General features: G+C 41.2%; 3 protein-coding genes, 2 long non-coding RNA genes and 1 other non-coding gene across 37 annotated transcripts; 2 read left to right on the top strand and 4 right to left on the bottom strand.

Annotated features, from left to right (window-relative positions):
• Positions 1-31,028: 31,028 nt before the first annotated feature.
• CREM (cAMP responsive element modulator) lies at positions 31,029-104,762 on the bottom strand. 9 transcript variants are annotated; one of them, XM_073334455.1, is made up of 9 exons: positions 104,334-104,762; positions 87,968-87,972; positions 87,830-87,853; positions 72,297-72,414; positions 65,562-65,659; positions 65,111-65,253; positions 55,936-56,124; positions 41,136-41,292; positions 31,029-31,737 (listed from the first exon to the last, which is right to left on the bottom strand). In XM_073334455.1, the coding sequence occupies exons 1-9, from the start codon at positions 104,451-104,453 to the stop codon at positions 31,593-31,595; spliced, it is 999 nt and encodes a 332-aa protein (XP_073190556.1). In that variant the 5' UTR covers positions 104,454-104,762; the 3' UTR covers positions 31,029-31,592. The 9 variants fall into 9 exon arrangements, with proteins under 9 accessions (XP_073190556.1, XP_073190547.1, XP_073190549.1 ...); XM_073334454.1 differs by lacking the exons at positions 87,830-87,853; positions 87,968-87,972 and having other exon boundaries at positions 31,653-32,153; positions 72,297-72,443; positions 104,334-104,758; XM_073334446.1 differs by lacking the exons at positions 87,830-87,853; positions 87,968-87,972; positions 104,334-104,762 and having other exon boundaries at positions 72,297-72,418.
• Positions 50,983-51,055, bottom strand: TRNAF-GAA (transfer RNA phenylalanine (anticodon GAA)). Its single transcript has one exon. It is a non-coding gene; the product is annotated as a tRNA-Phe (tRNA).
• Positions 104,763-152,814: 48,052 nt separating the features above from the next.
• CUL2 (cullin 2) lies at positions 152,815-241,649 on the top strand. 8 transcript variants are annotated; one of them, XM_073334442.1, is made up of 23 exons: positions 153,102-153,253; positions 156,294-156,355; positions 157,926-157,995; positions 158,604-158,742; positions 167,286-167,388; positions 168,058-168,152; positions 187,937-188,042; positions 188,477-188,559; positions 201,989-202,085; positions 202,182-202,292; positions 203,120-203,282; positions 204,910-205,034; positions 206,277-206,384; positions 208,701-208,760; positions 209,132-209,260; positions 209,405-209,491; positions 210,086-210,238; positions 210,680-210,757; positions 223,774-223,840; positions 225,474-225,676; positions 228,777-228,878; positions 234,087-234,203; positions 241,053-241,648. In XM_073334442.1, exons 4-23 carry the CDS (start codon positions 158,624-158,626, stop codon positions 241,182-241,184), a joined length of 2,238 nt encoding a protein of 745 aa, XP_073190543.1. In that variant the 5' UTR covers positions 153,102-153,253; positions 156,294-156,355; positions 157,926-157,995; positions 158,604-158,623; the 3' UTR covers positions 241,185-241,648. The 8 variants fall into 8 exon arrangements, 7 of the variants coding, with proteins under 7 accessions (XP_073190541.1, XP_073190544.1, XP_073190546.1 ...); XM_073334445.1 differs by lacking the exons at positions 156,294-156,355; positions 157,926-157,995 and adding an exon at positions 194,737-194,823 and having other exon boundaries at positions 153,101-153,253; positions 241,053-241,649; XM_073334441.1 differs by lacking the exon at positions 157,926-157,995.
• Positions 241,650-310,925: 69,276 nt separating this feature from the next.
• Positions 310,926-314,154, bottom strand: LOC140907751 (uncharacterized). Of its 2 annotated transcripts, XR_012157611.1 has the most exons (4): positions 313,520-314,154; positions 312,724-312,842; positions 312,228-312,297; positions 310,926-311,132 (listed from the first exon to the last, which is right to left on the bottom strand). It is a non-coding gene; the product is annotated as an uncharacterized lncRNA (long non-coding RNA). The 2 variants fall into 2 exon arrangements; XR_012157610.1 differs by having other exon boundaries at positions 312,724-314,154.
• Positions 314,155-315,055: 901 nt separating this feature from the next.
• PARD3 (par-3 family cell polarity regulator) lies at positions 315,056-965,064 on the top strand. Of its 14 annotated transcripts, none has more exons than XM_073334424.1 (25): positions 315,062-315,596; positions 389,618-389,719; positions 549,398-549,578; positions 596,529-596,707; positions 626,100-626,231; positions 684,051-684,142; positions 688,806-688,889; positions 705,988-706,113; positions 707,689-708,071; positions 725,320-725,459; positions 732,212-732,340; positions 736,646-736,684; positions 750,726-750,914; positions 751,368-751,538; positions 764,278-764,428; positions 770,552-770,741; positions 775,066-775,217; positions 776,492-776,536; positions 784,227-784,454; positions 791,324-791,540; positions 814,829-814,939; positions 837,378-837,635; positions 946,357-946,477; positions 958,733-958,860; positions 962,942-965,064. In XM_073334424.1, the coding sequence occupies exons 1-25, from the start codon at positions 315,477-315,479 to the stop codon at positions 963,333-963,335; spliced, it is 4,062 nt and encodes a 1,353-aa protein (XP_073190525.1). In that variant the 5' UTR covers positions 315,062-315,476; the 3' UTR covers positions 963,336-965,064. The 14 variants fall into 14 exon arrangements, 13 of the variants coding, with proteins under 13 accessions (XP_073190537.1, XP_073190527.1, XP_073190533.1 ...); XM_073334425.1 differs by having other exon boundaries at positions 315,063-315,596; positions 775,066-775,214; XM_073334426.1 differs by lacking the exon at positions 736,646-736,684 and having other exon boundaries at positions 315,057-315,596.
• LOC140907749 (uncharacterized) lies at positions 903,731-942,323 on the bottom strand. 3 transcript variants are annotated; one of them, XR_012157608.1, is made up of 5 exons: positions 942,063-942,323; positions 937,393-937,746; positions 934,500-934,599; positions 933,409-933,905; positions 903,731-909,841 (listed from the first exon to the last, which is right to left on the bottom strand). It is a non-coding gene; the product is annotated as an uncharacterized lncRNA (long non-coding RNA). The 3 variants fall into 3 exon arrangements; XR_012157606.1 differs by having other exon boundaries at positions 933,409-934,599; XR_012157607.1 differs by lacking the exon at positions 937,393-937,746 and having other exon boundaries at positions 933,409-934,599.
• Positions 965,065-1,153,433: the final 188,369 nt, after the last annotated feature.

Below are 1,153,433 nucleotides of genomic sequence, written 5' to 3'. Positions count from 1 at the left end.
TGAATTAGGGAGGTGCTATTATCCCAGTTTTACATATGGAGAACTGAGGCACAGACAGGAAAAGGAACTTGCCCAAGGTCACACAGGAAGTCGGTGGCAGAGCAGTGATTTTACTCCAGTCCTGCTAGGATCCAGGAAGTGGGCGGGTGGAACAGGAGAGTGGCCACCAGCGGACACTGCCCAGAGGAACTCTGCCCGGATGCGTGAATGGACTGAGGAGCGGAAATAGGCCCCACAGTCACAGGAAACCCCATCGGCCACCTCCTCTCCCTGGTTTTGTAGATGGACATTTTGGCCAGGGCAAGGAGGAGGTTGACAAGGAGGTCCCGCAACTTTGTGGGGCACGGATGGGGAGTGCGTAGATAAACAGGTAAGGGGAAAAGTGCAACCAAAAACGTAATAGGATATTCAAGAGGAGCCAGAATAGGGGCTGCAACCTGTGCACTCCAGGTACACATCCACCACGGTCTCCCTCACGCTGCAAAAGGGGCAGGTGCCTGAGAGGGGAGAGAACCGTGCCAAGTTCACACCCGTGCTCACAGCTCCATGAAGGATCCACCAGCTGACATCCCTGGTGGGCCTTGGGACCAGGGTGGAATATAGGCTGGCCCACCGGGGCTTCTCACTCTCCAGAGGTGGCAAGAGGTCCCAGGCCACTTCATGTCAGGGTGGGACGCGAGGGTGAGGATGTGAAGAGTGTGGAGCATGAGCATGTACAGGTGTTTTCTTGGCACGGTCTGGAACTGAAGTTGTGCAGCCAGCTTGCGGTACAGGGGTGGGATGGCCTGGCAGGTCCACAGGGCAGGGGCCCGATGAAAAGTTCCAGAGGGGCTGGGGTGGAGGGTAGGTGGGGCATGCCCTCTCGTAGGACCCAGTCGAGGAAGACCCAAGCAGTGGGTGGTAAAGTGGCCCTCACCTCTTGAAGTACGCGCCGGGAAGTGTGAGGCCTGGAAAGCCCCATGCACCGAGCGAGTCTCAGGCGATCCAGCCAGTCTCCCCGGCCGTAGTCCAGGAGGTCTCCGACTCTGGTAACTTCTTCCAGGACCAACCTCTGGCGCACTGAGGGGGACTCTGCCACCTGCAGATGGAGCTGGGGGTTGTGTAGCAGAGGCTCCGTGAGGAGGTCCACCCCCTCGGCAGCTGCCACGGACCTGGTGGCCGAAACCAGTTGCCAGGTCCGGAGGAGGTCCTAGTGGAAGACCGGCAGCCTGGAGAGATCTCGCAGAAGAACCCTCAGATGGAGATAAAGGAGCTGCTGGTTGTATCGGAGCCCTTGGAGGCAGTGCAGAAAGGCGTGCACCAGTAAGCTCCACGCCGGACTACGTGCACCATAAAGGAGCCTCTGCAGGGCCTGGAGGCAGAAGACGTGGACCTGAGTGCTCAGGCACTTCAGGCTCTGTCCTCCCTCCTCCAGGGACAGGTGGAAGACCCCTGCAGAGACCCAGTGCTGTCCTGGCCAGAAGAACTCCAGAACCGACTTCCGGAGGTTGGCCAGGAAATGCGGGGCTGGGACCAGGGTGTTGAGCTGGTACCAGAGCATGGACAGGACTAGCTGATTGAACACCAATGCCCTCCCTCGAAGGGTGAGGCACCGGAGTAGTCCTGCCCATCTCCGGAGCCGCTCTACCACCCTGCCCTCTAAACCCTGCCAGTTCTCCGGTTGAATCCAGTCCCTAGGCTAGTGCCCTAACCACTGGACTGTCCTTCATCAATATAGCTTGAGAGAGGAACTGAGAGGGGCAGGATGAATGCCCTGGGATATGGATCCAGGGCTGCAACATGTATTTTCCTAAAGTTTGGGTTCAGATCCTTATAAAAAACATCTATAGGAAACCCAGATTATCTTGTGTGGATAATTGCAGGGGACTTTGTCCTTCTTGCACCAAGAATACCAAGTCCTCTACACACCTTAGTAAGATCAGTTAGTGAAATCTTTAATGAATTTCATGAGGAAATCATCCAGCTTTTGAGAGTAACTATGATCTAGGAGCTACGGCTACTAAGGTTTTATCGTGTGAGCCTCAGACGGGTAGGTCTAGGAGGCCAAGTGAAGGAAGTCCCAAGAGACTGGCATTATTTGTGGCAGACAAACACATACAGCAATTTAAAAACCAAGAGTATCTTCATTAAGTTACGACAGGTGCTGAGCACATTATAAGAACCAGGGGCGGCTCTACAAATTTTGCCGCCCCAAGCAGCCGGCACCGTGTTGCAGCAGTGCTGCAGCCGAATTGCTACCATGCCCGGAAGAGCAGCAGAGCTGCCACCGACTTGCCACCACGGGACACGGACGGTTGCCCCATTCTGAATGCCACCCCAAGCACCTGCTTGGAAAGCTGGTGCCTGGAGCCGGCCCTGATAAGAACCTATATAGAACAGAATAAACTAGTAAGGGATGATCAGGATTAATTAAACTTGAACTTGGTTGATCTTTCTGGCTGCCCAACATATGATGGGAAAAGGTAGAAAAAAGTAACCTTGGAAATCCAACCAGGGGACTGATGAGAGCATCTGGTTTCCAGGCCTGTGAGTGCAAATGCTGGGGACAGAATTTATCTTTTTGGGACTGGGTTGCACTGGTTTGCAAACAGGTCTGTTTGTAAAAAGAACCACCTTGACGCAATATGATCAAAACTTTCTGGACTAGCCCTCATTCTACTTAATCCAGCTCAGGACAGCTGAGACAGTGGGCCAAGGATTTATGTGACACTAAGGGACAGACCCAAGTGTTCCAAGTACAGAAGAACTTGTCTGACCTCTCTGTTTAGACCAGGGATCGGCAACCTTTGGCACGCGGCCCATCAGGGAAATCTGCTGGCGGGCCGGGATGGTTTGTTTACCTGCAGCTTCCACAGGTTCGGCCGATCACAGCTCCCACTGGCCACGATTCACCGTTCCAGGCCAATGGGAGCTGTGGGAAGTGGTGGCCAGCACATCCCTCGGTCCGCGCCACTTCTCGCAGCCCCCATTGGCCTGGAACGGTGAACCACAGCCAGTGGGAGCTGCGATTGGCCAAACCTGCGGATGCTGCAGGTAAACAAACTGTCCCGGCCCGCCAGCAGATTTCGCTGACGGGCTGCATACCAAAGGTTGCCGATCCCTGGTTTAGACTTTTAAATTTTGTTCAGCCTAGTATGGTGAGACACATCACCGTGATTCTATTGTCACTCTTCATATAAATGGCTACAATTCCCAGCAACACCCTTGGGAGGAGGCTGACTATTGCATTCTCTTTTGCCCTCAACTCTAGGAGGCTGATGCTGACCTGGCATTCGTGGGGACACCACTTCCCCTGAAATATATGAAATCCTATCTGAGGAGCTCTTCCCACCAGACTGGCCTAAGCCCTCAATATGGGTTGCTGGAGGATCTGCCAACAGTTTGTCTTGGAGATATATGTTGAGGTGATCACTGCACCCCACAGGGGAAGGCAAGCTTGAGCCAGTAGAGCTTCACTTTCTTGTAGAGAATCCCCCTTTGTTGCAGCCTCTATGGCTGGTGTTGCGGAAGAATTTCCTGGCTTTTGTGAATCACAAAGGGTAACAGGATTGGCAGTCTGGGTAGGACTAAAGTTGCAGTTGCAACTGACACAAAGCTTCCTTGAGCATCTCTTAATAATGGATGATTTGATGAGTCCAAAAGGCCTTTTTCCCAAGGCTTACCAAAGAGCTCCATACCATCAAATGGCAACTGAACTACATTGCTCTCAAAGTGGGGTCTGTATCTAGAGCCTGGAGCCACAATTTTCTTTGATGTTTCAAGGAAGCGATCTGGTGAGGTAACAGACGGTATCACATAGAAGAACTCATGTCAGGTTGAATCTAGTTTCTTTCTAGTCCCCTCTTTAGGTCCCCAGAGATCTCTTTTTCTGAGAGTAGAAGAGGAAGTGGTGGCAAAACAATGGAGGTTGGTTTTAAGGGGTTTAATCTTTTGGTCAAGAAGTCCTTTGGTGAAAGTCCACCTCATTGACTATGATCAAAACCTTTTCTGTGTGAACCTGACCCTAAGATGAAGGAAGGCCAAGTCAATCTTTGGGACAGGAGAGAACTTGGTGGCTTTATTCCACTGGATTTGGTAGCAGAGACTTCACTGATCACTCTCTTTTTGTCAGAGTTGGGTCACTTCAAGTCATCAATGCTCTCAACATGATCTGCTTTCCCTTTGCTGCATTCTGAATGAGCCCTAGGGAACTGGATTGCTGATTGAGCTATCTTGAGAAAGGAATGGATTAATTCAACCAAGAGATGGCAAACAGAAGACTTGATTTCTCTCTTTCAAGGTGCTCAGAGTGGGATGAATGTTCCTCTTCTCTGATGAGCACAGGGCAAATCCTTGTAATCAGATATGCCAAACCCATGAAAAAAATGCAGAAATTGGGCTTGTTTTTGGCTTAATTGGCTTGTGAGTTGCTTATTGGCTACTTTTTGGCTTCTTGCTTAATTGCCTGATAGCTTCTTCTTCTTTTTTTTTTTTGGATCGGCTCCTGGCAGGCAGGTGCAAGGGGAGGCAAGCAGGGACTGTCACGGGTGCATAGTGGGCCCACCACAGTCCCAGTCTGCACACACACTAGTCACATAGTGTGTTGGGGTTCTTAGAGATTGACTTATTTTGGCTTTGTTTTAAAATGGGATTAGCTTGATTTTTGGCTTACTGTGAAAGTCGGGGGTGCTTATTTACCCCATGAAAGTTGGGAACTATGCTTGTAATTTGTAGGGCAATATGCAGAAAAGAGGCCACTTTGGGAAACTGGGAAAGGGAAATGGTATTTACAGTTGTCATAAATATAAAGGGAAGGGTAAACCCCTTTGAAATCCCTCCTGGCCAGGGGAAAGCTCCTCTCACCTGTAAAGGGTTAAGAAGCTAAAGGTAACCTCGCTGGCACCTGACCAAAATGACCAAGGAGGAGACAAGATACTTTCAAAAGCTGGGAGGAGGGAGAGAAACAAAGGGTCTGTGTCTGTCTGTAGTCGTCTTGGCCAGGGACAGAACAGGAATGGAGTCTTAGAACTTTTAGTAAGTAATCTAGCTAGGTATGTGTTAGATTATGATTTCTTTAAATGGCTGAGAAAAGAATTGTGCTGAATAGAATAACTATTTCTGTCTGTGTATCTTTTTTGTAACTTAAGGTTTTGCCTAGAGGGGTTCTCTATGTTTTTGAATCTAATTACCCTGTAAGGTATCTACCATCCTGATTTTACAGGGGGGATTTCTTTATTTCTATTTACTTCTATTTTTTATTAAAAGTCTTCTTGTAAAACACTGAATGCTTTTTCATTGTTCTCAGATCCAAGGGTTTGGGTCTGTGGTCACCTATGCAAATTGGTGAGGCTTTTTATCCAACATTTCCCAGGAAAGGGGGGGTGCAAGTGTTGGGAGGATTGTTCATTGTTCTTAAGATCCAAGGGTCTGGGTCTGTAGTCACCTAGGCAAATTGGTGAGGCTTTTTACCAAACCTTGTCCAGGAAGTGGGGTGCAAGGTTTTGGGAAGTATTTTGGGGGGAAGGACGCGTCCAAACAGCTCTTCCCCAGTAACCAGTATTAGTTTGGTGGTGGTAGCGGCCAGTCCAAGGATAACGGGGGTAATATTTTGTACCTTGGGGAAGTTTTGACCTAAGCTGGTAAAGATAAGCTTAGGAGGGTTTTCATGCAGGTCCCCACATCTGTACCCTAGAGTTCAGAGTGGGGGAGGAACCTTGACAACAGTCCTTTCATTGAGAGGATACGAACAGACAGTTTGATCAGATCTCACAACACATCATCATCAGTGAGCCCAACTCTAAAGGCATTTGATACTTAAATTTTCAGAGCAGAAGAAAAACTAAGGTGGGTTTTTTCAAGTCAATGGATCGTGCACTCATAACTCCCTAATGGACTTCTGAAAATCCAAGCCTTACTTATTATAGAAGATGCTTGTATAGCCCAAGAAGCAGACCTTCATTCCGCAGATCTCTGCACTGTGCACATCAGGAAGTGCAATGCTGCTGCATTCCCACAGCAAGAGTGAGCAGAAGCTATTCATCAGTGGAAATGAGGTTAAGCATTAAGCTTGTGCAATGACCAGAAGCAAACTTCAAGCCCCTTGTATGCTCTCTCCATTACACTCACAAAGGCAGAGTAAAAAAATGAAACAGAGGTAGGTGAAGAATGGTCTTAACTGAATCCTCTTTGGCTGTATTCCGGTGACAAGAGAGGAATAACTTTGTAGCTGCACAATAATGCTCTTAAGTGTATTCTTGCAATCCCCTCTATTCCTTGTCCTCATCATCATTTTATACATTGTGCTACACTCAATATTTGTCCTGTGCAAGATCAAGATTGGAATAAAAAAAAGTTTGTCTCACAGACAGCTCAACAGTATGTCTCACAGACAGTGAGAATTCTTTTCAGGCTACTGCATAGCCCCAAGCAAAAAACCAAGTTCAATGTCTCACTTTGGAGACTTAAGTTAAAAGTGTCCTCTTACACCTTTATATTTACTTCTTATCTATATGTGTGGGCACCGTGCATTTCCCATGCCTCTGGAGGCTGCTAGACTGCAACACTCCTCATGGGAAAGGACCCTTTCATCCATGCCCTTTTGCCTGAGAATCCCCAGCAAGGAATTCTTCAGACATACCTCATTCCATCCTTTTTCTTAGAGGTTGAAAGGATTTGTCCTGTGCAAGATCAAGATTGGAATAAAAAAAAAGTTTGTCTCACAGACAGCTCAACAGTATGTCTCACAGACAGTGAGAATTCTTTTCAGGCTACTGCATAGCCCCAAGCAAAAAACCAAGTTCAATGTCTCACTTTGGAGACTTAAGTTAAAAGTGTCCTCTTACACCTTTATATTTACTTCTTATCTATATGTGTGGGCACCGTGCATTTCCCATGTCTCTGGAGGCTGCTAGACTGCAACACTCCTCATGGGAAAGGACCCTTTCATCCATGCCCTTTTGCCTGAGAATCCCCAGCAAGGAATTCTTCAGACATACCTCATTCCATCCTTTTTCTTAGAGGTTGAAAGGATGTTACTTACCTTACAGCAACTGTGGTTCTTGGAGATGTTGTGCACATGAGCCTCATCAGTGTGAGACTGGACATTTTTGCATAGTGGTGTCCATTGGAGCAGTGCACGTGCTCTTTGCCTCCTCATACTCCTGTGCGAGGGCACCTGACCAAAATGACCAATGAGGAGACAAGATACTTTCAAAGCTGGAGCGGGGGGGAAACAAAGGGTTCTCTCTGTCTGTGGGTTGCTTTTGCCGGGACCACAGCAGGAATGCATGTCAGAACTGTAAAAAGTCAGTAAGCAATCTAGTTAGATATGTGTTAGATTCTGTTTTGTTTAAATGGCTGATAAAATAAGTTGTGCTGAATGGAATGTATATTCCTGTTTTTGTGTCTTTTTGTAACTTAAGGTTTTGCTGAGAGGGATTCTCTATGTTTTGAATCTGATTACCCTGTAAGGTATTTACCATCCTGATTTAACAGAGGTGATTCTTTTACTTTTTCTTTAATTAAAATTCTTCTTTTAAGAACCTGATTACTTTTTCATTGTTCTTAAGATCTAAGGGTTTGGGTTTGTGTTCACCTATGCAAATTGGTGAGGATTTTTAGCAAGCCTTCCCCAAGAAGGGGGGTGCAGGGCTTGGGGGGATTTTGGGGGGAAAGACGTTTCCAAGTGGGCTCTTTCCCTGTTATTTTTGTTAGACGCTTGGTGATGGCAGCAATAAGGTCCAGGGACAAAAGGTAAAATAGTTTGTACCTTGGGGAAGTTTTAACCTAAGCTGGTAAAAAAAAGCTTAGGGGGTTTTTCATGCTGGGGGTTTTTTCATGTACCCTAGAGTTCAGAGTGGGGAAGGAACCTTGACATGGTGGCAGAACGGTGGGATTAACTTGAAATAATTTTTAAGATCAATTTGAGATTTTTTGAATGAGAAGCACAGATTTTAAAAAAGGACTTTTTTTTCCTTTGGGCTGTTGGAAAGCAGGTTTTAAGCTGAAAGCAGTTAGACTTTTTTTTGTCTCTGCCTGGGGGCCAGAGCAGAGACAAAGGGAATTGTCTTTTGTGAGCTGGAGTTTTCTCTACCTAAAGACAGGGTAGTTAACCTCCTGCAGGGAAATTCACAAGTCCTCACAGATGTGAAGAGGTGGGTTGTGTTTTCTTTACCTAAGAGCAACTAGAGGGTTTTTCTGTCTATTTGTCTGGAAACAAAGGTGATAGGTTTTTTTTTTAAATGATTTTTCAGTAGGCTGACATTCACTATCAGAGAACATAGGTATCCGGTTACAGCACAAACTGTTTTTTTTTTTTGGTTTGTTTGTTTTATTTCTAACTCTCGGGTGTAAAGTTAGTTAAAAACAGAGAGGCAAACATGACAGAGCCCAAGGCAGAAACAGCCAAAGAGGCCGCCCACAGGAGAGAACTGGAGGCAGTGAGCGAGACAGAAAAAAAACAAGAGGCTGCCCACAGGAGAGCTATGGAGGCAAGGGAAAAAGAAATGGAGGAGAAGGAAAAAGAGAGGAAGCATGAACTGGAGTTGGAGAAGGTAAGGAGTGAGCGGAATCTACTGAATAACCCTACCCGTCCTTCCCCAACAATCCACAAATGGGAGTGACTATGTCCACAGTATGATGAATCCAGTGATATTGCTGAATATTTTCTCACCTTTGAGAGACTGTGCACTCTCCATAAAATTCCTGAAGCTCACAAGATGATCACATTGGTTGCAAAATTAACTGGAAAACCACTAGACATATTCAATAAGATGCCTATTGATGAGGCTTCTGACTATAATAAGTTCAAGGATTTGGTTTTAAAGCAATTTCAAATTACATCTGAAATGTACAGAGTAAAATTTTGAACCCTTAAAAGAGGGCCTGGACTAAGTAATGTGGCTTATCTAAACCAGATGAAGGATCTGTTAGATAAATGGGTCCAAGGAAGGGGTGTCACTAGCTTTGACAGAATGTGTGATTTGATAGCTCAGGAGCAATTCCTGAATATGTCCACAGAAGAAATAAAACAGTGTTTATGGGATAAGGAAATGGATTCAACAGAAAGTCTTGCTTCTTATGCTGATCGATACGAGCAGTCCCAGACCACCAGAGAGGCGGGGCAAGCCGGAACAAAATGGGTGGAGGGAGGATAGAGGAACGACCCTGGTCGCAGTTGGAGTGGATACCAGAAGGGACACCCTCAGACCACACCCTACTACCGGGGGCAGTCCAAGGCCCCAACTACACACCAAAGAATATTCCAGACACCTTATCGTCCTGCCACACTGTTCTCCAGCAACCCACCTTGCCCCAGTGACCCGTCAGCTGGAAGATGTTTTAAATGTAACGAGCCGGGGCATGTGAAGGCCAACTGCCCCAAGAACCCCAACAGATTACATCAGAATCACACCAAAAGGTCCTCAGGCCCAGATACCTCCCAGATACCCTCAGAGCGGAGGGAAACTGTAAGTGTGGACGGGAAGAAGGTCACCGCGTGGAGTGACACCAGAGCACAAGTGTCAGCTATCCATGCTTCCTTGGTGGACCCAAATTTAATCGACCCAGAGATCCAAGTCACAATTCAACCCTTCAAGTCCAACTCTTTCAATTTGACTACAGCCAAGTTGCCTGTCCAGTAAAAGGGCTGGTCAGGAACGTGAACTTTCGCAGTATAAGATGATTATCCCATCCCCATGCTGTTGGGGGAAGACTTGGCCAATCATGTGAAGCTAGCCAAGAGGGTGGGAATGGTCACCCGCAGCCAGGCTAAGCAAGCCATCACACCTAGCTCTGTTCCGGAAACTTCTACCAGGACCTGGTCAAAGGCGATGGACCTGGACCCCATGCCAACGTCTGCAACAGCAGTAGTGGATCCAGTCCCAGAGACCTAGACAGAGCCAGTCCCAGAACCGGAACAGGCAGCAGCCGATAACTCTACACAAGAGGCTTAGCCAGAGCCTGAAACCCAACATAGTGCACCAGCGGAGAGCGGTTCACAGTCAACAGAAACAGCCCCATCCCCTACATCGCTTCCAGAGGGACTAAGCCTAGGCCCACAATCCAATGAGGAACTGATGTCTGCAGCATCAAGGGAACAGTTCCAGACCAAACAGGAAGCAGATGAAAGCCTCCAGAGAACTTGGACGGCAGCACGGAGCAACCCGCTGCCTCTCAGCTCTTCTAATCGATCCAGGTTTGTTGTAGAAAGAGGACTTTTATACGAGGAAACTCTTTCTGGTGGACACCAGGAAGACTGGCGGACACCAGGAAGACTGGCATCCTCAGAGACAGTTGGTAGTTCAAACTAAGTACTGGGTCAAGCTCTTGAGCTTAGCCCACGATCATCCTAGTGGCCATGCTGGGGTTAACAGAACCAAAGACCCTTTGGGGAGGTCATTCCAATGGGAGGAAATGGGCAAGGATGTTTCTACCTATGTCCCGTCTTGTGAGGTATGCCAAAGAGTGGGAAAACCCCAAGACCAGGTCAAAGCCCCTCTCCAGCCACTCTTCATCATTAAGATTCCATTTCAGTGAATAGCTGTGAATATTCTGGGTCCTTTTCCGAAAAAGACACCCAGAGGAAAGCAGTACATACTGACTTTCATGGATTTTGCCACCTGATGGCTGGAAGCAGTAGCTCTAAGCAACACCAGGGCTAAAAGTGTGTGCCAGGCACTAGCAGACATTTTTGCCAGGGTAGGTTGGCCCTCCAACATCCTCACCAATGCAGAAACTAATTTCCTGGAAGGAACTATGGAAAGCTTTTGGGAAGCTCATGGGGTGAATCACTTGGTTGCCACCCCTTACCATCATCAAACAAATGGCCTGGTGAAAAAATTTAATGGGACTTTGGGGACCACGATACGTAAATTCGTAAATGAGCACTCCAATGATTGGGACCCTGTGTTGCAGCACTTGCTGTTTGCCTACAGAGCTGTACCACATCCCAGTTTAGGGTTTTCACCATTTGAACTTGTATATGGCAGCAAGGTTAAGGGGCCTGTAGGGAGGCAGGGTGGCTTCCCTCCGAACCAGAGGGTAAAGAGCCACCCTCTCAGCCTGAGTGGGCGGGGCCAGACTAAGCTTACTCCAATACGCAGAAGGGGAGAGGTGGAACAGGAAGTACAAAGGGCGGGGCCCTTTGCCCAGTGAGAGCAGCACCAGGGAGGGAGACAGACACAGGTGGCTGGCTGTTCCCTCCAGACCCTGCTGCTGACCCAGGGGAGGCCCTGGGCCAGCAGAAACCTGACCTGGAGGAAGGACTGAGGCGACCAGGACTGCCAGCTGCCGAGTACCCAGAGGACCTGGAGGGCCAGGCTGTAACCTGGGCCAGTGTGAGCCTGACACAGAGGGGGAGCTGGAGCTGCCAGCAGCTGAATACCCGGACCAGCTGGAGGGACCAGAGAGGCCTGCTTGAGAGACCAGGTAGAAAGTAGCCCAGGGACAGAACTGCACAGTGTGGTTGGTGTATTTGGTCAGCGGGGTGCAGACGATTCCCCACTGACCCAGCAGTGGGACCCTCTCCTCCCGCCACTGTCAGGGCCCTGGGCTGGAATGCAGTGGAGTTGGGTGGGCCTGCGTTCCCCTGCCCCAGCCAACCTGCCTTGGGTAGCAGATTCCTGAACGCTGCAGACTCGGGCCGGCGCTCCCCTGCTTGAGGGGCGTGCCACAGGCTCTGGCCAGCACACCTTCTCTGCTAATTCCCCAGTGACCGAAAGGTGTGACTAAGGCCTGCCAATGGGACAGTAGCTCTCCATGGCCGCCTAGAGGCTCGGTGGACTGATTGAAACCAGTCACAGGGCCATTACAGTTGGTGAAGCAGCAATGGAAGGGGTTTACACCTTCTCCAGGAATTAACATTCTCGACTTTGTAACCAAACTACAAAACACCCTCCGAACCTCTTTAGCCCTTGCTAAAGAAAACCTAAAGGATGCTCAAAAAGAGCCAAAAGCCTGGTATGATAAACATGCCAGAGAGCATTCCTTCGAAGTAGGGGACCAGGTCATAGTCTTAAAGGTGCTCCAGGCCCATAAAATGGAAGCGTCGTGGGAAGAGCCATTCACGGTCCAGGAGCACCTGGGAGCTGTTAGTTGTCTCATAGCATTCCCCACCTCCAACTGAAAGCCTAAGGTGTATCATATTAATTCTCTAAAGCCCTTTATTCCAGAGAATTAAAGGTTTGTCAGTTTACAACCCAGGGAGGAGATAACTCTGAGTGGCCTGAAGGTGTCTACTACGAAGGGAAAAGTGCTGGTGGCGTGGAAGAGGTGAACCTCTCCATGACCCTTGGGCATATGCAGCGACAGCAGATCAAGGAGCTGTGCACTAGCTACGCACAGACGTTCTCAGCCAACCCAGGACTGACTGAACGGGCATACCACTCCATTGACACAGGTAATGCTCACCCAATTAAAGTCCTACCTTACCGGGTGTCTCCTCAAGTGAAAACTGCTATAAAATGGAAAATCCAGGATATGCTACAGATGGGTGTAATCCGCCCCTCTGGCAGTGCATGGGCATCTCCAGTGGTTCTAGTTCCCAAACCAGATGGGGAGATATGTTTCTGCGTGGACTACCGTAAGCTAAATGCTGTAACTTGCCCAGACAACTATCCAATGCCACGCACAGATGAACTATTAAAGAAACTGGGACGGGCCCAGTTCATCTCTACCTTGGACTTAACCAAGGGGTACTGGCAGGTACCGCTAAATGAATCTGCCAAGGAAAGGTCAGCCTTCACCACATGTCAGGCTGTATGAATTTAATGTACTCCCTTTCGGGCTGCGGAATGCACCCGCCACCTTCCAAAAACTTGTCGATGGTCTCCTAGCAGGATTAGGAGAATATGCAGTCGCCTACCTTGATGATGTGGCCATATTTTCGGATTCCTGGGCAGAACACCTGGAACATTTACAAAAAGTCTTCGAGCGCATAAGGGAGGCAGGACTAACTGTTAAGGCTAAAAAGTGTCAAATAGGCCTCAACAGAGTTATTTACCTTGGACATCAGGTGGTTCAAGGAACTATCAACCCCCTACAGGCCAAAGTGGATGCTATCCAAAAGTGGCCTGTCCCAAAGTCAAAGAAACAGGTCCAATCCTTCTTAGGCTAGACTGGATGTTACAGGTGATTTGTACTGCAATACAGCCAAATCGCTGCCCCACTGACAGACCTAACCAAAAAGAAACAGCCAAATGATGTTCAGTGGACCGAAGAGTGTCAGAAGGCCTTTAACCAGCTTAAAGTGACACTCATGTCTGACCCTGTGCTTAGGGCCCCAGACTTTAACAAACCGTTCCTAGTAACCACAGATGTGTCCGAGCGTGGTGTGGGAGCAGTTTTAATGCAGGAAGGACTGAATTCTTGATGGTCAGTCAGTAAAAAAGAATGTTACGCCATTGTCTACACTCTGGAAAAGCTACGCCCATACGTTTGGGGACAGCGTTTCCACCTGCAAACCGACCATCCTGCGCTACAGTGGCTTCATACCGCCATGGAAAATAACAAAAAACTTATTCGGTGGAGTTTAGCTCCCCAAGATTTTGATTTTGACATCCAACACATCTCAGGAGCTTCTAACAAAGTGGCTGATGCACTCTCCCATGAAAGTTTCCCAAAATCAACTGGTTAAAATTGTCCTTGAAATGTAAAAAATATTGTTAGTCTTTATATACTTGGTAGTATATTTAAAGGTGCATGTGTCTTATTAACTATGTTTTCTCCTAAAGCTCCAGGAAGAAATCACAGCCAGCATTTCACCCTATCTGTGATTTGGGGGGCGTGTCATAAATATAAAGGGAAGGGTAAACACGTTTAAATCTCTCCTGGCCAGAGGAAAAACCCTTTCACCTGTAAAGGGTTAAGAAGATAAGATAACCTCACTGGCACCTGACCAAAATGACCAATGAGGAGACAAGATACTTTCAAAGCTGGAGAGGGGGAGAAACAAAGGGTTCTCTCTGTCTGTGGGTTGCTTTTGCTGGGACCAGAGCAGGCATGCAGGTCAGAACTCCTGTAAAGAGTTAATAAGCAATCTATTTACATATGCGTTAAATTCTGTTTTGTTTAAATGGCTAATAAAATAAGTTGTGCTGAATGGAATGTATATTCCTGTTTTTGTATCTTTTTGTAACTTAAGGTTTTGTCTAGAGGAATTCTCTCTGTTTTGAATCTGATTACCCTGTAAGGTATTTACCATCCTGATTTTACAGAGGTGATTCTTTTTCTTTAATTAAAATTCTTCTTTTAAGAACCTGCTTGCTTTTTCATTGTTCTTAAGATCCAAGGGTTTGGGTCTGTGTTCACCTATGCAAATTGGTGAGGATTTTTAGCAAGCCTTCCCCAAGAAAGGGGGTGTAGGGCTTGGGGAGATTTTGGGGGGAAAGACGTTTCCAAGTGGGCTCTTTCCCTGTTATTTTTGTTAGACGCTTGGTGGTGGCAGCAAAAAGGTCCAGGGACAAAAGGTAAAATAGTTTGCACCTTGGGGAAGTTTTAACCTAAGCTGGTAAATAAAAGCTTCGGGGGTTTTTCATGCAGGTCCCCACATCTGTATCATAAAGTTCAGAGTGGGGAAGGAACCTTAACATATGTAATCCGAGGATCTCACTCGCCTGCTGGGACCTGTCTCTGATCAGCCAATCATTCAGGTACAAGCAGATACAGATGCTCTGTCTCCTTAAGTACACTGCAATTAGTGCCAAGCATTCTGTGAATACTCTTGGTGCACTGGAGAATCCAAAAGGCAGAACTCTGTATTGGTAATGGTTTGGCCCCACTGTCAATCTTAGGTACTTCCTGTGGGCCAGGTGGATTTGGATATGGAAATACATCTCCTGCAAGTTGAGAGCCATCAACCAATCTTTAACTTGGAGAGAGAGGACGATAGAGGCAAGATTTACCATCCTGAACATGAGACAGAGTATTTGTTGAATCTTCTCAGGTCTAGAATAGGACAAAGACACCCTTTCTTCAAAATCAGGGTACTAGATTGGGACGAGAAGCCTCTCCTCCTGAACTTTTCTGTTACCTCCTCTACAGCTCCCAGATGAAGCAAGGAGGCCACTTCTGATTACAGTAGGCTCTCATGAAAAGAGTCCCTGAAGGAGGACGGGCAGAGGGGATAAGTGGAGAGTAAAGAGTGAAAATGGATGGGTTAGCCATAGGTGATGATCCCTAACACCCATCTGTTTGATGTAAGGGCAGATCATGCCCAGAAAAATTGGGTGAGGCAGATTCCAAAGGTAAAGCTCATTTGATTGGATCTGATGTGGCTCCCAACTGCGCTGTCAAATTTGCTGTTGTGTGCCAGGGGTAGGTGTGTTGCCAAGGAGGAAGGTCAGTGTCCCCTAATGTACTTTAGTTTCTTCTTGGCCTGATATTCAGGATACTTGTGCTGGTCGGCTGGTGTCTGTGGCCTCGACTGGGCCTACGGGTGCTACAGCTTGTGGTCCAGTGTTGGGATGCAAATCCCTGGGGGTCGTAAAGTGACCTTTGAGTCTTCTAATGAGTGCAGAGCACTATCTGCTTGCTCTCTAAAGAGCTCCATGCCCTCAAAAAGGGCAGTTCCTCAGTTGTGTTCTGTACCTCCTGTGACACTGTGCCCCATTCTCTTCATAGAGATATTATGATTATGACATACTTATGATATATTTTGTGCAAGATAAGGCATGTGAGATGTCATTGGAAAGATTATGATTTACTGAATATTATTATCCTATTTGTATGCATGTATCTTTTTTGTATCTGAAGTTATGAATATTGATTTGTATTCCAATGTGTTTACACCTGGGGAACCCACTACGCAAAAGGCTCTCAGCCTAGATGGCTGGCTGGGAAGGGCCCATTCAAGTTAAGGACCATTAGAGAAAACAATAGATCTTAGAAGAAGCTTATCTCTCACCTGGGAAGTTTTCCTGAGAACGCTACACACAGCCTCCAAGGCTGCTGTGACACTACAAGGACATTTGACCAGGTCACATGGTGCTGGACTCCATCTTGGGATGTCAGTATTTTTCCACTGATTGGCATGGGAACCAAACTTTGAAACTGAGGCCTGGTCTATAGTACACGGTTATTTCGGAATTAGCCGAGTTACTTCGAAATAAAACTGATTCCGTCCACACAACCAAACCAGTTTTTTCGATTTAAAGGGCTCTTTAATCCAATTTCTGTACTCCACTGTGGAGTAGCGCTAAAATTGAGATCGCAGTTCCGGGTTACAGGTACTGTGGACGGAATTCGACAATATTGACCTCTGGGAGCTATCCCAGAATGTCCAGAGCGGTCACAAGGGATCAACACTCTGAACTCCGATGCACTAGCCAGGTAGGCAGTAAAAGCCCCAGGAACTTTTGAATTTCCTGTTTGGTCATCATCAGCACAGGTGACCATCAGCACAGTCCACCATCACAAGAGATCCACGCAGTCCTGGATTCACAGACAAGCTCCAGCATGGTCTGAATGGGAGGTACTGGGTCTCATTCCATGTTGGGGAGATGCATCTTTTATGGCAGAACTATGTTCCAAAAAAAGAAACGTAAATACGTACACTAAAGTCTCCAGGGCCATGACGGAAAGAGGCTATTCCAGGGACACAGAGCAGCGTGTACAAAAATCAAGGAGCTCAAGCATACCAAAAAGCCACAGCCCCATACATGCTGCTTCTACCGTGAGCTGCATGCAATTATAGGGGGTGACGTCAACACTACCCCATCATTGTCCGAGGACCGTAGCATGGAGCGAGGAGGATGAGTTTTTGGAGGACAAAGAGGAGGATGAGGAGAGTGCACAGGCGGCAAGTGGGGAATCTGTTCCCCCCCTAGCCAGAAACTATTCTTAACGCTAGAGCCAATAGCCTCCCCCCACTCCCAATGCAGGCTCCCAGACCATGACTCTGGAGAAGTCACTTCTGGTGAGTGAGAGCTTGATTGGAGCCATGCGGTGGGGGGAAACCCAGCCACGCTGGGCTGTTCGCGTTTAGTTTAAAGGGCTCATCCCTGCTCAGGGCCTCATGAGAGCCATGCTGGGCTGTTCATGTTTAGTTTAAACGGCTCATCCCTGCTCAGAGCCTCATCAGAGTCACGTGGTGGGTGTGGCAGGGGGGAGGGTGTTGTGTGAAGCGATCATCCCAGAGAGCCCACAGGCCCTCCTTTTATATGGAAAACCCACCAGGCATTGCTTGCTATGGGAAAGGGGGCCCGGCTGTTTGAAAGCATTGAAAAGAATGCGGAAGAAGCAGAACCCCGCATGCCCCTAGGGCTTACCATGGCTGCCTGCAAGCTGTATTCTGTTGCCCGGCTGCATGTCGTGGCTTACTCACACCAAAGTAGCAGGCACTTCAGTATAAGAGGCAAAATGAGATCTTGTACAGAAAGAACATGTGCTGTGTACTATGAATTGCCTGTTTCACTGAGAAAGAGTGTCCCCTCTATTCTCTAAAATGTATCTTTTAAAATACTACCCTCCCTTTTTCTCCTCCCGCAGCAGGTGCAAATGTTTCAAAGCGGCCCCTATCTACTCCGTCCCAGAGGCTGGTCCAGATTAGAAGGCGGTGTGATAGACCCAAGCCAGTTGGGTACAGCAGAGTAGCCCTATTGGGATCTGGGAAGTGAGCGGGCAAGCCCACCCACTCCTAAAGGATTCCCCCCCAGCCTAAGAGGGGGATCCACAGGACCTGGACACCAAATGATTACGGGGGACAACTAATGAAATAACAGGGACAGGAGTGTGGTCAAAGGGTCAAGCAAAGGGAACCGGACGGGGACACCGAGCAGAGAACCCCGGACAGCGCCCACTGCTCCACAAAGGTGTCAAGGGAGTCAGTGGACGCCACCCAGAGGAACTCTGCCCGGAGGCATGAACGGACAGAGGATCGGAAATAGGCCCCAGAGTCACAGGAGACTCCATCGGCCAATCTCCTCACTTACAGCAAAGTAGCCCTATTGGGATCCAGGAAGTGGGTGGGCGAAGCCCGCCCACTGCTAAAGGATTCCCCCCAGCCTAAGGGGGGGATCCACAGGACCTGGGAAACCGAATACTTACGGGGAGCAACTAATGAACAACAGGGACTGGAGTGCGGTCAAAGGGTCAAACGAAGGGAACCAGACGGGAACACCGAGCAGAGAACCCCGGACAGCGCCCACTGCTCCTCAAAGGCGTCAAGGGAGTCAGTGGACGCCACCCAGAGGTACTCTGCCCGGAGGCGTGAACGGACAGAGGATCAGAAATAGGCCCCGCAGTCGCAGGAGACGCCATCGGCCAACCTCCTCACCCTGGTTTTATAGATGGCCACTTTAGCCAGGGCCAGGAGGAGGTTGACCAGGAGGTCCCGCGACCTAGTGGGGCCATGGACAGGGAGTGCGTAGATAAGGAGGTGAGGAGAAAAGTGCAACCAAAACCTTAACAAAATATTCGTGAGGAGCCGGAATAGGGGCTGCAACCTGGCGCACTCCAGGTAGACGTACGCCAGGGTTTCCCTCACACTGCAAAAGGGGCAGGTGTTCGGGATTGGGGTGAACCACGCCAAGTACACGCCCCTGCTCATGGCCCTGTGAAGGAGCCGCCAACTGATATCCCTAGCGGGCCTCGGAACTAAGATGGAATAGAGGCTGGCCCACCGGGGCTCCTCACCCTCTAGAGGTGGCAGGAGGTCCCGCCACTTTGTGTCAGGGCGGGACGCGAGGATGAGGACATGAAGGGTGTGGAGCACGAGCGTGTAGAGATGTTGTTTTGGTGTGGTCTGGAACCGGACTGGCTGCAGCTCGCGTAGCCGGCTCACGGTGAAGGGGCGGGGGGCTCGGTCGGGTCCACGGGGCAGGGGCCTGATAAAAAGGTCCGGAGGGCCTGGGGTGGAGGGTGGGCGGGACCCGCCCTCTCACAGGACCCGGTTGAGGTAAACCCGAGCAGCGGGCGGCAAAGCGGCCCTCACCTCCTGAAGTACACGCAGGGGAGTGTGAGGTCTGGAGAGCCCCATGCGCTCAGTGAGCGTCAGGGGATCCAGCCAGTCTCCCCGGTCATAGTCCAGGAGATCTCCGACTCTGGTGACTTCTGCCAGGACCAACCTCTGGTGCACCGAGGGGGACTCCGCCACCTGCACACGGAGCTGGGGGTTGTGTAGCAGGGGCTCTGTGAGGAGATCTTCCCCCACGGAGGCCGCCATGGACCTGGTTGCTGTGAACAGTTTCCAGGTCCAGAGGAGGTCCTGGTAGAAGACCGGCAGCCCGGAGAGGTCTCGCGGAAGACCCCTCGGATGGAGATAAAGGAGCTGCCGGTCATATCGGAGCCCTCGGAGGCGGCGCAGGAAGGCGTGCGCCAATATGCTCCTGCCGGACTACCTGCACCATAAAGGAGCCTCTGCAGGGCCTGGAGGCGGAAGACATGGACCTGAGTGCAGAGACACTTCAGGCCCCGCCCTCCCTCCTCCAGGGGTAGATGGAGAACCCCTGCGGAGACCCAGTGCAGTCGTGACCAGAAGAACTCCAGAATCGACTTCTGGAGGTTGGCCAGGAAATCCAAGGCTGGAACCAGGGTGTTGAGCCAGTACCAGAGCATGGACAGGACTAGTTGATTGAGCACAGACACTGGAGTAGTCCTGTCCATCTCCGGAGCCGCTCTACCACCCAGCCGTCTAAACCGTGCCAGTTCTCCAGTGGAGACGGATGTGTGGCAGAAAGGTAAACGCGAGATAGAGCAGCAGACCCGCGCTCCACCGGATGGCTTGAAGCACGGGTGGGAGGGAGCTCACCTGCCGCCAGTCCCCTACCACCAAGCCAGAGCTCTTGACCCAGTTGACCCGGGCAGAAGAGGCTGCCGAGTACACAGCCTGGCAAGCCTGCACCCGCGCCAAGTCGCCCGGGTCCTGGACCATGAGGAGTACATTGTCGGCGTATGCCGACAGGACCAGCTGCAGCTCCGGCTCCCGTAGCGCCAACCCTGTCAACCTCCTGCGGAGGAGACAGAGGAAGAGCTCGATCGCTAGAGCGTACAGCTGGCCCTGCCGTACTCCTCGCCCGAAGCTGAAGGGTTCGGTCAGGGTCCAGTTGAGCCTGAGCAGACACTCTGCGGAGGGGTACAGCACCTGGAGAAAACCCACAAACTGGGGTCCCAAGCCAAACGCTCACAGAGTGCCCAGGAGATACCCGTGATCCACCCTGTCGAACGCCTTCTCCTGATCCAGGGACAGGAGGGCGAACGACAGACCGTCCCTAAACCCGATTTCCAAATGGTCCCGGACCAGATATAGGTTGTCAAAGATGGTGCAGCCCGGGACAGTGTAGGTCTGGTCTGGGTGGATCACGTCCGCCAGCACGGACCCTAGCCGCAGCGAGATGGCTTTCGCTAGACCTTGTAGTCCATGCTGAGGAGCGAGACGGGACGCCAATTTCGTAAATCACGGAGGTCCCCCTTCTTTGGCAATAAGGTGAGCACGGCTCGCCTGCACGAAAGAGGGAGGACCCCGCTCTGCAAAGACTCGTCCCAGACAGTAACTAAGTCTGGGCCGAGGACGTCCCAGAACGCGCGGTAGAACTCCACGGTCAGCCTGTCCATGCCCGGAGATTTATTGGTGGGCATGCGGTGGAGGGCTTCCGAGAACTTGGCCAAAGTGAGAGGCAGCTCTAGCCGGTCTCGGTCGCCTGCGCTGACCGTCGCGAGTTCGTCCCAGAGTACTCTGCAAGCATTAGGATCGGTTGGATCCGGGGAGAAAAGGCCGGCATAGAAGGCCCTGGGCCTCCTGCACATCTCCGCCTGATCTGTGAGGGGGGTGCCGTCCTCTGCGAGGAGGTAGGTGACGTGCTTCTTGGCCCCCCTCTTTTTCTTCAGGGCGTAGAAGAAGCGGGAGCCGTGATCCATCTCCTGAAGGAGGCGGATGCGGGATCAAACAAAAGCACCCCAGGCCCGATGGTCCTCGAGGGCCCGGAGCTCCTCCCCCTTCTCCCGGCACGCCCCGCAGAGGGATGGATCCTCGGGGCTGGCGGCCAGATGCCTCTCCAGCTCTAAGACCTCCCGTTCCAACTGCCCTATCGCCGCATCCCTCCGTCGGCTGGCACCCCGGGTGTAGTCACGGCAGAAGAGCCGGGTGCGCACCTTCCCTAGGTCCCACCACCGCCGCGCTGAGGGAAAGGCACGCCGCTGCCCTCGCCAGGCCAACCAGAACTCCCAGAAGGATGCCATGAAGCCCACGTCCTCCAATAAGCTGTTATTAAAATGCCAGGAGGCCGGCCCCGGCCTCTCTGCACAGAGAGATACCGTCATGGTGGCCAGGTGATGATCGGAGAATGGGGCTGGCCGGATGCTGGAGGAGTGGGCCTGTGAAAGATGTAAACGTGATAAATAGATGCGGTCCAACCGGGAGTAGCGCGACCGACGGGCCTCCACCCGGACAAAGGTGAACGTCGAGACGTCGTCCGGGTGGTGGTCGCGCCAGACATCCACCAGGGAGTGATGGTCGACTATCTCCCGGAGGACGTCCGCGGCGGCCGGACACTGCCCGGTCCCCGAGCGGTCCCACTCCTCGAGGGTCGTATTAAAGTCCCCGCCCAGGACCAGGCACTCGTGAGGATCCAAAGTGCCGAGGAAGGCGGACGCCTGCTGAAAGAAACGTAGCCGCTCCAGGCCCAATGTCGGGGCATAGATGTTGACAAGATTGACCACGAGCCCCTCCAAACGGACCCGGAGGTGCAGCACGTGGCCCGGCACAGCCTCGGCGACCCCCAGCACCTCGGGCCGTAGGTTGGGGGAGAACAGGGTCGCCACTCCAGCCGTACGAACTGTGAGATGGCTAAAGTAGACCCTGTCCCCCCATTCCAGCCGCCAACTAGCTTCGGCGGCCGGATCCGTATGGGTCTCCTGCAGGAAAATCACAGAGTACCCCCCCTCCCGAAGGAAGGAGAGCACCTGGCACCTGCGGAGACCCATCCTCCAGCCCCGGGTGTTTAACGTGATGATGGTAAGAGGTGCCATGAGGAGGGCTGGGGGGGATCCTCGCCGGCAGGGATGTTCGCGGTTCCCAACGGGCCACGCAACAATCCGTGACCTACCCCTTAGGTGAGTAACAAGTCATGGAAGCCGTGGACCCGCTGGTAGGCTGTGGCAGCCTGCTTCCCGGTCCTTTTACCCTCCCCCATAAGGGCCCTCGCGGCCCGGAGGATGAGATGGAAATCCCCCCATCACTGCAGGGCGATCTGCACCTTATTACGGGAGCCCCGGACGTCCTCAAGGAACTCCCACAGCTCCTCCCGCAGCGTATGGGGGTCCAGGACCACTAGCCCCCAGCTGTCCTCCGGAGGGACTACTGACACAGCCCCGTGGCCCACCGAAACGGGCAGGCAAGGGGCAGACCCCCGACGTGGCACCCGATGGGCTGGCGCCACTCAGCCCCCCTCAAACCCTGGCTCGATTGGGGGCGACGGACGGAAGGTAGGAGCCCCTAGTGAGTTGGGACTGGGGAATACAGGAGCCGCTCCCTAGGGCCTATCCTCTAGGAGCGAGGAGATGACGGCCCCAGGGGCGGCAATGATAGCACGGGAGGTGGGGGGGACAGGAGCGGGGTTGACATCAGGGGCAGGGCAGGGATCCAGAGTAAGGGCAAGGCAGGGGTTGGTGCAGAGCCAGGGAGAGGGGCAAAGGTAGGGTCCTGGGCCCCAGGAGCCAAGCCGTTGGAAAATGGCCCCTCTCGATCAAGCTCTGGGAGGTGGGGGTGGGGCAGGGGGTCCTCCATGATGCTGGGCTCTGGCACCATGGCTGGCATAGTAGTCACAGCACCGTCGGTGGGGTCCCCGCCTGGGAAGGAGGTCAGTTGCCCCATGCCCTCAAGTGACAACCCGTGGGGCTCGGGTCCCAGTCGCAGCACACCAGCAGTCGCCTCGGTGAGCTCAGCAGCCAACAGCAGGGTGCCACCCACGGCCGGGTAGATGGAGGGGCCCGGGGAACCCTCGGAGGCGGGAGCAGAAACAGCCGTTAGGGGAAGGGGACCTGGGGAAGGCGGGGACGGGGTGAGGTCGCTCAGATCAAGGCCCGCTAGCAGAGGGTCGTCCTCCCCCTGGGTGACTGGGGTCAGACCCAGGGCCTTGATCTCCTCGTATAAGGAGGGGAGCTCTCCTTCCACCACCCCGTAGGTCTCCCCGCTAGTGCCCAGAGTGACACTCGCCCCGAGGCTCACAGGGGTTGCGGATGGTAATGGGGCAGATGGGGCTCCATCGGGGTCCTTGGAGGGAAGGGACTCTAAGGGAGGGACGGTACTGCCCTCCCGTGCTGCCACATTTTCCCCAGCCGGCACCAGGGGATGGTATGCGTCCGCGGGCAAAGCAGAGGGCTCGGCATCGGCGTCCCCCTTCTGGTCTTCCGGGGGGCTTCCGCATCAGTGGAAAGAAGTGGAGCTCGAGCCTTCCGCTTGCCCCGCTTCCCCTGGACTAGGGCCCAGCCTTCCATGGCATCATCGGGGGGCCGGCTAACAGGGGTCGGGTCAGGGGGCAAGGACGATGGCTCAGGGACCGTAGGAGGCAGCGGTGGGGCGGAATAAGGGAGGGAAGATTCCCCTTGGGGCGGGCCCTTTCCCATGCTTGGCGGTATCCCTGCCGCAGCCTCCTCTAGGGGCCCCGCCGAATTGTAGGCAGCAGAGGCGGGGCTCTCCCACTCATCTGGGTATGCTGGGGAGAGCGCCCCTTGGGCCCGAGCAGGAGCAATGATGCACTGAGTGAGAGGAGGGGCGGCTTCGGCGCCGGGCAGCCAGGGGCGCCGGCGATGACGGGGTCAGCGCCCTGCCGGGGCTCAGGGGTTCCGGATGCCTCTCCTTGCCTGGCCAAGGGGCAGTCCTTCTGGACGTGCCCCATTGCCCGGCAGAGGTAGCACCGGGCCTCCCCCGTGGAATAATGCACCCGGTAGTGGGCCCCCTGGTAGGGGATCAAAAAGGACCCCTCAAGCGCCTCTCTGTCACGTGCTGCCGGCGGCAGTTGCAGCTGCACTTGCTGGCGGAACGAGAGGACGTGACGGAGGGCGGGGTCCTTGCAGCCCAAGGAGAGAGGGCTCAAAACAGAGATGGGCTTCCCCAGGGTAGAGAGGGCAGGTAACAGGGCGGCATTAGGAAGGAAGGGAGGGACGGAAGTCATGACCAGGCGGACACCCAGGTTGTCCAGCGGCTCAAGGGGGACGAACACACCCCCACCGCCAGGCCCTTCTCCACCGCCTCCTGGGCGGCGGCCTCCGATACCAGGAAGAAGACCACCTTCCTGTACATTTTTGGAGGCCGCCACAATGGCTGTGGGCCCCACCGCCCTCGCCAACACCCGCACATACGTCTCCACGTGGGGCGAGGTGGGCACCAGGAGGCAACGGACGCCGTGCTTCCTGGTCATGGTGGGAAAGTGGCCCCGGCCGCTATAGCTGGTAGCGGAGGCGGCGGGCGGGAGAGATGACGTAACGGTAGGCGGCGGGGCTGCCGCCACCTGGGCGTACGCCCTGGGGGCCGGGGGAGGGACACCCGCAGAGCTGGTGAAAGGAGCAGCGGGGTGGGAGGCCGCGGCCGGTGGCGGGGCCACAGCAGTGAGGGCAGTCTCTGCCATGGAGGGCCTGGACTTTTTGGCAGGGCCCTTCCCCTTCTTCCTACCCTGGCCCTTCCCGCCAGCTGGGGGGGCTGCCCCAGAATCTAAGAGGGGGAGGGACGTGGCAGCAACGGAGGTCACCCCAGTGACATTTCTCAAAGTCACTACCCTTGATAGCAGCTGGTCAATGATTGCGTTGGCTACTTGCAGCACAGCAGCCCCCGCAGTAGATTTGCCAACTCCAAACTGATTCCTGACTGACTGGTAGCTGTCGGGCGTTGCAAGCTTCCACAGGGCTATGGCCGCTCGCTTCTCAACTGTGAGGGCTGCTCTCATTTTGGTGTCTTTGTGCTTCATGGCAGGGGACAGCAAGTCACAAAGTTCCATGAAAGTGGCTGTACGCATACAAAACTTTTGCAGCCACTGGAAATCATCCCATACCCGCAACACTATGCAGTCCCACCAGTCTGTGCTTGTTTGCTGGGCCCAGAATCGGCGTTCCATGGCATGAACCTGGCCCACACCACCATGCTCTCCCAATCGCCACGTGCCGTGCTTCTTGGAATGTCTGTGTCCACGTCCTCATCACTGTCATCATCTCGCTGTCGTCACTTCCTTGCCTGGTTTTGCAGGTACTGCACATACTGCTGATAATGCGCGAGGTATTTACAATGGTCAAAACTGCAGTGGAGATCTGAGCGGGCTCCATGGCTATGGTGCCTGGATGGGTAATCCTGGAAAAAGGGCATGAAACATAGGAGAGCAGAGTGGCAGCAGAAGAGGTGCTGTTCGGTTCACGGTAGCTGAAAAAAGGCGGTAAATGGTTGTTTTCTGTAGCTTTCATGGAGGTGGGAGCCCAGGACAGACAACATGGAGAAGCTCGGAAGCGCTGCAATAGCGGGAGAGCAGAGTTGGCGGTGGAAGCTGTGCTGCTTGGTTCACGATGGCCGAGCAGAGTTGGCAGTGGAAGCGTTCGATGAGGAAGAGTAGATAGTAGAGATTACATGGGAAGATGAGAGGAAATGAGAGGTGGATTCATAGTAGCAGGAGAGCAGCGGTGCACCGTCTGCTGAAAGCAGTATGGCGTCTGCACACCAAAAAGGCACGAAACGATTGTCTGCCATAGCTTTCGCGAAGGGAGGAGCGACTCATGACACACACCCAGAAACACCTGCGAGAATGTTTTTGCCCCATCATGCACTGGGAGCTTAACCCAGAAGTCCAATGGGCAGCTGCAGGAACTGTGGGATAGCTACCCACAGTGCACCACTCCGACATTCGATGATAGCCTTGGTACTGTGGACGCACTCTGCCAAATTCACGTGCTTTAGGGGGGACACAGAGACTGAATGTATAAAATAGCTTCTGAAAATCTGAATAATTTCAAAATAATTTCATACTGTAGACATACCCAAAGAGTTCTCACCACATGCAAAAGCTATATAAGACAGGTGAGTGACATCATCTGGGTTCTTCACTGACTCCCCACCCAAGAAGGCTCCTGGAAACACCTGAGGAACACAGAGTGAACTGGGGGAAGTGCTGGACTGAGACTAAAGGGATTTTTAGCTTGTGAATGAAACACCTGGGCATTCCAAGCTGTAAGCAAATGCAGCTTGCTCCTTAAGAATCTGCAGCCTGCTTGTATCATCACTTAGGGTGAGACTTTGCTATTCATTTCCAAACTATATAGTATATTAAGCTCAGTTTGCAATTTTTTTATTTGCTACGTAATCTGCTTTGATCTGTTTGCTATCCCTTATAATCACTTAAAATTTATCTTTTATAGTTAGTACATTTATATTTACTTTGTCTAAAACCAGTGTGTGGGAATCAGAACTCAGGTTGGAAAGTTGTCACATATTCCTCTCCACATTGAGGAAGGAGGTGAATTTCATGATCTTACACTGTACAGTTCCCTATGCAGGAAAAGCTGGTATAATTTGGGTTTACACTCCAGAGAAGGTGTATGCCTGAGTAGCTGTGAAGTTCCCTAGCTGGAGCCTTCCTAGGCAGGGGCTGGTCATAGTGTTTGCATGTAACTGCAGCTGGGTGTGTCCCTAGTTGTATGTGTGCTGGTGAAAGTGCAGGCTGGAGCCTGGTGTGGGCTGGGCAGCTTGTCACAGCAGTACTGTATAAAGGGAGACCAGACTGGTGGGTCAGGAGGCTCAGTGGTACCCCAGTTCCAGGTGTGACCCTGGGGGGGAACCTGTCACACCTCCTTTGGGATACCTGATGCTTGGAGACACGGTGCTTTGCACATCATCACTGTGGTGACCACAGACCTCACCACTATGTCAGAGGTATCCATTACAGCTTGCAGTGCCATCTTGGCTACTAGTTGACCTTCCTTTATTGTGTCTCTTAGCTCCTTTCTGCTATCTTGCAGGAGCTTTGCAAGGAGGGGTTTCACCCTTGGATAATAAGGCCTGTCAGTTGGCCACATGCAGCTGCTGGGAGGCACAGGAGTATGACTTTCTCCCAGACACATCAAGTACTTTTAGGTCTTTGTCTTTTGGGATACGTTTGCTCAAATTTGATTTCCTGTACCACCAATGTGGCTAAGGAGCCTGGAGTGCGGTGGGAACAGAAGTTCTCAAAACCCAATGGAGGTAATTGGTATCTGTTCTCAACCCATTTCACAGTAGGTGTTTCCATGGGAGATGTCAGCCACAGATCCTTGGCTGGGTCCAGTAATCCCCTTATAAGGAGAGTGATCCTGGCTGGACCAAAAGCTGACAGGATGTTGAATAGCTTATGGGATTTTTCTGATATCTGCCATCTCTATCTCCAGAGTTTTGGCAATCTGCTCAAGGAATTACTAGAATGACTGCAAAAATGGACAAGGCTTGAAGCCTGTAGATTTCAAGTCTGCCATATTAAGGAGACCTGTGCAGGGCAAGGATCAATATAGGGAGTGTGTAAATACAGGAGAGTCTGTATAGGGAGGTCTAGCTGTTGGTACTCAGACTCAAGATGGGTCAATATGATCACAGGCATCAAAGATGAAGGTAATCAAAGATGTCTTCAAGAACTTCAGAAGGTTTGCATAAGATTTAGTCAAAGATAAGAACTAGCAGGTCTGAAATTGTCCAGGTTCTGTCTCACTGCTGGGGGGTGTAGGGGGGAAGAGGGAACTGAGGGAGGGTCATAGTTGTTCTTGCCCTTTATGCATTCACACAGGAGCACAGTGCACATGCATGGCCTACTCAAAAATTTCCAGACACATGCATACCTACAACTGACACCTATTTGAAGACTTTTTTTTTTCATGTCACCAAAACAGGCTGCATGAAACTCCCAGACAGTAATCTAAAGCTACATGGGCTGCAGTAATATAAAATGTATTAAGAATAGAAAGAGAGAGTCAGATTAAAACAAAATGGCATTCATAACATAAATTAATAGTCTTACCCTCTTCAAAAACTATTTCAAATAGGTCCATTCCATGTCATTACAGAGAATAACAAATCTTTTCCTTTCCTCAGGAATGTCCATCTTGTCCCTTGACTCTCTTTCTATTCTATTCACTCTACTCTTTGGCCAGGGAGCATGTTAGAGAATCTGCCTTTTATCTTAGGTGTCTCATATCATTCCTTCCTTTTTGCTTTGTCCTCAGTTGTACCTTGATCAGTCCCCCTGTAACCTCCTCCACAAATATATTTACATAAATGTAATCATGGAGAAGTATATGACAGTCTCTTATGAAATGTTCATTATATGTGTCCTGAATCCATTCAGGATTCGATTTGCTGTTTTGAATAGTCAGTTTGTGGTTCCTGTTTTTTCTTTATCACCTCGACAACCCAGATTCCTTCTGTGGGAGCATATACATATAGTTCTATCCAGTCCCATCCTTGCATCTTATTTCCAAATAAGCATTTCCCTTCTCCAACAGTCATAGGATCTTTGTTCTCTCTTAGCAACCATATATTTGCATGTGAATTGTCCTAGTCAGAGGTGTTAATCTGAAACTGGCTCATTCTGTCTTTAAAAATACAGGGCTAATATTTTTGTAATTCTCAATTAACATTAATTCTGTGTTATACCAATCCAAATTACAGGACGTTTCTCCATTTTTCTAATCTCTTTCAGTTAGAAGAACCAGTCTTTTTGCCAAGTGGATTTTTCCTGAAGGTATAAAAATATGATACCTTTCATTGCTGCAGATAAGTAAATAAATAATCTCTAAACGAGAGTTTTTCAGAAGGATAACTACCTATCAGAAAATCCTTTAGGTTTAGCTTCCATTGTTTACCGAAAAATTTTCCCTGTGGAAGAATGAATTTTTAATTACAGAACATATAATAAATGCGTCTTCTAGAACCTCGAACAAAGGAGGACCCATAGTACAAGCTGTACCGACTTGGAACAGACATGGAATCCATTTGTTCCAGTTTCCAACAGTAGCCAACATCAGATGGTTCAAAGACTGGCATAACCACACAATGCAATTAATTTTGCAATACTATACAGTGAAGGGAGGGAGCTCTTCCAGACCCAGCAGGTGATCAGTTTAAGCTTTGTGCACAACCTTTATAATTTTATGCCAACCATCTTAATTGCAGATGTTATGAAAGCACAATAAAATATATTGTCATAGAAAAAGAAAGTGAACTTAAAGTTATTCTTCAGGAATCCTACTACTTTAGTCATTGCCTACATAGTCTGTTATGAGCTCAAAGGCTTGCCCCAGGTCAGCAGGGAGGACTGTACACATTAAGACTGAAGCATGTTGCTGAGTATGGCTCTTCTGAGAACAAGGTCCACTGGAAAGGACATGGAATCAAGAGCTAATTGACCAGTAGCTCATGACTACACTAGAACACAGAATTTGTTTAAGATGGGGGGATGGAATTTAGGAATATAAAAATTTCAGTCCTTCTACTGAGAAGAAACTAGGTATTTGCATTTCAGGGACTTTGAAGTATCAGTTTTGCTGATCCCATTCATGATTTATGTTTTCCATTATAGTAGTGTACACTGGGAAGATACAGTGGAATGGAAATTTCTTCTCCCAAAAACACAACCTTGTAGTTACTCAACACTGGCTTCTAAACCCAAAGAAATCAGGGCCCTGAGAATTAAGGCCTCTGATGTATCTGCCTGGGATATCCCATTCTCTGAAGTCTAGCTGATCAGGTTGCATAAATACTTAATCCAAAGTTTTGGAGCAGAGGGAAACAAACCCATAGTTGGGACCCTCCTTCCAGAGGGTGTTGTGGTATCCTCTCGCACTGAGGATATCTCTCCGGGGAGGAAACTCCAGTTATTAGGAAGAGACAGATAATAGTTATGGGGGATTCAATCATTAGAAACATAGATAGCTGGGTTTGTGATGACCAGGAGACCTGCATGGTGACTTGCCTGTCTGGTGCAAAGGTTGCGGATCTCTTGAGACATCTAGATAGACTTATATGTAGTGCTTGGGAGGAATCGGTGGTTGTGGTACAAATAGGTATCAATGACATAGGGAAGGATAGGAACTCTTTGCCAGAGGATGTTGTGAAGGCCAAGACTATAACAGGGTTCAAAAAAGAACTAGATACATTCATGGAGGATAGGTCCATCAATGGCTATTAGCCAGGATGGGCAGGGATGGTGTCCCTACCTCTGTTTGCCAGAAGCTGGGAATGGGCAACAGGGGATGGATCACTTGATGATTACCTATTCTGTTCATTCCCTCTTGAACACCTGCATTGGCTACTGTCAGAAGACAGGACACTGGGCTAGATGGACCTTTGGTCTGACCCAGTATGGCCATTCTTATGTTCTCCCTACTTTCAGTCCTTGCATGAAATCCTGAGCCCCCTGAAGTCAATGGGAGTTTTGTCATTTACTTGAATGGGGGGGTGGGGCAGTTTTACTCACAACTTGGATCTGACACTGAACAATTAGATCACTCCCACAACAGTCTCCATTTTATAAAATAGTCATGTAAACATGTAATAATTTAAGCATTATTTTCCACCAAGGCACAATGGAAAGTTGAGTTTACCAGAAATCTCAACCAATTTGGAGTGGATTTATTTTAAAAAACATTCAGCTCTCACTTAAAGGCCATTGTGGAACACCATAAGCCAGCAGAGAGCTAGTGTTGGTTTGAGAGCCTCCCTGACCAAGAAAAAAAAAAAAAGAATCTTCAGTCCCTTTTACCATCTCATAGAAAAACCAAAAAGGATTCCACATCTCAGCCCCCATTATAATGAACAGCTTGGTCCAGTTCAGAACACTGATGTTAGCATTCAGGATGCAAAGTCAATTCTGATACATAATCCACTAATACATCAGATATTTTGTATAATGCTTGAAGTATAAGTAACAAGGAGCCATCTAACAGATATTTGGAACTTCATCCAGGTGTTTAAAATATTTGTATTATAATATTGAAGAGCTTGCTCAAGTTATATAAAGTTTATACTAAAACCTTCTCCAAGGTATTTTTCAGATCTCACCATCAGATTAAAAACAGTTTAAACGTGCCACATGTTTAAATGAACAACCAATGCTACAAAGGGTAAACAACATGGTTCTATTAAAAACTGTCTTCAACCATGGCACTCAGTGACAGCAATACAATATTTTCTTGGCAAAGCATCTAAGAAAAATAGGCCATAAATTAATTTATAGTCTAGTATTCTAATACATTTGTGTTATCATAACATACTTTATATAAACTCTTTCCTGAGATACTTTGGGTAGTTTAATTTTGTTGTATTACTGGATGCATTATCTTTGATGATTCACTTTAAAACACCTGTACAATATTTTTGTGTGTAGGACACTATCAATAACACATAAAAAGTAGTAAATGCAAATATAGGGCAATGGAACAGCTCTTATAAATGTTGCACTTTTAACCATCTTACACACACTTGAACATTTGTCTCCTTTGAAAAAAAAAATGAAGTTACATCTAAGAATCTACAAAATGCAAAAAAGTATTTCAGGAATGTTAGGGGTTGGAGAATAAGATAAATGACACAAAGAAAAAGTCGTAATTCTTATTGGCTAGGTGTTGTCTTCAAAAGCAACTGGACATGTTGTAATCAGTTCACAGCATAATAAATATTTCTACTAATCTGTTTTGGAAGAACAAATGTCTTTAAGGGTTTCAAGCTCCTCTATAAGTTTCTTGTTCTGAACTTCTAGCACTGCAACACGACTCTCCAGACATTTTATATATTCTTTCTTCCGACGTCGACATTCTTTAGCAGCTTCCCTGCAAAAAGCAGAAGTAAAGAGTGCAAACAAAAACGCCATTTGCAGCTATTAGAAAATGCAGATTGAAAAAAGCTCAGTATAGTATGGAGACCATGACAGCATTCCAAATTTTGGAACAATTTCCCAAATCAGTCTGAAAACACTAAGCAAAACTGGGTTCACAAGGGTCACAAGTGTCCCTTCCTCAAATTCACATGGCAATCTGTAGAATTGCTTCATCTCATGACTTGATTAAAGTTCATAGTAAACAAGGTCCAAGTCAAAGACAGTTATTCTGCTTTATGGCAATAAAGATCTTTGAGGGCCTTGAGTTCCTCAATCAGTGTCTTGTTTTGGTTTTCAAGCACAGCCACACGATTTTCAAGACATTTGACATACTCCTTCTTCTTTCTGCGACATTCTCGAGCAGCTTCCCTAGAACCAACACAAGGCAAATAACTACAGGAACAGCCACAACACGGCAAAGACTGGATAAGTGAAATTACCTGAAATCCCTACAATTCCACAATAAATCAATCATACGTCAGACACAAAGAAAGCTAAGCAATAACTGTAGACAATTGCACGATTAAACAGCAACTTAAGACAACAGGAACAGCTTGTTAATTAATATAGTTTGCTCAGCTTTTACAGTACAATGAATGAACTTTTACTCACATGAACCCAGACACACACAGTGGGGACAATAATCAGATATTAATGAACCTCCTTCAACTGCACTATTATGATTTAATTACTGCCTTCATTTCTGAAAACAGCATTTTTTTGTTCCCATTACATCCCATTTTGATGTGCTTATGCAGGTATTCGGGGCATCATATTCTGCAATCAAAAAGTTTAACTCCAAAAATGTTACAGAATTACCTTTCAAAACACTTAATGTAGAAGCACCAGATTACATGCCAAGTTTCAATTTAATGTAACCTTGACCTTACTTTTGCAAAACTATGGGTTAGGGTTAGTTATAATTCAACATGGGCATAATTGTTTTCTTTAAAAACATTCATTTGTACTCATAGAGTTCTGATTCTTCTTTTTATGCAAAGACAACCACCCTTTTCATAAATCTGTTCAAAATTCTGTTACATAAAAGTTAAGCAGTTTGGGAAGGATTTTCAAAAGCACTTGAGTGAGTTACCACCCAACTTCGTTGGATATTTAAGCACATCTGAGAATCCCACCCCTTAATATTTACAGGGATGATGTTATAAATTGTCATCATATATTAAGAAAAATGCTTTCCTGCATTCTCTGAAGAAGAGGGTGTGAAACTAGTTCAGAAACTGAAGAGAAAAGAATTAAAAAGAAAAGGAAGCAGTACGAAAACACGACAATCGTCAGAGTGATTTAAAACAAAGATAGGCAAGAGAGCAACACAATATCATGAATGCAATAAGAAAGGATGCAGCAATTCAGTAATGTAGAGATTTACATAGGGGTCTATTTCTTCCTGCTAAGTGCATGCACCTAAATTCCACTGAGGTTAGCAGCAGGTATGCACATCCATAGATGAGAAAACAACACCATTATAGAAGTCAGAGTAATGAATGAAGAAAGCAAGATAGTTTAGCTTATTCTGCACACCAAAGTACATCCCAAAAAATTAAAAAACATATCCAAAGTGACCCAGTGCACCAACTGTCACACCTAAAGCAACCAAAACTGAAGTTATCCTATGGCAGTTTTATTTATTTTGAAAAACATCTTCCTCACAGCATGCCATGTAACAGTCTGCAACAATAATTTCAGAGTACAATAAAAGTTTCTTTTACAGTACACACTGGATAGATATTTCATTACACACCCACCAAATTTAAATGTAGTTTATATTTAAAAAAATACAAAGGAGATAATGTAATTTGTGTTACAGAGAAAATAACTGATTTTAATCACAGAAATATTTTTCATCCTGCAGGATTTATATTTTTGATGTACATTTGGGTAGAGGTTTTGAAAATAATGCAGATATTCGAGTTTCAGACAGCAATAATTTTATGCTTCCTTCCAAAAGAAGCAAGCAGACAGCAACTGTAACCCACATGCTTTATACTTATGTTTGCCAACCCTCCAAGATTGTCCTGGAGACTCTAGGAATTCACATTAATCTTTAACTAAAGACTATGTCTTGTGACGAAACCTTCAGGAATACATCCAGCCTAAACTAGCAACCCTATTTATACTGCATCATCTGACCTTGTTGGTCCCAAGAAGGAGAGAGAAGCAGTGAAGGGGAGACATGGATTTTAATTAGCATACTGTGTCTCTGCATATGCGGGGAAACTTAGTTAAAAGGACCCAGAAACATTCAGAAATAGGGTGTGGCAGTTACTTAGACATACTCACTAGCTTTTTCTGAAGTTGTATAGGAAGTTTTCATTGTGGGCAATCTGCCTGGCCTGACAGGTCACCACTCTCTGAGAGCTGAACCAATGAAAGCATACTGGGGAGGAACAGAACTGAGAGATGTATCTCCTAAAGGGCTGGGTCCCAATACCTGTACCACTCTGGATCCACAGGCTACAGATTTCTTTTTCACTAGCAATTTAGGAGACCTATTCCAAGGGCTGAATGCTTCTAGCCATGGAGATTTCCAGACTGCCTGTCTGCTGACAGGGTTCTGAAGTATTTGAAAGGACTGAGATGCACCTATTCTTCCCCGGCTCTGAAGAGTCCAGGTGACACATATTACGTATTATGACTACACTATAAAAAAAACCAAACAGTTACTCACCTTCTTGTAACTGTTCTTCGAGATGTGTTGTTCACATCCATTCCAATCAGGTGTGCGCGCACTGCATGCACAGTTGCCGGAATTTTTTCTCCCAGCAGCTCCCGTTGGGTCGGTTGTGGAGCCCCCTGGAGTGGCACCTTCATGGCACTCAATATATGACCCTACCAATCCGGCCCCTCCTCAGTTCCTTCTTGCTGGCTACTCCAACAGAGGGATAGGAGGGTGGGTATAGGAATGGACATGAACACCACATTTTGAAGAACAACAGTTACAAGAAGGTGAGTAACTGTTTTTCCTCTTCAAGCGCTTGTTCATATCTATTCCAATCAGGTGACTCCCAAGCTCTACCCTGGAGGTGGGGTCGGAGTCAAGGAATCGCTGATTGGAGCACCGCTCTGCCGAAAGCTGCATCATCTCTGGCGTGCTGTGTGATGGCATAGTAAGAGGTCAACGTATGCACCGAGGACCAAGTAGCTGCCCTGCAGATTTCCTGTATCAGGACCTGAGCCAGAAATGCAGCTGATGAGGCCTGTGCCCTTGTGGAATGAGCCTTAAGAAGCAGGTCTGGGACCTTGGCCAGCTCATAACATGTGTGGATACAGGCCTTGATCCAGGAAGATAATCTTTGAGATGAGATCAAGAGTCCCTTGATGCAGTCCGCCACTGCCACAAACAGTTGGTTCAACCTCCTGAACAGCTTTGTGTATTCAATGTAGAATGCTAATGCCTGCCAAACATCCAATGAGTGGAGCCTTTGCTCTTGGGTACTGTTGTGTGGCTTGGAATAGAAGACAGGTAGAAAAATGTCTTGGCTAGTACAGAATTGTGACACTACTTTAGGGAGAAAGGCCAGTGAGGTCTGAGTTGTACCTTGTCCTTGTGGAAGACCGTGTAGGGTGGGTCAGAGGCAAGGGCCTTGAACTCTGACACCCTCCTGGCTGACATGATGGCGACCAGGAAAGCTACCTTCCATGACAGGTAGAGAAGGGAGAAAGTTGCCAGTGGTTTGAATGGGGGTCCCATTAATCTGGAGAGGACCAGGTTAAGGTCCCAAACTGGAATAGGCTGTCTAACCCAAGGATATAGCCAATCCAGGCCCTTAAGGAAACATCCTACCATAGGGTTAGTGAATATGGAGCGTCCAGACGTGCCCGGATGGAAGGCCGAGATAGCAACAAGGTGTACCTTGATGGATGATGCTGCCAGGCCTTGTTGGTTGAGGTGCAGATGCTACTCCAGGATGAGTGGAATAGACAGCTGGAGTGCGGGAATGTGATGTTCGGCTCACCAGCAAGTGAACCTTTTCCACTTGGCCAGATAAGTGGCCCTGGTGGATGGTTTTCTGCTGCCGAGCAGGACCTTTCTTACTGGTTCCGAACACAGGAGCTCCATTGGGTTTAGCCATGAAGCTTCCAAGCTGTGAGATGGAGGAACTGGAGGTCCGGGTCATGAAAGTGACCGTGGTCCTGCGTGATCAGATCGGGGAAGAGTGGTAACATGATGGGAGTGTCCACTGACAGCTCCAGAAGCATCGTATACCAATGCTGGCAGGGCCATGCTGGGGCCAGCAGAATTACTACAGCTCTGTCTCTGCGGATTTTCAGCAGTACTCTGTGCACGAGTGGGAATGGTGGAAAGCATATTGAGACGGTCTCCCCAGGGGAGCAGGAACACATCCAAGATCGAACCTGGGCTGTGTTTCTGAAAGGAGAAGAACATGGGGCACCACCTGTTGCTCCGGATGGCAAACAGATAGATCTGGGGAAAACCCCACTTTTGGAAGATGGAATATATGTCATCGGGATCGATGGCCCACTCATGATTGTGAAAGGATCCTCTGAGGTGGTCTGCTAGTTCATTCTGCACACCTGGGAGACAGAACTCCTTCAGGTGAATGGAGTGGGCTATACAGAACTCCCATAGCTGAAGGGCCTCCTGACATAGGGGGGAAGAGTGGGCTCCACCTTGCTTGTTGATGTAAAACATGGCCGTGGTGTTGTCCGTCATTAACAACACACAGTGGCTTTGGAGCTAGAATAGAAAGGTTTGGCATGCTAGCCATACTGCTCTGAGCTCTCTGATATTGATATGCAGGGAGAGCTCATCCTGCAACCATAATTCTTGTGTCTGGAGCTCTCCCAGATGCACCCCTGCAACCCAGAGCTGATGCGTCCCTTACTAGGGACAAGGAGGGCTGGGGGCTGTTGAAGGGGACTCCCTTGCAGACTGTGCAAGGGTTGAGCCACCACTGGAAGGACTCGAGTACTTGGTCTGGCACCGTGACCACAGATTCCAGGCTATTGTGCCCCAGGCAGTATACAGATGTGAGCCATGCTTGAAGTGGTCTGAGCCTCAGTCTGGCATGCCAAACCACATAAGTGCAGGCTGCTATGTGGCTGAGGAGACTCAGGCATCCACTTGCGATAGTGGTTGGGTACCATCTGAGGCTTTGGATAATATCTGTCATGGTCTGAAATGGGGTCTCTGGCAGGAGCGCCCTTGCCTGCACCAAGTCCAACACTGCACCGATTAATTCTATTCTTTGAGTTGGTGACAAGGTTGACTTGTTCATGTTGAGCAGGAGACCCAGCCTCTTGAAAATTGCTCTGACTAGTCGGACTTGAGACTCCACCTGCTGGCTGGTGTGCTCCCTGATTAGCCAGTCGTCAAGGTAGGGAGATACCTGCACCTGCCTCATGCGGAGAAAGGCTGCTACAACCAACAGACACTTGCTGAACACTTGAGATGCTGTCGACAGACCGAAGGGGAAGACCATGAACTGATAGTGTTTGTGTCTGGCTACAAACCACAGAAATTGTCTGTACGCCGGCCGAACAGCTATGTGAAAGTATGCATCTTTCATGTCTAGGGCAACATACAAGTCTCCCGGATCCAGGGAAGGAATAATAGTGCTCAGGAAGACCATGCATAACTTCCACTTCACCATGAACCTGTTGAGGCCACACAGGTCTAGAATGGGTCTGACACCCCCCTTTGCCTTGGGGATTAGGAAATAGCGGGAGTAGAACCCCTTGCCCCTTAGCTCCTGAGGAACCTCTTCCACTGCTTCTATGGCGAGGAGTGATTGCACCTCCTGGACAAGAAGCTGCTCGTGAGAAGGGTCCCTGAAGGGGAAGGGGGGTGGAAGGGAGGGGAGGAGCACAATTGGAGAGAATATCCCACTTCTACCATGTGGACAACCCAGTGGTCCAATGTTATTTGGGATCATGCACAGTAGAAGTGGGATAGATGATTCCGAAAGCAGAGTTGAGGATCCGATATACAGTCTGGCACGTCGTCCCCGGGTGCACCTTCAAAAGGCCTGCTTGGAGATGAGGGCTGGGGTGGCTTATGCCTGCTGTTCCTACCTCGCCTTATAGAAAAGTCTTGCCTAGGGCAAGGTTGGTAAGGACGTTGAAGGGGCTGAGGTTTAAAAGTGTTTTCGCTGAGTAGCTGGGGTATGCATCCCCAGCGACTTCATCATTGCCCTCGAATCCTCTAGGTTGTGTAGCCTGGAGTCTGTTTGCTCCGTGAATAATCTTGTCCCATTAAAGGGCAGGTCTTGCAGAGTCTGTTGGACCTCGAGGTGTAGGCCTGAAACTTGAAGCCATGAGGTCCTCCTCATGGCTATGCCAGAGGACAAGGTACGCGCTGCTGAGTCAGCAGCGTCCAGTCAGGCCTGTAAAGAGGTCTGTGCCATTGTCTTGCCCTCCTCCACAATGGCCCCAAACTCGTCTCTGGACTCCAATGGTATTAGCTCCTTAAATTTGAGCATGGAGTTCCATGAGTTAAAATTATATCTGCTCAGGACTGCCAGCTGATTAGTGATCCTGAGCTGTAGGCCCCCCGTGGTGTAGACCTTTCTACCAAAAAAGTCTAGTTTTTTTTAGAGTCCTTGGACTTAGGCATGGGTCCCTGCTGCCCCTGCCTTTCACGTTCATTGACCGCAGACATCACCAAGTAGCAGGGCTGTGGGTGGAAGTATAGATACTCGTAATCCTGGGAGGGAACAAAGTACTTGCATTCTACTCCCTTGGCCCCTGGAGGGATGGAGGCTGTGATCTGCCACACAGTTCTGATGTTGTTTTGAATGGTCCTAATGAGTGGCAGTGCTACTCGGGATGGACCTTCTGGGGCCAAAATGCCCACCATTGGGTCCTCCTGTTCCACCACCTCCTTGGCTTGCAAGCCCATGTTGAGCGCCACCCTGTGGAGTAGATCCTGGTGGGCGCGATTATCTATGGGTGGTGGTCCTGAGACAAAAGTTCCCACTACCGCCTCATCTGGGGAAGAGGGGGATGCAGGTGGGGGAACCAGGTCATCTAGGGCCTGCTGGTCCATGGGGACCTGCTGATTGACCTGCTGTTCTGGGTCAATAATCCCCTGTTTCACCGTAGGGGCAGGGGTCTGTGTTGGTGAAGATGTTGTAACCGGAATCCCTTCAGCACCTCTGGGCACGGGAGCCTGGGCTCAGATGCCACCGACTGGGAGCCCTTGGACAAGGTACCCTGGGGACTGGTGATATGCCCAGGGGGTCCAAAAAGGCCACTGTGCCGGTCCTTGCAATTGGGGCGGCCATGGTATTGTACCCACATCAGGCCGTCGATATGTTGAGCGGTGCTGGCTCCGGTGTGAGTAGCCAGACCCCATGTCTGATACTGAGGATGGGGACCGGTATCTAGAGGGCCATGGCAGTGCCATTCGGAGCTGGCCAGGTGAGTGGTGCCATGTGGAAGGGGAGCTGTGCTGAGACCTCGATCTGTATCGCGCAGATCGGTGATGCAATGATGACTGGTGCTGGGAGTGGGACTCTGACGATCCAGGGACCAGCACCGGGACTCCGAGCGGCACCCGCTTCCAGTGCTAGGGATTGCTGACCTGGTGATGCGGCCAAACACATCATTGTTGGTTTGCCACAGGAGGGTAGCACCATCGGTGGTGCCGGGGGCTTGTTACAGAGAGTCGGAAACTGCGCAGCCTTGAAGGTGTCCTGAGTGGACGGCAGCCCCACCTCCTCCACCATGTGGATTGGGGAGTCCAACGGTCCCGGGCTCAACAGTACTCCTTGCGTGTCTGAAGTTCCCAAAGCTGACTCCAAGGGTCTCAGGGCCGGGTGTTCCTCTCTGGGACACGTCCCATTGGCAAAGACCACAGGGGAGGGTCTCACAGGAGATCCGCCTCTACCCTGCTTGGCGTGCTTCTTCTGCAGTGCTGGAGAGTGGGACCGGTGCTGGGCAGTTCCCACAGTCTTAGGCACGGGGGATCAGCTTGGTGCCACAAGTCTCTGTTTGCTCGGAGATCTTCTGCAGTGCCAATTCTGTCGCCGATGCTGGTGTGCTCTGCACTGAGGAGCTCGGTGTTGGCTCCTGCCGTGCCAAGGCGGGCTGCAATTTAAGAGCCGCCTCCATGAGGAGTGTTTCAACCTGAAATCCCACTCTTTTTTGGTCCTGGGTTGAAAACCCTTGCAAATCCTGCACCTATCGGCTTGGTGAGCCTCCCCCAGACACTTTAAAGAAGCATCATGGGGGTCGCCTGTTGGCATGGGCTTATTGCAGGACTTGCATGGCTTGAACCCCAGGGATCAAGGCATGCCCCGAGGTCCCCAAGGGGAAAGGTTGGGATGGAGGGGAAACTCCCCATTCCTAACAGAACTACTAGCAACTAATAAAACTAGAACAACTACTAAGGTAAACTACACTATAAAGCTAGGGGAAGCAAGGAGAACTTGTAAGCAAGCCACTTGCAGTTCCGACAACCATCACAGGTGGTAAGAAGGAACTGAGGAGGGGCTGGGTTGGCAGGTTCATATATTGAGTGCCATGAAGGCGCCACTCCAGAGGGCTCCACAGCCGACCCGACGGGGAAAAATTTCCGGCAACTGTGCATGTGGCGCATGCACACCTGGTTGGAATGGACAAGCACTCAAAGAAAAAGCTAGGAAATCATCTCTGAGAGAAGATCAGAGGGAAATGTGTTTATACATGTATACTAAAGAATAGAACTGTAAATGTAATGTTGAAATCTTATATTTAGATATATTTAACAGCAACAAAGGGGTGGACGATTGCTGGGGCTTTTTGGCTCCTGAAGAAGTGTAGGTAACATAACTATGTGATAAGTACACTAGCTGGATACCTCTACAAAATATGACTGGCAATGAAAAAGTTAACACTAATATTTAAATTGTCATAATTATATTTCAGTGTTAAAAGTCCATGGGGATGAGTCGGACAGCTCATGCCTTTGATTTGAGAATTATTGTTTCAGGCTCTCTGTAGACTCGGGAAGACAACACTGCATTGCTTTCTGATCAGTTAAGATTGAAACTGATTTTCACAGTCATGAAGGCTAGAAATATATTTTTCAATGAAAGCTTAGATTTAGTAACACAGTTTTGCAGGAAAGGGTGTTCCTCATGACTCAGTGGAAGAAAAGCAACTTATGGTTTAGGTAATTACTGGCCATTATACATCAGTTCTATGTAGGTACACACTTGGTGGTTTAACAGCTAAGAATGTTCTGCTCTCCCTCCATCAAATCATGGGCCACAATACCTTAAGAATAAGAATTTATTATAATACTTTCCTTTGGAGAAGATTAATCGTAGCTGACATTTGCACTTTGCCGCCGTAACTAATAATTATATTACAGTTACACACTCTTACCTATTTTTCATAAGTCTCAGTTCCCTTTTGCGTGTTGCCTCTTCTGCTAGCTGCTGAGGGCTATGCAAAGTTCCTGGTGAAGCTGCCATTACCACTCCCTGAGGCAAAGCTGTGGTGGGAGTTCGTATCTGGTAAGATGGCATATCTCCAGTGGCAGCTGTATTAAAGAAGAACGTTTTTTACTTTATATAAACTTAAGCTGTCAAAATCTAACTGAAATAACAAATGTCTGACACGTTAATCAGGATCTCTATTATATCAAACATTTCATAGGCTTGTGATGTGGTGACACAAAAGCTAACAAATACAACTAAGACATTCTTCTATCTACTTTGTAACACATTAGTTACACAACACATTTTAAAAGTAGTTTTATGTTTTTAACTTGGAACCAGTCCCTTTCTGAGCTCTCTCTTTGTTTTCTTAGTTTCTCTAATTTTTCATTCATTTCTAAGATGTTCTTTTGCTACTTTCATGACAGAGGCAACCTTTAAAATGTCATTAAAGCTGGGTAAGTCTTAATGTATGTGGCATGTCTAACATTTAAAATTAATATACATTTAAATGTTGAGTGTCTCACACTTAAAAATAAGAGCAAGTTCTTGCCTATTAATTTTGATATGTTTTCCATATCATTGCAGACCAAAGAGCATAACTTTCCCTCATCACAGCAGATGAATACAGAAGATCAAATTTCAGGTGTTATTACATCTCATTAAATTTTGTACTGCGTTTCCTTAAAAAAAGTAATTCCAGTACCCAAATAATGGAACAGTCAGTGAAATTCAGAAATGGGTTAAACACAAAACAAAAGGTAAAACTCCCTCCCAACACTCCACTCTTTTGGGAGAGAGAGAGAGAGAGAGACAGGTTGGGAAGATAGAGAAGTCAGTTATATGGAGGAAAATATAGAAAAAACTAAATGAATAAATAATTACCCTTCTTACAGGCTTCTTCCACATCTTTTCACACCAGTGGATCTTCTAAAGCAGTACTCAGAAATTGTGAAATGGGAGAAAAATAGATTTAAAATAATAGACTCCTAGGAAGACCACACCAAAATTCACTGGACATAGGTCACATTCAAGCAAGAGAGGATGGCCTTGTATGTAAGGCACTGGACAGATTGGCATTCAAGAGATCTAGGCTCAGTATTGGTCTCCCTGTGTGACCAATGACAAGTCACTTAGCTCCTGATTTGGCGAGATACTTAAGCACATGGATTTTGTTTCAGTTCACCATTTCTAAAATGGAGTAATACTTCTGTGGTCCTACACTATATTTGTCATGTTTATTTAGATTGTAACTCTTTAGGGCAGGGATTGACTTTCACTGGATGCATCTTCATTAGGAAAAAGGTGTCATCTTAGTTAACTAGCATGCGTCAAAATCCTAGTGAAGACAAGAATGTTTGTAATTTTTACTTGAATTTGCAGATAATCCTAGGCTTCCCCATAGTCTTTAAGATCACCTGTTAATGCCTGTAAACTATAAACTGCCTTTTATTTCACCAGGATTTTAACTCATATCAGCTAACGCAAGACAAAAACACCCTTTTCTCCTCCAGCGAACACACTGCCCCTATGTATATATACACAAGGCTCTAGCACAATTGAGCCCTTATCTCAGTTGGGGCCTCTAGAGGATGCTAGTGTAATTCAAATAAATAATGATAATAATGCCTTGACCAGGTCAGCATAATGTCTTTCCCTACCTAACAAATAGATGCCAGTGAGTTCTAAAAGCATGATGTTAGAGGAAAACAACTCTTTTGATCCAGCAAAGCTAGCAATCGGATCATTACACCAAAACTCAGACAAAGCCTCAACATTTTTTAGTTCACATCACTCTATAACAGAATAATGTGATGTGCAGGAGAGTAAATGTCTTCAAAGTACTTTACTGAGTGAAATTACATTTGAGCTGTGATTATTTCTATCTGCAAACCATTTTATATAATGTCTCAAAAAATTAGAATTGACCAGAAAGGAAATTGCCATTTTCCTTAAAGACAAGCTGCAAAAAGTGACATAAAGAGATGTACATGTAAAGTATATCCACCTGTTTTTCTATTCTTTATTATTATTTGTTTCACATCAAGAGCCTTTGGTGCTATACACTGCACAATAATAAATATAGTTCCTGTCCCCAAAGATATCATAATCTAAAAGGGAGACCCAAGGGATGGGACACACTGGGAAATTCAGAGGATGGGATGGCTTTATTTGGTTTGGAGTGGGGTGGTGGTTGTGTTTTAATTATAAATAAAAAACATGCTTCTTGTGAGACTCACAAAAAAATGGGTTTTTAAGAGGAACTTGAGCAAAGACAGGATTATACTTGGAAAGCTGGTATGAGCAGCATTACCTACTACTCCTGAGATGATATAGAAAAATGCACAGAGCCACGAAGGGAGAAATGAAATTGTGTATTGAGACTGGACTCACTGTCAGAGTGAAATGGTTAAGAGGGGACACAAGGCAAGGTTTAAAATTTAGGTAGGAATGGATTATGAAAAGCTTTAATAGGAAGACTGAGATGTTTTAGAAATGCTGATGTTTGGTACCATTCAAACCTATGTGAAATGTGCTCAGATTCCATAGTGATGGATGTGTTACAGATACCTGCAATAACTAATAAAATAATAATGATGATCCATTAAACACTGGAAGAGTGGAAGTGGAAAGCCTCAAAATAAAGAAGGTCATTCAGTTTATTATTTACTTTAAACTAATCTGTTTTCGTCTTTCTGGTCCCCCTGTGGTAGAGATTCACCAGCTCCTGCTCTATATGATACTCCACCATGTATTCTATTGGTGACTTCCATGGCAGGTATGATCACCGAGAAAGTCAAAGCATCATATTGAATATGAGTCAGTGAGACTATTTCAACAACCTAAAGGACAAAAGAAATAATATAATCTGATCAATGCAGATGGACCCCTGCAAACATGTGAAATCCCGTTGTCTTTAATGGTACTCTATGCAAGTGTAAGAGTTTTGTCTACCGTACAAATCAGACTGCAGGATTTTATTAGAGAGGGAAGAATTACAGCCACAGTGTTCTGTTTCTTCCTGAACAAAATCCCAGAAAAATGTGATTCACAATAAAAGTATGTGCTCAATTCACTTATCTTAAGGAAATACAGTAATATTCATTATGACTTTATAAAGAAACGTAATGTAGACTGTTATTGTAAATTCTTTTCACAAGACAGACCAAACTCAAATCAAACACTAAGGTCTCTGGTACGTATTGATAACAGCCAAAGATTGGGAACCAGGATAGTCCTAATGGCTGATCCATGCTATTACTGCATTTCCCCAGGCAAGTCACTTTCTCCTTAAGATTAAGCAAAATTAGTTAAGCAAACTGGGTAAAAAGCAGTCATTGAAAGCATTGGGCTGTATCTGAGTTCAGGCACATAATTTATAAAATGACTGAATTACTAAAAAATTACTATTTTATCTTACCTTGTAAATCAACCTTAACTGGACAATTTAATAAGACCAACATACTAATAAAAATCCCTTTAAAAACAGGCTGTTGAAAAAATATTCTCTTGCTGAGCACTAGAGAGGAGGCAGAGTCAAGTTCTTATAAAGAACTATCCAGGAAAAAGAATGACAGGCTATATATCCCTCCCCCCTTGTGAGGCATAGCAGTAACTACCTTATTAGAAGCGTTTTTAACTTTTCCCCCATAAGCTTTCTAGTTAGCTCCTGAATAGTTGTCTGTGTGAGCACAGGAACCTAAAGTGTGGACCTAGAGAAGATACTTACACTTTTGGAGTAATAAAACAAAGTATATGAAATAACTTTACTCAGCTAAGTGCAGAACGTAGATACAGGCTGCAAACTAGATAACATTACAACTCCGCAGCGGTTGATGAAGCAGAAAGGAACTGACTAAATCACAGCATGACTCGGAGCTGACGTCAATGTGTATCTTGTTTGAAGTTTAACTTTTCCAGTTCCCTACTGCAACACGATTCCAGGAAATCTAATGACGTCAGCTCTTTGAACTCAATTAGCTGAGGAACAGACCATTTTAAACAGAGGAGGAAAAAAACAAGTAGGCATTACAACACTCAACACTACAGCTCTTTCAGATGCATTTGTGCTCCCTATTTTCTTTAGTAATGAATAGTAAAGGCTTATTTATATAACTGGAACAGTGCACATCTTTCACTTACAGCTGCACTTTAGTTTTGACAGGCTAAAATAATCTGACGCGATAGTTTATTTATTGCCCAACCAAAAAGCAACAGACCAGCTGCACCTATCATTTATAAAGAAAAGAGACTGCTGCAATGCAACAACAAAGATACACTAAAGAGTACTGTTAAAAATGGTTAATTTACACTAAAATGCTGCATTAGCTAATGGGGAATAAAAATAATTGGCACCAATTTGTGCAACTTTACACTGTAAAATTAAAGAGCTAATTCAACAAGTTCTAAAAACAAGTTCCACATACTGCTAACTATGAAATCTTTTCTGGATTTCCAAATAAAGTATAGAACCTGCTATTTCAAAGACCCTGACAAGAGATTCCTCCTACCTGTTTCATCTCCTGTTACGGCCATGATCAGCTTTTGCATATGAGATTCTCTTGTTGCTCTATCACAGCCCAGCATGAAATGTTTCAAACTAGCAAGCATGTGCAGGATTACAAGAAGGAACACTGACATCACAATGACCTCACTGGCCTACCTCTGTCATTAACATGCTTTGTCCTGGAACAGCTCACTAAAACTGCAACCCAAAAAAACCTCTTTTTGATGATAAAGCATCCTTTCATATTTCTGTAGCCTAGCTTTGGTTTATTCCAATTTACATATTTTCCTAATTAACAAACCACACTCATCACAGATTTACTTGCAAATCAGTCTCAAAGACACTGACAGCAAAGTCTGATGGAAATTATTTCATAATCTTAGTATTGCCAGTTCCAAAAATCATGAGCCAGAATCCCTAAAAATAGTGAAATTAGACCAAAAATCAAGAGATTTTTAAAAGAAGTGTAAATCATATATTTTGGACTGCCTTCTAATTTTTCAACTCTTTCTGCTCACCCCCAACGTGTGTGACAATTATAGAACTGCCAACTTCTACAAATTTATTGTGAGTATTTGTTCCCCTGGCTGGAGATTTTCCTAGAAGATCCAGTTGAGACCAGGGCCCCATTGTGCTAGGTACTGTACAAAAACATGGTAAGACACAGTCTCTGCCGAAAAGAGCTTACAATGTAGTGCAAAACATAGTGATGAGTTTGTGACATGGGAACTCAAACTGGGACTCACTAATCTCTTATCATATGGGACTACCAAACATCCATTAGATGGGAACAATCCTTGCTGAATGAGGAAGGACTAGCAATGCCCTGAGCCTCCAATACTCCATGAGTACAAATGTTATACTTTTGAGAATGAGGCTGCTTTCTGGGCCTTGTACTTGTAGAACATAGTGTAGGGCGGCTCTGAGGTAAGTGCCCTAATCTCAGAGACCCTGAAGGCAGATGTTATTGCTAAGACCTTCCATGAGAGGAGAAAGAGGGAACAGGATGCCAAAGGTTTGAAGAGGGAGCCAATGAGCCTAGACAGCATGAGATTTAAGTCCCATGGAGGGACTGGGTCCCAGATGTGAGGGGTAGAGTTGCTTCAGAACTTTTAGAAATTGGACTGTCAAGTCATGAGCTAAGACCGACCTACCCTGGAACGGGGGATGGAAGGGGGGAAATAACGGCCAACTGGACCTTAGTAGATGAAAGAGACAGACTTTGGAGCTTGAGATGCAGGAAGTAGTCCAGGATTAACTGCAGTGAGGTTTGTTCAGGCTGAATACCTTGGTCCAATGCCCAGCACGTGAACTGCTTCCGTTTGGCCAGGTAGGTCACCCTGGTGGAGAGTTTTCTGCTGCCCAACAGGACTTGTTGGACATGGGCCGATCATTCCTGCTCCTCCATATGCAGCAGCCAACCTATCGGGTGCAGCGTTGCCAGGTTGGGGAGCAGAAGACTGCCATGGCTCTGTGACATCAGGTCCGGCTGAAGCAACAACTGTAGCAGGGCATCCATCAAGAGGTCCAGCAGCGGGCTGAACTAGTGCTGGTGCGGCCAAGCCAGCACTATGAGGATCACTTTTGCCCTGTCCTGTTTGATTTTCATGAGGACTCTGTGGATTAATGGCACTGGAGGGAAGGCATACATGAGTGCCCACGACCACGGTAGCAGAAAGGCGTCTGACAGAGAGACTCTGTCGATCCCCCAAATCAAGCAGAAAACGTGGCACTTCTTCTTCTGCATGGATGCAAACAAGTCTATCCGGGGAGTCCCCCACATTTGGGAGATGACACTGACCACCTCCGGGTGGAGTGACCATTCTTGGCGAGACGAGAAGATCCTACTGAGGTGAACTGGCAATGTGTCCTGGCCCCAGGGAGATGCATGGCTACGAGATGAATGGCATGATGAAAACAAAAGTTCCACAGCTGAAGACCTTCCTGGCAAAGGGCTGACAAGTGGGCTCTGTCTTGTTTGTTAATATAGAACATTTCAGCGGTGTTGTCTGTCAGGATCTAAACCACCCTACCCCTCAGATGCGAAAGGAAAGCTTGGCAGAGCAAGTGAACCGTTCTGAGCTCTCTGATATTAATGTGGAAGTGGCAATTGTGACTCGACCAACACCCTTGTGTGCTGAGATCATCCAGGTGGGCTCCCCATCCCAGATCCGAGGAATCGGAGATCAGGGTTACTGACAGGGATGGGGCCACAAAGAGGACTCCCTCCAGCACCGATATGGGATTTAACCACCATGTGAGTGATGAAAGTATGTGGTCCAGTACCCTGACTGCTCAATCTATGTTGTGTCTGTTGGGGATGTAGACTGACACCAACCACATCTTTAGGGGCCTGAGCTGGAGCCACGTGTGCCAGTCCATATAAGTACAGGATGCCATGTGGCCCAACAACCTCAGGTACATATGAGCGGTGGTGAGAGGGTGAGCCCGCAAGTACGAGATCAGGTCTATCATGGCTCCTCTTGCGGAGGAAGGCTCTGGCCCAAGTGAAGTCGAGGACTGCCCCAATGAACTTTCTCCGTTGCACTGGTATCAGAGTTGATTTTTCTTTGTTTATCAACAGACCCAGATCGCGACACATGGAACGTACCAGACTGAGGTTCCTCTGCACCTGACCCCGAGATCAACCCTTGATGAGTTGCAGGGTCTTAGCCACATCCAGCACCAGGTGCAGTGTATTCGGTACCAGTAGGACCATCAGGTCTTTAGCCACCTGGGCAGCCTCGGGTGTTGCAGGCCCCAGAAGGAGCCGGGGTCCCCTACCGCTCCCAGGAGTCGGAGGCAGATCCCTAGTTGGGCTAGGTGGTCTGACCACAGCGGCACCCGGTTGCAGCTCCATGAAGGGCGCATGGCCTGAACTGGGACCTATGCCCAGAGACCCCTTCCCTTCCTTGTATGGCGCTGGGGAGCTTCTTTTCTTTTGCTGCTTTTTGGACACTGGCGAGGGGGAATGGTGCCAGAAGGAACCTGGTGCTGACGGAGTGCTCCGCACCAATGCTGAGGTGCTGGGCACAGAGTCTGATTGGGAAGGCTCCAACACCAGGCAAAGTGCAGCCTCCATGAGGAAGGCTTTCAGGCAGATGACCCACTCTTTCTGGATTCTGTGACAAAAGTTCTTACAAATCCTGCACTTCTCCTTTATATGGGACTCTCCCAAGCACTTCAAACAGCTGCTGTGGGGGTCACTAACAGGCATAGGCCTGTTGCATGATGAACACAGTTTAAAGCCCAGGGAATGGAGCATGCCCCACTCTGGGGTGAAGTCCCTGCCAGGACTCTAACTACTAAACTAACACCTAACACTTAACATTTAATAGCTAATTAACTAACTATATACAAAGAAGACAGTCAATGGGCTGTTAGAAAAAATGCTAACACTCTTGCGAGGCAAGACAAAGAACTTTGGAAAGAAGGAACTGAGAGGGCGCAGGACCAGTGGCGCCTAACATACCGACGCATGAGTGCGGCACTCCAGGGGGTGCCACAGCCAGCCCTATGGATACTGCGAAGGCAAAATTCTCTGACGACTGCGCATGTGGGCGCGCACACACCTAGAATGGAATCAACATGAGCAAGCACTCAAAGTAGATTTCTTAATTTCATTGTATTTACTCCAATTACCCAGAAACTTCCAATCAAACTCACACTGCAGCAGCTTCACTCTTGTTGTGCTACTATGAAGCACTCTCTCACAAGGCCTGGACAAAAGTGTACATATGAGCCAGCAATGTCATCATACTCTTCCCTCATTACTATATTGCCTCTAAAGTACATAAACATTTATTTTCAAATGAGAGTAGCTGCCTTTAGTGAGCAAACCAATCCATTCTTCTCCTAACACTAACTTTCTCAGTTCCTTTTATTAGTAATTCTCCCACTGATTTAACTTCACCATAATGTGCTGTGACAGTTCCTCCTCTGCCTTGGTGAGTCCTGTGCTTTTGGTGGATTTGCTTGCCTCAGAGATTCATGGCAGCCCTCAGTTTGGCCACTTTTGCTAGTGGCTCAAACCTGCTGTTCACTCAGCTAACCTCATCACTGGCCAGCATGGGAAAAAGGAAGGAGAACAATCCCCGCAGTCTCTGCTGATCCACCATGTGGGTCGGGGAACAGCCCAGAGACCTTCCCCTCTGGTGGAACCCACAGTCCATGTCAACTCCTCCTGTGTCTGATCAGGAGTTGGGAGGTTTGGGGGGACCCGGGCCCGCCCTCTACTCCAGGTTCCAGCCCAGAGCCCTATGGACTGCAGCTGTCTAGAGTGCCTCCTGGAACAGCTGCGCGACAGCTACAACTCCCGAGGCTACTTCCCCATGGCCTCTTCCCAACACCTTCTTTATCCCCACCACAGAATCTTCCTCCTGGTGTCTGATAATGCTTGTACTCCTCAGTCCTCCAGCAGTACACTTCTCACTCTCAGCTCCTCGTGCCTCTTGCTCCCAGCTCCTTGCATGCACGCCACAAACTGAAGTGAGGTCCCTTTTTAAACTCAGGTGCCCTGATTAGCCAGCCTGCCCTAATTGATTCTAGCAGCTCCTTAATTCGCTCCAGGTGTCCTAATTAGCTTGCCTGCCTGAATTTGTTCCAGCAAGTTCCTTCTTGTTCTGGAACTGCCCTTGTTACCTTACCCAGGGAAAATGGACCTGCGTAATCTGGGACTAATATATCTTCCTTCTAACACTCTTCTGTAGCCATCTGGTCTGACCCTGTCACATATCCCCCCGCTCTGCTCAACACCACAGGGTTGGGCAACTTAGGACATCAGGCAGTGTACGTGTGACAAGCCATTTGCATTGCCATGGTGGCTTCCAGCCTGGTGTTGTATGGTGAATTGAAAAGGTTGTAGGGACAGGAACCATCTGGTCACTCTTGCTCTCTTCTCTTATTTCGCTGCATCCACTGGAGGGTTGCATGGTCGGTCACAAGGGTAAACTGTCGTCCCAGAAGGTAATAACATAGTGTTTCCATCGCCCATTTCACAAGCTAAGCACTCTCAACCACGGCATACTTCTGCTCTCTTAGGAGGAGTGTCCTGCTGAGGGAGAGAATTGGGTGTTTTTCGTCTCCGACCATCTTATAGAATCATAGAATATCAGGGTTGGACCTCAGGAGATCATCTAGTCCAACCCCTGGCTCAAAGCAGGACCAATCCCCAATTTTTTTTGCCCAAGATCCCCAAATGGCCCCCTCAAGGATTGAACTCACCACCCTCAGTTTAGCAGGCCAATGCTCAAACCACTGAGCTATCCCTCCCTCTGGAAAAATCGTCTGCTGAAACCCGGGATTGAGCCAGGGACCTTTAGATCTTCAGTCTAACACTCTCCCAACTGAGCTATTTCTGCGATAGGACAGCTCCCAATCCTACTTCAAATGCATCTGTTTGTAAAATGAATTCTTTGTTGAAGTGCAGGGCTATAAGCATGGGGTTACTGCAGAGGGCTGTCCGTAGATCCGTGAATGTGTTCTCCGCAGCATCAGTCCACTTCACTATGTCCGGACCCCAGGCTTTAATCAGGTCTGTCAGGGGACTCGCTCTGGTAGCGAAATGGGGAATAAATTGCCGGTAGTACCCCACCACACCCAGGAATGCCCGGACTTGCTTTTTCCAATTCTGCCGGGGCCAATTTTGGATAGCCTCTAGTTTGTTTAGTTGGGGCTTGAATATGCCCCGTCCCACAATGTAGCCAAGGTATTTAGCCTCAGCTAGCCCTATAGCACACTTGGCTGGGTTGGCTGTGAGGCCAGCCCATCTTAGTGTGTCCAGAACCGCTTCCACCTTTTCCAAGTGGGTCTCCCACTCAGGGGTATAGATAATTACGTCATCCAGGTACGCAGCTGCAAAACTGGTATGGGGCTGCAGAAACTTGTCCACAAGATGCTGGAAGGTGGCAGGTGCCCCATGCAGTCGAAAAGGAAGAACAGTATATTGAAACAGACCCTCTGCTACACAGAATGCTGTCTTTTCTTTTGCCTCTTTGACAAGGGGAATCTGCCAGTATCCCTTTGTTAAATCAAGGGTGGTCAAAAATCAGGCATTGCCCAGGTGGTCAACTAACTCATCGATATGGGGTATGGGGTATGCATCAAATTTTGATAGCTCGTTCAGCTGGCGAAAGTCATTACAAAACCTAGTGGTGCCATCGGGTTTGGGAACCAACACAATCAGTCTCAACCATTGACTGTGGGATTCTTCAATGACTCCCAGCTCCAACATCCTTTTTACCTCTGTCTTGATCTCCTTCCTTTTTGCGGTTGGGACCCGGTAGGGCCTTAAAGTTACCTTTGCCCCCAAGGTCTGTGATAATGTGGTGATATGCTTCGGTGGTCCCGCCTGGTTTGGTTGAAAACACGTCCTGGTATTGGTTGATTATCTCAGTTACCTCCTTCTTCTGGTTTGGTGTCAGATCAGTGGATATCCTGAGCTGCTCCTGCAGGTTATTTCCCTGGATTGGGGTCTCTTGAGCCATTATATATGCCTCTCGCTGGTGCCAAGGCTTTAAGAGGTTAATGTGATAAATCTGTTCTTGTTTCCGGCGTCCTGGTTGCCACACCTTGTAGGTTACTTCCCCCACGGGTTCAACCACCTCACAGGGCCCCTTCCATTGGGTCAAAAGCTTGCTTTCTGCTGTAGGTATCAACACCAACACCCAATCCCCTGGTTGGAACTGTTGGACTTTTGCCTGGCGATTGTAATAGGTTCACTGGGCCTCCTGTGCCTTTTCCAAATGTTACCGTAAAATAGGGGTGACCCGGGCTATCCGGTCTCGCATCTGCAATAAATGTTCTATTATATTTCTCCCCTCATTGGGTTCCTCGTCCCAGATCTCTTTGGTGATATCTAGTATACCACGGGGGTGGTGCCCATATAACAACTCAAAGGGGAAAAACCCAATTGAGACCTGAGGTAGCTTCCAGATGGCGAACACAATGTAAGGTAGTAAGGTGTCCTAATCCTTCCCATCCCGACTTACCAGCTTCCTTATCATAGCCTTGAGGGCTCGGTTAAACCTTTCTACCAGCCCATCAGTCTGCGGATGATAGACTGAACTTCTCAGGGTATGTATATGAAGTAGGGTACAAAAGTCCTTCATTAGCTTTGACATAAATGGGGTTCCTTGGTCTGTTAATATTTCCTTCGGTAGCCCCACTCGGGCAAAGATCCCCACCAGCTCTTTGGCTATCGTTTTAGAGGCTGTGTTCTGCAGGGGCACAGCTTCTGGGTAGCGAGTAGCATAGTCCAAAACAACAAGTATATATTGGTGGCCCCGAGCCGTCTTCTCCAGGGGTCCCACTAGGTCTATGGATATTCGCTCAAAGGGGACCTCTATGATGGGAAGGGGTACTAAAGGTGCCCTCAAGTGGGGACGGGGACTGTGCTGCTGACACTGTGGGCAGGACGCACAGTACCTCCGCACTTCTTCATGTACTCCGGGCCAGAAGAACCATTGTAGGACCCGTGTCAGGGTCTTCTTTACCCTCAAATGCCCCCAAAAAGATGACATGGGGCAAGACTTAATACAACTTTCTGGTGTTTTTGAGGTACTAGGATCTGCTGTACCTTCTGCCCCTGTCCTGGTGCAATCTGGGATAAGAGATCCTTCTTCATTATGAAGTAGGGTCCTGGTCCCTGGGTTTTCCCTTCCACAGGAACCCCATTTATTTCGGTCACCTCTTTCCTAAAGTTGTCATACCTTGGGTCTGCAGCTTGGTCCTGTCCAAAATTTCTTCTCCTGGCGCTAATCTGCCTGAGATCTAGGGGGCCAGTCTCTGTTGCCTCTACTGTTTCAGAGGCATTAGGGTGGGGATCAGACTCGAGTGCTTCTCCCTCCTGGGCGCCTCTCTGTTCAGATGCTTGGGTCTGTCTACCTACGAGAGCGACCCTCTGGCTTTGGGTCAGTATTCGGTTCCCAAGACCTTAGCTGCCCTTCTTTCCCTTTTCGTCTTTCTACCCTGTCTGGGAGTGCAGAACAAATCTGGGGATATTTCAGAGAAAACTGGGGCTTGACAGTCTACTGTAGATGCCTCACTAATTTCAGGGTTCCCCTCTTTCTCTAATCCCCCTACCGGGAGTAAGTCTCCAAATCTTGGGAAGTCCCTCCCTATGAGCACCAGGTATGGGAGTTTAGGTACTACACCTGCTGCTACCTCAGTAGTGTTCCCTTAGATCTCGATTTTTACTGGGATGGTGGGGTAGTAACTGACTGTCCCATGGACACATGTTATCCCCATATGTTTAGCCTGCAGCAGCTGACTACGCTTTATGAGCTTCCCGGAGATAAGTGTGATAGCACTCCCCGAATCAACCAGTGCTGTAGTCTCTACCCCATTTAGTTTCACTGGTCTGGTGTACATATGTGGGGTTAGTGAAACCCCCACAAGGTGGATTAGGGAGCATGGGTCTGCCTCGTTCCCCATGTTACACTGCATACGCTCCTCGGCATTGGGACACTGTGCAGCTATGTGTCCCCACTACCCGCAGGCGTAACATCTGTATGGAGCCCTAGGCGTTCCCTGGTCTCTTGGTTTGGGCAGTTTAACATCACGATCCTCTTCCCCCTCAGTGCTTTGACTCTTTGTGACCTCTGGTGGGCCTTCAGCCCCTCTCTTTTTCCACCTGGGCCCTCCTGGCAGCCCAGTCACTCGAGCTCTGGGGCTTGGTGCTGCTAGTTTAACCCGGGGTGCCTCTTCCTTAACTGGTCAGGTCAGCTCCTTCGCCGTCCTTTGCCTCTCTACCAGTGCGACAACCTCGTCGTAGGTGGAGGGCTCGTTCTGGCTTACCCAGGCGCGAAGGTCTGGCGGTAGTCCTTTCACGTACCAGTCGATGACCAGAACCTCTAGTATCTCCTCCGGACCCTGGGACTCAGTTTGTAACCACTTTTGTGCAAGATGGATGAGGTCATATAATTGGGACCGTGGGGTTTTGTTTTCCTGGTACCTCCACTCACGATATCACTGGGCCCGCACTGCAGTCGTTACCCCAGATCTGGGCAGGATCTCTGCTTTCAGCTGGGGGTAGTCTGCCGCAGCCTCTTCAGGCAAATCATAGTAGGCCTTCTGGGCCTCCCCACACAGGAATGGAGCGAGGATGCCACTGTTCTTGGGGCCAAGCCTCCCGCAGGGCTGTCCCCTCAAAGGCCAGGAGGTACGCCTCTACATCATCCTCCCGCGTCATTTTCTGCGGCCACACTGCCTCCTATTGGGTGGCTGCCTGGACATGGGTAGTCTCCTGCTGGGCAGCCGTGGCTTGTATCAGTGCCCGCACTACGTCCTCCATTGTGGTGAGAAAAAAAATAAACCTTCTCCCCGCCCCCCCCCCTTTTTTTTAATAACACCCTCCTTCTTCCGCTGCGCTGTGAACACCAAATCCCACCGCTAACACCAGTTGTGACAAAGTTCCTCCTCTGCCTTGGTGGATCCTGCACATATTAGCGGATTTGCTTGCCTCAGAGATTCACGGCAGCCCTCAGTTTGGCCACTTTTGCTAGTGGCTCAAACCTGCCGTTCACTCAGCTAACCTCATCTCTGGCCAGCATGAGAAAAAGGAAGGAGAACAATCCCCACAGTCTCTGCTGATCCACCATATGGGCCAGTGAACAGCTCAGAGACCTTCCCCTCTGGTGGAACCCATAGTCCAAGTCAACTCCTCCTGTGTCTGATCAGGAGTTGGGAGGTTTGGGGGAACCTGGGCCTGCCCTCTGCTCCGGGTTCCAGCCCAGGGCCCTGTGGACTGCAGCTGTCTAGAGTGCCTCCTGGAACAGCTGCGTGACAGCTACAACTCCCTGGGCTACTTCCCCATGGCCTCCTCCTAATGCTTGTACTCCTCAGTCCTTCAGCAGTACACTTCTCACTCTCAGCTCCTCGTGCCTCTTGCTCCCAGCTCCTTGCATGCACGCCACAAACTGAAGTGAGGTCCTTTTTAAACTCAGGTGCCCTGATTAGCCAGCCTGCCCTAATTGATTCTAGCAGCTTCTTAATTCGCTCCAGGTGTCCTAATTAGCCTGCCTACCTGAATTTGTTCCAGCAAGTTCCTTCTTGTTCTGGAATTGCCCCTATTACCTTACCCAGGGAAAATGGACCTGCTTAATCTGGGACTAATATATCTTCCTTCTAACACTCTCCTGTAGCCATCTGGCCTGACCCTGTCACAGTGCGCACCAACAAAAATCACTTTGTGAAAAAATCATTTGTATAAATCTAAAATTTAGTAGATCACAAAATATACCTTGGACAACAACTTGGCTTCCAGGTACAAAAAACTGCTGTGTGCCATCAGGTGTTTGTGCTGCATATTGCACAATGGTAGCACCTGGCTGAGAAGCTCCTGAATTTGTCATCGTTAACGTCTGCAATCCCTGGACGCCATCAGACGCTGGATTAGAAATCTGGATTGCTCCACCTTGAGCTATGGCAACTAAATAGAAAAAGAAAAAAACAGATTAGGCAATAGAAACATATATATACAAAATATTATACTATATCACTTTTGGAAGAAAGGTTTTTTTCCATCAGAGAGGGACTTCCAATCATCTCTGTGCTTAAAGAAATTTGCAGAACTAATACTATGGCGTGGCATGCTGAATGAATATATTTTTAAAAAACTGTACCAGTCTCTTACGTGTCATACTCCTGTTTTATATTATTCAACTTTTGGGTCAATCACACGGAGAATGCACTACTTCACCCATTTTTTTTCAGTTTATAATCCCAGCAATTCTAATGCTTCCATAATAATTTCCATATAAGACTGATAAAGACAAATCATCAAGCCATTGGGGAAATGGAGTAAGAAGTTGAGGGTAATTATAACAGATGCAACGGGAAAAATAAAGAGACATTCAAATTTATCCTGACCCTTCCATAAGATGCAAAATACTGGGGGATCAGGAAGAAGGGAAATGGGTACCCTTCCCAGGAACTCAAAATTCTCAAGTCCTCCTTTTCTCAAGTTAGGATATCTAGGTTTAGGCACATTGCACTTTAAGGTTATCTATTTGAGAAAAGACTGGGAAATTTTGTTTTGAGATACCAAAAATGTGAAAATCCGAATCTATTATCATCCAGTCAAAAATACAAAAGAAAATCTATGTGTACATTTTGCCCATATCAGCTTGATTAAACTCTTCCATGTGACTCACAGAATACTCAGCATAGTAAGTGTTTTGTAAAAATCAAATTCATTAAAGGGGTAAATGCTAATTTCAGCAGAAGTTCACAAATACTCATTTAAAAACAGGAACATATTCACTAACTTCTATAATACCCACTTAGAAACATCATTTAAGGAGTACCCATTCCCCGGGAAGAAGTAAATGCTCTTTCTATGCAGGTATTTAAACTGCACACATCACCAAAGTATTTAAATGTTGCTGTGTGATAGTACATAAAAATCTATTATAAGCATAGCAGTGTTGCCAACTCATGATTTTACTGTGAGGCTCATGTTACTTGGTGTGTTTCTTAAAGTCTCAGCTTCTGGAGTCATAAGAGTTCAGGAGAATCTCAGCTTTCATTATTTTTAAAAAGTAAGTTTTTGCCCCTCATGGTTGTGGAAAAAGGCTGTAAAATGTGAAACCTAAAGTATAAGATAAATAAAAATATATTTATTATTTTTTAATCTTATGATTTTTAAACATATTAGATGATTTCGGGGGGTCTTGACTTCCGATTTTTGAATACCTGAGGTCAGCAATACAGGATGTTTTTCTTTAAAATGCAACACAGTGCATTAAGCTTAGCCCATATCAGAGGGCCTTCAATTACTGACAGTTGATCTAGACACAAGATACACATACTGGTACTTCAAGTGGTTAAAACTTTTGAAAGGTAGGGGTGTTCGTGTTCCAGTTTCTTTGCACAAAGGGCCAGATAAGATGGTGCAGGTGCCCTCCAGCTAGCTTGTAGAGTATTGGAAAATTCCCCCTGTATAGAACGTTGAGTGAACCAGCTGACCTTGCATGAATCACTGAGGCATGGTTCAATCCCACATCCAACCTGACTCTAGCACAGCAAGTCCACACAGGATATTCTATATGTCACAAGTCAAGACAGACTCCAGAAGGCACCAGAAAAAAGAAAGGAGGTGGAGTAGCAGTCCTGCTCCCGCCACTGTTGCCAACTTTCACACTGTAAATACGTACCCCGACTTTCACAATAAGCCAAAAATCAAGCCAATCCCTAAGAACCCCAACACTCTGTGTGACTAGATCCCCCTGTTGTGCAGTTTGGGACTGTGGTAGGCTCGCTGTGCACCTCTGATTCTCTCCCCCCTTTGCCCCTGCTTGCCAGGAGCTGATCAAAAACAGAATCAACAAGCTACAAGCCCAACAAGCTACAAGACAAAAACTAGCCAACAAACAACTCACAAGCCAATTAAGCCAAAAACAAGCCCAAATTCTGCATTTTTTTCATGGGTTTGGTATTTCTGCTCCCCACAAGCCTGGGATGCACAAGATGTTCCATCCCAGAAACAACACATTTGAGCGCATCCATATGGCCAGTGAGATGAAGGACCAGAGGTACCTAGGACTCCTGGTGTTGTACAATCCCTCCAATGGAAACCCTGTCAACTTCCTGCAGGATCATATAGAGATGCTGCCCAGCATGGTATTGGAATACCCCAGATTTCTTGTCCTTCACAACTTCAACATTCACAGACAATGTCAATTCTACAGCAGCATATGTTCTAATGGCTTACATGGAAACCATTGGATTCTCCCAGGCAATCTCTGGACCTATGCATGCAGCCAGAGATAAGTTGGATCCTATCTTCAGTCCTGGACTGGCAACTGGAAACTTCACCAGCATACCAATCTCCTGATCCAATCATCACCTCATCCAGGCAGAGATCAGACCCTTCTCTCCTTCCCATCAGGTAGTGACCAACCAAAGCTGGTCCTCCCCTGAAGATTCCTGAACACCCTACATTTTCCATTCATCCCAGGAGAACAAGCCACCCAAATACAAGGCCAAGGTGCAAATGAGTTTGTACAACAGTACAGTACCGTGTTGTCCACTACTATCAACAGCTTGGCCCAAGCCATCCATTCACACAGACAACAATGATCACTATGAGTCTCAGATGAGCTATGGCAGATGAAGTGCACATCTAGAAAGGTAGAATTCCAGCGATTCAAAAAACATTTTAAATCCCTCTACCATAGCACAAAATAACACTTACAAGACTATGCCACTGCAGTAAAGATGGCAAAATGAGCCTTCTACTCCTTCAGAATCAATATGGCAGAATCAAGGCCTACAGAGATATCTTGCATAGTGAATTGCCTAATCAACCCAGACTGCATAGGCTGAACATCCAAATAATAAAGCTTTGAAGAACTGTCAACAATCTTTAATTATAAGATTAACTAAATACATACATACAGCTAACTGAGAAAGAAAATTCTACCCCTAACTAGATTGCATTACCCTCCCCATGACCGAGTTTGGTCCCATCACACATGCCAAAACTCAAGAAACCCTGAAAAAATATTAGAATCACAATCAGTGAAACAGATCTATTTCCCTCCCGACCAGTAAAAGCCAGTGAAGAACTATTAAGCAAAGTTCTAATGGAAACAGTCAATGCCTCTTTCAGAGAAGCACATCTACCAAACTCCTAGAAAAATACAATAGTTTGCCCAACTCTCAAGAAGCCAACACTCAACCCTGAAAATCTTTCCAACTACTGTCCCATCTCCAATCTCCTGTTTCTGGGCAAAATAATTTAGAAAATAGTAACCACTAAGCTCAGGCAACATGTGACAGCAGCCAATCTCCTGGATACCTCACAATCAGGACTCACCACAGTGAGGGCTCCAGTGGCACTAAAAGATTATCTCTTCATGGCCATGGACACAAGTAAAATCAACATGCTTATACTGTGGACCTCTCCGCACACTTTGATACAATGGACCACCAAGTATTACGAACACATCTACATGACATAGCAGGAGTAAATGGCCGCCAGTATAGACTCCTATTGTTCCTCTCCAACAGAACTCAGAGAATGGAGATAAACAACTGCTCCTCCTCTCCAAAGGCCCTCACCTGTGACGTCCCACAGGGATCCATACTATCCCCACTTCTCTTCAATACATAAGATCACTGGGAGAGTTAATGAGACATCAAAGGCTTAGCTGCCAACATTATGCCGATGCCATTCAACTCTCTCTCTCTCATTCTCAGCTGATGTAACCACTGCCTCTACTAACATGTCAGAATGTATACAGGAAATTAGTTTTTGGATGAAGAGAAGCTGGACTGAACTGAGCCCAGGCAAGACTGATGTGATGCTGGACAGAAAGGTGAAATATTTCCAAGAGCTAATCAAGATGTTGTCTCCACCTTCCATCTAAGACATATAGTCCTCATTCATCAAAGGGCTGCGAAGGCATACAGGCTCTCAGTGTCCTGTTTTAACTCTTCGCTATGCTGGGTAGCATTAGTTGCCAAAAATGACTTTTTTTTTTAACCTCCAGTTTGCTAGGGACCTTCATCCCTTCCTCCATCCTACACACCCTGAAATTGACAAAGGAGAAGTGACCAGGGCATCCTTACACTGTGTTGATTCTTGGCTGACATAACAGCTCCTTAGGATTGTAAGTGGCTGGAATGAAGTGACAAACTTGCTGTGGCTGAGGATCTGTGCTTAGAAGCTCAAGACCGAAAGGAAGTAGTTAGGCAAAATGGTATATTTTTATAAAACAATAGTAAATTCCAAATGGTCAAACCTAAATTTCAACTGCCACTATTTAGCAGGAACTGACCATCAATACTACAACTTGGATTGACTCTCAACTCTAACTTTTCTTTCACATGACAATTCTGACAACAACGAAAAGCATCTCAAGAAACATTTTGCTGTAATTCCCTTAAACAAAGGTAGATCCAATATACTGAGTTCACTGCAATAAAAGGTGGACGGGATTTTGTTTTAAGGTTTTTGTCCTTTTCACATACAATGAAGAACTTTTTCAGATCTAGTTAATGAACTATTAAATTATGGAGTAAGAAAACTGCTTGCAAAAAGATACAGATTTAAAAACAGAGATCCCAAACCAGGCTCATCGTCACATATGAAGGTTGATATCTGCATTCTTGAACAGTGCCTAATATTGAAGCATACTGCTGCAAATGTATTTAACAAATACTGTACATGAAATCAGTCTAAAAATGCAGAACATGTTGTTCTAAGCTATCAGCATGACTTCTTATTTGAGGGAAGAAAAGCATGCAGCAGGACACTTCTAGATCAGGCTCAAGCCAAAGCCTTTTAAAAATTAGATTAAATAAAATTTCATTAAATTTCTTATGGACTCTGCTAATTCAAGCAGACATTGGTGATAAATTTCTTTTGCTTATTGCAAAGTAGATGTCTTACTGAACAAATATTCCAATTAAAATAGAGAAAAACGCCTGCACTACTAGTCAGTACAGTTTTGGTGAATTATAACAAAGGAAAGTGATATGCAATTACAATTTTAAAAATTCTTGTTACTAAAATTTGCACTTAATTTCATATTAAAAAGTTAAATTTCTTAAAGAAACTCACTAAACAGTCGCAAAAATAATCAGAATAAAGTTTTAAAGAGTTCTTTCAGATTAGACAAGAGCGATCCCTGAGCCAAAAGAGGGAAGATGGCCATGTGGAGAGTATTTTCTCCAAAGAATCCCAAAATGAAAGTGGAAAAGCATGGAGTAGACTCATGCAAGAATGCCCAGGATTGCTGCTGACATCCTGAAGCCCAGGAGGTGGTGGTCCTGATTAATGCAATTATGGGAGTTCTTCAGGCTTTACTGAACAACACCTCAGATCTTAGCCACCAGGAGGAAGACAATGATGTGACTAGTGAAAACACAGGTCCCCAGATTGCCTGGCTGTTGAGTTAAGATGTTTTAACTCCCAGTTCATCGCAAACCTGTAGGACTGAAGATTCATTGTATGTCTGTTACAATACACCTCCACAGACCCTACGGAGTTCCCCTTGTACGACAAAGATGATAAATGTCTCATTGCAACTAGAACCAACCCAACCCAAAACTAACAGACCGGTGATATTTAAGAAGAAAAAATAATTTTGGCATTAATGGTGGCTACATGATTTCAGACATGGGGAACATAGTTAAGAAAAGTAAAAGTTTGAAAACATGACCAAAGGAATTTTTACACAGAAAGAAGATTTATTCTTTGTAGCACTCAGTAATAGTATTTGATACTAATGGAAATGTTTAACCCTTTACACATAAGGCCCAATTCTGTTTCCATTCAGATCAGCATCCAAATTCATACTGACTACAACAAAGCAAAATTTAACTATAATTCATATAGAGCTTCTTTTATATGTACTGAAAGTTGCTGCGTAGCATAAGTAATCATTGAATTTGTGTTTCATTTCCAAATGCAGATAGTTTCTTCTGGCACTTATTTTCTTTTCAGTTTTGGATACATTCAACAACTCTATTACTTTGTGTTTTGCTACTTCCATTCCTTCAAGCCTATCCAGGTTTTCCTGAAAAGGCTACGTTTTGGAATGAATTCTTCACATTTTTTAATATAACTTCAATGCTGAGACTCTTGACAAAACTGTAGTTTGGTCAGGACGACCCAAAATGAAAAGCTGAACACAACTAATAAATAGTGGTACAAGTTGTGAGCAGCTCCCAAGAGGTCCTGAGCACTCCTATTGCAGTCACTGGGAATTTAGGAATCAGCATCTAGCAGGAGTGACTATCAATGCCCTTACTTTTCAGACCCAACAAATTTAAGGACTTTTATATTCTACAGCAGGGTTCTCAACGTTTTTCTTTCTGAGCCCTCCCCCCTCTCCCCGCCCATGCTAGAAAAACTCGACTGCCCACCTGTGCCACAACAACTGGTTTTCTGCATATAAAAGCCTGGTCGGCATTAGGGGATAGCAAGAGGGGCAATTGCCTGGGGCCCCATGCCACAGAGGCCCCCACAAAGCTAAGTTGCTCAGGCTTCAGCCGCAGTCCCGGGTGGCAGGGCTCAGGGACCTGGGCTTCAGTCCCATGCGGTGTGGCTTCAGCTTTCTGCCCTGAGCCCCAGCAAGTCTAACACTGGCTCTGCTAGGCGGACCACCTGAAACCTGCTTGCAGCCCCCCACGAGGCCCCGGACCCCTGGTTTTGAAACACTGTTCTACAGAACCTTAATTTGGTCATCACCATTAACATCTCTACAACCAGAGTAATAATGAATATTTAGAATAGTAATTAGTAGTTCAGTGTTAAACGTAAATTTTGTTTTCATAGAATCATAGAATATCAGGGTTGGAAGGGACCTCAGCAGGTCATCTAGTCCAACCCACTGCTCAAAGCAGGACCAACACCCAACTAAATCATCCCAGCGATGGCTTTGTCAAGCCTGACCTTCTCAGTGTTGATAAAATCATTTTACTTTTACAAATGATAAAGAATAGCTAGAGGAATTCTAAGAACATTTAAAGAATTAATTTATTTAGAAAGAGCCATCTATCCTTTTCTAAGTTCCATTGTTAACATTTTAATAGGAGTCCTCTGTTCTCATTTACATGCTTCAGAAGAAGCAGACCTCCTTGCCATTTTCCTGCCATTGTGTAGGAGAAAATACACTGCTGTTTTTAATAAAAATCTTCATTATTTTGACACGAGAAGACCTGAGACATAAATGACTCACTGTAACAGTAAATTCTTTGTTTTTAATGCTATAAAAAACTTTATATAAAAAGGAAAAAGATTAAAGGAAATTCAACCTACAGAAGAGAAATGACTGCAAAATCTAACATTCATAGTGAGGTGTGAAATGTTTGACACGTAAATAAAGCAAAAAAAATCTTTGAGGAATACTGCTATGAAGCTATTTTTTCTACCACTGTTTAGAGAAAAAGGATGAGCAGTTCGAAATTGTAGCTTATGGTTAATTCCATACAGAAAAATTATTATTAATGCGACAGGAAGATTGGAAGATCAATCAATCAAAAGTCAGAAAACTGAGAGATAAGCGAGAAAGTTCCATTGTACCTTTCCCTCCTGTGCTTATCCCTAAATTATGGTCTCTATCTCATTACAAATTATATGTCAATTCATACCATAAACAATGTTATGTTTATATCATGGAGGTCATGGTCATTCTCTGCTTCAGCCCCAGGGGCTGTGGGACTCGAGTTGGCAGCCAGCGGGGCCCTGGCAGGGTTCCAGTGACAGGCGACAGCAGCGACAGGGGGCCCCCTGCAAGGTTCCAGCAACAGGTGACAGACTCCTGAGGGGGCCCTCCTCAGGGTTCCGTCAACGGGGCAACAGCCTCGTGCAGGGGCGGAGGACGCCTCGGCAAGTGGCTGGGGTGTGCCATTTTCTCTTTGGGAAATACGGTCACTCTGCAGCTCCCAGCTACCACTGGCAGAGGGGGAACCCCAGAGCTCCCAGCCACCATGGAGGCGGGGGAAACCATAGAGACACATTTCAGAGTAGCAGCTGTGTTAGTCTGTATTCACAAAAAGAAAAGGAGTACTTGTGGCACCTTAGAGACTAACCAATTTCTTTGAGCATAAGCTTTCGTGAGCTACAGCTCACTTCATCGGATGCTGTGTCTCATCGGAGACACAGCAGCAAAAGTCACAGACAGGTCACAGCTTCTGTGCATTTTTGTTTATTGCCGATGATGTGTCCATGACTTTTATTAAAAATAACCATGACAAAATCTTAGCCTTAACCATAAATAGGATGAAAACTATAATTTGTACAATGTGACATGCAATAAGTTACCATACAGTACACACATTCTTCAGATGACTTGATTACTGACACAAGTAGAAATTAAAATACAATGAATACTCTATTTCACACCACATAATTTGATAGTATTGATATTTTGCATTAGATTAGCAAAATGGTATTACATTTTTAAGACAAAAAGTGAGCCATAGTCACATACAACTTTGTATTGCACTGTATTGATGTTTTAATCAACATTTTCCAATCAACATGCGCATTTAATACAACTTTAAAACAATACAGTTATAAAAAATTCTAATAATATACAAATACAAATACCTGTCTATGGAAAAGACAAGAGAGACACCTACATTTTGCTCGTTCAGCCAATACCTGGTTCTTCCATTCTTTAAAGCACAGTACAATTTCAAAATGACCCCAAGTTTGGGAAATTAACAGAGGCTTTGAGGTTGGGGGGAAACAGACAAGAAAAAGTTTTATTTTTGCTAATATGATGTGGCAGAAGATGCAATCTGCAATCCTCTTGGACAAATATGAAGATAAATCTCATTCACTTTTTCCTGGTCCAAATAGTTCTCTCTATTTTTCACTCTGCTATTTTTAAATTCAGCAAAAGATAGTATCAGATTTTTTTAAATTAAAATGCTATACTGTATCTTAGCATACATACTGTATTGCCCTGTGCTAGTCTGATATAGGCTGGTTGGTACTGCCATTGCAGGGATGCCAGAAGGTGTTCCTTCTTCCTCTGACTTTTCCTCTTCAATCTTAGGGACACCAGTAGGATCAGAAGATAGTTCATTCAGAATTTTTCTAAAACATAATTTAAACAATTTAATTTAAACTACAGATTTAAAATCAATGCCCGTATGAGAAACATTTTGAGGACTGTCTTTTACTGATATTTATACTATGAGTAGCATGTATGGAATGTTGTAGCCGTGTTGGTCCCAGGATATTTGCGAGACAAGGTGGGTGAGGTAATATCTTTATTGGACCAACTTCTGAATGGTGATAGAGACAAGCTTTCGAGCACACACAGAGCTCTTCTTCAGGTCATAACAGTAGTAATACGAGTAGTATGTGGCAGTTAAGCTCATTTTAAAAAAGCATAAACTTACCGGTATGAAGGCCTTCTTGAAAGAATCTCTCTACGTTTTTGAGAATCAGTTACACCCTCCGAGTCTGCAGAGTCCTCTGCATTTGCAACTGATGTTACCTATAATTCCAAAATTTCTGAAATTCATCATCTTATACAATACAGATGCTGGTAACAGGGTTGTGACACTACACCACATATTCTTCATAGAATTATTGTTATAATATGATTATAGCATATCTAAGACATATTTTATGCAAGATGGGTCTTGTGAGCTATCATTGGAAAGATTATGATTTACTGAATAGGATTATCATATTTGTATGCATGTATCATTTTTGTATCTAAAGTTAGGAATATTGACTATACATCTGTACTACAAAAGTGTTTGCACCTGGGGAATGCCCACCAGACAAAATGCAATCAGTGTGGCTGGTTAGCTGGGGACCAGGCAATGAACCATTAGGGAGAACAAAAGGTCTTTGAAGATGCTAATCTCCCACATTCCTGGGATGCTACAAACAAGACCTTTGACTCATGGCTACTTTGACACTGCGGGGCCATGTGATCATGTCACCTGGTACTGGACTCCATGATAGAATACCAGTATTTTTCCATGGCAGGGAGAGGGGGAGGAACCACACTGGAAAACAAAGGATTCCCGGCATATGTAAGTCAGGGAAGTCCTGACCTATGTAAGTCAGGGAAGTGACATAATGAGTGGTTGTTCTTCACTGAATCCCTGCCCAGGAAGACTGCTGGAAACATCTAAGAAACAAAGACAGAGATAGGGAGAAGCACTGAGCTCTATCTTCTGTAGTTAATAACCTTGTTTTGTTTTCTCTAAAACCAGTTTGTGGAATTCATAACTGGGGTGCAAAAAACTGTGCATATCTTCCTCCACATTGAGGGAGGGAGGGAGTGAATTTTATGAGCTTACGCTGCACAATTCTCAGTGCAGTGCAAGACAATAACATTTTGGATTTACACTCCAGAGGAGGTGTGCACTTGAGTGCTGGGCAATTCCTTAGCTGAAGCCTTCCCATGCAGTGCTGATTTCAGTGTCTGTGTCTTTCTGCAGCTGGGTGTGTCCCTACCTATGTGTGTGCTGGAGAGGCTTGAGGGCCTGGTTCAGCAGGACAGTGTAAGGGAGTCCAGGGTGGTGGAACAGGCAGGCTCAGTGGCACCCCAGTGTATCAGATGGCATCCCGGGGGTGGGGGCAACCCATCACAAGGGTGAATGACTTATAGGCTACATATACACTATGAGCTAGGCTGTGATTCCCTGCTCATGCACACATACTTGCATTAGTTCTGATCGAGCAAGTACGAGCATAAACAACAGCATAGCCACATTAACACAGGTAGGGGGAATGGAAGCACAGCTTAGCTGTGGATACATATTTGGCACATCTGGGCTGTGCCTCCGTTGCTACCACACGTGCTACCACAGCCTCACTGCCATTTATACTTGCGCTAGCTTGGCAAGAGCTAACGCAAGAGCGTGTACACAAGCAGAGGAATCACACTGCTAGCTTTTCGTGTAGACATAGCCTTACTCTGCCCAGGTCTATCAGAGCAGGGATTGCTCAAGCCGGCCGGCTAGCGACCACTGCCAGGGGCCGCTAGAGCAGTGGCTGGTGTGGCTGTCCCAGGGGCCAGCAGCTTGGGCAGCCTTGGGGTCAGCCACACAGGCCCCTGCAGAAGTTGTGGAGATCAGGGAAAATCACGGAATCTGTGACTTCTGCGACCTCCATGACAGACATGGAGCCCTACATGTAAATAATTTCCATGTTCAGTGTGGTGGAACCTTGAAATTTGGTACGCTCATTCATTATAAACTATAGGACTATGCCCAAATTTGAATTCTGACATTTCCATCATAGATCACCAACCGGACACCAATTTGAAACATACATTAATTTTTTTCTGTGCGGTGATCTCCAGTTTGGAGAAATACAGTTAATCCAAATTCTATATTTCTAATTTTAGCCAAAAAAACGTCAGAGGTGAATGCATACATCCATGTTGTTAATCACATCCATTCAAAAATGTAGAGTGCCATCAGCTAGTAAAACATAACCATTTCTTAAATTGCAATTATAGCATTAATCAATTTCAACTTAATACCAAAGTCAAACTAAATACTAAATGCAAAATGTCATACGAACATAACTTTAACTTTAACTTCAATGCTAATGCACAATATACATGACATGCAAAAGTTAAAGTTGCTGTGATAACCTCACCACAGCCACAGAAATTAAGTTACCATCCAGAAATTAAGGAATACGTTTAAAAACATAAATGATCATCTAAAATACTACATACCACATGTGCACAGGGGCTAGGTTAGTATTAGTGTGCAAACTTTAACTTTAGAACTTTCTTGACTTTTGTGAGTTGACATTTTCACATTTTCTTAGAGTTGCATTAGCACCATTTTTTACATATTAATTTCAGGTTGGGAGATTTTAAATACAAAAAACTGCACAGCTAAACCACAGTCTATACCAGCAGATATTATTTTGTGCAAAACTGAAACTGCGATTAACTGAGTAAGGCAAAACACTATTTACATGATTCATTTAACTGCTCAGTCCACAGTTGTGTAGGATATGCGCAAAAGTGGAACTGTGCAGTTACATTAGTTAAATGGAAAATAGCATATTCACATAGAGAAAAGCAAAAACTACATTTTTTGTAGATTAGGTAATTTAGATAGTCTAACTATTAACTTAATTCAACAAAAGTGAGCTAGAAGTCTAACAGAGTCAGACTTGGACACAGTAAAGGTTCCTACACCTGGAGCTAACATCAGAAAAGATAGAACTCAGACTATTGCTGTACCTGTCTCACATAACCTAGGGCCCTAAATGCTTGTGGCACAAAGCAGAACTTGAGTGGATCCGAAAGGGCATGACTTCCTGGAAGATTCTGAAAACTTGTGGCATTAGGACACCTCATCCCAAAAGTATAAACAGTCAGAGACCATGACTTCAAAGACCTATAGGTTACTGTAAACAAAAGAAACCTAACGTCTCTTTTCCTTTACTGATTTAACTGCAATTCCATTTCTGCTCAAAACCATTTTGCTCAAAACAGTATGGCGCTTGCTAGGATAGTGTGCGACATACACAGTAAAATGAAGCATCCACATAATTCAAAAACATAATGAGAGGTACTTCTCCAACTGTGCACAAACCTAATTTTAAACTAGACTGCAAAACCCAGCTCGGATGAGCAGAATCAATTTGTGGAGGTTCTGCTCATTTCTCTCACAGAAATCACGAAGATTGGCAAAGGGGACTTAAAAAAGTTGCCTTAAGGATTCCCTTAGCCTAGGCACAGGGTCACTCCAAGGCAGGTTGGAGGCATGTCAGCGGTCCAAGGGGCAAGACAGGAACATGATGCTATCCAGCAATAATGTCAGGCAGAGTGGTCTCCTTGAGGACCCTTCTCTGATGTGCACTGCTGAGATACATTAGGACAGTGGTTCTCAACCAGAGGTCCGGGGCTCCCCTGGGGGGCCGCAAGCAGGTTTCAGGTGGTCTGCCAAGCAGGGCCAGAGTTCGACTCACTGAGGCTCATGGCAGAAAACTGCAGCTACACCACATGGGTCTGAAGCCTGGGTCCTTGAGCCCTGCCCACCCAGGGCTGAAGCCGAAGCCTGAGCAACTTAGCTTTGTGGGGGCCTCTGTGGCATGGGGCCCCAGGCAATTGCCCCACTTGCTATCCCCTAGTGTCAGCCCAGGATTTTATATGCAGAAAATCAGTTGTTGTGGCACAGGTGGGCCGTGGAGTTTTTATATCATGTGTGTGTGCATGAGGGGGAGGGAGGGAGAGGAGAGGCGGGACAACTCAGAAAGAAAAAGGTTGAGAACCCCTGCACTAGGAGACCTAGCCTCAAGTATGTAGCATACATCTTCAAAATGTGGAGAAAGTGGCCAAAATCAATACATGTAATTTCTTGGCTATCTGTACATATAATTGGGGGTTATACCAATGAAAGGGCTATACAATTTGGTTGCTGTAATGAGTTCTGTAGCTATGGATTTTTTTTAATGATATGATAAAAATACTTAACACTTGCTGTTTCGTGAGGGATTACCAGAAGAAAAAAAGACTTCATTAGAGAGCAGCCAGAGCTGCTGGTTCTACAGGCTTTCACCATCTCCATTCCTTCCCAGCTCTACTCCAGCTCACAGCTCTAGATTGGTGTTTAACTACAAGGCCAAGTTAAAGTTTAAGGGCAGGGTGGGTAAAGACCCTTCAGTCCCTCTTTCTTCCTCCCTCCTATGAATCTGTTGTAGACACCTGGCAAAATGCAGAGCGGACTGGGTGGAAAACAGAAACGAACTTCAAAGAGTGAGCTGAAATGCAAAACATTCGCCACAATGCAGAGCAGTTAAGATCCCTAATTTTGGGCAACAGCTTTTTCACTCAAAAGGCTGCGGTACCCCAAAATACTCAGTCTTTGTCACCCTTCTTGTTCAACCTCTTGTGAAGCCACGGGGCAGAAGGGGGCAGGAGACTGTGTGCAGGTACAGGCACCATATCATCAATATGCAGATGACATTAAGCTTCTTTTAGTGAAACACAGATTATACCATTTCCTCAGTGTCCCAGTGTCCAGTAGGGTCCTGGGTGAAAGCCAGCTGAATAAGGAGGTGCTGCTGATTGGATGGGGAGAATACTTTAAGGATCTGATTAAATCTATAACTGCTCATGTTATGGGGTATACTGGCCCTTTAGAACCCCGTCAGGACAGAAACACCCTCTCTCCCTTTAATAACCATATTCATAGAATCATAGAATATCAGGGTTGGAAAGGACCTCAGGAGGTCTTCTAGTCCAAACCCCCAATCAAAGCAGGACCAATCCCTAATTTTTCCCCCCAGATCCCTAAATGGCCCCCTCAGAGATTGAACTCACAACCCTGAGGTTAGCAGGCCAATGCTCAAATCACTGAGCTATCCCTCCCCGCAAAGGTAAGGAAAAAAGGAAGCAACCAGCCAGGGTTAACTGGGCACAAGTGCTTCCTTCCTTCCACCCTGATTGTGGAAGAAGACAGAGCAGCTGTAATTGGCCCAATATCCGTTACGGGAGAGCAGTTGGTTCCTATTCCCCTAATAAAAGAGATGGTTGGTGAGAAACCCAGGGGAAATGCTTCTCTTGCTGGGTGACTTCAAGCCATGGGGCAAATATTTTATTTTTTTATGTTTGTTCCAAACTAAACTGAGTTGAAAAATGGTGATTATAGCAAGTGAGAAGGGCTCTCAGATATTTGTTTGTTTTATTGGTAGAGCTGAGTCTGCTGTACATTACTTTTGAAAGCAGTATTTTCTTTTGAAACTCAAACACTGGTGCGGCTGCCAAAGTGTGGTCCAGCCCAAAGCTTGGGCCTCCTACTCCTGTAGTCCACTATCTTGGGTTCTTGCCAGGCTCCATACTACATACATGTCCCAGATAGCAGCAGGGCGAGAAGTTCAGTATTTCACTTTCCACTGGTTAAGAGAATGTACTCCTCCCTCACAGACACATCCTCACCATGTTTATACGTCTCTTTGTTATCTAACTGGGGCTAAACTTGAAAGCTACTCAGAAGCTTCAGCGAATGCAGCATGTGGCTGCCTGCCTTTCAAGCAGTCCAGTGAGAACATATTGCTCTTGTGCTCTATGTGTTGCCAAATAATTTCTGGGTGAAATTTGAGGTCTCTCAAGTCCTTGATAAGAGTGGTTAGATTCCAGTTGTCTAAGAGACCACCTCTCTTTGGAAGGAACACTTTTCACTGTCAAGAGTAAAATTTGAGTGAGCTGAGGACAGGATTAGCAGGGCCGGCTCTAGGCACCAGCAAACCAAGCACATGCTTGGGGCGGCACTTTTCAAGCGTGGCATTCCGCCCCCCTGCCCCCGCCCCCTTTTTTTTTTTTTTTGCTTTGGCGGCATTCCCCTTGGGGCAGCAAAAAGCCTAGAGCCGGCCCTGAGGATTAGGCAAGGTATTGCCACTCACAGCAAATACTCCTAAACCACTTCAGTAGTAGTTGTAAGATATTTTTATTCAGTCTTTTCACTTATGAGAAGCTCTGAAAACTCCTGGTGCTTAGTACACTGGTCCCCGTCCTCTAACTTAAACAAGATCAGGCTTGTGAAGGTTTGCCAAATATATGCTACTTGTTTTGTAGCCATTTTTAATTTTTTATCGACCAGTATATCATGTAAAGCAAACCCAGATGCAATAATGGATGCTGCTAATTATAAACAATAAGAAGAGAAGCTGTATTTATAATACTTTTATTTGTATTGCTCCCAGATACTCTCAATGGGGCCCCATTATTCTAGACTTTCTACTAATACATTGAAGAGATAATCTACGCACTGAAAAGTTAATAATCCCATTTGAGACAAGGAGGAGCAGAACAACCAATGAGGAAACAAAGTGGAAAAGTCATTAAAATAGGACCATGTGATTATACAAGTTTGCTATTGCACAAATTGAGGGTTCCAAGGCATCATTTCTTTAAAAGATAAACAAGAAATATAAATGAATCTCTACACACCACCTGCCTAGCTATTGTCAGTTGGCCATTACCCCTGGGCATCATGGTAGAAGTGGGTTTTCTATCCACTGGTGAGAAAGAAGATGGAAAGTTGAAAATCCAAGGTGGAGGTTTCAAAACGGGGGTGGGGGAGGAGGAGAAACCACAAGCTTAAAATAATCAATATCTACAGCAAAAAATATAAAGGACAGCTAACCTGAACAGCCTGCATTGGTGTTGACTGAATCACTGATGGCTGTGTGGCTTGAATCACTCCCTGGACGTGTACAGTTTGACCAGAAGGCAACTGTACTAGAGTTACAGCTGGAGATCCTCTTCCAGCACTTGATCCAGCTACAGAAACCTGCAAAAATTATGATAATCATGTTTAAACAAAGTGCATTGTGGATTTCAATTTAATACTGCAAAAAGCAATAACACAGATAAGTTAAATGATAAAATTTTGAGCCAAACTGCAAGAAAAAAAATACACACTATACTACTTATTACTAGGACAAAATTATTACTATTTGTGCTAATTACATACCTTTAAGCTGTCTCAAATTGGTGACCAAAAAAACCACTTGTCACTTTTTAAAATTTTGACCTTTAGTCAATTTTTCAAGGACCCGTCTGTTTTTTATTAAAGATCTCCAAGCTTTCAAAGACTAAATCTTCTACCCATGGCTTGTACTATAGGACAGAATCACAGAGCTCTCAGCTAGAAGTATCAGTATGGGGTGAACAAATCCAATCATGATAGGATACTCTCAATCAGTGGTATGAAATCCTTTGGTCCCCTTTTATCCAATCTTTGGCTTTCTACTTGTATTCTTCAGGAAGATGTTCTAATGTAGAGGACAATTTTTTCCCATAATAAAACAGTTGTATCACTAAAGCGATACTTGGATTGTAAACTCTTCAAAGCAAGGACTGTATCTGTATTATGTTCATAAAACACCTAGCACAATGGGGCAAGTGCCTCTCAACACTACTGCAATATAAACAACAATACACCACAACTGATGATTTTCAATCCTCAAGGCTGACATGGTGGAGGAATATGGTTTCTTACCCAGATTAGCAATCATGCTGGCCTCTTTTTCTTACAGTATTCTACAACAAAATCTTCCTCCTTTAATCTCTGGTGCAGTAGTAAAGCCTATCAGAGATCCAGGTATTGGTTGGGAGAAGAATATTCTAATCCCTATGGTGGAACATGTTAAATTGTATCAGTTTGTTTGCCAAAAGGTAGTCATAACCCCTTTAAAAGGCTCCAGTAAACCTTAAATAATTGACAGCACAATTTTCTCTTTTCTGGGTCTCTAAAACCAAATTTTGTGAGACATCTTGTTGAATTATGATACCTCTAAATTTAGAGCATACGCCATTCTAGATTAAAAGAACACTTAGAAATGCCTACAGCCATCCAGCTGCCAGAGATGTTGAAATGATGGAAATATTGTCCTATGGAGAGGTAAACAAGACTGAAAACAGTCATGAAGCAAAAGGAAGATTTTAAAGATTACTGTAATGGATCTGAATCTGTCTCTGGCAAATCATCCCTAATCCTGGACACAAGAAGAAAAGGTGATATAGAAGAAAAGAACAAAGACAAATTCATAGGATTTGTAGAAGATATGATGGGATAGCCTAATTTTGGCAATTAATTGATCTTTGACTATTAGCGGTAGATATGCCCAATGGCCTATGATGGGATGTCAGATGGGGTGGGATCTGAGTTACTTCAGAGAATTCTTTCCTGGGTCTCTGGCTGGTGAGTCTTGCCCACATGCTCAGGGTTTAGCTGATCGCCATATTTAGGGTTGGGAAGGAATTTTCCTCCATGGCAGATTGGCAGAGGCCCTGGGGATTTTTCCCCTTCCTCTGCAGCGTGGGGCACGGGTCACTTGCTGGAGGATTCTCTGCACCTCAAAGTCTTTAAACCATGATTTGAGGACTTCAATAGCTCAAACATAGGTTAGAGGTTTGTTACAGGAGTGGGTGGGTGAGATTCTGTGGCCTGTGTTGTGCAGCCGGTCAGACTAGACGATCATAATGGTCCCTTCTGACCTTAAAGTCTATGATTCTAATATGAACTCAGAATATGATCCAGATTTTAACTCCATGTAATTGGCGTCACACAAGAGCCATTACAAGGAACGAACAAGGGTTGATTCTAAATATTTTCAAAGTATTCTAAATTGTCAATACATACTACAGAATTATTAAACAATAAATTTGTAAGCACCTGTAAGATAATAGGGTCATAAGGAATAGCCAGCATGGATTTGTCAAGGACAAATCATACCAAACCAACTTAATTTAATTCTTTGATAGTGTCAGTGCCTAGTGCATAGGGGAAAAACAGTAGATATATGTCTTCATTTTATGAAGGCTTTTGACATAGTCCCATGTCACATTCTCATAAGCGAACTAGGGAAATGGGGTCTAGATTAAATTACTAAAAGGTGGGTGCACATCTGGTTGAAAGAGCATACGCAAAGAGTGCTTATCAATGCTTTGCTGTTAAACTGGGAAAGCGTATCTAGTGGGATCCCACAGTGGTCAGTCCTGGGTCCAGTACTATTCAGTATTGTCATTTAATGTCTTTGAAAATGGAGTGGAAAGTATGCTTATAATATTTGAAAATGACATCAAGCTGGGAAGGATTGCAAGCACTTTGGAGGACAGGATTAGAATTCAAAATGACCGTGACAAATTGGAGAACTGATCTGAATTCAACAAGATGAAATTCAATAAGGACAAGTGAAAAGTACTTCACTTAGGAAGGAAAAATCAAATGCACAACTACAAAATAGGGAATACTGGTTAGGTGGTAGTGCTGCTGAAAACGATCTGGGGGTTCTAGTGGATAACAGATTGAATATAAATCAAAATATGATGCACCGGCAAAAAAGACTAATATCATTCTGGGGTATATTAACAGGAGTGTCATATGTAAGACACGGGAGGTAACTGTCTCACTCTACAAGGCACTGGTGAGGCCTCAGCTAAAGTGCTATGTCCAATTCTGGGTGCCACAGGTTAGGAAAAATGTGAACAAACTGGAGAAAGTCGAGAGGAGAGTAACAAAAATGACAAAAGATTTAGAAAACCTGGGGTATAAGGAAAGGTTAAAACACTAGCCATGTATAGTTTTCAGAAAAGATGACCTGGGGGACCTGATAATAGTCTTCAAATATATTAAGGGCTGTTATAAAGAGGACTGGATCAACTGTTCTCCATGTCCACTGAAGATTGGACAAAAAGCCATTGGCTTAATCTGCAGCAAGGGAGATTTTAGGTTAGATATTAGGAAAATCTTTCTAACTATAAGGGAAATTAAGCTCTGGAATTGGCTTCCAATGGATGTTGTGGAATCATTGGAGGGTTGTAAAAACAGGTTGGACAAACGCCTTTTAGGGATGGTCTTAGGTTTACTTGGTTCTACAACAGTGCAGAAGTCTGAACTCGATGACTTCTCAAGGTTCCCTCCAATTCTATGTTTCTATGATTCTAAAAAGAGCCAGGCAAACATAATCACAACAAACCTTTCAATTTTTAGCTAGAGCACAGACACCAGTAATACAAAACAATACTATAACTGATATGAACAAATTCTATCACACAACTGATAGTTATTACATCCTGTTTCCAGTACATTAGTAGGATGCATGGAATTTTCATAACAACAGGGGCTTGAATAATCAGGAGTAACCCAGCTCTGATTAACTGAAATACCTGGATAACCAAGGTGTAAGTTATGTTCCCTAGAGATGCATTAAATGAAGTTCCTGTCCTGTGGATCTCTTAAATTTTACTGAACTAAATTCTCCAGGAATGGAGAGACAGAGGAATTTCTGTAAGATCCCTTTGGAATTTAAGAAAGCCTCATGAGTGGAGCTTCAGTCAACGCAACTTTCGGCTACATATATTATTTAACCAGTTACTTCAAGTTAACTAGAGTTGTCAAAATTGGGATTGCACTGCACTGCCACAAAAAGTAGCCTTCTAACTTAGGCCCAAGTTTTACATAAGCCACTTGTCCTAACATAGACATAATGTCTATTTGTGCAAATTACTGGTGTTTCTTAGGTTAAATACACTCTGGACAGCCCTAAATCTTTACCTGGCCATGTAACACTTAATACATATTCTAATACTTTCCTAATAAATAAGCACAAAAATTTAAATCAAAATTCAACATTTCTGGAAGTCAGTTTTTCTTATAACGGTTTGATTTAAAATTTGGTTGAATTGCCTGCTCTCCTATAAGGCTGCACCTTAACTAGAATATTGAACTATAAAAGCTTCTAGAGCAGGCTTTCCTTGTAAACTTAAAGGCTAATTATATATAATAGCAATTACAAGTAGTTAAGAGTCCATTTTATGCCAGATTATAACCACACAAGAAAATTTATCCAAAACTCTACCAGAGTAAAGCTTATTTAAAATTTCACAGGGAAAAATGATTTTGCTCTAATGAGTTCATATATGAGATTATGTTCCGGGTGAAAACAAGCACATTTAAAACTGGATCAAACTAAAAGTAATCCGTTCTTATTTACAGAAAGAACTACATAAATAGAAAGAACATAATCCACACATCAAACTAGTATTACATGAAAATTATTACATTTGAGTGACTTTTTCTTTTAAGATTTGCAGAACCTTAACAAAAAGTGATTTCAACACATCAGATTTACTTCTGTGATTTTTAATTGAGTTTTGTTTCTGTAACTTTGAGATTAACAATCATGTTTCCATTCTGATACTGTGTATCTTTTAAAAACAAAGTATAAATAATCCTGTACAAGTAACACTGGATTTATTTTCTTTCATTCTAAATTGTTGACTGTGTTCCAAAATTGCAGCCTTCTGCATTAACTAAAATACTAGAACATTTTGACTTGTTTATTAGGTTACTTGTGTACTGATACTGATGGAAGTAGTCTTGGCAAGCCATGCAATCCTTACGTCAATGATGAGCAATGCTGCCTACGACATCTGAATTTCAAGGCTTGCCTAGACTGCCGATTACTGAAGGCTGATGATCAGCAGTGGCAATTCAGCAACCTGAAAAACACAGTTTTAAAAACACTGAATAGTGCAATCTTACAATGCATTTCACACTGTCCCAGGCAAGCAGAGGAAAGGAAATGTTGCATCATGTAATATCATGAATCATAGAATCATAGAATATCAGGGTTGGAAGGGACCCCAGAAGGTCATCTAGTCCAACCCCCTGCTCGAAGCAGGACCAATTCCCAGTTAAATCATCCCAGCCAGGGCTTTGTCAAGCCTGACCTTAAAAACCTCTAAGGAAGGAGATTCTACCACCTCCCTAGGTAACGCATTCCAGTGTTTCACCACCCTCTTAGTGAAAAAGTTTTTCCTAATATCCAATCTAAACCTCCCCCACTGCAACTTGAGACCATTACTCCTCGTTCTGTCATCTGCTACCATTGAGAACAGTCTAGAGCCATCCTCTTTGGAACCCCCTTTCAGGTAGTTGAAAGCAGCTATCAAATCCCCCCTCATTCTTCTCTTCTGCAGGCTAAACAATCCCAGCTCCCTCAGCCTCTCCTCATAACTCATGTGTTCCAGTCCCCTAATCATTTTTGTTGCCCTTCGCTGGACTCTCTCCAATTTATCCACATCCTTCTTGTAGTGTGGGGCCCAAAACTGGACACAGTACTCCAGATGAGGCCTCACCAATGTCGAATAGAGGGGAACGATCACGTCCCTCGATCTGCTCGCTATGCCCCTACTTATACATCCCAAAATGCCATTGGCCTTCTTGGCAACAAGGGCACACTGCTGACTCATATCCAGCTTCTCGTCCACTGTCACCCCTAGGTCCTTTTCCGCAGAACTGCTGCCTAGCCACTCGGTCCCTAGTCTGTAGCTGTGCATTGGGTTCTTCCGTCCTAAGTGCAGGACCCTGCACTTATCCTTATTGAACCTCATCAGATTTCTTTTGGCCCAATCCTCCAATCTGTCTAGGTCCTTCTGTATCCTATCCCTCCCCTCCAGCGTATCTACCACTCCTCCCAGTTTAGTATCATCGGCAAATTTGCTGAGAGTGCAATCCACACCATCCTCCAGATCATTTATGAAGATATTGAACAAAACCGGCCCCAGGACCGACCCTTGGGGCACTCCACTTGATACCGGCTGCCAATTAGACATGGAGCCATTGATCACTACCCATTGAGCCCGACAATCTAGCCAGCTTTCTACCCACCTTATAGTGCATTCATCCAGCCCATACTTCCTTAACTTGCTGACAAGAATACTGTGGGAGACTGTGTCAAAAGCTTTGCTAAAGTCAAGAAACAATACATCCACTGCTTTCCCTTCATCCACAGAACCAGTAATCTCATCATAAAAGGCGATTAGATTAGTCAGCACTGAGGTGCTCAGCTCTCTCAAATGCCAATGACTGTCAACAGGCATCAAGGTCACTCAGCGCTACACAGACACTCATTTTCTGTATATTTAGAGCCAGATTGTGTCCGACTTCTGGATCAACATGAAAGAGAGGAGAAGGTGTAGGAAGGACTACAAACAATCTCTATTCTGATGCTTGAACCTGCATCCATTCAAAAGGAATACTTCCCAAGGGTAGTGGCACTGCTATGGGGAAAAGGAGTTTTGAAGGTCTCCTGCTTCCCAGTTCTGTACTGATTATGAAAGATGGAACTCCTCCTGAACAAGGATTTTTTAAAAAGGCACAGAAATGCTCTCCTAAATCCCTCACCTATGACTCAAAAACTTTAGGTGTTGAAAGGACTTGGGCCTTCAGCAGAGAGAAGATTTTTATGATTGTTTTCTTTTTTATATTGTACCCCACCAACTGGTATCTGGAAATCTAATACAAAAATTAAAACAACCAACTGTCAACAACTGGCGTAAATCAAACCCATTCCTACCTCAACAAGTTCCACCCTTCATGAGATAAATATCCTGGGTACAGGCCCAAATTTTTAAAATATATCTTACATAGTATCCGCCCTCCAACCAATTAAAAATAAATCATACCTCCCCCCCCAACCAAAAAAGGGGCTCTAACTACTGGAGAGAAATCAAGAACAAAGGGCATTCCACCAAAACTGCTCTGTGCCCATACCCAGGAATTAAACCACGAGACAGAAAGCAAAGGTATTTTGATAAGACACAATTTCTGCAACAGTGCAAGGGCGAAGAGGTTCTCTCTAAAACAGTCAGCTCCCAAGCCACTCATGGCTTTATAATGGTATCCCTTGCTTGAACTGCACTCCAGAAAGAATTCTGAACCACTGCTCATGATGACTTGCCCCAATCAGGCTGAATGCTGACTGACTTGCCTCAATTAACCTGCATGCTGGCTAGCTGAATGTTATCTATATTCTTCAAAGTCAGTCTTAAGACTATATACCAATATAGTGACAAAAGAACAGATAACTGTGTTGAGATCTGCATCGGAAGGAACAAGTTGGTCTAGTCTGGACTCAAGAAACAAATGATCAATTTAATGAAATCCCAAGATCACAAACAACTGAGAAAAATTGTGAAAGTACCTTTTCAATCAAGGGAGTAGGTACAGTTCCCTTTCTTTTCAAATGTATTTTCCTCTACCTAGCAACACCAGCTTCATTTTTTCGTTATTGAATTTAAACCAAGCACTGAGAGAGTATGTCATAAATATAAAGGGAAGGGTAAACCCCTTTGAAATCCCTTCTGGCCAGGGGAAAGCTCCTCTCACCTGTAAAGGGTTAAGAAGCTAAAGGTGACCTCGCTGGCACCTGACCAAAATGACCAATGAGGAGACAAGATACTTTCAAAAGCTGGGAGGAGGGAGAGAAACAAAGGGTCTGTGTGTCTGTCTATATGCTGGTCTTTACCGGGGATAGACCAGGAATGGAGTCTTAGAACTTTTAGTAAGTAATCTAGCTAGGTATGTGTTAGATTATGATTTCTTTAAATGGCTGAGAAAAGAATTGTGCTGAATAGAATAACTATTTCTGTCTGTGTATCTTTTTTGTAACTTAAGGTTTTGCCTAGAGGGGTTCTCTATGTTTTTGAATCTAATTACCCTGTAAGATATCTACCATCCTGATTTTACAGGGGGGATTTCTTTATTTCTATTTACTTCTATTTTTATTAAAAGTCTTCTTGTAAGAAAACTGAATGCTTTTTCATTGTTCTCAGATCCAAGGGTTTGGGTCTGTGGTCACCTATGCAAATTGGTGAGGCTTTTTATCCAACATTCCCCAGGAAATGGGGGGTGCAAGTGTTGGGAGGATTGTTCATTGTTCTTAAGATCCAAGGGTCTGGGTCTGTAGTCACCTAGGCAAATTGGTGAGGCTTTTTACCAAACCTTGTCCAGGAAGTGGGGTGCAAGGTTTTGGGAAGTATTTTGGGGGGAAGGACGCGTCCAAACAGCTCTTCCCCAGTAACCAGTATTAGTTTGGTGGTGGTAGCGGCCAGTCCAAGGACAACGGGTGGAATATTTTGTACCTTGGAGAAGTTTTGACCTAAGCTGGTAAAGATAAGCTTAGGAGGTTTTTCCATGCAGGTCCCCACATCTGTACTCTAGAGTTCAGAGTGGGGGAGGAACCTTGACAGAGTAGAAAAACTGAATATTCCAGGTTTGATGTGGAAACACAGAGTTCATTTTCATCAACTTAATGATAATACTGCAGTTCAAAAGGCCTTTCTTCAACAGCCTTACATACATGAGGGTGACAGGATGGAATGCTGTGGGACCTTCACTAGGAGAGGACATGCAATTGCCCATCACAATACTCTGAGTCTTCCCTATATGAGTAAACAGATCCTCTGTAAAACAATCCCATTCACCTCTATCAGCTCCTACAGACAAGTTAACAGTAACTCAGGATAGCCTTATCAAAACTTATACAATTTAATAAAATTGTATGTACTATGACCTCTGATCACTGCCAGAAGATGACCAAACAAAGCAAAACGTGTTCTTTCAATTTTTTCCCCAGGTCTAAAGCCAGAGAAATCCAGGAACCTAAAAGAACATAGGTGTCAATTAAGGTATCTTTAAAGTGGAAAGATTGTTCCTGTCAAACAGATGGTTTCTTGCGTAAGAGCCTAACCACTACCTGCTGTAGGTCACCAGCCAGCTTTCTTTCACAAAAGACGACATAATCAATTCTGATTAATAATGGGTGTGATGTTTCACTCCATATTCTTTATGAAAATATGCTTATAATATGAATACGACATAACTGAGATGTACTTTATGTAAGATGGGTGTTGTACGGTATCACTGGAAAGGTTATCATAGAATCATAGAATATCAGGGTTGGAAGAGAACTCAAGAGGTCATCTAGTCCAACCCCCTGCTCAAAGCAGGACCAATCCCCAACTAAATCATCCCAGCCAGGGCTTTGTCAAGCCAGGCCTTAAAAAACACTAAGGAAGGAGATTCTACCACCTCCTTAGCTAACCCATTCCAGTGCTTCACCATCCTCCTAGTGAAAAAGTTTTTCCTAATATCCAACCTAAGCCTCCCCCACTGCAACTTGAGACCATTACTCCTTGTTCTGTCATCTGTTACCACTGAGAACAGTTTAGATCCATCCTCTTTGGAATCCCTTTACAGGTAGTTGAAATCAGCTATCAAATCCCACCTCATTCTTCTCTTCCGCAGACTAAACAATCCCAGTTCCCTCAGCTGCTCCTCATAAGTCATGTGTTCCAGTCCCCTAATAATTTTTGTTGCCCTCCACTGGACTCTTTCCAATTTTTCCACATCCTTCTTGTAGAGCGGGGCCCAAAACTGGACACAGTACTCCAGATGAGGCCTCACCAATGCCTAATAGAGGGGAATAATCTCGTCCCTCAGTCTGGGAGCAATGCTCCTACCTATGCAGCCCAAAATGCCGTTAGCCTTCTTGGCAACAAGGGCACACTGTTGACTCATATCCACTCGTCCACTGTAACCCCTAGATCCTTTTCTGCAGAACTGCTGCCTAGCCACTCAGTCCCTAGTCTGTAGCAGTGCATGGGATTCTTCCATCCTAAGTACAAGACTCTGCACTTGTTCTTGTTGAACCTCATCAGATTTCTTTTAGCCCAATCTTCTAATTTGTCTAGGTCGCTCTGTATCCTATCCCTACCCTCCAGCGTATCTACCTCATCTGCAAACTTGCTGAGGGTGCAATCCACACCACCCTCCAGAACATTAATGAAGATATTGAACAAAACCAGCCCCAGGACCGACCCTTGGGGCACTCTGCTTGATACTAGCTGCCAACTAGACATGGAACCATTGATCACTGCCCATTGAGCCCGATGATCTAGCCTGCTTTCTATCCACTATATAGTCCATTCATCCAGTCCATACTTCTTTAACTTCTTGGCAAGAATACTGTGGGAAACTGTATCAAAAGCTTTGCTAAAGTCAAGGAACAACATGTCCACCACTTTCCCCTCATCCACAGAGCCAGTTATCTCATCATAGAAGGCAATTAGATTAGTCAGGAATGACTTGCCCTTGGTGAATCCATGCTGACTGTTCCTGATCACTTTCCTCTCCTCTAAGTGCTTCAGATTTGATTCCTTGAGGACCTGCTCCATGATTTTTCCAGGGACTGAGGTGAGTCTGACTGGCCTGTAGTTCCCAGGATCCTCCTTCTTCCCTTTTTTAAAGATGGGCACTACATTAGCCTTTTTCCAGTCATCTGGAACCTCCCCCGATTGCCATGAGATATCTATTTCAAAGATAATGGCCAATGGCTCTACAATCACATCCGCCAACTCCTTTAGCACCCTTGAATGCAGTGCATCCAGCACCATGGACTTGTGCTTGTCCAGCTTTTCTAAATAGTCCCAAACCACTTCTTTCTCCACAGAGGGCTGGTCACCTCCTCCCCATGCTGTGCTGCCCAGTGCAGTAGTCTGGGAGCTGACCTTGTTAGTTAAGATAGAGGCAAAAAAAAGCATTGAGTACATTAGATTTTCCACATCCTCTGTCACTCGGTTGCTTCCCTCATTCAATAAGGGACCCACACTTTCCTTGACTTTCTTCTTGTTGCTAACATACCTGAAGAAACTCTTCTTGTTATTCTTAACATCCCTTCCTAGCTGCAACTCCAAGTGTGATTTGGCCTTCCTGATTTCACTCCTGCATGCCCAAGCAATATTTTTATACTTCTCCCTGGTCATTTGTCCAATCTTCCACTTCTTGTAAGCTTCTTTTTTGTGTTTAAAATCAGCAAGGATTTCACTGTTAAGCCAAGCTGGTTACCTGCCATATTTGCTATTCTTTCTACACATCGGAATGGTTTGTTCCTGCAACCTCAATAAGGATTCTTTAAAACAGAATCATAGAATCATAGAGTATCAGGGTTGGAAGGGACCCCAGAAGGTCATCTAGTCCAACCCCCTGCTCAAAGCAGGACCAATTCCCAGTTAAATCATCCCAGCCAGGGCTTTGTCAAGCCTGACCTTAAAAACCTCTAAGGAAGGAGATTCTACCACCTCCCTAGGTAACGCATTCCAGTGTTTCACCACCCTCTTAGTGAAAAAGTTTTTCCTAATATCCAATCTAAACCTCCCCCACTGCAACTTGAGACCATTACTCCTCGTTCTGTCATCTGCTACCATTGAGAACAGTCTAGAGCCATCCTCTTTGGAACCCCCTTTCAGGTAGTTGAAAGCAGCTATCAAATCCCCCCTCATTCTTCTCTTCTGCAGGCTAAACAATCCCAGCTCCCTCAGCCTCTCCTCATAACTCATGTGTTCCAGTCCCCTAATCATTTTTGTTGCCCTTCGCTGGACTCTCTCCAATTTATCCACATCCTTCTTGAAGTGTGGGGCCCAAAACTGGACACAGTACTCCAGATGAGGCCTCACCAATGTCGAATAGAGGGGAACGATCACGTCCCTCAATCTGCTCGCTATGCCCCTACTTATACATCCCAAAATGCCATTGGCCTTCTTGGCAACAAGGGCACACTGCTGACTCAAATCCAGCTTCTCGTCCACTGTCACCCCTAGGTCCTTTTCCGCAGAACTGCTGCCTAGCCATTCGGTCCCTAGTCTGTAGCTGTGCATTGGGTTCTTCCGTCCTAAGTGCAGGACCCTGCACTTATCCTTATTGAACCTCATCAGATTCCTTTTGGCCCAATCTTCCAATTGGTCTAAGTCCTTCTGTATCCTATCCCTACCCTCCAGCATATCTACCACTCCTCCCAGTTTAGTATCATCCGCAAATTTGCTGAGAGTGCAATCCACACCATCCTCCAGATCATTTATGAAGATATTGAATAAAACCGGCCCCAGGACCGACCCTTGGGGCACTCCACTTGATACCGGCTGCCAACTAGACATGGAGCCATTGATCACTACCCGTTGAGCCCGACAATCTAGCCAGCTTTCTACCCACCTTATAGTGCCTTCATCCAGCCCATACTTCCTTAACTTGCTGACAAGAATACTATGGGAGACCGTGTCAAAAGCTTTGCTAAAGTCAAGAAACAATACATCCACTGCTTTCCCTTCATCCACAGAACCAGTAATCTCATTATAAAAGGCGATTAGATTAGTCAGGCATGACCTTCCCTTAGTGAATCCATGCTGGCTGTTCCTGATCACTTTCCTCTCATGCAAGTGCTTCAGGATTGATTCTCTGAGGACCTGCTCCATGATTTTTCCAGGGACTGAGGTGAGGCTGACTGGCCTGTAGTTCCCAGGATCTTCCTTCTTCCCTTTTTTAAAGATTGGCACTGCATTAGCCTTTTTCCAGTCATCCGGGACTTCCCCGGTTCGCCACGAGTTTTCAAAGATAATGGCCAGTGGCTCTGCAATCACAGCCGCCAATTCCTTCAGCACTCTCGGATGCAACTCGTCCGGCCCCATGGACTTGTGCACGTCCAGCTTTTCTAAATAGTCCCTAACCACCTCTATCTCCACAGAGGGCTGGCCATCTCTTCCCCATTTTGTGATGCCCAGCGCAGCAGTCTGGGAGCTGACCTTGTTAGTGAAGACAGAGGCAAAAAAAGCATTGAGTACATTAGCTTTTTCCACATCCTCTGTCACTAGGTTGCCTCCCTCATTCAGTAAGGGGCCCACACATTCCTTGGCTTTCTTCTTGTTGCCAACATACCTGAAGAAACCCTTCTTGTTACTCTTGACATCTCTGGCTAGCTGCAGCTCCAGGTGCGATTTGGCCCTCCTGATAACATTCCTACATGCCCGAGCAATATTTTTATACTCTTCCCTGGTCATATGTCCAACCTTCCACTTCTTGTAAGCTTCTTTTTTATGTTTAAGATCCGCTAGGATTTCACCATTAAGCCAAGCTGGTCGCCTGCCATATTTACTATTCTTTCGACTCATCGGGATGGTTTGTCCCTGTAACCTCAACAGGGATTCCTTGAAATACAGCCAGCTCTCCTGGACTCCTTTCCCCCTCGTGTTATTCTCCCAGGGGATCCTGCCCATCAGTTTCCTAAGGGAGTCAAAGTCTGCTTTTCTGAAGTCCAGGGTCTGTATTCTGCTGTTCTCCTTTCTTCCTTGTGTCAGGATCCTGAACTCGACCATCTCAGGGTCACTGTCTCCCAGATTCCCATCCACTTTTGCTTCCCCTACTAATTCTTCCTGGTTTGTGAGCAGCAGGTCCAGAAAAGCTCTGCCCCTAGTTGGTTCCTCCAGCACTTGCACCAGGAAATTGTCCCCTACTCTTTCAAAAACTTCCTGGATTGTCTGTACACCGCTTTATTACTCTCCCAGCAGATATCTGGGTGATCGAAGTCTCCCATGAGAACCAGGGCCTGCGATCTAGTGACTTCTGTTAGTTGCCAGAAGAAAGCCTTATCCACCTCATCCCCCTGGTCTGGTGGTCTATAGTAGACTCCCACCATGACACCACCCTTGTTGCTCACACTTCTAAACTTAATCCAGAGACTCTCAGGTTTTTCTGCAGTTTCATACTGGTGCTTGAGCAGTCATACTGCTCTCTTACACAGTGCAACTCCCCCACCTTTTCTGCCCTGCCAGTCCTTCCTGAATAATTTACTGAATGTGATTATCCAATTTGTATGCCTGTTTCATTTCTGTATCTGAAGTTAGGAATATTATCTATGTATCTGTATTTCAACTATGTTACTTTGAGTGACGCCCACTGCTAATACTTCAGGTACAACAATGGAAAAGCCAGACAGGGCAGATGGCCCATTACCGAGGACAATGAACTGGGAAAAGGCTTGGCCTTCCTGCAGACATTACATACTGCATCTGACTCATGGATGCTGTGATACTACATAGTCAGGTGATCTTGTCACCTGATACTAAATATTACCTAGGACTTCCTGTAACTTTCCACTGGAAGGGAGGGGGGTCAGATTTGGGAAACAAAGGATTCCTGCCTTATGTAAATCCAATTTAATGGTGGCGAGGAAAGCAAACGAGGCTCCTCCTCTTCATGGCCTGTCTGCCCAAGAAGAAAGTCTGCTAAAGCCACCTGAAGGGAAACCAGTGGGGAGTCCAGACTGAAAAGAATTATAACTGGAACTCTGAACCACAGAAACTTTGCAACCTGCCTAAAATAACACTTAGGGTAAGAAATTACATTTTGCAACCTGTTCCTTAAGTGTATTGAGCTTAGCATGTGTACTTCTGTTTATCTGCTCAGTAATCTGCTTTGTTCTGTCTGTTATCTCTTATATTCACTTAAAAATCACTTTTTGTAGTTAATAAACTTATTGCTTGTTTATAATATAACCCAGTTTATGTAATTTCTAACTGGGGGGGCAAGAAGTTGTGCATATCCCCCTCCACATTGAGAGAGGGGGCGAATGTCAGAAAACCTTTAGGTTTGTACCCCTTAAAGGGAGTGGGCACTAGAGTGTTGGGGAGAGCCCCAAAAGCTTTTGAATCTTTCCAGAGTGGATCTCTGTCTCTCTGTGCAGCTGGGTGTGGCCCTGCCTATGTGCTTGGCTGGAAGAGGCTTGTGAGCCTAGCCCAGCAAGGCCAGGAAAAGGGGACCCAGGCTGGCGGAATAGGCTGATTGAGCAGAGGAGGCTCAGTTAAACCCCAGCACATAAGCTGACACCCCAAAGGGCCCAAACCCGTCACAATGGGCCTGTGCTCTCCCCACTTGTTACTAGCCATAACATGTGAAGGCCCATTTCACAGGTGGCTGAAAAAGTTTATTCCAAACATCTTGAAGTTCCATCAACAGAGCTGTATGAAACATAGCAACTGCAGAAATCCAACTGATTTTAACAGCAATTAGTTAAACTCTCCAAGAGACAGAAATGCTTGATTCTGGTTCTAAGTGGCATTAAGATGGATCCAACAGGCTGCTTACTGTTTACTGGTCTAGACTTTGTAGATCCTGTGGTTTAGGAAAAGAAAAACTTTTTTCTTTCACCACAGAAAAGGCATAAGATGTATATATAACAAATCTATGTTACAATCAACTGGGAAAAAAACCAAATACTAGCTCATAAGCCTCCTTTCTTATTGATGTATTTGTCACAGGTCATCTCTGTGAAGATGCAGAGGAAGGGGGATACCTAAATGGCAATGTTTCAATAGTCAAAGTAAAAAGAGTATAATGGTCCAGTATGCTTTTAATACACTGGCCCAGTGGCTGATCACCATTATTCTTTATATTCCTACAGTCCAACAGGATTCATTAGTCTCCCAGGGCAGACATTTGAGAAACACAATGATTGGAGAAAAGATAAGTAGTTATCTTTCACAGTTTCAGGGTAACTACACCTGTATTCCCCACTCCGTAGTTCACTCCAAGAGTTCCCAGGCAAGTCTCAGGTCTCCAGCCATCATCTGTCTTTGGGCAGGGATCCTTGTGCGACTTCCTTCTGACCAGGGGGTTGTAAGGCTGAACAACTCCCTGACTTACACTGCGATATCCCCAGGGCCAGCAAGCCAATTTGCCTAAAGGCCAGCATCTGTGCTTTGCTTTGTCTCCAAGGTCTGTGAACAGCGTATTGTCAGCAGTTACAAGTTACCACACAGCTCTTTCTAAGCAAGCATATTTATTCTTAAGGTAAAAGCATTAGAGAGAAAACATAACAACAAACAGATTTAAATACACAATAAACATCCCGGGGTCATCCATGCTACTAGGCCAAAGTCTTTCGGACCCTTATGCAAGGGTTGGAGTTGCCCTTGGACAAAAGGCCCTGTCTGTTTTCTGGATCAGAAAGAAGGCCTGTGTCAGTGTTAACCCAGACTTTTATCCAAAACTCCTTTCTTTGTCTTATGGCTGCGGTGGGCAACCTGAAGCTGGTCAGGGTAATCCGCTGGCAGGCTGCAAGACAGTTTGTTTACATTGACTGTCCGCAGGCACGAACACCCGCAGCTCCCGGTGGCTGCAGTTCGCCATTCCCGGCCAATGGGAGCTGTGGGAAGTGGTGCATTCCACAGGGACGTTCTGGCTGCTGCTTTCCGCAGCTCCCCTTGGCCAGGAACGGCGAACCGCGGCCACTGGGAGCTGCGGGCAGCCGTGCCTGCAGACAATCAATGTAAACAAACTGTCTCTTGGTCTGCCAGCGCATTACTCTGATGGGCCACAGGTTTCCCACCACTGTCTTAAGGTCTCTGGACAATCCAGTTTAAACCAGTATATGGGAGCCTCCCCAGATGGTGGAAACTCTCGTGTGGGGGTTACAATCTGAGTAATTTGCCTTCACCACCTCCCACTGCTTTTGGTTCCTGGAGAAGTTGTGGGAACCCTCCCCACTGGAGTGGCATACAATCCCTAGCCACAGTGATACACAAATTTAATAGAATATGGTCCTTAAAGATATTGCATGGGATTGCAATATCTGTCACACTCTTACCACTGTTGAAAGCAGCGTTGCTGTAGCTGTGTTGGTCCCAGGATATTAGAGAGACAAGCTGGGTAAGATAGTATCTTTTATAGGACCAAATTCTGCTGGTGAGAGACAAGCTTTCAAGTTTACACAGAGCTCTTCTTCAGGTCTTGAAGATGACCTGAAGAAGAACTCTGTGTAAGCTCGAAAGCTTGTCTCTCTCACCAGTAGAATTTGGTCCAATAAAAGACACTACCTCACCCATCCTGACACTCTTACCACCTTATTTAACATCTTGTCCCCCTTTATAAAGCAAAGCTGCATTTAACTGTAAAGTCTGGATTCCAGCCAAATGCCAGATGTTGCATCTCCTCACAGTAGTCAGACCATCTGACCATGTTGCTAAGCATACTCAATCCAAAGAGAGAGCACAGAGAAAGCTACAAAGTAATTAATATTGCGTAACTCATTAAAAATCTCATGCTCCTGATTTAGTTCATCAGAAGCAAGGTCAATAAACATCTGGCTGGACAGAACAGAAAAAAAGGAATGGATGAGTAGCAATCTTAAATGCCATTCAAGAAATGTCTCATGCCTTGAGAAGAGCTAAAATAATAGACTCATAGACTTTAGGCCAGAAGGAACCTAATCTGGCCTTCTGCACATCACAAGCCACAGAACCTCACCCACTCACTCCTGTAATACACCCAGAACCTCTTGTTGAATTATTAAAGTACTCAGATCATGATTTAAAGACTTCACGTTACAGAGAATCCGCCATTTACTCTGATTTAAACCAGCAAGTGACGTGTGCCCCATGATGCAGAGGAAGGTGAAAACCCTCCAGTGATCCTTCTTGTCAGTAATTTTGGGTAGCAGCCAGAGAATGGTGTAGAGAGATGATTTTGAAGTCAGGGAAAGCAACATTCCATTCAGTTGCTTTTTCTTTATTTAATTCCTCCAGAGACAGAATATTTAAGAGAAGCAACCTGAGTGAGAGCCACAGATCCATTAGTATGTTAACATACTGAAATATGATGTCTATGAATTCCTTATAGAATGAGAGTGCCAACATTTTCCATTCAATATACCTACAAAAATATCCATTTGATACTCCAGCCTAGGGAACTTACCTCCCTAGGAAGTGAATGTACTAGCAATATCTTTAAACTTTCAGTGTAAGACAGTGGCTCACCTTCAGACTCTGGCGCATAGAAGTCTCCCAGATGGGAAAATTTGTTAACCAAGTCCTCCTCATCTTAAGTCAGGAGACATTTAAAAAGGGGACCACTGGAATGCTAATACTCCTTCCCAGAAGTAGGCCGTGCTACAGAACCAGGCTGTGGATTTGCAGAAGGAAGAGCTGGGAGAAGTTGATCTGAAAATGTAAAGCTGGATAGAAGCAGTTGGGGAAACCAGGTCCTGAAGATGGCAGCCAACTCTTGTTCTAACTGGCTGCGGTGGAAAAGAGCCCAGTCAAGAGACAAAGAGCAGAGTCTACTATAATGCTTTGCTTCAGAGGAACAACACGCTAGAACAACTTCACAGTCAAGAAAAAATGTCCGGCTGAGCAAAAACAGTATGCAGCTACAACAGTGTGCCCCTGGTGGTCAAACAGCTAAAATGCATGTTGATCTGCAAGAGTTACTAGGGCGGCACTCTGGCTGCTCACAGCTCTCAGTAACCCTCCTCCTGCTGCTGATTATTTGATGCCCAAACAAATTTTTGCAGAATTTAAAACTTTTTTTTAATTGTAAAATGCCTATTTTTTTCAGAAGGGCTGAGCACCTACAGCTCTCACTGACTTCAGCAGGAGTTGTGAGTACTCAACACTTCTGAAGATCAGATCATATGTTTTAGCTCTTATTGCTGAAAAGAAAACTTTCCAAATGTGAACTGATTCTGTGCTCTCTTCCTGAGTCTGCAGAAAACAACAAGATGTAAACTGCTTTAACAATAAATTTCCATGTCAAATTACATACCAAAATTTCTCACTATTTCACAGGTAATCATTTTAATTGAAACATCTAAGGTGTATAGCTAGTGTGACTTCAATCATCTGGTGCTGATTGTAACAAATCTGACAATTTCCTGCAACATCCTTCAAAAATCTTAATGAATGAAGTTTAAGTATCTTTGCAATCCATTGTATCAAATGCAAAGGTTATGTATTATTGTGGGCCAAGATTGTATGTAATGTCTCCAGCACGGAGATGTGAGGGGAATCCTGGGAAGAGTTATGAATTTCAAAGGAGGCACTGAATAACGTGCCAGACAGGAATGGACTTTTGGGACAAACAGTAACAAGTTTGCCTGAGGAGCCTCTACAGGGAGGTGAATGAAAATTCCCCAGCTCTGTTTATGCAAAAAACCTAGCCTTTTGAAGATATGCCCTGGGGAGAGGACTGTTATCTGCTGATTACCTGTTCCTGGAGTCTCAACATCAAAGGCCCAAGCTATATAAAGGAAAAACTAATTTATCCTTGGGTGTGCTAGTTCTAAGCTAAGCTGTTATGAACTTGTGACCTTGTTTAAAGGGCAGACTCCTATCAGAGACCTTGGAGAAGTAGGAGGATGATTTCTGGTAAGCTTATTAGCATGTTTGTAAGTACTTTTGTCGTTTTTAATATGTTTTCTCTGTAATGCTTTCACTTAAGAATAAATGTGATTGCTTATTAAGAGCTGTGGGGTAACTTGTAATTGCTGGCAATTAGTTATTCATAGCCTTCAGAGAGAAAGCAAAGCACAGACACTGGTCTGTATAGGCAGTCTGGCATGCTGGAAATATCACAGTGTGGGCAGGGAACTGTGCAGCCTCAAAATTCAATGGTCAGGAGGGACAGAAATGTGGGTCTCTGCCCAAGAGAGGTGACAGCTGAGGAGCCGGGAGCCTAGAGTGCATGCCCTTGGTGGACCATGGCGGAGAAATACAGATGCAGTTCCCCTGAACTGTGACAAAAATAATTACAAAAAATCTTTACCAAGGAAAGTGCTTTGTTTAGTTCATCCATCAGAAGTCCCAAGTGACAGACTTTCCAGCACTTCTCTTGAGATACTATTCCACAGGCTAATAGAGCTCAATGCTACGAAGTTTATCCTGATATTCATCCTAGATTTTATACTTCTTAATTTCTTGCCATTACTCCTAGTTAGAACTTGAACTGAGCCACCTGAGAGAGGAAAAGGAATTGGGGGGCAAGTAAGTGGTGCTTATTTATTTTCCAGTTCAATCTTAGAAAGACTGAAATTACTGCCTGAAGGAACACAGGAGTCTGAGCACCCCTACACCAAATACATGCACTTTCCTGAGAAGATTCTTTTTCTACAGGGGATATAAAAGTACCAGAAGAGAGAAGAATTAATAAACAGAGCAAATGCTGTCTAGCAAAGGAGAAGCAGCAACACATACGCCGAAGAGACAACTGTAGTGATGACTAGCTGGCCGGGGTCTGAATATATGGGGCTCAAAATGAGAGAAATCAAAAAGTACAGACCACTTGTCTTCATTGGGCAGGAATCCTGTCTAGGAAAGTTTAAGTGGTAAAAAGATCACCTTGCAGGATTTCTTCTTCAGTGGACCAGTTCTTCTGCAGAGGCCTCAGGTATAGCCCTAGTCAGTGGGGTCACATGGGTGCATGAAGCTATTACGCCTAACATCTGCAGGAAGAACAGTACACTTCTCGGGTGCTGGGATCCCAGAGGATACTATCTCTCAAATGGTATGAAAAACTCAGTGCTCGGAATAACCCCTTTTTTATGCCAAGATAAAAATAGGTGCTTCATTACTTAGGCAAAACCTCAAGGGTTGGAACTATCTGTATGTTTTCCCTAGAAACAAGAACACTCCCTGAGCTCATGATACTCTGATCAGTCAACAGTCTAAATACAGGGAAACAATGATATTTGTGTTGTCTGAGGAATGAAGACTCAGCAGTGAAAACATTCAGTGATTTAGAAAGACCAAAGGGTAGGATATCATAATGATAGTGGCCTTTTCCTACACAAAACCAGAGATACTTCTCATAAAATGGATGGATTATCAGGTATAAGAGATGCTGTCAACACAACCTCTTTTCTTTCCATAACAAGAAATAATAGGAGTAAAACATGTTCTCCTTTTTATTACTAAAAGACCATCTCCATACCCTCTTTTTAGAGAAGGAAGGTAACTTCTTCCCTTAATATCTTCTCATGAGAGGGATCTCTGAAAATGGAGAGGAAGAGGAAAGAGTACAAATCTAAAACTGAATAGTTAAAGCTGTTGACTATCACATCAAACTGTCTGCCTGGTGCTCAATGCAACAGGCCATCTTACCACTGAGATAAGGCAGACCACTGACAAAAATGTTTGAACTTCTGCCTGAAAGAGGAGTGTCTATGGGCAGACTTCCAATCTGTTGGAGGTCAAGGAAGACCTGTGCCTCTAGAATCCAAGGGAGTAGTACCCTCTTAACTGAAGGCATTTAAAGTAGCTAAAGATGTCTGGAAAGTTGTCCAAAAGTCTTCAACCTTTTTAAGCTATCATCTCTTTCTTCACTAACAGATCTTTTCACACAGAAAGTGAACTATTGTGGTATGAGCTTCATACAGCAATGTGGTGCTCTTCAGCCAAAAGAACTAGTGAGTGGTAATAGCTGCATTAGAATGGGCATTGTATGCTAACTCGTAGGGCATGTTTGGCCATCATCTCATCTTCAGACACAAAGAATTTAAGATCTTGCACGAACTGAGAAAGGATTTAATAAAAAATGAGCAACAGCTTGTAACCTGAGAAAGTTGCACTTCTCAAACATGGCTTGCTGTCAATTTACACCTGCAAGATTACATCTTTTCCAGCACCAGTGAGATCTTTTTAAAAATTATATATTTTCAAGAGTGTTTTTTCCTTAAGAGTTCAGTTATTTTACAATATAGCTTTTTCGTTCTGTTGACCTACTAACAAGATCAATCTCCCTTTGATAAAGGTACACTGGTAAAGTGGGAATGAAAAAAGAAAAACATACTTGAAATACTCGCTAGAATATAGTTTTTCAATCACTGTAAATGTAACTATCCTCTTTGCACTGGCAACTTACTTGTGTCTAGATAGTGAAGTGGAAATGTACAGAAAAGACCATAAGAGCTGCTTCAGCCTCATGGAAACCTATGAGATGCAACCTGCTGTTTTTGATATCTTCTGTTACTCTTTTCCATTCCTGGAAGGATATTAAATGAAAAAGAGAAAATACCAGTAGCTGCAGTTCTTTAATCTGGCTCCCTCTGGCTATTTACACTTGTAGTATCTAGGTGTTTACGCTGCACATTCCAGGATCACATAGAAAGTAGTGTTTACTGGAGATACTCGCTCTTTCTATTCACACTGCTTCACACAGGGTTTCAAAAGTATAAAAGGGGAAATGGTCTCAGCCACCCTTTAGTTCTTTTCACTAACACAGGAATTCTTAACCCAAAATCTAAAGAAGTTAAGAAAGCAAGAGAGGAATGTGAATATGCAGAGGTAACACTATCTAAGAGCACATCTACACTTAAAATGCTGCAGCAGCTTCTCCCATCGGTGTAGTTAATCCACCTCTGCGAGAGGTTGTAGCTACATGGAAAGGAGATGCCCTCTTGTTGACATACCGCTGTCTGCATAGTGGCTTAGGTCAGTATAACTGCATTGTTCAGAGGTGTGGATTTTTCACAACCCTGAGAGACACAGTTATACTGATGTAAGTTTATAGTGTAGACCTGGCCTAATAATTATAGTTGTGGAAATATAACTTCTGTCACGTTGAGGTAGTCCACATATTTTCATTTGTAGAAGTTTGGTAACAGTACCACCCCAAAAAAGGGCACAGATGTTCTAGGTGAACAAGAACTTCAGAACTGCTAAAATGAACAACAGCTCTGGATACCAGGTCCAGAGAGTATTAGAAGGGACTTGTGACAGGTTAGTCTGCCCTTTAAGGGCAGTGGTGCCAAAGGGTCAGCCCACCACCCAATTATATGGCATGGTCCTTTAATGTTTTGAGAGGTTTGGGGGTATGCAAGGATCTAGGAAATAAGAGGTATTGCTGGAGAGGAAGAAGTCCTGGCAATAAACAAAATGTGGGAGAAAGTCAGTAACTGTTTCTTTAAGGGTCCAGGACTAGTGAACTTGCAGAGTGGGTGAGGCAACCTACTGGGGATGAGCTGGAAGAAGGAGACTGGCATATATGCTACCTCCACCCCTCAGCAGGGTAGACGCCAGCAGTAGAAGGCTGCCTACTGAGCCCTCCAAGTCCGAGGACTAATTGGGAGAAAGGGGCCAGCTGGAGGAGAAACTGGCTAAGGTTCTATAGAAGGCCTAAATTACAACCCAGCTCCAGGGAGGAGAACTGGAGACGCCTACCTTAAGGAGAAACAGAGAGACTGCCTAAGTTTCAATCCAATTTTGGGGAGGAGATATAGGGACTTCTGTCTTAAAAGAGGGTTACCATTTAGGCTACCTCTACACTATGAGCTAGAGGTGTGATTCCCCTGTTCGTGTACACCTACTTGTGCTAGCTCTCATCAAGCTAGCATGAGTATACACAGCAGCATAGCCATGGTAGTAGAGGCTTAGCTAAGCTTGCTGAGCAGAAACCCACCTGAAACTGATGGGTAGGACTCTGCTGCTGTGATACCCTGGCTACACTGCTATTGATATTCATACTAGCTCAGTGAGAGCGTACCCAAGCAGGGCAATCACACCCCTGGATTGTACTGTAGACCCAACCTTAGGCCCTGCCTACACAGGCAAGTTTCTGCACAGTAAAGCAGCTTTCTGCACTGTAACTCCCAAGGTGTACACAGTGCCAAGCCACTTAGTGCGTAGAAACTGCGCAGCAGCAGCGCTTTTAAAAAAAAAAACCCCGACGAGAGGCGTACAGCTTTCTGCGCTGGGGGTACAGGGCTGCGGTGCCAGTGTAGACACCCTGGTCGATTACAGCGCTGCAAATGGCCTCCGAGAGATGTCCCAAAATGCCTGTTCTTGCCTCTCTGGTCATTGGGTTGAACTCTACTGCCCTGCAGTCAGGTGACCAACCGCCATCCACACCCCTTTAATTCCTTGCGAATTTTGAAAGTCCCTTCCTGTTTGCTCGGTGATCTGTGCAGTGGTCTCAGTGCATCTTTCCAGGTGGCTATGCCTGCTCCATGCACTAGGCGATCCCCTGCTTAGAGCAATGCCGAGCTGCTGGAGAGGAGAGGAGGCTGTCCAGTCCCAGCTGTGTTCCAGCCATAGGAATTATGATACCTACGGACAGATTTCACAATGCATGACAGAAAGGGACACTGACCAGGACATACTGCAGTGCAGGGTCAAAGTGAAGGAGCTGCAGAACACCTACCACAAGGCGCAGGAGGCAAACTGACGCTCTGGTGGTGAGCCCACGAGTTGCCGATTCTACAAAGAGCTGGACGCGATACTCGGCAGCGATCCCACGTCCACTGCGAAGACCACTGTAGATACTTCGGTGGCTTGCATGCCAGTTGAGATTGGACCGAGCCAGGAGGAGGAAATCTTGGACAAAGATGTGGAGGGGGAGGGGGACCCAGAGGCAGAGAATGACTTGGAGGTCAGAGATGCAACCAGGAGCTCTTTTCTACCCCGAAGGAGGCCAGCCAGTCACAGCTGTCAGATGTTGGTGAAGTGCAAACAGGAAAGGAGGCCCCTGGTAAGTGGATTTGATGTGGGAAATCGCTGAAGCGAGTTGTTGGGGGCAGAAGGGTTGCAGAAATCAGGCTTGTCTCCCCCCGCATCCCTATTTTGAGCAGCGGAACACGCTGTTGATAGACTCCCTCACTTCATAGGAATCTCCCTCAGAGATCTCCAGGAAACTCTTGTGGAGATACTGAGCAACCCGCTGCCACAAGTTCCTCGGCAGAGCTGCTTTGTTTCTTGCCCCATTAATGGTAACTTTCCCGCACCACTGTGCCATTATAGGTGGTGAGGGGGAGGAACCATTGCTTCACACAGGCAAGCCACTTAGGGGCCAGGGCAGAAGCCACAGTCTTGGAGAATACTCTCCCTTGATTCCCTGCTCACCCTCAGCAGCGAGATATCTTCCATAATGATCACATCCTATGGGAAGTGTGGGGACAGGAATGATTATCAGGCCTCACCTACAGTGCTGGCTCTCCCCAAGAGCCACGTGCCCAGTGTACAGCAGGGTCTGGGAAGAGTGATTTACCTTGCCCCTGCAGCTACTTACCATTTTGGGGGTCTTGTGGCTCATGTGTGCTTGCCTAGGGTCAGCCAGTTAGTGACAGGTGTGAGAGTACTGGCTGTATTTTAAATTACTGATTCAGTGTTCTCCGTGTTGCAAACAATACAGTTTCTGTACAATGTTGCATTTAAACTTCACAGAGATGACCTTGGGAGCCCAGCCTCCTTCTTTATTATCAGCAACTGAACTGCTGCACAGAATTAGAAAGCGGCCAAGAAGAACTAAAGAGGACTTTCTGCATGATGTTATGATGCACTCCGCCGCCGAGAAACAGGAATTGAAGGAGTGGCGGGACAGCAAGAAGAGGAACTGAAAGGAGAATGCGGCATGCCAGAATGAAGCCATGGAGCGGCTCTTAAAGGTTATGGAGTGCCAAGCACAGACGCTCCAGGCAATACTAGCTCTGCAAACCGAGCAGAGCTCTCCGCGCCCGTCCTCCCCTGCAGCTGCTGTCGCAAAACTCTTTCCCATGTGTCCTCCAGATACCGCCAACACACTCTTATCAACGTTCTGGCTCCAGTCTCTACCCACAGCATTCCATTCCTTCCTCCTCACAGGCCAGAACTGTGGATTCCCAGTACACACTGCACTCAACACCCTTAACTCTTCAGTTTGACCCTGCTGAAGTACTGTACCTGCTGCACTGTACTCCAAAGGAGAAGGCTGGATCTGATCCCTGGACATACACAAATCTTTAGCCATCCCAGGACCCCACCTCCTCCTGGGACTTTCCCTTCCCGCATCCCTCTCACTGCTGACTTTTTTGTTTGTTTGACTCTCTCCTCCAGTTGTTGCTTTTTAATAAAAAATTGTGTTGGTTTGAAAGCAATCATTATTCTATTAATTGAAAGCAAAAAGAGCCCTGCAAAGCAACATACAATTATATTAAGCCCACATATTGCATTGTCTGCACCAATTATCTCCAAGCATTACAGGCACTGCACTCCCAAGCATAGCAACAAATATTAGTGGCTTTCAGTGTCAAATTGCTGCCTTCAGGCATCCTTGATCCTTATGACCCCGTACTGCACCCCTCTAATAGCCGTGGTCTCTGGCTGCTCAAACTCAGCCTCCAGGCACTGAGCCTCTGTGCTCCTGCCCTGAGTGAAATTTTCACCCTTCCCTTCACAAATATTATGGAGCGTACAGCATGTGGCTATAAGCATAGGAATATTGTCATCGGCCAGGTCCAGCTTCCCATAGAGGCAGCGCCAGTGGGCCTTTAAACAGCCAAAAGGACACCCAACAGTAATTCTGCACTTGCTCAGCCTGTTGTTGGACTGCTCCTTGCTGCTGTCAAGCTGCCCCATGTATGGCTTCATAAGCCACGGCATTAAGGCTTAGAAGGAATCTCTCAGGATCACAATGGGCATTTTGACTTCACCTACGGTGATCTTCTGGTCCGGGAAGAAAGTCCCTGCTTGCAGCTTCCTGAACATGCCAGTGTTCCAAACGATGCGTGCATCATGCATCTTTTTGGACCAGCCTGCGTTAATGTCTGTGAAACGCCCATGGTGATCCACAAGCACCTGGAGAACCATTGAGAAATACCCCTTGCAATTAATGAACTCTGTGGATAGGTGGTCTGGTGCCAGAATTGAAATATGTGTGCCATCTATCGCCCCTACACAGTTGGGGAAGCCCATTTGTGCAAAGCCATCTACAATGTCAAGCGCGTTGCCCAGAGTCACGGTCTTTCAGAGCAGGATGCAATTAATGGCCCTGCAGACTTCCGTCAGCACAGGTCCAATGGTAGACTTTCCCACTCTGAACTGGTTAGTGACTGATTGGTAGCAGTCTGGAGTAGCCAGCTTCCACAGTGCAATCGCCACGCGCTTCTCCAACGGAAAGGCAGCTCTCATTCTCATATCCTTGCGCTGCAGGGCTGGGGCGAGCTCATCACACTGTCCCATGAATGTGGCTTTCCTCATCCAAAAGTTCTGCAGCCACTGCTCGTCATCCCAGACATGCATCATTATGTGATCCCACCACTCAGTGCTTGTTTCCCGAGCCCAAAAGCGGCATTCCACTGTGGTCAGCACCTCTGTGAAAGCTACAAGCAATCTCATGTTGTAGCTAGGAAGCGTGGCGAGATCAATGTCACACTCCTCTTGCCTTTGTAGTTTAAGGAATAACTCCACTGCCATGCGTGACGTGTTGGTCAGAGTGAGCAGCATACTGGTCAACAGTTTGGGATCCATTCCTGCAGCCCGAAAAGGCAGGGAGCGCAGTACACAAACTGTTGAAAGATGGCGCCAAATGCAGACAGAAGCACAGGGATTGCTGGGATGCAAAGCAATGCATCACGGGGCACTGGGACAGGACTCAGGATGCCCCATGACCCTCTCCGCCTTCCCACAACTATTAGCAGCTGAAGAGGAAGAGGTGTTCTGTGGGATAGCTGCCCAGAGTGCACCACTCCGAATACCGCTGCAAGTGCCGCAAATGTGAACACACTATTGCGCAGGAACCTGACAGTGTGAACACACAACAGCGGTTTCCCGTCAGCACTCTCTGAGCGGTGCTGTAACTGCCGGCGCTATAACTCTGCCAGTGTAGACATACCCTTAGAGTACTACCCCAGCTCCCAGAAGGAGCAAGAATGATTACAAGGATTTTTAAAGAGACCAAAAGTGAGTGTGAACTGGGATGACTGAGTGAGTTACACTGTAGACTTAATAAACACTCAATAAAGCAGACCCCAGAAAGGGGCTACATGTTTTGAACAAATCTAGTTGGGTAATTGATTGAAAGAACCCAAGAAGCGCTGAGTGAGATACACCAGCAGAGAGGTGAGGAGCCACAAGGGTGTGTGCTGGAGGACAGTCCCCATGACAGGATTGCAACCTCATTCTCCCAAATCAGGCTTCATTTGAATGGGGAAAAGACGGTTTAAATCCCACATAGAGCCTCAAGTAGCAGCTTTACAAAATGTTAAGATGAAGACCATCAGAAGGCATATTATATCTCCTGGTGGACGAACATCTGCCAGGTCACAGCAATTCTGAAACACAGTCACACTGGAGTCAAATTCTGAACTGTGATGGACAGATCCCTGATCTCATATGCATATGCCCCCAAAGAAGAAAGAAACTGTGAACAGATTTGGTGATATATAGATAACTTAAGACCCAGTGGACACTTAAAGTATGGGGCATAACTTCCCTGGATGTAAATAAGGCTCAGGGAAAATACAGACAAGCTAGTACCCAGAAAGAGCTGGAAGTAGGAGAGAGACTATGTTAGCCATCTAGTTTCCATAACCAGGACTTCACCCAAATTCATGTCTTGGGATCTGGTGACTTTCACTGGCTGGTAATGTACCAATTGAAGTAATTACCAATTGAAGCCTATGTGGTGCCTGTCACAGGACTGATCCTTTAAGAGGGAATCAGGGACCCACCTACCTGTGACAAACTCCTGCAACAAAAAATGAGCCAACTTATACCCACCGGGATCCAACTAAATCCTTAAGTGACTTATTGCCAGTTGTTTAGCTAATGTGCCTCATTAAGGGTTACTAGCACTCAGTTGGGCTCTAGAAAACAGGAAGTGCCTGAGAAGAGTAGCTCTCAGGAGAGCACACCAGAGCAAGGAATCTGGATGGAGTGTTCTCAGAGAGAATAGCTCCTCAGCAGCAGGAGAAGGAGGAGGAGAAGGGATGATAACAATGAAAAGGGAAAGGGAATAATGCCAAGAGTCTGAGGGGCTGCAGCTGGCTGGACAAAAGTGGCTGCAGGTGAGTGCTGCAGCAGATTAAGGTAGAGACTGGACCGGACCCAGAGAACCACAAGCCCCACAGAGGAGGGCTGTGTAAACCCCAAACTCAATAGGAGAGACTTTCTATTTCAAATATATTTCGATTTAATAAAGTAGAACCATAACAGGGGAACTTTGTTTTTCATTCTTTTGGTCTGTGTGGCATTCTTACGGGAAATTGAGGTAGAAAAAACCTATAGTGCCACGCTCAGCCAGCAGGAGGCATATGGGTGCAGCCACCACCCCAAAACAATGCCCTATATTTAGTGGGTAGTCTCAATTCAGTTTTTAATTCATAGGTGTTGTGACAAAGTTCCTGCTCTACCTTGGTGGGTCTTGCACTTATTGGCAGATTTGTTCGCCTGGGAGCTTCACGGCAGCCCTCAGCTTGGCCGTTTTTCTGAATTCACAGTCCAGATCGACTCCTCCTGTGTCTGACCAGCAGTTGGGAGGATTTGCGGGGAAACTGGGCCTGCCCTCTACTCCGGGTTCCAGCCCAGAGCCCTGTGGAATGCAGCTGTCTAGAGTGCCTCCTGGAACAGCTGTGCGAAAGCTACAACTCCCTGGGCTACTTCCAACACCTTCTTTATCCTCACCATAGGACCTTCCTCCTGGTGTCTGATAATGCTTGTACACCTCAGTCCTCCAACAGTCCGCGTTCTCACTCTCAGCTCCTAGTGCCTCTTGCTCCCAGCTCCTCACACGCACACCACAAACTGAACTGAGCTCCTTTTTAAAACCCAGGTGCCCTGATTAGCCTGCCTTAATTGAGTCTAGCAGCTTCTTGATTGGCTGCAGGTGTTCTAATCAGCCTGTCTTAATTGTCTCCAGAAGGTTCCGGATTGTTCTGGAACCTTCCCTGTTACCTTACTCAGGGAAAAGGGAACTACTTAGCCTGGGGCTAATATATCTGCCTTCTATTACTCTCCTATAGTCATCTGGCCCAACCCTGTCACTGTGTACATGTCACAGAAATCACTACCACAAATAGGACCTTTATTAGTTAAAGTAGAGAAGGCCAAAAATAGGATGAGTTTTCAGAAAGAACTACCTTCTAACCTTTATACCTGACTTTCCAAGTCAAGATTGAAGAGAACAGGGATGAATGGGTGCGTCTGGTGTGTGTGTAAACTGCATGGGCAATATGGAGAAGTTTGGATTGCAGCTGATACACAATTTCTATGGAGAAACAGATACAACACCCTTCTGGGTGCTGCCAATCTGAGTCCTTTCACAATATCACAAGCACTAACCTGATAAGCACACAAAAAGGACAGGTCACTTGAGTAGGTACTACGGCAGAGCAGTTGGCACAGTCCACAGGGAGCCAGAGACTAACACAGGAATGCATCCTGCTCACACAGAGGTTATGCCAATAAACTGTATTTGGATAAAATAGGCATCTCAGAAGCATTGTCTGGATTAAAAATAAACATGTGATGGAAAGCCATAGGAGTTGAATGGCACTGAAGTACTGTAGTATTCCAAAGGATCAGGATATAAATACTGACCAGCATACTGGAATGTTAGTAGCAATTTCCTTTAAATGAAGATCATAGAGAAAAACCTGAAGCTTTTATGGAGCTCACCTAATATATCAGACTAAAGTTTGATTTTTTAAATTGTCACCTCCATTCTATTAATCAGCTAAATACTTTTCCAGAGAATATCTAAAGTTTTTTAAAAAATAAAAAAAAATCCAGAAAGTGCCATCAAGTGCATAGGGAAGAAACATAAGCAATGATTCTAAGATGTTTTGCCTGCAGAATTGGACTCATTTTGAGTAAACAAGAAGACTGGGGGGAAAAAAACAAAAATTATCTTCACCCATTATCGTAAATTGCTAAATCAAGCATCTCCAAATTCTAGGATACATGAGGTTCATCTCCTCCCTCTAATCCTGTAGCTGCCTCAACTTAATAGGACACCGTTATCAGATAACTACTGGATAGCAGTACTTCCAAGAACATGGAAAGACAGTCTACTGGCTTCCATTACAGTGCTATCCTGAGAAACTCTTGAAGTGTTACTTCTGTGAATGACTTACAATAATGTGCTGTAACAAAAGGAGTACTTGTGGCACCTTAGAGACTAACCAATTTATTTGAGCATGAGCTTTCGTGAGCTACAGCTCACTTCATCGGATGCATACTGTGGAAAGTGTAGAAGATCTTTTTATACACACAAAGCATGAAAAAATACCTCCCCCCACCCCACTCTCCTGCTGGTAATAGCTTATCTAAAGTGATCAATCTCCTTACAATGTGTATGATAATCAAGGTGGGCCATTTCCAGCACAAATCCAGGGTTTAACAAGAATGTCGGGGGGGGGGGGGGAGGGGGGAAGGAAAAAACAAGGGGAAATAGGTTACCTTGCATAATGACTTAGCCACTCCCAGTCTCTATTCAAGCCTAAGTTAATTGTATCCAATTTGCAAATGAATTCCAATTCAACAGTCTCTCGCTGGAGTCTGGATTTGAAGTTTTTTTGTTGTAATATCGCAACTTTCATGTCTGTAATCACGTGACCAGAGAGATTGAAGTGTTCTCCGACTGGTTTATGAATGTTATAATTCTTGACATCTGATTTGTGTCCATTTATTCTTTACATAGAGACTGTCCAGTTTGACCAATGTACACGGCAGAGGGGCACTGCTGGCACATGATGGCATATATCACATTGGTGGATGTGCAGGTGAACGAGCCTCTGATAGAATTATAACATTCATAAACCAGTCGGAGAACACTTCAATCTCTCTGGTCAATCCAGACTCCAGCGAGAGACTGTTGAATTGGAATTCATTTGCAAATTGGATACAATTAACTTAGGCTTGAATAGAGACTGGGAGTGGCTAAGTCATTATGCAAAGTAACCTATTTCCCCTTGTTTTTTCCTACCCCCCCCCCAAGACGTTCTTGTTAAACCCTGGATTTGTGCTGGAAATGGCCCACCTTGATTATCATACACATTGTAAGGAGAGTGGTCACTTTAGATAAGCTATTACCAGCAGGAGAGTGGGGTGGGAGAAGGTATTTTTTCATGCTTTGTGTGTATAAAAAGATCTTCTACACTTTCCACAGTATGCATCCGATGAAGTGAGCTGTAGCTCACGAAAGCTCACGCTCAAATAAATTGGTTAGTCTCTAAGGTGCCACAAGTACTCCTTTTCTCTTTGCGTATACAGACTAACACGGCTGTTACTCTGAAACCTGTAATAATGTGCTGTACTATCTGTGGCCCTTATTCTGCCATGTCCATAACACAGCAGTCATCGTTTGGGACTATATCTTTATTGTTTTTAATATGAAATCACTACTCCAAGAACAAAAGACTGATACAGGATAGGGGGATTTAATGATGAACTGTAGAAAAGTATCATGTTCACCCAAAAGCAAGTAACAATTATAAATGATCATTTTTATTTGTTTTTCTTAGCTTCCTGTATGTCAAATTACCTGAGCTATGGGGGGAATCTGACTTTGGCCTGGCTGATTTTGTATGCAAACAGCATCGCTCTCTGCCACAGAATCTGTTGCACTTCCATCCTGTTGCGATTCAACCATTTCCATGGTCATTTGTCTAAAAATAAATAATATAGTGCAAGGAAATGAATTCAGACCTGAAGAAGGGATATTTATTTCAACTCTATTAAATTATTTTTCTCCTCAACTCCCAACTTCAGCTCTTTAAAATATCTGACAAAAGAGCAACCCAACAGTATCCTAGCATCACAGTGTGTTGCCATGCATGACCTGTAAATTAGGAATCAAGCTCACTCTCTTGGCTAGCAAGGACTAGATGCAGCGTGTAAGCAATACTCCCAGCACTGAGTAAGGAAATCAAAGCCTCATTCTCTAGCAACCCATTATGTCCAGATACTAGCTTGCGCTGCTGATTCCAGGAAGAGACCTATCCAGCCCTTCCATATGGGGAAGGGGAGTGGAAGGAACATTAAAACAAGGGGAAACTGAAGATGAGAAGAGAAACTGGGAAAAATAAGAGGACCATGCTGAGGAACCCTGAGGGAAAAATATCTGGCAACTATTTATTCAGTCAGGTCTATAAAAGAAGCAGTAGTGCATAGATTCAGTATAGTATAAGTGGAAGTGACAATTAGATATCCAGGAAGAATTGGTTAGAAATTTTTATCTTTTCTTTATTCAATTAGGTTAGATAGTCATAATACTGTGTATCCTGCAATGGACACAATCAGATCCACACGATTATACCTAACAAGTGAATATTTATTCTGGATTACCATGTCTGGATTGTGTTTTATTTTGTTTTGTGATGAAAGCAAAACCTCATTCAATTCCTATTTGTATAAATTAGCCACTGGAGAGATATACCAGAGTAGGAAATTATTAAAATATTGAGACATCTGAAAAGTGTTGACAGAAATATTGTACATAAATCCTACTGTTCTGTCCCACTAAATAGAAATATCATCCTCCTTTAGACAAAAAATAATTGTATTATGTACTTTTGTCTCTTTTGCTAACAGTAATTCCAAACATGAAGATCTCATATTCACGACACTGAATTGATTTTGTTTTGAACCAAATGACAGATGTTTAACACTTAATTTTTAAATTAGTATCAGCAACTCTCTTGTGATTTTTTATCCTGTAAATCTTAAACCTACACTTGGGTATATTACATCAATTGAAACACATAAACCGAAAGACTCTGTTAGTGGAGAAAACTTTCAAATATATCGGCTACACAAAAACACAATTACCTTACAGTTGTTTTTCCATGATATTTCTTGACACACTTGCTCATAATGGATGGTGGGAGTGTTTAAAACAAGAGCTTGGTTTTCCTCAGCTCACTTTCTCACCTACTGAACACTGCAGTGAAGTTATGATGTTGAAGTTGTGATGTCACAATCATCACCATAGCAACAAACCAATGTCACAAACAGTATACAGCTTTCACTGCAGGCTCAAGGAGAAGTATGACATTAAAAGAGAGATCTTGTTCAAATATACCAAATATTATAGGAAATGCAGGAAAAGACCAGACAAGGAAAGGAAAATCACCTATTTGTTGTTCTAATTTTTCTGAAGATATAATATGACAGGGTTCCTATTCTTGGGTCTTCTGCTATCATGTGAGACAAGCAGGAACTCCCTGTTTCAATGGTTTGAGGCCCCTGAAGAACCCATACATATTTTTAATGCACAAGGCAACTCCTAGTATCTCAATGCTCTCTGGAATGTTATTTCTTGGAGTGAGAAACAAATAGCTCCTTAAACACTACACATAATTTATGTCCAAAATAAGTCATCAAAATGTTTGTCTTCCACTATGGTTGAGAAGGAATCAAGTTAAAAGATATCATCAGAGAAGCAGAATTACAGGTAATTTTCGTATCTCTAAGAATACCATCTTGACCGAATACACAAAAATGCCTGCCTCCTTCCATCTCAAGCCCCCGTGCTGATCTCAGGTTTCAGTAAGTCTCTTAGTAAGTAGGTCTTGAGTTATTTATGGCTTTAATGGTTAAAACTGCCAGCTTGAATTCTATCAGAAAATTCTCAGGAAGCTACTGCAGCTCACAGAGTGCTAGCATTCATACACTGTTAAAGTAAAGTTCCTCTTAAACGAGCTTGTTTCCAAATGGTGTCAGTGTATACACAATGAGGAATGTATTACAGTAGTCTATCTTTTGTGTAGTTTGTTAGAAAAATTATTTAATACATCAACAGCGGTTCTAATTCAATCCATAATAATACAGCATTCAATATTTATCCAGATGGTACCTCCTGCATTCCTGTTTCTTCTTGTGAATTCCTTTCCCCTGGAAATAAAGCTAAAATAATAGTACAGTCAAAATCTTTGGCTGTTGAGAGCACTGGTGCTCAGTTTGCACCAAGGACTTAATCAGAGGAGAGTGTATAACTTTAAATGGGGCAATTCTGGATTGACTCATAGGCTACTCTGAAGATCTCCTACTGTATCCAGCCACTTCTTCCTACAGCACATGTAAGTGAGAAGAGTATCTTGCTGAATTACTGTACTTCTTATACACATACCCAGTACAGTAATAGGCAACGATCTGGGAAGAAATAGTCTTTCTCCCAGAAATTTCACTATGGCCCGAGACTCAGCCTTGAGGACACTAGTTGTTTAATATGTACATCCAAAAGGATGTCCCCATAGATCAAAACAGCTTAAATACCAGGATCAATAATGTAGTTAGTATGCATTACCAACATAGTCACTAAAACTTTCTTCTGGAATTAAGAGTAGGATCCTGATTATTTTACCCGATGCAGCTCCAAAATCATACCTTCATATTTCATATCCAAGATTGTCTGTCGCTCAGAGATAAGGTTTAGTTCAAAATTACTAATTTTACCCCCGTCCCACGGAAAATGTTCCATTGGCTTCTCTTGGCAAGGATCATCTATCATGCTGTAGAAAGTGACATGTTTCCAATTTTACTACTTTATTGCTTTGGGCTTGATTTATATTAAGTCTGGACCCATACATCCATTAGTTAGAAATGTAGCACTTTTCTCGCTTTGGTGAAAAGACAGTCTCCATTAGCTGTTGAATGTCATTGCTTGTTGCTCTAAGTATCATTGAAACAAAAGCAATAAAGTGTTTGAGGAAAATGCCTATCTAGTTCTGTAATCTTGACAGTATCTTTTATTTCCCAGATAGGGACTTAATCCCTTATGGATTGCTGAAGGTGCTCCTCCTACAGAAAAGTTGTATTATTCCATTTGTTTTTGACACCTCCATGATCCTTCCTGATCTTTCTAAGGGCAAGTCTTTCATGTAGTATAGACAGCTAAACACTTAACTAATTTCAGTTCACGTGTCTGTTATTAGATGTATGTACAGTTAAACTGTACTGCTGTAAATAGTGAAGACAACTAAAAAATTTAAAAAAGTATCTCTCTGATATCTGCAGCCTTACAAAATATGACAAGAATATTTTTATTATGCTCTAGATTTTAGTTAAAACTCATGGGAAATTAGAACGCAAATCTCAGATGCAGAACACAATTAAAATACACTTTAGCCACACCTAAGCATGGGAATCTATTCAAATGTATTCTCCAGAGATACAGCTGAATATACTCTGGATTTTAGGTAGACAGATGATTTACTATTTTTAATCTTCAGCACAGCTAAATAGCACTAGAATTGTTTATATTGTCTTTTTTCTGGTATTCCTGAGATTTGTTAATACCACTGCTCTCCTAAAACATCACTTCTGGCCAAGCCATTATTGTTATTATTTTCAAGAGGAAATTAATTTAAATGTCAACAGCGTGTGAACGCATGCACTTGTTGAACAAAATGTTAAACTGAGCACAGAAATTGCCTTCTCCAAGTATGAAGGTCAAATGAAACCTGAAACTTTGGGCCTGTAAAAGACAAAGCTTCAAAAAGGTAAATAGCCATTTAAGTCTCGACATAAACTTGTATAAAAGGCCTGACTAAAAACAAAGTTGCAGTATAACAGCTGCATAATATAAAGACATAGTGCAAGACAAAGGACCTATTTTGGTTGGCATATCTGAAAATAGCAAGGCAGGTGATATGTTTTTCCAAAAGACTATTAAAACTGTTCTCAATATCAAGCACCCATGAAACAGACAGTTATTAATTTAGGACAGACACTACCAAAATGGAAGACTTTTTCTTCCTATAATGTAAGCAGTTTTGATTAGAAGCAAACCACCGATGACAAAGGAAATGTATTGGCAGATCCACTGCTCCTAAATTTAAAACAAGGCTCTACATCGGGGTGGGCAAATTACAGCCCGTGGGCCAGATCCAGCCCGTCAGGGCTTTGTATCTGTCCCCCAGGATTGATGCCCCCAGGGCGCCACGGGCCCTGCATCAGTCCAGGAAGCAGCTGGCACCACGTCCCTGCAGCCCCTGGGAGTGTGGGAGCAGAGGGCTCTGTGCGCTGCCCTCGCCTGCAGCCACCGCCCCCCACAGCTCCCATTGGCCGGGAATGGGGAGCTTTGGGAGTGGTACCTGATGACAGAGATCACGTTGCCTGGAAAATCAGGAACAATAAACAGTTTCTATTTGTTTTTTAAGGAAGACTGATCTTTCAAACCATTATAACTTTATAGGCCTTGCATATGGACTTAACCCTAAATTCAAAAATTGATTTTATATAAACATGGTTTAATTACAAATCAGCTACATATCGTGAGATTTTTTCAATATTAAATATTAATAGGATTGTTACATTTTTCATCTGGGTTGCTTATTACCTTTCAAAAGTTACGAGGCAATACATTGATATTAATTAGGCGGGATTTTTATATTAACACACACAAGTTACATGACTGCACTTCCATGAATTATGGTTGAAAATATATTCTGTAATTTAATGTAAGGCAAACGTATGTGTTTTTTTGCCTGGAGATGGTGAGGAAAAATCACAGGGCTGGAAACATATATGCCTATTTTCTCTGTCTCACTAATGACACTGTAATAACTTATTGTGACATTGTTTATTGTGTACCTAGTATTGAGATTTTGCAGTTTGAGTAACAGGTACACTCTGCATTTGGAAATGTGTTTATCTGTGTCTTTACTGTTAAATTTGCAGTACTTAACTTTCTCAGAGTGTCAGGAAATCTGAACTCCTCTAAGGAAATGCTTTTACTGTTTGAAAACATATTAAATTATATTGCATTGTGATTTGTTTCGTTTATGTATCAGTTTCTTTAATCTAGTGTTTTTGAAGTTTATTTCAGCTTGTGGGATGGATGTTTGGCACTGGCCTCATATCAGAACTATGTTGACATACTGCTCAATTAATGAGAAAATGCCAGTACATTAAGAGTGTTACTAACAAGAGATTTTATATGTGGAAATAGCTTGAAAACAGCGTCAATAAAGATGTCAGACATGTAAAAGAGAAAAACGAGAGGCAGAAGTAACCCTCTTCTACCCTTCCTCCCAAAATAAACTTCACAGCCAGAAAATTCATTCCACCAGAAACCTCAGCCTTATGAGCCACAGAAGCAGCATTACTGGATAAAAGCCAAGTAGAAGTAGCATTGCTAGAAGGGAAAGCTGATCATGTGTAGAGCCATGCAAATCTGCAGATATCCACGGATATCTACATCTATGGATGCGGATAACCGCAGATCATGTTTGTGGATAGATGCTGTCATAAATATAGGGGGAAGGGTAGCAACCTTTATGTATCCTTGGCAACTGTACTGGGCGGGGGGGAGGATTTGTTTGTTGTTCCCTCTCTGGATGGAGGGAGAAGCCAAGCAGGTAGAATATCTCCTGAAAATATACCTGGAATAATCCATCTAAAACCACAGAAACTGTGAGTAGGGCAAGGAAACGTGTTATCTTTTGTTTTGGCCCGTGAATTTTCCTATGCTACAGGGGTAGTTTCATTCCTGTTTTTGTAACTGTGAAGTTGAGCCCAGAGGGATCCTCTGTTTTAAATCTTTTTAGTACCCTGTAAAGTTAACTTGCATCCTGATTTTGCAGGTGTGATTCTTTTACTTTTTACTTTATAAATGAAGTTCTTCTTTTAAAAACCTGATTGATTTCAGTGTCCTGAAGACAAAAGGTCTGGTCTGTGCTCACATTGTTAAGACAACTGGTTGGTAGTTTATTCTCAAGCCTCCCCAGGAAAGGGGGTGAAGGGGCTCGTGGAGATATTTTAGGGGGATAGGGATTCCAAGTGACCATTCCCTGAATATTTTGTGTAAATCACTTGGTGGTAGCAGCAATATCAGTCTAAGGAATTAGTGCCTTAGAGAAGTTTTAACCTAAGATGGTAAAATATAATCTTAGGGGGTCTTTCATGCGGGTCTCCACATCCGTACCCCAGAGTTCAGAGTGTGAGGGGAAACCCTGACAGATGTAGATCCAAATTTTATATCTAGAACCCCGCAAAGCTGTAGATATCCACTTTGTATCCACAGACCAAATTTGTGGATCGTGGATTGGATGCAGATACAAATTTTGTACCTTTTGCGCAGGGCTCCAGTCATGGGACGCAAGATAGGCAGATGCCACTCAAATTTGGAGACACGAACCTTTATTTTGAAACTTTTTCTTTCCCACTGAAGGGAGACTGATTTAAAAAAAAAAAAAAGCTTAGCCCTATAAAGATTAACAAAATACTTTTGAGGAAAATAATTGCATGCTGTTTTTAATTTTGAAATCCTTATAACAAAAAATTAATCTTTAATATTTGTTGATGAGATTTAGCTGCATAACCAGTAATCAAACTGCTCCAGAATTCAGTATGACCTGAAGCATCAGATACCTTAATTAAATACACAGAGCCATTGTAAAATAATTTAGTTTATTCCAGTACACTTTTATGATATAAAATATCAGAATGTATAAATTCTCAACAAAGGTTGCTTAGTAGTAAAGAAACTGCTACTAAATAAAAAGCAGATAAGCTATGTGATTCAGCATTTCCACTGATGTCTCACTGGGTGCATCATTTTTCTGCCTTTGCAAATTTTTCAAATGTCAGATGAACTTTACACATTTTAAGGGTTTTCTTCTTCTGGCTACCAACTCTGTAAACTTCATCCATAGAGTGCAAGGCCTTGTGTTTGAGGGAAAGCTGCAGATAGGAAACTCAGAATCCATTTTTTTATGGATTTCAAGGCCATTATTTTTTCTTCAGGCCAACAAGCAGGGACCAGACAGAAACAGTGTTCAGGAACATGTATCTGTCATGCAAACTGAGCACCACCTGCAGCTCTCTCTATTTAATAGCATCATTCTATTCATTTCATATCAAGACAGTAGTTTTCAGATTAATTTCCATTATTAGTAGCACTCCCCACTTTTCATCTTCTCCCATATTCCAACATTTTTCCATTCTATTCCTTTTCTCTGAGGACTGTAACAATCTTAGCAAAAACGGGGAGGGGGGGAAGTCACTGGTATTAGGGCAGGTAAGATGATACATGTCACTCAGGACACACCTGCTCACCTAATACTACAGGTGAGAAAAATTCAATATTAGGCCTGCTGTGATTTTTAGACATGCAACAGCTGTGTCAAAGAACAAAGTGGAGTTCAATCTACAGTTACAGTGTAGATGAGATTACCGTTTAATGTGAAGATCTGGTTGGAACAGCTGTTCAGCTGCATGAGATACAACTGGACTCAGGCCTGCATAAAAGCTTGACAACAGCAGAGTTGGAGCCAAGACACTGACTCAAAGTTTCGGAAAGAGACCTGTTTCTTATCAATCCCACAGGGACCTTCTCTGCCCTTGCCCGCAAGGCTATAACCTAGTTAAAAGGGATCAGGCCCATCCAGATCCCTTCCCAGAGAATTGCCAAGGAAGGCTACCAAGAAAAACGGTGACTCAGTGCCATTCACCCGAATATTATACAAAACAGGAGTATCCCCAGTAATACACAGACACACATATTGCTTGAGAGTCTGCAATTTACCTTAGCCACTTCCACAAAGTGCTTCCCCCATAACCTGCCACACATACCATCCTTTGTGCCCCCCATCCCCTCTTGATGCATATATGCAGTGTTACTCCTACCCTAATCACAGAGGACCTTGCTGAGCCCCTCCCGCAGGCAGTGTGCCCTCACTCCCTCTATACCAGTGGTTCACAACCCCTCTAGACTACTGTATCCCTTTCAGGAGTCTGATTTGTCTTGCGTCCCCCCAAGTTTCATCTCACTTAAAAACTACTTGCTTACAAAATCAGACACAAAAATACAAAAGTGTCATAACACACTAATACTGGAAAATTGCTTACTTTCTCATTTTACCATATAATTATAAAATAAATTAATTGGAATACTTTGTACTTACATTTCAGTATACAGTACATAGATCAGTATAAACAAATCATTGTATGAAATTTTAGTTTGTAGTGACTTTCTGTCATAAATATAAAGGGAAGGGTAACCACCTTTCTGTATACAGTGCGATAAAATCGCTCCTGGCCAGAGGCAACATCCTGTTACCTGTAAAGGGTTAAGAAGCTCAGCTAACCTGGCTGGCACCTGACCCAAAGGACCAATAAGGGGAAAAGATACTTTCAAATCTTGGGGAGGGGAAGGCTTTTGTTTGTGCTCTTTGTTTATGTGGTTGTTCTCTCTTGGGTCTGAGAAAGGCCAGACAGAAATCCATCTTCTCCAACCCATCCTAATCCAAGTCTCCAATATTGCAACCAGTACAGGTAAGCTAGACAAGGCAGATTAGTTTATCTTTTGTTTTATGTGAATTTTCCCTGTGTTAAGAGGGAGGTTTATTCCTGTTTTCTGTAACTTTAAGATTTTGCCCAGAGGGGGATCCTCTGTGTTTTGAATCTGAATACCCTGTAAAGTATTTTCCATCCTGATTTTACAGAGGTGATTCTTTTACCTTTTCTTTAATTAAAATTCTTCTTTTAAGAACCTGATTGATTTTTCATTGTTCTTAAGATCCAAGGTTTTGGGTCTGTGTTCACCTGTACAAATTGGTGAGGATTATTATCAAGCCTTCCCGCAGGAAAAGGGGTGTAGGGTTTGAGGAGATATTTTGGGGAAAGACGTCTCCAAGTGGTCTCTTTCCCTGTTCTCTTTGTTTAAAACGCTTGGTGGTGGCAGCATACTGTTCAAGGACAAGGCAAAGTCTGTACCTTGGGGAAGTTTTTAACCTAAGCTGGTAAGAATAAGCTTTGGGGGTCTTTCATGCAGGTCCCCACATCTGTACCCTAGAGTTCAGAGTGGGGAAGGAACCCTGACACTTCATTAGTGTTTATGTAGCCTGTTGTAAAACTAGGCAAATATCTAAATGAATTAATGTACCCCCAGAAGACCTAGGTATACCCCCCCCAGGCCTCTGTACCCCTGGTTGAGAACCACTGCCCTATACAAACACTGTGCTCCCTCCCACACACATCACACCAAGTACTGGCGGCCTGCTGCCAGTTGTACACATGTCGTGTGCCAGGGCATCCAAGGCTAACCCTTTACATCAGCATGGACCCTGTTATTGCTCCATGCTACAGCGTGGGAATAACTCTCTTCTCTCTCTCAATAACAAACCAAAGAGAGAATGACACTGAAATGCCGTGATTAGGGCGTCCACCTGAGAGGGGGAGATTTCAGCCCAGTCCCCTGGCTCCAATCACTCTTACATTATTTATCCATAGGGGAACATCTTCAACAGGAGACACTAAGGGAGCCCCACATCAGAAAATTCCCACAGTTCAATGGTTAGAACACTCTCCTGAGCAGAGAGGGCTGGTATTGAACCTCAATCTCCCACATCCCAGGCAAGTGCTCTAACATTGGGATCAGAATAGCAGCCGCGTTAGTCTGTATCCGCAAGAAAAAAAAAGGAGTACTTGTGGCACCTTAGAGACTAACAAATTTATTTGAGCATAAGCTTTCGTGAGCTACAGCTCACTTCATCGGATGCATTAATGCATCCGATGAAGTGAGGTTAATGCATCGATGAAGTGAGCTGTAGCTCACGAAATCTTATGCTCAAATAAATTTGTTAGTCTCTAAGGTGCCACAAGTATTCCTTTTTTTTTAACACTGGGATGAAAGTTATACGGTTGGGGACACCACTTCCTCTGGCCGTTTGTGTGGAGTGAAGCAGGCACCTAACTTATTTCTTCAAGCAACAGGTTAGGCAGTGAGCCCGGACAGTTGGTTTCCCTTCATGGGCTGATAAACAGAGATTGATCTGCAGGGAGGAGTCTGACTTATGCCTGGTCTACACACATTGCTTAGGGCTGTGAGAAATTTCATGCTGTGCGACATAAGTAGGTTGACCTAACACCTCCCCTCCCCCAACGCACATGCTGCTAGGTCAGTGGAAAAATTCTTCCATTGACATAACTACCACCTCTCGAAGGGGTGGATTTACTACAGTGACGGGAAAACCTCTTTCGTCACAGTAATCAGTGTCTCCGCTACTGTTGCTACTCCAGGGGAGCTGCAGCTGTGCCCCTGTAAGACTTCTAGATACGGCCTTAGGAGGTGCCTCGCTCGGTGAGCAGGGATGGGGTTAGCACATGCCCCTCTGGCGGGCTCGCTTAGGCGGCTCTTGCTCTAGCTGGCTGGCGTTTGTGGGTCGCATCCTAGGGCGCCTCTCTCCCCTCGTGTATCCTAGTGGGAGTCCAGGCGCGGGACTCCGCTTTGGGGCTGGCGTTGTTGTTCCTGTAATTTTCTAGGTACCTAAATGTTAGGTGCTGTGATGCTCAGCGGTGTCTAAATCCCTTTGGGGAACCCACCCTCAGTCTCTCCGCGCCCCCGATCCTCAGGGGTAAGAGCAGCACTTTCCCATTCCCGGCCTCCCCGGGTGATGTGACGATGAACCTCCCCCCACCAGACTGAAGCGCCTGCACCCTATCGCCGTGAAACTGACCTGCTGACAGAGGGTGTTTAAAGGGGAGGGAGCGAAGCCCAGAGATTCGGAGAAAGGCACCTGGGGGCCCGGAAATGGGGCGGTGGGGAGCCGAGCTGCTCGGCTGAATCGCACCCTCTACGGAGGGGCAGGCGGCTGGGTAAACAAACCCCTCCGGACGGAGCCCCCCGGGGACTGGGGGGGGGGCACACACAGCGCATCTCGCTCACACACACACACACACACACAGAGCCAGGGCGGCCGCTCCCGCCCTCTCCTCTCGCGGCCAGGCCTGCCCTCATGCCTCCCTCCTCTCCGCACCCCACAGCTTGTCTCCCTCGCCAGGCCTCTCCCCCCACCCCCGGCCGGCAAGGGGTCGGGCTGCGCGCACACACAGACACACACGTGTCCCCGCCCCCTCCCGCACTCACCCGCCGCCCTGTACGTGATGCCCCCGTCACAGGGGGGTGGGGGGGATTGGGCCGGGCGGAGCCGCACGTCGCCTCCACGTCAGCACTGATGCAGCCGCGCCGCCGCGGGGGCGCTGAGGAAATGGCGCCCGCGGCGGCTCCCCGGCCCCGCGGTCACAGGAGGAGGAGCCCAGGCCGAGGCAGCCGGAGCCGCCCGCGCCGATTGGTTACAAACGAGAGTCAACGGCCGGCGCCGCGCCAACCGCCGCCACGGGACCACCAGCCAGGCACCTGATTGGTTGCGGGAGGGAGGCGTCTGTTCTCTCAGGACTCCCCTCTCTCTGTTTGGGGAGGGTGGGTGTCTCTGGGCATCGCACCCCGCTAGCTTGGGGCCTGACCCCATCCCCTCCTCAGAGGCACGGGTAACTTGAGCGGTGCGGGCGGGGCGCCCACACAGCCTCCATGGGCATTGGCGGGGGTGTGATCTCCCCTGTGAGCCAGGCCGAGGAGGGTGTAACTCCCCTAACACACAGGCATTGGGGAGGGTGTAACTGTGCCCCAGCCCCACAGTCACCCCACGCCCTGGACCCCAGTGGGAAGGGCAGAGGGTTTAGCATCGAGGCTGCTGGGTTTTATACCGAGCTCTGCTGCTGGTTTCTGCGACTTTGGCTCATCGCTTCTCTGCCGCAGTTTACCTTTCTGTAAAATGGGTATAAACTCTTACCTAAGATGTCTGAGCACGTTAAAATACTTGTGGGGGGGGGCACCAGGAAGCCACTTCCTTTCTATATCATGAAACCTGCTTGTTGTATTAGGAAACCGAATTGTCTGAGAAGTTCTTATATATTTCTTTTCATCCGAAGATATCAAAGTACTGAGGACAGTTCAGCAAGATGTTAAGTGACCTGCTCAAGGATACACTTGTGGAATATCTTTGTATACCAAAAAAATTATCCTTTAATTCACACTGCATTACTAAGAAATGTTTTTGTTTAGGGGTCTTAATCACACATAATACAGTATTTATTTTATATTTTTTAAAAATCCCAAAATGTTAGTATAGTATATCAGAAAGTTGCCAATAGATAAAAGAGAGACTGGTGGCTAAGTTTATGTTCTCTCCCCCTAGAACCAAATAGATACATTTAGTGACTATAAATAATGTTTGGTACTTACTGTGCATTTGACATCTTTGCTGTATTCTGGAAGGTATAATATTGGTAGCCTTAATTTTGATTATGCCTAAATTCTATGTAAATATTTGGGCCATGGAGATTATTGCTACTGTTCTAGTTTGTCTTCTCGTACAAATGTTTGTTGTTTCACAGTATACAAAAAGAGAAGAAGGATGATCCTGTGTTAGGGCACTAACTTAGGGACTTGTGAGACCTGGGGTTGATTTACCTGCTTCATCACAACTTCTGTGTGACTTTGGACAAGTCACTTAAGCCCAGATCCTCAAAGATATTTAGGCACATAACTCTTATGAAATCAATGGGAGTTAGTCCCCCAAATACCTCCCAGGATTTCCAATAAGGCCTCTGTAAAATGGGGATAATACTTCCCTACTTCACAGTGGCATTGGGAGGATAAACACAGTACAGATTTTGAAGAGCTCAGATAAGACACTAATGGGGGCCGATAAGTACAAATATCCCAATGTACAAAATTTTAAGGATATAAACTCTGCAAGTAGTATGCCAATTGTAATATTTGAGACTCAAGTGTTTATACCATATGTTTTACATAGCATGTTTATACGGTACACAACTTTTATTCTGAAGAGTCACCTCTTAATGCACTGTCCACCAATATGGTGTGTAATAATAATGAATTTCTTCTATGTGCTTGCTTAAGTATTTGAAAACCTATTCAGTAGTGGTTTGGTTTTTTTAAAAAAGCAAAGGTCTGAATTAATTTTCAGATAAATTACTATGATTAATGAGTTGGAAATTGTCAGGACTGGTTATGTTTTGTCCATTCCCATCCTCCCAAGAAAGTAAGTCAGATTTTCAGTCTCATTCACTGAGTGTGGGAGAAGAAATCTGGGCATCTATCCTGTTTACAGATCATGATTGGCTGGCTCCACCACTGGTTGCACTGTTGAGGCACAAACAAAGTGACATTTATCAAATGTTCAGCTTTAGGTTTGTTAATTTTCCTTTGTGTAATCAGTTCCTAGTAGATGTTTTTCTATTAAAATGTTATTTAGTAAAATTGTCAAAAGTACAACACAATGCAAATAAAGTAATTGTAGTAACCTAAATATTATCACTTTTGAAATGCTTTTGTTCTCCTCCTACATTTCCTTTGTTGAAATATTGAACAACATCCCCTTCCTGTTTTCAGTTCTTTCCACCTTCTCTTATTCATTGTGACTTCCTGTGTGCTTCGCTTTTGGGGGTTTTGTGTTAGTGTTTCCTTGCTTTCTTACCCTAACCTTTTCCTGTTAGTATGGTAGTCATTTAACCCACTAGGCCAGGGGTGGGCAAACTTTTTGGCCTGAGGGCCACATCTGGGTGGGGAAATTGTGTGCAGGGCCATGAATGTAGGGCTGGGGCAGCAGGTTGGGGTGCGGGAGGGATTGCAAGGTGTGGGAGGGGTGCGGTGTGCAGGAAGGGGTTCAGGGCAAGGGGTGCAGGAGGTGTGTGGGGTGCAGGAGGGGGTTCAGGAGAGGGTGTTTGGGTGCAGGAGGTGTGCGGAGTGCGAGAGGGGGCTCAGGGCAGGGGGTTGGGGTGTGGCAGGGGACTCAAGGCAGGAGTTTAGGGGGGTCAGAGCAGGGGGTTGGGGTGCAGGAGGCGTTCGGGGTGCGGGCTTTGGCCCGGCACCACTTACCTTGAGTGGCTCTGGGGTGGCAGTGCTGTGCAGCAGGGTTAAGGCAGGCTCCCTGTCTGCCCTGGCCTTGCGCTGCTCGTGGAAGTGGCCAGCATGTCCAGCAGTGGCTCCTGGGGCTGGAGTGGAGCAGGCGGCTCCGCTGTGCGCTGCCTTCGCCTACAGGTACCACTCCCAAAGCTCCCCATTCCCGGCCAATGGGAGCTGCGGGGAGCAGTGCCTGCAGGTGAGGGCAGCACATAAAGCCCCCTGCCCCCCTATCCCATTCCCCCAGAGGCTGCAGGGACGTGGTGCCAACTGCTTCTGGGAGCGGTGCAGGGCCAGGGCAGGCAGGGAGCCTGCCTTAGCCCCGCTGCACCACGGGGCTGGCAATCCCACGGGCCAGATTGAAAGCCCTGTTGGGCCAGATCCGGCGCACAGGCCATAGTTTTCCTTCCCCTGCACTAGGCCCTATGGCAACTAATTGAAAGGCCAAGCTCTGGATCAAACAATTTGATTTAAAATGTTATGTCAATTAGAAAATATTTAACTGAATATGCAGCTAAGACTCTAAGGAACTAGCAAGCCTGAAAAGTTTGAAGTCAGCTATTTAAATGGCATCATTATACATTACGTCTAAAGCTTAATATTGTTTTAAAGAGCAGAATCTTTAATGCGATATTAAGCTTGACCTAAAATTTTACATGGGTGTGATTGAGATGTCATCAAAAGCTTTTTCTTGGAAATGTAGTTAGTAATTTAAGTGACAATGTTAAATAAAAGAATGAGTTTGAGTGGGTTTCATGTTCACTTGAACCAGGCTTAGGTTTTCTGCCCTTCAGTATGAAGTTAAAAAAGAGAAAAACACCTATCTTCTGTATAATACGCTAGGTAAGTGATGGATATAAATCATCTCTCATCTTCCCAATGAGTTGCTAGCACCTTGCAACTTTCAAAACTAGGCTCTTAAAAGTTAATTTAAAGTTAAGTTACAGCTTTATTTATACCACTTTGTTTGACATTCCAGTATGATCTTGCCTCAGATGTTTTTAATTGAATGTAGATTTTGAATGGTAACCTGGAAACTGAGACCCCAGCCTCTGAAACTCCAATGAAAGCCAAGAGACAAGAAACCAAAGAGATTGCATTCTAGAGCAGCAGAGAGGATGGACCAAATTCAGCTCTGGTATAAATGGGCATGGCTCCATTGAAGCCAGTGGAGCTGTGCCCATCAGAGCCAGAGCTAAGTTTAGCTAAGAGGATCAGAGCTATGAACAGGGAGGAAAGGTGGTGAGGAATAAAATTGCTGTATTCTTGCACTGATAAGTTTGGGGCAGTATCTGTATTTTCTTAGTTGAGACCCAGACCTTGCATGTACTAGAGCAGGGGTTCTCAACCTTTTTCTTTCTGAGGCCCCCCTCAACATGCTATGAAAACTCCTGGACCCAGCAGGGGACGGGGGGGAACTCAGGACTCCAGACCAGGGGTGGGCCCTTGGGCATAAGCATAGTTTGACTTCTATTTTTAAGGGCACGGGCCGGTGGGGCTTGGGCCAGCTCTGCACAGCAGGGTCCAAAAACACAGTGCCGCCTTCACCCCCTGACTCACTTCAGCAGGCCACCCAGCCTGTCTGGGTTGTGTGTGGTGATGGTTCAGCTCAAAAAGTTTGAAAACTGCTCAGCGTACAGGGAGAGGTTAGCTAGGGGCTGTGTGCAGGCAGGGAGGTCGCTCATGGTACAGGGAGTGGGTAGCGAGGGGCTGTGTGGGATGGGGGGGCAGCTCAAGCTGCAAGGAGAGCGTAGCTAGGGGCTGTGTGCAGGCAGGGGGGTAGTGAGGGGCTGTGTGTGGGTAGGGGGGTAGCTCAGGGTGCAGGGAGAGGGTAGGTAGGAGCTGTGTGCAGGCAGGAGGGTAGCTCAGGGTGCAGGGACGGGGGTAGCTAGGAGCTGTGTACTGGGAGGGTTCCCGTGTGGGCAATACTCCCCAAGGGCTCTGCCAGCCACAGACTGAGGTCCCCCTGCCTAGGCAGCTCTTACGGGCTGCATGAGCTAAGGAGCAGCCGCAACCCCGGGCACCAGCAGCAGATGACTCCCTGCTTCATGACACCAGTCAGAGCAGTAGCTGCCTGCACTGCCCGACTGCAGCTTCCCGCCTCCGACCTAGCCAGAGGGTTGGGCCTCGGGGGTGGAGAGAGGAGGAAGTGGGGTGTGGAGCTGCCCCCAGGACTGTTCCACTCTGGCACTGCAGTGGTGGGGGGTGGTGCCGGGGCTCAGAGTTTCAGCCTCTTGGCAGGGGATGTCAGGGCTCGGGGTTTCAGCCCCATGGTGGGGGGCGCCGGGGCTCAGGCTCTGGGTTTCAGCTGCGGGGGTCCTGCGGCCTCCTTGAAAGGGCTTGTGGCCCCCCAGGAGGCCACGGACCCCCAGTAGAGAACCGCTGTACTAGAGAAGTGTACCAGTTTAACTAAAATCACTTTTAAAATTATCCTGTTTACAAATAAGTGCAAATTCCTAATATAGCAACACTCAAACCAGTTTCAGAGTAACAGCCGTGTTAGTCTGTATTCGCAAAAAGAAAAGGAGTACTTGTGGCACCTTAGAGACTAACCAATTTATTTGAGCATAAGCTTTCGTGAGCTACAGCTCACTTCAGTGTAACCATATGTCCAGGATTGAGGGAAACTTAGTACCACCACAACACAGAACCCGCTATTGCTCTGTCCTCAGTCGCACACCATGGGCCTGCACACAGCCTGGAGTAGCAAGGGGCTGCCCTCCTCCACCCAGGAGTGTCAGAACAGGTCCCTTATTGTTCTCACAGAGAGACAAGGGGCTCTCAGTAATGAACAGGGTGCCTCTGCACACTCAGGCAAGCATCAGTGCTTTGATAACACCCAGTCCATGTTTTCAAGTTTCTGAGCAATGATGAGGGCTAAAAACTTTTGTTATTAAATAAAAGCTAAGCGTCCAATGTAATCATATAAATGTAGGTTGTACGGCCCTTAGCATGGCCTATAACAGGGGTGGTCAAACTTTTTGGCCTGAGGGCCACATCGTGGTGTGGAACTGTATGAAGGGCCAGGTAGGGAAGACTGTGCCTCCCCAAACAGCCTGGCCCCTGCTCCCTATCTGCCCCCTCCCACTTCTCGCCTCCTGCCTGCCCCCATCAAAGCACCCAACCCATCCAACCTCCTTCCCCAACTCCTTGTCCCCTGACCACACCCCGGGACCCCACCCTCATCTAACCCCCACCTGCTCCCCATTCCCTGACTGCCCCCCCAAACCTCCGCCCCATCCAACCGCCCCCTGTCCCTTGACTGTCCCCCGGAAAGCCCTGCCCCTTATCCAACCTCCCGGCCCCCTTACCATGCTGCTCAGAGCAGCATATCTGGCCGCCACACCGCCCGGCCAGAGCCAGACATGCTGCTGCGCTGCCCTGCATGAGCAGACAGCCCCGCTGCCCAGAGTGCTGCACACGCGGCGGTGTGGCTGTGTGGGAGGGAGGACAGCGGGGGAGGGGCCTGAGGCTAGCCTAGCCTAGCCTCCCGAACCATGAGCTCAGGGGCCAGGCAGGATGGTTCTGTGGGCCGGATGTGGCCCGCGGGCCGTAGTTTGCCCACCTCTGGCCTTTAGTGTCTGTGCCTTCATCTGGCTCTGTATTGCTTTAGTGCTAATTGGTAATTTACCAAAGAAAGCTAAATCAGTGTAAGCAATGGGTTAAACTGGTTTAAGAGTTTCTACATTTTGGCAGGTTTCAGAGTAACAGCCGTGTTAGTCTGTATTCGCAAAAAGAAAAGGAGTACTTGTGGCACCTTAGAGACTAACCAATTTATTTGAGCATAAGCTTTCATGAGCTACAGCTCACTTCATCGGAGGAGAAATTAAAGAGGCTAGGACTTTTCAGCTTGGAAAAGAAGAGACTAAGGGGAGATATGATAGAGGTATATAAAATCATGAGTGGTGTGGAGAAAGTGAATAAGGAAAAGTTATTTACTTGTTCGCATAATATGAGAAGTAGGGGTCACCAAATGAAATTAATGAGCAGCAGGTTTACAACAAATAAAAGGAAGTTCTTCTTCACTCAGCTCACAGTCAACCTGTGGAACTCCTTGCCTGAGGGGTTGTGAAGGCTAGGGCTATAACAGGGTTTAAAAGAGAACTGGATAAACTCATGGAGGTTAAGTCCATTAATGGCTATTAGCCAGGATGGGTAAGGAATGGTGTCCCTAGCCTCTGTTTGTCAGAGGGTGGAGATGGATGGCAGGAGAGAGATCACTAGATCATTACGTGTTAGGTTCACTCCCTCTGGGGCACTTGGCATTGGCCACTGTCAGTAGATGGGATACTGGGCTGGATGGACCTTAGGTCTAACCCAGTATGGCCATTCTTATGTTGTTATGTTATGTTCGTATGACTATACAGATTTTTAAATCAATTTAATAAAACCCATGTATATTTCAATTACATATAAGGGTCCTATTGATTGTACTCTTGTGAAATGTACCTGCTGAAATGTGGGTGCGGTAAAATATTCTAGAAAATTTGTAGTCTGTGTAGGGTTACATGGTATTAGAAAAGGGGTTACATTGTATATAAAAACACTGTTTGTAGACTTTTCTTATTAGGATTTAGGGGGTCAGTTCTTGGCCATTTTGAGATTATGCATTGTAATGCTTGACAGGAAAATAAAGATTTGGTGCTTATTATTGCAACAGTACTGTGTTAAAGAATTTTGTTTTGTTATGCATTGTAGTACAGTAACTCCTCACTTAAAGTCGTCCCGGTTAACATTGTTTTGTTGTTACATTGCTGATCAATTAGAGATTGTGCAACACTGATCAATTAGAGATTGCGCAATGCTCCCTTATAACGTCATTTGGCAGCTGCCTGCTTTGTCCACTGCTTGCAGGAAGAGCAGCCGGTTGCAGCTAGCTGGTGGGGGCTTGGAACCAGGGTGGACCTGCAGCTCCCCATCAGCTCCCTGTTCCCCTAAGTTTCCTGTGTGGCAGCCGCCCAGCAAGCTATCAATTGCCGGCAGTTCAGCTGTCCCTTCCCCCACCGCCATGTGCTGCTCCTGCCCTCTGTCTAGGAGCTGCTCCCGGGAGCCTCCTGCTTGCTGTGTGTGTGGGGGGGGGAAAGGAGTCAGGGGGGCAGGGAGAAGAGGGGGGCTAATGTCAGGGTGTCCCCCTCCCCCCTGCTCCTGCACCTGCTTACCCCATCTTCCACAGAGCAGGGGGACACACAACAGGGCTCAGGACGGAGGAAGCTTCCTGGCAGCAGCTGCCATCTCAGCTTGCTGATGTACTTAAAAAGGCAATGTATTTAGAGCGCGGTCAGCGTACTTTAAGGAGCAATACACATCTCTCTCTCATACACAGGGTGTGTGTCTCTTTCTGCCATGCTGTCTCCCCTCCCTCCATTCATGCTGCCTTGTAGAGTGTGAGGCTACACATAACAACGAGTTAACCCTTGAGGGCTCAGCCAATTGCTAGTTCATCATTTAGCAGAAAGGCATTCACTGGGAAATATCCACTCTCTGACTTCACCACCTCAACCACGCTTCACAATCATCATTACTGTGTAGCAATATTAAATTGTTTGTTTAAAACTTTTACTGTGTGTGTGTATATATATATATAATATAGTCTTTTGTCTGGTGAAAAAAATTTCCCTGGAACCTAACCCTGCCATTTACATTCATTCTTACGGGGAAATTGGATTCGCTTAACATCATTCCACTTAAAGTCGCATTTTTCAGGAACATAACTACAACGTTAAGCAAGGAGTTACTGTAATTGCTTCCTGGCTGCTTGTTTCAATGACTGCAAACTTTATTTAAGTATTTAAGTTTTATATACTTTTGTAAATTTATACTGGCTAGATGTGTTAGAGAACCGCTGTTCCAACTAGTTTCAGATGTTGTACACATTAAGACATTGTGAAATGTGCTTTTGCTCAGATAAAAAGACAGCTGTAATTCAGATGTTGAAGTCTGATATATCATGCATCCTGAGTATCTTGTAATGTTTTGTTTTTCTGTAGTTTCTTCTATGTTATTTATTATGCCAGAAACCTCTGTTATATTTTTTGGGGTAAGTGCTCGCCAAAAAATGCCCAGTATTTTATCTTCACTTAACTCAGGGGTGGCCAACCTGTGAATCCGGAGCTACATGTGGCTGTTCAGAAGTTAATATGCGGCTCCTTGTATAGGCACTGACTCCGGGGCTGGAGCTACAGGTGCCAACTTTCCAATGTGCCGGGGGGTGCTCACTGCTCAACCCCTGGCTCTGCCACAGGCCCTGCCTCCACTCCACCCCTTCCCACCCCCTCCCCTGAGCCTGCTGTGCCCTCACTCCTCTCCCTCCCCTCCAGAGCCTCCTGCATGCCACAAAACAGCTGATCGGGAGGAAGGGGGAGGCGCTGATCAGCAGGGCTGTCGATGCGGGGGACGCCTGGGAGCTGATGGGGGGCTGCTGACATATTACTGTGGCTCCTTGGCAATGTACATTGGTAAATTCTGGCTCCTTCTCAGGCTCAGGTTAGCCACCCCTGACTTAACTGTTTCTACGGAGCTCATTGTTTTGGATTTTTCTAGCAGAGCTTTTTATCCTGGTTTTGACTTACATGATTTGTTGTTCAGTGCCAAAATTTTCTCCTTTGAAAGAGTGCATACCTGTAAATATTTCAAAAGATTAATAAAAATAAATGGCAGGGGAGGGTGGGAGAGAGAGCTTTGAATTTTGTAATGTCATGTTCAACAGATCATATGTAGATGGGTAGTGTTTACAGCAGACATTCCATCCTTTGAAAGGAATCAGGATTTTGGGGGGAGTTTTCCAACATCTAATGGGCTTCATGTAAATAAGTGTGAGAATTCTCAATGAGAACATTAAACTAGAAGAGATTGTCTAGATTATATATGTAACCCTTCTGCCAGGTGGAGCCAGCAGCAACCAGGGCCATGTTCAATATCTAGGGGTTCCTTTCCATTCATACAACCTAGAAGTGGCTCGAGCTCCCACACTGTAACCTGGAAAATTAACACACCAACCCTGGGCGCAGCTGAGAGACAATACTTCCCTACTCGCGAGCACAGAGTCTGAGTGTAGAAAAGAATTAAAGGAGGGAACTAATTTGGCATTAATTTTGGAAAACACCACAAACAGAGTTCATAAACATAAAGCATTAGTAAAAGACCCACCCTCCAAGTAGGTCGGGCAGTGTCCTTTTCCCTTCAGGTTCTTAAGTCCAGCAACCCAAAAGTCCCTATCATGTGCCTGCCCCTTCTCTGCATCCCACTCACAGTTGCTGTCCTTGGTTAGTGCAGACCCAAACTTCAGAGGTGCATCTGCAGAGTTCACCTCCCGCCCTGGGTGGGGTAAAGAGATACCTTACGCACGCTGCTGCTCGGGCACTCACTTGCCACCCCTTTCTGCCGGCGACCCTGCTTGCCGCATATCACACCTCTCTGCCACACCAGCCCCTTGTTCACCAGCTGCCTCTCAGTCACCTTCTGCTGCCACCTGCCTCTCTGTTGTGACCTCTGCACATCAGTCTCTAAGTAATTTTCAGCTCTTTGCAGACTGGGCAGAAACACTGCCCCAGATGACCTTCTGAGGTCTCTTCCAACCCTAATCTTCTATGATCTCAAGTGATTTCAGCTCTCAGTGATTTTTAGCTCTTAGCAGGTAGGGCAGAAATACAGTCCTACAACAACTGATTTCAGCTCTGATTGGGCATTTAACCTAACAAAGAGGCTCCTAATGAAACCTATTTAGCTCTATTCTTTGAGCAGTGGGGAAGAACAGGTTAAACCACTCTAGAGAGGACCCTTGAGACTGTGCAGCCTCCTGGTTGGGGATACCTGTCCCACCCCCTCTTACTTTCACAGGGCTCTGACATTAAGACCCTGGCTTCATGAGGTTCTTTCAACTGAAGGTGACCCCCACATTTGGGACAGGTTAAGCACAGACCTGCTTTCCTATATTCTTACAAAAAAAACGAGGAGTCCTTGTGGCGCCTTAGAGACTAACAAATTTATTTGGGCATAAGCTTTCATGGGTTAGAACCCACTTCATCAGATGCATGGAGTGAAAATACAGAAGCAGGTATAAATACATGAAAGGATGGGGGTTGCTTTACCAAATGTGAGGTCAGTCTAACGAGATAAATCAATTAACAGCAGGATACCAAGGGAGGAAAAATAACTTTTTGAAGTGGTAAGAGAGTGGCCCATTACAGACAGTTGACAAGAAGGTGTGAGTAACAGTAGGGAGAAATTAGCATTGGGGAAATTAAGTTTAGGTTTTGTGATGACCCAACCACTCCCAGTCTCTGTTCGGGCCTAATCTGATGGTATCCAGTTTGCAAATTAATTCCAGTTCTGCAGCTTCACATTTGAGTCTGTTTTTGAAGTTTTTTTGTTGAAGAATTGCCACTTTCAGGTCTGTTATTGAGTGACCAGAGAGATTGAAGTGTTCTCCTACTGGTTTTTGAATGTTATGATTCCTGATGTCAGATTTGTGTCCATTTATTCTTTCGCATAGAGACTGTCCGGTTTGGCCAATGTACATGGCAGAGGGGCATTGCTGGCACATGGTGGCATATATCACATTGGTAGATGTGCAGGTGAATGAGCCCTTGATGGTGTGGCTGATGTGGTTAGGTCCTATGATGGTGTCCCTTGAATAGATATTGAACATATCTAATTTACATAAATACACCTGACAAGGTATACATTTGCTCTGACATGTAAGAAGCTACTGGGTTCCTGTCTGTCACATAGCTGATTTGGGCAGACATAAAAGGAAAGGAGAAACTGTTGCAATGGACACTAACATAAGGACAGGGTGTGTCTTCTCTCTTCCCAGCTGACGGAAACTAGAAAAGCCTGGGTTGGTTATTAGCCAGTAGTCTGAGTTGATTCATTCTGGTTTTGAAATAAAGCCAGCCCTGAAGTAAAAGATGGGAAGTGGCCTGGAGTTCGGACGGACACACGCACGCACACAATTTATGGAAATTTGACTAAGAGCACTAGTTACAACCAGGGCTTCAACAACATAGTTTTTCTACACAATTTTGTCTTAATGTCAGTTCCATTCAGATTACAGATCAAATAAAAAAGGACAATCCTTGTGGAACAAGAAAAAAACCCTTCTAATATATTATGAAAAGTAATAATGTTAAAAAATGTAGTTAAAAGATCATTAAAACAAAATTTACAATTATTTTTAAAATAGGGATAGCAGGATAGGAAGTAGTGGATTCTTTCTACTTTATATTCTGAAGTCTTGCATATACCCAGAATTGCTTTTGCACTTTGATCTCATACTGGGCATGATTCATGGAAATACAAGGCTGAAGGATAATTTTACCCTTGAAATACTTACGGGGTATATCCACAGGCATGTGTTAGCAAGGTGTGTTCACTAATTGAAGTTTCTCAGAAGAACCATGAGGGTTGCATTTTTTTCTGCTGGTTACCGTGATCTTTCGATGTAAATATTTATACCATTCCAAGATTTATAGCGGCAATCCTTGTCCAGGAACTTGAATGAACTAGGCAAGCAACTAACTGTAATAAGACCAAATTAAAATGGCTTCAACAGAACAGAATGTACCTTGTTCAGCAACTGAGCATTCATGCTGAGACAGTTGTGGACATATCTAATATATCCAGAGAGCAGCAAAGATCTAAATATTTGAAATAGGAAAATTGAAAGTTCTAAAATCATTTACAGTTCTGATAAAACTTGGCACAAACAGCATTTTATGTATTCAATGTCCTCTAAAAACTGCTTTTTGCTCACTTAAATTCAATACTGCATTTCATTATAAAGTTTTATCATTTTAAAAGTACACAACTTAAATACACAATGGTACTAAAGGATTCTAATTTACTCATTAATAGAATATATTCCAGATCTGTGTTCATTGGCAATATAAAAAATTTGGGGAAATTACAAGGAGAGACTAGTTCAGGGGGTTGCTAAAGAGGTATGGAACCTTTAGCTGACTACATGGCCCATGTAAAATAAGTTGTGGTCTTAGATTCAAGGAGGAAAGATATTTGTTTACATCATAAATGATGTTTGTTGGAACCCTAATTGGCAGTCTCAGCAGAGAGACCGAGGAAGCCCTGGAAAGTGAACTAACACTCTCACCATTAAAGATGATGGGGGTGACTAATTCACATCAGTTGAGAAACTTGGACTCCTGCTTTTCCTGTTTTGTGGCTAAATAGATTGAGATTTCAGTCTTGTTAGTCAGACCTCTTTCATGAACAGTAAATATCCTGTTTAATATCTATATCACTGGTTTACTATCTATTTATTGAATTCCAACTAAACTACTTAGTATTGCCACCTAGTGGACATAACTGGATTGCTACTTACCATTTCTTGAAAGAGTAAAAGGAAACTTGCATTAAAAAGGCATGCTGAAATTATCATATTATTTAACTTCTTAATTGACTTCCCATGGCAGAAGCTATAAGAACAACACATTTCTTCCGAAGGATCTTGGATAGCCACAAAACCTGTCCTGCACTTATACTCTAATTATATAAATGTTCTCTTACAATGGACAAAAGAGGCTGACAAAAACAAGATTTTAAAAGGAACCCATGTTTTCTTTGTGAGGCTTTGAAAGTTCTGTGCTGCTGATTTCTTGTGTTTTCCACTGATGTCACTTATGGAAACATTTCCCAACATGTGAGGCGCATCTTCCCAAAGGCCTAACTAGGGGGCGGGTGACATAAGAAAAGCATACACAGACCTCTTGATTATTCTCCAGAGTCTCCGCTTCTTTTTTTAAATTAGTTTCCAACTGTTATGGTTATGAAGACAACTTTCAAAATGTGTGACCCCAAGTGTAACCAAGACAGCAGTGTCTTCCTGAGTTTGCAGACAGACTGAAGCAAGAGCTCCAAAGGGTAATCTGCCCCATTTAGTTCAATAGGTGCTAATTCAGATGCCAATGATCACACTTTAAATATCCACATTAACTGCATCACTTCTCATGACACCATGTTATAAAATGCTACACAAGCATTTCTTGAAGTAAGGGGGAAGGAAGAGGCTTGAGGGATTAGCTTGGGTGTGTAAGACATATAAGTTAAAATGAGCGAGCCTTTACCACTACATGGTATGGTCGAAGGGAGGTTTCATTTTTCTGAAAGGATACTCATATCTGAAGTTTGGGAAAGTTTCGAAAGTTTGGGAAACACTGGCTTGAGGGATTGAGGCTTAAGTGAATAATTGTTCAAATGAATCTAAACCACGTAGAAGTGAAGACAGAGCGGAAAAGTTGACAATCATTAGAGGACTAGTCTGTTCAGAAAGGGACTGATTTGATTGGGCACATGTTGTTTTCAGTATCATTTGTGAGGATATTATTATTACTATTTATTTATTATTTGGACTGGCTGAAATGTTTACATTTTCTAATAACTTCAGAATCATAAGCCACAAAAGCATTACTAATCACTGAGGGGACTTGAAACTACAACCCAGGAAGAAATTTCTGAAATTATTCTTGTCATAAATATAAAGGGAAGGGTAACAACCTTTCTGTATACAGTACTATACAATCCCTCCTGGCCAGAGGCACAATATCCTTCTACCTGTAAAGGGTTAAGAAGCTCAGGTTACCTGGCTGGCACCTGACCAAAAGGACCAATAAGGGAAAAAGATACTTTCAAATCTAGATGGGGGGAAAGGCTTGGTCGATCTGTTCTGTGTGTTTGCCGGAGAGAAATCAAGAAAGCAAGCAATCCAACTCCATTAGAATTAGTAAGTACTAGCAAGGAAATGCATTAGTTTACTTTTGTTTTGGCTTGTGATTTTCTCTGTGCTGAGAGGAAGGTGTATTCCGGGTTTTCTTTTTGTAACTTTAAGGGTTTTGCCTAGAGGGAAATACTCTGTGTTTTAAATCTGATTGCCCTGTGAGTTAAGCTTCCCTTCTAATTTTACAGAGGTGCTTCTTTTACCTTTTTTCTTTCCAATAAAGTTCTGTTTCTTCTAAGAGCCTGAGTGATTTCTCCATGGTCCTAAGACCCAGGGGTTTGTGTCTGTGATCACTTCATAACCAATTGGTTAGGATATTATTCTCAAGCCTCCCCAGGAAACGGGGTGTAAGGGCATGGGGGGATATTTTGGGGGAATAGGAACTCCAAGTGGTCCTTTCCCTAATTCTTTGTTAAATCACTTGGTGGTGGCAGCATACCCTCCAAGGGCAAAGAGTTTGTGCCTTGGGGAAGTTTTACCCTAAGCTGGTAGAAATAAGATTAGGGGGTCTTTCATGCGGGTCCCCACATCTGTACCCTAGAGTTCAGAGTGGGGAGGGAACCCTGACAATTCTCTTTGAACATATGGAGAAAAATCTTGGCTTATTCTTATTGCCTTATGTTACATTGGGTCAGTGTTCTCTAAAAAGTGCTCTATGGATAAGTGGGTACTGAATTGTAAAAACTTTATTCTTGATTCTTTTCTCAAACCTTGGCTTAACAGTTCCAAGAAATATCTACCAGACCCATGGATATTAAGTATATATTGTACAGATCCCAGTAGGAAACAAATAGAAACTTGCTATCAGAAATGGACTGGCAACAGGCATAGGATATTTTACATTCTGAGTAACAAAGAAAAGCAATTTAACTAAAAAACAATGTATCTAGTGAGTGATGCAATTTACGCAGTATTTTTTCAGAAACCATAATCCATAAAATTCTTAAGAACCTGATTCATCCTCCTTCAGATATGATGTTAGCCTTTATACTCTGTAACACGCTTTACTTGTGTTTTGTGGCAAGACCCATGATTTTTGGAGCTCATTTCTGCAGAAAACTGGAAATACTCTGGCAACATGAAATAGATAAATATTTAGAAAAATTACGTTTCAACAATATTGTCTATGTTGCTGATTTTAATATTTATTTCAATGAAAACTCTGTGAGTGTTTTTCACATATTTTGGGGTGCTGCCTAATTTTCAATTTATCACAGTATCTAATACTGATGTCATGAAACTGGGGAAGGAAGGAGAGAAGAGTGTAACATGCTGCAGAATCTAGTCATTATGTCATACTCCCTCCTTCAACCTGGAAGCAACATGGAAAGACAGACTCAAGTGGAGTGGGAGGGAAACAGCCCAGATAGGGAGGAGGAGGTTTACAAAAACAATGGATGGCACACAGACAGCTCTTGGCACATTCAGCACCGAGCCAGTCTATTTATTTACTATTATTTATTTAAAGTTATTGAGGTGCCTGCAGGTTCATGAGACACATAACTGACCTGTGGTACTCACTGTTGTAATTATGAAAGGTCTAACACACAGGAATGCTGATAAGAAATTGATCTCTATTTCCTGGGCCAACTCACAAGCCCTAGGTCAGGGTCCAAAACACTATACCCATAGCATGTGATAAGGATCAATATCCAATTACTCCATTAGCTGTTACTGCTTACACAAGATATCATTGGGTATATCTATACTGCAATAAAAAAAATCACAGAACCAAATCTCAGAGCCCAGGTCAATTGACTTGGGGTCATGGGGCTTGGGCTGCTGGGCTAAAATTGCAGGGTAGATGTTTGGGTTTGGGCTGGAGTCTGGACTATGATGCCCTCCCCACATGCAGGGATTCAGAGTCCAGCCAGAGCCTGAATGTCTACCCTGCAATTGTTAAGTTGCAGTCCGAGCACCGTGGGCCCGAGTCAGCTGACCCAGGCCAGCTGCAGCTGTGCAACAGGTCTTTTATTGCAGTGTAGATGTACCCATTGAGTTCATATGCTTTGTGGGATTCGTAAAATGACTGGATATTTATTATGGACAGTATGTGTAGCAACACCTACTATTATGGCTGCCTAACAGTGATTTTAGTTGCTTATAGTTTTGTCAAATGGTAACTTTCTAAACTAATCTTTTTGGGTATGTCTTCCCTGCAGAGTTAACTTGGGTGAGTAACACCTGGTTTAAATTAGCCAGAGTGTGAGCAGCTACACTGCAAACCCATATTTGAGTGTGTCCACTCAGCTGCATCCATTCTGGGTGCCGTACTCACTTGTGTGAGGCACTAGGACTTCTATGGGGGGGCGTATCCCATGGTTCTTAGTGCTGCAGTAAGCTGAGGTGGTTTGAAGATAGGAACTTTGATGGCTTGGAGATTCCTGATATTGTATTAAGCTCCTAATTATCAACAGACCTCATCATAATCGAGAAAAATGTATATATGTTATCAAACAATTGCTCAATATTATTTTATAATCTGACTCATAAGCAGCACAGTCCAACAGAGTGTGAAGTAAACCACTTTAAATGGGTGTAAATTTTTTTTGAAATTTACCATAACTCTGTCTGTATGCTGTGCATTTTCTGTGCAGAGTACATACAAATTTAGGAGAGGTATCACATTTTTCTTTATACGACTTCAGAACTTCATCTCCATTTGCATGGAGGTCAGTCCTGGGGACGGTTTTGTTCAACATCTTTATTAATGATCTGGACAATGGGTTAGATTGCACCCTCAGCAAGTTCGCGGATGACACTAAGTTGGGGGAAGAGGTAGATACACTGGAGGGTAGGGATAGGGTCCAGAGTGACCTAGAAAAATTGGAGGATTGGGCCAAAAGAAATCTGATGAGGTTCAACAAGGACAAGTACAGAGTCCTGCACTTAGGACAGAAGAATCCCATGCACCGCTACAGGCTGGGGACCGACTGGCTAAGCAGCAGTTCTGCAGAAAAGGACCTGGGAATTACAGTGGATGAGAAGCTGGATATGAGTCAGCAATGTGCCCTTGTTGAAAGCTAACAACATATTGGGTTGCATTAGTAGGAGCATTACCAGCAGATCGATGGAAGTGATGATTCCCCTCTATTCAGCACTGCTGACGCCACATCTGGAGTATTGCGTCCACTTTTGGGCCCCACACTACAGAAAGAAGAGAGCCCCGTGGAAGGCAACAAAAATGATCAGGAGGCTGGGGCACAAGACTTACGAGGAGAGGTTGAGGGAACTGGGCTTGTTTAGGGTACATCTAAAGTACAAAATTATTTCAAAATTATTCAATTCAAATTTTTGGAAGCGATTTTATACATTCAGTCTTGTGTGTCCCCACTAAAGCACGTGAATTTGCGGAGTGCATCCACAGTACCAAGGCTAGCATCGAATGTCAGAGCAGTGCACTGTGGGTAGCTATGCCACGGGTCCCGGACTCCCCGCCACCCATTGGAATTCTGGGTTAAGCTCCCAGTGCATGATGGGGAAAAAACATTCTCACGAGTGTTTCTGGGTGTGTGTCATCAGTTGCTCCGCCCATGGTGAAAGCTACGGAAGACAATCGTTTCGTGCCTTTTTGGCTTGCAGACGCCATACTGCTTTCAGCAGACGGTGCAGTACGGTGCACCGCTTCTCTCCTAGTACTATGAATCCACCTCGCATTTCCTCTCGTCTTGCTGTGTAATTTCTATAAGTATCTACTCTTTCTCTTCCTCATCGAACGCTTCCACTGCCAACTCTGCTCGGCCATCGTGAACCGAGCAGCACAGCTTCCGGCGCCCACTCTGCTTTCCCGCTCTTGCTGCGCTACCGAGCTTCTCAATGTTTTCTTTGTCCTGGGCTCCCGCCTCCATGAAAGCTACAGAAGACAACCATTTTGTGCCTTTTTTTGGCTCTCATGAATCAAAGAGCACCTCTTCCGCTGCCACTCTGCTCTCCTACGTTTTGCGCCCTTTTTCCAGGATTACCTGTGAAGGCGCCACTCAGCAAGCATGGAGCCTGCTCAGATCTCCGCTGCAGTTTTGACCACTGTAAATACCTCACGCATTATCCAGCAGTATGTGCAGTACCTGCAAAACCAGGCAAGGAAGTGAAGACAGCGCGATTACGATAGTGATGACGACATGGACGCAGACATTCCGAGAAGCACAGCATGTGGCGATTGGGAGATCATGGTGGCATTGGGCCAGGTTCATGCCATGGAACACAGATTCTGGGCTCGGGAAACAAGCACAGACTGCTGGGACCACACAGTGTTGCGGGTATGGGATGATTCCCAGTGGCTGCAAAAGTTTTGTATGCGTACGGCCACTTCCATGGAACTTTGTGACTTGCTGTCCCCTGCCATGAAGCACAAAGACACCAAAATGAGAGCAGCCCTCACAGTTGAGAAGCGAGCGGCCATAGCCCTGTGGAAGCCTGCAACGCCCGACAGCTACCAGTCAGTCAGGAATCAGTTTGGAGTTGGCAAATCTACTATGGGGGCTGCTGTGCTGCAAGTAGCTAAGGCAATCATTGACCAGCTGCTATCAAGGGTAGTGACTTTGGGAAATGTGCAGACCATTGTGAATGGCTTTAATGCACTGGGGTTCCCTAACTGCGGCAGGGCGATAGACGGAATGCATATCCCTATCTTGGCCCCAGAACACCAGGGTGGCCAGTATGTAAACCACAAGGGGTACTTTTCCATGATGCTACAAGCACTGGTGGATCACAAGGGAATTTTCACCGACATCATTGTGGGATGGCCGGGAAAGGTGCATGACGCTCACATCTTCTGGATTTCTGGTCTGTTTGAACAGCTACAAGAAGGGACTTACTTCCCAGACCAGAAAATTACTGTTGGGGATGTTGAAATGCCTATAGTTATCTGCGGGGACCTAGCCTACCCCTTAATACCATGGCTCATGAAGCTGTACACAGGCACCCTGGACAGTAGTAAGGAGCAGTTCAATTATAGGCTGAGCAAGTGCAGAATGGTGGTAGAATGTGCATTTGGACATTTGAAAGCTCGCTGGCACAGTTTACTGACTCGGTTAGATCTCAGCACAATCAATATTCCAATTGTAATTGCTGCTTGTTGTGTGCTCCACAATATCTGTGAGAGTAAGGGGGAGACATTTATGGCAGGGAGGGAGGTTGAGGCAACTCAACTGGTGGCCAATTTTGCACAGCCAGACAACACGGGGATTAGAAGATCGCAACAGGGAGTGCTGCGCATCAGAGAAGCTTTGAAACCCAGATTCATGACTAGCCAAGGTACAGTGTAACAGTTGTCTTTGTTTCTATTGAAGTTATCTGCCCCCTATACATACGAAAGGAAATAAAGTCACAATTGTTTAAAAACCGTTCTTTATTATTTGTTGCACAAACACATTGAGAGAAATCAGAAGGTAGACCGGAGAGGGGGGGTACTAGAGGAGAGGGGTGGAGGAGGAGGGAAGGACAAATTTGGAAACCCAATCAAAATTTCAGATATGCCAGCTTTCTGCTGCTTGTGCAATCCTCTGGGGTTGAGTGTGTGGGTCCCCGTAGCCTCCCCCGCGTGTCCTTGGGTGTCTGGGTGAGGAGTCTATGGAACTTGGGGAGGAGGGAGGGCGGTTATACAGGGGCTGCAGCAGCAATCTGTGGTCTTGCTGCCTTTCCCGCATTAGAGCCACCATACAGCAGAGCATGTCAGTTAGCTCCCCCATTAGCTCGAGCACAGCATCCTGTCTGTTCTCATTGCGTGCGTCCCTCCTCTCTTAATGTTCATTTAATGCTTTACGGGACTCTGCAATTGTTTGCCTCCACGCATTCAGCTGGGCGCTATCAGTGCGGGAGGACTGCATGAGCTCGGCAAACATGTCCTCCCGAGTTTGTTTTTTCTGCCTTCTAATCTGGACCAGCTTCTGGGACAGAGTAGATAGGGGCCACGTTGAAACATTTGCACCTGTGGGAGGAGAAAAAGGGAGGTAGTATTTTAAAAGATACATTTTAGAGAACAAAGGGGACACTCTTTCTCAGTGAAACAGGCAATGCATAGTACACAGCATATGTTCTTTCCGTGCAAGGTTGCATTTTGCCTCTTATACTGAAGAGCCTGCTACTCTGGTGTGAGTAAGCCATCACACGCGACCAGGCAACAGAATTCAGCTTGCAGGCAGCCATGGTAAGCCCAAGGGGCACACGGGGTTCTGCTTCTTCTGTATTAATTTCAATGCTTTCAAACTGCCAGGCCCCCTTTCCCATAGCAAGCAATGCCTGGTGGGTTTGCCATATAAAAGGAGGGCCTACAGGCTCTCTGGGATGATTGCATCACACAACACCGCCCCAAACACACACCCTGTGTGGCTCCGATGAGGCTTTAAACTAAACGCGAACAGCCCAGCGCAGCTGGGTTTCCCCCCACCCCGTGGCTCCAATCAGGCTCTCACTCCCCAGAAGTGCCTTCTCTAGGGCCATGGTCTGGGAACCCACATTGGGAGTGGGGGGAGGCTATTAGGTCCAGCGTTAAGTTGGAGTGGGCCCGACTGTTATAAAAAGCCAGTCAGCTGTAAACCAGCTGAGCGGCGAACAGCAGAGAGGCTAACAGAGGGAGTTCGCCTGGAATCTGTCTGAGAGGAGGTATGCTAAGGGCTGCATTAGGGAGGCTGTATCTGAGTGTCTGTTGGGGGACAATTTGACTGTGTGCTTGACTGGTTGTTTGAAAAGTGTGAATTGGGAGTGCTTTGTTCCAGGTGAGCCTTGAGTGGGCCTGACCTATAAAAAGCCAGTCAGCTACGAACCAGCTGAGTGGTGAACAGCAGAGAGGCTAACAGAGGGAGTTTGCCTGGGGAGAGCCCACTGAGGCTTACAGCTTGCCGGCACATCTGAGTAGTTACTACAACTCCTGAGGAAGCTCGTAGAAGGAAGGTAATATGGATGGGGAATGTTCAGCTATTGTGACCTGCACTGGATGTGCCATGTTTGTCTTTCTTCCACAGGACAGAAGCGACTTTGGAGACCAGCTTGCACTTTGTACAGACCTATTGGAAGAGAAGGTTCAAGGTCTGGAGAAACAAGTATCGACCCTGCGTTGCATAAGAGAAACTGAAGATTTCCTGGACAAACGTCAGGGTATGCTTCTATGGGCACAATGTTCTGAAGATTCAGAGCAGGCTGCGCAGCGGGGACAGGAGGACGGTGAAGAAATTTGGCAGCATGTGACCTCCAGAAGAAGAAAGGGGAGCGTCCATGTACCAGCAACGCAGATACAGGTAAGCAACCGTTTTCATGTTCTCTCCACAGTTACTAATGCGGAGAGTGGACTAGATGATACATCTGAGGGAAGTGAACAGACGGAGACTCCGCCAATTTGAAAAAAAAATTCAAAAATTCATAGGCAGGAGTTGTAGACCAAGCTGGATGAGCAAGCATCTTAGAGAGGTAATTAAGAAAAAGCAGAAAGCATATAGGGAGTGGAAGAAGGGAGGGATCAGTAAGGAAAGCTACCTTATTGAGGTCAGAATATGTAGGGATAAAGTGAGACAGGCTAAAAGTCAAGTAGAGTTGGACCTTGCAAAGGGAATTAAAACCAATAGTAAAAGGTTCTATAGTCATATAAATAGGAAAAAAACAAAGAAAGAAGAAGTGGGACCGCTAAAAACTGAGGATGGAGTGGAGGTCAAGGATAATCTAGGCATGGCCCAATATCTAAACAAATACTTTGCCTCAGTCTTTAATAAGACTAAAGAGGATCTTAGGGATAATGGTAGCATGATAAATGGGAATGAGGATATGGAGGTAGACATCACCATATCTGAGGTAGAAGCGAAACTCAAACAGCTTAATGGGGCTAAATCGGGGGGCCCAGATAATCTTCATCCAAGAATATTAAAAGAATTGGCACAAGAAATTGCAAGCCCATTAGCAAGAATTTTTAATGAATCTGTAAATTCAGGGGTTGTACCGTATGATTGGAGAATTGCTAACATAGTTCCTATTTTTAAGAAAGGGAAAAAAAGTGATCCAAGTAATTATAGGCCTGTTAGTTTGACATCTGTAGTATGCAAGGTCTTGGAAAAAATTTTGAAGGAGAAGGTAGTTAAGGACATTGAAGTCAATGGTAAATGGGACAAAATACAACATGGTTTTACAAAAGGTAGATCGTGCCAAACCAACCTGATTTCCTTCTTTGAGAGAGTAACAGATTTTTTAGATAAAGGAAACGCAGTGGATCTAATTTATTTAGATTTTAGTAAGGCGTTTGATACTGTGCCACATGGGGAATTATTAGTTAAATTGGATAAGATGGGCATCAATAGGAAAATTGAAAGGTGGATAGGGAATTGGTTAAAGGGGAGACTACAACGGGTCCTACTGAAAGGTGAACTGTCAAGTTGGAGGGAGGTTACCAGTGGAGTTCCTCAAGGATCAGTTTTGGGACCAATCTTATTTAATCTTTTTATTACTGACCTGGGCACAAAAAGTGGGAGTGTGCTAATAAAGTTTGCAGATGATACAAAGCTGGGAGGTATTGCTAATTTAGAGAAGGACAGGGATACCCTACAGGAGGATCTGGATGACCTTGTAAACTGGAGTAATAGGAATAGGATGAAATTTAATAGTGAGAAGTGTAAGGTCATGCATTTAGGGATTAATAACAAGAATTTTAGTTATAAGCTAGGGACGCATCAACTAGAAGTAACGGAGGAGGAAAAGGACCTTGGAGTATTGGTTGATCATAGGTTGACTATGAGCTGCCAATGTGATATGGCTGTGAAAAAAGCTAATGTCGTCTTGGGATGCATCAGGAGAGGTATTTCCAGTAGGGATAAGGAGGTTTTAGTACCGTTATATAAGGCACTGGTGAGACCTCACCTGGAATACTGTGTGCAGTTCTGGTCTCCCATGTTTAAGAAGGATGAATTCAAACTGGAACAGGTACAGAGAAGGGCTACTAGGATGATCCGAGGAATGGAAAACTTGTCTTATGAAAGGAGACTCAGGGAGCTTGGCTTGTTTAGCCTAACTAAAAGAAGGTTGAGGGGAGATATGATTGCTCTCTATAAATATATCAGAGGGATAAATACCAGAGAGGGAGAGGAATTATTTAAACTCAATACCAATGTGGACACAAGAACAAATGGATATAAACTGGCCACTAGGAAATTTAGATTAGAAATTAGACGAAGGTTTCTAACCATCAGAGGAGTGAAGTTTTGGAATAGCCTTCCGAGGGAAGTAGTGGGGGCAAAAGATCTATCTTGCTTTAAGATTAAACTCGATAAGTTTATGGAGGAGATGGTATGATGGGATAACATGGTTTTGGTAATTAAATATTCATGGTAAATAGGCCCAATGGCCTGTGATGGGTTTTTAGATGGGGTAAGATCCAAGTTACCCGGGAAAGAATTTTCTGTAGTATCTGGCTGATGAATCTTGCCCATATGCTCAGGGTTTAGCTGATCGCCATATTTGGGGTCGGGAAGGAATTTTCCTCCAGGGCAGATTGGAAGGCCCTGGAGGTTTTTCGCCTTCCTCTGTAGCATGGGGCACGGGTCACTTGCTGGAGGATTCTCTGCTCCTTGAGGTCTTCAAACTACAATTTGAGGACTTCAATAGCACAGATATAGGTGTGAGGTCTTTTTTAGGAGTGGTGGGTGAAATTCTGTGGCCTGCATTGTGCAGGAGGTCAGACTAGATGATCATAATGGTCCCTTCTGACCTAAATATCTATGAATCTATGAATTGGAAGGCATGAGATGCACTGTCCTAGGGATGGGGGTTTCACGACCACCACTCCCAAGAGAAGGAGGCGGCTGGTGGTGGTTGGGGACTCTCTCCTCGGGGGACTGAGTCATCTATCTGCCCCCCCAACTGGGAAAACCGAGAAGTCTGCTGCTTGCCAGGAGCTAGGATTCACGATATGACGGAGAGACTGCCGAGACTCAGCAAGCCCTCGGATCGCTACCCCTTCCTGCTTCTCCACATGGGCACCAATGATACTGCCAAGAATGACCTTGAGCAGATCACTGCAGACTACATGGCTCTGGGAAGAAGGATAAAGGAGTTTAAGGCGCAAATGGTGTTCTCGTCCATGGTTTCCTCCCTGTGGAAGGAAAAGGCCTGGGTAGAGACCATCGAATCGTGGAAGTCAACAAATGGCTACGCAGGTGGTGTCAGAGAGAAGGCTTTGGATTATTTGACCATGGGATGGTGTTCCAAGAAGGAGGAGTGCTAGGCAGAGACGGGCTCCACTGAAAGAAGAGAAGGAGCATCTTCGCAAGCAGGCTGGCTAACCTATTGAGGAGGGCTTTAAACTAGGTTCACCAGGGGAAGGAGACCAAAGCCCTGAGGTAAGTGGGGATGTGGGATACTGGGAGGAAGCACGAGCAGGGGAGCGGGAAAGGGGAGGGCTCCTGACTCATACTAAGAAAGCAGGACAAACAGCAAGTTATCTCAGGTGCCTATACACAAATGCAAGAAGCCTGGGAAACAAGCAGGGAGAACTGGAAGTCCTGGCACAGTCAAGGAATTATGATGTGAATGGAATAACAGAGACTTGGTGGGATAACTCATGTGACTGGAGTACTGTCATGGATGGATATAAGCTATTCAGGAAGGACAGGCAGGGCAGAAAAGGTGGGGGAGTTCTACTGTATGTAAGAGAGCAGTATGACTGCTCAGAGCTCCGGTATGAAACCGCAGAAAAACCTGAGTGTTCTCTGGATTAAGTTTAGAAGTGTGAGCAACAAGGGTGATGTCGTGGTAGGAGTCTGCTATAGACCACCGGACCAGGGTGATGAGGTGGACGAGGCTTTCTTCCAGCAACTAATGGAAATTACTAGATGGCAGGCCCCGGTTCTTATGGGAAACTTCAATCACCCTGATATCTGCTGGGAGAGCAATACAGTGGTGCACAGACAATCCAGGAAGTTTTTGGAAAGTGTAGGGGACAATTTCCTGGTGCAAGTGCTGGAGGAACCAACTAGGGGCAGAGCTTTTCTGGACCTGCTGCTCACAAACCAGGAAGAATTAGTAGGGGAAGCAAAAGTGGAGACGAACGTGGGAGACAGTGACCATGAGATGGTCGAGTTCAGGATCCTGACACAGGGAAGAAAGGAGAGCAGCAAAATACGGACCCTGGACTTCAGAAAAGCAGACTTTGACTCCCTCAGGGAACTGATGGGCAGGATCCCCTGGGAGAATAACATGAGGGGGAAAGGAGTCCAGGAGAGCTGGCTGTATTTTAAAGAATCCTTATTGAGGTTGCAGGAACAAACCATTCCGATGTGTAGAAAGAATAGTAAATATGGCAGGTGACCAGCTTGACTTAACAGTGAAATCCTTGCTGATTTTAAACACAAAAAAGAAGCTTACAAGAAGTGGAAGATTGGACAAATGACCAGGGAGGAGTATAAAAATATTGCTTGGGCATGCAGGAGTGAAAGCAGGAAGGCCAAATCACACTTGGAGTTGCAGCTACCAAGAGATGTTAAGAGTAACAAGAAGGGTGTCTTCAGGTATGTTAGCAACAAGAAGAAAGTCAAGGAAAGTGTGGGCCCCTTACTAAATGAGGGAGGCAACCGAGTGACAGAGGATGTGGAAAAAGCTAAGGTACTCAATGCTTTTTTTGCCTCTGTCTTCACGAACACGGTCAGCTCCCAGACTACTGCACTGGGCAGCACAACATGGGGAGGAGGTGACCAGCCATCTGTGAAGAAAGAAGTGGTTTGGGACTATTTAGAAAAGCTGGACGAGCACAAGTCCATGGGGCTGGATGTGCTGCATCTGAGAGTGCTAGAAGAGTTGGCGGATGTGATTGCAGAGCCACTGGCCATTATCTTTGAAAACTCATGGCGATCGGGGGAGGTCCCGGATGACTGGAAAAAGGCTAATGTAGTGCCCATCTTTAAAAAAGGGGAGAAGCAGGATCCTGAGAACTACAGGCCAACCAACCTCACCTCAGTCCCTGGAAAAATCATGGAGCAGGTCCTCAAGGAATCAATCCTGAAACACTTTGAGGAGAGGAAAGTGATCAGGAACAGTCAGCATGGATTCACCAAGGACAAGTCATTCCTGACTAATCTAATTGCCTTCTATGACGAAATAACTGGCTCTGTGGATGAGGGGAAAGTGGTGGACATGTTGTTCCTTGACTTTAGCAAAGCTTTTCACACGGTCTCGCACAGTATTCTTGCCAGCAAATTAAAGAAGTATGGGCTGGATGAATGGACTATAAGGTGGATAGAAAGCTGGCTAGATTGTCGGGCTCAATGGGTAGTGATCAATGGCTCCATGTGTGGTTGGCAGCCGGTATGAAGTGGAGTGCTCCAAGGGTCGGTCCTGGGCCGGTTTTGTTCAATATCTTCATTAATGATCTGGAGGATGGTGTGGATTGCAAGTCTACAGATTACAGCAAGTCTGCAGATTACACTAAACTAGGGGGAGAGGTAGATATGCTGGAGGGTAGGGATAGGATACAGAAGGACCTAGACAAATAGAGGATTGGGCCAAAAGAAATCTGATGAGATTCAATAAGGACAAGTGCAGAGTCTTGCACATAGGACAGAAGAATCCCATGCACTGCTACACACTAGGGACCGAGTGGCTAGGCAGCAGTTCTGGAGAAAAGGACCTAGGGGTTACAATGGACGTTAAGCTGCATATGAGTCACCAATGTGCCCTTGTTGCCAAGAAGGCCAGTGGCATTTTGGGATGTATCAGTAGGGGCATTGCCAGCAGATCAAGGGACGTGATATTTCCCCTCTATTCGACATTGGTGAGGCCTCATCGAGAGTACCGTGTCCAGTTTTGGGCCCCACACTACAAGAAGGATGTGGAAAAATCGGAAAATGTCCAGCGGAGGGCAACAAAAATGATTCAGGGACTGGAACACATGACTTATGAGGAGAGGCTGAGGGAACTGGGATTGTTTAGTCTGTGGAAGAAAAGAAAGAGGGGGGATTTGATAGCTGCTGTCAACTACCTGAAAGGGGTTTCCAAAGAGGATGGATCTAGACTATTCTCAGTGGTAGCAGATGACAGAACAAGGAATAATGGTCTCAAGTTGCAGTGGGGGAGGTTTAGGTTGGATGTTAGGAAAAACTTTTTTACTAGGAGGGTGGTGAAGCACTGGAATGCGTTATCTGGGGAGGTGGTGGAATCTCCTTCCATAGACATTTTTAAGGTCTGGCTTGACAGAGCCCTGGCTGGGATGATTTAGTTGGGGATTGGTCCTGCTTTGAGCAGGGGGTTGGACTAGATGACCTCCTGAGGTCCCTTCCAACCCTGATATTCTATGATTCTAATAGTTCCTGGCTAGGGGGAAAACGGATTCTTCGCTTGCCACCTTTGCACTGTCTTCCTCCTCCTCTTCATCCTCCAGTAACACATCCTCCTCGCTCCATGCAACTCCCCTCTTGCAGGTGTCCATGGACAGTGGTGGGGTAGTGGTGGCGTCACCCCCCATAATTGCATGGTAGAAGCGGCATGTATGGGGCTGTGACCCAGCGTGCCCGTTCATGTCCCTGGCTTTTTGGTACATTTGCCTGAGCGCCTTGATTTTTGTACAACACTGCTCTGTGTCCCTGGAGTAGCCTCTCTCCGTCATGGCCCTGGAGACTTTATCGTACCTATTTGCGTTTCTTTTTGGAACGTAGTTCTGCCATAACACATTCGTTTCCCCAACACGCAATGAGATCCAGTACCTCCCGTTCGGACCATGCTGGAGCTCGTCTGTGAATACAGGACTGCGTGGTCTCTTGTAATGGTGGACTCTGCGAGGGACAGCTCTAGGATTTTTGCCACCTTAAGCAAAAAAATGTTTGGCCACCTCTGTTTTTTTTTTCGTGCCCCCCCGGCTCCGCCCCAACTCCGCCCCTTCCCAACCCCTTTCCCACCCCTTGCCCAAATCCCTGGCCCCTCCTCCTCCCCTGGGCTTGCTGCATTTCCCTCCCCCCCCCCCCGCAACCTCCCACCCTAGCTCACCTCTGCTCTGCCTGCTCCCCTGAACATGCTGCTGCTCCACTTCTCCCCCCTGCCTCTCAGGCAAGGGAGAGGCCGTGCGTTCAGGGGAGCAGGTGGAGTGGAGGTGAGCGAGGGGGGGGGAGCTCAGGAAGTGACTGTGGGGGTAGAGGAACCCCTGCCCCACCTCTCTGGGCGCTCCCTGCCCCAGCTCACTTCCGCCCCACCGCCGCCGCCTCCCGCAAGCGTGTGGCTGCTTGGCTTCTCCTCCCTCCCTCCCAGGCTTTCAGCGCAAAACAGCTGTTTCACGTGCGGCAAGCCTGGGAGGGAGGGGGGAGAAGCGGAGAGGTGGTGGTGCGCTCAGGGGAGCAGGCAGAGGCAGAGCGGAGGCAAGTTGGGGAGGCGGGGCACATTTCTAGGGGCGGCATGGCTGGCGCCGGAATGCAGCCCCTTAGAAATCTGCCGCCCCAAGCACCTGCTTGTTTTGCTGGTGCCTAGAGCCGGCCCTGGACTCTGCATGGTCACCTGTGATGATGGACTGTGCTGATGGTGACCAAACAGGAAAAGAAATTCAAAAGTTCCTGGGGCTTTTACTGCCTACCTGGCTAGTGCATCAAAGTTGAGAGTGTGGCAGATGACAGAACAAGGAGCAATGGTCTCAAGTTGCAGTCGGGGAGGTCTAGGTTGGATATTAGGAAATACTATTTCACTAGGAGGGTGGTGAAGTACTGGAATGGGTTACCTAGGGAGGTGGTGGAATCTCCATCCTTAGAGGTTTTTAAGGCCCCGCTTGACAAAGCCCTGGCTGGGATGATTTGGTTGGGGTTGGTCCTTCTTTGAGCAGGGGGATGGACTAGATGACCTCCTGAGGTACCTTCCAACCCTGATATTCTAGGATTCTATGCCTAAATGAAGCTCTCCTTAAAGCAGGCATTCTCAAACTGGGAGTTGGGACCCCTCAGGGGGTTGCGAGGCTATTACATGAGGGGTTGTGAGCTGTCAGCCTCTACCCCAAACCCTGCTTTGCCTCGAGCATTTATAATGGTGTTAAATATACAAAAAAGTGGTTTTTAATTTATGAGGGGGGTCACACTCAGGCTTGCTATGTGAAAGGGATCACCAGTACAAAAGTTTGAGTACCCCTGTCTTCAAGTGTATCAAAAACAAAAACAAAAATCAATTTTTTCTGAAGTGTGTGTGTGTGTGTGTAAAACTGTTGACTTATAACATTTAGAACTGTAAAAATACAGAACTGACTTTCTTCAAATTTGACTTGATTTTTAAAGGACTGCTGTGGTTAGAAAAGTGACAGTAGAAATGGCACCTTATTATTAAATATATGTGCTTCTGTCAAAGTTTGACTCAGACTCACAATTTATCAGAACACTCTGTTCTATTAGCAAAGCTGCTCTGCTAATACATTTAGAAGTGAGCCCCCGGAGTGGGGCTTGTCTCTTAATTTATACAGTTTTTTAGAGAACAAGTTACAGAGAAGTTACAGACAAAAGAAGAAAAAGATTTTAGTCACCACCCTTCGAGATCCCTGAGACCAGTCACGTATCTTCAATTACCTGCCACCCTTAACAATCTCCTTTAACAGCTTCCAGTTAACTTAACTAATTGCCCTTCACACCTTCCATTCTGATGCCTGCTTCTTAGACGTGCTGGATCTATCTTAATTGGTTCTCCATTCAAAAGCTAACTGTCCCTACGTGTGCTCCCTCAGATACTTTGTAACATGTTTTGGCATGCCCTCTCATATACAATGTATCCAGCATGTCCCCTTATACAACGTTATACTTATACAATGTTATACTTCCACACTTCCTATCCAGGGATTTCCCTACATCCTGCCTGAATTTCCCCAACATCCCCGCCAGTGGTCAACTAGTTACATGCAATGTTGTCAATTTAGTCATTGGTTGGAAATTTGAATTGAAATTGAAACATTAATACGCACTTTGAAAGCATATACAGTATATAATAAAATACTTGTACCTGAAAAAGCATAATAGGTTTCAAAAGTATGAACAAAGACTAGCTTCCTCACACAACAGTTATTTTTTCTGATAATGTCAGTGCATTCGTTTCAGCGATGTTGGCCAACCTAATCATTTCAAATTATGATTTGTAAGCAAGGTCTGAATGAGCTCTCCCCTGACAGCTAATGATGATCTGGAGGGTGGGGGGAAAAGCTTTGGACCAGACTGTATTTACATGAACATACCGACTTTAAAAAAAAAAAGAAAGAAAGAAACAAAGAGTACTTGTGGCACCTTAGAGACTAACAAATTTATTTGAGCATAAGCTTTCGTCAGCTGTTTAGTCTCTAAGGTGCCACAAGTACGCCTTTTATTTTTGCGGATACAGACTAACACGGCTGCTACTCTGACACCTACTCTACTGTATCCAGGAGACCGAACTATGTTGCCCAAATGATCAATTTTGGCTGGTGTTGGGTTACAAAATCATTGTGACATAGCTGGCATCACAGACACTTGGTGGGATAATACACATGACGGGAATATTGGTATAGAAGGGTACAGCTTGGTCAGGAAGGACAGGTAGGGAAAAAAGGGAGGAGGTGTTACCTTATCTATTAAAAATGTATATACTTGGACTGAGATTGAGATAGAAATAGGAGACAGACATGTTGAAAGTCTCTGGGTAAAGATAAAAGGGGTAAAAAACAAAGGTGATGTCATGGTGGGGGGGTCTACTACAGACCGCCTAATCAGGAAGAACAGGTGGATGAGGCTTTTTTTTAAACAGCTAACAAAATCATCCAAAGCACAGGACTTGGTGGTAATGGGGGACTTTAAATACTCAGACATCTGTTGGGAAAATAACACAGCAGGGCACAGATTATCCAACAAGTACTTGGAATGTATTGGAAACAATTTTTTAATCTCAAAAGATGGAGACAGCTACTAGGGGAGAGGCTGTTCTAGATTTGATTTTGACAGATAGGGAGGAACTGGTTGAGAATTTGAAAGTGGAAGGCAGCTTGGATGATCATAAAATGATAGAGTTCATGATTCTAAGGGCATGTCTTCACTAGCAATGTTAAAGCACTGCCACGGCAGAGCTTTAACATGGCTGCTTAGTCGTGGCACCAGCATTATAAAAAAGCCACCTCCACAAGGGGCGTGGCTCCCAGCGCTGTAGCACTGTCTACACTGCCACATTACAGCGGCATTACATTACATTACACTGAAACTTGCAGTGCTTAGGGGGGTGTTTTTTCACACCCCTGAGTGAGAAAATTGCAGCACTGTAAAGTGGCAGTGTAGCCAAGGCCTAAGGAATGGTAGGAGGGAGAAGAGCAAAATAAAGACAATGGATTTCAAGAAGGCAGACTTTAGCAAACTCAGGGAGTTGGTAGGTAAGATCCCATGGGAAGCAAGTCTAAGGGAAAAAAACAATAGAAGACAGTTGGCAGTTTTTCCACAGTGATATTATTAAGGGCACAAAAGCAAACTATCCCACTGAATAGGAAAGATAGGAAGTGTGGCAAACCAACCTGATAGCTTTCTTTGACAGAGTAACAAGCTTTGTGGATGGGGGGAAGTGGTAGATGTGGTATATCTTGACTTTAGTAAAGCTTTTGATACTGTCTCACATGACCTTCTCATAAACAAACTAGGGAAATGAAACCTAGATGGAACTACTATAAGGTGGGTGAAAAACTGGTTGGAAAACCATTCCCAGAGAATAGTTATCAGTGGTTCACAATCATGCTGGAAGGGCAGAACGAGTGGGATCCCACAGGGATCAGTTTGGGTCTGGTTCTGTTCAATATCTTCATCAGTGATTTAGATAATGGTATAGAACAGGGATTGGCCACCTTTGGCACACGGTCCATCAGGGAAAGCCACTGGCAGGCCGGGATGGATTGTTTACCTGCAGCATCCGCAGGTTCAGCTGATCGCAGCTCCCACCGACCGCCGTTCACTGTTCCAGGCCAATGGAGGCTGCGGGAAGCGGCAGCCGACACATCCCTTGACCCACGCTGCTTGAGGCAGAGCAGAAGCTGTTGAGAGAATTATGAAGCTACTTTTAGTCTTTTTTCAGAATCTAACCACAACTGGATTATCCATTGGAAGTTTCTAGTTTCTCCATATTTTTTCGTTGAGCAAGTGAAAAAATTATTAGAACATGTGGGGAGTGTGTGTATAGGGGTTGTCATGCTTATATAACACACTAACAGCTAAACTGCTTTTGCTCAAACTTAAAAAGCTAATTAGTAGGCTAAAACCAAACAGCATTCTTTCTGGGATGAAACTTTCCATGTGCATCTGAAAGGGGAGTTAAAACTGAAACTGCATTTCTCTACAAGGTATCCATTACACTAGCAAATGCTACAATATATTTTTATTTTTTTTTCTCCATTCAGAAAGTCATTGTTTGACAATCTTCTTTTTTCTTGTCACTCTAAACTTCCAAACTGAAAAGAAACACAACTAATCTCCCAGCACAGAGAACAGATTTGTTAAGAAGGTGCAAGTGGTTAGTTACTTTTCTGACCATAACTACCCTTTTAAAAGCAAGTCAAATTTGAAGAAAACATTTTTTAAAAGTCATGAACGTTGAAGTCAATAATTTTACACATGCACTTTTTTAAAAAAAGAACATTTTCTATGGCTTTGTTGGGTTGCAAAACACTAGAATTAGTTACTACTCATTACTGTGTAACCCAATATCAGCAATTTTTCTGTTTAGGGGCCTTCAAAAGCAGATTCCACCTCTCCCCACCCCTGTTTCTGTATGGAGAAGCCACTGGCCCACTGACATTCCCAGCTGCCAAGAACCTTTTGACTTCAACGTTCTATTCCCTCCACCTGTTAGAGGTCTCGCCTGTACAGGCATTCTAAACTGTATGATACTGTTCAGCCACTAGGTGGTGCTGTGTGAGACAAACCTTAATTAAGCTAGCCTCAGCCACTTCTGACAGAGCATTAAAGTATCTTGTTATAGGAAACACATCTGGTGTGTATCTCTATGAGAAGCTCTGTAGTCAGTCCCTATCTGCGACAGAAACTTGACTGCTAGTAGCAGCCCTGCAACCTACGGTGTACAAGAAGTACATGACATCACTCAAACCCATTCTACTTGCTGTTTGAATAGTAGTAGAGCTGAAGAGTCTATCATTCAATGTGCCCCTTGTTTCACCAGAACCTGATACAGCTGTAGGTGTTTCACCATAGCACAACCTTCCTCTAATTGCAATTGATCTAAAAATATCAGCAGCCTTAGGACTATCTGACCCTTACAAGATGCTGCACTCCTACTCTAGGTGATTGCACAGACTTGCCCAATTGTTGTTTTATAGCCCACAATCTGGCCTTGCATATTTTTCTTTCTGGATAGCTGCCAGAAATTCCCCCCTCTCTCAGTTGCTGGGGACTATATTCTTCTTATTTAGGAAAAGCAGGGCTTGTATTTAATAACTACATTATTTTTATTTAAACATTAAATAACTCTAACACAAGAGCAGCCAGAGCCTGGTGTTGATTGCAGCTTGCCGCTCTCTGCAGTCCGAAACCCCACCTTTCAAAATGGAAAATCATCTTTTATCTCTATAGCCATATTTGAATCCTGAGGTACTAATCAGCTGCTCCACCCTGAGGATGCTTTATCAGTTGCTCTGGGTGAGGTAAAAGAGGCTCATTATCTCTCATATGATTTGCGTCTGGTGCCAGGGGTGTAGAGGAATAGTCCCCCTTGTATGACCCAAACCCTCTTGCCCTTGTCATGGGTTTTGTTCTCTTTCCCATACTAAGTAGTGACAGCAGAAGATATCTTCTTGATTACTGAATAAGAGTGTTCTGAGGAGAGATGCAAATGACCAGGCCCCTCTCAAGAGAAAACTGGCCTAGCCTCCTGGAAGAATGAGAGATGAGCACTGTTTGGGAAGGAGATGCCTGAGCCCTATTAAAATTAGGAAGAAATTGATAGACTGTGAAGGTAAAAGCTTGATGGGTTGTTTGTTTGGGTTGAAGGGTTGGAAAAAAGTAGAGAGTACTGTAGTGGGGTGTCTTTGTTCAGAGAGGCCATTTATAAATGGCTATATCCTTGAAGGGAGGAGCTGGTTTACAGGTGTGATTCAGCATGATGGGAGAAGAGCAGAGAGGAAGTTTAAGAGGTAAGGGACAGATGGGTAAAGTCAACTGTGAATATATACAACTTATAAAAATGTTAGTTTTACATAAGTTAGTTTACACCTTTTTCAGGGGCCAATGTAGGTAGGTCTGTGGTGGAATTTAGCAATCCTGCCCAACTTATACAAACTGCAAAAGGCATCATTAAGCAAAACAGCAGCCTGCTAAGTTATGTCTTGGCTAAGAAAACTTTCACTCTTCCCAGTGACTGGCAACTGATGATTCCCGCAGCATATCCTTAGTGAAAACTGAAGAGGCAGCTATGTAGAATACTGTGAGGAGTCCCTGGGGGTGGAAGGTACATAAGAATGGCTATACTAGGTCAGACCAAAGGTCCATCAAGCCCAGTATCCTGTCTTTCAAGAGTGGCCAATGCCAGGTGCCCCAGGGGCACTGAACAGAACAGGTAATCATCAAGTGATCCTTTCCCTGTCGCTCATTCCAGCTTCTTTGGCAAACAGAGGCTAGGGACACCATACCTGCCCATTTCCAGGATCCCAACAGGCTGGCTTATAGTCATTGATGGACCTATCCGTCATGAATTTATCTAGTTCTTTTTTTGAACCCTGTTATAGTCTTGGCCTTCCACAACATCCTCGGGCAAGGCGTTCCACAGGTTGACTGTGTGTTGTGTGAAAAAACACTTTTGTTTTAAACCTGCTGCCTATTAATTTAATTTGGTGACCCCTAGTTCTTGTATTATGATAAGGAGTAAATAACACTTCCTTATTTACTTCCTCCACACCAGCCATGATTTTCTACACCTCTATCATATCCCCCAGTAATTGTCTTTTTTCCAAGCTGAAAAGTCCCAGTCTTATTCATTGCTCCTCATATAGAAGCCGTTCCATACCCCTTATCATTTTTGTTGCCCTTTTTTGAACCTTTTCCAATTCCAATATATCTTTTTTTGAGATGGAGTGACCACATCTGCACAAGATGTGGGTGTACCATGGATTTATATAGAGGCAATATGATATTTTCTCTCATTATCTATCCCTTTCTGAATGATTCCCAACATTTTGTTTGCTTTTTTGACTGCTGCTGCACATTTAATGTATGTTTTCAGAGAACTATCCACAATGACTCCAAGATCTCTTTCTTGACTGGTAACAGCTAATTTAGACCCCAACATTTTTTATGTATAGTTGGGATTATATTTTCCAATGTGCATTACTTTGCGTTTATCCACATTAAATTTCATCTGCCATTTTGTTGCCCAGTCACTCAGTTCTGTGAGATCCTTTCGTAGCTCTTTGCAGTCTGCCTGGGACTTAACTATTTTGAGTAATTTTGTATCATCTGCAAATTTTGCCACCTCACTGTTTTCCCCTTTTTCCAGATCATTTATGAATATGTTGAATGGGACCGGTCCTTGTACAGACCCCTGGGGAACACCACTATTTACCTCTCTCTATTCTGAAAACTGACCATTTATTCCTACCCATTGTTTCCTATCTTTTAAACAGTTACCAAACCATGAGGACCTTCCCTCTTATCCCCCCATGACAGGTAGGAGCATATCAAGCTGTGAGAATCTCATGGGTAGTGGGAAATTTGTTATAAATTATGTGGAGATGTGAGTGAGACCTCTAAGTAATCACATGTGGACTGCCTTCACTAGGGAAAAAGTGTTCTTAGTTTGTGTGTAAACTACAGACTGGCTTGTCTTCATTAGGAGTTTATCTTGCGTGAGTTAAGTCGATTGAGAACACCTTCCCACAGCCGGGCGAGGAAGGTCATGGGGGAGTTGACAGTAGAGGCAGCAGGGGAGTTAGCTGTGAATGTATGTTTGGCGATCTAGGTATTTCGTTATAAATGCCTGTGATTAGGCTCCAAGTGTATGTCCTGTGTTATAAGCGTTTTCTTTATTTACAGTACTTATTTTCAGTCAAGCAGTGGTATGAATACAATAGTAAATAACATGAAAATGCATAACCGGCTTTCTGGAAGGGCTGCATGCCCCGCCTCCCACCCCTCCCCGCAAGAGGCACTCCCTCGGCCCCTAGGGAATGGGACTCTAATAGAGTGCAAGATGAGACCTTCCTGGGCGGACGGATGATCCCACATCTCCCTGCTGGAGGGTTTCTTGTACTGAATCTATTCCTGTGTTTTTAATCCTGTGAAAGGTTGGAGGCATGCGAGTCGTGTGGCGCGGCTGTATGGGAGGACGCAGCAGTGGTGTGTGTGCAGGATGTGCTGCAAGCGCACAGGGAGGAAAAGTGAGAGCAGTAGCCGTGGTGGAGTGGCAGAGCCGCGACTGCAATGCTGGAGACCGGTGTGAGCGCAGTCCCATATGCCTAACTTGTATTGCCCCAACGAGGCTCCATTTCAAGCCGTGCGTGCAGTGCACCACGGAGACTGATTTATTGCACAGAAGAGCTGGAGCATGCGCAGAAGAAACCATATGGAAGCTGGTGAGTAACGCATGCGCATGGAGGAGAAGGGAAATAAATCCGAACAAGCAGCGCGAAGCATGCGCATGCGGACCCCGCCTGGCCTTGCGCTAAGGGGAGTTCAATTAGTTATTTGCGGTAACAGAAGTCGAATGAATTTAGACTCTCTGCACTTCCCGTAGTGTGGACTGTACCAAAGCCGGCCGGCCGGGGGGAGAGGTGCATCGCGGCCAGGCCCGGCCGTTCGCCCAGCGCCTTTGGGCAGACCCAAGCAGTGGCCGGCTGTGTGAGTTGAGGCGCACGCAGCGAGGCGGGTGAGTATCCGGCAGGACCCGAGCGCGATGGGGCCGGAGTGTCCGGAGGCTTCCCCCCCCACACCCCGCGGTCTGCAGTGCATTGGCGGCGCCGGCGGAGCGACGGGGCTGGGGGCCGCGGCTGGGTAATGGCAGCGCTGTGAGGAGGGGGAGCGGGGCAGGGACTGCAGCCTCAGGACACGGAGGAGGGAGGCCGGCCGGCTCCGCTGACTCAGGCCTCTGCTGCCAGGTAACCCCGCGCTGGAGGCGCCTCTGGCTCCCCAGCGAACGCCGTGGGGAAGCGGAGTGAGGGCTGCCCCGGCTCCGAGGGGGTATGACCTCCTCGCGCACGGCCTGGATCCGCTGGGCCCGGCTCTGGGGGGCATGTTACCGCCGAGCGCATTTGCTGGCCCTGCGCCTCCCGCGAGGGCGGACTCCTTCCCCTCTCCCCCGGGGTCTGTTGGCTGCTCCCCAAAACCCCTGGCCCTCGTGACGGGTTTTGTTCTCCCCACGCTAAGCCCCGCCGGGTTGAGGTCCCGGCCATGTTTGACTCCTTGCACCCGTTCTGAGTTGTTCCTCGCAGGCCCCGAAATCCGCCCCCGGCCCTCGAGGGAATGTTACACCCCCGTCCCCGCCAGTTTCACTTTTGGTTTGGGAGTGAATAATGTGGGTGTGGAGGGGCAGGGAGGTGAGGGACCCACCGCTCACTCAGCCTACTCATTCCGCTGCTGGGCCATTTCGAGGTTGCTGGACTGGCCAACTTAAATCTTTTCGATGTTCCAACTTCAGTAGGCAATGTTTCTCCCCCTGGCTGGCCCCCGCACTCCACCCTTGTGTCTTTTTGTTTTCACAACATATTTATATAGCTGAGAACTATTGGGACCTGCATGTGGTCACACAACCTGCGTTTATCACATTTAATAGCCGCACTCTCATAAACAGCACATATGAGGACGGGAACCAAAGGCTGTTTGCTGCTTCTAATGTACGATGGGGTTAAAGTATGTCTACCTGTTTCACTAGTGAAACCCCTGGGTGTAGAGTAGACCTGCACTGATGCAGCTTACTTCAGAGCAAGATGCACTAGTTTGTTACTTTTTATAGTAGTGCAGTGTGTCCGCATTGTAGCTACACTTACACACACAAGTGTTTTTGTAACACCCCTTATAAACTAATTAATCCTCAGAAAATTCAGTACGGGTTGTCTATCTAAAAATGTTTTGAAATTATAAAAAGAAATTATGTAAATACTTTGCTGGAGAAAAACTGCAATAATGTATCCATCTCCAATAAGCACTCTATCTCAAGCCAGTTAATATTTTACATTTGTGGGTTTTTTTGTCACAAAGGATCTGAAACTGCTATACAGACTACATATATGCAGCACCACTGAAATACTGCTTCATTGGTCCTGTATGCCTCATGGCGGGGGGGGGGGGGGATAATTCATTCTTCTGTAGAGATACTCAGAGAGAATTGGGGCAGCAACAAACTGGTGCACAGCATGCCACCCAACCCTGTTGAGGGGATGTGGGGACATGGCAATTAAACCCTGCTCATACAAAAACTGCCATGGGATCCTTCATACTCTTAAAGAGCAGAGATAACTTCTGCTTAGGTCTCATCAAAAAGTGTTCCCACATATTTTAATATAATTGTGTGATTAATCCTTTTAGATGAAGACCAGTTACTAATTTTTGTTGGTTGCCAAAGACCTGCTTTGTTGTGGTTTGTTTCTTAGTTTCTTTTACTGGTGTTCATCTTCGTTTTGGAAGACATATCCCTCAAATCTCTCCCCTTCCTGGGATTTATTATAACTTGTTGCCATTTTTGTCAATTCATATTAAGAGTAGCAATATATTATCTCTGGATTCTGGAAAATATCTTTTCTTTAAACATAGTAGTGTCCATTTTACAAATGTTTTGAATGTTTCTACGAAACTGAAAATACTAATACATCACTTGGTGTGTGTTAATAGTAATTTTTTTTTAAGCAGGAAAAAGGCTGCTGTTTTAGAACCTAGGACAGTATCTTGATGTAACTTGGTGTTCTCATCTGTATAAATGTCCAATACTGCTCAGAATCCTACTAAGCTCTCTTTCTTCATGTTATTCTAGTGATGAGTTCCACAAGCCAATTTTTTAAAATATTTCCTTTTATCAGTTCAAAACTTACTGCCTTTAAATTTTATTAAATTTCCCTTTGTTACTGTTGGAGAAGATAAATAGAAGTGCCTCATCTACTGTCTCTTAAATCATGCATTATTTTGTATGCTTTTCCCATCTTCCCGCTTTGTGTCCTCTTCAAACTACACTGACCTAATCTTTGCAGTCTTTATATGCAAGTTTTTTCCATGCTTCAGATCACTTTTGTCAGGGATCTCTGAACACCCTCTATTTCTTCTATATCTCTTTTAGAGAAAGTGGCCAATATTTGAATATGGTATACTAAATGAAAGTGTACCATTCTTCTGTATAATGGTATTTGTATTATATAGTCGAACACTTTTTGTCTTTTTTGCTGCCGTTGCATATTGAAAAGAGGTTGACTTATTTTTTTAATTTTATGCATTTGACAGCACTTTGTCAGTTTCAACTATTTTGTTCGTGGCTAGGTGCTCTTTTGTCTCATGCGCAAGCATGCACTTCTGTAGGGGGAATTCATGTGTACAGTCTTTCCTGTATAAGAGTATACCAGTAGCATAAAAAGCTACTCCTGTTCCTGAGTTTGGGACCCAGGGGAGTTGGCTTTTATCTAAAGATATCTGGATCTTTTGCTTCCTTGGTAAGGTAAAGCCTCTCCTATACTACTTCTCAGAATTTTGACCCTTTGAAGCACTGATATTCTACCTTCCTTCTGAGGCCAACTGTCAGTGGCCTTGTTTCTATTGCTTTCAAGCAATCCCTGCTGACCTCAATCTGTTTGGACATTGTATAGAAGCCATACACAGCAACTATGTAATCCACTGGGCTAGGAACCATTCAGTAAGGAAGCAAATTTATTGCCAAAGTAGAGAATGCTACTTAGTTAGGATAGTTTTCAGCCAGTAGAGAAGACTCCAGAAAATACCAACAGCAGTTACTATGTAGTAGGTGAGTGTGCTGACACATGCGGTGAATTCCTAAATGTTACCAGGTTGGTACCCTTCAAGTTGACCAGCTTTGTTACAAATAGAGAGTCATTACTCCTTGAGAAAGGAGACAATTTTTCTCTCTGCAAGACAGTTAAGGTCATTGAACGATAATCCTTTCAAGGCTTCAATGTAAAAAAATGAATAATTTTCCAACAGATCAAGATACATAACAAAGGATGAGCTTTCTGGATGATGATGAACTTTGACTGTTGTTCAAGGTGACTGAATTAAACCTGTTACTGAGTGCCTAAGGATTGTCACTCCAGTATTATAGGAGATCACATTGTAATACTGCAGTGCACAACCCAACATTTTACACTGCACTCCTGACTTAAAGGATGGGCTGCCTCCTTCTGTCCCTCCTTCTCATAGAAAAGTTCATAAGTACTAGAGAACCTTGTGTGTTCAAGCAGTGGCAATATGAAGGATTGTGAGGAGGCATCTCTAATTAAGAATGACAACTACAGGTCTTTCTGCTTCTCATGGACCAAGCACTGCAAGTAGCTGAGCTACAGAACGCTGTACTCTTCGGTGTCCGTTGACTATTTTTTTAGGTCCTTGAAGGTACTAAATCAGGGGTGGGCAAACCACGGGCTGGATCCGGCCCCTCAGGGCTTTGGATCCGGCTCACGGGATTGCCACCCCCATGGTGCCGCAGGCCCTGCGCCGCTCTCAGAAGCAGTCGGCACCATGTCAGGGGGGTGGAGGGGGGGCAGAGAGCTCTGTGTGTTGCCCTTGCCTCCAGGCACCACCCCCCGCAGCTCCCATTGGCCAGGAATGGGGAACTATGGCCAGTGGGAGCTTCAGGGGAGGTACCTGGAGGTGTGGCAAGGACAGTGCGGGGAGCCCCCCATGGCTGCGCAGGGACATGGTTCCTGCCGTTTCCCAGAGTGGCATGGGGCCAGAGCAGGCAGGGAGCTGCCCTGGATCCACTTTAGGTAAGCAGTGCTGGGCTGGAACCCGAACCCCTCCTGCACCCTGCCCCCCAACTCCCTTCCCTGAGCCCCGTCCTGCACTCCGAACCCTTCCTCTGCCCCAATCCCTTGCCCTGAGCCCAGTCCTGCACACTGCACTCCCTCCCACACCCCTGCCCAGGCCCTGCATACAATTTCCCCATCCAGCTGTGGCCCTCGGTCCAAAAAGTTTGTCCTCCACTGTACTAAATCATGAAGATCTGAAAGTGTCGGGATTCAAATAGAATAAGTACCTGATATGTATATAGAGCTCACCAGCATGATCATCTCAAAGTCTCAAGGGTAGAGTCTGTCCAGTTCACCATCGCTGTTAGTAACTATGTAACAGCATGTGAAGAGCATAAGCCTAACCCTTAACTGAAAGGGATAAGGAAGAAACTTTTTTATCTTACGGGAATAACCATCCCTGCCCATAAACCCATTGTCTGTACAGGGTTTCTTAATTTTTGTTTCTTGCTGCTGCCAGACACAGGATGCTATACTAGCTGGACCACTGGTCTGATCTAGTATGGTAATTCCTATGTTTTTAAAATTGACGCTCATCGCCTAACCTATGGCTCACTGATTTGATCACAACGCCTGGAGTCAACTTTACCTGGTTTAAGGATTACCAAGTTTTCACATAACATAACATTATTAAAACCATTTGGAAAGAAAGTGTTGCCTAAGCTACTAACACTTGCTCATTCTGTTAGCAGCATATTCTGAAATACGTTTCTTCAGTGTGTTACAGTGTTAACCTCCTGCTTATTTTGTGTGTGCATGTGGAAAATATGTATGGTCAGTATAGCAAACTTATACTTGTGTTTTCCAGAAGAATACACAACTTCTTGACAAGCAAAGATGTAGAACTACTTTTTCATTGTTAATCATCAGAGTAAAAGGTAGATGGCTAGAGTTGTGCCTGGTCTGACAAATTTTCATGACAAATATTGGTGGCCTGAGATAGATGTAGGGCACACAATACTAACTTGTTTATACTTTTAATATATTCAGCATGTTGTACGTCATCTGAGAAACTGTAAGCTCCTTAGGGCAGGGACAATCTTACTTTGTTCAGAAGCAACCAAAGCAAATCATAGCATTATGTGAGAATGTTAAGTTGTAAACATTCCATGTTCCTGTTAAATATACATTATAAAACACTGTTCCATTCAGTTTGGCAGATTTGATGTTACTTTTTAGAAAGCTTAACTTCAGTCTTCATAGACTTGGACTTTGTGTGACCTTTAATGTTAGAATAAGAAGTGCATTTAATTTTTACTTAGGGTCCTTAATTCACAATATTACACCAGTGTACATAGTTATAATATAAAGAGAAAGTTTAAAGGTGATGCTTTTAAAGAAATTACTGTGTGCTTTAAAGGAAGAAGAGTTTCAGGGCTCTATCAGTTACTTTCTAAAAACTCTTGAAATGTTCTGTTTGACTGCTTCTTCATGTTTAGGAGGTTGAGACTAACGCTTTTTTTTTTTTTTCCGCCCCCCCCTACAGATTAACACTAAATCCCCACAATGTCCCTGAAACCACGAGTAGTTGATTTTGATGAAACATGGAACAAACTTCTAACAACAATTAAAGCCGTTGTAATGTTGGATTATGTTGAAAGAGCGACATGGAATGACCGCTTCTCGTATCCTTTAAACATAATTTCAACTTCATTTTTCTACATATGAATATATTTTAGCACAGAGGCCATCGCAGTTTGTAACACAGTAATGTGGGCTTGCTCCAAAATCCATCAAAATGAATGAGCTTATTTCATGGACTTCAATGAGTTTTGGATGAGGCGTTGAGAGGAAGACATGGGGTTTTGTACAAAATTACTTGTTTTTCACTGTTTTTGTATAGAAGTGGAAATAATCAAGTCTGAGTTTTTCACATTGATTTAAGCAGGATAAATCTTAGTAGGTGTAATGAGAGCTGTTTTAACTATTTTCTTTCCCTTCCAAAGAGGTATTTGTTTTTGTTGTTAAACTCATTTTATATCAATCTTCCACTACGCTGGAACTGTTCTACATTCAAAAAAGTTTAGGTTGAGACTCCTCCTCCTAAAAAGCAAGCTATTTTTAATTGTACACTCAAGTAAAACCACTTATTAGTTCTAAGTATTCTTGATAGCATGCAAAGACACAATTGTTATAACTCAGATCACTTCCTTAATAGTGGCCAAGGCAAAAACTTCTGCAGATTAGCAACTCGCATCCTGCTTTAATACCATTTTATTCTTCTCCAACAGCCAAGGATAAATACAGTTTTTGTTTTCTTAAATATAGCTTGTGGTGATACTCACCCTTCCCTCTTTTACGTATAGTCTTACGATATGAAGGATCTTCTTTTTTTGAGAGAAGCGTTGTCGCAACTAAAATAGGCCTCTAGCATAATGAAGAGACATAACCTACTGACTTTTTTTTTTTTGCCTTCATAGGGGAAAGCTGCCTTGTTATGGGGAATAATGGGTGAATTCTAAGCGACTTTTCAGAGACTCCCCTGCAGTCTGAATCCTTCTGAGAAGCAGTCATTTTCAGACCTAGGAGTCCACATACTACAGGACAAATTTGATACCTAGCTTTCTACCACATAAGTTTACAAAAAGGGAAGAGCCTTTTGAATCTACGTCCCATTTAACAAGCTGTTTGCATTTCAGAGTAGATGGCTTTCTATTGTGTCTCTAAATAATAACATAACATTGAGTTTGTTGCAAGTCCACTTACCACCTCACTTTTGAGGACAACAAGTTTTCTGATGGCTCTTGCATTAGAAACCCTTTTCTAATTGCACGTCTGGAGTCATGACTTCTCACCCTGTCTTTGGGACAGCCAGATTTAAAAAGTCAGACTTGTTACTTCTATAATTTAAAAAGCCACTAGCGATTTGGTTTTGAAGACTTGATTTTGTCAAATGGTTCTGTTACTCTTTAAGTGCAACTCCTGAAAACCAAAATAAGCTGTTTAAGAACTGCATGTTACAATCTCACAAGGAAGCATAAAGCAAGGCTGTAGCTCTGAGATGTAGAAGTTAGCCAGAATCTTTTTTTTAAAAAAATAATTCAAAATACTTGCAAATTTACAGTTATGCACTCCAAGAGCCTGCAAAGGAATAAGATGAGTGTTCCTGCCCTGATAAATCACCCACCACAGCATTATTTATTTATTTTTAAATTGTACATGGGAGCCATTGTTTTAAAAATTCAAGCTGGCAGCATTGCTCATGTTTCAGGAGACGTTGAAGTTGTTACTTCATAAATCACTATCTGGAGCTGAATATATATATATTTTTATGTGTTAAAAAATACTGCCTTTTTCCTGTATAACCCCAGTTTGTAACTTTTGTGTGAGGAACATGGAGATTATTTTTGAACCATGCATGACCAATTTTGTACTGATCCCCCTTCAGAACTTACTCTGCAGCTGACTGAACATCAGTCAACTAGAGAACACATACTAGCAGACTACCAAAATATGCTTAGTGGAGGCCCTTGATGTAATTCCTAGGACCCCGGTGGTCAAAAACTCTTAACTCCATGTTTAAGAACGTGGCAACATAGTGACTATTTTGGCATCTTGCAGCTATAGGAGAGGAAGAGATCTTCTTGGAATATCCTCTGCAGCAGGATGAGCTTCTGTAGCTTGTAGTTTCTAAGCAAAGATTGGCTCTTTTTGGAGCTTCTACTAGCTTAAGTAAATTATATACATCAACACAAGTCTCATTAGTGGGTATTCAAAAATTAATGACATTACCAATTTTTTTTCTGTACAGTCAGTGTTACAGTTTATTTCAGATTTGGAACAATCATTTAGTAATTCAGATGCTCTTACAGTGACACTTTAAAAAATAAAAAGCTAGTTTTAAAAAGCCAGCTTTTTTTACAAGCTGCATCCCACTCACCTGCTACAACAGCTTCAGATGTCTTGGTTAAATGAACATAGTTTAGTTTTGGAACAACCTGTTTCGTAAGAGAGTTCAGATTTTAGATATTTGCAAGGGCTTTAACCTTATACTAACTTGTCTTAAATGTATATGAAGGAAATGTTACACCATTTGCCTTTATTTTTCTTGTCTTTTATTAGACTTCGTAACCTAGAGAAGTAATGTGGCAAAGGCATTTTGAACTGTCATATTAAAACTCTCTCACTATTTAGCACACTTACTCATTATAGCACTATTGATCAGTCTGATCTGTTTATACCATCAATTTTTAAAATAAACTGCTACAACCAGAAGATGGTTATGAAGAATTAGGGGGAGGAGGAGGAAGTATTTAGTTTTTAATTGTGGTATGGTATTAGAAACCTAATATTTACTGTGAATAACTTAGTATTTATATTGCTACAGAAAAAGGAATCCAATTGATTCTAGACCACATTTTGTAGCAGTGTACACTGCAAAAATGGAGACCTATTTACAGGAGTTGAGATGGAGTTGAGTGGTCAAAGTGGGTGAGTGGTATTTCAATGAGGGATGGTGCTCTCAATGGATGAACCTCATTTCTGGCATTTGCTTCTCCCCTCTATTCCAACAGAGCCTGAGGTTTATTGATCTTCTTTTTATAGGGTTGTCTTTTTATTTAGAACAAGTCTCTTTAAAATGATGACAAAAACAGAATAAATGAGTTTTGGGATACCAACTGAATACTGTTACCTGCCTCTGATAAGGAGCAGCTCACAGACTGTCTCTTTATTTAAAGCATGACTCCTTTTTAGTTACCTTTTGACCTTCAGATTTCCTCTTTCTGCACCTCCACAGAAATAAAATTGTTCTGGCATTATTTCACTGTGCAGCTTTATCACAGTACAGATGCTAGTTTGCTTTTGTTTAAAACTTGTTACTGTAAGTATCTTAACTATTGAGAGTAACTTTTTAATTTAGAATGTTAACGTATCGAACAATTTGGTGTGGCAAAGCTTCTAATCAGTAGCTAGCAGGACACCAGTATTTTTTGTCAGATTTTATTGGGGTAAGGTAGCTAACTGCCTTTTTTTATTTCGCACACTGTTTAACAATAAAAGTAAATCTTTAGAAAGATGACGTTCAACAGTGCAGAATAGTGTGGCGTTTTGTTTTTCCTTTAGTCTGTTCCACAATATCCAGATTCACATTTAATTGCAGAATTCCAGGTGCCTTGGCTTTTCACACCTGAATAGTCACTTTTTCAGCCAACCAAATAGACTTGGGGACATCCGAAATAAAGGATACTGTATATAGAATATTTCAATTGGGTATAAAATGCTACTAGTATTTCCTGCTCTGTTTTCCCCCTAACATTTCACAAAGGATTCTGCAAGAGACTAGAAATCTGGGAGTCTGGATTTACCTTTTGTGGTTTTTTTTTTTTTTTTACACTCCTATCTTAATTACACTCTTAAATAGGATGCCAGCATAATTCAGGCTTTCTTCAAGTGGGAGTCTGTTGCATGGACATGGCTGCCAGTCTTCAGAATGGGATGTGAGCTTCCCTTGTCAGCTGGTTCCAGATGACTTGCCTGTATAAGAATTCTCTGGAAGTTCTGCTTCTGTCTGATGTGCATCAGTTCAGAGACTTCTGCTACTATATGATTCTAATCTGGATGGGTTTTTGAACCTTGAGATGTGAGTGTTCAGGAGGATTTGGGGATCTCAGAGATTAGGTTGGTAATATTTATCCACCCTTTCTAGATCCTCTCCTTATCCTGAGACAAGCCTAGTTTTGCATTGCTGGCTCAGGCACAATGCAAGTGACAGCTGCCATTCATAGTGTCACATACATACTCCACGTGCTCTTGCAACCTCTTCTCTCTACTTAGGGACATGTGCCAGTTGTGCCTCAACTTATTTGGCTTTAGCCAGCTGTCAGATATAGCGGCTGAAATGAAAGGACAGCTGGCTTCCATTGTTCAAGATAAACCCTTGCATAGTAGAAGCAGGATTCCATTCCATCTCCCAAAAGGACAGGAGAGACCCCAGGACAGAAATGACTAGGCACGTCTTGGTTTGGAAATGGATATTTTTGGGACATATTAACAGGAATTTTTAATCACCCTTTTCTTTCTTAGGGGACTTCCTTTGTGAGGGAAGAGGTATTTCTTTTAGCCAACTGTGAGGACAAGCTTGACTGAGGAATCGCCTCCACTATCTCTAAATTATCTATATGAACTGACCCTTTTTTGGGGAGCCAACAGTCTGAGTATTTCACAGGTTTTTTTCCTCTAATTAAACATAATTTTTTTGCCTTCGATAGAATTATTTTTTTAATGTCCCACTGCTACTCAGAAGGCTCTTCCACTTCAACCAAGAAAGAAAGTGAGCTTACTCCTGTGCCAGGATGGGGAAGGAAGAACCACAAAAATAAACTTTTTCCTTCTTATTCTTGATACTGTATTCTAGAGGATGCCTGTCTGATTCAGTTACTGTTTGACTCCATTGGCTAGAGAAGCTGCAGATCCAACCTGAGTTAAATACTTTTCTGAAGGGTCAAACAGGAGTTGGTGATACTAGTGCACAAATCGATAAAGAAAATTATTTGCTTACAGTGGGAAGCCCCTGTGAAATTCAAACAGTGCAGGTAGTTGCTTATATTCAGCATGCTTACAGAAGTCAAGAAGTAGTTGAACAGATTCCTCAAGTAGCTATAACTTCAGCTGTAGCTTCTTAGCTAAGTATAAAGTTTATTCCAGCTAAGGGATACTTCTTCCCTAAAGACGGGGAAGAAGAATTCTTCTGGGGAAGAAGTCTAATGCTTTGGCAGGTATTATTCAGGCTTCTGTCAAAACAACTTACTTTAACAGGATAGCCTTGAGTAATGAGTTAAATCTGTCAGGGCAAGAAAATTTAAGTTTAGTACTGAGAGAGAATTCTACTATCTGCATTTCTGGTAGATTTTGCATTTGACGCTATTAAATTCTCTACTTTTGCTAGCGCTTCTAACCTAGGCAGGTGTGCTTGCTTACCTGGAAGGCAGATGAATAAGTCAAGTAGCTTCATCTGTGTTTTATTTTAAAAAAGCTTTTGTTGAGTTATTTGGCCAAAGCAATTATGGCACCTCAGAAGATTTTCTGAGCCTGGAGCTGTAAGAAAAGAGAATTTTCCATATGTTGGAAAGGCTTGGAATGATGGGAAGGGGAACTAGGGTTTGAGCCTCTTTAGATCCAACAAAAGCCATTTTGACACCTTCTTATGGCCCTGAAGTAAGGGCAAGACTTTCTATGTATTAAAAATAAACAATCTATCTAATACACACAGGATATGAATTAGGATATGCTGTGGAGCTCCTTTAATCCTGCTCTTCACAACAAACTATCCCCAGCTTTCTCCAGTCTTGTAGTGACATATAGTGTCAACAGCGATCTCTAATTTTTGGAAACTGAGGCACTTAAGTTGTCCCACTGAGAGAGCAGCATTTAAGGGATTTTACTCTGTATTCTTTGTGGTCCCCAGGACGAATGGCACAGTGAGCAATTCTAGCACTTGAAGGGCACATCTTGCTCATGGAAAATCAGCAAGCTCAGGATGGAAACTGGTTTCTGTCACTTTGTCTATCCAGAATTATTGGTACCCTCATGAGGTTGCTGTGTACTGTGGTGTTCTGTATAAACATCTTGCCTTCGGCCCATGAGGACTCTTCAAGTTTGATTCTCAGAAGCTGGCCACACAGCTCCCTGAAGGAAAAAAAGCTAAAGATTCCACCAAGAGAGATGCATGTGAGTCTATGCAATTTGAGTGCAAAGGGGACCACAAGTCAAAATTTGTCTCCTGTTACCCTGAGTTTGGAACTATCAGATCATAAAAGACCTACAGTCTTGCCTGGACTAAGCACATTTCTTCATCCATGTCAAAATCTTGACTATAGAATAGTAAATAAACAGCAGAATCCTGGGGGCTCTTTTCTTTAGAGACACCACAATCCTTCTCCAGTGGATTCAGTTGCTTGCTTTTATCCAAGAAGGCTCACACTTGGCTCCGCAATAGCGTGGCTAAGCAGTCTGCAGCTTCACCTGGAAGTAAGTGTCTCAATGAATTTTTCACTTTAGTGTCCCAGTGGTGTGTTCCCAAGTTTTGGATCTCTGTGTGTCAAAGATCAATGCGAAGATGTAATTTTTCAAGGACAAGAATGCCAGAGAGTTGGTGTCCTGTTAACCATGTCTAAACTACCGCCTGTATGCCTGCTTTTTTCCTTCCTCAAGCCAAGGATCTCCCCAGAATCCAAGTGCACAGAACTATTCACTGATCCCCATGCAGGAGGATGTGGTGGTATTCTGTAATGGAGAATTTCAGAGACCACCTCTACCATCGTACTGCTGCACCTTCTGTGTTTGGGTTCCACCCCTGCAACCAAACACAGCCTGTCTGTTGACAAGAAAAAATAGAGACTACTTTGTCTCCACTATTCTGTTTTCTGTGCTATAGTATTGTGGAAAGTGAGCTACATTTGTATACTGTTTCCCTGGAAAATCAGGGAGCCTGCTGAAAGCTAAGATGTCATATAATCCATTTTCTTCAGGAAGGAATTTCTTTGTGTATGAGTTCAACATGACGGCATAGTGAATGTCCTCAATTTCCCAGAGAAGACCTGCTGTATCCATTCATCCCATGTATCAAGATTTTTCAAACTGGCTAATCCTCACTCTAAGTGATCAACATGGAAATTCATGCTGTTTCTAATATGTCATCCCTATGAATCATTGGCATGGTGCCAACCACACTGTTAAATGATAAATGTGTTTTACCAGGGTTTCCATCCAATAATTTCCTTCCCTCTTTGCATGCTGAGGAGAACCCTTCTTGTAAAGTTTTATATTAATATAATACTCCACACACAGATTACAATTCTTGGCTTCTAAGATGCCAGCTACCACATAAACCCCTTTCTGACTTGTTTGTTTTTGTACTTGCATTTAAAACTAAGAATTACCAGTAGGTTTGGAAAATTTCTTTGAAACTTCTTTGTATATTTTTTATTGGTGTTGAATGAGAAAATGGCTTGCCTGCTGTCCGTCTCCTTTTAAACTTTTAGCAGGCATGCAAACATGCCATCCTAAACTTAATGTAGTACATGATTAGAGGAAGATGGGTCATGTGTGCTATCTTGCAGTTGATATAATCTTTTGTATGCAAAGGTTTATTTCTAAGATACTGTACTTCTAGCAGGGATGATTACATAAACTTAGTAAAATGGATCAGCATGAATGGGTTTTTCATTTTTTTTTTCTTTTGCCTTTCTACTTTTCAAAGGTTACTAAGCAATACATACTAAAAAAAATTGCCTAGTGACCCTAGTATCTGTAAAGGAATCATCTTTATTCTAAAATGTATATTGTTTCCTTGACCAAGTGATAAATTGTTGAGAAATTACCTTTTCTAGTCAACTTTCCCAACTACAAGCTTTGTGCTTGCTTCACACTTAACTAAGCAAGTCATAAGAGCAAAAGTGAATCCATTCTTCAGTGTCAGTTTCTCTCCATACCCCAAAAATAGCAAGCATAAAAATTCTAATATACTCATAATTCTATATAGGATGGGGATGATTTTTGGCAAATAAAAAGCATCTATTTTGGTTGAGTGTGAAAAATAATTCTTCAGTTTTTGAAATTACCTAACCTTTTTATTTTAAAAGGTCACAGCTTCAGAAACCAGGGAAGTTATATTTCTCACAGAGCAAGGTAAATACTTGTCAAAAATCCATCAACTTTATTTTTTAGTTTCCACTACAAAAGACTTCTTTTACTAATACAGTTGTTAAATACTAGGATTCCAAAACCTATATAAATTGATTTTTCTTAGTATGTGTGGTGGTAATTCACTAAGTTCATAGATCTCTAAAAATGCAATGAAGTGGTAACTTAAGACCATATGCTTTTAGTAAAGCTAATGATGCAAGACTTTAAAAAGTGCGCCTAAATTCATCCTTAGACAATAAGGGACCGAATTTTAAACAGTGCTGAGCACTGAATTGTTGGGCGCCCAGCACTTTGAAAACCAGGCTATTTTTTAGGTGTCTAAATGTGTACTTTGGCCAAGGTGTTCTAAAACAGTGTGCCTAATGTCTTACTGTTCGAAGAAATGGTATCCAAAGAAGTATTGTGCATACACCTGTGTGACACATTATAATTCTGATTTATCCAAAATGTGAAAAACATAAGTATAACCTTAAATTTACAAAACCTGTTTAAAGAACCTTTTAAACCTTGACTTCAAACTCAGGGACATTTATGCTTTATGTGTGGCCTATCCAGAACCTCTTGGAGAGAGACTTTATACGGAGACTAAATTTTTTTTGGAAAATCATGTACGCCATTTGCACAAGGTAACTATTATATGACTAAAAATATGCATGTTTTGTCACTGTACTTAACAAAGAAATTCTGCAAGTCCTATGTGGATAGATGTAGCTGACGAGTACATATTCTTGCTGCTTTCACTACTCCTTAAAGGGAGTATAAAACATGGTCTCATAACCCAAAAGTAGTACAGTTTGTTACATTTTGTTGGCTTGAGGGGGATTGTAAATGTGTTTAGTGTGACTGGATAACTTCAACTATAATTATTTAAATAGTTTTCCAAAAGCCGCTTATACTTCTTTATTGTTTACTGGTAAAAAAGTTGAAAAAAGGAGGGAGGGGAGAGGATGGGGAAGCAGAAAATTAGATTACCAAAGCATTGTCCAGCTGAGTATTTGCATTATAAACATGTACTAATGAGGATATTTCAGCAATTCTATTTTTGTCATTCATATACCCATTGACTCAATCAAACTATATTTTTTCCAGCATGTAGTATAAATCAAGTTTCCGTGAAATAGAGACTGTCTCAGTTTGTCTTTATGGCTTGAAGTACACTACTGAAACTCATAGTAATCGATTGACTCTGTTATGCTGTCAGAATTGTAATATACTGCACGTGCATAGGTACATGATATTTTGCCATTACATTTGGAAGTGAACGTTTACAATATGGCATGTTTTTTCCTTCATAGCGTGTTCTGGAATCTGAAGAACAAGTACTGGTTATGTATCATAGATACTGGGAAGAATACAGTAAAGGGGCCGACTACATGGACTGTTTATACAGGTAAATTTTGCTAACAAGTTTTTCAGCAGTGTAACTGTAGGTTACTGGAGTAAGGAAGTTTTTGAGAATAATTTGTACAGAGTTGACTAAAGGATGCTGTAGAAGATGAGATAGCTCACCTAATATGGTGGTAGCTTTAGCCATGGTTAGAATATGGCCCAGATCATTAATGACTACTGTTATTATTTGATGGTCTATATGAAATAGGATCGTGATCTCAATTAATGTTTAGTGCAATGGTTCCCAAACTGTGGGGATGATCTAGTGATGATCTGTGGAACACATGCTAGTGGTCCACAAAAAGTTAGCTGGCCAAATTGTGCCAACTCCGTTCTCCGTTTCTACATGCTATGTGCATTAAAGATAGGAGGGAGTTCTTTGTAGCTCCAAAGCTTCTCTTACCCACAGAAGTTGGTCCAATAAAAGATATTACCTCACCCACCTTATCTCTCTGTAGTTCAGTAACCTTGTTGTATGTAAGAATTGTTCAAGTGATGCAATTTCTATCCTTGGTGCAAATAGAATCTGATCTTGCAGGCAAGGCCTTTTTGAATAGCAGTGCCCTTCCTTTGGGTTGGCACCTGCACGCTGAATGGCCTCTTGATTCTTGTAGCGAAAGGCATACAGGACAGTGAGGCCTCAACCATCGCTCAGTTCCTTCTTACTGCCTGTGACTGCAAGATGGAACATTGGCAGCATCTACATCCCTTGCTTCTAGGGATTAGGCTATTACTTTAGTACCTTTTTAGGTAGCTTAGAGTAGTTATTGGGCTAGATTCGTTAGGTTTCATTTTTGCCCACTGACCTTCAAAATAAAACCCCTTTATGGATAGCTGTTTTCTTTCCATGCATGCAAAGCAGCACGAGTGAATGAGACCCCCTAGGAGAAGTGGGTGGAAAGAACAGGAGAAGCCAAGTTAATACTGATGTTCTTACTCTATATTATGTAAAACTTTAAATTTGACACTTCATTGATTTTTTTGCATGTGTATAAGCTTCACAAGTTCATTTGTGAGGACTATACCATCATGTCTCACTTAAAAATCCTGCTTTTCTCAAGGTTTTTTCTAAATTACTTGTATAGTGAGAAGGCCATATGAAAATAAAAATGTTATCTTCAGTTTCTGGTATAAAGGTGGACACCTGTATAGTTTCCGAAGAACTTGTTGGATGAAGATTCTAGGCTTGCAATACAGCATTCCGGTTTTATATACATAAAATTTGCTTTTCCTGTTCTTTCTACTCAAAGGGTTTATTTGAACTGATAGACTTGGTGCCAATTGATTCAGCTAAGGGAGTGGCTCCTTTCCAAACATGCCTAGAAAGAAATTTAGTTTATGCTGTGAGAGGAAGAAAAGGATGCAATCTTCTCTCCTTTGAACTTGTTTGATTCCCAGTCTTTGCTTTGTTTTTTTTTTTGTCTTGCGGTAGTGCCTAGAGGCCCCAGTTGAGGATCAGACCCATTGTGGTACACACTGTGCAACATAGCAAAAAGATTATCCATGCCCCAAGATCTTATAATTTAAATATAAGACAGGATACCAGGCGGATATGACAAATAGTTGACTTAAGCACACGATAACATACTGATCATAATCCTCAACTGATAAGCAGCAGTTACATCTCTCCAGCTGTCTAATTGTCAATTGTTTTATAGGCATCATGGCAGAAGTATAGTAAGGAGAAATTTGAAGGGCAATGCAGTGGCTTTAAAGGTAGCATGCATGAAAGAGTGAAGAGCTGATTGAAAAGTTGGATAAAGGGAACAGTGTTGGGGTAGGAATGATGCTGGGGGTGGAGTAGAGCTGGAAGTTTGGTGCTTGCTCCTTGTGTGGGCTGGCACAGGTCCCGCTGCGTGCCTCCCCAAATAGTCCTTGGGGATGAGGGGGCCACAGTTCGGGGATCACTGCTCTACTCACTGTTGTAGCCTAAGTATTTATTTAAACTGACTCAGAATGTCTCATTCCCTAGACCTTTAGTCTTACCTATATTGCTTTCAAGCTTAGGCTTTGGCAAAATTGGAATTCACCCCTATAATGACTAGAAGATATAGCTGCTAGCCACTGAAATTTTACATTGATAGATACTAGCAGTTTCAGAAGCCCTTAGTGGGCATGATCAATAGTGGGTAAACGTAGCATATGAGGGGCATTAGTTGCACTGCATTGAGGTCTCTTCCAACCCTGATATTCTATGATTGTTAAATGGTGTATTCTTATTGAAGGCATTTTCAAATCCGCAGGTGGTGTTATGCAATACATGTGCAGCGAGGGCCTGTGTCTGCAAAGAGTTACAAGTGTGCATATAGTTACTCCTGTGTGAACTCTATACAGGAGTATTTAGGTGCATAGTCCTAACTATTTGCAGAATTACTCCCTATGTACATTGTGGTGCATGTTAACGTGGTGTTCGTCACATAAATACCAATCCATTACACATTGACACTAATCCTAATTCAAAAATTCATATGAATAAAAATCCACTTGTATTGTATTGTGTAATATATAAATTGGATTTCACTGACACTGTTTTGCGTAATTTTTCTGGGAGTGTTCCATTTTTGAACAAGTGTGGAGTTAAACTAGGACTACAGATGTTAGAGCCATTCCAGCCCCTTGGGTAGTGTGTCTTTCTGGCATATGTGTGATTTAGTCGCTTGTGATGACTGTGGTTTACACATGTTGGATCACGGGTTTTTGTAAGAGATACTTTGTGTAAATGTAGTACATATTACTTAGAGGGTCAAAAATGTACAGGTTTATCTGAATTACAATATCTGAGTAGTCCACCTGCCAACAATGAGAACCAGTTTTGTAATTAGATGAAGCTATATTTTATCCTTTAAAATTCAGGGCCAGCAATACTGGCCCTAATTTTTATTCCTGCTTTGAAGATAATATTGTGGAGTTGAAGAACTTTCAGCTAAGAAGGAATTTTTATGTCCATATTTTATGTGTTTAAGCATTTGAAAAGAAAATGTTGCAACTTTCACTGTAGTATTGGGGATGCTACTGCCCTTGGAGTATGAGATATGTAAAAACGATTCAGAGAGCCACATGGCAGCTTTTTTTGTACTTCACTGGCTAATTCAAAAAAATTCCCATTAGCTACAAGAAAACTAGCAGATCAGTGGATATTATGGACATAAGTATTGTATGAATAAGGAAACTATGGGGCATGAATCACATTACATTTAGTACATTCTTGTCTAAAGCTTCCTGATAAAGACACTTTAAAAAGCCTGAATAATGTAAAATAAATACTAAAGATAAGGGGTTTTTTTTGTATTAGTGGTAAGAAAATTAATGTTCTTTACATAATGCTTCATGAAAGTAAAATCAGCTGAACACTGTCATTCTTTCGTTTCTTTTAATCTTTGAGTTAGATACAGTCTAGTAGTGACATGTCTTTAATCTAGGTTGTGAATCTTAAATTGTTTGGCTGTTAAAACTAAGTAATGCAAAGATTTTAATGTCCTTGAGGTACCTGTGCTAAAATAATAAAGTAATGTCTCCTATCTATTTGTTAGTCCTCTTCAAATTAACACAGAACTCTCTTCTAAATGTCATTAAGATTTGATACATTAAAGTATTGTACAAAATGCTTGGTGGGGGAAAAAACTGATAACATAATTGTCACTGAGTAGATGAGTAAGGAGTTACTCATAACTTTATCTCAATGTTGCTGAACATGTTTTGATTTCCCTATTAAAAACAAGTCTGAACTCCATTTCAAAATAGGATTCTATTATCAAGATTAAATTTATGATACATAACCACCTTTATAGTTATCTTTCCCATAGATCTTTCTTTGTTGTAGTAGTACTGAAGGAACAAGCCTGGCCCATTATGCTCTTCACTATACAAACATTATAAATGACCCTTCCTTTCCCAAGCAATAGAATTAATTTGCTAAAAATGGTACAAAGGAATATTTGACCTTGAATAAATTTCTGTTTTAGAATTCTGATGTGCCAGAATCTCCTAGTTGAGGTCCATGATTACAATTCTGGTAATTCAGCTGGCCAACATAAGAGCTAAATGAGGAACCAAGTTAAACATTGTAGCTTATTTCTGTTGTGGTTCTCATACATGCTTTCCTCAGTGGCTTTAATGGTGTGAGTTTCTGCTATGTACTGTGCTTTTAGTTCCAAAACTGCCCACTTTCCATCTGCCAAAAAACGTCCTCTTACCCTTGGAATTTCTTAAAATGACTCTCCATTGTAGGCACAGCAAATGGTCTATGTGAATGTTTACTATGTTAATACATAACCTTTTTATTTCTCTAGTCTTACTTCCTCCACTATAATCTCTTTAGGGAATAACTTTCTATACATGAGGCATCTTACACCACTTCAGAAGTTAATTCCTTGAATGTCTATATGTCACCTGATAGCATTAATTCAATTCTATGCATGAATTATTTCAGTCTGCTGCTATAGTTGGATTTGAAAACTTGGCTCTCTGAGTTCTGAATTGCTTCTACTTATCAGGAGTGAAAGGTGAACAAGGGGAATTGATACTTGTATCTACTGAATATGAGCAGAGTTTTGTTTTATTAAAAATGTCACTAGCATTAAAGACTTGACATTCATGATGCACTCTCGCTGTAAGCTCTTCAAAAGAGTCTACTTCTGTGTATAGTGTGTAGTCCAGAGGGGTCTAGTATTGTTCCATTTTAATTGTATGCTGACGTTGGAGTCTCAAGATCACTGGCTGTAATGCTACTTGTAGCGCTTTTGATAATAAGTGAACTCTGATTATATTAATAAATATTCACAAAGCTCTGACGGCTAGTTATCCCTATCTTACAGATCTGTAAACTTAAACAGAAGTTGTGAATTGACCAAGGCTATAGAGTGAATTAGTGACAGAGGCATAATTAGAAAGTAGGACGTTGTTTTCTACAGCGGCTCATGCCAGTTGAGCATGCATGGTACTAGATACTGTTGGCCATTAGATTCTCTCCTTCTCCTCCCCTCCCCCCAAAAAAAAAACCACAAACAAAAAAAACACTTAACATCTGGTATGATTTTATCCAGTTTGAAATTTTGGTATTAACGGATACTGTCAGTTGAGTTAAGCTTGTGTGCTTCTGTTAACTGATCCTAGTTTTGAATGTCAGGGACTGGAGACACCATTCTCAGTGAAAAATCTTTGACTCCAGAATAGTCTTCCCTTAAGCCATGTCTACGCTGTCAAGCTTACAGTGGCACAGCTGTACCAATACAGCTGTGCCACTGTAAGATCGCTCTTGTAGCCACGTTCTGCCGACAGGGGAGAGCATTCCCACAACATAGTGCTATGCACACGAGCACTTATGCAGGCAAAATTTATGTCACTGTGGGTGTTTCTCACACCAATGAGCGACGTAAGTTTTGTCAACATAAGTGGAAGTGTAGACATAGTCTTTGACTTACTGGGCCCGATACAAGGTTGTTCCTGTATTTATAGGTAAACCTATTTTATTACCTTCAGTGTTAAACTATTTCCTTTAAATCTAAAATGTCTTGTGTGCTCTAGCCCAATAGGCTATTTCCCCATTATTTTTTTGAAGTCTCAGTTTTTAGGAAAGTTTTAGGTGTCCCCTCAGAGTTTTACAACTGCGGTTTTCCTATATCAGGGTGTCGGATGGACAGTGGGGAGATTTTTGGTTTGACTTCTAATTTGTGGTATTTTCACCCTAAGGCTTATATGGATGCACTTTTTTTAAATTTTTTTTTTTTAACAAAGGCAAAGAAATAGCACAGTGGTTCCCAAACTGGGCTTCATGAACTCCCATGTTACAGGAGGTTCCATAGGGACCCTGGGCAGTACGAAGCCAGCAGTTCAGAGCCTTGGGAACTTCCAAGAGCTAAGCAGATCAAAGCAAGCATATCTATCTGACTGAGGAGATTTAAACTTCAAGATTCCTCTTACAAAATAGAAAGAGAGGTGGATATTTTTTTGCTGTTTTTAAAATTAAACATGCTGCTAGTGTGTTTAAATTATTATGAAGAACAAGTTTAAGCTTTATTATGTGCGTTGTTCTCCTGGACTGCTCAAGACTTGCATGCTTGTGTAGGAGGAACTCTTTGAGTTGGTTTCTTAAGTAACTTCATGCTGTTTCACATCTGATACGCCTTGATGCAACATAGGAGCCAGAGGTGCCAGTATGTGGGGGTGATGAGGATCATGTGGCCTCCATGGGCCCCCCCACTTTTCCAGCAGAGTGCATGGGGACTTCAGTCCCGTGCCCCTCTTTACTACTGGCTCCTCTGACAGGAGCCTTGTTTTATAACGGGCTTAATCAAAAGTGATACAAGCTACAAAAGTGAGATCTTGGAAGAGTGTTACTGTTTTCATAATGTAATAAAAACACTGTAATGATTGATAATGTATAATGTCATAAAAACAAACTTTGTATTGCCAAGATCACTGCTTTATAATTTATGCTGAGGTAAGGGAGAATATCGATCAAACTATTCATTTTTTTTAGAATAGCAGCCGTGTTAGTCTGTATTCGCAAAAAGAAACTGAGTACTTGTGGCACCTTAAAGACTAACAAGTTTATTTGAGCATAAGCTTTTGTGATCCGATGAAGTGAGCTGTAGCTCACGAAAGCTTATGCTCAAATAAACTTGTTAGTCTCTAAGGTGCCACAGGTACTCCTTTCCTTTATTCATTTTTAGGAAGGGGTTCGCAGGTGGTTAATGTTTGGGAACCACTGAAATAGCATGGAATCCTTTTAATTTTTGGTAATGCTGTTATCTGAAATAAGCGATTGTGCTTGGAATTTTATATTTGAGGGTTCATGTTAGTGGTTCTCAAACTTTTTACCATGAGATTATACTTCTATCAGAGCAGACAAGCTCAGGTCATGGATTCATTTTAGTTTACATTACACTAAACTCATATGAAAACCGACATAAAAGAATAAAAATAAAAATCTGTGTGTTATACAGTTACAATAGCTTTCACATTGATCTGTTTCCTTGAGGTAGATGAACTTGTTTTTCTGTGCCCAGTTTCTTTGGGGGTGGAAATGTTGACCCAAATTGAATCGTGACCAAGCCACCAGGCTAAAAATAGTGTTTGCAGGGAGCCCTTGTCTGTCTAGAACATAAGAATATTGCCAGAGGATGTTGTGAAGGCCAAGACTATAACAGAGTTCAAAAAAGAACTAGATACATTTTATGGACGGTAGGTCCATCAATGGCCATTAGCCAGGATTGGCAGGGATGGTGTTCCTAGCTTACCGGTTCTCAACTCCTGGACCATGTGCAACCCAGTTAACACACAATTGTGGCCCAGCTCAGCTGTGCTAAAGGCCGGCCCCCATGGCGGGGTCCAGGTTTTCGGCAGCTCAGTGGGGTCTTGGCTATCCAGCGCAGCAGGGTCCGGGGAAGAGGCTGCCTTGCCCCTGCAGCCCAGGTAACGCATATGTGGCCCACAGTGACAAATAAGTTGAGAACCACTGCCCTAGCCTTGGTTTGCCAGAAGCTGGGAAGGGATGGCAAGGGATGGATCATTGGATGAATACCTGCTCTGTTCATTCCCTCTGGGGTGACTGGCATTGGCCACTGCCAGAGGACAAGATGCTGGGCTAGATGGACCTTTGGTCTGACCTAGTATGCCCCGTTATGTTCAGTAGTTGGAAGTTGAAGCTAGACCATTTCAGACTGGAAATAAGGTGTACATTTTTACTAGTGAGAATAATTAACATTGGAACAATTTACCAAGGGTTGTGATGGATTCTCCATTACTGGCCATTTTAAAGCAAGAGTGTATGGTTTTTCTACAAGGTATGGCCTAGGACTGACTTCGGGGAAGTTCTATGGCCCTGTAATAGAAGAGGTCAGACTAGATAACAGTGGTCTCTTCTTGCCTTGGACTCCATGAAAATGTTCCTGCCTGGACAGGACCACCATCCCTCTGCTGCCTGATAACCCACAGTTGTGATTTTGAGTGGAGGAGGAGGAGAGTATCACTGTTTATAGTGTCAAAGCTACAGTTGCCACCAGACTGCTGGTGTATCGCTGGATAGGAAACCTTGCTCAGATCCTGCTACCCTGCTTAGATGAATGAGACCTACCAATTGGAGCTGGAACAGGCATACAGGAACTATAAAAGAAAATGTCATACAGCATTTTACCTTGTCTTAATTTCAAGACTGTAAATTAAAGAGGCAGGTATCAAGACCTACAGAACCCGTGTACCTATTTTGAACTACAGTTTCCCCTCTCAGGGAGTGGCGGATTATTACAGAAGGGAATGTTTACCTCCGAAAGGATCTGTCCAACACACTATTTGCTTTTTTCCCCTCTACAGTACTGTTAGGACCTTAACTGCACAATGGACACAATAAACCACTTTTTTTACTTACCCTGCACTTTGAAGAGCACATGGTCCATGTGTTGTCATTGATGATAATATTGTATTTCTTTGATGTGAAGAAAAATAGAAAATTTACTTTCTTGAAATGAGTGTGGACATGCTGTTTCAGTAGTGATCTCCCTAATACCATGTACAATGGTAAATATTACATATTTACTTTTGATATTCCCATTTATTCAACCAAGACTTGTAGTTGTCCTTTTATCATAGCATTACACCTCCTGGCTTATATTCTGTTGGTTATCTATAATTCCTAAATCCTTTTTGAAGCCACTGCTTTCTAGAGTACAATTTCTCTATCCCTCTTACTCAATTTTTCTATTAAATATGATTCCCCCCACTTTAATTACAAATAGAAATATTGGCCAAGATTTTTGAGTGACTAGTAATTTTTGGGTGTCCAACTTCGATGTTTTAAAACCTCCTGCTTTTCAGAAAATGTTAAGAATTGTGACAGGGTCAGGCCAGATGACTACAGGAGAGTAATAGAAGGCAGATATATTAGCCCCAGGCTAAGTAGGTCCCTTTTCCCTGAGTAAGGTAACAGGGAAGGTTCAAGAACAATCAGGAACCTTCTGGAGACAATTGAGACAGGCTCATGAGAACACTTGCAGCCAATCAAGAAGCTGCTAGACTCAATTAAGGCAGGCTAATCAGGGTACCTGGGTTTTAAAAAGGAGCTCACTTCAGTTTGTGGTGTGCATGTGAGGAGCTGGGACCAAGAGGCACTAGGAGCTGAGAGTGAGAACGCGGACTGTTGGAGGACTGAGGAGTACAAGCATCATCAGACACCAGGAAGAACCTCCTATGGTGAGGCTAAAGAAGGTGTTGGGAGGAGGCCATGGGGAAGTAGCCCAGGGAGTTGTAGCTGTTGCACAGCTGCTCCAGGAGGCACTCTAGAGACAGGTACTCTAGGCCCTGGGCTGGAACCTGGAGTAGAGGGCGGGCCTAGGTTCCCCCCAAACCTCCCAACTCCTGGTCAGACACAGGAGTTGTTGGCCTGGACTGTGGGTTCATGAAAATGGCCAAACTGAGGGCTGCTGTGAAGCTCCAAGGCGAGCAAATCCACCAGTAAGCACAAGACCCACCACGGTAGAGGAGGAACTTTGTCACAGTATCCACCATCCAAGAAAAGACGCTTTGAGGGTGTCTCAACCTGAACATCCCAAATGGCTAGATACAATAGAAAGTGTTGGTAGTGTGTTTATACTTCTGTCAACTTCATCCCTGAAGCAACAACATTACTAATGTTATAAGCACACATCTAAGAGCTGGGATTGTTAATTTGTGTTTGTTTTCAGCTGGCCCTGCAGAAGAAGGGAAAGTATCTTATACAACTAAAGATTCTCTTTAATCTAAAAATGAAATTTAAAAAATACATATTAATAAAGCTCACATAGCAAAAAGTTCTGGCTAAAGCACTGCACTACCCAGTAATTTAATTACGAGCAAAACCTATTGAAGTATTACAGAACTATATTATAGAGCAGCACCATTTGTATAAAATGGCACACTTAAGGTCAGGGCCAGAGAAGTATTGTGCCAACCTATTCCCCTTGATGTATACCATTGACTTTAAGCCTAAGGATCCTTCAAAATGTGAAACACATTCTTGTTGATCACTGATATCTTCACTTGGAAGGGAGCTGCACCTTTATGAAATATGAAGAATGTGCTGTGTTTTGCCTTCAGTGAAGTGCTCGCTCATTTGAATCTGAATAAGTAATAAAAGTTGCACAGCAAGATTTGCATTTTAGTTTGTGGAGATGAAAATTGGCTATTACCCCCGTCTGTTTGTACCAAATCATAGTAAATGCCTTTAACAATTATAGTACTTGTAAATAATCACCCATACAATTTACACAGCAGAAAAGAAGACTGCTGGACTGAATATTCATACATGAGCTGAATGGGTTATACATATTGTCTAATAATGCATGTATAAGTCCAAAGATGAGTACAGAACCATTAAATTGTGAACCTACATTAAAAATGGTACCCTCTGCTTTCTTTAATGAGCTTGTACTGCTTTTTATTCCTGTTAATTCTGAAGAACCCAATACAGCTTACACAGATTCTGATCCTCCTTAGCTGCCATCAGAATTGTTTGCTAGGTTCTAGTTAGGTGCATACTGAGAGTACAATTTCAGTACAGTGGAATTAAACAGATATAACTTGACTAATGTAGCTTGCAGAACTTTCATTGTGCGAGAAGGAAATAACCTGATTTGACTCTGAGCCTAGGCTTAATTTACAGGGCTAGCACTTGGGAGGTGTGAGGATTTTTTTAACATGCAAACTGGAATACAGGGACCCCCTAATACTTTTTTTTTTTTTTTTTGGAGTTGCTGTTCAGTGTATAACTACAATTTAGGAGTAGGTAACATTTTTGTAACCTTATGTGGAATTCTTTATTTACTATTTTCTGATACACAAAAAGATACTAAGCACATCACAGAAACAAGTAAGGACTCATCTGCCCTGTAGAATTTACACAACAGGTGATGTGACGACGTGGCTCATTGATGGATAGAAAGAGGCAGGGGCTAGGGTTTGAGACAGTAAAACATGTTCCTCTCCTGGCAGTTCAGTTATGTCGAGCTTTTTTTATTTCCATTTTACTTCTCAGGCAATAAGGCAAGAATGAGCAGATAAAACAAAATTCAGTTAATGAATTGGATAAGTCAGCCCAGATAGCAAGACTTACAAAGAATCTGTTAAAACACATTAATCAGCAATGGATACAGCAGTTAGATATGTAGATATCCAAATGTGCTTCTAAAACAAGCAAAAAATTTGAGTAGGTATAGTTCTGCATGATCCAATTGCATGTAATTATAAATTGGCAAGATCATGTACTATTGTTTGTCAAGTGATCATTAAGCATGCAACAATTAGCATCATAAAGCAAAATTATGAGTCTCAGGTGTTAAAGTGACATCCACTTCATAACATCTTCCCGCTTCTCTCCTTTGTGATTCTCCCTACTTTCTAAAAAGAATGGTGCTAATTTATGTCTGCACATATTGGAGCTAAATGTATATACATTTTTCAGTTGAAGAGTAGTAGATTTAAATTCTGACAACTTGGATCTACATTAATAATGAGCAAATCTTATAACAGTAAAGCATAATTAATCCCTCACCGAGGTCTTGCTTCTGTTTAAAGGGATAGTGTCAGGTCAATTTTGGCCTATAAGTTTCACTAAACCTATTACGTAATTTGAGGCTAAGAGATGTATTTATATATTTTTAAAAAATCAACAGCAAGTTTTTTAACTGACCGTGCCACCCACCTCCTAGTTCCCTGCTGTGTTTACAACACAAACTTTGCAGCACTGGGAAGCTGTAAGTGAAATGACTCCATTTTAGCTTTTTTTTTTTTTTTTTAAACTGTGTATTTGTATGAGTTGTAAGTGGTGGTTAAACTTGCCTCGTGTCCTCTAAAGCATTGGTTGTATCTGGTTTGAGGTAGGGTGTGTATGTGGTTTTTTTTGTTTTGGTTTGGTGGTGGGGTTTTTTTGGTCAGTGATCGTCTTAGAAGTGTGCAATTATTTTCACTGGGACTACTTTTGTAGTGGTGAGAAAGTGGTTGTATTTTTAAGGAATCATTTTCTGTGGTACCCTGAAACTCTACTTCCCCTTTTTATTTCTTACGTTGCAACTTATTGATCTCCCTATCAGTCCAACTTTGCAATTAATCCTTTTATCAACATACATTCAAAGATGTTGGCTGGTTTATTTCTTCTCAATCTGGTTTGGATCCAAGGTAGTGGTATAACTGGAATAATTCATAGAAATCTGATTTTTGAAGTTTGTATTATCTCAATTTCTCAAATGTCAGGTCTGCTTTGTAAGAATTGATCTAAGTAAAATATTTAACTAGGAAAAACAAATGTTTGTGGGACAAGGGGCAGTCACAGATTTTTAAAACAAGACTATCATAATCGTTCCTTCTGGTCTGACCTCTTGCACAACAAAGGCCAGAGAATTTTGTTCAATAATTTCTACTTTAAGATCATAACTCCTGGTTTTGAGGTAGAGCATATCTCTTAGAAAGATCTCCAATCTTCATTTAAAGACTTGAAGTGATGGAGAATCCATCAGACCTTGGATCATCTTTGTAGCTCTTTTCAGAACTCTTTCCAGTTTGACATCCTTTTTGAATTGTGAATTCCAGAACTGGGTAGTATTCCGGTAAGTCTCGCAAATGCTATACTTAGAGGTAATGTCAGCTCCCTATTCCTACTCTCTGTCCCCCATCTACTACATTCAATGACCAAGTTAGCCCTTTTAGCCACTTCATTGCACTATGAGGTCCATAGTGCAGTTAGTTATCTACCATGACTAAAGCTAAGATTTTTGTCATGGTTATTTTAATAAAAGTCATGGACAGGTCACGGGCAATAAATCAAAATTCACAGAAGCTGTGACCTGTCTGTGTGACTTTTGCTGCTGTGGCTCCATGGTTTCCCCTGCACCATGGTGGCTGGGAGACATGGGGTTCCCTCTCTGCCTGCGGCATCTGGGAGCTGCAGGGTGACCATATTTCCCAAAGAGAAAAACGGGACATCCCCAGTCACTTGCCCAAGGCTGTCTCCCGTCACTGGAATCCTGAGGAGGGCCCCCTCAGGAGTCTGTCACCTGTCGCTGGAATCTTGCAGGGGGCCCCTTGTTCCGGCTGTCATCTGTCACTGAAACCCTGCCAGGGCCCTGCTGGCTACCAGCTGCAGAGTCCCACAGCCCTGTGGTTGAAGCAGAGAATGTCATGGAGTCTCTGGAAGTCACGGATTGTGTGTCAAAAACATAGCCTTAACCATGACTTCCAAATGCTTTTTACAGTCACTACTTTCTAGGATACAGTAATCCATTGTGTTAGTGTTACCTACATTCAAGTTTGGGATATCCAAAAAATACCTTGTATTAGTTGGGTCAGGAAGCCTTTAGTATAGGTTTAAGTGTTTCTAAATAGGAAGGGTATTTTTAGTTGATGTGTTTTGAGTGCAGTGTTTTCCTTTATAGAGTTTTTGATGAATGCTGATTTTTCTGGGTAAATGTAGGACAAAATATGACTGTTACGCACATCATCACACTTCACTACACTTGGGGAATCTGAAATCAAGCAAAGTAAATGTTACCAGGCAGAGATTACTTTTTTCATTTATCAAAAGAGCACAAGTAATGAGAAGTAAACTTAGATTTAAAAAAAAAAAGTTCTGTTGTCTAAGAAACAGGTAAGGACTTTTGTTTGCAACCTGTAATTTTAAAGCTGATACTCTAATATTTGTCCATCACTTGGAAGTTATAAAACTGTATACAGTATGTACTGAGAATTATAGCCATACATGTCAAAACATAGTGCCTTTTGGAACAGGTCTGATCCAATTAATAATGGCATCTTGTATTTACTGACAATTTTTATGTGCAAGTACTCCAAGATAAATACTGACTAAAATAATAAATCAAGCAATTGTTTCACATGCTGTATAAAAGTCATTAACATCTAAGAGCTAATGGGATAAGATCATGTGATATTAAAATAAATATTAAATTCATTCTCAATTGTGTTTTCAGAATTCCTTATGGAATTCCAGTGTGATACTGTGGCCAGAAGGGCTAATGCATGCCTTATACGTGTTGAGAGTTGAATATGGAATAAGGGTAGGGAAGTTGTGTTATCTCTGTACTTGACACTGGTCTGACTGCTACTGGAATACTGTCTCCATGTCTGGTGTTGTAAAATCAAGAAAGATGTTGATAAATTGAGGAGGATTCAGAGAAGAGCCATAAAAGATAGGAAAACATGCCTTATAGTGAAAGAATCCAGAAGCTCAGTCTGTTTAGCTTAACCAAGATAAGTACCTAAATGGTGAACAAAACTTCGGTAATGAGCTCTTCAATCTAGCAGACAAAAGTATAACAAGCTCCAGTGGCCGGAAGTCTGGAGCTGCGAGGGTTATTAACCATATGCACATGAAATTGCTAGTTAGTATCAAGGATTTTTAATACAACTATTCAGGAGTAATACCCTATGATTGGAGAATAGCTAACGTCAGACCTGTGTTTTAAGAAAGGGGGAAGTTATCTGGGCAATCACAGACCTGTTAGTCTAACCTCAATAGTATGGAAGACTGTGGACCACATGATGAAAGAAAGGAAAAGAAAAAACTAATGAAGGTAAATGGCAAAGGGAGTGTAATGCACCATAGGAACATGGGTTTACCAAGGGTAGATTGTGCCGGAATAACCTGATTTCCTTCTTTGTGAAAGTAATTTTTATATATATATATATATAAGGAAAATCAATAATATACCTAGACTTCAATAAAGCATTTGACACTATACCAAATAGCAAATTATTAGTTAAATTAGAGAAGGTGGGGATTAGCACAAGAACTGTAGGTACATAGGGAACTGGCTAATGAAGAGAAGGGAAAGGTGGTGCTGAAAAGTGGAGGGAGGTTACTAGTGGAGGGTTTCAGATTTGAGGGAGGTTACTAGTGGAGTTCCTCAAGATCTTTCTTGGGATTAGTCTTCCTCAGTATTTTTATTATTGACCTTGGCACTAAAAGTAGGAATGTGCCAATGAAATTTCCTGATGATACAAAGTTGGAAGTTATCAATACAGAGGAGAATCAAAACATTATACAGAAATATCTGGCAGACCTTGAAGACTGGAATGATGGGATTAAAGTCAAAGGTAAAAAGTACAAAGTCATGCACTACGGCAGGGGTCCCCAATGCGGTGCCCGCAGGTGCAATGGCACCAGCCGGGGAAGTTGTGTGCTCCCGCAGGATACCGCACTGCTGAAATGCCGCCACTCAGCGAGGCCGCCGGCGAACTGCCCACCGAAATGCCGTCGAGAAACGGGCAACGTTTCTCGGAGGCGACACTTCTTTCCACTGCCGCTTCTACGCGGCATTTTGGCGGCGGGATGTCTGGCGCCCACCACAGTCTTCTGGGAATAGGAAAGTACTATTCCTACAGAAAGGTTGGGGACCGCTGCACTAGGGTCTAATAATAAGTTCTGCTACAAGCTGGGGTCTCCTCAATTGGAAATGATCGAGGAAGAGAGAAACCAGGGTGTGTGGGTTGATCACAGAATGATGATGATGAGCTATCAGTGTAATGGAGTGTGAAACACGTAAATGCGGTCCTAGGATGTATCAGGTGTGGCATTTCCAGTAGCGATAAAGAAGTATAAAGGGATTATTTTAAATTAAAGCTGCAGAAGCTATCGGAAGCCTGCATCCCAAGAAAGGGGAAAAAATTCATAGGCAGGAGTTGTAGACCAAGCTGGATGAGCAAGCATCTTAGAGAGGTAATTAAGAAAAAGCAGAAAGCATATAGGGAGTGGAAGAAGGGAGGGATCAGTAAGGAAAGCTACCTTATTGAGGTCAGAATATGTAGGGATAAAGTGAGACAGGCTAAAAGTCAAGTAGAGTTGGACCTTGCAAAGGGAATTAAAACCAATAGTAAAAGGTTCTATAGTCATATAAATAGGAAGAAAACAAAGAAAGAAGAAGTGGGACCGCTAAAAACTGAGGATGGAGTGGAGGTCAAGGATAATCTAGGCATGGCCCAATATCTAAACAAATACTTTGCCTCAGTCTTTAATAAGACTAAAGAGGATCTTAGGGATAATGGTAGCATGATAAATGGGAATGAGGATATGGAGGTAGACATCACCATATCTGAGGTAGAAGCGAAACTCAAACAGCTTAATGGGGCTAAATCGGGGGGCCCAGATAATCTTCATCCAAGAATATTAAAAGAATTGGCACAAGAAATTGCAAGCCCATTAGCAAGAATTTTTAATGAATCTGTAAATTCAGGGGTTGTACCGTATGATTGGAGAATTGCTAACATAGTTCCTATTTTTAAGAAAGGGAAAAAAAGTGATCCAAGTAATTATAGGCCTGTTAGTTTGACATCTGTAGTATGCAAGGTCTTGGAAAAAATTTTGAAGGAGAAGGTAGTTAAGGACATTGAAGTCAATGGTAAATGGGACAAAATACAACATGGTTTTACAAAAGGTAGATCGTGCCAAACCAACCTGATTTCCTTCTTTGAGAGAGTAACAGATTTTTTAGATAAAGGAAACGCAGTGGATCTAATTTATTTAGATTTTAGTAAGGCGTTTGATACTGTGCCACATGGGGAATTATTAGTTAAATTGGATAAGATGGGCATCAATAGGAAAATTGAAAGGTGGATAGGGAATTGGTTAAAGGGGAGACTACAACGGGTCCTACTGAAAGGTGAACTGTCAAGTTGGAGGGAGGTTACCAGTGGAGTTCCTCAAGGATCAGTTTTGGGACCAATCTTATTTAATCTTTTTATTACTGACCTGGGCACAAAAAGTGGGAGTGTGCTAATAAAGTTTGCAGATGATACAAAGCTGGGAGGTATTGCTAATTTAGAGAAGGACAGGGATACCCTACAGGAGGATCTGGATGACCTTGTAAACTGGAGTAATAGGAATAGGATGAAATTTAATAGTGAGAAGTGTAAGGTCATGCATTTAGGGATTAATAACAAGAATTTTAGTTATAAGCTAGGGACGCATCAACTAGAAGTAACGGAGGAGGAAAAGGACCTTGGAGTATTGGTTGATCATAGGTTGACTATGAGCTGCCAATGTGATATGGCTGTGAAAAAAGCTAATGTCGTCTTGGGATGCATCAGGAGAGGTATTTCCAGTAGGGATAAGGAGGTTTTAGTACCGTTATATAAGGCACTGGTGAGACCTCACCTGGAATACTGTGTGCAGTTCTGGTCTCCCATGTTTAAGAAGGATGAATTCAAACTGGAACAGGTACAGAGAAGGGCTACTAGGATGATCCGAGGAATGGAAAACTTGTCTTATGAAAGGAGACTCAGGGAGCTTGGCTTGTTTAGCCTAACTAAAAGAAGGTTGAGGGGAGATATGATTGCTCTCTATAAATATATCAGAGGGATAAATACCAGAGAGGGAGAGGAATTATTTAAACTCAGTACCAATGTGGACACAAGAACAAATGGATATAAACTGGCCACTAGGAAATTTAGATTAGAAATTAGACGAAGGTTTCTAACCATCAGAGGAGTGAAGTTTTGGAATAGCCTTCCGAGGGAAGTAGTGGGGGCAAAAGATCTATCTTGCTTTAAGATTAAACTCGATAAGTTTATGGAGGAGATGGTATGATGGGATAACATGGTTTTGGTAATTAAATATTCATGGTAAATAGGCCCAATGGCCTGTGATGGGTTTTTAGATGGGGTAAGATCCAAGTTACCCGGGAAAGAATTTTCTGTAGTATCTGGCTGATGAATCTTGCCCATATGCTCAGGGTTTAGCTGATCGCCATATTTGGGGTCGGGAAGGAATTTTCCTCCAGGGCAGATTGGAAGGCCCTGGAGGTTTTTCGCCTTCCTCTGTAGCATGGGGCACGGGTCACTTGCTGGAGGATTCTCTGCTCCTTGAGGTCTTCAAACTACAATTTGAGGACTTCAATAGCACAGATATAGGTGTGAGGTCTTTTTTAGGAGTGGTGGGTGAAGTTCTGTGGCCTGCATTGTGCAGGAGGTCAGACTAGATGATCATAATGGTCCCTTCTGACCTAAATATCTATGAATCTATGAATAAGTATTAATGCCATTGTACAGGGCACTGGTAAGATCTCATGTGGAATACTGTGTACAATTCTGGTCATCCATCTTTAAGAAAGTTGAATTGAAACTGAAACAGGTGCAGAGAATAGCTATGAAAATGATCAAGAGACTGTAGGTCCTATTTTCTGAGAGTAGACTGGAAAAGGTTGGTTTATTTTTAGCGCAGTGATTCTCAACCTTTCCAGACTACTGTACCCCTTTCAGGAGTCTGACTTGTCTTGCATACCCCAAGTTTCACCTCATTTAAAAACTACTTGCTTACAAAATCAAACCTAAAAATACAAAAATGTGGCAGCACACTATTATTGAAAAACTACTAATTTTTTACATTTTAACCATATAATTATAAAATAAATCAATTGGAATATAAGTATTGTGCTTAAATTTCCGTGTACTGTGTGTGTGTATAGAGAGCAGTATAAACAAGTAATTGTATGTATGAATTTTAATTTTTATGGACTTTGCTAATACTTTTTATGTGGTCTGCTGCATAAAAACTAGGCAAATATCTAGATGAGTTGATGTACCCCCAAGGGTACGGGCACCCCTGGTTGAGAACCACTGGTTTAGCTTGTCAGAAAGAAGGCAGAGAGAGGCTATAATAGCTTTTTATAAATACATTAGGGCAGTAAACACCAAGGAGGGTGAAGAGCTATTTAAGCTAAAGGAAAATGTTGGCACAAGAACAAATGAGAATAAACTGGCCATGAACAAATTCAGGTTGGAAATTAGAAAAAGGTTTCTAACTGTCAGAGGAGTGAGGTTCTGGAACAGCCTCTCCACAGGAGTTGTGGGGGCATACAACTTAATTAGTTTTGAGAGTGAGTTGGATGAATTGTTTAATGGGGTTCCTTGGGATGCTGGGGAGCAGGTCTCAGGAGCCCAGGTGGGCACTTCTGGTTTATGTACTGTTCCTAATTGCTCATGCTTCACAGTTTCAGGTTGTCCTCTGCAGGGATCAGGAAGGGATTCCTTCCCCTATCCCCTTCCAGTGTGTTCTGGGGTTTTTACTGGTCTTCCTCTGAAGCAAAAAGCTGGAAATGGGACACTGGATGGGGTGGACTAGTGCTCTGAGGGGGTACCGAGCATGCTTAGCTGACTGGTTCTTGCTCTCACTGATCACCCAATGTGGGGTCGGAATGCTTCCCATGATAAGTTTGGCAGTGACCCTGGCGGTTTTTCACCTTCCTCTGCAGCATGAAGTACAGGTCATTTGCCGGGATTATCTGGGTACATCTCTCTTAATGAATTTCCTGATACTGATGTCGGATATTGATGCATCTTGATCCCTCCTGTCCTCTGCTTGTGACACATAATAGTTTAGTCTCCTGTGGGCTATAATACTTTTGGTCTAATTTTGGTTGTTGGGTTCAGCATACAGGTGTTGGGTGGTGTTGGTGTCCTGTAATATACAAAAGATCAGATTAGATGATCTGATGGTCCCTTCTGGCCTTAAACTTTCACTCTAAGACATTGGAACAACTTGCCAAGGGTTGTGGTAATTTTCTATCACTGGCCATTTTTTTTAAAAATAAGCTTTTTTTTAATGCTGTAGTTCAAGTGAATTAATTCAGGGAGGTCCTACAGCCTTTGTTTTTATACAAGAGGTCTTGTAATAGTCATTTTCAAAGTCACCTGCTTTCTCTCCTTCCACTAAGCTAAAGACATTGTGTGGTTACAAAGGTTATTGAAGTATTTAGTATCTCACTCAGTTTTGTGCTCTGGGGGTTGATTAAAATGCTTTTGTTTCCATAGGTACCTCAACACGCAGTTTATTAAGAAGAACAAATTAACTGAAGCTGATCTTCAATATGGCTATGGAGGTGTGGATATAAGTGAACCACTGATGGAAATTGGAGAGGTAAGTAGCTGTAAGAGGTAAACATAAACTGTACATAAAAACACATCTTATAATTCAACTGTGTTCTTTTAAATATTGATTTTTAAAATTAAAAATATGTACAATCTAAAAATATATAGCTTGACTTTCAGTGGGAGTATTGAGCACCTTGGAAAATCAGGTTAAAAAGTTTTATAGAGGACTTGTCAGTTCCTTATCTGAAAAGAAAAATTTAATAAGGTACAACCTGGAGGTGGGAGGAAACCTATGTAGGTGTGGATCTGGGTAAAATATTGTTGATAAAGCAGACCTGGAATTTGTCAAACAAAAGAATTGAGAATGGAAACAGAGATTGGGAAGGATGTTAATTCCTGCCCAAATCTTGCTTCAGGTTGTGGATTTTTAAACTGCATTTACTATGGGATAAGTTTTCTGTGATGTTTGTATCTTTACAGCTAGCACTCGATATGTGGAGGAAATTAATGATTGAGCCACTGCAAGCCATTCTCATTCGAATGCTCCTCCGAGAAATCAAAAAGTGAGTGTTTGCTTGTTTTCTATGAGTTACAATGTTTCTAACCTGGTCTAAAATTTTTTTGTAATTGTTTGCTTGGAGAGGCCTGTGAATTGATTGGACTTCAGCTAAGCTGCTTTCTTATTTTATTATAAGCCAACTCTGAACATGTTGATATTACCTCATTAATGTGCCAAAAGCTTTAGTTGTCGAAAATATGAATGCTTTTGTTGTGATTTACTTGTGCAGAAAGAGAACCTGAGTTGAAAAATTTAATTCTCTATAGTTAGGCCTGGAAGAATTTAATGATGATTATTTTTTTGAAATTCAGTTAATATCGATTTTTATTTTTAAGCTTTTTTAAAAAAATTTCTATTTAAATAAATTTCCAGTTTCACACTGGGGCTACAGGGGGCTACCTGTGTGGCTACAGGACTGATTACACTGGATCCCTGCAGCTGCGAAGTGTGGAGAAAGCTGTCATCTTGGCAGTGCAGAGCAAGCGATCCTGGGGGAGGCCACCCCCTTGCTGCATGGCTCCTGCCTGGGGATGGCCCCCATGCTCCCAGCTGGTCTGTGAGCGAATGGGACCGTGACAGTGAGGCTGCCGAGAGTTCCCTGCGCTGCTGTGGGGTTGGATTCCTGTAGGCGCAAAGTGGGAGATTTTGCTTGCCAACTGTTACCAGTTGATATATATATATATTTTTCATCTGTTTCAGTGTGTCAGGTGAAATAGATGTTTACTAAGGACTAACAGTTCAAATCAAATCCTACCAAGCCTAACTATAATCCAGAGGGAATGTTCTTTAGTACCGAAGACTTGAGACTAGAACTCGGGTTTCTCTTCCTACTTCTAATGCTGAGTTGAAGAGAAACCTTGAGCTAGACACAGTGTTTGTGCCTCTCTTTATATATCTGTGTAATGGGAATTTTTACCTACTGCACATAAGGAAGTGTGTTTTGAAGGTTAATATTTCTATATTGGATGAATATAGTCAAATGAAGCACTTTGTAATTGCTTTATAGCATACTAGTAACTATTCATATTTCATTTCTATTCCTTTGAACTGGATTTTATGAAAATGTGTTAAGGACTGATATTACATCCTTCTGAAAACATTACTTCTGAAGCCTGTAATATACCTAATAATGTTTAGAGCTGCCGAAGACCACTTCTTCTGGAGCCAACATGGACACTGATTCAAGGATAAATTGGGTGTTAAGTAACAATAATCATATCTTAACTCTTGAGTCTGGTGAATGAGGGTCATAAGGGTATACCACTTAGCAATGCAGAAGTTTCTGTTTAATTACACTAAGGACAAGCAGCACGGATTCTCATCTTGACTATTTATTAGCTGACCTAAATGTGAATGACACTACTGAGACAGAGGGCCTGATCAATGAAAATTGGGTATTTCGTAGGAAAAGGATGCTGACACACTTATTAGAGAGGGCTATTTATTGTCAACCATGAAGCAACACTTTCAATAACTCTGAAAATGATCACATTCTTTCCCTGTGGAGAATTAGCTGATTATGGGCCTGATCCAAAGACTGTTGCAGTCAATGGAATGTCTCCCATTGATTTCAGTGGGCTTTTGATCAGGACCTATAAGAGAGTGGGGCTGATTGATGGGGTATTTTGGTTTTTGTTTTTTTTTAAAGAAACTTTGAAAGTGGTAAAAACTGTGTGCCTGTAGGGCTCCAAGCAGCATTATCGTCTAATGGCTAGACCTGATTTCTCTCTTCTGCTCTGCCACAGGCACTGCTGTATGACTTGAAGCAAGTAATTTCACATCTGTTCCTTAGTTTCCCCATCTGTAAAATAAGGCAAATGACTTTCCTTTCTAAAGCAATTTATAATCTATGCATGATGAAATGCAGTATACAAGTGAGAATTGGTTATTATTGTTACAAAAAATTATTTCTTTCAAGTACCAGACAGTGTAGTGCTTTCTGTCAAACTTTTACAATTTTGCCTTTTCTGAACTAACATTTCAGTAGTATTTGTGCTATCTTCCATGATTCATACATATTAAGGTCAGAAGGGATCATCAAGTCTGACCTCCTGCACAATGCAGGCCACAGAATCTCACCCACCCATTCCTGCGATAAACCTGTCACATATGTCTGAGCTATTGAAGTCCTCAAATCATGGTTTAAAGACTTCAAGGAGCAGAGAATCCTCCAGCAAGTGACCTGTGACCCATGCCCCATGCTACAGAGTACATGCAATCGTACATAATTAGTACAAGCAATATTGCCAGCAACTAATATGATGGCAAAGAACAATTGTGAAGATTTTAGTGGCAACTGCAGTAGCTGGCTTTTAGAATCAAGTTTAGCAGTGCAGGAATTGCACAATATCTTCTGAAGTAGCAAATATTACATGAAGTAGATGGAACACTGAACTATATAAAAAACTGAATTATATGCACACTTCTCATATCTAGTACTCAGTATGCAAGACTGTACATAAAAGTAAATTCTGCTTCATGCAATTATTTCGCAGTCCACTAACGTGTTTTGTGTTTTTTAAAAAGCATATCAGTAAGTAGAAGGGGAATTATACCTCTTATAACTGGAACTTTTAATGCATAACACAATATAAAATTAGTAAATAAATATATCCCAATGATTGTATCCTTGTTGGTCCCAGGATATTAGAGAGACAAAGTGGGTGAGGTATAATCTTTTATTGGACCAACTTCTGTTGGTGAGAGAGAGAGGCTTTTGAGCTATACGGAACACTTCCTGAGGTCTAGGAAAGATATTCAGTGTCGCAGTTAAATACAAGGTCAGACAGATAGTGTAGCATAAGTACAGGTTTCAGAGTAACAGCCGTGTTAGTCTGTATTCGCAAAAAGAAAAGGAGTACTTGTGGCACCTTAGAGACTAACCAATTTATTTGAGCATGAGCTTTCGTGAGCTACATCTGATGAAATGAGCTGTAGCTCACGAAAGCTCATGCTCAAATAAATTGGTTAGTCTCTAAGGTGCCACAAGTACTCCTTTTCTTTTTGTAGCATAAGTAGTTACCACATATTCTAAGGGATCTTTCAAGGTTAAGTGGCCTGTTAACACCTGTCACAGAGTCAAGTCACCAGGGTGATGCTCTGGAACTATTCCATACAAAGCCAGTCAGGACTCTGGGGTAGCATGCCTCCTCTCTCTGAGCATACTGTCTCCAGGGCAAGAAGCTTACACAGCTTTGAACTTCTGGGGTCTGACTTCGGAGCATTCAGCATCCCCTTCTACATCATGCGCTTCCCGCAGCAAGTCCACCCAGGCAGGGTTCCTGAGGAAGCCAGAGAGCCCTGCACCCCAACTCCACAGTCAGATGTGTCTCTAAGCCAGCCAATAAAACAGAAGGTTTATTAGTCAACAGGAATACAGCGTAGGACATAACTTGTTAGCACAGAAAATCAGTGACTTTCAGCCAAGTCCATCTTGGAGGAAGGGGAGCCCAGAGCCAGGGCTCTGGCCCTCCCCCTGTGCCCCAAGCCAGCCGAGACTGACTCTCTTCCAGCTGCCTGGCCCCTGCCCTGCCCGTTGCTCTTCCTCCGGCCTTTGTCTCGCTTCCCTAGCCAAGAGTCACCTGGTCGCATCCCCCTGCTTGGTCTCAGGTTATGAAGGGGTGGCCATAGCATCCATGCACACAGCTAGATTAGCCTCCACAAAAGTCATTCACCCTTATTCCCACCACCTAGACATTGGTGCAATACACAGGGAAACTGAGGCACACACAGCATTCATGCAAAAGAGTAAAAGTCACATAGGCTCACATACAACATAAGAGAAAATCTCAACTATGTCATAACACCCCTGGAGTCATAAGACAAAAAGGGGGTTTAGGGGGTTGCGGATTGTCATACATTATAAATCCAGTGACTTTATTAAGATGGTGGTTGTTAATGTCTAGCAAAGTTATGAAATTAAGCTCCCAGGCTCATCTTTTGCAAGTGTTGTGCAGGGTTCCTTTGTGGATGAGGACTGATAGGTCAAATATAGAGAGATCACTTTGTGAAAAGTGTTCAGCCACAGGTGATATGATATTTTTCTCTCTTATCATTTTCCTGTGTGCGTTCATTCAAGACTCTCCTGATTGTCTTTCTGGTTTTACCCACACAATAATTATTGGGACATATAGTGCACTGGATGAGGTACACTGCATGTTGTGGTAGGAATCTGTAGGAACCATAGGTCTTGAAAGGTGCGATATGTGGGGTGTTGATCATAGTAGCAGTGGAGATCTGTCTGCAGGTTTTGCATCTGTTCTGGCAGGGTGTCGTGACACTTTGAGTTAGTGTGTCCCTCAGAATACCATCTTTGCTAACATGGACATAATTTCCCTAGATACCAGAATCCTTAACAATGACGGCATGGGTGCCTGTTTCAAATATTTACAAGACAATGGACAACCCTCAGATACCCACCTAAAAAAAACACATGCCAAACTCATCCATTTAATCCATTTTACATTCAACAACAAACACTGAGTCAAACTGCCATACGTACTAGGATAGTTACCAAATATGCCAACTTCTTCATGGGCCCCCTTGAAGAATTGCTGCACAAATGCACCACAAAACCAATTCGATAATTTCATCCTCTGCACAGATGACTTAAGCTCTCATAGATTTCCTCCACAACTTCAACAACCACTGCCCATCCAAACTCTCTCTCTGGAACACTTCCGCACTAGTATCAACTTCCTGGACACCATGATCAGCTTCAACTATAAAACCCTACAGACAACTACATACAAGAAATACACAGATCACGACACTCACCTTCATATGTCCATTAACAAACCAAGAAATCTGTTATCTACAGCCAGCCACTCAAATACCACAGAATATGCTCTGAGGAGAAAGCCGGGGATATACTCAAAATCACCTTCACCCAACAAGGACACTCCACCAGAGAAGTAGATCACATCGTGTAATGGGCCACCCAAATACTCCAAGAAAACCTACTTCAGTACAGAAATAAATCCCCCTCCAACCGCACACCCGTAGTTGTCACCTACCACCCACACTGGGACCCATACTGGGTGTTATCGAACAACTCCAGCCCATACTCAATGGGGACCCCATCCTGAACAAAATCTTTCCTGAACCCCATCTTCTGACCTTCAAACAACCTGCCAACCTCTCCAAACCAATCAGAAGCAAGCTCCCCACAGACCAGGACACACCAACTCAAAGTGGCACGATATCCTGCCAAAACAACAGATGCAAAACCTGCAGACACATCTCCACTGCTACGATGATCCACCTCCACCACATCACGCCTTTCAAGATCCATGGGTCCTATACATGCCTATCACAACATGTGGAGTACCTCATCCAGTGGACTAAATGCCCCAATAGCCCTATATATTTGAAACCAAAGACAATCACTGTGCTCTCGAATGAACTTACAGAGGAAAGTGATAACAGAGAAAAACACCATATCACCTGTGGGTGAACACTTTTCACAAAGCGATATCTATATCCGACCTATCAGTCCCCATCCACAAAGGAAACCTTCACAACAACTTGAAAAGATGAGCCTAAGAGTTTCAATTCATAACTTTGCTAGACACTAAAAATCATGGTCTTAATAAAGACACTGGATTTATGATTTATTATAACAATTTGTAACCCACTAAATCCCCTCCCCCTCTCATAACTACAGGGTTGTTAATGGACCACTTCAGCTTGAATTGTCCCTTAGAATATGGCTTATCTACTTACGAGAAACTATTTGTTTGACCTTGTATTTAGCTGTGACACTCTGAGTATCTTTCCTAGACCTGAGGAAGAGTTCTTTGTAGTTTGAAAGCTGGTAATAAAAGAGAATATATCATCCACCTTCTCGCCTATATTTCACTGAAACTGTTGATATGTTGGAAATGGTTTTTATGGCTAGATTGTCAAGTATGTTATAGAAAAATAACTATAAATGTTGTGAAAGCTTTTTAGTGCAATACAAACTGAACAATTTACTTGGAATTTTTTTTAATAAAGGCTTCTGACCAAAAGCTTAAACACATTTATAGTTATGCTTTTAAGTAAGTACAAATGACCGTTATACTCTGTGTTAAAAATAAGCCTGTAAATGTGTATTAGTTTTAAAGCAAGAAGACAGCAAAATATAACTAGGAGACTTAAAAATAATCCTGAATATAACACACTTTGTTCCCCCCTCTAGCCCAAGCTATACTTCTACAAGGCAAGCTGCATGTCAACTTTTGCATTTGTGTTTGAATACAGCAGGAAGCAGACAAGATCATGAATTGTGAGGAAAATTCAAGTATGAAATACCTAAACAGAGAAATAATTTGAAAAGGATTGACGTGCTAGTTCAAATTAGAGTAATAAGTAGAAACTGACTAAAACTAGGTTACAGATTTTTTTCTATTAAACACATATAGTTAACTGGTTTCTTTATCAGAAGGGAAGCCATGTTAGTCTGGATCTGTAAAAGCAGCAGAGAGTCCTGTGGCACCTTATAGACTAACAGACTTATTGGAGCATAAGCTTTCTTGGGTGAATATCTGACTAAGTGGGTACTGATGAAGTGGGTATTCACCCACAAAAGCTTATGCTCCAATATGTCTGTTAGTCTATAAGGTGCCACAGGACTCTTTGCCTGGTTTCTTTACTAGTTATGAAATTACTAATAGTTGTTGAGGTGTTCATATTATCCACTGTGAAAAGAAAACCTATTACATTCAGTAGCACTCAGAAAAATAAATGTAAAAATGGCATTTTAGTCTTCCATATTCTCAATGACTTCCATATCAAATTTGACTAGTTAACAAGTCTTAAAGGTTTTCTTAAAGCACAGCTTGTTCAAAAATCAAACTGAGTTCTTCCTCATGGTATACTTCCATAATCATTACAAACCAGTAATGTATTTTGTAGTTTTGTTCACAAAATTTGCAACATAATTTGCTCTTTAGTAGTTGGTTTGTTTTGCAATGTTGGATATTGGCATTAGTGCACATAAAAATTCCTAGTAAACAAGCAGATATGAATCGGAATATGTACTTAAGAATAAGATACTGTGTACGAACTATCCTGGATCCATTTTTTTTTAAACAGCTTTTTAACCACATTTATTAACAACTTTGGATCTGAAGTAGTAATTGGACATTTGTTCCTGCATTCTTTCTGGTTACTTAAAGAATTAACACTACAATACATTTATTTTGAAGGCCATCTCATGTAAACATAGGCTTTCCTTGCAAGGACAGCCTGTGTTTTTACTGTTGTATCCTGAACCTTAAATGTGCCTATTGGTCACAGTTGTGCAGTGTGCAATATACTGTTGCCTTGTCATTCCACCACTATAATTTAGTTGTTAAAATGACATAACAGTGTGGTTGACATGAGTTTCATTGTGTTCTACTTTAAAAGTTGTGCAGTTTTCTTATTTGATTGTAAAAAATTCAAGCATGGAGGAGTTGGCAAGTTCAAATGTAGCATAGTCTTGTGGTATCTATAGGCTGCTTATTTGACTGACAGGCCATCTGATGTATCAGATAAATGCAACCACATAGTTCTATCAATAAATATATTAACAAAATAATCTATCACAAGATTATCTTGCTCAGAAATAAGTTTGATATGTGCTCATCTTAAAATGAGGAACTTATAAAGTGCCTGTTAAAAAATTACTGTTCTAAAGAACTGTAGTGGGCATTATTTCTGAAGAATCATTTTTTAATAGTATATATAAAGATTTTTGTTTTTAACATAATCTTATTTTAAAAAAAATTAAAACTCTGAAGTGGCTTGAAATATGAGGAAACCCTAATAGTGTTCATTTACCTATTAGACTATTTCCTCCTTAGTTTTTGTGAGCCAAAACATATTCTCTTTGCCACGCAGTCCTTTTGGTCATGTTTGAAATACTTACATAATAGCATACTTGTAGTGAAAGAGTGAGTACACTAGAAATGTTTGGCAATATAGCTATACCAGCAAACCCTCCTACTGTAAACGTAGCTTCTATCAGCAAATACGGGCTTTGGCTTTTATAGCTTATTCCAGTTCCTCAAATAATATAGGTTATACCGACAATAGTTTTTTGCTGGTGTATCTGTCTCTACACTAGGGCTTTTGCCAATATAAAAAACTTGATAAAAAAATCACCCTTCAAACCCATGTTGTTACACTGACAAAAGTTTCTAGTGCATACCAGGCCTGTGCTTCTTCAGTGGACCAATTCTGTCGCTAATTTTAAGAACTCACCTTCTCTTTTACTTTATATATAGTTCTCTGTTTTGTGTGATGGTTGCGTCTGGACTATTTTTGTTCCTCTTGTCTGTTCTAGGTTTCTTGGTTTATGAGTTTCATTATTGTAGGTACATAGACAGCTTGATGGTACTGATTGCTCTAAAACATTACTAACACAAACAAGATTGTAGATGTGATGTGTCTGTAAAATGTCTTTAACAAACACACCTGCTGCCTTTTTGTCTTGGCAAAGGTCACTTTTTCCTTGATCTTTCTGTGTGAGTTTCACATTAAGGAGGTGACAGTTTTGAATAATCCTCTTTGGACCCTCCAGAGGAACTCTCATCAAAGTGGCAGAAAAATGGCCATGGATCTCAGGGCAAAACACTAGATATAGCTTGCTCCTTAGGTTCAAAGGGATTTCAGAAAACTTCAAATCTTGGAATTACTTAAATGATGCTTAATAAGCCAATGCCTGCAGATCTGGGAGGTATTCCAGAACAGATGTTCGTGCTGGTGCTTCATTTGGTATGATATAGTGTTTGGTCCTTGACAGAGTAGTTTCTCTTCTGACAACATCTTTTCCTCTTCTGGTTAGGACCTGAGAGGTATCTGAGTCAGTCTCGGTTACAGTAGAAATAAGCCTCTTCCAGGTCATTCTGGCATCCAGCTTCCTGCCTGCTTCACAGGGAACTATTTCTAATTTTAGATGGGTTTAGAGGGGAGCTCAGAGTAATTAACTTTGTGTGTGTGTGTGTCCTGGTCCCTATGCATGATAGCCTTTTGCTGCTCTGGACCATTTTTGGTGTTGAACCATGTGGTCTTTTTGATAGCAACCTCTTGCTTCTCACTAACATACTTGTTCTAGAGGACCACAAGAAAATCCTGTGCCTGTTTGTTACTCTTCACATAAAAGGGAGAGAAATACTTGATCAGTTCTATGTGGACCTCCTCTGGTTTGGAGAGCATCCGTCTATGACAGCTTTTCAGGTACAGATGGTAGGAGATGAATACAATATGCTGTCTGAGTCAGTGCTTGGCAAAAATGACCATTGTTTGACTCAGAAAGGAGCTAATGATGGCTGTTAGTTATCAAAGATGAAAGTATTTGTAAGATGGAATTTATCACAATTTTTGGTAGCAGTTTTGTTTTTGCTATTATGCTTGAAGCTAATAAAGTACACATTCTGAGAAGTCAGCGTCAGACTGTATCATGGTTAATGGAGGAGGAATTTGAGTTCGTGGGAGAAAATGACACATCATGAGAGAAAGTGGCTTGGAGACTGAAGAACGCAGTAGAGAATACAAGAAATTGAGCAAAAAGAAAAGGAGTACTTGTGGCACCTTAGAGACTAACCAATTTATTTGAGCATAAGCTTTCGTGAGCTAAAGCTCACTTCATCGGATGCATACTGTGGAAAATACAGAAGATGTTCTTATACATACAAACCATGAAAAAATGGGTCTTTACCACTACAAAAGATTTTCTCTCCCCCCACCCCACTTTCCTGCTGGTAATAGCTTATCTAAAGTGATCACTCTCCTTACAATGTGTATGATCATAGAATCATAGAATATCAAGGTTGGAAGGGACCTCAGGAGGTCATCTAGTCCAACCCCCTGCTCAAAGCAGGACCAATCCCCAATTAAATTATCCCAGCCAGGGCTTTGTCAAGCCTGACCTTAAAAACTTCTAAGGAAGGAGATTCTACCACCTCCCTAGGTAACACATTCCAGTGTTTCACCACCCTCCTAGTGAAAAAGTTTTTCCTAATATCCAACCTAAACCCCCCCCCACTGCAACTTGAGACCATTACTCCTTGTCCTGTCCTCTTCCACCAATGAGAATAGTCTAGAACCATCCTCTCTGGAACCACCTCTCAGGTAGTTGAAAGCAGCTATCAAATCCCCCCTCATTCTTCTCTTCTGCAGACTAAACAATCCCAGTTCCCTCAGCCTCTCCTCATAAGTCATGTGTTCCAGACCTCTAATCATTTTTGTTGCCCTTCGCTGGACTCTCTCCAATTTATCCACATCCATCTTGTAGTGTGGGGCCCAAAACTGGACACAGTACTCCAGATGAGGCCTCACCAATGTCGAATAGAGGGGGACGATCACGTCCCTCGATCTGCTCGCTATGCCCCTACTTATACATCCCAAAATGCCATTGGCCTTCTTGGCAACAAGGGCACACTGCTGACTCATATCCAGCTTCTTGTCCACTATCACCCCAGGTCCTTTTCCGCAGAACTGCTGCCTAGCCATTCGGTCCCTAGTCTGTAGCTGTGCATTGGGTTCTTCCGTCCTAAGTGCAGGACCCTGCACTTATCCTTATTGAACCTCATCAGATTTCTTTTGGCCCAATCCTCCAAATTGTCTCTGTATCCTATCCCTGCCCTTCAGCGTATCTACCACTCCTCCCAGTTTAGTATCATCCGCAAATTTGCTGAGAGTGCAATCCACATCATCCTCCAGATCATTTATGAAGATATTGAACAAAACCGGCCCCAGGACTGACCCCTGGGCCACTCCACTTGACACCGGCTGCCAACTAGACATGGAGCCATTGATCACTACCCGTTGAGCCCGACAATCTAGCCAGCTTTCTACCCACCTTATAGTGCATTCATCCAGCCCATACTTCTTTAACTTGCTGACAAGAATACTGTGGGAGACCGTATCAAAAGCTTTGCTAAAGTCAAGAAACAATACATCCACTGCTTTCCCTTCATCCACAGAACCAGTAATCTCATCATAGAAGGCGATTAGATTAGTCAGGCATGACCTTCCCTTGGTGAATCCATGCTGACTCTTCCTGATGGCTTTCCTCTCATGTAAGTGCTTCAGGATTGATTCTTTGAGGACCTGCTCCATGATTTTTCCGGGGACTGAGGTGAGGCTGACTGGCCTGTAGTTCCCAGGATCCTCCTTCTTCCCTTTTTTAAAGATTGGCACTACATTAGCCTTTTTCCAGTCATCCGGGACTTCCCCGGTTCGCCACGAGTTTTCAAAGATAATGGCCAATGGCTCTGCAATCACAGCCGCCAATTCCTTTAGCACTCTCGGATGCAACTCGTCCGGCCCCATGGACTTGTGCACGTCCAGCTTTTCTAAATAGTCCCTAACCACCGCTTTCTCCACAGAGGGCTGGCCATCTATTCCCCATGTTGTGATACCCAGCGCAGCAGTCGGGGAGCTGATAATCAAGTTGGGCCATTTCCAGCACAAATCCAGAGCAGACAGATTCAAAGGCAGACTTGATGAGATTAAAAAAAAATACATCTGAGCAAAATGAAAGGAACTTGAGAATTATAAGGAGAATAAGAATATAAAAGATATATTCACCATGGTCAGCCTTCCTACTAAAAGGTTTTCCCTGCAACAGAGTGTAATAGAAGATCATGATGGCAGAGTTCTTACTGAAGGTGGTGATATCAAACACAGGTGGATGGATTATTGCGCCAATCTCATCAGAGCCACTTACAATGCAGGACAACAGAAAAGAGAATACCAAGACAGTCTTGAGGGAGGAAGGGGTCTGTGCTATTATGAAAATGAAGCCTGTGATAGCACCTAAGTAGATAACGTAACTAGAATTGCTAAAAGTGATTGGTGACAACTGTATTGATCTTGTGGAAAATTTGCAACAATGCATGGTGTACATAATTCAGGTTTGCATTAAGTGAATGATAGAAGCAGAGCTATCACCACAACCAGCTGGTTTCAGAGAGGTGTGAGACACGTGATCATATTGCGAATATATGTCATGTCCTATTGAAAAATGCAGACCGTATAATCACCCATAGATTGTTTCATTGGTTTCTCCAAAGTGTTTGATGTCATCTGGCATGACCGTCTCTGAAGGATACTGCCAAACATGGGGATTCCAGAGCATCTCAATGAATTAGTATCTAATGTCAGTAACAGACCATGACGTGAACAGCAGTGGCGACAGTGAGTGGTTAAACTTTTTCATTGGGCAGCGTGAGAGACCAGAAGGAACATGTTCGAAGAATTTATTGTGTGAGAAGCCCTGGAAGTTTTTGAAAAGAGGCAGGAGCTGGGATTTCTGTTGGTTGCAGCGAAGAGCATCATACCTAAATTTAGTTAAGAGGGGTCCACCATCAATGCTATGAATGTAGAAGTCTGTAAAAACTGTTAGTGAGGAATATGGATTATTCCTGAATGTGGTGAAAACTAGATGGATGTATGTTGAAACAATAACAGGATGCAAGTGGACATGACAATTTAACAGTCAAGTGGTAGAGGCAGCAGATAAATCTAATCATTTGGGATCAGATCTATCTAACGAAGGAGTCTACACCAAAAAAATTAGAAGATCACCAGGGATGGCTTGCTCAGCCATGGTTTTCCTTATGAAAGTGTGGAAAGACCATGGCATCTTGGAATGTACAAAGGTTCAACGGGTGAAAAGCTTAAGCTTTCTCCATTGTTACTTATGAGTGGAATCCTGGGGAACAAATGCTGCTGACAAAAAGAAAATTGAAGCCATTGAGATGTGGTGCTGGTGAAGACACTTGTATCTCCTGGATGGGAAAGACAAACACTTACATTGGAAATATTATTGGCGAGAAGCAGACACCACTCTCGGAAATCAGCAAGTGCAAGCTTACATACTTGGGTCACTGCCTGTATAAGAATGAGAATAACCTGGAGACAGTTAATGGAAGAGGTGGTGGCGGGCCATTTGTAGTAAGGAACGACCAGCATAGAGATGAATAAATTGTGTGTGGCCTATCATTGGGAGGTCAGTTGCTGAGTGTGCAAGTGAGTGATGGATCAAAAACTCTTCAAAAGTTTCTAAGACGTCACCTGTATTCAGACAGGAATAAATGGATTTTACTTACTTACCTACTTCCTAACAAGCTGGAGTTCATTGACTTGAGTAGCATGCTGATGTAACTTATAGTATTGTTAATGTACTCAGTACTTACTCGGTAATTGTTCTGTGGAGGCTGACAAAAACTTATGCATCACCATTTATGTAGTCTTCATGGCATGAGAAGGAGAGAAATTGAATCAGTGTTCATTAGTGTATCTCATAAGATTTGGCTTTATAAATTTTTGTCTTTGGTTAATTTAAACAAAAACAATAACTAGAAAATCTTCCACCTAATGTCAAGGGGTTCAATGTCTCATGTCTGTCTTAGTAGTCATACAGTTCCTTAGGGATGCATATTTGTTTTTGCCTGTTTCAGTGATCGTTGTGGAGAAGACCCAAACCAGAAAGTAATCCATGGGGTTATTAACTCCTTTGTTCATGTTGAACAGTATAAGAAAAAATTCCCCCTAAAGGTAAAAATGCATGATTGCTTGATGTATTTTTAATTGTGAATGTTAATATTTTAATACCTTGTATTATTTGTCCTTGATTAGACTTTCTTGATTTAGTTTTATCAGGAAATTTTTGAGTGTCCTTTTCTGAATGAAACAGGGGAGTATTATAAACAAGAAGCTTCAAACTTATTGCAAGAGTCAAACTGCTCACAGTATATGGAAAAGGTAAGAAGCCCTACTTTGACTTGCATCTATTGTGTATATATAAAACATCTAAAGGCAGAGTACAGAACAAGTTAATTACTTTTTATACAATAGAATGTTAAAATGTTGATTATTTTAGAAGGGAAAGATTTTTGTACTAATTTTCCTCCTGGTGGTACAACTATATGCACTCAAAATGAAAAATAGATGGTTTTTATTTTGAAGACATGTTAGTTTCTATAATTCTGTCTCATTACCTTGGCCAATGAGAACACACACATGGTGGTATCCTTTGACAGAGTGAACATAGATATCATACGGATGGCAGAGAGGCTTTCCAGAAACCTTGTTAACCAGCTTATGAAATTAATTATATTTAAAGAACATAAACTGGCTGGCAAGACCAAAAATGAGGTCTTTACTTGCTGTCTGCACTGCAGAAAGTTGTTCCATAATTATTTCCCCATTTTAATTGTCTTCTACCTCTATCATGTTCATTTTATTACCTGGAGAGGACAGGGTCACAGAAGCCAGGACAGAATAAAGTTGCAAGAGGAGGAGCATGGTCAGCAACTTTAGATCTTACAAACTATATAATGAGGTTTGAGCCTAGTCAGTAGTTGTGAGTCACCAATGCAAACAGGAATTAATGCAAGAAATAAAGTTAATGATTCAGTAGGTCGCACTCTTCTCTCTGAATTAGCATTGAACTAATGCCTCAGTGTCATGCACAAATTCAAATTTGCCTTCTCCCTTCTTAAATTCTCAAATCATATGCAATTCTCCTTTCCTCTCCTAAACTGTTCTGTAGTATTTATCTGTTCTATAGCTTGAAAATTTGCCTATAGGTTTTAGGTAGATTAAAAGATGAAGAAATGCGATGTCGGAAATACTTACACCCCAGCTCATATGGCAAAGTAATTCATGAATGCCAGCAACGAATGGTAGCTGATCACCTGCAGTTTCTGCATGCAGAATGCCATAATATCATCAGACAAGAGAAAAGAAGTGGTAAGTCTCACAAAATATTAAATGTTCTGTAGGTGTTGTGTATGATGTTTTACTTTGCAATTGATTATTTCAACAGATAGAACTCTTCCCTCTGCATTAACATTGAACTAGTGCCTCAGTGTCCTGGACAATTCCAGTATTCTCCTTCCCTTTTTACCTACCCAGCCTCTGCTTAAAATAGCATAACTTGTAAGACTTAGTTCCTGTATTACTTATATTTATGCATTTCCAAACAGTACTAGTTTCTCATGATTCCAGCTTTTTTTGGAAGTGAGGAAGAACAAATGTCAGAGAATCCTACTGCTCCAAAGTGTTGGTACATATGCCTTTTTACATATGTCTGAGGAAATTCCCCTGATGTCAGACTTTCTTAGACTGCAATCCACAGGTGCTTTCTACCCTGACCTTGGTCTTCTTGCTAAGGGGATAGCTACTGAAATGACCCAGTGTGTCTCAAAGTAATAAGCACCTTCCAAGGCACAGGAAAAATCCAAACTGCTTTTTTTTTCTTGTAGCAGCCCATTTAATAAACTTTATCTCGCCTCTTACTATATGCTCTTCAGATTATTTCTTCGAGTGACCCCTGCACATTTCCCACTATTGGGAGATGTATCTGTGTTGCTAGAATCTTGTAGAAGCAGTGTTTACTGCTAGTCAGATTCTTGTTCATCCAATGAAATATCTATATCCTTGACACCTGATGGTGGTGTTAATTTAGGCATCTAATTCTGTAAAGATGGGCTGGGAATTTAAGATGGCCTCACTATGTCCTGTGTGGATGTTGATGGATATTTACAAATAATTCTTCAGGAGGTTTCCTCTATCATACCAATCCTGCACTTGGGTTGGTTATATTCCTTGCTTGTGTATGTAAAGTAGGAATTGCTGGACAGATTCATTCTACTATAAGTCTGTGTCTGGGATGCAGAAATATGAATTTCTATCTATTAATTTGTTCCTTGACACTGGCTTGTAATAACTCACCAAGAGGAGAGAGGGATAAGCAGTGTTCCTATCACAAATATTCCTAGCTACACATTTTCAGGATTAAAGTTCGGTATTTTATTTCACATTTTCTTTCATCAAGTTTTTGTATTGGATGGTAGACTCCTTTTGCTGTCTCCTAGGAAACAATCGCTTAGATATTTTAGAAGTTTTCTAAGCTGATGTGGAGCAAAGTGGGAAAAGTCTAGCAGAGGATGCCAGAGCTCTCCAGATTTGCCACCCATTACCTGCTGACATGGAGGTCTAGGAAGATAGAAGATAGGAAATAAATTAGCCTAATGGTGTTCTACCTTTTTCATACTGGGCCACTGCCTCTTGTCTCTCCACTCCTATCTGGAACTCTTTCAATTTAACAATATGTGAAGTGTAGGTTGTTTAACTCCACCAATTACCAGGTGAAAATTGATGTGTGTTTCAACCTTCATCCTTCCTTTTTTCTGCTTTTCGCTTTAGCTTTATGTTCAATATTTAGATTATTTATTTCATAAGATTTTTCAAGGAAAGGGACAGTTTTATTTTAATATTGGTAAAGATCCATGCAGATTTATGGTGCTATGTAAATGTTAATTTAGAGTAGTGGATTTTTGAAGTATATTGTGTAAAAAGTATGTTTTTATTGCAGACATGGCAAATATGTACACTTTGCTTCGTGCTGTGTCAAGTGGTTTACCTCATATGATTCAGGAACTACAAAACCATATCCATGATGAGGGCCTTAGAGCAACCAGCAATCTTTCTCAGGAAAATGTAAGTTTCATGTGGCAGCTGAGTTAACCTATCTTATTACATTCCTGATGAAATCTTTTTTGCTTTCTTCCCTAGGCTGATTTAGTTTATTGCCTACAGATGAGTGGTGGCACTGAACAGAAACATGAGTATCATGTTGTTGCTTATAAAACACCCTATTAAACAATCTGTTTTTTTTATTTTTTTCATTAAATCTTGTTTATATTAAATAGATTTAGAACTTTGTGCACAAATTGCAGTTTTTGATCAGCTCTCAGTTGTGTAATGCATTGATTCAGGTTTTTTAATTTCTTCTTGCTGGATCAACTTGATGAATTTTTTTTTTTTTTAAATAATTGTGTGAAGTCATCATGGCAAATGGCCTTCTGCTGTTAAAAGGTGCTCTTGTTCTGCTAAATTTTGTTCCCAGATGGTTGCCGATGGGTCATTTTGGTTCATTAGGAAACAAAAATATCACTTGGTTTGATTAAATGTTATTTGTAAATCGGGGCATCCTGTGCTAGTACTAGAAAAGTCTTTTTCACTTAGTTGCTGTATAGTAGCAGTTGTACAGCTGCATAGTCCCACCCTTGCATCAGAATTTCTGAAAGTACTTTGACTATTGAATTGTTCTGCTCAAATGTTTTTGTTAAAGTACTCGCTTCTGATATCCCTTGTGGAATGTGCCTGTGGCACTGCAGAAAAGCAGGGCTTCCACCTACAGTTCTGTTCACACGTTTATACAGCACTACTTTCAACTTGACATCTAGATCTGATGTTCGCTTTAGGAGGGCAGTTCCTGTCGTCCTTTTTTAAATTGGAACTCTCAGCCCACTTTTCTAGAAGGCGGTACTGTTATTTAGACTCTCTCAAGTGTCAATATGCAGAGGCTACCTTGAAGAAAAAAGTTGACTTATTTTAATAACTGTGGTTTTAGAAGAGAGGCTTGGGGTTGACATCCATTTATCATCTTAATTCTGAAAGTTTGGTGCCATATTTCATGCCATGTTTTGGTGCTTATGTCTCAAGGGCACATCTTCTCCAGGCCATTCCCAAAACTCAGCAGTGCCATGGCTGCATCCTACTAGTGTGAATATGCAGGAGAAGCTGTCTTAAAGATTCAGTTACTTGTTAGTGACCTTGATTTTTGGTGGTGATCTTCCTCCAGAATAACCATGACAATCTATTGATATTAATTTTTTACATTTTTGTATAGCTATTGAATTTTTCAATAAATCTGTTCTCTGTATTGTGTATTTTTAGATGCCAACTCAGTTTGTGGAGTCAGTTTTGGAAGTACATAGTAAATTTGTTCAACTTATCAACACCGTTTTGAATGGTGACCAGCACTTTATGAGTGCCCTTGACAAGGTAATTTTTCACAATATAGTAAACAACACTACACTCCAGAATATGTAATCTTTTTTTTCACCGGAGCAATAAAACAATACCCTTGAGAGAACTCTCATGGAGGTCTCTTGTTTTAAAGCAAAGAAGAAAAAAAACTAAGTAATTTAGTACTCTCAAAAACAGATCCTGCGTACAAAGGAAACAGTCACATTTCTTCCAACCATTGGTACTTGAGTTCAACCTAAAAGGATGGACAGCTTTCTCATCAAAACAGCTGTTTAAGATCCTGAAATGAAAATGGATCCCTTATCTCCAACTAATGTGAAAATAATATAGTATATTTATAATATACTGTGTCTACTAAGCAACTTTTAAACAACATCAAAACTGCCTTTTCTCTTGGCAATAATGAATTAGACTCTGATCACTGAAGTTGCCAGGTATGTTAAATAAACATTAATTTTGTATCTTGTTGCAAATTACTTGATTGTACAGAGTTGTGTTGAAACTGTTCAATTGCTCAACATGGGTAATTGCCCTGTTCTGATTACTTACCGTTTTCAAGACCGAGGTTTATATAACTGATTTGTAAAATGTGTAGCCAGTTAAGGCATTTGTTCCTAGGTCTACAATTGGCACCGTATAAATATAATGCAAGTTAGGTTGTTGTAGTAGTAGTAGTAGTTCATTTTATAATAGCATGACTAGGCTCTCTGAAGATCAGGTGTCTGGTTTCCTCAAGAAAAGGTACATGGTATCTAATGCCTTCCACCAGTTGTTAATTTATTGGACCAGGATTATAATTTTCACATGTACAATATTTTAACTACTAAACAAAATTTTCTTCTCCCCGGTCACCAAACTCTGGACAGCTTATGTCTTAGATTTTTGTCGGGGATAAAGATATTGATTAGGATAAATATTGTATATTTGCAATATCACTTTGTTTTTCTATTTTGGGGGTATATTTTGAGCTTCTATGAGTTTTGTCCGTTTTTGTCATATCCTATATTTTCTTAATACAAGGCTTTTCAGGGGGCTTGTAGCCATGTATCAGGATGTTGCTGAACCACATGATGCACTGTGCAGAAGAGTTATAGGTTTGACCATATTCCTGCAGGACACCTCATCTGTACAGATGAGTTTTGGCATTAAGCTTCATAATGTAATATAGAAAGTTAATGGTTGTCTGTGGTGATAAATATTGCCTATATCATATGTCAATTAAGTGTTCATTGAATTTTGAAGCTTAAAATTCCATACCTACATATACAGAGTATAGACAAGGTTCCTTCCAGAGAAGGCCTCTGTAACCCCTCTCCTCCAAGGACATCATGTGATTCAGCAATGTGCTGATGTTCAACACTACATCCTTTTGGAGCCTATAAGAAAAAACGAACAAACGTCAAACTCCTGGAAAACACTAAAAACACAGGAGTAGAGAGCTTCAGTGAAGCCCTTCAGCTTGCTTTCTTTGGAAAAGAGCTTGTGACCCAACAATCCTTGAATGTATATATAATTCAGAGGAACTGGTGTATGGTATTTTTTGGTTTTGCATACACTCAAGTTGTGTTGCAATTATTTTAATAAGACTTAAATATGAACTGCTCTTCAGAATACTAATGTTGACAACTCTGTTACTCTTCTCATCACTTATGCCCTGATCCTGAGTTATCATTTAATTCCCTTTTCTTCTATCTTGCATTCAGACTCTCTCCAGATCTCATCTTTACTATAATGTTTCAAAGATCTGCCTCTTCCGCTTCTCCCCATAATCCTTTAGATGCTGAGATACTTTTACAGTCTCCCCCTGAAGTTCAAATATATGCTCCTGACTTAAGGCTTTGCTGCTGCTGCTTGTATCTAATTTGATCTCTCTCTTCACTCCCCAGTGTGTACTCCCAGCCCAAATTCTATACCGTTCTGATTTCTCATCTTATTGCTCCCTTTGTGTTCTCTCACTCTCGTGTTTGTTCATCCTGCTCCCTACTTTTTGAACACCTTTCATCCTCTCTCCTCCTTTGCATTCCTAATCAAAACAGTTCTGTGACTTTGCTTTCCATAGCTGACTTGCTCACCTGTGCTATTTACTTCTCCCCTTTGGTCCTTCACAGTCTCACTTAATAAATATCACTGCTTACGATTTGCTCATTGTATATTATTTCACGTTATTTGTGTCAATAATTATCTCCCTCTTTCTGTCCATTTTTCTGTTTGTCTTTTTTTAGGACAGTCTTTGTCCTGAAGAACTTGGTGTCTTCATAACTCTCTGTAAATCACCAAAGCAAAAGTTCAAGTATTCCTTACTATTTGTCTTTATTGTGTATTTCTACATAGGCTCTAACATCAGTAGTAAACTATAGGGAACCCAAGTCGATCTGCAAAGCGCCTGAGTTGGTAAGTAACAAATATTGTGCTGTAATAGTGATCGTAGTTTAAAACAAAAACCCAAGCCCTCAAAACAGTCATTATTAACACATGGTGATCACCAAATTAAAATAATTTTCACTTACTGAATCATCTTCAAAAGCCTTTTTTTAAAATAGGCATTTAACCTATTGAACCCACACAAAACGTGCATGTTCTGGGCACACAATATGACGTGCCTTTGTTTCAAAATGTGGCCCTTTGTGTCTTGTTTGTGTCATTTGTAAGCTGAGCTCTGTCATGTTTTAACCCGTATTTAGTAGTTGCAGATACCTTCAAACACTGTTGTTCTCTAGCTTGACAAGTCAATTTTGTTTTGCTTTTTGTTTTTTTTACTTGAGCTGGCCAAGTATTGTGACAACTTGCTGAAGAAATCAGCCAAAGGAATGACAGAGAATGAAGTAGAGGATAAACTTACAAGTTTCATTACTGTTTTCAAATACATTGATGACAAAGACGTTTTCCAGAAGGTAACCTCCAATTTTTAGTGAATGTTAAACGAAAAATGTAATTTAGCTAAACCGTTTTACATTGGATGTTTGTGTTCACATTCTTTTTTAAAAAAACCTCACATCTGAGAAAATATTTTGCTTACTTTGTTTTGTTTCATACAGTTCTATGCCAGAATGTTGGCAAAACGATTAATTCATGGTTTATCTATGTCTATGGACTCTGAAGAAGCCATGATTAATAAACTAAAGGTAATATGAACTATCTTTCAAAATAATATAAACAGCAGCAGTAACTGTTGAAGCATGTCTTGTTTAAGAGGAGTCAGCAGAGGATGCCAAAATTAATTTAGCAATTGGTAGCTGCTGTTGCCAGTAGGTGATATGAAAAATCACAACATCATCTGTTCTGAATTCATGTATTGATACACACAAAATCCATTACCCGGAAAACCCCAAATATTATAAGTAGTTCCTTATTTTGGGTAGTTGTATAAAATGTGCCACTTGATCCATATTTCCATAATAGTAGTATCAGTCAGTGAGCAGAACTAAGGCAGTCCATTAGAAACTTTCAGTTTTGTAAGTTAGTATTGGGCAAGGACAAATTTTAGAAATAAGTTGTATAGAAAAGCAACCCTGTTAAGACGGGTAATATAATTTTACATATGAAGGCATTATTGGCTATACTATAGATGGCAGGCATTAGCAATATAGAAGTCTGTGTATCAATACTGTTTTGTGGATGTGTACAATATATTAAAGAAATATATATAAATAAATATGTGTATAATATATTAAAATAATTATGTTACCTAAGAAATGTATTTAAATGTTTCATTACAGCAAGCCTGTGGTTATGAGTTTACCAGCAAGCTCCATCGAATGTATACAGACATGAGCGTTAGCGCTGATCTCAACAATAAATTCAACAACTTTATCAAAAACCAGGATGCCATTATAGATTTGGGAATTAGTTTTCAGATATATGTTCTACAGGTACTAATGAATAATTTATTGCTATTCAGTTATTGGTTTCTTGTATTTCCATAACAAGTAAACAATTTTCTAAAATCTAACTAATATGAACATTTCTCAGACTGAAATTGACAACTTATAAATTTGATATCACTATTTAACAATCCTGATGATATAAAACAGCCTATTATTCCTAGCTTTTTTGAAAGATAGTCTACCCTCTACACTGCATAATGGTAAGATAGAAACAAAGGCCTTAACAGGTTTCTTACCTAGAGCAAAGGCCTCACAACAGTATGCATTTTAGTGAGTCTTACAAGTCCTTTTCTAACTCATATGTCTTATAACTTGACTTGAACTATAGGACCAGTTCTTAAGAGGAAGATTTTGTTTAGTGTGTATGCTCCTTGGAGCTCATTTTAACATGTTAGAATGTTAATTTTTTTCTCCCCCCACCCCCAGGCTGGCGCATGGCCTCTAACTCAGGCTCCTTCATCAACATTTGCAATTCCTCAGGAACTGGAAAAAAGTGTACAGATGGTAGGTTAGTAGTTTCTTGCAAATTTGTAGCAAATTTAATAATACTTTATTAGAATCTCAAACAAAAAGCTGGTAATTGTTATCGTGAGGCCACTGTGTCTGTTGGGTGTATACATAAACCACAATTATTCAGGCTCCAGTTATCTGAAATTTGAATGAGTTCCCCAAATGAAAGTCTGATCTTATGAATTCCAGGTTTTCAAATTTTAGCTGTGCCCTTCTAGCTCTTCAAATAATTGAAATTTGTAGGAACATACCTTCTGAGCTCAAATGTTGATTCCTAATATTCAGGGGGAAAAGATGATCTTTTGTAATATCAAATCTTAACACATATAAGTATCTTGTCCTGTGATTCAGAGGAGCCCTTGAAAACCAAGATTCTGACTGTTCTGCATGAAAGCTCTTCTTGCACTTTTCAGAACAGTATGGATGTTTCCCCCTGTGCTCCTTGCCTTTGTCCAAAAATCTCCATCCACCCCTATTGGCATTCAGAATGCTGTATGATTGCATTTTGTCCTCCATCCTAGAAGTGGCACCATTTCAGAGGCCCTGTATTTTTATTATATTCTTGTATTCTAAATTCTAGTTACATGTACCTTGTATATATTTAAAATATACAAGATATCTATGTTGACCTGTGTCAACATGTATGTAGGTTGTGAAGCGCATAGGAAAGAAAGCATATAGAAATGAAAAATATTTTTACGTTATCAGAAAAACTGAAGTCTATAGAAGTGTACACATACAATTTCAGGATATAATCTTAAATTAATGTCTAATGGAAAACATCTATATTTGCTGTAAAGTGTCCTTTTGCTACTTAATAAAAGTGTTTAAAGTTTTTTAATGAAATATTCCAATTTCAACTTTAGTATATTAAGCAATATTAAATCTTGTAGTACATCAAACAAGAAAGTATTCTCATACTATACTCATTCCACCAATCCTGGCACTGCTGGGAAGTCCCATCCCATGGCTGTTATCACTGATGCAGTTCTCTAGAAGATTCCTGGAGGTGAATATACAGCCTTTATTAGAAGGTGACTCCTCAGCATGCTTCTAGTATGCGGCTTCTGCAACAGCTTTCTCCCTCAAACCTATTAGGAGGCCCTCTTCACTACTGTTATTAGATGGGAACATTTTTATGCTCTTCCTTTTGTGTCTTTCTTCCCTCACTGGCCTTAAGAGCCACCAAGAGACATACCCACCCACAAAAGGTCTCCACTGTTAGCCAATGAAAGCAGCTTTGCCTTCACCACTTGTACACGCATTCTGCTCCTTTTTCCTGTGCTGTCAACAGCTATGCCTCAGCTTGCTAAACTAGCAACGCCCCCACTCAGCAATGATTCCAAAGATGTCCAGCGAGGGCAAGACTAAGAAGGAGTCAAGTAGCCCCTACTCCACTTCTGGAATTCCTTCCGTTTTGATTCTCTTTTTAAATAATGGTCTGACCCCTTCTTCGTTGACTTGGGCTTCTGTCTACTCCCTTTTAGCATTGCCTTTCTTTTCCTGTTCCCAAGAATTTTTATTGTGCTCCAGGTTCTTGATCCCCCATGTTCCTCCGATAGTACAGTGACAGGAATTGGATATATGACTTAATAGCTACCTTACTTATGTTTTTGGTCAAAGGCAATGTTTCTCCCTACTTCCCAGGACTCTCCAGTGTAAGGTCCTGCAAGGATTCCTTTTTAATTTTTGGCCATTGTTCTTCCGGGTTTTCAAGGGCCTTCTCCTTTAGTATGCACCACACGTCTCCAGAGATTCAAAGGCAAAAATGTCTGGGGGGAAAAAAACTAAAACCTCAGAGGGTTGTAAGCTTTTGTGAGTTGATTCAGATATGGACAGTAGGTTAGTCTGAACTGAGCGCCTTACCTTAGTTGAAAATTGAAGCTCTCCAGATTTTCTTTTCTCCCTATTTCCCCAGTCCCCTGAAAATAAAAAAGCCAATAGGGAGGCTACCTGAAGCACGTTGCCCACCCCTCAAGACCTCTGATATAGAAATCTTGAATCCATTTTCAAGGAATTAGGATTCCTGTTCTACAGTCCATCTTGTGGCTTTGATCTGTCTGGTTACTTCTAGAGCCTCACTGTCTTACCTAAAAGCCTTCAGTAAAATGTAGAAACCATACTGGGAAGGTAAAACATTTGTTAAAGGTCCCTGTGATGATATATGCTATTTGAGTTCTGTGCTATGCTGTGCTCCACATATAAACAATATTTCAATTGACCATGATTCAGGCTCACTTCACAGGTATGTTCTTTGGAGGAGATCCTAGACATCACCATTGAGGAATCCTCAGATCTGAATGAGCTTGAGTTTCCTTGGGTGAACAAGGAAAAACATCCAAAAACCAGATTTAGGCAGTACTGATACTCTGCCTTTCACTCAAAGTATCTTTTCTCTCTCTTTTCAGAGCAGACCCAGAGGTTACTATTCTAGATGCTCTTTCCGGCAGTGCAGGCTTTCAAATCCCATGCTTCTGTCAAGCAACAATGAAGAGTGGTTGACTCACACCCCACTTCTGCCCATCAAGGAGAGACTAAATCTGTCTTCTTCGAGTGCTTGCACGTGTCCATTCCAATGTAGGGGTGTGTATGCCCTGAGCAATTGCTGGAATATTTTCCCCATAGTGGTATCCGTCAAATTGGCTCTACCACCCCTTGGTACTGTGCGCTAACAGTGCCAGTATAAGGGACCCTGCTGAGCTCGCACCCCTCAGTTCCTTCTTACTGGTTGCTGGAACTTCCCTCGTTGCTCGCTGGAACCGGTTCATAACGGTTGCTGGAACTTCCCTCGTTGCTTCGGCAATCTTCTCCAGTGGTTTCCTCTCATTTGTTGCGTGTGTGTATATATAGTTATAGTAGCTAGTTAGTTTGAAAGTAGTTTTAGTAATCTTTTGAAACCAGACACCTCTACACTTGTTGAAGAGGCTTGTCCACTCCCCGGTGACAAGGTATGCCTCCCTCAGTCACCAGGCTTTAAGCCGTGCTCTTCCTGTAGCAAGTCGATGCCATTGAATGACCTGCAGTCGAGTTGCCAAAATATTTAGCGGAAACTCACAGGAAGGATCGCTGTCAGATCTGCAAGGAGTTCAAGCCCCGCACCCAGAAAGACCAGGCAGCGAGACTGAAGGTCCTCCTGATGAAGGCAGCCCAGAGGCTAGCATCGGAGCCGCAATCAGACTCTGCACCGAGAACCTCTGCTTCGATGTGGAGAGCGCTTCCCGCCAATCGAGACTCTCAGCACCACTCCGCCTTGCCCAAGAAGAGGCACCACAAGCACTGAGACAAAAGTTGCTCCCTGATACCAAAAGGGAGCAGGCAAGGGGACAGGAATAGTGTGAGACTCATATCTTGCCAATCTCCCTCTCTGGCACTGATGCAGCCCCCACCATCAGCACCGCTACTGACTCTGGTTCCACATACCCCATCGAGGGATGCACCATCCTCCAGCAGGCAGCGTACCAGACAGTTTGTTGTACTGTCCACTCTGGAGGCATATGCAGCATCTAGGGACTTGCTCATGCAAGTACCAGGATCCTCTGACATCCAGGACTTGGTGTCGTCGAGTGGCAAAGAGCCCTTCCCCAGCCTCCAAATGGCACTGAAACCACTCTCCAGGGGTAAACCCCCTCTAATTGCCTCACCCCACATGTCCCCACAGAACCACTAACTGGCACCGGGAGGATTAACACCTCCATGGTCCCCTCACCTTAGCTCATCTTCCTCATCAGGGTTGGAGGTGAGGTCCTATTTTTCCCACCACTGGGAGCGCTCACGCTACTCCCCGCACCTGTCCTACAAATACTGGGATATCTAGTACAATGGTGCCTCGAACACGTGGACCATGAGGACAGGCACCGATGCAGTGGCCTTTTTGGAACCTCTGTGGGTTTCCACCAGGCCAGGGCACCGTCTCAAAGCATTCTTATTCGGTAGCCTCAGAGGGTAGGGCGCTTCGGATTCCGTGCTGCAAGACACCAGACCCTGGTCTCTGCTGTTGAGCCCAGTACTGAGCCTGGTACCAAGCTGCTGGAGCATGTCGCTCAGGTCACTGCTGACACAGAGGAAAGAGCAGAGTCCTTACCCGCCTCCCCCTCTTCTTCCCCAGATGATACCCTGGTAGCCACCAGTGCATCTCCACCCCAGGATGACCACAAAGCCCACCAGGACTTATTAAAGCAGTGGCCTTGAATTTGGGCATGCAGGCGGAGGTGGTGGAAGAGATCACACTTGGCCTTCTGGACGTTTTGGCAGTGGCAGGCCCCTTAGGAGTGGTTCTTCCCCTCAATGAGGCGATCATGAAGCCCGTTAAGGCTCTCTGGCAGATCCCCGCTTCTCTCCCGTCTACAGCTAAACGGGTGGAGGAAAAATATTTTGTACCTGCTAAGGGCTGCAAATTCCTATTCTCTCCCCCTTCTCCCGGGTCCTTAGTGGTGGTAGCCGCTAATGATAGGGACCATCAAGGTCTAGCGGGGCACAGACCTAAGGCGAAGGGTCCCCAAAAGCTGGACTTGTTTGGCAGTAAAGCCTGCTCCACAGGGAGAGTGCAGCTCTGCATAGCAAACTAGTAAGCCTTGCTAGGTCACTATATAATTTTGCCTTGTGGGAAGCAATGCAAAAATTTAAGGTTCCCCAGGGTGCCAGGCAGGAGTTCTCTTCCCACGTAGACAAAGAGAAGACACTGGCCCGGGCCTCCCTGCAGGCAGTCTTAGACGCCGCTGATTCCACGGCCAGATCAATGGCCACGGCTGTCACCATGTGCAGAAGCTCGTGATTACAATCCTCTCGGTTTCCTTAGGAAATGCAGCAGACGCTCCAGGACCTTCCATTTGAAGCAAACAGATGCTAAGCTGTAGATGCTTTATTGCCCTAAAGACTGTAAGGCAACTTTGAAGTCTCAGGGCCTGTATATTCACCTGCAGCATCTAGAAGGCATTATAGGCCCCAGCAGTCTGGGCATTTCTACTCTCAACTGCCCAGACACCTCCAGAGGAGGAGAAAGAACAAGGCATTCATGCTGTTGCAGTCTGTCCCTTTGAAGCACCCTTCATTTCAGGATCCAGTTACCTCTATTTTTCCCAACTGTCTGTTCCATTTCCTCAGCGCCTGGAACCACATTACCTCGGACCTCTGGGTCCTAAACACAGAAGAAATTGGGTAAACCCTCCAATTTTTGTCAACCCCACCTTCCCACCCACCCTCGAAAGCCGGGGCGCGAAAAGCCGAAAGCCGAATCCCGAAAGCCGATCCCGAAAGCCGGGGCGCGTGCAGGCGGGGGGGAACTCAGACCGATCCTAGATCTGTGATAGCTCAACTACTGTCTCAAGAAGTTGAAGTCCTGCATGGTCTCCTTGACCTTCTTCATCCCTTCACTGAATCCAGGGGACTGTTATACCACCCTCAACTTGAAAGACACACACTTGCACATATCAATTTTCCAAGGACACAAGAGGTTTCTAAGATTTGTTGCAAACCAGACCCATTACCAATTCATGATTCTGCCATTTGGCCTATCAGCTCCCCATGGGTCTTCACCAAGTGTATGGTAGTAGTAGTGACTTTTCTCAGAAAAAGGGGAGTTCACATTTTCCTGTATCTCGGTGATTGACTAATCAAGGGTCAGGCCAGAATTCAGGGGGAGCCCGACATAGATCTCGTACATTCGACCTTCCCGACTTTGGGGCTATTAATAAATGACCAGAAGTCTATTTTTATCCCCATCAAACAAATAGAGTTCATCGGGGCAGTTCTTGACTATTTGCAGGCAAAGGCCATGCTCCAGGAGGACCCCTTCTCAACTTTGATAAGCTGCCTTCTGGCACATCCGATCATCTCACCTACCAGGTGCACAGAACCAGATCTCAGATCGCCTCAGCTGGTCCTTCTCTCCTCACCATGAGTGGTCCCTTCTCCTGGATATCACAATGGACATCTTCCAAAAGTGGGGTAGTTCCCATATACACTTGTTTGCAACCCATGACAACAGGAAATGCCAGCAGTTCTTTTCCTTGAGGGGACCTAGCCCTGGGTTTATTATGGATGTCTTCCTGTTAGCATGGATAACTTGCCTGTTTTATCCTTTCACTCTTCTTCCCCCTCCCTTCCCCAGTTAATTAACAAGGTTCTGTCGAAGATCAAGCAAGACCAAACATGAATCATCTTTATGGCCCGGACAGCACTAAGGTTCATCACCCTCCTAAACCTTTCAGTGAAGGTCCTAATCTAGCTTCCACTGCTGGATTAATCACACAGGACCATGGCCAGTTGCTCCACCTGAACCTCAGCTCTCTTCATTGATGGCCTGGAACCTTCATGGCTGAACTCTGAAGAGCAGGCTTGCTCAGAGCAGGTTCGTAAAGTCCTACTGGGCAGCAGAAAAACCTTCCACTAGGGCGACATACCTGGCGAAGTGGAAATGATTCTCCATCTGGTCTTCTAAGCCTGGTGTTCTACCTAAGCAGTCCTCATTGCAGCTTGTTCTGGAATATCTCCTACTTTTGCAGCAGCAAGCCCTAGCTTTTTCTTTAATCAAGGTCCACATGGCAGCTAATTCAGTCTTTCATCTGAAGGTCGACAGTAGGTCAGTTTTCTCTCACAAGATGATAATTTGTTTTCTCAAAAGGATGGAGACCGTGTTCCCTCAGATAAAGGAGCTCATATCTTTCCCCCCCTCCCCCCCCGAACATAAACCTTGTCTCATCAAAACTGACGAGCCTGTCCTTTGAGCCCTGAGCAACACACTCACTGTTGCACCGTGCTTGGAAGGTGGCCTTTTTGGTGGCCATTACATCAATCAATCAGGAGAGTTTCAGAGATCCGAGCCCTCACCTCGGACCCCTGTATACAGTTTTCTTCAAATATAAAGTGAAGCTACACCTGCATCAAAAGTTCCTCCCAAAAGTGTTTTCTCAATTCCACTGCAACCAACCAATTTTCCTACCAGTATTCTATCCTAAGCTGCATGCAGATAGGGAGGAATGTCTTCATTCCTTGGATGTCAGACGAGCTCTGGCATTTTATATTCAGAGGACCAAATCGTTCCATAGATAACTGCAGCTCTCCTTAGCTGTAGCAGAGAGAATGAAAGGGCTTCCCTCTCTGCTCAGAGGATTTTGTCTCAGATCACATCATGTATCCAGGCATGTTATGACCTTGCAGGGGCTCTCCCTCTGCCAAACCTGATCGCTCATTCCACAAGATCTCAGGCCTCTTCAGCGACTTTCCTGGATTAAGTTCCTGTTCACCATATCTGCAGGGCTGGGACCTGGTCCTCGGTGCACACGTTCTCAGCATTGCATGCTATCACTCAAGAAGCCAGAGATGAGGCCTACTTTGGTCACACAGTGTTGCAGTCTGCTTGTCCTTAAGCTCCAAGCCCACCTCCAGTGCACCTACCTGTGAGTCATCTACACTGGAATTGACATGTGAAAACACTTGGGGGGGAAAAAATGGTTACTGACCTTTTGTAACTGTTCTTCGAGATATGTTGCACATGTTCATTCCAAGGCCCACCCAGCATCTCCTATCTTGAAGTGGTTGGTAAAAAGCAACTGAAGGGCGCGGGCTCATCAGGGCCCGTTATACCAGCCCTATGAGAGCACACCAGGGGGCGCTAGAGCTGACCCAACAGATACCACCAAGGAAAAAATTCTGGCAACTGTGTCGGGGTGTGCACACACCTACATTGGAATGGACATGTGCAACACATCTCGAAGAACAACAGTTACAAAAGGTCAGTAACTGTTTTTGGTTTTTACTGGCCCAGATGAAAATCAGGACCAATGCTTTGTGATTGTCAAAGGGCTACATCATTGAACTTGTCTCCTTCTGACTAGATTCATTTCAGCCTCTCAAAGGATACAATAAAGTTTACCTCCTTATTCCAGTCTATATGGCTGATTTCACATTCATTTGTTTTGCTATTGAGAGACTTATATTATTAGTACATTGTTCTATCCTTTGATCTTTTCTTAGCTCTAAAAGTCTTCTAAAAATTCTGTTGATAATGGTGCCAGCTTCAGTGTGTGGGGGGAAATCCTTGTTTTTCATAGTTTGAACAACCTGCTTATGAGATCTCCTTTCTTCCAGCATACTTATGGACAAGTGCTCTCTCTTCTTCCAGACCATGGGTTTATGGTGCACTGTAAGAGCTCTTACTTTCCTGGGACATGGTCCTCCTAGGCACTCAACTTCACATTCACCTCAGCAAGGTGGTTCTCAGAGGTCCCACAAACTAAACGGTTCAGTACAACCTGGTCATAACCATGTGTTAGATTCTGTATCTTCTATGCATTCTGGTATCCTATCAACCCATCCTTAATTCTCCCTCTCTCCAGGCTTTGTTTTGGTATGAGACTGCTAAGGAGAGACCATATACCTGCATACCACCATTCCAACACAAGTAATTCATTTCCGCATATGGTGGAAGAGCTCCCAAGAGCTTGCACGAAGGGAAGCCTGTTTCTGACGTGATCCTGATCTTCATGAATGCAAGCTGAGAGGGGCTGGGTTAGTCACCTGGCTTCCTCGTGTACCATGTACAAGAGGGAGGCTCCGTACAGTAGCAGCTGACTGGAATTCTGGGCCACTAGGTTTATCCTGAAGAAATTTGTTTTTTTCTGGGAATCAGAATGGTCCTTGTGGAATGCTGTAACTAGTCAGCCATTACCTTCACTATCAGACAAAGGCATTCAGCTTCTGAAGAAAGGTGCTTCATGGGGGTTCTGACGTAGGCCTAAAGGAAGATGATAGAAGATCAACTGTGTATGGGAGTGTCTCTGGACTAATTGATGAACAGGCAGGCAGGTTTTCTTCAAGATCTTAGAGCTCTGGAACTTCTCAAAAATATACTTTATTTGCATCTTATAACAGCAGTTTTAATGTGTACTGCTTCAGGCATTGGGAGAAGGCAATCTGGAAAATAGACATCTTCTCCTTTAAAGTGTTCAAGCGTGCTCTTCTATACATTCCTCCTCTGTTATTATTAAAAGTCATTGCCAAGAGAAGTCGGATTGGGCCAAACTGACCCAAGGCAAAACTGTCTTTTTTTGGCCTGTCTCAAGGAGAAGTCCCTGAAACCTGCTTAAGTTCTTCCCATAGCCAAAGAACATCCTGACCACAGGGTCCTACCAAACTCCTGAACCTTAGCTTCTTGTCCCTTTCAGCTGGGAAATGAGAGGCTGAGACTTCTGGACTTTTGCTGGGCAGTATCCTGACAAGAAATAAAATATTAGAACTAAGACTTACCAATGGGTATGATCCATATTTGAAGCCTGGCATCAGCTGTAACAAAGGTTCAGTCAAGGGACTGCCTTTATATTTATCTGTTTTTTGAGAAAAGGTTCCAGCAAAATTTCAGGTTTAGATGGTGGCACTAGGAGCTTGGAGGATCTGTAAGGGAAAATCTACTGCAGTCTCACCCCTGTATTTCTAGATTTCTTCATGCAGTCGAAAGGATTGGACTACCTTTATGCTGTCCCATACACAGTCTGGTTTTGCAAGCCTTGTTGCAACTTCTGTTTGAGCTTTTTGGGGACTGCTAACTTTATCCACAGCATCAAACTAACTTCTCTTGTTACTTTTAGCTCACAGGAAAAATGAATTTGAAGATATATCTGTTAAGGAACCTCTCTCATGCAGTCCATTCCTTACAAAGGGGTCCTGTGAACCTCTCTGGAATGTGTAGTCCCCATGAATTTAGTTTTTCACATCAGTCAAGATATTTCATTTCCTTCCTTGATCGCTCCATCATTCTCTTCCTTACAATTTACTAATTCCCAGCAGTGCCAGGATTGGTGGATTGCATATGGTGTGAGAATGGGACAATTTGTTCCTTACCTGTAAATTGGTTTTCTCATATATAACAATCCACCAATCCTTTATTCCCTTCTTAAAGTTACTGTTTGTTGTTGATAGGAAATTACTGTTAGATGTGGATGCTTAAGCTTTAGAAGAATCTACTGGTAATATGAAGTACCCACTGCCTATTTAGACTGGGAACTGGATTCCAAGAATCTTCTAGAGAGCCACCTCAGTTACAAGAGCCATGCTCAAGACTTCCCAGCAATGCCAGGATTGGCAAATTGTGTATATAAATGAAGACCAATTTACAGGTGAGGAACAAAATTGTCCAATAATACTGGGAAGATACTATTAAGGACTTTTTTTTTTTTAAAAGGAAAAGAGGAGCCATTCATTTTGTTCATTTCTAAGTGAACATCTTTGTATCCTTGGACCTCTTGTCTTGTGTATATTTTCTGTGTGTGGCTTTGTAATATGAGCATGATAAATCTATATTGAAATGTCTTAAAATAGTCGCACCAAAAATCAGTTTCCAGCGCAATGAATGTGACACCTTACAGAAGCACTAAAACGTGTGTAAAAACGTAAAGGAGGAAGAAATGAACAAGATTATTACTGTGTTGAACAATGTTGTCTAAGGTTTTTCAAGAGCCCAATGATTTTAGGTGCTTCAGTTTTGGGATGTCTGGTTTGATGTGCCTTAAAAAGGAGACTACTTTTCAAGTGGTGGGTATTCAGCACTTCATGAAAATCAGAAACCTTCAAAGTTCAGGGAGGACATCCAGAAATTGATGCACCCGGAGTCACTACTCATTTTTAATAATCTTGGCAATTAGATCTTGATAACTCAGTTGTGGCAGATCTGAGGTCATATTACTCTCTAAAAACATCAGAATAGTAGTGAAATTTGCTTGTACTTTAACCTTGTTTCCAGAGACACCTCTGAAAACTGGGATGGAGTGGGTGTGGTTGCACGATCTGCGCTTGGTGATGGTTAGTCCTGCTCAATTGTTAGCCTACTAGAAAGAAATTAGGCCCTTACTTTTGTGGGTTTGATAAAAGCTAATCTGCTTACATAGTGCCTTCGTTGGCTCATCAATACTAAGCACATGTCTAGAAAAACACATTAGCAGCAGATGTAATTATATAAAATGTAAGTAGTGAAGGATAGAGGAAACCGGATTGCAAAGTGTTTCCTGCTTTCCAGGAAAAAAAAACAACCTAAAAAGTAACATATTTAAAAAGAGTTAAAACCAATTCTTTTTTATAACATGTTTAAAAACATTTGACAGGGTTCTTTAAATAACTTTAAAATGTTGGGCCATTTGGACTAAATATCACTCATAGAAATACTCTTAAAAGTGCCTACTTCAAGAGGATGTAGGCTTCAGTTACGTTAGGGAATTATTCCGAAATACAGACTGTGCTCATATCTTGTTCTTCCTTTTTATTGCCTCTTATGGAAAATTGTAGCGATCCTGTGCTTTGAAAATTATTAATTGGATTGTGACTGTGATGTTGAAATTTAATTTTTAACTGTTTGCAAAGTGAAACAATACTAATATGATCCACACAGGCTGGCCAATGCCACCGTAAAGGGGAATTCAATCCACCTTTGATGCTTTTGAAGGACACTCTTTGCTTTTTAAGGGTAGTATATCTCTGTGGCTCGCTGGACCCCTGTTGTGAATAATAATGAGGGGATTATCTGATGGCCATGTTGCTACTAGATATCGTCCTCTTTTTTTTTCTTTCCTTTGCAGATGTACAGAATTAAATATTAGCTACAGCTTTTACTTGTATTTCTGACTTTATTGTGCCATTTAGAGTTGTGTTAATCAAAATATGGTGCATTCTGCTTTTGACTTTATTTAGTCAGTAGAGTCTTACAACTAATTGAGCTTACTTCAGGAAGATACAAAATCTCTATAGATCTAGCTCAAAACGGCTTCAAAGAAATCATTAAGAGAAAATAATTGTTTTTCTTCTGAGCTTTTTATTCTTTTGTAATCTCTGGCTGTCAGTGGGCTATGCTCTGAGAAGTCGTCACCCCTGTGGTTGGGGAATTAAATAAAAGCTGCTTTTTGAGGTCTTTCTAATAATAACTCTTCTTTAAGCATCCACTTCCTTTAATTTATTAAAATAAATATGTATGGAGGAAATAGGTAAAATAAAAATGGGTACGTATTTGTAGTGTACAATAAATTTCTGAAATTAGAATAAATTTAATCTAAAATAAATTAATTGTATGGAACTTTCTTGATTATCTGACTCTCCAGACCTCTTAATTTGTGTTGAAAATCGGTTGTTTGTTCAAATTTTCATACCTGAGAAATTTAAAACACTAATGTAGTTTATTACATCATGTGTATCATGAGTAAGCAGTCAGGTTAGTACATAATGTTATGGTACATTTCCTGAATTATCTTTTACATTTCTTTATTGATGCAAGTTATTCTGAGAGATGTTAATCTAGATTATTTCCATATTTTTGCAGCACCATAGATAATGTGTATATATCATAATATGTAATAATTATATATGATTTGCTTTAATAGCAACATCCATCAAAACAGCTAGATCTAGCTAAATTATACCAAAACACAATTGAAGTGGGTTTTCTAATTTGATTGAAACAGTGAATCAAAATTAGTGTATGAAGGATTATGATTGCATCAAAGGAAAGGTTACAAATATAATTGTACTGTGCATATGATGATAGAAGCAACAATGTAACAACCGTAATACTAGTAATGCACTTTTAATACCCTAATTAATACTATAATAATCGTACAATATTTTAATAATTGTTATACAAATTTTATCAATTTATTCTTTTGGGATCGATATTGACAACACTTGTATTTGAACAATACTGAGCTACAGCATTGATTGTTAATTCATATGATGATTTCTTGATGTCATCTCTGACATATTCAGTCTCTAAAGTCTTAGGTTTCAAATTATAATATATAGATTTAAACATGTTTGGCTAAGACATTTTGGTCAAAACTAAAAGTTCAAATTTTTCAACTTACACCTTGTAAATATATGAAGAAATACTGTGTAGTATTTTTAAATGTGTAGGTACAAAATATTGAATATTAAATTAGTATTTCTTCTCTACTAACTATGGTAGTAATGTGACAGTGAATTATTAAGGCTATAAATAGTTATAAGTGATATAACTGAAGATGACTTTTGTTTTACAGTTTGAATTATTTTACAGTCAGCACTTCAGTGGGAGGAAACTTACTTGGTTACATTATCTCTGTACAGGTAAAATAAATGCATATTTCTGGTGTGTTGAAAACTTACAAAATAGCACATGCTTCACATAACAGGCAATAAATAATTTTCTGTTCTACATGTATATAAACTCCTTTCCAATTTGAAACAGTTTTTTATAAAGCCATGTGTCTTTTTTTTACATTCATAGTATATTAACATGGTTTTGCCCTTACTGAAGCAGCATTTCTTAATTAATCTTTTATAATCTACATTTTATGCATATAATTAATTACATCCAATTATTGGTTTAAAAAAAAAACATTGATGTATATTGTAGGCTTTAAAAGCCATGGCAGAACTTCTGGGTTATTATCCAATGAGCTGACCTTCAACCAGTTAATTGTTCTGTACTGCTTGACTGCTTGGGTGGCCTTTTAGCTTAACATGAGTACACAGAAGTTTTAAGTGAGACTAGTTTAAGTTATATTGCCAACTACCATTTTAAAAAAATTAATAATAAGTTGGCTTCCCTGGCCTGTTGCATGAGGTTCCACTCTGTGATTCACAACTAGGAGGAAGCTGGAGATGAGGGGGTTGGGCTACAGGCTGCCCCGGGGTTGCAGTGGGGAGTGAGGACTCCCCCCAGCCCTCTCTCACCGCAGCAGCTTGGGGCTGGGTGAGAGGTGCCTCTCCCCAGCCACGGCAGCTCTGGCTGGGCTGGGCCAGGGTAGGGGCTCCTCTCCCCAGTTACAGCAGCTCCAGGGGAGGGCCGGGCCAGGCCAGGGAAGGGGTGCCTCTCCCTTCCTGCATGGCCCTTGATAGCCTGCTGCGTGGCCACGCAACTTAAAGGGAACTTATTATCCTTTAGTTCCGTGAGCCATAAAATTGATGATTTTACTTTTTTCCCTGCTCGTTCTAAATTATATAAATTATATTACTTTGATTCGTAGCATTAATTAAGCCATGATTTACTATCAATCACTTGCGTTATATTTCCAATAGTTCAGTAAACCGGTCCTTAATAATTGAGCACCATAGCCTATTTTTTATAGGTGAATGATAAAGTCAGAGTAGCACACAGCAGTGCATTGCATATTCAAATGAATGCACTGGCATGACAACTGAGGATCCCCATTAGTCTAGTTCTACCCTACCCCGCCCCACCCCCACAAGTTCTCTCCGGTGCTTATTTTTTTCAAGGGAAATGTAAAGAAACTATAATATTCAGAAAACTCCCTTTGTAGAAAATTCTTTTTCCATTGTGCATCCTTACTTAAGACAGTGTTAACAGCAATTTTAACATTGTAATGCACTGAAATTATTTGGGATTTACTTTCTTCATTACTATAAATGAACTTCTGCCCTGTCCAAGTGCAATATTAGCAGGCTTCACTTCATCTCTCAAACATGTTGCATACCTATAGCATACTGAATTTTTAATTTAAAAGTCCATTAATCTGTTTGCATACACACATACAAAAATGACTACACAAACAGGGTGTACACTACACACATAGCTAGATTAAAACCCGTGCAAATCCCTGATCTGTATGCACATCTGTAGTAGTGTGTGTCCAGGACTGCACATGCAGCTTTTAATATTCAAGTCTTATATGACTTTACAACATAATTGCAAACTTATTATACCAGTTTATGAAACTTATTATTATTACTACTACAGGTGAAGTAAAAATGAACTATTTGTGTAAACCTTATGTAGCCATGGTCACAACATACCAAATGGCAGTACTGCTTGCCTTCAACAACAGTGAAACTGTCAGTTATAAAGAGCTTCAGGATAGCACACAGATGAATGAGAAGGAACTGACAAAAACCATCAAATCGTTACTTGATGTCAAAATGATCAACCATGACTTAGACAAGGTACGTTGTAATGTCACAAAGAGAATGTGTAACATTTCCAGTCATGGTTTGTTTCTGTTTTCTCATGATTGTTTGTTTTGTTTTGTTTTTAAAAAAAAGTGTTTGCTCTTCACTTAGGTCCGTGTTATTTTCCCCTATGCCTGTTCTCAGATCCCTGTGGGAAAGGCATTAGCACCCACCTCTGGATGGAATAGCCAGTGGGGAGGATAGACGAACAGACATGCTATCCAAATTCCTCACACTGGCTGTACACCAGCAGGGTCTGCTGAAAAGGTAATACAGCTGAGGCAGTATTCTCTTTTCTGCTGAGCCCCTTTTGTGTGCGAAACCTTCCCTTTAGGGCTTCAGAGGCAATAACTATCAGTGAAAACTCTAAGCATAGCTCCACTAGAGCCAGGCTGATTTTGGAGTAAAGAAGAGTTGTTATGGCCTGGGACGGAGGCAGTGCAAAGGCACTGACCAGATGCTGGAACCAAACCACTTGTTCAGTATTATCTCTTAAAGTCTTAGAATAAAGTGGCCCATGAAATAAAAAGTTTTTTTAGTTGAAGGTACCAAAAGGCTTGCAAAAAATAGGTAGCATATATGAGAGAAATGCTCTATTTACTACCTGATATGTCTTCTGTCAGGGGATTGTGTTCTATCCTTATGGGGCTGGACGAGATCATCTAATGCAGCGGTTCTCAACCTGAGGTCCGAGGACCCCTTGGGGAGGGGAAGCTGCGAAAAGCTTTCAGGAGGTTCACCAAGCAGGGCTAAGGTTAGACTTGCTGGGGCCCAGGGCAGAAAGCTGAAGTCCCATTGCATGGGGCTGAAGCATGGGGCTCTGAGCCTTTCCACCTGGGACTGGAGCCAAAGCCTGAGTAACCTAGCTTTCTGGGGGCCCCTGCAGCATGGAGCCCCAGGCAATTGCACTGCTTGCTACCCTCTAATGCCAGTCCTGGCTTTTATATGCAGAAAACTAGCTGTTGTGGCACAGGTGAGCCATGGAGTTTTTATAGCATGTTGGCGGGGAGCCTCAGAAAGAAAAAGGTAGAGAACCTCTGATCTAATGGGTCTTTTCTATCTCTGACTTTCATGTATAATACTTTTCATAATTTTCTGGTCTGGAACCTCAAATTGATACTTTATGCCCACTAACTAAAAAGATCTCTTTTTAACATCACTTCTGACTGGAAGGGGAGTACAATAGCTTTGTATTTTTCCTTCTTGATATGTTAACTTTTGTATGCATCTGTCCTTTAGCTAGAGCTTTGGCTCCAGAACCGCATGCAGGTCAATATGCAGCTCCTTGCATAGGCGCTGACTCTGAGGCTGGAGCTACAGACATTAACTTTCCAATGTGCCAAGGGGTGCTCACTGCTCAACCCCCTGCTCTGCCCTGGGCCCTGCCCATGCCTTCCCCCAAGGTCCCTGCCCCTTCCCCCGGGCCTGCCATGCACTCACTGCTTCCCCCTCATCTTTCCCGCTCCCCGCCCCGCACATGCGAAACAGCTGATTGCAGCAGGCAGGAGGTGCTGACTGGCAGCTCTGCTGGTGGGCTGGAGCTGGGGGAGCTAATGGGGGACTGCTGATGTATTACTGTGGCTCTTTGGAAATATACATTGGTAAATTCTGGTTCATTCTCAGGCTCAGGTTGGCCACCCCTGAGCTAGAGTGTTCATGTACCAAAACACCTATACGAATTATGTCTTCCTTTCACGCCACCCAACAATGAGAAAGCTGAGCTGTGCACATTCTATCAGCGTACTTATTATTACATAAGTTGGTGAACTCCAGGGTGCTAAAATAGTGAAATGCACTTACTTCTGTTTTGCAAGTGGTTTACCAATATCTGAACCACACAGCAGCTAGGAAAGAAAATGCAAAGCACAACATATGTTACATACCATACTTCCTTTCTGTTCAAGTTCAGAAAGACGGGAAATTAACTTTTTTCCCCCTTGGTGATCGATTCACTGGTTCATTCGAATAATTTTCTTCCTAGTGGCTGTTTGGCCTAGATTGTATTTTTGTTCTGATTTATACTTGGCATTATTGTGCTTAAACTGTTAAGTTTTTGATATGCTATATTGCTTGTAACTGCTGATCCTTAACCCTTAATGTATTGTCTACACTGTGCCTCAGTGGCAAAAAATATTAATTTAATAAGCTAGATTTCTTGTAGAATGTGAAATTAAAGTTGCTACCTAAGCGTGTCATTCGATTAAATATTGACTTCCTGTGTTCTAAATACTGGCATGTGAACCAGCCAGTATGTAGGCAGTATTCCAAAGTACTCTATGAAGGAGCCCAGTAACTTGCCATTTTACTGTGGTTGGAGAATTGGTAGTACTTGTACAGATTACTTGATTGGAAACTGGTAAAGAAGATAGGTGCTCAAGCTACATGTCATCCTGCTGGCCAGTTTAGAGAGTCATTGTCTTCAGAGCACAGTGAACAGCTAGCATGGCTATCGGGCATGGAGGGGATAAAAACAGACACGTTTTTTGGAAAGAGCAACGATTAGAATGATGGGAGGACCCATAGTTGGATCACCATGTACACTACAACTATAAAAATTTTGTAGGTGTTAATTTCTTTATTGTTCAAGCAAACCATGCAATGTATAGAATGACTGACTGTGGAAAATGCAGCAGTCTCCCCAAAACTCTTCTATAGATAAATGGAAATCCTAGTCTCCTCTCTTGGCTTAAATGCACTGTGTGTTCTCAAAAAAGTCTCTCCAAATTGTATTTTAGAAATACTAAAACAACTAGTTTCAGTAATAGAAAAAAATTGCTTTCATTGTTTGAACTGATTAACACGGTTTATATATGGCAGTGTTCTTTCTGTTCATTTTGGTTCTAAAATAAGCTGATTTTACAGCCCAAATAAGCTGTAGCATGAGAAAAGTTGAACTTCATTCAACTGGATCTTTAGATTTCCAGAACTTTAATAAGTTGCAGTCGACTTCTGACCGTGCATATGAGAGTCCTCTTTAGGTGTGTTAATTTTCCCCATAAACTGTTAGCCGCCTTAAAAAATGCGTATGCTGCTTATGCTTTTTGGCAACATTTGTGTATTTTAACATTCATAAATGTGTTTTTTTTTATTGCAGGAAGATATAGAAGCAGAGTCTACTTTTTCATTAAATATGAACTTCAGCAGTAAACGAACAAAATTTAAAATTACCACATCAATGCAGAAAGACACACCACAGGCAAGTATTTTTCAACATCAATAAAAGTCAACAGTTTAATAAAAGCGTTATTTAAAACTGACTTAGTCTAAGGACTTGACTACACTTGCAAGTTAGAGTGCATTAAAGCGGCCCCAGAGTGCCCTAGCTCACTACCCGTCCACACTGGCAAGGCACATAGAGTGCTCTGACTCCACGGCTAGAGCGCTCCCGGTACTCCACCTCGGCGAGAAGATTAATGCTTGGTGCGCCTTGGCTGAAACGCCTGGGCGTCGGTGTGAACCAGGTGTTGCATTACTGCGCTCTGATCAGCCTCCAGAAATGTCCCATAATCCCCTTAAGTCAAGTGGCCACTCTTGTCATTGCTTTGGAATTGCCGCAGGAATGCAGATATGTCCTCTGAGAGCTCCGTTTCTGACAGCCGGCTGCTTATCTGCTCTGAGACAAAGCAACCATTAGTGTGGAATGCTGTTGCGGGAGGGGGTCTGCTGCTGTCTGAACTTACAGGACAGCATGCTGACATGCTCTCAGCCCCCCAAAAACCCACTCTCTTCCCCCACATACACACAAAACGCTCCCTGCCACACTCCATGCCCCTCTTGCCCCCATTTGAAAAGCACGTTGCAGTCACTTGCATGCTGGGATAGCTGCACCACTCCCAATGCCACTGCAAGTACCACAAATGTGGCCACGCCAGTGCGCTTGAAGATGTCAGTGTGGACAGACTGCAGCGCTTTCCCTACTGCGCTCTCCAAAGGCTGGTTTAACTCAAAGCACTCTACATTTGCAAGTGTAGCCATGCCCTTAATTAATGTAAGTCTGGTGTAAACAGATCCAAGTGTATCTACAAAGGGGTTTAAACAAAATCCATTAAAAATATTTTAGTTAAACCAGTGCAAGGTTTGTGTGGACATAAAGCTTTACAGAGGGAAAGAAGGATGACTGGGGCTGGCAGAAGAGCTTGGGACAGAAAATGATGAAGGGGGGGGAAACAGTCTCCTCTTGTCCCCTGGGGAATTGACTGCCCTTTCATCAGCAGTTTGTGGCCAGAGGACCACTTACTATTGGGGGGGGAAAAACTAATTTGGAATCCCAATTTATTATAAAGTCGAACATGGTTACTGGAAAGGGCAGCTGGGTTCATGGGTGATGGGAGAAGGGAGGTGAGGTTCTGAGTCCCAAGACTGAAGAAGGAAAGAGATAATTTTTAAAAAAATTCAAGTGTCAATCAAATATTTTTAAGATAGTGTAAAAAAAAAAAAAAAAAAGTCAGTATAAACTTTCCCCTGTTTTTTCTTTACCAGGGACTCTGTTTTCCGGTGGAAAAAATTACCCCAGAAGTTGAATTTAGAATCATGACCCATGTTCTGATACGAATAAGCTCCCATGAGATGTGTGTTAGTAAGCTATAGGTGCACTTCTCAGGTGATTGGGTGAAAGCGTTCATGCCTCACAGTCCATCTAAAGCAAGAACCATTAGCCCACCAATTCACTCCTTGATGTGTTTTATTGCTATAACAATGTTCAGAGATTTAGCTAATTCAGATACTGCTAATAAAAATATTCTAGCCTTCTGCAAGAGCCGTCTTATTCCCCAGACTCAGATATTGTATATACCGGGATAGTGTTGACAAACCAAAAAGGCTGCACCTCTTTGCCCCTTCTGAGAAAACTTGCTAGTTAACATTCTCCAAAGTCCATCAGTTGCCACAATTATTGTCCTTATTTACAGATGGAAAAGGGAGATAGCTTTGTCTAGTATATATCAGGAGGTCTTCGTGATCTTCAGTCAATCCATAACTTGAGTAGAGCTAAATTTTAATTCATCAGTCATAGATAGACAAGAGGCACTTAATGAAAGCTATCCTTATATCTAGTCATAATTCAAGACATTGGTTAATTGTGGAAGGTTTTTGTCTTTTTGAAAAACTTAGAACTAAAGTATGAATTCTATGCTAATGTTTTTCCATTTATCAACTATTGAAGTGTATCTATATCTGTTATATTAATGAAAGAAATCTATAGTTATACAGACTAATACTGTAACACATTTGTTATTGTTTAATACCCTTAACTTGTTTGTCTTCATTAAAGGTAGTATCCCCTACTTGAAATACATTATATTATAATAAATGGTAGGATATCTGGCTTTGTTCGAAAGAACAAACCCAAGAAATTGTGGAATCTCTATTTTGAGTTATGTATATAATCAAATTTGAAGTTGTGAGCATGAGGGTACAGTCTAGCTCTGATCTTAGCCTTCCATGTCCATGTCTTAGCCTTCCATGTCCTTCTAAGGCAGCTATTTTTTTGTTAGTCCTTTTTAAACAAAAGTATCTTAGAACCTAATCACAGCCCTGAAAGGATTACTTAGTTTGACCCTTTTTAAAACATCAGAACTCAGAAACCTGTATCAGAATGTCTTTCCTTACCTTTACTACTGCTAGAAAAAGGAGATAAATATGGACTTGAAAAGATTTCAAAAGTGCCTGTTTTCATCAGACTGAATGTTTTATGTTTCAAAACCATTCTTGAAACTATTTAAAACTACAGAACTGTGAAGAATGGGTTTCACTAACTTAAATTGAAGTACCAAGTATTCAGTTGTTCTGTGGATGCAGAATCTACTTCCCCTGCTCCTAGTCACAGAATTGTATTCCAGAAAGTAAACTTTAATTTTTTAAAAATCGCTTCTAACCCTCATGGCTCTGAAGATTAAGCTTGAAATTGTGAGCAAGGTGTGAATTAGTATACTGTGTGATGTTGTCTTGAGTGAACAGCATGGAACAATAGTTCTGAGAAGTGTGAACTATTCTATTCATTTCAATATGTTTCAGCTCTCAAGATAAAAATGTTGGTGTTTTATGGTGTCTGCTACTTCACTGCTGATCACTCTTGTAGAAATATGCAACTAATGTGTTTATCCCACGATTTCAGTTTGATTTCCACACCTCCTAAAATGTCCAAAGATCTAACAGCTTCCAGCATATCTTTTTCCCTTGCTGACTTCCGCAGTGTTGTTGCATTGTTAATACAGAAATCTAAGACACACTGGAAATAGATAATACAGAAACAACATGCAATTACTATGTGTGCTCCAGTATTTATTTTTATATTATTCATATTCTTATTTATTAAAATACATTTTTAAATTGAAATAAAACTGTTACAGAAATCCCAGTCTGCCAGTATCAGAGAAGCCACAGACCTTATTACAGGCCCTGTTCAGTTGCCATTTGCTTCAGAGTATATGCAACTGTGTATATAGAGCCTTTAGAAAAGCCCATTCAAAATCAACACCATCTCTAAACTTTTCAGAAATAACTCTTTTTTGGATGCCTAGTTTTGTTTAAATTTTTGCAATATTTTTGATACGTGTGTGTGTGTGTGTCTATATGCTTGTTATCAAGGTGAATATAACATAAAGAACATCCATAGTGGGTCAGACCAATGGTTCATCTAGCCCAGTATCTGTCTCCTGAAAGGTGGATGTTGAATTAAAAGAATACCATCAAAACCTGAATTGATTGTTTCCCTTTCTGTTTAAAGTATACTCAGCTAATGCAGTAGCAACTTTTTGAGGTAGAAGTTACCACCCAAGGCTTCTGTGTGGTTCATATTTGGGCTTCACTTGCCACCTTTCAGAGCTTCTATGAAAAATCTTTTATAGAACCATTCTTTAGTAAGACTGCTAGAGTCTTCATTTTTTTGTCATCTCAAGGTGGTTGTTGTTAAAACTTAGCCAGCTGCAGGCACATCTGTATAAAAATGGAAATAGGATTACATGTCATTCCTTGTTTCGTTTACTGAGCATAACATCCTGAAACCATAGCTTATTCCTTTTCCCTCTACCAGGATCTTTACCTTTATTCATCTCTAGCTTTCTTGCCTTTTTCATGAAGTCCAGGCCCCAGGCCTCCCTTTCAAGATCCATTTCAGCTGTCGTGCTCCTTTATATGTGCTCTTTTTCTCCTCCTTTATCCTTCCACTTTAAGCCTTTCTGAAGCTACCCTTGCACTCTTATCCCATTCTTAGATTTTCACCTTCTTCCATGGCACCTTTTGTGCTTTGAATTCACTCATCTCAGATACCAAGCAGCTTTCCTTTCATCTTTCAAGAACATCTTCCTCCTGAAAACACACTTCTTTTATGGAGTCTTTTTTCACTGATCTCTTCAGACATCTTCACCACTTCATGAAATGTCTACCTGAATTCATTAAGGTTCTTCAGGCAGGAGCATCTCTCTTTGTTATATAAAACACTGATCACATGAATCATAATTTATAGATTCTAATCTGACTGAAACAGTAAGCATTTCTGTCTCTGTATGTGGGGGAATAATGGGCTATTAGTACAGATTGGGACAGTTTTAAACAATTTCTCATTAGAGAATGTTAATTCAAAAGGATTTACATATAAGAAAGGGATTTGTAGAATTTTAGGAGAGCTTTACAGTTTAAAAAGTGAGTGAACACTGCAAATGTGCAGAGCTATAATTATGTTTTTATATTATGCTTTATGTAGATCAGGCTGCAATACCTGTGCAATCTGTTCCTAAAGCTAAAATATCTAGCTCCAGAGGGATCTGTTGGTGGCAGTTATGGGCTACAGAGGCTCTAACACTGCTCTCGTTCCCGTACACATATCAGGGAAAGGGGATTTGGACAGGACACTCTGATACTGATCCTTAGCTCTACTTTTGGCTGGTTAGGGTTATTAGCGGTGTGACGGGGTCCCCGAGGTGCAACCTGGACTGTGGGACTGGTGAGCCCTCTGTTCTAGCAGCCTGAGCTCCATCTCATTTTGTGATGCTGTAAAGCCACAAACCTCTGGCAGGTACTGCATTTACACAGATATCCACAGGGACACACCCAGCTGAGTTACATGAATGCTTTCCCAGCCACTCATGAACCAACAATACAGAGGCTCCTGCTAGTTCCCCCCAGTCTTGCACCCCAGAACTGCACGGTCTTGCACTGTTCAGGCTTCTGACCAGTATAAGTTCCTTATCTGGTTTTCCACTTCTGCAAGGGAAAATGGATGTGCACTAACCTTTGTAACCTCATAGACAAGAATCCTGCCCAGAAGCTCTAAAATTGAGATTTAACTAGATTTCATTGTTAAAATTTGACTTTTTTTTTCCTTTAGCAAAGTCAGAAGCATTGTAGATGTTTTCTAAATGTTTATTGATCATAGTGTGTTTGCATCACCATTTTTCCCATATTTCAGGAGATGGAGCAGACCAGAAGTGCTGTAGATGAAGACAGGAAAATGTACCTTCAAGCTGCTATAGTCCGTATCATGAAAGCACGTAAAGTGCTGCGGCATAATGCTCTTATTCAGGAGGTAAGAGGAAATGCTGTCCATTGTCATGATTTAAATGAAAAGCTGTATGATGACTGAGTGTTGTGTTTAATCACAAAACTGAGGCAGTGTATCCCTCAGAACTAATATTTAATGACTGGCAAGAATTTTTCTAGAATTGCTTTAGTTCAGAATGTAGGAGTTTTACTTAAGTGGGAATGTTTAGTTGTGGTCATCTGGTCCTGCAGTTATCCCTGTCACAGGAGTTAATGTATAATTTTCATGGTGGTACCCAACAAGCCCAGAGCTCTTATGATAAGGCTGAATTTCATTTTGCTTTATAGCTCAGTTTTTAAAAGTATGTTGAAATTTTAGACTACATTTCAATTTTCAGGAGAGACAAAGTGTCTTAAATTCTCTAGACTGCATTGATTCTCCCCCACCCCCCAAAACCCCGCAGAATGTGCATCTATCAAAAGTCACTATGGTCTTGTATATTCAGCTTGAGATCTGAACACCCACCTTCTGAAGATCAGCTCTGTAACATATCTTAGTTTGAACTCTCCAAAATTGAGAAACCCTCAGTCCTAGCCACTCTTGAAAACCCTGGCTTAGGTTATCTTCCATCACTTAAAATCACATATTTATACTATATGATAAGCCACCTACATCCTATAACAAAATCCAATCATAACCAAGTAATATAGTAAGTAAGTAAATAACCCATTCCATCTCGGTATCTACCTCATTCCCTCTGCACTCCCACCTTGCCTAAAAGACAGGTGAGCCTTGCAGCATGCCCAGGTGGTGGTATTTTAGGCTATTTTGCATCAAGAGAAGGAATGAATTACCAAGTCAAGGAGGTTTTACAGGAAAAAAACTAGTTGGCAACTCCTTCCCAAATTTAACCGAAGAGCGTTCCTGCTCAGATGCCTCTGCAGATCTCCACTCTGGCAATACAGAACAAGGAAGGAAGCAGTCTATCAAGACAAGTCCTGTAACATTTAGAGCTTTATAGACAAAACCAACACTTCAGTTTCCACCCAGAAATTGAATGGCAACCAGTGAAAATCACACAGCAGTGTTGTCACATACCTTGTTGGCACTCCACTCATCAGGTAGTCAGCCATAGCTTCCAAATAAACTTAGAGTAAACTTTTCAAAAATGCCTTACTGACGTATGACCATAAGCCTCAATTTCTAAAGGGATTTAGGCACTTAGGAGCTAAAGTCACTTTTGAAACTAGGCCTTAGGATTCAAAGTCACTTAAGTGCTTCTGAAACTTTTTTCCAAGATGCAGAGCAAATTATGTGTAGTGTTATAGAAGTCTAAGAATTAACACTAAGTTGGTGCAGCCTTCTTTCTAGGCTAATTTGTTTACACAAAGAACAAGTCACACCCATATGATATATATTTTAAAACTTTAGCTTCTTAACTGTCCAAGTTGAAATGCTTCTTTCCCAGTTCTTGCAACGTTTTTATTTCGTGTCAATGTCAGTACATTCAGATTTCTTATTACCTTCAGTCCCATTACATTTTTCTAGCAAAAATTGTCACTTCTTTGTCTGAGACATTTGCACCTCTTCCTTGTAGGCAGGAAGGTACTAATGGCAGTTCATATGTGGCCACACACTTTCCGCCAGGCACCAGATTTTTTGGCTGGCAGCTCAGACAGAATAGTGGCTCAGTACTCCCACTTTAGCTATCCCTGTGCTTTTAAAGCTTTTTTTCCCATAGCAGCAAGCACAGACTTCTCCAGTGTCCCCACCCCACTTAGGGAATCAAAATTTCTATAGCTCTCAGCTCTGAATGTGATCACCCTTTAAGTGCCTTTCTATTTCTCCCTACTTTCCCACCACTGTTCAGCAAGTTAAATAAAGCAAGTAAAAGGCCAAGAGGAGATCCATCTATGAGGAGACCCTCTTAGGACACACAGAAAGAGAACATTCTACTAGTTTTTCTCAGTATATACACCCTTGCTGTCCCACAGGAGGGTCTTATAGTCCAAACCTGTAGGGGACTCTGCATCCAACCCTACACCAGCCAAGACTCCTCCGGAGACAACTCAGCACAGGGCAGTCAGTCCTCTCTTTCACCTGGGACTCACCATGCCAAAACATCTTCACCAATTCAAACCATCATACCTCTCAAGAGGCTGAACAATCATATCAGTGAAGAAAACAAAACTTAGCCTGGAGACTCTAGCTTCCGCCATCACTACAGTCTTTCCAGTAGACTTTCTAATGATAGTGGACCTAACAGATGCTTCCTTGCATAGTCCAGTCCAGACCTGTTCTCTGAAATTTCTTTTGCCTACAGAAATCATCACTATCAATACAAAACCTTACCCTTTAATCTGTGTACCCCAAGGTGCTTATGAAGGTATTGTTAGTAGCCAGTTTGAGTAGTTCAGTGCTTCATTTTGTACTAATGTTTTTAGAGCATAATCCAGGATGCCTTGCAGAAAGATTAGGAGGACCCTCTCCATGCTTTTGGCATTAAGATATGTGATGATTTAATACCTAGCACTTTTCATCAGTAGATCTTGAAGTGCTTTGCAAAGGAGGTAACCATCGTTATCCCCATTTTACTGATAAAAGGAATTTTTAAATCCCTTCTTAAAGGATTATTTGTGTAGAGAGTTGAGAAAGCTACAGAACATCAAATGACCCAGAAGTCCCTGAACCAAAAAGTACTCCACTATGATGTCCACAGAGATTTCTCAATACAGTAAGATCCAGGCACTGATCTCCACACAACTGTCATCCATCTATCTTCATCTGCAATTCCTGGGTGTTCTGATTTCATGCTTAGCGGTTACTCCACGTGCAAAACTGCATGTGGCAGAGTTTCAGTGATTCCTATTGTGAGCCTGGAATCATTCCCAAAAAAAGACATGAAGAGTAAAAACACCATCAGTAGTGATCCGGTCCCTCAGTTGGAGAAAACATGAAGCCCTTACAGTGGTAAAATCCTCCTTCAGATTCCTGACCTTGAATGCCAGTCTCTAAGAAGTCATCTAGGACTCCACAATATGCAAAATCAGAAAAAATCTTCATAGAGCATCAACTTTCCAAAGATGAGTGGCCAGTTGGGCCTGTAGGATTTCTAGGATCACCAGAGGAAGGAGTATGCCTCAGTGGGATACCATGACAACCATATCATAAATAAATCAACAGTGGAGCATACAGGAAATTCAAGTCAAAGGCTGGAGTGATGCAGAGCCTTGTCTAGGCAAAAGAGGCATTCTACCCAAAAAGGGACTGTGAATACAAGCAAACTAACTTAGCTATCGGTGAATAACAGAGGTCCCTGAACCAAACTCCACCTGATGTCCATTGAACTAGGACGGTAGTGGGCAAAATATGGGCCCCCTCCGGCTCTCGAGCTCCCACTGGGGAGTGGGGTCAGGGGCTTGCCCCGCTCCGCATTTGCCGTGGCTTTTTGCAACTCCCAGAAGCAGTGGCATGTCCCCCCTCCAGCTCCTACACATAGGGGCATCCAGGGGGCTCCACACGCTGTCCCCACCCCAAGTGCCAGCTCTGCAGCTCCCATTGGCGGGGAACCGCTGCCAATGGCAGCTGCAGGGGTGGCACCTGTGGACGGGGCAGTGCACAGAGTTGCCTGGCCAGTGCCACACCTCCACGTGGAGCTGGAGGGAAGACGCTGCTGCTGCAGGGGTGGCGCCGTGGATGGGGCAGCATGCAAAGCTGCCTGGCTGCACCTCCATGTAGGAGCTGGAGGGGGGACATGCTGCTGCTTCCGGGAGCTGCCTGAGGTAAGCGCTGTCCAGAGCCGACACCCCTGACCTCCTCCCATGCCCCAACCTCTTGCCCCAGCCCTGATCCCCCTCCAAACTCTTCAGCCCCAGCCTGGAGCCCCTTCCTGCACCCCTCCCCCACACCCCAGTCCGGAGCCCCCTCCTGCACCCTTCATTTCTGGCCCCACCCTGGAACCTGCACCCCCAGCCCAGAGCCCCTCCCACACCATAACCCCCTGTCTCAGCCCAGAGTCCCCTCCCATACTCCAAACCCCTCTGCCCAACTACCAGCCCCCTCCTGCATCCCAAACCCCTCATCCCTGGTCCCACCTCAGAGCCCACATCTCTAGCCGGAGCCCTCGTCACCTCTGGCATCCCAACCCCCTGCCCTAGGCCAGAGCCCAGCCTCTCTTCTCCCCCCGCCAACCCCCGCCCCGCCGAACTCCTCATTTCTGGCCCCACCCCAGAACCTGCATCCCCATCCAGACCCCTCACCTCATCCTGCACCTCAACCTCCAATTTAATGAGCATTCATGGCCTGTCATACAATTTCCATACCCAGATGTGGCCCTCAGGCCAAAAAGTTTGCCCACCCCTGAGGTAGGATGTCCCCCGCTGTATCCAGTTGCAATGTGAAATCGTTTTCACCTGGGAAGCAAATGAGAGATTCCTGGCAAAAGATACTGTTGCTCTCAGATAGCCAGGTCTGCTTGTATTTCCTTTTTCTCCTTCTTCCATTGCTAGGAAGATTGTTGCTTTCTCCTTTCTAATGATTTTCATCACCTCAAATCGCCTACTGGCGTAAATTTTCAAAAGCACCTAAATGACTTAGAAGTATATATCCCATTTTCAGAAGTGACTTAAGCACTTAGACTCTCACTGAAGATCAATGGTAATCATGGTAGTCATTGGTAATTCAATGGTAGTCATACAGCTTGGCTACTGAGCAGCAAAAAAAAGTGTACTCCTCTAAAGTAATAGACTTACCTAGCCTCTCACAGACCTGCTCTCTCGGGCTGCTCAAGAGTATGGACAATACTCTTACAAGTGTTGAGAGAGATCTATGATGATGTCTTCCACCATCATTGTGTGTCTAGTTATCATGGGTGAATAGGTTTTTTTAATTTATCTACTAATTCAGTGTTTCAACACCTCTGATGTGTGAATGGAAAGGGCATGGCCAAGCTCCAGAATCTTATGAAGAAGCCTGGAGTAGTTGTAAGAAGAGAGGCACAGCCCAAACGTCTCACTGTGGGGGGAAGTTAGTCTCGGAAAAAGATTGTTTCTGCAGGCCAAATTAGGCATTTAAATGCATCTGTTCAATTCCTTCAAAGTCTGGGGCAGAAGCAGCACGGGTATAATGGATTAGAATTTAGCAGACAATTTTGGTTATGATGCATAAGGAGGTACAGAATCTAGCTCGTTCCCTCTTAGCTTTGCAAGAATGAAGGAAGTGAAGTACAGTTATGGGAAATGTTATCCGATGATTACTGAGGATAATTAAGACTGTCGGGCCATGATGTCTGTTACAGAAAGTGCCTTTTAGGGTTTTTTTCATTCAAAATATGGGCTATATCAACCCCGGCCAACCTGCTACTGAAAGGCTCCATTTTTTCTAATTTGTCTTTATTTGTCCTGTATAGTGGAGTATGGGAGAGTGAGCTGAGGTTTTTTTTTAATGGTTTTAAAACCATGTAATTGATGAATGGATGACATGTTTTGTCCAAACAAACATGCTACTGAGTGTTTCATAAAATGCTTATCATTTGGTGTATTTTTGTATTTTTCTTTCTTCATATATGGTCTTTAAACTGTTAGTGATGTTCTTTTCCTTTTGAAAAGCCTTATTTGCTGCTATTCTTCCTTTTTAAAAAACTAGAATTACCTTTTTTTTTTTTTTTGCCACGACAAACGACCAGCCTTAATTATGATGATGCATGAGGAGAAAACCGTGCTTAGCTCTGAGATCCAATGCTAGATTTAACCTCTTTAGCCCTGGTCTACCGGGGAGGGGGGGAGTGTCGATCTAAGTTACGCAACTTCAGCTATGTGAATAACGTAGCTGAAGTCCACGTACTTAGATCGACTTACCAGGGTGTCTTCACCGCGGTGAGTTGACTGCTGCCGCTCCCCCATCAACTCCGCTTGAGCCTCTCGTGGCACTGGAGTACAGGAGTCGACGGGAGAGCGCTCAGGGGGTCGATTTATCGCATCTAGACTAGATGCGATAAACCGACCCCTGCTGGATCGATCGCTGCCCGCTTATCCGGTGGATAGACATACCCTTAGTTATCGCTTTACTTGTAATCTTGAGCATAATTCATTTGGCAGTCCGATTATAAACCCAAGTTAAAGGAATACTGTCAATCACTTCAGATTTGCCTCAACATTTTTTATAAAAACAGTTATAAAACCTACAACTAATAATTGTTTTAGTTTTAAATTCTAATTGAATCTATTCTTTTACAAATAACTAACTACTGTATAATGTTCACAAATGAAACACAGCAGTACTTATAACTCGGAAGTGAAACTGACTTAACTGATTTCTACTGTATTTGCCAAGCTGACAGATTCAAAAAGTAAACAACATAAATAGCAAAAAGCACATTGTATTTTTAAAATGATTTTCTTTTTTATTATCTAAGACAGTTATTTTGAACCTTTCCATTTGTGGACCCTTAAAAAAATTCAAATGGAGGTGCAGAGCCCTTTTGAAATCTTAAACATAGTCTGTGGAACCCCTGGGGTCCATGAACCACAGGTTGAAAACCACTGATATAAGAAGTTGTTAATATAGGTAAAGAAATTTACACTATATGAATTTTAAATTGAATGTTTCCCTTTATCTGTTCTGTTACAAGCTAACCAAGGGGTGCAACTGCAAGTTACAATTTTCCATTGATGGTAAAAGTAAACTTAATCAATAAAAGAAATAGATATAGTCAGGAAAGAAACAATCCATGTGTATTTTTGACCTTAGTACATGATGGAGGCTTTCTGTCTCTCAGAAATATAGTATGTAATAATAATTTTTGTGGTCTTTTTTTCTTTAGAGAAAATTATATTGCATTTGCATTGAAGCGATGTTAATGAATAAGTGATACATTTAAATATTTTTTTTCCACAGGTAATTAGCCAGTCGAGAGCTAGGTTTAACCCAAGTATCAGCATGATTAAGAAGTGTATTGAAGTTCTAATAGATAAACAATACATTGAGCGAAGCCAGGCCTCAGCGGATGAATACAGTTATGTAGCATGATATTGCTCTCCAGCAGGTGTGGTTGTAAGGAGATCATTGCTGTCACTGTTTGGTGTGTTCCTGTGGGAAGAAGCAGGCCTATGCCTCCATAACTGGTCACTTGGCAGCCCCTGTTTTTCTGCTGTTTACAACATCACCAGTGCCACGTCATGAGCGTCAATGAAAATGCCTATAGATATTTCAAGCTCATGTCATTATGACATTTCTTAAAACTTTACTAAAAGAATGAGTGAAGTATTGCTGAAATGTGGAAATTTGGTTGGGTACCATGCTTTTTTTTTTCCCCCCCTCCTTCACGTTTGCAGTTGATGTTTTTTAATGTATCTTAAAAGAAAAAGTTAAACTAAATATTGTAATATGACAGATATCCTAATAATTGTATCTACATTAAAATGTAAAATAAAAAAGATGAACATGATACTGCTGCTTGTCAAATAAAAAAAATAAAGAAATGGAATGTGTTTCCAGGTTAATGATTATAAAAGTAGCTATGAAATCATGCCTGTTGATATTCTGGGGCCCTAGAAGCTCTGAAAACCGTATCCATTATGTTCATTTTTTGAATTCCCTCCGATTTAGCTGTTTCATGGGGACTTGTTTATAAGGTGCTGAAAATGAACATGGTAAGTAAAATAGTGTTTTAAAAGAATATACTTATGTTAAAGTACATGTTTTGATTATCTGGGATCAGGCTAATTTTGATATATTTTGTCAATGTCTAAAGGCCATACATGCGTCTGTCTTTCTGTCTTTCTCTCAGTATACAGCGGGAGAATAACCGGGCAATTGAGAGAATTAGTGTCATAATTCATTAAGTTAGAGTGATTATCATAAATCTGCAACTGGTTAGTGTAGTCATCACGCTCCTGAGAAGGAATATAATTGACCAGTAATTCAAAATTCGCTTGTTATTTCGCTTTATACACTATATATGTGGATCGAAGCCCTACATACAGAAGGCACCTGCTGCTGCTGCTACTCTCCAGTTCCTGAAGAGGATTTCTGTCCTTTCTCCCGAGCTCCTAAGGCACCTTTTATTTACTCCTTTCTCCCACTGCTTCCTCTCCTTTGCTAGCTCCCTAGTGCAGGAGTGGCCTTTCTCTGTTCACTCAGGCTGATGCTCAGCCTCTCATTTCCAAGACGACGACTATGTGAATTACCTGATTAGGTACATTAGATTGGTTTGTTGTGTGTTTAATACCGGAATGCATTCAGAATGTGCTAGAACATTTTGTTTACTTGGATCTTGCTGAGTAAGTAACAGTAATGGGCACTACACATTTCTGTATATACATGGTGCATGCTTTTAGTAGCATTGTTAGGATGATCTACATTCACAACACCAAGCTCACTTCCCAGAATAATATGCAGTACTGACCTGAGTGATAGAATACAGTAGGTCCCTCTTCTGTAGAGTGGGAGCTCAGTTATTGTACTTTCAAACACATGCATTCCAAAGATAGTACTAAAGCTTCTTAAGGCAAGTCTATACTTTATTTTCTCTTGTGATTTCTCTGTATACTAGACAGCTCCTTACTGTCCAATTTTCTAATCCTATGTCTGTACTCTCACTAGAATTTTTAGTATAAATGTGTTTACGCACGGGTCTTGCTGATAGAATGCAAACGTTTCATGTGGTCAGAGACAAACTTTTACAAACCATCTTTTACAGAACCATGCTGTAGATTAAACAGAATTTTTGCTGGGTGCACTCCAGAACAAACATTTGGGGCTTCAATGTTACCTTATCTTTGGGGGGGTTTTAGACAAGTGTACTACTTAGTCAAGACATGTCTAGTCATTATAAAAGATCCATATATTCCAGTATAGTTGGCATCCTCATACAATATCTTTCATAATTAAACACAAACTGAGTTACTGCCCTTCTCCTTGAAATGTAGCTGTAGCTATGCAATGCTTTGAATTTTATTTTAGAATTTATTCCTACCCACACCCTCCCCCCAGGGAAAAAGTAGGGGAAAGATTCAGCCTTCTCAAGTTGGGTTAGTTCACTGAAGTCATTCTTGGCACAGGGTGATACTGCTTACAGCATTGTGCTACATCCTGGCAACTGTCATCTCAAAGCACCAGCAAATGCTAATAGGCAACAAGAGAAGGTGCAAGCTACAAAAAGAGAGGAAGGAAAAGGCAGATTTTGAAAAATGCTACAGTCTTTGTGTGTTCCATTATGGAACAAAATTAAATCTGAGGTTTTCATCTGCAATCAGCCTGTTAATATAGGTGATTTGCTGGTATATTTGCAGCCATACTGCTGAAAACGTGATTTTTGTCCATCATCTGAGAGTAAAACTTTTTTCCTGATATTACTGTCGCTCTTAATCGGCATTATGGATAATTCCTCCATTGAGAACATCAATTTAACTCTAAATCTAAATTTATTTTTAAAAATTAAGGTGGGTCCTGTGTTTTTCTTTCCCAGATCAAACTTGCATTATTTAGAATCATAGAAATATCAGGGTTGGAAGGGACCTCAGGAGGTCATCTAGTCCAACCCCCTGCTCAAAGCAGGACCAATCCCCAATTAAATCATCCCAGCCAGGGCTTTGTCAAGCCTGACCTTCTAAGGAAGGAGATTCTGCCACCTCCCTAGGTAACGCATTCCAGTGTTTCACCACCCTCCTAGTGAAAAAGTTTTTCCTAATATCCAACCTAAACCTCCCCCACTGCAACTTGAGACCATTACTCCTTGTCCTGTCCTCTTCTACCACTGAGAATAGTCTAGAACCATCCTCTCTGGAGCCACCTCTCAGGTAGTTGAAAGCAGCTATCAAATCCCCCCTCATTCTTCAGCAGACTAAACAATCCCAGTTCCCTCAGCCTCTCCTCATAAGTCATGTGTTCCAGACCCCTAATCATTTTTGTTGCCCTTTGCTGGACTCTCTCCAATTTATCCACATCCTTCTTGTAGTGTGGTGCCCAAAACTGGACACAGTACTCCAGATGAGGCCTCACCAATGTCGAATAGAGGGGGACGATCACCTTCCTCGATCTGCTCGCTATGCCCCTACTTATACATCCCAAAATGCCATTGGCCTTCTTGGCAGCAAGGGCACACTGCTGACTCATATACAGCTTCTCGTCCACTGTCACCCCTAGGTCCTTTTCCGTAGAACTGCTGCCGAGCCGTTCGGTCCCTAGTCTGTAATGTTGTAATGTAATGTTGAAGTTTGTCTTGGAACTCTCAAAAGTGCTGTATCTATGCAATGCTGTGCAGTATATAAGAGGAAACTTTCAAAATCGCTTGAGAGAGCATATCTTTCTTAATCTGTTCATAGCTCCCCACTTTCAGCAAGTGTACCAGTATTCTGAAGAATGTCTCTATTGACTAGGTAATAAACAAAACTATTTTAGGAGAAAATACTTTTTTATAAACTGTTATCTTTCAATTATATCTTTAGGACAATAAGTGGCAGAATGTATCCTGTAACATATAGGCTGATGACTAGGGCTAAAGAAAGAATGTGGGGGAGTGTCCACACTAATTTTCACAAATGTGTTTAGTAGCTCAAATTAATACCAGTTAATGGGAGGTACTTAAGTCTGGTGAAGACACCCTTCAGGAGTAATTGTTCCTGATCTGATTAGTATTTAGCATCACTGTGATATATCTGAAGACATCCAGAGTGGCATGAGCTGAGACAAGTTTCACACAACTCCGGGGAGCTGATAAGACGACGTAGTTTTTGTACAAGACGCAGCAGGAGCAGGAATCAGTAAGAATTTCCAATCCGACCATGGTAATTTTGAAACAATGCAAGATTGACCTTCGCTTTCCTTGACCGAGAGCAAGTTTGGACTCTGTAGTAAGTACTAAAGCCTGTACTACATGGTGTTCAGAAGTTAGACAACTATAAACTGTTATACAAAAGAGGAAAACAAGTGATGTATAGGATTTGTGTACTTTCATGGATGTGCGTGTTGCTTTGTGAGGAAATAAAGACAAGCTCCCTGCCCTGTGAATCAAATAAAAAATACAATAAAATCACAACAGACCACAGGAGTTAGAGGTAGGGAAACAAGCTATGGGAGAGGTTGTTGTTTTGGGGAAATTTAGTTTCTTCAAGTATATGTCCCTGCTCCATGGTATGATGCGCATATATGATGCCCATGCGCTATCGACCAGGGATTTGACTTAGTCCATGTCTGCTTACTGCATGACCTCATGCCTCAGAACAGAAGCTGGAAATGGGTGACAGGATAGATCACCTGTTCATTCCCTTTGAAGCACCTGGCGTTGGCCACTGTTGGAAGACAGGATACTGGGCTAGATAGACCTTTGATCTGACCCATTATTGTCATATAGGGAGGAGCGGATTGCTGCCATTCCAGTTCCTTTTCGAAAACCTGTGGTTTGAGAGGGAGCAATTCTGTGTCCACTGCTTCCCAGTGGCTATTAAGTTACTTTATCCTTCCATTATTGATATTTCTTTTTGCTTATTATTTCTTTATTGGCATAAATTGTTACCTTTGGGGGGTCCCCCCCCCTGTTTTACTTCTCCCCCAGCTTCCAGACTGAATCCTTTGCTATCTTGGCCTCTTATCTGGGGTACACCAAAGGCCCCGGGATTCAAAGCCTGTCAGACGTGCAATAGGTTTTTTTCCCTGGAGCAACAGGCATTCTTGCATCTCTCATGTTCCATCCAAATGCAAAGTTTTTATGGGATGTAAAAGCAAAGAGAAGTAAGTGAGACAGAAGCTCTTCATGCAACAGTCCCTAAGGCTTGTGTGGGGTCTGACTCCTCCAATCCCCCAGTACTTCAGTATCTATTGGAAGCGGAAACACTCCAAAAATAAGAAGAATAAAAAGTCTGTCTTCTGAGAGAAGAAGAGGAGGTAATCACTTCAGAGTTGGTCCTGAGGAGCCTGTGGCTCCTGGAATGGTACCTCCAAGGCTCCCTCAGACTTCAGCACCAGAACCTCGGTATTGTCCAAATCAGGGTCGGCAACCTATGGCACGCGTACCAAAGATGGCAAGTAAGCCACTTTTTAATGGCACGCTGCTGCCAGCCGGGTCCCAGCTGCCAGCCCCGCTCAGCCCCCTGCTGAACCCAGGCCAGCAGCGGGCTGAGCGGGACCGGGGCCAAGACCCCGGCAGGCAGCAGCGTGCCATTAAAAATCCTGCCCGCCCCAGCCCACTCTTCTCTGCCCGTGCCCCCCCTACCCCCCACAGGGGCAGGGTGAAGAAGCTTGGTCTGTGGCTGTTGCTGCAGGGCAGGCACGGTCCCCCCTCTTCCCCTGCCCCTCCTCCTCTCCCTCCCTGCCGCCCATCAGCTGATGGCCCTTGCGAGGGAGGGGGAGAAGCAGAGCCACAGCGGGCTTGCTGCTTCGGGGAGGAGGCGGAGACGAGGTGGGGACAGGGTCTTGGGGAAGGGGGGTGGAATCAGGGCATATCCCCTCCAGCCGCTCGGGGCAGGGGGCTGGGAGCAACCCCACGATCCTAGCCCCCAGCCCTCTGCCCTGACCCCTACACGCCCCCACACACACACTCCCAACCCTCTGCCCTGACCCCTGCACCCCCCACACCCTATTCTCTGACTCCTGCACCCCCTCACATGCCCCCAGCCCTCAACCCTGACTCCTGCACCCCCCATGCCCTGATTCTTGCACACCCCACATTCCCACCCCCACCCTGAGCACCAAATGGGAGCTCCTGCACACACATTCCTACCTGCACCCCTTGCACCAAATGGGAGCTGCCCTGGTAAGCATTTCACACCCAAATCTCCTGCCCCTACCCTGAGCCCCCTCCCTCATTCTAGCTCTTGGCCAGGCGCTACACTCCAACCCCCAGCCTACTCCTTCACCTCCAGCCCTGTGCTCAGTGCACTCCCACCCTCAGCTCAGTGCAGAGAGAGAGAGAAAGAGAACGGGCTAGAACCAGGGCGAAGGTAGGTACCCATTCTATGTGGGCAGGGCCGGGATCCCAGACCAGCAGTGGGCCTGTGCCTTTGACTGGGTTTCTGCAACTTCTCTCCCACACAAGGTATCTTGACACCTTTCCCATTTTTCTCTGCTTTTAAGACCAATCTTGGCAAAGTACTAAAAAACAGACTGCAGGAATAATCCAGCACTGGCGGGACTGTGAATGGCAGGGACCACAGAGGATAGATTCTATCCAACTTCCAGGGCTGCATTTATTCTAGCTTTTATTTGCTCAAATTTCCTACCCTAGCAATGACAGGACCACTAGCATACACTGACTGCCAGCATCAAGCATGATGTCACCTAACATCAAGCAGGGCTGCATGGCACAGTGCTTTAAAACCACTAGTGCCTTGTCTGTACTCTAAGTACAGACACAGCCAATCCTTTTACTGGTGAGCCTGAAAGTCCAAGGTCATCCTATAATGATTGTTGCTTTAGAAAAGCCCAAGAGCCACAGCAAGTGTCTTGTAATTTCATCTGAAAGATTCGTTTTTCTCCAACTAATAGTACGTTATTAGTTGAAGAAAAACAAGCGAAGTGTTAACTCAGTCGAAGTGATCAAAAGTATTTTTTCACTCATGGCCCGGGACCCCATTGTGCTAGGCACTATACAAACATAACAAAAAGCTAGTCCCTGCTCCAAAGACCTTATACTTAAATTATACGACAAGAGATAACCGCTGGAGCCAGACAGATAAATGGAGGAGTGGAGTACAGGAAACTATCAGATAATCGTGGTCAGCATGACAGGCAATGGTCTCAGGCTACTGGTGTGCGGAGTGTTAAGTTTTTTGTAGGCATCATAGCAAAGGAGCATTTAAGGATGGGTTTGAAGGAAGCTAATAAGAGAAGCTGTGTGGCTATTTACTTTTCCAAACACTGTGGCTGCATAAACCAATTTTCTTGTACTTTCTGTTGCAATAGAATCCATTTCCTTGTCATCATGCTGGCTTGGAGATGTCTGGGTAGCTTTATTTCTGCTTTAAATTTCCTATTTACAGCCTGGTAGGTAAAAACCAATAAAAGTATGCAAGTTTTTGCTTGGTGTTAGAACAGAAAGCAGATGAATTTCCTTTGTCTGTTTCAGTAAAGTGGGTTGTATGTACTAGCTTCAGGAGGTGCAACATTTCATTTACAGGACCAGCCTGCAGGTGCAGTACTCAATTAATTTATAATGAATGTACTAAAATGTACTATGCAGTCACTTGCATCTCCCCATGAGGGGATTTATCAGTAGCAAATAAAGAGAGTGGGTAAAGTTGTATGTTCTCAACTGCACCAGAAACTTTTAGTGCAAAATTCTGCCAGATCTTGCATGAATAATCTGAACTGGAGCTGGGATGCTTTCTCCACCCATCAAGAGAAAAGTTATGAATCCTAGAACTCATTAAAGTAAGAGTCTAACATCCTTTTGAGAGAGGTACTGGTTCCATGTAGTCTGTAAAGAAGAATGTCATCTGGCTACATTCATCAGGTGCATCTTTTTTTTCTGCATGAACTATTTCTGGACTCTGAGTACCCAGATGAAAACATAGTTCACAAGAACATCTCATTACCTTCCTTCCAGCAAAACTGGGCTGTGTATAAATGTGTGTTCCTACTTTCTGACAGGGAAGAGCTTGAGTGCGAGAAGTTCAAGCATACAATTATTTAAATTAAAAGAATGTATTAAACACACATACTATAGCATTCAACTTGCACCCATGGATTGCTCCCACTACCACCTTCTACTTGTCTTACTAAATCAGCCAAGGTATTCTCTTCATTCACATCTCACTCCATGCTCCTGCTCCTTGGGTAGAGTGATGCAGCCTTGTGCAGATCAGCCAGCAACTGCCCAGTTTCCCCAAGGCAACCAAGATCATCACTTCCAGTCCTCACTGGTGCCAGCAAGAACCATAATGGTCATCTCATGCTTTATCTCCCTCAACAATAGATAAACTGCCCCACAGTGCCTTTGGACTGCATAGAAATGCCTTCTTGGATGCAAGGCAATAGTATAGGTTGGTTAAATAAGCCTGAGGCAACAGTATTTACTGTTATCCATTATTGCTATCGTGCAATGCAATAATTAGCTGAATACAAAGTGAAAATACAGACCCCTGCATGCTGTATGCAGTTCAAGTGTGTTATACTCCCTGAAATTTCTACACTAGTGAGGAAATATGCAAGACCTGCCTTGGCCCCATTTACAACAAAAGGAACTCAAGAGTAGTGAAAGAACTCTGTAAAGTACTACTGGCCCTGGGTGTTAATAGAAGCCATCTATAGTACATATGTTGAGATTTTCCCATAAGTGTCATGAAGCCTCAACATTTTACATACCATCAGGGAATCCTGACACGTGTTGCAAATTATTTCTCAGTTGCGCTTGACTTCCTTTGTTAAAATGCATATAGCTGGAGAGAGTGCAACACCATTTTTACCTTGCTTTCTACAACAAACTGGCATGTGTAAAGAGGCTTGAGCATAAGCTGAAGCTTTAGTAGCTAGTCTATATGTGAACCTGCTCCATATTCAGTTCATCCCAAATCATGGGAAAGGATGTAGTTATAGTGTGAGGAATAAAATATTAGTCTTCTACCCCCTTACCCTTTTTCCTTTGCCATTCCAATAAATAAAATGGACGTAAGAGGAAAATCTGCAGAAGCATCAATCTTCAGCTAAATTAGTAACACCACCACAATCATGTAGCTTAACCAGGAGATCTGCAATCATCTAAAAATCAAAAGAGTCCTACAAAAAGTGGAAAGAAGGTCAAATTACAAAGGATGAGTATAAACAAATAACACAAGTAAGGACAAAATTAGAAAGGCCAAGGCACAAAATGAGATCAAACTAGCCAGAGACATAAATGGTAAACAAGAAAACATTCTACAAATACGTTAGAAGCAAGAGGAAGACCAAGGACAGAGTAGGCCCATTACTCAATGAGTGGGGGAATAACAACAGAAAATATAGAAATGGCAGAGATGCTTAATGATTTCTTTGTTTAGGTTTTCACCAAGCAGGTTGGTGGTGACTGGTTGCCTAACGTAGTGAATGCCAGTGAAAATGAGGTAGGATCAGAAGAGGCTAAAATAGGGAAAGAACAAGTTTAAAAATTACTTGGACAAATTAGATGTCTTCAAGTCACCAAGTCCTGATTAAATGCATCCTAGAATACACGAGCTGACTGGGGAGATATCTGAGCCATTAGCGGTTATCTTTGAGAAGTCATGGAAGATGGGAGATATTCCAGAAGATTGGAAAAGGGAAAATCTAGTGCCCATCTATAAAAAGGGAAATAAGGACAACCAAGGGAATTACAGATCAGTCATCTTAACTTCTGTACCTTGAAAGATAATGGAGCAAATAATTAAACAATCAATTTGCAAACATCTAGAAGATAATAAGGTGATAAGTAACAGTCAGCATGGATTTGTCAAAAGCAAATCATGTCAAATAACCTGATAGCTTTCTTTGACAGGGTAACAAGCCTTGTGGATAGGGGAAGCGGTAGACAGGGTATATCTTGATGTTAGTAAAGCTTTTGATACTGTCCCACATGACCTTCTCATAAACAAACCAGGGAAATACAACCTAGATGGAGTTACTGTAAGGTGGGTGAAAAACTGGTTGGAAAACCGTTCCCAGAGAGTAATCATCAGTGGTTCACAGTCAGGCATAACCAGTGGGATCCCATAGGGATCAGTTCTGGGTCTGGTTCTGTTCAATATCTTCATCAATGATTTAGATAATGGCATAGAGAGTACACTTATAAAGTTTGCGGATGATACCAAGCTGGGAGGGGTTGCAAGTGCTTTGGAGGATAGAATTAAAATTTAAAATGATTTGGGCAAACTGGAGAAATGGTCTGAAGTAAATAGGATGAAATTCAGTAAAGAAAAATGCAAAGTACTCCACTTAGGAAGGAACAATCAGTTGCACACATACAAAATGGGAAATTACTGCCTAGGAAAGAGTACTGCAAAAAGGGATTTGGGGGTCATAGTGGACCATAAACTAAATATGAGTCAACAGTGTAACAATGTTACCAAAAAAAGGGAACATCCTTCTGGGATGTATTAGGAGGAGTGTTGTAAGCAAGACATAAGAAGTAATTCTTCCATTCTACTCCACTCTGATTAGGCCTCGACTGGAATATTGTGTCCAGTTCTGGGAGCCACATTTCAGGAAGGATGTGAACAAATTGGAGAGACTCCAGAGAAGAGCAACAAAAATGATCAAAGGTCTAGAAAACATGACCTGTGAGGGAGGACTGAAAAAATTGGGTTTGTTTAGTCTGGAAAAGAGAGGACTGAGAGGGGGCATTATAACAGTTTTCAAGTATGTAAAAGGTTGTTAGGAGGAGGAAAAATTGTTCTCCTTAACCTCTGAGGATAGGACAAGAAGCAATGGGCTTAAATTGCAGCAAGGGAGGTTTAGGTTGGACGTTAGGAAAAACTTCCTAACTGTCAGGGTAGTTAAGCACTGGAATAAATTGCTTAGGGACATTGTGGAATCTCCATCATTGGAGATTTTTAAGAGCAGGTTAGACAAACACCTGTCAGGAATGGTCTAGATAATTAGACCTGCCATGAGTGCAGGGGACTGGACTAGATGACCTCTCAAGATCCCTTCCAGTTCTATGATTCTACGTACTATATGGTGAGACAACTAAAAGCAAATCCTCCTAAAATGCCTCCTATTCTCAATATAGCCACAGTGTCTATTTCTTTCACTCTTACTCTGCCCGGCCTCTTGATATATTATTGCTTACAGGGGGAATGGATGCATAAAAACAGAAGCTTAGGAGAATTTCCAGCTGACAAGGTCCTGTTTTCAGCATATTCAGTGAATGGTAAATACTATGATTATCCCCCTCCTGATGGAAGCTAGCTACTCTAATATGCATAAAACCACTTTCCTCAGCAGCTGTGAACTAGGGCCCAAGCTTACAGCAACTGGGCAGGGGTAGGGTGGGGGTTGGGTGTGTTTTTTAAGGCAACTTTGGAACTGGCTGAGAGCTTCTGGTATATCTTTTGATTTTACTTCCACAATGGCCTGTTACTTACTAGAAGCATATGGTAACAATGCATACGCTTCATATATTATAGATTCATATTATTTCTCAGAGAAAACTGGTTGATATACCAGCACCTTGCTAATTAAATAACATAAATTTTCAACTCTATATCTGCACTATTCCAAAAGAGACACACCTCACTGTTCCTCCATAAACTCTGTACTCAAGTCCATCTCCCCTGCTTTTCTTCAGCCTGGAAGTTTATCCAATCCTGCTAATAAAATCTGTGATCAGCGCAGGGAAGAAAGAGGGAGGTTGAGGAAGAGACTCAAGTGTGCCCAAGAAATGCACAGAGTGGTAAATTGTTGGCTTGCAGTATGTAAATTAGAAAAGAGGCTCCTGAAGCAGCAGATCTGAAAATTACAGGGTCATGTACAGTATGTAGTCATCTGTACTCTGGAGTGATCTCAAAGATGCGAGGTAAAGGGATTAGTGTCCATTTTTGTCCAAAGGGAATCTTTCCCAACCTTTTCATATATTGGTGATATATGTCTAAACACTGCAGTAGCCACAAAATGAAAAGAATAGACACCTCTCCATGTACGAAATTCAGTGCATGAATTCCAGACGTGCTGGAAGAAATCTGAGTCACCTGCTGTGATTCACAGACATGTCCCTTAGAGCTGTTGAAAGATGCCTGGAAACATAACAGCCTGGAGAACAGAGATTGCCACTCCAGATTTGCTGAAGGAAACCTCCCACCCACCTGGAAACACGTCATAGTCTTAAGAAATGTTCTGTTGACTGGGTGGACCTCACAAACAACTGACTGCTGCCCATGTATGAGCAAGATCACTGAGGTATTAGCTGAATCGCTCCCACATGCACCTATCCTCAGCTAATAGCCTGAATCCCTTGCACTTGGCTTCCAGATCAGGTTGTGGGTGCCCTCCGCACACTTAGGGACAGGAGGTCATCCAGCAGCACCACAAGGCATGATGATGAATCTTCCTCTGTTTGGGCATTTCAGTTTTAAAAGGGAAAAAGCATGCACGTGATTTGACAGTGGGGGAAGGAATAGAGATAGGACTCTGGGCACTGAAGAGGGAGGGGAATTAGGCAAGGGGGATGGAGGTCTTTGTTCTGAAACATTTGGCAATAAGGGGAAGAGATTGCTGGCTTTTGTGGCCTCGCTGACAGGCTGACTCTATTCTTTCCCATACCCAGGCATGAGCTCTGGAGTTCAGGCTTGTCAGGGCTGGAAAATCTGCAACCTTTTCTGGTGTGGCTCCTGTGAGCGTGGGGCTACATGTTCTAACGTGCCGTGCTTTGTCAATGGCTTTGCAGAGAGAATCAATGTCTGTATCCTACAAAGCAAGACCGTCTGGATTATGTAGTTCCACACTCACTCAGGTGGGGTGCCAAAGGAAGCTGTGAGCTCCAGGCACTGCACTTAATTCTAAAATGAACAGAGACAGCGGTGATAAAATGTGTAGTCATGCTCCACTGGACAGAGAAACTCTATGTGGCAGATGTGACATCTGAAAAGTCTCTCTACATAGCCTTGAGGTGCAGTTCTACTGTACAAGTCTGAGCAGATTGGATTTAGCTAGGACCTGTCCTAACAGTTCATTAAAAGGTTCCCAGTATAAAAAGAAAGTCCTTAACAGAGTTCATTATTTGGGGCAGCACTGCTAAGGTCTTTCTCTAGGCCATAAATATTATTTCAGTTTCATCGGTACAATAGCTCCCAGTTCACTTATTAATTTCTTTTTAGAGCTGGTGTCTTGCTATAGTAATATAAAATTCAGACACTTAAAGGATACAGTTTCAAAACTTTTTGTGGGTTTTAGTTACATGCATTCTGTTAAAATCAATGGAAATAATGGGACTGAAATGCTACCAGCCCCTTTCAAAATTTTCTCCTTATTGTTTAAAATGGCTACTCTGTTATTCCAAACCTATAATAATGTTTGCTTTGCTGAATTCTAAAGAGAGTAAAATCATGTTCCTTTCAGAAGTGACTCCTCTTGGCTCTCCCCTAGCCCTTATCTAGTTTGCTGTCTCTTTGCATAAGGAACAATTTGGGTCAGTAGTGAAATTTTCTAACTTTATAGAATGTAATTTATTTATTTCAATACTGTCCTCTGGGAAAAACTTAACTGGGCCTTCTCCCAAACCACTCTTTTGGCATCGCTAACTTCTTTTAAGATGGTGTCTTAATATAAAACCATAGAAATCATATTAAAACCTGCCTGAGTTTTTATCCAGGCAGTGTGGGGCTCTGGTTTCGCTCCTAAGGGATAATGCAGGCTATCAATCAATGTTTCACATGTTAGAAAGTAAAATTTTCATAACATTTGGTAATGTTGGGGGTTTTTCATTACACTCCAGCAATCCCATGGCTTGGCTAATGTGCATCTTTATTTTTATTAAGTGCATCTTAATGCTTGTGAAGTCCTCCATTTAGCTACAGAACTGGTACAATATGGACAACAGCATAGTATCCTTTCAGTGTGCCTCAGCCTTACTTTGGAACATTATGTTGGAGAGGCCAGATGGAGGAGCAGCACAATTTGTTGTTTCGTCTTCATCTTAGTCCTGGATCTCTCTGCTGAGGCTGCATCCAAAGAGATACATGTCCAATTGTTGGATCATATTAAAGAAGTTCTGTATTAAAATCACAAATGAGTTTGATTCCCCAGAGTTTAAATTCCAGGGTATTACTAATTAAGAGGTCTCTTGGTTTTTGGTACTGTTTCTCTCCCTCTATGTGTGAAACTTGCAAGCTGCTAATTGTGTTAGTACATTCTAAGACAGAGTCTGTTCTCAAAGCAATTCACAGAGAGAGAGACTCAAAGCAATACTCTAACAACAGAAACAGCACCCAGAGACTCCCCACCCTTTTGTTGTATTAACAATTGTGATTAAAATAGAGATAGAGGATGTATGTGGATGGATGCTTGGTGTGGATAATAACTGAATGATCAGGGAGGTGCCAGCCTAAGAATCCAGTGTCCATCGGCTGAAGAAGGCGTCAAGTGGAAATAACCAGACGACCCCCCCGGAGGGCAGACTGGAATCCACCCAACAGCCTCAAGGATGGGAGAACCAAAGAACAAGATAACATCTTGGAGCCGTCAGGAATGTGCTATCTGCTGATTGATTTAGCAACAGCATGATGAAGCAATTCCCATAGACTAGCATAGGAAGAAATTCCTATAAAAATAGACTCTAAAAAGTGAGAACTTTGGGGTCTGATTCTGCAAACCAACTTCCAGGAGCATCAGATGAGCATCTGACAAGGCCCTGCTCCCTCCTCATGTCCAGGCCACCTGGCCAGTGGCTTGGCATGAGCACTCTAAGGCTGGTAACTATGATAACAACCTTGCAGAACCTGTGTGTGTGTGTGTGTGTTTGTATGAATGAATGTGTGAATAAATATGAGATTGAATGGAATGTTATAGCTATAACTAACTGCTTACTATGTTTCTTTCTGTATTCACAATAAATGTGGTATTTTGCCTTTTTCCCTTTAATAAGATCCTGCTGGTTTTTATTTTATTGGTACAACATTTTCTCTCTGCTGAGGCTGCATCCAAAGAGATACATGTCCAATGGGAACTGAACTAAGCTCACCAAACACAGGTGAAATTGTAGTGTGGACCAGAACATGCTCCTACTTCCCATTCTTCAGCTTCCAGAGGCCAATTCTTTTCTTCTCTGCATTGTTGGCTGGCTGGGAAGGGTGGGGGAAGGTGGCTGACAGCAGTCAGACCTGCTTTGGTGAGCAAACCCAAGGCCCAGGTCAACAAAGGTTTTTAGGTTGGAAGTTAGGAGCCTGAATACATTTATGGATCTGGGCCCAAGTTTTTAGCTCTCATAGCTTCAGAGAGAAACTTGAAAGCATATCCCCTTAAGGGTTCAAACACCAGACGCAAATAAGAGGAAACCAAAAATTACTATTTTAAAAAATCTCATGAATTTTAAAACAATCTCCTGCCATACAGGGGCCTGGCTCATGATTTTTTAATGGTGCAGGTGGGCAGAACTACAGCAGATGCCTACCTGCAGGCTCCAGCCAGCAAAAATTCCCGTGTTCCTATGGGGCAGGCAGAAGACTGCCCTGAGACTCCTCTGTGCAGCTGGCTCAGCTCCCTCCCAGGCCTGATTGGGTCCCTTTCCTCTATTTTCCCCTTCCCTCCCACAGCTGGGTTCAGAGGGTCTTCAGAGGTGAGGGAGGAGTTCTAGATACTGGCCTTCCCACCAGCAGCAGCCGCTGCTGCAGCCTCCTGTCCTCTCGGTAAAAGGTACAAAGAGGGGAGAGACCTTTGGGGGTATCTTGGGGAGACAGATAGGGCTCAGCACAGTGAGCAGGGAAATTTGGGGAGAAGGGGAAGGTTTGAGAGCTGGAACAAAGGCAGGGTCTCTTGGGGAGTGGGCACCTCTTAGCATTGTCAACTGTCATGGTTTCTTTGGGAGCCTCATGATTTTGGCCCTGCTAGAGCTAATCTCATACTGACAAGAGAAGCTCCAGCCCTGCCTGGGGAAACACCCTCTGTCACGGTTCCTCCCCCACTCTGAACTCTAGGGTACAGATGTGGGGACCTGCATGAAAAACCTCCTAAGCTTATCTTTACCAGCTTAGGTCAAACTTCCCCAAGGTACAAAATATTACACCTTGGACTGGCCGCTACCACCACCAAACTAATACTGGTTACTGGGGAAGAGCTGTTTGGACGCGTCCTTCCCCCCAAAATACTTCCCAAAACCTTGCACCCCACTTCCTGGACAAGGTTTGGTAAAAAGCCTCACCAATTTGCTTAGGTGACTACAGATCCAGACCCTTGGATCTTAAGAATAATGAACAATCCTCCCAACACTTGCACCCCCCCTTTCCTGGGAAATGTTGGATAAAAAGCCTCACCAATTTGCATAGGTGACCACAGACCCAAACCCTTGGATCTGAGAACAATGAAAAAGCATTCAGTGTTTTACAAGAAGACTTTTAATAAAAAATAGAAGTAAATAGAAATAAAGAAATCCCCCCTGTAAAATCAGGATGGTAGATATCTTACAGGGTAATTAGATTCAAAAACATAGAGAACCCCTCTAGGCAAAACCTTAAGTTACAAAAAAGATACACAGACAGAAGTAGTTATTCTATTCAGCACAATTCTTTTCTCAGCCATTTAAAGAAATCATAATCTAACACATACCTAGCTAGATTACTTACTAAAAGTTCTAAGACTCCATTCCTGGTCTATCCCTGGCCAAGACGACTACAGACAGACACAGACCCTTTGTTTCTCTCCCTCCTCCCAGCTTTTGAAAGTATCTTGTCTCCTCATTGGTCATTTTGGTCAGGTGCCAGCGAGGTTACCTTTAGCTTCTTAACCCTTTACAGGTGAGAGGAGCTTTCCCCTGGCCAGGAGGGATTTCAAAGGGGTTTACCCTTCCCTTTATATTTATGACACTCTCTCTGACTGCCTGTCTTCCCAGTGGGGGCTGCAGGACACAGGCAGAACACTCTCTCTCCCGCACACCCCTGGGAGCAGAGTTTTTAGGTGAGAAAGGGAGCAGCTGACACCATTCTCATGGGTGGGGGAAGCAGACATTCCCCAGCAGCTCAGGGTGTCTTCACTCCCTCCCTCCTCCTCTCCAATGAAAAGTGGGTCACTCTGCTGTTCCTCCCTAAGTCTTCTCCAGCCATACAACAGGAGGACTGAGGAGGAAGTCAGAGCCTCTGAAGCTAACACTGTTTCCCCCCCCCACAGGGGCATGGAGAGCAACTGAGGGGGGCTAGGGCAGAGAATTAATCAATCATGGGTGAGGGGGGGTCTGGGGAGAAGCGGGGAGCTCTGCACCATCAGGCAGCCTGAGAGCACCTGCAGCAGGGGCCAGAATCACCTTACTTGGTACATTTGGGAAAGCAGCAGCCCTGTAAGTATCCCATGCAATGGGGGTGGGCAGGAGGAGGGCAAAAATCAAAAGCAGACAAAACCCCCACAATAGAATCTAAAAAAAAAAACAACCAAGATGTTGGACCAGTTTTGTGATTTTTGTGGGGCCTGACAGGGTATTGAATCTTTGGGGCTGGCAATATGGACTTTGTGTATGGACGTGGGTGGGGTGGGGCAAGAAAGCAACTTAAAGAGGGGGAGCTGGCGAGTGCTCGGTGCTGGTATGGTGGAGCCTTGGTAGGGAGAGCTGGCAGAGACAGCGGGGACCTGAGACAGGGAGAGAAGGGGGTGGAGCTGGAGAATATGGGGTTTCGGGCAGGGAAACACGGGAGTTGCTGCAGCGTTTTGAGGAAGGAGCTTGTGCTGGGAAGGATGGGAGTTTTTGCACAGGAAGGTGAGGATGAAGGGGGTGGCAGGAGGAGCAATGGAGGGGAAACGTGGGATTGGGGGAAGAAGGAGGGAGAATGTGGTGTTTGTGAGGAGGTAGAGGGGAAAAGTTGGGGTTTGTGCGGATGGAGGGAACATTCATGAGGCTCCCTTCAATGTAAGTGGGGCCTTATGCTCTGTGGAGAGGGGATTTTTCCTTCCCAACTTCAGTGGCTATATATACTCCAGTGTCACCAACTCATTCAAAGAGGCCTACAACCCTTATTTTGTTACTATCCTATCAACATGGCTAGTTCAAGCCAAGTTCCCTAGCTGTGAAAGCCACTGTGCTCTCATCAGTCCCTTGTGTCCCCCAGTGCTAAGACTTCCATGGCTTTCTAGATGATTATTTGACAACAGGAGATCAGATTTTTCTGCCGCTAACATTATATCTAGTGTTGTCACCATCTCCTCCTCTTTGTCGCCTGACTGCAACTTAGCCTTTCTTTGTCTCAGATCCATAGTTTGTCCATTCTGCTTAAATGAAGGCAGGGTCAGCATCAGGTATCCAACATTTGGGGCCCATGAAAGTTTGTTTGAGGCCTGTGCTGCTCGTTAATGGGAAAAAAATTGATGGAGCTGTTATTGCCACTTGTGAATTCTCTCTCTGCTCTTCTAGCAGGCACCCCTCTGTGAGAGCTTTTAGGCACAGATTTATAAACTTGGGATATCATACATTTTTTCTAATGCATCTTACTGCTAAATTGAGTTCTAATGGATACGGTTCATACCCTCCATCAGAGGGTTAAACCATTTGGAATCCCTGGCCTGAAAGTTCAGATGTCCCAGAAGTTTGTCTCCTCCAACTCTTGTTTCAGTCGTCACTTGGCTTCTAATCCTTCTAAACCTTTGAGGTCTGTGGGAGTTATGAGTTCTTTGCGGCACCCCATAGGACTGAGTCCCTTTACTATAGATTTTTCATTTAAACAGTTTGTACATGGAGGGTAAATGGAGCAGATTTTGTTACACATTTAGCATAGTGGAGAGGGAAAGAAATTGATTTCAGGCTCCACGTTTCATATGTGAACCACCACATCTCATAAAGGCCAAGGCCTGGGGCAGTATGTGCTGAATTTTTAAAGAAATGTCCATTCATTGTAGAAAGCTGTGAGCAATGGCAGCTCCAGAGTAGCAATCAGTGTTACGTGTGGACGCTGGTATACCCATAATTAACTGCCCACAGGCATCCCAGAGACTTCGCAGCAGTGTCTGAATTCCATGCCAGTTGGACTGTGCTGTGGAATATTGAAGAGAAACTCAGAAGAGGCTGCAGTTTTTACTGAATCTGCAGAGTAAGCACCTTGGCTAACTTTTTTTTTTTCCAAGCGGTTTCATATTTAATTAATTCTGAAAGTCGTAACTCTTACTTCCTTCTTCAGATCTGAAGGATGAGTGTGCTGTGAATTCAGGTATATCACAAAGTAATATTTTCCCCTTATATAGGTGTTCTTCCCCCTAAAGGCTGAATAAATTATTAGGCCTCAGTTTCTCATAGAAACAGCCCACAATGCCACCAGGCAGGCATTTTGCCTCACCCCACCTAATTCAATCTGTACTGCACACAAATAGAAACCTTGCAGCTCGTTTGATCCACGGTGGATATTATCAAGTAAACATGCTTCGCTGAGCCAACTTTCAGAATGCTAAAAACTATTTCAACTCCACCTCCTTTCCCGAAACATTGCTGCGGTTTATGAAATCTGTTTTTCAAAGTGTTCTGTACTGTAACAGGTTGAACTTTCTCTCTTCTGAATACAATCTGTCCTGCCTATTCCATTCAGCTGATGAAAACTATATTACTCCTTCCTGAAGACTCAGTTTTGCTGCAAAAACTACAAGAAACCAGCCAACCAATAATGGCTGTGAGGCAGCCAACGATAACTGAAAAATATTCAGACAATTTGAAACAGTCAGGAAGTATTAGGGCTAACCTCTTTCACCACAGGATTTTATCTTTGTTACCCTCATCCTTCCTCTCCATTTTTATTGGTTACACTGACTTGTATCTTGTTTCAAATTAGAGATGGGATTTAGGTTCAGTTATTGGCTTTGCCACAGACATTCTTGTGTGATCTTGGGCAAGTTACTTGATCTCTTTGCCTGAGTTGTCCATATGTGACATTGGGAGAATAACACTTCCTTTCTCTCAACTGTTAGTCTAAATAGACAAGACAAGATAGACAGTAGGTTGGTAAGGGCAGGGACTGTGTGACTAGCACAATGGGGCCGTGATCTCAGTTGGTGTTTTTAGGGGCTTCCATAATACAAATATCTTATTTAATAATAGATCATAAGCGGTTCAGGGCAAGGACCGTGCCTGTTGTGTGCTTTTCCAGCATCTACCAACTTGGGCTGTGCTCCTGACTGGAGCTTTTATGTACTGCTTCACTACATGTAATGATCTCAGTAACACTAAGTCTGCTAACAACAAGATGGACGGCTGAAAAGCTGTCATCTCAGGATAGTATTTCCCACTGGGTTCCCAGAAGGTGGAAGATGGGTCATGGTCCCAGTGCAGAGGAGAGGCACCAGGGGTGAGGGGTGGTAAGGTAGTGGTGCTGGAGAGCAACCCTGCCCCTCACTCACCCTGCAGTGGTCCAGTCCCACGGGGCTGGCCCAGCTTCCCATTTTGGTCATTGTGACCTAGCGCACAGGGGCTCAGCACCACTCAGGTTTGGACAGGTCATCCTCATGATGGAGGGGAAGCTGGGCCAAACCTAGATGGTGTTGTGACCCTGTGCTTCCAGTCGCGACAGAAGCCAGGCCCTGCCCCACAGAGTGCATGCTGGACGGGCTGTTGTTGCTCTCCAAATCCTCATCCCAAAGTCTCCTCTCTGCACCAGGCCAGGATTAGGGCTGTGGTACCAGGGTGGAAGGGGGCTGCTGCTGTGGGTAGTCAGCACCCCATTGGTGTGTGAGGTGGTGACTGTGGTCACTGGCCTATGACTTTAGCACACACACCCTCCCCTGAATTTGGGACCTGGATGAGTCAGAGAAAAGACAATTTTCAGTTGGTGGGTCACCTTCCTAAACAGTCTGACAAGACAAAAACTTGTCCCTCCATGTCCTCACCAGCATATGGACGCTCAAAGTTAGTGTCTAAACTCAACCCCTCTCTGGAGTTCGGGTTATTGATACATAACAACAATTCCCAGCTTAAGCTTTCTCCCCAAGCTAGACTATTTCTAGAGTTTTCCTTTTCTCTTATAGTTCCTTCTTGGTTAAGAAGAGAGCCCTCCCTTTCCTCCTTTCTATCCTAGTTGGAGCAAGTTGGACCCAACTCACAGAATGATTCAGCAGTAATGACCCTGAACCTTCATAAAGCAGGATTTCAGCACCTGAGTTCCAAGCGACTTGACAGAAGAGGTCCATGTTCCCAGACAGGTTTTTAGAATGTGTTACCCTGTTACAAGGTGCACACTATAGTTTATAAATATTCGAAGTGTAAACATCAAGGAGGAAGAGAAATTATTTAGGGTACTACTAGGGATAAAATCGGGAGTGGTTGAAAGAAAGAAATGGAAAATTCAGGCTGAATAGCAGAAAAAACTTCTTTTCCATGAGATCTGTACAACAACCTCCCATGGGTAGCGATGAGAGCCCCAATATTTAAGGTATTTAAAACTAGAGCTGTAAAGCATTAGGACATATACCGCAGGGAAGCATTTTGCATTGACAGGGAGCTGGACTTAGCAACCTCTACGAGGTATTTTCTATTTCTGTTTTATTGTGATTGAGACTAGGGGTGGGCATCAGGGATTTCCAGCTGTGAGGAATATAAATTAGGATAAGAATCAACAAAGCTCTGAGGAATAAGAGCTTTGTCCTTTAGGAAAATTGAATACTCTAAGATTGCATTAAAAAAAAAAAACTAACAAGATTAGTATTTAAAATAAAAAGTTACATCTCTCCAAATGGGCTGTACCAAGGGACAGAACTGAATTATTTGCTTCATTGTGCTCAGTTTTTTATTACATGGCTTTAATCTACAGTAGAAGCAAGGGTCATCTAGTTTAGAGGGGGGTTGTTTTGTGTTTTGTTTTGTGAAGCTTCTGCTTTCCAGAATGAGCTCCACAAACAATTGTCTCCTTTTGAATTATTTAAAGTGATCTCATGACTTTCCTCTATATAATAATAATAATAGTAATTAGGGCCCTGATCCTGAATGGGGCTGAGGACGCTCAGCTCCACTGAAATCCATGCCAGCATGACGGGATCAGGTCCTAGATTAACGAAGCAATGCTCATAAAGCACTCTAAGTACTAAGCAATTTTCATTATCGGAGCAGTTGCACAAGCTGATGACACCCAGTTAATGAGATATTTCATTGAAGGCACAACTACTGTATGTTGTTTGAAAACAACCGAAAGTAGATTGAATGCTAGGTCACACTGGGATTTGCTGAGGGTGCAGACCAGCTGTTCAGTGGTGTGCAGGTGGCGCTGGGAAGGAGGGGGAGAAGCAGGGATGGGGTGCACTCAGGGGAGTAGGTGGGAAGAGGCAGGGTTGGGGTGGGGGCTTGGAGGAAGGGGTGAAGTGGGGGCAGGCCTAGGGCAGAGGGGAGGTCAAGCACCCCCGGGGAGAGAGGAAGTCGGTGCCTATGTTTGTTTGTTTGCGAGTTTCAGCTACAATGGTTGAGCCATTTCCGAGAATGACATTGGGGGGGAAATATGTTGGTTTTCCCAGGTTAAACGATTGTTACAGCTGTTTCACTGAGAAGCTCTAGTACCTCTAAGCTTGAAGTTTGACCAGCAGGTTGTCCTAGAGGCAGGGGCATGCCTTTTGCCATATCTGTGAAAATCAGCCAAAATTTGGCCAAGATATAACCCTCTGGAAATTGCAGTCCGTACATGTTCAGTAGAGATATGTCAGAGTTTGGCAGCAAATGTTTCTGATTCAGCCTGTCCAGGGCATGCTGTGTCCCAAGTCTGCAGGTGTTGAGCAGGACTTTCCTGGCAATTACTTCTCTTGGCTTCTGGGGGCCACTGTGGTGCCAAGGACAGGAAATGAGACTCAAGAGACAATGTGTCCTTTGCTGTCAGTGCTGCCCTGCCAGTTCCCAAGCTGTATGGCGGAGAAGAAAACGGCCTGACTGGAATGCAGAGGGCTCAGGAGCTGGTGGTGAAGATAGATGGAGAGGGGAATGCCAACATACTATTTTTTCTACAGCACCTTCCCTCATTCAGTGCACAGGATGCAGCGTTGTCAACTCTCGTGTTTTTTTAGGGTATGACAGGATTTTGGCTGAGAGGGAAATAAGTCTCACGACGACACAAGAAATTCCAGCAAATTCCTCGAGCAAATATGAGCCCTCTGGCTGACTGCCGAGCTTTCCCAGCTCCTGGGGCAGAATGCTGCAGGCAGTGCTCTCTTCCTCTCCCTTTTCCCTCCCACCTCGCAGTCTGAAGCCATTCTCACAGCAGGGACGGAGGGAGCTAAAGAGCCTGGCAGCTGAGGACTGTTCTGCTCCCTTCTCCCCCCACTCCCAAAACTCCCACCCCTCTTTTGAGCAACGGGGCCAGGATGGTTTGTGGCAAAGAACACAAGAACAGCCAAACAGGGTCAGACCAATGGTCCATCTAGCCCCATATCCTGTTTTCTGACAGTGGCCAGTGCCAGATGCTTCGGTGGGAATGAACAGAACAGGACAATTATCGAGTGATCCCTTCCCCTGTCATCCAGTCCCAGCATCTGGCAGCCAGAGGTTTAGTGACACTCAGAGCATGGTGTTGCCTCCCTGACCATCTTGGCTAATTGCCACTAATGGGCCTGTCCTCCAGGAACTTATCTAATTCTTTTTTGAACCCCATTATACTTTTGACCTTCACAACATCCCCTGGCAATAAGTTCCACAGGTTGACTGTGCGTTGTGTGAAGTATTTCCTTTCATTTGTTTTAAACCTGCTGCCTATTAATTTCCTTGGGTGACCCCTGGTTCTTGTGTTATAAGGGGAGTGAAGAGCCCCTATAGCCAGTGATGACCTGCCAAAATCTTAACAAGCGGTTCCCTCCTCACCCCACGAGGGGGTTGTGGCCCATCCCCACCCACCGGGGACTCCTGCCCCATCCAACCCCCCACGTTCCTTGATACTCCCCTAACCCTGCCCCGTCCACCCCTGTCCCCTGACTGCCCCCAGAACTGGGTAGGAGGGTCTCGTGGGCCAACATAGTGGGTGCCCACCCACTCCTAAGAGCTAGAGGGACCTGCTGGGGGGGCGAGGTGGGGAATCCCAGCGGTGCTTACCTGGGGCAGCTCCCAGGAAGCATCCAGCAGGTCCCTCTGGCTCCTAGGGGTAGGGGAGCGTAGCTAGAGGGGGAGCAGGGGGAGCGGCCTTAGGCACCGACTCTGTGGGTGCTCCGGGGCTGGAGCACCCACAGGGAAAATTTGGTGTGTGCAGAGCACCCACTGGCAGCTCCCCGCCCCTTGCCCAGCCCCAGCTCACCTCACCTCCACTCCGCCTCCTCCCCTAAACATGCTGCCTCGCTCTGCTTCTCCGCCCCCCTCCCCTGGCTTCCCGCGAATCAGCTGTTCACGCGGGAAGCCTTGGAGGGCTGAAAAGCAGGCAGCAGCTTCTCAGGCTCAGGGAGGGAGAGGTGAGCTGGGGTGGGGAGCAGTTCCCCTGTGCGCCCCCCCACCCCGGGTTACCTGCTGTGGTGCGGGCAGCCCTCCTCACGCCCCCCTCCCCTACCCCAGCTCCCCTTCACTCCGCCTCCATCTCCCTGGGCTTGAGTATGAAGCCGCTGCTTGCTTCTCAGCCCTCCCAGGCTTCCCACGTGAACAGCTGATTCGCAGGAAGCCGGGGGAGGGGGGCGGAGAAGCAGAGGGGGGTGGCACGTTCGGGGAGGAGGCGGAGCGGAGGTGAGCTGGGGTGGGGCATGGGGCGGGGAGCTGCTGGTGGGTGCTCTGCACCCATCAAATTTTCCCCATGGGTGCTCCAGCCCCGGAGCACCCATGGAGTCAGCACCTAAGGCGCCACTTCTGGCCAGTTGTTAAATTTAACAACCAGTTCTAGCGAACTGGTGCGAACCGGCTCCAGCTCACCACTGCCTATAGCTCCCCCCCAATCTGGAAAGGGGAGAGCTGACCCTGCTGCAGAGCCCCCAGGCCTAGAAGTTGGGGGTGAAAAGTCCTAGGAGGAGCAGAGGTGAGGTGGGGGAACTGAACTGATGAGGACTGAACTCAGGCATTGGGGGCTGGGGAGTGAACCGGAGGAGGGTGAACTGATGGAGGCTAGGGGGAGCAGGGGATGGGCAGATGTGGGAATTAACTCCTTCAGCGGGGGCCAAAATCGTCTTTGCCAATAAAATGGGGAGAGTGGACAACACATTCTCACACACACACACACACACACACACACAAGGATGGGCAGGGGTGTTCAAAAATAAAAAGACAGAACAAAAAACAAAATACGATATTTTTAAAAAGAAATCTCATGATTTTGGTGGGGGTCTGACTTGTTTATCTCTTAGGGGAGTTTGAGTCAGGATTTTTGATCTCTTGTGGTTGACAACACTGAGGATGAATCTGGGTTGTATAGTGAATGACCCGTGCCCCATTTGTTGCAGAAGTTGGAAGGTGTTTAGTGAATGAGGCAGGGGGTCTTCAGGAAGAGAAAAGATGGTCTCATGATGAAGGCAGTTGAATGTTGCCCTGGAGAACGGATTCTATCCCTGCCTTTGCAAACAGTTTCCATGTGATGCTAGTCAAGTCACTTAAACTAAACTTGTCACACATGGTCACTAGCTGTGTTCATCATTTTTGGGGTGCCCAATATGAGACACATAGAGCCAGATTTTCAGACGTGCTGAATGCTCACAGCTGCAATTGAAGTCAACGGGAGCTGTGCTTTTAACACAAAGTGCTATTAAAAAATGCTAAGTATTCAGAAAAAGTAGACCTTAGGTTTCTCAAGTTGAGCACCCAAAATTAGTGAATTCCTGACAATTTTGGCTTGAATTTCCCTCTCCTCCAGGTATCCATCTGTTAAACGGGGACACTAATACCAACTAATCTTACGGCAATGTTGTGAAGACAGATTAATAAATGTTATGGAGCACTCTAACGGTTTGAATGTACCATAGAAATATCCATAAGGAAATTAAAAAGTTTGCCTTCAATACATGGCTTGGGTGGTAAAAAAGGCTTGGGGACCATGCATTTAAAGTGCAGGATAAATTAATGAATTGCGCAGGCAACCTTAATTCTGGCCTTTCCTAGCTTTTGCGTGACTTTGCAACCTTAACATTCTTTTAATGTAACTTTTTGTATGTAATATTTAGAGAATGTCTGTAGCTCATATGAGTAGACCGTAAACTCTTTGGGAGAGGAACTGTCTTGTGTGTGTGAAAGAAAGAGAGAGAGGCCTCTCACAATGGCGCTCTGAGGACTTTAAACATCATTATAACAGAAATAATAATAATACTTTTATAAACAGTAAGGACCTAATTATGTTACCACATATAGGAGGTTGGTGTCAGTGGAGTGGTATGTGTGCAGGAGTAGCATAATTGGGTTCCAAATTTAAAAAAAACAAAACAAAAAAACCCTCCTCCACCGATCACAAGTTGAAAGCTATAATTGTAGGGCTAGCTTGTGTTAAAGTGCTATAGACAGACGGCTGCACACTCATTCAGCAGTGAGATTATCCCCCAATGCTGAGAAGGCTAGGACTTCAGACTCTGCATCACTGACCATGCACAGTCACTGACAAAGCAAAACCATGACAGATCCACTCTACCACTTCGTAGTGCAAACAGCATGTGTGTCTTTTGATAACTGATGGCTCTGGGAATTAACCACCATTTAAGGGATCAATAGACTGTGCAAGCTAAAGCTCTATTATGTTATTACGTACCAGAATAGTATCAAATTACAGGGGTTTTACTCCACTGCGTAATGTTGTATTACTAATTTAAAACTCATGGAAAGAAAAATTAAACTTGCTTGCAGAAACCACTATGCTGGAAAAAGAAATATTTATCTCCCTTTTTCCCATCTGACAGCAATTTCTCTTTGGTCAGCCGTAGATACTAAAAATAGCAGCGAATGTAAAGGGTTAGCTGTATCAGAAAAGGAGATTAATCTTCAAAGCGAGTGCCGTCTCTGTGAGAGCAGAAAGCAGAGGTGCAAATTCAGAATAGCCTTTGTGATGCTGTGCTGGCATGTGTCACTGGAGTAGTAAATAGCATTGACAGGACCCTGTGGTCAGGAATGTTCAACTGCTTCCCGACACTGACTCTCCTGAGAGAGAGGTCTCCACAGGCCAGGGTATAGAGGACACAGACCCTGTGACTGTGGAGTGTGAGATATTTGTACGTTTTGTAGATTCAGTCCCACAATACCTTCATGTGCATAGCTCCCACTGATGTCAGTGGGCATTGTAGACGTGCCCAGCAGGTTTCAAGTACGGGGCCCAGTGTGATATTTATTTTTTGAGGAAGTGGTCTCATGTGGTTTTTCTGACCAGAAAGAGACCGGTGATACCTAAGAGCTGCTGCTCTTAACTTTAGTGGGTAATTTAACCAAGGGATTGATTCTGAAGGAGAAACATAAAGAAAATTTGCTGCATGTCCAACAGGCATGGATGAATCAGCTCAGAACAGCAAAAACTAACCCAAGCCTGTAGCTAAAACTCAGTGTGACCATTCTTTCCCAAGCAGACTCCCAGCCACAGGAGTTTGAACCAAGATGATGGAAAATTTCCCTTCATCCCCATTATTCTTGGGATGCTGTTCCTCCCTGTTTAAAAGCCTGTTCCTGTGCCATTGAGGTGAGCGGGCCCTTGCTATTGACTTCGGGGTGACGAGCTCTGCTATTCGGGAGAGCCTCAGAGTAGAGCCGCTACTCCTCCGGATCGAGAGGAGCCCGCTGAGGTGGTTTGGGCCCTTGATAAGGATGCACCCTGGGAGGTCTCCCTTGGATCTCTATTGGGTATGTCCCACTGGGAGGAAGCCCGGAGGCTGACCCAGGCCACACTAGGGGGATTCTATCTCCTGGCTGGCCTGGGAATGCTGGGGAATCCCACAGGAGGAGCTAAAGCCTGGTGCAGAGGAAAGGGAGGTCTGGTCCTCCCTACTCTCCAGGCTGCCACCACGACCCTCACCAGGAAAAGCAGCATAACGGGAAAAGAAGCAGCAGCTACGAACATCAGTGGGTGCAGGATCAGACCTTAAATCCTCATCTGACGTGCACATTATCAAGCCACACGTCCTACACTCTCCTCTGCTAGGAAGCACTGCTGAAGCAGCACATGCTGACTCTCAGCTCAGAGACTGAGATGTGGACATCATCTCGTGCCTGCCCCCCTGAGAGACTCGCACCTGCCTTCATCCCGCACAGAGCGGCTACCATCTCACTTCCTTGTGTTCCTTTAATAACCTCAGAAATACTGACTCTCCAAACTGAGTTAGTTATTTTAGCCAAATAAATAGGAATCCCTGCATTGTTTTCAATACCAAGCACGCTTGTTCTGTTCTCCTCCCACTATTTTTGTGACTTTATCCTTTCTTTTTACCTCAGTAGGCTGAGATTTGAGATGGATCTGAACAAAAACCTGAGATCCAAAAAGCCCTGAGAGTTATGATCCCAAATTGAAAATTGTGCCTGAATTCGGGGTAGCAACCCAGCAAAGCATTTAAGCAGGTGCTTAATTTGAAGTACTGTATGTCAGTCAGAACTAATTAATCACGTAAAAATGATGGGGGTAAGTTTCACACCTGCACAGTAGGTTGGGGTGAGTGGGAATGTGGGTGAGTGTGAGTGGGGAGAATATGGGAGTATATGGAGGATCGAAAGGTGGGGTTGTAGCAGAAAGAGTGAGCGAGAGAGAACATAAGAGTAGGGTGACCAGATGTCCCGATTTTATAGGGACAGTCCCGATATTCAGAACTTTTTCTTATATAGGTGCCTATTACCCCCATCCCCTGTCCCGATTTTTCACACTTGCTATCTGGTCACTCTATGTAAGAGCATCAGGGCTACCATTATTTATCAAGTAATTAATCATGTGCTTAACACCACAGTGCCTTGTGGTGCTCTAATATTCTGATCAGGGGCAATGGAGTCTTCCTAAAAGTGGGGGAACATGAGGCCCTAACCTCTCCGTGACCCTGCCACTCCTCCTTACCCCAACCTGGCTCCAGCTTCCAATCTGGCCTGGGGGCAGGGACTTGGAGCCAAAGAGCCATGATAAGAACTGCCCGAGCAGCTGTGGGAAACCGTGGACCCTCCATCTGCCCAGGGTGGGAGCCTGGGGGGGCAGAGATACATTCTGGGGACTGCTCTTGGTCTCCCTATCCCAGGCAGATGGAGGGTCCGCAGCTCCCCATAGCTGCCTGGGCTCCTCAGGTGGCTCTTACCCAGGCCAGGCTCCAGCTTCTGGCCTGGTCAGGGGATGAGGCCCTGAGAGGAACAGCAGGGGCAGGGTGTCGGGCCTGTGGTGAAAGTGGACAGGCCATGGCCCCTTGGCCCTCCTGTTCTGGCGCCCCTGTTCTGATCCATAGCTTTTATCTTGAGCACATCTCCATTTGAGATGCATTCTGTTCACCAGCCCGTGAAACAGACATCCCAGCTTGCAGGCAGCTTTGATTAGAAGTGCCTGACATTTGGTTCTGTGAGAAATCTGGAAAAGTGCTAAATGTTGGCTGACTATCAAATTAGTGAAGATGTAAGAGGGATGAAAGAGGAAGGAAAATCAAGTTTTTCTCTGTGTGTAATGATGAAAGGCTGTAGTAAACAAACCAGCAGAGCCTTTGGCGGATAAGAGTAACATTCTGATCTTCGCCAAGGAGCAGGCCTTGTGTCATTTGTTCAAATAAAAGGTACAGTTAAGGACTTAGTGGCTCAGTAATTAGTTACACGTAATCATTGTTTGAATTCTCCTAGCCAGGATCATGTAAAGCCATGCTGATTATAGAGCATTACAAAGCCTCAGAAGTCAGAACATAATTCAATTCTAAACATACCATGGAACACATGGACTCTGATTATACACCCAGAGGAAGATTCCACCAGCCACACCCCAGAAGAATCAAACATTCTGTTCTCACAAATAATATTGGAACCCTTATTAATCTTATGGGCTAAACTCAGGGGTGGCAAAAACGGTTGTGTAAGTTTCACACCTGTACAGTAGTAGGTTGGAGTGAGTGGGAACATGGGTAAGTATGAATAGGGTAAGTGTGGGAGTATACTGAGGATCAAAAGGGTGGGCTTATAGCAGGAAGAGTGAGTGAGAGGAGAGCATAAGAGCATCAGGGCTGCTATTTATCATGAAGTATCTGACATCCTTGTCTTGGTTACTTTGTCTGCTACTAACTCAGCATTTTTGAAACTTACTTCTATGTATGACCGTATGAAAGTTACTTCTATGTATATTCCTGTCTATCTCCATGATGCACACTGAATCCAGCCCAACATGTCATTCCTTGTCCATGTAGACCATTCCCTCAAAGAATTATTAACTTCTAAGCTTTTTTAAAATATTAATTGCCCACAAAAGCCACTTGCCAGCTGCTATATTTCTCCTCCATGAACATTATCATTTAAATATACTTCTCCACCTTAAACCTGAGAAACAAATAAGATACAAAATCAAAAATATTGGCAAAGACATTGCAGATTCCTTTAACATCATGCATAGCCTCCCACCTATCTTTATCCAACGCCTTGCTACCATTCTCAGTCCCATCTGCTAATTCACTTATTAATTCTCTTCACTTCACTCTCTCCTCCCCTCTTGACTCCTTTGCTTCTCTTTCCCGCTGCAAAGTCCATCCCTTCAACTCCTAGGGTTAACCTAGGTTCATTCATAACATTCTCTTTCTTGCTGCTGCTATATTGCTGACTGCCTCTCTGAAAATGCCCTGCAGCCATGCAGGCTTCCTCTATCCCTTGTTCTCTGCTCCTTTTGTTTTTGGGTCCCCTGGAGTCTGGCTCTCTCCACTTCAAAAAAACTGCTCTCACCAAGATTTCTAAGTCTTATCCTACCCAAATCGAAGGGCTGTAGTTTTGACACTGTTGATCACACACCCCTTGTTCAAATTTTGTCCTCCCTTGCATTCGTAACTCTGTCCTTTCCTGCTTCTTCTAACTTGGATTGTTCCTTCAGTATCTTGTTCAGTTGGTCCACTTCTTTCCTCTTGTTCTTCAGCAGGGATCCCAGAGGGCTTCTTCTTCTCTCTTTACATCTTTTGTGAGTGATCTCAGATGCGTACATGGCTTTAACTACTGCATCAGCTTACACCAATGACTTTCAGATCTACCTCAACATGGCTTCCTCCATCCAAACTTCTCTTTCTGACATCTCTTCTTTAATGTCTCACCACAGCTTCAATATAAATGGCCAAAACTGACCTGTCACTGTTGACAGCACCACCATTCCTGTCTGTCACCTAAGTCCAGAAACTAGGAGTCATCTCTGACTCCTCCTCTCTTGCCTGCACATGCAGGTGGTGTCTTAATCTTTCCACTTCGCTCACCATAAAATTTCTTTGATCACCCTTTTCCTTTCTGCCCAGATAGACAAAAGTCTCATCCAGGCTCTCAGCATCTCCTGTCTGGAATAGTGTAACCTCCTCCACTCTGGCTTTGGTAGCCCCAATGAAAGTCCCCTGCACAGCTGCTAAGATTCTCTTCCTAACCAGTCACTTTGACCACCTCACATTCCTTTCTGATGTCTCCTTCTTGTTTCGTCACATCAAGCGTAAACTTTTTATGGACATTTTGAAGGATCTTCACAGCTCTGTGCCTCTCTACTTACCCACACTTCTGTCTTATTCCATCACTCCACCTCCTCTGCTTCTTCAGCAATTCCTCATTTGTTCATACACAACCTCTGAACCTTCTTTGATGCTGACTCTTATGCACAAAACACCCTCCCTCAATTGATCAAAAAGGCCAGTGCTCTCTCCTCAACACATGGTTCTTTCATGATGTCTGTAAAAAAAAAAACAGACAATGAGTGACGGGTTGAGACACAAATGAAAATAGCTAATATTTATAGTTTTCAGGGGAAAAAATAGCAAGGGCCCATATTTGATTGTATCCCTCCACTCCCTCTCTTCATGTCTTTTATCTTATATTTGTACAGCACAAAGCACAATGGGACTCTGATCATGACTGGCATAACACAATGTGATTATTTAATAATAAGTGCATGAAGGTAAGTAGAATGACTTCAGTCCTTAGCGTGTGGAAATAGGAAACGGTTAAGAGAAGATTGCTTATGCTGCTGTACCTTTCTGCAGAGTTTTTTTTCATTTTCCTAACTTCATGTCTGATCCATTCAACAATAGCATGTGTCAGCAGCAACAGAGGCTTTGCCATCAGATGCATTTTCAAAATAGAGCTCTTAAAAGAATTCCAGCTGTCGTGCTTGTCATTGTTTAACCTTTACTGACTGTGCCTCTTGAGGGTATCTTTGTTTCCATTTCCAAGAAGGTGGTGGTTGTCAATCAAAGAAACCTTAAACGAAAGATTCCATTATGTTGCTTGTGGTATCATATATATTTTCTCAATTTGTATAACAGGCACAAGTGTGGATAATTGTCAGGAAATATAAAATGACATACATGTTCTGATATGTAGTTCCAAAGTTGTGTCAAGAAAGACTGGCGGTAGCAGTGTTTATTTAGAGCCAGATTCAGCCTGGCTCTTGTGCAGGTGCACAGGGATAGTGGTATCATGCAAAAACTCCATTCACATGCTCACTTCATCGGATGCATACTGTGGAAACTGCAGAAGACATTATATACACAGAGACCATGAAACAATACCTCCTCCCACCCCACTCTCCTGCTGGTAATAGCTTATCTAAAGTGATCACTCTCCTTACAATGTGTATGATAATCAAGTTGGGCCATTTCCAGCACAAATCCAGGTTTTCTCACCCTTCGCGCCCCCCCACGAACTCACTCTCCTGCTTTGGATGGGCTATTACCAGCAGGAGAGTGAGTTCCTGTGGGGGGGGAGGGAGGGGCGGAGGGTGAGAAAACCTGGATTTGTGCTGGAAATGGCCCAACTTGATTATCATACACATTGTAAGGAGAGTGATCACTTTAGATAAGCTATTACCAGCAGGAGAGTGGGGTGGGAGGAGGTATTGTTTCATGGTCTCTGTGTATATAATGTCTTCTGCAGTTTCCACAGTATGCATCCGATGAAGTGAGCTGTAGCTCACGAAAGCTTATGCTCAAATAAATTGGTTAGTCTCTAAGGTGCCACAAGTACTCCTTTTCTTTTTGCGAATACAGACTAACACGGCTGTTACTCTGAAACCATTCACATGCTGTAAACTACTCAGGGCAGGGACCATGTCTTCTTAATTTCTCTGCTGCATTATGCACACCTGTCACTCCATTTAACTTTGTTACCTCTTTTGACCTGAGCAGTTAGCCAAAATTCAGGTCTTGTGGATTATTTCCTTTTGGAGTAGAAATTGATGCTGAGGTCAGTTGTTTTGTTGATGCACTCCTGGTTATTTACAAAGAATGTACAAAGTCCTGTTTCCCTGACCTCGGGAAGACAGTTTCCCTGCAGGAGACAGTTTCTTTGCTCACAGTTCCAAACCCCTTTCCACCCACCACTTAGCCCAAAAGTTCTCTCTCTAGACTTTTTTCTTAGGTTCGTGCTACCATTGCTTCTGTGTCTGGTGCTTCCTTGTTCCTCTCTTGCTGTGTCTACACTGTAAAAATGCTGTGTTCTTAACTTGGGCTAGCTAATATGCATTAGCTAATTGAGGTTAAAATAGCCGTGAAGACACAGCAGCTCAGCCTTTAACTCAGGTTAGTAGCTCAAATTTAACCCTAGGTTAGACTTTAATGCAAGCGGACAGCGGAAGTTAAAAGATAAGCAGCCCTATCTTTGCTGCTATTTTAACCCAAGTTAGCTAACGCAGGTTAGCTAACCTGAGTTGAGAACACACTTTTTTGTTGTTTTTGCGGTTGCTGCTGCAGTTGCAATGGAGACACAATACCCAGGAAAACCCCTGTACCCATATAGCTCAGTTTCTGAGGAGCCCTTCACAGCCTGTATTTGGGTGGTAGTTGAAACAATAGGAGTCATCTATTCCACAGAGGAATTTAATTGTTTCTTACATTTATCCTGAATGACCAGTTTGAGCCATGCTTAACCCAACCCCAGCATAACCATATAGTAGACATTGACATCCACGTTTACAGTCATTTGGTTCCTGCAAGATTCCCTCCCTCCTCCATTTTAATTTGTAATCAGAGGCATTGTAATCAGAGGCCAAGTATCTGAAATGTTTCTCCCCATTTACAGACCTGCATAGCTGTCCAAATGGAAGACAATCAACCTGCTAAAAGAGCCAGAAAGGGAAAACGCTTTAGGATTGGGGCTATTTTCAAATTAGAAGGATTGTAGTTAAAATTAACGAGGAAGCCAGTGGCACTTTAAAGACTAACAGATTTATTTGGGCATAAGCTTTTGTGGGTAAAAAGCTTCCTCGTTGTTTTCGTGGATACAGATAACACGGCTACCCCTCTGATACCTGTAGTTAAAATTGTTTTCACTTTTGCATATGTGAAAGTGTATTTCCAGCACATAAGTGAAGATTGTCATAATGGTCTTTTAGAGAGACTGTACTGGAAATCTGTGTAACTTTGTCCTTCCTTCTTTATACTCCCTGCTTGAGCTTCATATCACCCTTTGCCTCATGCACCAGCATTTCCACCTTCATTCTTCCATTTGGGCTTCTTGCACAATTAGCTCCATGTCTTCTTCCCACCACCCCATGCATGATACAGCCACAAAGCCCCTTCCCTGTCCACATCTTACAGACCCACTTTTGCCATGCTGCTTGCTATGCCCCTAGTTGACTTGTATATAAAATTCCTATTATGTTGTCTCTCTTTCCCTAACCACGAGGTACCTTTCTGTCTGGCCAGAGACTGAGCGCTCCTCAAGGCTGGGACCATCCCTCCTTGGAATAAAAAGTACCTAGCACATCTTGGGTGCTACCAAACATAAACAAATACAAGTCATAATAATAATTGGACTATGAATCAGTGCACGTAGAAACCCATTTCAGTGTATACTTAGCACATACCTCCTTTCAGAGAAGATTTTTAGTGTTTATACTTATTAAGCATTATTTATTAATACAGGAACATGTTGCCAGTAGAAGTTAAGTAGGTCTTGCGTTACAGAAGAAAGACTTAGCAGTGTGAAATGATTATAAAATAGCTACATGGCTTATTGTGAGCAAGAATATAAAGACAAACCAATAAAATACACTCCCAATGCAGACTTATATCCTCAGGCCCTTGGGAATCAACTCCCCATGTAACAAGGGCAACAATGTCATAATATATATAACGAGGAGTACTTGTGGCACCTTAGAGACTAAAAAATTTATTTGGGCATAAGCGTGTGGGCTAGAACCCACTTCATATATATAGTCCTCAGTTTCCAGCTAATATGGGCATGCAAAAAACACTGAGAATTACATAAGGGGAAAAGATTAAAAGGAAAATAAACACATGGGAAGGAATGAGGGGGGTTGTTCCAAATTGCATTTTTAATTACAAAGGTCCTGATCACGGCTGGAGCTGTGTGGTCATGCAAGGGCTTAAGCGACAGTGGGTGTCTAAATCTTCCCCGCTACCCACACACAAGCCCCTGCGATCTGCACAGCTTTACTGAGCCCTGGGTCTGGGCACATTGGGATGGGTGCTGCACTTTTGCCATTATCAGACACGATGCAGGTGGGTAGGAAGTAGTGGAGAACTGGCATTGGCTTTTTCCCCTCTGCTGTGTACCAGTCAGCACAGCTGAGCCAATATGGGGGGGGGAGGGGTGGGGTGTTAAGTAATCTGCAACTGCTGAGGGCCAGTAGCAGATTACTACCTGTAGTGAGGCATGCACATGAAAGGATTTGGGTTTGAGCCTTTCAGAGAAATGATTCCTCTCCTGTGCTTCTCCTGGGGTGGTGCATGTACATGCCACCCCTTACACACAGATGATTGTAAACCAGATTCTCTAGCCCAGATATTTTTCCTATCACAGTTTACAAATAACAGAATAAACTCAAATCAAATTACAATACAGTAACTGGTTTCAGAGTAGCAGCCGTGTTAGTCTGTATTCGCAAAAAGAAAAAGAGTACTTGTGGCACCTTAGGGGGGTTGTTCCAAATTGCATTTTTAATTACAAAGGTCCTGATCACAGCTGGAGCTGTGTGGTTATGCAGGGGCTTAAGCGACAGGGGGTGTCTAAATCTTCCCCGCTACCCACACACAAGCCCCTGCGATCTGCACAGCTTTACTGAGCCCTGGATTGGGGCACGTTGGGATGGGTGCTGCACTTTTGCAGTACTAAGAGACTAACCAATTTATTTGAGCATAAGCGAATACAGTAACTGTGCACATTAAAGGGGTGCTGTTGGGTAGTTTAAACTCATTGTCATTTGCTTCCTGATGTAGTGCAATTAACTTAACTGGGTTTACACTGGGAATTTGGCTCACTATTAATAAATCTGCTTCGATGTACACATTCCCTTCAGTGTCGGGTGCCTAAACATTGCAGCATGGTGCTTAAGAACGAGACAGTAAAATTGACTAGAAACCAAATGGCAACAAAAGTAAAACCGACTAGTCTATTTTCATTGCCAAGGTGAAAAAGGTGCAAAAAGGAAAGAAATCAGTTACGTTGGGGAACAGTAATTTAGAGCTTAAAAACTTCTTTCAGTTCTGTTAATTTAAGTTATTAGTAACACAAATGGAACATTTGCTTTTAAACAATACATAGGCCAAGATTTTCAAAATTACCTTGTGATTTTGATGCCCATTTTAATACATCTTAAAAAGGCCAAAATCACTAGGCATTTTAAAAAAACTTCGTAATTATTTTTTGCCAGACAGTGTCTGTTTAAAATAAGTATTTTTAAATTATACCATATTACCAACATTTTTCCCCTTTTGTTGATTATTAAGGGTCTGATTCTGCAATCCTTACTCAGGCAAACCTCCCACTGACTTCAAATGAAATTCCATTGGAGTCAGTGAGGTTTTAAGCCTGAATAAGGGCTTGCATGATGGGAACATTGATTTATTCCTCTCCTCCTCCCCCCACAGTGAAGTTATGCTCCAGTTCATCTGTATGTAGGTGACAGAAACTCATTGTAAAGTGATTACTGGAGCCAATGACCAGAAGAGCAGTGGTGGGTCAAAAGAACTCAGTGGCAGCACCCATCTCTGAATGGTTACACACATTTGACCGTTCTGTGGTTAACCAAAGTCCTTTTGATATATTTCACAGGATCATAGTCATAAGAGATAGGAAAGCCCGTCGGATGAAGTATGCTAGTCTTTTAATTTTTAATCACACACCAGAAGAAAAGTATATCTAGCTATCAATACATCATTACATCACAACAAACCAGTCAGCATTCTTGATTCACCTCCCTGCCTTTCCCAAATCCACATGATTCTTCAGGGCTCTTGTTTTGCTGCTCTCAGAACACAGAGGAGTCAAGCTCTCTGACTGGCTGGAGGAAAGGACCTGTAAGTGATTTTCCTGTTGATACAATGTTCATTAGCATCTTTCCAAAAAGATCTGTTTCTAGGTGTTAGGAATGTGGAAAAAGAAGATGCTTATCCACAACACAATAGTAAATTCTTAACACACCCCACAGGAGGCAGTGTTTGTATAGTTCTTTGTTTAAGTCCTTGACAAGTGGGTGGTAATGAAAACTAAAGAAAATCCTCCTCACAAAGTATGTGGCAGGTCTGCTGAACTTTTGTTTACAAAAATGTTTTAATCCATTTAAGTTCAAAAAAGTTGTCTTAATATCAAGTTGTTTAAAAAGTTTTCAATGTTTCTTTCAGCCAAGCTGTGTATTTAGCCTGTTATACCTTCTTCAGGATAAAACAGAAAGAGCTGTATTTACACATACAGAAACCACTACTGACTACCCTCACATTTAACAATAAAAAATGTAGGGCCTGATTTTCATAGGTGCTGAGCACTCACAGCTGTCCTTGGCTTCACTTAGGCTATGTCTTCATTGCAAGTGAGATGTGTTTTTACCTTGGGATTGCTAACATGAGATATTGCAGGGGTTCTCAAACTGGGGGGTCAGGACCCCTCAGGGGGTCATGAGGTTATTACATGGGGGGGTCACGAGCTGTCAGCCTCCACCCCAAATCCTGCCTCCTGCATTTATAATGGTGTTAAATATATTTAAAGTGTTTTTAATTTATAAGGAGGGGGGGTCGCACTCAGAGACTTGCTATGTGAAAGGGGTCACCAGTACGAAAGTTTGAGAACCCCTGAGAGATCAATCTTGATGTAAATCCTAGTGGAGACAAGGTTCAGGTAGTTTTTACCTCAGTATAGCTTTTTGAGGTCAACCCTGCACCCCCCACCTGGGGTTCACTTCAGCTAGCTGCATCGAGGTAAACATACACTGCCTTATCTCCCCTATGATTTTACGTTGAAAGCGATCTCGGTGTAAAAGTCACCCTTATTTTTGCAGTGAAGACAATGCCTTAGAGTTGTGGCTGCTCTGCGCCTCTGAAAATCTGCAAAAAGAAAAGGAGTACTTGTGGCACCTTAGAGACTAACCAATTTATAGATTTCAATGTGAGTTGATGCCTAATTTGCATTAGGCACTTTTGGAAATCCAACCTGGCACCTACATGCATCTTTAGCCACTTAAATGCCTTTGAAAATCTGGCTCTTTTGTATCCTTTAAGTATGATCCAGCATTTACCTTTCAGAGCAACTGTTTCAAAGGGATTTTGGGTAATGTATTACTGAACTATAAACCTGTGTAGGTGAAATTATATGTCTGTGCCTGTGACTTGTTTCTAATACACTCTAATAATAGCCTTGTCAATACTAATAGCCTTATGGGCCAGATCATGAAACTCTTACCCATGTGATTAATCTTTACTCACATAGTTAGTTCCATTGACTTCATACTGGTCTGTAAGTGTTAATGAAGTAATTAGTATTTGCACAGTACTTAGAGGAAAAGAAATAAGTGCAATTATCATTAATATATGTGCTAATGGCTTATGAGAATTTACAAGCTTCTAAGTACACAAATTACTAAGAGAGGAAAAACATATTTCCTGGCTGCAAAATTATTGAACAGTTAGAGCCAAGCAACAGAAACCTCAGAGAAAATTTCCCAGGCTTCTCCCTGCAAATAAATTGCTGTAAAGTGCAATTCAACTTTATTTGGAGTAGCATATTTCATACAGTGTGTCCCCAAACACTTCACTCAGCTACGTTGCTGAGCTATGCTGCAGAGTTAACTAATAAACAAAAGGGAGGAAGTGAAAAATTAAAAACAAATGAGAAGAGGCCATTTTTCAGCTGAAAGTTGAAATGCAGTAGAGAGTTCAGGGAAATAAAGGAACACATATATTACAATATTATATTATATTTGGTTATATACAAATTGAATTTAGTGACGTTAAGCGGACTGAGGAACCAGTTCTGACTTTAGTGGTGTTATCCAGATTCACACCAATGTAGCAACGATTAGAATCTAGCCCTCTATCTATGAGAATTCATTGCCAGGTATCTGCCTGATGGGTTTTGCCCACATGCTTAGAGATAACTGATTGCCATATCTGGAGTCAGGAAGGAATTTTCCCCAGGGGTCAGGTTGTTGAAGACCCTAGGAGGTTTTCACCTTCCTCTGTAGCACGGGGCATGGGTCACTTTCAGGTGTAAACTAGTGTAAATGGTGGCTTCTCTGTAACATGAAGTCTGTAAAGTTTAAATCATGATTTGAGGACTTCAGTAACTCAGCCCAAGGTTAGGGGTCTATTACAGGAGTGGCTGGGTGAGGTTCTGTGGCCTGCAATGTGCAGGAAGTCAGACTAGGTGATCACAATGATCCCTTCTAACCTTAAAGTCTATGAGGCTGTAAACCTTTCTCAGATAATCTGCACTAAGTTTGTTGACTATATTTATTGATGACATTTATGTGGCTTCTTGTAATGCTGTCCATCCCTCAATCAGGAGTTTATTATTTTTTTTTTACCCCCTTTTTGATGCAAGCTATTAGGCAATATTTGGGGCCTCCTGTGTTTGCCTGCACTAGGAGAAGAAATTGATGATAGAGTCAGATATTTCTTTGTTGCAATCCTGTTTATTTACAAAGAACATACAAAGCCCTGTTTCCCTGAATACAGTAGGAAGCAAACAGGAGGCAGTTTCCTTGGTCACAATTCGAAGCCTCCTTTCAGGCAGCACTCTTACCCAAAATTTCTCTCTTCACTTTTGTTTAGGGCAACATTACCACATTGCTTCTTTCTGGCTTTCCTGCTGCCTTCTGACGCTGCTTGTGTATGCTCCTTCCATGCACATAGCTCATTTTTTGATCAGTCTTGCATAGGACCTGTATGTTAGCTGAAACAATAGGAATCACCACCTATCTTACTCCAAAAAGTCACATAACTGCTTCTTACATTCATCCTGAATAAAGGGCAGTTGTCACACTCTGTATTTTCAACATGGTTTCAACCAAATTCCATCATAACATTATTTTTAAAGATTGATTTAATGGACATGAATAGATATTGTTTAGGTAGCAATGAGATGTTTCAGAGCAAGTTACATTTCCAAAATATATTGGCAGTGATTGTTGGTGATTACAGGTAGGAAGCAGAAAGGAGATGGCTCAAAATACCCACTCCAAATTGAGCAAAAACAAAACAAAAAAGCCCCAAAAGAGCTGTGATGAGAAGCTAAAATATTAGGTTACATCTTCAGCTTTCACCAAGTGTCCTTTGCTCATAACTGCGTAAGAGTCCCCCAGCACAAAGGAATCCTTGGATAGCATGAGGTGTTTTTTACACAATGGTACATAACACTCTGGCTAAGTCCTTGACTGCTCTAGCTGACACAATTTCCAGCAGGCCTTAAGTTGATGTAAGATACACTGGTGCAAACCATTTGGTGAAGCCTTTAAACCAGCTTAATCCTTGCTTACGTTGGCTTAGCTTGCATTTGTAAATTACCAATTAAGCTAACCTGATTTAAGCGAGGATTTAAACTAGTTAAAGGATGTCTACATTAGGTTGATGTAGATTGATTTAGAAGTGATTTTATTAAACAGAGCAAATTTCCTAATGTAGACCAGGTCTTAGAGAGTACTTTTCCCAGTACAGGTCCAAAATCCATCTCTTTGGAGGATAAATAGGCATTATTGTATACTTCATGTGTTCTATCCTGCTACTCTCCTGTAGTGCTTTACAGGTAGCCTTTCAGTTCCATACTGCAAGAAGAAATGTAGTGTAGCAAGATGTCTGCTATGTTTAGGATGGCAGTGTGTAAATGAAAGGCTCTCCATGGGTATTGCAAAATCATGATGGAACGGTATCTGTTAATGTTCTGTATTAGCTTTAGTGTGTCACTGACTAAATTCACTTTCCTTCTGCCCCATCCTGAGGTCCTTACATGTAAAGAAAAGCCAAAGGGTGTTTGCCAGAGTGAAACCTGAGGATATTAGGAGGATTTTGGACCTTGTGAGGAGGGATAAGTGAATCTTATACATTTAGAAGGAGCAATTCAGATAAATATTGCATGTTTGGATAGTTACACCATGCTTATCCAAACTAGCCAGACCTGTTGAGCATGGGTTGTAAATCTCATGAGGACAGATTCTCTCATTGCTGTATATATGCCAAATATCATAGATACTATGTGGTAAAGTCAATCTCTCCATAAAAGTTTGCCCAAACGTTATGGTGATGGACACTTCAGAAATACGTACAAAATATATAATAATAATAATAACAGCAACAATAAGTAATAATTAATAAACCACCTATTATATAAAGAATTCCAGCCACAACCACCATGCTGTATGTCATAGTGTGTGGTTGTCTTCTACATTCACTCATTAAATTAGATTCTTAGCTCTACCTGTCAGGGTCCCATCCTTTGTTTGGAATCGCTCTCTTGTTGTACAGTGCTCCTAGCTCCCAATAATCCTTGAATGCCTTTTTTTAGGCTCTTCTGGATAATAATGGTCCTTGTCCAGTAAACTGGACCATTCTCTTAACTTAGTGTTGTGTGCACAGCCCCTTGCTGGATCAGGCCTAATATTTGTCAGTTATTCACACAATACAGCCAAATGCTGGGATTCCTGTTCCTATCCAGAATTCTGATACTCAAGGTGGATTACATAAGATAATAAAATGACAGCACGGTAAGCTAGATGCTAGTAGCCATAGATCATGATTAGAAAGGAATGTTATGACAACATAATCCTATTTAATTCAAAGCAATCTTCCAATGGAAAACAAACAAATAAAGGTTGCCTCTCATTAAACACAAATGCTTTGCTATAACATTAGAGACTAACCAATTTATTAGAGCATAAGCTTTCGTGAGCTACAGCTCACTTCCTCAGATGCATATCGTGGAAACTGCAGCAGGCTTTATATATACACAGAGAATATGAAACAATACCTACTCCCACCCCACTGTCCTGCTGGTAATAGCTTATCTAAAGTGATCATCAGGTGGGCCATTTCCAGCACAAATCCAGGTTTTCTCACCCTCCACCCCCCCACACAAATTCACTCTCCTGCTGGTGATAGCCCATCCAAAGTGACAACTCTTTACACAATGTGCATGACAATCAAGTTGGGCTATTTCCTGCACAAATCCAGGTTTTCTCACATCCCTCCCACCCCCATACACACACAAACTCACTCTCCTGCTGGTAATAGCTCATCCAAACTGACCACTCTTCAAGTTTAAATCCAAGTTAAACCAGAACATCTGGGGGAGAGGGGGTAGGAAAAAACAAGAGGAAACAGGCTACCTTGCATAATGACTTAGCCACTCCCAGTCTCTATTTAAGCCTAAATTAATAGTATCCAATTTGCAAATGAATTCCAATTCAGCAGTTTCTCGCTGGAGTCTGGATTTGAAGTTTTTTTGTTTTAAGATAGCGACCTTCATGTCTGTGATTGCGTGACCAGAGAGATTGAAGTGTTCTCCGACTGTCAGGAGAACAGGACACTGGCTATGTAGACTCCCTCCTCAGGCCCTACACTCCCAGCGCTCCCAGCTACCTTCGAGACACCACTGACTTCCTGAGGAAACTTCAATCCATCGGTGATCTTCCTGATAACACCATCCTGGCCACTATGGATGTAGAAGCCCTCTACACCAACATTCCACACAAAGATGGACTTCAAGCCATCAAGAACACTATCCCCAATACTGTCACGGCTAACCTGGTAGCTGAACTTTGTGACTTTGTCCTTACCCATAACTACTTCACATTTGGGGACAATGTATACCTTCAGATCAGCGGCACTGCTATGGGTACCCGCATGGCCCCACAGTATGCCAACATTTTTATGGCTGATTTAGAACAACGCTTCCTCAGCTCTCGTCCCCTAAGGCCCCTACTCTACTTGCGCTATATTGATGACATCTTCATCATCTGGACCCATGGAAAAGAAGCCCTTGAGGAATTCCACCATGATTTCAACAATTTCCATCCCACCACCAACCTCAGCCTGGTCCAGTCCACACAAGAGATCCACTTCCTGGACACTACAGTGCTAATAAACAATGGTCACATAAACACCACCCTATACCGGAAACCTACTGACCGCTATTCCTACCTGCATGCCTCCAGCTTTCACCCTGATCACACCACACGATCCATCGTCTACAGCCAAGCTCTGCGATACAACCGCATTTGCTCCAACCCCTCAGACAGAGACAAACACCTACAAGATCTCTGTCAAGCTTTCTTACAACTACAATACCCACCTGCAGAAGTAAAGAAACAGATTGATAGAGCCAGAAGAGTTCCCAGAAGTTACCTACTACAGGACAGGCCTAACAAAGAAAATAACAGAACGCCACTAGCCGTCACCTTCAGCCCCCAACTAAAACCCCTCCAACGCATTATTAAGGATCTACAACCTATCCTAAAGGATGACCCAACACTCTCACAAATCTTGGGAGACAGGCCAGTCCTTGCCTACAGACAGCCCCGCAACCTGAAGCAAATACTCACCAACAACCACATACCACACAACAGAACCACTAACCCAGGAACTTATCCTTGCAACAAAGCCCGTTGCCAATTGTGCCCACATATCTATTCAGGGGACACCATCACAGGGCCTAATAACATCAGCCACACTATCAGAGGCTCGTTCACCTGCACATCCACCAATGTGATATATGCCATCATGTGCCAGCAATGCCCCTCTGCCATGTACATTGGTCAAACTGGACAGTCTCTACGTAAAAGAATAAATGGACACAAATCAGATGTCAAGAATTATAACATTCATAAACCAGTCGGAGAACACTTCAATCTCTCTGGTCACGCAATCACAGACATGAAGGTCGCTATCTTAAAACAAAAAAACTTCAAATCCAGACTCCAGCGAGAAACTGCTGAATTGGAATTCATTTGCAAATTGGATACTATTAATTTAGGCTTAAATAGAGACTGGGAGTGGCTAAGTCATTATGCAAGGTAGCCTGTTTCCTCTTGTTTTTTCCTACCCCCTCTCCCCCAGATGTTCTGGTTTAACTTGGATTTAAACTTGAAGAGTGGTCAGTTTGGATGAGCTATTACCAGCAGGAGAGTGAGTTTGTGTGTGTATGGGGGTGGGAGGGATGTGAGAAAACCTGGATTTGTGCAGGAAATAGCCCAACTTGATTGTCATGCACATTGTGTAAAGAGTTGTCACTTTGGATGGGCTATCACCAGCAGGAGAGTGAATTTGTGTGGGGGGGTGGAGGGTGAGAAAACCTGGATTTGTGCTGGAAATGGCCCACCTGATGATCACTTTAGATAAGCTATTACCAGCAGGACAGTGGGGTGGAAGTAGGTATTGTTTCATATTCTCTGTGTATATATAAAGCCTGCTGCAGTTTCCACGATATGCATCTGAGGAAGTGAGCTGTAGCTCACGAAAGCTTATGCTCTAATAAATTGGTTAGTCTCTAAGGTGCCACAAGTACTCCTTTTCTTTTTGCGAATACAGACTAACACGGCTGTTACTCTGAAACTTGCTATAACATTCTGTCATGTCACAGCAGAAGCCAGTTGCTGTGTGACTGAAATCAGTACAGCATCTCTTGATCCATTTCTTGAGCATTCTTTTGGTTTGTCATGCTTGGCACTGGTGAGGCCTCAGCTGGAGTACTATGTCCAGTTCTGGGTGCAATATTTTAGGAAACGTGGATAAATTGGAGGGAGTCCAGAGGAGAACAACAAAAATTATGAAAGGTTTAGAAAATCTGACCAGTGAGGAAAGGTTAAAAAAACTGGACATTTAGTCTTGAGAAAAGAAGACCTGATGGGGAACATAACAGTCTTCAAATATGTTAAGAGCTGCAATAAAAATAATGGTGATCAGTTGTTCTCCATGTCTACTGAAGGTAGGACAAGAAGTTATGGTCTTGATCTGCAGTATTGGATATATAGGTTAGTGTGACACTCTGTACCTCAAAGGAGCACCCTGGAGCCCCATATTCACCACTGTGAAAGGATTATGATATGTCTGATACAAATCCATGTCTTGTGAGGTATCATTTTAAAAGTCTTGATCTGTTGCACATTAATATCCTGTTGGGTTGTATGTGCTGTCATTGTACGTCAAGTTATGAAGTATTGCTATATGTGTGTTACTGAACTATGTTGTGAAGTTGGGCAATGCCCACAGCCAGCCTTTCAGTTACAACAAAGGAGTAGCCATCAATAGCCAGATAGCGTTAATGGCTCATCAAAAACAATCCACTATCCCAGAGGCTTCTTGGAAAAGTCATGTATACCCTGGGGGCAGACTAACCCACATCACAGCAAGGATCCTTCTAGAAACTGGAAGAAAGTATAAAAGAGGGAGAGTGACATCATCACTTGGTCTTTCCCACCCCCATCTCAACCCCTGGGAAATTGTCTGGAAGAAAAAGACTTTGAACTGGGGAAGATTAGTCCCAGGCTGGAAGGGGATCCAGTCTGTGTACTGAGGAACTGTAAACTTAGCTGACTGTTCCATCTGGTAGGGTGAGACACTACTTGATTCAAATCCTGCTTAGTCTGTTTAAGTTAGAATTTAGACTGCAAATTTATTTTTGTTTCTTAAGTAACCAATTTTGATCTCTGTCTGCTACTTATAGTCACTTAAAATCTATCTTTCTGTAGTTAATAAGTCTGTTTTATATTTTACCTAAAACAGTGTGTCTTTGGTTGAAGTGCCTGGGGAATCTCTGCTCAGATTATGATGCTAGCATATGTTCAGTCCACACTGAAGGAGCGGATAACTAAGTAATGAGCTTAAACTGGTCAGGCTTGTGACCAGTGCAAGTCAGTACAGTTCTGGGGAGCAACGCTGGGGAGCTGGGGAATTGACTGATGCCTCTCAATTGATGGTTCATCAGTGGCTGGGAGATCATCATGCGTGCTGTGTATCGCAGGCCAGGGGAGGTTAAGCCTCCCCAAACAGCCAGGTGTGACCTCCTCCTACCTCCTGCTCTTCCCCCATGGCCCCAACCCAGGCTGCTCCTCTTCCCTGAAGTGAGCAGGGGCTGGGACTGAGGCTAGGGCAGGCCGACTGGCAGCCCGGGACTCAAGGTGGCTGGGGCTCATCCTCGGGCTGCCTGGCTAGCATGGGCTGGCTGGGGCAGGATGACCTGGGACAGCTGGCAGGCCAGGACTTGGGATAGCTGGGAGGGGCTCCTCTAGCTGTGGTGAGGAGCTCAGGGCTCTGATGGGATAGGGGGACAAATGGGGTGGGGCAGGGCCTGGGGTAGGGCTATGGGCTAGCCTCCCTGAACGGGCAGTTCATGCGCCACCCATGGAGATCATTTATGTAGCTGTTGGGTATGTCCCTGCCTGTGGATGGCTGTGTAAGTGCCAGGCACTGCACATGTGCAGAGCTATAATTATGTTTTTATATCGTGCGTTATGTAGATCAGGCTGCAATACCTGTACAATCTGTTCCTAAAGCTAAAATATCTAGCTCCAGAGGGATCAGTTGGTGGCAGTTATGGGCTAGAGAGGCTCTAACACTGCTCTCGTTCCCAGTGTACACATACCAGGGAAAGGGGGTTTGGACAGGATACTCTGATACTGATCCTTAGCTGTGGTTTTGGCTGCTTAGGGTTGTTAGCAGTGTGACGGAGTCCCCAAGGTGCAACCTGGACTGTGGGACTGCTGAGCCCTCTGTTCTAGCAGCCTGAGCTCCATCTCATTTTGTGATGCTGTCAAACCACAAACCTCGGGCAGGTACTGCACTTACACAGCCATCCACAGGTAGGGGGACATCCAGCTGAGTTACAAAAATGATCTCCATGGCACTGTCAGAGGCTTGTAGCTTGACATCAGCATCATCACAGTGTGAGGGACAGCCCAGGCTGGTGGGTGTGGAGGGCTCAGTAGTTCCCACAGACCTGGTTGCACTCTGGGGACCCTGTCACACTTAGATATTGTAACTATAAGAGGAGTTAATTTCTGGAGTAGGCTTCCAAGGGAGGTTGTGGAACACCCATCACTGGAAGTTTTTAATAACAGGAGACAAACACATCTCAGGGTGGGTTAGGTTTACTTGGTTCTGCCTCAGTGCAAGGGCATGGACTGGATGGCCTCTCCCTCCAAGAAGAGAAAACATTACAAAAAATAGAAAGTGCTTGTAAGTCCACCAAAATTGGCAGGAGGAGAAGGGACAATGCGGCAGATGTAGTAACTAAAACTACCTTTAACTCAAGTTTTGAAATTGACTAGATTGAGTTGACTGTGCCCCTTTAACTCCCACCATTTAAAAACTCTCACTACTGATTATGGGCCAAGGAAGACAAGGAGAGGCCAGATTCTGCACTGAGTAAGACCTGCGTACATCACAACTAATTCACTGGCTTCAGTTGGGGTTACTCCAGAATCTGGCCGTACATTTCTCAGTCAGTATAATGAGATAAAGGGACAAAAGAGCTCTCTTAAATTGGTGCTGAACAAATCAAATCAATGTAGCAAAGATTAAGTAGGCGAATGGGCTTTTGTTAGGAAACCATCCAACAAAGAATGCCATTGTGTAAAGACAGAGCCTGACACAGGTATAATGGAGCTACATAATGTGACAAGATGTCTGAAGAAGAAGAGCATGAGTAGCAATGATAGAGCAGGAGCCATGGTGGAGCAGGCCTGCAAATAAAGAACCACCAACCTAGTGGCCTGTCAGGGGGAGGGGAATACAAGCAGCTAGGGGGCAGCTGCAACTACAGAAGCACATAAATCCTCCCCTAGTCATTCTTCCCTCGCACCCCCGGCCCTGTGCTTTTCAAGTGCTGATGGTTGTACTGATTCAGCTGTTTGGGTCATTCTGAACATTTGGCATCACACCTGGTGTTAGTGGTTCTGTTCCTGTTTTACATACTCTGATCTTGCATTGGTGTTCTCTAATGCAGCTATTCCTTTGGAAAAGTCATGGCTTCCTGGAAAGCATGGAAAAAAGATCCCACTACAAGTGTTTCAGTTAGAATTGTCTCCAGCAGGCTCATCTTACATTACTACATTATTATGCATAGCACCAATTCTCTTAGTTTGTTTTTCTGAATGAATATGTCACTTTCTCTTCTGGAATGAGAAGCACCCTAATGTCTAGGCCAAACTCTAGGGTTCTGACACAGGAGAAAACAATGGGTGCTTTTGCCAAGGACTGCGTAAAAACTAAGCAAGGATTTCAGCATTTGGCCCCATATAGCAGAAGTTAATCCTGTCAGTGGGATATCTATGACCAATGTTACCAATGATAGTTATACATGTGAATAATATAGTAACATTGCACACGCCTGTAACACCTTTCTTCTGAGGAACATTGGGTCCAATTCACACTCAGGTCTGCTCCTGTGGGCAAAAAAGAATTACTTTTGCTGAGCCAGGAGTGTTTAAAAAGAACAGGAGTACTTGTGGCACCTTAGAGACTAACCAATTTATTAGAGCATAAGTTTTTGTGGGCTACACCCCACATCATCGGATGCATAGAATGGAACATATAGTAAGAAGATATGTATACATATATACACATACATGAGAAGGTGGAAGTTGCCATACAAACTGTGAGAGGCTAATTAATTAAGATGAGCTATTATTAGGAGGAGAAAAAAACTTTTGTAGTGATAATCAAGATGGCCCATTTAGACAGTTGACAAGAAGGTGTGAGGATACTTAATTTAGGGAAATAGATTGTGTGTTATTAGAGTGATTGGTGGTGTGCTAATTCAGAGCATCTAGCAGTGTAACAGAGCATCTAACAGTCTTGACCTCTAGGAATTCTTTTTTGCTCTAGGAGTGGAGAATCAGAAACATATTGCAATATCCATTGAGCCAAAGAGAGACAATTTAATATATGTATGTAATGGTTCATTATTGCTTGTACAGAATTATAGCAGTAAGTAAATCCTTTGGTAGTGTATATTGGAAATACACAGATGTTGTCTGTGTTGGAGTATAACTAGCTGCAAAATACATCCTGACTGTAAACAGTTTCAGAAACTGTACAACATGGCAATCGACAGTATTATACTGTTTTGATCCTTTGCATTATTTTACTGTTAGTTGCACTTGGCCCCCAGTTGCTATTTGTTTTATTAACCTGTTTTGCCCAAACTGGCTGTGCGCTTGAAACATGTCGTGAAGAGATGCAAGGAAACAGTGACAGGTAACAGCAAATGTGTGAAGTGGTGTCAGATTGACTATCCCTTTCTATATGTGGACTATATAGTACTGCTTGGATCAACCTCTGCTCTCAGTTACACCGGTATAAATGTGGAATAAATCAACTGACTGCAATCCAGATATTTCAGATTTCCTGTAGCATAACTGAAAGCAGACTTTGGCCCCCTGTGGTTAGGGCTAGTGTCTCACACAATTTTTGATAAGGAGACCACACCAAATCAGAATGGTTCAAAGAGTCCAAAAGTTAATTCAAATGGCTATTTCCTCTGGTGACAAGGTTTATATGATACAGTGAGATATGAAGAACTATCAAAATTATTCAGAGTAGCAGCCGTGTTAGTCTGTATTCGCAAAAAGAAAAGGAGGACTTGTGGCACCTTAGAGACTAACCAATTTATTTGAGCATAAGCTTTCAGGTGCCACAAGTACTCCTTTTCTTTTTATCAAAATTATTCTACTTGTTTATAGTTCATATTGATAGTCTCATAAATATGCACAGTGTTGCTTTACTTACGTAAATAAGCAGATATAGTTAGCTACTGCTGGTACGCATGAAATCTGGTTATTCAAAAAGCTAACTTTGTACACTGTTTCACATCACTTCAGAAATACAGGGTGTTGAAACTGTTCCACAACAAGGCCTCTCAGTACAGATACTGGGCCAGATCCTTCAGTGATGATGGAGGGTTTATTTGTCCATAAACTGGCTTATCTGGCCAGGGAGGATCGCCTCAGTGTAAGGGTATTCCTGCAGTAGTGCAGAGCTGATGTATCTACCGGTGCATGCACCACACACCCTCCCTGCTGCTTGCACCCCAGGCAAAGGGAGTGGGATTGTTGAAAAAATGCATGGGAGAGCACCCTTATGCAATGCTGATCCTGGGCTGTGTCTTTGGGCCCCTGTGGCCATTTAAAGGCCTGCCTAAGTCCAAGCAGCCCTTAGGCCACTCTAACCCAGCCATGGGGGAAATGGCCATGCAACAACACCTAGCTGTGGGTAATACAAAGGTGAGCCTTAAGCCACCTTTGCACTTCACCTTCTGACTTGCACTGTGCATTTTGGCCTCACGTGAGGATGTGACCCATTCTGTTGTTTCTGAAGAGCAAATTGTTACAGGTTGAGGCAACACTCACTTCAGATACCATTGCCATCAGCCTTCCCATGTACACACCTGCTTCATTGTATAATAATGTTTTATGTAGATAAAATGACTCTGGATCCTCTTATGACATGAGAGTTTGATTAATTAGATTTTTTTTTTAAAAGCAGGGATAGGACATGCTCACCTCTGTACTATCTCATCCTCCTCCCACGACTCTCATTTATCTCTTTCATCCACCTGTTGGGTCTTGTTGCAACCCTTCCTGGGGAGGGAGCTGTCGTCTTAGTACCTGTTTGTATAGCTTCTCGCACGGTGGGGCCCTTAAGCTTGATTGGTGCCCCTAGATACTAATATAATGCAAATAAATAATAATAAAGTGGCTGATTTTTCTGTGCATTGCAAATTACTCACATGACTATACTTTGTTGGTTGGTATCACATGTTTGCAAGAGGTTACACTGTCATTACCCAGACTGTTAGCAGAATATTCTCCACATCCTGTTTGATGAATCACACTGAGTAGCAGGTATTTTCATATCCATTAATTGTATGCATGAGTATGGTTCTGGGAACCAGGAACTCCCCAGCTGTAATCCTGGTTCTGACTCAGTGTGACCTTGAGTAAGTTTCCACCTCTTTATGTCTCAGTTTCTAAATCTGTCAGATGGGGACAATAATACTTACTTGTACCTATTGTACAGGAATGGTGCAAGAATGAATTAGTTAATGGTTGTAGCGTGTTTGAAAATGTAAGAGAACTAAGTGTTGCTGTTTTGGAGAGAAAATGTCTTGTCATTTGCTCCCTGCTCAGTTTATGATTGAGGGGTCTTGTCTTCAGTAACCAATTGGGGACTTGGAAGTTCCTGGGTCTCCTTGGTTTATTTTGCTATTAGGGCTGACCATAGGTGCAGAGTTGTAGTGAGGTCAAGTCCTTCGAAGGCTACATGGGTGGACAGAAACTCAGTAATTTCAGAAGGGAGGTCCAGGTCTTGTCTGTTCCTGACTGACCATACTGGTTCCAGTTTTATTCTCGGGCCATTTTAGAGAAGGTGCTTTAGATGGCTGTCTCCTTAGCTGCTCTACAACTTTAGCCTCCCAGCTTCTGGGACACGACAACTCATTTGAGGAGCCTGCTAAGAAAATATAGCTCTTCTAGCAGATGTCAGAAGCAGCTGTGTGAGCAGGGAGCTGTTTCAGATTTGTTACTTTTTATACAGTTTTAAAGGGATGTGGCAATAGAAGAAAGGAAAATCCTCCACAACACAGACCAGTAGCTTCTTTGCAATAAGAGTTTTTAAAAATATTATTGTTATACTAAGGCTGCTGAGCCAATATCTATGGCGGTAGCCATACTTGTGCAACTTTCACCTTGGGCAGGAGTAACCCTTCCAAAGAGAAACAGGGTTGCTCAGTGGCACAGACGAGAACTGGAATCTCCAGGCCTGAGGATTCAGCAGCCCATGGAAAAAGAAGAGCTCATTTGCATGAGCTTCCCCTCCCACTAATCTGCAGTCCACTGTATCTCAAGGGCCATATGCAACCAGACACAGAACAAAAGCTGCAAGGCCTGCTTGTGTCTTACTGAATCAGCAGGCCAGATGTAGAGCTGCTTCTCTGTGGCCTTGCAGGAGCTGCTGCATGGAGGAAGCTAGAACCCTGTACTCTTGGATACTGAACTTGGCATTGCTGGGGAAACATATCTCCATTACCTAAGAGACTTTTAATTACTTCTTGTTAGCTTGTATTTTTAAATAGCATTGTAAGAATTTCAATGTATTCCGTGTGGATGTGCCTACACGGAGCCATACAGAACAGTAGACAGGTTGCCCTGTGGAGTGTGACTGTTTCAACGAGTGCTACATGCAGTCAGTCTGTAGCAGTATCTGTTTGTTTTCACTCTTTGCTATAAATGTTGTCCTGCAAAATGACATTTTTTGCACAGAAATCTGAGCTTACTCTCTTATAGACTATAGTGTGGCCTGTGCTGAGCCTCAGTGAAAAACGTCTAATAGTGTTCATTGGAACAGTTATAAAGGTTATAGCTGGAGTCATTAATGGAACAGGTGAAATAGATTCATGTAACCAGGGTGGTACCATTTATAAAACAGACCCTTGTGTAATTGCGGGTATCACACTATGAAACATAGAGTCCATAAAGAGAAATGCCCCTACAACCACAGATGAAAACGTTGTAGCCTAAAATTTATCTTCCTATAATTCAGCTCATGTAATTTTGTGGGTCATTGAATTATAGGATAGAAAGAAACAAAGGGAATGGCTTGGGATAAAGTACATTTTTGCTGATAAGAGATTTAGGAGGAAACAAACAAACATTGCTGTATGGCTAAATATTGGTAGAGGAAATTTTATTGATTCCATATTAAATTTTTTTGGTATAGTTAAAAATAGATACACCTAATTAGCTGCTTTGGCAATTGTATTTAAGCGACAATAGCAAGATCTAGTGTTTGTGCTGCAAATATCAATATGTCTTTACTGCAAAAATATATGTTTAAAATTTAATTCAATATTTCTGTCTATGAATAGCCAGCTGTTTTACAGGTCTCGGTATGAATCCTGTTTGAATCTCTGCAAAACTTGAAAGATATCAGCTGGCCACACTTTTGTTGGTTATATTCTATTATTTTGACTTTGGCACTAGCTTGTTATATGGCACAGGGTAATTCACTTAACCTCTTTTACCAATCTGTAAAATCATTACAGCAGTCTTTACACAACAGGAGTTCACATTCATTAGGGATTGTAAAATACTTGGAGAGATTCTCCAGTACCAGATGACATACAAGTGCAAAGGAGCAGAAGTGTTTTCTTCCAGTCACTAGTGAGAGGGTGGAACCTTTTCCTTCTAGAGAACAAATTCTCATTACACGATCATTGCTATATAGGAGTGACATAATCCCCCATCCCATGCACGCTACCATCTAGCTCCTAAAGTGCTTTTATAAATTTACATTTCATAATCGCCACAGCCCTGCCTCATGTCTTCTCTTTATTCTCCGCCCGCTGTTGACCAGCTACTTCTGAGATCACTAATATGCTGCGGTTGTGCTGGGTTGCAGTGTTATTTTACCCTCCTCTAACTGCAGAGTCCTGCCAGAATGTACTGCTCTGCCCCCTTATTACTCTACTTAGAAGCAAGTTCAAACTTGCAGTTTACAAGGTGACTTTCATGTTGTTCCCTACATTGCTTCCTTGCCCTTGGCTGTATGAGCTGTGCTTCCTCTCTTATGCCAGCTCTACAGGATCCAAAAATGCACTGAGAGTAATTATTCTGTTCTTCTAAACAAACTTGAAAGCTGCCTGATTCTGTCGTTGCATTCTGGTTCCTGCCTGGGCTATTTATTTATTTACACAGCACCTACATATTCTCATGCTTTAATATTTGATTTTTTAAAAAATATATATATTTATAGTTCTGAAACAATAACAGAAAATGATTTTTTTTTCTCAGTCCTTTCTTTTTAATACTCCCATCACTGCAGGGTGTCTGGATTCTGACAATAATTATGTAAGTCCCAATCAGTCATTCCCTAGCCCAACCTTGTGTTGTTCCATGAATTGAACAACGGGTAGTGATCAATGGCTCCATGTCTAGTTGGCAGCCGGTATCAAGCGGAGTGCCCCAAGGGTTGGTCCTGGGGCCAGTTTTGTTCAATATCTTCATTAATGATCTGGAGTATGGTGTGGATTGCACCCTCAGCAAGTTTGTAGATGACACTAAACTGGGAGGAGAGGTAGATACACTGGAGGGTACGGATAGGATGCAGAGGGACCCAGACAAATTAGAGGATTGGGCCAAAAGAAATCTGATGAGCTTCAACAAGGACAAGTGCAGAGTCCTGCACTTAGGATGGAAGAATCCCATGCACTGCTACAGACTCGGGACCAAATGGCTCGGCAGCAGTTCTGCAGAAAAGGACCTAGGGGTTACAGTGGACAAGAAGCTGGATGTAAGTCACCAGTGTGCCCTTGTTGGCAAGAAGGCTAATGGCATTTTGGGATGTATCAGTAGGGGCATTGCCAGCAAATCAAGGGACATGATCGTTCCCCTCTATTCGACATTGGTGAGGCCTCACCTGGAGTACTGTGTCCAGTTTTGGGCCCCACACTACAAGGAGGATGTGGAAAAATTGGAAAGAGTCCAGCAGAGGGCAACAAAAATTATTAGGGGACTAGAACACATGAGTTATGAGGAGAGGCTGAGGGAACTGGGATTGTTTAGTCTGCAGAAGAGAAGAATGAGGGGGGATTTGATAGCTGCTTTCAACTACCTGAAAGGGGGTTCCAAAGAGGATGGATCTAGACTGTTCTCAGCTGTTCCAGATGACAGAACAAGGAGTAATGGTCTCAAGCTGCAGTGGGGGAGGTTTAGGTTGGATGTTAGGAAAAACTTTTTCACTAGGAGAGTGGTGAAGTGCTGGAATGGGTTACCTAAGGAGGTGGTAGAATCCTTCCTTAGAGGTTTTTAAGGCCCAGCTTGACAAAGCCCTGGCTGGAATGATTTAGTTGGGGATTGGTCCTGCTTTGAGCAGGGGGTTGGGCTAGACGACCTCCTGAGGTCCCTTCCAACCCTGATAGTCTATGAAATGCGTATGGATCTTTTAAAATATTTTAGTGATGGCTAATTCTGTTACTTGTCATTAGCATTGTAATTGTGGGAGGAAATCTTTGAAAAGGCAGAGGTTTAACATGTTGCTGAGAGCCATGGTCATTCTGCATTTTGGTGAAAGAAACTTCTTTAGCCAAGGGCTAGATGCCAGCAATGGCTGGAGCTAATAGCAGTTCTCTCAATTGCGTGTGTGTGTGGGGGAAACTGTCCTTGCCTAGAAGAGACTACAGCTACATAGGTCCCACAGTCAGGAAGGGCGACAAGGATGGCCTAAAGTTGCACCCTGGGAGGTCGTGTTATCCTCAGAAAGGGTATTAAAAAATTAATATGAGCTTGAGCCACATGGTTTGGATCTGGATGAGCAGCCAAACTTTTCCATAGTTTGAAGGTAGAGAGGGCTTGGGTGAATCTGAAGTTCTGACTCATCCTGTTATGGAGAGTGTGGCCCAGTCACAAAGTTCAGGTCTGGATTCAAGCTTTGCTAAATTTGATGTGTGTTTAGCTCCAGTGTTTTTTGTTCCGGGCACACCTTTAATTAAAGTGATCAGCAATGTGTCCTGCCAGGACTACATGAAGTTAAGGTTTCTGAAAATTCCAAGTGTCAGAGGGGTAGCAGTGTTAGTCTGGATCTGTAAAAGCGGCAAAGAGTCCTGTGGCGCCTTATAGACTAACAGACATATTCGAGCTTAAGCTTTCGAGGGGGGAATACCCACTTCGTCAGATGCATGTAATGGAAATTTCCAGAGGCAGGTATAAATATGCAAGCAAGAATCAGACTAGGGATAAGGAGGTTAGTTCTATCAGGGAGGATGAGGCCCTCTTCTAGCAGTTGAGGTGTGAACACCAAGGGAGGAGAAACTGCTTTTGTAATTGGAGAGCCATTTACAGTCTTTAGTCCTGAGCTGATGGTGTCAAATTTGCAAATGAACTGAAGCTCAGCAGTTTCTCTTTGAAGTCTGGTCCTGAAGTTTTTTTGCTGCAGGATGGCTCCCTTTAAATCTTCTATTGTGTATCCAGGGAGGTTGAAGTGTTCTCCTACAGGTTTTTGTATATTGCCATTCCTAATCTCTGATTTGTGTCCATTTATCCTTTTACGTAGGGACTGTCCAGTTTGGCCGATGTACATAGCAGAGGGGCATTGCTGACACATGATGCTGTATATTACATTGGTGGACGTGCAGGTGAATGAACCGGTGATGATGATGCTGATCTGGTTAGGTCCTGTGATGGTGTCGCTGGTGTAGATATGTGGGTAGAGTTGGCATCGAGGTTTGTTGCATGGATTGGTTCCTGAGTTAGTTACTATGGTGCGGTGTGTAGTTGCTGGTGAGAATATGGTTCAGGTTGGCGGGTTGTCTGTGGGCGAGGACTGGCCTGCCTCCCAAGGCCTGTGAAAGTGAGGGATCGTTGTCCAGGATGGATTGGTTGTTGTGGCATAGATGGACAAGCAGGGGGGGAATAGCCAGTGTATGTAGATGTACTGCCTAGAAGCTACATCGTGAATGAAGAGTGCCTCTCCTTTCACTACTAAATAAAATGTATAGATTTCCATAGAAATAGAATATATATTTGTGCTTTTATATATATATATATTTATTCATATATATATATATAATATGAATCAATCAGTCTCTCTCTCTCTGTGATTTAGTTACAAGTGTTAAAATATTTAATTCAGTAAAAAGGGGAAAACAAAGTTTTATTTTATCAATTATAAAGAAAATAGAAATATCCACAATGTATCTGGTTAGTTAAAATAGCACAATGTTCATTGTTCTCCAGGATAGTTCTGATGTTCATAAATATTGAAAACATGTGTCTGTCTCTGATAAACTGTATCAACAGAACTGTGCATTGTAGAATGTGTTCAGTCAGTGCTTCCCAGTAACAGAATTAATGGCTTGCCAGTTTTGGAGAGTGGGTGTTTTTTGTTTTTATTCAGAAGTATTAAAGATCTATTGAACTACCTTATAAAACAGGAGGTGCCCCCCCACAACACATCTGGGGTACACTAGCAAAATGATGCAAGAAAATTCTTGCTGCTTGATTTGCTGCCTATGCTGCACCTGTTCTGTGGATAAAAAGAGCACATCAAATTCTGGAGGCATAATTCTCCACTGCTTTGAACCTTGTATAGTAATTTCCCCTTGTGTAAAAGACGATCAAATCAAAATTCTCCACACCCTCATTTCACCCAAGGTACAAGACTGCAGAAAATCAGACTCCAAGTCTTTTCACAAGCACTAAAAACACAGCCACTCTTCCTCACATTGAATTGTCCCAGTGATGTCAATAAGGTTCTGCTCAACATGAGTAAGGACAGCAGAATCTGGCCTTCAACATTTACAAATAATAGGGTCAAACTCTGTTCTCAGTTCCATCTGGGAAATCTCTGTGAGATCTTTAATCACCATCAGCCTGCTCTCCCCACCTCTTTAGCGAGCTGTGTGGATTGTGCTCGTATTATTGGCTTGTCTTACCCCCTTTTATTTATGTGATCTGAAGAACTTTCCACAGCAATGAAAAGGAGAAGGGAGGTCTGGTGAGGCAAAACCCTGTGAGAGTTGTGGGGAGAACTTTTAAGAGAGAAACTCTGGGAAAAGGAGACTGGCAAAGGTGAAGAGATACATTAAGACAGCAATGGCCTTTGATAGAGAGAAAGAGAAATCAGATACCACACGGTTGGAGGGGAGGAAGAGTGATGCGGACATTGCTCATGGAATTAGGAGCCCCTAACATTTATTCCTATGTATGACTGCCACCTTTCTGTACAGGCAGTTGGAATCTTGATGACAAGCTTTCAATAAGCTTTTTCCACTTTCTTCGTTCATATGCAAGTTATCATACTGCATAAACAAATATGAGTTTGAACAGAAAATATATTTGTTGTAGGAGGCAGAATTTATAGTAGATCAGACTCTCAGTCCATCTGATCTGGTATGTGTTGTCTGAAGTGAAAGCAAAGAATCCAGAGGCAAATTATAAAGATTACAACTGCTTGATCTTGAGAGATTAATCAGCTACAGGAGCAGAAGGGCTGGAGCATAAACTCAGATGGTGAGAACCAGATCAAACTGGTTCTCACAGAAATCCACTCCACCCACACAGCTGTCCGCTGAAGACATTAGGTTACTAGTCTTACTTCATCAGAATAAACTTTCAATGCCTGAGCAGCGATCATAAGGGCCAGATCTTGTTGTCCAACTACTTCTCAAAGCGGGCTTTACCAATTATTAACCCTTTTTGTGAGAGTCACACACCACAGCATCCTTTCGTGCTTCAGAGGACAACACATACACAACACCTAACCTGTTGCGGACTGCTGTTTCCGTGAGTGTGGTCGGGGGGTGGGTGGTTCTTGACTCCCAGGGATCGTTGCATATGCACTAAAGAATGCCATACTGGTATGACATTTTCTACATTTAAATGTTGCCAGAATATGTGTGTTCTGTAAGTTTTCATGCCATTGTCATCACCAGTGTATTCGAGTACCTTCTTGCCCCTGGTGCTCAAAGTGTATACAGGAATTAGCCATGGGGACTGGAAATGGAAATGCCTGTCCACACTGGGGCAATTCCAGTAAGGCAGGATGTCTGATCACCATACCACAGCCAGCCAATCAAAAGCCTCTGCATGCTTACCTGCATGTGCATGGACACCCCTGCAAAGCTGTTCATTCCTCATGCGCCCCTTCCTACTGTTCATAAATGCAATTGTTTAGGTTTGACCAGGATTGAGAATCTATAATGAGGTAAAAAACCCCTCCCCCTCCCAAGAAAAGGATGGTCGTGGGGCTGGTGATTCATTCCTCTGCAAACTATGAAAAACTTGAGGCAATTTCCTGCATTTTAAAGGAGAGACTTTATCCCGAATCTCTGGATTATTTATTATTTGTAGTGTTTGTCTCTCCCCACACTCCTTCTCCAGAGAGGAGAAGTAGCTGGCAGCAGTGAGTCCCCTTTTTCCTTTCCCCATGGAGGCAATGGGGAACCAGCAGAGTTTGGAAAAAAGGATATGAATAATGGACTCTTGGCTACCTCTTTTGCCCCATCGGGTGGTACTGCCTGCTCCACCTGCTGCCAAGGAGACTGGGAGCCTCAAACATCTGGGTCAGGCACTAGCTATTCCAGGTGCTTCCGCTTCAGATTCCCACCCAGACTGAGGAGTTCTTACCTTAGCAGTCAAGCAGGAGGAGAACACCAGAACAGGACTCTCATAAAACTAGAGGGGGCAAGGATGGGGAGCTCTCCCTTTGCTTTCAGGTTAGAGGAACAGCTGTTTTCCTCTGCTCTCCCTCAGATAGTGGAAGCCTCTCAAAAGTCCCAGGAATATAGCAGTGTTCAAGGGTAAAAGCAGAGATGGGTGATTATCTAAAAACACTTTTAGAAATATTCAAATATGATATTGAACTCACCTTGTCTATTTTGTGCCTCGCCATCAGTATTCTAACATACAAGTGAATGGGCAGGCAGGAAATTTTAAGCAAAAATTAAAAAATATTCACAGATAGTAAATTTGGTATGAGCATTAGTACTCAAAGACTTTCACTCATCCAACAAGGGAGCAGAAACAATACCATGTAACCTGTGTAGTCAGGTATGCAAACTAACCCATGCATCCTATATTGCTCAGGTCAAATAATTAACCTGTTAAGGAATGATCCTCAGATCAAATTTTGTGTGGGGGGAAAATTTGGCAAATTTCATATTTGTAAATCTATTTTTATTTGTATTGTGGTAGCTCAGAGGCACCCCAGTTCTGCATAAGGACCCCTTACTGTACTAAGCATTGTACAAATACAGAACAATGAGTCTCTCTCTGCCCCCAAGAGCTACATCTCAGGGCTTGTCTCCACTAACATTTAGTTCACAGCAAGCTGAGACGTAAATGTATCCTATGCCAGCCTACTGCTCACTGTCAGTAGGGACCCTGCTGACATGCACTAACCATTCCTTACTGCGTTTTGGTCTGCCCAGCTTTGAAACAGGAGTGGTTCAAAGTGCACTAATTAATTACTGTTAGTGCATGTCAGCAGGGTCCACACAGACACTTAGTGTGCAGCCGGTCAGTGTGGGGTAGATTCGCATCCTGGTTTGCCTCAAACTAAATGTTTGTGTAGACAAGCCCTAAGTAAACTAACTGTAAGGTGCTCACAGACAGTTTGGAAATAGCAAATAATTTGATCAGTTCTCTTTTTCTATGAATTATTCACTCCTCTGTCGGTAAAACAGACAGGGAATTGCTCACACCCCCTTCTCTGCATTCCCCTGGAGCTGTAAGAGCCTCTGGGATTTATTTGCATATACTCTTGGGGTAGTCAGTGAATCTCTATTAAAGTACAGTACTTGGGCTTGCTTGGTAAAGGGGTGTTTGTGATATGAGGACACAGGGATTCATTTGAGGTGCATGACAGAGCTGTGATTACAATGCAAAGAGATCTATGTTTTGCACTGTAGTAGAGTTACCATTTACAAAGCGCCTCTGCAGCACCCTGCTGCTGTTTCCCTGTCTTCAGGGCCCCTTAAGAATTGCACACAGGTATTTCTCAGTTACTAACGCTCCACCTCAAGCCAATTTCAACAACAGAAATAGTCCTTAGCAGTCCTCAGGGCCAGAACAAAGTCCATCACACACATAAGCCCCTATTTAGCTCTGCTGTCTTTTCTTACAGCCAGAGCTCTTCTTCTGTTCTGATCACCCTCCCAGCTGGAGTGTCACCTTTTAGCACTAACCTATAGGCACAAACTCCATCCAGATTTCCCCTCAAGTGCTGCCTTGGCTCTTCTTTATCACACCTTCCTTCAGTTCAAGGCCTTCCCTGTAGCAGCCCTTCACACACCACTGTTACTCTACAATTTCCTGTACTACCTTCCCTTCATTGCTGCTTCCTGGTGCTCTTTATAGGGCAATCACCCTGCTCTCTCCCAGGTGTGGTTCACTGTGTAATCAGGGTTGGCTAGCCCAGGCCCTTAAGAGGTGAGCCACCCTCTTACAACCACCCAAGGTTCTCCAAGTATAGCAGCCTCCAGCCACTCACTGCAAAGCTCTTTTGTCCTAGGTGGGGCTTGTGATTAATTTAGCCTTAATTATGTTAATTGAAGAGTGTGGTCACAGCCATCAGTCTCAATGAGGTCTGTGGTTCATCCACTCATTAGTACCTCTCAGTTTAAGAGTACAAGGCCACAGAAGGAAAGGACTGGGGCGGGGGTGCACCTGAGGAACCCTTTGGTCAAATAGCATCAGATCTGGAGCACTTAACACTACCCTGTGCCCCCATCAAATTTCAAAGCAATCCTGAGTAACCATTTGGATTTTGGATCACTTACAATAGTTGAGCTTTAAAGCATATAAAATGCCAGGAATGGAAACCCTCTAGTCATTTTTCTGTATTGGTACATATGTATAGTAAAACAATGTGCATTTACTTAAATACTGTTCGCAGTTTGGCTTCCCCAAAAACTTACTGGGTGCCATCTGCAGACAGACACCATTTTAACCTGCATCACATCAATACTTTGATCTCTAGCTCTGCACAAAACATCCTACCTAAGAACTTTTCGCAAAGTGGCTATTTTTTTCAAGGCTTATATCTCTGCAACCTGTAGCTCAAATGACCCCAAATTTGGGTGTCTCACCATATCCTGCACCCTCCTGAGGCACACCAAATTTCAAGGGAATTTGTCTAAGCATAGATTTTTAGAGGATTTAGAAATGTCTATCTTTAAAGAGAAGTTGGAGGCAAGCTTAACTATGGTGATCAGTGCTGCCACACCTCGTGGCAGGCAGGCTTCATAGTTAGTTGCTGAGAAACGAGTCAGCTCGCAACTCTCTTCAATGCTCTGAATTTTTAAAATTAGTTTCTGTCTGACAGGAAAACAGCGCTTCACTCACTCTCATTTCAAACACTGCCTTTTTATCTGGATCTAGAAAAACCCATTTTTAGAAGTGAAAGCTTAAATTCTTCAACAGCTCATTGGTAAGTCCTGCACTTCCAGGGAAAATTCCACACTCACTATTGGTGAGTGAGCAACTGCATTTGTCAAACCCTGAGAGTGTCAACCACATCATCTTTATCTACTATTTTATCAGCTATTTCTAATAACAGGTTGAAGAGACACAATTTTTCTTTACAGAAAATGGGTTTGTTTGACTTTATCAGATTTTACTTATCCAAGTCCTGTACTAGTATATCTTCAATTAGACTCCCAGTCAGTTTCCCTGGAATTGAGGTGAGATTTGCAGATCTGTAATTCCTGGGATGTCACTTGGCTCCTTTTCTGAAAATAGGCAGTAGCTTGACAATTTTCCTGTTTTTGGGAACAGTTTGATGTTTTTTAAGGCTATATTGCACATGCTGATCCATATCGCCACCATTTCACTCCTTATTTCTTTCCCCTCTGTGACGAATAACATCCTGTCCTGGTGATTTACTGCTCTTGAATTCCTCAAGCTTATGCATACCTTATGTTTTTATGGTATTATTAGTAGCAAGGCTAAGTTTTTAAACAAGAAAAATGAGTTTCATAAAATATGATTTAAACCTTTACATTTCTATAAGTGAATAATCATCAAATAATGGGTCAGCTGAATACCCAGAACAGATACCATTGGTATAATGACAGCTGGATTGGTATTGAACAGTTGTGAGAGTCTGTGGCAAATCAGAAAAAAATGGGATTTTTGTTTGTAATGTATTCCCTACCAATAGGACACTAGCCAGAAGATCAATAGAGCTAATCTTATCTGTCCAACCTATCTAATTTTTTTTAGGTGCGTGAGGGGATTGATCAGGCCTTCTCTGCCCCTTGCTGGAGGCATTGGTGCCCTGATGCCCTCCACTCAGACCAGGTTTCCTGCAAGACAGTCCTCCAAAGGCCGAGAAGGCCAAGAAGAAATACTGACCAACGAAGAGCTAGCAGGCCAGTTAAAAATGGTTGCCTATTTTATCTCAGGGTAGTGCAGTGTGAGAGTGGGATAGACCATCTCCTCCTCCTTGATAGCCCAGAACCCCACGCCCTGGCCCTGGCCCTCAAGCACTGCAGTTAGGCATTTGACTTGGAGTGTTGTTTTGTTTGTGCATTTAAAGGTACAGAGTGCCAAAGTTTGTTGTTGAGCTGGGTGTAGACTGATGCTAAGCTTACAGCTACAGCCAATGGATTGAGGCAGGGAGTGCCTGCAGTGCCACACTTGGCCCCGCAGGGGTTACTCTGAAGCAGGCTCACCTGCCTCAAATTGTATTAGTAAATTTAGTCCAAAATCTGCCCTCAGATAGGCATAGAGAATCCCTGCTGAAGACAGTGGGAAGTATGGGTGTGTATCTTAGGGAAGAATTTGTTCCTATACCATTTCAATAAATTCTCCTATTTAAAGATGATAGTAGTCACAACTCAGCAGGATATCGACTCTTTGATCTGTTCCCAGAATATTAACTCTGCCTGAAGTGCCTGGTATATAGGACTCTTGTTTACTCAACATAAAACAAGATGAGACCTGAGCGAAGACTCTCCTTTTGGCACTGTGCACTAGCTCCATGTACTGTTTGTTCCCTTTCTACTCATGGCAACTTCTGGAGTTTACTGTATTTTATTCATTACAGAAGTCAGCAAATTAGAAAAACAAAGGGGGGAAAGATCTGATATGTTGATTGCATTCATACCACTTTTGCTTCTCTTGAAACATGCACCTTCATGAAACTGATATACGTTACATGTATTGAGAGTACTGCACTTTAATTTCACCAGGTATAACCCGATTTTAAACCAATGCAGGATTTTTTAAGATTTAGAGCAGATTAATGTACACTAGTACCTCAGAGTTATGGACACCTCAGGAATGGAGAATGTTCGTAACTCTGAACAAAATGTTATGCTCTTTCAAAAGTTTTACAGCTGAATATTGACTTAATGCCGCTTTGAAACTTCAGTATGCAGATGAAAAATGCTGCTTTTTCTTAATTTAAATGAAACAAGCACAGAAACAGTTTCCTTACCTTGTCAAATCTTTTTTTAAACTTTCCCTTTATTTTTAGTACTTTACATTTAACACAGTACTGTAGTATTTGTTTGAGGTTTTTGTCTCAGCTGCTGCCTGATTGTGTACTTCTGGTTCCAAATGAGATGTGTGGTTGACTGGTCAGTTCGTAACTCTGGTGTTCATAACTCTGAGGTTCTACTGTACCATAAAACACTGCAATTGCATTTTGGTAACTGTAGCTTGTTCTGTTTATTGTCAGAGTCTTTGTGTTCTGCAAAATGAAGACGTATTTACCATATACGACAAGCTGTCACAGATTTTAGCTCAACACAGGGAGTCTCTTATTTCACTTCATTCTTCTCTTTACTGCATTTCAGCAGCTGCAAATACAGCTAAGGAAGATAAGATGGAGGAGAGGGGGAAAGGAGGTGAAGATGGAAAGAGAAATGGGAAAAGATGTGGTAAAGAGAATAAAAGATTGGGGGGAGAAAAAAAAGAGAAGAAATGTCAAGAAAGGATGTAAAGAAAAATAAGAAGAAGGAAAGAATGAAGTTGGGTGCGCCTCTCCTTTCCCCCATTCATTTGTTCTTATTCCATCTTTTCTTCTGATGTAGCCCCAAAACTATTTTGATGGTAGTGTCCTAATTTTCAAAGGGGCTGAGCATCCACTATTCCTCCTCAGTGGGAGCTGCAGGTGATCAGCAACTCTGAAATTGGGCCATGGTGTGCTTCTGGAGCTTTTCGGAGTATATGGGAAGTCCATTCAAGGGTTGTTCTGCGGCAGCATTCAAGATAACTACGTACATCCTGGTCACACTTGTGACAAGGAGTTCTAGTAAATGCATGTTCCGATTATCCTTTCTACCTGGCCGCTTGTTTCTTGTTTATACTGTAGAAAATTAATTTTGCAGGCACTTCAGAATCTTGCTCTGGAGCAAATATTTATGCAGGCGTGGTGGTGTAAATGGAGTGAAAGTGGCCAAGGTAATGCATCTAAATAAATGTTTAACAGGGATCTAGGTTTTCTGAGGGTATGTCTGTATATTAATCCTTCATATTCCCATTAAAACCCTGAACGTCTCTACCCACTTTTTTCCATTCTTTAAGTCCCCTGTGAGGCCCCATGTTGCAGCCACCAAATTTCAATCAGTGAAGACCTGATGGAATTCCCTTCGCTCCTACCAATGCTGTTCCTTAATCAGCCAGAGAGTTCATTGATGAATGCCACAATACATCCCTTCACCTTTTACTCCAAGAAGGAAATGAATGGAACCAGAAATTAAACTGGGATCCCTAGCAGTTCAGAGTAGTTCCAGCAGAAAAATGATTTCTTAATATATGTATAAAACCTGTACATAATTTGCAAGGTGGAATCAGATAAAACTTGAGCACTGGCAAATGAACTGGCATAGCCTCTGTTCAGAGAATATGTTGCACTGACAATATCTGAATGAAAGTATGTCTACAGAACAGGCATTGCAGCTGTGCTGTTGTAGCACTGGAGTGCAGATGTTTCCTACATGGACAGAAGGATTTTTCCATTGACACAGTCAATTCATCTCTCTGAAAAGTGGTAGCAAGGTCGCCCAAAGAATCCTGTCAACCTAGCAGCATCTATTCTCAGGAATACTTTGACCTAATTATGGTGCTCAGAAATTTTTCAAAGATCTGTGACATAGCCAGGGGGAGCTAATTTTTAAGAGTAGACCAAGCCTTTTGACAAACAGAGCCCAGTATTGTAGTTGTTTCTTGCTATTATTTATTTGGGGATTTAGGGTCTGATCCAATGCCCATTGAAGTTAATGGAAAAGCTCCCTAAGTCTTTGCAATTCCTAGGGAATCCTAGGGATTCTGTGATTCACAGTTTTGAAGACTGACATTTAATCTGTTGACCCTTGCAGTCCCTTCTAACCATGAGTCTATGATTCTGTGACTCCCAGCCAAGAATGACTGAGAATGTGGAAGAAGAACAAGGGTGGAAACTGTTGTGCTTTGTATGAAATATTTAATATTCATTAAAGCAGGGAGTGCAACCTGGGTCTCCCAGGTGAGTGCCCAAACCAGTGGAGTATAAAATCACTCTCTCTCTGGCCCAATGAATATTTAAGTATTGCATACAAAGCAGAACAGCTTCAACAGGTTTTTCATGAAAAAGGGATGACTAGCGTAGGCACCTACTTCCACAGTGTTCATGGCTGTGAAACCCAACTGGAGGGAGGCACCTCCATCCAGCCTGGAGCTAGGCACCTAACACCCTTTGGCAGGGGAGGCGGACCTTCCCCTTTCCTCAGCATTTCCTGCTGGCTAACTTAGGTGGCTCTGTGCTTATTCTCAGGTGCTTAATTCTTCCTATGCATTGTATAGGGCACATGGGTGCCTAACTCAGGGCCATTGATTCCACTGTTACGTATTACCATAGTGCTTAGGAGCCCTAATCTTGTACCAGGAACCCATTGTGGTAGGGGCTATACATACACAGAACAAAAAGGCAGTCCCTGCTCCAAAGGACTTACAATCTTGGTGGCCTAAATGTTAGGTGTTACTATGTTAAGTCTAAGTCTCCATTCAGTGAGACTTAGGCTCCTGAATCCCTAACTTTTGAAAATAGGACTTTGGTTTCTATGTCACTTAGGTGTTCTTGAAAATTGTACCCGAAGTCTACAAAATTTCTGATGATTTTTTTGTTTTGTCTGCATCATCTAAGTAACAGTTCATCAGTATACAAGCCCTTCCCTCCTTTTTATTTCAATCCTTTCAGTAGCACCTGGCCTGTACTGGTCTATCCATACCATATTCTGATTGAGTTTTACATCTTTATAATTTAAAACTGCATCACTTTGAAACAAGGTATAAACTGAGTTAGTGTGAAATATTATTACTGTTAGACCAAAAGTCATTTGTAACCCATAAACTGGCTGTCAACTTTGAAATGCCCATCTGATAAACATTCCTAGAACCAATTGTCATTCTACTGCTCAAATATCTTTTGATGCTTAAATCAACCTCACATCAGATTAGCTGCATTGGGCTTGGACAGAATCTCTTTGGGGTAGTGACTGTCATTTACTATACGTTTGTAAATGGGGCTCCAGCTTAGTTGACGTATTTAGGTGCTACTGTAATATAAATCATCATTAATAATAAACTCTGATTATTTCCATCTGCTGTTTCATCACCTACTCCCTTCTGCCAGTAGTAATTGCCTTAGAATGGAAATCTTCCAACAATGTACCAGTTAATAAACGGTTTGTCTAATCCTGGGGCATAACTAGCCACTGAAAAACTCAGCATCCAAAAAAGATATATATGTCACCCCTGTTGAAACATTGGATCCTTTCATTAAGAACATGGAAAGTACTTGTAATTTATATAAACCAGCAGACTTGCCAATTTTTGTCCTAATTAGTATAATCCTTTTCTCATAATCTTTTATAATGTTTCATACTTAATTTATATTGCATAATTAGCCCTTGGACAGTTTCAGAAACTTTGCTGTTTTGGGGGTTGTTGTTTTTTGGCCACATAGTCCTGTTTTATGGTTGTATACTTATTCTTGCTTGAATAAAATAAAATTTGAAAAAACCCAAGCACACCCCAAATCCAACAATCTTGCATTAGAGCTGTTTGCAGATGCTTTTTTGGGGGACCGGGAGCATAGGAATTCCACACACGAGGGGCAATTTAACCCCTCTAATGGTATGATCCTTAAAAGCCTTATACACTTTAGTACTCTGTCTATTCACGTGAATGTGAATTTGTAAGATTTGGCCTTATGTCAGGTCTCAAGATATACTTCCTTCTCTTACTTTGCTGCTCTATTTTCCCATTTAAAAAACTGAATACTGAAAACGTTAAAGTTTTATTTAACCTGCATTTATGTTGTTTTCCTGGAGACTGCTAGAGTGGCTGGGGAAACCACCAATAAGCTTGTTCCATATAGTAAGGGCAGGATCCATAGTTTTAGAAAAACATGAAAGACCTCTAGCTATGGCTGTGCATGAAGTGACTAATGTTGACCAATGACCAAATCTATAGCTAATTGGTCTTGTAGCACTGCAGGAACATTTCCAATATGCAACATTATGTTTCAGTTAGGGCTGTCGGTTAATCGCAGTTAACTCACGCGATTAACTCAAAAAAAATTCATCTCGATTAATCGCAGTTTTAATTGCACTATTAAACAATAGAATACCTATTGAAATTTATTAAATATTTTGGATGTTTTACTACATTTTCAAATATATTGATTTCTATTACAACACAGAATACAAAGTGTACAGTGCTCACTCTATATTATTATTTTTGATTACAAATATTTGCACCATAAAAATGATAAACAAAAGAAATAGTATTTTTCAATTCACCTCATACAAGTACTGTAGTGCAATCTCTTTATCATGAAAGTGCAACTTACAAATATAAATTTTTTTTGTTACATAACTGCACTCAAAAACAATACAATGTAGAACCTTTAAAGCCTACAAGTCTACTCAGTCCTACTTCTTGTTCAGCCAATCGCTAAGACAAACAAGTTTGTTTACATTTACAGGAGTTAATGTTGCCCACTTCTTATTTATGTCACCAAAAAGTGAGAACAGGCGTTCGCATGGGACTTTTGTTGCCAGCATTGCAAGGTATTTATGTGCCAGATGTACTAAACATGCTTCCATGCTGATGACGCTCTTTAAAAAAATAATGGGAAGGAGTACTTGTGGCACCTTAAATTTGTTAGTCTCGAAGGTGCCACAAGTACTCCTTTTCTTTTTGTGGATACAGACTAACACGGCTGCTACTCTGAAACCTAAAAAAATAATGTGTTGTTTAAATTTGTGACTGAACTCCTTGGGTGAGAATTGTATGTCTTTGGCTTTGTTTTACCCACATTCTGCCATATATTTCATGTTATAGTAGTCTCGGATGATGACTCAGCACATGGTGTTAATTTTAAGAACACTTTTGCTGCAGATTTGACGAAACACAAAGAAGGTACCAATGTGAGATTTCTAAAGATAACTACAGCACTCGACCCAAGGTTTAAGAATCTGAAGTGCTATCCAAAATCTGAGTGGGATGAGGTGTGGAGCATGCTTTCAGAAGTCTTAAAAGAGCAACACTCCGATGTGGAAACTACAGAACCCGAACCACCAAAAAAGAAAATCAACCTTCTGCTGGTGGCCTCTGACTCAGATGATGAAAATGAACATGTGTCGGTCCGCGCTCCTTTGGACTATTATCGAGTAGAACCCATCATCAGCATAGATGCATGTCCTCTAGAATGGTGGTTGAAGCATGAAGGGACATATGAATCTTTAGCACATCTGGCATGTAAATATCTTGCGACACCGGCTACAACAGTGCCATGCGAACATCTGTTCTCACTTTCAGGTGACATTGTGAACAAGAAGTGGGCAGCATTATCTCATGATCTCTGTGTGTATATAATATCTGCTGCAGTTTCCACGGTATGCATCCGATGAAGTGAGCTGTAGCTCACGAAAGCTCATGCTCAAATAAATTGGTTAGTCTCTAAGGTGCCACAAGTACTCCTTTTCTTTTTGCGAATACAGACTAACACGGCTGTTACTCTGAAACCTGTAAACAGACTTGTTTGTCTGAGCGATTGGCTGAACAAGAAGTAGGCCTGGGTGGACTTGTAGACTCTAAAGTTTTACATTGTTTTATTTTTGAATGCAATTATTTTTGTACATAATTCTACATTTCTAAATTCAACTTTCATGATAAAAAGATCACACTACAGTACTTGTATTACGTGAATTGAAAAATACTGCTTTTTACAGTGCAAATATTTGTAATAAAAATAAATATAAAGTGAGCACTGTATACTTTGTATTCTGTGTTGTAATTTAAATCAATATATTTGAAAATGTAGAAAACATCAAAAAATATTTAAATAAACGGTATTCTATTATTAAGTGTGATTAGTTGCACGATTAATTGCAATTAATTTTTTTAATTGCTTGACAGCCCTAGTTTCAATAGATAATGGAAATGACTATAACATTGCACATTACAAAATTTACTGAACCACTACAAAACTGTTTATTAAGTATAGAGACTCTGGGTAGCTCTACTGACTTTGCTTCTTTGCAGCTGCTTCTGCAAGTTTCTCTGATGATGTACCAATGATTTATCACTCTTCCATCTTCTCCGCATGTTTCCCAGCAGCTCTGGCGATCACCTGGAAAGTACAATAGCAGCAGGTTAATGGAAAACTTGAAAAGATTTAAAGAATAAATCATGGCTATAAAAAAAAATTGGAATGTATTTACAGCTCATATGTCTGGGATAAGTGAACTGTTTACTTCAGTTTTATTTCTTAAATCTTACCTTTATATTTCATAAAAGTGAAAAATTATACACAATAAACAAATGGTAAAAATATAATATGGCAGTACACAGATCAGAGTAATGGGATATATAATATTTTGTATGTGTATGCATCTGAGAGAGAGCAACTTTTATTTAATTATCTGAATAACATTAATTAAGTAAGCCTCAAAATATTCCTATGAGAAATGTATTATTCCTATTTTAATTAAGGGAACACTGAAGTACAGAGAGGTTAAATGTACACCACACTTTGGTGGCAGTCCTTTAGGAGAGAGAACTTCCAGGTGCTTGTCTCCTACTGCAACTACGAGGCCAGGTCTGCTCTCGGAAATTAAGTCAGTATAACTACATCACTCAAGGGTGTGAAAAATCCACACCTCAGCAACATAGTTAAACTGACCTAACCCCATATGTAGACAGTGCTAAATCAATGGGATAATTCTCCTTTAGACATAGCTACTATCCCTTGGGGAGGTGAATTAACTATGCTGATGGGAGAAGCCCTCCCATTGGCATTGGTAGCGTCTTCACCGAAATGCTACGAGAGCACTGCTGCAGTGTTTTAAGTGTAGACCTGTCCCTAGACACATTGCCTCTTATATAGAGGGATATAGTTTCCAGTTGCTACATCACTAGTTCAAATCCAATACAGGTTGGTAGTGGATGAAAGTTACCATAGGATAACTGCCTGTGTGAAATGAATTGGTTGTCCAAAGCCCACTGGAGAAGACTTCTATCAACTTCAGGGGGTGTGGCATAGGCTCCCAGGTAGGTGGTAGGGATCAAACCTGGCATCCTCACTGGCTGTATCAGCAGACAGGCCAGTAACTCAGTGGGTGTGGGAAAGGACATTCACCTTCAAGAGGCGCTATCTCAATATCAAAGGTGGACATATTGGCAGGGGGCTGTAGAAAAGGTTACATAGCTTTTGTCCAGGCTTTACCTGTTGGGTGGGTTGAAGGGTTCAATTTACAGGACTGCCATCTGATTACTTTTCAAAAGCATTATACTCACTGAGAAAAGAAACATGTCAGGAACTTAGTGTAGTAAAATCTGCTAATACCAGATACATATTATAGTACTTAAAGTGTTAAGATATAATATTATGAACATATAGTTTCTACAGAAGTAGTGCCTATGTAGAGAATATTTAATTGTAAATAATTTATCCAAAAGCTATGAAGAGCCGATCATCTGACGTCTTGATTACTGCAACATCCATTTTCTTTGGCCATGACAAATGCAATCTTGCCACACTCATCTCCATGCAGAATGCTGGTGGAAAGTCATTTCCCCAGCCCACTGCTTTGACCATATCACTTCTTTCTTTGCATCCGTCCACTGGCTCTCCCTTCTCTATTGCATCAAACATAAGGCACTTGTATTCACTTTTAAGGACCTTTATGGACAGCTGTCATCCTTATCTAGGCCATACTTACAGGATGGGGGACTCTATCCTGGGAAGCAGTGACTCCAAAAGGATTTGGGGGTTGTGTTGAATAATCAGCTGAATGTGATCTCCTGGTGTGATGCAGCAGCCAAAAGAGCTAATACAATCCTGGAATGCATAAACAGGGAAATGTTAAGAAGGAGTAGAGAGGTCATTTTCCTACTGTATTTGGCACTAGTCTGATTGCTGCTAGAATAGTGTGTCCAGTTCTGGTGCCCACAGTTCAAGTAGGAAGTTGATAAATTGGAGAGAGTTCAGAGAAGAGCCATGAGAAAGATTAAAGGATTAAAAAACATGCATTATAGTGATAGACTCAAGGAGCTCTATCTATTTAGCTTAATGAGGAGAAGGTTAAGGGGTGACTTGATTACAGCCTATAAGTGCCTACAGCGGGAAAAAAAATATTTAATAATAGGCTCTTCGGTCTAGCAGAGAAGGCATAACGTGATCCAATAGCTGGAAGTTGAAGCTAGATAAATTCAGACTGGAAATTAGGTGTAAATTTTAGTGATAAGAGTAATTAACCATTGGACCAATTTACCAAGGGTTGTGGTGGATTCTCCATCATGGAGAATTTTTAAATCAAAATTGGATGCTTTCCTAAAAGATCTGCTCTAGGAATTATTTTGGGAAGTTTTATGCCCTGTGTTAGACAGGAGGTCAGACTACATGATCACAATGGTCCCTTCTGGCCTTGGAATCTATGAAATTATCGTCTCATTTGCTATTGAGCAGTTAACACTCTGCTGTGATCGGCCCATGGTGTTAACATTTCAAACAAGCACCTTTGTGCTTTCTCCTCATGCTGCTCCCTATCAAGCTGACCAATATGGTCTCATTCCTTGTACTCCCACATCTGTCTCGTATGGTGACTCTGTGAAAACACCAAAAGGGAGGATGGTTCATTTCCCCATGCACTGCTGTAAATTTTGGCCTATGTCTGTATTGACTAACCAAGCTTCTTGGGGTTCAGGGTTCTCTACTTCCCAGTCTTGACGACTGAGAGCAGCCTTAGAGTGCTGGGAGACTGCTTTGAGTCAACAGATAGGTATAGCTGCTCCTCTTGTTGATAAGCCACAAGGTGGGAAATTGGGAGGACCTAGGATCTGGTAAAGATCCTTGGGGGCAGGAAACAGAATTTCTGTCCGTGGCTCCTTCCATCCCCACCTCACTTGGATCGATACAGGTGAACACCCATTGAAGTCAACAGGGATCTGCCCACACTGATCCAGTTTGTGTGTGTGCTCCTGTGCATTGTTCCAGTCCGCCCTGCCTTTTGTCTGCCAGCAAAAATTGCCAAAAGTGGCTGCTATGACTCTTTCACCTGACATGTCTGGAACATGCAAAAATCAGGCTAGAAATTGACTTCAGAGTGGGTGGCTGATGAAAGCAACCTGAAGAGGTAGGCACACCATGGCTCCACCCCTACAGCCCACATTTGTGTCATGGCCCTGCTCCCCACATGGAATGACAGTGCCCCCCTTCCAAGAGGCAGGGTCACTCAGGAACATCAGCATCGGTCCCCTTCCCTCAGAAGGAGCAGAGTGCATCTGCTTAATAGACAACTGCACTTGTCTCCTCCTGCTATACATGGAGTCCTCTGCTGGGAGTAGTTAGGTTCCCCCCCCAGCAGTTAACACTCCCACCCATAGAGATGCATGGGGTAGTCTGTTACACGCATATCATGTGTTTCCAAGCTTTTCTTTGCAAGGACCAGGGCTGGGAGCTTGTTTAAAATGAAAGCTGAGATTCCGCTACACTCAGGTGCCTCCAGGAGCCAGGGCCCTGGGCCCCTAGGCAGAGGTGAGTGTGGCGCAGCTTGCACCCACCTGGACAAAACAGGCCCTTGACATTTTGGGAAAAGCACGAATTTGGGAAAAGCACCTAAAAGCAGCAGAAGCGAGGGTGTGAAGAGAGGCACCTGGAGGGGGGTGCGGAGGTTTAAAACCTGCCCCCGCCAGGTGAAGTGGTGGGGGATGTCAAAGTGGGCCCCTTTCCTGCTAGCCTGGGCTCCCTCTCTCCTCCTCTCCCCCTATGGCTGCTTGCAGCTTGACTTGGCAGGGATAGCCCGGGGGAGGCAGAGAGGTCTGGGGCCGAAAAGCGCTGTAGGGCGAACGAGGCACGAACCACCCGCGCCGGGGCTGAGCAGGGCTCCCCACTGCGGCAAGGACACGGCTGTGGGGCCGCCTCCTTCTTTCAGAGCCCTTAGGAGAGTCCCGCGTAAACAGCGCCCCATGGGCCTCGGCCCTATTCCCGGCTCTCCCCTCCCTCGGGCTCGCCCCCGTGACCCTCCCCGCTCCCCCGGGCATGTGTCAGGAGGCGCAGCCCCACACCCAGCCCCGCTTCTGCCGCCGGTGGGGGAGGGCCGGGCCCGGAGGCCGGGCGAGCGGCAATGCCCTGCGCGGCCATAGCGGGGAGACAGCGCGGCCCTTCCCCCGCCGCATGGGAGTGAGCCGCCGCCGCGGCCGCCGCCTCGCTGCGCGCAGGAGGAGACGCGGAACAGGTGGCCAGAGGCAGCAGCGAGCGCTGGCACCGCCCCGGCGGCGGCCGAGCATGTGAGCGGGGCCCCCGCAGCGCCGGCCCGGGACTCGGCCGGTCCGCAGCAGCAGCCGCCGCCGCCGCCGCCCTCCCTGGGGCCGGGCTCCTGCCCGGTGCTGGCGGCTGGCCGCGGGGGGCGCAGAGCCAGGCGCGCCCGGAGCCGGGGGCCGAGCGCGGGCGGGCGGGCAGCGTGTGCGGGGCAGGATGAAAGTCACGGTGTGCTTCGGGCGGACCCGGGTGGTCGTGCCCTGCGGGGACGGCAACATGAAAGTTTTCAGCCTCATCCAGCAAGCGGTGACCAGGTACAAGAAGGCGATCGCCAAGGTGAGGGTGCGCGCCCGGGGCAGCGAGCGGGGGAAGGAGCAGCCGGAGCAGGGAGAGGGCGCCTGGGATCAATATGGCGCTTCCTGGAAAGGGGGGAAGGTGCAGGCTGCTCGGCTGGGTAGAGACGTGGGCATGGGGCCGGAGGGGCCTGGCCTCCGCAGCCCCCCTGTCCTGGGCGAGGAGGGGAGTTTGTGTGTCCCACCTGGTGGAGAGCTCCAGGGACGGAAGAAGCGCGGGGAGTTTGGGCCAGAAGCGCCGCTTGCGCCTGGGGGCAGCGGTCTAGTTTTCCTGACAGTAAAGTTGAAAGCGCTGCTGGGCAGTCTGGCCCGGCCCTGGGGACAGGGAGCGTGTGTCTGTGTGAAAGGAGCTGCTAACTGAACATGGCTTCTTTGTACCCATCGGTGGGAGCTGAGATTTATCCGGGAGCGAGATACAGTCGCAAAGACTTGTGTGTTTTGGGGCCTGAACTCTTTGTTCGTTACTATTTTGTAACGAGCAAGTAAGCCTCTTGTAGGTGTGCTTTTGAACCCACCTCCCCCCGTTTTTCTTATTGTTGGTTGCATACACCCTAAGTGCACCAGGTCCATACAAACTGGGATATTGGCTGTCACTTTGGGGATCACATCTTGTTAGTTTAATTGTCCTGGAGAAGGCTGTGTAACCGCATGCTTTAGGTTTTGTTACATTTGTTCAAAGCCTGGTGTTTGAAACAGAACAAAATTAAAATCCCCAAAGCAAGTCTCCTTTAAAATGATTTCTCTTTCCTGAGCAGTAGTTACTCCAAAGAGTTCAAATCTAGCCCCAGGCTTCCCGGCTGCTCCAGGCCCAGGAGGAAAAGAGCAGTGAAATGTGTGGAGTTCACAAAACAACAGGCATCTAATGTTTATATCTGAAAAAGTAGTATGTCCCTTGCACTACCGGAGAACAGAAAGGTGCTGGAAAGAGGATGGGCTGCAGAATAAAAAAGTTAGTGATGGGTTAAAGAGTGTTTTGTTGGATTATTTGCTAGGATGATCACTAATGTGAAGCAGCACATTCTTCACAGCAAGTCGATGCCCTCTTGTCTGTGTCAGAAATGCTCATGTCAACACAGAGAATCGTTTACTCTTCCAGTTATTGCGAAAAAAAAGTTTACAGTGTAGGGAGCCTCTGTGCTGGAAATATATCCATTACCTTTATGTTTGGAAATGTAATTGACTTCCTACTTGCTTTTTGGTGATGTTAATAATAATTACAACTTGTCTGGAACAGTTTCTATATGGTGTTGGTGTATGATTAAATATAATCATTTACAAACAATTGTATCTGCCCATCTGTATACACTTATAATATTTTACTTTTTTGCTGCAAAACATTTTTCATTTCTGATCAACTTAATTCCCAGACCTATTTGATAAAGACCAGTCAGTTTAATGAAATTTCAGCTAGTGCTTCCCCTCCACCCCACCACTAACTTTGCTCAAGTAGTTGGGTATGAATTATTTTTTACCTTTCTGAAATTTTTTTCTGTGCAGGACTTGATTGCAGAGTTTCAGTTTAGAAATTGTTACTTAAAGATTTTTTGAAATTGCACCAAGCTGTAGTTTAAAGTCTGTTGACATTAGCATTGGTGGATTGGAAGTGATGTGCATGGGTTTTTTCCAAAGAAAACCCATGACTGGTATTGGAAAAGGGGCAACCAAAGTTTCCCTGTTTTGTTTCCTTTTTCTTGAAGATTTTTTTTCTGGGACAATCACTACTTCTGAGTGTATTTTTAATATGCCTCTTAAGTGTAATGTCACATGGTATTGACTAGGGAAATAGCATCTTGACATCTTTCAGTGAAACTTTTTACGATATACCAACTGTAGTTATTTATACAGCTTCATTAATGTGCATGGCATTTCATATGCCAATAAAAGACAATGTCCCAAAGCACTCTTAAAATTAAGACACAACACTGTAAACCCTGACTGATGAGCTTAATGCTACTCACTTAAATGGGACTATGTCTGGCAGTAAACATTTGCAGGATTGGTTCCTAATTTATACAATATTAATGTTACATTAATACCATTATATTAAATCTGTGGTTCCCAAACTGGTCTGGGAATGAATATCTGGCTGGTCATATTGTACTGGATCATGTTCTTATTTCCAGCTGTTAAATTGCGTTAAAGACAGCTACAAATACATTCTTAATATTATATTTCCATGTGAGCAAATTGCAGTATGTAACACAGGGAAGTTATATGAGAATGAGTGGGAAGGATGTTTGCTTGTATGTTTGCAAATGAAGGGGAGGGGCCAATGACAAAAGATCTGTGTTATTTGGCTACGTTATGGGAAAAAAATAAATTAAGAACCTCTGAAATGTGATGTATTGACAGATCAATTATTTAAAGATAATTTACAACTTTGCTCGCTCCTAGCCTTCAGAGCTCTTGATCTTGGGTTTTGGAAAGGACCAGTTTGCTTTTTATTTTACAGTGTGTATTTTGCACGGGGTAAGCTTTGTTGCAGTTGTGTGGGGTTGGAATGGTGTTAATTACAAAGAGATGGCTTCTATTATGTGGAAATTCTGTTGTGAAAATGCTAATCTACCCCAACTGAGACCACAGGCCTTTCTTTTAGGGTTTTCTATTGTTAATTTGAAAGTGAGGTTTGACATATGCATTGCAGATCTTCCATTGAGACAGTTGGATAATATAGTGTTGAGTCCATGAGTGCCTCTGTAAATAAATATATATAGTTTTTACCAACTATTTCCCAAGTAACAGTGCGGATGTTCATGAGAGAGTAATATGGAAATAGTTAGGTATGTAATATCAGATTTTTATGGTCACTGCCCCACCCTTCTAGTGTAAATTAGATGGTCTTTTTATATTGGAGTTCAACAGTTTTACAGCTCTTCACTTTTTAAAAAGAAAAGGAGGCAAGGAATAGAATGAGTTATATATTTGAGGGAACAAGTATGTTTTTTTTTAAATTTATTTTTGGTATCATGTTGACATCATTTGAAGTTTTTCTGACTTTTCCAAAACATACTACTCTAGAGTCAGTTATAGCCTTGTGCAGGAAAGCAGAAATCTGATAGAAGTTTATATAATGTTTTAACACTTACATGAGACTATAGGCCCCAATCCTGCAAAAATGTATGCACCTGCTTAATTTTCCATATTGTGCGTAGTCTGAGTGATTTCAGCAGAGCTGCTTGCAGGGTGTAAAGCACATGAGTAAGGCTTTTCAGGATCAGAACCACACTGAGCTTAGCTCTCTTTCCACAGTTTTCAGTTTGTGACTAGCAGTAGATCTAAACAAAGAGTGGTTTTGATATGCCAACACAACACTAGCCGTCTACATGCATACTGTACAAATCAAGAAATACCAATGGAGTTATTCTGGCACTAAAGACCTTGTTTGGAATTATGTGTGCAAATGTGTTCATAAAATACTGAGTGTGTAACTTAATCTTTAACCTTTATTTTAATTTTATTTTTCTCACTTGGAATTATTTGAATTGAATCGAAGTGGTGGGAATGGAAACAGCACCTGTTTAAAAACAGGAAATTAGGGTCAGAAAATAAACCCTTACTATTAAAATAAAAAATAAAATTAAATAGCATATGAATAACACATTTCATTTTTTTCGGTTATTGCCTTTTATCATTCTGTAGTTGCATTTTATGATTAGGAATGAGTAAATCAGTCCCGTTTATATTTTAATTGTGAATATTTCCCATTATAGATGGAAAATCTCTCTCTCTCTTTAAATATGGGTTAACTTGTTAGTATGATGGACTGCATCCCTATGCCGATGTGATGAAAAGTCTAAACATTTTTTTCTATCTTTTAAAATATTCCAATAAAGGTTGTATAGTTGAAATATAAACTGCTTTTTCTCAACGAGTTTAAAACAAACAAAAAAACCCACCCAACAAACCTAGCTCTCAATATGATGCATTCTTGAATTGTAAGCAGGGCTTACAATCCACTTGCCCAGGATAAGAAGAAATCTTTCTTTGGAGAATGCAGTCAAGTTTGGCAGACTCTAAGGCTGTGTCTCCATTGGGATTTTAGCCACTGGTATTGCAACATCAGTGTAATTTGACTAATGTAGACCCCCTAATGAAGAAACGCTCACTGGTCTAAACCACTATGACTTGCACCAATGCATTTTACCCTGGCTAGTAGGTGATGGGTACATTTTCCAAAACCTACTTATGGGGAAAGCAGAAGTTTTTGTGTAGTTCTGCTCACAATATTATAGTAATGACTTTGAGTTTGAAAGTTACAGAGGGTGGCAATCAGAATGTTGTAGGGGGACTTTGAGGGTATGAATTATGAAAAAAGAACAAGAAGACTTGGCCTATATAACTGAATAATGAGTTGAGAGCTAGAGTATCTTGGGAGTGTGTATGATTTTCAAAGGAAATACATGGATTGATGCCAATAAACTGTTTGACACAGTAACTAGATTAAAATATGTATTATGGACCCCTACAGATAAGGGCACAAGCAACTGAACAAGTTGAATAACTTTACCAAAAGATTGACTTAAATACCCAAGATTCTGAAATTTGTCAGAAAAGTTAGTTATATGTTTGTAAGAAGCTGGGGCATGTATTCTAAAGAGGACCAGATTATCTGTTTGGTATTTTTAGTCTACAGTGGCTTTGGTATGAGGTCCCTTTTTGGTTCTCATTTTTGAATTTCTACCAGCCTGGTCTTTGATTTTTGTCACTGTAAGTGTTTATATATTTCCAAAGAATGTAAAGTTTACAATAAAAAAGGTAATGCACAGTTATTCTGGAGGTGAATATGATGGAAGCAATTATATGTGTTGATTATTTTCTTAACGTTTGATGTGTGTGACTGGACGTGAGAATGAGAAGTTGAATATATTTCATGGAGAGTCTTGAGAGAGTCAAAGCCACTTCAGAGGCCAGTAGACAGCAAGTGGTTGATGGCACACCTCAAAGAGAGAGAGAATCAAATGGGTGTACTTTCATTGGAGGCTACAATGCCGGTATCCACCAAAAGTACTGAAAACTGCCAGGTAGGGAATAGTGATTCATAGGTAGATTAAGGTCAAAGGGACCATTTTGAGCATCTTATCTGAACTCCTGCGGAACACAAGCCAAAGAATCTCACCTGGTAATCTCCTGCTTGAGATAGTAGCAAGAAGGCCTCCAATCCCCCTATTGGCACCCTAAAGATTTTAAGAGAAACTTTCAGAGATTGTGACGAGTCTGAGAGTGAAAATGAGGCTCTAGACTTGCTTCGAATGGTTCCTTAGATCTATTTTCCCTCATTCCCCCAGAAAATCAAAACAAATTTTTTGGTGGGAGATAGCGATGTAATATAGAACATCTGGAACAAAGCTTAGTTGTCGGTTTTAAATTCACACTGGGACAGTAGTGACAGAAAGTATCTGCTATCTGACAGTTGTTTGGTCACCTGTGTGAGGTGCATTGGTCATCTCGCACCCTAAATGCTCGTGGATATCGGAGTACATGCCACAACTGGCATTGTTGGCTGTCTAAGCAAAAAGGTCAAGCATCAAATGGGTATGGGGTCTCAGCTACTTGAGAGCTGAGCCTCCCGAAGTTGAAAGTTTCAGCTTTGTGCCTAGAACTGAAGTACATTGGCAGGGAGTGTGGGAAATTTGTACTCCTAGTGAATGTGCTGCACTTTTTCCTGTTATGTGCTCATCAGTGCTAGCAATGTGGCACAAGTGAAACAAAGTACCAGAAACCATGCATTCACTTCAAAATAAGTTTGTTTGTTTAAAAGCTGATCCCTCAAAGATAGTCTGTTATGATACAGTGATAATGACTTTAAAAAAATACCTGATTTCCATCACTTTTTTGATATTTGCAACATAAAACAGTTTCTCACCTCCACCCCACCCCCAAAATAATTACTGAAAAACTCAGTCCTAGTGATATAGACCAGCCCATGATTTCTAGGGTCCTGGTGCTGCGTTGTGTAGTGCATGGATGGACTGCTGTGGCAGCATGGAACTCCACTGACTTGAGTGTGGCTTCACTCAGGAACTGTATGCTGCTACACTTTGCATAACTGGAACCTAGGTTTATGAGGGCTAGCTTAGCTGGGACCACTACAGTCACTTCTAACCCTAAAGTGTTCTCTGGTGTCTCAGTAAGAGCACACAGGAGAAAAAGTGACATGACAAATGCTCAGTTGCTTCAGTGAAAAATCTGATTTTATTGGGCATCACTTAATTCAGTGTTTGCATAAATCTTGGGCCTCCTTTAAAGCTAAATAAATGTACCCTAAGCTAGCCTCAGAATAGGAAAAGAACCCGCTACTCATTTCAGTTGATAACCTGAGGCTGAAATTTATCTGTCCAGTATTTGACTTTTGATGTGCAATGCTTGAAAAATTTACCACGTCACCCAGACAAAGATTGATTTGAATGACTGGGTACTTCCATGGCTGCTCATAGTTCTGTAAGAATGATTCTTGACCACTTTACCGATGGTGGGTCTGAATAGAAGCAATGAAACTGAACTGACTGTTAATTTTGCTCTATTGCTTGGCAAAAGCTGTAAGCAGGAGCAGAGGGGTTGGAGTTTTCTGCAGTCTCAGGAAAGAAACACTGTGTTGGTTTATATTAAGTTCATGTTCATCACCCTAAAGACTAGGAAAAATAAATATTTTAAAAATATAAGTGTACAGTTTGCAGACATAGATGGACCCTTGACTGTCCTTTTCATAACGAATATAGCTGATCGACTATTGTTAGAATAAATCCATGAAAATCAGAATGTTTCTCACAAGTATGGTGCCTACCCATCTTTTTATCAATCTGATAAATATATTCCTTAAGCTGGACAGTATAAAAACTCCACACATACAGTGTACATTATTTAACTTAATATTATGGGGCTTCTTAATATATACATATTCTTTTATGAAGGAAATAATCTATTTGAGCATGTGGGAAAAATGGTTTGAGAGTTACATCGGTGTGTAATATATAAACTCTATTCAGAATCTATTAACGGTATTGCATAGCTTTTTAAACAGTGCTCGGGAGGTGGGGGCTGTGAAAGAACTTAGCATGTTAAGGGGAACAGTCACTATATCTACTTTGGAGGATCAGTTTAAAGTTCGTACTTAGGTTGTAGGGAGTTGCCAGGCTTCCTTGTTCTAGGCTAGTGTCTCTCAACCTTTTGGTGCTGGTGACCCCCTTTGGACTTAAGAAAAATTGTTCCCCGCTTGTGGCTTTGTGATGAAACATGTAAATTAGCTTCATGAGGGCCTCTGTGCTGTGGGTCCCCAGACAATTGCCCTGCTTCCTACCCTCTAACACCTGCCCCCGCCCAGGCCCATCTTACGACCCCCAGGTTGAGAAACACTGTTCTAGGTGATAGGCTTCAACCAGCGGGAAACCATTTGAATCTCATAGTCCTCTACACTTTAACCTTTCTAATAATAGTTGCTGATGTTTATTTAAAAAATGCCATTGGAAGTAACACGTTCTTATTTGTGCCATAGACTATGACATCTTTGCATCTTAGTACACTTAAACTGACTTTAGGCAAAACAAGCTGGATTAAAAGGAAAAAGAAAAAATGAAGATGATATAGACAATAAGGTTCGTGTTGCCTTAAAATTTCCTTTTGTTTAGGCCAGTGAGCAGCTGCTTCAAAAGAAAACATTTTTTCCCTGAAAGCAACTTTTTCCATGTAAATATAAATTGAATAAAATGTGCAACAGTACTGACCTAATACACTGAAAATAAAATGGAGTTTTCTTTCTATAAATCTAGAGCATTGCATAGCTCTTCTTGCTCAGAAATATTTTGCAAGCAGTAACAAAACCAAAAGGGTTGGGCGGGGGGGAAGGTAGTACAGTCTAAGGAAGTTCTGAAAGGTATTTTGGGGCATCTGGTGTGTGTGTATGTATGTATATGATGACCCCTCCCAGTTGTAACAAAGAAAATGTTGGTTGAGTCACTGTAATGGCTCAGCAAGTCTGGTGCTGGAAGACAAATAAAAAATTAAACTGCCTCAGTGCTGAATTACGTTATCCAGCAGATCTCTGAGAAGGGGCATTTAACTTAAAAGGGCTCAGAAGCAGTGCTAGGCTTGAGCCTTGTAATGTTTGTCGTTAACAAACTAGTAAAAGGGAAATGAGTCCAACTCCAAAGCTATCCAGAAATGGACAAATTTCAAACTAACAGGGAACATCCAGTTTCTTTCACTGATCAAAATATTTTAGCAGTTGCAGATTTTTCGACTGTAGCCCTAGTTGTTTTCTAAAATTGTTTCCAGATGTTACCGCTAGATCAAAGAAGATTTGTATACTCTCTTTGTTGCTGTATATACTGTATGTTAACAGGCACTGGTTACAGAAAAGGTTATTTATTTTCCATTTCAGTTTCTTCTTTGTGTGTTTTTTGTAACATTGGGAACATTTAGCACATAAAGAAAAGAGAAACCAACACCTAGAAGCTGTTGACTTTTAAATACCTATGAGCTTTTCTCCTGTGAGTAGACCTGTTGAAAAAGTGAACAGCATTTGGTCCCTTCTCCAAATATCTTGTAAAATGTAGAGTGCTTGGCCTTTGAAGTTCTTGTACTATAACTGCTAAAGAGAGAGGAGTGGTTGAAGTTTTAGGTTAGGGAGTGTCAGTACAGAAAATATAAATTGCATTCTGACATTACTAACAGCATGACCTGTGTCCGTAGGGACTTTACAGAGTACTTCTATCAGCAATACAAAACTCCTGATCCCTGGTGCTAAGGGGTATCCATTCCCATTGATTTAGATGGGAATAATGACCTGCAGTACCTTGCATGACTGGGCCCTTAAATGCAAGTGAAAGCAGGTACTGATAGCTCATTTCAGCCTCAGGGCGGTACAGTTTTAGAACTGTAGTACTTTGATTGTGGGCCCAGTCCAGATGTTGCTGGGAAATAAAGGTGCCCAGAACCTTGTAGGATTAGAGCCTGGGTAGCTGCTGCTTTATTATGGCCATCTTTTGAAAAGCCATAGCCCCGTGTGTGCTCCTTTGTGCTAGTGCAATTTACTTGTCTAGCCTTTCAGTTCATTGTCTCTCTGGCTCTGCAAGACTTTCATGCTTACTGGGCTAGGGAAGTACTGGAAGGAGAATGACTGTGGGAAGTAGGGAGAGGAAAACTGAGAAAGGGATGCATTCAGGAAGAGATGCGGTTCTACAAGAGAGGAAGAAAACAAATGGGATATCCCTGGAGGCTGGCAAAAAGAAAGGGACTGAGGTAATGAGAACATGAATAGGGCCCCCCTAATGAGTATTCCCTTTCAAAGAATGCAGAGGAAGGGAAGCAAAGAAGTTGTTTATATGGAAGCAAGACAAGATAAAAGAATGAAATGGGTAAACAAATGTACAAAGTGAAAGAGCTAAAGTCTAAGTCTTGAAGGAGGAAAGAACAAAACTGGTAAGGAGGGGAGTGTGTGAAATGCAATCTCCAGAATTCAAAATGAAGAGACATGGGGGTATCTATCATAGAACAGGGATGAGAAGATTGGAATTAGTAACAAACTTCTTTCAAAACAATTTTTTAAAAAAGAGAAAATGTTACTGGGCAAGGGGAGGTTTGGGTAAAATGTTACTGAAAGAAATGAATCACTACATTACATGTGCACACTCTCTCCACATGCTTTCACACACAGCCTGTTGATGATGCTGAGAGGTTCAGGTTCCATTACATGGGGAGTTGGAGGCTAATACTTCCCTCTTCTTATGTTTTTTTTTTTTTTTTTTTTGGAGGGTAGGGGGTGGTGGTGGTCTTCTTTCTGGGTGAATATATATCTTTAATTAGGAAGAAGATTATAAAGATTGAAACTAATAGTAATTCAAAAATATTTTTGGACTTCTTTCTGCTTTGATTAATCAGTAAGAAGAAGATTCTGAGTCTCTAGCTATGGAAATATGTCCACCATAATTGTCAGGATTTCACGTTTTTTGAAGAAAATTAGCCAGAGTTGCTAAGCTAAAAATTGTTCCACTGTACCCCACTTTTTTGTATCGGCTTACAAAGTCCCTTGATTACTACTTCATTCCCCCAAAACAAGTGCCAAGTAACTTATGTCTTCTCTATTAAAGATCAGTGGCAATATCCTACTTAGGAGAAATATGCAATAACAAACCAATGTGTACATGTAACGCATGTGAGATAAAGGAATAACGTATTTCGAGTTTCCAGAGTTTATTCTGAATGGAGAGGGGCAAGGATTTAATTAATTATGAAATGGTACTTTAAAAAATGAGCACTCTTCCTGAGTGATGATAGATTTAAACAAAAACCTGTCTGAAGGTTTGAGCACTATGGATAGATTGCTATCAGTTTTTTTTTATTTCCTAATAATTTGATGTACCAGCTGCTTTGGCTTCATTAGTAAATTAGCTAACTGGAATAACAAGATCTGAACTCATTTGGTTTCAAGAATCTGTTGCATTGAACAGTGTTTGCATTTTTAAAATGTACTTTTTTGTGTGTGCATGTGCTGTCAGTTTCTCCTCTGTTGCCTCCCCGTGAAGACTGCTTGCCTGCAGCTGGAAGCATTGGGAAAGCAGCCAGTTACCAAATACTGACAGAGGTGGAATTTCAATGGTGGCGCAGCCTTTCCTAGTGAATGAGTATTTAACCTCTGTAAAGCACATAGGCTCTGAAGGCACAAGAATTTTATCCTACTCTTGAATTTGGATCACCCTGTTGGCAGCAGAGAGGTGATAAACTGTTGTTCAGCTCAGAGTATGAGGCTAATGTTGAAAGATGAAAATATTGTGCAGTTGTGATCCATAATTGATCACAGAAAAGCCCACTGAAGTGTAAAGTGCAGTTATGGTCAGCAAATTGACGTCTTGTTAGTTAACTTATTTGTTCTCTGTGCAAAAAACCCTACTTTCCGCTATGTTGTTAAAAGGCCCCAGGCATGGTGGAGCAGGTGTGATTCTTCTGGTTGGAGGCAAGATTTTTAGGAATCATTCCCTTGCAAGCCAGAGAACTCAGCTCTGTAGATGACTCAGCACAAAGATATGCAGGCAACTTTTGCTGGGGCTAGTGGGATTCACTATCCATGTCCCATCCCTGCTCCAAACTGCTTCTCCATGGCAAGTGCAGAAAGGATTACTTGGCTATACTGTCACTTAATGTGTGAGGGTAAAAGATTTGGCCTTGTGTGTGCCCTGAAGCATATTATTTACTTTTCTGGAAGAGATGATGTTTTTGCTCATGTTGGCCTTGGAAGGCTAATGAAGTGGAGGAGAAAAGAGCTCAAATGTCTTCTGCCTTGTGTATCATCACAAAATTGTTAGCTAAAATGAGCATGCAGAATCTCTTCCACTGATGATGATGTGAGAACAGAACACTTAAACTCATCCTTGGATTTGAAATTTCAGCACTGGAGGCTAGAAAAATTTCTTTGATTTTTCAAGCCGAACAAATTCGAGAAGTTAGATCAGCAAGAGAGGGGAAAATGTTGAACCTCACTTCATGCCATTTTCAGAGCCTCTCTTCAGATTGATAACCACACTTTGATACAGATATATTAATTCACAGGAATAGTTTTTTCATGTTTAATTTTAAAACAAAACGCATTCTATAGCACAAATTGATGGATATTTTCTATTACAATTTTGTAATGGTTGACCACTCAAGGAAATGTAGTTTGAAGTCCCATTTTAAATTAAGTAACTGCTGGAAAAATGTGTAAAATATCAAGTGAAAAAACAAAGGGCTCAGTGTTACCCTTAACTCTGCAGCTGTGTGTTACTCTATCTAACTTAGGCTTCAGGTTACCATACAGCCAGGGAATGTGATTTTTAAAGGTGTTACACCGTGTGTACACAGAATGTTCAAAGGTGTTTCAAATTATGCTAACACACTTTGGGGGGGGAGGAATCTTTTTCAATGTCTAGATGAAAAAAGGCCACAGATAGGGTTGTGAATTAAGTGTAGTGAATTAACAGGATTGAAAAAAGGTACCTTTTTTGTCACCTAGACAGCATCTGCATTGCAAAATTTCCTACCCCACATGCACGAGCAATGTAGTGCAATTCGTTGAGATATCCATGGTATGTTTTAAGTTTCTGACATTGAAATAGTCTCTCTCCATTAAGAACATAATGGTTTGCTAAACCAAAGCCAGCTACTAATAGGCTTTTAAAATGGAATTGTGCTCAGTGTTTTGCAAAACATCACCTACTCCATTGGGATGTTTCCGTGAAGTAAATACTTCATAAACTTTTCATTGAGCTTTATCATGCAGCAGTCGTGGCCAGGTGGAGCCCTACAAACTAAGCCCTTAGACCCAGGCTAAAATAGGTAAACTTGGTATTGTATCATTGGTTAAGTACATAACCGTCTTTACCAAATGAAGCTTTTGGACCTGATCCTGTTGTCTGTGGAAGTAAGAGTGCTTGAGGCAGTTCCCTTTGCCAGAATGGACCCCTATTTTGAGTGAAAGAGAGAGTTGAAACATGGAAAGTAAGCGTACAAGCAAAATTAATCTGTGGTCAGTTTAATAGGATGTTAAATTGACCGTAGATTAATTTTGCTTGTAAGTTTACTATTGAAAATGAACTAATTAACTTGAATTTACTGCTGTATTTTTTTGAACGTTTGGAGAAGTCTAAACAAATAGAGGGAGCTTCTAAGTATTTTTCTGAACACTCTATATTTCAGCCTGATATCAAAATTCAGTTATCTTAGTTATTATAGTGCACTTTTTTCGTGGTCCATGGTTGATAAAAATGAGATGTAGGGCTATGTGTGATCAGGTTATTGATGGCCCCACAGCCCATATCATTTGTTTTCTTCCCCATGGCCTCACTTCCTGAGGATCATGCAGGGGTGAAGTAATAGAACTGTGTGGAAACCCCTTCTATGAGAGTGCCCTCAGGGTGGATGAGTAATTGCACATGCATGGACACTAGTCCTCTGTCTCAAGTATATTGTAAACATTTATTAAGCCAGTTATTGTATTTGACTAAAATTTGCTGCAGAAAGTGGTCTTTCTGGTCGTTCTAAATTCATTACCCTTTAATAACTCAGTGCCTATGTGGTCTTGAATATAATGGGGCAAGGTAAAATGGAAAGGATTATTCAATTTGTAGTTGAATGAAAATTTATTAAAATAATTTATTTACTGAGGTTATAAACCATTGAAGGCCATCTCGTAAAATGAACAACCTATTTTCTGGGTGTTTTTAATTGAGTATAATATTTATTGTATTGCTGATAGACTAGATTGAAGTAGCATATGAAGAAGCTGTTTCAGCCTTCGAGACAACTATATAGAGAGACATGCCCCTAAATTTTCAGAAGTGGGTACTGATTTTGTGTGCCCCAATTTTGTCACCTTAAAGCAGATGGATTTTTTTTCTTTGAAGGAAGGTGGGTGCTTAGGATATTGTGAAAATATGCTCTTTATAGCTGCCTCAAGATGGGCTAACTTACTAGTCACTTTTGAAACTTTTAGGACGTGGCACTTGCCATTGCAATTACAAAAGACATTAAAGTTGTCACTCCAGTCTCTCCAACAACTGTATAGTGGTGATAGTTGCTGCATTTTATTAAAAATAATGGGAATCTTGTCTGGAGAAAATAGCACATATTGTGAATAATTGTTTTTTTATTTAGCATTTTTCCACTAGTTGCTTTCTAAAAAGTTAATATTATCTTGGATTTTTTGTTACTTTATCAACCCCTAATTTCATTTCAGTGAAAGCCACTTTTTAATTAATCTGTGTAATTAATACGGCAATTAAATTGAAGAATAAAAGATGCAGCAGAGCTTTCAAATCACATGCCTTTCAGTAAGTGGCCTATTGCATCACCTGACTGATTGATCAGGAGGTTCTCTTTAATGTAGTGTTTGAAAGGGCACACATCATACACGGGACCCTTGCTAGAACGCGGGGTTTGGGATCCATGCGTGGGACCACATTAACGTGGGGACCGCGTTACCATGGATCCCAAATTAAATATTTAAATTTGGGATCCATTGCCGGGACCACGCTGTATGCGAATCCGTGCTATAGCGATTCGCACTCTAGCGAGGGTCCGCTGTAATTGTAATCAATCTTTGTAAGCACAAATAACGCCTCTAGCCTCTCTAGCAAAGAGAAACAGTCCACTACTTTACACCTTCTTGCTCTTAGGGCTGTGGTAAGTTGAAGTGAGTGGTCCAATAAAGTGTGTATCAAAGACATATTGCCGAATAACTATTTCAGATTCACTCAGAAATTGGCTTCTGAGTTTTCTGATTGAAGTGAATGTCTTTTCCCTTAATGTTTGAGTTTAAAATGTGACTATATTCTGAAATGTCTGTGAACTGGCATTGTGGAGATCCATATTTTTTGTCAGTTATTTCCATATTTAAACAATGTACAGGTTAAAAGATATGGGGAGGGTGAAATTCAGCCCCATTGAAGTGAATGGGAGTTTTGCCAGGGACTTTAAAAGACGTCAGGATTGTGTGTGTGTGTGAGAGAGAGAGAGAGAGAATTCCCCTCTTCCCTTAAGAGCCAGTACTACAAACCCAACCTGGGATCTGAAAGACAAGCTATGTTCTTTCTGTCTTTGCATCATCACAAATAATAAAGGTTCTGCAGAACAAATTATGCCCTCATTATATTTGCTGCCAGACTGTCTTCACTGGAATCATGCAGAGCTATCAGAGGGCAGAATTTAGCCCTGTAATTAAGAGCTTCATTAACATCAACAGATGTTGAGCCAGCAACAGTAGAGGCTTTCCCCATAACTGTTGACTTGGAAGTGCTAATAGAAGTAGAAAGTAGTAAGAAAAGTTGTTTTAATGGCTTTTTTTTTTTTTTTTTAGAGTAGAGCCTCATGCACAAATAATTAAGTTCAGTGTAGCGATGTATTTGAATGGGAAAAATGGCATTTCGTTGCTCCTCAGGCCCATTCTGTGACAATTAGGAGAATTTAGCTGATAGAATTCTATCACACTTCAAATCTTTAAGACTGGGAGCAGGTTGTAGTAAAATGTAAAATACAGGCTTTTCCCTCTTGGGTGGTTCTAATGTGCCGCTTTCTGCAGGGCAGATGTTCATAGACTTTTGCAAGATGTGTCCCCTTCGCCAGTTCCTTTAATAGTAGTTGGTTGAATAGTATGTGTTCCACGGTTGAAGGAAATATAAATGCTGTATTGATCTTCAAGCACTGGATAATGTGTATGTATAAAACTACCCTTGGTTACACAGGAAATATGTGTGATCTGTTTATGACATATCTACATTATAATATAGTTATTCTGGAATAGTTATAGTTATACAGTTATTTTAGTATAACACTCCCCCTCCACCCCCCCTGGTGGACACTTATTCTGGAATAGCTATTTTAGTGAATGTCCAAGTGTCTGCAAGCTCTGAGTATTGGCATACAGCTCCTTACATGCTAATGAATGGGGAAATTACATGCTACAATTGCCATTTAACAAATAAGTTACAGTGTCTTCCAGTTTTCTGAAGCATCAGATGAATCCCATGATCAAAAGGTAGGAAATATCTAGTTAGCCCTCTTTCACCAATCCTATGATTTGAAAGGGGGGATGCCTTTCTCATTGCCCAATTTGGTTCAAAGGCAAGTTCAAGTATAAAACAAATGAAATAGGATCTTCACACTCTTAAAGTCCCTACCCCCTGTGGCCAGGGTCGGGGCTGATGGGGTGTAAGCTCTCTGCCTCCCTGCTAAAGTATTCCTGAGCAGTTCCCTAGCATTTCTGTGGGAACAAGCTGCAATGCTAGAGGGAGCTGCTCTGGATGAAACCACAGAGAGGAGTCACAGTGTGTGTAAATGCCAACAGCTATGCCTCCTAACTAGAGAGAGAGACTGTAAGTGGGTAGGTGGAAGAGGATATGGATGAGAATGGAGGGTGGGTGTCAGGGTTAAATCAAGGTTTCTTGCTTGCTGATTTAAATAGATTTCAATAATCTAGTGTATACGTACTTTTTAGTTATTTTCCAAAAGAGAGGTTGAATCTCATTCGTTGATCACCATTAAAACGTGTTGATTTTTAACTAAGGCCGTGTCTACTCTATGGGCACTACAGCAGCTATGGTCTTAACTCAGAGTATAGCAATGGAAGGGTTTTTTCTGTTGCTGAAGGAATACCACCTCCCAGAGTCACACTAACTAAGCTTCCGTTGACCAAGCTGCGTTTATATTGAGGGTTAGGTTGGCATCGCTACAGAGCTCAGGAGTATGGATTTTCACACCCTTGAATGCTATATCTCTGTTGACCTAAATTTTAAGTATAGACCTGGCCTAAATGTATGTGGCCTTTATGCTAAATTTGATACTTCTTTTTGCTGACTGGGAGGATATACACCCTCAGATTCATAAATAAATGTATATAGATAGAGTATAACTTAAGTTAAGTTACATAATGGCTTAATTTTAACATTTTTATTATGTTAGAAAATGGTGAAAGATGCATTTCTTTCTTTCTTGGGATTATTTTGTCAAGTTCTATTGGGTGGAAATTCAAATTGAATTAAAAATGCCCCAAACCAGCATTTAATTAATTTTATTAAATAAAACTACCTTAAAAGTGCTGGATACGTAAGGAAAGAGTTTATTAAAAATTTTTTGCCTTTAAAACTGACTGACTGGTGTGCAAATGTTTGGGTTCGGGCTACAGCGCAAGCTCTAGGACCTTGCAAGATGGAAGGGTCCCGGAGCTTGAGCTGCAGCCTGAACCCGAATGTCTACACCACAGTTAAACAAACAGTCCCTTAGCCTGAGCCCCACCAACCTAAGTGAGCGCTCTCAGGCCAGCTGCAGGAGTCTAATTTGCAGTGTAGACATACCCTCAGAGATAAGGGACTTGCTTGAGACTACATGAGAATTTCATGGTCAAGTTGGAAATTAAAGGCAGACTTACTCCCTTTTCTGTGACTGATTAGGTCACATGACTGTCCTTCCCCTCTGGTAAAGATGTGGGAAAACACTGCTGTATTTTATGCTGATGCTCACAGGTGCTGGAACTAGGGATGCTGGGGTGCTGCCGCACCCCCTGGCTTGAAGTACTAAGAAAAACACAAATACATGGTTTCTGCCTTCAGTACCCCCACTACAAAAAGTTGTTCCAGCGTCACCACTGATATTGTTTTGCAGTCCATATGAAAAAACTCTTGTGCCACATGCAGCCAGTCCATGAGAGGACAATGTCTTGCAGTAGCATCAGCAAATTGAAGACGAAATTAGTTTCCCTCTTGTATTTGGACTCTGTGTTTTGTTAAATTTTGTCTTCTTACTTTTTACTTTGGTTAGAATTCCTTTCACAGTTCTAAATGTACTAACGTTACTGTAGAGATTTTATGTAGTGTGTAATACTTGGCAGTGAGAATATTGAATCCAGAATTGTATACCTGCCTACATGTTTCTAAATCAGAATTAGGGCAAAACATTTCAGCTTAGTTTTAATGTGATGTAGCTGTCTGATGCCAGATGTTAGTAAATGGTATGCAAAACACAAGCTGCCAGATTACCTGGTTGTAATGTCTCTGAAGCCAGTGGAGTTACGACCATGATAAATTTGGCCCAAAGTAGCAGATGTTGCCCTGACTTATTTCTGAATGTTTGTCTAGTCAGTCAGTTACAGAGGAATTAAAAGGCTTAATTTTGGTGTTAAAGTGCTGGAATTTTGCTTTTAGTACAGACAGTATTCCAATTATGGCAGCTTTCAGTTGAAAACCAAAAGCGTTTATTAAAGGCCGTAACATTCAGTTGATATTGGTAAGAAATGATGGTGAGGTCAAGAGGTGATACATAGTAGAGTAAAATAGTTATGTCTGCATAAATTTGCCTACATGTAAAATTATGGGGCTCATTGTTTGGGGTTTGTCGCTGCTTGCAGATGGTAGTACCAGTGGTGCTGCTATCACCAATAATAATTCTCAACTCCCTCTACTTGTGGCATGGAAGAAAACTAGAAATCTTTGCATAAATACAAGGTTGGATGACCAGAACTTCGAAGTGGCCTACCAGGACACCTGTCACAAGGAGAAGGGGATGTGCTGAGGACTGTTATGGTGGTAGTAGGGAAACGGGGAGTTGTAGCAATCTGTGAGAGGAGAGAGTGGTACCCACTCCTCAGCCAAGCAACTCGCCTTCATCTCCTTTCCATGCATGGAGTGCGCAGGGCTGGATTAACTTTTCGTGGGCTTGGCGCCAAACATATTTGTGGGGGTCCCATGGAGGCAATAGAGCATGGCATGGGAAGCATGGCAAGAAAGGACAAATGGGCAGCTGATAGGTTATAATTTCACTCTAAAATGGCTCCTTAAAACACAAACATTTGAGTTTGGAAGGTGGTACCTCTCTGTAGAAAAAGAAAAAATATGGTAATGTTCAGAAAAACTATAGCTCGCTGTTGTTGTTTCTCATTGAAGACTTCATTAAGAGTCTGTTAACGAGATGGATATATCACAAATGTTAACTTCAGTTTTTGGAAAGATTGAGCTTGTGGGCTATGCAAACAAAAGAATTTATTCAGTAATTTTTGATTACATTGTAGTCATTGTTCATCTTCTCTCTTTTTAACGTGTCATTTAAAAAGGCTTTCTAAATACAGCCCATGTTCTACAGAATCTGTTGTTTGCCTTTGACAGACACACTATTGTAATATGAGTGAGGATGTGCGATGGTAAGCAAGGCTATAAGACTTGATAGTCTGATTCATGACTCCAGTACATCTATTATAAAATATCGCTTTGATATCACACAAGATCTTTTTCTCTCACTTGTTGAAATACCACTATTGTTAAGGGTCTCTCACCTCAGTTATAAACTCCTGAAAAAGAACAAGCTGGTAGCATTCAAATTTCACCACATTGTAAGGTAATAAAGTACTCTGCTCTTCCTGTTCCCATTAATGTTCCTTTTATCTCCTCCCACGTGACTGTGACTTTTTTCACATTGCTTCCTTCATCTGGAACAAGCTGTCTTCCTACATGTCATGTGACCTCCATCAATGCCAGTTTTATCATTCTGTTCAGTTAGTTTCCCACCTTTTTAATATCTGGTCTGGTGCTGTTTGTTCTAGCTCTTGCAATTGATCTTAAATATAACACCACCTTCCCTTCCCTACAAACTGTGTGTGTTCACGTATGTATATATAACTAGAGGTATTGTTATATTTTAATATATTTTACTTGCTTTACATCTTTCACACTGGTTCCATCCCATTATGCTCTAATTTTATTTTTGTAATCTCAGTTGTTACCTTTGGTTCGTGGGCAGTTTCCTATTGTAAGGGAATGTCACAGGGTGGCTGGGCCCCTTAGGGGGAAATGGTCTGAGGTCCACCTGAAACAAGTTTAGCTCATCTCCCCAGGGGAGGAGGATGAGTAGTAATGACTGAGGTCAGGTAACTATCTTGGGCCAGGCCTAGGGATATAAAGAAGAGTCCTGAGTGAGAGTGAGTGAGGAGCTAGTTAGGTAAGCCAAGAGGCCAATGCAAGACAGAAGTTTGGAAAGTAGCTGAAGCTACAAGTGCTGATCCTGCAGGGAGTAAAGGGTCTGTTTGGATTCCTTCCTGGAGCTGGGTTAGGGGGCTGGGGACTTCTGAGTCAAGGAGAGAGAACTAGGCTTTAAAATGATGGACTGGGTGGTGTTTTTGCAGAGTTCTGTGAGAAGGAGAAACTGAGGGAGTCAGAGTGGCCGCTCAGGAGGCGGTTGCTTGGTTACAGGGAAAGAGATTGTCCGTTACCCCCTGAAGAAAGGTGTAAATAAATAACACACGAACTTCATTTCTTTTGTCTCTGTGACATCCTCTAAGACTGTGTTTTATTGAAATAGCAATAATTAAACCATTAGGTTAAAAAAACCCAAATAATAAAATCATTGCTGTTGGATTTCTTGAAAAGTGGTCACTCTACTGAGCCACTATAGAGTATTGTAGTATGGCAAAACACCTTCTAGTGCAATTTGAGTGCTCATTTTGTCTACATAACTGTCTTCAGCATATGCCTGTACACGATATGCAGTGCACAGCTAACGGTTGTGCTGTTGTCTTACGAATACCCTCATGTCTTCATTTAAGATATATTAATCACAGCAGCATTATATTACTTGATGGTATTTGAATCTTATCCAAGGCCAGTACAATATGTTTTCAAAGTATGTGCAGACAGTTTGTTGAAATCAAAGTCCCTATAATTTTTAATTTGCAAATGTGACACAATATATATATTTTTGGCAAACAGTGACTGTATGCTTAAAGTAAATATTGAGTTTCCTGTATTCTGTAGTATATCCAGTTACATCAACAGTAACTTGTGCCAAGTCAGAAGATGCTAAATTTGCTTTACCTTTCTCTTGAATTAAATAGCTAATGGAATGGATTCTTCTGTTTTAAACTTTGCATTCCTGCCAGTGTACACACTGATGCTTTATTTTGAAACCCTGCTTGACTTTTCTAGTCTCTCGAAGAGCTTGATCTTGTAAATGCTTAGTAATAGGCCACAAGACTTACCACAGTGTATAGGTCCACTGAAGACAATGGGACTATTCCTGGTGGTAAGTGCTGCACTGTAAGTGGACGGTGCTTCCAGAAATGGACAATAGGAGTCACTTCTGTTGTTTTTTAAAAGTCAGTTACATTTCCATATGGAGTTTGTTTGAAGAATTGCTTAAAGGGACACTGCTGGGTCAGTTCTGCCTCAAAATATATGTGTTTCTTTAAAAAAAAAAACTTTTACAATATCTGAATTCAACATAAATGCCCTTCTGAGTTTTTGTATACGGTGCTGTTGTAGCTGTGTGGGTTCCGGGGCATTAGAGAGGGAAGGTGGGTGAGGTAATAGCTTTTATTGGACCACCTGCTGTTGATGAGAGAGAGAGAGAAGTTTTTGAGCTTACACAATTTTAGATGTGTGAAAGCTTGCCTCTCTCACCAGCAGAAGTTGGTCCAATAAAAGCTATTACCTCACTCACCTTGTGTCTCATGATTCCACCCCCCGCCCCCAGCCAATAAAATGCTTGTTTGGGTTAGATGTACTTCTGCAGTGTTAACAAGCCGAACACTGCATCATAAAAGACGGAAAGTGACACTGACCAGTCTGCTTTTATTATCGAAGCTGAGTTATATGTAAAGATCATAAACACTATTAGTAATGAAAAGTAAATTATTTAATATGAGATGGCATTTCTAAAGGAGGAAAAAATTCATTTTAAAAACATGATAGCATCCCAATAAAACAAATAACTTGATAGCGTCCAAATAATGTTTTATAAAATTTTATTTAATTTTTAAATTAATCTAAAGGAAAAAAACAAACCCCACAATATAATATGTGCTTATATTGATGCAGGGACTGCCCATACATGACTGTAATCTGGCATCCAAATCTGTTGGACCTCTTTCTGATCCTCATGATACTACTGTTCTGTCTCTTTTCCTCATGAAACTGTGATTGATTGATCTTTTTCTGAAGCTTCTCTATCCAGCTGGAGCAGAAAATGTTCTTAGTTCCTTTTGTTTCTTAAAACCACTGACAGCTCCAAGCTGGTTGTATCAGTAGAGGCAATATGAATGGGCTTTCTGCTTTTACAAACCAAGCATGCTTCCCCGAGTGTTGCCATTCACTTTGTCCTTCATCAGTCAGGAAAAACTGTTCTGTTTGTTTTTTCCTCCAACACCTCTCCTTTTTATCAGTGTGACACACAGAGCAGATTTTATTATTTGCATTCTGCTCAGTTATGTAGCAAAAAAGGAATCATCCCAACTGTATCTGTCACTAAACCAGCTCAGCTATTATTCTTCCTTTTAGACATGCCGGTTCACATTTTGCTATATACGTCACCTAGAAATGCAAGTAGAGAGATTTTTATAAACATCTATCATAGTCTTCATCCTGTTACTTATGAATTTAGACAATAGCCTGAAGTGGTGTAGGAAGTACTTGTTATTGTCTGTATGGATTGCTGGTGGAGAGAATGTATAAAAAAGAAAATGGGTCCAACTGGGTGCTGAGTACCTTCTGCAAAATTCTAAGCTCCTTCAAGTTCTGTGATAAGGATGCTACAAGATGAGTCCCATGTAGGAGGCGGTAAGTTACCCTGATGACAAGATATCTATTAAGGTCCTGATCATGCAACAGGCTACATGTGGGTAGAAACCCACACCTACATGGTGCCACATTGAAGACAGTGGAGTTCTGTGCAAGCACAGGGATCTTGTCAATATACAACTGCCTGCAGGATTCAGCATCTAAGATTGTAAACTCTTTGGGATAAGGACTGTATTTTACGATTTATTTCTACGGCATCTAGCATAATGAAAATCATTATTATTAAACTCACTAATATGCTCTCATCTGTTATTTTTAATGTTTTTTTTACAGTTCCAAACAAAAGCACCATTCTTTCAAAGATCTGTGCACATGCTTAACTTTAAGCACGTATGTGTCTCACTGATTTAATTTTTCTTAGGCACCAATCCTACAATTGGCTGTGTCTAGGCAGACATCTGCATCTATGTGCAACTTCAGTGAAGTGGATGCGGGAGCCTGTCTGCCCAAGTCATTTGCATAATTGGGGCCTGCCTTTTAGATGTGACAAAATGACAGAGGGTTACAAAAATGACAGAGCATGTAGGACTAGGAATCATGTGGGTTACTGCAATGAGATGATTGTTAATATAGGAATGTACACATCTTGGTGGTTCAATTCATGCTTCGAAGATGTATACATATATATTTAAAAATATTGGTTTCACTTGCATGAAAAACTATACAGTAATACTTGTGGGAGAATTTGATTAATGGGATACCAGAGGCTCAAGTCATCTGACTTAGATAGGAAATCAAATCTATGATCATCTCATCTGCCTTCTTGTATAATGCATGCCATAGATTTTTTTTCACCCTGCATTTCCTCTGTATAGCCCGTAAAGTCTGGTTGAGCTAGAGCATATCTTCTAGAAAGACCTCTAATTTTGATGGCAGATCCCCAGGTAAATTGTTCCAGTGCCTAATTATTTTCACTTAAAAATTTGCACCTTAATTCTATTCAAATGTGTCTAACTTCAGCTTCCAGGCATTAGATTTTATGACTTTGTCCACTAGTAAAGAGCCTTCTACGATCAGAAATCTTCATCCCTCATAGGTATTTAGAGACACTGATCAAGTCACCTCTTAGCTTTCTCTTGGATAAGCTAAATAGCTGGAGCTGAATGCGGTCAGGGTGGGGAAGGAGGGGAAGTGCATGCAACAAGAGAATAGCGCCTGACCCTCCAGTCAAGTCCATATGGATGAAGTCCCGTCAACTTTATTTGGGTTCTAGATGGGCACAGGCCTCTTTCCAGCTGGGTTCAATTGTAGGGTCAGGATATGTAAGTAAGAAGGCAAGTTGACTTTGAACTATTAATGGGGGAGGGAATAAGCCATGTTTGGGACTTTCAAGGGGTTTTACTCCCATTGCTATGTATGATCCAGCTCTATGATTTTAGACCAAGCCCTGGAATGTTCATTTGCATGGACTGTTCTGTGGTTTTATTTATTCACTTGTCTATTTTTGGTATAAGTTGCATTTTTGTTTTATCTTCAAAACAAACAAAATGTGTACTAGGAAATGGATTTCCCTTATTTCTTATAATCCAAAACACTACTCTTTCTTTCTGAAAACGCAAACCTTCTAGAAGAGAACGTGACATAAGACTGTACATTTTATTATTTGTGTAATAGCAGTGTCCAAGAGACTCAGTCATGGACCAGGACCTCATTGTGCTATGCAATATTCAAAGATAGTCCCTGCTCCATGGAGCTTACAGTCTAAGGCAGAGGTCCCCAAACTGTGGGGTGTAATGTTCGGCTGGGTGTGGCGATGGGGAGGGAGTGCTATCCAGCCTGTAGCTTAATGTTACATATGTAAATAACCTCATTGGCTTCAGTGGGGCTGCTCAAGCACATAACTTTGTGCATGCCAACGAATGGTTTTGTTAATACAGACCCTTTCAGTGGTAACTTGGGTAACACTAATCCAGACAGCTCTTTAACAAGAAGGAAGAACAAAAAGACAGCCAGAAAACCTCTGCATCACTATGAAATTATACCTTGTAGTTATGCATAATTTGTGTCTGAACTGTAGTGTCTGTGCATTAGACTGTGAGCAGCTTAAGGACAGGGACAGCATTTTCCTGTTTCTACATTGTTGGTAATTGGCATTTAAATACATAGCACATTGGTAAAACATCAGTGACAGTATTCATCTTCAATTTTTGTACCATATAAAAGTGTGTGTGTGTGTGCTGGAGTAAAAATGAAAACCACTGCAATTTGTGTGCTAATAGAAGTTGAGGTGGGGGAGGAGCGGACGGCAGTGTGTGGGGTGATAGTCACAATTTGCTCACTGTTGGTATGTCTGCACTTGGAGATAGGGATGTAATTCCCAGGGTGAGAAGGCAAACTTGCATTAGTTCTGATCAAGCTAGTACACTAAAAATAGTGTAGCTGTGGTGGCTGGAGGGGCTAGCAGCCCTGACTCTGTACCTGCCAAGACACTGGAAATGCATGCAGATGGCTAGCCCCTCCTACTGCTGGCACCACGGTGGTTACACGCTATTTTAGTGCACTAGCTCAATCAGAGCTTGATCGGTGTGTTCCTTGATCTGGGAACCAGCTCAAAGTGTAGACATACCCTGTGGGGCCTCTCCATGATAATACTTGTCGCAAAACCCCTGCAGCAGTGTTTCCACTTCCCTGTGTTTCGAAAGAGATCTCAATTTTAGCTCTATTTCAGTTACGCAAGATCTTGCCAGGTTGAGTTGCGTCTCTTTTATTCACTCCTCTCAATTGTCTTGAGGGCAAGCACTGCAGTCACAGGTGTGTGGAAAGCATCTAGCATGTTATGGGTTGTCATTCCAAATTATAATAAAATGCTCTTAAAATTAGTGCCCAAGATAGGATCTTTGGGTCCATGGGTTTGCTTATCAGCCACTTATAGCATGTGTGACTGTCTCATTTACATCATAACCCTACAGACCCTTTTAATGAATAGTGCTGAGTCACACAGGTGTTTAATTGATTTAAATTGATTGAGGCATGGTTCTAAGCACAATATAAATGCAAAGGTAAGTCTCACAGGATGTAGCCCTTAGTTTATGAACCTTTGAGGGCCTCTCTTTCTCTTCGTATTGCACAGCACAGTTCCAAAAGCATTTATTAATAATTTCTATGATTAAATATTTAGTCTATAACTTCTTACTGTGTTCATGTTCTTGACTATAAAATGATCTCTGGTTCTCTCATTGGCTTAATGATCCCCTATAAAGAGCTCTGTGTAAGCTGCTCTGTCCCACCAACAAAAGTTGGTCCAATAGAAGTTATTACTTCACCCACCTTGTTTATCTAACCATCCTGACATTTTCTTCCAAACATGGACTTTGGATATCAATTTTTGGTTTGGGAAGATGTCTTCAAAAGGGATCTTGGGAAACATGGGATTGGTGTTTTCCCAATTTACTGCCTCTAGGTAGACCCACCCTCAGACATTGTTAGATGGCTATCACTCCTGTCTTCATTGCGACAACCATCGAGCTTGTTGTTCTGGCTGTATTCAGTCTGCTCTCATTCAAAACATTAAACTTTCTCACTATTTCAAAGCAATGATTTCTTTAGGCTCCTCCAGATTCTCTACACTTGCTGTTGCCCTAATGGTTCTCAGTAGCAAGCGGGAAAGTGAAAATCTGGAACTGTTTAGGCTTGAAATCTGGAATGGGAGCTCAGAGAAATCGAACTGATTTCACTTTCTTCTGTCATGCATGAGACTCGGTATAAGCAGTAATTTAAAGCATTTATCTAAGCTTTAAAGAAAGCTGGTCTGAAGCTTGTGCTCTGATATATGTGTGTTTTAGACCTGATGTGTTAAAGTGGGGGATCTTATTTTCCTGTTACTTTGGACAGGCTTGTACATGGAAGGCTACTGGGCTTCAGTTTGGAGCTTTCTCAAACTCTAATGCACAATCTTATTCCTCTGCTATATTTCGTGGAGACTTTCTAGAAGGAAGCAGAAGATGACTGCCTTGCTTTGCTGTGTTCACTACATAGAAATGCAATAATATATACTATGAATGGTATATCATAATATTATGTAAAGGGCTTTGAGATCTTTTGGTCAAGTGTTGTATGAGCACTAAGTACATTGGGTCTATGGCTCTCTATTTTAGTGACTCCTAGTGGTCAGTGAGGGTTAGTAGTAGTAGTTTGAATTTTTCTTCCTATCTTTGTTGGTGTTGAAAGATGTGGTTGGCTCGCATTAAAGACGGTATTGTTAGAGGAATGCATTTATAGCAATGAACTTCCTAGGTTAAAAACATTTTAGAGTTTAAAAAAATTGTTTCAATTTTTAATACCCTCCCCCCCCCTTTTTTTTTGGCTCACTTCTCTTAGCTTGGATAGGGAGAACAGATTAGCCATTCCCTCTTGGTTTTACCTTCAGGTTCCTAGCACTAGTATGGTTCTGTGATACTTAAGTTGCAAATACTGCAGAAAAATATTTGTTGAAATAAACAAAACCAAAATGTCTTCTATTGGAATATTTAAAGAAAAGTTTCAGTCTTAGATTTTCTGAAGGCTTATTTTTACAAACTCTTTGTTGGATCAAAATTGGTCCAAAACTATGTCATTTCATTGTCTTTCTAGTTTCCATTCAGAACCCAGCTCTGATTACACTTTAATTTGAGCTCTGACTTTGGACAGACTTTCTGCCCGAGAAAGAATCTTAAACTTTGCCCAGTCTAGCACCCTGCTGTAAAGTATATATCAGAGGGTTTAAATGACTGTTTCCTGTTACAGCAACATTGAGACTTGATCATTTTGACTTTTGATACAGTGTTGCTGAATAGCCTTGCCTGTGGGTAATCCTATATACATTTCTTTATGGAGTGCCACTATTTCTTCTGAAGTATTGGTGAGGGAATTTACCTCTTTCCCCTTTTCAGTACACATTACAGAAATAGGGTTTTTGTTTTGATTTTAAATTTTGAGGTTATATTTCAGTTTTCCTAGGTTAGGACTCCACTTCCAACCAGTGGTCTGGGATCACTGCGATGGTGGTTGTTGCAAAAGCAGATAAAGCATTAAGAGAGCAGTGGTAGGCTAGGATATTGACACAACTTAGTATTGTTTTTCAAAGCTGATGTTTTAAGCTTCTTTAAGATTTTATCTTTATATGTTTTAAGTCAAATTATAGAAGATACCCATTGTCTGCCCCATCTCACATGGTGAAATATCAGAACATAAGAAACGAGTCATCATGAAAGAAACCAAGCCAGGGAATCACTGCTTACAATACACACTACTGTATTTAAGTTGTATTATTGCTATAGAAAGACAGTAATAATTCAATTAATAAATCGTTCAACACCAGTACCATATACATGAGTCAGACTGCCCTCTTTGTGAGTGCATTTTCCCACCCTGTCTCTGGAGCATGAGAGATTTCTATGTAGGTAACAGCCATATATTGACAGAGTATGTTGAACGAGAGAGAATTCTTCCAACATGGAATATTACCAAAGTTGGGGGACAGAGGGAGGGAAGCAGGTTTTAAGGGTGGGTTTGGGGAAGCAAGAGAGATCTGGTTGGATTGAGCAGGATCGAGAGAAGAAAGACATTGAACATTTCAAATAAGTGCTTTTATTTTTTTTAGAACTTTGGCAAGCCATTGTTAGCTCTAAATGTCTGAGGCTGTGCTGTAAAGTGTCAGTGGTGAGCCCTATCGATATTCAAATCCTTATTTTTGTTTTTATGTTGCACATTTCTTATTCCATGTGATTGTAAGCAATTTACAAAGAGAATTTGGAATGATAATGTTCATGCAATGAGAGAGACAAGGTGGGCCCAATCTTTTATGGGACCAATTTCTGTTGGTGAAAGAGACAAGCTGTCGAGCTCCACAGAGCTCTTCTTCAGGTCACTGTGAAGTTTGAAAGCTTGTCACTTTCACCAACAGAAGCTGGTTCAATAAGAATAAGCTGGTTCACTCACCCTGTCTGTCTCATATCTAACACTGTTCCAACAACATTGTCCATGTAACGAAATTTCCAAATGTCAGTGTCTATTAAAAATAGTTTGAAATATTTATATAGCCCAGTTTCTTCTATTAAACATTGTTGATCTCCACAGAGCCCCTCTGCGGAGTTTTGATTGTAAAGATTGTTTTAGTTTTGAGACTAAGTGACAATTAGCATCTTAGCATCAATTCCTCCCCAAAAAGCAAATTTTGTCATGTCAAGGCTCTATCAAGTTGTAACTCGAATTCTTATAATGTGATTTGATTTTGCCAAGAATTCATTTGGTAAAGAGCCATTAACATAGGGTTGCGAATTGACAGCCTCTGCATTCTTCTGCTGCTTTGCCACTGACTCACTGTGGAACTTTGGGAAGTCATTTCACTCCTCTGCTCCATTCTGTCTATAAAATGGGAATTATATCTCACAGCGTGTTGATTAAATAAAGCCTCTACTGACTTTGAACTTGTAAAGCATTAATGGCTTGACTGTGTCATTTGAGCAGGGTTTTGCTGCAGTGCTTCACAGGGAATCTGAGGAGGCATGTTTCAGAGAGTTCCCTTGTGTGCAGAAGAAGTATGCCTATTGCATCACATTCTCATGGAGGGCAGCAAATTTTCCTTCCCTATGTGCAGGTGGCCAACTGTGTTGGATGAGTAAGGCTATGATTTTTGTCACGGAGGTCACAGAATCCATGAGTTCTGGAGACCTCCGTGACTCCAGCCTGTGGCGGCCAGGAGCTACTCATGGTGGCCGGGGGCAAGGGCCCCTGGAGCGCCAAACCACTGTGGGCAGTGTGGGTACCCTGCAACTCCTGGCTGTCGCAGGCAGTGGAGCCCTGGGAGCTCCCCATTTTGTCACTGATATTTTTACTAAAAGTCACGGATAGGTCATGGGCTTCTGTGAATTTTTCTTTATTGCCTGTGACCTGTCTGTGACCTTTATTAAAAATATCAGTGATAAAATCTTAGCCTTATTGAGGAGGCATGGTGGGGAGAGGAGGACCAAGACTACATCTGTTCTCCACCCCTTTGCTCCCTTATGAGCACCATTCATCCTTGGAGGGATAGTAAGGAAGTGAGCTGAGAAATGCCTAGTTGCCCTTTTTTTGGGGGGGGTGGAGGAAGGGGAAAGTGAGGAAGAGAGGGAAGTACTCAGTTGGGAAATTAGGTGTATCATTAAATTCTCAACATGACAACAAAACCCACTTGAAGCTAGCCATTTATGAGCTTTAAAAAGTTTGTTTTTTAAAAAAGTGACTTTAAGGTAAACTTTCCAAACATGTCAGGGTATTGGTTTGTATTTGAATAAGAGTATGAAAACATGTAACCTTTTATTTTCTTCAGCAGCACGGAAATGTTCTTGGTTGCTTGATAAAACAGAACACCCATATTTCAACACAGCACGGAAATGTTATTGGTTGCTTGATAAAACATAACACTCATATTTCAACAAAGTAATACTCTTCCCAGAAATAGATTTAAAATTTTGATACCTGCTGTCCCCATGACTGAAAAGCCAGAAAGCTAAGGAGAGGTTGGATAGAGACAAATGCATTTTACATATGGCTCACTGCTGCTTATGAAGTGTTGCATTTAATAAAATATTGAGATCCTTGAAAAACCCATGGGAAGGTTGTGTGAGAGAGAAGCAGCAGTATTTTGTAACCAGTTCCAAGCCATACAGGGTGATCTCAATCTGAGAAGTGGACATGCTGGAGCAGCTCTATGAGCTCTTTGAAGAGAAATTGTAGCAATTGTTCCTTCTAATGTAAATATTTGTAATGCTAATTAAAAGGCGCATAGAAGAAAATTGCTGTTCTTACAAATATGGAATGGTCTTAAATTAGTTTTTTTTCCCCATTAAGAATAACAGTAGTACTTTTTTGCAATTTATGACGGTAATGTTAACAAATAAAGCCTTGTCTTGATGCAATTCTTTTCAATATTATTAATGTAGCTCCATAAAACAAATAATCCTAAACTATAGATAACCTTTCTGGTTACCTCTATAGGCAAGTATTCTAGACACCTACAGGCTTTTACTGACCTTGTTTTGAAGTAAATTTGATAATGGTGATTTGATGGGACTGGTAAATTTGATAAAACTACTCACTATTCTGTACAGAAGTGTAACTAAGTGCTCTCATAAAGTTTTATCGGTAACTTGGCACAGATGATAAACAGTACTACACTTGGCACCCATGTTAGATTCCAGAGCTCTGGAAGCCAAGCTATCCACTTACCCTCTGAAGTGTAATACCTTAGCTCAGGGTTGAGGCAGGGTGCTTCTAGGGATTATTACATGTGCATTTGTGTAGTGTCTATTACTGTAGTGTTGATTGCCCGTACTTTACTCATTCATGAATGAGTAGAGAACGTCAGGCTTCAAAGCTGTCAGTTCAGCACCATTAATGAGCCTGGTGAATTTAGAAATTTTCTTAAAGCTAATGTTAAAAAGTTATATAATATGTTGAGAAAAGAGTGTCTGTACCTCTGGGTGTCGTGCTTAGATTATCCACAAATACAAAGTTTGTTTTAAAAGCCATAAGATATATATAGAGAGCATAATCAGCAATAACCCAAATTTAGGTGAATAAATTTAACTACTACTAAAATGAACCAAGAATTTCCCAAGGACATAATGAGGGGACAGATAAATTAAGTTTCTGGCAATACAGTGTCAAGTCATGTATCCATGCCCATGAGCAATATAGAACTTATAGAACTCTAACAATATAGTTAGAATTTGTGTTTAGTACTTTAGTTATAAAAGCTTTCCTTTTCTCCTTATAAACACTTTTATTCAAGACTCAAACATTCCAAATCAATGACAGAATATGTTGCAGATGGGGGCTGAAATATCCAATATGTCCAACTCTCTTTTTGAAAGTAAATGGGAAGTTGGGTGTCTAACTTCCTTGGACTCCTTTGAGCTTGTGTATTTGTAAGTCCCGCTTTTAGCTCATGAGTAATGGATAAATAACTTTGCAAGAGCCTAATGCAGTACAGGGAATGCTTGAAAGTGTTGTGCTTTTGGTGTTGTGGGCAGAGAGCTCAGTTTCCCGCAGTAATTTTTCAGTTTTGCTAGGGTCGTTGAACTTTTATACCGTCTTCTCTTTGGCTCCATAGTGTGTCTATTCCCCAATGAATAGACATGTATGTAGGCAACTTTCATCATGTGGCCACAAGGGCAGGTAACCAACCTGTTCAGAGGATGCTGACAACATTGTTTGTTGAACTTGGTGCTGCTAATGTGCTTAGAAAGGATGTTTTACAGCTGTGAAATCTTGTATATGCTGATCCATGGAATGCAAGTGCTAAAGCAATTATGACCAATCTGAATCCACAGTATTTTTCTCTTGGTGTGTGTGTGTGATGGATGAATATAACAAATGTTGTAATTGGTTATGGTAAGTATTTTGTGATGGAAATTAGAATTTTAAACAGTGAATCTAGAAGTTGTGAGAGCTACATTTAACAATACAGTACACAATTCAGAATGACAGGAGAGGTTGGGTGGTGTAATTGGCTAATATATCTTTCTTTTAGATCTGTAAAGCAGAGGCCCGGGGTGAAAAACATTGGGTGGAACAAATTCAAGGTATAAATGGAAACACCTCATATGGTCAGGTTTTACTAATGCAAAAGCTCAGTGAAAATGATGTTTAAGCTTGTAATTTCAAATGCTTACAGAAAACAAATGTTAATTTCTGTCAGTTCACATCAGATGCCTTACAAGGGTTGGTATGTCACATATTAATGATCTGAAATCATATCAGAAAGGAGGTCAAGGGTCAGACAAACGTTCAACAAGGGAATTTTTAAGAGTATTGAATGGCTGCAAATAAGATTTAAAATCCGGACTATTTTCCCTGCCTGTAGACTCTGTAGATTACTAAATCTGAATTTGAAAGCATTCTGTCTTCCAGTAATATTTCTGCCCTCTACTGTCAAGACTGCAATTTGCGTGCAATATTACCAGTGAGAATTGGTCATAAGAATTTTGCTGACAAGAAAATCTGTTAACCAAATAGTCTGCCTCAGAGAGAGGGAGAGAGCCAAACCAGTGCTCATTCCAGCCCTGAACAGGAGATCAAAGCAGGGACACATGGTCTGTTTGTGGAAGAATTGACTGACATTTCCACCAACTGGTGGATTCTATCCATAGTTCTAGTGCTACAGAACAGATGTTGAACTTCTCCCACTATTTCCAAGTTGTCTTCCCGCCTTGCTTCCCAGGAACTGTGACTGAGAGCTGGCTCTCTAAGCGCATGTTGACAATGCAGAAAAAAGACCAATGATAGCAACTTTCAGAGCCTGGGTCAGCTGACTTAGGCTCATGGGGCTTTTGCCATGGGGCTAAAAATAGCAGTGCAGATGTTTGGGCTTGGTCTGGAGCCCGGCCTCTGAAACCCAGCGAGGGGGTGATCTCAGAGCCTGGGCTCCAGCCTGAGCCTGAACATTTACACTGCTATTTTTAACCCATTAGTGCAGGCCCAAGTAGGTTGCCCCAGTCTCTGAGGCACAAGTCATTCTTTGCAGTGTAGATGTATTCTAAACGGTCAAGGACCTCAGTCTTGACCTGTGCCTCAATCAGATGACTGAAGGTCCTGGGGTGGCAGCCTGAAACTATGCCTGCTATAAGAGGGATGGGATTTCTCACAGTTTTGGAAAGATTTGGTGTGAAGCTCTCCACAGCAGTCTGCCTGTGTATAGTGTAAGTGCTGCTGTTGTAGTCTCGACACTTGCTAAAGTGATGGAAGGTGTTTTTTCCATTGCTGTAGTTAATACACTCCCTTCAGAAATGGTAGCTAAGGTGATGAAAGAATTATTTCATCAGCCTACTGGTGTCCATGCTAGGGCTTAGGTTGGCATACTATGTCTCTATGGGGTGTGACCTTGCTGAGCAATGTAGCTAGGTCGACCCAGTTTTTAGGTGTAGCCCAGTCCTTACTGTACACGTGGGACTAGCAGAGCTCCCTAGGGGAGCCTTGAAGGGGCTTACGGGAATAAAACCAATGAAGGGACTTGGTTAGGAAGAGCTTGAGGACAGCCAAGTGGTGGGGAAGAAACCTGGTTAGAGTAACCACAGGATGGAGAAAGGAGAGGAATTTGAGGTGAGAATGGATGGACAGTTCTCTGTATTGGGTCTGGGGCTGGAACCAAGGGCAGAGGGAGAGGGTCTGTGTTCCCTTATCTCATCAACAACGTATGTGTGTGGGGCAGAAGCCCCTGTAATCCATGGGGGAAAGGCCTAAGCTTGGAGGGGTAGAGATGATGAACCTTGCTGCCCAGAGAAGGAACTACTTGCACCTAGGAGGGTGAAGGAACTATTTATATCTTGTATTCTAATAAACAAGCCCATCAGAGGGTGAATGCTGCTTGAAATATGAGTGTGTGCGCATTGATTGGAGCGTCAGGGGCAGGGGTGCTGGAACAATTTGTATAGTGGGGGTGCTGAGAGCCATTGAAACAAACTGTAAACCCTGTATATCATGGAAACCACTTCAATGCAGTGGGTGCAGGAGCACCCCTAGTTCCAGCACCTGGGGTCAGGGGGGAAAGTGAGGCCAGGATGACTGAACACTAGGATGAGGTAGTCTGACTCCCTTCCTCCTGCCCCCATGCACTCCCAGAGGTTTAACCTCCCAGTTCTCTCTCTAAAGGAGCTGCCACACAGACACTGTCACCTCAGATTGATCGCTCAGAGCACAAAAAGTGAAGTTCTCTATTAGGTTGTTTGTTGCAATTCTTGTAAACCAGTCCAGATTGTTCTTTCCTATAGTTAGATTTTTTGCTTCACTCTGTTTAGATTCCAGCTGATAGGGAATTAAGAATAGTTAGTCCATATACTGCTTTACATCTACCACATGTTCTTTATCATTAAAGATTCCTGCAAAGTAGGTAGATCATAGAATCATAGAATATCAGGGTTGGAAGGGACCCCAGAAGGTCATCTAGTCCAACCCCCTGCTCGAAGCAGGACCAATTCCCAGTTAAATCATCCCAGCCAGGGCTTTGTCAAGCCTGACCTTAAAAACCTCTAAGGAAGGAGATTCTACCACCTCCCTAGGTAACGCATTCCAGTGTTTCACCACCCTCTTAGATATTACAACCTCCATTTTACAAGTGGGGAAACTGAGAGAGAGAAGTTCAAGGCTTGATATTGTAAGCTGCTGAGCACCCTTAACTCTCATTGAAATCGGTGGGAAAGTGCTAAGGGCTTTCAGTGCTTGTGGAATTGGACCCTCAGACCAAGTCTACGGTACCCGCCGGATTGGAGAGTAGTGATCGATCTATCGTGTCTACACTAGATGCGATAGATCGATCCCCGATTGCTCTGCCGTCGACTCCGGAACTCCACCATGGCGAGAGGCAGAAATGGAGTCGATGGGGGAGTGGTGGCTGTTGATCCCGCGCCGCAAGGACGCGAAGTAAGTGATTCTAAGTCTATCTAAGATACGTCGACTTCGGCTACACTATTCTCATAGCTGAAGTTGTGTATCTTAGATCAATCCCCCCCCTCTAGTGTAGACCAGGCCCATGTGATTTGCCCAAGACCATACAGAATAGGGTTGGAATTAGAATTCAAGACATACTGATTACTAAAACCAAGCTGCCTCTATGAAGCATAGCTCTTAACAAGTTTTTCCCTTTGAATTTGTTTTTACTACTTATAAATTACTGGCATGTTCTCTAGTTAATCCTTTTAACAAGACACGTGCATAACAAAAGCATGTGCATTTTCTGCTCTCTGTGGAAAACAATACTTTCCCAAGATGAGTGTTTCCTTCTTGTTGCTGCTTTTCTGTCTCTTACAACTGCTGTACTGTGCTTTTACCATGATCTGTTTTTGTGTTTTTAAATCTAATATGGATTATAATATCCACTGGGATAACGATATGTAGCTCTGATAAGAATGCCCTTGAAATATTGTTTTCTGTTTTGGGCACTATGTTAACTGAAAGAGAACAGTTGAGAGAAGAACAAAAAAAATTGTGGGTTTGGGAGGATCAATTTATGAAGAATGGAGGGGCTGAATATATTAGCTGTCCTTTCAAACTATATAGGGCTGAACATAATTTACATTCTTCAAATACATTCTCTAGTGATGGAGAGGAATTATTTAAGACATGTCTCCAAGGTGTCTCTTCAGAATGTGGTATTTAAAATGTTGCATAATCCTAGTATCAGGACATATTGTGGTTTTACTTCAATTTAGCTGGTTGAAGTGAACCCTAGGGTTAGTTATGGTGAAAAAAAAACAACTTTTTCCTTGTGTAGGCCAGCTTTAATATGAAACATGAGCGTGTAACTGAGGTGTGTGAAGAATTGGAAAACTTAGGCTAGATACATCTGGTAACAATGAGCTATGTTAGGATGTTGAGTGAGGAGGGAGAAGCCCCACTGATTTTGTTATAAAATTCAGAGAAAAAGCTAGAAAAATGCACGGAAAGATCTTTGCTGCATTGCTTGCGAGCTGGGCTGGATTATATACAGTAGAACCTCTGTTATGAACACCTTGGGAATGGAGGTTGTTCGTAACTCTGAACAAAACATTATGGTAGTTCTTTCAAAAGCTCACAACTGAACATTGACTTAATACAGCTTTGAAACTTCACTATGCAGAAGAAAAATGCTGCTTTCCCTATTTTTTTAAATAGTTTAACACAATACTGTGTTGTATTTGCCTTTTTTTTTTTTTTTTTTGGTCTTGTGCTGCTGCCTGATTGTACTTCCAGCTCCAAATGGGGTGTGTGGTTCACTGGTCAGTTCATACTTCTGATACATGCTTTTTTGAGTGCTTTGGAAACTTGATTTGTGGAGAGGGACTTGGAAAGCTGGAGACACTTGACTTTAGCACCAAACTCTTGCAGCCAGTTCTTGTTTGTGCTGCTGCCTGTCAAACTCAACAGCAGAAGTTACATCCTATCAGCATAATTCATTTCTTTTGGTCTGGAGGCCATTTCTATAGCCATTCTTGTTCCCTAGCAGTAGTGAGTATCTGAGTCACTTTCAAGGGTGATGAGCGAAGGAGGGGGAAATGGTGTGTGCCATTGTTATGCTCCTGTATGGTGTGTGCAAAACACCAGAAAGGTGTGTGGTTTCTTTCAAAATTCTGCTTCTTTTTTTCCTTAGAAATATCATTTTTAGGGTTTGTCTTCCATAATATTTAGATGACTCGGTGTGTGTTGGGCACTTTCCAGCCTGTAATTGGAGTGAGGATGTTGAATCTTTAACATAAACCCGGAATAGAAAAATAAATGTCTTTTTTTGGCACCTTTCTATAGGAGCTAACAAATACTCTTCTTCCAAAAATAACTTTTTTTTTTTGCTTGTTTATTCCTCAGCGTCAACTTGGGTGTTTACTGGTAGTGCTGGATGACTGACTGTCTGTCTGTCTGTCTTGTGTGTTGAGTTTTCTCAGCTCTGAACTGAAGGGGCTGAGATGTTGAGTCTATGGCAGAAAGCTTTCTTCCTAATTGTTCTTCGTATAATTATGTTAACACTCTTATTTAACCCAGGCACAACCTACCCCGGTCAAGTTCCAAATAGTGCAAATAAAAATCATTTCCGTAAATCAAGTTTCACGTGTCTGATTTTTCTGAAGTCTTTTTACCATCTCTCTAGTTATCCAGAGAACCTTACAGGGTAGACAAGACCTGAATTTCTGATATAGAATATAAGCCAAATAAAGAACAGTCATAACCAATTTTTTATATCATAAATGAGCAAAAAAAAGTAGGATTTTTTTTCTTTTCAGATCAAATTGTGAATTACACATTTCTTGTGAGCAGAGGCAAACTGTGAAAATCCAAAAAGCTTCTCATAGAAATAACAAAAAAAAAATAGTCAACCAGTGAAACATTAAAGAAGTGGTAGGTATTTTTTGAAGTTTCCAAGCGAACTAAAAGAGGGTGAGGGAGAACACTATGAAAATCACTTAATCAGCATTTATTGGGAAATAGAAAACAATGAGTGTCTTAACCCCAAATCCTAGTTGGGCACTGGGCACTTCTTTTTTTAGTGGAAGAACACAGTGCATAATAGAGAGAATTATTTTTAAAAAGTCCATTTAAATTTTAAAGAGCCAGATGATAATAGCATTAAGACACCTCAGGGCATGTGCAATGTTTAATATACACCTTGGATAGTTGAAAGCCCTTTGCCTGTGGCTATGTGCTTCCCAGTACACCAGAGAGCTCTATTAATGGACGAGTAAAACAGGCCTTGACATGTCATACTATATTAGCTTCTGGGAACGTGATGATGACCAAGGGAGAATGCTATTTCTAGCAAGTCTTTTAATGGTTCAAGTCGTCTTTTGCATGAAGTGAAAGCATTAATATTGAATGGATGATGGATTGTATACATTTTAGAAATTAATGTGACAGTAAGTTAGGGCTAAATCTTGCCTCCTTCTCTCTGCAGATGCTAAAGGGAAAAGTAGGCGCAAAGAACTTGCAGAGTCCGGCTTCTAACAATGGGGAGATAAGGTGATGGCAGGCAGTTATCAATGCTAGATGCCCTACAAGGACATCTCCTTTTATGGATGTCTGAGCTGATGAGGGGGAAGTGTTGCCTGTTCCTTTTGTACAGAAGTAGCATGCTCCCTTGTCGAGAACTTTATTTCTTTTAATGGCATATTGCTTCCCAGCTACTTTTGGTGGGGTGATGCATCTTCCTCTCTTCAGCTCTGCCCCGCAGTAGGTATAAAATATGCCTGTAGTGTGTTATGAGATATATGTATATTTCATATTGAGACCTAATCTGTTTAAATACTCAGGCACTTATTAAAATTAACTTGGACAACTGATTTTCTCAGATGTATTGTATTCTATTGGAGGCTCCTATGTATTTGTGAAAAACATGATGTGATTATATAAAATACCATTTTTTGTATTATTTTGATTAACACATAACAGAAAACTTTGTCCATGTGAGGTTAGAACAGTGAGAATATTCTTTCTCTTCCAACATAAAATGCTCTCACCATTCCTTGAAAGAATAAAATGCATTGTGCCCATTTTGCTGAGCAAAGCATTCTGAACTTTTCATGGTGAGAGGCAATAGTTGTCACATACTCTATGGTGTGTTAAACACATTTAATTAAAAACTGGTATTCCCAAGTTAATTTCTTCAGTATCTTCTCTTGCTGAGAGATATCATTTGTCTCCTATACCTGTCAGCATTTAAAATCTATAAATAGGGATATTTATGAAGTTAAATGGCATGTCCCTGTTTTCTTCCAAGGAAATACATTTGACTGGGGGAACTTTGAAGGATACAAAAGGGAAAATGGATGGGTTGCTTGCTCTAAAAGTGAAGGAGGGTTATCTTCCCTAAACAGGGGCCTTTGGCATTTATGTCTCATCAGCACCTGATCTGGGAGAGAGACACTTCCTCCTAGCTTTCATTAATACTGAATATCTAAATAACCATTTACTACTTTTTTAAAGAAAAGTCAGGTTTGTGTTTTTTATGTAGAGAAAGGAACTTTGGAGAAGTAAATCGAAAAAATAATGAGCAAATTGAAGGAAGCAAAAAAAGTAAACCACTCACATACTCTGAGTCCCTTTGCAATTCATCATGTAATTTCTTTGGCAGCAGTACCAGAAATAGTCTTGCTGCATTTCAAAATCATCTCTATTTCCTTGAGCACAAAGTAATAGCCTTTTCATTGGAGGAAATGCTGTACTGATGAGCATAAAATACCACCGAGAAATAGCACAAGGGAAGGCACTAGTCCAGCTTAACAGAATGCACGTAATTGATTGTCACAAGAGGAATTGATTCAATGTAAGTACTTTTTAAGCGATCCCGTCATCGTCACCTAGCAAAAACAAAACTGTATTAGGCGCCAGTGGAAGTCTAGTAAAAATAATAGTGTAACTGGATGGATCCCAAAGGCATCTCATCAGTAAAGTAGTTTTGGCCTAAATGGGGACAACAAAGAGTTGGTTCTACAGAAGACTTCGCTTTCCTTGTCCCCATTTTTTCATCTTCCCCCTCAAGGCTCCACAGCAACTCCTCAACCTTCACTTATTTACCACGAAGCATTTACACTTTCGTCGTCCAGTGACTGCATTTGTGTGGTTTCTGTTTACACTTACACACACACACACACACACACACACACACACACAGAGAAAGGTAACATGTTACTATCAGAATGAGACTTGGTATTGTTTCCATTTCTAGAGTGTAGTCTCAGTGAAATTCAGGTTTCTTAATAAAGTAAGATTCCTTTTAAGTAACCATGCAACATATAAAACTGCTTATGAATATTTAGGTTGCCAGGTCAAGCACTCAGAAATTAGGTAATGCCAGAGTCTAGGTTGCCAGTGCAATACTGCCTCCTTGTGCATAAACATTATGACAGGGAGGGTGGAATTGGGACTCCATTGAAATCAATGGCAAAACTCCTGTTGACTTCAATGGAGTCAGGATTTCACTCAGAGTGGCAGAGGAAGGGATAGAACTCAGCTCTCTTAGTTCACAGCCTTGAATACAAATGAACACCCTTGCTGCTTATATAACTCTCTCCTGTGTTTATCATCTATCCTGTACATTGAATGAAGCAAGGATTCTGTAGAATAAATATGTGGACATGTAACTGAAGACTGCACCATCATGTATACATAGAAGGGAGCAGGATTGCATATACACAAAGAATAAGAAAAGGAGTACTTGTGGCACATTAGAGACTAACAAATTTATTTGAGCATAAAACTTTTGTGAGCTACAGCTCACTTCATTGGATGCATTTAGTGGAAAATACAGAATAAAGAATAAGAAGAGCTCTCTGTAATTGGAAAGCTTGTCTTTTTCACCAACAGAAATTGGTCCAGTAAAATATATTACCTCACCCACCTTGTCTCTGTACATGAAGAGGCAGTTTTCTGCTTCACCCACAGCAATTTTATCCTTCCTTAACCCTCCATTTTGTCAGTGCCATTAACGCTCCATTTTGTCAGTGCCAGGTGGAAGAGCTCTTATGGCTGCTTGCAGGTGCACCTTCGGGAGTGGCACCATCCTGTCCTGCCACTCCCTAGGATCACTCAGATGTGGCTAGTGTGTCTCTTATCCTGCAGGGTCTGTGGGGCTATTCTTGTCACACTGTGTCTCTACTTGAGTGAACTGCCTTAGGGAGCGCAATCAAATGTGTCTGCCTTCTCCCCACACCAACGGGTGTGTGTGTGTGTTGAGCAGCTGCTAGGTGCACTCTCCTCTCACACAGTCATTGCTTGAGGGAAAAGAATTCTCTAGTTTCGTCATCAGAACTCTGCCCACCCTTATCCCCTCCCATCCCTGGCATCTTTGTCCTGAATGGATCGATCCTTGAGAGCCTGCAATCCACGCTTCCCTCTCCATCTCAGCACTTTCTTTCCATGTTCCTTCTATCTTCTTTTTCCCATTCCCCAGGATCTTTGCCTGCACTTTCATTCCCCCATCTTCCCCATAGGGCATCTGTTACCTTTCCCATCTTGTGTCCCCCACCAAAAAACAAACAAACAAACAAAAAACTCATACATATATCCAGGATTTCTAGATCTTTCACCAGGGTTTCTGTCTGTCCTCTGTTCCCAGTAAGGGCCTCTGTGTGTCGTTCCCCTCTGCTCACCCCCACTATATCTGTCCTCAGATCTGTTTGCTTGTAGCCCCCTTCCCATAGGAAGAAGGTGGTCCAGAAATCAGCTGAGCAGAGAGGATCTGTGTCCTACTTAAGGTAACCCATGCAGGGGCTCACTTCTCCATGCCCAATGAAGAGCTGAACTCACTGAGAGAAGCAGAAGGGTTGGGTATGCTGCTAGGAGGAAGCACTGGGGGAAGGCAGGTTCAAAGTTGGTGGATGCAAGTCTCCATTTCACCTTTTCTTATGCCAGTGTTACTGACTGTCCTCAAATACAGTTAGTCCAGCAGGCCCCAAAACTTTATTGCATTTCCTGCTCACCAGCCTTTGCATCGGAATGTCAGTGTTTTCAAAGTAAGTGCATGTATTTTTTGTGCCTGTAACAAATAAGAACAGTTATCACTTTAATTTGGGGATAGTACTTAAGGAGTTAAGTTTTATTTATATAACACAAATGTGCTAAGTCCCAGAATTTCAGTAAGCTTGCTGACACATGCATAACATTTTAACAAGGAAGTCTTTGCTGCCAGAATGAAAGAAATGACTTTGATTGGGGGTGGGTAAATTTGTTTGACTAAAGTATTTGAAATAGAAGCAAAACAGCTACATAAAAAAATCATCTCAAATAAGACAAACGATTTAGGAAGCTTGGGTTTGTTTTTATTTTCCAATTGGCTGAATCAAGAGAGTATGAAAATAAGTGTCCAGCAATTTGTACAGAATTCTGTGAAATGCCACTAACGGCAAAAATGAATCTGTACAAAATACAGGATTGCTTTTCTGTTTTAATGTAATGGACACAACTTCCCATGAGCTGGCTGAAAGATTTCTTAAGTTACATGGGTGTGTGAATCATTCGTCACTAATCCTTTTAAATGTTGTTTTTTGCCTTAACGTTAACCTGGCGTCAATTTCTATATTAAATGATTTGACAACTCAATAGACTTTACATCATTCTTGGGTGTGGAACTATAAACTTCAGCTGCTTCTGTACTATATGTAGCTATAACTATATCTTTCTGCAGTTACTCTTTCTCAATTAAGTTAAATAATTAGACACAATATATTAATTATATACAATTTTAAAGTCTATTTTAGAGTAAGGGAAATATTAGCAAGAGCATAGGGTATGGACAAAATCAAACCAAAACTTTAAAAATATTCTGGCTGCAGATTCACTTCCTTTCATTGTGGAATATTTGTTTCTCTTGCTTTGAAGTAGTAACTGAAATCACTTTGAATGGATAAAAGATGGTCTATTTTCATCGGCGCTTTTATTAAGAACTTTTGCTTTGCTATTTTGTAAGGTCTTGTAGCCATTTCCCTTCACTGATATATAATTGAGATCCTGCTTTCTATTGTAAGAACACATCAGGAGGGCTGTTGTTTTCCTTCAGCAATGTAAACACGATGATTTTAGAGAAGGTAGTGCTGTTTCTGAGTTTTGTCCCCCTCTCTGTTGATACCAATAGGTTTTGTAGATAAAGGATACACCTAAAAATGGAAGGGAAAGAGAGAAAGCAGTGGGCCACGTGCTTCCCCCTTGGAGAGTATGTCTGAGGAATAGTCAGCTACTCTGTCTTTTGTCTGATTGAAGCTCTGTTAATTTTTTGTTAGATTTTTTAAAGATTTGAGACCTGAGGAAGGTCTGGCCAGAACCAGTCTGAGTAGCCTCCTGTGAAATAAGGCATATGAATCCCCAAGCAAATTTCTGTAACTCCGTGTAGTATGTTTCTGGAGTGTGCTGAGAGATTTCAGCACATGCGGATGGCTTGGGTACTCGTGGTAGAGTTGTGGAAATTTTGCCCACTGGAAGATCAAGACAGTGTGAGAGGAAGATGCCAGTTTCAATAATTGGTGCAGGTGCTTGCTTGCTTGAAACTGCCTTATCCATCAAGGCAGGTGCACCCTTTCTTCTCACCTGTCCTCATCTCTTGCTAGGCAGGTTTTGGACTCTTCTGACTCGTACCTGAAAAATGGGGCCTCCTTGCCTACTTCTATTCTGAGGCCCACTTGCATACCCTGGCTGTCTACCATTGCTGGAAGTCTAAGGTAAGCATCTGGAGCACAGTAACTTCGGATGGATCAGTCAGTTGGCTGATGTGCGAACCAGTTAATTTATTCTATTATTTATTGACACTGTCTGAAAGGCCATTTGTGGGTGGGGTGGAGTGGGGAAGCTGGTGTGATGATTTACGTATCTGTTTTTCTCTAGATCCTGCAATGATGGGTGCCATATACATGTCTTGTTAGATACATGGAGTGTACATACATTGATCTGTAAACTGACAGCCTCACCTCCGCCCCTCCCCCCGCAAAACAAACAACCACCACCAACAACCATACACACACCTTTTTTGTGGTGAGGGCTATGCGGCTGCAAGCCATGCATATGCCTAGAACAGGATTTGGAAGGACTGCCCCTCAAAAAAATCATAGGATTATAGGACTTGGAAGGGACCTCGAGAGGTCATTTATTCCAGTCTCCTGCACTCATGGGAGGACTAAATATTATCGAAACCATCCCTGACAAGTGTGTGTCTGACCAGCTTTTAAAAACATCCAATGATGGAGATTCCACATCCTCCCTAGGCAATTTATTCCAGTGCTTAACTACCCTGACTAATGTCGAACCTAAACCGCGCTTGCTTTAGTTTTTTTTAAGCCCATTGCTTTGTCCTGTGTTCAGAGGTTAACAAGAACAGTTTCTCTCTCTCCTCATTGTAATAACCTTTTATGTACTTGAGAACTGTTATGTCCTCTTCTCCAGACTAAAGACACCCAATTTTTTCCCGTCTTCCCTCAGAGGTCATGTTTTCTAGACCTTTAATCATTTTTTGTTACTCTTTTCTGCTGGACTCTCTCTAATTTGCCCACATCTTTCCTGAAATCTGGTACCCAGAACTGGACATAATACTCCAGTTGAGATCTTATCAGAATGGAGTAGAGCGGAAGAATTACTTCTTGTCTTGGTTACAACACTCCTGTTAATACATCCCAGAATGATGTTTGCTTTTTTTCTTGCAACAGTGTTACACTGTTGACTTATGTTCAGCTTGTGAACCACTATATCCCTTTCTGCAGTATTCCTTCCTAGGCAGTCATTTCCCATTTTGTTTGTGTGCAACTGATTGTTCCTTTCTAAGTGGAGTACTTTGGATTTGTCCTTATTGAATTTCATTCTTTTTACTTTAGACCATTTCTCCAGTTTGTCCAGATCATTTTGAATTTTGATTCTATCCTCCAAACCACTTGCAACCCCTCCCAGCTTGGTATTGTCTGCAAACTTTATAAATGTACTCTCCATATTATCTAAATCGTTGATGAAGATATTGAACAGAACCAGACACAGAACTGATCCCAGCAATATGCCCTTCCAGTTTGACTGTGAATCATTGATAACTACTCTTTGGAAATGGTTTTTCACTCAGTTATGCACCCACTTTATGGTGGAAAATGTGGAGTATGTAATTCTCCAGGCCTTTTTATTGAGGGGAAAAAAATATGGGGATGGAACATTTGGCATTTGCCAACCTAAAATATGCTTCTACCTCTTGAACCCCTCATCTTATTTCACCTTCCTTTTCTGTGAGTCTCCCAGACTACATTTAATAACAGTTCTTGTATCTAGTTGTTTTCATTGATCTTCGTTGTCCTGTGCTGCTATGAGCTGTTGGCTGTGAGATAATCTGCTGTCCACTTTGGCCACTTCTTCAGTCAAGCTCAGTGTATCTACTAAATCCTTTTTCAGTGCCTTCAAACCCCATTTTGTTCTGCTTTGTAGCTCCTTCATGCTTATCTATTCAGCTTCTTCCAAGAGTTCATGTGGTTCTCGGTTCAAATTAAACTGGCCAGGTAACCTCAAAAATGTGGGCCTAGAATTGTAATTATACCAAAATATCCCAGGGATCTGGGCTTATAGAATTTGTTGTTAACCTGAAAAACCTGTCTTTTCATGTTTCAGTATTTTATAATTTGGATTCTCAGAAGGAAGTAAAAGTTTCTAAAAACTAGGACTCTGAAATGTGTCCGAGTTCCCTTCTATGACTTTGTTCTTCTAATTGCTGTTGAAAATACTTTAATATGTGTCATCTAGATCATCTAGGAACAGAGAATACCATTGTGTGTGGAGGAGAAAACATTATGACACTGTGCTACTTGCCACGGCTGTTCAAAACTCTATGGTGTCAGCAGAAATTGAATACGGATCCTTCTGATCCAAAAATCACAGGTCCTAACTAGTAGAACTGAAGGAGAATTTTGGTTTTGTTGTTAGCAGTGTAGGTCGTATGACATACAGTTTGGATGTGATTCCATCTAGCAGAGGGTATTGTCTGTCACATATAAGCAGACACTTACATTATTTACTCATGGTAGCCCCTGTTTATAGGGACAGAATCCCTATTTTTCAACAAAATGACCATTTTCCCCTACCTCCTTCCCATGAGTTCTAATAATCAGATCTTTGGTGGAGCTTTAGTATCCAAACTGTCCCTGTATATAGCTTTAAAAACTTTTCATGTGTATTTTTACCAAGGAATCCATTTTAAAACCACAGCATGCAAGCACTTAACTATGAGAAAACAGCATCTTTAGTGCCAAATTAAAATATTTTATACAAAAGATTAAGAAATAAATGAAAGGTAAATAGGAAAAACAATACAGACATAATGCTATACGAGTGTCTTTGTAGAAACCAGTGTTGCCTGCTGGGGTACCAGTCCTTCAGTGTCTGATCCTCCCGAAAGTGCTCTGACTCTTACAGGCATAAAATTTGTGTGTAGCTTTTCAGGGAAATACCAAGTATGATATGTAGCAGTAGATCCACACTAGGTATTTAGAGTCAGTAAGGCCCCCATCCAACTCCTCTTTTTGCTGACTTCAATGGTAATTGAATATGGCCCTAAATAAGTGATCGCACAATTAACTTGGCTTTGCAGAATTATTTCTTGGCATTTAAAAAGGCTTCAGTCAAACCAGAATATTTAAAGCACAGGTCCCAGATATTGCTGTCGTGACCCAGTCCATCTCTGAGATTTGAACTAGTGAAGACATATGGTCAGAAGTACCCCAAAGCTAAAAATACCAGATAATTGGAATAAAAGGCAGGCTTATCAAGCAGCTCAGATACCTTGTTATCTGATCTAAGATTTTACCTTGTAAAACTCTGTCAGCTGTGGGCTATAGCTCAAAAATCAAGCAATGCATCTTGTAGAATATGGCAAGTTTCAGAGTAACAGCCGTGTTAGTCTGTATTCGCAATGAAGTGAGCTGTAGCTCACGAAAGCTTATGCTCAAATAAATTGGTTAGTCTCTAGAATATGGCAGGAATCATTAGGATTATTTAAGGCATGTATTTGAGGGACGTAGAACCATAGCTAGTGAACAATTGTATGCTTTTTTCCTTGGCTGTTTTCCCTAATGTTTCCCTAATGTGTTACCTGCTCAGAGCTGGTCCTACATGTTATCAAAGGATGTCTGAGAGTCACTGAGAAGGCTGCTAATACTTCCCTGTCTCATGCCCCACAAGATATCTCCCCACGAAAAAAACCCATCTTCCTGCTGCTCCATCCACGACATAGCCCCCAAATGTAGCAAATGCAACACTCTACTCTCCATTAGTTTTAGTCATGCTTCTTATATTTACTTCTAGTCCCAAGCCCCTTTTCTGTCCCCTTGCCTTCAGGAGGAGCCAGTGGAGTGGAGGCAGAAGGGTGGGGTCTTCATCCCCTCACCCAACAATAGAAAGGGATGTAACCAGCAGGGGGATCCATTTTTCAGCTTCTCTACCCCAGGGAGAAAAAAAGGTTTCTCATTTCTTGGGGCTGGTCCACACCCAGACTCCCACTGAAGCCAGGCTTATTTCAAAATGGAAGTGACTAAAGTTGAGTTGATTTATTTATTAATTTTGGTGAATCAGTTTTGCCACTTCTGTTTTGAAATAAACCTGCTCAGACTCTGACTTGTGTGGAAATAATCCAGTTGGTTTTAGGAAACCAATTTAGTTAAGATGGTGTATGTTTGTGTAGACCAGCCCTTAGATTGTGACTTTTTTCAGGGCAGAGGCTGTATCATCTGAGTATTGTGGTCCTTACCGATCTCTCTGGCTGTTGCTGTAATATAAATAATAAGCAATCAGCTGGGAGGTGAGAATAACGTGTTGCGGGCACCTCCTCCAATGTCACTACATCTCTAGAGGGCAGCAAGAACGAGTTGTAGCTTTCTGCACAACTGGTGACCATTAGTTTTACTGCCTGCATCAAGTGTAAAGCTGGTCCACAGAGAGTGCCATTGCAGTCTTCTGTGTTCTATGACCCTCATGCTGTCTGTCTGCTTGTTTTGCCTTTTTGTTTGTGAGTGTGTGCTAATGAGGTACTTTTTCATTCAGCCTTTCAATAGGCTTCTTCAATAAACAACTACAATATATCCATATTTAGGATGCAGAAAACAAACACAGAACAACTCCTTGTTATGGGCATAAAATAAAACTGTCGACCCAAATACCTCTAAGATTGGGACTTGGTATTTGAAATCCTAACCCAGATTTTTTTCAAACAGCTCTATCCCCTGGATGGGCTGAATTAAAATCTCACTTCCGTTCACCCCCAGGTTTCAGAGAGACCGATTATCTAAATTTTGCAGCTTGAGGTTGTCTCTATTAAATTACATATTTAATTATTTCAATACATTTGTTAAACAGAAATCAGAAGTGATCTATTCAGAAAATATCAAGATCAGAGGATTAATTAAAGTAATAAAGTATATAAATGTCCCTTCTGAGTTCATGTGACATGTTCTCTCCTACACATGAAACTATAAGACCCTGAGGGACATTACTGTGTCTCTACATTATAATCATAAGACTAGCTGTTTTATCTGTCCCATTTTGAAGGTGTACTTTCCTATGAATCTTGAAAGAGATGGATGTTTACTCATCCACTAACCCAAATATCATGATGTCACCCAATCCGTAGTAAACTGACTAAAAGATAAAAGATTAATAAAAGAAAGAATAGAGTTATAGATGGTTAAAATATTATATACATACAAATGTTTGCAAAGTTCTGAGATCAGGTTTGTAACAGTGATGGAATAGTCTGCTGGTTTGCAAAATGACAGGTTTCAGAGTAGCAGCCATGTTAGTCTGTATTCGCAAAAAGAAAAGGAGTACTTGTGGCACCTTAGAGACTAACCAGTTTATTTGAGCATAAGCTTTCGTGAGCTACAGCTCACTTCTTGGTTTGCAGAAGTCTCTCTGGTAACTTCCAAAAGATTGGAAGGTCCTTAGTCCATAGTTTGAAATATTCCTTTTAGTTGTAAATCCACGGTCAGTTGGAGTGAGACAAAATAGATATTTCTCAGGAGTCTCTTATATCCTTTGCCACGTGCATGGAAATTTACTGTCCCAAGCAAAGCCCACAGCCCCTGTGTATGGAAAGTTACTGACAAAGATGGAGTCCAAGGTCATGTGTCCACATCACATGCCTGAACATGTTTTGCTGAATTACAGGGGTGGTCACTGGCTCCTTGCTATCTGAGGCACTTTCAGGAATAGGTATCTGGAAAGTTGATTCTTCTTATCATGGCTTATCAAGCTTGAATAATCCATTTACAATGGGCTGGGTGGGCTGGATGTAAACTACCTTGTGGGTGTCACCCCAAGAGCAAATACATTTCAGGTACAAATACATAGCCAATATTCAAAACTTCAGATACAGTGACGATACATGTGTTTAACCAGGATAACCATACTTAACCGATTGTAACTTTCCCATTGACACATTCATGATCGACTTTGTATCAAATTTAATGTAATTGTATAATATTGGTAGGTAGCAACAATGATACAAATGGTCCTCTTAAAAAATACAGCTAGAACCCTATGTGGATACACAAATTTGGATCTGTATCTGAGGTAATGAAATTGTATCCAACCCATGATCCACATTCCACCTGTTATATGGATCCGCACCAGCACCCTCTAGAGCTGCAATTCTCAATTGGGCCTCCATGACCCCCTGGGTGGGCTGCAAGCCAGTTTCAGGGAGTCCATGGCCCTGCGAGGCTGGAGCCTGGTGGGGAAGTGCTGGGTCTTGAGGCTTTAGCCCCACTAGGGGGCGCTGGGGCTCAGGGCTTCAGACCCACAGTTGAACCCCTGTAACTGCGGCCCCACGTTGAGAACCGCTGCTGTAGTCTAGAGCCCTGGCAGATTTAAAAAAAAATAAAATAAAAAATTGGATCTGTATTCAATCCAGAAAGTACTGGATCCAAGAACTGCATCCGCAGTTGCAGATATCTGCAGATATATAGTGGATTTCTGTGGATTTGCAGGGCTCTACATATAGCATTACAATTGTAAAATCATGTTATGTGGATATTCAGTGTTAATTAGTGCTAGTTAATGGATGCTGTAGAGAAACCTCAGATAGTAAAATCTTTAATTCTATATTTTGCCTTATTCCCTGGTGTTGTGATACATTAGGACGGTCCAGGATGACTAAGATAAGTAGGCTGACTGGAAAGAGATTTGCATAGTTTCTTCCTGGAGCTCATTGAAAAGGAAATCACTAATGCCATTGCTCTTGCCATATCCAATAGGCAGTGTTTGCTTTGAAGAAAGGAAAACAGGGGTTTTGGATGATTTAATAAACAATTGATGCTCTTCTACAATTATAATGCTAACCAGCATTGTGGGTTTTTTTTCTCCAGATTGGTTGTGAAACCTTTTAGGGGTGTGTTGTTTAAAAAAAAAAAAAAATCAACTTTGCGTAAATAATTTTTCCCCCATGGGCTAGGAAGACTTCGCACAGTTATCTGTCTAGTGTTCTAGTGAAAGAATCTTTTATAAATACCAGTTTGTGAACAGGCGGGCCATTAATCTAGCCCCTCTCCCCAAACAGACTTAAGTTTAACCAGGTAATGAACACTATAATATATGTTTCTAGTGGATGGGGAAAAGAAAGGACAGTTCTCTTTTCTTTTACAAGCCTTAAAGGTATGCCTCTAGACTGGAAAGCAGAATTATATTTTATTGCATTTTTAATGTGACCTTTTTGTGTGTGATTTCGGTCATTTCTTTATATCTTTTGCCAAGGTTGGGCTTTATTATAGAAATTGGAATTCACTAGTTTAAAGCACTTTCTAAGAAGTGGTTGAATGCACCAAAATGTCATGTTGCATATTATGCAAAAATTTTAAAGCTACTCAGCATTGTTCCCTTCCACGGGAAAATGAATCTGCTTTTACAACTTCTTGTATACTGTTTGCTCCAAACAGAAGAGAAGGTTTCTCTCTCCTTCAGAGTAAAATTCAGCCACTTTTGGATCCACTGATCCTCCAATCTGAACAGATACATTTTCTGTTTCTTTCTCTGTTGGACATGAAGTCTAGCTGATTTGCTTCCCTCTTAATCTAGTCTCCTGCTTTAATTTTGACCAGTGCAGACACGCCACTAGAGCTTTAAGCAATCTTGCAAGATGTAATGAGCCATTGGCATTCAATGTACTATTGTTAGATGCCTCATACAACTATAGATGACAAGGAAGTGAAATAATGCTTCAAACATTAACCCTGTCTCCAGCTATCAGTAATCTGCTCATGTTAAGGGCCCGATTTTGCAATCATAATTCATATCAAGTAGAGATGACAGGATTTACAAGGTGCTGGATGGAATTAGTGGGGTGATAAAATAAAGGGAGAGGATGTGTTGTATATTAGTTTGCAAATATTCAAGGCAATCATATCTTCCTGGAAGTTCTCTCTCTCAATTGGTACTATAATCTTATGGTGGGTGGGTGGAGTGCCTGAGTGTAGATGAGTGACAGAAATAAGTTCATTTTGGGGAGGATAGTGAGAATGCTAGATGTGCAAAGGAAGGTAGGTTGTTTCAGGCATGGGGGAGGATTCTGAAAAGGTATGGAGTTATGACTGGTGGAAGGGAACAAAAGGAGCTTGAAAATGGGTAGGATAGGACATGATAGGAAAAATGAGGGCAGAGTTGATGATGAGCTAAGGACGTAGAGGAAGGAGAATGTGCAGAGGAAGAAGACAGCTAATAGAGGATGGGAACTCTCTTGGGATGGGGCTGAATTACTATTATTGCTCACTCTTGACAGCATACGATGCTTTCAGTGCTATACAGGCAGCAAGGAAGACGGGATTCTTGCCCCAAGGAGTTTATAGTCTCACACAGGAACAGCCAGTACAGGGCAGACAGTGATATATGTGTTGAAGGGCCTGAGTTCAAACACTGGCGTTCTGTTTGCATGTTTTTAAATAACCATGTGAACAACACTCAAGGGGAGGGTAATGTTAGAGCTTGTGGAAAAAGTTAGGCCTTATCTATACCTAGGTTTTAGCCCTCAGTGGATTGTAACTGCTGTATCTACAACTGTGCAAATCCCAAGTGTAGGCAAGGAAAGCTGCAATTTTCACTGCTTAAGCTTGCCTGTGCTTGAACCCAGGATCTACACTTGGGGTCTGATGGGCACAGGGACACCAATTTCTGGTCTCTGATGGCTAAATTGGGGCCAATCCCCATGTGTGAGGAGGAAGTTTAATTGATATTTTTTTGCTGAAGGCTAAATATCTACAAAATATAGGGTTAAACTGATGTAGGAAGAAAGCTCAATTGATGAGATTGCATTCTCAGTAGGGGTCTTGTCTTGATTTTTTTAGGGTTTATCTACACTTGCACCGCTGTAGTGCTTCAGTGAAGATGCTGCTTATGCCAATGGGAGGCGTTCTTCCATCAGCATGGGTACTCCACCTCCCGGAGAGGTGGTAGCTAGGTTGAAAAGAGAATTTCCTATTGACCTAGTGCTGTCTACGCCAGGAGTTGGTTGGTTTAACTGTGTTGCTTGGGTGTGTATGTTTAACACCACTGGGCAACGTAGTTATACCGACCCAATTTCCTAGTGTCGACCAACCCTCATTAAAATTTCTTGCCTGCCTGTGGCACTACTTACGAATGTTAAATCATAAGGATGATGATACATTTAGGGTCTGTTAAATAAGTTTAAAAAAAATCTGAAATCTCTCAAATTTGGTAACAGAATATCTGTGTAGTGGTAAAACAAAATTAAAAATCAGTTCCTTTTTACTTGCGAAGATGGGAGGTGAATGTTTTTTGTTTTTTTTCCTCCCTCCTCACTAAAACCTAGAGCAGTATATTGCTGCTCCTGCTCTTTTCGTTGGTGATGATGAAAGCATCCAGAACCTAACTCACATTTTGACAGGTACATTTCAATTAACCTTTTAAGCAATCAGACTTATTTATGTAGTGTTAATGCTCTGTGTTTTCAAAGTGTTGGACAAACACTAAACGTGATCAGAAATGGATAAGTGAAACGTGATTAGGTAAATATAGTCTTGAATAAGAGTAATTGGAATGTGTTTTACAGATGAAAATAAGTAGTGGCAGTTACTTGGAAAGAGCTGAAAAATATTTCTACTATAAATTTACATCTTTCAAAAAGATGCAAGTTTAAAAAACTTTTTTGTTTAAAATATCTTGAAAGGTAAGATTAATATAGTAATATTAAGTGTGCTCACAAATTCTTATGCAACTTGCTGACTAGCAGCAAATTTTACTGAGAGCTTCAATCTCTCTAAATATTTTTTCACTTCATAATTGCATAGCTACTATATGTAGATGACATGAATGGCTTGGGGGAGTCTTTCATGTATGAGTCACTGTTCCCAGTTCAATCCAGTTAAGTAATGATGGAAAGTGGTTATCTGGTAGTTCTTCAGTCTGTATGAACACCGTATTGAACATTATAACTGGTAACTTTTTGGACTGTCTTAGAAGTCAAAGAATGAAAGAGAATTAAACTTTACCCTTATCCATAAAGGTAGTCGCTCCAGTTCAGGATTGGGCTGTTTCATTTGCAACGAGTGAAGCTGAATGCAAGTTAAGCTGAACAAGTGGAACTTTATTAAACCCTGTGCACTGCTCTGTCTGTGTGGCTGAGTTGCTTGCCGTGTAACTCTGTGTGTTCCCTGTTTTAGTGATCTTCCCTCTATAACAGTCCCTTCAGTGATTCCAATTCCACTGGTTGTGGTACAGGGACCAGTTTGTGGGACAGTGCGGAGAAGACTGCCGCTCTGCTGTTCCTGTTGTAAATGGTCTATGGTTATAAACAGAACAATTTCTTAGGTCTATAAGCTCTCACCTTACTTCAGGACTAAATTCAGTATGAAAAATACATTATATAGTTGTGTTGGGACATCGCACTTTGTGGCATATTGCATTGTGCAAGGTTCTGGGAATTCTTACCCTGCGCCTGACACAGTAGGTAGGGTCCAGACATACCCTTTCATAAGTTTTCCTTATAATTAATGTAATGGTGAACACACATCTCTTGCCTTAGTTTGGTTTTAAGAGGGGCTGTTTCTAGAGTTGCCTTTGCAAGGTCCTTCTGTCCCTGCCTTTGATTACTTAGGCTACATCTACACTACAGCCGGGATGGAAGCTCTGAGATTGATCCATCGGCAGTCGATTTAATGGGTCTACTGAAGACCCACCAAATCAACAGCAGATCGTTCTCCAGTCGACCCCTGTACTCTACCCCTGACGAGAAGAGTAAGGTAAGTCGACAGGAGAGTTTTTCCCTTTGACCCCCTGTCCTGTGGCGTAGACCCCACGGTAACTCGACCAAAGATACATCGACTCCAGCTATGTTGTTGCGTAGCATAGGTCGACTTACCGCGGCAGTGTAGACGTAGCCTTAGAGTCACTTGAAAGCTTGTATATCCTTGGCTGGAATTAAGGAGCTTGTCCAAACAAACACTTAATTCACAGTAAACCTGGATGTAAATCTACCCCCCACTAATGTGCCATTTACTAAGTATCCATGTGAACCCTGTTAATGTGCGCTAGAAATTCCCGAGTGTGCTTTGATCTACCCTGCTTTGTAACAGGCGTAGATTGAAGTGCACTAGGGAATTTATAGTGCATGGTGGCTGGGTCCACATGGACACTTATGCATGTCAGGTTATCGTGCGGTAGATTCACACCCTGGCTTGCTGTGAACTAAAGGCTTGTCTACACAGTGAAGTAATATGCTCTATGGGGTGTGATTTCTAAAGTGCACTAATGTGTTGCACGTGAACTGGTTTGTGTAGACTATGCTGGTGTGAACAAAAGCTTTCCCAGTACTCTTTAATATAGTACTGTTTCAAATAGCACTATGTTAAAATGCATAAACAGGGTCTACATTGATTAATTAATGTGCAACATGTTAGTGCACTTTAGAAATCACATCCTTGTAGAGTGCATTACCCTACCATGTAGACTAGCCCTAAGTGTGTGTAATAAGTCCTTATATGATAGATTTTGGTCTACCTGCCAGCATTCATAGATTCATAGATACTAAGGTCAGAAGGGACCATTTTGATCATCTAGTCCGACCTCCTGCACAACGCAGGCCACAGAATCTCACCTACCCACTCCTGCGAAAAACCTCTCACCTATGTCTGAGCTATTGAAGTCCTCAAATTGCGATTTAAAGACATTAGTCAGCAGAAGTCAATTTAACATTTTCCTAATTTTGTCCCTTGTTAATTAACTATGTACAGTTGTAAGCAAATATTAATGCTTCCTTATTTGCTGGTGTGTTGACTACAAATGTTTGTATCTTGGTTCAGTTATGTAATCTTAAATAAACAATGCTGCAGGAGTATCTTATAAAAAGCATTTAAATACTTGTGCACTCTGTAGTGCTGCTACTGTCTTCAGGAAATACTTTTTTTGCTTGAGCAAGTAAGTAAACTCTGTTTCCGGTCAGAAACTTAACACAGTGTATAGATGAAACTTTATTCTCACTTGCTGTCTCAACCACCTTAAATAACATAAGTTCTTCTTCAAGAATGGTCCGTATCTATACGCACACCATCCATCTGAGTCTGGAATGTCTTGCATGCAGTGTCTGTTGGCTTGCACATGCGCCCTTGCTCGCCTGTGCTCCCAACTGAGGGCATAAAGGGCGATATGGGCTGATGTCTTTCCCATTTCTTCTTACTCCTGCACGGTCTGAATTGGAATCTTCGGTGTCCTTCGCTCCTTTTTATTATGTCATTAGTGTATAGTTAGGTTTTTTTAGTAGTCAGGATTTTTCTCCTGCCTGGGGATTTCCCCCCTGAGAAGCCTGGGATTATGCCCAGGGTCTTGGGGTTCAGAAGTTGTTTCCTGCCCTTGCTTCTTTTCTGAGTGTGACAAATACCATTGCAGCATTTCCCACTCTTCCCCCTCTCCCCCAGCTCCTGAGGGTTGGAAACTGAGACTCAGAGAACACCTTATGGCAAAGGCGCCCCATTCAGATCCCAACATCAGCCTCAAGAAGCGGGCAGTGCTCCTCTGAGCAGAAGCTTGAGAACGGAGGCTGGCTGTTAAGCCTATGAGAAGGCTTCACAGGAGATTAAGGGACACTCTCATAGACATAAGAACATCTATGTCTAAGACAGTCCCATAAAAGAAGGGATCCATCCCCGACGCTGTCAAAGTTGGGAGAGCCAGCTGGCAAGGTGCTAAGCTCTTAAGCCTGACTAAATCCTTTTCGGGGGCATATGGAACCAATGGTTTTGATACCAGCTCTCATGGTGAAGACATGGGATAGACAGCTGCTGGTACTTCCATCTGCTTTGGGAGCCGAGGTGGTACCAATAGCGACTTGGCCCAGAGAGCCGACAGCAACTGTCATCAGAGAGACTTTGGCTCCACCAGTGGACTCTTCTCATACTCCAGGACAGTTGGAGACCTACGTCTCCCTGGAAGACACTTTTGCTCTCTCCATCCGCATTCACCGCACCTATTAGGTCTGTCTGTATTCCGGGACATTGTTACTTCAGGGAAGGAGACGCCATCGGTCCCATCGATGATCAGGGATCCAGCTTTCTCTGCTGATGAGTCTGTGGCTCCACAGGCGTTTCTCTGGCATAGAGGAGTGGAGGCCCCAAACAGAACGCCTGGAAGATCAGAGTTCTGACCTCCAACCAGACACGACTGGCCAGGAGACAAGTGGTACCCTGCATCATGGAGTCCCACTCTACGATTGGAACCAACTTATCGGCAATGTTGGGCATTCTGAGAGCCCTAATCCAGACACCCAGGATCAGGACGCAAGTCCCATATGCACAACTGGCCCCGGGTATTCGGAGGAGGATGGTGAGCCAGATCTGACAGTTCTGGACCCATCTTGTCATTGTGACTGGTAAACAATACTAAGAGTAATGCACAGGATAGTGACAGAGCTACAAATCCAGCTGGAGGAAATTCAGGTGCCTCAGCATGTCTTGCTTACTAGACATTCTGCAGACCTCCAGTCCCAGTAGAAAGAAAAGGAGGACTTGTGGCACCTTAGAGACCAACAAATTTATTTGAGCATAAGCTTTCGTGAGCTGCAGCTCACGAAAGCTTATGCTCAAATAAATTTGTTGGTCTCTAAGGTGCCACAAGTCCTCCTTTTCTTTTTGCGGACACAGACTAACACGGCTGCTACTCTGAGTGCCAGTAGAATGGGCCCCAATCAGGGAGGCTATTGTGGACCCCTGCTTCTTGTGCTCCCACCCTTAAGAGGGCCATGAAGCACTACTTTGTCCCATCCAAGGGGGGAGTTATTGTTCTCTCATCCTCTGCCAAAGTCCATGGTGACTCAGGCAGTTAAGCAACAGCACCCATAGACTACTTGCTCTGCTAAGGGACACATGACACTCGACCTTCTGGGAAGAAAGGTCTTCTCTTCCACCTTCCTCTAGTTCAGGATTTCTAATTATCAGGCCCTTTTGTCTGAATGTGATATCAGTTATGCTAGATTTCTAGAGTTTAAGGACAAGCTCCTAGAGAAGAATGGAGCACACTTCCAGGCCTTAGTGGATGAGGGCAAATTGCTGGCCAAGCTGCAGTGCATGCAACTTGTGTGGTTGCAGTCCTCAGGTTTCCCTAGAGAGGTGCAGAGTACCATCCAAGATCTGCCGTGGGATACCATCTAGCTATTCCATGAGAAAATGGATGATACTTTCCATTCCCTCAAAGACTCAAGAACCAGTGCTTTGCTCCCAGGGCATTTATACCTCTGCCCCCAAGAGGAAGTTTTATAGGAATATTGAGCAAGACCACCTCCTCAGCCCTTTTATCATCAATGTCTTCAGGAGTCACCACAAAAGATACAGAGGGTTTATAGACACAGAAACCCAGCCCCTGCAACATCCACGCTACTTCTTTTGATGGTCCTGTCAGGACCTGTGTCCCTTTATTGATGCCTAGTTAGATGTTTGAAGGCTGCCTTATTCAATTTGTCCAAAAACTGGAGGGCCCTAATTACAGACAAATGGGTGTTAGATAATGGACATGGATAACCTCTAACTGAGTTTCTGCAAACTTCTTCCCACAGGCCCCCTTGCCACTTTTCTCTCACAAGGAGATTTTATGACAGGATGAGAACTTTTTGCTCTTCACGGACGCCATAGAAAATGTTTCACCTCAACACCACAGGAGTTTATTCTATTCTCTTTGCTTCTTGATCCCCAAGAAGAATGGAGGCCAATTCTTGATGTCAACTAAACAAGTTTACCCGAAAACTAAAATTCCGCATGATATCCGTGGCACCAATAATTCATTTGTTAGAGGAGGGCATGTGGTTCACAGTTCTCCTCGTGCAAGATGCATGTTTTGATACAGATGGGCAGGCAGCCCACAGGAAGTTCCTCAGATTCTTCTTCAGTCAAGACTGTTACCAGTTCAGATCACTCCCCTTTGGTCTGATCATAGCACCCAGGATGTTGACAAAAGTGTCCCCCTCTCTCCCTCCATGGTGGCTGCTTGGATAAGAAGAGAAGGATTTACAGTCTTCATACCTTGATGATTGGCTTCTCATAAGCAACTGCAAGGAGATCCACAGGGTAACCTGTGATCTGCTCAGACTTTACTTTCCTAGGTGTCTTTGTCAATCACGAAAAGTCCACATTGACCCTCATGAGGTGCATAGACTTCATAGGGGCGATGTTAGACTCGACTATTGCAAGAGCATATCTGCCTCTCAGGAGGTTTCAGAACATGAGAACTCTCGTATATAGGGTCACTATCAGACACAGGATATCACTAGAACTTGCCTTTCCCTACTTGGCCACATGGCCTCATGCACACACCATTCACCAGGCTACATCTATGATGCCTACAAGCCTGGCTTGTCTTGGTGCACTCACCATAAATGACAAAGTCACAGTTCCAACCAAGGTATTAGGCTCTTTTTTCTGGTGGACAAAACTAGAGAAGGTTCAGGTAGGGATCCTTTCCCCCACACCTAAGGCAGCCTTTTTTACTGTTGGCTTCCTCTTGGGTTGGGGTGCACACATGGGTGACCATATGGCACACGGCATTTGGACCCCCTGGAGTCAACTTACTAGACCTTGGAGCAGTCTGTCAAGCCTGCAGTGCCTTTCTCCCACTCATCCAGTCCAGACCTGTTCAGATAATGCTGGACAGTATGACAACAGTATTTTATATGAACAACAAGGGGAAATGAGGCAGTGGAACTGGTGCATCAAACATCATGTAACCTTATCAACAGCTTTCTTACCAGGGTGAAAAATTCCCTCGCGGATTGCCTCCGCAGACACTTTTCTGTGAATCACGAATGGGAGACTCATGATTCCATTCTCAACAATGTCTTTGCTCAATGGGGAATACTGGCATGGAACTTTTCACTTCAGGTCAGGCCGTGAGTTTGTCACGGAAGTCACTGCGTGATCTCCATGACTTTCTGCAGTGGCTGGTGCGCTTGGCCTGGGGGCCGCCAGAGCAGCTCAGGCAGCCCCTGTGCCTACTGCACTGGCCGCTACTGGGGCAGTCTCAGGCCACCGCCCCTCCCCTGCAGCAGCAGGAGTTGGTGGGAATCAGGGCTAGGGGTTGGGACGTGGGATGGGGGGAGGGCACTGTGTGGTGCTTACCTTGGGGGGGCTCCGCAGAAGCGGTGAGATCCCTCTGTTCCTAGGCGGAGGCGCGGCACAGCCAGTGGTCTCTGCAGGCTTTCCTTGCCCACAGGTGCCGCCCCCACAGCTCCCATTGGACGCGATTCCCGGCCAATGGGAGCTGCGGAGCTGGCGCTTGGGGCGGAGTCAGCACACATACCTGCCTGGCCATGCCTCTGCCTAGGAGCAGAGGGAGGGGGATGTTGCCACTTTTGGGGAGGCGCAGAGCCAGGTAGGAGCCTGCCAGCCCTGCCAACCCCCCTAGCACCATGGTCCAGGGCCATGTGCTGCCGCCCGCCCCCGTCACCCCCCAGCACCCATTTCCCCCCCCCCCCCCCCCCCGCACGCTGCCCTCTCCCTCCAAGGTTTAGTCATGGGTATGGGCTATCAGGTTTTTTTTTTTTTTTACTGCCTCTGACCTGTCCATGACTTTTACTAAAAATACCCGAGACTAAAACGTAGCTTTACTCATAGGTGAACAGCAAAGTTCCTTGTTACTGCTCCAGAGCAGCCCTAGTCAAAGACTCCTTGGGAGATGCCCTGCTGATGTTGTGGAAGGGTTACCTGGGGTATGTTTTCTTTCCAATTTCTTTGATACCACAGGTTTTGTGGAAGATATGCTGAGACAGAGTTCTAGTCATCCTCATCATGCCGAACTGGTCAAGACAGTTGTGGATCACAGTTCTGTTGAAGCTATTAGTGCGACACCCATGAACATCCACAGGCCTTCTAATACAACACCGGGGCAAGATCAGACACCACAATCTGGGGTCTGCAACTCAGTCTGATATTTGGGTGGGCATCAGAGATAGAAAGCTCATGTTCATAGAGTGTGCAATCTGTCCTTAACCAAAGTGGAAAATGTTCGACAAGAAGCTGTTACGCAGCTAAATAGAAGTGTTTCTCTGTGTGGGCTCATCAATGCAAGTTGTCTTTGGATTCCACTGGAATCCCTGATATCTTAGAGAAGCTCCTCACGCTTAAGTCCTTCGGGTCTTGCATTCAGTTCCCTGTGGGTGCATTTAGAAGCAGTCAGCGTTTTCCATCCTCCAGTGAATAACAGTATGATTTTCATGCACGCTATCACAAATAGATTTTGAAGGGGATTCTCAGATCCTGTCCATCAGTGATGGTGATCATACCTCAGTAATCCCTTAATTTTGTTCTATTATCTCTCACAAAGATGCCCTTTGAGCCATTAACCACATGCTCTATGACACATCTGTCCATGACGGAGGCCTTTCTGATAGCTAAACATTGGTCAGAAGAGTCAGTGAACTGGGAGTGGGCCCACCAGATACTACCGTCTATAAAGAAAATGTCTTGCTACACCCCCACCCCAGATTCAGACCCAAGGTAGTTTCCAAGTTTCATACAAGTCAGATCATCTACTTATCTGTATTCCCTCCCCCCTCTTCCAAATCACATCCATGAGAAATGGAGAGAAGAGTGCATTCTCTGGACATCCACAGGGCATTGGCCTTTTATCTTCAAAGGACGTTAGAAAGATACCCAAACTATTTGTTCCTGTAGTAGATCAATCAAGAGGCCAACCTATATTGGTGCAGAGTCTTTAGAAATGGATTTTAGATTGTATTACCCTTTGTTACTAGCTAGCTGGTCTCCGCGCCCCATCACTTCTGTGTTCATTCCACCAGGGGCAAGCTACTTTAGCTGCATCTCTGGGAGATGTACTCTTACTAAAGATATGTAGGGCAGCTACTTGGAGGTATTTGCATACATTTACAAGACATTATGCCCTTATACAGTCAGCAACAGTTGAACAGTGTGGACAGCACACTTTTTGACTAATGCTTATTAATCTCCCACATGTGAAATACACATATAGACCATCACTTGAAGAAGAAGTGGAGGTTACATACCTCTATGTGGAGGCTTTGAGATGTGTGGTCTCTGTCTGTATTTCACTGCCTGCCCTCTGTCCCCTCTGCTGCTGATTCGTTACAGGGAAACTAGAGAGGCATTTGTTCATACTGCCCTCTGTGCCCTCGGTTGGGAGCACAAGGAGTGCTACAGCACATGTGTGGGCCAGCGGACGGTGCCTGCAAGAAATTCTGGACTCAGATGCATGGTGTGCGTACGTATCCCATGTGTGGAATACAGATAGGGACAACACATCTCAAAGAACTTCTAGTTACAGGTAGGTAACCTCTGTTTTCCCTCATGAATCAGATACTGTATGCACTTTCCTTCCATGTGGTTCAGGCATGTGTCTTTACATAAGTAAGTTTCATCCTCCAGATGTTGAATTTGAAGATTCCAATACAGCAATAATAACAATGGAATAATTATAATGGGTAATGATATTTCATTATTTAGTAGTTTCTTAGTTTATAGTAGTTGCTGGAAGTGAAACACTGTATCTTCTGTAGTATCTACAGTAATATTTGCCATCTTTAATGTTCATAGTCTGTATCTGTCTTTCAAGAAGGTAATCACTGTTTTGTGTCAAATCCTATCGAATTAAATGACCTAATCCTATCCAGCCAAGGGGAACAGATCGATACTCATTCTGCTGCATGTTTCTGTGTTATCTGATACCATTGACCACCAAATGCAAATCCTGCCTCTGAGAAATCTCAGGGGTGAATAGAAACATTCTGAAGTGGCTCAGCTATTTCCTATCATGCTGAACTGGAGAGTCACTTCTAGGGCCCTCACTTTGAGTCTTCCAAATTCATTGTTCTCCCATGTGTTGTTCAACATTTAGATGATGTAATTGGAAGAGCTGGTGAGACAATATGGGCTGAATTTCCAGCAGTACACAGATGATACCCAGCTTCACATTTCCATTATACCAAATATAAAGAGCACTATCTTCCTGGATGAAGAACTAGTGAAATCTTGAACCCAGGCAAGACCATGATGATGGTAAGAAAGAGGAAAGTACTTTGAAGAACTTGCCTCCTCTTACCTTCCGGCCCTGCCGATCTCCCAAGTTAAGGGCATCTGCATTAGATTGTTTCTATGCACAAATGGGGTATGTTTTTGCCACAATAGCACTGAGGAATCCAAGAGCACTAAGACAGAAGACTTAGAACAATCGTCTAATTAATTTTATTCATGGCCACTTTATAACCATTTATTCTGGTTAACATTATCCTTTACCTTAAATAGGTCGTCTTTCTCCTTGATATTTTTATAGAGAGCAATCATATCCCCTTTGTCTTGTGTTATGCTAGGCCAATGGAGCCCAAGTTTTTATTCTCCACTTAGAAAACAGGCTCTCTGTTCCCCAACCATCCTATTAGCTATTCTCTGCACCTGTTCCAATTTGAGTTCTTCTCTCTTGAGCATGGGTGACCAGAATTATACTTAGTATTGCGGATACCTTGTATAAAGCCATGAATACTTGAGAGATTGCCTCTCTCTCCATGCGCATGACTTTCCATGGTAGATAGTTTTCACTGGAATAATGAAACTGCTGATAAGAATGGGGAAGCTTGTAAATGCAAGAGACAAAAGAGCTGAATCTAGACGTGGAACTCACTCCCACAAGAGAAGAGGATGGCTACAGATCTCATCACTTTCAATGCCAAACATATTTTTTTCCAACTTAGTTTCCTTCTATAAATTCTGCGCATGCACACCTATAAGTATATATTTGTTACTACGATAACTTCAGATACTATTGGTAATGGGACATGTGTCATGGATGGGATGGAATCTATTTTTCTGTGCAATTATTTGTAATGTTTATTACAGAAGTACAGAGAAATCTTTTCAGGTGACTTTCCTTTCAAGTACTTTTGTGGGGGGAGGAAGGAAGGAAATCATTCCTACCTTATTCAGGGTTTTAGTCCAGTTGGAGTTGTTAAGAAGGTTTGGCATGAGCAGTGAGCCAGCAGGAACTGACCACAGTGGAATTAATCCTTAGTAAAAACTGCCATCTTGTTTCTGTCTGGGAAGAATTGGGAAAATAAGGGGCTGTGTGTGTGTGTGTTTCTGTCTAGTTTTTTAGAGCAGAAATTACTGCACTAAATTTTTTTCTCAAGTGTTTGAAAAAAAACCTGTCACTTTCCTAAACAAAACATAACACAACCTTCCAAGATTTAAATTAAGATAATTTTAGTATTCATGGTAAGTACAATGTGTCAACCTTTTCCCCCAGCAAAGCTTCCTGCTTTACCCTTCATTACCAAATTTGTGGCCATGAAAAACGCATTACGGACTGTGAAATTTGGTCTCTTTCCCCACTCCACCCATGAAATCTGGTCTTGTGTACTTTTATCCTGTACTATATAGATTTAACGGGGAAAACCAATGTTTCTCAAATTGGGGGCCCTGACCCAAAAGGGAGTTTCGGGGGTGGGGAGGGTGTTACAGTATTGCAACTCTTACTTCTGCACTGCCTTCACAGCTGGGTTGCCGGAGAGTGGTGGCTCTTGGTAGCAGTACCGCAATCCCTCTACAATAACCTTGTGACCTCCCCCACAACATCTTTTTTGGCACAGGACCCGTACAGTTACAACACAGTGAAATTTTAGCCCTGGAGGGGGGGAGGGAAGGAATCTATCTAAGTTACGCAACTTCAGCTATGTGAATAACATAGCTGAAGTCAACGTAGTTAGACTTACCAGGGTGTCTTCACCACAGTGAGTTGACTGCTGCCGCTCCCCCATTGACTCCGCCTGCGCCTCTTGCCACAGTGGAGTACAGGAGTCGACAGGAGAGCGCTCGGGGATCGATATATCGCATCTAGACTAGATGCAATAATTGATCCCTGCTGGATCGATTGCTGCCCGCCAATCCGGCTGGTAGTGTAGACGTGCCCTTAGATTTTAAATAGCTGAAATAATGAAAGTTACAATTTTTAAAATTGTAAATTTTTAAAATTGGTGGCTTTCTCAGAGATGGTAATGGCATGTTCTGGGATGTTTGTATAGGTGGAAGGAGACCAGAAACGTTGTAAATAATGAAAGTTACAATTTTTAAAATTGTAAATTTTTAAAATTGGTGGCTTTCTCAGAGATGGTAATAGCATGTTCTGGGATGTTTGTATAGGTGGAAGGAGACCAGAAACGTTGTAACGTTTCAGGCTTTCTTAGATTCCTAGTTTGCTATGTGGCAGTAGCACTTCCTAGTGGTTTTAGATCGTTCTGTATAAAAAAAATCACATTGTTCCTCGTGGCTGAGATTTGTATGCTGTGAAAATAGTTGTTAATACTACTACTTAGTTTTTTCTATTTTTTGTCCTTAGAACTCAAAGTGCTTTGGGGTGCACCCCTGCCCTGAGCCCCCTGCTGCACCCTGCACCAATTCTGCACCGCGCCACACCCTGCACCCCTCTGGTACCCCAACCCCCTGCCCTGACCCTCCTCTTGCACCACAATCCCCTGCCCTGAGCCCCCCCTCTTACACCCCACGCCCCCTCCCGCACTCCACACTCCCTCCCACACCCCAACCCCCTGCTTCAGCCCTATATTCATGGCCCTGCATGCAATTTCCCCATCCAGATGTGGCCCTCAGGCCGAAAAGTTTGCCCAGCCCTGCCTTATCCACTCAACTGTACACCCCATAAAAAGGAATGGATGCAAATCCAAAGCTCCAAGTCAGACTGAGAGAACTCTGTACAATTTTGCATGAGGGATGGTCTGTACTTTTAGTTAATGCTGTTGGGTGGGAAATAAGAATGTATTCCGGTGTTGATCCCAAGTGAACAAGAGAAGAAGTTTAAGAAATCATTAATTGTGTGGACTCTGTCTTCTAAACAAGAGCGAGTAGGTTTATATTTATATATATATATATATATATATAAAAAATATTATATATTTGATAGTCTGTAAAAGTTAGACATCATGCCTTAATGCCCTTTACCAGCCAAAGTAAACTTAGCATTTTAAATTAGGACTCCTTGCTATTAAAATGAGATCCAGGAATAGCCAGTTAATTGACCATGACAGTCCATTCAATTCAGTGGATTATGTTAGGTTTTTAGGCACAGATCTAGTTCTGAAATGGGCTAATGATCAATTTATGTTGTTTAACATGAGAAAATGAATAAGCACTAATTTTGTAATGAGCATTGAAACTGTCAGTGTAAAGTGAGAAATTAAAAAGAAATTTATTGTTACTATTGAAAGTGGATATGGAGGGAAAATTACCTTTGCTTTCTGTTCCATAAATACCCTCTTCCCCTTCTGTGTTGGTTTTTAGAAATGTGACATAGCCCAGATATCCGAATTTCAACTTTGATGGCCTTTCATTATATGAAGTCATCACATATGAAAAGGGGTCAGATTCTTTGTCGAGAAAGAAAAGAAAATGCTCCACTGAGCGGAGCTTAGTATTAGTAATTTCTGCTATTCACTGGTGGTAGTGGGAAAAGTTATGTAGCCTCTGGTGTGTTAAAAAAAAAAAAAAAAAGTACACCTATCAGTGTAAAAATAAAAGTTGCTGATCTGGCAAGGTGCCAGAGTTTCTTTAGGAGTTTCTTCTAAAGCCATGGAACTCAACTTTTTTCATCCACAATCTACAAAAATGCCCAGAAATTTATCCCACAATCCACCATATCCCCAAATCCAAAGGAAAATTTTTCTACCATTTTGTGGGTTGCAGATTGTAAGAGATGAAGGGGGTGAGATTTGGCTGATGCCATTGGAGTGAAAGGGTCTCTCCCACCTCTTCGCTTTCCCCTGTGTTTGTGCAGTGCTCAGCTCCAACGGTTGAGAGGATTTGCTCCATAGGTCCTTGAAGCTCCCCACTTCCCTTGTTTTGGAGCCAAATGCTGAATGAGACCGGAAAGAGATGGAGTAAGGAGCAGTTCTAGGATTGGGAGGTCAGAGGGAGGGGTAGAATCAGTAGTAGGAAAAGGGGAAGTCAGCGAGCTGGACTTTCCTGCCCTGGAGCAGGACACTCACAGGGTCCAGGTGGCTCAGGGATTTTAGAGAGGTCACAGCTGCCAGCTCATGTATCAGGTCTCCTCACACCACCATGTGAGAATGGCTATTCTATGATGTGCGGGAGCACCTTGAACTCCCATTAAAGTTCCCTATCTTGTAGATTTAGGTCTTCAGAGAGCAGTTGAGCGTGCTTATATTGAAATAGCTATTTCTGCATGCTTATACAGGATACCGTACAATTTCTTTGCCTTTAAAACTTCCTGCAGCTGAAATATTTGTTGCACAGTGGGTCTTATTTGGAATTCCAGAAGAGATATGAAGTGAATTAAATGTGATTTGAATGATAATATTTGTGCTTGCTAGGTTATTGGGCTGTGGAACATATTTAGAATCCATCTTATATTAAAAGCTGTTTGCTGCTTTTCTTTGGCACCTGAAAGTTTTTTCTGAAAGTTCCCTGCCGTAGAACAGAGGTAGACATGGAAATGAATAAATGTATTGGCAAATTTTCAGATGTAATCCATTTTGTAAATTAACCATTTTCATTTCAGCCTGTTACCGTTCTCCAACGTTTGTGGTTTGTTTTGTGCTATGTTGTTGAACAGAGAGTTCTGGTACACACCCCAGGCTGATTATTTTGTGTTTTTAATGTATGTACGCTTTTGCCATAAAAGCTTTATCTATTGTGAAAATATTCAGGAAGAGTGCAGATAACAGCACCGTATGTAATGTACTCTTACGTTCCAGACAATTTTAAACACATACAAGAAAAATGTGCTTGCATTTACTATTCGAAGTATTGTAAAGGTAAAGCAATCATTAATAGAATTGGAAATTGGAAACCTCTAAAACATGCTAACTCTTTTTGAAGTTGTATATAAGAAACCCCCCAATAATTTCAGACAAGAATTACTTGATGTAAGGACATTTAATATTAAAAATGTCACACTTCTATAAGGGTGGTCTTGACAACACACACAAACTCTAATGGCTTTATTTGAATAAATGACATCTAATTTTGGGTGCCTCCAATTTTAGAAATTTTCAATCTGCTTTTTAGAAATTTTGAGGAGCTGCCATTGATTTCAGTTTGATAAATAGATGCTTCTTGCCTTGGAAAACCAGTCACCCACATTAAAGGTTACATTTGAAAGTTTGTTCCCAGTTGGTGTTGATCTGAAAGCATGGAGTCAATGTACCTACGTCTTAAAAGGATCTAGTTTAGTTTGTTTCCAGATAAATAAGCTAACAATTGTAGTGGCTGCTGATAGGGCTGCTGCCAGCTCTGAGATGGAGGAGTCAGTAGGCATGGGTTCCTTGGAATCTCTCTTAGCAGTGAGTGAGCAGTAATGCAAATGGTGCTCTCTGCTGGCCACTTCAGACGTTTTAACAACCAGGCATCATTTTGTTTTAGTTACACGAATATACTATGACATATACCTCTGGATGTATTGGAAGGAACAGTATGTTGATGTCATGACCAGATACTGCAGCAATGAGCATCATATGAAAAACTAATAAGTAGATTAATAAAGGGAAGACTGAGATTAGATTGTTTTTTAAAACTTGTGCGTGTTGTGAATGTCACAAAATAAAATGCTCTAAACAGGGAGGTCTTCACTCCTCACCAGATCAACCCCCCCCCCACCAGTGTAGATCAGGGCTTAGGAAACTTATTTCTGTTGTCCCAACACAGGTATCAATTTGTGAACTGAGAAGCTGCAATTGGCTTCCTCTTGAATAGGTTGAATTAAAATATGACAGAAAACAAACAGTTTTACAGTAACTTTCCTTCATGATTTAGAATCTCTTTTGTACTCTTTTGGAAAGGATAGACTTATGAAAACAGAGTACATAAAATATTTAGATCTAAAGGAGTAGGAAATCACCTTCTATGCCATTAACAGACATAATTTCCATTGCTTTTCCCTATATATTCTATCCTCTGCATATGGTTCTTCTTTCCATTATCTGGGAGAGTACAATCATAAAATAGTAAAAGGTTACTTACAGTGATGACTTTCTCAGTTTATCCTGAGTATGTCTTATTTTTCTATGTAATCGCTGTGGAATAAACAAAATGTAAACCACTTACTAGGTTTGTTGGACAATCTGTTCTTGGGTTCACTTTCTAGGTGAATGTTCACTTAACAGAATATGTATCTTCTTTAATTACAGAAAACTCTGAGGTGGAAAGTGAAGTGTTTACAAATGTCAAATTTAAGTAATTTTCAGAGCACAGCCAGGTAGAATATGTAAGTGGGTGGTGTACCCAGGAAATAGGAGGACTGACTTGCTTAGACTTGAGGAGTGTGATGCAATGATTACATGAATGTATTATTGCAGTGAATTTCAAGTTTAGCATTACCTATGCCCTTGAATTGAATGAAGTGAACTGGCCAGTTCTGCACATTGTTCGAACTATGCTAAAACCATACACATAGCTTTTACAAAATAATTGTGCCTTACTGATTTACCCTTCCCAAAAGAACTAAATTGTTCTAGAGCAGTGTAATTTAACCTCTTGCTGTAATAAAATGCAACTTGATAGCTATTGTGCTGAAAACTTAAAAAGTTCGTTGAACTCTGAGGTTAGCATCAACAAGTAAGTGAATATAATTGCCAAAATTCTAAAAATCCTAGTTCTGAGTAGCTAAGTAGGAATTTTAAAAGCTTAATTCTACTTCAAAAAGTGAAATTCAAACTGTCACCAAAATGTTATTGTCTTGAGTAGCCATCTGTGTAAAATTGTAATGGACTCTAAGTAGATATTGCTATAAAAATATTTTCCTGAGAATTTCTTAAACAATTTTCTCAATACCATTTTAAAATATATTTAGTTCTTGGCATTTGTCCATTTTAAAAAGTGGCATTTCGACTTAAGATTCCATGTATTTGCATCTTCGCTGTTTTTCAATTTTTTTTAAAAGGGAGTATTTGGTCTTCGTCTTACAGCAGGACAGCTTTGAATCATAATCTTTTATGGATGTATTTTTTTATACACAGCAAAAATTGTGACACAGCCTGATAGACACACATCAGATGTGTGTCTAAGTTCAGAATAGGGCACCCTGAGAATTTTTATTGCAGAATTTAGAGTTTAGTCTAGTGCAGGGTTTCTCAAACTTCATTGCACTGCGACCCCCGTCTGACAAACAAAATTACTACACGACCCCGGGAAGGGGGACCAAAGCCCAAGCCGCACCATCCTGGCCTGGGGGGGGAAAGCCCAAGCCCAAGCACTGCTCCCCTGAGGGGCACCAAAGCTTGAGGGCTTCAGCCCTGGGCAGTGGGGCTCAGACTTTGGCTTTAGCCCCAAACCCCAGCAAGTCTAATGCCAGCCCCGGTGGCCCCATTAAAATGGGATCATGACCCACAGTTTGAGAACCACTTGTCTGGTGTCTTTTGAAGGTAGTAAATACTATGGATGGGCTCAAGCCACATAATGTATAGCCTAGTTTTGAATATTTTCAAAGCTGAGGTTTTTGGACAAGTTGTTTGTTTGTTCTGCTGTATAGTATAGTTAGAAACCATTGCCAAAGTTTGGACTCAGTTCTGGGTCTGGATTTCAGTTACTCACAAAGTTCAGTGGTGGTAGAATCTTGTGTTTTCATTTGGCCGTATCTATTTCTAGAAACTAAAGTCTTTTCCATTGCTCAAAAGGCATGTAGATAAACACTGTAAAATGTGGAGTAATCACAGGGAGCAAAGGGGACTCGAGAAATGACACTCTCAACATGGTATAGAGGAAACTTAAATGAAAAGGTTTATTATTGTTTCATATTTACTTAGCAGGTCTTGTCTGTGTAGGCTCTTGCCAAACTCGTTTTAGGTATTTCTTGTCTAGTCTTGCTGACCTACTATTTTGTGTTAGTGGCTTGTCAAACCGGAAGAGCCACAACAGATGCAGCTCAGGTTTTGTAGAGTAAACTGTAAAATATATGTGGTGCATGAAATTAAGTTTTTTCTTTGACATTTCTCACAGAAGAGAAAAGCACCTTTTAAAAAACGAAATACTTGCTAATTGGTGGAAGAATGCAGCTTGTATCTAAACTATGTTTTTACTGTAGATTGGGCATATGATGTAGCATAAGGGCAGCAATTGTGTTTCTGAAGTTGTCCTTCCATTATTGATCCTGTAATTTTGTGTGTTTGCTACGTTGCCCTTTTATTAACATTGAATGGAGTGGAACTTTGGCGTGCACACTGTCTGAAAACAGGATAAAGATCCAGAAATACCAGAGTTCGGCTTAATGTTGACTGTCCTTGTGGATTTAGCCACCCTTGTATCTGTACCCTATCTATAATAGCCCCATTTTACAGACAGGAAACAGAGGCTAGGGAGGTTAAGCTATTTAGCCTAGAACAGTTAGGGTTCAGATGATGGGGTTGAAGAGGCAGGTTGGTTCTTGTTTCCTGTAAACTAGTTCTTTCTCATTTCCAGATGGTGATAAAGTTGGGCTTATATCTCAAATCCTAGTTAAGTCTTTGAGCTGGGGTAATGAGTCACTGTAATAAGTGACTTGTTTTGAAGTGTAAACCTTATTGTAGTCTGTCAATTCTGTCAAGTCTTAAAAACCCAGCTGTATGTATTTGATCATTTGACAGTGTTTGTTTCAGATACCAGAGGTAGAGGTGCTTTACATAATGGGGTGTGAGATGAAAAACTAAGTCTTCCCTACTATTCACTGGTTTGAAAGTTGAGTGTACAATGGCATGTTTTCTTTGGACTATGTTCTAGAGCTTTCCATGAGGACCGTTGGGACAATGTGTATAAACTGATAGCTTTGCCTTATCTTTTTATAAACAGTGAAACATTAAATGCTCAAATTAAACAAAAGCATACATGATTACCCTCTTTGGTATAATCACTTCCGGGTGTATATGCCCCAGAAGGTCCAATAACAACTTGGAATGTTTTTTCGTAAAGTAATTTCAGAGAAGAATTTAAAACAAACTTGAGCTCTCCTGTTTACTGTAGAATTTTCGATATATAGACGAATTACATAGGAATGAAGTGTTTTCGTCTTCTTTCACAAACAAAAGGCAAAGTAGGTCACATAGAAACTCTCACTCACACTCAGACTCACACACAAATCTTGTCTAAAATCTGTCCATTAAGTTTTATATGTGTACACAGTTTTAGCTAAATCTTGGTGCACTTGGCTGATATTAAAAGCTTTCCTGATTTGGGTCTACTCAGTAGCTAAAATGTAGGTTGTATATGGAAACAGCCCCATAACTTGGTATTGCCTTGCCAAAGGGGGGGTTGAGCTAGGGAGGAGAGAACGCTGCCTTTTGTAATGTTTCTCTAAACAGAAAGTGTTAAGTTCATTTTTGCAAGTGTAAAAATTGTGTTTCTGGTACGTTTATGATGTTATCTGAAACTGCTGATATTTTCTAATTAAACAGCTATAAAAATGATGCCAGTATTGTCTTAAGCCCTGTACCTCACCGTAGCCATGTAGTATCTTGAGCTAGTACTTGTAGAAAACTTTTTGTATAAATGATGATGTCACTAGGGCAATTACAATAAGGGGAAACTGTGTGTTAAGTAAATTAGGGCTTGTTTAAACTGGCACTTTACAGCGCTGCAACTTTCTCGCTCAGGGGGTGTGAAAAAACAGCCCCTGAGTGCCGCAAGTTTTAGTGCTGTAAAGTGCCAGTGTAGACAGTGCACCAGCACTGGGAGCTACGCCCCTTGTGGAGTGGGTTTTTTTTTTTTTTTTTTTTTTTGAGTGCATGGGGAGCTTGGCGGGCGGCAGGGAAGAACCCTGCGGGCCACTTGTTTGAGACTCCTTGCATAAATGAGAAGAGTAAAAATCTCTAGGCAACTTAATCCCTCCCAAATCATTAAAGCATATAAACTCAGAACTGGTTTTCCATTGATTTCCAGTGATACTAAAGCCAGTGTGTGTATGAGAAGATGCCTAAAATGAACAGGGCAGTTTCACAGGGGTGTCATTTGACTAAACCAGTCACTTAAAACAAAAATCGACAGGAAAAAGAAACATTACTTTTCCCTCTGACTTTCATTACGTATGATTGCTCTGCTTTCCATGCAGTTTCTCCCAAGGTTTAACAATAGCAATGAATTTATGGGAATTGAGGGCTATGACCTCCCTTTCCATCCTAAGTCCTAAGATCCTTAAAAAGAAAAGGAGGACTTGTGGCACCTTAGAGACTAACCAATTTATTTGAGCATAAGCTTTTGTGAGCTACAGCTCACTTCATCGGATTCTTAGGCATTCACATGAGAGATGCTGCATGGAAGGCAAAACTAACATAGTTAGAGAGCCAAGGAAGTATAGATCTTTTAAATGTAGGTTATATCTGTTCAAAGTACCCCTTTCCCTATGGCAGTGGCAGCAGCGGTATGAAACCAAGGCCGATGCACGTTGTGTTTGTGCTGCTGTAAACAGGGTTGCCATGGGGTGTAAAATACTACTAGGCATGAGGGCAGCCTAGATTGTGTTACTAATAAAGTTCTTTATAGGCTTTTGGGGTGGCAAAGGAAGGGACAGGAGGTGTAGACAAAGAAAGGGAAAGTGAGGTAGGGCAATGGAGACCTAGAGGACAAAGAAGGATGGAAATCAATACGTAGCAGCAAAGGAAAAGAGAAGTGGAGGTGTAACCGGGAGGGTGGGGGCTGTTTTCCAGTAAAAGCATTTGCTTCATAGCATTTTTTTCTACTATGTAAGAAAAAACTCCCCTCAAATATTTTGGCACCACACCATGTTAAAACATATACTGGTGGGGATGGCATTCCTGTCTCCCCAACTCCAGTCCTTCACCTACAAAAATGAGAAGAAAGCCCTTCTTCCAAGAGCTCTGCCTCCCACACATCAGTGATTTTTCCTTTGTACCTTTCTCCCTGTTGGTAGCATGTAGCTTTGAGTTTGAAAAACTGGTAACTTGAACTCCAGTAGTTTACGTTGCCTACAAGATATTAAAAGTTAAAGTGAGAGTTAATGGTAATTCATAATTTTAATTATTCAGAAATCCAAATGGGAAATTGAGATAATGTGACTGAGGATAAGTCCTTTTGAAACGCCAGATGCTCCAGCAATTAACTTGAAAATCAGCCTCTGTTTAAAAAATTCCACAGTATCCCTGATCTCAGTCAGTCAGAAACTGTGTAATACATGCTCTTGATGTCAGATCCATGCACAACAGATTTGTGACCCACTGCCTAGGAATGTTATCGCTGTTTGTTCCTTTGTTCAGCACCAACAGTGCCCTTGGTGTGGCCAAGATACAACCAAGAGACAGCCCCAACCTCGAAGACCTTACAATCTGATTAAGCCAGATGCAGAGCAGACGTTATGACTGGGAAACCCAGAGCTATTAAAACTTTTTGAGAGGTTTTGGTGAAAACATATGCTTTGTTTCCTTCATTTAAGTGGTGGGTGAACCAGAGGAATTTCGAGATGTGTTCATAAAATATTTAGTCCATTCCTATTATAAGGCATGCAGGCCACGATTTTCAAGCTTTCGGTGGCCCATCTTCAGACCCCTTTTAAGTGTTTCATGTTTAAAAGATGGGTGGTCAGTACTTTCTGAAAATCAGGCCTCTTTAAGGTGTAATAGATTGGGTCCCCCAAAATTGTGGCACCCAAACTCATTACTCAGTTTTGAAAACTCTGGCCACCATATGAAATTTATTGAATTTGTCCTAATGTTAGACATTGAACAACACCTCAGAGTGTTGTCATTGTGGCATGGGTGGGCTAGCTAAGATGCAAAGAAGAGATACATATTATGTCATGTCCAGCCTTCTGTGGCCATAATAGGACTTTTCACTATAAAAATGATCTCTCTTGGAAATAACAAATGTAGTAACCCAGGCTCAATACAGTAGATATCTGTAGGGAAATGGGCATGTACCTCTATTGATGCAGTACCATTCTACTGATTGTGCTTGTATGGTACAAGGGTGGGGGAAGTTGTAGAATCCTATATCCCCATTTGTTGGTAAATTATGGTATCCTTCCTTCCAAATACAGAATGTATACAATATCTGAGACATACATGTCTTGTATTGCAATAATATGTGAAAGAGCATTGTTGGAGATTGATGTGATGTTTCTGAAATGTTTTTTGATTAACCTTGTACTGGTGTATAGAGAGAGTTTCTGTTTATAGGGACCTGTTGTCCGAAGTGCTTTGACTATTTCAGTCTGAGGAGACATTTTTGAAAATTTTCTGTCACCTAAAAAAACCACCCTAAGACAGGGAAGTACTATCATGCCCCTTCCCACACTGGTGGTGTAAGGTGCTCAGATACTACAGTAATTGAGACCATAGAAATACTGATGCTATCAGAAAGAAGAATCTTTCACTTTACATAATTCACTTGTGTTAGAGGGTGAAAGGTTTTATGTACAGGACTTGAATCTGAATGGAAACTTCACCATTAACTTCAGTAAGTATAGGACTGGGCAAATTGACTGTTAGGGAAATATCTTTTTACCAATATATACTTGAAATATCTGATGGATCTTTTTTCTTTGCATACAGGATCCAAACTATTGGATACAAGTACATCGTCTGGAGCATGGGGATGGAGGAATCCTAGACCTTGATGACACTCTTTGTGACGTAGCTGACGACAAAGATAGAGTGAGTACAGACTGTTATTAAACATGCTCAGGGTTCATTGCCCATGAACACACCGTGTTTCATATTTCTAGCGTGAACACTGAAGATGAGGTAGGAGAAAGAAGAGAAAGGATGGAGAAGGTGAGAGTCAAACAACGTGAAAGTAATTTTCCTGAGTTTTCTAATATTGGCGCTTTCACAAACATGCTAAGTACATAAGTGAAATTGAGCTGGAAATGTAATATAAAATATTTGATTTAAATTAAGATGCTTTCATTATGCAATTTAAATAAAATTGGAATATGAAAGTGAGGATGAGAAGAGAGAGGAAATCCCTAAAAAACATATACAAGATTTTCCAGAATGTGTCTTAAATTTAGTATCTTAACTCCATGTTTAGGCACCTAAGTAAGTAGCCTAATTTTGGGCACTGAGCACCCCTGATTTCATTTTCAGAAGTCATTGATTTTATTGGGAGCTGCTGGGTACTCAGCGCTTGTGAAAATATTAGTCTGCTTATGTACATTCAGACTTTTGGTACCTATTTTTGAGAATTTCAGGCATGTAACACATATTTGTTTTGTTTGTAGTCAGCTAGGCTATGTTTCACTTTAATACTGTCTTAAGTAATATAGTCAGATTGGATAAAATAGGCAACACTGACATTAATAAGCTGGGGAAGTTTTATGTAATGTACTAAATATTGGCATTTCACTGCCAAGCTGTGCTTCTAGCAATTCTTACTGAAAATGTAATTCCACTGCACTGGAGCAACTGAGGACTGTGATTGAGCCTTCAGTCTAGAGGTATGATTCTCAGGGCCCTGCTCCTTTCACCACATGACACAGAATTGCCTTTGTGAGTAGCAACAGGCAATCTGAAAACCTTCTTGAAAATTACTCAAATGTAGAAATAGATACTGTCCTTAATATTTTGCTTGAGACTGAGTTTAATTGACTGGGTTATTTTAACAGCTGTACTAAGAGTTTAAAAATCGGGGAATCATGAGGTATGGACTCCTCAGTGTCTGAAATGCTAAGGTTACTCAAGTTCTATAAAGTAACAACATACAGTGTCTAGTTTTTAGAAATCTCCTCTATAAAAATAGTGCCCAGCTAAGAGATCATGACAAGTGGAGACCACGTAACATTACCATTTCATCCTAAAGCACTTCCTACTACCGCTTTGCTTAAAGGCCTCAGGTAGGACGACTATTATCGTCAACACTGGTTTTCTGTTAAACTTACTTGAGTCATGTACTCTTTACTCCTCTCCTTCCTAAGGGAGGAACCTAATATCTGGTTACTTAGTGATTTCATTTTTTGACTCTAATTTGGCTTGCAGGCTTCCAGTGTGGGACTCTTCTTACTGAAACTGTACGTAGGTGTTTTTATGTGAATGACTAATGGGGGAAAAAACTCTTGCTGCCATTGAAATAAGCAGTGCCATTATTACAACAGTATTCTCTTTCTGCTTAAGTGGATAAGATCCCTTTTAGATAATTGACTTACACCATTTCTGTAGGTTTGCCTAGTTTGTTTCCTCTGATTTAATAAAGCTGTCATTTCTATCCTCACTTTCTACTCACTGCATATATCACTTAAATTTTATTTTTTAAACAGCCTTGAGATGTTGATGTGAAGGATGAAACATAAACGTATGTTGTATGTAGGTTGTACTGTACTAGTTTATCCTTGAATTAATCATTCCAGCTTGACCTTCCCTTTTGATTGTTTTCAAGAACTGCAGTCATTAGTCACTAGGTTTTGATTACGTATCTTCTGATATTTTTACACCCCCTTTGAACACCAATGACTTTTCTAATTCTGTTTCAGTTTTGGGTTGTTAACTTCTTTCACATATAGCAAATATTTTAATTGTTTTATGTTTGTCAAACCTGATACAGAGCTCAGTATTGCAAGGAGCTGAGCATTATTGGCGCTCTAGCCAGGCAAGCACGTAAGTACATATTTAACTTTAGTCGCCATGTGCTTAAGACTTTTTAAACAACCCATGCTTAAAGTTAAGCATGCACTTAAATTACCATTGAAGCCTGAGATTACTCATGTGCTTAAAGCTAAGTGCTGAAGTATTTTATTGAACTGGGGCCAGAATACTGAGCACCTTGCAGAATTGAGATCATAACATCTGTATGTTCTTTTTCAAGGAGGAGATATTCAAATGCACAAAGGACAGCGGAGTTGGTCAGTCATCCTCAGTGGCATTAATGCTACACATAGAAGTAATCTTTAAAATGGCAGCGTTGCATTTTTCTTAATTGTCCCCTGCTCCTGTAGTATCTAATTGTTACTCTAAAATTGCATATATTCAGTTTATTAAGGGTCTAATTTTAACTAAGCAGCCATACATATAAAACATTATACAGGTTTTTGTAAAGTCTATTATCTTGCAAAACTCTGCTACAGAGTATTTAACAATTCTAGTACAGAATATAAAACAATTAAGGACTGTACAGTCTTTTGGAACCTTAATTGTAAATACATTAAATGTTATGCAGGGGGCAGCTACTTTAGTAAAATAACATAAACTCCAGGAGTAATGGGGAGAATATTTGCTTCAGTTCCAGTGTCTACATGGAAAAATTGTTGTATGCTATAAATGCACATAAAGATCCTTATAGACAACAGCTGCTAAAAGTGGAATAAAAAAAGACATGTCCTTGTGACGGTTCCTTACCCATTAAATGTGGCTTGTTAGGACAGTCTTATTTTATCTTTTTCACTATCCCTCTTATCCCCTGGTTTCTTTTATACCTTAATAAAATGGAAAAGATTGGTGGTAGTGGACTCTCTCTGGAGTGATTTGAAATGTTAAAAACGACCCTGAATATATGGGGGGGGAAATATACTTTAGAATGTTAATTGTGTACTTAGGTTATTTTCTCTTTGAAACCACAACTTCTATGTTAGTGTTTTTAACATAAAAATAGAAACTGTAGGATTCAGTCTAATTTAGACAACAAATCAATTTGACATTCACATTAAACTGCATTACCATGATGATGAGAAAGTTAGCAATGTTGGAGACTTTTTAAGGAGCTATATTTCTCAAGAGGGTACATTTTTTTTTTTTTACAACTCTAAATTATTGAATTCATTTGCAGTTACTTTAGATTATCACAAAATGCTGATAAGATATAAACTCTTGTTAGCCTATTCCTAATGTAATTTATGAAAAGTTGATTTATATTTTTAAATCTTTTATTGATGTGTAATAGAAAACTAGTATGTAACTTCTGCTCCTTGATGCAAGCAGATTAAATGATCATGCTTTGGATGGTTTTTATTTATTTTTTCTTTCTTAAAACAACTTCAGTTTTGAACAGTTATGAGGGTACAGCCTCCTGAGAAAGGGGCATTAGGATATTTACCTGTTCAAGTAATCTGACTGGATGAATCCTAAATACTACTTAGTAAAACTAGTCATCGTATAACTATCATAGAATCATAGAATATCAGGGTTGGAAGGAACCCCAGAAGGTCATCTAGTCCAACCCCCAGCTCGAAGCAGGACCAATTCCCAGTTAAATCATCCCAGCCAGGGCTTTGTCAAATCTGACCTTAAAAACCTCTAAGGAAGGAGATTCTACCACCTCCCTAGGTAACGCATTCCAGTGTTTCACCACCCTCTTAGTGAAAAAGTTTTTCCTAATATCCAATCTAAACCTCCCCCACTGCAACTTGACACCATTACTCCTCGTTCTGTCATCTGCTACCATTGAGAACAGTCTAGAGCCATCCTCTTTGGAACCCCCTTTCAGGTAGTTGAAAGCAGCTATCAAATCCCCCCTCATTCTTCTCTTCTGCAGGCTAAAAATCCCAGCTCCCTCAGCCTCTCCTCATAAGTCATGTGTTCCAGACCCCTAATCATTTTTGTTGCCCTTCGCTGGACTCTCTCCAATTTATCCATATCCTTCTTGTAGTGTGGGGCCCAAAACTGGACACAGTACTCCAGATGAGGCCTCACCAATGTCGAATAGAGGGGAACGATCACGTCCCTCGATCTGCTCGCTATGCCCCTACTTATACATCCCAAAATGCCATTGGCCTTCTTGGCAACAAGGGCACACTGCTGACTCATATCCAGCTTCTCGTCCACTGTCACCCCTACGTCCTTTTCCGCAGAACTGCTGCCTAGCCATTCAGTCCCTAGTCTGTAGCTGTGCATTGGGTTCTTCCGTCCTAAGTGCAGGACCCTGCACTTATCCTACATGAGATTAAAATTTAATATGGTATTGCATTAGATAAAAAAACATTAATAGATGCACAAAAACCTGCTTCTTTCTGTGTAATAAGACACTCATTCGAAAGTTGCGAAGACATTCGGTTTCGTTAGTGGAAAAACATTGTATAATGGAAACATTGCTATTGAAAAATGTATTTTTTTTATATATCCATATGTAAACATTTTTCAATTGGAACAGTTTTTGGTTAGTGTTCAGAAAAATTGTTTGTCTGGAAGAAACAACAGAAATCTACTTATGACTGGAGGTATCCTATCCAAACCCAAAAGAGAGGCATATTTGGTATTATGAAATGTGATCAATTCAGATGATATTTTTCTGTGTACTAGGAAACTGTTTGAAATAGTTAATGTTTTTCAATATAAAGTGCATTGTTGGTTGTGTCTGTGAGGAATTAATCTTGACTGCAGTTAAATTTACAGTATCTCAAAAGTTTTTTTTCTTTCCCCCTTTGTTTTAAATAACCTTCAAAATAGTTTGAGTCCTTAGAGACACCAGTCTGGAAGGTAGGGCACTCAGACTTCCACACTATCAGTCACCAACTGAGTTAAGCAGCTTTTCTGTCTAGGCAGCCCTAATAAGGAGAACTGTGCAGAACTTTAGGCTTGGTATGTGATTGTACAAAATCAACACAACTTGATTGGCTGTATTTGCATTATTAACAGCACAAAGTGGGAATTCTCCAGATAGATTAATTTGAGTCCACAAAACAGTTTCTAAATTTATTTCCTTTGTGTAAAATTACAGTGCTATCATCTGTATAATTAATAATTTATTTAAATTGTATAGGTTTAGGGACTGATTGCTGTAGGGGGTCGTTATTCGAATGTAGAGTTTTTTCACCTGTAAATTATCATAACAAATTCTGTTCAGGTTAATAGGTTTCCAAAGAGCCATCAGATAATATTGTGCAAAATTCTCTGTGATCTCATTTGAATTCCTAATGGATATGCGTGCATATGAAAAAAACAGTCTACCCTTCCGTCCATCTTTTGATTATGGTCTTTTCAAGTCAGATTGAGGCACATGGAAGGTGGTGCTACTGTCCAGCTTTACTTGTGTGAGTGAAAAGGACTTATTCAGGATCTTGACTGGCACCATTTATGAAAACTAAATCACTATAAGAAAAACAAAGTACAAAAAATACTTTTACTCTTCTGTTTCAAAAAGCATGTATATATGTATGTAAACATAAAAAACAGTCTGTTAGGTAAGTTCTAAGTGAAACGATTACTTCTTGGCATGGATTTAGGACAGAGGCACATTTTTTTGTGTAGAAAAAATTAAAAATAACTTGTAATTCGAGGCACACAATAATTTTAGTGCTGCTACCAAATGAATTGCTTAGAGACTTGGGGTTTCTGGCTGGTGTAACTCCAGCATATCATTTGCATGACAGGGTTTGACTTCAAGGGAAGGGTAAATGCAGTAATTAGGCTCACAATTTCATTATGGTGGATAGTGTGACAATAAGAAATAGTGACTCTATCTCTGGAGTTGACCTGCTGTGGGATATGAGGTGTATGGCCGTTGTTCAGATGGTCTGCTTACCCGATGGTAGATTGGATTTTAAGTAGCTTTGGGTTGTTTAAGATTTATGCTGAATTAAAGCATCAGCCTTTCATGGTTCTTGTACTGCTTTCTCCCGAAGTATAGTGTACTACTACTCAATTCACTGCTGTTTTCCTGTCTTTGGGTTACGCTCAAAGAAGAAAACATTGTGACAGTAACTTTGCTGAAATTATTCCACAATCTAAGAACATGCTTTCTTTGCCTGGCCTACCATTTCCTCATATACCATCAGCTCTTTCCTTCTGCCTAAATCTTCATCTTTTATTTATGCACAATGATGTGCAGAGATGCAAAGTGAGTCAATATAATGCAGCCAAGTGGCACTATCTAGACTAATTTCCATATTTGCATGTCATTGTAGCTGTATGTTTCTTAGCAGATTTTTTGTATTATCTGTGGATCAGCTGTTGCGAAACAGATCAGAACATTATCTTTTTATTGGTGATTATGGACACCAGATAGGGCACTATTTTTTGATTAGCGATTAGGAAGCCAGAGAAATTTGTTGTGTATTGTGTGTGAAAAGTAGTTGGTGAAAATGAGAGATTCATTAGGTAGATCGTTGTTGAAGTGGAGTCCATGAAACATTCAAAACCAGAGCTGTGTTAAGTGATCAAATTATTGCTGAAATTTCCAGTGAGCTAACAAATTGCATTTTACACAAATCCCATTTTAAAGCCATATAAAGGCTCTTTATCCTTTTAATTCATTTCTGGCCATGTCTTGCCTAACAGGAGAAAATGTAAGGCTTAAACAGTTGCCTCCATGTGACGTTAGGTCAAAATAAGAACTCTTGTTGTTTTTTAGTATACTGAAAAGAGGGTGTTTTGGTTTGTGTTTAAACTTTGGGCTGCCATAGAATATGGGCTGTTGAAGCTGCTGTTGGGCTATAATGGAGGGTATATCATCTAGATGTACAAGGTCCATGTTTTGGAAAACATGGATTATATTTGTTTGCAGCCAAAGTTGTCATGCAATAGACTACCTTAAACCACCTTAAAAATAAGTCAGAGAATTGTGCACATGTGTAATGGTCTCACGGATGAAGGCACTGGACTGGGACTCAGGAGATCTGGGTTCAGTTGCTAACTCCACCACAGACTTCCTGAGTCATTTTTAGATGTTACGTAAACCCTGATTCTGTAGTGAGCTCTCTCTGGGATGACTGGCGCAGTGCAGTGCATTGCACGTTGCAAGACTGGGGCCGTGTCTTTCTGTGTCTGTTCCGTTTCTGTGAAATGAGGATGATAATATTTGAAATCACAGAGGATGTTGGGGGCATTAAATTAATTAGTTTGTGAGGTGCTCAGATTCTACATTGATGGAGGCCATATAAGATTCTAGCTAGATAATTATGTTGCGTTCTCCCAAATTATGGGTCTGATTTTGCAGTCTTTTCTACAGCAAAATTTCAACTGAGTGTAAATCAGAGTTCTAGCTGAGTAAGGACTTAGAATCATAGAAGGTTAGGGTTGGAAGAGACCTCAGGAGGTCAACTAGTCCAACCCCCTGCTCAAAGAAGGACCAACCCCAACCAAATCATCCCAGTGAGGGCTTTGTCAAGTTAGGCCTTAAAAACCTCTAAGGATGGAGATGCCGCCACCTCCCTAGGTAACCCGTTCCAGTGCTTCACCACCCTGCTAGTGAAACAGTTTTTTCTAATGTCCAACCTAGACCTCCATCACTGCAACTTGAGATCATTGCTCCTTGTCCTGTCAACTGCCACCACGGAGAACAGCCTAGCTCCATCCTCTTTGAAACCCTCCTTCGGGTAGTTGAAGGCTGCTATAAAATCCCCCCTCACTCTTCTTTTCTGCAGACTAAATAAGCCCAGTTCCCTCAGCCTCTCCTCATAAATCATGTGTCCCAGTCCCCTCATAATTTTTGTTGCCTTCCACTGGAATGTCTTCAATTTGTCCACATTCTTTCTGTAGTGGTGGGGGGGGGACGACGACTAGATGCAGTACTCCAGATGTGGCCTCACCAATAATCACTTCCCTCAAAATGCTGGCAATGCTCCTACTAATGGCAGCCCAATATGCCATTAACCTTTTTGGCAACAAGGGCACACTGTTGACTCATATATAGCTTCTTGTCCACTGTAATCCCCAGGTCCTTTTCTGCAGAACTGCTGCTAAGCCAGTTGGTCCCCAACTTGTCGCAGTGCATGGAAGTCTTCCGTCATAAGTGCAGGACTCTGCACTTGTCCTTGTTGAACCTCATCAGATTTCTTTTACCCAAATCCTCCAATTTGTCTAGGTCACTCTGGACCCTATCCCTACCCTCCAGCATATCAACCTCTCTTGCTGAGGATGCAATCCATCCCATTATCCAGATCATTAATGAAGATTTTGAACAAAACCAGCCCCGGGACCGACCCCTGGGGCACTCTGCTTGATATCAACTGCCAACTAGACATCGAGCCGTTGATTGCTACCTGGGATCAACACAATTTCAGGGTTGGGCCCTACATTTCTCACAAAAAAAACACAATTTAGTTAAACGTGGACAAGGTTATCACCATGGCCTAAAGATTACTTCTTCAGCCACTAACAGTGTATGACCAAAATATAAGCTTAGCAGCATCTAGACCAGATTCAGTAATTTGTGGAACTGGACCAAGTCATTAGTGAGCTTGAAAACTTAGAATTGTAACATTGTAAAACTATTATAAACTTATGCAATGCCTCTTTTCACCCATTCCTCAAATCCCTTCCAATAGCATTTAACTGAATTTCCAATTATTACCTCTGTTGCTGTCATGTATTGTGACCTCCATCTTTGCACATGTTTGTGATTAAAATAACAAAGTTTGTACTTAACAATATTTGTGGCTGCTGTGCAAAGCGTATAACGTTGAGGAAACATTTGAGTTTCCTATCTGAATGAACAAACATCTGGAATTGTGCAGAAGTCTCTACTGCTGAGAAATGTTAGTTAGCTTAAAAAAAACAAAAACAAAAAACCTTCCTTGAGGAATCTTTCTTGTATGTGTGTATTCCCTTTTAATGCTGTTTTGTAAGTTGCTGATCTCTTCACCACTTGGTTTTTCTGATCACTTGAAGTAAAGATATCTACTGATGATTTTTTCTGTTTGTTTTCTGGCATATAGTTGCGTGTCTGTGTGTTTTATGCTGTTTTTATTTATGTACATGCATGTATGAAACAATAACCACGACTATTCATAGAGTTAAAATGCTACTCAACCCCAGAAAGGGTAGACAAATCTGGCCCAGAATGATGATGAAACATTACCTTGTTGAAACATACTGTGGTATGGAATGATCATTTGATCCAAGTTGCTGATGTTTCAGAAAGGTCTGTTTGCCATCCAGAGGTGCACTGACAGATTAATTGACCTCCTTAAGGTAATATGAATACAGTTTTAAAAGATGCTGTTTTTTCTGCTGGGTAGTGTTTGCAAATAGGTAAGAGTGGCTTGAAGATGTACTTACCTATGAAAATGATTTAAGTAAAATGTGGTCACCATACTTTGGCTGTATATGTGAAAAGAGACCTCTGTTGATCTGAAGTAAATATAATGCCCTTTCCTAGAAAAGCCCAGGTTTTGAGGCCACCTTCAATTTTCACTTTTTGTAAATTACTGGTGATAGTTTTAAGGTTAAATTCTGCTTCTGAAATAAACTTAGACATTTAAGGCCATCTGGTTGTCTGGATGATGATATTCTGCACTGCCACGAAGGTGGGAGATCAGGGTTCAGTTTCGAGGCTTGGTTTCTTGCTCCTTGAATCAGCAGGAATTGGAACCACTGTAGAAAACGAGCTACCAGACAGAGAAGGATTTGCATTGGGTGCTTCAATGGAAACCCTCCCGATAAAAAGGTGTGCTTTGGGTGCAATATGAGTGGAGTCCCCACCTCATTCTTTTAGGCAGAAAGGGTGACCACAACTTAGGTTGACCAGACAGCAAATGTGGGGAAACAAAAAACTGGATGGGACAGGGGTGGGGGATAATGGCCTATTTAAGACAAAGCCCCGAATATCATGACTGTCCCTATAAAATCAGGACATCAGGTCACCCTACTACAACTGCAGGCCTTGCATGGCATGGAGTAAAAGGGCCTTCCTCTTTTGCTAGAACCGCTTGTCTTCTGAGAGAGAATCTAGTGAAAGGTAGCTGGAGTCTCTTCATGTAATGTCTAGTTCATTTCTGGAGGACTTTGCAGGCTTCTAACACTGTTGGAACTAATTCTGAAATTAAAACAAAACAAAAATACCTTATGATATGCCTGCATTGTCACTGATTCTGTACACAATATCCAGGGACTTGCTTTCCATATATTCATGTCGTCACTTCACGTACAAGACAACTGTGAATAATTTATAGGGTAAGACTTACCCGTTAGTTTAGGAAAACCTCTGTAGGCTAGGCCTTTTGTGTATAAATCTCACTTTCTCTACAGCAGGAGTGGGCAAACTATGGCCCATGGGCTGGATCTGACCCGCCAGCCATTTTAAGCTGGCCCTCGAGTTCCCGCTGGGGAATGGGGTCTGGCGCTTGCCCTGCTCCGGTGCTCCAGCCAGGAAGCAGGGTCATGGGCCACTCCATGCAGCTCCTGGAAGCAGAAGCATGGCCCTGCTCTGGCTTCTATGTGTGGAGGCAGCGAGGGGGCTCTGCTCTGCATGCTGCCCCCACTCCAAGTGCCGCCCCGCAGCTCCCATTGGCCAAGGGGCGGTGCCTGCAGATGGGGCAGTGCACAGAGCTGCCTGGCCACAGCTCTGCATAGGAGCTGGTGTTGGGTCATGGCTGCTGCTTCCGGGAGCCGCTTAAGGTAAGTGCTGCCTGGAGCTTGCACCCTGAGCCACTCCCTGCGCCCTAACCCCCTGCCCCAGCCCTGATCCCCCTCTTGCCCTCAATCTCAGCCTGGAGCACCCTCCTACACCCAAAACTACTCATTCCCAGCTCCCCTCCAGCCCCCATCCCCCCCCCCGCCGCACCCTATTCCCCCAGCCCGGAGACCCCTCCCACACCCTAAACTCCTAATTTCTGGCCCATCTCTGGAGCCCGCACCCTCACCCCCTCCTGCACCCCAACCCCAATTTTGTGAGCATTCGTGGCCTGCCATACAATTTCTATTCCCAGATAAGGCCCTTGGGCCAAAAAGTTTGCCCACCCCTGCTCTGCAAGGTATATCTGTGGAGTTACAACAGTATCTCTTTTAGACAATACTTGTGTTAAGGGAGAAAAGAACTATGTTAATGAATTCTGAGTGCCGACTTTAATTGCATTTCTCCTTTTATAAGACGACGGAAAAAAATATTTCTAGGACATAGGTTGAAAGATAATATTGCTGGAATTAATGAAAAAGTGTGAGAACCACATAGTAATTTGTCACAATGGCCTAATTTTGACAAATTCTGGATTGCTGTAGATCTCTGTGGAGAATTACAAAACGTTGAGTTATATAGTGCTGCATATGCAAGCACATAGCTCAGTGGTTTGAGCATTGGCCTCCTAAACCCAGGGTTGTGAGTTCAATCCTTGAGGGGGCCTTAGGGATCTGGGGCAAAAATTGGGGATTGGCCGTGCTTTGAGTAGGGGTTTGGGCTAGATGATTTCCTGAGGACCCTTTCAACCCTGATATTCTATGATTCTATGGAAGTGATGCTAATGCAGAAGTGAACTTTTATCAGTGACATTCCATAAGTGCAAGATATCTGAAAGGATAGTAAATGGCCACTATAAAAGAGCATGTTCACTTTCAATGAATAAGGGTCATTAAGATAGATTTATTATAATATACACTGAGATCGGCAGTAGACCCATTTTAAACTTTATTGGAACCAAGATTAAACACTATGGCTATTCTGTTTTCAGCACTTTATTTTTGGACCTTTCCTTTGCACTGTTTTGATGTTTTGTAGAGAAGGCCACTTTAAAAACTCCCTCTTAAGAAAGGTGATCCTGCATAATCGAGCATTTTCCAGCATTCCTAGGTGGTATCTCTAACTAGCAAGAGCAGCAACCACACAAACATTCTTTCTAAATCGGGACAGATCTCCAGTAAGAATTGCCTGACCTCTTTGAAAGATCTGCTCAACGTCTGATACAATCATTGCTGCAGTTTTCTCTATTCTGATAAGTGGTGAAAATGAAGGTTAATAAAACATAGGCTTGTAATAGACAGCTATGAGGAGAGAAGAGCACTATTCTTTGCGCTTCAGCAAACTACCCCCAAATAAGACACATTAGGGCATAAACAACTGTAAAAACAGTTGATTAACAAAAGCAGGTTTAACTTACTATGGTCTGATGGAAGGTGTACCAAGCCTGTTGTTCGCCTGCCTGGCAACAGAAATCATGTAATATGTGTACATGCAGTTTTGGGCAAAAGCTAGGATTGGTGCAGTCTAAATCAGCATAGCAGTAAATTTGCGGATTACACCATTATAATCGCAGGTTTCAGATTACCAGCCATGTTAGTCTGTATCTCCAAAAAGAAAAGACGTACTTGTGGCACCTTAGAGACTAACCAATTTATTTGAGCATAAGCTTTCGTGAGCTACAGCTCACTTCATCGGACGCATTATGCTCAGATAAATTGGTTAGTCTCTAAGGTGCCACAAGTCCTCCTTTTCTTTTTACCATTTTAATCATAATGGTCCTAGTACAGTTATGCAGTCAAAACATCCATACCACAGTACAGTGGATCACAAAAACCACATCCTCATCAGCACAAGTTGTAGTCCACAGTGGTTTTGGCTTTATTTCCAGATTGGCTTAAAAAGGAAAATATAAATGGCTGGCGGGTTTAAAGGAACAAATCCTTGCCCTAGTTATTTTATTATCAAATCCTTTGACTTCAATTTTTATGGTTATGCTACCGTATTTTAATTTTTTCCCAGTACTCTTCTCCCAGTGTGCTGCTGTATGGACACCCACACACAGCTTTCTGCTCCCCAAAACTTTGCTGCATCTTCTTCGGCTACCAGTCTGCCAGATGCATCGGTGATGGTTTTGGGTTCAGGGATGAAATTCTCTTACCATCTCCATCTCCAGGCTGCCAGTTTCATACAATAGCAGATTGTTGCTTTCAGGCTACTGCTGGCTTTGTCCACTTGCGGAAAATATATGGAAATAACTGTGGGGGGAAATGAAAGAAAAAGGCAAAGTTAAATGACCTTAAATTGGTTGTTTACTCGGGATGGCCCCATTTCCCCCCGCTCTCCCCCAAACGGGAGGCTAGCAGGTACCTTTTCAAAACTCAGTTTAGGACCAAAAAAAGTCCTCCTTCTGGGTAAAATAAAATTGCTAGTTTATGCATCTGAATAACCAAGCTGGTCTAACTAGTCTCAGTGGCTTTTAGCGAGGAAGGAGTTAAGAGGATGTTTTGAACCCAAACTCTTCTGGTTCATCCCCACACCCTGTTGGTGCTAGAAGTACTTCCACACCCTGTTGGCTTGTAGTGCATTTCCTTTTGTTCACCTGTAGCATGGTTAGCAGGATAATTACTGCATTTTTTAAATCAACATCACAGCTGCAGCCTGTTTCAGTTTGTACAGTAAGGATTTTGGACCTGCTCTCCAATGTCAGTGCTCCTTAAAAAAGCACCTACTCTTTTCCAGGTGTGTATCCTGTTGGCAAAATTAAAATTGCCTTTAGGTGGGCTTTGTTTTTCTAGGTTGTATCTCTTCCTGTATGATTGAAGAGAGTCCATTGCATACCTGGTGTTCCTTGGAAGGTAGCATCTCTGCTGAATTTCAGTTTTTTGGGACATTGCCTGCTTTGGAGGTAGCCTGTTTATTGTGGATTTAAAATGGCAGACAGACCAAGAAGGAAAATTACAAAGAAGTCTTCCTCTTTTTCATATGATCCCCGGAGAGACTCTGTGAAAGTTCGGAGATACTACAAGTCTCTGAGCTTCATGTCAGCTACTTTGGACTCTCAGAAAAGGCAGGTGCAGGAAAAGCCGGTTTGTATCATTTTTTTAAAAATAGCTTTTAAACAAAAAATAAAATCTGTATTTCTTAAATTCTGAAATAGTAAACCTAGCTTTGTGAGTCCACAGGAAGTGGGAAATGACATGTATTTATCTGTGACACTTGTTTGTGTTACTGTTAAACTGCTGTTGTGAATTCTTTTTTTTTTTTTTTTTTGGTCACAAGAGTCAGTAGTAGTTTTTTTACCCCCATGTAGAGAAATTAAAACCTATTTACTTTGTTTTTAAGGTACCTAAATTGGATTTTAGCCTCAGGAGCTTCTTCTTGCCCATAACTTGCATCATATGATCTTTTTTCATGAGATGTTTGTCTGTCATGTTCTTCAGACAATTTTAAAGGTTCGGTAATGAGCACGGTTATTTAAATGAAAACTGCTTCATTGCTCTTCCTTTCTTTTTCAAATGTTGAAAAGTACCATACTGACGGCTTTAGGGATTGAGGTATTTTAATTATCTGCAGAACAGGTAATGCAAATGTGCAACAGCACCTCGTCTGGAGGGACCAGTTCCATGGGTTACAGGGCAGCGTAGCCTCTAAACTGCCCTACACTTTACTATTGTAAAGGACTGAGTTTGAAATTCTTTTGTTTGCCTACTGAGGTAGTAATTAAATGATAGTTTCAGAGGAGAGAAAATGCAGTATGGATTTCAGTAAATGAAACTGAAGTGGGACAATTGATAGATTATGTCCATGTGCACAGTTACATTTATCAGAATGTTTCTATATGTTTCTAATATATAAAATCAATACTCCTCTCAATGATTAAATGAATATATATTCCTATCTACACATGAAATGCCTTTCTAAAAGGCTTAAATGGCTTTTGTTGGTATGTAAAATGGACTGTGTGGAAAATAAAGGTAAAAATATTTTGCACACATATACTATAAATGCCTATAGATATGTTTTCCATTAGCAGCATTAGGGAGGGGATTAGTTTATATATGAATTCAACACACAAGTGTATTCTCCATGCTGCACCCAATGTATCTGTGTTGAGAAATTTTCAAGACTGGAAGTGAGATTTTGGCAAATATTATATCCGTTTGAAGCAAAACAATTACATTGTTATCATGCTAGTATAAGATGAAGCACTTGTTTTAAAAACACATTGCATATGACTTCGCTGACCTCACAGAATAATTTTAGATTACTAATAATATTTTCTTGTTGTGCTTGGAGATTTGAACCACAGAATATTTAATATGAAAATCTCCAGATGTAGGGTGTACTTCTCCAGTGCTGTTCATTCTAACCTTAAAATGCTATTTAATCTTAGGTTTTAGAGTAGCAGCAGTGTTAGTCTGTATTCGCAAAAAGAAAAGGAGTACTTGTGGCACCTTAGCGTCTAACACATTTATTTGAGTATAAGCTTTCGTGAGCTACAGCTCATCCCATGAAGTGAGCTGTAGCTCACGAAAGCTTATACTCAAATAAATTTGTTAGTCTCTAAGGTGCTACAAGTACTCCTTTTCTTTTTATTTAATCTTAGTTACAGTTGAACCTCACTGATGTGCATTAAAGGCTGGAAGACACATTTTTGGGTTGCGGAATTTTGTAAATCAGTGAATATATGAAAAAACAGGATAATTACTGTAATTTCATACTAAATTAGCAGATGTAACAATATAATTTTAAAGTAATAGTGATAAAACTTAGTATTTAAAGATGTAAAATGTTAAAGCTATACAATCAATCATATTAATTGAGCCTTTGGGAAATGGGGAGAGACCATCAAATTTTTGTGTGAAGGACGCAATTTATAAGGGATAACAAAATCAGAATTAGTGAGTACTACTTTTGAAAGTTTTCCTGGGTTTGTGTATATTTCTTCCTTTGGCTAGCTGCCATAGCTAGTGCATGACCCCTAGTGGTCAATAAGGAATATTTTTAGTTTAATGAGTCAACCTTATTTTTAAAAAAAATAAATTAATACTTTAAGTATTAAATACTTAGGTGGAGCTGCCACAGTCTGCTGTTTTAGAAGATGGAAAGGTGCTGATCTGTTCTAGATATTAAAACATTTTCTATTCCTGCTGTCAGAAGGAAGAGTTTAGTTTTTGCCATGAACATTTTTTCTTGGTATATTGTGATGCAAGCTAAGTACTAATCATCAGTCTCAGTCTTATAATCATCCATATTTTACTTCTTTGGTTTTGAATTCAGCAAGCCTTTTGACAGTCTTAGCGTTTCATGTTAACTCTTAAGTACTGTTTTGAGGAACTTATGTTGGAAGCACTACTGTACACATAGGGCTAGCATTTTGATCATTCTGTCATCAAACCATTAAAAACATTGGTGGAGAATTGTTGGTCTGCATTTGCTTATATAGATGTATCCTTGGAAAGTGGTTCCCAAACTTTTTACCAAGGGGACCCACCAATTGCATTTTATCTTTTTTGGAGACCCACCATTACTTTTATACTGTGTGTATATTTATTTTATATATAAATAGTCATTTATTTATGACAGGTTTCAGAGTAGCAGCTGTGTTGGTCTGTATCCGTAAAAAGAAAAGGAGTACTTGTGGCACTCTAAGGTGCCACAAGTACTCCTTTTCATTTATTTATATATCTATATCTATATATAAATGTGTGTATATATGATTTACTGTTTTTAATGTCTTTTAAAAATTCAAACACAAAAGAAAAACAGTCTCCTCCCTAATCCTCCCGTTGTCCCAGTCCTCCTCCTTGTGGATTGAGAACTGCTCCAAGTAGTTTGAGATCATCCCTCATTTATGTGAGAGTGGAAGACAGGATACAACAACCCTCATCCCCCTCCCGCCCTCAATCCCAGCCTGGAGCACCCTCCTACACCCCAAACTACTCATCCCCAGCTCCACCCCAGAGCCCGCACCCTATTCCCCCAGCCTAGCTTGGAGCGCCCTGGCCCCATCCTGCACCCCCTCAGGTGTCAGGCCTGGTGCCTGTCCAGGTGGAATTCTGTACTTCTCCCACGCAGCAACAAGGTCACCACTCTTCCGGTCTTCCACTCTCACATAGATGGTTACAGAACGAAATCCAAATCCATCACACTTGTATTTCTGGATAATGAAGAATGATATATAGAACACCTTTTAAAGTTTTTTGGGGAGGGGGAGGAAAAGTTGCTTACTAGATATCAGTAATAACGTGGAAAGGTGATATAAGCTACCTAAGTGCACCAAATAAATACCATCCACTTAGACTATGATAGCTAGCAGTGTTTCCAAGTGCTCTAAATAAAAGCACTGTTCAAAAAAGGGGTGGGGAGAGGGGACTTTGTCGCCTCTTAACTGACCTCCTAAAGCCTAATATCCAGTGATCCACACATGCCCAGGTCTTCTCGTATTAAGAATATTTTGGTGCATTGTTGAAACCATTTTAACCTCGCCAGGAGCTTTGAAATCCCCAAATCAACAGTTTTTATTACAAACAAACTGCATTGGATCATGCTTTTGACTATGTTGTGGGCTGTCTTCCAACAACAGGTTTTACATATTGATAGGTTTACAATGATAATACACCATTTTTTACTCACCCTGAATAATTTGTCATTTCAGCCCAGGGTAGGGTTTAGGGCAACAGCCCCCTCAACTAACCCTCACAGTCCAAGCGAAGGACTGTCAAATCATAAATCCTCCAGTTGTTGAAATTCTTCAGGCTGTCCCCTGCCCACTTGTTTTTTGTTTTTGTATATAGACTGGGCTCTGCTAGTAATCCCAGCTGCTGGGATACTCCAGGGTCCATTCTGCTCCTTCCTCATTAAGGCCTCATGGAAACAGCCCCGCAGTACCCCCAAGTCTTGTGAAACTGGGGACTGAGGTCACAGATGAGCTCTCAGGCTTGGAAATACAATGTTGCACTAAACACAAAGCAAAAAATGGTGGGCCATTAGTGTCTTGATTATTATGCAACTAATTAAGACATATTAAAATAATATTAAGATACAAGTGATGTGTACAGTGTGGTCAGCTAAAATGTCAGGCTGATGCAATGTGTTTTGTGGGATTTTGCATATTTTCTATATTAAAAAAAAAAATTGTTCCAGCAGCAGTGGTCTACTTTTGTATCTTTGGTTTGATGTTTATGAATGACTCTTTCTAAAATATTTGCCATTGAAATATGGGAATAGGACCAAATAGAACCAAAAACTAAATGAGAAATCCCACAGATTTTAACTAAAATTCCTGATGACCTCCTGCATACATTTTGATAAAATCCTTTGCTGAGTTCTGTTGTCTTTTGGTCTAGTATGTTCTGTTTCTCTTGCTATTTGTTTAGGTGTATATAATCAAAGCGTGTTTTGGGAGCAGTATAATTTAAAAAATAAATGGTGTTGCTCATTGACGTAATGACAATAAAAGATCCCAGTTGACCTCTATTCCTGCCCCACCCTGCTTGCCCAATCTGGTAAAGAAAAAGAACATCATATGCCTTAGATAGCCACTGATGCCACGAACCTACCTTAATTTACACCTTGACTTGGAAATTACTCCATTACAAGTCCTATACTCCCTCAGGAAGAGCAGTTGTAAATAATTTGAAGTGGGTCTAATATGCGCAACCTTAGGTCTCCACCTCTGTCTTTGTCAGTTGAAGGGATATCATGGATCAGTGAGACCATGGCTGTTTCAAGGCACAGGGAGCTTTCCTTTAACTGGATTGTAAAGCACTCTTCATATCTATTTTGTGCTATGTAAATAATATATTAGTACTATCTATTTTAGGTAGTCAAGTAATTTTTGAGCTTATTATATCATACTTCATTTTTAAACCTCCAGAAAAAGCTGCAACTTAAAATATGCATAAAACATTTACTGATGATAGTGTACATTTCAGCAACAATAAAATTTTTAACATATTTGCTGACTCCTTGCATTTTAAAACAATTAGTTTAGTAGATGTTAATGTTGTAAAACTGTCACTTTCAGTCACAGGCCTAGCTAATAAAATTGTCATTTTTAATACAGTTTATATTTCTGTTGGCCTGTGAAAGAGAAAAATATTCTACACTTTACAAAAGGGTTATTTTTATGTTTCATGACCAAAGTGGAAAGAAAATTTAAATTAATGATATAAAAATGTGTCCCCTGATTCAAACTATATTTCTCAAAGGGAAAAGGAAGCAGTGTTTTCGCTTTCGCAGCGATTTCTCTGTCACTTGAACCATGAATCAATCACAGAGGTAATAAGACATGGAGAAAATCCAATGGGAGCTGTCTGATTTCATATATGCTGCAGTTCAAGCACTTATTTTCTTTTGATTTGTGGATTGTAATTTTCACTGACAGTATTAGCAGCTTTTAGAAGAACAGCCACTGACAAATGACATCCTCCCAACCAGATGCTACCTCATCTGACTTCAACCTAATGATTGCATTATCCAGCTGATCTGAAGTACAATAAATCCTAATGGTTGTGCATCTATTATTTAAAATAAACAGTCAGCAGCAAAATGGTGAAGCAGCAATGCCACGTTCTATACTGCTGCACGTACTAATTTCTTAGCTGCTATTATATAATGTTAATTTTTGTGACTAAGATCTTTTGTCCCACCTAAGCTCTTTGGGAAACTGAATGTGTGCGTGAAATGAAAAATACTGTTTGACAGCATTTTAAATTATTTTTATTTATCTAGCACATAATATTTAAACTGTTAAATACTTAGAGATGCTTGTAGGGGTTCTAATAAATTTTGAAACCTCGTTCTCACTCTGTGTTTGATGTTATTATTATTATTATTATTATGAAAATAGGGATAGCATTAATAATGTGAACAGAATGAAGAGATTTGCTAAGGGAGAGACTCTCAAAAAGAATGTATGAGATTTTGGGCTTTTCTGGGCAGTTTCAACAGCAACTGTAGATTGTGAAAATGACCACTCTCAAAGTATACTGTAATGAAGCTGCATTCAGTGCACATTCTTATGTTTCAAAATGCGGTAATAGATTGGAAACTTATTGTGAGCTCCTAGAGGAAAACCGCTTTTATAATGAAGTAAAATGGAAGTCTGAAATTGTTTCACTCTTTCATTCAGCAAATTGCAATTTGTGTTGTAGAAAACCTCAGTTAAGTGACGTTCTCTTTCGGAGAATGAGTGATTTCTCTGTAGGAGTTCATGGAGCATATTTTTAATATACATTTGATTTCGTTTATCCTCTTGCCATTATGAATCTCAGCATTTTCATTTCATTAAAATTTCTGTACGTGCACAGATATTGTAATATATATTAGGAGTCTGCCAGGATGAGCAAGAAGTCTCTTGCATTTAAAACATCTCCTGAAGTTTTTACTTTTGGGGACAGTGAAATTTTATGGTTCATCTTCTGTGTTTCTTTAAGAAACACTAATGTACTGTGTGCTTCATCCTTTTGGAATTGTTCTGTTTTCTACAGTAGTGTAAGCAATGCTGTTAATTCAAAATGCCAGCATTCTTCAAAACTGAATCCATCTTGTACTGTAGCTAAACTTTCTATTTCTTCCTCCATTCACATTCTCTGATCATTGCTTGAAAAGTAGCTTTTGTTATCACTGTGTACCAGATGCTTCAGAGAGAGGTGCAAGAAACCTTGTAATGGACAATTATGTCATAACCTGCCCACAGGGAAAGTATCTTTCCAACTATTATTTATTGGTTAGCTTATGCCATGAAGCATTTTGATATACCCTTATAGATTTTTAATCCTTTTTCATGTATTTGATACAATACAGTGCACATTGAGTGGACAGGCACAAAATAAATGTAAATGAGTTGTATGACTGAAAACACTAGCTGTCACTTTTTTGTTCACTGCTTTAAATCCAGCCCAGATGATATAGTGTTGGGTAGCCAAACAGTGGTCCCTATGGGTAAATTAATGGTCTTAGTCCAGTCCCAACTAAACTAAACCCCATAACAGTCCCATTTGTGACAACATCCCAGTGGCAACTGCAGTAATTGTTTACATAGAAAAGTCAATTTAGAAAAGTACTGAATGCATCTTTAGTCATCTTTAATAAAACTTAGCATCTGGAAGCAAGAATTGCCAAATGACCTGCAAGCTCTCCGTAGACCACTCCTGATCCACCAATCACAGTTTCAGAACCTCTGCCATAGACCCTTGCAGAGTAGAGCAAGATCTTGTTTAAAAAATACAAAAAAAAGAAGCAGTGCCTATGCCACGTTTTAAGGAAATAACTTTCAGGTTTTCTTGATACATCATAACCAGCAAAAAAGACATAAGCCTCCTTTTTTCTCCTGTGCATTCCATTTTTAAGCTGTTAGAAACAAATATAAATACAATTTGTTTATTATTTACAGCAAAAGCACTGTTTTTAATTGTAATTATGTCCTTTTGTTTAAAGAAAAAACTTGGGTGAAAGCAGTAAGTTAATGTACTAGCCTTTCACATTTCTTCACCCTAGCTAAGAGCTAGTTTTAATCAAGAGCAGAATCTAGTGGCTTCAGTTTTGTTTGTGTTTCATGTTTATGCAAACAAAACTTCTCACAGTCTGGCATTACTGAAGAAAATGGACTTGATTAAGATGTCCCAGGTCTTAAATATCAGATGTCTGGCAAGTCACTATTGAGCTTCAACACTTAACATGCAGTTACTAGTTTCAATCATTAGAGTGACAAGGTGGGTGAGGTAATATCTTTTGTTGGACAATGTCTGTTGATGAGACAGACAAGCTTTTGAGTCACACAGAGCTCTTCTTCTGGTCTGGGAAAGGTACTACCAGATCTGAAGAAGAGCTCTGTGTGGCTCGAAGGCTGTTTCTCTCACCAACAGATAAAAAAAATATTACTTCACCCACCTTGGCTCTCTAACGTTCTGGGACTGATACAGCTACAACTACTCTGCATAGTATCAATCATATGATTAAATTTTAATAAAAATCACAAATCGTTTCCTCCACTAGTAGTTTGCAATGTCAAAGCATGTATAAGTTAGGAGTTTTGTTTTGTTTTGACAGAAACCCACTATGTGACCACGGTTAAACAGATAATTTGTGTCAGACATTTTCCACCATAATAGCCTTTTGTAAATATTTGTGACAGTAGCCAGCTTTCAATACTTTAAAAAAAATTACAATAAATTTCTGTTAAAGCAAGCTGTCAAATAAAGAACATCTTTTTCTTATAACCCTCATAGTGCGTTGATGAATGATACCCAAGCATCGGTGCTTCAGGTTATTACATTAGTTGGCGTACAATAAGAGTGAATATAGATGTAAGACTAAGACATCAGTCTTCTTCCTATCAGCCCACTGCAGCTGTTTGTTTGAGAGAAAGCGTTAAAGTACCGACACTGGAGACATTGATAGATGTGTTTTATGTGAGAACAGTTACAGGATGGGATTTGTAGTGGTTCATTGCCATTTTAGAATGAAAATGATTTTCTGAATCATTGAAAATGTTAAAGTTGCTGTTTTTTTCTACAATGGTAGAGGGAGCTATTTAGTACGCTATATATAAGTGTGTGTGTGTGTGTAGAGATGTCTGTCTGTGTGTAAACCAATTCCCCAACCCCCTTAAGAAGTTAATTAAACTAAGGCCATGTAATCTAAAATAATCAGTAGACGCTGAATTAAATTACTTTATTGTATATGTCATTGGACTAATTTCTGCAGTGCCCTTTAGAGTCAGATGACTGATTTTGGATATAGGTGTTTGAGAATTGACAGTTTTCTAAAAGCATTTGGGACTCTTGTATGCTTGTAGTTACTAACTTATATAAAAAAGTAAAAGCTTTCTCCGTGCTGTACCAAAGAAACAGTGCCTAACATCTGCTTATTTGGTCTTTCCAGTTGATGCAGTAGATGTGTAGCTTTTCAGGGTTAATAAACCTTTTTTTATTCTTGATGTTTCATCCTGTGTGTTGAGGGCATTTCTTTTTCTGCATAATTGCCTATCTATATATAGTGTCAGTGGATATATTTAATAAATTGTATTGCTAAGGGGCAGGAACCTGTTATCGGATTACAATTCATTCTTGGGAGTCTCTCTGTATTGTACATGTTCCTTGCTATTCACTTAGCTGGTAAACTAGGAGATTGGAATCTTAATGGCTTACCCCTTTTTTCCTCATTCAGATTTATGGCTGCTGTAGAATGAACATACTTTTGCCTTCCAAAGTAGAAAATGGGGAAATCCTTAAACCCTTTAGTACATGAAATCCAAATCTTTTAGGCGTTGTTTGGATAAGCACCCAAATGTTTTTCTACTTTATGCCATCCTCTAGAAATGTCACAGAATAGACCTGTCTCCCTAGAATCTCTAAGACTACTCTGGCATTGTGTATAAGGTTAAAACCAAACAAATATTTGCTGCACTTATCTGTTCTTAATTACTCCTACATGTTTTGGCCTGTTAATACCTTGTGGGCAAGTTTTTCAATTTTTCATGAAGGATGCTATATAAATGAAGTGTTGTTGATTTATCTATTTCCATAGTTGTTTGCCTGTGTCTCTGTGTGTGTAATTTTACAAAGATTGGAGTTTTAGGTTGATCCCTTTTTAATAAATAAATAAATTAAAAAAAAAAACCACACACACACACACACACACAAAGGGAGGCCACACGATGTTTGGATTCAGATACAGATGTCTTCAAAGAACTGAGTTTTGGTTCAGGCTTATCTCTATCTGTAACATTTAAATCCCTTAGTATGTGGATCATAATCAGAATAATTTTTTTGTGTTTAAAATATAAGTTTTGTTAACATCCAATATGAAACATAAATCTGGAGTATTTTTCTGAATGTTCTTAAATATTTTTTTTACCAGTTTTTAAGAATAAAACATGAGTAAAGATGCTTCTGAAGAGTGTGAAGCTAAGAAAATATCTAAGCTCTGTTTTGAAATCAGCGTAGGAACTGGCCACCACATAGAAATGCCCAAAGCTTTCTGGCCATGCTCTTAATGCATTAGCTCCCAACGTGGCATCACATAACACAATGATAATTCTCTACTTATGACATCATACATGGCTTGTGTCTATTGTTCCCCATTGGTGAGGTTAGTGAGTGAATAAGCAGTGGTGATGTTGCCATGTCTGAGAGTCTGGTCACCCATGATACGTTCGGAGATGGGAGTCCTGCTTATGAGGACTTTATAAGCATTCCTTGACAAGGCCAAAGCAATGCTGCTGAGGCTGACATGGCTACCACCGTGCCAGCCACTTGGAGTGTCTGACTGATCACCCATGGAGCAGATTTTTATGAGTAGCCAAATTACTGAAAAGTTCAAGAGTTTCAGCACAGGAAGGATGAGGTTTAGATAGACTTTATTGATTTAAAAGCTGCCTTTGACTCTGTTGACAGTTGCACCCTTTGGTTCTGCCTGCAAGCTGCTGGTGTGCTTTGCAAGCTCCTCAACTTTTGTGTAGAAATGCACTGCAGAAGTGAGAGCTGAGTCAGCTTAGGTACTAGGATGTCCAACTGGTTTGAGTACAACAGCAGTGTCAAGGGTGCATGGCTGCCCCTGATCTGTTCAACACTGTTATTTGACCAAATCATGGAGGCCATCACAAGCCACTTTGCTGTGGGTGGTATTGCATGATTTCTCCATAGCAGACCTAGAATACGACAGGATATATTTGCATCCTCATGAACTATTTTAATCAGTGCTCTGAATATATTTATGAAAGAAGTAACTGAGCTTGGTCTTCTAGTCACTTGGAAGAAGACTAAACTGATGAAAGTGACTGATGTACTTCTGTCCCTCCCCATCATAATAGATGCACAAGAAGTTGAATTCATCAACTCCTTTGAGTATCTTGTCACCAAGGAGGGAGGTGTTGCCTTGCTGACATGAAATCAGTAAGGCTATAGGTGTTAGGCACACTCTTTGTAAGGCTCAGCCACTTCAACACCACATATCAAGTTGGGCTAAGATGCATATATATCAAGTAGCAGTGGTTTCTGTCCTTTTGTGTGTGGCTCTGAAACATTGGCCGCCACAGAGATGCTAGGGGCCAGCTCTATGCTTTCAACATGAAACAGCAGTGACGTATTGAAGGCATATAGTGGTTCCATCGTATAACAAATGAGGATGTCAGGCATTGGGCCAAGCGATCTCCAATGTCTTCCCAAATGACTCAACACTGACTCAAGTGGCTTGGTCATTTGCTTCGTATCCTGGAGTCCATACCAGTTCTTCAGCTTTATGCATTCGATCCAGCAAAAACTGGATGGAGAAGACTTTACAGACAGCTTCGCACATGCTGGAGGGATATCATGGCTTCTAACTTTGTCCGCCTCAGCCTTTGTATAGAGCAGGCAGGAACATTGGGAGGAGATGGGGTATTTGGAAATGGGTGATTCAAAGTGTGCACTCTATGCTCCACAAGCAGGAGAATGTATGAGGAAATGGCAGAAGTTGCTTTGTTTTCAAGTGAATGGAGTGGCCTGGAGACTTTTGGGAAGAAGTAAGTAGCACTCTTGTCTGATCTTGTGGCTATTTTTTTTTCTTTTTGGTCTTGCCACAAACATCCTGTATTACTGTGGGCAAGTTGGTTTTGGAAGAAATGTTAGTGTGACACAAGAGGGAAAATGAGTAGAGGGAATGTGGGGTAGCTAGCTTTGATTCTGTGTACTGAAACTTTAAATATAAGACAGAGGGTTTCCTGACGCTTTGCTAGGTCTCAGCTGGCATGTGAGGAGATTCAAGATGAAGGATCATACAGAGAGAGTGTCTTTCACTGCATGCACGCTCAGACTTTTGTTCTGTATTTGGTGTTTTTCATTCATTTAAATGATCACCTAGGCTGAAGGTACATGTTGGTTCTTCGTGAATGACAAACAAGAAGTTTTTACTAGTCCTGTTTGCTAGTGCCACCACATGATATTCAGAAAAAGAGAGGACGCTCAGTTTGGTAGAAAGGAACAGGCTTCAGCTTTATTGGAAAAAACACATATACGAATGCCAGGTCTTATATGGTAGCAGAGCCAGTGTTGCCAGTTTCTGCAGTATTTGTTAATATTCTTGAAGCTCAACCCCAATAACATGAATCTTACAGCTTTCATTAAAGAGAAAAGAAATTGTAGGTGTATTGAAGAGAAAAGAAAACTTCTTTTGGCTCCATGTCATGGGGTGTTCTCCCCACACTGGCCCCGCAAGAGCTGAATTAGGCCAAGTGAGCCCAGACAGCCAGTTAGGCTGCAAATGGGGGAGATTTAGGCTGGTGGAAGCTAATTAGAAGGAAGCTGACCTGTAAAGGAACCTGTGGGGCTTCTATAAAGCTGGGAGGATGGCAATAGTGTGGGGAGGCAGCAGGGAGGAAGCCTGCAGTCTCACTTCCTGCGGTAAGGGAAAAGGAAGGGGGGAAGGAGTCCAGGGGTGAGAGCAGGCAGGTTGGTGCAGAGGCACACCTTAATTGTTCACTGCAGGGCCCTGGACTGGAACCCAGAATAGAGGGTGAGCTGGGTTCTCCTACTAGCCACTGAGGGAGTTGCACCATAAGGTAGTAAACAGGAAGACAGCCCCAGTCACTGTTGGAGTGACATTGTCAGGGCAGCAGGTGTGAGGACTACCTGATGCTTTTTGGGGCAAGAGACTTTAAAAGACTACACCAGAAGGGGAAACCACTGAGTGACCTGGCCGGAGGGCTGAGTCACAAAGTGATGGCAGCAGCTCCTGGAGCAAGAGATTAGCTCAGTCTGCAGCCCCTCTGCAGAACCTCTAGGAGGTGGCACTGTCCAGCGGAGAGTAGCGTGCCCTGGTACACTCCTTTGGAGCCAGGATTTCACCCTAAGTTTCTAGCACTCATAATTGCAGAGAAAAGTTTAAAAATAAGACCCAAGTGCACCCTACAAGGCTTAAAACCTAGAAGATAAATAAAAAGGAACCAAAATCTATTTTAAAAAAGAGCTCTTTATTTGTTTGGTGGCGTGTCTCACGATGTTTGGGATTGGCAATTCTGAAGCCCAACAAAACAAATGGATACCTTTTTATGTCCCAGTATCAAAGGGGTGCAGCCTGAACAAATTTTGACCTTTTCGCAAGGTAGGAGTCTAAGCCCATTTGCAGGAATGACTTTCCTTTGTGCCTGGTGAGGCTTTTTTCTCTAATTGTTTTTCATTACCTCCAAGCAGTTAGACTTTGTGCCAGAGCTTTAGGGAAAGGAGCTGTCTCCTATTTCCTTCTGCCCAGAACTATTCCCACTACATATTTGCCACAATTGGCACCTGCACCTGCCTCCAGCTTCACGTTCTTGGAAGTTCTCCAGATGGTGGGGGGAGTAGTTTGAGCATTGGCCTGCTAAACCCAGGGTTGTGAGTTCAATCCTTGAGGGGGCCATTTAGGGATCTGGGGCAAAAATTGGGGATTGGTCCTGCTTTGAACAGGGGGTGGGACTAGCTCACCTCCTGGGGTCCCTTCCAACCCTGATATTGTATGATTTCTATGATTAAAAAGAAAATAACAACAATGCCATTCATGTTAGAACACCGCAAGGCACAATTCCTGTAGAGCTGGAAATGGGCACTTTCCGATGCTCTCATCCCTGTCTTTGCGAAAGAGAGAATAATTTACACCCACACGCATTTCAGGGATATTGCATTGAACAATTAATTTAATGTAGGTGAAGGGCCAGGTGACAAGAGGTGTTGAATTCACATGGCTTGCATTGAGGTTACAAATGCAAAGTGGCATACTATAATACTTGATTCTTATGTAACATTCTATATGTTCAATCTCTTTTATGAGCCTTAAGTAATTTCAAAGCAGTGTACAAAAATTGATCAATTAATCCTCAAAACACTGATCTGGAGTAAAAGACTGTTCCTATTTACATATGGGAAACTGATTAAAGTTAAATAACTTGCCAAAGACAACACATCAAGTCACTGACAGCACTGGGACTTCATTACTGATGGGGATTAGAATTCAAGTGTTCCTAGTCCCATGCTCAGGCCACTTGACCAAGCTGCCCAAAAAGAGAAAACAATGGGCCTATTGTAAATGCAATATTGTTTAGAGATAAACTACTAGAATGTCCAGTTTCTCATCTATTGGTTCTTTTTTTTTTTTCTAAAATAATCTATTGCTCCCTTTTCTGGATTAGAGAAGAAAAAACTTTTTCAGTCACAGCTGTTAACTGGAATTTGCCCTGGAAGTCTGGAATGTGGCTAGAGGCTTTCTGTATGTATGATGAGTTAGGGCTTTCTTCAGCTAGGCATTTGTTGACTCTGATGAACATAGTATGAGACCCTTTAGATGCTGCTAAAAAGTCAACATCAGTAGTTTGTGACAAATTCTGAAGTAGGCTTGTTTTGTTCAAGTTACTTCTAAAAGGTGGATTTTATACATTATTTTTCTAAAATAAAACTGAAAAGTAGAAGTAAAAATGTGCTTTAGATCTTGTATATGTTTAAATTATTTTGTGCACTAAATAGCTTGTGGTTATTTTCAATTTATTTCACACCAACTGGCTTCCATTAGGACTAGCCTTGCCAGTGTATTCTGTAGTTGGGGAAAGGACCTCACTTTGTGATTTGAGGGTACATTTTTTTCTCTAAGGCTACTGAGGCAGAGGTAATTACAGTTTCAATTAAAAAACATTTTACTTAAACTACCTTGTGTGTCTTAAAGGCTAGTTTTATAGACCTTTGAAAAACACTTCTGTGACACTTAATCCTTACTTCATCTTGACTCTTCCAATTAATTCATAGTCCCAAATCTCAAATACATACATGGAGTAGTCCTGACTGTCACTGGATGATATTTGAATACATGTGAGTGGATAATATCTGAGGAAAAGATTATAGCTGAGTTAATAATAAAAAAAATATAATGGTTCCATTCATTTACAATTTCCAGCAGAACAGTTTTAGCTAGACATTAATATCTGTGTCCCAAAAGGGGGAGATTGGATAGTTTGAGATTGTTAATGGCAGTGACTAAAATTAACGGATGGCTACTCGGCAGATCCTCTGTCTAGTTCCTTTTGGGCAGATATCTACTTTGTAAATGATATTAATTATCTCTTAATAGGCAATCTCCTCAAAAAGTTACAGTGGACGAGAAGCTGGATGAGAGTCAACAGTGTGCCCTTGTTGCCAAGAAGGCCAATGGCATTTTGGGATGTATAAATAGGGGTATTGCCAGCAGATCGAAGGACGTGATAGTTCCCCTCTATTCGACATTGGTGAGGCCTCATCTGGAGTACTGTGTTCAGTTTTGGGCCCCACACTACAAGAAGGATGTGGAAAAATTGGAAAGAGTCCAGCGGAGGGCAACAAAAATGATTAGGAGACTGGAACACATGACTTATGTGGAGAGGCTGAGGGAACTGGGATTGTTTAGTCTGCAGAAGAGAAGAATGAGGGGGGGTTTGATAGCTGCTTTCAACTACCTGAAAGGGGGTTCCAAAGAGGATGGATCTAGACTGTTCTCAATGGTAGCAGATGACTGAATAAGGAGCAATAGTCTCAAGTTGCAGTGGAGAAGATTTAGGTTGGATATTAGGAAAAACTTTTTCACTGGGAGGGTGGTGAAGCACTGGAATGCGTTACCTAGGGAGGTGGTGGAATCTTCTTGCTTAGAATTTCTTAAGGTCAGGCTTGACAAAGCCCTGGCTGGGATGATTTAGTTGGGGATTGGTCCTGCTTTGAGCAGGGGGTTGGACTAGATGACCTCATGAGGTCCTTTCCAACCATGATATTCTATGAAAGTAAGTACCCCCAAAACCAGTCCTTTCTGGTGAGGATTGAAGCATGTTTCATGAATTATATTACAAGGCACACCACTCGCTTCAGACTCCTATTTACTCCATCCTACACAAACCTGCTTTTACTTCTCCATAAGATACCTGGGAAGAGAAATATTGAAGTTAAGGTTATTAAAAACTTCCTATATGTTAAAGACAAGAACCCCACATAATCTCAAGTGGCTTCTTTCATTGTTTTTTATTTTGGGATCCTGTCTTGCATTAAGAAGGCCAGTGTTCTAAGTTTGAAATCTGTGCACAAGTGGGGCATTATGAAGGAGCTATACGCATTCCATGGCTTGATTGTTGTACTGCGGTTATGTAGAGATGTCATCAATCTGGCAACTTTGACCAACATTATAGACTCATAGATATTAAGGTCAGAAGGGACCATTATGATCATCTAGTCTGACCTCCTGCACAATGCAGGCCACAGAATCTCACCCACCTACTCGTGCAATAAACCTCTCACCTATGTCTGAGCTATTGAAGTCCTCAAATCATGTTTTAAAGACTTCAAGGTGCAGAGAATTCTCCAGCAAGTGACCTATTCCCCATGCTACAGAGGAAGGCGAAAAACCCCAGGGCCTCTTCCAATCTGCCCTGGAGGAAAATTCCTTCCCGACGACAAATATGGCGATCAGCTAAACCCTGAGCATATGGGCAAGATTCACCAGCCAGATACCCAGGAAAGAATTTTCTGTAGTAACTCGGATCCCACCCCATCTAACATCCCTTCACAGGCCATTGGGCCTATTTACCATGAATAGTTAAAGATCAATTAATTGCCAAAATCATGTTATCCCATCATACCATCTCCCAGATAAACGTATCCAGTTTAATCTTGAAGCCAGATAGGTCATTAAATTCGTTATTCGGGAGAAAGGATTGGTGAAGAGCAGGAGCAGAAAAAAACAGATTTGTGGACAAATTCAGTGATACCACCTGTAGCAATTTCTGCCTTCAAAGTTGAACTGTTAGATTGTTAGTTTTGCTGTAATATCAACTTTTGAGAAAGCAGAATAATTTATCATTCAGTTTTTTTTTTTAAGTTTTCACTCCCTAATGGCAAAATATTGTTGTCAGATACATACAGGCAGCTCCCATTGTCATCAGCCACATAGGTGGATGTGACCTCTAAGGGCAGAGCCTGGGTAACTGATGACTGAATTGAGCCTTGTAAAATAATTAATTTAATTATACATTTGCATTTCTAGTTTGCTATGATTTTGCCTTTAAAACAGTCAACAATTAGGACTTTATAATCCTGGAACAAATCCATATTGCTTTGAGTGTGAATTACAGAATGCAGCAATTTTTAAATGTGTTCATAGAGAACATAGTTTATCAGTTTTTTATATAAAAACTACATATGAGGCTAAGTAAGGGGTTTGGGAATTTTCTTTTGATATAGCAGTTTTGCTTTATTTTAGTTAATATTTCTTTATATTAAAATTGCTGATAATGCCAAATGATAGTATGATATTCTACTTCTTAATGGATTCTTAACCTGTGTCAAACTAATTATAATTGAGTCTAAATGTATGTGTTTAATTTTGCATTTTATCTGTTATCCTCTAGATGGAGTAGCTTGTTTGATCTAGGATATTTATAACAGGGATTGACAGAGTAGTAAAATACAGCAATGAACTGTTTCATAGCCTTAGTTGCTTGAAGGTTAAAGTAGAATTAAAAAATTAATAAAGAAGAGAAGTGTGATCTTGGAACTTTCACCCTAGATACAAATTCATGTACACATTGCATTATCATTTTTAATACAAAGTTTGTATCTAATTATATTCCAGTTTTAAAAAAAATCCACATATCAGATATGTTGAGAAGAAAAGAAAACTTGTTTGTAATTCCATTATATAAATAAAAATAGTAGCCTAAAAGAGGCACTTTGGAAAAAGAGAGAGGAGAAGGCACCTGGGCCAGATGAAATACTGTGGATGTACAGAAGCCATTGGGAAGGGAAGGCATCAAGTATTTTACCAACCTATTCAGTTATGTTATATTAAGACAGAAAATGTCAGATAAATGCAGAAAAGCTTTGCGGTGACTGTTTTTAAACATCAAGGAGATATTACACTGTGTGCTGACATTACATGCTATGAAAGTGTGGGAGAAGATTATTGAAAAGCATCTGCAAGGAACAGTTGAAGATCGGAAGGGTCAGTATGGATTTATGCTGTGAAGGAATACAATGTGGAATGTGCTGGTCACTGATGACTTAGGCTTTGTCTACACTGGAACATGGTCTGTAAAACTTTTGTCTTTCAGGGGGTGTTAAAAAAAAATCTCCCCGAACAACAAATGTTATACTGACGAAAAGCGTTGGTGTGAACAGTCAGTTGTCGGCAGGAGTGACAAACAGCAGCTACACCTTTTAGTGACATGGATATGTGGTGGCACAGCCTTGTTGCTAAAAGCGACATAGTGTGGACAAAGCCTTAGTGATATGTGCAGAAAGTTGTGAGAATGTGCAAATCAACTTTGAATAGTGGTAATGCAAGTTTGAGCAGGAGGGACTTAGAGGGAACATTGATAAGACTGAGGCTCTGATAATTGGGGAGGAGTACACACCATAAAGGATATTACAGGCATGGTACGAAGAGGAGTGAAATAATTTTAACTATCTAGGATCAATGATTACTGACCACGGTGCACTCCTGAATGATGCCTGGCATCACAGCAAAGCTGCTTAGTGAAAATAGCAGGAGCAGAGCCCAGTTTGCTGATTAAAAAGATGCAAATAAAGTTGAAAGAGCGTATAAAACTGTAACTTGAACCATCCTAATGTACAGAACTTGATAACCACAAGAAAAGAAATTCGTATGCTCTCCACTATGGAAATGAAGATGTTGAAACAGTCTGTGATAGGAACGATGATGAAATGCTCTGCGATAGGAATGAGGTGGTAAGGGGCCTAGTGTCCCAATTGAAGACAAGTTGAGCGAGGCTAGGCTATGCTGGTATTCACGTGTCCAGAGGAGACCTGACAGGTATATTAGTGGGATAGCCCTTGCAATGATCGTGGATGGAAGGTGACCAAAAGTGATGGAAATGGTGTCTCTTAGAAATAACTTAGATTACAATCACAGTTGTCTGCTTCTATCAGAAGTAGCAAAGTTTGCAAGAGGGTGTTTATAATGCGCAAAGCTGGAGTTTGGAGTAACCCAGCTCCCTGAATGTTATAGCATGCATTGTTAAGTGGGAGAGGAGGCAAGCAGGTCTTGCATCAGGGCTCAGTAGAGAGGCAGAATACAGAGCTGGATCATGAAGATGAATCTTCATGGGTGTAGGGGTTCATCCATATGAAGAGAGTTCTGTGTTTGAGGCTGTAATCATTCATGTGAGGCAGTGGAGGGGGAGATATGAGGTTATGGGGTTGAGGGTGGAGGTCTTCAGTGGCTATAGGAGCTTTATCTATTATCAGATACTAATTCTGAGAAATAAAATAGGCCAGAAAACATATCATAATATATTTACACATTAAAGTTGATTACATGGCAGATTATTACTTACACAGAACACTTTAGTTGAAGCAGAATGCCTGTTAAAACTGTGTAAAAGATTGGAAGTAGATGTTCCATTTTATACTTTTGTCACTCAGGTCCATTGAATTGTTCACCAGTAATATGTATGTGTGGTGTGTTTATTTTTTCTTCAGTCTGTACCTGGTATTCCATTCAGCAATGCAGCTGTTTACAATATTAGCACCTAAATTGTCACAAGTAGGACCCCACTAATATTAATTGGGGAACATGCACACAGTGGTGAGCTGCTTCATTGTGTGGATGCAGGCCTGATAGATGGACAGGCCATTCTGAGGGCTGGTGTATGGCCAGGTATATGGGTTGAGACTAATGTCAAGAACATAATCTGTAGATTTTAATTACTCCATCCATAATTGTATGAATCAGGATTATTCAATTAAGTAAGTAGTTGATGATTTCACGCTATCTTCCAACAGTAATTAAAATAGGTGGTGTTAAAGAAAACAAGAGAAATCAAATATAGGACACAACTGATGTGTATTAAATAGGGACTCCCAGTCCATTTCATTCTTAATTGCATCAAAACATGACACTGAGAAAACTGTAAGATTGCACTGATAAGCACTCAAAGGAAATCACAGTTAAAATTGCAGGTCAAACTGTCCTCTTCTCCCTTGTGCATGATATTCTTTAATTGCATTTTGACCTAATGTTTCTCAGATAATACAATATATTATATAATTTTCCTGCTGTTTGTGCACATGTAACATCTTGTAACTTCTTTTCATTCTTGCATGTTTTGTATTAGTTTCATTGCTGTCATGGTCTCTTGTTTCCTCCATGAGCACCACACAGAAGCAGACGAGGCTTGCTAATATGGAGCTCATTGTAGGTCTGGGGCCTTAGGCTTTTTGTATAAGTTCTTTTCTGTTCAAGGTATATATTTTATATTCAAGCACTTGGAGATCTATTGATTAAAAGTACCTAGGTTTCATATTGCACTATTATTATTTCAATAATTTAGTCAGCAACAATATTCTAGGTACTGCTTTCCAAAAGCAGCTCTGGATTACTTATGCACAGTCCAGTGGATGGTGGTTATTTTAAGTTGTTTGCATTATGCTAATACATAGAGACCTCAATCAGAATATCAGTACTGCAAGCAAACCTCTGATGTAAACACTTAGAGACTGAAACCAAAGAAAATATTTGTATGAACGTCTTGCAAAGTATTAGTACGGAGCTTAACACAGTCCTACATATTAGTTCATGGTACATAAAATATTGACTGATGCGATATAGTGTGTTCTCTCCTTTTTAGAGTTTAGGGCATCCATCTGACAGAAGCAAAAGGTACTTTGATGAATGCTGTCTGGCCTCTGACTGTAGAAGGAGATTTGCTTTGGTAGAGCAATGCTTGATCTAACTAAGTTAAGCATTAAGCATAAAAATTGTGACAAGAATATGAAATGTTAACCAAACAAAACCCCCGAAACTGTCATAGGTCAGTTGGTTAGGAAAAGTTTTGTTCTAATAGCAATTGCACATACAAAGTGCATTTGCAAGTGTGTGTCTAATTTAGACATTGTATGGGAATAATTGCGTAATAGTACAGAGTAGTCCTATCTTTAAAAAAATCAATCCCTTAAGTGTGTGTGTTCCACTAATATTTTCTTTTGAATAAATATCTGTTGCATTGTCATTGAAATATAAGGACTAAAGATAGGCCAAAACTGAAAAATCAATTGAGAGAGAATTTCGTGATAAGCACCAAATTCCTCACGGAGCGGGCTCTACCAAATTCATGGTCCATTTTGGTCAATTCCATGGTCATAGGATTTTAAAAATAATAAATTTCATGGTTTCAGATAATTAAATCTGAAATTTCACAGTATTGTAACCATGGGGGGTCCTGACCCAAAACAGGGTTGTGGGGGGCAGGGTTGCAAGGCTATTGTAGGGGAGTCGTGGTATTGCCACCCTTACTTCTGTGCTGCTGCCCTCAGAGCTGGGCAATATCATACCATACCAGCCTCACTTCTGTGCCGCTGCAAGTGGCAGTGCTGAGCTCCCGGCCAGCAGCTGCTGGTCTCTGGCTGCGCAACTCTGTGAAATCTGGTCTCCCCTACAATCGCCAGATTTCACGGTGAAGATCCCATTTCATGGTCTACTTGGTGGAAAGTCACATTGCAAAATTTTCCAATGCTACAAACAAAGGTGTGTTGATAATGTTTGGGATTACAAATCAATTAGATGAGGTAAGCAAAATAATTTTTCTCTCAAGAATTTTTCAATTACTTTACGGTAGGGTTGCCAACCCTCCCAGAATCGGGATCGATCTCCCAGGGGCTACTGAAGCCAATCCAGGAGATTTTAGGCCACTAACAGTCTGGCAGCACAGTGGGGCTAAGGCAGGCTCCCTACCTGTTCTGACTCTGTGCGGCTCTTGGAAGGGACTGGCATGTCTGGCTCCTAGGCACAAGGGTGCTGAGGGGGCTTCTGTGCGCTGCCCCCACTCCGAGCACTGACTCTGCACCTCCCACTGGCTGGGAACCGCAACCAATGGGAGCTGCAGGGGCGTTGCCTGTGGGCAGAGGCAGTGCATGGAGCCGCCTGGCTGCCCCCGAGCCTAGGAGCTGGACATGATGGCAGCTTCCCTGGCGCTGCCTGAGGTCAACACCGTCTGGCCGGAGCCCGCACCTGCACGCACCCCAATCCCCTACCCCAGCCCTGAGACGCCCCTGCGCCCAAACTCCTTCCCAGAGCCCATACCCCAATCCCCCTCCTGCACCCCAACCCCCTGCCCCAGGCTCAGTCCAGAGCCCCATCCCGCACTCTGAACCCCTTGGCCCCAGCCCAGAGCCTGCACCACAATCCCCTGCCCCAGCCCGGTGAAAGAGAGTGAGGGAGAGCAAGCAACGGAGGGGGGATGGAGTGAGTGGGGGTGAGGCCTTGGAGAAGGAGTGGGGTGGGGTGGGTGGGGTAAGGGTGTTTGGGTTTGTGTGATTCGAGAATTGGCAACCCTACTTTACACCCCTGTCTCAGTATACAGCAAAATCTAAACAAGAACACTCTTTGGTTAAATAAAAGTTTCTGCTTGTAGTATTTCATAAGTTGTGCTTTTTATAAAGGTTTCAAAAACTTAGGCATTACTTTCAGTTGCTTTGAGGTCAGAGGGTAGATAAACGAATTCTACACAAATTAACTCTAAAAATTGAACTTTTTCCCCCCAGGCACAGTAATGAAATGTTTAATAAAAGCCTGTTTCTTTGCAAAATGTTTACATCAAGCATGCATGCATTAGTTTAGTACTCTTGCAGTTTTAATGCAGCATCTGTTTTCAAATCTGAGAATGTTAAAAAGGCCTTAATACAGATAGCAGTTAGTGCAATAGGGAGTTGCTAAGGTTGTTTCATGAGAGCTCCCACAGACTTGCGTTGTTATTCATAATGTAAATTCTCTCTGTTCCCAGCATGTACATAATTAATGGAAGAAACTACCCAAGAAAGAACTAAGCCACAAATAGGTCATCATGACCAGATGTTTAATTATTGTCGTTAGGAAGCATTTGGAACTACCTGGTGTGCACTTTAAAAACTTAACTCTAATAGAATTCCCTTGGATTTTGATGGATTGGTTCCATTGTATTAAACGATGATTAAAATGATTAGGTGCACAGTGTTGAAGCATTAATCTTCTGAACATCTTTATCAAGAAGAGGTAATAATTATGCTGCAGTTGATATGTGATGCACGTTATACTTCTTTTCATGCATTATCTGATTTTTCTGCAGCTGTGCCAGGCTTTAATTAACGTGCTTGAGCAGTATGAAAACTAGTGCATCTATAATTATATCTTCAGTAGCAATATTGTTAACCTTTCAAGATAATGTTTATCACCTAGAAAGTGCCTAGAGTTAGGGTCAGCTATCTTCATTATCAAATAAATATTGGAATTAAATGAGAGAGCTATAGTATTTTTTCTCTGAAAGCCAATAATTCATCAAGAGAAGCAGCCTAACTGAGGCTTGGTCTACACTACAGAGTTAGGTCGACATAAGGCAGCTTACGTTGACCTAATTATGTCCGTGTATACACTACAGCTTTGCTCCCGCTGAAGTAAGTGCCCCACAACACCGACATAATAACTCCTCCTCCCTGAGAGGCTTAGGGATTATATCAGTGTAGTCAGGGTGTGCAGAGTCTGTGTAGACACTGCATTCTTACATGGCCAGTTGTCTGTCATTCTTGTCAATTTCACAAGCTCCAGCATGGAGCTGTGAATTTGACAAGGAAGCCGGGGGCCAGTGATGGGCTCCAGCTAGAGTCTGGGTCCTCCTTCCCCGCTCCCAGCCAGGCTGCTGCCTGTGCTTCCTACTGGAAGCCCTGCTGTTGCTGGACTCCCAGCTCCCAGCGGGGCTGCTGCCCAGGCTCCCTGCTTAGGGAGGTGAGAAGCCCAGGGCGGTTGCCCCCTACTCCTGGTGGGGAGGCAAGAAGCTGAGAGCTCAGGGTTGGGCAGCTGGGCTCCTGGCAGGGAGCTGTGCGGAGCTAAGGGCCCTGGCTCTCAGCCCCCCACACTGCTTCTTTTCAGTTGGTGGAAAATGCTTCTGGTGAGGATGTGCACCACCGACAGAAGGAGGGTAGTGTGGACATTAGCCATGACAGTAACATAGGGTGACTTAAGTTTGTAGTGTAGACATGCCCTGAAAATCTTACATGGTAATTAATCCTTATATATGTTAATTTTTGTCTTGTGAGGACTAATGTTTTGATGGTGAAATGATGAAAGAAAGTACAAGGAATTTTCCCCCCACAGGTAATGTCAGTTTTCATATGGCTGCTCTCTGTGGAGTTTCAGTGTACAATAGAAATGACTGTAGTATGAAAACTTTTTTTATTATTTTCTTCCATCACAGATCTGTTGAAAATTACATCTTTCTGTGCTGGTTCAGTTTTATTCAGTTAAATCTGGGTAGTCTCCACTGACTCACTGTAGTGCGTCTTTCGTATTTTATCTTAATGTCATCATGTTCTTCAAAGTACTAATCAGAACATGGAGTCACTAGCTACCTCTTGTGTCCAGTCTCTTGAACTACACTTCTCTTTGCTTTATAAGACAGCTAGGTAGTCAGTAGCTTATTATGATAGTTTCAGAAAAAAATGATTTGTTCTGAAGGATTAGGCTTCAGTAATAGTATTTTACTGTTATGCTCAAACAGGTATCAGCATTTCCATGATAACTCCCTTATTTTCAGTGGTATACATCATTCCTGTTGAAACTGCCTTTCTGAAATCGGCAGAATGCTATATGCTAGAGCCTGACGTTTTGTGTCGTACAAAAATTGGAATGCATAAAAGCCACAGAGCCGAAAAAGAGAGCATCTGATTACTGATTTTAGTTCTTTATTTAAAAGTAGCAAAATGTTTGAATTTTTCTGTTTAAGAATAGGTAGGACACACGATAATATCAACAAAAGTGGCTAAATTATAAATATTGACTGTTTATTTACAATTATTGAAGTGGCATTTTAAGTGTATGAGAGAGGGAGTGTAAAAGAGCAAGCGAGCACAGTTGTGCATAGCAAGGATAAAGTTTTGTATTGCCGTGGCACCTGGAGGCTACAATTGGCATTAGAACGCATGTGCTTTGCATTGTGCAGATGTTCTCCAAACATGGTACTTGCCCTATAGAGCTATTAATTTAAGCTTAAATTCTATAACTTCATAGTATCAAGTCATTTTTGAGAACAGGAAAATACTTTTGGCTTAAATAGTAATCACTTTCCTGCATTGGTTTTTTTTGTGTCTTTAAAATGTCCACACACCATTGGGAAGACAACAAGTGACCGTTAGGTCTTTGGTGCTTTTGCCTGGGCATTTAAGGTACGCTTCCCTTCGTTATTTATAGCCTATGTGCTGGGAAAGCCTGTATTTTAAAAGAGGCTACAAATATGAATCACTCCTGTTCTGGGAGGCAGTTGCATATTCTACACAATAGTGTTGCCCACTCGCAATCTTTGGTATTTTTCTCAAAGCCCCAATTACTGAAATAAGGTTGTTGCCTGACTATCTCTGCTTGCTTTTTTCCATCCCCGATGAAGTTCCTAGCCCTCACGGTTGAAGAGAGCAGTTTGAAAACCTGTTCCCTAAATGATCCAACACCAGGAGGCAAATTAAAACAATATATCTAACGTGTCGTTTTTTAAAAGTTCATTGTTGTTAAACCAATCTCATGATTCTTTGGGTCTGACTCATGTTTTTTAAATTCTTGATGTCGGCAATACTGTCTATTGTTTCTTTAAGTGATTTACTTTGGCGTTTTACAGCATGTTAGCCATGTTAATCATACCACCTGTATGAATGCCAAATAGTTTAATTCCTATGTTTTACCATTGTCTGCAGAACTCTTAAGCTGATACAGCATGACTTTTGTTGTCTTGGTACTTACTGCCTACCTGCCAACATCTTCTTTCTGAAAACAACAAATGTGCAGATTTGCATGAGTTTTCAAATATTTTCATATATTTATGCAGAATCCATCAAAGCATGTTCCTTCCCATGTTAAAGTTAAACGCTAACAAAGCCACAACATTGGGAAATAATTCCTAATGTTTACAGGAGATAATGTTAGATAGATTTGAATTTGGCCCTCTTGTGGTATGCGTTCTGATATGGCCTTTAATTCAAGATCACGTGCTATTTTTTCACAGGAACGTCTACCTCATTTAGTGTCCAGGATGGATGGAGAAGGAGGCTGAATAAAGCTTTGCACAGGAAATTATTAATCGAGCGTTTCCTAACTTTTGAATGCTTGGCTTTGCCACCTAAATAAAAAATTTAACTTATTTTTTTGTATGCAATACGTAGGTATATTGAGTTTTGTTTATAGAAAGTATAGTAATGTCCGAGAGAATTCAAGTTAAGTTATGCTCATCAACCAATGTAATCACTTGCTCTTTTTAAATTATTTTTAAACATTTTTATTTCTGGCTAGATATTTGTTAAGAGCAAATGGTATCACCAAAAAGCAGCATTAGGTTTTCCTTTGACCAATCCCTTCCCTTTTCTGACCTATAGTAGAAGGTTAGTGCCAAATATTCTTGCTAGATCTTGCCTTAAAGTGTGCTTTCAACCCCCCTACTCTCCTCAGAGAAATCTGCATGATGGTTGAACAGGGCAATCCTATATAAAAAGAGAACTTCAACTAAGTAGTTTCTTTTTTGAAGTGTTTTTCTTTTTTTACTGCACTGTATATTTGAAAGGATTGTTCTCTTAAAAGTTATGTAATACACTTTCCGCATTATGCTTTATCCAAGGACAAATGCCTTTTTTGTCAGCTTTTCTCCCTTCTGCTAGTATGGCAACTACTGAGCCCAGATGCTATTCTTTGGAGGGTGATGTTTTCCAGCAGCATGTATCCTTGGCGCACACTTCAGACAGTTGTTATGCTGAGGGTGCCAAATGGTTTCGTTGTCTCAGTTGTTAGGTTTCTCTGGATACAGTTTGTTCATGACTTGTCTTTGATTTTTCTGATGTATAAAGATTTTACAGTTTATTTGTGAAAAATGTCAGTGCAAATCCCTCACATGGGCAGGCTTTTATTTACAAGAGGGAAGGATGGCTTCACATATTTTCTGTAAGAATTTAAAAGCAGCCAAGATCTTGTTACATGTCCTTTTTTAAATGCCTGTGGAAGCAAGCAAAAACAGAAACCATACATTGAGAGTCTGAGTATTTTGTACTGTTCTTTACACACCTGAAGTCCAGTCAGGTCACTTGGTTGGCAGAACTTTGACACTTCTAGAAAGTAGGTGACATTTTGTGTACTGAAAGACACTCTAGATGGGAAAGGAAAAACATTTTTAAAAAGTTGGTATCTTAGTCTCAATGGAGGAACGTTTTCAGTTGCTGTCAGATACGATCTCCCACCAACCTCCCATCATAAACTCCATGGGCTGAACTGGGCTGCTAGGATTCCTTTCTCAACCCAACACCACTGCTCCTAACTCTCCCGTAAAACTTTCTGCAGGCAGAGAGTAATCAGATACGACTCTGAATGCAAACAGTTCAATTTCTTGAGTAGGTAATTACCATTTTTACATAGACACTTTTCAGAGTGTTACTGTACTTTAAGAAATTATCCCTTTAAATGAAATCTCAATCTGTTATTTATAAAATGCAAATAAACTCTTCAGGCATATAGAGGTACCTTATGCCAAGATATTTTCATGTACAGTAGGTATTCAACCAAAACAAACAAAAAGAATTATACAATACAAGACACACTTAAACAGCGTTGCAATTCATAGTTTCAAAGCACTGTACAAACATTGGCCAATTAGTCTTCCCAGCAGCCCTCTCAGATAGATTACTATTATCTCAAAAAGAAAAGGAGTACTTGTGGCACCTCAGAGACTAACAAATTTATTCGAGCATAAGCTTTCGTGAGCTACAGCTCACTTCATCGGATGCATTCAGTCTGTATTTTCCACTGAATGCATCCGATGAAGTGAGCTGTAGCTCACGAAAGCTTATGCTCAAATAAATTTGTTAGTCTCTGAGGTGCCACAAGTACTCCTTTTCTTTTTGCGAATACAGACTAACACTGCTGCTACTCTAAAACCTACTATTATCTCAGTTTTACAGAAAGGGAAACTTGGAGACAGAGAGGTTAAGAAATTAGCATGAGGCTACACAACAGGGCAAATGTCAGACCTGGAATTAGAGCTCAGATTTTTCTGGCTCCTAACCGTGTGCCCTAACACTAGTTTGTTCTAAATCTTAAAATATCAGTTCATAATTTGAATTCCATATTCAGCTAATGCATCAATTATTATAATATCACAGTGTATTAAGGAGTTTAGATTTATAAACATTTACCATTTTCCACATTATTTTAAACAAAAAAAATGGCATGTAGGCATTCTGCATTGCAAATGTTATATGTAATGTGTATATAGTGTGTGTATCTATTTTGCTGAATTCAAAATTGATGGTTTTTTCCAAACAGAAAATTTTTGCAATATATTTCTTCAACTGTATATATCTATATCTCTAATTTGATGTTGAATAAATATATTGCAAACAGGTTGGCAATTTAGTGTCAGCAAAACAGGCAAAGATTACTTATGAACAGAATTCTTTTTTCATTTGTAAAATTAGTATTAATTTCTTTTGAAAGAGAAGATGGTTAGAAAGCTTTGAACAACTTGGTAAAAGTGCTTATGTTGCAACTGAAAAAGCAGTAGTAAATTAAAACACAGAAGCACTACCATATCATATTAAATCTTCCAAATCCATTAGGTTTCAGAATATGGTCTTAAATTCTGTATTTAGTTATCTTCCATAGCTAGACCTTTCGAACGTGCGTTAACAATGTTGGAATTTAAGTAGCACATTCACTCCAAGAAGTGCATCTATGCTATAATTTTTTTTGAAAACTCATCAATGCATTACTGCTAACTTACTTTATCATAGGAACTGGTAAGAAAACCTTCGTATAAAAACAAAAACAGAACTTCAGTTTGACCAAAACCAATGAAATAGTTGGTCCCAAATTTGGGCCCTGTTCAGCAAGAAACTTAAGTGTATATATATAACTTTTAGTTGCAATGAGACTACTCACCTGTTTAAAGTTAGGCATGTGCTTAAGTACATCACTGATTTGTTTTTATTTTTTTCTTTGTAAATTCCTTCAGGTTTTCTTTTAAAACATTTAATACCTTAGAATTTTTAGGCCAAGGGTTTCTTTACTAGTAACATACAATAGTAATCCCAAGACTTCTCAAACATTTTTGTGGTATGGACCATTTTTTAATAGAAGGCTGGTCTTCTGGGCACTTCTGTTCCCCTTCATGATGCATACCCTGCCTCCCCAATCTTTGTACAATCCTGTAGAATCCTGTGGCGTCTACAGCACTTGCTTATATAGAAGTTGGTATCAGGAAGGTGACTAATATAATGTTAGCTGTCTTTACTATGGTAAGTTTTTAAGCTTTTTTTTATTTTGCTAGGACGGGGAAATTACTCACACCATCTACATTTGCTCTTCCTTTCCTATTTGATGTTTTGACCTTTGTCATTTTTATTCCTCTCACCTTCTGTTCCCTTTCTCTCTGCACATGCTTTTTCTGATCCTTTTCTTTCCTTGGATGTTTTTTCTTCCCTTGTTCCTCTCATATAGCAGCTGACAGCTCCCAGCACCTCTCCTTTCCTTCTGTAGCAGCAGCACCTTATGTAGGAGACTAGGTTTGCTGATCATTGTCCTAGTTTCCAACTGCTTTTCTGGGCACCCAAAGTCACATTTTCAATTAGCACAGCTAGAAATCAGGAGGAGTCTGCACTGTGTAAGCAGCAGCCATTTCTCCATGGTCCACCAGCAAGTGCTTTGTGAACCATTCTTTGAAAACTGCTCGTGTGCGTGTGGTCGTCCTGGCATACCCTCTGGTGGCCGAGGTATGGATGCACAGTGCTCCTCAGGAACCCACTGCTGTCCCTTAATAATTACCACACAGATTCTTTTATGGTTCAAACACCTTTTCCTGGGATTTTATTTACTTTTCTGGAATACATGTTTTACACGCTCCATCTCAAACCTCATAATTAACTTAAGTGTGTCTCTGCGCTCCACGAGTTAATCTTCTTTCGGAATGGTTTGTTGCTCCTAACAGCTAGGCACAATTTGTTCCTGCCCTCCCTGGGCCTGCCTTTCTTTGTGAAGGGGCTTGCTGCTTCTAGCCGCTAGGTAAAACTCTTGTACTCCCTAGACCTTCCTTCTTCCTGAAGGGATTTGTCTTGCAGACAGGCTCTGCTCAGAGAGAGAGAGACATTCTCCAAGGCACCTCTTTCCAGACCTCTCCAAGCTCTCTGTCCTACCTTCCCCTTCTTAATTATACTCCCAATCACGTATCACCCTGCCGCCTCCTCATGTTCCAACTGGATACACCTTTTTAGTCTTCAGGAAGGCTGCTTCAGTTAAGGACCCAGCCATCGTGGGGAGCAGCTTCATCATACTTGTTGAGGTGTGTTGCCTTTTAGAGTATAGCCGGGGTGAAAATAATTTAAAAGTCTTACTGGTATAGGGGCCTGGCTTTGTCGGCTGTATACGGGCCTGTACTGGTGACCACTTCTTACTGGTATGCTGTACTGGCCCACTTTCACCTCTGAATATAGTATAGCAAAAAGTTAAGTTTAGTGACTTGAGGGTTGTGTTTGTGGAGCCCTCAGATGCTGATGTTTTATCTCAACTATAATCTGTGACACACATCCCCACACCCGCTCCATCCCCGTCATCAAGTTTGAGCAGGAAATCTCCTAAGAATACTTTTTCTTGCAGATTTCTGATGCTACTTCTGCTGGCCCTGCCTGAAAATGCCTTGACTAATCTTCTTTATGGTATTTTGTCACTTTCTGTTTCAGTTAGGTCTGGAAGCAAAAAGGAAGGTGTTTTTTTTTTTTTTTTTTTTAAATGTGTGCCAGCTCGGCCCTTATTTTGTATTGGGGGTACAGCCTGGGGAAAAGAGATTGGGAAACTAAATTCTGCCACTGAGTCATTGTGCAGTCTTAATCAAGTCACTTAGGATATGTCTACAGCTTATGTCACTCAGTTGTATGAATAAATCATCCCCCCCTCCCCGAGTGACATAAGTTTATACTGACATAAGCACTGGTGTGGACAGCACTATGTTGGCGGGAGAGCTTCTCCCACTGACATAGCTTCTGCTACACATGGGGGTGGGAGTAGGTAGGCTGATGACTTAGAGTGGCTACATTTGTTAAGCCGCTGCCCTTGGCGTAGAGAGCTTACAGTGGTGCAGCTGCGCTGCTGTCAACTCCCTAGTGTAGCTGGGCCCATAGATACGCATTTTCAATGGTGGTCTCTAATTCTGAGTGGCTCCATTTTCAAGCGCTCAACTTCAATCACAGTAGGGTCAGACTTTGAGGTACTGAGCACCCAAAATGCCAGTTGAAATCACTGGGAGCTGTATGTGTTTAACTCTGAGTATCTCAGTACAAAGGCTAAAACCTGCACCTGTCATTCTAACATCTGCAACCAGATTTATGCTCCAGGAGAACCCATGCAAGGTTCCTGTAAACCTTATTGATCTACTGAGAACATTACTTACGTAGACAGTGATCATGTCTCCAAGTCAGTACCTTTTGTGAGGGAAGTGTTTCATTATTATTTATTATGTCTTTACTATACTATTTTATCTAATTCAGGATGTTTATCATTCTAGACAGTCATTTAAATTAAAATAAACAATTTAAAGTATGTCATTAAAAATATATTGTGCCAAAAACAGAGCCAATAATATGTCCCCTGGGACCAAAAAAAAGAACCTCCAAACGTTGTGGACAATTTAAAGTGGGCAAATTTAATTATAGCAGGAAGCACAATTACTGAATGAGGTATGAGAGACATGGGAAATGTTCCCATCTAAATAATGACCAGAATGTGCTTGTTGGAATGATATTCCATTACACGTTCAAGGCCTTAGGATTACAACACTTTCAGGTTATTAGAAGATGATGATAATACTGTGTTTTATTACCAAATTACTATCATACTCTCTGAGGTATGAAGTGATATTAATGACCATTTTCAATAAGAAATAACATTCTGCAGCATCAGTATCATTTAAACATATTGGAATATGTTACAATGCGCAGTAATGCCCTAGGGTATAGAGATGAAAACTAAAGAGTTTAATTTTAAAATGCAACTGGGAAATTATTTGGACATTCAAAAAAGCTTCAGGGTGAAGATTCATTAATAGAGTGTTTTTTTTAAACCATTCCTGATAAATCCAAATATGCATGTAGATTACTTGGATGTAATTGTGGTTTATTAAAAACATTAAAAAAATCAGTTCATAGCCTGTGTTTTATTTAGTGCAGTGTATTAAATTTCAATCATGTAAATGTTAATGAAATATAAAAATGAACCAATAAAAGAATTAATGCTAATTAACATATCTATGTAAATGAAAGCACGGTAGGGAGTTAACATATTAAAAATATTTTTCAAAATTAAAGCCGCTTTATAGAGTACTTTATAATGCAGTACTCGGTTTCCCTATTAATGTATTCTTTTAATGAAAAGCCCAGTGTAAAACTGACAGGTAACAAACAGCCATCCTTTAGAGGGTTTTTTTTGTTTCCTACAGTAAATATTACAATACTTACATTTTGCCAAGGTCAGATGCTCAGACTTGCTGACACTGTTGTCATTGATCTAATGAACTGTAACTCTCATGCCATCTGTTTGTTATGTTGATCCCAAATAAATAAGTTAATTCCAGTCATCCAGAGCTGCCAAACACTGGGGCATTGTATTATGTCAAAATATCTTTCACAAAAAAAATAATGCACGGAGTATCTTTAATTATTTTTATTACAGGATGTTCTAAAAATGAAGGATTGCTTTTTCTGTATAAACATAATATTCAACATAAATTTCACCTGATTTAGATCTACTAAAATTCGGATTTTTGGCTTTCAGTATCTATACATTTCCACGAACAGTCCATAAATCACTGTGTTGTTGTTGAGACCCTGATATTGGGTAATTGTGCATTACATAAGTGTGCCCTCAATGGGATGTCCTCAGGATGGTTTTGTAGCTACAACTCAGGATTTGTTTTTTTAATTTTAGGCCTTGTAATATCAGATACATAGGAGTTATGATAACACCTGCTTGCATATCTGAGCTCAGAGCCAAGCACTAATAGGTCTATTTTATCCTTGATATCTTATTGTTCACTCCCCTTTAAAGATAAATTTAAAATAAAATCTGCCAATTGCACCACTTAAACAATGCTTGCCAGTTCTGCATCAAAGATAAGAGCTAGAAACTTTTTTAAAATGCAAGTTGAGATTCTCATGCATTCTCGATTCTAGCACTTGGGATTTTACAAAAAACAACAAATCATGAGACTTTGGATAAAATAGTAAGAGTTAGTACGGCAGGCCTTCTCCTATTGGCTTCAGTGACATCAGGATCAGGCCCCAATTGCTGAAAAAATTGGGCCTCCGGGGGGTGGTGGGGCTAGCAGGAATATTTTTGAGTGATCCACAGGTGTGATGGGGAAAAGGTTAGTGTTTAGGTGCAATATGTTCCAAGGTCTTTGTAGCTTGGTGAGGTGGACTGTGCATAGTTCTCACTTTTTTTTGTTCTGTGTAATGTTGTCTGCAAGGAGTTTGAGGCTTTTTCTTATCACCGTCTGATGTCCATTGCAACACACTGTACAATTTCCCAAGCTGTATAGTTTTTAGGGTTTCTTGATGATCTTTTTTGGAGCAAATAGGATTCTGAACCATGAAACCATGATGCTTAAAAGCTTGGTGAAAATAGTCTTCAAGGTCTCAGAGGCCTATCCATTTTGTAAACCGAAAGTCAGTGACAAAATAATTTGTGAGCTATGTATTCCTCAGTGAATGACTTGTCAGACTTTATCCAGTTGGAGTCATCAATTTATAATGATTTGCCAAATAAGAGGCTCAATTATCTTTTAGTAGTACAATGAGAGGACTCATTACTTCAAGTAAAACAGTTGCCTCCTTTTGTAGTGTGCGAACGTATAGCTGTAGTCACATTTTCTATTATTTGTGTTTGCACAATGACTTTTGTAACCTTAAGTTCCCTTATTCTGTCATACCTTTAAGTCACTCTTACCAGATGTTGTTACTGTATCCATCTAGTGATTGAGAGATGTAGATTTCTGAAAGGGCTGCTGTCAATTTTAAAATCACGTTTCTGTCAGATGTCTTGCTATTGTGTAACCCTGAAAATTACTAAAACTGACACAGACTAGAGGAAAATAACATTCATTGTTTAGTCTGTTTTCTATGTGCACTTTGTACAGAGTCAGTTTCACTGCTGTGTTGGTGGTCAGTAGGACTTTGTCTCATGTGTTTGCAAAATAACATCACTTTTGTGCTCTGCTCTTGGTCGGAGTCAGTATAAATATTCTTCCCTAGGCTTTGCGAGAGAGAGGGCAGCAGGGACAGTGGCAGCAGAGCTGCTGCTGTTTGGCTGGGGCCAGGAAGGGTTGTCTCTTTTTCTCTGGACCCCAACTGGGTTGAGGCTGGGGGTTGGAGGTAGTTTGCTCCCCTCACTAACGAGACCATTGCATGGGACCCAGGATTGCTATCACTTTGATAGAGAATGCTGCGGGGAGCATCCTTCTCATGCCCTGGACCCCTGACTAAGATCAGGGAGCTCCCTTTTTATTCTTATACCTGTATGGGGCTGGTCAGCCCAAGGTGACCCACACCATGTCCTGCTGCAGGCCCTGGCTTGAGGGAGAGAATACTGTGACAATTTAAGAAGTAGGTGCTACTGAATGAGACCCTGCGGTAAGGGAAGAAGCCAGGAGATACCAGGAGGGAAAGCTGGGGTTTGGAAGGAAGACAGGGCCACCCTTCTGGGAAGGAGCAAGGCCAGGTGGAGGAGACAGTTGCCCTTTCCCAGGGACAAGGGGAAGAGTGGAGATGGTAGGGAGCAAGCAGAAGCTAGGGGCTGGAGTGATATCAGCCCTACCCAAGCCCAGAAAGGGGAGTCTAGAAGGGGTTCAAATCATCCTCTTTTCCAACCTTTCACCCTCCAAAAGGGTTGGGATTTGGAGGCAATGGGGCTTCTCTCTCTGTGGGAGCCAAAATTAGGGGAAGCAGCTTAGAGAGTGAAGGGGAATGGAGAGCATCAATCCTAGTCTGCCCCTTCCAGGGAGATACAGGGACTGAGCAACCAGACAGGGAGCAGCAGGGATCTCCCACCCTGGAGACAGGGAACAGGCACAGCCAGGCTGGTAAACTATCATTTCTCCCCTTCCCATGCCTTACCCCTTACAGCAGGAGCATGGAGCAGCCAAGGAGAATATGGGGAGAATTGGAGGGAGGTCTTCACCCCGGTAGAATTCCTCCACAGTCCCGGGTAGGAAGGAGGACGGAACCAGGCAGTGGAGAACAGGAGTAGCATGCAGAGAGAGAAAGGGAAAGTTAGCATAATGGTCCTAGGTGCTCTTGGCTCTCCCACTCCCCTGTTGAAAGATCAGTGGCCACATTATATAGGACTTGGATTTTTAAAATCATGATTTAAACTCACCTCACTGCTTTGGGAGCAAGATGGGCCTGTTATAGTTGTGTTCAGTGAAAGGAGTAGAATTTTTTTTTAAGCAGTTTGGTTAAATTAGAGTGAGATGTGCCCTATAATACACAAATACATGGACAAAGGTTTTCATTGTGGTTTATCATGACATGCAGAATATGTTTCTGGGTGACCAGCCCAAACGAGTCCCACTGAATAAATAAGTCAACACCCAACCCGCATCCCCTCAAACCGCATAACTAGCTGTCTTGCACTGATTTGTCTTGTAACTTAAAATAAAGAGAAGGAAATGTTTTTCAGAATTGTGTGCATAACTAATTTGAAAGAGGTTAATAAAATTGTGTAAGTAAATAAGTGATCCACACTTGAAGAAAAGTAAGATATACTAACTGTTCAGCAGAGGTCACTCTAAGTTTGTGATTGAGGTATTTTAATCGTGCTCGTCAAGATGTTATTAACAGCAGTAAACCTGTAAGGAAATTCTCAGGACTGCATCTAGTTGAAAGCAAACACACACAAAAAAGCTTATTTTTCACAGACATTTGTTGTGGAAATAGAAAATTTAGTTGATTATGTATAGTGAGACTTCTAATGAAGCTAGAATGTTAGCACCCAGATAAGTGTGGATTATACGTAGCATTTACCCTGTAGTGTTACTTAGAAGAATTTATCCAGATCATTTCTTCAAGGGAAATTTAAAAGAGAGCGAGAAGAAAAGCTTCTATCAAAAACTTTCATGTATGTACTTCTGTTTCTAGTTATGATGCATGCACCTCTTACTTTTCTGTATCAGGCAGTTTGTGTTATAATGGCATTAATAGGGACTCAATAATTAAGGTTATATAGAGTAGTTGCTTTTTGTTAAAAGTAAGATTAAAATCCCTCTTTCACAGTTCAGTTATTGAATTTAATTTCCCAATATAACATAATTACTGTTCAATAAGCAATTGAATCTTCTGTGACTTGTTTTTGGATAAAACAGTCACTAGCTTTTCCAGAGAAGATAATTAAAAATCAATGTTTTGAAACTTTATCCTAAGAATCTCATTTGGGGGGATGAACCACAGATAGTGCATACTCAGACTTCATCCCAACACACATGCATTGCTATAGTATCTTGAATAAAGCCAATTAAAAAAAAGGAATTAAATAGAAAAACATTTAATCCCCTTGTTTATCATAACTGTTTTCATTTCTGCCAAGAAAAGCCAACAGATATTTATGAATCTGCCATGCACTTCTGTTCTCTGACATTGTCATCTTAGCCCACCTGGACAGCTGCCTGAATCCCCAGCTCTGCTTCTCACATGCACCACCAGCCAGCTCCTGACAATCTAGGCAGCTGGGAGCTCTGTTTCCCGAGCTCTATAGATATTGACGAGGGCCCTACCATTTTGGTGAATTTCACAGTCATTTAAAAATTGTAAATTTCATTATTTCACCTATTTAAATCAGAAATTTCTCAGTGTTGTAATTGTAGGGGTCCTGACCCAAAAGGGAGTTGCGGGGGTGGGGAGGGAGGGTTGCAAGGTTATTGTAGGGGGGTTTGCAGTACTGCTACCCTTACTTCTGCGCTGCTGCTGATGTTAGTGCTGCCTTCAGAGCTGGGCAGCTGGAGAGCGGCGGCTGCTGGCTGGGAGCCCAGCTCTGAAGGCAGAGCCACCGCCAGCAGCAGCGCAGAAGTAAGGATGGCCTGGTGTGGTACTGCCACCCTTACTTCTGCACTGTTGCCTGCAGAGCTGGGCCCTCGGTCAGCAGCCGCCACTCTCCAGCCTCCCAGCTCTGAAGGCAGTAGAATAGTAGTAAGGACGGCATGGTACGGTATTGCCACCCTTTCTTCTGCGCTGCTGCTGGCAGGGCACCGCCTTCAGAGCTGGGCGCCCAGCCAACAGCCGCCACTTTCTGGCCACCCAGCTCTGAAGGCAGCACAGAAGTAAGGGTGGGAATACCGCGACCCCCATAAAATAACCGTGCAACCCACCCCTGCAACTCCCTTTTGGGTCAGGGCTCCCAATTTCAGAAACGCTGGTCTCCTCCCATGAAATCTGGTCTTGTGTGTACTTTTATCCTATACTGTACAGATTTCACGGGGGAGGCCAGATTTCACAGTCCGTGACGTGTTTTTCATGGCCGTGAATTTGGTAGGGCCCTAATCTTGATTTATCCCCTTTAGCTGGTATGGTAAACTGCTAAACTATACATACAGCAAGACACACAATCATTCTCTAGGTGAGACTCTTTCTCCCTCGTGATGTGCTTCCAGTTACTGTCGCTCTGATAAGAATAGTCCCACTAACTGGTCCGACTAACTGTCCCTCACCCTACTTGAGAATCTTAATCCATTTTTAGAAACGAACTCAAACCAAACCTTAGAAGTTCTGAAATGATTAGATGGGTATTTTTGCATTTCAGATTTTTGGTCAAGCCTGGAACCACAAGTTCCAAAATACTGCAAGAGATGCCTGTTTTTGCTTGATTTCTGGCCACAGCTAGAAAAAGTAGTAGTAAGAGCTCATGAGGAATCTTGTTTTCTTAAGGTTTCTAGTCTAGTTTTGAAAAACAGGAGAGTTTAAATAAACGTCCAGAATTTGGGATTCTTAGCCTGACATTGATTATCTTGGGTCTCATTTTAATATGGAATTAGTGGTAGCAAACGTTCATAGTTTTGTATTGGGCTCCAAATGGACATTGAGAATTAAACATAAGGAGCTGGGACAAGTCAACTGGATGAGAGGGGCAGATGGGAGCAGGTTGTTGAAGGGTCTTGAAAAAAAATGACAAGGAGCTTGAAATTTTGATTCAAAAGGTTATGGGAAGCCAGGAAAGGATCTTGCAGATAGGTTCATTCCGATCAGAGCAGTGAACAATGCAGGTGATTTTTATGGTTTTATTTTGGAGACAATGAAGAGAGGCAAGGTGGTAGTCCAAGAGGTGAGAGGAAGAGCTTACAGTACACCAGGTGGTGCACAATGAATGCGTGGCCAAAAGATTTTGTAGTGAAGATGTGGAAGAATGGGCGCATGACTGAGGTTGTTAGTCACTCCACTTTAGATTGTCATGTGAATTTTCTGTGCTATATTCTGGGATTTTCTGTGCTATATTCTGGGATTTCCCAATACATTCTGGGATTTCTGAAGCATGCACTCCTAGTGCAGGATGCTGCTGCTGAGAGCAAAGGCTTTTGGGTAATTTTCAAACAATAGGCACTGCAGCTGATGTTTCTCACAATGAACTAGTAAAGCTGTAATGCCTGTGGCTTCCTTTTGACCCAGGAGGCTAATCATTGTCTGACTCTGTCGGTCCCAATCAGACCTTGAAGTTAGTGATCCCAGGTGTTCCAACCAATTTGTGTACAAAACCCATGGTGCTGTGTGTATAGTGGTGTGTTTGAAAGAGAGCACATGTGCCAGCTGTCGTCTTGGCTGATGCACTGGGGATTGAGATGGGGACCTCCAGAGCTAAAACATCAGCTCTGCAGCTTGAGCTAGAGAGACCAACTTTTTAGTTTGGGCTGTAATGGAGTCCTGACCCCTGCAGATTTGTTACAGAGGACCTGTACACACCCTCATCAGTGGGTTATACGCACAGGGCACTGTAAAATCATTGCAAGTGCAGAATGTTCCAGGCAATGGTTTTTTCCAGCACTTTTAAACTTAGGCCGGGACTATGTATATCAGTAAAACAAAAACTGATAACTCACTTTGAAATCAGTGATGAAACTTGTGCATTTTAGTCCAGTGATTATTCCTTTTTGACTCTTGATTTGGGTAAATAAATTAAGTAACTTCCAGTTGCCTTGTATTTATTCAGACTGACTGACTTGTTCCGCCCCCAGCTAGAGTTGCTGAGAGATCATATTAGTTTAACCTTTACATGCTGAGGTGTAGATGAGAGAGTTGTGGCAGGAATATAATTTTAACATGTTCAGTCAAACTGTTGAGAAAATAGATTGAAAATGCTTAATACATGGGATATTGGCAGTAAATCATATTCTGCTTTATAAAAAATAATATCCACACTGTGTGTACTGGCTACATACGGAGTATGAATATCTATGCATATATCTATTTTTATAAATAGCTGTTAATTACTGCTCTAATCAACTATATTATTTATACTTATTAATTTCGCAATATTATTCTACAATCTCTTAACTGAAGATTTTCCAGTTACAAAACAACAAGATGCAAACAAGAAATACAAATGCAGTACGGGGCTTGAAATTCAGGGCACGATCATGCACTTTTAAGACCAACCCTGCATATTTGATTCTCAAAGTAGATGACTCCTGATCTGAAACAGCTGTCCCTCAGGCTGAGTCAGGATGACTTTTGCTCAGTTCCCACTTTGCTCCTGGGTCTGCTGGAATTGTAGGCACAGGAGAGCAGCTTGAGATCATGACTCCTTCCTCTCCAGCAGCTCATCAGATTTCACTCTTTAGTCTGGCTCTGTGTGACGGTCCTCCTTGTTATGGAGCAAAATTTCTCCCCTCCTTGCAAGTCCATTTTCTGTCTTCCCTACCAGGTTGGTACTAATGGCTCCCTGTAGGAGTTCTATGGCAATTAAAAAGGCATCCGCATTAAGAAGAGATGGGAGAGCCATCTTTACTGTCACTGGGCAGGAAAAACAGAGAGTAGCCTTGCAGATAAGGATTGTTCTCCACAGCATTCAAGAACCGGAATAAAGAGGTAGGGAAACCTGGGGCAATGATGGCGTCGAAGGAGGTAGGTGGGGTTTTAAGAACATGGTGTTTGTGTGAGGAAATCTCCATTAAATGTAGGTTCTTCTTATATTCAGGGGCTGAGGGTGGAGAGAGAGACCTCATCCCCAAACAAAACTTTAAAAATCCTGGTTTCCTTCCACAAATCCCATTGTAATCCAAGCAGCAGTAAGAAGATGCCATTTAAGGAGAGGTGGGGGGAGAGAGAGAGAAAGCAGAAGAAAAAGATGAGGTGGTGGTAATGGGTCAGAAGATGTCTGTGATCCCTCCTGAGTCAGCTGCACAAATTTAATTTGCATCCTAGTTTGTTAAATTTATGATTTTGGCTAAGAAATCATACAATTCTACTGATATTTTTCTAAATCGTCATTCACACACCACATATTAAATGGCCAGTGATGCACAAACTATTGATATAAACATTTTACTGTGCATCTTTGATCAGTCACCAGGATTTTGACTGAAAGCTATGTTTTCTGTAGTTGAGGGATAGGCAAGAGAACAGTGTAAACCTGCAATCCACACCCCAGCTGCTTCCACCCACCCCATGGGACAACGAGCACCTCCACTGAGCAATTGTATGGGCCAGATCTGGTATAAATGGCAGCAGCTTCAGTGACTCCACTGGAATTGCCCCTGTTTACATCAACTGAAGATCTGGCCCTGAATTTTTTCTGGTCTGAACCTGGATTATTTTCTATGCTATGTAGGTCCTTATAGATTCTTTCTCTTTAGTTGTTTAAGACCTTGTGTTTTGCCTCTAGAAGCTGGGATCATTATCAAATTTATGACATGGAATCATAGCAGTTAGGTAGGAGCCAGATGGTCCTTGACCTGCAGGGTTTGGAAAGAGAGAAAACTGACACATGCGTAGTAAACTGGGGGAAGGAACTGTTTGTCCTCACTGAAGCAGTACAGGAAAAACCCAACTCAAACTGAGCTAATACTCCAAGTTGTTGATTAAAGTGCATGACAGCCCCTGTACAACATTAGTTTGATTAAGTGACTGACAGAGCTTGGAGTCAAGTTGGGAAAAGGGAGAATGTCTCTCTGATGCCAAGTGCTTGTGCAAAGCGTTTCTCAGTTGAAATGAATTTTCCCACTGAAAAAGCCAACAGCTTTTCTTTGTCACAACAGCTTTCCCCCCAGCTCTGTTCCGAGACTTGTCACATCACTTCAGACATGTTGACGCTTTCAAAAAAGCTTTCAAAAAAACATGTTTTAGCAGAACGGAGCAGGAATTTCGCTATAAACTGTGTTTCAGATGATGATCTTACTAACTTTATTGATATCACTACTTCAGTGTGTTAAAATTAAGATGACAGTAAATAGAGCAGCATCCCATTAAACAGGGCTTGGTCCCTGTCAGTGTACATTGTACACAGTGTTCAAAAATGGAAACTAAACCCAACTGCCTTTGTAGTGAAGAATCCGCTCACTTTGGTGGAATAAGAATATTTTCTTGTTCAGAAGACCAGGTGTGGGCAATTTTAAGACACACTGTCACTGTGGGAAAACTTTATTTTGTGATGGGTTTTCAGTACCTCTGCTGATCTGGAATCTGCTCTGTAGAAATTTCTAGATATGTCTGAAAAATAGGTTTGTTTGCCAGTGAGGTTGCTGCTTTACAGCCTGATTTTATTTTTTTTTAATTTAATTTAATTTTTTTTTTGGCCTCCTGCTTGTTCCTGCAATGAAGAGGTGGTAATTCTGACCGACTAGCATCACCGGCATTACGATGGCAACAGGTGAACTGACTATGTAGTGTCGTCAATTCACTCAACTAACCCAACAGGACACGTATCCTCACCTTGTTGGGAATTACCTGGGTATTGTCAGCCCAGAGTGGAGGCCCAATGTCCTTCCTTTGCTTCCACTACATGGTGGTTTTGTGCATGTGTTGCTTCTTCTAGAAATGGAGGCACACATCTTCTTAATCTTATTTTCTAGTTATAAAAACTTTCTTTTGTCACAAAATATAATGACATGACGCACTCCGCGGAGAGTGGATCAAAGCCTCAGTCCAGCAAAGCACTTGAACAAGTACTTAATTTTTAGCTTCAGTGGGACTGCTCACATGTTTATGTTTAAGATGTGTGCTTAAGTGATTTGCTCTTTCTATATTTAGATACTTATAGAGCCCCTATTACAGTAGTATCTGAGCACTATCTAATAAGTATCTAATAAGATACTATTATCTGAGTACTATCATGAATAAAATTGTATCTTTATTTTTTACCGCAGTACGGTTTGTTTTTGGGATGGAGAGAGCAGACTGTATTTTCATTCGACTTGGCATTTTACCCCCAGCAACAGGCGTGTTGAAACTGGCGGAAGAAATGAAATAGCAAAATTTTTCACCTTTGGGAAAATTTTAGAAATTCTCTTAAGAATATCTGAGAGAGACATCAGATTTAGCCTTGATGATATCAAGGTGAAAATCAATATCTTTTACACAGGCTCTTTCATTAACACATGAAAACACACAGAAAGAACACTCAGAAAGGTTGAACCCTTTCTACATGTACAGGAAAATGGTTTACTCTGTTGAAACTAAATAGTCTATTTACAGGGCACACTAGTTTTTTTTTTTTTTATTTTCTAGTGAAGGGTTTCAGATGCATTTCTTTCTGGCTATTAATGATGATTTTATATAGCATGATACAGTTGAAATCAAATATTCCTGTTTCTCTGAAAACAAATTCAGAATAATTTTTCTCTTATAAATGTGTTTAAATGCATCACTTTACTAGGGACATAATTTCAATCTACTACAATTTAAACAAAATATGATTTAAAACTGCATAAAATGTGCATGTTGGAACAGCTTTCTGTTCTCATATTTCAGGAAATTATCATTATTTGAGGAAGATATTGGGATAAATAGTCATGAAGTATCTTAAAAACAGAGGAATTGTCATATTGATCAGACCAGTGACCCATCCAGTCCATTATCCCATCTCTGACAATGGCCAGTGCCAGATGTTACGTAGGGAGGTGCAGAAAGCCCCATAATGGACTATAATGAAATAATCTTAACCCTAAAGGAATTTCTTTCCTAACCCCAAGCTGCTAGGCTTTGGCTTAAGCCCTGAAGCATGAAGGGGTTTGAATCAGTTTTTTCCTCTTTAAAAATCCAAAATGTTTTCAAAATATCCACATTACAATATTCAAGTTTGAAAACACTATTAATACTCCAGTATGTCATGGATTTATGGTGATTGTCCTGTAACTGAAACATTCTTTCCATGCCATAAAGGAAATTCAATTAAAAACTGAAGATTTTCTAGTCAAAAGGAAGCAGATGCTTTGGCTTACTCCAAGGTTTAGGCTGGTACTAGTCACTGATCTGCAGACAGTGGGTCATATTAATCTCTGATATAGCACTGTTGATGTCAGTGGAGTACACTAGTTATGAATGTAGCACTCTGTGTGTAAGTAGCACAGGGCAGGTCTACACTACAAGTTTGCAGCGGCGCAGCTATGTCGGTGCAGCTGCACCACTGTAGCACTTCTTGTGAAGATGCTTTAAGTCAACAGGAGAGAGCTCTCCCATTGGTTTAAAAGCTCCACTCCATGAGAGGCGGTAGCTATGTTGGCGGGAGAAACTACAGCAGTGCAACGGTCAACATAACCATGTCACTCAGGGGTATGGATTATTCAGACTTTTGAGCACTGTAGCTATACTGAAGAAATTCTGTAGTGTAGACCAGGGCATGTTCTTTCTGTTTGTCCTTCTTTGTTAGTTGGCCTCAAGTCAAAATCCTCCATCACTATTCAGATGAGAGTTTACAGTCTGTTGCTATTCATATAATAGGTCAAATACAAACACCTTGAACTCAGGAGACGTGTGAGTTTAGATTTGCAAGCATCTATATTCAGCAGTTGTCAACGTATATCCATTTTTTTTTTAAAGTGAGGTTCTCAAGACTCGCAGCTAAGCCTCTAAGAAAAACTCCCCAGATATTGCGAGACTCATTATAAAACTGCAAGAGCTTGTAACACTGGTCATTTTAAAAGTTCAGGATAAGGGCCTGATCCTCAGCTGGTATAAATTGCCAGACTCCAGCAAAATCAGTAGAGCTATGCCTACTTACACCAGGTGATGATCTGGCCCAAAGTACTTTGCAATAACGTTCGTAAGGATACAAAAGAATGCCATGCAGGGAAGATTTCTGATGGATGGATATACAATACATCTAAACTATTTGGTATTTTCATTTTCTCATCCATATGTGGTATTAATGTGTTCATACACATGATATATCTATGTGTAAGCTAAAATAAATGTATTTGTAGACACACAATCTCCATTATGTGTATTGTACTTTGGGGAAAATGTGTATTACTAGAAGAATTTGAGAGGAATTATAATATAGTTTTTGTGATATGTGGGTAGCACACATAGAGCCACCTATTGTAAAAGTTCACCATTGCCATTCTAAAGGGTCAGTTTCAGATTCTGTTAACTTCTAAAGTTTTTTACCCTTTTTTGTTGAAAGTCGGTAAGCTTGTTGTAGGTCACGGAGCAAACATTTTCTGAAAATTTTGCTCAAAGATGTTCAATTGTGTTAAAACATGGAACAATGTAAACCGAACAAAACAACCGCCTTACCCACCCCACCCCACAAAACCCTGTAGTTTTTCTGCTAAGAAAAAAAATCTGTTCAAAAAGAGGTTACAGATTTAGCAGCTCAGTGAGAATTGGTTAGAAACCTGCTTTATTCAAGTTGGTATTAATCTGCATTTTTGAATGCCTTTGAATGTCTGTAACATGTTCGACAGAATTTAAACAACTGGATTTGTCTGCATGTCAGATATAGATTTTAATTTTGTGACTCCATCCAATATGGGCTGCTTCATGTGCTTCAGATATTGACTTTCATGTTTAACTTGGGCACCTTTTTCCTCCCCAAATCAATCATTACAAAGATTAAGCAAAAGATCAAAACTCTCCCAGTTGTACAACAATATAGCATTTGTCTCTTGTGGTGTTATCCCTCTTGCTGTTCGGCCTGTTTACAACTGAACAATCCTAAACCTGGGAAAGCCTTTGGTTTTGATCAGGCTTAACATCCTCAAACTGATACAGTTTTTGGAATGTGGCCTATATACAGTGGACCTTATGACTCAAACCAAGTGATAGTTGGGCATTTCTTCAGTTCCAAGTTCTTCGTAACAGTTTAGCCGTTCTTTTGTTATTAGACCAAGACGTATTTGAAGCATCTTTAATATGCTCTTATGGGACCACTTCCTTGTTGTTTTTAAGTTCAGAGGCTACTTTTGACTCCATCCACCTTGGTCTGTCCTTATACCTTAGACAAGGACTCCATTAATGCTAGTGGGATTTAGAGTGTAGTTTCCTCAACAAAATGTCCTAGATTAACTATCTCAGGAAGACTGCAAGAGCAGCATCCTAAAGGCAACCTCAGAACCTTCTTTGCAGCAGATTTCATGTTGGAGGTGAGCTCACCCAACCTCTCCTTCCTCCGCAAAAACGTTTCATAAGGGGTACTTGTTTTGTTTTCAGCAAGCTTGATCTACCAGAATAGCGGAACCACTTTGGTACAGAGTTAGGGGATCTTTAGTGGGTGGTGTATTTTTTACTAAAGGGTTCTTTAGTTACTTCTGGAATTTGTCTAGTTGGGTGATGTTAAAGCTATGTTCCAGAGTCCTGCAGGTTTGTTTGTCTGCCAGAATTAGAGAAGATGTAATTGCCTACTTAAGTACAACCTTCTGCAGAAATGTCTTTTTTGCATAGTTACTCTAGATCCTTGCTCATCACTCTGGCATTTCCTCTTTTCTCAGCCTTGATTGAATTAAGGTCACCCACCTTCACAAATATAGCAGAGAAGTCTTGCATGTTGTGTTCTAGACCAAGTATTTTTTTAAGCAAAGCAGACCAGATAAAATTGAAGATAGTGCTTTTGTTGCAGAATTTCCATTTGGTTGAACTGCCTGATGGATGTTAGAAGGCAGGGATAGCTTATCTGTATGTATTTATGGGTCTGAATGAAAGAAACAGTGTAAAGAGAGAAAAACTTCTGTTTTCCTTAGAAAATATCCTTCACCTGATTCTTCAACTTAATAAAGTTTCTTTCAAATCAATGTTAGCATTACTATATCAGCTATGTGCATTCTGTGCACACACAGAAGCTGAACTCCAATTTTTTTCCTTGTCAGGTTTTTTTATAGCTACTTAATCAGACAGTGAAGAGAACTGCTGTCTGGCAATGTCACATACTACAACAGTAATTTCTACACTGGTTTCTGGTTTATTGATCAGATCTCACGTGCAGGCTGCACTGATGGGATAGACTCTATCCACTACAGCAATGAGTGCTGCAAGAGTTGAGAAAATGTAGCTTGTGTGATAAATATATTTTAGTTTTGTTATCGAGGTCACTGAAGTTTGCGAGGCATGTGTAAGGGCCGTCTTGCGTGATATGGTGTATTGTTGCAGTATGTTTGTAGGGTGTGGTAGTTGGAGTTTCCAAGGTTCTTAAACAAAATATATTTTTTCATCCTAATTTCCCTCTCTTACTGAAGCTTCTGTCGTTGTTATTATTTATATAGCACAATAAGTGTGAAATAAGGCAAAACTCCTGCTCTGATTTTATGCAATTAACATTAATAAACACATGGGTGAGGGAGGGATTAGTGGGCTGATAAAAGGAGGAGAAAAGCTCTTTGAAGACTGTGTGTGCACGCGCATGTGTCATTTGCTTTGTTGTTGTGTGTGTGTTGTTGTATGAAGGGACTATGGTTCGCTGTTACATTGCATGTGTCTGTATACCCCTACACTCTCATATGCTGAGAAACCTATCATTAGTGGTGGAATGCTAATCAAAAGAGCTTGATGGTGAAGCAAAACTAATGACCCTCATGACCAGACGAGTTCATGAAAATGAGGTTCAGGGAATGTATACAAAAATCAGATAAAATATTGGAAAAAGTTTATATAGGAGCATGTAGCATCTGTTTTATATCACTAGCAGTGACACCACTAGACTACTTTCTCAAAGAGTCTTAAATTGCCAACAAAGTTATACACTGAAGCCTTCAGTAATCCCACTACTGGGAACTTAATTCTAGCTTTACAGAACATCTGTGGGGTAATTGTTTTCTTGTGATTTTTTTTTTAAATTCCTGTTTTATTTCCCTTCTTCCTTATGGCATTTATTCACACAATGGCAGTTGCTGGTAGCTGCCTAATTGTAATGTCACTGAAGATTTTTTTTCTTCAGGGCTTTGCTAATGGCACTGCCATTGATTAACCAGAAACTGCATAAGCCTTCATTGTATAACCACTTAAATGCTTGTTTCTATTACATGGGTAATGGTTCTTGTTGACCCTACTGTCTATATCATAAATATAAAAATTCCCCATTGGCTACTGCGGCAGTATGCAAAGTCCATAGAAGGGCAGGAAATCAGATGTGTTCATATTCCTTTATGTTTAGTATAGGTTAAGAAAGAATAGAGGGTTTAATTGTTTTATTTTACCTTTTTAATGATACAAAACATGCATGGAAAAATATGGATAGAAATATAATCTGAAGTATAAATAGATTATTTTGTAATTTTCTAAAAGTAATCTAAAGCATCTCAACATGTACAATGTGGAACTCACGCACATTGAGTTTTTTCTCTAAAGCCATTTGGGGTCAGCAGCCGTTCTGGCCATCTTAAACTTAATGTAATGCCAGAATAGTTTTTTGTTTTTGTTTTTTAAATCTTCAGACTTCTCCCACATCAATCTCTAGCTGTGAGACCAATATTGAGGTGCCCCTTTCATACAATCTTGGTGGAAACCAGGCATGTGCTGTAATCCTCTGGATTGTGTGTGTATAAATACAATAACAATAAAAAATACTATGTTAAAAGAATTTTAAGGTTGCATGGTCAAGTGCTCAAAAGATATGAAATGGCAGAAGTATGGTTGCCTGTGCAGTCTTAATTGATCCCCTTTTATGAGTAAGCGTTATGATAATAGAGTTTTTAATTAGATGATTACACATTATTTTTTCCACAAGACGTCTGCCTCAGTTATTGCACAGGGTGGATCTGCTCTGGGGATGAATCAGGACTGTGCAGTGAAGGAGGCTGCTGTCTCTAGGATTCTTGCCTCATTTGTTTCAGAAGTTGGAAGATATGCTCAAAATGAACAAGGCAAGGAATTGCAGAGCACAGGAGAAACAGGATCGCTGTTTTCAATTCTGATGCCTGGCCTATAGCAGCTCTTCTGAGCTTCTGTAGTCCTAGAGTAGAGCATGCTCAGTCTTTCCATTCACACAGTCTGTTCATCACTGGGAGCTTCAGAGGTGGATCATGCTCAGTGAGGACAAAATGTTTCCGGAGTTCAGCGGTTAAACTCTAGCAGGTCTCTACGGAGCATGGGCAAACTGAATTTTCAGAGACTTATAACTTGGCCAAATTAGGGGATGGCAAAAGTTAGACCCTGACACACACCTGCTAAATTTGAAGTCCCTGCTCCACAGTATAGACACATGGGAGCATTTAAAAGAAAGGGCTTCAGGAATTTAACATGGTCAAAACACTGTGTTTTTTCCTTAGCCCTGTTTTCATAAACAGCTGAGTTGTTTTGGCTGCTTTTCCAAACACACACACACACAAACACACACACACACACACAAACAAAAAAAAAAAACAGTCTGACACCTGGCTTGGAAAATTTCAGCCATAATAGTTGAAACTTGGCCAGGTTATAAGCAACTGAAAAAAGGGTCTTAAAATGGGAGGTGGTGTGCCCCCTTAATGATACTTACACCAACACCTGTAATAAATCTGTAATGGCACATATCAGTTAAGAGCAATCATATTTGATTAATCTCATCTTCCTTCCTGGATGTCCAGGATATGTTGCTGGTTTCTTCTCCACTGTCTTAACAATTAGACCCTTCCTTTCTGTCCCTTAAACAACCTTGCACAGATTTCCTTCTCTGTAGTTCCCTCCTATGGTAGGGGTCAGTTGGGCCCAATATTATTAAAATGCTGACAGCCTGCTGTGTGTTGCATAAGATGCAAATAAAATGAAGTCCCTGCTGCTATGATTTAATATTAGGAATTATGTTAGGAATATTTATCATTGAAATAAAATCCATTGTTAGACTAAATAGAACTTGTTATGCTCCAAAGAGAACCATTCTGTTCATTTTGTGTCTGAATTGTTTTCTATTTTAAAATTGTGCTCCTCTACGTAGGATCCATGTCAAATTCTGTGAGTTCTTTTGTGTGGTGTTTAGCCCACTTACAACAGTTAACTAGAAATAATGTCTATATTTTTGCTCATTTGAATTAGGATTTTTTTAAATCCCAAAATACCCCAATGTGTCTTTGAATTCATTTTCTGAAAAAAATAAAATAAAAATTACGAGACCTGAAAGATACAACTAATTAATCTCAATGTTTTTTTCAGCTAAAGACAGACTTGTTCAGGTCAGCTTTTTCCCATGTTGCCATATTGTCTAAACTTTCCTCTTGGCTACAAAATTGATAGGGGTCTAATAACCACAGTGGAGACAAAACAGAAACATAAAGATCATATATTGTATAATCATGCTGATTACTCTGAACAGTACTATGCTGCAGGTTTCACTAATGATGATTAATTGTGAGCCAGGCTACATGAACTGCCATGTAGAGTGGATTGTAATTAAATAAAAATATAATCATTTTAACAATTGTGCCACTAATATATATTTACGATAGATAGTACTTCTGAAAAGAGTTTGATTCCCTACAGTCATTAGGAAGTTCACTTATACATGTTAACTGCACAGATGTTGTTAAAAGCTCATATTTCAGGCCATAAAAGCTTCTTTTATTTTTGGATTGTAGTATAAATAAGCTTTGTACATCTGTCTATTTTGTGAGGTGCTAAAGCAGTTTTTTTTGTTTTTTTTTTTAAATCTGGCAACTTAAGGAGGGTAGATTTCTGAAAACCTAATACGGGAGAGCAGTGGTCTACAGCAAAACATTGTTTATACTATTGTTAAAAAAAACAAACAAAACCCCCAAACAACAACAAAAAACCCCCAACACCCATTGATTTTTGTCGCCTCATTCTGCTTTGGCAGTTTTTTCCAGCACAGAGAAGGAGAATGTTAAGTATGGGGTATCACTTCAGGTATCTCTAAAAATGCATTGGCAGTTCATGGCTAGTTCTTCAACACTGTTAAATAAAACACACACACACACACACACCCCACTTCTCATCTTTATATAGAAGATATATTTGTGTGGCTGTGAAGAAGCCTGAACGTTTCAGGTCATTCCCAAACTCAGGAAACCTAAAAGGTCTGTGTGGGTATTTTTTAGTGGGAGTACTGAACTTCTTTGTGTATGGGTTTTATGTGGGTATTTTAAGGAAGGAATTGTTAGGCATACCCCATTTCTAGCCTACATACTTTCTGAATGTAAATTATGTAACAAATGCATGACAAGCATTCATAATATATTAGCTGTGTGCAAGCAGAAAAATATAAAAGCTTTAAAATCAATAGTTTTCACCATTTCTGCCCAATGGAGTCTTAGTGATTTTTTTTTTTTTTTTTGCTGGCACCGCTGTTGTGTTGGGCCAGCAACCATTCCAGTTGTTAGTTGGTCACTATCTTGGGTGTCTCAACTTGTGTGTAAATGTCATTGACCTTGATATTATCAGGAGAGTGTTCCAGGCAGTGTCTCAGAAGATTTCTGAATAGCTGTGCAAGGTTTGTTTTATTTCTATAGTCCACTAACAGGAGCGCTCCGACTCTAGAGCTTTCTAGGCTTACAAGGTATTAGAACTGTATTATTAGAGAGGTCAGTGTAGGCCTTGCATCATGTTGGAGGGAGCCATGTTGATGTCGGAAGTGTATCAAACACTTGTAGCGAGATTGTATCGGTATTGAAAAAGCTATCATATCAGGAATAGATCTATCTCATGCACTTGGTTGAGATTGTATCAGCGCTCTACTTCCCCTGTATGAGCAGACAATGTAGTTTTTTTAAAAAAATATGACTTGCTTTTAAAATATGTAATGGTTAAACTCAAAAGAAATGAAATATTGATATGCACAACAGAGTGAATTAACAGCAGATGGGCCTTAACATTAAGTGTTTGTGCAGATTTTGTTATTGATTGATATTAAATAAACCATTATTTCAGTGATTTTCTTAATCATTAATGGAATAAATTAAAAATTAACGTTTTTTTTTAAATCCAGCGCTTTCTTTGGAAAAAAAACCCAACACAGATGATATTACCAGATATTGAAACATCACGTGGAAGGGATGATGAGCATCACGTTTGCTGGGTGATATGTGAGGCCATCTTGCAGAAAGACTGAATGTGGCAGGGATACTTGAATTTTATCATAGCTGTAATCAGGCATTTCTTTGGAAATGTAGGGCCTTAGTCTCACTAGTGATCAGCACCAGTTGAAGTCATTGAGAGCTGTGAATGCTCAGCCCCCACTGAAAACCAGGCCAGTAAAGTTTATTTGTGTTTTATGGGACATGAAGAATAGCTTCTAAAACCCTCTCTTGCCCCATTATTAAAGAGTAGACAATGTAATTAAAATATATGAGAACAATATTTTCTGGGCAGGATCAAACTTTAATTACAAAAAATATTTTTGTTAAAAAGTACAAAATAAAATATCAGATTTTTAAGCTACTAACAGCATCTTTTTTAAGCTACCAACAGCATTGTTGGCACTTTTCCTATCTATGCAAACAAAAGAAAGAAAAAAAAAATATCCAGATTATGCTCTAGAAAGTGCAGTGCCTGCAAGAGATGCAGAAATGTTTTCTCACTCTAGAGATGTTGTAGAAGCTTCAGATTAGTTGTCAGAATGGCCAAAAAAATTTACTTTGTGATTGACTTTGAAGCGCACCTGTTCTCTCTCTCTCTCTCTCTCTCTCTCTCTCTGTCGCCGAAGTGTTGCAGTGTGGGTAGTCGTGCATTAACCTACTAGCACCTTGGTTCTGCTTCCCCCAAGCCACTCTGTTTTTTGAGGAATGGGACAGTCTTGGCAGAAAGTAATCAATCAAGCAGAGTGCTGTCATTAGGCTTGAGGATATTTACCCTCTGGGGTTGCTGGAATGGTTCCAGCTGCTGCTTGCTGAGGGCAGGATGCACTTAGGGATAGAAGTGCATTTTTGTGGAAAACTAAGCAACAATTTTAGTAAACAAAACCACACAGTAGCAGCAGTTTGTGATGAGTTAAGCCAGTAAACCTCGGAGTCGCATTTGCCCAACCATAATATGCGGGCTGCAGCCATTTTTTCAACCAAGAATATCTAAAATATGTATCTTTAGATTTTACTTATTCAGGCCCTGTCATTCATAGGTACACACAGTGTACCTAATTGTTAAAATTAGTGATGGGAAAATCTGAAGGGGTTGGACTCTGGTAAACACCCACAATGTAGTGTGATTATCCAGAACTTCATTCTACATAAAACTTTCACTTCTTACACGGTAGGAGACATTAGAGGGAGGGTATTCCTGCTGCCTGCTTTCATTGTGTAACTGTGAATCCTGCTTTCCCTTCTAGTCACTGGGCTTTCAGTGGGCAATCCACTCTCTTGTGTTCAGAGCAACCAGACCAACTGCTGCCTTATCTTAGACCCCAATCAGCACTACACTTGAGCATGGCTTAACTTCAACTTTCTGAGTAGTATCATTGATTTCACTGAGATGACTTATGTTTAAGATTCAGCAAAAGATCAAATGCTTTGCTGGATCCCTGAAGACAGTGGAGGAGTGAGTCACCTGGTTGTCCTCTAACGGGCAATACCAACTTCCCCCTCACTCAAGAAGACCTAATATCGGTTAAGCATCTGTCCATGTACAGTAGTTCTGTTCCCAAACAGATTTGTGTATCTTTTATTCAAAATTAATTTAGAACCGGTAATGTGTTTATGGCATCAGTATCCAAACAACATTGATAAAAGTACTTTGTCCCAAATTTCATTGCACATTACTACTGAATTGTAATATTATTTACCTAAAGATCATCTATGAAACTCGGTTTTCCTGGCTTCTGCTGTGGAACTACTTTAATTCTGAGACTATAATACCGTCAGAAGGATTTAACTTTTTTGACATGAAAAAAAATCACTCTATATACTCTTCCCAGTTTAATATTACAATGCTGAAAATCTATAGTTTTGTTATTAAATGAATACAAAAGTAGATATTGAAATTTTTCATTGAACAGTAATGGTCACTTCATATTTAGATGTTTAATATAGTTTTTTTGGTTATGTGTCTGGTCCTATGAGAAACTAGTGATCATTTGCATACCTTAGTTATGCATGAAATCCAATGGTTTTACTCTACTTTAGACTGTATGAATCTGTTACATTATCATTGATGTAGCTATGTCCACCAACTTCCTCCCTAAGCAATGTTTTTGAATTTATATTTCTTGCTGTATTTTTGAATTAATATTACATTGCTACATAGGTCATGTTCTTATTTTCTTTTAATAGGTACTAACATTGCAGTATTATTTGTTATTTATTTTAATAGAGTCAGACCAAAGATTCTCCTGCTGTCTCTTCAGAGGCAAGTGTATTGAATTCTGCCTCTTCCTGTGTTTTAAAAATTTAAAATCTAGAAGAGACTTTATATGTGTGCATAATATTAATAAGTATTTCTTTATGAGCTTGAGCTTCTGCTTCTTAAATCCCTGTACTCAGCTAGCAATTCCATTTGCTCCCAAAGGGCTCATTTCCTCCCATAGCTAGATACCTTTTAAGAAGGTATAGTAAAATCAGAATCCTGATACCCAGTTACTAAGATGATTTCCTATACAGTTTGATTCCACTAGATATGCTAGGTAGATCTGCCATTAATGAGTATGGGAAAGACCGTTTTAAACATTTCAATTTATTTCCAGAGGTGGCCGAAACCTCAATGTTTCCTTTTGATATTGCTGGGTTTTACTATTACAGAATTAATAGATGGGTTAGGTAGGCTAGCGTACCAAATGCAGTGCAGTCCCTCAAAATGATGGTCATGTAAGATGTATTGGTAACAATGGGAATAAGATTTTTTTTTTAAACAAAATTAACCATCATGTTGCAACCAAATCATCATTGTGCTTCTTGATTGTCTTTTTTGCTCTTTGTGGCATGAATAGATTTCTGGCCATCAGAGATACTTGTAACTTCTTTAGAAATCTCCTATGTAATTGGAGAGTGGTCTCTGCTTCCAAAGCAACTTGATTCCTGTTATAAACCATTGATAGCCACTTAAGAGATTATCTGCAACTTTATTAGAATTTTACAACTCACATTTACCAATGTATAATGCACTTGTAAATTACAAAATATACTGCATAAGATACTAGATTTTCAAATGCCTTTTGAATGAATGAGACCAAGGTAGAGGATATTATACTTCAGTGTGGCAGATGAAAAAATTACTGATTTCTGTTGTGTTAGCAGGTGCCATATACATAGCAGACCAAGGTAATAATAAAAGCATACCATATTTATTAAAGCATAACTCAGTGTGACATGCTTCCAGTCTAGCCCATAGATGCAGCAGCCAGAGTCCTGACATAGTGGGAGGAACAAAGTAAGGTCACAAAGAAGTCAACTTCTGTATAGCACAAACCCCTGAACAGTCCTCCAAATAGAATGAATGTTGGTAACACCCTTAATAGGCCTTCATTAAAGTTTCTGAGAAGTGAGGTGGGTGGGAGATGTTCCAGACTTTTCATCAAAATCCTACACCTTTCTTCTCCAGGCAACTTTCCAGTTCTGAGGCCTTGAAAAATGATCCAATATTGATTAAAGTCTGTGCAACCAATCCTGTTACATAGAAAGTAGTTTAAGGAACCCATAAATAAGGGAAGAAGTTCAAAAGCATGTAAACTAAAATAAGTCCTTAAAGGTGGTGGTGTAAAGAGATCAGACCCACAATATTTTACAGAACAGGAGAACAAAATGATGTTTGTCATAATAAGTCTTTTGTGGACGTTGTCTTAGTGGCAGCAATCTTAAAGAATTTGAGCTTGAGTTAATGGAATGATGTGACAAATGAGGTCAGAGAAGGTCGAGTTTTATTAGCAACCCCATTGTTCAAATAATTACTTAGAATGAAGGCAGCTGGCGACTTACAGTAGCACAGGACGCTTGGTGTGGACATGGCTACTGTAAGTGCTGGTTCAGGGCTGAAGAGTGGTGACTCAGCCCTGTCTTTCCTACAGTGCTAACATAAAACAATAGAGCTCCTGACAGGATGGGTAATATGCTGCCAGCTTGAAAGTGAACTTGGGTGTGAAAGGAAACTGCAAGGAAGAGAAGACATGAAGGAAGTGAGAGGTGGAAGAAAATGATAATCAAAGGAAAGAGGAACTGCATTTTCTGTGTGAATCATATGGATTCATGGTAATGCCAAGAAAAGCTCATGGTGTTGTAGTTCGACATATCCTTTATCCTCCTATTCTTGTAGAAAATTGAGGGTGTCATTAACTTCAACAGCAGTCTTTTTCAGATCTCTCTCTGTGTGTATCAAAATGATGGGTTAGAAACAAATATGTGCAAACTGAGTAATCCAGTAATGTAAGCTAAGGATCTACTTTTGTGAACTTTTAAAAATCCTTATAGACACTCAGAAATTTATAGTCCTCTTCTGTGTTTGACAGAAGATGGTGTGTGATAGCCCAGAAGTCAGTGGAAAGGAATATGAGCTATAAAGAAATTTTTATTAATGATGGCACGGTGTAAACTGTGCAAAGATCTAGAGTTTATATTCAGATCAAAAGCATTTCAGATGTCGATACCTTGGATATGGATGTTATAGCAGTGGCTATAAATAGATGTACAGAAAAGCCAAGTTAGCAAAATAATAGCTCAGATGTAAATTATAATTTTTATTTTATTTGTTGCATCCTGACAGCGCAGAACTGTATGTGAGCAAAAGAAGATATGGTTCCTGCCTGAGGAGCTTGCAGTGTAAATGTGCAGATAACACAAGTACCAGACACAAATGTACCTGGAGGAGACCTGTGAACCTTTTAATCTTACTGTTGAATCACATTATGTGCAGAGCAGTTTGATGGTTGGCATACATGTTAATGATGTGAATTGGTTTGTTTGCTTTGTGGAAAAAGTGAGTTTTATGGGAGGAGGGGAGACTTTCGAAGCTACAGATGGTAGATGCCCACCTGCCATTGAAAGTTGATAGGAGTTAGATGCCTGACTGTGCAGTCTGAAAATATCCTCCAGACACTGCATAATGATTTAGGTCAAAATTTGAGGGTGAGGTTTACAAAGAAGCATAAGGGAAGTTGCCTGGTCGTCACCCATTGAATTTCAATGGCATTTGGATGCCCAATTCCCTTAAGCTCCTTTGAAAGTCCCAATTTGGATGCTTGTCTTAGTATGCTAAATAAAATGCCTAATTTTCAAAGGTGTTAAGCATCTATTGGTTTTATTAATGTCAATGTGTACTGCAGGTCTAGCTATTTTTATTTTGAAACCTAAGTTTAGTCACCAAAGTTTGAAAATGTTGGCCTTGAAATCTAGAAAAACAGCTGTTAGAAAATAATCTTGTATTGCATAGATTTGTCAAGTTTAAGGCCAGAAGGGACCATTAGATCATCCAATCTGACACCTGATATAACAGAAGCCATTAATTTTCATCCAATTACCTCTATATTGAGCCCAATATGTGGCATGACTATAGCATAATTTGTGTTTGGCTAAAGCATATCCTCAAGAAAGGCATCTAGTCATGGAGTGATGGAGAATCCACCACGTCCCTCGGTAGTTTGTTTGAATGGTTAATGACTGTTTAACAGTGAGGAAGAAGTTAAACTAGACCTCACTGGAATTACAGTAGAGTTATAAACACCAGAGTTACGAATTGACCAGTCAACCACACACCTCATTTGGAACCAGAAGTATGCAATCAGTAGACAGACAGATGACCCCTCCACCCCAATACAGTACCGTACTGTGTTAAATGTAGACTACTGAAAAAATAAAGGGCAAGTTTAAAAAAAGATCTGACCAGGTAAGGAAACAATTTAAATGAAACAAGCACAGAAACAAAGATGGTTAAAAGCAGCATTATTCTTCTGCATAGTAAAGTTCAAAACTGTTTTAAGTCAATGTTCAGTTGTAAACTTTTGAAAGAACCACCATAATGTTATTTTCAGAGTTACGACCAACCTCCATTCCCGAGGGGTTCATAACTCTGAGGTTCTGCTGTAGTTTCACCTGCCGTTAAACTTTGCAAACGAATAGTTTAGAGCACTGGCCTGAAGACGAGGGGAACCCAAGTCAGCTCTAGCAATGTTTTGTTAAGGGCGGAGACTGTTCCTTTTTGTTAAAGTTATGTCTTGCTAGCAAAGTTTTTCTTTTTCTAGATAGCTTTTTTTTTTTTGTACTGTACATGTTTAATCTATTGGTTGAGGACAAATCATTGGTTTGCTTTAGAAAAGAGGGAAGATTTAATCAGTAATTCTACTGATGGAAAAAAATTAATAGGAATTGCCAAAATAATGGGAAATGGTGAAGTTAAATCAATAACTAGAGAGGCCCCATTCAGTCCTAGTACATGGGAAGCCTTTATTTTGAGGGGAAATAAACATTTAATGTTGCTACAGATTTCAAACACACTTAATATCTGTGTGGTGTGGAGGCAGAGGATAAACACGAACTGCCCTTACCCAAAATTTCATGAAAAGATTAAATATCCTATATTACATATTTCCCCAAGAAACTTTTTTCATATTCTTGTTAACAGCGTGTTTTGGGACTCTAAAGATAATTTACTATGGAGAATGCAGTTTCCCATTTGAGGAGGTAAGGCAACAAGGAAGCATTTTTAATAAAAACCAAGCACCAACAATATTTGTTCAGCACTACTATATGTATTTTTTAGGGCTGTCAAGCAATTTAAAAAATAATTGTGATTGATCGTGCGATTAATCGCACTGTTAAACAATAATAGAATACGGTTTATTTAAATATTTTTGAATGTTTTCTACATTTTCAAATATATTTATTTCAATTACAACACAGAATACAAAGTGTACAGTGCTCACTCTGTATTTTTATTACAAATATTTACACTGTAAAACAAAATAAATTGTATTTTTCAATTCACTTAGTACAAATACTGTAGCACAATCTCTTTATCTTGAAAGCTGAACTTACAAATGTAGAATTAGGGACAAAAACCCCTGCATTCAAAAATAGAGCAATGTAAAACTTTAGTGCCTACAAGTCCACTCAATCCTACTTCTTGTTCAGCCAATGGTTCAGACAAACAAGTTTGTTTACATTTGCTGGAGATAGTGCTGCCTGCTTCTTGTTTAGGATGTCACTTGAAAGTGAGAACAGGTGTTTGCATGGCACTGTTGTAGCCAGTGTTACAAGATCTTTACGTGCCTGATGCACTAAGATTCACATATCCCTTCATGTTTCAACCACCATTCCAGAGGACATGTCCATCCTGATGACGGATTCTGCTTGATAACGATCCAAAGCAGTATGAACTGATGCATGTTCATTTTCATTGGTGAGTCAGAGACCACCAACATAGGGTTGATTTTCTTTTTTGGTGGTTCTGGTTCTGTAGTTTCTGCAGAGAGTGTTGCTCTTTTAAGACTTCCAGAAGCATGCTTCACACCTTGTCCCTCTCAGATTATGGAAGGCACATCAGATTCGTAAATCTTGGGTCGAGTGCTGTAGCTATCTTTAGAAATCGGATATTGAAACGTTCTTTGTGTTTTGTCAGTTCTGCAGTGAAAGTGTTCTGAAATCAAACAGCATATGCTGGGTTGTCATCTGAAACTACCATAACACAACATATGTGGCAGAATGTGGGTAAAACCATGGAGCAGGAGACATACAATTCTCCTCCAAGGAGTTCAGTCACAAATTTAATTAACACGCTTGTTTTTAAAAAAAAAAAAAAAATCATCAGCAGGGAAGCTTGTCGCCTGGAATGGTGGTAGAAGCATGAAGAGGCATACAAATGTTTAGCATGTCAGGCACATAAATGGGCTACAAAAGTGCCATGCAAATGCCTGTTCTCACTTTCAGGTAACTTTGTAAATAAGAAGTGGGCAGCATTATCGCCTGTAAATGTAAACAAAACTTGTTTCTCTTCGCGATTGGCTGAACAAGAAGTAGGCTCTAAAGTTTTACATTTTTTTTGTTATGGAATGCAGTTATATAGCAGAAAACCCCCTACATTTGTAAGTTGCACTTTCATGATAAGTTTCAGAGTAGCAGCCCTGTTAGTCTATGTCCGCAAAAAGAAAAGGAGTACTCGTGGCACCTTAGAGACTAACCAATTTATTTGAGCATAAGCTTTTGTGAGCTACAGCTCACTTCATCGGATGCATTTCATGATAAAGAGATTACACTACAGTTACAGTTACAGTTCTGCTTTTCTATTTCAGGGGTCGGCAACCTATGGCACGTGTGCCAAAGACGGCACACAAGCCGATTTTTAATGGTATGCTGCTGCCTGCTGGGTCCCAGCCGCCGGCCCTGCTCAGGCCACTGCCGAACCCGGGCCGGGACCCTGGCCCGCTCTTCTCTGCCCCGCAGCAGGGGCAGGGTGAAGAAGAGTGGTCCTGCCAGCTGCTGCTGGCAGGGCAGGTGAGCTTCCCCCCCCCCCCCCCCGCCTCTTCCCTCAGCGTGCTAGGTTTCTGCCCCTCCTCCTCTCCCTCCCTGCTGCCGATCAGCTGATGGCCCTTGCGAGGGAGGGGGAGAAGCGGAGCTGCAGCATGCTTGCTGTTCCGGGGAGGGGGTGGAGAAGAGGTGGGGACTGGGTCTTGGGGAAGGGGGGTGGAATCAGGGCATATCCCCTCCAGCCCCCTGCCGTGAGCTGCTCTGGGCAGGGGGCTGGGAGCACCTCCACAACCCTAGCCCACACCCCCAGTCCCATGCCCTGACCCCTACACCCCCCCCACACTCCAGCCCTGACTCCAGCACCCCCACACATACCCAGCCCCCCCACCCCATTCCCTGACTTCTGCACCCCCCTCTCATGCCCCCAGCTCTCTGTCCTGACTCCTGCACCCTCCTTACACACCTGCAGCCCCCTGTCCTGACTCCTGCACTCCCCACACCCCATGCCCTGGCTCTTGTACCCCCCACATTCCCACCCCCACCCTGAGCACCAAACGGGAGCTCCTGCACCCCCCCCCATTCCCATCTGCACCCCTTGCACCAAATGGGAGCTGCCCAGGTAAGCACTCCACACCCAAACCTCCTGCCCCAACCCTGAGCCTCCTCCCTCATTCTAGTTCCTGGCCAGACCCTGCACCCTAACCCCCATGCTGCTCCTTCACCCCCAGCCCTGTGCTCAGTGCACTCCCACCTTCAGCTCAGTGCAGAGAGAGAGGAAGAGAATGGGCTAGAACCGGGGAGAAGGTAGGTACTCACCCTATGTGGGCAGGGCTGGGATCCCAGACCGGCAGCAGGCTGAGAGGGACCGGCAGCCGGGACCCTGGCCGGCAGGAGCTGGCAGCCAGAACCCCAGACTGGCAGTGGGCTGAGCGGCTCAGCCCGCTGGTGGTCTGGGGTTCCATCCGCTGGCTCCTGCCAGCCAGGGTCCTGCCGGCCCCTCTCAGCCTGCTGCCAGTCTGGGGTTCTGGTTGCCGGCCCTTTTGCTGCTGCTGCTGGCCTGAATGGAACCCCAGGCTGGCAGCGGGCTGAGCGGGCCGGCGGTGTAAGATCAGCATTTTAATTTAATTTTAAATGAAGCTTCTTAAACATTTTGAAAACCTTCTTTACTTTACATACGGCAGTAGTTTAGTTATATAATATATAGACTTATAGAAACCTTCTAAAAAACATTAAAATGTATTACTGGCATGCGAAACCTTAAATTAAAGTGAATAAATGAAGACTCGGCACACCACTTCTGAAAGGTTGCCGATCCCTTTTCTATATATACACAGAATAACTTTAAAAACATTAAAATGGTTTCAATTATTTTGTTTTTGATTTTCAATAGAAAAAAGGAAGGAGAATTTTTTTCCCCATAGAACAGGACAGCTATTCAAGATCTTGTTTAAGAAATACGAATACAGCATTTTTTAAAATGCCACGTTCCAATGCTTAATGGTTTTGTCCAGGCAATATCCAGATTCCTCATCAAGTTTCCCACAGTGATTAACAAGTGTTCTACTTCAATTTTTTTCAAATATTTACTGTGAACTGTGATGCACAATAATTTATCAAACAAAAAAAGTCAGAAATCGAAAATAAAATCTGCTGTTTTGAAGACTTGTTTTCTGCTGTTTTTCAGTCTCTTTGGTTGTCAATAGTTAGGAATGCCCTGTTCCCCCCCACTGCGTTTGCTTATTATTTTGGAGTTGAGTAGGATTTGTATCTTGATTTCGGTGCTTTTTGCATTTCCTTGTTTTTTGTTAAATTTTTTATTTTTCCCCAAGGATGGCCCTATTCTGATTACAAACATCAGGATATTTATTTTTCTTAATTAGTTGTGGGCCACAATTCAGGCAGGAAAACTTTGGCTGGCTGTGCCAGAATGTGATCTTTCGGCAAGTCCAAATGATGTGGAGATTAGAGTTCTGTAGCCATTTGTTGTGGAGCCACCATTCCTACCTTATACTTAACTGTTTCCCTCAAATGGTTTCCATCCCTGTAATTATTCCCCACCTGGGGTACAGTTAATCAGTTTCTTCTCAGAAATAAATAATGCTGCAGTGTAAATGGACCATATGCTTGGGAAGCCATGGCTGTCATTCTCTGGAGAGCAAATGCCTCCCCTGTTAGACACTAAGGGCTTGTCTTCACTACCAGGGTAAGTTGACCTAAGTTACGCTACTCCAGCTGTGTGAATAATGTAGCTGGAGTTGATATAACTTAGGTCAATTTACCCCTGTGTTTTCACTGCGCTGCGCTGACAGGAGACGCTCTCCCATTGACTTACTTTAAGGAGCTGGAGTACCAGGGTCGAGGGGAGAGTGCTCTGCGGTCAATTTAGCGGGTCTTCACTAGACCCTCTAAATTAGCCCCTGCTGCATTGATTGTAGTAGTGTGAAGACCAGCCCTAAGTGTGTGTCGTCTTGCCCAACCGCGAGAGTCTTGCGGCTGCTCTAGAGCAGGGTCCCTGGGGCGGTGGCAGCAATACCTTACGGTAACTACTAAGCATAAGCTGACTAGCTGAGTTAATTACAGATACGTGTGTCGTGCTGTATAGAGCAGCTCACGGCCATGAATGTCTGCCTCAGTGCAGACTGTCAGAAACAGGGCAGACACCCCAAACTGGTGCTGTGTTCTGTAATTAGATTTCACCATGCCAGGAACAAATATGAACTCCTGGGTCACTGTAACTGTCTGTGACTCCATGATAAGACTGTCCCCTTAGACTCTCCAGTCTATCTAGCCATCCAGGTAAACTGGACTTAGTGATAAATGGTCACTTATACCAAAAATCACACCACATTCAAGTTGCTTCCAGTACCAAGAGACCAGTCATTTATCCCAGATCAATTGGTACTGTAGATCTTACACCAAAGACGTTACTTGTAGCCAGTCCTGTAATAATGTCTAAAGGTTTATTAACTAGGAAAAAGGAAGGAGAGAGTTATTTATAGGTTAAAGCAAGCAAACATACACACACAAATAAGTTACCATCTAAATCCTAAGGGCATGTCTTCACTACCAACCTTAAAGCGCAGCCGCAGCAGCGCGTTGGCGTGTCTATGAAGTCGCAGCACCAGAGCTGGGAGAGAGCTCTCGCAGCACTGTAAAAAAAAAACCACCCTCACCAGGGGAGTAGCTACCAGTGCTGGGAGTGCGGCTCCCCTTGCTGGTGCACTGTCTACATTGCCACTTTACAGCGCTAAAACCTGCATGGCTAACCGGGGTGTTTTTTCACACCCCTGAGTGAGAAAGTTTCAGTGCTGTAAAGTGACAGTGTAGACAACGCCTAAGAGTGACAGAGTTATTGTGATTGGTCAATTCAAAGTGTATTTCAAAGTGTATGAGTGCCCAGGAGGCAGCTCATGCGGATCTCTGGCTTCAGTTAAGAGTCTTTGGCCCTTCAGAGTTCAAACAACCAAAAAGATGGAAAACTTTCCTGTGGCTTTGTTTTATTTCCTTCATTCAGCTTCCAAGCCCACAGGATGAACTTCCTTGTAGGTAGCATTTACCAGGTGTGATTAGGGCCATTAACCAACCATTAGCACTGTGATTACTGATGTTCCTTGATGGCTCATTTGTTGGTGGTGAGGGGGATGACAACTCCCATGCCTGAGTTCACAAGTTAAGAGCAAACATTTTCAAAGCAAAACTTACATATTTTCTTACAGCATGGAATAATGACATTAGAAGTCAAATTAATGCATGCAGAAATCTACAAGCGTTTCATAGAGACTAAACACATTCTTATAAGATTAGTGCCTACTTTGAGCAAAACTAACATACAGGTGAATTGACCTGGTCTCCAGCTGTGAGTTTGTTAGTTAGCTAATGCCTGCAGCCTGGACAAAAGCTGGCATCTGCCCATGTCACAGCATGTTTGACTTTCTCAATCTGTTAGGTTCAATGTAGTAATAGTGCTGGTAGCTGTGATAACTCTTATCAGCTTTTTACTTGGTCACTAACATGGTTCCAGCATCAAATCCTAAATGGCAGGCTCAGTGTTCACTGTCTGTGCAATCTGTGATAAAACATTAATCATCTGAAGGTTCCATTCAAAACCATTGACAGAAATTGTGAAATGTAATTTAGCTTTTGGAATAGAATTAATGTTTTCTAATAGCTCTAAGCTATTCTATGATTTATTGGTTTTGCTGCTTGAGGGTTTTTATAATTTAAATTGGTGATTATAAATGATACACAACATTGTATATCACAAATAGGAATTGTGTCTGGTGAAGATCATAATAGGTTTTTTTAAACTAGTATGTATATTGATACATTCAATAGCTTATTAAGGACTATTTTGGGAACCTGAAGTTAAGTTTACCCACGTATTGTTCTTAGCTCATTCAGTTTGTAAAATTTACTGCTATCACTCTAATTCAGTGGATATACAGATGTTTAAATATTGCATTTCTTGATACTGCAGTGCTTTCAAATGGAATAAAATAAGAATATGCCTGTGGAGTATCAGTATCTAGTTCTACATACTTGATAAATATGTTATCTGTGTTTCTGTTCTAGTTTTTGTTTTGCAGTGGTAGCTAATGTTATCTTTTTCATTGACTGATCCAGGATTATAAAGGAGTCTTGTGGCCTAATAAAATGATATCAGATTAATACCTTTTAAGGGGAAAAAAGTGCCTGACTCCATAAGACTCCAGTGTAGTCAGATCCCCGCTCTTAGAAAACATAGTTAAAACTTGGGGGACATGAGGCAAACAGCTTTTCACATGATAGAAATGACCATTTAAATCATGTTCTAGTCTGAAGCATTATTTTGTATCCCATCCTGCATATCCCAAAATGTCCTTCCTAAAATGTAAATATACAAAGCTGAATTGCTTTTCATGTATTTGTTTTATGACAGCTGGAATAACGGGCTGTCTTGACCATTGTCAATGGAGAAGGTTTCATGAGGCTGTTGCAGTGACAGAAATTTAAAACCCGGTCCCAGCAAAACCAAACGACTAGTGTGGAAAGTGATATTGCATCCCATTTGTTACCCGTTCCTATTCACAGATCTGGAAGTTTTGCATGCACATTTTAACTTCCTAGCTTGGAGACAGTGGGAACAGAAGACCCACAATTACCCAGAATGTTGCGTGGCTTACTTTTTCTTCTTCATAACTTGTGTACACACAGTAATGTAAATCTCATTAAATACACCACATATATAGGATTAAAGATGTAGGAAATGTGATTAGAAATGAATTGTACTGTGAGCCAGATCTTCACCAATGTGTATCACATTCGCAGCAATGTGTATCTCTCTTTTTTTATTTTTGTTTATCTCTAATTAAAAGCAAACCAGCTTCAAAGAGAGCTTTTAAAGAAGAATACAGAGGTCCTTTAATAGGTTTAGCATATTTCTAAAATGATCAGTTTTCATGGTGATGAACATTTGTTATAATTTATGGTATAAATGTCCAGATGGAAAAATAGAAATGGGTGCCAGCAATGAATTGAATCAAGATCATATGGATAACTTGATTTTTAGATAATGTTCTAGCATTCATAAGAGGGGACTTGCTTGAATTACAAGATTAGATTTTTTTTTCTACAAGGAAAATCACTTCTGACTTACCAAAATCTTTTTGCTAACCATACCGTCCTTTTTTCCTCCTCTTTTGCAGTAAATCTAAATCAGATTTGTCTGAAGCAGTAGTAGGTGATTAGCTCCTAATTGCAAAGTACAGATGAGCCTCTTTGGTTAATCTTATCCTGCTTGCCATCTACAGTGGCTGGGAGAAAAGAGAGTAAGAGACGATTTGAAAACGTGACTTCTCTGAGATCATTTTTTATAGGAGGTGTAATCATGTCCAAGCGCTTTGCAAAATGGAGAGAGAACATGGCAATTGGCTTTCAGTGAAAGGGGCATGTGAAATGTTTTTTTTTTTTTTTGGAGGGCTATTTCCCGTCTTTGCATAAACAAAGTAATTGAAGTTATTCTTTGGCTAACCTTATGACAATGAAAGATGACTTCCACTATTTTCTTTTCAGCTTTTGTTAAACTGGAGATGTGTTTAGAAATGGATATTTAGGGGGCATGTAACTACTTTTCTTTTTCTTTGTGCTGTTTTTCAGATACTCAGGTAACATGTTTTCCTGTTTCAAAATAAGGAAAAGCTATAAAAATGAAATGTAATCCTTTAAAATACTGATATAATTTTTTTAATAAAAATTCAAAACACAAATTGGACTGTTCTTCAAGTGATGGCCCCTATTGTATTCGACTGAGGGTTATATGCATGAGCCATGTGTCTGGAGCCAGCAATTTTTAAAGTAGTAGTGTCTGGCGGTTCATGCATGCGCCTTTGTTTTGCCTCATGCGTTTTGTCCAAGGCGATCCTAGTCATTGTCTGGTTGGACAAGATCAATTATGCCTTTCCTTCTGCTGCCCATCCTACACAAGATCAGATGGGAGAGAGTGACGGTCATTCTGATCGCCCCATTCTGGCCTCACCAGTTCTGGTTTCCCCTTCTTCTCTGCATATCAGCATGTCCCCTGCTCCTGCTGCCAGCGTTCCTGGAACTCCTCACGGAACTTGGTGATAGGATTTGGCATCCTGAGCCACAAACTCTTTACCTCAGAGCTTGGTTTTTAGATGGGCATCTTCACTGGAGTGGGAATGTTCATCAGCAGTACAAGATAGCCTCTCAAGTAGCAAAAAAGAGTCCATAAGGTGGTCCTCTAGGGCTAAGTGGAAGTATTTCACCTCATGCATGGGCCCAACAGAGGGGTCTTGTCCCTGAAAATAGGACGTCCCTCCTCTTTCGACTATCTCCTCTCCTTGAAGATGTCAGGCCTCACTCTCAACTCTGTCAAGGTGTACGTAGCCGTTATCAGTGCCTTCCATCCCCCTGTGGAAGGGCACTTTGTCTTTAGAGTCTCCTGTGGACTTATCCTCCCATTCAATCCATCACTCCTGAATGGGACCTCAATTGTGTCCTCATGGCGTTGACTAAATTGCCCTTTGAATCTCTGGCTTCCTGCTCTTTGTCTCTCCTCTCCATGAAGGTTGCCTTCCTGGTTGCTATTATTTCCACGAGAAGGGTTGGTGAACTGGGGGGGGGGGGGCATGATGGTGGACTCCCCCTTTACCATGTTCCGTAAGGACAAACTTTCCCTGCCCTTGTACCCTAAGTTTCTACCAAAGGTTGAATCCTGCTTTCATCTCAACCAACCCATACGCTTACTTGCTTTCTTTCTGAAACCTCCTTTTCTCACTGATTCATAGGTTATTTTAATTAGAAGTTGGCTGAAAAGCCTTGTTTTTTATTTAGCCAAACTTTCAGGAATCTCTTCACCACTTCAGTTTCCTTAAATATAAGGCTCCTTTCCATGAATCTCAGTACTACTTACAGGTGGCCTTTGCTGTTTGAGCCAGAGGGTTGACTTGTAGCTTGATTAGCAAAGGCTTTTGCTTGAGACAGATTTGTTAGGTGCTTGATGAACCTGGTTTATGGGAGGGAAAATGTTTGCATATCCCACCCATTTGCCACCTGGTCCTTTTACCCTGACATAAGTAAGGAAACTTTCCCATGACAATAGTAAAACTATACTCTATCATCGATCTTTGTGCAGCAATCCCATTGTTATCAATGAAATTTGGAAAGCGGGTAGGAAAATGGAATAAGTTTGTAATTTCTCAATTTGTTCATTTGTTCAGCACGCTCTTTCTAGTTTTTAATGCTTTGCGCATTGGAACATAGATCAACCTGATTATCAATCTGAAGCTAATGTTGCATAAAACTATTAAGACACTCTCCTTCAGATTACTGGCAATCATCCACAATACTTGTCCACTGTTGTGTTACAGAGTGGTATGATATAAATAATGTATGGCATGAATTATAGGTTGAGTGCTTTATCTACATGTACAGAATTTCTTTTTGACTCTGTAATGGGTGACCTGTCAGTTTTGGGGAAGGTCTAATATTTTGGGGAATGTCATTTTGCATGGACAAGTATTTTAGAGCTATTCTTTCTGCAATTAAATCAGTCTACTATGCAATGTATGTGTACCCTATGTGATACCATAATGTTCACCTGACCCAAATTAATACAACTTACTCATGTAAAAAACTGTATTAAAAATGTGTCTGAGGCAAAATCAGTCAGCTCTTTCATATAAGGGACATATAGCTGTTAAAACTACATCCTTTCAATTACACGTAGGTGGCCCAGCAAGGAACCATACAGAACCGAGTTTATCACAGAATACTTATGGACCCTACACATTGCTTCCACTCTTTGGAGCTAGCAGGGGACTCTACTGAATCCACATCTCTTAGCTCTTCATTTGAACACAGATAGAACATAGAGTTGGAGTAAGCCATTTGCTTTTTAGGATTATAACAAATCAAGTACCTTAGTTTGACTGGTGTGTTGCCTAACTGAGCATCTAGAACTTTGAGATTCTCAGTCGTAGTTCTGCAAGGCTGACATAGGAAATATTAAACATTGGCCCTGTAACCTGGACACTGCCCCTTTAGTGTGATACAAAGCTATCTTTCAGACTCTAGCTCATTCTTATTGTTCTTGTGCTGTGAAATTTAGTGTTTACAGAGAAAATACACTGCAGAATGAAAAAGTTTTCATTTAAAAACGTTTAATACAAAACCATAGTCTTCCATTGATTAATGACTGAATGGTATTAACACATTAAAGAGAAACTCTCTGTGGTGAGTTTGCTAATGATTTTATTAATTCTCTAAATGCAGGTATATCATGTGGTGATTATTCTTTTAAAGCTGTATCATTTAAATTGCTCCACCTTCTCTTCCTTCCATCTCTTGTGTGGCAAGGATAATTGTTAGCTATATGACTGCACTTAGCACAATGTAGTCCCAATCTGGTTGTGGCCTCTGTGCACTAGTGTAATAATAATAATAATTATAAATAATGAAAATTGAATGCTTTATTCTCCATGTTGATTTTAAAAAGACAAAATTAAATGACATGGGGACCTTTTGCAAGATTACATGATTTGCATTTGTGGTTAATATATTCAGTATAAGTTAGTTAAAAAGGTGTCTTCAGCTTACAGACAAAACAGAACTAATGAGAGTACTATGAAAAAGATGCTGGGTTACAGTTTTCCTGGCAGTTCCTCTGCTCCAGTGTTACTCAGGGAACAACTCAGATTTATGTGTGTCACACCACAAAACTAAATGGAAAATGATTTTTTTACAAAAGCCCTAATTTACAGTAAAAAGAGGTGCATGGAAACTCTAGTGTTGTTGCACCTGTGAGCTCTCCCAGTAGCACTCCTGGAATGTGACAAACCTTGACCTGCACTTTCACCAGGGTGGAGATCAGTGGTTTGCCCCACATTAGACTTGATCAGCAGGCCTACAGCATGCCTTACTCACACCATCTTGCCATGGTTACAATGCAGGCAGTGCCTCAGACCCCTTGGGAGTCCCTCACAGGTACACCTCTTCAGGTGACAAGTTTGACTATCTTCATCTCTGTCTGAATGACACCCTCCAACTCCCTTGTATTACAGTGTTTGGGGGGGGGGGGGCGGAGGGTGAGAAAACCTGGATTTGTGCTGGAAATGGCCCAACTTGATGATCACTTTAGATAAGCTATTACCAGCAGGACAGTGGGGTGGGAGGAGGTATTGTTTCATGGTCTCTGTGTATATAATGTCTTCTGCAGTTTCCACGGTATGCATCCGATGAAGTGAGCTGTAGCTCACGAAAGCTCATGCTCAAATAAATTGGTTAGTCTCTAAGGTGCCACAAGTACTCCTTTTCTTTTTGCGAATACAGACTAACACGGCTGTTACTCTGAAACCAGTGTTTAGATTGGATCCCATGGTGGCAGCCACCCCCTCTCTGACCCGCAATTGATACCTGCAAATCACTCCTCTTTGGGTGCCTATGATCAGTGGCTGATTAAAGTGTCTTCCAAGCAGATGTATTTTCCATTCACTCAAAATACACAGGAAGCTTGCAGAAAGGGTTAAACCCACAATAGGCCTCAATTGCCTGGGGCTTGCCTGCAGCTCATCACCTCCCCCACAGTTTAGTGGAGCCCAGCTGTCCCAGGCACATCCTGCAAAGCCTCTGCCTTAGTTCCACAGCCCTGCTGCACGCATTGCTTAATTCAATATCTCTCCCCAAGAAGCTGCGGCTCACTCCCTCTATTTTTCCTCTAGGCTGGGGGGAAAACACTTAGTGTTCATTTGATCTTAGTCTCTGGCTTTATGCGGTCAGCCAGAATAATATCAAGCTGGTAAATTGAGGCACATATTTACGCAAAATGCTACAGATATCTCCCTCATTCTACGCATTTGTTCTGCAAGGTCTGAGCTTTGCTGACAATGGTGTTGGCTGTTCTTGAGACTGAGAAATTCTGACAGCTCTTCAGAAACATGTAGGCAAAGCTTCTAAGATTCCACTTCCATGTGGCTGTGGAATCACTGATCCAGCAAAAGCTTAATGTACTAACTAATGAATTATGGTAAAAAAAAAAATGTAACTTCAAAGGTCCGTGCAGAGTAGAACCACTGTCTTAAGAAGCAATGGGATTGACTCATTTTTCCTTCGCTGCAGAAGGATCTGAATTAAAATAGCTAGGCTCAGTATTGTAGTCCAGGCTGGCAAGATATACAAGATAGCCATCAGGGTATTGCATGACAAAAGCAAATAAACTGCTTTTTCCACATATTTTAATAATTTTAGAAAATTACTATGCAGTATTGTTCTAAGGCACAGTTTAAGAAATCCTCATGGATTTATATTTAATAACCTTCTGTGCACAATAACATCTTTTAAGAACAGCAAATAAGAGAAAACACAATTCTATATTTTAAAAAGGCATCTGTCAAAGCCAATGCAAAATTCACTTCATTGTTGCCAATCATATAAATTAAAAGGGTCATATATCTCAACCGAAATGTATAATCCCTACTGTTCCTGGTGGGTGGTGGTACTACCACTGCAAATCATTTATATTATGGTAACAAGCAAATGTCCTAACCAGGATTGAACTGTATGTCGTAAAAATGCAGATGAAGAGTGTTTCCGTATCCTAGAGAGTTTACAGTCTCCTATCATTAATAATTCTGTTGGATATAAGCAATTTCCATCTCAAGCTTGTTTAGCTTTGCCTATGCCCATGATGGTGGTTGTCTTATTTCAAAGAAGAGATTGCATGTCTTGGATTTCTTTATTTTTGTTATTTCATACTTCTGGCTTTGTGTTTCTGTGGTCAAAGTTCAGTTTCTCTCTTTGAGGAAGTGACAAACCTACCAGGGTCCAAGACTCTCTTCAGGTTATCTTTTTGGCAAATTACTGAACTAGAGAGAAAATCATAAAATAAAAGGTAGTTGAACACAGATATTGCCCCCATAATGCAAAATATTGAGCTATTACCCGTGGCATGTCAGGAAAAAAATTCTGACCAGGAGCATGCTCTGTCTCTGTTTCCCACAGAGGGGTGGCACTGGTCTGTTAGCAAACCCCCTTCACTTGTAGGAAACACAAAATCTTTTTGCTTTCTCCAATGCTCAAATAACTTTCTAAAAATACTCATGTCCGGTTCCTAGCCCCAAATATGAATACATTTGAGACTTATTTAAATGCCGATCTACTGGCATTAATGCTTTTTCATTTCAAGGAGATAGGTCCTTGTCAAATTGCTAATTGGGCAGTCTCTCCCAGACTGTGGAGTGCGCAAAATTCATGGATTCATGTTAATTAATCTTTTTTTGTAAGTCTGACTGTAAACACTTTGGTATTCCATTACCACGCATAGAGAGCAAGAGACCTTTTGTATAAGCATCATAATGCAGAGTATTAAAATGTATCTGTGAAAGAAGCATAGTGAGATAATGCTTGTTAATGCATCAGGTGAATTTCATAGTGGACAGGCAGTGCACCACAGGCTAATTTCAGACCTGTGGCTCAACATCTTACAATTCTAACCAGTCTGCCAAAATGCATATAAAAATAGTTTCTGAAAAGTAGTTTCTGCATTGCCTAATTTAGAGCTCATTTTTATGGCTCAGTTGCAAATAATAGTGCAGTGTTCTGCTTTCAACATCTCCATTTCTAGTACTGCCTTGTAATGATGTATGGTGCATCTGACTGTTCAGGTCAAACCAGCACATTTTCCGGTGATGTATGTTGTCCACCCAGAACTGCTAAAAGGATTAAGCAAATTCCAAGGCTGATAAATGATTCCATTGCAAATTATGTGGACATGGATTTATGAAATGGATGTATTGGTAGATGTATTGTGGGACTGTGGGAGAAATCTATGGAAAAACTAGTAATATAATATGGTTATTTGAGATCTAAGGAGGAAAGATAGTTAAAGCTTATTTCTTTCTCATTTTGTAATTACTGAAGGTACACTTAAATTTATTTGCTTGAATTTTCAATTTAATAAAATACATGTTTCATTTTAATTTGAATTTTTAAAAAAAGACGTTGTTCCTTTACCTTTCATTCAGAAGTCATTAATGAAGCACTCTTCTTTGGTTAGTCATTAGCATTCACAGCTCTATCAGACTGCAGTTCAAACTTTCACTTGTTTTTGTCACAGAAGATGATGGAGCAAGGTTGCTTAGAAACACTTAGCTGCACTCACAACGGGAATTACCAATCTGTTCTGTGTATTCACCTCCACATGCAGGGGAGAAAATTGAGTTTCATTGCTGACAGTGTTAATTGATTGCTAGTTGTTTTAGCAGGAATATGATGTCTAAACTCAGTGTTCCTTTCATTTCTTTCACAAGATATAGGAAGAAGATAGAGTACAATATTGATGTTCGATTATAATCATTTTTAATTTTGGCTTTTATCTGTTTTTACTGTACAAATCTTTATTCTGGTCTGTGTTGTTAATCATAGAAAGTGTGTCTGATCAACAAGCTGGATAAATTTACGATTATTTCAAGATCCATTAACTTTATTTTATTAATAAACATGCTTTGAGTCTAGAAAAAATATGTATTCCCTGGTTTGACTATCAGTTAGCAAATCTTATTAAACAAAGAGTATTTGCTGTCTTAGAAAAGATCAAGGATTTCAAAATCATTGGTGGATTGGCCTAATTTTATATCAGCTGTAACTATTAATGATTGGGAATGCTAAATTTATCCCAAGGCATCTATCACATTAGTGTCTAAGCACTAAAGTTAAACACATTCTTTTTTCACTGGGTTTGTGCAGGGCTCTCCATTACCTTAAAGGAGCCCTCCACTGCATGCTAGGTACATGCTTTTTTGCTTGGAGGTGGCTGCTTTAATACGTCCTTACAGCTTGTACTATTTCTCACCTCCTTCTTGGGCTGAACACCTGTCTCCACACCCTAAAGAGCAAAAGACCAGAATAAAAATCAAAGTGTGGTCCACATGCTTGGCGGACAAGAGTGCTATCACAGGCTTATGAAGAGCTTACGGTTACTTTACAGAAGTTAGCTCTTAAAACAATAGAATATAATTTGTGCACTGTAGTAGTTTTCCTGCAAGTGACTGACTGATAAAGCATTTATTGCTAAGAAGCAGAAGATTAGTTAATCATCACTTTATTAAATTTTGCTGTGCTTTCGATGAATCTTGCAATCCAATAATATAATTTATGAAAGTATTCCACATATTGGTAATGAAGGAATAATTCCACTTTGCTTAAATATATTAAGTCTATACAATATGTGAGCATGCTATTTACTGCATGCTCAGAGTTGTTGAATCTGGATTGTTAACTTATGGAGATATAATTTAGAAATTAAAACCACTCTTAAAAAAAACTAGATCTTATGTATTAAATATTAGGCTTATAATGGAACCCACTTAGCAAGGCTCTTCATTTAATCAGTATGTATACAATACAAATGGAGAGTGAAGTTGCCTTTGATAGTGATACACCTCCATTTACCCAAGAGGGAGGGGTAGCATCTTTATTTAGGTGTTTTTGTACTCACCATTAGCTTGATGTGACATTGAGAAACTATAGGATGCACTGGTTCTTGACATTGAGAAGCTTGTTCCATTTTATCTGTACATTTCTCTTCTTGGAGATAGCATCTGTCCCAAATAAATCTAGTTTTTGGGGTGATATTTTTGATTGGCCCAGCTTGGGAATTGGAATCTGTAAAATTGGATTCTTGTTACTCTCTGTGTTTAACATACTTCTTGATGCAATTGACTCTTATTTCCAAGTTTCTTTACAACTCTGTGTTAGTCCATTCTGGGTTCCAGCAGGCAGGTCTGTAGTCAAAACACGACCATTGTCAGCTATTCTTGTATGTCTGCACTTACCAGGCTGGTCAAACCATGTGGATATCAGTGTCGTCTTGGAAAATCTAGGCAACTATCCTTCCCACAGTTCCTCCTCAAGAGAGAGTGCTTGGAGGACATGCACACAGAGCAGCATAGAGGGATGTGAAGAAAGGGGGACAGCCAAACATGTCCAAAAGGTATGGTTAGCGGTTTTATCTACCCTGAAAAACAGTGTGCAGAACTGATTATAGGAAAGCAACTGCTGCCAAAGAAGCTGCCCTTTTAGCTATCATAGTCATTAGTAGAGCTGGTTGGAAGAATTGCAATGAAAATTTTTTTCTTTGGAGTTTGCTGATTGGTCAAAATCAAAAAGTTCTGCAGAGACAGTTTTATTTTTTTACAAGCACTGTTGGAACTCAGGCAAGACTGCTTCAGACCCAGGGACTTCGGGGCTTCCAAAGCCCATGGCTCCGGGCATCCCTCCAGTTGGATTGCCTCAGACCTGGGCCTCCATTTCCTTTGGAAATTTTTGTTTCTTTTTCTGAATTGCAATGAAACCAAATTTTGAAATATCAAAATCTTCCATGAAGTAGGATTAGTTTTGTCCACCCAGCTCTATTAATTAGATTAATTCATTCATTAATTAGAGTTTTGTCTTCACGGCAAAAAAGGGTATTTTTTACATCAAGGTAGCTAACCAGGTCAGTGTAAAAACTCATCTTTTCCCCACCCTCCAGTGTAAACATAGCCTTAGTATTAATCAGAATGTGTGTAGAAACACATTATCATCAGAGTCAGCTATGTCACTAATTGTAATACAAACCCAGTTATAAGTTGTAGTCTGAATGGGGCTTCGGTAGGAAATTCAAACACACTGCATTCCCAAGATAATAAGAGGAATTCTTCAGTAGTCTGCATACCCAGAGTGTCGCAGAAGCAGAAATAAAAATACGCCGAGAGGAAAGCAAGTTGAAGGATGCCTCTTCTGGCCTTCCTTCTCACTAACTCTGAAAAGCAAGGCCTTCCATGCGTGAAATCCATCTCATGTCCTCACCCACGTGAAGCAAGAGTAATTGAGCTTTATGAAAGTGAAGTGTGGGGATGGGGGCAAGCAAATGCAACCTACAAAACTGCTTAGGCCTGTGTTGCCTCTAAGTAAATGCAGTGCTGCCTTTGTAGAGTACATGCTCCATGTGTTTGGGCCATTGAATCCACATAGTGTTAGAGCCTCTGGTCCCTTCCCCATCTTGTCTCCAGTCAACCCTCCACTTTGAGGCCAATGCAGAAACCCCTCCCCTTGTGCAGATGATACAGAGGTGCAACCCCACTCAGGGGTGTCAGTGATATGCAGGGCCTTGTGCTGGCCCTTCGCTCCAGGGTGAATATACACAGGAATGAAAAAGTCCCTGTAGATTGAGGCTGTCATTAAACCAGGTCCACAGTTGCTTTGTTCATAATATGGAGGAAATTTCCTTCCTGCCCCGATGTTGTTGTCAATTCTGAAAAAGCTTATGTGTCATCAAATTCTTTTCAGGCTCCTATGAGACTATTAAATGGAAAGTATTTAAAAATCTAGTACTCTCTCTCTTGAGGCTGTTTGTTCAAGTTTAATTTTTTTTTTGGAGGGGGAGAAGGGAGGAAGGCAGAAAGGGCCTAGGATTGGCCTAATCCTAGGCCACATTGGGGTGCAAGACTGTATGGAGGGCTGAGTAGAGAAGGCTGTGCCCCCCCAAACAGCCTGGCCCCTTCCCCCATCTGACCCCTCCCACTTCCCACCCCCTGACTGCCCCTCTCAGAACTTCCGACCCATTGAACCCCCCTCTTGGGACCCCACCCCCTCTGTTCCCTGTCCCCTGACTGCCCTGACCCCGATCCACACCCCCACCCCCTGACACCCCCCCATCCAATCCTCCCGTTCCCCTGAACTTCTGCCCTATCCAACCGCTCCCTGTCCCCTGACTGCCCCCTGGGGCCCCCCGCCCCATATCCAACTCCCCGGCCCCCTTACCATGCCCTCAGAGCAGCATGTCTGGAGCCATGCTGCTTGGCCGGCACCAGAAGCGCTGTCCTGCATGAGCGCGCTGCCTGTGTGGTGGCAATGCTGTGGGGGAGGGGGGTGAGCAGAGGAAGGGCTGGGGACTAGCCTCCCCGGCCGGGAGCTCAGAGTTTGTCCACCTCTGGCCTGGGACATTCATAGAATCATAGAATATCAGGGTTGGAAGGGTGGTCCTCAGGAGGTCATCTAGTCCAACCCCCTGCTCAAAGCAGGACCAAGCCCCAATTTTTGCCCCAGATCCCTAAGGCCCCCTCAAGGATTGAACTCACAACCTTGGGTTTAGGAGGCCAATGCTCAAACCACTGAGCTATCCCTCCCCCCATTGAAGTGTGGGTTCCTTTTGCTCACACAGATGTTTGCCAAGCTGCTTCTTTCTTCCCTGTGGTGGGAACTTAAGGATTGTACAAGAGGGATGACAAGTTTTTCTAATAATCTCTTTGAGCTGTAGCCACCCAGAATTATCTCTGCCTTTTGCGTTGTGGAAACTTTGGAAGTCTGCATCCTCCTGGGCTATTTATTAAATACATAAATAAATATTATCTATGATGCACTTTGTTTTTTTTCCCTTATCTGGACTAAGGGAAGCAGAGTGGAGGTGATAGAGCAGTGTGCCATTAATGCTGAGGCAAGAAGAACAGTGTACATCAGTGTAATGTCTGCCCAACTAAGTTTGTGCCTGTTGTAATGGGTGCTGGCCCTTTAAGGCCAGAGGAGAAAGTTTGAAAGGGCAGTTACCCTATTCCAAGTGTCTGGAGGAGGCTGCTAAAGGAAAAAGCAAAGCAGACACAGGATGAGAGGAAGATGATCCCGAGGAATAGCTATTGTCTGGGAGAAGGGAAGGTCTAGGAAAATGCAGGCCATTGTTAGCTGAAGGGCCCAGAATCAGGAGCCTGGTAGAGTAAGTGAGGCAAGGCGTGGCTCTTTCCTAGCCAGCCCAGACTGATATCGGGTAATTTGACTTACCTGGGAATGGTAGAGGGCATGGTCAGATGATGAAAGCAGATGACTCAAAAAGGAGGCTCCTAATGCAGTTAGAGAGAGCTTGTTGAGAGGAGGGCTCTATCGGGACACAGTCACAGAAAGAGAGCTGTGGAAACTTCCCTTTTAGTTCAAGGGTTTGAGGCTGGGGAGGCCAGGAGTAGAACCACCTAGTCCCAGGAAGGAGGACTGTGGGCCCTCAACCTCTGGATGGGCAAATGGGCTCTTTTGGGAGCTGGACTGTTTTTAATAAATGAGGCCCCAAGAATGGGAAAATATTGCTTTTAAAGACTTTATGGGTGAGTGGATTATTTCCAAGAACTCTAAGGAAAAATGAGGCAGGAGACTGCAGTGGTGTGCCATGCCATAAGGGGTGCAGTCTCTGAGGACACCCTTTCCTACACTATTCCTATTAAGACTGAAGGCGACACTATACCAGAACATTTGGGTATTGACAGCAGTGTTTCAAGACCTGAAACCGGGTTCAAGAGCCTAGTGTGTGTGCTAGAGTGTTAATCACATGACCCAGGCATTCTAAGTAATGTACAATTGTGCTATGTGCAAGCAAGTCTGAAAAGGAAGCATGGAATAGTTATCACCATACACGTAGTGCTTCTGCAAAGCCTCTATTCCTTACTAGAGATCACACCTTCAGAGGTCTTTCCTGAGCCACAGGTCTGCTGATAAAGTAGTGTGTAATAATACATTGCTGTGTACCTGAATTGTTGTTTTCTTAAGTTTGTTAGAACTTTTTCCATTTATTATGTACATATAATTGACATGAAAATTTCAAGCTACTGATGTAAGGGCATGTGTTGTCTTTGATTTTAATTTACATGTAAATTGTATGGTTCTAGCTAAGCTGTTGTACAGACATGAGCATGAAGGAGATGATTTAGAGAAGCATAGCTGTAAATACATAAACACATTTTTTAAAAAGCAACATAGTTTTGAACTAAATGTTCAGGTTTCCTAAATGCTGAATGAAACTAAACAATGAAAAATTACTTTTTTGACATTTAAAGCATCCATTAAGTTTAGTGGGCTATTATGACTAGTGTAATTTTACTTGTTACAAACAGGTTTTAAAAAATATTATATATGATTTATGGAATCTGTGATTGTAATTAGACCTGTGCTAATGAGCATCAACATACTTTAACATATATAAAAAAAGTACACCCAGACGTTGCATTAAATCTAGATCAATTTATTTTCACTCCACCAGTAAGAGTACATTACTGCAAATTGTTCTCTACCTCTAAAGACTAATTATAATGGGCAGTTGTACTGTCAAGGCAGAAAACAGTAATATGTGTTTTTGGTTTTGCAAAGCATCCCTAGTAGGTGTTTTATTTAAACAGTAGATCTACTTAATCTCTCAGTTTTTATTCTATGGCAGTTACTGTAGAATGTAAGTGCTATATGTACTTCCATTCATTTCAGACCTTATTTTTTCCCCAGGAGATGTTACATGGATTTGAAGCACATCTACACTGGGCATTTGAAGATTAAATCCTGTACCAGGCTGTGCTCCCTCACACAAATAGATCTGACTTAAGGTTGCTCAGCATTTCACAGGCTCAGGGTGCTAGCTGTCTCAGTATTTTTAATACAACTTTTAAATAGTTGAGGGTACCATCTTGCAGGCGAGACTTGTCTGGCTAATGGACACCAGGATGCACTGTAATGGTAGGGACCTAGACTAGAACATACCTTTCTGGAAAGGTTTAAAAAGTAGGTCTCTACCAACTCTAGGCAAACTATCTTAATTCTACTATCCTTGACTGTCTTTAAAACTGGTTCAGCTCACGTTTTTTAACCCACAGTAGAGATGGGCTGCACCTTGGGCTATTTAGGGAAGAGAATGGGAAACTGACTGCCTGCCTGTATACAAAGATCATTCTTCAAAATATTTTTAGTAGTCTAAATAATTGCACTATATGTACCATGGCCTTTATCAGGTTCCCAATCCCTTCCCTGATTATCCGTCCTCCCACTATGGAGTAGCTGAAGTAGTTTGTTCTATGATTTGGGTAAGAAAAATTTCCAGTTAAATGTGGTTTAAATAGAAGCATTGTATTTTGTCAAGATGATTTTGATAGTGACTTATGCCAAGATACACATGTGCAGTATCGAGGTATTACATTTTAGTACTTCCAACCCCAAGTATTCAAAAATCATGAGATTGGCTTAAAAATCATGATTTAATAAATAATTATTTGATTTCTGTTTTCTGGAACTTTAGGGTAATACTCACTTTGCGGTGTTAAGCTTTTTCTCGACAACCATGAGGGCTAGAACCTTGGTATTCTTTATTAAATGAAATATCAGAGTCCTGAGAGCTGGCACTTAAAAAACAAACCAAAGCACAGAACATTATAAGATAGAAATATGGGAGTTGGAATATATTACTTTGATTTTTAAAAACTGGGTGGCTGAAATAATAAAATAACAAAGTAATTCCAGCATCTGAATTTTGATTAAATGAATTTTTACTACTAGCCATTTAATATTACTGATTCTGAGCATATTGTTGTTGTCTGTTATTTAAAGTTTGTCTTGAGTGTAGGCATAATCACTGCCTCATTAAGGATTTTTGATTTTAAATATGTCCTAAAAATAGAAAATATTACTGTGAACTTTATTGTATGTTATTTTTATACTGTGTGTGTAGTGGAGAGTGTGAATAACATAGTGGTTATCACTGCTTAGACTTTGTTGGTTATATTAAATGAGCAAGTGACTATTTAAGTGTAACCGTAAACCTTAGTTCAAAAGCAAATAGTTTTAGTGTGTGTGAGGGAGCTTATGAAAGGACACCATCAGGACTAAGTGGACCAGATATAAAAACTTTCTCAAATGTTGGAATCGTTGACGTTTAAAATTCATCTGATTAGAGGCGCAGATATACCTAAAAATAACGTTATACTCTGTGGAGAAGCTACCCATGGACACTGCATACTTAGAACAATGCTTGATGACGATGGGCTATATGGTAAATTGAGACTTATGTAGGTTTCTGGTGAGGTAGGCTGGAGTTGTGACATGAACTGGCAGATGGACCTATATCTATGCTCGGTGACCAAAGCCCACCACAGAGGGATGTGTACCAGGGGCTGTGGTTACCCGTGGAGACCTATGGCTACAGTAAGAATTGCAGAGCGGCTGTGTGAGTGTTTTCCAGCCTGGTGGGAGGATTCCGTTTCTTCCCAGTCTCTGTGGAGAAACCCCTGTGTTTACTCAGGATTTGTACAGGGGTTAAGGTCTTGGCCCCTACTGTGGAAACTAAACAGACTCTGAAGGACTATGTAATGGTCTGAAGATCAGATTTATTTTTTTAATACTCGCTGGGTGATATGTCTTCTCTAACATACACGAGTAGAGTTGCCAATTTTGGTTGGATGTATTCCTGGAGGTTTCGTCACATGACAGCCTTTAATTCAAGATTAATCTTTAATTCCTGAAGACTCCAGGCAATCCTGTAGGGTTGGCAACCGTGCCATTTGAGAAACAGTGCTGGCCTTGGTTTTTCTTCCTCTTCTAAAGCTAACAACTGCCTTTGGATGTATACGTGCAGCTTCTTTTGACATTGTGGGATCTGTGTTACCACATCTAAAGGAAAATTCAATCCTAACCATAATTTTCTGATTATTTGTGTAAGGGTAGCTTTTGCGAACTTTTTTCTTATACCTTAATGAAGTGCCTCATGCTGTATCCCTGTATCCATGGGTGGAGGGTGGCAAAACCTAGATACCCAGCTGCACTGCCCTGCCCTGCATTGGGGTGCCACATTGAGAAGGAGTATTGGCTCCGCAACATGCTCTTCCTTGCCCTGTGGAAGTCCACTCTGGAGCAAGGTGGTGGTGGGAAGGGATAGGGCTGGGGTAATGTCACTCTAATGCATGGTTTCCTAAAACCTAGAGGCCGGCCCTTGAGAGAAGTCTGAGCCCTGGTCTACACTAGGACTTTAGGTCGAATTTAGCAGCGTTAAATCGATGTAAACCTGCACCCGTCCACACGATGAAGCCCTTTATTTCGACTTAAAGGGCTCTTAAAATCGATTTCCTTACTCCACCCTTGACAAGTGGATTAGCGCTTAAATCGGCTGTGCCGGGTCGAATTTGGGGTACTGTGGACACAGTTCGACGGTATTGGCCTCCAGGAGCTATCCCAGAGTGCTCCATTGTGATCGCTCTGGACAGCACTCTCAACTCAGATGCACTGGCCAGGAAAAGAACCGTGAACTTTTGAATCTCATTTCTTGTTTGGCCAGTGTGGCAAGCTGCAGGTGACCATGCAGAGCTCATCAGCAGAGGTGACCATGATGGAGTCCCAGAATCGCAAAAGAGCTCCAGCATGGACCGAACGGGAGGTACGGGATCTGATTGCTGTATGGGGAGAGGAATCCGTGCTATCAGAACTCCGTCCCAGTTTTCGAAATGCCAAAACCTTTGTTAAAACCTCCCAGCGCATGAAGGACAGAGGCCATAACAGGGACCCGAAGCAGTGCCGCGTGAAACTTAAGGAGCTGAGGCAAGCCTACCAGAAAACCAGAGGGGCGACCGGCCGCTCCGGGTCAGAGCCCCAAACATGCCGCTATGATGAACTGCATGCCATTTTAGGGGGTTCAGCCACCACTACCCCAGCCGTGGTGTTTGACTCCTTCAATGGAGATGGAGGCAACACGGAAGCAGGTTTTGGGGACGAAGAAGATGATTATGATGATGATGAGGTTGTAGATAGCTCACAGCAAGCAAGCGGAGAAACCGGTTTTCCCGACAGCCAGGAACTGTTTCTCACCCTGGACCTGGAGCCAGTACCCCCTGAACCCATCCAAGACTGCCTCCTGGACCCGGCAGGCGGAGACGGGACCTCCGATGAGTGTACCTTTTAAAATACAATACATGGTTTAAAAGCAAGCATGTGAAAGGATTAATTTGCCCTGGCATTCGCGGCTCTCCTGGATGTACTCCCAAAGCCTTTGCAAAAGGTTTCTGCGGAGGGCAGCCTTATTGCGTCCTCTATTGTAGGACACTTTACCACTCCAGGCCAGTAACATGTACTCGGGAATCATTGTACAACAAAGCATTGCAGTGTATGTTTGCTGGCGTTCAAACAACATCCGTTCTTTATCTCTCTGTGTTATCCTCAGGAGAGTGAGATATCATTCATGGTCACCTGGTTGAAATAGGGTGCTTTTCTTCAGGGGACACTCAGAGTAGCCCGTTCCTGCTGGGCTGTTTGCCTGTGGTTGAACAGAAATGTTCCCCGCTGTTAGCCACTGTTCTATAAAATGTGTCTTTTTAAATACCACTGTCCGTTTTTTTTCTGTACCAGCTGCATGTGTTTCAAGGATCACAGGATCTTCTCCTTCCCAGAGGCTAGTGAAGATTAGAAAGAAAAAAAATGCACTCGTGATGAAATGTTCTCTGAGCTCATGTTGTCCTCCCACACTGACAGAGCACAGACGAATGCGTGGAGGCAAATAATGTCAGAGTGCAGGAAAGCACAAAATGACCGGGAGGAGAGGTGGCAGGCTGAAGAGAGTAAGTGGCAGGCTGAAGCTCAAATGTGGCGGCAGCATGATGAGAGGAGGCAGGATTCAATGCTGAGGCTGCTGGAGGATCAAACCAGTATGCTCCAGTGTATGGTTGAGCTGCAGCAAAGGCAGCTGGAGCACAGACTGCCACTACAGCCCCTGTGTAACCAACTGCCCTCCTCCCTAAGTTCCATAGCCTCCACACCCAGACGCCCAAGAACGCGGTGGGGGGGGGGGGCACCTGCCAACCAGCCACTCCGCCACAGAGGATTGCCCAATAAATTCATTAAATTTTAAAGTTGTAAACTTTTAAAGTGCTGTGTGGCATTTTCCTTCCCTCCTCCACCACCCCTCCTGGGCTACCTTGGTAGTCATCCCCCTATTTGTGTGATGAATGAATAAAGAATGCATGAATGTGAAGCAACAATGACTTTATTGCCTCTGCAAGCAGTGATCGAAGGGAGGAGGGGAGGGTGGTAGCTTACAGGGAAGTAGAGTGAACCAAGGGGCTGGGGGTTTCATCAAGGAGAAACAAAGAGAACTTTCACACCGTAGCCTGGCCAGTCATGAAACTGGTTTTCAAAGCTTCTCTGATGCGTGCCGCGCCCTCCTGTGCTCTTCTAACCGCCCTGGTGTCTGGCTGTGCGTAACCAGCAGCCAGGTGATTTGCCTCAACCTCCCACCCTGCCATAAACGTCTCCCCCTTACTCTCACAGATATTGTAGAGCACACAGCAAGCAGTAATAACAGTGGGAATACTGTTTTCGCTGAGGTCTAAGCAAGTCAGTAAACTACGCAAGCGTGCCTTTAAACATCCAAATGTACATTCTACCACCATTCTGCACTTGCTCAGCCTGTAGTTGAACAGCTCCTGACTACTGTCCAGGCTGCCTGTGCACAGCTTCATGAGCCATGGCATTAAGGGGTAGGCTGGATCCCCAAGGATAACTACAGGCATTTCAACATCCCCAACAGTTATTTTCTGGTCTGGGAATAAAGTCCCTTCCTGCAGCTTTTGAAACAGATGAGAGTTCCTGAGGATGCGAGTGTCATGTACCTTTCCCGGCCATCCCACGTTGATGCTGGTGAAACGTCCCTTGTGATCCACCAGAGCTTGCAGCACTATTGAAAAGTACCCCTTGCGGTTTATGTACTCGCAGGCTTGGTACTCCGGTGCCAAGATAGGGATATGGGTTCCGTCTATGGCCCCACCACAGTTAGGGAATCCCATTGCAGCAAAGCCATCCACTATGACCTGCACATTTCCCAGGGTCACTACCCTTGATATCAGCAGATCTTTGATTGCGTGGGCTACTTGCATCACAGTAGACTTGCCCACTCCAAATTGATTTCCAGCTGACGGGTAGCTGTCTGGCGTTGCAAGCTTCCACAGGGCTATCGCCATTCGCTTCTCAACTGTGAGGGCTGCTCTCATCCTGGTATTCATGCGCTTCAGGGCAGGAGAAAGCAAGTCACAAAGTTCCATGAAAGTGCCCTTACGCATGCGAAAGTTTCGCAGCCACTGGGAATCGTCCCAGACCTGCAACACTATGTGGTCCCACCAGTCTGTGCTTGTTTCCCGAGCCCAGAATCGGCGTTCCACAGCATGAACCTGCCCCATTAGCACCATGATGCATGCATTGGCAGGGCCCATGCTTTCAGAGAAATCTGTGTCCATGTCCTGATCACTTACACGACCGCGCTGATGTTGCCTACTCGCCCGGTATCGCTCTGCCAGGTTCTGGTGCTGCATATACTGCTGGATAATGTGTGTGGTGTTTAATGTGCTCCTAATTACCAAAAAGAAAAGGAATACTTGTGGCACCTTAGAGACCAACCAATTTATTTGAGCATAAGCTTTCGTGAGCTACAGCTCACTTCTTTGGATCCGATGAAGTGAGCTGTAGCTCACGAAAGCTTATGCTCAGATAAATTGGTTGGTCTCTAAGGTGCCACAAGTACTCCTTTTCTTTTTGCGAATACAGACTAACACGGCTGTTACTCTGAAACCTAATTGCCAAAGTGAGCTGAGCGGCCTCCATGCTTGCCTTGGTATGGCGTCCACACACAAAAAAGGCGCGGAACGATTGTCTGCCGTTGCTCTGACGGAGGGAGGGGCGACTGACGACATGGCTTACAGGGTTGGCTTACAGGGAATTAAAATCAACAAAGGTGGTGGCTTTACATCAATGAGTATTTCAGGCAGGACTTCACGGAGGGTTCCAATAAGAACTGGTGCACCTAAGTAATTGTTCTTATTGGAACAAGGAGGTTAGTCTGGCCTCTGATACATGGCTAGATTTACCTCGCTGCCCCTTTTCTATGAGTGACTGCAGTGTGACCTAGAGGAATGAGTCCCCTAGACGGGGGATGGGTTTGCAAATGAGTACAAAACAAATCTGGTCTATTTCTTGTTTTGATCTACTCCATCTATCTTTTACATCTTTGACTGGCAGCAGACGGTGCAGAAGGACTGCATGCCATCCACATCTCATGGCTGCCCGGCAGAAGATGATGCAATAGGACTCCTAGCAATCCGTATCGCCTGCCTGCTCACCATAAGATGGTTCAATAGGACTGACTGCCGGACTAAAGAGAATGACTTGATCAAGTCACTCCAACTTCAGTCCCTGCGCCCATGTCTGCCCAGGCGCTCCTGATCAACCTCACACAGGCGACCAGGAGCACCTCGGACATGACGATGACGGCTACCAGTCCTCTTGCACCGCCTGCTGCCACAAGGGAAAGGGTTGCTGCTGCTGTGTAGCAATAGGAGACATACAGTGACAGTGAGCTGAGCGGGCTCTGTGCTTGCTGTGGTATGGCGTCTGCACAGGTAACTCAGGAAAAAAGGCGCGAAACGATTGTCTGCCCTTACTTTCATGGAGGGAGGGAGGGAGGGAATGGGGGTCTGACTACATGTACCCAGAACCACCCGCGACAATGTTTTAGCTCCATGAGGCATTGGGATCTCAACCCAGAATTCCAATGGGCAGCGGAGACTGCGGGAACTGTGGGATAGCTACTCACAGTGCAACGCTCTGGAAGTCGACTCTAGCCTCAGTACTGTGGAAGCACTCCGCCGAGTTAATGCACTTAGAGCATTTTCTGTGGGGACACACACACTTGAATATATAAAACCGATTTCTAAAAAACCGAATTCTATAAATTCGACCTAATTTCGTAGTGTAGACATACCCTAAGGATGAAGACCAGCAGGTCAATATCTCTGTGTGACAGAGTTGTGCTGCTCAGGAGTGAGGGGTAAACACAACACTGAGGACATCACACTGATTTCTGCATACACAGAATTTTGGAGCCATGCCTTTCTGCCCCTTCCATGGGGATGGCAGTGAGGGAGAGTAAATTCACTTCCTGCCCACTGGAAGGATGAAGAGGAAGCTCCATTAGTGAGACCTCAGGAAAAAAACTTGCCGAGGGAAGAGTGAGCCCAGTACTTCCCTGGGAAGATTCCTGCTCTCTATTCATGGACAGTATCCGTATAGAATTGAGATCTCCCTCACTTTTTTGATCAGCATTTTGAACATAATAATGGATATAATATGCAATTCCCACCCATAGAATTTGAGGCTAGAAGAGACCATTATGATCCTCTAGTGGTCTGACCTTCTGCATAAGATAAGCCAGGGAGTTTTTATCCTGCATTTCCTGCACCAAAGTTAATAACATGTGGTTGAGCTAGAGTATCTACCACATCCTTATTCTTCCTTATGAGCTGCAAAAGAGCTTGTGCCCATATTATTTCCTGTTCCTTCCTCCGCACTATTTTCCTCTAATACAGGGATTAACAACCTTTGGTATGCAGCCCGCCAGGGTAAGGCCCCGATGGGCCGGGCCGGTTTGTTTACCTGCCGCGTCTGCAGGTTCAGCCTATTGCAGCTCCCACTGTCCACGGTTCGCTGTTCCAGGCCAATGGGGGCTGTGGGAAGCGATGTGGGTCAAGGGTTGCCGATCCCTGGCAGAATGCCAAAGGTTGCTGATCCCTGCTCTAATAAATGCTTGTCTTTGCCTTTTTCTAGTGCATGTGTAAGTCTTACTACCAGAAAGAGTTGATTTCTCTCATTTTGAACTTTGAGGCTAGTTTTGGTTACTGAGTGGGCTAAACTGAAATCATTTTGTGCTAAACAGAGTTTTGTGGTTCTTTTTTGTTTTTGTTTTTAACTACAAAGAGAATTTATTTATTCATTTTATGCATTTACTAAAAATAGTGGTGTAATATTGCTAACATTTCCAATGAGATTAAAAAAAATTTTTTCCAGGATTTTTTGCTTGTTTTATGTGGTGATTTATCATCAGTGCTGTCAGTCCCATAAAGTGAGTTCTGCAACTTGCTCTTGAACATACTTTCAGCTGTACCTGAAATATTCTAAACCAATGAAAGTATTTTTGATGAATTTTTTGCCTTTGATTTGTGTCCATTGGGCCTGAACTTAGGTCTCACTTGAATTTTATCCATATTCAGTTTCTTTGTTTTATATTTACAGTTCATCACTATTACTTTTCATCCATGTTGCTGAGCAATGTGCAGTAATTACTGTCCCTTGTTGTTAAGGTGGTTAAATGCCTCAAACTCTTGATTTAGTGGCACTCCATCACAATTTTGGTGGGTTTAAGACAAAACAACAAAATAAACGGTGGAAATCTTCAAAATAAACCTCTCTGTGGAATCATGCCAAAATCTGTTGAAACTATGATTGTGGATATCTATCCTGTACAGCTAAAGGCTGCTTTGTTTGTAGAGTGTGGAATATAAACACATGGTGAAAAAAGGGAATATTGATTTTTTTCTTTACCTATTTAAGCAGCAGTTTTCCAAGTGACAGACCTCAATTATGTTATACTGCCTATATGACTATTTAACATATGCCTTTTAGTGAAGTGATTGTGGTTGCTGGTTTCCTGTATCCTAATTAAACCAATAAAACATTGTAAGGACAGTTTGCTAGAACATAAATTTGAAAATATAAATGTCAGGTTAAGTCTTGCTACAATAATCTATAAAATATTGTTCGGTTGCAGTCCAGATGTAACTGTTGGGGTAGCATAGCCTTTTTTCTGTGTGATTGTATAATTGAATCATGGTACTGTCTCTTTGATAACTCCTGGAACACTCCAAATTAGATTAAATTATAAGTGAGTGTATGAATGTGGTATTTAAATCTTGACTTAAACTAATTAATGAGTAAGTGCTCCACAGGAGGTCAGCCTTGAGGCCTGTTTAGAGAGAGTGTGACAGGAGCTACTATTTGTTGTAAGAAAAATGCATGTATTAAATGGGACAAAAATCTCACCAGAAGAGACAGTGCTCTTCAGTTCTGAGAATTGTAAATACCCAACATGTTTGATTATGCAAGTCTCTGATCTTGCAGAGAGATTGTATGTGTGTGTGTCCTTGCACACAGATACACATGGGCCCTGGAAATACCTAGCAACACATAGCGGTATCTTTTATATTCTGGTAGACGTTCTACGAATTCATCTTTGGTAGAGGTTTCTATTTCTGTGTGAAACTGTCACCAGAGTTACTGTAAAAATACATTAAAAAATAGAATTGTTGCCAATAGGATTTCATTAACCTTTTGTTTCTGTGTGTGATTCATAACTGCTAACAGCTGTAATGTACATTTTGAGGTTTGCACTTCCTGCTGTTTGTTTCTTGTATGCCCCCCCCCCCCACTCCTTCCTAAGCAGCCATCGCTGCTACCCATTTCCAGATGTTTATAGGGAAAGTGGACATAAATAGCAGGATAGCTATTACAATCAGCCTTCAGCATGAAATGCAGACATTGTCTCTATACCAGGAAATCTCTTAATAGCTTGGGAAGTGTATTTTTTAAATGCTCTTTGTATTTTGCACGTCTTTATTTCTATTACGTATTGTAAACAGTTATGAGTTTTATTCTAAAATGTATTGAGACAGTGCTTCATACTGAATATTTCTTAACTGGTCAATCAACTTTTAAAATGTTTTAAAAATTTCCAGGTATGTGCCAGGTTTGATTAAAAAAACAAACTGTTTTATAGTCTGCAATTTATGCAATTGGTGCATTTTCATATTCAGTGCATTGCTTTTTGTGCCTTTATTTAGTTTATTAGGATGATCTCTAAATTTTATAAAGCGATAACTTAAATATCTTCCATCTATGTATGTGGGTGAAACATCTCTGTAATCAATAATGAAAGATAGAAATATGGAATCCTTTTTTTAGGGGATAAGTAAATTATCATCCTCTTACCACAGAACTTCTGTGCTGTTTTGCAGGATATGACCTTTCTCTTACGAATGCACGTAAAGTGTATCTGCAGCAGATTTCTCTGCATGTAGACTAGGAAAAATAATGCATGTAGAGTAGGAAAAAACAACTTCATCTTCTAAATCTTTTTTGGGTATTTACCTTCATGCTGGTATTTACCTTCATGTTCATCTTCTTCTTTAAGATTGATAGTGCACATGTTTATATGTCTATTGTCAAATTCTGATGCTTCTGATGGTTCCTGTAGTGATCTGATGTACTTCTAGACTATTAGAACAGAAAAAATGCCTATGTGTTAGTGTTGAATATTGTTAATTTGGAAAATTACATAGGTCAGGGTTGAGAAGCAGTTTGGTGACCAAATGCTCTTTAGAATTTGGAAGAGGTTTGTTCACCTTTAAAATAAAAATAAAACTTCCCTCTATGTCATTTCGTGAAGAGATTTGAGATCCTGTGAGAAGTTCTGTTCTCGTGGTATTTCTGGTTTGGCTGAAGCCTACTTTAGAAATAGTGGAAATTTTGTAAGAAAAGACTGTACAGGATTGCCAAATTGTTGAGAGCTTCATTTAAAAATTTGAACTTTGGTGCTTCTCTGCTCTTAGGGTTTCAACTCTTGCTGCTTCTGTGAAGTCTAGGGTCCAAGTTAACAATTAAAGCATAAAGCAATGTAGCTGTGGAAGGTATAATTTTTAAGATCATGCTACTAGAAAAAATATTCCTATTTTTGTATTGTTTTTAGAGCAACAAGGAACAATGATCTATTTTTCAACGCAGTATCACAAGTTACCAATGAGACTAGGAGAATAAAATATCTCAGAGAGGAGATGTTCTTACTTGTTCAACAGACCCCAAAAAAAAAAAAAAAATGAAGCCCCTTCCCAAGTAAGATACTTTCTTTTGTGTAGGAAGAATTGGTCAGATATGAGGGAAATGTCTGTATGGAATTGCTGCAAGGGTGAACAATTTGCCAGAAAGGTCAAAGATCTAAGATGCATATATCTAGTTTATTATATTATTTTAGGGGATGGATTACATTGAGTAATTTGAAGGATTGGTTGTGTTACAAGGAGAAATGCTGTATATAAGTCTGGAATTCACATCTACCTGTCCCTGTCTACTGAAGAATTTTTAGCAGTGTATACAATTTTGCTACTCAGTTTATCCCAAAACCCATGTTAGGTGACTTTAATGAAATTATAGGTGCATTATTATTTCCTTTCTCTGGGATCTTAGGACCGCAACCCAGCTCCACTTCACCTGCATGAAGCCTCAGGTTCTATGTGGAGAAGTGGATTTCACCCTATGCAAGACGCATGGCTTGTCTGCGCTTGGAAGTTGACCAGCATAGCTGTTGTGCAGTAACTATTCCACAAGAACTCCGCTGTGGGGGGACACTGGAATAAAAATGAATTTATTACGAAATGGATTGATTATTTTGGAATTAAGTCACTTTTATTCCAGAATAGTGTGCCCACATGGGGAGTTATAGCAGAACAGCTCTTATGCCATTGCTGTGTCATTTAGTTTCCCTGTGTAGACAAGATATTTACTGCTTCACTGGTGTGGTGGCTTAACTACAGAATCATAGATGCAGAGATGGAAAAGACCATCCTGCTCTCTTTTATCTATATACTCACGTGGCTCCATCTGAGAACCTCACAAATATGAATTATTCTTACAGTACTCTGAAATATTTAGTGATAGGGAACTGAGATAGAGATTGAAGGTCTAAAGACAGTGGGAGGCACATTTGAAAAAATCATGTCTTAAGTGGCCTGTCTGAGAACACAGAGGAAGTCTACAGAAGTGCTGAGAATTGAACTCTGGTCCCTTGGGCGCCAGTCCAGTGCCTTAACCAAAGGTTCATTTGCTGCCTTTCAGCTACTTCCTCGTCAGTGTAGAATTGTTCCTAAGAGTATATTTCTAGTTGTTTGTTTAGTCCAGTTTTGAATGTCTCAAATCATGAGATGTCCACTGTTGTCTTGGGGAAGGGGAGCGGGGAGAAGGTGTGTGATTCCTCAGCTTAATGCATCACACTGTATGGAAACTTCTGTTGTTTAGCCTTTCACAGTTTAGTGCCTTTTCTCCTGATTATATCCCTATGTCTCACCTTGAACTTTTCTCTTTCCCTGTGTTTTATAATGGTAATCTCTAGATTATGATTAATTTTCTGACATGCCAGATATAAAGAACTGAAATGTAGTAATTTGAGTATGTGCTGCAGAAGATGTAGTCTAGTTGAGAACCACTGAATAATTTGGGGGATATTTCTGGCTTTGTCAAGGTTTGGAAACCGAACATGACTCAAAGGAAACCATTATCATAATTTGAGTAAGATCTGCTTTTAACTGTTTGCCTGTTATGTAATATACTAGGCATTAGAATCCTTCCATGCATAAAAATATAGTTTAAAAAGGTTAAAATAATTCATGCATATGGGGGACTGGATTAGATGACCTATTGAGGTTTCTTCCAGTCCTACACTTCTGATTCTATGAAATGGAGAAAATTATAGTTAATCTGACACACAGTCAGGACATGTCTGTGCCAGATAGCCATCAATACTGATCTTGTATAAACAACTCTCTGATACGTAGTTCTATAAGCTGTTAGAGATGGAACGTAATAGCTAATGCTCTTCAACGCTTCAGTTTGAAATTAGCTTTTTATTTTGGTGTCTTGTTACCAATTGAATATACTGTAGTTATCATTAAGTTATATTCTGAGTGCATAAAGAAACAAGATTTCTGAGGAGATGTTATTAATTTCTTCATGTTAACATGTCTGGTAGCTTTTTGATAATACTCATTGTGTTAATAACATAGTACAGGAGCACCATGTGAAAGTTGTCTCAAACCTTGTGGGCACAACATGGGATACTGATGCGCACACTTTGAACAGCCACTCTAGAACTAAGTAAAATCAACTGCTTAGTGTTGTGCACCAGTCTGAGCAGACAGCTCACATACGAAATCTCTGGATCCGCAGCTTAATGCTGCAAAGAGAATTATAATCAAAACATTAAAATCAACATCCGTGTGCTGGTTGGTTGGTGCATATATCCCCACCCAGGATATGGAGATAAACGCATACAGCTCATGAGTACAAGAAAGCCATGGTCAGCCTGAACTTGCCAATTTGTGAGGATCTCTGGAACCTTGCAAAGACAGGCCTGAAACCTTGCAAACCTTTCTGGGATGGGGCTAAAGCTCTTAGTGTCCTCATTCAATCCTGCATCACACTGGAAAGAATTCTGGGATAATGCTGATGTCCTAAACAAACATATGATTGCAGATTGCACAAAAGAACTTCTAGGCTTCAATCGACTCTGGACACAGTGGTTGATGTTGAATCATATCAGAACATCGCATGGCAGATGCGGTTTCTCTTATACCTCTGGAGGATAAGACAATATGCAATGTGCCTGTATACATGAGCTGCACACTATGGACTGCATTGTAAATCAGTGCCCACTTTGATTGTTTGCTGGTGGCATCTCAGACTTGTATCAAGCCCCTTCTAAAGCTACCTATTGGCTCGCTAATCTGCATTTGGCTATTTGAATGCTGCTAATCACCTCTTTTGTCATAGAAAAGAAGACTAATCTAGTCACCATCTAGTTCCCAGAAAAAAGGTGAGTTGACTGAACTCTGTTTTAAAATTCGTTCAGATTTTAAATGATGATGTGAGAACGGTACTTGTCATTAACATTCATTTGGCAGCATATTTTGAGTCCAAAGTATCTTGCTCTTTTCTTTGTGGAGATTGAAGTCAACATGTAAATCAGTTGCTAGAGACTTGTCACTGGCAAGAGGAGAATTTTTCCACCAAAATTGAAGTTAATCAGGCAAGCTCTTCACAGATTAACACACACACAAAGGAGTGGTGGCAGTGAGAGTGGTGACCACATTGAGAAAACTCCTGTCACACCTTTAGGCCAGATACTACCCTGTGAAAGTGGGAGATAACTTAATTTCAATTTATTGAACAGGAGAAATGACTTCCTGCTGTGGTGCTATTGGCAGCCCTACCTTGCCCCTTCTTGCAGATCTCCTAATGTGCTTAATGTGTGCTACAGGCTTGATTTCTTTTTTTGAAGGGGGTCTGTTGTGGAGGGCATGGGAGGCTCTGGTGTGTGTGTGTGTGTGTGTGTGTGTGTGTGTGTAAAAAGCAGGTGTAGTAGGGAAGCCAACAGAAAAGGAAGTGTGGAGAAAAAGTCCATGTCAAGGGGATAGCAGAATGTGAACTTTGGAGGAGCAGCAGAATGAAAGATACTTTATTTGTTAGGAAGAACTTAATTTGTGTTGTATACCACCTACCCTTGTTCCTTAGGAGGATCACTGGAGCTCTAGCTCCTGCAAGTTTTGGGGTCTTTATTGGGCCCTTAAATTGCTGATATGTATTTTAATCTTAATGGAGTTTTCTGTCTGGTTGTAAGAACAGCTAAATCTCATACTACCTGTTGATATATTGGGATTAAAATGGTGTCATAAAAATCTATTAAAATAATTTGAAGGGTGTAATTTAAACCCAACTAATCAAGGAAATTCAGACCTATGTGACAACTCTGTACTTACCCCAAATCTGTTCTCTGAGTTCATAAAAATAATTGATAGCAACATCTAATTTAAGCAGTTTGAGTATAGTATGTACCACCAGCCCCTGGACATAACCACATCATCAAAGAAGGAAATGTAGTGTTTAATGTGCATTTTCTTTGGGTTTAAATATTGACTGTAGTATTTTTTCTTGTGATGTGTACTGTATTTTAGTGGCTAATAGAGAATGGTGTAGGAATCTTGGTACACCTCTAATAAGAAAAACGTATGTATTACAGAATAGTTTAAAAGCTCTTCCTTATCAAATTAATGGAGTTGGAACTTCCCCTCCCACTAAAGGATGCTAACATCTGGTAAGAGTCTTGACTTGCCTAGAAAAAAGTAAGCTTGAATGACTGAGTTCTGTTCAATTCAGCCAACATTGTACTACTGCAGAAAGAAGACATGTGAGAGTGCAATTCTAAGTGAAGAGTGCCATAAGGCTTGCATGTGAATCAGGTGCTTCAGCAATCATTATTAAGGTTAGTACAAAGATGTAGGTGCATATGGTATTAGAAAAAGCAATAGACTTTAATCAAGTGTTCTGCGTAAGTTTCATTGATTAAAGGAAAGCTTCAATTTTGTCTTTCACCCAGAGATGTAGAAAATGAAATTTCAATATGAGTTTCTCAACTCACCTAGCTAAATTAAATGAAATCCTATATAAAGGATACTCATCATTAGAACTAACAAAACCAAAGACTGGTGCGTGGGATTTGAAAGATAGCAATCCGCAGAGCTGTGTTCTCCCGCAGTGTGGCTTTTTTTTTTTTTTTTTTGCTGGCATTGCAATGATCTTAGTTAAGCCATCTTGGTTTTATTTCTCATTTGAAAAGTGGCTTTCAAAATCTTCCATCGCAGAAAGTAAATTTAGGTATTGCTCATTTTAGTTACTTTGAATATCTAAAAAGCCAAAATTACAAACTGGCAGATATCGCATTTTGCTGTGCTTTACCTTGGATTTTAAAGCACTGAATCTGGATGTATTTAGTCAGTTAGAGATGCCAGTGTGAATTACATTTACAAATTGTGATAGAGGCTTTTATGATTTTTGTCATGTGTCTGCCAAGATCTAGATGACCAGTAACTCACGTCACATACACCATTGAATAGCCAGTGGATAATGGATTTCAATCACTGTGAATCAGGGCTGGATTCAAACCAGCGTTTTAGAGATGAAGGTTTCTGTGTGGTTGAGGGGTTATATACAGGGATGAAGAAGCGTATGAACCTTCCTCTAGTAGCTAAGAGTTAGTATCAATTCACTGAGTATTTATTGGTCTCTCTGAAATGAATTTGTGGTTGTATCTTATATACCTGAGTTTTTACACCATCCCTATTATCATGGCTCACATCACAAAAGCCATTGTCACAATTGGCACCTTTGTTAATAGGCTCAGCAGAGACCTTCCCCACTACTGGGCATTAGGACCCTGGTAGTGGCCTCTCCTCCCACACCATTTGGGAGTAAGCTCTAAAGAAGAGCCAGCCACAGTCTCCAGGCAGTAGGTGCATAAGCAGCCAAAGCAGGGCCTTTGGTCCTTGGAGAACTTTCTGTTTTAATTGGACTTTCTCTGCCCTGTGGCCACTGGCTATTTACTCCCACCCTCAGACTCTCTGCCTCAGCTTAACTCCATACCTGCCCCTCTTACTCTCTTCTCCCTGCCCTGTGCTCCTCTTAACTATAGCCCCTAAATAAATCACGATGGAACTAAAATGTTTGCTGCTATCACATTGTTCACTCTGCTTGTGTGTTGCATCCCTTCCCCCACCCTGTCTGTCTTGTCTATTTAAATTGTAAGCCCCATAGAGCAGGGATCATCTTTTCTGTTGTGTTTGTACAGCACCTAGCACAATGTGCTTGACTAGGCTCCTCGGCGCTAGATAATACCTCTAATAAATGATAGGCCAGATATTAACTGATATTTCCTATTCTGTTTGTTTTGTGTGTGTATATTTCTATAGCCATGAGCCTTGCACCTTCCATGACTACCATTAAAAGAGATCATGTGGACATAGATGGAACTAGAGATGCAGTCTCATTAAGGACAAATCATGCCTTCATTGTTAAGGCACAGGATTGGAGTTTGAGACACCTGCGTTCTATTCCCATCTCTGCTTCAAAGTTCCTGTGGGACTTTGAACAGATGCCGTACTCCTTCATACCTTGATTTCTTCATCTGTAAAAATGGAATAATATTTTCTACCTCAAAAGAGTATCATGAAGCTACATTTATTCATTTGTAAATTTTTTTTTGAGGCCCACAGATGGAAAACGTGACAGAAGCATGAGGCACAGAAGTGTGGTCTTATCTTAGGATAGCCTTGTAAATGCAGACAATTGGATATGTTTAGTTTAAAAGGGGTGGGTTGGATAACACTTGGACTTTATGTTAATAACCTTAGCAAAAAGGTTGATATCAGTAAATTTGCAACCATTTTTTTTATCCACTATTATCTGGAGAGGATTTAAAAATATCATTGAAATTCAAGCCCATATACTAAGCAAATAAAATCAATCACATTTTGGCTTTACATTTTTGGAGTATTTTTCAACCCCCAGTTTTCAGTATATTGTCAAAAAATAATTATGTTTTGGGGCTTGATCCGCAAATTTCTGTGAGCAGGTCTACACTAGAAGTGCTACACTGGTGCAGCTACACCGCTGTAGCGCATCCGGTGAAGACTATGCTGATGGGAGAGTGTCTGCCACCAATATAGCGCTGGTGTGGACAGCACTTAGGTCGCTGTAACGTGTGTCGTTCAGCTAGTGTCTTTCACCTCCCTGAGCGACGTAAGTTAGATTGACTTAAGCAATAGTGTAGACCTGTCCTAAGTGCCCGCAATGATCAGTAGCTGCAGTTGGGAGCACTCAGCAAAGTACAGGATTGGGCTATTCGATTTATATGGTTTGGAGAAATAATTTAGGAAATTCAACTCATGTCCACAGTTTGTTCATTTTATTGTCAAATTTCAGAAGTTTGTGGGGGGGGAGAGATAGCTCAGTGGTTTGCGCTTTGGCCTGCTAAACCCAGGGTTGTGAATTCAATCCTTGAGGGGGCCATTTAGGGATGTGGGGCAAAAATTGGGGATTGGCCCTGCTTTGAGCAGAGGGTTGGACTAGATGACCTCCTGAGGTCCCCTCCAACCCTGATATTCTATGATTCGAAGTGTACGATAAAGACACTGTGTGCAAAATATTTTTTAGACAAAATGCAATGGAAACCTCCAAATTACTTAACTGAACTCGGAATACTTGTACTGTTTGATAATGATTCAATTTAAAAAGGCAGGAAAATCTTACAAAGAAACATTTTTTTGCTCAATTTTGTTTAACTCTTTTAATAAAAAATACTGTTCTGTAGTATTTATTTATTAAATTCTTCAAATTTATGAAAATATCGCTCACATCTGTTTAAAATACATTATTTGACAAATATCAGACCTAGCAGGGAATAAGTCTTTGTGGAGACTTATTAAACTATGTTACTATGACCTCTGCAAAGTTCATTATTTTTGCTATTCATAGGATGTATCATGTTTACATTTTAATGCTGATGCCAAGTCTGCTTGTCAGGCAGGTTTTTCATCTATTTTCATAACTCTGCTGGTCAAGGAACCCTTAAGATTGGAAACTAATAGTGCTTCCTTTGAACGTTGGCTCTTAGTTAATGTGATCTAAGTAACTTATTTCCTTTTTCTCACGTCTCTGAGAGGATTTACAAGGTGTCTTTCAAGAAGCTTAATAAAAGATGCATTTCAACCAAATAGTCAATAATGGGTATTGACTGACTTACGTAGATGATGATGCAAATTTTTCCTTTTTTTGGTGCATATACTTTGTTGTATCCTGTGAGATTTGCATTGCTTAGGCATCAAGAATGGTTGAAGACTGAATCTTTTGCACATAATAAGATATACAGAGAACAGCATCCTGCTGAGACAACTTTAGTTTCACTCCTAATGGCTTAGTCAGAAGAAAGCTCCCATTTGGCTCATCTGGGAAAGATGTCTCTGCAGGACCCATTAGTGTTCTGGTCAAAGCTATAGTACGGTGGTGTGCTTGATACACACACACACTGATTCTGGATGCTGCATGAAGGATTCTCTTAAAAGTTTAATCCCTTCTAGTGACTCTCCATCCATTGATATACCAATGTCAGTTTAAATTTATTCTCAATATTTACTGAACACTGTAGTTTTAAAGTGTCTTTCCTTTTTTAGAGACTATCAGCGTCCTATCTTTAGGGTTTTTTTTAAATAGCAATTAGTATAAGCAATATTTTCTCTTTGAAGCTCTTTGGGAATTCTGGCAAAGTTGCATTTCAGAGATAATTACATACCTTTCTCTGTTACTATAATTACATAATATAGTACAGTAATTCCACCACTCTCTGTTCGGTTTGCATTATCTGATAAAGAATTGAAAAGTGCTTACTCTAGTTTATTTTCACAGCTCCCCAAAGTTTTTAATACATGTGTGGTTTTAAATTTCACATTAGAGCATTATACCAAATTTGCTTTTTCTTTGTCATGCCAGCTGTTTCCCAATGCAATGATTGTATTTTTTTGTAAAACTGAATATACAGTGTGTCTCAAAACAACTTTAGAAAATTAGATAATGCCATGTACAATTTATGTATTTCTAATTCTGATTTTATGACTGAGAAGGATGATGGTTCTGTGATTAAAACACAGGACTTGGCGTGAAGAGATCTGGTTTCTAGTCCAAGCTCTCCTACTGACTTCCAGTATGACCACTGGCAACTCATGTAACTTCTCTCTGCCGCTATCTGTAAATTGGTAACATTTCCCAAATTCACAGAGGTTTAATTCATTCAGATTTTATGAATGAAGAAGCAGAGTAATTTGGGTGGATCTCTGATTGCTTCCCACACACAAGTAATAGATTTCTGGCCACTGTGATCCTTTAAGCACGTGGATGGCCAAGAGATGTTAGAGGGGTCTAGTGAGAGAATTGTTTGGAACATACCAAATCATAACTGGCTCATTTTACATTATTAAATCTGTCTGTGTGACAGAGTGAAAAAGGTATAAGTGGAGCACAGCTGCTATCTCCATTTCTACTATAGCAAGTGGTTTCCTTTTCAATCTTAGTAATTGGTTTACGTTCGTTTAAATTTTCAAGGCTAACTCCACAAGGAAGAGTGCTTGAGATTGAGTTACTGAAATAAACAAATCTGAGATTGTCTACCTGTTGCTGGCCATGTCGACAAGGAGCTTGTGTGAACTCCTATGAATCCCCCGTTCAGCACGTGAGTTCTAATGCAGTTAATACAATGAGATTGAAACAGACGCTTAACTCCTCTTTTACAAAAACACTGCACATGGGGTGTGCAATTAACACAGGCATGGGCAAACTACGCCCCGGGGGCCGCATCTGGCCCTCCAGACATTTTAATCTGGCCTCGAGCTTCTGCTGGGGAGCGGGGTCCAGGGCTTTCCCTGCTCCAGCTGGGGAGCAAGGTTGGGGGCTTGCCCTACTCCGCGCAGCTCCTGGAAGTAGCAGCATGTCCCCCTTCTGGCTCCTACACACAGAGGCAGCCAGGGGGCTCTGCACACTTCCCCCGCCCCAAGCGCTGCCCATGCAGCTCCCATTGGCCGGGAACCGTGGTCAATGGAAGCTGCAGGGGTGGCACCTGTGGACAGGGCAGCGTGCAGAGCTGCCTGGCTCCACCTCCACGTAGGAGCCAGAGGGAGGACATGCTGCTGCTTCTGGGAGCTGCTTGAGGTAAGCGCTGCCTGGAGTCTGCACTCCTGACCCCCTCCCGTGCCCCAACGCCTTGCCCCAGCCCTGATTCCCCTCCTGCCTTCTGAACCCCTTCATCCCAGCCTGGAGCAACTTCTTGCACCCCCAACCCCTCCTCCCCAGCCCCATCCCAGCGCCTGCACCCCCAGCTGGAGTCCTCACCCCTTGCCAAGCCAGAGCCCCCTCCCGCACCCTGAACTGCTCATTTCTGTCCCCACCCCAGAGCCCACACCCCCAGCCAGAGCCTTCACCCGCACCTGCAGCCCACCCCACAATTTCATGAGCATTCATGGCCCGTCATATAATTTCCATACCCAGATGTGGCCCTCGGACCAAAAAGTTTGCCCACCCCTGGATTAATGTCTGAAGGAAAGGAGTTAAATGGCAGGATGACCCCAGGATGGTCCCAGCATGGAGAGAGAATTAGTGGGGAGGAGGAAATATGATTTAGGACATCTTCAGTTGCAATATGAATGTAAATTATGACTGTCTGGATTCTTTATGTCATGTGATCAGGGAAAAGCTGGTTGAAGATCGTAAGAAGGGTGAATGAAAAAGGAACATGAGTTGCAGTGACCTTTGCAAAGGCATGTTTTGCAGTATTCTGTCAGACCATGAGCTTTTCGAAGAGAGGAGGCAGTAATCCCCCAGTTGTTGCCAAGACCACCTTGTTAGATTACTAAAAGTTGGTTGTCGGGGAGGGGATGGTGCAAGGGGGAAATCAGCTAGCTTTCTCTTGCAGTGGCAAGTCAGCATACTGCTGCTTGTCTGCATTAGGCGAGCCCAGGGATTTAAAAAACTTGTTTGATAATTATGTCAGTGAAAAGGTCATAATATAGCATTGTGTAAACAGGTACAAAATGATTTCTTTTGCCATAATGTATTGTTACAGATTTCAAAGCAGTAGGGTTAATGTTAGAAAATAGTGGACTTGGAGTGAACTCTGAGAGATGCCTTACGGGAAGAAGTCAAATACCTGAATTCCGCTGGAACTGCTGAAGAAAGGTAATCTCTCCTTGACACACACACGCTGGAGAGAAGGCCTTTGAACTTTATGCTATATTATTTGGACTGGTGTTATTGTAATCCATGTTGGCAGGGAAGCAAAGAATAGAATGGAATTCATAGACGAGGAACTAACGGATTCTTTTATATCTTTGCTATAGCTGATTTTCTTTATGGATTTGAGAGTTTGTGGCTGCTTTTTTTCCTCCTCTAATTTTCGGTAAAAATGTAAATCTGGCATTAAGACTGAAGAGAGAGGTCAAATGTGCTGAGCATGGGGTGGACTAGGTGTTGTCCAATGGTAGAAACATTACAGCGACACAGCTGCAGCTGTGCTGTAGCATTGGCACTAATTTGCACAAGCAACGGACCGGGTTTTTCTGTGGCTGTAGTAAATCCACCTCTCTGAGAGGTAGCTAAATGGACAGAAAAATTCTTCCATCAGCCAAGCACTATCTATACTGGGACTTAGATCACCTTAGCTACATCTCTCAGGGGTGTGAATTTTTCACATTCCTGAGTGATGTCATTAGGCCAGCCTAAATTTTAGGTGTAGACCAGGCCCAGATTCGACGACTTCTTGCTGAATTTGTTTAACATATGAATAGAACTGGTACCAGAACTAAGGGGGTGGTAGAACTCACCACCCGACCCCCCACAAGTTATGAGATTTTTACGTGAAAAATGCTTCACAGGCTATAGGTAGCCAAAGGATGAAGACAACAGTAGGGAGAATGGTGGTGGAGTAGCCAAGTGATGGTACCACACTGAATTCATTGTATATGATGAATTCCAAATCATACACAGTTTACTTCTCTGAATACTGCCTATCCCCTAAATCAGTGGTTTTCAACCTTTGTTTCATTTGCAGACCCCTAAACAATTTCAAATGGAGTCGCGGACTTGTTTGGAAATTTTAGACACAGTCCATGGACCCCAGGTTGAAAACCACTGCCCTAAATGATGTATTACCAGACGTAATATATGCCTCCCTGATGTGGACTTCTGCACATTGTGTACAATTGTTGCTCCTCCCCTGTCACCATGGAAGCTTGCTGGACACTGCTGCTCTTCTGGGTACAAAAGATAATTGGGAGCTTGCCGCCCATTATATTTTTGGTGCTTAACAGTCGTAGATTTCAGGTTTTGTTTATTTTAAAGCTCTGTAAATTATTTTTTCCTTTTCTCTTCAGAGAAGCCAAGAAATCACTGGTTTAATAACATATTCTGCAGTAATTATGTACACTAATGGAGTAATCACATTACTTTATTAGCTGTACATAACCTAACCCCTAGTAAAGTTGTCAATCTACATCAAAGAAAAAGATGAAATAGCAAAATGCATTTATTTGCAGACATCTTGAAAAATGCATGAACTGAGAAATGACCTTTTTTATTATAAAACACTTCTCGGTTGAATCAGTATAAAATCCCCCTTTTGTAGAACATGCAAAATTACAGTACATTGTGGATCTTAGGATCACTTTTAAATGCCATCCACATCCTTTGTATTTTTCTGCTTTGAGAAACTGAAGCAATGTTTGCCTCTGAAGTGTTATGTACACGTTTAGTCTCAGTAAGTGAGCAAGGTCAAATTATATTGCCATCATGGGATTCATTCTTTTCATTGTTTGTCTGTACATTTTTTTGTTGGATGAGTAACTCTATTAAACTATAGAAGAACAATTTACAGTAAAGATTGCAGTTTGTCTGCTAGTGGGCATATAAGCTATGTGAAGTGCATCCTTTTTGTAAGCGGCACTTGGTAGATTTTTTTGAGTGGTAGTAATTGTTTCTTTTGACTTGCCATTTTCTTTTATAATAGCACAGTATTAGTGCTGTGTAATAATGGACAGTAATCCTGTGTTTCTTCCATTTATACTAAAAAGAGGAATATACGCATGAAGTAACAAAATACAAAGAAAATTTAGTTTGATACACGAGGAAACTGAGTCACATACCCTTTTGTGACATGACATGTAGACAGAGGTGGTTAAGGGTTCTTACTATAGACTTTTGCCTGCAGTAGCTACCATTGAAGCAAAGGCTACGTTATGGACAAATATCAGAATCAGGTGGATTACTAATCAATGTGAACGTTTAATCAGCTATTCATGCAGGATTCTCTTTCTTTAATGTTAGCTCCTTACCATGAGGTTGGTGGAACTCTCCTACCTTGCAAGTTCTTTTGAATGCAGCATTGGCAAGTTGGATTGAGTGTCAAGACACCTATTGGACACTCCATACCATTCTCTGCCAAAGTATAAATGCTGCCCTACTTCTTCTCATTTTGAAATTGACTGTAATTGTGTTTTATATGTTTCTGTGGGTTTTAAGAATTAATTTTTATTTAAAAATGTGCTACCGTGGTGTTTGTGCAGGAATTCCCCCCTACCACCCCCGCCCTACTCCCACGAAGACGTAATTGGTTTCATTAGCTATACCAGTAATGGATGTTAATTACCCTGTAGCTAATTTTGTTTGTGGTAGATTGAGACCTGTAGTTCTCAGGAAAATTAATTGTCTTCATGTGTTAACCCACCTACCATTCCACGTGGGTCTATACCTGCCTTTTAAAATGATTTTGCATACAGGTGTGTGTATGGATTGGGTTCATGTTCTGCTTCAGCAGCTGGAATCAGTTGAGGCACTTGACTTAGTAGTCCCCAGATTTAAATGGCAGTGAGTTTGATACATTCTCAGTGAATGGCCCTTTTGTTGCAGCCCTGGCTGAGCCACCTTTTGTGGTTGGTCACCAGTGTGCTGTATTGGATCCAGCCGTAGAATCTTACATGCTACTAATTTCTCTGAGTCTGAGTAGTGACTTATCACTGCTGATGGAGACCTCATTTCTGACACCCCTCTTGGCAGGGAGACCCCCCAGTGCCTCAGCTCTTCCAAGCCCCCCCAGTTGCATATGTATGCTCCCCACCAAAGTCTGTCTCCATGGGCACTCTAGGATTATAGTTTAGTTCTCCCAGGACCATGTGACAGTTTAAGAAGCTTTTTGCAAAGCCTGTGTTCCTTATTTTTAATGCACATACTCAGATAACACAAGAGCATTACAGATGTAGGCAAAACAACAAACAGCAGAATGCAAGAGCCCTTCGTCTGGTCTCTTATGTGTGTCTCAGTTTGGTCCAAGTCTGTAAGGAAGGCCGGGTCCCTCCTGCCCATCACTCCTCCTGCTGAGTCATCTGGTTCCCTATGCTAGAGAACATGCAATGTTAAGAGCTGTCTTTGACACTTTTTCTTTGTTCCTGTCCTTCTGCTGGGATTTTCCATGCAGGGTTGCTGACAGAGTAATTAACTCCCCTTTGTTCTATCAGGGTAGAGCTACCTAATGCTGATGACTCCTTGAAGGCCCTGATGCAGTTCCCCCAGACGTAGCCTGCTTTCTGCTACAAAATGGAAGTTCTAATCCACACTGAAGGTTCCAAACATAAACGCTGTTCATAAAACAAAGAGAAATTCATCAGTTTATCAGAGTAGCAGCTGTGTTAGTCTGTATCTGCAAAAAGAAAAGGAGGACTTGTGGCACCTTAGAGACTAACACATTTATTTGAGCATAAGCTTTCGTGAGCTACAGCTCACTTCATCGGATGCATTCAGTGGAAAATACAGTGGGGAGATTTATATACACAGAGAATATAAAACAATGGGTGTTACAATACACAATGTAAGGATCAGGTAAGGTGAGCTGTTACTAGCAGGAGAGCGGGGGGGGGGGGTAATAGCTGCTGGTAACACCCATTGTTTCATGTTGTCTGTGTATATAAATCTGCGGAATATTGTTATAAGACTACATTGATCATTTTGGGATGGGAGTAGACAATTGCTCCATGTCTTACAGGACAGCATTTGAAAATATTCTCAGTTCAGAGAGATTTTTGTTACCAACTCCCCAGCTAACTCCTTTTCAGGATCTCCCTTGGGAACTTCAGTTTTTGTCTGTCTTTGTAATCTTCTTTGTGTATTTCCCAGCCTTTCCATATGAATTAAAGCCTCTTTTTATCATCCCCCCCCCCATGCCTTTTCTGTCTTTTCAAAGTAATTTCTAAAGCAGTGGTCCCCAAACTTTTTACCTCATGTCCCCCCCCCCGCCCCATCCCATAGAGTAAGGGGGCGAAGGCTGGGGCCGCAGCTGGGGGCAGGGGCAGAGCCTTGGCCGCTGGGGGTAGGGGCAGAGCTAGGTGGTGCCCCCCTCCATGGGGGCTAGCCTGGGTCTCAGCTACGTCCCCCTGAATGTTCTTCTCTGCCCCTGTAGGGGGGTATGCCCCACAGTTTGGGGACCTGTGTTCCATAGCGTGGATCCAAAATAGTGTGTGTATCATAAAGACTGCTGAGTTAATGTGGCATCTTTACATACATAAAATGTACCTAGGCATTCCTTGCCTTAAATGTCATGCTTATAAATCCACTTTTCCATTCTCCTCAGGAAAAACTTGGTGGTTGCTCTGAAGACTGAGGGGACCTGCCCCATCAATTTTGGCAAGAATTTGTATTAATTAAAAATATATATATATTCTAGCTATGATGTTTTCAAAGATAATGTACCACTGTGAATTAGATATAAATGGATGCAGATGTCATCTTTGAGTCCGTTTGCAGATCAGTCTAGTGCCGTTGCCTCTGCTCCTAGCTTTGTTGAGCTGCAGCAGCGACTGGTTGCTTTGTTGCTATTGTGCAGCCGCAAAGCTGCCCAGAATCTCTGGGTGGCAGCAGGGTCAGGCTCTGGAGTTACATATATTAACATGGAGAGAGAGCACGCAAATGAAAAGCTCAGGGTGGAGTAAAGTACAGGACATCCGTTTCTGTGATAGCAAGGAGGCTTTTGGTTGCAGTAGTGTGATTGAAAGCCCCTCTATATCCCCAGTGGTTGGGAGGTTGTATGTGAGATTAGAAGGACTGGGATTAGAGTAGTGAAGACCCATCACTCAATATCCAGCAGGCTTGTAGGGAGAGAAGAGAGGAGTAAATAGAAAGGTTCATTCTAAAAGTAAATAGAGACTGATTGAATACTTTGATTGGGGTACATGAACAGCACCTGGGACCTCTCACAAGGATGTTGCCCCTAAACCTCACCCAATCTGTAATATCTATCTCAGGCCATGTCTACACTGCCATTTATGTTGCTTAGGAGTGTGACTCCCCCCCCCCCTCAAGCGACATAAGGTACGCTGGCATAAGTGGTAGTGTGCACAGCACTATGCCTGCTGCTGCTCTTTGGCTTAAGATGGCTGCACAAGAGATTTTTACAGTGGCGCAGCTGTACTGGTACAGCTCTGCCGCTTAAGGTCTTTAGTTGTAGACGTAGCCTCAGACAGTGACATTTTGTTCTGGGATGCTCTCAAATCTTTAGGTCAATTTTTTCAAGCCTTGTGAAATACTGTGCACACTTACGGCACTGTATCCAATTTTAAACAGTCACGATAAAGTATTTCTATTTGCTACACTGTAGTTTTAACAGAGCTGTGTGTGGGGGTGAGGGGCATGCTGGATAGACTATTTTACACTTCTGTCATCATAGCTAACAGGATTATTTTTCTACTGATAAAGTTTTTGCAGAATCCAGGAAATTCAAGAGTCCTTTTCAGCTCTTCAAGTAGAAAAGTAGAAAGCTGCTTAACCCTCATAGTTTCTTAGTCTAATTTTACTCTTCTATTTAACAATGCAGTCAAATTAGAAATTGACAAGGGGGATAGAGGCCCAGAGCCGCTGCATTTTAAAGTGTTTACAATTTAGCTGGCTGACTAGATATTTGTCATCACTTCATTAACACTGCAGAGTAGAGGCAAACTGAAGAGTTTTGAAAGCTCTTATTTTCAATTTGAAGGCATTTTAACTTTTAGGATAATAAACAATAATTGTAGTGTGCTTAGTGGAAACAAGGTATACATATCATGTTTGCATTTTGTATTTTTGTGCACAGTAAATCCTGATATATAAATTTGTGGTCTCTTGTGAAAACTCTCTTCATGTGTTGGTAATGTTATCTTTTGGCATTTCACCTAAAATCTCTTCCTGTTTTTTATGTGGAATATTTCCTTAAGGTAATTGCTAACATGTTTTCGAAATATTTACACACAATCCTAATGGTGCTAATTGGCACTGGAAGATCTGATGAATAACAAACTGTTGTAGCTGAAATTAACTTAAAGCACATCCACAATAAATTCTTATATCCCGTGCTGGGCTTTCTTGCCTTTGTCACTGTTCAGTTATAAAAAACAGACAAACATGCAGAAATGAAAGGCATCCTGTGAGTTTATATCATCAGCCCTAATTTTGTTTTAGTAAGTTGAGAGTCAGCATTTTCTATATTTTATTAAATATAATTTGCAACTTTCCCCTAATGTTCCTGTAAGAAATTTTGCACCTTTGTTCAAATGAAATGTGTTATACAGATACATTTGAAAGAACAGGTTTTTTGTCTTGCACATATCTTTAGTTCAATATTTAGCTTTACTACAGCATCACCAAAATTCCTCTAGTAGTTTCCAGATTTATACCCAGTGACTCCCTCTAGTTTGTTTTCTTTATATTGCTGTAAAGTGTTACTTTACCTTCCGATCTATATTTCACATATTTCTGAAAGAACTAAAATGCTGTGCTTTTCTCCACATGGATAACACCATCTTTAATGGGAATTATGTTTCCTTTCTTAAAATGGAAATTTCATTACTTAATTGTTATATTGCACAGTGGAGGAGGGTATAGCAAAGAATGGATGGAGGAGGAATGTTCACTGTCTCATAAGAGGAACCAAAACTGTTCCCCTGGCAAACAATATCTTAAATATATCCATAAGGCAGGAGGGGGAGAGAGAGAGTGTGAGTGTGAGAAAAATGACTTAGAAAGTGCTCTTATGCACGCGTATTAGCCTATCCCAGGAAACAAGGTGAGCATGAAGGGAAAACTTGTTTACAAATCTGTGGTCTTTTCTTCAACTATGATAACTGTACCTTCTCAGAAAGGAAGGAGTTTGGAGAATGTGTCTTTTGCCCACATCATAGTCCCATCTGTGTTGGGATGACAGTTAAACTATAGACTCTGGGAACCTCTGTCTCAGCATAAGCCTTCTTTACATCTGTGCACTCCTAAAAAACCCCTGGCCCTGTTAGCACAGCTGGCTGCCATTGGATGCCCCAGTGTTACGTATGTTCTGGTCCCCTCTTTGGTGTTGCAGGAAGAGAGGAGGAGGAAGAAGCAACAAAAAATTTGTTCCCTGATTTCAGTACTTCCTACCATGGCGCACACTTTTTTTTTTAAATGAACACCTGTCATGGACTTAGAATAAATAGCAAGAAATCAGTGGTGCAGGGGATGGTTCAGTGTACCTGCCTGTGTTCTCAGTGCTGCCCCCTGTCACTTTTCTGTGGGTTTCCTGCTCCATGCCTTCCTGGAGAACACACAGGCAGACTCCCATGTACTCAGTGGCATTTACCACAATGCCCACCATTCCAGTGGAATTGTTCTCGAGACTCTCCGCTTCCATTTCAAATGATTTTTCGAGCCCTCATGTTTATGAAGATAGCGTTGAAAATTTGAATGGAGATTAAACAGATACAGTGTGGTCTTTCTGAATCTTCAGATCATCTAAAACCATTGCTTTTAGAGATGTTAACTGTACCATTCATCTCATGGATTAACTTGGAAACCTAAAGGTGACAGGTCAAGCCAAACTTGCTCTAATACTGCTCCAGTTGGGAAAATTAATACTAAAATAACTAGGACAGAAGCTGCTGTACTGATTGATTCATTTTCATATTTAATCATTACAAAAATATTTTTTTAAATTCAGACTAAGTTGCCACAAAACTTTCAGTATACCACACTAGAGTGAGGCCAAATCCAGGGACCTTACTTTTGAATTTAGATCTAGCTTTGGTGCCTATTATTGTTCAGAGTTATTACAGAGTCTGTTAACAGAAAGTTAGCGATTATTTCCAGCCTGAGGATGCAGCTGAAAACATTCAGGGCATAAAGAATGTTGTATTCCTAATTAGACTTACTTTTAAGCATTTTTGTGTGTGTGAAGTCTAATTAGTTTATCAGTTGAATGTGCTATCTATCATGTTATTCTATCAAGGTAGAATGATCGAACAGTTCCTGAAGTCTTGCCTGTCTTCTGTAACTTGATGTGGTTGTATGGGGTTTGCATGTATTCAGATTGAATTTCTGTGCCTCAGTTAGGGAACTGAAGTTCTTTATAGGTAAGAGTGAATTTAGTGTCTTGAAAGATGGATTGGAGATGCAAGTCCATTTTTTTAAGAGTGGGTTCATCATGGACAAGAGGCGGTGCAAGCTTCCCTGCACTATTCCAGTGATGTGCCTAAACTCTTACCTAGAAGAGGCTACCTCTGATTGGGAGTAGCTTATTCTTCTTGCCTTTCTGTCCTTGATTTCTCTGCGTAGACTGTTAATAAAGATGTCCTTTATAACTGGTTGTGGAGATGGATTTTCTCCATCCCTTTCCAGTGGGAACTTTTGACCACCCCACTACTTATTACACTGAAGCCCTCTGAACAGTTGTTGGGGCAGATCTCAAGGCACTGATCCAGAAGCAAAAGCCTCTTATCCTTTTACCAGTCCCCTTGAACCAATCCCTGAGAGACATCATTTAAAAATATTTCTATGAATCCGAGTCAGTGCTTCATTTCTTATGCAATTAGCTATATTTGTTAATGATTATAAAATGTATAATTTCAAGTTAATGTTGGAAAATTTGTTAACATTATTTTTACTTCTGGGCTTCAGGGGTCTAGTTTACATTTCTTTGATTTAATTTAGATATTCCTGACTTGGCTGATTAAACTCCCAGAGAGACACATTTACATCAAAATTAATCATATAGATAGTTGAGGCGCTTGAGTAACTGAAAACTCAGTTTAGAATTAGATTGTAGTGTTTGTGTGGAACACATGCTTACTATATAGAAGAGCTATTTGTATCAAACCAGCAGATTCTTAACAAAAAGGGGTTCCTCAGACGTGATGGATGCTATAGATGAAGTTGAGAATTACTATTGTACATATTGTGTTCGGAATGTTAAGTGTGTGTGTAGATATAGCTATATAAAATAGTGTTTTTGTGCAGCAAATTTTAGAATTAATATTATTGATAAACCTTTTTCCATTACTACTATTAAAAAGGAAATCATCACAGAAAGATTCCTATTATATATAAGATGACCGTTACATCCCACCATATTAACAGGATTCCATGACAAAGTCCTTTGTTAAATAAAATCCAAATTCTTTACAGGAAAATATTGATACTGCAGCCTGTTTGAATACATATATTATAATTATTCATTCAGGTGTTTGTTTACGAGTGTCCTTTAAAAATATAATGAAGTACTGTGCTGAATATGGATAGAGATACATATGTGCTATAGGATTTTATTGAATTGAGGCCTTAGTAAAATATTGATCCTGGAAAGCTTTTATTTAAAAGAATATCTTTTAAAAAGAGGAGAGAGACACATAAATATTCTCTGAATAATTTTGGTGAGATTTCCTTTTCCAGCAGCACTTTAAATCCAAGGGAACTTGGTTGGCTATAATAAACTTTATCTATTTGTAACAGTGGATTAGGTGTAACCTCAAAAAATAGTTCAGACAGGGATTGAATTCTGGATTTATTCTAATGTTATTGATTAGCCTATTTACAAATGCCAGTTACTTTAAAACATGTTACCTGCTTGTACTTTTGAAATCTTTTTTCTTAATATAACTTTCTAGAAGACAGGAAATTCAATCTTTATTTTACCCTATTTTTATGGCCATCTATTACGGACCTGTAAGAATGGCATATGTAATATTTGTGGTGCAATATTTGGGCTGGGGAGCATGCGTTAAAGATGTAATGAGAAACTAACTAAATTCCTGTTTTTTGAGGACTAGACCCTAAATGTTATAACAAGAGGTGTGTGTGTGTGTATTGACATTGGTAAATACTCTGATATTTTAAAAAGGTTTTGTGTGCATCTTATTTAGCCCTTTCTTCAAAAAGAATAATGGATAAATGGGATACGAGTGTTACTTACCATAATGAAAAACAGAATCTCTTGCAAACCAGAGCACTACAGTGTTTCACTCCTGCTGTTTTATTTTTAACCCCAAATAGTTAAAAGAGCTGAAAGCCTATTTACCACTTTGCAGAGCAGTAGAAAGTGCCTAATGATCCTCTAGTACAGAACAGCTATGAATCTTTCATGCCCTTTCCTAGATTTTTTGGTTCCAAGAGTGGATTTTTTCCCTTTCCAAATAAAAAGAAATCTTAATGTACAGAGCACCATTTTTATCATTCTTAACATTTTGCCTATCATGCTGGAAGATTCTTCAGAGAATAAAATAGACTCTTCATAAAGAAAGCGTGAGCTCAGTGCTTCTTAAAAAGTGGTCTGCATTCTTATGGTACCCAGAGTTCTGAAATAATGCTGCGTAATTAATATATGATACTCGGAAATTGTATCGGACGTGATCTCTACTAGGTTGTTATGGCATCTGAAGTAGCTGTATGAAAATGCGTGTATCCTGAACTTGAATTATTTTTGTAAGAGTGCTTTCCGATTGGCCTATGAGTCCTTATGTCTCTGTCTTGCAAGAACTTGTTAGCTGTGATTCCTTCAGCACTCCCGTAAACCCAGTAAAGGGCAGAAAAATAGGCAAATTTGTATTTCCACCTTAGTCCTGATTTATTATTATTATTAATTGATTATTTAAACTGAAAATGAATACATTGCATGCGTTAAAAACCTACTGGGACCAAAAATTTTAGAGGTTTTTTTAAAATTTAGGAATACAACCTGAGAGGGAACGAATTTTTAAAGTTTACACAAGTAGGATACATAAGATTTCTTAGCAATACTAAAAATCATCTAGTTTTGGGCTGGTGAGTTGGAAATGTTCTGAAATGCCAATGTGTTTCAAAAGATATTGGGTCAGATTCTGATCAAGCATGAGCCCATTTTATGCTGGTGTAACACTGCTGACTTGAGTGAGGTTACTGTGGATTTACACTGGTAAAAATAAGGTCAGGACCAGGCATATGAGCTCGATCTCTCTTACTGGGGCTGTCTTCAAACAATTTGGATACAAGGATTCGATTTTGTAAAAGCCTATAAGAGTCTTTGTTCCATAGGGTTCTGAAGACTGTGCTTTATTAATATTCATGGGAGAAGTGTAGCATAATCAGTGTATGTATCCATCTCATGCCATAATATTGCTTTTCTGAGTGTTGTACTTAATTTGTTTTTATGCCATTTTTCTGTGCGCTTGATTTCATCGTCAAACATTTGATTGGTCCATATCGGTGAATTTAGAGAGGCGAGGCTGCTCAAGGGAAACCCTACATCCATGGTATACCTGTACAGCAGGCAACTATAAGGTGGTTGGGTGCACTAAGGGAATGCAAGGTGTTGTGAGGACTGACTAGTACTGCTGACTCCTTGTAACGCTGCTGGATTTCATGTGAGAGCCCCTTTTCTCTGTTCCTCACCCTCCCCAGAGTCCAGGGCCTTGAAGGACTACAACTGGGGCTTTTTTTGTAATAAATACACACTAAAATATGATGTATAAAATTCTAGGCATTGCTGCTTATATCAGGCCATTCGTTTCTGACCCTAGCAGAAAACAAGTAAACATGGTAGTTGATAATAGCAACCAGTTTGTCAATGCTGAGTGTGTATTAAAAAATGCTACTGAGAACTTGAACAGAAAAGAGATTTATAAGCTTAAACCCATGTTCAGTTTTTTTGCGGTTATCATCCCTTGGTTTTCCTTCTTGAAGTGGTAATATTGAAATAGAGAACCAGAACATATCAGAAATCTTGTTTCCTAATTGCTGATGTGCACCAAAGTGGCCTTTTTGCAAGTAAATTTTATGATTGTATGAAGTTCGTTTAGGTAAAAAGTAACTGTTCACATATTTCTGTCAGTAGTTTGCATAAAAAAAATCCTGCATTTTCTTGATGGTGTAATCAAAGCTTTTTTTTAAAGCACAAAGTGTTGAATAACCTCGTTTTTAAGATAAACCTGAAAAAGTAGAGAGACATCCTCTCCTCGCTCCCCCATTCTTCTATTTCCAGCTTTTCTTCTGAACATCAGGCTAATAACGTCTTGCCATTTTCAGAATATTTCATTTGAGTTCTGACAGTAATAACCATTTTTTATCTGGCTGCCATGGGTCCTTCTAAGATGGACTACTGTAATGAGTTCATTCTCTGTCCAGTGAGGAGAGAATACATTAAACGTCTGAAACAGTGTGAAAAGGATGAAAGCCAGCTCACAATTCCAGTGAAAATAAAAGCAATATATTTATTTCCAGTGGAATGTGGAAAGTTCCTGGTTAGATGGACCTTGGGAATTGCTGGAGATAAAGCATTTGCTTTTTGCGTAGACGTATGTTTGTGTATTTTGAGGTGACACCACTCACTTCATTGTTGTTTCCAGTCTGGAGAGCTTGAGCTCTTTTTCTATGCCTGTGAAGGTTATGGGAGATTTTATTTTTAAATTAATGTGGTGCTTATGAAAAGTCAGGTTCTGGGTTGACTGCCCTACAGTGTGGAGTCTTCTACTTACTCCAGCCACTGACACTACTTGTGCAGTAGGGCTACTACCCAATGTGACTAAAGGTGGTTGAATCGAACCCGAAGTGGTTATGGAACAGGTAGCAGCAATGCGAGGTTCCCCAAATCAAGTTCTTGATGTGCTTGAAGTTCTGGCTGGAGGGATCAGTCTTGGGGGTTGGAGAATAGTGCAATCTCCAGTCCCTTTCATGTGCTTTATTAACATTTCTGGGAGAGGTATAGCATAATGAGCATATGTGTTCATCTTATGTCCATATATCTTGCTGAGACTACCAATAAAGCAGCCAGTTATGTTACTAGTGCTGTGGACAACTATCCACCATGTGCAAAGGACAGGAGTGACATGGCAGATTATCTGTATCAGGTATTCCAACCTTGGTGTCTGAGGGTTGTGGCATGTAGCAAAGGAGTTCTATTTGATTAATCTTCTCATTAGTTTTTTATTTGATCGATGGCAAAAGGTCTGAAAGTTTTTTTGTTTTTAAAGTTTTAATTAAACATTTCTTGCCAGATGGCCAAAAATGGCCATCTCTGATCTGTCAGCTGTCTGAACTGCTCCTTACTTCAGTTGTCTAATTAACTAGTCTAATGTTTTGACTGTAATTCATTAATAGAGAATGGCCAATAAATGGGGTGTCAAAGCCACTGTTAAAATACATATCTCAAGAATATAAAGAGATCGTTAATAATGAGGGGACAGAGCTGGAATCTGAAATCCAAACAAGCCATGATCTTGTAGTCCCTCACTTTTTGTGAAGAAGTCATTGTCCTAATCATGTTAGTAAATTCTTTTTGTCAGAGGACTACTGGGATCCTAAATGTGGTTATCCATCACAAAAATATAGTTTTCTCCAGTTGCGTTACCTGGGCAGCGTCTGATCTGAAGCTGAAACTGAAAATTGCATGTCTGCCTGAGTCTCCCTGCAAATGCCATTGAGTGGCAATTGTACCCAACTGCACTTTAGGGAGAGCATATACACAGTCAGCCATATGCACTATTAATCAGTCAAGTGCAGCATGTGGCTGAGTAGAAAGGAATTAATCAAGTAGTCAGTGGATCAGTCATCAATTTCTTCTTCGTTTGGGTGACATTTATAAGGAAACTGAGGCAGGAGGCCAGTTTCTATTTTCAGCAGTGGGCTGGATGCACCCATCAGTCAGCACACCCAATATTTTTATCTGCAGGTCGGCAACATGACCTGGAGGCAATAAATAGAATCATAGAAGTGGAAGGGACCTCGAGCGGTCATCTAGTCCAGTCACTTGCACTTGTGGCAGTACTAAGCATTATCTAGACCATTCCTGACTGGTGTTTGTCTAACCTGCTCTTAAAAATCTCCAATGATGGAGATTCCACAACCTCCCTAGGCAATTTATTCCAGTGCTTAACTACCCTGACAGTTAGGAAGTTTTTCCTAATGTACAACCTAAACCTCCCTTGCTGCAATTTAAGCCCATTGCTTCTTGTCCTATCCTCAGAGGTTAAGGAAAACAATTTTTCCTCCTCCTCCTCTGAACAACCTTTTACATACTTGAAAACTGTTAGCATGTGCCCTCTCGTTCTTCTTTTTTCTAGACTAAACAAACCCAATTTTTTCAATCTTCCCTCATAGCTCACGTTTTCTAGACCTTTCATCATTTTTGTCACTCTTCACTGGACTCTCTCCAATTTGTCCACATCCTTCCTGAAATGTGGCACCCAGAACTGAACACAATAGTCCAGTTGAGGCCTAAGCAGCGTGGAGTAGAGTGGAAGAATTACTTCTCCTGTCTTGCTTACAACACTCCTGCTAATACATCCCATAAGACTGTTCTCTTTTTTCTGAAACAGCGTTACACTGTTGACTCATATTTAGCTTGTGGTCTCCTATGACTCCCAGATCCCTTTCCTCAGTACTTCTTCCTAGGCAGTCATTTCCCATTTTGTATGTGTGCAACTGATTGTTCCTTCCTAAGTGGAGTACTTTGCATTTTTCCTTATTGAATTTCATCCTATTTACTTCAGACCATTTCTCCAGTTTGTCCAAATTATTTTGAATTTTAATCCTATCCTCCAAAGCACTTGCAACCCTTCCCAGCTTGGTATCATCTGCAAACTTTATAAGTGCAGTAAATTAAGTAAATTAAATTCCACTTGTCTGATCTAGGATTTTGGCTGTCCTGGCCTGTTTTGACAGTAGATGTTTTCCTAGCCCGCTTTTAATGTTTAAATCAAACAATCCTGACAAGAGAAAGCGGAAGCATGTGACACTGAGCCCCTTTGTTCCAACTGGCAAAGGACACACAATTTTCTGTATTGTATAAACAAATATTTGACTTATTGAATTCTTGCTTAATGTGGCTGGATAGTCATCAGGATAATCTAAGGTGAATAAATCACTCAACTATTACAGATTTTAAAGATCTGATGTGTCGTAATTTTAATCCTTAATATATTTGTTTGTTACTTCAGCTCAGTCAGTATGATGAATCAGAGAGATGGGAAAATAACTTGCTATGTAAGATGAGGTATTGGATCAATAAAAATCTGTATGACAATGGGATGCATGGTTTTCTGAGAATCTTCCATTTAGTCCTTGGCCTTTATTTCCAAATGCTTGTTTGAATTTAATTATGACCTAGTTTGGAGGAAAGCCTGAACACCCCGCAACTGACAGCAATATGAATATCATCCTTTGGTTTGAAACTTCTGCCTTTTAAATGACTGATTTAGACCAGCAACATTTGAGTGAAAACACACACGGCGTGAGATGTTACTGTTGCTGAGACAATATTTATTCTTTGAACTGATGCTCTGGTAGATTTGATATTTCTGATGTGTGGAAACACTACGTGCCGGTAGCTGTCATCTTTACCAGTGTGCAGTCATTGAATAATTGGAAGTAGAACAGGTTAGACCATTGTGAAATTTCACTGACAAGAAAAGAAAAATTAAGGTTTTTTGGTAACGTTTCTCCTTCCTCCATTTCCAATCAGCTCTGCATTTGAATAACATGAAGAGCTGCATTAATGAATGCTGACGCAGATTCCAAATTATATGCTTAATATATATCTCATAATTCCATAATGATGTAAATGGGAACTGGATGAATATCAGGGGACAGGATTTGGCATTTTAATGTAGGGTTCAGAGATATTTGGGTATTGGATGTTGTAATGGGGGGGGCAGTCACCCCTTGCGTAAGTGATTAGGTGTGTTACTGCAGTCCTTTTCTTGCCTCTGGCATCCCCTGCAGGCTGTTGTCTGACCTTGGTGGTTCTTCTGTGGCTTGGCCCTCCAGCCAGGTCACAAAGTCCAAATGAACTTTTCCAGGGTAGTAGACTCCAGTAAATGAAAAATCCTGTTGCTCTTGTTAGGGTCTTTGGTCCTGGCTCTGTGCCCTTTAAATTCAGGCCTGTGTTCAGGCTCTCAAGTAAACTCTGTCCCTTTTTTGGGGTTTATGCCATAATGGCTGGTAGGGGAATCCAGACCCACCCACTACTCTGCACTGCTTTCCTTCACTTCTTTGCTGCTTCTTCCCTGGGCCTCTTCCCACCTGGCCCCTTTAGCTTCAGCTTCACCCTTACCTCAGGGTTAGGGTTGTTAGGTCCTCTGCATGGAGAAAACCCAGCTGTGCAAAATGCAGCCAGAAACAATCTCCGGCTAGCACTTGAGCTCCTGGCCAGAGAGGAGCACACTTGCCTGCTCCTCTGGTCCCAGCCAGACACTGACTGCTAAGCCCCTTCAACTCCTTTTATCTGGGTCAGCAGGGCTCTGCTTGGCTCTTGCTAGCCCCTGGAGAACTGGTCTCTGTGGTTTCCAAAATGGGCACCCTGGAGACTCTTCTCTAGGCAAGCTTGAAGGTTCCAACTTCACAGCTCTTTTCCTATCAGCTCACTGCTTCTTGAGGCAGGGTGTAGTAGGACAGCAGGGAGCCACAAAGACTGAATACACCCTATCACATATGTAATCTATATGTGAGACATAGTATTTAGAACTAAAGCACTCTTTATGGTTTAGATGCTCTGGGATCTTTCTCTCGGGATTAAGCGCTTTGTGGCACCAACAAGAATGTTTATCTTATGTTCCTGAAAACCACTTTTGATTTGGTGGCTGCTTATCGCCAAGATCTGGCAGTGTTATTTGCCCCTTTTTAGCAAAGCAGTGTCCTGTGAATATAGTCATAACTTCTTCAGGAAATGCTTTTTACTCATGATGCCTTTCCCCCCGCACCTATGTTGTAACCAGCAATTAGTAGTAGTTTTAATGCCTAGTATAAATAGATGCTGTTTTTTTGTTTCATTTAAAAGTATTTTATTTTATTAAGTATGTAGTTTTACAACCGTAGGTCCCATTTTCTGCTTCTGGCAATCATCCTAAACAATTGTGCATTGCTTAGCTTTCTGTAGTCTGGGAGGAAAGAGTTAGAGGGTTTAGGGTTCTAATTACCTCTTACTGTTGTTTGAAAGGCAAGGCCAGAAAGTAGAGAAGTTAATATCAAATCCCTGAGTCAGTGTTTTTATTTTCTCCAGAAAAGGTTTACTTTGACCAGAAGTTAGAGATGCTCCAAGCATTCAGAACTGATTGATCTAGGAATCCTGAAAAAAGAAAGCAAAAACATGTGGCACTGAGCTTCTTTGTTCCAACTGGCAAAGGACACATTCAACAGACCATTGTCAAAATAGTTACCTTTACAATACATTGTTGGGCTATCATATAAAAACTGGTGACACTTTGATTATGAATATCACCATGTGGTGTATGTATGGTTTGTGTATAAAGAGTTATGTATATGGAAATATATTGTTAAAACAAGTTTTGGAGGTAGTGGATACACAAGTTTGCCCTAGACAAAGGAATGTTGTTTTGCCTTTTGCCAGTGTCTCCAGTGCAAATTGAGCAAGATGAGGCCAGAGACAGTGGAAGTACCTTTACATCTAAGCTCAACAAAGTGATAAAACCAACTGGGGAAGTAAATTGACCAGAGGAAGAGGGAGACAGCATGGGGTTTGCACAACAGTAGGGAAGAGAAAACCTTTATCTGAGGATACTCTTAACAGGTTCAGTGGACTATAAAAAGAAAGGAAGAGAACCCTGTAGGTATCCATCACTTAGGGGACATAGGCTCAGAGCGTGCGGTTCCCTGTGAATGGTGGATCCTCTTGGTTAGAAGGGCAGGCGCTTATTATAGTTTGTAAGTGAGAAGCTGTTTTAGGCTAAGATATAGCTTGCTAGAATTAAGTTTAAGGCCCTAGAAAGTGTGTTGGTTTTGTTTTGTTTGTAACCCCTTTCTGTCTTTTTTTTGTTTTGTTTTAATTCTTGCCTGTGTTCTTTATTAATTTATTCTCCTTTTACAGCAAAACCGCCTCCGTTCTGTTACGTTAGATTAGCTGAGGACTTATGCTTTACTTTAATAGGCTGGTGTGTACACTTTTTCTTTGGAGGATGCAAAACTTAATTTCTCTGAGTGTCCAGTGAGAGAGACTGGTCACTGCAGAGAGATGTCTCTGGGGAACTGGGATTCACTGATTCTTAATCTTGCCTTGTAGATACCACTGGTAGTCTTGAGGAGTTTACTGGTGAAGTAGACAGGCTGGTGTTTTAGGGAGCTGCCACAGGCTGTCTCCAGTAAAACTCCCTCTTGCTGAGAGTTTAACACAGGCTTAGGGTCCTGGGCTGCCCTGAGGAGACTCTCACAGCACCGCTGTCAGAAAATTGGTCTGGGCTTCATAGTATACCAAGAGTGGCCAAACTTACTAACCCTCCGAGGTGTATAATAATCTTCAGAAGTTGGAGAGCTGCAAGACGCTCACAACCTGCCCCATGGGGTGGCACCTGCTGGGGCTTTGGGGCTTCAGAGCTTCATTTCTGTGGGGTGGCACCTAGCTGAAGCCCCAAGACCCCCCCCCCCCTTCCTGTAGAGCAGGACTTCCTCTACCACCTGCTGCAGGGCAGAAGCCCCAAGCCCCCTCCCCTACTCTGGTGGGTGGAGAACGGGGGGCTCCATGAGCCGCACTTCAACTGTAAAAGAGCCGCGTGCGGCTTGTGTGCTTCTGTTTGGCCACGCCTGTAGTATACAGTACTTTGTCAGCGCTGCAGTTTGCAGATGTTACTTTCATCTGACTTGGCTTTTGGCAGGCATACCCCGCAAGTGGGAGTTGAAAATCCTGTGGCCCTGACATGCTAGGTTTAGAATGCTAGCGTTATCTGGGATGGTACTGTATAGGAAACACAGGAGATGTTTTAAAAAACCAATAATAACAATTAAAAAACCCTTCTCTGTGATAATAGCTGCTTCCTGTAAACAGCTCAGGCTGTGTATGTGGTTGATTTTGGTGCTTCATTGTCATGGACTAATTGCATCTTTGCTGTCTGAGTTAAGAAAACTCTCTTTCCCTCTCCACTTCTTGGATTCTACAGCACATCTGACTCCTACACCAAACTGCTCAGTTTCTCTTGTATTTATTTCAGGACTGATGCTTACAGCATTCTGGATCAATCTGGTCACATTAATTCAACTTAATGACAGGAACAGCCATTGTTGGTTACTAAGTTCTGTGAATGAGCATGCAAGTGAACAAACACAATGAAAAGGCAAGCATAATGCAGCGCTAAATGTACTTACTTCATTTATTTTGGCACGTGTGATTAGTAAATATACTGAAGAACATTTTGGAAGCATAGTAACAATCTTAACTCGAGAGCTTATCATAGCACTGTCCTTGCTACTGAATGTTTGCTGAGAGGTGGTGGGACCATTTTTAGTGTGAATTCTAAAGATTGACAAAGTGTGAATTAGTGAGATACCAATGTACTTCTAATGTAAACTTTGCAGCAGCCTATATTCAAATGATGGTTACTTTTTTCCACAGTATTTTTGGTATTTTTGATCTCTGCTTTAGAGAGTCTTAGGGATGGATGTACATTGTTTTTGTTGTGTTTTAAAGAAACAAACCTATTTTGCACTGAGTTTCATTCTCTTCCCCCAAAATGTTTCTGTGCCTTGTTCTGCTTGGGTGCAGTGGGATGAAGGAGGGCGCTTCTTCTCCTGGTCCATCTTGTGCCAGCAGTGGGGCATCTTCCCTCTGATCTTGGAAATGCACTAGGAAATAGTCTAGGCTAATGCACACACCACTGCCTCAACAGCTGTTTTGGGGTGTGTCCCACACCTCAGTCTGGCTACTGTGTGTGCTGTGGTCAGCACCAAGTGCTGGCTGGCAGATGGATGTGCACAACATTCTTGCTCAGAGAAGCAATGTGAAATGCTGACAGAGCTTCGGGTGATAATTATTTGAGCCCCCTTGAGTATCAGGTCTCCCCCATTCTATTATGGCTCTTCCTTGTATTGCAGATACTGTCAACTTCTTTGAGAAATGTAGGCTTTAGTTTTGGACAGTTTATGTACTTCTGTCTTCCTACATGGGAGTGAACCTCAACTGACGTGACATATTTTGGGGAGAAGCAAAAAGTACAAAGATGGGGAGGGAGGAGGAATTACTTGGTGTCACAGGGATATACTGCACTGGATGGCACAATGAAGATGAATTGTACTTTGCTGTTTTCAGTGTATACCTTGAATAGCAAGATTTTATTATACAAGATAATAAAGCACCACAAAATTAATGGTATTGGTTGAACCCATGTAAATACTTTCCATTTGCATACAGATGCGCTTTACTGTTTTTGAAGAAATATAGCAGTCACGGACCCAAAATAGACCTGAGAAACTCATACATTCAAGCATCCTTCATTGCCACAGGATGCACACTGAATGAATAAATTCACAATAATTTTTTAAAATGGAGTTGGCTAGCTTTGTTAGGAGGCAAGTTTAACTGTATGTATGTCTTTAATATAATAGCTTCCATTCTGAAAGCCTCGATGCAAGCCATTCTCTGAGCCTCTTTTGTACGTTAATGACTTGTAGAAACCATTATGAAGAGTTCTGTTCAGTGTCAGCTGACTTTTCCGAGGCAGCTTCCTTGCACCAAGAGAATTTTAATTCTACCCTCATGAGATATCAAAGAAAAATGTAAGACTCACAGTTGTACCCTCTCCCCGGCACTCTTCCAAAGGTCGTACTACACATACATTTATAAAACTACAGTATATCATGGTATCTCCTTACTGCTTGTAACATAACTGTAAATGATGCTTAACCCTTAAGTCCAAGTCCCGTAATACCTGCCTGATCAAAGGACTGCAGGAATCCCAAAGCACTGAAATGTTTTGTTTGTTCATTTACACAAGCCAATCCTTCCTAGCTGGATTTTCATCTCTTCTCCCCATCCCGGTAGCAGCTACTGAATATCTGGAGTTCCTCTTCTCTGTTGGTCAGCACAGCTGCAAATAACTGTGTGCAGGGTGCTTAGACTCCCTCTGCCTGCTCAGTTCCCATGCTGCTCCTGTTTCTTTTCCCCGTTTCCGTCCCCCACATCCCTCTCTGATCCTGCGTAATGCCTCAATCCCCACTGTTTCTAGTCTCACCACTTTGCTTCTGTTTCCATTCTGCTCAAGATATCCAGTCTGCCTTCCTTTCCATATTGTCCATACTAATCCCCCTCCCCAACCACCCATTCCATCCAGCAGCCTCTGATTCTTCACTATCTCACCAGTATACCTCAATCCTGACCCAGGGGGGTAAATTCCCAGCATCACAGAGTAGTCCACTCTTTACTGCATCTCTGCTAATCAGGATGTAGGATTGTGATGATGACTTTTTTTTTTTTAAATGTGTTTGTCCGTCCTCTGCAAACTGGACTGAGCCCTCCAACTAATTTCATGCAACTCTTCGAAAAGGCTTTTGATTGTAACAAACCTTAATTACTGCTAAACAGTGCCAGGTTTTGACTAGTGAATTAGAGGTGAAAACTTGGGGTTCTATTATCAGTTCAATATAAAGATTTTCTGTCTTTTCAAAACAATTATTGAAGTTACAGCATGAGCCTTCACTTATTCCCCAGCAACTTTAGATTCTTCATCCTCTTCTTCGTATTTGTCCTTCCATCATACTGTCTACGAAAGCACTAAACTAAATCTAAAATAGAATGGTTAGCAGAGTCTGAGGCCAGCACAGTGCAGGGCGGGTGGCCTTTCTGACAGTTGAAGTTATTATATGGAATGTCATAGCCGATATTAGAGAGACAAGGTGGGTGAGATAGGTGAGGTTACTAACAGAAGTTAGTCCAATAAAAGATATAACCTCACCCACCTTATCTCTCAGACATAGTTATTATACCATTCCAGTTCTCTTTGAACATGGAGAATAAAATCAGCTATCATTTATTTTTGAGCACTTAATGGTGTGTTCTGCTTTGTGGTATAAATATTAGCTTCATGTTCATGGAAACAATGTTTCTATCTCTCTGTTGAGGGAGTTTTTACTTTTGATATTTAGGTTAATTTTTAAAGATGTTTTCTGCAAGTCTGCCACGGATATCCATGACAGAGAGTGAGGAGATAGTGACTGTTCTTTTAGGTTGTGTTTTTTCTTTGCTACTGTTCCTTGCTAGGCTGATGGAGCATTTGCTCTGGCAGCTGCTGAAAAGTGTGATTTTTGTGAGATTCTGAGAGAGCTTAGCAAGATACCTCTTTGGAAAGTGCTGTGCTACCTGTAGCCATGTGGTGCCTTCAGCTCTGTGCTAACCATCTGTGCACAATATATTAAAATAAGAATGACAGAGATGGTAATCCAGGATCTCTTTTGTTTGCGTTTTTATACTGCCACAAGTAAGGACTAATGCATCCATAAGGACTAATCTCTTTGTCCTATGCATTTTAGAAAGACCAATAAAACAGAAGCTGTGCCATATTTGAAAATCAAGGCTTTATGGTTTGGGTTTTTAAAGAACTTCAGTATAGAATTTATATCACAGATACACTAAGTAAATGGGCAGTATTTGAAATTTTAATTGTCAGACTGATTTAAGAACAAAATGGTTTTCAGTGATCTATAATGTGTATTATTTATAACCCAAATTACTGAAAAATTTCCTTTTCAGCTATTTGTCACTTGCCTTAAGGAATTACATAATCTGACAATATGGAAAAATGTCTAGTACACTGTTGGCACAATACAAATAAGAGTAGGCCAACACTTTCGAAATGGTATGTTTTAAGTATGAAAATCTGCATTTATGTACCCAAATAAAAACACCCTGGTTTTCAGAGATGCTCAGCATCCACTGAAGCCAAAAGATGTTTTAGCTACTCAGCACTTTGGAAATCAGGCCACATGTATTTAGGCACCAAAGTACTTTTGGCCAGAATAAGAATAAGAATAAAAAGGTTAAGTGAAAGATCATTGCATGGAATTATTGTAATGCTGTAACTTGTAAAATCAGCTCTTAGAACTGTGTAACTGTTCTGAATTCTGAGGCCAGTTGCCTGGTAAATGAACACATTTTATCCATCACCTTAAGTTTTTAGCCTTGAAACACATGTTTCATTTTACTTTTGTTTGTTGTGAACAACTCCAAAGCGTCATAGGGAAGAGTTTATTTCAGTTTATTTTGAATTTCAGTTTATTTTGGCTGCTAGTACAAATGATGGACATTGCTTCTTCAGTTCTCCCTCTTTCACTGGGTGTCCTATTCCCCGCTCGCTGCTCAAGTACAGACTCCCTCCTCTCTGGTGCCTGTTACCTTAGGCAGAGAGCATGCAAAAGATGCAGGTCTGTGCAGTGATGAGCTGCCAAAATCTTAACAACGGGTCCCTCCTCACCCCCCGAGGGGGTCGTTTCCATCCCCGCCTCCTGGACTCCTGCCCCATCCAACTCCCCCGCGTTCCTTGAACCCCCCCCAATCCCTGCCCCATCCACCCCTTCCCCGTCCCCTGACTGCCCCCAGAACCGGGCAAGATGGTCTCGTGCGCCACTGTAGTGGGTGCCAACCCCACCTCTAAGAGCCAGAGGCACCTGCGGGGGGCACCGGAGGTGCTTACCTGGGGCAGCTCCCAGGAAGCATGTGGCAGGTCCCTCTGGCTCCTAGGGGCGAGGGAGCGTAGCTGGAGGGGAGCAGGGGGAGAGGCCGCCCCCCCACTGATCACATCAAAAGTGGTGCCTTAGGTGCCGATTCCCTTGGTGCTCTGGGGCTGGAGCATCCACTCGCAGCTTCCCGCCCCATGCCTGGCCGCAGCTCACCTCACCTCCGCTCCGCCTCCTCCCCTGAACTCACTGCCCCGCTCTGCTTCTCCGCCCCCTCCCCCAGCTTCCCGAGAATCAGCTGTTCGGCGGGAAGCCTGGGAGGGCTGAGAAGCAGGCAGCGGCTTCCTGCTCAGGCCGAGGGTGGGGGAGGTGAGCTGCGGAGTGGTTCACCTGCGCGCACGACACCCCCCCCTTCCTCCGGTTACCTGCTGCGGCACGGGTGGCCCTCCTCGTGCGCCCGCCCTAGCTCACCTCCGCCTCCCTGGGCCTGAGTGCCAAGCCGCCGCCTGCTTCTCTGCCTGCCCTGGCTTCCCGCGTGAACAGCTGATTCGCAGGAAGCCTCGGGGGGCGGAGAAGCAGAGTGGGGTGGCGTGTTCAGGGGAGGAGGCGGAGCGGAGGTGGGCTGGGGGTGGGGCGGGGAGCTGCCGGTGGGTGCTCTGCACCCACCAAATTTTCCCCTTGGGTGCTCCAGGGCTGGAGCACCTGTGGAGTTGGTGCCTAAGGCGCCACTTTTGGCCAGTTAAATTTAGAAGCCCTTTTAGAACCAGTTGTCCCTCGCGGAACAACCGCTTCTAAAAGGGCTTCTAAATTTAACAACCAGTTCCAGCGAACCGGTGCGAACCGGCTCCAGCTCACCAAGAAATGACTTGGGCTGCTTGTGCTTCAGGCTGGCACTTCTTCTTCCCATCTCCCAGATTCTGTGCGTTTTTTACTTTTCTTATTCGTGTTCTTGCATCTTCATTTATCCCATCTCTTTCTTTTCATTTATCGGTTCATACTTCATGCTTTTCCTCTGCAACTGCTTCTCATTCTGCTTTGTGGCCCTGCCCTCTAAAGAACCCCTGTGTAGGGGAAGTTTCCATCTCCCAAGTTCCTGCCAAATAGTGGTCCCGGATAATCTCCAAGTGGAGTAATACTATAAACCTTGGGGCCACAGGAAAACGTGATTCCTCTGCTCCTATGCTCAATTAAAACCTCAGACACCATGTTTAGGAAGCTGTTAATGTAGTAATCAAATAATAGTAATGTAGATTGTCAGCCTATTGGAAATGGTGCTTTTGACCAGGAAGGTTTTTCTTGCTGAGTTCACTTTTCCTCATTTCCTCCCTGACACATTCTTCTTGGGGTGGGGCCAGGTTTGTTTCCCCATGGATTGATAGAACCAGCAAGTACAGCAAAGGGCTACATACTGCTTTGCTGGACATACACTATATATCCACGGCTCTTAAAGGGTTGACTGTTAAGGACTTCTAATATATTAGCACAGGTGATATTTGATAATTGCACTAAGCAGAGAAATAATTTGGGAGAAAAGAATTATTGGACACATATTCTTCACTGAGGTGCAGTGTTATAGTAAGCAAGGGGTTCGAACAAATATTGAATGCATAATATGTTTCTCATTATATGCATGATGTGGCCCCATTTGTTTTTAGATGGGCAGAACTACTTTAATAAACAAATGATCTCCAGTGATGCAGGTAACTTAAAAGTGGTGAACTTCAAAGAAGGTGATCCTTCATGAAAACTTTGAAACATATCTTCTTTAGAAAAGACTCTGCCTCTCTCATTTCCAGTCTCTCTCTTTTTAATTACTGGGGATGTTTTCATTAAAACAGGATCTTTAAGGTATTATCTGCTCCTGCTGTTTATTTCCCATCTTAAATTCTAATCTCTTATGACAGCATAATAATTTCCACAGCAACCTGTAGCAGTTTCATACACTACATCTTTATTTTGTTCAGTGACTTCCTGACAAACTGCATCTCAAAGTTTTTTTTAGAAGTTGAATAATAGGTACAGTTTAAAGATCAAAATGAAAAGAAAAAAAGTTTGGCAATAGAAATTAGGAGGTATATGCAAAGAAGAACAGATATATGCTTTCAGATGAGATTAAAAAAAAGAAGAATTGATGAGGCGAAGAGACAGGAAGGCTGTTGATGGCTGAAGCAGCAGACAAGACGATTCTTGCACCAATGGTAATGAGATTAAGTGAAGGTACAGAAGGAGGACAGTGCTTTTTTTTTTTTTAAATGAGACAGTTGGAGAAGAGTAGAAAGAAAGAAATGCAAGGTCCTTGAGGTAGCCTTGGAGCAACTCTCTGAAAAGTTTTAAAAACATAAAACATGATTATAAATGGAAAATAAGCTATAACAGATACATTCTTAAAAACTGACATCCTGCTTTCATACTAATGTTAATAGGAGCAATGCAATGAGAAATACAGAAGCTATGACAGACGCAGAACAGAATTGAGTCTAAATGGAATTTTCAAGCTCCCCCGGAAAAAAAAAAGCCTTTAGGGGCTTGATTTTCAGAGGCTCTTGATTTTCTGAGCTCTGGTTGATGTCAATGGGGGTTATAGGTACTTGGCATCTTTGAAAATCCGTCCGTAATTGTTTAAACACATGATTGACTTTTTATAACAATCCAAGGCTATGGGGTAATTCAGCATTACACCTTGTATGCCAACATAGAGCCCTGGACTGTCATATCTCTAACCCCATTCCCAGCTGAAAATCTGAATGTGAATTTTGGTGCCCTGGCTTGCGTGGGTATGATTTTGGACAAGGCACTCCACTGTCATCTCTGTTTGTCTTAACTGCCAAGTGAAAAATATTACAGTCATTGATAAATGTCACTTTCCAGTTATAACCCACACAGAATATAATGGGGGAGCAATCTTAGGGAGAGACACTAGTGTGTGGGGGTGGGAAGTGTTACAGAGCAGGGGAAAGAGGATGAATGAGTAAGATATTGGGAGAGATGAGATGCAGGGATTTAGAGATAAGAGAATAGAGGAGATTATTGATTGAGAAGAGGAACCAGGATGAGTGCTCCTCTAGTCTGCTGTGCTTAAATATGTCTGTGTTTCACAATGAAACAAAAATCCCAGAGGGCAGTATTAATTTTTCAGAGAGAGACAAACATATCCATAGAGCTGCCCTCCTCAAAAGAATGGGTGAGAGAAAGGAAAAGTAACTTACATATGGGTGATCGCAAACCATTTACCATGTGTAGACTTAAAAACAAAGGTTAGAGTGATTTCCGGAAAAACAGCCACATGGGAAAAGTTAGCTGTGTTCTCAGTGGTCATGTCCAGCCAGACAATTAGGGTTAACTTAATCCTGTGTAACATGGGTGCTCTGATTGGAATCAAGAGTCTGAGAGGGACCTGCGACTGCAGTAATTGAACTTTGACAATAGGACCGGTCCTTTTTGAAAAAAGATTTCCTCCCTCTCCCATTTGTATGGCTGAACTGTTCTTTCTCAAACTTGGCTTTTAAATGTGTGACTGCACACAATCTTTTTATCTCTTTACGAAAGCTACATCTGTACGATAGCTAAATGTACATTTGTATACAGAGTTGCTATATAATAGCTATACATCTGTACACTTGTATATCCATAGATGATAATTACTCTGTAATCACACAAGCTAGAAAATTAATAGAAGCATTAATGAATATATAATGCCAACAAAAATTACAGGAAATTATAAAGTTAAAATCAGCCACCAGCCAAAGCCCATGTAGTTTCATGAGTACCAGGGAAGAATTTATATTGATGGAAATAGAGAAATATTTAAATTTGATACAGAGTTCAAACTGCTCATATCTGTGTGATGTGGGAGCCTGGAACCATTGGTAATAAGCTTCAACGCACACACTACGTTTATGCAAAATTTAATGAAAAACAGACTTACTATTGAATATATTGTTTTGCCTATTCAACAAAAGGAGTTCAATTTAGAATATTTTTGCATAATAAAGATAAGTGTTGACAGTGTAATGATCCATTTGGCACCTAGAGATAAAAATCATCAATGATTTTTAATAAAAAAAAAAACAACAAACCCCGCAACAAGATTTGAATTCAGTATGAAATAGACACTTTAACGAAAGTCTGTGTAAGCCGTTGTCCTGGAATTGTTTCCCAGGAGCCCAAGCTTTTTGCAGCCCCTACTCTTCTTGGAGGGCTGTGGGAGCCCCAAGTGGGCCACAGTAGCCCCCAAAGTAATTTATTCAGCGAGATGGTGGTACCAGGGTATCCAAAGGATCAAACGGATTGAAAGCATCTCCAGGAAAGCTTCTGCTGGCAAGTCGACAGTGAATTCCCTGGCCAGAGATTAAGCGTGCCCTGTCTTGGTGGTAGAGCTGATTGGGAATTTTCTGTCAAAACATTTTTTGTTGGAAATGTCAATTCAGTGAAACCAAATCTATTCATGAAAGAGGGTTGGTTTCAGTGAATTTCCTGATTCAGAGACTTTTTGGAAAAAAAAGCTTCAAAATTGCTCAAATATCCCATTTCAACGTTTTTGAAATGAAAAGCTTTGTTTTTTTTTACTCAAATGGCTTTTCGTTTTTTTAAAAAAAAAGGCAAACTGACTAAAATTTCTAAAGTTGGAATTGAAATATATCAAAATTACCAAAACAAAATATTTCATTTGACCCCACCTTAAAGCTTTTTTGGCTTATTGATTCATGAACATTTTCAAGTTTTTTTGACTTTTTGTTCCATGTCAGGCCAGCAAAATTTTTCAAAATCTTGAAAACTCCCTTGTGGAAAACCATTTCCAGTTCAGCTCTGTTTGGCACTGTCACTACCTTGCTGCCCACCCAAAGAGGCTTACTAATGGCTTGAATAGCTCTGCTTCATTGAAGGTGAATGGAGCTCAAAGACTATAAGGGCTAGAATGTTCCCAAATTAACTATCAAATTATTTTTCATGTAAAATGTATTTTTATTTTGGTTTTAGCTTTTTTCATAAAAAGAAATCTGCTTTTTGGGTAATACTTTCAAAAGCCCCTTGTCAAGGTTCCTCCCCCACTCTGAACGCTAGGGTGCAGATGTGGGGACCTGCATGAAAACTTCCTAAGCTTACTTTTACCAGCTTAGGTTAAAACTTCCCCAAGGTACAAATTAATTTTATCCTTTGCCTTGGAATAACCACTGCCACCACCAAACTCTAACTGGGTTTACTGGGAAACATAGTTTGGACACATCTTTCCCCCCAAAATCCTCCCAACCTTTGCACCCCACTTCCTGGGAAAGGTTTGGTAAAAGTCCTCACCAATTTGCATAGGTGACCACAGTCCCAAACCCTTGGATCTGAGAACAATGAAAAAGCATTCAGTTTTCTTACAAGAAGATTTTTAATAGAAATAGAAGTAAATAGGAGTAAAGGAATCACCCCTGTAAAATCAGGATGGTAGGTACCTTACAGGGTTATTAGATTCAAAACATAGAGAATCCCTCTAGGCAAAACCTTAAGTTACAAAAAAGACACACAGACAGAAATAGTCATTCTATTCAGCACAATTCTTTTCTCAGCCATTTAAAGAAATCATAATCTAACGCATACCTAGCTAGATTACTTACTAAAGTTCTAAGACTCCATTCCTGTTCTATCCCCGGCAAAGCAGCATACCAACAGACAGAGACCCTTTGTTTCTCTCCCTCCTCCCAGCTTTTGAAAGTATCTTGTCTCCTCATTGGTCATTTTGGTCAGGTGCCAGCGAGGTTACCTTTAGCTTCTTAACCCTTTACAGGTGAGAGGATTTTTCCTCTGGCCAGGAGGGATTTTGAAGGGGTTTACCCTTCCCTTTACATTTATGACAAAATGTTTTTTAAAAGTGATTTAGGTACTTAAGAGCTGAAGCAGACAGCTTTGAAAATGGAGCTTAGGTTCAGAATGAGAGTCAGTGGGATTTGTGCTGCTGTCAGGAGCTTTTGAAAATGTTACCCATTGTCTATAAAATTACGCATAAAGTGTTCTAATAAATTTCTGATGTTTTATATGTATCAATGGAGTGATTGGCTCAGTACAAAACAACTGAGAATAAAGTTCTAATGCTTAGTATTATCTGGAAAATAGTGTAGATTCCATTTTCAGTTCAGTTCTGTGTATAAGGGGGAAAATCTTTTGCTAACTTAACTTCAAGTGACCATTTAGTGTGCTATACGCCTATTTATAATCAGCTGTGTCTTGTTGTCAAGGTTCCTCCCCCACTCTGAACTCTAGGGTACAGATGTGGGGACCTGCATGAAAAACCTCCTAAGCTTATCTTTACCAGCTTAGGTCAAAACTTCCCCAAGGTACAAAATATTCCACCCGTTGTCCTTGGACTGGCCACTACCACCACCAAACTAATACTGGTTACTGGGGAAGAGCTGTTTGGACGCGTCCTTCCCCCCAAAATACTTCCCAAAACCTTGCACCCCACTTCCTGGACAAGGTTTGGTAAAAAGCCTCACCAATTTGCCTAGGTGACTACAGACCTAGACCCTTGGATCTTAAGAACAATGAAAAAGCATTCAGTTTTCTTACAAGAAGATTTTTAATAGAAATAGAAGTAAATAGGAGTAAAGGAATCACCCCTGTAAAATCAGGATGGTAGATATCTTACAGGGTAATTAGATTCAAAAACATAGAGAACCCCTCTAGGCAAAACCTTAAGTTACAAAAAAGATACACAGACAGAAATAGTTATTCTATTCAGCACAATTCTTTTCTCAGCTATTTAAAGAAATCATAATCTAACACATACCTAGCTAGATTACTTACTAAAAGTTCTAAGACTCCATTCCTGGTCTATCCCCGGTAAAGACCAGCATATAGACAGACACACAGACCCTTTGTTTCTCTCCCTCCTCCCAGCTTTTGAAAGTATCTTGTCTCCTCATTGGTCATTTTGGTCAGGTGCCAGCGAGGTTACCTTTAGCTTCTTAACCCTTTACAGGTGAGAGGAGCTTTCCCCTGGCCAGGAAGGATTTCAAAGGGGTTTACCCTTCCCTTTATATTTATGACACCTGTGTTCTTCAGTTGTCCTCCCCAATCCTTCCTGTTGGTACATTCCCGACAATGTTACTTACTTCCATGGCGTGTAAGGGCCAGATTTTTAAAGATGTGTAGGCACCAAAAGATGCTGATAGGCAGCTGGTGGGATTTTCAGAAGCACCTAGACACTTATTTCCTGTTGTTTGCAATGGGATTTGGGTGCTTAGGTGCTGAAAATCCCACTAGAAGCCTATCTTCATCTTTAGGTGCCTGAATACCTGAACAACTTAGGTTCCTAAGTCCCATTTCGAAAAGTGATTTTTTTTTTATGCTTAGAAGCCTGAGGGCTTGTCTACACTACCCGCCAGATCGGTGGGCAGCGATCAATCCAGCGGGGGTCGATATAGACACGATAAATCAACCGCTGAGCACTCTCCCATTGGCTCCGGTACTCCACCAGAATGAGAAGCACAAGTGCCGTTGACGGGGGAGCATCAGCTGTCGACTTAGCGCAGTGAAGACACCGCGGTAAATAGATCTAAGTACGTCGACTTCAGCTACTCTGTTCATGTAGCTGAAGTTGTGTATCTTAAATCGACCCCACATAGTAGTGTAGACAAGTCCCAACTTGCATTGAAAGTCAGTGGGATTGCGGCTTCTGGGTCACTTCAGCATTTTTGAAAATTTGTATTTAATGCCTTTTTACTGGAAATAAGTCCTCTTCCTTATCATTATATACAGTATGCACTCAGACTGAGTGGGTGTACAAGCAGGAGCCTTTCCCTTATGTCCTTGCATAGCCGTGCACCAACCATTCAGAGCACAAGGAATGTAGAGTGCAGTGTCAGTCCTCGAAATCTCGGAGCGGGTAGGGAGGGCGAGGGGGTGAGGCTGTAGCAGTGGACATATCCCTTTCCATATATGGGAGGTGTGATGATGGGTGTACCTTGTTAAAGGGTGTCACAGTCCCTCATTAGGCATGTGTTCCTGGAAGAATTGCGGCTGAGTCAGCTAAGATGGCTCTGGGAACTGCCCCGAATAGTATACCTCTGTATCCCTCCTCTGCAGCGTACCAGTGGTGTATAGCTGGGGTGTGAACTGAAATGTGATCATGTGTCCAAATGGAATTATATTTTGTGATTTATTGTACAAGTATATAGCTAATGAATATTCAAAATTAGGTTGCATGTGCTTTCACTCTTAATATCTCTTAAAACAAAGGTGAATGAACAGTTATAAAATGTCTGCTTGTGATTATTTAATCACAGATGTTTACATTTAAGCTTTGTTAAAGTACCATTTAAACAAAAAGGATGGCATGGACCTCTGCCTATTGTTTTGTGTCTTAATTATTTCTGTGACATTATGCATAGAATCTTGAATTTAGTTGTTGACTTGATGGGTTTTTTTGTTTGAAAAGGCAGAAAATAAACATCTTTATAGTTTATGAGCACCTTGCGATGTCAAACACTGAACTATTTGGCTTAAAAATATGGCAGCCTTTACTTTCAGAACTTTTTTTTAATAGAGAAAAGATGCTAAGTAGGTTATAATAAAGGCAAAGGGTAGTTAGACAGAATTTTATGATCGTGTTTTACCTTGTGAATCAACCTTGGCAGTTGATTTAAAATAAGTTTAATTTAAGAGGTATTGTATTGCACACCAAAGATAATTTAAGCTAATGTCAAGGACAAGTGTTATCTATTCCTTTGTTGTAGTGAGGTATTGAAATTAATGAGTGGAACAGAAAGGAATCAGAAAATGTTTGAAGTTTTTCATCTCTGTCTCTAGATGGGTATTTTTAATCACATTCTCCTGGCTTTTGCATGCAAATTAAACTGAACAGCATACTCTATATAAAATTAGTAGTTATATTTTACAAAATCTATTTCCTTGAACTTCAATATGTTGCAAATGTTGGCTTGTGCTTTTAGTTAGCTGGATACTTTTTGTACTTTGGCTCAAATTAAAATCTTAGATTTTTAATGTTGTTTTAATCCAGTAATATAGAAGAATTAATAGCCTTTGTACTTGGGAGGCTGCAATAGCCATTTTCTCTTTGTGTTTAAGGGCTGCAGCTCAAAATGACAGATGAGACAACTGTTAGATTTAATATATCTTTATTTGAACAATATATCTTGCAGTATGACACCAGCCCCTCTAATAACCCCACTGTCTGAATTACTTACTGCATAGCGTCACTGCTTAACTGGCGACCCATGTCAAAGGTAAAATACAGAGCTCCTGTGTGACCCACATTTTTTACTTGAAAAGCTGCTGACCTGTAGAGAGTCACCTCACACCCACATTCGCTGTTCTCCACTGTCCTCTATTCAGCTATCGGGGCCCCTTTTAGAAGCCTGCCCTCTTAAAAGGAGACAGCATTTTATGGAGCACTCAAAAGATGTACATTGCTTGCAAAGTGATATTAACAGCTTTGCCCCCAGTGTGGATTACATACTTTCGTTTGTGCTAAGGGAGCAAGTGTGAGAGAGATGAAATCTGGTTATTCACACAGTTTGGAAGTGTACCTGTTTGTCTTTCCAAGCAAAGCTCCCTCATCATATATTGTACCTCTCTCCCAGTGCCTCTCTAGAACCAAGATGTTTGTTCTCTTTCTCTTTTTAAAAATTAATTGGTCACACACTGTTGTGTGTTGCATAATATGGTTATTCTTCAAAGTATGTCCTGAGTCTCAAACAAAGGGGGCTGCTTTTACAAAATGAGTAGCTTTAGTCACAGACTCGTTTGTATTTGATGAAGATGAGGAAAATAACAAGTATAGCATTATACTCTGTTTCCAAAGTGAGATCCAACAAGAACTCCCACCAATTAAAATCATAACATTAGCATTGGAGCTTTGAACGCAGAACTCTAGCCATTTGGTGCAATGAATTCCCACCCTTTTCAGTGGGAGCACCATGCATCAAGTGCTATGGAATTTAACCTTTTGATTCCATTTAAAGGGACATCATTAATTAAAGAGCAAACTTCTCTCCAAATTTATTGTTACAAGTAACATCTAAGGCAAACTAAAATGGAAAGAGAGGAGTGATTTAAAAAAAAATACTTTTCTCTCTTTTTGCAGTTTTACTTTTGCATCTTTTTTATCTGTTGGTTTTAGTCCTTCACAGAGGACCTGGGAAGGGAAAAACATTGTAAAAATCCAGAAAATATGGTTTTAAATCCACAAAACTGGCTGGAGGATTTAGAGGCAAGTATGGTACCTGAAACTACTTTTAACTCTGATTTTGGAAGCAGAGTAGATTGTGTTTTGATAGTGCTCCTCTAATTTGTCCTAATGAAATACACTAGAAGAAATAAATATCCACATAAATATCAAAAGCAATGCTAAATCTAATATTAAACATATTTTACTTTAAACTCATGTTCTGAGATTTAAAATAATACAAAGGGCCTAAGGGTCTTACTCTGACAATCTGCAAAGTAGTGAGGCCCCTGAGAATAAGATGAGATACAGATTTGCAAGTGAATCACAAAGGCTAGTAGACAAAGTTATTTGTATCTTCAGAGGGCATTTGTGTATCTAGCCAGTAGGAGTAGGAATGACTTATAGTTAGACCTCCAAAGGGTTTTCCTTTTGGAGAATTAATGTGCATCATAGTTTTTGAGTACCACTTTATTTAAATTTCTTATATGTAATGCACAAAAATACTAATATGAAGTGACCATCTAATGGGAGAAGTTAGACTTTAAAATATGATTCTCATACTCTATATTTTGCATTGTCCAAACTTTCATTTGAACTCTAAGAATTCAATTTAAAATATGTGAAATAGTGTTGGAATTAGCATTGCATTACAATGGCATTTTCAGTGTTATCCAGCATGGTCTTTGTGACTTCATGGAAACTGACATTGAGGAAACAGGATAGGTAAAACCTGATTCTTTGTTGAAGTTACTAAGTGCTTTTTTTTTTTTTGTGTATAGTAATTTGTTTGAAATTTAAATTGAGCCTTTCCTTTCAAAGTATTAGGCTTCTCTTTAGTTGTGTGTATGTATGTAGTATAAATATTACCTAGAGTGTCTCTTAGATGCTTCTGCTTTTTGCCATTTGATTAATTTTTGTAGGTTTATGGGCAGTAAAGCATCATTGGCTAAAATGTCACTTTTTTTTTGCTGTATTTTTACTCTTACCAGTTCATTGAAACAGTAGTTATATTTGAATGGGTTTTTAACGAAGCACGGAGAGACTCAAAGAATGATTAAGTATTTAGGACTGTCACTGTACCATTAAAGTCAGTTCAGTCATCAGAAAGCTTACAAATTGATTTTATAGTTACTTTTCTTAGTGTCTAAATAATAATTGGTTACTATCTCATTAAACACACACCTAAATTTCATATTGCTCCTATGTTCATTGTACATTTGTCATTCACAGATAATGCAAAACTTGATTATCCTCAAATTTTAATTTGATTTTTGATATTTGAAGTACCAATAGTTGTAATTAATATTTTATCCTATTAAATAGGTACTTTTTAGACCAGTATCTTAGAAACTTTTTCATGGTATGAAGAATGCTTTGCTTACACAGTATCACCAATTCTGCCCTATTCTCATTTAAATAATTACAAAAATCTGTTTCTCTCCTATTCCAGTCTGACTAGGTAATTCATACATGCAGTGAAGGGATTGCTTTTCCGACTCATAGTAGAGGCTTGCTTACAACTGCATAACTGTCTGAAAAAGGTGTCTCATTAGGAAAGAATGCCAGTGATCCTCTTATGTGGATCTGCTGTCGTACGTCTACAGCTTTTTTCCCCTCAGGCTTTCTGCACACGTACTACAACGGGTATATATCAAGGCTCTCAGTCATTGAACTCTCCCACATTAGTAGATCAGGCAAGTAGCTAGGAGGCACATGCAGAAAGAGAGGTTTGCTTATTGCTTATTAGATAGTCCTTGCAGCAGCTCTTTGTCAGTGATTTTTAAGGAAATTACTCATTAAAACGTTCCTGGTTTGGATGAATACTTTTCACAGGATCCTTTAGATTTCAGAATCTGATATGGGACAGGATCAAAATCTCTCTCTCCAAGGTCCAAAGTTTCCCCTGGATCTAAGCATAAATAAGCATAAATCCCAGCAGGTGATGAACACAAGCTGAAAGGTGTTGGGCACTGCCACTTTCCACTGTCTCCACTGGGAGTTAAGGACACTGCATAACTCTCAAGCGGTCCCAGAAACTTGTGTTCTTGGACTCATGGCATTTTTGTGCTTGTCAGTGTATCTTTCAGAGGTTCTAGCTTTCCCTGTTGGTTTCCTCTGTCTTTAAAGAATGCTGACATTATCAAGATATTGAAAACAGTACTGTATTAATACATGTATGTTTGATTAATATCTGAGTGAGTAATTCCTCCCTGTCATTGAGGGGATAGAGCTAACCAGCAAGATGTAGATGCTAGGTGAACTCTTGAGTGGGTAAACAGGAATTTTTGAGGGAGTTCCATTTAGGTATGGCTCTATACCAGACAGCGGATATGGATGATGAGGGAACAACTGCTGTGACCTGCCTTAGATGTGCTGTTTACCTTTCTGCAGGAAGACGGAAGATATTTCTGGTAAATGAAATGCAAGCTGGTGGCTATACTGGAGAAGATATATGGTTTATAAGTGCAAGTTTCAATGCTGTATAGCATCTGAGAAGATGAAGACTTCTTGGGCAAACAGATTTGGAAATTGTTACTGCAGACCCCACAAGGGGAGAGAGAAACAATGAGAGAGAGAGTAGAAACTAAAAGAGCAACTGGCGATTGGGAGCAAGAGGCCAAAGAGAATGAGGAGGCATTCAACCCAACAAAAATGCAGGATATTACTGAAAGGTTGGATGGGATTATGAAGTTGCCTGTGAAGTGATAATACATATTGAAACCAATGACATGGCATCATGTGAAACCACACAGTTTATAGAAGTCTTTAGAAAGAGAACTGAAGAAGAGGCAAGCCCAAGTTATCTTCATAGAAATCCTTCTGGTCCATGAGCGACAGAAGGTACATGGTAGAAATACTGGAGGGGAGCCATTGGCTGTGCATCTGTTGTAAAGCTGCAGGTTTTGCTTTCATGGAACACTGGGACACATTCCAGTGGAAGAGGGGCTGTACAAACAGGATGGCTTGCATCGCACTTGTAGGTGGCTAATCTTCTTGGTTGGAGACTAGCTTGATCAGCGAGATAGCGTTAAACTAGCAGTGCCAGGAGATGGTGCTAAGAAGTCAAATGTGAACAAATTGAGCCAATGTGGCAAAATATGTGAAGAGAAGTTTTAAAGTTGTTTATATACCAATGCTAGGAGTCTGGGTAACAATCAAGAGAAATTGGAAATTTTCATCAACAAGAAGTAGTATGATATAAATGGCATTACTGAAACCTGGTGGGAGATTTGCATGATTGGAATGTTAAAGTCACTGGTTATAACCTATCTAGGAAAGGCAGAGTGAGTAAAAGAGTTGGGGGGTGGCACTATACATTAGAGACAACATTACTTGTTTTAGAGTTATTGCTAATTCAGAACCACAGGATCTTGCATACCTATGGATTAATATGATAACTAAATAGCCTGGTTGGGAGGGGGTTACTGATGGTGGTGGGTTGGTTATAGGTCACCGAATCAGATCAGAGAACAGCATGAGTTACTCTTTAAGCACCTATCTGTAAAGTGTGGGAAGAATGGGTGGTGGTGTGGAGGACTTCAGTTTGGGAGAGACATGCTGGAGATCTCATGCAGCAGAAGTAAATCATTAGTGTTTCTTAAAAAAAAGGCACATGTGCGCGTGCACACCTCCCCACCCCCCGAACTATAGATGGTAATTTTCTAACACAAAAGGTATTGTACCCAACATGAGAGCTCTATTTTAGACCTCATTGTGATGACTAAAGATGAATTAATCACGGGACTGAAAGTTGATGGTTGCCTAGGGATTAGCGATCATGACTTGATTACATTTAATACAGACAAACAGAGGACAATCCAACCAGAAATATCTGGTGCTTGGTGCTTCAAAAGGGCTAATTTCCAAAAGCTGAGGAAACTGGAGGGATAGCCCAGTGGTTTGAGCATTGGCCTGCTAAACCCAGGGTTGTGAATTCAATCCTTGAGGGGGCCATTTAGGGATCTGGAGCAAAAATTGGGGATTCGTCCTGCTTTGAGCAGGGAGTTGGACTAGATGACCTCCTGAGGTCCCTTCCAACCCTGATAATCTATGATGAGAAAAATTGACTGGGTGGAAAAATGTAGACAGAAACATGGGAATGGTAATTGGAAACTCTTTAAAAAAAATTTGTAAGATGGACCAAAAAACACAGTTAAGAGGACAACTTTAGCAAAAAAGCCCATCTTGGTTCAGAAGTTAAGTAATTCCTTATGTGGTAAGAAAGAATGATATGCTTGTATCACTTGAGGATGTTGAAGTAATTTTTAGTCCATTAGCAACTGAGGAAGACATTAAAATATATCTTCTAGGGACAAACATTTTAAAATCAGAAGACTTGGGTAACTTTGCCTAGCAGTGCTAAAGGAAGAGGAGATCTCTGTCCTGCTGATGATCATTTTTAATACATTTTGAAATTTAATACCAGGAAATTTCCAGAAGACAGAGGGCTAATGTGCCAATTTAAAAAAAAAAAGGGGGGGTGGGGTGGGGGGCAAGTGAGATGATCCAGGCAACTATAGTTAGCTTGACTTTAGTCCTGGGCAAAATAATGGAAAAGCTGATATGGGACTTAATTGATAAGAATTAAAAAACAGGAATATTAATAATATCAGTCAACATGGTCGTAAGGAATATAGGTCTTGTCAGAGAAACCTGATTGCATTCTTTGGTGAGAAATTTGGTTGTTTAAAGGTAACATGGCATTTGACTTAGTTCTTCCAACGTTGTAATTAAAATATTACCACTACACTGTATTAATAAAGCACATGTTAAATGGATTAAAAGTTGCTTATCTCAAAAAGTAGTTATGTGAGGGGAATAATCATTGAATGGGGTGTTTCTAGTGGGTTCCATAGGGATTGGTATTAGGTCCGACACAATTCAACAGTTTTTATCAATGATCTGGAAGTAACAATAAAATAATTGCTGATAAAACTTGTGGATGACACACAGATTGACAGGATAGTAAATAATGAAGAGAATGGGTTGTCGTACAGAGATTTGGATTGCTTGGTATGCTCGGCCAATTCAAACGAAATGCATTTTAATACAGCTAAACGACAAGTTATACATCTAGAAACAGTGAATGAAGAATGGGGGACTTTATCCTGGAAAGCAGTGATTCTGAAGGGGACTTACTGGTCATAGTAGATAAGCAACTAACATGAGTTCTGTTATATAAATTTCAATAGAATATATGCTCTGAAAGAGTCCCAATGGTGTTAACGTGACCATGCCCGTGTCCAACATTAAACAGTGTTAAATAAGGTTCATGGTTTGGTAGACAGAGACCTTAGCTTGGTTAATTTCATGGCAAACACATCATTAAAAATATTTTTATTAAAGATACAGAAAATAGGGAAGCAAAGCATTTGAAATGTGACATATTATCGCTGTGTAAACTTGAAAGCACATCTGTCTCTCCAGCAGAAGTTGGTCCATTAAAAGATTGCCTCACCCACCTTCTCTCTCGTTGTTTGACAGTCTCTTAGATGGTAATAATTGCCCTTTTGGAGAGAAGAAGAGGTTAGTTGAAATAGGCTGAAGCTGTGGTGGTTGTTACCGTCCAGTCCTGTTTTGTAATGACACGCACACTCACAAAGGGAAAGAAAAGAACAACAAAGGCAGAAAATGCAGCTTCTGTTTCTGTGTTGACTTTCACTTGCAATCTCACTGTTGTGGAAAAACAGGACCAGCACATGGTTTTATTAGCCTCTTTGGGACCTGGCAAACTTGTATTAATATCGGGCTATTTAGGGCATTTTTTTTTTCTGCCTTTCTGGTCATAGGTTTACAGAAGTATTGCAAAATATATCCTCATGGCTGGCTAAGCCAGACTCTTAGTCGACATAAGAAAAAAGGAGAGGGATAAGATAGAGGGAAAAATAAGGTGATGGTCAGGATTTAACAAAAGCAGGTGAAGGTGGCAATGTCATCTGGATCTCTCTCTTTGTGCCAGTCTGGCATCTCTGAGGATTAGGGTGATAAAGGCCTGATGGAATCACAGTAGATTCTGTGTCCCAGAAGATGGTGGGGATGGCAGCCAGGATGGTGAAGCTCACTGCAGTGGTTGTTGGCAGACATCTTCTTTTTTCTGGCTTTTTTCTCCCAGAAGTCTTTTCTTTTGAGGACCTTAAAAGGGAACGATGGGCAGAATAGCCCATCCTCATTATTTTGCTCACCAATTAGGCCTTCACTGTGTACTGAACTCTGATAGCTATTTTTAAAATGTGATGATCTTTATTTAAATGCTTTTTGCACATTACATGGAATCCAATTATATATGTGCCAACACCTTGCTTTTCTAAAATATTACTTTGTCTGTAATTCAACATTAAATTACTTGGATTTCTGTATTTAGCTCTTAGGTTTTAGTTTAAAAAAATATATAGTTATTTGACCAGCAGAATATTTCTGTTACTGGAATTGAAAGATTTGTTCATGATACAATCTGATTTTAGAATATTTGGATCTAGATTTAAACGTGCTGTTAATAAGACAACAGTTGAAACAAATATATATGCACACCGACATATGCACAAACTGTGAGCCAGATTCTTAGCTGCTGTAAGTTGGAGATGTGCCTTTGACTTTAATGGAGCAATGCTAGTTTACACCAGCTGAGGATCTGGCTTAATATTTAAAATTTACCTATTGCTGTTTCCATAGTGTAATTTGCAATACACACGTCAACCTGAGTTAAGACTGTCACTTAGCTAAATTAGAGATGGTGATAACCCAGTGGTTTCTTGATGCCAGATTTCATTCCTGTCTGTCAGTTTATCAGTTCATTGATAGAGTGGTCCAAGAGTTCAGTCACTGTGCCCTGCAAACCCTGGGTGATTAGATCTAATTCATGCCACTAATCAGGAACTTCGCTCTTCACCTCTGAGGGAATCAAGAAGACCTGGGGAAGAACTTTTGAGCTCTCTGCCTGGTTGTAATGTCCCACCTGTGGGCTGGGGTTTACAAAGGAGGCGAAGGGTATGTCTACACTGCAAAGAAAAACCTGTAGTTGACCCATGCAAGCTGACTCAGGCTCTTGGGGCTCCAGCCATAAGGACAGAAGCTGCTTGCATGATCTTTTTCTCAGAGTTAATGAGGAGCAATATGGTCCAGAACTGGAAGTCCAACAGAGAGATGGTCGCCCTGATGTTGAACTATCAGAAGTTGCCATTGGCCCCAAAAAGCTCCAGAAAGTTATTGCACAGTGTTTTGTTAACAGCCTGCACCCTCCAAAATTATTAGCCAATTCTGTTAAATTCTTTCTTAGAAAAGTTAATGATGATGTCTTCTCAGAATTTATTCAACAGAATTTTGAAGCATGTTCCTAGGTGGTGATGTCTAAGAAAAGAAGCTCCTCTTCATTCTCCATCTTCTTTTTTCTGCTGGACAGTAAAAGCCTGTCATGATTCCACACTTTTACCATTGTAGATAAGGCTGATAAAAGCTGGTCTTGTAATCTTTCCCAGATGCTGTGTCAGATGAATAATGCATGTTTGGCCTCAAAGTGTAGCTGGCATCCCAGGCTGCTTCTTGCAGGACATCTGTACATCTAATATATATATAAACATGTAATGAAAGCATGGGTTCCCAGAGAACACAGGTTAAATTATTGTTGTGCATACCGGGGATTCATGGGCACAAAAATGGTTTCTCCATCCTTAATGAATAGGTCCTGAAGCCCTAGGTGTGTGAAGTCTGATGAATGGACAGCTTTCTCGAAGATAACGTTGAGCTGGTTGTTTGTCAAGAGTGTTTTTCATGCAAAAACAGTGGCTCAGGAGTGGACAAATGTAAGAGGAGCTCATTGGTTTAACGGAGCACATCTCTTCTACTCTGTGCTCCTACAACCTCACCATTGCCCTAACACCAGTTTTGGAAGGTCTGAATCCACTCATTGCAAGTCCCCCGGAGCTGAAGACTTTCTAGACTATCATTAGAGAGCATGATATTGATGATAATCTTATAAAATTACTAATGTGTTCTACAGTAAATGTACAAAATGCTGCAGCAGGGTAAGCCTGATGTGTTGAACCACAAACCATTACTGTAGAATAAGAAAATGAAGTTATCAGGATCTCAGAACTGGAATATGGCTTATATTTTTTTCCCAGTAGTGTGTAGAAATGTTATAACTCGATGTGTTTTTCGATGGAATTGAAAACTTATGAAGGAAGTTTGGTGCTGTCAGAATTGGTGAATAACTGCTGAGATGTGCAGGGACCAAAGGGGAAACTTGAAATGGGAAATGCTAATTTTCAGGGCTTGTACAGTTAGTATAGTCTTTAGGTTACAGACTGACTAGTTGGAATACAGAGATACCTGGAGGCAACTTACAGTAAAAGATATTATCATGCCAGAAATCGAAGAACATTTGTCAGCTAGCTTGAAAGGAACAAAATGTAATTTTGGGACACAGTTTTATACACATTCTGTAGGGGAAAAAACAGTTTGTGTCCCTTCGAGAAATTTTTAAATGTATTTTTCATGTCCTGATGCTGTAAGACTATTCTTCCCACTCCTCAGTGTCATAGTCAATAGAAGCCTGCAAATTTACACTCCCAGGTTGAGCCATTGTGAATTACTGAATTTTGTAAATTCATGTATCAGCTAAAAATAAGTAAATAACATTGAGGATAAAAATCACAAAACGTGCTTACAAGTATCAGTTTCCATTAGTTATGATGCTTCACAGAGTACCAAAAATGTGCTTTTGGTATATTTATGAAGACACTGAAGTCTTAGTAATAATTCGGGCTGTGAAGTGATTAAAAAATTCATCGTGATTATTTGCATGATTTAAAACATTAATCATGATTAATTACACTGGTAAACAATAGAATACCACTTATTTAAATATTTTTGAATGTTTTCTACATTTTCAAATATATTGATTTCAGTTACAACAGAGAATACAAAGTGTACAGTGCTCACTTTCTATTTATTTCTAATTACAAATATTTGCACTATAAAAACCAAAAGAAATAGTATTTTTCAGTTCACTAATAAAAGTACTGCAGTGCAATCTCTTTATCAGGAAAGTTGAACTTCCAAATGTAGCATTATGTAAAAAAACCAGCGTTCAAAAACAAAACAATATAAATCTTTAGAGACTACAAGTCCAATCAGTCCTCCTACTTGTTCAGCCAATCGCTCAACAAGTTTGTTTACATTTGCAGGACATAATACTGCCCGTTAATTGTTTACAATGTCACCTGAAAGTGAGAACAGGGGTTCACATGGCACTGTTGTAGCTGGCATCGCAAGAATTTATGCAACAGATATTTGCGTGCCAGAAACGCTAAAGATTCATATGTCCGTTCATGCTTCAACCACCATTCCAGAGGACATGTATCCATGCTGATGATGGGTTCTGCTTGATAACGATCTAAAGCACTGCAGACTGATGCATGTTCATTTTCATCATCTGAGTCAGGTGCCACCTGCAGAAGGTTGATTTTCCTTTTTGTTGGTTCAGGTTCTGTAGTTTCCACATCAGATTGTTGCTCTTTTAAGACTTCTGAAAGCATGCTCCACACCTCATCCCGCTCAGATTTTAGAAGGCACTTCAGATTCTTAAACCTTGGGTCAAGTGCTGTAGTTATCTTTAGAAATTTCACACTGGTATCTTTGCATTTTATCGAATCTGCTGTGAAAGTGTTCTTAAAACGAACAACATATGCTGGGTCATCATCCGAGACTGCTATAACATGAAATGTATGGCAGAATGTGGGTAAAAAAGAGCAGGAGACATACAATTCTCCCCCAAGGAGTTCAGTCACTAAGTAATTGTAGCATTATTTTTTTAATGAGCATCATCAGCATGGAAGCATGTCCTCTGGAATGGTGGCCAAAGCATGAAGGGGCATATGAATGTTTAGCATATCTGGCACATAAACACCTTGCAATGCCAGCTACAAAAGTACCATGCAAATACGTGTTCCCACTTTCAAGTGATATTGTAAATAAGAAGGGGCCAGCATTATTTCCTGTAAATGTAAACAGACTTGTTTCTCTTAGTGATTGGCTGAACAAAAAGTAGGACTGGATGGACTTGTAGGCTGTAAAGATATACATAACTGAACTCAAAAACAAAGTCATGTAAAAAAATTTCTTTTTGAAGTTGCACTTTCACGGTAGATTGCACTACAGTACTTGTGGGAGGTGAATTGAAAAATACGATTTCTTTTATCATTTTTACAGTGCAAATATTTGTAATAAAAATATAAAGTGAGCACTGTACACCTTGTATTCTGTGTTGTAATTGAAACCGATATATTTAAAAATACAGAAAAACGTCCAAAATATTTAATAAATTTCAATTGGTATTCTACTGTTTGCGATTAAAACTGTGCTTAATCAGGATTACTTTTTTTGTGTTAATCATGTGAGTTAACTGTGATTAATTGACAGTCCTAGTAATAATTTGAAGAGGAAACCTCTCTGCAGCCTTCATATACCTTTGGTGTGAAGGGAAGATATATTTTGTGTGTGATTTCATGAATTGAGAAAGAGAAATATATTAGTTGTCTGCTATCACAGTTCTGTTCTTATTTTGGTCTCTGCCTTTCAAATTCACCTGGAAAAAGTACTGAGCTTCTACCCACCACGTCATTCTTACTCTTTTGCCCATGACGCCAGATACTATAGTGAGGGGCACATTGGATGTGCCTGAGAGATTTTCTTCCTCTGCAACAGTTAAAGGGACATTGACAACCTTTAAATCTAGTCATTTAAAAAAAAAGTGTTAAAAGTTGTTTCAGATACCTTGAGATCCCAAGTTTTCTGGTTTCAAAATCACATATTCTAATGTCTATAAGTATTTTTCTTGCCCCTGTTTTATCAAGGTACCACACAAACAACAATGAAACTAACTGTGCAAATGATGTCCATTCACAAATAAAACAAACTGGAAAAACTAAAGAAAATATATATTTTTTATAATCTCTTTTGATTGTGGTAATTTTAGGTCTTAGAATAATAGTAGGTAAACAATTTTCAAAGAGAAATCTGATTTTATGTTGTCTGTGTCCCTTCAACCTCTAGCTTGGACAGTCGGAGGCAATACTTTCTTGGAAGTGCTTGTTAGATGTTGCATTACAAAGCAGTTTAGAGTTGCACGAGAGTACTGGTAAACAACATAATCTTCCTCCTTGAAGTTCTCAGCTTTAAACTTGAGTTCATATGGAACCTGCCTTTTGTTTTTAAAATGGTTCACTGAAGCTGACAAAACTGGATAGATAATTTTCATTCCAAATAAATGTGGCATGTATTTCTTATGGAAAAATATCTAACACTCATTTAAATATATAATTTTTTTCTCTGTGTTGCAGTGAGAATAGATTTAGGGAATTTGTCTCCCTTTAATTAAAGTGACTTGTATAAATCTTTATCAAGCTCTAAATGCAACTGTTTTTATTTTTTATGCCAACCTTTGGAAATCCTCCTTCGTGCAAAGACAGAAGTATCTCTGGGGAGTTGGTTAATGAAATTCTGCTGGAGATGCACACAACTCATATTGTATTAAAATACATAATGTGCAGTATTTAATAACAATTAAAACATTTTAGGATGGCTCCATACATTCCATATCCTTCATTACATACACTAGTATTTCTTGATGTGTATACTTTCTCGTCAGACACATTTATTTAATAATGCTGTCTGTTGTTACTTACCATTATACTTTCAGGGCACATTCTACCCTCTGGGTACAGGAGAGTACAAATTGTGCCCCTTTGCATCTACAAGAGGTGATGCTGATTTATTCACTGCAAGATAGGGCCAAAGGCATCTCCCAGGGGGTTGCCAGAGAAAGGAACCTTTTTTTTTACAGATGTGACTCCATCCTGGTCAGCCTGTCCTTTCTCAGCCCAGTCCTGCTCATTTTATGGGGTGTGTTATTTGGCACTGAGCCTGTATGACCGTACCACATTCCTGGTGGACTTGCCATTGGTAGGTACGAGGACAACCCATGGAGTGACTTGGCCCTCACCTATTTAGGTGGTTAAAGAAGGGATAATGTAGTGCTGATTTACAATGGCACATTTATGTTGCTGTCTTTTTAACAATAGATTACATTGGCTTTCACAGCTCGTAGCCATATTTGATGAACAAGATCCACATCATGGTGGTGATGGCACCAGCGCTAGCTCGACGGGCACTCAAAGTCCAGAGATTTTTGGCAGTGAACTTGGCTCCAACTCTGTGTCAGCCTTTCAGCCTTATCAAGCAACAAGTGAAATTGAGGTCACACCTTCAGTTCTTCGTGCAAGTAAGTAAAAACTCTCATTGCCTCTGCACATTTCATCTTAATTTACGAGGATGCCAGCTTCTGTTATCCGTTACTGCTGTTGGGAATATGATTCATTATCTGTCCTGATCAAAAGCGGATTAAAGTTCAGAATCTGGGTAAATGTTTGGTGCATGCAAGCAAATAAACCTCTCCATTTTAATAAATTGGATATAGGCGGCTTTAAACAGCAATAAGCTCTTTTTGTCTCTCTCCAGTTTTAAATTGCATAAACACAGAAAATTACAGCAAAATCTCCAAGTGAAGTTGCTGTGTGTGTAGTTTCCAGTTTGCCAGTTTTGATTTATATAATGAAGATGAAAGGGGTAAAAAGGAACTATAAACAGCAGTAGGTGCACTCTCCCCCAAATCTGGGAATGCAGGTATGTTACTCTTACCACCCTTCAGCTGAAACACCTGGTGATGCATATAGTAAAATCCTCTTTTTATAAACCGTCGGAAAAGTCTTTTATTTTGTTTATTTCAAAACTGGGAGTGTTATGTGTTCAAGACTGTAAACTCAGTCAGGCAGGAACTACATTTATCTTTGTGTTTGTACAGCAATTAGCACAATGTGGTCATGATTCTACTGGGGTCTCTGTGCACTATTATATTATAAATAGTAAAAATTTGGGGGGGCTCTCCTTTTTTTGGGTGTTGGCTTAGTCTTAAGTTACAACACAAAAAAAATCAAAAAAACAAACAAAACAAAACAAAAAACTAGAAAGATGGTAATTAATATACCCTCCCCAGGAGCCACCAGCATTCTCTCCCCCCCCCCCATTTATTTATTTAATTTACATTCGTCCTCCTAATCTGTGTGCAGGGAAGATGTTGGGAATATTACTTAACTCAAAATAGTTTGCACAAGGGTTATACTTCATCTTACTTAGACATCTGATATATAATATAGAGATTCCCTTGTGGAAAACTCATGTAGAATTCAATATTAATAAAGCACATAGATTTCTGTAAAAATGGAATGGCTTTTTTTTAAAAGAAGAAATACCTTTTAAAAACTTTGTGTAAATCAACAGAGAATATTTTTCCATTGATTTTTTGAACTATCATGTAAAATTTTAAGCAAAATATAATTTTTTTCATAAAATTGATTTTAAAAAAGCCTCTAGAAAAGTTTGTTTTTTTCTATTAGGATTTTTTTCTAAAGGATTTATCTGTAAGAATTGTCTGTATCAAGTATGTGGGAATAACATTTTAAAGTAAGCTGCAGTCTCACTAGTTGGAATTGTGGTGCAGCTCTTTTAAAATACACCTTAAGCTTCTGTAAATAACCCAAAATAGCTTAGGGAAGGAGTATGGTCAAGTGGCTAAAGGAGAAATATGTGTACTTGTGTTTTACTCCCAGCTGTACTACTGACTGACTTTGCATTTATTCAATGGAAATATAGCATTGCCAAATGCACACCCCAGTTGTTGGCCTGAGCCCTGCAAGTAGCAGTGTCCTCTGGAGTTCCCAACTGTAGGCAAACATTAATGAATGTTTTCTGTGTTGATGCCCCCTTAGGGTGGGTGTATGGTGTGTTTTCAGGGGTGTGCTCAGGAATTTAAATTTGTCCTATTTTGGGGGGCACATGCCCCCCAGGAACTCACTGCCCCCCCCCCCCCACAACCAGCTTGGGAGGAGCTCACTGGCCCTGCTCCCCACCTGGTCTCAGGAGGAGCTCAATCTTCACTCCCTCTACCTGGACCCAGCCCCAGCAGGAGCTCGATCTTTCCTCTCTCAATCGGGCCCTGGGCCCAAGCTCGATCTTCCCTCCTTTCACCCTGACCCGGCAGGAACTCAGCCTTTCCTGCTTTGGTGGTCCTGGGTCAGAGAGGTTCTGTGCCTCTGACGACGACGTTCATGTCCCCCCATTGTGCACTCTGCTGTGTGTTGTTAGTATTCCAGGGCATCTACACAGTGATTATTGTATCAAGGCTACTGTGACACATTGGACAAGGCACTCCACTTCAGCTGATTATTCTATAAAATGTATATGATGATACACAAGTAGCTCACAAACATGTTGAAGGATACGCAGTGACTGTAAAGTGCTTTGAGATCCCATGATAAAAAGGTGCTAGACAAGGGCAAAGTATTATTATAACACTTATGAAATGTAGCATCTTGAAGTGCTTTTGTGAACGCATGCAAAAATAAAATGGGTGAAATATTTTGGCATAAATATGTTAATACCAATCAGAGATGTTCCTTTTACTCTTTAGAATGTATTTCTTTGTATGTTGGCAATGAGATGCATTTTGTGTTATAAAGAGTTCCAGCCCATGGCATAGAAGCCAATCCAATAACATTATCCGATATTAGACATACCTATTTCAAGTATTTTATTTGAATACATGTTGAAAATAGAAATAATATGCCTCTTGTATTTTCTTTTTAACTTGTGAAGGGAAGCATAGAATACAAATGGTATTTACAGGATTTAACATAATCATGTTCTTACTGTGTAACTTCTATTCAGTATATAAAACCCTTCTAGTTTTGTGGTAGATGCAGATCCTGATTATTACATGTTGACAAGGTCATATATCTATTAATTGGATTGGAGATGGGATACAAAATTGCTATAATTATTGTAATTTTCTAGTTAATTGCAGGGTTGGCAGTGAATATTTTACTTCTAACAGATGAAAAACAGTGTTCTGGCTGCAATTGTTTTATAGCATTTTCGACATTTTGTTTTACATCTCTGGGGCTTTTTTGCCCACAAGCTGGGCTGTGTTTCTCAGGGGTTCAGTTGCAAAGTGTTGCTGTCCCCATCTTCTACCGTTCACCTGGATGCAAGTGGTATATAGTGGTCTCTGTTCTGAGGCAGTGTCTACGCTGGGGATTAAGGGCCTGCTGAGATTTTCATCTCTTTGTTCTGGTTGCCATGTTACCCATTTTGTTTATAAGTCACACCACCAATCCTCCCTCAGAAAGGAAAAAAGGTGAGATGGATAAGGTCCAGCTGGACTGTCATCTTCCCCAGGCACAAACACATAACCATATACTGTGCACATATGGGGGTGGCTCAAATTGGATCTTTCCACCTAAATGTGAAAATGAGAATAATGCTGGGCAATACTGTGAAAGCATCAGCCATCCATAGAAGTGCTTACTACAGTTACATTTCTTATTCTAGCCCATTCTCCTTGTATTATTATTATTTATAGTAAGCTAAACTTCCTGTTGCTGTATTTCATCAGTTGTTGAGCTGGATTTTTTTATAACCATACACAACACAACATGTTTTGTATCTGCGTGTGCCTGTTTGCTTCTGAGAGGAGGTTGGAAGCTCACTGCAGAAGACTGTTAAAACAGACTGATGTTTATTCCCTGCTGAAATATAAACTGGAGGCGCAGGTGAAAATTGCCAAACCTAATGAGCAATTTGGCAGATAAGACAGGATGTCAGGCAGTGACAGTTCAGCAGCGGGTGCGCTGTCTGTGAACCAAGTTGTTTGCTTCACAGTACTGCATTTAAATACCATAAATAAATTCCCTTTTAAGCTACTTCCAATGTTGTTAGTCCTTTACTTTGTATTGTTCTCCTTTAAAATATTGTATTTATATTTTTAATTTATAATTATATTTACTTAAATAACCAACAGGTGTGAAAATGTGTTCCAAACTTCATTTTGAATATTTCAGTAGCTACAGTAGAGGGAATAATCCCCCCTGCACCATATTAGCTGTATTTGAAAATCAATATAGTGAAGGAAGTATTAAAATACAGTAGTAAAATGAAAGTAATCACATGGTTCATGACACTGCATTTTGTGTGCTATCATCTTTACAGTGAAACGTTTAGCAGTACATTGCACCCTTTTCAGCATGTTGTGCCTTAAATCCTCCTATATTCTAAAGAAGAAGTCTTTTTCACTCTGTACCTAAAATTTCTCACCTGATGCTTGGCTATTCTTAGTACTAGTCCATAAGACATGGTGGCATTCATTAAGATGACTGTGTGTGTCAGAAAACTCCCCCTTTTTTCAGTTTTCAGGAGGAGTTTTTGTGTATTCATATTGATGGTTTCTTAACCATTACAGACTGGCCACCTGCATGGAACATTGACCTGGTGAGCCAGTGAAATTTTAAAGAGCATGCACTTCCAGGGCCATTCCCTGTTGCCATTTTTTCCGCTCCACAAGAGCCTCAGTGGCTATGTCTACAGTGGAATTAAACACCAGCAGCTGGTCTGTGTCAGTAGGCTTGGGCTGTAAAATTGCAGTGTAGACCTTCGGGCTCAATCTGGAACCAGGGGTCTTGAGATCCTATGATGGGGGAGCCCCGCGAGCCCAAGTCAGCTGACGTGGATCAGCCATGAGTGTTTAACTGCAGTGTAGACATGCCTAGAGAGGACTCTGCCTTCCCAGGCCCTCTCATCCCCACACATCATTGAAACAATCGTCTTACCCTCAGATATTTTGTACATACTTATTTGAACTTTCTGCTCTTTAAGGTGGCTTCTTTTACCCATCCGAGTGTGTTCTTTTTCCCTATGCAATGTCAGCCAAGCTACCTTGTATACCGTGCAGGTCCATGCCACCTTCAGGGAACAACTCATAAGACTTCTTTCTTCTTCGAATGCTTGCTCATGTCCAGTCTATAGTAGGTGTGTGCGCTCGCCACATGCATTGGTGCCGGACGTTGTCCCCTTAGCAGTATCCATAAGGGACCGACTTTGGTGCCCTCTGGAGTGGCGCCCGCATGGTGCAGTATAAGGGGCGCTGCTGGCTCCCCCCGACCCTCAGTTCCTTCTTGCCGCCAGTGACGGTGCTGGAACATCTGCTGCTTCAGCTAGTGTTGTTTCGTTCTCTGTTCTTGCAAACTTTGAAAATGTGTAAAATAGTTATATATAATGAGTAGTTTCTCAGTTAAACCCTTAGTAGTAGTTCTCAACTCTTTGTTAGTCCCGAACGGGACTCAGCTGGGGGACGGGGCATGCCCCAGTCCCCAGGCTTTAAGCCCTGCGATCACTGCAAACTACCTATGGCCATCAGCGAGCCGCATGCCAGCTGCCTAAGGTGCTTAGGTGAGGGGCACATAAGTGACAAGTGCTGTATCTGCAAGTCCTTTAAACATAGGACGAAGAAGGAGCGCGATATCCATCTAAGAGTGCTACTAATGGAGTCGGCACTCACTCAGGCCCTGGAGCAGCAGTCTGATTCCGCACCAAGCACCATGGCCTCCACGCTCAGTGCTCCCCTGGCGTCATCAACGAGCCGGCACTGGTGTCCCTCCACGACTCCAGTCATGAAGCTGAAGAAGAATGTTAAGGGATGATCTCATACCTCCCGTAAGGGAAAGGAGAGGGCTGGGGGCAAGCCCACGACCTGTGCTGGGCAGCTCAACTCCCCCTTCAGGAAGTCAGGCCCCAGATAAAGTCTAGCGGTGCAGCCCATCTTGTACTTGCCTGCAACTCCAGATAGCGGTGCAGGCCCCAGCCAGCTTCAGGTGCAGTTGATGCCCGAAGCCATTCAAGCAGCTCAGGAGATCCTGGTGCTCCCAGTGCTGCCCACACCGGCTCCAGCGGTATCTCAGTCTTGGGGGGGAAAACCTTCTCTGAGACCTATGCGTGTGTCCCCGCCTCAGTGGTACCATTCCCCATCGAGAGAGACGTCTTGCCATCGCTTGCCCACGCGAAGCTGTCATGCCTCGGGACTAGAGAGATAGGCTCATTGGAGCCCCCTTCGGTCTCCCCAGGGTGGCCCTACCCCTTCATGAAGGGGTTTCCAAAATCACTGATGCCCTGTGGCAGACCCCCTCTTCCTTGGCCCTTATCTCTGAGTGCCGAATGCAAGTACTTTATGCCAACAAGGGGCATGAATACTTATACTACCACCCAGTACCGAGAGTATTTACTGAGTGCATATCGGTGGATGTGGCTTACCTCAGATGCCCGGGTATCCAGATCTACCCGTACCTCGATTACTGGCTCATCAAGGGCAGACTGCATCTGCTGGATCACATGGCAGCATGCACTTGCCAGGTGAGGCTCTGGATGCAGTCCCTGCAACAATGACTGTGGATGGTCTATTCCCAGTCCCAAGACCCCTTGGAAAAGATGGTTACCATTCTCCAGGCAATACTTACCTTGCTGCAATGGTGGACCAACCGCAGGACAGTCCTGGAAGGGGTTCCTTTCGACAGCCTCCGTCACTCCATCGGAGCTTATGTCGGACACCTAGGAGCTTGGCTGGTGTGCGCATCTCAGCAACCTCCAGACACATGGGGATGTGGTCCCCGGACGAGGTGAAGTTGTACATAAACGTCAAAGAGCTCCGAGCAGTCCAGCTGGCGTGTGGAGTCTTCCTGCCCCACCTGTCGGGCAAGGTTGTATGAGTCCTGATGGACCACATCAGCTGTGGTGTTCTACATCAGCAAGCAAGGGGGAGTGCACTTGTTGGCTCTCTGCCAAGAGGCACTCCATCTATGGGACTTCTTCATCAGCCACGAGATCCACCTGGAAGCTTGTCACCTTCCTGGCATCAGTTACTGTGTTTAGGGATTGAAGGCACTGCAGCATATTAGTTCTAGTCGTATTCTATCAAGTCTTACCTTTTTGTCGCTGCTTCAGATGGGATTGTGATTCTGGCACTCTTTCCCACATGTTAATCTATGCTGCTGTTTTGAAATTTTAAAAAATTCCTCACTTCCATTTTTTGCCCATTTTGACTGTTTCCTCTTTTCTCCATACCAGAGATGTCTAAAATCAATTGAACTCTTCATCAGGGTGCTTTTGAGCAGTGCTGTAGATGTCATTCCCCTAGAGGCCGGCAAAGTGGAGAGATGTGGGATGGGAGTTGTTGTTCATGGCAGCCATCCTTGCTCTCTCAACAAGGGATAGTCCAAGGCAGCTATCAAATTGGGTCTCAAAAACTGCTGGGCTTTCCCTGAGGTGTGGAGTTGACCCCCTATGATGCAGTTGGATAACTTACACTATTTTCATGTATCTTTCCAAAGAATAAGAGTGGGAGAATATCATTAAGCTGTGTATTAAAAGCAATAAATAATCATAGAAATAGGTCACTTGGTTCAACAAACCGTACACATGCTCTGCTGAAAAAAACCCAGTTTTTCTTTAAATGGGAAATAAGTATTCCCTTCCATTTTCCTCTTCCATTCAAGCTGTCTGGATGCTTAATTCATTAATACATGTCATGGAAACACCTATATTGTGGATTGTTTTGTCAACAAGAGAGCCTGGCAGATAAAATTCTTCCTTCTCTTTTTGCTGCACTAGATACAAATCTCTTATTTACTTCTCTGGAGTGTGTTTATTTTTTCATTTCCTTTTCAGTATCAGAAATTGCTTTGCACTTCCATTTTTGTTTTCTTTTCTCTGAATCCCCTACACTGTTGGAGATTGGCTTTGTATCTAGAAATCACATCAGTTCCAAATAGTGAAGGATTAAGGAAGCAACCCACAAGGAAATGGGTGGGGGGGATGGATGGGTTTGGAAAAGAAAGGTCCCAGCACTGTCATAGCCTTTCTGTAGCTTTGGTCAGGTACACACCCAATTTGAACTTTAAGATTAAAATTAAATCAAGATGACAGTTCCTTCTATATTAATAATGAAATACAACGATGGACCAGATCCATACCATTGAAGTCAATAGGGTATTCTTCTATTGACTTCAATGAGATTTGGATCAGGTCCTATATGTGTAGACCTAAATATTTCAAATATATTTATATTTAGCCCTCCGTGCTCAGAAACAGTCATTGCAGTAAGTGTGAGGGCAGTGAAAGTGAGCTCGTAAAGAGTGATGTGGAGGGGGTGCTCAGATGTCCTTCATTCTGCTGCAAGAACTAAAAATCCCCCAAGTGTTACCTGAGCATCGCTCTCAGCCTTCTGTACCTGCCAGGATCCAAGATGAGATTTTCTTTTACCACACTGGATGTTGTTGTAAACACCTGTAGCTCTTGGCAGCTAAGTAGGAGCTGTTGCTCAGATTTTACTTTTCCGGGGGGAAGGGTCAGCAGAGCCCCTGGGATTCTCCATTGTCAGCTTTGAGTGCCCCAGCCTTCAGGCCTGCTCATCACAGCTGTCGCTCCAGCTGACTCTGGATGTGAGATTCAACAAGAGCGATGCTGACTAGCTCTGTAAAATCATTTAAAATCACTACAAGGTGCTTCTTTCTTGCACGGCACTCCTCCCAGTCTTTATCAAGTTAGGAAGTTCAGGACCATAATGTACATTCCTTGTGTTGCAATTTAACGCAGTGCTGGCCTAATGTTAAGTTGGTCTCTGTTTCAGATTGCCAGAACTCCCATGTACACACCCAATTTGAACTTTAAGATTAAAATTAAATTTTTCGAGTGATTGTTCATGCTCATTCCAATGTAGGGTGTGTACTTGCCCCGAGCTCTGCTAGTGTAAAATTTTTCCCTTAGTGGTATCTGCCGGATCAGTTCTGGTGCCGTCTGGAGTCACACTCTCATAGTGCTGGTATAAAGGCCCCTGCCGCCCTATGGCCCCCTCAGTTCCTTCTTACTACCTGTGGTGGTGTTGGAACCACGACTTGTTCTTGCTTCTGCAAGTACTCCTCAGTGGACTTCTCTCTCTCTCTCTCTCTCTCTCTGTCTGTCTCTCTCTCTGTCTCTCTCTGTCTTGATTTAACTTTAATCTTAAAGTTTAAATTGGGTGTGTACCTGATCAAAGCTGCAGAAAGGCTATGACAGTGCTGGCACCTTCCTTTTCCAAATCCATCCTTCTCAACACCCTCTTCCTGATTGGTTGCTTCCTTAAATTGATTGAACTTAATAGTTAAGTTTCAGTTATTAGTTAGAGAACCCTGCTAACCTCCTTGATAAGGAGTGCCCCAGCTTTGCTTCAGGACACCTGGTGCTGTGCCTCATCTCCGGCATCGAGGCGAGACACTTTGACTGCGTCTAAGGAACCTTGGCTCTGTCAAACATCCCTGGTGCCGAAGAAAGATGCATTGGTGGGAGATTGTGGGCACCATTCACCATTGCCGGTGCCTAGGAAATAATAAAGGAAGACCGACACAGGGCGATCGCCAACACCGAGGTCAGCAGGATAGAGGGACACTGCCAGGGTGCGACCCACGTCAGTCTACCGTGTGGCACTGATAACCAGAGCTGTTGAGTCCAATGCCGATAGACTTGCTGCCTCAAGAGAGGCATTGTAGCCCCACGACTCTACTGGTACTGTCAATGCTAGAGTCATTCGTGGCAGCGAGGGACTTACTCATGCTACCAGTACCCACATCCCCAGCCATACAGGAGCTGTCAGTTGCAGCACTAACGAGGAAGTCTTCTGCAGGCTCGAGGCCTCTGATAGTTTTGAAGGAGAAACCAGCCATGATGGTACAGGCCCGGTCCCCTCCCTCCCAGCACTGCTCACTGGCATCGGTTGACACTGCTTCATCCTGGTCTCCAGCAGGATCCTCAGAGGAGTAGTCTTGCATCTTGTGGAGGAGCTGGCCTTGCCATTCCAGCAGGCACTATCCCCCTATGGATCCAAGCCAAGAGATCCCACCTGCAGCATGACCACCAGGGCAGTGGCAGTTCCCTGTGCAAATGCTTTTCTGAAACACCTGGGTATTTCCAGCACAGACAGGTTCCCATTCTAGGAGGTCATATTCAGTGGCTTCAAACCCCACACCGCATCCATCACCAGAACATGATTCAGCCTCCATACTGAGGCCAGTGCTGTGTACCAGGAGTTGGCATCACGGGACCCAGCCAGTACCAGAGGTGAAGAGTAGGGCCTGATGCTGGTCCAGACGTCATCCTCCTCTTCCCTAGATGAGGCGGTTGCGGGAACTGATAGTACACCTCTGCAGGAGGATTGTAAGGCACATCAAGAGCTCTTAAGGAGGGTAGCTCAGAACCTGGGTATCCAGGTGGAGGAAATTAGAGAGTCCTCCCACTCTGTTGTGAAAATCTTGGAAGTAACAGGCCCTGCAAGAGTGGCTTTGACCCTGAATGATGCCATTATGGACCCCATCAGGGCATTGTGGCAGACCCCGGCATCCTTTCAGCTGACAGCAAAAAAGACTGAAAGAAAATACTTTGTCCTGACAAAGGGATTAAAGTTCCTGTACACTCACCCACCGCCAGGCTCATTGGTTGTGTTGGCAGCCTACAAGTGAAAAAGGCAGGGCTAACAGGGACTAACACCAAAAAGTTAGACCTTTTTGGGAAGAAGGTCTGTTCGACAGGAGGTCTCCAGCTCATGCTCACCAATGAGCAGGCGCTCCTGATCAGGTACGATTTCAACTCCTGGGACTCTCTGCCACATTTAAGTCCTTGGGCCTTCATAGAATCATAGAATATCAGGGTTGGAAGGGACCTCAGGAGGTCATCTAGTCCAACCCCCTGCTCAAAAGCAGGACCAATCCCCAATTAAGTCATCCCAGCCAGGGCTTTGTCAAGCCTGACCTTAAAAACTTCTAAGGAAGGAGATTCCACCACCTCCCTAGGCAACGCATTCCAGTGTTTCACTACCCTCCCAGTGAAAAAGTTTTTCCTAATATCCAACCTAAACCTCCCCCACTGCAACTTTGAGACCATTACTCCTTGTCCTGTCCTCTTCTACCACTGAGAATAGTCTAGAACCATCCTCTCTGGAACTACCTCTCAGGTAGTTGCAAGCAGCTATCAGATCCCCCCTCATTCTTCTCTTCTGCAGACTAAACAATCCCAGTTCCCTCAGCCTCTCCTCATAAGTCATGTGTTCCAGATCCCTAATAATTTTTGTTGCCCTTCGCTGGACTCTTTCCAATTTATCCACATCCTTCTTGTAGTGTGGGGCCCAAAACTGGACACAGTACTCCAGATGAGGCCTCACCAGTGTCGAATAGAGGGGGACGATCACGTCCCTCGATCTGCTCGCTATGCCCCTACTTATACATCCCAAAATGCCATTGGCCTTCTTGGCAACAAGGGCACACTGCTGACTCATATCCAGCTTCTCTTCCATTGTCATCCGTAGGTCCTTTTCCGCAGAACTGCTGCCTAGCCATTCGGTCCCTAGTCTGTAGCGGTGCATTGGGTTCTTCCATCCTAAGTGCAGGACCCTGCACTTATCCTTCTTGAACCTCATCAGATTTCTTTTGGCCCAATCCTCCAATTTGTCTAGGTCCCTCTGTATCCTATCCCTGCCCCAGCGTATCTACCACTCCTCCCAGTTTAGTATCATCCGCAAATTTGCTGAGAGTGCAATCCACACCATCCTCCAGATCATTTATGAAGATATTGAACAAAACCGGCCCCAAGACCGACCCCTGGGCCACTCCACTTGACACCGGCTGCCAACTAGACATGGAGCCATTGATCACTATCCGTTGAGCCCGACAATCTAGCCAACTTTCTACCCACTTTATAGTGCATTCCTCCAGCCCGTACTTCTTTAACTTGCTGACAAGAATACTGTGGGAGACCGTGTCAAAAGCTTTGCTAAAGTCAAGAAACAATACATCCACTGCTTCCCTTCATCCACAGAACCAGTAATCTCATCATAGAAGGCGATTAGATTAGTCAGGCATGACCTTCCCTTGGTGAATCTGGCCCCTGTGAGGAAGCATTATAGGCCACAGTCAATGGCTCACTTCTTCCCCCCACCTGCTCGACAGGGCTATAGCAGGAGGAGGAGCAGGGGCCACAGTTGTCACCTGCGTCTACACCCCCCAGACACTCGGCAGGGTCAAAGCAGGCTTTGAGGTGGGATGCTAGGGGACAATGTGCCTGGACAGTTTGTGGATCCAAATTCCCCAGGTTTTGTGGACCTGTTATCCCATTTCTATCGGGCATGGGTCCATATCACCTCAGACCAATGGGTGCTATGCATGATAGCGCTAGGATATATCCTTCATTTTTGTAGTTTAGGGACTCTTCTCATGAGCAGGTTCTAGCCCAAGAGGTGTAGTTACTCCTAAAGGTGTGGGAGCAGTGGAGGAGGTTCCAACAGAGATAAGGGGGCCAGAGTTTATACTGCCGCTACTTCTTAATCCTGAAAGCCAGTGGTGGTCTCAGACCCATTCTGGACCTGCGAAACCTCAACAGATTCATGAAAAAGCTGACATTCTGCATGGTCTCCTTGGTCTCCAGGGGACGAGTACGTTGCCTTCAACTTAAAGGATGCTTATTGCCATCTTCCAGGGGCACAAAAGTTTCCTCAAATTTGTCGTGAACCATGTGCACTACCATTTTATGGTGCTCCCGTTTGGTTTCTTGGTGGACCCTTGGAAGTTCATGAAGTGCATGGCAGTCATTGCATGCTTCCTGAGGAGACAAGGGGTTCTGGTTTAGCAGTACCTTGACGACTGGCTGGTCAGAGGTCAGTCCAGACTTCAAGTAGAGGCAGATGTGGGACTAATACAGTCGACCTTCCAGGACTTAGGTCTGCTCATAAATGTGCAGATATCCACCTTCTTCCCAGTAGAGGATAGAATTCATTGGAGCAATTCTGGCCTCAGTACAGGCCAGAGTTCTCCCAGAAGCATGTTTCCAAGCAATAAAAAAGCTTATAGAAAGACCCAGGAATCACCCTGTCACCACAGGAAGAAATTGCTTACTGCTCCTGGGCTACATGGCATCTTGTTCCTTTGTGGTTCAGCATGTGACACTTCATCTCAGACCCCTCCAGGCATGGCTGGCATCGGTATATTCACCATGCCAACATAATCTAGCCTCGGTCATTACAGTTCCCTTGTTGGTGATTACTTCCCTCGAATGGTGGCTAAACCCATCAGTGGTGTGCCCGGGAGTACCTTTCTCAAGGTTCCAACCATCAGTGTCTCTCGTTACAAATGCATTGGCGATGGGATGGGGACCTCACTTAGGGTCCCTCAGAAATCAGGGCCTCTGGTCTCCAGAAGAGCTCTCGTCACATCAGTGTCAGAGAGCTCAGGGTAGTTCATCTGGCTTGCCAGGCGTTCCAACCACATGTAGCGGATAGGAGTGTTAGACCTGTGCCAGGAGGGACTTGGCTTATGGGAATTTTGCATAGTCCACTCAATTCACCTCAAGGCCTTCTATCTGCTGGGTTTTCAGAACGAACTAGCAAATCAGCTCAGCAGGGTCTTCTCCAACAAGCGTGAGTGGTCCATTCACCCAGAGGTCCTACAAGTCATCTTCCAGAAGTGGGGAACTCCGCAAATAGATCTGTTTGCAATGAAGCACATCAGAAAGCGTCTCAAATTCTGCTTTTTCCTGGGCGACAGCCCAGGACCTCTGACAGATACCTGCCTTTTGCCCTGGACGTGTCATCTTTTCTATGCATTTCTACCCATTCCTCTCATACACAAGGTCTTGCTCAAGATCAGACAGGACAGACTGCAAGTCATCGTAATAGCCCCGACCTGGCCAACACAGCACTGGTTCACTACCTCATCAACCTGTCAGTGGAAACACCAATCCAGTTACCTCAGGTTCCAGACATGATATCCCAGGACCACGGTTGCTTGTGTCACCCAAACCTAGAGTTCCTTCATCTCATGGCCTGGAAGCTCCATGGCAGAATCCCTCGGAGCTAACATGCTCCAGACCGGTTCAAGAAGTTCTGTTAGGGAGCAGAAAGCCGTCCACTTGAGCTACGTACCTGGCAAAGTGGAAAAAGGTTCTCAATTTGGTCGGCACAGAAAGGTGTCCTGCCCACGCAGTCGTCAGTGTCATTCATTCTCAACTACTTACTACAGCTGAACCAGTAAGGACGATCAGTGTCATCAATTAGTCCACCTGGCAGCAGTCTTGGCATTTCACCTGTGGGTAAACAGCCAGTCCATCTTTGCAAACTCGATATGTAGTTGTTTTTTTCAAGGGACTCGACATACTGTGCCCCCAGGTATGACAACCCAAACTGGGATCTCAACCTGGTATTGTTGAGGCTCATAAGACCCATATTCGAGCCCTTGGCAACATGTTCTCTGCTCTCTTGTCCTGAGAGTTGATCTTTCTGGTGGCCATTACTTTGGCAGAAGGGTCTTGGAGATTATGGTTCTTTGCTTCAAAACCCCCATACACGGTATTTTTCAAAGATAAGATCAAGCTGCGTCCTCACTCAGCCTTCCTCCTGAAGATGGTGTCATAATTCCATAGTAACCAGGACATATTCCTTTTGGTATTCTATGTGAAACCTCATGCCAATAAACAGGAGCAGAGACTTCACTTGCTAGATGTCAGGCATGCACTTGCCTTCCACATAGAAAGGACTAAATCATTTTGAAAAACTACTCAACAGACAGGATGAAGGGTCTTCTGGTGTCAGCCCAAAGAATTTCATCATGGATAACTTCCTGTATCTGCACATGCTACAATCTGTGAAGGTCCCTGCTCTGGTCCTGATGGCACATTCTACAAGGGCACAAGCATCTATAGCTGCATTCATGGCACAGGTCCCTCTGTCCAGGACATCTGGAGAGCAGCAGTGTGATGTTTGGCTCACTATGCTATTGCTCAGCAGGCTAGAGATGATGCTGGATTTGTCAGAGCCATGCTACAGTCTGCTTGTCAATGAACTCCAAATCCTCCCCCTACATCTGCTTGGGAGTCAATTATATTGGAACGGACATGAGCAAGCACTTGAAGAAGAAAAAACAGTTACCAATATTCCATTAATTGTTCTTAGAGATGTGTTGCTCATGTCCATTCCAACCCCCACTGCACCCCTATGTCAGAGTTAGCTCGCAAGAAGGAATGTAGGGGGCGTTGGGTCAGCAGGGGTCTTCATACCGGTGCTATGAGAGCGCGACTCCAGGGGGCACCAAAGCTGACCCACTGGATATCACTGAGGGAAAAACTTTCTGGCAGTGGTGCTCGGGGGGAGCACATTCCTACATTGGAATGGACATAAACAACACATCTCGAAAAGCAACAGTTATGAAAGGTTAGTAACTTTTTTCTGCTATTAATTTTGCTATTAATCTCAGGACACTTTTGTAAAAACAAATGGGTTTTAAACTGCTTATGATCCTAAATTAACCTTTAATATCTTGCACCTTCTCAGTTTATCATCAAGGAAAATACTGCAGCTTTCAACATGGTAAGAAAACCTGGAAGCAATAAACTTAAGTATTTTAGAATTTATTGAATTCTAGAAAGGAAACCTTTTGTAATTATGGGATTTTCAAGGTTTTATTCCATAGGGGAGAGGATGAAATTTTTTCCCCTTGAGTATGGGTAAATGGGACAAAATACAACATGGTTTTACAAAAGGTAGATCATGCCAAACCAACCTGATCTCCTTCTTTGAGAAAGTAACAGATTTTTTTAGACAAAGGAAATGAAGTGGATCTAATTTACCTAGATTTCAGTAAGGCGTTTGATACCGTACCACATGGGGAATTATTAGTTAAATTGGATAAGATGGGGATCAATAGAAAAATTCAAAGGTGGATAAGGAATTGGTTAAAGGGGAGACTACAACGGGTCCTACTGAAAGGTGAACTGTCAGGCTGGAGGGAGGTTACCAGTAGAGTTCCTCAAGGATCGGTTTTGGGACCAATCTTATTTAATCTTTTTATTACTGACCTCGGCACAAAAAGTGGGAGTGTGCTAATAAAGTTCGTAGATGATTCAAAGCTGGGAGGTATTGCCAATTTAGAGAAGGACAGGGATATCATACAGGAGGATCTGGATGACCTTGTAAACTGGAGTAATAGTAATAGGATGAAATTTAATAGTGAGAAGTGTAAGGTCATGCATTTAGGGATTAATAGCAAGAATTTTAGTTATAAGCTAGGGATGCATCAATTAGAAGTAATGGAGGAGGAAAAGGACCTTGGAGTATTGGTTGATCATAGGATGACTATGAGCTGCCAATGTGATATCGCTGTGAAAAAAGCTAATGTGGTCTTGGGATGCATCAGGAGAGGTATTTCCAGTAGGATAAGGAGGTTTTAGTACTGTTATACAAGGCACTGGTGAGACCTCACCTGGAATACTGTCTGCAGTTCTGGTCTCCCATGTTTAAGAAGGATGAATTCAAATTGGAACAGGTACAGAGAAGGGCTACTAGGATGATCCGAGGAATGGAAAACGTGTCTTGTGAAAGGAGACTCAAGGAGCTTGGCTTGTTTAGCCTAACTAAAAGAAGGTTGAGGGGAGATATGATTGCTCTCTATAAATATATCCAAGGGATAAATGCTGGAGAGGGAGAGGAATTATTTAAGTTCAGTATCAGTGTGGACACAAGAACAAATGGATATAAACTGGCCACCAGGAAATTTAGACTAGAAATTAGACGAAGGTTTCTAACCATCAGAGGAGTGAAGTTTTGGAATAGCCTTCCAAGGGAAGCAGTGGGGACAAAAGATCTATCTGGCTTTAAGATTAAACTCGATAAGTTTATGGAGGAGATGGTATGATGGGATAACATGGTTTTGGTAATTAAATATTCATGGTAAATAGGCCCAATGGCCTGTGATGGGATATTAGATGGGGTGGGATCTGAGTTACCCAGGAAAGAATTTTCTGTAGTATCTGGCTGATGAATCTTGCCCATATGCTCAGGGTTTAGCTGATCATCATCATTTGGGGTCGGGAAGGAATTTTCGTCCAGGGCAGATTGGAAGAGGCCCTGGAGGTTTTTCGCCTTCCTCTGTAGCATGGGGCACGGGTCACTTGCTGGAGGATTCTCTGCTGCTTGAAGTCTTTAAACTACGATTTGAGGACTTCAATAGCACAGATATAGGTGTGAGGTTTTTTGCAGGAGTGGTGGGTGAAATTCTGTGGCCTGCATTGTGCAGGAGGTCAGACTAGATGATCATAATGGTCCCTTCTGACCTAAATATCTATGAATCTATGGGGAAAGGCTTTCTAAAACAGGTTATTAGAAACATCTTACAACTTTTTGAAAGAATCTCTCAGCTTTTGGATCTCAGTTCAAAAGATGCCTTTTGTTTATATTTTCAGAAATACCAACAATTCAATAAACAAAAAATTACAATAAGGGAGTGAACATGGTAGTATTACAGATAATTGGTATGGAATAGAGTGGGCCATGGAGAACCACAAAGATGATTTAGATGCATAAGTACAGAATTTCAATTGTTTATGCAGGCCAAGGTTAATATTAAAGGAGGTTTGGTGGCTGAACTGGACATGTGAAATAGATTTAACCACCAGCTTGACTGTTTTTTTTTTTTTTAAATCTAATACTGAAATTTATGATAGCTATATTTCATAAGCATCAACAAAGTACTTCTATACTTGTATGCATTGGTATCCACCTGTCTTTAGCTGAAAAATTGGCTTTTACTGGAGGGATTATATTTTTGATATCCTTTATCTAGTCAGACTTGAAGGAGGGATGTACTGGATTTCCACTGCAGAGTAGCTATGCAAATACAGTACCATTCAGATAAGTGTAACACTATTATGAGAAACCTATATGCTTGTTGAAAGATGCTGTCATCATGCTAGAAAAAGGAAGCATAATAACTTTCTCAGAGAATTTCCTGATCGGTTCCTCCATTTTATGCTTTTCCACTGTAAGAGAACCGGGTTGCACAGCGAAGTTAAAAATAATTAACTTTAAAACAAATAGGAAATGCATTAAACCATCCTGTGAAATTTACTGCCTAGGAGGTCACAGAGTCAAATACCGCAGGTAGGTGTTAAAAGGAGTTGGATACAATTTATGACCAATAGTAACATTTGCAGTTACATACGTGAAATGGGATAATTAAATGCCATGCTTCAAATTATCCTGTAATATACATAGGTATGAGGATAGAATTTCCCACCAATCTACAATTGTGGTCAATTGACAAGTTGCATTAGGTTTTTGCCTTCCTCTGATGAGTTAAGCATTGACCTAAGATGGGGATAGGATGTGATCTACTCACAGACAATTTTCAAACATCATAAGATGCAAAATTTGTTAAATGTATTGGTTATGAATTATTCTCTCCGCTCTAAAATTGGGGCGTCTTCTATTTGATACAAAAAAGATTGACAGCTAGGAGACTAAAACAAATGAAATGGGCAGAGGGGATTGCATGCTTGTTTACAAGCATATTATCATTGCTTAACAAATAATGCTCTCTGCTTATCCTCCTCAGGTCGGAAAATCATTTCTCTTTAAATTGTCATTATGAGGTGACAGCAGTGTTTCAGTGCAGTGGTTTGCTGACTGTGTAGTGTTGTCAGCCCTGGTGAGGACAACATTTCTCAGTGCAACTGCTAAAAAAAAACCCCCAAACATGTGGCTTAAATTTTTGACTAGTGAGCCCAAGGCTGTAAGACATTATGTTTAAGGCATATTCCAAATTAGACCAATCTTAAACTTCCACAACAAAAGTTAGATAGGCATTGGCTCCTGATTTGTGGTTCTTTAACCTCCAGGGTCTTACTTGTTTCCCCCCTCCACTCCATTTACCACCAGTGAACTTATACACTCTTGTCTTAGAGGGCCAGGCTGGGAAGCAGACTGTCATTTGTGCTGAGTGTTGGGATAAGCTACAGTTGATTTTTGTGTCATTGTGTGTGTGCTTTTGAAGGAGGAGGGAGGCTGACAGATGGCTGCTTGTTAAACAGACTTGTTTGTTAGTTCTCCAGGTTTTGTTATTTCTCTCTGAGAAAAGACTGAAAGATGAAGTGGGAATAAAGCAAGGAGTGGATGAGGAACAACTAACTCTCTATTAATTTCTCACTTTATTTCAGAGTTGTCAAAAGATCAGAGTTGTTCCTCCTCCCTCCTTGCCCCGGCTGTAAATCTGAAATGATTTGTGTAAATAAGATGAAATCCAGCTTCAAAAATACTCATGTGGGTTCATTTTAGGGGCAGTTTAAATACTGCAGATAGGAATTTGGTTTATATATAAGGAAGCCTTTGTATTATGTTTTTGTTATTGCAAACCAGTTACACCCCGGTGTTTGTGAAATTCAAGGAAGCCTTATCGTCAGAAAATCATATGCTCTGTACAGAACTCCCTGATAGAAAAATGAAACTCCGTGTCCTTTTGGGGTATCTTGAACAAAGAGTGATATTCAGATTTGGATAAATAACTTGAAGTATTATAGTATTGCTATTTGGGGACAAGAAAGAGTTTGGGATGGGAATGCGGTGCCTGATGCTGTGTAATGTGCTTGTATACCCTGACTGGTGCTGTTAAGCAGAGTAATTTCTAATCTGCGCACACAGTCTCATTCAAAACACTTAGCAGTACCTTGAACCTCACTCTCCTTGTGGTCCATGGGGATGGTTGTTAGGGGAGAGAAATCCTCTGGTTGCCTCTCCTTAGATCTCTGTTGAGGAGGAAGAGAAAAGAACTCTCCAGTCGCTTCCTATATATATATGATGGTGAAAAGAACTCCTCAACCCCCTTTCCTGGCCTATGAGAGAACCAAATGTGGTGCCTCATTTTCTCTCCCTGTAAGAATAGGGAATGATCCACTATGTTCATGTTCCTTTTCCCCCAACGGAAGTTATGGAGGGCCATTTGAATAATGAGAGAGAATAACTCAGCACCTCTTTCAACTAACAGCACAAGGGGGAGAAAAGGTGACCACAAAAGCGACCACACCAATATGCTAAGGATCAAGAAGGTCAAAAGCCAGGCCATGTGTGGACCCAAGTGCTATACTTCCACAAGTTCAGGAAAAGAGATCTGAAAGGGGATGATTTTAAATTATTTTATTAGTTTTTGGCTATTGTGTATTCAAGCTGTAGACTAGGCTTCTTAGAGCAAACTTTGAGCAGTCACTGGAGTTACCCCTGCCTGCACCTAGTGCCTGGACTTTATGTATGCCTATGTGTACACATTATTTGCAGGTAACATTCTAATTGAGGCCCTTTTTGTGGTCTTTAGGCAGCAGCTTTCTCTCAAAGGAAACCCAGGGAGGTTGAAACTTAGAGCTACAAAGCTAAACAGTGTTTATATAGGGCAGTCATATTTGGCTGTGGCATTACACCAATACAAGCAGCAATGTGCAAGTGATTTGGGGGTATCGGCTGTTAAGGTGAATGCACTGCAAGGGTCTGGAGAGAGAGACACACACGAACAGCAAGCAACAGCCCTGGAGTTGTTTCCGAATGAATACACATTCACAGCAATACTAGTGCCTAGTTTTCTTTACAGTTGGCAGCTATTCAATAGAAGCTAAAATTCTTTCAAACCGAAATAAAAAATGCCGTTGATGGTTCAGTTTCTGATAGGAACAAGAGGGTACAGATGCCTCCTTTTATTAAGTAGCCATAAACCCCATGCGAATCCATCTTCTGCCTATAACAGATTTTGATACACTGTCGCTATCCTCATTTGTTTTATGTTTGTAAGCACATGCCTCAGACATGTGCCTCAGGGCAGGCTCAAAAATGTGTTTGTGAAAAGTGCTTCCACCAGATATAAAAATTACGTTAGCTTCTCTGTTTCAATCCATTTTAAGCCAGGTGTTTCAGGACTTTCAACTGACAGCTGATCGCCATATTTGGGGTAGGGAAGGAGTTTTCCTTCAGGGCAGATGGAAGAGGCCCTTGGGGTTTTTCGCCTTCCTCTGTAGCATGGGGCATGAGTCACTTGATGGAGGATTCTCTGCACCTTCAAGTCTTTAAACCATGATTTGAGGACTTCATTAGCTCAGACATAGGTGAGAGATTTATTGCAGGAGTGGGTGGATGAGATTCTGTGGCCTGTATTGTTCAGGAGGTCAGACTAGATGATCATAATGGTCCCTTCCGACCTTAATATCTATGAGTCTGTGAGACACAATCTATGGATTTTAAGCCAGGAAATTGACCTATCCTGATGTTGGATAGCATTTAGAGAAGGTCTCACCTTCTGATATTTTTCCATCTTTTCTTTAAATTTATTTAAAACTTTAGTCTGGTCTTTTCAGCTGGTGGGAAAAGAAATAAGAAAATACGGTGTGCGACTTGTTTTGAGTGCTGCAGTGAAGAAAGCAGTCCATGTACACTATCTCTAACATAGGCTGCTGACACTTCTGGACAAAAGATGTCCATTGTGTAGCTGTGCACAGACATTGCTGAAGTTTGATATAGCTGATGGTGTATTTTGAGCTCTATAGAGGCAGAGGGAATGGCTAATTCTGATTTAAGTGTCTAAAATCCAAGACTTCAGTAATGAAACGGAAGCAGCCAAATTCTCTCCTCAACCCTGATCTCCCATAGGGCACTACTAAACAGTTCTTTATTACTTCATTTAAACAATGATAGACTGCAATAACATAATTTTCACTTTTCTCCAGTTTAAAAAAATCAGGTTGTAAATATTGCTGGTATCCAAGTAATACTGTCGCTTTGCACTTCCACTGGAGGATCTCAAAATGTTGCTCAAGCATTAATTGATAAAGCCTCACCAACCCTTGTGATGTAGGGAAGTATTAGGCACAGAGAGAGTCTCACTTATCCCCAGGTCACAAAACAAGTCTGGCATAGGAATAGATATGTTCGGTCTCCCAGGCTATACTGCCTTTTCCAGATGTCCAAAATAACATTTCCCCTCATCCGCTGAAAATTATACAGCCTTGCTAACATTGTTGTGATCTTAGTGCTGCTTTAGGATTATATATTTCTGTCCTGTCATTCTAGAAGATCAGGTGGAAGTTACAGTATTCCTTCAATCTTCTACTAAAGATAATATGAGATTCTTTTACAGGCGTATAAAATACTTAGACATCTTGAAGGAAATACATGTCTTTAATGAATGAATGAAACTTTTTATTCCCATTCTTGTATGGAATTTTATTTCATGCACCTGTTTGACTTTCATGGTCAGGTATAGAATGAAATGGTGTATTTTGATGGACATTTTATTCCAAACTACTTGCTTTATCAGGTTGATGAAATGTTTTTAATAGTTTTGAAAGAGTATATTGTATAAATATTATCATTGTTCTTAAATTTAACACACAATTTAATTTCTGATGACTGCTATCAAGATGGGGGTTAATTTTGGAGGAGACTCGTAATGGTTTTTTCAGAATGTCAAAACCTTTAACTCATCTCCTTACTTTAAGATGTGCCATAAGTTCGGGACACAAGTCTTTATTTTTTCACTGCATAACTGTTAGAGAGTTATGAACTTGGTGTTCTGGATGAAACCCGTGCAATCTTAATTCTGCCCTTGCATGTATGCGTTATGACAGTGATTCTCAGACTGTGGGCCATAGAGCACTCGGTGATAAGCGTGTCTTCCGTGGATCACTGGTGGCCTAGAGAGGGCTGGTTGGTCACATGGTTCTGTCTCCTTCTCCTCCTTTCCATTTCCAGACCCAGGTCAGCCTAACTACCTCTAATGGGGCTGGTGTCCCATAAAGACTTTGAGACAATACCTCTCACTCTCCAAGAGTGAGAGAGTTGCCACCTGAGAGACAAAGAGGAATGTGCGGGAAAGAAGGGAACTCAAGATCAGGTTAGCACAAATAGGGGGAGAGGAGAAGATGGGTACCAAGTGGCAGAAAATATTTACCACAAAACTGGCAAGTAATAATACATAACTATTTTTCTAACATTACTTTTCCTTGTAAGCAATCACTGTAGTAGTCAGATGTTATGCCATCACCGGGGAGAGAGGTGGACTGTACAATAATGAGTGGGAAGCAAGCTGCAGGACAATCTCTCTGTTATTAAGTTGTGTTCCATGCTACGAAAAGCTTGATAACTCCTGCTTAATGATGTAATTTTTAAATTATACATTACATGATCACATGCTATTTATCAATAACAGAATAATGCTCTACAGTATTTTCTGCAGCATTTTGTAGTACTCTGCATGCTATTCGGTGTGTGTGCCAGAAACCCAGTCCATGAAAGTCATTGGTTTAGAAGATACACATGAATTGAAATGATTCAGTCTGGAAAGCCTGCTTTATAGGGAGAGGCTAAAGAAGCTCAGTTTAGTTTATAAGTGAGAAGTTTAAGCAGTATCTTGATGACAGTCTACAAGCATCTACATGGCAAAGAGATTTCTGGTAGTAGAGGGGTCTCTAACTTAGCAGAAGAAGGTATAATGAGCTCCAGTGCTTGGAAGCTGAAGCCAGAGAAATTCAGACTAGAAATACGGCATACATTTTTAGCAGAGTGGATAATTAACCATGGAAACAACTGACTTGGGGATGTGGTATATTCTCCATCACTTGAAGTCTTTAAATCAAGAGTGGATGTGTTTCTAAAAGACATGCTATAACTCAACCAGATGTTAAGAATTTGACGCAGAAATTATTTGTTATGCAGGAAGTCAGACAAGATGATTATAATGGTCTCTTCGGTCCTTAAAAATCAATCGGGCTTTTTTGGAGTCCTGCGTTATTTAGTGAGCCCCACACAACATATGTCAGAGTATATATGGTGTTGTGTTGCTCTGTTTTAGCTTGTCTCTTGCGATTTATTTTTCTTCAGTGTTTTCTTTCTCTATCCCGATCTCTCCCACATCCCTCTTTCCTCCCTTTCCACCAGTTGTGTGGTCCCCTTCCTTCCCGTCTCCCACAGTCTCTTGATCTTTATGTACTCTCTGTCTCTCCCCCAGTGTCATCTTCATACTCTTCTCTCCCACAAGTGCTCTTCTCACTCTCTCCCCAAACCACTGTTTTTGTCCCCGCAGTTCTCTCTCTTTACCAGTACCCCCTCCCCCACCCCCTGTTTCCTTTATCTCTTCAATGAGGAGGGAGGGGAAGCAAAGTGGTAACCAGAAAAGGAGAAAATGCCCTAATTAGTGTGTCTCTTGCACCCAGTACCACATACATGAAGTTACCTTAACTGGGTTCAGTGTGTCCGTTCCTCCTTCTGTCCTGCAGCTGGCAATATGGGTCCTGAGGGAAAGCATCTGGCGCTATCTTTATTTCTCTTGGTAATCCTGCTTTTCTTCTTGACCCGCTGACAGGACTAGATAGTTGAATGAATTTTGGGCTGCTAGCAGCAAACTCAGTTCTAATACCAGCCCTGCCACTGAATGGCTGTTCTCTCTTGGGCAAGGAACACAAGCATCTGCCTCAGCTGTCTCATGGAAAATGGGGAAAATAAGCCCTTTTCTTCGCTGAGGATTTGTGCTGATTATAGCTGTTGGTGACCAGTCATTGGCATAGCTGCACCAGTGCCAACCCCTTCTGTGGAAAGGCCTACGTAAACTGGGATTTGCACAAGTGTTTTCATGCTGGGTTAAACCGCACATATACAAATACCAGTTTATATCAGCGTTGCCTCACTAGGGGTTTGCACTGGTAGCTGCCTTTTGGCTAAGATTTCCAACGTAGGTAAGGCCTACTTACCTACTTTGCCGGGGTATAGAGAGGAATGCATACAATCATTGCTTACAATTTCAAAGAATATGCTACAGCACCATTTAAGTATTGTTACTAATAATAATTTTAAAAAATGATAATCGTATTTACTATGAGAAAAATTGCTTAAGGAGGCTGGTGGGTCTACATTTTTATCCTTTAGCTTTTACAGCAAGAGACCGAGAGTGCTTATGTAATATTAATTCAGAATGTGTAACGAATTGGCGTTTGGAAGCATTCAATTTTCTGCATAATTGTTCTTCATTCAGTTGGCCCATTATCAGTAATTTCAGGGAATTAGAGATACTCCCTGTGAAAGTTTCTAGTGAACTCTTTGGAATTGTCGAACAATAACAAACCTGCTACTTAGACAGTAATTTTCCCTCTCACTCTCCTCTCATAAATGCGATATTGCAGTTTGGAAAGTCTAGACAAGGAAACTGCCATGTAGTAAATCAGTGGAAATTTTCTTTCCAGCTGTATGCTGCTGAGTTTATTTTGATCCAAGAGCCTCTTCATCTCTTTCGTTCGTGCAAATTCCTTTTGTACCGCAGGGTGAATTTTCTTGCAATCTTTTTTTTTTTTTTTGCTAGCATGATTGCAAAAGATGGTCTTCTTTTAAAGATGCTTAATGCTGTAGTTTACTAGGGAAGTGCATGCTTAGTCTGTAGATGAGTCCCATGAGAGCTTCCAGTTCTAAATCTCTAATGAATAAATCTCAAATCTCCCCTCTGCTGCAGAGTGAGGAGAGGGGGCAAAATGCAAGAGCTCACAGGATTGTGGTGAGAGGAAGTCATACACATAGAAAAGGCAGCTGCTTGGTAGCATTCTGTGCCCACAGTACACCCTACATCCCTTCTCTTGCCACAACTCAGGAGTGTGCTGCTGCACATCAGAAAGGGTGCCCTCACAGGAGGAGGAAGACTTGAGCAACTGCTTATCAGAAGCTCTTCTTTGAGTGATGGTCCCTATTGTATTCCACTGAGGGTTATGCATGCGAGCCATGTATCCGGAGTTGAAGAATTTGAAAGTAGTGTCCATTGGTCCGCTCATGTGCCCCTGGCTCTTCTCGTGTTTCCATGTGAGGCGATAAAAGGCCGGGTGGACCAACTGCATCTTCGGCTCCTTCTTACCACTGCATGGTCTCGGTCTGACCTCTGATGCACTTGTAGAAAAGATAGTTATACTTAGTTTTTAAACAGTTTTTGCAGTAGTTTACAAGATTTATTTCTTTTCTAGTTTTTACCAGTTTTTATTAGTTACTAGTTTCAGTTATTTTAGATAGACTTGGGGGGGGACTTCAGTTATTTTAGATAGACCTCTTCCCCTCCCCCCTGTACCTAAGTGTGGGTACTGGATTATGCCCACAGCTCCGGGCTCCAAACTCTGTGCCTCTCTCTGTGGGGTAACGGGGGGTGATCCTAAAAAGTTTGGGGATGGTTGATTTATTGCAATAGCAGAGTGACTCAAGGGACAAGTCATTTCCCTCTAGAGAATTTCCCAGTGGATTTATGGTTACGTTAAACTTTGACACCAACTATCAGGCTTACCTCCCCCTTCAGGGGTGTGGGCTCACTCCATGAAAGCTCTGGCTTTGACCACAAGCTCCCTTCAGGACGTTCTGCTTGTAGATATATGTAGAGAGGTCCCATGGAGTTTGGCGCCCACCTTTGCAGCACACTTGATGGTGGATGCCTCCTTCGGCATAACAGTTCTCTGCTCAACCATTCCATCCTCATCCTCCCACCCTCCCCCAGCTTAGGTACTGCTTGTCAGTCACCCTCAGTGGAATAAAATGCAGGCCATCACTTGAAGAAGAAGAGGAGGTTACTTACCTGTAACTGGAGGTTCTTTGAGATGTGTGGTCCCTATCTATCTTTCATTGAGGCTTACACATGCTCGCCATGCATTCGGAGTTAGAGAACTGGAAAGTAGTGTCCATTAGTCCGTGGATATGCCCTAGCTCACCTCGTGCTTCCGTCTGAGGCAATAAAGACCAACAGCATCTTTAGTTCCTTCTCTGCAAATACCAGGAAGTGGAATACAGATGGGGAACACACATCTTGAAGAACCTACAGTTACAGTAAGTAGCCTCCTCTTATTGCTATATGGAGCAACAGCAAGTCCCTCGCATGTCTTTTACAGTCTGGTTGCAGGAGTAGTCTGTTGGGGAAGTCTATCCAGTGACAGTGCAAGGGAATGGGGATCCTGTGGGGACTGCGGAAGTGGAGGGGATTTCTGTGCCATAGCACAGATCCACAGAGTGACTTACGTTTGTTGTGGATATTAACACAGGTGTTGCTAGTCATGGGTGAAATCCTTTTGAGTTGCTGGTTCCCTTTCTACAGAGAAAAGATTGAGGAACAGCAGATTAGACAAGCCCAGAGAGATCTTAAGGTTTTTTCTCTTCAAAACATAGGAAATTGCCATTCTGGATCAGACCTGTTGTCAGTCTAGTCCAATATCCTGTGTGACAATGATCAGTATCAGATGCTTGAGGAAGGTGCAAGCAACGTCATTTTAGGCAGAGGATCATTTTAGTCATGGAGGGAACATCTAGGTCACTTAAATATGTTGTTCATATTTTAAATCTGTCTCAAGCTACAGTTATGACATCAGTTATTACTAATCACCATAAACTGGAAATAGGACATGTAAGTAATGTGTCTTATAGTCACAAGAACTAGGAAATCAGTAGTTTACAGAGAAGGTAACAAGTCAGGCTGGACTTTGACATACAATGCTTAGGGTTTGTAGCGTCTGAGATTGTTGTTGATGGTAATTATAGCATATTTTTCTCAACTTAGGTGGAGAATCTCTGTTATGTGAATACATATTCCTGTTACTGGTTTTCTTACGGTTATGTAGCGACAGAGTTAAAAAAAAAAAAAAAGTGTAATTATGGACTGACAGTGGCTACACTCCAGAGTTAAGGTTTAGATTCACTTTCCACTATAAGCTTAAGCTTGGCTCCCTTTCTAAAATTCTTAAAATGGTTCATATTTTGCATAACAGATAACTAACAGATAACTTTTCCCTGCCCCCAAATTTGAACTGTGGTCTCAGAAAAAAGTAGGTATTAATCATGTTTGAAAATTCTTCAAACCCTTTAAAAAAAATTTTTTTTTTGCACACTATATATTATCTTTAAAAGCGTTTGGTCTACATTATGGCTTAATTTCTTTCTAAATAACTTTACAAATTTCTGAGAGAAGCACACTTTGATTCTTGTTAAAGTTATTCAACTTCAAATTAGTTTTAATGAATGCTTTTCAGAGTTTATTTCAATAATGATGTTGATTTGTATGTGGACTGAAAATCCAGACTTCCACCTAAAATTAATATTTGTGGCAAAGATTGAAGAAACTGCCATAAGAAATTACAGTAGTATATCTTGTTGCTAATTGTATAGGATCCCAAAGCACACCTATGTGAATTTAACAAAATGAAAATCAGTCTATACAAAAGGGCTTACTTCACCTACCAGTAAAATTTGGTCATTTCTTGGGTGAAATGAAGCAGCTGTTGAACAGTACAGGGTAAAACTTCATAGTCATTTTTCATAAGAGTTGAAGGGTTCTCTGGTTTTCTTTCACTTTTTCTTTTTAAATCTTTTCTCTTTTTATCTCTTCTTCTAGGTATTTCCTATTTTAAAGTATAGGGAATACTTCCATGGATCAGTAACATCTATTTCTCCTGGTGCGACTTTTTGAATGTACCCACTAATCTAATTGATAATATAATGCTTTCCTAATCCTTACGTAGAGATCACATTGTGTCTTACCAAACAAGATGAAATGCTATTTGTATATTGTGTATGCTCCCATTTTTACATGCAAGTCCATTTGTGGTTATTTAGCATAAACTTTAAAAGGGACCTAGCACATGGTAAGCAAGAGCTAAATCGAATTTAAATATCTTAGTTCTGATAACGGGAGCCATTCCTCATTATGTTTGGTTATGTGGCTGAAATATTCTTTTTCAGAACTGCACAAAGTTCATTTGAAAATAGACAGATTCTTAGTTTCTTTATTATGTGAATAGTTTTTAACGAAATTCTTCAGAAACTTAGAGTGTTTCCTGGTAGATATAATTAGAATTTATTTTTGTCTTGATGATCAGTGTGGTGCAATAGACATTCTGCTGCGACTGCTCTCTGTATATTTTCTCTCACCCACACAGTCATCCTTAAATCATCCCCCAGATTCACCCATGTTTGCTCTGGGAATGTTCACATACAATATACAAACCTCATATGGATACATAGATTGAAAAATCAATATGCGTGGAAGGCGATAACAGCAGATAGCTTTCTACATTCTAATGTAGGATAAGAATGATGGTGTGCTCGTAAACCCATTGCACTCCCAGGTGAGTTAAAGTAAAAACTCCTCCAGCACAGGAGATGTCTGTCTTCTCATGCAGTTCTGCCTCTTCAGTGGCTACGTAAGGCTTCATTCTTCTTTTCAGCAATCAAAATATTTCAGCATCGTTTCACAAAGCCCATAGATTAGATACCGTGGAGATGTTAAGAAAATTGCTGTCACAGCAATTCTTTTATTTTTGTAGTAGTAGCAGCAGCATTAAGTAAATAATAAAACGGTCCACATGCAGTATTGTATGCCGCCAAGCTGGGCTGTAGCAGAGACTTTGGGAGGGATGTTGCTGGTGTGTCTCAGTATTATTCCATGGCTGCCTGCTGTGGGGTTCTTATACCATTCTCTGGAGCACCTGGTACTAGACATTCTGAAACAGGATTCCGAACTAGGATCTCATCCAATATGGCAATTCCTGTGTTCCTAAGTCCATCCTCTGGCTCCAGCTATGGACTGGTTGGATGGATAGAGGCTGCTGTTGGCTCACTCACCTACACTGTTTTACTCCTTACAAATATCGAAATGCAACAACTCCAATTGTCCCTGGGTGTTATGCACATGCACTTTGAGTCACTTTAGCTTCCTCTCTTTACACAGTTTTAAAACGTGCTCTTGGAACCTCTGAATGGAAGAGGAGCAAAAAATATGCAAAGGCCATTTTTCTCCCTTAAAATTTGTCAAGAAACTGGGGCAGGCTGCTAAACACAATCTCCCAATACTCTTTAAAGAACGTGGTGGCTTCCTTTGAGTGACATTACAAAATGGACAAGGGGGTATCCTTCTCCTCTTCCTCCAAGCAAATATTTAACAGTGAGAATGCACTAAAGCATAACACAAAGGGTTGGGGGCACTGGAGAAGGCCTGGAGAACACTTATTGAGCCCTGACAAATTCTAGCAGCTCAAGAAACAAACAGGATCTTCATCTCCAGCTTAGAACTGGTCACATGCTATAAACAATTTTAAAATAATGAGATTTCTAGACATGGTTCTTGGGGATCCCATGTGTTTTTGCAGAATTTAACTTGTAACCTTAAAGGGTTGTTGGGAAGAAGTCAAGGGGCTGTAGGAGTGGGTGGAGTTTCTAGCTCCCTACCCACATGATCATGAGAGGTGGTTCTGATGCTAGTGAATCGGCATAGACTGTGACCTGCTGGCCACTCTCTGCCTCTAAAACTACTATCTGACCTGCCTCCCAAGAAAGGCTCCGATAGGAAATGCAGAGTTCCTCTGCATAGTGCCTCACAACCTGTCTTCCCCTCCTGCGGAGCACAGCAGTTTTATTGCATTGCAGGCTTCCCCAGGCGATGAGGAGTGGCAACATTTCATCCTAATTGCTTAAACATGAAAATACATTGTCTGCGTATGGAGACTCAGTTTGCTATTTGTACTTCAGTGATGGAAATGTATGGCCTCACCTCTAGTTCTGCTCACTTTTTTTTTTTTAAATGCCCTCTCTTCCTTTTGGAGTGCAGAACGTATGTATGTAAGTACCTTCTGCTAAAAATGATGTTTAACTGGATGTGTCAGTGTTTGGCATGACATCTTTGTTTTTTCTAATGCCATTTTGCCTCCTCTAACTCCACACGTCCTGGTTGTCAGTGGCAGATATGAGGCTGCGAAACCCTAGCTTGGTTTACTGGTGACATGTGAAATGAGAATGTGCTTCATAAATGTAAGCAACTTGTTTCTAATAATTCTAGTAGATATTTCTGCCACGGAAATAAGAGCAAATGCCATTACATTTATAGAAATGGGGTAAAAGTTGGACATTTTAAATATCCATTCAGCAGTACCTTTCCAATATATCTTGTTCCTAAGGTTAGCTGTCAAAGTTCTGTAATAGAGAAAATTCAAACAGAAAAGTGGAACCGCTTCCCCCAGCCTCCTTCCACAAACACACACACATAGTTTCGTGCAGAGAGAGGTGTAGGTCTGTTACCAGGAGAAAAAAATCTTTTAAATGGCTAACATCAAGTTTCATTGCATAGTTGTCATAAGCCGTATGCTCAATTTCCAAACGCTTCTAAGCTATGTGGTCTATTGTCAATATGTAGATTATTTATAATGCGCTTATAGGTCACAGATCCAAATCCAGTCCAAGTCAATAAAGAGCAGAAGTTGTTGCCCTCTAGTGGCTGTTCTGTATACTGGGTGAAGTGACTTGGTAGGCAGTGGAAGGGCTTGCTGCTGTTAACATCAGAAAAAAACCTCCACCATCATGAATGGTGGTAAAGGGACATCATTGGTTGTGGTTTCAGAAGAAAGGCTGGAATGAATGTGAAGATTGAACTAACCTGGGGTCCCTGGTCATGTTCCTTCATGTTGAAGTTTGAGGCAGATTGGTGTGGCTGGGGAGGAGGAGCTTGCATGTTACCATGTGGAGAGAGGATTTCATTCTACAGGAATGTCAGTTGGACACTTTCATCAGTCCTCAGTTCACACACATACACTTTAGAGATGAATAATTTATTTAACAGTTGGCAGCGAGCTACTTCCATCCTCATTGGTTCAACTACAACTGAAGGAGACAAGGACCCTATTTATGTAGTCCATCTTCTCACAAATGAACTAGTGAAGATAAAAATAGCTATCCCGTTGCTGCCATATTATTTACCATATACTGTTTACACTATGGAATTTTCAGTGTTGGTCCCTCTGTGACACTTTTAACAATTCAGACATATTTTGTTTTAAACCCCAGTAGAACTGCTGCAGGTTTTTTGTTCCTCTGCCCTGTCTGCGACTGTGCTGGTTACCTAGGAAACAGCTATTGGGTGGAATTTGATGTGCTTGGTTTTCAGAGTTATGTTTAAAGTTTCAGGGAGTAGAATGGTGCATGTAGGCTCATAGCAATATCATTATTTGGATTTTTGGTAGCTTATACTTCAGAAAATTTTGTTAAGAAATAAATAATAAGCACTTGCATTGGATTTCTGAAGGGGAGAGAGAAATTCCTGCACCAGCTAAATGAAGGATTTGTATAGCACAGGGACATTAATTACTCATATAGTTGCTGGGTAATAGACAGAGTTAACATATGTAACCCTAGGGTACTCATGTATGTTCGAAGTATAAACTTATTGTTTGGTTACTGCTCTATGGGAATTGCTTGTGTAGAATGGGAGTTAATTTCTTTCTGCTCAAGGGTGAATTAGCAGAGGCAAACAGTTTTCTATAGCTGTAACCAGGGAATATGTACAAAATCAGGTTTATTGGAAGGTAGGGGAGATGAAGGTTGAGCACTTTGCATAGTAAAATGGTAGATATTTCTAGAAAATATTTTTTACCATTACAGTCTTTCCTAATGGTTTTTAAATTGCTGCTTTATGCACATGCATGAGGCTGTCTGAGGGAGGGTTGGGGTGTGTGTGTAACTAATTTAATTGTATTTCTGTCTCTGTACCAAATGTTTACAGGCTTCTTCCTGTAAATGTGAATCCCTGGGTCTACCAGAAATGCTCAGACACAATCTCAAACATGCAACTGTCACTTTGCTCCTGCCGTGGTTACTGGTAGGAGTAGTGGCCCATCCAGTACTGTTGTAGATGGTAATTTCTCTCTTGCTTACTGACAGTTCACTAAATAAAACCCAAAGTTATGTTAGAAGCAAACATCATCATTATGTCTCATAGGCATTTACAGACTTCGCACTTACCCTCCATGAAATGGAATCCAAGATGGAGGACATATAGTAAATTGGTTCTGGTCTCCGAACACCTTGTATGAACCGGGCAATGCATTTTAAGTGAAGATGATGCAAGACATTTTTTTAAATTTTTGGGGATAACTTAAATACTTAAAAATAAATGTAAATCAGATAAATCAGACTTTTATTTACCTTGCCTGATCTTTGGTCCGTGAGACTCTACCAGCTGCAAGGATGGCAATGCAAACCATATTACAAGCAAATGTTTGAAGAATCAATGTAGAGGAATGATATTTTGCAAAAATCCATCATTGCTTTGGAGAAGTGAGAAGAACTTTCTTACAGTTTTATAGCAGTAGAGTTGCTGAAGCAGAGTCACTTATGTATTAGAAGAAACTTCCCAGGAGGTGCATGCAAAAACTACTGAAACTCTCACAAAGATACTAGTGAAATGTAATACTCAGACAAATGACTAGAATTACTAAAAAGAATGAGGAGTACTTGTGGCACCTTAGAGACAAACAAATTTATTTGGGCATAAGCTTTCATGGGCTAAAACCCACTTCATCAGCTGTATGCAGTGGAAAATACAGTAGGAATATATCTATATATATAGAGAGATATAAATATACACAGAGAACATAAAAAATGGGTGTTGCCTTACTAACTCTAACGAGACTAATAAATTAAGGTGGGCTATTATCAGCAGGAGGAAAAAAAACTTTTGTAGTGATAATCAGGGTGTCCCATTTCAGACAGTTGACAAGAAGGTGTGAGTAACAGTAGGGGAAAAATTAGCATGGGGAAATAGTTTTTAGTTTGTGTAATGACTCATCCACTCCCACTCTTTATTCAGGCCTAATTTAATGGTGTCCAGTTTGCAAATTAATTCCAGTTCTGCAGTTTCTCGTTGGAGTCCGTTTTTGCAGTTTTTTTGTTGAAGAATTGCAACTTTTAGGTCTGAAATTGAGTGTCGAGGGAGGTTGAAGTGTTGTCCGACTGGTTTTTGAATATTATAATTCTTGAGTCTGATTTGTGTCCATTTATTCTTTTATATAGAGACTGTTTGGTTTGGCCAATGTGCATGGCAGAGGGGCATTGCATAGGATTACTAAAAACTTCAAATAAAGGCAAGAAACATAAGAATTTTGGGTGTGCTGGATGTGGTTGATTTGTGCAAAATCTTTTCCTTTTGCCAGGCAAAGATGTTTCTATTTGTTAGTTTTAAAAAGTTAACTGATTTCCCTGAATTATGAGAGAGGGAGGACGGTAATAGCACTATAATGGCAAAACTTGCTGATTAGGAGAGAGAATTTTGAAAGAAAGCCAGGGTCAGGAGAGAGAGACAGTTTGAAGGTGCAAAGATCTTTATCTTCCTAGCTCTCAATACACATACTTAAAATAGGAGGAGGGAATTAGTGTGTACTGAAGAGGACTTTCAAGATGAACAGTTTAATGTGTCCTTACGGTTCAAATAGGACCATGGCAATAGATATTATTTTTCTGATCATTAAATCTGTGAAGAGATTGTTGGAATGAATACCTTTTGAAATTTAAATTCAAAACAGGCTCTGGCAGAGGAAGTAATTTGAAAAATGACACAATTACTAAAGGTTTGTTCTGTTTCTTTCTCTTTAAAAGCTAAGCTTATTAGGTGACGTTGGTTGCTGCGTGGTTGTCACCTTGCTCTATTCTCCTGGCATGTCCAATGGTTCTTTAAAATTTTATTTTCACACTGTTAATTATGAGGATGCATGTCCTGTATTTGTAGCAAATGTGCAAGCAGACAAATATATTGAAATTTTTGCTAAGTAAAAGGTACTCTTAAAGTTTCATTCAGGATAGGTAGAGACATACATCGTTTTTAATACTTAATACTCCCCAATTCCCATTCACTAGGCAAATAGGGATATAAATGTGAATGTGCATTTTTGGTTCTAATAACACTTTTGCATAATGTTTATTTTATGATCATGCATACAGAAGTAGTTCAAGTTGTCTGTAATCTACTTAATTGTCATTTGTTTTTTTATGTTAGCATTTGGAAATGCTTGTGAATGTGTAATATTAAAACCTAATTATTATGAAGGTTAAAAAAGGGAATATTTGAGAAAGTGAAAATATATATAATGTTTTTAATAAGAAAGTTCAGGTAAGGTGCATACTGAGATCTGAAGACATTTAGCTAATGAAATTACTTAAACCACTCACATCCTCTTTTGAAAAGGCGTGAAGTATGTGGTGATGCAAATATCAGAACATAGCAGGAAAAGGTAATGGTGGCACTATCCTTTATATAAAGAAAGGAAGACAGTGTTGGCAATAAATTAAGTAATATGAATGTAGACCCTAGTAAAATAGTAGGATATATATTTGAAAATATAGTAGGATATATATTTGAGTGAACACTCAAGTATAGCTTCTCATGCTCTCTCCTAGTTCCTAGAAGATAAAGCCATGATAATTAAATAGCATGGAAATATGAAGAACAAATGATTCCAGACCAAATTAATCATCTTCTTTAAAAACTATAAAATTTGTGGATGAAAAAAATGCAGTTAGTGTAATATTTAGAGCTCAGTAAGGCATTTAGAGCATTTGATAGAAATTTCAGGATAGGTTAGATAGAAAACCAAAGCAAGGCTCTTAAAGAATAATGACAAATGCTGGTGTATCAGTCTGGGAGATTGTTGTCCAATAGGATACCATAAGAACTGCTGTTAGGACTGGTTTTATTTAACATCTTATTAATGATTAAAGGAAGAGAGGAGGGACTATGTAACTTGGCTAAGTTACAACCAGTGTGAGAAATTGATGATACCTGCGACACAGAGGAGGGAAAAATATTGTTTAGTTGTCCAAGGGGAGATAGTAGTGGGATGAAATTGTATAAAGGAGAAAAACAGGCTGAATAGGAGAATTAATTTTCTAACAGATCAGCCTAATAGACTGTGGAACAGTCGCCCAGTGGAAGTGCTAGACATCCCATTACGTAATTTTAAAAACTAGATAGACATAAAAGAATTGGAAAACACGTAAAGAAAAATCCTCCACTGGGCCTGTAGGAGATGAACTAGAATAGTTGACCTTGTAAACTGTTTCTATCTCTATTGTGTTGTGTTGCTGGAAATTTTGTCCTAATTTTGGAAAGAACTGAATTTTGGAAAGAATCTGTGTAAAATAATTTACAGAGAAATTATTTCTAAGTGCTGTGGGTTAAGTGTAAGTATTTTTTATGACTGCAAGTCTAGTTGGTGATACTTTTCAATAGATGGAATGTATGTTTCTACTTTACATGAAAAAAGAATATGAAAAAATAAGGAAATATCTTTGGTCAATTACATAACCTCCTTAAATTGTGTGTTTAATACTCCTGATCAACAGGCTAGTAGTATGTTTCAAATGATGCTAAGGACATCGCAAACCAGTTATGTCATGCTCAAACAGGTTAACTGAAAAGACGCTCATTAGTTCATTCACATGATCAGGCAGAAGGCAACTTCTTTCAGAACACAAAATTCTATTCAATGATGAAAAAGAACGCTCAACTGTAGCTGTTGTGAGTGGGAGTAGCAAGAGACGAATTCCAACTTCTTTCATCCCAGGAACATAGGATAAAGATTGGGCCGAGCCACTAGTGATGATAAAAAAGAAATTGAAATCAAATCTTCATTCATTCATTGTATGATATTCCACTCTGTGTTCAAATTCTCTGTTCTGTCCTGAGCACATGGCAGCCCATTGCTGGTAGTGCCTCACTCTACTCAACTGTCAGTCTTTTATAGGACAGGGATCTGTAAAAGGTATGAAGAGGTTGAGTAGAATCTAGAAGTCGCTGTTGTAGATTTTTAATAATCAAGTCTGTGTACTTTTTCAGTTGTCTTTACAAACACTTCTTGTCCTCTTCACTAAAGGATTCAATATAAGCCCTCATTAGTCAACTTCTGGACTGAAGTCTTTGCTTCTTCCAGTACTTTTTCAATGGATAGCTCTCTGATCCAAATGCAGCTTCTATTGCTGGACAAAAATCTATTACTATTGTAGCAGATGCCTGGATGGCATTGTTTAATGACCCAAGTGGTTTCAACAGTAGACTTACAAGAGAGAAAATGGCAATAGTCTTTTCTGAACGTAGTAGCAAAAGTAATCCACCAGCCTCATTACTTAGATCCATCCCATCTTGGTGGATACTTTCCAAAGCCAGTAATAACGGCTGGAGTAATTTTAAGACAACAGCCAAGGATCGCTCATGAGAAAGCCAGAGGGTTTTCCCAGGTTGGACTAATTTGAACTTCAGTCCCGATGTATCTTCTATATTTTCCAAGATATTCAGTCTTTTTGGTCTCTTGCTGAAAAAGAATATAATGAAGACATTAAATTTATAGCTTTTTAAATGTCTTTTGAAGAGTCTGCAGCTCATACTAGCTCTAGTTGGAGTAGATGGCCTCTGCAGTGCGTATAGAAGAGATTAGGGCTTCACTTTTCTCTGAGCAAAGCTTGTACTCCACCATGTCTTCCAAAGAAGTCTGCAGCTCCATCAGATGCACAAGCAGCCATCTGTTTGGGGTCCAATTGACAAGCATTTAACTCTTCTAAAATATGGGTTGTTACAGATGCAGCTGATGTGTCTTCTATAACTTGAACATCTAGAAACGCATCTACTGGCCTACCACTGACATCAAGATAACGTACACAATGACTTAATACTTGATGTCCATTTGCATCGGTGCATTCATCAGCCATGTGTGCTAATTTTTTGAATGTGGTAAGAGAGTTCTTCACTTTTTCAACTGTTGAGTCTTTCACTGTTGCCACCACATGCTTCTAGCCAGTCAGTTGAGTTTCTTGCAGAAAGATAGTGAGCATTTGCTGGTCTTGTTCGGAACCAGTGTTCAACTTCAGGATGAACAAGTGACAATGCACTTAACATTGGCCTCCAGTTTGTAGTGTGTGGTATCTCTTTCTTAAATAGAAAGTATGATGCCACAGCCATGTTTATTCGCATGAACTGTGTTGTGTCTCCAGCATTCTAAACAGCCTCATTAACACTCACTGGTGGTGTCCTTGCTCAGTGGAGACTCAGAGCTCAGAGGTGCTTTCACATGAGTTCACCTCCCAGGTGGGGGGCAAGAAGGCACCTTGCTCGTTCCTCCAGCTGCTCACTGTGCGCTCTGGCCACTGTTGTTCATTGTGCCACGTTCACTCCATCGCTCTGTTGCCAATGGTCCTGCGCTGCCACCTTCTGCTGCCACCTGCCACTGTGTTCTCTGCGAGTTGGTCTCTTGAGGTTCCACCCAGCTCTCAGTGATTTCAGCTCTCAGTGGGGGAATCTCACTGCTAATGAGACTGGGCCGTCTCTTCCACAGAAATGCTGTCCACAGTAGGTCTAAGCACTTAGACCTGATTATCAGTGATTTCAGCTGTAGTGGTCACTTAACAGAGCAAAAGACTATCTATGGAGCCTAATCAGCTCTGACTTTAAACAGTGGAGAGGGGCAGGTCAAATAATACTTGTGACTCAGCAGACCATCAAGCAAAACACCTATCCCTACCCTCTTTCTTGATGCCCTCAATCAGCACAGGCTAAGTACAGTTCTACTGCCCTTTACTCAGAAAATATGAATAACAACATTTCATATCCCCCCCCTCCCCTGCATTCAAGTGATTTGTACCCCAGCCAAAATCTATCACTTGGGCAACACAGCTCTGTTTGCTGGATACCTAGGTAAATTAGGTGTGAAGGTAAATACAATCTGGTCCTGAAGCCTTTCCCCCCAGCTCATCACTAGCTGTCAGGGAGAGCTCATTTAGATTTTGCTTACAAATCATAATTTGAAATTATTAGGTTGGCCGGCATCACCGAAATGAATGCACTGACGTGATCATAAAAACAACAGCTGTATAAAGAAGCTAGTCTATGTTCATACTTTTCAGCTCTATTATACTTTTTCAGATACACGTATTTTATCATACACTTTATATGCGTTTAAAATGTTTATTAATGTTTTAATTTCAATTCAAATTTCCAAACTATCACTAAATTGGCAACACTGCATGTAACTAGTTCACAAAACTGGGGGTGAGGGTGTTGGGGAAATTTGGGGGGTGTGTGTAGGGAAATCCCTGGGTGAAACAGAAATCTGTAGCCTGGATTCAAAGTGGTACAGGGTTTGAGCTCAGCATATAAAATACCCATTTTCTGGATCTCTGTATGGTTCTTACTCTGTAGGGCATTATATTCCCCCCCTCCCAAACCCAGTTGAGTCGGGCAAGAACGTGCTAATCATCACTAGGGATTTAAATACTGTTTAAAAAGTTAACCCTTTAAACAATTTAAAATATTTCATTTAAACTGTTAACTGATTAAAGGGACGCGCCCCCCAACACCCTCCCCCCCCCTCGGTGTGGCTGGGGCTGATCCAGCCCGCCAGCGTGGCTGAGGCTGGAGCCTCTCCGGCTGTGGTCCCTGAGAGAAGACTCCTCAGAGTCCAAAGTAAAATCTTTGGCTCTGCCCAGAGCACATCACTAGTACTCAGCCTGTGTGCCAGCAGATGTTGGTACCAGCCCCCCTGCCAACACCTGGCCAGTGGGCAATGCAGTGGCCATACTGGAATTCCTGGGAGTTTCACCTGGTGTTGTGTCTCCTCCTCCTTGGACAAGGCTGTCATGGGACCTAGTAGTCGTCTTGTGCAGGATGACTTCAGGGCCCATCAGGACCTTCAGAAGTGGGTTGTGGCGAACTTAGGTCTGGAGATTGAGGAGCTCAAAGCATCAGCAAACGTCTCCTCCCCACTGCTTCTTGCCCTTTCTTTAGGTCAAACAAAGTTAAATGCTGCAGTATAATGCAAGTGGATTACACTTCAGTTTCAACAGAATGCTCAGAATAGTGACCAGATCTGGTCTCTGCTTTTCTTTTCCATGGGTCCTAAATTCCATTCACTAAAATGGTCACAACTGTTAGCTGTTAGTACCCACTGTTTAATGTCTGGTGTAATTTTTAAGGACCAGGTGATGTGTCTTAACTGCATGCAACAACTTGGTCATGAAGATTTTGTTCTGTTCTAAAGAATTATCTTCTGATTGTCAGTCCAATTACAAAATATTTGGTCAAACTTTGTGCATCTTGTATTATTTTGTTAATCACTGCTATTTTCAGTTTCCAGAAAGCCTGCAGCTGGTGTGGTTATACAATTCGACCTGTCTACTCCCTCTCCAGCAATCAGCTGGATAATGGGGGCTGAGTTTCTTTTAAAATAAATTTGTCCAGTGGAGTTGCTGTTCTTGCTCCTGGAACATAGTGATATTTTTAATAATTTTTCTTCTTTAATTAGATACCTAGCTTCTGATTGTACTTCTCTGTTAATCCGCCAGAAGAGTGTTCATAAGCATTAGCCCTTATTAGGTTCCAATAGTTTGTAGATCAGTTCTCAATGAGTTGATTTTCCCACTGTTTTTTCTTCTTCTGAGAGTAAAGACCTTAAAAAACTTATCTTGAGGTCCAGTTTATAACTGGCTTTAAATTCTTCAAAAATTAACATCTTCCTATTTCCATAGGATTGAAAAATAAATAATAGCCTAGTTTTCTCTGCTGAAAAACTTCTAACGCTGTAGAGATTCAGGAAGTGCATGAAACTCAGTGCATCTAACTTGGAAGACTAGAGAGCTGAATTGTCCATGCTGGGATTTGAAACTTCAGTTCCAGGAAGTTTTGACACTTAAAACTTGAGACTAATGTAAACCTTTTAAAAAATAAAATAGATTTCGGTTAAGGTTAATTGTCTGAAGTCTTTACTTGTGGGAGTTGAAACTGTCTTTACTTGTGGCTCTACCCGTTATTATGAATAGCTCTGCTTTTAACTCTTGATTAGTTTAGATATGTGCTTATGTGCACCCACCAGTTATGGTGGCAAAACACAGTCCATTTGACTAAGACATGGTCATACTTAACCAAATATAGTCTCCAACTGTTGATCAAGTTACTGCAATATTTGTCCACATGGTCATTTACCTGTTGTTCAGTAGTTTCCTTTGAATCTCATCTGTCATGTCCTAGATACTTGGCTGTGGGTGAAGAGCACAAAGCACAAGTTGGGGCCAGGAAAATGGTGTAAAAATAGCCAGATGTTCTCATTCTGAACTACCCTATCTCAAGCTCACTGTATGCAGGGCCTCATCAGCTGTGAATGACTCTGTAGGGCTGAAACATCGGACCGAAACCTCACAAGACAGAGGTCTCCTAACTTCTGTGCTTTCCCCCACCCCCCAGCTGTACCATCTATGCTGTCAGCAGGGATGAAGTGGTATGGAACTCTGTTCATCAGCTCTACAGCACCGGAAGATCCTTCTTTTGCACTAACATAATTCTCCCAGGACTAGATACTCTGGGCTCACAGACAAAATCTGCCAGATCCTTAAACACATTAGCACCCAGCTGCCACACTTCAATAACATACTTCTTACAGCTCAGGATCAGGAAAGATGGAAATCTTTTTATAATAAAAATGGAATTGCTGGCAGGAAGGAGGGGTTGTACTTCTGTGTCCCTAATATAGAAAGAGTAGAATGTATAGGGCGAAGGTTTCTAATTTATAGCTTTTTTTTTTTTTTTTTAAACGACTTCCCAGTCAGCAATAATTCCCAGCCTCTGAATTGAGGCCTTCTCTCCCTCAGGGTGGTTCCAGCTTACCAGATAATAGTTTTCTAACTTAACCATAAAGTGATGGCATTGAAAATGTAGTCTAAGTACATAAGCTCCTTAAATGTGACAGAAGCACTGATTCAGTGACACCTTTCCATGATTTTTTTTATATTTGATTTCCCCACCCTCCCCACCCAGTTCTTTGACTTTTAAAACTTTCTGTAATTCATTATTAGACGTACCGTTTCTAGTGGTTATTTAAAAGGCACCTTAGCTACAGAAGCGAATCAATATTTACAGTGCATTAGTGCCACAGAGAATTTGAAGCCTTGTGATTAGAGTTCATTGCTGTTTTATCCAATCTTCAAAGAAACCACAGACATCAAATGCTATCAGCTGTCATCCTGGAATCAGTGACATTGCATTGGTCCCATGCGCACTTCATCTGGTGGTTTAATTATTGAAGCTCATTTTTTAAATTTTTTTCTTTTAATATTTCAGAGTATATCCTTTTGAAATCTATAAAATAGGTAAACCAGAAAATTATAACCAACACTACTTTAATAGAAAATCCAGTCAATATATTCTTTTTTTATGACCATCACAATTGGGTAGGAGGAGTTTTTGAAATTGCAATATCAGCAAAGTGTAGATGGAGATGATACTTATAACTTGCAGTAATTATGGGGTGGTGGAGATTAATCTGTTGGAATAGCTGTGGTGAAAAGTTGTGTTTTAGCAAGGGGTGTGCGATAGAGCTACACTGGCTTGCCACCTGTGTTCCAAGAATGCAAAAAGTGTAATGTTAAAACTTACATATGTGTAACCTGGAAATACCTGTAATATGTGCTTAAGCAATTATGTTTCATAATTCATTGTTTGGCAGAGTCTGGATATTAACACCTATCACTTTTATGTTTAAACATGGAATCAATCTGGGAAAGACCTCATGCTGGCTGTGTACATGTCAGCGGTAGTTACTTAGCAAGTAATATCTTCTCGTTAGCAAACAAGACTCTTTCCTCTCTCCTCCCCTCTCCCCAGCCCTTTAGGAAAGTGTCTAAGAAATGACTGAAAATGCCTCCTTCAGCAAGCTTGTCACTAAGTGTATTATATACTGTCCTCGTTACATTAATTTTTTTCTGATGCACATTAATATTTGGGATTCCTTGTTTGTGGAAAAGCTACCACTCTTTAGCAAGGTGTAAGTGATTATGTTTTGCTGCAGAGAGGCAATAAAGTGTTAATTGCCATCTCTTTCAGAAAAGTAGTCTTGAGTAGAATTTCATGTTCTTTCCATGCTTAAATTCAGCTTAATTTACTCTGCTTATAACAGTTCATTGAAAAATCATCATATAAAGTAATTTGTAGGGAGAAAATGAAAAAAGAGGGACGGCATGCCAGCAAGTATCTATTGGATTTCTAATCTCAAATATTGCTTATAGCAAGTGAACAAAGTGGTTACATGGCTGTAAGTTATCGGTGCATGTAGTAGGATTAACCCTGGAGAAATATATTCTGGTGACTGCTGTTTGGAACTGAAATATAGATTGGCATTTTTCTTAAGTGGCACAACTCTTACCACAGAACCACTTGCCTGACCAGGCTAATCTAATAAATGAGAGATGATGTTCAGAGCTAAGACAAGAGCTTAGATACCTTTGTTAATGTGGTCACTTCATTACACTTTGTGGTGGTGATTCCTGTGACTACAGCTGTGTCATCTTTGTTATACGGATCTCTTGGGATTCCACAGTGTTTCTTTTATTATGCTTACCATCTAGAGGAAATCTGATGCTTAAGTCATTGGTAAGCCGCTGGAAGTAAAGTTTTTAAAGCCATTGCAAGTTGAAAACGAAAACACACTGTATTTGAGATGGTGTGCTGAAGGAGTAGATGCATATTTAATATTCAGAAATCAGTTAAAACAAGTAAGGTAACTTCAGTGTGTATATGCTGTTCTGTAGGATATAATTGATCCTTCTTGAAATAAGCCTCTAATTACTTTACTTCTGTTTTGATTTTATTGAATACTGTACATCATTAGCAGAAAACATTTATATCTGTGCTGAAGTAAAACTATTGTGAAAATCTTGGAGTGTAAGAAAATTGTAAGGTTTTGAAAGAGGAAACAAACCAATCTAATGGTAGTGAAAAAATATTTATTGATTTTTCTTTTTTGCTATGTTCCACAGTAGTGCTCATTACAAAATATGATAATTGCTGTTGGGTACAACTCACAGTGAATGCTTTTTAAAGACAGGAAATCATGTTGCTAAACAAATATTCTTGCACTATAAATTCTGGAGGGCAGGAATTCTCTCCGTCTGTGTGACGCTATAACACCACCCAAAACAGAATTTCAGTGCTGATCAGGGCCTCTGTGTGCTAGCGTATAAAATGACATTGCAGAGCCTGGAAAATCCACTTGTTGAATTCCTGCTATTCGATTTTTTTCTGCTGAATGTGTGTGGGACACATGCCGTCAACCTCTGTAGAATCTAATCTTTCCTGTCAAAGGAAAAGCTGGTTATGGTTCTAGCCCTACAGTTCTGAAGATCACTTTCTGAATACGGACCAGATGTAAGTCAGTGTAGTGCTTCAGGCTGCTCCACTGATTCTGCTGCTGTGAGTGCTCAGTGTTCTCATGGGTTTTTTTTTTTTGCCAGTTATTATTTCTCTTACTCAGAACCCTGCAAACAGAAAGAAACTGGCAAAAATCATTAGCGAGACAAGGTGGGTGCAGTAGTATCTATTACTGGACCAACGTCTGTTGGTGAGAGAGACAAGCTTTTGAGCTACATGGAGCTCTTCCTCAGGTCTGGGAACTCAAGAGTGTCACAGCAAAATACAAGGATGAACATTCAAGGTGAAGTGGCCCATTAACACCCCTGTAGTCATAGGACAAAAAGGGGGGTTAATAGGTTATAGATGGTTAGTTGGTGTTATAGATAAGCCATAAATGTAGCGTCTTTGATTTTTAGTGTCTAGCAAAGTTATGAATTTAAGCTCCCAGACTTGTCTTATGAAAGTGTTGTACAGGTTTCTTTTAAGGATGAGGACTGAGAGGTCAGATATAGAGTGAGCTTTTGGTGAAAAGTTTCAGAGTAGCAGCCGTGTTAGTCTGTATCCACAAAAAGAAAAGGAGTACTTGTGGCACCTCAGAGACTAACAAATTTATTTGAGCATAAGCTTTCGTGAGCTACAGCTCACTTCATCCAATGAAGCTCACGAAGGTTATGCTCAAATAAATTTGTTAGTCTCTGAGGTGCCACAAGTACTCCCTTTTTTGGTGAAAAGTGTTTCACCCACAGTGTGTTAATGGTCCACTGCACCTTGAATGATCCCTTAGACTGTGTGCTAACTACTTATGTTAAACTGTGTATTCCACCTTGTATTTCGCTGTGACACTCTGAGACCATGTGAAAAAAACACCCCGACCAACATACGTTTTGTTCGCATAAGCTCTCGTGTGCACAGTGCTATGTCGGCGGGAGACGCTCTTCTGCCAACATGGTTACTGCCACTCGTGGAAGGTGGTTTTATAATGTTGATGGGAGAGCTCTCTCCCATCAGCATAATGCAACTACACGGGCGCTTTTACAGTGGCACAGCTGTATCAATACAGCTGTGCTGCTGTGAGCTTGTAAGTGTAGTTATAGCCTGAGTACCTTTCCCAGACCTGAGGAGGAGCTCTGTGTAGCTCAAAAACTTGTCTCTTTGAGGGCAGGTCCACAACAACACTACAGATGACAAAAATCATGTCCATCTCACTCCATTGTTAAATGGGAAAGCATCGAATGGCACCAGAGGCAGGCAATGGGGGCTGTTTGGGGAGGAGGGAAAAAAGGAGGGTTGGTAGATAGGGTTACCCGATCATATATCATATGATCATAGAATCATATTGTTTCTTGACTTTAGCAAAGCTTTTGACACGGTCTCCCACAGTATTCTTGTCAGCAAGTTAAGGAAGTATGGGCTGGATGAATGCACTATAAGGTGGGTAGAAAGCTGGCTAGATTGTCGGGCTCAACGGGTAGTGATCAATGGCTCCATGTCTAGTTGGCAGCCGGTATCAAGTGGAGTGCCCCAAGGGTCGGTCCTGGAGCCGGTTTTGTTCAATATCTTCATAAATGATCTGGAGGATGGTGTGGATTGCACTCTCAGCAAATTTGCGGATGATACTAAACTGGGAGGAGTGGTAGATATGCTGGAGGGGAGGGATAGGATACAGAAGGACCTAGACAAATTGGAGGATTGGGCCAAAAGAAATCTGATGAGGTTCAATAAGGATAAGTGCAGGGTCCTGCACTTAGGACGGAAGAATCCAATGCACCGCTACAGACTAGGGACTGAACGGCTAGGCAGCAGTGCTGCAGAAAAGGACCTAGGGGTGACAGTGGAAGAGAAGCTGGATATGAGTCAGCAGTGTGCCCTTGTTGCCAAGAAGGCCAATGGCATTTTGGGATGTATAAGTAGGGGCATAGCGAGCAGATCGAGGGACATGATCGTTCCCCTCTATTCGACATTGGTGAGGCCTCATCTGGAGTACTGTGTCCAGTTTTGGGCCCCACACTACAAGAAGGATGTGGATAAATTGGAGCGAGTCCAGCGAAGGGCAACAAAAATGATTAGGGGTCTAGAACACATGACTTATGAGGAGAGGCTGAGGGAGCTGGGATTGTTTAGCCTGCAGAAGAGAAGAATGAGGGGGGATTTGATAGCTGCTTTCAACTACCTGAAAGGGGGTTTCAAAGAGGATGGCTCTAGACTGTTCTCAATGGTAGCAGATGACAGAACGAGGAGTAATGGTCTCAAGTTGCAGTGGGGGAGGTTTAGATTGGATATTAGGAAAAAAATTTTCACTAAGAGGGTGGTGAAACACTGGAATGTGTTACCTAGGGAGGTGGTAGAATCTCCTTCCTTAGAGGTTTTTAAGGTCAGGCTTGACAAAGCCCTGGCTGGGATGATTTAACTGGGAATTGGTCCTGCTTCGAGCAGGGGGTTGGACTAGATGACCTTCAGGGGTCCCTTCCAACCCTGATATTCTATGATTTTATGCTGAAGACTCCTTGTAGTATAATAAGTGGATCTGGAAAAAATTAAATCATTTTTCAGGAGGGACCTAGTATGAGAGATCACCAAGGGTTCAGGAATGCAAGCCAACTGCCTAGCATATATAATAAAGATTTCTTTCCTACAGTTCTTCCTACCTGCTGCATTCAATTATTGCTAATGAAATAGTTCCCTCATCCCGCCTGCCAACCGCTGCAGCTGGAAGGCTGGGGAGTAGGGTACGGTAACAGATATATCCCTGTTGCAGCAGCCAGGAGATTGGGCGCGGGATAGAGTAAAGAGGACACTTAACCCAAGAGGCTTTGAAGGGAGAGGAGAAGTGTGTGTGTGCGTGCGTGCGTCTGCTCCTTTTCAGTGGAGAGAGGGGGGCTGCGGGGCTTCAAACGTATTGGGTATTTATTAGCTGGTGACTGATTTGAAAGGTGGCGCTCCCAAGAGTCAGCACCTTGTAGAAACCCCAGCTCCCATCCCTTTTCCTAGCAGATAAGAGGAGGGGACTGGCTTCTCAACAGGGCTTTTCTCTCAGACAAGGCAGCCCTTCCCGCATTTTGTAGTGGCTTCTGGCTAACTGGCTTCATCTCCTGGGTAGTTGGTTTCTATTACATTTTTAAATAGCTGCAGGTAGTTTCTTTGAGGCCTCAGGTTGGTCAATTGATTAAAAAAAACCCTTCTGAAGTAAAAGGTGCTTAAGATATTGCGATCGTGCTTATAAAACCAAAAAGTAGCTTCAAATATTTCACTCTTTGGACCCACTCAGTCCTTGTCTTCTCTTCAGAGACTGCTAAGCAGGGAGTAATTGGTGGTGGTTTTCAAGAAATAGACCCATGTCCGCTAGGCAGTTGCCTGAGGTCAGAAACTAGCCAGTCTGTGCAAACTTCTTTTGGTCACAACCAGTTATCTGAGTTTTAAAATATATTTTTTTGTATGTGGAAGAATATTCAGTTTACTTGTTGTTTATTTAGTTTATTTTATTCCTTCAGATATGCCTCTTCATGTACGGCGTAGCAGTGACCCCGCATTGATTGGCCTTTCGACCTCTGTAAGCGATACTAATTTTTCTTCAGAAGAACCTTCCCGAAAAAACCCCACAAGATGGTCCACAACAGCAGGCTTCCTTAAGCAGAACACCCCTGGGATGCCCAGTAGTCATGACAGAAAGGTACGTTTTTGTTTATCTGTGTGTAAGGTTGTGTCTGATATATGAGCAGTATGTCTTCGTTCCAGGGACACAATTTTATTACTTTCCCTTAGTTTCAACCTTTATATCCTCTTCATCCAGTGGACGTGAAATGCCACCAGAATAACCCTTTTCATGGTAGGATGTGCTGTGTTCTTAAGGATATTGTCACTTATATTCACTAATGGCTTGATGTTTGCTATAATTTTCTTTGGAGCTTTGAGTGCTCAGCGCTTCTGTAAAGCAGGGCCTAAATGCTATCAAGCAGTTTTCCTCAATTCTGAATGAGCCACCTCTGCAATGTGCCTGATTTTCACCAATCTCCTCTTATATCCTGATGTTGCCCTCCGGAATCTCTGTAGGATAACACAGAGCACGATAGGCATGCCAACCAGCTGTTTCATTTTATCTTTCTATTGTAGCAAATAAACATTTCGAGTGTTCAATTTCAGAATGACTACTGGAGTAATACAAAGAAGAAATTGCAACTGTTGTATTCACTGGATAACTTAATTAAAGTGGAAACAGTCAGGTTCACAGTATTTTTTTTTCTACTTCATTTAGAATTCACTGTCTCTACTTGAGCTATACTGGTAACTAAAGAAACCACCATGAATCTTGTTTCTGCACGCAAGTTATTTTTTTTAAACCAAAAAGATTAGTTATTTTTTGTTTTGTACAGTCGTCTGTTATCTTTTCTCTCCCCTACCTGTGACAGTGAAGAAGATGTTCATGTTGTCTAACTTTACATTTCTAATAGAAATTAATTACCCAGATAAGAAGTTACATTTTTGGTTACTATTGTGACTATACTGCACAAATTGAAAAGGATAGAACATCTGAAATCTGATATTTTAAATTTTTTTCTTTCTCAAATAGGTGGTTTGGTTAATCACAGCACTAGATTTCAAATGCTACATTACTAGATTAAATCTTATATAAAACAGCAGAAATGCAGCAGAGTCGGGGCTATGTCCTCTGACAAAGACATATGTTTTTTGCAAAAGAACTCTCCTTTCTCTTGTGGTATTCTTCCATCTATTTAAAAATAAAAATCCTGTCTATAAAAAGGATCTACAGTGAAGTATCATGCAGTGAGTATAAATGTCTAGAGCCAAATTTTTAAAGGCGCCTCAGTCTGGTTCTGCAATTGACTGTGTGTGCAAATTATAGCATGTAGATGTCTACTTGATCTGCAAGTCAAATCTGATAGTTAAATGTCTAATTTTTGTCACTTGCACCTGTGCTTGATTGTGAACACAACATTAGAAACCATTTTGAAAAATTTGGTTTTTGATGTTTTAATAAAAAGAACAAAATGGGTTAGAGAATTATCTATGCAAAATGCTAACATTTTCCATTGATTTATCTGAAATGATAATGAGATTATACCTCATTACTCAAGAAACATGGATATTGAAAAGAGGGCCATACATAGCATGAAGAGGAGCCTCCCTGAGTGTCTCAAGCTAGCATTTGGAGGGATTTAAAGAGCAACCAAGCTTCCACTTCAGGCTCCGTGCATCATTAGCTGTTCAGCATGTACTTACTCTTGATTTTCATGAAAATATTTGAAGTGCACTGAAGCGTGGCATCACTGGAAATAAACATGGTGACCAAGGTGGAAAGGAATTCAGTTGATCTAATGTAGTGATGGGAAGCTGGACACACGAGAGCATTAAATCAAGAAGATGGGAGAGAATTAGTGTAGGTTAGTACAGCAGATATTGATAATGTATCTTTTAAAATGCTTTTTCTTACATAGCATCTGCATTAATCTTCCAAGTGAAGCAGATCACTCGGAGTATTAGTTTCTGGCAGTAAGATGTTGCAAACAATTGAAAGTAAACAATATAGTCAGCTGCTCATGTAAACATTTTGTGCATTAACCTCATTCTGAGTGCAGTTACATTAAAGCTGTTCTGTTCATTCCCTCTGGGGCACCTGGCATTAGCCACTGTCAGAACACAGGATACTGGGCTAGATGGACCTGGGCTAGATGGACCTTTGGTCTGACCCAGTATGGCTGTTCTTTTGTAAATAGATTTTTATTTTAGTGTATTCATAAATATCTCTTATTGCCAGTCCAAAAATGTTAGTCCACGTTTTGCAGAGAATCCCAGTTATGGCTCTTAAGAATTTCTGATAAGTATTTTTCTGAATCTCCTGTCCATTACCAATTTTATAAAATTGTTGCTACAAACGTTTATTTCATTTGTGTCAATATAAAATGTACAAATGTATCAGTTTTGACGTCCTTGTCATCAGATAGCTCTGGAGGACTGATACTGAGCTCTTGCAACATGTAAAACTTCTTGCCGAAGAGATTTTCATACATACTTAGACTGTCTGGCCAACAGGAACCTACCACTTTTTAATATTAAGGTTTCTTCTCTATCCATTCAGATAATGACTGGAGATGGAACTGTCTTGTTCCAAACTGTTTCATTGCATATGTACGGCAAGTACAATTCAAGAAAAGTAGTCAGAATGCTCTTAGTTTTCTGCTTTGTGTATGGGATTAGAGGTAACACCCATCTATCCTGTATGGGCAACTGGCACTGGATAGTGTTTTCATTGCAGTCCCACCTTCTGGCTGTCTTACAACTGCTGTGACATACTTTCTTACTATTCCTGTGCTGCAGCTTGCTGCTCTGCTCCCTACAGTGTCTGTGCTTCTGCTGTAGAGTTGCGAGGAAAGCAAGGAGAAGATGACAGCTCCCATCCACTGATCCTAAACAGTGGTGTTAGCTACTTAGGTTATACTTCTAAGTATATGAGTGGGTAAGAGGTGAAATGTCTGATAAGTGGAGACTCCATAGAGTTGGGAGGAAAGACTACTTCCAGGGCAGCAGGGAACATCATATATCAGGTGGAAAGGTTTATTTCTCATGGGCATAGGGAGGACTCCAGGGTAGGGTTTGCATCCTCCTGGATAGGCAGGATTTGGAACACCAAGACAGCAGTAAGGCTCCCAAGGTGAATGGAAGAGGGGAGAAGGCAGTGGGGTTGCCACTGTCCCAACAAGACTACAGGGAGTCAGGATGTGGGAAGACAGCCTTCAGGCAGTAAGAAGTAAAGGGTGGTAGGTTTCTTGGGAAGAGGGAAAGGGGAAAAGAATGAGATGTTCCACAAGGACTGTGGGGAAAAATCAGGTTTACAGCTGCTTTTAGGCACCCCCAAAGGCCTGGCTTGGAGGTAGCAGGTAGCCAGGCTCTTTCTTGTACCCGGGAAACAATTATAGGCAGTGAGTCATGGGGGGTGGGGGTGGGGTGGGGTGGTATCCAGGTCCCTGACAGGAGACCTTTATAGGTTTGAATGAGCTTTGAACTTTAGGATGCTTTGGAAGCAAACCTAGACTGAACCTTTTGGATTCTTCCCTCTCTGTATTCTGTGTGCTATAGCGATGTTCCATTGACATGAAGAAACATCACCATGTAATATTGCGATGTCACAATAAACTGTAGTGGGGTGGAAAAGGAGAGTTTTGGTGGATTTCTGTTCTTTGTCTTGGCAATAGGGGAAAGCCGCCTGAAATCTATATTAGTTTTAAAGTGTTCCCAGTTGAGAGGCTCTTTAGATACACTGCCTGGTGAACCCCAGGGCTTCTATTTATTTGAAGATTTATTTCTGGAGATAGATTGTAATGCTGGCAACTACACTCAGATGAGTAATCCCCACCTCCGTGAGTAATCTTATTGAAGTAATTAGAGCGACTCTTCTGAATAAGTGTTTACAGGATAGGGTCCATATTTGTCAATACCTGCACACACTAACTTTCTCTGTATTCCTTTCACCAACTTATTTTGATTAATTTTGGAATATTTTTTCTTATATTTGGTACATCTACATTCCCAGTAATTAAAGGCTCAAGTTAGTTCTTTAGGTCTTACTCCCTCAAGTTATTAAATTAAAAGAAAGTTGTTAATAAAAATACTTCCCAGATTTTCCCATGTCATTGGTTTGAAAACTGTAATTTTGACTTGTTTCTTTAGTCCTCCTGACAAAAATAAAATAATAATCTTACGTGCATTTTCTGCCACAGTAAAATACCATATGAAAGTTTGATTTGTGAATAATTGTTACACATTGAATCACAAACTTAAAAAATAATAAACCACTATCCTAGCCCCATGGCACAAGCCACGAGTTGTGTAGCTTTAGTAATATGTGAGCTGAGATCATGCAAAACACTATCAAGAGGTTTTTTACCCCCCTCAGATGCTGTATCTTGGCTGCCTGTGCCAAACACATTACCATACTATATGAACACTGAGTGTAGTATCTTATGTCTAATGCTGATTACAAGGTAATTCAGCCCTTTTCTTCTTAGTGTGCTCAGCAGGTACATTTTTGTTTGTGCCTCTATGACAGTGAGGAATGAGGTGGCATTACTAAATATCAAACCTGCTTTGATTCTTTGTCACTTAAATGCTCAAGGTTTGTCTGGTAACCTCATCTGCTTCACACAAAAGTATGGCATGGACATTTGGTTTCTAAAGACATTACCCTAATGTGATTTTCTGGAGTAGAATTATATATCGTTGCATTAAGGATCAACACTGCTGCCATAACCCGAAAAAGTGAAAATGTGTGCTTCGAAGAAATAGAGATCAAGAGGGAGCAGTGAAAAGGAAAAATGAAAATGCATTGACTTGCTTGCGTTTTCTCTTTCTCACATTCGTCTACCCAAAGCAAAGCAAACTGCATGTAGCATGATCTGCAGGGGTGGATCAGTAACAGCAAACACACAGCTGAGTTTATTTGGTGTGCAAGTTTTTTTCTATTTGTATTTGCCATTTAGTCAGCAGCCAGTTTTTTTTAGTGTGGTCACCTTCATGTGCCTCACCGAAGGAAAGAATGGCCTATCTATATGAATAAATTAAGCAATCTTTGCTGTCTTTTTGGTTAGGAATCTCATTTGTAAACTGGGAAGGGAGGTAGTTAATGTGGGAAGCAGTTTGGGTACGGGAGGGGTTCGAGCTCTGGCTGGGGGTGTGGGTTCTGGGCTGGGGCTGGGGATGAGGGGTTTGGGGTATGGGAGGGGGCTCTGGGTTGTCAGGGGGTTGGGGTGCAGGGGGGTTAGGACTCAGTCTGGGAGTGCAGGCTCTGGGGTGGGGCTGGGGATGAGGGGTTTGGGGTGCAGGAGGGGATTCTGGGTTGTGGGGGGCTTAGGGCTGGGCAGGGGTTGGGGCGTGGGCTTACCTCCGGTGGCTCCCAGTCAATGGTGTAGCGGGGGGCTAAGGCAGACTTCCTGTCTTTCCGGGCACCACGGACTGCGCTGCGCCCTGGAAGCAGCAAGCAGGTCCGTCTCCTAGGCGAAGGTGCGTCAGGTGACTTTGTGTGCTGCTCTCACCCGCAGGCCCTTGCAGTTCCCATTGGCTGCGGTTCATGGCCAGTGGGAGTGCAGAGCCTGTTTTCAGGGTGGGGGCAGCATGCGGAGCCCTGTGGCCTCCTCCCCCCATCTAGAAGCCGGACCTGCTGGCTGCTTCCGGTCGCAGCATGGTGCCAGAACAGGTAGGGACTAGCCTTCCTTAGCTCTGCAGCACTGCTGGGTGGACTTTTAGTGGCCCGGTTGGTGGTGTTGACCGGAGCCATCAGGGTCTCTTTTTGACCGGGTGTTCCGGTCAAAAACTGAACACCTGGTCACCCTACCCTATGGGTGCTCCACTGTAGGTGTGTCTGTGTCCCTGCGCTCCTGATTGGAGAATTTTAGTAGCAGTCTGTTCCGCCCACACATGCATTGTTCCTTGCTTGCCAGGAGGCTAGCCAGCTGGTGCGGCCAATCCCTCCTCAGTTCCTCTGAGCCGCTCCTGCTTAGCGATGGAGCTAGAGCTGTCTGTTCACGGATTGTTAACTCCCTTTAGATTTGTCAATTTTAGCTTCTCTTGAAGCATTTTTCTTTGTTACCTTGTTTGTTTTTTGATGGCTATGCCAAAAAAATAAATAGGGTTTGCTTTTTGCCAAACTTTTGCTTTTTTTTTTTGCTTTTTGCCCGATGCAGGGGGACCCCCCAGGGCAGGGATATGCCCAGCTTCCCAGGCTTCATAAAGTTCCTCAGTTGCAGGGAATCTGTCCCAGTGACTGATGGACACTCACAGTGCATTCACTGCCAGGGAGAAAAGTACAATCCACAAAAGTGTGGTTGGTGCCAGCAACTGAAACCCAGGTCCAGGTAAGACACAGTGTTAAAACTCAAACTCCTGCTCATGGAGTCAGCCCTCCAACCCCAGGAGTCCTGGCAGGAACTCTCCCTGCAACCTTCTGCTTCAAAGGAAGGTGAGCCCAGGGTGACAAGCCACTCACACAAGATCTCTAAGAAATGGTCTGTGAGCCCCCATAGCATGTCCTGATGGAGCTGAAAACTTTCTCTGGCTCTGTCAGTATCATCAGTACTGTTGGCACCATAGCTGCCTAAAACTGGGACCCAGAGCATGCATGGTACTGAACCGACAGAACATGTTGGCCTTCCCAAACACCTGTTAGGCGTGGGCAAAGTAGTACCGGTACCAAGGGGGCATGAAAGGCATAGAAGATCAACCCAGGGGAAGGCTCTGTCAGTACGGACATTGGCATCTGCACTGACCCTGGTGTACGTGACACTGACATACCGTATGGCCAAGTCCGCATCTCTGACTCCATTGTGCATTCCTCTTGGCACCAATAACCACTGCCAGAACCAACACCATCTGCACCATTGGATTGAAGGTGCATGATGGATCTTTTGGTATCCAATACACCGGATTCACCCCCTACTCAGTTCCCTGGTGTTGAGGTTCCCTGGTACTGAGTTCAGTATTTACTGGGTTCCCTGGTACTGAGTTCAGCCAGAGCACTGGACTCGCCAGTGTCTCCAGCTGTGCACTGCCTTTCTCATTGTACTACAAGAAACTTTATTGAACAACTTCCTGATTCTCACAAGGAGCAATCCAAGGCCATAGTCATTGGTGGCTAAAACATTGCTCCAGTCTGCAGTAGATGCTGCTGAGATGATGGCATGCTCGATTTCAACGGCCATTGTTATTAGATGGGCTTCTTGGCTGCATTTGTCTGGCTTCCGTAAAGAAGTTCAAAGCATGGTGAAGGACCTTCCTTTTGAAGGGACAAAGTTATTTGCTGAGAAGACAGACACATCTCTTCACATGTTGAAGGATTCTCAGGCCACTCTTCAATCCCTAGGGATCTATAAACCAGCCTACAGAAGAAAGTTCAAGCCCCGATCATTGCAATATACACACAGAAACAGGATAGATGAATTATTATTGATGCCCACCAATTGGGGTCAAGCAATCCTTGAGCTAGTGGAAAGAGTCAGTAAATGCATGTGTGGGAGTCCCATTTGTTCAGCTTCCCCCAGTGTTGCTCCTGATTACCGATGCATCCCTCATAGGATGGGGTGCACATCTCAGTGGTCTCACGGTGCAGGGCAAATGGTTGTCATCTGAGATACACCTCCACATCAACCCGGTCGAACTCAGAGCAGTCAGAAACGCTTGTGTTCACTTCCCCCCCCACTGATCAGATCCACACACAGTGGTCATGAGAGACAATGTGGCCTGCATGTATTATGTAAACCATCAGGGAGGTGCCAGATCCCGCTCCTTGTGCATGGAAGCATTGAAGTTATGGAACCTAGTGCATTTCCCACAAGGCTTTAATATCTGCAGCCTGTCTGCCAGGAATACACAACATGACAGCAGATTATCTCAGTCACATGTTCTCATTCAGCCCCGAATGGGAAGTAGGTTTGATGGTCCTAAACAATGTATTCCAGTAATGGGGGAGACAGACAGACAGATCTGTTTGCTACTTACCAGAACAAGAAATGGCCTGTGTACTGCGTTAGAGCTGGCATCTGCCAACCCTCCCTGGGGTATGCTTTCTTTCTCTCAAGGGACAAGGGTTTTCTATGCCTTTCATAGAATCATAGAATATCAGGTTTGGAAGGGACCTCAGGAGGTCATCTAGTCCAACCCCCTGCTCAAAGCAGGACCAATCCCCAATTAAATCATCCCAGCCAGGGCTTTGTCAAGCCTGACCTTAAAAACTTCTAAGGAAGGAGATTCTACCACCTCCCCAGGTAACGCATTCCAGTGTTTCACCACCCTCCTAGTGAAAAAGTTTTTCCTAATATCCAACCTAACCCCCCCCCCCACTGCAACTTGAGACCATTACTCCTTGTCCTGTCCTCTTCTACCACTGAGAATAGTCTAGAACCATCCTCTCTGCAACCACCCCTCAGGTAGTTGAAAGCAGCTATCAAATCCCCCTTCATTCTTCTCTTCTGCAGACTAAACAATCTCAGTTCCCTCAGCCTCTCCTCATAACTCATGTGTTCCAGACCCCTAATCATTTTTGTTGCCCTTCGCTGGACTCTCTCCAATTTATCCACATCCTTCTTGTAGTGTGGGGCCCAAAACTGGACACAGTACTCCAGATGAGGCCTCACCAATGTCGAATAGAGGGGAACGATCACGTCCCTCGATCTGCTCGCTATGCCCCTACTTATACGTCCCAAAATGCCATTGGCCTTCTTGGCAACAAGGGCACACTGCTGACTCATATCCAGTTTCTCTTCCATTGTCACCCGTAGGTCCTTTTCCGCAGAACTGCTGCCTAGCCATTCGGTCCCTAGTCTGTAGCGGTGCATTGGGTTCTTCCATCCTAAGTGCAGGACCCTGCACTTATCCTTCTTGAACCTCATCAGATTTCTTTTGGCCCAATCCTCCAATTTGTCTAGGTCCCTCTGTATCCTATCCCTGCCCCAGCGTATCTACCACTCCTCCCAGTTTAGTATCATCCGCAAATTTGCTGAGAGTGCAATCCACACCATCCTCCAGATCATTTAGGAAGATATTGAACAAAACCGGCCCCAGGACCGACCCTTGGGGCACTCCACTTGACACCGGCTGCCAACTAGACATGGAGCCATTGTTCACTACCCGTTGAGCCCGACAATCTAGCCAACTTTCTACCCACCTTATAGTGCATTCATGTAGCCCATACTTCTTTAACTTGCTGACAAGAATACTGTGGGAGACCATGTCAAAAGCTTTGCTAAAGTCAAGAAACAATACATCCACTGCTTTCCTTTCATCCACAGAACCAGTAATCTCATCATAGAAGGCGATTAGATTAGTCAGGCATGACCTTCCCTTGGTGAATCCATGCTGACTGTTCCTGATCACTTTCCTCTCATGTAAGTGCTTCAGGATTGATTCTTTGAGGACCTGCTCCATGATTTTTCCGGGGACTGAGGTGAGGCTGACTGGCTTGTAGTTCCCAGGATCCTCCTTCTTCCCTTTTTTAAAGATTGGCACTACATTAGCCTTTTTCCAGTCATCCGGGACTTCCCCCGTTCGCCACAAGTTTTCAAAGATAATGGCCAATGGCTCTGCAATCACAGCCGCCAATTCCTTCAGCACTCTCGGATGCAACTCGTCCGGCCCCATGGACTTGTGCACATCCAGCTTTTCTAAATAGTCCCTAACCACCTTTTTCTCCACAGAGGGCTGGCCATCTACTCCCCATGCTGTGATGCCTAGCGCAGCAGTCTGGGAGCTGACCTTGTTAGTGAAGACAGAGGTAAAAAAAGCATTGAGTACATTAGCTTTTTCCACATCCTCTGTCACTAGGTTGCCTCCCTCATTCAGTAAGGGGCCCATACTTTCCTTGGCTTTCTTCTTGTTGCCAACATACCTGAAGAAACCCTTCTTGTTACTCTTGACGTCTCTTGCTAGCAGCAGCTCCAGGTGCGATTTGGCCCTCCTGATTTCATTCCTACATGCCTGAGCAATATTTTTATACTCTTCCCTGGTCATATGTCCAACCTTCCACTTCTTGTAAGCTTCTTTTTTATGTTTAAGATCTGCTAGGCTTTCACCATTAAGCCAAGCTGGTCGCCTGCCATATTTACTATTCTTTCGACTCATCGGGATGGTTTGTCCCTGTAACCTCAACAGGGATTCCTTGAAATACAGCCAGCTTTCCCCCATTACTTCTGCTTCTGGCAGGACCCCAGCCCGAGAAGGACCCCAGGTTCTGCCGCTCCACACCGGCCCGCCAGAGGGACCTTGGTTAATGGTTAACTGGTTGAACGATATTTTAATCATTTAAGTGGTTAACTTTTAAAATCGATAATTACATCCCTAGTTCCTTATTTCCCTTACATCAGTAAGAGGGATAGGGGAGATAGCGGCCCTGATAGTGTATTCCCCCTTCCTTTGTTCTTCCGTGAAGGGTCACTTTTTGGCAACATCTGAGGTTGACTCCTAAGGTGATTTCTGCTTTACATATAAACCAGGTTATTGAACTTCCTCCTCTTCCCTCACCTTTTCCAAGGGTATCCCTATATCGGAAATCTGTAGAGCAGCTACCTGGGCATCTGCACACACCTTTGCAGAACACTATGCCATCCTGGGAGATTTAGCTGCAGATGCCAAATTTGGTGCCACTGTGCTGTCATCCATAACAGACTCGCATCTGAAACCCCAGCCTCTAGTAGTGGGCCCTGCTCGGGAGTAGGGTGACGAGATATCCCGATTTTTGGGTCTTTTTCTTATATAGGCTCCTATTACCCTCCTCACCTATCCCGATTTTTCACATTTGTTATCTGGTCAACCTACTCGGGAGTCACCTGCAGTGGAGCACACATCGGAACACTACTTGAAGAAAAAGTAGTAGTTATTCACCTCGTGCAGTAATGATGGTTCTTTGAGATGTGTGTCCCGATGGTGCTCCATGACCCACCCTCCTCTGCTTTGCTTCAGAGTTCTAGTAATTGTCTTGCATTGGAGAAGGAACTGAGGAAGTAATGTTTGCACATGTTGGTTAGCCTTGTGGTAGGCGAGGAGCAGCGCATGCACGGGCCGGACGGACCACGACCAAAACTCTCCAATGAGCAGCGCAGGGACGCAGACACACCTACAGTGGAGCACCCACAGGGGGACACATCTTGAAGAACCATTGTTACTGCACAAGGTGAATAACTTCTTCTCCTTCTCCTTCATGTCCATTCAACTTAGGTAAAAAGAAAAGGAGTACTTGTGGCACCTTAGAGACTAACCAATTTATTTGAGCATGAGCTTTCGTGAGCGATGAAGTGAGCTGTAGCTCACGAAAGCTCATGCTCAAATAAATTGGTTAGTCTCTAAGGTGCCACAAGTACTCCTTTTCTTTTTGCGAATACAGACTAACACGGCTGTTACTCTGAAACCTGTCATTCAACTTAGGTGTGTGTGCTTGCCACATGCACCAGTGCCGGATGTTTTTCCCTCAGCAGTATCCATAGGGGACCGGCTCCGGCGCCCCAGGAGTGGTGTGCACATGCTGCGGTATATAGGGCGCCACCAGTTCCCCCCACCCTCAGTTCCTTGCTGCCAGTGACAGTGCTGGAACTGTTGCTTCTTCAGTTAGTGCTGTAGCTGCTCATTCGTATGAACTAGTTATCGTCTGTATTGGACTGTATATAGTTTTCTATTCGTGTTTATAAATCCCTTAGCTTTAGTTAGAGACTTTGTAGGTCCCGAATGAGACTTTGCCTCAGGAAGGGGCACGCCCCGATCCCCAGGCTTGAAGGCCTGTGATCGCTGCAGGAGGCCCGTGCCCATTAGTGAGTCACATAACAGTTGTCTGCGTTGCTTGGGGAAAGGACATATTAGTGAGAAGTGCAAAATTTGCAAGCCCTTCAAGCCAAGAACTGAGAAGGAGCATGATACTCATTTAAGAGTGCTCCTTATGGAGTCGGCCTTCACCCCGGCACCGGAACAGCGCTCTGACTCGGCACCAAGTATCGTGACCTCTGTGCGCAGCGCCCCGGTGGGTGGGACCATCCACTAGCCGGCACCGGTCCCTATCCGTGGCTCCGACTAAGAAGGCGGGACGAGGCAGGTCTCCAACCTCCCACAACGGAATGGATAAGTCTGGGAGTGAGCAAGGTCCCACACTGGGAAACTCTTCACCCACGTCAGTATCTCAGGCCCAAGCTTCGGGGGAGCGATGTAGCCCAACCCAGTCCTTGCCAGCTACCCCGGATAGTGGCAGAGGCCTCCATAAGTGCCGCATGCTGTCCATGCTGGAAGCCTTGCAGGCCGGTCACGGGGTAAACTCGCGTTCGGACCTCTTCGGTCTCCACTCACCATCCTGCCAGCGCTCGCCCTCCTGTAGCCACTACGCATCTGACCGCAATAGGCAGACAAAGCACAGCTGTATTCGGTCCTTGGACACAGGCAGAGAGGCTTGAGGCGCAGCTCACTGGCCACCGGGTGCAGACCTTTGGAGGCATGTGCCCCCCAACAGGAGTACTAGTCCCAGCACTCAAGGAACCTGTCAAGGGATTGATGGTACCATTCCTTGGACCATCACTGATTCCCTAGGAGGGCGTCACCATGTGCGGGCACTTCCTGGCAGCGGTCCCGCTCAGACTCCTGATCCTGCTCATCAGGTGCGAGATGTGGATTGACAGCTCCAAGCCATTGTGGATCCGTCGAGCGCCGCCGGTCCCTAAGACTCTGCTCCAGATCGGACTCCAGGCGGAGTGACTGGCACCGGTCAGGACAGAGCCACTGTTCTGCTCTGTCCTAGTCACCTGGAAGCGAACGCTCAAGATCCAGCCCTGGTTCGGAGCAAGGTTCCTTGATGGCAGGACAAGTTCTGATATTGGTGGTACCGGCTACATTGTTGGCACCGAAACTGGACCCGTGGCCTCAGGCACAGTGGCCAGCGCTGTGGTACTCATGGAACCCATGGGGGTTAAGCCAGCCCTCCCAGACTGCCTCTTTCTCCTGCCCTCCTCCAGCACACAAAACCTTGGCTGCAAGAACCCTGCAAGTCCAAGAGGGAGCAGAGGATCAAGCCTCTAGGCCACCAGTAGTTGTGGAGGACCTTACGGCACTGGCATCTTCCTCATCATTGCCAGACGAGGCTGTAACAGGGCTCCCTCCCCCAGTTCCTCCTAACGATGCTAAAGCGCACCAGGAACTACTGAAGAGGGTCACTGCCAACCTGGGTCTTCAGGTGGAGGAGCTGGAGGAGCCCTCAGACTCTCTTCGATAACCTCTGCTCCATGGCACCAGCTAGGGTGGCTCCGTCCCTTCATGATGGGGTCTCTATGATCACTAATGCCCTGTGGCAAACTCTCTCCTCCCTGCCACCCATCTCCAAGAGGGCTGAGCGCAAGTACTTTGTGCCATCCAAAGGCCACGAGTACCTATACACCCAACCTGCTCCCAACTCCCTACAGGTAGAATCGGTTAACCACTGGGCATGACAAGGTCAACCTGGGGCTACCCCTAAGAACAAAGATTCCAAGAGACTATACTTGTTTGGGCATAAGGTTTATTGGTCCTCTAGCCTCTAGTTGAGGGTGTCCAACCATCAGGCCCTCTGGGGATGCTATGATTTTAATATGTGGCAAGCCATGTCCAAGTTCAAGGGCTCCCTTCCTGAGGCTTCTAGGAGGATTTCTGGGCTATTATGGAGGAGGCCACAACTATGGCCAGTGTGATACTCCAGGATGCAGCGGACACTGCTTCCTAGCAAAGCTGAAGTTTTGCATGATCTCCCTGGCCTCCATCATCCCCTCCCTGGATCTGGTGGACTGGTATGCCGCCCTTGATCTGAAAGATGCGTACTTTCACATTGCCATCTTCGAGGGACACAGACGCATCCTCCAGTTTATAGTAAGTCCCAAGCACTGTCAGATTGCGGTCCTCCTGTTTGGCCTAGTGACAGCACCGCAGGAATTTACCAAGTGCATGTCGGTGGTGGCTGCCTTCCTCAGACATCGGGGTGTCCAGATCTACCCGTAGCTTGACGACTGGCTAGTCAAGGGCAGAGCCAGGTCCAAAGGATGTCACGATGCTGTTACCCACCTTCTGTCGCCTGGGTCTGTTGGTGAACGACAAAAAATCCACATTAGTTCTGGTATAGAAGATAGAGTTCATTGGAGCAGTGCTCAAGTCGAGGCTGCGCCAGGGTGTTCCTGTTACTGGAGAGATTCAGGTCACTGACGGACCTCATCGCAGAAGTCTCCGCGTTTCTCCTGAACCATGGTCAGGGTTTGCCTTTGCCTACTAGGTCACATGGTCGCATGTACGTATGTGGTGCTCCAGGCCAGGCTCCGGATGCAACCCCTGCAGCAATAGCTGGTGTAGGTCTACTCCCAGTCCAGGGAGCACTAGGAGAAGGTCATCACCATCCCCACAATGGCACTTACCTCGCTGCAATGGTGGACTGACCTCAGGAAAGTCCTGGAAGGAGTTCCCTTCGTCAGCACTCCTCACTCAGTCAAGTTGGTTTCAGACGCCTCGGACCTTGGCTGGGGGGTGCACCTCTGGACCCTCCAGACCCAAGGTATGTGGTCCCCAGGGGAATTGACACTACACATAAATGTCAAAGAGCTCAGGGCAGTACGCAGAGCATGCGCGGTCTTCCTACCTCACCTGTCAGGCAGAGTGGTCAGAGTCCTCATGGACAACAAAGCCTCGATGTTCTATGTCAACAGGCAAGGCGGAGCAGGATCCTTGGCCCTTTGCCAAGAGGCACTCCATCTCTGGGACTTCTGCATTGACCATGGAATCCATCTAGAAGCATGTCACCTTCCGGGTGCCAGGAATATGCCAACAGATCACCTATGCAGGGACTTCTCCTCTCACTACAAGTGTGTGCTCCACCCAGAGGTAGCCGGCATGATCTTCTGGAGGTGGGAAACTCTCCAAGTGGATTTGTTCACCACCAGGCAGAACAGGAGGTGCCACAGATTTTGCTCCAGATGGGGTCTGGACAAGGGCTCCCTCTCCGACACCTTCATCCTGCCATGGGTAGGAAGCCTGATGTATGCATTCCCTCCAATTCCACTCATCAGCAAGGTCCTTGCGAAAATCAAGAGGGACAAGACACAGGTTATTATGATCACCCTGGCGTGGCCTCGCAAGCACTGGTTCGGGACGCTATCAAGCTTGTCAGCTATCCCTCCCTGGCCCCTGCCTAACTGACGGGACTTGCTGTCACAGGATCATAGCTGACTCTTGCACCGCAACCTCACGTTCTTCCACCTCACGGCGTGGATGTTGTGTGGCTGAACCTGGATGAACGGGCCTGTTCGGAAGGGGTCCATAAGGTCCTTCTCGAGAGTAGAAAGCCCTCAACTAGGCAGACCTACTTGGCAAAGTGGACGAGGTTCTACCACTGACCAACCAAACGGGACATCTCCCCTTCACATTCTTTGGTGCAGTTGATCTTGGACTACCTGCTTCATTTAAGGAACCAGGGCCTGGCTCACTCCTCTGTCAGGGTGCATCTTGCAGCCATTTCAGCCTTTCATCTGCCAATCCAGGGGCGACAGTGTTCTTGCAGGACAGGACGGTCAGGTTCCTTAGAAGCCTTGAGAGAGACTTTCCTCAAGTCTGATCCCCAGCCCCTCAATGGGATCTCAACTTGGCTCTGTCCAGAGTCACAGGCCTGCCCTTTGAGCCTTTGGCCTCATGCTCCCTATCTCATCTATCATGGAAGGTAGCTTTCCTACTGGCAGTTACATCGGCAAGGTGAGTCTCTGAGCTGCGAGCCCTGACCTCAGAACCACCGTACACGGTCTTCTATAAGGACAAGGTCCAGCTCCGGCCCCATCTGGCCTTCCTTCCCAAGGTGGTGTCCACGTTCCACATGAACCAGAACATCTTCCTTCCGGTCTTCTGCCCTAAGTCCCATGAGACTAGTGAAGAGAAGTCCCTTCACGCTTTGTATGTAAGAAGGGCTCTGGCTTTCTACCAAGATCAGCCAAAACCTTTCCAGAAGTCGACTCAGATTTTCATCTCTACAGCTAATAGGATGAAGGGCCTCCCAGTGTTCACACAGAGGATTTCTAACTGAATCACCTCTTGCATTCGGACCTGCTACAATTTGGCGGTTGTCTCTCCGCCACCGATCGTCAGAGCCCACTGGACCAGGCATCTTCAGTGGCCTTCCTGGCACACTTCCGGATCCAGGACATCTGTCGAACCACAACATGGTTCTCAGTGCGCATGTTCATGGCCCACTACGTCATCACTCAGTAGGCCAGGGATGATGCTTGTTTCGGCAGAGCTGTGTTGCAATCTTCACGTCCGTGAACTCCTACCCACCTCCGAGGGGTACTGTTTGGGAGTCACCTAAGTTGAATGGACATGAGCAATCATTTAAAGAAGAAAAGACAGTTACCTTTTCCATACCTGGTGTTCTTCAAGATGTGTTGCTCATGTCCATTACACAACGTGCACTCCTTCCCCGCTGTTGGAGTTACCAGCAAGAAGGAACTAAGGGTGGGGGAAAACGGCGGCACACTATGTATTGCAGCATGTGTGTGCCACACAGGGGGAGCCAGAGCCGGTCCCCCTACCGGTACTGCTGAGGGAAAAACTTCTGGCACTGGTGCATGTGGCGAGCACACACACCTACATTGAATGGACATGAGCAACACATCTTGAAGAATACCAGTTGCAGAAAAGGTAACTGTCTTTTCTTGATGGGGCTGGCCAGCATAACAGAATTTGCCAAAAGGAGCAAGCCAAAGAAATGAGCTCAGGGATGGTAACTTTCTGTTTTGGGAAACAGTGAAAGATCTAGCCCTTGTTGACACCCTCCTTTGTATGTGTATAGCAAATGCTTAAATTTTCTATTCAAGTTTCCTTTTCTGTTTTTTCAAATGGAACATTTCCATATGTGAGAAGTGCTGCTTGGTATGAAAGTTAAATAAAAAGCCTTAAGTGACATAGCAGTCAGTGGTAGGACACCCAGGTTCAAAGCCATGTCTATTGACTCAGTCCTGTGCTTAATCTGCGAGACCACAGCACTACAGTTTGAGCCATGTAACCTCTTTAAGTCTCAATTTTTCCATCTGTAAAATAGATTTTTACTATAAAGGAGTTAAAAATAATGTATTGGACTGAAGATATTAATAGCCATAGATAGGTAGGGCAGATATTAGCCCCATTTTACGTCTAGGGTAACTGAATTGCAATGTGTGAGTGGATTGTCTAGGAGGCACTGTAGCTAGAATGATTAGGCCGCAGACTGGGAGTTTGTGACCTGAATACTAATCCTGATTCTTGGACCTCTGAGCCTCACATTCCCACCTGTAAAATGGAGGTAACGTTTAGAAGCTGAATAAAGTTTGTATTGTGCTATAGAAGTACAAAAGGCCAGTCAGTGGCTCGGGTGGTAATAGAGTTCAGGTCGTTGTCAGCCTTAGCTGTGTGTTTAAACCATTAGACTACACATAGAACCCCCTTCCTTCAAAATGTAAACTGGATTTTTGAGCAAAAGTGACCGTTAAAATGTTCAAATTATGAAGAATATTGTTTGTGTGAAATTTCTTTGGAAATATTTTAAATTTTGGAAAATTGCTCCAATTTGAAAGAAGCTTGGTACACTTGAGAACAGGATAATTTCAACAAACAAAACTGTTTTTGTGATACGTTCATCCAGTTTTATTAAGCTTTTTTTTTTTCTTAAAGACCGTGGGCTTTTGTCATTTGAGATGCGGAGAAAGAACATGTCTACAAATGCTAAATTAATAAAGCTGCTGAAATAAGTTATTGTTGATTTGCTGGAAAATGAAATACATATGGACCTACAGTAGCTGGTTAAAAACTTAAAGAATCAAATATATATATTCTTTCTTTGCTTTGTGATGGGGCACTTTGCTGTCACCTTGTCAGGTGGTGGTGAAATAGCTTAGATCAAATGTACCCAAACAGAACTTAAAATCATAAGGTAAACTTGTGTGGTTTTTCTCTCATGCACTGTGTAAGATTCATGAGTTTTCTGTCAAAGCTGCTGCTGCAGTTTTAGAGCAATAAAAATTAAAATCCCAATCTCCGTGGGTGACCTCAGCATTCCTGCTTTCAAAACAAAACTAAGTACATATTTCTCACCTGTTTTTAACTTCTTGCTGTGGTGAGGGCCTGTAAAACCCTTTATGAAATCGCTGCAGCAAGTTGGGAATGAGAGACGTGAAATGAAAAATCCCTGCCTAGTGCTCAGATAGATAATGGATGGTGCTATACATTTACTCCTCAGCCATCCTGTTTGCTGAGTGCTGTGCACACAGACAGACAATGTTCTGCTGAGATGAAGTCAAAAGCCAACCAAGACCAGAAGTGTCAACCCCGCCCCCCCCGCTTCAATAAAATGTTTGCTTTTAAGGTTTTTATTATTTTCCCCCCTTTACCTAATCTCATCTGGGGGGAATCTCCCTTCATATTTGTTAAAGAGAATCCATCCACTCATCCCTCCATCCCCAAGAAGTTAGAGGAACATTAATAGTCAGATGTGGGGAAAAAGGATGAAGATGATGTGGATAAGGTACTGGACTCATTGGCTGAAATCTGCATTTAGTTCCCATACTTCCCCTGTGAGGTTGGGCAAGTCACATAATCCCTCTCTACCTCAGTTCCCAATCAGTAAACTGGGGATAATAATCATGAGCCTACGATGAGTGTATTTTCGAAGAATGTATTTGTGTCTTCTCCTTCATGGTTTAGGAAAGGCTGATGCTAAGGTACATGAAAAGTGGTCTTTCTTTTTTCTGTACACATTTGTAGATAAGGTAAGATGAATGTGTCTCCTCAACATTGAGTTTCTCTCTGTTTTGAGGGCCATGCTATAGACCTGTTCCCGTACAAAAATCAGAGTTCTGTTCTGTGTTTTGTAAAGTTTGGCCGAACATCTACCTGAAAGAGCCATCAGTCAGCTGAGCTGGTGAAATTAATGAGAGGTTGGCTGAGTGCACAAACACTACAGAGACCATGTCTCCTCAAGCTTGGCACACGTTTCACATGTTGGCTTTCCTGCTTCTGCACAAGTCTTTGAACAGCCTCCTTCTCAACATATCTACTGAGCTTGCAGAGAAAATATGGAAAGTGTGTGGTTTGGTTGAAGAGACAGAATAATGGTTACCCCTTTTCTCTCTCATCGTCCCATGAACAACTTCTTAATGCCTATCAACCACGGTTTTTTACACCCCGCTCCCCACCGATAGTGTCCCAGTTTTTCCACTTTGAAAATGTGGCCATCCTCAAATGAGTCTGTGTGCCACCTGCCCTACTCTTCAAACAGTAGCACTAATTTTGATGGGTCTGTCCCACAATCTTCAAGTTAGACCTCTACAGCACCGCAGTCTGGAATCCTGTTGGCACCCATAAAGTTTCCTCCTGTGATTTCCTATAATTTGTTATTCCCATTCTATTTATTTGTTGTTCCTCTTTCTACCCAAAAAGATGATTCATCAATACACCTAAATAAATAAATGCCAGCAGTCCACCACTCATGAGCAACTGTACGAAAAAGAAATTAATCTGGAAGAGGGAAAAATGGTAAGGAAATAGACGGTTTTATGCTTGGAAGAAAAGAGGGATTTAAAATAAAAATAAAATGCACTTTGTAATATATAGGCTGAGTCCAACAGCCACAAACCTCTGGATAAATATAGGTACAAAATCAAATTCCTGGTGAAAACTGTAGAGTTGTGCACAACTATTTTTTCCTTAATCTGTTTGGTGAAAACCTGTTTTTTTTTTGTATGCATAGCTACGTACTTTTAGAAACTGTTTACAGAGGGCTTGCAGGAAGGATGAGCAATGGCCATCTCATGGTGTCAGAGTGAGCCATGCAATGGGGGGAAGTGTTGAAAATATAAAAGCCTCGGATCTGATCCTGCAACTCCGCCTCACATAAGTATTCCCACTGAAGTTCTTCTGGAACTGTCATGTGAGAGAAGAATGCAGGACTGAACCCCAAAATATCTTAAATTTGCTTATTTTGACATTATCCTACTCAGTTTAAAAGAAGTTAGAGGCTTTGGATCATTTCAGAGAAAGGGACTGCATGGATGTAGAAAATGAAAACAAACTTGTAAGGAGTTTTGTGGCTAAATGAATACGAAACTGCTTAGTGATGGAGTACATAGGTACTGCTTTTTAAATGTGTGCATCAGATGCAGATCCATTGCTTATGAAAGGTTGCTTAAATATTTGATGCATCTCTTTGGGAGAGAACAGTTTTAACTTGCTTTTTGATTTATGAAATATGCAGGCAGGAATAAGCCCCAACTTCTGAATTGTAATTGCAGTACATCAATCACCATATGCTCTTTTGTTTGTTTTGCACTATCTTTACTGAGATTTTACTGTGAAATTAATGAGTAAAGAGAGAATTGGGAAAGAGAATTTCTTCACAGCTCTGAGAGTCTGAGAAATACAATCTGTAGCATGCTTGATAATTTTTGGTTTTGCATGTGCACATGCAAAGATCATGACATTTTTGATATTCCTTTGTAAACAAGAGAGATCAGCATAAGTTTGATTGACAGCCTAACAGATTTCAGTTTACTCTGAATTTAATCCATATCCTTCAACACTGAATATCTACATATAACACCAGCTGCACAGCAAAACCATTCATTCATTGCATCTGTCCTAAATAATTGGGGTGGGTGTGGGTATCAGGCCTTGCTTGTCACTCAGAGGTATCGTGGAATATACAAAATTGGAATTGCACAACTTTGGAAATTCATGACCATAAGGCGATTGAAGTTAAATATAGGAATGATTTTTAAATGTGGCTGTCTTCTCATTGCATTAGTAACTAATGATCTGCTCTTTATGCATAATAGATTAGTCCCATTCATGGAAATGTAGAGGCAGTCATTTTCTAAAGACTTCAGTAACCAAAATGAGTAGTGAGTGGGTCATCCGTCTCGTCTCGTCTCTTTCATAGGGAATGCAAAAGACGTGTCCCAAGATAGCCTTTATCAATAACTGGAAATTACCCATGTTTTAGGTTAGCAGCTTCACATGCTCTGGGAGAAGACACTAGGCTATGAAAATTCTTTAACACGGTTTCCTTCTAAAACAAAGATCAGCACAAATATTGTGTGATTAGAACTGCTGCCTTGGTAAGCATGTCTTATGGCCATCATCTGTCTGGTCTTTTTTACCTTCCAAGGTCATGTTCTAAAATAATCTTAAACTAGACAGACTGTTAAACTGCATCGTACAATAATACAATAAACTGAACCTACCCAGAGGGGAAGGGAGACCGCTAAGCAATGGTGTCTGTCTCGTTTGATATACACAGATTCTTGTAACAAGTCACTCACTCACTGACTGACCCAATTAATTTCCATATTTCCACTGAACTAAAATCTTGAAATTTGGCGCACTAACTCAGAGAAAACTGCTGACTAAAGAAAACATCTCAAATTTGACTTCTCTGTCAGAGATCACCCAAAAGGTCATCCATTGCTTAATGGTCTCACTACGCCACTAGATACCTATCAGGGAGTATCCATTTATTTAAAAAAAAAAAAAATTCCCCGTGGAGTAGCCTTGTTTTGTACAGTGGCTTTGTTCTGGAGATGTGAAGGTCGCTTCAGATCAACAGTTGTTCTCATACCTGCTCATGAATGGTTGATGTCAAGTAAAAATGGAATGAAGATATTGTACCAAACCTCAAACATTGTGAAAACTAATAAATAGGTTATACTAATATCATAAGAACATACTACTGCTTGTCCTTGGGAAAGATGAGGTTGCATTCCGTATACAGAAATGTTATTGTTAACATGATTTAGAATCATACAAGACCAAACATGTCTCAGTACAACACCTACTCCTGGGGGAATTCTGTGCCAAAAAATGAAAAAAATCTGCGTGCAATATTTTAAAATTCAGCATATTTTATTTGTCAAAGAAATACAATATGATCACTCTAGTTTCAATTATTTTGGTAATTTATTTCAAAATACCAGTCAGCAAGTATGTCAGTAACAATACAGGTTCTGGAATTTTATTTTTTTTTTGACAAATAAATTCCATACTAGGCATATTGATACAGAACTTTGAGTAATTCATTTAAACTGCAATAAGAAACTTATTTCCAGCATTCCTCAGAAGCAGTGCACAGGCTTAGTGGATTCAGGGACAACAGAAGAACTGAGGGAGAGGGAAGAAGCCTGGGAGAGAAGCAGTAGGGCTGTTGGATTTGGGTGGGAGAAGTATGGAATAGGTTGGGGGGGTGGAGAGGGGATTGTTAGGGGGTTGGGGAGCCTCCCCCAAGCACACGCTAGCTGATCCCTGCTGTGGAGCCAGAAGGTTCAGGGCATGAACAGGCTGGAAATCGCTTCCCCCGCCCACTTTAGAGCTTAGCTGAGGTGGGAGAGGCTTCCCCATGTCAGCGCTGTGTGGGGCTTTGGTACATGCAGGGCTCAGCTACTCCTGACCAGTGCCCCAGGCTGGAGGGTTTGGGGCTTTCCTATGGCACCGGCCCAGCCAGAGGCAGTGGAGGAAGAAAGGAGCCAGCCGGCCAGGCTGTTTGTGAGCTGAGTGCTCTGACTAGAGGCTGGTTTTCGGCACAGTGTTGGCACCCCACCGGGAGGGCTGGGGAATATGGAGGAGTAGTGGGGTTGGGGGTTGAAGAAGGGGCAAAGCAGATAGAGGACAGCGAGAGGGGGAGCATGTAAAGAGTCGCTGGGTGGGCAGCAGAGGTGATATGCATTTAGCCTGCATTCACCAGCCATGTCAGCTCACAGTGCGGAGCGGGAAATGGGACCCGGGGTGGGGAGGCAGGGACCTGCTTGCAGATAGCTGGCACACGGTGGGGTCTGCACTGATGGTTCATGGGGGGAGCGGCTGGCCGCGCGCCGGGCTTCTTCACCTGCCCCTAGTCTTGCACACCCACCTCCATTGTCGGCCACTGGACCCCCCCCTCACTTCTGGTGCGTTGGGTGGCTGGCTAGCAGGGATCCGGCCAGCAGGTCCCACCAGTGTAACACCAACAGACCCTGGTCGTCATGATCGAACCTGGGGCCTCTGAAGCTTAGTGCGTAAGTGTCTACTGCATGAGCTAAAAGCCATATGGCTCTTAGCTAAGGCTGTAGAGCAAACTCATTAATCTCTCTCTTTCTGTAAGTGGTCTCAGTGCCACTACATGGGACACACCCAGGAGGTGTGTGGGTTACCCCAGTACTGACTGGGGGGTGGGAGAGACAGAAAATTTGGGACACCTGCAGGAGGGCTTAAATACGGGACTGTTCCTTTAAAAATGGGATGTCTGGTCACCCTACCGTGCATCCCCTTTCCTATTCAGCCCCATGTTCAGTGCTGTTACCCCACTAGCTCCTGAGCCCATGCTTCAGTCTGTCCCCTCCACTAACTCTTCTGAGCCTCAGTCTGTGACCCTGTGTACCCTGCTCTGTCCGTGCCATGCCTCCTCACCTCACACAGCCTCTTCTGCCCCACTGGCTGCCGACTGGCTGCCATCTCTTTTGGCACCACAGCAGTTCCTGGTGCGTGAAAGGTGTAACTGCAGCCCCTTTCCAGCAGAATCTATATTCTGCAGAAGAAAAATCGGGGAGGGGGGCATAAATTCTGCGCATGTGCAGAATTTCCCTAGGAGTAAACATAAAACGGCCCAGGAGTTACTATGCTCTCTCTTAGATGGCCTAGTGTAATGTGGAATTAATGTAATTTTTATAATCATCTAGCTGTTACACCAGTGGTTCCCACACTTGTTCCGTCGCTCGTGCAGGGAAAGCCCCTGGCGGGCCGGGCCGGGCCGGTTTGTTTATGTGCCACGTCTGCAGGTTCGGCCGATCGCGGCTCTCAGTGGCCGCGGTTCGCTGCTCCAGGCCAATGGGAGCTGCTGGAAGCGGCGGCCAGTATGTCTCTCGGCCCACGCCGCTTCCAGCAGCTCCCATTGGCCTGGAGCAGCGAACCGTGGCCACTGAGAGCCGCGATCGGCCGAACCTGTGGACGCGGCAGGTAAACGAACCGGCCCGGCCCGCCAGGGGCTTTCCCTGCGCTAGCAACGGAACAAGTTTGGGAACCTCTGCATTAAACGTATTCGTGGAAACCTTTCTGTTTAAAATCTGGTAAGTAAGATTGGTGGCCTCAGATGACCTTCACTTGACCAAATAGGAGGCCTCATGCTCAACATGAGCACTTCATAGAATAAATGTGTTTTTTAAACCATTTTTACCTCTAATGTGGTTTGAGGACACTTGAATTATTCATAGCTGAAAATTGATGACTTCTGATGGAAAGATCAAATCTGGGATGTTTCTGTATTCCAGTGGTTCATAATGAATGGGTGTAACAAATTACAAGATTCCAGATCAGTGGTATAATGGCATTTGTTAGTGGCCAGTCACAAACATATATAAATTATAGATTATTATTCTATTAACCCATTTATTTTATATCTATATATCTATGTCTATCTATATAATTGTTATTTAAGTTGTTATATAAGAGAGTGAAGACAACGTAAAGAAATGTTCACATGGGACTAGAAGTTTATACGTTTTCTGTATATTGTCCATGGATAAATTCAACAGTATGGGGCTGATTCTGCTGCTCTTATGTTGAGTTAGGGATGTAAAATGTTAACCAATTAACCGGTCAGCATTAGTCTTACCGGTTGACCTGCCTTAACCGTTAATCCCCGGGCCAGCTGGCTGACTCCAGTGGCCCTGCACCACCCAGCTGGAGCGGCCCCAGCCGCACCAGCCGACCAGCCCTTTAACCAGTTAACTGTTTAAATGATTAAAAAATATTTCATTGAAATGATTAACTTTTTAAATGGTATTTATATCCCTATGTTGAGTAGTGTCATACTCTGCAAGTAATCCCATTGAAATCAATGAATCTGTTTGGGGAGTTAGGTGGTACTCAATGCACTTGTGGGTGGCAGACTCTATTTTTATCTATGATAAAATTAAATGTACAGTAGTTAGTATTTTAAAATGCATAATGCTCATAGTAGCGGGAAGATGATACGATTTGAGCAGAAGACTGGGAATCGATATCTGGGCTCCAGTCTTCAGTTATGTTACACTCTATGATCTTGGGCAAATAAATTAATACCTCTGTGCCTAGCTTTCCCATTGTCACAGGGGCATTGTGAAGCACAGTTCTTGAATGTGTATGATGCACTTTAAGATTCACTCATGGCAAAGGGAGTATAAAATTGCAGAACATAATTTTGTAACTAGATATATGTGTGTGGTTTTTCGTGGATTGTGCTCAGATTACACCATATCATCAGTGAATAGCATGCCAGCTTCCTGTTACCTCATCTTCACCTATGCCACAGATCACATTTTGCTGCTGTTACTTGGAATTCAAATTATGGTGTTTTGTGCCAGCAATCTAGTTGGCAAAAGTATAAGTTTTCCCAGTTTGAATTCAGTATTTCCTCCTCTCAACGCGTTCCACCCTTGTATCCCTGATCTAAAATGGCAGACATAATTTTCTTTTTATAAACTGTCAGTTTTACAGATGGATGCCTGTAGTGCTGCAGATGAGCAATATGAAGTACATTTTTCAAAGTTCCACTTTGAGTATCTGTGTACGCTTTATTGCAGTATTGCTTAGCTCCAAATGAGAAGCATTGCTCTTCTTTAAATTCAAAGCTCCTGCATGTGCAACAAGCCATATGATGTTGCTGTAACTATTTTCTGAGCAACCAGGGTAGAGGAATAAAAGTCACCGTTCCAGAAATGTCCAACAATGCAGTAACAAGAGTGCATAACAGAAGTTTAAGCAAAATAAGTCATTGACTGAAACAAAGTCCCTTGCAGGAGGGTCAGTAGATGAGAGTGGATGGCTTGTTGCAGAAATGGTTATGGTGGGAACATCAGTAAGTGTGTGCAACTTGGGGACAAGGAATCTTTAGAGAGAATTTCATCTGAGATTATTTTGATCCATTTCATTGTTGTTATATTCCTATCCCACAGTAACAGTAAAAATTGAAAGCATGCTCCTGTCATATCAATTTTACATCAGACATATGGGAAGCAAGAAACACTTGGCAGTTCATATTTTGAGAGTGGCCCAGTAGCAACTGAAGTAACAGGCATGGAAATTTCATATTGCAGGGTTCAGGATTTCTGTTGTTGGGATAGGGTGACTTAGTAAGTTGAACAATTTTACAACTATAGGTTTAAACCACCAACTGGTTGATGCACTGACAGCTAGTAATTAAAGCATTGCTATACAGAGGTCATGCTAATGCATCATCTTATCAACAATTTCTAGAGCGTCTCTCTAATGACAAGCTCATTGTCAGTTGTAAATAGTCTGAAATTGAAAATACAGCAAAATCACTGTACAGTTTTTTTTCCAGCTCAGAAAAAATTCAGCAGGGAATCCATAGTAAAGTAAACCCCTTAAGTTGCTGGCATATGCATTTTAATTTGAAATGCAGTAAAATGCTACTGTTAAGTGTTGCTGTAATGCTGTGACCTAACAACTCTAGCATTATACTGATCAGTTCCCATTACAAATATTATAGAACCGTACATGTCGGCAGTCCCTTAAAGCTGTTTGGGGAAATTCTTCTTAAAAATTAGAACATTTAATTATAAGCGATGATCCATGTCAGTAGCAGTCTCGTGAGGACTCTTAGCTGCAGCTCCAGAAGAAATGAGTTTTCTGTGTGACCCTGGTGGCTACCTTGTTAAAAATCTTGTTTTTATGTGATATTGCAGTTAAAGTGACATGCACCATTTTTACATGTCTAAGGAAACTGGCGTGCTAATGCTTTTTTGTTTTGTTTTAAAATGAATGGGTGATAATTTTTAAAAAGGTTCCCTGATTATGTGTTTGCATATTTTATCTTAGTTTAGAACAATTATTTTAATTTATTTTTTCAGTGGCTCCGAATGTGCAAACTGCATCTACCGTAGTTCTGCTCTTCTCCCTAATATTTCCTGCTATTTCTTTAGCTCTGATAGTGGGAGTAGTGGTGGAAATATTGCTGTAGATAGGACACCCGTTGGCCACCAGCAGCATAAGTACTCTTCTATAACCTTGCTCAGAGCAGGACTACGTCAGACTTTAGTAAAAATGCCAATGGCCAGCCTTGTCTACACTAGTGTTCACTGTTGCAACCACCAATGAAGAACAGCCAGTGGTAGCAATGGATAGTGGGATATTTTAGAAAAAATGTCTATGGTTTGTCTATACTAAGTTGTTTTCTTAAAATGTTCCATTGTTGGTATCACATTCTCAGCTCTATTGGTAATTGCAGCCATGTGGACTAGGTACACCAGAGTTCCATTTTTTAGCTTTCTATTTTTGCTTCCACCAGTGCAGCTAAATGCTGGTATCAGCTGTGGGACTGTGTTGGGAAAAATAACCTTGTATAGAGGAACTTAACTTCTTGTGGGAGAAGCAGCTTACTTTCAAATGGTCCGGAGTATTAGTGTTTGATGCTTACTTTTAGCAGAAAAGGATGAACACACATACCCCATATGTACATATGCCTATGTCTCTCATAGAATATCAGGGTTGGAAGGGACCTCAGGAGGTCATCTAGTCCAACCCCCTGCTCAAAACAGGACCAAACCCCAACTAAATCATCTCAGCCATGGCTTTGTCAAGCTGGGCCTTAAAAACCTCTAAGGAAGGAGATTCCACCACCTCCCTAGGTAACCCATTCCACTTGGTAACCCATTCCAGTGCTTCACCACCCTCCCAGTGAAAAAGTTTTTCCTAATATCCAACCTAAACCTCCCCCACTGCAACTTGAGACCATTACTCCTTGTTCTGTCATCTGGTACCACGGAAAACAGTCTAAATCCATCCTCTTTGGACCCCTTTTCAGGTAGTTGAAAACAGCTATCAAATCCCCACCCCATTCTTCTCTTCTGCAGACTAAATAATCCCAGTTCCCTCAGTCTCTCCTCATAAGTCATGTGCTCCAGCCCCCTAATCATTTTTGTTGCTTTCCGCTGGACTCTTTCCAATTTTTCCACATCCTTCTTGTAGAGTGGGGCCCAAAACTGGACACAGTACTCCAGATGAGGCCTCACCAGTGCTGAATAGAGGGGAATGATCACACCTTTTTCTACAAGGCAAACATTAATGCCCAAATTTTGACAGAACACTCAGCTATTTGCTAGTGCAGTGTCAAAACACAAATATCTTGGCGCATACTCCATGCAAACCCACAGATGTTAGGTTATATCTGGTGCTGTCACATAGCGTTCCTGATTTAGTGGATTGAGACATTACTATGAAAATTTAATTGTAAGCAAAAGCGATGGTCTTGAATAACATCTAGTTAAATTCAGAGTCTAGGCTTTGGTGCTCAGCTGAAGTTGGAATACAGGCCATGATAGTGCTGTTGGGTTTTTTTTCTTTTGTTCTCACAAAGAGCTTTTACTTTTTGTACATGATTAATGGAGACTAAATGGGGAAGGAGTTTTGTGTAGAATAGATAAAACTCTTGTTTAAAAGGCTGTGTTGAAAACCGTGTAAATATAGATCAATCATAATAGAATTATATATGAAGAATAAAAACAAAATGCGTCGCTTACATAAGAGGCAGGGATGTCTGTTTATTCAGACTAGCTGAAGGTCTGTTATATGACAAGGACTAATCAATGACACATGGGCCAATTGTGGTTTTTCTTCATGTCAAATCATATTTCTTTTATTTCCTCATCCAGATTGTGATTTTGTTGTACTTTTCCACCACCTAAAATGATTACAGTTGATTTTCTTGGCTCACAGTAATTGCACTGACCATTTCACTGAAAGAGGGAAATAAAATGAGAAAATCCACAGAAAGAATTCCATTCATTACACACTCCTTGCTGCCTTCTATAGCACTGCTAAATAAACTTGTCTTCAGCAGAGTTCTACAAGTAAACTAACAGACTTTCTGATTTAAAAAAGAGAGAGAGAATCCTAACCATCTATTTTTGCCAGCATAGTCCTCAATATGCCACTTTGAAAAACCTGAGTCATTTTTTTGCCACTTTTGACTGATCTATGCCTGGGTAAATTAGTGTAGTAGAAAATTTTATTTGAATTCAGACAGGAATTTTGTTACAAGGATATCTGGGTCTGGTTCAATTCATGCTTTAATTTCTTGATGCTTAAGTTAATTTTCTGACTGAGTCCATTTTTAGTAAACAACTTGTCAATCACGAGGCATTAACACTCCAATGCAATATATTTAAGAAAAAAGTTGTTTTATACCAGAAATCTTGCCTGGAAAACTTCATTATATATCCCATTTATGTATTGAAGTTTTCATTTTGTAGCATTTCATATTATGCCCTACAATATGTCCTTTACAATTTTCTTTCCCTGTAAGTGTGTGTGTGTGTTGGCACAGGAGGTATGTTATAATGCTTAACTTGCCTAGGGTAGCACCCTATTGCTTGTGGTTGGCCCAAGTAGTACATCTTTCCAGTGTAATTGTCCAAATTCACTTTCTCCTTTTTCAGTGTTTCTTTCATATTATCTTAAAAACCAGCTGCATTGTCAATGTGCAAGGACTGGTTGTGTTTTTTTATAAGACACTTTCTTTGTTTCTTTTGAAATAGAAAGATGAAAACTACAGAAGCTTACCTCGGGATACTAGTAACTGGTCTAACCAGTTTCAGAGAGACAATGCTCGCTCATCGTTAAGTGCCAGTCATCCCATGGTGGACAAGTGGCTGGAGAGGCAAGAACAGGTAATATATATTAATATATATATTACTTTAATAATTTAACCTTTATGTTAGTCCACAAGTATTACAAAGAAACAAATTCCTAATTGATAATGGTTCTGGAAGCATGGGTATTCGCATCAGATATGTAGAGTGTAAATATGTATTGGGATTCCTCTGCTTCCAAAAACTTCATTAGGACTAAAAGTAGAAATCAGGAAATATCACCCATTTTTGAGCAATCACTCATTTATACAGTACGTGGAGTGTGTTCTGATGAGCACTGCTATTCTTTGCTACTCTTCTTCACAGCTGGTATCAGCAGGCTTGTTTTATTTAGAGATTGTTGTTTTGAAGTAAATTTTATTGCTGAAAAGCCAGTAAAGTTACTCACAAAGCTGTTTAACTAAATAAGGATCTATTTTTGCATATCTTTTTTTAAATGCTCTTTATTCTTCTGAACCAGTGACATGTCATTCGATTCTGGCTTTAAAGTCATAACGGTTATTTGCCTTTATTGCCACTATATTGAAATTACCAGTTTTAAATTTTTCTTTTCACACAATAAATAATTATGCCCAATGTTTTCCTCCTTTATTAAGAATCTCATGGTTATGAATATTGAAAGACTTAAAATGAAGATCAAGTTTGCTTGATATCACCGTTGCTTGATCAGTTTGATGTTCAGTAAATATCCATATTGCAAACTTGTTATTTGGAACCATTTGCTGATTGAATTATGTGTTGTAGATTTGGTGCCATAGATTGTAAGCAATCTCCTGTTGCAGTGTTTTTTGTTTGATTTTTGAGGCATGCCTTCCTGAGTCATTAGAATCTCATTGACGTACTTAAATAAGCTGTTGTCTCAGCAAAAGGAGTTGGATTAGAAATCTTAAAATTAACCGTCCTAGAAAATGTCAGTGACGTGCATATTTAAACATCTATTTTCCAATAAATGTTGTATTTTGTGAAGTTTTGCTCACAGTCCAGTAACTAGACCCACTTTACCCAACTTTGTGGTAAATAAATAATGCTATGAAAGCCTGCTTAAACAACTGTAGTCAACTGATTTAATTTCTGTAGCTGCAAAATTTTTATTTCTTGTGATCAATTTTTTTTAAAATGAGAGAGATGATCCATTCATTACATTCTGGATGTTAATAAGTCACATGTACCTGGAAGAGCGGGATCCTTTGGTGATTTCATATCAGCAGGATAAGTAATTAGACTGAAAACTGTTTAACAGGGCATGAACAGCGGAAGGAAACCCATAATGAGAATGGAATGAAGCACAGCACTGGGGAGGGAGGGAAAGAGCCTTACACATGAAAGAGTGGATGCAGGTGGAAATCCTGTTTACTTCTTTTCTCAAACTTAACATCCTTTTGAATGTCCCTCTGAGCCCTTTATGTTTCATTGTATAAACATAATGCTTTTTCATTTAATAAATTAAATTTGGAATGCTTGGTAATAAGCAAACTGGAACTTACTGAATATAAGCACATGTTGCACAGTGAATAATAACTAAGCAACAAGTCCCCTCTGTTTCTGAAGCAGTGTTCAAGAAGTTTCAAGTAGATAATGGGGTTGTCCAAGGGACTCTTCTGTCCTGTCCCGCTCGTAGTATGGAATCATAAGAGAATCTTTTGGATTTTAAAATGCTCTGAATTTTTTAGTTCAGAACATAAGGTGAGTAAATAGTATCCCACAGCACTCTGAATTGGCTCTTCCTTGCTGGGCCTCTGCTTTTCACTTACCTTTCTTTTGGGAGACACTCAAGGCAGTAGAAGCTCTGCAAATGGAAATAAGCAACAAGAAAAAAAAGGCAAATAGGAAGAATTTAAGTATCTAGCCTATGGTGTGGCCTACCAACCTGCATAGCCAAGTCATTTGGTGTCTTTAATCCCTATACTCTACAGAGGTGTGGCAGTGGAGCTGGTATCCTCACTTATGGTAGTACAGCTACCAGATCTGGTGACAAACCAAGTGCAATGACAATGCTAAGAAGCAGCCAGAATATAGCTGTGCTCTAATATAGCTGTTTGGTTTCATAGAACTGAAGCGAGTACCAGGTTCACCTATGCTGGTCCCAGAGACGTTGCTCACTGGAGGAATTTCCTTTGGAACTATGTTACTTAAGGCAAGGCTTATTTTGTATACGTGTAAATCCTGTGCCTCACCTTTTCCTCTTGAGCGTATGGAAGAAAGGAAATTTCCCAGAGGGTCCTGCTAACCTTCAGAGATAGCTAAATGTTGTGAGATTCTGCTTTGAGGAGCACAATTAATTCATTAGGCAACTCACCAGGATTACTAATGTTAAAGACCCCCTGTCAAGACTGATTCCTCACACTGGCACTCTGAGTGCAGAAGGTGGGGGTCCGCAAGGATTTTAAAAATTAATACTTGCCACTCCAGGCTTGTATTAAACTCCCAAGGTTACAGTTTTTCTCTAACCTTGGCTTGGTAAATGCTGCCACCACCTAAATGCAAACTCCTTTTCAGATCCCATGAAGGAGCACTTGGGAATTCCTTCCTGTGGGGTACCCTTCAGACCTTTCACAACCCCTCCCCTCCCCACCCCAGGGAAGAGCTGAGAAAGGAAATTAGCTCTTGCCACCAGCTAATTTAACAAAATATGCACAAACCTCTTAGGACACCAAAAATCCAATCCAGTTCTTAAAAAAGGTAAATTTTATTAAAAACAAAAAGAAAGAAAATACATCTGGTACTTCGGCTTTTGCTAGATTTTAAAAGAAGAGTTCCAAAACTTAAGCACCCAAAATAACTTTCTTGGGGGTTCAGGTTAAAGGTTACAAGCACACAAAAACATCTGGGGTTCGCACAGAGGAGTCCACAAGCCTTACAGAAAATAAAAGAAATAAACCTAATCGCATCTATATAAACATTTCCTGTCGCAATGAATCCTCCTGGGTATGGATGATGAATTTTCATACCTGGTCCAAACTTTGCACAGCATTCCGGCTGTCCCTGTCTCTTCAGCTCAGAGAGAACAACCAAGAGATAAAGGGAAAGCTTTTTTCCCCTTTTAAAAAGTTCTAGCCTTCCCATTGGCTCTTTTGGTCAGGTGCCCACTCCCTTTTCTTTAAAGGGTTAAAATGTCCCCCAAGTACAGGTAAAGCAAGCAGCCTCCAAGAGGGACTTTATAGTAACTGGTTGGCTGGGTGTCCATAAAAGGGAGCCGCCTGCCCCCCCCCCAACCCCCGCCCCGAGCCACTAGGTGCCAGAGAGATAAGGGTATTTTTACAAGAGAGAAAACATATCTCATTTCTCATACAGGCCCCTATACTGTGATCTTGCAGTGAGATTGTTATAGGATGATATAAGGAGTAATATACCCGGCTTCTGTTGGTGTCAATACTGGCACTTGTTAAAGAAATAGCTCTGCTTCTATATACTACAATGGATGTTGGGCCTCAGTACGGAGAGACACTTGAAAATATATAGTACAAATAGCAATTAGCTTCATCTGTGATACATTACCAGGCCTCTACTACATTTTGAAGTGGGACATCCAAGAAGATGAAAGATTTGTGTCTGCCTTCTGAATTGTCTTAGGGTATCATGGGTCTATATGATGGGCAGGAATCTGTACTTCAATTTAGAGATCATTCCCAATTCATTTACAAAAGATTCAAGCTATTCGCTGAAAGAATCAACAAATTTAACTTACAGAAAGGTTTGTTATTCCAACCCATAAAATAAGACATGCCAGAACTGGTTGCACCTTGAAGAATTCCTTTGCTAGCAGGAATTTGAAGGTTTAAATTCAGACAGTTTCAGCTTTCAAATTTTTCAGAGATTGCTGTAAACTAACAAGCCATTCTAGAAGATATGGGCCTCTATTGTTTCACTGGGCAGACAAGCTCACTCTGATAGATTTCAAAGTAGTGTTAACATAAATTGTTCGTTCCTCTCTACTATTTATCCCTTTAAATAATAATTAGAAATGTATAATTTTCTTATGGAATCAAATTAAATGAAAGTAGTGCTTCTAAAATTTTCTTCTTAAGAATTCCCAGTAGCAGACTTGTTCCAAAGAATCAGTTGAAGATAGTTGGCAATTTTCCCAAAATTTGTTCACATGTATAGTATTACCACTGTTCAATTGAGAAATCATAAAATAACTAACTAAAAAGCTCAGCCCACCTGAAGCGGTTTGCAGGATTGGATTCAAAGATTGGGGAATGCCATCTAACTGTAGAAGTCATAACAGTGGGGAGGTTGGGGTGGAGAAGGCGAGAGTTAAAGTTAACATTTGGTGGAAAGTTTAAATATATACAGATTCTATGGCGTGGTCATTTCAGTTTCTATAACCAAATATTGAAATTGGCAAAGATCAAGTTTACATAAGAAATATCACACTAAAATAGTATATTCTTTGCTTTACTGGAGAGGCCCTACGTTTTAAAAGGATTAAAAACTCTGTGCTGTTTTATGTGGTGGTCGAGCAGAAGAAGGGGAGGGAAAGGGAGTTATATTTTTGATTGTTTAATTTCTAAGGCAGCTGATCAGAAAAGCCATTTGCAAATCTAAAGGACAGCATTCAATTAAATTAAACTGCATAGGAATTATATAAATTGATTTGTGTTCATTAATGAATAAAAGCAAGATACTTTATCGAGCACTGTTCAAAATACAGTGGCTTGTTCAGCACAGCTCAACATAAATTCAGTTTTCCAACAAGCATTTAAAAAAAAAATTAAGAAAGCATCAAATTTAGAAGATGAAATGCACATTCATGGTCATCGCTGAATAGCAAAATCCCTGAAGCTCTGCAGTATTCTTTAAATATGGAAAATGAAAATGGATTTTTCCCTATTCGAAAATGGGGGATGGGGAAGAAGAAGTTAGGTAATTACTTCTGCTTTCCTCATGTGGTGGAAACTTATAGAATAGTAGATCAAGCTGGGCAGAGCTCTTTTCATTTTAAACATATTGCTAGCTGCCTCCTTCCTCTTACAGTTAGCTTCTTGCTTGTGACAGCTGTCAGCACTGAAATACAAAGGTAATCTCTGTGTGGTCTTTCTGGTTCTCTTCCTAGCAATGATATCTGACATGCATATATTGTTAGTGTTTGATCTCCAAGCACAGAGTACCTTCCTTCAGCTTTGTTTTGAGCAACTGAATGCTTATTTTTAATATGAATAAATCTACCATTTAAAATTTTTCAGACATTACGAGATAGAATGGAACTGTGGGTTGTAATACTGCAAAGAGTCTGAGCCTGAAGCAACGGTAGGAAGATTGTATGATGCCATCTACTTGAGATGGTATTCATCTATCAGGGGATATAAGCAGCCACCAGATCTTGAACTGTACATTTGCCTTAGCACTGTAGGTAAGGCTGAGTTTCTTTCATCTTTTCTTAGTTCCCCTTTTCAAGTTCTTGTCATTGGCTTGCATCTCACAGGCTTGTTCTTGGCTCCAAGGTGTGGTTTTATTTTGTTTTTTATAGTTTCATCATTTTTGTGTTTATATAGTGTTAAAAGTCGGTGACTTTTATGCTTACAGGAATTAGTGAGTAGTTTTTCCCCCTCTTTTGGGCTCTGAACTAGTGCTGTTCAGATTTAAAACTTTAAAGCTTCCTGTCACAGTTCAGGGCAGCTGCACCTGTACTTCTTGTCAGTGGTCCAGCAAGGGCAGTCATTCTCAGCTTCCCAGCTGTTGCCTTTGTGGGTGGAGACCTGTGTCTCACTCCCTTCTTGCCTGAGTATGTCCAGGCTGCACATTTCCCTTCCTTCACTGTGTTGTTCACAGCAGAGAGAGGCTGCCCAAGCACGCCTGTTTGCTTTTTCTTCAGAGATGGTTAACAGTGTCACTGCCCAAGATTTTTGATACCACATACCTCCTTTAGTGCAAGCCTATTTTATTCTTAAAGTAAAAGCTCTACAGAGAAAACATATTGAAAACAATAAAAGAACCTACACGCATGCCAATAAGTTTACCAGAGATCACCCCAACTCTAGCATGGGCTCTGACAGAGGCAGTCCTTCAACCTCCTCCCCACCCAAAGGGGTTTACTTTGTGGTCCCAAGTTTATCACTGCTTTATCTCAAAATAGTCTTATGGGGTCTCAGTTGGCCAAGTCCTTCCAATCCTTCACTCAGTTCCTCTGTGGACCAGGATCTTGTCTGTTTGCTGCTGAGGAAGAGGGCCATGAGCTGGTTTAAAACCAGGCTATTTATCAGACAATCCTTTCTTTGTCTGTTAATCCCTAGAGAATCCAATTTAAGCGTAGTGTGTGTTCACCTCTCCAGAGGTGGCTTCCAAGGGCTGATAATGAAGGAAATACATCAGCATCCCCCTCCCTACTAGAAAAGACATATATTATTCTTCTTCAAGTGCTTGTTCATGTCCATTCCACATTAGGTGTGCGTGAGTTGCGTGCACGAGTGTCGAAAACTTTTTTCCCTTAGCAGCTCCCGTCGGGCCGGTGGAGCCCCTGAGTGGTACCACTGCGCGGAGCATATATACCCCTGCTGCCTGACCCCCTCCAGTTCCTTCTTACCATCCGTGGTGGCGTTGGAACGACCTCTCTCTCTTAGGCTAAGGGACTGCTCTCATCCTTCTCATAGATAGCTGTTATCAGTTAGTTAGCATACCTTTGTTGTGGACACTTAAGTGATTAGGTGCTTGGAGGCACCCGGCACCTGCCCCGAGCTGTGGGGCATGCCGCAGGCCCACAGGTTTAAAGACTTGTGCCACATGCCGCAAGCCTGTGCCAGTTAGTGACCCCCACGGCTCGTGTCTATGTTGCCTGGGGGAAGAACATCAAACTGAGCGGTGTAAGATTTGCAAGGCCTTCAAGCCAAGAAAGAGACTTTCGTTTGAAGCAGTTGTTGATGGAAGCCGCATTGTAGCCACTGGGCCCAGAGCGCCTGACACTGGCTCCAGCTTCCTTGGTGCGTAGTGCCCCAGAGCTGTCAGAAGACCCGGCACCGGCTAAACACAGAAAGCTGTCGGCCCCAGCACCACGGCGCGGCCCACGGCGCAGCCCAAGGGAAGGCGTGGACGTTCCCCGCCCAGGAGGCCGGCGTCTTCCAAGGCCCCGAGCACCAAGAAGAGTGGGAAGGCCGCGGTTCCGGCGCTGGCACCGGTGGCTTCAGCACCACGAGTCCCACCGAGCCCAGGCCTAAGCGAGCTCGGTGCGGACGATGGGCTCGAGGACTTAACGGATCAGCCCTCCACGCCTGGCACCTTTGAGGCAGCAAAGGACCTCATTGAGCTGTCTGTGACGAGCCCCCTCCGGTACAGGGAGAATCCTCCGGCACCCATGCCACGGGTGCCGTTGAGGGGTAAGCCAGCAATGGTGTGCTGTTCAAGGACACCGTCCTGGCATCGCTCCCGGAGTTGGTCCCAGTTGAGCTTCACATCTGCAGACTCCCAGTTACTCACGGCTCAGAAGGAAGTCGCGGTACCGGGAGTGAGTCGGAGCGAGGAAATAATGGAAGAGGCACGACGCTCTCCAGCACCGATTAGAGACTGGCACCGGGAGGAGTCGAGACGGCCCTCACCGGAGAACTCCCGCAGACACCGATCCCGGTCCCGAGAATGCTGGTGCCTGTCCCGGTCCAGATCCTGTTCCCGGGGATATCGGTACCGGTCTCGCTCCTGTTCCGTTAGGAGCTGCTTGTCGACCTCCCGCCGGCACAGATCGTTGGCACTGCCATGGCCTTCGCGGTCAGCGCCGACTCCCGTTACTCGCTCCATGCTCTGGACAGCAAGGACCCTCAGACAGGGTGGCACCCTGAATGGGGGCCGCCAGGTCATTGGCCCTTCTGGACTCCTTGGGCCTATCAACAGTGCCAAGAGGCCCAGTCCAGGGCGAGCTACTTGGTGCAGCGCTCCCGGTCCCTGCACCGATGCCCAACGGCGCTGGAAGCTACAGTATCCAGGCCTCCTGCATCCCCCCAGGATAAACCGGAGAGACCAGCACTGAGTCTGGTGCTGCACCGAGGTCTCCCGGCCCGAGCCAGAGGCCCCTCCCATGGGAGAAGGGGAGCAGGAGGACCAGCCAGAGGGGGTTGAGCAGCTGCTAACCTCCTCGTCATCCTCGGATGAGGCAGTGGCACGAACAGCAGTGTCCGGCCCTCCACCCGTAGATCACAGAGGCCACCGGGAGCTACTGCATAGGGTCACCGAGAACTTGGGGTTGCAGGCCGAGGAGACAGTTGAGTAGGAGGACCCCATGATGGACATTTTGAGCCCCGAAGGTCCATCTCGAATAGCGCTCCCGCTCATTAAGACCGTCCAATCGAATTATAAGACTATATGGCAGACCCCAGCCTCCAGCGGCCAAAGGTGTGGAGCGCAAGTACTTTGCCCCGTCAAAGGGCTATGAATTCTTGTTCTGCCACCCAAGTCCGTGCTCCCTGGTGGTCTCAGCGGTGAGCAAAAGGAAGCACCATGGACAACAGGCCCCGGCACCTAAGGCCAAGGAGGCAAAACTTCTGGACCTTTTTGGCAGAAAGGTGTACTCATCAGGGGGCCTTCAGTTGAGGATCGCTAACCAGCAGGCCATCCTCAACAGGCATAATTTTAACTCCTGGGCAGCGGTGGGGAAGTTTAAGGGTAACCTCCCGCAAGGTTCCCAACAGGAGTTTATGGCTCTGGTGGCTGAGGGCAAGGCAGTAGCTAAGACCTCTCTCCAGGCCTCCCTAGATTCAGCAGACGTGGTGGCCAGAACAATCCCCTCGGGGGTGGTCTTGAGGCGCTCGGCATGGCTGCAGGAGTCAGGCCTGCCCCTGAGGTCCAGAGTACGCTTCAGGATCTCCCTTTTGAAGGGTTCGGGCTCTTTTCGGACCAGACAGACGCGAGGCTGCATAGCCTCAAGGACTCGAGGGCTTCACTTAAGTCACTGGGTATGCTCACCCCAGTGACACAGAGGAAGCCCTTTAAGCTGCAGCCTCCCCCTCAGCGCCAGTACCAGCCTCGTCATAGGCGTGAACCTTACTGTAGGTGAGGCAGACGATGGTGCAATAATAACAATAACGTGCCGGGTCAGAACCATGGTCAGCACAAATCCCAGCCGAGCACTAAGCCTGGCTTTTGAGGGTGCGCTCGAGGACAGCGTACCAGACCAGTCACCAGATCCCTCCCCTTGTTTCCTGAACCGCATGGCCCTTTTCTTCTGTGCATGGTCCCGCATTACGTCGGACCGTTGGGTCTTACACACGGTATGGAACGGGTACTCGCTGCAATTCTCTTCCCTCCCTCTCTCCCACCCCTCTTCCCTGTCCCTCTTCAGGGACGCCTCTCACGACCATCTCCTAGAGAAGGAGGTTCACTTGCTGCTGGAGGCAGGGGTGGTAGAGGTGGTGCTGCATGGCCTAAGGGGGAAAGGGTTCTACTCCCGGTACTTCCTCATTCCCAAGGCCAAAGTGGGCCTTCATCCCATTTTAGACCTGCGTGGGCTCAGCAAGTTCCTGGTCAAGGCTCGGTTCCGCATGGTCTCTCTGGACACCATCATTCCTTCCCTGGATTCGGGAAGCTGGTATGCTGCCCTCGACATGAAAGACGTGTACTTTCATATCACCATCCACCGAGCACATCAGTGGTTCATGTGCTTCACCGTGGGCCAAGAACGTTACCATATTGCGGTTCTCCCGTTCGGTCTAGCTGCAGCCCCACGGGTATTCACGAAATGCAATGGCGGTGGTGGTGGCGGCCTTCTTACGGAGGCAGAGGGTCTGGGTTTACCCGTACCTTGACGATTGGCTTCTGGTGGGTCGATCCGAAGTGGAAGTGCGGGGCCACATGGAGGTGGCCCTGAGATGGTTCCGTGAGCTGGGGCTCCTGGTCAACGTCCACAAGTCCACTCTCGTGCCCCCACAGAAAGTGGAATTCGTAGGGGCAGTCCTGGATGTGGTGCAGGCCAGGGCAAGCCTTCCAGTATCCCAATTCTGGGCTAACCAGCAAGCGGTGGCCTCCCTGCACCAGTTTCCAATGACAACAGCAAGGTGCTGCCTGCAGCTGCTGGGCCACATGGCAGCATGCACGCATGTGGTCAGGCATGCCAGACTGAGACTCCGGACTCTGCAGTTGTGGCTCGCTCAGGTGTACCGCCCAGGGAGGGACCCCCGGACTTGGTAGTGACGGCCCCAAAGGATGTGCTGGAGTCCCTGCTGTGGTGGCAGTCCCAGCCTGTGGTTTGCGAAGGCATCCCCTTTGCCGCCCCACAACCGGACCTGACGCTGGTGACGGACACGTCAGACCACGGATGGGGGGCTCACCTGGGGGACCTCAGGGCTTGTGGTCCGGAGCAGAGTGGTTGCTCCATGTCAATGTGAAGGAGCTCAGGGTGGTTCGTCTAGCTTGCCAGACCTTTCACGCCACTCTGAGTGGTCACAGCATGACAGTTCTGACAGACAACACTACTGCCATGTTCTCTATAAACAAGCAGGGCGGGGCCCATTCCTCGCTGCTGTGTCGCCAGGCTCTCCTCCTTTGGGACTTTTGTATAGCTCATGCCATTCACCTCGAGGTGTCGTATTTCCCGGGGGACTACCTCAGCAGCTCGTATCGCATGCACGAATGGCTGCTCGGAGGGGATGTGTGCTTTCGCTCTTCCGCAGTTGGGGATTTCTCTGGGCAGACCTGTTTGCCACCAGGGCCAACGCCCAGTTCCCGCGATTGTGCTTGTTCCAGGGCCACAGCCCAGACTCAGTCACAGATGCGTTTGCTATCCCGTGGGGAGGGGGCTTGATGTATGCTTTTCCCCTGCTCCCCTTGGTACACAAGATCCTGCTGAAGGTACACAGGGGCAGGGCAGTGGTGGTCCTCATCGCCCCGGCGTGGCCCGCCAACACTGGTACACTACACTCCTAGAGCTGTTGGTGGAGGCTTCAGTAGTCCTGCCCCTACACCGGGACCTCATCACGCAGGATGGCGGGCGGCTTCTCCACCCCGACCTGCAATCACTACACCTGACGGCATGGAAGCTCTCTGGCTAAACGCCTTGGAGAGCCAGTGCTTCCTTCCTGTGCAGCAGATTCTGCTTTGTAGTAGGAAGCCCTCTACGAGGGCTATCTATGTGGCCAATTGGAAAAGGTTCTTGTGTTGGTGTGAGCCCCAACAGGTGCGGCCGTGCCAGCCCCCAGTGCAAGCCATCCTCGAGTACCTCCTGCACCTCAAGCCACAGGGGCTGGCCCTGTCCTCACTCAGAGTGCACCTGGCGGCCATCTCTGCCTTCCATCCGGGGTTTTCAGGGGGCTTGGTGTTTTCCCACCCAGTGGTGGGACGGTTCCTTAAAGCATTGGAAAGGATGTTTCCGCACTCACGCCCTCCAGTCCCTCCTTGGAACCTTAATTTGGTCCTCTCTAAGCTCATGGGACCCCCATTTGAGCCCCTCGCTAACTGCTCCCTCCTTCACCTTTCCTGGAAGGTGGCATTTTTGGTGGCCATTACCTCGGCCAGAAGGGTGTCTGAGCTGAGGGCTCTCACCTCTGAGCCACTGTATACAGTGTTTCACAAGGATAAGGTGCAGTTCCGACCGCACCCCAAGTTCCTCCCTAAGGTGGTCTCGCAATTCCATTTGGGCCAGGATATTTGTCTGCCGGTGTTTTTTCCAAAACCCCATATGGACCCGAGTCACCGCAGCCTACACACCCTGGATGTCTGTCGAGCGCAGGCGTTCTATTTGGAGCTCACCTTTTGTAAATCTGCGCAGCTGTTCGTGGCCATAGCCGAGAGGATGAAAGACCTCCTAGTGTCGGTGCAGCAGATCTCGTCTTGGATTACAAGATGCATCCAGGCGTGCTATGAGCTCGCAGATGTTCCGGCCCCGGCGGTCGTGGCCCACTCAACTAGGGCGCAAGCGACTTCCTTGGCTTTCCTGGCACAGGTCCTGGTCCAGGAGATCTGCAGAGCAGCCCCCTGGTCCTCGGTGCACACCTTCACGACGCATTACGTGGTCAACCAGCAGGCCAGAGAGGACGTGGCAGTTGGCAGAGCAGTCCTCCAATCAGTTGTTCTGTGACTCCTACCCTCCTCCAGAGGTAAGCTTGTGATTCACCTAATGTGGAATGGACGTGAACAAGCACTCGAAGAAGAAAAAATGGTTACTTACCTTCTCGTAATTGTTGTTCTTGAGATGTGTTGTTCATGTCCATTCCACCGCCCACCCTCCTACCCATCTGTCGGAGTCGCCGGCAAGAAGGAACCGGAGGGGGTTGGGCCGGCGGGGGTATATACGCATGGCGCAGTGGCGCCACTCAAGGGCCCCGCAGGCCCGACGGGAGCCGCTAAGGGGAAAAGGTTTCCTGCGTGATGCTCGCACACCTAATGTGGAATGGACATGAACAACACATCTTGAAGAACAACAGTTACAAGAAGGTAAGGAATCGTTTTTTCCACAATTACACAATCACAATTTCATTTTTAATACAAGGGACCCCAAAGGAATTAAACCTAGTTCAATAAGGTTTAACTTAATTCTGTAAAGTTTATCTTTATTCCATAAGGTTGTTCAGGATACTGTCAATCTGTCATGCATCATTGTCCGTGAGGAATGTCTGCTTTAAGTATGAACACAACTGAGAAATGAAGGAGATAGGCACTAATGAAAACACTGTCCTGGGATATGCACTTCCTTCGCCCTGATAGGCCACTTTGTACTGGTGTGGTAATGCAAAGGAGCTGTAAATATGGCTTCAGTGGCCAGCTGAGGCATGCTGGGATGTAGTCAGAGGAAAGGGGGTATAGACCGAATTTCCCCGCACTGTGGAGATTCCTGGCTGCTAGAATGGTTCAGTGGGGGCCATTGTAGCTAGATGCAAGTTCATGAATGGTGCCAAAATGAGGAAGTGTAAAGGTGGCTTGGGGCACCTTTCCCTTTCACTACCCTCAATCCTATATCAAGTAGAGCTCAGCCAGATCCAAGAGTTTAGCCTCAAGTATGTCTGAATGACTACACACAGACCTTTGTTGTTCTGACCCCCTGCCTCGTCAATTGTCTCGTGCCTGTTTTACCATGTATGTTTTTTCTCTGATCTGTTTTAAAGATGGTGTCACAATGGGCCCTGGATGTCTTGTGACCTTTTTGCTGTGCAGGATCCTGTGCCTCCAATTTCTGACGTAATGTGCTCATTGTCACTGCACCCCAACCCCACTGCCCACATTTGAAATTGCAGGTACCAGACTACAGCAGAAACCAGACCTAGTTGATCCCTGCAAATGTCATCTGACCCATTGTCCTCCTTCCGTCTGAACCCACATACTTCAAGATGGCGTCAGATGTACATGAACTGCCCTTCATAATTTATGGGCATTTGTGTGTTGTTTGGCGCATTGAATATAAAATCACCAAGAGAGATGAAATACAAGAGTTAAGGGTCCACTGAAGTCACTAGAAAGACTCACATTACCTTCAGTGGGCTATGGACAAGGCCATAAGTGCTCTACTTAGTGTTTTAAAGTCTTGATCCTAAATCAACATTTTAAACCTTTTTAGTTTTATTTATGTGACGAAAGATATTACGTACTGTGTGCTACATTATTCTAACATTTATTACACCAGTGCAATCCCATTTAAGTCGATTGGATTGCGCCTTGTAACTTGAGAAAAGAATTAGTCTTTTAACCTTCTTCCAGAGAAAAGTAATCCTAACATTTTGTTGTAACATCACCATGAATCTGAAAAAGGGTCATATTACCTATAGATGTATGAAAAATGTTATGTAACATCCATTGTGTAGTAGGACTTTTTTGTGCTTTATAGTAGAATCCATACAACCTTAACTTGAAATAAGTGAAAGACGAAGCATTCAGATAAACTACAAATAAATGAACAGGTCAGATTTCAGTCACATTTGAGAGTAAATAAATGTTTTTTTTTTTAGCAGGGTCTTAAGGGATTTTTTTAAATATAAGAATCATTTGTGGCAAAATTTGGGATATTTAAATTTAAAGTAGATGAGCATTGGTATTCCGGGTGTCTGTAGCAGAATCATAACTGGGAATGACTTTTGCATTCATTCCAGGAAGGACAAAGGAGAAAATCCATTAAGGAGGACTTCATGAAGGCTGAAGCTTTTCATATCAAAACAAAATCAAAATTTGTATTGAAGCAAAGTTTATTTAGGAAAAATGAAGCAAGAAATACTTGGCCAGTACTTTTTATAAACATTGCTGGTCAAGACAGACATTGCTAAATCTTTTTAGAGTAGTTTATGTACTTTGAATAGTTAATTAATCATTTAGTGTGGGCTATTTTTGGTTAAATACTCCTGTATGTGAACATGTGGTTTGTACAGTGATGGTTATTTGCATAGATAGTTCTGACTCTTCATCTAAAATAACTGATAGGGATTATTTATTACTAAAGGTTGTAGGTAAAAGAGAATATGTGGGACTGTATCCTGAAAAGCAGTGACTCAGAAAAGGACTTAAGGGCCATGTTGAACGTGAGCTCCCAATGTGATGCTGCAGCTATGAGGGTGAACGTGATCCTTGGATGTGTAAGTAGAGAAATGTCAAGCAGATCTGGGAGGTGATACAGCCTCTGTCTCTGGCATTAGTGAGGCTGTTACTGGAATCCTTTGTCCAGTTTTGATGTCCACACTTTGTAACAGTTTAGGGAATATGTCTGTGTCCAGTTAGGATTCCATTTGGTTTTATGAACACTATTTGGGCTTGTAACAATCATTGTGAATTGGATTCATTTGGTAGCTGGCAAGGAAATCCAAATAGTGTTCATAAAACCAAATGTAGTTCACTGCCCTCCTATTCCTTACTAATCGGATCCAAACTGCAGGCGAGGAAAAAAAAATTATGCTGTTAACTGGTATGGCTGTACTTCTTATGTGGCCAACGGTGGGGGGATGTATAGGGATAGCAAAGCTGGATGCTCAAAGAATGAAAATCATTTGTTTAAAAAAACTTGAGTGGTGGACATGTCATGAGATCAGAGAGAAATCTGCCAGTAACTTCTGTTTTCCATCAGAACCAGAAAAATATCCAAATCATATTGATAGTGAATCAGATCCAGAGATTTGAAATATAAGATAAGCATTGCACAGCATGTATTTTCTGTGGGTCTTAAAATATGGTCTTGCATTACCCTTTCTTAAGTTTACATGTGAAGTAGTGGAATACCACTCATTATTTCATAGCTTTATATGAAAATGTTTGTGTGTGTGTTTACATACCTCTGTGTGTGTGTATATATATAACTCTGCCCCATTTATATCTACTCTCACATATATATAGATATGTGTGTGTGTATTTCTGTATATCTATATGTATACAAATGCTTTAAAGTTCAAAATTGAAAGGTTCATATTAGGGCTGAGTGTGTTAATATCTGAAAAGGAATAATTACATTCTAAATTGTTGTGAGATATTTTTAAAAAAGCCTATTAAACAAGAATTTAGAGCTCTGTGCACATATGTCCTGTGTGAAAAACAATGAAGTTCTTGAAATATGTAGTAAAGTGGTTAATCAGGTCTACCTAAAAGTTTATCCATTATCTCATTTGAATGACAATCATGTATATTGGTTAGTTTTTTCAGTGTGGTTGAGTGGGGCTTTAGTTTCTATTAGACAGTCAAATGGAATAAACTGATTATGGACAACAAGAATAGTTCAGCTTTTATAAACAGTATCTCATCTATCATTTCATATTGTGCTTTAAATAGGAGAGACAATCTTTGGGCCACAGCCTACACTTGCATGTAGCGGCACATACACTGGCCTTGGAAAACAGAGAGAATTGCACATGTGAATCCAGGGGTAGAATTTAGATCTTTGTATGAAGAGTTGTTCATATTCAACAATTTAATTTTTTTTTCTTTTGCCAAAAATGGTTGGGATTGGGGATTTCAGCTTTTTGCTGATACAGGGGGCAAAAAAGGAGACGTATCAGATATTTATTTATTTATTTTGTGTGTGTACCATACAATGGACGTAGATTCTATAGCACTCACTTTTTAACCACACATGATGATGGTGTAATATAATTGCAAGAAAAATCATTGTTGCAGCTAGTCAGTTTTTGTTGTTTTTTTAAATATATCCCATTGCAATATCAGCTCTGATTGTATTCAAGTCTGCCTTCCTGAACTTAATCTGATGGGTTTCAGTCTTCATACACCTCCTGTCTTTAAAGAAACCCCCTCTGAGTCTTAGGTGCTTGAGTCTGAGGTTCTTGTGCCATTGCAAGGATGATCTCTGTTCGAGTTCTTCCTTCCCTTCTTTTAAAAACCAACAGTTTGTTATCTCTTCCCTCCATGTAGCAGGGTTATTTTTTAGCATGATCGCTTTTGGATGCACAAATACTGTAATATCCTTACTACTTTCTTGTCTTGTGTCCCTTGTCCTCCGTTCACTTTCATTCCAAGTTTTCTAAGGATGGTTTATTATACAATTGTTCTAATTATTTTTATAATGTATTTGTGCTACTGCACAGCATCCCCAAGTGTCTTGGTGGGAGTGCTTTATAAATTATTACTATTCAACACTATTAGCGACACTAATGGTTAAAAGTCTGTGGTCTCTCAGATTTTCTACATTAGGTCCCATGGAACGCCAGTTCCATACTTCACTAAAATTATTAGAGGCTCAATTCAGAACTCCTTACTTAGGCTAAACTCCCATTGGGACTTCAGTGAGAATATGGCCTTAGTGAAGAGAGAGTGAGCAGTGCTGAACAGGGCCGTTAATTACTATAGTGCCAAAGCAATGCTTAAGTGAAATACATTAGTAAAATTAAAATTTGTCTTCATTCCCTTGGTGGGTAATACAGTTAATGAATATAGATCTAACCAAATTAAGATAATTTATTTCTTTGGCTGGCGTCGCTGTAAAACTTTTCAGTGTATTGTAACTCTCTTATACAAACCTTAAACAGATGCAGTTCTTGTATCTGCTTCAAAGACCAGGAAGGTTAAAAGTTTTAAGTGTATTAAACCAATTTTCTTAATTACATCTGTAGTACAGGGTTTTTGTTTTTTTTTCCGTTTAAAATTCACAATGTACTCACCAGGCACCTTCTTTTCCAGCAATTTAAACCAAAGATTTTTAATAACAATTATTTACACTGTAGTTATTGTTTTTTAAATCCCACATTTTTGTTTCAAAATATAACATTTTTAATGCTTGATGTTGCTCATTTTCTCCTACTCCTCTACTTGCACTTTACATTCCTCTCACTTCTCTTGTTTGTTGTCTCTTTGCCCGTCTGTCACATTTCTGGCTCATGCCTGCTATTGTGCTGTTGCCTGTGGTGAATCTTCCCACTTCCTATCTGCCATGCTCCTTTTCTTTCCTTCTTAAAATTCCTTACAAGAAAAAGCAATGTTTAGATATGGGCAGAACAACCCAAGACCATGGGAAACTTCCCTAGTTTTGTTGCAAAATCAAATCACAGGTCAGGTTTGCTGGGGTCTGTGAACCTTTTAAGTGAAGTTCGCAGTTTTGCACTGAAAGCAAGTGGAAGTTGGTGCTTTCAGTAGAACGTCACTTCTAGATTTTGGCCTTATTTGAGCCTGGAACTCAAAGTAAAATTCAAGGGATAAGAAATCGTGTGTGTAGAAACTGAAGTCCTTTCAAACGGAACCTCCCAAATTTTCACCCTAGCGTACTCCCGCATTTTTTCACTGAGGTGGTTAATGGTTACATGGTTAATGTTATTTTGGAAACAGGATGTATATGGAGAGGTATATACATTGGTGCTATCATTTCAATATTCTTTGTTCTACCGAAATAGACTGCTTTAACATGGATGTCATGGCTCGTCTGTTATCACTCTAGCTTCAGGTGGGTTCCTGAGAATTGCCGCTGAGTCATGCTAGCAGATGGATCCTGGTAGTTCCAACCAGGATAATAAAGGGGGTCTGAATATTATGACAAAGTAGATTCTGGAGGGAAAACCTATGGACAGCTAAGCTTAGGGAGTAATTCTGTACTGAAGTTCGTTACTGTATGTGAATTACCAATAAGGAGCATTCCCAGGAAGGGAGTGAGGTTGGACAGTAACTCAGTTCTGTATACTCTGTTGAGGAAGTAGTAGTGAATCAGCCTACTCATAACTGTAAATAAATAAAAGGGCTTGCCTTGCATAGTCCTTGTCTGGACGAGTAATTTTAATTACCTGATTCCACTTTGTAGTAATAGGGAATGGTATTGTATAATGTAACATTAGTTTAAAGAGTTAATAATTTACAGGTAAGTGATATGTCTGTTTCCCCCCCCCCCCACTTCATCTTGATTTTATTGCTTAAGGACAGTAGTTTCATTATTAGATATCTTTAGTTATATTCAGTGGTGAAAGGAGTTCCTGTAATTTATGGGTTCCTTTGAGAAATGTCACAAGACGCCAATGAAGTGACACAGTAAGATTTACTGAATATAGCACACTGAGTACACAGAATTATGTGATATGACCTAGCTTATGTGATATATCCCAAGATCTCTATTCATTTCACCCCTATAATAGAAAGGAAAAAAGGAGCAGACTAGCTTGACCAAACATTATTAAATTCATTGAAGTAGTCATTTTAAAATTACCTTAAGACTATTTGGCTTGGCATATGAAATTACTTAATATTTAAATGTTTTGTTTATCAGCAAATTCAGTGTATTTTTTGTATGAAAAGAAGAAACATCTTATAGGAACATCTTATAGGTAGGTACATATAGGTACCAGTGATATAGGGAAAGGTAGGAGAGATATCCTGAAGCCCAAATTTAGGCTGCTAAGTAAGAGATTCAAGTCCAGGACCTCCATGGTAGCATTCTCTGAAATGCTTCCAGTTCCACATGTAGGGCTAGTTAGGCAGAACTGCAGAGTCTCAATCCATGGATGAGACCATGGTGTAGGGAGAAACCAGAACAGAACCAGACTGCTAGTGTGTAAAATTTAAAAAAGAAGTTTTTAAACTGAGGGCTGGGAGAAAGCCAACAGGTGTGAAGGAGAATATGGTTTGGACAGAGATATCTCTTAGGATAAGATCTATTAAGGGGGAGCCTCTATGTACTACTAAGGAGGGAGAGGATGGAAGTTGCTAAAGTACAAGTAGGAATGAAAGAGAAACAGTTGAAAGACTTGTATTCAGTTACATCGCATAATGGCAGACTGCTAAAAAGTGACAAATGTTATAGTTGCTTGTCAACAAATGCTAGAAGTCTGAACACTGATATGGGTGAACTTGTGTGCCTGGTATTAAATGAGGAGATTGATATAATAGGCATCACAGAAACTTGGTGGAATGATGATAATCAACGAGATATGGTAATACCGGGGTAAAAGAATATATAGGAATGATAGAGTAGGTCGTGCTAGTCGGGGGAGTGGCACTATATGTGAAAGAAAGCACAGAGTCAAATATACTAAAAATCTTAAGTGACTCACACTGTACCATGGAATCTCTATGGATAGAAACTCCATGCTTGAATAATAAGAATGTAGCCATAGGAATATACTAGTGACAATCTGACCAGGGTGGTGGTTATGACTGCAAAATGCTGAAGCAGATTAAAGATGATATAAAAATAGAAAACTCAGTTATAATTGGCGATTTCAACTATCCACATATTGATTGGGTACATGTCACTTCAGAACGGCACGCAGAGATAAAGTTCCTTAACACCATAAATGAGATGGTGTTTCTTGGAGCAGCTAGTTCTGGAACCCACAAGAAGAGAAGCACTTCTTCATGTCGTCCTAAGTAGAGAACAGGATCTGGTTCAAAACATGAATATAGCTGAACTGCTTGGTGGTAATGACCATAATATCATATAATTTCACATCCTTGTGGGGAATGGGAAGGGGACGAACCAAAGAAGCCCACCACAGTAGCATTTAACTTCAGAAAAGGGAACTACACAAAAATGAGGAAGCTAGTTAAAGGAAGATTAAAAGGTACAGTCACAAAAGTGAAATGCCTACAATCTGCATGGAAGCTTTTAAAAACAGCATAATAGAGGCTCAAATTAAATGTATATGCCCAAATTAAAAACATTGTAAGAGGACCAAAAAAGAGCCACCATGGCTAAACAACAAAGTAAAAGAAGAGGTTAGAGGCAAAAAGGCATTCATTAGAAATTGGAAATTAAATCCTACAGAGGAAAAGAGAAAGGAGCATAAACTCTGGCAAGTCAAATATAAAAGTATAATGAGGCCAAAAAAGAATTTGAAGAGCAACCGGCCAAAGACTCAAAAATTAACAGTAAAATTTTTTGAGTATGTCAGAAGTGGAAAGCCTGCCAAACAATCAGTGGAACCACTGGATGATTGAGTTGCTAAAGGAGAGCTCAAGGGACATAAGTCCATTGCGGAAAAGCTAAATGGATTATTTGCATCAGTCTGCATGTAGAGGATATGAGTGAGATTCCTTTAAGTTTTATTGTTTTTTGAATAATAATTACACACCATGGAGCAAACAAACAAACCCATAAAGTGATATATCCTAAATGTAGTGAGCTTCAGATTCCTTCTAAATGTTTCTTCACAGTGGAGCCAATATTCAACCACTGTATTAGAGCTTAATTTGCATTTTCATTCAAACCCATATTTTTTGTTTATTTCAGAACCTTATGTTTTCCCACTGCTTTGTCTTTTATGGTGATTGCTGATAATTTCAATCCATTTATCCAAAGCAAATAAATTAAATGTTGAAAAATAAAATATATGCAAGCATCTCTGTTTGAAATGAATAAAACAAACATTAGTGTTAATTATTAGCTTTCCTCATACCCTTATTTGGGATAGCCATTTTATTTATCTTGGTTCGCTCTAGTTTGTACTGTATTTGCTTCTAGAATACATTTTATAAAATAAACCAAGGGATAGTGAAACTGTCTTGCCCAGTCTAACCCATGAGCCCTGTCGGGAGCTTGGTGACCTGAGGGTCAGTGGAGAGAGATTACAGTAGAAAGAATACATTTTAAATACAGTGTGTAAATAGGATGGCAGACACTTCAGGATCCTGTGTGGGGAGCAGCGCTCTGTTGGGTCATCTTGAAAATCAAATGCTTGACTCCATCAGGAAGGTGCTATGTACTTATGGCTGAGTCGCCTTGGGTATGTCTACACAGCAGCTAGACAGTTGCAGCTGGCCTGTGCCAGCTGACTTGGGCTCATGGGGATCAGGCTGAAGCTTGAGCTCTAGAATCCTGCAAGGTGGGAGTATCCCAGAGCTTGGGCTGCAGCTTGAGCCCAGAAGTCCAAGCAGCAATGAGAGAACCCTGCTGCCTGAGCCCCGCTGCGACGCCGAATTGGCTGGCACGGGCCAACTGCAGGTTTTTCTTCGCTGTGTAGACATAGCCTTTGAAGTAAATTCAGGTTCATCCAGTTAGCTGCGGTCTAGGAGAATAAAAATGTGTTTCTTACGCAGGAGGAAAAAGGGTCAGATTCAAGTAAGTTTTTTAATGAAACCCTGTTTGGAGGGAAATCTGAGTTTGACATTTATATTTGGCTTCTAGTAATTGACCTACCAATAAAGCCAAATCCCAGAAAAGGCATACTGCTTAGAGTTGATAGTGTGGGAGTTCAGAGCAGCATTAGGAGTTTGCTTCCTTAGAAAGTGGTACTAGCAATTGCTGCATGCACGAAAGCATTGTCTGAATTAAGTTGTGCATGGAAAACAAGAATGGTTGAAATTCTGTAATTTACTACACTATTATGACATTGTCTGTCTTGCCTTATCTAAAAAGACACATTCTGGTTCTTCTGAATTTGGAACACATGCCATAGACGAGCTTTAGCTGATTCTATGAAACCACTTATCTGGTTAAAATAAAAAGTGGGTGAGGTAATATCTTTCGTTGGACCTTCTTCTGTTGATGAGAGAGACGAGCTGTCAAGCTTACGCAAAGCTCTTCTTCAGGTCTGGGGAACTTACTCAGAGTGTCACAGTTAAATACAAAGTGGAACAGATTGTTTAGCATAAGTTAAAAAAAAAAAAAGGCAGCTGGGGAGGTTGTTAGTGGGTTATAGATTAACAAACTGCCCCCACCATCTGCTTCCCCTTCCTTTCCTCCCTGTGACTGGAGGGGTGTTAACAGGACACTTCGCCTTGAATGGTCCCTTGAAATATGTTAATGCTAGCTGCTACTTTTGCTAAACAATCTGTTCCACCTTGTACTTAGTTGTGATACTCTGAGGACAAGTCTACGCTACAAAATTAAGTTGACTTAGGCTGTAGTGTAGACATATCCTATGTTAGCAAAACTTATATCGCTCAGGAGTGTGAATATTCCACCCCCCCCGGGTGACATAAGTTACTCGAACATTAGTGAGCTTCTCCCGCTGATGTAGCATGTGCCGCTCACGGAGGTGGGTTTTTCTATGCTGATGGGACACCTCTCTCCCATCATCATAGAGCACCTTCACCACACTTGCTGCAGCAGCACAGCTGTATCGGTGTAGCTGCACTGCTGCAACACTGTACGTGTAGAGATACTCTTAAGTTACGTCAACGTACAGTCACTGCAGTAATGAAATGAGTTTTGTATGTCCACATACAGCTCCTCCTGTAGTTGGTACGCATCCTCACCGGGGTGCTTCCACCAGGTGTCATGGGGCACTGACAGCTGGAGCCGCGCTGCACGGGGCTGACAGCCAGAAAAGTCTGGTGCAAGCAAAGCAGTGTCTACACTGGCACTGCGTTAAGCTAACTACATCGACGTAAGGGGAGGGAGTTTGGTGCAGCAGGGGGATCCGGGCTGGGGCAGGGGATTGGGGTGAAGTAGGGGGTGCAGGGTCTGGGAGGGAGTTTGGTGCAGGAGGGAGTTCTGACCTGGGGCAGGCAGTTGGGGTGCACGAGGGGGCGCAAGGTGCAGGCTCTGGCCGGGAGGAGTTTACCACAGGTGGCTCCTGGCCAGCAGCACAGCAGGGCTCAGGCAGGCTTCCTGCATGCCGTGGCCCATGCTGCTCCCAGCTGCTGCTGGCAAGTCTCTGCGTGCCCCTTGGGAGAAGGGGGGCACTGGGTCTCTGTGCATTGCCTGCGCCTGCAAGCACTGCACCCGCAGCTAACCGGCCAGTGGGAGCTGTGAGGACAGTGCTGGGGGTGGGGGTAGCTTGCAAAGCCGCCTCTCCCTGCCAAGGACGCGCAGAGACATTCCAGCAGCAGCCGGGTGCTTCCGCAAGTGGGCAGGCAGGCAGGCTGCCTAAACGTCCCGCTGCGCTGTGGGACTTCAGCGGCCCGGAGATTGCGAGGGGGCAGCCAAAGAGCCTGGTGGGCAGGACAGAAACGTTAGACGGGCTGGAACCCTCACCAAAGTATTACTCCTCTCATGGAGGTGGAATGAAGTTGGTATAGTGGCCCACTTACATCGGTAAGAACAACATTGTAGCTTAGACGCTTACAGAGTTAGGTCAATGTAAGCTGCGTTAATTCAACCTAACTGTGAAGTGTAGACCTGTCTTGAATCAGTTTTCCTGACCTGAAGAAGAGCTCTGTGTGGCTTAAAAGCTCGTCTCTCTCACCAATAGCAGATGGTCCAAGAAAGGATATTACTTTGCCCACCTTGTCTCTTTAATATCCTGGGATCAACACTGCTACAACAACACTCAAATTTTGGTGTATATTTTATTGTTTTCTTTTTATAGTTCTGTTTTTTATCTTGTTTTGCCGTCAGTTTCATACATAAATTTGTCTTAAGTACTGTTCAGGTCAGCTCGCAGTATATAGAGGGTATGCTGAACATATTTAACATATTGATAACTACCTCTCTTCTATAGTGAATAGTTGTGGCTATATCATTAATAGATTTTTAACCACAGTTCTTATTGAGAAAAGTCAGTAATTGGTACTTGTATATTTTTATCCACAAATCTTTTTTCTTTACTATAGTTTTTCAGAACTAGTAAATGCATTTGTATTTTACAATTTGGGGGCATTTTCCTGCTCTCATTTACCCTGTTTTCTTTGAAAACTAGTAATTATTTCCATCAGTTGCTCAGCAGGAAGATGGCCTATTGTAATCTTCCTTGCTGCCAAATGCTGCTAACAACCTAATATTTTCTATTTAGGTGGTAGTGTGTTTTTTGCTTTTGATGCCAACAGCCATTGTGTTTCACTGCTCATTCCCAAATGGAAACACCACCATGTTGAGATGATGGAGATATGGTACAATCCTGGAGTTTTGGAATGCCAACCAGCAGTACAATAAAATTAATTGAACACACTGGAATGTTTATTTACAGTAATGTGTTTTTAAAAAAGTAATTGTACTTACAGTATTTACCTCAGTTTAATTTTTAAATTTTTTAAACAAAAATAAAAACATTTGTGAACTTAAAACATATAACATAGTAGTACATGCAGTTTCTTAATTTTTATGTCTTAGGTAGCCTATTTCTCTCTTTCTGTGATTACGCTAATGCTCTGAAATGCATTAGCTTTTAAGGTAATTGTGGTGATTGACATAACAGACTCTAAATAAGATTAAAGACCAGCAAAGTTATTAAAGTAGCAAAATTTAACAATACAGAACCTTGGAAACATGGCCTTGCTTCCATCTGGAGCATTAAACTTGAACATACTTCCAAGAAAGAAAAGCTCAGAAAAGCTCAAATAGCCAAATAATGCTCAGTCCTGTAATATTATAAATCTGCAAATGGATTTTGAGTCACCTTTCTTACCTCATTTACACAGTTAAAAAAAAAGTTTTTGCCCTAAGACATTAATTTCACAGTGTTGCATGGCTTAATTTTTTCCTATATTTTAGAAGACTGGCAGTGCAGATACCACCATGTCTGTCATACCATTTTCCTTTGTACAAGAGTATGTGTTCCAGGGCTCTTTGTTTCTCATACATTAATAGCTAGTAGACTGGCCCCAAAATCACAATCTGGGATGAGTGTCTTTGTGTTCCTCAGGGAGTAATATTTTAAAGTCACTGTATGTGTTGGTACTTAGGAATATGATTTTTGTACTTTTTATTTTTGCCAGCTTTTCCCATCTGTGTGTCTGGTTTTTTTGGCTCCTTGATTTAAATTTTCAGTTTAATTTCTCAGTTTCACTGGGATTTCTCTGTCTTTCTGACTCATCTGTGAACTTAGACATTTAAAAAAATCATTTACATCAGTTACACAGTAAAAAAAAAAAAAAATCTTGGCCTTCACAATTTGAAGCTTTAAATCTATCCTGTTTAATTTTTTATCAAGTCATTTCTGGTATAAGCAGCCCACTTTTGGAGGTATAATACTTTTATTAGACTTTACATTTAATTTTTTTTTAATTGCTTTGGATGAAATTGAAGTATTTTAGAGGGAAATGCTAGTTTGATCACATTAAGCACATTCTAGTTTTTCATACTCATTTAGCTTTTAATACCCCAGAGGGAATAATTTTCTTGAGAAATTTGTGTGGTAATCATAAACAGACATAATTTAGTAATTTTCTCATGAAACATTGGCTGAAGTTTTGGCACTAATGACCTGAAACTCTCACAAACAGGAACACATTTTTGTTTAAAGTCCAAGAAAAATAGTTCTTGAAGTCAAATAAAAATAAGTTGTTGTTCAGTATTTTACAGACTTATTTTCAATAAAGAGGATGTAGAACCATCAGTTGGTAAAAGTTACGTGACTTCAGGCATATTCTAACATTTTAATAATGGAGCTCAAGTCATTTTTTTCAGTTGTTCTTTGACAATATTTTACAATGAAATTGCATTATGTAAATAGCTTTATTTTAAAGTATAAGTGTGACTGTGTAGCACATTCTATCAAGTCTTTTGTTAGTATATGTAAGCATTTTTTTAAACTAACAACAGTGATGCTGTCATGATCTTTTGACATACATATTTGCTTTTAGCCTGGAAATACAGTACATTCCTTATGGTCAAATTTAATTAATTTTTCATAGGAGCAGGTTTATTTTTAGCCCCTTAACATCTTTTTGTCACTAGCTGTTAAAGGTTATTTTCACCCTATTGTACACATTTACTTATAGCTGATTTTTGGAAACAGACCAAAAAACAAGAGTATCTTTTCCCTTTTGAGCTTCTTTTCTGGTTTCTAATTAAATATTATTTGTGTACTGCTGTCAAAAAAAAAAAACACAGCAAGTTTGTGAATCTTATTAAAATACCAGAATAAATAGGTGAAAAGATGTTTTGAAAACATGAGCCTAATGATCTTTTTATGCTTTCCACTCTGTGTGGTCGACTGGGAATTATTTTTCATATCAGCAATGTAGAATATCAAAGGAGTGTTCTGTTTACTCAAGCTGGTATCCCTTTTTTTTTTTTAAGGGAAACATTTCTGTGAAATTCTGTGTTGTAGCTATTCCTTGTTCTGTGTAGTTTTGATATGCTTGTAGTTTTTAATAACCACTGTTTCTCTTTCAAATGCATGCTGTTACCCTTTTTGTAAAGAGGTACAGCTGGGGAAGAACCAGTACAGACATATCCTGTTACTATTTCATTGAATTATTTTGAACTTTGAGTCCGAGAGACAGAAAGAGAAAAATCTGTTTTTGTTTTGGAGAGGAGAGGAAGGGCAGTAATAAGTGCTTTGTTTGACGTTTTCAGTTATATAAAGTTTTAGCAAAGCCTTTCAGAATTTCTAATAAATGTACATTCAAACACTATTTTAGTGTCCTAATCAATCTTGTTAAAAGGCCATTCTCAGGGTTTATGAGCACCAAAATTTTACTTGACCTTACCTTGAGGGTTTTTTTTTTCCTTTTTGGATTTAACTTCCTGAGTCCCCTAAGAAACACTAATGCTTTTACTCATCCTTTAAGTGATGGAAACTAGACAAACCAATCAGTATGTGTTCTCCATTGTATTAATGTCCATGCACAGATGTGATTAATTGAGAAATGACAATAATCTGTGATCTAAATTTTTGTTGTCATTCATTCGTTTAAGGTTTGAAGTTTTAGGAAGACCTGCGTTTCAGTTCAGAATGTAGGCTTTAGAGTCCCACCTGGATGCCTGCACTCCTCCTCTCTGGACTGCAATTTGTTGCCCTCGAGTCTGTTCAGAAGGGAATGGCTAAACTAACCTTCCATATACATGGGCCAAGTAATTCACATCATCCATTTTCTACACTGGTTTCCTTCTGCCTTACACCTCAAGTTCAAACTGTTGCACTATTCTTCAAGGACCTGTTCAACTTTGCCTCCACTTAACTCTTTTCTTTCTTATTTTATTTCTCACCTTCTCAGCCTTCTGCATGAATCCTGTCGCACCTCTTACGTCACATCCTTCTCCCACTTGCATGTGTGCTTTTTTCTGTGCTGCCCTTCCACACCTGCAATGCTGTACCTATCCCGTGGACAAGTGCTGTACCTATCTAGTGGGACATCTATTTTTACAGTTCTTACAACTTATTCAAATCCCAGAAATGCTAAACTAGGTCTCTAAAGATTCACTCTCAGCTCAAAATAAAAATGTCTGGAGACAGACCATGCCTCTGGGTATTCTAGCCTGTCCAATTGGTTGTGTCGGTCTGGCTATAACATAAGCTCCTCAGGGTATTCTAGCCTGTCCAATTGGTTGTGTCGGTCTGGCTATAACATAAGCTCCTCAGGGTAGGGACTGTGGGTACATCTACACAGCAAAGAAAAACCCGAGGATGGCCCATGCCAGCCGACTGGGGCTCGTGGGGTTCGGGTTGCAGAGCTGTTTCACTGCTATGTAGACTTCCAGGCTCAGGCTAAAGAACCTGCGGGGTGGGTTGCAGCCTGAGCCCCGTGAGCCTGAGTTGGCTAGCATGGGCCAGCTGTGGGTTTTTCTTTGCTGTGTAGACATACACTGTTTTGTTTCTGTCTTGTACATTGCAGACCTAACTACTTCTATTCAGTAATATTAAGTAAGGCTAAGATTTTTGTAAAAGTCATGGACAGGTTATTTTTAGTAAAAGTCATGGACAGCTCGCAGGCAATAAACAAAAATTCATGGAGCCCGTGATCTGTCTTTTTATTTACTAAAAATAACTGGGGGCAGGGCTAAGTAGGGGGGATGAATGGAATTCCATTTGGGTGGGGGACTGACAGGCGAAGCCCCCTTCCATGTTGGGGGCACAGCCCTGGCTTCAGCAGCCGCAGTGGGGGGCACAGCCCTCACTCTGGAGCTGGCTGCAACTGTGGGGCAGGGGTGTGCAGCTCCAGCTGAAGCCCCCACCAGCAGCTGTAGGGGGCGGGTGGGTGGGTGCATGGCCCTGGGAAGCTGTGAGGGGGGGACACAGCCCCCACTGCAGCAGGGCAGGGACATATGGCCCCAATTGCAGCCCTCTGGTGGAAGCCATGGGACTGGGACTCAGGGCCCCTGCTGTAGCTCCTGGCGGAAGTAGCTTTGATCAGGGATATGAGTTACACTCAATTCCTTCCCAGTACTTGCATTCAGTCATTTTATGTAACGAAGCATAAGGATTGATTACCATAGTAACAGTGTTTTAACTTGTATAATTGTAAAGGTGGTTAATGGTTATAGAATTCTCTAGTCATTTTAAATCCTGTTATACTATTAGGTCATCTAGTCCATTCTCTCATTAGGGTGGTAGGTTATTCCCTACAATGTATCTTGTAGTTCTTCATCCAGGCTAATTTTACATATCTTAAGCAGTGGGGGATTCTGCCTGTTCTCTTGGGAGATGGTTCCACAATCTAATACATCATGCTAACAGGGAACTTTTCTGATACTTAGTTAAAAATTCCCTTAATGTCACCCCTTTTCTCCTAGTCATATAGCCTTGCACCATGTGACAGTTCCAGTCTGATCTTCGTATTTACACCTATAGAATAACTGTAGACTATATTACTGATTCTCCTCATCCCAAACCTTTGTCAGAGAGGAAGCTATACTCCCCCCCCCCTTTTTCCTTCTAAATAAGCCCCTTAAACTCCTTAATTTGTTCTGCTTTTGTCTTTGTGTACACCTTTCTGGTAGCAGGGTGACCGGTACTGACCACAGCATTTATGTGTGGTCTCACTGAGCTGCACAGAGAGGTGCTATCACCTCCTTGCTGCTAGACAAGATGCTTCGGCATGTGCAGCCCCCAGAAAACATTGGGGTGCGAGTGCATGTGCTGATGTATTTGGCCCAAATAAGACTGTACTTCTCAAGGATGCTCTTGGGTGAATAGGAGAAGAGAACCTGTCAATCTGAAATCTCCTTTGCAAAGCTACGTCATGGCCACTATTGCCATCCGTGGGCTGCGGTAGCCTTAGGATATATGTACACGCCTGCTGGTGTAATTCCTAGCTTGGGTGGGCTTACCTGTGCTAGTTCTGCATGAGATAGTGTGCCAAAAATAGCAGCGTGGCCATGATGGTAAAGACAGCAGCTTGGGCTACCTGCCCGTGTACAGTCCCACCCAACCCCCGGGCTGCTGCCTGTGCGGCTATGGCCATACTGCTATTTTCAGCACGCTCCAAGCAGAACTGGGGTGTGCATGTCTACCTGAGCTGGGAATTACACCTCCCAGGTATTGAATAAACGTAACCTTAGAGTCAAATGTGCCCACCACCCCAGTGCATGTCCATATATAAAATGAAGTTTTTTCCCTTCCCCTGACTCGCATGGTTGGGGGGTGAGGTGTAAAATTCAAATACAATCATCTTTGTTCCCCACAACCTCTCAGGTCCTGGGCTGAACACATTGGCTGGACGTGAGACTCAAGACTTCATATTGTTCGCTACTACATGCTCCCTGCCCTCGCTTGCTTATGGTTCCTTGGCGAGTTTTCTCTTTGTCATAATTTTTACATAACATGACCTATTATCTGTCTCATACAATGTGTTTATTTTCTTAAATATTCAAATATGTATAATATTAATAAATACAAACGCCAATGGATGGATCACTCTGCCACTCCTTCCCTCTAAAGGCAGCAGGAAGGGGAATTGTTAACTTTAAATCTGACTTGAAAATTGATTTTGTGAGACACTGTCAGCGTGTTAGTAAAATCCTGATATATTAAATCTGTTGCATTCCCATCATGCTTTAATTTTGGAATTTCTGTTTTTTGACTGCTGCTCTTCATTGGCTTCAATTACTTTTCCCAAGAACGCTGTTTCTTTAATCACCTTAATGGATCTGCTAGTTGATCTGGCATTTCCCAGTATGTTACCTGACAATTATCCAAGTTAAATTACCTCAGTCACCAAACTTCTTCGGGTGATTGCTCATGTCTATTCCACAATAGGTGTGCATGCTTGCCATGTGCACCGGTGCCAGAAGTTTTTCCTCTAGCAGTACCCGTAGGGGGGGAGTGCCCCAGCGACCTCTGGAGTGGTGCCTCCATGGCGCGGTATAAGGGGAGCTGCGCGCTCCCCCCACCCTCAGTTCCTTCTTGCTGTCAGTGAAGGTGAGTTGGAACTACTCAGCTCCAGGTTTGCTGTAGCCATAGGTACAGACTCCGCGGGTGCTCCGGGGCGAGCACCCATGGAAAAAAATTGGTGGCTGCTCAGCACCCACTGTCAGCTCTCCGGCCTTCCCCAGGTCACCTTCGCCTCCTTCAAGAGCGCGCCACTGTGTCCTGCTTCTCCCCCCCCCTCCCAGCGCTTGCACTGTGAATCAGCTGTTTTGCGGGGCAGGGAAGGAGGGGGAAGCAGCGGGGCCAGGGCAGGGATTTGGGGAAGGAATCCAATAGGGGCAGGGAGACTTTGGGGAAGGGGTTGGAACGGGGGTGGGGCCCAGGGGCGGAGAAAGGGTGGAGTCAGGGCGGGGGGGCACAGGCACCCACTGGCACAGGAGGAAGTTGGCGCCTGTGACTGTAGCTCATCCCCAGAACTGCTTGTACAATCAGTGTTAGTTCCTGCAGTTAGTTAACTGTTTAGTTAGTTCAGTCAGTTAGTGTGCCTGGGCTGGGGCATGCCCCGCTCCGTGGGTTTTAAGTCGTGCGACACTTGTAGGCTATCTATGCCAAGGAGTGACCTGCACGCAGACTGTCTGCGCTATTTGGGAGAAGCCCATATCAGCGATTGTTGCAAGATTTGCAAGTCATTTAAGCCTCAGACCAAGAGAGAAAGGGACATTAGGCTCCGGGCCATTCTGACGGAGTTGGTACTGACCCTGACTCCAGCGCGCTGCTCCGAGTCGGCACTGGGCACCGCGGTGTTGGTGTGCGGCGACTCTCTGGCACCATCGACCAGTCGGCACAGCTCCCCATCCATGGAGCACACCAAGAAGGCTAGAAAGATGCCTTCTTTGCAGCAGCACCAAAGTAAACCCGGGAGAGAGGCTAGACCCATGTCGGGCAGTGCTCGATCCCCACTGGCCTCTAGGCCTCTGACTCAAGTCAGGCGGAGCAGACCGGCCCATTCGGAGCAGGCCTCCCTGGCTGTCCGGATGCTGTACACACCAGAGGCCCTCTAGATGGCCCAGGATGTTATGTCCATGCTGGTACTAGGAACACTGCTGATGTTGGCTCCATGGTCCAGAGGCAAGCCACCGCTGGGATCTCTGGAGTCGCCCCCTGCTCAGTAGCAGTCTTGATCAAGCTCTGTTCGCTGTCCACGTGGATCACCCTCGATTCCCACCAGACTGTCTAGTTGGGTTCCATCCAACTGAGACTCTCTGCACCACTTCACCTCGAGGAGCGAACGCTGACGGGACCGAGGCAGACGTCGCCAAAGGTCCTTGTCTCGGAGGGTTACCACAGCCAGTCACAGCACAGACGTCGATGCCATTTCTGCTTGGAATCCCACTCCAAGACCCCGCCAAGACATCGCCTCCGCAGCCCCGGGCATCGATTGCAGTTGTCTCGTCGTCGCGGCTCCGCCTATCGGTGCCAATCACAGAGCAGCTGTTATTGACGGTACCGGTCCTCCATGTCGGGATCGTGGTCCTGTGGTTGGTGTTGCTCCCGGCACCACCGCTCTTCCCAGTCCGGGGAAAGCCGCAGGTTGTACATCAGCCCGGCCTCCATTCGTAGTCGTCCATCAATGGGCCAGGCTGAACAACCAGCTCTGCTGGTGCCGCAGCAGGTGCAGTGGCACTGGGCCTCGTGGTCGGCCCAATGATACCAGTGGGCACTGTGGCCCACTAACGCAGCCCCCAGTGGGGCTCACTCGGTGGCCGCAGCCTCAGAAGGACCATCGGCTTCCCTCTCCAGACCTCCAAGGAAGGGGTCAGTGGGACGTACATCTTCGGCACCGTGCCTGGAGACTGATCAGAAGGTGGACCCTCTGGTGCCAGCAAACACCCAGTGTACCGCACCGGCCTCCTCGCCCTCCCCAGATGAGGCGATTACGGCCCCGCCCCGCCCCACCCCGCAGAAGGACTTTAGGGCCCACGAAGAACTCTTAAAAAGGGTGGCATCAAAGGATGGAGGAGCCCTTGGACTCCCTTTTTAATGTGCTGTCCTCTTCAGCACCGGGCAGGGTAGCCTTGCCTTTCCATGAAAGGGTGGCAAAAATTTCAAATGCCCTGTGGCAAACACCAGCCTCGTTGGCCCCATCTCTATGAGGATGGAACGCAAGTACTTTGTACCCGCCAAGGGACACGAGTATCCACCAAGGGATACACCCACCTGGCGCCCAACTCCCTTGTGGTCCAGTCGGTCAACCACAGGGAACGGCAGGGCCATCCAGCCCCCCTACCCCGAAAAATAAAGACTCACAGAGGCTGGATTCTTTTGGAAGAAAAATTTATTCGTCATCGAGCTTTCAGTTACGAGTGGCAAACCACCAGGCTCTCCTGGGCCTGTCTGAGTTCAATCTCTGTCTGAGTTCAATCTCCAAGTTCAAGGACTCTCTCCAGGAGCGCAATAGGAAGGAGTTCAAAGTGCGGGTGGAGGAGGGTACAGCAGCTGCCAGGGCAACCCCGCAGGCAGCTTTGGATGCAGCGGACGCGGCCACTCAGTCCATGGCCTCCGCGGTGTCCATGAGAAGGGCATCATAGCTCCTGCTCTCTGGGCTGTCCAGCGAGGCACAGACTTCCATGCAAGATTTCCCGTTTCACGGCAAAGCTCTGTTTGCAGAACAAACGGATACAAGGCTGCATGGCATGAAAGACTCCCGCACGACCCTACAAGACTCTGAGTCTCTATGTTTTGGCTCCAGCTAAATCTAAGTTCAAGTCGCAGCAGACTCCCACTCAGGCCACTCACCCAAATATGAGGCCATCTACAAGAAGTTGCGGGACTATAAGAGGTGCTCTCAGAGGCAGTCTCAGCCCACCCACCAAATCTGGGTCCTCGAAGGGCAAGCAGGCGGGGAAAAGGCAGTTTTGACTGGATGCTCGGGGGTGCCCTGCCAGTTCTCATCAGGGATCCACCCTCAATAAAGCTTCCCTTCTCCAATCGGTTGTGTGCTTTCCTCCCGGAGTGGTCGCGGCTGACCTCAGACTGATAGGTCCTCAACACTGTCTCCTGGGGCTACACCCTCCAGTTTACTTCCTCCCCGCCCAACCATCCCCCGCCCTCGTCCCTCCTGGGAGACCGCTCGCACAACATTCTGCTCGAGCAGGAGGTGGGGTGGCTCCTGGGCACAGTGGAAGTGGTGACCAGGAAGTTGAAAGGCAAAGGGTACTACTCCTGCTATTTCCTTATCTCGAAGGCCAAAAGGGGACTCAGGCCCATCCTGGACCTGTGAAGTTGAACCAGTACGTGGTGAAACTCAAGTTCCACATGGTCTCCCCTGCCTCCATCATCCCCTCCCTGAATCCCGGGGACTGGTATGCTGCCCTCGATCTGCAGGATGCGTACTTCCACATTCAAATATTCAAGGGGCGCAGACACTTTCTCCGTTTTGTGGTGGGGCAGAATCACTACAAATGTACGGTCCTCCCTTTTGGCCTGTCCACTGCCCCCAGGGTATTTGCAAAATGTATGTCAGTGGTAGTGACCGACCTGAGGCACCGGGGCCGGGTCCAGATCTTTCCCTGTCTGGACAATTAGCTGGTCAAGGGCAGCTCCTGGTTGCAGGTCAGGGATCACATGATGTTCCTCCTGTCCACAAGTACCGCTTTGGGCCTGTTGGTAAACACCAAGTCCATGTACGTCCCGGTTTAACACACAGAGTTTATTGGGGCGCTCCTAAACGCCTTGTCGGCCAGAGCCTTCCTCCCATTGGACAGGTTTGAGATCCTGAAGGGGCTCATTGACATGGTCACAAGGTTACCAGTGACAACAACCAGAGCATGCCTCCGAGATCTTCGGTCACATGTCGGCGTGCACGTACGTGGTCCGTCACGCCAGACTCGGGATGAGGCCTCTCCAGCTCTGGTTGGCCTCGGCGTTCCCCCAGGCCGGGGACAGGATGGACAAAGTCCTCACCATACCTGACTTGGGTACTGCTATGGGAAAAACTTCTGGCACCAGTGCACGTGGCAAGCTTGCACACCTGTTGTGGAACAGACATGAGCAACATCTCGAAGAACACCAGTTACGGAGAAGGTAACTGTCGTTTTTCAATCCCCAGTCTTGATATGATCCATCTGAAGTTTCTAACAGAGCTCTTCGGTTGTTTTGGTGTGGTGATTGATTATTTTATTTTATTTTATTTTTAAACTCATCTTAATTCTGTCACCAGCAAATTTCATCACTTTACTTTCCCTTCCTTTTGCATATCATTAATAAGTACATTCAGCCCTTACTGGTACCAGTACCAATCCCTGAGGAAACCATTGAGCTTCTCTATGCTCTACTCTGAAGAGATTTCTCTCTCTCTCTCTGTTCATTACTGCCTTCAGCATGGCTATATGTAAGGAGAGAGATAACTGCTTTTTGTCAATTTTATAGATTTCTCTTGCTTTCTGTGCCTATTATGCTGTTGCACTATTATACAGTATGTGATTTTTGTAGGATTTTCTTGCAGTAACTCAAACCTCAGAAAAGCTTCAATCCAATAATGTTAAGGAACTGTCATGAACCCATAATGGCAAGGCAATTCAGGGTTAAACTCTGCTTACATATTGGAGCACGTAGGTACCAGTGACATAGGGAAGGGTAGGAGAGACGCCCTGGAGGCCAAATTTAGGCTGTTAGGAAAGAGACTGAAATCCAGGATCTCTGTGGTGACATTCTCAGAAATGCTTCCAGTTTCACGTGCAGGGCCAGGTAGGCAGACAGAGCTTCAGAGTCTTAATGCATGGATGAGACAATGGTGTAGAGAGGAGGGATTTAGATTTATTAGGAACTGGGGTAACTTTTGGGATAGGGGGAGCCTATACAGGAAGGATGGGCTCCACCTAAACCAAAGTGGATCCAGACTGCTGGCAGTTAACATTAAAAAGGTTGCAGAGCAGTTTTTAAACTAAGAGATGGGGGGAAAGGCGATTGCTGCAAAGGCACATGTGGATTGGACGGAGACTTCTCTTAGAGGAGATTCTATTGATAGAGATTCTCTAGATTTTAGTCAGGAGGAGAGGATGGAAGAGGATAAAGTACTGTCCAGATCAGATGAGAAATATTCGCATAAAGAATCTGACACATCAGAAAAGGGCAGACAAATAAGCAGTAACAAGTTTTTGAAGTGCTTATACACAAATGCTCGAAGTCTAAACAATAAGATGGGTGAACTAGAGTGCCTCATGTTAAAGGAGGATATTGATATAATAGGCATCACAGAAACCTGGTGGAGTGAGGACAATCAATGGGACACAATCATTCCGGGGTACAAAATATATCGGAAGGACAGAACAGGTCGTGCAGCGGGGGAGTGGCACTATATGTGAAAGAAAATGTAGAATCAAATGAAATAAAAATCTTAAATGAATCCACATGTTATGAATCTCTATGGATAGTAATTCCATGCTCTAATAAGAATACAACAGTAGGAATCTATTATTGACCACCTGACCAGGACAGTGATAGTGATGATGAAATGCTAAGGGAGATTAGAGAAGCTATCACAATAAAAAAAACTCAATAATAGTGGGGGATTTCAGTTATCCCCATATTGACTGGGTACATGTCGCCCTCAGGATGAAATGCAGGGACAAAATTTCTCAATACTTTAAATGGCTGCTTCTTGGAGCAGCTGGTACAGGAACTCACAAAGGGAGAGCCAACTTCCGATCTAGTCCTGAGTGGAGCGCAGGATCTGGTCCAAGAGGTAGCTAAAACAGGACCGCTTGGAAATAGTAACCATAACATTTAACATTCCTGTGGTGGGAAGAACATCTCAACAGCCCAACACTATGGCATTTAATTTCAGAAAGGGGAACTATGCAAAAATGAGGAGGTTAGTTAAACAGAAATTAAAAGGTACGGTGACTACAGTGAAATCCCTGCAAGCTGCATGGACACTTTTCAAAGACACCACAATTGAGGCTCAACTTAAATGTATACCCCAAATTAAAAAACAGTCAAAGAACTAAAAAAGAGCCACTGTGGCTTAACAACCATGTAAAAGAAGCAGGGAGAGATAAAAAGGCATCTTTTAAAAAGTGGAAGTCAAATCCTAGTGAGGTAAAAAGAAAGGAGCATAAACACTGCCAAATTAAGTGTGAAAATGTAATAAGAAAAGCCAAAAAGGAGCTTGAAAAACAGCTGGCCAAAAACTCAAAAGGTAATAACAAAATGTTTAAGTACATCAGAAGCAGGAAGTCTGCTAAACAACCAGTGGGTCCCCTGGACGATTGAGATACAAAAGGAGCACTTAAAGACGATAAAGTGGTCGCAGAGAAACTAAATGAGTTCTTTGCTTCAGTCTTCACGGCTGAGGATGTTTGGGAGATTCCCAAACCTGAGCCATCTTTTGTAGGTGACAAATCTGAGGAATTTGTCACAGATTGAAGTATCACTAGAGGAGGTTTTGGAATTAATTGAGAAACTTAACATTAACAAGTCATTGGGACCAGATGGCATTCACCCAAGAGTTCTGAAAGAACTCAAATGTGAAATTGCAGAACTATTAACTATGGCTTGTGTCAAGGTTCCTCCCCCACTCTGAACTTTAGGGTACAGATGTGGGGACCTGCATGAAAACCTCCTAAGCTTACTTTTACCAGCTTAGGTTAAAACTTCCCCAAGGTACAAATTAATTTTATCCCTTGTCCTTGGAATATCCACTGCCATCACCAAACTCTAACTGGGTTTACTGGGAAACGTAGTTTGGACACGTCTTTCCCCCCAAAATCCTCCCAACCCTTGCACCCCACTTCCTGGGAAAGGTTTGGTAAAAATCCTCACCAATTTGCTTAGGTGACCACAGACCCAAACCCTTGGATCTGAGAACAATGAAAAAGCATTCAGTTTTCTTACAAGAAGACTTTTAATAGAAATAGAAGTAAATAGAAGTAAAGAAATCCCCTCTGTAAAATCAGGATGGTAGATACCTTACAGAGTAATTAGATTCAAAACATAGAGAATCCCTCTAGGCAAAACCTTAAGTTACAAAAAAGACACACAGACAGAAATAGTCATTCTCTTCAGCACAATTCTTTTCTCAGCCATTTAAAGAAATCATAATCTAACACATACCTAGCTAGATTACTTACTAAAAGTTCTAAGACTCCATTCCTGTTCTATCCCCAGCAAAAGCAGCGTACCAACAGACACAGACCCTTTGTTTCTCTCCCTCTTCCCAGCTTTTGAAAGTACCTTGTCTCCTCATTGGTCAGGTGCCAGCGAGGTTACCTTTAGCTTCTTAACCCTTTACAGGTGAGAGGAGTTTTCCTCTGGCCAGGAGGGATTTTAGAGTGGTTTACCCTTCCCTTTATATTTATGACAGCTTGTAACCTGTCCTTTAAATCAGCTACTGTACCCAATGACTGGAAGATAGCTAATGTAACACCAATATTTAAGATGGGCTCTAGAGGTGATCCTGGCAATTACAGACCAGTAAGTCTAATGTCAGTACTGGCTAAATTAGTTGAAACAGTAGTAAAAAATAAAATTGTCAGACACATAGAAGAACATAAATTGTTGTGCAAAAGTCAACATGGTTTCTGTAAAGGGAGATCATAGAATATCAGAGTTGGAAGGGACCTCAGGAGGTCATCTAGTCCAACCCCCTGTTCAAAGCAGGACCAATCCCCAATTTTTGCCCCAGATCCCTAAATGGCCCCCTCAAGGATTGAACTCATAACCCTGGGGTTAGCAGGCCAATGCTCAAACCACTGAGCATTCTTCCCTGGCCTCCATCCATCACCCCCAAGGCACAAGATCATATCTTACTAATCTATTAGAGTTCTTTGAGGGGGTCAACAAACATGTGGACAAGGAGGATCCAGTGTATGTAGTGTACTTAGATTTCCAGAAAGCCTTTGGCAAGGTCCCTATCCAAAGGCTCTTACGTAAATTAAGTTGTCATGGGATAAGAGGGAAGATCCTTTCATGGATTGAGAACTGGTTAAAAGACAGGGAACAAAGGGTAGGAATAAATGGTAAATATTCAGAATGGAGAGGGGTATCTAGTGGTGTTCCCCAAGGGTCAGTCCTAGGACCAGTCCTATTCAACTTATCCATAAATGATCTGAAGAAAGGGGTAAACAGTGAGGGGGCAAAGTTTGCAGATGATACTAAACTGCTCAAGATAGTTAAGACCAAAGCAGACTGTGAAGAACTTCAAAAAGATCTCACAAAACTAAGTGATTGGGCAATAAAATGGCAAATGAAATTTAATGTGGATAAATGTAAAGTAATGCACATTGGAAAAAATAACCCCAACTATACATACAGTATGATGGGGGCTAATTTAGCTACAACGAATCAGGAGAAAGATCTTGGAGTGATCATGGATAGTTCTCTAAAGATGTGCACACAGTGTGCAGCGGCAGTCAAAAAAACAAATGGGATGTTAGGAATCATTAAAAAAGAGATAGAGAATAAGAAGGAGAATATCTTATTGCCCTTATATAAATCCATGGTATGCCCACATCTTGAATACTGTGTAGAGATGTGGTCCCCTCATCTGAAAAAAGATATACTGGCATTAGAAAAGGTTCAGAAAAGGGCAACTAAAGTGATTAGGGATTTGGAAGGGGTCCCATATGAGGAGAGATTAAAGAGGCTAGGACTTTTCATCTTGGAAAAGAGGAGACTAAGGGGGGATGTGCTAGAGGTATATAAAATCATGAGTGGTGTGGAGAAAGTGAATAAGGATAAGTTATTTACTTGTTCCCATAATATAAGAACTAGAGGCCACCAAATGAAATTAATGGGCAGCAGGTTTAAAACAAAGAAAAGGAAGTTCTTCTTCACTCAGCGCACAGTCAACCTGTGGAACTCCTTGCCTGAGGAGGTTGTGAAGGCTAGGACTATAACAGGGTTTAAAAGAGGATAAATTCATGGAGGTTAAGTCCATGAATGGCTGTTAGCCAGGATGGGGAAGGAATGGTGTCCCTAGCCTCTGTTTGTCAGAGGGTGGAGATGGATGGCGGGAGAGAGATCACTTGATCATTACCTGTTAGGTTCACTCCCTCTGGGGCACCTGGAAATGGCCACTGTCGGTAGACAGGATACTGGTTTGGATGGACTTTTGGTCTGACTCAGTATGGCCATTCTTATATTCATGTGTAGCAGGCATCAGTAGAGCTGTGAGCACTGGTTTCAGTAAACCAAAAGCACTGGATTCACTTGAAGTATGTTTGTATCTTCCAGTTTGCTTGGGTTTTTTAATTCATCTAAAATTCCATGTGCATCTAGTGAACCTCATTAGGTTCAGTGTGAAATGAGAGTTCTCTTTGCAGGCTACATCTTTCACCAACAAATCTTAATTGTCTGACCTTTGTATCAAACCATCTTCTAACTGTGAGGCACAGTAGCTTTTGTTTTCTTTAATATCCCAGCATCTTCAAAGGTTAGGTGGCTGGCCCTTCCTGGGTTGTTAAGGTGGTGACAAACAGGCTTGCTGTTCAGAAGGGTCACCGAGGAAGTCCTGTTCTCTCATGAAACCTGTAACATTTTTATGGGGCTTGAAGTATATGTCTAGCCACCATGGTTGTAAACCTTCAGGACACAGTCCACTCATGGACTGATGGTGCTAGGAAGGAACTTCGTCTGCGGGCAGAAGTTACAGCCTTCCTACCCAGCCTCTCCCCAGAAAGTAAATGGCAGGAGATAGGTCTGTTGGCAAGGCATATAGTGTAAATGAAGAAGAGTGGCCCAGTTCAGCCTGAATCTCAAAAGTCTGTATGAATCTCAAACTTGTGCTTTTTCTTGAAAATTGTGTAAAACCTTGTGTATTTATTTTGGTTTGTGTGTCCTATTTTGGAGTATGTAACAGTTTGTCTTGACTAGGATTTAAGGATGTGTTGTTACAATGTGTTAGCTAATCTTGTTCTTGATCTTGTTCACCCATTCCTGACACTGCATTGTACAGTTTAACGCACTGTAGCTGGTTGCGTTGAAGTGTTGCACACCACCTTGTCTAAACCAGAATAATAAAATACTTTAGTTAGAATGTGTTGGTTACTATGTCCAATGCACCATTAATTCCTAGTCAAGACAAACCCCGACTCAGTTTCTTATCAACGTAAGCTAAATTGCAATAAGTCACTCTTAAACTGAAATAACAGTGCCTACACTGGATATTCAGTGGATATTGTCACTCAGTCAGACAAAGGAGAAAAGAGGGAGTGAAAAATATTAGTGACATGGGAAGATTTCCATATGAGAATAAATGAAAAAGATTTGGGGCTTCTGTTGTGAGAGGAGACAAAGAAGAGGTACATAAAATAATGATGGTACTGACAAGATTAATCATGTTATTTACTCTTAATAAAAGAATAAGGGGACACTAAACTATAAAGGAAATAAAATTAATATTTGACATACTTTTTTTACACAACTTATAGTTAATTTGTGGAACTCGTTACCACAAGCCCTTGTGCTGAATATATAGGTCTGGGAGTCCAGAGAGCTGGTTTTTCTTCCTGGTTCTCATGCACATTTCGACCAGAATTCATTGGACTCAGAGGATCTTCTGGCAGAGAAATGTTCATTAATGGGGACACATTGGTGCAAACTGCTTGCAACCTGCGCACCACTAAGGATGCTGGCACACAGCACAGAAAACATGAGGGGGCAGGCCAGCGAGGGGGTCAAAGGCAGGTTGGTCAGAGATGTCTTGATTCAGTGCGTTTCCCAGGCTGTTTTCATTTCTCATATGAGGCTCCTATTGAGGAAGCCAGTGGCATGGTGAAGGGCTTCTCTGGTGCTACTGTTTCTGTAGGGGTGAGTCTGGCACTTTTTGTGTGACCCTTGACAAATTGCTTAGAGACAGGTTTTTCAAAAGTGGCTTCTCGTTTTGTTTCCTTAACTTCTGTGTTCAGCTTCAGCTTTTCACAGGTGCTGAGTATCCATAGCTCCCAATGACCTCAACAGGATTTGTGGGTGTTCAGCACTCTTCTTAAAATCAGGCTATGAATTATCGGTTTAGCTATCCCAAAATGAAAGCACCTAAAGTTCGAGATCATTCTTTAAACATAGATCATCATGTCCTAGTGCTTCAGTTTCCTGAAATGAAGAATATGAATAATAAAATATGCCTACTTCCCAGTGGTGCTGTGAAGCTAAATTCATTGAAGTTTGTGGAGCACTTTGCCACAATCTGCTGGAAGGAACTATAGAAGTGCTAGGCATTATTTACAGTAAAACCCGCCAAGAGCTACCACTCATGGGATTTAGCAAAAGTGGTCATTTGTAGGAGACGGTCTCTTCAAAGGCATGGTATGGTGTTACCACCTTACTTCTCCGCTGCTGCGCTACATTCAGAGCTGGGCACCTGGAGAGTGGTGGCTGCTGGCCAGGTGCTCATCTCTGAAGGCAGCACTGGTTTCAGCAGTAGCAGAGAAGTAAGCCTGGCAATACTATACCATGCCACCCTTACTTCTCTGCTGCTGCTGGCGGTGTTGTCTTTAGAGTTGGGCACCTGGCCAGCAGCCACTGTTCTCCGACCACCTAGCTCGGAAGACAAAGTGGCGAGCAGCAACTGCTGGTGGCACCCAGCGTGGAAAGGAGTAAGAAAATGTGGTTGCTGGTTGCAGATGACAGGTGATCACTCTTCACAATTTCTTCACAGTTAAATGAAAGAGGAAAAAGTTCCATGACCTCTGCAAGTCATGACAGTTGGTGTCTCTTTAGAGGGGGTTGCTAAGGCAGGTTTTACTGTATTTTAATATTTGATTTAATGTTTTTGATTTAAAAAAATCAATGAAATTGTCAAAGACCAGGTTATAACCTGGTAGGCAGTTGAAATGGAGCATTCACAAATGGAGTATTCACTGAGAAGTTTGAATTTTTTCCCCACATTAAATTCAGCAAAACAAATTGACCGAAAAACAATGAAAAATGCTATACTATTTTAATTAGTAAGAATTTCTTTTTTGGTCCTCTTAGGTAAAGTCTGTGTCTTGCAAGAGACTGTCTTGACATGGAGTCTTAATTGGAACAGACTTTGGATACAGGGAGGGTTAAAAGTGCAGTGGATGGCAGACTAGAATGTGAATCTTAACAGGAAAAACTATAAAAATTTTAAAATTGAATGAAATACATTTAACTCAAAAGGACACTGAATTATTTAGGACTTGTATATTTGTGTGCTTGTATTTACAGTACCTAACATAGATAAACAAAATTCTCATGAGATATTTTTAATACCAGTAATGAAAATTTCAATCTGCCTTGACAGAAACTCAAACCAAACAGTCATGTAATGCACGAGAACTGCAGGTTAAATAGGCTATAAACAGAGAGTAAAACTGACCTGTTTTTTGACTCAAAGCAAAATGAAGTGTAATAAAATCATAATATGAGTGGCTATGAATCTCTGAATATACTGGATTTTAAAAATTCTTCAGTTTTATTATATTGGGGTTGGGGTTAGTAGCACAAAAAGAAAAATGTTTTTAGAATCCTGTCTGTTGTTTTTATCTCAAGTTCTCCCTCTTTCTTAAGAGGGGAAACTCAGTTAAAACATCGACACCAACTTACCCATAAATATTAGGTACCTTTGCGTTATTGGAACATATATTTTGTGGTTTAAATATAATTTTAAAAAGCACAAACTTTTATTAGCTTTCTGATGACATCACTAAACAGTACTGTGCGGGGATGGAAAAAAATATCCAGTCCTGAATTTTGATATTAAAATGCCTGAGTGAGTAAGGTGATTTTCAAAGTGACAGAGAACAGAACACAACACTTTTAGCTCACTTCTGGGTTGATTCTTACATTCACTACTCCAGGGGATCAAACTGAACTGAAGCCAGTGAAAACCTTGCATAGTGATACAGATCTGCAAATCAGGCAACTAGGGACTATTTCAGATTAAAATAAAAAAGGATAAAAGAGTCATGAGACCTATTTGAAATTTATATAATGACAAATTCAGGTTCCCAAATAAGAGATGCTATTTTGTATTCAAAAAAATTAGTTCAAGAATGAGGAAAAATGTAGCCATGGTCCTTAAAAGTTGAGGTGAATAATGATGCAGCAATGGTTACAGCAAAAGTGTGAAGTGATTTCTGCCAATTGTTTTCCCCTTTCTTGGTCTCTGTATCAAGAGAAGACACCGCAACTCATATATAACGCATCTCTACAGAAATCTTTCAGATCTCTAAACTTATAGGTGAAGGCTTATACATTTGTTTTTCTGCAGAGAAAATGTGTCCCAATTGAATGTATGGAACTAGATGCCCCCCCTCCCTTTTTTTTTTAAACTATAGTAGTAACAAACTTTGTCAGATTGAGGCAAAAAATATTAAAAATTCTGTTGTTCTGCATTAGTTACGAGAAGATGAACTCAAAGTAGTCTATTTATAGGAGAACTAATGGACATGCCTAACTTGACCTACTTTTTCCGAGTACTGTACTTCACAGAGAAAACAGATGCGCTATGCTTGTGTGAATACTGGCTTTGAACACAGTTTTTCTTCCTTTAAAAAAAAAAAAAATGTTGCCAAAGCTACCATCAAGCCCTTTTGAATGTTTTTCTTTTTGGTTCTTGAACACACTAACCCTTTTTATAGAGATTCTAATGAGATCTTTCTTCTTCATAAGTATTAATGTGACAAAAAGTTTGTAACTATTTATTTTAATACAAAATAAACATGGATTTTGTAACAAAGTTCCAGCTTAGTTTAACATCAAGCAGGGAAAATGTTAGCTAACAAATTTAGGAACCTCATTTTGCAAAGTTCTGTCATCAAAATCAAAAATGTGTTTCCCCCCAAAAGTTCTCCAATATTACTGTTTGACGGGTTTAAGTAGCTGTGGTGCCTACTTGTTGCATTGATAAAATGCATTATATTTGATAGGAACTCTACTTGCTTTTAACACCTTTCAGCAACAACTGACAGAAACTGTTTGGGTTATTTTATTTTTAGATACATGCTTTGATTTGAAATAAGGTGCAGATCTGGAAGTCTAAAATGAATGCAGTTAAATTGTTTAGCAATATGTCTTAATACAATAGTTTGCAGAATATTTCAGTTAAGACATTTTTAATCTAATGTGAACATTTTGGTTTAAACTTTCAAATGAGTCATTGGGGAAGTTGTCATCTGATTATTAGACTCGAGGAGCTTGAGTTCTAATTCATTCTGAGACATGCAATAATTGAGTGACCTTGAGGTAAGTTAAATGACCTTGTGTCTCCATTGCCCTATTGGACAAAAAGTAAAAGCATTATATATATTTATATCAGGCTTGATATTTGAACTAAACCTTCCTAGGTAAATGTATTATAGACCATACTGTAACTGTAGCCCTGTGTAATGTTCACAACTAAATCCATCTAAAAATCTGTCCCATGTTTTCTTAACAGCAAAACATAACTTTATTGGTCTGTCTTAAATGTTGACCCCACTATTTAGTTAACACAGACAGATCTTGATAGATTCCATATGTTAGTCTACAAATTGGACATCAAGAATGTGCAATGCCAGAGGTTTGATCAGGTTTGATCCTGAGGTCAAGGCTAAAGTTTTTTTGTTTTGTTTTTAATTTATTTAAGTAGCACAATCCACTGTTTTGTGGAACTTTATATAAAAATAGAAAGTGTATAAAAATCTGCAACAATGTAATTATATGAAATGAGCCCATTTTATTTTCAAGTGACCAATCAATTTGATGGAATATTAATATTTATACATGGGTCTAATACATATACCACAAAATAAATACTTGGGTTGTGAAATGATGAAAAAGAATTGCCTGTAATTTTATATTAATCAGATCTCCTAGAAAGCACTTTAGATACACTGGAAATTGCTGAGAGTGTTTTTTATGCTGCATTTTATATATTTGAAATATTTAGCACAATAAAGATCAGTACTTTCCTATTACATGCCATCTTTCTTATTCCTTATCTGTCATTTTATCATTTTTCAAAAACATACTGTAGTGGGCTCACCAATAGGTGTCACTACCAACACTGAAATGTGCTTATACTAATAAATGTAAACCCTAAGAAAAGATTTTTTACCATTTAACTTGTTTATGGTTATGGATTACGGGTAGTGATCAATGGCTCCATGTCTAGTTGGCAGCCGGTATCAAGTGGAGTGCCCCAAGGGTCGGTCCTGGGGCCGATTTTGTTCAATATCTTCATAAATGATCTGGAGGATGGTGTGGATTGCACTCTCAGCAAATTTGCGGATGATACTAAACTGGGAGGAGTGGTAGATACGCTGGAGGGGAGGGATAGGATACAGAAGAACCTAGACAAATTGGAGGATTGGGCCAAAAGAAATCTGATGAGGTTCAAGAAGGATAAGTGCAGGGTCCTGCACTTAGGATGGAAGAACCCAATGCACAGCTACAGACTAGGGACCGAATGGGTAGGCAGCAGTTCTGCGGAAAAGGACCTAGGGGTGACAGTGGACGAGAAGCTGGATATGAGTCAGCAGTGTGCCCTTGTTGCCAAGAAGGCCAATGGCATTTTGGGATGTATAGGTAGGGGCATAGCGAGCAGATCGAGGGACGTGATCGTTCCCCTCTATTCGACATTGGTGAGGCCTCATCTGGAGTACTGTGTCCAGTTTTGGGCCCCACACTTCAAGAAGGATGTGGATAAATTGGAGAGAGTCCAGCGAAGGGCAACAAAAATGATTAGGGGACTGGAACACATGAGTTATGAGGAGAGGCTGAGGGAACTGGGATTGTTTAGCCTGCAGAAGAGAAGAATGAGGGGGGATTTGATAGCTGCTTTCAACTACCTGAAAGGGGGTTCCAAAGAGGATGGCTCTAGACTGTTCTCAATGGTAGCAGATGACAGAACGAGGAGTAATGGTCTCAAGTTGCAGTGGGGGAGGTTTAGATTGGATATTAGGAAAAACTTTTTCACTAAGAGGGTGGTGAAACACTGGAATGCGTTACCTAGGGAGGTGGTAGAATCTCCTTCCTTAGAGGTTTTTAAGGTCAGGCTTGACAAAGCCCTGGCTGGGATGATTTAACTGGGAATTGGTCCTGCTTCGAGCAGGGGGTTGGACTAGATGACCTTCTGGGGTCCCTTCCAACCCTGATATTCTATGATTCTATGATTATTCTGCAAGTGAGTTATTGACATAAAATAATTATAATAGCTAATTTTCTTGATGTTTTGTGTCAAAAATGATTTTGCATTATTTCCAGTAAAAGAGCTAAAAAGTAGGTCACGGATCCCAAGTGTTATCAGATGGCTGAAGAAGAAACACATCTGATACAGACTTAGGCTAAAGCATTTTGTGGCAACATGTTCTGGCCAAAAGACCTATTTTCTTAAGGCTTTAATAAACAGCATTTTGTCAGTATTATTGATCCCAGAATTTGCCTGATTTGGGCACATTTTACACTTACTTTGCAGTTTGTGAATGAGGACACAAGAACGTATTAATGAATATACAAGGTGTTAAGATTAATGGAAAATGGGTGAATAACATTTGCTATGGAGATGACACAGTTTGTTGGCTGATTCCAAAGAAGGTCTGATGATGATAGAGGAGATTATATATGAATATGACAAAGCATATGGTATACAGTTGAGTGTGGACAAGACCAAATCTGTGGTTGTATGGTGGGATCCTGAAAACTTGCAAGATACCAGTGACTTACATGGCTATATCGCAAGTGAGAAATTATTGCTATTCAGGAAACATCATTACAGCAGATGCAGAATTGGATACTGAAGTCAGCACCACAATAGGAAGAGTGAAAGACATTCTAGACGAATAACGTCTGATGAGAAGGGATATAAATCTGAAGACTAAGTTCTTGAAAACTTACATTTAGTTTGTATTAAATTACGGCTAAGGCATGTGTACATTCAGATAATTAATAATAAAGAAACAGCAAATTATGGTGTAACAAGAATTCTGAAAATATCATAAATAGACCTTGTAACCAATGAAAAAGCGCTGGAGATGATTGGAACTATGCAAATACTAGTTCAGAGAGCTTATGAAAAGAATGTTACGATTTGAGGATGCATTTTAAGAGCATCAGCGGGTGACACAAGTTTATGGCAGTGGAACAGGAAGTAGAAAAAGAAGATCTTGGATGCATGATGCGGTATCTTGGATGTATCAAAAGGACTATTAATCCACAAAGAGATTAGCAGAGGATTATACAGAATGGAATACCATAGTTGCAAACCTCCAATAATGGAGATGCCACATAAGAATAAATGAGTATTGAAGGTACAGGGCAGTGAGGTATCAGGCATGTAATTTCTAACACTATTTGCATTACAATTATTAGTAAACAAAATGCTGCTGAATATTGAGAGCTCTGGTGTTCCTGTTTTATGAACAGTGGGGGAGTGACGCTAGAATGATCCTTTCAAATATGCCTCACACCTGAACTGGCAAGAAGCATCTGCAGGGGTGAGATTGTATTTCACTCTTTTTATCCATTTAGTTCTTGTCTTCTTTTTCAATAATCCTGGATCATACAATCACTAAGGATCAGATTGCAATACACTTACTCAGGGTGAATAGCACTTTTCACCATGAGTAGTCACATTGAAGTCAGTGGGACTACTAATGCCATAAAGTGCTATTCAGTGTGTGAAAGGGTATCACAATTTGGCCCTTAGTGACTAATATATTTTACAATATATTACCATGACTATTCAAATTTACTTACACTTTATAACTAGCATTGCTTTGGAAAGCAGTGAAGGAGCTGCATATTAATCTTTCTATTATTTCTACCCTTAGCTCACTCCATTGCAGATTTGCTGAGAATATTAGAGCTTTATGGAGTCTCTTATTTTGCAGTGTTCTCTCTTCACTGGTGAGCAAAGACTATTAGAAAGTCTATTAAGTGTGTATTTCTATTGACACAAACACTTTAGGCCAGTGTGCATCTGAGTCTTACTGCGTTTTTTGTTGTAGCTCTTTGGCAAGCTGTCACGTTAAGGTCAGTGTTAAAGCCCCATCTATTAGAGATATGTCAGCAACAATAGCTAACCTGAAATTGGTTCTGCCACATGAGATCCGCAAGGCAACCCCATGAAGCTGATTACATGACTTTACTATGCAATAGCATTTGATAAAAGTACAGGCAGATCACATTCAATGTGTCTATTCTGCAAGGTCTATTAACGAGCTGAGAAGTCCAGCTGTTTCTAGTTACTTGGGACATCTCCAAGTCTCTTGTCATGCATTCCAGGTTGTGTATATGTAGGTTTCTTTTGTGTTATATGTAGTTAAAACAAAGGTGTTTTTTTTTTCCTGGCACTATAGCTTGTTCTTTTGGAGCAGGTTTTTATGAGTTGATTTTCGTCTTACTAAGGCTGTGCTGCATTTTCTGGTTATCATTAAGTTTCTGAATGTGATGTGAAGAAGATCTCACTTCAGTCTTGTCTTCCTCACATATACAGAGGTATGTGGGAAACACTCACAACTAAGACAATGAGAAATTACCTATACATTTGTCCTTTGAAAGGATCACACTGAATAAGTCCCAAGACACCTAGCTACTACTCTTTCCTTTACAAACTCTCGCTTGTCCTGAGGTGAGAGGAAAAACCTCAGAGCCAACAAAACTCTCCAGAAATTACATTTTTAATAGTTCACCATAAAAAAATAAAGATTCTTGCCACATGTTTTTAGTGAACACCTACTTTTTCATTATAAAGCTCTTTTATAACATTTCTTAATGAAACAAACAAACAAAACCAAATTAACATCCTGTTTTTTCTCAGAGGCAATCTTTTGTCTTAAGTAACAGAATTGGCAACACAGCCACAAATCAAATTCTCAAATACGAAAATATCTGGTGTAACCTGCCAAACTTAAATCTTTGGTATAGTAGAACCTCAGAGTTACAAACTCACTCAACTGTATACCTCATTTGGAGCCAGAAGTACGCAATCAGGCAGAAGCAGAGAATACCAAAAAAAAAAAAAAAGAAGAAGAAAAAAGTACAATACTGTGGCTAAATGTAACATATAAAAGGAAAGCAGCATTTTGCTTCTGCATAGTTTCAAAGCTGTTTTAAGTCAACATGCAGTTGTAAACTTTTGAAAGAACAACCATAACACTTTGTTCAGAGTTATAAACAACCTCCATTCCCAAGGTGTTTATAACTCTGAGGTTCTACTATGTTTGTTTATTTCTACGCTGAGGTTCTACTGGAATTTAGTGACAACCACAGTACAATCCAGTACTGTATATTCAAACCCTCTTTCTCCGTGACTGCTGCCTCAAGAGGGGTAGCTGATAATGTGCCTGAGCAATATTTACGATGGGTGCCATTGAAGTCAGTATGGCTAAATGTGTGATGAGGTGCTATACAACATACACATTAGAGAATAGGTCCACAGTGATTACCGGTGAAATGTCATAAATTGTGACCTTCAGGATACTGGGGTTCTAGTATATATGATCAGAGGACAAATATAGGTCTAGATTGTGCCATTCAGTCACAGTTTGGTCTTCCTCCTGGAGCTTTCAGGCATGCAGAGACTTCATACCTGCTGCAACAGTCCTTTCTGTGGTGCAGCTTATTTCCCCTGTGAAAGCTGACAAATAAAAAGTAATCTGGGATTAATGAAGGATATAAACTAACAAAAATAACTATTGACTGATTTGGGGGGGGGGGCGGGGGGCGGGTTGGTGGTGGGAGCGTGTGAGGTTTTAATTTAGGGTCTCTTTGATTTCTTATTTTCTGCCCATCACCAATGACATCTGTGTGCCTGATATGGATTGCAAAAAAGCACCTTTCTAATTGTGAAAGAGAATTTGTATTTTTTGTTTTGTTTCTGTGTTTATTCAAGAGCTTCCATTTTTCATGTTATCTTTGTAACCATTCAGATTTGAAAATTGTTCTTCTCTGGAGATTCAGCAGTTAATCAGGAAGTGAGAACATTAGCACGAAAGCTTGAGGCTAGTGTACTTGTGCAAGTTAAGATACTGGAAAAAGGTCTGTAAAGAGCTGTTTCCCACCAAACCTGATCATAAAGAGAAAGAAGCTACTTCATGTCGTAGGGGTCCAAACAAACATTTATAAAACACTGCTCAGAATTTAATAGCCAATACAGCATCTCTCACCTGTTATAAGCAAAATAATCATTACACTTAAGCACAACAGTACAAAATTGGGGAATAAGGATTAGAGTAGTAGGGTTATTTTAGTAATGGAAACAAAATGTTTACTTTGTGTTTACCAGCTGAAATAAAATTTGCTTCTGTGCAATATTTTAAGAATTATTTTTAATGACAGTCTGTTCTCCTCTGCAGTGAAATCTGTTAGTAGAACACTTCACCTTCTGTTATGAGTATTCCACGTCATGGTTCTTGGTTTAGGTCATTTATACTACTTCATTTCATTATATTACAAGAACGAATGCCATAAAAATAAGTTTGATTAATCTTTCCAATATGTTGAAATCAGTATATCAAAAAGGTTATTTTTAGACATGCATATGGTGGATGGACCCATCATGCATTAATATTATGCTTATTGGTACTGTATTATAGATGGGACTGCACCCTCCATCCCAGGACTACAGGGCAGAAGCCGGACTTTGTCTGTAATAACTGCTCCCTGATGCCACTGGGCTAAACACTGGAACTGTGAGCAAGGAGTCTCTCTCTCCTGTGTGCTCAATATTTACTACATGGAAAAAAATTAAAGAATATCAAGTTCAAAGTAATGTGCTCAAAAGTTAGGAAATGCCTGAATTAAGTTGGCCTGTGCATCCTTAATTCAGCATCCTTGAACATATGCATTATGATAGTCTTTAATTATATCATCCCTAGGTCTGTCAATTAATCGCAGTTAACTCAGATGATTAACTCAAAAAATTAATCGTGATTAATCGCAGTTTTAATCGCACTGTTAAACAATAGACTATCAACTGAAATTTATTAAATATTTTTGGACTTTTTCTACATGTTCAAATATATTGATTTCAATTACAGCATAGAATACAAAGTGTACAGTGCTCACTTTATTTTTATTACAAATATTTGCACTGTAAAAATGACAAAAGAAATAATATTTTTCAATTCACCTCATACAAGTATTGTAGTTCAATTACTTTATTCTGAAAGTGCAACTTACAAATGAAGATTTTTTTTGTTACCCAACGGCACTCAAAAACAAAACAACGTAAAACTTTTGAGCCTACAAGTCCACTCAGTCCTACATTTTGTGCAGCCAATCGCTCAGACAAGCAAGTTTGTTTATATTTATTGAAGATCATGCTGCCTGCTTCTTATTTACAATGTCACCAGGCATTCACGTGGCTTTTTTGAAGCCGGCAGTGCAAGGTATTTACGTGCCAGATATGCTAAACATTCCTATCCCCCTTCATGCTTCACCCACCATTCCAGAGGACATGCGTTTGTGCTGATTACGGTTGTTAAAAATCAATGTGTTAATTAAATTTGTGACTGAACACCTTGGGGGAGAACTGTATGACTCCTGTTCTGTTTTACCTGCATTCTGCCATATATTTCATGTTATAGCAGTCTCATGATGACCCAGCACGTTCGTTTTAAGAACACTTTCACTGCAGATTTGACAAAACACAAAGAAGGTAACAATGTGTGATTTCTAAAGATAGCTACAGCACTCAATCCAAGGTTTAAGAATCTGAGGTGCCTTCCAAAATCTGAGAGGGATGAGGTGTGGAACATGTTTTCAGAAGTCTTAAGAGTAACACTCCGATGTGGAAACTACAGAACCTGAACCATCAAAAAAGAGAACCAACCTTCTGCTGGTGGCATCTGACTAATGATGATGAAAATGAAAATGCATTAGTCTGCACTGCTTTAGATTGTTATCGAGCGGAACCTGTCATCAGCATGGATGCCTGTCCTCTGGAATGGTGGTTGAAGCATGAAGGGACATATGAATCTTTACTACATCTGGCACATAAATATCTCATGACGCCAGCTACTACAGTGCCATGTGTATGCCTGTTCTTACTTTCAGGTGACATTGTAAACAAGAAGTGGGCAGCATTATCTCCTGCAAATATAAACAAACTTGTTTGAACGATTGGCTGAACAAGAAGAAGGACTGAATGGAGGCTCTAAAGTTTTACATTGTTTTGTTTTTGAATGCAGGGTTTTTTTGTATATATTTCTACATTTGTAAGTTCAACTTTCATGATAAAGTAATTACACAACAGTACTTGTATTAGCTGAATTGAAAAATACTATTTCTTTTGTTTTTTACAGTGCAAATATTTGTAATAAAAACAAATATTAAGTGAGCACTGTATACTTTGTATTCTGTTGTAATTGAAATCAATATATTTGAAAATGTAGAAAACATCCAAAATATTTAAATAAATGGTATTCAATTAGTGTTTAACAGCGCAATTAATCATGATTAATTTTTTTAATCGCTTGACAGCCCTAATCATCACATACAATTTTTTCATAGGACCTCTGCCTCATTCAGTGCACTGCATGGGTGGTGCTCCCTTACTGAATAGCTATTCAATATTTTTTCCCCTTGTTCAATCTGTGGTCTCATGCCTTATTTACTGCATGCTATTCAAATCCTGCTCCGAAGACAGAATTATTAATTTTCTCATGGGCTTTTCTGTGACACTCATCCCTATCGTGTCTGAGTGCTTCACAAACTTTAATTAATTTGTTTTCACAATACAGGGTAGCCATGGTGCCCAGTGTTCAGCCGTAAAGTCTGGTAGAAAAGGGGACCTGACAGTGTCTGGTCACCACAGGTCAGGGAGGTGGGGAGGCACCGGATCGTCACCTGTGCCAGCCCCTACTCAGCCAGGACAGCCTCCTACTTGTGTCAGCTGCAGCTCCCGCCCAACCTGGATGAGGGTGGGGAGAAGGGAAGAGCAGTGAGCAATGGGGGCAGGGCTTGAGGGGCAAAGGTGGGGCCTCGAGTGGAAGAGGCGAGGTGGAGGATGTTCTGGCACTCCTGCTGGAGATTTTAAATAATACAAAGTTTGCAACACCCCACCCCAGTGAGAGGAGGGAGGTGGTAGTATCTCCATTTCACACACTGGTGACTGAGGCACAGAAATATTAAGATAAAAAGTACCCACCAATTTGGGTGCTCAGAGATGCCTAGGACCTGATTTTTCAGGGTGAGCATTATACCACCCTTTATATGTTTGAAGTACAGCTCCCATTGACTTCTGTTGCAGCTGTGAGGGCTCAGCATTTCTGCATCTTAGACCCCAGGTTTAAGTGACTTGAGTAACATCAGATGGCAGAGGCAGGGATAGAATATACTTCTTCAGGACAGCATTCTACTACCTTAATCACAAGGCCATCCTTTTTCATCCTGAAGTCCCCTGTCTTGTTCATTACACTCTTATCAACTACTTCAACAAATGAAGCAGAGGTCCTATAGATCACTGCCTCCTTCAGTACACAACCCTGATGCATCCCCAGGACAGGTCTATGCTGTGCATTGAATGAGGCAAGGGTCCCATGAAAACAAGAGAATGTGAGCATGTAATTAAAGACTGTATCATAAAGTATAAGCACAAACGGTCTGAATTAAGGTTGCACAGGCAACCTTAATTCTGGTATTTCCTGACTTTTGAGTGCTTGACTTTGTAACTTCATTGTTCTTTTAATGTAGTTTTTGTGTGTGTAATAATTACTTAAGCTGTGTAAATAGAATTATTGAAATATTTTACCATGCAGTTTCAGTGACTGGATCCCCTCTTGTATTCATCCATTAAGATTCCCCAGAATTTAAAATGCCCAGTTTGGTCAACTTAGCTGATTTTCAGTGTTTGAGTAGTTAGTTTTATTATAAAATTTAGTACAATAATGATAGAAAAATAATTACTTTTCTGAAAAAGTGCTATGTTTCCATATTTAGGGGCTTGATTCATGAGTGCAGATCTATAACCACATGCTTTGAAAGAATCTGCTATTGCCTACATATGCACAAGCGTATTAATTGATTTCACACGATTAAGAGCAATTGCACATAATGTATCTGAAAGCAATCGAGGCTATCCAGTTAACTCTGGGTCACAAGTTTTAAAATTTTGTAACTGGGTCACAAAAAAATTATTACTGTCACTCCACAAAGTTTTTACCATATTGTTTCTTAATTACACTGAAATGCTTATTCTTTTGATGTAGCATATTGGTGTTATATGTATAATATTTTACTAGTGGTACTAAATAGAAGGTTTGCCTTGCACTTCGTACAAATATGTTTTCATGGGAAACATGCTTCAAAGAGAATATCAGAAGCTGGGTTTCTGTAACTTTCTTGACCCACTAAATGTAATGTGCCTTCTCCTTAGTTTACCTCAGTAATAGCACATACAGGTGGATTTTGCCTTTCAGGAAGAAAGCTACTTTCCAAATAAATAATTGCTTGATGCAGAGATTTTCACAGCTATTTAGTTTGCTTAGTACATCAGAATTTCAAGTTACATGCTTCTGCAGGTGTCCAATTTACTGTACATTTGGTTCCATGTATATCAAAATCTGTGTTATATTGGAAGAAAAAGCGTTCCTGATTACTGCAGTATTAAATAATTTTTTTTTAAAGGATGCATCTGTTGATTATGGCATTGTGGTAGTAGTGCTGTAGCTAGCATTGAGAATACACTTTCTGTCTAAGCACCTATATCAGATGGTAACTTTTTGATTAAAAAAAAACAAACAAAACCCAAGCATTCTATTCTCCATGATTTATCCAAGTTCGGTTTCTTGATATTTTTTCTTGTGCTTGGCTAACTGAAAAGCTCTTTTGTTTCAAATGTACAAACTTTTCTTGTTCACTAAGGAATGTCCCGTTTCCATGTGTGGAGTAGAAATGAGAAAAAGAATGAAGGTGTGTTTCAAAGACATGTATTGCGTATGTTAAGCATATTGTCTTTCACAGATGATGATGAAGGTTACAGAGAACCATAAACATTCATGGCTGTTTATAAACCGGATAAAGGTAGAGTGTTTGTCTAGAAAACTTTCAATATAAGATCCTCAATTCTACAAACACTGAAGCATGTGTATAGCTTTATCCTTGTGAAAAGTACCAGGGACTGTAACGGGACTCCTCATGTGAGTAAAGTTGTGTGCGCTTCAGTTTGGTGGATTTAGATCTAAATGAACAAACAACAAACGATCTGGCAAACTAAAAGGAGGGGCTGAGAGAGAAGGACACGGTAGATAATAATACTAAGATCACATGTGGTTATCTCTATTTTGGTGAGTGATGCTTGCATCTTAAATGTTCCCTTACTTACTGGGTTTATTTAGACTATGGGTTGATAATTATATCACATTTAAATTTATCACCTTACACAGCTCCAGATATATATAAGCATCACCAAGAGCCACACAAAGTGAAATAAAAGCAGCTGACTGTTGGTGTGTGTGACTCCACATACCTGTGTAGAGCGCATGTCTGTGCATGCCTGAAATTCAGAGAGATGATTCCTACAGTAACTGACTCTGCTACATTGCAGACATACATAAGACATTAATTTTAACACCATGTGCTATGACACTATATATCAAATCTGGGGAGGAGATACTGTTTATGTGAGGAACAAATCTAAATGTCCTGTTTTTTGCATGTTTAAAGCAACTCTGCATTCCACAATGTATACATTGTTGTACACCACCTGTAATTGTAAATAATGTCTATGATCCTTAGTATTATTTTCAGTTGTACAAAATTTACCATATTCTGATATATAGTTGCAGTTTTCATTAAGACCAATAAATCTGAAAAAAGGTAAAACTTGTTACTGCGTATTTGTGACTAACATTGTAGTTATCCTTTACAATTGATTTATAAACAGCTTTTTCTGTATAGAAAATATCTGGTTTGGAGTTCTTGTTTACATTCATAAAGCAGTTCTAGGCAGGTTCAAGATGCTGGTTAACCTTTGAAATGTGTTACTTGCCTGGTGCTTGAGAGATAGATGACTAAGAAGTGCATATTATAGCCTCTCAAAACATAGGATCATCAATCTTCAAGTAGCTTGGCTTCAAGCAGTGCCCTGCTATCCAGGATGCACAAAGCATACCTACGACTCAGAGAAGCTCAGTGCATCCAGCCTCTGATTTTTGCAGACTCTCAGACAAAATATCAATTGGACATTACTGAATGCCTCTGCCTTGCTTTAATATCTCTTCAGTAATTTAATATATTGTCTGACTCTGTGTGCTGAACCATAACCCATCACTTATCATTTTGCTGATTGATGCCTCTGCCAATAGAATTTAAATCCGTGCTTTGAAATGTGCTGATTACAATATAATACTTCTGTTTGGTCACATGGGTAATTAAAATCATAAATTTCTATTGAATCACATAGTTATAAAAATGCTTTTGATTCTTTTTTCCTGATGGAAATCCTTTAATTACATTGGTCTAAATTTGGAAGTACTCTATTCCCAATTCTGACATTAAAAATTATAGGCACAGTGAATAATATATGTATTTTTAATTTGCACTTCCGGAAAGTAAAATCAATCAATTAACAGAGCTTTTTTTCATTCTTTGAAGCCATAAATACCTCTCAATTCTGTTAATGGAGTTCTGTGGTAAACAATATATAAAACTCTCTGTACTTTGTTCAGGAGTAATGCATTGTTATGTGAGATTAGTTGGCATTGTTGGCATTAGTAATTCCATTATTTCAGTAACTGAAATACACTTGCAAAAAAAATCTATCTATAATTTAATGGCGAAGAGCCAGATCCTGCAGAATCTTATTCAGGAAAAGAATCCATACTGACTTCAATGGGATTATGTATGTGTAGAAGGGTTTGCAAGACTGGGATGCAAACACTGCACCAATTTAAACCTCATTTAATTTAGTGAAATCACATGAGACATAAATTCGTCCAACATTTGGCCCTAAGTATTTTAAAGGGACTCTGTCAAATTAAAACATCATATTTCTGTGATATTATTTTACCTACTGTTATTACATGTTACAGCTTAGATTGCCTCAAATCTGAAAGAGATTTTATATATAGGTGTATTTCCCCAGTTCTTTTCGGTTTGATCACTTAGTGCATTTGACAGCACTTTTAGGATAATCATTTTTCACTGTTTCCTCTGTATAATTAGTTAGTTTCCCCTTATATTTATGGGAGCTTTTCAGAAAACAACCTTGGAGAGAATAAATGGGAAAGAAATTCAGAAGCAGATGCAGTACCTGTTACAACTTTTAACTTATTCTTTTTAAATTAACTAGCATTGAAGTTGAATGTATCTCTTTATTTAAGTCCTTTAGTAAGCTGCCTAATGACCGGACTAGATTCATTAGTCAACAAATTGTGCGTTACCTCTTTATTTTATGCATTTATGTTGTGTAACATTTTAAAACCTTATTTACCTTAATATGGATTTTCTTCCATGTCATTTCATACTTACTGTTAAACTCTAGCAGTGCATTTTGATAACAATTCTCTAGATAAATGTTACAGAAAAGCCACAGCGATGAAGTAACTGTGCTTATAATGTTAAACAAGACTTTTGATCTTTGAAGTATATATTTCCATTTTGGATATAATAATTGCAATTTAAAAATTGGAATATTAAAGGAGAATATCTTCTTTACTTCTAGGATGAAGATGGGACAGAGGAGGACAACAGCAGAGTTGAACCAGTTGGACATGCAGACAGTGGTTTGGAGAGCACCACCAACTTTTCCTTAGAGTAAGTTACTGCTGCAGTTCCATCATTTTTAACAGTAAGATTTAGAGTAGTAAAGAATTCTTACTATCACAAGATTGATAATGTCAATAAACAAAACAAAGCATGTAACATGCATTTTATTTTAACTGCAACTCTGCATAAAACAGGTCCTTCCTTTTGCCCCTTGCACCTTGGGCATCTTTTAGACCCAGTGTTAAAGGGTCCAGACTAGTGATTCAGCAGCAGAGATATAGAGCATTTTCAGAGCCATTGCTATACTATGGTTGGGTGGGTAGATTGGTCTATCTCCGCAGAAGATGCTTAACCCTAGGGCATTTTAGGGTTTGGTGCTAATGATGGGGGAAGGAATGGGCCCAACTGGCTGTCCCAAAATATTGGCAGGTGAGACTTTGGGTATTAAAGACCTTTATACCTTTCATAAATGCAGTAAACAAGTCACAGGAAAGGAGGAGTTTTGCAGGGGAGGACTACCCAGACAAAACAGAACTCCACACTGGTAATGAGCCTAACCTGAAATTCCCCTTCACACTAGAAAAGATTCAGTGACTGATGGTTTTATGATGAAACCTGAAATCCAGGGAGTTTTGCCCTTTGAGTTTCATTACAAAGACCTGACCCAGACCTGGCTGTGATGTTGGTTGGGAAATGGTCCATTATGTTCTGAATATTTTAAAATTCTTCCTTTTGTTTGTAGAGCTGCTGATTGTTATAGGGATTAAAAAAAGTGAGTTAAGTATTATAATAAGTGCATTAATTTGCATTAAACAATAGCGCGTTTCATATCTTAGTTGCAAAATACTTTATGAAGTATTATGAATTCAAAATACTATTTGCTAATTAGAGTATATAAAAATTTTGTATCAAATATAATGCTGCTTGTTTCTATCTTGAAACTGATTTTTGTACCAACATCTTATCTTATCTTCTTTTTTTCTTTCTTTTTTTAAACATCACCTCTCCTGTATGCTTAGAGATGAGCTCAGAAAAACACATCAATTAAAAATGTAGTGGGAGCTTTCTTAGTGCTTGTGCACATGGTGTAGCAGTGCATACGACGGGGGTGTGATTTCTAAAGTGCACCAACGTGTTGGGCACTAACTGGCCCATGTAGATCCTGTTGGTATTTGCTAAAAGTTCTCCAGTGGACTTCAATATAGGATTGTTTCAAACAGTGCTACGTTAGAGCATGTTAGGAAACGTGTGCATTTAGTGCACACCAGCAGAGTCTACACAGGTCAGTTAGTGCGCAACACATCGGTACACTTTACAAATCAACCCCCATATAGTGTGCCTTGCCACACGGTGTAGACAAGCACTTAATACCATGTGAGTGCTTTGCATTTTCATGTGGGAATCTCAGGGTTAGGAGCAAAATGAACTGTGTGATATAGCTCAGGTACCGTGAATGCCACTGTAGGTATGTCTACACTACAAAAAAAACGCATGGCACCGAGTCTCAGAGCCCGAGTCAATTGGCTCAGGCTTGTGGGACTTGGGCTGCAGAGCAAAAAATAGGAGAGTAGACATTCCTGCTCAAGCTGGAGCCTGGGCTCTGAAACCTGGTGATGGGGGAGGGTCTTGGAGTTTGGGAGTATCTACTCTGCTGTTTTTAGCCCTTCAGCCCACGCCCCACAAGCCTGAGTCAATTGACCCAGGCTCTGAGACTCAGTGCCTTGGGTTTTTCTTTGCTGTGTAGATGTACTGTTACTGAACTTCTGGTTTTTGCTGGCCTCTAGTACTGTACATTTTTCATATTCTCTGGTACTATATACAGTACATTTGACAGTTGGCTTGCCTCTTGAATAAGGACAAACAAGATTTTACCTGCAGTCAGTACAGATACACATGGCCAGATGCAATGGCCTATGGATGTCATGAGAGGACAGACCCATCACTGCCATACCAAATGACACCATTTTATCCAAAATATTGTGCCTGATACTGGACAGCACGACATCATTCAGAGGAAGGTTCAAGAAACCCTAAACCTAAATTGATTAGGCAAGGACAAATTTTCCTTTACTTTTCCATGTCCATTTTATGGGGCTCAGGATCTGGGAGTTTTGGCTGTTTGCAGAAGAAAGGCAGTTGTGGAAGCAGAAGCTATGAATAAACTTGAATAGATCATGGGAAAAAGGATGTCCTCTATGGTTTAAGCAATTCAGAATCTGGGGCTTGGTTATGGAAACTGTCTTGTCCTCGGTGTCCAGTTTTATTGGATTATGGAGTATTGCATGTCCCTTACAAAAGTTCTAGTTAATCACATGGATTGCCACTCTTATATTCCTCTCTGCCCTCAGAATTGAGAACAAAGCAAAATGTGTTCCTTGGAACAGAAGGATATACAACAACCTGTAATGAGCAAAAGGCACTTCTTGCAACACTTTCTGGATTTAGTTGATTCTTGGAAGACCTTCTGCACAGCTCATGTGCAGTGGGAATCAAACACTGTTATGATGTATGAAGATTGGGACAGCAAAAAATACTGAATATTATAATGCTCTCAAGTAAATCAGTGGTTTACCATCATCTGGAGAATTGATCAGTTCTTGGTCATCCTATCTCAAAGAAGTCATAGTGCTAACAGAGGGGCAGTGAAAATGAACATAGGCATGGAAACATTTCCATGGAGTAAATTGGAAAGATGGGAACAGTGTGGTTTAGAGAAGGGGACATGAGATAAAGCTATACCAAACAAATATGATAGAAAGGTGGTTACATTTATCTTTTTTTGTTATATAATTAAAAAGGTAGATTCAATTAAAGCCAAAGGCAGTAAATTCAAATCACCGAAAGGAAAATATTTTTTATGCAATAGACAATTAACCAGTAGAATTCATTGTCACATGATACCACAGAGAGATGACTTTAGTAGGATTTTAAAAATAGATTGGACATTTATATAGATTATGAGGCCACTTACATATAATTTATGTAGGATTTTTAAAAAATGTGGAAGAGACATAAAGCAGTCTCTAGCTGACAGATGTAGGAGGAGAAAAATCCCTTAAGGTCAGGTTACTCCATCATGTCCGTTTTGGGGTTTCTTGAACCTTCCTCTGAATGATGTCGTGCTGTCCAGTATCAGGCACAATATTTTGGATAAAATGGTGTCATTTGGTGTGGCAGTGATGGGTCTGTCCCCTCATGACATCCATAGGCCATTGCATCTGGCCATGTGTATCTGTACTGACTGTAGGTAAAATCTTGTTTGTCCTTATTCAAGAGGCAAGCCAACTGTCAAATGTACTGTATATAGTACCAGAGAATATGAAAAATGTACAGTACTAGAGGCCAGCAAAAACCAGAAGTTCAGATTGGGTTCAGAGCTTTCGTTCCCAGAGTTTTGGAGTGTTTAGATTTGGGGTCTTGACTGATGATTAGTCTGTCTACAGCTTGTAATGTTTTATGGCTTTTGGCTCCCAGACCAAACATTCCCAAAATGTGTGGATGTTCTGAACTCAGGACATTTGCTTCAGGCTTACTTCTGATACCTTCAGAGATCTTTTCTTGAGCTTTTTGGACCTTTGGCTTATTTGATTTTCTCTTTCCAAAGCAAAAAGTAAAACACAGAACTAGTTCTGCTTGACTACATGGCATATTAAACATTTTCTTTGAGAAGACAGAAATATAGATCTATAAATACACATAGCAAACAGAAATAATTGTAGTAAGCTCACTACAGTAGAACCTCCAAGTTATGAACACCTCGGGAATGTAGGTTGTTTGTAACTGAACAAAACATTTTGGTTGTTCTTTCAAAAGTTTACAACTGAACATTGACTTAATACAGCTTTGAAACTTTACTATGCAGAAGAAAAATGCTGCTTTTAACCATCTTAATTTAATGAAACAATCACAGAAACAGTTTCCTTACCTTGTTTAATCTTTTTTTAATCTTTCCCTTTATTTTTTTAGTAGTTTACGTTTCACACAGTAATGTAAATGTATTTGCTTTTTTGTTCTTATCTCTGCTGCTGATCGTGTACTTCCAGTTTCAAGTGAGGTGTAGCTGCCTGGTCACTTTGTAACTCTGGTGTTCATAACGCTGAGGTTCTACTGTAGGTAAATTGTGGGAACACGAGGCATCAAATGATGTTAGTATTTTGCAAAACTGAAGGAGGTTTACCCTTTTAAAACTTAAACTGTCCCCTTTGAATAGTTTAAGATAATGCCTAAACTAACATTAAAGGCTAGAGCAGGCTTTCACTGGGATAGCTGAAGGAAGTATGATAGGGTCAGTAACAGCCGTTATAGTTTTTGAGAAAAATTGATTGTTCCATATTTGACACATTAATTGAAAAAGAAATAAAAAATCCTCCACTTGCCTGAAGACAAGACAGCTTAAATTTAACAAAAAGCCCCAAACCCAACAATATAAATATAAAACTGTGCCATTGTGTAGTTTGTAATTCATGTAGCTGATTAAGGTTACCAAAAGGGCTAGTTCACTTTTCATTTGAGTTATTAATGGAATTGTTTTTGATGATTGATCTCCTTTCATGCCATCAGACTAATATTCAGGTATGTAGTATTTCAACATTGCTTTCATCACCATTGCTTAAGTTCTGGAATATCTGTTTTGTGTGTGTGCGTATGTATGGGTTTTTTTCGTTCATTTACGGCACATGTTCATGTTCCCTCATTCATCATTGTCTCACAGTGATATGGTAAAGCTCGTAGAAGTCTCCAATGACGGCGGGCCTTTGGGAATCCATGTAGTGCCTTTCAGTGCCAGAGGCGGAAGGTAATGTATTGTGTAAGATTTTAATCGAATCATAACTTGTTGTGTTTTATCTTGGCTGTGCTTACTCTTGTATAGGTGCCTGTAGGTTCTATTTGAAATACCACATTTTTTTTTCAAGAGGAAGTTTTACTGACTTAAAATAATTGAAACTTTCTGCCACTCTTACTCACTCTGTACACTGTTGTACGAAGGCAGTACATAAGGGGAAGAAAGATGGCAGAATCTGTCCCTTAACTTATAATGGAAATTGTATTGTGACTTGATGGAAACTTGAATTGCAAAGATATGAATTATTTCCTTCAAACTCTCATAAAGTTATTTTTCCCCTTTAATTCAGGAGAGTATTTGTGCATCATTTCCCTCCTATTTACCAAAGTAGCAGCATTCTAAACCAGAGAATTCTACATCTACGTGCATTTGATAAGCAAGACTGAAAGAAAAAGAATTTCAGTCCTTGTAATATTAAATAGCATTCACTGTGTTGAAAGGAAAACAAGAAAGGCATACAGTATGGGGTTTTGAGGTGCTGGAGAAAGGCATGTATTCTCCACAACAGTCTTAAATTTCATTACGTGACAAAAGGCAAGAATTTCTTAAGTTGCAGAAAAATGAATGCAGTGCAGGTGATTTACATTATAATAACTTTCAGGATTACATTAGTAAACAGAACACTCCATTTATAGCATTTGCTTTGCTGAAGTAGAATTTTAGTATTTAGGATCCTTAATCGAAACATTAATGTACTTTCAGGAAAATTTTATTACTTTTTTACCAATCATTATTCACTGTGGGAGATTTAAAGCTTGTGGGCATGCTGAAAAGGAGTCAATCTGTCAAGAATATAAGTAGGATTTTATTTTGAGGTGGAAGAGATTACCTTTATCTTTAAGTGTAATTACATTCACTATTTCTGCTTTTTTTGATGAAAAAGGACCAAACCATACATTTAAAAAAGTGTAATCTTAGGATGAAAAGGATATTATGTTCTTACAAGTCTGCCTATCCATCAGCAATTTTAGTTTAAATTGATTAGAAGCAAGTGTAATTTACTGTGTATCAGATATTTATATCAAGTGCTCTTCACACGATATACATTTTTTCTTCTACAGTAGGAGGAGGAATATGGTTTTAAAAACTTTTTTTCTGATTATTATTTTAACCTTTATGCTTCAGTAGCTATACTGACATGTAGTACTGTGACAAAACTAATAATTTTGTTGAACTGAAGGCAACTTTCCCTGAGGATTTCAGGAGGTAAGAGCAAACTGTCATAATATGGTGACTCTCTCTTCCCATGAGTGACCTGACCCTATCTTCAGTAAGTTCAGTCAGCAGATATGAGAGTGGTAATGTTTTAATCACAACCTCATAAATAAAGACAGGAGGTAATAGCAGGCTGTGATTTTGCATCGTTATCTAGGCCATGGACAGCGCTGGAAAAGATGGGAGGGTCAGATGAGAATTGTTGGTTACCTCTTAATCAGGGTGATATTTAGTTTAATAAAGCTGTGTGGTTTTAAAAAAAAAAAATCTCTCAAAACACACGTACTCTAGGTCTTCTGACATCTGTCAATCAGTTCTTTTCATGTAACCAACCCTCATGGAAAAAGTAGGGATTAGATCAACAATCCTTATAGGAATAATGAGGTTTTTATAAAAATTACTCTTAAAAACCTACCACATCTAATAATGAGTCAGTAAAAAGGATGTAATTCAGTGATAAGTTTTGTAAGATGATTAAAAAATGTAGAGATTTTTCTGTTAAATTCTATAGGAATTTTCCACTCAGGAAGTCAGTGGAATTATAATAAAAATATCAGTTGAAAAGGCCCTGAGTTTACTTCTTGATTTTGTGCCTGCTGAAAGATAGGTGACCATAGTTATTAACTTGGATAAGCTATTGAATGGGTGCTCTCTAAGGGTATTGCTAATGAAAAATAATATTTTTAGTTTTGGTTATTCAACCAACTAATTTTTTTGATCATCTTTAATCATTAATACTATACTAGGGGAGCCCCGAAACACTGGCTTTTACACTGAGGTGTACAGGCGATATTTCACCTGTAAAAATTAGTTTTATATTGTAATTTTTGTCGCTTCATATTGAAATAATATAATTTCTTTTTAATGTAAAAAAATTCAGTCACTTCTGCAAGCACTTACTCATAGTAGTTCTTTACCATCAGTGGAATTACTTCAGTGAGTAGAGACTCGATCGGGGGTTGCAAGCTCGTAATATGGGTGTCAAGAATAAAAAGTAAAGTTTAAACTGTTTATGCTGTACATAATGACTGTATAAAGTAGATTTATTTTTTAATAATGCCAGGTATGTTGTGAAGCATCAAAGGCCCTGCATACAGTGTACTCTTCAGCTATTTCTCCTCCAGGAATTTTTGTTGTGTTAATAAAAGCAAATGTCCACAAAGTGTGCCACACTTTTTGAACTTGAACTTTAATAATTGGAAAAGAGTTGGAGATAAAGTTATGGATCAAACTAATTGACACATTGAAACTGACCAGGTTGTGTTTAATAATCCCCCCTGGATGACACATAGTACCAATAATTCTGGTTTGTGTTTCAGGAAAGTCTCAACCCATAATTCCTTGCATCTAAATTAGAACATGGTAGTCAAAGTTTTCCCAATCCCCAGCTTCTTATGAGTTGCCTTATTTCTCTTTACAGTCTGTCTGCACTTTAAATTTTCCAGCTCCTTAATGCTGCAGTCCCTCTTGGCCCCAAAGTCTTTATAATCTCTAAATGCAAATGTTAGAATACTCTAGTGGTGATTTTCACAGGTTGCTGACCTCTGTCTTGTCTTCTTTCTCAGTCTATTTATGCTTCAGCTATTAAAACCCCACCATTTAAACTGCTGAAAAGAGAATGTACTAAAATCCAAATACTTCTTAGTTAACAAAAACCATATAAAACTCATAATAAATATATAAACTTAACGTTGCAAAAGATTACATTTTGATTTATCCAAAGCAAAACTACTATGCAGTGACATTTAGTTACCTATTATGTTTCTTACCATTTCCTTAGTATGTGAGCACAAACATGAATGAATTTATCCCCAGAACACTCCTGTGAGGTAGCTAAATATTACCATCTCTATTGTAAAAGTGAAAAATTGAGGCACCAAATGATTAATTGACTCGAAGAAAGTCACATAAGTCACTGGGCCAAAATCCTTTGAATGCCAGAATAAGGCTTTATCTATAACACCAGTAGAACCACAACTCACACAGACATGCTTGTTCGGTGGGGAATTTTGGAGAAGTTCTTTTTTAAAAACACGCCTTTAGAATAATTGAGAAGTTACTTGTAACATAGTGAGTATAGTCTTCATTGCTGTCCCCTTCAAATTACATTGTACTTCTGTCATACAGTAGAGCTAAGATGTGGTTTGGAAGTCTTTGGAAAAGCTCACCCTGTTTTATGGAATAACCAATATAGCATTTACTGTACCACGTTGTGATTGTCAGCTTTTGTGTTGTTCATAATAGTGCTATAAAGTCTGCATAAATCAGGGCAGGCCACTATACTGAGAAAAATTAATAGTTTTAGCTCTGAAGGGGACATAATCTCTTTCAGAAACATCCACTCAAACTGGACTAGATGCACTTTCAATGACACTTGCCTATGTCTCAATTGAGAGCTGAATTGTTGCATCTTCAAAGACTTATTTGTATGCATGTGGTTTTTTTTTTTTAAACAGAAGTGGCAAAGATGAATGGCGGGGAGGGCAGGAATAGTCAATTCATTAATTTTCAAAGGAGGCTGTGCTTGGTATTACTGCACTACTCAGTAAAACAAACAAAGCTGATGACCACCCAAAAACCAGTTAAACATTCCGTTTGTCACTGACATAGTCAAGGTTTGCAGAGTGAAGGACAATGTGCTCCATCTATCAGTTATGCCTGTGTGTTATATCTGATAGGAATGCATGATCTTAAGTGACGTGCTGCCTGCAATAGCCAAGAGCCTTATAACAAGCAGGGGTCAATTTGAACATTCTTGTGCTACTCAAGGAAATATTGCAAATCTTTAAAGTGCAGTTCTGCTTACTGAGGGCTTGTCTATTCCTAAAATGCTATAGTGACATAGCTGCGCCACTGTATCACTTCAGTGAAGGCACTACCTATGCCAACAGGAGAGTTCCTCTCATTGGGGTAGGTAATCCACCTCCCTGAGAGGTGGTAGCTAGATCAATGGGAGAATTCTCCCATCGACACATGCTGTCTACAGCGGGTATTAGGTAGGTTTTACTGCATTGCTCAGAGGTGTGGATTTTTCACACCTCTGAATTGCAAGTTATATCAACCTTATTTCCTAGCGTAGATCAGGCCAGAGAGAACTTCTGGTGTGTGTGTTCAGGTTGGGCTCAGCAAATGGACGTTTAAACAATATATATTTGGGGTTGTACTGTCTGCCTGTCTGGTGGGTTTGTTTATTAGTAGGGGTATAAGGCCTGGAGCAGCAGAGCCTGCCATTCTTTGAGTGGTTGCATGTGTGTATTTTACTCAGGTACGTGTGCCATCCGAGTGTTAGAGCCAGAGAATTTTCTGCAGCAGTACACTTCGGGGCGGCATGTGTGCCCTGCACCTCCTGGTGGCCCCTCTTGAGGCTACCTAAGGGCAGTGCCACCTTGAGCCCCCTCAGTTCCTTTTCACCGTCTGTGGCCTTAGTCAGAGCTTGCCATGCAATTTACCTCGTGGAGATTTTTTTTCTTCTTAGTTAGCCAGTTTAGCTTCCCGCCTTATCTGGAAATAGAAGTTATTATCCATTAAATTTTATTTTATTTTATTTTTAAACTTTAAAGTTCATTTTTAATAGTTAGTTTCAGTGCTCTGCATACAGCATTCGCCAGGCTTTAAGCACTGCCTGTCATGTGGCGTGTCTACCCCAAACAGTGACCCCCATACATTTGCCTCAGTCAGGGGCCAATTAAAGAGAGGTGCAGTATCTGCTCCTCTTTCTAGAAAAGATGGGCGATTTCCAGAGACCAGTGCCTCAAACACTATCTCGTGGAGCATGCCTCAGCCCTGGGGCCTCAAGTGAGTGCCCTAGTTACCCACATGCAGTCTGCAAGTGCGGGTGTGGTTGTCTCTGACAGACCCTTGGACTCGGACTCTTCTTAGCAGAGAAAGAGGAATCAGTCTTCTTCTCCTTCCCAAAGGACTTGTTTACACTGGCAAGTTTCTGTGCAGTAAAGCAGCTTTTTGCACTCAAACTGCAGATGTGTACACACTGCCAAGCCACTTAGTGTGCAGAAATTCCTCAGCTGCAGCGCTGCAAAAAACCCAGCTTGACGAGAGTCGTAAGGCTATTTGCACCGAGGCTCCGGCGCTCTCTTGCGGGTGTAGACACTTGATTGCTTTCTGCGTTGTAATTGGCCTCTGGAGCTGTCCCCATAACGACTCACGTGCCCGCTCTGCTCATTGTTTTGAACTTGGCTCCGCTGGAGACATGCGCCCCTCCCCTTTCAAAGCACCATTTCTGACAGCCCTTGTGTGCTGTGCTGATCTGCCCCGGGACACAGAGCAAACCATGAATGTGGAATGCTCATGCTGTTGAACACAAAGTCAGGTGTGTGCATGTGTGTTAGAGAGTGCTGTGCAGAGAACCCAGGGAGGGAGGTGGGAGCTGCTGATAGGGTTTCCCACCCCTTCCCCAGGACTTGTTGCTTCCTGCCACTGTCTGAACTTACAAGACAGCATGCTGACACTCTCTCTGTTCCCCGAAACACTGTCTCTCCCCACCTCCATACACACACACTCCCTGTCACACACTCCCCCCCACCACTTCAGTTGAAAAGCAGCTGGCAATGTAGTAGGATGCCCATGGAACAATGGGATTGGGAAACCTGCATCATGTGAAGCTGTGCCTGCCCCATGAGGCATTGCAAGCCTTTCCCAAAGCACCCTGTGGCCAGTTGCACAGTGGGATAGCTACCACGATGCACTGCTGTCTTTGCTGCTGCAAGAGCTGCTAATGCGGATGCGTTCCAGTGTCACAAGGAGCACAGTGTGGACACGCAACAATGGTTTAATTCTAGCGTTTTAATAAAAGTGGTATAAATTATGGAGCAGAAACTTGCCAGTGTAGACAAAGATTCAGGTACCGAGAGCAGAGCTGAGCTATGGACCTGGTACCATGGCGGGAAGATATTGGTACTATGCTGTCGACTGTCTGTAGGGAGACTGTTGATTCTGGTACCAGTGAATGCCATTTCAGTGCAAACATTGTTGGTAGCAACAACCCTGCAGACTTATGAGGCAGCAAACGATTTGCTTTACTTTTCTGTACCAGACTCTCCTTTGGGGCAGGAGTCCATTGTGTTGTCAGCACCTCTTCCAGTACTGGGTCTGTCTGTCTCCTCAGCTGTGGTGCAGAGACTCTGAGTGGCTTGTCCTCCAGTACTTTCTTTGGTTCTGGCGCACACGGTGTCACCACCGCTACAGTCATTGGCCTCTGTTTCAGTTTCAGTCTCAGACTCTCTTGGCGCTGTCAGCTTTGGTGCTGGACAATCACTGGCTTGGGTACCAACCCTTGCCACCGACTTCCCCTTTGATGTTTGGTTTTGTTGAAACTTTGCATTCATTCAAAGACTCTCCTGCTACCTTCACTCGTTAGTGGTCTGTACCCCTGCCTCCAACAGACATCACGATAGACCCTTGAAACAGCAGTATTATAGGCAGTTTTTCTATCTGCCAAAGTCAGCATGATTTTTGGAGGGGGAAGCAGACATCACAGAGAAGGGGGTTCTCCAACTCCAGTTTGAATCAGCATACGCGTCCTCAGTCAGCTCTCGGGAATCAGCCCATTTGACTTCCCCTTCAGGGACAACAATACAGAAGTTGGTGATCTTTCCCCCAACTTGGGGACAGATTGTCCCACTTCGTTGATTGCTTGGGAAGCCATAACAACAGACAAATGGGTCCTATGCACTGTGAGCCTGGAATATTCTATCCAATTTCTTTCCACATCACTTTTCTCACTCACCTACCTTGTACCTTTATAGAGACCATCTCATAAGTCAGTGCTCCTTCAAGAAGTTCAGACTCTAGTTACGGTAATGGCCGTACAAGTTCACGGTCACCATTGAGGAAAGGGACTTCAATCATGATAATTTCTGACCCAAGTCCAAAGACCCATATTGGACTTTCAGAATCTTAACATGTTAATCAAATACATAAGATTTTGCATGATTTCCCTAATGTCGGTCCTTCCTTCCTTCCTTAAATTGCAATGACTGGTTTGCCACCCTCAGTCTCCAGGATGCCTACTTCCATGTGGCAATACTGCCAAGTCACAAGAAGTTAGTGAGATTCATTGTAGTGGGCCAATGACAATGAACAGTACTTCACTTTGGCCTGTCATTGGCATCATAGGCACCAACTCTGTGGATGCTCCAGGGCTGGAGCACCCATGGAAAAAGAATAGTGCATGCTCAGCACCCACTGGCAGGCCCTGCCGATCAGCTCCTCCCCCGCCCAGTGCCTCCCGCTCACCGCTGATCAGCTGTTCAGCAGTGGGCAAGAGGTGCTGGGGCAGGGAGAGGGAGAAGCAGGGGCAGGAAAAGATGGAGCAAGGGTGGGGCACACTTGGAGGCGAGGTGGGGGTAAAGCATCCCCCAGGGAAATCAGAAAGTCGACACCTGTGATTGTTGCTATGTTTTCACCAAGGTGGAGGAAGGAAATTCATGTCTTCCTTTCCTTGGTGATTGCTTAGTGCAAGTCAGATCCAAACATCAGGTTCTCCACCACATCCCATTTATCATCCATAAATTCAGACCATATAAATCAAAGTCTGTGTCTTATAAGGTAGTATAACTTGGTCTGGATTTACTGTAATTTTTATCTATCTGGCCCTTCATGGTATTTTGGGAACCCCTGAAGAAGGGATCGAATAGCACAGACTGAACTATGAATTTCCTTATTTTTTGTCATTGTAAATTACAACCTTAATATTACTTTGACAGATTTTGGTGTGTAAATAATCTCTGCATTTATATGAAGGTAGACACTGATGTACATAAAGTTCCCCTACTGAAGAATTGTGATTGATTTTTCTGTTCCATGGTGCTCTTTTCTATCATATTTTTTTCATTTCCAATGTGTGTGTTAAGTCCCTTTTATGTTCCAAAGTTAACAAATCACTTCAAAATTTGTTGCCATTTTTTCAGTAAAGTTTACTCCTTTGTTTTGCTACTTTAGTTGCTTAAGATACAAAGAAAACTGAAGCAATATCTGGTAGCCATTGTTTATACTGAAATTCCTTTATGCCAGACTTTATTTTTGCAGCCACATGGGTGTGTTTTGTCTCCCCACTGGAGCATTGAAAATCCTCCCCATTTATTCTTCTAATTGATTCCCCATTCTCAAGGCCCTTCATTGTAGCCTTAATTCTCAAAGACACAAATGCCTGGAAGAGCGTCCCTTTGCTGCCAGTCAGTCCCATTTCATCATCATCCAGATGGGCTGCTGTTGAGTAACCCAAGGCATTCTTGGTCTCACCGCCTTCTCCGGAAGGTTGTATGGAACCTCATCATCCTAGCCAATCTGAGAACTGACAGTTCAAGAATGGAAAACAAGCTTGAGCCTCTGGAATGAAAATGTTGAGCACTATTATAACACCGCTAGGGTGGGGTAATGAAATATTTGAATATTGTAGGAAAGGTTTGGGTTGGTGTCCTCCTTTGGGCCTGTCAGCTATAACCATTTAATTGACTAGACAAGGCCTCACTTTCTAGTATGATGGTATTGCTTTTATGTTCTGTGGCAATTTTCATCACTGCACAGCTTTGTGTGTGCCAATGACCCTGTTTTTTTTTTTTTTTCAGAATCAGTAGTTGTTTTATAGAAATACTTTTACTCTAGTCATTGCCTTGTGTGTTAGTTATGTTCTTTGAACAGTTTTAGTTGACTATTTTCATTTGTGTCTCAGTTGATTCAATTGAAACTGGATCAAAGTTAACAGGTGAATAACTTCAATGCGTGTGTGCAATGGGCAGTGATAGCTGAACCATATTCTGGCATATTCAGTGTAATGTTCTTATTACGCTCATAGTGTTTACACTGTCAGCTTTTATTAAGATAAATTATGATAATTCCCATACAGCTGGGTGGCAATTGTGGGGAGTTCACATTTTCAAAGAAGAACTCAGGCAATTTAGATGTCAGTAAAACATTTGTGCTTATTTCCAGTTTTATCATTCGTTGTAATTTATACTTAGAAGTAAAATGTTAACATGTGTGGCTGAATTTGTTTTAATTGTATAATTAGGCTAATGAACCTTGTGGAAATATAGTGGTGCAAGTGTTAATATAATCAAAGCAGTTAAATTCCTAATTATATATCTAAACAAGTGTAAAGACAGAAGATCTCAGTGGTTTGCCATTTCTGCTCTCCCTCCCAGTTAAAATTAAGCTGGTGTAAAGCACAGCCTGGAGAGCAATTTTCATACATCATTGTAATTTCTACTGGGTCATAAGTTTGCAGAGTTCTTTGCAGAGCTTATAAGAAATTCAATCCCCGTCTTGGAGATTTCCTAGGCTAAGGTCTTGTCTACACTGAGAAAACGTACAATGTTCTTTAAAATGTGAGAATTAGCCTGTTTTCTAGTCTGAGGTAGCATGTAGCATAGACAAGGACTAGTAATGTTTAAAAACATGTTATCTGGTTACAGTTAACCCTGTAGGGTTTAAAAATATATTTTTAAAAATAATTTGCCCTTTTGCTTAAAATCATGTTAGTTAAAACCGGTTAATTAAGATGTTTTCTAACAGGATACATTTTCCTAGGTAGGAATATACCATTCATGTATATATTCTTAAAAAGAACTCCCTAAAACGGCACTGGTATTTCATGTTTGTTTTTCCTCTAGATGCCAGCCCAGTTGTGCTTGGTTTTCAGGTTTAAAAAAAAACACACAAAAAACTGAACAGTCAAGTCTGCAAAAGAGTCCTGGAATCGGAAGGTCAGGCAGCGTTCTTCCTTGTTACACATCATCACTAATATCCCTGGCCAAGCTGCAGAATACGTATCTGTTTACTATACTTACATGTGAACTACATGTATGCTGCAGAGCTCCATTGACTGGGAAGACTGGTGGTTGTCCTTGACAAGGAAAGAATCCAATTTATTTTGTAGATTCCACAGTAAGTCTGCAAAAAATCCTTTTACTTCTAAAATGAGCAAATGAAATGTGGAGTCATTGCAACAATGAACATGAATCCAAACAACACCATTTTTTGAGTAACATTTCTGAGTATACCTCTACGTTAAACTACTGTTATGATGCAGCAATATGAGTGGAAATTGCTATTAAAATTGTGTGGGAAACTAGGTTCTTGCCAAATCTTGGGGCAATTTATTCCATCTCTGAAAGAGTTGTATTGGAAAACATTCCTGAGTGTGTGTTTAAACTGTGATACAGTATTATGCCTTTTCCCAACATGCAAACTGTCTGTGTATTTAAAAAAGGGATGTGATCTCTAGTGCTTACAGCAGTTGATTAGAAACCAGGAGGATGCTGGGTTTAAATTTGACTAAGGCTAGTCACCCCCTTTTTGATCACTAGTAGAGCTGCTCGGAAAAAAATTGATGGAACTATATTCCATTGGAATATACCATTCTATATAAATGAAATCCTTTGCAAAATCTCTTCACCATTCACCAACCTTTTGTTTCTGAGGGGAAAAAAAAAGGGAGGGGTTCTGAAACATCCCAGTTTTTCCTTTTGAAATGAACTTTTGTTTTGATTTTTTAAAATTTTGTATTATATACGCTAAAATTTTTAAAAAGACAAAATTGAATGTAAACATTTTGATTGGGCCCCAAACATTTTTAAAAACATTTTCTTTTGTGGATTATTTAGAGATTTTCAACTTTTGTTCCTAACTGAAATGAAAACACATTTTGAAATCTGAAAATCCTTCACAGAATGGAATTTCTGTTCTCCACACAGCTCTAATTGCTAGTTATGCCACTTCAGCTGTATGTTCTTTAGTCCATCCAGCTCTAATATTGGGTAAAAAGCAAGATCTCCATGGATGCCAGATGCTGCAACTGAGCTGAGCATTCCTACATTAATAGAACTTGTAAGCTTTGTTTAATGAGAGTAATTGCAATTTTGACATGTAGTTTGTTTCTGTATTACATTATTTTACCAGTGGTTAGGATTAATAAGGTTTTTATTAGATTTGAGCGCTTATGTGGATAGGTTTCAGAAACAATGAAACATGCAGAAAATAAGATGTGTCCTATATTATCAGTAGGTTAATACAACTTCACTAGAAAGGATAACAATAGCAATCATTATACCAAAAAAAAAAAGTAAGGTGATATAGGTAACTAATCTCAAAATAAAAAGAAATCTATAAATACCTCAAGTGTTCTGGTGACACCAATAGCTATGAGAGTTTGAATAGGTTGTAGTGTCACCATTACACTAAAGTGAAGTATTATTTATGCCATTATATACTGTAGGGCTTTATTTTTTAATTAAAATAGAAATAGAGGATCTTCTCCCTTAGCAAAGCACATCTTGTGTGCCTTTTGATTGTATATAGGTATATGTTTGCCCACATCCTGATTTATACATGGACCTTGAGCCCAGGCAAATGTACAAGTTGAGCCCATGCAAAAGTGTTGCTGGGGTGGGGGTGGAAGAAAGAGGTTCCCAAAGAGTTTATTAATAAGAGTTTCTTATTTTATAAGAAAAGGAGAAGTTGTTTTCTCTTTTGGGCATGAAGGAATGTGACTTGCTGGGATCTGTTTCTTCCTCATCCCCGATCACAATGTGGGGTGTAGAGTATCGTGTTCTTTAGACCCACTCTTGATGGCTCCTTTTTGAAGTTGTGAGTGGAAACATCCCTTGAGGGCTGCATAGTCTTCTCAACTGTCCGGTATGGGGAGGAGAGCCAACTCCTTTTACAAAGTAAGGGAGGCACTGTGTATGGTCAGTATTTCCCTACTGTCATCCACCAATCTGTGCTGTGTGAACAGGGACAAGGATTGATTTTTGGCTTCAACAGGTGCGGCTGGGCCACGCAACTGTGTTACAATCTGAATTGGGGATGCATCAGGACACAGAATTTAGGGTGGGATTTTCAGCAGTATTGTCCCAAACAAAATGCAATGATAAATTGTATGGACATCCATTGTAGGGACTAGCATAAGGCCCTAAGCACCACTTACATCCCACTTCAGTCCTATATTAGGACTTCATGGTGCACCTCTACACAGGGTGAATTTCATCAAAAATGTAATTTTTTTTATCCTATTTGAACAAGTTGAATGTTTGTCAGATTTCAGTAAAAAAACAACCCAAGGGAGTAACAACAAAAATAATGCCCTTTCCCAGAACCCCACTTTTGGGCTGACAGACAGAATGGTGGAAAGTTTAATCTCCCTGAGATAATTTCAGAAAGCTTAATGAGTGAAAATGGATTGGTTTTTTAACAGCCTTAACTATAGCTTAGGCTGCATGGAAACTGTAATTATCGTACAAAATGTTGTAATAAATGCATGCAAACTGTTTTAGCATTACTTTATATTTTACTTAGAGGAATAAAAGTATTTTGTGTAATCAACAGTTATGAATGTTATTTTTAGTGCTTTTCCCCAACTAAGAGACAGAACATCGTGGTAAAATTTTATTTTGTAATTACACACTATAATTTTAAAATCCCAATGATGTGATCAAGACATTTTGCAATGAAGCCAAAGAAAAATAGATGTAATCAGGAGCTATTATTAAAGAGTTTTCTGTTTTACTGATTGTGACAGACAGGAATTGCTGTGTAATCATTACAAATACTGAGCTCTAATAATTTTATGAATATTGTGTGTGACCTAGGAGGTGAGATGAAGTTACTGTATAACTATGGTAGTATATTAGAAATGCCTATATAACTGTACTGATCTAATTTGATAGGGGGCTGTAGGAAGACCAATGAGGAACGAAACTCAGTAGAACTAGATACGGATGCCCCAGAACACACTTGAAAGACAATGGGGCAGTCTTTTAGTTTCAAGGATCCAGTCTCTCTCTCTTACCCACCAGTTTTCAAGCCTTGTTTTTCCAAAGCTGGGAGCCTGGAGATGAAAAGAACACAAGGTGTTGTTCACTTGTTAGAAGTTGTCTGAGGAGACAGGTAGACTGGGAGAGGGAGAGAGAGAGAGCGAGCGAGCAAGACAGACAGATACTATGTAGAAGGAGTCAAAAGAAAAGTGGGCCTTCCCAGACTAGGCAATGGTAAGCCTAAGGGAAAAGCTAAACATGTGTACAGTCTGGTTTTTTGTTTTTTTGTTTTTAAGGTATGTTTTCACTGAAATGATTTTGTTCTAAGTAAATAGTTTCTTTAAGGAGTTTGATCACTGTATTGACCACTGTCATTGCTCTTGGAGGGAACAGAACTGCAGGGTTTAAGCCAAAGTCTGACCTGCTGAGACAACCAGGGTTAGTACTAGGGAACTGCAGCCAGGGTCCTAGCTTGAGAATGGAGAACCACATGATTCCACCTGAAGCCATGTGATGACTAGAGGTGCAGTTCTCCTGGGAACTGAGACACTGATGCATCTAAATTATGCTAAGAATTTGGGGGATATTCTACATGGCTTCTTGGCAGAATAGCATGAATTACATTTTAATCACTTGTTTGATAGTTTGCTGTTTTCATGTCACCTGTTTTCTGATGATAAATACATACTATCCCCATTATCTGTGTCCCCCCCCCCCCCAGTAGCATCTTAACACCTCCAGAGTATTTAAAAATAGAAATATAAATAATACTCTTACTCTTTCTCTCTCTCTGTTCAGCTTTTAGGAGACATAGTATGATTAGTTTTGTTTGTGTGGGGTATGTGTCTGTGAAGAACTTATACAGGGAAAGCTAAGTTAAAGACATTACTTTTGCATTTGTGCCTGATTCAGCAAGGTACTCCAGTGTGTACATAACTTTAAACATGAGAGGAGTCCCATTAAATATCAATGTGCCGCCTCATTCGCTTCTAGGTATGCATTCTGCTTGAACAGTGTATATATCAGCGGGGTCTCAACCAAATTAACCATCATGCCCACTGCATATGCAGCTCTCTATTTGTTATGTAGGCCACATTCATACAATATATATACTACCTGTATGGCCCTGAGGATTTCACATGGGCCGCAGCTGTGTGCTGACTGGGCCTCAAGTGGCCTGCAGGATGTGTGTTGAGAACCACTGGCATATATGGTCCTGTCTTTGTCATGCTGAAGTTAAGGTGGTGATTCTTAAAAAAAGTAAACGTAATGTGTGGATTGTCAGTCCTAATCACTGACTCAGTCTGCTTACTCATTGCCCTGTCAAAATATCACAACCCTGAAGGGGCATCTTTAATTATGAGAGGATAGTTTCAGGCTGGATATTAGTTCACCTCTGCCTCTTTGAGAATGCCAGTAAGGGTGGCTTGGGCCCCTTGTGCAATACAGACTAGACAGAGGTAACAATTCATTGCACACAGGCCATCAGAGGGTAATTATTTTTCATCTCTAGTGACCTAGACTAAATTTGACCTGGTTACTTCAGGGTAAACTGTCTACTTAAATGGTGACAGGTTTCAGAGTGGTAGCCCTGTTAGTCTGTATTGGCAAAAAGAACGAGGAGTACTTGTGGCACCTTAGAAACTAACAAATTTATTTGAGCATAAGCTTTCGTGGGCTAAAACCCACTTCATCGGATGCATGCAGTGGAACATCCAGTAGGAAGATAGTCCACAAAGATGGACTACAAGCCATCAGGCACAGTATCCCCAATAATGTCATGGCAAACCTGCTAGCTGAACTTTGTGACTTTGTCCTCATCTATAACTATTTCACATTTGGGGACAATGTATACCTTCAAGTCAGCGGCACTGCTGTGGGTACCCGCATGGCCCCACAGTATGCCAACATTTTTATGGCTGACTTAGAACAACGCTTCCTCAGCTCTCGTCTTCTAACTCCCTACTCTATTTGTGCTACATTGATGACATCTTCATCATCTAGACCCATGGAAAAGAAGCCCTTGAGGAATTCCATCATGATTTCAACAATTTCCATCCCACCATCAACCTCAGCCTGGACCAGTCCACACAAGAGATCCACTTCCTGGACACTACTGTGCTAATAAGCAATGGTCACATAAACACCGGAAACCTACTGACCGCAATACTTACCTACATGCCTCCAGCTTTCATCCAGACCACACCACACAATCCATTGTCTACAGCCAAGCTCTAAGATACAACCACATTTGCTCCAACCCCTCAGACAGAGACAAACACCTACAAGATCTCTATCAAGCATTTTTACAACTACAGTACCCACCTACTGAAGTGAAAACACAGATTGACAGAGCCAGAAGAGTACCCAGAAGTCACATAGTACAGGACAGGCCCAACAAAGAAAATAACAGAACGCCACTAGCCGTCACCTTCAACCCCCAACTAAAACCTCTCCAGCTCATCATCAAGGATCTACAACGCATCCTGACAGATGATACCTCACTCTCGCAGATCTTGGGAAACAGACAGCCCCCCAACCTGAAGCAAATACTCACTAGCAACCACACACCACACAACAAAAACACTAACCCAGGAACCTATGCTTGCAACAAAGCCCGTTGCCAACTGTGTCCACATATCTATTCAGGGGACACCATCATAGGGCTTAATCACATCAGCCACAGTATCAGAGGCTTGTTCACCTGCACATCTACCAATGTGATATATGCCATCATGTGCAAGCAATGCCCCTCTGCCATGTACATTGGTCAAACTGGACAGTCTCTACGTAAAAGAATAAATGGACACAAATCCGATGTCAAGAATTATAACATTCAAAAACCAGTCGGAGAACACTTCAACATCCCTGGTCACTCTATTAAAGACCTTAAAGTCGCAATATTACAACAAAAAAATTCAAAAACAGAGTCCAAAAAGAGATTGCTGAATTGGAATTAATTTGCAAACTGGACCCCATTAAATTAGGCTTGAGTAAAGAGTGGGAGTGGATGGGTCATTACACAAAGTAAAACTATTTCCCAATACTTATTCCTCCCCCCCCCCCCCCACACACACTGTTACTCTCACCTTCTTGTCAACGGTTGGAAATGGGCCGTCCTGATTATCACTACAAAAGGTTTTTTTCTCCTGCTGATGATAGCTCACCTTAATTGATCACTCTCATTATTGTGTGTATGGCAACACCCATTTTTTATGTCCTCTGCATACGTCTATATCTATATATCTTCCTACTGTATTTTCCACTGCATGCATCCGTGGGTTTTAGCCCACGAAAGCTTATGCTCAAATAAATTTGTTAGTCTCTAAGGTGCCACAAGTATTCCTCGTTCTTTTTGTCTACTTAAAGATCACACTTCTGTTTCAGTTTTCCCCCTTACTGTTTTACAAGTAACAATAATGGATTTCTGTAACTCAGAGAAATCAGAGAATGTTGTTTTATTTTCTGTTTTTTCAATTGGTTTACTCAGGATGTAAACCCCAAATGGGGTTCCTAAATCTTCTACTTATCCCTTCATTCTATGCTTGTCTTTTATCTGGTATATCATCAATTGTCACCCATGCAGTAGTAATAGTAATGGCTGAGGATTTCTCTGTTAACTGGCAGCGTTGAGGTGTGAATTAAACGTGCTGTGCCCTCCTTCAGTTGCCTTACTGAGAACATGCAGACTATCATCTTCGTGTTGCTGCCTGGAGCCAAACATGTAAGAGTCAGAAATCCAGGCTTCTTGCATCAACCTGCACTGTGATGTCAACTGGCTGCTCCTGCTTGAATTTTAAATGTAGACAGTATTGTATATTCTTATTTCAAAAAAGTAATGCCCTGATAGTCTTTTTTTTATGTAAGGGTGGATCCTAATTCAGGTAATGTTTATAAGTGATTTGGAACTTGGATATTCTGCTCCTGAACAGCTGTTTCTTTAGTTAAGTAGTACTGCTTTAAGCAGAGGGTAGGCTTAGTGATTATCATGAAAGCATATTAAATCGGGGACATTATGTACTGAGGAAATATTAGATGTGTAATCATTTGTAATCTTAATGTTCCAGAACCCTGGGGTTATTAGTAAAACGACTGGAGAAAGGTGGAAAAGCTGAGCAAGAAAACCTTTTTCATGAGAATGATTGTATTGTCAGGATTAATGATGGAGACCTTCGCAATAGGAGATTTGAACAGTAAGTGCATTTACTGTACAACTTACTGCTTTTTCTTTAATCTTTAACCATTGCTTATTGCAGTAATTTGAGGAAAAAAAGCATTTAAAAACAAATTGTCTAACCTCTTTTTTATAGAGGAAAGAAATAGTCTACAGTTTTAGAGCATTTTTCTTTTAATTAGTCAAGCTACAAAACTACATGATAATTACTGCCATCAGAATATATGTGACTTTTCAGTTGTCTGATAAATTATGCCTTGTTTCTTAAACATTATGAGCCCATTTTTTCTTCTTCACCAGATGATAAACTGAGCCTGGTTTTGTTTTGAAAAATCAGTCATGGTTCTTGTTTTTGTATATTTACAGTATGCAAGCTGCGTATATGAGGGCAACATGGAGTCCTGTATGTTTAACATTTTAAAACATTTGTGATTTTGTGTGTGTGAAAATAAAAGACACTGTCAACAAAGTAGCTGAAGGTTCCCTGTAGAAATTCACTTTGTAGGAGGCTGGACTTTGACGGAAGGCCGGAATGTTAAATCAAGAAATTTTTTTAAAAATGAAAACAGGTCCAAAAATCTAGAAAAGAAAGTAAATATTCATATCGCAGGGGGCGGAGGGCAGAATATATATATTTTTGAGGAATATATCATTAGATTTTTGTAAGAAGTAAATTTCCTTTCAGTATATAATATATTGTCAACTAAAAGAATGATGTTTTAAACCGACAGTTGTGCATTCGTTGTTATTTGTAATGCATTAGTTTCTATTAGTCCTAACCAGGATTGGGACACCATTGTGCAGAAGTACAGTTAAAAAAAAAAAATCCCTGTCCTGTAGAGCTCGTGTTCTAAGACAATGATCAAAAACCCATTGGTGTTAATGAAAAGACAAGACTCTCATTGAACTCAGTGCGGCTATTAATGGGCAGGAAATTAAGTATGAGTTTAAGTTTTTGCAAGACTGGGACCTAAGAAAACAGACAAACACACAAAGTGGTGCATGAATATATTTATATTCCAATTAAATGTTGACTGACTATTATCAGCTGAGCAATTTATTGTAGCCATTTCAGAAAAAGAAGGTCCTGAGGAAGGTTTTGAAGGAGGGACTGGGCAGCACCCTGTGGACTACTTCAGGGACATATGAATAGGACAATGTGGGGAAAAAACACTCCATTTTGTGTTGTAAGAAATTGCAATGAAAACCATATTTAGTTTCTGTCACCATTGCAATTATTGTATTTACAGATGCTGTTAATTATTTAATAAGCCTCATAGAAAAATGATAAATTGACACAGAATAATTACGGTTTAAGTTGCTGCTGTGATATTTAGTGTGTACAGAACTTTAATGTATATTTAACGTATATTTAGTTTTTAAGAATTTTTCAGCTGTACTACGTGGCCCTATGGAAATAAACCTTAGCAAAAAGCAGCCATGTAGACTAATGAACAAATTCAGGTTTTTTTCATTTGTTTCAGCAGTATGTCTGTCAGCTCATGTTGCTTAATTAACGCCAGTAATTATGCTTGTAATGTCTTGTCGTCTGCCAGTCTTAATTTGTTAATTTTGTATTGATTCTGAAACCTAGAGCACAGCATATGTTTCGTCAAGCCATGCGTACGCCCATCATTTGGTTCCATGTGGTTCCTGCAGCAAATAAAGAGCAGTATGAACAGTTATCCCAAAGTGAGAAGAACATGTACTACTCCAGCCGGTTTAGCCCTGATTCCCAGTATATCGACAACAAGAGTATTAACAATGCTGGACTTCACACATTACAAAGAATATCTAGAATGAGTAACCAGACAGATCAAACAGACTCTTACTCACAGCTACCTCATAGTGTGAATTCATCAGGGAAACCACCATCGGGCCTGGCTCCATCACCTCAAAAAGTTCTTACCTCCACTACAAACAGTGGTTATAACACCAAAAAGATAGGGAAGAGACTTAATATACAACTGAGAAAAGGTAAGGAGCATGTTTCTGAAGTAATTTATATTGAGGATGTGTGTATATATAGTGTAATATGTGTGGACTTCTCTCTCTCTCTCTCTCTCTCTCTCTCTCTCTCTCTCTCTCTCTCTCTCTCTCTCTCTCCATGAAAGCCTAATGGAGTCTATTGGCAGGAGTTTGGTATGGCCATATGTCAAGGTTCCTCCCCCACTCTGAACTCTAGGGTACAGATGTGGGGACCTGCATGAAAAACCTCCTAAGCTTATCTTTACCAGCTTAGGTCAAAACTTCCCCAAGGTACAAAATATTCCACCCTTTGTCCTGGGATTGGCCGCTACCACCACCAAACTAATACTGGTTACTGGGGAAGAGCTGTTTGGATGTGTCTTTCCCCCCAAAATACTTCCCAAAACCTTGCACCCCACTTCCTGGACAAGGTTTGGTAAAAAGCCTCACCACTTTGCCTAGGTAACTACAGACCCAGACCCTTGGATCTTAAGAACAATGAACAATCCTCCCAACACTTGCACCCCCGCTTTCCTGGGAAATGTTGGATAAAAAGCCTCACCAATTTGCATAGGTGACCACAGACCCAAACCCTTGGATCTGAGAAAAATGAAAAAGCATTCAGTTTTCTTACAAGAAGACTTTTAATAAAAATAGAAGTAAATAGAAATAAAGAAATCCCCCCTGTAAAATCAGGATGGTAGATATCTTACAGGGTAATTAGATTCAAAAACATAGAGAACCCCTCTAGGCAAAACCTTAAGTTACAAAAAAGATACACAGACAGAAATAGTTATTCTATTCAGCACAATTCTTTTCTCAGCCATTTAAAGAAATCATAATCTAACACATACCTAGCTAGATTACTTACTAAAAGTTCTAAGACTCCATTCCTGGTCTATCCCCAGCATAAGACAGACACACAGACCCTTTGTTTCTCTCCCTCCTCCCAGCTTTTGAAAGTATCTTGTCTCCTCATTGGTCATTTTGGTCAGGTGCCAGCGAGGTTACCTTTAGCTTCTTAACCCTTTACAGGTGAGAGGAGCTTTCCCCTTGCCAGGAGGGATTTCAAAGGGGTTTACCCTTCCCTTTATATTTATGACACCATATTACTCATGAGTGATGAAGCCATGTGCAAATTATGTAAATTACCCCAAATAAAATGCCACAGCAACCCATCATGCATTCTGTATAGACAGCATATTTTATGGAAAGTTATTTTTGAAACATTTTGAAGAGGACTAAAACATTTTATTGGAAGATCTTTTTGTACCTCCCAACCTGTAAAGGCCAGGTGCCTTAGTTACTGTAAGTCCTATTGAAATGGGCCCAGTGGGAGAGGAAAAATGTAACTGGTAAATATTTTTTAAAACCTCCCAAAATTACTATATTCTATATCTAAAAACTAAAAACTTCATGACTTAAGTCTAATATCTCAGCTCTACCTTCACTAGAAATCAGTTTTGCACATCCAGTTGAAAATCTTGGAATTTCCTCTTTGGAATTATATAAAGCTGTTGTTTCTTACTCTGCAGGGTTGTGAGATATTCAGTCGAGATCACTGCCTGATATAACTGCTGATATTTCTCATGCTGAGCCTTAGGATACTGTAATTTGAGTTTGACGGTAATCAAGTTTTAGGGGAGCGAAACTATTCTATTTGTGTGCATGCATGCACATGCTTGTATTGTAATGTGTTTGATATTTGCATATCTCTATATATGTATGCGCATAGAGAGCGACAAGGTGGGTGAGACAATATCTTTCATTAGACCAACTTCTGTAGGTGAGAGAGACAAGCTTTTGAGCTTTAAGCCACACCCCCCTACCCCACCTTGTCTCTCACATAACCTGGAACTGACACAGCTACAGCAACACTACATTCTTAGAGCTATATTTATTTATTTAGCGTGTACGCAGTCGCCTAGCCAAGCAATGGCACTTTCAGTTGCGTGATGCAGTTCTTCTAGGCCACCGCTGAACCTATTCAGCAGGCATTTCTCGACCATGTGTGTCATCTGTGTGGTGCTGCAGCTGCACAAAGGGCTGTCACGAAGGCCCCAGCGATACTGGTTGGGTGCACAGAGACCTTGCCTGGTCCGGAACCTGTTCAGCAGGGACCATTGGCGATGGGGCAGGTCAAACCCAGGTGGGCAGATTGTGGGGTCGGCGATGAGGGACTGGCTGGGGATTATAACACATATCCATTCCTCTCGCCAGTGTGTTTCTGCCCTAACATCCTGGCGTGGCGGATGAGACCACAATGGGCGACATGATGGCAGACATGCAGCTGGTGGTTAAAAAGGTTATTGTGCAGCGGCAAGCTTGAGTTGGCGCAAACTTTCTCCAGTAACTTTCCAGTGACAACCTCTCATCTGATACGAGATGGGGCAGTATTGCTCAGAATTGGAAGCCATGGGTGTGGAGTTGGACGCTTAGTGCAGGAGATGATATGGATTGTGGCATGTAACTGCATATCTGCCAGTTTTGTGTGTGACAATCAGCTCCATACTGGTGCGCAGTATTCCACCACTGAGTACGAGGTAGCAATAGCTGACATCCACAAAGTTGGAGCACAAGCACTCCATGACGAATCTGCCTGTTTGCTAAGAAGATTATTGCGCGCCATAACTTTAGCTGCTGTCTTCTTCAGGTGGGTGTGGTAACTCTAAGGTCACCTTCTGACCATTCAGATAGATATTCAGTTCTCGAGTTGCCCTGGCGTGATGAAGATGGAAAAAGCTGCAGACTGTTTTTATGATGCTTGGGTGGAGGCACCAACTCTTACAGTAGTCAGCTAACTATGGTCATGTCCCGGTTTAAGGTGGCATCAAGCTTGTGAAACACCTGGGCCTGGGAACCGCAGCAGATGTTGTCTGCGTAAATGAACTTTTGTGACTCTGTTGTTGACATGTCATTAATGTAAAGATTGAACAGGGTTAGAGAAAGCACAGAGCCCTGGGGTAACCCATTGCTCTGTCATCTCTAAGCACTCGTCTTCTCCTGCATATGGACTCTGAACTGCCTATCGTGGAGGAACAGTTCAACAACGCCTATGACCCAAGGTAGCAGGACCCGTGATACCTTGATGAGCAGGCCAGTGTGCCATACCGTATCGTACATCGCAGCACCTGTTTTCAAGTTTCTTTGGAAGAAATTTAATCAGATGTGGTCAGCATGAGTACTTGGTTGCAAGTGCTACGGTCTTGGCGAAAGCTGGCTTGGTCAGGGTGCAAAATTTTCTCCCTGTCGGGTAATACGCACTGAAGGACCAAGTGCTCCAGTGCCTTGAAGCACACCAACAATAATGATATAGGATGACAGCTTGATGTTTGACTTGGGTCCTTTCCAGGCTTTAGGAGGCCAATGACTTTTGCGGTGCACCATATCTTCAGTGATATATCTTCACTGATGATCTTGGGGAAGAATTTCACAAGTCAAAGCCGAGCACAGGGGCCAAGGTTTTTCAGGAATTGTGGAGATATGTTGCCATAGCCCACAGCTGTTCCACACTTGATGCTACCCAGTTTCTGTTCCAGCTCTGTTCCAGCTAGTGGTTCTGGGTAGCTTCTGATGTACACGTTTAAACATGCACCATTCGTTCCTCAATTGTCTTCGCACCTGTTTCTCCAAAGGTGCTCTGGCCACTTTAAGTAGGTGTCTGGCTACCTGGTTGGGTGTCACTGAGGGTTGGCAGAGTGCAGCTGGCTGTTGCGCTGCTCCATGGTGTTGGAGCAGACTCCAACACTTGCGGCTGGAGTGGGTAAACCTCATCCTCTCGGTCATCTCCTCCCATCTGGCTTGGCGAGCAATGTCCAATGATTCGGTCAGGTGGTCAGTGACATCTGGGTCACCAGATGCCTCATAATGCTTGAGAAAGGCTGCACTCTCCACGTTGAGACAGGGGATGTAGACCAGTTGGGAGGGATAGCTCAGTGCGGGGGGGAGGGGCAGGAGGGGAGAGATAGCTCAGTGGTTTGAGCATTGGCCTGCTAAACCCAGGGTTGTGAGTTCAATCCTTGAGGGGACCATTTAGGGATCTGGGGCAAAAATTGGGGATTGGTCCTGCTTTGAGCTGGGGGTTGGACTAGATGACCTCCTGAGGTCCCTTCCAACCCTGATATTTTATGATTCTGTGAACTGTGTGGGATGGCTCTGCAGGCTGCTTTGTAGTAACACCACAGAAGTGATGGTAAGTCTCATTTACTGAGATATGCTGGGCTGGTATTGTCACCACGCTCTTCTCGAGCACTTCCCTGTATTTTTCCCAGTCAGCCTTTCGGAAGTTCCACCGCTTCTTTTTGGAACTCTTGACAGCTGGGAGTGGTAGCCCAATATGGATCAGCAACGGTCTGTTGGCTGCGTGGAAAGTTATCCAAGACTTGGCATGTTGCTGGCAGAGGATGGCCATGAACTGAACTGATCCATCACAAGTCAAGAGAGTAGTCACAATCCCATCTAGAAGAATGAAATGTGCCTTGCTGCTTAGTATCATGGATACGGGTGAAGTCATTTCGAGATGCCCAGTCTGCAAGTTTAGAGCTATATAAATTCTATAGCTTGTGTACTGCAGTCACCATTAAAAGTCTGTATTTGCAAATAGTTACCACCCAGTCATTTTTGAAATATTAGTTATTTCATTATACTTAAAATAGGAACTGATGTGTTTCAGATGCCACTGTGTTGTAACTGTTGGCAAATGATGAGTTTTTAAATGACAATGCATGCTACAGTCTTTGAGTGAGTCAAGGCAAGATGCACTGCATTCAGTATGAAGAAATGACATTGGAAATTATATAGCAAACAGCCTACCACTGTGACAGAATATGCTATATCTACCGATTCTGTTAACCTTTCACATGAAGGCAAAGTTTATTTGTTTCACATTAGATTTTTGTTAATTAATAAAAATGATTTTCTTAAAAGGAGCTGATGACAGAGTATCTTGAATGGCAGAGATTTACTGTGGCTTCATAATAACCAGGATAGCAGTTTTCTTTCTAAAATTACGCCCCCTTTTCTGTGAACTTCTGATGAACTACCAGATTGCTTGTTTCTGGTTACTGAATTTTAAGCTCTACAAACTTGGATGACATAAGGCTGAATTGACAGTTTGCTTCTGTTGTTGATGCTCCTTCAGAAATACTTAAGGCCATCAGCTTAAGACAACTGGGTTGGAAAAATGTTGTTATTGGCCAAGTAAGGAATTGCTGTACTTACAAAAATGCCCCCAGTCACTACACTGATTTTTTGTTCTTTAGTGGAATGGATAAATAGGAAGCCAATGAAAATATCACTGGGACATAATATGCAAACATCTAATTTTCTCAGCCAGGGGTGAAAATATGTATGTTTCACATAGCTTGTAGAACATCAACAATAATTATGATAACATAAATGTTGGCTGGAGGAAATAATTATTTTGTCACAAAGCAATCTTGATGCCGAAGATGTTGGGGAAAAAAAGAAAACAGGAACATCAGTTTTTAATTTGCTAGAGCAGAGATTCTCAAACTGTGGGATGTAGCTCACTTCCTGGTGTCCTGCAGAGAGCTGGTTGGTCACATGATGCCAACTTTTCCCCTGGCTTTCCACCTATAAATACTACATTAGAGACAGCAAAAATTACTGTAAACATTTTCCAAGTATAATTTAGACATGTAAGCAGTTGCTGTAAATGCTGAGCTAATGAATGGGAGGGGAGACGTGAACCACGAGATGGGAAAGGGTGGAGATCCTCAAGGCAATCTGGCTAGGAACGTGGTCCATGCTATAAAAATGTTTGACACCCCATGTACTAGTGAATCCTGTTTTAATGAATTTTCAGATAAAAGAAAAATACGAGTACCCGTACTTAATCAATTTTACTTGATTTGACAAAAAATGCCTCTAAGTTCAGACTTTAAAAACACAACCTAAAACATGTATCAGAGGTGTTCAGTTTTATTTCTAATAGATTGCTTTTATAAGAAGAATTGCTATGTAAAGACAGCATGAGTCAAATTATAAACAGACACACACAATAATTTAGCATATTTTATTTTATGCATGCTAACCTAGGATAGAATGCATGCATACAGAAAGGATTCCTCGTTATTCATTTATCAATCTCCTCTGTAGAAAGATGTCTTCCCATCTTGATTTTCATTTGATTAGTCTGAGAACGTAAATGTGGAGCAACAAATGAAGCAAAGTGCTTAAGTATAACCCCAAGTAGTTTATTATAAATGAGTGAAATAGGGACATTGATTTTCTTTGATTATTTCTAACAAAAGACATTGTAGTAAGAGGTTTTATAGAAATATAACAAATACATGTTCTTTGAGGCTAACAGATAGCAGTTATTTCACCAAATAACGTAGTTTGATTAAAAATTCCTTGTGGAGTGCATTAAAGCATACACATATTTATGGCTTCAACTTGAAATTCACTTCTGATTTAATCAATGTAGTCTAGATGATGTAGTATGGGTGAATTGACTCCTCAACATAAAGAGAGAGACCTTTATTATAGCTGTGTTTTTACATATTGTGTGAGCTATGTCAAGTAAAATGACATACTAGGACAGCCCTGTAGTACTTGCCTCCATAATTATGATTTCTTAATATTTATTGCCATTTTGGCATTTTCAAATAACCTGATCTTTCATAGGCATTAGCTGCTTAATAAAGTCAGAAGAGAAGGTCAGTAATATGTTTCAGTCAATGCAGAATGTTTGTTGGCTTTTCTAAATGAAAATGGATATCTATTTATCTTTCCTTAAAGGTCAGGCCCTGAACTTTTAGCATACAGATGTAGGGGTTATTGCTGATATTCTAATACTATTGAGGCTTGAACTGCAGTCACTCCTCATAGTTCATACAAGTTAAGACAGCTTAAGGAATGACAACTGGCTTGTATTTTTTATTTACGTTTTACTGTGTATCATATTTTATAATAAACCTAAACAAGAAATGAAATAGAGAAAATTCCTCCCAGCTGACAAGTAGAGAGAATAAGGCCACTTATACAACACTCACAATCAGGCCAAACTTTGATCTCAGTTACACTAGCAGAGACCCAAATAAACTCTTTTGACAAAACTACTCTGGATTTAAGTCAGTGTAACTGAGAAAAATCTGGCCCAACCTTTATAAATAATGTACTACAAACAACCCCCCCCCCCCCAAAAAAAAAAAGATGATTCCAGGAGTCTCATATGTTCATTAGCTTGTAACATTTAGCTCAATAGTCCCTAAAGCATTCAAAAGACTGCTTTCAGTCAGGCATCACATCACTCGGAGTTCAAACACACTAGTCTGGAAACAACATGGAGTATTTCAAGACTGCTGTGGACTAGAATAGCTTCACATCACCTGAAGGAAAATACCATTGCTCTTTCAATATATTAACATTTAGTGCATCAATTCATTTAGGCTTGAAATAGCTTTTTGTCTAGATTTAGTAAATACAATACTAATAATACTTAATAAAATATTAAGCAGAAAACCCTATATGGTAAGTGGCTATGGAGACAACAACAAACTCTTTAGTTCTAGTTTCCCAAGCTGTCTATAAATCAAGCATGAAGAGAGACACTTTCAGAAAACCAAAACAGTCAGCCAAAGGTCAGAGATTCTACGATTTTATTTTGACATTATAGCAAAAACTGAAATCCAACTTAGATGATTCAACCCATCTATTTTATCTGATAATTTGGTAATTGGCCTAGGTAATTTGGTTATTAGATTTTCTAATCTGAATTGCAAGAGTTTACATTTTTCTGGTTTGGAGCCATATCCTGAAGTCCATTCTTGAGCCCTGAGCTTGCAAATAGCAATTTGTGGACGGACTTTTGCACCTGTTTAGCTATCCAGTGAAGATGTGGGGCTCCAAGAAGGCATAGTGGCCCATGTGCAGAGCTGCTTGAAGAATAAGAGCCTAGTTTTTAGTCAATCCTTACTCATACTGCATCCTAGATAAGGACAAAGTAAAAATTTCAGGCTGAGACCCTGAATTAGTTATAAATGGAGTTTGCACCCGCTATGCAAATACTGCTAACTATTTTTCATGATAGCTTCCTGTTTTTGCATGTACTTTTTTGAGATAGTCACCTTTTGGGCTGAAGTTGTCCGTGCGTGGGGTAAAATTTTCAAAAGTATCTTAGGATAATCAGTCCTATTGAGATGTAAAAGCCAAAGGTCTAAGTCACTTTTGAAAATGGGACTTAGGTTTCTAAACCACTTAGGTGAGTTTCAAAATTTTACCTCAAATCTGTGGTGAAAGTGAAAGGAAATCACTTCAGCCATTTTTGTGTTACTGGAGAGAGGTGTTACAAACACCATTTTCCTGTGATGAAAAAAACCTCTCTAACCATTAGTTTTAGCAGGGATGCACTGAAAATGGCTGGACTTAAATACTGGAATGATCATAATGCTTATTTAGGAGTGGGCTCTTCGGTTAGAGGGGAAAATGATGTTCTAGATTCTCAGACCCGCACAGCTAAGGCATGCAATTAATTTTTGCAGCTACCTTGTTTGCACATGCAACTGCTGTAATTTCACAGGTTTCTAACTGACCATTTGCACGTACAGTTATTCTCATTGTGCATACACAGTCCTGAAAATATGGACTCCAAAAACCACTTCTCAGAGAACATCTAAAATGGTTTTGATCATCTTAATGTAGCCCTCTTTTGTGGTATCACAACATGTGTTCTCTCTGCCTGGTTCTGCAGGTGTGTTGTAGACTCTAACAAAGCGCACTTGGCCATATAGAGTGCATGGTTGATGAAATAATTAACCTGTCTATCCAGAGAATGGTTCCAAAGAGGAGAGATACCCTGGACCTGAAAGAGCCCATTTCTCTACTTGCCTGCTATAATTATTGCTGTACGTGTGGCACTCGTGCAGGGATTTTTTTTAAATGTCCCCACCTTTTATGTATTTTACGAACAATACTTGCAACACTGCCATTAAATGAAAATGCTTCTGTTTAAAATTTACCTTTGAGCTACCTTCATCTCTGTGCTGCCGATAGATTTTCCCCAGCTATTTGCCTCCTTGACCCATGAGCCTTAATATTTAGGGAGTGGCAGATTATGTTCTGGGTCCTTCAAGTCAGGTCTAATAATCCAGACTCTACCTGTACAGCCCACTATCCCAAGGGAAGTCTGTTCTCCTCTATATATGGCATGGGCTCTCTGTATTTGGGTAATGATGAAACTGTTCCCGGTGTTTCATATTTAAAACACTAATATATATTGAAAACATCACCATTGGCAGTGAAACAGTTAATGTGGATGTTCAAAATGTTCATAATTAGCCTTCAGGATGAATACCCTTTTGAGATTAGAATGGATGTTCAAATGTGTTAAACCATTACAGTAACTCCTTACTTAAAGTCGTCCCGGTTAACCTTGTTTCATTGTTACATTGCTGATCAATTAGAGAACATGCTCATTGAAAGTTGCACAATGATCCCTTATAACATTGTTTGGCAGCCGCCTGCTTTGTCCACTGCTTTCAGGAAGAGCAGCCCATTGGAGCTAGCTGGTGGGGGCTTGGAACCAGGGTGGATCGGCAGCCCTCCTATCAGGTCCCCGTTCCCCTAAGTTCCATGTGCAGCAGCCACCCAGGAGACTATCAGTTGCTTGCAGTTCAGCTGTTCCTCCCCCCACTGCCATGTGCTGCTCCTGCCCTCCTGCACTCTCCCAGGAGCCTCCTGCTTGCTGGGCGTGGCGGGGGAGGGCGTAGGGGGAAGAAGGGACTAATGTCAGGGTGTCCTCCTGCACCCCGCTTACCCCATTTCCATAGAGCAGGGGAGACACACGACAGGGCTCAGAACGGAGGGAGCTTCCTGGCAGCAGCTCTGTCTCAACTTGCTGATCTATGTAAAAAGGCAGTGTACGTTGAGTGGTGTCAACGTACTAAAGGGCAATGCACATCTCTCTCTGTCTCACACACGGTCTCTGTCTGCCATGCTGTCTGCCCTCCCTCCATTCCTGCTGCCTTGTAGAGTGTGAGGCTACATTAATAACAATGGGTTAACGCTTGAGGGCTGAGCTGATTGCTAGTTCATCATTTAGCAGTAAGGCATTCCCTGGGAAATATCCCACCCTTTGACTTCACCACCTCAACCAAGCTTCACAATCATCTTTGCTGTGTACCAGTATTAAATTGTTTGTTTAAAACTTACACTCTGTGTGTGTGTGTGTGTGTATAAAAATTTCCCTGGAACCTAACCCCCACCCCCATTTACATTAATTCTTATGGGGAAATTGGATTCGCTTAACATCATTTTGCTTAAAGTCGCATTTTTCAGGAACATACCTACAACGTTAAGCAAGGAGTTACTATATTCCTTTGTCTACAGACTCTGGAAGGAAGCACTCAGTTGGGTCTTATTTGGAGAGTTTGCACAATCTGAAGGGCTATATACACAAGTATGTATTTTTAATTAAAGCTTTAATCTGCAGAAACTGATATGGAGACCAGAGAAAGTGCCAATTCATCATACCACTGAGTTTCAGCTCAACCCAACCCCCATCCTCAACAAATGGCTAACTTGTATTTAAATACGAGAAAAGAATCCAAGGAGTTTAGCAATCAATATTGCAGTCTCGTCATCTGAATAGCCTGTACATCTTTACCTTCCAGCAGACAAAACTGGAATCAAATCAATTAGATATAAAGCTGCAAAGAACATTCATTGCAACAATGTATCATTTTTTATTGTTCTGAAGCACTTTCAGCCAAAAGAAGATGGGAATTTGGATGGGCTCCAGCTTAGCCCATGAACATACAGTGGGAGATAATAGTTAATGGATTAACAGTGTGCAAAGTTCCTGCCTAGCAGTAACACAGAGTTATGTTGTTCTTTTTAAGTCAAGAAAAGGACCTTCTGGCCCTTACTGGAAAGCTGCTTCCTGACCTGACTAGCTTCCATTTGCATACTGCATTTGGCCATTAACTGACTATTATTTTTAGCCCCTGTGTGGAACCATCAGAGCCAGACTCTGGATTTTGGATCTGTGTTCCCAAAGGAACCTGGCAGCTTAAGCACAAGGAGTGAGGAGCACTGTTCACTCTAAGCTGTGCGTGTGTGTGCGCACACGGATCCTAAACCCCGCGCACACGGCGAAACACCGTGCGCACAAAAATTTGCACAGAAGCACAACAATTTGTACAGAAGAAATGTTTTGCGCGCACGGCCTGTCAAAAATTAGAGGGAACATTGGTGAGTACTCCACTCCATCTGCTCCCGTAACTGGCTGGCTCTCAGGCATGCAGTAAAATATCTAAAGTGCAGAGATTGACACTGCTGGAGTGAATGCTGCTGTTGTGTTGGTCTGAAGTGTGGGGGAGAGCATGAGGCCTTGTAGCCTGTTGGCTGTATATGCTCAGGTTTGTACAACTTGCTCCGATGCAGGGGAAGCTGGGTTTGCCAACCACCAAGTGGCCTTTTTAGCGGCTCCAGATACTGCCCTCTTACGGATTATGTAGGGGTCTCAAATACACTCATTTTAAATCCTAACTCCTTCTGCTTCTTCTGAGACTTCTGGACTGTGGCTGTAAATGCAGCAGGACCCTCCCCACTTCATTTAACACTGATCTCCATCCAATTTGCAGTAGGAAGTGGGGAAGGGCAGATGCCTATTGAGAAGTACAAGGTCTCCTTAGTGTCTTTTGTCCGGGCAATGCTTTCCCGCACAATGGCACACCTGTACCTGACATAGGCCATCAACTACTGATGGGTGAGGAGATCACACTTTTTTCATGGCAGAGAACCTTAAAGAGACTGGCACATAATACTAAGGACACTGCTTACCAGCAAGGGCTGATCCTAGGAAAAACGGAAGGCTAACCCCTATTTCATAGGGAAGCAACAGAAACTTTGTGGCACACAAGCAGGTTCCTGCCATTCCTGTACCAACTTCCCAGGTCATAGTAAGGCTGATGTGTATTTAGGAAGGGATTTTCATTACAGTATATATTCACTTTTACAGTATAATGTAATGATGAGCAAAATTTTTATTTTTATTGTATTTGTCAATATATTTGTATAATATATATTTATATATATATGTATATATATAAATATATACATATTTATATATATTTATATACGTATATACATGTATATATTTATATATATATTTGTACAATATATGTATTGTACAATATATACTGTATTCATCATTGTATTTGTATTTTTATTTTCCCTTTTAATTTTACCAGCTACCCACCTCCCAAAAAACAAATCCCCAAACAACCAAAACTTTGAAGCTGCAGTTCCCTGTTTCAGTTGAGAATGCTGCTCTGAGCAATTATCCTTGAAAGAGTACTTGCCCAATTATTTGCCCTTTTTGAATTTATCACTGAGCTTGCCACTTGTCAGCCCCTGGGTAACTTGACTCTAGAACGCTTATTCAACATTGCACATGAGATAGAAAGGAAGCTCCAACTTGTCAAGAAAGCTGCTGATGTTATCAAGAGAAGCTTGAGAATTTGAATTACACAAATCAGTAGGGTAATTTCTAAATGCCTCATTAATTTCAGTATCATTAAGTGTAATTTGATCATATTTGGAGACAGCAGCTGTAGAGGGAGACATGGATTCTGCCCTTATTCAGTAACTTAGCCATTTCCTGGCTTTCTTTGGAATCTTATAAAAGATTAACTTGAAGCTTTCAAAGCTTAGCTCAGATGGAAGATAATCAGGTAAGGATTCTAAGGGTCAGTCCATGCTGTCCTTGTTCCAACCCCTTAAAAATTAAGTTGAGGGTGAGAATCAAATTGTCTTGTGCTGATGATTATAAGGGACTGTCAAGTCAGTAAAGCCTGTTGTGGATTTGTGAAGGTGGGAAAAATCTCATCTCCTCCTGCAGCTCCCTTGCCATTCTCACTCTGTGTTCTGACTATGTGTGTCCAGTTTATTTTCTCCTTTAAAATTTTGAAAGTATCTTTTCTTTGGACCTTTCAAGGGTACCAGTGGAGCCTGCCATATGTTTGCACAGTTCCTTCATAAATAATAATATGATGATCAATTTTATTCCCTAAGAACTAAATAGGTTCAGTATCTTTCAGCAGCAGGGGGGTATTGATTCTCCCAGGTCACCTAAGTAATGCACATTTCTACTGCCAAGTTGGCTGAGACATATGTAGCATGGATAACTGAATCAATTATATGGGCACAGAGGAAATAATAGGCATAAAATCCATCCAGCCACATGTGTGTTGCCCCGAGTTGAATGTATTATAGTAATTTCCAAAGTTCATCAAACCCTCAAACTACATATGGAGCACACAGGTTCTGATTAAACAACATTAAATACGCAATACACAAGGGTGGTGAAAAATACAAAAAATATGACTAGAATGGACAGCGCAAATGTTCACCAAAATGTTATCAGTTGCAAATATAAATAATCTAGCAAAAGCAAGAACAACTCTGGCAAAATGAGTTGGCCACATTTCTTGCTGTCCCTTCAGAAATTAGTGTTGGAAAAATATTACTTTGTACACTAGCATGCTGGTAAAAATGTCATCTTCACACTAAAATATCTCCCAAATTTGTGACTTTTTTTTCTTTTTCTTTTTTTAAACTGGGTTTCTTAGGCCATTAGGAAAGTCCAATATAAATTGATTACAATCTATAAAATTACAACTATCCAACTAAGTTGTATTTAAAAACCCACGTTTTAGGTTTCATACTTATAAATGCAAAAGTAAAGCATCTTGAAGAAGAGGTACAGCCATTTTTACACTCAACAGAGAGTACAGAGATTTCATTGTAGACAAATACAACTGGAATGTTTTTTCATCTGTAGAAATGAGCATCTGGGATGATGCATATGGGAGAAAATTTACTTTGATCCCAAGATAGAACAAAAAATCTAAAATGAAATTTAACCAAAATTTGTAGATGTGTAATAGCATTAAAATACAATTGTTTTAAAAAAAGGAGGGGGGCAGGAGGACACCCAATAATCATCTTGACTATAGGGGGAACATAAAGCTTTTATAAATCAGCCCAGCAAAATTTATCCTGAAAATGTATCTGCCTAGGCATTAAAAACCTACAGATCAACTCTTTATAGAGATGAGTAGACTTAAGATTTTACTTAGTGTTTAAAAAAAAAATCATTAACCTTATGCGAGTGAACATGTAGAATTTTGTAAGGCTTTAACAATAGCTGTGCTAAGCACACTTGCAATATGAAAATGTGAGGTCCAATTTTTTCCCCCCACAATGGTATGTGAACTGTGGATCTGCAATGACATAATAATGAGTCAGAGGGAATTAAGATTAACGATGAAGAGACATTGTCTTGGACATGCACTCAAAGCCTTAACATTATTTAGAAACTTGAATATCTTGAAAACAATATCAATACATAGCCCAAAAAAGTGTTTTTAAAGCAGAACAACCCACAACCGAGATTCTTTAAATTAAGAAAGGGATAAACACTGCAAAGGAAAATTATTGAGAAATCAATCCATAACCATAGGCTTCTGCACATCATCTTCACACTCTTGGAAGGAAGTGAAGAATTATATGAAAATTTTGCAAGATCATTAAAATACCAGGATATCCTAAACAAAATATGGTGGCTGCAGAATTTATATCTTTTTCCATCTTTCCAAATAGTAACACTGATAAATTCTGTAGTGTCTAGAAAGTGGATGAAGGTTTTCGAACTATTTGCATAAATATCTTGAGTCCTATAGAGCTGAGGGAGACCAATTTATTTCATGTTAGGTTAGCACATAACAATTGCTCTGCCCCAAACTTGCTGAACAATATCAATCACATACCCTTACTTATGGATGATAGACATCAAAGTATTTTTCTTCATTTTGTGCAGGAAACTTAAGCTTTATTAAAGAATTGTAATTTTTTTCATCTCCTGTCTTAAACTCTTTCTACAAAGACCATCTTGATTTAATATTCCAAAATCTTTCCCCAGATTATTGGAGTGCCTGGTCAACATGAGATTTTTTTGGGGTCGTGACTTGGAAAAGACACTGCTCTTTCTGGCTGGCAGAGGGTTGGAGTTTTTTTTTTTTAGATGGCTTTTTAATAGCATATTTTCAGTGGTGGTTGTCATAAAGTAAGATTCCAATTTCAGTTTATAAGAGTTTTATTCTTTTAAACCCTTTAGACCATGATATTTACTTAAGAAAATTCTTTGTAGCTCAGATTTACAAAATTGTGACTGGTAATTAGTGGGCAACTCATTTGAAATACTTTAGAAGGACCTGATTTTCTACAAGTGCTGTTCATCCACCTCCTGAAAATCTGGCTCTGTGGGTACCTCTAGACTGAAATAAAAGACCTACAGTTGGCCCTGGTCAGCTGACTCAGGCACCCAGGTCTGAGCCCTCCCACCTCATGGGGTCCCAGAGTATGGGCTTCAGCCAAACCCGAACATCTACACCGCAGTTTTACAGCTCCATGAGTTTAAGTAAGCTGACCCGGGCCAGCCATGGGTGTTTAATTACTGAGTAGACATACTCAGTAAGGTGTCTCAAGGAGTCTGTCTCTATCTCAAAATCACTCATTACTCCTGAAATCTTGGCCATTGCAATATGTTCATCTTTTCTGCTGAAGGTGATGCTTGTGAATTTTATGTAAGAAAATAAATGAAATCCACTTTTGTATCCTAAATTAATTGATACATATTTTATTTTACAGTTTCTAAAACGTGTTAATAATAAATCTGTGAGCGTATACAATTATGTATGTCTCTGGGTTCATGTACAAACAAGGACATCAACATATGCATCAGTGTCAACTAAACTGGATTCCAACCTCTTTGGTATATGTAAATATGACCCTACTCACTCAAAAAAATAGAGTAAAGAGATGCTCATGACACTGTATCCTGAAAGTCTACAAACTCAGGCTTTGCATTAAACAAATTCCAGGTTGCATACCCTCCACAGAGAATACTACATTCATCTTCCTCAAAGTTCAGCTCTAGGGACTGTTAACAGGAGCTCCCAGCTGATCTCAGTTACTGAGGTAGAGGTTGTTTCTAAGGTGAATGGGAACCAAACTATAGGGGACATTATAAATCTAAGGTGAAGATGTCATCTTTCTCCAACAGCTATGTGCTCCATAAGTGGCTATATACATTCTGTACTGGTTGAAAAATTCCAAATGGTCCTCAATGATAACCCCATGGTGGAATGTTGAGGTTATCTAATGTGGAGGTCACAAACCCACCGATAACTGTGAGACAGTTGAAACCAAAAAGATAAAGTAAAAATTTTTCATAGCCTAGTGGAAAAAACCCTTTCTAGCCACCATGGCTACTTGTGAATCCAGGAGTTAGTCTGCTGCAAAAGCAACCCTCGGCTGTATACAACATTGACCAATTGTGGGTATACCACTTTATTAACGGGCAACTTCACCTGTGGTACCCTCATGTTATTTCTTCATACCTCACAGGATCACTTCCAACTTCTCTAAATTGAGCTTTAGCCAAGCAGAGAAACTGTAATAATCTTTGTCCAGCAAAAGAGACATAAACTTGAGTGCAATCTCAATAGCACTGAAGGCTAGACAGTCTCACTATCTTCCTTAGAGGCATTATATAATATAATGTTGAACACAATGTAAGGAAGCATGGAACCCTGTAGTAGCCCACATCAGAGAGTATTCAGGGTGGATGAGCAATTGATAACACATTCTGAGGCCTATCTGAGTGGAAAGAATGGAACCACTGAACTGTTTCCATCCATCACTGCCAGAGTCCATGGATGAGTTGGCAAAACCTCATGGTCAACAGTATCAAACTGCTGGCATTGCTAAAAGAGTCATTGTAGAAGGAGAGTAGATTATTGACCAATGAAATCAGTGAACTCTTTGTACTAAATCAAGGACAAAATCCAGACTGACAAGGAAGAGGAAGTTAAGGAAAGCCAGATCTGCTTTGCCCTACTTCCATCTCATTCATCTTAATCAAAAGTGGAAGTTTGGAGATATGGCAATGAGCAGGAAATTCCCAGTACAGAGGTTTTATGAGAAAGGGCCCAACAGTCATTTGTGTTGTAAGACGGGGGCCCTAAGATTAAAAATTATTATTTCCAGGTATTACGTTTTCACATTTTTCTGTGAAGCATTGTTAGGCAGTATTTTTATAAGGCTTCTGTATGTAATTGTCACAACAGAAAATATTGGCAACAAATGAATTAGAATTAATATGCAGTATAATTAAATGAATATGCACTTCTTAGACAAATGATAATGCTTTATATTGTTTATGCAGGTACAGAAGGCTTGGGATTTAGCATCACTTCAAGAGATGTACCAATTGGTGGCTCAGCTCCAATTTATGTGAAAAACATCCTTCCAAGAGGTGCAGCTATTCAAGATGGGAGACTGAAGGCTGGAGACCGACTTACTGAGGTGATGAAATATTGTATACTATTCCTCTAGTCTAGTTCAAAAGGTGCTTTCTGTATTTTGGCATGAGTCACTGGATTAGTTCATTTAAAATATATTATCCCAGGAAATGTAACAAATTAAGGGCTGTATATTTGCAACATGGCACATACTTAAAAGGAGGGTCCCCAGTCAGGTTAAGAGTAATGATTTTACAAAACAAATTTCTTTAAATAGAATCATAGAATCGTAGGACGGGATGAGACTTGAGAGGTCATCTAGTCTAGTCTCCTGCACTCATAGTAGGACTAAGTATTATTTTAGAGTAGACCATCCCTGACAGGTGTTTGTGTAACCTGATCTTAAAAATCTCCAATGATGGAGATTCCACAACCTTCCGAAGCAAGCTATCCAGTGCTTAACCATCCTGAGAGTTAGGAAGTTTTTCCTAATGTCCAACCTAAACGTTCCTTTTTTGCAATTTAATCCCATTGCTTCTTGTCCCATCCACAGAGGTTAAGGAGAAAAAAAATTTTCCCCTCTTTCTTGTAACAGCCTTTTATGTATTTACACCAGTTCTATCACTTTTCATAATTAAAAATGAATTGACTTTTAAAATCTAGTGCACTTTTCACCTTTCATGCTGTTTATTTTTTGTACCAGCAAAATGCCACAGTGTTGGATTGCAAACATCATAGGGGGTTGTTTATAGGTTCAAGGGAAGAAACCCTACTTCCATTAGAATTTTTCTGAAATTATGTGGATGGAGGTACAGTAGTTGTTCATTCATAAAGAGTAAATTGTCATTGTGCAATCTGCCTTGAGTAAACTGCAGACCAGGGGAGGAATTGAGTCTCAGAGTCCCAGTTCTCTCATTGGCTTCCCACTTTCTCCAGATACATTGCTAGCTTGGTCAATGGCAGCCCCTTGCCTCCACCCATTCCCTGCCTGTGCCCACACTTGGATCTGCTAGGTGCATGCCCTATGGATTCAGAGGACTGTGGGGCAATCCCTACTTTCCTGTGTAGGGCAAAGCATTTTTTTCACAGAATTATTGGAAGGGGGATAAAATTTGGAACATTTTGATCATTAGAGTTTTTTATAAAAGCTTGATTTTTTTGTAAGACACAAATTTTGGTATGTCAAGGTTCCTTCCCCACTCTGAACTGTAGGGTACAGATGTGGGGACCTGCATGAAAACCCTCTAAGCTTATTTTTACCAGCATAGATTAAAACTTGCCCAGTAGTACAAACTATTTTACCTTTTGCCCTTGGACTTTATTGCTGCCACCACCAAGCGTCTCACAAATATATAACCGGGAAAAAGCCCGCTTGGAAACGTCTTTTCCCGCAAAATCCCCCCCAAACACTACACCCCCTTTCCTGGGGAAGGCTTGATAAAAATCCTCACCAATTTGCGTAGGTGAACACAGACCCAAACCCTTGGATCTCAAGAACAATGAAAAAGCAATCAGGTTCTTAAAAGAAGAATTTTAATTGAAGAAAAAAAGTAAAAGAATCACCTCTGTAAAATCAAGATGGTAAATACCTTACAGGGTTATCAGATTCGAAACGTAGAGAATCCCTCTAGGCAAAACCTTAAGTTACAAAAAGACACAAAACCAGGAATATACATTCCATTCAGCATAGCTTATTTTCTCAGCCATTTAAACAAAACAGAATATAACGCATATCTAGCTAGATTACTTACTAAGTTCTAAGACTCCATTCCTTTTCTGTTCCTGGCAAAAGCATCACACAGACGGAGAGACCCTTTGTTTTTCCCTCCCTCCAGCTTTGAAAGTATCTTGTCTCCTCATTGGTCATTTTGGTCAGCTGCCAGCGAGGTTATCCTAGCTTCTTAACCCTTTACAGGTGAAAGGGTTTTTCCTCTGGCCAGGAGGGATTTAAAGGTGTTTACTCTTCCCTTTATATTTATGACAAGGTACAAAATAAGTGTCCCTTTAAGGATGTAGATGAAACCAAGGGCATATGTCTCCTGCTGCTTTGGAATCATAAGATCTCTCCTCTTCTTTCCAACTAAAAGGTGCGGCTAGTCTTTGAATGCTGGGGAAGGTGTTGCAACACTGGAAAAGTGCTGAAACAAAGCAAACAAAGGGAAAACAATGAGAAATGCTCTCTTTTATTTTAATGGGCATTTGGGAGGGTTGGGAGGCTTTGAGGCTGAATATCTTGTTCAGTGTTGGGAAGTGGAGTGCTTTTGCTTTGTAATATGGTCTTGAAGACTTATGGTCTGTTTGTTGCTTTTTTGTTTTTGTTTTATATGGCCTTCAGGGTGTAAGGATTGCATCTGTAATTTACGACACTGGCTTCTAAAGCCTGGTATTGGTGTTATTTTATGGTTCCTTAAATGCAAATAAATTAGAGGAAAAAACACAATTGAGGGAACAGTGGGGGCCAGAGAGAAGATTGTAAGAAAAAAATCGTAAAGTAGAGCATCACAGATATTGGAGATAAGGAAAACAGAGTAGATTGAGAGAGCAAATCAAAGCATATACTTGTTGTTTGATAGAAAAGTCAGTTAAAAACAAATACCTCTTACCCTTTCAGGTTTACTTGCAAAATTCCCGGCTCTCCATCCCCTCTGCTCCTGCAGATGAGATCGTTGTAGTGTCATATTGCTTCAAGGTGGAGATTCACATTCTGTCACGTACAATATTGAGCTTAAATAAGATGTTCTGGTGTCAAACAGTCAGCTTGAGCCAAAATTTTCTTTTAAATATTGGTCCAAACTTGTCCCTGATGTAACTCCATTTCATTAACTATTACTTACAATGGGGGATGGATTTTGACCTAATATCTTTTATTTAGATTAATTGTCACTTCCAAAATGAGTTATTTATTCTCTTTCATGTCTGTCCGCTCAGATTTCTTTTGTCACTTCTGCACTTGATATCGCTACATTTACCATTTGTCTTCTTTCCAGCTGAATGTATGTGACAGGGTGCTAGGAGCCTAGTGTTGACCTGTATTCTGGCACTAAGGCACTAGCTATTCCCCCTTAGAGTGGATTTAATTGAGAGATGGGTGTGCAGTGGCTTAATTAGGCAGGAGGCTGACAAGCCAGTGAGAACAATCAACCCATCAGATGGGAACACTTAAAGTAGAGGAGGCTGGCAAGGGCTAGGGCAGTGGTGCCCAAACTTTTTACCTCGTGCCCCACTTACCCCTGTCCATCCTTCCCCTTCCCCCCCAGCCACGGTTCAGACCCTAGGCCAGGAGAGAGACCATTGTTGGGGCGGGGGCGAGGCTGGGGCTGGGGCTGGGAGTGGAGCCACAGCTGGGGATGAAAGCCTGGGCTGGAGCAGAGTTGGGGCAGAGTGGGGCTGGGTGGTGCTGTCTGCCCACCTCCCATGGGTGCTGGCCCAGGCCCTGCTGTGCCCCCCCTGAACGTTTCTCCACAACCCCCTAGGGGGACATGCCCCACAGTTCAGGGACCACTGGGCTATGGGGGATGCAGGATGTCAGGATAAGGGTATCTTTCCCTCTCTGCCCCTGGAGAGTGGGTTAAGGGGGTGGTTTATATCCACTTGTATTTTGTTGCACAAGGCTGTACTGATGAACTGATGATGGAGGGGACCTAATAACTATCACACTGGCGCTTATAAACCTGGACAGTATCCCGCCTGTTTGTGATGGTCAAAGGGGTGGAGAAGGGAGCTCCGTTAGTGCCATATATGCATAATATATTTTTTCAAGACACTGGTCAACCAAAGACCTTTTTCTGATTCACAGCATTCCTACCTTCCCTTCATTTCTACTTTTTCCCTCTCTACCCATTTCTTTCATCCTTTCCCGGGCTCTCCCCAAAGTCAATGTTTCACCCTCTTGTTGCTTTGGTCTTTTCTCAATCTGTGACTCACCTCCTTATACCAACACAGCAGTGAAATAAAAATTCACAAGGCCTCTTATTGAGTTTAGTTTGCTGCTGCACCAACCTATGGAAAAGCCTAAGAAAGTGAAACTGACCAGATTCTACAAATTTCCCATTTCTAATCTTTGTGAGCAGCAGAGCAAAGTGAAGCCAGCAATATCTCTTGTCAATTTCACTTGGTAGCTTGCTCAGGTATTGAGCAGAGTATCAGGGGAGGAGGCAAGAGGCAAAGGCTGTCAGCATGCCAAAGCAACAGGGTTTTGCATTCCACCCTATAGCATGTTTGTCTGTGGTTTCTTCCCTTTGTTATACAGGGACAGAGTCTACTCTCAAAACATGTTTTATATATATCTGTTGTGCAGTCTGTAATGTGTATGTTGAGGGAATGCTAATTACAAGATAAAACTTGGGTCTTCAGGTTTCCGTGTGATGTTGCATCAATACATTGTCCAGTAAAAGATTGTTTTGATGTATAGTAGTTGTCACTATCAAATATCTATCTGTTTAAACAAAATGTCACATAAATCCATGTTTGCAACACATCTTTGATGCAGTTTTAAAAAATTCAGTAACAGCCGTGTTAGTCTGTATTCGCAAAAAGAAAGTTAGTCTCTAAGGTGCCACAAGTACTCCTTTTCATTCTTCATAATTTGGGTGAAAAACACAGGTTAACATGCCAACATTTTACTTGGGTTTCTATTTGGCTATGCAGTAGGTTTTTTTAAAAAAAAAAAAGAGAGAGAAGTTTTTCACAAGTACAAGGAACAGGTAGGTTCAACTCCCATTTAAAGTTGATGGGAATTAAGCTACTAACTCCCACTTGTGCCTTTGAAAATCTCCCTGAAAAACATGTTTGTGGGGTGTGACCACAAAGCCCTTCGTGTCAGCTGGCAGGGAGGGTTACAAGAATATCCTAATCCTGGAATGTGCATTCTGGTTTACCAAAGAATATACTGACAGGTTTCAGAGTAACAGCCTGTTAGTCTGTATTCTCAAAAAGAAAAGGAGTACTTGTGGCACCTTAGAGACTAACCAATTTATTTGAGCATAAGCTTTCGTGAGCTACAGTTCACTTCATCAGATGCATACTGTGGAAAATACAGAAGATGTTCTTATACATGTGTGTGTATATATATATGTGTGTGTGTGTGTATATATAAGAACATCTTCTGTATTTTCCACTTTATGCATCCGATGAAGTGAGCTGTAGCTCACGAAAGCTTATGCTCAAATAAATTGGTTAGTCTCTAAGGTGCCACTAGTACTCCTTTTTTAAAGAATATACTGTGAGGTCGTAAATAAAAGCCATGGTCACACTAGTTCATATCCTCGTGAAATGTGTGTACCAATGCTATATGTAAGAAGTTATGTATCTGTGCTAAAAATATGTTTCTGAAATCCAAATTAAAGCAGAGTGGACAAACAGGTTTCTGCCCAGCAAAGGATGTTTATTCACTTGTCTCTGTTGGTCTACATGTAAATTAAGCAGTGTAAGTTAACACAATAGGGAGTCATTTACATGCAAAGTCAGCAGGAGGATGTGAAGGCAGCAGGCTGGAGAATTAATTATAGGGGTGGGGAGGGGAGTTGTCCTGAGTCTGAGGGGCAAATGGTGAAACAGTATTGCCAACCCCAAATGTTCAAAAAGCATGAGTCAGGCTCACTAACAATCATGAGATTATGTACAAATATTAGATTTGGTGTTCTGCTTTTTGAGACTTGAAGGTGCACTGGAGTCACATTTTGAAGCTTTCTCCACAGCCATGAGGGCTAGAAACTTTTTTTTTTTTAAAAGAATGAAGGCTAAAATGATCACATATCCACTTGACTCTAGGACTTGGGCCTTTAAGGAAACAATTATCATGAGACTCAAAACAAAATCATGAGAGTTGGCAACATTAGGAATATAAGGGGAATGCAAGGAAGGAAGGGACACCTCTTTATCCTGCACCTAGGAAGTAATTGAGCAGTGCAATTACATCCATGAAAACAGGATCACAACCAGCCTTGGCTGAATTGTTGCAAAGGATATTTGGGGTGAGACTGTTAGCCTGTTAAGTTTAGTCTCTAGGGACCGTGTTGTGATTTTGTTTAATATGTAACCCTTCTGTTTCCATTATCCTTACTCATGATCTCTTGATCTTTGATCATAAACTTATGTTTGGTTTCACTATATATGTATCTCACTGCTATGGTACTGTACAAGGAGCTGATTCTGAATTGAATCATTTAAGCTATTGTGTATACTATTCCCCTGAAGACGGTATATCTGAGTGTTTTGTGGACAAGGGATTGAACACTACAGGGGAACGCTTCAGCGGGGCTCTGGGATTGGGGTGCACGTATTGTTAACCTGCAAGACAAAATAAGGGCTGGCAGAGCCCAGAGGAGCTCATTTGGGTGGATAAATGTCTGCAGGTGTGAGGGAGCTGACCCACAGTTAAGCACAAGCAAGGCTCCCTCTTGCTGGAGGTAACTTGGTGACTCACAATCCTGGGCACCTTGAGAACCATCACAGGGGACAGTTCCACTTCTGCCACACACGCTCTGTTCTTGAGCATAAAGGTGCCTGAGATCTCCAGAGCTGTCAGTGTGACACCTTTCCTGGTCATCTCTTTCTCTTGAATGCTAGAAATCATCAATAGAAATGTAAGACCAGAACCACGAATATTATGCATTTTCCTATAGATTCCTTGCTCCTACTGATCCCATTAGCAAAATTCCCATTGACTTGAATAGGAGCAGATGCAGAGTCATTATGTTAGTTCCTTCTAGATTTGTAACAGAGTTTGGCCTCCAAGTGAATTGTGCTGTGTGATGGGTAGAGTAATATTTTCTAATGCTGGAGTCTTAGCAGTTTTATGTGTTTTATTTGTCACAGGTAAATGGAGTTGATTTAACCGGCAAAACCCAGGAGGAAGCTGTCTCCCTGCTGAGAAGCACTAAGATGGGAGGGACTGTGAGCCTTTTGATTTTCCGTCAGGAAGAAACATTCCATCCAAGGGAACTGGTGCGTAAAACAGAGAGCATCTAGGAGATTTTAGATTAATTTAAGCAAATGGTCTGGTCCTGATACCTGCTGGTAAATGTGTGTGACCAGAAATGAAGACAAGAAAATCAGTTTTTGTTATTCTCTGGTCATGTTAACTTTACATGAACGTTTTTTATTTTTTTTTTAGCTCTGGTCTTGGAATTGTATGTTCACTAGAATATGTGACTGGGAGTTTTAAAATCAGATTATGGTGGTGTTTTGGGGGACAGGAAATGCTTATTACAAACAAAACTATTGCATGGACTTTACTTGAATACATGAGACAAGTGGATTATTTCATACCTTTCACATTCACAAGTCTGTGTTTGAAAACTTACTGTTTGTCCTGCCACTTGATCAAAAAAATTTCCGAGCACTTAAAAGTAAGCCAGAATGGACTGTATGAATGCTATGGTACCAAAAGAGGAATTTGCAAGAAAAAAAGGTTATTATTTTAGTATAAAGCATCCCCTATGTGGTATTGGACCCCCATTGTTATTAATTTAGCAGGGTAATTCACAGAATGTATTCTGAATACTTTGAGTGAAATGAAACAATCATTGTTTATTACAACACCGGTTCAACTTGCAAAGTGTATACACATATTTCCTTGATTATTACCAATGATAACTTTTGTTATAAAAAGGTAGACTATGAATATAAACAGTATTATGTTTTATATTCAATTAAAGTGCTATGGTTATAAATATATAGCTATTAAAATAAATTGTTTGGATGCATTCTCATAAACAGGCAGAATAAGAGCAACTGCTGTCTTTTTTGGTGAGATGAACAAATTGTTTCATTTCTACAGGATTTTTAATATCTTGAATGCAGAAAGAATGCATTTTTATTTGGCATTTTAAAGCATTTAATATCAGTCCTTGCTCTGTCTTTTATCTTTCAAAACAGCATTTAACCCTAAAAAACTGTAGTGGTTGAGAAGGCTGCAAATGAGCTAAATTTGTTAGCCTAATTCTTTTGGAATGTGACTTCACGTACTGATATGTCATGGTTTCTGAAAGCTTTCCTTTAAAGACTGAATCAGATTGAATGGTATGGAAATCGCATCACATGCTTCTGAATGGCTGGAAAGGTGAAAGCAATTGGTTTACAAGCTTCTGTGATGTAATTTTCACAATATTGATAACTTACAGTAAAGGTGAATGGAAATATTTTTGTGTGTTATAAATAAACTCTTAGTAGCAAGAATATATCTTAATTTTGTATATATTATTTCTATATTAATGTTCCTGTTATAATACATAATGAATAGTAATGCATATAAAATCCTGGAAAGATTTAACGTCCTTGTATCTAGAATAGCCTAGAAGTACATGTTAACCGTAATATTTAATCAGTTTAATTTTAGTTTTATTGCGTATCTTTTGACATCACAAAGTGAATCAGCTCCTTTAAAAGAGCTGAGCCTCAGCAGCCTCCCTGCTGGTGCTGTGCTGATGCCACTCTCTGTGGTATTTTGACAGAGGTCAGTATAGCAGCATAGTCATGGCAGGTGGTAGATGGAGAAGTCTTTACTTACCTACATAATCAGAGGTCCAGATCATAAGCTGGTGTAAATTGCTCTAACTCCAATGGAGCTACAGCAAAATACACTATCTAAGATTCTAACCCGGAATGTCTGATGAATCCTGATTGCATAAAGATTTGTTCATTCACACCTTGACATGACCAAGTTCCAACTCTGCTCGGCTGGCAGCTGTCATGGGGCATAATGAAGAGCATGAGTAGAGAAGTGGTGGGGAGCTGCTGAACTGACACTTGTTCTGAAGTGGTGCTTTTCCGTCTGCTAGTAAGAAATAATAAAGACAATTTGTTTGAAAACTATTCATCATCTTGACTTTTATCAAAATTTCACATATAGAAGTTTTATATGGAAAAAAAAATCGAAACTGTGTCTGTTTGCCTTAATGATAAATGTAATTTTTTACACATGGTCCAATGCAATACTTCGTCCTTTGTGTCCTCCCCACTTTCCCTCCATCTTTTCCATATTGCTTTATTATTTCTTACAAATAAATATTGTAAGTACATTTAATGAGCAATATATAAACAGAGTTTTCATGATATAAATACTCTGTAAACATTTACTTGATACAATCTTGTGCATAAAGCACCGGCCTGGGAGTTGTCTGCTGACAGGAGCTCAATATTACAGCCATTTACACTTTGGCTACACTTGTATGGCTTGTCATGGCAATAAAAAGTTCTTTAGATTTGATTCAGGGAATCAGGGGTTGTGGATTCTGCTTTCTGTATGACTTTTGACAACTTAGCCTGGATAAATTCATGGAGGTTAAGTCCATTAATACCTATTAGCTAGAATGGGTAAGGAATGGTGTCCCTAGCCTCTGTTTGTAAGAGGGTGGAGTTGGATGGCAGGAGAGAGATCACTAGATCATTATCTGTTAAGTTCACTCCCTCTGGGGCACCTGGCATTGGCCACTGTCGGTAGACAGGATACTGGGCTGGATGGACCTTTGGTGTGACCCAGGATAGCCATTCTTATGTTCTAAATTTGCCTTAGTACAAAACTTGACTACATCACAGGAGAGTTGTGAAGTTTAATGTCTTTAGAGCATGTTGAGATTGTTGGCTGGGAGGAGCTATGGAAGTGCACAGTATTATTTATATATAGGTAATTAAGGGAATGTTTAAGCAAAGACTGTCTTGGTTCGCTGTAAAATCGTGTGCACATATGACTTGTATTGTCATACGTGCACATGAGAGAGAAGAATTATTCAGCACCAGCAGCATTGAAACCTGCACTTACGTTGGTCAGGATGCTCAGGCAAATAAAACACAAATGCAGGGAAGGAATTCCAAGTGCCAGGCTGCAACTTTATTCATTCTAACTGACGGTGGTGATAGAACTATCACACCCTTCCCCAAAATGCCAGGCATTTTCTTGGATCCACTGTGTTGATAAATGGCGTCATGCCACATAGCCAGTTAATATGGGTTAGTCCTCTTCAGCTTAACCAATAGGACACAGACTTCCTCTGAATCCTCTTGCCCTTCCCCAAGAGGAGAATGAGGATGCCTCCTTTGTGCCCAGTCCACAGAGGATGCAAATTATGTTACAGTTCTGAGAAAGTAGCTCTTTAGTGCAAGCTCTGGAGGCCCCAGGTTCAGTCCCCAGTTTCAGCCAAGATGGAGGCAGATACAGATTTAAGGTCTCTCCTCTGCCTTGTGAGGTAGTAGTTCCACCTGCATATCCTGAATCCCTTACTTATGTTTATCTCTGAGAGCTCACCCTTTCATTCTTTTATCATCATTGGACACTGGCTGCAAGTTGTAGCTCACTAGATGTTCACATAAAACTTCCTAACGTTAAATTTCTATTCTTATTCCCAGTCCTTTTGGCCAAAAAACTGAGTATCCAGGATGCTGCAAGGAAGCCAGAAAACCCCAAATAAACTACCCCTAGCCAGCTTGCCGTTTTGGACTAGAGAGAAAAAATCCTACCAAATAAGGCATTTGGCTAGACCCAGAGCATCCTGGAAACACAGCTCGGCGATACCTCAGCTGGACAGGGAGGGCTGAGCAGCAGTAGTGGCAAGATGGCCTGGGTGGGCCTGGGCCTGTAAGAACTAGTCGGTTCCCCAAACACACTTCCAAACTGGCCTATGGGGAAGAATGTTTTTCCCCTGAGGCCTGTACCCACGTGCACACTTAGGCTTAAGGAGAGGCTGATGGCAGTGGAAGGGGTCCGGTGTGGCTGAGCATGAGCACTCCCTCTCCCCTCACGACCACAGGGTGTGGCCATTCCATTGCCAAACTCAAAGCCATGCTTCTGCTGAGAGAGGCGTGGGCCATTTTGACAGCAGATATTTCTTTAAAATGTTTGCACAAGATTGTCCAGGTTTGTACCATGTAAAGTGGCCTTAATTCAGCAAGGGGTGGTCAGCTGAGAACTCCCCCTGAGTAGGAGAAATCTCCTTTGGCATACAGGTAGTGTGGACAGCTGGGCTTTGTCCTGTGCCAACCACACCCTCATCACTCCTGGCAGAAATGGAGGGCACGGGGCTTGATAGGGGATGTGAATGTGGCTATGTTCCTAGGTCTGGTATAAGATTTGTGCCTGTGCAACTCTTACAGTGTGCCAGGGTCGGGTGGCTGTGGATCACAGAATCCAACCAGCTCCCTACACTCCCCCATCTCCGCGACATGCCAGAATTGAGACCCTTTCCCTCTGCTAATAGACAGTGAATGTCTTATGTAGCCATGTTCTTATTTATTTTCTTTTTTTACTTCCTTTAGAGTGCAGAACAAAGCCAGTCACAAATTGCAAAGGAAACGGTAAGAGCTTTGTCTTTTACATCTCAGAAGACTCGCAAAATATTTTAAAATTTATATGGCACTTTTCCATCAATTAAAGTTTTACAGACCCTCCTTTCACATTCTATACTGTAGATAGAAAAGGAGTACTTGTGGCACCTTAGAGACTAACCAATTTATTTAAGCATAAGCTTTCGTGAGCTACAGGTAAAGTGAGCTGTAGCTCACAAAAGCTTATGCTCAAATAAATTGGTTAGTCTCTAAGGTGCCACAAGTACTCCTTTTCTTTTTGCGAATACAGACTAACACGGCTGTTACTCTGTATACTGTAGATGGCTCTCTCTAGCCTTACATTTTAAACTTCTTTTTATTATGTAATTTGCAATACTATTTGAAAGCTTCCTGGTCAGAAGACAGAAGCTAACAATTCAATAAACTGAGGATTTAGTCAGGATATTTTAAAGAATCATTATGTGATTTAAGTTGAAGTTAAGGCTGACATGTATCCTTATCTCAAGCCATTGTTTGTTGTTGCAAGTGATTTTTAAGGAATTGTGATGTAAGTTAAGGAAGTAGTAAGTTTTAGGAGGTTTGGATTGAGATCCCTTGGCAAAGTTGTGTACAGAGATTTCCATAGATCCATTGATACTCTCCAGGCAGAAATATCAGTCTCTTAATATTAAGAATACTAAAATATACTTAGTCATTTATTTCAAGAAATGCATCATCTTATGGAGTATTATTATAAAATAATACAATATATGCTTTTCATGTCTATAGTATCTTTCCTACAAGTGATACCTCAAAAACTTTCATATAGTTAGGTAACACAGTTGCTAAGTTAAATAATAAATGAGAGCAGGGAGATATTAAGAGTTAGAGGCAAGGGAGAAGAGAGATTTGGCAGGATGTGAAGTAAGATGGGGAGTTGGTGAGATATAGAAAAGTTATTTAATGTGACAGGGGCGCCTTCCCAACAGGGGTGAGTTTAGGTGCAGAAAGAAAGTTGCGTCTAGGTGAGCAGAAGGAACAAGAAGAGGAGTAGAGAGTGCAAGTCCATGAGGTAGATTGGAACAAGTCTTTTAAAAGTAATCAAGTCAAGGTGGGCAATTTTTAATTGGATCCTGAAATACATAATGGGGCAATGAAATTCTATAAAGATGGGCTTATTTTTGCATTTATTGGACACTTGAGAATTGGGCAGCAGCTTCCTCCATATGTTTGGCAACCTGAAACTTGAGGATGCCATGGAAAAGGTAGTTGTGGTAGTCAAAGGGAGAGATGGTTGAAGATGTATTCCTGGGTGGGAATAAAAACTGGACTCAATTTGGGAATTTAGAAGTGAGAATTTGTAATGGACAATGATCCTTCATTTTGCAAATGGTCTTTCTGCTGGAGTGATTGTGACCCAACAATATTTTATAACCATCACATACAGTATAATTTAGAGATTTCTACAAAGGCAATTTTCCCCAGCTGCAAATCAATAACACAGTCACTGGTTTATTTGTTTTTTAAATCTTGTTTGTTTTGACTGCCTCTCCCCACTCTCCTTCGTTCTGCCTTATTCCGTGTTTAGTTCTCTTGTCATTAGCTGTCTGGCCTTTCAGATTCGTACTCTTGCAGTTTCTGTTTTTGCACCCACTTCTGGTTCTTATGATGCTAGTTGTAAGTTTTGTGTCATGGAATTCACAGTAGAAGGCAGAGCGAAATTAGTAACAGTAAGAGCAGTGAAGATGCTGGATCTGTGTAGATCAGGAGAGAGAGGTGAAATACAAAAAATCTGCTCTTTTAGATTTAAAAACAAAACTGCCACAGTTATTCATGATAGTTTTGTATTGTGTATATAATTTTAAGAAACCTGTTGAAATCACAAGCCAGGAATAGAACCTATATGTAGATATTAATATTGCAAAAACCTAAGGGCATTGTTCAATTCTGCATTACTCCAGATTTACGCTGATGAAATTTCATTGGCTTCAATTTCATTGGAGTTATACCAGTGTACATGTAGAGAAGTGCAGTAGACAATCAGACCCTCCCAAATATTTGAAAATGAGTTTTTACTTCATTTTTCTTTAAGTATGAGTCCTTCCTTGCCAGCCAGTCCAGAAGAGTACATGACTTTAGATTTCCCTCACTTTCACAAGATTATAGGCTCTGATTATTCCCATAATAACAACAATCAAGAACTTCCCCAAGGCATTAACCCTGCAGCATCTAAATTTGCTCATCAGTCACCCACCAAGAAGTACACCTTCATTTCTATCTGCAACCAAGCCCCAGCTAAGCATAAGGTCTTACCTTCTGTTTCACTGATAAACAAGAAAGAAGCCAAATTACTTCCGAACCATAGGTCTTGCCTATATGACATTTTGAAACCTTGGTTTCATATTCTACTAGCTGCACCACTTTGATGGCCAATAATGAAACAAAATGGAAGAGCTGCATCTGTTGCTCCACAGGATGATTGTTTTGAATGTAGGAGATTGACCCTGGTAAAAAAAACCTAGTAATTTGTCATTACATATCTGTTTTGAAGCATAATTAATCTTTTATAGAGCATTGAAATAAACTGTTAATTATACTGTGTAAAACATCTGCCAATTAATTCCCCATCCCCCTTCTCTTTGAAAGTTAATTGTGTTTGGGTATTATTTTGCATTTACAATTGTTTTCCTCTGTTTATTTTCCAAATTCAAACCTGCAAGTTACCTGCATGTCAGTGTACTGCTAGGAAAACAATAATTTCCAGCTACCTGAGAATTTTACATTAAAGAGAGTCATGGTCTAGTGAAGCAGTTCTCAACCAGAGTTCCAGAACCCCTTGGGGGTCACAAGCAGGTTTCAGCGGGTCTGCCAAAATTAGCAAGAGAGGGGCCAGGGCAGAAAGACAAAGCCTGAGCCGCATCACCTGTGCTGAAGCCGAAGCCTGAGCAACTTAGCTTCGCAGGGCTGCCTGCGGCATGGGTCCCTTGGGCAGTAGTCCTGCTTGTTACCCCCTAATGCCGGCTCTGGCTTTTAATCTACTGGATATGCAGAAGAACAGTTGTTGTGGCACAGATGGGCTCTGGAATTTTTATCGCATGTTGGGGGAGGAGGGGCTCAGAAAGAAAAAGACCCTGGTCTAGTGGTCAGAGTCAGAGAATGAAAATTGGAACTCCTGGATTCCATTTCTTGACTCTTCCACTGGTTTACTTAGCAACAATGGGAAAATCACAGTCTCTCTGTACGCTTTTATATGTCTTTCTGTATTCCACATTTGTAAAATTGACATAAATGAACCTTACCTCCAAAATTGGGTGCTTGTGAGGTTTGATTAATACCTTGTTTCCTAAGGCCAGCTAAAATAGAAGGATGGTCTTGGGGTTAAGGCACTGGTTTGGTCGTCAGATCTGGGTTTGTATCCTGGCTCTGACAAAGACTTCCTCCATGAGTTTTTTGTGTGCAGTTTCCCACCTGTAAAAAGGGGATAATATTCCTTGCCTCAGATCGGTGTTGTAAGGAGAAATTCATCAATGTTTGTGAAGCACTCAAGTACTAAAACGATGGGGGAAAATATACCAGCAATTACCTAGAAAGACATGATTTGCTTTTAGTTGTGAAGAGTTCAGGAATGAAATGATTGATAGTTGAAAATTTATTGGAGAGCCGTCCTCTGAAAGGCACTGCAAGTGGTAAGCATTTTCATTAAAATATCAGTCATGGTTCTTTCCTTGATATCCTCTTGCTATGTCTTTAACATGGCACTGACCTTCTATTCGTCTCTGGCCATTTGTCAGAGTATGTTTGAATTTGACTGCTTAATCTTTTGCATAAACCTGGAACATGGAATAGCTGAATACTTTTACATATTACTCCTGGGGGAATTCTGCGCCAAAAAATCCAAAATTCTGCGCCAAAAAAAATCCAAAATCTGCATATTTTATTTGTCAAAATAATGCAATATAATAACACCAGTTTCACTTATTTTGGTAATTTACTTAAACTGCTGTACAGAAAAAAATCATAAAAACCAATACTCTGCATTCCAGTTATAATCCTGGATTTTCATTTAAATTACATTACTTTTATTTTGGTGTTTGGTGTTCTGTAAAGTAGATTTCGCTTTAAATTGCTCAGACTTTCACACATGAAAGTCATACAGTTTTGCTAATCATTGTCCTGCATTTTTTTTAAATGGATAAGTAAAATAGATCACTAGCTGTAATCTAACCCCATTGTGCCTGTCTGACACAGGGGAAAAAAGGGAGAAAGCACATAGACCTTCCTAGGTGAGGATTCCGTTAGTGTCATTTACAATAAGGTTCCTTTACACCACTCTGGCAAGGTAAAGGAGGCTTAGTTAACTAACAAAGGGAACCTTAGCAGCCTGCTTGCTTAGTTGTTGCATTTCTGCTCTGCCTCAGGGACAGAGCCTGCTTCACACAGACCTATGCCTCCAAGTCCAGGACGCAACAACAGCAAGCGGGAGGGACAGAGTGAGTGTCTCTCACTTGTTCACACACAGGCACATGCCCAGCCCCACCCTCTTAACATCTCTCCACAGACACATGCACGCTCAGCCTCCCTCCTCCCCCTTGTCGTGATCTTCTCTGCGGCTGGCTGCTCCCAACAGACACACCCAGGCTGATGCAGAAGTGGCATGTGTTCCCCACAGATTTCTTTGCTCCCCAATTTTTCTGCAGAGGAGCCATGAAATCTGCAGAAGTTATAAATTCTGCACCCCTGGAGGGGCGCAGAATCCCCCCTGGAGTAACACTGATATTTTGCCCAAGGGGAGAAGTATCAGTTCTCATCACTTCTTTTAGAGGTAATTCATACAGATCTTTAGTTTACATGGAATCTTTGCCCTATGGAAGAAATAGAGCTGTCCTTTCACAAGGAGCCTGAATTTCTTACAGGTGCTGAGCACCTATATTCCTCATTGAGTTCAACTGGAGCCATAGGTGCTCGGCATGTTTGAAAATTGAGCCCATGCAGTATAGTTTTAACCTATATGCATATACTGAATAGTTTTAACCTATATGCATATACTGAGGACAGCACTGACATTTCATGTGGGGTGTATTACCAGACGGGGAGAGGTTTGCCTGCTGATGAGGTTGGCAGTGTTATTTTCTCTTATGTTGATTATCTGTATCATGAATGATAGATGCCGATTATTTTTTATAACTTTTTGTTATATACAGGAAGAGATGCAGCTTTTGTCTTCTAATAATTTGGTACTGATAGCAAGGGATGTGAGGGTGATTGCACTGGCTTCAAAGCTTTTTTTAGGGTAGTTTTGAATGGCTTTAGATTACATTTTTAATAAAGATGCAATCTAAGGAATTGACAGCTTTTTTTAAAAAAAGAGAATCTGTAATCTTCTGCAGGATACTGCTGTGTGTAGACTCTCTTACCATTGGACATAGAATATTACTGAATGACTTACATGGAGGACTAAAGAAGATAGCAGTCCAAAGTGAATGATGTATATAACAAATTTAACATTTTCTGTTTGTGAATTTTCTTGAAATGAATCAGTTAATAATTTCCGTGGATAATTCCTATCCAGTAGTCAATCATAAGCAGCTTGCTGAAATTATAAGATACTTGAAATTCGAAATTCAATCTGTTGGTTAGATTTGATTTGGCATGTAGGTCACATGGTATTTTGTTCCCTGGTTGGATGTGCAAATTTTAGGATTAGTTTTCTAATTTGAACACTCATGTTAAAAATGTAAAATTTTCTTACTGCACTGTGGGCTCTGAAGTCTTCAAGTATGAGTTCTTCCTTGGCACCCAATCCAGAAAAGTCACTGAGAGGTGAAGGGGCTTGCCAACATCACCCAGAAAGACAATTTAAATACTTTGTTTCCATGACCATTCCTGCCAGTGAAATTGTTTGGTGGAATATTGGCGGAAAGCAAGCCTACAGGGGCATAAACACAGGCCACAGGATATTAAACTTTTTTTTTTAATTATTCAAGAGAATAGTCATGGAAAATTTTTTTTATATTGCCTCAGCTTTATTAACATTATTTTGTACAGCAAGCCGGTGGCTCAATATGGATTTAAATCAGGGGTGGGCAAGCTTTTTGGACTGAGGGCCACATCGGGGAGTGAAACTGTATGGAGGGCCGGGTAGGGAAGGCTGTGCCTCCCAAACAGCCTAGCCCCCACCCCCTATCTGCCCCCTCCCACTTCCTGCCCTCTGACTGCTCCCCTCAGAACTCCCCACCCATCCAACACCCCCCGCTCCTTGTCCCCTGACTGCCGCCTCCCAGGACCCCCCACCCCAAACTTCCCCCCCCAGGACCCCAACCCCCCCTGCTCCCCATCCCCTGAATGCCCCCGACCCCTATTCACAGCCCATCCCCTGACAGGCCCCCCGGGACTCTCACGTCCTATCCAACCCCCCCTGTTCCCCATCCCCTGACTGCCACCCCCCAGAACCTCTGCCCCCTCCAACAACCCCCTGACTGCCCCCCAGGACTGCCTACCCATTATCCGCCGCCCCCTTACCATGCTGCTCAGAGCAGCAGGAACTTGCAGCCACTCAGCCTGGCTGGAGCCAGCCACGTTGCCCATGTGGCGGTGTGGCTGCGGGGGAGGTGTGAACAGCAGGGACGGGCCAAGGGGCTAGCCTCCCTGGCTGGGAGATCAAGGGCCAAGCAGGATGGTCCCGTGGGCCATATTTTGCCCACCTCCGATTTAAATTAAGGTCACCATCTTTACAACTTTGACCTCTGGAAAAAGCAAGTCTGTTCCAATATCACGAGGCAGATATTCAACATAAGGACATTAGAATCGCCATGCTGGGTCAGACCAATGGTCCATCTAGCCCAATATCCTGTTTTCCAACAACGGCCAATACTAATGCATCAGAGGAGATGAACATAACAGGGCAATTATCTAGTGATCCATCTCCTGTTGTCCAGTACCAGCTTCCGGCAGTCAGAGGTTTAGGGACACCCAGAGCATGGGTTTGCACCCCTGACCATTTTGGCTAATAGCCATTGATGGACCTATCCTCCATGAACTTATTTAATTCCATTTTTAACTTATTTATACTTTTGGCCTTCACAACATTCCCTGGCGATGAATTCCACAGGTTAACTGTGTATTGTGTGAAGAGGTACTACCTTATGTTTGTTTTAAACCTGTTGTCTAATTTTATTGGGTGACCCTTGTGTTAAAATAACATTTCCTTATTTACTTTCTCCACACCATTCATGATTTTCTATCCTCACCTCATGATGCAACATCAAAAATGTTCTGAAGTTGCTTTACACAACACTGCGATGTGATGAAGCTAACCCACCCTGAAAGATAATTTTAGGGTAGTTTTAATAGAGTGTTTGTGGTATGTGGCCATAGCCAAGTCATGGATTGCTTAATGGATTCTAGCATGAAAGTCAACAAGGGAAGGAATAGTAGGTAGTTTGTAAGAAACTTTTTCCTGGTCAGCCAAAGAGAACAAAGGGTCGGGGCCTGCTAAGCCAAAAGCCGTTTCTCCCCTCCATGACATTTCTATCATGATAGCTGTGGTCCCCTAGAATCTCCAGCTGGTCTCAACAGACCCTGTCTAGTGGGGACTGCTTGTCTAAATGTTAAATGTTTGTGTTTGCTAAAATTTGAAGATGTCTGGGTCCTGCATTTCTCTCTCTTGTGGGCAGAACGGGACGGAGTAGGGGGTGAAGGTGCAGGAGGAGGAGGATGGGGGTTTAAAAATCAGTTTGCGTGTGGTAGGTGAGGGGGCAGGAGTCTATTACTATTTATTATTTGTTTTACAGTAATAGCTGGAGGCTTCCAACCAAGCTTAGGTTCATTTGCGTTTGTCACCATTGCACACACGTGGTAGGGTACAGTCTCTGCCCTGGAGAGCTTACAGCCTGAACAGATGAGACAGACCAAGGGCAGAAAGGGCAACAGAGGCACTGAGAGGTTGAAGTGATTTGCCAAAGTTACCTGGCAGGTCAATGGCAGAGCTAGGAATAGAACCTAGGTCCCCTTACTCCCATACTCAGTGCCCTTATATACTGATGTTGCCTCCATTGGAAGTTGTAGTGTGCTCCCACCACAAACTGCTGCAAAACCAGGATTTTTTCCTTTGATTCGCAGGTTTTCTCTCAGATATGTCACCTTTTGCTGTCTTCCAGGTCATACTATGGGAGACATGTTCCGGATTAGGATCTTATTTGATCAGTGTGCTGGGCACTGAAGTTCTTTCATGAACTGGAGATAGCTTGGAAAAGAGAGCTATTTTATGGGCTTTCTGGGTTGAGCCACATGCCATTGGATTAATGCCCAGATTTTCAGTTCTACAGTGTAGAAGTCTGTGAAGTATCAGGGTTATTTTTACCACTACTTATGGGTTGTAGTACACAGTGTGGGAAAAGTTTGAGTAAGAGCAAAATCTGAGATAGAGCATGTTAGCTTTAATTGTACTCACTGTAGTAGCTACCACTGACCATTACCTGTGTGATCCAGAGTAGTTGATGATTATTACACTGATTTCACCTGTTTCACAGAGTTTAGAAATGTTTGATAAGCAGGATGTGTATAGCAGTGATTCTCAATCACAGATACCCAGAAGGCTTCCAGGGGGTACATCAACTCATCTAGATATTTGTCTAGGTTTACAAAAGGCTACCTAAAAAGCACTAGTGAATTCCATACAAACTAAAATTTCATACAATGACTTATTTATACTGCTATACACTATACACTGCAATGTAAGTACAATATTTATATTCCAGTCTATTTATTTTTATAATTATATTGTAAAAATGAGAAAGTAAGCAATTATTCAGTAATTGTGTGCTGTGACAGTTCTGTATTTTTATATCTGATTTTGTAAGCAAGTAGTCTTCAAGTGAGGTGAAACTTGGGGTATGCAAGACAAATCAGACTCCTGAAAGGAGTACAGTAGTCTGGAACGGTTGAGAACCACTGGTTTATAGAGTTCTGATCAATTGATTTAAATATTGATTTTAAACTAGTTATAATAGTCATTGTAAGTGAATAAATCCACAGGTCAGAACAATAGTCGTGTGATCATGAAAAGAAAAATATTAGTATAGACAAGCAGTGGTATTCTTATACCCAGATAAATAAGAAAACACGTGGAAATACTTAGACTTCTGCTTTCACAATGCTTTGATTTCATACTAATGAAAATCACATGTTAACATTTTTGTTCCTTTGAAAAATGCCTGCAAAATATTCTTTCACTTGCACTTTTATTATCCATTTTAAGCATTAAATTGAAAGCATCTTTGAAGATGGGCTATGTGTTTTTGCTATCAAACTGAAATTTCTTTTGCATGGCTATGAACCCAAATCCTTTGCTTTAAAATGAATCACAACTAGTAAGACAGCAGGATTATGTCAATGCTAGTTCAGTAAAACACGGTACTAGTATATAAACAAATTCCTAACTTAATCTGCATACAACAGGCAAATAATTTCTCTTTGCTGGGATTAAAATTTAAGCAGACCACATTTCCCATAAAATGTTAAAAAAAACAAACACCAAAACCACTCATTTCAAATATAGTTTTTGATATTTAGCAGCTGCTATTTGATTTGTACAGACTGCAGTCTCTGCCAGATGTGATATATTAACTTAGCTAATATGAATGATGACTCTTGGTATATACGTGCTAATAAGATTCATTATTGTTTGTTTAACATATGGGGGAAATTAAAATACTTAACCTAGGAAGAGTTAGGGAGGGAAAGAGAGCACAAGATTTTTTATATTTGTCAGGTTTGAGGAAATTCAAGATAAGTTCTACATCAATTTATAACTAGACAAATAGACACTTTAAGCCAGTAAAACCTATAATGCAAAAAAAGATCGTAACATACTACAAATCATTTTCTTTCTCTTTTAAAAAGTATTTTTTAACAGAGGGAAACGTAGATGGAATCTCTGTGTGTCACTTTTAAATCGATGGACAATGTTTTCTCCACTGGAGGCCCAATTTCATGTCTAAATGAGCTCCTCTTTTTGTATTTGTCTTTAATGCATATCCACCACAGGACTCAGAAGCTTTCAGTGTTCCTTCTCTGAGACAGGCCAAAAACTGAAATTGCAGAGGTGTGCTGCAGACCACCTACATGCTCGGTTTCTAGTACATCTAGCCGTCATACATCTAGCCAGTACTTACATAAATACTAAATTTTGTCTCCGGGAAAACGGTTCTCTATAGACAAAATGAGCTACTATTGACTCCTGTTAACTCTTATGTGTTTGGAGATGTATGTACACACGGATATAGATATATACAAAGACACAGAGAAGGAGAGAGTGAGTGTTGGTACATTTTGATGGGGTTTGGTTTAAGGGCTTGCTTAATATGAAATTGGAATATAATTTGAAACCATGATTGGAAGCCATAAATGATTTTTGCAGGTCATTCCAAACAAGTGTCAATAAAGCCTTCACGTCACATCAAAACAAACTACCATGTGTCCTGTATATGTCACACATAACAGAATAAGTATTTTAGAAATATTTCAGACAATTTTTATGAATTTTATTGAGACTTATTTTAATCTGTCTATCTGTAAAGCCATGATCTCTTAGTACATGAATCCAACTGTACAGGCCTCTGAGGGAGAGAAGAAGAAAATGAATGCATTCTAAAAATCTTGTTAAAATGCAGTAAAATTTCTTTCAATACATAAAAATGCTATGATTTTCGAGTCCGGTTATACTGGGACTTTCCAAGGCTACAAGCAAAAGACAGAAGCTGAGACTCTTCCCTTTCCAGTGATGTGAGGCAACCATTTCTAGCCCTAGTGTCACCTTAAATCTATCACTTGTCCCGTACTAAATATGTCTGTTCTTAGCTTTGGGTCAGTGTAATTTTGAATCCAAAATTCCACATTTGGTAGGAAAGAAGAAAACTGCTATTTTGGTGATTGATTTACAAACTGTTAATAATACTAAATGAGGCTGATGGCATTGCCCTAAGGTTTAGAATGTTTCAAGTTGAAGTACAGATGGATTAATGGGGGCAGAGTGTGGGTAGAGTGGTCAAAGTTAGGTTAAGTGTTTAGGGGCTTCAGGTAAATGTAGTTTATAACATAGTTTTACAATTTATCACACGGGTATCATCACTAGGTATGTAGGATTGTATATATACTAATGAGAAATGAGTTTAATCCTTAAATGGTCTGCTTTTTATTCTATAAATAATTTAGAGATATAAGTATGTTCTTTCAATCTGTGTGGGTGTACAAAGCTTTTTAATTCAATGCTTTGAAAGAAATCAAGAACAAACTGGAGTTTGCCTGAGAGCCTCATGATAAATTTAATTTCTGTTCATTTCTTTATATATTATCGCAAAGTAACAACAGACAAGTTTCAGTGACTTGGTTAGGCTGAGAAAAAATGTCTTCGCTTCCTCAGAGAATGAACCTTGTCTGTAGAGAACACCGCCTGCTTTGTAACCACAGCAAGCCCCTTTGAAAACTCATCCCAGCTTGATTGAAAATTGCTTCCCCCATTAGGTGGGAGTAGTTTGTTGATTTCTCCATCCCATGCTGGTTATTCTTTAGCTTATCCCAGATGAGGTCTTGCAAAGAGAAGACTTCCAAGCAGGAAATTTCTCTACAGGGATAGCAGCAGGAAGTGATAAGAAGGAGATGCTGTTACTAAAATGACAAAATGGACTTAGCAGATTGTCAGTGTCAGTGGTTCCATTTTTACCTTTGTGGAAAATTACAAGTTTTATGATCATTCGAAGATCAGGGCTGAGTTATTAATGGCAGTTTAGGACAGAAACATCATCTGTTCTTTATCTTATTACCTTTTATCTCCACATTCAGTGTATCTAAACACTGCCACAAGTTTGCTGTAGTCGAGAAAGGTTATAATTTAAATGTATACTATATGCAAATTATATTTAAAAAGTAGAAAATTTATCTCAAATATCACTTACTATGAATGGATGCAAGGTGTGAATTTGAAGCCAAAAATTCACCTACATATTTTATCACCCATCGAATTTTTATTACAAATTACATACTTGAGCAGCTTCATTCATTTGGTTGAAGTCATTTCAGATGACCTTTCCTTCAGCAGACTAAGTCTGAACAGAATGTTGTATGGTTGCTAATTGTTTTGGACATGGTGTGTGAAAAATCTTAAGGGAGGTGAATGTTGTTCAGAGATCACAGTACATAGATTCTCTTGTGTGTTTATTTCAGGCATGTCAAAGTATATGAAGCAATACGTTTTTCCTGCAGATCAACTAATCATGAAAATAATGTTGAGGTGTTTGATTGACATACTGAAGCTGCTAATTTGGAGTGTATCAAGATCAAATGGAAGTTATTGCAATTAGGCAGTGATTGTGTTTTCTTTTCATTTTAAATTTTTAAATGCCACATTTTACATTTTTGTGCATTTTAATGCTGTTGAGTGATGTTCTTGGTGCAATTTTTATAGTTTTTAAATTGAGATTCTTAATGTTCAATATGACTTCAATGCAAATTTTATTTTCTTAGAATTGTTAGTATATTATTGTTGGCTAGGGAACATTTTAGTACTATCTGTGTGTTTCGATGTTCTGCAGCATTGTGATTACCAATTAAAGGGGCATTGTCAGTGTTAAAATCATATGTTGTTATGACTTTGCCTCAGTGTACCAGGCTGCAGTCTTGATACCCAACCTCTCAGAGAGGATTAAGGGTAACAAAAATGATCCCACTACAAAGAAGGTGCATGAACTAGATGATCCACCTAGAGGCTCCTAGCCACACACACATCACATATTTTCTGAAACAGGAGGTTGTGTCATCAGTGATGCACATATTAATATCTCCTTTTGTATAGTGGCGTGGCACAGCAGAGACTGGGTTTTTTTCAATACTCACCAGTTTCCATGTGTAGTGCTTACTGTTATTTCAAGCATCTCTTTTCACTCAGATGTCTTTAGAAGATTTTTGCATGGAAATTATGGTATACAGAAGGGAAAACAAACTTGTTGATCTAACATCCCCTCCCCAGCCTGACCTCTCTCTGCCTGCACGGATATGTGAATGCTGCTCCAGTTCTGGCTGCTCAGTGGGGCCCTGCCCCTCATAACAGCAGGCAGCCAACTCTCCACTGGAGTAGTTGCTTGGGCTGTCCTCATCTCAGCAGGCGGTGAAGTTGGAAGCCAGCTGCCTGCAGTTGAACAGTTTAGAGGAAGTGTGGATGGGTGTCACTGAGCAGCTGCCTGCCACACAGTCTAGAGACATTGGCTGGGATAGTCGTTCCTTGGGATGGATTTTCTAAAATTGTGCTCGTGAATGGAGAAAGGAAGGCATGGGATGTATTCAAAGGAATCTGGGACCAGAGGGGTGGCAAGTAAGAACAGTGGTGCAGGGCTGAGCAAGAAAAGAAAGGAAATAGTGATTGGGCCCAGCCTTGACTGTGCAGTTTTTTTTGGCACCCAAGAGCAAAAAGGTTTCCTGTTGCTGATTTCAGCTGTAACATTTTTCAAGACATTTATTTTAATACTGATAATTCCAAATGTAGAAATTGGGGCAAGTGAGTAATATTTATCTATCTTCCTGCTGTTTGTTTCCTCCTGTGGTTTAAAATACATAAATACCACAGATGATTAAATTATTGTACATACCATATGTATTTGCAAGTAAGAAAGTATAATAATTTAAATACTTCTAATACAGTTTTCCTCTGGCTAGTAAAATGGTTTGTGTCAGTATTGAAAGTGCTCCATATATATGGCCCTTAAACTTTTTACTAGCCAATGATGGGTTAAGCATATGCGCACGCGGCTGCACTTTCTCCACTCTCTGGTTCTAGGAATCATCTGGAGGTGATACCAGATGCTCTATTAACATGAAGAAAAGAAGTACTTGTGGCACCTTAGAGACTAGCCAATTTATTTGGATTTCTCCATGGAACTTCAATGGGAAATATTGTGATATTGCAGTTAAAGAACGTTTCTTTAACGTTAACTGTTAGACTGTTAACGTTAACTGTTAGCCAGAAGACAATTGCGAGCAAAAAACATTTTAAAATAATGCCATGCTAATCCTTTCCTGACAGAAATCAGAGGAGGAAGATCTTGTTCTTACACCTGATGGCACCAGGGAATTCCTGACATTTGAAGTTCCACTTAATGATTCTGGATCAGCTGGTCTTGGTGTCAGTGTCAAAGGTAACCGGTCAAAAGAAAACCATGCGGATTTGGGAATCTTTGTCAAGTCCATTATTAATGGAGGAGCAGCGTCTAAGGTAAGAGGAATATCCATCTGTCTTTGTTTTCCCACTATTTAGGTCACAGCTTTCAGGAGGAGAATGGGATTTCTGTGTTCATTTGAACTCGTATTTTCTAATTTCTCTCTCAAATGTAGCTTTTAGATTGCTACTCAGATTCACATATTTGTGTGTCTCAGGATTTAAACAACCTTTAAAGGCTCTCTGGAAGGAAGAAAGCAATCACTGGCACATTTCTATTAGTATGCTATTTGGGTAAACAGATTATGATAATGGCTTGAAGTGCAAATGTATAAATGATTGGAACATACACTTCCTACAATGGCTGCTTAAAAGCTATTATACCAGTGTTCATTTGGCCATAAACTATTAGGATTAAGCAAAAGTTTGGGGTTTTTTTTTTCTAAAGACATAAAGTTCCTTTATAACACATTATTTTATGTGACTGATTGCTACCTTTTCTCTTGCCAGGATGGCAGGCTTCGAGTGAATGATCAGCTAATAGCTGTAAATGGAGAATCATTATTAGGCAAGACAAACCAAGATGCTATGGAAACCCTAAGAAGATCCATGTCTACAGAAGGAAACAAACGAGGAATGATTCAGCTTATTGTAGCTAGACGAATAAGTAAATGCAATGAGGTAAAGAATACACTCTTTATTTAGTGTCTGAAAGCTTTAAATACTTTTGGATATTCTTGTTGATAGAAGATTTGATGCTTCCTTAGGGGCCAGGAAAATAGTACTTAAAAATCAATAACAATGTAGTGTGGAATTATTTCAATTTCAGTTTTATACCCATTAAACTTATTACCAGAACAATGAAGTTGATTTCTTTTGAGTATATTATTTCTTTTTGAGCATATTTATCAATAAATAATAGTAAACACTACATAGAGGTACATTGATTTTGTAATTGGATTACACTATCAATATGAGTATAGGGGGGTTTATGCAATATTTTTTCTCAAATGCAATTTATGTTTTTATACTTTAGATTTAATGGTCTTTCTGTTTTTAATTTGTGAAGTGTGAAGCTTTTAGGATGGAGTGAATTTTTTAGTGCACTATTGGAAACAGAATAATTTCAAGTTCTACTGCAAGCTTCTATAAAACTGAAAATAGCACATATTTGAAATTCCCAATCAGAACAGAATTATTGTGCCACCTCCCCAGTTAAGCATATACCCAGTCTTTGCAGGGGAAACAAGAATCTTGAATTCAGGACTTACCCAGAACTAAAAATAAAGATGGAAATCACTTTCAAATATTTTTAAGTTTTATCAAACATGTTGATTTTAAATTTTTAATTTCTTTTCATGGTGCCTAATAGTTTACCTTTGACACTAAATTAAATAATATTATGTAGCAGAATATCTATCTACCTATCTAAAATTTTAAAGCCATGTTTGAACATAACACTGATTACACTAAGTGCATTTGGATCCAGTGGCTCATTCATTAGTGCATGATTTTAGTGTTAACTGCCTTCTTGCCATCTGAAGTATAGATTATTAGAGAGAAAACCACCACAGGTTCATATTATTTCTTATATTTAGGGATCCAAATTTTCTCATCTCATTAGCACTGAAGGAATTCTGACTTTGTATATTGGTCTTATCCTATCTAATCAGAAGAATTGTTGGGGATGGGGGAAATCCCACTCGGCGATTTTTCAGGAAGTCTTCCATTTCTGTCTGCTGTCAAATTTTTTATCTGCTTTTACATACTGAGGATGAAATGTTTTAAATTTGGGTAACACAGGGCCCAGGCCTTATAAAAAGGTCTATATGAAGGAAATCTGCCAATTCTTAATGGAGACTTAGCAAATGTGTCTGGATAATATTTTTAGAAATATAATGAGGCAAATCCAGCCCTGGTCTAAGTCAGCCGGATTTGTCTCCCCACTTACATTAGAACGAGGTCTGATTAAGAAAAGATTAGGTCTATATGATATTCATCATGGTTGCTACACAAAAGTCACATGGCAACAACAGCAAAACTCAGTCTGAGTCTCTCCTGCTTCCAGCCTGGAAATCCCGTCTTAATGCCTGACACAAATATAATAAAATGTACTTGTGAGGGAGAGAGGGTTGTGTCCACTTGGCTCTCATTTACCAGTTTTTTAGCTTTCCCAACTCCTTGGTGGGCTAGTGAGATGAACCATGGTGACCTACCTGGCTCGATGTTGTGCAGTTATTGGCACTGCTTGCACCTTGGTAAACTGTATTTAAGCAAGATTTTTGAGACTGCTTCTGTTTTGTCCTGGAATGCTTACTTTCACCACACTTGCCAAAAGCAAAACATGGTGGCTGTGGTATTTATATGATGGAACGTAGCTTTCACAGGCCAAAAAATGACCTTCCTGCCCAGTAGGAAAGATACAGGCCCAGTTGCTTAAAGTCACTGTGCCCACGCTTGAATAGAACATAATAAGAAAAGCAAAAACTCTTCTCAGGTGGGTCCCACAATCCTCTCCCTAAACTGCCTTTGTTATTTATTTAGGAACACTCCAATCTTTAAACCCCAAGCTGATGGCCACAGTGACTGGGAATCATAGAATCATAGAATAGAATATCAGGGTTGGAAGGGACCTCAGGAGGTCATCTAGTCCAACCCCCTGCTCAAAGCAGGACCAATCCCCAATTTTTTCACGAAATGGCCCCCTCAAGGATTGAACTCTCAACCCTGGGTTTAGCAGGCCAATGCTCAAACCACTGAGCTATCCCTCCTCCCATCTTTATGTACAGCATTAAGTAATTGACAATTATGGTAGTATGTTCCTACCTGAGAAGCATCAGATATTGGCAATTTCTTGGACTGTGCAAGATTCTGGCTGCCAGACTTATGAACCTATAGTGTGGCAAACCTTATGTCAGCAACAGTGGTGAACATTACTCTCTGGTGGGCTAGTGTGTCCTCCTGAAATCTCTCTCCAGCTGCCACCTAACCATTATGCAGCCTTGATAAAGTTTTAGTTGAAAAGTGTTCTGAGCTGTGTCCCAAACAAACCATCCACATGCCAGCAAGTCTACACAACAGAAGAGATGGCATGGTGAAGGCCTAGAATGATGCAACTCATACTAAGGAGGGTGTCCTTCAAAAAGTATTTTCCTCAGGAGTCGACTTCTGCATTTCCAGGTGGTCATAAAGAAAAATTCTACCTCTTCTCATAGTAAAATATTAGAGAAAAGACAGTCTGTCTTTCTTTTTGGAGAATCTGGTCAAAAATGAAAGTGTGCTTGTATTCTCAAGAGTGTCTGTAAAAATTGCACTTTCCTATTTGACTGGTTGTATTCCCTGTGTTAGAGTGGTATCTGCCAACTTTGGTGACAAAAAATAGTTTATGTTCCTGTTAATCTTGCAGAGCCAACACAAGATGGAGGGAGCTAGATTATGTATGTTTCATCTTGTGTATCATCAAATACAGCCCAGTAAACAATTTTGCAAGTTGAAAATCAAGGTGGGTTCTTACATGATTCTGTCTTGTAACCCTGCCTGCTGTTAGCAATAAGATAGAATCAGTTTGATATTAAGCAACTGGGGTACATGAAGCTTACTTATTGCATTTTTTGAACCATTTTTAATTTCTTGTAAATATTGTTTTTAATGGTTAAATTTTTACTTGTAAAATTAGTCATTTGATCTGGAGTTGGGGGCCTGGGGAGAGAGAAGGATAGAGAGAATAAAGTGGAAGTGTAGAATAGCACATTTTAGAGTCCCTTTTCAGAGCAGAATTTGTCTAAGGCCTAATCCTGTTTCCTCTGAATGAAATAACATTTTGGCCATTGAATTGGATGGAAGTAAGATTGATAGACCAATGTCCCATGGTTCTACAAGGGACAGATAGTTAGATATTTAAGTTAAATAGCATCTTTACATTTCTAATTTCTGAGCTTACTTAATTAGAGCAGTTTGGAAAGCTTTTTCAAATATTTCTTTTGTCATATTCATATTATTTTTATACAACTCCAGCAGTTCATGAGCCACACTAAGCTTATAAAGCAAATGAAGCTACAATAACTGCTGTAAAAACTAGATAAACATCGCATTTTGTATTCATCAACGTGCTAATGAGGGGATCATTTGTACTGACAGGTCAAATATAACATAGTAGAATCAAAAGAGACCAGTGTAACTTCCCAGAAGGTAAAAAACATTACTATATTGTTATTGCTTTAGTAATAAGCAATAAGCATTATCTCTAGAAGCAGTTTTCATTGACTCACCAGAAGATAGAGTATAATCCAGCCAGGCTTTCAAGTAAATTTTGATATAGTAAATATTGAAATAAGCATAGAGAGGATTGTTGTTCTAAATAAACTTCAAACCAAGCCAGGTGTTTGAATTTCTCTGCTCTACAACGGGGCAGGGCACAATCATGTAGCTAAATGTCTGTCAAGATCTCCATTATAAACCTTGCAAAACCATTATAAACCCATGTTTACTATCTCAGCCATTTCAAGTGAAATCACGCCGTTGATATTACATGTATGTTGCTAGCCCAGAGATGAGGAGTATATATTTCAAACATTCTGGGTTTTTCTGGTTGTTGGTATTTTAATTACATTTAATAAAGTTACATCTTTTGCTAAAATCTATGTTATCAAATTGACAATTTTGGGGTATTCTGTGACACATAACATAAGAACAGCCATACTGGGTAGACCAATGGTCCATCTAGCACAGAATGCTGTCTTCCAGTAGTGGCCAATACAGGTGCTTCAGAGGGAATGAACAGAACAGGTAATCATCAAGTGATCCATCGCCTGTCACCCATTCCCAGCTTCTGGCAACAGAGGCTAGGGACACTTCAGAGCATGGTTTTGCATCCTTCCCCAACCTGCCTAATAGCCCTCCTGGGTATAACTAGTATTCTATATTGACCCCCACATATACTGGAAAACTGAGGCACAGAAAGGTTAGGTGATGTACTCAGTGTCAAACATCAGTAGCAGAGATGGGTAGAGTTTGCAGTAGGCTGGTCTTAAAATTAGTATTGGCTATATTTAATAAAGGTTTCTGGAGCTGCTGGCAGGTTTCTAATGATCTATCAGCCAGCTTTCTGCCCACTTAGCACATTGATGCCTTCTGTCATGTCATTTCTTGTTAAATCATTGAGATGCCTAAGATGTAAAAAGAAATGCCAGACTCCTTACATTAGGGTTTTTATTATTATTATTATTGTGCTGGATGGGCAGACAGCTGGCTTCTGTATCACCATAATGCGTGCACAACCCTCAAGCACCAGCACCCGCCAAATCAGCACAGCTGTTAGGCATATGTATTGAGCCCAGAAAATAAGAATTATTACTTACCCAGCTCTATTTCCCTTCTCTCCCTCCATCCTGGACAGCTTGCAATGACAGATACCCACACTGGCACTGAATTACTCATTGTATGGGCTAGGTGAATATCTGCTATCAGGAGGGAGACCAGTACATGGTCACTCACGTTGCAATAAGACACAGGTTTCCATAGTCTAATTAACTTGTTCAATTAAGTATTTTTGAGAAATTTTTGAGACTCAGCTCCAAACATGCCAAAGGAAAATACGTTTGGTAGATTTCCATGCTCCTAAATCCTTTGTGTGTCTCTGCTCATCTCTCTTCCTCCTGCTTCTGAATGCAGAACAAAGCACAGCTCAGAGCTAGAGAGCAATAGCAAGCCCCTGTCTTCATCTATTTTAACACTAAAGTGATGGGAACTGGATCATCTGTCCCACTCACTTTCCTTCATCACTTTGACATAATTTGGGTGCATTATAGAGGGAAGAAACAGGGCAAACAAATTAGCCCTCCTACTTGTATATGTGTGAATGCATTTAACTTTAGTTGCCATACTGAGACATGTAGTACATTCATTTTCCAACCTCCAGTCTCTCTTGGAGTGGATAGTGCCACTAATTATTGATTCTGTGTCAGAAAAGATATCTCAAATAGAACAGCCAATTTCTTAAAAATAGTTAAGCCAGTAAAAAATCTGCCCAAGTATCCAAGCTCCAAACATATCTGGAAATATTGAAAAGTAAATTATGGGCATGGTGTACTCCAAATCCTCATCTTCACATCTCTTCATAATTCCATCCCACACCTCCTTCTATTTCCTTCTTTCTGCCCAGTCCTTTTCTTCTGTCTACTCCCTTTATCTCTTTCACCCACATTTTTCTTATGCCTGAAACAGAATATCACTACATGCCTGCCAAGCTCCAACCCATCGCTGATTTTTAAAAAACGAAACCCAAGAAACTTCCAAAGAAACCTCCTAAACCTATGGTGCAACTTTTTCTGCAAAACGTTCCAGCTGGATGCACTTGCGCCATTCTGTGTGTGGTTTTATGTTATACTGGCCATGGCTTTATTAAGTAAGTTGGTCGGGGAAGAGATGTGTTATTTCTTTGGTACACTGAATCAGTGGCACAGTGCTGTGGACACCAACAGCACTTTCTATATAAAATAATTAATAGCACACAAACCAGAATTAACCTCCTCACCGGCCATTGCTTAAGTTTTCCCATTTTACAAGTTTGTACCTGGTTTGGGAGGCTAAATTAGATGTTAACAATCAAAAACCTATTTAATTTTGGCAGTAGTATCCTGAAAGGAACTGTGTTGGGAAAGGAGGTCTGAGTAATTTGGACACATTAGCCTACAAAAAGCAGAAGAGAAGGGAAGAAGAAAGCTTGGAGAATAATTTTGTGCAGCAGAAAGGAATTTAAGTCTCGTGAAGTTAGAATGCAGTGCTCTATTTAACAAATTTCTATAGCCTCTTCTCTAAAACCACAAATGCTTTCATGTCAATCAGAGTTTTGATAAATTACGTTCTGAATGGGAATGAGAGAGCTGGATGATTGTTCCATTTATAAAGATGCATGATCTGAAATTTGATTTCATCCCTTATACAGATTAATATTTTGGCGGCAGATAACCTTTCACATACTTACGGTCATAACTTCACATGGGAAGATATTGACAGGGACCAAGTTAGTTGTCCGTTTATCGTCCAGATAAGGAGCAGATAGTGCACATAGTTTTTAGCAACCAGCTGGTTCTCATCTGAGTGATAAAGGGCCATGATGGAGATCCTCATTCTTAGTTTAAAAAAAACAACCAAAACCTGACTCCCTTAAGATGAAGACAACCTGCAGCGTGGAACATTTTGCTTGTGATTCTGAGATGGTTTGGTTAATGCAGCCCATTGTAGTTTAGTACTAGTGCACAACGGTGGAACCATCGAGCGATGCTGCTGCTACCAGTAATCATTGAGGCAAAATGATGGGAGCCAGTAGCATTTTTGTGAGACGCTAGCCTTCATAGTCATGCCTTTATTGAAAATGGGAAGTTTGTAAGATTTTGTTTACATTAGCTGCCCTTTATCTGTTAATCAAGTTAAATAATGCCAAGATAGCAACGAAACCAGTTTAGGAGGGAATGAAGCCACCTATCAGGAAAAACAGCTCTTCATTTTTACTGTACTGTTGCTTTTACTGTCCATTGCTTTGTCTTGCTAGCAGCATTTACTCCAACTTTGACATATTTTTTTTACACAAACTTTCCTGAAACAAGGGTAGACAAAAGATTTATTGAAAAGCCCTTTGTGTACCTCCCATCCAGTTTTTGTTACTGTAGAAAAGGCATTGTATCTTTTGTTAAATATTTGTGTAGCTGACTGTTGATGTCTTTATTTAGATCTCTCATTTGAGATTCTAATTAGAAACTGAAAAAACTCTTTCCCATGAAAATAGTAAAATACATGGTTCCTGTTACAAAGCACAACCATCTAAACACAATGATCTTGTTGTTTATTCTTTATGCAAACTGCAGCTTATCAGCCTACCTGGTGTGAATTTCTATGAATTTCTCTATGGTTCTAAACTTTCTTCGTGTATCTTTCTAAAAATCTGTTGGGATTGTCTCTCAGGGGAGTTTGATAGTTGTCTTTAGAGCTTCGTTGTCACATGGAAAATGGTTACATTATACAGTTGAGTAAAAAGCTAGACATTTGTTACTTGAACTCAGGGATACAGGGCTATCTTTCTGGGAAAATAAATCATTTGATTGCATAAGTTTACTAATCTATTTAGACTCATTTTCACACTTTCTTTAAACAAAGTGAAATAAAGATTAGTTCATCTTTGAATATAATTGGCATGGAAGTTAAATTCCTGAACACTCTATGTATTTTTTTACAGCATTTCAAATTTTAACATTTTTATTCTTCCCAAATTTGCCTTTGATTTCTTTGCATCAGAGGCTTAGAATATTGTTTAATTTACTTTTTAGTAAAGCTGCCACTTGTAATCTGCAATTTAAAAAAACCTAATAAAACAAATCCTCATTTCACAATTTAAACCTTAGTGAGTCTAATTCACTTGCACTGCAAGTTTATTATTCTCCTGCAGCTTGACGTGCCTCCAATTGCAATTGTGTTGACCCTTCAATGCAGGATCTCCCCAGTGCTTATCAAACTGGGAAAGATAAGTCCACAATTTGGAACTTCATTAAATATCTCATTTATATTAAACAGATGATAGCTTAGAACAGAAATAATAATTTTACAGACGTATGACCTCTGACTTTGGTCTTTGTGGTCATCATCTTCGGAATGCAATGAATTTCTCAAATGCCCACCCACTCTGTGTTCCTGGCATGGAGCCAGTCACCAAATGTCATATGATGTTAGCCCATTGGGTTGACTTCAAAGCCTCTCTTGTGAAGATTGTAGTTGAATGCTTTGTAGCTCTTGAAGCAGATTTTATTTAAAGACTTTAATAGCATAAATTGCTTTGTCATGCTAGAAATTTGAATAGTATGAATCATAATGGGGAGCTATTTAAAAATGTTGCTTATTATTTTAAGTTGTGAAAGTACAAACTGTTCTTCTTCCTTTAGAGACTATTCCTGAGAAGTGCTGAGTACTCTCAGTGCTTGGTGACTTCCAAGGCATTGCAGTATGCCCCAAATCTTCTGGGAAGCATTCAGTATAGGGCAGTGTAGAAAGCATTAATAGCAGTTAATTCTCATGATTAAAACATTAATCGTGGTTTAAATCACGCTGTTAAACAGTAGAATGCCAATGGAAATTTATTAAATATTTTTGGATGTTTTTCTACATTATTAAATATATTGATTTCAATTACAACACAGAATACAAAGTGTACAGTGCTCACTATTATTATTTTTGATTACAAGTATTTGAACTGTAAAAATAAAAAGTACTGTAGTGCGATCTCTTTATAGTGAAAGTGCAATTTACAAATGTAGACTTCTTTTTGTTACATAACTGCACTCAAAAACAAAACAGTGTAAAACTTTAGAGCCTACAAGTTCACTCAGTCCTACTTCTTGTATAGCCAATCGCTAAGACAAATGAGTTTGTTTACCTTTACAGGAGACAGTGCTGCCCATTTCTTATTTACGATGTCACCTGAAAGTGAGAACAGGCATTCGCATGGCAATTTTTGTAGCCGGCATTTCAAGGTATTTACATGCCAGATATGCTAAACGGTCGTATGCCCCTTCATGCTTCAGCCACTATTCCAGAGGACATGCTTCCATGCTGATGATGCTCGTTAAAAAAAATGCAATCATTACTTTGTGACTAAACTTCTTGGGGGAGAATTGTATGTCTCTTGCTCTGTTTCACCCGTATTCTGCCATGTATTTCATGTTATAGCAGTCTTGGATGATGACCCAGAACATGTTAGTTTAAGAACACTTTCACTGCAGATTTGTCAAAACGGAAGGAAGGTACCGATGTGAGATTTCTAAATATAGCTACAGCACTCAAATCAAGGTTTAAGAATCTGAAGTGCCTTCCAAAATCTGAGGGGGATGAGGTGTGGAGCATACTTTCAAAAGTCTTAAACGAGCAACACTCTGATGCAGAAACTACAGAACCCAAACCACAAAAAAGGAAAATCAACCTTCTGTAGGTGGCATCTGACTCATGATGATGAAAATGAACATGTGTCAGTCCACATTGCTTTGGATCATTATCAAGCAGAATCTGTCATCAGCATGGATGCTTGTCCTCTGGAATGGTGGTTGAAGCGTGAAGGGGCATAGGAATCTTTAGCGCATCTGGTATGTAATTATCTTGCGACGCTGGTTACAGCAGTGCCATGCGAATGTCTGTTCTCACTTTCAGGTGACATTGTAAACAAGAAGAAGGCAGTATTATCTTTTGAAAATGTAAACAAACTTGCTTGAGCGATTGGCTGAACAAGTAGTAGGACTAAGTGAACTTGTACATGCTAAAGATTTACATTGTTTTTGTTTTAATGCAGTTTTTTTGTACATATTTCTACATTTGTAAGTTCAACTTTCATGATAAAGAGATTGCACTACAGTACTTGTATTAGGTGAATTGAAAAAATACTATTTCTTTTGCTTTTTACGGTGCAAATATTTGTAATAAAAAATAAATATAGAGTGAGCACTATGCATTTCGTATTCTGTATTATAATTGAAAACAATATATTTGAAAATGTAGAAAAAATCCAAAATATTTAAATAAATGGTATTCTCTTATTGTTTAACAGAACAATTAATCGAGATTAATTTTTTAATTGCTTGACAGCCCTAATTCAGTACCTTGCAGAATCTGGGCACTAGTGTATTTTGATAGATCATGAGATATTTATATGCTAAAGGATTCATATAACAATATTGTGCATTGACTTCTAAACATAGCTTTAGATAAAATGGCCAAAACATACTGACCTTTGATGCCCTAAATGATTACAAAACAACGCAATTATTTTTGCTGTATTAGTTCATCAGAATTTCTCCTCAGGGGATCTGGGAATTAATTTAATAGCTAAGCTGAGGGTTGACATTTTGTCCAAAATACCCATCATCACTCAGTTATCAGTAACTACAAGGATCCAAATGACTGGTTCAGGCACCTCAAAAAAGCTCAGTAAGCAGAGTGATTGGACAGTTCAGGAATTGGATAATGGGAGATGAAGTCTTTCACGTCTGTGGTTATTGGCCTAAGTGAAACAAGTTGGAAGTCTCAACTGGTTCCCTTGTGGACATGTGTTCATATCACTCCTGGGACCCTTAGTGGAAGTCTCAGCAGAGAGGCTAACAGAGATGCTGTTGCACCTAGATCAGTGGTACTCAGACCTCAGTGGTTCAGGAGCGAAATCAGTGATCAACATTACCCGAAAGAGCCACATTAGTGTGAATTCATTGTTTCATTTACTATCATACTATCTAGTCATATTATTCTCACAGCAAAATGACTGACCACGTATTATTTTATCAATTACAGTTGATTAATAACACAGCAAAAGCATCCTGATTGGTTAATAACTTAGAGTGGTTACAGAGTAACAGCCGTGTTAGTCTGTATTCGCAAAAAGAAAAGGAGTACTTGTGGCACCTTAGAGACTAACCAATTTATTTGAGCATAAGCTTTCGTGAGCTACAGCTCACTTCATCGGATGCATACCGTGGAAACTGCAGCAGACTTTATATATACACAGAGAATATGAAACAATACCTCCTCCCACCCCACTGTCCTGCTGGTAATAGCTTATCTAAAGTGATCATCAGGTGGGCCATTTCCAGCACAAATCCAGGTTTTCTCACCCTCCACCCCCCCCACAAAAATTCACTCTCCTGCTGGTGATAGCCCATCCAAAGTGACAACTCTTTACACAATGTGCATGACAATCAAGTTGGGCTATTTCCTGCTAAGTCATTATGCAAGGTAGCCTGTGTCCTCTTGTTTTTTCCTACCTCCCCCCGCCCCCAGATGGTCTGGTTTAACTTGGACTTAAACTTGGAGAGTGGTCAGTTTGGATGAGCTATTACCAGCAGGAGAGTGAGTTTGTGTGTGTATGGGGGTGGGGGGGATGTGAGAAAACCTGGATTTGTGCAGGAAATAGCCCAACTTGATTGTCATGCACATTGTGTAAAGAGTCGTCACTTTGGATGGGCTATCATCAGCAGGAGAGTGAATTTGTGTGGGAGGGTGGAGGGTGAGAAAACCTGGATTTGTGCTGGAAATGGCCCACCTGATGATCACTTTAGATAAGCTATTACCAGCAGGACAGTGGGGTGGGAGGAGGTATTGTTTCATATTCTCTGTGTATATATAAAGTCTGCTGCAGTTTCCACGGTATGCATCCGATGAAGTGAGCTGTAGCTCACGAAAGCTTATGCTCAAATAAATTGGTTAGTCTCTAAGGTGCCACAAGTACTCCTTTTCTTTTTTAGAGTGGTTAATAATTAAATCACACAGTGCTTTAATATCATGTGCTGCTGAGAGCTGCCAGAGACACATTGAAGAGCCACTTGCAGCTTGGGAGCCTCAGTCCGAGTATCGCTGCCTTAGATTATGTCAAAATTGTATTTATTTCACCCTATAAGAGCTTTGCTTTCCCCTGAAGTCTGATTCTCTTTAGTACATTGAGGAAAACCTATTTTTTCTTCTTTCTGAAAATCTATTCTGTGCATATAGGAAGAGAGGTGACTAGATTCTCCCAGAGAAAACACAGGGGCACCCTCCAGACACACACTAGACAGTTCTGATGAAGGACAGCTGGGAGAGGGGGAGAGAAATGGTGTTTGTTCTTTCTCCCCCTATTTGCATGACCAATCAACATCCTTCTGCACCACATAGGGGATCTGGTTTTTCATACATGAGTGGAGTTCTGTCTTGAGGACTCATGCTGGACAGAGGACTCTTGGCTGTGTAAGGGACCTGTCGGGTTTTGGAAATGCTGATTGTTGTGAAACTGACAGGGATGCCGCAAAAGGCCCTGAAAACATGGGACATTCACAGATTTGATGGGCATGTGAAATCTCTTTACCCTAAGGGGAAAAGTCTGAGCAAAGACTTTATCATAAACAGCAGGTTTTCATGTATGTCAATACTAATGTGTACAACAGGGATCTTCATGTGGGATCCCATGATAATTATGTACAAAAGCAAATTTCACCATTTCAAAAAGGGTCAGAGGCCCAATTCCAAATGGAGTTCCCTGTTCTCCTCTGCTTGAAGGAGTCTTGTCCTGACAACCTATCAATGTGTGAAAGAGGCCAAGTTGTTTGTCAGATAATATTGAAACATGCAAACTGTACATTTCAGGAATTATGCTGCAAAGGTAGACCAAAATGTGATGTTTTTTGTCTACATATTTTCTGTTGAAACGATTGAAATCTGACAAGGCACCATGGGAGGTGCAGTGTAAAGTGTCATGGAAAGTTGGTCATTAAGCAGAGCTGTCACTGCAAATTATTTTGGGTCCGGGATGAAAAGTTCTAGCGCATTTGGTGCCCAGCCGGGTCCAGGCCTTAGGCAAGTTGTTATCGTCCCCCCATGCTGTTAAATGGACTTCAGTGCTGATTTTCCTCTCTCTATGCAGTTGGAGTCACCTGGAAGCCCTCCTGGGCCAGAGCTGCCTATAGACACTATACTGGATGACAGGGAACGTAGAATTTCTCATTCGCTGTACAGTGGGATTGAGGGTCTCAGCGAATCGCCCACAAGAACTGCAGCACTAAGTAGGATAATGGGTGAGTCAAGTAGACTCTGCTAATCAGATCTTGTTTTTGTCCTTTCTTTGGCTCATTGAAGGGTGATTAATGTATTATTTATGTGCGAAGCATGGAACATGAAAGTGGCAATGACCAATTTAAAGCATGCCTTTTTAAAAGAATTGTTCATCACAAGCCTTCTAGCTAGCTTAATGTGAGAGGGGAAGTCAATCAATTGATTGATATAGTAAGTTTCAGATCCCAAAACAGGTGGCAGAACATTTAAAATGTTTTTCAGTGTCTGAAGTGAGAAGCTACACTTCATGTTAGTCTTTTTGGTCTGAGTGGTGAAGTTTCATACAAATAAAATGTCAGTGAATATTACTATAAAGAATGTATGGTTATGTTTCAGCACTGATTCACCTTCACTTTAATCATGCTCAAAAAGAAAATAACGTAAACTGAAGCCAATATGTGTAATAACGTCTTTCCTTATTTCAGTTGAATTTCTGCTTTGCAGGGCACCAGTTTTAAAACCTTGTAAGTGATTTTTATGCATCCTTTGTTTGGATTCTGTGCCGTACTGTCTGCATAGCCCCCAGTGGGTAATGAGGTTATTAGCACTTGCTCTGCAGCAGTTCAGCTTTCTACTAACAGATTTAGTTCATAAAGACTTGTCTTGCCACAGGAGTGGTTGGACTTACTGAGTAGCTCAATCATGGGATTAACTTGTAAGGATTTTCAAATTTAAAACACAAGAAGATGTTTGATTAAAATAGCACCTGACATAAAATACTTCTATTGCTAGCTTGAGTTGCAAGTCCTGAACTCCAACATAGCCATTACATCCACTGCCTTTTTGTATGTTTGACATATATGTACAACATTAAAATTGGAGATCCTGTTATAGAATTGACATGAGGAAGAGTGAATTTAGTTTTCAGTTCCCTAGGATAGCTATTCAGCTTCAGAAAGTGAAAATCTCCATTTATGGCATTTTGCTAGTTATTGCTTTGTAAATATTTCTCCTTGTACTTTTTGAAGTAGAAAAATCATCCTTTCTTAGACCTCTGTGAAACACCACAGTTTTGGTTTGTGAGATTTTGTATCCGTTCAGTCATATTGTAATCTGAATGCATGCAGCAAAGCCAAAACTAAAACTGAAAAGTTATCTTAAGCTCTATTGCATTGCATTTTGTACTAGCCAAAAGAAAAATAATGTGACCAAGTATCACAAATCCACGAAACTTTGTCTCAAAAAATTCACGTCTGTCTAAAGAAAGTGACAAGTTTTATTTTGAGATCTGATTAAAAGTTCAAGGAGTGAAAATCTGTCTGAAATTGTTAGCACTGTAGTTTTAAAAGTGACACTAGTCTAATTTTGCTATTTCAGTTTTCCAGATAAAATATTTGTACAGCACTTAGCTACTGTTTTTTTTTCTATCAGTGTGCAGGGGATTTACGTGTAAAATTCATATATGCATTAATGAGTTACCATGTAAACATCTTGTGCAGCAACAGGTGAATAGGCCCTGAGAGAGGGTATTTGGTATGCATGTCAAGGGATACACTATAATTTGACATCAAAGGAATATAGGATTTGCCCTGCTGAATAAAACTAGTTGTCCATCAAGTCCAGTTTCTTTCTTTCAACAGCGACCAATAGCTGAAGTCTCAGCAGGCAAAAACAAACAAAACCTTACCCCTTCCAAAACCCCTTAAAACCTACTATTCCCCTGGCCAGCTCTGCAGTGTGTGCTGTGCATATAGGGGATAAAAGTCCATCCAGACTCTTGCAAATATTCATTTTAGGGATGATTAGTGCTATGAAATTAGGTTGGCTTAACTACAATGCTCAAGGCTGTGAAAAATGTTCTGCCCTGTGCAACGTAACTAAGCCAACCTAAGTCCCAGTGTAGATGGGATTTTTCCATCGACCAATCTATTTCCTCTAGGAGAGATGGCGTTACTGTGATGACAGAAGAACCCCTTCTGTCACTGTAGTGTCTACACTAAAAATGCTACAGTGGCACAGCTCCAGTGCCACTGTCGTGTTTCCAGTGTAAACCTATCCGTACATTCTGAAGCATAGGTACTGATTCTGTCTCTCTCAGCCCTCATCCTTAATGGGACTCCACGGTTACGCAGCTGGACACCACAGAGGAGGTCAAACCAAGTTTGAAAATGTATATACATGTGATCTAGCCCACCATGGTTAGAAACTGGTTAGCATAGCTCTGTTACCCCATCACATTTAAAACCAGTTTGCAGGCCGGTGTGGATTGACTAAAATCTTAAAAGTTTGGAATGCCTCAGTCAAGTCCTCTCTGATAAGTTTTTCTTCTTTGGTCAAATAAAATCCTAGTTATTGCAATCTTCTGCCTCATGTTGTGTGAGTGTATGTATGAGTCAGTGTGTACTAAATAGCACAACGTAAATGTGTTTGCATTACCTGTGGTCACAGAAGTGGTCAGTAACCACAAACCTGCTTGTTTTGGCATACGCAGAAAGACTAGTGTTGTTAATATAAACCACATGACAAGCACACACATCATCCATTGGACCTAGCAGTTCTAATAGCATTTATAATTTGAGATTTCCTAGACTTTTTTACTTCCGTGATAACTGAGGTATATTGTCCATACTATTACCATACTTCCTCTGTGAAAACTTGGATTCACCTGCATGGTTGCCTCTCATCTGGGCCTAAAAATAAGGATTTATGCCCGTCCTCTTTACTGGGTTTCTAGTTTTGGTCTTTTTTGGTCTAGATTCAAAAGTGTTTCGAGGCAACATGTTTGCAATTCCTCCAAAGTGAAATTTAAAGTAAAATCATGTGGTCATGTACTAACTTGCTTGTGCCCAGGCTTAAAAATTGAAGACCTTTTTTTCTGAAGTACTGTAGCTATTTTTCGTCCATGATGCAACTGATTTCTGTCATACACAATTATAGAACTGCTTTCAACGTAAATTACTCTTATTGAGGCAATGTTTGAGTACAAAGTCATCTTGCATCTCTTAGCTTTAGTTGCAGCCTGAATGCTTGCTGATTTCTTATGACCATAGCAAGGTTTGATGCTAAAGGTGACTAATCAGAAGTTATTTATCAAGGTTTTGTTTAGAATAAAATGACTTAGATTGTATGCAGTGAAGTTTTAACTGTGTTGGTCACAGGATATTAGAGAGGTGAGGTGGGTGAAGCTCTCTCACCAGCAGCAGTTGGTCCAATAAATGATATTCCCTCACCCACCTTGCCTCTCTAATGACTGGGATGAGAGGCAATGTCAATCTAAATGTCCCAATGTACCTCATAAACTACCATACATATGCACAACAGGAATTGCTTTGCTCACTCTAAAAGCACAGCTTTCTTTGTGTTGCAATACAGTAGCAGCACTACAAAAAGATTTAGAATAGAGGTCTTCAGAAGCTGCTCAGCTTCTAAAATGTATAGAGTTTCTCTAAACTCAGAGTCTATACCTTAGAGAGGTTGTGTAGAATTCCAACAGGCAATCTCAAGAGCAAATTCTTGAACCAGTAGTCCAATCTAGTTCTATCAAAGAGTTCTAGGTGTGAGGTATCATCCTTTTTTTGAGACGTTTCTTGCAAGGCAGTGGATTCATCCTTTCCAAAGGTTGGTTCTGTTTACAGCTGGCTGTAAACTCCCCACAGAAGACATGGTTAACTTTCTCCCTCAGTGAGGTGTGTCCAACTGTGTCCTGAAAGTGAAACCCTTCTCCCACTTGGTTTCATCTGCAATGAAAATCCTGGGTGCTTCAAGTTTAAAATAAAAATAAAATAAAATTTAATAAAAATAAAATAAAATTTAATAAAAATAAAAAAATAATTTTATTTATTTTATTTATTTATATGAATAAAATAAAATTTAATAAAAATAAAATAAAATTCTTCACACTTGACAAATATTAAAAGTGGTAGAGGAAAAGTTAAAAATGTTACTGAATTACTTTAGCCTCTCAAACTGGAAGTTCAATTTGTAAAATGCAATAAGGTTCTACTTTTTCATAATCAACTCTTTGGAGACATTATTAACTATAGAGTTAACAATCTTGTAGGCAATATGTTTGAAAAGGAGTACATTACCAGGCTAACCATTAACCTATCCATCAAAGAAGTGATTGCTGGGCAAAGAATTAGCTGTTATGCAAACTGAACACATTCATTTCAGTTTGACAGTGATGGGTTGTTTACCATTTAGTACTGATGTATTTCAGTCATTTTCATCTATTTTAGAAAACATCTCATTCAGCCACAAAATTTTCATTAAATAACCTTATAAAATACATTCAATTAGCTAATATCCTGTTGGGTTAGCTAATGTTCTTTTGTATCAGTTTATTGGCATAATTAAAGAAACAGTACAGCAACATGATTATATAAAAGGGAAAAAATTAGAATTGCTATAGATCCCATAACTCCATACAGGTTTTTCCACTTGTATTTATGTGTATTATAAGTGATGAGCAAAATATTAATATCTGGCCACATGTGTGGCTCATTTTAACAAAACATTTCCAATTCTACAACACCATGGGGTTCTGTCTCTCTATTACATATCCATATATAATATATCATACCATATGGTAAGTCAGCTGATCTCATAAAACTTATTCTTCATTGTTCATAAGTGCGACAGTTTTGTTAATTACATTTTATATTAAAACAAAGTTTCCTGAAACATTTACCATTTTGTTTCATGGTGATTTATTGGAAATATTTAAGCCTATGCCTAGGAAACAACCAAACTTTTTAGAAGGCAATTTTTTAGCAGACAACAATGTCTAGAGGGATAGTGTTGAGTTACAGAGAAGCTTATATCGCATGGAAGAATTTGAATAATAAATACACTGGAGTTACTCTTAATAACTTGCCAGTTGCCTGAGATAACTGAATAACTTTATTTCCATATTTGCAGTATGATTGGTATTCCTTATAGCAAGTATAAGTAAGTTTAGCTCAGTGATGTTACAAATATTGAGGTAATCTTATATTTTTAAGACTAAACTGACAACGTTTCAAGGCTGATCATTTTCTGTGGCATCAGTTTTACTGTTCTACTAAATATCTTCACTTGTTCTTTAACCCTGAGCATGTTTGCACTGCAAAACAGGAAATGGTAACTCAGGCTAAAGTTATAGTGATATTACTGAACATCGTCATAAAAAAGCCCCTTTGTGACACATTTGTATCTGTTTAGTCTATTCTGGTGATGTAGGACTTTTATATACATTTAAAAGTTACATCTGCTTTTTGTTAAACAGGTTGAAAAGTGTGTTACACAAAATGCCATAGAAAATATGACTAGAAAATATAATTCCATGTATATTTAGATAGTGGTGGTAACTTCAAAAAGATACAAATTGGCTTTTAGCTGGGAAGAAACAATGTTTCACTAATTAGTAAAACTCCTTAGGGTCCAATGCTACAACTCTTGCCTGTGGGAGTTGTCCCACTGAAGCTGGTTCACATATGAGGTGCAGTGTCAAGCCCCTATGTCATCTCTTTGATTCATGAGGGTGCTGTCTTGATCCCTTTAATATCAATGTCAAAATTCACTTGGGCTTCAGTGGGAACAGAATTAAGGTCTTGGGCCACATTTTCCAAGTTTGGTGCGTAAAATCATGTTTTAAAATCTATATCTCGGCACCTACATAGGTGACTTTATTTATTCATTCATTCATTTAACTATTATAAAAAAAATTCCAAATTTGAAATTTTTCAACCAGCTCTAGCTACGAGTACTGAACACTTCTGAAAATTAAGCCATTTCTTCGGGCATCTAAATATGAATTTAAGTTCTTAATGTTAGTAAACCAAGTTGGAAAATGTTGGCTTTGATGACCCAGGGCTGGATCATGAGAGGTGATGAATCCCTTCCGTTCCCATTGACTCTATTCCTTCTGAGGATCACAGCCTAAGCCAGTTAATGTTCTCCTTCAGTGGGATGTAAGTACTTGATATGTATATTTTCAGACTTCTAAGTAGTAAGTTGCATGTAATTTTACTAATTGTGTTACATCAATCTTATCAGTGATGTGACAGATTTGACATGACATTTTATCATTTGGAGAATATATGATATGTAATATTCAGGGCTTTATCTACAGTTTCTTCCCCCATTCTCTTCCCCATATTAAACAGGTAAATACCAGCTGTCTCCAACAGTGAACATGCCACAAGATGACACTGTTATTATTGAAGACGATAGACTGCCAGTACTTCCACCACATCTTTCTGACCAGTCATCTTCCAGCTCCCATGATGATGTAGGATTTGGAACCACAGATGTTGGCGCATGGGCTAAAGCCGCAATTAATGAATCTACAGACTGGTAAGACAATAGTCCAGAGCATGAAAATGATAGTCAATTGTAATAATTTATTTTTCTTTAGTTTAATGGTTAGCTACACTGAATATTAATCTTTTTTTTTTTTTTAAACATTCAGGTAGGGTGACTAGATAGCAAGTGTGAAAAATTGGAAGAGGGGGAGGGAGCAATAGGTGCCAATGTAAGAAAAAGCCCCGAATATCAGGACTGTCCGTATAAAACTGGGACATATGGTCACCCAATATTCAGACCACAACATTTTCAAACTTTTAATTGCCATGGTTTCAGTAAGGAAGTCGATTCAGATAATTTTGATGGACTTTTACTTTCTAGCTGCATAGTTTTATGCAGTGTCAAAACACATTTAGACAAGTGTTACGAACTTATTAGGACCAAATTGGTATATAGCTGTGTTAACAGAATTAATATTATGTATTCAAATTATAAGATGAACTAGCCTTGTGTTTAATCAGAAAATCTCAGCATTTGTAGGACTGCCTTGTTAAAAGCTTAAGGTTATAAAACATGAAAGATCAATTCCAATGGGAAATGTTAATTTATAAGTCTCTCTATAAATAAGATTTTATTTTGTATATATTTAGGAGACTTTTATCACACATGCAACAGCTTTTATTGTATTTAAGGTAATGAATAATTTTTAGGTAATCTATTTAGAAATTAAGAGCGCTCTTAATTTAGGCCTGCTAGTTATATGTTAATGCTCACATAACATTTAACAAGTTAAGATTTCCTGAATATTTAGGATGAATATGATGTTCAGCATTGTGATTTATAAGTAGTATCATAAAATCAAAGAATATCAGGGTTGGAAGGGACCTCAGGAGGTGATCTAGTCCAACCCCCCGCTCAAAGCAGGACCAATCCCCAATTTTTGCCCTAGATTCCTAAATGGCCACCTCAAGGATTGAATTCACAACCCTGGGTTTAGCAGGCCAGTGCTCAAACTACTGAGCTATCCCTCCACCCCAATGTTAGTATAGTAACATTTCCCATAATTTAAAACACTGAAACCAAATTACCTCGTTATACCTTCCAATTGGATTGAATCTGTGATCTTGTGTGTAGATTTTTACATATGACCCCCAATGGCTAATGTATTAGTATTATTAACTTGTTTATTGTTCTTAATAAAAGAAATATTGCATACTGTTAGTACAGATCTAAGAGAACTGTGCTTTAATTTGCAAGTCTAGTAATTATGTACTGCAATGAGCAAAATAAAAGATGGTCTCTATGGAACCACCTCCTAAGGGTGTAGTGATAATTAACACAAGCAGAGTGAAGAATTAGAATTTTCTTACTAGCCCCATCTACTGTGTCTATTATGAATGTGTCAGCAATATCTTAATAAAATAGCAGTGCAATGGCTTTTCGTTCTGATTTGCACCAGTCAGCTACTTCCTTTTTGATATTATGTTTAGTTGAGTTGATGTTTAGGGATTGATCTTGCTGATTCTAAACAGTGTTTTAATGCCTGTAGTGAAAATAACTTTTTTTCATCTTCATTTTGCTTTTCTCTTAATATTGCAACTTTTTGTGTAGAAAAGTCTCCCCTGTAATTTGGGCCCTTGAAATGTCCATCTGTGTCTTTTGTAAAAGGTTTTAGAGCTGAAAATCTGAGATTTTTAAATTGAACAGCACTTAAGATGTCATGTAATACTTATCTCTGAGTGAATTTTTCAGCTGAATGGCAGTGGGGTGGGGGAGAACCTACACCATAAAGTAAAAGCCCATTTGAAAACTGCAGATGCTTTTTACATTTACTGCTGCAGTGTAACTTACTATTCATATACCTTTCTGAGATTAAATGAAAATAACAGCAAAGAAAATAGATTAGATATTGTGGAATTCATTTTGTACAAAAACCTTTAAATCTCTACCTTTATGAGAAATTGTTGAGGTCTTTAAATACAATTGCAGCTTGTACAATAAATACAATAAAAGAGCAGATCAGTTTAGGGCCTTACTCATATATAATGCTTTTTATTTGTAAAAAATAAATAGCAGCAGAAGTAGATTGTTGCATTAATTTCCTGCTGCTAATGGATGAAGGAAGACTTATAAAATGAAGGTGCATTGTATGATACTGCTGGAAGGCTCAAAGGGTAAAGCTGAGAATATGGATGAAGGGTTATCCAAACAAGAATGGCAGCTGTTCTGAATCACCACAGAAAATGTAAGCTTTTTCCAGCCTGACAATATCTCCCTAATCCTTGATGAAAATGTTATGAAAACAAAGGGGCAATAAGACAGGATTAATAAGTGGAATTTTAATAACACTGAGGGTCAGTAGACGGTTACATTCTTTTAAGAATCAGCTGTCCTTCCAGAAATCTTATTTGTTAAGTACGCTAGAACATAGTAAATTGTGATTGGTATTAACTGAGTTGCAGTAATGTGAGACAGAAGGTGACTTTAACAGCTGAAAAATATTAAAATTAGCTATTTTGGGTTACTAGTTACTCAACTATGCTTGTTGACTTTTTAACATATGGATATTTACCATTTGGAAAGTGTATATGTTCAAATGGCTATGATGTTGGTCTTTGTTAATTATTGAAATAGGTATTGCTTCATTAATAATATATTTTAAATTCTTTATTATTGTGGACATTAAAATGGGTAGCATAATGTGGCATTCTGATATTTCTAGCAAACTAGATTTCAATGAAATTGAGACTTGTAGAACTTGGCATCTAGATGAGAGAAAAATTCTTTGTACTTACGTAGCACCTATAATTTTTAGCATGTTTTGCAAATATTAAGTAATTGGTCCTCATAATGGCTCAGAGGGGGAGATAAGTATGTTAGGTGCAGATGGGGAAGCTGAAGAGAAACTAAGAGGTTAAATGATTTTCTCAAGGACTCAGAAGCAGAGTCAGTCAGTTTAAGAGCTGGGATCAGAACTCAGGAATTCCTGACTCCTCGTCCTGTGTTCAGAACATACCACTGTCTCCACCCTCCTTGATCTACTTTTGAAATTTTTATTTAATCATCAAGTTTTAGTATTTTGGATATGACTTTAAATGAATAAACACACAAACCTAAATTTACATGAACATCATGTTCATCTTTAAAAGAATTATGATATATCTTGGCTAAATAAGCAGTTATGTGAAGATCAAACCAGAAAAAGAGTAAGCTGCCAAAACAAACAGGGTTAGAAATTTAGCCCTTGCAAAGAAAGAAGCACGCAATGTATTCTCTTCAGCAAGATGAAACTGAGCACTTCTAACTTACATAAGCCACATTAACACATGTTGCTAAAGGAATTCCTCACTTTAATATTGTACCAACTCATACCAATACTAGTTGTGAGTTCCTGTGTGGCCTTTGGAAAGATGTTCATGATCTGATTATGAGAGGTGCTGAACACCCATAAGTTTAATTGAAGTAATTGAGAACGTATTCCCAAACCCATTTGAGCCATATTCAGCTCACAGTTGCACTGCTATAAATTTTTTTTAAATTCTGTTTTCTCCATCTGTAATGTGGGGATAACACCTACCTCACAGGAATATTGTGACAATTAAATTGTTAATATTTGTAGAGCGCTTAGCCCCCAATTCAACAAAGAAGTTAAGTATGTGCTTAAATGCTTTGCTAAATCATGGCATTGGGTACCACAGAGACAGGCACCTTAGAAATGCCTTCAACAGTTAGATGTAAAGTACTATGGGTCTGAGCCAACACCACTAACGTCAAAAGACATTGGACATTGCCTTCAGTAGGACAGGATCAGGGCCTTTATAAGTGAAAGGTATTGCGTGGCTGTCACTTGTGAGCATATATCCATTGTCAGTCATGCACCTATCCTTATCTCATGCTCCTATCCCAAAACTCATTCACATTCTACAAAATAAATCAATGCATAGCTACAGTATATGGATGTTTAGGCTGAGATTTACACGCTGATGCATTAGTATAAGAGCTATCAGTCAAGGTTTAGCTGGCATTCCTGAGCCGCTTAGTGCCACACCAAACTAAGCTGCAGTATCATGCTAATAGCTCTCTGTGTTTTTACTGCATGTGTTTTCATGTGCATAAGCATTATATACACATTTTTCCATAAAGGTTTAGTAGGCTTTTAATTATTGATGCTTGTTAAATCACTGTTGTTGTGGACACAATAGGCCAGATTCATTCTTGATGCAACTCCGTTTACATTAGTGGTTTATTTAAAATTGGCTGCTTTATCAACAGATAAAGAAGGTAGAAATCATGTACCAAATAAAGACTTTTCTTTGCAGATGACGGGGTTGCATGATCTGAATAAATGTCTGCATGATTTTTTTCCTTCCCACAGCACTCTTAGTCCAGATGTTGATCCGGTGCTTGCCTTCCAGCGAGAGGGTTTCGGACGCCAGAGCATGTCAGAAAAACGCACAAAGCAATTTTCAGATGCCAGTCAGTTGGAGTTTGTTAAAACGCGAAAATCCAAAAGCATGGATTTAGGTAGTGAGTGATATTTCTTTGAATGTTTTATCTGAACGTATTTTTGATGATGTGAATATAGATTTTTGTCATTTCAAATATATGATTGACACACAGAGCTAAACATGTATGTGTGATGGAGTGGTATAAAAACATGAGTGGCCTGTGTACAGTTTGTAAATATCTATAAATTTGCTTGTTGTAAACATGCAAACGTATATGAATATACATGGGTATATACTTATATGCTAAGATACTTCATTGTTGTATGGGGTGTTGTTGTAGCCGTAGTGGTCCCCTGATATTAGAGAGACAAGGTGGGAGAGGTTTGTACCAACTGCTGTTGGTGAGAGAGACAAGCTTTTGAGGTACACAGAGCTCTCCTTCCAGACTTGAAACATGTCTCTCTCTCATCAACAGAAGTTGGTCCAATAAAAGATATTACTGCACCCACCTTGTCTCTGTCAGATATTTCATAGCAGGTGAAAATATATACTTAAAAATAAACCACTGAATACTATTTTTAAAAAAGTAACTATTTCTGTTGACATTGGAAAGAGATCCATATTCTCAATTTATGGCTATACCTTAAATAACCATAAGTATCCTTGAGTATTTGCTATCCTAGTAGTCTACAATAAATCTTACTGAAACTAATCGGGATACAAATGAAGCAGCATATTAGAGAATGTGTCCAGGTCCCACTTCTGGTTTAGGCCATACAGTAATATGTGTGGTGGAAACTATATACTGTAGTAGCAACCAAAACAGGGAATTAAATGTTCCATTTAAGAACATAATCTCTTACGTGATGAGACAATCAGGTATAAAACATTTCTAACTAAGCTATCCATAGATGTGTCATTGGATTCAGGTTTTGAAGTGCAGAATCTAGTAACTTGAATAAGCAGTTTTTGAGTGTTTATACAATAAAAATGCTAATTAATAAAATGCAAGGAGTACTTTTTGCTTTATAATATTTGTGGATATCTTCACTAAAATCCTTACTTCACCACCTTCTCTAAAGTAAGATTGGTGGTGTTGACTTGCCTTGGTTAGTTGTGAAGCTCTAACATGTAAATAACATATTGTACCTGCCTGTGATATGAAAATGACTGACATTGCATGATGGTTAATAGTTGGCTGCCATTTTTATCAAGAATATTTGCTCAGTGTTGCATATTATTTGCATGGAGTGTGACGTTACCAATGCCTCCTAACTTAGAAAATTGGAATGTTGTATGCATGTGGGGTGTGGGCACTAACTGGGCTAACCTTATACATTTACCTTTTAACAGTAGCTGACGAGACTAAGCTCAGTACAGAGGATGACCAGAAAACAGGTAAGAATTGACAGTAAGGCTGTTGCTATAGAAACCTTGGTCAAAGCAGCTAACCACAATTACAGAACTGCCAATCACATTGCATGAAAACATAAATATTCCAATACTTGCATGGCTGTTTTCTATTATTGTGAATAATCAAGTAGCACAGAACAGAGAAAATTCTTCATAGAGCTAAATATATCTGAGTAGTATACTCAACGCAGGTCATACAGGATAACTGTATACCAGTTCCTATATTCCTGAAATTCATAAATATTCACTTTCGTTTTGATTTTCTTTTTCTTTTTAAAAAATCCTGAAATCTGTTCTTCAGGCCTTGAATTCTAACTTAAAATGGGATGATCAGAGAAAGCTGATTGTTTAGCTATTGCAGTGTTAACATTGTGCTTGCAAATAGTTAGTTTAATTCTAAAGTTTCCATCTTTTCATTAAGATGGCCAACAGACACATACCATAGGTCTGAGTTGTACATTCTTAGCTCATGTTGAATTCCCTTTAGAATTCAAAACAAAGTGTCATCTTTCATATACTAAGCATCCTAATAGATTTTATATGATGATTATGAAAAATAGCATTCAAAGCATAATTTTTATTAGTAATTAAAATAATGTGCCAGCTGTAATCATGAGCTTTTATGATTTATTAATGCAAGTTAGCTTTTGACCTTTGGAATTCTATTTTAATTAGGCTATATCCAGAAGACATAGTAACATTACTTAGCTCTAATTAGGAATAATTCACCTTTTAAACCTGAAAGTATTACTTATTTTTAGCATAACTCAGGGAATAGGATGTCCCACCCACATTTATTAGTAGTATTTTACAGTTGCTTCTCTGTTTAAACCACATTTTAGAGAGTGAACAATAGACAGAAAACTGTATCTCAAAAACTAATAACCTTTATAAGACAACAGGAATAACTCTTAAAATCTTGTTGACTAAGGCTAATAGTTAGGTACTTTTTCAACTTTACAAATTGAGAGTAATCCTGTTAACTTTAATGGGACTGCTTGGTACATAAAGTTAAATGTGTGTACATTTTTGTAGGACTGGAACACAGGAACCAATTCTGCAACTTTTATTGATGGGAGTAAACCCTACTCCTGGGTGACAGTTTTCTTCCAAAACTTTTTTTGCTGAAAAATACAGGTTCAGGTTGACTGAAATATTTAACAAATTCATGTTGAATTTGCAAAATTGTTTCACTCAGGAAAAAGAAACACAACACTGAAACTTTTTGTTTCAGCATTTTCAAAACGAAATGTTTCAATTTTTATTGTCTTTTTGTTTTGAATTTTACCTTTTTATTTTTAAAAATTTCAAAAATTAAACTTTTTGTTTAATGAATGAAGTATCTTGTTTAATCCAAAATTTATTATTATTATTATTATTATTATTATTTTACTTTGTCACTTGTTTGTTGGATTTTTTTTCCTTGTTTGTCCAGCAGACTGTAAAACCTATTATTCGCAAAGCTTTGCCTTGCTACTTGCATTACTAGGCACTACTAAAAGCTACAGGATCAGCTTCTAAATAAATATTAGTTTCCTTTTTAGCTTGTTTTTAGGATAGAGCAGTGACTATACTGCCTAAAGACCACATGTGCAATAAGAAAAATATAATTCTTGTTTTTAAGGGTGTGCACTGTTTTAGGTTTTATTTGTAAGATGCAAGTCATTCCACATAGAAAGCCTATGTTAAGTTCCAGGGAGACCCAAGTTGTATGACCTTAACCACGAAGCCACCTGGGCTAAGCAAGATAAATATTTTATTTACAGCCTCAGTGGCTCGAAAAAGGAAGAACACAATTTATTGTGCTTTGATTTTATTCCTTTCTTTTTCCATGATGTTAACCAGATTCTTTATATAACCAACATATATATATTCTTTATATAACCAGTGGAGTTCTGCCTTTGCTGAAGATAGATACAGTAATTAAATGAACCACTTACAGTAGTTTGGCTGAAAAATTTTATATGAGGTTTTAAAAGACAAATGTTTCATATTGGTGATGAGCTACATTCTGATGAACTATATAAAATAGAAAATTTCAGCATATTTACTTTAGAAAAGTAAACTCAAACTCCGTTAAAAGTGAAATTGGGTTTAATTGTGTTGACCAAAATGGAAAGCAAATTTCTCATCAGCACTAGGTACTATAATAGATTTTTAATTATTTTTCTTTCTTCAGTTCACTTGAACTGTCTAATCCTTGCAGTGTTTACAGTTCATTCCAAAGGTTAGAAGTATATTCAGTGCCAATTGAGCATGGCTCATTTATCCAGCTTTAAGCATACAGTAACTGTAGTTGGTTCTTATTTCTATATACACCTTGTTGTAATGCTAAAGATGTCTTTCAGAGCTTATCTAAATCATTTGTTGTTTTTTTCATGGTGAATATCATCAGCTTTCATAAAACTTCCCCCTATTTTCAGTAGTGGATATAATTGCTTGTTATTTCTTTCTTTAAACCAAAATGTTGCTCCTTTAGTTTGGAAAAACAAATCGAAAAAAATATATATGTTTAGTTTATCCGAACTTAATAGAGTGGTTGTTAGGAAATAAATTCACTGACTCGCTGCTCTTGTATGACCAATCAAAAAATAAAATAAAATAGACTTTGTGGACTTGCACAAGTTTACAGTTAAGAAGCAGGGCAGGTTTTTATATCATCAATAATATCTGCCACTGTGTAGCGTACTGTTTTTTTTTCCCCCCCATTTAGCATAAAATACGACACTCCTATTTGAGACTGCTTTAATTAGAGAGCAGGATGACTTTAAATCTCTTTAATTTATAGTTTTATTGAGGATAGAAACTGAAGTCCATTGTCTTTTTTTTTTTAAGCAATGATTCCAGTTTTGATTTAAACATCTGCAGGATCAAGAACAGCTTTCTAAAAGAAAGAAAATAAATTATTTAGAGAAAATTCAATTAAAAATTAATTTTACAGTCTTTTTAAAATAATCGGTGATAAAGGAACCATCATACATCCTTTGAATCAGAGACTGCATATGATATTTATCTTTGGAAATCATCAAGCGAAGTTACGACAGTATATAAATACTTAATATAATATCAAAAGGGGAGAAAGTATGATGTAGTTGTTAGAGCAGGAGAGTTCAGAACAGTAGAATAGGAGAACTAAGGCATTTGGAGGGGGCAGCATGTATATATGAGCCATGTGTATCCTACGTCTCCATGACTACACATGTGCTATGTGGGGAAGGTTGTTGTGTGCACTGTAAGGGACATTGTGTATGACTGAATACGTGTGTGCGTGGGAAGGAGGTGGGATGTGTTCTGTGAGATAATGCTTAGCTACTATGATGTGGGGACAATAGAAGGATCAGCAAAGGGCGGAGGGCATGTGAAGTGCACTGTCAGGAGTATGTGTGGTCTGAGATGTATGTTTATGCTGGGTAGAGGGCTGTGTAAAGGTGCACGTCCCAAGTGAGGATGTGTGCTAGATAGAATGCTCTGTGGGGATATGTGTGTGGGTCTCTCACATAAGGTTACTTTGGTGCACTCTGAGAAGGAGTGGTGTATATATATGGTCAGAGTGGGGGATGAAGAGCAGATGGGTTGCAGGCATGTGTACATAAGGGGTTATACCAGGCATGTGTATGTTCACACAGGGACGAGGGTGCCTAGCAGTGCCCTCTGAGAAAGGGGTGTTAGCAGTCTGAAGGAGCATGCTCCAGTCCTGAGGGTGGGCACCTGGGTGCCATAAGAGTGCAAGTATGTGCCTTATAAGAAGCAATGATGGACGTGCCAGAGAAAGTGTGCGGGGGGTGTTTTGGGGTGAATGATGAATGTTTGGATGAATGAATGAACGTTTATATACAGTGCAAAGGGACTGGGTGCACCCAGCATGGTTTTCATTGGGAGTGTTGCTTCGTTACAGATGGCTGGCTACATCAACAGTCATTTGTCAGGAAAAAAATATTGGGGAGGAAAATGCTGATAACTTCAAACTTTAAAATAATAATAAAACACCCCACACACACACACACACACACACATGATGTGGGGCAGGGGGAGAAAATCTTGTATTTCTTTAAATTAAGACTTCAAACTAAATCTAAAAGAAGTAGACATTGATTCTGAGTGTATAATATTTCTAGTGATTACTGTCAAAACTGTAACTATGGAAAAAAGTTGATATTTTCCTATTAGCCCTATAGTAGAAAAAGGCAAATTTATGATGTCTCTAGATTTTGAAATTAACTTGTTAAAAAAAAGTTCACAAAGTTTCTCAAGGATTTGTGACTAACCACTGACTCTATGATTCTCCTGATCACACAGATCTTGAGCTTCTCCGCTCAGTTTAAAGGAAGACTTAACCATATGTTTTCAAAACAGTTGCCTTGCTGTGAAATGGCCACAGATGATAGTGTTGTATTAAAATATAAATAGCTTTATGATCACAGTACTTACATTACTTCTGTGGTGATACTTCACTTTTTCAGTTTCTGTAACCTGTCCACATTTATGTTGATGGCCACCCAACTTCAATAAATATTCCTACCATTTCTGCAATCCATTATTAGTTTTACAGTACTCTGGGAACATTAGGTCATATCCCATCTAGCTTTCCCTTTGGGAAAGCATGACTTACATAAATATTGTTCTCACAATGATCTTTATTGGGCAGCAGGAAATGGGATTTTTTAAAATGTCCTTTATGAGCATAAATGGGCACATAATGCTTGCTTTATAATTACTGTTTACAAAAAGAGTATATAGCCATTCAGTAATTAGGAAAAGATATAAGAACATTTCATTTAGAAAGGTCTTTCAGATTTCATTTTGCAGTAAGGAAGCTTCCAGTAAGTTGCTAGGTAATAGGATAACCTTCTCCCTTTGTATATGAAAGTGAATCTGTCAAACAACAGGTTTATTCATAGCTGTCTTGTCTTTCAGAATTTTGGTAGGCATTTTTTTTTCTGTCTCATGGATGGGTTTTAACAAAATTTAATCTTGAACAGTAAACAGCTCATCACGTTTATTATACTGCAAGCACCAGCAGAAGAGTGTGTGTGGGTGTGTACATGTGTACATACCCATAATGCAAGAAAGTAATCTGTGTAAAAGTTTTTAGGCTAATGACTAGATCAGAAATATTTATCTGATGAAAAGAGGTGAGAGCTGTGTGAATATTAACATCAAACTTCAGCCCATGTTCACAAATGTTTGGCGAACATGGTGTGAGGTTTGTTTGCACAGCTGGGAAGACATGGAACTCCCTGTTCCCACCTGGCCTTCCTTGCTCACCCCAACAGCTGTTCCATGCCCCCAACTATCCCCATAACCCTAACCCTCCGAAAATATCAGTTGTCTGTGAAAGGAAAGGTGGTTCTTGGAGGTGGGAGTTCAACAAATTTAAACTTCCAGGTGAATCTATAGGGGCTTGTTTGTTCCCAACACCTGAGGTCCAAACTGCAGTGTTTTTTTGTGGACCCATATGTGACTCAAACTCTGCAGGGTTTGCACAGCCATGGGGAAGAAGTGATTTTTCAGCAAGTTCATGCAGTCAAGAATGCAGCTGTGGAAAAAACACTTTGGCAGCTGCTGTTTGAGTTCACTTGGTTTCAGGCTGTTCAGGTTAGCTCAGTATTTCTCAGACTTTTGAGAGCTGAGTCTCCCATTAGGAAAATGAAGCCAACTGCCACCCCTCTTCAACTCTACCATGCTAGTGAGTAGTATGGGGCAATTTTGCATTGCCACTGTTCTGCACCCCCAGTCATTTGCACACCCCCAGGGTAGACTGGTTGGGAAATGCTGCGTAAGTGTATGCTTGGGGTCAGGGGTTTTACAATTTCTGGTTTGGATTTAAATATATTTAGTTCAAATTTAAGACATTTATGTTCATATAATAGTCCTAGGAAGATGGGTTGGACTGTTGTCTACTTTTCTTTGAATGATACCTAGCACAATGGGGCCCAAATCCAGATTGGGGCCGACTGGGCACCTTTCTAATAAAACACGTTATAACAATATCATTCTTCATGGCTCTGGTATGAATAATACATGCTTGTGGGAGGAAAAGTGGATAGAGCACTGGATGGGGACTCGGGAGAGCTCTGTTCTATTCCTGGCTCTTCACTGACCAGCTGAATGACAGAGGGCAAGTCACTTTGTTCCTCTGTGTCTCATTATCTCATTCTGTAAAATGGAGTTACTGATCTCCTTTGTTAAAGCACTTTGAGATCAGCTAAGAAAAAGCTCTGTATAAAAGCTAGGTATTTTATTATTATTATTAGAATAGTGTATTCAGTTACACACATCTTATTACCAGAAAGATAATAAAAAATGAGAGAGAGATCAGGGAAAACCAGTGAAATGGGTTGGTAGGTGGAGGACTACATTGTTTTATTTATGAAGTTGAAAAAAAGTTATGTACATATAGCCTGGCAAAGCGACCACTAAGTCAGGATATGATAATAGTTGAAAAAATTTGAAGAGTGTGAACACCAGTGAGGAAGTGGAATTATTTAATGTCATAAAATGAGGACTTCCTCGCAGTTCGTATGAGGACCTAAGAAAAGTTAAGGAAAATCTTCTGATGATAAGAGCTATTAACCTGTTTAGTGGTCTCCCAAACAAAGCACTGGAAGTGTGATCACATGGCACCTTTAAAGGTATGCTGGCCAGAACACCAATAAATGTACAGTAGGCCTTCCATATGTAGATACGATGATTCTGTGAACCCCCATGCATGAGCTATCAGTCAAGCCGTTTGAGGTTTTTACTGTTATTTCATCACCACCTTCAAATAATAAAACTAGAGACTGACCCAAGACATCTATTAATCTACCCATAACAGCAAACCCTACTAACCACAGATGGCCTCCCATTCTGTTTCATTATTTCTCCCCTCTTCCCCTGCACTTCTGTCCATGTAGACCAAACTACCACATATTCCTGATGGAGCTTCTGAACTTCTGGCAAAATTTGTTCCTGTCCCTCTTCCTATCCCTGTTTCCTTTGGTAAAAGTCTCAGTGCCAGCTCTTCCAGCCTGGCTACTATTTTGAACATTATGGTGCCACCTTGTGAGAAGTGAGATGATTTGGATCACAGGTGTAGTTGCCTCATTATAAAAGGTCAGGCGTCTGGTCCACAAGCATAGGGAGGAAATCTGGGAAGAGAGGTGGGAAAGAAAGTCCTTTATCCTATAATTCATTTCTTATCTGCACCTTTAAAAAGATTCAAGTTTAACTCATAGGACATGGTCTCAGGTGGTTCTGAGTCCCACCACTACCCTCAAACTTGTATGTCCCAGAATTGCAGATCTTTTTCAGGTGATGTCAAGTATTCCCTGAGTAATTGGATCCCTACTTCAGATCTTTTCAACGAATATGTGAACTTGTCCCATCAGGTCCACTTAGATTATTCAGATGCATTTCATTATAAAATTAGTCTACTGTAATGTTTTGATGCAATTCTTTAAAATTCAGTTGAAAAAGTCACTTGAAATTAACAGGCAAGATATTTTCTCTCGATGTTACACTGAAAACGTAAGATGTCATTGACTGAGACATGACGTACTCATTCATTGTTCAAACCAACAAGTCTGCACAGAAATCCCTACAGATTACAGAGATGATGTGAATAATGTTAAGTATATTCCACACAGACGAATTCCCTAATATCCCCTAATTAATATTTTTTTTAACCACTAAGGTTCCCCAACAAGAGATGTGGGTCCTTCATTAGGTCTGAAGAAATCCAGCTCATTAGAAAGTCTACAGACAGCTGTTGCTGAGGTGACTTTGAATGGTGACATTCCCTTCCATCGTCCACGCCCACGGATAATACGAGGACGAGGTTGCAATGAGAGCTTCAGAGCTGCAATTGACAAATCATACGATAAACCTGTTGCAGATGATGACGATGAAGGCATGGAAACCTGTAAGTATCTTGTTTTGCTGTATGTTAGAACATTATTGTTGTTTAATTTTCTTTGAAGGATTAAAAACAGATTCATAACTATAAAAGGGGTCAAATAAAAAAACAAAATGTAATTTTAAGTCTTTTAAAATAAAGTATCATTTAGATGTCTCTGGATTGTTAGATTATAAGTGCTTGTGTCCTGCATATGTATTCACAGATTGTAACATTCTGAAGTTACTTTTCTTTCTAGAGCAAGAAAATGAGATTGAAATGAGCATGTTTGTTTTAATTATTTAGTATGAAAAGTTTCGATAAGACTATATTTGAACTTGTTTAATTAAAAAGTTTAACCAAAAAGAAAAAAGTTGATGTCAAGTTGAAAAATGTCAGTATGGAAGAGTACATTAATGATGTGTTGGGGAAAAAAAATTACCACTGTTCTTTAATTAGAATGAGTAAGGCTGGCAGATATAATAAAATTCTGAAGTTAATGATCAGCTATTACCCACCCTAATGGGCATTAATTTACATTTCCAGTTCTTTAACCCCAAGTGTGACCCAACATGTGGAGAATGTGTCATTAACATAAAAGAACCTCTTCAAAGCTAACCTTATCATTATTGAACTATGTAAGAATGGGCTGGTAAAATGACAGTCCATGCTGAATGCAAATACAGTAGTATGAATGGTAAATTATCCTAATGGGGGTTGTATTCAAATTATTGAAATTTTAATCTTGTTGTTGTACTATTTTCACTTGTCACCCTTCAGAAGATTTTTTTAAATCACCCTGATTCTGTTTAGAAGAAGTTTATGAATGAAGAAGGTTTAGAGAAGAATGAAACAATGTAATCGTTAGGCCAAATACTAATGAAAAGGATTTGGAAAGTGAACTTTCACCCTCTGCCCTTATTTTTTTTTTATTTGTTTTCAGTTTGAGAAAGTCTATGCTTAATTAAATAATTTGGTCCTGCAGTTATACTCTGTACAAGATCACTCATTTTCCTTACTCTGTTCCTAACAATATTCTATGACTTAAAGTGAGGTCATTTTGCCAGAGTCCATATTCCTCAGAATAGTTACAGATAGAATTAATTCTACATCCCCTCCCCACCATGTCTAGCAATTGCATGCAGCAATGAGGCTAAGTGCCAGTCTTGTGCTGTAGCTATCAATCTACTGTTAACCAATGGTTGAGTAAGAATGAGAGAATGTGTAAAATGATCTTGATCATTCTTCCAAAGTACATGCCTAAGGTCTTTTGGGACATGAGACCATGTTTTTCTAAATGGCTTTGTTTTCTGCGAGCCAACTGACAGTGATTTCCTGTTGTCAGACATCAGATACCCCATGCTCAGTGGGAATTAGTTTCAAATGGTTTAACCTCATTTGACCGAAAAGGGAATCTAAAAAAGGGCATAACAAACGGGTTATCACTGAACACTTTCTAAGTGACTATAAACATGCCAATTTATTGGAAGACATTTTGAGCCAGTTCCCTTGCCTTCATTAGGGGCGGTATGAAAATGCATGGCCACTGGTATACCTTTTGGAAGGGTGCAGTGGATGCTTCCCTCCCACAAACTCACCCTGTACAAGGTCAGGGCTGCTGGCTGATGTGGAGAAGAGGCAAGGCTATGTCCCCAACCTCTTCCTGCCCAATCTGAGGAGTTTTGCACTGACAGATCTGGGGTGTTCTCATGTTCATGTAGCATTGGGCCCAATCCATACAAAATGACTCAATAAGGAGAGGCACCTTAAGCCACCTCTACCCCTTGGGTACCTATACAGGACTGGACATACTCTTATCCTTTTGGTTCTTAGTGCCGTGTAAAACAAACCAGATTGGTAGAGCTTCACCTGTGTTACAAATATTGTGTATTCATAAGTGATGCAGAAACTGGTAGTACCATGGCAGGATAGTGAGTTCAAACCATGGAGTTGTACTGTGCAGCCTTTGGCTTCCCTTATATTCACAATAGTGGTGTGGCCAGTGAAATCTACAAATCCTAGAAAGCCATACTACACTTAGAACAGAGTGGAAGCAATGTCATTTACTGGGACCTTTGTCTCGAGGGCTGTGCATATGTGTTAAAGCAGAGAGTATCAGCAATCTGCTCCATTTCATGCAAATTGTCTATGGCCTCAGGTTCCACGGATGTTGCCAAACGATCTCTTCAGTTGGGCAAAGTTTGGACAGTCCTGAATAGATATAGGTCCATTTAGCAATCAGGTACTCAAATAACTAGTTTTTTAATCATATTTAAGTATTTTATAATTGCTTAGAATTAAAAATGCTGCTTTGTCTCCTAAAATCCATTCAAGATATTGGTGGTCAATTTGCTGTTGCCCCTGAGGTTGTATGTATTTGTCTTGCTTGAAATTTTTCCTTTCTTTTCCAAATGTTTTGGAAGTAGGAATGTTTCTTCCTTCCAGTCCTTTGTGTTGGCAAAACAATAGCTCTGAATTGCATTTATGAAGGACTCTTTAACATTTGATCATCTCATGAAAGAGCTGTAAAAATATGGAGATACTGTATGTGATAAAGGACTGACCCGCCTTCTAAATATAATTGCTCTCCCTGAAACAATACGTTATTCAAACTGTTAAAAATAGTATGAATACCATCTGGAAATGTTCGATTCTGTGAAAACATTTTAAGAGTTTTAAGGAGGATACTTATGGATTGTAATGGCTATAATCAGATAATAATAATGGAATGTTGTGAGTGTTTAGATTATAAGAATCATTGTGCTTGTTTTTTAATACTTGGAATAGCTGACTAGAAGCAAAATTTCTATCTCTGGTGTGTTGTCTGAGAACAAGCCATTTGAATCTGGAGAAATTGGCAAAGCTTTCTAATCTTTGTGAGTCTTAATTGCTAGAACCTACAGTCGTATTAAATATCACAATAAGCAGTCTAGGAGTTCATTTATGAAACAGCTTCAGATTAAATAGCTTCAATTTCTCATGTGCATCTTTTCAATTTTATGGCCTAAATAGGGGAATAGCTTCACAATACCTTTTGTAGTTCTCTTTAATACAAGTGTGGTTTGTGAAGGATGACTTTGGTCTTCAGCTTGAATTGATACTTGAAGCATATCCCAAGTTAATTTTTGCCTTCAGTGGCCTAAATGGGGAAAAAAATCTCTTGTATATTTTCCAGCCACCTAACATCATTACTGCAACATAACAAAAATCAGATGTTTCATTTGTAGCATGGACTTGAATTTTAATTGGACAACATTTGCATCTGTTCTAAACACTAGTAATTAGGTATATCTTAATTGTAGAATCACTGTGCTGCACAAAAGGGAAACAACTTTCTTCATGTCATGTCTTTTTAAAAGCCTGGAAATCTGCTTATTCTAGTGTGTCATGGGGGAAAATGCATCCTAGTTCATTATGTAGAAGAGGCTATGGTGCAGACTAAGAAGTTAATTGCAGACAAAGTACTGTGGAAGCTTGATAGAAAAATATTTATTGCAAAACCAGCAATGGAAAGGAAGCAATATTATCTGTATAGAATACGCAAAATAAATAGTAAAGGGAGATTCATTGTTATGACAAGTTGTTTAGCAACTCAGCATAATACAGTACCCTTGATACATTTTTAGGATTAATTTAGTGTGTGATTATTTTGAATATGAACATCCATAGGTCAGAATCCATTCATCTTTAAAATCCTAGTGAAGTAAAGCAAATAAATGTATGACTTAAGTGTGTACCAGATTTTTCATTTATTTTGTACTGCTTGTGTTCATTTTCAGGCACTATCAGATAGTTAAATGTCTAAATGTTGTTTGCACCAGCAACGGATTCTAGGTGCTAACTGGATTGCACAAAATTAGAGACTGTTTTTAAATGTGGTCTTCTGTGTCCAGATTTAAACTTTTAATAATCATTAAATACATCCCTATGTTCCAGTTCTGGTAGTAAGCACAGTGACCTCAAAAGCACTAATACTATGTGGACATATTTCAGAAGGTTTCAGTCTTATCTTCTCAGTTACAATTGCCAGAATATTGGAAGTGCACCTGCAATGGAAGATTTGTCAGGCCTGGCCAACCCCTAAAACTTAAGTCAACCTAGTTACATTACTCAGGGCAGTGAAAAATTTCATACCACGTGCAATGTAGTGAACTCAACCTGTAGATGCGGCTAGGTTGAGGGAAGAATTCTTTCATTGACCTAGATACTGCCTCTCAGAGAGGTAGATTACCTACATCAATGGAAAAACCCCCTTCTGTCCATTTAACATGCATCTATGCTACAGGACTATAGAGGCACAGCTGCAGCGCCGTAGCTGTGTTGCTGTAGCTGCTGTAGTGTAGATTAGCTGTTTTACTCCAGGCGTCCCCAACAGACGAGCTAATGGCATGAGGCAGGTAGATCTTTCACCTGTGTTCAGTTGTTTGGGATTCAAAATTATAACCATTGTGGCTTAGACATAAATGTCTCTACCCACATTTGCCTGGCCTGAAATATTGCTTTCAGAATATATTTGTCAAAGGCTGGTGGGTTGATGGGGTATTCTCGGAGATCTAGAATGCGTAGTGAACAAGTATTGCTTGAGTCAGCTGGCTAAATCCATCAATTGTGGTCCTACAGAAGAACAACAAACTGCTCAGGCAAGTCTCAGACAGTTCAGCAGCTGATGATGGTGAGCCAAAAAATGTGTCTGTGACTTTGTGAGTTACATTTTCACTGACCCACTGGAAGCTTTTCCAGTTTTAGAGTGGAGAATCATTTAGAAATATGGCTACTACTATATATTTTTTGTCACTATTCTCTTCAGGCTTTCTGGAATATGTGTTCCAAATTATATATAGTCTCTCTGTGGGTCCAGGCTTGAAACAGTTCATAATATACACTTAGAAGGTCTTATTTGTTCCAGATTACATAACCTGCACCTCTAGAGTCTTTGCCTCAACCAATGGAACTTCTTTGAGCAGTAAAACTGTAACTTTTTAAAAATAAACTGCTAAAGGAGTTGAGTTATTTCATCAAATTCATGGTGGTATTTTGTTGCTGAAGAAAAATGGTTAAAGGCTTGTATTAAAGGTCAACTCTCCTAAATGATGTTTTTTGCAGTGTTGTAGTCATGTCAGTCCCAGGATATGAGAGAGACAAGGCAGATAAAATACTTTTCTTGAGCCAACTTCTGTTGGTGGAAGGTACAAGCTTTTGAGCTACACAGAGCTCTTCAAGTCAGGGAAAGGAAGCTGTGGGACAAACTGGGAAACAGAAGAAATGTTGGAGACTGCCACTTCAGATGGTAGGCATTTGGGAGTTAGATTGTTATGCATAAAGGGTTTGAAGTGAGCAATTAAGGGTAGCAGGCCATGTGGTGTATTACAAATTAATGTAATATAAACAACTTGTATATTTTTAGGAGTTTTATTTAAAATTTATTAACTATGTTGTCACTTCGGATGGGCTATTACCAGCAGGAGAGTGAGTTTGTGTGTGGGGGGGTGGAGGGTGAGAAAACCTGGATTTGTGCTGGAAATGGCCCAACTTGATGATCACTTTAGATAAGCTATTACCAGCAGGACAGTGGGGTGGGAGGAGGTATTGTTTTATGATCTCTGTGTGTATATAAAGTCTGTTGCAGTTTCCACGGTATGCATCCGATGAAGTGAGCTGTAGCTCACGAAAGCTCATGCTCAAATAAATTGATTAGTCTCTAAGGTGCCACAAGTACTCCTTTTCTTTTTACTGATCTCACTCTTTATCTTAAGCATATCTAAAGCTCTCCTCACTATAGAATCTAAGCACCAACACAAGTAGCCAGTTAGCAGCACGATTGGCTAACCCTGTTTATTGGTCACTACTGTTATTCCACAATGTTCTGTGTGCCTCACAGAATATACACACTCATTCCCTTCCCTGTAGAAGTTACAGGGTAAAAATAGACATGAGGAGCATAGATGTGGAACTCACAGAATGAGCAATCAAGGGTTAACAACATAATGTCATATGGTTACTTAATTGTTATGCACATCTTGCTCCAAAACATATTCCACAATATGCTGAAAAACCTCTTTTGTTTGTCTCAGGGTTCCCTCCCCACTCTGAACTCTAGGGCACAGATGTGGGGACCCGCATGAAAGACCCCCTAAGCTTATTTCTACCGGCTTAGCTTAAAAACTTCCCAAAGGCACAAATTCTTCCTTGTCCCTGGAACAGTATCATTGCCACCACCAAGTGAGTTAGACAGAGATTTAGGAAAAGGACCATTTGGAGTTCCTGTTTCCCCAAAATATCCCCCCAAGCCCCTTCACCCCCTTTCCTGGGGAGGCTTGAGAGTAAACAAGGTGAGCACAGACCAGACCCTTGGGTTTTTAGGATACTAAAAACGCCAGTCAGATTCTTAAAAACAGAACTTTTATTATAAAGAAAAAAAAGTAAAAGAAACACCTCTGTAAAATCAGGATGAAGTTAATTTTACAGGGTAATAAGATTTAAAACACAAAGGATTCCCCTCTAGGCAAAATTTTAAAGTTACAAAAAAACAGGAATAAACCTTCCTCTTAGCATAGGGAAAATTCACAAGCTAAAACAAAAGATACTCTAACGCATTTCCTTGCTATTACTTACTATTTCTGTAATTTTAGATGTGTCATTCAGTAGGAGCTGGATTACTTGCTTGGTCTCTCTCTTTGTCTCTGGAGAGAACAACAAAAACCCAAACAAAAACCTCCCCCCACCAGATTTGAAAGTATATTCTTTCCCCATTGGTCCTTCTGGTCAGCTGCCAACTAGGTTAATGGAACTGATTAACCCTTTACAGGTAAAAGGGGGATTTTATGCTACCCTTAGCTGTATGTTTATGACAATTTGTTCGTTCCTCTCCCGCCAATATTTTTTTCTTACTCTTTCAGTGGAGGAAGACACAGAGGAGAGTTCAAGATCAGGCAGAGAATCTGTGTCCACAGCAAGTGACCAGCCATCCCACTCACTGGAGAGACAGATGAATGGAAGCCAAGATAAAGGTGACAGAAAAAAGGCTGGAAAGGACAAGAAGAAAGACCGCGATAAAGAAAAGGATAAAATTAAGGCCAAGAAAGGAATGCTCAAAGGCTTAGGAGACATGTTCAGGTAGGTGCTATGCACACAAGATTATGAGAATGTATAACAAAATGGAGCTTCATTTTTTGTATTCTACTAATGCTCAAAGGCCCCAGTTGGGAACAAGGCCCCTTTGTGCTAGCCCCTCTGCAAATATATATTTCACTACAAGCTCCAAAATACCAAGAATTTGAACATACCTTTAAAGCACCATATTGTGAACTCCTGTGATTCTGTACTAAGGTTCCCCAGGGGGCAGTGAAGAATTTGCAGTCTGAGGGAAGGACAGCTAAGGCAGCATTAAGCCACCTTTGTGACCTCATCATGTGCTGCTCCGGGAGCTGGAGTGGTCCCAATCATAACTTAAGAGAAACTTGTGGGCCTGTTTAAGGCTGCTCTATGGGCCACAGTGCTGTGTGTTTCACACCCACCCTGCCTCTAGCATGAAGGCATGCTGCCTATGCCAGGGCGTGCAAGCGGATCCTTGGAAAACAGCAAGGGTGGTGGTCCACTTTAGTTTGTATGCTGAGAGAATTCTCTCCCAACTGGAATTCGAGCTTCAAGAGCTGCTTTATGCCACTCTGGTCCTTCTACTTGTTGTAAAGGTGCCAGAGCAGAGGTGAGGATCCCACCTGCTGTCTCCATCTAGATATGACAGTTGTCCAAAGATTTCATCACATTCTGAGAAACAGATTTAAGTTTGGTTTTAGTAACTACGTCTTTCCCATAAGTGGTAGGGGAGAAAGTAAGCAAAATCTTTCTTCTAGCTAGCAAGGGTAAATAAAGTTCCTTGACAAAGGTAGTGTCTGTTTTTATGTGTGCAAAAGTTCATTACTTAAATTTAATTAGAAGTAGAGTTACTGGTATCATTTTAATGGTTCATTAATAATAATTCACCATGAAAAGGTACAGAGCTTCGATTAAGCTCAGTCAAAATTTAGTACCTGTTACATTTCTGATTCTGTAAAGAATTCATTAAAGGTAGGTTCTCTGTATAGCTTGACAATTGTTATGTTTCTGAATTATACTGCAGCATTAGTTAGCTTGTCTTTTTAATGAAAGCTAAATAAGAAGATCATGTTGTTTTGAAGTTGCATGTATTTATCTTAGGAGGAAGTAAGGCTTTGTAGTCAAGGCAAGAGAAATGGGAAATCAAGCAATCTGAGTTCTGTCCTCAACTTTGCCACAGGCTTCATCTATGACCTTGGGCCAGATTTTCAGAGGTGCCAAGCATCCACAACTCCTGCTGAGATCAATCGGTGCTACAACACATACCTCTCAATCTGCCAATGCCCAAGTTTGGTATACAGTGTATAATAAAGGCTCAGAATGAGGGGGATACACAAATTGTCCATGCAGGAAACTTAAAATGCTGCAGGATTTGTTTCTTTGGTGTCAGTAACTCTTTCTACAGCCTCAGCTCTGTGATTCTTTATTTCTGATGTTAAATCACTTTCAGTAACAGACTTGTGTGGAATGTAGATAACTTAGGGAGTAAAATGAGTGATGTCCCTTGAAATGAGGGATTTTTATAAGGTATGGGTCAACTTCTAAAAAGTTACATTCTTGCTTTGTTCTTGAGTTGCCTCCTCAGTAAAATGATGGTACAAGTACCCACTTCACTAGGATTCTGCAAGGCTAGTGGCTCAATCTTGCTAGGCAAAACATAAGGGTAGACCACTTGCATGCACCGTTGAGGTAGTAGGGTTCCATGTGAGCTCAGGGGTCCTTTCACATGTTGTAACTTGCAGAATTTATCGAGATTCATAAAGATTTTATGTTTCTGCATCACTTGGAGGTCTCCAAATGGAAATTGCTGTAGAAGAGGGAAGTATTACTGATAGAAATTTTTATATGACATCAACAACTAAATATAAAATCAATTTGACTGTGTCATATACATTAAGCACCTCACAAGGACGTCTTTAATTTGGAAAACAGCAGCAATTTGGTTCTTCAAAAAGGATCATGATCCTTTTGTGTTTTAGTGTTCATTTAAGTAATTATCTCTAATACTCATGCAGTGCTTAGATTTGCTTTGTTAATACATTCTCCATAATTTTCTGAGTGATGGAATATGTTGCATTTTGTAAGGTAACATTTGCCACTTCTGCCTGCCACATGCCTTGTATTTTTACACATCTGATGCAGTTCATAGTTTGGTAACTGGTGAAAGAGCATACATATGGTAAATAGAAAACCATGATACCAATAACACTTAATATTTAAGCCATAATTAAAATATAGTTAGATATTTTGGTGCCTGACAGAATTATTATTATTTTCTTAGCATTTCTCCATCTCTTTCCTTCCCTTCCTCTTTTGCTGCTTTCAATGCACTTAACTTATCTTAAGATAATCTTTCTTCATTACGTTGCATGGGCAAGAACACTTACGGGATGGAGTTACTGTAACTGACACTTTATTTCAGTGTCTGTATTTAGCCAAGGGGCTTTTTATTGCCTGTATGCAAACTGACAGCTCATAAACTGGCGCCTACATAATGCACAAAAATAAGTCTGCTTCCCCTCAATTAAAATCTCAGGATTTGGTACTGGGATCTTCATAAAATTGTAGTGAAAGATGCAAACTCCCACTAGAGGTTACCTTTCTCCCTCTTCAGCACAGAATCATTATTTCCAAAAATTCCCCTTAAGATCCTTACCGCAAGTTTGAAGTAATAAATAAACCTTTTAAACACTTACATTATTTTGCCACTTCTATGGAATAGAAGAAAGAAATTTGGTACAACTCAGAGTGACTCTATCAGGATTAAAAATGAAGCGTCCAATTCTACAACCCCTTCAGATGTAGAGTTCCCATTGATTTCAAAGGAGTTCTGTTCACAGAGGGCTTGAAGGATCAGGCCTGGATATTCTAATGATCACTCATTCTAACGTGTGCATTTCTGTGTTATGCATATTTTGGGGTGGGGAAGAGAATAGTATAAGTAAATTGTTCAACTGAAAAGGTGATTCAGTTCAAAATTATTCCTTTACACCAAAGCTCATATTTAAATACAGGATACTAATATACACTTGGAACTGAGTTCAGCAGAAAGTTGGCCTTTGTTGCCACGGTAACTTACGCAAAATATTGAAGAATCAGCTTTTGGGGCTTGGTATACAAGCTGGAAGTATAATTTTTGCTAAATTCAGATATTGTTTTGCTGGCTTTTATGTTTCACGATTAGGAATGCCCAGAAGACTGTACGCTATTCTATTCTGCACAAGTTCATCACCGAGGTATCTAAGTACCTCCAGTATACATTTAGCAATGTGACTAGCTTCTGCTCTGTGCAATTCTTTCTGGGGAGAGGACTGAAAAAGGAAAATTGCATATGGATTTTTTTCCTTAGCGTCCAGTGTGCTTTTATTTGTGAAAGTGAGGAAGGCTATGTTTGCCTTGCCCTTGGAGTTTAAAGCGGTGAGTATTGAGATTGTTCTTAGCTCCTGTGTTACAAGTTATGGCCATAGTATCACCCATGCAGTTTTACCATAGTAAATGTAGCCACTTAGAAGACCCATTTATTGCACTGATGCTTCTCCCCTGGGCATCAAATTGAATGTAGTTTCCATAAGGGTGGTGAGCTGTGTTAGCCAGGATCAGGTACACTAACACCCAGCTCAACGTGATTCCCTAGGCAGGATCTTGAGCATGGTTCTGTAATACAATGGCATCACAGTTTAAAAGGTGGCATAGTACAAACTCAAACTGAGTGACACCCTTTTAAGCCATGGTGAGTTCTTTAATATGATTTATGGGCCTCATCTTGTTCCCAAGGGAGTTGATGGCCAAGCTTCCATTGGTTTTCATGGTAGCAGGATTGGGCCTAGCAAGTGGACAGGGACAACTGTTCAGTCTCAGGAAAGGAGACGAGATCTTCAGGTTTCATGATGCTGGTAAAGAGAACAGATAAAATGTTCTTATACTAGGCCAATTTAGCAAAAATGAAATAAATGCATTCCACATTAGGACACAGAAGTTGATTTTTCCAGCCTTCAATCACATCTGGTTGGAAATATAAATTAAGGGGAGGGGGAGCCTGAATCAAATGCATGATAAGAGAAATGGTCTGAATGTAATTAGGCATCAGCATTTATAGCTATGAAACAGGTTTGGAGCTGGCCAAAAAAGGTAGGTGGGCGTGCCTCTGTGTGTGTGTGATGCAGAAATGTATTTCCTTTGTGGAGGCTGTTCATGAAATGAATATTATTTAACTATGAAACTATGAGATAAGAATATTATGATATAAATTAATTTATACTTGCCTGCGTTCGAACTAAGGCCCCAATCAAGTGAGCACACAGCTGTACAACTTTAAGCATGTGGATTAGTCCATTGAAGTAAGTCAATGAGAGAGCACCATCTGTTTAAAGGGCATAAGTGTTAGCAGGATTGGGGACACAATTTCAAGATTTGGCCTATGGTGTTTACGAAAACGTAAAGCTCTGATCGTACAATGCCAGGCCTTCATCTCATCTCTCGACTATTGTAGAGCACAGATGGGTAAACTGTCACATTGGAAAGCCAATGCAAATGCAATATTCCCATATTACCATTAGAATCTAATCCTACAATTACATTTAAAATGATTACTGGGAGCCTTACAGTGTTGTTTCATCCAGTTCTGCAAGAGGAAATAGATAATTTAGTTTGAAACCTTGTTTAGCTGAAATCAGATATAGTGTTGTCTTTTTTACACAGCCGTTTCCAGAGTGCACTGAACATGTCCAGATTCATAAATATATTATTTGTAGCTTTGAATTACACATTTCAACCACATTAGCCATCTGAGACCTCTGACTGGGCATTTGGGAGAATAACGTACACAGATAACTATTGTCTGTTACATAGCTTCCTGATTGAGCTGCCTACATCATGTTTTTCATTTAGTTTTCCTTGTCATGATATCTGAGAAAGGAGAAAAAGCAAATAAGTATTTTTTCTTGCTGAAGATTTGCAGACCAGTTTGAAATGAGCATTTTTTGAATGTGTAGGGTTAAATAAGTCCTTATATAAATGTTGAAATTTCAGTCATTTCAAAGATGTAATAATTAACCTCCATATTCGCAAACTTAATATTTTCTTTCTTTTTTCAATCTTCACCAATCATCTCCAGACCTTTAAAGTTGAACATATATGGCAGAAGTGCCTAATGCTCTACAATAGTGTTGAAACACGCACAAATCAAAATAACTGGAAAGCACCCCAACCTTCGTAGAGTTTTAAAAAAAAAAGTGATCTGATCTAAAACAACTTAAAAAAGAGGCAATAAGGCTCACTGAATAATAATGCCTTATAGCAAGAGGTAAAGCTTGCCAAACCAGGGCTCTGGTAGACAATTAAGGGGGAGCAAGTTCCAATGGTTGGAATTTGTCAGCCAAGAACCCTCTCTATCCCTGCTCTATAAAGGCTGTGTTCCCAGGACAAGCAGCAGAGAGCTCATGTCTCACAGCAGGACACTTCAGGCTTTGAAAATTGTCACTGGCACCTTGAACTGCACCTGAAGCAGTATTAGTGCCCAGTTGGGAGCGTGGTGCACAGGCTTTGTGCCACCAGTCACCTACCCCACCAAAACGGTTGGCTGGTGTGTTCTGAACCATTTGGAAGTTTCAGGAGCTTGACAAAGGCTGCTCTATATCTAGTACATTACCGTCATCCATCTTGGTTGAAGCAAACTGTGCATAACTGTAGCAAGGTCCACATCTAGTCAGCCACAGATAGAACAATGTATTGTGGGGCATTGCTGCTTTCAGCATGTCCAAAAACAGTCAGGGATGTAATAGGACCCTAACTGAATTATACAGGGCAAGGGTAACACTGTACTTCTCCTATTTGTGATAGAGGAGGCATAGTCCTCTTCTGTTATGCTGGGGGAATCCTATTCATGACCCACCAGCTTGTCTAGGTTCTGTCTTGGCCAGATTGCTCTGATCCTGGTTCAGATTTTTGTTAGTTACTGAGAATTCACAGAAGCATCAGTCTTCAAAAGAAATCAGCCATAGAGCAAATATTACCCTGATATAGATAATTACTTTTGTTTTTATAACTCTCATTCAAAGAATTTTCTTATTTTTCAATTCCTACTTTCTAATTAAAAGTAAATATGGACTGGAAAGAGAGATGGTTTAATAAAGCTAACAAAAAGCCTGGCATGAAAATAGTTATGTTCTTATTAGATGAAGAAAACAATGCCTCCTCCAACTCTCCTCCTCCCTTACTTTTCATAGTCTGATCTCTTTTCCTTCTCTCCATTCCCTCTTGGCAATTATAATCAGTTGTTTTGTGGAAAATAGACCTTAACATAATGGTGTTTCATTTCTTGCGTCTGAAAACATCAGGCGTTATAGTTATTTATGACTGAGATCTAATTGGTGCATATGTGTGTGGTTTGATGAAGCAAATTTCTCATTGCTAACTAAACAACCTCACATAATCCAGCAGTGATTTAAGGAATGCAGTTACAGTAAGTGAGTTGTAAACTCTATGCCTTTTTAAATGACATACAAAAAGTACTGGTGTGTATTTGTGAAAGATGGATATAAAATGAGAGATTAACATAATCTTATGTGGCATTCTAGTTTGTCATTCTGACAGGAAACAGTGGTTTTGCTCTATGTATTCTTACCACTTGATTTTTCCAAAGTAAATTTTGAATTTGTAAATCTGATGTGGGTATAGTGTATGTTTTTTAATTTGAGGAGAATCAGGGTTTCTGTTTCTAACACACACAGAAATAAGTGTCTGACCTGTTACCACAGACAAGTCCATAGTAGCTGATAACATATTCTCCCAGTATTCTTCCTTTGCTTGTCAGTGAGTTTAAATAGAGAACCTCTGACATCTACAACACAGTATCTGACTGCAAAGCAAGCAAAAGGAGGTGCATAGCATGACAGCTGAGTCTTCTAAGACCCTTTCTGACGTTCCTTAACGTTTCTTTTCCAGATCTGCAGAGTGAATATAGAATGCAAGTGTCAAGGATGACACCTACTTTATAATCCCTGTAAAGCAAACCTTTTCGTAAAAGAATTTGTTGACAGTTTAGATATTCTAAGTCAATTTCAATTCTAGTCTATATAGAAAATGGGAATTTTTTTCTACAATTGATGTGAAAATTGAAGGTTACTGACTATTCAGTCCCTAACGAAGTATGGTAAATAAATACTGTCTTCAGTAGTGAAGGATCTGTTAGATGAAAGGATCTGTTAATGACATTCATTGCAATGTGTGTTGGAAACATTTCTTTTGAGAGTTAATTTGCAACTGATCGTGTCTGGATATCTTTAATATTGGCATAATAGTTCAGAGATGCTTTGATTCTATACCTTGTTTTTAAAGCTGTAGTCTTTCTTGAAAATCCTGGTTGAAAATAGTTTTAAGAATGTTTTGTATTTGTTAAAAGAAAATGAATGTAAAATTATATTTAAGAAATGGAATAGACCGAGTCAGATGACTGTTGAACTACTTAGGCTGACATTTGCTTGAGTGATCAATTTCTAGGGAATAGAGTTTTAACTTAACATAGCATTTCACTTGTTATGAGCATTGATCTGTATTCATAGTGTGTTGGAATGCTCCTGTTAGGACTTCCTTGTGTTTTGTTAGCGAATAGAATCATTACATTTGTAGCAAACACTAGTTTGCCCAGGAAATACCTATGTGGATTAGCTTGGGGTCATGAACAAAATGATTCCTGTAGATCAGCAGTCACAATTAAAAAGACTGTGTCTATAAATGCTGAGCACAATCTGTGAAGCCCTAGAGCCTAGGTGAAATCTACATGGATGAAAGTAGAGAGAAATCAGCTGCTGTACTGGAGGGTAACAAATGTTGAACCAGTCTTTCAAAAAATAGGTGAGAGTGATGAACCTGGGAGTTACAAACCAATGAGCCATACTTTAGTACAAGGTTAATTGGTTGAAATAATTAAAGATAGAGTTATTAAACACATCCATGAACATGATACGATAGGGACAAACCGGAAGGATTTCTGTAAAGAAAAATTATTCTTCTCCAGCCAACCCGAATTTTGAGTGTGATCACAAAAATAGTGGATAAAAAAGAACTTATTGATATAATTTATTTGGCCTTTCAAAAGCCCTTTGATAAAGGCCCTCCAAGATACTATTAAGGAAACCAAATAATCATAAATAGTCACAAGAAGAAAAGTAAAGGAAGAAAGGTAAAGTACTGTCTTGGATTAGAAACTAACTAAAAGACACAAACAAAGAATAGGAGTAAATGATCTATTTTCAAAATGGGAAAAGGTTGTTACTATAGAGTGTCCCAAAGAGCCGTACCAGAACACTGATTGAAATGCTTATACACATTGCTGAACAACAACAACAACCACTCAGGGAAAAGGCCTAGATGTTGCAAACCTCTATGAATTGCACAGTGGCGCTTAAAAGAGGAAACAAAATGTTTGGATGTAGAAACAATGGAGCAGACAATAATACTGAAAATATTCTAATGCCATCATATATGCATGCCCTCACTTTGAATACTGTGTACAATTCTGGTCGTCCTGAAAAAATATATGGCAGACAATGTCTAGAGACATAGAAAGACTTCCGTCAGAAGAGATATTTAAATGATTGTGACTTTTTGGAAAACAAGCAAATAAGAGGAGAATGATAAAGGTATACAAAATAATGATTAGCATAAAGAAAGTACACTTCCTTTTTTTATCCTTTCTCATAATACAGAGCATGGGGATGTCTAATGAAATTGAAAGACAACAAATTTAAAACTGATAAAAGGAAATTCTTATTACGCCACACAAGTTTCAGTGAGGCGCCTCTAACCTCGAAAATGTTATTTGGCTAGTGATTAGTAAAGTAAAAATGTGTTAACTCTGAAATTCCTCATTTTGATCTCAAAGCATAGGAATTAAATAGGAACTTTAACATAATGAGGTCAGTCAGTCACTAAAGGAGAGATTTTATATTCATTTGTAAAAATAAGAAGTTGTTTTAAATACCCTCTTCACATTTTGTATAATTGTGAGAAGTGGTTCTACAGCATGTAGACACTGGAGCTCGGCTAATTCATCTTACAGCTCAGAATGGACAACTTCTTAAATATGGCTTCATTCCAAAATGGTAATGGATTATATAGAATATCATATGTTAAAATTTCTTTCAAGGATAATTTAGAGTGGCTCCTAATGGCCCCTCATCACCAGTGTGAAGAACTGATTGGAATGCACTGTAACAGACCTGACATTATTTGTTAGTATCGCTCTTTTTATGGCTTTCAGGTAAGCATGTTTGCAAAGTTGCAGTAAACCTTTTTAATGTGGAATAATGTTTCAGCAGCAAATGTAGTGTTCTGTTGCACATTAACTTTTGCTGCTTCTGTGCAAATTTACGAAAGATGGGAGTGCAAACAAATGTTATGTTGTTTGTAAAGTAGACCCTGCTGCAACGTGTTCACCTGATCAGCAGTTTCTGCAGAGCATATTTGGGCTAGCTTCTGATATGGGGTGACTAGAAATGATTCTTGAAAGATCACTTCCTCAGAAAATATAGATTCCATATTTCCAGCACCTCTTTCAATGACTTTGTTGCCTCCTAACTTACAGACCTAGTCAGATATATATATTTTTAATAAATTCATGTTAGGAAGTTAAATACACCTTTAAGTCATGCAGTGGAGCACAGTGCTACTTGGCCCAGAGACCCTATCCATAGATCTACTGGGATTTGTGCTTTTTTAACATATAATTATGGCATACTATTATAATGGCTTCTATGGAGTCTTTCCATGCTGTTTTGTGAATACATCTTTATGGTTAATATTTATATACATTATATTTCCACAATGCTAAATTCATAGGGATATTCCTTGTTAGACTTAGGCACTGTGGAGCCAAAATACCATTGATTATAGGATTTAAGGTCCTAAGTGCTAAATCATTTTTGAAAATGAAATTTAAATGTCACAATGCCTAATACTTTTAAAAATTTGGGCCTTGGTCTTTCTGTACCTCCGTTTCCCAAACTGTAAAATGGGGATAATACCTACCCGTTACTGTCTTTTATAGTTCCTTCAGATCCTGTGATGGATGACACTTTTGCAGTGCTCAAAATTATTATTAGGCTAATAACATACAGCATTAACAACTGCTGAATACTTGGGTTAGGTTTTGTTTGTTTTGTGGATTGCCTCGTTTCTAAATGGCTGGAAATATTTGTATATTGCTTTTTTTAAAATTATGCTAGGTAGCTAGCACCGAGTAAGAAAACTTCAAATCGGAACCAGAGTTTATGGATCGGCTATATACATTCCATATACAAGGGTTAGTATAAAAGCTAGTAAGCCCTAAGTTGCATCAGTTTTAATGAACACTGCAATAAAGAACATGAATATAGTACACCTTAGACCAATATCAAGGGCCTCTAGCAAATTAGACAGGAGCTGTACTAACAGTATTTAGAATGCAAGTTGAATTGCTATTAAACATTTGAACAAGAATATCTAATAAATAAGGCTAAGATTTTCTCATAGATATTTTTAGTAAAAGTCAGGGACAGGTCACAGGCAAAAAAGTAAAAGTCATAGGAAGCCGTGACCTGTCCCTGACTTTTACTAAAAATATACCTGACAAAATGGGGTTCTGTGGATCCCCCCACCACCTGAAGCGGGGCAGCTGAGCAGGAGCTAGTAGCCACCTGCAGCAGCTGGGGGGCTGCGGGGTATCCCTGCCACCTGCTGCCCGTGGTGGCCAGGAGCTATGGGGTGCCCCCCGCTTCCCATGTTTCTGGGAGCTGCGGAGTACCCCCGTCGGCGGTAGCTGGGAGCTGTGGGATTCCCTCGCCATGGCTGGGAGCTGCAGGGCTCCCCACCACCCACGGTGTCCAGGAGCTTGGGGGTTCCTCTGCCGCCCACGGGGACTGGGAGCTTGGGGATTCCTTTGCCACCGCCGGTGGCTGGGGACTCGGGGACTCCCCAGCTGCCAACAGTGGCTGGGGGCTTGGGGATTCCGGGGCTCAGAGGTCCCCTGCCAGCAGGGGCTCGGGAATTCCCCTGCTGGCAGCCAGGGGCTCAGGGGTTCCTGCCACCAGCGGCCCAGGGCTCAGGGGGTCCTCTGCCAATGGGGACTCGGGTTTCCACCACCGGCGGCCTGGGACTTGAGGGTTCCAGGGCTCAGGGGTCCTCTGCTGGCACAGTGGCTCGGGGATTCCACCACCGGCAGCCGGGAGCTTGGGGGCCCTCCCAGTTCCCCCAGTTCTTGGGGGTTCCTTTGCCAGTGAGGGTTTGGGGGTTTCCCTGCCACCCATGGGAGCTGGGGTTCCCCACAGCAGCCAGGAGCTCTGGGGGCCACCAGAGGCACCAGGGGTACCCTGTAGCTCCCAACTACCACAGTCTGAAGTCACAGAGGTCACTGGAAGTCATGGATTCCGTGACTAAATTGTAGCCTTACTAATTAATAATCTAAAATATTTCCAACTATTGTTAATGCTTCTTTCTTTTTAACTTCTAGTGCTGAAAGTCTTACATTCAGAATACAACTTGGTACTAAAAAGACATTAATGCTTAGCTGCGGGAGGTCCAGACAAAGAAGCAATTAATGAGTTAAAACATTTATTTTCTCTGATGATACTGTGTAATGATACCCACTGCATTATCTTCAGAAAAATGCAGGAGTCTCCAAAGCAGGATATCTGGATAATAGATCCTGATGATATCAGCAGTACAAAGAAATCTTTACTAGTTCATTTCTCTTTCTTGGCTACAAAAGTATGAAAAGTGCTTTGGTACTATAAAGAGTTTTGCAAGTCTTAGTGCCAATTTCATCTTCATTTGTATTCTTAAGATTTGTTTTTAGGCTGCAAAAGTTTCTGTGGAAAGTATGTTTTGAAGTTGAAATAGAGATTTTTAAAACCCTTCATGATGTCCTAGCTCTGTTAATATGAACTGTAACGAGCATTATAGCAGCCCACTCTTGCTAGGCCTCCTGGTACCAGTGGAATACAAATCATAAGAATAAGGTGTCAGTACCTGAAGAACCCTTGGGCCAGGAAGGGAGTTGTTTTGATTTAAATAATAAATTGTTGATCCTGGGACTGTTAGACTATTTTCTAAGAAAAAGCAGCAAGCCTACCTCCTCTGCTGTGGCTGTGGATCACATGAGAACAGGAGTTAAAAGGTGAATGTATAAATTAGAGCAGCCAATTGGCTGTTTTAACCAGGTACTCATCTCCATGGTAACTGGCACTGAAATAACTAAATTGCTCGTAATTCACACCTCTAGTTATTTTGGTGAAGGCTTTGTGTGGACACTCTTATTTTGAATTGAGTGTTTTATTTTAATACCTTATTTCTCAGTTAAATTATATCAAAATAGGACATTCCTCATCTGAAATAAGTATGCACACACAAATAACGTAAGGCATGATTTACAACTGATTCGGTTATTGCACTTCCAGTTACCATGAAGTCAAATCCTAGCTCTTACTACCAATAGCCTAAGGGGCTGTTAGGGCAGCCAGGTATTTCTAGGGCTCAGAACATCTCTAGCCAGTTCCCCCTTCTCCCTGGCCAACTCCAGCAGCTGTGGCGGGGTTGGCACAGGATCCTGTCTGCCAGCTCTGTCCCATCGGTGATTCCTCCTACCACAGAATGATCCTCCCATCTCTGGCTATGTCAGCTTTTGAGATGCTTTGAACCAGTGGTTCTGCACAAACATTCCCGTAATACAGAATCCAGCTCTTAATCTTTCACACAGAAGATATTTTTCCATATGAGGTAACATTCAACACTGCGTTCTAGATCCTCAGCCAATGTAAATTTATGTAGCTGCCCTGAAGGCAACAGAGATATGCCAGTTTATGCCAGTGGAGGATCTGGCCTTGTATTTCCAAGCCGAAAAAGTGTGTCTGAAATGTTTTATTTATAGACTTTTTAAACACACAATTTAACTGCTATTCTTTGACCTCCACTTGAGATTTGCACAGGAGCATGGACTTCATTTGTATGTAATAAATTAATTCCTTGTGTCTTAGGGCAGGGGTTCTCAACCAGGAGTCCGGGGCCTCCTAAGGGGCCTTGAGCAGGTTTCAGGGGGGCTGCCAAGCAGGCCAACATTAGACTTGCTATGGCCTGGGGCAGAAAGCTGAAACCCCACTGCATGGGGCTGAAGCCCAGGTCCCTGAGCCCTGCCACCCAGGGCTGAAGCCTGGGCAGTGTAGCTCCATGGGGGCTCCTGTGGCATGGTGCCCCAGGCAATTGCCCTGCTTGCTACCCCCTAACATCGGCCCTGGCTTTTATATGCAGAAAACCAGTTGTTGTGGCACAGGTGGGCCATGGAGTTGTTATAGCATGTTGGGGGGGCGGGGGGCTCAGAAAGAAAAAGGTTGAGAACGTCTGTCTTAGGGCACCTTGTAAAGACGTCCTGCCCACTGGGATTATTCCTTGATTTTTTTTTAAAAGTAGTATTTTAAAGTGTGGTCTTTATGATTAAAAAGTATCTGCCATGTTCAAGTCATGTTCAGTTTTACCGGTCAAATTGGAGGTGCCCAAAATGTACCCTGGGGCATTCTAAAATGTGACCCACCTTCATTCAGGTCATGCAGCTCAAGATGCAGAATGACATGCTGAGACCTGCAGTCTCCATGAGTCTGTACCTCCATGGTGGAGATGAAGGTGACTACTCATCTTTATTAAAATTAACATGCTCCACAAGTTCCTGCCAAGTTGTCTATGGTCCCTGTCACCCTCTGTTGGGAAGCATTTGTTCCCCTCCTCCCCGCCATATTAAGTGTGTTTTTGTGAATCAGAGTGAAGGTCTAAAGTGATAACATGTGTGCTTAATTTGCCCTACAGAGAATATTCTCTGGGAAACATGTAACAACAAAGATTTTCCAGTAATTGACAGAAAAAAATGCTGACTGACAATTCAGTTTTTTCAGATAATGAGATCTGTAGGGAAGTTTTAATCTTCGGAAGGTTCCAGGTGAACTATCAGTAGTTTGATTAACCTTTTATGTGGCCATATACATTTTCTGATTTTCTACAGTTTGATTATATGGCTGTAAGGCTTATTTTTAGGAGGCATGTTACTGAGGAGTCCTCATGGTCTAATTAACAAATGCATGTCTTAATATTCCATCAAATCAGTGTATACCATTTGTATTTTGATGCTAACTGTGTTGATGTTAAGAATTCACTGTATCTGAAAAACTTTCTCTTTCTTACTAGGATGCCAACTAAGCACATGTTGACTGGGTTTTTGTATCAAACATTTACACTGAGGGTACATAACGCTCAAATGCAAGCGTTTCAATTATAAAGTGAATTTATAAAGACTATTCATAATACTAAGGTCTACTTCCTTTGTTTTTAATATTAAAAAAGTGTGAGATAAAATTGTCCTTCCAACTCTTATTTTTGCCTTCTCTTAAGTGCCCATATGAATGGATGGGGTTTTATGATGCATATCTCATTACCACTTCTTATAGGGTTTGCCTTTGGACCAGTACCAATTTTCTAAATTGTACTGCTTCTTTAGGAAAAATAAAATCATGGTAACCAGATGTGGTGTGATTATTTGCCTTTGACCTGGCAAAGTGTTAGGCTTAACAAAAGAAGCTAATAGAAATATTCAGATTGACCCTTCTCATCATGTGGTTGCTTGGAGCACAATCAATCTCTCATTATTATCAGAGTTATTCAGGCAGAGGCAGCAGTGCTAGTATTTCTCATGATCAGCCCTTGAGCCAGATGTAATTTGCAATTTGGAGCATTGTATTTTGAAACAATAATGCATTGAAAGGAACAGAACAGGGAATTAGAAGTATAGTAGTCAAGAGGACACGCTAAAGAGTATCTACAGCGTAAATACACTCCTCAAGTACTTTAAGTGGACACTGGTGATTTAAAGTCACATAATGTAGCTTTATTAGTGCCCACATTCATCCACAATTTTTAAAGTCATCGTATGTATAATTGAACAAATCCAACAATAGAAAATGGCCATCTTGGCCTGTGTTTTTGACATGCTAGGCCTTTCATTAGGAGCCATGATGTGGGTAATAAGATCCCTTTTAGCTGTGTAGTGAAATTTGAATGAAATAATGTTGAAACGCATTGACATGAAATCTTCTAGAGTAATATTTTTCACAAACAGAAAATTCACAAAAGAAAAAATTACAGTCTGTAGAACAAGTCACAGTCCCATACTTTGGATATGACAGCAACTGGCAAATGTTAATATGCTATTGTTTATGATTAATCTGATAAGTATAGACTTGAAAATTTTGTTCCCATATATGTTGTTTATATATTACCATGTAGAGGCCTTTATAGGTCTATACAATAAAATCCCTAGTAGTGTGGCACTGAGACTTTTAATCAGTGACTCCTTCAGAATGAGAATCACGCTCCCCTTCGCTTTGTAAGTGGAAACTGACTCTCAGTAGTTCTCTTCTCCCCCCCCCCCCCCAATCTTCTATTTCAAATTTCCCAATAGTTGTTTTTACATCCTACTGTTCACGTCTTTATAGAACTCATGAGTGTTGAGTTACCTGATAAAGCATTGCAGCCTCGACTGGTGAATACTGATTATGAGAGAGAGGGACAAAAAGCATTTGTAAATGCATTAAATGACAGTAATGAAAGGATATGTTGTCCATTAAGAGCACATGACCGATTAAAAGCCTACTTTTAATTTGGCCAGATCTCTCGTAAGAGTTATTTTTTAAAAACAAATTTCTGTTTCTCCGTGCCAAACAACATGCACTGAGTTTATCAAATCTGATCTTTCTAGGACCATTGAAGCTAATGTTTCTCATGTTCATGGGTGTGTGCCTTGTAAGAGCTCTTGCTACATTTGAGCAAACTTCCAAATGCATTGCATTTTACAAAATCTCCTTTGAACTGTCATGTATTTTTTCTTCGGTTACTCTCATCATTGCTGATTACCAAAATAGTCATGTGTAAACGGAAGGTTTTTTTCTTCGTAATCAGTTACGTTCCTCCTTGATTCTTTCAGGGATGCCACAACTCATTGTTTAACAGAGAACAATTCACCACCATGAAGTAAATAATTTATGGTGTCTCTCACAGTAGATTGTGGCATCACTGAGTGAGTTGGGCAGGAAGGGCAGGCTGAATAAGGGTAATATTTCTAGGTCTCTGTTTGCTGACTGGCTGATATCTCCTGTATATTGTCACTTAGAAAATTACCCCTGCCTACTGTGCCCTTCCCAGCCTGCACATGATTTGGTTTGAAAGTGCAGTATTGTGGATTGGATGTTAATTTCTCGCATATTTCTGACTTGCCATAGGGTGTCTTTTTATTTGTTTATCACAACTCTTAATGACAGCAGCAAGTAGAAACGGTCATAATTGTAGGAAACAATGCAAGAAGTTTAACCATATGTTTAACAATCTACAGAAAGGTGGACTCTCTTAACAGAGAGATTTACTAAAGTGTTACATACCTGATATGCAAATATGCACACTGTAAGGAGCAAGTGGTTTGGTATGGAATAATAATAATTTAACCATATATAGTGTCTTCCATTCCAAGAAATTGAAGCACTTTATTAAAGCTATTGAATTAAGCCTTGTAGCATGCCTTGGTTTGCTAATCATTTTATGAATGGGCAAACTGAGTCACACAGAAATTAAGTAATTTGCCAAAATCACAGAGGAAGCCTGCAACAGAGCTGGGATTAGGAGTTGGGTCATTCTGATTTCACAAGACAGTCTTTCCTCCCCAATGTAGTGGATCTAGATTTTGGTTTGGTGAGAGCATATGCTGGCTGGGATACATACAGGGAAAGGAGCACCTTGTGATTGTCTTGACATTCTCGCATTCTTTGTGGCATGGAGGGCCTTCTAAGGGTGATGATTGATAGATGCAAAGCCCATACTAGTTATCTCTGTTGGTAGCTTGGGTAATAGTGGTCGGTGTTGATGGTATTCCTTTTCAGTAAAGACTTTTCAAGTGATCTTCTTGTGCAATAAACTGTGAATCCCAGGGTTTGCTCCGGAACTATTCTCCATTTCCATGGAAGATCTATGCCACTACAGAGTATGCAGGTCCCCTTTACATGCTTCTGCAGCACGAGAGATCTCAATAAACCGTGTTACCAGGGCCTCCCCTGTTGGATGCTGCATCAAAAAACCCAGCCAGGGTGGGCTCTTCATAAGAGGAAAGAATGTGTCTGTCATTTTTTTAACATAAGTAGGGAATCCTTGTTGGTTTGAAAGGGGGATGAGAGAATGTGCATGTCAACCATATCACCCGGTTCAAGCAGGGCTTCCATGGCACATGGAGGATAATGATGCTGCGGAGGCACATCATGCAGAGTCTGATCTACCTAAGTTTTCTGAGACTTCATGGTTAGTAAAGATGGTTGTGCAGAACATGAGCATTTAGGATCACCAGATGTTCTGTATATATGTTGGGAATTTATAATACACATATTGCATTAAATAGGAGTTTTATTAAATATTAATTTTAAAATTTTGCCAAAGTCTGGAAAACTCTCAAGATCATTAATATTTCAGGATTAATATTCTACCATTTTTAAGTTAAGCAGCTGATGCTATTTTAAGCATCTGTTTGCCATAAATCAAGAACTTTTTGTTTTAAGTATTGTGTTGGACACTAATTTAAAATACTTTTTATTTTATCTATGAAAAGAGGTACTGTGTGTTGTTTAGAAGAATTTTAAAAAATATAAATCTTATAATTTTGCTGACCCAACAGGGTTAAAACATTACATAGGTTATTGGTAATACCCTTTTTGAGTAGTGGGGGGTGTGTGTGTGTGTGAAAGAAAAATATTGTCACTACTACTGGGAAAAGAGCATGCCTTACTTTACGTCAGAAAGCATCGATAGAATAGCTTGAGACACTTACCATTTGTTAATTTTTAATGACGGTCGTTTGTCTATTAAAGAACATAATGCTACTGAACTTTTTCTGTCTCAATCAATTTTTGTGTTTTTTTCATTAATCAGCTAATGCATATTTCTTCCATAGCTCTTTATTCTAATGAAATATGTGGACGATTTGGCAGATGGCAATGATCTCATCAGTAACGCATCAGAGTAAAATCCATTTAGCAGATTACATGGAGATTATTTTTGTTGTATCGGAGATATTGATACGTTCTTTCTAACTGACGCTATTCTCAATAGATAACATTTCAGAATTCATATTGCTCACATATAACCATTTTTCCTCAATCTGAAAACTGATCTGATTTGTTTTTTTTAATATGAAATGAACTTTCCTGTGTATTTATCATTACATTCCAAGGGATTTTTCTCTCCTCTTTCACTCTTTCCTTATATTGTTGAGCAACTCTGAGGGCCTGATTCTAAGTCCACTGAAGTCACTGGGAGTCTTCCTCTTGAGGTTAATAGGCGTTGGATCAGTCCCCAAATTGGCTGATGGAAAATTCACTCAAGCAAGCAGACGCCAGTTTAGTACAGCTGTGTGACCAACAAAAGGATTTTTGCTATATACTTTACTCTGCGTGGATGGTTACACACAGATTATCCTAGTTTGAGGTAAAGGTTCAGAAGTACAGGATTCTGTTCTCAGACCCTCTTCCCTTTGTTAATAATGCAACAAACTATCATGCCTTTAAGGATAGCACTTTCTTCTGCTATACTGTAACTTGAAAGGTGGCCTGTGTGAAATAGACACCCTGTTCTAGAAGGTAATAAAACAAAAATAATTGATCCTTTTATATCTTTAACTGTCTTGATATTAAATATTGTTGTCATAGGCTGAGTTGAGGTTTAAAACTCTGAATCTGACATTGGGAGTTCACATGTGTATTGAAATGTTCTCTGACCCTTGCTGCAAAAGAAAAATGAAGAAGCTAAAAATTAATAGAACCCTGGAGTACGTTGGCAATTAGAGTGAACAAGGTTTCAGTTGCTCTCCATCATCAGTTTCTCACACCGTTGGATAGATAGGGTATTTTTAATTTGCACCCCTTATTTCAATCTGTCACAAAAAAAAATTCTTGAAATATTTGTATATGTTCCAATTAGAGTAGCATTAAACCATTTTTAAAAACTACGCTTTAAGAAGCAGAACTTGGATTAAGGAAACACTAAATAAACTGATTAATGTGTGAGAGATGCTCTTGCTTGCTTATGTTATTATTAAGAGGATATTGTTTAATAATATGATGCATGCTATATCCATTCTTAGAAGAATATTAAACTATGTTTGTAAATAGAAGTTACATTTAGAATTATTTTAGTATTATCTAGGGTGGAGAGGAAGTATTACATTTTTGTTTGGTCTATATTTCTCATTGTACATTAAGGGTGTACCTCCAAAAGGAGCAGTGGGAAAGGGGGCATGGTGGTTTCAAGTCACGTTTGTATCTTCCCAATGCTGGGCTGCTCCTGGCATAACATAGACAGCACTGGGGTCCTGTCAGAGTAACAACAGCCTGGCCCTGGTTGCCTATGGAGCGTAATGCTGCCTGGAATCTCCACAGAAGTATGTGCTGTAGCCTGACCCCTGAGGTGCTTCTCTCACCACCAGCCTCTTTCCCCTCCCCTCACACCAGCACACATATACCAGGGTTTGCAGCTGTCTTCCACGGTTCTGGCCCTGAGGGAATCCTCTGGCCAAATCCTGAGGTTTAGCGCTCCTTTAAACTTGGGCCCTTTCATCCAGCATATAGGATCCAAAACGTGGATGAAAATCTTACCTGAGATATATAATTTTTCTTGTCTTATTAAGGGGAGCAACTATTATTTGATAAATAGGTGGATTTTTTTAGAAGATTACAGAACCATAGAAATGCAAGGTTTCATAGAAATGAAAAGAACCTTGAAAGGTCATATAGTCCAGTCCACTGTGCTGAGACAGGGTCTAGATTCTAGACCATCCCTGATAGGTGTTGTCTAATTTAAAAGCCACCAGTGATCGGGATTCCACAACCTTGCTTGGAAGCCAATTACAGTTCTTAACTATCCTTATAGTTAGAAAGTTGCTGGAGTTTTTTGCCAATATCTAACGTAAATCTCCCTTACCGCAGATTAAGCCCATTACTTCTTGTCCTACCTTCAGTGAACATGGAGAACAGTTGGTCACCATCTTCTTTAGAACAGAGCTTAACCTATTTGAAAACTATCAGGTCCCCCCTCAGTCGATTTTTCTCAAGACTTAGACATACACAGGTTTTTTTAACCTTTCCTCAGAGGTCAGGTTTTCTAATCCGATTATCATTTTTGTTGCTTTTCTCAGGACTCTCTCCAGCTTGTCCACATCTTCCTTACAGTGCAGCATGCAAAACTGGACCCAGAACTCCAGCTGAGGCCTCACCAGTGCCAAATAAAGTGGGACAGTTATCTCCCATGATTTACATACAATGATCCTGTTAATACACCTCAGAATAATATTAGCCTTTTTCAATCTGCATCACATTGTTGGCTTATATTCAATTTGTGATCCATTATAACCCCCAGATCTTTTCAGCAGAACTACTGTCTAGCCGGTTATTCCCCATTTTGTGGGTGTGGCATTTGATTTTCCCATGCAAAGTGTAGTACTTTGCACTTGTCTTTACTGAATTTCATCTAGTTGGTTTCAGACTGGTTCTCCAATTTGTCAAGGTCATTTTGAATTTGAATTTTGCCCTCCAAAGTGCTGGCAACCCCTCCCAGCTTGGTGTCATCTGCACATTTTATAAGCATACTCTCCACTCCACTATTCAAGTCATAAATGAAAATATGAATGGTACTGGACACAGAGAGATCCCACTAGATATGTCCTTCCAGTTTGACAGTGAACCATTGATAACTACTCTTTGAGTTCACTTTTTAGCCAGTTGTTCTCTCTCCCCCAACCCCCAGCAATTTCATCTAGACCACAGTAAGCCGGTAACCATGTCAAAGAAGGAAATTAGATTGGTGTAGCATCACAAATTTGTGTGGGTTGTAATTTATCACCCTATTTTCCTTCAGGTGCTTACTGGAACAAATTGATAAAAAATCAATTTGTATCTTTCCAAACATCAAAGATAGGTTGTCTGGTCTATAATTCCCCCAGCTCTTCTTTGTTACTCTTCTTAAAGATAGGTTCCATGTTTTTCCATCTCCAGTCCTCCCGAGACCTCCCCTGTCCACCAGGAGTTCTTGAAGAAGATAATTACTAATGCTTCAGCTAGTTCCTCAAGTACCCTAGGGTGAATTTCATCAGGCCTTGCCAAATTGATTACATCTAACTTATCTAAACATTCTTTATTCTGTTCTTTCCCTGTTCTGGCTTGTGTTCCTTCCCCCTTGTTAATATTAATTGTGTTTAAGCATTTGGTCATAATTAACAATTTTAGTAAAAGCTTAAGTAAAATAGGCATTAAATACGTCCATCTTCTTGATGCCATCCATTACTAACTGTTCCCTACTGAATGGTGGACCAATGCTTTGTCTTTTGTTCTTGTTGTATTCATAGAACCTCTTCTTTCTGGTTTTTGTATCCCTTGCTAAATGTAACTCATTTTGTGCCTTAGCCTTTCTGATTTTGTCCCTATATGCTTGGTGCTACTCTTTTGCATTCATCCTTAGCAATTTGTCAATTTTTTTCATTTTTTGTAGGATTCCTTTTTGATTTTCAGGTAGTTAAAAAGCTCCTAGTGCAGCCATATTGAACTTTTACTCTTCTTCCTATCTTATCCAGGTACTGCTAATCTCTGATTGAATTTTAATTATAAAAGTGATACATAAAGCAACTGTCCCAATGTATAACCAGATATTTCAATTGCTAACAGAATATTATACCTCCTTTTAGTGTTTCATGTCTCCATCTCTGTCATGTCCTCTCCCTTTCCAAATAATTTGTAATGATCAATTTAGCCTCATTGGCCTGGATTACTTTAGAAATGAGCATCCTGGGGAAAACAGAGAACATCCATGTACTCCAAAGTTTGTGTAGTCCTCGTTTTCTTCATTTTTTATAGCTACACCTAAGATCCATAAACTTGGCTGCCTTGTGTAATTTTATCTTTAGATGGTGTGGCCTAAGATTAATCTTTCTGTAGGGTCACTGTATGGTATGTATTTGGCCCACACAGTGGCTTTGTTTTAGAAAGAAGGAGGGAAAAGGGGAAAAAATGTTATAAATTCCTGCTAGTTTCAAAGTTTTCCTCTGAATACTAATTTTTTAAAGTGTTTAAGAGAAGTTTGTATTCTTCTGTTTGTAAACGTTTTGCCTGGATGGCTATTTGAATGACCTGGCTGCACTTTGCACATGGTTAGTGCTTTCATTTTACTTTTGATGTAAACTTCTGAGTGAAGAGTGCCACAAGTGGCTATCTACTTTCATCAGTTTCAGCAGAGCATTTGATGCAAAAAATACTCTTAATGTTTTTGAATTGATCAACACAATGGGCTTAATAGATAGGTAGCTGTTATCCCTTGTGCTTTAAATATGCCAAAAAGTTGTCGTTTTCTTACTCCCTAAAATTGAGGAATATTTTATTTATTTATTTAAATGTATAAAATATGTAATTCCATCTATGATAGGTAAAAATTAATACACACACTCTGCTCCTAACAATAAATAAACTTCCAGACTCAGACATTCCCCTCCCCAAATGCTTGGCAGAAAACAGTGGGATGTGCAGCATTCCTGGAAGTTAAACAGTTCTGAGGTCTGGCTAAGCAAGTGTGGGAAAGGCGTTCCAGAGGTGAGGGACCCTCATGGAGAGCACTCTGCCAGCAACTTCTTCCTGTATGTAGAGGAGGAGGTCCAGCTCAAGCACCTCCGCTGATCTTAATCGCGACAGCATGTCACAAGGAGAGAGACAATCCTACAGGTAACCAGGTCTCAAACCATTTGGGGCTTTAAAGGCGAAAACCACCAATTTGAATTCTATCCACTATAGCCAATGCAACTGCTGCTATAGGGTGAAGTGAACTGATATTGCTTATCAAGCAATTATTATATAGATGATTCTGGATTGTCTCCTGCAGTTCATAAAAGAAGGGCCTAAAATAATGTAAACTCTGATTTACATTCTCTGGAAGTTGCAGTGTTGAGTAATTTTTAAGACATCGGTTGCCTTTGGATTTAAAAATAGTGATCTGGAAATGTCATAAAAAAGCTTACAATGCTATAATAAAAACCAAACAAAAACCCTCACTTTTATAAATTCTCAAGAAAAAAAGAGAAAAATATTAAAAATGGAGGTTCAGAAATCTTGGAAGTCTCCCCTCCTGGTTTTCAAGCAGCTGCTCTGATAATAAGCACAACATTGTCTTAGGAAAAGAGAAATACATTTGTGTTCATTTGACAAGTTAGAATGTTTTGTTATTAACAGGTTTGGCAAACATCGCAAAGATGACAAGATTGAGAAAACTGGTAAAATTAAAGTTCAGGAAGCCCTTACTTCAGAAGAGGAGAGAATACGAATGAAGCAAGAACAGGAGAGGTAGACTTCAGTATTTGCTTAAACATTAGCAGAGAGAGTTTTTGTTTGTTTGTTTTTTTTTTGTGGTGTTTCTAAACTCAAGAATTTACGTGCAACTGAAGTTTGGTTTTCACTGATAAAATTACCCAATGATGATGTGTTTATATAGTTAATATAACAGAAAGAAACAGAGAGAAACTGGACTTGTTTGGGACCTAAACAGTGCAGTCAAAAGAAACTGTCATTCAGTATCTTTTATGCGACCAGTAGCAGCTGTATAATTATTTCTTAATTAGGACACGTGAAAGAGTTACTTTAATTTTTTCTCAAGACTGATTCTATAATCTATTTTACAGACTTCTCAGAAAACAAATATTTATATAAAATTGAAATACATTTTGTATCTTTCCCTTAAAGTCTTTCATACCTAGTTTATTACTAATTGTTTTTATGCTGTTCAGAATAGAATTTAAAATTTGATCATTGCAAATAAATTTGTCACTGCAGTTCTGTTTGTTGTCATGGAGTAATGTGTACATTAAACTGTTAATTGTAAAACCGAGTGGTGAGTACCTCTATTTTTGCCTTGTTCTCCTTCCCTTAACATTTGAAGCCTCTATATTGTTTGTGTCATATGCTCCTCATTATTTTAAACAAGCTAATATTTCCAATCTGAATTTCACCCTGTGTCTTACAGACCCCAGGGATTCTGGGCCGAGGCTCTGTTATGTCTTATTACTTCATTTAGGGCTAAATCCAAGAGAAGATTAGGAAGTGACTTGATCACAGTCTAAAATTACCTACATGGGGAGATTTCTGAGAGTAGGTGGCAGGTTACTGTAGGAAACAAAGGCATAACAAGCTATAAGCGCTGGAAGCTTAAGTTAGACAAATTCAGTCTAGAAATAAGGTGCACATTTATAACAGTGAGGGTTATTAACCATTGGAACAACTTACCTAGGGATGGGGTGGAAGACTGTATGTTTTTCTAAAAGATATGCCCTAGCTCAGCCAGAAGTTGTGGGCTTGGTGCAGAAATCACTGGGTGAAATTTTATGACTTGTGTAATGCAGGAGGTTGAACTAGTTGATCATGATGATCCCTTCTGTCCTTAATATACATAAATCTGCATACTCTATATTTGATGTTTTGCTCCCCAAAAGATATGTGGGATTAATCTGTTAATAGAGTTTAACTGTAAATATCTGAGTTTCTCTTCTGCTAGTATAGAGGCCAAACCATAGCTTTTGATCTTTACTTATGGCTTAATTTTCCTTCTATTGATAAAACCAAAAATAGGAGCACTAAATGTTTTCCTGTTTTGTTGAGACATTCTTTTGAAGTAATTGCTCTCTCAAATAAAACTGTAAAGGAATGTTTTGAAGCTGGAAGAAATATGTAACAAAGTGTGTGTGTGTGTGTGTGTGTGTTTATATAATCAAAGCTGACTGTTGGAATCTCTGCATGACATACAAAATTATTTTTCATGGTAGGGAAATTTTCTGTTATGCGCGCACTCGGTAATATTGGAGAGAGTATAGAATGTGCATGTCATAAAACAGATTGTAATAGTCACTCTGAGTACTACTGTATAATTATATAGCCTCCTATGTATGGAACAACCTCCCAATCCCCATTCACCAAACTACTCTGGCCTCCTTGAAATCTCTCCTTAAAACCTCACTCTTGCTGTGTCACAAAATAATTTATATATCCACTCGAATCATCAATATATGCACATGCCAGAACTTGGTTACAGCATGATCTTATTATTGTGACCCAGATCCTTCCTCTTCCCTCAGATCCCCACCCCAATTGTTGGTTTCGTTCTTGTTGTGTCAAGTGTACAGTTATAATGTAATTTCTTTGTGGCAGGGGTCTGTACTACTAATAAATGATGATAACATAGCAACAAAAATGTGCTTGGTGCTTCCTTAAATTTCCAAAAGTACCAGATTATGAGTCAGTCCATGGTGGTGTTGAATTGTCGCAGTCAGATTGCAGTTCTTCCTTTCTATTTTGTCATGTAACTATATTAGATACATAATAAATTATTGCCCATGCAAATTAACTAAAACTCTAGAAATAATTATTGGGGGAGACAGTAAAATGATGCTGGCTCATAATGGCTCCTTTTTTCACTTTCATTGTGTTTTACTGGCACAGTTCACTTACTCTGTTTTGTTTGGTGTTTGAAGCTCTATACCTTTAATGATGCAATACTTTTGGGAACTAGGCTGAATTTAATGAATTTACTATGTGTAAGAGGCTTGGAACAAAAAATCCTTAGGGGTCAGAGAACAAGTGAATGGTCCATTAAAAAATCAATCATGCCCACAATTTTATAAAATTATTGTACTCTGACTTTGCAATTTTAATAGTAATGTGCTTACAATAGTATTTTGCTTAAACTCTTGAAAGTATTTTGTTCATATTGATTAGAAGACAAATAAGCAAATTAATACACTTCAATTGATCACTGATTGAAATGGATAAAAACTGCCTTTTATGAATACAATACTAATACTAACAATAATTCCTTTTTAAAAGAGAATGTCATTTTAGCCAGCTTTGGTGCATGTGTTCCAGCAACAGTAACAAAGCAGTTTAGCCCAGGATGTAAATTATCCAGTTGAAAATACAGGGGTATAGACCAGATATGTTTAGCAAATACCTCCATTGGAACTGTGTCAGGAACCTGGAGTAAGCACCCACCATTCTTATAAAAATTGTCAGAGGATACTTATTAATGGTAAATTGCCAAGATCTCAGGTTGACGTTTCACCCGACAGCACAGTACTGCGTATCTGCATTCTGGGGGCACTGGTTTACTCCGAGAAGGGAGGCTAGTGAGTTATCTTTTAATATCTCCAAGCACTGACCATCTGACCCAAACTGCTTAGGTTATGAGCTCTGACAAGCTTACAGCTCCAGGTAGCATTGTTGTTGAAGCCTGAGCGCAAAGGAGTTACCTTGCATTTACACCGCTGGAACAGAGATCAGAATTGGGTCCATTCAGGGCCAGATGAAGGCAATATTGGGTTCTGGGCATACCACATCATGGGGGACCCTCTGTGCATGATACCCATGCTCTGATCCTGCCCCTCCATGTGCAATACTTGGAGTAGTGGTGTCAGTGGGTCCCCTCTCCTCCCAGAGAGGCAGGGGCAGTAGCATGGGCCCTCTTTTCCCTCAGGAGTAGTAGGAGCTGTCCTTTCCTTCCTCAAGAGGAAGGGTGGCCCCCAAGTGTCTCTGCTTGGATTGGTGAGATGCATCTGCTAGATTCTTCTGCTCCTGCCCTGCATAGAATCCCCTGGTGGGGTTATGCTGGTGCAGTCCCTTCAGAGTAGCTGATCTTCTATTTAACATTCCTTAGAGACATATGGGGTAGTAGACACTTCAGGGGTTTCAGGTTGTCTACAGACTCAGGCAAACATTGCTGTATTGGTTACACTCAGGTCACGCTTTCAAACTTTTCTGGGCAACTAAAAGAGCTAGCGTTACTGCCCTGGCTGCACTCCCCTTTGTGGATGCTCATCTGACTGTTGTACGCAAACCTTTGGCTGCCACAGGCTTTTAAGGTTATGATAAAGTCTCTATATCTGGCCTTTCAGGCACACTCCTGGTGTATAGACTCCAAGTCTGGTGCCCCACGGGGAAGTTGGATCCCATAGCCCAACTGCTCCTCCAAGTCTTTTCAGAGCCTTCCTTCTCCCTCCCCAGAGTTCCACTCACATGTGTACTGTGGATTACTGTGTCACCCTTTTGTGGACTTCATGACAATTACAGCAAGTAACACACAGGCTTTGCAAAGGCACTTCTAAATTATACATGCACTTTAACTCATAGATGAAGCTCTTGAGATACACAAATCTATGGAAAAATAACTTCACTCCTGAGTGTCTTTTGGGTCTTAGTGCCTTCCAGGGAGTCCAGACTTCTTCTGCACCCTCCTCTTCTCCTGTCCAGTTTTGTCTTCTCGTTCTGGTCTGTTCCCCTGGCTGGAGGGAGACTTTCTTTTTACAGCTTATTCTAACACCTTTGTTTTTCCTGTCCTTCCCCAGGGTTTTTCCATTCTCCAGCAAGTCCAAAGTCTTTGCCTAGGTTGTTCACTGCTTGGATTTAGACAGTTCTTCTTCAAATAGTGTCCCTCTTGGGGCTCCACATCAGGCTATATATGTGTCTGCGGTCTGCACCTGCACCCTAGACATCCTCATGCCACAATACGAGGGCATATAAGTGGACCCACTGCCACTCCAGTTCCTTCTCAACTGCCTTCAGTTTGAGACAGAGTATTGCAGTGTCCATTAGCTAAGCCATGTGACTTGTTACGCCTCTTGCTTATTTTTTTATTATTTTTTCTTAATTTTACAGGTATTTCTTTTCTTTTTTTTTCTTTTTCCCTTATTTAGCAGTTTGTGCCTTTTGGAAATGGGGAGGATTCTCCTTCCCGTTTTTGTTTTTTTGTTTCTTTTTTTTGTCCTTTGCCTGTTCTGGGCAGTTGTTTTCTTGGACCTCAAGATGCAGCATTGTGTATGGATTATGCCCAAGGCACCAGGCTTCAAACCCTGTCAGACCTGCTACAAGTCTTTTCCCTGGAGCAACAGGCATTCAAGCTGCTTCAGTTGCTTTGGGAAAAAAACACATTCCCTCCATATGCAAGATCTACTTAAATTCAGGAACTAATAATGCAAGAAATTCAGAGAGGTCAAACTTAAACTCCTATTCTCAGAGACCCACAGGGTCTGAGTCATCCCCTGTACATTGGAGCAGCCACCTGCCTCCATTTCTTTGGTAGCAAACACTCCAGGGGCCCTAGGGGACCACCAAAGAAGAAAAGACCCCACTCCTGAGAACAGGACAAGAGAAGGGAAAATTCACCCCTGCAGACAGAAGCTCTAGAACCCAGCAAAGGCTGCTGTCATATACTGACCTAACCTCAGTACAATCCCCAGTACTGTGATATATAATGACTCCTGATGGTCCATACCAGAGTCTCCAGTACAATCTAGGCTACTCTCTCAGGAAGATCTTCAACTCATGGAAAACTTAAAACACCATTGTTGACAGATACTAAAAGGATTCACCACTGTTACTGATGCATTTCTTGGGGCCTACTTACCATCCATCCATACCATTGTCAACTGTGGCTTGTCCTCCAGTACCATTACAGTCTCCACTGCACCACTTGCACACCTTTGATAGACACCACATAGGACTTGGAGATATCTATACATGGCTTCTCTGCCTACAAGCCTCCCTCTCTTGAGGTTCACTATGAGGAGGAAACTCGTAGCAGGAAACACGTCAGAGACCCTGGCAAGGACATCCATGGGGCCTCACTCCATCTCTTTTGCTCCACCTCAGTGGGCATACCGGAACCCCTGGATCTCCTATGGTGACCAGTTCTACAGGGTTCCACCTCATAAGAGGACGTGTCAAGAGCAACAACCAACACCCTTTAATGTTGCTCAACAGGAACATGCAAAGCGGAACATGAACCAGCTGAGGAAGAAGAAACACCACATTCACACAAGTCCTCTTCCTCTCCAGATGAGGCAGTCATGCCTCTTCCATCATCTTACCCTGATGATTTCAAGGCCTTCCAGGACCTTATGTAATGTGTGGCAGACACATTTACAGATTCCAGTGTTCCCTGTTGAACATCCATCATACATCTCCTCAGGGCAAGATTGCACTACCTATCCCCAGCCTCAATGGTGTGGCAAATTCCAGCAACTGTACCACTTAGATGCAAGCAGGTTGACAAGAAGTACTGTATCCGGCCCATAGGCTTGGAGTATTTTTTCCTTCACCCTACAAGTAACACGCTGGTAGTTGAGGCAGTTAACGAATCGAACATGCAACACTGGTTCTGTTCAACCCCATCAAATAAAGCTAAAACATCTGGTTCGTAAGAGCTACTGCTTGGCTTCTCTACAGTTCAGAAAAGCCTATTACAAGTCCTGGTGGCAAAGTACAACTTCACATATTATTCCAAATTTGTATCTTTTATTGTACGCCGGCCTCAGGATCACAGGGAACAATTTCAGGCCCTCATTATGTAAGGCTAGATAGTTGCCAAAGCATCTCTCCAAGCCTCATTTGATGCAGTCAACACAGCTAAAGGCCCCATAGCTATGGCAGTAGTTCTTCGAGTGCTTGCTCATGTTGATTTCCATTGTAGGTGTGTGCGTACCAACATGTGCGGCTCTTGAAGGCTTTTGGCTTAGCGGTACCAATAGGGCCGGCTGTGGCACCCTCTGAAGCGCCGTGCTCATGGCGCGATATATCAGCACCACCAGCCCTATGCCCTCTCGGTTCCAAGACTGTGATCTCCAAGCCTACCTCCTGGGATTCTGCTTGTGAGTCACCTACAATGGAATCAACATGAGCAAACACTCGAAGAAGAAAAAACGGTTAATCACCTTTTTGTAAACTGTTCTTTGAGATGTATTGCTCATGTCCATTCCATTACCCACCCTCCAATCCCTCTGTCGGAGTTGTGGGCAAGAAGGAACTGAGAGGGCACAGGGCTGGCTGAGCCTGATGTACTGTGCCGTGAGCACAGCACTCCAGAGGGCGCCACACCCAGCTCTCCAGGTACCACTAAGGTAAAAGTCTCTGATGACCATGCATATGGATGTGTGCACACCTACAATGGAATGGACATGAGCAACGCATCTCTAAGAACAACAGTTACAAAAAGGTGAGTAACCATTTTTTATGTGCTGTATGCACCAAGCTTCCTGGCTGCAGTACTCTGGCCTTCTCTGGAAGGTACAAAATACTGTTGAGGGGACTGAATTGTTTATCAACACCACAGATGGGTCCCTTTGCTCTCTCAAGAACTCCTGGGTGATGCTATGATCTCTGGGCAATTACACACCTGTGACAAATAAGAAATACAGCAGGTCACAGACGGCTCCATAATCTTGTTCAGTTTACCCCCAGCCCATGAGGCCAACTGAACCCCCCCAGGAAGAGCCCAGATCTAAAAAAAAGAGTATTCTCCCAATCAGTGACATCTTCAAAATGTCCACTTTGACCCATTTGTCAAGAGTCACGAACCATCTCCCACTCTATATCCTGCACTTGACCACCGTTATAGGGATTGTCTTTCCCATTTTCTCTCTTCCTTGGAGCTTATCACCTTTGACATGTGGATCTTGGAATAATTTCTACAGGTTAATCCATCCAGTTCAGCTCTCTACTCCACCATCCCCAACCCACTCTCTGTCTCTTTTCAGGGACCCTTCTCACGAGGTCTTTCTCATGTAGGAAGTACAATCCCTGCTAACACTAGGGAGTGGGTAGCAGGGTTGGCGATCAACCCTGTTCTCCTGGACTTTTGTTAGGAAAGTGTTCTATTCTCAATACTACTTGGTCCCAAAGAGAAATTGGAGAAGGAGACCAATTCTGGACCTCAGAACTTTGAACATGTGCATCCATGCTCTCAACGGCTCAGAATGGAAACCCTATCAGTCGCTGCTTCCCACCGTCCCTAGATGTGAATAATTGTCTTTCCCTACCTGGATGATTAGCTCCTAAAAGGTCACTTGCTTCTCGAGATATAGACAGCAACCACAAAACCTGATCTCTGTTCCACTCGGTAGGCCTTTACCTCAACACAAAAAAAATCTATGATCTCACCCTTTCAATACATAGACTTCATTGGGGCCACTTCATCTCCACCACTGTTAGACCCTACTTGCCGAAAAACAGATTTGCCACGATGTCCAGCCTTGTTTCAAAGATAAAACAAAGACGACAAGCCACAGCACATTCTCTGCAAATGGGTGTCCATACCTTGGAGGGGCCTCATCTCTCTAATTTGGTGGAAAGACCCCCTAAATGTGGGAGTTCCATTCCTGCAGCTCCCTTCCCCGAGAGTCATTACCATAGACACTTCTCTACTAGGTTGGGGCACATACTCCGAAAACCTCATAGCTCAGAGAAGATGGACCCCTCTGAAGTCTATCCTCATTATCAACATATTAGAGCTCAGAGCAGTTCATCATACTCGTTAGCACTTCCTCCTCCACATCAGGGGCCACCTGACCAGAATAATGCTGAACAACAGAGCAGCAGTTTATTATATATCAACTGTCAAGGCGGAGAAAGATCCCACTCATTATGTGCAGAAGCCATAAAACTGGTAAATATACAGTGCATACAGATTTCTATGGTTAATCTACCAGGACTACAGAACAGAGTTGCGGATTCTCTCAGCAGACCTTTCAACATCAACCGTGAGTAGGAGCTTTGAAAAACAAGGTTTTCCAAAAGATATGTCTCACCTGGAGCAATCAGTGGATACATTTCTTCACAACTCCATCCAATGAGAAGTGTAGACGATTTTGCTTGAGAGGAGAGAATGGCTGCAACTCAATGGCGGATACCCTAGTTATTCCTTAGCCTTGTGTACTGCTTTATGCTTGTCCCCCCTACTCCCCTACTGCTTATGTTCCTGAACTATTTGAAACAAGAAAGATTACTAGCCATCATCATAGCACAGTTTTGACTCAGACAGTTGTGGTTCACAAAGCTGGTTCACATATCTCTGCAACCACCTCTCCATCTTTCCCTGTCAGTGAATCTCCTCATCCAACAGTCAAGATCCATCTTCTCCATCCACCCGAATCTTCCGGCACTTCACCTCAAGGTCTGGCTACTAGATAGCTCTCTGGTATAGAACAAGACTACTCCCCAGGTGTATTAACAGTTCTCAGTTCTGCTTCATAGCAGACTTTCAACAAGGAAAACTTAATTGTAGAAGTGGAAACTCTTCCAGACTTGGTGCAGCTGCCAATCTATGCCTCATCTTTAGTCTTGTCTTACACACATTCTCGATTACCTGTTCAACTTAAAAAGTTCAGGATTATCGTTGAGTTCCATTAAAGTTAACCTCGCCACTATCACAGCCTTTCACACACAGCCCCTATTGAGAGGTTTTCAGTTTTCACCCATCCAGCCACAACAAGGTTTATGAAAGGCCTCTTTCTACCATGGGGCCTCAACTTTGTCCCCCGTGCACTGAGGAAACCTCCATGATCATGGAACCTATGACGAACTGTTCCCTCCTTCATTTGTCCCTTAACACGACATTCTTCATAGCCATCACCTTGGCTAGGAGGATAGGAGAGCATGGAGCCTTGATGGCTGTATCCAGTATATACAGTGTTTCACTGTGACAAGGTGATGCTTCATTTTCACTATCTCTTCTTTCCCATGGTTTCCTCAGAATTTCACATCAACCAAGAGATTCACGTGCCTGTTTTCTATCCCATGCCTCACTCTTCCATAGAAGAAATGGGGTTTCATACACTGGACATAAGAAGAGCTCCCACCTTTTTACATAGATGTGACCAGGCCTGTCAGGATTTCACCCAGGCTTTTATCTCAATTGCAAAATGTATGAAAAGAGAGTCGATTTCCACCCAAACACTATCCAAATCGGTTACCAGCTGCATTTTAAACTGTTACAAAGCCTCAGGGGTTGGCCCTCCTCCAAGAGTCATTGCTCATTCCACTAGGGCTCAGTCTACCTCATTAGCCCTTCAGAAAAACATACCTATTCCAGACATCTGCAGAGCAGCCACCTGATCCTCAGTACCCACATTTCCCCAGCACCCTGCTCTTGTGACTGCTCTCAGAGCTGACACAGCTTTCAGTGAAGCTATTCCATAGTCTGCACTGAATCCTCCTCCTCAGCAACCTTCTCCATGATGGGGGGATTGCTCAGGAGTCTCCTCAGGTGGAGCACCCATAGAGACGTTACTCGGAGGAGGAGAGATTATTTATCTTGTACAGTAACTGGAGTTCTTTGAGATGCGTGCACCTATGTATGTCCCACCAACCACCCTCTTTCTGCTCTGCCTTGGAGTCTCTCTCTTTGCACTTTTGTGGTTGAGAAGGAATTGGAGTGGCAGCAGGTTCACCCCTCCCTATATATCTTCCTGTTGGGCCATGAGGGTAACTGGGGCCCAGGTGTGGACCCACAGACACTGTCAAAAAAAAACAACCCTCCAATTAAGAGAACATGGTCATGCACGTTTATCCTGATGTGGAGCAGCCACAGGGGGACACAACTCAAAAAACTCATTCCTCTACAAGGTAGGTAACCGCTCCTTCTTGATGTCTGTATTGTTTGGTTAAATACACCCATAGCTTGCCTTCTTGCAGAGGAGTAGCTACTTCCATCCGTAGGACTAAATTAACTCTTTTTACCCATATAGCAGACTCGAGAGAAATAGAGACTGAGGTATCTATAATAGTTGTATGATACAGAGTTATTTTCCATGTTCTTCACAGCTAGATTCTTGTTTTTAATAAAAGCTGAAATTCTGATATAATCTTATGATTCAGAATATGAATGGCCCTCTAAGCGTGGCCTATAGTGCTTGTGTCTTAATCCAGCCTTGGGTCCATTATCTATCTCATCTTGAAAGATAATTGATCTAATGGAACGTTTTATCATTCTGTCTATTGCACTTCGATATTAAGTTCAGTTGCTAAATATCTCTAGGTTACTATATTTTTAACCATTAGTAACTTTTAATATTTTATTCCTTCCCCATTCATAAACCCCAAACTGTCTAGACAATCTTTACATGCAATTCACTTGCCAAATTCAATTTTAAAACAGAAGTTGTAAAGTTATATAATTGCAAAAACAATTATAACTCTTTGAACACTACTGTTTGGGAAGATGATGCATTCTGAGCATTTGTCTGGGATTGGGGCAGGCATTGGGAGGAGGAAGGATGTTCTGAACCTGGAAGAGAAGTATATGAAGTAGGTGTTTAAGGTGGGATGAGAAACTCACTTGGAGAGGGATAAAGGGCTGTAAAACAGGGTTGGATACTTACTATGAAACATTAGGGGAGAGTGTTTAGCAGATGAGAGAGTAGTAGGAATAAGTGCTTTATTGAGGCTGGGGACCATGCTGGCTGGGTCGTGTCTTCCTCTGCGTTCTAAAGATGTTATTCAATTTTACTGTAATTATTTTTGTACTTGTGTGGATTAGGAGTGATGTGTGCTCGCTCTCTATATAAATATAGTATAATTTTATCTGTTTTTGTTTTTGGAAGCATTGACATTTTCGTCCGTTAGTTTGTAAAGGAGATTAAATTTACATAATTCTTCTGTCTGTATACTTTTCTGTGCAAATGTCACCACCAATGGCATCAGTAGTACTGCTCTGGGAATAGTGTCTGTCAACTGCAGCTGTAAAGTCAGAAGGGGGAGCTCCCAACATTGTTTTTTGTGTGTCTTGACTAAAGAGAGAATAGTGCATGTTTTTAATATAATAGCCAAACAAAAATGGAGGGTAGATATTTGGGTACAGAGAGTATGCTCTGCCAGCTCATAAGATTTTCTGTATTGCTGCTGTAAGTGATGTGGTAACAAATCCTGTGCTATGCAGGAGGTTGAACTAGACCCTTTCCATCTTCGAATCTATGAAATCGCAGTCTTACTTTGTAAGTTTATTGGGTACTTGTCCAACTTTCCAAAATGAAGACATTCTTAGTATTCAATATACTTACATCCAAACAAGGATTCAGAGAATAACTAAGAGAAAGGGAATGTTCATTTCAGAAATTCTATGTACTGTAGTGCACCAGAGCTACCTGACAGTGAGTGAAAATTGATGTTATAAATGGCTGCTTATGATCTTGTTATATTTAGCTTCATCCCAGAGTAAATTTTAATGCCATATTATAAACACATGAAAAACTATAGCAGATTGAATAACCTCCTGCAACAACCATTGTCACTGCTTTATCTACTTGGATGAAAAACTACAAATAATGGAAGAATAACTAGTGAACTTTTGTCTTATAGAGACACAGGAAGAGCGTTATGCCATATATTTTAAGAGAGCCATTCTGGAGCAGATTTTTAATTTCTTTTGTTAGGTTACTCAGTATCCCTATGTAAATATTTTATATGAATTCAGATTTTTTAAAAATATTGAACATAAACAAGGCTGTATTTTTAGTGTCTCATTTTGTTTCCTGGATTTTGAATGCAACACTTCATATGTATATCAGTAATTAAAATAGCCCATTGATATTTTGTCCCAGACTATTTGGTCATTCCATAAAGGCCTGTATTGTATATTTCCTGAGGGTATGAGAGCCTACATGTAATAAACTTCTCTTCATCTTTCTCTAGTGCTATTAAAGCTACAAGCCTTTTGTTGTAAAAAGTATACTAATGAATAGAAATGTTACAACAAGAACTGAAGTCTTGTGTTTTCCCTTCAACATGCATCATCCATTTTAATTAGACAAAAGGGTGGTGAGCACTGTGACAAGAGTCTGGAATTAAAATCATTAATTGATGTCAAGTTGAAGAGAGACTGCTAACATGAATTTAGTGACAGCAGGAAAGAAATTAACCTATTACTTTATTTAGTATATTAGATTATTTAATATTTTTCCTATGCAAGGTCAATGCACTTTATGATTATGGAAAAGGACAAATGATAAAAACTATGTGAATGTTCATTATTGTCTAACAATGAAACTTACACAATAAACCCTTTGAAAACTAAAAACAAAAACAAAAAATCAAAAGGCATGCACTTTGCAATAGCTTTTACATATTCTAAATGATCGTCATCTACCATATGGTCTGTTTTTAGTTGGCCACATGTGTTAACAAGAGGTATCTGATAGAAAAAGTGCATCTAACAAAATATTACTTTTCTATAGAATAGAGGAAAAATATCAGCATAGCAAAAACTAAACACATTTCCTCCGTGATGGTGTTTGGAATAACTGACTCTCTTTGCATCATTGGAAATTTGGACTAATAAGAGTTGACATTTAATGTTAAGCATCTACCTTACTCTTGAGAAGAAAGGATGGCAACAGCATCCTACAGATAATTTGTGACCTGAAAGGTCATAATAAAAGAATAAAGGCAGCGTTATCTTCCAGTAAAGGCCATCTGGAACTATTAAAGTATCAGATGGAGTAAGGGTTGAACAGCAGGACACTCTCCTGGTGTCCTTCCAAATTTCCCAGAGAGACCATAATATTTTTATTGGAAAACACCCACCCCCACCCACCTCTCGCCAAATATTTTCATAAAACTGTTTTATCCGACATACAGAAAAAAAGTAATTCTATATACTGTAATATAGAGAGAATTTCTGCTTGGTTTTGTTACATAACCTACTAAGTGTTCACATATATCTTTAAAATAGAACCATACCACATTCTAAAGTAAATGTAAAGTCTGCTTTTGATTTGGTTTATCCCTATACTGCTTAACACTTCTCAGCAGTGATCATCCCTCTACATCCATATATACAATAGATATTCATTGTTCCATTGTTTTCCATAGAAGTGTGAGCCACAGCAAACCTTTTCTGGCATCCTGGACAACATTTTGCATAAAATTCATTAGTGAGTATAAGAAAAAAAAATCAAAATATGAATTTCTCTTTTGTGATCTTTGGGAAGGAGTATAGATGTGAGTGGTGTTTGTTCTTTTCACCATAGGTTTAGTGGAGAGCATTTAGTATTGTTGATTGTATTTTTACGTAACGCTCATGAGCCTAATGTTTTAAGATGAGTGCAGTGTATCAAGTAATTCAGTGGCCATAGTTTTTGCAAAAGAGAACACAGAAGTGGAGCATAAGAAGACTGAGCTTTGGCTAATTCTTTGGGCCCAGTCCTGCTCCCACTGAAGTCTATGAAACTATTGTCATTGACTTCAGTCAATGCTTAAATTGGGCCATTGGTGGAATGACAATTGCTAAAAACGGTCGGTTTTTTAATAGAACACCTTTTATTTTCTATAAGCACCTTTCATAGTGCACATAGAGTACTAGATCGTATATTAAAGGTCTCCACAGTATGCATCCGATGAAGTGAGCTGTAGCTCACGAAAGCTTATGCTCAAATAAATTGGTTAGTCTCTAAGGTGCCACAAGTACTCCTTTTCTTTTTGCGAATACAGACTAACACGGCTGTTACTCTGAAACTTCTCTATCTATGTATCTAGGCAGTACAATGGCTTAGTGCACTCACCCATCTCTGTTGGAAACTTAGGTTCAAATCAAGAATGCATTCTAAAGAGAAACAGAAATCTGCAAGGAATTTTAGGGGAAAATGTTTCTCCCCAAATCTCACAAATTATTGCAGGGACAATGGATTTGCTTTTATTTTTTAATCCAACATGGCCATATACTTACATTTTAATACCACATACCCATTAAAAAAAAAAAGCAAGAGTCATTCCACTATGTTTATTAACTTGTTAAACTAAACTGTGTTTATTGCTGTTGAACGGAACAGCACTGAAAACCCATGAAATCCTCTAGGCTGCACTACAGGAGTCTAACACTTTGTAGCTAGCAGCACTTAAGCAGTGCATTTATTCTAATTCTTAAGGACAGTAGCAATTATCTGAATAATCAAAAGGATACCTGATAGCATATTCACAACATGCATCCATAGGCTCCATCCATCCAGTGCAGTTGGAATCTTCATTTTGTAATAAGTTAAGGGTGCAATCATTTTAACAGGTTACAAGTGATACAGTTTAGGTTGACATTGCCGAATCTTTTCTGCTCTCACAACTGTGTTTTCATGTTCACAATTAAGTGTTGCCAACCAGGGGAGCAACTTAGGGAAGCATTCTGAGAAATTTTGCTATCCCCTGGAGCCCCAGCAACAGTTGCACACACCAAAACTGTGGATATTTTTGTTTTTTCTCCTTAGGATTTATGGGATTTCTTATGTAAAATCCATAATCCCCCGCCTCACAGGTCACGCTGGCTTTTTCCATCATGGAGACTTTTTTGTCACTGCAGATTGCTTCATCTTCCAGCTTCAGGATTATGCTGCTTGTCACCCAATGCCGTGGAAGCACAACCGCATAGAAGAGATAACAGCACCCAGCATGCTCTGCATAGGTGTCTGAAAAGGAGGCAGAGGTGCATGCAGAATTTGCTGTCCACTTATGTTAACAAACTGAAGACTGAGGAGGAGACTGTGGGGTCGGCTGAGCTCAGCCTGTTGGCGGGATGATGGTCTAAGTGCCTGAACCAGCAGTTATTAGATGAGACAGCTGCGAATGACCAAGCACACATTTCTGACATTCAGTGTGTATGGCTGGCGAATGGCCTAACAACAGAAATGTGTGAGTATGCGAGCTGCTGTCCCTCTGCATGATAGAGTTGTCATGGCCCTCTGGAGACTGGCCACAAACACCAAATGCTGTTCCCTGGCAGAGCTCTGTGTCTTGGGGAAGATCACAGTCGAAGAAGTGGTCCAACAAAGCAAGTGCTACTGACTTTTCTGACTGATAAAAATGGTGCTCCTGATGTAAGCAAGGGAGGGTTTGAACAACACTGCTGGAGCTTCCCAAGTCATGCTTGGATTACTGATGGATCTCATTTTGCACTTCTTTGTTCTTTCAATCAGACCAAAGCATTGAATATTCAGCTGAAAGTTTTGCTACTCTGTGGTGGATCACAGGAGCCACTTCCAGGGAGGTAGATATCATTTGGTGTGGCAAGTTTCAAGATGCCAGAACATAAAAGACTTCCTTAGAGACAGACTGCAACATTACTATCCCTTCCCCTCAGCAGGGTTACCAGCTGGGTTTCTGTGCCAACTGCACTTCTTGGCTTTTGACTCCATGCCCAGATTATAAGGATGAGGACATGTTGGCTCAGTTGTGTCAGCGTGGTGCTTCGTGTATTTTGGGAGACTGGAGGGCCAACGCTGAAGAGAAATGACATATATGCCATCATGACTACTTGATGTGTGCTTCAGAACATCTGTGAACGCAAAGAAGAGCATACTATGGGATGTTAAAGCTGGCCTATGAACTCTGTGCTGGCTATTCCTGGCTGTACTGTGCAGGTGAGCAGGAAAAGGAATGCTCTGTGCCATTAATCCTTTCACTTTGATGCTTGAAGCAAATGGAGGGTGAAAAGGAATGAGCGCTCCATGTTCCTGCTTCTACAGGGTTTTCCTACTTGACCTTTTTTCTTTTTGCTTGTATTTAATATACTAATGTGTCTGTCCATCAGTGCTGTCTATAATAAACTGATTTTGATTAAAATGTTCCTTCCATGGATTCCGCAAAGGTGAATGTTGGCTTAAAAAAATGAATACAATCCCCCAAAATTCTGCAAGTTCTGCAAACTGTGCAAAATTGTCAGAGTAATGTATGGGAGTGTAACTGAGATTCTGCTTTTCAGCCATTGATCACAACTGGTAATAATTTTCACCTGTGCTCTCAAGGTACCATTGGAAGCAGGTCTGAGATCTTTGGATGTATGGGTGGGACTCATCATAAGTAGAAAAGTGGTTATGAGACTAAGATAAAGATCAGAGAAAGATACAGAAGAGGGTAATTTCAAACACACGCTAGATTGCTGAAAACTTGGAAAAAGGCTGCCATCACCCTGAAAGCAGTTGAGAGGGGAGCTTACTTGTTGGTATGCCAAGCCCATAAGGCATTTTCCACCAGCAAAGGGGGATCTCTGGCAAGAAACAGTTACAGACCAACCCACCTAATAACCTCTTTATTGGATGGACACTCTGACAAATATTGGCCTGAATGCTGGCATCCCATTTGAATGGTGCACACATGTTGGCAGATGATGGCACTGCCATCGTTTTTTCCTGTTTTGAATCCATTACACAGAAGCAGGCCAATCAGGTGGCTGAAGCAAAGAGAAATTAACTATTATGGGGAAGCTGGTCCAGTGAACTGGCAGTATCGAGCGGCTTGTCATTTAGCTTCTGCCCTTACTTAATGCTACTTCTATCCTTAATAAATACTGCTTCAGTCATCACTGGTGTGGAATTGTGACTGTTCTATGCAGATTTTTGTAATGCACTGAGCCTTGGTGGAAGAGGCTAAGATACTGATTATCACTTGTTTCAGAGTAAAGGCTGTGTTAGTCTGTATTTGCAAAAGGAAAAGGAGTACTTGTGGCACCTTAGAGACTAACCAATTTATTTGAGCATGAGCTTTCGTGAGCTACAGCTCACTTCATCGGACGCATACTGTGGAAAGTACAGAAGACGTTTTTATACACACAAACCATGAAAAAATGGGTGATTATCACTACAAAAGGTTTTCTCTCCCCCCACCCCACTCTCCTGCTGGTAATAGCTTATGTAAACTGATCACTCTCCACAAAAATATAAGGAGAGTGATCACTTTACATAAGCTATTACCAGCAGGAGAGTGGGGTGGGCGGAGAGAAAACCTTTTGTAGTGATAATCACCCATTTTTTCATGGTTTGTGTGTATAAAAACGTCTTCTGTACTTTCCACAGTATGCGTCCGATGAAGTGAGCTGTAGCTCACGACAGCTTATTCTCAAATAAATTGGTTAGTCTCCAAGGTGCCACAAGTCCTCCTTTTTTGATTATCACTTGGGCAATGGTTGAATCTTGGCAGCAGCAGGAGCAACAAAGTAAATTGGCGAGGCATGTTCCAGACCTGAAGCAGCAGCCAACCCCATTTCTGCTTTTATGGGAGGACAGTTGTGCCTTCACAACAGATATAGTGCTTATGGACTGGGTGCTGTGGTTCATTACAGTCTCCCTCCCAGCCTGCTGTGTGCTTGCTACAAACTGCACTCCCACACTGTGCACATTAATAAAGACATAGGGTAGAGTTTCCAAAATGCCTAAATTGCTAATTTAAAAAGTCCCACAAATGGGATTTAGGCTGCTTTAGGTACTCTTGAGAAATTTACTCTAAGCGAATACTTGAGTTAGGCTTTTCCTTCTCCAATGGCCAGACCAGCTTATCGACCTTGACTCTCATCTGCTGGTATCTCAGGTTTGAGTTTTCCACTGTCCACAAATTTAATTGCCTGACATGGGTCTACTTGTTAGCACTCAGTCCAGTCTCTTGAAAGGGGAACAGATTGTCTGTGGTTGCTGGAGATGTTGTTCAGATCCTTCTCTTAGTTGTACTACACCTTCATGCAGTTTTTCTTCAGAGCTGCCGAACGATCATAGAACCATAGGGTTAAAAGAGACTGCAAGGGTCATCTAATCTGCTGGATCTCATTCTCAGCAATGTGATCAGAGACTTGCTGATACTCCCTTTGGCTTCATTTGGCAGATTTCAAATTGGCTGGAATGGTCTCCTCACTCTAGAAAGCAAGATCTTGAGAATTCCTTTTCGGCAAAGTGTATTCTCTGTTTCTCCATAATAGAGATGGGGGCTGATGACCAGGTCAAAGCTATCTGGACAATAGTGTAATTATAAACCTAATTTCAGCTTCCAGGTGACATAGTCAGGTAAGATTTCTGACTTAAGTATAGGGAAAAGAGTCCCAGGAATCATACACAGTGGTACCTACAGTATATGTATCCATACTAGTTATGGAGAGGAGAAGAACTAGATTTACCAGTTACAGTGGTATAGTGAGAGGAGCACGTCTACACAGCAAAATAACCATGTGCCCAATGACTTGTAGGAAGCCATGAGTGTGCCAGAGTAGGCCTCTAGCAAGAGCAGTGCAAGCCTAGGGTTCACTCCTGGTTATCCACATATTAACCACATGTTGTAGTGGCTTGGTAACTGGATTAGGGGCCTTTATTTCTGTGAAACATCATTTCAAATGAACATAAAATCAAGAGGTGATAGGTAGTCTAGTGTCAATGGATCAGCTTGTTAGTGGAAAGTTCTTGGTACAGTTATATGAAGTTCTGTGGCTAATAGTGTTGTCATTTAAGTGGTCATCATTAGCCTTTGAAGTTAATGCCCCACAGATGTACATTAAGAGAGTTCACACCTTGCCCCATGCCATGGTTTCAGACTGTCTGCCGCCTCAGAAATACAGCAGTGCATCAGTTGACATTTTCAAGGCTATCTTTACAACCAGATGGGCTTAGAAACTTCTTGTGTTTTTAATCTAAAAGTTCGGATTCTTTTTAACGCAGAAAAATTAGTCAATGTTTGCAAAATGCCTTGAAGATTAAAAGGATTATATAAATGCTAAGCATTATTATTATTATTATTGTTAAATCCATTAGCAATCTGTAGGCAGGCCCTAAATCCTCAGAATTAGCTGATTTAAAATGCCAGACACAGGCATTTTTATTATCCCATGTCATAAGTAAATTACATTCAGCAGTTGTCAGTCTACTATCTTTTGGATGTATATCCACATCACAGAGCTGCTGCGTGATGGTCAGTCTCTTCTCCTAAGGCAGGATTTAAATAGCAGGAGTGAGAAACACTGGTGGGGATGAAACAATGTCAGCAACTGCTCAGCTCTAGCCACTGCTGCACTGTATGTTTCCATTAATGTATACATGCACATATAGAATTTAATCCCTTCCAAAATGTTGTAAACTCCAAATTTGCCATACGTATATTTATTTAATGAAATGCTTAGAAATCAGGTGAGTGGAGATCATATACCAAGCGAGAAACCAAAACGGTTTTAAAAAATTTAAAAAGCCTGTTGAAGCATTCACTTCTAGTGCTGGTTATGTAGCCCCACATGCATAAAGACATTTCAGAGTTCAGAGTGGTTTAAATCATAGACATTACAGCACAAAGCATCCTTTGGAGCAATAGCCAGCATTCTTTGTGAAAATGTGTTTAAATATTTTGTTCTTGTCATAGGATTCCTTTAGATTTGCAGACACAAAATAATGTTAAAAATATTGTGTCCCAAAGAAGACTGTAAGCCAAAACAGTATTTTAAACATTATTTAAAAAATGTGTTATTTAAACAAGACTGGATGCATTTTTAACATCTGAAAGTGATAGCAGTGTGTATAGTAGGCCTGTTTTTCTTTTTGTTCAATCTTAAAGCACAGAAAAGTAATTTTAAAAACATTTTATGGGTCAGTAGAAAGGAGCCTCCCAAAACTTTAACCTTAGAATTATGCTGTGTGTAAAACATTACTGATTGTAAGTGGCAATTGAATACTTGGGTTATAATTCACAGAAAAACTGCTCCTTTGTTCCTCAGAGGTTCTTGTTAACTGCTGGAAATGGCTCACCTTGATTATCACTACAAAAGGTTTTCTTTCCTCCTCTTCCCCCCCACCCCAGTTGCTAAGGTGCCACAAGTACTCCTTTTCTTTTTGTAAATACAGACTAACACAGCTGCTACTCTGAAACCTGTCTATTTATATGGTATTCAGGCTTGAATCTAATTTTTAACTCTGTGTATTATAATATGGATAAGAGGGCAGGACAAGAGGCAATGGGTTCAAGCTACAGCATAGCAGATATAGATTAAATTTCGGACTTTGCGGACCCTTCTAACCCTATGATTCTATAATTCTGTATATGTATAATAGGATATGCGTTACTAATTAATTATAGGTAATATTCTACAAACTAGTCTGGGAACTACCATAATTATTGGCATAACACCTTACTTTATCAATCCTCAGCCATAGGAGAAGAGAGAAACACTGTGTGTTGAATCATATGCGGTCACGTGAGCTATGATACTGCATTGCTGCAAAAACATTAGTGGCCCATGAATATATGAATGGCAGACTATCATTAAGAATAGATGAAACTTTACAAAGTACATCTTGCCAGGAGGTGATGGCTATGTGATATTCATGGGAAAACCATGGCTAAATTCATCAGAATGGCAATGTGATATTCATTGTAACGTTAAGGATGATCTCACCAGTTGGGTAGGAACAATTCATAATCATCACATGTAAAAATCATATCAGGCATAGTTTGGACTGACCAATACACATTTTAGTTCATACCATTTATAGTTAAATTGTCAATTTTCATGCACTAAAAGGTTGGCTGCCTGCAATATTCGAAATATTTGTTCAGTCAAGGCAATATCAACTAAAGCTTCCAGGATGTGATGAAATGATGGCTCTTGAAACTGCAGATAAAATGCCAGAACCTACCAGTGCCTGACCTCCCTTATTTATTTTTCTTTTCAGATAGCAGTAATATCAACAGATGGTTGATATTACAACAAGCCCCCAAAATACAATTAACATAGAACTTCAAAATAGAAATGAAATCTTCAGCTAAAGCTGGTCATGTTTAGGCTTTGGTCCCTTTTGTTTATATGTTGTGTATTATAGATAGAACCCAGTATAGTTAAGGTTGCAAACAATTTGAATCAGAACCACCTGTTCTTTGAATTATGGGACAGTGAAAAATATGCCTTTTCCCCACTGTGTAACAAGTTGTAATCACACTATTTTTTAACAGGCATACAGCAAAAACAGTGTAAGTTTGAAACTTGTTTGGGGCATAATTCTCATGGAGAACTAGTTCCTTTGCCTATTTGAAAAAAAAAATTTAATCTGAGAAAAATCAGGAGCATTTGAAAAGAGGAAATTGAATCATTTCAGTAAAAAGTGCCCTTAACTCTCCAGGTGTCCTTCGAGAGATGTATAACAAACTGATTGCCTCTAGATTTTCTGTTTTCCTAAAAATCAAATGGAAAAAAAACCCTACTGTTAATACAAACATTAGATTTTCAAAATAAAACTTTCATAAATGAATGAATGACAAAAGTTAACTTGCTCTGGTAATGTTCACTTGATCATATTGCACCTATGTGTATTTTCTGTTTTTTCTTAACTGAAAATCACAACCTATTGCTTTTTATTTGTATACCATAAAGTCTCTTGGAGTCCACTTCACTTCATTCAAAGTGAATTTGAGTATAGAGTCTTGTCGCAATATCTAGTGCTGGAAAGATCACTAGAAAGAACAGACTGAGCCTGCACAAACTTTCCATGACAACATTAGGATAGGTGAGTGGATTGTAAGCAGGTGACTATTACCTAAAAAAGTGGATAACAGTGGCTGGGAAGAGAGGAATGGCCAGGCAGTTATTTTGTGTGAGGAATCGGTGCTTTCACCAAACATCTATGGAGTTCAACAGGAATGAAACCTGCCCCTACCAACCCTTGGCATATATAATTCCCACCTTAAGTTAATTCAGATGAACTTTTCTGAGGGCTTGTCTACATGACCCCACAGTTCGGACTAAGGGGATGTGAACTGCAGCATGCACTATGCTGTAACACCCCCATGTGGACGCTACAAATGCAAACTAGAAGGTACTTAGTTTGGGTTAATGTAATCCTGTTTAAACAGAGCTACATTAACACGAACTTAGATATCTTTTAGTTCACACCCACAGCATCCACACAGAGGAGTTACAGCACAGCACATTGGCCCACACTGCAGTTCACACCCAGGTAGTCCGAACTGTGGGGCCATATAGACATAGCCTGAGTTGTCCCCATGTAGACCAGCCCATAGACTGAAATTGAAAACACTTGAATGTACAGGATATGCCTGCAATATTGCCCTAAAGTGCCTGCTAGTTAGCGAGGAAAAAACCTTGCATTGAAAGAAGTATATTATTGTGAATAAAAGTATTTTCACATGAGTTATTTTTTAAAAATTCAGTTTCGGCCTTGTTTTTATTTTGCAGAATTCAAGCTAAAACTCGGGAATTTCGAGAGAGACAAGCTCGCGAACGTGACTACGCCGAGATCCAAGATTTTAACCGGACATTTGGATGTGAGGCTGACCCAGTGTATGCTGGAATGGATTCATACGACTCTTCCACAAACAGTGGCGCAATGACTTTGAACACCAGGCCACAGAGCCCCAAGGAAGGACAGACAGTTGAAGCACTGTATGCCCAAGTGAAGAAACCAAGAAATTCAAAGTCTTCACCTGTAGACAGGTAGGCACCAGACATCAATCAATACTGTGTTTCAAAATTCAGCTTCATAATGTTTTTGCCATAGGAGTACTGTTCATCAGTTGTAAAGCCAGAGCTGCATTTTATTAATGGCTTTTAAAAAGCCTTTATGTAGAAAAATATTGAATTAACACAAATCAAGTCATAATGGAATGAGAAGCACAAGCTTTTGTAATGATTCTAACATTTCATCTCCTTTTTTAAATGGTTTTGGACCCAAGATTTACTATTTAGTATAATTCAAATTACAGTCAAACTTGTAACAGTTTAATTATCAGAGGTCTTGCTAATATGATTGGAGGACAATGACAGTTCTGAATTCTGTTTGGAGTAATTATTTGAGCTGTACAGAACTCTTGTAATGAAACCAAAAGCCAGGCAAAGCCTGGATTCTGATTTTATTGCAAATCTGAACCTCAGCTCAGCTCTGTGAATCTTTTTGAGAAAACCTAGGCCAAATAAGTGAACTAGGGCTGGCTTTGGGCCAACTTCCTTACCATGGACTCTGGTGGGGAGAAATTTGTGTGTGGCTGTTTGGTGGTCATGTGGGGAGCTGTTTCTTTGTTTTGGTGGCCAAACTATGCTAAATATGTCAGTTTTGCATTGCTTCATTCCAAAATCATGTACAACTCTACTCTGTTTTAGCTGAGACTTGAATTCACCTGAATATTCACAGCAAAAATTGGGATGCCAAACTCCACAATTTAGAAATGGCAAAAATTGTCTACGTTTCTGTAGACCAAATGTGGCAAAGGTCACACAGCTCTGATTATTAAATAACTAAGAAACGCCTGTCTTGTTAGTTCATATTCCTGGCGTGGTCGCTTTGCATTGTCTAAACTTTGTAAAAAATAATTCTAAATTCCTAGTACAGAAGACATTGGTAATTCAATAGAATATATACATTCATCGCAGATACATTTTAGCTCATAGAGGCCCCCTTTTCCTCTCAAAAGATCAATGCTGCTGCACTTACAATAACCCAATGAAACCATTTCTCCTGGTTGCAATACCTGAGGTCTGTAACCTACATCGGAATAGAACTTTAAATTTGAATATTTAATTTAAAACCAACAGACATTAAATTCCCATGGTGCCAGTGATGATGTAGCATTTGACCTCAAGGGGATGTCGCCGTCACCTATAATTTAGCTGATTGTTTAGAGCTGTTTTTAATAGACGGATGGAAACTGTTATGGGTAACCCTCAGCTGGACCGAGTGGGGAAATATTTTTTAAAAGGGTCCTACAGCATGGCAGAAATATGTACATTATAACAGAAAAATATGCCATCAGATATTGAGAACTAATGAAATTTCAGGTGGACTTTTTCAAACATTTTTACTAACATTCAGTAACATATGGTTGCCTTTCCTTTTTCAATCACTCTGCTTTTCTAAATTGCTTAGCAAATATGCATGGTGTATGGCCGATTTTGTGCATAATATAAAATTGTTTATAATAAATACAGTCTGAATATACAGCTTATTTTTTTTAAAGTGGGAAACCTTATGGGTCTAAACAAAGACTGTTTCACCTTTAGACTTGGAAGTTTTACATACCTTCTTCCTTTTTACTTAACCCTGTATTGACCAATGGAAAAATAATTAGGTGCCAGAAATCACATCACTTTTAGTGACCTTGAAAATCAAGACAGTCTGGTTGGACAGTATGGTTGCCACACTGACTTTTACAACTGTTTTTGTTAGACCAAAGGCACTGTTTCATGCCTGAGTTGAATAGTATCAATGTCATATGAAGAAAAAGAGTTATCTTTGATGAAAACCTGGCAGGGAGAAAAGTAAGACCTGTCTGACCTAACTAACTGTGTGGGATCGCTGATGAAAGATCAAGGACAGTGAGAGAGAGCAAAAGTGAAGTTATGGCTGGGATATTGTTGGACTGTGGTGAGAAGGAAGAATTGAAGAGCACACTAGTCTCTTGTTCGCACCTTCAAGTGATTAGTTATTGAAGTCCAGGAAGTACAGAGGACTTCACTAAGGACTATTGGATCATGCCAGGAGAAAAGGAAAGACCCAGCACACCCATCAAAATTGAGAAAAAGCGATTCAAAAGCTAGAGTTGGAGCAGAAACAGCCATCTGGACAAATGACTTCGTGAAAACAGGGTAGTGAGGAAGCAGGGTTGACTAAAGAGAAGGAAGACAGGAAACCTAACAAGAATGAAACTTGGGAAAAACTGAACTGTTGAAATGAAAAGGGAATCATATTTGTAAAGTGCCCATCACAGTAGATCGTATCTGGCTCTGACACTATCTTGTCTAGTACATGGAATACTCTCCAACAGGACCCTACGTCTCCGCTCTCTCCTCCCACTTCTTAATAGAAGTCAAACTCCAAATGGAGTTGGAAAGTACCCCCATAAAAATATGGGTATTGCAGCAAGTCCGAGAGGCTTATGCTCAGCTTAAACTCCTATCAAAAGCTTAATCTGTGGTTGAGAGAGCTTGGCATCTGATCTTTGCAAGAGCTTCGTCTCTGACAGATGAAAACCGTGTTTGAATGCAGCTGCCACTCTTGGTCATAGTGGTGAGTACCAGTCTTTGAGATTACTGGGATGGGTCCCAGTCTGTTTAGGATTTTGTGAATGAAGGTCAGGATCTGGAATTGATTTAATATTCAGTAGGTGAGTCTGGAGATGGGTGTGGTATGTTCATAATCGAGCGTCATGTGTGCATGTCTTCTTTAGTATGCTTCGCTGCCTGCTTCACCATCTTTATCTTCTTGATGGCCTTTATGGTATCTCCAGGCAGATCATGTTACAGTAGTCTGGCCTGGAAATATTGAAATTCTAATTCACCCTTAGATTGTTATCCAAAAAAGGGCAGTGTCTCCTGGCCAGCCATTTATAAGAGACATTCTTTTACCCTCTGGTTATGCGTTACCTTGACATGTGCCTCAGCACTGTATCAACCTGCTAGCTTCTTGTCACCATCTTCCAAGCCCTGAATAACTTTGCCCCTTCTACTCATGAGCCCTCATCTTGTTTCTGATTGCCCCCACTGCCTCCTCTTCACCAGTGATGCCAGTCTCATCTGCTTTTTGTCATTTCCCCACACAAATATCTCCATGCCTTTTTCTGTGCCATCTCCCATGTATTGACTGCCCCTTCCTAAGCTTGTTTACAAGGCATCTAACCTCTCAGCAATCAACTTTATTCTGATGACCCACCTCTCATGTTGCCCACAGGGAATTTGATGACTCATAGTGGCTAATTTGAGAAGTAATTGGGAATAGAATTTACATCCAAAACATGTTGTTTATATTAATGTTGACATAAACTTTTATCACAACGATGTGACTAATCACCATTCTGATTATAAGTTTTACCCATTTGTCATAGAATCATAGAAACATAGAATATCAGGGTTGGAAGGGACCTCAGGAGGTCATCTAGTCCAACCCCCTGCTCAAAGCAGGACCAATCCCCAACTAAATCATCCCAGCCAGGGCTTTGTCAAGCCTGACCTTAAAAACATCTAAGGAAGGAGATTCCACTACCTCCCTAGGTAACGCATTCCAGTGTCCTACCCTATCTGTCTTTAAATATGTAAACTCTCCTAAGTAGAGACCATCTTTTACTTTCTCTTTGGAAAGCGGCTAGCAGCCATTGTAGATGTTAACAGAAATGAATAAAAATAGTATTTCCTCAGTAGATCATCTGGTGGATTGCCATTTGACAGTTCTAACAGCATCCCTATCTGAAATGTTTAGCTTATATTAAAAGTGGGGTGGTTTAATTGGAACATTTTTATTTCTATACAGGTTTATGTATAGTGCCAAACAAAATTTGACATTTAAATATGTTTGAAAGGTTATTTGAATTTTCATGTGATGAAACCTGTAAACAAAATATCTCCAGAATAGCTTGCATACTGTTGTTCAGAACTTATGTCAAATTTTTCCTTAACTTACAATAGAACTATTATGTCTAATTGTGAGCTATGGTCAGGGTTTGTTTTTCTGTAATATCCTGAGATGACTTTTATTTTCATCAAGACTAGCCGTCAAGTTGCGTAACCTTAACTGTCATGCTATATGAATGATAACAAGCAGTAGATAAAGCATATAAACATACGGCTGCTCATTACGATCTTGTGAAAGCTGGTTTCTGTGTTAAGTGTAAGAATGCTATAGCGATAGCATCTATGGGATATGACTCTGGTGTTGTCCTTGTAAACTGTCAAACAAAAACTGTCCCAAAATTTCTTTTGCATCCTAATGTTTCTAATCAGCACGCTACTAAAAATTCATTTTTTCCCTGCTGAGTGGGGGGTGCTCAGATTTTTTTAATGTCATGAGAACTGTTACAATGTTTGACAAATTTCTGCAATACATTGAAAAGACAAAGAAATGTTTGTTCCTGAAAGCATCTATCCACACCTTTCCCAAATTGTGAATGAAAATGATGCATATAATGCCAAAGTAAATCAAAAGAGAGTGAGGTGTTTGCTTACTAACTGAGGGTATAGATAATATTGTGGTCAATTCTCATGCAAAAGTTAAGGTGCTTCATTAGAACATAAGAACGGCCATAGTGGGTCAGATCACAGGTCCATTTAGCCCAGTATCCTGTCTTCCAACAGTGACCAATGCCAGGTGCCCCAGAGGGAATGAACAGAACAGGTAATCATCAAGTGATCCATCCCGTCATCCATTGCCTAACTGCAACTTCAGTCACACCAGTTTTGACTACAAGAATTCTGTATAATAGAATTTATGAGCACCTTCTCTAGGACCTTTTTCTTAGTAAATTTCCATATGGGATTCATAGGGGCTGGAATTAGGGGTGCTTTGGATGCTGCCACAGCCCCTGGCTTGAAGTGGTTTCCATCATATACAGGGTTTACAGTTTGGTTCAATGGCTCTCAGCACCCCCACTATACAAATTGTTCCAGCACCCCAATGGGATTTCAGATTGCTTCAAAATACTTCTGTATGCAGAATTTAACTGAGGTTAGAGGAAAATAAATCAGTGATGGGTACTGTAAGATGGTTCTTTTATAAAGAAGGGTACCATCAATCAAGTCATATATATAGTTTGACATTGTGAAGTTCTTCATTTTGAGCTTTTATGAAATCCTTGCAGATTTCAAACCTACAGTAATGTAGGTAGATAACAAGCCTCAGTGATTTTCAAAACCCATTTTAAATCTTAATAATTCTAGTCATATCAAATTGTCTTCTGTAGCACTAAACAGGTTTTCCAAATCAATCTCTAGGTAGTACAATAGGTGGCTTTTCTTAACAGAGGGGGAACTTATATGTTCCAAGAATGGTTTTTGTTCCAGTTTCAATATTCTTCAGGCACTTTGAGGGGTTGGTTATCAGTTCATCTGTAATTATATTAGTTGTCTTTGCTATATTAGTTCCATTCTGTGTTCTAATAATTTGCACAGACAGTTTGTGCTGCTCAGACTTTTTTAAACGTATCATCTCTTCACTTTAGACATTAAAAAGAAAGAAATGTGGTGGAGTTCATGAGGCATGTTTATTTTACATGACTGGACCAAAAGGGTGTCTTGGAAATTGCATTCCTGTAGATATGGCTTTTAGTTTAGCTAGAAATGTGTGTGTTAGTATATTTTACATCATGCAGAAGAAAACATGGAAGAAAACATGGATTGCTGATCAATAATATTTTTCATGTAGATGACAATGATGCTATACAATCGAGTTTTTATAGCTATCACCTAACATCCATAGTTGGATGGTCCATAGAAACACAGCTCCTAATGGGCATTCACTGGCTGTCGCCATGTAATCATTTCCCACCAAGAGTGCATTGTCCTCAAATATAATTGAAATAAAATAGGCACTGTGCTGCTGCAAATCTAAATAGCTTGAAAATAGTAGGCTAGACTCCCCCAACTCACTGAGGACACTTTAATGGAAACATAAATACCATAATCATATGCTTTTTGCATGCATTTGACCATTAACAAGAAAAATGCCCATTTTAGAAGAAGAGACCTCTATGAACTGGTTTCGTTTCCATCAAAACTGGAGTCAAGTTATGTCAAAGAAATATTTGGGGACTGAAAAAAACCCAAAACCCTAAAAAAAATCGGTTCCCTCAGCTATCATCTGTATAGTGCTAAAAGGCAACTGCTGTTTCAAAAATTTAAGGTCACACCACAGATTTTTATTTGCTGCTCTTACAAATGAGAGGGAGCGTTTTATTTAGATCTTAACTATTATTTGTTCAGTAGTGTTCATCTCTGCTTAACTTGAGGTGGGAATAATGAATTCTTCAGAGTAGCAAGACACATCCTCATATAATTTCAAAATACATTTTAAAAGAGTAGAATAAACAGACTCATTCTTTCTGGCCTATGTGAAATAATTCTCTGTAATAGCCCAGTAGGTCACAAAAGCTATGAAATATTATATAGTAATGCCAGGATAAATATTTGTTAAAAAAACTAAGACACCCATACTGTTATATTAAACTTCTCCTTTATTAGTAATGTCAGTCATAGGAATTTTCTTTAAAGTCTGAGGTATCATTCACACATATAAATCTAAGCTTACTGCCATACCCATAATAGATGAAGATATGAGTTATTACTCAGGGTGACACATCCTGTAAGTGCCAAGATTTTCTCTTACACAAAAAGAGTTATGACAATTCTTTCATTTGTTCTGAGGTGCTGGTATAGGAGCATTGCAATTTAATGAAAGACCAAGGTAATATAAACCACCTAACCAATGACATTTTAGACTGTTAACTGCCTGGTCTGAATAAGGCTATGAGTAGCGCCTACCTCACCCAACCTTTGTTTATTGTCATCGTTCCTATGGATGATCTGTCTTAGAGCTTGATTCTCCAGCCTTATTCTTGTTCAGTACTGCCTTACTCCGCAAGTAGCTGCACTGAGATTAGTTTTAATGGGGCTACTTGCAGAATAAAGGTACCCCTTCATGTGAGCAAGGGTAACAGAATCAGGCCTTTATATTGTAAGCTTCTCAGAGCAGGGACCAGTCAGTTTTATTTATACATAAGTCTCCATAATTCATGTGTGGTGCTGTATAAATAATTTTTTTAAAAATCCATATATTTTCATTAGTGTTACCTCAAAAACACAGGGCCCTAGTCTCATTTACAGCAAGCCTCTTTTCACCACTCTGGCAGTGTAAAGGAGCCTTAATTTATGCCCATTATAAGGCCCCTTTATACTGGCAGAATGGAGAAAATAGGCTTAATATAAATGAGAACCTGACTTCCTATTAAGAGGGGCTTTAAAGAATGGCATGCATCCTGTCCTGGGTAATTCAATGACAACATTGTGGGGAACAGCTAACAGTCATACCTGTCCAATGCACCAAGCTGAAAATAATACCTGAAAAAAGAGGGGCATGCATGTTTGGCTCATCTTTCTCTTCCTTCTGGCATATTCTTCCTGTGACTGTGGTGAACTGAGGACAGGCTAGTAAATGGCGTTTGAGACTCAGTGGGATCCTTTGTGCCTACTACTATTCCATTTGACTTTAGCACTTACGCTCATACTTTAATGCAGTTCAGTGCATTCCTGTTCTTCCACGACCCACACCATAAACCAGCAACTCTGACCCCCTAGACTGCCTAAAAATAGTTTTCTGTCTTATAGGCCTGTGGATCTAGGAACCATTAGAAACTAATAGCACCAGTATTCCTGGGACTTAGGTTGCTTTCCTTTTTCCTTCTTGAATCTTGAGGGACTATAAAACAATTTTTAATATAAATTCATGAGGATTTATGTAGAGCCCCTATTGTGAGCAGTATTTGCTGTGACACTATCCAGTGTTTGGGTTATTGGGGGGGGGGGGGGCGGAATGAAGATTTACAGTGAGCTCTGTTCAAAACATTCATTTTAATTACTCAGATGTTCTATATACTCTCTGACTAGATCCCAAGTGCTGACACTGTTGTGAGAACCACTTAATTATACATTTACCACAGCCTCACTGAAACCCTGGAATGTTTGCTTCTTCCCTCTCCAAACAGGCTTGATTTGTAGTCTAAAGGGTGACAGCTATTTGTTGTTTTTCCAAAAACAAAATGAGTTAGTACTTCTAGAAATGTTTTCAGTGGGAAAATGTATGGCAAGATAAGAAGGAAATGAACTTCCTATGGAAGGTTACAAAGCAGGAAGTGAAGTGGGTTCCACCCAAAAGTACACCTTGTTACTACTATACCTAAAGGTTGTTATAATTTTCTAGAAGTAAGCAATAACTCTGGTCAGTTCTGTAAATGATTTATTTAAGTGCAGCTATTTTCTGTGATGAGTCAAGATAGTTATAAAAAGTGGAATTTACCACAGCAGAAATTCAAAACTTGTCATTCTTCATCAGTATAACTGTACAATCTAGATGCAAAAGTGGAATAATAAGACATCCTGTTGCCAAGATGTGAAAGAAGAAAGCAGTTTTTGTTTTTTCATGCTGTGGAAGACAAAGTTTAATAAAAATAAACTTGCACAGTGTTTTTCTTTAGTGTGAAGCAATACTTGATATAAAGGAGAAAGAAGCTGCTGTGTCAAGTGATTATCATAAAATATATTCCACCCAATGAACTATCTAGCAACAAAGCGAGCACACAAAGTTCTCTACTACTCAGCATACCTGTGCTGTAGTTGTTGTTTGTAGTTTTCTTGTTGAAAAAAAATATAGTAAATTATTTTTGAAAGCCTTAAAATGCTTTTGAAAAGCAATAGCTCTTTCAGTTCTCAAAGGAAGTGTTATGTTCTTCCCATTAGGTGCCGTTAACATCCATTCCCTTCTAGTCCTGTTGACCTAAATGTGCAGTTGGGGCCTGATGTTGTGCAACATAGTTATAGCAGAGGGCACTCCATTTGTACTAGGCACTCACAGTGGACATACACAGATTTAAAAAATCTCTAAAGGGCATAATGGATGTTTCCTGGGCATTATTAGTGCTCCAAAGGTGGTAGGGGAAAGTTATCAAGTACTTGAAATGGAAGTGCTTGAAGAATACAATTTCCTACACCTTAACGTTTCACAAGCCATATAAACCTTCAGACAAAACCAAAAACTTACAAAATACTAACACATGCCTATCTTTCTGCTGAGTATGAGCCTCAGCAAATAGAAAGCAAATTTGTTCCCTATTATACCTTTGGCTGTCCCTCCAGTCTGTGTTCTCTGTTCTTGTGAAGTACTCAAGACCCTGACACTCGGAGCACATTAGAAAGTAGGGTTTTTGTATATTTCAGTGTGCTGCCTGATCATAAGAAGGAAATAGATGGGCAGAGCTAGGGGAGAACACACTGTGCATATGAAGAAAAGTAGTTATCTGCTCACGGGGAAAAACAGAATTTTATTACTGTTGCAGCAGTCATGCGTATCAGAACGTTTACAGTGTCCTGGCTAAAGATGACAGTTTGCAAAATGGGTATTTTAGAGGTGCCACTTGTAGCGCTGTGGAGAAGGCTGATTTGAGTTTTACACGTCATTTATAAAACAGGTCAAATTTTGGATTCATCAACTTTTACAAATATCCCTTTTAGATATGCATAGGAAGCAAAGATAATCAGGACTTTGGATAATCTCTAAATCCAACTATGTTTTTTCTCTCACCATCCTGCTCTATGTACACAATACTGTACACTTTTGTCCCATGTGTTGTACCCCTTCTGAGCACAATTACTGCAATAAACAAGAAGTAGTTTTAGAACGGTGTTTGAGGAAGTACAAGAATTGCCTTGTGAAGAAGGGTGGAAATACTGTTTAATTCGTACCCATCCGTGAGGCTCCTAGTACTCTCACCTCATCTCTTTCCTATTTTAAAAAAATAAATGAAATGAATTACCTTGGAGGAGGAACCGTGTGTGACTGCTTCATACTTACCCACTCTGCTTTAGTACATGGATATCTCTTATAAAAGACATGCCAGGCATTTCCTCTGTTCCCACCATTTAGGGCCCTGTAAGTAGCCCAATTTACTTCACTGGGACCACTCAGGAAAGTATAATCTACCCTCAGTAGTAAATATTTGCAGGATCCAGAGGCCTTAAACTAAGTTACAGCATGTCTCCTTGTGTATCTTGTACAATACACTGGTACTTTTTAACGGATAAGATGATGATGATGATAGGTGAAAGGTAGTATAATAGTTAACTTCTATAACGTTCCTATAATTAGCAAACTCAATTTGACCCACTGTTGTTTTATGATCAGTCTTCTTTACGTGTAAAACAAACTATATTTAACCACACTGTTTATTCTGTTAGCCTGCCTTGTTTGTTTATGTGGCCTAAAACATATCCTGCTTCCGATCCAAGTATTTCATGATTGCCGGAAGTGGTGCAGCCTTGTCGGGGGGAAAAGAATCCTGTACAGGAACTTTTAGGAAGGAAATGACATCACTGTGTGTATGTGTGGGGTTTTTTTTTAATGCCTTTTAACATCTTGTAAATTGATTTAATGCTTGTGAAAGGTTCCAGATTGACAGCCCTGGAAGTTGAGTAGTTTCTTAAAGTTTAACTTTTTTTGGCTGGAAAGATATAATGCTTCCCATTCTTCCCCTCCTCAAACTGTATAACCAGTAGTATATTGCATTGGTACAGTACTTGTGGAACTGTAGCTCACGAAAGCTTATGCTCAAATAAATTGGTTAGTCTCTAAGGTGCCACAAGTACTCCTTTTCTTTTTGCAAATACAGACTAACACAGCTGTTACTCTGAAACCTATTGGTACAGTGTGAATGATGGCATCATTTTCTAAGAACTAAAAGTTTATATGTAAGAACACTGAAGTCTTGTTTCTATTACCAGCAGGACAGTGGGGTGGGAGGAGGTATTGTTTCATGATCTCTGTGTGTATATAAAGTCTGCTGCAGTTTCCACGGTATGCATCCGATGAAGTGAGCTGTAGCTCACGAAAGCTCATGCTCAAATAAATTGGTTAGTCTAAGGTGCCACAAGTACTCCTTTTCTTTTGCGAATACAGACTAACACGGCTGTTACTCTGAAACTTGTTTCTTATGGCTCAGATATTGAGATATTTAGAAGTTAAAAGGTTTTTCACATGATCTATTTTATATGATTATGATTTTCTGAAAAATGTTCCTGTAACATCAGTTGTATTTACTCTCTACAGAATTATTTTCCATCCCTTAAAATACCAATGACATTTAAATAGGTTTTCAGTCTGATGTATTTGACTCATGCATGCAGATCTTTCTTAGATTATGGACGTAAGAAACATTTTGACAATTAATAGAGTAGATGTTTGTAACTGATAAGCAATTTAGTACAGTATGTGATAATTTTATGCAGTTTTATGTGATTTACATTAATTAATTTGAAAGACACATGAAAAGAACAAGTTTTGCTTCATTTTAATTTTTATAAGCCATCCAGTAAATTAATATTAATAGATTTTGTAATAATATATAGCACTTGTATAATACAATACATTATTTAATAAAAATGTCCCCTGCATCCAAACAGTAAACCATTAGTGCAGAAGAATATGGTGCCTATAGAAAGAGTCCTACTATTGGGCACCTAAGACTAATCCTCGTATCAGCACCCTCACTTAATAAACAGAGGAGATGGAAGATAACAGTCTCAATTTCTGGCCTATAGCACTGAGACATGGTTTATTATTACTTCCAGCTCATGCCTCCCATGTAACCTAATAGTTGTAGTATATGGCATTGGGTATTATGTGCCATAAAGAAAACGCTACAAAACTGTCTGATTTTCTTTATCACTGGCATAATAAATCTAGTATAAAAATAGTAAAAGGGTTTCCTCTGTGTTGTTTTATGTATCCTCTTAAGTTGCACTTTGTCCACTTGCCTGAGATCAACTATGTGCATAGTTCCTAAAATGTAGTCACATGAACCCACCCCTTAAGGAAGGAAGGAATGCATCTGGGCTGATTTAATTAGCTAGGTGTGATTTAAAGGTTGCAGAAATCAAAAAGTCTTATTCATTTTCCCTCAATAATCATTTTCCTTAATATTTCATCAAAACCTGCTGATTCGGAGACCTCCTTCTGGGCTTTGATTCATTATGACTGCAGACATAATTTAATTTCCCCCTTTTTCTCTTTCTGTGGTATACTCTTTCATCTCCGAGACACTGTTAAGATGTTTCTAACATTCACAGATTGCTAATTGATCTAACTTTTTTTAAACTGTACTTAAAGCTAAGATCTCTCTGCTGTAAAAGCAGTTTTTCATGCATTTGCTTTTAATAAGTTTTCTTTCATTCTGTGCATCTGATAACGTGTAAATTTTCTTACATATGTACTGAAAATTAAGGACATTTCATTTTTTTTACGCCCTAGTAATAGTGAATCACATTTCTCTATAATTTGGAAACATTCTTGCGGTATAGACTGAAGAAGATGCCAGAACATTGACTCAAAAACTGATTTGTTCTACAATCATTTATTACTATCACTACTACAGCACTCAGATGTGTGCTAGGTGCTTCACAGTACCAATGGAAAGAAATTACTTCAGCCCTGATGAATTTACAGTTTCAGTTTGGGTGTGATGCAATGGGTGAGGGTTACAAACTTTAGGGAGGTGGTGGGGGTGAGAGTCTTTAAAGCAATAAGATCACACAGTTACTGAGTTAGGCATCTGCAGTTATTTATGATTCAATTGGAACTAATTTCAAATTTTCAAAAAATTACTATTTAGTCACTTTGCATACGCCCCACATCAGAAGTGAGTCTCAAGGAATTTGAATGAAGAGAGGGGTAGTAGCTTGGAGCACCAGAACTGAAAGGGCATTTCAGTGGAAGAAGCCTTAGTCACACACATTCTGGCACAATGGAACTCTCAAAAATAAGAATCTAGCTCATCTCTGCAGGAGACAGAACCTTCTCCGGGGGTGAGGAGACTCTGGAATGAACTCCCCCATGAACAAAGGACTATCCCAAAACTCACCACTTTCCACTCCAAGTGAACGGGGTGTTTATTTGACCTGCTTTCTCTAGCATAAAGACATAGATAGCAATAAGTATATTAAACAAAACAAAACAAAAACCCCACAATCCCAGCACCCTACCAAAACAAGACACTCCATTCTGCGTGCTTCTCCTTCCGGGGAGGGGTTAAGAGAACAAACAACACATGATAGATCTGTAGTCACATTGCTTAATGCTCTACTAAAAGGCGCTCAGATACTATCGTGAGGAGCAGAATATAAAAATCTATGCAGTATAGAATAGACTCCAGCAGGACTGTTCACGTGAGTAAGGTTGTGGGATTGGAACCTACATGACCATGCACTGAACTCAGGTAACTTGTAGCTTAGAAAATGCATTTGTGCTGCTGTTTTCAATGGAGTTACACTGCTTGCTTCCTGATGGAAAATCTTACTACAGGTCAGAGTACAAGGGAGGCTTAACTGCAGGTTTTAACCCGACCAATCACTGGTTATGTGTCAACAACAGAATTCAGTGGGACAGGAAAGATAAAACTACGAGGCAGACTGGTACTCTTACTGGTTTTGGTGGTGGTGGATCTGGAGGAGCCAGAATCCTCGTATTTTGACATTTTACTTTGCTCATCTCTCACTCATAAAAAGACTACACTTAGTGAATGCAGTTGATGTCCGTACTAGGCATGCACATGATTTAGAGCAGGATCATGTTTTTCTTTTAATATGTGTGATGATTTAACTCAATCCAGTCTAAACTGAATTTCAAAAAATGTTCTCTAAGTCTTGCTTAGATGGTCAGAACTAAATTGTAGTATGTCTTCTAAAGCCACATTGAATAATTTGAGTAGACTGAATTTCATTAGCTTTCATTAGTTGTACCATTTCTGATGGTGGGTAAAACTGCTGCAGCTTAGGACATCAGAATCGAATAGGACAATAGGTAGAACCTAGGCAACGTTCAACATTAGGAATAATCGTGCTTCATTGAGTCTGATCTTTACATTTTTTACCATACTCACTGCTGCCTCCATCCTGTATGTACTATATTGTGTGTGTAGGTAATGTATACAAATGTATATAAAGTGTGTGAGTGGAGACGGAGACATAAATGTGTACGTCTGTTTAATATATATCACTCTGCAACATCAGAAACATGAACTTTAAGAATCAAGATTATACAGAATTTGAATGATTGTTTAAATAACACAGGATAAGGGCCACCTTGCAAAATTATAATTCACTATTTACATGCAACATTTCTTGACATATTTTCTGATGTTTGTAGTTCTTACTCGTATTACATTTCTATAAAATAAATATTTTGTTCATACATATTTCATAGTTACACTTAGCCATGTGGCTTGTTTTGCCTGAATTATGTTAATAAACCCAGTGTCTCTTTCATACAGTATGAAAGGGCAAACCATCCACCCTTAATTTTTCTTTGTCATTCACAAAGTATATGAAGTTGCTTTTATTCTTTCAGAACATACGCGGACACATACTCATAAAAGTAACCTTTAGGGTATTAATAGGAGAACTTTAAGAATACAGCTGTACAATTTCTGTGCTGTTGGAGCTATGAAAATGTACACCAGCTGAGCATCCATTCCTATATGTGTTTACAGTTCATGCCTTTTAGTTTACTGCAAATTCTTCCACAGAAGTCATACTATGCTGGCACCGTTGCTGTTACTGTGGCCCTGCTTTTACTATAGCACTGTTTCTGTTACGCTTGCAGAGGGCATTTAGCATTCTTATTTTCACGTTTTAGGATTCTGTAGCTCATCTGTACGCAGTCCTTAGCTGAAATTTAGCATAAATAAATCATGGCCCACAGAGATTTGATATTGCATTATCGAGGGACTGTATAACGAATGCTTCCATACAGTCCTCGACAACTGCTCACGTACTCTTGTTTTGTGAGCTAAATATCACAGATAGTGAGTGCTGTGGCTTTGCTGGAGAAGAGGGTAAGGGCTCCACAGGAGAAGGTGATGGGGAGGAAATGGAGCATCTCTTCTGTAGCTATCAGGAGCTCTACAGGACAGTGATCTGGGAGAGAAAGCTTACTGCTGAGCTCTGCTATGCATCCATCCCATGCGCTGGTGGTGAGAAGGTTACACGTTCTGTGTATTGAGCCACAAGTTGGTCTGTGATTTTTGAGAGCATTGTCTTTCATCTACACAATGTATTGGAACACCCATCAATGATCCCAAAGAACTTTATAAAGTTTAACTAATGCACATATTCAGGATAAAGATCCATTCACCCCACTACTGAACCCTTCATCCAAAGTGTAAAGATCCCTCTACTGGAATGCAACTACCTCTGGAGTGAAATATAACAGCTGTGACAGGAAGTGAAGACTATTGAAGTCAATTGAATCTTCAAGGGGAATTAGGTAGGCAAAGATAATTACATGAGCTGGAATTTGGCCATGGCACCCAAGGTTAACACCAGTACACGTACGAAAAGTGCCAGGTGATATTATTGTGTTGAATGATAGAAAAGCACATTAATTAGAGATAGAAAAGACCCTGTTGGTCATCTGGTCCAGCCTCCTGCTTACACAGAATTGAATCTTACAGTATATTTTCTACCACCATGTAAAGTCTAGTTTCAAATGTCTTTTGGGGTGGGTTTTTTTCACCACTTTATGTTGGGACACTATTCTTCATCTTTATGCATCACAGCTTGGAAGATTATTTCTTGAAATGTAACCTAAATTTTCCTTTTGTTAACATCCACTTATTCCTAAATGTACTATGCTCAGGTCCTGAGAGATGCTGAGCACCGGGAATTCCCAGCAATCCATGAAGGGTATCTCTCAGGATCAAATCCTGAATCTTTTTCTTCTTAGCATCTATACTCTTTGTATATTTGTAGGTAAGTACCAGGTCTCTCTCTCATAAACTTAGTTCACGTCAGTCCCATTAGACCCTTAATCAGTCTGTATCCTATTCATGTAGAATACAGCAGGAATACAGTTGAAGGTAATTGAGCAGTTACATCATCTCTTTTGTGCTATCTGTAACTGTTCAAGTCCCCTCTTTACTGGGGAGGATGGTTGAAGACCGGGACTTCAGGTACCTCCCATTTTGGAACTGCCCACTTATATAAGAATTCTGAAAGCTAGTTTTTCAGTTCTTCTTCCGCATGACATTTCTGTAGTCTGAAGTCACACAATAACTATATCTGAAGAAGGGTAACCCTTGATTTCATATCTATCTCAGTATCAGCAGAAAAAAAAACTTCCCAATCTTGTTTTTGTATAACACCTTTCATCTCTATGGAACTCATATGAAAACTGCTTCACAGAAGTAACAAATATTCAGTTTTATTCTACTTTGATTTCATATTGTGCCTGTTGCTGGTAGCTGAGCACCTCTGAAGTGCAGCTGTGATGATTGCCATCTTAGCTGATGCACTGGGGATTGAATCGGGGACCTCCAAAGCTAAAAGTATGAGCTGCATTAGCTGGGGCTGTTTAATTGAGGTTGTAATAAACTCAGATCCTCTGCAGATCAGACACAGAGAAGATGCTCACCAGTGGGTCACACAGCTGCCCTTACAACAGTTATCGAATGTGGTGGTTTGTTTTCTGTTGTGAAGTTTTTCTTTCCTGTTCATAACATGTCCAACATAATATGTCATTGCCATGTTCAGTATTGGAATGGCTTGTTTTAAAATGATTTAAAAAGATACTTTCATAAGGCAGAGGTTTTGAAATTCACATACCATTCCAGAGTTCATCACCCACTCCTACACCCCGATTTAAAAATGTGCTAGCAGCCAGAGAACAAGAATGAAGAGGAGCAAAGAGAAGATGAAAATCACAGAATTTTGAATAAAGTGGAAGTAGAGGTGAGGGGATCATTTTAAATGGTGACAAGATATGGGGCAGGAATTAGGAAAGGTGAACTCAGAGGATACATTGTTAAGAGAAGAGACAGAGATGGTGGGGAGAAAATGAGATTTGGAAGAAGAGTGGTGGTGAATGAAGAGAGAAAGAGAGAGAAGCTGTGTGTCCAAGGGAAAAGGCAGCTGTGTGTCCAAGGGAAAAGGCAACTGGGAGCCTAGAGCCTGAGAAGGATGAACAGTGGAGCTGGAGAGTGCAGGGGAAAGGAAACAGCCCCTAATCTGTGTCCTTAAGCTAAATGACTATACTAATTCACACATTATTCACAGAATAAAACAATTAAATGTTGCTGTTAAAATATTTTTTCTCCTATGAGCCTTTTCTCCAGAATTCACCTAAGATTTACCTGGTCCAGGACACCCAAACGGTGTTTATTCCCTCCCTGCAACACTGCAGGAACAGAAATAAGGCCTGGCTGCAGGATCCCATTATCTAAATTCAGCCTTTCTCCCTGTCTGTATCAGATCAGAACAACTTGAATGGGCATGAAACAGCAGGAGAGGCAATGTATGTGTTCAGGTTCTTGCAGCTCAGTCACATTACCATCTCATTGTGTCTGCAAGGGTGCTGCAGACTTGATTAAAAAAATTAATGATGAGAAACAAAAATGAGAGAGAGGAGAACAAAGGAAAAAAGTAAAGGGAGCATGGAGGAAGTTTACTGCATAAAAGTCATTCAGTTATCCCTCAGAGCCCAGATCTCTTGTCTAATTGTCTAAGTTGGTCCTTCAGGACTGAACTGCTTAAGTGAAATGGCAGTGTTGTGGTAAGGGAACTACGGGAGGCAGGTTGTGAACAGGGTTGCACATATATGCATGAACAGTGAAGCAGAGATTCCATCTGTTCATATTTGTCTCGTGCCCCTGTTAGTAGCAGAGATGCAAAGACTGGCAAATAAAAAGACTAAATGCTAGCCAATAGTCCTTTCTGGTCAAGGTTGAGGCACTGGTGGTACAGTTTGAGGAAACTTGACCTGATCCTTTGTGTGCTGTACTCTTTCTGTGGCTAGTTTCCATCTCCAGGGCTGTAAATCTGTCAGTTTACACTATATTAAATTTGTCTAGAAATCTGAAGGAAAAGAAAAACGGCATAAAAATATCTCACTGCAAAGTCATTGGACACTGAAGAACATCAGAACTGAGCTGGAGTGGAAATGAAAGAGCTTTAACCAGAATCAGAACTGGGAGCCATTGCAGCTGTTTATGCCAACAAAATACTATGATTGGAGGAACATTATGATGCTTAACTTTCAACGTTAAAGCACTAAGCAAGAATAAACTTATCTTTGGTACCACTCCCTCCACATTCCCTTGAGAAGAGAGAACCCTCTTCCATCACTTCCCCTGACCAAAAAAACCCTCCTCTAGTCCTGTTCTATCGTCCCATTTTAAACAAGTCCCAGGACACCCAAGGCATCCAACCACCTGTGGACTGAGAAGCATGTACTTCCCTCTCACCCAAATGCAACCACCCCAGATTATCAGTTCATTAGCTCTGTTGACTCCCTACCAAGTTCTTCTTTGTCCCTTCCTTATTTCCCCACTGAAACCAGCTCAGCCCTCTTTCTTTCCCAGCTGTATGAAGGTGTCAGGAACAGGTAGGGTAAGGAGGCAGATGACACTGGGAGCCTAGAGAGAAGACGGGAGTTCCCATTAAGGAGCAAGGCAGAGAAAGTCTATTTCATTCTAGGCAAGAGTCCTAACCAGTACTCCCTTCCAGTGGCCAGAATCCTAGGGTTTGCCGAGACAAATAGTTGGTGTGCAGCCCACTGGTGTGTAAATCTACAGGGCACAACCGTGCTGCACACTACTTGTCCATGTGTATCCTGCTACAGAGTACTAAAAGGTCCCTAGTGTGCACTGACCTGCTCCTGTTTAGCAAAGTAAATCAAAGTGCCATAGGGAACTTTTAGTGCACAGTAACAGGGCCCGCATGGACAGGCAGTGTGTGGCACACTTGTGACCTGTAGATTTACACCCCAGCTTCCTGCACACCAAGTATTTGTCGAGGCAAGCCCTGAGGTTTTTCCCCTAGCACATTGCCCCATGGAGACTTTCAGTTTCTTGGGAAATTTGCAAGTCCTTGGGTAGTGATATATTTTTTTACTTATATAACACCATAAGAGTATGGTAGGCACTTTTTATAGATTAATAAGATACAGTCCCTGCCTCAAAGGTCATAGAGTCAAAGTTTAGATGGAAGACAACGTAAGGAGAGTGGAAGAGAAAGGGGGAGGACAAAGGTCACAACAAAGAGATCCTCATGTGGTTGCTCTACATAACATCATGTGGATGCTTTGGTGACATCCACCTGGGAATTAGCTAGTTTCCTAAGGGATCATGTACCACCTACAACAATGCAAGTATTATCTGGAGTCAAAAAAAGAGTTTCAGAGAGACAGAATCAGAAGAAAAAGTGCTTTCTTTAGTAATCCCAATTCTTTCTTATGCTACATCATTATACCTACATTTCATCTAAGATTTTAAAGAACAACTCCTATTCATTTAAGATGTTTCCATCAAAAACTTTTTCCAAACCTGCTCAGTGCTGAATGAATACTGAAATGATTCATGCAGCCAGACCTTTCTAACTGAATAACTGATACATTTTGACAAGCTGAACATACAATTGGGTATATTTGCCTCACTACATGCGTGTGATTAATGTAACTAGGAGTTACGTGTGCTCATCAAGGGGAGAAAATGCCCCAGGTGGATATTGCCTGATGGTTCAGTGAGCTGAACTTTGGTACTCAATTTAGTCCGTTGATAATGTTTAACAGAGTATAGTGATGGTTTATAGATCTGCATGTGAAAGTATAAAATTCAGTGCACTGCAGAGAGATAGGTAGCTAATTACAATGGTGAGAATGTAAATGGACACTATCAACTTGTTTAGGCCCCAAAATTTACCCTGCTAAATTCTAAACCATATTCCTGAAGGATGGATTAATATACTCTTATTTTTGACCCCCGGCTCATTGGCAGCATGATGCCATTGGAGCTATGCTGCCACGGCTGCCTCCAGGCCCCTGAGAGTACATCTACACTGTACTAAAACACTGTGGCATGGCCACAGGTGGACTGACTCAGTTGACTCAGGCTTGCGGGTTTAAAAATCAGAGCGTACATTGTTCAGGCTCAGGCTGGAGCCCGGGCTTTGAAAGCTGACATGGTGCATGGGTCTCAGAGCCTGGGCTCCAGCTCAAGCCTGAATGTCTACATTGCAATCTATAGCTCTTCAGCCCAAGCCCTACAAGCACAAGTCAATTGGCCCTGTCTCTGAGTCAGTGTCACAGGTTTTTTATTGCAGTGTAGACACGTACCCATAGGCTCTAAGCAAGAATAACACAAGCACTTAGATGCCAAGGGGATGATATGTTATCTCAGACCCCATATCTAGCCCACTTGTGCCTCCTTTCACAGCTTACTTAGCCGTTGACCCGGGGGTCTAGAGTGGAGATTGGAGTCATGGAGGTGGCTGGACCTCTTTTCTGTGGAGGGGCTGGAGGGAAGTCTGTTCATGTAGAATTCTTGCCATGTGTGGATTTCAGGGGGACAATCCAAGTTATTTATCTGTTTTTCTCTTATATATATTTATAGCTCCCCATTGCTGTAATATCTGAATGCCACACAGTCTTTAATGTATTGTTTCTCACAACACAATGTAAGGTTGCTGCTATCCCCATTTTACAGACAGAGAACTGAGTCACAGAGAGACTAAGTGATTTGCCCAAGGTCACACAGTAAGTGTGTGGTGGAGCTGGGAAGTGAACCCAGGGTCTCCTGAATCCCAGGTTAGCACCATAGCCACTAGGCAACCTTTCCCATTGTTTGAAGGGGGAGGGCAAGGGTGTGTGTGTCTCTGTCTCTCAGTGGACACATAATACGATGATGCCTAGACACATGATGACTAGTGTTCTATCGCGTGCATTCATAAGAACTCGTGTGTAGTAAATAAAGTGTGTGTGTGTGTATAATATAAAATTACACATATACACACTACCCTCTTTAAAAGAACATTATTAAGGTTGCAAAGTCAAGCACTACAAATTTAGGGAATGCCAGAATTAGGGTGGCCTGTGCAACCTTCATTCAACCCCTTGTGCATATGTATTATGATCTTTAGCTACATGATCGCATATTAATTTTTCCACAGAGCTCGTGCCTCATTCAGTGTCCAGGATGGACAGTGCTCACTTAATATTTTATTTTTTTCTCTCTGTTCGATGAGTGGCCATCTGCATTTTTTTTTTATTACACACAATTCAAACCCTGGTATGAAGAAAGAATTATTAATTTTCTCCTGGGCTTTTTCTATGGTGCTCATCCCTATAGTATCCAAGTGCTTCGTGAACATTAATGAATTTATGTTCACAACACGCCTATGAGGTGAGGGGTGGTATTATCCCCATTTCACAGATGGGGAACTGAGGCATAAAGAAATTAACATAAAAATTGTCCATTAAATCTAGGGGCTCAATTTGACACCTAGCACCTGATTTTTCAGAGTACTTTGCATGGTCACATACTATTTTTTCTTAGGATCTCTTTGTCACTCTGTACTCAGTTTGGACAATGTTCAATATTTCCTTTTTATCCTCATCATTCAATGAGGCTCCAGGTCTTATTTACCTCACACCATCGAATCCTGTACCAAATAAAAAATTATGTGAATGTGTGGATTGTTGTGTACCATTAAATACCTGCCTATCAGTGATGGGCAGGTATCATCAGTGTATAGAATTCCCCACTCTTGCAAGATTCTGAACCCCTTGCTGGACCAGGGCCTAATTTTATAATCTATTTTGAGACCATGTAAGATGCTATATAAATAGAAATTCTTATTTTATCTGGACAATATAGTATGTGGTAGACTGGGGGAGACATTATTCAAAGAACATTTTGAACCAGCACGAGTTCCGATATCTGAGCAATTATAATATTGCTATAGAATTAATTGCATAATACATTTGATCCCTTAAAAAGAAATAAGAGACTATTTTGGATTTGTAATGTAATTTTCTCCCTAGAAAAATATAATTGGATCTGGAAGTAACACATTTTAAATATTTTATATTGTTAGTAACACCAGTGTGACACAAGAATTAACATGACAGAAATGCAAAAGGATTTTTGCCTGACTACTTGAACCATAATTGCTACTGGAGAATTGGTTCATAATGATTTTCATTATACACATCTCCTTTTAAATGCTAATAATTTGTAGTGTCTGACTATGAGATCCATGAAGTTGATGTCCTGCTCTTCTGTCAGTGAAGACCACTCCACTCTGGGCTTGATCCAGAGACCGATGAGGTCAATAGGATTCTTTTCATTGACATCTACAAGTTCTGGATTGGGCCATTTTTACCTTTACATAACCTGGATTGTTACCTTTTTCTTTTACATAACGTTGGCTCTTTTTGTTTTTTCTTCACCCTTTAGGTTTTGGTGATTGTTTTTTGGATTTTTGATCATGTTGTGCTAATACATTTAGCTACTTCTTTTTCAGAGCGGTGTTTGTGTGTGTTTTTGTTTTGTTACAGTGGTTCTGCAGCTATCTTGTAAATAAAACCTAGTCATTTTGTGGGTCTATAAGTCTCTCTCTCTGGCCTTTATTTTCTCTGTTTATTTCTTTATCTGTTGTAAGAGATTCTTTCCCTTGAACGTTATTTCCATGTGTACAATGAACATAGCAACTCAGAATAATAAATCTGGGTTTTGAGGGGTTTTTATGATTATTTTTTTACAAAGTGCCTAAATCCAGAGACTAAATGTAGCCAAAGCTAGTCTCTGAAAAAATGTCTCTTTGTGATCTTGTACAAGAATGAAATTATTAGAAATATGTTAATTTTTATAAAGATGGAAGTTGTAGTTTTTTTATTTTCACTAAAGAGCTATTTTTCTGCTGAAATGCAAATTTAAAATGAATTGTAATCCATATTTTTTCCCAAATTTACATGTGTAACTTGACTCATATGAGTAGCCCAATTATTTCCAAGGAACTACTTGCTGCATAAGTAAAGTAACACACATGCTTCAGGGTTCCCAGCATTGGGGCCTTAGGTTTTGTATCTCTGAGAAGTAAATGCTGTACCTATTGTATTAAGCTAATTATGATAATTTTTTTAAAAAGAAAATATATTGCTTGGGGTTCTTTGAGAAACACCTCATTACTACAACAATAGTCTTCAGAGTGTTTTTCATCTGAAAATCATGTAAATAGTTAGACTTCTTGGCAGCTACTAGGCTACAAACTTCACATGAATTATGGTCTACTTACACAAGTAATAGGTATATTAAATCTGAGTATTTCATCATCAAATCTCTAATACAAGTGAGATGAAGTAAAATAATAATACTTAGCGCTTATAAAGTGTTTTACATTTCTACAGCGTTGTACAAATAATTGACAGGTTTCAGAGTAGCAGCCGTGTTAGTCTGTATCAGCAAAAATAACCGGAGTACTTGTGGCACCTTAGAGACTAACAAATTTATTTGAGCATAAGCTTTTGTGGGCAACAGCCCACTACATCGGATGCATAGAATGGAACATATAATCAGAAGATATTTATACATACAGAGAACATGAAAAGGTGGAAGTACCCATACCAACTGTAAGAGGCTAATTAATTAAGAGGCGCTATTATCAGTAGGGGGAAAAAAAACTTTTAAAGTGATAATCAAGATGGCCCATTTCGGACAGTTGACACGAAGGTGTGAGGATACTTAACATGGGGAAATAGATTCAATTAGTGTAATGACGGAGCCATTCCCAGTCTCTGTTCAAACCTACGTTAATGGTATCTAGTTTGCATGTTTAATTCATGTTCAGCAGCTTCTCCTTGGAGTCTGTTTTTGAAGCTTTTCTGTTGCAAAATTGCCACCTTTAAGTCTGTCACTGAGTGATTAGAGAGGTTGAAGTGTTCCCCCTCTGGTTTTTGAATGTTATGATTCCTGATGTCAGATTTGTGTCTGTTTATTCTTTTGCACAGAGACTGTACGGTTTGGCCAATGTACATGGCAGAGGGGCATTGCTGGCATATGATGACATATATCACATTGGTAGATGTGCAGGTGAACGAGCCCCTGATGCCACAAGTACTCCTGTTCTTTGTACAAATAATTGTTACTACAACCCTGGGGAGCTAGATAAGTCTTTATCCCTTTCCTTAGAGAGGGGAAATGGAGGCAAAGAAACCTCAGTTCAACAGTGTGAAGCCTGACGGGTTTCATGGGTTTAGCTGAAGGTAGGAGATGCATCTCTGGGTGTATCTACACTGCAATGTAAGCCCGAGGTTAGTGGGGCTCGAGTCAGCTGACCCATGTTAGGGAACCCTGGGCTTGAGTGACTACATTGTTTTTGAACCCTAGGTTAAGATTTTTCTAACCCGTTCTCGAACCTAGGGCTCTGGCATCCACACTGCAGTGTACAGACCCGAGTCAAAGTACCCATATCCCAGACTTCCTTGTGTTCTCCCCCGCTCCCCCCACCCATTCCAAAATATGGCTGCTCTAGCCTTAGGACTGTGGTACACTGTGAGAAAATTTTACTGCCTGCCCTGCATGTTACCAAGAAGCAGCTCGCTTTCCAAAAGGCTTGATTGGCTCACTCTCCAGTGCAAACCCAGGAGGCTCTGTGATACTGTGCTTGCAGATGGTGATGAGAAGAGAATGGGTTAACGCGGGGCTGGCTTCCATTTTCAATAGAGTGGATTGCAGATTGTTGGGATAGTGTACTAAGGAAGTTGTCCCACGGAATTGTGGGATACCTCCAGCTGACTCCTGGGACCTGAGTCAAGGGTGGCGGTGTCTACACTGCGAAGCAAGTAGACCTGGGTCCCAGCTTACTATGAGCTCAGATCCTTCAGCGTTGCAGAGTCCTGGGACCTTGGGCCAAGCCCTGGGTTAGAGCAATTGTAGTGTAGACACAAAGGGGGTTAGGCTTGAGCCAGGGCTGAAGCATAGGTTTATATTGCAAAATAGACACACCCTCTGTGGCTCAGTTTCTTCATCTGCAAACTGGGATACATATCTGTGCGTCAATTTCTACATATTTATTAAATGTTGTACAGCAGCTTAATGCTCCTGCTTTTGAAATCAATGGCAAGATTCCGGTTGACTTCAGTGGTACAGGATTGAGTCCATGTTCTGCATCTCCCTTCCAGCCCTAAATATTGGTAGAGACCTCAAGAGGTCATCTTCTAGTCTATTCTTCTGTGCTGAGGTAGGACCAAGTATACCTGGACCATTCCTGACAGGTGTTTGTCTATCCTGTTCTTAACCTGCAGTGCTTAGTGTCATATTGAGTCAACTGGATCCCACTACTGCTCTGCATTTTATTACAACCAAAGATGTGTCCTGCTCAGATGCCATTTAATCTTCTCTACTCCTCCTCCTCTTACTACTCCAGATCAGGAACAAACACTGAAGAAAATTATTTTAAGCCTTACAAATTTGAGAAATATTTAACTTTGCCTTTAGTATCATGGGCTATTTGAAATTATTCAATTTTCAACTCAGTGAGTTCTCTCAGGCTTTATTCCAAGCTGTTCTGTTTCTTTTTAGGAAAGAAATTTATAATTGTGATTTTAGCATATGCTCTGTGTGCGAGTGTAAAATCTCCTTAGTGGTTACATACTATGTTTTTAAGTGTGCTGATTTCTACCGCTTTTAACTTAAAACTCATGTTTAGAGCACAGTGTATTTTAAAGAAATCCCATTGTTCTCTCAATGAAATATACACATCCTAATTAGTTTTTCACTATCTCTATCCATTACATTTCTCATGTTTTTATTTATTGCTCAGGGATCATTCTAGCGTTTTTAAAATAATCTATAACATCAAGCACTGTCGAGTTTTTTCTGTTCCCCTCATGAGCTTTGTTGAGTCCACCTACTTCCTTTTTGCCATGAGGAATTTCCTTTGTAGTTGAGTATCGTGATTTTCTGGGTTGACATCCCTGAGGCTCTGCCTTCCAAATCAATATAGTTTTTCAATGAGTGTTGTTTTATGTTGTGATGTAGTCCCTTGCCCCCTTTCACATGTATTTTAGAATAAGCCCAAGTGGAGATTTTTGATAATATGTCAGTTTACTTTTTCTCATTGTGCTTGTTTCTCAGTCAAATCTAAATCAATTGTTGTCCAAAGGTTTCTCATTTTCTGTTCTTATAAATTGTCATGGTCAAATGGTTTTTCTAGGCTGACATTTATCTTTGTCATGTAGCTGTCTACATTTTGAAGTATACAAATACCTTAGACTTCTGACATTCCATCATTAAATATATTAGAAGAGTTGACCAGATTACAAAACCCATCAATTCCTTTTAGTTAGGTTTGAAAATATCAGGAATATGAAATGTACCCAGGCTTCTGAGAAAGAAGTGAACAAATTTTCTTTGTTTAATTACTCATTTGGGATACTACAATCTGTTGCCAAAACCAGTTATCATCAGCTTTGATTAGAAATCATGCAAGACAGCTGCTGAAATGTGGAGTGAAAGAGATTGTATTGGATTAGAAAGGAGTTCCTTTGAATTTGAAAGAGCAGAAGGGTATCACTGGGGAACATTTGAATATGAATTTATTTTAATATGGAGATGGCTAGGGGTACAATAACTTATGTTCTGGTTTCAAATGTTTTTCGTTATTACATTAACTGTCTTTGCAAAATTTCTCTGTGTCGTGCCTTCATTTTAATTTTAACTTAATTTCAATGCACAGTGTTTCAGCCATACAAGTAGGTTGAAGCATTTCCTGTGTTCATAAAACAAATCCATGAATGAACCTTTTTTCCCGACCAAGTGAACCCATACTTTTGCTAGTTTGAATCTATCCCAACAGAAGGAAGCCTTGAGAATGTACAACCCCACCTCTCTTCTAAAATAGTACATTCTGGTGCTAAACTTCAAAAGCATTGTTCTGCTTCCCATTCCTGTTTGTCTGGTGGCTAGTCCCTTTTTGTAACAGGGCCTTACTAGCAGAGTTCAGGTGGTGGGCTCCAGCCTGGTGCCGCTTACCTGGAGTGGCTCCGGGGTGGCAGCGGTGCGCAGCGGGACTCAGGTGGCCTCCCTGGCCCCGCGCCGCGCCACTCCCAGAAGCAGCCAGCACCACATCTCTGTGGCCCCTGGGGGACAGGGACAGAGGGCTCTGCTGCACGCTTCCCTTGCCTGCGGGTACCTCCCCCGAAGCGCCCATTGGCCGCGGTTCCCCATTCCTGGCCAATGGAAGCTGCAGGGGGCAGTGCCTGGAGATGAGGGCAGCGCACATTGCTCTCTGCTCTCTGCTCCCTCCTCCCCCAGGGGACGCAGGGACTTGGTGCTGACCTCTTCCAGCAGTGCAGGGCCCATGGCGCCACAGGGGTGGCAGTCCCGTGGGTCAGATCCAAAGCCCTGATGGGCCAGATCTGACCCGCGGGCCGTAGTTTGTCCACCCCTGTTCTAGAATATGGAGCTGATTTTCATTTGTCCTAAGGCACCTTACATGATGCTGTGCCTTTGCCTTTGACGCAGCTGAAGTGATTTTAAGAGATCTTAGTGTAAATGAGATGCAGATCCTTTGTGTTTGTTTCTCTCCTGATTCCTGAAGGGCCTATTCATTTCATATGTATAAACACCCGTTGTCATTAATCGAGATGCAGAGCACTAATATTTCAAATCCTGCAAAATTATATACTTGGAACTTTATGCCCTTTAGGATATTAATTTTATACCATTACTGTAGTTCACAAAGCAGCCACTCTATAAAATGAGTAGATTCTAAATTAAAATATCATTTCAGTATTTACTTTTAATAAGTCAATATTGAGGCCAATGTTTTCCAACTGAAGTTAGTCTCCAACATCCATATTCAGGCACCTAAATAAGTGTTCTGATTTTCACATGTACTGAGCACTTACAGCTCTCACACAGTGGGAATTGTGGGTGCTCTGCATCTCTGAAAATCAGTCCACTTTGCTTTAGGTGCCTACCTTTAGGGGACCAAATTGGAAAATGTTGCCCATACTCTGCAGATACATCAGTGCAAATATTAATTGAGGCTATTATTTATATAGCACCACAAGTATGAATTATGTTGCTTTACATACACTGAGGAACTAAATTAGATATATTGTGCCACTCTAAAGGATGATGGCAAACAAAGGGAAGGTGAAGGAGGCACAGAAAGATGAGATATATGACAGTGATCAGTCACGAAAATGCTTATGGTTACAAATACATCTTTAACTCATTACTCATTAACTCTTTACTATAGTGAAATGAAGGCTAGTTTGAGAGTCAGCATTGGAAGAAGAACCAAAAGAAGGGTTTAAATGAGGGGGGAAAGGGTACTTGGTGCACAGGATTAAAGAGGGCAGTCCTGGCAAAATCAGCACTATGCGGAAAAAGTTGTAGGACCATATGTGGTTGATGATAGAAAGCGTTGTGGTGAGCTGAAATGGCAGAGCATGCGGAGTGCGGGGGGGAATCAAGGAACAACTAGTGATGAAATGAAATATAGGCAGAGCCTTTAAGTTAAGAATGAGGAATATGAAAGGAAGTAAAAATACTTAATAGGGTCATGAGGTTTTTGGCACAATAGCTTGATATACTCATTCTTCTGTTTGAACCAAATATAACCAGATATGTCCTTTTAAACAATGGAACTGCAGTCCCTCACATTCCATTTCACACTAACAGGAATGGGATTTATCTAATTGGCACCAATTCGTTGGGTTCTATTAATCTCCTATACAATGTAAAAGACAAGCTGTAATAGGTGGATGAGACACACAAATGGGCCTGGGGCAGCAAGCTGGGAGAGTAACAAAGATACTAATGTGTGTAATTCTTAGCCAATCAGGTGCAATAATCTCAATGTTATAATGGTACAGTCCTTTATAAAATCTCTCGTATAGAGATAAGTGAGGGGCATATATAAAATCTACTGTATACATGTTAAATGTGTGAGTCTCCTATACACAGATATATGAAGCATTAAATTATTTCCCAGTAATGGTCCAAAATATTACATCTCCCCACTGTATTTTCCACTGAATGCATCTGATGAAGTGAGCTGTAGCTCATGAAAGCTTATGCTCAAATAAATTTGTTAGTCTCTAAGGTGCCACAAGTACTCCTTTTCTTTTTGCGAATACAGACTAACACGGCTGCTACTCTGAAACCTGTCATTAAAGCTGTTGTTATGGTTATTCTTGTAACAGTTTTAAAAATATGGGCTGAGTAAGAGCTTACTGTATACATAATATACGCTTACCTTAAGCATAAAAAGCTATTGTTTTCTTTTTTGTAGCTCCTCATTTAAAAATTTAAAACTTCAGATAGTCTCCTCTACTCATTACTGCAGTGAGCTGTGACATTTAAACAAAACAAAGATAACATTCTCTGAATGAACAATGGATCATACACAATGCTTTCCTTCATCCTCACTTCTGACCATCTGTTTAAAAAAACCAACAACACCTAAATAACCACACAGGAAGCAAGACTTTAAGCTATGGTTAAGAGTTAAAAACACATGCATATTTTCACAACACAGATATGTGTACGAAGTGCTGTAATGGGTTTGTATTAGCTGTAAAGGTTGGGTGATTTGACCTCAACATCTGTCAGATATGCCTGCTCTATTCTTCACAAAAAAGTGGGTTTCTGTTCTTTGAAGTGTGTGTGTGTGTGTGTGATTTCATTTTACTTTAAACTAACTTTTTGGTGTATTATGCATAATGTAGTTTTCATTGTGAAGTTGTTTTCTGATTATATCTCCCAAATACATATAGTTTTAAATCTCATTTTCTTTCATGATAAACCCAACACACGACATATTTGTAAAATATTTGTGCATACTGTTTTCTGTCTGAGGGCTTGTCTATACATTGAACTAATATGTACTTACGGGGGTGAAATTTTAAAGCACACTAATGTGTTGCACATTAATTGGTCTGTGTAGACCCTATTGGTGCTCACTAAATGTTCCCTAGTGTGTTTTAACATAATGTTGAGTTACTTTGATCTGATAACTTGGGATTTTGCCACCCATCTCACATTAATGTCAAAAATGAGTCAGTATTTTTTTAAAAATTATTAATTCGATACCGAGATTTGGGGTGAAGCTGATTTGACAGAGCCATTTGTAATGAAAACCTTAAGCAAACAAAGCAGCACGTTAAGGAAAATCTATGTCCAGCACTAGATTGCACAAAACCTTTAAAACATTGTCAAAGGTTTATATTTGCTTCTGCAGAAGACAGAATTTTTCACAGAGGTATAGAATTCAGAATTAAAAAGACCTCTTATGTCACCGAGTTCATGTTCCTGCCAGTGAAGCATTGTTCCCTGTAATGTAATGAATATTATATCCAGTCTAACGTTAGCGGTCTCAAACAATGGAACTTCTCCTTCCCTTGGAACTGTTTTCCATAGTGAAATGAATCTTACTCGTAGGCAGTTCCCTTCTAATATACAGTCTGACTTCGCCCATTTTCTGGCTTCTTCTATATGCTGAGAAAAATTGCTCATATTGAGGATGTGAGAATCTTCACCAAGACCCTATGTGGTGATTTTCAACGTTAAATAGTTTTGTCTTTTGATTCAGTTCAGTACATCTCTGACCATTTTGGCTACAGTGTTTGACAACAGCTATTTCATATAACTAGTGCAATACATATGAAAGGCATATTCCAGACAATTTGACAATATGATCTTGGCCCTGAAGAACTTATATTTGGAATCTCCACTTCTTTGAACTATTTTCTTGGAACTGTTTTTCTTTAAAAGAATTATTTTTTTCCTCTGGGAATAGATCAGGCTCTTGTATAAATTCTCTTGCAAGATTGTACAGTGACCCAGAAGTCCACAGATGGACTTTTTATATACAGTCATTTGATGAAATAAATACATTTAATTCCTTGCAAACTTTTAAAGAAATTTCTAAAAGCACGTATTAAAAGGGAGAAGTCTAATGAATAGTACAAATTTTATGGAGAATATATCACCAGTGGGAGATATTGGCATGTTTAATAGTGTGTGGAAGAATAAAACTCTTAATACTAGCAGTGATATATGAAGCATAAAATATTCTTTTGCTTTGTAAATGTGCAGTCCAGAGCTATAACAAATAAATACCACAGTCACATTGTACAGCACTGTTATTGTGTTGCTGCAATCACTGTAAATATTGAATTTATAGTAATTCTCAGTGGTTAGATTTTACCAGTCTTCTGTTAGGGTTAGCCTTGTAACACATCCTTAGAGTGAGAATGCACAATATTTGCTGTTTTCTAAAATGAATCATTGACATTTGTAGCCCTGCTGTCAACTATGTGAATTGCATTAAGAATTAGAGTTTCAAAATATGTGTGTGATTGTATTATGAGTTGCCCCGTTCTTTTCACATCAGTTATCTCAGGAATTGCATACTTAGCCATAGTTTGCCACAATTATTAAGACAAAAATCGTATTTTTTGGTCAAGGGCTATTTTTATATTTGAACAAAACATGTATTGTTTTACTCTGCTTCTCAACGAGCACTACTGTTTTCTATTACTGTTACATTTGTTAATTAGGTTTTCTAGGGCCAAAAGTCAACTATATCTTTAATGAGTTCAGTGACATCACTAAGGATGCTTATATTCCTAAGCAATGGTCTGCATTGTTTGAGTATATCACATTAGCTTTAGGAGGAGTAGCACAGATGCCAAGGTCAGGGCATTAGCAAGTAAGAGATCTTTGAGTAAAATAAAGACTTAAAGCTAAGTCTGACCAAGTCAAAGGGAACAATGAACTGCTGTTTAGGGAGTATGGTGGAGAACCTCTAAGCAGTCATTCCCCCACCCCCCTGACATAAAAGTTTCCTGCATGTCCCATCCTTATAAAAGTTATATAAGTAAACAATAATACAGAATGTGGATCCATTCTTAAATCTTCAGCTAAGCCATGATAACAATATTAAGGTGTCACATCAAAATTGTGGTCTCTGCCATTTTTAATTGTCAAACCTTTTAAATATGTCCCCAGTAGCACTGCCATTCCATAATGTTATTGAAATGGTGACCCTCATAATCATCTAGAAATGCACCATTTGCAGAAGAATTTTTGGAAACTAAATCAGCAAAAGCAAAACAAAACAGTGTTAGGGCTTTCATTCATTTTGTTGCTGTTCTGTGTGTCAGCCAAAATATATGTCAGGTGTAATGGGAAGAATGTGTAATTTATCTGCATTTGGAAGGTGATATCTCCAAATTCACTCTCTTACCCACTCCCACTCCTCAATACACATATCATCCACACTGGGAGAGTCAGCATGACCTGTTCCCTAACGCTGATCCCAAGAGACCCGAGGGGTTGAGAAATGGCGAAGAGGTATTTTGTCAGAGGGGTTAGGAGTGCCAGTAGGGAAGAGGACCAAAAGGGTGGAGGGGAAAGGAGTAGAAATGGGGTATGGGAGAAAAAATCCAAGGGAAGTAAAATCAGAGGGGTCAGAGGCAGTGGTAAAGAATGGAGGATAGACTGAGAGAGAAAGCACTGGCGGAAAATAGTGGATGAAAGCCCACATTAGAAAAGAAAAAAGATGGATAAGCAGAGGATGTGGGGAAGGTAGGAATTAAAATGAAACATTTTAAATAGGATTTTAAAAGTTGCAGAAAACATGGTGGAAATGCGAAAGATGCATACGTTAAGGTATGCCGTAAAGGTGCAAGTGGAGAAAAGGGGAAGGAGGATGAAAATTACAAAGGAGACAGGTTTTATTACACATTTTTAGAAAGTTGGCTTTATAAAACTTCTTCATTCTATGATTTAATAGTGATCTGGCTGCTTTTAGTCCACAAAATATATAGGAGTTAGAAATGCTGCCAACTTTGGATGCGCTCTCCAGCCCCAACACCTTGGGACACTAGTCTATAGATCACCTCATTTGGGTTTGGAAAAGTTGACCAAGTATGTAGGGAGCCAAGCTCCTGGTTAAGTACCTGTATGTGGAAGGCATTTGGATTTGGAACAGGAATTAATATACTTTCACCTGAATGTTATTCATCAGACCAAAGAGAATGAGGGAGTTAAACCAGTTGAAGGAAAACACCCTCCCAAAGCATCAGAGAACAGATGTACATCTAAAACATTTGTTTATTGGTGCTGAAGTTAAGCTTTCATTCAAATCCCCATACATATCATTCTCTCAGATTAAGCTCTCAGATTCCAATCAAAACCTTTACTGGTTCTGTTAAATCCAGCTGAGAAACAAAAAATCTAATTGTTGAATCAAATCAGAGGAAGAGGGGCTGTGCCTTGTGCCCTGGGGAAGGAGAGAGGAGATTCCTTCCCTCGAATAGGCTGGAACAAATAACAGTGTATGTTAGTTATGCATGCAAAGTGCTGTGCAAACTTTAAGCCTCACAGCATCCTTGATGGGGGGTGGGGAGGCATTATCCCCACTATATAGACAGGTAAACTGAGCTACAGAGAGTTTAAGATTATAACTCCTGACTCCCAGCCTCATGCTCATTTCTTCTGGTCATGCTGCCTTTGAGATGCAGTTTGGAGAGTAATAGAGTCTTTCCATGAAGTGGGCTAGGATATTGAAGGGAAGGTGCTTTTTCTTGAGCAGGCTGGAGTGGGAGCAAGTTTGTAAGAGATATCGTTCTTTGATTGATAGTAAGAGCAGCATAGCAAAGAGCAACACAAAGATGAAAAAGGGAGAGGAGGGAGATATTGTGATCCAAGAATACAACTTATACAAAAAGTAAAAGCTGCCGGTGCTGCTTCACTCTGACACTACTTGTTCTAATTTGCACAAGAAAAACATGCCTTATTGCTTTCTGTAGAAAACAGCAATGCTCATTTTAGTACAAATCCATCAACACTGAGTGACTGGTTCAGTATATGGAATATTCTGTTGTTTGTATTGGGGAAAAAAATGGGAAAACCAAAGACTTGATCCAGAATGGCCCAAATGCAAACAGGTCTTTTGGAGTCTTTACACTAGGAACTTTGATCATTTCAATCTTTTTTTCTTCAATCACGCTGCTGTGGGTTGACATCACTTCTATCCATCACAGAGACGCACGCCCTCCCACTGGAAATATGTTCTTGGCACTTTCCTCTTCAAAAGGCTTTTCAACCAGATAGAATTCTAGATACCATGTGAGTGAACATATTCTTGGTGGAGTCATTGCATGCATTGTGTACAATGTTATTAAGAAGGACCTTATTCTTCATTTTGACCAATCAGTGAAGAACACTGAAAAAATCTGTTCCAAACTGTCATAATCCCATTGTACAACACACTGATACTATGGTGTTCAAATACTAAGGGTGATGAGCAATCTCAAAACCTAGACAGACAGACAGCGCTGCCCCTTTAAAAAGGAACCCAACACTTCTTCTGTGCCTCCTGTTTTCAGGGTGAAATTTGAAAGTGCTGAGAGACAGTAAAGAGTATTGAAGCAGTAGGAGAGTTCCTCTAGAGAGTTTGCTCATCTTTTAAGCCTGAGTTCTGGCTGAACCCCAATAACTCCCCATGGGGCAAAAGTCACTTATCCCTCCTAGAATGCGATTTGATCTGTATAGAGCTAACCTTTTGTGCTAACCTAAGTAGACTGTAAGTAAGCTGTATCCATGGAACTTAGTGGAAGCTGAAACTGCAAACTCAGCTACCTCTTTGTTTTCTCTTTTTCTGGAGTGTCGCTCAGGGCTTGCCCATTCATTGAAATATCTCAGTAATTTGATGATTGACACCACCACCCCCATGATCTAGAGCTGAAAAAGTAGTATTAAGAAAGGTTATCTGCCCTCTTCTTCAGAAAAAAATATTTAAAACAAACGCATATCTCAGCTGGGACAGGCACTACATTTTAAAAAATGCAGATTAATGTATGTTTACCCTCTAGATAGTGTTCATCACAGCTTGATAGTTTTGTTTAGTTCCAGGAAGCGCTCAGGTTTGGGCATGTGTGGAGTTTCCTTACAGCTCTTGATAATGGCTCACCACAGATCTTATTTCAAGTTTACATTGTAACAGCCCATAGGTTATTCAATGATCTCATCAAACCTGTGGATTGTTCATATTTGAGCTAAGGGGGCGGGGGGCATTTTATCTAATGTATTTTGTCCCAAATCGCTCTGTGTCATAACATATGTGAAGTATGACACACCAAATGCAGTCACGCAGCAGAAAAATATTAGAGTTGTTTTAAAGGTTGCAAAGGAGTTTTAAAGGTGAGAATCCTCCTTTTTGTTACTCATGAAGGGGAACATGCTCAATTTTCACAACACAAAAATAAGAGGGTGTCAGATGTTTCAAATGTAAATACTGCATTATGTCGTTTCCCGTCATATCTGCAGTTTCCCTCTGGATGAAAATTTTAATCAGATGTTTTTGTACTTCAAAGATTTTCATTTGATTTACAACTTGTAGGAGTGGAGCTGCAGTAAGTAATCAGGGAGAATGCCACGAGGAGGACAAAAGGAAGGTTAAACGTAGCGTTAATAATTTAGTTTCAATAACCTTAAAAGGTTTACTAGTCACTTTTAACCTTGTATCCAGAAAAAAGTCAGCTACTGCAGTGAATCATAAAAACGATTCTTTTAATTTGCAAGTCATTTATCTAAGTCCGGTTACAAAGGGTCTCACTCTTTCTCGCGTATGGTGGCTTCAGAAAAACATTCGGTAGACGCAGTTGTAGGTTCATAAGCTATTTCACGGCTTTCTCTGTAACTCTTTGAATCCATATTTGGGGCAGTGTATTATGATGAGTTCGATGGTTAGGATAGTCTCACCACAGTCCATAGGTGCTGGAACTAGGGGTGCTGGGGGTGTGGTAGCACTCCCCCTTTCCCCTCCCCCCCCCCACCCGGCTTGAAGTGGTTTTGATCATATATAGGGTTTACAGTTTGGTTCAGTGGCTTTCTGCAGTTCCGCTATACAAATTGTGCCAGTTCCCCACCGCAGTCGCACAAAGGGGAGCGTTTGATATTCCATTTGTGCATCAAGTAGCTGCATCTTACATGGTTTGTTCGAATGCAATTCAGTGTGGTCCAAAGTCTGTGTGGCAGGTCAAAACCGGGAGGGTGGCTTGTTGGGTCAGTCATAATGTGCTTGTTTGGAATGGTGACGAAGTCCAGACACTTTGCCCTTCCCTGGCCAGATCCAGAGACATGAGGTGGTCAAATGTGGTCCATAGTAGTTTTCACAATTTAAGGCATTCTTGTGGTATGTTGTCCATAACGTGCCAGATGGGAAGTTCTGTGTAGCTGTTGGTGGATTAAGTCCTTGTGCTATGGCTGTACCTTTACAGATAACTGGAAGTTCAATGTTTGCTCGTACAGAAAGCCATGGTAGAGGCATTGCTTTTAAAGTTCCTGTGATACATTTGTTAAACAAAAAAGTTAAAAAGATTGCCACTGTTCAATTTGACTCTGACCTTTTGATGGGCTTCCTACATGCCCTCTCTGGTCAAAAAAGCCATTGAATTAGAAATCATTAAAAATGTAATAGGAATTGGTATTTTTTTCAAATGTATAAATAGTAGTAATATAAACTGTTACCAAAACACTTAACAAAACATTGCACAGTATGGATGCACATGCACATGCCTAATATGCACACCATCACTGTTAACGCATATCTATTAGAGTGTCTTTCATCTGAGGATGGCAAAGAACTGTTTTAACTTGTTAATTACACCTCACAACACCCATTTAGATAGGAAAATTGGCTTGTATCCATTTTATAGGGAGGTAAAATGAGCACAGAGGGCCAGATTTCCAAAGGTATTTAGGCACCTAAACTTTTTAGGTATGCTTGAATATTCCACTATGTGCCTATCTGCATATTTAGATTCCTAAATACCTTTGGAAATCTGTCCCAGAGAGATGAAGGGCCTGATTTTCGTAGGAAATGTGCACGCAGAGTTCCCACTGGACTTGCGAGTGCTTAGTCCCTCTAAAAATCACGGTGTTGGATCCAAAATCACATGAGTGACAGAATGTAGACGTGAACCCAGGAATCTTGGCTCCTAGACCCAAGCTCTGTTTCAGTTCATTTATTTTATGCAAAATGTTTAACATTTTGAAAATAGACAAGATCAGGAAATGTATAAACAAAATAATAATCAGGCAATGTTTTTGTGGTAACATAACTATTCAACAAGGGAGCTCTATATTTTTGATTGTGAATATTGTGATTTACTTTAAATCCATCACCATAATTTTCTGTCATCATGGCTTAGGCAGTTCATTCAGCACTGGCCAATGAAGCTAAAAGTGCATAACCTGGAAATCCTAAATAAAGTGATAAAATGAATCAGATTTGAGACAGGAAACTAGAGCTTTGGATTCAGTTGCTAAGATCCAGTGTCATAATAATGATTTAATGCTTCAATTGTAAACACCTAAAGCACCTGGTATATCTATTATGGGCCAGCAGGCTTTTATTTTATTTTTTTGTTTGTTTGGTGCATGTTTATGACATGAACTACAAAAGAAAGTGTACTTTTCCAGTTGTAGAGTGCTCCTATACTACATAAAAGCTTGAAGTACACAGTGTTTAGTAGTGCATGTGTATATTTCATATTCTGCTTTACAGGTTAATTTCAACCCTTTAAACCAGTACTCCTTTTCTTTTTTTCTTTAAACCAGTGGTTCTCAACCAGGGGTACATGTACTTTTGGGAGTATGCCAAGGTCTTCCAGTGGATACTCAACTCATCTAAATCATTGTTTCTCAACCTAGGAGTTGCAGGATGGGTTTAGGGAGGTCACAAGTGCAGGATTGGCATTAGTGGGTGGTAAGCAGGGCAGTTCCCTGGGACCCCACGTTACAGAGGGCCCTGCAAAGCTAAGTTACCTGCTTCAGCCCGAACAGCAGGCTCGGGCTTCAGACAAGGCTCATAAGTAAAAAACCAGGCTCAAGTATCACACTGAAATGTAAGTACAATATTTATATTCCAATCGATTTATTTTATAATTATATGGTAAAAATGAGAAAGTAAGCAATTTTTCAGTGATAGTGTGATGTGACACTTTTGTGGTTTTATGTCCGATTTTGTAAGCAAGTAGTTTTTAAGTGTGGTGAAACTTGGGGTATGCAAGACAAAATCAGACTCCTGAAAGGGGTACAGTAGTCTGGAAAGCTTGAGAACCAAATATATATGCTTTTTATGGACCAAATTTATAATCCTTGCAGAATTAGTTACCTCATTCAAAAATGCATCACATGCTCCCATATTTATGTAGAAGTTTTCTTCCTAGGCAACAAAATGCTTTCTACTCTTTTTTTTAGTTTATACTAGTAAGTTCCTGTTGCACTTTCATAAATCCGCATTTACTTTCTGTACCCCAGATCAGAAGTGTAGCTATTATTATTATTATTTGAACTGTGGAAGTGACGAAAGGTTCCAGTCAGGATCAGGCGCCCATTGTTCTAATCACAATACAAACACATAGGAGGAATACTCAGTCCCTGCCCTGAAAAGATTACAATCAAATTTAACTCAAGATGCAGCAAGCGAGACAGTCAATGAAGAGGGTGCGGGTACTGATAATATCGCAGAGTTCTATTGAATAGCTCTTGCACAACCTGATAATTCCAAAGCATCTGAATTTTTTTTATTGTTTATAAACAAATAAAATCAGCTATTCTCATACTGCCTCACAATCTAACTAACTATCAGTGGTTGGCTGATTATTTGGTGACACCAGACAGAAATGTGTCCTGAGGAGGGATTTGATAAAAGGTGAGAATAGTGGTTTCACAGCTTAATTCAGAAATGGTGAATTTGGCATTAAAAAGACATTAAAGCTGAATAGCATACCAATGTAAGCCGTGAAGTTCTGAGGAACCCCATCTTAATGATCTGCATTGGGCCTAATTGTTTTAGAACATCTGGAGTAAAAGATTGTCCACTGAGATCCTTAAATGAGGGGCTGTGTGCACATCACCATAGATTTCATTGTGATGATGAATGTTTTTATATTACTGTAGCTGCACTTTAGTAGAGCCATTTTGATGAGATATAGAAGTTTACTTGTTCTCATATTGTTTTGTGAGGGCTTGAGGAAGAGTCCTCCTGATTTTTGTGTTATGATTAAGGCTAAGATTTAGTCATGTGTGTTTCTAATAAAAGTCGTGGACAATAAACAAATATTCACGGCCCCGTGACCTATAAGAACCCCTGACTAAATCTTAGCTGGGAGGTCCCGGGGGGAGCTGCTGTGGGGAGGAAGGGTTGCTGCTGTGGGGGAGGCCAGGGGGCTGCTGCTGTGGGGGAAGACCTCACCAGCAGCACCAGCTGCCAGAGGCCACCAAGCAGCAGCTGCTCCGGCCACACCCAGGACCACTGCTCAGGTGGTCCCTGGGACAGGCCGCCCCAGCCACTGCCCAGGCAGTACCCGGACCTCTGCTGGGAGTTGCCAAGCTGCAGCTGTTCTCGCCACCCCTGGGACCACTGCTCACCCAAGTGGCTGGCTGCGGAGCTGCTCCAGCAGCTGCTGGTGTGGCTGTCCCTGGGGCCGCCTGAGCAGCTGGCCCCAGGGCCGGCTGCTTGGGCAGCCCTGGGATCAGCCACACTGACTGCTGCGGAAGTCACAGAGGTCGCAGACAGTCATGGAATCCATGACTTCCGCCACCTCCATGACAGACACGGAGCCTTAGTTATATGAAAATGCAAGTTCCTGAATTCATCTAAAATTGCTATCTTTGAACAAACTTTGATTTTTACTCTTTTTACTAATTTATTTGAAACTGTACAGCCATTTTATGTAATTATACTTCAGTCCATGGATTGGTCACAAATGAGTTACCTCCAGTGTTGCTTGGATTGTTGCTTATTCATGGTGTGCGATTGGTAATCAGAGTCGCACAGTATAGTTTCAGTTTCTTGATTGAGGGACTGAAACTTTTATAGATAAGAGAGAAGATCAGAGATTTCAGGATAGCTATGCAGACACTTCCAGTATGAAACTTGGTCAAGCATGGACATCCACAAGAGTTTGTTCACAATACATGAATAAACAAGATCACAGATACTTTCAAAATGAATTTGCAGTTTTTACTCCAGTGAATGTTTGTGAATACCTTTTACAGAAATTCCCCATAACTATCATTTTGTGCATGGGAACACTCAAGTTCAGTATCTTATTTTTTATTTCCATTTTATACTTCTACCTTCACTTTCATTATTCACTGCACTCTTTCTTTGCTGAATTAGTTTTCATGGGTCTGATCTTCATGAGCTCAGGTTTCGGGTTCAAATGGGCTTCCATAACACTTACTTTATTTATTGAATTTGTTTATTAACTTTTCTGTAACGCTCATCACTGTAGTGTCTGAGTACCTCACAAGTACTAATGCATGTAGCATTTCAGCACTCTTGTGAGATAGGGAAGTTTTATTTTACATGGTCCAAAGTCATATAGAAAGTTTGTGGCAGAGCTGAGGAAAGAACATAGGTCTCCTAATTCCTAGTCAGGTGCCTTAAGCATAAGACTGTCTTTCTTCTCTAAACAAGTTTATACTTGTTTCCCAGTGATAAACTGACTGTCAAAGCATTTTAAAGGTCTGTCATGGTTCGAAGCTATCAGTTGTGATTCCAAAGTAAACCATGAGCTAAAATGTTCTCTCTCTGTTGGCAATGGCCATTGCCTTTTGAATTGTTTGGTACCATGAAACCCTGAGGGACCCAACATGATTTGGTCTTACTCCAGATGAAATTGAAAACCCCAGGCACTTTGAGACCTGGAACAGTTGCCAGTGAACTGTGAACAATTTTTTTTTTTTCCTGTATCATTGACAAATGCTTACATTGTGACATGGCCATGGCTCAAGGGGTGCAAGGGATGATATGAAATAAAACCCATGTGTGTGAGAGTGTTGTTCCAGTATGACCAGACACTCAGCTGAGTCATTTTCATGGGGGAGCAAATGAAAAAAAATTCTCCTTCAGCCTAGCACTCTGAAATGTTGGGCAAAGTTTTTTATTTTATTTTATTTTAATTATTTTTTGCTAAGGAAAAGCTAGTTGTACTGTCAATAGGGTATGAAAATGAGTGAGGAAAATGTCATTGGTTTAATTTCCACTTCTTCTGCTTGCCAAAAGAGGACCTTATATCTGAGTTTCCAGTCACCTGATCTGACTTCTTATTTGTCATAGACTATATTATAATAGGCTTGATGCTAAAGATATTTACAAAGGAAGGCATTCCTGTCACTTGCATTAAAGTTAGAGATAAGACAAATATAATTGCCAAGGCAAAAGTGTTTCTATGTTGGAATAATATCATTAGAGCGGAAATGAGGAGGGTAGGAGGGGAAAAAATATTTTGATCTTCAAAGTTTATTTTAGTTCGGTACATCTGTACAAATTCAAGTTACTTTTAAGTGTAATTGGCTGTAGTGTTAAACTCCCTGTCCACTGCCAAGGAAATCACTGTTATAGCTTTCATCTGTGAAGGAACTCAGAAGTGCCTTGTTTACATTGCTGCCATTTATAAAACATTTAAAGCAGCTATTCTGCTGAATAAACATTCAAGGGCCTGAAGGATAAGCATATCGCTTAAACTTCTTAAGACTAAACTTTCCAAACCATTTCCTGCCACAGGGACCTAGCAGTAAAATTGCAAACTCTGTGCTCCAAGATGAGATAGGCAGAATTAGATTAAGCAGCTTACTGTTGACATGTCTATTGATCTGGGTTCAGTGCAGTTTCCTGTCTCTGCTAGCAGTCAGATTGCTGTATACAATAACATAGTGGCCTGGTTTATGTGAAATTGGGGACTCCAAGCATCAATTACTCCAGGAAGGCAGTGGCACTGGGAGATAAGGTTAAGCTGCTCGCAGTGTTTAAGACTGCTGAAACCCAAGCAACATATTTGCTGTCTAAATGGCTGCTTATAAATTTGACAGTGTTCCATTTATACGTGAGGTTTTTTCTTCCCAAAGAGATCAGCTTGTATTCTTCTTTGCAGGTAGCAACTCAATGCACATTATAAACACTCATTGAAGGTAGTCTTCCTCCCCCCTCCCTCCCCCCACTTTTGTTAAAAGTACCTGAAATTCACTTGAACATTTTATATAGAAATGTATTAAACTTGAGGGACAAAGCATGAAATTTTGTAGGAACTACCTATGGTAATCAAGCCAACAAGGTTATCATTACAAATAGATAACTGGTCCCAAGAACAGCACAAAACAAAGATCCACTTTTTTTCTTTGGTCCTGTGTTCAAATAATGCTGCTTGGGGGAATGGGTCACTTACTGTATAATAGTTCCAAGAGGAAAGGAAAGTGGTACCCTTGAAATTGTTTTCTTCATAATCAGTTCTTTTACGCCATGATACTTCCTTTTTATCATTTCACAAAGAATGTTAACAGAGTTACTTGAAAGAAAACGGCTTTTTTTCACATTTTAGAGGCGCCTGGGGAGCATTGTTGCAGCAGCCTTGTGTTGAGCCAGAAACTCAACCCCACAGTATTTTTCAAAAGAGATTCACACAGAAGAATTTTTTTCTCCAGGGGGAGTATCTTTTAAACTACTTCGCAGGTGGCTATCTCAGTACCATGCCACGCACATTGCAGCCAAGTTGCCATTGTCTTAAATTCAGCCTTCAGAAGGAAATTCCCTGTTCCCAAAGAAGTATTACAAAGTGGAGTCAGTTCTTCTGGCATTCCAAGGAGAGATCTGTGCTGTGAAACTGATGAAAGGAGATATTTTAATAATGACATCTGAGTTTGTTTATCATGACATTTTAGGGGCTTCACAGTGCATGTTTTTATCTTTGAACAATCTCGCAGCAGTCTATTACTCTTAAGGGGGGGGGGACCCTCTTCACACAAAATACAACACCATAAAAGTCCAAAATGATGCAGCATTTGGCTGAGCAACAGAACCAGGGGTCTATCGGATATGCTTTAAAATTGAAATTAAAGCACAGTGTATTAATTTATTTTATTTTATAGTTTATCTTGCTGTAATTAGAATTAAAACTACACAACATCTGAACTTCTGCATACCTTGAGACTGAGTGTTAGCATGCCATCATGCTGATTGAACATGTTTTAATATATGTTCTAGAATTTTATTGGCATGGTTTTGAGTTTTATCTTTTAATGAGATGTTAATTGATTTTACTGCTGGTTTTTATGTAAGGGGGCTAGAATGCCAGTGGCAGATGGGTACCTAATAAACTCTATTACTAATAATAAATACAAGTACAGAAATGCAAAAGCTATGTTAGAATATTATTAGAAGGCTTAACCCACAAAGTCCATTGTCAGTTAAGATTCCTCATTCCATCCTTGTCCTAGTCTACTGTCCAGGTATTGAGAACAGTGTGTGTGATGTTTATGGAGAATAAGCAGTTGCTTAGACTTCAGTACTTGGACATGACAGAATTGTGGCATTTAGTGCTTTAAATCACATCCTTTTATTCTGTTAAGTGTTTCAAACTACCACCTTCTGCTCTTCCTTTCTTTCCTGGCAGAGAATCCTTCAGGCTTGCCAATTCTTAGGGGCTTTCCTGACACCTTTACTGTCCTTCCTTCAGTGTGCAGTTAATCAATGGGACCAATCAGAATACAGGGATTAGCATAGAGCAGAGTTAATCTTGTCTGTTCTGCAGTTAATTGTGTCTATTGTTATGAGGGAAATAAGCACATAGTGCAGAAGCGCTGTGTTCCAGATTACTTGCAAGGCTCAGCTAGTAATTTGATACGCAATAATGTGTACCCTGGAGTCACTTACAGTAACTAGGAAATAGTTCTAATAATTTTAATCTTAAAAATACATAAAAATAATAGTTTTTAAACAGATAATCTCCCACCATGAAAAGGGCAATTTATGGCAGATGAATGTCACCCAGAAAGCAGGTAGTATTTTTGGACTGATAAAAATGTATTAAATATGGCATGATTAGATCATATGCATATGATTGCAAATACATACCCTCTCACATATGTATACTTTAAGAAGGCACTAATAGGAAAGTGGCTTGGCTCTACTTAGAGCAATGTTTGAAGCCACAGAATACAAATCAGATTATTATCAATACAACTTTAATTATGATATAGTGACACTGCTTTTGTGGTTTGGTTTGGTTTGTTTGTTGAGGACAAATAAAAAGTAAATCTAAATTAAGGGAATGTAAACACTGCTACATTGCTCAAAAAATTGATGTTTATATGCTTAGCCATTTGCCAGTGCCAAATACACATTTAGCTCTGCTCTATTTTCCAGCCATGTCTGTATGAAAACATGGCATAATCCTGTCACCCTGCCCTGTCACAACCAGCAACAAATGGGTTAAATACAGTGGTCAAGTAATGTATTAACAATGTGAGGGCTTGATCCTGCAAACACTCCAAATGTGCACTGATGACTATTTGTATGATATTAGGAAACCGTTAGTATCCCCGAAGGCCATTCCACGCTCCTCTCATATTTAATTCAAACATAGCTGTAACAATACGAGATCATATCAGATCACACCACTTCCAGTTAAATACATTCTCTGCATACCTGGAATGGTAATGATGTGATATGTCCCAGGACTGATGGACTTTTCCTTTTCATACATGAGGCTTCTCCATTCTCTGGGTAGTAAATACCCATTGACTAATTCAAGGCACTGAGACATTATTTCCAGTTTTATAATGTTTTTTTTCCTTACTCATTGCAAAGGGATGAAATTGCTTAAGCTCTTCCAGATGAGAAATTAACAAAAGTCGTCTTATCTCCCAACAGTAAAAGGAATGACCTCACTGCACATTAAGTGTGTGTGTGTGGGGAGGGCTGTTGTCTGGCTTGTTGGAAACTGTGTATGCCTCATTAAGGGCTACAGAACTGCATTGGGGAGGTGACTTTCTGCTGCAACTGGAAGTGGGGGAACTATACAGGTCCATGCCGGTGCAGAAAAAGTCCTCTTTTACCTGGACCAGGCAGAGCAGCAGTTACCCTCCCTCTCATGGAAGTGGTGAAATATCAGGTTTTGTCAGGATCCACTGGGCCATTGCACTAGTTGCTCCTTTTCAGGGGGGTGGGAAGGAATTTTTTCCCTTACTGCCAGCTTGGCCAAGGTAAAGTGGGGTTTTTGCACCCTCCCTACAGCGGGTTAGGAAGAGCTTACTTCGGGCAAACATGAAATGGCAATTAGGCTATGATGTTGTAACTCATTATGTAAACATGGAGCAGATGTCCAGTGGAAGGGATAGAGTGATCAGGTAAAATGGATACGTAAAGGATTTAAAGGAGGTATTTTTTAAAGGAGTAGAAACGGGGGTTTGGAAGCTGCTGTGATTGGTATGGCAGGGAGCCAGCCCCTCTTTATAGCTCCCCCTTAGCACTCATTCAAGGGGTGGGGTGAGGTCTCAGCAGCAGGTTGACTGGGGACCAGGATGAGTAAGGGGGAGGACTCACAGAAGCCCCTGGGTATATATTGAAATGCTTATGGAATTACCTACGCTGCCAGGTATTTCTTGACATTTAAGAATAAAGTTGTGGCCTAATTAAACCCCATCCAGTGTCTCCTGTCCTTTTTCCAGCATAGCCGGACAATGTAGCAAGGAAGTAAATACCACTCCGGTAAACTTCTGGATCTCATCAAATGCCTCATTCTAAAATGCAGCTACAGTTTATGCTTCCCATACTCCCATGGGTTGTTTACATTTCTGCCATATTGGTGATATTTGACCATAGCTGACCTGAGAACTGAAATAAAAATTTAGAGTTTTTCCTCTTAAATATCCCTTTTATGTTACTGTATAGAGTTTTTCTGTTTTACATGAGATATGAATAACTTCATTACGTATTTCTGCAGTCTTCTAGACTACCATGAACATTCTCAAAGTATTCTGCAGCTATTTAACTCTGTATGTTTGATTATTTTTCCATTCAATAGTGAATTATTTTTCCAGGGAAGGTTTTAACTATGTTAGGAATATAATGGCATATCTGGAAGAACACCAAAGGCAAGACTTCCATTGATACTAGGTTTGCACATGAAACTCTTGATAATTTAGACATTGAGAAATTCACTTTGTTGTCAATAAATGATTGATTACGTGGTCACAGATGGAATTCGTACTCACAGTATTTATAGCCACTGTTTTACTGCACAGTTGCCACAGAATAGTAGCACTAAAGAACACCATACATATTCCAGCTGCTGTCCTTTGTTTCCACAGTTCCTTTCCTTTACACAATGTGACCTTTGTAACATAATAAGATGGAGAGGAAGGGGAAAAAAGGGGTTCATATTTACCAGTTAACTGACCAATATTTTATTTTAAAGTTGTCGTTTTTCAAATCCCACTTCATAAAAGGTACAATTCCTTTGTCTTAAATTTTCTGAGACAGCTGAGTGCATCACAAGTCCCAGTTGCAGATTTTGGTTGCTGTTTTGCTGAACCACTCGTTAAAGAGTTGCATTAAATCTCTGTAATTTTATCCCTACCATTTTCAGGTAATCTTAATTTATGCATCACCTTATTGTTTGACTTTATTTCCTTTTAAATACAATTGATTTAGCACTTTCACTTTAGAGAGTGGCTTGTTTATTACTTGCTTATTATAGTATAAAGAGTGAAGTTCAAAAAGCATAATCTAACCAGGAAAAAAGTGAAAATCTTGTGTATGTGTATTTGTATTATTTGATTAATCCTGTTCTATTTACAAATAAATGAGTGCCTGAGAGTGCACAAACTCATCAGTAAAGAGCAGAAGTCATTAGTATTAACAAAGGAAAAGAAAAGCAATCTTTGCAGATTTGGCATGGTGTGTGTCTTTATGGTAGGTCGGAGAACATTAGATCTAGTGAGAATGATTCTAGTGAGCTGTTTACATTCATCTCTCTTCCAGAATATTAACAAACTATATTGTCCTTTTCAAAGTAATACTTGTTGTTTTCAGAAGCTGAGCAAATTTATTCAGAGAAAATGAAGCAGGCTTTTTTTTAAAGTGAAATTTCTAGTTCTCCACAGTTTTATAAGAAAGATCCACTTCTGTAAAATACGTACAAAAGTCTATGTGCTATATGTGCCATTGATTTTAAAGTACGGACTTACCAATAAAATAAATGAGCTCTACTTATTAACTAATGCACAGTGTCTTATATTTTTAATTTGTTTTTGTTACTTTGGTAGGCTAACATTTGAAATTTTTGATAAGTATAAGTCTTTTAAATATAACCAGTTGTTATGGCTAGTTTTTGGCTCAAAAGATGAACAAATGCATTTCTTTCTTTCTTTTCTTTTTTTTTTATTTTAGGATAATGAGAAATAAAAGGAAGTATTTCACACCTTTATGCAAAGCTGAGTTTGAACTTAATTCTTCCATTACAAGAATTGGTTATATTTTAAATATTATTGAAGTAGTATCCATGATTATGCACTATGCTATGCCCTGTAACGCACCATCAGATATTGGGTAGACAGTTGTTCCCAATGTGTCAGGTTTCTCCATGCAGAATTGGAATGGCTATTAGCCAATTACTGCAGGGCACTGTTTTCACTTTTTCTATGTCTTGCCTTGTTTATGTTAAATTAGACCACAGGAGGTCTGCTACATCTCTCTGGCAGTTAGTGCAAGGCGTGCTGTTGCAAATGCTAGCTACGATACTTATTGTATCTTAGGCACAAATGTTTACATAGTTAAAATAAAAATAAACCCTGACAGGCAGAATCTTTACTAATCCAAAATTCTTCCTACTCTTATAGTTGTAGAACATAATATCTCAGTAATGGTGTGATCGTAGTGACTCACTAAGGCAGTCCTAAGTTCAAATACCGCAGTAGCTGAGGAACCTAGACATATTCCAATTGCTGGCGTGACATTTGAAGTATTTGCTCGACTGCTGGATGTAAAATATTAATCTGAAACACCTTCTGCTTTTGCTAATGTCTGTTCAAATGGAAGCTAAAGATCCTATGGCAGTATTCCAAAAGGATAGGATAATAGAGTCTAGACAATATTTTACTCAGGTACTAAGATTCAATGTATTAGTAATAATCATATTTCTCAAGAGTAACATATCTATATGCTACATGTATGTATTTAAATATTATAGTTGTTCTCCATGGTACATACAGTGCCAAGCGCACTGTTGCTACTCAGCAAATGACAAGCAATAATAAGTGATGAGGGGATTTAAGATTACATTATAATTCTGTACCAGTGTAAAAATAAATGAAATCCATGAGAAGTATATAATTGGCCACAGTCAAAAATGCAAACTGTTCACAGATGTGTACAAACTGAATCACTGAGTTGTAATTTTTTCATTTTGTTTTTTTCAGTCACTTAAGGTTAAAGCGTTTTTTTTAAACATTACAGTTGTGTTCATTTGTTTGGTTTTGTACAGATTTGTAGATGGACTACAGATAAACCAAATGCAACAAATGAAATTACTGCCATGAAACGAGAGTTGAGCTAATCAAATTGCTTTCTGGTATTTTAGGTCTCTGTGTTCTCCTTGAAATACCTTAATGGTTTGGTGTGGGAAGAAATCCCCCACATTATCTGTACTTGCAAGAGCGGACTGAGAGGGGGTGTTCAACTGGTAGCCTGGGTGAAATTCACTCCTGTGTAGAGGGCTTTCAGCAGTTGTAATTCTCACGTGAGGTTCCATATGTAATTCGCATGTGAGTTCTCAAAATAAGGATTTATTGAGACTTTGTGGTGGCCAAGGCTGGCATTCGGCCTCTGTGTGAGGAGCTAAAACCAGATGTTGCCTGCTGAACGTGTGGAGCTTGAAGGATAATCTGGACAAACAAATCTCTGGATAATGCTACATAGCATCTGCCCTTAAGGAACAGCCCTCAAGCCAAGCTGCGGTGCTGGCAATACCTGTGTTGCCATTGGCTCCCGCACAGTGGCGAAACCCATGTGCTCCTTCAGCTGTGTGCGGAAGCCATGGGAGCCTGCTGCACAGAGTAACTTCTTCCTAGCTCCTCTCTTTCTGTGCCAGATTATACTCCAAGTTCTCATGGAGCTTCACTTGCCTGTTGTTGGCAGGGAGTAGCCGACAGCTGCTGTGTAGTAGTGGTTGAAATGTACTCTGAGCAACATTTTTCTTCCCTGCAGGCCCCTATAACGTGTGATTCATGTGATTTTGCTTCCTTTAACACTGTGCAGAGAAGAGTAATGGAACTTTATGGGTGAGGAATTTGCTTTGGTGCATTGGAAAGTTTTTCCCTTGTCATAATAGGGTTCAGTAGTCTTGTGAATTTATTGTTAAACCCAAAAACCAATACTAATACAAATACACAAACTAATGCTAATATTTGAATCTGAAACTGGCATTATAAGACTGGCCAGGCAAATGTTGCAGAACTCACTTGGTTTCCAACTCCAGGTACCAATGCCTTTAGTAACAAATACATTCAAATCTGAAATACAAATTGTGCATCAGTCAGGTTTGTTTCCATTGTGAGTAAACAGCACAGTTAATTGATTTCACTAGGCCCTTAGGCTGCTGTTGACGAAGCATGCTTAGGATGCAAAGGTACATTGTGAGTGGTTGTTGGGTGGAGGGGGTTCTGTTTTTTTCCTCCTGAACTACTTGTCCCTAGATTCAAGTTACTCTTAATATTTTCTCTAATGATGCAGGAAGAGTAGTTCTGCTTAATTATTGCTTGCTGTCTCGAACAATCTTTCCCTTGAGTCATTGAAAGTTTTACTGCAGCTCTAATACAATTATGAAAATTAATGTCTTGCACTATTTTTGAATTTACAAGAGTAAGTGAGAAAAATGTATATTCCCCATATTATTCCATTTCAACCAAGTTAAAAAATATATAGTGGGGAAGGTTGAGAATTTGAAGGCCCAAAAGTCTTTATGTTCTTGGCAAGTCACATGCCATGGAAGCATCAAGCTATTACAAATCTGAATTAAATAAGACCAGAATATATTTCTCTAATGCGCAGGCTCTGAATTAATTATATATATATAAAAAGCCAGAAAACTCAGGCCTTGATACGGTAAATAAAGACCCACATGTGTGTTCATCTTTGTGCTCTGTGAGCAGTCCCGTTGAAGTCAGTGGGACTGTTCGCAATGCATAAAGTGAAGCACCATTATTTCAGAGGGACTACTCACATTTCAGAAAGATAAATACATGCATAAGTCATTCCAGGATCGGGGTGCTGACAACCAAGGCTTTATTTGTGCTGTTGCTGGGATGGGAAAGAAATATACCATGGGCAAAACCCAGGAAATGCACACTTTAGTTCCTAACTCCTTGACGTGATATGATTTTGATCAGGGGGAGTATGCTGGAAACAAGTATCTAGTACCTAAGCAGATGAAAAAGTTCTTTTGGCTTAGACAAAACAGAACCTGCCAGTGTGTTTAAAATTTAAAGCCTAGGTTAGGGGACCTCAGCTGTGGGACACCAACAGCCTTACCAACAATTTACCTGCCAAGCATCCACCTACTTTGCATATGAGTTTGCATAGTGTTTAAATCACAAAGTAAATCCACACAACTGTTTCAACCATTATCTTTATAGCCGAATACCACTTACACTATGTGTTCCCCAGCAATAAAAAATTACACCTGATTAGCTGTATCTTCACATAGCAGTTGCAAGGGGAAAGGGTGACCATGGGCTGCATTTAAGACGAGATTCTGTTGTTTTTATTAATGTATGTAGTTCTGCTGAATTTCCTTAGTCACAAAGGCATCCCAGACAACAACTATTGAGTAATAAACAGCAAAGATATAGTGAAATTGAGACAAATTATCTTCCATGGTTTGGTTTTTTTTTTTTGTAAATCATCATTGTGGCAGATTATAGGAAATGTTAGTGCTTATTTTAGCAAAATACACCTACAGCTATTTCCTGGAGACCACTTTTGCAGTTCACAATTTTTTAATTTATTTGCTTAGAAAGCTCAACTCTAGCATAGCATCTGTTCTGGTGTTTCTAATGAGTTCCTGGTTTGACATCTGGATTATTGAGGCATGGGAAGTAATAGAAAACATTCTGAAAGTCAATTTCTGTAATCAGTCCATACTCAAAAAACACTTTTGCATATAATGGCAACTTTGAATTTGAATCCATTGCCAGATTTAATGCATAATTGAATCCAGGGTTCTCCTGCTTTACTAGTTTGCTCAAACTACTCATGAATTCGTTATACCCCAAATTTGACTAACTCAAAGTACTCATCACTAATTATACCCCCAAAATTGGCCCAAATCATTAAAGTTCTGACAGTGAAACTCTCCTGGGTTTATAGTTTACTACTTTTACAGTAGAACTTCAGCGTTATGAACACCTCGGGAATGGAGGTGGTTCGTAACTCTGAAATGTTTGTGACTATGAACAAAACGTCATGATAGTTCTTTCAAAAGTTTACAATTGAACATTGATTTAATACAGCTTTGAAACTTTACTATGCAGAACAAAAATGCTGTTTTCCCTTTATTTTTTTAGTAGTTCATGTTTAACACAGTACTATACTGTATTTGCTCTTTGGGGGGAAAGGGGGTTTCTGCTGCTGACTGATTGTGTACTTCCGGTTCCAAATGAGGTGTGTGGTTGACTGGTCAATTCGTAACTCTGGTGGTCGGAACTTTGAGGTTCTACTGTAAATTGAAAACAATCTACAACTTTATTACAATGAAATGAAACAAAATAATCTAAAAGGATAATCTAGGGCAAGTAATTTTGGAGGGAATTTTGAGGTGGTGCAAAGAAGTAAATGTGGAGGATTAAATAAAAAACACATGGGCTCTTAAAAAGCAGAAAGTGAAAGCAGTCTCAATTTGGAGGACTGGTGGTTGGGCACATTATGAAAACAGCTAATTAAAGGTAAAGCTAGTGGTGAGATATATAGACCTAAATATTAGTGTGCTTGAGATCATAATTAGAACTGGACAAATATTTTTCAAGGCACCATAACTATTCACAATTCAGGTGAAATTTGACACATACTTTTGGATGAAAAAAAATGGATTTTTTTTCCCTGAAAAAGTCAAGATAGTTCATTTTGACCATTTCATAATGAAACATTTTGAATTTTCATTTTGAAACAATGTTTAATTTAAAATTTAACTATATTTATTTAAAAAGTTGAAGAACATCCAAAAACTAAACAAATGAACAAACTTGTTACTTTTTATTTTTTTCATTTCATGTGTTTTTAGATCTGAAATAAATTTTTATGTATTTTTTTTTCCATTTCATCAAGGGGAAAACATCAATTTCATTTAAAATGAGCTTTCACAACCACCCTCACTACCCGGTTCAGCCTCCAAATTAAAATATCTGTTATTTGGTCAGTTCTAATCATAAGACATTCTGTCAAGAGGATAAAATTCTTAACTAAAGAGAGGGATCTAGACGCTAAAGATATTTGATACAATTTATTTGAGTATACTTATTTTCATGTATGGAATAATCCTATAAAAGTCTGTAAAGGAAACAGTGGCCATGATTCTGAAAACATTGAGGTACATATTTAATTTGCACCTCTGAGTAATCCCATTGACATGAATTCAATTACTCATTAGTAATGGGAACTCTTTTCGTATTCATTGACACTGAGCCTGTAAACATGCACATACTCAATTTTTTTGCAGGATTGGGGCTAATGAATGTAAGAAATTAAGCAGGGCCAATGAGTTGCAGGATGATGGACTTAATTTTTCTACAGCAGACATCTTCCAACTTGATGTGGCATATGTTTCTGTGTAGAAAAGGGTTAGCAAGTTGTGTTTTGCATCTGTGTATGTGAAGAGCATATTTTTATTAAAGAAATTACTGAATGGAGAAAAATATATGTAGTTTTCAATAAGTGCTGTTCTGTATTTATGCAAATATTAAAAGTGATCCTGTAAGTATAGTAGGTAATCAAAGAAAGATGATGTTTCTCACAGAGATTATAGTTTTATTTAGGAAAAAAGAGATGGATTTTTTACTTTGTTTTTTCAACATTTCGTTCAAAATTATACACAAATGAATGTAAATAAGCAGGCCTCACTACCAACGTGCTTAGAAGTATAAAAATGTGTAGAATTAAGATGCTCAGAGGGCAGTGTGCATCTAATTAAGGTAATGTAAAGAAATGTGTGAATTCAGATTAGGTACTTCTGTTGAAAGAATTACTGACTCAATTCATAAAGTGTTTTTGTATATTTCATAGAGGGTTTATTTCTTAAGTGGTGTTTCCATTATTCACTGAAGACCCTTTAGGTCTGACCTCATCCCAGTTAAAATTTAAAAGAGAATCTACCTAGTAACTAAAAAACTAGCACTGCAATTGTGGACAAATACTGAATGTACATATACATACTGAACCTTCAGCTAGTGCAGAATGAGGTTTACTTTTTTATTACACATGTGCTCCATAATCTGTACTGACATCCAGCTCATTTCCGAATTCAGTTCATATTGTTAGTTTTACTCTATAAATTCCTGTGTGGCTTAGCTCCTGGCTTCCGTAGCAAACTGTGTGTTTGTGTCCCAACTAGGCAGTTGAAGTCAGCTGAAGTACTAACAACATCCAGTGTGAAAGCTAGAGACAGAGCATTCTCACTGAGCAGCACTCGTGGCCACTATTCCTGTTGGCTGAAACAGTGACAACCGCCCTCCGGTACTCCTTCTGGAGGATATTAGCCTGTGGGCCCACAGATGTCCAGATCCCATAGTCCCTCCTAAATCCATCACCACTGTCTACTTTTGTTTGTCTTTTCATGGCTAGAATAGCAAGTTACACCTCTTGCCTTATCTCCACATATTAGAGTAGGTGTGGGGCACAGAAATCCCTCCCAACCACACAGCTCCAATTGTGATTGATGGTGTGGAGAGTCAGGCATGGGCCCCGCTACCCCTTGGTGAATTCCACCCAAGGAGAGGCTGTGCTTAGTCTAAACTGTAATTCTGGTCTTCAAAGGCCTCCTCAAAATGTAAATGTATTAAATCTGATTCCTCCTGCCTCTTATGAGTGCTTCCTGTCTGTTTCTGTCTGTCTGAGGCAGAGCATTATATGTAGCAGGGAGGGACCCTGGACTGTTCCATCCCAGGACAAATTTAAAAATCCATTGACAGACCCAGAAAATCATGACTACTGGCAAGTCCTGTACACTTCAGTCTGAATATTTTAAAAAAACGTATTCTCTTCATAATAACGCAAACCACAAAATTTACCTTTATTAAACAATGAAAACGGTCAGCAACAGCAAAGGCACTTTCTCCTGTAGGTATACACAATGTGTTCCTCAGAGAGGCAACATTTTTAAAGAGCCATACTACAGAGATGGTGGCAGGTGGGTTATAATCTCCTCAATGACTACCCCACAGGTAGGCAAGTCTACTTTATTGACAAGGACTAGGTAATTGAATAGAAGGCATATTTTTACAGTTTGTGTTTGTCTACAGTGTTTACTTGAACCGCAGTCCCAGATATCAGTTGGTGGTTATTATATCGAACATTGTTTTTCAATCTTTTTAATACCTGAGACTTGCTTTCTGCCTTCTAAACTGTGTCAGTGAGATCTGAGGGACAAAGCGCCGGTCCACGGACCAGATGTTGGGAAACACTGGTATAGAATACCTACTTATACTTCTGTTATAGATAGTGTTTCTCTTCTTGTGTCAGCAGGACAGGGGCAAGGGAGAGAGTAGCTCCCTGGTATGTTAGCTTAATGTAATAATTTCTGACATGTATTTAGGTGCATAGGTGAAGAAATACATTCATAAGGGTTGTTATAAGCGTTTTGTTGGACCAAGTTTTCAAATCAGCCTGAAAATACATCTTAACAGTCTTTGATTTGACATGTTATTCTTCTGTTGTGGGAAGGGAGAACTGCAGCTCAGTCTTCATCCTTCTGGAACATCACTGTTCAGATCCTCCAGAGAGACTGCTGGGATCCTACAGCAAAGGAAGGAAAATAAGTACCTATTATTTCTAATGTGGAAAAAAAAAAAGTAAAGAAAAATACAGACACACTTATAAAACACTTACAAAATTAGGGATACATTCTTCGTTTTCTCTTTGCAGTTCACTTTTAAGTTTTAAAAGTTATGACTTTCTTTTCTCCAAAAAATGCCTTCACTCACTACTAGTGTCAGTCAGAAGTGAGCATGCTCGCATGTAATGTGTAGAATGGAACGACGCTTGCCAATTTGCAATATTTTGGGTTGAGTAAACGTGAAGCTCAAGGGGTATGAAACCATGAAAACAATGGCTACTGAAATAATCTGGTTGGTTAAAACCTGTGTGAGCCAAAACTAGCAAGTTTCCCACAGTTCTAATTGTACAATATATTATTAGAAAGAAAAATCCCCTTTGATTTTCAATACATTCTCGTGCTAGACTTGTGACTTTGATGTCACAAGGGATTAATGATCTCCATACCAGTATTAACCAGGCAAATGAATGTACATTTTTTAAAAGATTTGCTAGGATTTTATTATGTTTCTAGGATAAATCCAATTAATAGGACTCATTAGTTTCCAAGACATAGCTAATTTACTCTGAATATACCCATTCTTTGAATGACTATCTCCACGTATATCATCTATTTTGGTCATTAGTTTACGCTCAGTCTGCACTCCCTTGCTGCGTTAGCATGAGCATGAAGTACAAAGTGAATTTTCTTGGCGCAGGTATACTATCACACATCATAGTATATATGGAAAACATTTGCTTTCCATGGAAAGCATCCATGTAATTCAAGGTAGGGGAGTCATATTGCATCGTTAAAATATCTAGGTGGTAATTGGTATGTAAAATAGATCTCCTGTCACTTCAGAAACAGGAAGCCCAGGTGCCATTGGAGTTCCTATGTGCTGCCACTTTGACGGGCACTTCTAAAACATTGGGAGAAATATAGAGCATCTTTTAACTCTGTTGATTCCATTGTGATTGAGCTCACAGATTTTTGAGATAATTGATGGTATTGTCTTAGTTGAGTCTGTTAGTGCAAATAATTATTAATCAATATGCACTCAGCTCTTACTTTAGAAGATAATTTTAACACATGATTTATTCTGAACATTTCAATTGAGCTACCTTTACAAGGAGAAAATCAATTGGCTAGTGGGCTAAAGCACTTTAATTATCTGAAGAGCTGTGTTCTTTTTCTAGGCATTTTTTGCCATGGTAACTTATTGTGTCCCATAGTGAATAAAACCCTTTACTCCTTACTGACGACAGGAAGTTTTTCATTGCTATATTAGAGAAGTAAAATTAATGCTTTTTCTATTGATTAGTTTTGTTTTAAAGATGTTTGGTTTAAGACCCTAAGAAAGCTATCTTAAGCACTGACTTTGGAAACTAATTAATATTATAAAAAAGGAGAAAAAATAGCACTTCTTCCAAACATAAAGACACCTAGTTTTTTGATGAATATGCCCATAGACTTGTAATTTTTTCCTAACCATTTGCTCATGTATCGCAAGTGCAGCAGTGGACAATTGCAGTTAATGTGAAGGGACACTCTCGTGCCAGAACTGAGACTTAGGTGGGAAGCATTATAGTACAGAGGTGAAATCACTTGCAATGTGTGTTAAAGTTGTTTGTATTTTGTATCTTTTAAGCAATACTTTGGCAGTTTCCATGAACATATTAGTAATACCTCATTTTCATGGGATTTCCACTGGCATTAAGGTACAAGGTTATGGAACCATCTACCACCATACACAATTATTTGAGTGAAAGGGGTACTGATGCAACTGTTTGTCTGTGTTATTATTTTAACTTTAGCGTCACATACACTACTGTCAGCTATACAAAGGTACCTCCAACAATGACATTTAAAGATCATTTCCCTGCTTTATCATCCAGAATCCAATGCACTGGCACTTGAATAACACTTAGTTTACAAACAGTCCCATTGAATTCATGGAGTAAGATACTATTCAATGAGAGTAAGGGTATCAGAATCTGACCTTCATCAGTAATAACACAATACATTATTAAAGTGGATACATTTTAAATATCTAGTTTAGTTTTCATTTCTAATGCTGCTCTATTTTTTTGCATTTCTCTCAACTTGATCAATGAATGCAAACTATAAGTTTCCAGTTTTGTATCCACTCAGTTTCTACTCTGTTTCAGGTTTAGGTTCTTATGCATTACCACAGTTCTGCAGTGGGTGAGTTGCAGAACTTGCAAGTTTATATTTTTTTTTGTTACACACACACACTCACACTCTAAATTTTAGGAAACAATTGTCCTGACAGTGTTCCTTTAAGAAAATAACGTCAGCGGTTATGCCATTTTACATCATACTTGCAGGATCTGACTTAGACTAGGAGAGCTTTTGTTGTAAGGAACAAATATATGTATAATCTTAGTTCCTACAGCTGACTGGAAGAAGAGACTTGAAAGACATGAGAGAGGATTTCCTGGAAGGGTGTGTTATGGCTGCATATGTTTTCCTGCCAAATGCAGATGTTATCTCTGACCAATGATCATGCTTAATATTTTTGGGATAAGATAGAATTAAGCAAGCATCTGAATATTGAGCCTGGTCCCACTGAAATCATTTTGAGTTTTATCAGTGACTTCAGTTGGGATCAAGATTTCTGCAGGAGCTCTTTGGAAGTGTGGATTAGTCTTTAGATATGTTTACTTTCTTATCCAGATCTGTGATTTTCACTGCATAGAATTTTGCCCTTCTCTTAATCTACTGCTTTCCTGATGATATATATGTAACTAAAATTATTTTGTTAAATTCTGGCCACATTGAAATCAATGGAATTTTGCTGATGAGTTCAGTCGGACCAGAATTTCACGCACTATACGGTTAAGTGACTATCACAGGTTATGTTATTCCCTCCAATGATGTGAGTGGAGTTTGCAAAAAAATGTAGCAACTTCGTTTTATAGAATAAAATAATTGCTGAGTTGAGCTGTCTGAAGTGGCTCCAGAGTGTGAGTACCAATCTCATGGCAGACTGTTAAGAAGCAGGGCTCAAACCCTAAATTGGTTTTGAGTTCTATACTTAGATTTCACCAACCAAGTATCAAGTGTGACTCCTCAGACACTATAACAGCCTTAACATGGAGTCACAGACAGTCCCCTTGGGTACTCTGATCTATCTTGCAATCCAGGTCAACTTGCCTCTGTCATCAGTGGTCCCTTACACTGACAGTATTCTGGTTACTCCCAGTCCCAAAGAACCAGTCACTTACCCCAGGTCAGTCATACCCTAGATCTTACATCAAAGACAATGCTTGTAGCCAGTCCTATAATAAGCTATCTAAAGATATATTAACTAAGAGAAAGAAATAAGAGAGATATTTACATGGTTAAAGCAGGTAAACATATGCACACAAATGAGTTACAGTCTTAGGTTCCAAAAGATAATAGAAGCTTCCATAATAAGCAAGCACTATATGTCGGTGTATCTCAGGCCAAACACTGGGGACCTTTTGCTTATGCTTAGTAATCCTTGCCCCCGCCCTCCGAGTCCAAGCAGCATAGAGACCCGGTTTCTTCTCGTCGTGGATTTTTATTTTCTTTCTCCCAGAGTTCAAGCAGATGGGATAAGTTCATGTGCACATTCTCCTCTTCATGGGTGGTGGGGAGGGGAGCATTCAGCAAAGTCTTTTGTCCAGTGATGTTCCATAGTGTTTTGTCTGGTGTTTATGGGCCTTCTTTTGTTGGGCAGGAGAAAACACGTTCTGTGGTAAACTAGTAAATCACACATAGTAATGTTTCTCTCGACTCTTGGTTTACAGTTACAGAACAAACACTTAAAATATTACCTTATAACATGAGATACAGATATTATAAGAGATTTATGCATGCAGCAACTTACAAGCATTTCACAAAGTCTAAATATATTTTGGTAAATCTAATACCTCGTTTAACAATACTAACACACAGGTGAGCCAGACTGGTTTCAGCTATGTATTTGTTCACTGAGGCCTATGACCTTGACATGATCTGGCAGCATTTAAGCACATGGGGTTAAAATTTAGACCTGTTATAAGCAGGTGCAATATCAATGCAGCAGCACTCACAGCATATGTGTATTTGGCCCCGAGTAGTATTTGTGTGTAATGAGTGGGGTATGGAAGGAGTGTGTGTGTGTGAGAGAGAGAAAGAATATAGTGTTTGTATAACTCAAACCTCAGTAGTTCAGGAGCCAAATTATCGATCAACATTACCCAAAAGAACCATAGTAGTGTGAATTCATTGTTTCATTTTATTCATTTCATATTATTATTATATTATGTTATTCTCATGGCCAAATGACTGACCAAAAGTATTATTATTTTATCAGTTGCAATTGGTTAATAACATAGTAAAGAATCCCAACTGGTTAATAACTTAGATTGGTTAATAATTAAATCACACAGTGTTCTAATATCGTGTGCTGCTGAGAGTTGCAGGAGACACATTAAAGAGCCAATTGCTGCTCGCGAGCCTCAGTTTGAGAAACACTGGTATAACTAGTCATTACTTACTACTTTGCTGGTGTGACTGTGTCTTTTTTAGAAACAATTATCCCCATCTCAAGATAAAACTTCATAGTGCAAAAGACAAAAGGTTAGCTCTTCTATAGGTTTGTTTCATGTTGCTTCCAACTGAAATGATCTGTGCAGGAAGGTCCCATTTTTAAAAGACAACATTGCTTCTTTTAAGTGTTCTAACTTTAGAACAAAGGAGATTATGGAGTTCCAAGGGAACTTCCATGCAGTCTGAAAGCAGGTACCTCTGACAGTGTGGAAGAGCTTTCGAAGCACAAGAAAATCTGTTTGGTATGTGTGAAAGATCAAAAAGGTTAACTTCTGGGATTTTGCCTATCAAATTATTGTCTTCCTTCCAGTCTGTTGCCTTCTGGCTTCACAATGCAGTAGCATTGCAGCTTTCCAGATGAAAAACATCTGGCTTTCTATCTATTGTGTGCTTCAGAAAAGATAGCCCTGAAGAGTTAACAGGGTCACAAAATTCTTATCTTGTGTATTTTGTTGACATTATTTAGAGTTGATATCATCAGCAAAGCTAAAGGCTGAGCAGGTGTGTCTGTTTTTTACAATTTGGCCACCCAATATTAATCTTTTTTTCTTTTAACAGAAATTTTGTTGCTGTTGCAGTAAAATTCCATTCCTGGGTGGTGGTGAAGCCTGATTTAGATTAGGGACCAAAATGATATAGGGACTAGATCAAATTTAATATTTCCTCCAGCAATTGCTTTCTTGTAATTTATGAAAGTAGTGGCAGACTTGTAACTTCAAACACACTGTTACATAAGAAGAGATCATAGTTTGTTACCTCTTGATATTAAAATTGAAATATGAAGGTGAAGGAGCTAGACTAATGTATTTTATTAAGAAGAATTTGGAAACGTACTTTTATATATCAATGACACTTCTGCAAGGGAGGAGATTTGGTTTGTTTGGCTCCATGAAGAGATGACAATTGTGGAAGAGCTGAAAATTGTTTTATGCTTACAGTCATATGAAGAAGCTATGTATTAAAACCAGATCTTATAAAGAAATGATAAAGTTTATGTTTTTAGGTTATTCAGGGCAAACATAATTTTAATGCCTTTATTAATACTTGTCGTGGACATCAGTTTTCAGGTTTGAAGTCACATAAAACTGTCTTAATTTATGAGCTGTCATGTTTGTATTGGATAACTAGCTACAAGATAAATCTGTACTTAGTACAAATCTGATCTGTACTTAGTACAAATCTGTCTGAGTTGATGATCAGTATAATTTATATAGAAAGTGTAGTTTGGTTATGAGAAAAAAGTGAAGCTTTATGTGACAACTTTAGGTGTATGGATGCGTATTAATCTTGGATCATAGCATATATTCTCAGGAATATTTTCATATTTTGTATCTTCAGTATTTGAGGGGAATTTTATACGTTTTGGTTTGATTTACAGCAAAATTGGCTTGTTGTGATGAATATTGGCTTTTTCTAGTGCCTATAAGGCAATAGAAGCAACTTTTACTTAACACATGTGCATTATGAGACAGATTCTGCCCTTCTGAACAGATGTATAAACTGGAACATCCTGGCAGATCTCAGATCTCTGTGCAATAGCATGTACACTGCCCTTTGATTTTCATGTGTCTGACTGTACAGAATTGTGGGGAGCTGTTTCAAGATCCCCATTTCTAGGACACATGATCACTCTTATTAACTCCTATGCTGTAAATAGTCAGTTATGGATGGCTTCTCTAAATTTTATTTTGGGAGTGGAAGGACAGAAAGGTTGTGGCTGCTCTGTGACTTGTTTTTGCTTTCCAATTCAGAGAAGATTTCCTAGTTATTTACTAGATGTACCATAAACCAGCTTCATAACTGTGACTAGCATGATATGAATAATAAACAATGGTCAGCTGAAATGTCAGGATCCAAACAGCTTAGACAACATCTGTTTGATCAAGAAATGCAATACACAGCACACCCCTATTTTACAGAGCTCTACTTAACCAAAATTCTTGGTTAACCAAAGTTTTCTTATGTCCCCCAAGGTTGTACTGGATAAGGATACCAGTCAGCTTTGCTCAGCATAGACTCTTTAAAGCTGGCTTTTTGAAAGCCAGCTGGCATCTCTGTCACTGTACCCTGGGATTGGGGACATGGAATGCAGCCTGTTCAAAGGGAGAGAAGGCCAACGGGCTTTGGAAGGGCTAAATGTCTTTTCCTTTCGGAGACAATAAATGGGATTTCATCTGAAGGTTTTGATGTCCCTCAAGGCCATTGGATAAATTGGGAAGGGGCATGGAGACAGAGGGGCAGAAATATGTGTAATAGAACATGCATATATTGAGGAATGTCATGTGGATTAAAAAATACCATGTGAGTTTTGCTAAGGATACATCTCCTAAAATGGCTAATGGTTAGAATATACAGCCTTGGTTGTGGGAAGGTCTTGATCTTTGGAACTATTTTAAAGGTCAGTTTGCCATTTCAGAGGGTTGTGATCCTATTTGGGTCTGTCAGCTTTCGCAGTAGAAATGGGCCTGATCACATAATTCAGATTCAGATTTCAACCCTCCTTCCCATCCAAAATTTGATGTTCAAATTCAGCTTTTTGTTCAGCCTGTTATTATTGAGAGGCAGTAGCTACTGTATAGTTGGTAATCCAATTAGCTTCCATTTCAAAGAATGTACTATTCATTGGTGACTAGAAGTATAACCAGAATGCTGAAGGAAAAATTAAAGGTATCCATTTTATTGTTTTGAAAGGAAGGAAGATTGATCCTGGCAGTTACTCTCCCATTAATCTAACTTTGATCCCTAGAAAAGAAAAGGAAAAAAAGGGTGAGATGAAGAAGAAGAAGAAAAATTGTTAGCCATCTAGAGAGTACAGAATCATGAGTATGAGTTGGGGGAGGTATTTGCTGAAGTATGGTAGTGATTGGCATCCCATCTTATTTAACATGGTCCATAAAATGATGGGGTGATTGAGGACAGCAAATCAGACATGAGTTTGCAATGCAATAAGCTGACAAAAATGCTAATGCAAGTGAGCTTACATATAGAAATACATCATTTCGCAGAGCAGAAAGATAACAATGACTCTGTCAGTGATGCAATGGCAAATTGCATATTGCTCTCAGATGTGGATATAGGGTTATTTGAAAACAACTGACAAACTGGAAGGAGTTCTGAGAAAAGCAAAAAAAAAAAAAGATAAGGGCTGATTTAGGAAAGATGAAAAGAGCATGTATAGTCTGGCTAACTGATGACTAAGTGAGGATTTAACAATGTACAGATATTTGAAGGGTGTAAGTGTGGTGAGGAATTATTTAGTGGGATGAATAGGGAATAACTAGGAGTAACTGGCTGAAATTTAAAAAATAAAATATTAGCTGTATGTTAGACATCAAATATTAGGCTGTGGAATAACCTTTCATGGGGAAAGCTGAAAGCTCCTCCATCACTGTGGATTTCACCACCATCCTGCCTGTCATTCAGACCTGTAACCCGGGCATCATCGTCAACTTCTCTCTCTAGGTCATCACACGCAGGCTAGATTGTAGATTCTTTCTGCAGAACCTCTCTAAGATAAAGCCTTTCCTATCTATCCACACAGCAAAAATTCTCATCCAAGCATATCATCTTGTGATTTGTTTACTGCAACATGCATCTCTCTGGTCTCGACAAATGCAGTCTTGCCCCACTCTTATCCATTCGGAATGCTGCTGCTCAGCTCATTTGCCCAGCCCATCGCTTTGACCATGTCACCTACCACTTTGCTGCCCTCCACTAGCTCCCCCTTCTCTATCACATCGAGGCTTCTTATATTCACTTTCAAAGCCTAGTCAATCCCCTCCATACTCAAATCTCTCATTCACTATCAAGCTATCGATGCTTATCTCCAATTAGCCCATGATGCCAGCCTCTTCTGAAAAAACTCTGTGCTTTCTTCCATGATGTGATGCCTACAAAAAACTTTAAAACAGTTGGGCTGCTGGTGTGGTGAGATCCACTGCCTATCATGCTGAACGATATTGTCTCATTGTTTCCTTGTACTCCCACATCTGCCTGTATCTATCTATTGTCTCTTGTTTTATACTTAGAACCTGCCCCAAGGGACTTACAAGCTGTGTTTGTACAGCACCTACCACGATGGGGTCATGGTCTATGACAAGAGACCCTAAGCATTACAGTAATGCTACGAAAAATGCTGCTGATAATAACTGGTCATGATAAAACTCAACTAAAACAAAACACTAGATAATGTTCTGCAGGGAACAATCCTTCACTGAAAGAGTGATGAACTGGATACTCTACCAGGATACTCAAACCAGGAAGAATTAGTAGGGGAAGCAAAAGTGGATGGGAATCTGGGAGGCAGTGACCATGAGTTGGTTGAGTTCAGGATCCTGACACAGGGAAGAAAGGTAAGCAGCAGGATACGGACCCTGGACTTCAGGAAAGCAGATATCGACTCCCTCAGGGAACTGATGGGTAGGATCCCCTGGGGGACTAACATGAAGGCGAAAGGAGTCCAGGAGAGCTGGCTGTATTTCAAGGAATCCCTGTTGAGGTTACAGGGACAAAGCATCCTGATGTGTTAAAAGAATAGTAAATATGGCAGGCGACCAGCTTGGCTTAATGGTGAAATCCTAGCGGATCTTAAACATAAAAAAGAAGCTTACAAGAAGTGGAAGGTTGGACATATGACCAGGGAAGAGTATAAAAATATTGCTCAGGCATGTAGGAATGAAATCAGGAGGGCCAAATCGCACCTGGAGCTGCAGCTAGCAAGAGATGTCAAGAGTAACAAGAAGGGTTTCTTCAGGTATGTTGGCAACAAGAAGAAAGCCAAGGAAAGTGTGGGCCCCTTACTGAATGAGGGAGGCAACCTAGTGACAGAGGATGTGGAAAAAGCTAATGTACTCAATGCTTTTTTTGCCTCTGTCTTCACGAACAAGGTCAGCTCCCAGACTGTTGCGCTGGGCATCACAACATGGGGAATAGATGACCAACCCTCTGTGGAGAAAGAGGTGGTTAGGGACTATTTAGAAAAGCTGGACGTGCACAAGTCCATGGGGCCGGACGAGTTGCATCCGAGAGTGCTGAAGGAATTGGCGGCTGTGATTGCAGAGTCATTGGCCATTATCTTTGAAAACTCGTGGCGAACCGGGGAAGTCCCGGATGACTGGAAAAAGGCTAATGTAGTGCCAATCTTTAAAAAAGGGAAGAAGGAGGATCCTGGGAACTACAGGCCAATCAGCCTCACCTCAGTCCCCGGAAAAATCATGGAGCAGGTCCTCAAAGAATCAATCCTGAAGCATTTAAATGAGAGGAAAGTGATCGGGAACAGTCAGCATGGATTCACCAAGGGAAGGTCATGCCTGACTAATTTAATCGCCTTCTATGATGAGATTACTGGTTCTGTGGATGAAGGGAAAGCAGTGGATGTATTGTTTCTTGACTTTAGCAAAGCTTTTGACACGGTCTCCCACAGTATTCTTGTCAGCAAGTTAAAGAAGTATGGGGCTGGATGAATGCACTATAAGGTGGGTAGAAAGTTGGCTAGATTGTCGGGCTCAAAGGGTAGTGATCAATGGCTCCATGTCTAGTTGGCAGCCGGTGTCAAGTGGAGTGCCCCAGGGGTCGGTCCCGGGGCCGGTTTTGTTCAATATCTTCATAAATGATCTGGAGGATGGTGTGGATCGCACTCTCAGCAAATTTGCGGATGATACTAAACTGGGAGGAGTGGTAGATACGCTGGAGGGCAGGGATAGGATACAGAGGGACCTAGACAAATTGGAGGATTGGGCCAAAAGAAATCTGATGAGGTTCAATAAGGATAAGTGCAGGGTCCTGCACTTAGGACGGAAGAACCCAATGCATAGCTACAGACTAGGGACCGAATGGCTAGGCAGCAGTTCTGCAGAAAAGGACCTAGGGGTGACAGTGGACGAGAAGCTGGATATGAGTCAGCAGTGTGCCCTTGTTGCCAAGAAGGCCAATGGCATTTTGGGATGTATAAGTAGGGGCATAGCAAGCAGATCGAGGGACGTGATCGCCCCCTCTATTCGACATTGATGAGGCCTCATCTGGAGTACTGTGTCCAGTTTTGGGCCCCACACTACAAGAAGGATGTGGATAAATTGGAGAGAGTCCAGCAAAGGGCAACAAAAATGATTAGGGGTCTGGAACACATGACTTATGAGGAGAGGCTGAGGGAGCTGGGATTGTTTAGCCCGCAGAAGAGAAGAATGAGGGGGGATTTGATAGCTGCTTTCAACTACCTGAGAGGTGGTTCCAGAAAGGATGGTTCTAGACTATTCTCAGTGGTAGAAGAGGACAGGACAAGGAGTAATGGTCTCAAGTTGCAGTGGGGGAGGTTTAGGTTGGATATTAGGAAAAACTTTTTCACTAGGAGGGTGGTGAAACACTGGAATGCGTTACCTAGGGAGGTGGTAGAATCTCCTTCCTTAGAAGTTTTTAAGGTCAGGCTTGACAAAGCCCTGGCTGGGATGATTTAATTGGGGATTGGTCCTGCTTTGAGCAGGGGGTTGGACTAGATGACCTCCTGAGGTCCCTTCCAACCCTGATATTCTATGATTCTAATGGGTCTTTCTTTTCTGATCTTTTCTAAGATCAGAGATCAACAAAGATTTTTTAATTCATTTTCATGCATTATCCCAGAGGTTATTCTGGAAACAGAATGGATTCAGAGACCGTTTCAGCAATGAACTCAGGTTTTGAAATTACATTCAGCACTCTTTTGATGGGTGGCAGGACTCTTCAGAAAAAAAAATTATTCTTCCCTATTTTAATTTCTCCTTTTTTCAAGCTGTCATAAGAATTCCCTCCTTACCTTGCTTAACACTGAGAATAGCAACTGCAGTACTTCTAGCAGCAAGCTTTCTATTTGCTGCACAGACCTTATTTTACCAGGATCTTTTTAATCCCAGCAGTCTCTCTTGCTGTTTTTTTCCCTTGCCTTTTTGACATGTTTCATATGAACCTTCAGATCTTCCAATTTAGTGGCTGCTATAAAAGGCTTATGTGGTAAGGTTCCTACTTTGGAAAATAAGGACTTGAAAACAATTGTCTTTATCTGTTTTCCATTCCAGTATTTCCAGTGCTTATCTGATGTATAGCTCACTTGGAGCTGAGGCAGTGGCTGGTGAAGTGAGGTGTTTCATTGTCTATACCGAGTGGAGCAGCAGCACAAAGGCCCCTAAAACTTCACAGTAAACAAGCCTGAACTCCTGGTATTTAGGCTTTCCCTTTGTTCCAGTTGACCAAAGCCATTGGGAGTACTGTATTTTTGGGAATGGCTCCCCAACACACCATGGACCCATGCCTTTGAGAAGGTGCTCGAACTGTAATTACTGCCTCATCTAAGTTCTGTCTCTTGGTTTCCTTCTCTTCGGAACAGGGAGTAACCCCACTTTAAGTAATCTCATTCCTGTTCAGTTTGTTTTTAACTAACGCAGGCTTATATAATACAATCGAGGGTCAAATACACATTAAAACACCTCAGTCTAATGTCACTGAGAAGTCTTGTTAAGTACGGATAGTGGGCTAGTGCTCCAGGTTGGACAAACTGCTTGTACAAAGCTGGAGGTGGGGGAAGGTCTCAGCCCAACTTTGCAGCCACTGATTTCAGTTGGTTCAGCGGTAGGTGACACCTCCAACAGCTCCTCTAAACTGTGCTGGCTGCTATTGGTTGCCAGGGGCTGTTCCAGCAGGTGGGAATCCTTGAGGTACAGGGAGATCCTGGGTGTTCCCCCACTACTAAAGGAAGGGAGGTGGGGTTGGAGTAGCTCTACACCACCTGAGAATTCCTCTGTGCAGCATTGCCCTAATCGACCAGAGAATCTGGCCTAGTACCTGCAGCATAGACAAAAGATGCCATCTCTGATCCCTTGGCTGACCAAAACTGCCTTATGCTCAGTGATCTTTCATACTGTTTTTCTCACCCTTCTGCAGTCAGATCTTTTGTTCCCATTCACATTTCACTTCTACTAATTGTAGTCTGTAACCTATCATTTAAATCAGCTTCTGTACCAGATGACTGGAGGATAGCTAATGTGCGGCCAATTTTTAAAAAGGGCTCCAGAGGTGACCCCGGCAATTACAGGCCTGTAAACCTGACCTCAGTACTGAGCCAACTGATTGTAATATATATAATAAAGAACAGAATTGTCAGATACTTAGATGAACATAATTTGTTGAGGAAGAGTCAACATGGTTTTAGTAAAGGGAAATCCGGCCTCACCAATCTACTAGAATTCTTTGAGGGGGTCAACAAGCATGTGGACCACGGGGATATAGTGTACTTAGATATTCAGAAAGCCTTTGACAAGGTCCCTCACCAAAGGCTCTTACGCAACGTAAGCTGCCATGGGATAAGAGGAAAGGTGCTCTCATGGATTGGTAGCTGGTTAAAAGACAGGGAACAATGGGTAGGTATAAATGGTCAGTTTTCAGAATGGAGAGAGGTAAATAGTGATTTCCCCCGGGGGTCTGTTCTGGGACCAGTCCTATTCAACATATTCATAAATGATCTGGAAAAAGGGTGAAAAACAGTGAGATGGCAAAATTTGCAAATGATACAAAATTACCAAACATAGTTAAGACCCAGGCAGACTGTGAAGAGCTACAAAAGGATCTCTCAAAACTGGGTGACTGGGCAACAAAATGGCAGATGAAATTTAATGTTGATAAATGCAAAGTAATGCACATTGGAAAGCATAATCCCAACTATACATATAAAATGATGGGGTCTAGCTGTTACCACTCAAGAAAGAGATCTTGGCGTCATTGTGGATAGTTCTCTGAAAACATCCACTCAATGTGCAGCAGCAGTCAAAAAAGCAAACAGAAGGTTGGGAATCATTAGGAAACGGATAGACGGTAAGACAGAAAATATCATATTGCCTCTATATAAATCCATGGTACGCCCACATATTGAATACTGCGTGCAGATGTGGTCACCCCATCTCAAAAAAAATATATTGGAATTGGAAAAGGTGCAGAAAAGGGCAACAAAAATTATTAGGGGTATGGAACGGCTTCCTTTTGAGGAGAGATTAATAAAACTAGGACTTTTCAGCTTGGAAAAGAGGCATCTAAGGGAAGATATAATTGAGGTCTATAAAATCATGACTGGTGTAGAGAAAGTAGATAAGGAAATGTTGTTTGCTACTGCTCATAACACAAGAACTAGGGGTCACCAAATGAAATTAATAGGCAGCAGGTTTAAAACAAATAAAAGGAAGTATTTCTTCACACAACGCACAGTCAACCTGTGGAACTCCTTGCCAGGGGATGTTGTGAAGGTCAAGACCATAACAGGGTTCAAAAAAGAACTAGATAAGTTCATGGAGGATAGGTCCATCAATGGCTATTAGCCAAGATAGGCAGGAATGGTATCCCTAGCCTCTGTTTGCCAGAAGCTGGGAATGAGCGACACAGGATGGATCACTTGATGATTACCCGTTTGGTTCATTCCCTCTGGGGCACCTGGCACTGGCCACTGTCGGAAGACAGGATACTGGGCTAGATGGACCTTTGGGGCCCATTAGGGCCATTCTTATGTTCTTAAAATTAGTTTCTAAATTTCTAGAAAAAATTCTAAATCTAGTCTACTGGATAAGGAGACAACTTTGTGTAAAGGTAAAATTAGTGAGAGCTCAACCATGAGCTGGCCTATGTCTGTGCTGCAGAGTAAGGGAATGTAAGGCAAGTGCATCTCTGTTCATAATGCAGGTGGAAAGCAATAGCTTCTGGCCACTAGTCCCCTTCCTGTATAGGTGGGCATATAATTAATGGGTCTAGCCTTGGCTTCACACCCTCTCTCTCAACTCCAGTGTTAGTGCTGCACTCTTCCCCTGTGCACATTGCTAACCTAGCCCTAAGCAAGCTAGTAAGGGAAATGAGAACCAACTCTTCAGTGCTATTGCTATAATAAATATAAGGGTGTTCTGAGGTAGATTATTAAGGCAGCTATGATGTTCAGATATGAAAAGGTTTAAAGAGATCACCTCGATCGTGTCATTCTATTCAGGAAGATAGTTGGAGTGCTTGGGGTCAGTTTAATTGCCCACTGGACTAGGGCTTGGAAACAATAAGTGGGCAGTAGAGAAAGAGGTCAGCGGTAAGGAAGGAAAGAGAGACTGTTGCAGCTTCAAATCACTTTACCAAAATTAAATTCAATTATTTTAAATTTTATGAGCTGCATGAGATGAAAGGCATCCGTTTCTACTTTCAAGAATGCATTTTCCAATGCAATGACCCATAGGCTTGTGTTCAATTATTTATCATGATGTATCAGTAGCTATAGAGGTTCAGATCAAGTATGCTAACGGAAATATTCAAACAATATGGGAACTTAAAAAATGAGGTGGAATGAATCATTGTTAAGTAGTGTTTTATTCTCTCAACTCTGTTAACTCTCAGTAGTTTTCAAGCATTCCATGTTGATATATTTGTAAAAATATTTGACTGTGCCTGTTGCAATGACGTTTGCCTTCCAAGTTACTTCCTCAGGGTCAAATTCATGAAAACAGCAAAATCGCCCTGTCATATAGTTGCATGTAAACACTGCAAAAGCAGCATTAACCAGAGCCCATGTCTTATCTGCCTCATGCACAGCTTTCTCACCAAGTTATCTCCTGTCATTTGCACTGGACAGAGATATGATAGGCCAGACTAGGGCACGTACACACTAAAATGTTCAGGCCTTCCCCTCAAGCCCTATACCGTGCTCCTTGCTGCTCCAGCTGCGGTGGACTGGCAGGTGTGGATGGGAGTTCTTTTCCTAGGTTTTTTTTTCAGTGTATCCCTAGCTCAGAACAGAATGTGGCTCTGATGTCGTCTTAATCTAACCTGTTACAGTAATGTCAACCTCAAGCATCCAGAAATCATGCATTCTTTTTATTTGTTATTTTTGAAACCTTTTGGGTCCACTTGGTTTATGTTTTCAGTCCTCTTTGTGCAGCCATGAGGGCTACCAACCTACTTTTAAAAAAAATTAAAGTTGAGACTGGTGATGAAATCACAAGAGTTAGCAACATTGCTGTTATATACCAATGTCTTAAAAATGAGCAATTGGTTCAAAACAGTAGCGGTTGAGTGGGGTATATTATCTTAAAAACGCTCGAATTTACTGAAACAAATAACAGGAGGAAGTAAATGTGACTATTACATAGGCATCCTATAATTATGGCAAATAAGTGGAAGCTGAGGTAGAAATCTCAGATCTAGGGTTTCATTAAGAGAATAACCACCTCTGTTCACTGCCAGCATTGCTTATCACTGCCTGTTGACTATTTTATAACCACAGAAAGCTCTGTGACTTTAATTGCTGGACTCTGATTCTTTTCCAGTGCCTGATGTTCGTGCTAAGGGGCACCAGGCAACCCAAACTGCAGAGGTGTACCTCTCTTTTTGGTCTGAGTAAGCCCTTGCTGGTGTGTTTATTTTACTTTTTTGTTAATCTCCTTCCACTTGACTGTGTGTGCAACGTCTCTATCCTCTTGGTAAGGTTAACATTCAAAGCCTCCTCTGAGATCGCTGTCAAAGCTGCTGTGTTGATTGGCAAGCCTGGGGTGCTGAAAAGTTGTGCAGGTGGCAAGCTTTGCCCCAGAGACGAAGCACATCACCTCTGTGCCTATTATTTTGGTTGGAAATACGTAACAGAAGTGGCAGCAATAAACAAATTACATCATGTCCAGCGTCAGCAATTCTAAATGCTAATTGTTCCTGTTCATGGATAAACAGGAGGATTTTCTTCTAACAAGCCTGTAATTCATCTTTTTTTTTTTTTTAATCGCAAGGTCCATGGGTACTTTAATTATGAGTTTATTGTAGTTTATGGTTCCTTCATGTGGTAACTTTTTAGCAATACCTTGCCCATGTTGCTGATTCTTGTTTATTGTCAAGCCAGAGTCATGCTATTTTGTATAAAGACTTAATATTGCTTTTTGCCCGTAAAAAGAAAGATAGAGCTAGATCAACTTTTTATAAAATGTTCATAGCCATAACAAAAAAGTGGCAGCTACTGTAGCTTCCCCAAGTCAAACCAAGACCTAATCTGACAGCATCATTCATTATTCACTGTTCCTGAAGTAGATGAAATGATTGTGTATGAGTCTCCTTATTTATAATAACATTTGTTTTAAATCATGTCAGGCTGGAAGATTTAATTTTCAGGAGAGAGCTGTTATTAAATAAAGGTGCAAAGAAAGTGATTAGTTACAGTATTGAATTATATATGATTTACTGAGTGTTTGCCAGAAACACTGACTTATTAGTCCATTTTCATACATCTATAAAAGTTTTTTTATGAAGGGTATTCTTCATTGCTGAGCTAACTAAGGTCACATTTGTATTAGTGTTTAAATTCAACAGAACAAAAAAAGAAGTATGAGTATGACAGATGTACTATAAGAGCTTAAACACCTGTTTTCTGTTAAATGATTTAAAGGATTTTGAAAGAATCAGCACAGGGCAGACTTAACACTTGTGTTACAAATATAATTCTACTTTAGAATTCTCAATCATCCCATAAAGCTGATTGTTTAAAACCTTCTTGTTTTACTCTAACTTTTCCTTTTTCTACTGAGAAATTGCTAGTTTTTATTGGCCTTTTTAAAATTCTGGAACATTCACACCCATGTATTGTAAATAATGTTGGACTGCATATGTAATGAAATATTTCATTGTATGAATACTGTTGTTCCCCCGCTGAAAATATAATTTGTTGTTATGATTGCTCACTGCACCCTCCAAAGGGAAAAAAAATCTTCTAGGCCCCTTTGAAAGTGTGAATCTGTGATAATGCCTCAGAGATCTCTGTCTTTCCAGATGGAAGCATATTTCCGTTTACTTTTCATCCTTGTGGCTGATATAGTTTCTTCTTGGTCTATGAGAAATGATAGCAGGAAGCATTAATCTGGAAAGAAGCAACAATTTTTATAGGGTTACTGCTTTTTCAATAAACTGTAATCTGTGTTGTATGTTATAAACATAATACCATACGAGTGCTAAAGCTAAACTGCATTCAAACTAGTCTGTAATATAACTTAATCATATATTTTTCAGTCTTCTGCTAGGCAGTTAACCTCATTATTATGGCACAAATGTTTGAGACAAATATCCATAAAGATAAATAATTGTGGGCCAGATTCTCACTTTACTATGTGTACACTAAGCAGAGCAGAAAGCGGGATTGTCAGGGAGCTATAGGGTGACCAGACAGCAAGTGTGAAAAACCAGAACAGGGGGTGGGGGGTAATAGGCACCTATATAAGAAAAAGCCCCAAATATCAGGACTGTCCCTATAAAATAGGGACATCTGGTCACCGTAGGGAGCTGCTCCAAACTGTGCCAGCTGGAAACAGTCCCCAAGGTGCAGTTCCCCTATTGAAATAGCCAACAGCACAGCACGCTCTATTCTGAATTACCTTACATCACATTGAACACCACCATCCCCCTTTCCTCCCTTTCAGGGATAGTGCCCTAGGAGCCAGGTACACCCACTATGTGCCTGCTGAGGACTCTCCCATGCTGGGAAAAATCCCCAGTTTGGAGGATCTAGAGCAAATGAGGGAACCAGAGCTGTTAACTGTAAATGAGATTTTAAAACATAACTTAAATGTATTGTACTTGTGCAATACAATAGAATCTCAGAGTTATGAACACCTGGGGAATGGAGGTTGTTCGTAACTCTGAATGTTTGAAACTCTGAACCAAACAATATGGTGATTCTTTCAAAAGTTTACAGCTGAACATTGACTTATACAGCTCTGAAACTTTACTATGTAGAAGAAACTTTCCCTTTACTTTATAGTATTTGCTTTTTTTTCTTTTTTTTTTTTTGTCTCTGCTGCCTGATTGCATAGTTCCAGTTCTAAATGAGGTGTGTGGTTGACCAGTCAGTTTGTAACTCAGGTGTTCATAACTCTGAGGTTATATTGTAGTATAAATTTGTACATACCATGTTATAAATAATATTTTAAATAAAATTAACATAAGGAACAATATTAACAGTTTTTAAATAGCTGATATTGGTGAATAATTTATTTATTCACCTATATGATTAATTTATTCGTATACAATAAATAATATATTTCTTCTAGTAATCAGTGTATATTATTATGCAGATATCACAGCAAATAGCAAATTCTTCAGCCAGCAGGAAAATGTAACTCTTATTTAAGTTTACTACAACTTTTGGTTGGTCCATAGATAATATCACTAAACAAAAATAGATCACACAAGTTTAGTGGACAATAACTCCAGAAATATTATAGTCCAATCACATTCACAGTTGCTAACTGAAGTCAGCTATGTTTTTACAAAACATTCCAGTCACCAGATGGTAAGGGTCAAATTTTCCAAGTTAAATATGCTCAAATATTTGTGCATATCTAACTTACGTCACAAACATCATTTGTATTTATTTATTTGTATTGCAGTATCACAATGAGACCCCACTCTGGTCTGGGCCACACTGTGATAGATACTCTACAAACACAATCTAATCTAAAACAAGACACAACACATTGATTGGGATTGAAGGGGTAATAAGGGAAACAAATAAGATTGAGGATTTACATATGTTCATTCATTTATATCCTTTTCTGTGGCACTCATCACCATAGTATCTGAGTGCCTCTCAAAAAAATGAATTTCAGCTTCAAAACACCCTTGTCAAGTAGGTAAGTAGTAGTATTTCCATTTTCAGATGGGAGGCTGTATATATGTATACATATAAAGGGAATCTCTGTATAAAAGTAAATCCTACTGGCCTCTACCCAGAATCTACAATAGCTGTTTGTACAAATGCATGGCTAGTTAGATTCTTAACTGTTTGCTTGTGCAAATAGCTGGTTGGTATGTAAACACAGTATTTGCCTATACAAATTATAAATGTAGAAATTATTACCTATTGCCTAACTTCTGAAAATCTGGCTCTGTGGCACTCAACACATTCATTTTGTCATTATTTTAAAATAAATGACAATGAATTCACCCTGTCCCTATGTAAGTTGTTTAAATGGTTAATTATCCTTATTTAAAAATGTGTGCCTTATTTCTACTTTGAATTTGTCTAAGCTTCGTCTTCCAGCCATTGGATCTTGTTATGCCCTTGTCCGCTTGATTAAAAGAGATCTGTGGTATCCGAAATCTTGACCTTTATTTAGGTACTTATAAACCGTGATCAAGTCTATGCTTAACCTTCTTTGGATGAACTAAATAGATGGATTTTCTTTAGTAAGACAGCTTTTGCAGTCCTCAAATCAATCTTTTTTTAAGCCCTTTACAGTTTGGCAGGATCCACTTTGAAGTGTAGAGACGAGAAATGGACACAGCATTCTAGTAATGCTCATACTAATGCCATATGCAGAAGAACTACTCTGTACTTGATATTCCCCTGCTTATACATTCAAGGACTGCTAAGAGCTCTGAATCTCCATTGGTCTGGAAACTCATTTTCAGTTGGTAATCCCGTGTGATCCCCAAGGCCCTTTCAAGGTCACTGCTTTCCAGGACACAGTCCCTCTTCCTGTAAGTGTGATCTACACTTTTTGCTTCTAAGTACCTGACCTTGCATTTGGCTATACTGAAATCTATGTGGTTCAAATGAGTCCAGTTTACCAAGCAATTCAGGTAGGTCTGCAGAACTGACCTATCATTAATATATCATCACTAGAAACAACACCATTCCCTTTTGACATCTGTCATTTAGCCAGATTTTAATCCATTTAATATGAGCTGCATTGATTTTTGTAGAGTGCTAATTTTGGTTCAGAATATCATGAGGTGGTGATACTACTAATGTTCCCTAGCTCTTTATGTAGAAGACTAAGAGTATTATGTCAAGATTTTTGTTGTCATCCAAATTTGTAATCTTATCATAAAATGTGATCACGTTTGTTTGGCAAGACCTGTTTTCCATAAAGGCATGTTGATTGGCATTAATTATGCTACCATTCTATAATGCTTTATTGATTACATCCCTTATACTCCTTTCCATGATTTTTCCCAGATTTTAATGTCAGACTAACTAGTCAATAGCTACCTGGGTCATCCCATTTACCCTTTTTAAATATTGGCGCAACGTTTTCTTGTTTTCCAGCAATCTAGATTTCCCCCAGTGTTCCACAATAATGTAAATTTCAACATCATGGGCTCCGAAAATCCCTGCCAGTACCTTTAAAAATCTTTGATGCATGTTACCTTCATCATGCAGAATTTAAAATGTTTAACTTTAGTAGTTGCTGTTTAGTAGTTACTTTGGGGATAGAAAGTATTTTATTGTCACTATAAGATGTGTCTACATTGTATTGTTTCTTTCCAAACAAAAGACCAAAAATTTTATTGACTAATTCTGCCTTTTCTGTGTCATTACTGATGATTTTACCATCTATATCTAGTAAAGGACCTATTCCATTGCTAGGATTTCTTTTGTTCCTGATGTGTTTTAAAAATTATTTTTGTTGGGTTAATTTTGTTTGTCACATCTTCTTTAAAACAAAACTTTTAAAAATCCACAATGTGAAGACCATAGAATCCTCAGTTCTTGGACTGTGATAGACTTTTCCTTACTTTAGGCCTACTTTAACAGTAAAGAAACCCTTTTTAGTAGTTTTTTTTCCGGGGATATAAGCTAATGCTAGCCCTTTATCGCAACACATGTATTTAGTGTACGCAACTTAAAATAGTATTACTACCAACCTTATTCAAAACGTTGGTGTTTGCCACCTTGAAGAAGCATATACACTTATTAGGATAATGTTTCAAACCAGGTTATAAAACTGAAGTTGTGGTAGTAATGGTATCTTGTTTATTTCTGAGCACATAAATATTTGACTGTTTTTAACTTTGACAGTATTTCTGTATATTAATTATTTTCTTATGTTCCTTTATATTGGTCTTTAAAATTTTATTTTGACATTGGCAAACTGAATACACAAATGCCAACAGAATTCCCATATTGTGTTGAGAAGCTTTCTAAGACCCTAAGAGCTTGAATTGCCGCTGGCTCTCTTTTGTACTATCCCATAGGAACGCTACTTGCAAAAATCAGAACATTTTTCTTGCTTATTTTTAAATAATATTCTAACAAGCTTTAAAAGTTTGCATCATGAATTTCATTTTCCTCTCTCTCTGGTCAAATAATAGTGTTATGAATCAGTATGGAAATCCTTTTAGTTTTATTACCTACATTAGAAAAGAGTAAATTACCCAATGCTTATTTTCTTTAAAAACTTATCTAATTTAAAGAATATACCTCTTCCATGTTGCCTGGTTTGAAACGTAGGGTTGGCAGCACCAAACATTATTATAGTTCCTGTATTTGTTACTTTTGTAAAAAGAACTGTATGTGTACTTGGCAACATTTTGCAAGTTTCCTTAAGGCTTTTTACTACATGTATTCATTGTTGCTACTAATTGAAAAAGTAATAGTTACATGCTTGCCCCTTGTAATGTATAGCCATGTGCTATCATTAACATAAGCGCTGCCCTTTGACCCTAACTGCTGCTAGGAATCAGAATATTGTGTTATATTGGAATGTAGTATTTAATAACAAAGTTCACAATGTAAGAATAACTTGAGGTTTGGTTGGTTGGTTTTAATTTTAAAAGGATAGGATACTGAGAAAAAGTGTGACCTGTTAACTCTGTTTATCATACACCTTCTGTAACTGTTGGCAAAATATAGAGTCCTGATATGTGCTGTGTAAATATTTTATGAAGGAAGCTTCTCCAGCAGAGATGTTAATAATTTAAAATATGATGTATTACATACAGAGTTTTAGACATAGACATTTAGTAATACATTTGTATTTTGTATGAAAGCCTAGTAAATGGCTCCCTTGCCACATATTTAGTGTAAGCATTGAGTTTGCATGCTTTTCTTCACAAATTATGCGCACATAAAATGTGTCATAATTAACTTAATTGTTTTTAAAAAACTGTGTTCCAGGGTACACCCAGAAATGCCTAAATGTTTGTTTTACAGAAAGCTGAAGTGTATGTATTATAATACTGTAAAACTATTTTAACCCTGCAAATTATGTCAAAATGTTCTGATCAGGGGAGAAAGTAAAATTGAACTCTTACTGGTATGGGGGCTGGCTCCGCCCGTGCCCCCAATGGAAGGGCCAGGGCCTCAGGTGGAATGGGCGGGGCTGGGGGGGGTCAGCATCTGCCCGGGGCTCCAGTGTCGATTTAAAGGGCCCAGGGCTCCGGCCACTGCTTTTAAATCGCCAGCCGCAGGGCAGCTGCTCCTTATGCCCCCCCACCCCACCCCCGTTGGTGGCCCGGGGGTGCAAAAGAGGCAATGACTTTAAAGCACTGCTGTTGCAGTGCTTTAACGTCAGCTGTATGGACCAGTACCTGCTGCCACTTTTTATCGGAACGCTGTACCAGCCCGTACCACCTTACTTTCACCCCTGGTTCTGAGGATAAATATTCACAGTATAATAATCATACCGGGTCAGCAGATTTGATAAACTAGCTAATGTTAAAGAAATACATAACTCGACTAGTCAGTTTGCCAAAATACATTTTAAAAATTTGTTTTTAAGTCTTCTTTGCCAAGTCTGATGCTTTTGCCACCATCACATGTACGTCTCTTGTAACTTCTTGTCCTTATATGTATTCATTGTCCCATGGAGCTTTTAAATGGGGACATGAGTTTCCTAGACTGTGTGGAATTAACCAGAAAGAGCATCCAAAATAAGTAACTATGTCCTAGTATGTCAGTATACTTTAGCCAATTCATATATATGGAATATGCTGTTCCAGTGCAGGAGTGCATGAAAAATATGTAAAGTTCAGATTTAAATCTTTTCTTTTCTGAAATTCAGGATGCTGTGCCATTAGGTTAGCACTAGTTCAGTCTCTCTGCATCAGACAATGTTCTCCATTTATACTTTGTTAATGAGTGCAGACATTCATATTTTAGTACCTGATGCAGATGAAAGAGACAAAATGTAGAGTTTTCCCCTAAATTAGAAAACTCTCTGAACTAAAGTTGATTAATAGTCATTCTAAATAAAAGTGCTGTCAGAAACTACCATACAGAACTGAAAATTAACTCACTTTAAAAAAATCTCTTCCAAAGCTGTCATTTTCATAATTTAATAAAGCAATTGTTTGGGGGGTAGGAGAATATTTGCCCAGTTTTGCTGCTTATGAAACTGGAAAAAAAATCACCCAGCTAATTTACAGTATTGCAACACAGAGTAAATTGATAAATCTTTTAAAGTATTTCTCGGGCATATTGCTGTAATATCTGTGTTCTGTATTGTGTTGAACAGCACAATACTAGGAGGCAATAGGAAATATAGCAGCATAACTTTTACAATTCTACTTTTGATGTATTGTATTATTTAAATCAAAGACAATGTGGTCCAGAGGATACTGCAATGTGCTCTGGGTTTAGGAGGACTTGTGAGCCTCTATGGGGCCCCTATAGGTATGTCTCACTGCAGTGGCTGGCCCATGTCAGCTGATCCAGGCTTGTGGGGTTTGGGGTCGGGGCTGATTAACTGAGGTGTAGACATTTGGATTCAGGCTGGAGCCAGAGCTCTGGGACCCTCCCCCCATCATGGGGTCCTAGACCTGGGCTCCAGCCCAAGCCCAAACATCTACACCTCAGGTAATCAGCCCCTTAGCTCAAGCTCCACTAGCCCAAGACAGTTGTGAGTATGCTCAGGAATTCACCCCTGTGGAGCTCACAATAGAGTTGAGGCCTTATGTATGGGGCTGGGAGCCAGGAACACTGCTGCTACTCTGAAACCTGAGTTCTGATCTTGACTCTACCATGTGGCCTTGAGCAAATCATTTAACCTTTCTGCCTCAGGTTCACTGGCTTATTACCTACCTCCAGGGTGTTGTGAGGCTTAATTGGATAATGTGTGGATAGCTTCTGGAAAGTGTTGAGTATTCTTGTTGTTAAAGCTCACAAAACCTTTATTTTAGACTGCAAAGGTGAATCGAACAAGAACGGTACCAGAAGTTTCATCCATTTTGGCTCAGAGCCATTTACTGTTCCTGAGTAAAACAGTATAATATCTAAAGCTGTAGCATCCCCCAAATAACCCTGTTCCAGGTTTTGCGTGAGACCTAGTGCAGTTCGGAATCAAGAATTTGGGAGTTTTCCACAGTTGAGCTGCAGGTGAACCTCCTGCCAGAATGGATGTGTTCAATAAAGCTACTAGTTATTGAATCTTAACACCAAGTCTTAGTTTTCAGGGTAATTCTAGGCTCTCAGGAATCAGAGACCCACCATTATGATTTTTAACTTGTTAATAAATTAAAAATGTGTGTTGTACACCTGAAGAACTGACTCGAGGGTATAGGGTTTGGCTACATTGTGTCTCCTCTTTATGGAAAACAGTAAACAGACCACAGGGGGTGTTTCAGTTCAGCAGCTTTGCTCTCTGTTACCTTCTTGCTCTGCAGTATCTGTTTCTCCCTTCAGACGTTCGGTAAACAAACACCAATCACTCTCATAGATTGCATTAACTCTCACAGACCGCCCAGCAGTCCTCAAAGTCTCACAAAGGTTGTAACATTTCTTTAATCTTAGCTAGCTTACTTTTCCTGTGGCTGCCCAGTTTCCATGCAGTCGTCTAGTCAGATGCTCGCTTCATTGCACAGTGCCACAACTACCTTTTCCAAATGAAAATCGGCTGGGCCCAGGGTTAAGGTATCACCTATCTAATAATCAGAAACATCTTCAGGGTTTTGTTATTTTACTGTGTATTCAAAAGTTGAATGAAACAACAATTGCTGCCTGTCTGTTTACCCACCTTCCTCTGTTCTCCTCCAATTTTGTTAAATTCCTTCATGCAACTTTTCTTTCTTCAAGACTTTTCTCTTCCAAACATCGTTCTCTCTCACTTTGTCTTCTTTCCACTCCATTTCCTTCCTCCACCCTACTTGCTGAATTCCTATCCTCATCCATTTCCCATACTCCGCTTGTCCTAGTCCTCCTATTCTCCTTTTAGTATCTTATTTCCCAAGACTCTTGCTTGCTCCTTTGGATGCACATTGTTCACTCACAGATTGCTTAAACCCCTCATCCTCTTGTTGCCTCACCCCATTTGCAGGATTTCTTCATTACATCAATCAGATCCCTTATTGCTCTAATCTCTATTACCCCTGCAAACATATCCCTTACCTCTCAAATCTTCTGAATCCTCTGTTAACCTTATTCATACCTCCTCAGAAAAAAAACATCCCCTGACTCATCTATCCACCTTGGCCCCATTCCTTCAAAAGAACCCTGACTCCCCCTTGAGCTCTCCACATCTTTAAACTCCTTCTCACGGCTCCTCTCCTGGCTGCGGGGAAGAATGGGGGAGAGGAAGACAAGAGAGCGGAGTTATAATAAGTAATCTCCCTCCCTCCCTCCCACTGCACCACCTATGGCGTAAGTGCAGAAAGGCTCTACCTGGATTCATTGCTGTAATTTCTCTTCCCCCCCCCCCCACCGCATCTCTCCCCAGCAGCAGGCAGTGCTGAAGGGAAATGACTGGCCCCATTGCATCTTTTTCCCTCCAAAATGCAGGTGATCAAATGGCCTTGGAAGGTGAGAAGGGGAAGATGTGGGTCTAACCCACAAAGTGCAAGTGTGCTGATGGGCCTGCACTGGCAGCCTAATAAAAGCTTTGTAATCTTTTCCCTCTTCTCACCAATTGTTACTTCATACTACTGCTGCTAACATTTTCTTCCTACACTTGCCTATTGTTGTTTAAATCCTCTGACACTGAAAACCAAGCTATTTATGTGATAGAGAGAGTGAGCAGGGCAGAAGTATTCATTCAGCTCTGTGAATTTGCTCCGTTACTGCTTGTTCTTACTCTGCCGCTTCTTTGCTGACTTTGAGCGCTGCTGTAGTAGCAACAGCACTACCTGCCTATTGTGTGGCCTCCCAGGAGAACCCTTAATCAGTTCTGTCCCAAGCTCTCTCTATATCTGACTGCCCTTAACTTATTGCTGGGGGGTTTCTTTCTTGTTTCTCATCTCCCTTACATGCATTTTACTTACACTAAACTCATGCCTTACTGGGGCAGAGGGGTGAAAATTCCTTGTTAGATGATCAAACCTTATACAGGTTTCTTCTTCAAAGCTGCTTACCAGACACAGGTCTCAATGGCCTTTCATGCAGTTTAAGATGAGGGGGATAGTAAGTTAATCATTGCACTGTCCTTTTACCAACTAGGTCAGCAACTGAATATGAAAGGTCAGGGTTTACAAACTGCTGGGAACTCTGGTCCTGGATGCCCTTGTTCTTGCACTTGCTTTTCCCGTTGAAAAGTAATTCCTTTCAACACCAAAAATGATTACAGAAGATAATACCTTTTAAAGGCAATCTGAGAACCTTGTTCAGTGGAAGAACATAGTTTGTAAAACGTAGTATGACTTGCACAGCAATTACTTACCTTGTTGTAGCTAATTTCAGAAAGCATAAATTGCCCATTATTTCTTCAGTCTTTTTATAAGCCCAATAACAATGTGGAAAATAGCTGCTTTTTTACAGATTTTTATACAGGTTGTGCACATTCAGTGCAAAGGGAGGATAGTACATTTCCCCCCTATTCCTCTCCTATTTTTGTTAGATTTTCATTATTGTTTGAAAGTTTCATTTAGATTATGTGGTTAAAGCTTTTACCATTAAGCTAAACTTAATAAAATCAGTCGTGCTGGTCAGGAGTTTTGCTGTCATTTTAAAATTTATTTTTTCATTGGGAATATCTAAACAAAATATTCTGCTCCAGGTTGGTCAGCTCAGAGTGAAATATTTTGATTTGTCAAGCTGAATTGAAACATTTTGTTTCAAGCCAGTTCAGTACTTCTCTCTCTCCCCCTTAGCTGGTCCAGTGCCTCATGCTCCCATTCTCTTCTATGAGCTGGGCATTCTGGCTGGACTATATCTCCCATGGACTACATCTCCACTCTGATTGAACTGCTCTGATGCATCATTTTAAAAGCAGAGCAGAAGGGAGGTCTGAGGCACCTGAGTTACAACTCCCACAAGGCGCTGTAGCAGTTCAGAGGACAGAGATTAACGTCAGACTGACCCAAAGTGAAAGCTCTTGATTCTGTTTGACAAACTGAACTAAACGCTTTAGTTCTGGAGAATGTCAAAACATTTCATTTGGAGTGAAAATGTCAAAATGAAATGTTTCCATATTTCCAAATCATACTTTGTTGGAATCCTCTGTTCTCTGAAAGATTTCAATATTTTGACTTTTCAATTCAATTTGGGACAAAAACAAATGTCAAAATATTGGAATTTCCCACAAGACAGAAATTCCAATTTTCAGCCAGCTCCAAAAATCAATCCCTCTTCAGCAGTAGCAGGACTCAAAGTAATGGGTTGAAGAAAGTGCGTGCACGTGTGTGAATTTGTGTGTGTGTATATATAATTAAATACAAAGGTATTTTTTTAACTAATCAAATTAACAACAAACAACTTATTTTAAATAATTACAAACAATAGAAGTCTGGCTAGAGTGAAAAGACTGAGTTTACCTTAAATAAACAGTACACTCCTGTCCTATGTGCCCAGGCAGGGGAGCAAAGAGTTTCCTGGCCTGTTTCTGGTGCAGCACTATCTTATTCTCAGGGCTCATGGCAAAGTGATGCCTGAGCCCACAGTAAGTGATTTGGTAGATATATTTTTATAAATAAAATACATTATTTCAACAATCTAATTGAATCTATTTTCAATCTGAATTGAAATTGAATCATTACCACCACGAAATAACAAACTTTTATTTTATGTTTGAAACTTGCATCATCAAGATTGTCTGTTTTCCAAAAATGGTTAAGTGAGCTGTAGCTCACGAAAGCTCATGCTCAAATAAATTGGTTAGTCTCTAAGGTGCCACAAGTACTCCTTTTCTTTTTACATATGAGACTATGTCACCACTTCTGTAAGCTTGTGTATCGGGACTGAAAAGAGAATGTAGCACAATTGGATCTCGTTTCTGTTACCCTAATGTTCCAGAAAATTAAATTGTAACCAATCCTAAGGAGCTAGGTTGTTCATCTGAAATCTTAATACTGAAAAACCGAGTCTGAAAATTGATCTGGAATAAGAAAATACATTATGATTGAATAAGTGAAAAGTATAGCATATTACCACCAGACCTATTCTATAATTACACAACCCACAGTTTAATTTTATTTTAGAGTTGAGGATAATCTTTATTTTATGTTCACTTTTTGCAAATTCTAACGCTAATTATTAAAGGAGGTCTGTCGTTAAATATATTCAGTACTTGAAGTCATCACATCTGCTTAACCTGTAAACCAAATGGGCAGACTCCAGCACAATGAAGGGGAGTGGTAACTTGAGTCCTGAGGGGACATGTAAGCAAGAGAAATTTGCTTTTCAAGGCAAAAAGATAAACCTACTGTGATGGTGCCCACCATAAGGCTTTATGGAAATAGGCTTATGAATATACATGACATAACTGGAATATCTTCCATGCTACATAGCCATGTAACATATCTATGTAAAGGTTATGATCTACTGAAGCTATTAATCCTATTTGCATGCATGTATCATTTTTGTATTCAAAATTATAAATATTGGCCGTGTACTGGCTTGATTTCTAAATAACCTTAGTAGAGCATTTGGTCAGTTCCTGGAGAAAGGAATTCACAAAGTTAAGTGCCCAATCAAGAAGCACTTAAGGAACAATGCATCTTGGAATGCTCCAATCCACATAAGAAGTCCTCCTGGAGACATTCAAGATGCCATGTGGGCAATGGCTTCTGCCTGTAAAAACTGTGAGTCATGCATGGACATGTGACTTGCCCAGGTGACTCCAGAACTCCATCTTGGAGCTGGACTTTGCATAGGAGAGAGGAGGGGGTCTCCACCCACAAGAGAAAGTCTATTTAAGCCTGTGGGAGACCCCTCCATTTTGTCTTCAGCTGGCTAAGGAGATAGCCTCTCCACCCCCAATGATACCTGAAAGAAACTGGAACAAAGGACAGTAACTACAGAGGGTGTGAGTGATTGCTGGACCCAGACTAGAAGGAGGCTAGCCTGTAAAAGAGAGCTTACTGGAACTGGCGAGGTTTTTATCTGTATTTAGTTTGATTAGACATAGACTTGCGTGTTTTATTTTATTTTGCTTGGTAATTCACTTTGTTCTGTCTGTTACTACTTGGAACCACTTAAATCCTACTTTCTGTATTTAATAAAATCACTTTTTACTTATTTATTAACCCAGAGTATGTATTAATACTTGTGGGGGGGGACAAACAGCTGTGCATACCTGTCTATCAGTGTTATAGAGGGCAATCAATTTGTGAGTTTACCCTGTATAAGAGTTATACAGGGTAAAACAGATTTATTTAGGGTTTGGAACCCATTGGGAGTTGGGCATTTGAGTGTTAAAGGCAGGAATACTTCTTAAATTGCTTTCCGTTAAGCCTACAGCTGTTAGGGAACATGGTTCAGACCTGGGTCTGGGTTTACAGCAGGCTAGCGGGTTTGGCTCAAACCAGGCAGGGCACTGAAGTCCTAAGCTGACTGGGCAGGAAAGCAGGGGCAGAAGTAGTCTTGGCATATCAGGTGGCAGCTCCCAGGGGATTTCTGTGATCCAACCCGATCTCAGCCTACATGTTTTCCATAAGTTTCAGAGTAGCAGCCATGTTAGTCTGTGTCCGCAAAAAGAAAAGGAGTACTTGTGGCAACTTAGGGACTAACAAATTTATTTGAGCATAAGCTTTCGTGAGCTACAGCTCACATAGCAATCATTATTTGGAACTGACTGATCTTCAGTGCTTCCTACCTACACCCTGCCATTGAATTTCCTGGTAGAAACATCTTTTCCATCACCTTGGGAAAATGTGACGTGTCCAAGGGGTAAATCTTACTCCATTAGTACTCTATTCCACGGAGTGACTTTCTCTGCTGTCCTAATACTAAAAGCTGGAGCTGACATGGAATTTTAAAAAATACATCTCGCCTAGGATATAACTAAAAAAACTAAATTAATATCCAGTGCTGCACAGAATAATTCAGCTTCTCGGCCAGTTAAAACAGAGAAGCAGAGGATGGGAGAGCAAGTAGGGATTGATCATTACAGAGGTCTGTATACTCCAGTGACTATGAAATTCAAGAGATTGGTGTCCAATTTTCAGTTGACAACTTAAGGATGCCAGCTAATTGATCGAAGCAGGGTATATTTGACAGATGCTTCAACCAATTAGGGGAACAATGAGAAGTTCCCTCCTGAGCTACAGCAGCCTGGAAGGGGAAATGTGCACATAATAAAATAGCTACGTGTGCTTCTAAGGATAGGTGAAGGTGGAATGCAACTATTATAACCCATGAAAGGTGAAACTTCGTGAATTACTATCCTTCTTATGAGCCAGTGAGATTAGGAGAGGTAGATATGCTGGAGGGTAGGGATAGGATACAGAGGGACCTAGACACATTAGAGGATTAGGCCAAAAGAAATCTGATGAGGGTTCAACAAGGACAAGTGCAGAGTCTTGCACTTAGGACGGAAGAATCCCATGCACTGCTACAGACTAGGGACTGAATGGCTAGGCAGCAGTTCTGCAGAAAAGGACCTAGGGGTTACAGTGGACAAGAAGCTGGATATGAGTCACCAGTGTGCCCTTGTTGCCAAGAAGGCCAATGGCATTTTGGGCTGTATAAGTAGGGACATTGCCAGCAGATCAAGGGACATGGTCATTCCCCTCTATTAGACATTGGTGAGGCCTCATCTGGAGTACTGTGTCCAGTTTTGGGCCCCACACTACAAGAAGGATGTAAAAAAAATTGGAAAGCATCCAGCAGAGGGCAACAAAAATGATTAGGGGACTGGAAGAGAGGCTCAGGGAACTGGGATTGTTTAGTCTGCAGAAGAGAAGAATGGGGGGGGGGGGTTTGATAGCTATATCAAACTGGTAGCTATTTGATAGCTGCTTTCAACTACCTGAAAGGGGGTTCCAAAGAGGATAGATCTAGACTGTTCTCAGTGGTAGCAGATGACAGAATTAGGAGTAATGGTCTCAAGTTGCAGTGGAGGAGGTTTAGGTTGGATATTAGGAAAAACTTTCACTGGGAGGGTTGTGAAGCACTAGAATGTGTTACCTAGGGAGGTGGTGGAATCTCCTTCCTTTGAAGTTTTTAAGGTCAGGCTTGATAAAGCCCTGGCTGGGATGATTTAGTTGGGGATTGGTCCTGCTTTGAGCAGCGGGTTGGACTAGATGACCTCCTGAGGTCCCTTCCAACCCTGATATTCTATGATTCTATGAATGTTAGTCTCCAACTGCCAACAATGTTTTGTTTGCTGTCTTGGTCCCAGGATACGAGACAGACAAGGTGGGTGAGGTAAAAAATTTTATTGGACCCTCTTCTGTTAGTAGAAGGGACAAGCTTTCAAGTGCTCACAGTTCTTCTTCGGGTCTGAAGAAGGAAACTAGAGCGTCCAAGCTAAATACTTCTTTATATGACTGTCTTTTGCTGGTATTTTTGCAGCTTTTTGGCTGTCTGTGGGCCTTAACCTGCTACTTGCTGAGCACTCCTAAGTCCCACTGACTGCAGGGAGTATTGAGGAGGATACTTAGCGCCCCTTAAAAGGCACTCCTCTAAAAATGCAAATGCCAGGGTGTGAATGTTGATTTCTTTATGCTACCTAACATCGACTTCTCACTATGTTGGTTACCTAGGAAACAGCTGCAGAATAGAATTTGGTTGTAATGTCAGCTTTGTGGGAAGAATGTATTTTTTGCTATAGATGTATGCATGTGGATTCACATTATACACACACACACACACACACACACACACAAATAAGGAAAGAAAATTGCTTGATAGTTTAGCTTTTTTATTTGCATCATGAAAGAAACATTAGGCAGGCTGCACTTCGTTTAAAGATTTTTTGGAAATGAATTGTACACTGAGGTGAGTTAGCTGAAGAGGAGGAAATGGTTTAAATTATCGGGTTGGGGGGTGTTTATAGGTGATTTAAGTGTAAGCGTTAGGTTAAATTTGTTTCTAGCAACAATACTGAAAATAACATAATTCATGCACCAATTATTTCCATTTACTGTGCTGCAAATACAATAGTTACAAATGATAGTATTTAACGTATACAACAATTTCTATCCTCAGCGTTCTTTTACAAACATTAATCTTTATAGCACCCTGTGAGGTAGATAAGTGGTGATGATATCTCCGTTTTATAGTTGGAAAAGCTGAGACACAGAAAGGTTAAGTGGCTTGCCCATGTTCACAAAGGGAGTGATTGTCAAAGCTGGGATTAGCTCTTAAGAGTTCTTGGTTCCCCCTACGGTGCTCAAATCCACCAACTTGTGGTACATCTCAAAAACAGAAAAGGATAAGGGAGTGATGTGAAAAAGCTCACTGTCTTGGTATAAGGCTATCATGGAGTTCTGATGACCTACAAGATCAAAGCTCACATGGTTTGCTGTATCTCTATATCCTTATCTGGAGTTTCATTGTGTTGGTTCAACAAAGAAAGACACGATATATAAATAATATATGTGAGTAAATAATATAAAATGTGTGTCTGACTTCCTGTTAGGTTAAGTTTTCTTGGGTAAAGAGAGAGAAATGTTTTTTTTTTTTAAAACTATTGGATTTCAAAATAGTTGTGAGCAGCTCATTATTGATTTGTCATCATCATGCCATTAACTTTGGTTCCACAATTTCCTATTTACTAAAGTGCTTGCACTTTATGGCTGGTTTTTCAAAGGTGCCTAAGGCTATGTCTACACTACCGCAGTAAGTCAACCTATGCTACGCCTCTATTCACGTAGCTGGAGTTGATATACCTTAGGTTGAATTACTGTGGGGTCTGCACTGTGTCGGGACTTACCTTACTCTTCTTGTCGGGGATAGAGTACAAGGGCGTCTGGAGAGCGATCTGCGTCGATCCCAGCTGTAGTGTAGACATAGCCTACGAGAGTTAGTCCTCCAACTCTTATTGAAATTCAATGAGAGTTGAACACCTAACTCTCTTACACTTTCTTGAAAATCCCAGCCCAAAAAGTAATGCCAGTATTTCACAGCAATAATCTACCAGTCATGAGATATCCTCTTATTATACCACTCGTGTGAGAACTGATTCCTTGCTGGTGTTATTTGTATCATATACAGTGCAATTCCAATTAAGTGAAACTCCCACTTAAAAAGATACCCACATATTGACAGAGACGGAGTATACAGGTATCGATCAATATATGATATGTAGGTATTTATCGGCTTACATTCACATAGGGGCATGGAGATATAAAGTATTTATTGATGAGTATGGGACAGCTTGTGTTATTCACAAGTAGGGAAGCCTCTAGTGAGTTTTCTGTCTTATTACATATATATATTCCAATAAAACCTTTTGTACATCCACACATCAGGTACTCTGAAATTATTTTAAAATGTTCTTTAGAGCAGGGTTCTTGACCTTTTTGAGCTCAAGACTCATTTGAAAATCTTGATGGTCTGTTATAACCCAGAGACCCAGAAGATACACCCAGACTCAGTGCCTCCCCACAGGAGTCCTTTGGGGGTAGAAAGTCTTGGAGCTAAGATTCCGGATGGTCTGACCATAGGTGAACAGTTAGGGAATCCCCCCTGCTGCACTGGCAATGGGGGGCAGGGGCACTGAGCTGAGACAACCCCCCAAAAACACAGCACATCCCATTGACCATGGGAGGGAGAGGGCAAGGGGGGATTTGGTGACCTGGGGGTGAAGTGGGAGAGTTGGTGGTGGGGGGCCTGTATGTATAATGAGAAAGCAATGAATGGCTGGGAGAAGGAAATGGAGGCAGAGTGGTTTGGGGGAGGGGCGGGGAGCTGATACATGCAGTCCCTACTTCCAGGCATGGGGAGCAGAGGGTAAAGGGGTGGGGTGGGTTTAGGGTCCTGGGGGGTAAAGTGGGAGGACTGGGGGAAGGAGTTGGAGGGCAGGTGAGTCGGGCATGTAGAGGGAAAAGATCTGGTGTGGGGGGCAGGATGGGTGGTATGAGAGGGGGAACCACCTGGCTGTGGTATGTGGGAGTTATTCTGAGGGGCAGAACAGGGGATATGGAAGATGAGGTGTTGCCCTGCTGGAGGGTGGGAGGTACATTTTGGGGGGCCGATACTTGCTGGAGCACATATTATCAGTGAACCATAGCGGAAGGCTGCTCTTCTCCAACCCATGAGAAGAAGGAGTAGATTAGAGGGAGCAACCAGGACCTCCACAATTCCTACATTCCCAGCTAACCCTCCCCACGCCATATCCCAGAGTGACCTCGTGTTCAGCACAAACAGGCTCCAGATGCTCCCTCCCCACTCCTGTCCCGTTGGGTGGGCTGGGCTCAGCTCCCACTCCAAGAATTGCTATCTCCGGGGCTGCAGTGCTCCTCAGATTTCGCCTGGACCCCCTGATGCAGGGCTGGCTGGGACAAATTTGTGAGCGTGGTGGTGGTGATCTGGTGCATGGGGCCACAATGCCACTCAAATTTGGCCCAGCTGCGCTTCCCCCTTCCCCCCATCAACATGACATGGGGCGGCTGGACCAAACCAGAGCTGCACTGTGACCTCGTGCACCAGGTTGCAATGCCCAGAGTGGGGAGCCATTCCTGCGATCCTCTGATGCATTCTGGTTACCCGGTTTTGGGTTGTGATCTATGGGATGAGGATCTCTGCTTTAGAATCTTACATTTGTTTTTATTGATACTAATTATTTAGCCTTCCAACTGGAAAACAAAGTAGCCTCAGTTACCAATGTGTTTTCATTTCAAGGTCTAATATCTCACCGACTCCTAGGGCTAGAAGAAATGCTTTGTACATTAGCCCAGATTTCCAGCTCTCCAGTGGGATACAGTATCGCTTTCTAATCTGCATAGTTCAAGAAGCATCTGACATTTAAAATGCTCCTTAATCAACAAGTAGAATGTATCAACCCTTTACCTAGTGTAAGTGTAGTTTTTTTCTGAAGAGGAAGGAAAGAAAAAAACATTTAATCCAAGGCCTATTTTGTTAAAAATGGCAGCTGTTTGGAAGGTACTCAACTTGACAGAGAGTAGGTGGTGAGGGAAAAAGGTGCAAAATAAATGCAGTTCATTTTATGAGTTTGTAGTTTACAATTACAGAAATAAAGAAAGGTTTCAGAGTAACAGCCGTGTTAGTCTGTATTCGCAAAAAGAAAAGGAGTACTTGTGGCACCTTAGTGACTAACCAATTTATTTGAGCATGAGCTTTCGTGAGCTACAGCTCACTTCATCGGATGCATACCGTGGAAACCGTGAAATAAAGAAATTTATCATGACCACAGTGGATGGGTGGGTGGGTGTGTGCAAAAACATAAGCACGTATCATTACCTCCTTAGATTTTTTTTAAACAGTCTGATGACCAGAGATCCTAGCAATCCATTTGCCATGGAAAAATGCAGAATTTGCATTTTTGTAGAGAATCTTTAGTTTTTACATTTTGTGAAAAAATTAAAACATATACAGTTGGCACCCCAATGATCTGATCTAATTGGGCCCAGGGCCAGATTAGATAATAAAAAAAAAATTGTAAACATATCAATAAAACATTGTATTCAACTGATACCTATATATATTGTGGCTAGGGAAACTAAAGTTCAGCGTTTCATTTTAATTGTGGATAAACACTTTTAAAACAGAAGTCTCTAAGAGTACAAAGACTCAGTGCGTAAAGATTTCTAAACTGCAGAAGGGGGAAATTTCACGTGTGTGTGTGTGTGTGTGTATATATAAATAAATAAGATCATATGTCATGTTGTAATTTTGGTTTTGAGAAGAGGATATTATAGTACAAAATAAATGCAATCAATTTTACATATGCTGCTGCTGGAGCTGCATACTGCTATATGCTACCCCTTACACTTAGCAAGTCTGTTTGTCAGAAGGCCCTTATTGTTTTATGTGTGAGAACATTAAGCTGCAATAAATTTATATACACAGCTGTTCCATTACTGCAGAACAAGTTTTATCTTCTAATAAATTGATGTTTCTTTTTAGTGTCAACTCAAACTAAAATTTACACTCAAGTAGGTGAACCCTTAACATCATACAATTAGTTCAATGCCACTAGTGGTAATAGAGGGGACACATCGCACACTGTACATCCCTTAAATGTATCAAGGAAGAAAAGTTTTGACTTCTGTTAATTGTTTCTTGAAAGCTTAACTGTGATTAAGAGCAGCTTTAATTGGAACAGGGAAAGAAATTATGACCTTTAAAACACATACTGCAAATAGCAGGTCTACATTTGCTATGAGCTGCACCATAAGGGAAAAGACTAAAAGCCTTCTTTTAAATATATATATATATATATATTATTGAATTGGTAGTTCTGTATGGAGTCACATTTAGGTTAATGGAACAGAAGCTGAGATTGCTCTGGACTTTGATTAATATTTCATTAATTCTTGGTAGAAGCCTCTGATTTGAAATTAAACTGGGTACTAATAAAAGAACCAATTCACCAAAGAGGTCACATAAATTTGACCTGCCATTATGAGAATTTAAATTAAACTGGCCTGAGTTTTGTTTTCTGTTTATTTTATACGTGCTGTGCATCAAGTGCAAGTAATTTGCTAGGGATGACAGAGTTGGGAAAAATGTCGCCTGAATTTGGCAGTTGTAATCAAGCCATAGCTGTAATATAAGACATGTCATTTGGTTTATTTAAAATAAATAGGATAGCCTAGTGAGTTGTATTGTTCTCTCAGTACACCTTTAACTCATAACAACAAGGAAAGGAACTACCTGTATGCGTCAAGTAGAATAGAATATATTCCTATATTTGTAATCAGTTAAATAGACATGTCTTAATGCTTAGTTGGATAGATTGCTGATGACATAGAATTGGGAAGGGTATACTATATAAGGAGTATGGATTAAGGTTACTTTTATTTGTGGTTATTGCTTAAAATGAGAATTTTATGATTATTTAATTCTCTATCTTAAAAGTTAAGGACCTGTTCTCCTTCCCTTTGCATCCATGTGCGGAGTCCCCAGTGCCTACAGAAGTGGGAAGGTCTCCTGCTGTCACACGTTCTGTTCTTTTCTCCCCAGACTGTGGGAGCACCTCCAGTTAGGCTCTGTACAAGAGCTGTTTAATCCAAGACTATATAGACTCATGCTGTCTCTCCTTCCATACTGTGGAACCACCTACGGGTAACTGCAGACAGTGGAGCCCCTGGGAACAGGGGTCCTGCAAAGGCCATGTTCTCCAGGGGACCAGGGAATTTGAAGGGGCCAGGTCATAAAGGGGGAGGTAAAGGGCAGTTTATGGATCCCCAGCATTTCTGGGTTAAGTGACCATAATCCCGGGCTTTTTCCCTGAGAAGCAAAGCATCATACAGTCCTCATGGAAAAATTCAAAGGAAATTGAGTTTAAATTCCATGAATTTCCTATCCTCTTAGTAGGTTCATCTCAATCATAAGAATGAAGCCCTATAACAAGATAGAAATATAATGGTCCAAGTTCATTTCTGGGACCCATGCTTTTATTTTTGTTTCAGTGGGCAAATTCTAGTAGATACTATGGGAGTTTCCTTTCCTTTTTCAGGGAAGTAGCCACTGCAGGTGATGATATTACCCTGAGTTTAACAATGATAGCACATGAAATCTTGTAATACATTACATGGTAACTCTCTTTACTAGGTCATAACAGTCACTCATGACAAAGTTAATGTGTGACCTGTCTTGATACAACCTTGACTTAGTGTGTTACCATTGTGCCATAAACCTATTTTCTGTGAAGTTACTGTGAAGTTATTATTGACTATAATTTAACAAACTCATCAAGTTACCAGAGAGTAACCATTAACACTACTTCAGCATTTTGTGAATGTTTCTTTAGTCTATGTCATTGAAGAACTCATTATATAAATCATGATGCTAATTGTGTTGAGAAAGATAAAAAGCAAACTGGAATTCGTATAATTTTTCAGATAATTTGGAGGAGCTTCCTCTGAGGAATTTTTCACGTACCGTAAAGGAATTGATACATACTTAATTTTTAATAAATGTCAGCATTTTGTTAAACAGAAGATATACCTTTACTATATAAGCAGTTCAGTTCAAATAATTTCTTAGTCTGTATGCTTTCTAGTCTGTGGGGAGAGGGGCGCTCAGTGCCAATCAGGATCAAGAGCACAATTTTTCATAAAATGGTCCCAGTTCCACAGCATGGCCTTACAAATAACTACAGGCTCTAGGATGAAATCCTTCATCTTGGCCTTGTGCATCAAGACAAAGTAATTTGTGTCAGATCCCTGAGATCTGTTGGGTTAATAGTCTGCACATTTCCACTAGGGACAGCCCCTTCTTGACAGAAGAAACCAGAGGAAACTCCGAAAGAGTATACTGGCTCCTGTATATGTATTGGCATGTCAGGGTACAATCTGGCCCTCTGTTATTTATTTAATAACTATACTGCCTCTTGTGGTGTACATTTTTTCCTCCCACAGTTAGCTTTATAATATATTTATAAAGACTGACTTAACTGTCTTTTAGGAATTATAAAATGCTTTCAAGAACTGTTTGAATAATTCCAAGTTCTTCTCATCTGTGGACTGTCAGCCACAGAGCTCCTGAAAACACTTCATAATTCCAGAACGAGAGAGGCAGTAAAAGTCTTTTAAACATATGAATATTGATGGTAGCAAATATATGATATTTTGGTGTTTTTTCTTTTCATAGAAACAACTTTACTGGATAGATCGAATGTGTAGACTATTCTTTTCCCAAGGCCAGTACATTAAGTAACATTGATCTTTATTCATGAAATGGGATCAGAGGATTGTCTCAAATAAACCTTTCTGGACTCTCTAAAATAAGATAAAACAGGAAATTTCTGCTAAACATGATGACTTCAGGAGGATGGGGGAAAGGAGGAAAATTCTATAATCTGTTTGATCAGATTTAAGCACAAGAAGAGTCTTATGCAGTAATGTTAAAAATTAGAGAATTTATCAGTGAGCATTTGTAAATAGGATGTGGACTATAGTACGGAGTAAATATACTTTTTAATACATTAAATGTATTAAATGAAAAGATGCTGTTTGATTTTCTATAAGAAAATTAAAGAACTAGAAAATAACTAAACTAAGTTGTTGAGTGATATAGCTCTAAATGGTTAAACATGGTATGATATGTAATTTCCTAATAGTCCAGGTAAAGCTGTTAGCTGTAGTGCACCCATTCCAGAATCAATCTCTTTAATTTTGTGTTTATCACAGGAGAACATAAGCTCACAATTGATACTTTGTTAACACTGGCTTCTTTAGTGGATATACCCTGATTTACACCAACTGAGGATCTGGCCAAGTATTGCATTTTATAGAACTGCACTTGTACTGTGGATACTATGTTTCATTCACAATAACATGTATAATAGTTTCCATTTTAAGGAAGATGATGAATCATCAATAGATATAACATTTTTAAAATATTCAGAGAATAATTTCTGCTCAGTATACATGGACACAAAAACTCATCTTTTTAATGGTATTCAGAAGAGACTTTCTGGTGAGTACACATAGAAGAATGAAACATGCAGTTTAGACATTCTGAAAACGACAACTGATTTGCAAGGATATTTTTGCTGTTGGAGATTGTGCGTGAATTTCTGAAATGGGAGAATAAATCCGGACACATTTTTACCAAACTCTAGAACAAAAGGCATTTTACATTCTCTTAGGAGCAGATCATCATCTGGAGTGAATTGACATAGACCCATTGACAGAGCTATGGCACTTTATACCAGCTGACGATCACCCCCATACAGAACCAATTCCTTACTGTATTTTGAATATGCAAGTTTCAACAGCAGCAGCAAAAACCCAACAACAACTATGCAGAACATTTTCATAACTTTATTTTAGCAACTGTCATATTTTACCACCCATTTTAATGGAAAGGCTATCAAAATAAAATAATATAATTAAAATCCAAGAGAGACAATATTAGGGTGACAATGACGTGATATCAATTGCGTATATTTTTTTTAACATGATGTCAAAACACAATGTCATCCTGAATCCATGGAGATACTATTATGATGTCAAAATGAAACATTATCAACACAAGTTGATGAAGACTATAAGAAAGGCAAAATGAAATGATATTAGTGCAAGTCTTTAAGATTATAATTTCAACATCATGTTAAGGGCATTTGACAGATTAAGTGGTATTATTTATTATACATTTTTCATTTCTGTTCATTGCAAAAATCCTGCAATTTAATAGCATTTGTTGAGATACCATTAAAGTTAAAAAACAAATGAGCAAAGCTAAAGAGGTTTTAACCACAGAACAGTTTACTTGCTAAGTTTCACATATAGTAGATGTAGTTGTACTATAATATATGGTTTTTCTGTAAGTGAGAATCATATGTTATAAGGCATTGTATTCTGTAAAAAACCACTCACGATGTAATAATTAAAATAAATTTGTACTTTGTATATAGCACTTACTTTGACTCGCAAAGCACCTTATAAAGGTGGGCATTACTTCTTTTGCAGTAGCCTGAAGCCCAGAGACTGTCAGTGGTAGGGACAAATCTTGACTCATAAATCTGCCTCCTACTGTATTGCTCAAGTGTTAGACAACGCTGCCACTCTCTTCAGGTTGCTACCTTCACGAAGCACAATTACAAAACCTCAGGCTTTGTTTCCTGTTGAAAAAGGAAAACCCCTTCGCTTTTTCATAATTTCCTCCAGGCTAGTCATCTTGGTGCCAGCTTTACCTCATGTTTTAGTAACTCTGGTTGTCCTAGATAAATCTCATTCCTGCTGCGGTCTGCCGTGATAAGAGGAATATGTGTACGTTGAAGTATCTTAAGTCTGTTTCTTGTTGGAAACATAAAGAAAAGTAACACAACGCAGAAGTAAAGTAGACTTATAACAGTTTCTAATCCAGTTTTCTTAAACATGGCAAAATCAACATTTCTCCTTCAGGACTGGGTCCTTCGCTGTACATGCCAAATAGGAATTTAAAAAGAAAAGTAACATTTAAGGTTTAAACACATTTAAACACAGAAATAATTTGCAGTCATCTTAACTGGCAAAACCTGCTTTTCAGCTCAAAAAAGAAAACTAGATGAATTAATTCTATTGAAGGTAACTCTTTCGACTGTAACATTTATGACAATTTGTAGTTTTAAATTATACGAGACAAAAGTAGTTATAATAAAGGATAAAAACAGTAAAGGAAAAGTGTCACGGTTTCACGGAAACTGCACCTGTATTCCCCCTTTATGGTCCCTCAAGGGTACCCCTCTAGCCTTCAAGCTCCCAGCCATCAAGTCCCTTGGGCACATTTCACTCTCTCCTGATGGGGGCTTCTTTAAGGCTGCACAGTTCCCTGCATACATTGTGATATTCCCAGCAAGACAGAGAGCCTAAAATGGAGGCTCTGTGGTTAGCTCTCTCTCTAGAAGAATGACCAGTGTATTACCCACGGTTGTAAGTTACCACACAGCTCTTTCTATTTATTCTTAAGGTAAAAGCATAACAGAGAAAATAATAAAAACAATAACATTTCTATATGCATGCTAATAGCTTACCAGGGTCACTCATCAGTTGTAGGGGCTCAGTAAGCCAAAGTCTTTCCGACCCTTCCCTATGAGTTGGGGCCCTCGTTGGACTGGAAATCCTATCTGTTTGCTGGATCAGAAAGAAGGCCCTGAGTCAGTTTAAACTCAGGCTATTCATAAGGGCTGTCGATTAAACGCAGTTAACTCACACGATTTAACTCAAAAAAGTTAATCGCCGTTTTAATCGCACTGTTAAACAATAGAATACCAATTGAAATTTATTAAATATTTTTGGATGTTTTTCTACATTTTCAAATATATCGATTTCAGTTACAACACAGAATACGTGTACAGTGCTCACTTTATGTTATTATTTTTATTACAGATACCTGCACTATAAAAATGATAAACAAAAGAAACAGTATTTTTCAATTCACCTCATACAAGTACCGTAATGCACTCTCTTTAGTAGGAAAGTGCAACTTACAAATGTAGATTTTTTTTTGTTACATTACTGCACTCAAAAAAACAATGTAAACTTTGGAGCAGGGGTGAGCAAACTGCAGCCCGCCAGCCATTTTTAGCAGGTCCTCGAGCTCCCGCTGGTGAGCGGGGTCTGGGACTTGTCCCGCTCCGGCGCTCCAGCTGGGGTGCAGAATCAGGGGCCACTCCTGGAAGCTGCGGCATGGCCCCCTTCTGGCTCCTATGCTTTCCAGTGGCCCCACTCCAATGGCCCCCTTCAGCGCTCCAATGGGAGCGGCAAGGGTGGTGCCTGTGGAGGGGGCAGCGTGCAGAGCCAACTGGCTGCGCCTCCGCATAGGAGACGGAGAAGGGACATGCCGCTGCTTCCAGGAGGTGCTTGAGGTAAGCGACACCCAGAGCCTGCACCCCATAGCCTCTCCCCCTGCCCCAGCCCTGATCCCCCTCCTGCCCTCCAAACCCCTCAATCCTAGCCCTCATGCACCCCAAACTCCCCAACCACAGCCCCACCTCAGAGTGCACAGCCCCAACCAGAGCCCTCATCCTCACCCTCTCCCGCACCCCAAACCCCAACTTTATGAGCATTCATGGTCCCCCATACAATTTCTATTCCCAGATGTGCCCCTCGGACCAACAAGTTTGCCCACCCCTGCTTTAGAGTCTAAAAGTCTACTCAGTCATACTTCTTGTTCAGTCAATTGCTAAGGCAAACAAGATTGTTTAAATTTACAGGAGATACTGCTACCTGTTTTCTTAGTTTCAATGTCACCTGAAAGTGAGAACAGGCATTCACATGGCACTTTTGTAGTCGGCATTATAAGGTTTTTACATGCCAGATATGCTAAATATTTGTATGCCCCTTCATGCTTCAGCCACCATTCCAGAAGATATGCTTCCGTGCTGATGACACTCATTAAAAAAATGCGTTAATTAAATTTTGACTGAACTCCTTGGGGGAAAATAGTATGTCTCCTACTCTGTTTTACCCACATTCTGCCGTATATTTCATGTTATATCTTTCTTGGATGATGACCCAGCACATGTTGTTCATTTTAAGAACACTTTCGCTGCAGATTTGACAAAGCAAAGAAGGTATCAATGTGAGATTTCTGAAGATAGGTGCAGCACTGAACCAAAGGTTTAAGAATCTGAAGTGCCTTCCAAAATCTGAGAGGGACGAGGTGTGGAGCATGCTTTCAGAAGTCTTAAAAGAGCAACACTGTGATGCAGAAACAACAGAACCCAAACCACCAGAAAAGAAAATCAACCTTCTGCTGGTGACATCTGACTCATGATGATGAAAGTGAATATGAGTCAGTCTGCACTTCTTTGGATGGTTATCGAGCAGGACCCGTCATCAGCATGGACATATGTCCTCTAGAATGATAGTTGAAGTATGAAGGGACATAGGAATCTTCAGTGCATCTGGCACCAAGATATCTTGCTACACCGGCTACAACAATGCCATGTGAATGCCTGTTCTCACTTTCAGGTGACATTGTAAACTAGAATCGGGCAGCATTATCTCCCGCAAATGTAAACAAACTTTCGTCTGAGTGACAGGCTGAACTAGAAGTAGGACTGAATGGACTTGTAAGCTCTAAGGTTTTACATTGTTTAATTTTTGAATGCAGTTGTTTTTTGTACATAATTCTACATTTGTAAGTTCAACTTTCATGATAAAGACATTGCATTACAGTACTTATATGAGGTGAATTGAAAAATATTATTTCTTTTGTTTTTTTCAACACAAATATTTGTAATAAAAATAAATATAAAGTGTGCCCTATACTCTATTGTAATTGAAATCAATATATTTGAAAATGTAGAAAACACATCCAAAAATTTCAGTAAAAGGTATTCTATTATTGTTTAACAGTGTGATTAATCATAATCGCGATTAATTGACATTAATATTTTTAATCGCTTGCTAGCCATACTATTAATCAAAATTCCTTTCTTTGTCTATTGGCCTCTGGAGAATTCAATTTGAACTCATATATGCAAGCCTCTGATGTTAATTCTCTGGAGGTGTTGCAACCTGAGTGAATTTGCCTAATCATCCCCCACTGTTCTTAATTCCTGGAGGAGTAGGGGTTACCGTTCCCCATGGAAGTCCATACAATCCCAGGCCAACAATGATGAATAAACTTAATACAGTAAGTTCTCCCAAAGATATTGCAGGAAATTACTATATCAGTCACTAAAAGTATTTTAGTAAATACGTTTCAGGACCAATGTGATTTTACGCAGAAATAAAGGTGTTTTGATCAACCAAGTTTTTAAAGATTTTTTTAAGAAGTCTTCATATGCAAATATTTATATATTTTAATCTTAATTAGTTTTTCTTCTAATCAGTATATAAAACTAGGAGGTTAATTTCATAAGAAAGAAGTATCTATAGGAAATGCATGTAGGCATGAATTCAAGTAATCAGACTTACCTTTGATTTCCATTTTTTTTTGCTGGTTGATTCAAGTGGAGTATTGCTGGTTTCATGAGAGCTGGTGAAAATTTTCAAGATGGTCCAACCCAAAGCCTTGATCGCAAATGTCCCCAGACTTTAGAAAATTTTAGGTGTGATCATGAATCTTAACTCAGCAGCTAGCCCCCTTCTGATATTGCACCTTCTGAAGTTTATCCCAACACTACCCTGGATTTTAGTGGGAGTGGAATCAATACGCATAATGGCAACTGGATCTGAACACTTCTGAAGTTTGGATCAGCCTCTGAAATGCTTGGGCCCATGTCAATGTTTTAAAATAGACTGTTTCCCATCTGGTATATGGAAATTAATCTGTCATTAGTGAGAAAGGGAGAAGGTACAAACAATGAAAATATTAGTTTGGGATTTATATGTAAATATCCCACAGTTAAAGAATTAAAATAATTGTACTGGAATTTGATTATGGAGTGGTAAGGGAATGGGGGACTATCTCTAATATGACCATGTGAATACCGTGCAATGTTGTATCATCAAAACTGTTCAGGTCCTTCAATTAAATTTGTATTGCTATATTACTTTACTAATTAACAGATTCCAAGGTAAGAAGGGACCACTATGATCATCTAATCTGACCTCCTGTATAACACAGGTCGTAGGACTTCCTGAAAATAATTCCTGGAGCATATCTTTTAGAAAAACATCCAATCTTAATTTTTAAAATTGCCAGTGATGGAGAATCCACAATGACCTTTGGCAAATTGTTCCAGTGGTCAGTTACTCTCACTGTTAAAAACGTATGCCTTATTTCCAGTATGAATTTGTCTAGCTTCAACTTCCAGCCAGTAATATGGTCCTTGACATTGTGGTTTTATTACTTTTATTTTTTTAAACAAAGATTTCATTTTTACTGAAAGCAAATGTGCATTTCAGTCTAGAGAAAATACTATTTGTTTTTCATATACACAACACCACGATACAGAATTTTTTATGGATCATTTCAGTGGTTAAGAGAAAAAACAATCAATCAAAAAATGCTTTTCCGTTCTCTAATATACTTTCTAGCAGTTCGCTAAGCATGACATAGAACCCCGCTGACCATATAAAGAAAATAAGCTTGTTGACGTTGAAAGAGAACTAAAGGGTACAGTTCAGATATGTAAATAAAAGTATGCACTAAAATTTCATGTTGAAATTTGCTGATGACTTTAAAATCAATTGTATAATCAGAATCACTTGCTCTGTGAACACTGAATGCATCCGATGAAGTGAGCTGTAGCTCACGAAAGCTTATGCTCAAATAAATTGGTTAGTCTCTAAGGTGCCATAAGTCCTCCTTTTCTGTGAACATAATTTATTTGTAAGTATTTAGGCCCCCATCCTGCAGAGACTTAGGCCTGGTCTACATTAATAATTGTGCTACTATTCCTATGTCAGTTAATGGTGCAATTTTTTTACTCTACATAGCTATGCCGGTATAAGACCTACTGTGGACGCAGTTAAACTAGTGGGCCAACCGGCATAAACTATAGCGGTATAAGCACAGTTATACTGGAATTACCGTGTCCAGCTAAGAGCGTTTCATCAGTTAAATACACTGGTGTAACTATAGCAGCAAAGCCCTCCTAGAGGAGACAAGGCCTTCCACACAGCATCCTATGGAGATTAATCATATGTACGGTTACCTGCATCGGACTTTGCAGGACTGGATCCATCATCAAAAAGATATTGCTTTCAATGTTGGTGTAGGAAAATATTTTGAAGTTCACAGACTGCCTCTCACCCCTTCTCTAGCATATTTTTTATGCTTCATCTGTGGTCAAGAAGACTAATCTCTCCTATGCTGATCTCTCTCATACTGATCACCTGTATTTTACACCATTGAGGGATTTGTTGATTCTTCTCATGGGTTCATCTACCTCCCCCTTAATATTCTGAAAGGGTCTTCCCTTGAGTCAAATGATTTACATTCTCTTTTCTATATTTTTTTTAAAAATAGTAAATCATAATAGTATGTTAAAAAATTAAAAATAAGGAAGTGTTTTTTTTTACTCTGGCATTTTAAACAAAATCATCTATGGCCATGACTGCAGCAGACTTTACAGTTGTTTACGATTTGAAATTGGCTTGGATTGTTTCTGTACAACCTCACAGCTCTAAAGTAAGGATTAGACTTCGAAATAGCCCAGTTGCTTAATATCTGAATTCACATGTTTATTGCAGGCTTCTAAAATATTTGCTTTTTAGTCAAAGAATTCCCCTGAAATGCAAAACAGAATTTCTGTCTCCCACATGTGAGCTCTGACAGGCTAATAAGGAAGAAAGATGGTCGCAATAAAAGGGGTCTTGGGTGCATTCCTCAGATTTCACTGGTTGTAAAATGATGGCCCTGCTACAAAATGACCACATAGGGGTTGGAAGTGAAAACTAGTCTTGAGAGTTTGAAGAGTCTGCTGAAGTGACCTCCCTATCAGCTATAAAATATCCAGAGGACTAGAGTTATCACATCAAAAGCAAATGCCATATTAACAGCTTTGGAGACCACCATTTTAACCCAGAGAATAGAGCTGTGTATTTTTAATTTGTGATGATTTACTACATTGAAATTGGTGTGAAATGGACAACAAATCACAGTGTCAAAATCTGGAAATGACTTTTATCAGCTGAAGGAAGTTGAGTGCCTTCTGGGATTTGCATAACTTTCTCATAATACTTTTCATTTTAGAGATGATGCTTAAAACTGTGAAAGTAAACTGGAAAAGTCATCAAACTTCCTAAGTAGCTGATTTCACACATACACAGACATATATCCTAGTATTTATAGCCTTGTTTTGATGGGAATTAATATACCATTGTGTGTGTGTGTATATATATGACTGGGGTAAAATGTGAAGAGATCTTGCTTGTCATATTAAGCTGATCCCTGAGTTTAGCTACATTTTAAAAAGTACAAACATGAAAGGAGATATTATTCTCCGTATTCACTTTGCAAATATGAAATGGCAGAGAGGGGCTTTTGTAACTCTGTATATGGTAGAAATAAACTAAGATTGAAAAAGATCTGTGAAAGAAAATTCAAATGGGAGGTATACCCTTCAACATGCAAGAAGCTGTCCCTGTTAGAAACTAACTTTGCATACATAATTAATTTGAGCAACACATTCAGTCTCTACAGCTACAACAGAAATTGAATTCAGGTGTTTGCTGAACATATGGGGGATTTACTGTGAATTTATGACCTGTGGTTTGAGTGTAAAACCCCAAGATACTAGCTGATAAAACTTAATGAAGCTTGTGCAGAGAAGCTATTTTTATTTGAATTTTAGTAATTGATACATTTTCTTCTTTAAACACCTTCCCCCTTGCCCCATGTCTCATAAATTCTTTGGAACTTGCAGAAAACAGGAGCAATAAAAGACCCACCTTCCTAAGTCCCGTTCCATAGTACCTTTACAACTGTTGGTATTTAAATCCGTTTGTGACACACTCATCTGACCCTATTATAACACACACTGTTGAGTTGTGATCACATTAAGAAAAGGAGTACTAGTGGCACGTTGGAGACTAACCAATTTATTTGATCAGTGTTACTCCTTTACACGATGCAACCCTATGTTAGCCCCATTTGCACATCCAGTACTATGCTGCCTAGCCATGTAAGTGCACTCTGGGAAAATCTGTGCCTATATTCCATAATGCCTCTGAAAGTGAGGGTGAGGAGGACACGCACACAAAATGGCACCAGTGGCATGTGGGACTATGCATTCTGGATACCTGCAGCACAGACTGCTAGACAGAAGAATGACTGACCAAACTAGTAACACAGACATGCTTAGGGAGTTCCAGCTAGATTGATGGAAGACAGAAGGACTATTAACTACCTAGCTTACCAACCAAGTATTAACCATATTGGGTCTGGATACATCCATCCATGTCACTCGCTGTTTATAAACTCACTTAGAACTTGTAGAATAGTGGGCTGCATGGTCTAGTTTAGCATTAACCTTAAAGTTAAATCCAGGAATGTTTTTCATGCCATTTTACCATATGTCCTCATCTTTTTTGCAACAACATGACAGTTGCTGTTTAGTCACCTGTTTGAGTGATTTGAGACAAGCCCATCTGCTTTGAATGAGTGCTGTTGTGGGAAAGGTATTCTAATTCCATTAAATTTAGTGGAAGCTTTTACAGTGGATTAACACTGCCCTAGCACTGTTCCTCTATTTTATCCTGCCCTAGCAATGAAGAGAGGTCCAATTTAATACACGCTCAGCTAGTTCTGAACTTTGGCAAGCATATATTGGGCAAGCTAATGCATTGCCCCAAGAGTGATAACGCCATTAATAACCAATGAGGCAACCTTTTAAAATTCCTAGGAACACATTTTCTACTTGCTTCTACCTGTGGCTAGAGAGATATCAAACTCTTGATTTTTAAAGTAACATAAGAAAGTTTAAGTCAGATGAGTATTCTGTCTAAACTTAAAGAAATGTGATTAGTACAAGTAGTTATGTTTGCTCGCTAGCTTGCCATGATTAGGAACCCAGTTATTACATTTGTGTTTTATAACTGCAATCGGGAGATCTAAGCAGCTAGCTAGATCATGGAATACCAGGCAGCTCCAATCCATTTGGATTTCAAGGTGTAAGAAACATTGTTAATTTACTAACCTTTTGGTTATTCTAGCTGGGTTGTTACAGCCTGGCGGTGGTGGTGTTAGGACCCTTTTTCCTCCTTTTTCAGGCCAATGAATTTTTCCAAAGCTTTAGTCATCCCTGTTCAGAAGCTTCTTTGTATCCACTTTATCACACTGACAATGTCTGTTTTGAAAGGATTACAGCTCTGTACATCAATGCATGACATCACAGTGAGACATTGCTTAATGATTTGAGACTCTTATGGTCATTGCTGTGGCTGCCTGTTACTGAAAATATGTGACAGGTCTGGTCTATATGAGCTTTGCTTACAGTTGCTTTTTTTTTTTTTTAGCCCATGCAGGTGACTGTGTTTTAAGTAGTATACATGAAAGAGCCGACTGTTAAATGTACCATCTGTAGTCGAAAGATAACTAAAGGCCACATGCAGAACTGGTGTAAACAGGCCCAACTCCGTTGCAGCAAATGGAATTGTGCTGGCTTACACCAGGGCTGAGTTTGGCCCTGAAAACTTTCCTCTTGATTTTGTTCAAGAACTGTTAGTAATTGGAGCAAGGGGAAATTTAATTTATCTTCACAAAAACTGGGTTCTCACAAGTAGCTGATCCTGTGAGGTGCTGATTGTCTTCTGCGAAGTTGTGGGCACCCTCTCTTGAAGTAAATTGCAGCTGAGTGAAAGGTTTGTAACAGCAGCACAAACTAGGCAATAGCTGGTTTATTATACAAAGCTGAAACTCAGTCCAACTTCACATATGCCAACTTTCAAATAAACCAAGGCTAAGTTTCTAGTTAAACTCCTTCCTCCCCATAGATAATTCTGGACAGTTTGGATTGAATTGGCTTTTAAATTTTGGGTTCATGTGAATGCAAAACACAAACGAAAATGTAAGATAGTGCTTATAAGTAAGCCACTCTGGCTATTACCCATCCTCAACCAGTACTGGTTCTGTACAAGTTCCCTCCAGCAAAGGAGAATTTTAAGCAGCCTGGGACAAAGCTTCTCTCTCCTAGAGTACTTTCTAGAACTTGCTAGGTTATTTATTATTCATTAAGTGCTATACAAGACTAACATAAAGACAGTCCTTGCCCCAAGGAGCTTGAGGTCTATAAGGCAGCCATAGATTAGACAACACACACACTGGAAGACACAGGAGAGAAGTAATTTTAGAACAGTTTTGTGTGTGTGGTTTTATGTTTCTGTTTCATTTATCTAATTTCTTTCTTGTTTTTTCACTTCCTCATGGAAGAAATGCATGAATGTTCAAGAAGGCTTTTGCTGAGGATAGGGTTTTCTCGTGGCTTACTGGTCATTTTATGCATAGAAGCATGCAAAGATGGGAGCGGGTGAAGGAAACAAAGGAGCTGATGGTGGAATTAAAAAGGAGAGGAGAAAGGTGGAAAGAAACGAGCTTGGGTGGCAGGCCATGGTGGAGTTGTGCAGGGCCTTGAAGACAAGAATGAAAAGTTTAAACTTGATATAATGGGCAAGGAGATCACTGGAGTGATTCAAGAAAGGGGCATAGTGCAGGGCTAAGAATGAAAACAATAAAATAAAAAAGAGGCAACATGTGCTCCTCCTCAACCCTCCCCCCCACCAAAAAAAATCTGTCCTTCCCTTAAAGGTTTCTTAAATCCACCTCCCTATTTTATCCTAACATTCCTCCAATTCCCCATCTTCTCTCTTATTTTTTTTAAAGTTTTTTAAATAATATATGGTCACTTGATCTCATTTATTCTGTATCTTTGTGACTTTTTGTGCACAAGGAATTTTGGGTGGCAATTGTGCTGGGAGACTGAAGTGATTTTGTTCTTTAATGATCTATTTTTTCAGTGAAATAGTCCTAGAGCTCCATCCCCCACCTCTCTCCATTTTCTAATTTTAGATTTTGTCCCTCACTTTTTCAGTCGGGAGTAGAATAGAAAACATGTGGAAGGTTTTTCTTGTCTATCTGTAGCAAAGCCATTAGTAACTTGAATGCTTCTCTTAAGTCAGCTTGACATTTTCTTTATGCAATTATGTACAATGTATCCTTTTTAGAGTTTTTGGAGAAGTTATTCATAAATCCTGCGGTCCTCCTTACCCTCCATTGCTCCATCTCATTCCAGTGAAAAGACGACCAACCCGCTGAGCATACAATTCCAGAGGAGGCTTAACCATTATCGTTTACAATACCTTTATTGATTATTTTGTGTAATATTCAACTGTTGATGGAATTATTTTTAACAGCATCCATAGAATGAGCCAAAGTTTTTTACAGTATGTTTTCTACAATAACCCCTTCACCCATTTTGTGGTTAATAGAATGCCTTAATTCCATTTAATCTGTGGACTCTATTTTGGCTTATTGTCCCAACACTTTAGCACAAGCTGCCTTACTGCAGTACTTTTTCTTACCAATAAACAGAGTCAGCTCTTTATTGTCATGCCTTCTTTCCTGCTGTGCCCCCAAGAGGCTAATCCCCTCAGTTCATTCAGTGGCTCTTTTATGCTGTTGTCTGTTCTGCGTTTGAAATGAACCACATCTTCTGACTGATGAGCTCCCTCATATTCATTGATCATTTAAAGTACATCAAGTGGCCTAACTGGAGCTACTTGCTAATCTCTTTTTACCACAACTAAATGGTGTTGCACACACAAAATATTCTTACCTCTTAAAGCCATTAAAAACATGTCAGCAAGTCTGCATGTATTTTGCATTGCATCTTATACATACTCTGCTACTATATTGCTTGTTTGTTATGGTAAGAATCTCTAGTTTTGAAAATCAGCAAACTATACCAAAAATATTTTGTACTTGTATTGAACTGTGCCAATTACAAAAGTCAAAGTGCATGGTATCACTGCAGATTAACACAGACAAGAGCTGTACAGCTCCAACAGGACTGGGGGAGGTGACATGACCTGAGAAATCTATAGTCTTCAAGTCCCTCCCACCAGAGGGGATAGAGCGGGGAAAACTCCGGAAGTGAGACTTCAGAATTTCTTCCCCCTCTGATTTTTTTTCCTAAGGAAGGGGATGATCTGGGATTTGTGTGCATTGTGCTCTTTCTATGTACAGTGTCTAAGTCTACATATCTATGGAATTATTCTTCACTGTTTCTCTTTAGCTTTCTCATTTGAAACAATGTAATAATATAACATTTTTTCATCAGCACTTTTAACAGAAGGCAATAAATGCAGAGTTTTAGAGCCCCAGAATAAGAGATTAAAATGGAGAAAGAATTGCTTCTGGTTAGCCTTAATATAAAAGATTTGTTTGTCAGGCATCCTACAATTCCCACATCAAAAACTCTGAAGTAGGCTAGAAGGGGGCGGGAGGGGGGGGGGGGAAGAGAAGTGAGGGAAGACCAGAGAAGCTGGAAAAATGGCAATGAGATTAATGAATATCCACTTTTCTATCTGCTTTATTAAACTAGCCGTTCCTGTGCATATTTCATGATGGTTTCACATAAATCAAGCTTAAAATGTACTTTGGAGAGGGGATTACCTGTTACTGCCATTATGGAAAATTTATGGTTTTAAATAGTTCAAGTCTGCGTATGACTGTACATAAAAAAAACTATAATGTTATTCAATCTTCCACAGAATACTGGAATGTCACAGGATGTCAACAAGCCTGTAACCTGAAAGTGTTTTTGTGAGCCTATGGCCCAGCTATGTTCTTGAATATTGTACTGTCAAATATTTTTAATTTTACTTTTCCATTAGGCTTTTAATGATATCAAAATATCAGTTTAAAAGACTTGTTAGAAACAGAACTAAGGGCTGACAGGTTCTTATTGATTGGAAGAAAATAATCAAATCGTGTGTAGACAGAATTTCCAAATATCATAAATTAATTTGATGAAACTAAAGATCTGACATCAGTACTATAGATTGAATGGTGAATGAGTATCTCCCATGTTTATTAAATATTAGTGGTCATTATGGCAATTTTTCTATATGTTCCTCATTTTTAATCTACGAGTTTGATGCGAATGAATATTATTCTTTGTACTTTATAATCTCTGTGGTAACATTAACTGTAGAAGTGCCAATTTGCTTTGATGAGTTTAGAAATTGCATTTTAAAATTGCCTGACTAGTCTTATTCTCATTCTGTTTGAAAATTTCTTTTAAAGCTGCAAACAGCATTAATAATAAGAACAAATGGAAGAACATTTTATTTAATGCCTGCAACTTGTTTTAAAATTCTTTCATTACTTCTAAAGTAGTGTCATTTCACAAGAAGCTGCCATTTTCCTATTAACCAAATTTCACATATTATGGTTCTAAAGTGTGTTCATCCTTTACCTCCTCCTCCTTTTAGCAACAGATCAACTCCTAGCAATCATGACCGGATACAGCGTCTGAGGCAAGAATTTCAGCAAGCAAAGCAAGATGAAGATGTGGAAGACCGCAGACGTACCTATAGTTTTGAACAACCGTGGGTGAGTGTTTAGATTCTCCATATACTGGACAAAGCTCCCCCTCCCCCCATGTACATTAAGTACAGCCATTTCAGCTGTGGTCTTTAATCCTGCATGCAACAAAGCAATGTAGATCCAAGCTCCTCTGACCTTTTAACTCCTGACCTTTCTCTTATCTCCATCTGCGGTCCATTGTTGCTAATTTCATTTTATATCATGCTCAGCCATCTGTCCATTGTGTAAATGGTATCATTTGCTCTGTGACAAAATACAACTCAGTTTCTCATCACTGTGAACTAATTTATAGTTCAGTTGGTATCTAAAGGAGGGGGAGTTGTCTGGACATTTTCCATAAATAGGTAATTTTTCACTTCTCAAACTGGAGAGATTCCATTGCAATATGGATATATTCGTGAAATACAAGCTGGACTGGATGGAAAGACTGTGTATATATCAAATGAATGCCTGAAAATATTGAGGTCCTTGTGAGGCATTATCACGGGTTGAGATTAATTTTTTCCTTATGAAAAAAATTACATGTATTTTCTCACTAAAATGAAGAGGTACATATCCCAATTGATCTTTTAAATCCTGTTCATGCTGATGTAGCAAGGGGATACAATTATGTAAATCTATATACTTTCCTTGTTTACCATAACTGAATCAGTCAATTTGTTTTTGAATCGGTTATGGTTCTTAAATTAGGATTCTTTAAATATCTGTGGCAAATATTTTTATCTAGATTATTTTTTATTAAAATGTCACAATAAAGAAAATGAGATTGGTGTCAACCTGTTCCAGAAAAGAACAGCTGTATCTTGAAGCCAATACAATACATCACAATTCCAAAAGTCTTGTACGTTGGGTGGTATTCTTGTTGTTAGGCTTGGAAGGATTAGAATTTTACTGGTAAACGATGATAAACATCAATTTCACCATACACACACAAATTGATACAAAATTCCATTGATGATAATAGAAATTTACAGATAGGCAAAGTAAGAAAAGTGTTGCTTGAGAACTTATTAGAGTTTGATTCTAAGGCTGTTTACTTTGTACATTTTGACATTTGCTGTTGACAGTTTGTGTTTTAATGGTTATAAAACTTTAACTTTTTGAATCTGAACATCTACTGTCATTAAATCATTATTGTCTGACTGCCCCCTCCCATAATTTCCTGCAACTGTGAACATTTAAATAGATAAAAATAGGGGAAAAAATAGAAGAAAAGAGAGAGAATAGAAAAAAATGCTTAAAACCCATACCTTTGCTCAATTATCTATATTTAAGTAGATAAAAATAAACATCAATATTATTTGTTGAAATTGTAAAAAAATGAAAATTGAATTCTGCCAAACCTACTTTGTAGTACTATAATGTACACTGGGCTGATGTGGAAATACCCAGAGATAAATTTCACTGAGTATGATAGTTATTTGTGATAACATAAGTAAAATCATAGATGTGCACATTAACTCTGTGTCTGTGATGGTGAATATAGAACTGACATGTTTACATGCAGTTTAACCTTTGTGCCCTCGTCCTTCTTCAGTGCATCCATTTGAAATTGTGGTGTTTTTAACATGCAGCATGGAAAGGAACAAAGGTAAAAGTGTCCTTAAATGACCTAAAACTGCTGAGAATACTGGATAGGCTTCTCTTTGCCACGATGGAAAACCTTAACCTTCTCTGAAACAGAATAAATAAAATGCACATTTTATTTTTTTCATTACCAGATGTTTTTCATATGAAGCGGTGAAGATAATCTGATACCCCATTTCTGTTGTACTAAGATTTTGAGGAGATAGAAGGTTGGGAATTGGGAGTATTTGTCCATACTGAATATCCACTGTTTCTTAGTCTCGGAATGAGAGATCGAGCAGAGTTCTTGGGAAAAGTGTTTTATGAGAAAAACTTGCACTCTTGAAGACTTGGGAACTTAACTACTGAAGGTCATTGGGCCAAATTGTTGTATATCTAAATGCCATAGCAACTTTAGACAGACAACTTGGCTTGTATTATAGTTTCCATTAATGAGTGAGTAGGGAATTATTTGGATGACAGGCTGATTACCTTAGGAATGGAATAATTTCCTAAATTGTGGGTCAGAACATTGACCTTTCCTTTTTTTCTCTTTCAAACAATTGGGATCTCTCCATTTACTCCCCATTCTACTGATTATGCAAATGAGCTCAAAGTGACTGTAATTCTACTTAATGTATTAATTTTAATTCTGAAGCTTATTGTTACTTTTGTAGGAGCTGCTCTGTTGTTAAAGCTGTAACTAGCTGCATTATTTTTATTATATCTGTACTTTTTAAAAAATTGGTCTAGAATAACTCAGAATTATTTTTTCCTTTCATGTACTCTAGCCTTCTAAGATCACAGTTCTTGGAAAGGATAAAACAGTGATCTCATCCATTTCTATAGTTTACAATCATTTTAGTGTTCAGGAACCATAAAGTCCTCTCTTAAGCAGTGTGTATATCTTCAATATATTAGTCTAAGATTATGGAGTTTGTAAGGGCACCCTCTCAAAATGCATCCAGATGTGTTATTAAATACCAATGACTTCAAAAATGTGCAAGTCTAGTTGACTATACATATAGAGGAGGAAACTTAGATGCATTTGACAAACTCCTTTTCAGTCTTCTTGTCTGTAAGAGGTTGACTATAAACTATAGCAGTGAAAAGTGCATGTATGCGAGGACTATTGTTTAAAAAAAAGATGTTTTTGCCTGTGGTTTGTCACACAAATGGGGCTTCCAAGGACAAAAGGCTTTAAATCCGGAGAAGTGCCTTAGCCATGTGATTGAAGTTAACTTTGCCCTGATTTGGATAGAAAGAGGAAAAAAAACAATCTTATCATCTGCGGAGTCATGTGCACTATAAAGTGATAAGTAGTTTGCATTTTTCATTAACATGATGATGGGAGACTGGAGGATAGGGAGCAAAGTGATGATACGATATGGGACTGCTGGTTACTTTAAAACAGTAAATGAAAATGTGTTTTGGAGTGTGTGCTATGTGTACTGATAGAACTCCTGTGGCTATTAGGATATTCAAATGCCTTGATGGCTAGTATGACAGGCCTTGTCTCCACTAAAGGAAAAAGTCAATCTAAACTACGCAGTTTGAGTTACGTGAATAGCATAACTCAAATCCACATAGCTTAGATCTACTTACCGCCGGAGATGCTCTCCCGTTGACTCCCCTTACTCTTCTCGATCAGGTGGAGTATAGGAGTTGACGGGAGAATGATCGCCGCAGCATCGATCCTCCAATAAGTGTAGACAAGCCCTTAGAGAGACTATCATCTCTGTGTCATCAATTCCAATCCGCCCTGGGTTGATAGTGACCAAAGGTACTACAATTCAGTTATGTATGTCAAATGAGTTTAATCTCAGCCAGAGTTTAGTGGGAAAGTGTCCCTATTACAAAAAGCTGCATCAAATTGGCACAGAATTATACCCTTGACAAAGAGTCTGGTGACTGCCTGGGCATGGAGTCTGAACTATCCCTTTCATTGAAAGTTCCCATCAGGTTGTATTTACTGCTCTGTAGCTGGGGAGTGCCCTACCTGGACCTGTTATGTTTATAACAAAGGACTTGAATCTTTAAGGCTGTTAATCCAGCCCCTTTCATGGACACTAAATTCACATTAAAGTGTTTTTTAAAATACTGAAAATGTTGGCGTGTGAAAGATGAGATGAGCACATATATTAAAATAACAAGGTACAATTATAAAAATTTGGTCAAGGTCATTTGAATGATGTATCGATTTTTTTCAACCATTCTCTCTTCATTAACAATTATTAAGCTTTTTTTTTTTAAATCCATAGTCCACTAAAGTCCAAAGTAATTTTTCTGTCAGCTCATAGTTTTGTTGAAGGGATTTAAAAAAGTTAACTTTCTCATGGCCTGCTTATTTTTTTTTGTCCCTAACCACTTATTTGTGTTTGAGAGAGAGAGAGCGAGAGAATTCACAATTGCATTGGGTGCACAACATATACGTGATGTTACTCAGCTAAAATGGAAAAGTAACGCAGGGATATGAACAAGCCATTGTTATCCTGCTGGCAAGAAATCAAGCCAATATTTGGTGTAATAAAGGTGTAATTTATATTTGTAAATAAATAGCAGTGGACATGCAAAGGAACCAGTCTACATTCAGAGTCTGGTGTGGCATCATTCTATATCAGTTAAAACTTAAGATGTTTGGTGGCGCTATGTCATATTTCCCCTCAAAAGCTGGAGACATTTTGTGTTGATATTTCAGTTCAGTGCCAATGTTTTGTGACTGGGTTTTTTTTGTTCTTTTCCATGTTGTGAGTATTAAGTCTGCTGAAACTCATCTTTGAACCAATGCTGGAGTTGTGGGATTCGGGCTATAATTTCTTCTATATCTTGTATTAAATGTATTTTTGTCTAGTCACATTTTAATTAACCGATCCCCACCTTCAATAACAAAAACACAACAACTAAGTATTATAGCCTTAAATGTCAGGGGATTGAACCACCCAATTAAAAGAAAAAAAGGAATTGAATCAATTGAAAACAGTGCATTGCTTCCCAGCCCTGCTCCAAGAAACACACCTACCACCCAAAAAGCATTAAAAACTCCTTTTCACACGAAAACTGATGCTAAAAAAGGAGCATTGCAGTTTCCATTCACAAAAACATTCCCTTCCAGTCACTCATAATCTAATTGGATGATTCAATCTGCAGAATATTGATATCATGAGGGATTGCAGTTAGACAGAATTTACTCCTAAATACTTATGCACCAAATAAAGATCCTTTATTTTTTAAGGCAACAGTTAATTTGGTCAAAACTGACTATATTACTACTGTTTTGGGTATAGGATTTTAATTGTACACTTTATTTTGCAACAGACAAATCACTGAATAGTTTCCATAAGGTAAAGGCTCAAAAACATTTAACAACCTAATGAAGAATAGATTGGTATAACAGGTGTTGGGAAATTCTCACTCCAAAATCTCTCTTCTCTGTTGCTTTATTCCACCTCAGGCCTTTTCCCTGTTTCTAAAACAGACATAATGGAAATTTTATCCTTTCTGTCACTTTTTGCTATCCTCTGATCCCTAGAAGCCTTATACAAAATCATAGGGACTTAATAGCTCATTCCTAGAAGATAAAACCTAAAATAATTTGAACAACTTACCCAACAATGCAAAACAAGAAAGGTCAGCTTTTTATGAGTATCTGCAGTTGCAACAGCACTTTAACACTATTTCTGACTGGGAAAACACATGACAGTCAATGTTGAAGCAAAGACTTGGAAGATAAACAGGAAGTACTAAAGGACAGGTAGCTGTAAATTATGCAGAAACAGGTTCATCACTAAAAGGAGAATGAGAATTTAAATATTCATAGTTTTTAAATTGATCTTAAAATTGGCTTATGATATAAGATCTTAAGAATTTTTATTCCAAGATATAAGAGCCCTGATCAAAATGTAAAAGAACTAACTATACATTAAAAGCCAAACAATGTTTTTTCTTTCCCCAAAGTCCAGAGATAGAACCATAGCCATGTAGGTGGTCCTGCCCAAAGACTCCTTCCCTTCATTCTGTATGTAAATCCTATCCTTCTCTTTGTCAACTATTAAGGGAATTAATACAATATCATACCTTCCTTGCGAAGATTTAGGTTCCCTCTTAAAAATCTTATATTTGAAAAGTATGTATTTCTAGTTCAAATTATGCTAAATTAGGCAATTCTAATTTACCCCACATGAAATGAAGGTGGCAGATTTAAAAAATGCAATTATCACATTTTGTATTTCAATATATTTATAGCTTATATAATGGAATTCATACAAATAGGACAGAATTTCAAAATTCTGAATGCACGGTGGTTGGTTTCTGCCACAGAGACTGTTATTTTTCCATCTGCGGTGATACATAAAATCAGAATCTTAATTCTAATGCTTTTCAGTTTTCAGTACGTACTCCGTAGAGAAGGTATACAAAGAGATGGAATTTTCTTATTACATGGTGTTTGAATAAAATGCCTGCTGGCAATTACTTAAAGGGAATATTACGATATGTTCTGTTTCCTGTAGCAATGTAAACAAAGAGATGGGGGTAAAAATACTCCTCAAGGACATCTCTAGATCCATAGAATGTTTTATATCATTGTACATTTTGAAACCCACAGATAATGGATTACATTTCATCTGGGTCAAGCACATCTGTACATAAAGCAGGCAAGGTCATGCTATCTTATCTATTTCTAATTCTACTGAACATAGGTACATCAAAAGTTTTTAATGCCTTAAGTCTACAAACTGGCCATGAACTTGCTGCAATTTTTGGGTTAAACTATGAAGCCTTTTCTAGAAAAGTTAAACAAATGTATTCAGATAATTAATGGTGACTTTTTTAATTGAGAAAATAATAAGGAACTATTAGCTCTATTAGTTTTTATGTAGGTGCAAGGAAATTCTGCAAATTTTAACTCAAAGTTTCTCTGAATTCTTTCACCCTGGACAGTAGGTGGTACTGTGAGTTTCATCTCTTAAGCTAGAAGATTCCCCAAAATCTTCAGAGGCCTTGGATCCAGGATTCCCCTCATATTTTCTTTCTCTCTCATGCATGCGTGCACACACACAAACTCTCCCTCTCTAGCTCTGTGATAGTGCAACTCTACAGGAACCACACAATCATGGAATCTACCGCTGCCCTAAAGGGTGTGGATTCCAACCTGCAGAGAGGGAAACTGAATACATCTGCGTTAACTTACCCACAAAAGACCCACACGTTTGGTGGTGGGATAGTTCCATGGATAGTATCCTGAACTCCCTGGAGAGACTTCTTCGATAAAGGGGGAGAATGCTGCTGAGAATTCCTGCCTTCTACACTCTCCCCAGGCTGGAGTTCACTAAAACCTCTGTCCCGCTGTTGGTGGTAGTGAAGGATACAGTATGGCCTAGAGAGATTAATGATGTCAGCGCATTCCATGCAAAATAATATCTTAGATTTGCTATTTTAATGGCATCAGTGAAGTTATAGAAATGTGTAACTTCCCCAAGCCAGATTTTAAAGTAGCGTCTATTTAAGAATAGAGCTGTTTAATTTCATACATGTCACACCTTCATGTTGAGTTTTCATTTTACAAGATGAGTATCCTGTATTCTGTTGAACGATGCTGATTGGGAAGCTACTATCATCACTTAAATGTATTGTTGAGGACTTGAACATACATTTATGTGTATAATTCAGCCTTGGTTGTTGTTGCAGCCTTGACTGCTTTTTGGTTTAAAAGGTCACTTGTCATACATCTCATCACAAACAAGGACAGAGTTCTTTGCAATTTTCACTAAGAGCTGTTGCCAGGTTTGTTTGATGGCTTCAAAGAATTATTATAATTATACTTTTCTTTGCAGTACCCTGTTCGTACAGGTGTTAACATGTTTTTGTGCTGTATTCCAAGTGCATGGTTTGTGTTGTAAGACATTAAATATTTTCACCATGGAGGTTTTCCTTTATTCTCGGTATGTATTTGTCAAGGTTCCTCCCCCACTCTGAACTCTAGGGTACAGATGTGGGGACCTGCATGAAAACCTCCTAAGCTTACTTTTACCAGCTTAGGTTAAAACTTCCCCAAGGTACAAATTAATTTTATCCTTTGTCCTTGGAATATCCACTGCCACCACCAAACTCTAACTGGGTTTACTGGGAAACGTAGTTTGGACACGTCTTTCCCCCCAAAATCCTCCCAACCCTTGCACCCCACTTCCTGGGAAACGTTTGGTAAAAATCCTCACCAATTTGCATAGGTGACCACAGACCCAGACCCTTGGATCTGAGAACAATGAAAAAGTTTTCAGTTTTCTTACAAGAAGACTTTTAATAGAAATAGAAGTAAAGAAATCCCCTCTGTAAAATCAGGATGGTAGATACCTTACAGGGTAATTAGATTCAAAACATAGAGAATCCCTCTAAGCAAAACCTTAAGTTACAAAAAAGACACACAGACAGAAATAGTCATTCTATTCAGCACAATTGTTTTCTCAGCCATTTAAAGAAATCATAATCTAACACATACCTAGCTAGATTACTTACTAAAAGTTCTAAGACTCCATTCCTGGTCTATCCCCGGCAAAAGCAGCATATAGACAGACAGAGACCCTTTGTTTCTCTCCCTCCTCCCAGCTTTTGAAAGTATCTTGTCTCCTCATTGGTCATTTTGGTCAGATGCCAGCGAGGTTACCTTTAGCTTCTTAACCCTTTACAGGTGAGAGGATTTTTCCTCTGGCCAGGAGGGATTTTAAAGGGGTTTACCCTTCCCTTTATATTTATGACAGTATTTTTGTAGTAACATAAATTATGTGCATATGTGTTGTGTTTTGGGGGCTGAAATGAAACTGACAAATCCTAACATACAAATTTCCTTTAGAAGATACATTTTACCTGTAAACTAAATTTTAGTATTGTGGCAACCCTTTTAAATACGTTTTTCTCAATTAATCATTTACAAAGAGAAAGCTTTATGTGTAGAATTGAAGTTCTCTTATCAAGTTAAGTAAAAGATGAGCAAATTTGGGAGATTTTTGGTGTGATATCACATCAATGATATATAAGGTTTTCATTAGCCATACTTTGGATGTCTAAATTCAGATCTGAATCCATTCTATAACCAACATTTACAAATGGACAGATCTAAAGGCAATCACTTAAGGTAGGTCTACATTTCAATTAGATGCCCACAGCTGGCTCGTGCCAATGGACTTGGGCTCGCGGGGCTTGAGCTAAGGGACTGTTTAATTGCATTGTCAACATTTGGGCTTGGGCTACAACCCAAGCTGTGGGACCCTCCCACCTTGCAGGGTCCTAGAACCCAGGCCGAGCATGTACGCTACCTGAGCCCTGGGAGCCTGAGTCAGGCCAACTGTGGGACTTTAATTACAGCGTAGACGTACCATAAGCAAATGAATAACTGGCCTGCTTCTTAGATGTGTTGAGCAAATTTGACTCCAAATGACTTTAATAGGAGTTGCAGGCGCTTGTCACTTCTAAAAGTCAGGGACGTTGATTTAGGTGCCTTCCTTAAGACACCTCAGCGTGAAAATGTTGACCATTGAGTGCAATTTTCAAACTTGGGTGACTACGAATCCATGCCCCGCTCAGAAACCGTTCATGGGCCTGGTGCTTTAATAGCCCACATACCTTCCCCCATACAGAGACACATTTTAGAGTCTTTAACTGGTATTAAGGTGTCTAATGCAGATTTAAGTGCCTAACTTTAAGCACCCACTTTTGACAGTTGGTACCATAACCTCTGAACATTTTTAAAGCATCTATCATTGTAGTAATGTTTCCATGGTTACTTTGTTTATATTAGTGTGTGTGAATGCGTGCGCACATAACTGTATGCACCGAACAGGTTTTCCAACCCCAAGCATTCAAAAATAATGAATCGGGTCCCCAGAAATCATGAGATTGGCTTAAAATCATTTTTTTAAAAAATAAACATGAATAATAAATATGTGAGGAAAAGATTATTTGCCTTCTGATTATTGAATGTTTATGATACTACTGCATTGCAATTTCAAGCTTTTCTCTTTAATCATTTTGTAACCAGAATGGCTAGATTCTTAATCTTATTTATTAAATGAAAGTTGAAATTCTCATATAATCACTTGCCTCCATAAAAAGGGGGCATTAAGTAAAATACAGACTATCACAAGATTGACAATAAAGTCAGGAAAATTGGAAACGTACTGTAGAAGAAGTGAAATGCTCTTCTTTTCATTTATGTCTGTCAAGTTTTGTAAGGAAATTTGTCTGTGTGAATTATTAGATATGTATATTCAGTAGAGTTTTTTAGCTCAGTGAGTTTCCTGTTTATGACACTCTGAATTTATTGCCTCATCATCACACATTTCTTTTAAGGGTTTTTTTGTTATGAATATTTGTACTGAGGCTTTGTGAGAGTAAATCTATCCCTAAAGTAGGCACCATTATTGTATCATGCACTCTTTTTCATATTTCAGAGTAGCAGCTGTGTTAGTCTGTATCCGCAAAAGCATAAGCTCAAATAAATTGGTTAGTCTCTAAGGTGCCACAAGTCCTCCTTTTCTCTTTCCTATGCTTCCCTGTACCAGTCATTTTCCTTTTTATGCTTTCAAACTGATTCTTGTACACGATAATCTTCTACTAACAAGTAAAACAGTTGCTCTCCAAATTTTGTCAGATTTTGAGCTGCTGCTGATGTTCCATCTGATGCATATCATTGTTCAAAACAGAGGTTCTGGCAGCTGTAGACCTGTCTCACATTTTATGTTTTACTGGCTACTTTCAAGTACCTGAATTCTTATTAAAACAAAGGAGCAGCTTAAGTCAAGAATTACAACTCTTTTTTTTTTTTTACATTTGCCTTCAAAATGTGAGGAGCTTTTGAAAAACCTTTTATCTTTCAGATGTGTCAGCCACTACTGCGTATGTCTGCTGCAAAAATTATAATGGCAGAAAACAAAAGAGATGTTCACTGTGAGTGAAAGAAATAGAGGAAAAGGCAAAAAGTGGCTGAACATGACTCATGCACCAACATAGCTAATAATTTTTTTAGAGAAAAGCTAAAAATTCTGGGTTTTTTTAATAACTAGTTTTCACCTATCTCTCTCACACACAACATTGTTTGCTCTATCGGCAACATACTGAAGAGCTTGAAACCATGCAATCTGAAACATGTTCATACTGGAGTCTTGTAGTGCTCTGTACTATCAAAACAATAGCCCATTTTCACCTCAACTCAATGTAATGCTCAATAATTTCAATGCCACAATTACATCCCGGCTGTAATGGTACTTGAAATCCTTGCCATGAGGTATGGGTTGCCCTAGTCTCTCCACAAGACTTGCTAGCATTTTCTCTGGAAGGATTATATATGCTTGTTGAATGGATCATATCCAAGCAGAGAGAAGTGGTATTTTGAATGGTACATTGTACGTAAGTTCAGTGTATGTACTTATTTCATAAGGAAGACAGACTTCAAGTTAAGCCGCTAAAGACTAAGGGTATATCTACACAGGCATAAAAATTATTTGGGCTCTGGGACTGAAAAATTGCTGTGTAGATGTTCAGGCTGAAACTGGAGTCTAAGCTCTGGGATCTTGCAAGCCCAAGTCAGGTGACCCAGCTGTGCCATGGAGCTTTTATCCCTGTGTAGATGTACCTTAAGAGTCAGAGTTTCAGTGGTGCTCAGCATCTGCTGCTCTTATAAGTGCTCAGTGCCTCTGAAAATCTGTCTTTAAATAAATAATCCATCATTCTTTATTTTACAGTCTCTACTTGCAGACACCACCAGCTTCCAGTTAAGGATTGTGGATTACAGTAGTACAACAGGGAACTTCCTATACTTGGTATTACTGTTATTAGAACTACCAGTTGAAGGCACTCAAAAGACTACAGGCTGAATTTTCTCTGGACAGGCACAATGGAAGGGGATTGTGACCGTGACTCCCTGATTCTGCTTTGCCTGGCCCCAAAGCAATTTGAAGCTGCAGCAGGCGAGCAGACAGTTAGGTGTGACAGAATCTCACTCTGCCACGATTCCTGCCCTTCCCTCCCTTTCCCTTACCTGCCCTCCCCCTCCCTGACACAATTCCCCCCCCCCTTATGCAGGACAATGCATCCCCGTGGGGAAGGCAGTAAGTAGTGGAGCAGGCGCAAGAGGCGACTGTCACCTCCTTCACACCAGACAGCGATTCCCCCTGTGCACAAACAACTTGCTCTGTTTGTAGCTGACTGGAGAATCCATCCCTACATGCGCACATTACTGCATTACATAGTAAGAAGCAGTGTTTGCTCTCATTTGAACTAATTAATGGTGTGCAAACATTAAGGCCGGACTGTGATATCCTTACTCACGTGGGGTCAGATCCTCAGCCGGTATAAATAGCCATAGCGTCACAGACATGATATTGATTTACCCCAGCTGAGTATCTGGTCCACCGATTTCACATGGAGTTAGGTATTCCTTCATATAAGAGCGAATCACAGTTCAACCCTTAGTATTTCTCAGATAACGTTTCCAAAATAGAGGGTTAGATTAAAATATAGCCCATAACAGATGACATTGTGTTCAAGGTCAGAATTTATTGCAGTTACGGGAAAACCAATTTGAACATTTGAATTTGAACATTTTAAAGTATGTGTGTGGATATATAACAGTAATTGAGTCAATTGCTCCTATGTAGATATTTTCATGCTTTGCTTAATTATTTTGCTTAACTTTCCATACTCTAGCCAAACTCCAAGACATACTCACAGAGTGGCAGACACTCCGTATCTGTAGAAGTTCAGATGCAGCGGCAACGACAAGAAGAAAGAGAAAGTTTCCAACAAGCTCAGCGCCAGTATAGTTCATTACCCAGGTATAGTAACTGTCTAAAACTATGTGGTATATGTGAGCCTGGAGCTAATTTCATTTGTGGAAGGAAAATGCTGTGCTTAATGCATGCACCTTAAAGCCTGGATCCTGTGGGACTATCTAGTATCATTTTCCCCCTCTAGAAAAGAATCTCTTGAGTATGAAACAGATCAGAGGAGAGAAACAAATTGAGGGGTGTTTGCACCCTTTTTGTATGTCATAGTTTTGTGTTGCTTAATTTCTTACCAAACCAAAAATCAGTCTTGTGATGTTGATACACAGACATATAGTTAAAAAAACGAGAAATCAAACAAAAGAACGTGGAGACAACCATGAAATGCTATCCAAAATTGAGCCACATCCAAGTTTCTGGCATACGGGTTTCTTCAAACTTACTGGATCATTAACATTGGAATGCTGAGAATTAATATCCTTTCGTCTAAACAAATCTGTAGTCATAAAATGTTCACAGGCCAATGAACTGATTAGAGTTAATTTTTTTAAAAAGCCAAATACGAAGTAAAATGAGTGGTCAGAATTTTACCCAGCTTGTCGTGTAGGTTACATAAGAACAGCTACACTTGAACACTGTATGTGAATGTAGAGAGTTTTTAGAATTCTCAGACGTTAATTGGGGAAATCTGTGACAAGAGCTGAGGTAGAATGGAGCTGCCTTTCGCTACGGGTACTTTAAGCTTGAAAACTTCCTTGACTTGGGTATGCCTTACATATTACTATGTTGCCCTTGCTTTGGTCCCTTTATATAGATTTTGGGGAGCTGGTAATGGTTATATATACATCTCAGCACCAGGAACTGCTGAACCCTTGCAAAAGAGGCCATTTCACTATTTTATTTTGCAGCAGCCATAGACATTTCATAGTTAAAGGTGAAGTTAGCTTAGCAATTAAGTCCCTGATTTTGAACCCCATTATCCTCTCCTCTATTCTGCAAAAGAAACCATATCTCTTGAGTTTTCACATGTCACAACTCATCTCAGAGTAGAATTTTTCTGGGAAGTTTGGAAGAAAATGAAAAAAGGAGATTAAAAGTTATGGTGGTCTGGGTTTTGGGGTTTTTTTAAGGAAACTTTTCAAAATGGCAGCTCTATTACTGTTTTTTCCCCCTATACCTCTTGCTTTCTGTAGAGTGGATTACACCTCAAACCTCAAAATAGTTTTTCTGAGAAGAAGTACAGTAGAACCTCAGAGTTACGAACACCTCAGGAATGGAGGTTGTTCGTAACACTGAAATGCTCGTAACTGAACAAAACATCATTGTTCTTTCAAAAGTTTACAACTTAACATTGACTTAATACAACTTTGAAACTTTACTATGCAGAAGAAAAATCCTGCTTTCCCTTTATTTTTTTAGGAGTTTACATTTAACACAATACTGTACTATATTTGCTTTTTTTGGTCTCTGCTGCTGCTGATTGTGTACTTCCGGTTCCAGATGAGGTTTGGGTTCAGTGGTCAGTTTTTACTCTGGTGTTCTTAACTCTGAGGTTCTACGGTATGTTTTGGGCATTTTAGTATGTCTTTCAGAGGAAGAGGTAATTAAAAAAGGTAAATAAATATAAAAAGGTTCTGACTGCGTGTACATACCCCAAACTAACTTTGGCACAGAGTGGCTTAATTAGAGGATCATGACAGTGTGAGTATGAAGAGATGGCACAGGAAGGCTCTCTCTCGAGCCATGTTATACTAGGATTTTTCAGACCTTGTAATTCTCAAAGGGTGCCGCTCCACCAGTGGACTGTCGTGATATAAATAAGGCTCAGACAGATTCAGGGGTTAGATGACATGGAGGTAAAAACACCAAACCCTGTATAAATAATAACATTAAGGGCTTGTTTGAACAAACTGGAGTCCATTTCAGGCCCATTAGCTCCGTTAAGGCATAGATCACCGGGAAAATATGAATCCTGCATTTTGAACCTGTGTTTTGGGTTTTGCTGTCGTAGCCGTCACTGTAGTATCTAAAAGCTGGAGAGCTGTAATGCAAAGTTCCAACTTCAGAAATTCATATTTTTAAAGAGAAATTTCGTTGACCACAAATTTGGAAAATAACCATAGGAAACAGAGAAGTTTAATGCGTAAGAGTGTAAGAGAAAACTTACTGAATCTATTGATTAGTGTGAAAAATGATAAGTAATGAATAAGAACGCTTATTAGTGTGCATTTGATGAGCATTTAATTGCAGGGTTCATATGACCCTTGACATGGCTACGAACACAAGTGATTATTCTCAGCTCCAGGTGAAGGGAATTGTTAGAAAATTGTGCTGCTGAAATTCTGTGGTTCAAAAAGTTGCCAGTAATAAAACAATCAAATGGGACATCAGTGAGCTCTTCAATCATCGGAGATTTTTTCATGAACCTAGGAAGAAATCTCACTATCACTAATATCGTTTGGATCACAAATTCATTGATATAATTACAGTTTTATGATTAACACGATGCACTGGTTTTATTCTTAACCTTGGTTACTTTCCATCTTGTGTAACTTCAAGCAGCTCAGTTTGTTTATCTTTTAAGTTAAAATGTTGAGCACTTTACGCAAATAAAAACCTCTTCAATTATATTTCTTAAGTCTTCCCCAAAAGACAACACAAATGGTCCAACTAATTTTGAGCTAGGACCAGAAAACAGTAATTAAATGAAGTCTATTCAGTTAGTCATTACCATTTCCCAGGTGAAACTGTTCTAAGTAATGTTTACCTCCAAGCTAATATTTCATATTGAAAAGTTATCTTGCCATATTTCAGAAACTTTGGAAGCTTTGTACCCTAAGGGTCATTCACTTTGCTCGTGTACAAGCAAGCAATAGAGCTGTGGCCCAGAGACCTTGTTTTGTAAAGAAGGGTATGCGGACATCAACAATAATAATAATAAATTACATTTATGTGGAATAGTAAAAGTTTTCATCCAGTGATCACAGAGTACATTACAAATGGGGGAAAGCATAGTCGTCGCCAAGTTACACATGTGGAAAGAGAAGCACAGAGAGGTTAAGTGACTTGCCCCATAAATCGGTAGTGGGAAGACTGCCCATGTCTCCTGACGTCCAGCTGCCTATTGAATCCACTAAGCCAAAACTGAGCCTTGTTTTTATTCTATGTGCTGACATGAAAACCTGAGCGATATATACAGCAGTGAAATGACTTTCTTATTGATTAATGCAGCAATATATTTTGCTTTACTGCATGATTCTCTTACACTAATTTTAATCTCAAAGTGGGTGTCTCTCTTATTCCAGCACAAAATTGTTTTACTTTATCATATCCAACCTTATTTTAAATTCATAAAGCATCTAGTGGCTTGACAGTAAATTAAAGATATTTCAAAACAATAATGTTTCCTTGAAATAACGTGATGATTTATTGCAAAAAAGCAATAAGAATTTGTAATTCCTATATGCATTTGATTTATTTATCTACCCTGTGGAGTCAGAAAATGAGCAAAATAGGTTATCCCTGCCATTCCTTTCAGGAAAGATATAGCATGCTGGTAAATAGTTCTGATAATACAAAACTCCCTAACTCGGGATTCTGGAGGAACATAACCTCATTGGTACTGTACATCAATGAAGAGTTTTGTCAGCAGACTTGTAAAGCTTTAAAGCAAGTATTAAATGGATCAACCTGTTGCCTTTTTAATTTTTTTCATAACTGACTTACCATTCATTACACGTGCTTGCTGTTATCTGGTTTCTCTGGCATTGTGGCAATGTTTTTGTAGACTGTTTTGTTGGTTTCCAGTTGAATTATAACATCTTAAAGTTTCTAATTATGATTGTTGTACTGGCTGCCAAATTCCGTTCCCCTACTGCAGTGCTTTGGAAATATATCTAAAATGCAAAAGAGACAAAGTGGCCATTTTGGGGGGAAAAGAAGAACACTTATCAAGAAGTCTCCGAGCTGCAAGGCTGACATCAGCTGAGAGTCCCATCTGGGGGGGGGGGGAAATCTCCTTTATGAAAAAGTTGACTTGGCTCTTGAATTCCCATTCTTCTAATGATTATTGTTTAAACATTAAGAGCATCCTGCAGATTTCTTTAAAACATTTTTCTGTTCTTATTTTCAGGCAGAGCAGAAAAAATGCAAGTTCTGTATCTCAAGATTCCTGGGAACAGAGCTACTCTCCTGGTGAAGGGTTCCAGACTGCAAAGGAAAACCCCAGGTATTCCAGCTACCAAGGATCAAGAAACGGCTACATGGGAGGACATGGCTTCAATGCACGGGTAATGCTGGAAACACAAGAACTGCTCCGTCAAGAACAGAGGCGGAAAGAGCAACAACTGAAAAAAAAGACATCTTCTGAAGGGCCTAACAACTATGACTCATATAAGAAAATTCAGGACCCTAATTATGTCCCTCCGAAAGGTCCTTTCAGGCAAGATGTACCACCTTCACCATCTCAGGTAGCCAGGCTGAACAGATTACAAACTCCAGAAAAGGGAAGGCCATTTTATTCTTGAGTTGAAGAAAAAGACGATCAACATATCATGCAATAAAGAACATTTTCATATAAAGACTTGTATTTCAAAAACTGTTTAAACTGATGGTACTAAGGAATACATCTGTTGTCTGTTTCAGTGCCTTTAGCAATATGGGCAAAGAATTGATAGGCCTTATGTCTTTGCCATTCTGTCTCAAGTGTTATATTCATGGAAGGATTTTCCACCATTTGACAATCATACTATAGGTAAGCAGCGTGTTGGTTACCAAGCGTCCTAGCCCAGTCCAGTAGTTGTCAATGGCTTATTATTAGGATTTACTCTAATGTGTTCTACTTTGCAGTGAGTTATTGCACAAAATACAGCATTGTGGCATAAATTAAAGAATTTGAAGTTGAAGAAGGCATTGACACATCTTTATTATTTCTCTTGGAGTGGAGGCTGGGTTACATATCACTCTTGAGTGGATAAAGCTTAAGTCCACTCAAGATCAAAGTTCTAAGATGTTTTATGGTGGAATCATTTACAGTCTTTGTTGATCAATATTTAATTGTCTATATTCTAAAAAAAACTGTTTTTCTCCTGTTATGCACACATTCTCTTTCTCTGAGCTCATTTAAAAAGTCTTTATCCTGATTCATAAGCAAAACAACATTACGGCTTTCAGTTATCCTGGGAATCCTTTTACAGTGTCTTATATCTTAACATGTAGTACTTTACCAGTGAAATAACTAAAGAGAGGGTATTAAATTTATAAATAAAATCTCAGTCCAGACTATGACAGATATATTTGTTCTTTCATGAAATATGAGGAATTGTGGAAAAATGTAAGGCTGGATTGTGATTTGTTTTCCTTAAAAATGTATGAGGTCATGTGAAATTGTACCTAAGAAAAGAATTAGGGAAGAATTACCCCACAATCATCCTATATATGATTATAATTCACTTGTCTTTATTGTGGGAAGGTTGGGAGGAGGGCTTAGAGCAAGACAAAATGCAATCAGACCTTCTTTTTGGATCAAAAAACTAAAAAAACAAAACTACTAAAAAAAACCCCAGAAAACAAACACATAGACCCCAACTCTTTTTTCTATCATTTGTAAAGTTTTATGGATGATCACCTTGTGATTCTATGTGTTGTACCTTTGCATTGTGGTACCACATTAAAAAGAAACTCTAAAACGTATGAATAAGAGATAAATGGAGAAAATCTGTTACACGTCATCCTGAAAACATGTTAATGTCCAAAAATAACTGAAATAAGATTGCTCTAGCAGTGATATTTTAATGTGCATATGGGATATGAGAATTTCTTTTGCAGCAGTTGGTTTTATGTTTGTTGGTCTGAACTTCATGTATGGTAAATATATAGCTGGGTTACTAAAGTGCCTGCAAATCCTTATGTGAAAAGGCTTGAGATTAAGACTCAACATATCATGCTTGAAAAAAGAAAGAAAAAAGAAAAATCGTAGATTGTGTGATTTAAAATATGCCTTTTTTTTTTTTTTTTTTTTACTGGCACATTTTATTTTTGCATCAACCAGTTTTTAGAATATATGTGACATTTCAGCACATATATCTGTCTTTATGCCTGTTTGGTAATGGTTTTTGTTGTTAATAATGTACTCCAGTGTTTAAAAATTGTTACTCATGTAAACACAGTGACATTGGATGACAATGGCTCTTTTATGCAGAGTTTACAAAACTGCGTAAAACGGCTTTCCCTGTACATATGAAATTTAGAATAAAAGGCTGTTTCCATTCTGGTCTTATCATTGCCTGTTCTATTCCTTAGTATTGCCTGCGGAGCCTTATGAAAACTGCAGCAGTCATTACCTTTAACAGTATTTAACAGATGCTATTTTATCATATTTCTAATGGTTTATGTCTGTCTTTCTGTGAGTGCTTATAAATATAGACAAAAAGAAAAGAATTATAACCCATTTGAGAACCTAAAAGCCCTCTCAGAAAAAAATCTCAGAAAAAAATGAGCTGAAATCTCTAGTGGTATTTTTAGAGCAGACCTGTGACATTGAAATGCTATTTTCTTAAGACCAGATTCTGTGGCAGTCCTCAAAGAGCGTTCTCTCCACACATCTCCACTGGAGGTAGGGACATGATGGGCAAAGTTGTAGCCAGTGGATCCATAATTAACATAGATCCCTTGGCAACTCATTGCTAAGCCAGAGAGAGTGCAGGGGTGTTTACAGAGTGTCTCCACTGGTGTTCCATAGTCAAAATGCATCAGATTCTGTCCCCAGCAGGCTGGCATGAAGAACCCCTCTTCAAAGACTGTTTACTTCAGGCTTTGCTCAGGATTAAGGTTTTGGGCCTTAAAGAAAGATGTCAACGCTGGACAAAACTTGAAAAGAGAAGACTTATAGATAAAGCATTGTTACTGTGCCAGTGAAACTCCATTAGTATTGAAGCTGAGTCTGCTTTTGTCCCTCTTCACACAGCTCCTCCTCTTCTTGGATCCTCCAGTAATGTCAGTCATAATCCTATATATGCATGACATCTGTTTGCTGCCAGGGTAGTTGTAATGTCAAATCATGCATTGTGACTTTATTGTAGGCTCTCCTGGGGAAGAGAAAGAGTGGACTTCAAGGTGCACAGGCGGGTTTTGATGCATAAATACGTTCTAAGGCTTGATTTTGAAAAGTAGCCTACATTTTTGTGGTATTCAATTAACAGTAGCCAAATAATTGCACTCACAGTTTTGCAAGCCCAACTACCATCTAGATATCTCACCTCCAGACTGTATCCATAAGTCAGCTCATTTCATGTTGCTATGGTAGCATTTGTACACACAAATAACTGTGGGCACTAAATTGTATCCATAAAAATAGAAAAAAGGTTGGAATCCTTTTTCAAAATTAGGCTCTTGAAAAACTGTTATAAAAAAAAAAAGGAACATGCATGGAAAAGTATGAAAAGCCAGATGAAAGGTGTTTTAAGAGCAAATATGACGTATGTTAAAGTTTACCCTTGCATGAAAGTCTCTCTTCAAGGTGTTAACTGTTTGCCATAATTAGATGTGTTCATAAGAACAGACAGATGTACTCTTTGGGAAATGTCTGTGTTATGTTAGCTAAGAATATTTTTTTTTTTTTTTGCCTTCATCATCCTGTCTTCTACCTGACATAGCATAGACAGGATTTCTATTATTAACTTCCTAAGTTGTGAAGGGCGATTAGGAGGAAGGAGCAAGATGCTTTAAGAGGAACTGACCTTTAATTCTGACTAGTGACTAACGCTAAAGCTCATTAAACAAACTACATTACTAGAGCAGTTCATTTGTGGACCAATTAACAGGAGACTAACTCTGGTGGGCTAGTATATCTAAGAATGGTCATGAGACAGAATTTTAGGAAACTTTTAGAGGGCTCCAGCAGTGGGTGTTGTCTTACAAAATCAGTCAGAATTCTTTTTCTCCCTAGATCTCCTACAATCATCCTTGAATCCTCCTGTATTTTATCAAAATAATTTGTTAATGCTATTGTAATTCCATGGGAGAGTTTTATATTATGAACGTATGAGTTTCCTGCCTTTCTGTAAAAGTATGTTTCCCTTCTTGGTAGAGAGCCTCCCTGGAAACAAGACTGTGGCCTCAGTGAATTATTTTTTCTGGCCCAAATATTTTCAAGTACATCTTTGAGGACTCCTGCCATCAAAAACAGTTACAATGGCATGGTGCCCAGCATAGCACAGACATGACGTACAACTGCCATTTATTGCTGGCAAACAGCAGCAAGGACAACAAAAGAAATTTTTAAACCAATCATGACCTTGGATATATTGTTCAGGTTTCCAGAATCTACTAATGTCTGGCTCACGTTCATTCTGTTTACGAGTGTCAGTGGCATAGCATTGATCTCTGCTGCTTATGTTGGGAAGAAGCTCTGGCCAGACAATGCAGAGATGTGCCAGATGAGCAGTGTCAGCTGAAGACAGCATACACTTGAGTAATTCAAATCTTTGAACTTATATTGTTGAGTCTTAAAGTGAATTTGGATATTTCATGTCCTGGCTTGCTATTCTATTTTCAAACATTCCCTAATTTTATTTGCTGGGCTTGATCTTTTCTTCATCTCATTCTACACTGTCTTCAGTCTGGTTCTTAGGACTTGTCAGGAACCATGCACGGCATGCAACTACAGGACAAAATTCATATAGTCTTCATCTGACCTTTGTGTCTTCTCACCCTGGGCTTGCAGGCTCACTTTTAAAATCGCATACCAGTGAAAAATACTCTGTTACAATAAAGTGTAAATTGCAAAACCAAACACGAGCCCTTAGAACAGAAAATATTAAAATCAGTTTGATAAAGCTTAGGGGGGAAATATCAATCACAAGTAAGCAGCAGCCTAGGGTATTAATGGGTGCTGTGCCATCAAGAGAAACAAATAAAGGCAGCAGAATTCAGAAGCCAATGCAAAAGAGATACAAAATGATGCAGATCCAAAATAGAAAAAAATCAATATGAGGGTTGTGAAACAATAATTTGCATCAATTCATCAGCTGGTTTCTGCACAGATGGAAGAAGACTCTTAAGAAATGTTACAAGACACTTGAAAAGGGTTTCAATCTGGACATAAATTAAGAGCAAATTAATCTAATCTCATCGCCCACTCATACACAAACCCTATTCTCACAGAATCATCTCCCGTTCTGGTTTACAAACCCATCATCCTTTTCCCTCTCGAGATTAATATTAGTTTTTCTTGTTGGTATTATGGTCGTGCCCATGGCACGCTAGGTGCTGTCCAAAGGAATAGTAGTTCCATTGTGAATAGCTCACAGTCGGCGTCTATGTCTACAGTTGGGGTGGTGTGTGGAGTACAGACGCGGCACGCCCAGCTAGCACAAGTATAAGTAGCAGTGAGACATTGCTCAGGCGAGTAGAGCACAGAGCAATAGGGTATGCACCCTGCACGGCTCGCTCTGTGCCCAAGCGGTGGCTCCCACATTTACGCTGCTATTTTTCGCACCGTAGCATCTCACAGCCTCTGGTGCTGGAGCCTTTTCCCGCCTCAGTAAAAGGCGCTGGCAGCATGTCGCTTTTCCCCACGGCCAGAGTCTTTCCCTGCTACATGTAGCTACGCACGGCTGGTTTTCACTGCTACGCATGCCCCATGCGGTGCTGCCTGTCTAGACACGGCTAATGAAAACAAGCTAAAAAGAGGATGGGGTGGGGAAGAGGAACAAAACGTGAAACCTTCAACTGCTTTTTTTTAATAAACCAATATTGTTCGCAGCCATTAGCATTTGACTAATTTCTTGCAAGCCTCAAAGAGAAATTTGTCTGGAGAAGGGATTTGAGGGAAGAGCAGGCAGTGGCCAGATAGACTAAGGTCCCTGCTGAAGATATACTCCTAGTGTGTTGGCCATAAGAAGTGAATCAATAATAAAAGGAATAATACAACTTCAATAACCCTCCATAATTTCCTTCTGTGGATTTCCTCTGGGTGTGTGTGTGCGTGTTAGACTGGGAGCTCCTTGAGTCAGGGTCTAGATTTATTTTGCATAAATGAGGCACTGAGCATATTGTTGGTGGGTTATAAATAATAAACAGTTTGGATTTTCAATTTAACATATAAAAAGGTATTTTTAAAGTTAGCATATCTTGCTTTTTACAGATTTTTGCACTTGAATCCTTCATTTTGATTTTTGATGTATTCTTGGTTCCAGCGGTATTCCCATTTTAAGTATAGTGAATATCACTAGAACCAGTAATTCCTCTAAAATGAGGATTGACCTTTTAAATGACCTCACTCTATGTAGTTATATTTGGCAACATGCTCATACTGCACAAGGAGAGGAACTTGTTAATTGACACAGCTAATTAGACAATATTTATAAGGCTGGGTTATTAATTAAATTGGGAATGACACATTTTGCTGTTATAAATAACAATCTAAACTGTTTGTTTTCCTGCTCAGAGCCTTCAACAAGAACTTTGAACAAATCAGAGACATATTGAGACCAACTGCCTTATTTAAATGCACCCACATTTTTTGTGATGAGCTTCTAGGCATGGCAAAGAGATGGCCAAAGGGGCTCAAATGTGCTAAGTCCAATAGTTTATAACTTCCAGATCCCACCTCTAAACCCTCCTGTCTAACATCCTCTAGCTCAGCAGTTCCCAAACCTTTTCTGTTGCATCTCCCCTTAACTGTAGTGGAATCTGTCTGTCCCCCCGCCAGGAACCAGGGGCCATGGGTGGGGGCAGAGTGGAGCTGGGGGCAGAGTGGGGCTGGGTGGCACCCCCTTCCCACACCCCATGGGGGTTGACCCAGGTATTGCTGTGCCTCCCGAAAGTTCCTCTGCAGCCCCCCCACACACCATGGGGCACACCCCACAGTTTGGGGACCACTGCTCCAGGGGTGCTGGAACACTTTTGTAGCAGGGGTGCTGAAAGCCATGAACCAAACTGTAAACCCAGTATATAACGGAAACCACTTCAAGCCAGAGGGTGCAGCAGCACCCCCAGCTCCCCTAGTTCCAGCACCTACGCACTGCTCCAGCTAAACTTCAGTAGTCTGACCTGGAGTATCCTCTCGGTGCCTTGCATAGCACCAATGTTTTGTTCAGGCCTTGTCTTTTCAATTAAGAGGTTCCCTTTTCCAGTTCCTCTGAAGAGGAAGAGGTCTATTCCTCATAAAAAGAGGAAATGGACTCTCAGGGGCACTTTAAAATTGAAGAATTATTTTAGGAAATGAGTTTTCAAGGTGCTTGTGTTCTCCCCAAAGCCACAGTACAGTTGACATCCACTATCTCTTTTTTTCCTACTCCTAGTAAGCTGGAGAAGACGTTAACTTTTGTTAAACAATTGGTTTGGTCCTTATTTCCGTTTGAACTCTTCCAAAGACTGAGACTTTATTCTGGGATTTAATTCAGATTGTATGTCCTTAAGGACAAGCACAAGGCCATGTAATACTCAGTGGGGTGCAGGGCTGTGTAGCCAGATCTTTAAAAGGTACGAGCATCCCTTACCTACAAAAGGAAGTATCTTTGTCTAAAGCATTTGAATCTAACAGTGATGTGTAAATAGCTGCCTTTGTCCCTATGTACTTAGAAAAATATGTAATAGAGTTGTGAGAATATTGGGGGGGGAAATTGCTAATATTTGTTAAAAATATTAATTTCTGTGTTCCCCAAAGCACGTTTTAGGTTATATATTCTGTGGTGAAGTTCACAGTTCTCAGTGTTTTGGTTATGTACATAAGTCATCCAGTCAGGAAACAGAAACAATATCACATGATTAAGTAAGCAACATGACCCACATGGTGAACAATTGTCGTCAATCTAGCAAACCATGATTTTGACACTGAAGAAATAAGCAAATAATTTTTACTCACAAAGAAATTAGGAAATTTGACCATTTCTGTAAAGACAATTTGCAAACAGAATAAAAGGTGAAATTTGCCAAAATGGATTGTTAATATTTTTAGTGTCCAAACATGTGCTAGATGTCTCACCAACAAGACACAGTCCATGCCCAAGTAAATATGCAATCTTAATTTGACATGACATTTCAAATGAGGTTCATAAATGAACAACAGGAGGGAAAAAGGGTGAGGAACGGCAAGGGCTATAAATTGGCATGGCATAGCCTGTGCCTATCTTAATGATCTGGTTCTTTCCCCCATACCTCTCCACCTCTTCTCTTGTCTTCTGGAAGCCTGTGAAGTGACTCAAAGAGATGGGGAAGGGTGATATGATCAAAGTGATAGCTGAAAAGGATAAATTAACAGCAGCATTTTTGGAAGATCAGAGGAGGATGACATGAGTATAACAAAGAGCCACGAGGAGGAGCGGGTGGTAGTTCAGACAGGAGATGAGTAGAGTGTAGACAAGTTATTTGGCCAGTGTGAGACAGAAAGGAAGATGCTACCAATTATTTGCTCAGTGCTGTTGTTTATATACTCACTTCTCCACCATTGACCTGCAGCCATCTCTGGTGTAAAACGTGGGACCTGTGCACAGCTCTGCACAACAGTTTAGAACAGGAAGCGAAAAAGAATACTGTGTGCAATTGAGACGTCAAGGGAACCTTTGGTAGGCAAAATTTAATTACCTTGGTTGGAGTTTGTCCAAGTCCCTGCACAATTCTTTTGTGTTTAACAGAGCCCAATCTCACTTTCCAACACAAACTGAAGGAAAAGCAGTTCTTGTCAGTAATTCCGTGTCATTCTACATAGGGGGGCTCAACAGCCATTCCTCAGTGGGAGAAACCTCCCAGTCTCTTGGAGACAAATTCTGGCCTGATGTACACCTTGTGCAACTCCTTTAACTGCAGTTGCAATTTGGCTCTCAGGTAGAAAATACCCTTTTCTCCATGTAGTGGAAGGACGTAATGGATGCTACAGTTTGGGAGGTTCTGCCTCTCCTTTTCCCAAATCCAAACATGAAAAACTCTGGTGTTGCCAGGACATCATCGCAGTCATGGCGTTTTGTCTTGATCATACTCAGAAAGGACCTGAGTTCCTCTGTGAGTCAGGGACTCCTGCAAAGTGATCCCTTTGTCTAGACTGGTCCTGGCTGTATTTTTACTTTCCTGAGTTCTTTGTAGGGTGTTGACAAGGAACCAGATAAAGTTGTGATGGTTGTTAGTTATCAATCAGAGAAGGGCCTGTTCCTCTAATTCATCTGGGGTCTCACCACCACTTTCTGCCCCTCTAGTTTTTGTCTCTGCCCTCAGATTTGTTCTTTCCTTCTCTTTCCATATATCCAGCTGTCTATCATGCCCTATTAAACCCAGTTTTGCTTCTTTCCACACTCTCTACCTCTTAATCCATACCAGAAACCCTGCCTCACTTAAATTCCAGCTGAATTATCATCTCATACCACACTAGGTTTGCCAGCTCTGCTCTGTGGCTTCCTGGCTTGGCACATTTTCATCCGCAGTCTATCAAACCATCTCTAATTTATGACCCACAAAGAGTCGTCTTCATTTAAAGTGCAGACTCCTGACAGTCATTGACCAAAGTTGAAGCATTCTTTGTGGGTGGGAAAGTATATGTAAGTATAAATTAGTGTAAGAGAGAGGGGCCTGCATTATCCTTTTCCTTTTGTTTCATTCTTACACCCTTCTGTTCATCCTTTTTATGTGATGCACGTACATGTCCTCCCACACTTTCAGCACACGTTATTACACTGTATGATCAAGGCACTGGTCTCAAGGTAAGGCTGGGTTCTTTGGCCCCTCAAGCTATTGTAAACATCTGTCCACACACAATCATGCTACATAAGTGATTAATAACAATAACAAGTTTCTTAATATAGAATGGGAGGTCTGATTTACCATTTTCCTGGGAAATATTTATGCTATAAAAGAAGTCAAGTGAATGCTACAGGAAATGGTTCTGCATTATCTGGGGGAGAGCTAAAATCTAAGAAGTCTTTTCCATCTCTAATTTCTGAAATTCAGTGAGGGGAATTTAACCAGCTCTAGAACAAAGGACGGAGGCTGTCAGCTCTTGGATTGGCCTAAAGACTAAACTACAGTTTGGATTGAATTAAAAGAAATTTCCAGGTAACTATTCATCCTACATACTATATTGCTACTTATTATGAAAACTATATAGAGATACAGTCATTCCCAAACCTGAGTATAAGCCACTGAATTATACAATTTGTTGATATTCATGAGTTCATTTAGTATTTGTAGACTTAAAAGGCAAATAGGATTGCTAGGGTATGGATGTGAAATAAACCATATTTGATTATTCCATTCTATGGTAAAAAAAAAAATGCAGAGAACTTCTTTTGTGAGAGGCAGTGTACAGAATTGTACAATTGTTCATTCTTGTTTTTAAAAGTTAGTTTGCATGAATAATTTTCTCATCTTTATGCAGACTTTTCCCACATTTTTGTTGACTAAAATATTACTAATCTAATTTCCTATTAAAAAACTCATTTCCAGCATTGCAGAGCTGAAAGGTGCTATGAAGCATTTAGTCTTCAATTTACATACAACAAATCCTGTAATCTGATGGGGGCTTTCACACAAGGGTGGCTGCAAGAAATTACATGGGCAAAGAATTATTTTAGTCCAAGGTTCTGCTCTACGTTAATTTCATTGGTTGAATTCCCATTGAGATTCTTCTATTGTTAAATTGCTTATTGATGTGGATACAGAAGAGGAAAAATCCACACAATGTTGGGGTGCTAAGTTTTTAATGCTGTTTGCATTTCTTTTATTTTTCTTTTTAGTTATAATTTAAGGAATATGGGTTTATTAGAAAGGGACAAAAACACCAGATTGGAATAATTCATTTCATTTAACACTCATTGACAAGACACCTTTAAACATTCTCCAGATGAAGCATCAGTCATGACGGACTAAAGGATAATCCTAACATTACAATTCAAGTAAATTGGTTTCCTGTGGTATGTATTCCAGCATGGCATCAAGCTGTACGAAGCTTAATGCTTGCCTAATAAACTGGGGTTTTAAATGATGCCAGAAATTATCATTGCAACACAGATATTTCAGTGTCTGTTTTTATTAATGTGGGGACTAGGGGGTTGTATTGAATGCAAATGAAGCAGGGAGGGTGTTTCATATTAGAAGTCACAATCTAGAGCAGTTAAAAGTTAAACAATTGCAAAACTGATCAAGAGGATTCATAAAAATTAAAATTCGGGGCTGAACTGAGGCTTTAAGCCACAGCCAGGGGTAGGTGTGCCACAGTAGGGCCTTAATGGTCTTATGCTTCAATTAGGCATGGTGCCTCTGGATTCACAGAGCAAGTGCAGACTCTGTGAGCCCTTTTGTAAAGCTGCAGTAAGTTTTCCCCTCTTCTCTGTGTTTGTAACAGGGTGGCTTGGCTAATCAGCCAGCCAGTTCTGATTAGCAAAGGAAGAGCTCCAGCCCACTGATGCAGTGCTAACAGCCTGGGTGGGGCTTGATGGAGGACAGCAGATTCCCTTAAAGGATGGCAGGGCACTGCGGTAAAGGTGATGGTGGTGGTGAGCTCACGATTCTGCAGTGAGTGAGAGAGGCTCCTGAAGAAAAGATCCTGATACTAAGGTAGTTGATAAGTCAGAGCCAGGAGACTAAACTCCAGTCAGGTAAAGCTTGGGAGTGACTGTTGACTTAGGCCTGGGATGAAGGACTGGGGACTCCCTACCAAATGGGGAAGAGGGAGAGAAAAACTGAGGGGAGGCGGGGGGGCCTTGGCCTGAAGGGCTAAACTTCTGCTCGAATCCTGAGAGAGGCTGCATAGGCACCCAGCTCTGGGAAGAAGGGCTGGGGGACCCCCTCCCTAAGAATAGGCAGGCCACTTGTCCGGTATTAAACCAAACAGTCCTGCTTTTCCAGGTTATATCCCCAGGCTGGTACACAGACAAAACCGGACATGGTTTTGTCTGGTATTGGAAAGGGATGACATTGCACACAAAGTCACACTGGTGGGGATGGAGCAGTGCACTCTTAAAAATGGTGCCCCTCCCATGAGGTGTGATCTTGCATGCAAAGTCATGTTGGTGGGGGCAAAGCGGTGCTCTCTAAAAAATAATGCCCCCTTTCCCAGTGAGGTGTGATCTCAGAGGCCCCAATGAGGTGTGGCAGGGGCAGCATCCTCTTAAAAACCAGCATCTTCACATGCACCATGCATCCAAGGTCACTCTGGTGTGGGTGAGGTCATGTTGGCAGGGGCAGGGCCACACCATTCCCTTAAGTGCTGCAGTGGCCAATATTTTGGCAATGCGTGAGTGGCCACCCTACCTAAAGGAGAGAACAGAGAGTGGGCCTGGAGGGCCAGTGTGTACCCACAGGACTGAATAAATTGGACCCCCAGAAGGGGAATGTTTTAACTATGGGTTGTGTTTTTTAAGTTTACTGAGGAACCAAGGGGGAAAACAGAGGCAGGGTACTGCAGAGGGACCTCTGGCCATGAGGGCATGCTCAGGAGGCAGCTGACTCTGTCACAGAGGTGTAAAGGAGAGGCGGATTAAAAACCTGTCTTTGCCCTTCTCCCTTTGGGGAGCCTAGTGTTGTTGGAGGCACTAGCCTGAAGCAGGTTTTGCTCACATTGAGCACAAGGGAGCAACATGCAGCCTAGCTGGCCCAAGCCCTATGCCTATGAGCGGCAACAGGCACCATCTAGTTCTGTGGATGTAGGTGCCTATGGATAGAAAATGGAGAATCCAAAAAGTGGTTTTTGTTTGTTTGGAGGTCAATATCAGCTGTTTTCCCTGCTCAGATAGTGTCAATGACTTTAACTAACAATAGTTCACAATGACACTATCTCACGGAAAGCAAGATGTCTCCTTCCGCTAACAGCAGCATAGGAGGGAATTTGACTGGCCAGCAAGAAACTGCAATAGACTGCAAGTCTTCTCAACCACTGAAAGCTTCAGTAGTGAATTCCTGCAGAGGAAACAATCAAGTAAAATGCTTATCTGCTATTCTGAACTGTCAGATCTCTACTGAATTACAGGTTTCAGAGTAGCAGCCATGTTAGTCTGTATTTGCAAAAAGAAAAGGAGGACTTGTGGCACCTTAGAGACTAGTTTCTAAGGTGCCACAAGTCCGCCTTTTCTTTTTTTACTGAATTACACTGCATGCTTTTGATTCTGTACAGACACAATATTGCTGTTGACACTTTTAACCTCTGCTTTTCCCTGCAGATCAGGGACGCAGGATCAGGATCCGGAAAGAGACAGACAGAGATGGAGCCCAAGGAGAGGCATCAAGACCCGAGCTGCACCAAGTCAGAAAAACCCATGTTACAGAGCAGCTGGTCATCTAGTTCCCCTGACCTACACTCTCCCAGCCCAGCAAAGGGGTCTGTGAAAGAAATGGAGGTATAGGGGGACAGGGTTAATAGATTCTAGAAGTCTTTCCCCCCCATGTACTGTATAGTTATTAAAAGACTATGAGTGAGCTGCATTATTATTAAATTTGATCAGTGATATTTTGGATCCAGTTGCTAAAGTGTCATTAAAGAGCTGTATAACAGCCACAGCTTTTGTGTTGTTTTTAGCTGGGGTTCTAAAGCACCAGTGACAGCAATCCAGGCAGGCAGGCAGTAATCTAATACAGAGCACAGTCTGCGTCTTTTGTTAAACATCTTCTCCTAGAAATGCTAGCAAGTCTACTTTGTTCCCTTATCATTTTTTCCTCTTGAGAGATTTCAATTCCATTTACCCCCACAGGCCCAAATCTTTCCTGAACATATGAGTTAGACAGCAAAGAGGATTACTAGAAATAGCACAATGACCAAAAGGCTGTCTTGCATGCCTTTTTTTTCTCAGCCAGCCACCCACCTTTCGTTATCAAGGGGATGAATACTGTATCTGACTGCGTAATCAAAATCCAGTGACCTGTCAGTGCAGGAAGTAAAAGGAAGGTCTCTGGCTGTTTCCCTTTGACTAGGCTTCAGTTCTGGAACCCTTTTAACCCAATTTTTCTGACATACTGTATCTGGTAGGCATTTAGGGAAACAATCACTGAGCTAACATGCTTTCGCTAGTATACTTGAAATAAGCTTGGTGTACTTAGAGTCCCCCTTTCTGGTCAAAATTGAGCACCTGGATGCTAAAGTGATAGACTTTAATTAAAGAGCTACGGCAGGAAAAAAGTTAAAGTGGATGGAACAATGGAAATTTCTGATCAGTTTGCCCAGCAATCTTTCCACGGATGATTTTTGCTGGCACATTCCTGCTGAGTGCCTCTCAAAACAGAATAGCTAAAGTCAAAAAGAATGCGCGTGTGGCTCTGGAATGCAGTTAGAATCATAGAATCATAGAATATCAGGGCTGGAAGGGACCTCAGGAGGTCATCTAGTCCAACCCCCTGCTCAAAAGCAGGACCCATCCCCAATTAAATCATCCCAGCCAGGGCTTTGTCAAGCCTGACCTTAAAAACTTCTAAGGAAGGAGATTCCACCCCCTCCCTAGGTAACGCATTCCAGTGTTTCACCACCCTCCTAGTGAAAAAGTTTTTCCTAATATCCAACCTAAACCTCCCCCACTGCAACTTGAGACCATTACTCCTTGTCCTGTCCTCTTCCACCACTGAGAATAGTCTAGAACCATCCTCTCTGGAACTACCTCTCAGGTAGTTGAAAGCAGCTATCAAATCCCCCCTCATTCTTCTCTTCTGCAGACTAAACAATCCCAGTTCCCTCAGCCTCTCCTCATAAATCATGTGTTCCAGACCCCTAATCATTTTTGTTGCCCTTCGCTGGACTCTCTCCAATTTATCCACATCCTTCTTGTAGTGTGGGGCCCAAAACTGGACACAGTACTCCAGATGAGGCCTCACCAATGTCGAATAGAGGGGGACGATCACGTCCCTCGATTTGCTCGCTATGCCCCTACTTATACATCCCAAAATGCCATTGGCCTTCTTGGCAACAAGGGCACACTGCTGACTCATATCCAGCTTCTCGTCCACTGTCACCCCTAGGTCCTTTTCCGCAGAACTGCTGCCTAGCCATTCGGTCCCTAGTCTGTAGCTGTGCATTGGGTTCTTCCGTCCTAAGTGCAGGACCCTGCACTTATCCTTATTGAACCTCATCAGATTTCTTTTGGCCCAATCCTCCAATTTGTCTAGGTCCCTCTGTATCCTATCCCTGCCCTCCAGCGTATCTACCACTCCTCCCAGTTTAGTATCATCCGCAAACTTGCTGAGAGTGCAATCCACACCATCCTCCAGATCATTTAGGAAGATATTGAACAAAACCGGCCCCAGGACCGACCCCTGGGGCACTCCACTTGACACCGGCTGCCAACTAGACATGGAGCCATTGATCACTACCCGTTGAGCCCGACAATCTAGCCAACTTTCTACCCACCTTATAGTGCATTCATCCAGCCCATACTTCCTTAACTTGCTGACAAGAATACTGTGGGAGACCGTGTCAAAAGCTTTGCTAAAGTCAAGATACAATACATCCACTGCTTTCCCTTCATCCACAGAACCAGTAATCTCATCATAGAAGGCAATTAGATTAGTCAGGCATGACCTTCCCTTGGTGAATCCATGCTGACTGTTCCTGATCACTTTCCTCTCATGTAAGTGCTTCAGGATTGATTCTTTGAGGACCTGCTCCATGATTTTTCCGGGGACTGAAGTGAGGCTTACTGGCCTATAATTCCCAGGATCCTCCTTCTTCCCTTTTTTAAAGATTGGCACTACATTAGCCTTTTTCCAGTCATCCGGGTCTTCCCCCGTTCGCCACGAGTTTTCAAAGATAATGGCCAATGGCTCTGCAATCACAGCCGCCAATTCCTTCAGCACTCTCGGATGCAATTCGTCCGGCCCCATGGACTTGTGCAAGTCCAGTTTTTCTAAATAGTCCCTAACCACCTCTTTCTCCACAGAGGGCTGGCCATCTATTCCCCATGTTGTGATGCCCAGCACAGCAGTCTGGGAGCTGACCTTGTTCGTGAAGACAGAGGCAAAAAAAGCATTGAGTACATTAGCTTTTTCCACATCCTCCGTCACTAGGTTGCCTCCCTCATTCATTAAGGGGCCCACACTTTCCTTGGCTTTCTTCTTGTTGCCAACATACCTGAAGAAACCCTTCTTGTTACTCTGAACATCTCTTGCTAGCTGCAGCTCCAGGTGCGATTTGGCCCTCCTGATTTCATTCCTACATGCCCGAGCAATATTTTTATACTCTTCCCTGGTCATATGTCCAACCTTCCACTTCTTGTAAGCTTCTTTTTTATGCTTAAGGTCCGCTAGGATTTCACCGTTAAGCCAAGCTGGTCGCCTGCCATACTTACTATTCTTTCGACACATCGGGATGGTTTGTCCCTGTAACCTCAACAGGGATTCCTTGAAATACAGCCAGCTCTCCTGGACTCCTTTCCCCTTCATGTTAGTCCCCCAGGGGATCCTACCCATCCGTTCCCTGAGGGAGTCGATGTCTGCTTTCCTGAAGTCCAGGGTCCGTATCCTGCTGCTTACCTTTCTTCCCTGTGTCAGGATCCTGAACTCAACCAACTCATGGTCACTGCCTCCCAGATTCCCATCCACTTTTGCTTCCCCTACTAATTCTTCCCGGTTTGTGAGCAGCAGGTCAAGAAAAGCTCCCCCCCTAGTTGACTCCTCTAGCACTTGCACCAGGAAATTGTCCCCTACGCTTTCCAAAAACTTCCTGGATTGTCTATGCACCGCTGTATTGCTCTCCCAGCAGATATCAGGAAAATTAAAGTCCCCATGAGAACCAGGGTGTGCGATCTAGTAGCTTCCACGAGCTGCCGGAAGAAAGCCTCATCCACCTCATCCCCCTGGTCAGGTGGTCTATAGCAGACTCCCACCACTACATCACTCCTGTTGCTCACACTTCTAAACTTAATCCAGAGACACTCAGGTTTTTCTGCAGTATCGTACCGGAGCTCTGAGCAGTCATACTGCTCCCTTACATACAGTGTTACTCTCCCACCTTTTCTGCCCTGCCTGTCCTTCCTGAACAGTTTATAACCATCCATGACAGTACTCCAGTCATGTGAGTTATCCCACCAAGTCTCTGTTATTCCAATCACGTCATAATTCCTTGATGTCACCAGGACCTCCAGTTCTCCCTGCTTGTTTCCAAGGCTTTGTGCATTCGTATATAAGCACTGGAGATAACCTGCTGATCGCCCCTCATTCTCAGTATGAGGCAGGAGCCCTCCCCTCACAGACATTCCTGCCTGTGCTTCCTCCCGGTATCCCGCTTTCCCACTTACCTCAGGGCTTTGGTCTCCTTCCCCCGGTGAACCTAGTTTAAAGCCCTCCTCACTAGGTTAGCCAGCCTGCTCGCAAAGATGCTCTTCCCTCTTTTCGTAAGGTGGAGCCCGTCTCTGCCCAGCACTCCTCCTTCATGGAACACCATCCCATGGTCAAAGAATCCAAAGCCTTCTCTCCGACACCACCTGCGTAGCCATTCGTTGACTTCCACTATTCGACGGTCCCTACCCAGGCCTTTTCCTTCCATGGGGAGGATGGAGCAGAGCAGCACACAGCAGGAGTTCGCCTGGGATTCACTGTATGGAAAGAGCCTTTTGGTTTTCTTTCATTGCAGGCCCACGCAACCACAATGCAGATCTGATTTTTACTTCGTCATTACAATTTGATGAGCAGATTAGTGCTGGGCAAACGTCAAGGTTCAGAGAAGGGTCTAAAAGATGCCCAAAGGGGCTATCTTTTTGGTCTGATTCAGGGCCCAAACTGTGTTCATTACCCAAAGCCAAATACGGTGAAGAGCTTTGTATAGAAGCGAGGGAAGGGCTTTCTTTTTTAGCACCATTTCCCTTTCCTGGGACTCCACAAGTTGGGGAGGGTACAGGCTAGGAACAGATAGATATTATCCTCCCACCATCACCAATGAGATTTCCTGGCAGTATAGCCCTCCACCCACCCCCAGATGTGCCAGGAAGTGTACTAGGTGAAGCCAGATCAGGGAAGATTTTGAGTGCATGCCTTCCATTGAACCTATGTTACAAGTGACAGGGGAAAGGCCCTAGAACTGAGGTGGTCATGTGTCCTTTAAATCCTTAAGATCCACCTGTCCTGGGGGCAGAACGTTCCCTTTGGAGCATCCAGGAAAAGTCTGTGAGGACTTATCCCAGGATCCTCCAATAGTTATTTGGCAGGAAGGGACAGTGAGTCCCAGTCTGGAGTGCTTAGATTCCTTACAAAAACACACACAAAAATCCTGTCAGGACCAGCTCAGCCCTCCATCTCTCCACAATAAACAAGTAGTAAAATCCCCAACTATTGTAATAAGGGCCTTTTGGTTTTGCAGAGGGAAGGGATTACAAGAAGCCCCCTAAAATATCTTTTATTTCTCTCTTCTCCCGAAGTTCCCATGTTCAGTCAATCCCTCTTCTGACCATGGAGGATTGGATGCACCTTCCTTCAGAATTCAGACTGCAAGGTTGACAGAAGGGGAAGGTCCTTTTTCTCTTCTAGAAGTCAAGCATACTGACTCCAAGTGCTAGTCTGTAAGCATATGACCGACCCTCCTTGTCACCATAAATTGTATTGTGCTGTCACTAGACTTAGATCTGCCCGAGTGCACATAAAGGACTATTTTATTTCCAGGTACTCAGTCTTAGTGTTATTTATTTATCACTTTTACATCTCTGAATTCAATGAGACTTTGATTTTTAAAGCTAACAACCTCTTAGTTAGCTGGTGCTTTGAATATCCTAGAATATGAATGTGATCAGTAGTCATGGACCAGGAGACTTTTGCAGAAGAAACCATGTCATATCCAGAAACACATTTATTTAGACTATTAAGAGTCTTTCAAATTGATTTCAGAGGATCAGTTTCTGCTGTTCCAAGCATTTCCACAACAATACATGCTACCTGGATACGGCCACATTTCTAAGTTGTCTGTTTTCTGTGAAAACAAAATATTAGAGCTAGTGGAAGAAGTGAATTTTTAATTTTGTGTTTCAAACTTTAAGCTGTGTAGTCTTCATAGCGTGAAAAATATCCTGAAATAGGCACTTCTGGAAGATACCCGGGGATCTCTAGGATCCTTATTTTATGTTTTTCATCCACTGTGATCACCTGGAATTGTTTGTTTCCTCTTGGTTCACAGTTCTTTTCATAGCCAGCTGTTCCACACTGCCTTCAGTGGCTCAGGCCATTCTTGTAACAAATTGCCTCAAATTTTATAGATTCATAGCAATTTTAAAGCCAGAAGAGGTTATAAAAATCTAGACTGAAGTCCTGCAGGAAAAAGGCCATAGAATTTCACCCAGTAATTCCTGGATCAAGCCTCACAGTTTGTGGTTGAAGTAGAGCAGATCTTCTAGAAAGACATCCACCCTCTAGGGATGCAAATTTGACCATATTCCTTGGCAATCCGTTTAAGTTTTTCTAACTTCAACTTCCAGGATCTTGTTATGGTTTTTTGTCTTATAGATTAAAGACCCCTCTGATAGTGGATATATATTCTAACGATGCAGGTATTTATACATTGTGATAAAGTCTCCTCTTCGGTTTCACTTCAATAAGGTAAGGTTATCTGGGTATACCGAAAGAATGACAGCAGACACTTGATATGGATTTGAATCTTGCCACAATTTTATCATATAGATGTCTGGACTACCTGGCAGATAAAATGTACAGTGCAGACCAATTCATGCTTATTCAAATCATTACCTGGGGCTTCCACCAGCCCCCTTCATTTTCCTCCCAGGTCTCTCCATCCATCCCATGGCTTGGACCTTACCATGTACCCCCCTCGTAGGAGGGTTAAGGTGCACTATAAGAACTGGAAGGGGGGGGAGGGTTGCTCCCTGCCGTACCAACCCTAGGAGTCCCCAGTCCCCTCCCTGGTTCTGTTCCTTTATCTAGCACCTCCTTTTAAGCCCTTTCCTGTGCCATTTGTCTGGTCGCTTAATGCCTTCCCCTTGGAGTACTTGCACTGGACAGCTGCCCCACACTTACAGAATAAGTGGCAACATATAGTCTGCTACCTTGTCTTCTTACCAGAAAAGGTCCTTCCAGACACCTGCTGTGGGGAAGGTGAAAAAACCTCACTCCACCGAAGCCAATCTGGTGCTGTGGGAAAAATTACTTCCCAGCCCCTAGGGGAGGGAGGGTGGATGCTGCCTTGCCTGCTGTATGGAAAAAGGGGCTTTCCATGCCCAGGGCTTGCACCTTTATAGCCTTCAGACCTCACATTCCTGGGGGGCGAGTCAGCACCGCAAAGCTGACTACTGTTCACCTTTTCCAGCAGTTTCTGACCTCGTCCATTTCAGTTTTTTGTTGCCTTCATTGTTAAATTCCATCTTATTTCCTGTTTGAATTTTTCTAACTTCAACTTCCAGGATCTTACTATTTTTTTTGGTCTTCTAGATTAAAGAGCCCTCTGATTTTGGATATATATTCTACCACTGCAGGTATTTATACATTGTGAGAGTCACCTCTTCCGTTTCACTTCAATAAGGTAAGGCTGTTTCAGATAATGAGTGCCTAACTTGAGGCAATTTGGGCTGGATTTTTGGAAAAGCTAAGCACCAAAAGCTCCACTGGAAATTCATGGGAGCTATAGGTATGGAGCACCTCTGAAAATCAGGCCACAAGTTCACTTAGGCGAGACATCCAAAAATGGGAGGCAACCAAAATTAGAGGCCAATATTGAAAATTTGGCTGTAAATGCCACAGTCTGGCTAGGAGTCTGTCTATTAGCAGAACCACATGTGCCACCATAGTTCACAATCTGTTGGTGTTTCAGAGTAATCTCTTCTGGGGGTTATAATTCATCACTGTTTTTTCCCCCTTAATGTGTCTATAACTAAAACCAGCTTTGTTTTACAAAGTGATATTTTGCAGACTATTAGTCAGTAATATGAACTATAGACCTAATGAACAGAAAATTCTTAATGCTACATTAGTTTGGTATTAGGTAATGAAATATTGTCACCTTGAATCTGCTATCTCCCCATTATGGGCTTTAGCTCATAATCCCCGCTTAACAGAGGCATGCTCAGATCCTTTTGTAACAAAAAGGCAATAATTGATTTAAGATCTCTTCAAAGAAAGGACGTTATTGTAATTTGAAAAGATAAGATTAAAGGTTAATAATCCTAAAAGCTATTTCTTTTTTTCTTTTTATTTCTTCGACAATTGAGATTCTAGCTAAAAGTCCAGGGAGAATACTTAAAAAACTCCAAACCCCCAGAATTCAAAACCTCTGAAAAAACTTGTCATTTCATTCCCTTTGCTGACATTTTTTCCTCTCCATTTAGTTATTTAAACACAAAACAGGTCCTCACAAATATTGTGAGGAAGCTGTAGGCAACTCTGAGTTCAAATGAGTCTAGTGAGGAACATGATCTTTTATCAGAGCAAACAAAGGTAATGTCAATTAATGAGAGACAGAATGATTTTTTAGTTCTTTTATGTGCTCTTATCTATGCATAACCTAAATCAATCATCATATAGAAGAACTCTTAGATAGCATTTCTCAACAGTAGACCTCAAAGTGCTTTATAAAGGAGATCGGTATTTTTATCCCTATTTTACAGATGGAGAAACTGAGTAATAGGGAAGGGAAGTGACTTACCCAAGGTCACCCCACAGGTCAGTGGCAAATACATGAATAGAACCCAGGTCTTTAGAGTCCAAGTCAGTGCTCTCTCCACTAGGTCAAACTGCTTCTTCTCTCCTAAATCAAAGCAGCTCTGTTTACTTTATCAAGTTCAAAATACAATTAGATGAATTCTGTCATAAGGCTTGGGGTTAGAGTAAAGCCACACTCCTTTCGGTTCAAGTCACTGATTGTCATCAATGTCATTATGAATGTTTTTGATTTATTTCGCTCAAAGAGCTCTGTGAATTGACCTGCTTGAAGTTTGGACTTTAGGTTGTGGTCATGATAGGATTACTGGGTTCAGAGGTGGATTACAGTTTTGTGAGGCCCTGCAGTCCCTCTCCACCCACCCCCACCCACCCGGCGCTCCTGCCAGGAGCAGGGTCCGGGGAGTGGGGGAAGGCTTCATGACCTGACCCTGCTCCCTGGCAGGAGTGCCAGATGGGCAGAGTGGGGCAAGCACCAGCACCGCCCCCCTCCTCCGCAGGAGCGCTAGATGGGCGGAGCAGGGTGGGGCACAGGGGCGCCCATTTTTCCGGGGCCCTCGGGTACGGGTCCCATTGGCACAGTGGCTAATTTGCCACCGACTAGGTTACCCAGAGTATTATGGGATGGAGCCAGACCCTTTCCTTACTTCCTGTTTAGTCAGTGGGAATTCTCCTCCCCATTTACACCCCTCCACCCCCGCCACACACACACACACTGTATTGTGATGTAATTAAATAAAGTGGTAAGTTTTCAACGTGCAATCCTGTAAGTGGATTTATTTTTGTTGTGTTAAGCAGTCTCTTTACAAAACTGGTGATGAGGATGGGATAGTCTGTCAGGCAGCGCACCAGCATGACAATGCAGATGATCTCAGTCAATTGTTGTTTCCAGAATAATTGACTGATTTTTGCCTTAGGAATTATCTTGTGGAAGTTCTATGGCCTATTTTATACAGGAGGTCAGACTTAGATGATCACACATGTCCCTTCCAGCCTTGGAATCTATGAACTTCCAGGAGAGAGAGTGTTGCTCATAGAGTACCCATCACCCCTGGGAATGGCCAGGACATCCATTGTTCCACATACATACAGACTGTAAAGGCCTAAAGTCTATATCGGAAAAATGTTTCTAGTCATATTGGAAGCGCATCTGAAATTATTAGAAGTGCATGTGTTGTCTTCAACCACCTCCACTTCAACCACCTATGAAAAGCTCAGAGAGATCTTTGCCACACACAGACTACTGGTAGCAGAGAGAGCCGTTAGAACTTTTAGAGACGGGATGAAGAAGATTAATGTGAGCTTGGAAACAAAGCTGGCTCAATTTCTGTTGAAATACAGAACAGTTCCTCAAACTATGATGGGTATGAAGCCTGCCCAGCTTTTGATGGGCAGAAAGATACAAACTCATTTGGACATAATAAATCCCAGCATGGAGAGGGAACTACTAAAGAAGCAGGATTTTCAAAAACAAAACAATTACTATCGTGTTAAAGACAGCAAGTTGGGCCAAAGGACCTAGACTATACCAGTGGTTCAATACTTGCCAGCTAGTGTCGATTCCAGATACTATGATGGGGCAAAATGGATCTTTGGATGCTCAAGTCACAAGATGACATTAGGATCGTGTCTGCTTGCAGAGTGATATGCAAACACCAGAGGCTTTGCTCTTGGGTGATGACCATCTGGAAGAACTGAGACCAGGAGAGGAAGCACTTTTGCGAGGAATGCTTGAGTTACAGACGTCTGCAGAATTCCTGAATGTAGACTGGGAAAAGTGGGTCTCTACCTCTGGCTGCCCCAAAGTGATGTTACCCAATTAGCAAGGGAAGAGCCCCATATTATTTAAAAGACTACATCTTGGCTGCACATTAAGGGGAGAAGGATGTGATAATTAGCCTAAAAGAAAGTATCACAAACAAACAAAAAATAGTGCTGGTGAAAAGTGACCTGTTAGGTTTAGCAAATGGAGTGTTCTGTCACACTACATAACTTCCCAGGCACAAACAGTGGCATTGCCAGCTTCCTACTTATGTTCTGCCAATATGCCTCACCTTGTTCTGAATATACCCCGAAAGGGGTGAGAGGAGAGTTTTATTGTTCATGGTTTCCCTAGTGAGAGTGCTAACAAAGGTGCCAATGTTTAAAGCCTGAGAGCACTGTTGAGCCTCACTTTTGTAAAGGCAACACGTCCGTGCTCTAAAAACAAGTTACTTGCGGGACGGCAGGCAACTTGCTGCTTTCTATAACTGCATCACAACTGTGTGTGTGTAGTCAGTGAGAGTTCCCCCCACCACAGACAATGAGGCAGTAAGGGGGAGAGAGCATGACTCCATCCTAGAATACTCAAGATAACCCAGTTAACCCTATCATGGCCTCTTTGCTACAGTTTGGTTTTGAGTATTCTTTGTGGCAGTGGCCCTGTCTGAGTTTGGTATGGCATTGCGCTAGGATACAGGCAGAGTTGTATCTAATGAGAACGAACGACTGTAGAAGATGCCATTGGGAAGGCTCACCTAAGAACAGAACACAGTCCAAAGGCTTTATGTCCTGATTCAACAAAGCACATGCAGAACTTTAAGCAGTATGTATAGTCCCACCGAAGCCAGTGGGTCCATGCACATAAGTACTTTGCTGGATCAGGGCTTCAGTTAGCATGTAGATGTTTTTAAAGGACCAGGTTGCAAACTCTTTGAGGCAGGGGACTGTGTCTTCCTGTATATGTTGAGAGCTGTTGGCATATTTTGGGTACTATCAGAATATTGTGATGCTGAAAGTAGTTGAGAATGCTAGCTTGAATCCAAAACCAATCACAGGCCTCATTGAGTATGTCTACATAGCAAAGAAAAACCCGCTGCTGGCCCATGCCAGCTGACCTAGGCTGGCGGAACTTGCGCTGCGGAGCTGTTTCATTGCAGTGTTCACTTCTGGGCTCGGACTGGAGTCTGGGCACTGCAACCCTCCTACCCTGCTGCTTGCTTGTTATGTGACTTTAAGAAGTAACTTAAAGTAAGATCTTTGCCCCCACTGAAGTTTAAGGCAAAACGTCCATTGATTTCAATGGATCTAGGCCTTAAATCTTTCTGCCTCACTATTCTCTTCTGTAAAATGGAGAGGATAACACAGTCCATACTTACCTGCACTTTGTAAATGTAATTAATATTTGTAAAGTGCTTCCAAGATATAAAGTGGTATGTTAGTTGTAAAAGTATTACTATTTATTATTAATAATACTTAAAATGTGAGATTTGAACACCTAGTCCTAATTGTATAGGCTGATGCTAAATTATTAAGCAGTGAAGAAACCATAGTCATCAAGAATCTAAGTAATCAATGCATCCTCAATTATATAAATTTCACTGTTCCATCAGGGATTCTGCTTTTAAATATGGAAATTAAAGGGTTTTATTCCCAAAAGTTACATTAAAATGACATGAAGTATCTACCTTAAACCAAGGTAGTTTGAAAATTTAGAGGCTGAAAAGCTCTCCTTAACTCATCCCATCTTGCCCCGTTAATTTGCATCTAATAAAGCACTCTGCCAATAGAAATCTCATCTCTATTGGCAATCCAAGTAATTCTTTATAGTTGCATAATGGATCCAAATGGTCTAGCAAAGAATATCTTTCTTCAGGAGTAGAGCTTCAGGGCAAGTTGTATTGATCCCCTTGAAATTATAGATTGGACTAGGGCAATCACTAAAGTTAGGAAATCTTTTTGATTCTGCATTGCACAACTCCAATCAGTATGTCAGACGGTCATTTCCAGTGCATTTATTGTACAAAGCTGTATTAGGCACAAAGGATACAGAATTTGTAAATATCCTTATGTCAAGGCACAGAATGTGACCTTCCGCTTTCCAGAATACCAAAATTGTCAACAAATTTACAGATGCAAGCTGAGTGTCATGGTCTCTTACATTAAACCAATATGCAAGAGTCCACACAGTTGTACCAATTTAGCTAAATAACCTTTAGCTGTATTGGTACAACTTTGTGGGTAGACCAGGCCTCAGTTAGTTTTAAAGAAACTTGACCTGATTCTCATTGACATTAAGATTTACTGTAAATGAAAATCAGGCTCATAGTCCTCTGGTTCTTTGAGCTGTTTGGTTTCTAAACTGCAGGGCATGTGAAATAGCCACCCAGGTGGCAGAGTTCACCTTTCTGCCAGTGTGTTCAGGGCCGTTTTTCAAAAGAAAGTGTTTTAAGCCTCAAACAGTAAATCATAATAAGATCATTCCCAGTAAAAGGAGGGACTTCAGAAAGGGAGCAAGCTACAGAGACGCTCTTTGCCAGAGTCAGATATGCTCAGGAACTGGGAGAGTTTGCCCTCTGATTTACAACTTCATCAGTGAGTTTAACTAAAATGCAGCCTGCCTCTAGTGAACAAGAGAAAATGGCTTTTGCTGAGCGGACCCACCTGTTTCCTTAATGGAGGCTCTACCAAACAGGAACACAGACAAAATACCAATACTGTGTGACTTGCCTCAGGAGCCCTGATCTGGCAAACTCAGCTCCAGTTCAAAATAAATTGTGGAGACATATCTGGAAAAGTTTGTGAATATAAACCCGGCTTGTAGGATTGGTGATTCTGATGGTGAAATTGTTCTACTTGGTAAGGATGCTACTACCTGAAAGCTTCTGGCCTTGTTGTGTAAGTAGTCAAATTGTCTCCATTGAAGGAAATGTCCTGCAGGGGTGGCAAAGTGTATCAAAAGTGCCCAAGAGAATCACAGCATATATTGTGTACAGAACATTAGCCTGATCTTTCTTAGGTAATTGCTATTTGCTTGGAATATAGTTTAAACAGGTGAGAAAGAACTGTGTTGTGCAGTGTTTATTTTACTTGTACAAGCACATAAACATCCATATAGTGGTTACACACGTTAATTCCATACCCCCTAGGAGAAAGAGATATCAATCTGCCCTTCACTGCTATCAAAAACTTAACGTTTGTAAGTAAAATTGAGTCCCCCTGGATTTCTAGGAAATGAAATTGAATGAAAGACGGCCACTGTGTCCTTCCTGACCATTTACCCTTCATTTTTCCATAGGCATCTGTAAAGAATTTTCACTGTGATTTGACTCCACTTTTAATTCAACATGAAGAAGAAAGAGGATGGCATTTTTGCTACACAAACCCCACAGAGTTATAGAGTTGTTGGATCCTGGTGTAACATTAGAAGAATACCTTAACAGTAGCAGACAATCAGTAAGGGCCTGATCCAAAGCCCATTGACATCAATGGGAGTCCTTCAAGTGACATCAATAGGCTTTGTATCAGGCCTGTAATGCCTTACTTTCAAAAGTTTCTTATTAAAGTACCCTTTACACTTGGAGATAAGAAATAAAACCCTCCCCCTGACCTAGTGTTTATGATCTAATCTCTATTACTAAGAGTTTACCCTGACATCCCTAGAAAATACCATTGAAAAGTTTCTGCCTGCACAGATTCACACAATCCTGCTGTGGGAAAAATAGTACAATAGATCTGAGTATTCTCTTAGATGCCGGCTTTTGCTCACAAATTTCTTCAATTAAACCTTAATCGAACAAAGTATCAGTGAATTACAAAATACTCTGACAGCACCAGAAATGGCCACACTTCCCTACAAATGTAACCTGAGTAATCTAAAACAATACTTTTCTGTCAATGACTTCATGCCTGATTCTCAACCATTCACTCATGAGTTTATTGCATACATACTGTAATGTCGCTTGGTGTCATGCAAAATTGAACTCTATGTAGTTATATTATGGATAAATTTAGATGAAGATATTTAGCTGTAGCTAAGCCAGCGACACCCTATGCGTAAAAGTTCTGAATGTCCAAACCTTACTGAAGTTGATTTATTTTCTAAACAACGGACATGGCAGAATTTGCCAGCGTACAGTTCAATTGTATATGGAACTTTGAAATGTATGTTTGTTTTTATGCATTTTTATGCAATTGCTTAGTGGAAATACTACTTTGACCATACTCTGATAGTGAACAGAGTTTCTGGAAATAATCAGCAAGACCAACAAGTCAAAACAATAGTGCTAATACACCATCTAGCTGTGCCAGCTTCTCAAATAAACAAACCAACAAAAAAAAAATAAAACCCTTTTCAACAACACCATATATCTGTGTCCAAGCTGTGTCTGCCAAAGGGACTCTGGGTAGGAATTCTCCAATGACATATGAAGAGGCCACCCAGTTCCTATTGGTACACACATGTGAAAGGCAGTGGAGACTGTCACTTGAGTAAATGATCAGCCATTCCAGACCCAAAAGGCATTAATTGGCTACTTGTTTGAAATTATGTGTGCTGTTTATCACACAACAAATGTACCTACATACAAGGTTTCATGAAAATAAGGATCCTGGCTTTGATGGAATTTACAACGGAATCAGTTCATAGTAAAAATAGAAACTGTCACACATTTAGTTGCACATTATAAATAGAAATGGGTCCAAAGCAAAATATTCAATCTATACACTGTTGGGATTGCATCCAGAAGGAATGCATTTTCTGGTTCAGCTATAAACTGAATAGCTGTTTGTGACGGGTTTTCGTGGGGTGCAACCTGAACTGTGGGACTGCTGAGCAAACCTGGGCTCCCTCTCACACTATGATGCTGTTGGCAAGCTACAAACCTCTGGCAGGCACTGCACTTATACAGACATCCAGAGGCAGGGACACACCCAACTGAGTTGCATGAACGCTTCTCCCAGCCACTCATGAACCAACAATAGAGAGGCTCCAGCCAATTCCCCCCAGCTCCCCAACCTTGCACCCCAGAACTGCACTATCTTGCCCTGGTCAGAAACCTGACCAATATAAGTTCATTACCCTGTCCATCCCTCCCTTGATGTAGAGAGGTCTACTCTTTGTAAACTCAGCTGAGATTTCCCAAACACTTCAACTAAAACACACTGTTTTAGGTAAAATATAAAACAGATTTATTATGTACAGAAAGATAGATTTTAAGTCATTATAAATAGTAAGCATAGAGATTAAAGTTTGTTATCTGAGAAATAAAATAAATTTGCAGTCTAAATTCTATAAACTAAACAGGATTTGAATCAATCAGTGTCTCACCCTGACAGATGGTATAACTCAATACACAAGCTGGGACTCTCCTCCAGCCTAGGACCACCCTCCCCCAGTTCAAAGTCTTTGTCTTCCAGACATGCTTCCAGGTGTTGACTTGTGGGGGTGGGGGAGTGAGACCGAGGCATGATGTCACTTCTCCTCTTTATAGTTTCTTCCAGCTTGCAGGAAAGATCTTTTGCTATGACATGGGTCAAGCAGTATCCGTTGTCTATGTGCTGTCTGTGCGAAGTCTCCATTGTATACAGTTCCTGGGATAGTGGATTCTCTTTAATGGGACATCAGCACATCTGGCTACTCCATTGTTGTATCTGTAAGGCTGGTTGTGGGTGTTTTCAACCTCACAATATATTTCGGTAACACACACAGAGCAAAACTTCATAACTTCACCTACAATGATGGTATATACAATACAACAGGATATTAATATTCAACAGATCAAAACCTTTAAAATGATAACTCACTAGGCATACTTTTTACAAAACATATCATAATTATATGATAGTGGTGAATGAGGGTTCCAGGGTGTTGCTTTGGGGTATAGAGTGCTACACTGTTCTTGTGAGATTTTGGTCAAAGATGATGGAAATCTCACAAGACCACCTGATTTCATAAGACTTCTACAATTCAAGATGGCAGAAAACTCGCAAGATCAGCTCATTTTATTAGATTTTTGCCAAGGTGGGCTGAAATCTCATGAGAACAGCTTGCAAGATTTTGGAATCTGAACCCTTGCCTCATTTCAGCCATGATCCTGAAATCTGAGATGTGGGTTTAAATGGCAGCCATGCCCATAACCTACCTACTGTTCCCATCTCTTGTCATGATGCTTTTGGAAATTCAAAGTGACAATTTCAGCCTTTTGCCTGAAATGTGCGTAGAGTAAATCTCTTCTTCTCTGTCATCATAATAGAAGACACTTGGATGAATCACCTCACAAATTTCAAACTAATAACTTCTTATTTTTCACTGATACAACATGTAGGTGGATGACATTCCATCATTGATGGCTGTAATCACCTTCAGCCCAGATAAAGCATCCCAAGTCCTGATATTTTTTGACTTGATAAAGTATTTGTCATTTCTAGTGTCTCCTCTTCTGACAGGGATAACTTTGTTTTAATTTAAGCTGTCACACTTTGCAGTTCAGCAAGGACACGTAAGTGTCAAGTAATAATCTCCCCTCAATCTGGTAAACCAGTTAACACTGCTAATATGCACAACTGTTAGTACGTTGATTTACTTTTCCTAACATCATAATCCTCAACAGCCCAAACTTTACTGATGAATACTAGACCTATTAAAGCTGATCAGGATAAGCTTCTCCTGTCTTCACCAACCTTATTATGCTCTGGGGGCTTTTTTAAAATAATCATATTTAATATTGTATTAAACTTTCAGAATACTTTTAAAACTTCATTTTAATGCATTTTGGGATGATTTGAACAGCCTGCAACAGCGCGCACACATTGTACATGCAAACATTTGGCTGGCAAGTAATCCAAAGCAAACTGAAGCCCTCTAGCTCTGAAGAATGCCTTCACTGCTGGATCACTGAGATTATCACAGGCCAGCACATTAATCACAATGGGGTGCATGTGCTTCCAAGAAAAATAGTGAATAAACATAAAACCTGCCTACGCTAATAAGATAAACAACTAAAGAAAATCCAAAAATAAGAGCGGGAACTGGTCAACCATGTAAAGAACAGTAAAAATGTCCCCACACCCTGTACGGCCTAAACATTTACTATTTCTCTGTTATAAGAACATTTCCTAGGGCCATTCTCTGGTTCTATTCTCTCCCCTATGGCAAAATAAATGGGGACAATTTTGGCCTGAGGTGCTGAATTTACAAACACAGCCACTGAGTAATCTTGTCACTTCTTAGACCCTTGGGATCTGATTCTTATTTAGACTGTAGCATCTTCACACTCCTCTGGCAGACTTGTAAATGATAATCAGTCCCTTGGTCTTTTGGCCACTATCAATCTGGATTCAGTTTATCTGGTATGTCCTCTGTTAGAAGACTATAAATTATTCTTGCAACATGATGGAGTTGCTGACTAAGTACATGTAGGGCTTTTCCATTTCTGACTCTTCGTACGCACAGTAACATTGTTTTTTGTTTTTATCTTGATGCCAGTAAAAATATTCGGTTCTGTTCCATGTCCTTACTACTTTAATTTGCCTGACTGAGACACATGAAAACTATCATCTCTATATCTTTACTGAGTATTACAATCAATTGGTTGTTTTGATGTGATGAGTCAAATTAGTCAATAGGACAGAATAACTTCAAAGATGAGGAAACTCTTTCCAATACATAATAGTTACCCCTTATTTGCAGTCAGGAAAATTATCAGAGATGAATAAGTTATTTGAGACAGAGACTGTTATTTACTATGGTCCAGAACCTCAATGGCATTTAGACGCCTAACTTAAAATCAATGGGAGTTAGATGACTAAATATCTTTGAGGATGTGGACCTACGTGTTTGTATAGTGGCTTGCACAATGTGGCCCTCAACTGGGTTAGCTTCTAGGCATTACCTCAATATAAAAATTAAATGAAAATAAATAATAAAAATGCATTTATAGGTCCCCAGCTGAGATGTTTTGAGGTTCTTAATTTAGATGGGCATTTTCAATTTCCTGAATGACTTTCTCTGGTAGGGAAAATGTAGATTTGTCTGAATGAAAAGACTGATGAACATTGATGAACAATGTTGGAAGGAAAGCTTTATTAGGAAGGTTTGTGTTGCCAGTGTAACACACTCTACAGTTTGAGATTTAGCAGCTTCGCCTCTGCTTGCTTTCCTGAACCCCTTGGTGTCACCCCAAAATCAGGTCGTGCCTGAAACCTTGATCCTCTTTCTCCACTTCCACTCATCATGCCTATAACTTTCCCATTTTTATAACTGAATTAACACTAGCTGTTAGAGGTTACTAGCATTTAGCCTAGTTGGTGTTTACCATGGATTAAATGACAGGTTTCAGAGTAGCAGCCGTGTTAGTCTGTATCCACAAAAAGAAAAGGAGTACTTGTGGCACCTTAGAGACTAGCAAATTTATTTGAGCATAAGCTTTTGTGAGCTACAGCTCACTTCATCAGATGCATTCAGTGGAAAATACAGTGGGGAGATTTATATACATAGAGAACATGAAACAATGGGTGTTACCATGCACACTGTAATGAGAGTGATCAGGTAAGGTGAGCTATTACCAGCAGGACAGCGGGGGGGAAAAACCTTTTGTAGTGATAATCAAGGTGTGCCATTTCCAGCAGTTGACAAGAATGTCTGAGGAACAGTGGGGGGAATAAACATGGGGAAATAGTTTTACTTTGTGTAATGACCCACCCACTCCCAGTCTTTATTCAAGCCTAAGTTAATTGTATCCAGTTTGCAAATTAATTCCAATTCAGCAGTCTCTCATTGGAGTCTGTTTTTGAAGTTTTTTTGTTGAAGAATTGCCACTTTTAGGTCTGTAATCGAGTGATTACAATAGACTTATAGTCCTTGAGATAATGTGGTTTCCTCCATAGGCAACTGGACCGCACTACTTATGTCCCTCTGTCATATATTTCTGAACCTGGCAACCTGTCTCTCTCCAGAATCTCTCCAGAATCTCTTCCAACCCTGTGAAAGGTTGGCCACAGGATTATTCGCAGACTCTGCTGACACCCTTGGCTTCTCAGCAGACTAACATTGGGTGACTTCCCCACTGTGTGTATTGGTTTGTAAATGCCTGCAGTTTTGTCATAGCCCTTGACACTTCTGAATGGGCACCTTGGATTTTCTGGGACCTGCTGCTCACAATTCATTGAATTCACCAGTTCCTGTTTCTTTCTAAAGGTTATAGCCAGCCTGGAATGTCCTCTCCCAGAGCTGAGAGGCTGTAACAATTCACGCACTTCCTGTTTTCCAACTCCATTCTGCCATTTCCCACTTCTTTTGGCTGCCACTTCCCACTACTTCTCATTGGAAGCAGGGTTTTGGTTCTGTGACTGGTGTTGGACTCCTCTGGCATCCCTGCAATGGATATTCCTGTGTGGCAAGAGTGCCAAATAGGGATTCCATCAAGAGGATACTGCCATGCATAAATTGTCTCTTCACTGTTTTCATGGCTGACTCCACATTCCCCTTGGTCTGAGTGTATGTTGTGGAAGATATACCTTGGTCAAATTCCCATTGCTGAAAAAATATCCTGAATACTTCAGAGACAAAATGGGAGTCCATGGTCACTGAATACAATGTCCGGACTGACACACTTTGCAAATTACAGTTTTAATTTGAGAATCACTTCCCTAGCTATGGCTTTGAGATACAGAAGCTGGAAGTTCTTTCCCTCCAGAATACCCGAGGCAGGAATACTCCTTTCTCTATAGTTAAAGAATGACTATTAGGCTTCCTTGTAAGAGCTATAATTCATTTCTTTAGCCATTTCCAATCTATCTTTTTCATCCTGAGAGCAGATTTTTTCTTTTCCTTTTCTGGGTCATGTCACACAGGCGTTAGTATTTACTGATGAGAAAATATTTCGCAGAGATTAAATACACCCTTCCAGTGGTTTGGGTGCATGAAACATCCAGTTATGAGGGATGAAATTCAATGAAATCCTTATCGCTAGGTTGAAAAGTTCTCCAAGAACCAATTTCAGATTATTATCTTCTGGTTTCACAGATACCTTTGTGAAAGAAAGAAGATTAAGGGCTAGATTCTCTGCTGGTGTAAATTGGCATTGCTCCTTTGAATTCAGTGGAGATGTATCAATGAATATCACCTGAGAATCTGTCTGTAGGTTTGTGAAAGGTAGCATGTATTAACTCCTTGTGGCTATTAGAGCCACACCTCCTAATATGATATACTCATGTGAAATGCATTAAGACCTCCTCTTGGGAAATTAGCTGATCACATTATCAAGAGATGTTAAGGGCATGGCTACACTTGCAGATGTAGAGCGCTTTTAGTTAAACCCGCCTTTGAGAGCGCATTGGGAAAGCGCTGCAGTCTGTCCACACTGATAGGAACAAGTGCACTGGCGTGGCCATATTTGTGACACTTGCAGCAGCATTGGGAGTGGTGCATTATGGGCAGCTATCCCACAGAGCACCTCTTCCCATTCTGGCGCTGTGGCTTGTGGGAAGGGGGCATGGGGTGCGGGGCATTCTGGGTCCTGTCCCAATGTCCCGTGATGCATCGGTTTGCATCCCGGCAATCCCTGTGCTTCCGTCCACATTTGGCACCATCTTTCAGCGTGTTGTGTACTGTGCACTCTGTCTTCCCTTTTGGGCTGCGGGAATGGAGCCTGAACTGCTGAGGAGTATGCTGACGAGTCTCTCCAGCACGTCACGTTTGGCAGTCAAGTTATTCCTTGTGATCCAAAGTGACAGTGAGGGCTCCAATGACGATATTGACTCAAGTAACACATATGACACGAGTTTGCTTGTGGCATTCACGGACATGCCCACCACCATAGAACGCCGCTTTTTTGGGCTCGGGAAACAAGCACTGAGTGGTGGGATCACATCATCATGCAAGTCTGGGATGACGAGCAGTGGCTGCAGAACTTTCGGATGAGAAAAGCAACTTTCATGGGACTGTGTGAGGAGCTCGCCCCCACCCTGAGGTGCAAGGACACGAGATTGAGAGCTGTCCTGACAGTGGAGAAGTGGGTGGCTATTGCAATCTGGAAGCTGGCAACTCCAGACAGCTACTGATCAGTCGCTAACCAGTTTGGAGTGGAGAAGTCAACCGTTGGAATCGTGTTGATGCAAGTTTGCAGGGCCATTAATAGCATCATGCTCAGAAGAACTGTGACTCTGGGTAATGTGCATGACATTGTGGGTGGCTTTGCACAAATGGGTTTCCCTAACTGCGGAGGGGCGATAGATGGCACACACATTCCAATTCTGGCACCAGCCCTAGAGTACGAGTACGTTAATCGGAAGGGCTGTTTCTCTATGGTTCTCCAGGTGCTTGTGGATCACCGTGGGCGTTTCATTGATATGAACGCAGGCTGGCCCGGAAAGGTGCATGATGCACGCATCTTTCCGAACACTGGCCTGTTCAGGAAGCTGCAAGCTGGGACCTTTTTCCCAGAAGAGAAGATCACCATGGGGAAGTCGAAATGCTCATTGTGATCCTTGGAGACCCCACTTACCCTTTAATGCCGTGGCTCATGAAATCCTACACAGGGAGCCTTGACAGCAGTAAGGAGCGATTCAACAACAGGCTGAGCCGGTGCAGAATGACTGTGGAGTGTGCTTTTGGCTGTTTAAAGGGCCACTGGTGCTCTCTGTATGGGAAGCTGGACCTGGCCAATGACAGCATTCCCACAGTTATATCCGTGTGCTGTACCCTCCATAACATTTGTGAAGGGAAAGGTGAATGATTCACTCAGGCATGGAACTCAGAGGTTGAACACCTGGAGGCTGAATTTGAACAGCCAGAGAGCAGGGCTATTAGAGGGGCCCAGCGTGGGGCTGCAAGGATTAGGGATGCCTTGAGGGAGCAATTTGAGGCTGAAAGCAACCAGTAATGTCTGGTGCCCTGCACGGAAGTGAAGTGCAGTGGTTCCAGTGTTAGTAGGAATCTGTGTTTGCTACGCTGACTTGCGGTGTCTGTTTCTTTCCTGGGCTAAGGTATCTTTCACTTTATGCAATAATAAAGAATGTTTTCAAAGCCAAAAAATCCATTTATTGAAAAGAAACACAGCGGCGTGGGAAACAGAAAGGGCAAGAGGGTGGGGTGGGGAACAGTACAATCACAGATTTGCGTATGTCCTGTTATCATACTCAGTCTTGCTGTCTGGAGTGCTGTGCAATGAGTGCTGCACTTCAGGATGGCTGTACTGCATGGTGATGGGGGTTGAGTGCAGAGGGTAAGGGTAGTAGTTTTCAGGGCTGGGTGGTGAAGCTACAGGTGTTGAAGGCAGCTGGTGGCGGTAAGAACCCGGATGTTGGGGAAAGTGGGTTGGAGGTGACGGGGGCACAAGGGAAAGAGTTTTGGGACAAGGGCTGCAGGGGAGGGTCAGACATGGTAGTGTTCTGCCTGCATGGCTACAAGTGCCCGGATTGAGTCTGCTTGGCTCTCCATTATGCTTATCAGCTGATCCGTGCTTTGCTGCCGGAGCACCGTGCTTTTGTGCCAGCGCTCCTCATTCTCCTGGCAGATCCTCCTTTCACTGTCCCGCCACTCCTGCACTTTTAGATTTTCATTACTTGAATGCTGCATTACTTCATGCAACATGTTTTCCTTGCTTCTACGTGGCCTCTTTCTGATTCTTTGGAGTCTTTCAGCAGGTGATAACACGGATGGCTGAGATCTCAAGGTTGCATCTGTAAAGGCAAAATGCAACACTTAACAGAGGCAGCATTGTTCACACCAGACAGAGCAATGATTCCCCTGTACTTAAGGGCAAGCACAATCTACACAATCGCATAATTTGCCCATCCCAAAGCGAGTGCACATAACCCACAGGAGCCCCAAAATGGTGAGTAAGCACAGGGTCAAGCATGACTGATTGTTTCACAGCTGTACTGTTCTCTGGGTTTCTGTGCCTTGGGGAGAGCCAACGGTGGCAGGGGGCCCCTATCCTGAACACTGTCCCCAGATTTTCCACAGGAGTTCGTCCTGGAAGATATTTTGCTGCTGAGGGTGACCTGGGAAGCAAGGGAGGGTCTTCTACTGCAATGTGGATTCTGCCTTAGCCTATATGCAGCTTGCCTGTGTGCAGCAATGGTCCCCCTGTCCCTCATGGCACAGTGGCATGGACAAGTTAGCCTTACTGGGACAAGGACCATAGTGACTCTCCTGAGAAACCTGCGCAAGTGCATTGCCCAAGTTCTGGATGAGACCTTTGAAGAGACCTCTGAGGCTGTTTACCATGATGTGAGAGAGCACATCACATCCTATTCTGCTTCTAGGCATGCATGCAGCCCTAACACTCCTCACCCCAAGAGCCCGCACCGAATAACTTTCTTCCCAAAATAAAAGCCGCTTACTGGGAACCTCCTCTGGTGTTTGTCCTTCCCCAAGCACTGGCCACCACAACTGGCTATCTTCCTCCTGGCTTGAGAACAGCTCCTGGCTGCATGCATCTAGGGATTCCGGGGTGTCTTCCTCCGCCTCAGAACCCTTGCTCCTGCTTTGTTCCTCCTCTTCCTCCTCCTCCTCCCGCCTTGTTGAACTGGGCTCTGAAGTGTCCATGGTGGTACTCGGAGTGGAGGTGGGGTCATCCCCAAGTATCACATCCAGCTCTTTGTAGAAACGGCAGGTCGCAGGAGCAGCACCAGAATGGCTGATTGCCTCACAGGCTTTGTGGTAGGCATTCTGCAGCTCCTTCACTTTAATCCTGCAGTGCAGTGTGTCCCGGTCATGGCCCCTTTCCATCATGTCCCTTGATATCTGCCCAAAGGTAATGTAATTCCTACAGCTGGAGCGCAGCTGGGACTGGACAGCTTCCTCTCCCCAAACACTGATGAGGTCCAGCACCTCACCATTGCTCCATATTGGGGATTGCCTGGTGTATGGAGGCATGGTCACCTGGAAAGATTCACTGAGAGCACTCCACCCCTGGCTGAGCAAGCAGGAAGGGGATTTTCAAAATTCCCAGAGAATTTAAAGGGCAGTTCTGACGATTGGTCACCTGAGGGCAGGGCAGTAGTGTTCAGAGTGATGACCAGAGTGGCTAGCACAGGCATTGTGGGACACTTCTGGAGGCCGATCAGAGCGCACTATAGGACCAGGGCATCCACACTGGCGCTGCGGTGCTCTAGCAGGAGTGCAGCAAACGTTATTCCACTCACCGAGGTGGAGTAACAGCAGCGCTGTAGCCGCAGAGTCAGAGCGCTTTACGTGCCTTGCCAGTGTGGACGGGTTGTGAGTTAGTGTGCCTGGGGCTCCTTTATTGCGCTGTAACTCACAAGTGTAGCCAAGCTCTGAGTCTCTAGAAAGCAGCCTTCTCTCCAGGTGGATGACAATTAAAAAACAGAATTGTTTTGGAGGTAGGTTGGGGTGTGGCTATGAAAAGGCACGGCTAGTTAAAGGGTTCCTCCAAGTAGGAATTGGATCAGGTTGCATGTCTTATTGCGCATGGAGGTCACATCTGTATCAGTTCATGGGTAGCTGAACCAGCTTGAAACAGTAAAACTTGCTGACACTGGACATATTTGCTCATAACGTTCTACAGGATAAGTGCAATTTTTTCTTATTTCACTCTGTTCATCAACACCAAAATCTACACCTACGCATCATTTTTAATGGCAGAATAAAATCAAGAGTTGAATCTCAAGTGGAAGACTTATAGTATGTTTTTGAGCTTCTAATACATTAACAATCCCAGTGGCTTCCATAAAGGGAAAGAAATGGGAATGAGGAGGGAAAAATAAAAAGGAAATATTTGATTTTTTATTTTCTTCCTCCATGTTTCTTTTTATTTTTGTTGCTTTTTATTTCCTCTTTGGATAATGAGAAAAAACTGTATTTAGTAAGACTCTTTATGAAGAAAATAACTTGTTTTTCCTTTATTACCAAATGCTTTATAAATATACTTAAATACTGTGAGCTGATGTTCATTAAGAATCTGAAATGGTGCACTGGAAAAACATTTGCATATCAATGTCCTGAGGGGTTATGCATTATAGCTTTTAAAATCTTATTTGTTGTTGGCATTATTATTCATTTTGTAATAATGTTGACTCCTGTCTTTCAAAGGAGTAGCAAGCTATAGATTCTTTTATTACAGCAAGAGCCCGGAATCATTTCTGGGGACAGTTGGGTAAGTAACTGTATTAATAATTCCCATTGTTCTTATCTGCCACTGACAAGCTTTCAAATGAGAGAGAGGGACTCATCCAAGTAAGGTGTAATAGTTTGAAACTCTGTCACTTCTGGGTGTTTTGGACTGTTTGGAGGGTTCATTCAGTATTTGTCTTTCCTTCAAATGCAGATATTTGATCTCCCTTTCACAGACAACAATAGAATAATCTGAGGCATGACTAGAAGGAAAGATCGATGCAATCCTGGCATTAAAAATTAGGATGTGAAATTTTTACAAGACCGATGGAGTATTTTCTGCCACACAATCTGGCTTCATGGTTTCATCTGTTTAAAGAAAACTTCATGCAGTCAAACTGTAATGTTTCAGTTAGATGCTGGTATACTACACTGTGAATTTACAATAGAAGATATGGTATTGTGGATCAGACACAGGCGAGTGGAAGTTCTGAGAACTGATGGGTTCAAAGTTCTGTGAGTTGAGTGCTACTGTGTGACTTTACCCAGGTCATTCATCCAAAGCCCATTGAAGGCAATGGATCTGGCCCTTATTGATCTGGCCACAGCGGCAAATTAGGCCAAACACAGGGATGGATTTTTAGCAGCAGCCACAACCTTATTAAACTTAACACGGGGAGGGACGCTACCCACCCTGTCACCCAGAATCTCACCTACCTTGCATTTTAAGTGATTCCACTATGAGAGTTATTGGACTCCTACAATATAGGCCATAAGTCAGGATAGACTCTCCTCTGCCTACCCCTAGGACTCAGCTCATCTGAGTCATACCACCCCCCTCCCTCATAAGGAGGACAGAGGGTACTAAAGGAAGTGACTGCATGACTTAGGCAAGGTTTTAACTTAATGAAAGCAGAGGGCCAATGGACCAATCAGCTCACTTTCTCTGCTGACTGGCCAATAATTGGCTAAAGATGCTGGAAGGGGAGGGGGCCCCCAGTGTGTGTTCTCCACCCTCTTTCTACTGGGACTGTCCTCACATTCCAGGCATTCTTTTAGGTGGCAAATCTGTCCCAGATGCAGTGTCAGTAGAGGAGGTTTTGGAACAAATTGATTAATTAAATAAGAAGTCACCAGTACCAGATGGTATTCACCCACGAAAACTGAAGTAACTCAAATATGAAATTGCAGAACTACTAACTGTGGTATGTAACCTATAATTTAAAGTGGCCTCTGTAGCAGATGACTGGAGGGTAGCTAATGCAATGCTGATTTTTTAAAAAGGGTCCAGAGGTGATCCTGGCAATTGCAGGCTAGTAAGCCCAACTTCAGTACTAGGCAAATTGGTTGAAACTATAGTCAAAGGACTGAATTATAAGACACATCAGTAAATATGATATGTTGGGGAAGAGTCAACCTGGCTTTTGCAAAGAGAAATCATGCATCACCAATCTATTAGAATTCTTTGAGGGGTGGGGGTCAACAAACGTGAACCAGTCAATATAATGCACTTAGAGTTTCAGAAAGCCTTTGACAAGGTTCCTCACCAAAGGCTCTTAATCAAACTAAGTAGTCATGGGATAAAAGGAAAGGTCACCTCATTGTGAGATAACTGGTTAACAGATAAGAAACAATGGGTAGGAATAAATAGTCAGTTTTCACAACAAAGAGAGATAAATGGGGGGGGGGCAGAGGCCTCCAAGGATCTTTACTGAAACATGTGTTCTTCAACATAGTCATAAATGATCTGGAAAAGGGGGATAAAAATAAGGTGACAATACAAAATTACCCAAGATAGTTAAGTCCAAAGCTGACTGCAAAGAGTTATAAAATGATCTCACTAAACTGAGTGGCTGAGCAATAAATGGCAGTTGAAATTCAGTGTTGAGAAGTATAAAGTAATGCATGTTGGAAAAAATGATCCCAGTTCTACATACAAAATGATGGGGTCTGAATTAGTTGTTACCACTCAAGAAAGATCTTGGAGTCATCATGGATAGTTGCCTGAAAACATCTGCTCAGCATGCAGAAGCAGTCATAAAAGCTAACAGAATGTTAGGAACTATTAGGAAAGGGTTTGATATTAAGGCAGAAAATATCATGACGTCACTATATTAATCCTGGGTATTTCCACACTCTGAATACTGCTTGCAGTTCTGTTTTCCCCATCTCAAAAAAAAAAGATATGTTAGAATTGGAAAAGGTGCAGAGAAGGGCAATAAAAATGATTAGGTGTGTGGAACATGTTCCATATGAGGAGAGATTAAAAGGACTGGGACTGTTCCTCTTCGGGTATGTCTACGCTACCCACCGGATCGGCAGGCAGTGATCGATCCAGTGGGGGTTGATTTATCGTGTCTAGATTAGACACGATAAATCAATCCCCGAGCGCTCTCCTGTACTCCACCGCTGCTAGAGGTCCAGGCAGAGTCGATGGGGGAGCGACTGCAGTCGACTCACCGCGGTGAAGACACCACGATAAGTCAATCTAAGTTTGTCAACTTCAACTACATTATTCACGTAGCTGAAGTTGCATAACTTAGATAGATTCTCTCCCTTGGTCTGATTTTTTCCAGAGATGCTGTACCCATTGCATTCAGTGGGATTTGAGAGAACTAAACACCCACAACAAATCAGGCCATGCTGCATTTCAATGTACTTTATTATATTGAAACAAGAAACTTCTTAATTCCATATCTCATTCAACTCAGGCTTTTCACAAAGATAACCTGCCATTCTGATCCCTGACACCACTGGCTTTTTTTGCTGACGATTCAAATAGTTGTGGCCTGTATTTTCAAGGAAGAAGCTCTCATAGTAGGCCTGACTCTCCCCTCACTTTGCAGCAGTTGCATGGTGGTGTAATTCCACTGACTTCAGCTGTCTTACTCTTGGTTTATGCTTGAGTGAATATGAGGAGAATGAAGTCCCATTTTATAAAACACTGTTCTACTGGGCACATTTACATAACTCCCTGTTGCTCTAGGAAAGCAACACAAACCTTTTTAAACCAATAGAAACGGTAGAGCTGTCTCTAACAGATTTGTGCTGCACTGAATGCCCCCTTTCATGTTGTTCTTATAATTAATTTGGCAGGCTTCTCAAGAAAAACTATTAAATTATTGTCCCAGTGACTTAAACCTTTAGCATGAAAGTCATCTGACACAGTTGTCAGGGACTTTATTTGTAGGTCCAGTGAGAGAAGAATTCCTTTAGGAAAACCTGAGATTTTAATTATTGACTTGTAGGCAGGCATGATTAACAAGGATTTCTCATCCTCAGCTATCAAATCCCAAGCCTCTGCTCTTGCGTCCGCTGTTTCTTAAGTGAAATCCCTAAACTGTACCTTCCAGTTCTCAGAGCAGCCTCATTAAATCAACTACAGTTAAACCTTCAGTAGATTAGAACTTGTAAGGGGAATGTAGATGTAACACCTGATTGCCTTTCTAAAGCTGATGACATGAATTGATTTTTTTAGAGGTTGGTCAGCCATGCTACTGCTAGCTCCCCCACTCCTGTTTTCTCACACATGGGGAGTCAAACTGTGCATTCAGCATGACAGGAGCAAATGAGCTCTGCTACTTACAAAACAATGCCAAGGTTTGAACTAAGAGACTACTAGACGAAAGCACCAGAAATTCTGTAATCCACTGATTTCAGATGTGTTGCATTATCCTTAGAAAGGACTCGGCCACCAAGGAAAAAGATTGTATGTCACCACAGCAGGTGATCTTAAACCCTTTAGCACTATATGATTAGATGTGGACTTGTCCTTAATTTCTGAAGGCAAGGGCAGATATAGTACTGCTGTTTCCACCACAATAAAAATTTACAAAAGACCTAGCTCTCACACTGTTCTTAGAAACTGGATGAAATGCAGTAGTTGCATGTCAATGGTAAGTTTTACATCTAAAGAAGATCCATTGGTGTTAGCTTCTCTTTTATCCAGGTTCTTTTACAATACAGGTGTTTTCTGTCACATATAAACGCATAGTGATTCATTATGTGATGGGACAAAAAATATGCCCTTTAAGAGTCATCATATTGAATCATAATGTGCCTTTGTTCAATTTCAAAACTGTCTGCCTTGATTATCAAAGACCTGAAGATACAGACTATTAAGAGCAAAACAATATATCTTCTGTTGCAGTACAAGGTAACACATTGCGCACTGTGCAGATACTGACTTCACTACTGTATTTGTTTGTTGTCTATTTTTCTAGATAATGGAGAATATTATCACCAAACAAGTTAGCTGGTGTAGGACTTTATGTACTTTATTGGTTTCTGAATTAACTGCCAGGTTGATTTTAAGATTCTGTAACTAAGAAAGCGGCAAAGAGTCCTGTGGCACCTTATAGACTAGCGGACGTATTGGTTAGTCTATAAGGTGTCACAGGACTCTTTGCCACTTTTACAGATCCAGACTAACATGGATACCTCTGATACTTGTAACTAAGAAGGCTTCATAGGCTTAACACCATCCTTTCTATATGATCATGTCTTCATTACATTTATAATATGCAAGCAGAAGAAAGTCCAGACCAAGAATATATATATGTACTTGGTGCTTTAATGGGGTCAATTTCACAGAGCTGAAAACAATAATGAGCCAAATCATCTGGGAGGAAAAATTAAATCAGAAAGATGTGAATGATAACTGGGAACCATTTAAGAAAACCTTATTAGATGCCCGAAAAGCCACAATCCCATAACTAAGGAAGACTGTCCTGGTTAAAAAAAAACAACAACAATCTGGTTTAGAGGGGAATGAAGATAGATGTAAATATATATATAAATATGTAAACAAATGTAAGAAAAGGGAAGTAGCTAATAGTGACTATAAATCAGAAGTTAGGAATTGTAGAAAATTGATAAAGGAAGCAAAAGGTCACAAGGCAAAATCTATGGAAAGCAGAGCTAAGGACAATAAGGATTTTTTTAAAAGAATCCTGAGAGTGGTACTGGTCCCTTACTCATTGGAAATGGTAGAATTATCCATAAGGCAGCAGAAAATGCAGAAATGTTCAATAAATGTTTATGTTCTTCATTTGGGGAAAAACAGATGATGCAGTGTCATCATATGGTAATGACAACACTCTTTCCATTTCACTAGTGTCTCTGAAGTCAGAAATTTTTAAATCAGCAAATCCAGATAACTTGCATCTAAAAGGTTTAAAAAGCTGGCTGAGGAGGTTGCTGAACAGTTAATGTTGATTTTCAATAAGTCTTGGTGAACTGGGAAAGTTCCAGAAGGCTGGAAGAAAGCTAATGTTGAGCCAGTTTTTAAAAAGGGTAAATGGGATGAGCTGGGTAATTATAAGCCTGTCAGCCTGACATTGATCCTAGGCAAGTTTATGGAGCAGCAGGTATAGGATTCACTTAATAAAGAACTAAAGGAAGGTAATGTAATTAATGCAAATCAACATGGGTTTATGGAAAATATATCTTGTCAACCTAGATATTTTTGATGAGATCATAAATTTGGTTGCTAAAGGTAATGGTGTTGATGTAATAGATTTCTGTAAGGTGTTTGACTTGATACCACATGACATTTTGATTTAAAAACTGGAATGCTATACCATTAACATGGCAGCCATTCAACGGATTAAAAACTGGCTAACTGATAGGTCTCAAAATATAACTGTGTATGGGGAATCAATCTTGAGCTGGTCTGTTTCCAGTGGGGTCCCACAGGAATTGGTGTCCCTACACTATTTAACATTTTTATCAGTGTCCAAGAACAAAATATAAAATCATCACTGATAAAGTTGGCAGATGACACACTAGTTGGGGGAGTGGTAAATAATGAAGATTGATTTAGCACGATCTAGATTGCTTAGTAAACTGGGTGCAAGCAAACAATATGCATTTTAATACAGCCAAATGTAATACATCTCGTAACAAAGAACGAAGGCCTTACTTATAGGATGGGGGGCCCTACCTTGGTAGGCAGAGAGTCTGAAAAATATTTGCGGGTTGCGTGGGTAATCAGCTGGACATGAGCTCCCAATGTTATGCTCTGACCAAAAAAGCTAATGAACTTCTGGGATGCATAAACAGGGGAATCTTGAGAAGGCGTAGAGAGGTTATTTTACTTCTTTATTTGGCACTGGTGTGACCGCTGCTGGAATACTTTGTCCAGTTCCGGTGTTCACAATTAAAAAAGATTGATAAATTTGAGAGGGTTCAAGGAAGAGCCATAAGAATGAGTAAAGGCATAGAAACATGCCTTATAGTGATAGACTCAAGGAGTACGAGTGATTTAACAAAGAGAAGGTTAAAGGGTGATTTCATTGCAGTCGAAAAGTACCTGCATGAAGAATAAATATTTAATAATGTTATCTTCAGTCTGGCAGAGAAAGGTATAACATGATCAATGTCTAGAAGTTGAAGCTAGACAAATTCAGACTGGAAATAAGGTATACATGTTTAGAAGCTATGAATCTTTTTGGACTCTTATTCACAGGCCTTTTCCTTTGCTCAACTTCGAAATGCTTTTCATCTATCTCTTACGTAGAGTACAAAATGCTTTATATGGATTAGATACATTTGCACATTGTGTACCCTTAGGTATGGGAGGTGATTACTTGACTCCCGCTGGAGCTGCTGCAGATGGGGAGAGGTGCCTCTCACCCGGCCCCAAGCTGCTGGGGCGAGAGAGGGCTGGGGGGGAAGTCCTCTTTCCCTGCCACAGCCCTGGGGCAGCCTGCACCCCAAACCCCTCATCTCAGGCCCCACCCCAGACCCCACACCTCCTGTACACTAACCCTCTGCACCAGCCCTCAGCCCCTTCCCACACTCTGAACCCCTCATCCCTGGCCCCATCCCAGAGCCTTCATCCTTAGCCGGAGCCCTCACCCCCTACACCCAACCCTCTGCCCCAACCCTGAGTCCCCTCCTACACCATGAACCCCTCATCCCCAGCCCTACCCCAGAGCCCGTACCCCCAGCCAGAGCCCTCACCCCCCCACACACCTCAACCTTCTGCCCCAGCTCTTGGCCCTCCCACACTCCGAACCCCTCATCCCCACCCCCACCATACATCACCTCCATATTGGTGGACATAACAAAATTCATTCCACACATGGATGTAAAAAATTAGAGGGAACACTGCATATCTACACTTCTGAATCAAACCACACAATTTCTAGTCTCAAGTTATATTTGCAAAATATTATTGGTATTTTATTTTACTGTAAAAACTCAGTTGTTACCTCTGCGGCTTGCTTAATAAAGGATACCTTAAATAATCATGTTGTATTTATACAGTTAGTACCTCTCAGACCAAAGGATCTTTAAATTCATTACAAATTATGTGCAGTATGGAATTACTACTCACTACTGAAATGCAACTACCTCTGTTATGGAAGGCAGCACACTGAAAAAGAGAGAATTAAGGTTTCAGTGTTGGTCACAGACACCAGGGCACACACCTATTTTATTAAAAAGTGCCACATATCTTTAATGTCCATGAAGAGCAAACAGAACTTCACTTTTGAAGAATTTGTCTATGAGGCACCCTGTTGTAAGTTGCCTGGAACTCAATTTGTCTCACATGGGAGGATGAGAGTGGGGTTACTATACCTTGCCAGGGTTCGAACCTATCGTTCAAGGGAGTCTGGGTATTTCAGACCTAGTGCTTAGGCCACTAGAGCAGCTCATTCAGTTTTTGAAGTGTCGGCTTAATGAATCATTCCCCACAAAATGGTTGCTCCTGATATTTCAGCCAAAGCCCTGCTGCTTTTGCAGGAGTCTGAGTTCTTTTATCTTGCACATTGGTCTGAGCTGCAGAAACATTCCAGTTTATCACACACTGTTCTGTTCTGTCACTTAGAAATATGCTCATGCTCACCAAGTGAATATTGATAAGATACCCTGAGAATGTGATAAAAACGGGGTTAAGAAAAGATATCTTTCAAATGTGACAAATAAAGACTTTTAAAATGTGATAAAAGACTTCTGAGAGGCCATTATTTAGAGTGAAGCCTCAAAGGTGTACATGGAGTTGGGGGCTTTATTGTTTGGTCATACTCTTTCAAAGGTTTAGGGCTCTTACTCTGTTTTTCTAAGAAAAAGCTCTTTGAAGGTCATGTTTGAATTCAAAGCTGTACTTATTGTCTGTTTTTCCATGCTATCTACATTACTGTTGCATATCGCATTTGGAAGGCCAATACCTCCTGAAGGTAATATTTTCTAATTCCACTTTTATCCTACCCTCTGGTGTAGTGTTTGCCAGTGCACGTTTGCATCTGTAGGTGCTGATAAGGTAGACAAAGATACCTGACTAACATTATTATAGTACTTTTTTCCCCCCTAAGTAGTTTGAAATGATTATCGCCTGCAGACTATAGTCATATGCTAAAAGCTGGCATACCTTCATTCTGCAATACTGCCCTCATCACTTTGAAGCGATGGTGGCTGCAGAGATTACCAGGCAGTGGGAAATCTTTCTGTCATTGAGCGAAAGGGGAAGGGAGAAAGGCAGCTTTTCAAGACAAACACTAACACGGGTAATATTATTTCTGAACCAAAGGCTGGGGCTCCCTGTTCAGATTTCAGAGTAGACAATTAATCTCTCTTGGTTGGAGAGCAGTACTAAACATAACCATTCCACTAAATTGCTGGATGTAATGATGGTTACAGAAAAAAGAAGCAGGCAATAAAACTGGAGCATAACCCCCCTTTCCCCTGATTCTGACCTTGTTGTGTGAAATGTTGGCCTCTGTAATAGGGTGTGATTGTGCCTGGTGTTTACATGGGTACAAAGTCTGGGGGAGGGCACAGGAGACTCCCTCTCAATGCATAGTCTGTGGCAGTCAGGCACAGTTACAGTCTTTGCATTAAGAGGAACTTAGGGGACCGCTCCCACTCTATTCCTCCAGGGGCGCACAGTCACCCAAGAGGAGTGGAAAGTTAAGTGGAGGGGGGGGGGCAGGTTTACCATTCGGTCTCCCTCATGCAGAATGAGACTTGTGTGCCAGGGGTGAGAGTGTGCTGTGGTTAGGGAAGGGGAGTAATGGTGAGTGTGCTCCCTAAGTACCCCGGGGAACTCTGGGAGGCAAGGGGATACCTCCCTGTGCTCCCCCAGAAGCAGTGTTACTCTGCACCACCTCAACACAAGACTGTACCTTCAAGGCACAACTGAGCCAATAGAAAACATGGTCAGTTTGACTCCCCATTGAGAAGTCAAAGAGCAGCTTTTCCAGGGGCAGGAGCCGTCGATACACTTGAGTGATGATGAGCCTGAAAATGATTTTGTTGTCCTTAACCTTTACAAAAACGCAACTAAAGAAACAATTGACTGATTAATACTTGTTCTCACTTTTAAATTGCTGAGGGACATTCACAGAACTAAGCCCATGTTTTCCTGGGTACTTTTGCACTGTAACAAAACGAACAAGGAGTTTTGGGGCAGGATGCTTAGCTGATGTAAATGATATAGCTCAACTGGCTTCAAAGGAGCTAAGCTCATTTACATCAGCTGAGGATCAGGCCCAGCAGACCTATAAATACAAGTTGGCATGTCAAAGCAGGCCTGCCATTTGAGGACCTCAGGTGTGGCTAAAGTTTCCTCATGCCTTTGTGTTTTTGTAATGGAAACAAGCCCCCTGAAACACATTCAATTATAATGTAGGTAGTTTACAGCATTCTTTCACAGCCTTCTCTTCCCCAGGCTCAGTTATAATAATACAGAACTTGGATCAAAAGGCATGTAATAAGCACATCAAAAAAAGAAGCATATTCTCTCTGAACCACAGAGCTTATATTCTTTAATTTTTGGTCCCTTTGTCCATGTTTTTTTCTTTCAGTTCTCTTTTCCTCTCTCATGAGTGAGGCAGCAGAAAGATACATGATAGATAGAGTGTGGAAAGGGAGTCCAGGATGCTCCTACATTCCAACCCACCATCTGACCATGGGCAAATCATTTATGCCAAAATTTTCAAATGTAGGTGCCTAAGAATCCATGTTAAATATAAATAAGGATGAATATTTGGATAATCTGGGGCAGCCAAATTTATATATTTTGTCCTGAATCCCTCTGCCTTGGTTGCTATAAGATGCTAACATTTTAAGAGTAACTCTTACCTCACCAGGGTGCCGTAAAGATTAGTCTTACGTTTTGTTCAGCCAATCACTAAGACAAACAAGTTTGGTTACAATTTGCAGGAGATAATGCTGCCCATGTCTTGTTTACGTCACCTGAAAGTGAGAACAGGCATTCGCATGGCACGTTTGTAGCCAGCATCACAAGGATTTACATGCCAGATATGCTAAACATTCATATGCCCCTACATGCTTCCATGCTGATGATGTTCGTTAGTTAAATTTGTGACTGAACTTTTTGGGGGAGAATTGTATGTCTCCTGTTCTGTTTTACCTGCATTCTGCCATACATTTCATGTTATAGCAGTCTTGGATGATGACCCAGAACATGTTTGTTTTAAGCACACCTTCATAGCAGATTTGATAAAACGCAAAGAAGGTACCAATGTGAGATTTATAAAAATAGCTATAGCACTCAACCCAAGATTTAAGAATCTGAAGTGCTGTCTAAAATCTGAGAAGGATGAGGTGTGGAGCATGCTTTCAGATGTCTTAAAAGAGCAACACTACAGAACCCGAACCACCAAAAAAGAAAATCAACCTTCTGCTGGTAGCATCTGACTCAGTTGATGAAAATAAACATGTTGGTCCGCAGTGCTTTGGATCGTTATCAAGCAGAACCCGTCTTCAGCATGGACAAGTCTTCTGGAATGATGGTTGAAGAATGAAAGGACATATGAATCTTTAGCGCATCTGGCACATAAATATCTTGCGATGCTGGCTACAACAGTGCCATGCGAATGTCTGTTCTGACTTTCAGGTGACATTGTAAACAAGATGTGGGCAGCATTATCTCCTGCAAATTGTAACCAAACTTGTTTGTCTAAGCAATTGGCTGAAGTAGGACTGAGTGGACTTGTAGGTCCTAAAGTTTTACACTGTTTTATTTTTGAATGCAGTTATTTTTTTGTCCATAATTCTACATTTGTTCAACTTTCATAATAAAGAGATTGCACTACAGCACTTGTATTAGATGAATTGAAATTTACTATTTATTTTGTTTTTTACAGTGTACATATTTGTAATAAAAATAAATATAAAGTGAGCACTGTACACTTTATATTCTGTGTTGTAATTGAAATCAATATATTTTAAAATGTAGAAAACATCCAAAAATATTCAAATAAATGGCATTTTTTATTGTTTAACAGTGCAATTAATCATGATTAATTTTTTTAATTGCTTGATAGTCTAATTCCAATATATCTTTTTTGAGATGGGGCGATTGCATCTGCAAGTAGTATTCAAGATGTGGGCATACCATGGATTTATATAGAGGAAATATGATATTTTCTGTCTTATTATCTATCCATTTCATAATGATTCCCAACATTTTGTTCGCTTTTTTGACTGCCACTGCATATTGAGTGGATGTTTTTGGAGAGCTATCCACAATGACTCCAAAATCTCTTTCTTGAGTAGTAGTAGTTAATTTTGACCCCATCATTTTATATGTATAGTTGGAATTATGTTTTCCAATGTGCATTACTTTGCGTTTATCAACACTGAATTTCATCTGCCATTTTGTTGCCCAGTCACCCAGTTTTGTGAGATCCCTTTGTAGCTCTTTGCAGTCTGCTTTGGACTTAACTATCTTGAGTAGTTTGATATCATCTGCAAATTTTGCCACTTCACTATTTATTCCTTTTTCCAGATCATTTATGACTATGTTGAATAGTACTGGTCCCAGTATAGACCCCTGATGGGACACCACTATTTACCTCTCTCCATTCTGAGAACTGATAATTTATTCCTTCCCTTTGTTTCCTATCTTTTAACCAGTTACTGTTCCATGAGACCACCTTCTCTCTTATCTCAAGACAGCTTACTTTGCTTAAGAGCCTTTGGTGAGGGACCTTGTCAAAGGTTTTCTGAAAATCTAAGTGCACTAAATCTACTGTATCCCTCCTTGTCCACATGCTTGTTGACCCCCTCAAAGAATTCTAATAGATGGGTGAGGTAAGATTTCCCTTTACAAAAACCAGGTAGATTCTTCCCCCAACAAATTATGTTCATCTAAGTATCTGACAATTCTGTTCTTTATTATAGTTTCAATCAGTTGGCCCAGTACTGAAGTCAGGCTCACTGGCCTGTAATTGCCAGGATCACCTCTGGAGCCATTTTTAAAAATTGGCGTGACAATAGCTATCCTCCAGTCATCTGGTACAGAAGCTGATTTAAATGATAGGTTACAAACCATGGTTAGTAGTTCTGCAGTTTCACATTTGAGTTCCTTCAGAACTCTTGGGTGAATACTGTGACGGGGCAAGGCCAGATGGCTATAGAAAAGTAGTGGGAGATAGATATATTAGCTCCAGGCTAAACAAATCCCTGGTACCTGGATAATTTAAATGACAGCTGCTCCAGGTCAATTAAGACACCTGAGGCCAATTAAGAACTTTCCAGAAGGCAGGGAGAATGCTAGGTTGATTGGGACACCTGAAGCCAGTCAGGGACTGGCTGAAACTAATTAAAAGCCTCCCAGCCAGTCAGGTGGGTGCGGATGTCAGGAACTGTGGGAGGAAGTTGTGTTGGTGGAGAGATTGAGCAGTACACACCATATCAGGCACAAGGAAGGAGGCCCTGAGGTAAGGGTGAAGTGGAGCTTGAGGAAGTGGGGGTTGCTGTGGAGAAGCCCAGGGAATTGTACGTATCATGTTTCTGAAAGGTCAGCTACCATAGCTGATACTATTAGGGTCCCTGGGCTGGAGCCTGGAGTAGAGGGCAGGCCTGGGCTCCACCCTTTACCCCTCCCCGATGAATCACTGAGAGGGAGACAACAGAGACTGTGCAAGGGAGAATAGCTTCTCTGCACCTCCCTCTCTGGCTTATGATGAAAATGGCTCAGTAGACTCTAGAGAGAGAAGGGTTACGTGGAGGGTCACAGTGAGCCTCTGAGGCTAGTAAAATCCACCAGGAAACGTGGGACCCACGGAGACCAGGAGAGAGCTTTGTCACAATACCATCTGGTCCTGGTGACTTATTACTTATCAATTTGTTCCAAAACCTCCTCTAATGCCACCTCAATCTGGGACAGTTCCTCAGATTTATCACCTAAAAGGTATGGCTCAGGTTTGGGAATCTCCCTCATATCCTCAGCCATGAAGACTGATACAAAGAATTCATTTAGTTTCTCTGCAATGGCCTTACTGTCTGTAGGAAAGTTGAAGACTCACCGGTGTGGTGCCTCCCGCTAGTCGTCTGGGAATTAGCTCTTTTTTATCATTGGAGTGCCCTCTGCTAGCCAGTGGCTTGCCTACCGTAGGCCCCGTGTCCCTCCTGGACCCCGGTGTCCCTTTACCCAAGGGGTTCTGCCCCACAGCAGTCCCCATGTTCTAGGTCTCCCCTCCCAGGGGAACCCCCAACCCTCCAAGCCCACTGTGCCTCAGTGGCTACTGCCAGTCATCATCTAGCCCCCTTTCCCTGGTGCAGACTGCAGTCTATAATGGCCATTCATCATTGGCAAGGGGGTAGGATCTGCTGCCTTTGCCTATCCCTGGTTTGCCCCTTTTGGCCTTAGACAAGGCCTGCAGCCTGGGGTTTTACCAGGCTCAAGCTCTCCAGCTCCGTTTGCCCTTCCCCAGCATTGCTCTGCTTCAGGTACCTTCTCCCAGGCAGCTAGCCCTTCCCACTCCTGGGCTAGAGTGAGACTCCTCTGTCTCCTGTCCCCACAGCCCTTTTATCCAGTCCAGCTGTGGCCTGATGAAGCAAGCCACACCTGGGGCCAACTACCTCGCTAGCCTCCCTCAGCTGCTCTTAATCCCATTTACCTTGGAGTGGGGGAGCCGCCCCACTACACTGTCCTTGAGTGCTCCTTTAGCATCCTGATCAACCAGTGGCCCCACTGGCTGTTTAGCAGGCTTCCTACTGCTGATGAACTTAACATTTTTTTATTACTTTTTGAGTCTTTGGCTAGCTGTTCTTCAAATTCTTTTTTTGGCCTTCCTAATTATATTTTTACACTTAAACTCAGACGCCTTAACATCTGATACTAGACTGGGGGGAAAGAGCCTCCCCAGTCTAGTACCTTAGTCCTGAATACATCCTATCTTTCCTTTCACCTGTGTATGCTTCCTTGTAACTATGTATCACAACAGAGCCAGTACTTATTGTTAGTATTAGGGTAAGTCTACACTATGAAATTAGGCTGAATTTATAGAAGACAGTTTTTTAGAAATTGTTTTTATATAGTTGATTGTGTGTGTCCCCACACAAAATGCTCTGAGTGCATTAAGTGCATTAACTTGGCGGAGTGCTTCCACAGTACCGAGGCTAGCGTCAACTTCCGGAGTGTTGCACTGTGGGTAGCTATCCCACAGTTCCCGCAGTCTCCGTCACCCATTGGAATTCTGGGTTGAGATACCAATGCCTGATGGGGCAAAAAACATTTTCGCGGGTGGTTCTGGGAACATGTCGTCAGGCCCTCCCTCTCTCCCTCCGTGAAAGCAATGGCAGACAATCGTTTTGCGCCTTTTTTCCTGAGTTACCTCTGCAGACCCCATACCATGGCAAGCATGGAGCCCGCTCAGCTCACTGTCACCGTATGTCTCCTGGGTGCTGGCAGACGTGGTACTGCATTGCTACACAGCAGCAGCAACCCATTGCCTTGTGGCAGCAAACGGTGCAATAGGCCTGAAAAACATCGTCATCATGTCCAAGGTGCTCCTGGCCTGGTCCTGATTTGCTTTTCTGGTGTTTATTGTTCTTCATACTTTCCCTTTGTCAGCAAGACTTTTTATGTTTTATTTCAAATCTTGTTTTTGTAACTTATTTCTTTCTCGGTTAATGGGTAAGCACCCTTAAAACTTGTCTCGTACATTAAAAATGAAGGATATGTGTAGATATTAGGCCCAATTTATCTAGGACAAAACTGGCAAGTTTCAGCTTGATCAGTGTAATAATGAAAATGTGTTTTAATTATTGTTGTCCATCTCAAGAAAATAACACTTGAAAGATATGGGCCAGACACTGAGCTGGAGGAAGTCCTCATAGAACCACTGAAGTGGATAGAGATCCACTAGTTTTATGCCAGCGGAGGTTATGCTTTCTCCAACTGCATATAATATATTTTATAAAAATGAAGTCCCACTTGTTCTGAAGATTCTTGGCAATGCATAGCGACAACAGAGAGTATTGCTTTCATTTTCTGAATAAAATCTATGCAGCACACATTTATTATTAAACATACATTGTACCTGCAGTATAACAACACATAGGTGATTAATAGTGTACAGCAACTGGGGAGCTTGTTCATTTACATTCAGAACTAGAGCAGGGCAAAATGTGAGTGCCTAATTTATTAATAAGATCCATTAAAACAAATCTAACTGGCAACTCACTCATGGTGTGGCTTGGTTTTCAGGCATAATAAGGTGGATAAATTTGTATGCAGTGCGATATTGGCTCCCAGAGAGACAAACAAGTAACGGTTTCTGTGTTTTCCCGTCACAATCTGCCATTTTTTTTTGTATCAAAATGTATTGTGAATCCCCATTTTATTACCTGCTTGATGTACTTATGTTGACAAGTACTGGAAATAACCCTCTATTTCAGTAGCAATAATGTTAACCAGGGAGTGAAACTTCTGCATGAGTGCATAAACACCTATGCATTAGGCCATTCATAATAATAAAATGAAGGATATATGTCTTCACTATTTGGTTTTGACTCTGTTATAATGCTTTTAGATAGCATTGGGATTTCAGGGAAATCTACTTGCTCCACAAAATGGTTTCCATCTAGTTTGGGGTCAATTCACATTGCTGATTTTATATTATTTATTTTCTGACATGATTACAGTGAATGTCTGATAAACCATAAAGTTGATGATATGTTTATCTTCTCAGCATACACAATACCTGTTGGTATTTTAAAATATCCCTTCTCCTTCTGCAGCTTAGTTGGACAATCCAACTTGCTCTGTAGGCTTGAATATAAAAGCAAATAGGAGCATCGATTTCCCCATTTCATCACCTCTAGAGAACAATTCATAAAGCACGGAAGTTCTAACAAGTCAATCAATATTCGCTACTTAAATCAGACACACCTGTTGTTATTAAAAGTGTTGTTCTGAAGATGATAAATAAAAGAGAGGAACTGATCCAACCTCTGATTGGAGTTCAAGCTCAGATACTTGAGAAAATGGTGTTTAGCCATATTTAGAGCTTTTCCTGTTTGATTTGTGCCCAAGGAGAAATAAGGAAAAGACATCTCCTTAAAAGCATCATGTTATGAAATACTTCATTGGAACCCAGCTAAATAGTGCTGTTGACAAGTGTACTTTTTCCTCCTAATAGTTGTACAAATTAAAGCTGGTGTTAACGTTATATGATAGCTCTACACTATCTTTTCTTGAAGAATAACTACAGAACTGGGAATGATCCACAATTTGAAGCTGATCAGTCTGTTTATCAGCTACTGGAAATGCTGTTATCTCATTCAGTCCACTTTCATTTCAGGAGCCAGATACTTAATGATATCTGAAGCAGCATAGAAAGTCTTTCGCCACAATCACTTGATCACCATTAAAATGAACTTTTTTGAGATTTCTTAAATTGGGTAGAGTTGTGTTTGAACAATGGAATAAGTGAAGTGGATTTGGTTGTGGTGATGTATTGGCTGGAGGAGAGAAGATGTGAATAGTGTAATCTTAGAATCCAGTGATATCTGAACAGGAGAGTCATAGAGTGTTGTCTTCCTGCTCTTTAGTAAATGATAAAACTAGTTAACTCATTTATAGAGCTTTGCAAAGTGACATCTAGTGTTTAGAGCTGTTCTGAAAATTACTACTATGAGAGATTTAGCAACCACCAAACATGTCAGCACTCAAACACCACTGGCAGGAAAGGGATGAGCCTCCTGTCCTGCTTAAGTTTTTTTTAACTGATGAAGTATGTTCAACTCTTACTCCCTTGCTTCATACCTGTTAGTTGGTCACAGATGCTCTCTCTGTACCATTTAAACTTATGGGACTTACAATAGGATGCCATTGAGATGACATCTAGTTACTGATTTGTATCAACTGCCTTACATGCTGATGTAATGGTGCATGACCTATCCACAAGAAATTCAAACTAGCATGATTGATTAGACAGTGTGTTAATCTTTCTATTAAAAGAAAAAAAACCCCTCTATTTCTTAACCTCAAGACTGACATTTAGATTTTCCCAGGCTGGGGAGCATCAGACCTGATATTGTATGTCACAGCCCAAGACAACCCTGCTATACCCACGTACATACACACAATTTACCCCCACATAATTCTGTAAATAGAATCAACAATTAATGAAATTTTGGAGTCTTCAGCTAAACTAAGGAGTAATAAGCAGGGTAATGTTAAGGCAGGTTTGCTGCAGTGTAATAATTGTCATATATCTTAACATGCTTTATTATTGGAGGACATGACATGACCTTGTACAATATAAGGCTGACATCAGTTCTTGTAGCTGTGCACAGACAGAACCAATACATCATCATAACTAGTGGTAGCATGGTAAGGACTTTGGGTGAAGAAACATTTTTTTAAAAGTGATGAGATGAAACAAAGCCAAGGCCTAGCTCCCTTGGGAACTGGGTCTGCTGTTGGGCTAAGATTCCTGGAAGAAGAGAGAGCCCCACATGCCGTTTGAACATATCACTTCAGGACTGGTGCATACGTGTAAATAAAGGAGATTACACTTCTAATATGTCCATATATCTCCTCCACTGGGAAGCTGACCAGCAAGGCACAATCTCTGAGCCTACTGCTTGAAACTGAAACTGGTGTCAGAAGAAAAGGCAATGTTGTTGTTGTTACTATGGGGTGGCTAGGAAATTAATCTAATCTCATAAGAAGCAAAGGCCTGTGAGCTCCAATGTATGGTAATTAAGTTTCCCTGAAGGTTCCCTAGCTGTCATGCTAAGCCTGATAGGATGCGTATAGGATAGTTGTCAAGTTTCTAGTATGGGAGTAACAATCCACATGAGACGTAGTATGGGAGTGACTGTACTAGTACTAGTGACGACTGTACTAGTAGCTGTGCTAAACCTCTGAGCGCGCCCAGCCATTTCCAGAAGACTGAGCAGAGTCAAACTGAGCTGAGTGTTCATTTCAAGCCATCTGGAGCCGGAGAGGGAAGGTTTCTCTATCCCACTGTGTCTCTGTATATGTCTGTATGAATGGGTTGAGACAATCTCACTCCCCTGTGGAAGACCTCAGAGATTTTTGTGAGGTGTCACTGGCCCACCCATGAAAATGAAATATACATTTTCTGAAGAACCTGGGGAAAGAACCTCAGGGGAGCAATAAGAGTAAGAGGCCTCCCTGAAGATACCAGGGATGCCCAGAAGGTGGATCCTGGGGCATGGTGTTGTGAAAGAGATCAGGTGGCTACGAGGGGAAAAGTACATGGAATTCCTATTTCATGAACTTCCACCCCTCTGTAGTGACCATCAAATCCTGATTCTGAGTGGGTTCAAGGTTTGCTATAAGCAGATCATGAACTGTACCTGTACTCTGGGAAGGGAGTGTGTGTGTGTGTGTGTATGTGTGTCTATGTCTAATTCAGTGTAAGAATTGGGTTTCTTCAGCTTCTAAATCACCCAACTGAATCCAGCATCATTTGGTGACTGTGAAGAAATTGTCATAGAAGCAACCATCGGATGGCTGTACAGTGAGTGGCCTGCATGAAGCAAATTGGTGCACTCTGTCTAGTCCTAGTAGATATCTGTGCGCCTTTAGAAAACAAAACAAAAAAACAGAAAAGCGCACACCAAAACCCTAACCCATCAGAATGGTCTCACAGGGAAACTTTAACTCACAGAAAACTTGGTTCTTTAGCGCTGTACTGCTAGCCAAATGACTCATATTGCTTAGATGGACAAGCAGACTGCCTCCAGGGATAGAAGCTTGGCTGATCTGGCAACTAAAGGCAGGTAATGTGTCAGAGAAGGGAGACCTCAAGCAAATTTGATAAGATTTGGTTTAATTTTTTAGAAACCTTTGGTTAATCCCTAGCAGATGGAAAGTGAGATGTCACTGGTCTTTCCCCTCTCAGCCCCCCCTTCCTTTCCTCTCCTTTCCCTCCCTTCCCATTCCTTTATCTTTTTGTCTGTTCTTCCCTTATTTTTGAAAAAAAGTCATCATAATAGAAAAGAATTGTCTCACAGATGGGCATCTCAGTGAGCTCTGGAACTGGAAAAGTGAGTGAATTGCTCACCTTCTAAGGGGGCCCCCTCTAGTTCAGAATCTAAGTAGACATTTGGGTCAGTATGAAGGAGTTTTGACTAGCAGATCAGTCTCCACTACTGTGAATCTAGTACCTTTCAGTACCAATGTATTCGTGCTTAAAAAGGGCAGGAGGGAATAACAAAGGAGCAGGCAAGTATGAAAACTTATCTCCTTGCATATGTAGTGAGAACTTCACCTTTAAATGCCAATCCAAACTTCTTGAGCATTCCACTGGCAACAAATTCATGAGTACGAGCTATAGTTTGCCATAGCACATGCACACTATTTGGCTTATAATAGATCTTATAAGTTATGTACCATAATGGTTTGTTTTAAGGAAAGCCTTTTATGGGTAACACCTTTAAAGGGACATGGTCAACTTGATATCTAGTCCAATCAGACTGTGTAGGTGTACGGTTCTGCCTACAGGGAGCCAATTGCAGGATCAAGGCCTCATTGACTGACTAAGTGGATAACAGTGAAAAAGACTTTTCACAATGGGTAAAACTTCCAAAAGTACCTAAGTGACTTAGGAATCTGAGGCCCACCGACTTTAAGTAAGATGTAGACCCCTAAGGGCCAGATATTTAGGTGCAGATAGGAACTTAGTAGGATTTTCAAAAGCATGTAAACAGGTTAGGCACCTACTGTCATTGGAATCTGCAAGTTAAGGTGCCTAAACACCTTTGAAAATGTGTCCCTAAATCAGTAGGACTTAAGCTTCTAAGTCAGGCACTTTTGAAAACTTTATTCAATGCACAAAGGAAAATCAGGGAGAAAAAAAACAGAACAATAAGAGGGAAATAAAACATTTTGTTTAATCTTTTTCAATTACAGTAAGTTAAGGTACTGATTGTAATAATAGTAGGTAAACAAATTCAGATAGAAGTGTGATTTTTTTTTTAAATAGACTGTGTCCCTTTAAGGTAAGTGGTTTCAAATGGAACAACTGCCAATTCATGGTCAGTTTAAAGGCTAACAACCTTGACAATGTCCCTTTAATTAGCCTGTAAAAATGAGGTTGCTTTTGATAATATTACTCATTTGCAGACTATCTGCTATACAGTGAATATCAGCATTTTGTCATTGGGAAAATTTGTTAGTACTTACATCGTTGCTCCAAAATATAACCATAGAGAATGGGAAATAAAGGTCTATACTGTTTTCTCTTCACACGCTGGATTCGATTAATAGGGAATGGTGTTGAGAGCTATCCAGTTTTCAAATGAAACAGCACCACATCCGAGTGGAAAAATAGATGGGATTTTCAGGCTTGAATCATAGCTAATGACCTCATGCAAGGGAAAAAGATCCAATTGGCTAAAGAGGATAGAAGGTCATTTAGTTTATTTCAAAATCATGAGTTCCATGTTAATTGATGCTCATTAACCTGTAGTCTTAGCTGAGATGGCATAGGCAATATTGCACCTACCACAACCATGGCAAATTACATTAGGTCAAAAGAAATAAGAGTGGGGAGGATGGACAGTCAAAGCACTAGTGTCTGACATTAAAACAAACCTATGGGCCTTATCCTGCCTTCACAGAAATGAACAGCAAACTCCCAGTGACTAAACTGGGAACAAGCCTTAAGTCTCAGCATAGGAAAGTGGATCTCCCAGCAAGCTTCATCTTCCTGTAGAGAGAACAGAATACACACCTCACTGAAGCGAATGGGGTAGGGAGAAGAGCAAGTTCACATCTTTTCTGATGTTAAAGTTGGCCTGGAGACATTTTTATCACAGGTACCAGGTGCCTTGGCCCCCTTTAAGGCTTTATCTACACTATGCACCTTTTAGTAAAAAGAACAGGAGTACTTGTGGCACTTGTTCTTTTTGTGGATACAGACTAACACGGCTGCTACTCTGGCACCTTTTAGTGACATCGCTGTGCTGCTACAGCCCTGCTGCGAAAAGGCGTGCAGTATCGCCGCTGTTTGTTGGCAGGAGAGAGCTCTCCCACCGACAAAAAACTTCCAATGCCAATGAGCAGCAGTAGCTTTGTTGGCAGGAGAGCGCGCCTGCAGATCAAGCGCTGTTCACGCTGATGCTTTTCGTTGGCAAAACTTTTGTCATGCGGGGGAATGTTTTTTTTCATACCACCAAATGACAAAAGTTTTGTTGTTCACTTTCCAGTGTAGACAAAGCCACAGTCTTTCTCAAGTCCACCTTCTTTGGTGGTAGCCCAGATGTCCTGCACCTTGCAAGGATGGAACCTCATGGATTAGCTGCTCTCTGACTGGATCACTGGGCTGCAGCCCCCGGCTCACAATTGGGTTAAGGACACAGGCCCAACTTAGCTTTGACACCTGTATGAGTTTCCCTTTGGGAGCCTGTCACAGCACACATCTTCAAAACAAAGCAGTGTTTATTCATTCCTCAAAGGCACCAAGCATGTAAAGCGGAGGTAAAAACAATAGAAGGCTGGCATACAGGCATATTACTTACTCCTTTGTAAATTCCCGTGAGCCCAGCAAACTCCACCTCTGGCTGGGAGAGGCAGACTGCACCTGCTTCCAGCATCTGTGTGTCTCTGTGTGAATTCGCTGGCCTGTCAACTCACCCAACACTCCTCCCTCTTTTGGGAACTTTGAGATTTTTAGATCCTCTTTAATCCCAGACTCAGCCTTGGGAAGTGTACACCATTCTAGCCTAGCTGGAGCAAAGATGGATAGTTTCTTCCCTGCTGATGGCCCAGTCATTATCTTAATTGTTTTGAAGGTGTCACTGAGGTTGTCTTTTCTTAGCCAGTGTTTCATTACCTGGGTTTTTCCCCCATTTACAGCCTCCTTTGATTTAACTCCCCATCATAAGCAAACAAACAGAGGCATGCACCATATTAATAACAAATAATACAGAGATTCAATGTGATCACATCAATTTTCTACAAGACTGGTTTAAAGGTGATATACAAAAGAAAAGGAAATAATTGAGTGTGGGCCTCCTTCTTTTGACTCCTTCTTTTCCTCCCACTTGGGTTTAACATCTGAAATCCATTTTTTGTTTGCCCTGGAGCTTGTTGGCAGAATTGTGACGTAACAAGGAACAGTAGAGTGAATGCTGAGCATCTGAGAGACCGAAGAAGTTTTGTGTTTCCATCATGAAAATGATACGTGCAACAATGACACTCCCTTGGGCCTGTAAATCCCCCCAAAAGAGGAAATTAATAAAATCTCCCTACCCTAAGCGGAGTTTTGACCTAAAATAGGGAGTACTGCGAGAGACTCCCTGAAGTGTGCTACGGACTCGGCTATTGCTCCACATTCCGTGTGTAAGGTGCTCAGATACCATGGTGCTGGAAGGCAGATTAGACAAATAAATTTGTTTTTGTTAATACAGGGTTCCCATCTGCCACTCGTTTGGCATGGAATTCCATGTCCTCTCACACTATATCCTGAAACACTTGCCACCATTTTTTGGTCCATATTTCCTTTCTATTTCTATTCTCTCTTTCCATTTTTGTCCTCTGTTCTTTGCTGACTCTCTCCAATTTGGTAGTTTCAGTTCCCATTCACCCGCTCATCAAATGGCTACTTGCTGCTGGGATGCAGAGGGGAAGGAGGAAGGTGAGAGGCATCCATCCGTGCCACTACTCACTCCTGAACTGAGTGCCATTAGAGGACAGGAGCAGAGAAGGGACTTTGGGCTGGTGGGCTGCTGACTGAGCCTGCAGCCCTGTAGATGTGAGTCAATCCTGGAACCACTTACAATAGGAGCCACAAGGGGAGAAAATGCGTGGGCGCTAACAGAGGGGGAAAAAAACCCTTGAAAATAAAGTTATAAGCCATTGAAAAATAACTTTTGCACATACTCGTTGGTCAACTGCTAAAAATTAAGCAGAAATTAGTGAAACTCTGTCCTGTGTCTGCCATCATTAGCAAGGCCATCACAAGCGAAAATCGCACTTATAATTCCCTGGAAGTACAGCTCTCATTGGGAAACAATCGTGTAAGAGCCTGGCCCCTCCTTTCTCTGTGCCTGACCCACTAGGGATAGCTGCCTACCTTTAGTTAAGTGGTAGAGGTGTGAACTTTGGTGTTAAAGGTCATGGGTTCCAACTCTGCTGGTGAGCTGTGGCAGGCGTTGTTACTGTGGCAACAGTGGAACAATAGCGTAGATGGGACTGAGCTATTTTTACCCAGTATGTCATCTAGCCCTGCCCAGTATAATAGCTACAGAGGTGTGTGTGGGGGGGGGGAAGGGGTTCAGTAGCGTATAACTTTATTTTTTCTTCATCATTCAGGCTAGGAAGCACTTCTTCAGTGAGGATCAATGACATGCCAAGTTTGGAGTCCATTGGACTGCCATTTTTGCGTTATCAGTGAGCTGAAAAATGCCTTAAGCTGTCCGAAAGACGAAAATATGCAACTTACCATGGAAAAATGGGTTTTCCTGAGATTTCCTATTTTAACACTCCCTCTATCCCCCTGGGGTGAGCGGATACATGAAAATGTTGCAGCCACACAGGATCACTTTTCAGAAAGATATGAATGCGTGAAATCAATGTGTTTCAATGCAGGTGTGACTAAAACTTTTACTGTAGTTTTTGCTGCCATTAACATTATAAAATGTAACTGTGCACCGGTCTGGCTAAAACGTATAGCTGTATGTTATAAATAATGTTTTCATGGAGGAAAAAAGGTGCCTTAGGACTGCATCTGCGTAAAACTGGGATTTTAAATTGACCTAAATCTGACACCTTCCAACATTTTTACCAGTATATTTTTTTAAAAAATACTGATTTATCTTGCATTTTCCAAAACAAGCCACTGTGAAAGTACCAAGAAAATACTTTTGCTTTGTCCTTTATGAAGCCAACTAGAATTTTAAACTGGAACAAATCAATAAAAATAAAGATGAAAATACGGTCAACGTGTAAAGAGCTAGTGAAGAGAGTTAGCTGTGCATTCAGTTGACAAAAATGACACATTTATCCTGCTCTGCTGAGACAGGCTGGTAGGGTAGAAGATTCTCAGCATTTGTTCATTTAAAGATAAGGATAATTCCCTGCACACTGTACTACGAGCGGAATGCAAAGAGAATTCCTTCAAAGTCTGCTCAAGCCAGAAAACACACTTCTTCAGCAGTATAAGAATTCTTGCCCATCCTCTTGAAATTCCACAGGCAATTTAGCCAAGGCAGCTACTCCTAATTTCTGTTTAATGAATGATGTCTTATTCAACTCAGACTGATGTATAGGTCTTAAATATGGATCGAAACTTGCTATCTTGTGGATTCTCTGATGCACATGGTAAGAGTCAACACTGTGACTCATCTACATTGATTGAATTATGTTGTAGCGAAAACCTCATTTTGTTCATACAGATTTTCCTATCTAAATGAAACACAAAATAGCTCCTATCCTGATTTCTCTCTCTCCTTTTCTGGTTCACTTTCTCACACATATTTTAAATAGAAACTGGTTTACTGAGAACGAGATATTTTCTAAGGACTCAAACACTGACTGATGAGCTTACCTGCCTATCATTATTTCAGTTACAGAATTTGTATTCAAATACAGTTTCTAGGCATGTGCTCACAATATAAACATATCTATATTGATTCTTAGAATGATTGCAATAATTTTAAAGGGAAGAAAAATCATTCCTGGGATCTGAGAAAGCGAAGTAGAATATATTCTTTTTTGCCTGTAGGTCTGATGGCTTGGAAAGTCCTATTATTCTAAGAATTAAATTGGCTTAGTCTAATGCATACAGATGGCAATGCCTTGTGCTAGGTACAGCTGTCATTTTTGTCCTCACAGTAAAAAGGGGAAAAAGTGTTATCTGTCCACCTCCAAGAAACAGCAAATTTCACAACACAAAGGTGAGCTTGTGGGTCTGTTTTACATAATCTCACCTGCATGCAATGAGGCAACCTTTGATTCTTTTAAAAATATTTTAAACAGAAATTCTGTCCTCAAAGTTATTCTGGATGTGAAGTATACTGGAAATATAACCAGCTGGTATGTTGAAATATGGTTCCCCCCAAAGCTTTAGAGAAGCAGCATTTGGATCTTGAATAGCTGATGAGCCATTTGGTCAACCAACAGATTTACAAAGAAGCAGGATAGCATAAAAAACTTCTGTAAGCACGATTCTTTTATTCACAAGAATGTTTACAGAAAACAAAAGTCTCACAAATACTTAAGTGAGTCTGTACTCACTAGAAGGTTCTTGCTGGAAATATCTATGTGGCCTTCTTGTTAGTTTTCCTCCTCTTGTTTATAAAAGTTTGTCTTCCAGTTAGAGAGCAGAACCAATACCATATGGCTCAGGTGAAAAATTTCACACCATAAATGGCAAATACAGACTAGGCAAAAACATACTTGTACTGAATAGTTCATGAACCCTCAGAGAGTGCAATGTGATTGTATAATCAATCAATGTTAATCAAATAATTTCCTATGAAAAACATGTTAATGGAAATTAGGACTCTTTTTGTGAATAATTCACAAGCAGAAAGAAAAATAGGCTAAATGCAGTGAATAAATGATTTAATACTGATGTTTCGCCTGTCTCATCAGCATACGCCTCCTCACACATGAAAGAGCCACATAGACATGGGCCACAGAGAAACTCTTACTCCCCAAAACTTTGGGGACAAAAGTTGCAGGTTTGCTAATTTATCTTCAGTTGTGTTACACTCTGTCAAGTTTCCTCCCCCACTCTGAATGCTAGGGTACAGATGTGGGGACCTGCATGAAAACCTCCTAAGCTTATCTTTACCAGCTTAGGTCAAAACTTCCCCAAGGTACAAAATATTCCACCCTTTGTCCTTGGATTGGCCGCTACCACCACCAAACGAATATTGGTTACTGAGGAAGAGCTGTTTGGAAACGTCTTTCCCCCCCAAATACTTCCCAAAACCTTGTACCCCCCTTCCTGGACAAGGTTTGGTAAAAAGCCTCACCAATTTGCCTAGGTGACTACAGGCCCAGACCCTTGGATCTTAAGAACAATGAACAATCCTCCCAACACTTGCACCCCCCCTTTCCTGGGAAATGTTGGATAAAAAACCTCACCAATTTGCATAGGTGACCACAGACCCAAACCCTTGGATCTGAGAACAATGAAAAAGCATTCAGTTTTCTTACAAGAAGACTTTTAATAGAAATAGGAGTAAATAGAAGTAAAGAAATCCCCTCTGTAAAATCAGGATGGTAGATACCTTACAGAGTAATTAGATTCAAAACATAGAGAATCCCTCTAGGCAAAACCTTAAGTTACAAAAAAGATACACAGACAGAAATAGTTATTCTATTCAGCACAATTCTTTTCTCAGCCATTTAAAAGAAATCATAATCTAACACATACCTAGCTAGATTACTTACTAAAAGTTCTAAGACTCCATTCCTGGTCTGTTCCCGACAAAAGCAGCATATAGACAGACAGAGACCCTTTGTTTCTCTCCCTCCTCCCAACTTTTGAAAGTATCTTGTCTCCTCATTGGTCATTTTGGTCAGGTGCCAGTGAGGTTACCTTTAGCTTCTTAACCCTTTACAGGTGAGAGGAGCTTTCCCCTGGCCAGGAGGGATTTTAAAGTGGTTTACCCTTCCCTTTATATTTATGACACACTCATGTGAGAAAAATCTGTCTTACTGGTTCAAAACCACCTAACAGTAAACTGTGAAGATTTTGCTAAAAGTTAAATAATTGTGTGTATGGTAAGAGAAAAAAATAGCTATAGGATTTTCCTTTAAAAATGTTTTAAAATAAAAATTTCCTGCCTAAGATCATGAGAAGTCTGAGTGTGGGTTCATGGCTTTTCTCCTTGTGTGGGATATAGCAAGTACCATAATCAAGGAGAACAAACGTAGAGGGGTAGAATGGCGTGGTTCTGATGTCACTCGGTCTGGAAGAGAAACTAAGGAGTCTAAAGTCCACATTTCTCAGGATCATAAGACAAACACAATTATTTTCAAATGTATTAATACTTGTTGCTAGTTGCTAGTTAGTTAGTTTAAAACAACTTCTGTAATTTTTTTCCTGCTTTTGGAGATGTTTCAAAAGAGTTTTTGTTTTAAACAAACAAACCCCAAATTAAAAGAGAGAACCCCCTAAACCTTTATGGTCTGTTGACATGTTTGACTGATGGAAATTGGACATGCAGACAAAGTAAACTACTCTGGCTAAATGGTTTTGAATAGGATGATGGCCTGCTGTTACATAAATCCTCCCTGCTGTCAGATCCCTGGAGCATTCTTTGTTCTGGCTTTGGAGAGACTTCTTGTCAACTCACCAAGCAGAAAACTATGGCTGGTGCTGTCAGAACATCATACTAAGTGGACAAAATGACTATTCTCAACATAAAGGTTATAATTCTTTTTCAGAACTCCATCTGGTTCTGGCAGTGGGAGCAGACTCAAGAGTGGAGAGAACTTTTTTTCTGATGGCCTGAGTGCTTTTTCTGAGCTAAATTATAGCCCCTCCAACATTATTTTCCTTCTTTCCATAGAACCATCAGTGAGGGAAGAAATGGGAGGTATCTTTCCTCCTCTCTTTTACTGTATGAAGTGTAATTACCCATCCATCCCCCACCAATATTGCCTTAGTACCTGAAGCCAATGCTCTCTAGCACCACCTGAAGTAAATGAAAGAGTCAGCTGCTATCAGGAACAAAAAAGCCCTAAGAGTGAAATCCTGGCCCCATTGAAGACAATGGCAAAACTCCATTGACTTTATTGGGGCCAGGATTTCATTGTAAATGTAGCTAAACCTGGCTCTCCAAATGGTGAATATTTTAATGTTCTATATTTCATTCAAACATAAATACATATCCAGTAGGCAGAAAATTCAGAGCCCAGTCTATACTTTATGCCTGTCACTTGTGTTGATTCTGCCCCCTAAAGACATTGGTGCAGTATCCAAACTTTTAGAGAGTCAGTTTGGTTCAGTAGCTGGGGTGCAGGTCTGCAATTCTAACACGCTAGGTTCTAGTCTTAGCTGTGCAACTGACCTGCTGTGTGACCTTGGACAGGTCACTTCAATTCTCTATATTTCTATTTTCCCTCCTACCCTTTGTCTGTCAGCCTATTTGAAAAATTCAGATCCTGAATAGCCCCAAAGTTCAGGAGTGTTTGGATCTTGGCCCTTCTGTATAAGATTGCACATCCAGTAAGGTTTTGTAATTGCTATTTTCAGTGAATAAGTGGTTCCATTTCCTAAAGTTAATTTAATCCAGTTCAGTGAGTTTAAACCATGTTGTTGTCAACATTTGAGCAGATAAATTGTGATTCTGAGAACTCTGTGAAAACATGACCTAATCTTTCCCAGTGTTATAAATAATAATAATAATAATACAATTTAAGGTGGAAAAATGCCTGAAGTAGGTTAGAAAACACTCACATTAAAAGGCACTCTAACAATGTGGGAAAAGAAAACTACATGGGGATAAGTTTTCATTGTTAGTTTTGGTTAAATAGGCTAAAGACTGTTTACCACATGGCAGCAGGAGATACCATGTGGCTGAAATCTGAACATGGCTGCTGTTAGCAGATACTACTTGTTTTTCCCTTTTGTTTGTCATTTGGATTATATGTCTGTGCCTGACATTAAGGAATTCTAAAAACATTTGTTTGATGCCTGTGAAATAGAATTCTTAATATGGCACGGAGAACCTAGCCTAGTTAGCAGGTAATACATTTGAGTTTATTTTATGCATTTTTGCATGTTATTTTCTATGAGCAGAAGAGACAGCCTAGTAGAGGGTAGAATAAAGTATCCTTTTAATCCATCCAGTCTAAGGAAATGCTGAGTCCTGAACAACAGAGACCGAGGGTTGGATTAACTCCTGCTGCTTCAGAGAGGTTAAAATTACACATCCCTGGGCCAGCCACGGCTGCTAAAAGGGGTTTATCCTTTGATGGAGAGGAGAGGCTGCCATGTTTGCACCAACACTCTCACCTTAAATCGCAAACCCTAAGAGGTCAAAAATCATGTGTCAGGTGTGCCAGAATGCTGAGGCTGGCTTAAAAATTATAGAACTTTGTTTTGTCTTTCCATTGTGGTTTTTGAGCCTTTAGGCTCATATTTTCAAGCTTTTCTCAGAAACCACAAGGGCTAGAAATTTACCTTAAAAAAGAAAAAAAGAGTTGAGATTCTTACATAATTGCTTGACTCCAGAATCTGGGGCTAAAAACACCAGGTTTCATGAGACTTATGATAAAATTGTGATTGTTGGCAACACTGTCACCTAAGGAAAGCAGCTTCAATTTCTGCCTCTGAATAGATCAGCAAAGGCGCACTGAATCAGTGATCTCCTGGCTGCCTTTGTCACTTCTCTTCCCCAGGCAGCATTGTCCAATTTTGGGGCTGTGCTGGCTGGCTGCCGACCTCTTTCCCCAGCATGGAAATTGCCATTGTCTTGCATTAACACTGTCTCATCTATAGCAAACCTCTGCCATGGTCTTGGCTGGATTCCTATCAGTTGGTTCAGCCCCTGGAGTGAATGAGGCTACTGAATTCTTGTTACACACTCATCAGGACGAAAACACAAGCATTGCTGATGGTCCAGTACAACAACATAGAGCATAATGTTTTTCAGCTCCTGAACACCCAACAGGTATTTTTCATGTTCCAGAAAAGTCAGGTACCTAACCTAAAAGCTTTTCAATAATGGTGAGGAGGCAGGAGTATGGGCGTGCTTTAGTTCTGCTATGTCTCTGTAATCTATACAACCTTTTTGAATCTTGTGACTCTTTTGGTTTGATTCAGAGACTCACCCTCAATAAGTAAATCTAAGGTAATAATTTTTCTTCCCTTAATTTTTAGACAAACTTGTGGATATGCCACTGGCATAGGGATCCAGGAGACTTGGGTTTATTCCTTCCTTGCCACTGGCAGGCAAGTCACTTGACTTCTCTGTGCCTCTGTATTTTCTCCCACAGTTTGTCTGTCTTTTCCATTTAGGTTCTGAGCTCTTTGGGGAGGGACCACTTCTTACTATGTGCTTGTACAGTACCTAGCACATTGGGACCCTGCTTCAGTGGGGCTTTCTAGACACTGCTGTATCATACATCTAATGACAAAGAGACATGATCTAGGAGCTAAATTATAGAACTGGCAGACTCAAATCCTGGTACTGTTCCCTACTATGTCACAGACTAACTATGTGACCAAGAACAAATCACTTAACCTTTTTTACCTCACTGAGTATATCTGTAAAATGGAGATAGTAATCCCTACCAATGTCAGTGGCCTGTTGTGTGACCAACATGTTAACATTTGCAAAGCGCTCTGAGATCCCTGATTGGAAGGCCCCACGTAGGCCTACAAGAGAATTGTTGTTATTTAACCAGCTTTAAAAATCCTTATTCAAATTTGACTAAGTCTTTAATTAAGAGGGGTCTTGCTGGAATAAGAACTGAATAAAACTAACCAAAGACTTCAAATTTGGCCCACTATTACTATTCATATGGCAGAAGAAGCACTCTCTTGGATACGAGACTTGGGGTTTTTTCTGATGCGCTCTTCCTAGATACCTATATAATATAAACCGTTCTGTAACCAATGTTACATTTGCTTTAAAGCCATCCTGAATGTTAAGCTGCTAGGGTCAGTAATTAAACTTGACCATGTCTGTGAGGTTCAGGCCAAAACATTTTAAGATCATCGACTCAGCTGCTTCTTTTCTTCACCTGACTGAAATCAGTCTAGGAGGCAAGAAAACAAAAACTGACTGCAGGACTTTTACATATATACACTTTTAAAAATTAGAGCATCGGTTTATATACCCTACACTATTCTACAGCAAACTATTTGTAATATTTGTAGTACCACACAATCATCCATTATAGATGTGAAAAAAGTTTTGTAATATTGTATATTTTTATTGTAAATATTGTAAAGTTTTGTATATTTCCTCTCTCTGTTATCTATCTCATTACATTCCTGTTGACTGTTTACACATACAAAGAAAGGGACTTAGGTTTAGTGTACTTTCAATTACCCATAAAAAAAAATCCAAATTCTCCCCATCTCCCAGCTTAACTGCGGCAACCTCCTATCTGGATTTCCTGACATCCACCTTGCTCCCCTGAAGTCCATTCAAAACACTGCTGAAAAAATCATCTTCCTGGCTTGTCCATTCCATCCCTGACACAGCCACGCCCACACTGGCTCCACTTGCTTCATCATCTCCACTGCAGTGAACCCAGGCTTCTACTCTAAGATATAAAACTCTACTTCTACTATACTCTACTCTACTATACTCTACTATACTCTACTTCTACTATAAGATATAAAAGCATGTAACAAGGGATATACTACAGTATATTGGGAAGGCTATGATATCTTATCAAGTCAAACCTGCCCCGTTGGCTTCACCAACCAGCCTCCATCAGCCATTTGTCCTCTTCTCCCACCATCACTTATTCTCATCTGCCACTCCTTTGTCTTTCAAATCTCTTCTCAATGTTCATGTCTACCATGTTGCTTACAGGAATTGCCAGCTAATTAACGGCTAGGTAGATGGACTTATATTTTTCATATTTCCTATAAATAAAATACTCTAAGAACTCTCTAGCTATACATATTCGGCCTACTTAAGTACAAGTCTGTATTGTTATTTCCCCCACCCTTCCTTCCAATTGTTTGTTACATTCCACTTGTAGCATTTTAGATTAATTAGATTGTAAGTTCTTTAGGGAAGGGATCATGTCTTCCTATATGTTTGTACAGGGTCAAGTGAAAAGGGGTCCTTGTCTTGACTGGGGTCTATAGTCACTACTGTAATATAAATAAATAATAACTCATCTTTTCATCACCTTAATGGCTGTGTGATCTGTGTGTACTTATGCAATTGCAGTAAATAGTTGCAGAACGCACTGCGATAACGTTAATAGGAGCCCAGTATGGGACTGTAAAATTAATAAGATAGATGGTAATCTCCTTTTTAGGCAAATCACATTTTGGAATACAGCACACCCTCTCAATTAGTCTGTTCTCAGGAGCCAGAGAATCTGTGTATTGTGGTGAAGTTCACATTAAAATTGAGTGTGTTTCCCGGGAAGATCAGTGTAGCTGATCGTCAAAGTACAATAACCTTATATGAAATGTAATCTTATAGCAGAGCGCATTATAGAGGCAATGCACTGTACTTTCATATGTGTGGTTTTTTAAAATGTTTCTGGGGGTATTTGTTCGTAAAGTGGAAGATATTTTAGGAGCTTTTGTTAAGAAAAACATAATAGGAAAGCCGAGCTGCGTCCTTCTGCAAGTTTGTGCTTTGCCAAAGCACTGATCGAATCATTAGCAAAGTGTATGACTGGAAGAGAGCATGAAGACCTGTTTCTTGCTCTCCATGGTAATTATCATTCTCATCACAAAGGTTAAGATTCAGACTTCCCTTCCCTAGTGCAACTGAGATCTGAATCACTTCATAATAAGCACTGTGCAGGCATCATAACTGCAGTTCTACTGGACTCTATCAGTGGAAAATGATTGAAAAAGGAAGTCCCTTGACAGAGGAAAATGTAGGGAATGTGAATCTTTGCTGATGGTAAAATGCTGCTGTCTTGTCTGCAGAATCTATTAGTTTTCTAGCATAAAGCAGGTTTCTGTATTTACCTGTTTTTTCATTTGTGTGAAAATGAATGCTTTCCCCTCCCCCACCCAATTATGATGTGATCCTAATGAAGTGGCTGTGTACATGAAATCGGAACACCTTTATAGGACTTTGAAGACAGTTTTAAGTTAATTAGTAAAACCTGCTATTATACAAAGAATGGGCCCAATCCAGCTGTTTTTAATTTAGGCAAAATTCCAATTCATTTCATGGGCTCAATAGGAGTTTAACTGACTAAGGACTGTCAGATAGGGCACATTATTTGCAGTGATCAGATAGTGCAGGGGGTTAAATTGAGGGGGCAATTTTGGAGACCAAGGTTCAAATCTGATTTAGGTCAGCATAAGTGAAATTAGTTTGGTAGTCTCAAACCAGACGTCAGTGGTCATTAACATACACCATGATACCACAGTGTAAAATGGCAAAAGTGGTGATTTCTGCTTAAGACTAGAGTAGGGAAGATGTAGCAGGTCACAGATCAGACTTGAAGAGACGAGAGCTGGTCAAAAACAATATTTTATTTTCAGAAAATGTTGCCAAATTTTGAAAAAAATTGAAGTTTCCAATATAAAAAAGAAACACTTAAAATGTGGAGGAAAAAAATCATGACTTTTTTTCATCCCAGCTTTAGATATGGCCTAATTCATTTGTACTTTTAGTGGAATGATCTTGGACCACTGAAATTCATAAGAGATTTGCTGGAGAGTGCAATGGGAGGGAAAAGACCTGTTATGCAAAACAGAACATGAAGTCCCAGAGGATTCAGGGGAGGGTTCAGAAAGGTGGGCAAAAGCAGCAGCTCAGCTATGCCAAACTGGAAAACCATCATGGGCCAAATTTTAAGAGGCCTCCACCCAGATTTGAATTTGCGGGCCCAAAAATGTAGAGGCTGTTGGTGGAAATGTGTTCCCTTGTGTACACCCCACTATCGTTTGCATACTTCCCATACCTCCTCTTATGAAAAAGAACATTTTATATAAGTCTCACGCAAAGTAAATGACCACTACAGAGGTGAGTTAAAGTTTGCATTTGAGATGTTGCACAGCAAGTCATGAGCTAAGGCTGTAAAACATTTACCTGTTATGATTTTTTTCATTAGTTGATTGGTACCCAATACTGTGCCAAATTCAGGGAGTATTTCCATTCATTTCAAATGAGATCCACCTACTTACCAAAAGTGATTATGACTCATAATGTAACAGTGCCTCTCAGCTCATAAATTTCACTATATGAAAAAGTCCAGGAGCTCTGATGTATGTCACATCTTCATAGAGGGTATCTTAGTTTAGCTCTTTCCAAGTTTAGGAAACAGATAAACAAAAGAACTGTGGGTTATACACAGAAGAGTGTCTGCTGACTTCAATTATCAAAAGCCCTCCTTTAGTTCAAATGGAAAGGCATTTTCCTGGAACATTTCCTGCCTCTTTGAGTTTTGTCTGAAAGTTAATTTATCAGCTGGCATACATACTTAGGCACATGGAACCCAAACCTGCTTTCATTGAAGTAAATGGGAGTTTTGCCATTGGCTTCAATGAGAGCAGGTGCATACCCTTAATGAGGTGTGTAATGGTATCAGTGTACACACAGAAAACCTGGACTCAGTCAGCATTAGAAGCATTAAAGGAGAAGAACCATTTATAAGAATCCCAGAGCATGTGAATGGTGCATCATGGTGACATTTAAGCCTTGACAAGGACAGTGAAAAGATCAAGTTGAAGAACAGAATTAGACATGAAGATACTGTCACATTGAAACTACTCACCTGCCGCTTGGAGAAGTTTATAAAAACCTTGAATAGAAAGGAAAAGGGCATCATGATAAATGAGAGCACCTAAGACACATCAGATCAGCAGATAACATAGTCATCTTTGCTGAAATCCCTAAAGACCTTGAAGCACTGATGAGAGAATTAAACATGAAGAATATGGCATGAGCAATTAGGATAAGGGAGGGTGGAATTGCCCTCAGTAAGACTAGATTCCCAAACCTTCACCCCATATTGACATCACGCTTGACCCAAAGCTTTGCACAGATATGAAAAAGTCAAATGTTTCCCCCCTCATTATTTTTCATTTTCCATTGCTTCTATACTTCCAGCCTCTCGCTAGGAGTACAAGTGCTGGAATGCTGCAACTTGCTAGAATGTTTTCTTGCAGTATTTCCAGCTTGCTCTGAAATAAGAAGTACCAGAAATCTCATAGCAATACTCTCATAGCCGGGGGACCTATCTGCTTTGAGCAGTGATCTTGTCACACACTAAATAGATTAGGCTTGGTCATTATTTGGATAGGAGACATTATGGGGAAAACACAAGGTACTGCACTTCACTGCACAAAACATGTAGGATGATTTAGTAGATGGTGCTGGGGTACAGTCAGTATAGAACTGACTTCCCAGCATGCTGAGAAGAAGCCTTGCTTTTGCTAGACAGTGTTGTTAATGTTTGGATGAGATATGTTGCTAACCTCCTTACCACTTTATTTATACCACATACTTGATAACATGATTTTTCTTTTCCTCGACCAAGGTACCTACATTTGCCTACCTGAATATCTCATGAGGTTTCAATGGCATATGTTGTTTGTCTTCACTTCCTGCCCTAAACAGTTGTGTTACTGTGCACTGCTGAAGACTGGCCACATTTCACTCCAGAAGGTTCTGCTTTTAGCTGTGTATAAAATTATCCTTTATATTCTGGGCTAAGTTCTGATTTGCCTTGCAGTTCCATGGATTTAATTGGAATACTTCATTAGCACAGACATTGCCCCATAAAAATGGAAGCTGGGTCTGAGACACCTTTAAAAAAATTGACATGTTAAATATTTGGCAATACCCACAATCAAAATGAGTCCATTTGAATCTGTGCCTCTGGTCACTTTTACTTTCCCTTGGTGTCAACAGGCCTCCTCAGTCAGTCCTTTTTGTTTAGCATTTTGGTTTTTTTCAGAGGGTGAGCTCCTGATTACTAATCTAATGAGTAAATGAGGTGTAGTGGAGTAATGTTGTGGTGTTGGAGGCCATGCCTTTAAGGACTGAGCTTCCCAGACAGAGATTCTGGGTGGAGTGCTCTTGTTATGCACAGTCAGCTGGAACCAGACACAGAAAAAAAAACAGAGCTTTGGCAAGCAGCACCTTAAGCACTGAATGATCACTGATTAGCATATGGTGCCAGGAATATAGCACACGAAGAAGATATGCTTAGTGGAGGAATGGAGCAGTCAAAAGCCCCAGCAGAGTTGAAACTCTTTGGAAATATGGAAGACAACTGGGGGAGGTGTAATCAGCACTTTACTCTGTATCTACAAGCATTGGATGGCAGCAAAAAGGAAGACAGTCGCTGGTGCTGAAGTCCTTGATGTGTTTAATAATTTTCAATTAGCACAGGGAGAGAAGGCTGCCTAGGAAACCGTAGTACAGAAATTTGAGAAGTGCTGCACTCCATTTAACAATGAAACATATGAGAGTGATGTTTTTAAACCAGAAGTGCAAAGGGAAGGGAAACCATAGAAGATTGGCACTAGATCAATCACAAAATCTTCCAATTTTGGGAGGCTAAATGAGTCCCTGATAATAGACCAGCTCATTGTTGGCATCTGGGACAACAAAATCAGAGAGAGACTATTTGAAGACCCAGAATTAACCCTTGGGAAAGCAATTAGAATTTGCCAAGCAAAGGAAGTCACTCAGTCCAGACTGAAGCTTAGGGAGGGTGAATTGTGCTCTGACACTGTGGCCATGACAGAAAATCCAAAATATTACAAGAAAAGAGACCTGACGCAGAAAGGCATGCAGTGCTCAAAGTCAGAGTCCACCAAAAGAGCACATGTAGCAACAGAACAAGTGGACTTGCTTCATCCTGACAGCAGTAATGTCCATGTTCCCAGGGAGTCCTGAAGGTCCAAGGAGCAGCACAGAGCACCTCAAAGACTAACTGAACTTTGTTAGAAAGTTTAGTCATTAGGTCTTTAATACATATTTACAGTTGTGCATTAATATTAAGGTTTTAAAATGTTATTAATTTTTTGCCTTGAAAGTAGACAGAAAATGGAAAGCCCTTCCCTTGAAAAATTTCACATTTTTGAAAATATTTTCATCCTGAACTGGGATGAAACATCAGAATTGTAACATTTTGTTGTGGGAAGGGATTTCAATAAAAACATCTGTTGTGGGAGACCCTAAGTGGAATTTTCCAGTTTCTCAGTTGCTTACAAGGAAAACTCTCGTCATTTTTACTTTCTTAGAATGTGAAACTGATGAGCTTTCCAGTGTTGCTGCTGGAGAGGCAGAGAGCCTGGCTGCTCTCTGTACTCTCTACCCCTGTAGCTGTGGAGAGGACAGGAAAGTGGAGTGGCCAGGCTCTGCTTCTTCAGCCTCCAACCTGGGAAGGGGGCTGAGAGCCAGAGGGTCAAGGTGTTCAGCCTTAGCAGTCCTCCTGGAAAGCCTATGGCAGATATTGGCAAGAGTCTGCCAAGAAGGAAGCTGGGGAGATGTTATTTAGGTACCCGCAACAGAAAGTGGAAAATCAGAATTTTCTGTCAAAACTGAAATGTTTCTGGAGAAAATTTTGGTTTTGTGAAAAGAGCATTTTTCATTAAAGAGTCATACCGATGAATAATTTCTGACCAGCTATACATGGAAGGGAAGGTGTGGTATTGGGGACTGTGTCCTTTAAGGACTTAGCTTCCCAGATAAAGAGTTTGGGTGGGGCATTGTGAAGCTCTTATTGTTATGCACAGCCAGTTGGAATCAGACAAAGAATAAAGCAAAGCTCTTGCTGGCACCTTAAGCACTGAGTGATCACTGACCACCACAGGTGGTGAGGAGAGAAGCCTGTGCTCTGAAAGATGCTCTGTGCCTCATTGAAAAATCAAGGCATACTACAGTTCCAGCCTTTTAAACATGTGTGCCTTTGTTATCCAGTTCCGTGTATAGTTTGGAAAGAATCTAACAAAGGCATAGAATCATAGAATATCAGGGTTGGAAGGTACCTCAGGTGGTCATCTAGTGCAACCCCCTGCTCAAAGCAGGACCAATCCTCAACTAAATCATCCCAGCCAGGGCTTTGTCAAGCCTGATCTTAAAAACCTCAAAGGAAGGAGATTCTACCACCTCCCTAAGTAATGCATTCCAGTGCTTCACCACCTCCTAGTGAAAAAGTTTTTCCTAATATCCAACCTAAACGTCCCCCACTGCAACTTGAGACCATTACTCCTCTTTCTGTCATCTGCTACCACTGAGAACAGTCTAGATCCATCCTCTTTGGAACCCTCTTTTAGGTAGATGAAAGCAGCTATCAAATCCTCCCTCATTCTTCTCTTCTGCAGACTAAACAATCCCAGACACCATTGTCAGAAATAGCTCCTGTTTTCCTGTCCACTTTTAGCATTTTATCTTGGCCACAAAGTGCAGCCCACACAATGAGTAAAGCAATATCCCTAGCTATTTGTCTTCTTAATAGGCAGAGTTGCATGGGAGAAGGCAGGTGTGGGCTCTGGAGCCTCCTATAGCCACCCTTTCTTGCAGAAAACTTTCCCAGTCAGACTTTAGAATGAGCTCTGAGAGACACAACATTCATGTACTTTGCCTCTAGTTTTATTTTTAGTGATTTCATTTTTCTGCCGTAAGTATTTTGTTTTATTTTGTCAAGATCTATTACCAGCACTGTGAAGTGTCAATTCCAGCCCTGTGGATGAAATAGTTTGTCAATGAAATAGTTTCCTGTAAAGCACCTTATTGTTGGGTCATTAGCAGATTAGATCCCAAAGCTTTTTTAAACTGCCTCAGACCAACACCAATAAAGTGTCTGGTGTCAAGGCCCTTAGTTTCTGATGGAGTAAATCATAGAATCATAGGACTGGAAGGGACCTCCAGAGGTCATCTAGTCCAGTTCCCTACACTCATGGCAGGACTAAGTATTATCTAGACCATTCCTGACAGGTGTTTGTCTAACCTGCTCTTAAAAATCTCCAATGATGGAGATTCCACCAGCTTCCTAGGCAATTTATTCCAGTGCTTAACCACCCTGACAGTTAGGAAGCTTTTCCTAATGTCCAACCTAAACCTCCCTTGTTACAATTTAAGCCCATTGCTTCTTGTCCTGTTCTCAGAGGTTAAGAAGAACAATTTTTCTCTCTCCTCCTTGTAACAGCCTTTTATGTACTTGGAAACTGTTATCATGTCCCCTCTAAGTTTTCTCTTTTCCAGACTAAACACACCCAATTTTTTTCAATCTTCCCTCATAGGTCATTTTTCTAGACTTTTAATCATTTTGACAGGTTTCAGAGTAACAGCCATGTTAGTCTGTATTCGCAGAAAGAAAAGGAGTACTTAGTCTCTAAGGTGCCACAAGTACCCCTTTTCTTTTAATCATTTTGGTTGCTCTTCTCTGGACTTTCTCCAATTTGTCCATATCCTTCCTGAAATGTGGCACCCAGAACTGGACACAATGAGAATGCCTCTAATTTTAAAGCCCACTGCACTTTCTGGATAAAATGACAAGCTTACAGACAAGAAAGGCCTGATTCAGCAAAACAGCTAGATACATGCTTAATTTGAAGAGCTTTGATAGTCTAAAAATTAAGCATGTGCTTAAGTGCCTTCTCTCTCTCTCTCTCTCTCTCTTTAAAGTACTTAAATGGCCTTCTTCACTGTAGCATCTGAGTGCCTTTCAGTCTTTAATGTATTTATTCTGACAACACCCCTGCGTAGTATGGAAGTGCTATAACCTTTTTACAGCTGGGGAGCTCCGTCATAGAAGAGACTAATGTTAGGTCTATATTAAAAGGGTTTGATGGTGTCATAAATATAAAGGGAAGGGTAAACCCCTTTTTTCTCTGCTTTGTGGCCAAGCAGAGACAAAAGGGGTTTACCCTTCCCTTTATATTTATGCGAGGTTACTTTTAGCTTCTTAACCCTTTACAGGGGAGAGGAGCTTTCCCCTGGCCAGGAGGGATTTCAAAGGGGTTTACCCTTCCCTTTATATTTATGACAGATGGTATATCTTATACCACTTCCTGAATTAAATAAGATATTCTGGCAAAAGGACTTTTTTGCAGGTATAACCATGTCTACACTATGGCTTTTTTGCTGATATAAAAATGTCATAAAGAATCACACCCCTAACTGACATTATATGAGCAAAAAGTTCTAGTGTAGGCCTGGTCTACATGACTTGCCCAAAGTCATATGGGAAATCTGTGGCAGGCAGGGGAATTGAACTCACATTTCCCACTTTCCAGGCTAGCAAACTAATCCGTTCCTCTCTGTCTTTAGCCTTCATGAACTGGGGCCTAAACTAACAAAGGAAAGAGAGCAGCTGTAAAAATGATCTCCACATTGATTTTTACATGAAAAATGGACATTACTGGTCAACATAGAGGTCCAAAGGCCTGGTAGAACGACGCCATAAATCTAAACTATAATTTATGTCTGGCTTCTGTCTCTCTACTGTGAGAAGAACCACAAGTCCTGATTTGAACATCCTGAAAGTTTTTGGCTCGCAAGCCAGCTCTGACATGCGTGGTTAACAGCTACTTCTTAACTGGTCTCTACTCTCTCCCTCTAAGATCCAAGTGACCACTAAAAAGATGGTTCTTGCTTTTGCTAAAATAAAGTGATAAAGAATCCAGCACACAGACAAAACAGATGAATGATATTTTCCTTTATTTTAGTTGTGAAGAACGTCATAGAAACAACGTTGTTGACAATTTTCATGTCTTTCATTGGTTTATCCAAACCACAGAATATTTCTACTTCTTGAATTAGCACTTGAAATATTTATTTTTCCTTTGATTGAACATTTTTTGATTTTTTTATATTTTCACAGACACAGGAACAAAAATCTACCGAAAGGTTAAGAAGGAGAATTTGATTTCTGTCTAACAGAATTTTCTTTAACAGTCATCACACATCCACTAAGATGATGAGTTATTGGTTGTCAATCCTGTACATATTGACCATAATCTTCCAGAATCTGTCCTTCATATATGTTTTAAAAGAGAATATGCTGTGAGCTATAGAACAGAATTAATTATTTTTCCTCCAGAAGAAGAAAAGAGAAGATAATTGCTAAAATAACACTTCGATCAAAAATGTCTCTAAATGCTGAGTACTGTGTAAGGCAAAACTTCAAAGCTCCTTCAAAACTAATACACTTATCAATGCTCTCACACAAGTTAAAATTTCTAACTTTTCATTAAAACACTATTTGGAAATTTTCATTTTTATAATTAATTTTGACCGGTTAAAAAGCAAATGAAGAATGGATGTTACAAAAGAATACGTAAATATCTAGATATCTTGTTCATTCTTGTAGATATTTTTATAGAGATTATTTTCATGTAGGTCTCTGAGGATTTTTTTTAACTCCTGTTGGTTTATAATGTTTTTATGACTTTCAGGTTGGTCACCTCTGTATTAAGATGGCTAAGTAAAAATTCTGTAGAGATCTATTTTAGCGAATACTGTAAGTAATACCTCTCAAACATTCCCTCCTACTTGCAGACGTAGATGTAGTTTTGAAGGAAAGAAATGCTGAAACCCTCATGACTTTGTGTGCATGGCTGCGTATAAAGAGAACAGAGGGGATTTTGCAACTAAATGCATTTTGCTGGGCATCCCAATTAGTTTCGTGAACAAATAACACGTGACTCACTTGTGTAAAACAAATTCTGCATTTTCAAATTTAGAGGTTTTTATTAGAGTTGGTTGAATTATTCATTGCAAATAAACTATTCAGTAAGTGTAGCTTTTTTTATCTTGTTTGTAATTTTTTAAAGACCTGATCCTGATTTCTACCAAGTATTCATTATTCAAATTTTTGCTAACAAAACTAAGCCAGTGGGTTATTTGCAAACTTTTCACTTTGTCTATTTGCTATTGGTTATTTGTGATGTGTGATTGGGTATCTACATCACATGGCATTGTTTCTGCCCTATGCCCACTCCAACTGATTGGATAACTAAAACCTTTTTGAGCAGATGAATAATGTGCTTCTCAACTCAACTATGTCAATATTTCTCAAATTTTTCATAGTTAAGTCCCTTTTTAGGAAAATGAAACCACTCACATTCCCCCTTAACCTATACTGTTAAAGCCCTTCCCAAAATGAGCTGTCACTCTCAGTGGATTGCATTCATTAGTTAAAATAGCCACAGACCACTTCCTATATTGTTCAGCCAGCTCTTGCTTTCATTATGGCATTACATATCTAGCTGGAGCTTAGCAAAACAGTATTCACAAATATTGTTGTGACTAAAACCCACTGATTTCATTTGCTCGTATTCACAATAATTTTTACTTGGCTTGCTCAGTAGGAGTGAGAATGTATTTGCAAATTTGTTCATGGCAAGAAAAACTATTGCAAATACTAGTGTGAATAAACACAAGAGTTATTTACACCAAAACTGGTTTCATGGCCATTTTGAAAAGCTCTGTTTAATACGCATACAATGCATTCACTGAACTATTATGACTGTTCATGGATATTTGCGGACAGGAAAAGAAAATGTGCCTGTTTATAAAGTTTTGGTCATTCAACAGAGAGCAAAAACAATACCACATGACCTAGGTGGCTGTGATGAGACATGTCCACTGATAGCAAACCTAAGGAGCATCACTGCACAAGGGCAGTGCCAATTAGGTGCACCTGCAGAGCCTGCTCTACTTGAAGAAGCTTAAGAAAGTGTAGCTGGCCACAAACTCGAGGGAGTTTGCCCAAGAGGAGAGCCCAGCAGCCAGGGTAGCCCAGCCTGAGGCAGTGACTAGCCTTCCCGTCCTCCCCTTTTCCCCCTCCCCCTTGTTTAGGACAGACAGATACTGCAGCCCTGAGACGGACTCTGGACATCTATTCTCTGTCAGTGCCCTGTAGCCAGACCCGAGGAGCCGTGCCAGGAAATGGAGGTAATTAGACCCAGAAAGGATGCTGGGAGTGAGCTCAGTGATTAGACCCAGAAAGAAGCTGGAAGTGAGCTTGTCCAGGAGTTGGGGCTCTTGTAGGGAACCCAGGGCCAGAGAGCGGAAAAGGTTATGTCCGAGCTCAGATTGAGGGTTGCCTGACTACAGTGACCAATTTCATTAGGATACATTTATTGGATACATTATTTGTAACAAACAATTCAACCAGCTATACACAGAACCAAGACTATAGAAGTGAACCCTCCCCACCCTCCTTAACATGTGTTTTGAGGACTTGTAGTGTATTACAACACCATAGGCAAAATTTGACTAGTCACATTTCATGCATACAGGCTTTCTTTCATGGCAGGAGGCTGCTGGAATCTTTAGCGTCTATTGGTGTGGGAGGGAGAGGGGATTGTTTTGCTTTGTTTTAAATGTGCATTACTCTGCTTAATGTACTTTCACATTAAAGAATTGCAAAGAATAGTACATTTAAACTATAAAACATTGCTAGATGCCTGATCTTGTAGTCCCTCCATGTGTGTCAATGGGAGTTTTGCACATGAAACGATTGCGTGATCAGGCCTGACACCTTGAACAGTTTGTTATTCTAATAGCAGCTGAGCTGATCCACATTGAGATAATTGACCTTGACTTCTGATACAGGTCTTCCTTTCAGCTTAGGATGTGTAACTTGCAGTGCACTGAATTCTGTTCTCTTGGAACAGCCAATGGGGGAAGGACAATTGCTCAGAGCCTTGAAGCTGGAGCTAAATTACTGCTGCAGACACAAAAGGTTGCAGATCAGTTGTTAACATACATCCTATGGTATAGTGGCTTTACAGAAAGGTATAGGAGTCTTATTATTAGTTATTTATATTCTGGTAGTGTCGACTATGTTCTAGGCACTTTCAACACAGGAAGACACAGTTCGTGAACTGAAAAGCTCACAGTTTGCAGCCTGAAATAAATACCAAACATTTGATCAGAATTTTAAACAATTCACTGCATGATTCCAAAGAGAACAGTATATAAATACAATCCTAAATGCTCTTCTTTAACAGTTAGACTATGGGGAGGATTCTGCTCTGTTACTCTAGTATTCATTTGGAGTGTAACTCAGTGAAGACCACGGGATTAGTGCAGATTTTAGGGCCAGTCCATATGGGCAGCACCTTACATATTGACGGAAATGGAACACTGTACAAACATAAGGGCCCTTTGCAGAGTTAGGCTTTGGAATATTGTAACAGAAATCAGAATCTAGACACCTGTGCTGAGTGGACACTGGCTCTGTGGATAATCCAAACAGAAGAAATGGAGGACAGCAAAAATCTGAAAGATTATCCTTTTTTTCCTAATATAGTTGAAAGGTTACAAAATCCACTCCCACCCATAACAACATTCTGAAGTCGTATAGGAAACATGTGCTGGCTTCAGCTGTCAGTCAGTGTTTAGAAATGTTACCAATAATTTATACTCTGGAAGTGATCAACCCGTGGACTCTGGGCTCTCATTGGATCCACTCATTTCAGTTAAATCTTGTTTTGTAAGCAGCTCGGCAGTACATAGGCTATTGAAGCTCTAATGAATCCAGTAATAAGTTCAAATTGCCAGACTAGATTTTTTTTTTAATTTGGTGAAAAAAATTTGCTTTTCTGTGAGCAAAATTTCTTGAACCACATAATTGCTTCAAATCTTCACTGAGCAGACAAATAGTTTTGCTATATACTTTGGCTTGGCTTCTCATATTTCTGTGGGAAACTACAAAGTCAGGAGTGATGAATATGTATGCAAGTTGAATCAGAAGTTGTAAATGTGTGAAACTGGGGTATTTTCATACCTTAGCTTACTGAGCATGGAAGAAATTTTTTTTAAATGTCCATTGAGGGAACTGTGGAATATGAGAACAGAAGTCTGCACAGCATCTGTGTGTCTTGTTTCACTAGCTGTTTTTTGTGGTTTAAGTGCAGTTCACAATTTCAACTCTTCATGTATTTTGGACTTCCAATTGGATCTGGCCTATTGAAAAGTAATATGTCACCTTCTCTTGCTGGATCAAGCAGGAGCTGACGCTCAGGGGCAACAAGAATGCATATGAGTCCACTCCAGTGCTTATGTGAAGCATTTGTTGGGATAGAATAATAGGGCTTTTTTGCAAGTACTCTCTCTCTTTCTATATGTATATGAGATGCAGCATGTGTCAGTGCTAGGGGCTGTACTAACATATACACAGACATATTCTTTGCCCCTGAGTGCTAGCAGTCTGCTGCTATTATTGCCTTGTGATGGAATCCCAATACAATCTATGGATTAGAGATAAGTCTTGTTGGTCACATGTGACATATTATCGGCCTAATCCTCCAAGTGAGTATACATTGTTACCATTCAGGTTTAATCGCGTTTTATCTACTTTTGCACTCATTTTGCACAGGTGAGAATGACAACATAAGGTGCAGGACAGTGGAGAATCAGCCCTATATTTCCAAGTTCCTTGTCTAGTTTTAAATGTCCGAGGCATATTCCCACTAGTTCTCATATCAAATTTTGATAGGTTTCTTGTTAATGTTGTTTTTTTATATATATTCACACTAAATTTCCCTTTTCTTAAGTCCAGCCCATTACTCCTAGTTATATCTTCCTTTACCACATTTAACAATTGCTCTCCTTCCTGAGTTTTTAGTTCATTCAAATATCACTATTCCAGGGTGTTCTCTGGAATTTCCCCCACCTGACCTCCCAGGTCCGAAATAGTTTGAATTTGGTGCCCTTCTGAGCATGTTGCAAAAGACATCTGTTTGTCTGGGTGTTTGGAAAGAGAGGGGTGTGTATGTGTTAGATGATGAATAGGTGGAAGGGAGTTTTTGTAGGTGGCTTGCTGGCTAAGCTTCTGTTGAACTGATTATTGTGATGCTTCTGAGATTTAAGTGCATTGTTAGTGATGTGTCAGGGCACCTCTATCCCTTGATAGGCATCTTTTTAGTTATTGAAATCCAAATTAAAAAAATAAACAAAAAAACTAGTAGACAATTGTCATATTACCCCCAAGTCATCATTTATCCAAATTTTTAATATTACCTCATGCAGACTCTTCACCTCTTTAATCATTAGAGATGTTCTTCTCTGAATCCCCTTTAGTTTGCCCACATCCTCTTGGTGCTGAGTTGCCCATGGAGAGGAAGGAGAGGAAAGTGATTACAGAAGCAGGATAAATTTGGAACGTAGGAAGCTGTGGCTGAATTCTTCTATGTGCAGAAACTGCAAGCACAGGGCAGCAAGGAGTATTTTCAGATTTTGGCTTGCAAGGACAGGAAGAAACTCAAATGCAACATGACCACAAGAGGAAGTGGGTAGCTGGAGAACAGGAGGATGTATGGCTGCCACCTGCCTCCTTCTAGGCTGAGTAGCTGGTGTGAGCATGTTTTGTTTGGACTCATTTCAGTCCATCTTTCTGAATTTCTGCTTTCCTTAGTCCTGGCTCCTTTCATAGTGGCATCTCCCCAAAGACCTTTATAATTTTGCTCCAAGTAAGTAACTTTATACTACAGCAGCTGCCATAGCCAAATCCTAGGAAACAAATATGTACATAAATTAAAGCGAGAGAAAGGACAAGGAGAGGCATTAATTACCAACATTTAGATCATAATTGTCTGATAAATGTTGTAATAACTGCATGTTTCTCTTAGGGATCAAAGAGTCAACAGAGAGGCATGTGGAGTTGCTGCTTGCTTTGTTTTTTTTTATATAGTTGTCAGTGGGGAAACAAAAATAAACATAGTAGATAATGCCAAGTGAAATGATTGACTGGGAAGTTAGAGTTCTGAGCAACCTTGATACCTTTTCCAGTGTAAAGTTTTGCTAATGCTGTGCAGTGAATCTCAGAAGAAGAGATATTTGTTAATTAGTTAATATTTGTAAAGTAAATGTTGCTAAATTAGTTAATGGGCTAGTTTTACCCCCCCGGAGAGGGCGGCTGAAGTGGAAAGTCTGCTGAGGGAGCATGGGGAGGGAGAGATTGCAATGGAAAGTGACTGCAACTTTCCTTGGGCTGGCGTGGTGAGCAACGGGCATTGCCCCCAAAGCAGGCAGTTCTAGCTGGAAAAAGCGTGTAGCTGAGGTGGTGGGGGACTGGTCTGATTCCCTATATCCCTTCTGCTGCTGTCAGAGCTCCCATGGCTATTGACCTCTCAGCAGTTAAAATGGCTTCCTCTGGAAGGAATCTCAGGGCATTCCCACACTTACAGCTGGTGGTGGGATTCTTCTGGAGACATACTCATGCTAGTTCTGATCAAGATAATGTGCTAAAAATAGATTGTAGCCATAGGCCAACCTAGCCACCCCATATAGACCAAGGCATGTATTTGGGATGGCTAACCCATCCTGCTGCTTGTGCCATTCAGCTACACTCTATTTTAGTGTGTGTGGGGTGGAGGAGGTAGGAAGACCCCCTTCCACTGGTTTTCACTGTTGCAGGGAAGTGTCATTTACCCCTACCGATGCCAACCTCTATATAGGTGGCCTAGTATTTTAAAGTTCTACGTAAGCATTAAGAATTGCATATAAGGTAAGAACTAAATATTGCAAGTATAAACAAAGTTCAGTGATTCAGAGGCTTCTGAATGCATGACTCTGGCTAGGGTGCATAATATACCTACCCTACCTCCCAGACAAAGACTTTATATCACTGCTAATTGATCAACAGGAACTGGAAGATGAGATTAAAAGCGAGGTCGTGTTAAATCCATGACAGAAAACAATAGATAAGACAAATTGTGGCGCAACCTCTCTTGTATCTCTGGCCTACATCATTGTGCATGTTTAAGGTCCATAAAAGCCTCTGCTATAGAATCAACATTTTCATCATTTGCCAGAATGTGCATCGGAAGTATTTCATCCAAAGCCATGGTGCTTCCAACAGAAATGCCTGTTCAGCCCGGCAACAGAAAAATGGCTTGAAGATATTAACTGGAACATTCACTCCTTTGAGTTAGTAGCAGAAGCAATTCTTACAGGGTCAGATTTTCAGTGCTGGACTCTCTTTGCAGATGTAGGTTTGCATCAGTAAATAATTACAACCACATTTTTAGACCTGCGGTTCATTGGAGCTTAAGTCTGGTGTTAGATAACTAAATATTACTATTTACACCTGTGAATCAGAGAGCAAAAAAATGCAGGTGCAGTTATTGTATTTGCAGATTTACATAGTCTCAGTAAGATCTGAGTGAAAATCTAGCACTCGGGACAATTCCTAGTCCCATTGTAGCCAATGCCATAACTTCCACTCTCTTCACTAGGACCAAGAAGTTTGACCCATTATGTTAGTACTCTATATCTTGTCTTCCACTTATTAGACAGTTGGATAGTAGTATTTATTGTCTGTTGCCTTATATGCCCTCCCTAGTTCCTGCATGTCTCACAAGCCTTGAGGATTTTTTTCTCCCAGTATCCCTGTGAGGCAGGGAAGTGTTGTAATCCCCAATTTATAGTGTGGCGATGAGGGACAGAGAGATTAACAGCCATATTCTGTACTGTGCATTGCTTCTGCTGGGTGCACTGGGGTGGTGCATGTGCCGGGGTGGAGGATAGCTGCAGGGAATTAGTTATGGCTCTCTGATTCTCTGCGTCATTCCTGGCCCAGGTTAGAGCAGGCTGGGAGATAGCCAGAATACCCTCCAGGCACTCCCTTTCGCTGCCCTGATATCTTCTCTCCTGCAGTGGAGGGTTGCAAGGAGGGAGATTTAGGAGCTGCCAGGAATCCCCACCAGGGGACTTCTGGGTGGTTCACACCACCTTTGAGTTGCCCAACTGCATCTAGCAAAGTAACTTGCCCGAGGTTCTACAGGAATCTGTGGCAGAGCTAGGAACTGAACCTAGAACTTCGTTGTCCTGTTCCAGGGCCATGACCACGAGACCATCCTTATTCTGCTTCCCCCCAGCCCCCTCAAGTTTAAAAAAATTCTACCCACCACAACCTGGGAGTCTGTGAGTAACTGTCTGTTCACATTGTCCATGAGAAGCTGGTGCTACAGCAGGTATTTAGGCATACTGTTAGTTAAAATCATCTAATTTATACAGTGCATTCACAGCCACCGATTAGCTAAAATTGTAGTGGCTGCCTCTCAAAGGCGGTATTTAAATGTCATTATTTGTGGCATTCTCAGCTCTCAGAAGTGGTAAACAAAAATATTCTCCCACCATTAAATGTCATCATAAGCTGTAGTTTGAATGTAGGGGTTTTCTTTGTACAAACTACCTGTTTTGCAGGAAGAAGCTGTGTTATTATTGTTATTGTGGTTAAAGAGTTCACATTACATTGTTGTGGGTATTTGCTAGTGGCAGAGAACCATTAGCTTAGCTACCCACCAATTCCTAAAGGTGGACAGTTATATTAAATACCTTGGTTTTTGACAGAGCCATTGGTCTGTTGTCTATCGAAACATACACGCACGCACACACTTTCATATGCATGTGTGTGCAGTATATATGGGTTGGGAAATGTTAGGGAAGAAAATGGTTCAGGAGTCTTTCTGTTTTAAAATGACTAACAATGAGATCATGGTCGCTTGGAAACATGTTTTCGTTAAGGTTGCACTCCAGAGACTGTGGTTAGTTTCCCCGGGTCTGCAATTGGGCCAAGAAAAGTAATTACAGTGATTAATAATAATATCTGATTTGCTCGTCGCACAGTCCACCCTTTGGAGCTGGTATTGTCTGGGGAAGGGGGAGGTGAATAGTACGGAGGAAATTAGAGTGACGTACTACCATTAAGCTATCCTGCGCTACATAATCCAAACTTTGCTGATGCCAGCACAGCCTGGCATCGGATATTATATACAGCTGTACACTATAGCTATGGTGTGTCTAGTATGGGCTAATTGATATAGCTGAACACTACAGATATGACACTACATACTATAGTATGAACTATTTTCTATAGATATACACTCTGACACTGAAAACAATGCAGCAGTGCGGCTATTGATCTCTGAGGATGAATGTCAACTAGATCCACCTCATATTATGGTGACAGGAATTTGCTCTGAATGCTGCCCTAACAAGTGATATGCGGCATAGCTGAAAATGGGAGGCCCAGAATGTAGCAATAATCCTAAAACCTTAATCAGGTCTGTTCAATATTTTCTATCCCTTGTGGGATGCCATTGCAAGGAGTCAGAGGGGCAAGAGAAAGCCAAAAAGTAGCTGCTTAGGACTACCCTATTCAATCAGAGAGAGAGAGAGAAAGGAAAAACACTTCCCTTGGCAAAGCTGGGCTTCATGATTACAGTAGTCTTCAGCAGCACCACAACCAGGAGGAGTTGCCATGGGAACCATTGAGAAAGATTAAATATATCAAGGAGACCTGATTGTGAGAAATGGGTGAAAATAAGAGAATTAAATTAATGTAGAAATGATGTTTCTGTTTCGCTCCCCAAGTCACAGTAGAAACCTTTAAATTCACAAACATCCAATTAAGAGGAAAGTTATAGTGAAATCTGTAGGCCACTTTTAGAGGAGCCTGATTGCTCTATAATTAAAGGAAAATAAACAGTGTTTTACTCTCCAAAACAAAAATCGAATGGTTCAGATTCTTTTGTGTTTCACTTTCCCCCTGTACGTTCTGCTGTTTTCAACATTTTGAAGCAGACAGTCCACAGTGACCTCCGAGATGTGCTCACAGGTGCAATGGCTTCCAGCCATGCGGTGGCCAAATGATTTTCAGAGAGAAAGGGAATGCTTAACTCCCCACTCTCCTTTGTCATATATTGGCCCAGATTCCTGGACCAGCCAGACTGTGCTCAGTTGCAAGTTATGGTAGTGGGGAAGCAACTCTTCCTATTCCAGGCAGTGCCAAAGCTAATTTTCTGGCATAAAGGAAAGCAGTCTTCACACTATTTTACACTGATTCCAAAAGAGCCTCAGGGCCAGTCCTGGCAGCTGGGGATCAGCTGGTTACAGGGGCTCACTGACTCTTATTCCTGGCAATGCCCTCTGTATGGGCAACCAGGGCTTGGCATGGGAGCCCTATGCAGGGGAATTAAGCCAGTTAAATCAGGATTAAGGCTTTGAGCACTGCCAAAAGGGCACATTAACTCAAGTGCTTGGGTCAGATCCTGAAACTGACTACACCCCGGCTGTGTGGCTCTGGCAATGGAAAGCAGAGAAAGAGCTGCCCTAACAGGGAAACCAGGGATTTCCCTGATGTAGAGGAAATCCGTGGGCAATGCAAAGCTTGTATAGCCGGCATATACACCCCAGTTCCCAGCCCATGGGTACTGGGAGCACTTCTGAGCAGGAGACAGTATTCTCCAGTGATCCAGGTTGGGGGAGTGGTCCCTGGGGATCACTCGATCCAGTGTTCTCTATAGGCTGTCTTTGTGTGGTGTTCCAGGGGTACATTCCAGACTAGTGGGAGGCTCTGCAACCATGGGTGCCTTACAATGCTTTGCTGTAATAGCTTCCATCTGGGATGCTCACAAAGAGCCTTCCACGATACAAGCCACACCCTGAGTGAGTGTGTGTGTAACTGCAACCTGCCAGCTACACCCTGGCTCTCACCAGCTTTGGTTATACTGCTGGGTGACCCCCAAACACCCCTAGTCCTGGATCTTCCTCCAGAAATGTATATCTTGTACTCCTCAGCCCTCTTTTAGACAGTACAAATATATTGTCAGTTATTCCTTTAAGGGAACAATATACCAGATTATTATCTTAAATAGTTACCCAGACACTTCATCTTAAACACACTGGATTAACTAAAACAGTAAAACAAAATTATTAAGTACAAAGAGCGAGATTTTAAGTGAGTATAAGTAATGAGACATAAAAGTCAGAAATGGTTACAAGAAAATTAAAGATAAAATGTTTACTCATGCCTAATTTAACAAACTATATTAGATTCAAACAAAATTTCCTACACCACATGTTTCCAGCTAGTTTGTTGACCAAACTCTTTACGTCAGAACCCCTCATCTAAAATCCAATGGCTGTTTTCTTTTGTGTTCTTAGGTGCAGAGAATGTGATGGGCAGAGGGGAGAGAGAAAGAGAGAGAGATGGATGCCTTGGGATGTTTGACCCTCCTTTTTATAGTTTCAGTCCCCCTCTTAAAAAACATTTCCAGCTGAGACCCAGGAGACAGTGTCTCTTTAGAAGAATATTCCCTGCTGGTTTTTTCACCTGTTTGAACTTCCTTGGTTTTCCTCCCTGCTTGATGACTCTGTTTACTGCTTAAATGCAAATTAAGGCAAGCACACATTCTTTCCCTGGTCAGGGCTGTGGGCTTTAGAACTTGTGTTGTTAACACCATACAGGGGAATCTTATAACTTCACATACAATGTTGCCACACATATTTTACCAGGACAATACTAACCAGCAAATTATGAGTTTTCAAATGAGACCTTGCAAGTCATTCTTTGGACAAAGATTATTACAATAATATGTAGGGTGTGAATACAAGGGTGTATTCAGTCACACTTAGGTTATGCTGGGTCAGGTACAAGGACCAGGGAAGTAGAAAGGTGTTTCAGAGCCACTTTTTTCCACCAACCCCAGGTCCTGCTTGAAGTGCACCCTGGCTTCACCTGTGGATCTAGCTTTTACTTGTCATGCCTGTGTGTCTTTTGCATTTTGGATACAGGAAAAAAATAATGCAGCATTTTAAAATTGAATATAAATACAGTGCTTTGTGGAGGTAGCTTCCAATACTGGTGGGAATGGCAATTGTGCGTGTAGAGGTTCTTGCATGGAGACGACATTTTCACCAGGCAAAGCCCAAAGCAGGGAGCAGTGCAGTTGCACTGCCCAGGACAATGTCTTCTTAAGCTCCCGGAGAACACAATGACTGCACGTCCTCTCTAGACAGAGTCATATTTACTAACCTCCACAGCTAGCCAGCTACATTGGCCCATGAGAAGGGAATAAGACTCTGATCACCCATGGATTTCACACCCTTCCCACATCTGGTTCCTGTGTACTGATGACTCACAAACTGCTCATTTAGAAACATAATTCAAATTGGCCATTATAGCGATTTGGGGGCGCTCTTTTAAAAAGAATTGTATGTATCTGACATGTATGGAATGCTGCTGAGGGAGATGATGACACCATGTGGGGTGGGGTGGCCTGCCATCACTGCATTCAGCTCCACACCTCTTTTGTGTTGAACATAGATGGTGTGGGGTTTCTGCTGTCCCACTGCCTGCCTCACACAGGAACTTGGTGGAGGATGAGCTAGCTGATGCTCACCCTAGAGAAGACTAAAGTAATTATTATTACTTAATTTATATTACTGAGGCCTCAATCGGGATCAGTGTCCCCTTGTATTGGGCGCAGTACATACAAATACATGGGCACGGTCACAACTCTGAAGGGTTCATGGGCTAAGTATCTTGGTAGGTAGGGTTAGCATCATGAGGGTATTTTGGCTGCCTCCTCTACTGGGTCCAAGTCTGCTCTTACTCCACGTCCAAGATGGTCACAATTTGGGGCTCATTTTGTGTCCGACAATTGCTTTTTGATTCCTAATCGGCCTTTTTTATTTATATCTGCTACAGTTCTCTCTGCCTTTGGAAGCCCCAGAATGGATTACCATATTGTGCTCTACCTGAGGTACCCTTTACAACCACTTGGTGAAGAATGTGGCTGCCCTTCTGTGAGGTGTTTTTAGACTTAGGGGTAAAGGTACTTGGTTACGCTGTTAACGAGTTCAGTATAAAAGCCTGCATATATACATTACAGTTCTCTGATAGCAGTACTGGCTTCCTGTTTGCATCCAGTCAAGTTGTTGAAATAGATCTATAAAGCCCTCCATTGCTTGAGACCTGGCTCTATATTTGTCTGCCTCTCTCCTAGCACTCCTGGCAGTAGAAGTCAGCTGAGGAACCCTGTGCTAATATCTTGTGGTTGGGGGCAGGCAGTGGCGAACCTCCCAGCTCTAGAATTCACTTCCTTGTTTGTGCAACAGGATCTAAATACGCTGTCTTCATGGCCTGTTACCCAGGACTTCTCTTCTCTCAGTTTTGCCAGTGGGGGCTGGGTGTTTATTTTAGTCTTTTGGAGGGCGTCTCTGCTGACATTGCGCACTATGATGCTGTGTGTAGTGTTTTCAGCGACTGCACATGAACCCAGAGTTTGCATATATTGGAAAATAAATAAAGAAATAAAATACAATTAATTCACTAAAGTGCATTTTTCCTTTGATTCAGACAGACATGGGAAATATATGGAAATTAAAGCAAAATACTTCCAGCTCTTGTAATTATTCAAGGTCATATTTCAGTGTGAATCTGTGTTAGGAATATACAGTGCTGTAGCTTTTGTTTCCATTGCTTTTTCCCACACTGGAGCTCAGCACACTTTATGATTACTGTCACAGTCTGTTCTGTGTCCAGTATGATCGCAATCCCCAAAGGTTTATTCCACGTAGCAAACATCCTGTAATAGTGACCTGCTCTAATAACAGGAAATTTATTTTTAAACTGAATAATGCCTACTCCATTTTAATCTGTTTCTTTTCCAGAAAATGTTTGACATAAAAATCTACTATACTGACCAACGTCTGATTTGGCCCCATATACCTTCATACCAACTGAAGCCTACAGTTTTGTGTTAATTCTAAATAGCAGCTAACCATTTTTTCCATCTTGTACTCAATAAGCACTAAATCAGGGGTGTGCAAACTATGGCCCGTGGGCCGGAGTCATTTTAAGCCGGCTCATGAGCTCCTGCTGGGGAGCAGGGGTCTGGGGTTTGCCTTGCGCCGGTGCTCCAGCCGGGGTGCAGGGTTGGGAGCTGCACCACGCGGCTCCCGGAAGCCGTGGCATGGCCCAGCCCGGGCTGCTATGGGCTCCAAAAGCCCCCTCCGGTGCTCCAATGGGAGCTGCAGGCACTGTGCCCACGGATGGGGCAGCGTGCAGAGCCACCTGGCCATGCCTCCGCATAGGAGCCGGAGAGGGATGTGCTGCTACTTCTGGCAGCTGCATGAGGTAAGTGCTGCTTGAAGCCTGCACCCCTGAGACTCTCCCCATGCCCCAACCTCCTGCCCAGCCCCGATCCCCTTCCTGCCCTCCAAACCCTTGGATCCCAGTCCCGAGCACCCTCCTGCACCCCAAACTCCTTATCCCCAGCCCCACCCCAGATCCTGCACCCTAGCCTGGAGCCCCCTCCCATACCCTGAACTTAATTCTGGCACCACCCTGGAGCCCGCACCCCCAACTGGAGCCCTCACCCCCTCCCACATCCCAACCCCAATTTAATGAGCATTCATGGCCCGCCATAAAATTTCTGTTCCCAGATGTGGCCCTGAGGTCAAAAAGTTTGCCCACCCCTGAACTAAATAATAAATAACAGCAAACAATATGAAATCAGACAAACATCAGAAGGTCGTTGCTTGTCAGTCAGTCATCTTGAAGCAAATTGACTGTCCTCATTTTAATCAACAACTGCACAAAGTTTTTCACCCTTTATGGGAATAGCTCATGTTATGGCATGACATTATAGCAGTGGATAGGTGAGGTTCTGTGGCCTGCAGTGTGCAGGAGGTCAGACTAGGTGATCACAATGGTCCCTTCTGGCCTTAAAGTCTATGAGTCTGACTCTAATTCACACAATACAAATATCTGAATCTTTGCCTTTTTTACCTACACTGGATAATGTGACATTACTCAGGGGTCAATGACACTTCTATTCATTGGACAATAGGGGTTGTTTCTTTACAACCTATATACACAAGTGTTGATCTTTCTCCTATAATTGATTTGCTTGGTAGGCCAGCAAGCCCATCATGTCAGATTCTCTTTCAAAGGGCCCTGCAGGACTGCCTGAATATCTAATACATAGGTAAAAGAAAAGGAGTACTCATGGCACCTTAGAGACCAACAAATTTATTTGAGCATAAGCTTTCGTGAGCTACAGCTCACTTCATCGGATGCATCCAGTATCAGCACTTTGGCATGAATCACCTTTATGCTTCATAGCTTTTCCCTTTAGGGCATTAAAGGGAAATTCACAGGACCTCATATACTAAGTCAGCTTTGCAGGAAGAAAAGTGCACTAAGATTTGTGAGAATGCTGGCAAAAATTAGCATAAAACTTCGGATTCCTCCCAGCTTTGTATAGTATTACCCAGTCAGCTTTGACACTCACTTAACTCCCATTGACTTTAAAGCAGCTAAGCATTAATAGCAGAATCAAAACAGAGAAAAAACATTATCTTTTGTAGCTGGTGCCTAAATATCATGCAGACGGGCACTTTAGTAACAACTTAGCTAGAACAGAATATTCTGTCCTGTGGTTCAGTATATCTCATAAAAAAGTTTGACTCACTTACAGGAAAAAAGCTAGTTTGATACTTATTTGTGCTTGCAAATCTTTAGATGGGTATTCACTTTATTTGTCTTAAATTATTAAATTTCTAGATCAGTGGTTTTTAACCTTTTTTTCATTTGTGGACCCCTAAAAATTTCAAATGGAGGTGTGGACTGCTTTGGAAGTCTTTGATTTAGTCTGCTGAGTCCCAGGGGTCCACAGACCACAGGTTGAAAACCACTGTTCTACATGAACTACCAATACCACTTATAATTTTTCTGTTTGTTTATTTTAAGAATGCTATTTACATTAGTGGAATCCTTCAGAATAATTAATTGTAGTCTGTATAAATATATCTGCCGCCGCCACAGTGACATTTGGGAAGGAGTACACTGATTCCCTTATATTTCAAATGCCAGGGTGCTTTTGCTATTTGGAGGCAAGTGACAAAGTACTCTAAATGAGTTCTGGCATAATTTGACTCTTTCCATCCCAGTTTGAGAGGGCTTGAACGTAAGTGTCACGGAGTCCCCGGTGATGCTCTGGAACTGCTCCCTACAAAGCCAGTCAGGACTCTGGGGAAGTCTCCTTTCTGTGAGCAGACTGTCTTCAGGACACACAGCTCACACAACTTCCACCTTCCTGGGTCTGACCTCGGAGCATTCAGCATCCTCTGCCCCTCCGTGTGCTTCCCACAGTGAATCCGCCCAGGCTGGGTCCTGGGGAAGCCAGAGGGTCCTGCACCCCAACTCCGCAGTCAGACGTGACTCAGCCAGCCAGTGAAACAGAAGGTTTATTAGATGACAGGAACATGGTCTAAAACAGAGCTTGTAGGTACAGAGAACAGGACCCCTCAGCTGGGTCCATTTTGGGGGGCAGTGAGCCAGACAACCACGTCTGCACTTCACTCCATGTCCCTAGCCAGCCCCAAACTGAAACTCTCTCAAGCCCCTCCTCCTCTGGGATTTGTCCCTTTCCCAGGCCAGGAGGGCACCTGATTTCTTTGTTCTCCAACCCTTTAGCTCTCACCTTGCAGGGGGGAAGGGCCAGGCCATCAGTTGCCAGGAAACAGGGTGTTGGCCATTCTCTGTGTCCAGATCCATGCACACACCTGCCTTCTAGGGCTCTGCAACAATCATACACCCTTATCCCACCACCTAGATACTTAAGAACTGCCTAGGGGAAACTGAGGCACCCCCACAATATTCAGAGGAAACATTAAGAACAGTCCCGTTTCATCACAGTAGGACAAAGGCAAAAGAATAATAATAGCTCAGAAAGCTTCAAGTGATATAAAATTAATTATTTCAGCATAAAGAATATTTTCTCTTTCCCTCAGTTTCAAGATTCAGCATTTCTACTGTAACAAAAATTAATGTGAGGATGTGAAAAACATTTAGGTTTTTATTAATTTTTACACATGGATGTGTGTCTGTGCACACACACACACAGAGTCTTAGATTACTAAGCGGTGCTTGCAAGCACAAGAAAAAACTCCCGGAAATGTGACTTTCTTAACCAGTTCTGCTGTAACACAACAAAAATTGACCCTCCATTTATATGCACAGTGTCTCTGGAAAATACAGGCAGCAAAATGCAGCCAAAATTCCATGTACATCTGTAAATGGTTGAGTATCAAACAGTTCATGCCACTCAGAATGTCACAGAGACACCCCATTGAAATTTTTCAGAAATCTTTTCCAGATTTGCAAATTCTCTTTGATGTTTTGTTTTAAAAGAACAAAGTTATGACACAATTTTACAGTAGATGTGATACTGACTGACATATAGCAAAAGATCCCTCCTGTTGGAACCATGATGCAATAAATATGCAATATTAAAGTGGCCAAATAAAGATTGCAGCTGCTTTAATTTTTGTTTTTTGATTACTCACTCTTGAAATAACAGGCCACAATCTGCAGTTTTCCTCTGAGATTTCATTCCATCACTGCTATATATGCACAGCAAAAGATGGTTGAAGACCTTGGGTCAGATTAATTAGTGATGTAACTCCATTCTTTCTGGCACTAGCGTATCTCTTGATTTTCATAACAGGTGTTCAAAAGCCTGCAAAGAGTCTCTTATAGATTAGGATATGAGCTTGTGCTTATGAAGAAAACAATCGTTGAGCTAATGGACAATACTGAGGATGATGGCAGGTTGTTCTTGAACTTCCCAGTACTAGCATGCAGGACACCAATAGCAAGCTATGCTTGAGAGAGAAAATATCACAATGTATGTTATCAAAATAGTACTGAATTTTAAAGACTGAGTGTATGTCTATATTGCAATCATAAGGTGTGATTGAAGTGCAAGTAGACATGCCTGCACTCCTTTGGGAACTGGAGCAGTGCAGCTGAGGCAGTGAATGTTTCAGCATGAGCTAGCCCTACAAGTAATTACTCAGAGTTCCAAGTTGGCTTGTATAGTCTACTCTGAATTCATGCTACTATGGCTTCATTGCTCTGGGACTAGAGTAAAACTAGCTCGGGTATGGCTACATGAGCTGCAGAGACACCCTGTGAGTGCACCATAGACATTCCCTTAATTTAACACATCTGATAGGACTGTGTTTAGAATTACAGTAACAGTGCATTTTGCTACAACAGAAATGACCTAGGTTAGAAAGTAAGTGGTCTCATATCTTTCTCCCTACCTCTTGTGGACCCATCTAAAGAATAATTTTAAATGTAACCACTGGAAAAAAAAATCTATTCATGAAGGAATAAGGTGATGTAGAAATAGCAGTAATGAGGTGGAGGAAATGAAGGCAGTGATACCAAATTGAAGAGGTTGACAGGGAGCTCCGAGGGGTAGAAAGAGCAGAAAAGACTGTGGTTTACCTGGAAAGAAGGTAGCTTTCACATCAGAACCTGCTGTTGGCTATCATGTGAAACATACCAAACAAGCCCCCTTGTAGCACATATGGTCCATAATAAAGGCTTGAGGGGCCCTCTGTATTGGGGTGAGTTTCATGCCAAAGGAATTACATGTACTGATTTACCAGCGATACCTAATTACTGATAACACTAAGCACTTATCTAGCACTTTTCATCTGTTGATCTCTAAGCTAATTTTAAAGGTGGAAAAGCATTGTTACCTCTTTATAATGTTGGGGAAACTAATGTCCAGAGAGGTTCCTTGTTCAAGGCGACACAGCAAATCTCAAGCAAAGTCAGAATCCAAGTCTGTTGACTTACAGCCCTGGGCTTTTTCACCTGGACAAAGCTGCTTCCTTGCATGCATGGAATTGTGAAAAGCACTAATAGAAGTTCCTGTTGGATAAAAGCAGTGCCTGTTACACACCAGTGTTCAGTGTGCTTTTCTAGAGGTAATGTATTCAGATTGGATACAGACTAACAGGGCTGCTACTCTGATACCTCACTCTGTTCAGTTTAATTTCCTTTTTAATTTTAGAGTCAAGGACTTAAATTCTCTAGATTGGCTTTGGGTTTTTTATCATACAGTGAGCTCACTTAGAAAAGTTTCTTCTGGTTCTAGAGATAGAGAAGATTGCTCTATACTCAAGAGGGGGAATAGTGCTAGAGCCAGAATATATCTCCTGAACTAGAAAAAGCATTTTAGTTATACCTACTGTGAGGACTTATGGAGCTATATAGGGAATATAAGATACTGTGGTTTGCCTCTCCTAGGATATTTTTAACACTGTAATCCAGTTTATTGGCATACGTTATTTTTATTGCTATTTATTGGTGGCTGATAATTGCCAAGAAAAACAGTATGACACCTGCATTATTGGTTATGCTATATGTCTTGAGAAATTGTTTTAGAATAGAGTGTCCTTATTTCAAATACTTGAACGTTCTTATGAAAAATGTAGAACACACTTTTTCTTCAAGCAGCTTCAAAAATCTAAATGTCTGCTTTTACTTTCTAAGGTATGATACGGATGTTGAATGTTTCCATGAAGGTGAAGATACAGTGATAATACCACTGAATGAATTCATTATTATTGATCATCCTGTATATTGTTCACGGTATAATTCTATTATTAGGGATTATATTGAAATAAAGCAGTCTTGGACAATCAGAGTGCAGAGATCATGAATAGATGCTCACAATGATAATCTGATTTTTCAGTAACTATCCAATCTGCATAGCCCTTTACTCTCATTTGTGACTGACCTTAAAACTCTCCGTCCATATGCCGACAATTCCATAATGCCACTGTAGCTAATTTGGTTTTCTTCTAGTTCTAAAATACACAAAGTCTCAGAAGTTCAGTATTTAGTTATTTTACTTGCAATATAACAGTATCTTCTGGGTTTTTTCTGTTAACTCAAAAATAACCATATTCCAGGCTAATTATTACCTTGGGCCTCTGACTTTATTTAGCCCAGGATATGGTTATAACTTAAAAACAGGAAGTATCTTCTTCAAGTTGTCATCTATATAAGTGAGGTGGTAGGGAGTGTTCTGACCAGTCAAAAGATTCCCTTTGTTATAGAAATATGGCCAAAACCATTATGGATTCCTATGGTGAGCTCTTGCCTTACTTTGTTTTTTGGCATTTAGGAGCATATCTAGACCCCAGCCCTCTGCCTGAGTCTCAGTGCTGGGGGGATGCACAGAAGGACACAGTGAGAGTAATCCATTTCCCCAGGCCATGGAGTGGCTGCAGATCTGCTCCAGAGAGGCTTCTGTGAAGTAGTTCTGGAGTAGCTTATGGAGGTACTTTATGTGGGCATCCCACCCATGCCCCACCTTTCATACATTGCTGTGGGGGCTCAAACAAGATGGTGTCGTGCCACTCAAGGAAGGCTCTTCTTGACTACATTGGGAGTTGGATCAGGTCCTTGCTGAGCAGTGCCCCCACAACCAGAACCTCCCTCTCCCACCAGAGTGCCACCAATTTATCTAAAGAAGAACCACCCAAGCCATGGAGAAAGAGGCTGGATTTGACCCTCAAACAATGTAGGTGGTGTGTCCTGCTTTCTATCAGTGGCATAGGGAGCTGATAAATTGGAAGACATCTATACTTGCCATAGTGACTTTCCCAGTCTTTCCTGTGAATTCTGTATTTTAAACCTGAGAGGTTCCAGTCCACATGGAGGAAATTTTAGTGGCCAAAATAAACAGTTTCCTATTAAGCAAAACTATTCTCTGGAACTAGAAAACCTACTCAGTTTACCAGGAGGTTCAGTGTGGGGTAATCAGAATGGAAAGTTAAATTAACCAAGAAATTTCTGACTTGATATCTAGCCAACATTTCTTTTCTGTTGGATAATTAGAAGTCAAGAAAATGTGGCTAAATAGCCAAATATTCTACTCCCAGCTATTTAATTTACTAAACATACTTGTACCGTATTTATATTACATAGTGTATTGTATTTTACAGGGGCTTGTAATATTGTCTCTTGGCAGAAGGAAGTTGTTAAACAATTGCCCTTTTACATCTGTCAGCTCAAGGCTATTCAGATTTATTCTAGTGGAAGCTGAACCTTTCAAGTATTTCCTCACATTCATTTTCCTATCCCTCCCACTGCAGAGACGGACTCTTTCAAACCATATCCAGGGCTCCGGTGAATAGCTGGCTATGGTGGGCAGTTGAGAACTCACAGCATCACACCCCAATATAAACATACAGGTTAGATGGTCTTTCATATGGAAAACCTTGTCAGGAAGAGTTCTCAGACATTTTTCTCACGTCCAAATTCTCAAAGGCAACAAAGTGATGGTGCATTTCTTACTAGGGATAGTTAAACTCATGCCTAATTTTGAACTATTTGACCACTGCAGTTTTGAAAATTTGACTAAACCTGAGAATTAATACATTCACTTTCCATTAAAGAGAGATTGTGTGTAAGGAGCAGAGAGAAAGTAGAGAAGAGAAATTCTAATGCTAGTGAAAATGGTGCTGAGAAAGGACAGAATGAAAATATAGACAGATTGTCAAAATAGAGGGAGGGAGTTTCATATATCCTTAGTACTTACTCTAAAAGTTAAATCAATATGTGAATGGCTATTGTGACTTAGGCAGAAAAAGTTTCTGATACCCATCAGATCTGCAAGAGTTCCTGATAATTTGTATTCCACTCAAAAAATCTTGGTAGCATAAAGAAACTCAGACTTCTAAAATGAGAGGGGTTCCTCTATTCTCTCAGCACAATACAGATACTTCAGATTCAAGCAGATGTGCTTCAAATTATTCAGGAGTAAATCTAGAATAACAGTTCTGACTTCAATGGAGTTACTCTGGACTTACACTTTTGTAACCGAGAGTGTCTCCTGATGCAAAGTTATGAAATGTTTAAAATATTTGTTCCAAAATGTAACAAGACTGATCAATTTTATCCAGAACCCAAGGATAAAGCTAGTCATTAGTCATTTTCTTTAATTATTCAGGAACAAATATTCTGTATGTGTTTTCCCTTTGTCTGTGTGAGGGAACTTGCACAATCTGGAAAGTTATGGGAAGGAGGAACTGCAGGCATACTGTAAAGCTGTGGGCAAGGAGAGGGAGTCAGGGTGGCTACCAGAGGACCAAAGAGAGAGAGAGAGAAATGCAGTTATTATTGGAAGTCAGGGTGTGGATGGGAAGGGAAGGGGTACTGGAACCAATCAGAACCCAGAAAAGGTTTAATCAGGTGATGGATGATGGTTCAGGCCAGTTCTCATTTTCCTGAACTGTTTTTTCTGTCCCCAGTTTTAAATGCACCAGGTCAAATTCATCCCTGGTGTCACTGCTGTTATTGCAATGGGTACACATCAGGGATAAATCTGTCACAGTGAAACCAGCTGCATTTTAAAGTAGACCACAACTCGATAATTATTTGCATAAGCTGAGTAAAATTCTGCTCTCAAATCCACAGTGGATCTCAGCTATGATATTTTGGTTTCTCAACATGCACAGAACTCCCACTGGTGTCAGTGGGAGATTTTTTTAATGTATTTTCAAAATGAATTGCTCTGATGGCAGAAATCGGTGGGAGTCCTGTGCACACATGGCTTGATCCTGCATGGTGCTGACCACCTTTAACTCCTTAAGTCTTTGAGAGTAGAAGGCATTCAGCTCTTTCCAGGGGTTGGTTGGCACCTTGCAGGATTGAGCCCATACAGACTATAGGCATTGAGATTTGACTACGTAAAACTGAGAGCAGAAGTTTCCCCTTCATTTTTATTACTTATTTACCAAGCAGATTCCAACAGCTCGAGAGCATTTATGGCCTAATGCAGCAATCCTCAGCATATGGCTCTTTGGCTCTAACGGAGCGAGAGTTTTATCCAAGGCAAAGAGAGCAGAGCACAAATTATGCACACAAGGCAGTGCAAAGAACTGAGAAAACGGCTAGGAGCCACCAGAAATTATTCAGGATTCCTCCAAAGTGGGCGGCAGTCTCTCCAAGCTGCTAGGCATATAGTCAGTGAGGACAAACATTGCATATCCCCTCCCAGCACACATAGAGTGTCAAACGAGCACTGAGAGCCACCAAATAATTGTGACATGATGTCTTGCCATTTCATTACAATGTTTACAACATGCACTTTTAGGCTGATCTGAGATGATTTGTTAGATTGGAAGTTCTTTGAGGCAGAGACTGTGTCTTTGTATGGCATGCATAGAACCAAGCACCATGGGGCCTTCATGCAAGATTGCAATATAATTATTGAATAATAATTAATAATATTAATATTATTAATATTAATTAATAATATGGCTGCACTACAAGCAGGCACAGTGTGGAATGCCAGAAGGAAAACAGAGATGGAACATCAACATACTGTTCCTATGTAGTGGCTCTTTACAAGCTATTTACTAACAAAGTGGTTCTATAATTTTGTCAGGCTGAAGATGGTTGGTTTCAGTAACTGTGAATTCTCATGTATGAAGATAACGTAAATTTGTTTTAAAACCAACAAGAAAATTCAGTCTAAGCGCCATCAAGGTTGTGATATGAACTAGCAAAATCCAGAAAAATCAAAGCTTAGAGCCCTTATACCCATTCTCTATCCTTTAATTCTTTCTTTGTCAGACACAGTGAGTTAGGGAGAAAGGCGTATCCTGAGCTTTAAGCTTCTTTGGAAAAATTCAGCTCTCACTTATGTTTATGCCTCTCTTTTGACTCTAATGCAGTTCCAGTGGTACGAGCCAAGGCAGAAGGTAACCCCGTAAGGTATTGCTATTGCTGTTATCTAAACATGTTTTCGGCAGTGGATATGCTAGGTCTTCGGGGGACTGGCCTTCCTAAACTTGTTTACAGCCTGGCATTGGGCAGGTCAGAACTTGCTTCCATTAAGCATGAATGCATTCACACTTAGGTGGAAATCTTTGACTGTTGACTTCAGAAGGTTGACTATAAAGATAATTCATTACATGATATTCATTTGTCTTTTGTCTCTGCAAAATTTGCTGTCAAGCCCTATTTAGAAAGGTGCCTCCACTGACTCTGAGACAAAGTTACTTTGAATTAATGAACTATGACCATTAAGGGAAACCTAATACCCTTTAGACTACAGACCCAAATCTACTTGAAGTCCTAGTATTTTATATTTAGTTTATGGCCACAGTAAGGGTGCTCTTTGTATTTCTTTCTGTTTGCATACCTTTGTAACCAGCTATTTAACCAATCCAATAATCTTTTTAACTACCATCCCTCATAAACCAGCAACTCTAAACAATGTCAGCTGCAAGATTAGATAAGTCTTTGCTAAGGTCACGTTAATATCCCTGTGTTCACACCTCATTCCCTTAGGAAGTTCCATCTGCATAGCTAGAGCCATTAGTTCTGCCCAAGATTTCAGTTTTGAATATGGACAGATGAGCTGGGAGGGAGAGGTTTCTGAATGATTATTCGCAACCTTTAGATAAAATCTTTTTTCTCTTGTGCACACAATGTTATCTCTCACTTATAATTTCAAAATGCAAATTCAGTTTTAGTGTAAGACAAAGACAAGTTACATGTGACTTGTAAGATGACTGGGTAACATAATTTCCCTAAGCATGATTCATCATTTCTCCTCCATTTGTGCTTTCAGATACCTGGATGTTATTCCTAGATCTTTTTCTTTTCTTGGAGCAGGAAAAAATAGGATTAATGCTTCTGAGTCGGGGGGTGGGGGGAAGGGGAAGCATGGATCAGCATTCAAGTAGCACTCCCCATCAGTACCTGGCCAGGGCAGAGAAGCTAATGGTCCAACCAGAAGGGCAAATTCGGTGATGAATCCTGGTCACGTTCCACCTGAGGCAGGCTGCACATATGCTAAGAAGAAGAAGTCAGAAAGGGAAGAATCAGTTACCCAATCTCCCAAGATTTTCTCCATCTCTTTTAGTAAATCTTCATTAATGGGCTGTTTTCTGGTACCTGCTTCTCTTTACCACGGCTTAATTTGTTTCATTTTCCTCTTTATTTTATTACATGGGCTATTCCATGACAGGCCAAATTTCAGAGAAGGGCATAAGGGATGCGCACACAGATATTGCACTTTTGTTGTATAGCTGGGTGATTTGGATGCATAAATGCCTAGTTACACTGTTAGCTTTTTGCAGGCAAAGTAGGTGCATTTGAATTTGTGGAGGATCCCATTGTGCCCTGGTTTGAAAGCTTAACTGTTAAGGCTTGATTTTGAACCCAACCTTGCTTTTTGCACCTGCAACCTGGCAGGAGTAATTGAAATAATTTACAATTCTAGCTACTATATCTGGTAAATTGCAAACAGAAGAAGGAAGAGTAGGTTTTAAAAATCTGTTCCTTAATGCTTTTGATCTATTGAGCAGTTTGCCATATAAAAGCGCTTGCAATAGGGAACTTTAAGCAAGGAGCTGGAAGTGCTACCCTTCCATACCATTACAAACACCATTTTCTAAGTGTATATATCATGACCATAAATAATCTAAGTGAAAAAACATCAGCATCTCTGCCTCCAATGTCAAAACAAATTTCTCTGGATGTTTTTTTAGACGTTAAAAATCATACAAATTACAGATAGAAAAGATGTATATTGGGTTATTTTATTCATCCCCTTTGTCAATACAGAACTGTTCCCTTCCATCCAGCATTGTACTATTTTTGAGTTGCATGTTCTAGTTCTAAATAATAATTCACAGGGTACAGATGATTAGCTGTACAACAGAGCGGCTTCAGCTCCTATATAAGGATGTTTGCTAGAGTGATGGGAAGAGAAGATAGAGGAGACGTGATTATATCTCTGGCTTTTGAAATGTTCTTATTCTACAGAGAGAGCGGGAGTGAGTGTGTGTGTGTGTTTAACCATACAGAACACATTCATTCGAAATACATTCATTCTGTCTGGCATTGTATAGAATACATGTTCCAGGTATGCCAGGTTACTAAATCCTCAAATCCATTCACTCAGGCCTGGAACAGTTGTTGATTTCCATTTCAAAATTTATTAGCTTGTGTTTTTTTAGCTACCAGCAAAGCTCAAAACAAATACATTTTATTAGAGCAGGCAAGTTCAGGAACCGATGTGAGATCTCTTAGTATGTAAAGGTGTGGATCCAATGGGACAGTAGTGTTCAGGATGAGTTCTATTCCCTTGCAAGACGTAATGGTTCCCATAGCATGTGAGGTCTGGACCCAGGTCAGTTGTACAAGTGTAGAAAAGTAAAGTATTTTTCTAGGTTGGGGTATTGTTTGCATTTGTCCTGTTTTAATGCAGTTCACAAAATGTGTCAAATCATGATGTATTTATATTTGTTTACTGGGTGGATCCCATTGTATTCCGTAAGATTAAGCTCTCCTAACCAGGCCCATAAATCATACAGAACATCTGCCATTCTCAAGTAGGGGAAGGGTCTTAAAACAGTGCCTTCCAAGAGTCCCTGCTATATCTCATTCATGACAAGTGGATCCTAATCTCAGAACAAAACAGATACCGCACATCCTCTTCCCCTGGGCAGCAATCAGCTGACCTCATCTCCCCACCCCCTCCCTCAGCCCCACAATCAATTATCCTCATCAATCCTTCCCTGGAAGAAAACTGGGCAAACAGGTGGGTTATTATCTTAATAGTTTTGGGCAATTTGGAAAGCCATGTGAATTGATGGTAGTGAGGACCTGGGAAGAAGCAGAGAGAGAGCTTCTTTTGAGCACAGGGTGGCTTGAAGCAGGTTTGGAATTCTAAAAAAGGAAACTTCCCCTTGTTTGTTCTCACTGTGTTCAGGGAAACAGGACTCTGTGTATGTGCTTTATAAATGAATAGGATTGCACCAAAGGAATATCTGACTATCATCAATCTCTCCTCCTAATGAAAACAATCCCGGCAAGTCCCTGGATATTTGGGTCAAGGGGAAACAATAATATAAGAAATGGGAAAAATGGGTAATTAGATTCATTTTTGTAAGCAAAAATTATTTCCACATCTTTGAAACATTCTCTCATCTCCATCTCTATCTAGGCTCTGATCTTACATGTGACGCAGTGTGGCTGGACCTCTACTGAAATCTGTGGGGCTGCATGACATGCATGTGACAAGGGCAAGATCGAAGCCCTAAATACTATATGCAGTAGTGCTGTATAAATATATAGATTTGTTGTTACATAGCAAGCATTGTGTCTCAGATTCTCGAGGATGAATACAAAACAATAGGTGTCAGACATTGCAAGTCCTCACTGGAAGATCATTCCTCACCATAAAGGAGCAGGTTTATTGAATACATCCTACCTAGCGGGATACACTGGAGTTACGTAAATATTCACATTGTCCTGGCCCAGTCTCTACTATGTCTTGTGTGAAATCTGAAATGAGGCTTTTCTAATCTGGTTGTTCTAAAATCCTGGGGTGAAATCCTGATCCATTGAGGTCAATGCCAAAACTTCCCCTGATTTCAATGGGGCCAAGATTTCACCTCTGGTCTGGAATGCAGAGGTGATTTTTCCAAGGTATTATACTAAGTATTTTAAGCCTGGTCTTACTTATGTATTCCAAAAATTCTACAGATTCTGGCATTATTTTATTGGTAGCATTTTGCTATTATCCTTCAAATTCTGCCAATCGACCACATGCGATTCCAAAAAGTACATCAAAATGTCATGCCTAATGTTAATGAAGTCTGCACAGTACACTCTGGCTGAGAAGGATATTGCTATTATTAAAAACTGAATGTGCTGGGATATTGTTACCACGAAACATGCTATCTTTGTGCTTTATTTGGATTGACAATCTCTAGTGGAAATACGCCACACAAATTGAAATTTGCCAGATGGTTGCATGGTTAAATTTTATCCATCCACTCAAGTTTGCTTAAAGGCTTTCTATTGCATTATTGTTAGTTATGCAGTTGGCAATATGAAGTAAGACCTCTAGTGCTGAACCCTGCTTCACATAATAACGCCAAGCTCTTATCTGTAGATCTCAAAGCACTTTACTCACAAGGTACCACTAGCCCATTTTACCAATGAGGAAACAAAGGGATGAAGTGACTTGCCCGGGATCACCCTGAGCTGGGAATGGAACCCAAGTGTTGGAGGTCCCAGTCCTGTGCTCTATCTATTGGGCCACGCACCTTCAGCCAATTACTGAGGATTAGGTATTTTTATAGCAAGCTCTTTGTAATTCTTCCTTTTTTCTTAAGGTTAAGGATTGTTGCTTGGTTAAAATACCTATAAAACGTTAAAGCTGTTGGAACACTGTTTTTGTTTTATGTCACCCAATTTACAGTTGGGAAGTGGTGAAATTTGTTGTCTAAATTAAAAGCACATGGTGTGCTGGGGTATTGGAAATAGAGCTGCCACCTTTACAAGTTGGAGGTCTGATGCTATTTGTGTGTGTTAATAATAAAACTGACTAATGAAGCTATTTTAGCTATAATAGATTCCTATATTTGGTGCCCTGAGAGTCTTCATGTCAACTTTTCAAAGAGTAAATAAGGTTGATATATAGCAGCCAAAGTTTCATCCAGAAACCAGGCACATTTTCAGGTATTGGTTTTGCAAGAAACAGGCAAGCCATCATTAAAACATAGATTCAAAATGTTGCTTAAAGAAAACCTACCACATGATAACACTCTCTCCATTGTTTTTTTCCTTTTTTCACTTCTGTTTCTTTATTTTTCATCTTGTATAAACCTTTGATGAAACTTCCCTTCAGTCACTTTTATGGTCCATAATGACCTTAGACTAATTTGTCTAGAATTTATTTTATTTCAATGTTTCATTTAAACTAGTCTCTCTTAAACTGCTCTCTTGTCACTTGGCCTTTCTTCCTTCTTCTTATTTTTACTTTCACACTTTTCTTCTCTCATTATTCTCTCTTTGCCCCAATCTCTCTCTCTCTCTCTTCCTCCCTCCCGCCCTCCCCCCGCACCCCCAGGATGGGGAAAGGCTGCAGGCCAGACTCCAGATGTGGTAAAGAGAGTGTATCAGAGGATGAGCAGGTTACAGAGTAAATTTGAGGGTGTCACTCTCCAAAGACTTAGTTCTTTCTTCCTTGGTTACAGCACAGGGTAGCTTTTGGAGGATTAGGAAAGAGAATATATGTCCCAATAAGGCAAGAGAGACTAAAGCACATGCAAAACTGTAAGCATGTGGTTAGACCTGCTAATGTTAATAGGATTACTTGTGTACTTGGTAGATTGCTGAATCAAGGGCATAAAGAGGATGAAGCGGCAAGGCAAAAAATATGGTACAATGACCGTGTACTCCTAAGGGATGGTTGGTGCTTCTCTTCTGTTTTCTGCTCACCAGGCATATCAGAGAGAGAAAGAAATTCTACCTTAATAGTTATGGAGGAAAAGCTAACCCCAACCACCCAGGGCCACCCAGATTTCTGATAGTGACTTTGTTCTGCATGAGATAGTAGGGGAGAGATGAGTTGCACAGGAGTCCTCTCAGCTTTCTACAGGAAAACTCAGTTTGACCAAAGGCATTCTGTGCAGGAAAATTCCAGAATGCCTCCCCACAATCCATCAGTAACGGTCACATCAGGATTCTCCCCCCCATGGGATTGCACATGCCTTTTGCCTAAAATCTGTCCGCAGCTCTGTTAGCCAGTTCAAACTGACAGCTCTAACATCCCAGGGTTAGCTTAACATTAATAAACGCCTCACACTGCACCATTATCCTTGCTCTTTAACTTTTAAACTGCTTTCAAAAGCATGGTGTTTACTAACAATAATGTATCTAAGTACTAGTAGCCTCCTGAATGCAAATATGCAGAGCTATGCACATCCCTAATTCCTAGTACTCAGAATGAGGGAGAAGGAGAATGGGAGGGCAGAGCTAAGTGTAATGAGATGGAAGAGCTTACAGAAATTTAATTTTCTGCAAAATAATTCTCCACCCTGATAGAAACTTTCCTTTGTTGAACAAATATTCTGACAAGAAGCATTTGATATACACTAATAATTGCCTGTTCTGCAGAGCCTCAACAAGCAGCTGTAAAAGTCAACCCATTTGTTGAGCAGTGATTGCTTTGGTTTTACTTCACCACAGTATAGAATTCTCATTTTATTATTAACATAGTTATGGCCACTATGGTTATTCTCACTACTGGTTCTGCTTTAGGGGCACTGTCATGATAAAAATCTTATGCTCTTAAAAAAATCCACTTCATAAGACTTAAACCTTTTTTATAGACCTCGCATGTGTCTCTATATAATGGTTTTCCTTTTGCTGGGCCTTCACTTCCATTGAATATCTCAGATCTGTATCTCCAGGACACCTCTGACCTTCTAAAATGAAATACCACAACCTTAGCAACTCAGATTAGAAAAGATAGGTCATGCTAGAACCACAGTACTGTATTGTCGGTCTTCAGGTTAAATACTATTGAAGCTCTTCTTACCCTATCTTCATTGTTATGCATTTATGCTGTTTTGTGTAACACAATGGGGACCCGGTCTGTGACGGTTTCTGACTGAATCAGAAAATTCCTCCTGGATGCACCCAGGGAGCATGGCTATGGATCTTAAACCCTGCAGGGTTCAATGGAGCAGCCACACTTCAACCCTCCACTTGGTAGCCAGCTGACAACTGCTTACCTGGGACACATGCAGCCCAGCTCCGGCATGAGGCTCGGCTCCGTAGTCCAACTGGCGGAGTCCTAGAGTGGCTGATTGGCCCGCTGGCCCTACTTAAGCCAGCAGTGGAACCAGGAAGCTGTCTGAACAACTGGACTCCACTCTGCTCTGGACTATGACCTCCTGCTCCTACTCCTGCTCCCCGACTTGATATCCTGGCATCCCAACCCAGCTTGACTCCTGGCATCTGACTTATGGTTCCTGATCTTCAGTTTGCCTTCTGCCTCTGATATCCTGGTATCCTGACCCAACCTGACTCTGGTTCCTGCCTTGCAGTTCTGTTCCAGTTTGTCTACTGCTTCTGACCTCCCAGTGTTGTGACCCAGCCAACTCTTGACTCCTGTCTTGTGACTGTGGATTCTGGCTCCAACTACTAGGTCTGGCCGCCCACGACTTGGCCATGACAGCTTGTTTGGACCACAATAACCCTGTGTGACTGAGCCCAGTGTGAGAAGGATGGACCCAGCTGCACCACCAGCAGCATCAGACTTGCCCGAATGTGTCCTCCCCCTCCATGTGGATAATCAAGCAATGCAGGCCCGAGTTGTGCAACTGATCTTGGACCATCAGGGGCTTCAGTAGATAGTGAGACAGCTCAGGGACAAGAATACTGTGCTGCAAACACAGCCTGCAGCACCCTGCCCCTAACAGGGGCCTCTGATACCCTGGCCCAAACAGTTTGATTGGAACTGCCAGTGGTTTTGGGATTTCATGAACCAATGTTGCCTTCTGTTTCTGATGTGTCCCTAAATCTACTCCTCTGACCAGTCTAAGGTGAACTTGGTAATCAGCCTGCTGGCAGACTGCTGGAAGACTGCTGGAAGGCCATAGACCAGTGCTATCTAACTGGAATGCTCATCAGCAGCTCACATCCGAAGAAACAGAATGGCACTGTCAGCACCACTATTACTTCTGCTGTGGTGAACCTGGCCATACCATCTTGGCCTGCACAGTACGAACACCAAGGAGCTAAGGGAAACAAGGCAGTCCAGGCAGAATGGAGGGAACCAGCCTGGGCCTTGAAAGAAGAGAACTTCCCTATAAACTGGTCCTCACTGAGACACAACCTAACCCCCTTAGGGGCTTATCGTTTGCAGGTGCCTATCTAGCTGCACATCCTAGGAAACCTCTGATGGATTTCCCTCCAATAGGCTCTCATCAATTTGGGAGAAGTGGACAATTTTATGGATGCAGCTACAACTTGGGCCCTTCACAGTCCCCTGCTAAGCAAGGTCATGCCTGACATGATTGAAGCTATTGATGGCTCCCCACTGTCTTCAGGTCCAGTTGTGGAGGAGACTATCCCCCTGGAGGCTGTTATTCAGGGACAGAGAAATAATGCAATTCAATGTGATCTATTCCTTGCATTTTCCCCAATCCTTGCCATCTCCCGCTTAATTCTTCATGATCCCCTCATTTACTAGTGAGAGCAGAAGGTCAGTTTCCTATTAGCATTTTGCCCACAGCATGGCCAGGGACCACTGAATGTTGCACTGAGATCCAAGAAGGCTTAAGTAGGTGTAACTGCCTGCACTGAAACACCTGCTGAAGGAACAATGGAATTTACCAAGTACCGCAACTACACTGATTCTTTGAGGAGAAAAATGAAGAAAACCTCTCACATTGGGACTGTGACTGCCCCACAGAACTTCAGCTGGGGGCAAAGATACTGTTTGACATATACACAATGTCAGAGCCTGAAATTCTTGTGTTGCAAGAATATCTCCAAGAGAACCTGGCCTGGAGGGTTCATCCACACGTTAACTTCACCAGCTGATGCCCCAATTCTATTTTGTAAAAAGGACAGCAGCCTCTGTCTTTATGTCAATTACCAGGCCCTAAATCAATTAACTCAGAAATGTTACCCACTATCCCGATCCCTGATTTGTTGGATTGCATGTGGTCCACCCACATATTCACTTAACTGGATCTTATAATCTTGTGTGTATCCAAGAGCGGGAGGAATGGAAGACTGCCTTTCTGACCTGTTACGGCCACTTTGAATATTTGCTTATGCCATTTGGTAATGCCCAAGGGACATTCCAGCACTTCATTAATGATGTACTACAAACCTGCTGGACCAGTTTGGTGGTAGTATACTTAGATGATAAACTGATCTTCTGAGAGAATCTGGACCAACACACCACTGACATCTGCACAGTTCTGGAAATACTATGACAACATGGTCTCTGTCCTAAACTTGAGAAGTGCACATTTCATCAGATCTCAGCCGAGTACCTGGGTTTCATCCTGTCCCCAGAAGCTATCAAGATGGATCCACACAAGGTCCAGGCTGTCTGTGACTGGGCACCGCCTGCAGTGTGTGTGACCTACGACATTTTTTAGGCTTCACAAACTTTTACCAGAGGTTCATTTTGAACTTTTCAAATTAAGCTAAGCCCCTCACTGCTCTACTCCAGAAAATCACCATTGGTTACCCAAGGTCCAGCACACATTTGAGCAGTTGAAACATTTCTTCACCACCACTGCAATACTGACTCACCCATACATAGCTCAAGCTTTCTTTATGGAAGCTGATGTCTCTAGTCTGGCGATCAGGGTAGTCCTCTTCCAAGGGCATGGACCTAAGCAAATACTACAACCCATTGCCTACAGTTCAAGGAAATATACTCCTTGCTGAGTGAAACTATGAGATCTTGGCAATTAAGGCCATCTGCATAGAGTGGTGACCCTACCTGGAAGGGGCCTGTCATAATAAGAACCTGGAGCACCTGCTCAAGGCCAAAGCTCTAAACCAAAGACAGCTCCAGTGGGCTCTTCTCCCAGTTCAACTTTACCTTCATCTACCATCCTGGAACCAGAAATGGCAAGGCTCATGCCTTGCCCAAAGATATGGGTCTGACCCCCAAAGCTGCAGTCTGGAACCCGTCCACATTCTCAAGTTTCCGCAATGCAACTAGCCTCCAGGACCTGTCAGGCTCATCTGCTCTGCCTCTGTCTCTGCAATACCACCCAATGAGTTGGCCATTATCAACCAAAACCCCCTGACACCTATGAGGGGATCATGTTCATAAGGGATATCTGTGTTCCCACAGGACCTGAGAGAGTGGTGGTTCTTCAACTGTGCCACAACTCCACCCTGTCAAGATACTTAGTGTGATATAAAACCCAAAGATTAACATCCCATTTCTTCTGGTCGCTCTGAATGTGCATCCCACAATAGATCCTTTGTAGCTTACTGCCTAGCATGTGCCCACACCAAGATACCATGCAAGAAAACCTGTGATCTCCTCCAACCTGTGGACACCCCACCTTAGCTGTGGGAGGCCATTTCCTTGGATTTTGTGTCAGAACTAAAAGAATGCAATGGTTTCATGACCACCCTGACATGAAACCATCTCTTTTCTAAGATGGCTTACTTCATGCCCTGCATGGGTTTACCCTCTGCAGGGGAAATCTAGTCTGTCTTCATGACTTCCTGGATTATGTTACCTCTGATTGGGGAACACAGTTTACTGCCTGCTTCTGGAATAATGACCTACATTTATTATTAGTGAACCTATCCTCTGTCTACCATCCTCAGACGAATGGCCAAATGGAAAGAATCAACCAGATCCTAGAACAATACTTACAATGCTACATCAACCATCAACAAGTCTACACTGCTACCCTATGCCAAGTTCTCGTACAATAATGCAGACGGTGCATCTATAGGTCACAGCCCCTTCTTTATCAACTAGGAGTACTACCCCAATTTCATGCACAACTACCCACATCCTTCCCCAATCCATCAGCCTCAGACCTATCCATAGTCACACACTACCCCAATTCAGGAAGTTAGATCTGAGAGTAGTGTCTATGCTTCCCAATAGATGTCATGTGTGTAGTGCAAAAAGGAGAGAAGTCACCCTACACTGTCTATCCTCATTATCACTTATCCAAGGCGGACCACAAAAGAGCTCTAAATTATTATAAAGAATCAGTTTTGTTAGGTAGGACTGTGTGATATGCTCACTCCACCCCTTGGCTCACACAAATATTGCATGAAACTCTCTCATACATCCTAGGTATGGTACTGGGGGTGGGGTTGGTGTTGGGGGATGGTTGCATAATCCTCATTAAAAGAAGTGAGCTCTAAAATAGTTCCACACTGCACTGTATTGTCCTGAGTGATTAAAGTGGATATTTGTATCATCTCCAGGACGGTCTGTAACAAGCCATATTGAATGACGTGTCCCAAATTAAGAACATCTTTACTTTCATTCTAATGGAATTCCACGAGGCTACCTTCAGTGTCCTCATACTGTCTGAATACACAGGAGATGTTCTAATAGCCTACAGAATGGACAGAACTGCTATGTAAAAGGGACATCAAATTAGTTGCACCAGAAAGAGCTGAGTTGTTGTTACTTAAGTGGTTTGTTCCTGACAGTATTGAAGGTATCTAATGATTTATAGCACTAGGGTAATTTTGACCTGTTCAGTTTAGAAAGGCTTTAAAGTTTTTCAGGCGGATCATTGTTAAATTTCTTTAGACTGACTGAAATGTAAAATAGCTTCAAGAGAAATTCACACTATAAACCATATTTCTGGCCTTAAATGAGCCTCCAATTTTGGGGATGCAATTTGCAAGCTCAAATAGTTTCAGACATATTATTGTGCCTGCAAAAGTATAGGTTATTCTCTAAAATCTGGTGCTACAGCTGTTTGAACTACAAGTTTAAAACCAATTTAATTCAGCATATGCAAATTATTATTTATAAATTATATTAATGCAGCACCTAGTCATCTCAGTCAAGGATCAGGGCCCCATGTGCTAAGCACTGTACAGACAAATAACAAAGACAGTCCTTGCATAATATCCATGTCGGACAAAGTGTGTAATTAACATTTGGAATGGTTAATAAAAGTTTATTACAATGAACTGGATAATATACTGTCCCACTGAAAATATTAGATGATGTGAGGCTAAAAACTCAGAGCTAATGAGGAAATTCACTCATCGTCTCCTGCCAGGGCATGCTCTTTGAAAATAACTTATAGAATTCCTCCAATGTGTCCAATGATTTTAAGCTATACTGCTTTGTTATTAATTTTTCTGAAATGCATGGCTTCCTATTGACCATAACAGCCAACTAGATTTGATCAGATCCAAACTATGTGATTCGAGTGACATTTCCAGAACACTAGTATTATAATATAATCACAATTTTTTTATTTTGAACTGAAAATTGGCCAGCTAGCTGAAAACAGAAACCAGACATTTTAATCTGGAAAGATAATGCAACCAGGTGAATAAAGAAACAGTGCTAAGACTTCAGCATTTTATCCTTATATTTACTGTGTTCCAACATCCAAGTTATGATTCTGAAAACAAAAAATATAGGTATGTGAATGTTAAAATGCAGGGAAACTTATTAGGTGTTGTGATACAGAACAGGGTAATTATGCAGAAACATTTCAGGCATTTAAATGTCAGGACTAGGAGATGCTAAATGTAGTTAATAGTCAATAACAGTTGTGTTTTTTAAGCAAAAAATAAATGAAATGTATGAGAGGCAAAAGAAAAACAATTAGTTATCATGATAATAGTAATAATGCTTAGCATTTAGACAATGTGTTATATCTCAAAGCACTGTAAAAATATTAACTAATTGATACAAGTTGCTCATACTCTGTTAGGCTGGTTCAGAGCAGCAGTAAGGAAGCCAACACAGTGCTACTGTTTTGTAGCTAGAAGAATGTTGCAATATCAATAGAAGAAAGTAGAATTATTACCATATATGAGACACTATCAGGCCCCCTCTAGAGTGCTGCAGTAACTTTGCCTTAAAAAGGATATAATTGCTTTGCTGGGGTTGTACTGCACAGAAACCAAAATGATATCAAGCTTCAGTAATTAAATTATGAAGCAAGATTGAGACAAATGGATTTTTTTTTTTTAGTAGAACACAAGAGACTTCTTGGTTTGGTGATCTAATTGCTACTCTTTTTTAAAAATGATTATGATAACTGATTAAAATGAGCCAGACAGTTCATTGACATTTGCCAAGAGCACACAAACTTATGACTTGCAGTGAAATAAGGTGCTTTGCCCAAAATTAGGGTAAGAAAGGAAGATCATTGAAAGGAGTTCAGGAGAATGCAAGAGACAGGAAGTATGAGAAATGAATAGCAAAACTGAAATGGGAAAGGTATGAAGGAGACAGAGGTCCTTTTCTGTTGCCATCATTCATTTCCCTGAGAGGTTAATGAACAAAGAGAGGAGAAGCTCAGTTGGTGACAAGAAACCACAACATCCCATGCTGTACAACAACACCAAGAATATGATCATGAGAGTGAGTGGGCAGTGACAGGAAATCTTTCACAAGTGAATCTAATGGGTATTCAATGTGACTGCTGCTGAACTCCCGTAACACCATTAGATTGTCTGCTTGGAGGATGCATGCAGCAAGAAAATCAGAGGAATCATTATGAATAAGCAATAGTCTCTCCACAGTTAAGCATGCAACCAGGGCTCCATTTTAAATCCTACGTTCTTTGCCCTTAAAACTTTGCTTAGGAAAAAAACCCAATGGTCAGATTCTCTGTCCCCAGTCCATTTTCTTTGTGCTGTTCAGGTAGAGCAAAGCAAGCAGAATCTGAAGTCCCCTGATCAGGATACCTGGATTGTTGTAGAGCCCATAGCAGGCACAGAACTGACAGACGGGGCATGTCTGCTGCAGGGATGGGGAGTGGTATGTACCAGCTATTCCCAAATGGCCTGTGGTCCATAGGAAAACATACACACCTGGTGGAACTTAGAGTAGCCTTCAGGCTGCTCTCATTTGGGCCAGGCTGGGGCAGAGAATCAGGAAGCTATAGCTGGCTCCCTAACATAACCTCTGCCCTGCTCAAATAAGTGCTAATGAAATCTGTTCTACACTTTCATGTATATGCCACATGCAGAATATTTACATGTTGCAACTCTCAAACTGTTTTTCCCCTTAGACTTGGATCTTACCTACCAGTTCCCTGCGTTTGCTAATATTTGCCTTCTTGATTAAATCCATTATCTTTATTCTGCTGTTTTCCTTCCTAACATTCCTTAGAATCATGAACTCTATCATTTCATGATCACTTTCACCCAAGCTGCCTTCCACTTTCAAATTCTCAACCAATTCCTCCCTATTTGTCCAAATCAAATCTAGAACAGCCTCTCCCCTAGTTGCTTTCTCCGCCTTCTGAAATAAAAAATTGTCTCCCATGCATTCCACTGAACCTCCTGCACTGAGCAACAAAACAGAAAATCTGACTATTTGGGCTAGCCTGTGCAGCGTGTTGGTAAGGGAATATTCTCTGCCCTCCTCCGTGCTTACTATCCAGATCACCTGGTGGCTCCCTTCTGAGCCACGTGCCTGCCTTATGGCAGAGAAGCAGAAACGCAGATGAAAACTGTGCCTGAGGGGTGCTGCTCCACTGAGAGTATTTGGACAGGGACTTTTGTTCTTCAGGGACCAGCCTTCTGCTTCTCTGACTCAGCAGGAGCTTGTCAAGGGTTCAGAGTCAGGGAACTGGGCCTGAGCCTTCCCCCACACCAGATATGGTGCAGGCTCAGCAGGTGGTGGCAGCAGTATGTTATGACCAGGGCTTGGGTGGTCTGACCTAGTGGTCAGAGCAGGAGTTAGGGGGCCAGGCTGGGTCAGATACCAGGAGGTCAGAGCCTGAGACACATCACAGGGGAAACTGAGAGTCAGGTGTCAGAATGCAGAAAGGGTTAGGTTACCTAAGAGATCAGAGTCAGACAGTAGGAGCAGGTAATGCAAGCGAAGCAGGCCAATGCAGGGGGGAATCCAGTTGCATGGACAACCTCCTGTTCCTGTGCTTGGTTTAAATAGAAGCTGGAAACTAGTCAGGACACCCAACATTCCATCAATCAGATCCCAGAACTAAAGTCTTCTGTCAGAGTTCAGCTTCTATTCTGACAACTGTTAGCTGGTCACTGGGTGACCGGTTGGAACTTCTTTCCTCCGAAGGGCCCTGTTGACTAGTGTTCAAGATCTGTGGTCCCTGACATCACCCCTCTTCCCAGGGGTCACCCTCAGGTTGATGTGAAACCTGGGTTTTGGCATAATTGCTATGGAACATTTGAACAAGTACAGGAGTATGTATGTTTTTCACAGGCTCCCAGGGGCGCTCCTCAGGACCACCTCACTCCCAGTCAATAAGATACCAGAGCCTCCCACTTTTATGTTTAGAGTCTAGTATCTTGTGAACCATGTATTCCTCATGGTCCTGTGCCTTCAGACATCCACAACCTCTACCTCCTTCACACAAGCCATCCTGATATGGACTGATTCCCTGAATGATTCAGTGCCTTTGAAGATCAGAAAATCTTTCCATTTGGGAGTCACTTTGAAAAAAATTGCATTAGCAGCAGCTTTCATAGCAGAAACTTTCCTTGACAGCCTCAGATGTGCTGCAAAGGCAATGGGATGCAACCTTGTCTCATACCATCATTTATGGGTAAGGCCATGGAAGCCTGATGCTCATGTCTAACAGGCTCTGGTAAATGCTAAGTGCCCGGGTAGTAGGCCCTTCGGTGAACCAATTGACAGATCCATAGCAGAATATTTTGATAACTTAAAGAGGACCTTCCGAACCTCCAAGAGCTTCAAAAGGGAATTCAGGCCCTATTACAGATCATGTCACTCCTTTCAGTCATACTTGGCTACATTTCCACAGCCAGGTACAGATGGAATGAGTCCAGAGGCACAAGAGGCAGAGTAATCCACTCTGGAAAGCCCCAGTCCTTTTTTCAGCAAGTATGACTTGTGGCCAGTCAGTCCTACGTGACACCCAGATAGGGGGCAGACTGCAAAAATTTATGAACAGTTAGTTGGATTAACACTATGCAAAATACATTGGTATTGGACATAGCTGGCTTTATAAGCCATGTTTGATTATAGGTTGCTGGGTTATTAGAGCTAAAGAACTCCCTGACTTCTCCCAACCATATGAAACACAGGGCATGAATGTGGCCATGGATCATCATCTCCAGATTGTTGCAATACAGAGTGCCCAAGGGACAAGAGAATTTAGGCCCTTACTTTATCTTATTCTGAGTCCCAAAGAGCTCTAGAGACAACAAAGCAGTACTTGACCTCAAGTTTTTGAAAAAACCTAGGTTCAGGATGGAGACCATGAAATCCATTTTGGCAGCCATTCCTAAAGGGGATTTTCTATTTGTTGATGGATCTAAAAGATGCTTATCTGCACATCTTCATATGTCCTGCACTCAAGAAGTACTTGAAATTCCTCTACAATGAATAGCACTTCCAATTTACTTCTTTACCCTTTGGTCTTGCAACTGCCCCAAAGTGCTAGTTACGATCATAGACTTTCTCAGACTGGAGGGGGATTCCTGGACAATCTTCTGATCAGTGCCCCCTGCCTGGAAAGAGCATAAGAGGCAGTTGACTTCACAGCCCAAGTTATAGAATAGCATGGGTCTGTTATCACCTACACTAAGCCAAATGGTTCCTACACAGTCCATGTTACATTTGGGAGTTATCATAGATACCAGGCTACACAAAGTTTTTCTATCAACAAGATGTGCGAGATGATAGATCCTATCCACCACATCAGCAATCACCCAGCTTCATTTATAAATGCTCTGAGGTCATTGCTCAATATGATGGTATCCTGCATCTGTATCCTGCTATCAGGAAGATTTCACATGCATCAATTCCTGCAGCTCCTGATTTCTCTGAGGGCGCATCAGACCTGTCCTAGGGCTCTGACTATGGTGTTAGTTACCTCTAGTTACCTTCAAGTCTCCCATTCTATTCTCCATCCCTTCAGCCAATTTATCTGGGTGTTTAATTCCCTTTTATATGAAGAGCTCAAATGGGCAGAAAGTTGTTTTCTGCCCATGAACGTAGGATGTTGGATTCTCATAACAAGGCTGCTGATCTGGTGCCTCCTTGCATGTTGACATAATCTACTGTAGCTGTATTGCCAGACATCACTAGAACACCTCTGTTGTTCAACTCTGTGGTTAGTGCCATTAAGTTTCAGCCATATAATACCGTCTCCAAGTTCCTTGACCATTCATGACCCTTGTATGGATTTGTTCCCGGAATGATATTCTCTCCCCATTCTTTATGACATTGGTGGTCACTACAATTCCCTCTGGCTCTGACATCTTGTGTCCCTATGAATATCTGCTGACTTCCAGCCACCAGACTAGACATTTCAATACTGCTTTGGGCAGTGAGACTAGAGTAGATAGAGTGAAAATAAATGTCTATGCAATATATCCAGGTTTGCAATAACCCAGCAGCACAGCTGGGACTAGGACTCAGAAGTTGTGATTTCCAGTTCCTTCCAGACCCACTTGTTCCTTTCACTTAAGTGAGCTTCACTATACTCTAATGTTTGCATAATCCAGGATTAAACTGAAAGAGCTTTACAATGTGTTTGCCCTCCAGATCTGAACATTTATTTTTTACCATAGCTAATAAATAGTTAATACTCACTTTTGATTAAAAGAAATCTTTACTAAGAAAAAACAAACCAATTGTAAAACTCATAAATTCCTTAAATATCACAGAGATTTTTAAAAAAATAAATATATATAAATACAACATTAGTGCACTCAGCAGAAAATAGTATCATTTTGATTTGAATCTGAAAATACATTTGTCAACACTTTAAAGGAAAATATAAGCAGTTCTGCCAGGTGATTAATGGAATTTTTACAATGTAAAGATGATATTACTTCAAAAGCACTCTTACTAATTTATCTTATCCTTTTAATTTATCAGTTTAGGTTTATTATTATATTCCTAGTTATAAGAAGCAATCAGTAGTTTTTGTAACTAATATGTGCCTCTACATGGGATCGTCAATCTCTGCTTAGACCCCCAATCTTGCAAACACCTTATGCGTGTGGAGAACGTTACAAGCTTATGGGAGGACTCTTGTGCCTGTGAGAAATCCCACTGACTTCATGGAGGATCACACAAGCATGGAGGTCTACCCATGAAGAGAGGAACCATAGTTTTCTGACCTCCCTGTCTGTTTTGTCTGTGGCATTTGTGAGGCATATATTTCCTAGGTCCCATTGAAAGGCAATAGAACGTAGGCTCCTAAGTGCCTAATTCACTTTTGAAAATAAGACTTAGGCACTCTTGAAAAATATACCCCTAGTATCTAAAAATGGACATTACAGTGTTATTATTAAGGATGTGCTGCAAAGCAAAAATGGAAGCCACTTCCTAGAGACCAAAATTCTAGGTGAGGTGCAGTAATTTGTCTTAAATCTCATCTACACCAATTTCACCCATGTCACAGAACCATATTACAACAGTTTTAAAGTGTTTAAAACTTGGTTCAATTTGTAGTGTAGATGAGACCAGTCATTGTCTGGTTAACCAGTTAATGTACATAAAATAAATGTTGGTGCAAATTTTTTTTTCTTTCTTTTCTGTAACAATTATGAGCACCCATCCACATCTCTGAATGCCTTAACTTCGGGGTCAGGCCATTAACTCAAAGTTATACGGGCAATGTTTTATTATTAAGTATAATTGTCATCAATTTTCATTATTGTGCAAGTGCTCAAGGATCTGTATGAGAGCTTGTAACTCTTGCAAATCAAAAGAAAGTAATCAAGTAATTAACATTTGGGCAAATATCTACTTAAGAATGCATTAATTAGTTACCCAAGCAATGCACAAATAATTATCATAGCTTTGACTTATAAACTATTAAATAACAATGTGCCTATTTTAATTCCATTTTAAAATAGTGTTATGTTGCCAGCTCTCTCTCACAATTAAAATGTCTTGGAGTATTTGGAGTTTTTTGTTAAAACCCATCTTTGGAATCCTGTGACTCTGCTTTCATTTTTAAAAAATAGTAAAATTCTAACCTTTATGGTTGAAAAAAACGTGAAAATCTGAAGCAAGTGCACCTATTTTGTCTCAAAAATAAGCAAATAAAAAGAACCCAAAATGTATTATCATTGCCTTAAAAATGAGATTAAAAAAAATCTCATGATTTTGGGGGACTGACTCTGATTTTTGAATACTTGGGATTGACAATACTGTGCCAATTTAAATTTCTACCAGCAGGTATAAAGGGAAGTGAATGGGTAGAGGCTAATTAATTGGGTTAGAAGCCACTATCTGGAGTAGCCATTCAGTTCTGAAGATATATATTGTAACCAGGATAGAAATGAGAGGCTTCTTCTGAATCACAATGTCAAAGAACTTATAAAAATGTCTGCATTTTAGTCTGCTATGAACAGACTACAGTTAATGCAACTTGTGTTAAGTTTTGAGTTTTTCATTTCATCAGCTCTATGGACATGTGGAGATATACATTTTTTCTTTAAAGAAAAACATCAGCCAGAGTCTAGATTGTGACTTTTTTTTATTTTCACTTTCTACATTTTTGAGATGCTTTTCAGACTAGCTTTTTATTTAATCTTTTTCACTAGAAAACACATTTTAACATCTGGGAGTAATTTGTAACAATGTAATCAACTTTGTGCTTTATTCGGGGTATCGTCTGTTATTGTTTAATCCATAACTGACTGTGTAATTTACCAATTTAACCCTGACCAACCTGTGAAATTTGTCATTTTGGGCTGTGATTTATAGAAAGCATGATATATTTTCACTAATTCTGTCCTGAATACAATGCTGTTTCTGTCTGTAACAGGATGTTCTAATTCATTTCCCATTGCTGCTCAACAGTTTTATAGATGAGAACAAAAGAGTTTTCCTAAATAGAGAGGAATCTTCCTAGAGTGAAGAAAATAATTTTTTACGGGAAAACATTACTAATAATAGTTGGCCAAAGGCTGTGGTCCTTATTTATTTTTTAACTCCGGCCTGAATCAAAAGTAACTCAGTTTGCCTGTGCTGGAGTAAAAATGAGTGAGGACCTCAGAGGTTTACCAAATGATATTAATAATATCAAGCATTATAAAAGAAAGTAAGCAAGAATAGCAATTTGCATATTTCAATACACTCAGGGTCTGACCTTGTAATTCATTGGTTTTAATAGATGTTGAGAGCATTCAGCAATTTGCAATTTCATTGTGCTTCTCTATAAACAGAGTTTACTACATCCAATTCACTGTGTGCTGAATCCAGGGCCTGTTGAAATCAGTAACAATCCTATCATATAATTGCTTTTATTTTTAATCCCCCTCCTTCTGATTTTAGGGAAGTAAGAGGTATGACGAGTGGCCGGGAAGAAGGCCAGAAAGCAAAAGGTGGAAGTATAAATGGCAGTGTACGTCTTTTAAACAAGGTCTAGGGAAGGTCAAGCTGTAAAGAGGTGAGAAAAAAAATAAAAGGGCACATGCAGTGGATACAGCCATTAAATCAGAGGTGCACTCAAACTGGGGAATAAATCAAACAATAGAGGCTCGACAGAGGGAAAGGTTGCAAGCCGTAAAAATGCTAGGAGAGGGAATATGTCATTGGAAACAAGACAAATCAGAATTTGCATGCGTACAGTGCAAGATTCATCTATTGGACGCAATCTATGGGGGAGTGGATAGCAGAAGAGTAAGTATCTGCTGGGCATACCCCTTACTTTTACATCTGCAGATATAGAATTGAGAATCTAAATGTAGTTTGTGACTTGATTCAGAATGACTAGTTCTTACTGTTTAAATATTCAGTCTTTTCACTATGGAGGAGAATATTAGCACTGACATAGTACTGATAATAATACCAAATGTTCTTGCCCGATGGGCAAGAAAGTTCCTCAGGCATAAATCATCCTATAGTTAAATAGAAATTGAGTCTCCATTCCTGTCACACTAATACCCCAGACACTCAGGCACGTGATTTCATCTATTTTGACCTACAACTTTTAAAAGATAACTTTCTCCACATTTTTGAGGTGATTTCTTTCAGTTGCTGGTAGTCACAGGGATGGAAGACTAATGGTTTTGCTGTCTTCAGATAAGTAGTCCAGTTACACTGTAGCCAGGCAAATTACTGTCCCCATAATTCCATCTATCATACTTCTTGTAAAAACAAACACATGGACTTCCAAACGCTCTTAAAATTAGATAAACAACTGTTCTTTGGCAACATGACAGATAGTGCCTGTGAGTAGCCCATAACAGATAGGAAGGACAAGGATTAGGGAAGATTTGTAAACCATAAATTGTAGAAATCCACTTGGAGTCTCTGAGGCAGACTCATCCATTGACTTTGGATGAGTTATGCCACGGATGAATCTGTCCTTCTGTCTAACCTTCTGCAGTCCTTTTAACTGTGTCAGTCATTTGTATGTTATAAAAGTTAGGGCTACAACAAATCTAAACTAGTTTGTTTTTTCCCTCCTCTTTGTACTCTGATGTGCTGTATTTCCTGTGGCTCAGCTTTGGTATATAACAGATATCAGATGGAATTCATTTGAAGCAGGTGAAAATATTGCACAGTTGTAATTTGCCTCTTGGCTATTCCATGAACGGGCCTAAACCAAAAGCTGCTTTTAAAAAAATCTGATCTTTCCTGACCCTTTGCCAGGAACAAATGAAAGTACAACGTACGGGGTTACATCAGGGAGGAGAGAGAGATCAAAACTGAAATCCAAATCGCACCTTTGCTGTGGGCTTGTGTACATGGGAACATGTTTTTCTGAATTAACGAGAGGTGTGAATTTGAAGTGCATTAGTTAAACTGCATTAAACCCCTTTGTGGATATTCTCATTCAGAATTAAAGTGGCCTTAGTGAAGTAAGAGAAAGCAAATTAAGGTCCCTTTAATTCTGAATGAGAGTGTACATGCAGAGATTTAATGCAGTTTAACTAATCAACTTCAATTTCACATCTTTAAATAATTCAGATTAATTTTCTCAGTGTTGCCATGTAGACAAGCCCAAGGCAAAGGTGTGATCTGGATTTCAGATTTGATCTCTCTCTCCTCCCTGATGCGATCCCGTACATAGTACTTTCAGTTGTTGCTGGCAAAAGGTCCCTGTATCTCAGTTTAAATATAATGTGATCAGCTGGGTCGACTGTAAAAGCTGGGGCAGTACTGAATGCAGAGGGACACAGAGTGAGGCTGCAGAAAAAAAATACCCTAAAGGAAGTAAACTGGAAAACATGACAAATATTCTGTTTGTTGATTCATGTTTCCTAACTTAAAAAAAATATACAAGCATGAGCAAATATTTGAACTTTCTTGATGGGGGCGAGGGCCAGCCCTACACCAAATGGCACTCCCTCTCCATTTGTTAAACTTTTGAATAGCTTAATTTTTATTGCATTTGTAATCCATTTCATGACTTTGATGGATGATTTGCATGCATGATTTATTCCTTTCATATAAGATGATAAATTTGCATGCTAGGATCTGTAAATCTGTATTTGTTCATGCCATATATAAGCAAAAAAAAAAAAAAAGGTTTCCGCTAAACTTATAGAAACTTTTTAATTTCAAGAATAACTGAAATGTACTAACATCAAGAAATTGAACTGTGCACCAACATTGGGTGGACCAGTACAGTGGGTGAGAGCCTTAGAATGTCCTTTTCAAAATGTCGTTTGTCTTGCCTTTGCCCTCACAAACTGAAGCACAGCATTATAGAGATCCAAAGACTGGCCAATGGCATTTTCAAGTGATAAAATAGCAAGCAATGACACTCTTTCATCAATTGAAGATATGTTTTAATAAGCCTGAGCTGTGAAAAGCTGTGCTAACCACTCGTGACTAGTAGCGTGAGTAGAACCCTCAAAGCTATCCACACATGAGGAAAAGTGTCTTTTAGCTCTGCATCATGAATAATTAGAGAACTTGAAGAGGAGAGTGCTACCTGTGTGGCAAAATGTGACGGATATTGTCCAATTCGACATAGAGGTCTTTATCATTGACGTCCGAACATTCCCCATGTGTCAGCGTCCGGTGAAGGTCCATACAATTGTTCAAGAGTGTTTTCCTTTCCAGTGGCAGCTTTCTAAAGTCATACAAAAAACCCCAAATCTTTTCGTGATGCTTCAGTTGTCCAAACCTTTCTTCGATGGAGACTCGAACAATGTCAACAAGTGAGCAAAGAAATTCCCTCTTGAATTTTTCTTCTGAGCTTCCCATCACCTCATCTCTACCCTCGTAACCAGACTGTCTCTTCTTCTGATGAATACAAGTTTCCTTGAATACATGTTCAGCTCCTAAGTTTTCTGTCATTTCTTTGGCAGCAGTGATGGCATCTTCAAATCCATTGTCTCTGTTGGCCACAATGAAACCAAGGCAGCTTCTCATCAAAGTATTAGTGGTGACGGTGTCCATCAACTGAGTTTGTAATGCCTTGCTTACAACATTTACTTGGAACAGGATATGTATTTGCCAAACTATAACCGAGACTAGAAAATGGAAGTCAGTGATCTGGTTTGCCAGGCTTTGCACCTCACGTCAGATTCCGGTCTCGGCTTTACTCAACTGTGCCAGTTCCATCCAGGCTTCATAAACCTCAGTCACTTGGTACCTCACTGGCCTTACGCTGTCAAAGACGCTCTCCCAGTGACTGTAACTTAGCAGCTTCATGGTCAGATTTGTAACATTGTCCATGAGGATCTTCCATCTGATAGTTGATGCTCTAAACAGTACGTATATTCTTTTTGCGTATATTCAGTAAGTATATATACTCTGAAGAGAGATACTGAATCTAAAAAAAATGATGCTATATTTGACACAACCAGGCTGAGGGAATGCAGCCACAAGGCATGAAGAAAGCTCTTGGATTCAGCACAAGGATCCTTGCCTAGACCCACTGTTTCTTCCCTTCATGTTTGTGCTGTTGTGGTAGCCTTGGCCACAGCAGTCCTAAAACTTCATTTTATTCTCATTCAAAACAATCATAAACAGTTCTGTTAGACCTTTTCCATAGAGTCATTCACAGACCAAAAACAAATAAAGTGTTCCTTTACTTGGATACATCCATCCTCAGTGTCAACAAATCTTACTGCAAATGACATCTTTTCACTGAGAGTGCAGTCCATTATTACAGCATAGTATTTTGCTTTGTGGAACCGCATGAATGTTATGAAGCACCTTCCTTGTCATAAGGTCAGTCAATTTGTTTTGAATTGTTTTGCTGCAGTAATGGTCCATAGCTTCTTTACGAACTGCTCGGCAGAGGTGCTAACGCTTGACATTGTCGTATTTCTCAAAGAGCTCTACCAAACCAAGAAAATTACCATTATGTTCAGTGAACAACTTATTCGACAAGCCCTGGAAAACCAAATTATTCTTTGCAAGGAAGAGGGTCATTGAGATCAGATGCTTGAGCACATTTCTCCAATGCTGGGTTTCTAAATTAATAATGCACTGATTTTCTGCCTCTGTGCATTTATTCAGCTTGCGCCTGGACTTGAACTCCATCCATTTGGAGTAGGCCGTAAAATTGGCCAGGTGACTTTTCATATTGCTTCAGAGCATCAGCTAAGTTATGCCAGTAATTGTACCTGCAACGCGCAAGAGCCAATTTGGCATTCTTGTCAAATACTATGCAATGAAAACAGCACTTTTTGTTAATTGATTTCGAGTAAACTAGCCAACGCTGATTCAGTTTCTCACCATTCTTGAGAACTCTTTTGCAGTGTGACTTTGAGAAGTGTCACTTCTGCTCATTTACTGGAAACGTCATAGCCTCAATTTTGCCTGGGCTGTTCAAAATTGTACGACCAATATTGGCAGAGTTTATTGCCGGCCATAAAGCAGGATCTGATGTATTGATCTGTGGTGTACAATTTTTCTCACTGCTGTTTCTGTCATCATGCAAGGCTGATTCTTCTTTATCCTTTCTCTCCTTTTCATGTAAACCAGGTTTTTCTTCATCATTACTCTCCTTTTCCTGTGAGCCATATTCTTCGTTATCATCACTTTCCTTTATGCCACCAAGAAAACTGGAAAATTCTCCATCACTTTCCTCACATTTTCATTCCTTATCTTCAGGTAAATCTGCTAATTTCTTAGTAATGGAACTGCCATCATTTATGCTTCGCTCCTCAATTTCTTCTGCACTGGGATGATCACTACTGCCTAAAGCCCAGTCTATGTTGTTCTGTTTCAGATATTTTCCCATCAAATTTTCCCCTTGCTGCAAACTAGATTGCAATTGAACTTTTCACTTCTTCATACCGAACTCCCGAAGGCTTCTTTTGGGGCATGTTTTATTTTCTACAGACAGTATTAGGGAGAGCAAAAGTCTATGTTCCACAATCTTAGAAAGTCATCAAATATTACCTGTTAAGCATGGTAAGAAGAAGAAAGTAACAGTGTTTAAACTCTTAAACTCTTCAAGTCTTAAAACACAAGTACACTTTCACAATTACACAATAAAACAAGGTTCACAATATCACAGCTGGGCTGTCACTTTACTTCAGGTCAGTCTTACATCTCACTGACTGACTGGTGACGCCTTGCCCCTTATATATCCGTTAGGTCATGGCTGACAACATTCTTGGAGGTTTGACAAAAATGTAGTTCTCAAAGTCTGGAAGGTTCTATGAGATTCTACAAAGGTCCAGACCATTCTAGGAGGTTTTTGAAAAATAAATCCACATACAGAATACCTGAAACATTTTACTTCAAACAGTCTATTTTCCCTTTCGTTGCTAACAAAAAACAGCACCCAGAGCCCAGCACCCCCAATCCTGGTGCCCCCCAATTCTAGCATCCCAGGTGATCACCTGGAGTGCCTGCCCCTAAATCCAGGCCTAGTGGGGGCCTGATAGATTGACCTATAAGGATAAAGAGATACGTGGTATAAAATGAGAAAGACGCTAGCCTTACAATATGGAAAATGGCAAAGTGGGAGGACTTGAGGAAAATGAGGCAGTGGAAAGTATTTCTTCCTCTACCATCAGCAAAAGTTTTCACAGCAAAGAGAAGAGCTAGTGCCTAAATGGTGGCAGTGACCACAGACGCAGCAGCACCATCTCTCTTTTGCATACTTTCACTGTGCCCTATATGACAATTGCTGCTTCTCTTAAAATACTTGAGCATGTGCTTCTAGGGCAGAGGTGAGCAAACTACAGCCAGGAGGCCACGTCAGGCCTGCAGGACCATCCTGCCTGGCCCCTGAGCTCCCAGCTGGGGAGGCTAGCCCCCGGCCCCTCTCCCAATGTCCCTTTTTTTTTTTTTTTTTTGCAGCTGCGCGGGTAGCGTGGCTTGTGCCCTCCCACCTCCCAGGCTTTCCAATAAGCCTGTCCTGCCACTCTAGAGGCAAGGTAAGGGGGCAGGGTGGGCAGGGTTGGATAAGGGGCAGGAGGTCCCGGGGAGTAGTCAGGGGGCTGTTGGGTGGGGCAGTCAGGAGACAGGGATCAGGGGGGGTGTTGGATAGGGGGTGGGGTCCTGGGGGATCAGGGGGTCCCAGGAGTGGGGGGACAGGGAGCAAGGGGGATTGGATAGGACAGTCCCTGGGGGGGCAGTTAGGGACGGGGTCCCGGGAGGGGACGGTCGGGGCAAGGAGTGGGGTGGAGGGGTTGGATGGGTCGGGGGGCCTATCAGGGGGTGGGGGTGTGGATAGGAGTCGGGGCAGTCAGGGGACGGGAGCAGCAGGGGTTGGATGGGTTGGGAGTTCTGAGGGGGGCAGTCAGGGGGTGGGAAGTAGGATGGGGTGGATAGGGGATGGGGACCAGGCTGTTTGCAGAGCCTTCCCTACCCAGCCCTCCATACTGTTTCACAACCCCGATGTGGCCCTCGGGCCAAAAACTTTGTCCACCCCTGTTCTAGGGTGACCAGATGTTCCGATTTTATAGGGACAATTTCGATTTTTGGGTCTTTTTTTTATATACGCTCCTATTACCCCCTCACCCCGTCCCAATTTTTCACATTTGCTGTCTGGTCACCCTATGTGCTTCAGTCCATTCCTATTCAGGAAGGCATTTAAGCACTCATGAGTGCTGTCCTGAATAGTGATGCTTTCCAGGCCAGGGACTTTCATGAATTTGCTAGCTCAAATCACCTTCTTAGGGAAATACCTAGCAATTCTCTCATATTTGGACTTGATAGTCTTGCATTGTTTTTGTGATGATATTTTAATGACAAACATGGTTATTTCTTTTTATCAAGACTTTGCTTGACAAGAATTGTTTTACACAACAGGGTTATTTTTCTTTATATTTCTTCCTTCTTCCCCTGAACAAGTAACATTGTTATTTGAAAGAAAAATTAGCTATGTGCTGTATTTTAATAGAAGGAAGGCATGTTGATGGCAGCTAACAGGGGCCACAGTAAGGTGTCTAGTGTGGCAGCTGTTATTCCGTGATGTTCCTTTTGATTCTGCTATGTGGTTCAGCACAAAGGCAGCTGTTGGATAATGAATAGTGTGTCTTGGGTGCCTAAAATGTATCCTGCCTATTCAAGTACTGGAAGTAAACAGACTACTATACTATGGTGTATTGTTCAATAACCTTGGCCCATCGCATTTTACTTGGTTTGTTTGTTTATTCTCCCTTTTGCCATTTAGCATTTCATTTCCCTCTGCTCTATTTTGCCTTTAGAACATGTTAACTTCAATTCATTAGAACACCCTGGTGTTTGACAGATGGAAACAGGCAATTTCTATTGCCAAGTCCACATGTGAACACCAAAAACAAATGAAAAATAGTTGAAGTATTGAAACTTGGGATCATTTCTGTTACCTAATATTTCTCTGGAGCCAAAACTTTATATCATTCACACCTCAGCAAATTGTGCTTTACAGGTTGGGGCCAAATTCATGGCTGGTGTAAACTGGTATAATTCCATTGAATACCATGGAGTTGTGCCGCTTCAGCCCATGGGTAATTTGGCCTCATGATCATAATGTGCATTATCGTGCTGGACCATCTTGTAGTCCTTCGACTGGAAATGTCAATTACTTAAATTATAACCCCAGCAAAATTCAACCTAATTTAATTGATTTAGAGGTATTGTAGTTACTCTTGCTAATATATGCAGAGGGTCCTTCCTCCAATACACCTCATTAGTGTTATAAAAGAAGCCTATGATAGTAGAAGGGGTCTCGTTGTGTCCATTGCAGCTATAAATAGGAAGTGTCTCAATGACATAACTGCTTTATGAGGCTATTTGAAACTGGAACTGTGCTTCTGGGAATAAGATCACAGCATTCACATTGACCAGTGTGCTTATTTATCTAGGGGAGTTTACTTTTGGGAGTTACTCTGTTATTTCAGATTTATTTCTGTGCTGAATATCTCTCCAGCTCTTCCCTGGCCTTCATCTTCTCATCCACCTCATCCGCTCTGTCAACAACTAACCCATCTGTTGCATCTTCCCTGTCTCAATTGCACACATTTTCCCATGTCAACCTTTTTGCATGAAATGATCTTCTACTCCCAGTTCATTAAGTTACCACCCTCTTTTCCATCAAATCACACCTATACATACCCATAAGAGGGGAGTTTACCATAATTATGAGAGAAAAAATTAAAAGACCATTGTCATCCCAATCTCTGAGTTTTCCAATGCTTCTTGTCTTCTGTGTGTCTATTTCTACAGGGCCAGATTCCAAGACCTTCCTCCTTCTGAGTAGCATTTTATTCTACACATAGCACCATTGAACTCAATAGGGCTGTTTGTGCAAATAATTGCTTACCAAAGTGAGAAGAGAAGAGGTGTGTGTGTCACAATATGGCCTTTAAACTGAGATTGTAAATTCTCTGGGAGAGGGGCTGCCTTTGTGTTTTGTACAATGCCAAACAAGTGAATATTAATAGCAATAATAATAATGATCTTAATTCAATTTAAATTTTAGTGTCACATTTTACCTTTTTTAAAAAAAATCTTTGACCTTGTTTTTTCTTCTGGTTTACTCTCTGTTATTCACTATATATGGTAGTCCAGATTCTCAGATGCTGTAAATCACCAGAATTCCTTTGAAATCAATGACACTATCCCAATTTATACCAGCTGAGGATCTGGCCCAGAATTTCCAGAAACTGAAGGATTTGGGGGAGGGCAAATTTTACCATTAAGAGGAAGAAATCCTGTTCAGCATATCCAAACGTTTTTTTCTGAATATATATGTCTAGCAATAATTAGAGCCAGATGTATAGTAAAAGAAAAGCCTCTACCTGGAAGCCACATAAACTGAGCTTTATAAAGTACTGTTTAGCTGCATTCAGTTTTTCAGAAAACTTTCCACTCTGTTCATATTTATACATCCAGATATCTGGATCTCTCTGGCTATTGTTTAGCGACAAGAAGAAGAAAACTAGCAGTTCATCAAATGACAGATAACTGGATAAATGAGTAGTTATAATTATACAACATTTTCTCTTTGTCTTTGGTGTGCGTCTGTAAAAATCTGTTGATACCAACACGGTATTTGTACTAGCCAGCTGTTGAAAAGTACTCCTCCTTTAAACAGGCAAGAAACCTTAGACTGTAGGATCTTTGGTGCTGTGAACATCTTTTTTGTCCTGTTTGTGCAGCACCAACTACAATGGGGTCCTGGTCCATGCAACACAAATAATAATAGCAATAAAACAATGATGCAGTTCCTGAAGTATGCACCATTACCAGGCTAAGTTATTTATTTTTCCTTGTGGATTGCAAGAAATTCTCTTTTCCTTTTTTCTGTTGCACAGCTTCTCTCCTAGTTCTTTGCTCATGAGCTAATGCTCCCCACCTGTGGAATTCAGAGGTGGTCCAGTGTTGCTGCTAGAGACTCCAGGACTAAGCACTGCTCTGCAGCTCAGACTACCAGATTTTCTGCCTCTGGCAGTGGAACAAGTTGGCAGTTCAGTTTTCCTAACTATTTTGCTTTAAAACTTTTATTTTTCTTTTTTTTGTGCAGTTGCAATTTATAATCTACCTCCCCCTCCCCTGGATTGGGTAAACAGCAGCATGGTGATTTTAACCACCTAGATATGCTGCTGCAGCACTTGCCTGCCAGACTCTTCTGCCCCCACCCAGGCATGGCAGAGCTGTCCTGCAAACACCTGGCTTAAATATTGAAGTGGTGTTCCCTATGTGAGGCAGCACTTACAGGCTCTACAGAAGGTGAATGATGACCTGCCTGTTGCCAGCCAGCCAACCTTTACACTGCCAGGGCATGGGGCTCAGAGTTAGGTCCCCACTCTACCCTGAAGAGCTGAGCTACTCTGAAAAGTCCATGAAAAACCTTTGTCCTGAAAGGCTGTGGCTGTGAAATTGCTGTGCAGTGTGCCATCTCTCTTATGGTCTACAGGGTCTTTTGGAAGGAAGTCCCCGTCTGAAGGTGGGACTACGTCTTTCATTGAGGGAGCTACTGCTGCACCAAGCTTGGGCTCCTAACATTGATGAACTGTCTTTGTCTGATATACACATTTTAGTTTAACAGGCAGGTCATAATTGATCCCCTGTAGCGCCTGTAAGTGCTGACGCTGATCCCCCCGCCCTAGCCGTGCCAGGGTTTTCTCCAACACAAAAAAGCTCACTCAGGAGTGCCTGAGCTTTTGAGGTGTGAGTCTAAGGACAAGGAGGAAGCTATATGGCCAGCTCAGAGGGTAAGTCCTGCAAAATACCTGGAGTGGAAGGGGGAAAACCCCGGAAAGGATCCAGAATTCTCCCACCCCACCCCCAGACATGTGTCATCATCCTGAAAAAGAAGCAGGGTTCCTGTACAGCTCTCCTTCCTCCCACTGAGTATCAGGGAAAAGTCTTGCAAATCCCAGAAACTACCTGAAAGGCAAAAGTTCATCCTTCACAAAGTAGCAATTAGTGTTGTTGTTAATGACCAAATGGGTGAAAATCAGGGGTTAAAGCCCTTTTCCTTTCTCTCCAGGGAGTGTTTGCTGGAGTTTAACTCCTTCACACAGTCTCTCTCACAGTGCTCCATACCATGTTCACGGCTCTCCTCCCCCACTCTGTGACATGTCTGAACATGCAGAGGAGCCTGTGAATCCTATGCAGCCTCTGCCTCAGGCTCCAGCCTACTGGAAATTGTGCTTTCAGCCCAAGGACCATGGCTCTGACAGGGCAAGGGGCTCCCATGTGAGGCAGCAGTGGAATGGGAATTGTGCCCTCTGAGCATCTGCTGTAAACCCTGTTCTGCTAGGAAAAGGGGTTCAGACTCAGAAAGGCAGGAAAAGGTCTCACTTTACACTCCTCCTAGACTCCATAGGCTGGCTCCACATTAAAGCCCTAAGAACACTCCAGGCAGCCTGTGACCAGATGGACATAGGGATTCTTCTCCCCATGAAGCTGCACCTTCAGGAGATTACAGAGGAGTAAGTGAGAAATTCCTTCCCATGTTCAAAATGATCCTGATTTACTGAGTAACGCCCCGAGTAGTACTAGGATGCTGCTATAGTACCTGGGTGCTTGCCAGCCTCGGGGAGCAGGCAGGCCGTCTTTCAGGCAACCTTCTTCAACATCAAGGTATGTGTACCAGCACCTCTCCTCTGGTGTGTGGTCCCCTTTCACGGATGAATAGTGTGTTACCTCCTCCCTGTAGGCAGCCAGGGGAAGAACTTGGCCCACACATGCATCACAAACAAACCAAAAACCTACAGGACTTTTCCAGGAAGGGATGTTAGTCAATGACTGGCTAGGAAGTTATTAATATTAATGAAATAGCTTCTTCTTCCAGCATGATTGTATACATATTTTCCTGTTGATGCCTCCTTTGAGAGCATGATAAGATTCAAATGAGGACATTTGATTTAATCAGATGTTAAATTAAAATGTGTACATGAAACAAAGACATTTCATCAATGTTGGGACCCTAAGCTTGGTGCAGCAGTAGCTCTATTCAGTGAAAGATGCAGTCACACCTTCAGAAGGGGGCTTCTTTCCAAAAGACCCTGTAGGCCATAGGAGTGAAGATACATTGCACATAAATTTCAAAGCCTCAGCCCCAGCCTTTCAGCCCAAAATATTTCCATATATTTAGTAAGGAAAGCCTATGTTGTGGCAAATAAGTGGCTTAGAATCTAAAGTTATGATCCTTGCTTGGAGTAAGACATCTTGGGTTCTGTCCTGCTCAACCCTTAACGTGATTTGTAATGAGCAATGGATTTCAACTTGGAAGCCATGTTATATCCATGAATAGTCATTGCTCATCCTACTCAGATATGCAAACTTGCAGATGAGGAGCTATTGAGGGAAACATTAGGGAAATTATTAGCTGAGAGAGATTGAGAGAGGTCTCAGTCCTCACTGTCAAAACCAGCATAACAATCCATTGGTTGCTACCAACACGAAGGATAAACATGAAGAGACCATTACCCTAGGACAGGGAAAAATCTGGAGCAGAAAATTCCATAGAAACCCAGATAATTTTTCCTCCAAACCAACAAAATCCTCAGCATGACAAAGACAAAGAGCATCTGTGAGCAAGAGTTCACAGATCCTGTGCAAACCCTTTCTTCTGATCTACCTTCTCCACCTAGAATCATAAGCAGTTGGTGATAGTCACAGCAAGGCACAGGTTGCAAGTTAGGCATCTATACCCATGAAGAGACAACATGGCAATCAGTATGCTGTCCAGAGAAACAGACTCATTAATAAATGAACAGCTTCTGAAAAGGATTCATAGCCATCAGTTCTTCCAAGCCAAGAGGTGCTTTTGACCCCAATGCAGAGAATTGCTCACCCAGAGATCAAAACAGACATAGCTCTGGCTGTAATTTTACCACAATAGTAAAGATTTGCAAAGATCCAAAACTTCATCGCATCAGTCTCTTCTTGAGAGGTCACCAGTAGCCAATAAGTTCCAATGGCTAGGATTGCTGGTGCCATGCATTAGCTTAATCTCCTTAGTGCATTTCTCAAAATGCACCTTCTGAAATTTCCTCAGAGGACATAGAACCATGCACTGGATGCAATGCAAAATTAGGTGTCAATCTCAGATAACCTCCAATGCTTCTTCATGGGTTCAAACAATATGCTGAAAGCCAACCCAACTTCCAGTCTAGGCCCTTCTTATGAAAGCAAACCTACTTGGAACAAAAATGTCTGGAATCTTATAGTACACATCCTTTCATTTCATTTCAACACCTCTACCAGGGTGTGTCTTAAAAAAGGGCACAAACGTGGCCATATGAGCTCAGACCAGTGAATCCTGTCTATGACAGTGACCAGTACCAGATACTTCATTGGAAGCTGCAAGAAACCACACATAGGACAATTATGGTACTTGCAGAGGAAATCTCCTCCTACTTCCTGTTAGGGGTTGGCTTATGACTGAGGCAAGAATGTTTATATCCCTTCTGAAACCAGGGAGTAACCAGAGGTCAAATCTTCTCTGTGACAATGGAAATAATGTCCTGGGCTGAGAAAATGCTGCTTCTTTTCAAGACCGTTCACATAACGGATATAGAAAAAAGTAAAATGGAGAGTTGTGGTCTTTCTCTTAGTCCTCCACTGGCCCAAAAGGACTTGGACTTGCTAGATAGGCTAGCCAGGGACCCCACATTGTGCCTGCAGAAAACACCAGACCTCTTGAAGTAGGGACTCCTTCTTTCAGACCAGGAACACCTATAGTTAACAGTCTGGGTATCAGAAGAGAAGTGTAATTTGGCATGGATTCTCCATTAACCTCTGATAGAATTTGGTATCCAGACAACTCAACCAGGATATTTCATTCATTGGTCTGGTCAAATTAATGTTTCTGGTGTGAGGAAGGGACTGCCTCTGAGCAGTGCCCAGCACAACAGAGCCCTAACCTTTAGATGCACTGTGATACAAATATTATAACAATCCCAAAATTCTTGGAATCTCAGCCACATGAGAGTTTCTCCAGAATATTTGTCGGAGTTCTACAACCAAGCACTGTAGACACATGGATACCAGTCATAGCAACATTTTGTAGCCAGGCACATAGAAGCCTCCATCTGAGTATCAGTTGCCAAGTTTAACCATGTTGGCAACCTAGACAAGTCTAATTAGACAAGTCTGGCTGGTCTTTATAGTCACCATTACCCCTGAAAGGCAAGTCTTGGAATTAGTTCTCATATCCGTACAAGAACTATGCTACCTTTGTCATGCAGAAAAGGTTATTCTTATAGGCCCAGAAACCTTTCTGTTCAAGGTAAATCCTCTTTCTACAATTCCTGGGGAACCATCTCCAATCATTTTTGTTCTAACCCTTGGAATGTTGTGGCAATAAATGGCATGTTTAGAGCTCTAAAGATATATCTAAAACCTATGGAGTACGTACACCAACTGTACCCTGTTCATTTCATTCTATACAAAATGCTAAGGCCTCAAGGTTTCATCAGGCAAAAAGTAAAAATCCTGTACCAGTTGACACGCTAGGCATCTGGGAAACTATTTATAGAAGTCCTGAGAGGCAGGCACTGGGGGAAACATGTATGAGCATCGTTTGAGGAAGATTTGTGAAGTAAATTTCCATTCCCCTGCAAAGGCATCCTTTGATAGGAATGTGCTATTGGGTCCCACTTAACTCCTTAGCTCCTAAAGCTCTTGCTTTACATGGTGGGGACTTCAATTTCTTTTCTATTATTCTCCTATAATAATTAAACTCTGCTTATCCCTTTCTCTGCCTACTTCTGGGATTCACTGCTCTCTACTGCCCATGAGTAATGACTGAGGAAGCCGTGCAACCGGACAAGAAATTTCTTACCTGATCATTCTCTTTCCATTAGCAGCTTGTCTCTGACTTCAACCCACTCTGGTGTCTTGTAAAGAATAAGAATATAAATTGAATTTTTTTCTAAAAGGGAGATTTATTATCTTAAGGTTAATTTAATACATTATATCAGTTTTTCTTATTGCTAATCATTGGCTGCTGGAATGTTTCTACAGCTGTTTTAGAATTCTTCTGGTGGGCCTGAGCTGAAGGGCAGAGCTTAGTTCTGGAGCCTTCAGCAACAACACTGGACCACCTTCAGATTCCATAGATGGGGGGCATTAGCCCATAAGTAATGAATACAGAGAGAAACTGCTAACTGAAAGGAAAATATCATTCCTTGTGAACTGCAAGCATATTTTTTTTAAATGTGTGTGTTTGTTGGTTGGTTTGCTGCCATGTAAGGCATGTAGGGCCCCTCCATTCATTTGTTCAACAATCTGTGCAAATTTAACATTGCTTGGTTAATCATTTCCCTGACAAATTCAGAGACAATTGTACTTAAATTAAAACCCTACTTTGATACCCTATTTTAAAGTCTAATGTAACTGTAACTATTTTGCCTTGTAATGCATTTTTATTTGCTGTACCTTTTTGTGTTGACTTAGTGATTTTTTATTCTGTTGCTGCTTTTCAGCTCCTTTCTGTTGATATTCATGTCATTGCTTGACATATGGGAAATCTTCTGCACAAGGTAAGGAAGAGAAGTGATGTGATACTTCGATAGCATACAGTAAGATTCTGAAAGGTCAAAGATTGTCTAATTTATGTAGGATGGAGATGTTTTGCTAATGACAGTGTTGAAAAAGGCAGCTAAATAACAGACTGCATATTTCGACAATCATGTTAATGGAATTAGGTATGTAACTTCTGGTTTGAAGAATGAATACCAAACCTAAGGCCAACTCTTTGAAGATTGTGGGCTAAATAAATATGCTAGCATCTGCAAGTAATCCCTTCTAGCAGCAAGAAAAATACATAGATTAATAAAAATAAAAGTGGTGCGTAAATATTTGTTCTGAACTGGGGCGGTGTAAATATAAAAATGAGAAAATGTTTGTTTCATACAATTCAAGCATTTGGTGGGGGTAATGTTTGGTAGGGAGGAGCTTGAAGAACAAAGAATGTTCTAGTGCAGTTTCCCAAACTTCTGAAAACTGAGCCCTTTAGGAAAATGAAATCAATCTTCTTCTGTATTTGTATTACTATAGCACCTCGGAGACCCAGTCATGGACCTCATTGTGCTAGGTGCTGTACAAACAAAAAGACAGTCCCTGCCCAGAGATCTTACAATCTTAAGCATAAGAAAAGAGAAAACAGGTGGATACAGACCGACAGGGGAGCACAAGGAAACAATGCAACAGTATTGGTTGTCATGAGAGGCAGAGGTCTCAGCACACAAGCTGCCTACCCATTGTCAAATTTCACCCGCCCCCTTTCAACCTTCAAAAGACTGTCAGGGGGAAGACCATGCAGACATATGGACACAACTGCTATCTCGCTGTTCTCTCTATGGATCATTATTATTGGTATTGTCAGACAGCTTTTCTTTATCTCTACTATCTGAAAGTTAAAATATCCATTTTTCAAATGGATCAGAGCAATGGGTTCTGCCATATTTACTTCCAACCCAGGGGAAATGTCATCAATATCCATACTGTATTTATATAAATAACAACAGAGTTTTTTACATTTTATTTTTAAAATCTCCATTAAAAGCAGTTTTTTTTTAATAAAACATGAATTTCTCAAAGTTTGGTACATAAGCCAGAGTAACTATAACACAGAGCAATGTCAGTCAGTCAGTAAACCAACACACAGTATTAGTTTCTGAAGGGTTCTGATTTTTTTCTATAGTAACCATTTTGCACATGTTTCTCATTTACATATGGCCCCATTACACTGGGTATAAATTCTACTTTAAGGCCCCTTTTCACTGCTAGATGTAGGGCTATGTCTACACTGCCCCACTGTAACTCCCCATCCGTTTTGAAGAAAGCTACGTTAATGTGAGCTAGGAACATTTTCGTTTGTGGCTGCAGCATCCACACATAGAAGTTACAGTGCTGCACTTTGGTGGGCACTGCTATTCATGCTCCTGTAGTCCAAAATGCAGGGCAATGTAGACAAGTCCTAGGTTGAATGCAGTCAATCTTAAGACCACTGCAGGATCTAGCAGGTAGCTGTAAATATCTCTGTTAGACATGGGATGAGCATTCTGTGTTAATATGTGCAGACCTGCAAACACAGGGGAAGCAGACTCCTATGGGAAAGTTGGAAATTTTTTGGCTATCCACTCTGCAAATCACTCACCCCAAATATAAATGTTTGGACAGCACACACAGCTGATTTTTTTCTCTCTCTTCCCACTCACATTTAGTAGGTGCCATGAGTTTGAGGTTTTTCATTCAAAATTATAACCCAGTCAAAAGTTGCTACTGGGAACTGGCAAGAAACATTACTTTTGAGAGTGGTTGTGATTTTGGTATCTGCTTGTACATGAGGCTCAGTTCTGATCTTGACTCCATTGTAGGAAGGACAATGGGGAATAACTGAACTGGGCAAAATCTGTGGGGATTTTTCACTGAAATCTGCTGGAGTTATATCAAGGTTTTCTTTTTTCCCTGCTTATATGGAACAAATCCTCCTGTGCTTGGATCTGCTTGGTCTATGTGTACTTTTGCCAGTGGTCTGGCCCAAAGACACCACAGTGAAGTGCTGGAGCTGGGCCATTAATAATGCTGAACTACCTAAAGCACTTTATACTGCTTAGGAAAAAAGTATTATATGAGTACAGTGTTATTTTCATACATCAGGGTAGGAAGGATGGTCTCATGGCTTGGACACTGGGCTAGGAATCAGGGAACCTGTATACAATTCCTGGCTCAACTCCAGGCCTCCTGTGAGATCTTGGGCCCAGACCTGTAAAGGCATTTAAGCATTGTTGAGCTCAGCATTGCAATGCTTCACTGATTTAGAAGTCTAAATCTCATTTTCAAAAGTGCCTAAGTCATTTTTGAAAGTGAGATTTAGGCTCCTAAATTAGTTAGGCATTGCGACACTGGGCATCCCAACACCTAAATACTTTAAAAATCTGGGCCTCAATCCACCATATGCCTCAGTTCCCCATCTGTAAAATGGAGATAATATCTCCATACTGCATAAGAGTATTGTGAAGATAAAGTTAATCAATGATTGAGTCACTCAGATATTTCAGTGGTATGGACAGAAAAGAATCTACTCATGTTGTTAAATATTTACGTGGTACTTTACTAATTAAATTTAGGGAAAACCGTAATTTTTCAAACAGTATTTGAATTAATACTGTTGTTAATTATTTGTGGAGTTCCAACACTGAGTTTTGCACTATACAAAGCATAAGAGAGGACACATTCCTTGACTCAAAAAATTTACAATCTGAACAGACAAAAAAATTCAAGTCAGACATAGAACGTGCTGGGCAAAAATAAGATGGATTTATTCCAAAGCGGAACAGCTGGGTGTTGCTTTGTAAAGTTGAGGAAAGTTTCTTTGGTGGATTAAAGCTCCTAGGATTTGGCTGGTTTAAGGAAGGTTTTCAGAGAAAAGATGGGAGTGCTCAGCTGACAAAGAGGGGGGAGCATGCGGTGCAAAGGGCAATCTGGAGACCGCACAATGGGAGAATGAGATAGTGGGAACGGTCAGGCAGGAAGTTAGGGCCTCAGGTTTTGAAAGCTGACACTTTATGCTGAAATTTCATTGCCTAAAGATAGATGGGTCAGTTTCTCTACTGATGTAAATCAGTGTAACTCCACTGACAGCAATGGTGTTATGCTGTGTGATAGGGTATACAGACCCCACACTGGTCAGGAAAGAATTAACAAGCATCTAAGGCTTCAAACAGCCCTGCCCTGCTATTTCTGAACTTGGTGTCAGGCTTGGCAGGAGGGGTTAAAAGGTGTGAGCCCAGCTCAGTTGGTAGCTGGCTGGGAGGGAGACCTACTGCTCTCACTCTGGCTATGTTTGTAGTACAAGCTAGGGATGTAATTTCCACTGCTTTGCCAGTGGTGGATTACTGCAGGGGCACACTGATTGGCTGCCAGTGATTCGCCTGTTGCTGCTGAGTGGTGCCCCACCTGATGGGGATGACAGCCAAACAAAAATCTTTGTCTTTTGCACCAACCTGAGAGCGAGTAGTGGTTTATCATGAGCGCAGAGTGAGCCTTTCACCTGCTGGCCCAGTTGTGTCTACTTTTGCCAAATTGGAGTAAAAGCCAGACCAAATTACAGCGTTTTCCTGGCCCTCAAAAATATCTTAAGAATGATCTGTTTGGTGCTGTGAAATTGCTGAGAATCCCACTGGTGGAGATGTTCCTGGGTTCAACTCCTTATTCAAAACATTTGGACTTAGCTCAGTGCCTTCGCTAGGGAGTTTGACTTCATTTTCTTTTCAGAATCTTAGCTCTTAACCTTAAAAAAAAAAAAAAAAAAAAAAAAGCAGAGCTCTCACTGCCAGCCATTGTCTGATTCTGAAAGGTGCTGAATGCCTTCAGCTCCAAAGGGCTATGCAGATCTAGCTTCACAGTTAGTTCTTTTCTGTGCTTCTGCTGCATGTCTGAGCAGACTCAGAGGTTGGTGGGGAAATAAAATATTCAGAGTAGATTATGTTAGCTGTCGATCCTAGTACCTTTAACACATCCAAATTGCTGCCCTATTTTCCAGAGAAGTCAGCAGCCTTCCTGAGTTTCATTACCGGTATCAAACTTAACACTATTTTTTAAAAAGGAAGCGCTTTAGAGTGTGTAAGAAATAAGCCAGGGAACATACCCACGGGGCACCTCTGAGCACAATAGTATCTTGGCCTCAGTACTCCTCTATATCTATTGCAAACTAACCCCATCCACAATGTGAAAATGACAGAAATGCCATTCCAGGGCTCACTTACTGGTACTGAAAATGTCAGTTGCAGAAATGTCATCTTCCAGAGGCATTTGAGTATCCACAAGTATTTAGATCATGGGCAAACCATTTTTATGATATCAAGGCCCTGTTAAGATGGTCAAGGAAACTGCATTAGCAATAGTTTTGATCTTGACTATCATGGTTCAATAGCTAGTGTGGAAAGGGCCACACAAGAGATCATTTCAGAACCCCTTTCGCATATTCCATTAGGAAACAGCAGGAAACAAGTATTTTTTTACCTTATTATTTTCACACCTTATTATTTTCACAGGACACAACACAAGCAGACAAAAATAGGAGCAGAGTGAGATTTTTATAGCAACGTTGTTCAACGAAGCCCAGGCATCAGCCCCAGCTCAACGGGGTGTTGTGTCAGACTGCCTGGGGAAGCTCAAAAAAGGAGGGGTTAACTGTGTGAGCATCTGCCTGAGCAGCAGCTCTTATCCAGTGGAATTTGAATCTCTTGTTATGACTCATGTCAGCTCCCAACAACTCCAAAAGGAATAGGAATACTGCAGTAAAATCCACTCTCTGGCAAAGACCTGTATAAGAGTTGACGAGCTTTCAGGAAGACAGAGGGCCAATTTTTCAAAAGTATTTAGGTGCCTGAAAATGCAAATAGGCCCCTAGTAGGATTTTCAAAAGCACATAGGTACCTAGTTCCATTTAAAACCTAGGCTCTTTTGAAAACCCAATGAGGTTTATCTGCATATTTGGGCACCTTTGAAAATCTGGCCCAAAGCATTTCACAGTTCAATTAATATTTATTTTACAATGCTGAGATTGTATCTGCCCTTTGCACAAATGTGGGGGGAGGGTACACACCCCCATAACTTCCTACCCGTGTGCCTCTGCACAATCAAGACACAATCTCAGTTCAGAGATCTCAAGGACTAATTGAGCCTATCCTCCCCAAAGAGAGTGGGCTGGGGAAGGGCCATGATACTGCTCCCTTCTGACTGTCCAGCAGAACTGAGCCCATGAAAAGTATAGTGCCTGCTGAATTCTACCAGAGGATGTCCTGTGCTCTGCAGAATCCTCAGAGATTTGTGCCTGCAATGATTCCATGAGTTCCATCGAGGATGGTTCAACTTGGCACCCTTTGTGCTGTGGCGATGCAGTCAAGCCCTAAACATTATCCAGAGTAACTTCCAAAGTCCTTGAAACAACCCCCTGGGAAAATACCTGGATAAACAGGTCTTGCAGCATGCCCTGACAGTCAACAAATTTGGCATCTCTCAGTCAAAGATAAGCGAGTTGATGAGTTTCAGTGGAATCAAGCTGCACTGCCATGAACAAGAACAGAATTTGGGGTTCAAGCTTACTGGGATGGCTGAGTCTGGAGTGTTTTACAAGTACCACACCTACTTGCTAGTGAGAAAAGGCACTTGGCCTTTCCATCAAGTGATTCCCCAGTCCAGCCAATGTTGAGAAGAGAATTGCAGTGATGCCGCATGCATTTTTCATTGAGTAGAAGAAAGGCTCTATGATGTGGGGAATTTCAAGCAGGGGGACAACTGAGAGCCCTTTTCCCAAAATGAAGAAAATAATACCAAATAAATCATTTTAGTTGCCTATTAAACTGTGTAAGTAATGGATGAACATGCTTTATCGACAAGAACTTATTGAAGAAAAAGTGTTTTTGCAATTCACTGAAGGCTTCATCTTTTGAGAGTTATAGATTTGTTTACATTTATAATTTGCATATTTTTCTCTCTCACAACTCTGCTATGAATCTCTGTCTCTCTATCTTTCCCCCACAGCTGTCTCTCCACCTACAGATGGAAAAAATTTGGTTACTCACAGGCACGCAGATTTTTGTTTTCTATGTAGGCATTGATAAGTGACAAGAGTAAAAGTCTATTTGATAATTTAATTCACTTCACTGAATTATGATTCTGCATGCACCATTAGTTCCATCAAAAATGAGCTACAAGAGGTGTTTGCCCTGTTTGCAGCACAAGGCAGACAAGTCTGCTCAATGGAACAGTCAAGGGTATTTAACTTTACATTCGTTGTTGATTTTGAACGTAAACACATGTGCATTGATGTATGGCAATCTGAAAATTCCATTCACACATAACAGCAGAGCTGGAATAGGCAGCATCACCAGGACCCTAGATGTATGCTTAGAGGCAACAAGGACATAGCAGTGTGTTTGAGGCAAAGCATCAGATGGCCAGGTCAGCACACAGCTTAATGGTGCCAGCCGGCAGCCTATTGGACAAGCTAGGCTAGTTCATTTGTTAGAAAACCCAAGGACTCAGGAGTGGGAAGAAGATGAGAGTCCATCCTGGATACCTGGGAGGAAACATCTCTCTGTGGTATAGGGTGACCAGATGTCCTGATTTTATAGGGACAGTCCTGATATGTGGGGCTTTTTCTTATATAGGGTTCAATTACCCCCCACCCCCTGTCCTGATTTTTCATGCTTGCTGTCTTTCATGCTTGCTTTACCACCCTACTGTGGTAAAGAAGTATGTGGCTTGGGAGAAGGGAAGAAAAAGAGGCTGAGAGGAATAGTTCCTCAGTGGATAGTTGAAGTGCTGAATGATAAATCAAACTTTTGATGGATCTGGGCTACATTTAGGACCAAATTTTGATTGCCGTTCCTTTGATGGTCTCCTTGACTTCAACTGAGCTGCTCAGGTCAATTTGGCCCTCATCCTTATGCTACCCCTTCCATACTGACTTTTTAATACTTACGCATGAGAGGTTGGCTGAGAAACCAGAACCAAACATCACCTAACCGTGGCGGGGACCCAGCCTGTGGTTATAGTTCAATGCTTGCATCACTCAAGCTGCTGCTCCAATATTGACTTTGGATAGAATTATCAGTGCCTGATATTTTCAAGGAACACAGCTCAGATTTTGATCTTTGGCAATCTTTTCTGTTTTTCTCTTGCAGCCAAAAGGTTCAGAGGCAGTTTCTGCTCCAAAGATCTAAAAGACCTTCAGGTAGAGAAAGCATTTTTAATTCCTCATGTTTTAGTCACCTGTGCAGCCAGTATTGCCTTAATGATAGCCCCAACCCTGGCCAAATCTCTCCAGTGTGGTAAAATTTTTGGCTGATGAAAGTTAATGGCCCTGATTCTTAGGTATTACCAAGCTCTGCTTGGCAGTGTTGACAGTATGCTACTGTGGCACTCCCAGGGCCAGTCCAGCCCCCAGTATAAGTTAGATAAGCCTGAGGGATTCTCTAACTTCCAATAACTTATAACAGTACCACAGAAACTCCCTCTATGTGATTTCTCCATGCTGGGGGAATTTTCAGTGGTCAGGTTAGAACAGCTTGACAGTCCCTTTTATATTGGTAGCGTGGTGTAAAGGAACCAGAGTTAAGATATGGCCCAATGTGAATATTTAAAAACTAAGTTTTTAATGCATTATTATGATTTATCTATTTATTTGTATTACTGTAGAGCCAAGGAGCTCTAATTGTGGACCAGGACCCCATTGTGTTAGGTGCTGTACATACCCCACCTCAAATAAAAAAACAGTCTGTACATCTGAAAAGATAGCAGGTATGTGCAGTTCTGTACCTTCCTACTTTCCCAAAGGAGCAGATATTATTGTGTCTGTGCTGCTGTGGCCTGATCCAAAGTCCACTGAAATCAGTGGGAGTCCTGGGATCAGGCCTCAAGTGCTAAACAAACATTAGCTTAACCCATTTTTGAGAAGCGTTGTAATTTCCTGTTTTGCTGCTACAATACTATAGATTCCAGCTCTCTTCTCCATTTCTTAATATTTAGATTATAATAATGCCTAGAGGCCTCAATTAGATCAGGGACCCATTGTGCTAGGCTCTGTACAGACACATGTTAATGGGCAGTCCCTGCCCCGGAGAGCTTATTGCCAATCTTATTTTCACAGTGGTATTTTATGGACATGTATTTATACTGTGCGGCCCTATTAAACTAAAAAAGGCAATAAACTGATGATGTTTATGCTATTTATGGATTGGATCATTAAATTTCTTTTAAAAAGCAATATAAATGTCTAGCCTCTTATAAATACATCAGCATTGCTGCTTATCTCCCTTGCTAAACTGGCAGTTTTGTAACCTCAGGACACTGCAGCTATATAATCTTTTCCATCTATCTGGCATAAGAACTGTTTCTTTCCAGCTTCCCTGATATGAAAAGAATCTTTGATATGCTGCTTGTACTTACAGTCTAACTGCTACTGATTGGTTTAGCTGTAGAAATGCCCAACCATAAAGTAAAACAGGAAAGTTTCTACTGATCTGATTTTATGATATGAAACAATAGATCTATAATTCCCCTTTTCAACCAAGATTCACCATCCCTTTCATTCTGCAGCTTTGGCAGTGAATCACTGGAAATGATGTCTTTTAAAATATCATATAATGTGATATTTTCAAGACATGATGCAGCTAAAGAGTGAACAGATGCTATTCTTAATCCATAGATTCAGTGTCGTTATTGCATTTATTGTGTCTAAGAAGAGAGAACACAGTTCATGATAAGGTGAGTAACTATGATAGTCTTACAGTCTGCTCTCCATTATTTTTTGTATGGATGAGGACAGTTCTTGAATACCTTGGCTACCCATAATGCATGTAGTTCATTTCTGAGTAATACTCAGGCTGTATTATTATGGCCATGCATAGCAGGATTGGGGTTGGAGGCAGAGGAAGTAAAAATATGTTTTTCTTTTTATAGTTCCTTAGGTCCTTTCATAAGTGTGGTGGGTTTTTTTTTTTATATAAAACTGCAGTTGCAAGCAAATTGATGTGTTGCACCTCATGAAGGATTCCCTTATATATAAAGCTTTGGAGTCTGATTCTTATCTAGCAGCATAAATCAGGAGTAACTCCACTAAAGTTAATGGAATTAAACTGGTAAAGCCAATATAAATGAGAGCAGAATCTGGCCTTAGGAGTTTATTGTACTTGGGGATATCAGCCAAGCCTGCCTTGAAGAACTGTGCCTGAAAGTACCCTTGCTGTTGGCTACAGGACACTAATAACCTGCTGAAAATTTAAGGAGAAACTTTTTTTACATGCACAGTGTCTCAAAACTGCATGAGTCTTGTTGAAATGGATGTCAGCTAAGCCGGTTGTGAAGAATGGTGCTGTTGGCTACAAACCATTCATAATGACCCCTTGGAAAATAAGGAAAAGCCGTTTATATGCATAGATTCTGTCACTATTGTGCAATTGGAATCATATGCTCAACCTTCTGGGGGGAAAGGTGGTGGTTGGTTGAAAAAAAATTCCATAACATTTTCCAGAATTTACACTGGTTCTCATTATCTGGTGCATTTCATGTTTGACATTCAGTTCAAGACATTTGATTTACGTCGTAGCAGTTAATTCTGCAGACCATAGGATGTTATGATATTTTTGTTGTTTCAGGAGCCTAAATAGCAGATGTTCATTATTCTTGCTGAAAGCAGACAGGAAAAAGACTCATTGTCTCTCAGCGCAATCTCTGCATTTAAGTAATAAATGACAATAGCTTTGCTGTGGTAAAAATCAAAAACTTAAGTCTCAAAAACACATTCTGTTTCAGCAAATACTTATCTGGCTGCACCTTACTGCCTTACCTTAAAGTGTATCCAATCACCAGTCCATTTTGCTCTGCTCACTTACCTCCGTTTCCTACGTTTTAAAATGTGAAGTAAGGTAGTTCATTCTAGAAGGAAACTATATGGTCTGACTGGGTCTATCCACTTCTCTCTCTATCCTAGAATAATCTTTTTAAGTAACATTCTTTTGAATGCCTTCACAGCTGAACCTTCTATTCTTTATAAGTCCATTTCACTTGTCAGTTACCCTGCACATAAAAAAAAAAGTATAAAATGGAAAGTGAAAAAGTTGACTATGACTAACTCGGATCTTGAAATAGCAGGTGGTCGTTTAATTGGGATATATAAAGGTGCTTACTACTAATTTGCATGATTATAAGATTTTGTAATTGCCCTGTGAAAGGTAATTTGGCATCAGGTTCAGTGAAGCTTAACTATGTTAAGCACAGTCTTGATACGTATATTGGATTTGTGGCAGCAGTCTGATATACTCTTTGTTGTAAGATCACAGGAGAGGTTTTTCATTTTGTTATGGGATGCTTTTGTAATGAATGAGATACCTGTGTATATGTGTCCGTGATATATAAATGTCTTGTTTATTGTAGATTGTTGTTTGCAGTGTTGTAGCTGTGTTGGTCCCAGGATATTAGAGAAACAAGGTGGGTGAAATAATACCTTTTATTAGACCAGATGAGTGTTCAGCTGGTGTTGACTTAAGTGCTGGGTTTATTTTGTTTTTATGGCTTCTCACGTGGGAAGCGAGTCCGATCCTGAATTTGCAAATGTGGTTGCATGTCTTGCAATTTAGTCATTGCTGGGGGAAGGATTTGAGGCATTGGCCTTCTCCCACAAATCCCATGTACATATCAATACCATCCTCCTCAGAAGTGGATGTGTCCTTGTGGCACAGACCTCTTCATCTAGGTCTGTCCAGTGCAATGAGTTCCCAGATTTTAATGTCTGTCTTGCATGCTTTGGGGTTGGCCTTCAAGGTGTCTTTATACTTAAGATGAGTCGATCCTTAGAGCAGGTTCCCATGCTCAGAGAGCTTTTGAGCACCACTTTTGGCATATGGGAAACCTTCATGTGGACCTCTATTGGACCCAGTGAAGTTGAGCCCTGATGAGCATACTCTCAATACCAGAAATTTGGCACCTCTCAAGGAGTTCAGTGTTGGGAATCCTGTCTTGCCACTTGATGTTGCAGATAGATCTTAGGCAGCTAAGGTGGAAGCTCTGCAGCTGTCTGATGTGGCATCAGTAGAGCATCTATTCCCCACAGCCATACAGGAGTGAGGTGAGTACAATAGCATGATAGATTTTTATCTGTGTTCTGAGGCAGATTCTACACACCCTCCAGAGCCTGTGGATGAGCGTGCCAAATACCAAAGTGGCCTTTGCCAGGCGCTGATCATTTGGTGTTGCTGGAAAGTATGCTATGCAGGTAGCAGAATTTCCTGACTGAGATGAGAGGTGTTTTGTCAGTTGTGAGGATGGGATCATGGTGCGCATGATGCCGGGGATCTGATGATGGCTGGTGCATGACGTCCATCGTTTTCAGGCTGATTGTAAAACCAAAGCTTTTTGCGGCATAGCAAAGTGGTCCACAATAAGCTGAATGTTTGTGAGTGCTTGTGCAACGAGGGCACCATCATCAGCAAACAGGAGCTCTTTTAATAGCTGTTCAGTTACCTTGGCGTTGTCCCTGAGTCACTGTTGATTGACTAGTCCCCCATGCAATCTAAACTGGCTGTGTATACCTCTGTCAAAGTCCTGGAATGCGAACAAGAGAATGTCTGAAAATACAATAGCAAAGAGGACTGGAGCCATTATGCATCCTTCTGTGGTATCATTGGTGACAAGGAAGACTTCTGATGAGATATCACACTCTATCACCCTTGCCAGCATGCCATCCTGAAATGAGCAGACGACCGTAATCATCTTCTCTGGGCGGCCAAATTTATGAAGGACTTTCCATAGGCCCTCATGATTCACTGTGCAAAGGCCTTACTCAGGTTAACAAGCACCACATACAGGTCCTTGTTCTGTTCGTGAGCCTTCCCTTGTATTTTTCAGGCTGCAAAAGTCATGTGTATAGTGCCACAGCCAGCACAAAAGCCACACTGTGACTCTGGATACCCCAAGTCCACGAGGGGATAGATGAGCCTGTTGAGGACAACTTGTGCAAGGATCTTCACCACTATAGACAGCAGTGAGATTCTGTGATGGTTCTCACTAGGTATACTTCCCTTCTTTTTGTATAGCTGTACTGTGAAAGCATCTTTATATTCCTGTGGCATAATACCCTGTTCCCATATTGTCTTGAAAAGGGTGGTGAGTTTCCTGACCAGGTGGATACTTCCACATTTGTACACTTCAGGTGGAATGCTGTTGGGGCCTGGAGACTTGCCTGTGGACAACTGCTTGATGACCTTTGTAACTGTATCTAAAGAAGGGTCCATGGACATTTCATCCAGGACAGAATGCTTTGGGAGTGAGTTGATGGCTTCATCAGACATGGTGGATTGACAGTTCAGGAAACTATCAAAATGATCTGCCCAGCAAGAGAGAATATTACCTTTGACTGTGAGCAGCTGGTTACCATCTGCTGTGAGGGCAGGGGCTGTACCACTAGATTTTGGGCCACACACAGCACAGAGACCTTCATAGAAAGCCTTCATCTTATGCTTGTCAGCCACTTCCTGTAGTTCTGCAACCGTCTGCTTCCATCAGTAGTTCTTCATTAGCCTTAATCAGGTCTGTGGTGTTTGTTTGTCCTGATGGTACCGGCCTTTTTCATTGCTGATTTCTTGTCCAAGATGTAGTATTTGAATGTGGTGTGCATAATTTCCAACAGCCGATCTATCCCCAGGGTCATTCTCCTCAAACCAGTCTTGGTGTTTCCACCTTACAAAGCCAAGAAACTTGGATGCCATATTATATGTGACATTTCTGAGCTTCTGAATAATACGTAACCCAATTCAGTAAGGTACTTCAGCACATGTCTATCTTGAAGCATACGAATAGTCCCATGAACCTAAATTAGACATGTGCTTAAGTACCTTACTGAATTGGGTCACGTATTATCTAGACACCAAATATAGTTGCTCAGATTAACAAAATGTGATCGGAAGTGGTCTCTGCTCTTGCCGTTTTAATGTTCAGCTAATTATACTTGGATTTCCCCACGTTTTTTTTTCCTTCTTACTCATCCTGGATGGAAAAAGGCACAGGCAAGGTTGTGAGAGACATGTGTGAATGTGGTATCAAGGCTGGCTTTGCTGGTGGAGTGGAGGGGATGGGAGTCAGTCAATGCAATAGAAGACCAAGTCTGATAAGTAGGGAGAGGCAGAGCAAGGGATAAGAATATTTTATTTGGTGGAATGGAGTAAAAGGGGGGCAGGGGAGAGGAGGGACTGACAGAAAGGGGTGGCAGGTCAAATCACTAGGCCAAGAAAGTTATCCTGGGAGCTGCATTTGTATTGATTGCACGGAGCAATCTGGAAGCTTCAAAATGAATTACTCTGGCAGGTGAAAGTATACAGACATGTAAAGTTAATCTTTAAATTTTGCCTTTATAAGCTCTAGACAAATCCTTTTAAGATGTCAGTGTGAGATGTTTTTTTAGCGGGACCCTGAAAGACATTTAGAGAGGGAACCATTAGAAAAGAAATGGGTAGTCTTGGGATCTGAGCCGACCTTTTATCCAAATGGTTACAGCTATTTCAATCCCTCCCTGTTTTATGTACCTATAACAAAGTAATGAAGCAGTATTGTTACCAAAGGGACCAATCCTGCTCTACCTGAAATTTGTCTGACATAGATAAAACAAAAAACCCCATCTTTTCACATCCAACATTGTATATACAAAATGAAAGGAAACGCAGGCATGTTCCAGAGTAAACCACTCCTAAAAGCTCATTTAAATTATAATGTTTTTTTTTAATCTTAAGGGGAAAACTACTGTAAATATTTATCTGAGTTTTATATATACAACAGTCAAGAACAGGTACCGGGGGTGTGGTGGGAGAGACACCCAGCAAATGCAGTCATATTCAGAGTGGTCCAAAACCAAACTGTTCTAGCTGATGTTGCTGGGCAACAGTCCCTTGATGGGATTCAGTCTGTGTAAATGCACGGTGGAGTAGTCTAGCCTGCCCAGTAAATGTAAATTCAGAACAAAGTGAGAAGTGGACAGTCATGGCTGGGGCTCGAGTTCTCAAAAGTTCAGGTGACTGTGACCCTTATATTTAAGTATTATTTTAGTTATATTTGCAACCTTTTACTGTGTTATCCCAAGGTAATAAACAGACTTGTAATAAGCTATCAAAGTAGACCTCTGGCACCATAAGGTAATAAGGGCTTTGGTGGTGGTTGTTGTGTCAGGCCAATTTGTATTTAAGTGCAATATTACATGTGCGATTAACCATTATCATTTCTTCTGTGATGCTCAAAAACTATGAAAGTCTGGGGAAGGGGAGAGGGAACCAAGGAATAGCAAATAACAGGCCCCCTAGACAATCCATAGGATTTAAAGTTAATGCAGGTCTGTGACTTCAGCTGTATGGAACGTGTTCTCATTAGGAGGCATCACACCTAAAACCCACTTGTGTACTGGGACAACAATTCACAACTCTGTCAAGCTGTTGTTTTTAGGATCAGAGTTTAATAGAGTTCCTCACACACACAACAGGCGAGGTGGGACTTAGCACAAGAGCACAGAGGAAATTGTTTATTATATATGATATAATAATCCCCCATAATTTCTCACACTATTTTGAAATTAGGACATGATAAGGAAACAGTAGGAGGAATCCTAGCCTCGTACTATTTCCTTCTTCTGTGATCCTGAAGTTTTATTGCTTCATGAGCCCTACTGCCGACCATTTCCAAAAAACTCAGCAAGAGAAAAGGTTGTTCTAAGTGTGGGTGGTCAACTACATGCACTCAGCAGCCGCAACAGGGCGATTCAGCCTGAAAACGGCTGCTCAAGACAATATACTGAAGAAGAATTTTTCAAAAAAAAAATAATACAGAACTAACAAAAGTATGCAGTGATGCCATTCTCTTTCTCCTCTGTATTGTCACCAAAGAGCCGGGTGCTGAAATGCCATTATTAAGTCAAGTTATCTCACTCATCCACTTGTTGGGAAAATTGGATAAAATGAAGGGAAATTACCATGGACCTCAGCCAGTTACATTGAAAGGCTTGTTCACTGGTGGAAAATACTGTTGCTGCTGGAAGGACACGTCTGCCTGACACGACAAAGAAGAGGTCTAGAGGACATCTTCAATTGGTGGGACGGCAGCACAGGTGGTTTCAACTGGAATAGGTTGACTACGACTACACATTTTTTTGCAAATACTTATTCACAGGTTTAAATGGATTTGCTTCGTCTGTGTTCACAGCAAAATTACACTCACTTTTCAGGAATATTCTAGCAAATGCGTTCACTAGAAGGCAATTTAATCGAAACTGCCCGTTTTAAGCAAACATCACAGCATACTTGCAGGAAGTGAATTCTGAATATCAAATGCTAGCAATGCACTGTTCATGATCCAGCCAGGAAGAATTATTGACACAAGCTATTTAGTGAACAGTTTTGACCAGTAAAGACATTCAAGAAAATTATTAACTGAATGATGACAATTCATGACTGGAAAAATAGGTTAAACTAGTTTAATAAATGATTGGTTAGGAATTAATTGCCCAGCTCTGCTTTCATTAATGAGTCTTTTCCAGCAATACCCACAAAGAACCAGCATAAAAGTAGAACCCTATTTGTGTTTTCTTTCTCTTTTGGTAATGCCCACAAAGACAAGAACACTTAGGTTTCAGAGTAACAGCCGTGTTAGTCTGTATTCGCAAAAAGAAAAGGAGTACTTGTGGCACCTTAGAGACTAACCAATTTATTTGAGCATAAGCTTTTGTGAGCTACAGCTCACTTCATCGGATGCATACTGTGGAAACTGCAGAAGACATTATATACACAGAGACCATGAAACAATACCTCCTCCCACCCCACTCTCCTGCTGGTAATAGCTTATCTAAAGTGATCACTCTCCTTACAATGTGTATGATAATCAAGATGGGCCATTTCCAGCACAAATCCAGGTTTTCTCACCCCCCCCCCCGTTTTTTTTTTTTCCAAAAACCACACACACAAACTCACTCTCCTGCTGGTAATAGCTTATACAAAGTGACCACCCTCCTTACAATGTGTATGATAATCAAGGTGGGCCATTTCCAGCATAAACCCAAGTTTAACCAGAACGTGGGGGTGTGTGTGTAGGAAAAAACAAGGGGAAATAGGCTACCTTGCATAATGACTTAGCCACTCCCAGTCTCTATTTAAGCCTAAATTAATAGTATCCAATTTGCAAATGAATTCCAATTCAGCAGTTTCTTGCTGGAGTCTGGATTTGAAGTTTCTTTGTTTTAAGATAGCGACCTTCATGTCTGTAATTGCGTGACCGGAGAGATTGAAGTGTTCTCCGACTGGTTTATGAATGTTATAATTCTTGACATCTGATTTGTGTCCATTTATTCTTTTATGTAGAGACTGTCCAGTTTGACCAATGTACATGGCAGAGGGGCATTGCTTGCACATGATGGCATATATCATATTGGTGGATGTGCAGGTGAACGAGCCTCTGATAGTGTGGCTGATGTTATTAGGCCCTGTGATGGTGTCCCCTGAATAGATATGTGGGCACAGCTGGCAACGGGCTTTGTTGCAAGGATAGGTTCCTGGGTTAGTGGTTCTGTTGTGTGGTATGTGGTTGTTGGTGAGTATTTGCTTCAGGTTTGGGGGCTGTCTGTAGGCAAGGATTGGCCTGTCTCCCAAGATTTGTGAGAGTGTTGGGTCATCCTTCAGGATAGGTTGTAGATCCTTAATAATGCGTTGGACGGGTTTTAGTTGGGGGCTGAAGGTGACGGCTAGTGGCGTTCTGTTATTTTCTTTGTTAGGCCTGTCCTGTGGTAGGTGACTTCTGGGAACTCTTCTGGCTCTATCAATCTGTTTCTTCACTTCCGCAGGTGGGTATTGTAGTTGTAAGAATGCTTGATAGAGATCTTGTAGGTGTTTGTCTCTGTCTGAGGGGTTGGAGCAAATGCGGTTGTATTGCAGAGCTTGGCTGTAGATGATGGATCGAGTGGTGTGGTCAGGGTGAAAGCTGGAGGCATGTAGGTAGGAATAGCGGTCAGTAGGTTTCTGGTATAGGGTGGTGTTTATGTGACCATTGTTTATTAGCACTGTAGTGTCCAGGAAGTGGATCTCTTGTGTGGACTGGACCAGGCTGAGGTTGATGATGGGATGGAAATTGTTGAAATCATGGTGGAATTCCTCAAGGGCTTCTTTTCCATGGGTCCAGATGATGAAGATGTCATCAATATAGCGCAAGTAGAGTAGGGGCGTTAGGGGACGAGAGCTGAGGAAGCGTTGTTCTAAATCAGCCATAAAAATGTTGGCATACTGTGGGGCCATGCGGGTACCCAAGCAGTGCCGCTGATCTGAAGGTATACATTGTCCTCAAATGTAAAATAGTTATGGGTAAGGACAAAGTCACAAAGTTCAGCCACCAGGTTAGCCATGACATTATCGGGGATAGTGTTTTTGACGGCTTGTAGTCCATCTTTGTGTGGAATGTTGGTGTAGAGGGCTTCTACATCCATAGTGGCCAGAATGGTGTTTCACGAAGATCACCGATGGATTGTAGTTTCCTCAGGAAGTCAGTGGTGTCTCGAAGGTAGCTGGGAGTGCTGGTAGCGTAGGGCCTGAGGAGGGAGTCTACATAGCCAGACAATCCTGCTGTCAGGGTGCCAATGCCTGAGATGATGGGGCGCCCAGGATTTCCAAGTTTATGGATCTTAGGTAGTAGATAGAATATCCCAGGTCGGGGTTCCAGGGATGCATCTGTGTGGATTTGATCTTGTGCTTTTTCAGGAAGTTTCTTGAGCAAATGCTGTAGTTGCTTTTGGTAACTCTCAGTGGGATCATAGGGTAATTGTAGGGAGAGTGGTCACTTTGGATGAACTATTACCAGCAGAAGAGTGAGTTTGTGTGTGTATGGGGGTGGGGGGTGAGAAAACCTGGATTTGTGCTGGAAATGGCCCACCTTGATTATCATGCACATTGTAAAGAGAGTGGTCACTTTGGATGGGCTATTACCAGCAGGAGAGTGGGGTGGGAGGAGGTATTGTTTCATGGTCTATGTGTATATAATGTCTTCTGCAGTTTCCACAGTATGCATCCGATGAAGTGAGCTGTAGCTCACGAAAGCTTATGCTCAAATAAATTGGTTAGTCTCTAAGGTGCCACAAGTACTCCTTTTCTTTTTAAGAACACTTAGGAATCTCTTCTCCATTCAGTATGTGTGCATAGCCTCTCTTAGGGCGAATGACAATTGTACATTCATATCAAGAGGAGACCAGAAGCCTTTGCATATGATACTGTATCCGACTCTTTCCCCCCAAGGTCAGTTAATTGAAATTCAACTAGTAAAAGAAAGAGGCATGCTCCATTTTTGACAATGCTAGTTACCAACAGTAGAGACATACATAAAAGCAGTCAAATAATATCTTGCATAAAATAAGATACTGGACCATGCTGATATTCAGAATACCACATTTGGCCAAATGTACCTCTATGTATCAAAAATACCTTAGTTGTTCCATGCTTCGTAGCTTGTTCAGAAAGCTGCAGGGTATGTGGTGAGTGAATAAAGGGCAAATTTGGACAATAACAATGTGGAAAAAGATCCTTTTTAAAAGATCCTCCCTTTCTCATGCAAAAATTATGCTACCCTTTCAGAAATGCAGAAGAATAAGTCCTCTCCTGCACAGTGCTAGTCTAGGTCATCCAAACATCCATCTTTTATTTTATTTTCAATCCCTTACCTTCGTTCCTTTTTCTCATGCTGGTTTCTTTAGCCTGCTGTGGGGAACAAGTGATGATGCAGTGTTCTTGAAAGCAGAAGGAATCTGCTCTTCTGATTTGAGTTTACAAAGCAAAACTCACCTCTTTTCAGCGCTATGTTGTGTTTCATATAGCTTCAGAACGTTAGAACTAAAGTTCATTTGATTTCCAACCCCCGTAAAACATAAATAGATACTGGAATAAATTTTGCATACTGGTCCAAAGGACACTCAACCTGTAAACCTTTAGAGGTTTCCCTACCACTAAGCCTAACTGAAGTCTGTCAGTAAAGTCATGGGCTAAATTCAGTCCAGGGATACAGCAACAACTGCATCCATAACCACAGGTGCAGGGTCCACAGGAGTAGAAATTCCAAAAGAAGGTAGGTCATAACAGCTCAAGTCAGCTGCAACGTCCCTTATACCTTGGGAACATGCAAGCAGTAACCCCTGCACTGACCTAATAGTGGGCAATACTAGCCAGGTGTTCCTCTGTCCCCCACCTGCCCTAACTTAGGTGAATCCCTCCTGACACAGTAGCTCAGGCTGGTGCAATGACTTGTAGTTTACACCTTGTTGCTCCGGAGCAACTGAGTGTGAATGTGGCCCAAACTCATGCACTCATTCTTGTGAAATAAGGCTTAACTTCTCTAATATTATATACACTTATGCATAAGTTCAGAGCTTCGTATCATCATTGTCCACCTAGGTTAGGTGCACTGTTCTGAATGACTCGGTGTTCAGGTGGTTCTCATTCCCTGTTCCCATACAATGGAAATACTCTGCCTTATTTTTGAATGGGTTATTGGGCCTGATTTTCAGCCTTGCCATCAATGCCTGCACCTGTTCACTCTGGGGCTAGATTGTTACAGCCTTACATGGCCACCATGGGACGAAGAGCCCCTGATTCCCTTACATGGCTCTGCTGTGGTGAAGTGGAAAGGAGGGGCTCAAAGGGAGAGCAGATGAAGGAAGGCTTGGTTCCACCCCTGTTAGTCACTGGCCAGAGTAGGTGGCAAGGTACACAGGTGAGTAAGCGGCTTCATATAAAGGGGTGAAGTTATCTTACTCCTCCCTCTGCACTTCCCCAGTAGAGCCAGGAGACTGCAGGGGAATAATTGAGACTTTCTGCCAGAGAAGTACAAGGTAAACTTAAATCTAACTTAAAGGGGGTTGCTGAGGGTTCCCATATTGTGCTCTAAGCTCCCTGCTCCCCATCTCTTGGCAGAGGGTACATGTTAGTGTGAGAGGGAGAGTGCCAGAGGCAGGCACGGCCAGAGCAAGAATACACAATGCTCTAGTTGATTTTTTGCTGGTGGAACATAACGAGCCATTTCTGCTGGCATAAATGACAGCTTCACAGAGGCAGTTCTAATGTACAACAGGAAGCTCATTGGCCCCCCTGACTAGCACAAGATGGCAGGGGACAGAAAGGAGGCATAATGATGTGTCTGCCCTTTCCCTTCTCAGGTGCCCTGAGCTCAACTCAGGCAGACCTGAGGATTGAAGCTGTACCACACTGAATGTATACAAACAGTATATTGTCTTCCAGTCTGAGGCATCACAAAATAGGCATGCTTCCCTCCAACAAACGCAGATACAGATGGCAGAACTGGGAAGAAAAACAAACACCAACCACCCTCTTTTAAGTGAAAACGCTAGCAGATACTCTGAGTAACATATGGAACTAGCACCAGGCAGATGTTGTGTAAGACTAGCTTAGATAGCTTTTGTGTTACCTCTAGCTGTTTGTGTGAACAATTCAGCTAAAATGTCTGGGGTTTTTTAGTGGAGTAGTTCATTAGTTCTGTGTACTGAGACCCTTCTTCTATTGAGCCTTAGCATTCTGTGAACTTAATTTTGCAAACTAAATATCACCAGTCAATTTGGGATTTGGGACAGCTTCTTTAACTAGGTAATATTTCATAAGAAATTCATCCCAGTTATAATGAAAGGGCCTTCCTGTGAATATTTTGCAATGCACTGCAGTTTCTGCATCATAGTAAAGAACTCCCCCTTGCCCCCAATACATGAAGAATTGCAGAATATGGACTCTTTGTCCATAAGGTATTTCATGCTCTGTGGACCACACAGTCTTGCACTGGGTTTATGCAGTCTGTGCTGTCTGCCAAGCATGGGGGACATCATTTGACGGGGAAGATGCTTGCTTATCTATTTTTGCAAAGTAATGGTTTTGCACATGTTCCCACATCATGAGCTTAGAACAAGTGACGTGCAACATTCCACTTATAGTAGCTTTCTGCATGCAAACAGCAGCAGCAAAATCCCAGGTTGTAGGAGAAAATACAATAAAAATAATATTTTAGAAGAGGTCCAGCAGAAGCAGCGCAAAGAATATTTCCTTAAGTGATATTTATCCTTTCTGAATAGTTCACTGTGTGCTGTGACAGGAATGAAATGTACCGAATTGTTTTCTGGGGGGGAAAAACGTGATTGACATCGAAGCCTGAATTGCTGTGTAAATGTGGAAAAATGGGATTTTACACATTGACAAAGCCAATAAAGAGTTTTGAAAGGCAAATTTGTATTCAGAGTATTTTAGCTCAGAACAGCCCAGTTTTTAAATGTAAAATGGTCTTCGTGCAGCTGGCTGTATTTGCGAATGAAGTGCCATTCAATGAGAAGAAATCCATGTTAACAGCTCATTTATTGGTGAGGCCACCTCTGGATTTTCTGGATTTAGAACAGCCATCTCCTTGATCTAAGACAGTGAGGAGGTAGCTGTCGCACCTTGGCAGCCAAAACAAAGATTTCTGATAAAGTTCTTTTGATTGGATGCTGTGTCTTTCTGATTAATATGACATTTCCACTAGACAAATGATAGACCAGTTCTTGAAGTCCTTGCTCAGCTATTACTCAGCATTTAGTCAGTCAGAACTCCTTTGACTTTTTTGGAGTTTGGTCTGCCTAAATGAATGCCCAAAAACGTTGTCCCCGCAGTTGTTACACAGGGAGCAGCACCCCCCATGATAGTAGTGTGAAGGTTGGGGTTTTACACACTCAGTCACCTTCATGGCACCATTCCCTGCTTCCCTGGAGAGTTACTCCAGCAGCTACTCTGGTCAATCTTGCTTTAAGGTCCATACACGATTTTTTTTTTTTTTTGTAGATTCTGTATCTCAGGATCACACATTTTAAGATTCTGCCTGATGACACTCTATCACTGCTGAGCATTTTGAAATAATGACATTTGATGCCTCCCACTGCTATTAACCCTCCCATAGTCAGCAAGAGTTTGCATGATTTGGAGCATACAGAATAAAAACTGAAGACTTCTAATACATGAAATGCATCTATTTAACATTTACAATATCAAGCAGTAACAATACATATTCGAAGAATGGTGGCGTTTGAGGATGCGGCTGGGGTACAGCACCAAATTCAATTTTCAATTGATACAGTGCCCACTCTTTTTTCAGTGTGAAAAATAGTCAACATATTATAATGATATATATTCAATGAAATTATAACTACAATAATAATAATTTTAACCAAATACTACATTTTTTAAATCATTATAAATGATGATTGTTTTTTCTCATTCAAGCTGTTTTTGAGTGTCCTAATATGAGTAATACAGGTCACTACTTGTCATTGCTGTTTTCATCTGCAAGTGCTAACGCTGATTTTGTCAGGTCATTGCAATATTTTGTCAGGTCATTGGCATGCACACAATATGGTAATGGGAATTTGGTATGGTTACATACATGTCTCATAAATTTACCAGGTGCATCGTTCTTAAAAGAGCACTTGATTAACTTCATAATATCTGGAGGAGCAAATGCAATTTTGGTACCATTTTTGGAAACACAGACTTGGAACTGCCATTCCGTATACATCCATTCTTCAGTGGATCAAGTGGTGGTGCCTCCAGATCCAAAGCCCTTTTGCATATGCTCACCTGAAGATGTGCTTGTTTTATATTTTCTATAAATATTTCAGTTGTTGGTGATTAGGAGATGAGCACTGGTGTTGCTGTGCACTTTTTGCAAATTTTTGCTGCCCAGGATTTCTGATGTGCTTCTGACATTGTGGCACAACCTGATTGTCCATAGCATGCAGCATGAATTTGGTTGCCTCCTCAATTACATCAGGCATTGCTGCTCTGATGTCACCAACAGACAGAGAGGTAGTATCCAGGTCACAGAATCTTCAACCCAGTGCCTTTGCTGAAGCCACAATAGGAAGCTGCTGTGTCACACCCTGGGAGTGCATAGGCAGCTAACAGTCCTGGAACAATGTGCTGGTGTTGATCTGCAGTGGCACCGATGCCTGTTACAGTTCTCTCTTGGACTGTGGGTTCCATAGTCGCTAAAGATGTTAGGCCCTGTTCAAGGTAATGGTGCAAGAGTAAGACAAAATCTTCATAGTCCTATAATAATATTGGTGTTCCCATTATGCTCTCTTTTACAACCATCACGTTTGTTGTACAAAGATGTTTTGACTTTCTCTTTTGAGTTGGCCATAATCTCTCAGCTGATCACCATACCTCACTGGTTTATTTCAGTTGGGATGTTGTCTCTGCCTGTGATGACTAGTTTGTGCTTTAATGTGTGTCACTGGTGAAACTTCTTATCCTAAATGAGTTCTGTACAGATTATGTCAAGCAACTGTTGCTTATTTTCAGTAACCATTAAACCAATTTTCTGTAGAGGTAGCTCTGTACTTGGTCTCCACTGATGCACTGATGCTTCTGTAGCTCTGCTAGATCTTGTTACACTCTTTGTGTTGAAGTCTTTGTACCTGTCAAAGACAAAGTATGCATCACTTGCTGCTAGCTTGTATTCAGTGTAGACTCTGAAATTGATCACAGAGTCCTTGATGATACCACTTGCTGGCCAGTGTACCACCCAAAGAACTGTGGAATCATAAATGACTATCCAGCTGACTTCTTGTGAAGTATATCTAGATGACACCTCTGTCGGTAGCTGATTCTTTGGGTTAGATTTAGCCTCGGTAATCCTCATATCAGCAGAGTCAGGAAACATTGACATTGGTATACAAGCCAGCTCATGTGACAATATATTCTTGATGTCAAACTCTTGTGAACTTGCTTGTTAGCCTGTCACTACTGAATAGATTAAAGTTAGTGTCAAAGACCTTTGTTGGACCAACCTGTACATGTTCTCCTGTCACTGCCAGTGTCTCTACTGTCCTTGGTATTGTGTCATAGAACCCTGGGGAGCAGCTATGTTCACATTCTTGCATTTGGCAAATTCCAATTGTAAATGCATCATCTACGTTTGACTGATGGTGGTGTCACTCTACCACAGACAATGTAGTGCTTAGAGGGGGTCAAGGGATAAATGTACAGCACTAGCTTCTTGCTAATGGCTTCTCTGTCAATTGCATCAGCAGCAATCTCTGATTTCATTTCTTCTTTGTGGCTGTCTTGTATTTGTGCCTCACTTGGTGTCATTTATGTTTATAATGTCTTCCACCAGCCAGCTGCACATGTGGATGCTAAGAGCTAAGGCCAAATGAAGAATAAAGTGCAACTAGGTAGTGGTAGCTAGTATAGAAAATAAACAATTAAAAGCATAAAAGTAAACAAAAGGTGAATTAAAAAAGCAGCCGATTTTGTGTTCAGATTATAATCTGTTAATGTTTATTAATTTGAAATTTAATTCTCATGAGTCAATAGTTAAGAATTTGTTAGGTGAGCATGCTCTGAAAGTACAAGAAGGATATGCCTTGTGTCTTGATTCATGGGGAGAAGTAGGCATACTGCTAATACAGACAGTCATACAGGCATCGCATATGTGCCTCCTAGCTAAGTGAAGTTTTCATTTAAAAAGCATTGAAATTCAATGAAAATGGTTTCACTGTCACTAGGCTAGTCAATCAGGAGGGGTTGGTAATAAGTGCTTATATTTTAAAATGCTCAACAGTGACAACGGGTGATTAGGCAATTTCTTTGAATTTAAAGTCTTGAAATTCAGAATCCACACAAAAAAAATTGTGTGGACACTAACACAAGGTATTGCCAAAAACTTGCATTTGGCTACCGGACTAAGTCAGAGACCTCCTATTCAAGCCCTACTTGACTGTAGGTGAAGTATACACTAGCCGTCTATAACAGTTAAGCGATTATACTATTGTTACCAGACAGCAAAAACTTTAATGTTTGGTATAAGCACAAATACAGTATTAAACCAGAAAAGTGTTCAAAAAAACCTCTGAGCTGTTTATTCATTTGCATATGGGTCCAATGCACAGCTCTGTGGTGGAGGTAAATAGGTAAATTGAATAAATTAAACGCATGCCAGAGAGTGGTAGCTCAGATACAAATTAAAACTACATTGTGTAAGGGAAAAATAAACAATGGGTCTCCAATGGAAACATCTAAAGAGGAATCAGAGCCTCATATTTTACAGTATTAAAGTTTTTGTATTATCTGTTGTCCTTTGTCTATATTGCTCTGTACAAAACCAGACAGATTATTCTGTTTTCAGCTGACAAAACCTTGCTTTTTCTTAGGTCTTAGATAAAATGTTTTTCCCCTTGGATTTTATCAGGCTAATCCCAATAAAGCCTTTTACATAATTAATTTCCTCCCACCATTATACCACTTTGCAGTTTTTCAGAATAAAGTGACCATTAGGAGGCATTAACCAAGAAACGGTAGTCTTAATTACTCCTGAAAGTAAGCAATAAATGAAAGAATCTGAATTTCTGGAGGATCAGCACCTTTGCAGTCCTTTGCAATATACCTTTGCTACACTTTGCACTTTGTATCATAGGAAAAAGTGGGCAATGGTCAATTTAAAACACTTAGGTGTATTATTCCTGCTGTTTTATCTTCCTCTTAAAAGAAAAAAGTTATTTGATCTCTCTGCAAAAGCCCCCATGAAGAAGCATTAAAAATATAGTGTGCTTACTGTAAAATATCAACTGCATGAGCAATAAAATGTGGATGCACAGATGGTCTCCAAATGGTCCATGTCCGATTGTGAAACAATGAAGTTGTTATTCCTTGGGTAAAAGTGTATCAAAGACAGTCTGGTTTGCTTTATGTTTAAGTCTATCCTGTTTTCTGACTCAGCAGGAAAATAGTCTGGACATTGCTTTTTAAGGTTTAATAACAAACTTCATAGGTGCTGGAACTCGTGGTGCTGGTGGTGTTGCCGCACCCCCTGGCTTGAAGTGGTTTCCATTATATACAGTTTGGTCCAGTGACTCTCAGCACCCCCGCTATACAAATTGTTCCAGCACCCCTAACAAACCTACAATTTTGATATTTCTTGATTATTGGAGGTATTGTCTATTTTATTAGTCACTTTTGGAGATAAGTCAGTATTATTCACCTCCCCCGAGAGAACAAACACAATTACAATTTAGGATGTTTTTGACTATTCAGAACATATCACTCTCTGGAGAACAGACTATGCATGGGACATATAGTATGCTCTACATGCTGACTGCTCTATCCCTGCACAAGCCGGATACATCATGAGGAAGCTGGCAGAGTGCAGTAATACAGTCCATTATGTATCTTTCTGGCTCACCTTGATGCTCTGCAACAGTCAGGATTTTAACACAAATGAAAGAATATTAGCCTCAGGTAGTCTGGTTAGACATATAGGTTCACCGAATTAGGACTTTGATGTAGTCTTGTCCAGGTTACCTAGGTAGCTTTAATCCTGGGAAGCCATTGTCTCTGATGGCCAGTAAATCCCTGGTCTTTCTTTCATCTTACAGTCTGATGTATTAAAGGTAAATGCCTGGAAATATTATTTTTGTCTTTATACCTGATCACTAGCAGGTGCATTGTAAAAGTCTATTCTGAATCCGAAGGAGCAAAAATTGTTCAGAACAAAGACATAAGAATAATGTGAAATCTTACTCCCACCCCTCTCAAATGTAGTTCTTTCTCTGTTCTCTGCTGGCTTATCAGAAAGTTCACTGCTGGAAAACTTAAAAATTGTTTCATATAGAGAATGGTGGTAATAGAAGGCCTTCAGCTACAAGCTTCTTCTGAATGGTTGTCAGATGCTAGAATATTACAAATTCATCATATATATATCCACAAGGGAATTTACTGCTCTTTGCCTTATCTGTCATAGGGAAATTCACAAGAACCAAATTATTCCATTTATTTTATGGTTATAAATAATCAAATACAATTCGTGCCTCTGTGGTCTATAATGCATTCAGATTGACTTAGAACATGATAGGAGAGAACAAGCTTGGTTTGTATTTGAGGTTCACTAAGGACTAGTATTCCCCAGGTATCTCTCTCTCATTAGGTAGGGCACAGTTATGTTTCAGAGACCTCTCTGCAATCCCAGGGGAAGGCTGACTCTCATTAGGCATGTCCCAGTGAGCACTGCTGATTGGAGTCTGTATTCCAGGGCAGATCTGCAGGCTAGGATGAGAATTATCAAGATTTTGGAAACTCAAATTGGTTGAGTACTATCTGCTAAAAGTTTTTAATCCCAAAGCCTTTGATGCAAAGAAGAAATGCAGGCTGATAATGCAAAGCTGAATATTGTTAGTATGAATCTGTTCTGACAGAAATATGGTCAATGGTTTGTTTTTCACAGTTCAGTTAACATTTATTTCAAGGATGAGAGGAATGCACTACCGAAATTTCAAGCCCACTCAAACACCATGGGGGTCAGAAATTTCTGTTAAAATCAACCCTTTTAAAAAAAAATCCTGAGTTCAGGTTAGCAGGCTGTCTCTTTAAGAGTAGCTGTGGTATGGTGTTTCAGAGGGAGCAGAGTCATTCCCCTATCTTACCCCTTACACACGGCCAGCTTATCCAGTTGTGTTGGCCTGATAGAGTAGCTCGTAACTGGCAGTTGAAGGCAGTCAGAGGTGATGTTGTTCAGCGGTGATGGGAAGTCTCCTTCAGAAATAGCAAAAATGAGCATCACTAATACGGAGCTGCCAGAGAACAGAAGAAAAGCTGCAGCAGAGGTGGTTTAGGCAGAAAGGCGAAAAGGCATGTGTATGGACTGCAGTCACCAGGCACTCAGAAACCTGTCGCAAGAGAGCAGGAGGCGTGTGTTATAGACAAGTGTTTCCCAAACAGTGGGTCACAGGAAAGTGTCCAGGGCCAGATTAATCCATCACTGGGCACTGGTGTAAGCAGACGTACACTTCTCCAGCCGGTGCAGAGAGGAGGCTCTGGAGGAGAGTTGTTGGAGCGCAAGCCTGCCCTGCACTCACCGTGCAATGGCAGCTCCTGTCCTGCAGGGCTGGGCCTGGCCCCACCGCTCCAGACATTGAGACTTGACGCATGGGGTTACAGTGCCACTTGGGTTTGTCCCTGCTGCTAGAATTACCACCTGTCCTGTATTTGACCATTCTGGCTGTTTTTTTTTTTAATGGATTTGCTGGTTGCCAGAAAAAATAATTTAATCTGCTGGGTTTTTTCAAATGGGTCTAAAGATTGGCCTTGTTATCACAATACACTGGGATATCTAATGTTAAAAGTTTCTGGGTCCAGCTAAAGATGCTGCAGTGTTCCCACTTCCACAGTTTAAGTGATAACAGATCGAAACGGTTGAAAATACAGCAGCTGTCTGCCCACCTTCACACAAACGCACCACATCTGTGTGTGTGTGTGTGAGAGAGAGAGAGAGGATGTGAGTCACTACGTATATGCCCTTTATTGTGGGCCACAACATGGTCCATCCCCTTATATACATGTCAAACTCCTGTTCAAAACCGTTTACACTTCTTTTCCGTAACCTCTTTGTCTCATCCATGCCATCTACCCTTAAACCCTGTGGGCCTGATACAAAGCCAATGAAGTTAATAGGAGTCTTTCTACTGACTGCAGTGAGCTTTGGATCTGGCTCTATCTGAAGAGTGGCTTTTCCCTAGCTGGTTTTACTTTTCCTTGGTCCCCACTACCAACTGCTTATAATGAGCTCACTGCTTTGTGCCCTTCTATAAGTCACACCAAGTTTGGAATCATGCAGTTTGTGTGTTTTACCCTTCGTAAGTTACTCAGTTCATTCTCTGTTCCAGGAAACTCTGCCTAGACCCCCTGGGTGCCTGGCCCTTAGCTAAAGTTCATGCCTCCTTGCCCTTGCATTTGTCATGAGCTCAAACTGCCTTGTAGCATCTCTCCTCATATTTCCCTTTAGGATTGTGTTTACTGTACCTCAGTGAGCCCTCCTCTTAATCTCCCACCTTGTAAAAGAGTGTGAACCTGGGCTGTATCTCAGATCTCTGAATAATCAAGATGCTTCTGCTCCTATTTTATTCTGGTTGGGGTTTATTACACAGTCCCCTTTTCTATAATATGTTTTTCATAGTGGAGTAGGAATATTTAATATTTGGTCTTAAAGCCACACTCTTTAACAGTCTGCAGTTAATTTTTCGCCCGACTTATTTTTGTTACCTTTTTTCTGTATCACAAGTTTTTGTTCAATTTCTCATTGCTGTTCAGCACTTTTGCTAATGGTGTTAGAGTTTTATCTGCCACTAACCTCAGTTACTGCTCTTGCTTAATGTTTCATAATGTTTGACTGTTGAGTGTATATTCCCTTTTCTTGGTTTTCTTTGTTCCCAGACTTATTACCTTACATTACATCTAGGGCTGTTGATTAATCGCAGTTAACTCACATGATTAACTCAAAAAAATTAATCAAGATTAAAACAATTAATCACAATTAATTGCAGTTTTAATAACACTGTTAAACAATAGAATGCCAAGTGACATTTATTAAATATTTTTGATGTGATTCTACATTTTCTAATATATTGATTTCAATTACAACACAGAATACAAAGTATGAATGAACAAATGAATCTTCAGCGCATCTGGCACATAAATATCTTGCGATGCTGGCTACAACAATGCCATGCAAATGCCTGTTCTCACTTTCAGGTGACATTATAAAGAAGTGGGCAGCATTATCTCCTGCAAATGTAAAAAAATTGTTTGTCTGAGCGATTGGCTGAACAAGAAGTAGGACTGAATGGACTTGTAAGTTTTACATTGTTTTACTTTTGAATGCTGTTATTTTTTGTACATAATACTACATTTGTAAGTTCAACTTTCATGATAAAAAGATTGCACTACAGTACTTGTATTAGGTGAATTGAAAAATACTATTTTTTTATCATTTTTACAGTTAAATATTTGTAATAAAAATAATATAACGTGAGTACTGTACACTTTGTATTCTGTGCTGTAATTGAAATCAATATATTTGAAAATGTAGAAAACATCCAAAAATATTTAAATAAATAGTATTCTATTTTTGTTTAACAGAGCAATTAATCATGCAATTAATCACAATTAATTTTTTTAATCGCTTGACAGCCCTAATTGCATCCTTTGAATTTTATACCCTACTTATCTGCCTCCAGCTCCTAGACTATAAATTCTGAATTTTTTTGCCCTCCTCCTTTGTTTTGATTGCCCCTTCACTTTATATCATCAGCAAGTGTAATCCACTTACTGCATTTTCTTTCTTCCAGGTCATTGATATATAAAGTGAGGAAAACTGATCCTCATACTAATCCTTATGACTCTCCTCTGGTCACATCTTTACATGCTGAACTGTTGCCATTCACAGTTACCACTTGTTTTTTGATATTCAGGCTACGTTGCTCATTGAAGTAACATAACCGTTTTGGGCAAAGACTGTGCCCAGTACCCAAAGGCCTGGTTTCAGATACTATGCGCTGGGTAATAACACGAGAGGACTCCATATTTCTAAAACTAAATTGGTTCTTTGGGGTTTGTACACCCTATCGCACAGTGGCATGGAAGGCGTTAAAGGATGGTACTGGGCCCAGGTAGCCTTGTACATTCAGACCTGCAGAACATAGTCCAACTGGAGAAAGGGTTGACAGGGGAGCAACCCAACTCAAAGCTTGGGAGGAGGACAGACCTATCTTGAAGGCTACTGACAAAGGTTCTGGAGAAGCCTCCCTGAGAGAATAAGATTGTATGCTGAGCCCAGTTGGGGCTGATGATTTTAGTTTTCTTTTCTTTTTCTTTTCACCTTATATTGGACTGGAAGCTGGGGGAGAAAAGCAGGTGATAGGAAGTGAAGCAGGGAAGGTGACTCAGAAGGCACCTTTGGGGGCCAAACACTGTTGACCCTCCTAGGGCATTGGGTTGGAGCCCCATGTAGTGGGCAGGCCTGGGCTCCACTACCACTTCCCCTACTACAGGAGGCACACAAGCTGGGTGCCCACCTCTGATTAAAAGAGGGCCTGGACTGTAGGACATGCCCACTGGAAGGCGGCACTAAGTGCACTAACCACTAGGCCACCTAATCCACCATGGACACTCTTACATGCTTTATTAAGAGAACTATTTACAGTGGTGCTGCAACTGCAGCTAACATTCCAAACGTATGCTAACTTGCTGACTTCCTGGTACCGCCTCCAAACTCTTCCCTCCTGCAACTTGCGCTCCTCCCTCCAGGTTCAATGCAGGATGCTACAGGCCCATCTTTGGTAAGGTGTGGACCAGACTCAGGAGGTACTGATCCTTGCCCCTATCTAGTGTGCCTGGCTAGGTCTGTGAGCCATTACAAAGTGTGAGCAGGTTCACGGGCACACCTCTCCCGTGCACTTCCTTGGCATCCTTCTGGTGATAATCACTGCTGGAAAGGTGTAGGAAGTATGCTTCCCTAGCACAAGGGTTGCTACTGTATCATGCATAGGCACAAGAAGAAGGCTCCTTGTGCCTCCCTTCACCTTCCTTACTCTAACAAAAACTGGCCTCTTGTGACCTTGAAACTCTCTGTAAAAACCTAGCTCTTTATTACAGCTTAAAAAAAAATCCCATCAGCCTTTGTTAATCAGGATCTCCTTTTGTGAATCCGTGCTGACTTTTCCTAATTAAATAATTTCTGCTAGTACGTCCCTGACTAGTGTTTTGAGTCTGTTCTTCACTGCTGCAATTAGGCATGCAGTACATGGCTCTCATTTCATAGGCTTTGCCATCATCTTTTCAATGCTGCAGGGAGGAAAGGTAGTCTTGTCTAGAGCAGTGGATTGGGACTCAGAAGACTTGAGTTCACTTTCTGGCTCAGACACATACTTTCTGTATGAGTTTGGACAAGTTACTTAATCTACCATGTGTTTCAATTCCATATGTGTGAATGGAGATGATACTTCCCTACCTCCCAGGGGTGTTGTGTAGATAACATCAATTAATGATTGTGAGGTGCATTGGTAATGAGGACCATACCAGTAGGTCAATACATAACACTGTTAATAATTATCATTATTTGCATTTGCTGCAGAACATTTCATCAGAATTCTTTACAAGCATTAAGAATCATCCCCCAACTCCCATGTAATAGATAAGTATTATTATACCCACTTAACAGATGGGCAAGCTGAGCTGAGGCGAAAGCCATGATTTTATAAAGGGTACCTATGGATTGTGAAAGTACTGAGCCTTGCCTTCTGTTCTCCTACTTAATGTTTCATAATGTATGACTATGGGGCATGTAGCACATTTCCTTTACTTTTATTCTATTTTTACTTCAGTGGAGCTGTGACAGTTCACACCAGTGGATGATCTGCCCCAAACTTCTCAGTAGAACCTACAGGTACCAATCCTTAACACAAAAGGCTTAGGAAATAGGGTAGATGCTTAAGAGAGTAAAGAATTAGCTTGGATACCAAAGACAGACAGGTTTCAGAGTAACAGCCGTGTTAGTCTGTATTCGCAAAAAGAAAAGGAGTACTTGTGGCACCTTAGAGACTAACCAATTTATTTGAGCATAAGCTTTCGTGAGCTACAGCTCACTTCATCGGATGCATACTGTGGAAACTGCAGAAGATATTATATACACACAGAGACCATGAAACAATACCTCCTCCCACCCCACTCTCCTGTTGGTAATAGCTTATCTAAAGTGATCACTCTCCTTACAATGTGTATGATAATCAAGGTGGGCCATTTCCAGCACAAATCCAGGTTTTCTCACCCTCCGCCCCCCCACAAACTCACTCTCCTGCTGGTTATAGCCCATCCAAAGTGACCACTCTCTTTACAATGTGTATGATAATCAAGGTGGGCCATTTCCAGCACAAATCCAGGTTTTCTCACCCCCCCCCCCCCCCCCCCGAAAACCACACACACAAACTCACTGTCCTGCTGGTAATAGCTTATCCAAAGTGACCACTCTCCCTACAGGACAGTGGTCACTTTGGATAAGCTATTACCAGCAGGACAGAGAGTGGTCACTTTGGATAAGCTATTACCAGCAGGACAGTGAGTTTGTGTGTGTGTGTGTTTTTTGGGAGGGGGGATGAGAGAACCTGGATTTTTACTGGAAATGGCCCAACTTGATTATCATGCACATTGTAAGGAGAGTGATCACTTTAGATAAGCTATTACCAGCAGGAGAGTGGGGTGGGAGGAGGTATTGTTTCATGGTCTCTGTGTATATAATGTCTTCTGCAGTTTCCACAGTATGCATCCGATGAAGTGAGCTGTAGCTCACAAAAGCTTATGCTCAAATAAATTGGTTAGTCTCTAAGGTGCCACAAGTACTCCTTTTCTTTTTACAAAGACAGACAGACATCGTGAATGGTAACTGTTCAGCATATAGGGATGTGACCAGAGGAGAGTTGTAACAATAAGGTATTAGGATCAATTTTGTTCACTTTATGTATCAATGAAGAAATAAGATACAATAAATGGATTATGTTTGCCATTGAGACAAAACGAAGTGGCAATCAGAGCAAAGGAGAGGGTCAACAAAGTCCAGACTGCGTAGACTAAGAGCTGGAGGAAAAGAAGAAACAGATTCAAAATATGTAATATGTAAGCTACTGAGTCGGAACAAAATTACCGTGAAGAGAATATAACAATACTCAATAGTAATACATTATAAAATGTTAAGTAGGAGAACAGAAGATAAGGCTCAGAACTTTCAGCACACAGATTCCATAGGTGCTACTGTTATGGATGTACATCATAAATCTGTAGGGTAGTAAAGTGATTAATACTTCCCCCATCTCTCTAAATGCCTCTTTTCCCCCAGCATGTTGGATCCCATCTGGTTTCAAAGTTCTATTCTTCAGACACTTCAATTTCTTGATTACCTGTCAGGTCATGACCCTGTAGAGTTTTTCTTTTTTAATATTTCTTCCTCCTCGCTTGGGAAATTTCCATGTGTTTCTGACATCTGTCACCCATCCTCCTTTGTGAACTCCAAGGCAAAGCAGTAATTAATTAATTTATTTCAGCAACATCTACCTCTTCTTTCAAGAAATGAGCCATGCTCTGTCTTAGAGGACCCACTGTGCCTTTCACTGTACTCCCATGTGCTCTTCCATAGTTTTTTACAATAACAATCTCCACATTTTTCTTGAAGAAGGAACTGTCTTTGGACTCCAGAGAGGATTGTCCCTCAAGGTCACAGCAAATGTCATTATGGATAAAACTGTCTCCTTTGCATTTGTCTAGTGGATAAACTCATTTCCAGTTCTGCTGTCAGACAGTCCCACATCCTGGGCTTGTTTGTGCAAGGTGCTAAGTGTCTACAACTCCCATTGATTCTGGGCAGAAAGAATCCCATCAATTATTTTGAGGGGAAAACACTCTGTTATTGTAAAAGGGTGTCTATTGCCTCAAAGGTTATGTATGGATCCAGATTTCCATCCCCTTCCCCACCTCCTTCTCATTTCACAGGCATCACTCACAGGAATAAGGACTACTCAGTATGAAGAAGATGTGCAGTAATGTGCCCCTAAAAAGGTAGGGGCCAGGTATGAAATTTTGGTTTGGATCTCAATTTGGATTCCAAGTCCCTCTCAGGGTGAGAATTCAAATCCCAGCATTTGATTAGGACTAGAGCTGTCCAGGATTTATTTTTTCATAAAATAACTCATTGAAAACAAAACTGTTCCTGTTTTCATCAAAGTTTTTCTACAAAAATCTTTGAGTTTGTGTTGAGAAACCAAAAAACAGATTAAAATAAAATAAGCTACCAAAATTTCCAATTTGGTTGGGCAAATATCTTTGGTTTTACTGACATTTTTTTACCTGTTGGCAGAAATTTTTCAGTTCTTAACTACCAAAAAAAAAAAATGGTTTTCAGATTTTCCCATGGAAAATTCCTCTTAGACAAAAAAGTCATTTTTCATCAAAAAACAGTTTCAATTAAAAATGCTGACCTGCTTTAATTAAGATGCAGGTTAATAATTACAAATTGAACACATTCATTTTGATTTCTTTTGTCCCTAACAGTCTTATTTGTACAGAGTAGTGGTCAAATAAAATCAGGTACTGCCTCATGCTATAATGATTGGCATTGTATAAATATATGAGATAAAGAGATGGATAAATAGATGAAGATAACTTTTCTTTCACGACTCTCATTTTCCACCTATTCCACTATTTTTTTTATTCTTACCGTTCACCTATGTCATAACTACATAAAATTGTATTTTTTGATAAATTTGACTCTGTTCATAATTAAATATTTTAAGGTAGTGGACTAAGGCATAGAAGGATGTCCATTTTACACGTAATTAATGGTTTTGATTCAGTTACACCATGCATTGGTCAGTGATTATAGAAATAACCCCAAGAACAGCTACTGCATTGATTTTTAACTTTGCAAGCAAGAATGGCTCGGTTCCATTGGGCTGGAGTCTGCGGTCAATTACACCAATACCACCCCACATTGATGGGGCTGCTCTGCTTTGAGAGTTGAATTTGCCCAATTGACCAAAATTGTGCCCTCAGATTCTTGCAAGCCACTCTCATTCTCATTCTCAAAGGATGCCCTTGTGCCCACATTTGAGGAAGAATATATATGTCCCATAATCATCAAGGTGGGTATTTTCACAAGAGTATTTATGCAAATCCCACCATTCCAGCAAATTGAGGTTCCATTATAAAAGATATAGCCACTCACTTCATTATTCCTACATTTGTTTTTATAGCCTGATTGCCAGGCAATAGTAACAAAAGGAGCAGAAATGATGAACAGTTGTTGTAGGCTTCGGTTCACACGCATTAAAGTGGGGATAATTCTGAAATTCTGAGGTCTCTTTGGGCTGAGGCCTACATCAATGAAGCATACAGGATACAGCTTCAGTTATCTCATTATCTTACAACCCCAAGCAACCTTCTGATATATTTTATATTAATTAAAGCAAGAGAAACTCAGGCATTTCAGCCTAATTTATGCAAATGTAAACCAATAATTAAAACTGATAATTAGCTATTGGAATCTGATTCTATAATCTGAAAACTGAGATTATAGAAACAATGCACAAAAGTCTTGTTCGAAAATAAAGACTTTGGTTTATAAACCCCGGCAGTGATAATTAATTTGCTGTGTTTTGATTTAGTGTTCATGTTAATATATTCTAGTATGTCTGAGGATATGAAAGTAACACCTGGTGTGCTCTGTTCAAATGCTTCAGTGCTTCAGGAGGAAAGCGAAAGGGGACATGCTGCTGAACCTGGAGCATCATTATAAACAGGCTTGTGGGAATAAACGCCAAGTTTTCTGAGAATAAAACAAAGAGAATATACATGAATATGTTATTTTTAGAGAGAGAGACACTAAAGGAGAATTTATGCTTAGAATTTGGTTTTGTGTATATTTTAACAATACAGTGGTTCTATATGTACTGGCTTTGCCTACATGTACATGCGTTTTTATGTTTGCAGTTTGTTAGCAGAGGCAGTAAGGCTTTTTAAAATTGGCTTTGCTCAGAGGTTTAATTTTGCTGATATCACTAGACTGTCAAAAGGTGGGTATTCCTCCTAGAGTTGAACTTGCCAGCACTGAGCTGTATTAGGCAAGAACATAAATGAAGAAAATGAACAGAGTTTTATTTCCTTTCCCTCAAAGCAGTTTCTTCTGTATCCAACACCCTTGTGAACAACACTCCTCTCCTGATGCATAATTGAGAACTGGTAACTCGCTTAGTTAGCTTATTACATAAATAAGTCTCCAAGAATAACAGGCAGAGCCACTGACCCCTGAGACACAAAAACAGAACATGTTCACACCGAGCCAGGCTGCTGGATTGCTGGAGCTTTGTTATGTGGTATAAACTTGATCAACTTTAGTGAAGACAGATTTATTTGAATTTCAATACATAAATACAATCAACTTCTTTTAAGACAGCTTTTATTCCATTCATGCCTTTTCAAAATCTGGTGGTGGTTCAATCAAATTCCATATCATATGGCATTTCCTGCGGGTAGAAGAATACCTACTGATGAGCACCAAATTAATTTAGCTCTAAGATTCCCTATATTAAACTCATCTTTAAAACTCCTGGTAGTTGTAGTCTACATTTATGTGTTAGAAAGGCAGTAAGATTTGTTCAGATCTCTGCTCTTCCCTTTGCTTCATAGGCAAAACTGTCTTTCTCCCCAGCCCTTATGTTTACCCCTCCCACACACTCCTCTGCCCTCCCCATGTACACACACTATTATTGGGATTGGCAAACCCTTCTAGCCATATTAGCACCTGGAAACTGGAGCAGGAAACATGAAGCATATTTACATGCCACACACTCATGAAATATACACCTTTGGCTCAACAAGAGGTGCTGGGGCTTCAGCAGGAGTCTTCTGGTGCACAAGGTGAATAAAGTGGTCTGCAAAGTGCTAGCTAATTAATAAACTGCTGAATGTTCTTTGAGACAGTGTGGGAAGAAACTCTAAAGAATAAAAGAACTCACTATGTACAGGGCTGGCTCCAGGCACCAGCGTTCCAAGCAGGTGCTTAGGGTGGCAGTTAGAAAGGGGTGGCAGTGTTTCCATGGCAGTGGCAATTCGGCGGCAGCTCTTCTGTCCCGCCGGTGGCGGTGGCAATTCGGCGGCAGCTTCTCCCTTTTGCTGTCCGCGGCAGCAGTTTTTTCCACTGCTTGGGGCGGCAAAAACTGTAGAGCTAGCCCTGCCTATGTACAACCATGCCTTCCTGCAAACCAGTAAGTATGCTAAAAGCAGACATGGGCCTGAGACATGTAATCCTGAACCTTGGCTTTGGGTTGATCAGAGCTGGGGTGTGGTTTCAAGCCCATCTCTAAATAAAAAATGAATAACAAAAAGGAGAGTGTGATGTGTTAGGAATATGTTTTAATTACTGGATGCCAGCTCTGTAAAACAGGCGAAAGGGACAGTGCAGCACTGCATAGATGAAGAAACCACCACAGCTTGTATTGTTGCTTCCCAGGACTTTTTAAACTAAAATTGGTAAAGATTAGGAGAAAGGGCCATCGTTAGGAGTTTCTGGAGCCTGGTGATTATTCGAGTAAACAGTGTTTGGTATTCAGTTTACAGCAGTCGCTCCATGTTTTTAAAGGTTATTCTAAGGCAGGTTCACAGAAACTTGGCAACAAGGGTTTTACTCGTGTCAGAGTCAGAATGGCCTCTGCACCACACAGGGGATTCACCTAGAAGAAGGCAGGGACACCTGCCTGTCTTTGCATGGTCTCTTGCAGTTGGGGCGCCTGGTTGGGGGGTGCTGAGGCCAGGGGGGCACTGAATCAGCTCTTTCCCCCGGGTCATTCTAGTCATGACCCTTTTCCATTCACCACTACCTACTTTTTTGGCTGTGCTGGTCATCTTGGCAACCCCAAAGGTAGTTGTGGCAGTGGGGAGGTTGTGATGGACTTTCACTGCCACAAATCCCTTTTTTAATTTTCAGCTACTGGGACTCTACATCGGTTTTTGCAATGCAGTTGCAGTTGAGACACGTGGGATAAATCCAGCCACTGTATGGAATGGGCGGTGGCACTGGAGACTGTTTAAGAGTCCATGTATGGACTCTTAAACTACCAGCGCATGTTTCAATATTCTCCCTCTGTATCAGTCTGTCCCAGTTTCAAGATGGCTGCCGGGACACTTCCACTGCAAACCTTCATCAAACGTATATTTGTACAAATGCAAAAACTGCCTCGCAAGCAAAAGATGATTTGTTTTTGAATGTTTGTGGGAAATTAATTAATAGAAATGTGAATTATAGTGAATTAGCTATGAGGTTTTTATGCAAATGAAAGTTGCTAATATTTTCTCTTTTGCAGTATTGATTTGGCTTCAGAAACAACTAATCAAATCACAATTTTACCTTTTAAAAACAAGTGCAACCAAAATCATACAGCCATACAAGGGTTACAGGTAAGCCAGTTCAACTTGCTACTGCAGCTAAAGATATTTGCAACACCCGATTCTGTAGAACAATGGCTCTTCCTTGCAAGTTTATCCTTTTTCTTTGGGGAATCATTTTGAGCTTTGCAAACTGTAGAAGCCATCTCAAGCCCATTTCTCCAGAAGAACATGCTTAAATAGAAAAATTCGCACTGCTTGGTTTACAGTTTGTAAAATACTGTTATGTTCCTACGAGTGTGAAAGCTAAGGCCCTGATCCTGCAATCTCTGGCTTGCACTGCAACTGTTGCCCCTGCATAGAGCCCCCTTGACATCATGAAACTCTGCATTGGCAAAGCAGTCCACTCATATGTTATACATTACAAGATGAGGCCTCAAGAATAAATTTTCCATGCACTTCCCACAGAAACCTTCTTTTTATTAAAGATTGTCCAACCTGTTAGGATAAAAATAAGAACTGGCCCCAAATCCATCCTCCCACAGATTGAACATTTTCAGAGGTTGGACATTTTTAGTTACTTAAAAAAAGAAATATATTTTTTCATCTTTAGTGTACTCCTGTGAGTTCTTGTCCCTTTTTATGGAAGAACTGGAATTGTCAAAATACCACAGGTGAGCCTGTTCTTCAAGTTTTTCCTGTCCAGTGGGAAGCAGCAAATATGAGAAGAGAGAGAAATTGTTCCCATGAGATTTCCAGCATAATTTCACAGACTTACCATCCTGGGAAATGTGTGCATGTAACTCCCATTAATTTCAGTGGCAGGTGTCTGCATGCATCTCCTAGGCCCAAAGGTTCAAGTACTTGGGGAAATATGTAGAAATATGTAGATAAAGTTTGCATAAGCATCTGGGATTTGAATTTCTTTGGTCAAACAAAGCTAAACTGCATACCTTATGCAGTTCACCCGTCTCTACTGATTGCCTGAATTAAGAAACCAAGCGTGTTCAGATATTCAGGGGCTAGTTTGTGCTTGGATTGCCGCAATGTGTAGAACCACACCCTTCCAAAGAAACAATCAGGAGGCATTCTACCTCAGGGAGGAACAATATCTCCTGGCACTCCCAGTTGCACTGAGCACAGAGGAATACTTTGTAAAACTCCTTTAAAAGGGTACTCTCCTGATGTGGCTGGGTAGCATGTGGGAAGATGGGGATGTGTGAAGCCCAGGCTCCCTCTTCCATTACAGTCCTCTTTTTAGAAAGTTGCTATCGGAAGGGGACAACTCAATAGTAGCTGCTGTGTTCTTTCAAACAGAGGGTCTGGAATTCTGGCTTTTAATATGGGCCACACTAGAAATGGGAATCTTTACTCACTCCTACACTACTGTCTGGCTGCATTACGCAGGGGGCATGATCTAGCCCATAATAAGCTAGGAGTTCGCCTGGGGAGTTCACCTTGGGAGAGCCCACTGAGGCTTACATCTTGCCAGCTTCTCTGAGTAGTTACTATAACTCCTGAGGAAGCTCGTAGAAGGAAGGTAATATGGATGTGGAGTGTTCAGTTGTGACCTGCACTGGATGTGCCATGTTTGTCTTTCTTCCACAGGACAGAAGCGACTTTGTCTGTACCAAGTGCAAGCTGGTCTCCATATTGGAAGAGAAGGTTCAAGATCTGGAGAAACAAGTATCGACCCTGCATTGCATAAGAAAAACTGAAGATTTCCTGTACAGACGTCAGGATATGCTTCTACGGACACAATGTTCTGAAGATTCAGAACAGGCTGTGCAGCAGGGACAGAAGGACGGTGAAGAAATTTGGCAGCATGTGACCTCCAGAAGAAAGGGGAGCACCTATGTACCAGCAATGCAGATACAGGTAAGCAACCGTTTTCATGTTCTCTCCACAGGTACTAATGCGGAGAGTGGACTAGATGATACATCTCAGGGAAGGGAACAGAAGGAGACTCCGCCAATTGGAAGTCATGAGATGCACTGTCCTAGGGATGGGGGTCCCATGACCACTGCTCCCAAGAGAAGGAGGCGGGTGGTGGTGGTCGGGGACTCTCTCCTCAGGGGGACTGAGTCATCTATCTGCCGCTCCGACTGGGAAAACTGAAAAGTCTGCTGCTTGCCAGGAGCTAGGATTCACGATGTGACGGAGAGACTGCTGAGACTCATCAAGCCCTCGGATCGCTACCCTTTCCTGCTTCTCCACGTGGGCACCAATGATACTGCCAAGGATGACCTTGAGCGGATCACTGCGGACTATGTGGCTTTGGGAAGAAGGATAAAGGAGTTTGAAGCACTAGTGGTGTTCTCGTCCATCCTCCCCGTGGAAGGAAAAGGCCTGGGTAGAGACCATCGAATCGTGGAAGTCAACGAATGGCTACGCAGGTGGTGTCGGAGAGAAGGCTTTGGATTCTTTGACCATGGGATGGTGTTTCAAGAAGAAGGAGTGCTAGTCAGAGACAGGCTCCTTCTAACGAAGAGAGGGAAGAGCATCTTCGCAAGCAGGCTGGCTAACTTAGTGAGGAGGGCTTTAAACTAGGTTCACCAGGGGAAGGAGACCAAAGCCCTGAGGTAAGTGGGGGCGTGGGATACTGGGAGGAAGCATGAGCAGGAGAGTACGAGAGGGGAGGGCTCCTACCTCATACTAAGAAAGCAGGACAAACAAGTTATCTCAAGTGCCTATACACAAATGCAGGAAGCCTGGGAAACAAGCAGAGAGAACTGGAAGTCCTGGCACAGTCAAGGAATTATGATGTGATTGGAATAACAGAGACTTGGTGGGATAACACACATGACTGGAGTACTGTCATGGATGGATATAAACTATTCAGGAAGGACAGGCAGGGCAGAAAAGGTGGGTGAGTTGCATTGTATGTAAGAGAGCAGTATGACTGCTCAGAGCTCCGGTATGAAATTGCAGAGAAACCTGAGAGTCTCTGGATTAAATTTAGAAGTGTGAGCAACAAGGGTGATGTCGTGGTGGGAGTCTGCTATAGACCACCGGACCAAGAGGAGGAGGTGGATGAGGCTTTCTTCCGGCAACTAATGGAAGTTACTAGATCGCAGGACCTGGTTCTCATGGAAGGCTTCAATCACCCTGATATCTGCTGGGAGAGCAATACAGCGGTGCACAGACAATCCAGGAAGTTTTTGGAAAGTGTAGGGGACAATTTCCTGGTGCAAGTGCTGGAGGAACCAACTAGGGGAAGAGTTCTTCTCGACCTGCTGCTCAAAAACCGGGAAGAATTAGTAGGGAAAGCAAAAGTGGATGGGAACCTGGGAGGCAGTGACCATGATATGGTCGAGTTCAGGATCCTGACACAAGGAAGAAAGGAGAGCAGCAGAATATGGACCCTGGACTTCAGAAAAGCAGACTTTGACTCCCTCAGGGAACTGATGGGCAGGATCCCCTGGGAGAATAATATGAGGGGGAAAGGAGTTCAGGAGAGCTGGCTATATTTTAAAGAATCCTTATTGAGGTTACAGGGACAAACCATCCCGATGTATAGAAAGAATAGTAAATATGGAAGGTGACCAGCTTCGCTTAACAGTGAAATCCTTGCTGATCTTAAACACAAAAAAGTAGCTTACAGGAAGTGGAAGATTGGACAAATGACCAGGGAAGAGTATAAAAATATTGCTCGGGCATGCAGGAGTGAAATCAGGAAGGCTAAATCACACCTGGAGTTGCAGCTAGCAAGAGTTGTTAAGAGTAACAAGAAAGGTTTCTTCAGGAATGTTAGCAACAAGAAGAAAGTCAAGAAAAGTGTGGGCCCCTTACTGAATGAGAGAGGCAACGTAGTGACAGAGGATGTGGAAAAAGCTAATGTACTCAATGCTTCTTTTGCGTCTGTCTTCACGAACAAGATCAGCTCCCAGACTACTGCACTGGGCAGCACAGCATGGAGAGGAGGTGACCAGCCCTCTGTGGAGAAAGAAGTGGTTCGGGACTATTTAGAAAAGCTGGACGAGCACAAGTCCATGGGGCCGGATGCGCTGCATTGGAGAGTGCTAAAGGGGTTGGCGGATGTGATTGCAAAGCCATTGGCCATTATCTTTGAAAACTCATGGCGACCGGGGGAGGTCCTGGACACTGGAAAAATGCTAATTTAGTGCCCATCTTTAAAAAAGGGAAGGAGGAGGATCCTGGGAACTACAGGCCAGTCAGCCTCACCTCAGTCCCTGGAAAAATCATGGAGCAGGTCCTTAAGGAATCAATTCTGAAGCACTTAGAGGAGAGGAAAGTGATCATGAACAGTCAGCATGGATTCACCAAGGGCAAGCCATGCCTGACTAATCTAATAGCCTTCTGTGATGAGAGAACTGGCTCTGTGGATGAGGGGAAAGCGGTGGACATGTTGTTCCTTGACTTTAGCAAAGCTTTTGACACGGTCACGCACAGTATTCTTGCCAGCAAGTTAAAGAAGTATGGGCTGGATGAATGGACTATAAGGTGGATAGAAAGTTGGCTATATTGTCAGGCTCAACAGGTAGTGATCAATGGCTCCATGTCTAGTTGGCAGCTGGTATCAAGTGGAGTGCCCCAAGGGTCAGTCCTGGAGCCGGTTTTGTTCAATATCTTCATTAATGATCTGGAGAATTGCGTGGATTGCACCCTCAGCAAATTTGCAGATGACACTAAACTGGGAGGGGAGGTAGATACGCTGGAGGGTAGGGATAGGATGCAGAGGGCTCTAGACAAATTAGAGGATTGGGCCAAAAGAAATCTGATGAGCTTCAACAAGGACAAGTGCAGAGTCTTGCACTTAGGGCAGAAGAATCCCGTGCACTGCTACAGATTAGGGACCGAATGGCTAGGCAGCAGTTCTGCAGAAAAGGACCTAGGGGTTACAGTGGATGAGAAGCTGGATATGAGTCAACAGTGTGCCCTTGTTGCCTAGACATTGTTGCCAATGGCATTTTGGGATGTATAAGTAGGGGCATTGCCAGCAGATCGAGGGATGTGATCGTTCCCCTCTATTCAACATTGGTGAGGCTTCATCTGGAGTACTGTGTCCAGTTTTGGGCCCCACACTACAAGAAGGATGTGGAAAAATTGGAAAGCATCCAGCGGAGGGCAACAAAATGATTAGGTGACTGGAACACATATGAGGAGAGGCTGAGGGAACTGGGATTGTTTAGTCTGCAGAAGAGAAGAATGAGGGGGGATTTGATAGCTGCTTTCAATTACCTTAAAGGGGGTTCCAAAGAGGATGGATCTAGACTGTTCTCAGTGGTAGCTGATGACAGAACAAGGAGTAATGGTCTCAAGTTGCAGTGGGGGAGGTTCAGGTTGGATATAGGAAAAAAAAATTCACTAGGAGGGTGGTGAAACACTGGAATGTGTTACCTAGGGAGGTGGTTGAATCTCCTTCCTTAGAAGTTTTTAAGGTCAGGCTTGACAAAGCCCTGGCCAGGATGATTTAGTTGGAAATTGGTCCTGCTTTGAGCAGGGGTTGGATTAGATGACCTCCTGAGGTCCCTTCCAACCCTGATATTCTACGATTCTATGATCCTATTCTAAGCTTGTTTTGTTTTCACAGCTAGGCCCACGAGGAAGGGAATCCACACCTCGAAGAATGGCTTGCTTCTTACAACTTCCAAATTAAGTTCTCACTGCTGAGATAGTGTAGGAAGTGGGAAGAAGAAAAGGAGTACTTGTGGCACCTTAGAGACTAACCAATTTATTTGAGCATAAGCTTTCGTGACCTTCAGCTCATTTCATCGGATGCATAAAGTGGAAAATGCAGTGAGGACAAGTTTTTTCATGCAGTTGATAGATTTCCACTCCATACGACTAAATGCAGTGCCTTGCATGACAGGTTTCAGAGTAGCAGCCGTGTTAATCTGTATTCGCAAAAAGAAAAGGAGTACTTGTGGTACCTTAGAAACTAACCAATTTATTTGAGCATAAGCTTTCGTGAGTGACAGCTCACTTCATCGAAGTGGGAAGAGTTTCCCTGTATGTTCTTTTTCTACTTTGCTGATGAGGAGATAAGTTGTTAAGTGTGCAGCTGATGCCTCTCCACAAACTCACATATCTGCATTCTTTAGTTGCTGAGCTGCTAGAAGCTGCACACATGTGTCACTTTCATAATACTTGCTGCCTCAGGGGAAAGCCATCATCTGACAGCTGGGTGAGGAGGATCCCTGATGTCATCTTCAGAGTCAGCCAATAGTTTGCAATTCCAAGCTGAGGAAATGGTAGTTAGCAGCAATCACGGAGGAGCAAACAGTCAACATGAGATAAATAAATTTCACTGTCACAGGTTGTCAGCAAGTGAAATTCTATCTAAGTAGGACAACTGAACTCATTTTTGCTTTTGTATTTGTTTTGAGGATCATGTGATCCTTGTGTCTATCTCCTTATTGACTTATTGACCCTAAAGCATTGTTGCAGCTATCCCAATTGTAGGTCTAAAGGATGTGTCCTTAAAATTGCTGAGGAACAAAGTTGGAGCCTGTGGCTCTGCTGAGGATCACACTCCATAGTTCAAAAGTTGACACAATCAGGAAATGTTAAGTCCCTGCCTACCTGCCCCAAATAACCATGTCTAGAATGGTTGTGTTATGCAACAGCTTCTCAACATATTAAAGGGATATGAAAAGGTTTTTGTTTTGTTTTTTCTTTTTTAATTGAGTTTGTGCCCTTTTAGGGTCTGTCTACACCAGTGATACTCAGACTGAAGCTCGGGGGCCTCAAATGCCTCTTTAAGGCAGTGGCTTACAACCTTTCCACATTACTGTACCCCTGTCAGGATGCTGATTTGTCTTGCATACCCCAAGTTTCACCTCACTTAAAAACTACTTGCTTACAAAATCAGACATAAAAATACAAAAGTATCACTGCACACTATTACTTAAAAATTGCTGACTTTCTCATTTTTACCATATAATTATAAAATAAATCAACTGGAATATAAATATTGTACTTACATGTCAGTGTATAGTATAGAGAGCAGTACAAAAGAACGGCCATACTGGGTCAGACCAAAGGTCCATCTAGCCCAGTATCCTGTCTTCTGACAGTGGCCAGTGCCAGGTGCCCCAGAGGAAATGAACAGAACAGGTAATCATCAAGTGATCCACCACCCTGTTGCCCATTCCCAGCTTCTGACAAACAGAGGCTAGAGACACCATCCCTGCCCATCCTGGCTAATAGCCATTGATGGACCTATCCTCTGTGAATTTATCTAGTATAAACAAGTCATTGGGTGTATAAAATTTTAGTTTGTACTGACTTCACTAGTGCTTTCTATGTAGCCTGTTGTAAAACTAGGCAAATATCTAGATGAGTTGATGTACCCCCATGTACCCCTGTTGAGTACATGTACTCACTGGTTGAGAACCACTGTTTTAAGGTATCTCCTTCAGCTTTTTGCACCATATGATATTAAAACACCATGTGATTTAATGATTAACCAATCTAAGTTATTAACCAGTCAGGATGCTTTTACTATGTAAACCAATTGTAGAATACTTGGTCAGTCATTTTGGTGAGAGAATAATATGTCTATATAATTAGCTATCTTAGCTACTCTCTCTCTCTCTCTCTATATATATATATATATATAGTAAATGAAACAATGAGTTCACATTACTGTGGCTCTTTTGGGTAATGTCGATAGCTAATTTGGCTACTGAACCACTCAGGTCAGAATATCACTGGTCTACACAGTGAGTGGCAGCCTATGGCAGCAAGTCTCAGAACCTGTGTTGACTTGGACTTGTGGGGCTTGGGCTATCACACTAAAAATAGATGTGTAGATTCTATGCTTGGGCTGGAGCTCGGCCTCTGAAGCTCTGAGACTTCAGTGCCCCTCGCTAAGTAGACATACTCTTCTTTGCTTCTTACAATGTATAAGAAAGATATGAGGGTTTGTTTCAGATTTTTAAAATCCTTTTGTTCTTCTGATTTGTGGTGCGCTGCTTGGTTGTTAACTTTAAACGTATCAGGAATGTCAAGTCTGATCTTCCCTTGTTTTGCTCAGAGTATGCATTCTGTGAGTTCTAATAACTTAACTGCGGAGGCTTGGGTGATAAATCTTTAACAAAGACCTCTTTTGTCCAAAATGGCAGTCACTGAAGTTGCATATTAGCAAAAACAACAACAACAAAGCTAACAAACAAAACAATCCACCACCCAGAATTTTACAATCAGACTAAAACTCTCTTCCTTTCTCAGTTGCTCAGCTTTCACTCTCCTGACTCTTGTAATGAGATCATTGCACTGGTTCTCTCGTCATTATCAGCTGTGTCTACCTGGGGGATTTTCTCAGATTCTCCTGCCATTGCTCTAACACCACTGCAGCTCCCCCAGTACTTTGGGGTGAGCACTGGTGTACGCTGGACACAGACTTTTACATCTAGACCTGCTTTGCAGATGCTTTCAATGACATTTCAGAACATAGCTATCAATCACCACCTTCTTTCCTTCTTGTGAATGAGATGCTTGGAAAAGAAACTTTTGTGAAGAGTCTCTAGTCCATTTTGATAACATGTCTAAAGTAAAATTCAATGAAAAATCATAACACTCAGAGGTGAAAGTAAGCGGGTCCGGTCCGGTCTGGCGTACCGGCAAGAGCCAGTAGGCTGTGCCAGACTGGACCGGCTTCCCCAGGCTGACGCTTTAAGGGGTCCCAGGCTCCCCGCAGTGGCTGGAGCCCTGGGTCCTGTAAAGCGCTGTTCAAGCCCTGCTGCCGGAGCCCCTGGGGTAGTGGTGGCAGGGCTCCAGTGGTGCTTTAAAGGGCCCGGAGCTCCGGCCACTGCAGGAAGCCCCAGGCCCTGTAAAGAGCCCCCCGAGCCCCTCTGCTGGAGGCCCTGGGGTGATTTAAAGGGCCCAGAGCTCCGCTGTGGTAGTGGCGGCTGGAGCCTGGGGCCCTTTAAATTGCCCCTGAGCCCTGGGGTTACCAGCTGCCTCTGCAGCTGGTAGCTCTGGGGATGATTTAAAGGCCCGGGGGCTCCCAGCTGCAGCCAGAGCTCTGGGGCCTTTAAATCTTGATTTAAAGGGCCCGGATATTTAAAGGCCCCACCTCTTCCAGTTGAAGCCACGCCCCCCTGCACAGGACTCTGGAGTATCAGTAAGTCCTTTAAGTTACTTTCGCCCCTGATAACACTGCAAACTGCTTCATGATACATATGCCATACTTGACAAACACCATGTAGGATGAGACCAGCCTAAGATAACCCAAATAAAAGCATTTCTGTTTTTTAAATCAAATTGAAACATTTTGGTTCAGATTAGTTTGACATCCACCTGTCTTTCTGAGCTGCTACTGTGCCTCGTGGGAGTTGTAATTGGGTGACTGATGTCCCCATTCTACTCTATGGGCTTGGCTTCTTGACTGGACTAAATTTCCCATGATGCATTGCAGTCTTGCCATGGTTGAACTGTCTTGGGAATCACGTGACCACAGTTATGTGTTTCTGTGAAAGCATATCCCTTGCTTTGTGACATGATGTAATTTTTCTTGATACTTTCTTCAACAGCAACAAAAATCCATAAATATGTGTTTGAGTTAAAACGGTATGGTTTTCCTATAAATGTAGGGCTGGAAGGGAATTTGAGACGTTATCAAGTCTACTCCCTGCAATGAGGCCGGACCAAGTAAACCTAGACCATCCCTGACAGGTGTTTTTCCAACTGATTTTTAAAAACCTGCCCAGATAGGGATTCCACTACTTCCCTTGGAAGCCTATTCTCGAGTTTAACTATTGTTATAGTTAGAAAGCCTTTTCTAATATCTAACCTAAATCTCCCTTAAGATTAAGCCCTTTACAATTGGAGAACAATAGATCCCATACTTTTTATAACAGCCCTTAATATATTTGAAGACTGTTGTCAGGTTCCCCTCTCCCCAAGTCTTCTTTTCTCAAGACTAAATGTGTCTAGTTTTTGTAAACTTCCCTTATAGATCAGGTTTTCTAAACACTTCCCTGAAGTATGGTACCCAGAATTGGACACAGTAATCCAGTTGAGGTGTCACTAGTGCGGAGTAAAGGGGGACCGTTAACCCTTGTGTCTTACATACAACACTCCTGTTAATACATTCCAGAATGATATTGTCCTTTTTTTGCAATAACATCATACTGGTGATTCCTGTTCAATTTGAGATCCACCATAACTCCTAGTTCCTTTTCAGCAGTATTAATGCCTAGTTATTATTCCCCATTTTGTAGTTGTGCATTTGATATTTCCTTCCTAAGTGAAGTACTGCACTTTGTACTTATCTTCATTGAATTTTATTTTGTGGAATCAGACCAATTCTCTCCAATTTGTCAAGGTCTTTTTGAATTCTAATCTTGTCCCTCAGAGGTGCTCGCAAACCCTCCGAGTCTGGTGTCATCTGTAAATTTTATAAGCATACTCTCCACTCCATTATTCAAGACATTAATGAAAATACTGAATAGCACCAGACCCAAAACTGACCCATCTGGAATCCTACTTTTTTGGTGTGTATGTTCAGGTTCGTACAGTGTTGTGGGGAGGGGAGCGGGAGGGGAGGGAAGGGAAGGGTTGGTATTTTTGTGTGTGGTCTTATAAATTTTTAAGCTATATTTAAATGCCAATATTTTAAAGTGCAATATGTTTCAATTTCAAATACATGAGGTGATAATCAGAGTACAAATGAATCATGGGATTAGAATCTTCAGTATACAGTAACACCTTTTCTATATAGCTCATCACACCATTTTTAGACACCCAGTCAGGCCCAGAGACAGAGTGTAGTGAGGAATAAAAGTTCAGAAACTAGAGGCAGCCTCTTTTTCCTTTGTGATAAAATAAAGCAAGACAGAAGAGAAGTTGAAGAAAATTTTATAGCAGAAAACAGATGATTCTGCTCAGAATCATACCAAATATTATTATGCTTTGACATAATTAGGCCGTGTTCTTGTTTTCCTGTTTAGAGTTTGTAATGGCTGTGAGAATATACAGTATAGTACAACAGTATTGCCTAATAGTTATTATTGTCTTCAGTGTGAGTTAGTGCAGATATTGGCTGAAACTCTATGGATTATATGCATTTGGGAGGCTTATTCTATGGGAGCAACCTATAGTATTTGCACTGAAGGAAAATTAGACATAATTCTTGTCCCTTACTTTGTTTTTTTAAAACATCCAGAGTTGTCAGGATACTTTAAGAGTTTTGCATTTGATAAATGCAAAGTAATGCACATTGGAAAACATAATCCCAACTATACATATTAAAATCATGGGGTCTAAATTAGTTGTTACCACTCAAGAAAGAGATCTTGGAGTCACTGTGGATAGTTTTCTGAAAACATCCACTCAATGTGCAGCGGCAGTCAAAAAAAGCGAACACAATGTTGGGAATCATTAAGAAAGGGATAGATAATAAGACAGAAAATAGCATATTGTCTCTATATAAATCTATGGTATGTCCACATCCTGAATACTGCTTGCAGATGTGGTCGCCCCATCTCAAAAAAGATAGATTGGAATTGGAAAAAGTTCAGAAAAGGGCAACAAAAATTATTAGAGGTATGGAATGGCTGCCATATGAGGAGTGATTCATAGTACTGGGACTTTTCAGCTTGGAAAAGAGACGACTAAGGGGGGATATGATTGAGATCTATAAAATCATGACTGGTGTGGAAAAAGTAAATAAGGAAGTGTTATTTCTCCTTCTCATAACACAAGAACTAGGGGTCACCAAATGAAATTAATAGGCAGCAGATTTTAAACAAACAAAAAAGAAGTATTTTTTCACACAATGCATAATAAACCTGTGGAACTCCTTGCCAGAGGATATTGTGAAGGCCAAGACTATGACAGGGTTCAAAAAAGAACTAGATAAGTTCATGTAGGATAGGTCCATCAGTGGCTATTAGCCAGGATGGACAGGGATGGTGTCCCTAGCTTCTGTTTGCCAGAAGCTGGGAATGGGTGACATGGGATGAATCACTTGATGATTACCTATTCTGTTCATTCCCTCTGGGGCACCTGGCATTAGCCACTGTCAGAAAATAGGAAGGACTTTTGGCCTGACCCAGTATGGCCGTTCTTATGTTTTCAGAAAGGAATCATGAAAATATGTTCCACTGCAATGAATGCAATACACATGGAAACCCATGTGAGTATGTAAAATTATCCTATTGGTTTTATAAATTAAATCAATGTGTAAAGTATTCTGCAAGGAAACCAAAGTCAGGTGAAAGATGGAGCTAAAAATATTTCACAAAGGGCTAAGTTATCTCCCCACCACCATCTCTGTGTGGGTAGTAATAACAATGCCTCGTTCTTATCTAGTACTTTTCATCAGTAGGTATCAGAGCATTTTAGGAAAGAAGTCAGTATAATTCTTCCCATTTTGGAGATGTGGAAGCTGAGGCACAGAACATGCAAGTGACTTGCCCAGGCCACAGAAGCACCAGGAGTAGAACCCAGGTATCTAGCCACTGAGTCACAGTACCTCCCAAACAAGCCCCTTACTGTGAACAGTATTCAAACTTGTATGGGGAAACCCCATTAGATTTCAAGTCTAATGCCTTAAGCCAGGGGTGGCCAACCTGTGGCTCCAGAGCTCCATGTGGTTCTTCGGGGGTTAATATGCAGCTCCTTGCCTAGGCACCAACGCCAGGGCTGGAGCTACAGGTGCCAACTTTCCAATGCTCACTGTTCAACCCCTGCCTCTCCCACTTTCCCCCTTCCCTCAAGGCCCTGCCCTTTCCCTGAGCCTGCCTCACCCTCGCTCTTCTCCTCGCCCCCCAGAGCCTTCCGCATCCTGCGTGAGGCACAGGGAGGGAGGGGAGGCCCTGATGAGTGGGGCGGCCGGCAGGCGGGGCAGGGGAGCAGAAGGGGGGCTGCTGACGTATTACTGTGGCTCTTTGGCAATGTACATTGGTAAATTCTGGCTCCTTCGCAGGCACAGGTTGGCCACCCTGCCTTAAGCACTCAGTCATCATAGCTGGGTACGCTAGAGGCAGAGGGGAGTAGGGAGAAATGCCAGTGCACACAGGTAGGAGAAAGGCATAAACCTTCTGATTGGCGGGGGGAGGAGGGGAGGGAAGGGGAGAAATAACTAGCATTAGCTGCAGAGGGGACATTTTGGGGCAGGGATAAGCAGGGCCATGACTATCTCTCCCCTCCCAATGGTGGCTGCAGTGAAAGGAGCAATTGCTACACCATTTTAAGGATGTAGAGTAGCAGCCGTGTTAGTCTGTATTCGCAAAAAGAAAAGGAGTACTTGTGGCACCTTAGAGACTAACCAAATAAATTGGTTAGTCTCTAAGGTGCCACAAATACTCCTTTTCTTTTTAAGGATGTAGTATGTCTTCCTCTGTTCCATGCTCAGCCCAGGACCCCTGAGGCATTTTGCTTTGAATGGCATCTTTCCTCCTCACCCTGCCATTCAAGCAATGGGCCTCTTCCCCTCCCCTAAAGCTCCTCAGACTTCTAAGAGGCATAACTGAGCCCAGACTGTCCTAAGGCTGTCATGTCTTATTTGAAAAATGCATCTTTACTGCTTTACAAATTAATTATAATAAGAGACTCATTTTACATTGAAGGACACACTGATTATTGTCCTGTGGTTTTCAATTAATATGTTCCTGGCTAACAGTTTTTAAGTACAGTGAATCATGTAAATTTCCATATCACAGCAGCTAATTTATTTGTTTACTGAGGAATAGCAAGCACCACATGAGTCTGTTTTGAAATGAATTCCAAGCCAGGCAAACAATTTTGGTCGGAACAGTGGCAGGGGGGGTAAATGGGAGGAGGCGGACGATGTGTGGAGAGAGTGCAGCATAACAAAGGCTTTGGAAATCTCTCTCTGTTCTGCACAGTGCAGTTTGCCTCATGTCGAATATGAACTTTAAATAGTCAAGATCAAAAATCTGTTATCAATGGGCCCAGTTCCTGAAGTCCTTTCTCAGGCAAAACTCTGTGACTCTGGGATTTCTAGGTGGATTCAATGTTCATGTACTATACGTCCAGATTGAAACTGTCACGAATCGGGGCCTGCAGCAGAGCCAGCCCTGGCAACCTAATGAGCACAGCTGGCCTGTAGTAGGCTACCTAACTGGCTACACCACCTGTTTGATTGGAAGAGTCAGCAGACCGGCTGTTAAACCCAGCAGTTCAGCAGTTGCTCAAAGCATTCACCTA

The sequence above is a fragment of the Lepidochelys kempii genome, chromosome 2, assembly GCF_965140265.1.
Source record: "Lepidochelys kempii isolate rLepKem1 chromosome 2, rLepKem1.hap2, whole genome shotgun sequence".
NCBI classification, from domain to species: domain Eukaryota; kingdom Metazoa; phylum Chordata; order Testudines; family Cheloniidae; genus Lepidochelys; species Lepidochelys kempii.
Note: the sequence above shows the minus strand (reverse complement) of the source record. Positions and strands in the feature narration are given on the sequence as shown.

Bases quoted from the DNA above. Each gene is read 5' to 3' on its own strand.
- CREM (XM_073334455.1), bottom strand. From the start codon at position 104,453: ATGACCATGGAAATGGTTGAATCGCAACAGGATGGAAGTGCAACAGAT. The intron at 72,415-87,829 runs GTGTAGTTACCC...AAGTGCTGGAAG, and splicing joins CTACGGAGTGGGGAATACAG to AGGATCTCCAGCTGTAACTC. The intron at 65,660-72,296 runs GTTAGCTGTCCT...TTGGAATTATAG, and splicing joins CACCAATGCAGGCTGTTCAG to GTAACATCAGTTGCAAATGC.
- PARD3 (XM_073334424.1), top strand. From the start codon at position 315,477: ATGAAAGTCACGGTGTGCTTCGGGCGGACCCGGGTGGTCGTGCCCTGC. The intron at 389,720-549,397 runs GTGAGTACAGAC...TGGCTTTCACAG, and splicing joins TAGCTGACGACAAAGATAGA to CTCGTAGCCATATTTGATGA. The intron at 626,232-684,050 runs GTAATATATATT...CTTTACTTCTAG, and splicing joins GGCTGGAGAGGCAAGAACAG to GATGAAGATGGGACAGAGGA.
- CUL2 (XM_073334445.1), top strand. From the start codon at position 158,624: ATGTCCCTGAAACCACGAGTAGTTGATTTTGATGAAACATGGAACAAA. The intron at 202,086-202,181 runs GTAAAAATGCAT...TTCTTGATTTAG, and splicing joins AGAAAAAATTCCCCCTAAAG to TTTTATCAGGAAATTTTTGA. The intron at 209,492-210,085 runs GTAATATGAACT...GTTTCATTACAG, and splicing joins CCATGATTAATAAACTAAAG to CAAGCCTGTGGTTATGAGTT.